The sequence below is a fragment of the Eubalaena glacialis genome, chromosome 16 (genome assembly GCF_028564815.1).
Source record: "Eubalaena glacialis isolate mEubGla1 chromosome 16, mEubGla1.1.hap2.+ XY, whole genome shotgun sequence".
NCBI lineage: Eukaryota > Metazoa > Chordata > Mammalia > Artiodactyla > Balaenidae > Eubalaena > Eubalaena glacialis.
In genome coordinates, this window is record NC_083731.1 from 8,836,916 (window position 1) to 9,789,375 (window position 952,460).

Below are 952,460 nucleotides of genomic sequence, written 5' to 3' on the forward strand. Positions count from 1 at the left end.
GCCGAAACACTCCTCCGGGGACGGGAAAGGAAATGGGCTGCCAGTCTGTTGTAGCAGGTACCTCCCGCTGGCAAGCGATGGTTTCCGAACTTGTGGTTGTGGACTAAACTTTTCGGTCAGCTGCTGCAGGATCCCCGGTTGACCCGAGGAAAGGGAGCCAACTCACTCTCGCTAAACCCCTAGGACTGTCGGATTTTGGCGAAATGCCGGTACAAAAATTTTTGAGAGGGAGTTCTTTGATTCAGTGGTGTAGGGATTGTGTTCCCCTGTCTCGAGTGTGTCCCTTTGATGGGGGACGGGGAGCGCGTATAGGGTGGGGATGGGCCAGAGCTGCAATCAACAGGAAGTGGGTTGTTGGCCGTTCAGTCGGCCTCGTAGCCAGTAACAAATACCAGCCTGAAGTGGGCCCCTCCTATCCTCATTGCTCACCCTGGGCTTCCGGGATTTCTGAAAAACATTCTTTTTTTTTTTTTTTTTCACTCTCTCTTTAAATTGATGTTCCTGGTTGGTCCTGAAGGTTCTGAAGGTTCTCCACTCAGTTATCGAGCCATAATTTGCAGTTTTTCAGATTAACAGTGGCGGCTATCAATTGCTCCGTGCTGCACTAGTGGCCCTTAATGATCTTTCTGTCTGTATTCTTGCCAGGGTAATCTTAGTGTTTTGTGTGGGTGTGCCAGCGACCCCTTTGGCAATCTGGCGGGGCTTATGGACACCTCAGAACAATTTAAAACTCATAAAATTTAATATATAGAATTACTCCGGAAATTATGTTGAAATAGTTATCAAAATATGAAAACCAACTTTATTATATAGCAAGTTTTATACATATAGTTATATGTATGCTTCTTTGCATGAAATAACAGGAGCTAGCGCCAAATCTAAAAAGCTCCCATAATTTCAAAATAGTAAAGAGCATAAATAGTATTTTGAGACACCTGTAACGTACTGGGATAAACATTTTTATTGGTGAAACAGTAACAAACAGTAAGTGCTGATACCAGTCTGGTTATTACCTACATCTGTAATTGAAGGGAACATTTAATTAAACGGTTAGTGGAAGTAAGGATTTTTTTTTTTTTTCCTACTCAAGTTTTTGAACCCCTCAGATTCTATCATGGACTCCAGGTTAAGAATGCTTGGTGTAAAGGGAAATCCTATGTACACCAGTTTCCAATCCATAGGATTGGGAGATTCTCCACTAAATCTCAAAAATTACTGTAATGGCTGTGCAATTTCTTTGAATTGATTACTGGTCCATTTCTTCCATAAGTCTTAGAGAAGCATGTTCTCTTTAGTGGAGAGGAAATGGAGAATAGTTAATGTTTTCTTTCCTACTCCCAACTGTGTTTATGTTACCTCTAGAAAAGGGCTTAAAATTAATGGTAAAGAAAAGACACACTCAGAAGATATTCAAATAGAACATGTAGTGACAGAATGGAATAGCTTCCAGTTTCAAAGGAACCGGTAGTCCAGTCGCTTCATTTTACAGATGAGGAGCAAAGGTAGACAGGTTTACTGACTGCCACGGGTTATGAAACGGAGTTAGTGAGAAAGCTGGATTTCTGTTATCATAGTCTGCCCCCAGTATTTTCTACCACACCTGTTGTGCTCTCCGACCAGAGTGTCACCCAATGAATGGATGGTGAATGAACTGTTCATTGTGAAACCAAAGTGGCAGACTTTTTATTAGACTCCTATAACAATGTTCTTTAAAAAAAAAAATTTTTTTTTTTTCTTACGGCTCCCATAAAAATGTTTTAGAAAAATTACATACCCTCTTGTATAGTTTTAATATAACTTTTGAAATTTGTCATCATACGTTCAAGAAATTATAAAGGATGTGATATCTGGCATTTTATAAATATTGACATTCTTTAATGAAACTTCTACATCATTCATTTAAATATAGCCAGTTGAATGTTATTCTTTGATATCTGCCATTCTATTTATATACCTGAACATATTCCATTTAAAATCAGATATTTGACATCACTATTTCTTCTTTAAATTTTATTAACTTTCTACACAGAATTTTATCCTAATGTAATTTACATTTATGATGGAAAGTCCTATTGATCATTTATTATCTGCAACAAAAATATGTATGTTAATATTTAATTTAAAATTTTTTCCTGGGATCAAAGTGTTAAAATTTTCCTTTTGGATTATCTTTCAATTATTGGAAAGTTGATCAAAAGGACATAAATAAATCTTAAGCTTTGATAAATATTTGATTAAGATAAAAATTACAGAACAAAAAGAAAATTTTTATTGAAAATGCAGTTCTTAAAAAGATGCATGTTTCGGGGCTTTGATGAAAGGTTTTACTGACAGTTTTTCAAATCGTCCCTTTATTTGATGCCCAAGAAGCTATTCCACCTGAAGGTGATGCACGATAGTAAGATGCCTTTTTTTTCTAGGAAGCTGGAAACCCAGCTGTGAAACAGGTGCGAAGGGGAGGCAGTATGTCCTCCCATCACAGGCACGTCTTCAAGCAGATAAGTTTGGAAAAGAGTAGATAGGACATGTAAGCCTCTGGAAATTGATCATATTGAAATTATCCATGACTTTAAACCACAGTTTGAAGACCACTGTTTTATAAAACCCCTGAAATCACTTTAACTCAATACGAAGTCATTTACTCTTTGTCTTCCAGCCACAGTATTCTCCACATTCTGCGTTTACACCTTCTCCTCTCTGAATTTAATGACATTGCCAGCTAAGGGAACGCTCTCAGTGCCAAGTCCGTTTGCGCAACTTGACAAACAGTTTGACAGTTCATTGGCTTTCAGAAGAAAACAATGAAGATATAGATAAATACAACTAGGGCTTAGGAATGGGGAGGAGGAGGAGGAAGGGGATGTCAGGACACAACAGGGTCAGCAGACCGGGGCATCCTATGTGGGGTAAAGTAATAGGCTGGACGCACGCACCCTCCCACACAGCGTTGTTCGGAGCGGGAAGGGCAGAGCAGGGTGTTCCCGAGGGCCACCTCCCTTCCCCATCACCTGCCGGGTGGGAGCCTGCGCGCCAGTGCAGAGGTGCGGGCAAAGGCATCGCTTCCCATGAGTCACTTTCTTTGTAGCTATTGCGGCACCGTATCATTTAGAGAATATTCTTTAATCAAGTATCGGAAACTGCGCAGAGATTGTGAAAGCGTCAGCGTGTCCCAGATGACGGGCGTAGAAATCCTGCGCAGCGTTAGCAGCGAGGCCACTCCTCCCGTGGCTGCTCCCAGGCGGTGATGGAGGGAAGTAGGAACGCTAGGGCCGGGCCGTTCCTGGGAGATGAGGAACTTCCGTGACAGCAGATTTGGGCTGCAGGACTCCCCTCCGGCTTTGCCAAGCCTCCCCTAGGCTGCGTGGCACCCAGCCTTTGCTTTTCTCTTCTTTTCTCAGGGTCTAACTTGCCTCGCGGCCTGATGGCCCTCCCAGCCTTTGGTGGACCCTTGACTATTTTACCTTACACAGGCATTTCCCCCGATAGAATCCTTGCTCCTTTAAGCCAGTCTTGGCACTTGGTTCTCGGAGGACCCGGACTAAACTAGCTCACACCAAACTGAGATTCAGGTGCTTCAAACTTCACCACTGCTGCCCCCTGGAGGCCAAGGCCGTTATTACCATTCCTATCAAATAATGCCGGCTTCCTAGACATTCTCCAGTGCAAAGCCAGACGGACAAAGGTATTTGGCAAAGCTTAAATCACATGCCTGCGTTTAGCTGTAAAGGAGGCTGGGAGATAAGTTCTGACTTCTTGCATGGGTAGGCAGGACTGATAATGTGGGAAATTCTATAAACATAGAAAGGCCTTTCAAAAGATTTGTTAATTATACCAAATAGCCACTTTGCCAACATATATGTATCTATAATATGTCCATTTAGCCTTAAGACTTTCATGATTCTAAATACTTTAGATTATGCCTGCTATCCTCTCACTTTCTATTCTTTCTACCTCCAAACTAAATTAAGCATTATAACACAGTTCCAGGTCCTTGAACCTTCAATAACAAAATGATAAACTAGGCAATTTGGACCAAGACTCCTGCTGAGAGTAATCAGAAAAACTGGACAACACATGAAAAAGTATACTCATCGGCAAAAGAAGGCTAACAGTGTGGTGAAGAATTTCTGGAGCAGATGTAAACTCAGAAACTTGAGCCTAACATTTGGGACAGCCTTGCCTTTCAGGGCAAAGGGAAGTGGGGAGAAAATCCTGAAAAATTAGAAAAGTGAAGGCCAGTGCTCACTTCAGCAGCACATAAACTAAAATTGGAATGATACAGAGAAGATTAGCACGGCCCCTGTGCAAGGATGACACACAAATTCGTGAAGCGTTCCATATTTTTGACCTAAGTGGGAAGGAAATCCAAAAAAGAGGGGACATGTGTATACGTATAGCTGATTCACTTTGCTGTACAGCAGAAACTAACACAACTTTGTAAAGCAACTACAATAAAAAAATAAAAATAAAAAAGTGAAGGCCATGAGCCAGTGAGGTGGGCCTTGTCAGATGGCCATTCATGTCTAACCAGTGCAGAAGTTGGTATTGGGAGTTGGATGAGAGCTGGCTTTAGGAATCCGGAGATCTGAACTTTAGTCCTAGCTCTCTCTTGGTTTGTCATTTTTAGACAAGGCAGTGAACCTCTCTGGACCTCAGTTTCCTTGTTTGCATGGGAAAGAGTTAATGCAACTTCTTTCGTACCTATGGGGGTAGGGGGTGGGGGAGGGATTTGAATCAATTTCAAAACAGTATGTTTTATGGTCAGTTAATATAAAAATATTAAAATATCCCCCAGGGCAGAGAAAGGTCATGTGCTCTTAGCACCTAGCCTTAGGGTTGTCAGTTCATGAGAAATAGAGTCAATGTTATATAAATAGGAGAAGTGTGAATTTTTCACATAGGAAAGATAGGTGCCTCACAAGCCACAGTAAAAGTCTCTCACCGTTTTCCTCTCTTCTGTGGGACCAGAGCTGCCCTTTCTCCCTTCCTGACAGCTCTGACCAGCTGTCCTTAGGAGCAGAGGCCATCCCTTCCTTCTACAGAATCCGTAGAAAGTAGGCAGAATAGCAAATCCATTGGCTTCCAGAGGACATTGGAGCTGGTAGACTTACAGACACATGAAAAACGTGGTGGATGGGGCTTGATTATTTGTGTAGGTCCGGATGGTGTGTCCTGGGATAAGCATGGGGAGGGCTTAGGCAGAGAGGCTGCCCTCCATGCAAAGCACAAGCAGATGAGGAGCTCAGCCATGGGTGGCCACAGGCGTAAGTCCGTGCCCCTCTCTGCAGCCTTCCCCAGCTGTGTTCACTGCCATCTTCAGTAAAACACCGATTGCCAAACACCTGATTGTCAGTCCAGGCTATGCTGTGGCAGCATGAAAGCCCACATTTCAGTGGTATAAAGGCAGTTTTCACCCGTGCTCCATCTCCACTCCAGCTCCACTGCGGGCTCTGCTCCAAGTTCCACCCAGTCTTGGAGTCAGGCTGGAAGAGCTGGCAGTCTCTGGAATGTTCCTGGTCACCACAGCAGGAAAATGAGAACATGGGGAAATATGCACTTGATCTTAAAGCTTCCGTCACTCTGCTCACACTTCACCGGCTACGGCAGATCCCAGGGTCATGGCCACGTTCAAGGGGGCAGGGAAACGCAGTTCTATCATGGGCCCAAGGGCACAATAACTGGGATATTTGAATTGTCCTAATTACTACCAGAACCTCATTGATGTTCAAGACGTTTTCACTGTAGTGAAAGATTGGTTATGTGATGCCCAAAACAGAAGTGCTCCTCTCCCCCATGGTCAGTATCCCGTATGAACTGCCAGACAGACAGTGAGGACATCTATTCCTGGATTGCCACCTAGGGGAGGCCCAGGATGGCAAATACTCCAGGTCGTCTCAGAGGAGCTAGAAATACATCTTAGGGTTCGGAAATAGAACGTTCAGTTAGGGAGTTTGGGATTGGCACGTACACACTGCTATATTTTAAATGGGTAACCAACAAGGACCTACTGTATAGCACAGGGAACTCTGCTCAATACTCTGTAATAATCCAAATGGGAAAAGAATTTGAAAAAGAATAGATACATGTATATGTATAAGTGAATCACTTTGCTGTACACCTGAAACTAACACAACATTGTTAGTCAGCGATACTCCAATATAAAATAAAAAGTTAAAAAAAAAAGAAATAGAAGGGGTAGATTATGACTGCTAAGCTCGGATGGTTCTATCCTTCCAACTACATACCACCTAGCACAGGAGTGCTCGATAAATAGTTAAACTACACCAGGTCCTCCTTGGGTAAAGAATTGTTCTGAAATAGCCAATTGCTTCTTACATGGCTTCTAATACAGAATAAGTTCTCAACCTTTGTGTATTAGCCTAATTTAATCTTCAAGTTTGCACACTATTTGGTTATTACTGATTGCATTGTCTCTCGGGCTCTATTTTTTTTTTTGTTCTGATAAGTGAGAAAAGAAAATAATAGAAAAATAGAGTAACCTTATGGTTTCTACTACCATGGATAAATAGGAATGCCCAAGAAACATCTCAACTTGAAGAGTGTAAAATTCTCTAGACTTCTTTGTATTGTGTATCTTTGCAGAAATGTTGCATGCGTAAAAAGAATATGTGTATGTATGTGTGTATGTATGTGTACATATACTCTATGACTCTGTATACGTATGTATGTATGCATACATAAATGTGTAAATGTGTGTGAAAAAATATATGATTCCTCTCTCCTTTTTTATATAAATGGTAACATACTGCACTGTCCTGTACCTTGTTTTTTTTTCATTTTACACTATTTCCTGATGAATATTAGTACAGAGAATTATTTCTCTTTCTTCTTAATAGCTTCATACTATTCCTTTGCTTGTGTCATCATTTATTTAACGTGTGAGTTAGTTTTATTTTTTATTTGTGGCTGCCTTGGGTCCTCGTTGCTGCGTGCAGTCTTTCTCTACTTGTGGCGAGCAGGGGCCACTCTTCATTGCGGTGCGTGGGCTTCTTCTCATTGCAGTGGCTTCTCTTGTTGCGGAGCATGGGCTCTAGGCTCACGGGCTCAGTAGTTGCGGCTCGCGGGCTCTAGAGTGCAGGCTCAGTAGTTGTGGCACATGAGCTTAGTTGCTGCACGGCATGTGGGATCTTCCTGGACCAGGGCTCGAACCCGTGTCCCTTGCATTGGCAGGCAGATTCTTAACCACTGCGCCACCAGGGAAGTCCCAAGTAAGTTAGTTTTTAAATCTCTTGTTTTTGAAATTGGAAATGGGTACTTCCTTGCCAGTACAATTGTTTCTAAAATGTAAACGTTTCAGGCCATAAAAATCTTCATGGGGGGGTGGGATGAATTGGGAGATTGGGATTGACATATATACTACTATATATAAAATAGATAACTAATGAGAACCTGCTGTATAGCACAGGGAACTCTACTCAATGTTCTGTGGTGACCTAAATGGGAAGGAAATCCAAAAAGGAGGGGATATATGCCTACGTATAGCTGATTCACTCTGCTGTACAGTAGAAACTAACACAACATTGTAAAGCAACTCTACTCCAATAAAAAATTTTTTTTAAATCTTCAGTTCCTTTAGTTCTGACAAAGTCAAATTTCCATGCATAGCTATAGAAGTCTCACTCCTATCCTTGGAGAACTTCAGCCCCCAGTCCCTGCTCAGTGGGCAGGAAGGATACACCCCACCTCCTTTCTGGCCGTAGGTGATGGGACCCGGAGCGGTTCTTGTCCTGAGGCAGATGAAAGAAGCCCACGGGCATGTAGTGTGCGGTGGAGCGTTTGAGTGAGCTTCTTGAAAGCTGGATCCTTGGGGCCCCTGCTGGGGGGCTGAGAGCTCTCTTTAATCCAGAACTGCTCTATTCTAAGACAAGCCCCGGCGCACCGAGCTGCTGCTTTTGGTTTGGTTCGTGATCCCTCCGTATCCTTATATTAAACATTCTTATTTGATATGCTTTGGAATTTTCTCTTCCTTAATCAAAAGAGCTTTACCTAGAACAGAGCCTATGGTGCTTATTTTGTTTCACCCATTCCTGATGTGTATTAGTTAGCAAACACATACTCCCACTGAATTCCGTGACAGTAAATCACTCTTATGTGGACAGACATGAATTAAATTGTGCGATGCAGGAATTGTCCCCGGGTAGTTCCTGCCCTCTGTGGTTTCACTGTAGGAAGCATCTCAGCGCTGTGGGTCTCTCCACGGGATGGGCACAGGCCGGGATCTGCCCAGCCACCGTGGGTGTTTTTACTTGCAGTACCTGTGTGGGATTTCCTAAGTCCCATCCACCGGCCCGAACTTGGAGTGCCAGAAAAACATGTCAGGCTTTGGATTCCGGTGAAAGCCTAATCCTGATGATGATCCTGAGTATCCTGACTTGATGGAGAGAGAGGCAGAGAATATGCGAGTGAAAGCACTTAGAAGTTAAGGGATCTTGTCCCTGGGGACTGGCTCTGCCACTAATTCGCTTCACGATCTTTAACAAAGCCTCAGTGACCTCAACTACAGATCTGAGGGTTTCGTCAGAGTTAAATGAGAAAAGGTACCTTCCGCAGTGACAATAAATAATTGCTATTATTATATCGTGGCTGGGATGCAGCAGTGATTCAATGCACTGAGGCTGGTCATATCATTTGGCATCCCACTATCTAAAGTTAAGACTTCCACAGAGCAGGCAAATTAATTTTTTTTAAAGGATTATTCAGTTTGCAAGAAATGGTTTTTAAAAATCAACTTAGGCATGTGGTACAGAGACCTTATAATCCTGTTTCCTTCAGGTAAATAGATCAAACAATTTACTCCATCACTGGTGAAACATAACATGGGCAGATATGATTTTACTGTTTCTAGAACTTGATGGGTTTTTTTAACTGTAATAAATACATCTCCAATTTCGCAGAACTATTTTTTTTTCCCTTAACAAAAGAATGACAACTGGAGGACAGCTTATAAATATCACTTTGTGTGTGAGGGTGGGGTGGGGGGAGGGTAAGAACACTTAACATGAGATCTACCCTCTTAACAAACTTACAAGTACCAGTACTTTATTGTTAACTATATCTGCTGGTGTACAGCAGATGTCTGGAACTCACCTTGCGTAACTGTAACTTTATACCCCTTGAACCAACAACTCCAGACATCCTCCCCTCCCCCATCCTGGGAACCACCGCTCTATTGTCTACTTCTATACCTTTGACATTTAAGTGCCTCCTATGAGAGAACTCAGGCACTGTTGGTCCTTCTGACGGATGTACTTCACTTAGCATCCCTTCCAGTTCCATCCCTGTTGTTGAAAACGGTAATTCCCTTCTTTTTTTAAAGGCTGAATAATATTCTATTGTATGTATGTACTACCTTTTCTTTATCCATTCATCTGTTGATGGACATTTGGATTGTTTCCATATCCTGGCTATTATGAATAATGCTGCAATGAACATGGGGGTGCAGATATCTCTTCAAGATTCTGATTTTGATTCTTCCAATGTATATCCAGAAGTGGGATTGCTGGAGCATTTGGTAGTTCTATTTTTAATTTTTGAGTGAACTTCATACTGTTTTCCATAGCAGCTGCATCGTTAAACATTCCCATCAAGAGTGTACAAGGGCTTCTATTTCCCCACGTCCTTGCCAACACTTACCATGTTTTTTCTTATAGTAGCCATCCTCACAGGTGTGAGGTGATACCTCATTGCACCTTTGATTATAATTAAAAGCTCTGTAATTCCACTGCTCTGAAATAGAGACCAACAGCCAAAATTAGACTCTTTCTGTGGATTAGAATGTCATGTACAAACTTTTCATTTAGCATTATATTGTTCTCATTTTCAGAGTTTAAAAACTTATTTTATAAACATGATTTGTATATAGTTCAATGGATATACCAAAATTTTTTGAAACACTCCCAATTTCTGAACATTTAAATAGTTTCTAAGTAACTAAATGGTTGTAATATTTACAACTGAAAACTAGCTAGAGAAGAAAGTAAACTGCAAATCTACACATTGTAGGAAAGTATGCTGCTGTGGTCGCAAGCTTAAAATATGATTATAATTCCATTATAATTATTCTTAACAGGAGTAAAAATTTCTCAATTCTTTTATTCACATAAACTTTCATTCAATATCTGTGTGTGTAAATCCTGGAAAATGTTCTTTATCAAAAGCAATTCATTTAGGTTTTTTTCACTCAGCATTGGCTTTGTAATAGTGCCACCTTCTGGTTGGAATTTGCCTTTACAAGCTGGTGTGTTGTCCAGACGATCCCACGGGGCTCGGTAAATTGTAATTTTGTTCCAGCGAGTGAACTGTGGTAAATCAATCTCAGCAGACTACAACCCTAAAGATGCTGGTCTGCTAGGTGCTAGAGGACAAAAGGCATAGGGAATGCAGGAAACAGAGAGAGAACTAAGAAGTTATGCCAAGCATATAAACAAACAAACCATGTAAACTTGCAATGCTTCTTTGCTTGTAATTGACCCACTCTCTTTTAGAAAGATACAGTGGAACTGTATACGTCGCAGAAAATGTCAAATGAAAAATGTGGGTGTACGTGGGTCAGGAGCTGTCCAAGGTGGGTCTTTGGGCTACAAGGGCTTTTGCTAATCTTTCATCTAAGCCTTTGAATGTAGCCATTTGAATTCATCTAAAGTGATAGACCTTAAGCCCCGCCCCCTCACCTTTTTCCCTTTAAAGTATGGACTTAAAATTTGAGACAACTGCCGTAGGCATACCCAGATTTTCACAAAAGCTGTTCCCTCTTTTATTTTGGTAAAAATAATGCATTACAGCAATTTGTATTCAACACAACTATTCAGAGTCAGTAGTAAAGATGCTAAATTTCCTGCTTAATTAGGGTCCAGGATACATAGAGTTCCCCAGTTCCACTGTTCACTTTCTCAGGGAAGCTTGTAGGTGCGAGTGAGCATCTCCGTTATAGGAAAACCCATGAATTCCCTCCCGTGTATAAAGCTCAAGGACTAGCCACTTGGATCCAGTCTCAAGATAAGAAAACCCGCACCTTTCAAACGGCCCCGGGTTACCACAAAAGGGGCACTTTATAAGTAGCAAGAATTAACTTGAGACAAACCACGTGCATGATCAGGACAACTTATGTTAAGACTCTGAGGCTGAGAATCTCCCACCTAAATGTCCCAAACTGAATGACTCTGGGTGCACTATTTATTCTCATTTATTCAGCCTTTCAGAATGTGCTTAAAGCAAAACCTTCTTACAGCCAAGGCCACTAACATCTTACTAAATGAATATCCAGATGCATGAAATTCTTGTCATACAGTGATACTTTTTAAAGATTTTTTTTTGATGTGGACCATTTTTAAAGTCTTTATTGAATTTGTTACAATATTGCTTCTGTTTTATGTTTTTGTTTTTTGGCCATGAGGCATGTGAGCTCTTAGCTCCCCTACCAGGGATTGAACCCGCACCCCCTGCATTGGAAGGCAAAGTCTTAACCACTGGACCGCCAGGGAAGTCCCCATACAGTGATACTTTTAAGCAAAAGATATATACTCATAATTCTCAGTCATGGAAAATAATACAGGGGTCTTTTCTAAGATAAAAATGGGCACCTAAAAAGGTTAACTGGCTTTTTTTTTTTCTTTTTGGTTTCTAAATTTGCCAAACTTCTCAACACAAAATAAAGCGGACAAAGTGCCTGTTGATCACTTTTGCAGCCAACAACCCAAAACTTAGTCTTGAATTGATATGTGAATATTGAGAAATTGATCTGATGATTTCCTTTTATTCCCTCTCTAAATCTGATGGCAAGCAAAGCCCTTAAATCTCACAGATGTATTTATATATTCACTTGTAAAACCTATTCATGTTGTCTGGATGTCCGTCAATCACCACAACTAAAAATCGACCTGACAGACCAGATATGGTGGCTCATAAATATTGATTTCCCTCAAGGAACTAGGAGCTGAGCAGCGTTCCCAACAAGGAAGAGCCTGTAGATGTCTCTGGTTCACCAGTTATATTTGGGCTTGTGAGCTCATTAGTCAGCCGTATTCTTCAACTCCTACACTAAAGTATTTCCAAGTCTGTAGGCGTTTTCTCCAGTTAAGGTCGATCAATCTTTATTGCTCTCAATTTATAGCTTCCCAGATGCTCAAGTTAGCCAAAACTTTTTTATTTAAGAAAAACGAGTTGATAATAGTAAATATATCATATATTTTATAATATTGATTATAATAGATTATAGTTAATAATACCATATTACATACTTGAAAGTTGCTTTAACTGTTTTCAATGAACTGACGTCACGTAGCTATTAAAAATGAATTAATAGAGAGACTTAAAGAGATCTTTCTTTGGAAGTCTCTGGAAAGCATCACCAGAGTAGATGATATACAGCATAGCATCATCAACTAAGAGTGAGGGGAAAGTGAGGGGTAATAGGTTTAGGCTTTTGACCTCAATATGGCCTCTCTGACCTTTTGAAAACCCATAAACTCTACATTTTGAAACTGAGAACTACAATTTAATTCATTCAGTTAGATAAATCATTTCTACAGAAGCAGAGATTTGGTGCTAAGCCCTAGTTTACTGTAAAACAAAGAGCTATATTTAATATAATTGCATTTCTGCTTCAAGTAAAATCACTCTATAAATTTTATCCTAAAAAGGGATTTAGGATTTGAGCTAGTCCCTTGGCTTCCATGTGACTCTGACTTGTTGTTAGAAATGCTCCATGTGACTAACGTGGAATCCTTTTCTGTAACTGAAAATCTGGTTTCCCTATCTTGCATTGTTATCCTCAAATATTGCCTCTGCCAATATTTTCTTCACGATTTCTCATGAATATTTATATGATCGAGAATTTCTTTACTGGTAAAGTGAACCATCCCATCTATGGCTCTTTGCTGAGTCCTCCCGGGACACCCTCACCCCCCAAGACATCGTGGATTCTGTCGGTTGGTTTCTATCTCCACCTCTGGCTGTTGTGTCCTGGTCTCCAGCTCTGGCTGTAGCAAAGCCAGCTTGTCTTCCGCCCACTCCCTCCAATCCTGTCTCCAGCAGGTCTCTTTTAGCATCCTTTCTCTGTTATCAGCCAAAGACAGCAGCAGAAGAATGTCAATTTTGCTATCTATGCCTGCACTCTAATTCCACTTCACAGCCAGCCATGGGGTTTGCCTTAATTTAATTTCTATATTAACCTGTTTACAATTTCCTCAAAAGTCACTACTCACATTGTATTTATTCAATTAAGTCACTACTCACATTGTATTTATTCCAGTCAACAGATACTTCACAGATTTGCCATTGAAAAGCCCCCTGGAAATGCAATTCAAATAAAATGTTCAATTTAGAAAGGGCTTCCAATACACCATCTCAACAGACTCAGTGGTTGAGTATCATGGAATAGAGGCAGCCATGCCTCTACAGTAACCGTTCCCTACTATGAAGACTGCTCATATCTTTAGACTGAAAAATATATATGCCATGTGTATAATGATTCCCTTGCACGACTGTCAAAGAAAAAGGAATGGGTAATATTTCTGGCGAAATTAGCTCCAAGGCTCAGTGGGAGTGAAGATTGGAGGAGATACTTTCTTCTGATACAGCAATTAGGCTGGAAAAGTGTTATTTGCATGGACTTTATTCCTTTTGAAAATAAGACACGCCGACGCTTGTAAAGCAGGTATTATAGGTGAGAGTTAGGGGCTGAGACATGGGGGAGAAGTCATGAAAGCAGGAGATAGAGCAACTCTCTTTTCATTTTAGTATTTCACAAGTTTGGTGATGGGGGTGACTGACCTAGATGGGAGGCCATCCATCATGAGAACGCTGCAGTGTGGTACCCACACGCCCGAGCAGAGGGGAGGCGCTCAGTGTCAGGAACAGCTGGATGAACCATCCTAGAACCACAGAAGGATGACCCTGCAGTGAAATTTGCATATGGAGCTTTGGCACATGCTCCTTTGTAGACTGTCATCCACAGTTCCTATGTCTTTTCCATCTTCTACTTCCCTTCATCACTGAGGGACTGCCCTCCCTCTCCCCCAAATTTGACATCTCAGTGAATTCCCCAGGATGTACAACCTCCTTAGTTGAGGATTGAGGAAGGCACCCAACCTGGGGTGGTGGTGCCAGACTCTTCCTGGCTGCTAGGCAAAGCCAGGCACTGCGTTAAGAGCTGGGTGACTTGCAAGAAGTCTTTGATATAATAGCCTCTTAGGTTTTCTGAGCAAAGTGTCTTGCGCACAATAGGTGCTTCATAAATATTTAGGATTAACGGTTTCTAGGACTGGCATTATGGATGCCGTCTTTGCAGCCCACCATTCTGGCTGGAGAAATGGAAAATTTGAGAAAACAAGCCAGCCCTGTATTTCTAAGTATGAATCTCCCTAAGGAAACAATCTAATATCGTAAATTCCCTACCAGAATGCAGTTTCCCATTGCTTATGATGAATTCTGTTGAGCATACGTACGCGACGACTGCTCAGACGATTCCCTGTGCCACCCCCTCAAATGGGAAGGTGTCTGTTTGGATTCAGCTGGGAAAGCATGCTAAAAATGTCTTCACTTTGGCATTAAATCAGTTTATTGGAACATGTACACTCAAAAACTAGACGCTTCTTATTTCTCTTTTTTTGTAAAGTATTTCACATTTACAATCTATTTCTGGAGGATCCAGGGACTTTAAATACAAAGGTGAGGATGTGTTTTTGCTAGCTGAAAATAGTCATTGTTTTAATTAAAATGTGAAATGATCAGATAGGAGAGTGTTTTACCTAAACATCTGAAAAAATTTACCACTGAGATAGAAATCATGAGGACACACGGATACATGAGTGTGGCAGAAAAATCACCTTCTACCATAAGCCAAAAATAGGCTAACAAAGTTGAACCCAAAAGGAGGATTTTCATAGCTCGTTTTTGACAACAAGCTAAAAATTTACTTTTAAACAATGGAAGGTAATCCAAGCCCTTCATGTATTCATAAAGTAACTAATTCACTCATTTAGTTAGCATATGTAACCCTGTTGTGATAAAGGAACATTGACAGGTCATGTTTTGATGCTTTAGTAATAGATGCGAATTTACTCCTAATTAGTATCTGCAGTAGCAATGCTGGAGTTTAGTGCTAGATGAGGGCTATTCTATGTGTCCATGAGCTGGTAACTGGTGACATCATAGGTGTAAATGGTGGCTAAAATAATTGTGTTGGAATAATGCATATCTTGACCGTGGAATGCCTCCAAGACAGCTCTGAGAGTCCTCTATTTTTGTTTGTTTGCTATCATGAGAAAATACTCATTGACATAGAACTGTGACTTACATTTCATAGTGTGGTGGGTGATTCCATGCGCTTCTGGTATTTCTGCCAGATTTGGGGCAGTTATGATTTCCCCCTTTTGGGAAGCTATGTTCCCTCAATATGTGGATGAGTGTCCACTTATTAGAGTTGAGATGTGGGGACCATTTGCAGCAGTAACCAGGCCCAGAAGCAGATGATTTCAGTAGGGGAAGGAGAGTGTGTCAGGAAGAGGGGAAGCAGTGGCTGGGGTCTGTGGGAAGAAGCCGGCAGAGGAAGGTTACCTTGGCTGGTGTGGCTGCGCTAGAGCACAAACAGCCTTTGCAGTGGGCAGTGCCTTTGACCATTCCTGATTTCCTCAGCCACCCTGGGGGTGTTACAACCATGGGAGATAGCCCAGGATATGCCTCTGTTTATGGAGGTGTGCACAACAGGACTCTGAGTTCCTTAGGAAATCTATTAGGGTAAACATGCAGTGGTTTTCTATTGGTTAGGTGAGAGCTTCAGGCCCATACACAACTCTGGAAAAGAAAAGATGCAGCAGAGCCTGAGGACCCACTGGAACCAGGGACACACATGCCACCAGGGGCCTTTTTCCAGTTCTTGACTCTGCTTTACTCAGTATGTTGGCTTCTGTCTCTCATTTCATACACTTCCTTCACTTAGTGGGACACACGGACGCTGACTTCTTGAGTTTTACATCTCACGGTGTCAGCCCCTAGAGAAAGGCTGTCCTTTAGCTCTCTCCAGTATCAAGTCCGAAGTCTTTTGGATTTTACTGTCAGAGAGGGGTGGGTAATTTGGATTTTGGGGGCAGACAGTCAAAAGTCCCAAGGAAACCCCATTGGATCCCATTAGCTCACAAACTCATTGTTGTCCGAACTAGCTGTGGTCAGAGGCTATGGGTCTTTTTGGTCACTACCCTTCCTCTATACCTATTCTTTCTGGTTTCCTGTGCATCCTCCCTGACTTTGACCATTCACCTACGGTGATGACTGCTCCTGAAGAGCTGACACGTGTAGGCTGCCTGTGACATCACTGCCAGCAGCTGGGCCCCAGTTCTTCACTGAAATGGGATCTTGATGGTGTATCATTGTGTCCACTACAACCCAATGGTTTCCACATCTGTATTCAACTTCCCCCTGGTCTTCAAAGACTTTTCTAAATTAAAATTTCTTTCATTCTGATTTTAACTTTTTGTTCATAATCTGAACTTTTACTGTAAACCAAAAAACAAAGAACATTTATTGAAGACCAGGTATAAGTCTAATACTATGTTAGACATTTCCATAAATAACTATGTAGATATATTACAAATCTTTATGAGGCTCAGAAAGATGGAGCTTAAGACATCATGTCTGTTTGGCATGGATACCTACATTATCACCACTGTGAAATCCTTCATGCAACAAGGCAAAGATAATTTACTAATTAAAGTAAGTATAACAACACATCCAATGCTGTATTCTTTGTCGGTACTGTCCGTCAGATGAAGATGAAGTTAGGATCAAATAACCATGTTAGAACCAGTGAGTTCTTAAGCTACCCCTTTAAACATGCTGATTTTTTTCTTAAACTCATTTTGGGCTTTTTCCCTAGAGAGTCCTCAGCTGTTGCTTCTGACTGTCTTGGCTCCATCGTTATCACCCATACATCTGTCCTAAAATCAATTTACCTTCGCTTCCAGGCTTGTTGGAGCCCATCTTTGCCTCCTCATCATAAGCACCCATCTGTTTACTGTTAATCTCAAATACATATATATATATTCTTTTTCAGATTCTTTTCCCTTATAGGTTATTATAAAATATTGAATATAGTTCCTTGTGCTATACTGTAGGTCCTTGTTGGTTATCTATTTTGTATATAGTAGTGTGTATATGTTAATCCCAAACTCCTAATTTGTCCCTCCCCACGCCCACTTTCCCCTTTGATAACCATAAGTTTGTTTTCTATGTCTGTGAGTCTGTTTCTGTTTTGTATATAAGTTCATTTGTATCAATTTTTTTTTTTAGATTCCACACAAAAGTTATACCATATGATATTTGTCTTTCTCTGTGTAGCTTACTTCACTTCGTGTGATAATCTCTAGGTCCATTCATGTTGCTGCAGATGGCATTATTTGATTCTTTTTCATGGCTGAATAATATTCCTTTTTATGTATGTACCACATCTTTTTTAGCCATATATTATGAAAAATATGTCATTTCTCAACCCTCCAGCAATGCTGCAAGGTAAGAATTATCTATATTTTATAGACGAGGAAGCTGAGGTTCAAAGAAGTGAACTGACAGGTAGTATGGGGCAGAATCATAATTGAAATTTGCTATCTCTTTGACCTCAAAGTCCAAAGCCTTTCTACTGGGTTAATCTGCTTTTTCAGAAATTTCTCTAAGTTGGTAATTTGAAGTTAAATATTTTTTTTCAGAGAAGCAGTACCTCCCATATGTTTACTTAACCTAAAATGTACAGCCATAGATAAATGTTCGCATATGAATCCCAATTTGGTTTACTTTGAATATATCCTTCCCAGTTGAGGCAGCAGAATTTGGGAATTTAAAACTCTAGGTTACTGGAAACCAGCCAAGTTCTCCTTGGCTTGGTAGGATTTCTGGTGAGGTAGATGCTTAAGGTCATGAAAGAGATGCAAAGTTTCTCATGGTCTTTTGCTAGATTAGACACCTAGTGGGCACCTTTGGGCCCCAGGCTCCCTTCCTTCTGCCTGTTACTTTAAGAAGAGCTCCATGGTACAGAGATTTTGTCTGCAAGCTTTCACTTCCGCTGCATGAAAGAGTTAATTCTGATAGGGGTTACCCTCCTCTGGCCTACTGCTGAGTAAGACAAAACCTCACAGCTTTTCTTAAATAACTGAAATAAGAACAGAGCCCCTTGGGAATATGTCACGGTTATTAATCACTAGCATCTACGGAGAAATATGGGCAAAAGTGACAAAAGAAAAAACTCACAAGTTGAGAAGACTCCCCAAAGAAGTTGCCCCTAATGTTCATTGGATGCCGTGAGCGGGAATTCCCACACTCTTTCCTTTGCTCCAAACCCTTCTCCACTTAGAAGCTCCAGACAACTTTCTCTTTCTTTTATCTTCCAGAATCGGTGGGCTTGGGTCTCACTCCCTTATAAAATAAGGCTCTGGGACTTCCCTGGTGGTCCAGTGGTTAAGACTCCAAGCTCCCAATGCAGGGAGCCCGGGTTCAATCCCTGGTCGGGGAACTAGCTCCCGCATGCCGTCAAAGAATCCCGCGTGCTGCAACTAAGACTCAGCGCAGCCAAATAAATAAATAAATAAATAAATAAATAAATAAATAAATAAATAAATAAATTTTTAAAAGGCTCCGTCCTATGTCTTCCTTTCTCAGCTGCTTGGCTCTTGAAATTAAATGTCATCCTTTTTATTTTGGAGTTTTTTGATTAACCTCTTGGGGGCAGCAATCCCTCAGTTCTTTATGACATTTTCCCAGACTAGATGATGTTAAATTTCAAGTGAATCAGTGTCGGCTTATTTGGGTTTTTATTTTTCCATTTTAGTTTGTTATGATGTCATTGTTTTCATTTCTGCCTCAGTCCATTAACTAAAATAATAAACCTATGAATCAAAGTCAGATGTCTTTGTAAATGAACAGAGGACAAATTTGCATGTTCAATGAAGAAGCAGTTGATAAATTGACTTTCAGCTTTATTTAACTCATTTTCATTTTTCTGAAAATCTATAGTGAAAAATTCTTTTCTCCCCATTAAGTAACCCAAAGAATTGGATTATTGTTCTTTAATTGTTTTATGTGTTTGTTTTCATAGCTGACTGTAACCTCCATGAGGTCAAAGGCTACAAGTAATAATATCATTTATTTTGTAATTAGCCCTGTACTTATGAATGTATTTATGTAGGCACTTAATGGTGTGAAAACCATTGGCTTGAACTGAATTAAATTCTTTTAATGGCTGTGTCCATTTTAGAAAAGGCATAATGCTAGATAATTAGAACACAAAGATAAATAAGATACAACCCCTTCATTCTCAAGGACCTCACATGTCTTTTTTTATCTTTGTGTCCTAAGTCTTTGTGCTTTTTTTGAGTAGGTAATAGAGACACATGGTTCCCAATTAAAATGAGATATTGAGATGTACATTGAGAATTGCTGCTCCTGCTTATGTCTGTAAACATCCCCCCTCCAAGTCCAATCAATCCCCAGCTGGTAATCATCTTCATTAATTAATCCCATGTGTCCTTTTAGTGCTTCTTCATGCAGACACAGGCAAATACACATATTATGTATTTTCTTATTTTTCTTTTCTTATACAGAAGTTAGCATATAAACCATCCTCACCTTGTTATTTCCACTTTATGTACTCTGAAGATCTTTTTATATCTGTACGTACATGGTTAGTGTTTTTATCCTATTCTTATTTAAATGGCTGCATAATATTCATTATATGTATGCTTGTTTAACTCAGGATTTCTCACCCTTGGCATTAGGGACATTTTGGGCAGGATAATTTTTGGTTGTGGACGTTGTCCTTTGCAGTGTAGAATGCTTAGCAGCACCCCTGACTTTGACCCACTAGATGCTAGGAGTCCTCCCCAGTTGTGACAGCCAAAAATAAATCACCCCTTGTAGAGAACTTGTGTTTTAAACAATCCTCTAACGAGGAACACTTGGGTTGCTTCTGATCTTTTGTTATCACAAAACACGCAGTGGTGAGTAATCTTGTACATATGTTATTTTGTATGTGTGCAGGGTATGAATTACTAGTCATAGGATTGCTGGGTTAAAAAAAAAATTTCCAGGACTTCCCTGGTGGCGCAGTGGTTAAGAATCCACCTACCAATGCAGAGGACACGGGTTCGAGTCCTGGTCCGGGAAGATCCCACATGCCACGGAGCAAGTAAGCCCGTGTGCCACAACTACTGAGCTTGTGCTCTAGAGCCCACGAGTCACAACTACTGAGCCCGTGCCACAACTACTGAGCCCACGTGCCACAACTACTGAAGCCCGTGCTCCTAGAGCCCGTGCTCCGCAACAAGAGAAGCCACTGCAATGTGAAGCTTGTGCACAGCAACAAAGAGTAGCCCCCGCTCGCCGCAACTAGAGAAAGCCCGCGCGCACCAGCGAAGACCCAACGCAGCCAAAAAAAAAAAAAAAAATTTCCCCCATAGGGATCTTGCCATTTTGGAGTCCTTTCAACAAGGTATGAGACTGTGATTATCTTTTCTATGTAACAGATGAAAAGATAAAGAAACATAAAGAATCCCGAAAAGGCCTGGTACACTTAGAATTCAGTGGGGCAGAGGTGTAGCGCTCCGAGAGAGAGCGCGGGGCAATGAGGCTGCAGCTTAGACTGGAAACAGCCTTCTGTGACAAAGAGGAAGGTTAGGATTTAATGAAATAGGACATGGAACTCATAGCCTTCGTTAGCAGGAGAGTGGGGACAGGAGAGTTTGGTCTGTGGGTGAGGCAAACCTCTGGGAACACGGGATACTCACCAGAGCCGGAAGGGATCTGCCACCTGGACCTTGAGGACCGTTGCAGTGGTCCAGAGAGAGATGGGGGAGGAAGGGGCTGGAGCAAAGAGGAGTGACACAGGGCAGAGTCCACGTGGGGGAGGCTTCTCCTGGCTGTTCATGCCCTGTCCTCCTCCCTCTCCAGTGGAAGGTTAACCTTAAGTCAGATCACATCACTCCTCTGCTTACACCCTCCAGGGGCTCCCAGTGCATTATGCATAAAAACCTCACTGGTTAGAATGACCCACAAGGCCCTCTGTGATCCCCAGGGGAAACAGGCTTCCCAGGAAATAGGGGTGCACAGAGGCTGAACTTCTCACCCTCCCCTGGCTTCTCTCCCCTTCCATCCCTCAGCCATGCAGGCCTGGGAAGCACCAGGGGTGGCTGGTTTCTGGGCCCATCTGGGCAGAGGGCTGGTGGCTTGTTGGGAAGGATGGGGTGTGGGAATTTGATGTCCATCTACAGTTCCTATCCTAGCCTTTAATGTAGGTGGCGCTGATGGATGCAGCAACTAGAAACAAGCACATTAATTCTGCTTCTGTAATTGTTGAGCTTCTGGGCATGTTCTTGCAACTAACATAATATATCACATTTTCTTCAGGCCTTGACTGCCACCAAGTCACCAGTATAGGCATGTTTATTTGTAGTAAGTATCTTACCCAGGTTCCTTTATGGTTTGTGATCTCTCTTTTCTTTATCTTGATTGTCCTTTTGTGTTCTGCTGAATAATAGCCTCACAAAGATGACCCAGCTCCTGGCTGCCCAGGGAAGGAAGGGCACAGGAGTTTCTTTGGGGACCTGTTAGGGAGGGAGGATGGGGGAATGACTGCTGGCCAGGCAACAATGATCATCATAGAGTTAATTTTTTTTTTTTCATATTGTAATGCCTCTGGAAACTGCTTCTAGCTTTTCTCAGGTTGTCCTCCACGTGTCAAAAAGGAAATATTCTACTTAGACATTTACAAGTGGCTAAGCATACAACTTCTGAAATTAAAATTTTAATATTCAAGTTTTTTTTTTAATGGAAAAAGACAGCTGTATTTTCCAAAATTTTAAATAAATTCTTTGGGTCAAGATATACCGTAGAAAGTTTCATGTGAGAAGGTGATTTAAAAATACCTTAGAGGGCTTCCCTGGTGGTGCAGTGGTTGAGAGTCTGCCTGCCAATGCAGGGGACACGGGTTCGAGCCCTGGTCTGGGAAGATCCCACATGCCGCGGAGCAACTGGGCCCGTGAGCCACAATTACTGAGCCTGCGCGTCTGGAGCCTGTGCTCCGCAACAAGAGAGGCCGCGACAGTGAGAGGCCCGCGCACCGCGATGAAGAGTGGCCCCCACTTGCCGCAACTAGAGAAAGCCCTCGCACAGAAACGAAGACCCAACACAGCCATAAATAAATAAATTAATTAATTAAAAATTTAAAAAAAAAATAGTAAAATGTGCTAAATCTGGGGGAAAAAAAATACCTTAGAGCTTACTGAGACAACATCTTACTACTGTAGTCACAAAGCTTTGATAGCTATTGCATGAAAGAACCTCACTGTTTAATTTACAAATCTGTAAAATTTCCTCTGTGCAACTGGTGACACGTTTATATATATATATATATATATATATATATATATATATATATATATAATTTATTTATTTATTTAAAATAAACATATACACACATATATACTATATATAATGTATATGCCTACATATACTAAACATAGATATACACAAATATATACTATATATATAATGTGTATATATTGTGTATTATACATGTATGCGTGTATATGTATACATAATACATATATAAGATATATAATACATAAATACTTTGTATACATAGAGATATCTATATGTACATGTATTCTATATAGTATCTGTATAAATGTATATTATGTATGTAAGTACACAAATGTATATATAGTTATCTAGGTATTCCTATAGAGAGAGAGTATATCCATATTTGTATATATATATCACTGTAGGTCCATTAGAATGTCAATAGGATTTATTCTCTCACAAAGCTCTCACGGCAAGCTTTGGTTTTCTACTGTGTGAATGTGTCCACAATTGTTCCTCCTGTTGCTTCTGGTCTAATATTGCCTCTACCCCAAGGCTTTCTCTCTTTGGACTACATCCTAAGGGTATTATGGTCTTTGTTGCCCGGTTTATTATAAAAAGAGACAAAGGAGGGGGCTGTATCTCACTCAGAAGAATAGCGTTAAAATGCCAGGCAATACTAACAGGAATTGAAGAGGTGTAAAAGAAAACCATATTTTGAGATATTGTTTTGCCTAAATTTGTTAGCAGCCCCAAATTATTCTCCATTTTTCCACAGGGGGCTTATTTAATCACAATAATTGAGAATTTCATTTCTAGGGCAATTTAAAGTGTTTTGTGAAGGTTTCACGTTGACTCATTATTATTAACCTCATGGAGCAGAGAAATGTAGAGAAACGATACGTAAAGGGAACGAGCTCTTGAGAGGCTGAGATGTAAACACAGGAGAATATCTGCTATTTCAAAAATAAGGCGTTTAATAGAAACTTCCTTGGGAGATTCATAAACACAGGAGCTTAACACATAACAAGGCTGACTCGGGCTTTAAATATTAAAAGGGTAAAATTAACGTGTTTAAACACCCCTCAGGTTTAAGGCTGTCTTTAATCACTTTATGAGTACTGAGTACTTTCCCTTCTTAAAATATGCATTAGCCATGTCAGTACATAAGCAACATCCCTTTGTAATCACTACTGTGAAAGCCTCAAGGTTAATTACACAGTTTCTATCTCACACCACTGATCTCCCACATCTTTCCCAACTTCCCTACACAAATCTAACTCCCCTCAACCGCCCCTGCCCAGAGCATTTTAGGGGCCTTCAACTCTACTCTTAAAGCTCTAGGGGCATTTTTACGTATAGTTCTCGTCAACATCTACAGTGATTGGTGATGTTCTGGTCTGTCTTTCCTGCTGGAGCATGAAATATTTGAAGACAAAGGCTGTACCTGACTCACTTTCATGCCCACCATCATGAACCCAGTTTGTGATGTTAGCGCAAGTTCACGTGCCCAACTCACAGTGAGGCCAAAGAAACCGATATGTGGGAATTTGGAGCAGAGAAAGGTTTATTGCAGGGCCATGCAAGGAGACAAGTGCCTCATGCCCTAAAAAGCTCCAAGCTCCCCCGAAGGGTTTCAGCAAAGCATTTTTAAAAGCCAGGTGAGGGAGTGAAGGGTCTCAGGGTAAGTGATCATCTCGTGCACAATTCTCTGATTGGCTGATGGTGAGGTAACAGGGTGGTGTCACGGGGCTTAACATTTTCAGTCCTTAGACTGGAGGAGACCTGGGGCTATCTGCTCATGGTCATCAAGTAGTTAACATCTTCCATTTGGTGGGGGGTTTTCACATCTGTAAAGCAACTCAGGAAATGTGCATCAGATACTGTTATCTAGGTACGTCAGAGAGGAGCTAAAGCAGAGGATATGGGGGAAGGCCTGTCCTGGGAAGGCCCCAAAGGGTCCTGCTTGGTTACAGTGACACATGATATTGAGGAAGCAAAGTAAAGGAAGGCATTACATATTTTTTCCTAACTCAGTTTTCCTTTTAAAAATGTCCATGGTTATCTCTGAAATATTTACATGTTAAACAGTGCCAGAATTTCCAAGTCACTTTAGTGCGAGGGATGTGGCTGGCTCTTTCTTGTTGAATTTCTGTGTTGGAAAGGAGGCTGATGGCAGGAAATGCCTCACTCAGTCCACCTACAACCCCATCGGGAAGTAGGCAAGCAAGGGAATTGTGTGGACGGTTTAAGACAGAAACACATTTCTCTCCAATATTCAGACAGTGGAGTCTGAGTATATTCAAGCTGTTATGGGCAGATGTAGATTAAATATGATTTGTTTAGGTTAAACACAGCACAAATGGCTAATTTAAGATAAAATCCACCTTGGGTATTGCAATGCCCAGATTTTTTACTTTACTTTGTTATCAAATAATTGCCAAGTCTGGTCTTTTTTGTTTTTTTGTTTTTTTCCTATTAGGTAGATACAGCTGAAGGATTTGTTTGAGTCACCTGGATAATTGTCTTTTTTTTTTTTTTTTAAATAAATTTATTTATTTATTTATTTTTTGCCGTGTTGGGTCTTTGTTGCTGTGTGCGGGCTTTCTCTAGCTGCGGCGAGCAGGGGCTATTCTTCGTTGTGGTGCACAGGCTTCTCATTGCGGTGGCTTCTCTTGCTGCGGAGCATGGGCTCTAGGCACGCGGGCTTCAATAGTTGTGGCATGTGGGCTCAGTAGTCGTGGCTCGTGGGCTCTATAGCACAGGCTCAGTAGTTGTGGCTCACGGGCTTAGTTGCTCTGCGGCATGTGGGATCTTCCCAGACCAGGGCTCGAACCCGTGTCCCCTGCATTGGCAGGCAGATTCTTAACCACTGCGCCACCAGGGAAGTCCTGGGTAATTGTCTTACGTTTCCTTTCCTGACTGATAAATTTCAGAGGATTAGATTCACTTCCTATGACTAAATGATAGTCATAATGAAACCAATTGGTCAACGGCGAGGGATAAGGGGAGAACCCTACAATAGACATTTCAGGAGAAAAAGGAGTTGTCGAACTACTGAGTGGAAATAATGGTTGTGAGACTGGTCTTCATGCCGTTATTGGGAGCCTCCTAACATCAGGGGTTCAGGAATCTCTTTGGCTCTTCAAAGTGGTTTGAGGCTCAGGTCTGTATGAACCAGGCCCCAGCCTAGTGGGAGGGAGGACTACTCAAGGGAAGAGCTGGGGGGTTGGGGCTTGAAGCACTTCCTTTAGTGCAGACCATTGAAGACCACCATGAAAACGCACTTCTTATTTTGGAAAGTTAGCATTTGATTGAATTACCCATTGTGCCTGTATAACCTAGTTAAATGGAATATACAGTGAGTTTATTGCAAAGAAATAATTTTGCAAATTTTCACTGCTTTAGCCTTGAGTCATTTTGCTATTTTTCACATAAAACATTCAATTAATTATAAGACATTTGTCCTGGGCCATTACCCTTTCAATCATTTAAAAATATACAGGCTATAATTACATAATTATTGGTTGTTAAAATGTTAATGCTTAGTTTTAAAATGTCAAGTTAGATTTCAAAAGGAAGATATGCAACAGAAACGTATTTTTTGTATTTCAATTAGCACCATCACAGTGAAAGAATTTCTAGTCACATTACACAAACATCACTTTTTTCTTCTCTATTAAGGTGGAAGAAATAAGCGACTGTTTCTTCATCAATTATTCTCATAATAACTTCAAAATGTTTCAAAATCTATGTATAGGTGATTGATCTACTGAATATCACTTTTAAAATAAAGAGGAAGGAAAGAAAACCGTGATACAATATTTTAACAAGGAAATAAAAATTACATGGCCAGTGTGCCTATTTGAATGAATCCAGTCAGTTAGCTGTTCAGTTCAGACAAATTTAACGAAAAAATCACCTAGACTCAAATGCTAAAGCAAATTTTGTTCAAAATCATCAGATCTTAAGAACTCTGTTAACAAACACCTAAAGGTAAGACCGGAAACCATAAAACTCCTAGAAGGAAACATAGGTAGTACACTCTTTGACATTGGTCTTAGTAGTATTTTTCTGGATCTATCTCCTCAGGCAAGGGAAACAAAAGCAAAAATAAACAAATGGGGCTTAATCAAACTTAAAAGCTTTGCACAGTGAAGGAAACCATCAACAAAACAAAAAGACAACCTACAGAATGGGAGAAGATATTTGCGAATGATATGTCTGATAAGGGGTTAATATCCAAAATATATAAAGAACTCACACAACTCAGTATCAAAAAACCAAAAAACACAATTAAAAAATGGGCAGAGGACCTGAACAGGAATCTTTCCAAAGAAGACATACAGATGTCCAACAGGCACATGAAAGGATGCTCAATATCACTAATCATTAGAGAAATACAAATCAAAACTACAATGAGGTATCATCACCTCACACCAGTCAGAATGGCCATCATCAAAAAACTACAAACAATAAATGCTGGAGAGGGTGTGGAGAAAAGGGAGCCCTCTTGCACTGTTGGTGGGAATGTAAATTGATACAGCCACTGTGGAGAACAGTATGGAGGGTCCTCAAAAAATTAAAAATAGAACTACCATATGACCCAGCAATTCCACCCCTTGGGTATACATCTGAAGAAAACAAAAACACTAATTCAAGAAGATACATGCATAGCAGCACTGTTTACAAGCACCAAGCAACCTGGGTGTCCATCAACACATGAATGGATAAAGAAGATGTGGTATATATATATACAGTGGAAAATTATTCAGCCATAAAAATAATGAAATTTTGCCATTTACAAGATGGATGGATAAAGAAGATGTGGTATATATATATATACCACATGAATGGATAAGGAAGATGTGGTATATACATATACAATGGAATATTATGAATGGATAAAGAAGAGTGGATAAAGAAGATGTGGTATATATATGGATAAATGGACAAAGAAGATGTGGTATATATATATATATATATATATATATATATATATATATATGTATACACACAATGGAATATTATTCAGCCATAAAAATAATGAAATTTTGCCATTTGCAACAAGATGGATGGACCTGGAAGGTACTATGCTTAGTGAAATAAGTCAGACAGAGAAAGACAAATACTGTATGTTTTCACTTATACGTGGAATATAAAAAGTAAAAGAAATGAATGAATATGACAAAACAGAAACAGACCCACAGATAGAGTACAAACTAGTGGTTACCAGTGAGGAGAGGGTGGGAGGAGGGGCAAGATAGGGGAAGGGGGTTAAGAGGTATAAACTACTACGTATAAAATAAATAAGATATAAGGATGTAATGTACAGCATGGGGAATATAGAAAATAATAATAATTTTATATGGAACATCTATAAAAATATAGAATCATATGCTGTATACCTGAAACTAATATAATAAGTCAACTATATTTCAATTAAAAAATTCTGTTAACTATGATATTCTCCATGAATCTTAGCTATAGCCTTTGTATTTTTTAATTAAAAAGAGTACATATGAAAAGAGAAAGTAACATTCTTTTATTTACAGACACCCCCCATATTAATTATTTAGTTTCTAAAAATTCAGAGAAGTTTTGCATCTTCAATAAAACAGTTCTAATATAGCTTAAAGCTAAACATTTGTGAGCTTCTGGAATAGGTCTGGTTTTCTTTCCTTTATAAAAGGATTCGATTCTGGCCTTTTCTGACTTCCAAGATTTCTTTTTTTTTTTTCCTATTTAATAACTCTATTTTGAAGAATTGCCAGCTTTTGCTAGGCAGTGCTTCTCGAATTTTAATGCATGTGAATCCCCCTGGGGATCTTGTTAAAATGCAGCTTCTGATTCAGTGGGTCTGGGGTGGGGCCTGATACTCTGCATTGCTAACAAGTTCCCAGGGGATGCCTGATGCTGCTGGTCTATGGACTATATTTTAACCATCAAGGACTTAGAGAAATGTTTTCTTTTCAAACATTTAGCTGTCTCAGCACTCCTTGAAAACCAACTTGCTGGACAGAGTTGAGGTCTGCCTGTGTAGACTGGCCATGAAATGCACATAATAGGGGATAATTCCCCTTCCCTGGCCTTCCTACTGTTTCAAGAGTATTTACGATGGGCAATTTCCTTATCATTAGAAAACTCTCAAATTTTTGAATAAAAGCCAACTTATTCTCTTAAAACTTCCTTAAAAATCTTACTTTAAGATTCAAATTTCTAAAGATAAATCTGAGTTATTAAATAAAAACTCCTTAAAATAATTTTAAAATCTACTTTTAAAGGAAACTAAGAGGGTAGATTTTGACATCTTGAATGAGACCTATTAATAGTTCCTTAAAATCCAGGAAGCAATGTAAAAGAATCTTTTATCCTCAGAAACAGATTTGCTTTATCTTCTGAATAACATCTATCAAAAGTTCTACACCTGGAACTTCAGAATTTCTCTCTCTCTCACACACAGAGAGCACTTTAAATTCATTATAAAATATGATCCTTCCCGTAATTCTGAGAGAGAATTATTCATTTCATCTCTTGATCTGGCCTGCTAACTCTAGTACTGTGGTAGGCAAAAAAAAGCTAGAGTGTTGTCTTTCCTGTGTCACAAGAGGGATTTGAAGATCTAATAAATTTTAAAATTTCATATAGAGATGTAGGAAGTAAGAAGTATGAGGGATTTTCCAGTCAGTAGCATCAGAGTACTTTTTGTTTAAATAATATTCAAGGGCCATGTATTAATCATGGAAACCGCATGTGGGTGTACAGGAAGATGTTGTATATAGAACTGCTGGCTGTGGATCAAGGCAATCTTTGCTTGTTTTGATTATTCATTGTTTTGTAACGAAATATTTAAAAAAGCAAACATCTTTTTTAGGGATATACTTTCTGACCTCACAAATGGTTCAGACAGGTGGTCTTCAAAGTGTGGTCCGTGAATCGGCAGCATCAGCATCACCTGGGAACTTGTTAGAGATGCAAATACTCGGGTCTTGCACCAGACCTACTGAATCAGAAGCTCAGGGGGTGGGGCTCAGCCATCTGAGGTTTAAGAAGCTCTCAGCTGATTCTGATGGAGGCTTAGTTAAACTAAATCAAGTGTTCTCAACAGGAGTGATTTTTACCCTCCACCTGGTCCTGGAGGGATTTAGCGATGTCTGGAGACATTTTTGGTTGTCGCAACTTGGGGGAAGAGTGCTACTGCCATCTAGTGGTTAGAGGTCAGGGCTGCGGCTCAACATCTTACAACGCCTGGGACAGCCCCCATCCCCAGCAAACAGCACCCCAGAACTCACCAGCCCCAGATGTCCATTGTGTCAAGGCTGAGAAATTCTGCACTAAATCCTTTAGGAGGAATTTCCGGAATGTAGGTAAGTTGAGTCGACAGAAAGGCAGCATGGATTAGGGAATGAGACAAAGTCTGGAATTCAGGTTCTGGCTCTGATGATTAAAAGTTGTGTGATTTCATGTAAATCTCTTAATCTGTTTCAGTTGTCTCACTTATAAAATGGGAATAATCCCTGCCTAGTGCATGGATTAGTATGAGGATCAAATGAGATAATGTGTATGAACCCACTTTGTAAACTGTCATGCTAATTAAATTGAACTGAAGGATTTTTCCAGTGGGAGGAAGACACAGACCAGAGGTAGGTGTAGGATGTTATAAAAGGTTAAACATCTGATTCAGCTGTCTGAAAATAACCAGATTCCTTAATGTAAATCTGATTTGTGTTAGAGTTTTTATTTTTTGTTTTTTTTCTTAGTGCTTTTTACATCCTTTCCTGTAACTACTTGAGTTTAGCTTTGTTTTTTGTTTGTTTGTTTGTTTGTTTGTTTTACTCTCAGTCATAGCATGATAGCGAAATAGCTGGCTCCTGACTTCTCTCTACGCTAGGGGTTCTCAAAGTTTAGCCTGTATCTGAATCACCAGGGGATTTTTATTTTGTATTAATAAGAACACTTAACATGAGATCTAATCTCAACAAAATTTTAAGTGCACAATTCAATACATTGTTGACTATAGGTTGTACAACGTTGTACAACAGATCTCTAGAGCTTACACGTTTTGCTTAACTGAAAATTTATGCCTATTTATTAGTAATTCACCATTTTCCCCTCTCCCACCAAACCCCTGGAAACCACCATTCTGTTCTCTGCTTCTTTGACTTTGGTTACTTTAGATACCTCATGTAAGTGGAATCATTCAGTATTTGTCCTTCTGTGACTAGCTTATTTCACTTAGCATTATGCCCTCAAGGTTGATTCATGGTGTTGCATATTGTGAGATTTCCTTCTATTTAAAGACTAAATAGTATTCCATTGTATGTATATGCCACGTTTTCTTTATCCATTCATCTGTCCATGGACATTTAGGTTGTTTCCACATCTCAGCTGTTATGCATAACACTGCAATGAACGTGGGAGTGCTGATAACTTTTCGAGATCCTGATTCCACTGTTTCTGGATATATACCCAGATGTGGGATTGCTGGATCATATGGTAGCTGTACTTTTAACTTTTTGAGTGAACTCCACACTGTTTTCCATGGTGGCTGCACCATTTTATATTCCCACTGTTAGTGCACAAGGGTTCCAATTTCTCCACATCCTCACCAGCACTCACTGTGTTTGTCAGAAGACTCTTGTTACCGTGCAGGTTGCTGGGCTTAATCCCCAGGGTTTCGCACTCAGTGGGGCTGGGAGGGGTCCACGAAGTTACCTTTTTTTTTTTTTTTAACAGGGTCCTAGATGATGCTAATGCTATCGGCCTGGGGAACACATTTTTGAGAACTTACCCTATTGCTAACTGGATAGCGGTAGAACTGCTGATATCTAATTGTCACTGGCAAGCTTTGGCTTCAAGCTTCTTTGTGAAGCCTCTTTTGACATAAGGAATAGCTTTTATTTTCCTGGCAAGTGATGCCATTCCCCCTTATTAATTCCTTGCTTGAAAAGGCCCATTTATTTCTCTTTCCTCTTCCCAATGATGTTAGCAATTTTAGCAATCTAGTATTGATAATAGCTTTGGCATGTTCTCGGTTAATTGAGGCCGCTCTGCTTTAGCAATCACAGTTAATGATAGAGGACTCAGACTTGGCCTGAAGTCAGGATGTCCTAATGTATCTTAGATAAGTAGTTTTGTTATTCAGTATTCGTCTTTAATGCAGGAATTATTGTACTATCAAAAAAGCAAACACACAAAAATGAAGAGACACGTCTGACTTGAAGGCTTTGTGTTTGAAATGTTTTTCACAGTGTGGCTCACAGGCTATTTGCCTCAGAGTAAATTGAGATATTTGCTTAAAAGGCAGTTTCATAGGCCCCATTCCAGAAGCAAGGGCACTCAAATGTTAGTTGCTGTAGAAGGACACTGAGAAGGGGCCATGCAGGGCTCTGGACAGGGTGACATCAGCAAAATGGCACAGTAGGTGCTTCCTATCATTGGCCCCTCAAAGAACACTGATGAACCTACACTAACACGTGATTATCCCCCGAAAGTCCACAGTTTACATTGGGGTTCACTCTTGGTGTTGTACCTTCTATGGATTCGGACAAATGTGTAATGAATGACCTGTATCCATCATTACAGAATCATACAGAACATTTTCACTGCCCTATAAATCCTCGGTGTTGGTTTCATTTCTTTTCTCCCCACTGTGCTATGTAGTTTATGACATAACAAAAACTTGTTGAATAAATACCTGCACTGTATTAAGGTACATTTTTCACTTGATTGTCTCCTAAATCATTGAGTGTTTCACATTGAGAAGAATCTTGGAGATTATCTACCTTCCTTTGTTTCAGTTGTAGTTGAGGATGCTGAGGTCCTAAATGGTTGGGATGCTTGTTCGAGGTCCCACATCTATAACTTCTGTTTTAAGGAAGGTGTTTTTCCACTATTAAAGGCATTAACAATTGTTTTGCTAATCTATTACTTCCTCTCCTTGTTTCCTAGCCACATCAGACTGCTCACTATCGGTCCCCAAATAAAACAAGTATTTTTACACCTCTGTACCTTTACTGATGCTGTTCCTGCTTCCTAGCGTGTCTTCACTTTCTTCTGCTCAGTCTTCAAACCCCATCTCAGTAATGACATCCCGACCTAACCCAATGTATCACTTACTTTTCCTCTGAGTTCCGGCAGCATTCCAAATATAACTGGTCGAATTGTACGCAAGACATTGTCTCCTCTCATTGCCTACTAACTGATGATTGCTAGTGATAAGCTGAGGTCTCGAAGGAGACAGATATACAAACAACACGGGACCCTAACATTTATTCTGAATCCTTCTTATGTAGAAGCAGGACCAACGAATTTGCCCAAAGAAAGTAGATTCTCCCTTTGTATTGATTTGTAGCACATTCAGGCCAAGGGCCCTTTCTAGTCTTCCAGGCGTAGTATTTTATACTGAATTCTGCCCAACTAAAGCCTCCTGTTTGTTTCTGATTTCTGGGCTCAGAAAGGTCCCCTTTCTCAAAATGAATGACTTCCTGTTTCCTGTGAAATTTTACCTTTTACATACTGTTCATCTTTCTGCCCCCATGGTATAACAAGATCTTGCCAATTCAATAATCAAAGCACATAAGAACCACACATATAAGGGGCTGGTTACAAGCTACCCTCCCATCAACTAGTAGGTACTCAGTAAATATCGATCGAATAAATAGATCAGGGAATAAAGGAAAATAACCTATAATTTCACATGGTAGTGAAATGAAAACATCTTTTCCTCTAGGCATCAAGGCCCACTCAATATTATTTTAATACCTGAGGTGAGGTAAAAGCTTGCCCTTCTCAAATGAAGTATAAAACTAACAATATTTATTTATAATAGCAATTAAGTTTTCAACGTCTTCCCAATCAACTGCTTGGTCTCTAGTCACGACCTACATCAACCCAGGTTGCATATATTTCTTTACTCTTATACTTAAATTTCCTTATAATGTAAGCAATATATACTTAATATGTTCTATATTTCCTTATTCTTGCACTGAAATGAATGCAGACATAGGCATATTATGTATTTTTGTGTTAAAAATCAGGTTCTCGTCAGTTGGAGAAAATAGTGTACTAGGGTCTAGGGTCACCTCATCTTTAGTGAATGAGCTTCTTATGGTCCCTTGAGAATCCGGAGTGAAGTTTCCATTGATCACATTTCCTACTGAGTCGTCTATCATATTAATGACTTTTAAAGAGTAGGTCTTGGTCTGGATTAATAGAAGACACGTAGCTATAAGGACTAGTGTGAACTTTTTTTTTTAATTAATTAATGTATTTATTTTTGGCTGCGTTGTGTCTTCGCCGCTGCACTCGGGCTCTCTCTAGTTGCGTCGAGCGGGGGCTACTCTTTCTTGCGGTGCGTGGGCTCTTACCGCGGTGGCCTCTCCCATTGCAGAGCACGGGCTCTAGGCACGAGGGCCTCAGTAGTTGCGGCACGTGGGCTCAGTAGTTGTGGCTACTGAGGGCAGGCTCAGGAGTTGTGGCACATGGGCCTAGCTACTCCGCAGCATGTGGGATCTTCCCGGACCAGGGCTTGAACCCGTGTCCCCTGCATTGGCAGGCGACTCCCAACCACTGCGCCGCCAGGGAAGTCCCAGGACTAGTGTGAACTTTTAAACCTCGCTAGAGTGGAGTGTATAGTCCATAAAATCTTCCTCTGTTCTAATATTAATGTGTATGGAAAACTCTCAAGCAAACCTTAATTAATTTATTGATGCCAGGCAATTATTTTCAAAAAATCTGTTTGCAGGGCTGAGATAACTCTCTCTTCAATCATTGACTCATCTATCCAGCCAAATACTTATTGAACTCCTATAACTTACAAATTGCTGAGCTTGATGAGGAGACTATAACAACCAAAATAGCAACTGATCAAGGCCCTGCAGGGTACCTGCATGTACTACGCTGAGTGTCTTATGTGACTTTCATTTACTCATCATAAAGAAGTGTATATTCTTAATTCTGCTCAACCAGCTTGAGAAATTAAAGAGTCTATGATCTACGTGCTGTTTGTAAATAGTTTTAAAAGCAAATCACATATTTGACGCTCATTTCAACAAAAGGATGGACACATTCCTAAGGACCTTGGATGTATGAGGAAGGAAAGGATGTGTATAATGATCAGAGAGGTGTTATATAATCTGGTTAATAAGTCACACAGCTACAAACACGCTGATGTTATAGGGCACCTTAAAGTGTTATATGTACAATTATTGGAAGAATTCAAAGGAAGAAATATGCATCCAGGATTAGGCAATTCGATTGGCTGTCCTCCCTGATTTTGAAAGGCTGGTCCTGAAAGTGTAAAGCTGTAATGTGGTTAAGGCTTTGCTTCAGTAATATGAGTAAAACATGAACAAGCTTAACTCTTATTTTTAGTCTGGGTCTTAGAAGCATATTTTTTTATCCATTGGCCTACCAGGCTTGCTTTAGCATCAAACAGAAGCTGAAGACCAGAAAGAGTCCAGGTGGCAAGTGTTTGCTTCTAACTTACAGGGGAAAAAGCAACAAGAAAAGAATTTCATTTCCGTGCAAAAACATGGAGCAGCTGCTCTGTGCAGGAAAAAGCACTGGCTTCTGTAGACCATTATACGCAGCGTGCATTGTGTGCAAGGCTGAAGTTCTGGAACCTTATAGTGTGTGTGTGTGTGTGTGTGTGTGTGTGTGTGTGTGTGTGCGCATGTGTGCGTGTGTCTTCAATCAGCCTCCTTGCTGAATGAGTCACCATGGAGTTGTCATGGGGGAAAGACAGAAAGGTGAAGAAGATAAAGCAGCTCCTTGAAGAACCTGTATTTCCACCCACAAGCATGCCAGATATGGTGATCTTGCTTTCTCGAAGCTTCTTCTTCTTGGAAGGAATTCTTGCTATTCTGCAGCAGCACATGACACTAAGGTAAAGGTCGGGTTTTGAAGAGAGTTTTGAGCCTGGACGGTCCATATTTTCGTGGGAGATAACGGGATGTTTTTGACAAAGTGAACGAACAAAAAAATGGTTCCTTGCCCCTAAAATTAGACAAATGTCAGTCAAGCAAAGGGTGGAAAACTAGTGACCATCTTGAAGTCATTTTTGCTGAAATAAGCAAACTGAATTTTAAAAAAGGTTTTATATGCTCTTGTTTCATGGTAATTTGATATATGATGCTCCATGAAAAGGAGTTTCCTCAAATCCTAATATATTCTAAATTTCCTCATTATGAAAACGTTCTTCTCTTTGTATACTGGTTTTTATTATATTATTACATTATCCATCAGAGATCAGTGAAACCCTGCTAGTTAGATAATAAAGTTTAAATCATTTTTATTTCCTGTAATTTTAATTTTGTAATAAATTATTATATAATGTGATTCCTTTTGCAAAATAGTCTCAAACTATTCTGTTGCAGAAGATAAATATATATTATATTATACTATGTGAAATAATATATAGTAAATATCCATATATTTAAAGATCTGAGTAGCTCCTGGATATTTGCAGCTACACGATTGTTAACCGGAGGTCCATGGATCACCTGCAATTTGGGGCACAACTGGCTTATTTTCCTGAAAATTTGATCCAGAGCTTTCATCACCTCCCTCAAAGGATCTGGGATTCAAAAAAGATTATTAATTACTATATTAAATAAATATTTAATACAGCTTATATGGTCTTTACACTGACAGAGCATATTTAAATGCCTTGAGACCTACCAGACAATGCTAACAGGAATTATTATAATTAAGAAAAATGTGTTTTTCCTGCTAAAAAAACAACGTGTCTTTCCCTAAAATCTGTGTTGTAATAAACACTTATACAATGAAAAAATCTTGTTGGACGTTTTCATCCTTTGTCTTCTGGCAGTTTTTGTACCTCTGTGTATTCATGGTGTGTGGTTGATATTTTATAGATCAGGACTTGGAGTTTCATAGCTCAAAATTTCCTCTAAAACTGACTGGGTTTGCATCCACACATTTCATATCTTTGACTGCACAATTTCCTGGTAGATTCCTTGTTGTTTAACTGTATTAAATAATACAGTGATAGATCTCTGAAAAATTTGTCAGAGTGTATATGCAATTTATCTGGTTCTGTCATTCACATTGCCAGGAATGGAAGACTGGCAATTTTTTCCTCAAAATAGATTTTCTTAATACATAAACTATAGAAGTGATTTTTCTGAAAAGAATTTTTTTCCCTGAGCTTTTTAGTAGAGTAGATATTTGTAGAACATACTGATCATTTCTAACATTTAAAAACAGTCATAGGGAAGTAAAATTTCTCCGTTTCAAAACATTGAAAATCTCAGACATTTACTTGCTCAAAATTCTAATTTCTAGTGTATTGTTGGGTGCTGTATTAGGCACCGTACGCTAGACTAGAGACCGACTGTCCTGTTGGTGGATAACAGCGGAAGCGGCACCACCCAGGCCATCCCGTCTTTTTCCGATCCTTCGTCATAAAGCAGGACGCTCTCATTTGCCAGGCCATCTTCCCCTCTTCGGGGTCCTATAGCCCCTCAGGTGGCTGCGATGCACCTAGACCCACAGCTCCTCCACCCCGCCCCCACTGTGACTCAAGCAGAACCAATGTCAGAGACTTCAAAGTCTTAAACTACTGTTGTTTTTGAGTTGAGGGTACTGATTATTAGAGCTCCTAAATTCAAGCTGAATGAAAGAACGTCAAAACTTATGCATATGTAATCAGAGATGTTAGGAAGCTTATTTTGGAAAACACTGAGGTTTATTAAATGTGTACCGCACCTCTTTTCACACTAAAAGTTTGACAACTGTCTCACAGGATGAAATATAAAGTTATCCACCATGAGAAGGAAGGCAGCCTCGCAGATAGGAAATAGCAACAGTTTTGGAGTCGTTCAGGAATGGATTGAATCCACTTAGGGATTGTTTCGTCCTTGGTCAAATTGCTTAATCTCCCTGAACCTCAGTTTTTTCATCTGTTAAACAAGAAAAGGTGGGGATGAGTAGCATTTACATCAAATGGCTCTTGTGAGTGTCATATTATTACATGATATTTAGAAGATATACAGCTCATGGTAGGCACTCAATAAACAGTCATCAGAGCTCATCCCATGTACCCAACAGTCACGGTTCTTTGTAGGGTAAGGAAAAAAGTCTTTTAAAAATGTGTTTATGTGTCATAAATTAATATCAAAACTGGAAAGGCAGAGAAGACTACTGGACTGGTACTTTAATAGTATTCAAGAAGATCATTACAAGTAACACATAAAATGGACATCCTTAAAAATATACACTACTATATATAAAATAGATAACTAATAAGGACCTACTGTGTAGCACAGGGAAGTCTACTCAATACTCTGTAATGAGCTATATGGGAAAAGAGTCTAAAAAAGAGTGGATATATGTATATGTATAACTGATTCACTTTGCTGTTCACCTGAAACTAACACAACATTATACTCCAATAAAAATTTTAAAAAAATCTTTGTAGCTTCTTTAGATTAACTTTGATCTTCTGTCTTGCTTAGAGCCAATAATAGTAATAGCAGCAGTAAAACATAACTCATTTTGGGGGGTAGCTAATATAAATGTCATCCTACAAATTCTGAAAGTCAGATGCAAACAAAATAAGTTTTTATAACTACAGCTCAACCTGTAAATAAGAACATTTGCAGAAACATCATTGTAAGTATTTTTTTTAAAAAACAAGCTAAACACACTATGAAAGTAAAATTGCATAAATATATGCCTAGGAAACAAAAGTAGTAGCTCATGGTGTTCTTAAAGCCTGGTAAAATGCTTTCAGTAAATTGTGTTATATTTGCTTTATAATAGGAGAACTCAGAGCAAGTTAAACTAGTTATGTGACTAATGACATAAACAATTGACATTATTCTGTCTGAATTCTGTCTAATCATGCCTAATTGACATATTATGTGATTTTTTTTATCAGCAAGAAGAAATTAGTAGGAACTGTTGTGATTTACTAAAAATATGAGCTCTGTTTGATCTTTCCACCTTGTTCCACTTTTCTCTCCTCCCTCCCTCTTTCCCCTCCTCTTCCTCTTATTTTCCCTCCTCTTTCTTCCTCTTTCCCTCCTCCCTCTCCCCCTCCTTCTTCTCCCACCTCCTCTTCTTCCTCCTTTTTCTCATCATCAGTATCCTAATAATCCAATGTTATTCGAGAAAGGCTGTTTCATGCAATTAAGTATGTACCTGGATTCCATCTTTCTAAAATGCAGCAATCATAGTTAATTCCAATACAAGGCTCAGTAGGTATTGAGTAAACACTAGTTAATGACTGATAAGAATAGAAATGGAATCTTAACTTTTTTAAAATTTAAATTTTAATTTTTTATTGAAGTATAGTTGATTTACAATGTTGTGTTAGTTTCAGGTGTACAGCAAAGTGATTCAGTTTCTTTTATACATTTCTTTTATATATTCTTTTTCATATTCTTTTCCATTATGGTTTGAATATAGTTCCCTGTGCTATACAGTAGGTCCTTGTTGTTTATCTATTTTATATGTAGCAGTTTGTATCTGCTAATCCCAAACGCCTCATTTATCCCCACTCCGCTCTTTCCCCTGTAGAAACTGTAAGTTTGTTTTCTATGTCTGTGAGTCTGTTTCTGTTTTGTAAATAAGTCAGTTTGTATCATATTTTAGATTCCCCGTATAAGTGATATCATGTGATATTTGTCCTTCTCTGTCTGATTTACTTCACTTACTATGATAATCTCTAGGTCCATCCATGTTCCTTCAAATGGCCTTCTTTCACTCTTTTTTTTTATGGCTGAGTAGTGAGAACCTTAGCTTTGATGGATAATATACTTATTTTCCTTTTCAGTTGACGTTTAACTACATTGCCTCGGCAGTGACAAGTGCAGTTGCGCTGAACTCACTCAGAAGAGCTCTGTGCTTGGGGTATAATGCTCGGTAATTGCTGTCTTGAAATTCTTAATACTTTTATCTTTGAACCTGTGTTCTGAAGGGGGCACGTGCTGGGGGCTTCGAGACTGGCTCCCACGTGGTTCTGCTTGTCTCACCTCCTTCCCCCTTCCTGGGATGGGTTCTTGGCTACCTGGTGCCTGGGCCGCCCCTGCCCACTCTCAGTCGAGGCAGCAACTGACAGGACGGCTTGGTTGGGAGGAAGCCCCCGTTTTGCCATCGCCTTCTCCCTGGCTGGGGGCCTGGATGTGGGCACCTGGATGGACGATGTCTGCACACGCCTGAGGAGTCTGGCAGGGGAGCAGCCCTGGGTGCTCTGGTCCACCCCCTTCCAGGTACTGCCCACTGCCCACGTGGATACTGAGTGTGTCCTGGGAGGAGGCTGCAGTCCCTGAGGGTCGGTGGTCGGCTCTGGGTCGGGGCAGAGGACCTGGTGGGAAGGGAAGATTGAGTCCCCCATTCAGCTGGGACTCTGCGTTTTCAATGTGCATTGGGCCTGGCAGATTACATAGCTGGCCCTGGCTTTAGTGTCATTATTCGTGTACTACTTACTGAGTATTCTGGTTATACAGAGACATCTCTGGATTAAACCATAGAGAAACTAAGAGTTTCTTTCCAAATCTAGCTAAGCATTCAGTAATAGATGCTGTTTGTCTAAATATTGATTCCTAATATTAAGAGACTACCCTGGAAGAGTTTAATTTTCTTTTAAGTTTGACTACCTTCATTTCATATCAATTCTAAATACTATTTAACCTTGACTAGCAATATTTTTGTGCACCCAAAGTATCTGAGTATCTTTACAAAGCATTGTTAAGTTGAAAAGTACTTGGGGCCAGGTGACACTGATTAGAGAAGAGGGGATTAAAAAAAAAAAAGAAAAAAAAGAAAGAAAAGAAGAAAGAGGAGACGGAAGTGAAAATGGCTTAGAAATCGAGGAATGAGGAATGACATCAGAAAGATGGCGGCATAGGAGGCTCTAGCCCTCGGGTCCCCAAGGAAACAGGAAACCTGCTGGATAGTCGGGCACCAGGTCAGGGGAGAAGCAGGTGGAAAGAGTCTGGAGGTAATACAGCTCATAACAACCAGATCTACTGAGGGCTTACCACATGTCTGGCACTGTCTAGATAACACAACATATGAGAATCCATTTAATGCTCATGAGAACTATGAAGGAGAAGCCATTATGATTCCAATATTGTGGTAAAGGGAGCGGAGGCTCAGAGAGATTAAATGACGTGTTCTAGGCTACACAGCAAGGAGGCAGCAGAACAAGAATCTAATCCAGGCACTTGGGTCTGGAGACCAGGCTTCTAATCATTATTCCATAGATGAGTTCTGTTTGGAGTCCAGGTTTGGAGTTTGAGATTGCATTTGGGCTGCCCATGTAGGAGTAGTGAAATTACAGAGATCAGTTTCAGTAGTAATAGCAACATTTTAGTTTTTATTTCACTTATTGACGGAAAAATAACTGGAGGATTCGGGGGGTGGGGGGTGGGGGGGGGGAAAGCATGAAATGAAAATACCAAAGAACTTTTGGTCTGATAGTATCTTACATTTGTACATAACATTCTGTACTTTGCAAAGTGTTTTCAGGGGTACTATCTCATTTATTTTGCAAGATGACTTGGCAAGACAAGTATTATTGTCCCCACTTTACACAGATGAGGAAATTGAAGCTTGGAGAGATTGTGATCTCCAAGCCCAGATAGCTTATAAAATGGAGATTCAAGTCTTCAGAATTCTTTCCACTAAGGATTAATTAGTAGGGGGAAAATTGTGAAGAGTGAAATATTTTCTAATCTCGATTGAAACAGTTCATTACAGATCATTTTCTTCTCACTGAAATCAGTTTCAAGTGGCTGCTGTGTCATGTGTACTTTATTAATTGAAATTGTATCAGCCAAAATAGTGAAAAATTACAATATATGAGAAGGAAGCTTGTGGATACTAGATAGGATTTAATCCAATTGATTCACCAGAAAAGCCATCTGGATATTGGTGTCCATTATTTTACTTCTTTTCTGGGCAGCTCTTGCTAGATTCACTTTAAACAATGGTCTCTCAGTATATTTTGTTCTTGAGTCAACATTTAAGAAACCGTATTTGGGACTGGGCCTTGCCTTTGAATTTTAAAGAGGGAGTAAGGGGGAAGCAAACAGGCTGACTCATTTTCCAGAATTATACACATTGAAGAGAGCAGCACGATGGAGAGTACCACTCCTGACATCCGCAGTGAGCACTGAAGGAAAGGATTCTTGGCATATATCAGCCAACACAATCACTCTCACATTCACTGGCTAGAGGCTGGCTCTTTTTGTTCTCTGTTTCTGCCAAGGTTATATTTTCGTAGCCCTTCGACTCTCAACAGGCATGTCAAAAAACAATATTAAGAGATTGAAACTTAGTATTTGTTTTCCCGGGAGCTCTATGAAGTAGGATAGGATTAGGCGATGCTGCAGAATTGAAGATGACAAGGTGGTGAAGTTAATATGTTTTCTCTCTGTCAACATGAAGCTGAACTAGCCTCCTCGAATCAGATTTATAAAATGGTGAAGTGCAGAGGATCTCTGAGAGCTGATGAAGACATTAATCAACGAATGAATGGATGTCCTGTGCTCTGTGTGGAGCTGGGATGACAGTGGGAAGCGAGAGAGACACAGCCCTTGTCCGCAAGAAGTTTCCAACTTAATGGGGAAGATACACAGTTAAACAAGGAAGTGCCCGTTGAGCATGCCAACCACTGGTCACCTCGCCCTCTCATTATCCCATCAGGTGACTGGACAGCCCTCAATGTATAAGGTCCTGGAATATGACCTTAAGTTAAAGCTCAGTATTTTGAGCCTTGACATGCGGGGAAAACTGGGAGGACCTTGAGTGGCAGAACTGCAAGTTTCCCTGCTCTGCTCCCCCGGATGGGGTCCCCCAGCCAAACAACTTCACTCCTTGCGGGAGCCAGGCCCAGGGCTTGTTTATCCCTGAGGAGCAGATTTCCGACAGCCCCCAGAATTATTCAAACAAGCCAATCTCATCCTCGCCCTGGAACCAGGGGTCATCCACCCTCTTGTTACTACAGAACCTGCCTCTCCCAGCCTCTGGCTGGTCACCCTGTTCCAGAGCGCACCCCCAGGGCGGCCCTGCATGGCACGGTGTCCTTTTCTTTCGGGCTGGGAGTATATGTGACTAATAAACTACTGCCACTGCCATCTGTCCGGTGTGGGTGTTGCAGGTTGGCTTGAAATCGTTGGGTGAGATTCCCTCCCTCACCTATGGAGTAAAGAGGAGGCAGTCAGAAAGAGAAAAACAAATACAGTATGCTAACACATATATATGGAATCTAAGGAAAAAAAAAAAAAAAAGGTCATGAAGAACCTAGTGGCAAGACGGGAATAAAGACACAGACCTACTAGAGAATGGACTTGAGGATATGGGGAGGGGGAAGGGGAAGCTGGGACGAAGTGAGAGAGTGGCATGGACATATATACACTACCAAACGTAAAATAGATAGCTAGTGGGAAGCAGCCACATAGCACAGGGAGATCAGCTCGGTGCTTTGTGACCACCTGGAGGGGTGGGATGGGGAGGGTGGGAGGGAGGGAGATGCAAGAGGGAAGAGATATGGGAACATATGTATATGCATAACTGATTCACTTTGTTATAAAGCAGAAACTAACACACCACTGTAAAGCCATTATACTCCAATAAAGATGTTAAAAAAATAAAATAAAATAAAATACACTATTTCAAAATTAAAAAAAAAAAAAGAGGAGGTAATCAAAACAAAGGTACTTAGACATTGAGTTAAAATTTGGTTTCCTCTTATATCCACTTACTGCAGGGAGCTGAGCTGTGAAATGGTTGATATGAATGTCGACTACTCTTTTTTTTTTTAGATATGTTGCAACTTCAATGGTTTTTTTGTGGTTTTTTTTAATTCAATTTTTATTTTATATTGGCGTATAGTTGATTAACAATGTTGCGTTAGTTTCAGGTGCATAGCAGAGTGATTCAGTTATACATATACATGTATCTATTCTTTTTCAAATTCTTTTCTCATTTAGGCTATTACAGAGTATTGAGCAGAGTTCCCTGTGCTGTACAGTAGGTCCTTGTTGGTTATCTATTTTAAATATAGCAGTGTGTACATGTCGACTACTCTTTGAAGCAGTTGAACAGCAAACACAGAACAATGGAAACTAAATGCTGCTGTACACCTTCCCTCAAAACCTTATATTCATGGACTTGGAGATGGCTCAACAAGAATGAAACTTTTTCGTCGATTCGTGTTATCAGTCTGAGCTACAAACTGATAGAAGACTTTGTAGATGTTAAAGAGGCAGAGATTGAAATTTCATATTGCTCAGTTCGAATGTTTGGCTTACTTGGGAGGTTCAACTTTTCATCTGTCAATTTTCAATCGTCACCTTGATTTAATAAGCCTTGCAGGGCTTCCCTGGTGGCGCAGTGGTTGAGAATCTGCCTGCCAGTGCAGGGGATACGGGTTCGAGCCCTGGTCTGGGAAGATCCCACATGCCGCGGAGCAACTAGGCCCGTGAGCCACAACTACTGAGCCTGCACGTCTTGAGCCTGTGCTCCGCAACAAGAGAGGCTGTGACAGTGAGAGGACCGCGCACCGCGATGAAGAGTGGCCCCCACTTGACGCAACTAGAGAAAGCCCTCGCACAGAAACGAAGACCCAACACAGCCAAAAATAAATAAATTAAAGAAAGAAAGAAAGAAAAAGAACACTTTCTAAAAAAAAAAAAAAAAAATAAGCCTTGCAGAAAAGTATTCATCTTTGTGTGAGAAGTCTACCGAGGATGGTTGACACACACTTATAAAGCACATCAGTATAAACACGAGTTGGTTCATGCATGCAGTAACACTACAGCTTGTTTTCTTGAAGCAACAATTCTCTGACTCAGGACAGATTCATCACTTATCATCTCATCTTAATTAACTTATATTTTCATTTCAGTTAAAAGCAAACAAATCACAGTCTGGCAACCCTGGGAATGGATGTGTCTCAAGTGAGATGCTTGCAGTGTTGGTTTGGCCACGTGCCATGGCGCCCATGACAATGGTGACAAGAAATTAACCAGGACAATTTTTACTGCACTGCACAAAGAAGAACTGGAATAAAAATATGGAATCGTATGAAAAAGGAACCGAAACAGCCACACTGTGTCACTGAATAGAGTTGGAAATGGTGAATCATAAATTTTAACCCCATGGTTACCCTAGTACAGTAAGTGGTGACAAGGGTTATTATTGAGATATCACCAAGATGACCCAGTGATCTCCATCTCACTTTTTGAGGCCAGGCAGTATGAAATTCTACTTGGAGAGATTAACTTTCTACCCTCTCTTGGCATGTTTAATTTTGCGGGTATTAGATGGCTATTTTTTTTTTGCCTTAAAAAAATTATTTTATTGAAGTATTGTGGATTTACAATGTTGTGTTAATTTCTACTGTACAGCAAAGTGATTCAGTTATACATATACATACATTCTTTTTCATATTCTTTTCCATTATGGCTTATCACAGGATATTGAATATTGTTCCCTAGATGGCTATTTTATTAAAGGAGTCAGTGGGTGATAAGAAAGGAAAGGGAAATCTCAAAGGGAAAAACAGGATGATGGTGTGAGCAAGGAAGCTCTAATATCAAATTTTACCCAGTTTAACAGTCTGGAGACATCCCAGATGAGTAAATGGAAAGAAAGAAGGCGTTTTGAAATTTGATAGGACATAATAGTCATAGTCACCACATACAAAGTCTGCTGAGGGACAGGTAGTATACTAGATATTTATATATACCAGAGCAGTAGGGTTCTTGAACTTGACTGCACAACGGAATCACTGGGGGAGCTTAACAAAGAATACTGATACCTGGGTGTCCCCCAGAGATTCTGATTTTATTGGTCTAGGATGAGGCTTGAGCATCTGGGTTTTTAAAAGCTTCCCAGGTGATGCTAAATTACAATGAAGTTTGAGAACCACTCAATTCAGTTCTCCCCACACCTTACAGGGCAGGTATTATAATCCAAATTTATATAGTGGCACAAGTAATATTGAGAAGGTAAATAAATTATCCAAGGTCATGCAGCCAGTAAGTGTCAAAGCAAGGGCTGGAATGCCACTCTGCCCAACTCCAGGGCCTGGGCTTTTCCACAGGCTGTTCTGCTCTCTGATGGATTCTGCTAGAGAACAGGGCAGGGAGAGCAAGGAGGCCCTGCCCTGGGTAAATGAGAGTCGATGATATTCACCTTTTATACTAGACATGGAGTGTACACGTGAAAACTGGGACTTCAGAAGCTTAAAAAAAGGCTGCTAACATTTTACAGGCCGATATTCCCAAGTTAAACTGATTTTCTATATTTAGAGACATTTGAGCTGAGGTTGGTTCTCTGAGCTCCTTGAGTGAAAGAAAAGAAAGGTTATATTGGAATTATGCTTCAAAGATTGAAATTGGTTCTCTTCTGTTTCATGAATGAATCGCAATGAATATATTTGGCATTTTATAATTTTTCTTACCACTCCCGTTATCGTTCTTCTAGCTCACTTTTCAAATGACAGAGTGATTTACTGACTGTCTTTTAGAAGTTCCATTTCACTGAACAAATGGTGAATATAAAAATTTGCCACTTGACCTCACACTGACTCAGATATTCAAAAGATTCATTTGATTAAAAAGAACTCACGGAAATGGAAGCCAATAAATGTTAGATTGTAAGGAAATTGAGAACATTCCAAGATTTGTTCTTTTAAAAATCAGTGGGAAGCAATCCAAACTACATTTTCTTTTAGGATGACCAGAGGCTGGGTTTGCTTTCTATTTGTAAATTACATGTTTTTTGGCCACATTTGTCTGTCTGACATTGACTTCAGTCATCTCCACCCAAGGAAACCAAAACACATTAGTCCATTTCAAGAAATACTCTCAATAAACATATTTACTCTTCCTGCCAAAATCCAGAGCAGGTTACATACAGGGGGACTTGAATGTGTAAAACAAGCATATATTCGAAGGAGGAGCCTCAAAGCAAAATTAAACTTCTGTGTTCTTTTAGGAATTATTTAGTCGTGAAAGGTCTGATAATTACTTATAAAAGCAAAAGACTAGAAATAGCCCAAATGATCCTCTATAGAGGACGGGTTGAAAAAATTATGAAAAATCCTTACTATGCAGCCTGCATTGTGTTAAAGTTTTTAGGTACAATAATGGTATTGTGCATATGGGAGACAATTTTATTGACTCATAATATTAGTAATAAATATTGCACGATTTAGTGTTGAAATATCGCATCTGTAACTTTAAAAGTTTTTAGCTAAAACAAAAACAACAATCCATTTCAAAAAAACAACAAAACACAACAAACAAGAGAACCTCAAAAGGGGTAAACTAAGTATGACAGAAATCTTGATAAATTTTTAACTCTGAGTGGTGGGTCTATGGGAGTTTATGATGTTGTTCTCTCTGTTTTTATGTATGTTTGAAAATATTCAAAATAGAAATATTTAAACACTGGTAGACCCAGGCTTCTGCCACTTGGTAAGGGATATATAACCAAGAGTTTACATTTTTGTTTATGTTTCAGTATCCTTATGCAACAAAAAGGATTGTTAGACATGGAAATAGGCCACTTAATATAGTATCCAGGTTTGGCTAACTCTATGTGCATGGAAATATCCCCTAGCTCAGGATAAGTAACTGTGGCCTCATGGAAAAGTTGGGCTACAAACCCCATAAATGGAGACTGCTCTAGTTCACACTGGTCTCAGGGAACATTACTTACAGCTTCACTACCTAAAGTAGCTGTTTAACTGACATGACTCAGTTTAGATGGGCTGGGATTCTAGCAAAACGAGGTCTCATTATTTTAATACTCTTAGTAAGATTGGAAAGGAGACTTTCAAATATCTGAAAGATGCCCAAAAGGGCTTTTTCCAGGGTTGGTCTTAGGTAAAATTTGAAAGAAGGTACTAGTTTGCCTCTGAAAACCTTTCATTCCCAGGTTGGGTCTTACACAACCCTTTCTGCACTGAACCCTCACACTTATATTTTTATTCTGCCTCTTCCTATGCAGGGCTCAGTGTGCATTTTGAGGGACAGCAACTGGGTCCACCTCCTTTGCTCGTGCCACGCCATGGTCCCAAGCCACTCAGCACTTGGTTTCCACGCTGCTGTCTCCCTGCTTACTTTATCCTATCAATAGCTACTTTTAATGGGAGACCAAGGTGTGAAATAAGTGCAATTTGGGGGAATGGAATTTGAGTCCTAAATTAAACTTGGGGCTAAAAGCATCCCAGGCAGGTTACTGGAAAGGAGCTAAAAGCATCCCAGGCAGGTTGTACCTCTGACTCCCAGCAGAGACAAACACAATCCTTCCGGAGGGAAATCATCCTCAGGTATGGCCTCCAGTTTCCCCACAGATTAAGATCAACTAAATATGAGCTCCTAATAAAAAAAACCCATCAAACACACCAGGAAATAAATCACCATGAATGAAATTCAGCAGAAACAACAAAAATTAGGTGAGGACTCCAACATTTCGGATTTTGGCGTCATCAGAGACAGAATATAAATATCAAGTTGGAATTTGTTTAACAAAATGAAGGGTAAATTCTTTTCTAAAAATCAATAAGAGGTTATCCAAAATGACCAGTAACATATAAATATGAGAATACAACATGATCAAGTTCAGTTAATCTCACAAACACAATGTAAAGTGGTGCAGACATACTATGGACAACAGTTTGGCTATTTCTTATAAGGCCATACGTGTGCTTACAATACAACCTAACAATTGCACTCTGGGGCATTACTCCAGAGAAATGAAACCTTTATTCATAATAGCTCCACCCTGGGAGCAACTAAAATGTCCTTCAATGGGTGAATGGTTGAATATATGTATATTCATACCATGGAACACTTCTCAGCAATGAAAAGGAAGAAACTATTGATACGTGCAACAACTTGGATGGCTCTCAATGAAATTATGTTGAGTCAAATAACCAATCCCTGAAGCTTACATAGTATATGATTCCATTCAGGTAACGTTTTTGACACGGCAACATTGTAGATAGCAGATTCGTTGTTGCCAGGGGTTAGAGAGGGGTTGGAGAGTGAGTAGGAAGGAGGCAGTGGTGGCTGCTAAAGGATAGCGGAGAGGGGTTCTTGTGGTGATGGAATTGTTCTGTGTCTTGAATATGATAGTGGTCACATGAATCTACACATGTGATAAAATTTTTTAGAATTAAATACACACACATGTAAAATCTGCGAAATTTGAATAAGATGCATGGATTTTATCAACATCAGTTTCCTGGTTGTATTATTGTACAACAGTTATGCAAGGGGCTTCCCTGGCAGTCCAGTGGTTAGGACTCTGCACTTCCCCTGCAGGGGGCATGGGTTCAATCCCTGATGGGGGATCACGCAAGCCGTGCGGCCAAAAAAAAAAGGTAGTTATTCAAGATGTGACCATTAGGAGACACTAGATGAAGCATATACAATATTTCTCTGTATTACTTTTTCTCACTTCGTGTGAATGTACAATTATCTCCAAATTGAAAGGTTAATTAAAAACAAAATATAGAGGTCATTTTTAAAGCAATAAAAATGTAAAGTACATTGGCATAAAGCTAACGCAATGAATGCATGGTCTGTATGGACAAATTTGTTAAACTGTATTGGGAGACACTAGATAAGAGCTAAATAAATGGAAAGATAATTCACATTCATGGAGTGAAAGACTTACTGTCATAAAGATATTAATGGAGGTAGAATCCAATAAAATTTCAATAATAATCCCAATGGGATTTGTTGAGGATGGTGACAAACTGATTCTAAAATTTAGATTCAAGTTCATAGGTCCAAGAATACTTAAAATACCTCTAAAGAGGAATAAGATAGAGAAGCTTACTCTACCAAATTTGAAGACTTTCTGTAAAGCCATGGTAATCAGTACCATGTAATTATGGTCAGGCGTAGGCAAATGGCCTCATGAGCAAGGGTATATATGCAAATTTCTTTATAATTGTGCAGGCATTCTGGATTGCTGGGGAAAGAACTGACTATTAATAAATTGTGTTGGACACTTGGTTATCTAAAGAAAAACTGAAATTGGATTATGACTTTATACTTTTCACAAAATTAAATACTCAAGTATGAAAAGTTTTAGAAGAAAATATAAGAAATCTTTTTAGGACAGAGAGGTAGGGAAGAATTTCTTAAACATGATACAAAAAATACCAACATAGAAGAAAAGATTGATAAATTTGATGAAAGTAAAACCAAGAACTTCAGTTCAAGACACTACAAAGAAAATGAAAGTAAAAACTCAAACTGGCAGCAAATGTTTACAATATATAAAACCAATAAAGCATCAGTAATCAGGACACATAATAGCTACAAACCAGTAAGAAAATGTCAACTCAGTAGAAAAATTAGTAACATGCATTAATAGACATTGTATAGAAAAGGAAATACAAATGTCCAATAAACTTATGGAAAGACGCTCAATCTTATGAGTAATTAAGTCAACAGTGCAATACCATTTTATATCACTAGATTGGAAAAAGCAAAGACGTCTGTTAATATGCATTAGTGAGAATGTGGAGTAACGGGCGATTTTTACACACTCCTGGTATAAAAAATGTCAATTGCTACAATCATTTTGGAATGCAATTAGGTACTATCTGGTACAGTTAAATATTCACAAAGCCTGTGTGACAGCAATTCCATTCTTAGAATACACTCTAGAGAAACTCTCGGGTGTCAAAATTCTCTTTACAACCTTGTATGTAAAATCAAAAACGGAAGTCAACATAAATGGTCAACGATAAGCAAAAAGTTTGGCGACTTCTTTAAAAAACTATACGTACTCTTACCATATGATCCAGCAATTGCTTTCCATGGTATTTACCCCAAAGAGTTGAAAACTTACATCCACACAAAAATGTGTGCACACATGTTTATAGTTTTATTCATAATTGCCCAAAATTGGAAGCAACCAAGGTGTCCTTCAATAGGTGAATGGATAAATAAACTGTGGTACATCCAGACAATGGAATAGTATTCAGCATTAAAAAGAAATGAGCTATCAAGTTATGAAAAGACGTGGAGAAAACAAACTTAAATGCATATTACTAAGTGAAAGAAGCCAGTTTGAAACGGCTGCATACTCTGTGATTCCAACCACGTGGCAGTTTTGGAAAAGGCAAAACGATGGAAACAGTAAAAAGATCAGTGGGCTCTAGGGGTTGGTAGGAGGGATGAATAGGCAGAGCATGGATTTTTTTTAGGGCAGTGAAGCTATTCTGTTTGATACGATAATGGTGGGTACATATCATTACACATTTGTCAAAACTCATAGACTGTACAACAGCAAGAGTGAACCCTAACGTAAACCATGGACTTCGGGTGATAATGATGTGTCCGTGTAGGTTTATGGATTATAACAGATGCCAGGGTGCTCTCAGTAGGAGAGGCTATGCACATGTGTGGGAACCAGGGGGTGTGTGGGAACTCTGTACCTTCCAATCAGTTTTGCTGTGAACCTAAAACTGCTCTAAAAACTAAAGTAGTAATATATATCAATGTTAAGTTCCCGACTGAACTGTGATTATGTAAGAGAATGTCCTTTTTTATAGGAAGTATACCCTAAAGTATACAGTGGTCATAGGGCATCAGGTCAGCAACCCACTCCCCAATTTCAATACTTCAGGAAAATAATTGTACTTGTAGTTTTCCTTTAAGTTTGAGATTGTTTCAAAATTAAAAAAAAATTTTTTTTTAATGAAGCTGGTCTTTATCAGTGTTCTTAATGGGAAATTTCAGTGTTTAGTTTTTTGTCTGCTCATTTCCCCAAGTTAGAGGTATGCAGACTCTGAGTCATTCTGAAAAATCTGCAAGGCCCCAGGGGAGCAATTACTCTCAATCTGTTGTTCACTTTCTAAGGCCACCTTTTCTTCAGGGCTGACTCAGGCTGCTGACCCAGTGAGTAAGAGTCTCCCCCAGGAGACAAGTTATAAAAGGCCATCTGTCCAGGTGCACTTTTTTTTTTCTTTTTAAAGGTTTCCATTTCTGTGTTCTGGAACACCGGGCTGTCAGATACAGGCACAAGGGCATTTCGGGCCATTTCCCGGCAGGCAAAATAAGGGAGGGTCTCACACAACACAATTCCCCAGGAACACAATTTTCAGCATTTCCCTGCCACCCTCCCTCTTGGTAAGGCTTCCCTGTCTGTGCCACTTTTTTCCTTCCACCAGCCCAATTCAGACGACCCCACCCTTCTAAGCAGCCAGACCCCTATGCTGGCCACTGATATTCTATTTTTTTTGAACTCTCTAGGTTTCTATTCTTTTTTTTTTTTTAGTGTAAACATATAAAAATTTTAATGGATTAAAACATGATAAATCTGGGGTTACTGCATACTTGCTGCAGAAATAAAATATACAGTCATATCAGAAAAGTTAAAACTATTGAGATACAACCTAATTTATCAGGAAGGATAAATTGGAAAGATTCTGAATTGTAGCATCAGATAAAGAAGCATGATGTTCCCTCTTAAGTAAACACTGACATCTCTGAAAGCTAATTATTTTTGCACCAAGTAACTTGAATATATTTGGAAAAATCATAGTCCCACAAGGTCAGAACATATTCCTATAAGGAAAACAATTTAGCATGTGTATTTCAAAACAGAGATACTTCGCCCAAGCCTCTCCTTGGTGTGGAAATGTGCCAAAGTTATGAGTTTGGGCTGAAAAAAGGGTGCGTCTTGTCAGGTATGTTTTTTCACATGTGCAAATTGTTCAATGGCCTCTGCCCTGGGAGAGGGCATTAACTCATTGGGGTATAGTTGATTTACTATGTTGTGTTAGTTTCAGGTGTACAGCAAAGTGAATCAGTTATACATATACATATATCTACTCTTTTTTAGATTCTTTTCCAATATAGGTCATTACAGAGTATTGAGTAGAGTTCCCAGTGTTATAAAGTAGGTCCTTATTAGTTATCTATTTTATATATAGTAGTGTGCTTATGTCAATCCTAATCTCCCAATTTCTCCTTCCTCCCCTTGCCCCTTACCCCCTGGTAACCATCAGTTTACACTGGGTTTCTATTCTTAATCAAGATTTACCTTTTAATATAAATTAAGTTTAATAGAAGCTGAATGAATGTAAACTGGATTTAAATCTAGAAATGTCTCTGGTGTGGGGTTGGGCTGCTTCCTACCTGGTGGGAGAGCCTGTAGGAAGGTAGAGAAACACTGGGTTGGGTTTACGGCCCTGGCTATTTTTTGTTTGTTTGTTTGTTTGTTTGTTTTTTAATTGAAGTGCAGTTGATTTACAATGTTGTTAGTTTCTGGTGTACAGCAAAGTGATTCAGTGATATATATGTAAGACCTTGTTGTTTATCTTTTTTATACATAGTAGTTTGTATCTGCCCATCCCAAACTCCTGATTTATACCTCCCTCCCCTTCCTCCTTGGGTAACCGTAAGTTTGTTTTCTACATCTGTAACTCTATTTCTGTTTTGTAGATAAGTTCATTTGTACCTTTTTTTTAAGATTCCACATACAAGTGATATCATATGATATTTGTCTTTCTCTGTCTGACTTGCTTCACTTAGTATTATAATCTCTAGGTCCATCCATGCTGCTGCAAATGACATTCTTTTTTATGGCTGAGTAGTATTCCATTGTATATGTAGACCACATCTTCTTCATCCATTCATCTGTTGATGGACACTTAGGTTGCTTCCATGTCTTGGCTATATTGTAAATAGTGCTGCAATGAACATTGGGGTGCATGTGTCTTTTTGAATTAGACTTTTCTTCAGATATATAGGGCCCTGGTTTTTAATGTGGCCACTGCTAGTAGGAGGATTAGTTACTCCTGTCATCCCTCAAGCCTTCAGGAAAGAGTTATTTAACTTTATGGTTAAAACTTAGATGCATTTGATTGTTTAAGGGATGGAACAGTGTTTGGGCAAAAAGAGCTCTTTGCGGCCGAGGGCAAATTTCAGGATAGAACAAAAGGGAAAGTTGGTCATGAGAGGTAAACTGACTCTTATCTTTGTTATGTTTTTAAAATTTTCTACAATGGGTATGCAGTACTTTTATAATCAAGAAAATAATAAAAATATACAGTGACTCTATAGATATATGTCCCAATAATGAGTTGAAGAATGAGAGTTTCAGGTCATATGGAATCCCATAAGGAAGTCATTTTGGAAAAGTATCTGCTACTCTTCTTCTTGTTCTAATTTTCCATCTTCTTTAAGTATACTAGATGTACAAGCACCTTTGCTCTTGAAAAATAAAATCAAACTTGTTCCATTTGCAATAAGGGTGCCCATTGATGCCAGTTTTGAGGGTGTGATTGACAATCGAAAATTAATTCAATATAGATTTAATGGTAACTTTAATAAGAAATTGTGTTATTTGCTACAGAAATTAGTAGTGTACCAATAATGTGGTGAATGGCTGCCAAATTTTCCTTGGAAGGTGTGATGTATTTGTTTCTAAGTATACAAGCAAGTCACTATTTTGAATTAATTTTGCACTACTTTTACTTACAGTCTTTTCTTTCTTTTCCTTTTTTAAAGTTGATCAAAAATTAATAGTATCATTCAATTGGAGCATTAATATTGCATAAGAAGGGAAGGCATTTTTCAAACTTAAAGTTAGTTTAAATGTAACTCTTGAGTTGGCAGGAGACTTACTATTAATTATTTAGGGGCTTTCTGAGTTTTTTTTATTGAAATCTTAGTCACTGTTTAAAATGTATCATTTATAGTAATTATTTCAGTTACTCATTCACTATTCATCACACTTACTTAGGGTCTCTGCTATGTGCAATTTATTCCTTGGTAAATAAGAATTGGTGCTTGTCTTCAGAGAGGTTCCAGTATAGTAGAGGATGTAAGATGCATACGAGAAATACTATAAAAATTAGAAAGTGATAAGCCCAGCAAGAATCAAGATAGGTTAAGTGGTGGTAGTGTAGTGAGTGTAGTGGGGAAAGAGATGGTAAGGTCATTCTCAGGGCAAGAAGAACACGGTAAAGGAAAAGAAGGCAAAGGACCCAAGGTTTGATTTGAGAACAGGGAGTAGGGGCTACAGCTTATACAGAAGAACTGCTACTGGCCTCTAACCACTATGGTTTATATAAAGTCAATCATAGATTTGTGGGTTTTATGGTTCCTGTTCCATAATCTACCTTTGGTCTTTTCTGGTAATAACATGCTTTGGGGGTGGGTGGAAAGAACCAATTCTTCTCCCTACTTGAAAATTTTGTTCTATGGCGAACAGCCAATCATATAATATTCAGCCTTTCTGTCCTCAAAGATGGGCATGTGACCCAAGCCAGAGTTCCTCCCAGGGATTTTTTTGAGTTGAGACTAAGGAAAGTGAGCCAGTTCTTCTCTGGTGTCATTCTGATGTATTTTATTTTATTTTATGTTTTTAAATTTTATTTTATAACATCTTTATTGGAGTATAATTGCTTTACAATGTTGTGTTGGTTTCTGCTGTATGACAAAGTGAATCAACTATATGTATACATATATCCCCATTTCCCCTCCCTCTTGCGTCTCCCTCCCATCCTCCCTACCCCACCCCTCTAGGTGGCCACAAAGCACTGAGCTGATCTCCTGGTATGATGCAGCTGCTTCCCACTAGCTACCTATTTTACATTTGGTAGTGTATATATGTCCATGATACTCTCTCACTTCATCCCAGCTTACCCTTGCCCCTCCCCATGTCCTCAAGTCTATTCTCTACATCTGTGTCTTTATTCCTGTCCTGCTACTAGGTTCATCAGAACCTTTTTTTTTTTTTTTTTAGATTCCATATATATATGTTAGCATACGGCATTTGTTTTTCTCTTTCTGACTTATTTCACTCTGTATGACAGACTTTAGGTCCATCCGACTCACTACAAATAACTCAATTTCGTTTCTTTTTATGGGTGAGTAATATTCCATTGTATATATGTGCCACATCTTCTTTAACCATTCATCTGTCAGTGGACACTTAGGTTGCTTCCATGTCCTGGCTATTGTAAATAGTGCTGCAATGAACATTGTGGTACATGACTCTTTTTGAATTATGGTTTTCTCAGGGTATATGCCCAGTAGTGGGATTGCTAGGTCATATGGTAGTTCTATTTTTAGTTTTTTAAGGAACCTCCATACTGTTCTCCATAGTGGCTGTTATCAATTTACATTCCCACCAACAGTGCAAGAGGGTTCCCTTTTCTCCACACCCTCTCCGGCATTTATTGTTTGTAGATTTTTGATGATGGCCATTCTGAACAGTGTGAGGTGATACCTCATTGTAGTTTTGATTTGCATTTCTCTAATGATTAGTGATGTTGAGCATCCTTCCATGTGTTTGTTGACAATCTGTATATCTTCTTTAGAGAAATGTCTATTTAGATCTTCTGCCCATTTTTGAATTGGGTTGTTTGTTTTTGTGATATTGAGCTGCATGAGCTGCTTGTATATTTTGGAGATTAATCCTTTGTCAGTTGCTTCGTTTGCAAATATTTTCTCCCATTCTGAGGGATGTCTTTTCGTCTTGTTTATGGTTTCCTTTGCTGTGCAAAAGCTTTTAAGTTTCATTAGGTCCCATTTGTTTATTTTTGTTTTTATTTCCATTTCTCTAGGAGGTGGGTCAAAAAGGATCCTGCTGTGATTTATGTCAAAGAGTGTTCTTCCTGTGTTTTCCTCTAAGAGTTTTATAGTGTCTGGCCTTACATTTAGGTCTTTAATCCATTTTGAGTTTATTTTTGTGTGTGGTGTTAGGAAGTGTTCTAATTTCATTCTTTTACATGTAGCTGTCCAGTTTTCCCAGCACCACTTATTGAAGAGGCTGTCCTTTCTCCATTGTATATTTTTGCCTCCTTTATCAAAGATAAGGTGACTGTATGTGCATGGGTTTATCTGATGTATTTTACATTTTACCTCTTTTTCATAAGAGTTTAAGATTGTGATCAGCCATCTTTCTGCAAAATTAGCTGTAAATTTCAAAAGGTCTCTGAAGGAAATTGAAGAGGTAATTGACTAAGCCCTCCTCCATTGGTCCTGTGTTGGTACCATTGAAATGAGAAATAATTGGTTCAGAAGATCCCAATGCATATTCTTATAGATTTTTCTTTAGTAACACCAAAGGTGTAAGAGTAGGGAAGGAAATTGTGGGGTGAACTAGGCTAGGGGTTCCTAGCTAGACTTAACTTTCTAAGTGGTTCCGGTAGTAGGTAGTAAGATGTCATTTGGTCTGGACTGTTGAAAAAGGATTCACACAATAGAATTAATTGAATAATACCAACCACTGCTTTCTGTGTTCCAAGCACACCTGCTTTCTCAGGTAAATAATCTTTGGTTACTGTCCTTAGAAGCCTCCCTAGAACTTCCCAACCTGGGCATCCCCTGAGAGCCTCTCCTCTTGGTTCATAAAGTGAATCTGGTGCCTGCTCAATGTTTCTTTAATGTCAACTTCTCGAAGGCTCAGTAAGATCCAAGTTCTTTTACCGGACATAATGTTACTTAGTCTCTTTAGTAGTTTAAATCTTTCAAATTGTTCTCTGGTAATACAATAGGAATGTATTTTCGTTTGGGAGAACATGAAGATTTATAGGCATTTGAGATATTGGGCTTGTCTTAATACAATATTTATCACTTTTGGTCATTAGAACATAATATTCATCTCAAAGAAAGTCAATACTTTTATATGCCTGTGAACATGAAGTGCTGTTAGATTCTAAAACTGATTCAAGGGGACAATAGAGTGACTAAGCAATGGGATTTGGCCTCTTATTTGAAAATTTCCTACTTGTAGAAATTTGTGATTTATGAGCCAAGCTGGAAAGGCTTATTAATCTCTCTGGTAATCAGATAATTGTAGCGAAGTGTACCTTCGTTAGAACTTAGCAGAGTCAAGTTTAGGGCAAAATCAAGGGAAACAAAACAAACCATTAAGCTCTTTCAGATATATGTAATGAAATCCATCTTGTTAAGAACAAGAAGCACAAAAGTATCCCCCCCCACCCCCCAGCTTGGTCTCTACCACCCCTTCTGTTCTTTTGACACTTGCATACATCTCACCAAATACATTGTCAAGGCAACATCATTCCTCATCTATTGAATGTCTGTTGTACGCCAGGCCCTGTGCCAGGCGTTCTGCTGAATGCAAACAGGAGGAAAACAGTTTCTTTAGATGAGGAGGTTGTGATCTCCTTAGTGAGACAGACATGTGCAAGGTGTGTAAGACTGGCCTTGTAAGTGTGTCTGCTTCCACCTCGAGGAAAGGGCCAGCTGTGGTCTCTCACATTGTTGAGTGATGTGGGCTTGTTGTGGCTGCTGAAAGTGGACCAGGAGAAAGGCTAAGGGCTGGTGAACATGGCTGCAATCAGAGGTGAGAGCAGATCTCAATATGGGAGGTAAAATCAGAGGCTAACCAGCAAATGCTGGAATATGATAGGACGTGAGCAACAGGTCAGGAGGAAGGCAGGAATAGATGTGTAGGGCCTTGATTAGGGTTTGGGTACAGTGGTTTTAATTTTTTTTTTTTTTTACTTTTTAATTGAAGTAGAACATACCTAGAGAAGAGTACACAAATCATAAAATATACTTCAGTGAGTTACCACGTAACCACGAACAAGGTCAGACAGTAGAACATTACCAGCCCTTTGTAAGCATCCCCTCTGCCACCACCATTTAATTTCTTTTGGTAACATTTTGTAATTTTCAGTGTATAAGTCTTTCACCTTCTTGATTACATTTATAACTAGGTATTTATCCCTTTGGATACTATTGTTATTGGAATTGTTTTCTGCATTTATTCATTGCTGGTGATCCTTTGGCCTGTGAGTCTTTTGAGGGCTCTGCTCACCTTTGAGACTCATCTACAGCCTTCAGAATTGTCAGGTGCCTCTAAAGGAGAAGTGGTCCAAATGCTGGTCTTGGCACTTTGGACTTTCCTCATCCCCTGGATATGGGCCTCACAATTATACACTTATATGATAGAAAACCTGTTGTTTTCTGACAGAGTACAAGGTCAGACAGAAATAATACAAGTGAGAGCAGAAAAGTGAGAAAGAGCGGATAGACTTGCATTCAGTCCTGACTTTGCCATTCTTACTATGTCTCATCCACGAGTTGACAATTGTGTCAGTTTTCTTACTGAATGGAAATGGTTATAACTACCACATAATGTGGTTTTGTAGATTAATGGAGACAAAGTGAGTAAAGCTCTTTATAAATGGTAACTATCACTCCTAATTGCCATGTTAGAGAAGGAAAGCAGTATGAGAATGGCTGATAAAACCCTGAGTGAGGTCATTTGATGTAATTTGGTGTACATCCTTTATTATTTCCTAAGTATGCCAATCTATCCTAAAGAATTTAGCATTCACTAAATTAACCTAACAAGACTTTTAAAAAATTAAAAATGGTAATGTTTAATTAAAAATACTAAATTTGATAGCATTCTAAAATAATTTCTTTCTAAGTGGAACATTTTCCTCTTGAACAAAGGTGAATACAAACAAATCTCAATTTAACCCTATATATACTGGGATTAGTTGTTAAATTAGGAACATTCATCAAATACGCAGGCATCCAAATGTTCTATAAACAGCAACAAATATTTTTTAAAAAGGTAATGGAAGAAAAACTAAAGAGAAACGTTAACAGTTGAACATATAAATGTGGATTTAGGTCTTAATTATAATTATGGTTTTTGAAATGTCCTGTAGATATGTTGTACGTTGATACATTAGAAATTAAGAAATAAATAGGCAAACTGGAGCCCCACCCTTAACAATGAGAGATAGGGATATCTTTAAAAACCTTCCATTATTAAACTGCATTGATAAAGTCTAAAGTTCAAAAAGTGATGGTTTTATTTATATCCTCCTTCTGTGGATTTTCCCCTTCCCCAGAGTGCCAGCTGTTACAGAAAAGTCTGTCACTTATCATATGAGGAAAGAGAGGGTAGAAGCAATTGCTTATATCCATCACTACTGGTGAAAACCAACTTTTGCCTGTCTTAATAGTGAGTTATTATCCCTATTTTCTTTCATGAAGGATAATGCTTCAATTTTTTCATTAGTTCAGCTACAAACCTTTTGAACAACGATTGATATGATTAAGTGACTTACTGACAATTTGGGCAAACAAAATAATGAGAGCACATAGCCTCTGAATTATTTGTTGTTCAAAAATCTGACATAACTTATTGAAAAGAAAATGAAGAAAGTCTTTAAAAATTCTTTCTTTGTGACTTTATCATTGAAGTTTAAAAAATATTTTAAAATGCTAAGGCAGCATTTCCCAAATTTATTTGAGATTTTGGTTGTTATTACGAGAAAACAATGGTCAAATTTGACCATAGAAATGGTCAAATGAGTTTCAGAACCTTTGGGAATTCAACCAAGGTAATCTGATTTCTTTATGTCAGGACAATTCAAAATCTGTAATGCGATAATGCCTGTTGTGACTCTCCAGGAAAGTGAAATTGGGCTAGAATTTATCAAGTATCAATTCCCAGGATCACAGAGTATATTTCTCAACCTCTTCTCTGTGGAACACTTAGGAGGAGAGAAAATTAAGGTAGTAATCATATGCTAATGGATCCACTTCAAAAATTTTGTCCTCTATGTTCTGGCAAAAATGTTATTTATATATTTTAATTCGGTTTACTCTTATTTGTAAGATACAGTCGTTTCTTGAAAACTTACTTCTCAGGATCAGTATAGTAAGAATTTGGCATCTTTAGATGATGAAATAATGTCTTTGTTCGGGCTGCTAAAAAAAATTCCATAGACTGGGTGGCTTAAACAACAGAAAAAACTTATTTCTCATTGCTCTAGAGGCTGGGAAGTCCAAGATCAAGGTGTTGGCTGATTCCTTTCCTAGTGAGAAGTCTCTTCCTGGCTTGTGAATTTTGGGAGGACACAATTCAGTCCCTAACAAATAATATGCTAAAAAAGTCTTTTTAGTGAGTATATTAGTTATGAGTCTTTTGAAAGCAAGTACCAAAAATCAACTTGAACTATAGTAAAGAAGAAAGGAGGGATCGGTTACAGTAATAACAAGGGTATCATCTAGACCCCAAGGGCAAGAATGCAGCCGGTGTCAGGAACATGTAGAACAGTGCTGTCCAATAGAAAAGTAATGTGAGCTATAAATGTAGAACACATTGGTAATTTTAATCTTTCTAATAGCCATACTAAAAAAGTAGAAAGAAACAGACGAATTTAATTTTAATAATATATTTAATTTTACCAAATATATGAAAAATGTTGTTTTAATTTGTAATCAGCACAGGAATATTAACAAGATATTTTATATTCTTTTTTTTTTTTTTTTTGGTACTAAGTGTTTGAAATCTAGAGTGTATTGTACACTTATAGTACATCTTAATTTGAACTAGTCACATTTCAAGTGCTCAAAAGCTCCATGTGGCTAGTGGCTACCATATGGGACCATGTGGGTCTAGAGCAAAGAATGACAAGAGCTTACGGAACCCAGACAATTCTCTCTCAGCATTCAAATTTCACAGCAATTTATTTTGGTGGAAGCATTTAAAAAATTTATTTAAAATCTGTTGAAGAGACAAGGAATGTCACACAAAATTTAAAAATAAATTCATCTATGTGTTATCTTCAGAAGTTGTATTTCTGAAGGTTTGAAAATAAAAACATAGAAAAAGATGTATCAGGCAAACACTAATGAGACAACAACAGATTAGAATATCCAATGAAACAGACTTTAAGGAATAAAGAGGTGCCCAATATAATGATAAGATTTTCAATTCACCAAGAAGGTATAGCCATCCCAAACTATATCCATAATGAAGCCTCAAAACACATAGGGTGAAAATTAGCAGGACCGAGAAATTCACAAAACAATCATTTTAGTGGAATAATGTAAATATTTCTCATAGTGATTGATAGATGAAGAAAAAAATGAGGAGGGATATAGAATGTTTAAATAACGCAGTCAATGAACAATCTTAATTCAGTGGACATATGTAGAACTTCATGCCCAACAGCTAGAGAATGCACATGTTTTTCAAACACCCACGGCACCTTTATAAAAAGGAAACACCACAAAGTATCAACATAACTAAAGATGAATTATTATACAAAATATGTCCTCTTACTCCAATGCAATGCAGTAAAAAATAAGTAATAAAAATAACCAAAAAGTACTATGTAGTAGAAAATATAAATGTGCAGTGTTAAATAACACATTCCAAAAAAGACATTTTAATGAACATTTGAAATCACGTAGAGCTGATAATAGCTATACTGCACATAAAAACTTGTGTGATGCAGTTAATACCATATTTAATAGGAAATGTATATCCTTAAATTCTAATATACATAAAGAAGAAAGGATGAATATTAATAAGGTCCAATTTACGAAATAACAAAAGAGCATTGGAAAAGAATTCACTTACAGTTTCTGTTTCCTTTTCTTTTTCATATCATTTTGTCACTTAACACTGTTGATTCTACTTTCCAATTATCTCCAAATTCATCTTTCCTTCTCTTTTTCCCCTGCCCTTGTATTGTGGTTTAGCCTTCCTCATTTCTTCCTCATTTCACTGACTTCCTAACAGTATTCTCTATCACTCCCATCCCTCTCTAATCCATTCACCTCCTTGGTTAAATTTATTCCTAAGTATTTTATTATTTCTGATACTATGATAAATTGGCTTTTTTTTCTTTGTTTCTTTTTCAGACACCTCATTGTTAGTGTATAGCAACGCAACTGATTTTTGTATGTTGATTTTGTATCCTGACACTTTACTGAATTTGTCTATCAGCTCTAACATTTGGGGGGTATATACCCAGAGATGAGATTGCTGGATCATATGATAGTTCTGTTACTGTTTTGAGGAACTGCCATACTGTTCTCCATAGTGTCTGCACCATTTTACATTTCCACCTACAGTGTACAAGGATTCCAATGTCTCCCCATTCTTGACAACATTTATCGTTTTCTGTGTTTTTGATAGTAGCCATCCTAATGGGTGTGAGTTAGGTATATTTTTAAGCACCTAAAATTCAACAGACCTCAGCCAATATTGAACTTTCATTGACTTTTTAATTAAGCATCTTCTTAAAGCATCACATAGTGAGAACACCAAGTCTTAGTGGCCCCTAGTCAACTAAGTCTGTGATACAAGGACCACACCCTAGCATATGCCTAGTGCAGTGCCTAGCAGAGGTCCTGCACTGGGAAAGAGAGATCAAGGCATATTTGTTGAATGAGTGAAGGGTGTGTTTCTATTGACAGTGAACTTGGAAATGAACAATGTGGTGCTTGTTATCATTCATGGATGCCAGTGTTAAATGTGTGATCACTGACAATCCTGGGGCTCATGGGACCCTCTGTTTCTCTTTAGCAGCAGGTTGGAGGTGGATGACTGCTCTCCTTGTTGGTTGCCATCAGTTGGTCTTGAGCTTCAATGAATAGCAAAGAGTTCCATGTGTTCCATGTGTTCCCTGAATGCCCAACTGTCTTACATTCTAGAGCAGCACAGTAGAGTGAAGAAGCTTTGGGGAACATGGCTCTGCACCTACTGGGTATGTGGTCTTTAAGAATGATCTCAATCTTCCAATGCCTTCATGTGTAAAATGGGATTATGATACCTACTCCAGGAAATTGTCAAGAATTTAAATGAGATACTATGTGAAAAAGTGCAATGCATATACATGTAGGCATTATTGTAAATCCATTTTGATTAATTACATTTTTCCTTTAATGTGTGATTTTTTTCATTGATAGGAAGGTCCCTGCATTAAAATCTATGAATAAATTATAGAAAAACTCCTAAGATTTCTTTGGAGAAATTAATATTTTCTTTTAATTATCTCATTAGAATTACTTTGATCAGAGGATAAAAATCTAGCACTGATGTGCTACTTTTTAATCTACATTTCACCAACTGGAGTAAGAGTGGACTGAGATTGCCTTATTTCACCTGGCCTCAGGTAAAGAGGTGAGTTAAGCAGTAAATGCCTGACCTCTTCATTTTGAATGTCCTTGGTCACTGTGATGGAGTTTACTTGTACCTCCCCCAACTTTAATCAGCATATTTATGTCAGCTAACAAAGTCATCAGTTGGCATTCCTTTGAAAGTTCCAGAAGCAGTGAGAAGAAATCAAATTTTGCTGGTGGGCATTCCAAAATTCAAAGATAGTATTTTGTTCATTATGTAGCTCATGATTTAAAACCTGAATCTCCTCGATTGCGGTATATTCAATACCTTTTCTTCCAGATTAACCACAGGTTAGATATGTGTTGTGAAACTGTGGAACAGGTTACCAAAAGAGAGTACAACATGTTTTTTCCACCTGGAATAGCACCATCCAATAGAAATTTCTGTATTGATGGAAATGTTTTATAATTCTGCCCTAATAGAATAGACACCAGCTGCACGTGGCTATTGAACACTTGAAAGGTGGCTGGTATAACATTTTTAATTTTGTTTAATTCTAATTAAAGAAAATTTAAACTTAAATAGCCACACGTGGCTAGTGTCTACCACACTGGGCAACTGAACAGCATAGAGTACGACAGCTTTAGGAAAATGAGAGTTGGTTTACAACCATACGAGATATACTTGAAAATGGCCTAAACTGGGTAAACTTACCTGCAGCTCCCTCACTCTGTCTTGTTTTGTTTCAGTTTTAGTTTCTATGTAATGAAGGAAAAATGTTAGTCTAAACTAAAATTGACTGTTGTTATAACAGCTGTTGGAGATAAGTACAAGGAGGAATAAGGCATTTCAGGGGGAAAATGTGTTTCTCTACTGTTCTTCGCCTTTTGTAAAGATGGAGAAAAAGACATAGAAATAAAAGACTAAAATTTCAAAGCTTTAGCCAATCCCTTGGTACTGCTATTGGATGAGACCCAGGTTAGAAAGCCCTTCCTTTGAGCGGAAATATTAACAACATCTAGGATAAGCAAAAGTGGACCCAGAGTTTCATAGTGGGTGATGAAATGGCTTCATCTGAATTTCCAGGTAAGAGGAGCAGATAGTCCAAAAGTTAGGGAGCTCAGGAGCAGAGAGAGACAGAGGGGAAAACGTGGGAATGGAAGTGGTGAGAGGGGGCAGGAAGCTGCCGCCTGGCTAGAGGCTGGGCCTGCAGGGAATGTAGCTGGTGAGTAATCCGCGGAACTGGAAGCCACTTTCACAACAGGGATGTTTAATTTCCCATTTTAAGTTGATCGCACTCCCACACCGTAAACCCTTCTTTTGCCCTCTTGTCTTCAGCAAAGTCTACTCCACCCACAAAGCACTGCATGGATTGTTTGGGGGAAAGCATTTAAAAGAAAAGGGGCTCTGTTTCCTATGTGTGTCAGCACAAGGATAAGAGGCAAGTTCAGATAAGAAGGGAACCCCAGCAAAAGCAGCAAAAGTGATTATGAGAATATAACCCACAAATACCTCTGGATGCATGAAGTGGTTAAAATCTCTAAGAGCCAAGTGACCGCCACAGACATGGAAATTGCATAAGGAGTGAAGATATTGAACATGTTGTATTAGCTTATTGGCTTTCCACCTTTTTAGAACTATGGATCTGGGTTTAGTTCATGGTGAAGAAGTTCATATCAACCATATGTGCTATTTCAACTAAGCCTTTTAAAAGCCTTGGATTATTGTTTATATCATCAACAGTTCTGATTTACATTTACAGTGATCTCCTGAGTGTACTTCAGTAGCTGAGTTTATACTTTGGGCAAAAAGAAAAATCTCTTTTAATGTAGAAATGTATGCAACTAGGTATACAAACAAAGATAAAAACCTCTGAGCCCCCAGGTAACTGGTGGAGTTTGAGAGGAGCTATGATACATTTACAAAGAAACTAGAAGAGTCTTCTCTGGAAAATTCCAAGTGTAAATTAAAAGAAACAAACAAACAGATAAACAACAAAACAGTCTTTCCTGGAAGTGGGAGAATAGAATTAGAAACATAGGGTTTCTTCTGGCCCTGAAATGCTTTGATTTCTACAACTCCAGTACGTCTTTTCTTTGAGTCTAGCCAAAGGAGTTCGGTTCTGCTTGCCCACCCCTTTCTGCCATGAAATTCTGATGATTACACAGTGTTTCATCACTTCTGTTAACCTTACTGGCTTTTGAGCAAGTGACTCTGAAAACACAGGTTGCCATATATAAAGTGTCAGGGCTCAGGCAACATTTTATTTGCCAAGTCCCTCACAATGTGTACTTTGAACACACACTCGAGGGCTCTTGGCTGTGGCCATCTGTTAGATTTGAAGACCGGATTTCAATATGTTGGTGCCTGGACTCATGCACATTCAGTCCTGTCTTTTGCGACTCCTCCCACAGCAAAGAATCTTAATCTTGGAATTTAGAAAGAAGTCCAAGTCCTCTGTGCTTTTGTTCCACATCCTGCTGTCTCCATACATACACCCTTTCACAGCCTGTACCTTGGGGTCTTTTCAGAGAACGAATGGGCTGAGTTCAAGACGGCATTTGAGTGGAGGAAAAAGGAACACGTTTCTGTCCTAGGTGAGCTACTCTCTCCTTTGAGGTTCCCGAATGAACTATATGCAGAGAACCTTGCCAGGGAAACAGGCACTTGTTTGACTCTGAGACTGGGCCCTAAATCTCTATGTATGAACCCCTTGGGGTTGCCTGGAGGGTGTGACAATCTTTGTTGTTTGGGCTAGTCATAGGCGAGTGGCTTATAACTAAATTTCTTACTTTTTTCCCTTATTCTTTTTTTTTCTTTTTTTAATAAATTTATTTATTTATTTTTGGCTGAGTTGGGTCTTCGTTGCAGTGCGCGGGTTTCTCATCTTGGTGGCTTCTCTTGTTGTGGAGCGCGGGCTCTAGGCACACGGGCTTCAGTAGCTGTGGGTCGCGGGCTCTAGAGCGCAGGCTCAGTAGTTGTGGCGCACAGGCTTAGTTGCTCCGCGGCACGTGGGATCTTCCCGGACCAGGGCTCGAACCCGTGTCCCCTGCATTGGCAGGCGGATTCTTAACAGCTGCGCCACCAGGGAAGCCCTCCCTTGTTCTTATAAAATGACACTTGACTCAGTACAGAGGATTGGTGGGCTTGTGGATTCTGAAGCCAAGGCAGCTTGGGTTTGAATTGTCACTTAAAATAGTAACTTTTTTCTCAACTCCCTCTTCCTGTCCCCAAATTAACCTTTCTCACCGCTGTTGGTGAGTATCGTGTCCATCTCTCCACCAAATTTGTGCAGCACCCACTGTGTGTGGGATACTGTGTCAGACCCTCACGTGTTTGAGTGTGTGTGTGAGTGTGTGTTGGGTGTTGGGTCAGCTGGTCTGCCCTTTGCATATCTTGGTCCCTGCTCTTAGGATGAGCCAATAGCCCACCATGGACCACGGGCCCTCAAGTGTAAGGAAGAGAGAGCTTCCAGGACAGGCACCAGCCATCAGACTACAGGCCTTTGTGTTCCCAGTTCAAACAATTGCTTTAGAATGATTTTATTTTGTTAGTTTTGCCTGGGAAGATACGCCTGGCTTATCTTCAGAGGCTGTGTGGACTCCAGGAGTGGGGAGGTAGAGGAGATGGCATCACACAGACTGGTGCTAGACTCTCACACAGACGTTCTGAGATCCTCTGTCTTCCTTGTAGCACAGGGAAATGACATGAGGATTCACCAAGAAGTAACAACGGTCTTACGAATGCAACAAACACACAACTTCAACACTGAATACAATATCTTAAGGATATTTGGAGCCTAACCCTTCACACCCACGGGCAGTCTGGTCTCTTCTATAGCTAAGGCATCAATTCATCCCTCTTTGTAGGGGAAGAGAATGACTTTCCAGTCAATGGTCATACAACTGCTCCTGGGTCAGGCTATAAGTTGCAGAACCATATCTCTACCTGGGATACGAGGAGAACTCTTTAAAGCTTTGCCCAGGACCATCACCTGTACAGGAAACTCCCAAACTCCTGAGTTTCACATTTTTTTTTTTTAAACATGGGGATAACCTAACAATAAGAGATCTGGAAAGAAAGGAAGGGAAGGTTTTCTTTCCTTGGCCCTGGCCATTTTCTCCCATCAACTCCCCAACCCGGAGCATGCATGCACACCAGCACCCGCGCCCAGTGTGGGAATCCAAGGGCTTTTCTCAGTGGAAGTGTCAATAGTCTCAGGTAGTCACCAGTCAATAATGTCAGAGAGAAAACCAGAAGTCTAATGGACCTCCGCTGTCCCTGTAGCCATTGCTGCCACATGGTGTCACTGTTGAAACACAGGCCGACCAGCTGCCCCAGTGCTGTCTCCTTTGTCCCCAGAACTGGGCCCGGGCCTCCCACCCCCGGTACCCCCTCCCTAAACGACCTGGTGACCTGGAACTCTGATTCGATCCCTGGCTGCTCTCTGGTGCTGCTCCTCCACTCAGACGCTTCTTTCCATGGGGCGGAGTCACCATCATTGACTGCATGTTCTTACATGACACACAGGTGCTTGAGCTACCTGTCTCAGGTGTGCAAATGGAGCCCACAGACTCTTGGACCTTCCATACCAGTGATCTCGGTTCAGCTTCACTCATTGGTAACACAGCTTTTTGAGTTTAGACAGAGTAGGGGTGATCTGATAAAGATAGCTCTACCCATTTCTTTTCTTCCTTCAGACCCCCCACCCCACCCGCCAAAAATTCTTTCTTGCTGTTGGGTGTGTGGAGAGCCAGTTTACTCAACTAGAAGGAGGAAGGATGGAGATTATTGCCTCTACCCCCTGCTCTCAGATCGGGCATAAAAGCCTTCATGTTTTTAAGCTCCGAGTCTTTCTCTCAGAGAGGGGAAGAAGATTTTCTTTGTATCTCAAAAGTGCAGGGCCTTCTTTTGAGTAATCATTTTTTTTCTTTTAGAGGGAAGGAGCTGATATTTCAGGGGCGGAAAAGAAACGCAGCCTGGAAAGGGGAAGGTGGGTGTGGGCTTTATTATGGGCAGGTGACGCATGTGTTCTGGCCCAACTCTGCTGTGGCCTGGTTGGCCCAGTGGCAGGACCTGGGCTTAGTTTTCCAGTTTGTACACCAGCATTTCCCGGGAAATGCTGGTGTACAAACTGGAAAACTAAGCCCAGGTCCTGCCACTGGGCCAACCAGGTCAGGGCACCTGAAGCACTGCTTTCAAAGGATCTGATGGGCCTGAGCCTGCAGCTGGTGACTGCTCTATTTTGTTGACGTGGGGATGGCCAGTTGGAAGACCAAAGTGAGAAGGAAATGTCCGCTTCCTTTTTAAGGAATGGACATTTGTGGGGAACCCTTGGGGACACACAGGATATTCAGCTTCTTTGACTATCCAACAGAGAGGGGGAGAACCCCCAAGAGGCTGAGAATGTGCTGACTTCACGTCAATCTGGCATTTGGGTGCCAAGCCAGATTAAATTGAATTTGGAGACATTAAAGTGATGTGAGATTGCATCCTAGTGCAGAGTAGTCGCAATAGAATTACCGTCAATAGAATTACCCACATGCACACAACTACCCATCCAGGTCCAAGCCTTCTCCTGCCTGATCAGTTTCACCATCTCGGGGAACCAGAGTCTTATCTTTTCAACCTTAGCATCTCTGAGTTTCAAGGGTGGAAGAAACCTTTTCCTCTCTCAGCTCAGCATCACTTGCTGTCTCCTGAGTGGGAGATATTTTCTTCAGAAGAAATATACACCTGGTCACGTACATTAATCAAGTTACATCAGAGTTTTACTATATGTATTTATTGTACTCAGGTCATTATTGTATGGGAATGTGACCGTTCCTACGGCATAGCAGCCCTGTCCCTGAGCCTCTATTCAATAAGTTTCCCTTGAGCCACTGGTAGAATATTAATAGCATTTGTCCCAGAAATTATTTGGAAATAGTCTCTGGTCTATGCCCAAGACAGGGTGCTGGGCAATTTCCTATGCTCTCAGCTGGCGACCCCTCCCACTCCACTCTTCCTTCCCAAACTAGTATGAATGTTTCTTTTCCCTTTTTTCTGGGCATCTGGGGCTTTTCTCTTTACCCCTCATGGATCTAATGCCTGCAGTAGACTGGCTGAGAAAAGTTTTCTGGTCCCTTCCCCGTTTACGTTTCACTCTTATTTTGTAACACAGCCCTTGGATGAGCTCATTGTCCTGTGCTGTACATGACAGACTTGCCCAGTTCATACTCCCTTTGGCTTGAACTCTGCCTCTTTTGGAGCTGAGACTTGGAGATGGGATCTGTCTGGATTTACTTCGGATTTGGTTTCCGATTTTCAGATCATTTGCACAAATGCCACTACGTCCCCCATTTCCTTTTATTCATCCTTCTGATCTTTTGACTTTGACCTTCTTGTCTCTGTTCTTAATGTGCTATATGGCGACCACTTCCATGGGGGCTAGTGTAACTAGTTACCTCGCTAAACTAAAGCCTGGGCATGTGTAACGGTATTCTACCAGAAGCGTCATAGCAAAATGTTTGGACTCCAAGCAGTTAAGGGCTCCTCCTATCATAGGAGCTTTAAGATCTTTAACATCATCACAGCATGGAGAATGTTTCTGCTGGACCAAAAGGGGGCAGAGAAGAGACTCCTGTTTTTTACCTTGAGTGTTCAGATACATGGAAGACATGCAGTCTTGCACGGCTTTGCTCACAGGTGAGAGCCACTGGTGACACTCATAGTGGCCAAAAAAAAAAAAAAAAAGAAGCAGATATCCCAGGGCAAGTCAACATGGGAACAAGGAGTACACCAAGGAGGACACAGACTTGTTCAGCCCAGAGCTTGTTATGTCAGTGTGTCATTACTAATTCATAGTGAGTAATTAATATGCATAATACATTACATATCATTCTCGACAGATCCTTGTGGCATCTTAGCAAAATACCTCCCTCTCATCAGAATGAAAGAGACCAGTCCCATCACCCACTCTCAGGGTCCAGCTGCCTCTGAGACTTCTCGGCCTTGATTACCCTCTCTCTCCTTCTGTGTCTTCAACCTCTTGCTTTGTCTTGATCTCTTGCCCATCAGCTATTAAACACATCCTAGTCTCTTCCATCTTAAAAAAGCTTTCTACGACTTGCCCCCTAACCTTTGTACTCTGAGAGTAGGGCCCCTTATCTGTAGCTAGACCACTTACCATAGCCTACAGGAGTGGCTTTGCCCCGTTGCTTGCTAAAATAAAAAACTGCTATGACCTGAGTAACCAATTGCAGTATCAACACTTGAAATGTTTCGGGGCCATCATACAATGCTAGAGCCCCAAGCCCATCTGCCTTGAATCCTATTGTGCCTGATTCCCTATTTGCTTCCATCACCCCCAGAATTCCAAACCTCTGCAGGCATTTGCTACCACCTCAAATCACCCTTATATTCTCTGTGTACCCCTAATCTCTCCCAACCTGCAACCCTCCCTCCTTTCCTGTCACTGCTTTCTGAAGTTCCTGCTCTGTGATTGGCCACATGCCCTCTGGCTTAGTCAGCTCAGGCTGCTGTAACAAAGTACAGGCTGCTGTACAAAGTACTGGGGGCTTAAACAACAGACATTCATATCTCACAGTTCTGGGGGCTGAACCGAGATCAAGGTACTGGCAGATTCTGTTCCTGGTGAGGGCTCTCTTCCTGGTTTGTGGACTTATCGCTGTGTCCTCACAAGGAAGAAAGAATGAGCTCCAGTCTTTTCTCTTATAAAAACACGAATCCCACCTCGTGGACCCCCGCCCTCATAACCTCATCTAAACTTAATTAGCTCCCAAAGGCTCCACCTCCAAATACCATCACACTGGGGATTAGGAATTCAACCTGAATTTGGGAGGGACACAAACATTCGGCCCATAACATCCTGCTTCTGGCCCCCCAAATTCATGTTCACCTCTCATGTGAAATACATTAATTCCTTCCCAATAGCGCTGAAGTCTTAACTCCTTCTAGCATCAACTCTAAAATCTTAAGTCCAAAGTCTAAATATTATCTAACTCAGAAGTGGGTGAGACTTGAGGCAAAATTCATCTCCAGCTGTGAACCTGTGAGACCAGGTAAGTCATGTGTTTCCTGGTGGGATAGGCCTGGGATAGATGTTCCCACTCCAAAAGGGAGAAACAGGGAAGAAGGAAGGGGTGATGCGTCCCAAGCAAGTAAATATTAGCTCTTAAGGCTCAAGAATAATCCTCTTTGGTTCAATGTTCTGCCTTTGAGACCCACTGAGGGGGAGGTCCTGCCTCTGACGCTCTGCTGGGCAGAGGTCACGTCCCCAAGGCTCCAGGTGACTGCCATCTTGCCTGTTGAAACTGAGATGAGGCCCCCCCTCTTTGAAGCTGAAGAGACAGCCCTGATGATCTCTGAACTGCCTTCTGGGTCATTCTTCCCTTGTCTTGAAGAATCATGCACATTCACAGCTGTATACGTCTATGGTCATAGATCTACAGGACCTAAGAAGTGTGACGCCTTCCTTCATTTTGTCTCATCTTCCCCTCCATCCTCAAGTTTGTTTTTTTTTTGTCATTCCTTCCACTTGTGGCCCTAACGGATGCCTGGAAGGTTTTTGAGGACATTGTTCCCAATTGGAGGCATGGTTTTCTCTCTTATGCACCACAAGATTCCAAGACACTTGGTGGGGTAGGCATCCTCCTTAATTCTCATCACCACTTCTGGAACATTAAGCTTTCTCTTTCTTTTCCTTCCTTTTTTCCTTCCTTCCTTTCTTTCTTTTTAAACTTCATGGCACGCCATTGGATTCTATCATGGTATCACTCAGAGACCCAGCAAGGAAACAGATGGCACATCAAAGTAGGAAAATTCAAAGAGGGTTTTAAAAAGGGAGCATTTACAAAGATACAAATAGGATGTAGAGAAACCACATGGAATAGTGCAGAAACCTGGAGCTAGTAATGTTGGTGGCCTCAAGAAAGACAGGAGGGAATTGTTATCAAAACCCAGGACAAGACACTCATGTAGGATTGGCTGCCTTGAGTTATTAGTGACCTTCAGCCAAGAGACAGAGTCAGCCTGATGCAACCTGGGGAAAAAGTACTCAGGCCTCCCTGCCTCCAAACTCCTGAGAGGCTCTCCAATGGCTGAACCAGAAACCAGAGGGAAAGGGAACCCGTTGAGGTTTTCCCTATGAGTCTCCGGTGTATGCAGATGCCAGCCAGTGCAATCACTCTCTTCTCTCCCTCACTGCTCCGTCCACTGGCTCCGGGCTCTGTCCTTCATTCCAGAAAGCTTTCTCGCTACTGCCTTCCCCTTCTCCCTGAATCACACCATCCTTCCCAGAGACTTCGACATCCTAGTGCATGTCCCATCTGACATGCTGGCCTCTCGGTTCCTTAACCAATATTTCCCCAATCATCCTTTCCTCCCCTCCCCCTCAGACTACCACTCTCACAGTCCTACCTGAAACTTGTCATTTGGAGAAAGTGTACCATCTTTGGAATCTTCAATTTATCCCAATTCTGCAACCACCACCTTTCCTAACAGCTCATGGGCTCAATTAATCTTACTGCAAAAATTCTTATCAATGAATTCTCTCCAGTTAACCTACCCCAGTGCTTTCTCACTAACACTCCCCCAGCCCCACATACACACCTGTTTTCACTTTCTTCCTTGTGCAACTCAGAGCCCTTGGCTTATCATTATTATTACTCTCTTGCAATCTCCTTAACCTTCTTCTCTTTCGTTTTGTCATTTTTGCGTCGTCAAACCCCAGTCTGTGATGACTCAACCATCCAACCATGAGTTCTGTCCTTACACACAGATGAACGTTGCAGGAGGAGAGGAGAAATGCAGCCACGCAGACTGGTTTCCCTTTAAATAAATTATATAAAACTCCAAGGTGGCACTCAGCCAGGCCTAACAACTCAACAGGCTTTGTCTTGTAAGTTTCTCACTCTTTAATTATTTTGTTCCTTTTCCTTTCTCCACAAACTGCTTATTTCCCCTGCCTATACTTTCATCCCTACTCTTAACTTTGAGTCTTCTTTCACTTAAACATTGGAATCATCAGCTAGGAATTTCTTCATCTTTTCACTTCCAAGTCCAGAAACCTACCCATACTTCTTCCCTCCAGAGGGAGGGAGATCATTTTCTAAAAATTCGAAGCATCCAACCCTTCATTTGGGTTCTGCATCCCATCTCTTTTAGCCTTCTCATACTCTGTGATGAATTCTCCACCCTCCAGCTGTACTTCTCTCTCTTTCAACTGGACCATTCCCACAGGAATACTCACTTCTTTTGTCTTGGCTCTACTCACTTCTTTTGTCTTGGCTTGTTACACTTCACTCCATGATTTCCTTCTCCCTAATTGACAGCTTTTCCTCAGGCTCCTTTCCTGGAATCTCCTGCAAGGAAGTGAGTGTCTTAAAAGCCAGGAGAGTCATTGCTTTTGGAGGGAGATAACTGTGACTAGGGGCTACTGTGGGGCTGGTATGCTTCCTTTTCTTGATCTGTGAAGTGGATACAATAGTGCGCACCTCATAATAATTCACAAAGCTACGTCAATCAAGTAAGTAGCATTAAAAACTTACACAAGGTTGCTCATAATTTCCTTTCTGTCCTTTTAATATGTGCAATATCTGTAGTGATAACCCCTTTCTTCATTCCTAACAGCGTGTGTGTGTGCGCGCGTGCGCGCGTGTGCACGCTTTATCCGTTTATTTTTTTTTGGGGGGGGATGCAGAGTTTATCAGTTTTGTAAGTTTTTCAAGGCTTTGTTGATCTTCTTTATTTTAATATTCATTTTGTTGATTTCATTTCTTTGTTTTTCTTCCCATTATTTCGGCAATTTGCTATTCTTTTACTAAATTTTTGTGATTAACTCAGCTCATTAAAATTCAGCCTTCTTTCTTTTCCAATATAAACATTTTAGATTGTAAATTTCCCTCTAATTTCTTCTTTAGCTGTATCCCATATATTTTAATGTAGTATTTTAATGGTATTTTTCATTTGTTAAATATTTTAACAAATTTAATCAATTTCCACTGTGATTTCTTCTTTCACCATGGGTCACTTAAATGTATATATCTTAATTCTAATATATGGGGATTATACTTTTTTTTTGCAATTTATTTCTAGATTAATTACACCATGATTAGTGTAATTGCACTGTAATCTTTATATCTCTAAAACTGTACTATTTCATATCTTTGAAATTTGTGAAGACCTGCTTTCTGCCTGATCATACACGCAAATTTTATAAATGTTTCAGACTTGCTTGAAAAGAAGATATATTCTTCAATGTTGAGTGCAGGATTACATATTTATATATCTGTATCCATTTGTTAATGTTAATTATGCTGTTTAAATCTTCTATATGCATATTGATATTTTGTCTGCTTGTTTTATTGGGAGTATTAATATCTTCCATTATGATTGTGTGTTTCTCTACTTTTCCTTATATATGTGTATATCTTAATATATTTTGGAGCCACATTAATATGTGCATACAAATATAAAATTTGTTTTATGTTTCTGATAAGTTCAAATTTTTATCATTATGAAGTAAAACTTTTTTAATTTAATGTCTACATAGTGCCTTTTTTAGTATTACTTTTTCTTTCTGATTTTTTATGTTGCAAGTGTGCAATGTAAAGAAGTTATAGTTGTCATGGTTGTTATTGTTCTTTATCCAATCTGAAAGCCTTTGTCTTTATCTGAATCTTTTTCTATATTTACACTTAATATATAATTAATATATTTGGGTTAAAATTCTCCATCTTATTATGTGTAGTTTATTTGTTGAATCTATTTTATGTTTTTTTCTTTTTTTTACCTCCTTTAGGATTGATCATTTTTATTTATGATCATACTTTCCCACTATTTTGGAAGTCATATACTATTTTTATTTTTTCATTGTTACTCTGGAAATTACAACATGAATTCTTTAATTATCAAAGTCTAACGTTAGTTGATATTTTTTCTTTCCTCTCAGGAAATGCAAGTATCTGAGAAGACTTTTTCTCCACTTATCCCCTACCTGCTCGAATACTATTGTTAAGATGTATTTCATTTCTCTTTGTATAGAAAATGAACCCCATAAGACACTACTGTTACTGGTTTAGAGTCAGTATTTACTTAGTTTAACTCTTTTACTTATCACTTTTTATTTGTTCTTCATTTCTTCCAGCATCTCTGCCCTTTAAAAATGTGATCATTTTCTTTCTCCCTGGAGAGTATTTATTGCTTCCTTTAACATAGGTTTGTGAATGGAGAATTTACGACATCCTCTTTGATTCTTAGCCATATCTTTGTCTGTCTAGTGGTAGGCTGCATAGTTATTTTTTTCCAGTTCACACATTCTGCTTTAAGCCTGGCTTGAACTGCTCTTAAACCTGTCCTTCTGGTTTTCAATAATTTCAGTTGCATGTTTTAATTCTAGAATCCTGTATATTTACTTTGATATAGATTTCCTATGTCTCTTTTCATATTTTCCATTAGCTGAAATTTTCAAGCTTGGCTTTTATCTCCTTTAGTAGTAGTAAGTAGGTTACTTTTACTTGGTAGATTTTAACGATAGATTCTAACATCTTCCACCAATATCTACCTCTGCTTCCTACCTTAGGATTATACTTACCTACCATGTGAAACTCAGGTGTGTGTGATCATAGGAGCAGAAGTGATGTGTATCACTTTTAGGCAGAAGCTTTTCGAGCCCGTACATGCTTCACCATGCTTTGCTTTTCTTTCGCTGCGGTTATAGGTAATATTTCAGAGAGTGACTCTTCTATCAGCCTGCTACCCAGCATGAGGACAATAATGACGGGAATCAGTGCTACCATCCCTCTTGTGATGGACAAATGACATGAGACAGAAATAAACGTCTGTTGCTTTAAGCCACTGACATTCTAGGGTCGTTTATTACTGCACTGTAATCAGATCTATCTGATTGAAACAGAAATTGGAATCAGGATTGAAGTGATATTGTAGCAAACAACCTAAAATATGTGGCTTTGGTTTATGGGCAAGGCATTAGTTTGCAACAAAACAGATAATAGAGGTTAGAAGAATGGTGATCCATGTTATGTAGTGGCAAATGACTTAGTAAAATTGTTGCCTGTGCTAAGTTAAAGAAAAATTTTATGTCTAATAAATTTGTAGCTTTATGGGAAAACAAACTCTTAGTAGCGTGTGTTGGCTGCATTGGAAAGCTTATTACAAGGAAGAGACAAGATCAGAACAATACTGGCTGTTTTGCCAGCAAGAATGAAAAAGAATAGAGGCAGTCTATAAATTCAGGGACTCGTAGGTTGAAAAGAGAAATGTTTCTGAAACTCAAACAATGAAAGATGAAATTGAGGAATTATTTGAATATCAAAGGCCAATTGGAACTTAGTTTTAAGGTAAGGATCAAATGAAGAGTATGGTTGTCACAATGATTGTTCAAATTTCTGAATAGATTAAGATTTTCCCAGTAAATACTTTTATTTGGGCAAAACACCTCAAGAAAAAGAGACTAAGTGTGTGGCTCTCCCATCAATGTCTTACAAATACAAGATAGCTGCATTTATACTGGGTGTAGGGCACGGGACAAAACAAACTGATTGGGATAAAATAGATCTTAAGCTGCCTAAGTTTTTGAGAGAATTGTACTGCAAACTGTACTGCACAAAGAGCCACCAGCTTGGACTTAAAGAGACGACAATTGATACTTAAGAGGCCACTTAGATGCCTGCTATACATGGAATGTTTGTGTCCTCCCCTAATTCATATGTTGAAACCTAATCCCCAATGTGATGGTATTTGGAGGAGGAGCTTTTGGAAGGTGATTGGGTCATGAGGACAGAGACCTCATGCATGGGATTAGTGCTCTTATAAAAGAGACCCCGGAGAGATTCCCTTGGTCCTTCTGCCATTTGAGGACAGAACAAAAAGATGGGCATCTATGAACCAGGAAGAGGGTTCTCCCTAGACACAGAATCCGTTGGCGCCTTGATCTTGGACCTCTCAGCTTCCAGAACTGTGAGAAATAAAATTTCTGTTGTTTATATGCCACCCAGTCTCTGGTGTTCTGTTACAGCAGCCCAAACAGACCAAGGGGGTATCCATAGTTCCACCAGAAGGAGGCTGGCTGAGAAGCCCAGCCCTCAAGGAGGGCATATTCTTCCATGCTCTCGCAGGTTGTGGTCAAGGATGCTGGTGGCGCAAAGGAGGATGTCTGCATTGTTGAGCCAAGGGGCACGGAGAACGATGGGCTGGGGAGGTACTCCAGAGAGCAGAGCACATCCTGCTCCGAGACTACAAAGTCTCTCATGGCACCTGCTCACGGGATTCTGGAATTGCTAATTACTAGTGACTTCTGTGGGTCTCATGTTTTTGCTCTTTCAGTGCAGGAGAATGTATTGGTATCACCCTTTCCCACTTTCTTTTGGGAGTGTGAGGGGCAGATACCTTGTCTCTTTAGCCCCTGAGTATCCAGATCAAGAAGAGCCACATCTAGATTAGATGTAGAAACTCTTGTGTATCTCTCAGAGATCCTGGCTTTAAGCAATGATCAGATAGAAATTTTGGATTTCTCCCTTGGGGACAGGTTGAGTGCACTTTGCACTGAGAAAGGAGAGGGAAACGAATATTTGGTCTTTAGCAGGGCAGGACCTGAGAAGTTGTACTACTAATGACCAGTTTCTGGTCTCCCACCTTTTAAGAAGACTGTGCTTCCCAACTCCATCAAACCCAGGTGTGGTCATAAGAATTGCACTAAGCAGTGGAATAGGAGCAGAAGTGATGTGCGTTACTTCTAAGAAGAAACTCTTAAGCTTGTGCATGATTTCCACGCTTTCTCTCCCCCTGCCATAGGACATATTCCAGATGGCAACTACCCTGCCGTACTAGGTTCTTAAGTGAATACACAGGTGATGAAATTATTTGTAAAAATATTTCGAAAGACAGGGTAATGTTATCTTCCTCTGGAGAGATCTTTATTATTATTATTTTTTTCCTTCTGGGGCTGTCCGTCCAGTTGATTTGAAGCTGGACTTCCGTCATGAAATCCTGGGAGTCATCCTTTTTCCTGGGGTACAGCTTTCAGGATCCAACCTTTGGCTGGTTCTGGACTCTCTGACTGCTGCCCCCAAAGCTCTGGGATATTGTCCCAAGTATAATTCAGCCTTTCAGTAGTTAGCTCCTAATTGATAATTGTCCCTAGGATAGAAGCAGTGCCATATACAGGGCTAAAATCTCTTAATTATTTTCATATCCAAGACCTTGGTCTAGAAGTTCCTTTAATATAGTATAGTATAGTATAGTACAGTATACTATAGTATTTATGTTTTAAGAGGAATATGTCTTCAGCTGGAGTGTTAGAACAAAGTCTCTACTCTTCCATTACTTTTAGCTAAAGTAAATTTTATTCCCTATATTTCCAGGTTCTCATGGAGGCAGTCACTGTGTTTTCCAGGTACCGACAGCATTTGTTCCCCTGATGACTGATAATCTTCATTATTTACTATGATGAAACTTTTCTAATTCATCGTGTTTTCTTTTTCCCCAGGCTGCCTGAAAACTCAAATGTGAAACTTACTCACATTGATCAAATTGAGGGTTGATTTTATACTTATTCTATTGTTCTGTATTCTTGGAAGTATGTTGTAATAGGTTGACTTTGTTCCATACAAGGGGGAAAGAGGCAGACACAAATAACTCGCAAAAAACACAGGGCACACACAAAAGTGGAAACAGTGTATTTTGTCATGAGGAAGCAGACTTCTAGATCACATAAATTAGTAGAACATGTATTGGGTTGGCCAAAAATTTCATTTGGGCTTTTCCAAACCATCTTACGGCAAAACCCGAATGAATTTTTTGGCCAACTCATAGAATATAGCTCAGAAGATTTCAGCAGTCCTTGATCATATTCCAAACATTACTCCATATCGTGCTTATCTGAATAACTCCCTAACTGCATCCATTTCCTCTTAATTTTTAAAAACAGAATAAGGGAGTTTCTGATAATACTTTTTTTTTTTTAAAGAGATTTTAAATTTTATTTATTTATTTATTTATGGCTGTGTTGGGTCTTCGTTTCTGTGCGAGGGCTTTCTCTAGTTGCGCCAAGTGGGGGCCACTCTTCATCGCGGTGCGCGGGCCTCTCATTATGACGGCCTCTCTTGTTGCGGAGCACAGGCTCCAGACGCGCAGGCTCAGTAGTTGTGGCTCACGGGCCTAGCTGCTCTGCGGCATGTGGGATCTTCCCAGACCAGGGCTCGAACCCGTGTCCCCTGCATTGGCAGGCAGATTCTCAACCACTGCACCACCAGGGAAGCCCCTGATAATACTTTATTAATCTTTATATTACCTAAAGAAATGACTCATTAGCTATACAATTATTGTCTAAATTTTAGTCTAGATTGCCTAACACTTTTATAATTCATCATCCTATTTTGTCCCTAAAGTTAGTTCAGTACCAGCCTCTGTGTCTTCGGCTCCTCCACTGGTTCCAGTGACTTTGTAAGTGAATAACTGTCTCTATTACATCCTTAATGTAATATAGAGTGATTTCTCCTTCCTGAATCAAACACTAACTGCAACAATCTTTGTTTCCTGAGAGTTCAAACATAATCTTTACTTTTATGTTTATTGAAAAGCCATAATGGAAATCTATTCTCTTGTCTGCCATGGGTCTGCCAGCACTGTCCCATTTTATCCATGTGGTTTGAATGAGTGCTACCATGTTATTAAATACTCTACACCCATGACCCACTTTCAGTTTGCCCAGAGGTGGTCAACTGAATCAATCAGAACATTTCCCTGGAATTTCTAAACTTGGGTCTGGAGAAAAAGTTTCAAACCTTCTCTGTTCCTGAAACCTCAGGGCTTCCAGGAATCATTTTTTTCCGAACTTGTAGAGGAAGCTGCTCTGATAGAATATACAGGACACACTGAAAGGAACAGAGATAATAGATGGAAAACCCATTTTCCTTTCACCCTTGAGAATCAGTGAAATTTTTGCTCTTCTCATACTTAATGGAGTCAATAGTTAGAGTTGTATTTCTGTCACTTGCAACCAAAAATGTCTTTAACAAGAAGAAAATATTTCAGACCATGTGAAACTGCTCAGTGGTGATGGCTAGTCTGTAGTCGGCCAATATTGATGCCAGAGCATTAGGAAAAGTTTGCAAAGTCATAGAGATTACTAAAAAAAAAAAAAAAAAAAAAAAGGCAATAGAGAAGTAAGAGCTGTTATTTTCCATAGTAATCAGAAAAAAATAGACACACATCCCTTGTTGCTTCTTCCATGTAATCTTTGTTGATAAACACTTATCATTAAAGTTGATGATATTTAGATAGTTAATACATATGGCACAGTATTAAGTTACCCTTTCTACTCCAATCACATGGCAGTAATGCATATACTACAAAAACCAGAAACCAAAGTTACATATCTAGGGTCAAAAATCAAGATTGATATTTTCGTGAACCAGAAATAGAATAGAAACTTTCAACAGAGGTGGAGGTGAAAGCCACAGTGAGGCTCACATAGGGCAGAAGCAGCTGGGGGTTTGGTTCTTGAGGGGTAATGGGATCTGGAGGTCAGGAGCTGGGATGGGACTCCCTGTCTTGTCAGTGGACTCTGAAACACCATTGTCCTTGCTACCCCCTGGGACCTGGGAAGTTATGAGCTTAGGAAAAGAAAGGATAAAGGCAGCCATGGCATGGTCAAGTACGGCCTTGGGGATTGGATGTACAGTATCCTGAGTATCACTGAAGCTTGTGAGTACCAGCAATGCCATCAGTTCTGGTCTGGCCTGAGATTCTGGGAAGTGCTGGATAGAGGCAACCACTAGGGAGAGTGAGGGAGAATAGGAAAGAGAGAGACACAAAAATCTAAAGAGAAATCTTCTTATGCACCTTCCAAAAGCCAAAATTCCAACACGCATTCGAATCACATGCTAAGAAACACCACTAAGAAAATCAACCGACGGAATGTGAATTCAATCCATGTTATATTTACTTGCTAGAACAATCTGACAGAGACTTTAATGTATGCTTAAGATGCTTGAGCAGAGAAACAAGAACACAACTCACATCGAACATGAACAAGAAATCATGAACCCAAGACATAAAGTAATAAGGAATCAATATTTCTGTGTTAGAACTTCCAGGAAAAGAGAATGGAGAGAATGGCAAAGAATAAATATCTGAAGAGGTAATGACTGAGAATTTTGGACTTGAAGAGTCTCCACTGCTTAGAATGCAGGGTCAATAAAGATAAATCCACCCATAAGCACACCATGGAGAAACTGCAGATCATCCAAGAGAAAGAGAAAAATCTTAAGAGTTACCCGAGAGTAAAAATTTACCATGTGCCAGGCCCTATGGAAGCCTCAATGCACCATATTCTGAGAGCGCAGCACTTCTAAATGAGAATAATTATAAAAAGAAAATAATATAAGAATCAAAGACAGAAAAATAATTTAAAAGATAGAAATTATAATAGATGTATAGTTAAAAGACAGCACTTATAAGTTATTGTGAAGAATAGCTTAAAATGAAAATACATTTTATGATTTCACAAATGAGTCCAATTTTAGATATTCAGGCATAACACTGGGGAGTGTACGGGGTTAAGGAAGTCCTTTGCTCATGGCTTGCTGGTTAACTTGTTCATTATCTATAATTCCAGTGTGGATGGAAGTGGTGGAGAGGAGGTAAGAGGAGGTGTTGGCCTTGGCAAAACCTCACAGGATTTTACTCAGCCACATTTTGTGACAGTGGTCCAAACCTGTACCACGTGCTCAGGTCCCTAAAGCCAGTGTTTTTAAAGAAACGCCCACAAAAGCCCTTTTTGCAGGTGGCACCATGTTTCTCCCTTCTTTTTTAAACGTGACAAAAATGAATGGTCAATTTAGGAAAAATTAAGTTCCCAGAGTTGTGATTATGTGTGTGTTCATGCAGGTTCCATGTTAGAGAGAGAAAGAGAGAGGAATAAGAGAGGACAGAGAGAAGGGGACGGAGAATTAATGTAGATGGTCTGAATTTTTAAACTTTCAATGGTTGGTCTCACATAGACAAAGCTGAAATCCTCTAGAGACTTGGAAACAGATTTTCTAACACTCCTAGAAGCTGGCTAAATTTCTCATGAATTGGCTGGCTAAATGCCAGAATTAATATCAGCAGGCGTGCATGATATAGATTTGCAAATATTTTTTAAATCAATAGAACTATTAATCCTCAAATACATTAGATTCAGACCAGTGGTCCACTCTGCTTTTGGTTGAATGCCATTCTGATTTTGTATGTTTGAGATAAATAGTCTTCATCTGCAGAAATTGACATTTAATAGGTTGGAGAGACGTGGTGCTTGAGAATGGACTCTGGTACAAAGACATTTGTTCAGTGATGAGTACTCAGATTTCAAGGAACGACAAACAATTTATCTAGAATATCATCAGGCATCCTCTGGGCTCACCAATTAGAAAAAGGTGGAAAGTAAGCCTCAATTAATCTAAACATCAAACTTGGTACTGTATTCAAAACTTACCATTCCTTCTGAATCTGAGTCTATATTCTTTGATCAGTCTTACGTGTCTATACACTTTGTCTTTAGAGATGGATGCCCTTGGTCTCATGGGCACTTGTCACGGGTCTCCTTGATCTGGTGGGTGTATTAGCAGGAAGGCCGAGCTTTCAGTGCTCCGCGAAAACCAGAAAAAATAAAAGTCTCCTCTGCATGGACCAATCAGAAAAAAGGCACACCTTTTAGGCTGACCAGTCAGAAAAAGCATAGCCTCTGGTCTGACCAATTAGAAAAAGGCACTACTTCTGGAGGACAAATGAGAAAAAGGCAGCCCCTAGGGGGGAACCAATTAGAAGATGTCCTTCCTAGTCTAGGCTGATGCCCGGGGTACTGGCTTGACAAATGGAGCCCAGTTTGCATTTTAGTTCTGAATTACACCCCCTGGGTTAGCTGCTTTGAACTTGCAATGTCTGGAATTAAACGACCATGTTTGGCTGCAAGTAGAGGTATTTTTTTCCTCTATTGTAGGAAATAAAACTGAAACATTATTGATGGATTTTCTTTTCAATTTTGTTTTTTTCTCCCAGATTTTGGTGCCTGCTGTTGCTAATGTTCATACTGTAATAAAGATGATATGACTATTATCAGAAAAGTACATTTAGTAACTTTAAGCTTCCTATAACAATATTTCATATGGCTCTGCCTTGAATATCAGGACTTCCTGCCTTCAATTACCTAAACATATTTGAAAATCTCACTTAAAAGTATTGCCTTAATGGAATAATAGTAAATGCAATTTACTAATGGAACTTTAAAATAAAGACATCCAAACACTTGGGAATGCCTATATAAAACACATGCTAATATAAAAAGTTAGAAACAAACAAAAATATCCTAATATGTATTAGAGCTTGAGAAATATCTGTTGATTAAGAGAAAGTGGTTGATATTGAGGTTACAATATAATTTTTGTATTTTTTTTTTCTGATTTTATCCTAATTGTAAATTCTTTAAATATAACCTAAAATATTAGTCTTGATGTGCTTGACTAATTACTTATGTATTGTTTAATGCCATGTTTATTTTTAAAAAACAAAGTCAATGTTAAGTAGTAATTATCTTGAGCCTTTATACCTGTGTGTATTCTATTATTTATGTCATTCAAACAAGTAATAAAGTAAAATGCATTATTGTCCAGATGCCAGTAATACATTAAGCCAAATCAGTGTTCAAACACAATATTTTAAACATTTTTCACACCTGCTTGGACAGTAATTCAATTATGTGCACTTAAATCTGCAATATTGTAAAAGTTCATGAGGCTGTCTGTTGACATGAACAAAGAAATGGGACTTTCTTCTCATAATATAATCGTCAGAATCTAAGTTTACACGGAAATTCAGGACACGAATTATTAGCTAGGCATACATCTGAGATTATTAGGGTGCTGTAGTTAAGTGAGTTAAATTGCCTTAATTTTTGACCTCTGGAAATTTATGATCCAACAGACTTGTGCCATTTATTTTTTGGAAGGTAAATTCTCTCTGACTTGGCATTTTTCTTCATTTACTTTGTAACCTCAATGTTAGAACATATGACACACTTTTTTGAATTGCAATTTTCACATTAATTCTGATAAATTGCTTTATGAATGACATATTTTAACTTAATGACAGGAAATTTTGGTTTACAAGCAAAATAATTCCATACATTTTCTTATGTGAGCATTGAATTTGATTTTATAAACCACTTTTTTGAGGAAATATGAGAAATGAGCCCAACAAAGTCATTTTCGTTCAATTCAAAGTAAAATGTGCTACAGATTCAACTTGATTTTCTCTAAAAAATGGATTGTTGGGTGGGGTGCTCAGCAAACATTTATAGGAGGGAATACTGTTTACATGTTTAACAGTGTGTAATAAAACATGTGGCTCCTGAATTGCAGGTTGCATTATAACACCAGATGTTTAGGTATTATTAAGTTTACCATCCCATACTCAAAGGGAATTGTTTATCAATGAGGTACCAGGTACCCGGAATCTAGGCAGAGAAAACAATGTATCCATCTGAGATCAGTCAGGAAAACTGAAACCATCTGATATATTAGACTTTCAAAGTGTTTTAATATGGGAACTGGGGACTTGGAGCTAATGGAAAAGCTGAGAATGAGGGATGTACCTCTTCTCTTCAGGTACATATTCAATACTGTCATTCTTGTTCTGCAGTTATCTACATTTTATAAAGTGAACTATTGTCCAGGACAAATAATATTCTGAATTTTGAAATATACAAATCTCTGCCCAAATGAGAAAGTTTAGTGGACAAATTTCTCCTGTAAATTTAAAATGATACCCTCAAAGTTGTCTTATTCAATAGTTATAGAGATTAAGGACCAGATTCCACATAGAGAAGATGTAGTTTCCACTTAGAACATTTCAAATCATGGAGGACAATGCTTTTCAACTGAGGGCATACTTCCCTAGAATAAGGCATAACAAAATTTGGGATTAGTGGGAGAAAGTAGAGTGTTGTTTGAAGTAGTTGTATAAAGTTACCATTTCTTTGATTTGGTTTTAGTAAAGATGTTTAATTCACATTGAATTTAAATCACATTAAAGAAGGTTTAATATGTGTATCAATAGAAAGCATGGGTTATAAATGTCCAGAGACTTTGATACAATGGGCCAGGCTGCACAGGTCCTCAAATTGTTTAGGGCCAATCCTACTTGTATAAAGTGAACTCCTACCTGCCTCAGAGGATGCAAAGAAGGGTCCTCTGGACTCTTACCGGGCTGTACAGGAAATTAGGGCTTTACTGTCAGGCATATCTGTGTGGACTGAGATAAAGTTCCTGTAGGTGAGAAATGAAGCCTTGTGGTATTTTGCCAAGAGAAGCTCATATTTCTGAGTACTCAAGGGGTTTCACCTGCTTTGGCCTGTATCTGTTGGCCGGTTCCTCACAGTTTTATTATTATACTCACCAGCATAATAGGAACGAAGAGGAGGATTTTTTCTTATATTACTTTCTAGCAGTGGGGGGGGGTCTTAAGAGGTGATAATTAATTCTCCCTCTTCCCTCCACTTCTGAGTTCAGATTCAGTTCAGAAATATGGTCTCACAAGTTGGAAAGATGGAAATAAAAATACTAGTTTTATTACCGATAAGGTTGTTTTGGGAAATGAAATTGAACCTGTGGGCAAGAATTGGTTTCTCTAACCATTTCCCCCACATCTGAATATTGCATTGACTGCGCAAGGAAGAGTTTGGATCTGGAGAGCAGGCACATTTACCCAGAACCCCCGCCTTCCCTCTGCAACCCTGTCTTGGTTTGAGTTTCCGCAGAGAACGAAGATTCTAATACAAGTAGTCTATTTATGAAAGAACACAGTAGATGAGCAAGGGATGGATGGTGTAAAGAAGGAGAGAGGGCCAATGACGTGTTAAGCCAACTATCCTGGTGGGAGACTGTGTCTTAATTCCACAGGAAAACTTTGGGAAAGAATGTAAAACACATGCCTCATCATTATCCCTCCTGAGGGGTAAGGGAGCTGGGTGTTTAGTAATGGAGGAATTCTCCTAGGGTGTGCTAATTCTGTAAGTGCCTGGGCACAGGGGACCTCTGTGGTTTGAAAAAATTCCTCAGGTTCAGAGATGGAGATACTGGAAGGTGAAAGCCAACCAGAGCACACTGACGTGATAGAATGAAAGGGGTGTACATGGGACACGGATGATGGTGGCTACGAGACCCCATAAAGAGTTCAGAGGGAGATCAGTCTCCAGGCCTGCTTCTAGAAGACGGGCTGTGGGCTTCCAGGCTGACCCAATGCTTCCTGCAAGGAGAAGCTGAAGCAGAGGAGTCTGAAAACATTTTGTAGGCAGGCAGATCCAAAGAGAGAGAGGGAGAGAGAGAGAGAAAGAGAGAGAGAGAGAGAGGGAGAAGCCTGGGCCACTTAAGTCGTTCCATTTTCACTGAGAGGTTGGGAGGTGGCAGAGAGAAGGACTGCAGTTCCCCTTCCAGACTGTTCCCTCCAGGAGTGAGGAGCAGAGGTGGTACACCAGGAGCCAATGGAGGAACACGGAGAGAAGAAAGTGGTACTACTGAGTAGTTCAGTGATGTGAAATGGAGAATTAGTCCTTAAAACATGATCATAATTGTCAACATCAACAACAGAGGAGGAATAAGTGTGCAAATCACAAAAGGCACCATCTTTTCGAAAAAGGTTTACACGGTAAAGACACTGAGGTCCCTGTCTACGCATTGGTCTTCTTTTTCCTTTTCTGACCAACTCTTCTTCCAATCACTTTTCCCTCTGTCTTTCTTCTCCTCTATTGTCATGATCATAAGCTCTGAACTGTCACAGGCTACATCCGATGGCCAGGGAGCAGGGCAGAGGGGACAAGGGGAAGTAAGATCTGACAATGGGACGTTTGCACGGGTGGTGAGGATAAGCAAGAGTGGCTTGTGAGAGGCAGCTAAGAGATCAGTAGCTGCGACAGTGATTGCAAAGGAGAGTGGCAGACTGTGAATCAATCCATAGGTTATATGTGACGTACTTGTGTTCTTTATCCTTTTAATATAAGTAAATAAGCCAAATATTTAGGTGTATTGTTACTAATACCAGACCAGTCCATAAGATAGTAGGGAGGATAAGCTGCTGTAACAAAGTCACACAGAAATACAGTGGCTCAAACAAAATAAAAGTTTCTTTTTCTGTCATCTAACAGAACAGAGGCAGGTGGCCGATCCGGGATAGGTTGGCTGCTCTGTCCATGGTCCTGGGTTTGTCCTATCTCGGTACTTCATTCCTGGGGTGTGTTCCTTTCCATGCTCTCAGAGCCGCCCACACCATCCCTTTCAGCTGGTAGGAAAGAGAAAAGAGAGAAGTGGAAGATGAGCAGCTTCCTTTGGAGAATGTGACCCGGAAGTTGAATACGGCACTTCTGCTCACAGCTCATTGGTCAGAATCTAGTCACATGACCCTACTGAACTGCAACGGAGCTGGGAATTAAGTCTCTGTTTGGATATCCATGTGCCTTTCCAAAAGTGTGGCGGGGGTGGGACTTTATGGCTAAAAGGAAGAATGAAGTAGGAAAGTAACTTGGGAACAATCAGAAAAAGCATGGTAAGATAGTTACAAAGATTTTTGATGACTAATCTCATGAAAGTTTATATGTCCTATATTAAGATAAAATGTATATTTTATTGTGTTATGGTCATTACACTTACCTTTAGGTTTGCTTACTCTAATATGCTGAATTGAAATTTAATTTTTAAGTGAACTTGATTGTAAGTACTGGGTTTATTTTACTTGAGCCTTATGACAACACAGTCTTAAGATTTTTCTCTACCTATATATACTACACATGTTACTGTCAATTTTACATGAGATTTTCCTTATTTTCTTTAGTGTGAAAGCTTACATTTGCTTTCTAATAATTTCCATTTTTATCATCTATTATTGATTTGAATGTAGCGTGGCAAAGGGTAAGTAAATATTTTGATGTCTTCCAAAACAAAACTTAAGGGTCTGAACTCAGATTGGTGTATCTTTGGATCATCCCTAAACTGGAGGCAAACCACCCTTGGTCTTCTTTATTGTGTAACTGGAAATCTGGTTTAATTTTATGAATTAGCATGCACCATGGAGTCTTGTACAGTTACTTTCACAGGGTAAATGCTCAATAAATATTGGTTGAATAATTAAACTGGGTTACTCAGAGCTCATTAGAAATGATAACTCCCTTGGAACAAAGGTGACCTGAATCAGTGTTAGGCCATCTTTTTCAGACAAAAGTACTTGGTATTTTTTGTTTATTTAATAATGTGATTTATAGCCTATGTAATGTAAATAAATAATGTATCAATAAATATAGAAGAAAACTATAGAAATTTCATTCATTGTAAGAAGAGATTTCTCCTTCCTTTAAACAGCATAAAAGAAGAGCAGCAACTAGCACAGTGCCTGACGTAATAGATTCTCAGTAAATAGTAGTCACGATTAATTACCTTTTATGTTGTTCCTTAGGTCACAGGACAAAGAAGTAATAAGTTTTCCACCAATACAAAACAAATCATAGCTTTCTGGCAGTCATTCAATCATTCTTTATTTTAATAGGGATCAAATTCACTGTCACAATGTAGAGAAGAGAGTCCAATTTGGAAATGCAAGAAGAGCTCGTTTCAGAAATACTCTGTCTACACAAACTTAGCATATGGAAAGATACAATAGTTACCGAACAGGTCCCCAGATTTTACTTGTGAAATACCCCAGGGAACTCAGCAAGCTTTTACAGAACCTTCGAGCTGTGTGAGTTCAGAAGACCTTGCTGGAGAATATTTTTTATCCAACTGTCTCTCTGGCATATGTCCAGTGGTAATATATTGGGATATTCTGGAACCCCTGACAGGACACCAGAATGTTATAGAAGCAGCATGTGGTAAGTGACCCTGATTGATTGATATCAAAAATTCTTTCCTAATGAATCAGCAATGCTATTCCATTTTACCTCTTTCAAAAAAGAATCCGCTCTTCAATTTTTTTTTCAGCCTGATTCTAAGTCATTTGACATTAAATCCATGGACTTTTATTATTCTCTCTTTCCCTACTTCCCAAACTTGATTTAGACTGCAATTAATCTTAGTAATTTCTTTAAGCTGTATGACATGATACCTTAGGCACATTGAGGACATCCATATTTAACTTTCAAATTTCTTAACTTTCATAAAATTTGCTTGTGTTAAATTCCTCTTCCATCTTGCTTAAAATCAACTGACATTTCCCCAAAGGGTTCAAGATATTGGATGCAAATTTTGGCATCTCAAAATTCCTCCTAAATATTAGAAAACACTAGCAGTGGGAAAGTTGTTTATTACATTTTCATATTTTGATAACTGATAATTAAGAAGTTAATTTTCTTTAAAATCAGTCCTCAACAACATAAATCTACATCTATTTGTTTATAAGATAGTTTGATATTCCATGCAGTAGAGGTAGTAGTTTTAATTTTTTGAAATTAAGATGGAGCTTCTAAATATATTTTTAAAAATGAAACATTTTATGTCAATTTTCCCATAAAAGTGGAAATAAACTGGCATAATGTTAATTCATTTGCCTAGCAGCAGTGAGAGTGGTCAATTTTACTTTTCCAAAATGCTCAGCTCACAAATATGAAATGCTAACATTTATTAATTTTGACTAGCAAGTACACTGGAGTTTGTTACATTATTCTTTGAAATAGTTTGTTCTATTTTGTACATTGTATTTTTTCCCAAATAAGAGAAATCAATAGCTTTGCCCTAAATCTTTTGATTTTCTGGGAAATTAGGGAGTTGGGTTGCATCTTGATGAAAGAGAAATTTTGTCCATTTTGTTAGGGTAGATCGTGGTGGCCGGTGACAAGGTTGTATATTAGTGTAGCTAAGTGAACGGGGGTGAATTCAGTGTTAGTTCAATTAATGGGTGCAGAAACAAGCAATGAATTAGTGTGTGAATCAAGCAGAGTGCTTTCTGTACCAAAAAAATATTTGAAGATAAAAGGTTGTCTGTCTAGAAAAGGCATAAATGTTCTCATTGACATATGACCCTCCTCAGCAAAGTGTAGTTTGTCACCCCGATTTTAGTGCTTGCCCTTTGAACAGTACTTGTTTCTGCAAGTACATATTTGTCATCTGCCTAGTGTATATTTTTCAAACAGTGCTTTAAGTAGGATTCAAATAATAACTAAAGGAACTTGAGTTTTCCTTAATGTTTTAGATGCTTTAGATGTGGCTTTTGAAAATGTAAGGTGGAACTAATTTTGGCCAAGGAGTGGTACTAAACTACTGTTTCTATTTAAACCCCTGCCTCCCCTCCACCTTGTGTATTTTTTAAGGTTTACTAATTATAATTAATTTTCCTTTTCAAAATTCACTTTTAAGAGAAGGCGCTGCTAGCTGGCTGCAAGAGCAAGCAGCAAGCCTGATCATGCTGGGCAGAGGAGGGAGAGGGTCAAATAGTGGGGCTGTGGCTGGGTGCTAGCGGTGGGGGACTTCGAGAGGGGAACCAGCGGAGAGACTGCAGTGACACTGCCCTCCCCGGGCGGGTGGAAGCATCTCACTGGTGACGGGTCTGAAAGCACGTGGCTACGTCATGGAAAGCCAGTCTTTTCAATGCAAACTTCAACTCCTCCTCCTCCTCCCTCTAATGCCGGTAACTCACATCCAAGGCTGGGCGAGGAATCCGGAGGGGAGATTTTCCTCATGCTCACCGTTGTTGGAAACTGGGAGAGAGAGAGAGGAAGGCAGCAGGGGATCCGAGGCGCTCTCTACCTACTACCAGCCTGACCAGGGGAGGGGGCACCTAGATTTGCATCTTTTCTTCGTGGTGGTTGAGAACTGCAGGTTCAATCCGATCCCCCTGAGCACTGGCGATTGATTATAAAAAAAAAAATCGACACTGGGAGAAGGGAGGCTGTGTCTTCGGCTGTCAGACTCGGAGGTGGTATTGGTGTGTGTATGTGTGCTGGTGGTTTTTTTCTTTTTCTTTTTCTTTTTTCTTTCTTTCTTTCCTTTCCTTTTTTTTTTTTTTTTCCTTTCCTTCTCTCCTAGGGACTACACAATGGCAGTCTTCTCTCAGTGAGATGAATCCTGCTTTGACTCCTGCAGACTCACCCAGCCTCATAGCGATCAACTAAAAGGCTATGGTTTTCTCTTTGGGGATCTTTTGTGCATTACTGTTCTCCCTGATTAGTTCTGGTCTCAGTTGGGATTTCTTTGCTTTTTTGTTTGGCTTCATGCTGAAAAAGGATTTTTTTGCCAACCGTTTGGTAATAATCCAGTGGTGATCAAGGGGATAAATCATTCACCCTGGCCGAAAAAAAACAATCACTGAGAAGTCTCAAAGAAATATACCACGTGAGGGGAAAAAACTGGGAGAAGATCCGGAATATTATCGTTTTTCCTATGGTAAAACCGGTGCCCCTCTTCAGGAGAACTGATTTCAAATTATTATTATGCAACCACAAGGATCTCTTCTTTCTCAGGGTGTCTAAGCTGCTGGATTGCTTTTCGCCCAAATCAATGTGGTTTCTTTGGAACATTTTCAGCAAAGGAACGCATATGCTGCAGTGTCTTTGTGGCAAGAGTCTTAAGAAAAACAAGAACCCAACTGGTAAGCAAAACATGCATCATGTTATGTCTTTCCTCATAATAACCTGTCTGTTGCTCGTTGAGCTAGATCTGCAGTTCGGCTATGCAGGAAGGCAGGGGAAACAGAGAAGGACCAGGACAGCGTTGTGTATAGAGGTGTTGCATGGATAAACAAGTAGCAGCTGGATCGGCGTCTGTGAGCCCCAAATCATTACCAGCATCTCTTGGCTGTGACACAATCCATCACTAGGAGGGAGGAGGAAACTTTTTTTTTTTTCTTTTTTTGGAATGTATCTGGTTGACGATGTTTGGTGGAATATTGAAGGGTTTATGGCTTAAGGTTTGGCCCGAGGCAGTTGAAGCTTCGGTAGTTGCCAGGAGAAAGAACCGCGAGCTCCCCTGACTCGTGCTGCAGGTCCGGGGACGTAGCTCGGTGCCGAGAACCTGCTCTAGACTTTCTGAGTAGCTTGCACAATATTCGCCACCCCATCACCTTCACCAAAGGAAAAGAGGCCCCCTCCGTCGCGGCCCCGCTCCTCCGTCAGCCCCCGCCTCCCGCCCCCGTCTAGCTCCGCGTGCCGAAGTATGAACTCCTTCCCCCGTCTGCCCCCGACACGCCTGCCGCTGGGAAAACTTGAGCAGGGCTCATGCCGGGAGGGAACCCCAGACGGAGCAGACAAGCCCGGTCTCTCTAGTATATGTAATTTAAACCTCCCTTTTAAAAAGCAGTGCCCTAGCCCGGCGTCTGGGTCCCCCGGGTGGGATGAGCCTGGCCCCGGGTCCCTGCTTCAGCCTCCTGGTGATCGTGCGCCCCCATTCCAAAAGGCTCCAACCGGGAAACTTGCAGTACATTACATAAGAAATGCAAATGCAGGTGATTCGGGGAGTCGGGTCCCCGGGGTTCACTTCCCGCTATCTCAGTCTGAGGCGTTTGGGGGCGGCCGCGGAGCTGTGGGCGAGCAACCCCGGGGAGGCCAGGCCGGAGGGCTGCGCGGCGGCGGCGGCGCACGGGCGAGGAGGCTGGGCGCAGCGGGTCCGGGAGCCGCGCGCGCCGGCGGCGGGGGTGTGTGGTGTCCCCCGGTTCGCTTCAGGCCGGGGAGGGACCCGGGCTGGGTGTTTTGTGTCTGGGGCCCTGTTGGGGGCGGGGCCCTGGCCGTCCTGCAGCGGCAGCCCGGGTGTCCGAGGCTCCTGACGCTGGCACTGCGGTGTAGTAGATCATGGCTCCCCGCGGGCGCCCTGACACCCCGAGCTCCGCCGGGGGCCGCGCTGGCACCCGGAGCCCCAGCGGCCGGGCAGCAAGTGGCTGCCGCCTCCCTGCCTCCGAAGCTGCCTAACGCAGCCTAGTTGGGCGGCGCGCTCCCAGTGAGCTGCCGCCTGCGGGTGCCAGGGATCGAGAGGAGGAGGAGGGGGAGGGGAAGGGGGGAAGGGAGTGGAGAGGGAGGGGGAGGGGAGGAGGAGGAGGAGAGAAGGGGAGGGGAGGGGGAGGGGATGAGGGGGGAGGGGAGGGGGAGGAGGGGAGGGGAGGGGAGGGGGAGGAGGGGAGGGGAGGGGGAGGGGGAGGAGGTGTGGGTGGGCGGGGATGGAGGCGGTGGGTGTGGAGGCTGAGCACCCCTTGCAGCCCCCTCTGCTGCGGCAGAAGGGAAACTGCGAGTTCTGAAACCATCCAGAACGGCAGATGCTCGCGTGCTGGCGGACGCCTGGCAGTTGCCGTCAGCTGGGACCTTCGGATGGCTGTTGAGTCTGTGGGCGCGGTGCTGCAGCGGGCTCAGTGCCTCTGTCCTGGAGTTCTCATCCCTGTGCTCTAGCTCTCCCCGCTTTCTTCCCGTCCCCCTCTTCTTCTCCGCCACCCGACCCCCACCCCCTCTGTCCCCGGTCCTTTGACCCTTTTCTTTCTTAACTTAAAGTTTAGCAGCTCTGAGATGATCCCACCATCCTGAGAGTTACCCAAGGAGAAAGCAGTGTGGTCACCTTACCAACCACGTCTCCAGTTGGGCTGTCAGGTGTACCCTAACCCCGCATGAAGCCCAGCACTTGCTGATGCCTTGGTCATAGCTAGATCTGCAACACTACCATCTCACAAGTTCACGCGAAGACCCTTTTGGCAAGACTTCCTAAAGTGGGACAAGCCAAGGGCTGCGGTGGGGTTCCTCCCTCACACAGTAAAATTACTGGTTTTTGAAGCCTTCTTGTGTTCTTCTTTGAAAAGATTTAGCTCCCTGTGAGACAGGACTACTAGAAAAACATTTCTTTAGACTTGGCCATTTGTTTAGGGATCTTGAAGTCAGTCCCTCCATAGTGCTGGAGAGTGGGCAATAATTCAGCATGGAACAGTAAGTTTCCTTACTGCCTTTGATAATGTCTTTTTTTTTTTTTTTGTAAACAGTTTTACTGGAAACGCTAAGTTTCACCCATACACGATTCAAGATCTTTTTATTACACCTCCCCCACCCCACCCACTTTCATCTCTCTGGAATGGAATTTTTTTTCCTTCCGAGGCGTTTGGAAGGTGTCAAACAAATGACGACTTATTTTTAGAGCAATTTATTTTGCAGCTTATGAATGCTAAAGTACTCGGGGGTGAATTGATGGGTTAACTCAAACTCTAACAACCACTCCAACTATTCCACTAGGATAGCTTAAGTCTTAGATTGCCAGGGGTGAGAGTTCCAACCTGGGAGTTGGAGCACTTTGTAAATTATTTTTTAAATGGGACATTAGTGTGTCACACTATGTATCTCACCTTCTAAAAGTTTTGCCTTTTGAGCTTAAACCATCCCATGCCTAGCCATTCCCTTTCAGGATTGTAGTTGGTAAATTCCATTCTCCTTCTGCTATTAACATGAAGCCTATAATCGTTTGCAGGTTTTTGATCCCAAGATAGCAGTATAACTAAGAACTTAATTGGGTAATTGAAATAAAACAAAGACTAAAATCCTCTTAACTGTTAAAACCAAAAAGAACAGATTGACTACTACCTATTATGTTATCTTAAATCTAAAACAAGGACAATTAACTGGTTTCAAACTAAGAAGCTTGTCAGAATACCTGCACGTACCAGTAGTAGGATCATAAATTTGGTGTAACGACTTCTTATTAGATGAATTTTTCTTCCGCATCTTTGTAAGTTATAAAATAATTTACTGATTATTCCCACTGCTTTAAATTGTCAAGAAGTACAGGCAGTTCGGTCAGGGGTTCCTGAGAGGAATTTCAGAGCACTGCTATATAATCAGGTTGGTGTAGAAATAAGCAAATAATAGAGTCATGAACTTAAGGGCAAAGTTACTCATCTACCCAAAAGTTCTTAATTCATGTTTAAATAAGAGGTGTTAATTAAGTAGGTTTTTTTTTTGAGTTGTTTTTATGTAAAAGTTAACTGGAAAAGAGCATGAAGAATATATTTGCACAATATATGCTTTTTAAAATGCAATAGCTTAGAAATCCTGGATAGAAAGTAAATTTACTGTCTTCATAAACATGTCCAAAATCTCACAATACAACTATTATCAGAGAACACACACACACACACACACACACACACACACACACACACACACGCTTAATGTCCTACCTTCCCTTATTTTCCCAGTAGAGGAATAGCTATATGTTTAGAATAGATGTTACCTGCTTCAACTCTCACTGCATAAGTCATGCAAGGTGACTGTATTTTAGGCAGATCATTAAATAGGGAATACTGAGTCCAAGGCACTTACTTTGCCTGGAGGAGGGCTTGATATGTTTCTTTAAATTAGTACTGAGAGTTTGGACTGACCGACGTGTGTCACGGGCCAGTTTGGGAAATAATCTAGGTCACTGAAATCTGAGCAATGGCTACTAAGGAAATAAATATGGTTGGAAAAAAGAAGTCCACAATAGGGGACTTTTCTGGTGGCGCAGTGGTTAAGACTCCGTGCTCCCAATGCAGGGGGCCCGGGTTGGGGAACTAGATCGCACATGCATGCCGCAACTAGGAGTTTGCATGCCACAACTAACTAAGGAGCTTGCCTACCACAACCGAGGCCCAGCGCAACCAAATAAATAAGTATTAAAAAAAAAAAAAAAGTCCACACTAAAGATAAATACGAAGGTCGTATCATGGGTGTCTCTTCAGATACATAATGTCCAACAGGCAAAGGAAGCCACAGACCCTCAAATATATACAGCTACTCACACATACAAACTTCCACGGCTTGATAGGATTTTGGAAAGCAGAGATTTTAAGAAAAATTGTAACCAGATGTAATTTTATTGGGTAACAGTGTTTGTGGCAAGGAGGGTACGAAGCGGATGCCCTAGACCTAGTTCTGCGGAGCACATTTAGAAAATCCCACAAACTCATGGCCCTGAGTGTTTCCTCTTCTGAACTGTCTCCCTCTCTGCCATGAAACTTTGAGATGAAACAAGCAGGGCTTGGTAGAAGTCACTGTCACTTTCTATTTCCTACTTTTTTGGGGTGTCTTCCAGCTCTGCTTTTGCCTTTGACTAAGCTGTTTTAGGTGCCAAAAACATCTGGTGTGCCACTGTCACTCATTTAAATATATGTTATTCTTTTAAAGCTACTTGCTTTACATCTAGGGGCGGTCATGGCTTTGAGAAGTGAGAAAATAGGAAGAGGGAGAAGAAAAAAGAGTAAGCATTTTTCACCCCTTCTCCTCCGCCTGCCGACTCATCTTGGGTTCCTGTAGAGCTGGGTGAGCCACAAATGGGCCATAACCTGTGCATTTCTAAACACTGAGCATATGTAAAATGGAGACATCAAATTCAGACTGCATGGCTGGAACACCAAACAGATGTAAGGTCCTTCTCTTTCTAATATGCTTGCCTTCAGCGTGGGATTCCATGTAATATGAGTGGGCCTTGGGTTCCATCTAGGAAGCTTCATTACTGAAGCAGCAAAATGAGTTTTGCAGGCAGTAGTACTTCCTGAACCAAAGGATGGCATGTTAGGTAGGCTTCCAAGTATTGACTTGTTGGGAGTGTCGACTGTTTTGTTTTATGTTTGTTTTAATTTATATCCAGGTTAACAAGTGTGAAATCCAATCAGTGACCATCTAAACTTGGTTTTAACAGTGGAGATCACTAGTTGTACCTATATCCAGCCTGTTCTCCTCTTAGGCAGCCTCCCTGAGAACATCCGTTCAAACGATGCATTGCTTTCAGAAGGTGCTAAAGCTAATTCTATAGTTCACATTTCCCACGCGGAGCCACTCCTTTAAAAATGTTCAAACCCAGTCTTCCATGTTTTAGCAACACAAACACTGAGGACTTTTGTGAAGTGTTTTTATACATATTGTAACAAGGACAACAACCAAGGTTTTTGCTCCTTTGTACATTTTGGCATCATTAACTCACTCAATTGACTCATACGCTTTCTATAAATATGTAGATGTCTCAAAATGGAAGCATTTATTCAAGAGTTTCTTATGCCTTATGGGGAAACAGTTGGGATGTTTGAACAGTATATTTGAAGCTTCTCTACTAAGTTTTAAATGAGACATTGCATCGTGTCTATATTCTTAATAAAACCTTTGAGCCCAACTTAGTACCACCTCCAGGAGGGACAGTGGGCCAGGGAAATACCTGCTGACACGTCTATCTGCCTGGTGCCATAGTCTGTGTGGTGTTTCTTAGGGTTTTAGATTGTGTACTGTGTGCTACATTTAGTTATAAGAGTTGAACTTGAGCACAGAATGGCAGGGAATTGTCTGAGGGCGACTTCTCAGTTCCTCCATATGCCTCCAGAGATGCACTAACTTTTTTTTTTTTGCTATTCTGCTTTTGAAGGACCAAGTATGTCTTGATGTTTTCCCTGTATATTTCTCTAGTTGGTACAAACTAATTTTCTGCTTTGGCCAGAAGTAAAAGGTAGGATGATGAAGGGAAGAGGAGTTGAAAGGAGGAATTCTTAGGGCTTTGCTAAACATGAAAGCAAAAAAGGAGGCATAGTGCAGACATGTTTTACAGGGAACACTGAAGTTTTTGTTTATCTAACCTACTAACACCATCGAAGAAAGTCACCTAACAATTGTTGAGCACTGTTGCCTTTATCGCTGTCCCCTGACAAAAGCTCAGGTTATGACAAGTCTCAGGTTTTCAATACATTTGTATTAAATGAACTAATGGTGAAAAATAGGGTTCTCTGAGAAAGTTAACTGTGGGACTTAACTGCCACTGTCATACAATTTACTTGGTTAAGTTCACTTAACGCCTACTCCTTTCCAGCAGTGCCAACCAAGAATTTGGCTTCTAAATGGTAAAACCAAGAAGGAAAAAAAGCTGTTAGTGGCCTTCTTTCTCTTCATGCTCCATGCCAGGGCATCCTGAAACATGGTTTGCAAACATTGCCTGGGCTCAGGCCTTCCTCAAACACACAAGCGCATTCACCCGCTCAGCCTTTAAATAACAAGTGTTAGGGCACCATTTGGTTCCCTCTGCAAGGGCCCCCCCTTCATTTTCTTTTCTGATCTTTAATGTTCTCCAAAAGGAAGGCATTCCGAAAAACAGTGGAGTGGATTTGAATTGTTTCTCTCTTCCTGTCTGAACTCCTTTCTGTGAAGATGGTCACTGGGACCATCCGATGTGGCATGTTTCCGTTCTAGAGGGGACAGCACCTCAACAGCCTCGAGTTTCACTTGCTTTGAAAGGAGGTGCCCCCTCCCTTCCTATTTTGTTCTTTTCCGTTTTAAAGCAGTCATCTGCAAACTTGGTGGCGCCCTGCTTTCCCAAAACCACACTCAGCTACTCAGCTTCCGCCCTCCGGAGCCACCGACAAAGGCGGACGCACGACTGGGGCAGAGCCCCGCTTGCCAGAGCACCGAGCGGGCCGTGGACTGTTTTCTGCTCGCCGCGAGCTGCCCACCTCTGCGGCTCGGATCTGCTTCCAGGAGTCGGGGCCCTCGGGGATCTGGCCGGAGACGGGCTCGGAGTCTGCCTAATGGAGCCCCGAAGAGAGGAGGCACGCAGGCGACGCGTGGCCTTCCTCCGTTGTGGCCCGCGGCCACAACTCCCGGGACCGGCCACCCCGCGATCCACTCCTCCGGGCTTCTGGGGCTCTGCGGCGCAATGCGGCGGAAGCGGCTCGTCCGAGCCGCCGTAGCGCGGGAGGTTTCCGTTGCCACAGGGATGACCTCTGACCCTGGAGCGTCTCTGGGGGCTCGGAGGCCGGCGCAGCCGTTGCTATGGAAACCACGTGGCCGGAAGCCGCGGGGTGCGCGGGCCGCGCCGGCAGTTGACGCGGCGCACCTTGGCGGGCCCCGGGCCGGCGACCTCGCGCGCGCCCCAGTGCGTCCCCGGGCCGAAGGGCGGCGGAAGAGTTTGGTTCCAGCCCACAGGTGGCCGCCTCCTCTCGACGCACTGCAGGGTTTAGAGGAAAAGGATGCGCCCAAGTTCCGGACTGGGAGAGCATGAGCCCAGCCCGCACTAGCTACTGGGAGGCCCAGGAGGGCTCCTGAAGTTCTCTGGGCCTCAGTTTCTTCGACGGCAGTGCAAGGGCGTTGATTAGAATAATCTCAGGTCGGCCCCCGCTCTCATGTTCCAAGCGTCTTGTGACTTTCCACCCGATCCGGATTCTGAATGAACTTTTCCCTCTTCCCTGTATCTCTCCTGGACTATGTTGGGTATATTTAAGTTGTAGTTTAAACCCGAGGCTTTCAGAGATCGAAGGCCACCTGCGGGCTCATGACCGACCTTTTAGAGATGTGGCAACTCCTTCCCGGTGCAGAGGTGACTCTTCCAAGAGCCGGTTTTGAGTGGTAGGGAAAGCACAGTTCACAGCTTTGAGCCCTGGAAGAAGACACGCGTTGTATTTTACTGGTGACACCACCAAGAGATCTTCATGCATTTTACAGAGTTGTGTGATGGGTGCTGAAACAGATGGCATTCCTTTGTATCTGTTGTATTCCCCAGATGCCTTTTCCTGCGGTCTCTAAACATTTTTTTGGAGAGGACTCGACCTACCTTGGCTTGTTTTTCCTTCTGTTATCTTGGACTATTGGGAAGAATCACAAGCATTTTCACATCTTAAAACACACACACAACTTCACTGTATATTTAGAAGTTGAAAAAGACTATTTTGAGGGTATGATAAGGCAAGCTCACTAGTTTATAAAAGAACAGCTAGATCCAAATTGTGTTTCAGCGGATGGAGTAGGTTAAGGTTACCTGCTCAGATGGCTTTACACTTTTTAAAGACTTTTTGTTGGCCTAGTTTCCAAATAGTCTTTTTACCTTTTTTTGTTCCCCTTATGATAAGAATTACCTCCCTGAAGTTTGCTTTTCAAAGACCTGGCCATCAGTTCCTCAAGAAGACTGGGTAGAATATTTACATCTCAAGGCACAGGGAAAGAAAGTAAGTGCCTCCAAGAAGGACTTTTGTTTCCTAAATCCAGAATTTTACAATACGTGTCAGCATAGGGGAGGTTTTGGGATTGGTATAAAGGATAGATGGGCTTTGATTTGCTTCGGTAGCTGCATTTCTGTTCTTACAAAGACTCAGTTCCTGAGACAGGGATAGTTGTTTTTAATTCTTCAAAGAATTGAGTTGCAACCTTTATGACATCAAAGGGCTGATCACCCATCCAACTACATTATCTTCTGTTTGCATCTTTAGATCCGGGAGAAGGTCTTCAACTGAGATGGAAATAAAAAGATTTCTGTGTTCTAGATTTAGAGCTTTTTGATTTGGAAGGTCTTTCCTTCTGGGTGTACATAGTTTCACTTAGCTTAGGGGAGGAGGCCTGAAAAAAAGTTCCTATCAGGCTCTGAATATCAGCTTCCAGTCTGGCCAAATTCTCACAGTAGAGCTACTTAAAAAAAAAGTTTTGTTTTTTTTTTTTCAAATATCTTGTCAGGTTTCAGCCGAGACAAACAGTAAATATTCCTGGCAGTACTGAACAACCTGTTGGACTCAAGAGGTGTCCCCAAAGAATGTGCAAAAGATCCTACCCTCCCAAGATCCAGAGCCACATCCAAAGGTAGCCAAAGAAAGACTTAGTTCCCCTGAGCGCTGGCAACGGTCAGTAGGACACTAGCTGCAAGTGGCGTGCCATCCACACTTCTGTCCGGCCGTATTTTGAGGGCCCTCAGCCTGATGGTTCCCAGGCCAAGGTCTCAAGCCCCAAAATGAGACAAACAAGAAGGCCATAGCTGTCCCTGGGAGAGAAAGGATCCACAACCAGTGCATCTTGGAAAGGAAGGAACAGCGTGAGATTTTCCTTTCCCCTCTCAACTGGGCACTACAGACAGAGATGCAGGAGAGCTGACTCTGGTAAGAATTCTCTGGCATCTGCCAGTTTTCTTAGGCTCCAGAGCAAGTGGGGTTTAAAGTAGAGTGTAGCTCTGGCATCTCCCTGAATTTGGCAAGGTTTTTCACTAATGTTAACTTGAGTTTCCTATTGGCTGCTTAAGAGAATAACTGGTAGCGGTTTACTGGTTTCCTGGAGAATCCCTTGGAGTCCCATGAACTCTGAGAGGGGCGCATTTGGGGGCCACCCTTCAAGGGCAGGTGTGGGCGCATCTGCACTGTCACTAATTTGTTTATGGTCTTGTAGTTTCTTCAGAGTGGAAAGACAATTCAGATAGAGGACGAGCAGACAGTGAAGACTGAGGTGACGGATACGGGGAGTAGTAGAAGTCACTACTTAGAGTCTTCTGTTTTAGGTGTCTTGTGTCCTTAATTTTGCATTAGCCGTTTGCAGTGAATCTTTCAGTAAAGCTGTTTTGGAATCTTGAAGCCTTTTGGTCAGCTTTACCCTTTAGATAATCATTATGGCAACAGTGTGGAAAATATCTTTGCGTGGAGCGGGATTGAAGGTGAGAAAGGCCACAGAGGAAGTGGTGAGGTCAAAAATAAGGCAGTGACAGGGGCTGGAGAGGAAGTGGAGTCCCTCTACCTCAGTGGCCAGTTTGAATTTGGGAAGGGAAAAGAGGGAGGTGTCTAGGATGTTCTGACCACAGGTTTTTGATTTGGACCATTCCTTTTGATGCTGAGCCACTGACCATTTGCCAGTAGACCACTCCTGTCTCCTCAAAGCACGGAGCAAAAACTTGACTCTCTCCAGACTGTTTGTATTCGAGGGGCTGTGGTAACTTTTAAGAGCAAGTAGAAAACTTTGACAAGTTTCTCCTTCTAGATCATAATTTAAATAGGCAGTTCTAGGAGAATTGCTCTGGGATAAAGGGTTCGTTTTCTTGACTCCAAACCTGAAAGTGCTTAGGGATAAAAAAAAAGCCTTACAATAAAGATAAGTCAAAGGTTTTTTGTTTTCTTTTTAAATGATGTACAGTTCTTTGTTGATAGTGGATGATTTGTGTGCAATACTTTGTTCCATTTGAGAAGTCAAATAATACAATTAAAAGCCAATTTTTCAGATTATTCAGGTCTGGCAAGAAAAGAGAAGGAAGTGTGAACTTTATTGAATTTACATATGTAAGTTTGTGCACCTGCTTCTTGGGTAGCATTGAATGTAGTTGTAATTAAAATGCCTTTTTCTGCTCCCCGTAACATTTTGTTGTCTGCGCAATTACAGTGGATCACTGAAGTGTGTGGTAGCTAGCCTCTTCTGTAATGCTGCCTCTTACTTAGATAAAGTGTAGTTTGGGACGGATTGTAATCTCTATTCTTTCCACTTCCTGTGTGGAGCACGTGGCGTACTACTGTCGTACTTTAAAAAAGAAGAAATGTGAAAATAAGAAGGCTCGAAGACTAAAACATTTGTAGGGTTTCTGTTTTTTTCTTAAACAGCCACTTATTTCAGAGTCTGAAACTCATGTTTTTTGGTTGTGTTTCTGTTGTACCCCAGGTGTTATTGCTGGTAAGCAAAGAAAGGACTCTGTTTGCTAGGAGGCCTGAATCCCTTTCCGAATTAAACACAGCAGTTACCATCATTCTGCCGCAACATTTTCTCAATTATTTTTTCTTTTACATTTAAACTTTCCACTCATATGCCAATTAAGTGACATAGAATTCCTCATACATCAGATATATAATAATAGATATAAAATATTGGAAATATTTTTTAATAGAATGGATACGAAATGTTAGAAATATTTTAATGGTACAGTAACAAATTAAAAAATAAATAAATTTGAAAAAGATAGAAATTTGGGGGGTCATGATTGTTTATTGTTTATCTTTCCTAATTATATTTCCTTTTAAAATCTTGGGAATCATCTCAAAGAACACAGTGCTTAGGTGGTTCTGGTTCATCTGTGGCACACGTGCCTTTTCATGGGAACGTGAACCCCTGACGTGCGCGCTGAAGGTGGAGTGTGAGCTGATCTGCAGGGCCGTGGAGTCCTGCTACTCTGTTTTCCATCACTGAGGATTGCCCCACTTTGTCCCGCTCTCCTTGTATTTGTACTGTCATACTCGAGATTTTGTCCCTTCACATCTTTCCTTTAGTTGTGTCTTTCAAAAGGTTTGTCATCAATTTAACTCTTCAGGCAAGGCTGGGATTCGTATTCAGTTGGCTTTTCAACTTTTACATGTATTACATTAGGGGAAAACGGCAAAAAATGCTAACAATACAGTTGTCAGACAGTAAACGAGACACATCTGTCTGAACTTGAGACACTTACCCAAAGTAGCATTTATTTGACTTAATTTTTTTCTTTCTGTGCTTCAAATAACATGTTAAAAAAACTGTGATGTGGATCTATTGCTTTAATAGGTTATATAATTAAATAATTTGGGGATATTATTATAATTATTCTACCTAATAGTCCCACTAATGAATGCCTTTAAACTTACTAGATTTTAAAAGACTTATTGCTCTTCTACTTGAACAGAAATATCCTGAATTATTCTGAATCCTGTATTAGTATTTATGCTCTAAGTAATAATAAAAGACTAGCTTTATAGGATGCTTTCTATGTACTAGATACTTTATCTATATTACCTAATTTAGTCCTCAAAAACCATATGTAGGAACTTTTCTTACATTTATCTGAAAAAGGATGACGCCCAGGCATGAAGAGGTTAAGGAATTTGCCTGGCGGCACCCAGCCAGTGGTTGAAACCCAAGCAGTCTTTCTCCAGAGACAACCTCTTAAATTCCTGTATTGCAGCTACCTCCCTAAAGAGTGTGTTCAAAGCGTATATGTGAAAGTGGCTGGTGTTGTCTCAGTGTTTCTGTGAATCATTATATCCTGAAACTAAAGAGGAATGCAACATATTCAGTGTTTGCAACATGTTCAGATATTTAGAATTTGTAATGCTTTTTTATTGAGCGTAATTTACATACATTAAAATGCGCAGCTCTTAACTGTAGAGTTTGATGTCTTTTGACTATTATGTGTATCCTTGTGCCAGACACCCCATTTAAGATATAGAATATTCTTGTCGCCCAGAAACCTCATTCTCAGTTCGATTCAGTTCCCACCCGTGCCTTCTGTGAGAGGCAGCCACCGTCCTGCTCTCTGACTTTACCTTAGCCTGTCCTAGAGCCTCAGATCATCAGATCCTGGAGTCCTCATGCCTTGAGTTTGCTGTTTTCACTCCACACGTTGTTGTTTTTGAGATCCACCTATACCATCGCACGTGAGATGTGTAGACTTCCATGGGGTAACTTCTGTTTTCTTTTGTAAACTAGAAACTCCTAATTGAACACACCCACTTTTAGTTAACATCCAAAAGTTGCCCGAAACTACAAAGGGTTCGCAAGCCGACCCGGTGGGCAGGCTCACAAGCCAGCCCGCCCCAGTTACAGAGATGCTGGCTGAGGACGGAGGCTCCTGGGTCAGAGATAAAGGACTGGATCACTCAGGGCACAACAGGCGCCACGTTCTTGTTTCCCTTGTCCTAACATCTCCCAGGGGCAGTGCTGAGTAGCCGAGGTGGACGCCTGCACACAGTGGTTTTGTGTCACAGCTGAGGACCTCTGAGTTTAGGAAATCCCCCTTCTTTTAAGGAACGTCTTTCAAAACTGCCCAACCTTTGCCCAGCAGCGAGCCATGGTCTTTATTATCCTGGGGTCGGGGGGAAAAAAATCGCCCTCTAACCTGGAAGCACTATCTTTAGAGTGCAAGGTTGTCTGCAATGCAGATATCCTCGTGAAGACAGTCTGAGTCAGAAGCTCTTAGGAGACAGAGCAGAAATCCCACGGATAAGTTGTTCTTTAAAGCTGTTTCTGCACAGCAACCTTTTCTTCCCTTTCTGGTTTCTTCAGGACTGCCATTCTTGTTGTTCCAAAGATGCACTTAACATAGAGAAAAATTTATTTGGAAATTATCTAGAAAATGATCCTGAGGTTTTGAGAAGACAGACAATATACAATCTATACAATACACCTATTAGTATTTATTAAATAACTATTTGTGGTAAGTTCCATGTTAGTTACTGGGAGAGATTTAAAACATTCCATAAGGATTTGGTCTCTGGCCCCAAAGTACTTAAGCTCAGTGTACAGAGAACACCAGTAATGAGAGAGTCTTGAACGATGGACGGCCGCGGGGCGTCTGTAGGAGACCCATCAAAGATGAGCCGGGAAGAAAGGGAAATCTTGTCGAGAAGTGTGACCTGAGCTGACTTTTGAAAGCGTGTTTCATTTGGCAGGAGAGATAAGTATATTCTTGGCAACGGGAGCAATGTGAGTGAAAGTCAAAGGCTGAAAGGTTCATGGTTGGGGATTTTGGGAATGTTAATGGAGTCTTATGTTGGGGGATTAGAGGAATCATAATTTGGAGTCCAAAAGCCTGGCAGAGGAGTTAGACTGGATGTGGTAAAATTTAGTGAACTAGGGAATGTTTCTGGAGTGGGAAGACGGCACAACTTTGTTTGTGGCGCCTAAGGTACTTGGGGCAGCAGTTAATTTCCCAGTAAGATGATGTTTTCTAGTGAAACATCGCTGGACTGAAAATGTCACAGGCTATTTGGCTACAGGGAAATTTCCAGCAATTTGAACCACAATTTCTTACACAAGAATCCTGATAAACTGCTCTGGCGCTAGCAGCAGATCTATGTTTGAGTAACCCTTGATGACCGTTGCTTAGTGGAGAGATGCATTAAGGAACAATTTGCTAAAAGCACAACTTTTGGAAATGGATTTTGATTTTGTGCTCCTTTCTGTTATAAAATTTGAATTGTGTTTTAGGGGGTCAATATCTATTTCTCGGTTATCTTAACGCTTAAGAATGCCACACAATTTATAAAATAATATTTTAAGGAATATCACTTGTTAAAACAAGAGCACTAATTCAATTCTCAATGGCCATTTAAACTTTACAAATACATAACTAGTAATGCTTTATAAGCAGCAGTTTCAATTTTTTGATTTAGAACTGGGATCCTTGTTAGAGATCCTAGTTTATAAGTTTATAAAATGCATATTTATAGGGTCACAAGCATAATTCATACAAGTAAGGGAAGGGATTCATTTTAGGTGGTGATAACAGTTGTAGACACCCTGTGCTGGGAGCAAATTAGCAGCATAAACCTGAATTCTGTCATTTCAGTGGGTAGTGAGTGATTTAACAATTTTTTTGGGGGTGCCAGTTAGTGTAAAGGCAATAGACAGCTGCACAATGCAAAAGGTCTGAATGCCACAGAGTTAAGTAAAGGGTCTGAATGTTGTTGCATTTACATAGTTTTGAATGAAAAATTAAAATGTGCATCTAAAGATGCCACAGTCCAAGTTGCGTCATACGAATTGCCACAGCTACACGTACACTTGCTTACTCAGTGTCTTGGTGCCCGCTAGTATTTGTGAGAGCCTTCAGGAAAGGAAATTAGGGTCATTCAGCTCGCTCTGTGCATCATAATCTTGCTCTCTTATTTTTATTACTCAAAGCAGAAGGAGGAGTTACCTCTGTGAATCTTGGGAACAGTTTTTTGCCTAACTATGCTTTTGCTTTCACTGTTACAATTTTAGCGTAAGACGGATCTTTGACCCTTTCTTTCTTGTATTCTTTAAATTGGTAGAAATACTTTTAAATATTATTGTATATATATATATTTTTCGTGATGTCTGATCTTATTTATTTGTTACTCTTAGAACATCTGATTTTTGACTGGACTCAGAAGTAGAAGCTCTCAGAGAGGACAGCCTCCGTCTCTTGGCAACCTGTTCCTGGCGTTTTTCTTTGGCCTCCTTCATTCTCTTGGCCAAAAGTTTAGCATTTTCTGCAGCCTCTTCTTTATTTTTCTTAGTACGCTGTTTCTTCAGAGCAATACGCCAACGTTTGCGTTGCAGAACACGTGGAGTAACAAGACACTGAATCTTGGGTGCTTTGGTCCTAGGTTTCTTACGTTCTTTGTTTAGGGGCTTTCTCACAACATACTGGCGGACATCATCTTCTTTAGAGAGACTGAAAACTGTGGATTCTGCTAGCTCTTTTGGGCCCCAGGCGACGAGGCACAGTAGTATCCGTGAGTCCAGGAATATCCGTCTCCCCTTTTTTTACGATGACCAAATTGAGATTGCTCAGATTGGCCTCCACAGTGCAACCCTGTACAGATTTGTGCTTTCTCCAGTCCTCCTTGGTCTGTAACAGGAATGCCCCTTACTCAGTAGCAGGCGGACTCATCCATGGGTCAAGACACCCTGCTTCATGGGGAAACCCTGTTTGTCATTTCCACCACTGATTTGGACCACATAACCCTTCCATTCTTCACCCAGAGCGTCAGCAGCAACTTCTGTGGCCATAAAAGTTACGAATGAAGGTTTCTCCTTCATTCATGCCAACATACACCTCCCATTCCATTACACAGAAACGTCACTCATTTTCCAGTTACTTGAACTGAAAAACACCCTAGGGTCCATGTGTGTAGGTTATCACCAGCATAATTTTCTATACCAAAATAATGAAATCATAGTAAATTAGAATAAGGAAACCTACCACAAATACATTCTTACTTTAAAGGTCATGGCCCAGCCCCGCTGCAGACTCACGGGCCGTAATGAGCACTAACAAATGATACGGTTCAGTGTGTCTGTGATGGTGTCTACTTCCAAGACCACCACTTAGTGCATTGCATCTCTTGGAACAGGGCTCCACCTACCTGACCACATCAACCAATGTTAAGTTTAACTAGCACCATCCTTGTTAGAGGTCAGCTCAAACATGAAGAAACAATAGCCAAGGCAAAGGCCTTTAGTGTGACAGGTTCATGAGTTAGAAATAATCCTAGGTACACATAATGATTCTACTGTTGTCTCTCTGGTCACAGCAGGGGCCTAGATACTGTCCAAGGAAGGAAGTCTCTTCCTCTGTGTTAAGCACTGAGCCCCACGGGGTCTATCAGGGAAACCTTTCTGCTGTGTCAGTTCCTCTTATCAAGTAATGTAAAACTTGGGAGCTAGTCTCAAGGGTAAGCTGTGACAAAGTGAGAGAGTGGCATGGACATATATACACTACCAAACGTAAAATAAATAGCTAGTGGGAAGCAACTGCATAGCACAGGGAGATCAGCTCGGTGCTTTGTGACCACCTAGAGGGGTGGGATAGGGAGGGTGGGAGGGAGGGAGATGCAAGAGGGAAGAGATATGGGAACATATGTATATGTATAACTGATTCACTTTGTTATAAAGCGGAAACTAACACACCATTGTAAAGCAATTATACTCCAATAAAGATGTTAAAAAAAAAAAATAAAGTGCCTTCCCCCACCCCGCCCAAAAAAAAGAAATAAAATTAGATGCTGAGCTCTGCAGCATAGCATGGAATGGCTGAACAGTGAGGTATGTCTACTTCCTGTATCAGGCTTATTAGTCAGGCACCTTGGCGTTGGACATTATGGATTGGTACAGTCTAACTAGCACTTTAAACTTCTCTCCAATAAGTAGGCCATCTAGGTAACTTAGAAGTTAGTTTTGTTACCTCCAAATATATGGTATCTTAGTCTTTCTAGGGGGAGTAGAGGGGATTTGGAAGGTTAGATAAAGGTGGAAGAGTTGCTGGGGATGGTCGGTCCTGGAGCTAAGGAAGCGATATCGATAGAGATGGACGGAATGAACTCATCCACCCTCCTTTCCCTTTTCTCTCCCATTTCGTTTTCCCTTTGCCACTGCCAATTATGTCAGGAGATTCTGCTTGTTGGACCAAATGAGGGACGGATTCGGGCTGGAGTATTCCAAATAGAATGAAGAGTCCATAGCTGTCCTTAGATAGCATTTCATGATAAATGGGGTACATTTTTTTTTTTAACATCTTTATTGGAGCGTAATTGCTTTACAATGGTGTGTTAGTTTCTGCTTTATAACAAAGTGAATCAGCTATAGGTATACATATATCCCCATATCCCCTCCCTCCTGTGTCTCCCTCCCACCCTCCCTATCCCACCCCTCTAGGTGGTCACAAAGCACCGATCTCCCTGTGCTATGCGGCTGCTTCCCATTAGCTATCTGTTTTACATTTGGTAGTGTATATATGTCTATGCCACTCTCTCACCCTGTCACATCTCACCCCTCCTCCTCCCCATATCCTCAAGTCCATTCTCTAGTAGGTCTGTGTCTTTATTTCCGTCTTGCCACTAGGTTCTTCAGAACCATTTTTTTTTTTTTTTTAGATTCCATATATATGTGTTAGCATACGGTATTTGTTTTTCTCTTTCTGACTTACTTCACTCTGTATGACAGACTCTATGGGTACATTTTTAAGTTGAAAAATACAGTGAAGGTAACAACAACTGTAAAATAGGTTATGACTGGAAATTGGTTTATTTTCCCACAAAACCGACTAGCAATACCCTTGGGGTCTTTGTGCATTTTTTGTACTTTTAAATTTGTTTACTTGGCTCTCAATGGGCATACTTATCTTTTTTTTTTTTTGTAAATTTATTTATTTTTAATTTTTGGCTGCGTTGGGTCTTCGTTGCTGCGCGCAGGCTTTCTCTAGTTGCAGTGAACGGGGGCTACTCTTTGTTGCGGTGCGCGGGCTTCTCATTGCAGTGGCTTCTCTTGTTGCGGAGCACGGGCTCGAGTTGCGCGGGCTTCAGTAGTTGTGGCACATGGGCTCAGTAGTTGTGGCTCGTGGGCTCTAGAGCGCTAGCTTAGTACTTTTGGCGTTCGGGCTTAGTGCCCCGTGGCATGTGGGATCTTCCCGGACCAGGGCTCAAACCCGTGTCCCCTGCATTGGCAGGTGGATTCTTAACCACTGTGCCACCAGGGAAGTCCCTGGGTATACTTATCTAATGAATAATGCCTACTTTTACTGTAGTTTAGCCTATAAGCACTTAAAAAAATTAATACCCTTATAAAACTTATAAGCACTTTAAGGAAATTAATACCATTGTGAAAATAAAACACTATTTATAGATATAAGGAATGAGCAATTTTTATATATTTATCTCTGATTAAAGTATTGCTCTGACTCTTCTTACCTATGTTTATCTATATTCAAAGCATGGGCATTTCATTAATATACTGACAATATGATACTATATTTACATATAATTTGTTTGCTTAGCTTTAATGTTAATGCCATGAAGCTCAGAATTCACTGTGAGATATACATTTTACTTTTATTGATATTTAAATTTACTCTGGTTCACCTCTTAAATATCTCATGCAAAACTTAAACATTCCTTGATATGAATGTCATCTAAAGTTGTAAGAGAACAACCCCTCCTGTTATATCTTACTGTGCTTTGTTAAAAAAAAATCACCCTATTCTCCAGTAAAGTCCTGTCACTGTAAATGGGCAGAGGCTTTCCTACAGCAGGTGGACATTCTCAGGACCAATCATACGTGGAAAGGTTCAGACATGAACTTGAACCCTGAAAGTGGGAGTTAACTGTATAGGAAAAGAAACTTCATGCTCTCCGTAATACTTCTCTTGGGTTTGGATATTAGGTTGCTAGATGTAATTAGGCATTTTTGGCAGGTTGGATGCTGAGTAGGGAGGCATCCATGTACTGAACTCCAAGCTGAAAACAGGTAAACTGTATGCTAGATTATCCAGTTCCATGATATTCTGTGTTGATTTCCTTTGTGTGATATCCAAATATTTAATTACCTTACATTTAAGTATTGCAGCCCTGCCTTGGCTGTGCACTAGAGAATTAAGAGAAGGGCCATTCACCTTTACTTGAACCAGAGTATTAAACTCAGAGCAGTGCCAATATTCCCTCTCTTGTAGCCGTCATTAGTGAGATACCCAAAGGGGAGATGCATCTCAGGAGACATGGCTAAGGCTCTAAAAGGCCTGGCTTGAAAACTTTGGAAGATCTCGGTTTTATTATCTTAAGGGATATAATAAATTTTTCCTTCAGAGCTAAATTTCTTGTTTTCTGATATCAAAAAATGTTTTATTTTTAATTACATTGCCAGGGAAGAGTGCAGTTATGAGATGATTTTTACTTCACCTTCCTAACTTGTTTATTTGGACCCCCAAACTTTAAGAACAGGTGGAATTGTTAACAGCATGTTAGCATGCTGGTGTTCTTTTGCCTTAATCTATATGCACATTTAACATCCAGAAACACATAGTAAATTTTTGCCCATTGAATTCTCTGTGCATGTGTGTGTGTGTGCATATGCATATGTGTGTATATATCTCCACATTATGTAGGTGTACATGTGATATACAAATGAATCAAACATAGGCATATCTCTTTGCTATTTCCTTATTCTCTGGTGTGAAACATACTTCCAGATGCCTCGTGGGTTTGCTGAATGAATGCGTTCAGAATAAGTTTGATTTACTTGAAAATAATATTTTTCTTAATGTCCTTAATTTAGATATCTCCAATCTAAACTGGGGAGTAGAGCTCTGAGTACAAATAACCACTTTAATAGAGGTTTTTGATGATATTATTATAGTGTAAAAAAATGAAACATTTAAAAATCTGGAGTTTGATTTGCCTGGGTATTTCCCTTTAATAGGAAGCATAGAAAAACCTCAGTTTTTTATGTCCTCCGCCATATTATAGAAGGATCTTCTGGTACAAGTCCAAGTCAGATGATTTTATCTTCTTTTGGCTTGTGCTGGCCAAGGTGTCCCCAGCCCTATTGATTGAGATGGCTAGTTCTGTGACCCCTGTCTGAAGACCACTCAGTGCCTCTGTGTTCTTATTGTCTTCCTTTGACAACTACTGTTAGATAGGAGTATATTTTACAACTAATTTTGGCTGCTGTTATGTGTTTTTTTTACTGACAAGGACAGCAGTGTGTGTGCGAACTTTGGCGTTAGATAAAGATTGGAATCGTAGTTGTAATTTCTCTGTACCTCAGAGTTGTTTTTGTTTGTTAGCTTATTTTGTTTTTGGTAGTAGAGGGAGAATACTTCCCTTATGTGTTTGTAGTGACTAAAGGAGAATATATAAATAAAGCACCTAACAAAATACCCACCACACGGACATTTATTTATTTATCAGTTCCTTCCACCCCATTTCCTTTTCAGAAACAATTTTAGTTTCTTTCCTACGTTTTCCAGTGGGTGACCTATGCTAAAATTATTATTTTTTGTTAATTAATATAATATTTTAAAGTTTTACCTATAGTTAATACTATAGGATACGCAAATGAATTCTTAAAAAGTGTCCAAGTAAAGGTTGAACGAAGACAGGTTTAGAGGCCCAGTAGAATCCGTGTTCTTGCTGAGCCTCCTTTTGTACTTTATGGGCCTAACCAGTTCTTTACTCACAAGCCTTCAGGGCCTAAAGGAGCCTGGAACATTTTGTATTTTGCCCAGAGTGGAACTGGCTGCAAACAGACGGTTTTGGAGTTCATATATTTTTCTTGAGCTAAAGAACATTGTCAAATATCTGTGATAGACTATTTCAGTATCTGCCTTTCCTGTGTATCTTACAGAGTTGAGTCTTAGTCATCTGTATATACCAAAATGAGTATTTTAAAATATTTTATATGCTTTTCTAATATGTATAGTTTATTTTTTATTGTTATCTTCCTTAATTGCTTATACCTAACAATAATTACCTCAAAAATGTTGAGGTAAATTTTATGGGTTGTTCCCATTCTCTGAGGCTTTTTACCTTAGTTATAAAGGAATGAAACATATTTTAAAGCAACCTTTCCTATCATTGTTCTGCTAAGAGTCACTGCCCAACTCTTTTTTTTAACTTCTTTGGATTTAAGAATCTCATTTGTAGTTTTGAACTCTTTATTTCGCTCCTGAGCTTTCATTTCATTTCACTACCCATCCCCCCACCATTGTGTATTTAAGTCTTAGTTTTGCTACTGGACATGCTGCTTACACCCTGAAAACTATAAATAGCTTATCCTGCCAATTTTGTATTATCTGTGAAAATTGTAACCCCTTTCTTTGTTCCTACCTGACTACTTTAGGCTCTGTCATTCATTTATTTTCTTTAGGAGTAAAAATAACCTAATATTTAAAGTCTAGCTTGAATTTGCCTCTTTCAGGGGCCTTGTAGGAAACACTCTGCTTGTAAATGAGAATCCCGTCTTGGTTGGGAGAGAGGTTAGACCCCATGAGCACACTTCCCACCCCAGGACTCAGGTGACGGGGGCTGTTTCTAAGACCTGGAGCCACTGGGCTTGTGATGGCTGCTTATTACTTGGGAGTAACAACAAAAAACAGACTTCTCTTTTTCTTGGGAATACCACTGGACAACACAAATTTCAACGCGCTGGGAAAATATAGTTTAGAGAACCTAGCAAGTGAAGACGACCTGATTCAAAATGTCTATCAACGACTAATTATTTAACTGGTTTCCTATTGAATATTTAATACGATACCAGGAGCAATGAAGTTTCACTAAAAGTTACTTTGTGCTTCCTTTAGTATTTACGTACTTTATTTATTTAGAATTATATAGTAATGGGAGTTCTTTCCAGAAGAGGCTGTGCAGGAGGAAAATACATCTTTAAGAGCACTGTAGACTGTAGGCAGTTGTAGCTACTCCTCAGAAGAGAGGCCTGGGCCACATAAAGACATGCTGGCATCATCAGTGTGTGGCCGGTAACTGAAAACTTAGGAATGAATGAAGGACAGAGGAGAGAAAGAGGGAAGGGAGAAGACAACCTAGAACAGGGTCCTTACAGACTCCAATGCTGAATAAAATAATAAGCCAGCCAGGCATTTTTACTGACAACAGAGCCAGCTGACTTATTGCTTAGAATTTGCAAATCAATGTGAAAAATGGACTCTAGATACTACAGCTTCTGAATTAATAGTTTTTTTCTTTTCTGTAGGGTTTGAACTCAGTAAAGAAAGAAGATTCATTAGGGCACACTGTTCCTTTGGTTACGATTTTTTTGTTTTATGTGTATAGTTTTTAATCTGTTGTTGACATTTTTAAGGAGCAGGATTGAAAAAAGAAGGCAGAGGGCTTTTATTGATACTTTATTTGCTGAGTTGAGGTTGGGTTTTCTTAAACTAAGAAGTGGTTATCTTGTATGGAAAAGAATTCAGGTGAATATTTTTCATTACTGGAATTTGGAGGACACAGTCTTAAAATAGAAACTACAGTTTATACTTCCAAATATAGCTTCCCATATAAACAGTCTTATCATCTGAAGGTCGGGTCTTTAATTTGCTTCATTTAGAAGGTAGATTTTATATGATAGATTTAACTTGATTTTTTTAAATTGATAAAACCTTGCTTAGTCTTCTACATCATTATCATTAAAGAATTATAATTCGTGTCAAAGAGCTGACTTTCCAGTCATTAGTAGACTCCAAAGTCTTATCCCTTTAGCTAAAACATTTTATTATCTGTATTGCACTGTCTGCCGGCTCTGATTTGATCACAGCTGTGATGGGTACCCTGTGCTGGAATTAGGGATACGGAACACAGCTTCCTCCTGGCTCCTGCCGAGCATCTGCCTCTAGATTGATCCTGGGTCTAGCGGTGAAGATTAACCAAAACCACATGTGGATGTGGATTTCATTTGGGCAGTGTGACTGTGGTAGCAGAGGTATTATTTTTTATCAGAGTGAGTGACCGTTCCTAGCATTCTCTGCATTTCCAGTTCTGCTGGGTATGGTCAGCTGAAAGGACTGGCCAGTAGTTATGATGTATTTATTTAGTCCAAGTCTTCCTTTAACTACAGCTCTGGTACATTGTTCTGCCTGTCTAAACTCTCGTGCGTGGAAGTTTAGTTTTCTGCAATAGAATTCAGCAAATGTCTGTTAATTGACATTCTCTCATATCTCAAGTGTTCTTTATACTGTGGGATTAGCATGTTTCACTAGCTAGCTGGCTATTTTTATGCAATTGTTTCAAGTTATTGGGCATTTAAACTGCATAAACTACCAATAGACCTGTGTTACTTTAGAAGATTTCACTTTAGCCCTTGATTTAAAATACCTCCAGAAGGTTTTGCATAACAAAATCCCTTTCAGTAAATGTTTAGGGAGGTGGAAGAGTCTGACACACCTGCTTGTCCATATACCTAAAGTCTGACCTACAGCTTGAACATTTTACTTTGATATTTATTCTCCTTCAATAAAATACATAAGGTATGGATTTTGCACTGATAAGAAAATACTTCTGCCTGCATTACCCCTCCTTCACAACTGGACATAATCTCTTAAATGAACTATCGTGCACTTAAACTTCAAACATACTTACCTTATTTTTGTATTACAGCCATCTGTGTCTATTAAATTGTAAATTCCAGTAAGATCTGAGACGCCAGTGAGATCAGTAACTCATTATTTAATGTTCAGTACCTAGAGGAGTGTCATGCAGATAGTAGATCCTCAGAAGATACTTAATAATTGACTTGATTGAATTATTCATTTTTAATATCTCTTCAATGTGTAATCTAGAGAAAATAGGATACTATAGGGAGGAGGTGTAAATAATGGTAGCACCCTCTTTGTATTTGGAAACTACACCCAGGAAACAATACTACTGAAGCAGTTTATTCCGAATTTGCACATCCAAAGAAACTTCAGGTCTAATCTAGTACTATGTTGCAGCATGGGTCATGCTACAGTCAGACTTAGACTGTCAGCGTTGGAAGGGTCCTGATATGTCACCCGTCTCAACCTTCCATCCAGTGCCTGAGTTCCTTCTGTAGCAGGGGGGTCAACCTTGGCCACCTATTTGAGTGACTTGAGGAGCTTCAGAAACCCAGTGTTAAAGTTTCGCCTCAGTCCAGTGTTATAAGCATCTCCATGGGCGGGACCTGGGCATCAGTCTTTTTAAAAACTCCTGAGGTTAGGGGTCCCCAGGCCCCGGGGAGCTGCGCCGCACAGCAGGAGGTGAGCGGCGGGCAGGCGGGGCGAGCGAGCGAAGCTTCATCTGCTGCTCTCCGTCACTCGCATCACCGCCTGAGCCGTCTCCCCCCCCCCCACCCCGGTCCATGGGAAAAGTGTCTTCCCCAAAACTGGTCCCCGGTGCCAAAAAGGTTGGGGACCGCTGCCTTAGGTGATTCCAGTGTGCGGCAGTCAAGGTTCAGAGCCATTGTTCTATAAAATCTCTACCAAATGTTTTCCCAGTCTGATTGAACTCCTCTGGAGATGAGCACCTCACTACCAAACTTAATCTTATGTTTATTCCATTTATTCAAATAGTGACTTAATTATGAGTGTTTAAATTATATACTAGTTAAATTACATAACATAAATCAAGCTTCCCAATTTAATACTCAACTATTGATAAACAACACTGAAGAGAGAGTGACATTTAAATTTGAATTATCTTCTTTGAAGTAGTACTGCAGCACTTTTGAATGACTTCCGAAAGGCTGATCATGAAAATCACTTCAATCATTTTCAAATTTTACTTTAGCGGTAATCAGGTTACTTGGTGTGACTCAGATGAACAGCCTGCTCTGTCTTGGAGTATCATGTTCATTTCAATTTCTTGTACCTGGGGAAACAGAGAAGAAATGGACAGATTATTTTTGTATTTACCTGCCCATACCCATTAGGTAGACTCTTTTGGAAATGTATTAGCTTCTTAGGAGAGTAATATGCCATCTAGGAAACTTCAAATATACTGAAAGGGGAATGGCGAGGGTTTGGTTTTGTAAAGCTCTTTGATTTTAGAGAAGAATTTTTAGAGAAAGCTGTATGTGACCACACATAGATACATACACACCTGCATTCTTGCTTAGGAACTTATCTATCCTGAGACCACTTACCTGTATATCAACTCATTTGAGTGCTTTTGCATTTCCTTTAATCCTTTAGAAGGATCTAGGTACTAAAAGTTAGTGTACAGCATCATTATTAAATACTCAACTAGTTGTGAGTCAGACAAACCTGGATTTGAGTCTCATCCCCACCTCTCCTCACTGTTCGGCCTAGGGCAAAAATTATTATTTAATCTCAGTTTATTTGTAAAGTAGAGATAATGACACATATGTGGTAGGGATGTTGTGAGGATTAATATTAATAATGCATATAAAATCTCATACTAGCCCCTGGGTTATAGGAAATGCTCATTAACTTAAATTTTTTTATACCACTTATTGAGGAATGATTGACATGTAAAAGAACCGTACATATTTAATATGTGCAACTGATGAGTTTAATGTATACAGCTGATGAGTTTGTATACAGTTGTATACAACTGTACATGTTTAATGTAAACATATTTAATGGTGTTATCACCACCATCAAGGCCACAGACATATCCATGACTTCCCAAAGTTTCCTCTCGTCCCTATTATTATTATTGTTATTGGTAGGAACACCTAACATAAAATCTATCTTCTTAGAAAATTTTAAGTATATAATAGAGTATTGCTAGCTATAGGTATATGCTGTATAGTAGGTCTCCAGAACTTATTTATATTGCATAACTGGAACTTGGTGCACTTTGACATTTACCTCCCTATTTCCACCTCTCCTCAGTCCCTGGCCATCACCATTCTATTCTCTGCTTCTATGGGTTTGACTTTTTTAGATTCCACATATAAGTATGATCATCCAGTATTTATCTTTCTTTGTATGGCTTATTTCATTTAGCCTAGTGTCTTCCAGGTCCATGCATGTTGTCACAAATGGCAGGATTTCCTACTGTTTAAAGGCTGAATGATATTCCATTGCATATATTTTCTTTATCAGTTCATCCACTGTTGGACATTTAGTTTGTTTCCATATCTTGGCTATTGTGAATAATGCTGCAATAAACATGGGAGTACAGATATTTCTTCGAAATATTGATTTTAATTCCTTTGGATAAATACCCAGAAGTAGGATTATTGGATCATATGGTACTTCTATTTTTAATTCATTGAGGAATCTCCATACTGTTTTCCATAATGGTCATACCAATTTACATCCCCGCCAACTGTGTTACCAGGGTTCCCTTTTCTCCATATTCTCACCAACATTTGTTATCTTTTGTTTTTTTATAATTGCCATCCTAACAGGTGTGAGGTGGTATTTCATTGTGGTTTTGATTTGCATTTTGATGGTTAGTGAGGTTGAGCACCTTTTCGTATACCTGTTGGCCTTTTGTATATCATCAGTATTACTGGGCAGATTACAATAGTTGTAAAATAAGATCTTTTAAGACAGTAGCAGGACAAAATTCCGGGGTTCTGTAAAGAACATCATCTTTTCTCTCCTTTATAAAAAAAAAAAAAACTACCCTCAGACATAGTCTTGGATTGTGCCTTCACCAAACTGACTTTCCTGTTGAGAGCCCTAATGCTCATAGCACATGGGTGAGGATGGGTCTCTTTAAGGCCATACATATAGCCTAGGAGATGGTTGAGGTCCTTTGGTTTCCTCTGGGTTACCGGGAAAGCTAGTCTTTAAGATGGCACTCTTTGGTCATCTAAGGCCCTCCTAGCATCAATTCATTGCTAGTCTTCTTGTCTGCTACGTGTAGAGTTGTCAAATAAAGTAAAGGACACCTGTTTAAATGTGAATTTCAGATAAATAAATAAGTAAATAAATAAATATTATAAGTATGCCTCAAATTGGGACAGATTTAAACTAAGAAAAAAATCATTATTTATCTGAAATTCAAATGTAACTGGGCATCCTGTAGGTTTCTTATTTTTATTTTTTTCCCCTAAATTGGGCAATCCTACCTATATGCTATGTAAGAATATTTTGGATTAGATGCTAGGCAGGTTTTATCCTGGAGTAAAATGGTAGTATTTCCAAATGAAGTGGAGGGAAATACTGCTTATATAAGTGAAAATCTAGATTATAGCATTAAGATGGCTTCATTTGTTGAAATATTATAAATATAATTGTTACAGGTTGATACTAATAAGTAAAATTAGACAATGATGATGCAGATAGAAGAATGTCTGTTTCTCTAATCCCAAGAATTTAAATTAATTCTGAACCTAAGTTTCTTCCAACTTGATACTTACGGCATATTAAAGAGCATGTGTGATACGGGCTTCCCTGGCGGTCCAGTGGTTAAGACTCCACAGTTCCATCGCAGGGGGCACGGGTTCAACCCCTGTTTGGGGAAGTTCCGCATGCCGCGAGGTGAGGCCAAAAAAAAAAAAGAGCATGTGTGATAGTATAAGTGTATCCTATTTTAATAAAGTCTGAAGTTACAAAGGGTTAAAGTATGATTATTCATGCTTCTGAATAATTCCTTACTCAAGTGTATTTAAAACATGTACAAACATTTTATTTACATATATTTTAATGTAGCATTTCCTGTTCACCCCAGAACATATTGAATTGTCCCTTCTGTAAACTTTTAAAGCACTTACTTTGATATTCATTCATTCATTCATTCTTTTTAACATTACTAAGCATCTTCTGAAATGTGCCAAGAATTGTTTGGTGCTGGGGACAAAAATAAGACAGAATGGCTGCCCACGTCGCGCTCACAGTATAGCTCTGGAAGGAGAGGGGTAATATTGATATTCTAATGCAGCGTGACAAGTGTTATAACAATGAACGAATTGCTTCTAGATCCACGAAAAGTAGCTTGGTGGAGCTTCACCAGATAGTTTGCATTGAAACTGGGTTTTCAAGGATGGATAAAAGTTTGCTGGAGAAGAGACTTGAGGCCATTTTAGGGAGAGAGAGAGAGAATGAAAAACACTCCAATACCCCAGCCTATGAAGGAAGCCGGCAGAACTGGTTGACTGTAAGAAGATGCAGGGAGGGAGCGCTCTGGAAGCAGTAGACGCCGTGGAGCTGGCGATTAGGTTTAAGGACAGGCAAGATGAGCCCGTGAAGAGTGTTTTATATCCGGTTGTAAGTTTTGATTTTATTGTCTAGTCAACGGGGAATCACCCAAAGTTTTAAGTCAGTGACACCAAACTGTTTGTGTCTCAGGAATATACCTGAAATATAGAAAGACAGGTGGCCAGTTGTCGTTGCAATAGTTGATGGGCGATCACGCGATCACATGGGAATAGAGCAGTTGTAGCAGGAGCTTAGAGATCTTGGGCCGGAAACATTGCTAAGAATTACTAGGATTTGAACAATTTTTCTGGCTGGTTTTGTTTTCTGTTTTTGTGTTTTTGGTATAGGGGCAGAAGTTTTGAGTATAAAAGATAGGGTTAAGTCGTGTGTGTGTGTGCGTGTGTGCGTGTGTGTGTGTGTCAGTGATCTCCCCAAGGCCTTAAGGTCATTAGAGGGGACCCTCTCCTAACACTTCTGTTTGGTACCCACAACACATCAAACGATGCTCAAAAAATTCTTGTTACATTTGAACAAGAAACACAAAATGTATAAGATGGGGTATATTTGTATATCTGTACTTTCTTATTATTTTGATAAATCTATTGGGTATTACAGGAATAACCCTGGATGCATAGTGGAAAATTCATTCTTCACCCGCTTTCGTTAAATAAAATAATCCAGCATCTGATAACATAATGATCTCATTAAAATTACTCTTTGTATTTAATAATGTCTTTGTCTTGTAATTGTTACCATTTACTTTAAATGTAATTGTCTCTAATCCTTTTAAGTTTTGATGTGTCAATAGAATTGTTCATTTTACAGTTAAAGAATTCTGCTAGGGAAGTCTGAGACAGACCAAATCATGAACTTTGAATTCACAGTTGTAGTTTTGTGCCTCAAAGCTTAAGACATAAATCCTGAGACCAAGAAGCAGCAAGCAGTGATGCTAATAGAAAGGCTTCCGTGTTCCAAGAAGTGTATTACTTTATATACAGAACAATAATGTGCTCTTTAAATATTATTACATATGAATTCTTTATTTTTCTGGGTAATTCTTTTTACTTTGCTGACATCTAATGCTATTTGATTGTAAGTGTAGGTTCACATGGGTGCATTAAGGGAAGCACACCCGTTGAGGAGGTCCTGAGCGTGGTTCTCAGACACCCAGACTCTAAGGTGGCAAAGCTTAACCTCGAACAGGTGAAGAGCCACCTGGCCACAGAGTAGGGAGACAGTGTGACCTTGTGACATCCTGTCTGATAACGTCTGCAGCAAGATACTATGTCACCATGACTCAGCACCGCTCACACGTTGATTCCGCAGCACAGGGAACACACAGAAGAGCAGAGCTGGCCTGTCAGGTGGCGCTTAGTTTGAGACGCTGCACCTGCATTCTCAACAGTGCATCTCTCACGTCCCTGTGTCTCTGACGACAGCGCGAGAAAGCAGAATGCGTCTGGGCAGTTTCTGTTCTAGCTTCTGCGGAGGGGAGGGCGTGCAGCAGGGTACATGCTGTGCTCCTTTCTCTGTGCTGCGGCGCCCCGGTGGCCACCCCCCGAGGCCTTTCCGTGAAGGACAGTGACAGGAGAACACTGAGGTGTCCGGAGCCTCCATGTGGCTGAAAAGCCACATTCCACTGACACCAGCGCTCCAGGGTCAGGCTGTGTGACAGATGGGCCAGTGGTCCCATGGCTTAGGTGGCAGAGACACGTGTGGTTAGTTTGTCAGTGAGGAGACAGATGAGTTGACTAGTCTGTTGATTGAGAGCTCACAGTACATCCTTGATGAAATCTCTCTGGAACAAGTCCTGTGAAACGGTGTGATGACTGTTGTCACACAAATGGCTGGATTCTCTTAAAGAAAAGAATTCTCCTTATTGGCTCTTCCTCCTATTCATTTAGGTCTGGAGGATCCAATTATACTTTAGCTTTTTCTGTTATTGAGTTTAGAGATGAGACAGGTCAAGTCACTTCTTACATAGTTCTTTTGTGGGGACAAAAGCCCTGAAAGGTGGCATTTGTGGGCCTTTAATATCAGCATTAAAAAGCAAGTGAACAGTATTTTCTTTACATGTGAGGAAACAATGGCTAATGTAAAGTAATTCTGAAATGGAGTCATTGCATTATTGTCAGGATTGGTAAATCTTTTAAACTATTATCATTTCTGTCATGCATTTTATGTCTTAAGTAGAACAGGGTATTTTTGCTGGAACTATCAAGTAAACTCAGTATGTTAGCTTCCCAGGGACTCTGAAGCTTTGAATGCAGAGGAAGAGGAGTTCCGACGAGAGGAAAAAGATCTTCTGAATCACCTCTGATCAGAATTCAGAGGCAAAAAGGGGAAAAACTATGTTTATTACCTCATTTGTATGTGGTAAAATTTTCATGTATTTTACTTCTTTTAATTTTGAAAGCTATTTTGTGAGGTGTATACACACACACACACACATATATATATGGGTTTTTTTTGCTAATGAGGAAACAGGCTCAGAGTTGAGAAGGTGGTTTAAAACACCTGTCATGTGTTAGAGTGTGTTAGGAGCTGAACATGTGTTCTCTCATTTAATCCTCAAAATCAGTTTCATTCTTTTAGGTATGTGAATTAGATTCGGCTAGATTATACTGTGGTATCAGACAGACCCCAAATATCAGTGGCCTAATAATGTAAAGGTTTATTTTTTGCTCACACCACATTGACTGTGGTGCCAGGTGACTTTCCGGGGCGACTCCTCCTTGCAGCTACTTGGCAGTTGAGGCCAGGGGAAGCGCCGTCACCCTGCAGTTGCACTGCCCAGGTCGAGGGGCTGCCTCGTGGCTGTGGCAGGGAAAAAGCAACAGAAAACACATGCATGGGGGTTTCACACATTACTTGCCCTCATTGCCCATTGGCCGGAGCTGGTCCCATGGTCTCAGCGCCCTGTAGGAGGATGGGAAGTGTAAGGCAGCAGGTACGGAGTGGTGACCGTCACTGCGTCTGCCACTGAAGACAGTGGCGGAAGACCAGCGTTCAGAGAAATCAGAGCCTGTTCCCCAATTACACGCTTAGTAATTGGTAGACTTAGTTCTTTAAACTAGGTCTCTCTGGATCCAAGGAACCCTTCCATGCCCTCTACCCTCACCCCACCCCACGCTCTGAATATTTTGGTGGTTGAAAGTTATGTGTGGGTCTGTGGTAGCCAACCTCCAAGGTGGCCCTGGTGAGCCTTGCCTCCTGCGTTCATGCCCTCGTGTGGTTTCCTCCCTCGGTGAATAGGGCTGACCTGTGTAATGAGTACACTACTGCAGAAATGACGCAGTATGGCCTGAGACTGGATCATAAAAGATAGTGGCCTCCTGCTGGCTCTCTCTTGGATCACTTGGCTCTGGGGAAAGCCAGCCACTATGATGTGAGGGCAACTAACGCAGCTCTGTGGAGCTCCCACGTGGCCAGGAACTGAGGCTTCCTGCCGACACCCAGAACCAACTGGGCAACCACGAGAGTGGCCCATCTGAGAGTGGATGAATCAACGAGTCAGCCTTCCGATGACTGAGCCCAGGCCAGCACCTGGACGGCAACACCATGAGAGACCCCAAGCTAGAACCACCCTGCTAAGATGCTCCCAGGTAATTCTTGACCCACAGAAACTGCGTGAGATGGTAAATGCTTACTGCTGTTTCAAGTTGATAAGTTTTGGGGTGATTTGTTACATAGCAATTGTTACGTATAATACAGACCCTTTTGGTTACTTCCTTTCATTGTGTTTTTTCCTCAACTCTGGATTCTTCCTGCTTATGACCGTGAGTTTTAAAACTAGCTGAATTATAAAGTGGTTCATTTCACAGTGATTGTCACACAACAGTATGTAAGGAAATTGTAGCTGAATAAGTCTTATTCAATCTAGTAGTTCTAAGCAAATTTGTTGTAAAGATCTGTACTAAAAAATGATATACTGTGCTAGTTCAGAAGAGAATTTTTGCAATCTGTTTTCCAACAAATATGTGTTTTTCTGCTTTAAGATATTATCTGTTTGAGATTATTTTATATTTTAAATCACTTTGTGAAGTTTGGAGAAAGAACAAGCCAGGACGTTTTTATGAACACTTTATTGTAGGGAGGAAGACAGGATATAGAAGTAACTGCTGGCTTCTTGGCAGGGAGGAGTGTTTTCAGTGTTTTGGTCAGTGCTGTGTTGCCTGGGCAGAAGGAGGATAGAATTTATAAAAAACAGAATCCTACAGTGGAGGGCAGACAGCCACGTGTGAGGCTTATTATTACTGGCATCACTGATGAACCAAAATGTTCACCAAATCCACACGTGGATCACAGACTTAATTATGTCCTGGATGCCATGCCTCATCATTTTCATGTGATTCTGTATTGTTGATACTTAGATTATTAATCAAGGAACGTGTGATATTTAGAAATATAATTATTTTCAGAAATATTATAATCTGGAACACCAGTATGACATGTACTGATGTCATGTACCTTTATGTTTTTTAATCACTCATGTTTTACTCTTGAATGTTGTACAGTCTTTCAGAAATGGTCTTTAAGCTGGGGTTCCCAGCGCTTCCCAGGGTACCAGGAGAGAGAAGGTTGATACGAGTCAGCTCTTGCCAGAGTCTATGAAGCCCTGTAAGGCAACAGGATGCTATACTGTTCTACTTAACGTCTTCCTAATATCTGTTTCAAAATCTTTGTTCTATTGGATGAGAAGAAATTTTCTTAATGAAAGCCTCTTCATTGGCTATTCATGCCCATTTCTCTCCACCCCCCCATCAGCGAATTCTCTCTTTCTCTCCTCTAAATTTTCTATCTTGGCTTACTTTGTGCCAGCAGAAGTGATTAGAGAGAACATCATTTAGATGAAACAAGGCATTCTTTTTGGAAACATGATTATCTCATAGCAACATAGCAAAGGCAGAGAGATAAATGAATATACATTACATTCACATATGAAATTTTATATGTTTACATATACAACCATAGATATAGACATTATATATGTATATTTATGTTTATTTATTCATATGTAACAATGCATATGTATAACAGCTGGGAAGCAGAGATTGGGGTTCACCTGAACAAGGTGAGTGAGCTGATGAGAGATGCATTGAAGGAACATCTAATAGATGTTAGGAAACAAACAAAAACAAAGACTCAAAGATAACGCCAAGGTTTCTAATTAAAAGACATACTTTAACCTACATAGGGATATATAAGTACAAAATGTTGACATACATAGCAGTTTTTATTGATAGAACCCATAGAGGTAGCTATGGCAGGAATTATCATCATTTTGTGAATGAGAAAACAGCAGCTCAAAGAATTTTAATTGACTTGCTTAAAGTCTTACAGTGAATAAGGAACAAAACTGGAAGTTCAATCTGGGGGTTCTGTCTTCAGATCTACGTAGATCTCTCTATTTCCAGAGATTCCTCAATCCAGGGTCCATGCGTGGTTCTCTGGGGATCCATAAAGTGTTAAAATGTCATGTATACTTGAGTGTATGTCTGAATTTTCTTGGTTGGAGGACTCAGACTTCGAGATTTTCAAATTGGTCATGACTCAACAGAACTTAAGAACTTTGTTTCTCCTTGGTTACTGTCTGACCCACGTGACTAAAAGGATGATGAAGTAGGAGGGGCAGTCCTGCCTAATGACTCAATCATGGAAAAGTGCATTCCCAGAATGGAGGCACCTCGTGGTGAGAAGAATCCTGAGTGTGGAATGAAGAGAAAAGAGCAAGACTGTTGAATTTAGTGAATTTTTAAAGGAAAACTTTTACTTGGGACTGAGCTGGCTCTGGATCCCAGTTAGGAAAACAGGTCGGACTTAAGAGCTTAGGTCTCATAGATTTTGTGACTAGGCAAAGGACTTGCGACTCACCTGTACACGCATGGGGTTTCCGGTCGCTTCTGGGGTTCCTCCTACAGACAGTAGATTTAGCACTCTGCTGCGGGCTGATGACCACCCGCAGAGGAGCTGAACGGGGAAGTTTGGGGAGACTGTGGTTTCTGACCCCCGTCAGCTTGTTGCTGTGGATGGTTCCAGTGAGGGAGGTGGGTGCCTTTTGTTGAAAACAGGCTTAGATTTTGATATCAAAGGCCTTTCTCTGCCATTTTATAGTCTAACCTCCAATAGATCTGTTTATACTCTGTAAGTGAAATATTGTTAGGCTTAAATGGCACTATATAAAAATGTCCATTGAGAAGTTCTTTGGTTGCCACAATTCTTTTTTTTTTTTTTCTCTCAGCAGTAGTAAACAGGAAACATTCTTAAGCATGAAACAGTGAAGAACTAAAGTGGTGAGGCTGGAACCTGAAACTGCGTGAACCAGTGTAGCCTACAGAAGAATACTTTGGTGGGAGTTACTGTGAACATGCTAGCAACTTCCTAATGTTGAATTGAGTCCACCATGAGGTTTTGGCCTGTTATAAAAACTTTGAAACCATAAGAACAAATTGACATGAAAGTAGTGTCAGGGTAAAGCATCCCTGATGGCTCGTAACCTCAAGCATGGCCCCCTGAAACGTTTTACAGCACAACCGCTCTTGATCCTTCCAATGTTTACTAAGGAAATCAGTGCTATCACATTAATATGGATGTGCACGTTTGTGCTGTTGGCAACTAATTTAAAAAGCTTAGAGAAAAATCCTGTAACACAGCGTCTTCTCTCTAATGAAAAGGTAACAACAGTTTCCTTCAGATCCACTGCCATGAACCAGGGTATCCAAATGATCTAAAATGGTTTGGCTCTACCTCTCTCTCGGGTAGAGACAAGAAAGTTGAAAGTGTGTTTTGGGGCTAAGATATTCAAATGCAGTTAAATCACGGTTAAGACCTTTCTTCAAGAAAAGATCCTATGAAAAATTCAGATATTTCCCCGTTGAATGGTAAATGTGAGGGTAAAGAATCTCGGCTATAAATTTGTGGGGATGGATAGAGAGGAAGTCATTCAAACCCTTCAAAATGGCAACAAGACAGAGAACTCCCGGCAGGCGTCATCAACGGTTGATAGTGACATCATATTTAAAAAAATAAAATATTACATATTTTCTTGAGTTTGAAGAGATGCCTTTTGTTTTCCCTTTTGGAATAACAGTAAACATTCATCTTAATGGCAGTCGCATGCCATGGGAAAAGGAGTCTTTTGCAACAGAATTTAGTTGAAGCGTCTTTGAACATGTAGTGTTCTAATCCAGCTTGTAACAGAACATCCATTTTTATAGCTCTTTACAGTTTACAAAGCTCTTTGAATATTTATTATCTCATTGAATAGGCTGGAGTCCTATCTCTGATTTCCCAGCTGATCTACCATGTGAAATGCAGAAAACTGCTAAACCTCTCCCAGATTCACTTTCTTTTTCTTGCAAAATGAGGAAATTAGTGCCATCCTAAATGAGTGGGCTTTCTTTCAAATAGATTAATAAGAGTGTGTTTTCTCTGTAAATAAATTAGCAACCACAGTAACCGAAGGTCACAATCAACTGATCTCACTGTGAAGTCGAATCAGCTATTTAATTTGAGCTTTGGAGTACATTAATTTTTACATATGATTAGAAGAGCTTGGTGCAGAATTACATCTCAGTATCTCTGATATTTCAGTGTTTTTCTTTCACTTGCGTATATCTTAAACAATTTTTATTGTATTTCATGTGATAATAAAGTTAACTCAATCTGTAGTAGAATAAAAAGCATATGCTTTAATGGTTTAGTTTTCTTAACAGGCTCATTATTTTCAATTAATTTTTTCCTATGGAACGTAAATCTTTTTCTTTTTCAGTACCTCAAAAAAGTAACCTTTTCCACTTGGATTTAATTGACATGTAATTCTTTTATTCTTCATAATATGGCTAAAGATAACTCAGTATTATTTTAATCAGGTTTTAAAATTTTTATATGGCAATATAGTTATTTAAAGTTTGAATTCTTTTTCCTATATTTGTACGGACTTCACAAATAAGTGTCAAAATGAAATCCTCTCTATTTGTTTTGGCAGTGAATGAAATAGTGGTGTAGGTAGCATTGGGGAGGGGGAAATTTCCCCATTTACCCCTCTTGAGTTCTTGTGGCTCAAATTGACAGGACAGGTTAGCAGGGGAAAAAGAAACAAATTTAACTGGTTAGCCTGGAGTCTTTTAGAAATGGGACCTAAGGAGTGGCTAAGGCAGGCAACTTTTATATTTTTTAGACAAAGAAACAATCAATTTGAGAGGAATTGACAAGACAAAGAAATTTAGGTTTGGGTGCTTAATTAATAAGGAGTTTAAGCAAAGTTTGGGTAGTAAATTAGTAAAGAAGTAACAATGTTTGATAATACAGGCTTCTCAGGCCCAAACTCCCTATCTCTGGAGACAAGGGAGGGTACCTTTCACATGGGAGATTTATTTCCTGCTTTCAGGGAGACAGGAGGATCAAAAGTGTCCCTCTTGCATTGGCTGTTTCTTAAGTAACTTTAATTCAAAATAATCAATATGCCATTGAGGCATATTTTGGGGTGGCTTGCCCTGGGCCCCCAAAGTTGCATGGTTTCTGTGCTCCACAAACTCATAATTTGGCAAAAGGAAGAGAGATACAAGCATATTTATTGAACATGCAATACTAAGTTAAGAACGTAGGATTGTACATAGAGGTGGAACCGTTGCTTTTGTCTGCAGGCAAGATTAAGTGCCCCCATATCACTCTGTTCATATTGCAATTATCCTGTTGATAATGTTTTATTATAATGAGTAAAGTTCCCATTTCATCTGCTAATAATTTAACCACTTTGGGCAGAAGCACTCTTATTTATCTCAGTGTATTTAGTCCTTACCTTTCTTTATGCTCATTAAATATTTATTGAATTCAGTTTGGTGGACAGAAGTCAGAAGAGCTCACAGAGGAGCTAACACTCAGCAAATGAGGTGACGTTCATGGTGGGCCTTGAAGAATGATAAGGCAGAAAAAGGAAAGAACAGAGGTGAGAAGGGAAGTTCCAGTCCAGCAAAAATTATGACGGAACAAAAGTTTGTGAAGTGTTTGGAAAATGACGATAGAGTGGCTGGAAATGGAGATGGAATGGTAAACCCAGGCCATAATTTGAAGGGCCTTGACTCTGGTGGTAATGAATTTAGAATCTTCTAGAAGTAGTGAGGAAGCTGCCAGAAGCAATGACACCAGAAAGAAGGCCATGACAATAGTCCAAATAAGAGAAGATGGAGTCTTGAACTAAGACAGCAGCCTTGGGAGTGCAGAAGAGGACGTGAATTCAAGAGACAAAGAAGCCTGATGGAGCCTGAGTTCCTGATGCTATGATATTGCTGTATCAGCCCTGGATGCTTACACTTGGACTGCAATTTGAGAAATAAAAAAAATTCTATCATGTTTAAGCTAATGCTCCTCCTGGGCCGCAGATAATTGCAGGATGAGAGTGCTGGGCGTTTGACATGCTGTTGACAGGAACATTTCTTTTTACTTTGGGACTGCTCTGATTTGACTGTCTGTCTTGAAATGGGATGCCCTGAAAAGAGCATATCAGTTAATAATGCAGTGTTTTATAATTTACTCCTTAATTTATTAAGACACTGAGATATTATCTGTTACATAATTTTGATGTGGGGACCTTAACCCACCCTCCTTTTTTTCCATTATAAATTCTACAAATCAGACAATGATATAATTTGACTAGGAGATATTGTAGAATTACCTTCAAATGAAACAGCAAACTGCTAACTTCTTTGCTTTGCAGTTTATGCCCTAGGTGCAGAGACATCCTGGTGTTCATGGCCTATTTTACGCATCACTTCTTCAACAGACAGGCTCTGTGCACTAACAGAATGAATGTGTCTGCTGCTGATGCCGTTGTGCGTGTGTGTGTGTGTGTGTGTGTACTTTGCAACGTTTAGAGTGGAGTGTACCGTGGGAACTGGCTTGGCTAAGGTAGAACATGAAGAATAGTATTTCAAGGGAGAGCAAAGTCCATCTAAGGAAATTTCTGAGACAGGTGTGAATGATTAGCTATGGGGAGTGGTCATTTTCCTCCTTGACATTGACTTGCAAAGATAATTGCACTCTTACCATCTCCAATTTTTCTCAGCTTACTGTGGAGATACTACCTATGATTTATGCAAACTTGAAGTGAGTACTTACATTTTCATCTTGTTCTACCTCTTGAGGTTATAAGTTTACTAAGTAACCAGCACTGCATGGAACACCATTTTTTTCTTAAAATTATGTCGTTTTTAAAGGATGTGGACAAGCCTGATCATTCCTTTTTAACCTGCTGCATCTCCTCCATGACATTAAACATTTTGAATCAAGATACTCCCATCTAGGCTAAAATGCATGGGTTTATCTGCCCTGAATTAGTGCAAGCAGTGTACATTTGGGGGCAAGTAGTTTAATTATTTGATACGTTAATTTTCAGATCTGTAGAATGTTCCTAACAAGGTCTTCTTGGAATTGTATCCATATGTAGTTAGTAAATTTGATACGAAGAACACGATGTTCCATGGCTTTAAAGTAGCCACAAGCTGACAAAAGGCATGACCCTGATCCCCCATCAGAGCAGGTTTTTACACACGGCGCACCCCTTTTTGGGTGTATGCTAAGATATTGCTTTACGTGGCATTAATTATTGCTGAGTAAAAACGAAGGTGCAAATGGACAATCAGTCCATTCTTTGAAGGTTTTATAGCTCTGTCTAATCTTTCTAGCTCTTCGGCTTTGTTTTAAAAGACATCATCATATTCTGGGTTGAAATAACACTTTTTTTAACTATTTATTTTATATTGGAGTATAGTTGATTAACAATGTTATGTTAGTTTCAGGTATACAACAAAGGGATTCAGTTATACCTATGCATGTATCTCTTCTTTTTCAAATTTCATATTCTGTAACAACCTAATTGGGAAAAGTATTTGAAATGACATTTTTATTCAAAATCCAGTCTACTCATTCTGTGTGTATTCTGTATACTGTAACATTTTCTTTCATTATATTTTAAGTACCAGAAAAAAATTGTAAGTATGGAAAAGTAAATTATTCTCCCTGAGGACTGTTTATTTTTTAACATAAAGTTAATTTTGGTTAATTTCTTTTCTAAGCCACTGCAGCAGTTTCCCAATGGAATTCTGTTTAGAATTTCAGAGAGTTAACACATAAAGGATGTGGATTTTTTTTCTTTTTACTTTATCTAATTCAGAAGTTTAACGTAAGAGGAGAATTTCACTGGGGGATGAAGGGCTAAAAATGAAACTTTATTTGAAACAGCAGCTTGTAACTTTACTTAAACCACTGTATATTTTCAGATGCACTGTTACAAACTTCAAAATTCATCATATCTTCTTGCTTTAGGGAATCTGAGTGAAGGAAGAGCTGCCTTTTAGCTGGAATTAGACAGAAAGAAAGCAAAAACTAGCAAGATGTGTAGAATGCAGGAGTCCTTGGTATTTGGATTAAGTCATCAAAATGTAGAAAGAACTTTATGTCTTAAAAATGATGCAGATATGGAGAGGAATATTAAGGTGCAATAATAGTTTATTTGCTCTTCTGCTGTATGTGAAAGCACATTTTTTGCATTATGCGTGGCTCATATTAGGTGGTTATAAATTTTATCTGAATTGACTAATGAACATGTGTGGCACATATTAGGTGGTTATAAATTTTATATGAATTGACTAATGAAAATTTTTCTAGGGTTTAACTGGTATTCATTGTAGAATCGTATCTCAAATTAGCATTTACAACATTTGAAAAAGGAAATTTTGTCATCTGAGTCCTTCTTTTCCGTGCGTTCATTATGGAGCTCTAATTTGTGGTAAAAAAGGTATTTTTGTGGCCTATGAAGAGAATGGTTTTGTATCATGGAAGTAAAAACAAACATGAACCAAAACATACCTATCATGTTTTCAAGTAGAGAGGTAAGAACGCACATGTGTGCATGCATGCACACACACAAATACCATGTTAACACGTAGATGCTCAAATCATAAGCTGAACTGGGCCCTGACAGCTCATGCACTCTCTCCACTGCACCCCTGGAACCTTTGATAGCATCAGACTGTACATAGTCAGGCCTCCTGACAAGACAGTACATGGTTAAAAGCCTGAAGGTAAGGAAATCCCATACAACCACCAGGATACCCACCCGATATTAGAAAATCCTTCTAATGGTGTTGTGAATGTCTACTGCGTATCAAAAACTAATTTAAATCAAGCCTCAGTGAAGATCATAGACAGTCATGATGGAGGAATTCTTTGTTTCACACAATTGATGTATTACTGAACATGTATCAGTGGATATATTTTTGTTAATGATTCATATTTCAGCTGTTTTATGGGAAATCACTATTTAGAAGAAACCAAAGGTTTTTAAAATTCATGATCATTTTTCAAAGGTGAACAACTCTCTAATTTTCCTTGTATAAAGTTCAAGTTTTGCCCATTAGAAATAAGATTTTCCTGATGTGAGATATTCTGTCAAAATGGAAATAATCTGGTTGCTGTGGGTGAAAAATCTTTCCATTCTGATGTCTCTGCTCATACAATTCTTTTCTTTTTTTTTTTAACATCTTTATTGGAGTATAACTGCTTTACAATGGTGTGTTAGTTTCTGCTGTATAACAAAGTGAATCAGCTGCTCATACAATTCTTTGGCATGTAATTGCTGGTAATTTATTTATGCCCAAAGATATGTACATCTAGCTCTAGAGAATGGTAAGCCAGACCTTGACGGCTTATGCCTGCTTCTCTCTGAGCTTGGCTGGTTGGAGATGTTTGTAAAGTGGGTGCAATCAGTGAGCCCCATTTTCAGTACCTTCTCTGCCACACCTCCACCCCCACTCCCCCGTCCCCCCCCCCCAACTGCTTGTTGGTGTAGAGACAAGAACACTATCAAAAAGTGACATTTATTGAACACGTATTACGTTCCAGGCTCTGTTCTAAGCACTTTTTCTGCACTAAGTCACTTAAACCTCACAATCTCCGTATTAATATCCCCAATTTACAGGCCATGAAATAAGGCACAGAGAAGCCATTTGCTCAGAGTTCCCTAGCTGATAACGGACGGGTTCAGGATGCAGACTTAGGCAGTCCGTAGAGCGGGCTGTTTTAACTGTTGCCTTGAGTTGCCTTCTTTAAGGGAGGGTAAGAATTCCAGAGTTAAACAGTGTATTCTTTTATCTCTGGACCTTGGCTTTGCTCTCAGGGGCCTTCTGTATACCGTGTTGGCGGTGCCCTCGTACAGGCAGTGGCCCTCTCAGTAACCTCTGTGCCCCACTTCAGAACGCTCCGGGGAGTGTGTGCAGGTGCATCTCCTTCCTTTTTGGAGGGGGTCTGCCGGGTACACTGTGAACCATGTGTCCATGAACACGATGCACGTGGTGTGCTGTGCTCTGGAGGCCTCCCCGGTGTATGAGGGAGCGACCCTGTTGAAGAGTTAGGACACTTATTTTTTAAAAAAACATTATAATGAAAGTAGTTCAAGCTTGTTAAAATGAAACAGCTCAGGTTTTATGTAAAGTGAACATTGGTCCTTGCTTCTCTACCACTTTATTTATTTATTTATTTATTTTTTAACATCTTTATTGGAGTATAATTGCTTTACAATGGTGTGTTGGTTTCTGCTTTATAACAAAGTGAATCAGTTATACATACACATATGTCCCCATATCTCTTCCCTCTTGCATCTCCCTCCCTCCCTCCCACCCCTCTAGGTGGTCACAAAGCACCAAGCTGATATCCCTGTGCTATGCGGCTGCTTCCCACTGACTATCTATTTTATGTTTGGTAGTGTACATATGTCCATGCCACTCTCTCATTTTGTCACATCTTACCCTTCTCCCTCCCTGTGTCCTCAAGTCCATTCTCTAGTAGGTCTGCATCTTTATTCCCGTCTTGCCCCTAGGTTCTTCTGACCATTATTTTTTCTTTCTTTTTTTTTAGATTCCATATATATGTGTTAGCATACGGTATTTGTTTTTCTCTTTCTGACTTACTTCACTCTGTATGACAGTCTCTAGGTCCATCCACCTCAATACAAATAACTCAGTTTCGTTACATTTTATGGCTGAGTAATATTCCATTGTATATATGTGCCACATCTTCTTTATCCATTCATCTGTTGATGGACACTTTAGGTTGCTTCCATGTCCTGGCTATTGTAAATAGAGCTGCAATGAACATTTTGGTACATGACTCTTTTTGAATTATAGTTTTCTCAGGGTATATGCCCAGTAGTGGGATTGCTGGGTCGTATGGTAGTTCTATTTTTAGTTTTTTAAGGAACCTCCGTACTGTTCTCCATAGTGGCTGTATCAATTTACATTCCCACCAACAGTGCAAGAGGGTTCCCTTTTCTCCACACCCTCTCCAGCATTTATTGTTTGTAGATTTTTTGATGATGGCCATTCTGACCAGTGTGAGATGATATCTCATTGTAGTTTTGATTTGCATTTCTCTAATGATTAATGATGTTGAGCATCCTTTCATGTGTTTGTTGGCAATCTGTATATCTTCTTTGGAGAAATGTCTATTTAGGTCTTCTGCCCATTTTTGGATTGGGTTTTTTGTTTTTTTGATATTGAGCTGCATGAGTTGCTTGTATGTTTTGGAGATTAATCCTTTGTCATTTGCTTCATTTGCAAATATTTTCTCCCATTCTGAGGGTTGTCTTTTCATCTTGTTTATCGTTTCCTTTGCTGTGTAAAAGCTTTTAAGTTTCATTAGGTCCCATTTGTTTATTTTTGTTTTTATTTCCATTCCTCTAGGAGGTGGGTCAAAAAGGATCTTGCTGTGATTTATGTCATAGAGTGTTCTGCCTATGTTTTCCTCTAAGAGTTTGATGGTGTCTGGCCTTACACTTAGGTCTTTAATCCATTTTGAGTTTATTTTTGTGTCTGGTGTTAGGGAATGTTCTAATTTCATTCTTCTAAATGTAGCTGTCCAGTTTTCCCAGCACCACTTATTGAAGAGGCTGTCTTTTCTCCACTGTATATTCTTGCCTCCTTTATCAAAGATAAGGTGACCATATGTGCGTGGGTTTATCTCTGGACTTTCTGTCCTGTTCCATTGATCTATATTTCTGTTTCTGTGCCAGTACCATTACTGTCTTGATTACTGTAGCTTTGTAGTATAGTCTGAAGTCAGGGAGCCTCCTTCCTCCAGTTCCGTTTTTCTTTCTCAAGATTGCTTTGGCTATTCGGGGTCTTTTGTGTTTCCATACAAATTGTGAAATTTTTTGTTCTGTGAAAAATGCCAGTGGTAGTTTGATAGGGATTGCATTGAATCTGTAGATTGCTTTGGGCAGTAGAGTCATTTTCACAATATTGATTCTTCCCATCCAAGAACATGGTATATCTCTCCATCTATTTGTATCATCTTTGATTTCTTTCATCAGTGTCTTCTAGTTTTCTGCATACAGGTTTTTTGTCTCCTTAGGTAGGTTTATTCCTAGATATTTTATTCTTTTTGTTGCAATGGTAAATGAGAGTGTTTTCTTAATTTCACTTTCAGATTTTTCATCATTAGTGTATAGGAATGCAAGAGATTTCTGTGCATTAATTTTGTATCCTGCTACTTTACCAAATTCATTGATTAGCTCTAGTAGCTTTCAGGTAGCATCTTTAGGATTCTCTATGTATAGTATCATGTCATCTGCAAACAGTGACAGCTTTACTTCTTCTTTTCCGATTTGTATTCCTTTTATTTCTTTTTCTTCTCTGATTGCTGAGGGTGAAACTTCCAAAACTATGTTGAATAATAGTGGTGAGAGTGGGCAACCTTGTCTTGTTCCTGATCTTAGTGGAAATGGTTTCAGTTTTTCACCATTGAGAATGATGTTTGCTGCAGGTTTGTCATATACGGCCTTTATTATGTTGAGGAAAGTTCCCTCTATGCCTACTTTCTGGAGGGTTTTTATCATAAATGGGTGTTGAATTTTGTCAAAAGCTTTCTCTGCATCTATTGAGATGATCATATGGTTTTTCTCCTTCAATTTTTTAATATGGTGTATCACGTTGATTGATTTGGGTATATTGAAGAATCCTTGCATTCCTGGGATAAACCCCACTTGATCATAGTGTATGATCCTTTTAATGTGCTGTTGGATTCTGTTTGCTAGTATTTTGTTGAGGATTTTTGCATCTATGTTCATCAGTGATATTGGCCTGTAGTTTTCTTTTCTTTGTGACATCTTTGCCTGGTTTTGGTATCAGAGTGATGGTGGCCTCATAGAATGAGTTGGGGAGTGTTCCTCCCTCTGCTATATTTTGGAAGAGTTTGAGAAGGATAGGTGTTAGCTGTTCTCTAAATGTTTGATAGAATTCGCCTGTGAAGCCATCTGGTCCTGGGCTTTTGTTTGTTGGAAGATTTTTAATCACAGTTTCAATTTCAGTACTTGTGATTGGTCTGTTCATATTTTCTATTTCTTCCTGGTTCAGTCTCGGAAGGTTGTGCGTTTCTAAGAATTTGTCCATTTCTTCCAGGTTTCTTCCATTTTATTGGCATAGAGTTGCTTGTAGTAATCTCTCGTGATCCTTTGTATTTCTGCAGTGTCAGTTGTTACTTCTCCTTTTTCATTTCTAATTCTATTGATTTGAGTCTTCTCCCTTTTTTTCTTGATAAGTCTGGCTAATGGTTTATCAATTTTGTTTATCTTCTCAAAGAACCAGCTTTTAGTTTTATTGACCTTTGCTGTCGTTTCCTTCATTTCTTTTTCATTTATTTCTGATCTGATCTTTATGATTTCTTTCCTTCTGCTAACTTTGGAGTTTTTTTGTTCTTCTTTCTCTAATTGCTTTAGATGTAAGGTTAGATTGTTTATTTGAGATATTTCTTGTTTCTTAAGGTAGGATTGTATTGCTATAAACTTCCCTCTTAGAACTGCTTTTGCTGCATCCCATAGGTTTTGGGTCGTTGTGTTTTCACTGTCATTTGTTTCTAGGTATTTTTTGATTTCCTCTTTGATTTCTTCAGTGATCTCTTGGTTATTAAGTAGTGTGTTGTTTAGCCTCCATGTGTTTGTATTTCTTACAGATTTTTTCCTGTAATTGATATCTAGTCTTATAGCGTTGTGGTTGGAAAAGATACTTGATATGATTTCAGTTTTCTTAAATTTACCACAGCTTGATTTGTGACCCAAGATATGATCTATCCTGGAGAATGTTGCATGAGCACTTGAGAAGAATGTGTATTCTGTTGTTTTTGGATGGAATGTCCTATAAATATCAATTAAGTCCATCTTGTTTAATGTATCATTTAAAGCTTGTGTTTCCTTATTTATTTTCATGTTGGATGATCTGTCCATTGGTGAAAGTGGGGTGTTAAAGTCCCCTACTATGATTGTGTTACTGTCGATTTCCCCTTTTATGGCTGTTAGTATTTGCCTTATGTATTGAGGTGTTCCTATGTTGGGTGCATAAATATTTACATTTGTTATATCTTCTTCTTGGATTGATCCCTTGATCATTGTGTAGTGTCCTTCTTTGTCTCTTGTAATAGTCTTTGTTTTAAAGTCTATTTTGTCTGATATGAGAATTGCTAGTCCAGCTTTCTTTTGATTTCCATTTGCATGGAATATCTTTTTCCATCCCCTCACTTTCAGTCTGTATGTGTCCCTAGGTCTGAAGTGGGTCTCTTGTAGACAGCATATATACGGGTCTTGTTTTTGTATCCATTCAGCCAGTCTATGTCTTTTGGTTTTCTCTACCACTTTAGAGGTAGTAACTTTTAACAGTGTGAAATAGAACTTTCCAGATATTTAATAGGTATGCACAGAAATGAATCTCCTTCTATGTTTATATGTAGTTTATAATGAATATGTACATATTTGTATTTTTTAGAATAAAATCATACTTTACATACATATTGTTCTGACATTTTCCTTTTTCACTTAATAAATTATAATTCTTTCAATTTCAGAAATCCGTGTCAGTATATTGAGAATTGGTTCATTTTAAAAAATATTTGCTGAATGTTCCATTGTGTGATCTATTTAATGTAAATAAAATAAGTAACATTTAAAGTAATAAAATTATTTATGTAACCAATCCCCTACTAATGGGAATTGAGTTGTGTCCCAGTTGTGTGATTCAGTGCATCAGCGGACAGTGGGACGTGGGACATTCAGGGTAAAGGGACATCATCTTGCCTTCAGGTGTTGAGTCTAATGTGTTTCTTGCCTCTTGGATATTTTTCCGTCTAGCAGATTTTCAAGGTTTCTCATTATTAATGACGGATTTTATGTGACACACAACTGTGTGGAGTGGAAGCCTGAGGAACTCTCCGTGTTTGGCTGACTCATTAATGCTCAGTATTCTTTTGTCGGGCGAGACGTAGGTATTAGCTTTCTGAATACTGTGTTTTTAAAGATCAGGCATAGAACAAGGGTTTCAAACCTGAAGATCTAGGTATATGTGTAACTGCTTCAGTTATTCTTGTCCTGGAAGGAGCTCTTCGGTCTCGTTGCAAGTTGCATGGTTGGGTCTAAAAATGTTTCACTTGTAGTAAGTAGCAGGGTTGTATTAAGGAAGAGGTGTATTTCTGGGTCTGGTTTTACCTTCAGCTGAGAAGGGTGATACATTGCAGTTGCTTCCCAGCAAGGACTCATTAGAGTCTCCTTTCTTTGTTGAAATGTTCACCACTTTCTTCTTCTCCAGTCCTCTACTTAAAAATCTGTTATGACCTCACTTCAGTCTTTAAAACTGTTTTGTGAAAAGTTCCAAAAATAATAATCCTGAGCAAGTGACTTCTATGTGGCAATAAAATTGATGTCCATGAGGGATGGGAACATTGTGCTAACTCAACTGTTACCTGCTCTCTCTGCAAAGTGGAATAAGATGGAGCAAAAATCTAAGGACTGAATTAGTCTTAGGATAACTTATTATTGCATTTTGTTGAATTGGTATGAGCGTTTTCTGTAATTTTTTATAAAAATTAATTTTAAGGAAGTGTTATAAATATATTCACATTTTATTTAAAGGGTACTGCACAAGGTTTTCAGATGCTGAAGACAAACTACAATGGAGAACATACTGTCAATAAATAATGATTTTGTAACATTAGAGAGTAGACCTACTTAAAATTCTGTTCCTTCTATAGAACACTCAGGTTTGTCTAAGTTTGGGAGGCTGTGCAGTTTGTGTTAATTCAGGTACTGGGATGTCACATATTCTGTCTCACACAAGAGGGGCTCTTTAAATTGGCCTTAAGCAAGCATCCCCACTATATCAAAACTCTCAGCTTCCAGCCAGTGGTGTATACAGTTGACCCTAGAACAACATGGGTTTGAACCGTGCAGGGCCACTTACAGTTGGATTTTTTTCAATAGTAAATAGTGAAGTATGACAGGATCCATAATTGGTTGATTCCTAGGCTGGGGGTTCAGCATTGGGAGTGATCCCGGTATTTAGCTGGTTTTTGAAGCCATGGAGGTTGACAAGACCACCAGGGAAAGCACTTTAGATGAGAAGATAAGGAGGCCATACACGGAACCCTAAATAACACCAGTAGTGAACACCTGGATGGTGAAGGAGAGCCAGCAAAAGAGATTGAGAAAGAGTACATAGACAGAAAAAGAAGCACTTTATTAGTAACCTAAATGTATTATTGCTCATGCTTTCATGGGCTGTGTCTCATATTTTTTCATATGAGTTAAGTATACCTTCTTACCAGGTTTATTGCTTTTATTTTCAGATATAATGGTTTTTGATTCCTTGTGAACTAGACATTGAATTATAATTATTTTAGACAAGTCACTTCAGAATTTGGACCATACTTTCGTGTGGAGGAGGAGGAAAGTAAATCCAAACTCTTCCGGTTCAAGACACCTTTTTTCAAGGACAGGAGAAATAGGAAAGGCAGTGGGAGGGAGGTGGGAATTAGAGCAATCAATTATAAGGGAGAATATTTTGAGAGGAAAACTTGTATTCCTAAAGATGCAATGTTCTTTTACTTACCTGTATCTTAAAGAAGACCTAGATTATGTGATCACTGACAGCTAATGATGGACTTGTCCTAATGTATGAGTAAATGTAGATAATGTTTATGAGCTATTAAAACAACTTGTTTCCTTAGTAGTTAAAATTTCCCCTATATTTCCATCTGTGAGTCATCTAATCCTGTTATTTTCTATAGAACCCTATTGGTATTCCATAGTTATTTTTAACTGTCAAATTAAATTACCAGATTCAAGTGTTGGATATTCATGTGTGTATACAGTTTGACCCTTGAACAACACAGGGGTTGGGGTGCCGACCCTCCCTGTAGTTGAAAATCAGACTGTAACTTATAGTTTACTTACAGTTTATTATGGAAACTATCTTTCTGTTTTTATTCACCATGTTCAAGTCAGAAAAGATGAAGTGCTGAAAACAGGACATCAATTCTCTTTGGGGATTTTTAAATGGTAGAATGAATATTGACATGGAGGGTGCAGCTGAGAGGGTTGTGTTGCCTGAGGAAAGCCATGTATGATTAAGATGAGGGGATGGAAGGCAGATAATGGAAAAGTTTGTGTATACAGGGAGAATTGACTATATCAGTGGAACCAGGATTTCACAAGCTTTAGTGGAACTAACTTGGAGGAATGGAAGAGCAAATAGATGATGTTTGGTGTGAATTTAGTTCCCAGGGCCACTGATCGACATCAGAGTTTCTCAGCAGCAGCTCTAATGACATTTTGGGCTGGACAGTTCTTCCTTGCGGTGGCTGTCCTGTGTGTTGTTGCGTGTTTAGCAGCACCCCTGGTCTTTACGCAGTAGATGATGGTAGAACCACTCCATTTCCCCAGTTGTTTTTTTTTTTTTTTTTTTTTAAATTTTTCTTCTATATTTTGGCTGCGCCATGTGGCATGCGGGATGGTTCCCCAACCCTGGCCTCCACAGTGACAGTGCCGAATCCTAACCACTGGGCTACCAGGGAACCCCCTATTTCCCCAGTTTTGACAACCACAATTGCCCTTCACTTTACTATATGTTCCCTGAGAGGCAAAATAGCCCAAGTTGAGAACCACTGGTCTAGATAATGCCTGTGGGAAGCACTGAATTAGGATAGCAACCTGTGTTCAAGGTTGCAGTAAGAGATTGCTGAGGAAGAAGTACCTTTTTGCTAAAGGAATGTCAAAGGCCCTTTGACTGGTGAGGCCACCTACAAACCCAACTTCCCAGGTAACTACCCAGAGCTGGGGGGTGGGGAGTCTCCTTAAGTTTCATGGTATCTTCATGGCTGTTAGCTCCCAGACATAGTTGTTCCCAAATTTGAGTGTGCAACAGAATTATCTGGAGGGTTTATTAAATTACAGATTATTGGGCCCCCAGAGTTGCTAATTCAATAGACTGAGGGCCTGAGAGAGGTTTTCCATTTCTAACTCGTTCCTAGAGGATGCTGTTGCGTCACAGAGACCACATTTTGAGAACCAGTTTTCTAGAGTAAACTACCATTGCCATTATCTAGTGTTAGATCTTTCTTGATTACCTTTGTGATTTCCTTCATGCTCAGGCTTGCTACCTTCAGGTTTTCTTGTTCACAGTTTGCGCTTTCTATTTAATCCCTGCGTTGTTTACTTCCCGTGGCTCTTAATTGTCTTCCTTAATTCACATTCTGCACTGAGGGATGAAGGGAAAATGCCTCCTCTTTTCTTTACTTCTCTCTCTGGGCATGTTTTTTTCTTTGCTTCAAACCCTGTGAGACTCAGTTTCCCTCATTCTACATCCTGTACCATCTCCTAGGGTTGCCCATCTTTCAGGACATCTGTGCCATAAGGATGGGTTACAAACACACACCACAGTTGTCAAAAATCTGGGGTCGCTCAGCATTTGATATGCTATTTTGACTGTAGTAACACATTTTAAGGAAATATCTGACTTTTAGATCCTTTTCTAAGCTGCAAGTGATTTCTTGGAACTCATCTTTCTACAAGGGACATTTGAATTATTTTGCATAAATGTGTAATTTTACACCTGCCCACATCAAAGCTTATCTGTGAATTTCCTGCCCACTCACACATCCTCTTGAGATGTCCCTATCAGACTGCATTTTATTACCCAGGAAAGATTACTTAGGGTCATATGCATTCTTAGAGATATCACTGTATCCTGTCCTTTCTTAGTCATTAAAATGCTTTGTATTTTTAAATAGATATAGATGGGCTCTCAGGAGACCATCACCATTTATATTTTTACAGATGCATTCCCTTTGCTGCATGTTGATAACAAACTCGCTATCCACAAGAAACAGAATCACACGATCCTCTAAGAGAGGAAAAATTATTTTCCTCTTCCCTTCTGAGTTCTTAGCTGAGACCCCTGTAATAAAAGAGACTAACAAGAGAACAATTAACAAGTCTATTAACATGTATATCTCATGTATACATGGGAGACACCCAGGGAAAAATGAGTAACTCCCAGAGGCGGATCAGAATCCAGACTTAAATACCATCTTAATAAGGGAAAGGGGAGAAGGGAGAGACTAAATGGTTTTTAGGAAAGATGAATGGGTCCTAAGAAGAATCTGTGGAGGGGTGACAATGTGACAAAGTTTGGCTGAGTGTAGTGTCAACCTCTGGTCTCCTCTCCTGTGACGAGTCAGTCCTCTCTGGTTGGTGAAATTCCAGGGGAGGGGACTTATGACAATTGAGTTCCGTTTGGAAAATCTGTCTTTAAACAGATAAGGGGAGTTCAGAGAAAACTGCTCTCTGCATTTGCTGCTTTTGAAGTGCCTACAGCTCAAAAGAGTCAATAAAGGAAAGCGGCATATTTTGGGGTGGCATATTCTGCTACCCTTCCATCTCCAATTTGGGGTCAGAGTAGACTGTTGCCTCTAACACCACCTGGTTTCCTGGTCCTGATTCTACTTACGTAGCTGACCCCAGTGAATCATCATAAGGTGACAATTCTGTCACTCTGGATCTTACAATACGCTCGTTTTAGGTGTGCTTCACGGCGGGGGGCAGTTTGGATTCTCGCACTGTTAGAAACTGTTAGAAACGATTGCTCCTTAAGCAACAGTGAGAGAGGACTTCATGTGATTTCTGCGACAGGCCCTGCTCGCTCCCACCTGTGTACCTTCTCTAAAGCCGCCTTCCACTTTTACAAAGCTCAGCCCCTCCTTGCCAAGCCAACTCCTGGTCATCCTTCAGCTGTCAGTTTGCCCATGACCGCCTCACCACCTCAGAGAGCCCTTCCATGGCACCCAGGTCAAGCCACCCTGGAGCACCTGTTCTTCTCCTTCAGGACACTTTGCACAGTGTAATTATTTAATTATTTGTCATAATATGATGAACGACGCACTCATCTGTGAGTTCTCCAAGGGCAGTGTCTATTTTTGGGGTCACTGTAAATCCATGCTGTCAACCATAGGGCCTGGTGCCTGAAGGACCTCCATATTTAATGACTAGTGGTTCCCTTCATCGTGTCTGCTATCTGGAATAACATTAAAAAAAAAAAAAGAACTCTGCTTCTAAACTTTCCCATTTGACTGTCCATGATCATATGACTCGCCTTCATTTTTACCCTCTTTGTTTTCATTCTCTAAGCTCTGCTGACAGAGCTAAATTCTTTAGCTTTTCTTTATAGGATGTGGTCTCCAGACCTCCTACCATTCTGGCTACCCACTTTTGGATGTTCTGGGTGTCAGCACAAAACACATGGAGTGTTCTTTTCCTCTATTCATGCATGGTCCTTCTCTAATACGCATCAGGACTGCTGTAATGATTTTAGCGCCTGAGTCACACTGCTGACAAATGCAAAAAATCTGACCACTGTAATACTTCAGCTATTTGCGTGATACATTTAAATAATAAAGCAATATATGACCATTATAAAAAACTAGAAAGTTCAGATGGAAAAGAATAATTTAAAATCACCAAATAATGCTGTCACCTAGAAACATCCAGTGTTAAAATTTTATAACCTTAAAGACTTTTCCCATGAGCTGTTTATATTGACATAAGTATATACATGTGTATGTGTATATATATATATATACGCATGTTTGTGTATCATGAGCTCATATGTTCATTTTATATATATTTTATGGCTCTGTACACTGTCATATATTATGATGTCTCTTCATGTCAGTAAATATAGTTCTGTTCTGCCTTGGGAAGTAATGTGAATAGTAGTTAAAAATCCAGGATTTGAATCCAGGTGGACCTGGGCTCTGCATCCCATTACCACTTACTTAGCTGTATGACCTTGGGTAGGTTACTTACCCTTTCCAAATTTCAGTTATATGGTTATATAACATACACTATTTAAAATAGTTACATAGTTCATATAGCTATATAGCATTCTGTTTTATGGATACGCCAATTGATAGCATCTTTAGATTAGGTCCCCCCAATCCTACAATTTAATTTTTGAATCCTAAAGTTGGATTTTATATTTTTGTACTTGTTAAACTTTATCTTGTTGACTTCAACCCAATATTTCAGGCTTTGGAATAATTTTAAAATACTTTTCAATCTTTATCTCTTGGATCTGTACGTCATATATAAATTTGATAATCGGACAACATTTAATCCAATTTATAGATGGAAGTGTTAAGCACAGTAAATGTAGTAGAGAACTGCACGTCCCATTGTTGTTATCATTACAGTAGTACCCCCTCCCCCATCGCCCTAGGGCTGTGAATCCACTGATCAAGAGACTTTGGCTAAGACTATTGAGTGTCCAATCAATCCAACAGATTGGTATATTCCTGATCAATTTCCCTCTCTGGTCCCAAGGAAAGGAGAAAGAAATGCTGTCAGAAGCCCTGATTGAATAAGAATATACTATCTTTTCAGCATTCTCATAATCTACCTCTCCAGTAAGAGTTTCATAAAAGTAAATAAGGTTAGATTAGTCTGATGAATTTTTAGTGAACTCATACTCGCTCCTTGAAATTTTAACATTTTTATTAATAATATAGGAGCTATAGACATATGATTTAAAATGTAACTACCTCTGGAAAAGGAAAATCTATAGCAACACATCTATACCAACGTAAAAATATAAGATAGATCCATTCTAGCTTTTTACTTTAAAAGAGATGGGGGGAAGGGAAGGTATGCTTTAGAGGGAGAAAGGAAAGAAAGGAGAAAGAAGATAAATTGGAGGATGGAGAGAATCTTTATTTGCTTCATTATTTTTTTCTTGGCACAACACTCTATGTTAAGAAAAGGAAAGGACATGCCGAAGTAGTGCCATGCTTAAAAGAAGTCATCATAGCAAAATGCGTATGGATAAAGGCTGCTACGCATATTATGAAACGTACGTGTTTACCATTTCTTGTTCACCTGGGGTGGTTCACTCTATGCATAATAATGATTATTATTAAAATAACATAATACTTTTAAATAATATTGTGGTTATGCTCTCAAAAGCACTCTTTTTTTCTTTAACATCTTTATTGGAGTATAATTGCTTTACAATGGTGTGTTAGTTTCTGCTTTATAACAAAGTGAATCAGCTATGCATATACATATATCCCCATATCTCCTCCCTCTTGCGTCTCCCTCCCATCCTCCCTATCCCACCTGTCTATCAAAAGCACTCTCTCAGTATCTTTTTTTAGTTCTTCAGCGCACCTCAGTAGGTTGGTAGGGGATCTCTCAAAAGGGAGAAGAGACAGAAAGGCTAAGTGATTTTCCCCAGAAGTTCACAGCAAATTATTATCGGAATTAAAACCATAAACCGGAGGTTCTATTAGCAGGATCCTCATCTAGAATTCAGTAAAATTTCCTTTTGTTCTATTCTAGGAGAGGGAGTCAGGCTCAAGTAGTAGGTTCTAGAAGAACATCCAGGATCCAGCCCTCACCTGCTTTGACACCCTTCTCTCCCATAGCTCCTCACTGCATATCTCATGTTCCAGGAACACCAAGCGGCCAGTAGTTTTCCCTACCCTGCACCAGGGCTGCTTCATGCCTTTGCGTCTTAGGCAGTATAAGTCCATCTAAATAAAGTCCCTTCACACCTTTCTGTACCTGGAAGATTCTTATGCCTGTATCAGACTTTAGCTCCTCTTCTCCAAGTAGCCTTCATTGAGCCTCCAGCAAGGGCTCATGTGTGGCCGTCCTAGCACTTGACATTGTAAGGTTCTTACTGTTATATTTATCTCTTTATGTGCCTCTTCTTTACTTTACTATAAATTCTTAGCACACTCAGAACCTAACATGTAGTGACTGCTCAAATATTGTTCAAGTGGGCTAAACTGACAGGTTGTACCAAATAGGATGTGAGAGTAAATCTAAATCAATGAATAAATAAATGTCCTTAGACCATATTCTATTTCGAAAGAAATTTAGTGTGATTTTTGAAAATACAATTTTCAAATGGCTACTCTATTGATAGCCATTGTTTATATTGTTACACATCTAATTAGTGTTTTGCCCAAGTGGGCAAAACATGAGTATTTTTTATCGGGAAGCAACCTGTGTTATATTTCAATGGCTAATGGATTTAGGAAGGTTCTTTAAGGAAGCAGTTCTATTTTTATTCAGGTTCCCTAAGAGGTTGGAGGAATCTTTACCAGAAATTGTAGCATTTTGACAATATCTATCTTTTTAAAACATTCTGACATCCAAGTGATTTGATTAATTTAGTTTTTAATGGGTATGAGGGAATTTTAAAATATTATACCCACAGGATAATTTATTCATGGGGTATCATTTTGTAAGTGATGAATCTCTTTCCTTTTCTGGTAGAAATAGAAAAAAGTGGATTGCAGCTGCTAACTTAATAATTTTACTGATAACTAAGAATGGAACAGATCTTGCTGTGAGTTATATAATCAGCTTGAAAAGCACTCCATATTCATTCTGTGACAGAGTATGAAAAACACAAGGCAGAGAATATGGTTATTAGAATTTCTCCCCTGCAGAAGCTTAATGATGTTATATTCAGCACTACAGTCAGATAAAGATTGGGTTCGAGTGATTGAACAGCCGCCCAAGGAATGTATCTTAATGTCAGCCTTAAGTGGCTTTTCTTTTTCCAGCTAAGGAAATCTAACAGGATATTAAAAAACATATTAACCTTCAAAATAGGTTTAGATTCTGCTATGCTTCTAAAGAGGCAATATGAGACTTGTGAGAGCTATGGTTAGTAGAAGGTTTGACCCATAGAATTTGTAGAAAGGGGTCACTTAAATTTAGTTTGAAAGCCAACACTCTCGCGTGTGACTCTGTCTAATATCACACCCTCCAATCCATTCTTCACGCAGCTGGTACGGTTATCTTTCTAAAGGCACATCTGATTATGTGGTTCATCTGTTGCAAGCCCTTTAGTTGTGGAATCTAAACACATTAGGTTGGCAGACTGGGTCCTCTGAAAGCAGGTCTTGAAAATAACTGCCCTTGAAATCCATGCTGGAGCCCTAAGGAGCAGCTCCCAGTGTGCAGAATACCTCAGCCATTGACTATTTCCTATTATAATGCAGCCGTCCCTGTCAGCCTGGAATGGACGCTCTCGGTCCATTCTCCCAGCGGAATTGATCACCCCCTCTCTTGCACCCATGATTTACCGCTACACCACTGTTCTTTCAAGCCACTCTTAACGTTTTGTGTATGCAATTACTCTTCCCTCTTTGACTCTAAGCTTTTATTATGTCTGTGTGGCCCTTGGTTGACTAGATTTATGAATGGATTCACCCATACCTGAGAGACGTATTGAACGTGATTGCTCTCTCTTGAAAACAATATCCTTCATGGGAGTTTTGCCAACAATTTCAAAATAAATGGTCTCCAGCTTGGGATGTTTTCCTGAGCTGTTATTATTATACTTACTGATTTTGTTTTCATGTTGTAGTTTAAAACATTAGAGATGAGTAGCTTTGGTTTATAATTTCAACTCTTACTCAAATACTTAGATTCCTACAGAAGAAAATACTTTAGGCTAAGAAAACCAGCATAGTCAGCAAAATGCTCAATTTTGACCTTTTTTCCCCATAGAAATTTGTCTTCCAAAATGTGCCCATTGATGCATTTTGCCCTCCACTGGTGTTTTTGGATGGGTTTAGGATTTTCTGGGGAGCAAACATGGGCAAGGCATCACCATTTTTAGCTAGATTCCTAACCATTCAGAGTGATTCTGTGTTATTTTGTTCCTTGAGCTGTCACTAATCTTGGCTGCTGGATTATTGTTACGTCTGAGTTATCTTAGTTATATAAAGTCAGAGATTATCATGTTAGGTATTATATGTAGTTATAGAATTAGTCATTGCTGTTGTCTGTAGGCATAAAAGTAAGTTCTGAAGTAGACACCATCACTGGGGCATAGAGCGTTGAGTTAATTTTGTCTATCTTCCTTTTATTTTTGAAGTGGAGAAAGCTGAAGTCTAGAATCTTAAGTGATTATCTAGGATTTCATGGCAAATTCAGAGAAGCACTGAGCCCCACGCAAAGTATTTCCAAAATGCCTCCCCTGCCTTTTGGATCTGAAAACCATTCCAGACTACTCAGGAGGTAGCAGGCGTGGAGTTACAGTGTAGCTTGCTTTCCATTGGTGTTTTCATTGTCCCTTTGTAGAGGACTGCCACATAAATAATTAATCCTCAATGAACTAAGAGATTGAAGCACAAAGCTGCCTTATAAGTACTGGCTTTATCAAAGTGACTATATACTTTTAGGTGATGCCCTAAAAGTATCCAAAAAGCTGATTTTTTTAAAAAAGCTGATTTTCTACTTGAATTAGCAGAAACTTTGACTAGTGAGTGAAGATGTCAAATTATAATTACTCCTGTTAACAAGTGTGCCCGTTACTTGCCTATGGTTTGCAAGACTCCATGTTGAGCAGGGTCAGCACGGATGGCCTCGTGGAGCTACGGATAAGCTAATAAGAGAGGCAAGGGAGGGAAAACAGTCTCAGAGAAAAATGCAGGCAGTCTTGGAGTCCTTTATAAATAAATATATCTCCACACCAATCCCTGCCTGGCACCTGACTGGCATTCTTCCTTAATAGGTCAACTATTGTTGCTAGGCGGCTTTAATCATTTTGCAATTTCAAGTTAAGAAAAAGTAATACCGTAGCTTTGTGTCAGCTTTCTGCCTTTTATTCATAGTAAGAGGACATAAAAAGTTCTTGAAAAATGCCCTGTCTTGGAAACCTTGCAGGAAGGTAGCCCTTTCAGTCAGAAAACATTTCAAATAGCAGCTTTGTCAGCCTTCTTGCTTTGAGCTGATAATAGGGACAGTACGTGGGTTGGAGGAGGGGGAAAGAACAGCCTTTAATTCTGCCTACATCAGGAGCACTTTAAGGGAGGGAACTCGACATTCTTTGTATCCTTTAAAGCCTACAATTGTGCTAAACATGCAGTCTGTACCTTAAGGTGGTTGCTGAATGAGTGAATGGGTGTGTTGGATGGATAAATGGATATGGATATTTTACATCTACTTTGTGTCATTTTGAATGACACAGGATCTCTAAAATAAATTTGTCTCCTCATAATGGAATACTTTTTCTTCCTTTTTTATTTGCATAAATAAAAGAATTATCCTCTTATTCTTCTCTAGTCTCACCTGAAAAAAAAGAGCCTTCTTTGTAAAGCTACCCACCTTTCTTCTGGATTCCTTCCCATCCTCCTTCTTTGGGACCTGACCCCTTAATTGTCTCTCTCGCTTCCCTAATGTCTGCCCCTTCAGAAGGCATTGACTCTCTGCCACACCGTTTCCCCGTGTTCGACACTCAGCTCTTTAAAGGAGTGGTGGGTACCTACTGCTTTCCTTCCAGTTACTTCTTAATTCTCTGCAGCTCAGCTCAAACTCTTCGAGGATGAATATTCCCACACTTAAGATGGAAACCGTAGTACTCCCTGGCAAGGTGGTTTTTAATATTTGCTTACTGTCTGCCTACTTATAATTGATAAGTGGTTTCTCTAATTATGATGATTTGGGTCGACAATTCTCACAAAGAAAAGTCTTTTTTTCCCCCGGCTTGGAGAGCCTTTCTTTTCCCCCTTATTTTCCTTAATTTTCCCTCCAGCAGCACGTCCTCTGTGAAGCTCCTCATTGGTTATTCAACTTTACTCCTGTTTCTACTTGATGCTTATTTGCTTATTTAGTTTTCTTACGGTAATTACATGAGGCTAAGTAATAGCACATATTTTACTTAAAGAATTCTCAGCATCTAATTCAGTGCTGAGCACATAGTAGGTAATTAATAAATACTTCTCAATTGACTAAACTATTACAGATGTATGGGGGAGTCACTCTTTTGAGTAAACCTGATTGCCAGTTTATTAAGGACTCTGAATGCCCACAAAAGTACATTCATCATGGTAATTTAATTGATTACCTTTTCTTCTTGCAGGAACTTTAGCTATTACAATAAGAAGCCCTTTGCATCTTTATTACTGTCTTCTTGATCCATATATTGATTTTAAGGTTGGTTTGTTGGACACTTTACTGTATTCCTTTTCATCATAGTTGTGAGTTATTATTTCAGAATCAGGAAACATGATTCATAGACAAAAGGACTGACTAGGTAATAGAGTGTCTCTGATTGTAAACTAAAGATATTTTGGGATGCATAACAAGAATTCACGGTAAAATAAAAGGCTTACATATTTTGCAGACCTTCTAGGACTGATTAACAGTCTTCTTTGGAGTGTGTGTGTGTGTGTGTGTGTGTGTGTGTTTTGCACTGGGGCAAGGATGAGAGGGCAAAGGATTGCTAGTAATCCTAGATGTTAACTAGAAAGAGAATCAAGGTTTTAACTATATGTTACTATTGTGCTTTCCTCTTTTAGTTTCTCTTAAAGAAAAATACTTTCTGATGTGAAATACAGTTGCTTCCAATTCCAAACTACATGATTCACCTCTAAGGGATTTGCCAAAATGGCACAAAATGGTGGGGGTAGGAGCAATTTTAATGTAAAAACAATACAACTGAAAAGAAATTCAGAGCCATGCCTCATTGGACAGAATTGCAGTTAAACTGAATTTGGTTGATTTTTTGTAAGTCTGCCAAAAATCTGAAGATATTAAGTATTACTTTATTTTATTATTATTTTTTAAAGTAAACTGAACTTATCAAAGTGCCTTTGAAAATCTATTAACCTTTTATCCTAATCCAAGTAGACAACTTCCTTATTCAGTGTGTCATTAACCTCCACTATCACCTCCAGTTGCCTTCTAGCAAACTAGTAAAAATGAAAAATGACTTGTGATAGATGCTCAACACACTTCATATGATGTGTTCCTTTTTATTCTTGAGTACTGTGAGTTATATAGTCCATGCTATCATTTTGGAAATGTCCTTAATTTCTTTATATGTGGGACCCTCTATCTCACAGATCTCATATCACTCCTAACTACGGTGATTCCTTGAGAAAGGAGAAATGTGTGACATTGCATGTCTAAAAATGTCTTTATTTTATCCTCATGCTGTGCTGATAATTTTTCCAGTTACAGACTTTTAGATGAAAATTATTTTTCATTAGAATTTTGAAGGCATCACTCTCTTGTCTTCTAGATTCCAATGTTAATATTGAGAATCCGATACCACTTTTTCCTAATTCTTTGTATGCAACCTTCTCTCTCACTCCACTGCCTAGAATTTTTAAGTATATGGTGTGGATCTTTATTGAATTTTCTAGACATTTTCAAGGACTTTTCAATTTGGACACTCATATCAGTCAGTTTTGAGGAATGTTCTTTTATTTCTTTGATAATTCTATATAGACTGTTTGGTCTTTCCTGCTGAAACTCCTATTAGTTAGATTTTGGACCATATGGATTTTCTAAACTAGTATTTTTGGTATTGTTTGTTTATAAGCCCTTTCTTTGTTGTTTTGTTCCTCTTTGGGACATATTTTCTTGCTTGCATCTTCTAATTCTCTTATTGGACTTAAACATTTTCTACTTACATACTTTTAATTTCAAAGAACTCTTTTTTTGTATTTTTATCATCCTTTGTATGACATTTTGTTCTTAATTCATGCATGCATGCAGTGTCTTTGATCTATGATGCTATCATTGTCAATTATTTGAAATTTCCATTTTTGTTTCTTTTGTTTTTTCTCTGATTTCATTCTCTATCTTTCAGTTGGAGGCTTTTCTCAAGTGTTTGGTAATTCTTGCTTTTCTACTCACGTTCATGCTTAAACACCAATAAGAAGCTTTGTGAGAAAGTTGGGTGTGTTCATTCATCAGCTTTTCTGTGATCAGCCAGATCATTCTTGGCTGGGGACCCCCAAATTCAGTCTGAGTACATTTTCCCCCAGTTTCTCTAGAGCGGGATTCTCCAGTCTCCTTTGAAGGCAGCATGAGCCTGGCTGTTGACATTCTAGAGCGGCCTGGAAGGAGGGATGGGTGTCTCGCTGTTTTCTCACCCCTCCCCCACCACTGTCCCTGGTGTCCTTGAGTCTTGATCTTCTCAGGCTTAATTTCTCTGTAGAATATTTCCCCGTACTCCTGTGGCAATGAGGGATGAGTAATCACGTAATAAGTGCGTTGGAGGTGGGGATGCAGGAAAATTAATGCTCTTTATAGAGACTTCCAAAATATTCTTTTATTTTCAAACTTCTTAGTCCAATATACTCTTCCCTTACACTCTTCCTGTACTTCCAACTCCTAGGCCTTTTCTAGGTTCTGAAGGGTAAATTGAAGTGAATCTCACTGGTGTCCTCCTCAGTAGGCACCTTCCTTATTCCTACTAACATTTTTGGCTGTATCTCATTTCTTGGTGGGAATTGGGTTTGGTGTCTGTCTGCTAAAATGACTAAATCTTAAAAAAAGGCTGGCCTACTATGGAGAACAGTATGGAGGTTCCTTAAACAACTAAAAATAGAACTACCATATGACCCAGCAATCCCACTACTGGGCATATACCCCGAGAAAACCATAATTCAAAAAGAGTCATGTACCACAATGTTCATTGCAGCTCTATTTACAATAGCCAGGACACGGAAGCAACCTGAGTGTCCATCGACGGATGAATGGATAAAGAAGATGTGGCACATATATGCAATGGAATATTACTCAGCCATAAAAAGAAATGAAATTGAGTTATTTGTAGTGAGGTGGATGGACCTAGAGTCTGTCATACAGAGTGAAGTAAGTCAGAAAGAGAAAAACAAATACTGTATGCTAACACACATATATGGAATCTAAAAAAAAAAAAAAAAGGTCATGAAGAACCTAGGGGCAGGATGGGAATAAAGACACAGACCTACTAAAGAATGGACTTGAGGACACGGGGAGGGGGAAGGGTAAGCTGGGACGAAGTGAGAGAGTGGCATGGACACATATACACTACCAAATGTAAAACAGCTAGTGAGAAGCAACCACATAGCACAGGGAGAACAGCTCGGTGCTTTGTGACCACCTAGAGGGGGGGGGATAGGGAGGGTGGGAGGGAGGGAGATGCAAGAGGGAAGAGATATGGGGATATACGTATATGTATAGCTGATTCACTTTGTTATAAAGCAGAAACTAACACACCATTGTAAAACAATTATACTCCAATAAAGATGTTAAAAAAAAAAAAGGCTGGCCTTATTGAGAAGACTTACATTATGTATGGAATAGACTGGTATATAGCTATAGGTATATAGATAACTAAAAGTAATTTAGAAAGTCCACAAGGTCCAAAATCTAACCAGTACTGTGCAAATTTCATCAGGAAGAACCAAACAATGTAATCTATATGGAAATTATCAAAGAGTAATGAAATGAAGGCTACCATTATGGTACTTTAGTGTATCTGTGATGATGTTGTTCTCTCTCTCTCCGGTTACTTCTAAGATTGGGCTATGTAAAACAGGGAGCCTAATTGGAAATGCAGACCTATAAACTGAGAGACCTAAAATATTAACATGTGATCATGAATTACTTTTCCTGTATTGAGATATAGGAAGGTCTCTGAAGGAATGGGATGTGGACGTGTATTGATGGGAAAGTAGGGTTAGGTGGAAGGGGTCATAGAGAGGAAAAAAAGGAGATGGTTCTAACACTGTGGCTTCTAGTCAGCCAAGGTGCTGCCTGGTAGCCTTGGTGTCAGCGTGGGTTGAAAACAGGTGTTTTCCTGGGGATGGGGGCGTCACTGACACAACTGCCAAAATGGCCCTAGATCCCAGAATTTCCCTTCTTATCATAGTGGGTTCTTTTGAAAAATCTAGGACATCCTTCACATGATCGTCTCAAAGATAACTAAAAAGCATAACACATTTTAGAGTACAAAAGGCAAAACTCAAAATATCTTAGAAAGCTAGATTATTTCCAGTAGAGTTTATGACATGTGTGAAACATGAAGTTAGAATTCCAATCACAGAAATGTTATACGAATGCATTCTTTTATCCCAGCCTCATCTGTAATGATTGGCAGTTCTTTGTAATAGATCATGAATCGTGGTGCAACAGGGCAATGTTGAGGCGAGAGAGGACGTCTCGTTTGCTTTTATTTCACTGAGTGGAGCTACATGACACTGCTGTTTCTGAAGAGTGGCTATCATTTGCATGCTTTGCTGCAAACAGCCTTCCTGGCTGCAGTAATTTAGGGGCATCTGAGAGCTAAGTCTGAAGGTGCAGTACCACGCCATCAGGCAAGCACTGAGCAGGATGTCCTCTGAGGTGGGTTTCATTTTGTAGGTTGTGTACAACACGCGTTTCTGTTGATTCCCTGGATCTACCTACCGACACGTCTGGAAGATAGGACTAAGCCAGGGATGTTCAAATCAGCTTAACATTTGTTTAGGCAAATGAACTTAAAAATAATTGTGTCAGCCCAAATCCAGCAGAGTGCGTGGGCTGCTCGGGCTGGGTCTTCTGGTTTACCTCAGGTGCCTTGCTAGGAGGGCTGGAGCACACCCCTTTTGACATCATCTCTCTGTGTGTGTTTGGAGAGGCTGGGACCTGAACAGATGGCCTTGATCTGGGCTCCCATGACTACCAGGCATGCCAGGCAGGCAGATGAGTGATCTGGCTTGTTCCTTCTCTTTTAAATTGCTGTCAGCCAGAGAAAAATGGTGAAAATAAATCAATGGCTCCCTCCTCCAGACCCAGCATGTACCTTTCAGTCATCAAAATAAGAAACATCCTGTGGTGGCTGTTGGGTGATTTCTCTGATAGAAGGAGCCCTTCACACACTGGAGATGAACATAACAAATGGCCAACTCATGCCTCAGAAGGGACTTTTTTTGTCAGGACCAAAAGTTGGCACTGAATGGACAGAAGCAGGTTTGGAGGGAGCATTGTTTATTCACTCTCAGACGCTTTGCATCCTTTGTGGCTGGGCTCAGTATTTTTCGTAACTGGTTGGTAACTGTTTACATCTCCCATCCTCAGAACACAGGAAATCACAAACAGGAATCCTGCTCAATATCTCTGGCAGTGCCTTTGTGTTCCTACTGTACCGAAAGCTGAGGGGCCTCTTCTTGTGTCACATTCGTATTCTTGCCACTTCACTGAGTCCAGAGGAGACTGTAATCGAGAGACTCAGTTTAAGTAAGACCAATACCATAGCTTTAACCCTCGTTTCATCTTCAATATTAACAAGTTGACCCTGAGCTTGGCAACTTTTTGGAGTCACATGTCAAAAAAATTGGTCCTGGATCAGGAGAGTGTGGGATCTTTTATTTTTTAAGATTTGAAATATCATTGCATGATTAATTAATCATTAGTATATTAACAGGTTGACCTTGAACTAGACTGTTTTATGACCCAGTTTCCCTTTATTTGGAATAAAGACCCCCCAACCTTGCTCACAAATCTATGAGTCATATTCTCACACATGCAGACTGATTTTCTAGTTGTCATGGACGTTGATGTGTTTTCAAACAGTAAACATTTCACATATGCACATATGTGAGAGCTATGTGGGGTTAAGGTAGAAGGGAAGTTCTACTTTTTGGAATGAATCTGAGATATATATATACATATATATATATATATATATATGTATATATATGTATATATATATATAATATGAGGCTTTTCAATTTTGAAAGCTTCATCTGGCCTGTGGGTGGCATGTTGGATATCCCAAGACTTACTTAGTGCAGTATGTTAATCTAGTTCCCAAATTTTACATAGTTTGACACATAGAACTGGTAATGTTTCTAGAAATACCATAAATAGAAATATCTTCATAAGACCTTTACTTTGTGATCTGCTTTAAGTTGCCTCACTAGTTAGCTAGAAGCATTATGGGACAGTCAGATCAGAGCATTAAAAGTGGGACTTCTGGTCTTTTCTGATTTGGTTTATAATTGAGCTATTTCTTGAGAAATATTGCTTATCCTGTCTCTTCACTGATGCTTAAAATATATGTATGCAAAATAAAGCTGTCTAACTTGCAAGGCTTTTGGGAGGGGTTCTTTATAAATGTTAAGACACTCAAATGTAAAAATTATTAATGACTGAAATACTTAAAACTGTCAGGAAGGATGGCAACATTTCAGCCAGCCCTCGAGAGGCGACAGGTCTGCTGTGAGTTAGTCATCCTCTGTGGATGATGTATTTGAGGACGTGATGCAAAGCAGTTGAATTTATAAAAAAGATGTCGGTAAAGCTCTTTTTGGAGAAGTCATGGATTGCAGCCTTAAATTCTGGGAAAATGGAATTTTCCCTCAGCTTTACAAACACGGCAGCAGGGATCCTCACTATTTTGCATTTTTGGATTCTTATTAATGTTTCACACACACATAGAGACAATAAAATCTGTGATAATTAAAAATGCTATCTTAAAGATATATTTAAAAATATTAACATACAATGGCATCTCGTAATAATGACCGTTTTACTTCAGTTGCTACATTTATGCATTTTCTTTGTAGAAATGGGCAGTCAACTATTTGTTCATTCTTATCCTTGTGTTCAACTGTATGAAATAGAGTGTTACCTTTAGGCCTTTATGTCCCAGGGAAGCCCCGCAAGTCTTAGCACAAGAAAACCTTGAAAAGTTTCTCTTCTTTTTCCTACCCTTACAACTTAGTCAACCACCTAACATGCCCTTAAGTTGGTGGAAACTATTGACTGAGATGTAAGTACAAAGAGGAGAAAAATGAGACCAAAGAGGTGAAGTAACTTATTTTACTTGTAATTCAGTTCTTGCACAAATATGTCTTGCGCTGGGTGCTGTGCTGGTTGCTATTTCTGTGCCCTTCCTATTCCATTATGCTGCCTGCCCATCTTTGCTGTGCGGGATTTGCTCTATGGAAGTTTACTTTTGTTTCCACGGGAAGAATTTTCTTAGTGCCTGTTCTCTTCACATAAACTCAGTGGACCTCCTCAGTTTCCTCATTTATGAAATGAGCATGCTGTACTACCAACTCCGAACTTTCTTGATTCTATCATCCTTTAATCAATCACACATGAAAAATGCTGTCGAACCCTGAAAATCCTTCATTGTGCATTTCACGTAGCTTGTATTCATCATGCTGTGTTTTATGTTTACTTCACCTTGTCTTAAAGATGGCATGAGAAATAGTGCTGTAATGCCCCTTGGTGATATAGTGCTCAAAGAAAGGGTTCAGTTATTTTAAACAGTTGGTTACATTTTGCCTTGGGTCTTATGTTGTGAACAAGCTGGGCTTTGTAGCACTGTCGTGATTCTCCGTGCCTTTTCCGGTGGTAAGCGCAGACCCACATTACAGCACTGTGAACTGTGGAGCCCAGGGCCTAGCAAACTGTGAATGTATAATGACGAGGCCAAAATTTAGCTAATAAATGCAGGCTGAGGATGCACATATGTGATGGAGCAGAACATCACTTCCATTTGGGGCCCAAGGTATTGGGATTGTACCGGAATCTATGGTAAATTGCATAAGCTGGAACTATGTCTTTTGGGGCCTTGGAATATTAAAAACGTTAGAAAATGGAGCAGTTCAGAATATAATCATTCAACTGCTTTGTAACTTTTGACCTGGGGTAACGTACAAGTGGCCATTCATTTGTTGGCTGTTTGCTGTGTTTTAAGGATTTTGCTGACTGCTTTACGTATAGCATTTTGTTTAATGAGTATAATAATTCTGTGGCATAGTTTATTGTCCACACTTTACAGAAACAGACACTGAGTTGCAGAAAGGTTAAACGACATGCTTAAGCACTCAAAGCTGCTATTCAAGTTGAGGACTGTCCGATTCCAAAGCCATACTCTTAATCACTATGCTATGATTCTCCCCAAATCACCCAGTCATTGACCACATTTTTATAGGCATATTACTCTTTTTGATGCCAGGGAAACAGAGAATAAAATAGATAAATAATCCTGATCTCATGGAACTATCGTTCTCATAGGCAAGACGGTAAATGAAGAAATGGGTAAAATGTATAGGATGTCATATGGTAATGGCAGCTTTGGAGAACAATAAAGCAGTGAAGGGAGTAGGGAGTGATGAGCAAGGGGGTGGGTCTTGCAGTTTTGAGTAAGGTGGTCAGGGAGGCTTTGCTGAGAAGATCACACTGGAACAAGGGCATGAGTGAAGGCATAATTGAAGCGGCAGTGGGGTGGGGTTGAAGCATATTGGAAAGGGCTGAAGGGAAAGGGAAGAGAGAGAGGACTTGGAGAGAGAAAGAGTAAAGACAACTCTTTGAAGTCATGTATCAGAAACTGGTCCTGGATCAGGAGAGTATGGGATTTTTTTTTTTTTTTTAAGATTTAAGATTTCATTGCATGGTTAAGTGCTAAGTGCTAATGGTCTATAGTGGAGAAGGAAAATTGATTGATAATGCACAAGAGAGACGTGAGAATTGTACCAAAATGTCTCAGAGGAGGTGAGATGGATGGGACCTAGTGCAGAAGTGGAGGGCTCGATCTTCGGAGCATGGAAAATGGTTCACCAAGATCGGAGGGAAGGCAGAGGGTAGGCGCACAGCGCAGGTCGGTGAAGAGATGCACCTGTGGGAGTTGAGGGCATCCTCTTCAGATTGCTCCTATTTTCTCATTGAAAAAGCAAAATCAGATCTTGGGCTGAGGGTGCGGATGGGCGAGGCTGTGTTGGAAATCCGAGGAGGGAGCAGTGCAGAATTTCCACTGGAAGAGTGATAGAGTGGCTGGAACATATCTCAGCAGTTTCATCGTCTGCCAGCATTAAGGGTCCCCTTGCGGTTAGTGGTCATGTGTTCGGAGTGAGACAGTTGGTGTGACTGTGGGTTCAGTTTCTGAGGAGTAGGCATGCTTCCCAAACCAAGTCGGGATGCGCAGAGGAGGTGGGAGGGGTTTTGCCGGAAGAGTGTAGTAAGGAGATAATAATCGTGAAGTTTAAGCTGGGCAGGTGGGAAGTGAGGACATGGGGGGTGGTGAGGAACATGGACGTGTGATGAGATCAGTGGATTGTGAGCCCTGGGAGGGTCCAAGCGCCAGGGACTGAGGTGGGAAACAGGGGTGGTGGTCTGAGAGTGGGATGCTTGATGCTGAGGCTACTCTGGGTGACTGAAGTCTTCTTGGCTGTAACCGCAGGTCTGAGCAGCTGAGGGGGCCAGAGGATGAGATCATTGGAGGACCTGAAAGATCACCATTCGTTGGAAAGGGAAACCACCAAGAACTGGGGTTCTTGTGTTGGGGTTCTTCTAGAGATTGACGATGAGCTAAGATTGAAGAACTCCTCCAAGGGAGTGGTTGTGGCCAGAGGTCAGCGATGCTCGCAGGAAGGAGCAAGTTGTTGACGGGTTTTAAGGAAGAATAGTCTGCTTGCCGTGAGCGCTGCTCGCCAGTGGGACTGAGGACCTGTGGGTCTTTTGAGAGCAGGGGGGGAAGGGAGAATCCCCTGCTGAGGAGGAGGAGGAGGAGGAGGAGGAGGAGGAGGAGGAGGAGGAGGAGGAGGAGGAGACCAAGCTCGCATCATCCTGGTGGTGCGGAAAAGAAGGCAGCCTTCACTCACGGGGCCAAGGAGAAGCTGAGTCCTCGGAGGAGAGCCAGGTCCCGGCTCGGAGCAAGAAGCTGAAGTGGGGAGACAGAGGGGGCTGGGCAAGGAGGAGTTGTACTGGTGAGGATGGGCTTTGGTGGACACAGTGTAAGAACTTTAAGAGCTGGGGCGCGGTGGACAGGGCCAGAGAGGAGGACGTAAAGGGCTGGACGGGATGGTAGACTGAGAGAGCAGAATGGACCGGAACTCCTGGGCTACTTCAAAGCGGAAAATCAAGTGAGCGCCGACGCTTGCTGGGCAGATAGCGGCGCTGAGGCTGGGTGTGATGAGCGGTGAGGAGGAAGGGAGGTTGGTCAGGAGCGTGTGGGGCTTTGGGATTCTCCTCTTCCTGAAAACGATGGTGCAGAGGCTTGCAGAGAGCAAGTTTCACCTTGAGCGCCGGCATGTCTGGAATGCTCTTCTGAGTCCGAGAACGTGAGCAGTGCTAGGGCACACGCTTGTTTCATACTAGACACTTCCGCTAAGGCATTCGTTTTCTTCGTGTGCGAGAGTACTCAGCTGTGGAGCTGCAGATTTCCCCCCTTTAGCTGTCTGTGTATCTCTTCCATCGTGCATCTACCACGTGCCAAGCTCTGCGTTTGAGCTTTCAGTGAGGGAGTAGGTGGGAGGCCCATGGGTGGATAGAAGTCCCTTTCTTTGAGGAGTTTATAGGGAAAGCTGTCATATATATGGGGAGATAGAGGAGATAGTGACATATTTAGATGTCAGTTTTCCTAGAAATATAGGGCAGAACATCCTGTCTAGAGGACAAATTTCACCCATTTTCGTCAGATTATTAACACAATTTTACAGCCGCGTGCAAAGAACTTGATTTCTGGGCAGTTAATATAGCACTTAGCACAATGTTTATATATAGTATGTGCTCAAGTATTTTTGATCAATAAATGAATGGACGGATAAATAATAAATATACTTATGAAGGACTTCAGCCTTCAAGATGATTAACTTGAATTAGTTGTAAACACTTCTTGTTTATGTTAAAATTCAAGTACAAGATGAAACAGTTGGACTTCATTGCCTTGAACTCCAGAAGGGAGAATGGAGGAGGGGAGACCGTGTGTGCTCTGGAGAGAATAGGGAGGAGGCTTGTGAAATTTAGTCCTCTTTTTTCGTGTTTTTCCCCGTGAAGGGGAAGAGGAGTCTTCCTGGGTTATAGATTCTTACGTCACATTCTAGTATTTGCACTAAATCTTTTTGTTGACCCTTCCAATACCCTTAATGCTGCCTTTTGCTTATGCAGTTTTTTGTTTGTTTGTCTGTTTGTTTTAGGAATGAGTCCATTCTTTATCTCCTCTGTTTTCAGGATATTAGTACAGTTGTCTTTTACCAGACAACAGAGATTTACAGAAGTGATTTGACCACCTGGACCTATTTATTTGAATTAAGAGAATTATTTGGAGTTGTAGGCATCTTTCAGTAATTTAATGGCTACTTTGCTCTGCATCATAGATTGATACAAGAACTTAGATGATATAACCATCAATTACTAGTGTTGAGTTTTAAGTGCTTTTCTGTTGCTCTGTGCTGGCTCCGCCCCCTCCCCTGCCAAAATAGTCTGAACCTTTGGATCCTAACAGATGTATCACAGGGCACCCAAACGTGAAGGGTTGTACGCATGATTTTTTTAAAAAATTTTCATTAATGTTACTGAAAGCAAAGAAATAGGTAGTTGAAATAGTTCATGCGATTTTGGAGGACAGGAGAGCCATTCCTAGGTGGCAAGTGATTACCTGGCATTCTTCAACTTTATTTTGATGAAGACACCTGGAGATGTGAGCCCAGTTGCTGGAAGCTAATTATCCATTTAACTTTTTTTTTCAATTTGAATTTTTGGATTTTTGCTGGGTTTATCCTATACTAGACTGAACTATTATTCTGGTTTAACACATGAGCTGAACAGAACCTTCTCTGTAAGTCTGCCTTCTGTGGAGGAATAATTGGGATTATTTTCTTGACTTTTTGTTCCGTTCTTATTCTATAGTTTATCTATTTTGGTCTTTTATGGCCTTTCTTTTTCAGGCACAATCTCCAGGACACTGGAACATTCATTTCCTCACATGCATTTTTTTTGGATCTTTTTTTCTTTTGCCCTTTTAAATTTATTTTAAAATGTAGGATTTAAGTAGCATATCAGATTTTAAAATGCTTTATAATCATTTTGAACTGTTTTCTTGTGCTCCTGTTCCTCCTGTCATCCCAACCCTGTTTCCTAACCAACGTGGTAATAGATGAGTACTTTTTTCTCCAGTGAGTGATGAGGAAATGGTGCTAAATATGCTATTTACTGTCTATTTACTAATCATTAATTTGTCCCAAGAAAATAATTCACAAGGCTAAGGAAATCATAAGAAGGGGGTCAACATTCTTCTTTTGGTTTTGATTTATTTAAATTGAACTTAGATTATGGGATAATTCTCTACTAAGTTTGGCCTGATTATATTAACAGTTTTATTTGGCATTGTGCAGTTTGTGGCTTTTAGCATATTAAATGACATTTTTGAAAAAAATTTTGGCTGCCATATTTTCAGCGGAGAAATTTATTTTCTCTAGTCCTTTGCATTTGAAGTTTGATTATTGTTCTTGGGCTTTTGGGCTTATTCTTTACATTTTGCATTTGGTTTGTTATTTGAGACTATGATTTAAAACTTGAATTAAACAATATCAGAATGATTATGATTCATCTCACATTTCAATCCCATAAATACCCACAGTGCTATTGTGAGGACTGTGGATATTCTTTCTATTCAACAAGAGAGAAAAATAATTTCATAGTGATATTTTTCTAAAAGTTTTTTTTTTCTTTTGTTGATAACCTTGATCTGATTGGATACTCTCTGCCTCTTTTTAAAATTCTTTGGAAAAAATAATTCCAGGTATCATGAGAAACCAGTATAATCTTTTCATCTTTCCTTGGCATCCTTCATTCTTTGTTTCTGTCCGGTGATATTTGAGAGCTATTTGTGGAAATCTGGCCCCATCTCTTTAGGTTCCTTCCATTTCCTTTGAGCGTTTTCTCTTTGGTGTACTATGATTTCAAAAATATCCTCTTTTTTTTAAAAAAAAAATCTTACGACTGCTCTGTGTGTGGTGTGTTTATGATATTGAACTGAGAATGACAGTAAAGTTTTAAAAAATTCACCTTTAACATTTCTAAAAGTATCAACAGAAATAACAACAAATATCAATTAATGGTTAGCAGACAATGTGGTAAAAAACTGTGAATTTTAATGAACTATTTAAATGTGTTAATATTTGTAATGTGCTTAGAACAGAGTTTCTCATATGAAAGTGTAATGTCTTTCTTTAATAAAGGAAAAAAAGAACTGTGAATGGGCAAGAGACTTCACCTCAGTTAGCCTCAGCTTCCTCACAAGTAAAACAGGGTTCATAACCATTTTACCCATTTGAAGATTAGAGATCATGTTCATAATTGCCTCATATGATGTCTGGCGCCCAGTAATAATAAAAACCCTGTTACCCAACACTCATTGAGGCTGCTCTGTTCTAGTCCGTGTGTAAAGACTTTGCACCCAGGGTCTGATCGCACTTCCACAAGAGAAGAAATCTCATCGCTATGGTTCGCTGTTTGTATAAATGATGGAGCCGGACTTTGAACCTGGGCAGAGCCCAAGCTCTTAATCACGACACCAGCAGGCTTTTGTAAGTGTGTGTTGGGCAACAGAGAGAGCGGTCTCTCCCTCCATTCTTTTAAGTCCATGGCCCCTCCTTTCCACTTTGATTTTAGAATGAGATCACGTATTAGGCACACTGAATTTTATTGCTACGATTATTGTCCTTGGGTACAAAAGTATTGTCATGTCTGTCTATTATGCCTTTCTCCCTTTTCCCCTTAACACCAGCCAAGATGAACATGGTAATGCCTCCAAACACGTGCGCGTGCTCACAGACAACACAGGCTCAGAACATACACACATGGGCTGCACACTGGGATCTTTTGAGGAGTCCTATGCTACATAACTCTCTTAAGATCCCTTGAGCAGTAGTTTACTCTCAGTGAAATAATCACTGATCTGGACTAAATTTGTTTCCTTTAGTTGTATGTAACAAATTGGAGAGCAGCAAATGAAACTCAGAATCTGGATTTAAATCCCGCCCCCACCCCCCCAGGTAATATATTTTATTTCTACTAGGAGGTTAATTTTATTCCAGTCTTTTTTTCCCTGATGATTGGTTATTGGTTATTGGATATTGGTTATTGTAGGTCATATATCTTTTTAAGTTCTCAAAGGTTAAAAAAAATTGAGGCGAGCGTGGTAAGACCTTACAATTTATATTCTCAAAGGAGCCAGTAAAGGGTTTGGTTTTGTTTTTTAATTGGAGTATAGTTGCTTTACAATGTCGTGTTAGTTTCTGCTCTACAGCAAAGTGTATCAGCCACACGTATATGTATATCCCCTCTTCCTTGGATTTCCTTCCCATTTAGGTCACCACAGAGCAGTGAGTAGAGTTCCCTGTGGTATACAGTCTGGTCTCATTAGTTATGTATTTTTTACATGGCAGTGTATATATGTTAATCCCAATCTCCCAATCCATCCCACCCCCTCTTCCCCCCTTGATATCCATACATTCGTTCTCTACGTCTGTGTCTCAGTTTCTGCTTTGCAAATAAGTTCATCTCTACCATTTTTCTAGATTCCACATATATGCATTAAAATACAATATTTGTTTTTCTCTCTCTGACTTATTTCACTCTGTATGACAGTCTCTAGGTCCATCCATGTCTCTGCAAATGACCCAATTTCGTTCCTTTTTATGGCTGAGTAATACTCCATTGTATATATGTCCCACATCGTCTTTATCCATTCATCTGTCAGTGGACACCTAGGTTGCTTCCATGTCCTGGCTATTGTAAATAGTGCTGCAGTGAACATTGGGGTGCATGTGTCTTTTTGAATTACGGTTAAAATATTTTTGCTAAATTTAATCTGAACTAATATACGAACAATACAATTTCAATTTGACTCTGAGGTAGGGTTTTGTCCTTACCAATGTCATATTAATACCTTTTGAATATCAACTTTTTATGTAACTTTGTTAGATAACTCCTAAGAAAATTATGAATCAGACTCTTTAGTGGTACTCAATTAGCTTACTTCATCAATGATAAAGACAGGAAACAAAATAAAAAGGAGCAGGTTAATGAACTATAGAAAACATGGTATTATAAATCCATAGCTACATGTGATCCTGCCTTCATCTGAAGACTCAGAATTCCAGGTATTCTTAGAGAAATTTGTGACTAATGCAGCTGAAAAGGTCTCAGACGAACGTGTAGCAGTTTTTCTCAGTATTTCTTATATACTGGAATGTGTCAAATGCTGACACAGTATTAACCATAATTTGTAAATTGACATTGCAACAACTTTTTTAACCTTACACTTGGGCAGAAAAAGGAAAAAATCATTGGAGTCAGTACTAACCAAATTTATGTTACAGGCAGAAACCAAAGGCCTTCTATTTCACCTTTGTGCTATTTTCCAGTTTAAGAAATGCTGGCATAAGGATCAATTTGTGAGAAAAGCAAGGACTGGAGATATCAAAATAGAACATTTCTCTAGCTTTTATTTTGTTGTTTTTAGTATCACACAGTGAATTTTCTTTCTTTCTTCCTTTTTTATTTTTATTTTTTTTAGTTTGAAGATAAACTGGGAAGAGGTAGAGATTAGACATAAAGGGAACAAATGTATATTTATCTCTGAAAAGGTATGTGGGATTAGAACACATGTTACATAGTCTGTTTTAGAAATGATTTATATACATTTTAATAGGAAACAATAACCATAGTGATCTTATGAAATTTTAAAAATTCTTTGTGGCCTTTCGTTTTACCTTATTTTGCAAAATTAATAATGATGATTCTGGGAATTCCCTGGTGGTCCAGTGGTTAGGACTCCACACTCTCACTGCCATGGGCCGGGTTGAATCCCTGGTTGGGGAACTAAGATCCCACAAGCCACGTGGCTTGGCCAAAAAAAAAAGATAATTTTACCTGGAGGAAATCATGTAGGGGGCAGGGAAGGAAATATTGAACCAAACCTTTATTTAGAAATATGAGAAGACTTAACATATTAGGCAAAGTTTTGGACAATTTTTTTAAGAGTGTGGACATCTCGAGAGTCCAGTCTATAGTTACTGATGTTCTCCATCTTCATAAATGCCTGTGAGTCACCACCATTCATCATGGCAGTTATGGGATCCCCGAAGCTGCAGGGATACATTATGTACTGGCATGGTGATGGACAGGCCTAATACGTCTTTCCCATTTGTAGTAAATGTGTTCCTGTTCTCCATGCCAGGGTGTATTTTATTGATTTCCTCCATTACCATGGTGAGGCCTCAGTCTTGGTGGTAAAGCTCGTTTCAGGAAATTACAGTTTAAAGTTGCTAAACTGCAAGTATTAAGCCACTGAGTTAACTGCTCAAGGAGTTCATGGCAGTACTTGCTCATCTCAGCGTGACATTTAGAAAGCAATATGTAGGTGTGTTTAGAAAAGTAATGCTTCAGCTCTTCCTAGAAGGCATATTTCCAGCCCATTTGCTTTTCATTCTGGTGAATGCTGGAGGGGAAGGTGCTCGGAGAGCCGCCCTGTGTTCCAGTGGTTGGTACTTCCCTCGGATCCTGACGTTACTGGGCTCAGACCCGCTCTGGCCTGGGTCTGCCGGAGGAAATTTGGTCTGTTCTTGGTGTACTTTGGGTTGAAAAGATTTTTAGAAATTAAAGGTCACGCTGAACCTTTGGGTTTGAAGACAATTAAAATGTAAGGTGGGAGGAGGGTGCAAATTAATCTGACTCAATTAATAAGGATGAACCGTGATTTTTTTATTTGTTATAGAATCAAAAACGACTGGAATGCTACTGGCTATGAACCAGATGTGGAATCTTAATTTTGTTGTGTTCAGTGTGCCCTGCCCCAATTTAGAAAACACATGGAGGCCCAATCAAAATTAGTGACATATACGCACATTTTGGCAATAGTCCAAATGTTCAGTTACCTTCACCTATAATAATCTCATACACACACACATACTTTTAAAAATAAAGTATAGAAAAGTCTAATAACAAGAATTTATCAAAAATAGCAGTTCAACATTCACTAGTAAATGAAAACGTGTGATTATAATGACCCTGGGAGGTATTACACTTCAAATTCATTTAAAAATTATACTCTGTATAGTTGCATTGTTAAATACATTTTCTTTACACTGTGATTCCTTGAAAATTGAGAATTGTTGTGTGGTGACTCCAGGTTAACCAAAATATCATACCGTGCTTACCATCTCATTTATCTGTACTGTGGAGATTAAAACAGTTCATATAATTTGAAGTTCTAGCTATATATATGTATATATATATATATTCAGTCATTTTATTGATAAGAAAATGCAATCGATAGGAACGAAGGGGTTTTTCCAGGGCCATCCAGCTGTTCGGTAGCCCCGCAGGGGTTGCACTCTGGCCTGGTACCTTGCAGACTGGTGCCCCTTCCTCTACAGAATGTCAAGCAGAAATCAGAAAATTGAACGCTTTTGAACAGCCTGAAGTTTTTCTCTGTTTGAACTGTTACCAACCACCCAGGTTGCGAATTGAGCCCGTGTTAGATAAAGCCGTTCAGAGAACAGCCGTACTGGTTCCAGAGGGAGTCTCTTTCATGTAGAGGCGGCTAAGAGTTCAGTGGAAGGAGCAAAGGGAATAGGAAATGAGGTCTCACTCCCTAAAGGGTTCACAATAAATGCACACCATGGCCTCATCACATCTCCTGTGGCTGTTTTCTGGATTTCAGACCCACTCAAGGGGACGTGGTTAAGTCGGCGTGGGGCCCGTGGGTGAGGAGGCAGATGCCGGTCTGCGTATCTCCCCGTGTTCCCAGGTTTGTCCTCGGAGGTCCCCTTTCAAAGAGCACCTGCTCCAAGTAGGGGCACATCCTTGACCTCAGCCTCTTACTGTGAACGAGCAATCCTCATCCCTTCCCTCTCAGACTGCATGAGGGAATTAGTCTCCAAAAAAGAGGGAATGGCCGTGAAAAGGCTAAGCGTAGACACTGAAGAGAAACTTGGTGTAGTCACTGCTGTCCCTGGGATACGTCCAGTCCCACAGCAAAGGCTCAGGGTGAGACCATATGGCTGCTCTAGTGCAGCACCGGCTGAATCCGTGCTGGGGACGTGTCCAGAAGCCAGGGAGGGTCAGGCACGTCTCCATCTGGATCGCAAGGTTGCCGGAAACTTTCCCCACGTGCTTCTTACCTTCCCTGACCTGTGAGACTCATGAGTGTTGTTTTATTTTTTGTAGTTTATAGGGTGCTTTCACATAATCTCTTTTATTTCATGCTCACAGATTAGGTAGTAGAAAACATTATTTCCATTTTCACCAGTGGCAAGACTGGGACTCAAACTTCGGCTTCCTGAGTAACTCCCAAACTGTTATTCTTTGCAGTACCTACAGCTGCTTCGGGAGGGCACACACACACACACACACACACACACAGGCACATGCATACATTTTGAATATGGAAACCATACAGGTGTGTATCATACAGGTGTGTACAGAGAACACACCTGTATGATACACTTTTGTAGGTAGTCTCAGAAAAAGCACCTATAATATGCTTCGTAAACTTTGAAGCTATTTGGGGATGTCAGCAAAGTGGCTTTCATCAGTCTCTCTCTCTCTGTACACACACACACACACACACACAGTGCTTAGCACATGTATATTTATATCTGTAGGTCAATCACCATCCTTAGCTAACGTCTCCCATTTCCGCGCAGGGTGGCCGTTAGCATCAGCCTGTAGAGCTGACTGTTTCAGAGGTGATGGGAGGACACAGGCGACCTGTCACTTGGCTTGAGTGCATGGAAAGCTCCTATGGATCCAGAAGGACTTTCCTGACATTGCTTGCATTTAAGTAGCACGTGCACACGATCACGGCTGTTTGGCTTGTAGCAGTGACACCAACTTGTTCTCTCCTCTCACTTCCTGAGAGCCGCAGTCTCGGGGCGGCCCTCACCACAGAACCCCACACTGTGTAGTCTCTGCGCTGCTCTGGGGAGAGCACATCCCAGAGGCCGAGTGACATCAACGAGGCTCCTGGGGCGGGAGCCTGGGCTCTTCCAGGACCACGTTCCCAGGTTTCCTCTTCAGCATCCAGAGCCTGAGTGGTCCTGAGAGAGGCGACTGATGGGTCTGAGCCCCTGAGCGGAGCGGGAGGCATGCTCCTCAGTCCACGCACGCGATCTCCTACCTTTGCCGGCTGTGATTAGACATGTAATTGTGCATCTAAATTTAGTCCACCATTTGCATATGTAATTAGTTATAATATAGTTAGTTCTCCCTGGTCTCCTTTTCCTATAAATCGAATTACTCAGAGACTCTTATCTGACACTAAAATCTTTTTTATATGTACATACGACATTTGGAAGGATAAGATTAACTGCTATTTATAGCACTCTAACTTCAAATTCAGAGCCTTCTGCTGTGATCAGACAGCTAAGAGTGCCTCACTTTTTCAGGAAACAGTCTCAGAAACTTTTTCACAGCAGCAGCTTTTCTCTTCAATAGTGTACGGTGTTCAATATGATCATGAAAACCACATCAGCCCAAACCAGATACGTACGTCTTCATCACCCCAGACCAGATGAATAATCCTTGCTGACTGAATCCTTGCACTCAGCACGGACTGTACATTCACGTGTTCATTTATTTAGCACATGTATTGAATACCGACCTACTGTGGGCCAGGCGCTGTCTCAGGTAACCCACAGATAGTGGTCAATACCATCCCTGGTGTTATGGGTAGAATTGTATCCCCCCAAAGTTCATATGTTGACATTTAACCCCCCAGTTTAATGTGAATATGAAATTATGTGGAAACAGGGTCGCTGCAGATGTAATTAGCTAAGATGAGGTCATACTGCAGTAGGGTGGACCCTTAATCCAACATGACTGGTGTCCTTATACAAAGGGGACATTTGGACACAGAAATTCACACAGGCAGAACGCCATGTGAAGATGAAGGCAGAGATTGGGGTGATGCTTCAACAAGCCAAGGAATGCAAAAGATTGCCAGCAAACGACCAGAAGTGAGGGGAGAGGCATGGAACAAATTTTCCCTCATAACCCACAGAAGAAACCAACCCTGCTGACACCTTGATCTTGGACTTCCGGCCTCCAGAACTGTGAGACAATACATTTCTGTTGGTTGAGCCCCCCAGTTTATGGTACTTTGTAATGGCAGCCCCAGTAGACTAATACAACTACGTGCCCAGTTTGGGTTGGGCAGGGCATTCTAAGGCGCAAGAGTTACATTCAGCTCACACAGTGTCCAGGGATAGTGTCCTCCTTCTGTGGATAGAGTCCAAACTGAATTCTGGCTTCCTCCGGTGGTTTAAATCTTCCCCACCTCTGTGCCTTGAATGTCCTATAGGAGTGCTGACCCGTTTATCCTCTCAGCCCTCAAGGTGACTGGAAGGGACCTCCTCCAGTTACTGAGAATGCCAGGTGCTATTATCAATATTCATATGTGGCATGGGGGTAAAATAATGGATAAATGCTAGTCTAAGCAACCAAAAATAAAAAATAAAGTATGATTGGAGTCAGTTTTGATTTCCAAGGATCCAGAGTGAAGGCCAGTGCCCATCATAGCATCAGACTTTCACCTTGCAGGGGTTTATGATCTTGCAATTTTTGCAGGAGGCTAGATTGGGGCAGGGGAGGGTTTATCTGAGTTGAGCAAAGATACTGCAAATAGGACGATTTATTGGAAGGACCCGTCAGGAACTAAGGAAGGGTTTCCACTTGGTCAAACTGGAATTTGGAGCCTAGCTGCCTCCAGGTGGAATGTGAGAGTGTGAGAATGGACCTAGAAATCAGGGCCTGGGAAGAGGGCCAGTCAGGCAAGTGGTGGCACTCAGTGCAGGTGAGATGGGGTAGGATGCTCTCTCCCCAGCAGCGATAGAGGGGCAGGTCCTGCCCCAGAGGGAAGTCACGTGTGCCTCTCAAACTTCCAGCCTCCCGAGCACATCGAGAATGTGGTCCTACATTTGGGGAAGCGTGTAAAAGAAACAAAGGAGGTTTCGAAACCAGCATATCTCCAAGCTATAGAGAAATAAAGAATTTCATTCATATTTAGGAAAAATGCATCCTCACCAGAGGCAGGCATACTGACGTCAGCCTTATAAAAAAGCAGTTAAAATTTTAAAAATTCTGATTCTCAAAGAGGTCTGTTTGAGATATTGGAACAACTATATATATATATATATATATATATATATATATATATATATATATATATATATATATAATATTATGGCCGAAAAGCAGGGTGTCAGCTTTTGTAACATTTTATACACAAACACACACACAGGTAGTCCAAGAGAGCTACTTCATGCAATCTGTAAATATATTTTGCTTAAATTTTCCTTAGCCTTCCTCCATGTTTTATGTGCTGAATTTGATGGTGAGCTTGCCCGGCGCACGGGCTTCTCTTTGAATGTTCAGTCCTTGACGTGCTTGTGCATGTCTATTCTCCTCTCTCACACTCAAGAAAACCTACTGGGTACGCAGGTGGCAGAAATGATGTTGGAGAGTTAATTTGAATATGCCTTAATTTATTAAAAATTCATTGTTTTCAAATATTAATATTTTAACTATTATTGGTAGCATTGCTTTTGACAGAGCCACAACTGATTGTAACATAATAGGGTGTCATCACAACTCGGTTGACTACTGTGGCTAAAAAGTCAGGAATTTAGGATTTAAGAACGTTAAAATTTGCTCCAGGCACGAAGCTCAGTTTCTGGTGTGTTGCACCCCCCTGGGTTTAATATGAGACTCCACAGGTCTTCTGGTTTAGACCCTCGTGTCCTGGCAGGGCATACTTCCCCTTAATTAGACTGCACTGGCCAAATGCTTTATTCTTCCCTGAACAATGTAGCTATGGGATTGCATAGCACTTACTATGCATCAAAGTAGTTATGTCCTAGTTTCTGCTCTTTCATAGTGCTGGTATATTCATGAAAGAGTGTAATGTAATACACAACAGTTTTTTAAAATATCCTGGGATATTGTAAAAGGGAGTAATTGGCTAGAAAGGTAAGAAGAGGGAATTAAGGCTTTAATAAATCTGTGTTAGGCTCACTGCCTGGCTGTGTTTGAGGTCTTACCTAGTTTATTTCAGGCCTGGGGTTCTCCCTAAGGTACACAGGACACAAGCTAATATATCTTAGAGGCATGATATTTGGGACAGAAATTTCCAAGTCTGGTTTTGTGATATGATAGGGGAACCTCAACGATTTTAGTGGGATTACAAAATATCTCAAAAGAAAATGCATTTAAAATTTACTTTAATAAACTAATATGTGCTTTTGAGTCCCCTTTCCTGAAGCTGTGGGGTCTGACCTGGGCTCTGCTGAGTACCTGGCATTTAAGGAAGAAAGGGTCACAGTGCCAGCCCTCAGGGAGCTAAGTCAAGGAGAACAGACCTGCAGAGGATGCAGTGAAGCGTTACAGGTACTGCTTACAGGAGAGGGCTCACGGAGCTCCTTGAACTAGACTTCAGAGGGTAGTTCTCGGTCTCCTCTGCTCAGTCAGGATGCAGGCTGAGAGGCACCTTGGAAGTGGGCTCCTATGTCCATGGAGGTGACTAACTTTTAGAGCAATGTGTGTTTCTTTTTGAAAAGATAATGAAATTTCGTAAAAGGGGAGAACAGCAGGTTTTATCATACTTTCTCTTCACCACTGATTTCTTTGACCTAGCTATTAGGGAAGGCACATGTGTGTGTATGTATGTATATGTTTGTATGTATATGCATATATGTATATTATTTGGATATTATATATTATATTAATATATACATTATATATGTGAGTAATTTTGGAGCTAAAGCTGATATAAATGAGATAAATAAAACATTATACTTGCTCCCTTGTCCTCAAACACCAAACCCTCCTGGCAGGTGTGGCCAAGCGCTTGTAATGGGAAATCCCTAACAGTCAATACATGAGAGGTGATTTTTTTTCTGAGAGCAGAAACGAACTTTCAGAATAAAAACAGCAACTCTGTTGTCCTAAACATTTTTGAAACAGTGGTTGGCATTTATTCACTTGCATGTCCATCCACCTGTTTCTTCATCCAGTATTTCTTGAGTGCTTGCTATGAATAACTGCTTTGTGAGTTACTGCGATGATGAAATGAGGCTGCCAACTTGCACAGGGAGGGACGGTTTCTCATTAGTTGTTGGATCCTTGTACCTAGTACAGTATCTGGAAAGGGTACTGTGTATGGAAAACAGTCAAGATATGGTTGGCTGGTTGAAATGACCTGCACTATGAAGACGTATGGACACGGCTCCTTCACTTCAGGAATTGGATGTGACACATTGAGGACTTACTCGCCAGGAACTAATAAGTGCTCAGTAAGGGATAATGCTGCCTGGTTTTGCCTATCATAGATGTTTTGGGAAATAAGTGGAAAGAAGAACCGTTCCATTTGACTAAAACGCGATGGTACACCAATGGAGATGTCGGTAACGTGATTGATAACTTCATTTTGTAGAATCACCATGTCAGGGAAACCACGACGCTGTTAATTCATTTTGGCTCAAGATAGATTTTCTATTGTACGAGTAGCAGAAAGAAATTTCACCCTCTTTATTTCCAGTTGACCTCTCAGATTAGGAACCATTTCTCTTCAATATGTAATGCTTCATGACCATGACTTGCATGGCACAAGGAGCGTTTTCTTAAATGCAGTAAACATCTTGGTAGTTTTGTGTTGGCTGTGCCTTTCTGCCTCAATCTGGCAGAGCTGTTACCTGATTGCTGCATTTCCTCTGAGTGATGATGGAAACCAGGTTTGGTGATTTCAAAGTAGACAATTGCTATTCAGTAAGTCCTTGTTGTTTAATTATTGACCATTAAAGCTTACTTTATTTCTCTTTCTTGAACAACTATGTGTTATTTTGTGGAGGGATTTGGGAAGTGTTTGGGCTATGTTGTTATTCTTCCATTTGGACTGTTGAAATCAAAGGGATTGATGACTAGGGATGATTTCCCATATAATTTATTTAATCTGAAAGGTTTTGGTGAATATCTCCTTTAGTTAAAAGAAAAACTATATTTCTCTTTGGGTTGAAGATGGAAATAGGCCTTTTAAATGTCATTATGTTATTCATCTAAAAATAAAGACAAGAAATCAAGGTGTTTTGGCTCCTCCTCCACCTTGCATTTCTGAGAGAACTCCCAAAGAATCTCCTGTTTGGACCACTCACTACAATTCCCACACTAAACTTCTCACCATTTCCTGTAAAATCTAGGCTTCTCCCTAAATGCCTTTCTCCATGAGTGGAATGGCCTTCCCTCAGCTCTGATGATAAACTCCTATCCATCTTTCAAGATTAAGCTCAAATGTTACCTTCTAGGTCTCAATTTCTGAGTTCTCCGATTCTGCTGTAACTTATAAAGAGACCAAGCACATACTTGTGATTTGACTATTTTTACAACAGCCTTCACTGCCTGTGAGTTCTTTCAGGTTCAAGACTGTGTTTTACACTGAGTTGTACCTTCAAGGCACAGTGCTCTGTTCACAGTTTGAGGTTTAATACTTGTTAAACTTCCTGTTGGCTAGATCAGTGGGAACCTTGCTATGGAGCCTTGCTTGGAACTTCCTTTGCCCCTACAGAGCTGTAAGGCTGTCAGTGTTCTGAGGGGGCTCCAGTGTCCTTGAACTAAATTTAAATTTGCTCCAGTGGCTGTGGCCCAGGAAGGGGCAGGCTGGTCTGCGTGCCGTCATACAGAGCACACGTGCCTACGTCATATTTGCATGTGTTCCATGGAGGGGGAGAGGGACTCCCTTGTCTTTCTCAGGTTTCGTCTCCTCTCCCCATCTACCCTCTTTTCACTCATCCCAGGGGAGCTCTGGACGGAGGGCTGGTTTCTTTATTCTCTCTCTGTTTCTGAGGACATTGTTGGGACCAAAATAATCTGCAGTAGCTTCCTGCTGTAGGAAGCTTTCAAACCTGTGCCCTGAAAAGGAAAATAAACCTCCTTCAAGTATAAATAACCACTGTTATAGTGTTCCTAGGGCTGGCGCTGAGTGTCTTTATCAGTTTAAGGTATCCAGGAGGGGCTGGTATACCGAAACAGTACTGGGATTAATAGCAAAATGACATAATGCTGGCAGTTTAATTGTCTGTGGGAAATATGATTTCTGGTGGATTTGATTTGTGATGGGATCTACAGACATTTCAAAGCTTTGGCCCAAGTTTCAGTCCCTGTTTATTTTTTAAGAAAGATTTTTTCGTTGACCTTGGATAATCATTGAATTTCCCCATTGGTAAAACAGTGGTGAATATTAGCCTCCAAAGTTTGTTGTAACACTCGAATGAGACTATGTCCATGAAACCTCTTTGGAAACAAAATATTAGTATTGTCCAGACGTGGGTGCTATTATCAGCTCTCTCCCACTTAAGATCTTTTTTCTTTACTTTCATCAAAATGAACAAGTCAGATTTACCTTTCTTCTAGGCCTTGTACGTTGTTCATCATGTCACACAATGGAAACATGAGTACTAAAGGGGACGATAGTAGTTCTGTAAATCGTAGGCAGCCTCAAAGAGAACGGAGTCCTTTATTTAGCAGATGGGGACCTGAAACACAGAGTTTGTCACTTATGAAAAGCCAGACAGTCCTTAGCAGCATAGCTAAACTGAAACTCAGGTCCCTTGGTTTCTAAATTCAAGTTTTACTAACCCATAAATATGAAATAGTAAAATGTAGTTAATACTTTGGAAAATAGGAGTGAAGAATCTCCCTCACCCCCTTTTTTTGGTGAAAGCTCCCGGGCAGGAGCTATCTTAAACAAGTGTTAGAAAATATGAGTCCCTGGGCTTCCCTGGTGGTGCAGTGGTTAAGAACCCGCCTGCCAATGCAGGGGACATGGGTTCGAGCCCTGGTCCGGGAAGATCCCACATGCCACGGAGCAACTAAGCCCGTGCGCCACAACTACTGAGCCTGAACTCTAGAGCCCACAAGCCACAACTACTGATCCCGTGTACCACAACTACTGAAGCCCGCGCACTTAGAGCCCGTGCTCCACAACAGGAGAGGCCACCGCAATGAGAAGCCCACGCACCGCAACGAAGAGTAGCCCCCGCTCACTGCAACTAGAGAAAGCCCGCGTGCAGCAACAAAGACCCAATGCAACCAAAAATAAATAATAAATAAATAAATTAAAAAAAAAAAAAAGAAAATATGAGTCCCTAATAGTATTCAAATACTCATTTCTGTTTGGTTTGGACGTGAAAGAAACTTTTTAGTGCCTCAGTAAGTTTTCTACTTATGTTCTTATGTTTTATTCGGTAGATGCTGTGATGCGTCTTCTGTATTTCTAAGAAGGAGGAAGAGAAGGGCTAACTTGTTCTGTTCTTAAATGTGATCGCAGATATTTGAGAACAGTGCTTGTAGTTGTGCTTTAGAATAGCTCAGTCCTTTGTTTTTTAAACGTCCTGTGTTATGCACCTTTCTTGTAACACTTTGCCTTGCCTGATGCTTATTCTCTTCTGTTTACCTCACCACCCCCCAACCCACCCCCGCCATCTACAGCTTTATTTTTAGTTATTGGTAGTATGACAGTACTTTGAATTGTGATGGTAGTGTTTTTCCATACCTCCAACCTGTCCCAAATTCATGAGGTGACTTTTAAATCGGCCCGATTCAGCTATGGGAAAGTGTGGATGCTTGCCAGCAGGGCATTGGAGCTCAAATTAAAGACACCCTTCTTTTCTGGGGAGAATCATTGACTTTAAAAGCTTGGCTTTAAAAGCCGCACACAGAAAAGATGTTTTCTTCGGCACCAATCAGATAATTGTACCTAGTAGATCATAAAGCTCAACCCTCCAGGGCCCAGAAACCAGGGCAAGAGAAACTCCTAATGCATTGTGATCTGTTCATGACCTTCTTAGAAAAGAACAGCTCTGTTTTCCCTGAGGAATGCACTTTCAAATGCATCTCTCTTCACACCCTTAAGAAATAACCTCTTCCCTTGGACCACCCTGGACAAAATGAATGGAAGAACACTGAATGAAGAGGCAGTCAGAGCAGCAAGCCTATTTAAATGGCTGACCAAACCTTTCCGAATTTTGTGTGTGTGTGTGTGTGTGTTTGTGTAAATGAACGGACGTGGGCCATATGGGACACAGCTGGTAATATCAACAGAGGTAATGCTGGCACAGTAGAGGGACACAGGCTTGAATTAGGTCATGCCCTGGATGCAATTCTCAGCTCCTGAAGATGAGACCCTGGCAATCATTTCCTGCCCCCAAGGGGGAACAATCTGGTCTGGCATCTGGCCCCAAATGATTGGTTAACTCCTGAACCTCAGGCCCGGTGAAGCCAAGCTTCCTTCACCCGGAGCTTAGGGCTTGTTACTTCACAGATAGAGGAAGAGGGCATTGTATGGCAGCTGGAAAAAAAAAAAAAAAAAAAAAACCAGAGAAAAAAGGAGGTTTTATTCCTTACTTTCCTCTATCTCCTGGCCTCGGAAGACACTTTTCTGTCCCCTATGGGCACGAATTCTGAGGACAGAGCAATAGAGATACATATGGAAGCACAGCTTCTCCTCAAAGAGAAAAGACTCCATTCTGTTTAACAAAGTAAATTCCCTTCTCTTTTAATATTTATCAGCCCCATTCTTTCCTTGTGCTTCTCAAGGTCACTTCTATTTTTCAAATTCTAGGATTCTGTCTGTCAGGATTCCTCACTTTAAGTAGTTAATAATCTAAATAAAGAATAGAAAAAAACCCAAAAGAATCTCAAGTGATAAAAGGGGGAAGGGGAAGGGTGTGTGAGTGTGTGTATGTGTGTGTGTGTGTGTTTTACCTTAATAAGATTCAACTGAGCAAGAATAAAACTATTCTCCTATTTCCGCTTCTTTTCATCATCTGGACTTGCTAGAGTTGAAGCCCCTCCAAGGTTTTCCCAGTAAAAGCTGATGCCAGAATCATGGAGCTAGAAGGAAGCAAAGTTCTCATTTTATAGGGTAAGAAAGTGAGTCCTAAATTGACTCATTTTCTAATTGGCAGTGATGACTAGGGTCACACAGAGGTGTGGGCAGTGAGCACCTTGTCTGTCTTGTGAGAGGGATCCACATGTGTGTGAAAAATTAAGGTCATGGAGACCTTACCAGTGGTTTCCACTAAATACTAAATTGAAATTTAACCGGTTCAAGGGTAACTGAGATTCAAAGACTAAACAAAATGCATGATGAAGATTCGGAGAGGACCTTGACATCTTATATGGAGCAGGGTGGGGAACGAGAAGATTGTTACTATTTAATTCTGTAGAATTTTCGTTAGCTCATCCCTTTCATGGATGAACGTGCATTTGGAGCATCTCTTGCAGTTTTGCGATAGACAGGACTCGTTTTGGCCTTCTGTTTACTAAACACTTCAGTGCTCTCCCTATTTTTTCTGTTTACTCTTGAATTTACTTTTCTAGGTTTTGTGCCCAAACTGCATGATCCTTTTGTGCAAGAAAAAGCACTCATAGGCACTAAAATGCAACTTTCTTCATCCTTTGATTTGTTCCTGGCAGGATCCAGGCAGAATCGCCTTTCCTCTCCAGTACTGCCGAGTGGGCTGTGAAGCTGCCTTTCCCAGGGCTGCCGAGTTCAGGCTGATAGTCATTTCCACTGGTTTAAACGAATGCCTTTACCTGGCTGATAACAGCATCAGGGTCTGGAAGAGTTCCAGGGCCTCCCCTGCGCTTGTGGGGAACCGCGGTGGTGTGTGCAGGCGCACTGTGTATCCCGTGGGCTCGGCGCAGTGCAGCAGGCTTGTGTGAGAGCTCCTGTGTATTCCGTGGGCTCGGTGCCGTGCAGCAGGCTCGTGTAAGAGCTCCACGCTGCTGCTTGCATCGGCTCTGTGCTCCACTGAGCGAGTGGGAAGTGCTCACTCACTTCTGTGCAAGGGGTGTGTGTGTATTATGTGCATGTATGCATTTGTGTGGGTGCATGTTTACTTTTCTTTAAATCCCATTAACCAAGTGTCAAGTACATCTGCGATTACTTACTTAGCAAGGTTACTATTTCTGGTGTCCCATTTTTATCCAGGTCTTGGAAAATTCACTACATTTTTGCTGATACTTTGGAGTGCTCTTTTTCCAGGGTCTCTGTCTCTCTCTCAATCTCTCTCTCTCTCTCTCTCTATATATATATATGAATGAAACCCTCCTAATTCATATATGAATGGCTCTGGGGTTTGGATGTTTACCATCTTCTGCCCCCGGTACCACTCCAGGTACAAGGCCCCACTCCAGTCCCGCTGTCCTGCACGTTTTCCGAATCTAGACATTCTAATTGTGCAAGGATAGAAATCAGAACCAGGAAGATATTTGATATTTAACAGACCAATCTTTTTATTTCACAAACAAGGACATGGACGTGGACAAATGAAATGCCTTGTTCTAGGTCACTCAGGTATAACCTGGGTCTACTGACCTTTAGCCCAATTTATTTTTTCTGACATCATTGCATTGAATTTTTCTAGAAGATTATGAGAAGGTTGAATTTCCCCCAATATGTCCTCTAAGTTTCTTTAGTGCCATGGCTGTTACCCAACAGATCACTGGAGCTCTTTTAACTTCTTTTGAAAGTTGTTAAGTTTGAAATCAGTACACTCAGTTAAGTTATATCTAATTAGATGTTCCTTAATGCTCATCATAGTGATTTGCACATAGTAGGTGCTCAATAAATATTGAATCAATTTTGTAATCAGATGGAATGAAAAGTGGGAAGTTGACTAAAGCTTTCTGTTGTCGTTGTTAAATACAAATATTCCAAGTTGTCCACTTGGCATCCGTGAGGCCCACCCTTTGCCAACGGAGAGGATCTCCAGTGTCCTCTGGGAGAGAGCCGCCATGATTCGAGTGTTTGGAAAGCTTTTAACTAAAACACTTCTCTGAAGATGATCCAGGAAAAGACATCCTCAAGTAGCTGTACCTTTCTGCCGCTGGCCTAGCCTGACTGGCTTCTGTAGAACAGCTGGATGGGTAAGAGGGTCTGTTCCGGGGTCAGTTCCATCCTGAGCTGTTCGTTTGTTGTGAGACACTAAGCGAGTTACCAAGCCTTTGTGAGGTTCCTCATCTGCAAAACAGGGTGCTATGGGGCCATCGTGCACAGATGCATGGAAGAACTTGCCCTTGAACCTGAGACACGGCAGGCTCCTAAGATGTGCTTGCTTCTATTAGAGTGCTGCTGTGGGGATTACGTGGTTATCACCTGTGTGACCTTAGCACATTACTTACATTCTTTGTGTCTCAATTCCTTCATCTGTAGAAGGGGGATGATACTAGAAGTTGAGTCAGAAGGTTGTTGTGAAGATTAAATGAATCAATGTGTGTAAAGAGCTTAGGATAGTGCCTACCACCTGCTAACATACATACACATACGCTCAAAAAAGTCAGCAATTACTGTCGCTGTGTAAAGTGGTTAGTGCGGTAACTAGGCCATGATGCTTACTCATTAAAGTAGCTCTTCTTCTTATTTACTCTTTCCTCCCTTTTAGAAGAACTGGTCCATAAAAGTAAGTGGTTTCACTTTAACAACATTTCTGGATCTTGAACAGTGTTTATTTTTATAAGACCAAGTTATAAGCCTGCGTTTGTAACTCCACCTTTAAGTGAAAAACAGAATTTGTTGGTGTATTAGTTTTCTATTACTGTTGTAACTTATTTTTACCACAAACTTAGTCATATAAAACAACGTAAGTTTAATGTTTTACAATTCAGTAGGTTACAAGTCCTGTATGGGTCTCACCTGGCTAAAATCAAGGTGTCAGCAGGCTGGGTTCCTTTCTGGAGGCTCATCCAGATGTTGACAGAACTCAGTGCCATGTGGTTGGAGGGTCCAGGTCTCCATTTCCTTGCTTGCTGTTCATCATGATGCTGGCGATTTTTGTAGGTGGTGTTGTCAAATGGCTCAGCAGACAGGGAAGCTTGTGTGGGTTTTTTTTTTGTTTGTTTTTTGTTTTTTTGGTGGACTTTGCTCCTTGGGATTCAAGGGCCTCCCTTAGCATTGAGAGGCCTCTCTCCAGCCTTTGCATGTAGCCACATACATCTCAGAACCAGCAACAGGGTACCAAGTCCATCCAATGCTGCCGTTTCTCTGACCACAGCCAGGAAATGTTCCTCACCTTTAAGGACACATGTGATCAGATGGGGCCCACCTGCATCATTCAGGTTCTCTCGCCACCTCAGGGTCCTTAACCTTAATCACATCTGTAAAGTCCTCTTTGCAATGTATGATGCCATATGCACAGGCTCTGGGGATTGGGATGTAGACATCTTTGCAGGGAGGTATAGTTCTGCATACCACAGTTAGAATACCAAAAAATGACTCTGGCCTATGAACCTGGTTAATTGTGGATAGTTCAAGCTCCAAATTTCATTGTTCAGAAGGTGAAAAAGCCAGAATACCTCACCAGAAGACACACTAATTTCTCTCTTCATTCTTTTGGTCTTATGGGCCCTTAGAACACACTTATTTGATTACTCTTTCAGCGATATTTCCAGCACAGTCTTATTTCATAGAAGCTTCCGATTTGTTTGTGGCATACTGTCAATTCTTGCTTTGTCAAAAGTCAGCTGTTCATCAGGAGACCTTCCACTTAAAGATCAAGCTCAAAGGTCATTGTTTTCATCACTCCTTTTCTGCAGTGCTCTGTTCACTGTACGAATGTACTTCTCTCCAGAATTTAGGATTCTTTTCTGTGTCTTTCCTTCCATCATATGTCTTCCCTCAGTTGTGACATATTTTCCCTGCCCCAACAGTGTCTGTGTACAGGTCTGGGTCCCCTGCTGCACTGTGAGGTCCTTCACAGCTAGGATTGTTCCTTAAAATGCTTTGTATCCTTAGCGTCTATTACAGTGCCTGATAGAAGATAAGCATGTAAAGCGTGTTGGTTGTATCCCAGTGCGCTGATTAGAAAATGAGTATTTGTCTGTCACTCAACGGTTATCTATTGGCCAAACACAGGGTGCAAAACTTGGGACCAGAGGCAGAGCCATAAATAGACACAGTTCTGGTACCCTAGGGGTTTGCAGCCTAATTTCTAGGGAAGCATCAAAGTGATACATCTCTGACAAAGCGAGTTGTGCATTCCTCATGAAGAGATGGATGCAAAGTGCTTTATTTGAGGGCAAGAGAGGTCACTGAAATTGTTAACTTTTATCTATTAAATACTTTTCTAGAGCTTCAAAACAGAAGCCAAATATTATTTCAGGTCTTCAGCCTTCAGTTTTAGATTTCTAGCACCTCTTCCCTATGTTAATGCATAATATACCAAGATCAGAGTAAATATTGGCAATATTACATGACTCTATAAGTTGGGTGCACCTCATTTCATCTGTTTACTTGAATTTCTTATATTGTCTGCAGTTGGCAATTTGCGTTCGCCTGTTTCAGGTCACTTTAACATCAGTCCAAGGCAACAGAGGATTAGTTGAGAATGACTGATGTCACGTGCGGAATAATTTATATTCAGATTTCTAGTTTGTTACCCAAAGCAAACTTATGTTTATATAAGAAAGTACAGCAAGTATACAGATCCATTGACAATGCTATTCTCATATTAATGCCAGATTCACCCTTAAGGCGAATGTTTCTGTCTTGATCTTGTTATTTTCTTCATAGTCATGGCCTGGCATTGTCTTTAATCTCTGTATTGCACTTCAGTCTTCTGTTTCTGTGCTAGAAAATGTGCATGCAATTGGTTATTATATTTTAAGTCAGGGTTATTTCATTAACAGCAGAAAATTATGTTTCTTAGCATTTCTCAGAGTTCAGAGTTTAAAGTTCAAAGTCTTTGGCGCTCCATTTTCTATAGTTTAAGCTATTTGTGCTATTACACACATTTATTGAAGTGCTGACATTTAGGGCTTTACTGAAGGTCAGAAAAAGCCAGCTCATAACCTTTTTTTTTTTTTAAAAACCCATAATCAAAACTTTCAACTTTGTAAAAAGACACTCCTTATTTTATCTGTCTTATATTCCACATGTATTTTGGATGCTGAGTTGTATTTATATACAATTCTTCTTGTTACAGGGCTCATGACTTTTTAGATTTACTTCCTTATAAATGGATTTTGAATGCATATTTTCTTGGCTATCTTTTGCTGCATGACAGATTACCCTAAAACTCAGTGGCTTCAAAGAAGAAACATTTTATCTTTCACACAGTTTCTGGGGGATGGGAATTCAGGGGTATCCTAGCTGGGTAGTTCTAGCTCAGGGTCTTTCATGAGGTTGCATTTAAGATGTTGGCTGAGGACACAGTCATCTGAAGGCTGATTGAGGGGGGAGAATCTTCTTCTTAGTCGGCTCACACACGTGGATAGCAAGCCGCTGCTGGCTGTTGGCTGGAGCCCTCAGTTCCTTCCTACATGTACTTCTTCCTGGGGTTGCTTTAGAGTCCTCGTGGTGTGATTGCTGGCTTCCTCCAGAGTTAAGGGTCTAAGAGTGCAAAGAAGACCCCACAAGGTCTTTAGGACCTAGCCTTAGCCACAGAGGTATGTCCTATTCAGTGCACGAGGAGGCTATAAAAAAGCATGAATACCAGGAGGCAGGAATCACCGGCGTCCTCGTGAAGGCAGGCTATCACACACCTATCCTTCTTTCTTATTCCTTAAGCCTGTCTGACTGCGTAACTGCTGATTTTGCATACTTAGAAAATATGATTTACATTTACTTAGGCTTGAATAGAGAACCTGTGTCAGGTAAGCATCAGGAGCCAGAACATAAGGTAGCAGTATTGGAGATAGTAGGGCTGGATTCAGAATCAGAGTAGCTGCAGAAATCTGGGTCAGGAAGACAAGTCCAGAGAATAGTAGATATTGAAACAGGCACATTTCAGGGCAGCTGCCTCCTTTGATCAAGAGAGTTTGTGGGGTTACGTAGGAAGACAGGACTGTGGGGAATGGGTCCTAGAGAGCTGGGCAAGAAGCACCCCTAGCTATTTATCTTCAGAGAGGATATTTAATCTAATGGGTTTTTCTGGTTTGTGCATGTGCTTATGGTGAATTGGGTTTGGTAGCACCCTGGCAAATAGATTTTTAACAACCTGAACTTTAGCATCCACAAAGACCTAGTAGCTTTTGGTAGCTAAATTGAAGATATGAAAATTCCAAACTTACAGTGGTGGTCTCCGTTTAGCAAGACAGTGAAGTTATACCAAATCTCTGTTGGAAAATGCAGTGTTTAGAAATCTCCATAACTTTTTATTCTTTTCCATTATGGTTTATGACAGGATACTGAATATAGTTCCCTGTGCTATCCAGTAGGACCTTGTTGTTTATCTGTTTTATAAATAGTAGTTTGTATCTGCTAACCCCTAACTCCTAACTTATCCTTCCCCCACCCCTTTCCTCTTTGGTAACCATAAGTTTGTTTTTACGTAGCTGTTTGAACCTGGTAAGTTATCATTTAGTATTGTACCTACTGTGTGGAGTTTAATTTTTAATAACACTAGCTGCGGACATTTATTAAGTGCTTAATGCACACTAATGTCACTATTGAGGTTCATCCCAGCGACACAGCTATGAGATGGGTGGAGTCAACTTAGAAAAGCAATGGACTCTGGAGAGAATCAGGCTGGAGTGTCCATCTCAAGCCCACCACCCATGGCCCTGGGAGTGTCGGTGAGTTATCTGACCTCTACAAGCCTTAATTTCCTCATCTGTAAAATTGGGGATTAAAAGAATTTACCTCAAAGATTTTTGTGAAGGTTTAGTAAGGCAAACATGTAGAGCATTCAATACTCCTGATAGTGAACACTCAGTACATGTTAGCTTTTAGTTTTCATATAAATATCCTTTCTCAAATTTCAATTAATTCATTTATTTGACAATTATTTACTGATTTCTTTTTATATGCCAGGCATATCTTTGGGTTTTGGGGAACAGAAGTGAATAAAATGTCCAAGATCACTATCCTCATGGGGTGGTGCTTATAGCCATAAAGTGAGCCCAAAAATATGAAGTGTATAAGCTGGTGATAAATTCTATATAGAAAATAAAACAGAGAAGGATGAAAGCAAGTACCCTATTTGGGAAGAGGATGCTATTGATATTTTGTATAGAATCATCAAGGAAATCCTCAATGACATATGCCCAGAGAACTGGAAGAAGAGAAGGAAAGAGTTATGCAGGTATCTGGGAAGACATTCTAGGCAAAGGCAGCAGCAGGTGCAAAGGTCCTGAGGTGGTGGCATACTTGGCATGTTGATAAACATCAAGGAGTCCACTTCAGGTGGAACAGAGTGAGTGAGGGAGTGGTAGGGGACGATGTCAGAGAGACAGTGGGTGGTCAACTCATTTAAGGTTCTGAAGGTCATAGTGGGGAGTTTGCCTTTAACTACTAGAGGGATAGGAAGACATTGGAGAATTTCAAACAAAGGAATAATGATGTGACTTACATTTTACAAGGATCACTCTAGCTACTGTGTTGGAATAGACTGCAGGGGCCAGAGTTAAAAATAACACTATTGAAATGGTCCAGGAACAAAAGAGTGCTTGCTTGAACCAGGGAGGTTTTGGTGGAGGTGGTAGAAAAGAGGTCCGATTCTGGACATAGATTGAAAGTAGAGTTGACAAGAGTCAAGGAGAACTCCAAGATTTGGGGGCTGAGCAAATGGAGAGATGGAGTTGCTTCTTGGGATGGGGAAGTTTGCGGGAGGATGTCAGAGCTGCGATCAAGAGTCTGGTTTCAGACATCCTAAGTTTGAGAAGCTTTTTAGAGACGTTTAACTGGTGATGGTGAATAGAGAGTTGGATCTCTAAGTCTAGAATTCAGGGGATAGGGTGGGGACTGGAGACTTAACTTTGGGAGTGTAAGGCACTGACTGAATCCACAGGTGAGGAGTCAGTGTAGATGGGGAAGAGGAGTGGTGTGAGGATGAGCCAGTGTTTGTAGCACACGCGAACATCTGATAGGAAGGAGGACTAAGGAAGCATGCTGCCTGAAGGCACGTGGAAGGGAGAGCAGTTATAGTCAGTGCTGCTGACATACTGAGTGAGATGATGACTGAGGGTTAACCAGTAATGTATCTGCAACATGGTGCACTCCATTTGACCTTCTGGAAAAAGCAATGAAAAAAGCTGGATATCATATTTTAAAACCTTTCTGAATTCTCCATGAGCTGGTGAGGAAGCAAAGAATACTCAGGGAGAGAACCTCTTGCCATGGCAATGCTCTTGAATAGGCAGTACGAGAAAGGTCTGGCTTGTAGGTAGAGGAGGCTTTATATCAAAGCTTGGACATGTCAACAGAAGTCACAGGAAGGAGGCAGCCTATCTGGGCGCACATGCAGGTGGTTGGAAAACAGTGGTGGGAACGTGTGAAAGTGGGGGAGAGTGGAGTTTTGAGGAAAAAGGAAGTCTAAAATAATCTCCAGGGAGTATTGTAGGCTTGCCTTCCATCACTGACCACCCGCTAGAGATTAGCAGTCGTGATTTTAAGGGGAGCATGCCGGGGAAGCTGGGTGGTTTTCTCTAGTTATGTTCAGCTGCATGGGCACAGGGTGTACCGCGTTTTGGCTGGTGGGTCACAGTGAGGGGGGTAAGGCAGGGAGGGGTGATTACGATGATGCCCCATGAGATCCACGTGGGTAAGGCCAGATGAGAGGGCGGGAGGAGGGTGAGGGAAGCTTCGAAATCAGAGCCTTCTGTTTTTCCACTTTGCCAGTGATTATAATCTATCTCCTCTAATAATTTGTATTTATCTCTACGTTCCCCAATTGCTTATAAGCCCGTGTCTCATTCTTTGATGTTTCCAACATACTCTGTAGCAGTTTTTTCCTCCAAAGTGGGAAATCCATAACTGTCATTTGGATTGCGTTTTCATATTTTTCTTAGTCATTATACATCAGTTGCATTATGTGAAATTTTATTGAAAACTCTTTTAAAAAGTCAGCTCCACATAAATATGTATAAGGAACTGTTCTGCTCCAAAACGCTACTTTTGATTATAGATGTATCAGCACAGCTGAGGTAAATTAAACTTTTGACGATATGGTCAATTTTGTCAATTAAGTAGATGGATGAAAAGAAATATTTCAATAAAGTATTTGGCCTGAACTATTTGATTTGACCTGTGTACATTTAATCAAATTGACCTAACGCTTGCCAATTTTCCATTTTACTTTGAGGAAAGCCTAGAAGGTGAAAAAAGGCAATCACCTTTTTCTTTTGAAAATAATATTTTTATAACGGTTATCAATTTGAAATTTTATTAAAGCTAGGCGTGTGTGTGTGTGTGTGTGTTTGTGTGTGTTTTGGTAAGGGGTTCGTGGGGTCAGGGATAGAACATGGAATGAAAAAAAGTTAGGTCAGAGGTCAGTGATTGGCAAAGGAGCTCTAAAAATATCCTCTTGTGTGTGACTGCCTAACATTAAAGACTAACAACCAAGAGTGTGGCCTTGAGGTCACGCAATACATGACTTTCATCATCAGCTATGTATTGTACACTTTCTCGTGTGTGGTGCTATGCTAGCTGCTAGGGCCATAGTAATTAAAACAGATAAACAGAAAGATAAGATTCTTGCTGTCATGGGGTTCAGAATCCAATGGGGCTATAAATTAGAATCCCTGTAGAGAGAGAATGGGCAAATTCAGATAACTGACTAAATGTGGGGTGTTAGGAAGAGAGGGTTGTAGACAATCACACAGAAGCTTGATCCTGAGAAGATGCTGGCTTAACTTATGTCGGGAATCCGAGAGGACTGCAGAGTCTGGGGAAAGATGCTGACTTAGATGATGCGAGATTAGTTGAGAGGTCCGTACAGAGATTTGTATGGAAATGTCCAGTGGGAATTAGGTGAGAAGGCAGGACACATACATGCGGCTGCTGCAGTTTCTAGATGGAGGGAAGGAAGGGTGTGAGGAAGCAACAGGAACATTGGTGGGAGTGGTGAGTTATGAGCCGGGCTGTAAAGAGAAGGATGCTTCTTGTCGCTGCCTCCATGAAACAGTCAGTGCTAGTGTACTTTATGTCATTGTAGTTTTTGAATATGAGGTTTGTATTTTCATCACACAGCAGATTTGAAATTATACGGGAATGTACCAGGAAATAGAAGTATGTTCTAAAGGTAGAATAGCTAGCTATGAAAATGTCAGTTAAATCAAATTTCATTTCCAACACTTGAAAGATGAAATACATATACCAACAGAAGTTTGTTTAGGGACAAGATCAGCAAGCTTTTAAAGTTTAATTGCATTTCTGTATTTGGTTTATGTATTTGCTTCTCCCTGATGTTCCTAAAATATTACTGGGGGATACTTACATTTTGTTACCCAAGTTGATGTACTCTCAAAATCTGACCTTCCTCGGACCTAGGGAATGTCTGCTGTACTGCCCAGCCCATCTTGTCTGCCTCTTTCCTTTTTATGTGGTGCTTTTCGTCTCAAGGTTAATTCTTGTGGGAAGCGCAGGAGGGGAAATAGGAGGAACCTTTTGCCTTCCTGAGACTTTGCTCGTGGACACCCCCTTTGCTCACTCGCCGCCTTTCCTTCTGTCTTCACCTCCCACCCTGCAGTTGGTCTCCTCCCCTGAGCTGGGAGAGGGGGGCGGTGCTGGGTCGTGGGTAGAAACCCAGTAGCCCCAGCAGTTCTCTTCCTGTTTGATTTCCCTCTCGGTATCTTGCCTACTTGCCAGCCGGTATCTCTGGCAATAGTCTGCTCATAATGGAAACGTAAAAAGTCCAGCCAGACCTATGTGCACGCTGCAAATCCTAACCTTTAAACTTGCATATTGCTTAATCCTAGGAAGCATAGATTTTGGATCCTCTGTACTGCTTTATATTCCTAAGGGATAGTTAGTATCCATTTTGGCTCTCTCGATTTGTTTCTCAAGTGTATTTTTATAAATGCCCTATTTAAAAAATTATTTCTCCAAAGTGTATCCCAGACAAAACCACACTAATTTTTAAAGAACATTTTTGGGGGGTTGCATAGCTGAATTTGTAAATAACCATTTAATTCCATTTGTGGTATCTTTAGAGCATTTTGCTGTTCATTTTGCTTAGAGAATTCTTACAGCTTGGTACTATTCAACTTTGATTAGAATGAGTTTCCTACCGATGTAGAAAGAAACAGCTTTGTCACCATCATCGAGAAAGTGAGATTCTGTTGGGAAGGGTAAAGTATGTCTTAGTGATCTTGCTTTCAGCACAGTGGAAGAAACAGATTCACATCCAGTGTGCTCATCTGGTGCAGAATTTATTACCTAGAAGCCAAGAGAGAAGCACCTCACATTTATTCCGTTTTCATCTTCACTCCTATTTAGAGTTCTTTAAAAATAGACTCACTTCATTCTGAGGAAATGATATTGTTTTCCCAGACACTGAATTTAAAACAAACAAACAAACAAACAAACATTTTCAAGTTCCCTTGTTCTTAGGGATTTTTCCTCCCGCTTTCACGGGTTGCTTTACACTGTTCATCTAAGAAGGAACTTGGACGAATTTGCTTCTTATGAGCAGCACAGAATAATTAGGCAGTTACCCTTGCATCTAGAATCCACTGGGGGGAAAAAGTGACAGAATTGCACAATGGGTTCATTATAAAACAGTGCAAAATAAAAACCTGAGCTTACCAGTTAAGTGGAAAACAGCTCAAAATGGACTGTAAATGACTGCATGAAAGATGAAAGTAAAAATCATCTTCAGTAGAATGCCTTGGTTAGTCAATTGGGATCAGTGGTAATTGGTTCATTGAAAAGATAAGTTAATGAAAAAGGCAGTAAAACAGGGCAGTTATTAAAAATGATACAAGTGTACCTTAAACATTTTACTTTATACTAAATATATAAATGCTCATTCAACAGTCCTTTGAGATAGCCCCATGGTGTTTTCTTTGATTATGGTTGAACTGATTTGAATTCCTGCAGAAATCACACCCACGACCCATGATTTCTAATTGTGGTATCTTTAAGTGGAGCAGAATTTGAAGGATGTAAGCAATCTGAGTGCAGAATTCTTCTTGACTTTCTTGACATTTTCTCCTAATCTTTTGTGGTACAAGAACATACATCTTCAAAGGAGTATTTTTAGCCATTTGCCTTTATCAGGTTTTTTTCAAGCCATTCAGTCTATTTTTTCATAGAAATAATGACTCTCTCTTTTGCAGTTATACTTGTGACTTCAAAAATAATTAAATTACATAATTAAAATAACAAGTACAACTGGTATAAACAAGATTGGGGGCCTGTGTTAGTAGGAACAGAACCGCATTGCATGGATGGTCTGTGAGGGCATCCCAGCCATGTGGTCAGCATCTGGTAGGCATCCATCACATTCCTCTGTACAACAGAAGAAATAAAAAATAGTTGGTTAATTCAATTATTTGGATCCATAGATATCAGTAAAATAAAAGGAATGACTTTTTTATTTTTAAGAAAACTTTTATTTCAGAAGTTTTAGATTTACAGAAAAGTTGCAAAGATAGTAGTACATGGAGTTCCCATATACCCCACATCCAGTTTTCCCTTACTTAGCATCTCACATTAGTGTGGTACATTTGTTACAGTTAAGGAACTCATACTGATGCATTGTTATTAATCCAAGTCCATACTTTATTAAGCTTTCATTAGTTTTTACTAATGAAAAACGAATGAAATGTTCTTTTTCTTTTCAGGGATTTCATCCAGGATACCTCATGACATTTAGTAGTCATGTCTCCTTAGGCTTCTCTAGATTGTGACAGTTTTGCAAACTTGTCTTGCTTTCGATGGCCTTGACAGTTGTAAGGGGCACTGGTCAAATGTTTTGTAGAATGTTCCTCAGTTTGGTTTTGTCTGACATTTTCCTCACGTTTAGCCTGGGCTTAGGGGTTTTTGTGGGGGAGATCCCAGAGGTAAAGTACCATTCTCGTCACATCATACGAAGGACACCTCTCAATACGATCAATACAGTTTATCACTGTTGATGTTGACCTTGATCACCTGACTGAGGTAGTGCAGACAAGTGTCTCCTCTGCTGCATTTGTGCGATTTTTATACTCGGATGGTTTGCTACAGAGAAATGGGAACATGTGCAGGTAGGTGAATTCTTTCAACCGTGTTCTCTTCATGATAGAGTTAGATAGTTTGGCCTCTTTATGAGGATTTTGTGAGTAGCTGAAAGAAATGCACTTAATGTCATCTTAGCACTCCTACTGAATTCCAGTTTCGCTGTCTTGTTTCATGTTTCTTGAGCTTTAGTATCTAACTGAGGGAAACACAGGCTCCAAAGATGTTTTTTTGGCAGTGGTTTGGAAGGAAAATGGAACACTTTGGTTGTACAGTTGTGCTTTTTCAGTTGCACGATTCAGGATTTCAAGCTCGACTAAATGTGCCATTCCTTGGTTCAGTTTTATTTGAATCTGTGGTTAACGTTTTCTTGCAACTTAAAAGTTTTCTCACTACTCTTGGGTGCATTTAGCAGAAATGTATTGCGTACTTGATAATCACCTTGCAGCATATCAGTGGATGACCAAGGCCAATTAAGCATTGATAAGTCCATTGCCCAATTGTAAACCATCCCTATGATGGAAAGTGATTCCAATACGGTGTAGAGAAAAGTTTTGTGCTATTGGCCCAAGCTGCAAGCCACGACCTCTCATTTCTCATGCTTTACAGAAGAAGTTGCACAAAACCTGAGAAACAATCTTTTAATAAAGAATCAGACGCCTACACTATGCTAATCTATTGGAAACATTTTAATATAGAACACAAAGAGATCTCTAAACCTCAGAGACCATCTGTTGCCTTTTGTGGGCCTGGAAATTGTGAGGATGTTACACAAACTTCCTTTTACCCGGAGTTATATGGTGAGAATGTGAAAACTTTTCATTTTAGAATTGAAATTCATCTACCTTTCTTAAATAATAACGGTTTTCTAACTCTCAGAAAAGAACAGAAACGCTGGTCCTGGCAGTTTAAACTTAATCTTACGTTATCAATGTGAAAGGAAAATAAGGCTGAGGTCAGTTCTCTTCAAGGTTTTCTCTCCTGTAGCCCCAAAGGACTTTATTTTTCAACTTAATCTTGGCTGAATACACAACGTATGCATCTGTTTCCCCAATATCTACATCACGTAGACAACCTCAGTGTGGACTTAACCTTGAGCAGATGAATGATGTGAACAGCTTACTGACCATTCAGACGTTATCTTACCGTCCTATGTTGTTGTCTTGGTTCTTTGCCTATTGCCAGGGTATCTGCCTCCACTGATACCATAGTATGAAATGACACATTTTGGAAAGAAGCAGCATGGCACTGTGAAAACACCTTTGGAAGGGAAATCCTAAGACATCGGATTTACAGTTCCCTCTGTCACTTCTAATTCTAAGATCTAAAGATCCTAACCTTTGACCTGTAGTTGCCTGGGGGAGATTGAGGGGACAGTTGTAACTGCTTTGCTTATCTTTAGGAAGGTAGTTTTAGGATCCAGTGGATGCTAATTATGCAAATGCATTACAAACCACACTGTGCTGGAAAATCAAAGGAAAAGAAAGAATGGGAGTCTGCTAAATGGCATGGAAAATTCTCCAGGAATCCTTTCTACGGACACCACTATTAGGTATCGCAGTGCAGGGTGTGGTGAAGACCTGTGCTGTTAAAAAAAAAAGTGGACCTGAGGGACAGAGAAGAGAGTGAATTTATGCATAGTGTTGAGAACATCTCCATGCTTGAAGCTTAGATTACAAATGTACTTCAGTGGCGTCAGAATTATGAGAATTACAGCTAGTTGTTTAACAAAAGCCTGATGACAATAATCATGATGATTAAGAATCCACTATAGAAATTGGAAGTTGGACAACAGGACTTTTAAGGTACTTCCTGGTTTTGAAATCCTCTGGATGGCCACTTACAATGATCAAACCAATGACTTAAGTTGAAGAAAACCATAGACCAATGGGGGAAAAACAAATAAAAATAAATATTTTAAAATATTTTGAATGATATGCTTTCACATCTAAATAACTTCAGCTTTTAAGATGAGAACATTAATGGAGAGCTTACTGTGTGCCAGACCGTGTTCTCAGTGCCAACCTAATTCAGTAATCCTCACAGCAACCCAATGCGGTAGACGAGGAAACCAAGACACAAAGAGAAGGAATGACTTGACTGAGGTCATGCAGCTGGTTCTGGGGAACCAGGACTTGGACAGAGGCCATTGAACTATAAATATTAAACAAAAATGAAATTGGGAAGATGTCACTAATAGACTCGGGGCAAAATAGCTATTTGGGCAATTGGGAAAATAGTGGAAATAAAAAAGGAAGAGGGGCTAACCAATTGACAATTCAGAACCAGTAACTACTTAAATGTTCAAAGACAAATGACAGAATATAAGACAAGAGAATGCCATAGTATAAAAGGAAACATCCTGAAATTAATATTTGGAATGTATTTATTTTTAAAGTTAATATTAGGTAGTGAATGGCAAATATTTAAACATTTTTTAAATAAGGCCATTCCAGTAGTTATCCTAATCATATTCAGGATATGTCGTTTTGTTTTGTTTTGTTTTTTTAATCTGTTTCTGAGGAAAGACCAGTGGAACACAAAGTTTAAGTAGTTGGAGAAAAGGGCTATTATTTTAAGTTTAATTCTTAATAGGAAAAGCATGTGATCATATTGAGTAAATATACTTTCTCATTGGCTTCAGTACTTTAGTTCGTAACCAGATCATAACTTTATGTCGTAAGATTTTGACTAAAGGAACCATTTGTGTTATGATAACATAAAAATTGCTTTGTTCCATTTGTTAATAATTCTGTTTCCTGGTATTGTAGATGTTGTTTATTTATTTCATACTGCAGGTTTCTACTTCTGCATTTCCCTCGCTGAACACTCATGAAAAATTGCTGCACCTGTGACACGTTGCATGATTATTTCCCTCCTCTGTGTGCTCAATTTGTATATTATTGTATCATGACATTTTGAATCAAGAGCTGCTAGTTCCAAGCTGCTATCAGCAGCTGATGCCAAAAATATTCATTATAACACTTCTCAGCGTGCGAGAGCACTTCAAATCACAGAGGCGGAATTTTCAGTCATTATTCTTCTCTTTTTTGCGTATCATACAGCAGAAAGAATGCAAAACAGAGGGAGATTTATTAGAAAATAATGCCATGGGAAAATGTTGTAAAACATGCGAGTCCCCGTTCGTGAAGGTCGTGAAATTCAGTACTGCTTTAGAGATGCCGTCTCAGAGACCTGCTCCCCTTTCTTTCTCTTTTCTCAAACGGTTTTCAAGTGGCATGTTTTTGCAGTCTTTGATTACATTAAAGTGCAAACTATTTACACATCTGGAAGTAAGCAACACCCTCAGCAGAGAACCAGGGAATGAGACGTGGAGCCGACGTTTGCCTCAGATGTGACCCCTTTATGTTAACACGCTGGTCAAGACAAATGTAGTCCTCGTGGTAGGACCAGGGCAATGCGAGGCAAGGGAGGCTTTCTTCTCTAAAGAAGAACAATTAAAAAGCAAATTCAATAAGTAAGGTTTGTCATTTCCTAATATTGAGAGTGCTGAGCCTGCAACTATCAGCACATTTCTTATAAATTAATTCATTTTGCAAAGTGAATGCTGAGACTTGGTAGCCAACTGACAAGATGCCAGAAAATGTCATGGCAGAGAAGAGAGGGCCTTCAGTGGCATTTTTGGATACCTGACCTCCATCTGTCACCATCTTCTGGAGGAAGAAACACGGAGCCTGTTGACTGGGGAGTGAAGGGGAGATGGTTACCAGAGATGGAAAAGTGGGGTTAGTGAGGGGACTGCAGTTTGTGGATTCTTTTTCTACTGCCTGAAAAACTGGGGGCTAATAATCTTCCCTCCCTTCTTCGCTGATTCTGGAGAGACTGTGAGCAAAGGGCTGTGGAGGAGGGCATGTGTAGTTTTCATCTTAGCCTGATGAATACGTATCAGGTGCTCCCTTATCTCTGGTTTCTGCACAATGTCTAACAAAGAGGGCCACATGCCACACATGTCGCTGGAAATTAACCAGCGCCATTGCTATGGTCTACTGCATTCAGAAGAGATGCCCAGACCACCCCTTGGCTCTCATTGTTGTCTTCTGCTTTACCTGCCCTGCCCTTCTTTATACAGACTGAATCCATATTTTTAAAAATGTATTCATATAGAGATGCCTTATATCCTGCTGCGTGTCAAGCCCATTGTTTTAGGTGAAGTGATTTCTTTTGTCTGGTACATAATGTTTTGTTAACTTTTGACTTGGAAATCACAAACTCTTACCAAAGCCTTAAAGGAAAAGCTAAGAATTAATGTTTATTGAGTACTTAGTGTCTGATATCATAGTAAACGCTTTATATATGAAAGTCAAGAACAAACTGATATGCATGTCTTTTAAAAAAATAATAATCTACTCTTATCTGAGGAAACGGTTTAGGATACTGATCTCACATTTTCCTGTTGTATTTGAAATTCTGGAAGATAATAACATGAAAGACTTACCCTCAAGAAGAATAATACATTTAAATCTCCTGCTTTGAAAATGGTCATAAATTTCCATATTTATTTTGCTCTGGAGTGTATATTGTGAAATGTTTGGCAGGTAAGATTTGACTTCTTTTAAACCCCATGAGTTTTTGCCAATTCATTTAAATTTCGTAAAAGCGGTCCTTTTATTAACAACAACAACAAAGCCCCACAAAACTTAGGCTTTCCTAAGTGGAATATGGTCCAGCCATTTTCAGAAATCTATCAACACATTTCTGGTGTGACAAAAGACTTCTGAATGGGAAGGCTAGTTCAGTATTGACCACTGATTCATGTTAAAAAATTAAATGCAAGCCAGAAGAAGGAATCTGCACTGGCTCTGGTCAGCTGGCCATTCTGCAGCTGTTGGGATTGGGGAAAAGGGGATCCAGGATCACCAGCCAGACTGGCTCTAACTCAGGTAACTGGAGAGTCAGCATTAATGTGCTGACTCATTGCAGTGACTCTGAAGCATTTCTCTCTTTTAAGTGCTTCCACATGTGTGCAGAGAGAAGGCTGAGTGGCTGTCATATGGGCAAGTAGGAGGGGCAGCCTGGGGTCTCCCAGTCCCATTTGTGGTGGTCAGAACCAGAGGAGGGGAGGTCACCTGTTGAATCCGTCCAGCTGCACCGAAGCTGCTAGTTTCTGAGCTGTGTCTTTTTTGCCAGCTTCATTTTTAGGATCCCATCTTATTCAGATTAAGTCCTTGAAGTTCTTCCTCAGTTTGCCCAGTGTAGCTTGACAGCATGTAGGACTCTTAGCTCCGTGCATAATTACCTGGTTCTAAAAAGCTTTATTTATCAGTCCATCTATTTTAATTTATGTTTGTGAATTTATTTACTTTGGTGAATAGATAAAAATTTCTTGAGACAGGGAAGGAATAAGCTCCACTAGGCTTCTGTTAGTACTGCTGTGAAATCTTCCACACATTTTTTTCTCCCAAACTTTCTGAACACACTAGCAAGTTCCTCTCTCTGTGTTCCACTGAGATCTTTAAATACACTTTCTCTGCTCTAAAGGTAAGGATCAAGCCAATTGTATAAAATCCCCAGGGTGGTGTCTGAAATTTGTAAACTTCAAAAGAAGAAAATGCTTAATTTTAACTTTTAAATGATAGCTTACATAGGAAAGAAGATAATTCATAATGTTATTTTGAGTTATTTGGTAGTTAAAGAATTTCAACAGTTTGTAGCTAAAAAGTTAGAGAATCTATATCAATTACTCTTTTTAGCAAAAGCATCTTTTTAGTACTTTTAGAGTCATGAACAAGAAAATATGCTGCTTACTAAAAAAGAACTATTGCTCAGTTTTAGTGCCCTCTGTTTTGATTATTAATTTTTTTGTGTGAAAGTGATACAAAGTGAAAAAGAATAATGTTATTTTTTAAAATGTTATTGGTTAAATAACTTATATTTGAATTCTGCAACATTTGAGGTTCCGCTGAGGGAAAATTATAAACTATCAATACATAGGTTTGCATAGGTGCCTAGAGCAGGTTTCACTAAGACAGGGTGGTTCTCTGCTGCTGCTATGTCATCTCTGGGGCACAGTGGCTCCAGCAAGGGCTGGTGATGACGGCATAGGATGAAAACTATGTGATTTAAAGGTAGGATGCGGAGGAACAAGGCAGTAAAACTGCTAGGCGAGGGTGACAGTGGCCTTAGACCTAGCTCAGGGTTGCCCCCTATCACTCACTCTAGACAGAAGTTCAAGGCTACAGCCAAGTCTTGTGTATGCAGAGGAACATGATGCTACGTTGAGGCTGGGCTCAGGCACAGCACTAGAATTTAGTGGAACAGCTGGTAATTGGCACCAGAACAAAGTAGATCAGGTCCAGAGAGCCAAAGATAAGTGGTTCCTCTGAACCTTAGAGGTTGGTGACTACTGCATCCCGAAGCTGGCCTGGAAAGGGAGCGGCTGTGACAGTTTCGATAATGTGCCGTGCGGCTAATTACCTTTCTACTTATTTAACCGAGCTTTGCTTGGACAACTCAGTCACTTTCTAAATATGCTGAACTTAATGGAAATGACTTAACCCTGTAAGGCTGGCATATTTTGGCCTCACTAGAGTCTTAGAGAAAGAGAGAGGAAAATAAGGGTGCCAATAAATTTGCTTACCATAAATAAGATAATCACAGTGTTATGAGAACCATAAATTATTCAGCAGTGAATAATTTAATAAACATGTGTTGAGCACCAACAATGTCCAGAGAACTACGCAAGGCCTGAACCTGCGCCGGCAAATGAAAAGGGGATGCAGAATCTGTTCTTGTGGATTTTATGGTCAGAAGCAGAGGTCAGCAAACTATGACCCATCACCAAGTGCTTTTGTAAGGAGAACAAGCTAAGACTTAAAAAAAAAAATCTAAAGAAGACTGATATTTTGTGGTACATGAAAAATTATATGAAATTCAAATTTGGGCATACAGATATAGAAATATAGTTCTATTGGGACATAGTCACACTCATTCAATTACCTGTTGCCTATGGCTGTTTTCACATTATAATGGCCATCCTGAGTAATTAGAGACCTTTTGGTCCATAAAGCCTAAAATATTTAGTATCTGACTGTTTCCCAAAAAAGTTTGTCAATGGGTTTTCTAGTGGGGTAGAAAGACATTCATCAGATTATCACACCATTAAAATACACACGTGATAAGTGCTGGGTAGGAAAGGTGTATAAATATATGAACTTGTATAATGGGACCTAGAAATGTAATGATGGTAAAGCAGACCCACAGTGGCCTTAATACATTCATCACTTTTTTTTTTTTTAATTTTATTTATTTTTGGCTGTGTTGGGTCTTCGTTGCAGTGCGTGGGCTTCTCATTGCGGTGGCTTCTCTTGTTGCGGAGCACAGGCTCTAGGTGCGCGGGCTTCTGTGGTTGCAGCATGCGGGCTCAGTAGTTGTGGCTCGCGGGCTCTAGGGCACAGGCTCAGTAGTCGTGGCACATGGACTTAGTTACTCCGCCACGTGTGGGATCCTCCCGGACCAGGCCTCGAACCCGTGTCCCCTGCGTTGGCAGGTGGACTCTCAAACACTGCGCCACCAGGGAAGTCCCCATTCATCACTTTTTGTTAAATTCTTTACAGGGCTCACAAGAGACCACACTGAAGGAGTGATAAACAAATTGTAATCGGTAACATAATTCTAGTAATACTAAGTGTTTAGGGGTTTCTGACTGAATCCCTTCCAATCTGGTGTTGCACGTTTGTAAGGCAAAAGGGCCAGAAATATTGAATAAGTTTAATAACATCCTGTAATTCTCAGGCCTTCACTGGCTACCCTTGGCACTTACTGGTACTGCCACTGAAAAAGAAAACTGACAAATTCACAGTATGTTGAGAAAAATGTTGAAGGATAGATACTTTTAAAAAAGAGAAAAGACAGGACCTGTTCATGTGTATGAAATGATAGAAATATATTGTGCTCCATAAATGAGCCAAAGGTGCTTATTTTTGTGTGATGAGGAGACTATTAAAAATTTATGAGAATAATACTTTTCTTCTGAAGGATTCAAAGTGTTTTTGTTCTAATTCTCTGAATGTTATTATGGAATAGTAAACAAAAAAAAAAAAACCTAAGTAAATATCTTAGTCTGCATTTAGAATGAATACAAAGCTGAATCAGTTGAATTCATCTTTGAACTTTGAATCAGTTTTCCTGTTAATTACTGAGAATTTGGGGATATGTGAGAATAAGGCTGTTCCCCCAGTTTTGGTAGATTGCTTTTGTAAGTTCACGATAGGCTTTAGTTTGCAGGCTTCTATGAACACAAATCACCTTATCAGTCTTTCCTGATCGCAACTGAGAGGAAAAAGCTACATAAAGTAAAATCATTGTTCCAGAATGGTACTGATATAAAAAAAATGTTAGGGTAACATAGAAGAGCCTTTGAATTGTTAGATTCTTAGACAGATTCAACTTCAAAGGCTACTTTATTCTCTGATGCAAAGGTTTTTTTTTTTTTTTTATCATCCATCCTCAAAAGATTTTAGTTCATTTGTGTGGCTTCAAGAGATTCTCATTTATTCATTGATCAAACAATTATCGAGTGCCCACAGTGTGCCAGGCATTGTGCCTGATACGCACGGAATAACAGGACGATTAAAGTGAGTTCCCAGCATGCTCAAGTGCAAAAAGGTAAAAAGGTAAAACGTGGAACTCCAGTGGCCAAGGAATCATCTTCCCAAAGATAAATTTTTGTAATGGGTTGAGCGGTCTAATAGCAGAAGGGCAGAGAGTGCTATTTTATGCATACCAACAATCATTTTACAAGTCTCTTATTTTTAAAAATTCCATTTGATGAATTTTCATATGTCTTCTAGGGCCATTTATGTTAAGAGCCAGAAGATTTTAAAAATTAAACATTCAGTGTTAGACATTTGATCAACTGAGATATTTTCTCATTATAGAGATATCAATTATGTGATCTGCTCTACAGTTCTGGTCTGAAATTTAAATAAAAACAAGTAGAAAACATTTGTGTGGGGAGAAGAAAAAGAAGATATGGCATTATATACATCAATAGAGATGTTTTCACAAAGAATTACCAAAAGATTTGCAGGTCTACCTTTTAAACAGTTCCTATGAAATTGAGATGTTAGTAGTTGTTATATCCCAAATAATGTTATAAACCAAGGCTCCTTCATATTTACCTTCACACTCTTAGCCTAACGCCAGACAGAGCACACGCACCTGTGTTGCTGCCTACATATGCAACATTTTCAGAAAGGTCCAAACAAAACCAAAATATATTTATGACAGGGACTTGGCAGCCTTGAGTTAGAAGCCTTCTTCCTGATTGCTATCACTATTAAAACTCACATTTCTCTCTTGTTGTCAACTGTGTTTCAGAAAGAGGGAAAGCTTACCAGGAACAAAAGGTATGCCATACATCCTCGCTTGAAGGAAGGAAGAAAAGTTTTGCCTTCTCTAGCAATGAATCCCAGGGATTGTGTTCGTAGTGTGGCTTTTATGGAATGACACAAAGCACCTTAGGTACATCCTGTTAAATGTTATTTATTTAAAAGAACAAGTACTGATTATATTCATAATCGTTTTTCATAATACTGCAAAAGATTTCTGACTCAACAGTGAAGTAATTAATCAATAAAGATTTATTGAGCACTTTTTGTGCTCCAGAAATGAATGGGTTAGTGGAAGAAGTAGGGTAACCCATAAATTATGATATTCATTGGTACCTTCATTAAACAAATGTCCATTAGGCATTTTGTACAAACAAACCTCACGCATTATGAGTGATAGGGAGAAGTGACGCTACACTACGTGGTCTTTGGTCACAGGGGTAAGTTGTCATGCAGAAGACCAAAACATATCAGTGAAATGGCTGACTGAGTGTAACATACAGTTAGTAGATACTGTGGCTATTTAAGCCTTTAAAAGGAAAAGGGGGAAGAAGAACTTAATCAGCTCCTGTGTGATGGGGAAGATTTGAGCGGCAGGAAATTTCTTTCAAGGGAAGGCAGATGAACCGTGGTGGGGAGAACAGAATAAGCAAAGACGGTGCCGGGGAGTAAATGCTCACAATGCATTCAGGAGAGAGGATGTAAACACATCTGAATATTCAGCAACTGTCTAGGATTCCGGGCCCCTCACATTAAAACATCTGTGGATGAGATTACTTAACTCCATCTAAGAGGCTGGAGCCTGCCCTATGCGATGAGACCAACTTTGCCCTGAGTCAGAGCATGTTCTAAGAACCAAGGGTTCAGGGTGGTTTTCCTTCCTTCTGCAGCTCTGTTACTTTGAACCCTGTTCCAGGAAGAATACTCTCTCCTCGGTCCTTGTTACCAGCGCCTTGCCTTGTATCACAATTCTGCAACTACAGCTCTGTTTGCCTTGAAGTATCTGCCTTGGCTTCATGTCCTATGTAACTGGCTGTTGTAACGCTGGGCAAATTACTTACCCTCTCTTTTGCTCCATTTTATCATTTGTAAATTGGAATAAAAACAGTTCCTACCTCATTAGAATTTCTGTATTAAGAACATTTAGAACAGTGCCTGGAACTTGCTAAGCACTATAAAAGTACAAAAAACTATCAAAGTATTATGTTGGCTTGTTTACAAAGATTTGGCTTATCCATTCCCTGACTAAATAGAGATCTGAAAGAGTGGAGAATTTGTGAAGGAGATCATCAGAAATATTGGAATGTGGTGTACTCTCATAGTAACAAACTTGAGGAAAACTCAGGGCAAAGATTGTGTGGTATTAATTCTTAGTGTAACTACCCAGGTTATTAGGAACCAGGTTTATTATCGATGTGATAAAAATGCCAACTAGCATTTATCCCACCAATCCTTAGTTCCTCCTGTTTTTAGAAATGCACGTATATAAATCATTCCAAGGAAGTTACTTTTCTAGGCTTTTTATTATCTTCAGAAAACAGCTACCATGAATATATTTCATATAATACACACAAACACAATGTGAAAGTTCTTCTTAATGAAGTAGTGACATGGCGCTTGAAGCAGCATTCATAACCAAAAGCATAGTTTTAATCTGGGTACCAAGAACATTCATCAAATCACCAAAGGGATTATTATGGAGTTATGAATATTATCCTTTGCTCTATGAATAATTTCCTCTGCCATCAGGAGGGTATAAGTTTGTAGTAATTTTTAGATGAATAAGCATGTTTAATTTTATGGTCCTCCAAGATTTATTTTCTTTTTTTCTTTCTTTCATGCCTTTGGTGACTCTCCCTGCCTTTTTTGCAAAATATGTGATATATACAGTTCAAACAAAATGGTCACACACACACACACACAGCTAAAGACCTATAAACATTGTTTGCAATAGAAACAATATTTGTGTTAATTATTTAGGGTCTTCCACACTCATCAGTTAGTAGGAAATGTCATTAAAATTTTAAAAATAGGATTGTTTGCATTTAAACAATGAATAAGCATTTGTGTTTGAAATCTCCATGGAAATGCTTTAGTTTTATGTTTCTGTTATTTTATAGCTGATGCACAAACTCACACGGGGGCCTGTACTTGTAATCAATGCATAGATGTGTGTTTAATCTAAAAAATTCACATTAAAATTAACACAGAAACTTAACTTCTTAAAATTTTAAAGTAGAAAAATATCTTACAGAGCATCTAGTCTAATTCCATTTTTAAAATGAGGAATTGTAATGAGAGGTAGCTGCACAGTTTATCCTCCTATTGTTCATATTATGAAAGGTTAAACTTTAGCCAAAGTATAGATTACTGAAGTGTTTTTTTTTCCCTTAGGACTTTGCCGTATTTATCGTTAGTACTTTCCTCCTTTATCCAGCAACCCTCAGTCATTCCCTTACGTCAATAAATTTTATTGAGGATTTACATTTTATAGACTCCTTCATGGAGGTGATGATTAGATCAAGACAATCTTAGAAAGTTTTGTGATTGTTCTTTGTAAAAGGGTTAAGATTTGGAGACCTTCGGATGGGCTACCTGAAATATACTTTTGTGTGTACAAGAGCTGTTTCCTAGAGTTTGAGATGCTACCAGGATATCATCTTGTTTCCGAGTACTGCTCTGTCGTTGGAAAAGGAAAAAGCAAAATTGACTACAGTGTTTCCTGAAGCTCCAGTGCCAGGACTGTTCTGTGACACCTCTTTACCCTTCACTATTTTTTGGTCATAGAAACAGAATGTTAAAGATCATCTAGTTACACCCACTTTAAGCATGTAAAAGTATCAACAACTATTGACTATCTTCCGGTGTTTTATATGCATTATTATTCTATTTAAACCATTTAAATAATACTGCAGTGTGCATGTATTATCTTCAATTTACAGTGGAAAAATTGAGACTTGAAAAGTTTATTGACCCACCCAAGTTTACACTGTCAGTGAGTGGCATTCTTGAAATTAAGGATTAGGAAATAAAATAAATGACTTTAGGTCACTTAATGTCTCCCTTATGAATATATGCATTAGAGAAAAGTAATTTTCAGCGTAGAATGGTTGAAGTGGATAATGAGTTCAGAGAAATATTTCAATGTAAATCTGTGAAAAAACTTATATTTCCTAAGAATGGTTGGAATCTACACTAAACCTGAAGGATATGGAAAAATAGAACTTACGGCAAAGTGTTGTTTTTCAGTGTGAACTTTTGGATAATGCCAGTAAGCACTTCCTTCTAGTTTGCTTAATATATGTCCCCTATAATTTCATTCACATTCATCAGGTCTCACATTCACATTCAACATGTCACCACATGGGTTCTGTAGATGTTGTAGTAGAGGTTGCTAGTAATTCTCCTCTCTCCATTCTCACCTTCTTTTACAGCAGTAGATATTCTAGCTGAGTGCTTGGCCATGTCCTTAAAGACTATATTTCCCAGCCTTCCTTGCAGGTAGCTGTGTCATGTGATCAAGCCATACCCAACAGGATATGAGTGAAAATAGTGTGAATAATTTTCAGGGAATTTGCTTAAAATAGAAGTTGTAGTATGTCCACTTTTCTTTTCTCCATTGGATGGAACATGAGTGTGAGGGTTGGAGCTGGAGCAGTCATCTTAGGATATGAAATATTGCCTGTTGAGGACTGCAGTGCAACATGGTAGAAGGAGCCTGGTCCCTCACATCTTGGAACCACCATGTCTGCTTTGGACTGACTGCTTATCTCTCTCAGAGGAAGAGATCAACTTCTATCTGGAAGCCACTGCACATTTTTACGTTGACAAGCCGTATCCTAACCTTTTCAGATACTAATAAGTATGACTTGAGAGAAGGGATCCATAGACAAAAATTTACATAAACAAAGCTAGAAAGGTTTTTGTTTTTTTTTTAATTTTAGGACTTTTCAGAGCTCTTATTGGATGAGTGTTAGGGGTGAATCTCAAAAAGGAATTATGCAGTATTTCTAATTTTTTTATTGTGAAAATAATTTTTTAAATGGGGCATCCTATGGATGTGGACTGCATTTTGAGAACTGCAACTTTAGGAAGCTCTTAGTGGCTAAGCTTAAGGTAAATGTTGAGGGTAGTACTTTGAGGGTAGAGGTAGGCACGAGGAAGTTTTGGTGTAGAGAGCCATTCAATTCAACATATTATTAGGGAACACCAAGAGTTGTGGAGATAGAGATACATTACTTTAGAAGGAAAATGAAATCAATTATTATTGGAAGCACTATGATAACTATAATTATGATGTTAAGATAGATGAAATAATTTCTAAATAAGAGATGGCTCGGGTTGCTTATGTGATGACCTATGACGAGATAGGGATACACTCAGGAGCAAGATTGGGATCCCTGATGTCTTCTGAATTTATATATGTGGAGCTTATTGGTCATTATATGGCTGAAAGAAGTTACAGTGTTTGCATGCAAATGTACGATTTCGTTTCTTTGGTGTAGTTGTGAGAAGTACCTGGTGGAGGAAGGATAAATCCTGGCCAGGTCATCCCTTGTTGCCTCCACTGGTTGAGACATACAGACCCTGAGATATTTGGAGAGACATCTGGATGGATGTGTGCCGCCTGCTTTTGGGAGTAGAGGTTTGAAGCTCAGAGAGATGCGAGATCTTGGAGAAGTAGATTTGGAAGTCATTTTCAGTGACAGTTGAAGCATGGAGTATATGTGGAATAAAAAGAAAAAACACGGGATAGGATTTGGGAAACAAACCATTTAAGGCACTGGTGGAGGAAGGAGAGCTGTAGAATGACTGAGAAGTTAGGATCAGAGTAATAATGTGATGAATAGGAAAAACAGAGTCAGGGATTCCAACAAGGGAAGATTGTTAGTTTGGATAACTAGGAGGCTGTTGATGACCATGGTGGAGTCGATCAGGTTGGAGAAGTAGGGGTGGGGTTTGATTGCTCTGCTTTGAGGAATGAATGACTGTGAGGAGGGAGATGAGGTGGGGCCAGAACGTGCTAGAATGCAGACAGGACACATTCTACTTTGCTGGGCTGCTGAATAGAGTTTTCATGGGGAGGGTCACTCTTGCTTCCTCTTCACTGGACATTCTAACTCCATAAAAGCTTCAAGGAACAGTGGCAGCACAGGCCACTGGGCGGCACTTATTATCTTCTGAGCACACTCAGAGCTTGCATCCAGGAAACTCAGTTTTGATGCTACTCTATTTATAACCAATAAAAGGAATGTCTTACTTTTCATCAAAACAATGACTTGATTTCATTTAGAATGCATTTAAAATTATTTTTATTTACCTTTGTGAAAATATCACTCTTGAAAGCGCAAGCATTTGGAAAAAAATAGAAACCCATAGCAAAAATAGATGAAATCCAAATTCAGTTCCCCAGGCACCTTGGAAAGTGCCTCTTTGTTCTGTTTCTTTTATGGCTGTTGACTGGAGATTACTTCTATTCATTCATGTAACCCTGGTGTTAGGTCCCTTTGGAATTTACATAGAGTTGACTCAAACTCCCAACTCCATTTTCTGTAGGAAGCTCAACATCCTCCCCACAATTTCTGCTATTTCCCAGGGACTCATGTTCTCATTTCCACCCCTAAAGCTGTTTTCATATTTCTGCTGACTCTAAATCTCATTTTTATCTCAGTGCCTGGAGCTATTCTTATTTCTCTGTCCACGTATATTCAAAAGTGAAACCAAGGGACTTCCCTGGTGGTGCAGTGGTTAAGAATCTGCCAGCCAATGCAGGGGACACAGGTTCGAGCCCTGGTCCAGGAAGATTCCCACATGCCGCGGAGCAACTAAGCCCGTGCACCACAACTACTGAGCCCACGTGCCATAACTACTGAAGCCCGTGCGCATAGAGCCCATGCTCCGCAACAAGAGAAGCCACTGCCATGAGAAGCCCACGCACTGCAACGAACAGTAGCCCCCTCTCACCGCAACTAGAGAAAGCCCACGCCCAGCAACAAAGACCTAACGCAGCCAAAAGTAAATAAATTTATTTAAAAAAAAAAAAAGTGAAACCAAAAGCACCATTCAAAGAATGCGTTGGTGTGTAATGGCTTTACTGAAGGTTTGCAGTGATGAAGGCAGTTTACCTCGAAGAACCAAACTCTGACTTGGTTAATAACTGAATGCCCTGACTTCCCTGCCACTTGGAATTTTTTTACCGACCTCCGTTTCTGCATGATCAAACCTTCTATTAAGTTGCTGTCTGCTGTCCCATCCACTCTCACTGATGACTTGCCTTCTCTCCTCTCTAGATGCCTCCTCCACCCTCCAGATTTTGTTAACATTTCATGGGGCAGTCAAGCTATTACTTGCTTTTGCTGCTTTCCCATAAAGCATTCCCCTTGGGTCACACTTCCCTGGGTAAAGCAGTCTATCCAGGTATTTTTCCTAAACAAAGATAGTTCTGTCCTTTAGGGGAACTCTGGTGCCAGCTGTTAAAATGACATTTTTTCAACGTGCTACATAATTTTAAAAAGATAAATATTTATTCTTCAGTGGCTGACGTGTCTGGATACTGCTGAAATAATTGCGTATTTTCCCTGCAGCCTGTGGTCTAAGTAGGGACTGTTATTTGAACAGAGTGAATAAAAGAAATAATAATAATTATTTAATATGTACAGACCTGCATCCACAATATACTCAAAATATGCTTGTAATTGTAATTTACCGTATGGAGAGCTTCCTCCCTGATATGTTAAATCATGCACAGAGTACTGCTTTAGGCCTGGCCCCTGAGCACTGTGTCTCCAAATCACCTGTTTACAGTAAGATGTAAGCTCTGTAAACAATGAGCATAAATTTGGGAACAGACTCTGAAGGCATCCTGTGCATTTAGTGGGAAAAAGGATGACTGGATATTTTCCAGGGGAGCCTAGGTACATTTCAAATGGAGTTCCTAAAGGATTTTATTCTGAATGAGATGTTAATAGTTATATCATAAAAGCTTAGACTTTTCAACGGTGTTGTTTCCGAGAAGGATTTTATTTTTATTTATTTGCTTTTTTGAAGTGAGCAAGGCAGAGGAGAGAAAACAATTACTTAATATGCATTAGCCACTGTGCCAGTTGCTTTATATTGGTATTCGATTTCATCCTCACAATAACTCTGCGAGAGAGGTTAACATCACTATTTTCAGATTAGAAATGGGGCACTTAAAGAGGTAAGTATCTCTCCTACGGTTGCATCTAGAGAAGAGTAAAGTTAGGATTCAACTCGGGTCCAGCTCACCATGACAGTTCAGAATATGGAAATCACAATTCTCCATTACTCACTTCTTGAACTTACGACTTTGTATTCCTATTCTTCTCTCAAAAAATATGAGCATGGCACTGTGTAATTCCACAAGAGGAGGGGTAAGACAAATGTCATTTGTAGGAAGAATAAAGCTGTTTCAGTGAAGGAGTTGAGTCACTGGGACAGTTTTCCTTTGTATTTTTTTTCCCTTAAAATTGTTCGTTATCCAAATACATTAATATTCCTAAAGTGCTCTTTTTAAAAATGGGAAATATATTAAAATAGCATGCTTATTAAACACATGATCTTGTTCTTTAGGCAGATGGTGTACTTACACAATTCAGAGCAGGGACCAGGGACTGTGGGTTTCGATGCTTGATCCATCCTGTGTTAGCTGTGTGACCTTAGAAAAATTAGAGGGTTTTCTCCGTGGTTTTCTCTTTCTTAGTTTCCCTTTCTCCTTAAAGATGGTAAAATATAAGAATAATCCTATCTTATAGTTATTGTGAAGGTTAAAATGTGCAAATATATAGAAAGTGCTTAGAAGAGTGTTTGGTATACAGTAAGGGATCAATAAGTTTGTTACTATTAGTATTATAAGTTGATGAGGAACGATAGACAATAGTAATAAAGACATTCATATAAGACGTAACTCACAGTTGGAACATTAAGAAGAAAACTCTGGCAACTGAACTGATTAAATATAACATGTACATTTTGTTAAAATATTGCTAATTGTAGTGTTATTTTAATAACCAAAAGGTGGAAATAACCTGAACCTCCAACAATAGAGAAATAAACATATAAGCTTATATATGATGGTAGCTACCAAGATATCATGTTTTCCACATAAATGTATTACATGCACAAAGGATTAAGATATTGTATTTAATTAATCTACATCTATCTATCTATCTATCCATCCATCCATCTATCTGTCTCTATACATACATATATAAAGGACCGGATGGAAACACAGCTGTATGTTAAAAGCAGTAATCTTTCAATAAGTGATTACAGGTAATTTCCCCACCCCCCCCCATTTTTCCTCCTCAAGTTCCCAATACTTTCATAGTCATAAAACACCATTGAAATAAAATAAAATAAAAATTAACCCAGATGGTATATAAGCCACAAAATATATACTGTATATTGCCACATCATCTTTCTTTCATAGACACTTTATGCACAGCCCCTGAAGACAGGGCTTCAGACACATCCTGTGCTTATGTGGCCTCACAGTGGGTGCCATCATTACACTCTAGAGCACATGGGGCCAGACCTTCTGTATTTGGTCGAACGTGATTCCCTCTTTCACAGTTGTTTTTTCTTTGAATCATTTAGCTTAAAAATTAACAAATGAACATTATGATGGCAGCAGGGCAGAATTTTGCAGAGTAATACATGCCTTGGAGTTCAATGAAAATTTTTTTTTGTACACAAAGTATATGTAGAATGAAGCTTACTTTTGGGGTCACGTGTCTGCAATCCTGCATTGTAGAGTATCTTGACCTTATTTTCTGAAGGAATGATGCATTTTGAACCTATGCTCACCCAGCCACTGTTTAATCTACCCAGTCTGCTGATTAAATGCATTAGCTTATAAAAGAATAACTTTAGGAATGGCTAGGGGCTGATGTCAACATATATTGCTATTTTGTTCACTCTTATCTTAGAAGCTGCCCTTTTAGAATTTTTAACTTGTCCACTGTTCATTCTCTGATGGGCAAACCCTTGAGCGTCAGGAGACAGCTGTCAATTAGCGCTATCCTTCTTCACAAACCATTTTACCTCCCAAGCCTCTGTTTCTTCATTTGTGAAAAAAGGGACTCTTCAGACCCTTAGCCTGTGACCAGGAAGCCTCTTTTAATGGACTGCAGACGTTAGTAGGATGTCAAAGGGACTTGAGCTGCATCTGTGTTATTTTACTAGAGCTCAGTCATGGAAAGTGGTAGCAGAGCCCTTTAAGTTGAATGATGGGTGGGTTCCCACCTTGACTACAGTTCTTGAAGGGGCTCTTCAAAGACTGTCAGCCCAAGAGAAGCATTTACTCTAGGAGTCCCATTTGGTTTGGGGCCAGTCACTTTTCGAAGTGAATTGGACAGATATAACCCCAGCCACGTATCATTTGCATTTAATACAGATAATAATGACCTGGACAGGGATAGTAAGGATGTAAATTTTAAAAGACACGTGCCTTACATTAGATCAGTCACATAGGTAGGCTAAGAAGTCACCGAGTGCAGGAGCACCTTGTGGGTTCACCTTAGCAGATGCAAACATGTGTCAGTGAAGAATTTGAACAGCTGGAAAATTAGTGGAAAAAGGGTATTCAGCATTCGACTCCCTTCCCTTTTCCCTTGATGAGATCCAGTAAATGACTGAAGATTTGAAAGGTCTTCTTTCTCCTGGGATCCTCCCCTGCATGGGATGCTTTCCAGCAGGATAATGGAAGGCAACAGAGCAGAGCCTGGGGTTGGCCTCCACTTGGACCTCTTCCCAGTCCCTCTCCCTGGGGAATGGAAGAGTGAGTCTTCAGGCTACAATAGACTGGTGAGTTAAGTTTATGAAGAATCTTCTAAATAACCCTGGTGGGCGTGGCATGGAACCAACAGGCTGCGTGTGCACTTGTAGGAGAGTATCGAGGCCACTGGACATTGCCCACACGTTGGGGGGAGATTGAGAGCAAAAGTTGATAGTGGGGCAGTCTCTCCTAGAAGACACTGAGTGTGGCTTTCCTAAGTTTTGAATAACTTTCAGCTTAAATACAACTTTAGAATTAAACAGAAATGTATAAATTTAAGGCAAAGAGACATTGCGGTTATTTAAAATGGGAATATAAAGTCAATAATGATTTCTAAAATAGATTTTCTTGACAGTCATTCTAAAATAGAACTTCATAAACCACAAATTCTGTTGTCTAGCATCTGTTTAAAAATAAGGTTGATAAAATTGGCCATATTCTGGTAATGTGGCAGTCGATAAAATTAAAAGCTACAAAAAATACCTGAACAGATAAAATAATTAAAATGAAAAATGAAAAAAAGTCAGGCGAAGTATTACCCCTTGCATCATCTTTCTAGGTTGATACCCTCTAGCAAGCATCCTGGCTTCATAATCTATGCTTTTGCGCATCCACTAATTTTATAAGGGTGACCATCAGAGCAGATACCCATAAACACGCTACCAAATTCGTCAAAGCCACATTCTTCTATTATTAATGGCAACTCTAAGACCTTGGAACCTCTAATTCTTTGCATCATTTACTGTCAACTTTAAAATGTCATGTTTGTAACTGAGCACATCATTCATGTGTTTCCAGTTGCTTATGTAAGATACTGCCTAAATAAAAAATTCTCTAGAAACATTAAAGGCCAGATACATACATCTCTTTGTAGTGTTTCAGAAAGAAGACTATGTATGCCATGACAGTTACTTGTTTTTTAGACAACTTGAATAATGCACCGAAGGCTTTACAACTCTTCTTAAAAGGATAAATAATTCTTTGAACTGACAGTGAACAGTCTTTTCAGAGCTGCAGAATTTTTGTCTGATGGCCTGCAACGAATGTAATAAACTATAAGAAAGGCTCCATAATCTAAATATTTCAGTAGTTTGGAGAAGATTCTAAGAGATCTTTGCTGATGTGCTTTTGATATAGCAATGATAAACTAATTATATATAATATTACATATATACATATATTTCTAAGCTAGGCAGACAGAAATTTCCAGAAAACCCTAATTAGTATAACTCAGTAGTTAAAGTAAAAGCATGATAATTGAGACCTCAACCATGCAATGGTTTTTTTTGTTTGTTTGTTTTTTTAAATTTTTATTTATTTATTTTTTAAAATTTTTATTTATTTATTTTTATGGCTGTGTTGGGTCTTCGTTTCTGTGCGAGGGCTTTCTCTAGTTGCGGCAAGTGAGGGCCACTCTTCATCGCGGTGCGCGGGCCTCTCACTATCGCGGCCTCTCCCGTTGCGGAGCACAAGCTCCAGACGCGCAGGCTCAGTAATTGTGGCTCACGGGCCTAGTTGCTCCGCGGCATGTGGGATCTTCCCAGACCAGGGCCCGAACCCGTGTCCCCTGCATTGGCAGGCAGATTCTCAACCATTGCGCCACCAGGGAAGCCCCATGCAATGGTTTTAATTTATATCATCCCATGCAATCTTACTCAGGACAACCTGGAGTCTCCATGTTACTAGTGGAAAAAAAAAATCTCAGACCGAGTAATTTGCAGAAAACCATTCCATCGAGTCTGATGCCAAAGTTCATAGTCATTTCATATCCCACAGTGCTTCTTAATAATAGTATATGTATTCCACGTTCATATTTGCACAGTGGTAAGACAGTAGGTCAAGAAGTGTGTGTGATGCAAGTTTTGTTTATTTTTTTTACTGTTTATTGCTCTTAAATCCAATCTGAGAATATGTTGACATGATATGATGACAGAATATGTCTGTCATCCTTCCTATCCCCGTTTTATTATCTGTGTTAGATTGCAACTGATACACAGCTGGCATCGTATCGGTTCAATTCAATTTGCAAGGTGAATTTAGATCACTTAATATCACTTAGTTAACTTAAAAGTTAATATGCCAAAAATCACTTTAAATAATTTTTCCTTTTTCCTAGTCTTGGGAAGATTTTACAGGGAGTTAAATTCAAGGCAGAAGAGTTTATTGGACTAAGCAGAGGTGGTCATTGGGAAGGGAAATCTCCTTTGAGGGTCCAGAATTTGGATTCACATCACAGCACGGGATTTTAGAAGTGTCATTTCTGTTCTAAAATCTGGGAGTTTGTCAGTCACAAAAGTCTGAGACCTAAATTCTACATCTGCTGTTCTTTGCAAGGATCCCTGTAAGGCACTGGGATTATCGCTAAGTTGTTTCCCAATAGAGTGCCTTCCTCTCTGAGAGCTTAGCTCGTTAGTCTCAAATTCATTTTTACCTTCTATACTTTTTGAATATTCCAAAAGTTATTTTTAATCTAAGGATTAGTAGAGGAATCCCTCTAGTTTTAATGCAAAATTTTCAGAGATTGTGAAAAAAGAGAAGGTAATAACTCCTAGTCCGGACATCATGATTTAAATTCTTCATTAGACAGTATATTTTTAGTTTAATAAAAATACCAAGGATGAACCATTAATAATTTTAGAGTGAAAAAAGAGATGTGTCAAGAGGCAGAGGCTTCTGCAAGGTATTACAGAGAGTGTCATCCACGAAGTCACACCGTGGAGAAAATAGTTCACCTTTGTCATTTAATGTGAAGACAGAGGACATACCTGCAAGCACTCAGGAGAAAATGCTTCAAAGATATGCTGAGATTCTGTCTAGGCAACATAAAATCTTGTTCACATAAAATCAACATACATTTAATTATTGTGGATTTCACACGTATTTATGAGTTGAATGCTGTGATTACCATTATGTAAATTTATTAAATAATGATGAGTAAAAACGAAACGTCTGCATTGGGCATAAAGTATACAGGCATGTTTCCTGCACGTGTAGCTGAGAATCAAAGATGTAATACACCAAGTCAGACATGACCAGGATATGGGTTAAAGCAGTGGTTTTCAATATTTCCTCCACCCAAAGCTCCTTTTAGAGTGTGTGTGTGTGTTGAAAGGGGTATTAAAGCTTGGTCTGTATAAAAAGAAAGGAAAGTTGAAGACTTTTAAGATGAGTAAAGTATTTCCTATGAATATACATCCTGGAAATATAGCTTGCCCATAGATAAGCATTAAAAATCACTATTTTTTGCATATTAAATTTCAGGTGTTTTAAGTTAGTACACACAAAATATCTGTTACTAAAATGAAGAGATCAGGGACTAAGAATGTAACTATTTTTTACTCCATTCTTCTTTATATCACAAAATTTACCTTTCAGCCAATGCGATGGTTACCTTTATCATGTGAGATAAATGAATGCCTTTGGTCGTTTTGGTGGTAGGGCATTCTAAATCTTATGAAAGGCACATCTGAACAGGTGGTAAATCTTCAGGTTTCCTCTTGGTGAAGGCTGTGCACAGAAAAGGAAATTACCTGTTGTGGATTAATTCTGTCTCATGCTGCTATTTCTTGTTCTTATGAATTCTATTTCCTATAAACACCATTAGTTGACGGATCAGTGGTTTGCTATTATTAACCAAGTTAGGTGTATTTTTGAGTGTCCCTGTCCAAAAGTTACTCAGCACGGGTTTGAACCACACCATATGTCCAGTGTTGCTACATTTTTGTCAAGATAATGCAATGCAGCGGAGTCCTGTGCATTCCCCTCAGCTAAAAGGAAAGAAAGTCTTTGCCTTTTTCTAAGGGTAGGTAGGCGTTGGATTTAGTTCTCCTGTCACTGGTTTTTGTTTATCTCCTGACAGGTCTTAAGATATGATTTCAATCTGCTTTATTTTTTAAAATGTTCTTTGAACTCATCAGGTATGTTTTTAAATTAAATCAAAATAGATTTAAAACTAGGAGAAAAATCTTTCTGATGAATTTGCCACCTTGTTTTAAAATGAGATGCATATAGTACAATGGCTGAGCGAGTGGGGTCTCCTGTCGGTGTGACATAATTGAAGTTCTGGCTGTGTCACTCAATATCTGTGTCTTTAAGCTAGTTATTTAACATTCCTGTTTTTCAGTTTTCCCATCTCTAGAATGGGGGGTAATCAATGTGTCCGTTTTCTACTGCATAGTTTTGTGTGTGCATGTATTTGTGTGTGGAGTAAATGGGTTAACACATATGGAGTATTTAGAACAGTACTTTGTGTGTAGTTGCCATCCAATAAATGCTAGCTAGTATTATTACTGCTGATACTGTTACCGTGTATACTCATTTAAGAATATTTACTATGTACCTAGTTTGCGCCAAGCACTGGGTTTACAATGATGAAAAAAATGTATAGATCTTACATTCTACTGGTGGGAGACAAATAATAAACAAGAATATATAAGCCAAAAAGAAATCAAATAAGCAAACAATAGAAATGCATGAATTAACATGGGGTGATCTAATTGAAAGATGTGGAATACTTTAGTCTATGAGTCTGTGACATAAACTCAAAATTTTTAAATAATAAAAATCAAGCCCAAAGATGTTACAAGGGAAAAGCATTGGTGGCGGGTGGTGGGAAGAAGGAATGGCTTGAAGGAGTGGGCAAAGGAGAGACAGTCAAAAAGGTTGTCCAAAGTTAGCATATGGAGAGCCGTTAGGCCAGGATAAGCAATCTGGATTTTGCTTTATATGCAACTGGAAGCCATTGGAGAGGAGAGACTGATCACATTTATGTTTTTTTTTTTTTTTTTTTTTTTTTTTTTTTTTTTTTTGCTCTTTCAGCCATCTTTTTATTTACAGTTTGTGTTTAATGCAAATCAATTCCATAACAAGAGAAGTTACTATGAATCAAAGCATAAATACACAAACACAATATACAATCCAAAATAGATGTACAGCATTCAGGTATGAAACAAAAAGAGAATGTTCATTCACACACACAGTAGCTTGAGATCTGTTGGATATGGTTGTTCCAGTGTAGATTTCTAAAGATGGAAAAAAAATGACTTTGGTTATCAAGACTACTGTGGCCATATTAGATTTCGGAACATCTAAGCATCAGTGTGTGACCATGCGAACAAAAGACTTTAGGGAGTGTCTATTTTTAAAAAGGTTTCTGTGCATCAAGGCAGTTGTGAAAAGATTTACTTTCCAAAATCAAGCCCACTTTAGGCTTAGGACCAGGTTCTAACTATCTAAAAATATTGAATGATAACATAAAGTGTTCCAAATGTGGCTATTCCGATTCAGTTTAAAAAGAAGTATTTACAGAAAAGAGTATAAAAGTTTTTCTGAATTTAATGTAAGCAAGCTTCCAGTCTTCCCTTGCCAAATGTTTAGCTCCTTCACATATTTGCCTTTTTAATTTCAAGATTTGTCAATCTTACCTTCAAAACAGATCATTTTTTAAATTGTAAAAAGTATTCGACATATGCAGAAAAAGCATTTTGAAATTAGTTGAGATCAATGTAATTCTACTCTTTGTTATCTGTTTAGCTAAATGAATCTACTGCTCTTTTTGAATAAGAATAGTTGATAAGTATATAAGCAAAATGTACTCATTATGCTTGGATTTGGGGTAGATTCCAATCCATCATTGCCCTGGTACATATCAATGACTATATAAAAATTCAAATGCAATGTCAAACCCAAACCCCAAGGGAAAGAGTTCAGTTCCCAAGAGAACAGCGATAGCTTAACATAAAATTTTCTCTAGAGTACATCAGCATTAAATTAGTACTGCTGAAACAACACACTGAGGATTTACAGTAACACCTGGAAGTTCCTTCTAATGTACATATAAATAGAATCACAGAAGCTTTGTTTTACCTCATTGTTTTATGGCCTTATAAATTTAAGGAACAAATGAAAACTGAATCTCTGTTCCACATCCCATTCTTTATCTCTAGGTAAGATAAAATTTATTCTCACTTTCAAGGTAGAGTTTTATGTGTCCATACTTCTTAAGCCACATTTAAGGAAATCACCTCTTAACTAATTTTGGATGTTGTCTCTCTTCATCTTGTACAGGAAACTCCAGCAGATTTAATATTGGCATTCATCATCTAGTCAAACCCTTCACATGCTCTTCAAACCAATCAAATTTGGGATCCTCAACAGTTTCTGTCAATAAAATAAGGTGTGGAACTAACAGATTCATTCAATGAAGACCTGTTTTTTTTTTTTCCCTTGTCACACTGGATGTCTGGATGCCATCTGAATTGGGTTTAGAGGATGGGGAAGTATAGATGTTTCTTGGCCTGAGTCTCTTAACAGTAGAGATGTAGAAGGGAGACCGAGATCACCAAGAGACTGGCTGTTGACTGCAGAGCACCGTCATTTGCCTTGGTGGTGGCATTCGCTGGATTGGGGGCAGCTGAGGTATGCTGGGAGGAATTACTTGAAGGTGTTACAGTAGCTGTTTGATTTGAATAAATCTGCGTAGGTAAGAGCAGTGCCAGAAGCAGCAGCCCCAGTCCGAGCCTGGCCACCATCGCTCTGCCCATGTCCGCTCCGTCGGTGCGCAGCGCGTCTCACTGGATGCTGGGTGCGTGAAGGATCGCTGGCTCCGGGCGGGCGCAGGCAAGGTACATTTATGTTTTAAAACGATTCTTCTCAGTTATGAGTGGACCCTTGGGTTTGGGCAAAAGAGGAAGCACAGAGCAAGCAGGAGACCCCCAGTGGGGGCCAGGTGAGAAATGATGGCAGCCTCGTCTAAGGAGGTGGGAGTTGAGATGGAAGAAAAGGAAATATCTGATTAATTTTTGGAATTATTTTTATGCCACGCCCTCTACTTGACAGCCTATCAGACAGGCATCCAAAAGTACTTGATGAAGACAGTCGTCATTCATCACATATTTATTGAACAACGGGATACTGTGCTAGTTATTAAACTTTTAGTCTGGTGGGGAAAATGGACACATAAGAATTCATATGATACAATGTGATAACGGTTTCAGTGCTTGTGAATCACTGGCACAGGCACTCACAGGAACTCACTTGTCTGGGGTTATTCACAAGAATTCACTGAAGAAACGGTATTTAATTGCACCTTCAAGTGATAGTTTGGAGTTTGCCATGTTGAGAAACGGGCAGAAATGCCTCTGGGAGGAGAATTATGAACCAGTGTGACTGGAATATAGCAAATAGACAAGAGTGAGAATTATGAAGAGAAGGAGGCATACGATGGAGTTTAATTTTGCAGGAAAGAGAGAGTACTGGGGAACTGGCAAACAAATCTGAGATATTAAAAAAAGTTTTGACAAAGATTCAGAATTTAATCTGAGAAAAAAGTAAACCAGATACCAAATGAACCAATACTTTTATATCTTAACTTTAATTCTGATGAGAATTTACCACAAAATCAAGGGCAATTGATCAAATCATTCTTCCATAGAAAAAGATAAAAATGATAATATATCTGCAGGGCGTGTAGAGTTAATTAATTAATATGAATACATAAAATTTTTCCATTATGAATCATGTCAACTACTTATTGTACAAGAGTATTCATTCATTTCTTTTAACATATAGCATAAGCATGGAAGGAATACTTCGGTGTATTTATTCAATAGTAACAACAATAATACTGGTATTAAATGAAATTTATTCAAGACAAAAAATGTTTGAAAGAACTTTACAAAAAAATATGTACACAAACATTAGTTGCTGCAAAATAACAAAGGACTAATGTATTTGCTCTGTCATGAATTCATAACAATAAATAAGAAAAACATTGAGACAAATAAATGATCAAAGAGCTTGAACAGATAATCAGAAAGAAGGAAAAACAAGTAGCTAAGACATATAATGCAATATAATATACTTATATATAATATATGCATATGTACTTATATATTTACATGTCTGTATATTTAAATTTCACTTGAAAGTGTGTAAGTTAAAATTCAACTTATATTTTTTATCAAATTAACTTCTTAGGAAGCAATTTGACAATATTTATAAATTTTCTTTAAAATTTACATATATTTGCTAAGTAATTCTGTTTGGTGAGAATCTATCCTAAGGAAATGAACCTAACTAGAAAAATATTTCTGTGTAATAATTATTTTGCAACCATAAAGAATTGAAAACACCTTAAATTTCCAGCTACAAAGAAATGTTTTGGGCATCAATGGTAAAATCACTTCATGTAATATGATAGAGATTTTAAAATATGATATGTGAAAAATATGCAATAACATGGGGAAAGCTTCTGACATAAAATGCAGTAAAAAATCAAAGTAATATTATGTTCAAGCTTAAAATATATAAACTATCTTAGGCAGAGAGAGATTAAAATAAAAGCCATTTAGTATGTGGTTGTTTTTAGGGGAACAGATATGGGTCATTTTTTTCTTTGAATGTTCCATATTTTCTTGAAGTAGCAAATAATTTTATAACATGTTTTATTTGAAAATTTACCCTTCTCTCGTCAGATGGTAGATTAATTCTATTTTAAATTTGTACAAATTTGACACCAGAGAATTTTTTTTACTTGATCAGGCACAGTGCTAGGTGCCAGTGGCCAATGACGGTGAAAACCCGTTCCTTGTCTGGGAGGAGCTCCCAGACTCAGGTGTGGTCAGGTGCACTCCCCTGCTCAGGTCTCTAGCTCATTGACGCCATTATAACCTTGGGGTTCTAAACGAGTGCTATCCATCCATTTTTAAAAAAGATTTCTAGGGTGGTCATTTGATTTACCCTAGAAACTCAGCACCTTCCTACTTCTGTCTGAACAAAATTCTCTATCATATAGTTTAAACTCATTTTTCCTAATACTGTCTTCATAAGAGATGTTGAAAAGTTGATCACATTCTTCATATAATAACCCATCTAATATGAAAAGTAGAATTACATTCTCTATTGTCTTCCCAAAATAAGCTGCCTGTGCTTTCCATGTTGAGAGACATTTTCAGAGGTAATAAAAAAGACTTTGTTTTACACCCGTAGTCTATTGCTGATCCTTGCAGTTTGTGATATATTCACGGACATGGCCTTAACTGTTGAGTTCACATATGTCCAGTTGGACTCTACCTAGCACTTCAGGGCTTTTGTTTTTCCTGATGAATTGGTTTTCATTTTAATGCATATTTGTGCCTAACTTTTTACTGTCTGTTTCAGACCACATTTTTTGTATGAACCAAACATGAGGCTTGAATTATGTTTTTCTCAGTTGAATGTTATTTGAACACTTAGAGAGAAGGTTCTGTCTCTCCAGATTGTTAATTATTAGGTGGTAGAGTATAAGAATCTAAAGCTTCTCTCTCTGACATAAATGACAACTCTATCTTCTTGGTGACCCATTGAACCATCTTGTTATGGAAGCAATTAAACTGGTTGCTATGGTGAGCTTATCATTAGACTTATAAGATTAGCCAGATTTTTGATGTAAATAGTTTTCTTAATTTGTCTCTATCTGAATAATATAGTGTGCTTTTCCTTCTATATTTTAGTGACCTAAGGAACAGTGCTAGAAATTTCCAGATGACATTGGTAGTTTTTGTTTTTAATTTAAATTATAAAATTAACATATTCATCCTAAAAAGTTGAAACATGACAGGTCAGGAATGAAGGGTAAAATTCTTCTCCTCCTTCTTCCGTTATTCCCCGTTTCCTTCGTTGGAACCTCTATTGAGATTTTCTTATACAGTTTATATATAATTTAGACATTTTTCTGTGTAAACAACATTATATGTGTGTATAATGTAGTATTACTTATATAACTTTTATATAGTATCTACATATCTTGTTTTTAGACAAATGAGATCATTATTCTGCAGTGTTCTCTTTTCACTTAATTACAAAATCATGCAAAACTTTTCCCATTTGTCATTTTTAGATCTTATTGTTTTTCACAGCTACACATTATTGCTTTGTATGGATTATTATGAATACTCCACTAACCCTTAAAAAGTTAATTAGATTAATGAAAGAAATATCTCTTAAAATAAATGACTTGAAATTAAACAGTCATGCTTAATTTACAAAGAAATTACTCAGAAGTATAAAGACTGAATGTTCTGGTGAAGTTATTGGACCTCGAGGAAAAAGGTGAAATTTCCAGTCAAAATTATTGTGCTAGAATGATGCCCATAAGTCAGGTTGAGTTCCTGCAATGTCCTGACCTAGATTGGCTGCTAGGGATGCAGTAAACAGCACAGACCAGATCTCTCCTCAGAGTGCATACAGTTTGTGCCCGTAAGGATGGACACATATTGCTGTCAGTTTTTCACTATTGCAACATTTTTCTCTTTTAAGAATTGATTTTATTTCATTTACATTTCTTGTTTTCATAAGTTTATTTGGTCCTATTCTAATGTCTTAGGATGCTGTATTTCATGATTTATTGCTTCCCTTCTGATCTATTCTTAGTTAAGTTGACTGTATTCTTTTTTGTGCTTTTTAGGGTATAAAAAATTGCCAGCTGGACTAACTGGTCTCTTTTAGTGGTTTTTAAAATATTCTTAGATAATAAATTTGGATAATCATTTCTTGATTATTAACTTTATACAATTTCTCCCTGCCTTGAAAAATGAGACAGTCGTTAATGTTTACATTTTCCTTTACTTCATAATTTTAGGGTTTTAAATTATTATTTTTATATTGTCAAGGATTATAACATTTGCACTCTATTCTGTAACTGTAATTCCCATATTTATTCAGATCTATTTTTTCATTTATATTGATTCAGCACTAATCTTTCATATAGCACACATTATGATTTATCATTTGGTTGGATATATATATGTGTATATATGTATAATACATATAATATTTATATGTATGGTATATAATTTTTTAAAGACTCACCAATAGATTCCTTATGTCTTTGAATGTCTAAAAATTCATTTCTTTTGTCTATATACTTGACTCAAAATCCTGGCAGAGTATAAAATTTGGGAATCATGTATTTTTTCACCTCTCCGCTGTGTTGGACATTGAAAATTGACGTGGACATGTCTAAGGTCTATCTGAAATGCTCCTGAATTTGCTTTTCCTACATTACAGTGCGCTAAGCAGAGTGTCAGGTGCTGGAGGGACAAGGATGGAAAATTCTCTGACTCTCATTGAGAAGCTCCCAGAGTAGGATGTGGTCGAGTTCCAAGTCAGTTGTCTGACTTATGGGCATCATTCTAACCCAATAGTTTTGACTGGAAATTTCACCTTTTTCCTCAAGGTCCAATAACTTCACCAGAATATTGTCTTTATACTTCTGAGTAATTTCTTTGTAAATTAAGCACGACTGTTTAATTTCAAGTCATTTATTTTAAGAAATATTTCTTTCATTAATCTAATTTTTTTCTTTTTCATTTTTTGTTTCCTTCAGGAATATCAATTTTCCACATTTGAATGTTTTTTAAATCTTCTATGACTATTATTTTCTCTTCAGTGTGTTTATCCTTTTATCCTTTAATTTTGTGTGATTTGCTAGAATGGGAGAGGAAGAGAGAAAAGGCATTTTTAAATTGTGTTTTGGTTATGAATTGCATTTCTTTTAATGTTTTTGAAAGACAAGTAAACATTAGAACTGTCTTTCTTGGACTTCCCTAGTGGTCCAGTGGTTAAGACTTTGCCTTCCAATGCAGAGGGTGAAGGTTCGATCCCTGGTCGGGGAGCTAAGATCCCACATGCCTTGCGGCCAAAAAAACCAAAACATAAAAAAACAGAAGCAATATTGTAACAAGTTCAATAAAGACTTTAAAAATGGTCCACATCAAAAAAATCTTTAAAAAAAGAACTATTTTTAAAATTAATTTGTGGTGAGGGTCCAAGTTTCTTTGGATTACTGAAAGAAGAACATAGGACTTATGTGGGATGCCTTCCCTTTTCCACTCCAGTCTCCTCTCAGCTCTTCTTCGTCCTGCCTGGAAGGCCGATCTTGACCTTTGACCAATGGGGAGCATTAGCAAGCAACCAGCAGGAAGTGAGGTTGGGGACTTCTTCCTCATACTGTCATCCTGAAGTGTCACTGTGGGCCAGCTGTGTCCCTTGACGAAAGGTCATAGCTTCTGTGAGAGGGGTCATCTGACTCCAGGTTTGCATAATCACTTGCTGCCTTGCCCCTTTGGCTCAGGTGTGGTAGGAACCCCCTGACCCCCATCTTCAGTTCCAGGGTCCTGTTACTATCCCTTGTGGTTTCTATACGTCCTGCCCGGACTCTTGTAAACAATGCCTCTATAGACCCCCTTCTCAAATTACCCAATTGAAGTGTGTTGTTTTCTGCTGGAAGCCTGAATGATGCCGCAAGAGGCCCTTGGGCTTACTTGGTTTATATAAGTATTTTTATAGTGTCTGGAATTCCCCTAGAACAAACACAGATGACCCGGTGGTCATATAGCTCAATCAGCTGAAATGGGCAGGACATTTATTTTTGGCCACCTTTCATGCTTTAAGTGGAAGCCTGCATAATATTACTTCACAAAGTTAGAGAACTGCAAGTATGCCTCAATGTCAATAGTAGATGCTAATTTTAGGGAAAGAGAGGAAAGAAAGGATGCAAACCTTTTCTGAGCATTGACTTCTTTTTTCTTGAGAAGGAGATAGCCAACCTTATCTTTATTTAATACAGATATATTCATTAATTAAATCAATTTACCTCTTAAAAAAGCCTTAGCCTATGAGCATGATGTAAGATACTTCTACATCTTCATCAGAGGACAGTCCAGTGAGTAGAACCACTATAATCCCTCCCGTTTTTATTTTAAGAAAATTTTTAATAATTTTTATTGGGGTCTAGTTGATTTACAATGTTGCATTAGTTTCAGGTGTACAGCAAAGTGGATCAGTTATACATATATACATACTCTACTCTTTTTTAGATTCTTTTCCCATATAGGCCATTACAGAGTATTGAGTAGAGTTCCCTGTGCTATACAGTGGGTCCTTATTAGTTATCTATTTTATATACAGTAGTGTGTACATGTCAATCCCAGTCTCCCAATTTATCCTTCCCCACTACCCCCAGCATCGATTTCGTGTTGGTGTCAGTGCTCTACATTTCATTATCCTATGTAATCCAAGTAAGACTCTCCTAAGAAAGGTATTTTTTCCTTCCTTTTATAGATGAGTGTCATGAAGTTTAGCCGGTCTTAAGTTGTCCAACGTCTCAGGAATGGTAAATGGCAGAGCTGATTCAAACTCTTTCTATCTTAATCCATCAAACTTGGTTCCCTAAACCGGCTGTACCTCAGAAGTACATAGGGAGCTCTTCTAAAAATCCAGATGGCCAGGAGTAACCCAGAGTAGTACTGAAAAAAATACCCTACAGGGGTGCAGCCTGTGGGTATCTTTTTATAAGCCCCACTCACCCCCACCGCAGTGATTCTGATCGCAGCCAGATTTGGAAAGACTGGGTTAAAGCTTCTGATGGGTTCTGCACTTAAATGACAAACTTTTCTGCTTCTTGAACTTTTTGCTGTTACCTAAAACAGAGCCATATATACCAGAGATTAAATCATTACACCGTGTAAGAGTGTTTACTGTGATTTTCCCTCTAGGCTGCTTTTTTTTTTTGAATTCTGAATTTTAATAATAGTTCATGAATTAAAGGCAATTTTATATCCTGAAGCACTGTACTAGAAATATTTTTATGTTTACTAATATTTATTATCTAAAAACAGAATATTATTTTAGGTTCCATGAAAATCCACTGCGTCAAACTATCAATACTGATAAAGTAAAAAACAAGCTGTTAGGTATATGTTTTAATAAAAGTTGGCATAAAATGAGCATATTGGCATTTATTAATCTCATAATCTCTCTAATCTTCATGCACAACAGATATTATCTCCACTGTGAGTGCCTCTCCTGTTTTTTGAAGAGTGAAGAAAACGTGATAGTATATAAACCCTTAACACTTGGGACCGAATTTTTGTTATGTTCTTAAATCATAGTACCATGTAATTTTCACCGCCTATATTTCTTTTTTTTTTTAATTTTAAAAATTTATTTATTTATTTATTTATTTATAGGCTGCGTTGGGTCTTCGTTGCTGCACACGGGCTTTCTCTAGTTGCAGTGAGCGGGGGCTACTCTTCGTTGCGGTGTGTAGGCTTCTCATTGCGGTGGCTTCTCTTGTTGCGCAGCACGTGCTCTAGGCGCACGGGCTTCAGTAGTTGTGGCTCACGGGCTCAGTAGTTGTGGCTCGCGGGCTCTAGAGCACAGGCTCAGTAGTTGTGGCGCAGGGGCTTAGTTGCTCCACGGCATGTGGGATCTTCCCGGACCAGGGCTCGAATCCGTGTCCCCTGCATTGGCAGGCGGATTCTTAACCACTGCGCCACCGGGGAAGCCCTATATTCCCTTTTCCTATATTTAAAAGGAAAAGTCTTCCTTGCTTAACACCAAAGGAATATTTATCAAATCTCCTTTTAAAAAATAAATCACTGATTCCTAAGGTGATATGGAGTGAAAGCATCAATAAAATACAGGTAAAAGTGAACTATTTGGGGTCCTCATAAAAAGCCCAAATACCAATGAAAATGTGTTACTTCTGTGTGTCCCCTGCCTACCATATGCCTGCCTCTTAGTAGGTGCTAAATTTTGGCTATAATTGGCTATATTGGATTATTATTACATGATTTAATAAAAGAAGTCATGAAGTTTTCTTAGCGCTACATTTACATAAAAAATTATCACAAGTAATCATCCCTGCTAGGAATTTTAGAAAGACCATCTAAAATAAACAACTGCCTATTTAGAGACAGTAATGCTGAAAGATTCTCAACAATAGGAATTGTGGCACCATTTTCCTTTATTATAGCTCCTCACAGGGACAGAATGAACATGGAATGAAAAGTAAAACTTTTTGAGTTTCATCACTTGCAAGGGAGGGCCAAACAATAAAAGGTGGAAAATAACAATTTTGAATTTTTATTTCCATTTTAGATGGTAAGTTATTGCTTCTGAAAAGTTTTAGATTGTTTAATCTAAATATTTTGTGTTAAGCATTTAAAATGTTTATTTTTGACGTATGAACCTTAAAATGTTTTATCTTGAGTACTTAAAATATTAAAAGCAGTGCAAGTCCTTCTTGTACTATCCGTGAAGGGCAGTTTTCCCCAACTATGTCGTACTGAAGATCAGCCTCTGCTTTATAATGTTCAGATCTGTTTGTCCAGTGGAATTTACCCAGGCCTCAGCCCCAGCTGATACGGGGTGAGTGCATGAGCCCACTGCTTCTACGCAGCCTAACCTCAGGGGACTGAGATGAATACCAATTCTCCATGACTCCTGGTACCACTCGCTAATGAAGCCGTTCATCTCATCTGTGAGTTATTTAGGATGGTCACACCTAAGAGGCCATGGGCAGAAAGAGTCTGCCGTATCCCCAGCCCAACAAAACCTGTTGGCTACCCTCTATTTGTACGGTAATAATCTCCTCTTTATTTGAAATTCAAGGAAAAAAAAATCATTTTGTCTCTAATGAAAAAATCATTTTCAGGGATTTGTTATGAAAATCCCTGAAAATAGACTAAGGGTAATTTGAATTCTAGGAATACACTTGCAGATTTCTTTATATGTGATATATTTATAGAAAATATTGGACATTGAAAGCTGATAGCCACCCTTGTTAGTAAGGAACCATTTAGTTATTATTTTTGAGGCCTGCTGTCATCTTTCCTTCCCAAGTGAGGGAAAAAAGGGGGTAGTGTAACGGGTTATTTTGGAATATGCAAGACATACGCTTATGAGCTATAATTACATAGTGACATCTTGGGAACTGCTATTTGGATGCTGGTTCCAGCTAATTTATTATTCTTTAAAGATGCTACATTCATATCGGTTTTCATTTACTTTTGTTTTTTTCTCATTTCTTTATAACTGAGAGGACAGTGATTGGTTTAAATATCTCAAAGATTTTTCTCTACAACCTGCAGCCGAGGCTGAATTAAAACTTTTTATACCAGCCAAGAAGCTAAGGGTAAATCTCCTTAAATGTTATGCAAAATCCTCTCATTGCCTCTTACAGAACTTGTGCTTTGTCTTTGGTGCTTAGTTGAGCCCTATTGTAGGACAGCCCTGATGGGTCTTACCAGGCACCCTATGCCCTTTTCCATTTTCCCCAGATACTGATCTCAACTAAAATTACATGCATTTTATTTGTAAAACAGTCTAAATTATCCATTTTTCAGATATTTTTGAGTGTCTCCTATGAACACAGTTTCTGCCCTTCAGTAGCTGACAGTGTATTGGACAGAGCCAGGGAAAGAGTTACAATGCGGGCACTATGGGAGCCCTGGGAGGGACTGCTCCCGTCTCTGCAGGAGTCAGGAAGGGCTTCCTGGGGAAGTAACTTCTCTGCTGAGCCATGAGGTGAAAGAGGTGGTCTTCAGAGAAGGGGAATGGGGCAGGGAAGAGCACTGGGAACAGAGAGATCCCACATCTAACCACAGGAGATGAGAAAGGACAGGCTGCCCTGGGGAGAGTGCAAGTGACTGGGTAGGATTCAACCTATCTACAGAATGGCTTAGAATATGGTCAGTTATTTTCCTCTCAATCCCGGTGTCCATTCTACTTCTTGGCACTTTTCGTGCAATGGACAGTAGTTATGTGATACAGGGGGAAAACGTTTTTATCTTTAGTATGTTGTGGTGAATTGGAGAAGAGAAGCAACTGCAGGCTTGCAGAGGGAATGAAAACATAGTGGTACTGTGATACTCCCCTTGGAACTGTCCAGAAAGCGAATGCAGAGTGGCTCAGGACAGCCCAGCAGACTGGCTCGCGGCCACCACTGTGCTTGTGGGGTACCGCTTTGCTCAGTCTCCACTGGATACTGAATCAAACTTCCTGTTTTCCAGAAAGTGTGCTTGGGTTACCACAATCGTTGGTGACCCAGTTTATTTTGTACTTGAGATAACTTGAGATTTAGTTTTTACTTGAGGTACAAATGACTGAGGATTTGAGTGTCATTTATGTATATACAAGGTAATTAGGCTTCAACTGGTGTCTTAAAAATTGGCTTAAAATTTTTCTCTCCTCTCCTTTCCTCTCTTCTCCTGTTTCCTCCTTTACCCTCCTCTCTTCTTCCCTGCTTCTCTCCTCTACTTCCTTCTGCTTCCTCCCTCCCTTCCTCTCTCTCTCTCCCTCTCTCTGCACTAAACATCAAGGACTTCTCTGGTGATGCACTCACTCTTACCAAATCTGCGAATTAGAGATGGCTTGAAAAGGTGTCGGGCAGAGTAATCCTTGTAGAGAGGTGAGGGGCAGCTCCCTCCTCTCAGAACCGTTGTGCAAGCAGCAGTTACACTTTATGCTTTGAAAAGAAAAAAGTGTTTGTGATTTTTTTTTTTTTTTCAGAGCAAAGACATAAAGCACTGGAGCATGAAAGAAATATCATTGGAATCAGAAACAGGTTCCTAGTCCTGGCCTCTGTCACAAGCCAGCTAGCTATGTGGCATCCTGGATGACCTGTTTTAGCTATAAAATATAATATGGGTCTATAGGAGATGTTCAGTGCTTTCTCTTTACTAGTCTGTAATTCAAGTTTCATTCATTCATTTGTTTGTTCATATAGCAAACATTTGTGGAGAAACTAGAATGTTTTGGGAGGAGTTTTAGGACTGAGGATTGTGAAGGCAGAAGAATTTTACCTTCAAAGAGCTATGTAGGGGGAGGGCCTCCCCAGGAGTGATAAACCCAGAGATAAGCAAATATATATCGATAGTGGGAGAGGGTATGTGCTGTGAGAGAGGTGTACTCAGGTGCTGTAAGAACAAGGATGGCGTTAGCTGATGGAGACTGGAGTCAGGAAGTTTTTACAAAGGAAGGGCTGCTAGACGAAGCGGGAGACCTTGCTGACAAAGGGGGGTGTGGCCGTGGGGCCCTCGGGAACCGTGAGCACTCAGTCTGTCTGCGGGGGCCACGTGTGCTGATGAGGGCTGCGCCCAAACCTGCACAGGCCGCGGTGGGCTGAGGCCAGGTCCCCACGCTGGTTTTGGGTCTGTCATGCTTGGATTTTATCTGGAGAGTGGTGGTGGGCCACAGAAATCTTTCCGATAAGGGGGTGAGATCCTTCTATTTGCCTTTCAAGACAATCTCTTTGCGCCTTGGAAGCAGCATTTATCAAGTGAGAGAGAGTGGCATGGACATATATACACTACCAAATGTAAAATAGATAGCTAGCGGGAAGCAGCCGCATAGCACAGGGAGACCAGCTCGGTGCTTTGTGACCACCTAGAGGGGTGGGATAGGGAGGGTGGGAGGGAGGGAGACGCAAGAGGAAAGAGATATGGGAACATATGTATACGTATAGCTGATTCACTTTGTTATAAAGCAGAAACTAACACACCATTGTAAAGCAATTGTACGCCAATAAAGATGTTAAAAAAAAAATTAAGAATAAACTCTAAAAAACAAACAAACAAAAAATGAGCAGATGAATGAGGAGAATGGTTTCTAACTTATTCAGATCATGTTCTGTTTTGAGAATGTTATCTCCAGAAAAATGCATCTACAGGTAAATCTATATCTGTATAGTCGCAGGGGGCAGAGAGACCCCCCTGAAGACCATCCAGGATCACAGTGGATAAACTCACTGCGCTAACATCGTATATTTACTTTTATTAGTTTGACGTCAGTGGGATTTGTCCCAAAGCTGCTGAACTGATCCTGAAAATGTCACGTTATCGTTCATATCCTCCATTCAATTAATGAAACCAAGAGCACATCTCTCACAATTTCATGTGTAGTCCCTCTGACATTATCCATGGCATAAAATAGGTGGAATAAATAATTCATTGAGACAGCTGTCACTCTAGGCGCTCAGGACAAGCTGGAGTCATCAATCTGCCGCCGTATGCTACCATACTCTTCCCATATGCTCCCAGCCCTCAGACCGAAGGGACAAGGGGGCAGGAGCTGGCCACTGAAGCAGGGGTTTGGCAAATGATAGGCAAGCTCTTAGAGTCCTAGGCAGGCGGGCCAGTGTTTAGGCTAAAAAGGGAGCTAAGGCAGAGTAAGTGAGCTGAGGGCAGCGTGAGGGCGTGAAGAAAGAAAACAGCAGACCGGGCAAGCAGGAGTGGGGAGAGGCAAACAGGATCCGCGGCTGCCCCACTTCCTGACGCCACCTTGGGGGAGGGTACAGGAGCAAAGGAGTAGCACCCCTGCCCCGTGCAGGGGCTGAGGTCGCGGCTGTGTCCCCAGCTGTAGGCATAATTGTCTGGGGAACTGGAGCAGGGCGGGACCCCAGTTAACTCAGCTTGAAGAGAAGAAAGGGGACTAAAAGTGATCTCCCCAGAAACACTGCACACCGGCAGTCTTGTCAGCATCTGTTATTTCTTTATGCAGCTCTGTCCTTTCCTTGTGGCCTAGTGGAAGCAATTGTGAAAACTGGACGTAGAGGTGGAAAAAATACACATTTGTCACAAGATAAGTAGTCGGGGACTCTACTGATTAGAAATTCAGATGCACGTGAAAAGGAAAAAGACCAAGGTGACATCAAAACCATCAGTAGACTATTGAAATCATCCACTTTCAGTAACTACTGAAAGAATCTACTCCCAGAAAAATGTTATTCTGAACACTTATTCTTGGGTGTAATGAATTTCCATCTGGTGGTGGGTATTTTTATTCTAATGAGTAAATTGTATATATTCACCATCATTTACTGTAATGCCATTGTCATGAGAAAAATGTTAATTCAAGCCAGCCAATGCTGAATTTTGCAGTAATCTTACTGTTTTTATTATGCCAATTATTATACAAGCCAACCCTCCCTTTTTCCTTATATGCCAGGAAATGAGTTTGAAACAAACCCCTCAATTCGGATAGAAAGATGTTAATCCCATTTAAAATGTGAAGGCAAAGGAATGTTATTTTGCTGGGAAAAATACCATTTATCTTTTCAATAAATTTTCCGTTCATTCTTATTGTTTTATTCCAAACTACCTACATTTAATTTATAAACTTGATATTGCATAGCACATAATTTAAAGTCAAACTACATTCTACATAAGCTAATTTTATAGTATTATTAGCATCGTCTTAATTTGAAATCAAGAAATGCTGCCCACTTATTAAGCTTGCTTACCTTATGCTCTAGCATGAGCAATTGCTAGTAAGTTATATATTAATTTAGACAAGATCTTGTGGAGGAAGTAAGTTCTGCTTAAGGTGTGGAAAATTCTGGAAGATTTATTAACTCTTTAGAACATCTAATGCAATGGTTCCCAAGAAAAGTTTGGGAAACATTCCTACAAAATTTGATGAGTTGCTGGGTACCTCTGTTTTTGCTTCTTCTACTGTTACTCTTAAAAGACCTCTTGGATGGGTGTGATCTGGGTTCTCATTCTTCTTTTCATTTTTTCCCCTCTCTTCCATCAGCTGGTACCATCCCTTCATGTTCTCAATCAAAATACCACTCAGTAATAATTTGGAGTTTGGTTGGGTGCTGCACCCAAACTGAGTTCCCAGATGGCAGTTGAGTGGTCTTGGATCCTTCTCTAATCAATGATTATACTTTATTATAATTGTCAGATTCCAGTTTTATCTTCTACAACCTACCTTCTCTACCAGAATCTGTCCCACATCAAGTATGCCTTGTAAAGGTGTCCTGATGTGGGAAAGTTTAGAGGACGTGTGCATTGATGTACTAAGAGTTAAGGTCCCAGATGAGTTTACTTAGTCACAAGATTAGCCCTTTAGAAACTAGGTGATGGCAGGTGTTGTTTTCCTCTCTGAAGACTTGTGTTTTTAACCCAAGTAGACACATAACTACATCAAGCAGTAATAGCCTCTGGTATTCCAGCAGGAGTTTCTGAGACAGAGGAAATGCTCTGTTTTTTTTTTTTTTCTTCCATCTAATTGCCCACCAGAAGCAGAATTCCTTGATGAGATAATTACTTACTCACAGTTTATCCAGGAAATTACATTACTTTGTAATCTTGCCTCATTTACAAGCAAGGGTCAATCTTCCATCACAGACCTTTCTGATGGTATCTCTGCCTATGGGTTAGTAAGATACCTGACTGTACATGACAGTCTGTTTTCTTTCCTGTTTTAGAATTCTAATTTACTTCCTTAAATGGATTGTCTCCCTTCCAACACTGCTTTATTTCCTGTTCTTTGGGGGGGGTGTGTGTGTGTGTGTGTGTTTAATTGACTGAATGTAGCTCAGTAAAATTTTCCTATCACTGTATTTAATACCCAAAGATGGTTGGACATTTGTATTTGCTCTTGGTCCTGGTTTTTCATTCAGTCCCTTTCAAGCTCAAATTTTGCTCAACTTTGATCAGAATAAAGGCCCAAAGGAGTTACAGAATACAGGAGAATCATTTGCTTTCGCAGGAAGGCAGAAATGAAAGAGAAGTTCTGAGGTGGCCTCCACCGTATTTCTGATTGACAAGGACAAAATGATTCAGTTTTAATTGATGGAAACAGAGCACTGAGAACAATGAACAGAATAAAAGGGGTTAGAATTTGAACTCTTGTTTCAAAGCAAGAACCATTGGGTAAATTTAAATGGAACTAACTCAGATGACCAGTGATTTTAGAGGTGTCACCCAGCTATTTGCTGAAATGGTCTATTAATCATGAATTGAAAAAGAAAGCAAGTTGGTCAGTAGCATGCAGTCTCTACTATATTTTTTCTGGGACTTCAGCTACACCAGTGGTTCTCAGCTGGGAGCCATTTTGCTCTCCAGGGAACATTTGCAATGTCCGAGACATTTTTAGTTGTTGTAACTGGGGTATAGTGCTACAAGAATCTATCTAGTGCGTAGGAATCATCTGGCCCTGAGTATCAATAGTGCTGCACTTGAGAAACCTTGAGCTATGACCAGATGGTAGGTGTCCCTGACTACTAGGCTCAAATAGAGGTCTTTTGGAGAGTTGTGGCCATCACTGCTCCCTAGGAATCTTAATAAAGTATAAAACTGCTCCTGGGTTTGGGTTATTTGGAGTGATTTAATATTTGGGGTTCCTGGGCTTTCCTGGCAGCTCCTGTAAACCCGATGCTGAGGAGTTTTAGGATCGTGGTTCAGTTCCTGAGATCTGTCTGTAACTGATGTTCAACTGTCTCCTCAGGACAGATCCAGAGCTCTGGCAGATCCCCTCTGTCGACTTTGCCTTCCTCCTGCATTTCAGGCAATTCTAGAACCCTCCCAGGAACCATGGATTCTGAGTGTGTGTCGTGGGCACTCAGTACCAGCTTAACAACAACATTAACTAGATTAACTTTATGAACGCAGCTATCCATTATGTATTTTTGGAAGTTTTTGGATTGTTTGGGAGGGGTCATTAATTTAATAAGCATTTTCTCCAAATAGTGGAGAAATTCACCATCACCAGCATGGTCTCCCTTGCCCTCTACTGCTGGGGGTGGAAATCCTTATTGCTTGGCAGGGGTGTTAACATGCGCAGTGTTTTATAGTCTGCCTTCGCCTGACCTTCATGATGTCAAAACATGAGGTGGGGGAAGGAATCGGCATCTTATTTTTGTAGGAGGGGAGCAGAGACCTGTCTCAAGACAATGAATGGAAGCTTTTCAGGTTATTTCTAATCACCAGGGTTTCAGATTTAAGAAGTACATGATACTTACTTTTTAATTTATTTATTTATACAGTTTACAAAACTTTCATCTCTATTAATTTCAAGTAAGCCTCACCCTGGGAAGCAGGTATCATTATTTTCATCCCCATTTTATTGATGAGTTCCGTGGCAGAATCAGAACCTAAGTGCTGTTTTTCCCCCCGGAAACTAGCGGCTCTCCTGTCTGTCCCCTTTACCAGATAACACTACACTCACAACACTTCCGGTCATCAGGCGTGTGGAGGGTTTTCCCCACAACAAGCAAATCTCTGCGACACCGGCTGGATGTCCTACCATTTAACCCAATTCGGAGACAGCATCAGATCCCGCAGGCTACGGGCTCAGTCCCACAGGACTGGTCCCCTCACCCCCACTTCAGATGCTGGTCACGCAGGGCATCTGACCAGCTGGGTCTAGGTCAGAGGTTCCAGTGACCCCCCTCCTTGGGTTCAGTTGCTTTGCTGGAGCAGCTCACAGAACTCAGGGAAACACGTTTACCAGTTGATTAAAGAATATGATAAAGGATCCAGATGAACATCCAGATGGGAGAGATTTGTAGGGCAGGGTCTGTGGGGAGGGGCGCAGAGCTTCCAGCCCTCTCTGATCACACCCCTCTCCCAGCATCTCCATGTTCACCAACCTGTAAGCTCTCTGAACCCCCTACTACTGGGATTTTATGGAGGCTTCCTCACGTAGGCATGATCAATTATTAACTCTGTATCCAGTCCCTCTCCCCTCTCTGGAGGGTAGGGGGCTGGGCTGAAAATTCTCAAGCTTCTAATCATGGCTTGTTTGTCCTGGTGACCAGCCTGCATCCAGGAGCCATCTAGAAGCCCACTCAAAGTTGCTGCATTAGCATACAAGATGCTCCTAGCGCTCTTATCACTTGGAATTTACAAGGGATTAAGAGTTCTGTGCAAGGAATTGGGGGCAGAGACCAATCTATATACATTTTCTATTATCTCAGACCTGCTCTAGCTCTTCTCAGTGCCACCTACGTTTAGCAAGTGGCTCATTTTTTTCTATTTGATTGCAAATATGCATAATGCTTTTCCTAGTTCCCTTGTTTCCTAACGTGGTCCAGACAGATAGGATTAACTTCGTAGATATTATATTTAGGTGTCTGGGGTCAGTAATAAGTTGTGACCGGGCTAGTCTAGTATCACGTTGACTTAATTTTATCTGTTGTGGGTCATAGCTTGTGTAGGCTGAGATGCAGAAGAACAAGGGAAATGAGTTTTGTGGGTGGGTAAATTTCAGTTCTGATTTATCAGTGATATTTAGATAATGGTGCACTCTTGCCAATAAAGGGAATATTGTTTGGTGATTAAAAGAGGCTTGGTAGAAGGGCAGAATTAGCTAAATTATTTGGAGGATGCTGGAAGAGAAGCCTAAAAAACATGTAAGGGGAGCGGCACCTGATATGGACTGAGGCACCAGTGCTACTGGGGTGACCGTCACTACAGCCTATGCCCCCGCCCCCAGGGTGCTCCTGGGTGATTGGGACAAGGTGCCCACCCTGGTAGGGCAGGCCTGTGAGTGCAGAGCTTAGCCAGTAGAGAAGCCCCACAGGCTCATGACTGGCTGACCACCCCCCGCACTGGATTTTAGCCCCACTCACCTCAGTCCTCGGTCCTTTTTGTGGTGCACAAGCTGTTTACCGTGTACAGCAGCCCTGAGGTCTAAGGAAATACTGTTTCATCATGAGATCCCACTTCCTGACATTTTAGAAGATTGAATCTGGAAATGAATAAAACAAAAACCAACACCACCTGATAAGGTTCTTGGGTGATCAACAGAGCTTTCACAAAGGCCAGATCCTTCGCGCCCTCGCTCAGAGCTCGCCGACTGTGACTGACAGCTGACAGGTTGATTGCAAGCAAGGCAACCAAAGAAAGTATACAGCGGGCACCCAAGCCATCAAAAGTCAGCAGCCTGGAGGGGACCGAGTCCCCCACCCCTGTAGTCTCCAAGGGCCTAGATGCTATACCAATAACATTCATGTTTATAATGGATACCCTGAGTAATAAAATCGCTGAATTATTTTCAGAGGTTTTATTTTTAATAGCTGACGTTTAGAATGTTAAAATGTATAGGAGTGAGCTCTAGTTATCATGAAAATTCACTTATGTAGGAATTTGTCACATAAGTGAATTTATTATGCTTAATTTCTTGATGAGGTTAGTTAAACAGAGAATTGCAAAGTAAAGTACTATAACAGTTATTTTGTCATAACATTTTGTAAATAAAGGAATAACATTGTGTAGCTCATTCTTTAGAATGAACCATTAAATTATCAAATATTCCAAAAATGTTTTGGAGGTCTGGATTTCATAATATACTAAATGTCTAGAATGATGTTTTTAAAACTCTGTTCAATGAAATATTAGATTACAAGGATGTTAACTGGAGTTCTCAGAAAAAAATATTCCTTGGATAAGTAAATTTGGGAAGTACTAGGATTAATGAGGTAAACACGCTTCTTTATTGCAGGATTTTTCAGGAGTTTTAACATGTTAAAATGCATTTTGGAACATAATGTGTAACCTGTGCCATATGTATATATAAGCTCATGACTAAAACTCAACTCCACTTTGTCCCTTTACACATTGGGTGGGCGTGATCTCCTTCTCGCCTGACCGGAGGATTGGATGAGGCCATGATGCTTGATCACTCTCAGGTGACAACATTCCTCTGGCTGTAAAAACAGATGATTCAAAAAGCGTATGCACAACATGTGAATAATTACAATTCTAAATAGGTGCCTTAACTCAGTCTTGGACTTCTCCCAGGTCAGGTGTGGTTCAGTTGGACACCTGTGTCCCAGGAAATGGTGGCTGCCGCCCCCTTGCTCAGCTCCTCCGTTTGGCAGCAGCCACTTAACTCCCTGGCAGGGTTGGGGGTGGAGGTGAGAGTGTAATAAGACAGGTGTGGCCCAGCTCTGCTGCTTTCCCCTCGTCTTGGCCCTTGTTCAAGCTCACCCTTCCCCCCTGATGGTGCTTGCATAGCCTTTCCCTCCCAGAGTTGGCTTGACATGGAACACATGCTTCTTTCTTCGTGGAGGTGGTCTCCTCCCAGACCCTGGGCCACGATGGCTCCCACCTTGTTCTGCAGGGGTCTCCTCCTCCGGGGGGCTTACAGGGACGGGCCAAGGCCCCTTCTCGCTCCTGCCTGGCTCCTGCCTGGTCTAGGGGGAGCACTCATGCTTCCCTGCCCCAATGAGTCTGGGAGCTCAGGTCACCCTGGGTCTGCCTTCAAAGAGGGCCGTCAGCCCTTCCCCCAGCCCATCCACAGTCATGGGTTCTGGAATCCATTTCGGGTTTCTCACGAGGAGGAGGAGGGAATGCTACTGCATTCTCACTCTGAAGAAGTCCTCTTTGGATCTTTACTCTCACCAAGGAGTTCAAGAGACATGGAAGAACTTCTCAGGACCATTGTCTTCCTCAACCCTGCTTAGGAATTGGGGGATGGGGGTGGGGGGCTCTCTTGCCCTCCCCCTCCCTTGTCTACGTGAACGCCTCCAGGTTGGCAACTCGCCTGAAATGGACTCAAGTGAAGTCTTGTTCTAACATCTGGTGTCATTCATTTTACCACAGAATATACTCCTTAACACACACACACACACACACACACACACACACACACACACACACACACACACACGCTGTTCTCAGAACTCTACTGCAGTACTGTAGCTATCTGAGTGGTTGGTGATTTTTCCCACTTAGCCTCCATTCTTCACTGTCTGCTGTACCCTTGATCCTCAACTATGGCTCCCATCATTCTGCAGAGCTGCTGTCTGCAGGATCACCAGTTTCCTTCTGGCTGCGGAATCCATTTGTCTTTCTCCAGTACTCAACGCTCTCTGACCGGCTCAGAATTTTCTCATTCCATGGTAACAACAGTATACTATCAAGGTTCTCTTTACTTTTCTAAACATTCCTTCTTCACTGTCTCTTTTTTTCCCTTGCTCCCAAGGAAGGAAATAACACGAGGATAAACTCTCAGCCCTTTGCTAGTTCTTTCTACCCTTCTTGGAAATCTCAGGCACTGCAAATCTTAAATCTTCACCTTCAGGCCTTCAGTTCCCTTCCGGCCTCCATTTCCACAGCTCCAGCCATCTGTGTCCCATGGACAGTACCTGTTTCTATAGAGATGTGCTGCTGTTCCTTGAACTCTTCTCCAGAACTAAATTGTTTCTTTTCCTTCCTAGGCTCCCTCAGTTATCACTGTTGTAGCAGTGGCACTGTTATCTGACACTATCCTGATCATCTAGGCTTGAAAGTTGATGTTTGGCAGCAGCTGCTTTTATGTGGTCAGTCACCAGGTTTCAACGGTTCTTTCCTTTAATGCTTCTTTCTCTTTTCTTCCCACTACTCATCTTGTTCAGTCATTTTTTACATCACGAGAGACTAGACTGCACATTTTTCTTTGCTTCCCGTATTTCTTTCTGCAGGCAATATGTTTTGTATGTTTCACCTGAAGTCATCCTAAAACACAGCTTTGATTCTATTAGTTCTTGGTTCAAAATAGATAGCTCACAATTTCCTGACAAATTAAGTGCAAATCTAACCTGCCATCCAAAGCTCTGTGTAATCTGTCTCCAGCCTTCCTTTGCCAACCTAGCCTCCACTTATTCCTTTCACAAGCCCTGGGCTAGAGTCACACTGGCCTGCTTGGTTTCATACTGAATTTATTAAGTCAGTTTCCCAACTCTATCTTCTTGTTTGAGTCTTGAAAATCTTAAGAGGGTATATGTTCCCTAAACTTCTGTAATAAGGCACATCTGCAACGTTTCCTCATTTTATCTGTTCCCTCATTTTACTTTAGTTGGTAAAGAAGTACACGTTAATAATTTCTAAGAGTCTAAAAGACAGGGACAATGTTTTCTACTTCTTTATATAGCCCATAATTCTGAATACAGTGCCCTGTAAATGGAGTACGTACAATTTAATATTGACTGATGAAAACATATGAGAGTCAGTCGTAAATTGTCTAAGAAACTTGGAAATGACATTTCCTCACTTTTCCCCAAGGGTAACTGGGATTTGTGTTTTTCTGTATCCAAATTTGCTTTGCCTTCTCTGCCAGTGCCAACTCTTATCTCTTTCAAGTGCCTTTGCAAATGAGTGTTTGCCAACTTGTCTTGATTTTAAAAAGTTGACGCAGTCACATTTGTGGAACATTGTTTGCTTCCCTTTGTTAGTTCAACATTTGAGGACTAATTGATATTTGCAAATCTTAACAACATTACCAGGACTGCAAGGTAGTGTAAGTTTTAATGTGGATGGTTCTTTGCTTTTTCAATTCTCACACTTAGTGTGATCATTATTAACTTTTTTTGAGAGGGCATGTAGCAAAAGTAGTAGCTTAGAGATTAAGGAGAGATGAATCCTGGGAATAACTCTCTCTTTAGCCTGCTGGATATCTTGGCCAAGTTACTTGACTTTTCTGTGCTTCAATTCTTTTCTAAGACAAAGGAAAATGATAATATCCATCTGTTACATAATCTGTTTTAAAAAGAAAGGAATAAAGCAAAATATAATGTTTTACATATTATGTTCAATTGCATGTAAGGTTTTTTAAGAAGTAAGTAGGAAAATGGTGGCATACAGTTTTAATTGATTGTAAGCTGCTAAATTAATGTTTTCCTTACTACACTTTTAAATTGGATAAAATGGATCTCTTGTGCACATGGGTTAGTCCCTGAATATTGAACAAAAACCAAATTTAGGACATCAAATGACACTTTAAATCCATATCTCAAATCTCATATTTGTTTTCTGAGCATGAAAGAAGCCCCTAACACATGCAGTTGTGTTTATTAAATGAGATAATGCTGTCAGGTGTTCATTTAGTCTAATGGATAGTTTGCTTTCAATAAACCTTAGCTATTATTATCATTTTACACAAATTATTTTTCATGAGGGCCCTGTAGGAGTAAAAACTAGAAAAAAACTATACCAAAATATTAATGGTAGTTAAGTTAGAGATTATGGGAAATTTTTTCTAATTCCAAGATGTTATTACTTATTTAGTTAATTCATTTCTTCATCTAGTAACCATTCTATCAAATGCCTGCTATATGCCGGGCACTTTGCCAAGCCCTTGTCATCGAAAATATGGATAAAACTAACGTGGTCCCTTCCTTGGGGCAACTTAGTCTACGTTTTGTAAAGACTCACCAGAAATACTTTAAAGAAAGTTCCAATAATTGTTCTCTATGTTTTCTAAGTAACTGATTCTTTTTAAAATTTTTATTTTGTTGTGGTTAGAACACTAACCACAAGATCTCCCCTCAACACATTTTTTTAAGTGTAAAATACATATTGTTGGCTATGAGTACAATGTTGTACAGCAGGTCTCCAGAGCTTATTCATCTTGATAATTAACGGGCATTAAATTTCAGTTACGCAAGATGACTATGTTTTAACAGGTTCTAACAAAAGTGCTTATATTTACATATTGCTGCAAGGTTGACCAGACATACCTACATTACTCTTCTGGAGCAGTTCTTACAGTAACCTTTAAGAGAGGTGGTTCAGGTAGCATCATGTCTATTTTTTAGACATGATTCAATAACTCACCCAAGCTTAGGCAGGCAGAAGAAAGCATTAGGGATCATTTAAAGAAGGGGCACACACACACAAGGCTGATTTCTCTACTGGTTGGGATTTGTGAAGGGAAGATGAAATAAATATCTCTGGTGCCATTCCCTAAGCAGGAGATAACAGCTTTTCTTTCTTTCCTTTGACATTGATTAGAGATAGCTCATAGTTTCTACATTTTATATAATAAGAACAAATTGGTGGTTTTTCTGCCACGATTTTGAAGGGCTATCATTGTGAAGTTATTTCATTCCCTGGTTCAGATACATTAAATCCTTTTCTCCTTGTGCACTTGTGTGTTCACGGAAACATGTTTCTTCCTTAGAGAGGACTCTTAGGTCATTCACAATAATGGACCAGTACCCTCAGCTTCTGTTGGGACTGGGGAATAGTCCCCTTCACTGCACCAGATCAGGCACATTTCACTGTTATTTTCAATATCCTTCACTTGAGAAGAAAATATATTTAAACCAGTTGTGCCCCAGTAATCAATGAGTGATCACATGACACCCTAATTTGTAGGGTGGTTAAAAGATTCAGCTTGTTGCATGCCATAGCATGAAAAATCTGAAGGACTCAAGATAATGCATATAGATTCATCTGATAATTTTACACTTAGCTGTCTCATCTGTTGTTTTGCATAAGGCTTCAAAACTCTTTAGTTCGATAATGTGATTTTAAAGAATTTTTGTTTCATTTAAAATTCTGTGTTTTAGTTCCTTTTTTCTTTTTTTTTAGCTCACCCAGTGGTGTGTGTGAATTGGTCAAAAAGTAGAATTCTGAGTAACCAGGGAGGATATGGGTGCTGCATAGGGAGAACCATTGTCTCCCTATTCCTGTGCATTGGGGGTGAGGCTTTCACCTCACTCCCATCCTGCAAGTTACACTTTTCAGTTAAAGAAGAACTCGGGACCAAATACAGAACCCAAAATGCAGAAGAATTCCGACCCAGTGCAGGTCTACAACACTACACAAATTACAAGGAAATCCAGTCCCAAAGTAATAAGTACCAGCTTAGGTTTTACAGAACACACGAAGGATGCAAACCTCCTTAGCAGCACTCTCGTTAAACACTTAGAATTTAAAGGAAACTTTGAAGTAATTGTAGATAAAGAATTAGCATTTCCTAAATATAATGATGTGGGGCTTCTATGGGGAAGAAAACATCTCAGTGCAGACAGTCTGGGATGAGATACAGGAGAGGCACTCAAGAGCCTCATCTGAGTCTAGACAATCCAAAAAGAGGAACCAGAATGGGACTTGAAATGAAAGCGTTCTCATCAGTGTGGTTGTTGAAGAATTTTATTATTTCAGTGAGAAGGGCTGTTCTTTACAGCTGTTGTATATAAATGTTTATTAATTAAAGGACTACTGCTAGTAGCTACACTCTTGCTGTCAGCCTACTATTTACCATTTCTAGGCTGAACATTTATTATAACATCATGTGCTGGATTGTTTTATCCCTGTATTACATGCATTACATTACATTAAGACTCAGAGAAATTAACTAACATGCCTAGTGTTTGTGAGGTCTTGTATCTAAACCATGGCCTGCCTTCCTTCTTTCCATTTTACCACACTGATACCCCCAGCTTATGTTATAGCAATAATTGGAAGTTGGTCCTTTTCCCTCCTTAATTAGTTTTAGTTAAATAATTCAATCAGTTGTTGTTATAAATAAATGTCAGGCCTAGACATTTATTTTTCACCAATGGCTTGGGTTTATAAAACTTAGATAATCTGTTTTGGACTTTAAAACTTTTTTGAGTTGCCAGAAGTTCATATTGAAATGTAGTTACTGCTGGAAAAGGTAGCATTTCTAAAGAGCAGAATTTGGTTGAACAAATTGATTTCTTTTGCGTTTATTAAGATAATGATTAAGCTGCAATGACAAAGAGACCCCAGATGACTGTCATTTAAAGAAGATAGAAATTTATTTTTTTTAATGTAATAGTCCAGCCAATTTAGTTTGATAGCTTAGCTCTGCTTTGGGAGGTCATTCAGAGACCCAGGTTCTTTCCATACTGTTGCTCTGTCTCCTCTGGGCTTTGTCCTCATCTTCAAGGTTATAGCTGAGTCACTGTTATAACTCTGTCCTAGCTTGTGAGAAATGGGAGAAAGAATGGTGGAGTGCATCACCAAGCTTCAATGGCCAAGGTATAGAAGTGGCATGTATTTCCACTCACTTCCACTGACAAGAACTTAGTCACAACATGCCTAAGAGCAAAGGAGGCTGGGAAGTATGGTCTCTAGCTGTGCAGCCATGTGCCCAGGGCAAGAGTAGAGAACTGATTTGGAGGGAAAGCTAGCAGTCTGGCACACATTGGAAGGAACAGCACTCTAAAAAGGTAGGATTGGTTGAACAAATAGTTTTCCAAGCAAAATACTGAGAAAAGGACAAAGGTTAAATATGCATAGTGGATATACCCAGGGGAGATGCTACCATGTCACTCCATGGCGTGGTCAGGGCTTGGCTCTGCCTTTTTTCAAAATTACAGATTTACGTGTTGTAAAATATTAAATATATTTAACATATAAATAAAAATTTAAATATTGTGCTTACATGTAATATTTTTTCTACTGCCTGAGGAATACTGGAGAAAGAAGAGATGGGGGCAAGACTGGCTAGGACCTCTGTGTGCTCAAAACTTATTTCTGCAGTTTACAAATCTTTTACATGTATCTTATTTTATTTTAGCCTCCAAGCTAGGTTATTCTGATAATGCTCATTATACAAATGCTTTAGATTTGAAATGCAGGCCAGTGAATGGAAGGGGCAGGGGTTTGGTTTCCCATCACCAAAAGCCACTGTATCTGTCATTACTCCACTTTGGGGTCTTAGAGCCTGAAGAGAGCGTTTAGTATATTTTCCATTTTGAGGTTGCCAGGAACAAAGATGATTTAAATCTTAAGCACAAAGCAAGCAAAACTTACATGGCTTGTAGAAAATTATTTCCTAACTAAAAATAAGACTTCCTGGCAGGAGCTGTTTGCTGGATCAGAGCTTTAGGGATTCTCATTGGCAGAACCTTGTCTCCAGTGGTTTGTCTGTCCTCACTGTGCTCTAAACAGACACTTTCCTTCTTCATCAAGTGGATTGTTCTGTAGGTAATGGGAGGACAGGTTGGCTGCTACTCATGGAAAGGATTTTTTTTTAATAATGGAAAAAATAGACTATCTTCATCTTGAAGTTCTTGAGCTCAAATTAGCAAAGCAGGTGGACAAATGATATTTTCTCCGTAGTGTAACTCCAGGGGGATTCTGGAGCTGTCTTCGTTAGTTGTCCCAGTTCCTTTTGATCGATCTGCAACAAAGAAATCTGTATCTTTGAACTTGATTCTTGTTTCTTCTAAAGAGTCTTTTTTATGGTGGGGGAAGAACAGGGCTTCCATGTTTGGCTGCATGGTTTGTGTGGGGTACAGTCCCAGGACAACCCTGGGAAAGTGAAGGTATCAAGTGACTCCTATGATTTCCGTGGACTGGGGTAAAGGCGTATAGAATTTGCACTTGTACTTCCTTTTTGAAGGATGGCTCATACACGTGTGTAGTCTGTCCTCTCTATGTGACAGAAAAAAACGGATGTTGGATTCCCTGAGAGATGGTGTCTTCTAGCAGGACGTGGAAGGGCGTCCCTTTCTCTGCAATCTTCCAACCATAGGTTATTATCAATCTGGTGGGAAATATAGACTCTAATTCTTCTAATCTGTATTTTCCCGATTACTGGTGAGATTGAAAATCTTTACCCATGTTTACCCATGTTCACCAGGCCTTTGCATTTCTTTTTTTCCTGGGAATTATCTTTTCAGAAACCTTGCCCATTTTTATATGTTGTTCCCCTTTCTCTTAATGATTTGTAGAAGTGCTTTTCCTGTTCTAGACCTTGGCCATTTCACTACTATATATTTTGATAATATTTCCCCAATGAGAGGGTAAAATTTTTTCTTGCGTGTTGCTTCTCCCAGTGTCACTTATTTCCTACTGATGTTTGATTCTTCAATCCTTTTGGAATTTCCATATGTTATTCTGGGGTAGGGGTTTACCTTCCTTCCGCTTCTGTCTCCTCCATAAAGAGTGGTCCCTAGATGGGGAGAACTGGGGCTGCAGCTGCCAGACTTGAAAGTTGTGTGTTTTCTACGACGCTGCTCTGTGCAAGAAGGGAAACAAGGAAACAGATGCAGTGGGAAGCACAGAAAATTGGTCTGTTATTTCTACAGAGGCAAATATCCACTCTCAACCTTGCTGAAAAGATTGATTTTGGTTGGGCAGTGTTACAGGACAAGTAGGAAGGGAGAGTGTGCTTTTCAAGTGAAGATGAGTCTTTATTATGTAACGCTGAGCTGGGGAAAGCGTGGCTTTGTGGAGCAGGGAGTAGCAGGGGTACCAGAATGACTGCATTTGGTTGGCCATATGCTTTGTCTTCTGTCTTGGATTAGGATCGCTGTAACCTCTGAGATATTTTCTGTGTAACCTCTGAGTGCCAGTTCATAATCTTGCTGAGAGTTAGGTATGTTATCTATAAGAGGCATCTTCTTCCTTATGATGCTGATAAAAAAATGATAATGCAGGTGCAAGGGGATGGCCAGCATTTCTGGTAATATCCCTGAGATAGGCTGTGCTGTGAGGTGGTAAATGCATTGTGTTAAAGTTCCATTGTAAAACAGCACATCTGGGGAGTGTTTCTTTGAAAAAGTGAGTCTTTTCCTAATTAGAGTAAAATATCTTTTGTATTTTCCTTGTGAAATTATATCCTAGACTTTTCAATCTTAATGGTGTGCTTTTGGAACACTTTCTTGCTTCCGTTGACATTTTGTAAAGGTGTATTTTCTTTCTTTCTTCCTCCCCTCGCCTCCCCTCCCCTCCCTTCCTCCCTCCCTCCCTCCCTCCCTTCCTTTCTTTCTTTCTTGCAGGATAGTGGATTTACAATGTCATGTTAGTTTCAGGTGTACAGCACAGTGATTCAGTTTATCTATCTATCTATCTATCTATCTATCTATCTATCTATCTACCTATCTATCTATCTATTCTTTTTCAGATTCTTTTCCCTTATAGGTTATTACAAAATATTGAGTATAGTTCCTTGTTCTATACAGTAGGTGAAAGGTGTATTTTCTTAAACTTTGTGTTGGAGGAGAAGAGTTTCTTGTCCTCCTTTTGGAAGATATCCTATTCTGAGTGGGTGAAGAATCAAAAATAATTAAGAAAATGTCAGAGGGACTGCAGGAAGAAAAGTGAATCCTAAATTATAGGACACAGTAAAAGTGTGTCCAGATTTTCTTGCTCCTCCAGTGGCTCCATTTGTTTGGAGTCGGTCCAGAAACCATAGAAACCTCTTTTGGCTAAGAACTTTATTTCATATCTTCATCTATTTTTTTTTTTTCAGCTTGCAGGTGATCACTGTGTTGGATGTGCAGCTACTGCTATAAATGTAGACACCCAGTTTAGCAATTTAGTCAACCTCATTCAAATCCCAAAGCAGAAAATTGATCATAGTCTTCCCTGAGCCTTGCTGCTCTGTGTGGTCTTTGGACCAGCAGCAGTGGTAGTGTCACCTGGGAGCGTGCTGGGGATGCCCCCACCCCAGACCTAGTGAATCCGAATCTGCATGTTTTTAAAGGATTAATGTTTGAGAAGCACTGTTCTGCAGCACTAATAGACCAAGCATCACTTGGATCTTATTATCTTTAGCTCCTTTGAAAAATAGTACATCAGTTATCTCTTTGAACAGAAAAAATAGCCTAGCTTGGCCACAATGTGAAGAGAAGGAAAAACCTACAGTAACCAGGAAATGGAAATTTATTCAGTGCAATAGCTAGCTCAGGGCTTTGCCGTCCTGCAGACCAGGGCTGGAATCCTGGTTTTGTGATTTACCAGTTTCGTTACCAGGAAATCATTTCACGTCTTCTCTACCCTCAGCTGAAAGGAAGCATTCTGGTTCTCAGTTCTACAGTACTTTGACTTCACTGTGCTTTCCACTATGTCAGGCTGATAAGCAAAATAGTTCATGGGCCACATAATTATATTCAGTCAGGCTATTCTTTTCAATAGCTTACATTTTATTCTTTATGTACTGCCTTTCTAAGGGCAGAAACATAAACCAGACACATAGACATATAAATGAGCTAGGGGTAAGGGGAAATCTGTGTTTAAGCACTATGAGGTTATTTTAATAGTTTAAATTAACATTACTAAGTTTCCAACTAAATATTCTGCCAATTTTCTGTAAAAATGAATCAGTGACCCTGGCTGTCTCATCCTTGTCTCTTTCTAACTTGACTTCCTGTACTTTCCCCCTCTAACAATATGGGGAAATTTCTGATGAAGATATGATGCTCTGACTCACTGACAAATTTAAAATTTTTACATTAGTATGAACTATGTCCATAAATATATCTTATTCAGCTTCTCTCTGAAATACCATCTGATTTAGATATGAGATATGTAAATGAATTTTCATTGAAAAAGATACAGTGCCAGGCATGCTGATGAAATGCGTATCTTTTGTAATTTAGAATAGCATCCTAGAAAGGAAATATCTCTGTGACTTAGGTGGAGGTAGAAAGACAGGGTATACAAAATAGTACAGAAGATGGAAATATTCATTATATTCTAAACATTTTAGTCTCTAGAAAATTGCCTGCAACCTGTTTTATCTTGAATTATGTTAGTCATCAGATTAATCTTTGTCTCATTCTCTTAAAGCGTCACTTTTTATTTTCTTGTTAAATAATCTCCTCAGTATATCTCAGAATATTTTGACTTGGTGCAGCTTTTACAATATGAATTTCTTATGTCCCAATTATTTCACTTAGTAAGCATGTCACTTTAGTCAAGAGACAAATTTAATGATGGTAAAGAAAATGTTGCCTATTATGTACAAAGTTGGCCACATAAATGGTAATTAACTTGATTTGGGGGGAGTATAAAGAGCTGCATAACTAAAATTTAAGTAGATTTTAAAAACATGATTTTTCAGGTAATATGTGTCCCTAATACCAGTTTAGAGTGGATGCCAACACACTGATTTCTCTATATATGTGGTTCAGAAATTTGCATATGAATCTATTATTGTAACTCAAATCACTTTGCTATTGAATTCAACATTTTACTTTTAAAAGATTTGTTATTTTAGATTTGTAATTGTTGTTTGTTAATTTGCAGATTAGAGTTTTGTTAGTTTTGCACTGTGAAATTTTTACCTTGAAAAATTTTACTTCTCCCACTCAAACAGTGTTTTAAAGCTTTACTGACTCTTAGAGTCTTTTCTACACACTGTTTGTCTATGACAAATGTGATTCCAAATTCCACTGTACACCACTGGGGAGATATCAAACCTTTAACTTTTATAATTTATGAATAATATGCATTTAATGTGTCTGACACACATATATGTGTATATGTCAATAAAATATTTACATAACTTGAGAGAATAATTCTGAACTCTTTGAAGATAGAAATATAATATCTAGCCATTTCAGAAAAAAATGTTGAAAATCACCTACTGGTTTTTTAATTTTTTAATTTTAATTTTTAATTGTGTTAAGCTGCACATAACATAACATGTACCATCTTAACCATTTTTATGTGTACAGTGTCATAGGATTAACTGCACTCACATTGTGTTCAACCATCACCACGATCCATTTCCAGAACTCCTCTCATCTTGCAAACTGAAGCTCTGCACCCATTAAACAACTCCCCATTTCCCTTCCTCCTAGCCCCTGGCCACTACCATTCCACCTTCTGTCTCTATGAATTTGATTATTCTAGGTACCTAGTGTAAATGGAAAACTATCTACTATTTTGTTGTCGCATATGGAACTGCATAGTCTAATGGTTGAAGATGTTTAAAAACATAGCAGGAAACCAATCAGAAACACATTAAAAGTCAGCATGATGTAAATGCAAGGTTGCAAGAACCCAGTTTCTCATGGACTTCCTTCTTTCGTGTGTCACCACCATTAAGCATAGAGTTGCTAGACTTTCTATGAAACCGTGGAGGCAGAATGATATCAGAGAAGATTCTCACATCTGACTGTCCTTTCAGCTAAGAGGAGCTCAGGTATATTTCATCTACAAACTCAGGGGGTTGAACCAGGGATGATCTTCCAGGTTCATTCATTTTTTCGGGAATTTGAGCTCTTCATTTTGCTAAGCTCTGTTGTAGGTGCTGGGGGTTCAGTGGCAGAAAGAACAGGTAAAGATCCCTGCTTTCATGGAACTTTCACTCTGGTGGGGGAAGCCAGACAAAAAGTAAGCTAAATGTAAAAATGATACCACATATTCAGTGGTGAGGCATGCTTTGGTAAAAAGTGAAGTGGAAAGGGGAAAGGGGATGGTATGAGGTGGGCCCAGGGAAGGGGTGAAACTCAGAGGGAGGGGGGCCAGGGGCCATGTGGGTGTCTCCCACAGATGCCAGAGCACGTGTGGAAACCCGGAGTGGGGGCTGCTTGGTCCTGTCCAGGAACAGCAAGGACAGTACTGTGGCAGAGTTGGGAGCTAGGGGGAGGTGGGAGGTGATGGATGAGGTTGGAGAGATGACGGAAGACCAAAGCGGATGGGACCTTGCAGTCAATTATGCAGACTTTGACTGTTACTTGGAATGAGATGGGAGCCTCTGAAGGGTGTTCAGCAGAGCAGTGACTTGACCTGACATGTTTGGAAGAGTTACTCTCACTGCTGAAGGGGGTGAGAGCAGAAGTAAGAGTGATGGGCAGGAGACTGTTGTGGAAGTTCAGTTGACCTATATTCAGTGGCTTGGAGCAAGATGGTAGCAATAGAGGTGGTCAACCATGGCTTGAAGGTAGAGACAGCAGGACTTGGCTAGAGATGAGAAAGCTGAGCCTGCAGTTTTGGGCCTGAGCACCTGGAAGGATGGAGCTGTCACTCACTAAGGTGGGAGACTTCGAGAGAGCTGGCACGAGAGGGGAGATGTAGAGTTTGTTGAAATTCTGAGCCTGTTCGACGTCCAGGTAGAGATGAGGGGCAGGCAGCTGGTGCCGAGAATGAGTGTGGTATCTTCAGGGGAGGAACTACTGTCATACTTACTACTTGCAGATGGAGAAACAGAGTTAGGTGGCGCTTAGGTAATTTACCCAGGGACTGAGAGCCAGAACGAGATGGAGATGGGTATCTGAATTCAGTCTGTCCTCTTAACTTCACTGGATGGAGGAGATCTTACTCCTTGCTCATTCTCTAGTAGGTTCTCCTGAGTCATGAAATAGCCGTTGGACTGATCCTAGGAGAGAGAAGGGCATCTCTCTGGCTGGATTGTCAGTTAGTGAATACTTAAGAAGCAACAAAACTCTAAAGCAGCGTAATTAGGGTAGCTAGCTTCTACGTCTCAAACATTATGTCTTATAGTTCTTTACCTCTGTCTGTGGTGATACCTCCTCCATCAACCCCAACTCTGCCTTCTGCTCTGACTTTAAATTCTTTCCTCTCATTTCTAAACATTTCTAGCTCGTCCTTGTAGCCAGCTCACCTCTCGGCACTGCTGTTGTTCATGAAGGAGATTTTTCTAAGTTCACAGTGTGCCGGAAAGGCAGGGAAGATTACTTTTAAAAGAAATAAACAGATGAAAATGCAAAGTAGGGTACTTATTTTATGTGACCTTGATAAGCTATTGATTTGCAATCTGCCACTTTTTCCCCCTCAATTTACAATTCAAGACTTTTAAAGAATGATTCATATGTTCTACGACATATTAAACTGGTATCTGAGAGAGGAAGAAACAAACAAATGCATTTAGTGGCAATTCAGTTCACCAGATTGCCAGACATCAAAATATGATATTACAGAAGAAAAGAAGAAGGAAAATAATTTAGGGGAAAGAATATATTTTGGATCAATATACCCAAGGTCAGATTCTAACCACTCAGTTCCCCTAAGACCTTGAGTAAGTCACTTTAACTCTTAAAGTCTCTTTCTTTACCAGGTGAATAGGGATACCTTTTTACCCTCATTTGGTTTGAATATTACTGAAATATTTATAAAATCTGGCTTTAGCCATCTCTAACTATACATTTATTTAATAAGCTTCAGCTTATATTGTTGCATATATTTTTAATGCTCTCTACAAGTATTATGATGGATTGCAAATAAATGCTCTGCTCCCATCTGCTCACGCAGAACTTGAGAAAAGTTAGAGGCTTTCAGGAATAACCAACACAAGTTCCTGCTGGACTAACTATCACAATAATAGAGATATTAAAGTGCAGGCACACTCCTTCTTGAATGCCCTTCATCCCTTACACCTGCTACTGTCTACAAGGGCCCCTTGAGTCACCTCCTCCATGAAGCCTTCTGAGGCCTACTCCCCAACAGTGGGGTTGGGCTGGCTGGGACCTGGGAGTCTGTGTAAATTAACCACTCTTTCCTTTGTGCTCCCAGTATATCTTTTTTATTATTATTAATTTTTATTGGACTATAGTTGCTTTACAATGTTGTGTTAGTTTCTGCAGTACAGCAAAGTGAATCAGCTGTACGTGTGCATATATCCCCTCTTTTTTGGATTTCCTTCCCGTTTAGGTCACCACAGAGCACTGAGTAGAGTTCCCTGTGCTGTACAGTATGTTCTCATTAATTATCTATTTTATACATAGTATCACTAGTGTATATATGTCAATCCCAATCTCCTAATTCATCCCACCCACCCCCCCCCCACCTTGGTATCCATACATTTGTTCTCTACGTCTGTGTCTCTATTTCTGCTTTGCAAATAAGATCATCTATATGATTTTTCTAGAGTCCACATATATGTGTTAGTATATGATCTTTGTTTTTCTTTTTCTGACTTACTTTACTCTGTATGCCAGTCTCTAGGTCCATCCACGTCTCTGCAAATGACCCAATTTTGTTCCTTCTAATGGCTGAGTAATATTCTATGGTATATATGTACCATATCTTCTTTATCCATTCCTCTGTTGGTGGACATTTAGGTCGCTTCCATGTCCTGGCTATTGTAAATAGTGCTGCAGTGAACATTGGGGTACATGTGTCTTTTTAAATTATGGTTTTCTCCAGGTATATGCCCAGGAGTGGGATTGCTGGGTCATGTGGTAGTTTTATTTTTAGTTTTTTAAGGAACCTCCATACTGTTCTCCATAGCGTCTGCACCAATTTACATTCCCACCAACAGTGCAAGAGGGTTCCCTTTCTCCACACCCTCTCTGTGTGCTCCCAGTATGTCTTTTTTAGAGCTCTATTTTAGAAGTCTTTTTTATTTCTATTTTGATTTGTAATTATGTGTTTATATGTTTCTGTTAGATTGTGAATGTTTTAAAGACAAAGGTTATGTTCAATAATTTTGGTTTATCAGAGATTAGAACAATGCCTAGAATAGATAAATAACATATTATTGCATAACTGAAGGCTATTCAGTATTTTTCTCATGTGATAAAGCCATTCACAGCACGCTCAAACAATTCACCCCAAGTTTACCTCTGATCTCTCCACTGTCCAAACCCAAAGTTCATCTGGCAAATTGGGAATTAAAGCTCCTTTTCTTTATTTAGCCCTTAGCCTCCTATCATGGCTGTTAGCAACCACACATGTAGGTGTGGGAAGGGCAGAGTCTATTTTATTACACCGTGACCACCTCCTGAGAAGCCCTGTGGTTTGATAAAGAAAGAGATTCGAGAAAAGGAGGCTGAGAAGGAACGATTGGAGAGAGAGGAGGAAAACCAGAGAAGTGGAGTCCCCCAAGCCAAGAGAGCAAGGTGTTTTCAGGAAAAGACAGTTGCCAGTCAGTAAATCATGATTAATCACAACTGTACAATCTTTTACACCTACCATTACCAGTAGCAAGAGGTAGTGGAAGGAAGGAATACTGGGCAAAGTGCCAGTTCATGGCCTCTTTACATCATCATGGCTCTCACTTCATCTGTGAAATGGGGATAGTGGTCATTCCTATGCCATTAGCTTGTCCTGGGGATGAAGGAATTCCCTGCATGGAGCCCTACGCATTGTCAGTGCTAAATAAATACTAGTTACTAATACTGTTGTTGTTGGTGTGAGCCAAATGAAATTAGTGAAATATAACTGATATCATTGTGTGAGATTTTTGTTTCTAGCAAGGAAAGAACTTCCTGGGAGCGAGAACGCCCAAGCAGCACCCACTCTGGATCTTCCAGGCTTCAGGAGTAGTCGGACTCTGACAGCTCTCACCCGGGCTGCATAACCATTCAAGGTGGAACCAAGAGGAGTAAAGGGCAGGAAATGAAGGGATATGAGAAGGAGAGTGAAGGAGAGAAGTTCAAAGTCAGTAATCTTGAGAAGAACATTTTTAAATCAGCTCCAAATGTATTTGAGACTGTTCCTAAAAATACGCTTAATGGCAGAGGGGGAGGTTTTATATTTTAATATTCAGCGTGCAGAGGACAGTTGCACTATGTTTAGAAGGCAGCAGAGTGGAGCTGTTAAGAGCACACTTTTGGAGCCAGTAAAACCCAAGACAAGAATCCCAGCAGTAGGACGTATTTACTGTGTGATCATGGGTGCTTTCTTAACTTGTCTAAGCATTGGTTTTCGTCTCTGTTAAATGGGAAATACAATAGCTAACTCCCTGGACTACTTTAAGGATGAAATTGTGTAATATTAGGAAAAAACTTTGCAGAGGGCCTCGGGCATAGGAAAGGATCAATCAGAATAGATACTGTAGGATGACAGAATATGATGGATGGATAGATAGACAGACAGATAGATAGACCCTGTTTTCAATCCCAGGAAAATAGATATTAAGTACTAATTAGGCATTTCCAGTCTTAACTTTCCTTAATCACAAAAATCATCCAATTAATACTTCTGCGTAAGCAAAACCACCATTAGTGTCAGAATAGAAAGGGACACATTGAGACTTGAGTGGCTTAGAATTCTATTTATTTCATCTACATCATTTCTTAAGTGGCACCCCTGCCGCATGGTAACGAATCTTAATTTTTTAAGCTCTCTTTGAACAACTAGAAAATACACTTGTGTTGGTAAAGAAGTAAAACTGTCCAGCATTCCTGAGGATAAATGTAGTAGGATAAAGGTAACATCATTTTTGATGAAAAAAATCTTTGAAATAGGAATATCTGCCATGAGGAAGCAGCAAAGAAAGTATGTTTTCATTTAGTCATTTTATAGTTAATAAACATGAATGAGAATGTTGGTCAACGTAAACTCTCAACAAGGAAGGTGGGCTGTTGCTCAATCAGCAGTGGAGCGTGTCATATGTGGAGCTTCCCTTTGTGAGTGTATTTCAAAGAAAGAAATCTGGAAGTGTCTGTGAGTCAAAGATGTGGTGCAGGCAATATATGATGTAAAACAAAGGCGGGTGGTTTACGTAGCTCAGCAGGCAAGTTGCCAGATGGTGGGTATGCTTGCTTGAATGGCACCCAAGACAAGAAAGTACCCACCTGTTACTCTGAGCACACAATGGGCAGAATCCTGGATTTTCACAACCCTTTCATTGATGACTTTATTTTTGTTAATACTTAATGTGTCTCTATTACTTGTATCTATTACTCTAGGTTGCAGTAAGTCCTTTGGGGAAGGCAGAGTATAAATAATATAATTTTATAAATAGACAAGGATTAGTAAAATATTTGAGTTAGAAGCAGAGCTATTCCTGATATCAGATAGTTTTGTGTGATGTAGACCAGTGTTCATGGTGGCACGAATTTATGATTGTGTTTGTCAGACATTGTGATAGATATTGGGGTGGGGCACAGGGGAGACAAAAACGTATAGGATATCATGTCTGCCCTCAACGAGATGGCAAGGTAGTATAGGAAGACAGTATGAAAAACGTAAGAACTGGCAAACACCCAAAATCTGTGTGATTAATTTTGGCTGGATGAGAGGTTGACTGAAGACTAGACATTTGAGCAGTGCATTGAGGAATGAATATGTAGATCTCCCCTTGCAGATGGAGAGACCAGGACATGCCAAGCTGAGAAACAGCAAAAGCAAAATTTCGTGAGGCAAGAGAGTGTATGACACCCCAGAAGGAACAGCCTGGAGGGACCCTAGTGTGGGCTGCGTGGTGGACAGAATGGGAGGAAGATAGTGACAGACCTTGAATGGTGTTGTAATAATGGAGACTTTATTTTGAGAAGAATGGGAATCTGTTAAATGTTATTAAACTGGAGATAGAAAATAACCAGAGCTGAACGCTAGGGAGACACAGGCAGTAAGGCTGGAAAACAAGCCCCGGAACTGGAAATGGTAGAACATAGGAATACAGGAGAATTGGCTCCTAAATGTGTACTGGGAGAGCAAACGTGAATGACAGTATGGAGTTAAATAGGATTCTGTTGTTGCTGGCTTGGGTAGTCAGGATGAAAGCCGGTGCCTTTAACCAAGATGGGGAACGCAGAAAGAGGCAAGGTTTGAGAAGGGAATGGAGGAATGAAGGTAAGATGTGTGGTCAAAATTATAAGTTTAATTCTGTGGCTATTTATGAAGAAATGTTCTCAAAGTGTTAGAAATAAAGATTAGGTTTAAGTGGGCTGGCAGACACAGATTTGAGAATTATCTGAATCACAGCAGTAATTGTAACCCTGAGAGTAGACGATTTTGCCTTAAAAGATCAGGTATGTTGAGAAGAAAAAGATCAAGAACAAAAAAAACATAAGGAATAAGTACATTTCAGGAATGAGGATAGAAGTTTCAGAAGAAAGAAAACCAGAAGGAAATATTATTGCTGAAGTATTGAAGCTGCAGTGTTGTAGAACATTTCAAAAACATCACATTCCAAAATATTACATGTCATAAAAAAATAGAATAGGATAAGAAATAAGAGAATATTGGAATATTGGACATGATACAGATAATAGCAAGGGTAGTTTTAGCAGATAAACAGGATAATAAATTTATTTGTTTATTTATTTATTTATTTTAACAGGATAAGAACTTTAAAATGAGCATAACTAGTTACTATTCTTTCAGCCCTTTCTTGGTGTCTGGTGTATTCCTTCCACTCCTAATAGCACCTCAATCATTAGCCCATTTTTCAGATGAGGAAACTGAAGCATGGAAAAATGAAACAACCTTATCAAGATCATAGAGCCAGTAAATGACCAAGTTATGATTAAAACGCAGGCCATTTGGCTGCAGAGCTCAACTCTTTAAGCACAAATTGTAGTGACTTCAAGTCAGATTCGGTGTGTGCAGGTGTGCTGCCCGGGGCGGGGGTGAGGGGGTCAGCCAGGCGGCTTCCTGATGTGCTATTACTTTGGGGAGATTAAAGCACACATGAGCTCTTGCATAATCGACTCTATGTCGATTGGACAGAACCTGTAAAAGTTGACAGGAGCTTAAAGCAGACAAACAAAAACACTCTTCCATGGCTCCTGCTGCCACAAGTTGAAAGGTGTAAATATGAGACTACAACCCAAACTCACAGACTATCTCAGTGATAGTTGCCTCAAGTTGCTAGTTAAAATTTGTGAATTCTGTAACCAAACAAATGCATGGCAGAATGTTATTTTTCAAGGAAAACATGATTTACTTTATTACGTAAATGTGAATTTCCTCAGTATACCACTATCTCAGTGATAGTTGCCTCAAGTTGCTAGTTAAAATTTGTGAATTCTGTAACCAAACAAATGCATGGCAGAATGTTATTTTTCAAGGAAAACATGATTTACTTTATTACGTAAATGTGAATTTCCTCAGTATACCTCCAAGAAGTGGTCTGGTTTGTAAAACAGCAAGAGAAAATCGAAGGGAAGACCTACTTTGCTGATCTGAAAGTAAAAAAAACATTGTAAACTTTTTTGATTCAGTCTTTTAGTCTGTAATTTACTCCTATCCTTAGCGTGTACTCAGAGAGACTAACATCATCTATTAGAGGTGATTGAAAAAGTGCCAAGTGAAAGGCAATTCTAAACTAGTTAACAGTAGCATAGGTTTAGTGCGGGAAATAAATCTCTTATTTTGAACTGACAGAGAGGCATGCAGTTTGCATTAATAGAAAATTGTCTCCTTTGGAGATCATAAAATAAAGAGCTTGAAATTATGAGCTGGTCCAGGGTACCCACGTATCTGCTCCGGCCCTGGATGAGCAAGTAGTAAAAATGGAGGTAACAGTTCTGCGTTTAGAAACGTAGCACTGAAGAGATGTACACTGAAGTGCTGGGGACTTTGGGGGAAGGCAGGGTTGCAGGAAGATTCTTTGGGCTTGAAGGGCTTGTTCAGGGGCGGAGGCGGGCTTTCTGAGTCAAGAGGAAAGGCAGGTGGAGATAGTGGTAAGTGTGCTACCACTTACTACTTAAGAGCCAGCTCTTCTGCTGGGAATTGGGGGCCGAATTTGGACTTGGGAGTGGGAGGAGACTTGGAACTTTTCTGTGAAAAAGGAATCAATTAGAGTAAAATGTTCTTCTGTTCAGCATGACGGGGGCCAAGATGCAGTTCTAAAGCACTAATTTCGATGAGTATGTGTTGAAACGAGTTTTTACTCTTCTCTGTGGACGCTGGGAGAGTGGAAAACAATGGAAGCTACAAATGATCAATTATTAGTCGCTGAAGACGTAGAACTGCATAAAAAATAGTCACTAGGAGATGGAGAACGTGCCAAAATTGAGCTAAAACATTTCCGCTTTAAAGCATCTTTTAAGATAGCCATAATCATTGATCATCAAGGTACTTGCTCAGAGGGATAAAACTAGAGCTAGTGTTTGAGTTGTTGAGCCATGTCTTATTTTTGATATTAGATATGTTGCGTAGTATAGTTTGGTTAGACTCAGAGGTGTGAGGACGCTTAAAGCAGCTGATCTAATAGTTTAAAGTCTATTTGGTACATATAGCACAAGTTGCCATCTACAAATAGTGCGTTCAGCAATTCTCGGTGCTTTTTAAAATTACTTTTGTCTCAGTTTCAGTTGGGAAGGACCCTGAATCTTGCCTTCTCTTTGTCTTGGACAACCTGTGGAAATGACAAATGGAATTCATTCATTCACCAAAGCAATGATCAAGTATCATATGATGGTGCAGGAAAGAGTTAATACCCCAATGGCCCTGTACACAGCACAATTCAAATAATTTCTTATTTAGAAAAAGAACTCTCCTATAGAGATACCACCACGGAGGTGATTCTTAAATAATATTTGTTTAATGCTAAAAACCTCCAATCTGGAGTTTCCTCTTAAGCTGTCTAGATGGTGTCAATATGACAAAGAGAGTGTCTTTTAATCCAAGGACTGTTTCAATGCGCACTAATGCGTGAGTACATTTTTAGAGATATATTTTCTAACTTCCAAAATTTTTTTCTGTTAATAATGGTGGGGGAAAGTTACATGAAGAAAGTAGTTTTGATAACATTTTGCAACCAGACATTTTTCTTAGTTTCAGTATGTTTATATATGAAAAGAGAAGCCAGATGATAAAATCAAAGTGCCCATGCAGAGATTATGGGAACTCACCTCTCATTGTCCTGACAGCTGTAGCTCAGTGCAAGTTCTCATTACCGCTGTGTTATCCTATCATTTACAACAGAATGAAAAATCAAAAAATTTTAATATAATGTATCCCAAAGTAGAACATTTTATACAGTATGCTGGTGAACAACAGAAGCAAAATGTAGGCTAGATGTTGATGGAGATTGAAACAGGATACATGTGAATTATGACAATAGCTTTAAAAGATAGGGCAAAACACTGATGATTTAAAAATGTTTAAAAATTAGGTTAAAACTCTTTTGAAAGTGATGGAGCATGATAGATAACTGCCACTGTTGCCACTGTTGCGGAGGAGAAAAACAGAGAAAAGTTATCAAAGATAGAAAAACTACTAATAATTCTGGTCCCTTTCTTGATCTCCAGTAGCCATGACAACTGTCACTCTTGAGTCTACAAGCTCCTGTCTCTATGCATGGCCTCTGCCCCCAGCCAGATACCTGTCTCTGTATCTAGTCACTGATGTTATTTGCACTGAGTCGCCAGTCACATCTTGTAGCAAAGGGTCTTGCCTACACCCTTACTCCCACTCATACTGAATTTTGGTAAATGTGTGAATGTGTATGGCTTCACCATTTTTCAAAGTTGGTCTTTCTCTAGATAATTTGGAACCTATATTTGGAACGTAGGAAATGAGGTTTTAAAGTGAAAACTAGCCTATTCTAGGATAGTTTAACTGACCCAGATAGCATCCCAATAGATGATGAAAGATCTAATGAAAGCTGAGCGCTAAATAGCCCCCTCAAATATGGTTTAACTCTGTTTCCTCCATTTTCTCCTACATAGGGTCTTGGGCTGCCTTAATGGAGAAAATGTGCCTGGATTTGGTATGTAGTCAGTACCTTTGAGAGGACTGTGTCCCTTTTCTGATGCTGTATTTCAAGAAGGGCATAGATTAGAGGAGTATTTGGGGAAAATGACTAAGATGCTTATTGATCCAGAGACCACATGCCACAAGGATTACTCAAAGAAAATGGGACACGTCCTGAGGAAGAAACGTCCCGAATGAGACAAGCTTGCTGACCTCTATTTCAAATGAACAACCTCTAGATGTAGCAGAAGAAGCTATTCAGCTTTTCTCTTAATAAAAGGTTAGAACCAGTAAGCAGGAGGCACAAGGAGAGTGATTTCAGCTCGGAAGAGGATTCCCTAACAACCAGGGCCCCTCCCCTCTCTCAGGAGGCAGAGGTATTCAAGGCCGGGCTGGCAAACCACTGGTCAGAATTTCTTAGCTGGGTACAGGGCGGCAACGCATGTCTTTTAAAAAAAGCTTTCCACTTTCGAAACTGTATAGCCAGCCAAACCAGTATTTGTGGATCATATGTGTGCCACATACTGTACTGATGCTGGGACATGCAGAGCTGAATATAGCATGGACCCTGCCAGAAAGTCTAGCAATCTAATCAGAGGGCATGACATGCGTAAGACTAAGTATAATGTAGTGTTTAAGTGGTGTAATAACGGAGTAAACAAAGTCCTAAGGGGACCCAGGGAATGGCAGTTAATGAATTTAACAGCTATTTATTATACACCTGCCACATGAGGGACCCATATTTTACTGTGCTCCATGCTCAGAGTGTAACTCCGAGGCCTGTTGTAACTCTGAAGTCTGTTATTACGGGGTGGGGAGGCTTTGGAAATCTACAGTAAGCTCTAGGGATGTACCAGTTGTTGAGTACAAAAGAGTGTATTGCTGAAGATAAAGACAAACCATTTCTAGCTCCTAATGGTCTCCAAATCAGTGGTAAAAATTCCTGCTGCCCACACAACTAAGTGATTAGGATAGACAAGCAACCAATAGTTATTAGATGCCAAATATCTTCTAGTTAGTAGTGGGGTATAAAACAAAGGATACACATTCTGCCTTCAAGAAACTTGCAGTCTAGTTGGGAAAGTAAGCAATGATATGAGATAATTAAATAACAATTCTTTATTACGCCGTAATTCTGTGTTTGCAGCTGAACTTCAACCAACCATGACTAACTTTCATTCCACCTCTTTGCAAGTTATCTGTTAATTCACAGAACTTACGGTTACATCTTCATTTATAAGCCATGTTCTCCGTGAGATATCATCCCCACCAACCCAGCACTCAGGTATATATTCTGAATGGCTGAAATGCTCATGCATTAAGGTTCTGTGATGTACAGTCTTCTTGTGGCTCGTTGATGGATTTCGAGCCCCACCTTTTTAGATTCTCTTGTGGACAGAGATCTCGCCTTTTTTTTGGGGATCCCTTCAATGCTCAGAGCGGTGATAGGCAATAGGTTTAGAGTTAGCATCTGAAACTTCCTTGTTCTTTTACTCAGTGGTCTTGAAAGAACTATATTTTTATGAGTTTAACATTCTTCCTTTGTTATTAGTGGGTTTGGGTTCATTAGGTGATTGGGAGTTCTGATTTATTTCATAAAATTTCCATCTGAAAAAAACATTTTATCTCCAAATCTAGTTCTCTTCTGATAATAAGTGCTTCCATACTACAGTTGGGTTAGAATCACATGGACGCGTTTGTAAAAATTCTGTTCTTTAATTTTTGCACTGCTGGGGTATCTAGAGTTCATTGGACATTTTGGGCATGAAAGACTAAGGACTCATCGGAAAATTTCTTCCCAGAATCCACTGTATGTTTGCTCTCCTAGCATGACAGATGTTAATGCTGTCATAACCCATCTACAGGGAGAACTGTCTTCACTTTTATAGCTGTTATCTCAACACCCACGTGCAGTGCCTTTCCTTATTTACAGAGGGGGAGAGGAGTGTTGGGGAGATTAAGTGATTTGTCTAAGATTATATGGCTTAAAGAAGGGCTGAGCTGAGACCAGCATGCAAGTTTTAGCTCTGGGCTCTCTCTTCCTCCATGCATAAACCATGATGTTAGCATGTATATCCTTATGCTGTGGAATGTCCACGTGCTGTGAATTCAGTAGGGAAACACATTAGTCCATGGTCGCTGCGAACACTGTGTGAAGTGCCTCTTAGTGCCAAGTTACAGCAACTTACAAAACATCCTTTTGAAAAATGTATATACTACCTGGAAGAATTCTGCTGTGTTTTAGAACAAGAACATCATCCAATGTTTTACTCTTGTGTGCTAGTCACAGACAGTTAAATAGGAGCTATATGGTTATTATATTAACCATATCTAGTGACCTGAATTGTATTTTCCAAAAACCATAAGTAAAAATGCACTTAACATCTTGAAACTTCTAGATACTTTGCTCTCTTCCTTAAATTTCTGCATCTGTTTTTAGTAATGACTACAGAAAATAACGAATTTTGGATTTTATATGTAGGTCTAGAGTTTTCCTGCTGATGACTGAAGGTGAGGTATATTTAGAGGTGTTTTTTTTTTTTTCTTCTTTCTTTCAGACTCAATCTGGATTCTGAATTGTTTGTATAATACTTTTATTTACCTTCTTAAATGACAAATGTAGCCAAATATTTTTGTTAGGAGAATTACTAAAATTACTCCTCAGGTAAAAACATTTCTCTCTCTGCAGTGCTGGGTCATTTGATTTTAGAAGTTTAGAATTCAAAAAGGCCAAGTAGGAAGAAACTTTAGATTCTCATCCAACTTTTAGATTTTATGCAATTGAAAATAAAAAGCCAAAAATGTAAGATCATTTGCCAAAAGCCATGCATTTATACTTTTCATATGATTATTTATATTAATAATATTGTTAACAAGATTAAATTAAGCTATAGCCAACCTATAGAGTACAGGCAGTGTCCCAGGGTTAGGTTTGGTGAATAAATATTTCTTGAGAAGCTCTGAACATGGCTCAAGTTTAATCAAAAGGAAGTTTTGGGCTTCCCTGGTGGCGCAGTGGTTGAGAATCTGCCCGCCAGTGCAGGGCACACGGGTTCGAGCCCTGGTCTGGGAAGATCCCACATGCCGCGGGGCAACTGGGCCCGTGAGCCACAACTACTGAGCCTGCGCGTCTGGAGCCTGTGCTCCGCAACAAGAGAGGCCGCGATAGTGAGAGGCCCGCGCACCGCGATGAAGAGTGGCCCCCGCTCGCCGCAACTAGAGGAAGCCCTCGCACAGAAACGAAGACCCAAAAATAATAAATTAATATTAATATTAATGTTAATTAACAATTAATATTAATAATAAATTAATAAATTAATAAATTTTAAAAAAAAGGAAGTCTTTTGCTTTGATTGCTATTGATAAATGGAATATTTATAAATGGAATGGAATATTTATAAATGGAATATTTCCTGCCATATCAATAAACAAAGGATGTCACAGCCATCAACAATTGCAGCCCTCCAACGTGAGCCAGTGAGCCCTGAGGAAACTCAGGATGTGAAAATACAGGATACTGGCCCCAGACAGCTGAGGTGCACATCAAAGGAATGATTTCAGTGAGCCCAGACTCTTGCACCTTCCCATACATAGAAAAGCGCTAAACTCCTTAACTTGAGGTATCTGGTTTGCTTTAATTAACAATAATCTTTTGACATTCCCGACTACCTGTCCTTTTGTTGCAAAACTCCTATATATCCTGGCTTCTCCCGTCGCCTCCTCGGAGCAGTTTCTCAGAGCTATCTGAAACGCTGTCTCCTGGGCTGCAGTCCTCATTTTGCCCCAAATAAAACTTAACTCGCAACCCTCACATTACTCTTTTTTTTTTTAAAGTCAACACTACATTGACTCTACTGTGATCATTGTGCTGGAGACATTTTATAGAATCCAGAGCTGTGAGTTGTGCGTTAGGGCTTGAGATATATAAATTGAGGGTATTTTAATTCCAATTTCAACAGCTGAACCCCGCCCACCAAAATGGTAATCCGGCCTTCCAATTACAGGAGGAAGTTAAAAGTAAACATTATAAATTCTTACCTGAAACACATTACTTCTTGTTTCATGATTGAGAACATCATGTCTCCAAGTTCCAAACCAATCTCCACAACAAGTTCAGAGGGTTCAACTCTACAACCGATTTCAACAAGACTTGAAATGGAACAATCTCACTTGACAGTAGAAACCCTGGAGGGCACAATTGGCATCAGGTCCTAAGTTAAGAATTCCTTCTTCTGTCTCTGGGATGCCCATTGCATGGAGGGAACAGCCCTGTGGAGTTACTGTGAGGCAAAATGCCTCCATGTAAATTAGCAATGGGAAGATTCTAGAGGTGCTGGGGATGGACAGTCTCTAAAGCAACACTCAACAAAAAGCACAGTAGAGAAAAATGGTCTTTAGTCTAACCAGTACAGCTCTTTCGAATCAGGGGAGAATTTGAAAAAGAAGAGCAACTGGGAGTTATGCAGGCATGACAAATAATGAGTTAATCATGAATTTGCTGTTAACTGAAAAGATCAGCTTATAATCTCAGGTTTGTAAAATAAAGAGAAAAATTCTACATGTTTATATTTCTGCATACTCATGTATATATTCATATATGTCAGCATATTATCTTATCAGTAAGTATAAAGGTATGAATGAAAACACACCAAGATGGTAATTTTGGGTGGGAGGAGAGGAGGTGGTGGGTACCATGGGTGCAGAGGAAAGGAAAAGGTGAAGAGTGAGGGCCATTAGCATTCTAGCTTAACTTGATGCCTTTTAACACAAAATAAGCCTAAGCTCTGAATGATTTGATTTTTCCCTTAATATATAATCTTTCGTTTTAAATTTTTTTTGCACTTCCCAGAAGATTCTGAGCTCTTTAAAATTCAGCTAGGGATTCTACATATTCCAGTTACAATTTCCAAACCAAAAATTCTACCCTCACCTCTAATTCTAATTTCACATGCCCAGATATTCTCTATCAAGTACTGCAGGTCAGGCGTGGGCCTGGTGTCCCTCTTGTAACCTTGGACAAGGGCCATCCTGATGGGATCAAAAATCTCTGTCTCAGTCCTATTTGCTGAACAAATAAGATGGAAAGAAACCCTTGCTTTGTGGGCCACGTTTTTGATTCAAGCAGAGCTCTGGCGTGGAGGAGAAAAATGGGGATTTGGTGAAAGTTCTGACTTCAAGCTGGGATTGATTTCCCCCAGGAATCGATACTGCATTTGCAGAGGTAGGCAAAGCTGGAGCTGTTGAGGGCCCAAAGGCAAATTGTGCTTCTGAAAAATGGAACACATGAATGGTAGAGAGGGCTCGCTCTTGAAACAGGATCAGAATTTTGCTTCTGAGGAGAGTTTTCCTAAACCATTTTAAGTGCTAATTTTTGAACATTAGTTTTTACTCTGCAATATTGACTTGCCCTTTGCAGCTGTGGTTGGCTTGAGCGGGTCCTGAACCCTCGCTTTAGTCCTCCTGGCTTCACAGCTTCCTCTAATGAGCATGGTTTTCCAACCCTCCCACCGGCAGGCCTATAAGTGTGGGCTTCATCTGAGGCCGGCCCAGCTTGTAAGGCTCAACCAGTAGGACCTTGAATTTGCTGGTGCTGGTTGCATGTCGCTTTGTCTGTGTAAGACGAAGGGGGGTGACTTTTGACTTATTTATGAATTACCTTTATTTTTCTGAGTCAGTATTCTCTTTCCCTGAGTTTCATGGTTGCCACTCGTCCAGGAACTTAAATTCTAATTTCAACACACAGAGTAGGCTTTTATTTGAAACCTGTTGAGAGAATGAAATGTTATTTCCTGAGTATAAAATGTCTACTTATCTCATTTTTAGCAAATTATTTCTTAAGACATGCAAATGATTTTTTGGCTCGTAGTAAATTGAGGAATTCTCTGCACAATGGATGTAACACGGATGTTGGACTTGGAAATTTCTGCAAAAGACTCCTGTTTCCTTTAGAAGAGAAATGTCTTGCTCTGAAGGTTTTAGGAATGCCTTGTTTTTCTCCCCTGGTAGGAAATAGCAGGAAAACAGGGTTTTTTTCCAGTTATATGGTAAACTCAGTGCTTTAAAGTCTTCTAAGAGAACACGATATTTTCTACTTTGGGAATTAGTGGTTAGCCCATGTAGTTTTAAATTGCCATGGATTAAGGATGTTCATAATCCAATTTTGCTTTGGCTATCACTCATACATTTTGTCTCCAGTACTGAGCGTACTGTGTGATGTGATGAGAAAGTGCTCCACATAACATTGGCCCATTCGTTACACGTGTCACCTCAACCCTGATATGTAATCACGATTGTCCCCATTTTAAAGATGAGGAAATGGAGTTTGGGGAGATTTAAGTGACTTATTTGAGGTCATTCGACTAGCAGGTGGTGCAACCATTGAAGTCTGTTCTGTCTGGTTCAGTGGTTATTGTTTTCTTCCACTTCATCCTGCCTTCCCTCCAAGCTGCACTGAGAGCCTAGAATGAGGCACATCGTAGACCTGGGCTCCGTATTGAGAGAGTGACCACAGCACCAGAGAATACTGTGTATCTGCAAGCCGCGTGATCACTCCGTTTTCTCCTGCTGAGCTTGCGTTGGTTTTTATGGTTTCTCTCCTTCCAGCCACTTAACTTATGCTCCGTTTAGTCTCCTGGCTCCTTTCTGCTCAGCTCATCTTCTCTCGTGCCTTCAGTTCACAGGTCTGGATCTATCTGGAACCTAAACCTTCATCTCTGACTTTTACTTTTCTCTTTCCGGCTGCTCTAAGAACTTGAACAGTACGATATCAACTCAAACTCAATCATGAATAAGAACAGTGCTTTAAGAGGAGGAGGCATATGGCTAAAATAATGTACATACCATCCCTATTCCCTCTCCACTCAGAAATAAAAATGATCAACTAACATGTGTTGAGTATTGTATATATAACCCGGTGCTTGAAAAAGCAGTTTGAGATGATTCAGAAACTCACAGTTTGCTTTTGAAAAGTTCATCATCTCAAGAAGGATACAAAATGTTCTAATTGGAATTATATAAATAGCCTGAACATACATACACATACACAAACGGTATAGCACGGATGATAAATATGTTGCTGGTCATGGGGAAAGGTCTCAGGGCAAAGATAAATGTGTGGTCGTTTAATCTGATTGTTGGGAACAAAAATTGTGTGACTAGAAAGGCTTGGGGACTGGGCATGATTTTTATTTGAGAGCACTGGCTGTCTAGGAGAGTTCTTTTTACCTTGTTGGAGCTCTGAGCCAATTTGCCTGAAACATATGTTGCATTTATATTTTCTTTTTAAGAAGTACAAGGAAAAAAATAAAGGAGTAAAAGCAGTGCCAACTTCTTCTTAAAAGACTATTTTAAAAAGCTGGAATCAAACCAGCGAATGTTAAGTATGTCTTATATTATCAGTCATTCTAACTCAACACTCAAGGGATACTGATGCACCCAGCTTCCTGGAACGGGCTGACCCTCTCTGATGCCTTTTTCCGGCTCCGTGATTCCTCAGCATCAGTTCTGTGCAGCGGGACCAGAGGAGTGGTCAGTGTCTCCCATTTTCAGTGTATTATAATTTGCATGTGAACCAAAAAGAAGTAAATTGTGAAATTTTCAATTTAATTTTCCTAGAAGAGTGAATAGTGATCTGCCTCTCCTTCACAGAATGTGGGTGGTGACATTCAGTTCCCACCAAAAAAATATATCTGTTTCCCACTCCTTTATTTATAGGTGAGTCATTCTTTCAGGATTTATGGGAACTCTTCAGGCTGATGAGTAAAAGAGTCTCTCCACACCGAATATGAACAAGGCAGGCAGGAGAGAATATCTAGAACAGGCTTTTTCAACCTTGACACTATTGACAAAGGGCTGGATGATTCTTCGTTTGGAGCTGTCATGTGCATTGTAGGATGTTGAGTAGCATCCCTGGCCTCTACCCACTAGATGATGGTAGCAGTCCCCAAGTTGTGACAATCAAAATTGTCCCCAGCGGTAGCCAAATATTCCCTGGGGAAAAGGAGGCAAAGACACTCCCAGTTGAGAACCCCTGATCTAGAAGTATATATGATAAACAATGAACTTCATAACAACTTAGTGGGAGGAGACCATTCCAGATGGTTACCTGACTTCCATGGGGAGAGCTGAGGGCTCAGAATGGTATTCAGAGAGTGAGAAGGACGAACTTAGCACATTGGGTGTTTTAGTCGTGTTTACTGTGTGATGCCCAGTGTACTCCCATGATTTCATAGAAGACTGTGGACCCCTCTTGGAGCTACCCAATGACTCATCCCTTGGAAAGAAAACCTACCTTTTTTTTTTTTAAATGCTTCTGCATCTTAAATGGTGGGCCCAGTACTCAAATTAAGAATAAAAAAGAGACAATGAAATGACTCAATCATGGCTTCAAAATAAATGGAATCTTTTCTGATGACAATATTTCATCACTTGGTTGTAAATAATTTATGGCAAAAGAAAGAAATTAATGAGCAAGTGGAGAAAGTGGAAGGGTCTTCCCGAGGAGACCACAATGGGCAATATTGTTAATCCTGCTGATTGCAACTAAGTCAACATTTAGAGGTTGTGCCATGCAACTCAAGACTGTGAAGTCAAAGGTTAGGTCAAGGCTAAACCATTCCACCTTTATGGAGTCAAGGCTTGTTTCCTAGTTTGTCAGTCATTTCAAGAGAGGGGCATCTTGTCTGCAGGGCCTGACTCTCGAGTACCGAGCTGAATCCTCACCTGTAGTCTTTCTCAGGTGAAAGGCAGCATCGGTCTTTCCTCCTTTCTGAGGTTGGGGCATTCTAAACAAAGACTACTGGTACCTTAGGCAATAGAGTAATGCCTTCTAATTAAAGGAGATGGGAAGACTATGGGATGTTCTTCATCAGTACCATCTAGACCAGCTTGGTTACCGACACATTTATTTGGTGCCTGGAGTACAGAGAGAGGAGTGTTAGACTCTCAGTTGGCTTGGCCGGCTGGCAGGCAGAAGCAAATGCCGTTGAGGTTGCTTGTTGGGGAAGGGGAATAAAGAATGATTCCATTTAAATTGTTGAGCCTATTTCTTCTCACTCTTCAATGCCATCCTTCTGATTTATTGTTTTTTTAAATTAACATTGACAACAACAGTAATGATTAAATACGTACAGTGCTTCAGGGTTTCCAAAGAACTTCTTTTGGTTCTTGATTTACTGACAGTTACCCCAACAGATTCTTAACTTTAAAGTCACTTGATGAATCTATTCATGGACCCCTAAAAAATCAACTTGATATGTATGCTCCACGACGTTTCTTTCACCTACCATTTGAATAATATTTTGATCCTATTCCTAGCCCTGCCACTAGCTGGGGAATGCAAAGTGCTTTGAGATCCACACGTGAAAGGAATGTTCTAGGAGGGTGAGGTTATTTTCTAAGCAAAGGTTTCTAAACACTTTCATTTGTATTTTCCCCCCGGTGTGAATTACTGTATTAACATATAGAACCCCTTAATGGAAGATAAGTAAAGCTCTATTAATGTTTATGCTTTTTTTAAAAAAGGTAATGGTAGAATTCCCCAGGCAGTTCATTTCATTTAATGTGTCCTGATCCTTAAATTGCAAAGCAGACTGGGTGAACCCTGGCTGCAGGCACGAATCGCCTGATTAGTGGGCTGCTTTAGAGCTCTTTTCTAAGAAATCTCCATCTTTGTCACTGTCTTCTTCAAGGTGTTGAATAATTTTAAAAGTGGCAGTTGCAACAATATGTAAAAAAAAAAAAAAAAGCTGACAGCTGGCACCATTCAGCTTACTCTTCTGTCCTTTTCGTTGAAAGCTCAGACTGTTCTGTGCCGCGGGGGGAAGTGGCGTTGCAGATTTTATTTGGATTTAGTGGAAGCATATTGCCTGGTTAGAATACAGACTCCTACCTGAGCAAAGGTTTTTGCAAGCCTTGCTTGGCAGTCTGGTGCCAACCCATCTTGCTTCCACTACACCGATATATCTGTGCTGTTCGTTTTGAAGATGAAGATAGTTTGGTTTTTTCCCCCCGTAATGGTCAGTGTTGTAATTAGTTCTTGTTAATCTGATAATAATGTCAGAATCATAATTCCCTATTTTTTTCGTTCAGTGCATATTCTCAAAGCTGTTCCCAGAGTATGTCACTTGTAGCCATAAAGCAGTCAAGAGGAAGAGAAGGATGATGTGACCTATGACCTGAAGAAGCTTAAAGGTCTGGTGGTAGAGGAAGGCATGTGATGAAACAACCCCAAAAAGTATCAGGTGGGGAGTGCTGCTGAGCGAAGGTGTAGTTCTGGGCTATTGCACTTAGGCTTGACACCGCGAGGAATTTGCGTGCTGTTCTGGAGACTCTCCCTCCATTTGCTTTTGGCTTGGGAAGCAGGTTGACCTACGTTAGTGGTTTAAGAAAAACACACGATTTTAAATAAACAACAACAACAAAAGTTTTGGAAGAAGCCTGAAAGTGCTGAGAAGAAAGTCAGCAGGAGCTGGTGTGGAATAAAATGCACAGAGGCTGACTCTGGGGAGGCACGTTGTGGAACCAGTTAGGGGACTGGAATTGGGGCCATCTGTTCACTTCCTGCTAGCCTCTAACAAGAGAAACTCTGTAAATGAAGGGGCCCTAAATATTCTCTCAGAAAATATCTGAGCAATGGTGAAGGGGAAATCTAAGGAAAATCAGAGTATTTGACTTAATAGAACAGGAATTAAGGACTGAAATGGAAAAAATTGGGCAAAATTATATGCTTATCAAATTGAACTAAGAAGCATTAATGACAAAAATAAGTCTCAAAATTGAAGTCCTTTTTCTGAAAATCAGTCCAAAATTCACCCTCAGCTGCTGGCCACCTGAAATGCTTCCTTCGAGAGCCCAAGCTCTGTTTGGTAAATTGATCTGGGGTATGAACAGAGTCCTGTGTAACATCGCCAATCTTGAATTCTTGGTATTAGAGTTTAAAAGAGCAACCAAATTTCATTGGAAAATTATTAAACAAAATTCAGTTTTAAAGTAGACTTGCAAGCCATGCTTCCTCTGGGCCTAGCAGGTGCCTGGCACACAGGGGTCAAATGTGTTTACTGCATTCAAATGGCAAAAGGGATACTAAGCCTACATTGTGTGTCTGTGTGTTTTTCTATTCCTAACTTCAAAAAATTTCACGAGTAATTGAACCAAAAGTCTGACTAGTTTCAAGCTAAAATGGCAGATACCAAAATAATCTTGAAAAATAATTCAAAGGAGTCATATTAACATGTAAATTCTGATTAGCATGAAGGGAACAAACAGATTTGCAATAGGGCAAGACATTCTTTAAAATGTTTTATTAGATAAGGCTGGGGTGAATGACACAGTATTTATATGTAATGAATTTTGGGGGGAGTAGGTAGTTATAAGGTTCTTGGAGCCTTATTAGGGTGTGTTGTTCATTTACCCTTTCTTCCTGTAAAGCAGTTTTGACCAATCTGTCTCTCAGCTTGGCAAAACAATGAATGATTTTTATGTTGGTTATTTTTGCATTGTAATCATAAGCTTTTCTTTTTTTCTGAGATAGGGGTCTTGAGAGAGAAAGAGAGAGAGGAAGGGAGGAGGAGGAGGAGGAGATAGAAGAAGAAAGAGAATAAGGAGAAGGAGAAAATAAAGGAGTAAAGACAGTAAGAAAAAATAAACAAAGGTCAACGCTGAGATGAGGCTGCATTTCCTCCGGGTGACATCACTCAGGGGTCTTGCCCCTGTCCCAAGACGTTCTCCACTTCCTAAGGCAAGAGTTACCTATTACAATAAAAAAAACGCAGAACTGGGTTTCCAGTTTGTTTTGACTCAGCACAATGCAGCATTTCGGCCCTCTTGATTTCCACCAGTTGGATTTTTTTCTACCTTGCAAAGCCCTCATTTTCCAGTGATAGTCTCTCCTAGACTGTTTTGGATGTGATCACTTTTTACTCCTTTGCTGTGTTGAATAGGACTCTTAAAATGCTTCCTCGACATTTAATGAAACATGTTTCTGTTGGTAGTTCTGAGGTGCTACATAGGCAATAGTTTTGGCTCACAGTTTATAATTATGAGTAGCTCAGTGTAGGGAGAGACGTTAAAGTACAGGCTCTTTTAAACTCTGTTGCCTTCCTACTCTCACCCCCAAAAAAGTGTTGAAAATCTTTCTGCCCCTTGCACATTTTACAGTGAAGCCTAAATTTTATATCATAGTTGCAAAGTATGTAATTTTTAATGTATTTTAAATATTTTAAAAATCAAAGGTAACATCTCTCTTTTCAGAGTCACAGTTGCATCTGGAAATTACGGTGATTTGTTAATCACCATTTTTCATTTAAAAAGCACATGAACAAGCTCTTCTTTGATGTTTGGAAAATTTCCATCATTTCCTTTCCTCCATGAACTTGTATTTTCATTTAACTTCCCTTGCAGAACTTAATCTATTCCTGAAAGCCTTTTGTTGATCACTCTTTCATACCTCTCTGTAATAAAAATATTTATATAACTTAAAAAATATTTTTTATAAATTGGGTTCTCATTAGAATCATTGTTCAAAACAGCATAATCTGTAGATTTTATGGTTAATAAACATAAAAAATAAAATTATGTTAAAATGCATGTCAATGAAATGGATGGAGCTTTAAAAAAAAATCTCAATTAGGTCTTGTGTCTGGGGTGAGTTATTACTTATTGCTAGAATGAGAAAAGGATCAGCGTCAATTCTATTTTAATTTTTAGAGTTTTAAGTGCTGAGAACACTTGTTCATATAAATAAGTTGATAAAAAGATTTCTCCATCCTTCTTCTCTTCCCTGTATTGAATTTAAAAAAAAAAGCTTATTCTTTCTTGTTTAATAGATGCTTCTTTTTCATTGGCTAGGCACCCTTCAAGAGTATCTGAGGTCTTACAAGTTTGAATCAAGATTTCTATGGTTTGAAATCTGGCTTGGTGGTGCTTACTACAATGAAAAACCCTTTTTGTAGGCAATATTGTGCTGTTCTTTCTAGATCCTTCCTTCAGATCAGAAGTACCATCCCCAGATGTGCTGGCAACATGGGCCACTGATGGCTCACAGCTCACTGGGAATTGCCCTCAGCTGCCAGGAACTGCCCGCCGAGCTGCAGCCAGTGACTGGCCGGTGCAGAGATGCAAAGCCTGCCTTCAACTGGGGACAGATCTGCAGGGTCATCCCAGCTCCAGAGCTCCCTGTAGAACTGGCCTGAGCTTCAGAGGGCTTAGTTTTTCTTCTGCCCAATCCTGCCTTCCTCACTTCCTTGTAGGTGTATTCCTGGGAGCACCTGTCAAGCTCCACTTGACTCTCTGAATCTGTTCCCAGGAAACTCATTGTGAAACACACCTTCATTAACTTGCACTTTAAGAGTGTGATTTCTGCAGAAGGCAGTTTAAAAATCACTCAGTTGGGGGTGGAAATGATACAGTGGGTTTATTTCACTTGTTGTGGTTATTTTTTTTCTAAATTTATTTATTTATTTATTTATTTTTGGCCACGTTGGGTCTTCGTTGTGGTGAACGGGCTTCTCACTGCGGTGGCTTCTCTCGTTGCAGAGCACGGGCCCTAGGTGCACGGGCTTCAGTAGTTGTGGTACATGGGCTCAGTAGTTGTGGCACACGGGCTCTAGAGCGCAGGCTCAGTCAGTAGTTGTGGTGCACGGGCTTAGTTGCTCCGTGACATGTGGGATCTTCCTGGACCAGGGCTCAAACCCGTGTCCCCGGCATTGGCAGGCGGATTCTTAACCACTGCGCCACCAGGAAGCCTCCTTGTTGTGGTTATTTTTGATGGTATCTTTTCTGTGATGTTTGTGGTATGAAATATCTATATTCAACAGGAGGACAGCTGTTGAAAATATGACCTACCCTTAATAAATACTCTCCTTGATATTTTCCTATTGAGCCAAAAATACTTGGGTTATGTCTTTTGGATTATCTGTTTTCATTCTGGTTTGAGAGGTAGGATAAACTCGAGTGTGCAGTATACTCAAATTTAAGACTGTGATAATCCCCCAATTTAAAATGCTTCAGTAACAACTATGTTGTTGTTAAAGACTTGGTTTCTAACAGAGAACATATAAACACATACACATAATCCTCAGTAGCATGGAACCTGGGGAAAAGCTAACTATGGTTTATGAATAATGCAAAATTTTGCTGTTTATGCCATTTCCATCTGTTGTGTGCATGATATTTATGATATTCACAAGATAAACTGATAGGAGTGTGTGACTTGCTAATATGTATGTTTTTAAAAGCTTTAATCACTGTTTTTATGGAAGAATGATGTCATGTACTCTGACTCCAGGGATATGAGGATTAGGAAATAAAACAGCAATACAAACAACACAGACAATTTTGAACATCCAGGCATTTTATTTTTAATGAGTGACACTTGATTTGTGTCTCCTCACATTCCAGGATCTCCAGATACTTCCAGCACGGTTTCTGGTTGCCTGTTAGATGGCTCAGAAGGAGAATGGGTGTGAATGCAGTGATTCCATCTTTCCCCTGCTGACTTTCCACTAGCACTGCTTCTCTATGGCTGTGTGTTGACTCAGCTGAATGAGGAGGGTTAACTTTTTATATTTTTCAAAGGCCATCTTAACCTTGGAACTTATCTTGGAAATTAAGGTTTTAATGAAGTGACAGTTCCTAGAGAAAACAACAGAAAAACACGTTTTATTCTCCATAAACCGAAGGCACAATCCCACCAAAGAAACTTTTGTTAATGCTATAATCTGTAGATTTTTTGAGTTACCACAGTGGTAACTAGTGGGAAGTAGTCCTGACAGGAGAACCAGCTTCTATCACTGGGTGAGAACAATCACCAATTCACTGTGTGACTACAGGCAGGTAGTTCAGCCTCTCTGAACTTCACCATTGTAATTAGAAAAATGCAAGGTTTGGACTAGGTGATTTCAAACATTCTTTCATCACAGACATTTTTAAGAATCTTATATACACTTGATTTTCACGTTCAAAGCCTTCATTATGGGCTCTAGGTCCATGGACACTAATTTTTCTAAAAACTGATTCTCCTTTCTTTCTTAAGGGGATATATTGCAAAAAATTGTTAAAATGCTTTGTTATTTTTCCCCATCTAAATGCTTTTCAGACATTTTGATTCCCCCTCCTTTTCTTCTCTGTTCCTCTCTCTTTTGTTGGAGGGATTGTTAAAATAATTTGGAGCCTGCTTCCTCCCATTTTGGGGATAATCCTAGTAGTCTGGAAAGAGGTCTGTTGCTTATTTTCAAATCTGGCTTTCTTTGATGACTGTCTTCTTACAGTTTTCCTGAGTTTAGAGGCTTAGAGGCATAAGAGGGCTTCTTGGAAGCGTTCACATTACCTGAATTGAGAAAATATGAAATCAAAGGTGTTGGGGGGAAGATTTGTATCTGACCATTTCATCAAATACAGCTTGTCGTGAATCTTTGACATTTAGGTAGTCTGTAGTGTGATTTAAGATAAGACAGTGCCCCAAATATTTCTTCCACCGTCCCCCAAATTATAGCAAATACTAATATTCTTTAGACCTAGCAACAGCCTCTTTGAGAAATTGAGCACCCTCTATTAATGTGTAGGACTGTGTGTGTGTGTGTGTGTGTGTGTGTGTGTGTGTTGAAGTTTTACTGGGTTGAATTCAATACTTTAGTGTCATTCCAACACCTAAATGAGTTTATACTCTGACCCTTGTAGCCTCCACAGGTGGGTTCTTTAGGTACTTTCTGGGGGAAGCAAAGTCCAACGGAGAGGTCTGTGTATGTCCAGTGGGACAGTTGGCTGGGTGATAATCCTCACTGCCTTGAACATGAGTGTACTAGTCACTGCTTGCGAGGTACCCACTTCCCACTTCCCATTTTGGGTGTGCTGCTTCAGTCTTTTGAAGACACACTGGATTACAATACAAATTTAGGCAATTTGTTCCGGAAGGTTTCCTTTGGTCTCTCAACCCTTACTTGGGGGAGAGACAACAACATGCTGTCGTGTTTCTCTCCCTTTCTGAAGACCCTTTGTATCCTTTCTAATCTAGTGTCCCCCATTTTGGGGGACTCTTTCCTATGAAGTCCAGGTCACCGGTTTCTTCCTGTGACATAGATTCCTCCCCCTCTGACCTTGGAAGGCAAATTGAGATCAGAGATCATATACTATACTTTATATCTCCCACAGCACAATATATGTTACATATATAATGTCTAAAGTCTGTGTGCCAAACTTCTGGTACTTTTCATTAACTATGACAATAGTAATAGTTATTACTGAGGGTTTTTATTTTTTGTGCCTTGTTTTCTGTTAAGCATGTCACATGCATCATCTCACTTAGTCTTTCCATCAACTCTGTAAGGTCGCCATTAGAAACAGTCCCCATTTTATAGATGGAAACACCAAGGCTCACAGAGATTAAATAACTCACTTGAGTTAATGCACATGCATGTGTATGTACACACACGTACACAAACACCAATGCCACACACAGAGCCCTTCTTCTCTCAGTTTCTGGTGCTCCATAAACAGGAGGGAAGGAAGCCCTTCTGTACTGTCTTCACGATGGGGCTGGAGTGTCTGTGGAGAAGGCAAATACTTCCAGTCTGATTTGCATCCATTTTTTCCCCTGAAGAACAAAACCAGCCTACTCTGTTCCTAGGCTTTCCTGACTAGTGAAGTGAGGTGTGGCACAGAGAGGTGGTAGGAGGTGAGGGTGTTCGCTTCATGCACCCCAAATCTTAACTGAGACATCTGAGAGGTGGAGCAGAGAGTCAGGAGGGGAGGGTGTGTGCCTCCTGGGAAAGTGCAACCAAGTGGGTTAAGGAAAAGCTGTCTGGGACAAACTTCAGGTAGTGTGACAAGCTTGGCAGAGCGAGTCAAGCTACCCACCTGCCAAACTTACGTACGTCCTATGGAACCTGACTCTTTTATTTATTGTTGCCATGGATTCGATTTGCCCTGTTAGAGCTGTAATTGGAGCCACAATGGAAGTCCACGTTCTGCAAGGCTAGAGACCTTACCCATGGACAGGACCTGGCTATCTAGTCTTTTCCACTGAGCATAGCTAAGCTAGTTGTTCCAACAGAAGCCACTTATCTAATAACATGAAAAGTGCATCGTAGGTAAGAATTAAGCTTTAATTAGCAGTTGTTTCCAGTTGTGCAAACTTTAATGGGGGGGAGGGGCACATGGGCTCATTGAGCTAAATTGTATTTGTCCTCATGCAAATTGCTGTCAAAACGTGTGTTAATTGGGAGGAAAAAAATAAGGAATAGCAACCCAATTCCACAAGAAAAAATTAGACTCCATGAAATACACTTAAAAGCAACGCAGGCATGTGTTTAAAATAAACTGTTTCAATGGATTTAAACAAAAATAATATAAGCATCCTAGTTTTGAGACTTCTAGATTTCAATTATAATATAATTTAATTCCACTAATGTTCTCTCACTGGTCTCATTCTTTATTAAAATCAATAAATTATGTCATATATTTCAAAGAGGTAATAGATGCATGTTAGTAAATTGTAACAAGCGTATGGGAAGAGAGAGACATCCAGTGTCTCTCTCCAGAGGCAGTGACCTAATTGCTTTATTTTCCTAGAGTCACGCAGAATTGTATTTTTTCTTCTGAAAATTATACCCCAGATTTGCATATATGTCATCCAATTTGAGACTTGTAAATATAAATTTAAAAAGCAGATTCTCTTTCCTCACCACCCAGCCCTTTTGGGGGCTGCCTCACTTCATTAGTTTTCGATCTGTACTTGGGAAATGCAAACTGATTTGTTACGGTATTTGCTTAAGCAAAACATAACTCAGTAGACAAATACACTGTTATCAGAACAAAGGAAAACCCATGCCTTTCACAGGGTCAAACTGAAGTCGAATTTGCCCCAGGCTCTGGATTAATTTGGTTGCAGGTCTCCATAACCTTGCTGGGATGGGGGCTCTTTCTCAGTCTTGGATGCACTTAGGGAGATCCTAATCTGGTTGTTAGTTATCTATGGTGAAATCAAAGGAATTTCCGGGAGGCCTGTGGTAATGTTTGTGTCAGTACTGCCCCCAAAGCTCTGATAAAGAGGCCCATTAGCTCCTTTTCCCATTCTCCAACTCTCAGAGAATTTTGGGAAGAGTGTGAAAAAAATTATCAGCATTGCGGTATTCTGACTCTGAGCCCTTTTGTTGCTGGTGGTCAGAGTAATACCACGAGTTTAGAAATGGAAATTTTGCCAAATTGTCTACTGCTTAAGGATAGCACTTCTCTGCAAATGTTTTTGAAGGTCTAGAATTACAAGTGAAAAACAATAACTCCAAAAACACGGAGGTCAGACCTTTTCTAAGATGAGTTTGCCCTCACCAGGAAGCTTGTAGTGTCAGCAACTAGCAACAACAGTGCTAGGATGATAAAGTTTAACTCTGGGAAAGAGCTAAAAAGGATTTTTTTTCCAATGCAGCAGAATACAGTCTGGCATTAAAAAAAATGTTTTCCATGTAATATTAGCAATAGTAAAGTAGTGGTGGTACAAGAAGTTTCGTGATTTCTCCTTCTGCCCTCTGGCCACCTCCCTCACTCATGTTCCCAGACACTTATGTGAAGTATCATAACCTTGCCTCTTGCTAATGAGACTCCTTTCCTTGTAGGTGAGTGAGAACAAATGCTATCAACTTCCACACCGCCCCTGCTAGTCAATGTCTGCACACTGACAGGCTCTTTGGACCAACTGAGTGTTCCAGGGACCGTGGTAACTTTTCCTGGTGCGTTGGCTCAGAGGAGGCGCAGCTGGTCATGTTGTCTGTCACCAGTGACAGACATAGGGAAGTGTTACTCTTTAGTTTTCAACGCTACCTCTCTGTATTTGTCCCTCACTATTCCCTTTAGTTTCGGGATCACAGCTGTGCCAGGTTAATATTTTTTTAAACACTTTTCCCCACCATCTTCTCCACTTTATCTTAACAGTCGTGCTCAATCGCTCATCATTCAAGCTCTGGACTATCCAAGATTTAGCATCCCCTAAACTCTTGCTAAAGAATCAGATGCATGTGTTCAAAAGACATTTCAGTATCTGCCCTGGAAAGGATGTTCAGAGGTAACAGAAGAGAGAATTAAGATTATGATATTACACCTCAGAGAATTTTTTTTAGCTAAACCCGATGCTTAAGGAATTTGTAAGTCTTTTGGAGGGAAATGAAAAAGATGGTGGCTGCTTGTGTGTGTGTGTGTGTGTGTTGTACAATTAGGCACTGTCTCTTCCTGTGAACTGTGTATGTTCACTAATATAGTTTATTAATCCATTAGGTGTGTTTATTATTCTCTTGCAACCCTCTCCATATTCTCTATGCTTGTCCAGTTGGGCGCTCTTAAAGTGGAGATGGATTCAAAGGTACCTGTTATATTTACTATGATAGAGAGGTTGTCTGCTAGATCTTAAGTTTCAGCATTTGCATTTTAAACTTTCCTGAGGAGACACTCGATAAAGAAGACATTAGTTTGTTTTTTAACGTGTGGCCTTCTCAGTGCTGTTGTTTATCTGCCCACATCTTCAAGCTGTCAGGAATGTTTTGAATTGCAGGACACCCTCCACATGTGGTTGATACTCCACGCACTTGGTGCTCTCCACAAACAGTGAGTACATTCTCCACATGTCATTAGGAAAAATGAAGTCCGATTCATCAGGGAAAGAGCTGACAGAACAGCTTGATGGAAAAAAGTCTCAAATGAGAATTCGGAGATTTGCATTTGCTCTGGACTGGTTGCCTGGTCGCTGGTGTACTTCTCTAGCCTTTACATTTTTCCAGTGGATAATCTGGGAAGAATGATTTTTTTCCGAGGAGACCTGGAAAAATTCTTATTCAAGTATTTTTGGGCATTATTTATTGTGTATATCATTATGCTAGAACCTAAGAAGGTTATCAGCAAAAAAGGTTGCTACCCTCTAGGAATCCAGCATCTAGCTATCTGTATCTGTGTCTCTAACCCTGTATCTGTCTATCTACCAGTTAAGACACATTAATGATTTTTTTACCTCTTTAGAAAATTTTATAATTTTCCAAGCTATTATATGTGTGTACAAAATAATATGTATATGTATACTCATGTATAAATATTGTATAAGGACTAAATAAAGTATACCTTATGAAATTAAATGTGTATAGACATACGCATATATTTATTTATATTTATACATATACGTGTGTGTATTTATAATTTCATTTAATCCTTATAGCATCCTTAATGACTCCACATCGTAAATGAAAACCCTGAGGCCACATGACATCGTGTAAGTAAAACTAGGATTTCGCATGGATCTCTGGATTCTAAACCCTGTGGTCTTTCTATTGAAGCATAACTTCTTCTCTTAAACTAGTGTGAGGATGAGTCTCCAACGTGTAATATAACGGGAAAGCTTGCTTGGAGAAGGTGGGGCTTGAGGAAAGCCTTGGACATGCAGAAGAAAAGGGGATCTTGGACAGGGAGAGGAACATGCTCTAGAGTTTGGAATGTGACATGTTGAGGAAGAAGGAGAAAGAACCTTACTCAGTGTTTTTAAATGGAAATAGGAAGATCTCTTGTTTTGGTACATGGGGTCTGAATGTGGAGGGGATGTGAGTTTGCATTTTTTCTGAAGAATTGGAGTGACTACACCACAGTGCAGGGTGAATAGCACGTTAGGAAGATTGGGGGGACCCTCCGTGGGCTAGGTTACAGCCTGGAGTCAGAGAGATGAGTTATAGGACTTTTGCAGCAGTGGGAAAAGGTGTAAAATAAATAAGGCTGGATAATAAGAACCTTTTGAAGGATTTGGTAATCTATCAGCTAGTTTAGTGTTAAGCATTGGCATTCTAGCTCCACTGCTAACTAGCTTTGTGAGCCGGACAAGTGATAATAGTTCCTGCTTCATCTGGTTGTTTTGAAGATAAATTAAACAGTCCACATAAAGCTAATCCTAACCCAGTACCTAGCATTTAGAAAACACTCCTTAAACATACATGAGATTTGTATTTGTAGCTATTATCAGAGGTAAAGTTGCAAGAGGTGAGATTTAAAAGGATGACATATTATACAGAGAGTTTTAATTCCTGGAAGGAATAAAGTTCTATTAAACCCAGGCACTAGACCATTTCCACTGATAAGCAATCAATACCTGCCTTCTCTTTGGACAAGATTTATTTTAATTTGGATGAACAGTTTCTACCTGATGCAATCTTAGTGACTCATGACAAAGATAATAAAACTGAGAATCACCTACACATCTTACGAATCTTAAGAGGTATGTAGTTGTGGAATAATAATGTTTCATGTTCTTGAGTCAATTCCTTGTATATTTCAGGACCTTTGTCACTGTTGCGACATTTAGACATAAGAGGATAATTTGGGGCTTCACTGAGGAGACTTTAGATTTAGAGTTTGGCAAAGAGTGAGAACTAAGTGCCCTCCGTTGCTCAGTGAGCTTAAACCCTGAAGCCCTAGGGAGAGGCTAAGGATGTCTGTTAGTTGTGTCGGAGGCTGCATGAGAATGGCGTCCAGGAAGGGTGGGCCAGCTCCTCCCATCCCACAGGGTCGGCATTTTAACGGTTCTTTAAAGCATTTGAATAATCGAATCACTCTGGCAGATTTTCCTCTCAATATTTAAATGACAGTCAATTCCAGGAGCACTATTTAAAAAGTCCAAAAGGATATGGAATTTGTCAGGCAGAGCAGAAATCCTCTCTGGTCTTCAGAAGGAAGAACTAAAATTACTACACCCCCATTTCTCCACTCAGAAGGATGCTGTGTTCAATTTCAGTAAGAATAGCCCCGCTGCGTTTTGCAGTTCTGTCTTCTGTGGCTTCTTGCTAAAGGTGATTTGAGGAATAGGCTGCTGCCAGTAGAATATAGTGTTGGTGGAAGCAGAAAGGCCCACCTGCCTGAAATATCCACTCTTTGAATCATTAACAGTGGCTGGGTCATCCTTTCTAGAAAAAATTCACGTGTTATATTTTACGCTGATGTGGATGGATTTGTCCTAGAATTATATACTTGGAAGATACCATTGTAGTCTAACTTCCTCTTCCAGTTGGGATAATACACCCTTAGCCTTGGAAGACCGTGTTCTTTGCTTTGATTCTTATCTCTCACTGAGCCTTGGCTCTTCTTGGTGACTCAAGAAAGCACTGTGGTTTGCTGCAGCCGCTGCCCCCAAGGTCTACCTTGAATGAGTGAGTTTCAGTAAAACCTCACTGGAAGGGAGTGTGATTGAAAAGAAGATGATGACAATGGTGAGTCAGGGTGTGTGGGTGGATGAGAAAGCCGGGAAAGAGAAGAGAGCTGGTGAGAGGACTCTGGAGGGAATAGGAGAAGTCAGAATTGCTGACTTCACCGTGATGTCCGAGGCCATTGCTCCCAGGACAAATGTTTTACAATGTTGGCTCCTATCCATTGAGAAGTTTCCCATTGATAAAGACTACCCTCCATCAGGAGTGGGCTACCGTGTGCCCTGAGGCTTTTCTGTCTTCTGATTCTGAGAGACCTAAACTAATTTCGTACTGACCTAAAGCTACTTTGGAATGGGCTGTCGGGAGACTGTTTTGAAAACACACTTACGGTAATATATTTCGTTTATATAGTATATCTGTATGTGCGCTATGCTATATATGTATAATTACATATAAATGGATATTATTTATTTCATTGTATATAAACATATTTTATTATCTATAAAGTATATTTATAGATAAACATATATTTATATATTATATATTCATTTATCTTAAGGGAAGTGGGGGATTTATTTCATATGGGATGGGCATCTAAAATCACAGAATTTTAAAGGTACAAGTTTACCTTCCTCCTTTTACAGATAAAGAAACTGAGGGCCAGGAGAGTAGAGTGACTTGGCCAAGGTCTTAGGAAAAGGCAGAACCTTAACTAAAACTCACGTTGCTCTCTGCAATCCCGGACACCCTCCCACACGCCCCTGAGCCTAGAGCAGTGGTTTCTGGTGTCGGTGGAAGTGCGAGGCTGGGGCTCTTGCCATTGCGTCCTAAGGGTGATTCTGAGATGTTCCCCCTCTAACTCTGACTTGATGTCCATTGTGGAAGGACCAAGTAGAGACATGTTAAGAAGTAATTGGCCACTTCACAGAGAGTGGGACAAGTGGGCCTGCCTTGTAGGACAGCTCTGAGCGGTGTCTGCCTTCCAGGTTATGTCATAGGCACATTCACCAGGACCAGAAGCTTTAGCTCAGTGCCTTCCAATAGCATCCAACAGCAATAGCCACATACGTAATTTTCTAGTAGTGATTTTAAAAGTAAAGAGAAACAGGTAAAATTACTATTCATAAAATATTTTGTTCAACCCCATTCCTCTAAATAAAAAAAAAGAAGTAATTGGCCTAGAGAGTATAATAAAACTTCAGTAGGAAAACTACACAAGGCTAATTTGCTATCAAATGCAAATGAATACATGGTCTTACAGTGGTATACCCATCACTGTGTTCCTGAACAAGCAACCTAGAGGTTCCTCAGGAAAGGGGAAGAAGGGTCTTTCCCTTCTACTTTCTCTCCCATTCCCTGAGACCACTAGCCCCTGCCTTGCTTTAAGGTTATTCTGTAAGGGCAGGAGAAACAGAGTCTGTGCTCAGTTATGGACTCTTTCAAAGATAAACCCCTATCTCTCCCTTTACGAGAGGCTGTTTATGGGATGTCTTCCACTACCAGGCAATCTGACAACCCTGCTGTTTGGATAACAATGCTGTGCAGGAAGGATCTTTTTTCTTCCCTGAGTCTTTTTGCTAGAGTCCAAATTTCTTCACAATTGACTCATTTCTTTCTCCTGCCCCTGCCCACTCCTATTAGCTGTTCTGGGAAAAACAGCAAATGAGTTTAACATTTGCAGCCAGTGGCTGGAGGCCACAAGACCAGGACACTTAACATGATACGGTTAGCTTTGTTTCAAATTAAAATTGGAACCAGTTATGTCTTAATTCTCTTGTCTAGACCATTGTCACGGCTGTAAATTACCATCCTAATGGCCATTGAGTGGTTTATAATGACCTTACCAAAACATTATTTGCCAATCGTATAAACTTTCTGAACATGCTGTTTAGTTTATCCTAATTAATCTATTAGGAGAAGACATATACATCCTGCTTCCTCTCTCCAAAGTGACATTTGTGGATTCAATTCCTTTCTCTTGCTAATGCTACTCTGTAAACTCACTACTGATCTAATTCTGTCTTCTGTCTGTCTGCAACAAATTTAATCAGAAAAATCATTATCCAAATGTGATGTTCTTCTTTCTGTGTTTGAGACAGTGGTTGTTTCCTCTGTAGATTTTTGGTGCGGTTCCTCTATTGTGATTAACAGCTGTTAACATATATTTTGTTCAGGGTAGAGTTCCTAGTTCATTGAATAGTCTGCTAATAACTGTATGCAAAACTGAGTTTAAATGAACTCTTTTCAAAGAAGAACTTGAAAGAGTTCAAAATGCTCAGGAGACAGGTCTCTGTACCTAAAGGCTTGTCTCCAAAGTATGTAAGCACAGTCTTTAAACCAATGTGAGTAAGAAACCAGTTCGCCTTAGAATGTGTGGGTCAGCTAATTGTATAGTTATAAGCTCAGCGAATATCTAAATTGCCTATACCATGCGTGCACGAGCACTCGCGCATGTGTGTAGGGGGAGTACAGTAAGTTAAGGAAGTACGGAGGGAGAGCAGATACCAAAAGGCATCAAGAAAGTGTCTGAAATCCTGGTTGCAGGACCTCAGTTACTCTAGTTATCTGCAAAGAATGTTCTTGTCCTTTCTTCCTGGGGAACGCGGAGCCATCTTTTGTGTTTTTCCCTCTTCTTTTACCAAAGCGCCTTGCACACAGCTCTTTTTGTTACAAAATGTGATCTGAAGAGTAGAGACATTGACACTGCTAGTGCCTAAAAAAAATCAAAGGTCCTGGTTTTGAATTCTATTTTTGCTACTTTTCTTCCTAGCTGGATAACTTTTGGCAGGTTTCCTTGTCTCCCTGTGCTTGATTTTCTTCATCTGAAAATTGGGGATAAAAATAGTATCTGCTTCATAAGATTTTTGTAAAGGTTAATCTTAACTGTCATCATCATCATCATCATAACCATATTCATATTCATGGCCCTATTGCCATTATAAAACACACAATTTTTTCAATTAAGTAAAATTAATGTTCTCTCTTCTCAACCAACCTCACAGTTCCCCCCAATGTTTTTATTTAAACGAACATATAATTTATGTACCATAAAATCCACCCTTTCAGAAGTGTACAATTCAGTGGCATTTACTATATTCACAAAGCTGTGCAAACATCCTAATTTCAGAAAATTTTTATCATTCTAGGAAAAAAAAAGCTTTCCGCATTAGTAGTCACTCTTTTATTCCCCCATTCATTCCCCAGCCCCTGGCAACCATGGATCTAATTTATATCTGGATTTGCCTACATTGCATGTAATGAAATCATGCAACATGTGGTCTTTTTTGTGTGACTTCTTTCACTGAGCATAATGTTTTCAAGGTTCATCCCTGTTGTAGCGTGTATGAATATTTCATTCCTTTTTATGGATGAATAGTGGTCTATCAAATGGATATACTACATTTTATTTATTTAGCCGTTCATCCGTTGGTGGACATTTGCATTTCCCCTGCATTTTGTCTATTATGAATAATGCTGCTGTGGACATTTATTTACAAATTTTGTGCAGATACATGTTTTTAATTACCTTGGGTATAAACTTGGAGTGGGATTGCTGAGTCATAGAGTCATAAACTCTACGTTAAAATTTTAGAGGAATTGCCAAACTGTTTTCCAAAGTAGCTGCCCCATTTTATTTTCCCACCAGCAGTGTGTGAGGATTTCTGTTTTTCCATGTCCTTGCCAATAATTGCTACTAACTGTCTTTTTGATTAGAGATATCCTAGTGGTATAAAGTTTTTTTTTTTTTTTTTTTTTGCAATTCCTTAATGCCTAATGATTTTGATCATCTTTTCGTGTGCTTATTGATCATTTCTATATCGTCCTTGGAGAAATGTCTATTTAAATCATTTGTCTATTTTTTTTTTAACTTAGGTCATTTGTCTTTTTATTGTTGAGTTGTAAGAGTTCTTTCAATATTCTTTTTACAAGAAATACGAGACCAGTAGACATATAATTTGCAAATATTTTCTTCTATTCCATGGGAGAAATGTCTTTTCACTTTTATTATGGTGTTCTTTGAAGTACAAAGGTTTTTAATTTTGATGAAGTTCAACTTATCAATTATTTTCTCTTGTTGCTAGTGCTTTGGTGTCATATCTAAGAAACTATTGCCCAATCTAAGGTCATGAAGAATTACCTCTGTGTTTCCTTTTAAGAGATTTATAGTTTTAGCTCTGGCATTTAGGTCTTTGATGCATTTTGCGTTATTTTTTGTATGTGGTGTGAGGTAGGGGTCCAACTTCATTATTTTGCACGTGGACTTCAGTTGTCCAAGGAACAAATATTGAGAAGACTATTAATTGTTCATTGAATTGTCTTTGCATCCTTGTCCAAATCAATTGATCATAAATGTCAGGGCTTATTTCTGGACTCTCAGTTCTATTCCATTGGTCTTTATGTCTGTCCTTATGCCAATAACACATTGTCATGATTATTTTAGCTTTATAGTACATTTTGAAATCTAGAAAGGTGAGTCCCCAACTATTTTCACCTTTTTCAAGATTGTTTTGGCTCTTTTGGGTCCTTTGCATTTCCATATGAATTTTAGGATCAGCTTGTCAAATTATGCAAGGAAACCAGGTCAGATTTTGATAGGAATTGTGTCAAATCTGTAGATCAGTTTGGGGAGTATTTCAATCTTAATAATAATAGGTCTTCTGATTGTTGAAAGTGAATGTCTTTCCATTTATTTAAGTCTTCTTCAGTTTCTTTCAATGATGCTTTGTAGATTTTAGTGAACAAGTTTTACACTTTTTTTATTAACTGTATTCCTAAGTATTTTATTCTTTTTGATGCTGTTATAAATGGAATTCTATTGTTAAATTCAGGTTTTGTAGTGTTCCTAGCTAGTGTGTAGAAACACATCTGATTTTTAATTTGGATCTTGTATCCTGCAACCTTGATGAACTTGTTTATCAGTTTTAATAGATTCTTAGTGGATTCCTTATGATTTTCTAAATACAAGATCATGTCATATCTGAATATAAATAGTTTTACTTCTTCCTTTCCAATCTGGATGACTTTATTTTCTTGCATAATTGCACCATCTTGAACCTCCAGTACAGTGTTGAGTAGAAGTGATGAGAGTGGATATCCTTCTCTTCTTCCTTGTCTTATGGGAGAATCTTTCAGTCTTTCACCTTAACTATGATGTTGGTTGTGGGTTTTTCGTGATCTTCATTAGGTTGAGGAAGTTCCTTTCATTTCTAATTCATAAGGTATATGGTCTGCAATTTTTTTGGAGGGGGGAGGTCTTTTTCTGTTTTTATATTAGTAACACTTGCCCTATAGGATGATTGGGAAGTGTTCTGTTCTCTTCTATTTTTTTTTTTTTTGAAAGTTTTTGTGAAGGATTCATGTTCTTTAAACATATGATGAAATTCATTGGGGAAGCCATTTGGGCCTGGGATTCTTTGTGGAAAGTTTTTTTGATTATTAACGCAATCTCCTTATTTGTTATAGGTCTATTCAGATTTTCTATTTCTTCTTGAGTCAGTTTTATTAGTTTGTATCTTTTGATGATTTGCCTATTTCACCTGGGTTAGCTAATTTTTTGGCATACAGTGGTTCATAATATTCCCTTATAATCCTTTTTATTCCCTACAACAGTGGTTCGTAATATTCCCTTATAATCCCAGTAGTATTGCCCTTTCTTTCACTAATGATTTTAGTAGTTCAGTCTTCTCTCTTCTTGGTCAGTCTCATGGTTTTTCAAAGAACCAACTTTGTTTTTCTTGATTTTTTCTTTTTTTTCTACTCTCTATTTCATTTATTTCAGACCTGACCTTTCTTATTTCTTTTTTTTTCTTCATGGTTTGGATTTAGTTTGCTCTTCTTTTTCTAGATTCTTAAGGTAGGAAGTTAGGTTTTTGATGTGAGATCTTTCTTCTTTTTAATATAGGCATTTACAGGTATAAATTTCAATCTAAGCATTCATTTAGCTAAATCTCAAAAGTTTTGGTATGTTTTGTTTTCATTTCATTGTCTTAAATTATTTTCTAATGTCCTTGAACTTTCTTTGATACATTGGTTATTTAGGAATGTGTTTTCAGATTTCTACATATTTGTGAATTTCCCAAATTCCTTCTGCTATTAATTTCTAACTTCATTTCATTGTGGTCAGGTAGCATACTTCACATGATTTCAGTCCTTTTAAATTTATCAAGACTATTTTATCCTGGGGAATGTTCCATGTGCACTTGAGAAAAATTTGTATTCTAATGTTCTTAAAAGGACTGTTCTATGTATGTCTGTTGGGTCTAGCTGTTTCATAGTATTATTCAAGTCTTTTATTTCCTTGTTGGCTTTTGCCAATTTGGTCTGTTATTGAAGTCTCCAACTATTATTGCTGAATTGTTTATTTCTCCCTTTGATTCTGTAAGTTTTTGCTTCACTCATTTTCAGAATCTGTTGTTAGGTGCATATGTTCCTATAAATGTTGTGTCTTCTTGATGGGTTGACACTTTTATCCTTATAAAATGTCCTTCTTTGTCTCTAGTAACAATTTTTGTCTTAAAGTCTATTTTGTCTGAGAGTAGTGTAGCCACTCTAGCTCTCTTTTTGTTACAGTTTGGGTGGCATATCTTTTCTCATCCTTTTATTTTTAAACTATGTGTGACTTTAATCTAAAATGTGTCTCTAGTAGACAGTATATAATTGGTTCATGTTTGTCTTTTCATTCTGCCAATCTCTGCCTTTTGATTGCAGTTTATTTTATTTACATTTTATGTAATTACTAATAAGGTAGATTTACATCTGCCATTTTTCTACTCGTGTTCTATATGTCTCATTTTTTTCTCTATTTCTCCATTACTTTATTTTGTGCTAAATAAATCTTTTCTACTTTAGCATTTTAATTTCTTTATTGTTTCTTTTATTATATTTTAAGTTGTTTTCTTAATGAGGCTTACAGTTGACATCTTAATCTTAACAATTTAGTTTGGGTCAATACCAACTTAATGTCAGTAGTATACAAAACTTTGCTGCTATACGGCTCCATTCCCTCCCCCATCTTTGTACTCTTGTACGTTATAAATATAAATATTTATACACTGTAAGTCCATCAACACAGTTTTATAATTGTTGAGTTAAATAAAATATCTTTCAAATAAAATAGGAGAAAAAAGTTATAAACCAAAAGTACAGTTATATTGACTTTTATATTTATATATCTATATTAACTTTACTGCTACTCTTAATATTTCTACATTTGGATTCTATTTATTGTCTAGTGCCCTATTATTTCAGTCTGGAGGACTCCCTTTGGTATTTCTTACAGGGAGCTCTATGAGCAGTATATTATCTCAGTTTATCTGGTAATATCTTGATTTTGCCTTCATTTTTGAAGAATAGTTTTGCTAGCATAGAATTATCGATTGATAGTATTTTTCTTCAATATTTTGATTATGTCATCTCCTAGTCTCCATTATTTCTGATGAGAAATCAGCTATTAATCTGGTTTCTGTGTTGGAGAATGCTTTCAATTTCCTGGTAGGCAGTTAAAAATTCTGCCTTAGCCTTCACTTCTTGCTTTCTCAGAGCCTCAAGGTCAGCAAGAGTTGAGAGAGTAGGGCTTTCTCAAGTCTTTTGGTCTTTCCACTTTCTGCACATGTGTGTGGACTTCTAGATTCCCAGTAATATGCTGGAACTTTTCAAAGTCCTTGTTATGGCCTGAATGTTTGTGTCTCCCCACTCTACCTTCATATTTATATATTGAAGCTCTACTCCCCAGTGTGATGATGTTTGGAGAAATGGCCTTTGGGAGGTAATTATGGTTATATGAGGCCATGAGGGTGGGGCTCTCATGATGAAATTAGTGCCTTTTTTTAGAAGAGACACCAGAGAGCTTGTTCCTTTCTTTCTCTGTGTGCATGCATCGAAGAAAGGCCATGTGAGCACACGACAAGAAGACAGCCATCTACAAGCAAGGAAAAAGAGTTCTCACCAAAACCTAAGTATGCTGGCATCTTATCTTGAACTTGCAGTTTCCAGAATTGTGAGAGATAAATGTCTGTTGTTAAAACACCCAGCCTATTTTAATGGCAGTCTGAGCAGGCTGAGACATGTCCCTTTGGTCAGCTTCTTGTTTGCCCCAACTCTCTGAGGTAGCTCTGATGTTAAACAATTACCCTTGATTGTTTTTAACAAATGCCCTGAGGGAAGATTGTTTGCAGTGAATGATCTCTGAGACAGGCCAAAGAAAGGCAGTCCTGGTAGTGGAGGTTTCCAGGAAACCAGACAGGTCAGATAATAGCTGTTAGTGGTGCTTCTGGGGAGCTTTGAACCTTTTCTGCCCTCTCCAATGGCTGCTGGTTTTCACATTTATCATGTGTGCAAAGCTCTTGTTTTTCAAGGCTACTGTGGAGCTGGGGAGAGAGGATGGGAATACGGCAAGTTAAAACACCACTGTTCTTGTTGAGATCCAGCTGATTTTCTTCAATAAACATTCCTTGGATTCCTCTGTTGGCTAATTTCCAGAGTTCTTAAAAAGTTGATTTTAACATTATTGTTAGTTTTCTCATTGCTTTTATGAAGGAGAATATTTTTAAAGGTCTTTACTGCAACATTTCTGCAGGGCTCTCACACCCAATGAATTTTTAATGAGTATATTGTCAACTGAAAAAAATGCACAGCCCTAAAGTTGAGAATTATGTTTTTGTTTGTTTTTTTGTTTTTTGGCCACACCTCACGGCTTGCGGGATCTTAGTTCCCTGACCAGGGATTGAACCCAGGGCACGGCAGTGAAGGCACTGAGTCCTAACCACTGGACCACCAGGGAATTCCTGAGAATTATGTTTTATTCAGTGGACTTGCTGAGGACTTAATCCCTGGAGGCAGCTTCTCAGATAATAGCTCTGAGGGACTGCTCTAAAGAGGTGAGGGAGGAACCAGGATACATCAGAGCTTTTGCAACAAAAACCAGGTAGTGGGAACATCAAAAGATGACTATTAATTAAAGAAAACCAGACATTTCACGTTAATGAATTTAGCACTTTTCTGTGTATGGGAAGATGCAAGTCTGGGCTCCCTGAAATCATTCCTTTGATATGCACCTTAACTGTCTAGGGCCACTATCCTGTTTTTCTCCATCCTGAATCCCCTCAGGATGCACAGTTGGGGGTGGCTACAGTGGCTGACAGCTTGATGACCTCAACATCCTTTGTTTATTGATATGACAGGTGACATTTTCCATCCACAATATGAATTAAATGTACTTTGTGGTTTTCTTTCCAGCATTGATTTTATACTTCTCTGTGAATGTGAAGTTGGGTTGGAGCTGATCCCACCCTCAGATCCAGAGGTAATCCCTGATTGTTCTAATCCAGCATTTTCAACCTTGATACTATTGACATTTTGGGTTCAGTAATTGAGCTGTGGGGGGCTGTCCTGTGCTTTGTAGGGTATTTAACAGCATCCCTGCACTCCACCCACTGGCTGCCAGTAACACCCTCCCAGGTGTGGCAGCCACAGAGTTGTCCAGACATTGCCAAATGTCTCCTGCAGGGAAAAACTGCCCTGGTTGAGAACACCGTTCTAACCATGTTAATATAGTCTCATTCTTTTAGACACAAAAGTTGATTCAGGTAAACAAGACTTAAGTTCTAAAACACATGGAAATTCCATGATCACAATTAGTGGTTCAAGGGCGGAGGTGTAACCAATTCAAGAACAGGAGATATGAGGAAAGGTTGCTGCAAACAGCTGGAGGAAAAGTTTCCTTCTTTCTCCTTCAAGGTTGGGTTGTGTGAGGTTGTAAAATCCACTGGATGTTCAGCCTTAGCATGAAACTAAAATGGTACATAATGTGTACATAATGGTACAATATTTAGAGTTATTATTAAGACACAAATTAGGCCTATGCCATGATCTTTGCTTTTCTTCTTTATTTTTTTTTATTTTATTTTTGGCTGCGTTGGGTCTTCATTGCTGCCTGCGGGCTTTCTCTAGTTGCAGTGAGCGGGGGCTACTCTTTGTTGCAGTGTGCAGGCTTCTCATTGTGGTGGCTTCTCTTGTTGCGGAGCACGGGCTCTAGGCGCGTGGGCTTCAGTAATTGCAGTGTGTGGGCTCAGTAGTTGTGGCTCACAGGCTTAGTTGCTCTGCAGCATGTGGGATCTTCCTGGACCGGGGATCGAACACGTGTTCCCTGCTTTGACAGGTGGATTCTTAACCACTGTGCCACTAGGGAAGTCCTGATCTTTGCTTTTCATGTGAGAACTATTTAAGCTAAGATTTCTGAACTTAAAGACGTTACATAAAGTTGTAAGGGATTGTACCACCGTAGTCTGTCTCTCTTAAATCCAATCCCTCCTTTTCATAGAACTTCAACTCTCTAGTTCCCATTTTGCCTCTTAAGTCTTTTTTTTTAATATAAATTTATTTATTTATTATTTTTTTAAATGCTATAAATTTATTTTATTTATTTTTTTATTTTTAAATTTATTTTTATTTTTATTTTTGGCTGTGTTGGGTCTTTGTTGCTGCGCTCAGGCTTTCTCTAGTTGCAGCAAGCGGGGGCTACTCTTCGTTGCGGTGCATGGGCTTCTCATTGCGGTGGCTTCTCTTGCTGTGGAGCACGGGCTCTAGGCACGCAGGCTCAGTAGTTGTGGCTCATGGGCTCTAGAGCGCAGGCTCAGTAGTTGTGGTACACGGGCTTAGTTGCTCCGCAGCATGTGGGATCTTCCCGGGCCAAGGCTCGAACCTGTGTCCCCTGCATTGGCAGGCGGATTCTTAACCACTGCGCCACCAGGGAAACCCTTAAGTCTTAACTGATTAATTGAAACACTTTTCATGAAATGCCCTCTCTCTTTTTACGTCTCTCCATTCAGCTCATCCTACCATCCTCAGTTATCTTTCCAAAGTACACCTCTGATTTTATCACTACCCCACTGAAAAAGTTTCAAAGTTTTCTTACTATCTACATGTTAAACCCAATATCTCAGCCTGTTTTTCAGTTTGACTGGAATCAACTTTTCAAACCTGTCAGCTTCTACTTTTCTTCTGAGATCTAAACTTTTACCAAATCAGGGTGATCACCGTTTCCACAGCAGTCTATTTTCTATCTCTGCGAATTTTCTTATGCTATGTTTCACACTAGAATGTTCGAAGTAATAATTGTAATGAAATATGTAGCCTTTATTGCTTTTACGGAGCACCAACCCTGTGCCAGATACTGTACTTTATCTCATTTAATTCTCCAAAACAAAAACAAAAACAAAACAATTTGTTGCTACTTCTATTTAGCCTTCTGGCACATAAAAGGAAATAATAGCTTGGAGAGGTTAAATAACTTCCCAAGGTCACAAAGATATTAATTGAAAAAACTGCACCTTAAACTTGGATCTTTTCAATTGACCATATTCATGTTCTTAACCACAAAACTATATTGTTTTATCTTTGCTCCTCTTTCTTTTCCCTCTCCTCTCTTTCTCTGTTGGAATTCTGATGTTTTCTAGTCCAAATTTATATGCCAGTTCATCCATAACACATGTCCCGGTCTTCCAGTCGAGTTAAGTCTTTCCCTTCTTTAACCTCTTACTGCACCCAACACAGTGCCTAGTGCATCATGATAGATGGCCAGTATATATTTTACATAAAGGAGATGGATAAATAAAACTTTGAACATAAGTGTCTTGATCTTTCATTTCATTATTGATGTAAAGAGAAAAATCAAAAGTGTGCAGTATTTTTCAGATAATAGGCACTTAATAACTATTTGTTAAATTGAATGAATTGCTGAAAATTGAATCCATCAGCTTTTGGGGGGTCTGTTTTTCTCTGTGCTTCCTTTATGCAGACCGTAGCTATGGACATAAGAGCAAGCTCTTGAGGCATCTACCACATATATGTGGAAGGTCCATTAAAGGTCTTTTTGTGTTACTGTGCAAGTGAGTAGGCCTGGAGGTCTATTTATTTGGCAGTTAACAAAGGGAAAGGGCATCAACCTTAAATATTTGCAGGGGAGTTTGGAATTTCTAGCCATGTAAACAACCGTAACTGAGGCTTTCCTTCCACAGAGAAGCCGTTTTATAGGCCGTCATGATGAAAACAAATGTGCTTCCGTGGTATGTCTGTTTTGCCTGTCTCCCAATGAATGGGGTATTTAAGAAGATCAAGGGCAGGGCCCTAAGGTGGAAAAGGGAAGAAAAAGAAGTCAGGAAAGAGAAGAAGATAAGGGACAAGAATGAAGACTAGACTAAATTAGCTGGCAGGACGGCCAACCTGGGGATGCTGTTGCTGATTCTGCTGGCCTGAGTCAGCATCACATAAATCAGTCCGTCCGATCGGGCTGGATGCGGCACCCCGACAGTCCCATTCGCCTCAGGGATCCTAGCATTCCACTTTATGAAAAACGTCACAACGTATGTAGACTTAGTTCACAATGTAGGTGCTAGAGTTTCTCGAATGGGGCTGTATAAACATTTTCCTAGTGCCTGTGTGTTACTCAAGAAGATGATCAACTTTATAATTCCCATTTTGCTTGTAGTCTACAAATAGCGACGTAAGCATGTTCCAGATCATCTGGGGCTCATAATGGTCATGCAGTTTCAGTCCCCACATTTTCTATTGGACCGATCATATGATTAGCACAAGGGGATGTTGTTTATCTGTCTTAGGTTAACGAAAAAGACTCGAGTTGTCCTCCATACGTAAGCCAGGCATGTGTCTGCACGTGTTCCGCACGTGCACTACATACATGACGGAAATGCGTGCCTACTTGTGCCCACCTGGGCACCGCATGTATAACTCAGGCACGCACCATACCAGTGGGGATTTCATAGAAGTTTGAACAGAGAAAAACATTGAGAGAATTGTGTTTCTAGATGTGTCAGACTTTGTGCATGTGTACTCTCATATTCATACTGAGAATAGTTGTTTAGTTTCAGCAAACAATGTAGTCCTTCACGTTAATGTTATTTTTCATACTATTTTTGTAGTTTTCTTTGCGTTTAACTTATAAGTTAATTTTAGCTTTATAGTTGTAAACAAGCCATAAGGATAAGGCAGGCAGATTATACGTAGTTTTATACATTAATATTGTCATAAAAATAATTTGTTAACATTTGCAGTTAATGAGAGGATGTTTTTCTTTAAATAGGCTCTTGACATTACTTAAGTTTGCAAAACACTATATCATTCTATACTGAAGTGCATGTAAGTCCTAATCCGTTGGCCCCAATGAGTTATTTTAGGGAAGATAATGTTTATATTATCCAGGGATATATTATGCTTACTAATGGCAATATTCCATTTACTATTACGGTAGCTGTGATCTGTTTTGTAAACTGTCAGCTTTACTTATTGAATCACATTTTCTTTCACCTAGAAAAAAATTACACCATGTTAAAACTGGTAATTTCTTGAGGCTGTGTTCAACATATTGTGTCCAGGCTAAGAACTTTTTCCAGAGTTGGTCAACAAAGTTTACATTTAATCTTTCCTTCATTTGAATAAATATGGCATGTTCATTGAGTAAGAAGCCCTGTCAAAGCCTTTTACCCCGCTTTCTTGTGAAAGAATTAAAATAATAACTTCACAACCTATACTCACGTCTACATATATTATCTCATATTGTCAGAATAATATGGCAGGGACCATATCATTTCCACTCAATAGATGACAAACATGCAGGTCAAGTGGAGTGATTTGTCCCTTCCATAAACCTGGGGGATCTAGCTCTGAATGCAGGTGCTCTGGTTTCAAACCTCAGGCTCCTTTCACTGAATAAAATATAAACTAATTTTTGGATAGAAATTGAATTATCAATAGAAATTAAAAAAAAAAAAGGATCTCCCTGGTGGTCCAGTGGTTAAGACTTTGCACTTCCAATGCAGGGGGTGCAGGTTCGATCCCTGGTCGGGGAACTAAGATCCCACAATCTGCGAGGCACAGCCAAAAATAAATAAAGAAAAATTAAAAAAAAAAAAGAAATTGAATTATCTAAGGAAGATATAATATTAACACATATGGAAATCTTTGAAGATAAATTTCTTATTCTACATTGGACATGGTTGTTTGTTATTATTATTGTTATTGCTACATATATATTTTTACTGAGATATAATTGACATGACATTATATTAGTTTCAGGTGTACAACATGTGTGATATATGTACATATTGTGAAATGATCATCACAATATGTCTAGTTAACATCATTATTATTGTTATGGTTACTGTACTGTTATTATTGTTTAATTCAAAAATATATGTATAGTATTATGGAATGCTACTCAGCCATAAAAAAGAATGAAATAATGCCATCTGCAGTAACATGGATGAGCCTAGAGATTATTATACTAAGTAAGTCAGACAGAGAAGATAAATATCATATGATATAACTTATATGTGGAGTCTAAATAAAATGATACAGATGAACTTGTTTACAAAACAGAATTAGACTCACAAAGATAGAAAACAAACTTATGGTTACCAAAGGGGATAATGGGGGGCAGCGTAGATAAATTAGAAGATTGGGATTAACATATACACACTACTGTATATAAAATAGGTAAACAACAAGGACCTACTGTATAGCACAGGGAACTATATTCAAAATCTTGCAATAACCTATAATGGAAAAGAATCTGAAAAAGAATATATATCTATATATATAACTGAATCACCTTGGTGTGTGTATATATATATATTTCTGCTGACTACCAAAAAGGATTTAGATAAAACACAGTACTATACAACAGATCCTTTAACTCAGGTTGAAATACAAAAGTCAAGTAATAGAGGAAGAAGATAAGGAGAAAATAAAATTTTTAAAAGGTCTCTGCTGAAAAAGTTAAAGGACCACGGCCTAAAATTTTGTTCTTAATTATATTAAGATATAATCAAACATTAATGTGAAGGACTACATTGTTTGCTGAAACTAAACTTAATCAAATGCGTTGGAACTCTAAAGACTTTTACAGAGAGAAAACCTTTTCTTTCCCTAACTTCTAAGAAACTTATTGCAGGTGAAATGACTTTAAGAAGCGTCTTGGAAGAAAGCGTAGCCTGGGTATATCCCAAAGCTTTAGTTCTGTTAGGTAACTATTCAGTTAAAATAAGCCTGAAAAATGAACATGAAAAATGCCACATTATGTGGCATATAGTTTGAAGAGAGGTTTAGAAAGTTTTTTCTCCTAGAAATAGCTCCCTCTTCAATAATTTATGTTGCTGCCTCTTCTCTTCCCACTGTCTCATGGCCTTTCTGAAAACAATTAATAAAATTATTTTTTCCACTGAACATTTTCTTATCTTTTCAAGGACATAAGACCTCAGAACTATGAAAGAAAACAGAGGAGAACTGTTTCCTTTTATCCTTTGTTTTCCTTATGATGGTAATTATTACCTTTATGTCCTTTCTGAGCTTAAAGATAATGCATGTGCTCTTAGAAAATTTGGAAAAATATGAAGAATCAGGAAATGTGTGTTCATAATTCCAGCAATAGTAATCTCCTGGTGTATTTTTCTCAAGAAATTTTTAGCTTGTGTGAGAACATATGCTTTCTTTACTTGACATTTTTAATGTTATTAAATTTCCCCATGTTATTGAAAAACCTTCATTTTTAATGGCTACAGAGTATTCCACCATATGGATATATTCTGGCTTTTTAAAACATCCTGTTAATAGTGAACACTTGGGGGGTTTCCAATTTCTCCCTGGGTACTGCACTTCTGTATATCACTTTTTGTGGGCATTTTGGTGTATCTCCTTATAACTCATTACCTTATGATAGTTTCTAAAAAGGATTAATAAGTCAAAAGATATGCACATTCTAAATTATTTTTATAAATATCACCAAATTAATTTTCAAACTCTTATCCCAATTTACGGTTCCTTCAGTAATGTCTGAATGTGTGTATTCACTGTGCCCTCAACTGCATTGCTATCTCCTGTTAATTCTCTGTTTCTTTGATAGGCAAACATTGCATCACATTGATTTAATTTGTGCTCTTAACAAATGATGGGCCATTTGTTTTGCTCATATTTACTGGCCATTTATCTTCTTGTTTTGAAAACTGTCTAAATCATCTTCTTATCTCATTTATCAATTATCACCACTCTACCTCAGAAAAATAGAATCATTTCCATCTTAGAGATTTAGAGCCGGAATGAGCGCGGCCCAGCTGCTCCCATACACGTGGGTCTAGATAGATGAAGGATCTCGACGACAAGCTTTGGATGATTAGTGACATGTGCCTCTGTGCCTCCTGCCTGTCTTTATCACCCCCTCACCCTTCCTTTTACTTTTTCTCTCCTTTTCTTCCATGCATCTTTCCTCACCATTTTGTTCTCCCCTCGATTTAAAACTGTTGACATCCTTGTAGTAAACTGAGATTAGTAAGCTTCGTGTGTGTCTCTGGAAATAGGAGTCAGTACTTTGCCATTGTGCCAGGTTGTCTCATGTGTCACGCTGTCCTTCCCTTACATGTTTCCACTGTCCTAGGACAGTTCCACTATGTGTACCTACAAGGTGCCTATGCATATAGCACGGGCTCCTTTGCTGAGCCGCCTTTGGACAGAAACCTCACTGATGAACAAGAGTCCTACGGAACGATGCAAAGAAGGCTAAGCATTTGTGTGCTTTCTCCATCCGCCCTTCCAGCAGCCCCACAAAGGGCAGCTATGCTCCTTTTTTTGGATCTGAGCTCTTGAAAACTGCGGGCCGCCTATGTTAGACTGTTTTCCCACCATCGCATAGCTAATGAGGAGAGTGGATCTAAACCTAAGTCTGACTGATCCTGACGGCCATGCATGGCTTCTCCGCTGTGTTTCTTCGTCTCTCTGGCAGTGGGGGAGGACTTCTCCGCTTGTGCCTGCTCTCTGCTCAAGAGGCCCACAAACAACCTCGCGTGGGGTGTGATTGAGTGAGGTGGGGTGCGGTGAGCGGGGAGGAAAGAAAATGCCAAAGGCCCCTTCCGTTCTGACCGCAAACGACTGAGTTCACTGAGGAACAGGGTCAAGTCTGGGTCTTCTGTTCCCAGCCCGCGGTAGATACCAAAGAGCTACTAGTGATTATTGAATGAGAGATGCTTTTCTTTAAGCTACCATCTTCTTGCAAATAAAAGCGGGGTTAACTAGTCTGTAGAGCAGGAACAAGCTGGTAATGCTTACCCCCTTTCTGCATGACTCAGCCTGCCTTCAGCAATCCATTTATGCCTTCTTAATCTCCAGTTCTTCAAAATGAGGCTACCAAGTTCCAAGTGGTGTGATTAAGATTGAATAAGTTTTGAACTCTTTGAACAGATGATTAATAAGGAAGAACAGTGTTTTATTTAACTTTACTGGTGATCTAATTTGGAATTTCTGAATTCTGAAGAAATCCACAGAGGAATGAATTCTGAACATATTATAGGTGAATGTCATCTTTCAAATAGAAACATACTTATTCCCAGTCTTGGACATTCCCATCAAACACGTGACTTTTATTTAATGCTAGCATAGTGCCAATGCTGCCAGCCCCCTGCTGGGAGGGATAGTGTGTTACCCATCTCTCTGGGATAAGTGGGCTTGCATATGTTTCTGGACATTGAAGTCAGAACTTGCCTTTGTCCCAGGTTGTCTAATATCTCCTTCTGATTCTTGACTCATGTGTTTGCTGTCCCAACTGCACTATGGTGTCACATCACAAACTGCCCAAATGAATTTTAAAAATGAATAAATATAGTAAGAGTGGGTATGTTTCTTTTAATTCCTTTTGAGAGCTACAATTCTACAACTCTTTACAATAAATCTGCTTCTCTAATCTGAACCTCAGTAAACTACTCAACAAGAAATATTGAGAAATGAAAGATCTACACTTTAAGTACAGACCTTTCTTGACTTACAGTGGGATTATGTCCTGATCAGCCCATCCTAAATCGAAAATATTCTAAGTCAAAAATGCATCTAATACATGTAACCTAATGAACGTTGTAGCTGAGGCTCGCTTACCTTAGACACGCTCAGAACACTTACATCAGCCTACAGTTGGACAAATTGTCTAACTTAAAGCCTATTTTATAATAAATGTGTTGAGTATTCCATGCAATTTATTGATCAGTTTACTGAAAGTGAAAAGCAGAATGGCTGTCTGGGTACAGAATGGCTGTAAGTGTATTGGTTGTTGACCCTCGTGATCGCGTGCCTCACTGCCTCTGGCCAGCATCACGACGATCTAACCGTGTATTGCTAGCCCAGGAAAAGATCAAAATTCAAAATTCGAAGTAGTTTCTACTGAATGCATATCGCTTTCACAAGTCAAAAAATTGCAAGTCAAACCATCAGAACCATCTGTATTTTCCTTTTGACAAACTTGAAACTTGCTAAACTCAAAACTAGGGGTCAGCAAACTTTGTCTGTAAAGTGCCAGATAGAGAACATTTTAGGCTTTGTGAGCCAAGATAAAAAAATCGAAGACATTATGTAGGTATAAGAGAAAAAACAAATTTCCACAAAATTTGGTGAAATTCATATGATAACAATAACAATGATAATTGAGTACAATTTTTTTATAGGTCTATTATATTACTTTTCTACTGTAACCATAGCAAATTATCACAAATGTGGTGGCTTAAGCAATACAAATTTATTATCTTACTATTCTGAGGTCAGAAGTCCAACACGGATCTCACTGGGCTAAAACCAAGGTGTTCCTTCTAGAGGCGCCAGTGAAGAATCTGCATCCTTGCCTTTTCCAGCATCTAGGGGTTGCCTGTGTTCCTTAGGTCGTGTCTGCCTTCCTCTGTCTTCAAGGCCAGCAGCACAGCTTCTTTCTAACCCTGCTTCTGTCCTCACATTTGCTTCCCTTACCACAACCTGAAAGCTTCTCCACTTTTAAGGATCCATGTGTTTATATCAGGCCCATTTGGCTAATCCAGGGTGATCTTCCCATCTCGCTGCCCACGAGTTAGTTTCCCAGAGCTGCGGTAACAAAGTACCACAAAGTGGGTGGCTTAAAACAATCAAAATGTATTCTCTCACAGTTCTAGAAGCTAAAAGTCCCAAATCAATGTGTCAGCAGCGCCATGGCCCCTCTGAGAGTCTAGGTAGAATCCTCCCTTTCCTCCTCCTGGCTTCTGGTGGTGGCCATCAGTCCTTGGAGTTCCTTGGCTTGTAACTGCATCCCTCCAATCTCTGCCTCTGTCATCACATGGCCTTCTCCCCTCCTGTGTCTCTGTCTCTTCGGTCTTCTTATAAGGACATCACTTATATTGGATTAGGGCCCACTCTAGTGACTTCATCTGAACTTGCTGACATCTGCAAAGACCCTGTTTCTAAATAAGGTCACATTCACAGGTACCGGGATGGGATTTAAGACTTAAGCATATATTTTTGGAGACATGATTCAAACCATAACAGTCCATAACCTTAATAACATCTACCAAATCCCTTCTACCGAGTAAGGGAACATTTTCACAGGTTCTGGGGATTAGGGTGTGGACGTCTTTGGGAACCATTATTCTATCAACCACACTTACTAATAAGAACTTTTTTTTTTTTTTTGAGATAACATGTGGTTTAATTGGGACTCAAAATCAGTGTTCCCTATCATCAAATTGATTGCAAATCTGGAAAAATCCCTCTGAGCTATGAGTCACACAGAAACAGGTAGAGAGTTGGATTTGACCTACAGGCTGCATCTTGCTGACTCTTCCTTTAAACAAAATATTATATAAGTCAAAATCTACTAGAGTGTTACTAAAAATGCCATACAGTGTAATGATAAACATGATTTGAAAAATACGTTAGAAATTAGTCCTAGTCAGGATGGACTACATCTAAGGGAGTGACCCACATGGTAAAATGGACCCTTTTGGGTAGTTTGAACAAAGTTTCCAGATTTAGGATGCTTAATATTTATCACTGATTTATTTCAAAGGAATTCTAGTATCCTACTGCCTGTGTATATTTCTCTAGGCTAATATATATATAACCCAGCAAAGAATTTCCTATTTCATATATTACATGCATTCTTCTTGGGCAGTTACTAGTAAGCAGGATAATATGATCAGGCTTCTAATTTAGGAAAAACACTAATTGGTAAAAGCATATTTCTTTTATGATATGACTCATCTTAAATGATATTGACAAACTTCAATATTTGAGCAGAATTACAGCATGGAAATGATATAAACAATCTTAATGATTAACACGCATACTGTCAACAGAAAAACATCATCAATTTCAAATAAGTTATCTTTCAAATAAGGAAATTATACCCGTTGACTTTTAAATGGCTAGCCCATGGTTCTGCCTTGGAGGTCAATGTTAAATAACCTCTCTCTCAATAGATTTCCATAGGAAGTCTATAACCTTTTGTCAGAAACACACTTGGTTTTTCTTTGCATTAGTAACAAAATGAGAAGTTTAGGAGGTAACTGGGATGGGAAATGTTAAGCAGGGATGAGGAGTGATCATATTTATAAATCTGATCAAGTTTTACCAGCAGATCTATTTTAGAATCCATATTTTATAAAGAAATGCACCAACCATAGAGGTATTTTGAAAGGGGATATAAGATCAATGATCTGCTTGATCCCATTCATAAGGCTTTCTTGAGGGAGGAATTATATTGTTCACAATTTTAGGTATATATTTGAACTCTTAAATTTATTACTAAGTTTCACTCTTGAGAGTTATCATAGAAGAGTGATAAATAACATGGTCTTTGGAGCCAGACTTCATGAATTTAAATTTCACATGTACTCTGTCCTAGCAGGTCACTTAACCTCTTTAAGTCTTGATTTACTTCTCTGTGAAATGGGTATAAAGACAATCCCTAAGTATAACATGTTCAGGAGAGTGTCTGGCGAGTAATAAACATTATATAAGTGCTATTTATTTGTTTATTATTATTATTAATAACAGTAGTTTAATAGTAGTAGTGTTGATGGTGGTGGTAGTAATAAGATGCCATTTATTAGTGAACATATCTGTTAAGAAATGTGGAAGCCAGGGCTAGTATAAGATTATGTAATCCCCAAACCATTAAGCATACAATTAGGTAGCTTGAGAAACCCTGGCTTATCATGGAAACACTTGAACCAGGACTGAAGGAAGTCCGCTGGTCACACTGTCACCGGGACCAGGAGCACGCTGGGAGGTAGAGGCAGAGATCGGGTATTCTCTGCAGTTCCTGGGACAGCAGTGATTCTAGGGGCAAACCGGGTATTTCTCAATCACACCATATTTCTTTTCCTTTAATTTTTAAAATATTTTATTGAACTATAGTTGAATTACAATGTTATGATAATTTCTTCTGTACAGCAAAGTGACTCATTTATACCTATATATATTCTTTTTCGTATTCTTTTCCATTATGGTTTATCACAGGATGTTGACTATAGTTCCCTGTGCTGTACAGTAGGACCTTGCTGTTTATCCATCCTGTATATACTAGTTTGCATCTGCTCATGCCAAACTCCCAATCCTTCCCTCCCTCATCCCTCTCCCTCTTGGCAAGCACAAGTCTGTCTCTATGCCTGTGAGTCTGTTTCTGTTTCATAGACATGTTCATTTGTGTCACATTTTAGATTCCACATGTAAGTGATATCATATGGTATTTGTCTTTCTCTTTCTGACTTACTTGCTTAGTATGATAATCTCTAGGTCCAAACATGTTGCTGCAAATGGCATTATTTCATTCTTTTTTATGGCTGAGTAATATTCCATTGTATATACGTACTATACCACATCTTCTTTATCCATTTGTCTCATGGACATTTAGGTTGTTTCCATGTCTTGGCTATTGTAAGTAGTGCTGCTGTGAACACAGGCATGCATTTATCTTCTTGAATTATACTTTTGTCTGGATATATGCCCAGGAGTGGGATTGCTGGATCATACAGCAACTGTATTTTTAGTTTTTTGAGGAACCACCATACTGTTTTCCATAAGTGGCTGCAATGGTACCCTATTTCTTTATCACTTGCTATAGGAAGCCCAAGGGAGAGTGGGGACTTCATGTCACAAACCCACTTCTGTGCTGTTTGATCTGTGGTTACACTATTGCCGTCGGCTGCGTTACCAAATTCCATTCTGCAGGCTGTGTTTGGGATTTCTTTTAGCCTTCACGCCTTCTTTTTTTTCTTTTTTTATGTCCTTCCCTAAGATGGCTCCCTCAGTATCTCTTCCTCATCACTGCTTACGGTTCCCACAATATCAAGTCCCCAAGGGATACATAGCTCCCTGATTACAAACAGTGAATCAGATAAAATCTTTGCATTTGGGTTTAAATTATAATGGTAAATGCAATTTTAAAATTAAAGTTAAAATAATGGGTGAGTATTAAGTAGTTATGTGTTAAAATAATGGGTGAGTATTAAGTAGTTATATTGGAAAGCTAGGGGAGTTTGAGCGAAACTGGTGTCTTACATCACCAAAGTCAGTTTTTAGTGGCCATGCGGGCAATGTTTTACACAACGGGAGGATTATGGTTCTGTTTACAGAGTTTTGGTCTTCCAGCCTTCTGAGCCGTCATAGTGTTTCCGTCATCCCCATTGGTAGTTGCTTTCCTTTCTGCAATCCTCACTTTACTCTCATCAAGCTCCTGAAGCAGAGCAGGACGCTGGGCTTTGGGCATTCTCAAAGTCAAGACTCTGGACTAGGTAAGTGGATGGATCAGTCAAGATATCAGTGAAGCCAGGGAAGCTGATCAAGGAGGCTTTGGCCCTATATTTGTGCTGGAGACGAGGGTGTGATGCCGGGGGATTGCTGGTTTAGGCCGTCCACATGAGTTGTGATGTCTGCTGTGATCAGGGGAAGCCTGGGGCATGAGCTGAGAGAGACACGTGCTGTGTGTTGGAAAGGATGGACCAGCATCAGGGCTTGTGTTATTTTCATATATGCTTGTTAGGATATGATTAAATCTTGTCTATTTTCTTTAGCAACAGATTTAAAGGAGTATAGTGATATCAACTTTTATGTAGAAATTATGAAATGATGGGCCCTTTTTTTCTGAGATGGGAGTTTTTTTCTTTATCATTTCTTCTGTGTCACACCAGCCTTGAATAGCTCTTGGTAATAGACTCCCCCTTCAGTGAATGCAGGATTTCAATGAGCCATAAGGTCCCTAAGAAAAAACTCAAGCAGACTGCAAGGGGTTTGCTTTTTTTTTTTTCTGTGAAGAACTCGCTGACAGAACAGTTTAGAATAGATTTGGTGCACAGACATTGGCAGATGCCAAATCAGAAAGAGGCAATACAGAAAAGGAATGGTGTGTCTGAGAAATGGTGGTCACTGTCGCACATATTAATTGAAAAAGCTAGTGATTTTCCTTGAGAAAAAGAAAGGATCACTGCATTATTCTTCCTGTAAAATGAGGAGCCTGCAGTCTAGAGACTGACCGCCACACCAGGAACCAGTAGAAAGGACTCTAGGACTGAAACCACTGACATCGTTTGAATTTAGCTTGGTTCCTCTCAGACGTGGCACGGCTTCCCGAGGGATCCACTACCTGGACACAAGGTCAGGCTGTCTTCTCTACCCTATGAATAGAATGAGAAAAATGTCTATTTTCTAGAAAATTTGAATCTTTCAAATTTGTTTATTATTGAACTCTAAGCTCCATAAAGACATATTTCCCACTGGACGAGTCCCTTGGTAAGAACCAGCAGGTACGTTTTGGATTTGAGTTACGTAGATCCCAGGGCTTGTGCACTCTTCACCATGTGGGCATTAATCCATCAACTCCATCATTTTTCCATTGCTGTTCGTATGAAACAGTGAATGCTTTGCTCACAGATGACCTTTCTTTTTTTAAGACTGACAAAGCAACAGCACATGGAAAGCACTGAAAATGAGGGGACAATTAATAGATTATAGAGTTTGCAACTATTTAAAAATATTCATGTACACAGTGCTTCAAATAATATATGTTTTTATTCCCAGTTTTTGCTTATGTTTGAGCTACTGGATGCCTTGGATTAAGTAGATCCAAATAGATAAAGTATTATCCAATGCTGGGATACAGCTGATGTGCCCCAGTTTGGCCATCCTGCTACTTCACAGCCAGCAGATCTGGCTGGTTTCCATGTCTACCTGTTGTTAAACAGTGAGTATCACTCATGCTTGGTAACTGACTAACAAAGCCTAAAAAATTTTCCTGATGATACTTACAGGTTACATGCTAGGTTATCCAAGTGTGCCCTTGGGTTTCAGAGCCTCACTATTTTGCCCCAGATTAGCAGGATGACCTCCAGTTCCAGGCGAAAAGTCTAAGTGTATTGAAGGAGAAAATGTCCCTCTTGTGTGAACAAAACGGGCCTTTCAGCCTGATGCTCTTCAGTTGTGGGCTAAACACAGGGGAGAGAGCTGTGCAGAGAAGCTGAGCTGGCTGGGCAGCAGCCACAGGGTGCCCTTAAGACAGGAGGTGATTCAAGGAGAGAGTGTCCAAGGACGGAGCAAAGGCATATTAGGAGGTTTTGGAACATATTTCCAGAATGACTGACCAAAGTTCTCCAGCCGATTCAGATTCAGGAGCAAGGGGTGTATATGTGTGCATCACCATGTAACTGGACTAGATTCTAAGCTACCCTCAATCCTCCTGCCTTTCTTCATCAAAACACCCCAATTCTATCTCTTAAATCCTGCCTTTTTGTTCTTGTGTCTGCCCCCTTCCCCCCAGCAACCTTCTAAGGGTTCGTAATCATGGGTACCCTAGAAAAACAGTATTGAGGGTCAGTCATTCCAAGGTAGACTGGGGAGAGACTGGGTTATCTGAGTAGAACAGATTTGTTTTAAACCATTGGTGAGAATTGATTTAATATTGAATATCTACATTTTTTTCTTCCTCAAATTAAAAAAAAATTTCTTATTGGAGTATAGTTGCTTTACAGTGTTGTGTTAGTTTCTGCTGTACAGCAAAGTGAATCAGTTACACATATACATATATCCCGTCTTTTTTGGATTTCCTTCCCATTTAGGTCACCACAGAGTGTTGAGTAGAGTTCCCTGTGCTATACAGTAGGTTCTCATTAGTTATCTATTTTATACATAGTAGTGTATATATGTCAATCCCAATCTCCCAATTCATCTCACCTCCACTTCCCCCCTTGGTGTCCATAAGTTTGTTCTCTACATCTGTGTCTCTATTTCTGCTTTGCAAATAAGTTCATCTGTACCATTTTTCTAGATTCCACATATAAGTGATATTATACGATATTTGTTTTTCTCTTTCTGACTTACTTCACTCTGTACGACAGTCTCTAGGTCCATCCACGTCTCTGCAAGTGACACTATTTCATTCCTTTTTATGGCTGAGTAATATTCCATTGTATATATGTACCACATCTTCTTTATCCATTCCTCTGTTGATGGAAATTTAGGTTGCTTCCATGTCCTGGCTATTGTAAATAGTACTGCAATGAACATTGTGGTACATGACTCTTTTTGAGTTATAGTTTTCTCAGGGTATATGCCCAGTCGTGGGATTGCTGGGTCGTATGGTAGATCTATTTTTAGTTTTTTGAGGAACCTCCATGCTGTTCTCCATAGTGACTGTACCAATTTACATCCCCACCAACAGTGTAGGACCATTCCCTTTTCTCCACACCCTCTCCAGCATTTATTGTTTGTAGATTTTTTGATGCTGGCCATTCTGACCGGTGTGAGGTGATACCTCATTGTTGTTTTGATTTGCATTTCTCTAATAATTAGTGAAGTTGAGCATCTTTTCATGTGTTTGCTGCCCATCTGTATGTCTTCTTTGGAGAAATGTCTATTTAGGTCTCTGCCCATTTTTTCGTTGGGTTGTTTGTTTTTTTGATATTGAGCTGCATGAGCTGTTTCCTAAAATTTGATATAGGTATTTTATGATTATATCTTAGAAACATGTAAGTTTAAGTTTATAAAGTAAATAGTTAACACTTTTTTTGCAAAATTTATTTTGAAATCTCTTTTAAAATTATATAGTGCAGTGAAAAAACTGAAAACTGAAAGATTTTGTGTTTTCATTTACTGAAGAGTTGTTGGAGGGTGGGCAATGTCCAGTCATCAACATATGGGGGTATCTTGTAGTGTTTCTTAAGCGAATAGCAACCCTTATCAAAAACTGGCATTAAAAATGTTTTACTGACTGTCAACATAAATCTTTTCCAATATGAATATCTTTTATTCAACAGCACATATAATTATTTTGAGCATAAACAAAGGAACTTTCTTTTGAAAAATTATTGTTGCTTGCAATGATTTTATTCATTTTTGTACAAATAATTAAATATTTTCCAGCAAGATTAAAATGAGAAATGAAAGGCATTAAGGCTTGCTGTTTTTATTTTCTTATGTTTATTCATTTGCTAAAAATGAAGGTTAGACTTTTAGTCTCTTCCTGGAAAGATTTTCTAAAGGAAAAGTTAATTCGAAGGAAGAAACTTCCTTTTATACTTAGATGAAGGGTCTGTTGTTAGAAGCTCCCTTATCATTTGTCATTTCTGATGAATTTAAGTGCTTCAGTGTCTGGATTTCTTGAAGACACTGTCAGCAAGTATCTTTCTGAATGCTTCACTGTACAATCATTCATTCATCAACTCAGTCGCTGTTCCGTTGCTGTTCTCAGGAGTAGTGAGTGTCTTGCTCACAGCTGATTCTTCCTCTTTAAAGACTGACATAGGGACAGCACAGGTAGACACTGGTCTGAAAATGAGGGGGTCAATTAATGCATTACATCTTTCTGCAGGTATTATTTAAAGTGTCCATGTCCACATTACCTCAAATATGTATTTATATCCTGAGTTTATGCTTATTTTTGAACTATAGGATGCTTTAAATTGCTATCATTCTATGGTTTCATTTTCATTAAAATAACTTTAACAAAACCAATCACATTTAAAATTCTTGTTTGCATTTTTAAAAAACTTCCATTGTTAATGATTTTAAAACAATGCTTTTGTTTTTTTGTTATTCACTGTGCTTTGTGAGTTATTCACACAAAGACTCTGCAAGATAAGTGGTTAAAAAATGTAGATGCAAAGAATCCGGAAGTTACAGCAAACAACATATTATAAGATGCAGGTATGGATTAGCTCTGAGGAGGACAGAAGCAAAACAGTCCACACTTTCTGCTATTGCGGAGGCTTACCTTTGGTTTGTACAGTCTGGAAGAATATAAGCCCCGGGCAGCTAAATTTCACTGAAGGGTTTTTGTTTTGTTTTTAAAAATAATTGCTGAGGAACATCTTGGCCGACCTGTAGTTTCATGATAACAAAAGATGCCCTGTGTTCTTGGTCATTGTAACTCTTTCACTGAACCTCAACGCTGAACTGATTGTAAGATAAATGCCTTTGTGACGGGAGATGTGTCTAGAAATATCACACTGTGCTGCTCCTGCTGCATTTGTCTGTAAGTGGCTTTCTCTCTCTGTTAAACCAGGACAGCCGTCTGCTTGGGTGCAGGACAGAAGTAGTAGCATTGCTGCAAAAGGATGGTGAGCAGGGAGAGGGGAAGGAGGGGGAGGAGAAGGAGGAGGAAGAGGAGACAGAGGAGGAGAAGGGAGAGGACAACAACAGGGAGAAGAAGAAAAAGAGAAGAGGGGAGCTGATGTTTCCTACGTAGGATTTTTGTGTCGTCATCAACATAATGGACATGAAAGCCATAATTTATCGAAAAAGAAAATGACGATCTTAATACCCTTACCTTCTGCTTTATGAGCTGACATAGTATCATAGCGTTTTACTGACTGCTCAGTGGCGGAGGAGGATAAGCCAAAGAAGGGATGGAGAGCCCTTGCCGCCTGCTTCCGGCCCCGGCTCTGTTATAGGATGAATGGGGACGAGGACTCCCCGCCCACCCATAACATTGTGTCAGCCACACGCCCACAGGGGCAGTTATGTTTTATAGCCTAGAGCTAGTTAGTTTTGAGTTAGTTAGTGGCTGTTCAACTTGGCAGCCACTAACTACACGCGGCTATATACATTTAAATTTAAATTAATTTTAAACGTTCAGCTCCACAGTCTCACTTGCCGCACTTCAAGTGCTCCAGGGCCACTTGTGGCCAGTGGTTACCGCGTTGGATGGCGTGGCCCTAGAACATTTCCATCATCACGGAGAGTTCTACTAGACGGTGACACTCTTCCCATGGGGAAGCGGATTTCCTGAAAGAACTTCCTCCTGTTGACTGGGAGAAAGGTTACCCAATTAGATTACTTCCGATTGGGGCTTTTTAAGCAGCATTAGATCAGTTAATAGGAAACAAAAATACTATTTTTTTTAATTTTTTTATTTGCACATCTTTGAGCAGCAGTGTGAATTTGCAGATTTGGTCCTATAACTCTAAAGAGTTGAATTCTTTCTTTTCTCAGCAGCGGGGCTTTTGTTGGTACTTTTGCTCTCTGGAATGTCTCATGGGCTGGTGCTTAGCGATGACTGCCTCTCCCTTTGTAACTTCCCATCTGGGGCTTATGATTTCCGTTGCACTTGGTACAACACGTAAGAAAAACACGTAAAATTTGGTCTGCTCATCTGGTCCCAGTCCTGTCCTCAGGGGCCTGAGTGAAACTGGCTGCTAACTCAAGGACGGGGAGGCTGGGAGGGGTGACCAGGTGTTGGGTGGGAGGGGTGAGTGGGAGGCTGGAAACAGAGTAGGAAGTGAGAGCTCTTGGACTGAGGGTACTAGGAAAATGTGTGGAAGCAAAACCGAGGGCAAAACAGCTCTCAAGGGAGGGTGTGAAAGAGCCCAGCCTATGAATGAGAGCAGGCTTCCTGGCTTAAAGGCATAGACCCTTCAGCGTAATCAAGTTGTCTAAAGATGATATACCTTTCTTAAGTCCAAAGATAGGGCTTGGGGTGAATGACAGAGCAGAACTTTCAGTCTCTCAGAGAAGAGAAGAGTAAACTGTGAGTGTGTATTTTTTCTTCCCTCTCTCTGTGTTGTTCCGGGTACAATGGAGCATCTAACTCTCTTTAATTCTCCATCTGACTTTCCCAACTATATGCGAGTGCCTTAAACTCAGGGAACAGCAGCTGTTCACACTGCTCCGGATCTCCCTTAGCACAGTGTGGGTTTGTTGACAGACAGTTAGGAAGGGAACAGACATTTGTCTGGGGCTTATTCTGTCCTGGGAGTCTCCTCTGTCTCCTTTCCGAGGCTCTCTGCAGTGTATTCGCTGGGTGTGGTTGGTCTCCTTTGCTCACCTAGAAAGCCCCCCTATGCAGGCCCAGCTGTGAATAGCAAGCGCCAGCCTTCAGCATATATGTGATCTTGTTGGTGCCCTTAGCCTTGGTCAGGGTAAACTGAGAACCATGGGCCCAAGGGAAAAAGAGCTGAAGATTTCCATCCCCTCTTCTCTGGATTCTTTTTTAAAAAATTGCTAGACTGACTCTCCCTCTGGAGAACATTGTTGTAGTCTGAGAAAAACAAACAAAAGGTGATAAGATCCTGCCTAAATCAATTTTAACGCAGATTTTCCCAGCAATAAAATACTAATTTGTTTTAAAGAAACAGCATTTGTGCCTGTGGTTTATAAGGAGGTCAGAATAAGAAATCCAGCTCTCATTGGATTCATACAGGCTTTCTTAAAGTATTTTTCAGTTCCTACAGACTGTTTCACCACATTAAGCCAGGACAGCTCTGAAACTCACTATTTCGACTCCATAGCCTGTCCTGATGCAGCCCCAAGAAAAGAATTCACTGCATCGATGCCATATTTCCCCCACACTGTGGAGGTCTTATCAAACATGTGCTCATTGCTTCTAAAAATAATAAAATGAAAGCAGTTTGTGGCTCCCTTTTACGCAGTTTTCCTTTTTTTCCCCCTCTTCTTTCTTTCGTTCTTTCTTTTATTTTGGCATGATAAAGAAGGCAGCTGCTATTTTCTATGCAAGCAAATATATCTCATTTTCCTTTTTCTTTTTCACTCATCTGGCCTATCTTAGTTTAGCAGTAGGGTGATAATTGTTTATTATTCAGGCTGATTTTCAGTTACGAGTGGTTCTGCAGCCAGATTAGACACTCAGATTTTCAGAACACATTTTGCACAAGTTCCTCTGGGTGCAGAGTCCTTCTCCTGCAGCCCACTTCTCCTAGGAGAGGACAACATCGATTATTAGAGCCGAAGCCTCTAATTCAACATTTAAACGAATGGGTTACACAAAAGGAAAAATAGTATGCGGTGGAAAATTGGGTCACATAAAAAAAAGAAAAAAACCTTATCTCTGCTCACAGCGTATCCAAATTGTGTCAGAATTAGTAGTAATGTCAAAGTTAAGGACACATGAATGTCAATTTCCTGAGAATCATGATTGAGGGAGAAGACGACCAGCATAATATTCATTGTAAGTGCTGGTAGCTGAGTTAGAGGTCAGTATTATTTTTATTATAAATTACCAGGTCCTGTGTACTTGAAAATGTGGCTTATATCATTAAAATCAGACCACTCATAGAATAAAGGACAGATAATTTTCCTTTTAACTATGGTATAGAGAAGACCCTTGGCATTTGAGAAATTGAAATTTGACTACTGTGCATTTTGAGTGTGACCTCCAAATTCCATGATATATGGTAACTTGGATCTTTGTTGAGACCTAAATTTGAATCTTGAGTCCTCCCAGCCTGGTACAGAGGAACAAGCCTCTTAGCCTTAAATGACTCTCATGCATCGTCCTCTCAATTGTGCTTTACTGGTTTGCTATACTAGTTTCCTTGAGCCTCCCCAGTACTTAAAAGCCATATTTTCTTTTCAGGGGAAAAAAAGCAAGCTTCAAGTAGGCAGCCTACTCTTGGGTACCAGAGATGGAAGCCACACTCAGAAAGTGAGGGCATTTTTGATTGTGGGTGTTCATCAAAGTTCCCAGGAGACAGCTATTGTAAATATGAATGTCTGCACACTTTCCTAAGACCTGTGCATGTATCAGTGAGGTGGGGAGAAGGGGCCACACAGGGGTAGTGTTAGGTTCAAGCCCCGCTTTGTAAGTCTGATCGTAAGAGGCATGTGCTATCCTTGTGTGCCGTTTTGTTTCCGCCTGAGTGCCTAAGTGAGAGGTGCAGACCTTCAACTTTTCACTGGTTCACTGACTTATTGACTCACTTAACAACTGATTCCTTGAGCAAGCGCCTGCTGTATGCAGACCCTGTGCTAGGCGCTGAGAACGCAGTGGTGAGCAAATAGCTCTCCAGGAGGGGTGCTTACAGTTCCCTGGGGAGAGAGTTTTTCATTAAATAGGTGCAGACTGTAGAATTTCACAGTTATGAGAACCTTGAAAGGTGATCCCAGGGAGCTATGAATGACATGGTGACAGACCAGTTGACGCGGTGTTGGGATTGGGCACTGATATTGAAGAATGAGTGCAATTTAACGAGACATTGGGGGTTTGAAATCTTTGCCCCGTGGATCCATTATCTGAAGGATTACAATATATGACCTTTTATTCTCTTACAAATTGATTCCTCCTTAAATATGTTCAGCATCTTCCAAACCATATTTTGAAAACACAAAAACAAAAAAGATCCGGCATTTCAGTTTCTAATATTTTAATGAGGATTCTCTAACAGATTTTTCAAAGTTCAAGGCTTTTTGGAACTAAAGTCTCACATGTATATAGTTGTTAAATCAATGGGTTCAATGTATCACTTATTTTTTCGGACTTCCTATTTACTTACTCTTCAGGTAGAGAAATAGAAAAAAGATTAATCCAGGTATATGATTCACATAGACACATGGAAATTAGAACTTCCAGACCCAGTGTTTTTTGTTTAGTTTTGTTTTGTTTTAGTTTAAAAGGTAAACTATGAAAGGTTTTGCTTGGATTTTCAGTAGCAGTAGATTTAAAGAAAAAAGTCTGAGTATGCATGCCAAAAAATCCAGTCATGGGTGGCTTCGTTCCAGTGACTGTGAGCAAATCTTATGTTTTAATTAAAGGAAAATGCTGGTCTGGAACTTGGTACCATATTATTTCAATAGGTACAGCCTGAAGTATCCATTAATTTGCTCTGTCTTTGTCAGCCTCTTAGTGCCCAGCTTCTGTCACATGTCCTTTGGAAGGCCGCCTCCACACAGCTGATTCTGCATATTCACAGTACTTATGTTCTGACTAGGTGCTTCCAGCCCTGAGTTAGGGAATCCTTCACCACTGTGTCTAGGGGAGACACAGGGCTAGGTTCCTGTGAGCCTCTGCTCACACCATTTTCTTCAACTGATCAATACATAACCTTGTTTTCTGTGTGTTTCCATTTAAAGACACCTTATTTAATATGTATTCATTAATATTGAACTCACGGCCACCAGCATTAAACTCATGCCTGAGCAGAGCTTATCTAACACGTATTTTCTCTATAATCATATCACAGCCTTCCTGGGCTCAGGAACACCTGACAGCACTTCAGCACCGTGCTTCGCTTCGGGGTGGCGGGGGTGGGGGGGGCCATTTAAACAGTGAAATCACCAACAAAAAGCACAAGAATGCAGAAAACGTGGCACTAAGCAGACTGTGAAAAGGACACTTGTTTACACCATCAGCTGAAACCCAGCTTAGCCTCAGCTGGGGGTGAGCACAGCCATCAGTGTCTCAAATTTTTCTCCACTCTGCACATGGCTGTGAATGACTCTGAAGCCAATATTCATTCTGGGGGTTCCAATACAGTTTAAAATACATGTTAGTGAGTGGGTAAATTTGCAAATACAGACTCTGCAAATGATGGGAGGCAACTGTATTCCTTTTTCCCCCCTATTTTTACCATCATCCTTCTGATGTAGGTCCTGGTCAGTAAATTCTGGATTGCTGCAAACCCCTCATTACTCTCCCCCGCCTTGTCTTTAATTTATTCTTCCCTCTTGCTGCCACTAGATTAACCTTTTCAATGTCTTTGTTGCTGTTACCACCTTTCTCAAATGTTAAACTTTTCAAATGGAATAAAATCTCGTCCTGGCATTCGAGGACTCTCTGGTTTTACATATTTTTTTCATTTTATATCCCACTTCTCCTAGACCAGCGTTGTCCAGTATAACTTTCTTCAATGATGAAAATGTCCTCTATCCGCACTGAATCAGCGCCTGAGACTGCTGAGCGCTCCAAGCATGGCGAGTGTGTCTGAGGAACTGCTGAATCACTGTGGCTGGTGACACTCAGGCTCAGCACACACACCAAGTGCTTATTAAGAGTGGGCGGCTTGCTATGTCCCAAAGGTGATTTGCAGATTTCCTCTTTCTTGCCTTTGCCTGTATAACTTCTCCCTCTTCCTGTTCCCCAACCTGGTCTTTATTTCCTGCCCTCTTCATTTTTCCCTTTTCACATTCCACCTCGAGGGGCACCATCCATGACCACCCTATTCAGGCGGAGGAAGGGATTTCTATGCTTTCTGAATTCCCAAAGATATTGTTTTGTTTCATGTCATCTCTTCCTGACATAATTGCAAAGTCTCTGTGGGTGAAAACTGGTCCTCATAAACATAGTGTCTAATATTCAAGCAGATGTCCAATAAATACCTATTGATCAATCGTCAGCAGTGCTTTGCAGCACAAGAAAATAGGATAAATAAAATGTATGCTATTTGGGGATTGTAGAAGTCAGGATAGGCTAGGAACAAAAAGACACCCAGATCTCTTTAGCCTACAGAGACAGAGATTTATTTCTTGCTCACACCCTGTACTCCTTGTAACCTGACTGTGGCTCTATCCAGGGTCTCTGCTAATTGATCAGCATCTTAAAACTTCTGCCAGTAAGTGACATGTGACATTTTCTTGGCCAAAGCAAGTCGCCTGGCTGCTGCTGGGGTCAATAGGGAGGGAATATATGACCCTTCTGCATGGAGGCCATCAGAACAGTTGGCGAAAAGTCATGTAATCTACAGCAGGAATCAGATGTCTAAATTACGCTCTATTTTCCCTCTGTTTTTGGAATGGCTTCACTAACCCATCTCTGCATCTCTCCCTGCTCCAGACTATCCTTTAAGTGGCATCCAGAATGTTTTCCAGGGGTGCAAAGGTCATTTCATCACCCTGCACAAAAGCCTTTGAAGGCTCCCCCTTTTGTATGTGAAAATCCTCAACTCCTAAGCATGGTACTTGTGAATCTTCACAATCCAGCCTCCTCTTGGTCATGTTCGCACTATCTACGCTATGCTTTCGTGCCCCTGAATTGCTTGTCTTTGGCCCCAGCCAGATCACCTACTAGAATGCTTGTACCTGATAACCATCCTGCAGAGACCCAGCCCAAAATGACTTCTGAGAATTATTGCCAGCAGCCCTGCCAAGAGATTTGTACCCTCACTGGTGCTTCTGTGAGACAGAAATGCTATCCCTGGTTAGATAGCATTGCTTAAACTGAAAGTTTTCATGGGTTTACTAGCTGTCCTCCCACTTGCTCTAAAAGTCTCTTGATCACAGACTCCTGGAACTGCTTTACTCATGTATAAGCTTGGTGCCTAGTATGGTGTCTATCACAGCAGGTGCTTAATTTAAATATCCTTCCTCTATGGGAGACAAAAAGCAAAATTCCTTATCTGGTAAAACATGGCATATGACACACGATTTTGTACTTGGTGTGTAATATCTCCTTGCTAGAGGGTAATTTATAAAATTAAAGTAGAATGAGTTTAATACCCATAAACTATCCAGGTGCTCTTATTTGTCATCACAGATATAATTTATCTGTGAAAGGTCATTTTGTGGAATTGGGCAAAGAAACATTTAAAAGTGTTTACATTTATTGAGAGTTGTGGCTGTGGGTTTGGTACTTGATGAACTTTTTATAAAAAGAAAATCAAATGTTTCATATATTGGTGGAAGTTTTATGAATCCATTCATATGAAATATGTGGATGTATGTTAACAGCATAGATATTTATTTAGAGGCATTTTCAAAACAGATAGGTTCCTCTAAGAATTAGAAATACTGTTTATTTTATCCTTATTGTCTTTACCATTAACCTACATACAAATGAGAGAGACACTGCTAAGCACAGCTACTGACCAGAGGAAAATTACCCAGGTTTATAACATCCTCCCAGAAAAGCCTTTAATGAACATACAATAGAGAGAAGCTGGGCAGTCCTCACACACGAAGCTGGGGCACAAACATAGTTCATATGGGGGCATGTTTTTGACTGTTTTCAACCTACAAGAGAAACCCAGGAAACCATAACTATGGCTTCCCAGGTAATTTAACGTCTCTATTATTTTCATTTTTCTTTTCTTTTTTTAAAAATTTTATTTATTAATTTTTTATGCAGCAGGTTCTTATTCGTTATCTATTTTATACATATTAGTGTATATAATTTCCATTTTTCAATCCAAGGTCACTCTCAGTTAACAAAGTCTCATGTTACATTGGGAGATGCCAGAAACTTTATGGGTTATATTCAGAGATCAGGTCTTCTGTCCAGGAAGACATGCAGTGTTACTAATACTATAAACTTGATCAGCTCTTTGGGTTCAAGCCTTTGTGATACTTTTAATGATGCAAAGTGCTCATTTGTAAGACTAGATATTTGCCTCTATCTCCTGGCATTAAAAGAATTGATTTTAATGTAATGTTCGTTTATAATAATTGCCTTGGAAATTTGCTCTCTGGGCTTCATAATGCCAAAGACCAGAATAGCTCATGGCTGCTTTTGCCAAAAATCTGTTTTTCTGAAAGCTTTCTCTTGAATTGCTTTCCAGTAAATGTATTCCTGTGATCCATTCTTATGATTTATCACAAAATGCCTAAAATAGCAGGCTTTGTTCAGCCCCTGATCAAGAGATTCTGCGTTTGCTGAAACTTCAGTTGCCATTTAAAACAGCACTTGTTTGAAAAGCTGAAATGTGCCAGTAACTAGCTTTCCCAGAGCTCTGAGTTAGGACACCTGCAACTGACTCTAGTCCCTTGGGTTAGTGTCTCTTAAAAAACAAGAGATAAGATACCTAAAAATGCTTGTAACTAAGATGTCTTACATGTGACAGATAGTCATTGTTTCATTTAGCTTTTGCATTTAGATTCTAAGTTCTAGCATCGTATTAATAAATCAGAAATTACTCGTAGAGATATTCTTAAACCACTATACTTTATCTTGAGGATGAAGGAAAAAGGCAATACAACTCTTTTACATGATAAGCAGATGAAAATCAGCGTCCGCAGTGAACAGTTAACATTCACTCATTCATTCATTCTCAAAATATATTTTTTTATTATCTTCTAGGAGCACCATGCTGGGAATACAGTGATTAATTAAAGCCCTCACAGAGCTTAGAGTCTGACTGAGGAGGTTTCATTGATCGATTGCTGCAAATGACTTCTATAATGGCTTTAAAGAGACATAATTCACATACCATATAGTTCACTCATTTAAAGTATACAATTCAAAGAGTTTTAGCATATTCATACAGTTGTACAACCATAATCAATTTTCAGAACATTTTCATCACCCCCAAAAGAAACTCTGTATCAATCGGCAGTCATTCCCAATTTCCCTTCAACCTTGACTGAGGAATTCTTACGTTTCTATTATCTGTATTCTTTTTCTTGGGATAATATGATTAATGGAAAGTTGGTTGCATCAAATATTGATATTTACAATGAAAACATAATTAAATAAAAAGAATTCCTGAGAAGCTCCCCTCAATCATTTTCCTTCATTTGCGAAGACAAGAATACATCGACTGTTTAACTGTTGCCTGTCCTGAGTAAGATTTGCTCCCTGGAAGGGCGGATTTGCTGCTTTCCCATCTCTTTAGCCAGACGGAGAGCAGGGATACAGTGGTGACAAGAAAGGCACAGTTACGTGAGTGGCAATGGAACAGCAGGCTTAATCTTCCCTCGAGAATGGTAGGAATTCCTTGTTTAGAGTGAGGAAAACCTCCCACAAAACATAGATGTGGAGTTCTGGTAGCTGCCCTTCCTTTCCTCCTTTCTTCCCTCTTAATTTACTTTTATATTTTCTTTTACTCATTAATTCATTCCTTCAAAACTTTTAATGCCTAATAAGTTGTGGAAGACATTTTTGCCTTAGTTATCCATTTGGATTTTATGAGGAATAGTTTTTACTACACTCTCCTTCCTTCATCCTCTTCTTTCTCTTAGGAATACCCTGTGTTGATTTTCCTCTCTTGTTTTTCACTGTGTTGATCTTAACTATCAGTATCACTTTTAATATCTTCCAAGCAGAAATGCATGCATGGTTTGATGTGGTTTTGAAGACTGTCCAACTGAAGCACTGAAGTTTAGTTTTAAGTGCCTCTGTTGAGTCATAATTCAACACCCTTCAAGCTAGAGCTGGGTGTAGAGGTTGGAAGAGGATCTTTACCAGTTGTTCTACCACCTTGCAACCACTTTTTTTGCCACCCTAAGTAGATATGCATTATAATGTTCACACACCCCAAATCACATCCTTGCCGTGCCCAACAGTGAGCATCCTAGGTGTCTTCCCTGCCTTTCAGCATCCGGGCTTCTTCTCCAAGCCCTGCCATCCCTCAAATGCTCCCTTCTCCTATTCTAGTGGCTTTGGGGTTGTTGATCTTGAGGGGATTGCAGTGTTTCTAATGAAAGGGAATTCTCTCCCGGTCTGTGGGGTATGTTTTCATCTTCCCAAAGCCAGGTGGGAGGAGTTCCAGGAGAAGCCCTCATCAAGTATAGGACGTCTTCCAAAAAGGAGAGATGATATCTCATTCCCTAGTTGGGTATCAGTGAAAGTGGAGACTAGCTCGTGCCTCTCTAGATCTTCCTCAGGTGGGGAGTGGGGGGAGAGAGCTGGATGTAGGGGAGGGACAGGCTTAAGTCAAGTGCAGCAGCAGGGAAGCCAGCCCTCTCCTGCTACATGTCTTGGCAAAGATGCTGATTTTCCTGGAGGTGAACTGGATGGTGTTGGGGGGTAGCCAGTCTTGAGCCGTTTTGCTGTGACAATATGTAGGGGGCTGTCCCTGGGAGAAGAGACCATAGCATCAAGAAACAGTGGGTGGACCACACGTGGCAGGACCTGAGAAGAGTGGGAGATGCGGAGGGGTACCAGGTGTCCCACATCAGGGAGCTGTGCGTGGGGAGTCTCTCAGAAGAGCTTGCATATGTGTTGCCTTCAGTTGCCTGCAGGGACTGACAAGGAAAGGACCAAAAATGCACTCATCCCTCCGTCCCTTCTTGGAGCCCTCCTATTGGAGCCTAAAAGAGTGAGGAGGAAGAGGGTGTGCCCAGAGCAGAGCATCCTGTGCGGGGGGAGGGAAAGCTTTAATTGGAGATGAGACTGAAGTTTTAAATTGGTCTGGACTAAGTTTTAATGACCAAATATTCTACCCAGCAGGAAAGGAGGATTTGACATAGTGTATTTAGTAATATTGATTAGGAAAATACAAAACTGTTTAAAGGGTATATATCATTGAGATGAGATACTTCAGTAAACTGGTTATAAGTAAATAGGTTCTACTTTTCTTAGTACCCGACAGAGAAAACTTTTAATTGTAAAATTTAAAAGAGGAAATAAAGCCTTAATAGAAATTCCGTCAATATTGACCGTGTTTTGCAATTGGTACTTAGTTAATCAAATGTGTGTTAAATTCTGTTGTGGGTCAGGTCCCAGGCAGGGTGTTTGGTGTACAAAATAAAAAAGGTAGGATCTCATAAAGCAATAAGCACATAATTATGCTACAATTTGATGGGTGCTGTAACAGAGAAATGAACAATTAGCCACATCTCTGATTTTATTGCTGAAATGTCTTCTGAAGCTCTAAAATGCCATTGTTGGCATGGTTTTCTGCAAACCCATTTACGAATAATGGAGAAGAGTTATAATTTTCTTTTGGGAACTATTTAAGCTACAATTAATGAGGAATTATACCATCCATTCCTCAATTCTTTACTCTGTACTGATGTTATGTTCTTCCTGCTACCCCTTCTCTCCATTTGGAGAAAATCTATTTCTCCTCTGAGGCCCAGTTAAAATGCCAAAACCACGAAGTCTTCCTTGATGGTGTCAGATTCATTTAATGCCTTCTTTTGCCTTTGTAGTATTTGTTCACATCACTAATTATTACACTTGCCATAATCTATTATGGCTAGTCTTGCATATGTACATAAGGAAACATATTTGCAAACTCCTTAAATTTTATTCATGGGAACTATTACAGTTTTGATTGATACTTAATGGTTTACAGTGGTTTCCCCAGTCCAGTCACTCTGACTCACACTATACAAGTTCTGAATCAACTTGTAAATCCTCAAGTCCAACTTGGAATCCTTAAAGTGGAGTCGCTGTTTAATCTCCGAGATTTCACTGTATTTCCATTCTTGTTATTTCACGGACACCAGCTAGCACAGAAGCTAAAGCAGGGATGTTGAGGTTGTACAGATCCTGCCTTGGCTGTTACCTCTTTAGAGACTGGTTCCATTTCCTCAGAACTAGAGTAGAATAGGGAGAAGAACAATGCCCGCCTCCAAGGGCTGTTGGGAGGATTAGGTAAGGTAGTGCTCATAAATTCTTAACATAGTGCCCGGACATTATTAAGTAGCAGTTTTTGTATAATTCCTCTTTAGAGTATTTGTGACTCCTCGTTCTCTCTCATTCTCTGAGATTAGTTGGATTTCCAACTAAAGAAAGGAGAACTCGGTTCACGGGTGTGCTCCGTGTGCAAACTTGTGTTCGTGCCCTTTTCCCCACCTTCCCAGTGCCTTCAGTAGAGAAGGAATATGGAAGTCACTACAAGATTGCAAACCCTCATCTACAGAGTGGTAACTGTGTTCCTTAAAAGAATACCAAACACTCCCGGCATTCTATTTTGAAAACATGAGCTTCATTCACATTTTAGCCTACAATTGGGCTTGGGCTAATGCTTGAAATCTAGCAGTATATGTTTAACTCCTCAAGACAGAATTTGTCCTCAAGAAAATGAGTAGAAAGCTGTAGAAAATGAATTTGCTTTTTCCATAGATAGATAACCAACCAAAATGCTTCTCAAAATGCTGATAGTTTACATTACCATTTCACATACTGTGCCTCATTTGATCCATATGAAACCTGTAAAATAGGCAGGGCTGAGATTATTAACCACCTATTGTACATGAAAAGTCGACCTCCAAGAGACTGGCAATTTGTCCAAGAGCATGCAAGAAACAAATGACCGATTTGGGGATATAATCCAGACCTTATGACCCAAGAATAAAGTTCCTTATATTTTTCTAATGTGCCATCATTGTAGAGATCAATTGCTGTCACCTTTTCTCAGAGAAAAATACATATGTGTATCTGGGGGGGAAGCTACATACGAAATTCTAGTTCTTTTTCGTTCTCCATCAGTTCCCTTCTCTCTGACGCTCTTTCTCCCTCTTCCAGCCTCTCTCAGAATTTGAGAAAATGTCAAGTATGTTTGCAAAGGCTTTGTCTTTCTTGAGATAATTCTGAATACAGTTAATCACTTCTTATTTAGGAGAACCTCAGGTTAATGTACCTGGAAACAAGGCGAGCATCTCTGCTCACATCAGCTCCCGCTGAAGCTATGCAACGCCTGATGTTAGCAAGGACCTGGGACCGCTGTGGTAGAGGTGAAGGAGGAGGGTGAAGCCACCTAGAAAGTCAAAAAGTGGTTTCCCAAGCAGCGCCAAATAGGCCTCTTGAACACCCCCCTCACATCTTTTAAAATTAAATGTTCAGCAGAACTTGAAACATTAGTAGATTAACATGTCAATACATTTTCCACATCACTGCACAAAGCTAAGCTCTAAGAATAAAATGCACTGTTTAGGTATATTTTAACAGACTAAAAAAATTATAGGTGAAGGCAGAACATCATAACTTGAAAAAGATCTTTCTATTTTGGAATTGCGTTTTAGCTATTCATGGAGCCCAGATCTGAGCTCTAAAAAGTTTCCTGACATCAGTGTTATGGTCTGAATTGTGTTGTGCCCAAATTCATACGTTGAGTTCCTAAATCCCAGTGCCTCAGAAATGCAGTTGGGTTTGGAGAACGTTTCCTTAGAGAGGAAATTAAGTTAAAATGAGGCTATTAGGGTGGGCCCGAATTCAGTTATGACTGTTGTCCTTATTAAGAGGAGGAGATGAAGACACTGACGCACAGAGGGGAGATGGCGTGCAGACACAGGGAAAAGATGGCCACGTAAGAGCCAGGAGAGGGGCCTCAGAAGAAACCAACCCCGCTGACACCTTGATCTCAGACTTCTAGCCTCTCGATTTTAAGAAAATAAATTTCTGTCCTTTAAGCCTTTAAGTGGTTCTTCGTTAACGTCAGTCCTAGCAAACTGAGACAGTAGTGAGCGGGCTTAGGAGTTTTGCCAGGTCTTCAGTTTCCAATGAAGTAACAATGAAAGGTTATCAGCAGTAGCGCTAACCTCGCTGTGGTGAAGAAAACCGCCATTTTTATTTTCAGGGGTAGAAACCCAGCATTTGTGTCCCTGAATGTGGAGTATAATAGTGTATGTAAATGTCCGTACTTTCATGCTGTGTGTTGGGCAGTGTGAAAAAGTAGCCGCGGGGGAATCGGAATTCGCTTAAAGACCCTGTGAGCTGTGTGGACTTCCTGGATATTTTCTCATTAGTAAAATGGGCTGATTAATGTGTTGTAAGACTGTTGTGAGAAATACGTGAGCTAATGGCTATGAAACTCCGCACCATGTAAACGACAGAGTTATGTAAATGTAACTGTTATATAATAATGTGAGTCATTATTTCACGTGGACCCTTTAGTTGAAGGAAAAAGTAGAACTGGAGGCATTTGAAGCTCAACTCATCTTCAACATGTGATTTAACATTAGTATGGAAGTTAAATTCCCTCATCTTTTCTTTGATTTTTTAACTGAGGCGTAAGAAGGTGGTGGAAGGGTCCCAGGAAAGGTGAGAGAAAATGGGGTCCACAGCCTTGCTCTGGATGAGCTAGCCCCCCAGAATCACATAATCCACGTGGCCCACAGCTGCCACTTCCATTTGGGTTTAGAGATCGATCCATGAGTTATAGCTCATTCCAGTGGCAAAGAATCACAGAGCTTGGCAATTCCCCTCATGGTGACCTGTCTCGGTGCTCTATCGTAATGAAACCTCAGATTCATGGAGTTTTCCAATAGTGTTTCTTTCTCTGCCTCACCACATAGTAGGGGAAATTTTTTTTAACTGATATAAGTTCATCAAAAAAACTCTTTTAAAATGCAAAAGCGCTCAACTAATAAAAAAGTATAACTCCTCCCTCCCAATTCTGTTACCCACTGCTAATGTACCCTTTCCCCTTACATTCTCCACAGCCTTTCCTTTGCTAAACTGAGAACTTCAACTAGGCAGTTTCTCAGTCTCAACACTCCTGACATTTGGGGCTATATAATTATTTGTTGTGGGGACTGCCCTGTGCTTTGCGGGGTGTTTAGCAACATCCCTGGTCTCTACCTACAAGGTTCCACAGCAGCAAATCCTCTCCCCCATTTGTGATAGCCAAAAATGTCTTCAGACATTGCTGAACATCCTCTGGGGGGAAAGATTGCCCGTAACTGAAGACCATTGGTCTAGATCAAGGGAATGATGCTTGGAGGAATCTCAGAGAAGAATGTGAGAATGAGATGACTAGGCTGATGCCAAGATGAGAACAAACTCTATCTGCTCCTGAGCCCTCCTCCCTACACAGTGCTGTCACTGTCCTTTACTGCCTGACTCCTTGACCTGTCACATTTAAGGGAGGCAAGAAGAATGGGGAGCGAGGAGACAAAGATGACTACGGAGCATGGAGAGAGAGTGGTGACTTGGAAGAATATATGTGAGGATGGCGGGCACATGGAGAAGCCAGTGCCTTAGAGAAGTAAGGGAACGGTTTCCATTATGTCATTAGTCTTTACATTAAATCCTTGTAGCACTTCTTCCAGGTGGGTATAACCTTCCCTACTTCCTATCACAATATCTACTGCTGCTGTTTGAAAAACTATCAAACAAAACATGCTCTAGAGAGCATAGACTGTTAGGACACACAAAGACTGTAGACCATCCAGCCACATCTCTGCCTTCACTGATGAGCCCTGGGAAGGTCATTGATGCTAAGGGACTTGCTTGTAGGCACCCAGATGGTTGAACCAGGACCAGAAGAAAATTTCTACTTTCCCTGGTCAGTGCTCTTTCCAACATCTGCTGCTGCTTAAACCAGGGAAGCATTTTCCCTTCAATTCAGAATATTGTGAGATACTCCTGTTCATACATCTTAATGAGGCTGGTTCTTTTATGTGTATACATATGATGATTTTTGTATCTGAGTTGATTTATAAACTTCTCAAGGAAGTTTACACTTTTTTATTTTTTTTATTTTTTATTTTTGGCTGTGTTGGGTCTTCGTTTCTGTGCGAGGGCTTTCTCTAGTTGTGGCAAGCGGGGGCCACTCTTCATCGCGGCGCGCGGGCCTCTCACCGTCGCGGCCTCTCCTGTTGCGGAGCACAGGCTCCAGATGCGCAGGCTCAGTAGTTGTGGCTCACGGGCCCAGTCGCTCCGCGGCATGTGGGATCTTCCCAGACCAGGGCTCGAACCCGTGTCCCCTGCATTGGCAGGCAGATTCTCAACCACTGCGCCACCAGGGAAGCCCCCGGAAGTTTACACTTTTTAGTCCTACACTGTTTATCATGACTGAGTAGAGGTTGTAGAACGGAGGCCTGTGATTTTCTATTATCCTCAGTGAAGGAAAGAAGAGCAGACATATCAGAGCAGAGCTCTCTTCATTACCCCATTCTTTAACTTGATTTACAAGGCCTTCCCAGATCTGACCGGGTCTGCTTTTGCCGTGTTATCTCCATCTGTCTTGTCCTGCCTGCCACTGTGCCTTTGTCCTTGTCATCCCACCCAACCCCCCATATCCCCCTCTCCCTCCAGCAATCAAATGAAAGTCTCCTTTCAAACAGATTTCAAATCTAATCTCCCCCTGGAGTGTGTCCTGCCCACTTGACACCAACATGACGTTGCGTTTTGAGTTTCTGTATTAGTGTTTCCCAGAGTGTGCTCTGCAGAACACCGGGTCAGAGAGATGCTGTCTGATGTAGTGTGTGCCTTGGTGTGAGCACGCATGTCCGTCTTCAGCCTCGCTCTCTCACAGAGTTCCATGTGTAGTTGTGTAATAAAGCCTTTAAGAAGTGTTGTGGTACAGAGATGTCTTTGACTTGCTTTATCTTATCCTCTCTAGAACTCATTTGCCATCTGTATTAGTCAGGGTGCTTCTGAGGAAGAATCATTAGGACACATATAGATACACAAGAGGACACTTTATGGGAACTGGCTTAGGTGAATATGGAGGCTGAGAAATCCCACCATGTGCTGTCTGCAAGCTAGAGAACCAGGAAGCCTGGTGGTATAATTCAGTGTGAGTCCAAAGATTTGAGAACCAGGAGAGCCGATGGGATGGGATGGGCAGGGTGGAAGGGGTGGCTCCTGGTGTAAGTCCTGGAGTCTGAAGGTCTGAGAACCAGGAACTGTGATGTCTAGTAGAAGAAGGGTGTCCTAGCTCAAGAAGAGAGAGGATTCTCCCTTGCTCTACCCTTTTGTTCTCTTCAAGGCCTCCAGTGGACTGGATTATGCCCACATTGGTGAGGGCAGAAGACTTAGTCTCCCAACTCAAATGCTAATCTCTCCAGAAATACCCTCACAGACACACTCAGAAATAATGTTTTACCTGCTACCTGGGCATCTCCTAGCCCAGTCAAGTTGACACAGAAAATTAACCATCACAAAATTTTTTTAAAAAGCAATACCTATTAGGAGTTAAAGAAACTCGTGTTTCTTAGAATTCACTGTAGGAGACATTACTTTATATCAATAAATGTTTCAAACACCTATCTGGGAATCAGTTGTTTTAATTAATGACATGCTGCCTTAGACATTTCTATTTTGACTAAATTACATTCTTTTAAGTAGTAAGATAATCCAAGTAAAGCACTTAGCACATAGCCTGACACATAGTAGGTGCTCAATAACTGTGAGCTGTTATTCGTAAAAAGCTGCAATTTTCTGTATCTCCATAATCCATTTTCCACATTCTAATATACATAAAAATGTGCGTGGGGAGGGGACTACACTGCAGGACACTTAAGTATAAGACTTTCGAAAGCAACTGAAGAAAAACGAATATTTTACATACGGTACAACTTTCATTTTACATGCAAGGACTGTTGACACATTATGTGTTAGAGCCTTGGAGGCACTGTGCTTGGAAAACATTTGAATTCAGATATATTAAATAAATATTTTGCTAAAAATTGCATACCTCCCAGGTATGGGAGAGTTGCTGCATTCTGGGCATTTGCCAAGTTTTGAAGAGTACTTATTAGTCATACTGTGTGTGCGCACGGCAGTTATCGAAAAACATAGCCTAGCATACAGGATGGCCTAAAACCTGCACGCTTCTTTTCCTTAAAATTAACAAGGAAATCATTTTTGTCTGGTGAAAGCTTCTCAGTAGAGCAAGTGACAGATTAGTGACAGAAATAGAAATTAAGTGAAGTTTGACTTCTTTACCCCTCCCCTTTCTGAGAACCAGGCAGATCCGCCACCCTGGGCCCCAAGGGCTCTGGGCTCCTATGCTGAAATATTTGCATTTTCAAAAGTCTAGATAGGTAGACCAATGATTAGTACAAAAGAATGACATTTCTGATGATGATATTTTTGATATGTATAGGAGAGGTGGTTTTTATTTTTTTTTTATTTATTTATTTGGCTGCATTGGGTCTTAGTTGCGGCACACGGGATCTTCAGTTGTGGCATGTGGGCTCTAGTTCCCTGACCAGGGATCGAACCCGGGCCCCCTGCATTGGGAGTGCGGAGTCTTAGCCACTGCACCACCAGGAAAGTCCAAGGAGAGGTGGTTTTTAAAAGCTGTCCTTTTGGTAATCTTTCAAAGCACTCCACTGCAGTGGTATTGACCACATGCTAATGACATGTCTGTGTATGGGTCTGTCTCGCTTTGGGCCACATAAGCTCCCTGAAAGTAGACCCTGCCTATTCATCTTTATGTCACAACCCCTAACCCGTGTGTGGCACATAGAAATGCTGAATACCTGATTTGCACTATAAACATATATACCTGCATATTCGTAAGGCCTGGCCCGCCTTCCTGACAAGTCTGTGAATCTTACCTGGTCAAACACAGGGCAGAAGAAAATGTGACCTAGAGTTCAGAAGACTCACATTTGAATCCTGTCAGTTACTTCTTGGCTCATTTTGGGTCAGTTGCTTTTTCTCATCTGCTAATAAAGGGTCTTGCCTAGATATGAATAAGATAACTTTTCAATACATATTTATCTAAGTATTTTCAATAATATTTGTCTAAGTGTGATCTAAAATAATTCAACAAAATACCTTATAGCCACTAAATCATACTGTAATTCGTTCTAGGGGTTTGCTCGTGGGTGCTATTTATTTATCAACTCAGATTTGGTCAGTTTGCATCACGGGTAACTCTTTTGGTGTCAGAGTTTATTTTTTTAAAAATTTTTATTGAAGTACAGTTGATTTACAATGTTGTGTTAGTTTCTGGTGTACAGCACAGTGATTCAGTTGTATATATATTCTTTTTCATATTCTTTTTCATTATGACTTATTATAGGATACTGAGTATAGTTCCCTGTGCTATACATTAGGACCTTGTTGTTGGTCTATTTTATATATAGTATTTTGTATCTGCTAATCCCAAGCTCCTAATTTATCCCTCCCACACAGTGTCAGAGTTTAAACCAAAACCCAATGGCAGAAGCTAAAATGGAACCAAGTGTTGGTCATTAAGTTTTCATCAGTGCTTTGGACTTTGTTCTTTTCCCTCCTGGCCACTGTTATTTTTATGTGATAGTCTTCTCTGCCTTTTGCAGAAGTCATTTTCGTTAATACTCTTTATGAGTGAGTCAGATCATTAGGACTGGTTTGAAAAAATATTTTATTCTTTTTATTTGAAGCTCATGCTTTTGCTTTGTGGAGTTGAACGTAGGCAGTCATTTGGAGGATTCTTATTATTATCCAAGCAGCATGTTGTGGTTGACAGAGCAGTGGCCTGGGAGGTAAGGGATTTAGAATTGAGTTCTGATGTTGTCACTAAATAGCTATACTGATGTAAATTACATCATCTCATTGGGCCTCCAGTTTCTCGCATATAAAGAGCTTGGAAAAGAGTATTTTCTAGCTACAATACTTATTCCTCTATAATCCTGTCATAGAGGCAGTGTCTAGAGTATTTGTTGAAGGAATTAGGGAATTAATGAGATATTGCTGAGTTTGGGTTCTCTAGCAGACATCAAACCTAGAAAAGGGGCCATCTTTCTTAATGTGTTAACGGGCAAATACTGTTATCGTGCCATATTTACGATTATGTTAGAACGAATATGACTTTGATGCTCATCCCATAAAATGCCTTAGGAACCGCAAAAATCAACAGTCACCTTCGTTAGCTAGCTACTTCTGCAAGGCCCTACCCAGAGCTACTAGGTCAATCTAAACTGCCATGTACTGCATGCATATAAATTGCACATTACACTGTAAATGGTAAAATAAAACAGAACAAAACTCTTTTTCCCCATTGGCATTGATAGTCAACATGAAGTGACTTTGGACAAGCAACCAGGAAGAGTTTTATGACTCATAGGAACAAGACTTGTAGAATAAAAAAGTTCATGAGTCATTGAATTCAGTAATGTGCTTTGCTTATCAGAGTGCTAGGTTGGACTTGCTCTTTTATGCCATACTCACTATTTTTTCCTTTGGCGTCTAAGTAGAACATTATTGAAAAATAAACAGGGATGATTTTGCAAGGGTGTTTTCTGATTCGTTTCTTTCACTATAAATGGATTTCATTTCTCTTGTACTCAAATAAAATAATGTTAATATATTTCTCTAAACACTCTCCATTTTGGCAGGGTTTCCTGTTCCAAAAATACATTAGGGTAACCAAATAATTTCATTAATGCACCAATAATTCCTGAGGTGGTTTGGGGGCCTTATGTAGCTCTGGGGAGAAGGTATATTACTTCAGCTGTTTATGAGTACCATGAAAACTCATGACTTTGGAGCATAAAGACATTAACAGTTATAACTGATCCACTGAAGGAAATTTCACATTTAGAAATTTGGGTCATAGGATTTAACATATTTTCAAAATGAAAAATTAGAATACCCAACTAAAATTGGCTTAAATGTAATTAAGAAGGCAGAAGGCAGGGAAGTTCTAGAGTTGGTTAATCCAGCAGTTTCCTGACATTCATCTAGGATCTAGTTTTTCATCTTTCATCCCTGCCACCTGGGGTGGATTGGCCTCTACCCTCGTGATTGCAATATGGTTGGAGCATATTCAGGTGTCACCTAACAATGTCCAAAGCGTACCCATCCCATAGCTCACTGGCCAGCATTGGGTCTCATGCCCATTGGCCAGCATTGGGTCTCATGCCCATTCCTGAATGAGTCATTTGCAAGGAAAAGTAATGATAGTGATTGTCTTGACGTAATCAGCATTCACATAGTAGCACTAGGGAGGGTTTAATCTCCTCCAGCGGCACGATTCATACTCCTACTCACAATATCTTGAACAAAATTGAGGTTCTTTTAGAATTGAAAAAACGAGATAATGGCTGTTGGCAACAAGATCATCTGTCACACTTGTCAAATAACCTAACAAAATCCAGGAGTGTTTATTTCGGGATTTTGTTATCATATATTACTGGGGAATTACTTGGTAGTCATATATTTATTTGACTTAAAAATAAATAGTAGATGAGAGAGTTCATTGTTAAAATGATTTAACGTTTCTGATTTAGATCATATTTTTAGAATTCTTTTTCCTTTTATGTTCGTGTGCTGTTTATTCAGATGAAAACAGTTGGAAGTACATGTACTTTTGATGTTGTTTACTTAAGCTTTGAGCTGCATAATATCAAGAGTAGAGAACAAAATGTGATGGGTTGAGTATCGCACTGACTTGATGAATGCTGAACTTATGAATACATGTGCCTTAGCTAGGGTGCTTAGGTAGGTAGAGAATAGTGGATATGGAAATTGATATCATTCCATGTTGACCATCCAGTGACCATAATGGGCAATATTTATAATCTCACTTAGAGGTTTTCAGTTCGTGCTTCATGAAATAATACAATTGTGAGGAGATGCTTCAGAGATTCTGCTAACACTGTTTTTGAACATATTTCAAAGCATATCTTTAAAATGTATTGAAAACTATAATAAATACCACAGTAATGCGTAATATATACAATTTTAATGTGTTGGAGATCATCAGCTTGTGCTGCCAGTTAAATTATTTTTGGGGGCGAGCCTCTTAATAAATGACCCCAGACATAACTGTATATAATTGATTTTCTTATAAGCTGTGATTAATTACAAAAGTTGTGACTTTACACTAGTTCATTCTTCTTAGGCTTGCACATGTCATGTGTATAAAAATGGTACAATTGCTACTACAGTATATGTATGCCTTGCTTAACTGAATGCCAGCCAAGGCTTAGGCAATTTGTGTCATAGGCTATGTAATACCATTAACTTATTGCAATGTAGATGGTTATGTGCATATTAAAGGTTTCGGGTATTTGTCTTTTGTGTTTATGACGATGTATTAGTTTACTAGGGCTTCTATACCAAAATAACATAGATTGAGTGGCATAAACAGCAATTTATTTTCTTACAGTTCTGGAGGCTGGAAGTTTGAGATCAGGGAACCAATGTGGTTGGGTGAAGGCCTTCTGGTGAAGGCTCTCTTCCTGGCTTGCAGATCCTTACTTCTCACTCTGTGCTCGCATGGTGGGTTGAGAGAGAGAAAAAGAGAGTGGTCTCTGGTGTTTCTTCTTATGAGGGCACTCATCCCATCATGTGAGTCCCATCCTCATAACTTCATCTAAACGAAATATCATAACATTGGGGGTTAGGGCTTCCACATATGAATTTTGGAGTGACACAAACATTTAATCCACAGCAGATGACAAAGAATTATACCAGATGATGGATATTGTAATGAATCAATTTTTAGAGAAAAATTTTCCTGTCAGTCTTCTCAGAGGCTCCTGGATCACTATCATTGAAGAATATTCTGTTTACAAGGCAAACTGTTAAAAAACTATTACAATTTACAAGTACTAACTTGAATGATTCAGGATTTTTCCAGTTCTCCACAACTAAGATCCAATACAGAAATAAACTGGAGGAATAGACGGAAGGAAGGTTGTAGTTTATTTCAAATTTTCTTATAAATATGGGCCCTATTTTCATTTAACTTCAAAAATACCTGTCATAAGCATGTATATATACACAGTAAATTTATATTAATAAAATCCTTGAACCATTCTGTATGCTAGACTTCTACTGATGATTTCTTTTCAATAAAAATTTCAATGTAGAACAATATATATCCTCATGTAATCAAGTTTTTTAGAAAGAAAATCATGGATAATGGTGAAGAAAAATAGAGCCCACCAGAGACTAAGTTGTAACTTAAGATCAGTGTGGATTGTTTTGTTCCTTAATCGTAAGATACATGATACATACTGCTGTGGTTTTAAGACTTGAGGGCATTTCTCATGATGATCTGAACCACTTCTACTCTGTAAGAAGCTATTTAGAGATAAACACTGCTGTCTTACAGGATCTAGGTAATCCTATGGAGTCCATAAACTCAGGTGCTCCAGGTGTGACAGCAAGGACAGAGGAGGTACAAAGACCCTCCAGGCTACATACTCAAGGCTCTGGAAGGAGCCATGCTGCCCCCCGTTGGCTGCACTCTCCATGGGCATCTCTTGTTATCTCCCTAGGGTCCTCCTGTCTCCTTCTTCGCTTTGCTTTGGGATTTGTTAGGGAAATTAGATCCTAAGTCCTCCCTCCTCCTGTTTTTCTAGAACCATGCTAAACTCTACCAGTGCATGGATTGTTGGCCTCTACCGCCACATGAGATCCATTCTGTGCAAAAGAGAGGCAGTTTTTGTCTTGCTTTTTGGGAGCAGAGATCTTAAACACAGTGTCTTTGGGATTCAAAAATAATTTTGAGGTCAATATGACTATATCAAGTTAAGTAGAAGCATGGGTTAAAGCTTGACTGTTTAAAGCTGATTCTCAAATCCAGACACTACTGGGCATATAGAAACTTCTTTTGGTCTCTTCACTGGGTTGCTTTCTTATAATATTAATGTGTAGAATGAGAAACAAGAGGTTTTTTTTTTCTTTTTTTTTTTCCTGAGGAAGGATGAAATTGGTAATATTTTAGTAGATGGTCATGATTAGTTTACAAATGTTTGCCGTACCCCTCAGTGTTTCTCTGGAAGGCTTGTTGACATTAAATATATGTATCAATACATATACACACTTATATATAACTTACTAACATATATTAATGCATGTTTATCTATATAACATTATTAACATTATGTATACATATACCCTCTGGTATATGTGTCATATATTTACACACACACACGTGAAAAAGGCTGTGTAGGAGGAGTAATAGTTCTTCTGTCACGTGGAAGTAGTTTGTGCCTCCCTCCCCATACCTCTGAAAACCATTATACAAAAGAAATCCTATAGGACAAAGCATTTAAAAGCATTTGGTGGAGGAAACTCTACCCTGGGGCTCAGATTTGGAGACAAGCTCTTGCTAAGAAAGGATGCTTACTTTGTACTCCGTGGATGCCCATCAGTGGGAGGATAAATGGGTATTTGTGTCATAATTGCCATTTCCTGTGGATCTGTCCAGATTATGGGGATGAACCATGGTGGAATCTTAAGGTGGCATCAGGAAGAAAGTGACAAAACCTGAAACAAGAAAGGAAACAGGATTTGAGTACGAGAAAACATTTTCAGAACGTATCAGATTTGTTGCTTGTGGAATGGAACATTAAACAAAGAATAAAAATATGCTTTTTCGGAGAGCAGCATTGGAAGGGACTAAGCTGAGTGATTCTATGAAAATCTATAACTCCTTGTTTATAACTTTTAAAATTTGTGTTGTAGAGAAATTTCAGTAAAATGAAGGCAGTCTATATTTTGATACATTTTTGATGCTACCTGCGAATTAATGACCTGAAACGTATCAGGAGGAAAAATTAAGATGTAAAAGGCATAGAAACTACCAACCTATCACAAAAGTGGCGCTTTCACTCTCATCACTAAGTCAAATCATTATACCGTCACTTCACTACCCTTTCTGTACCTTCAAAGCATAACAGCAAACTTTGTTCTCAGTTTGTCATATTTTTTTTCTTTTTTTTGTCTTGTTTTTATTTCCGGTAGAATCACTGGTTCTAGAAAAGCCCTCTTCCTTATAAAATAACCGAAAACAAATCAAGGGAGACATCACACCTATCCATAGTTATTAGTACTTGTCAAACATCCAGGGTGACAAGATGAGGAAGGAGTGTTTGCTGTTTCTGGGGACGTTGGGTTATTTTTTTTTTCTTTTTTTCTTTCTTTCTTTTTTGTTTTTAAAGAGTAAAACAGCTGTTGAAGATGGAGGTATTCTGCAAGTGTGACTCAAACACAGCATTGTGTGAAGATAGCAACCAAATCATATCCTATTTTTACCACAGTGCCTCATTTGCTAAGAAGAGAGGCAATGTATATCTGACTTACAAGATTTAGAATCGGTTTTGTGAACTGTACTGTGCTTGATGATTTTAGGAGAGAGTAACTCTAAGCATCCTAAGTGTGGTTTAGGCAACTGTGAAGAGTTTTGCCAATTTGTGACATTTTTACCATGTTGCTGTAGCAGTATTTTTATGTTACCGTATTTTTCGATAGTCATTTAACTTCAATAATTTTGTATATGTCTAAATTTTTATGAGCCATTGATATTTTTTATACTCCTGGTATATGAATACTTTTTGGGGGAGAAAGAGGGAGGTGGAGAGAGCATAACAAAATGGTCCATGGTTAAATGTGAGTATGTTTTGATTTTTCTTCTCGGATTTAAGGAAAACATGCAATAGCTACATATCTTAGTTCAGTCACTACTCCAAGTGTGGAATTTTGTCATTTTCAAGACCTTTCTTTTCCCACAGAAAGTCTTATTTGTGCCCTCTAGTGGTAGATGCATGAATTTTTGCAGTAAGTTAGAGAAACCTGACATTTTTCTTTGAGTGCATAATGATTCAGCATCTAAATAACTAAGTAATAATGCTAACACACAGAGAAAAATCTCATGTAATTGAGCTTGATATATTTTCAAAATGCATCAGAATTATGTATTGGAAAACTAAATCCACCATTTATCTAGCTAGAGAAAGTTCTTAGATCACAAAAATGTATTGCCCCATGAAGTTTATGGTCCATTTGTCCAGCAAATGCTGTGATTCTTTGAGGAAAAGTAAGCACATTTTCCACCAATGCATTTTCTCTTTTTAGAATCCACCTTATAAAAACTCTTCTAAACTGCAGCATTAATCCATAACCTGTTTCTTATTTTTGTGTTGATGAGTATCCTTAAAGAGCTGCATGAAAAAGGAAACTGTCTTGTTTAACGTGGCAAGAATTGACTCTGACGGAAAATACCCACATAGAACTAGATCCTGGCCTCGTGGCTCTACTAGACTTCTGCTGGGTTGATGCTTAGTTCTTCCTCTTCTTCCTGAAACTCCCACTACCTCTATTTGAAACATCCATTTTCTTACATGACCAAAGTTGATTGGTCCAGGAATGAACTCGTTTTCCAAACCAAGCCAGCTAGAATCCTCTCCTGGGGTTTTTGACACTAGAACTGAGAAAGGGAGTAAGTCTCTTTCTGGTACAGGAGGCCCTCCAACATAGAGAAAATGTCGACGGCCATGTTTACCGCTAGATTTTAGTAAGAGACGGGGAGTCAAAGATGGGGAAAAAAGTCTGGGTGACATTTCTACTCCTGGTTTCTACTTTTATTGAGATCCAGCTGTCTTCCCTTCCCATAATTCTGAGTGTTGTTTTATTTTTCTGTTTTTGGGGTTTTTTTTCTGTTGTTTAATCCATCCTTGGATTTTGTAATGCAATAAATGGTTAGTTTCCCTTAGGTAAGTTTGATTTTCAGTTTAGCTTCGATCGCTTTTCACCAGACTAGTATGATAATACTACTGGGTACACTGTCAGTTTTTCTGCTCAGATTTTCTCATAACCCAATTTATGGAGGGAGCATTGAGAGGGAAATTGAGTTTCTGTGAAAGTGGCAGAAAATTGTGACCTCTTCTTCAGTATGGGGGTTTATCAAGTCTAATTTCTACTCCTTTGCCCCTAATTAGAAGCACCCTATCTCTTTTTTAAATATATAGTGTATTCCTACTTTTTCACTCTCGCTTACCAAGACTACATAATACTAAGTTACAGGCACACTAGAGTTCATTCACAGCAATGTGTTACCTCTCCCCAGTAATTTTTCAGCCTTTTATCTCTAAAATTCAGGAATGATAAACTTTGTCTTCTTTTGAAGTAATTTTTGAACGTAGATTTTGTGAAGTATAGAAACCTTTGGGTGGGTTGAGGGCATACTTCTTTTGCTTTTGAAATGATCCAACATCCCACTTTGCGTCTAGTACAGAGAATAACATTGATAAGTTTGGGTGAAATATAGAGCAATATTTATTGAGTGTTATATGCCAGATGCTGTGTAATCATTTTATTTGTATTAAGTTTTAATTTTTACAATATCTTTTCAAGGCCTCCATTATTTTCCCCATTATAGATAAGCAAATGTGGAGAATTTGCCCAGCCCTGTTTCCAAATATTTCTACCCTGTCATAGTTTTTCTCCAAAGCACCAAATGTGGATGAGTGATCAGTTTAGAGAGGTCTTGAAGAGTTTGACCTAAAGCTGTCACCATAAAGTTGATGTTGCTTTAAGATGCGAATATAATAAAATTTCTGTGAAAAAGTCACTTCACTAAGGTTAATACAAGACAGTTACAATAGAATGAAAACTATTATGCAGATTAGATTCTCTTGAAAGGTAAGCCATGCTTACCCGTGACTTGGTTTATAGCAGGCTATCAGGCTGAGACTGAAAGGATGAATTAGTTCCCATAGCTGGCCAGCCCTGAGAGCCAGCCTGCTGTTAAACGCTTTGTGGGGCAGGAGCTTCCCAGTCTTTGCTTATTTCCTCCCATAACTAACTACACTTCAGTGGTTTCACTCCTCTGCCGCAGTACCCTCTCACTCTGGTAATTTAGAGCCTGTTCTGAGTTCCTTTCTTCCCATCTTTACCTCGAATCCTTCCGCCCCAACCCCTTAACAATAATCAAGCCATCACTCACGGGGTATATCTCCTGGGACATAGCCGGTGATGACAGCGGACAACTTCTCTGGATTAACAATAATCATCTTATCATTTGTTAATCACTTTACTAAGCACTTAACGTATTTTATCTCTAATTTTCACACCAGCTCTACAAGGTAGGTGCTTTTTCCATTTCATAGATGAGGGAACTGAGACTCAAATGAGTTATGAGCTTTCAAACTCCTCCAGTTTCCAACGTGGAAGAACCAAGATTCACACTCAGGGCCGTTCATCACAGGGACTGTTCTGTCTTGATAATGGTAACCACCTCTGCTTTTTTTTTTTTTTTTAATTTATTTTATTTAATTTATTTATTTTTGGCTGCGTTGGGTCTTCGCTGCTGCGCGCGGGCTTTCTCTAGTTGCAGTGAGCGGGGGCTACTCTTCGTTGTGGTGTGTGGGCTTCTCATTGCGGTGGCTTCTCTTGTTGCGGAGCACAGGCTCTAGGCATATGGGCTTCAGTAGTTGTGGCACACGGGCTCAGTAGTTGTAGCTCGCGGGCTCTAGAGCGGAGGCTCAGTAGTTGTGGCGCACGGGCTTAGTTGCTTGCGGCATGTGGGATCTTCTCAGACCAGGAATTGAACCCGTGTCCCCTGCATTGGCAGGCGGATTCTTAAGCACTGTGCCACCAGGGAAGTCCCACCTCTGCTTTCAAAAAAGGTCACAGGTGACATCTGAATGCACTGCATAGATGGAGCTCACAGCCAGGCTGTCAAAGGGAATTCTACATATTGGGGAATAAGAACCATGTGACCTTTGTCTTACAAGATGAATTGTGATAAATGATTCAGAAGCACATGGATCTTGGGAAGATTTGAGTTTGATCATAGATCTTGGAAAAATTATGAAGTAAGGATTGAAAAACTAAAAAGTGGTTTAGCGTATTAAAAACAATATCAGTTATAGTCATTTACGTAAGCTGCTTACCTTTTATGCATAATTCCCATGTTTCACAGTATATATATATATATATATATATATATATATATATATATATATATATATATAATGGCACAAGCCATTCTTGGGTTTACTGCTAGGAATTAGCTGCTTCTGAAGTGGGCCCTTGTACTCTATTCAGAAACGAGTGTCCGGTGTCTTTCTGCTCTGGAGGGCAGGCACCCAGCTCTCCAGTGTTTTTTCCTTGTAAACATGTAGGCTCTTTTCCTTAATTCCCACATTGTAGCGAACAGTGAGAAGTTATGGAAGTGTTTCAGGGTAATGGGGACAGAAGGACAGCAGAAGGAATATCTTCCACCTTGTGTCCTATCATGCTACCTTGCTCATCTTGGGACTTGCTCCATGTGGCGGCGGCAGACCCCTTTCCACCATAAGGGGTCCTCAGCATCGCAGCGTCGGGGTCAACGTGAAATCCCAGTCCCAGACCAAGTATTTTTGTCCCTCGTTACCCCAGCCTAAGGCCCCCCTCCCACGTCACCATATCATATCCCAGGACTGACAGCTTTCATTGATTAACGTTGACACCATTATTCCTTTCGGACAAAAGCCTCACCCTGCCTGAGGGTTGTGACCTGACCTACGGCCCTAATAAGACAATAACACAATGGTACAACATCTGTACAATTTTTGAGATTTGTGTTATTAGATTTGAAGGGTACTGATGTGTGGTGACTGTACAATCCATTCCCCAAATCAAGACATTTTGAGAGTGAAATCAAGGCTATTATTAACTATGCCAGGACAGTAAACAAAAAATGGGATGTATGCATCACCCTACAGATTTGGGGTGTTAATAGTCCACAACAGGTAGGATTGCACCAAACTTGAGTCCATTCCTTCCCAAGAACTCCTCATTTAGTGTTTAAAAATAATGGAGTCCAGTCTTATCCAGACACATCAAGCATCTGAACAGATAACTTGGTTGCATATTATTTTATTATGACGGAGCAATCCATGATCTAGACAACTATATGATGCCTCCAGGTTTCCCTGCTCAAATAACTTTTTTGTTTATCCAGAGAAAGCACTATTTGGTCATAACTTTTGGTTTTTAGCCTTTGTCAATTATCTTGATTTGGTTGCCAAGAGAGATAGATGCCTGAGATGAGGTTGCTTCAACATAAATACATTGTGACCATTGGAAAAACAATTGAAAAATCAAGTTTATTAAAGAATGCCAGATAGAAGAGAAATGGCTGTATACCTGTATAATCTCACAGTGAACCGATGGCACCACATTAGCATCCCAAAAACTTAGCAGAGTTTAGAACTGACCTCATTGCTGTTTCTAAAATATAATGGGCAGAGTGGCCTAATTTCAGATTCTTATCATTGTGACAAATTTTGTAAATGTTGTTTGCCTGAGGAATCTAATGTCCCAGGGCTTATCCTCACTGTGATCAAGTCTCCAGACCTGGTCCATTAGCCAAGTATGGGAAGCAGGAAGGGAATGACTCTGAAGCATTAATTTGTTTTTATATGGAATAAGCCCAATGTAAGTGAGCTCGTTCAAATAGCAATCATGGAGAAGGATATGTTACTTTTTTGTTTTTTGTGGTTTGGTTTTTATGTTTTGGCTAACTGGACACAGTAAGTTTACTTATTAACATCAGTCATCGTTACTTTGGATTATTTCATGTGTTCGAGCCTGTGGACTCACCTTGTCAACCTGAGCTTTTTTTTCTTCGCATTCATTTATTTAAATCTGTGGGCTGGTTTATAGCTAGGCTTGCTGCCGATGTTGATCCTAGGAAAACTAATTCTTCCTGCAGGACCATTCTGGTTGCTATAGTGCTTTTTGCAGTTAAAGCTTTTTGAATAAGAGGGCCCATTTTCAAGCAAAGCTGTGGCTGTACCGGAGCCGATTATTTTCTGTGGATTTTTTTCCTGCTGCTAATACGGAAGACAGGTTAGTCTAACAGCCATGAGCGCAGACTTGTAATGAGACTGCCTGAGTTCAGCCTTCAGCTCTCAGTGTGACCTTGGGCCTGCTACTTGAACTTTCTGTGCCTCAGTTTTCTCATCTATAAAACGGGAGTAATAATGATAATAATAGTATCTACTGTATAGGGTCGCTGTATTGCATGACCTAAAACACATATAGTGGTTAATACAGTATTTGGAGTCTGATAAATATCACCTGTCAGCATTTGCATTCCAGATATGAGTAAGATTTTTATTGTTAAGATGCAAAATGCTACAAATGGAGTGTTGAATTTTAAAAACTATCATTGGATAAAGAGTTCTGGGTCATACTATGATATATTTCACTTTTGGAGATCTTAGTTCTTTCGGAGAACACAGCTCTGCAAAGCAAATGCATTGACACGTGTGAAATAAGAGAAAAGAATTACAGCCAAAGTCTTATTTAAAATTCCCCTGGAAATGAGCTTCAAATCCCACATGTAGAAAAGTACTGTTTACAGGCAGTTTTCCAAATATCATAGACTCCGTTATAGAGCTGCCATCCAAAGTCCTAGTATCTTATTCATTTTTAACTCTTGTCATGTTCTTGTAATAAGAACAGCCAGTTAAAGGAATTCGAATGAAAATTCAGCTTATAGCTCAGATAAAGTTTTCATGTAATTGCTTTCCCGCACGTTCAGTATTTTCCACGTGACATGTAGAAACTAAATGCTGTGGAGCATTTTCATAGTGCAAGTGGACTTCGTTTTAGATGTGACTTGGCACCAGGTCTCAGTTCGGTCAGATGGAAGCAAAGATCCTAAGAAGAGACAACTGTCACGTTTTTCTGGTGTGCGTGGAAACAGTTTCTAGGACTTTTCTTCTGTGATTTGCTCATTCAGAGACACTTGGCCTGAGGATATATTGAAGAGGGTTGAGTTGAAGAATTTAGTAGGTCCAGGAAACATTTGTGCCAACAGAGATTTTTCTTTTATTTAATGTTAAAATTCTTAATTTAAGCAACTTTGTAAAAAGATAATCACAAACCATTAATTTTGAGTTCCTCCATTTCAGATGCCATTTCAGTCATTATTAAGGAACATTCATGACTTCATATTGCTGAGTTTCAGCATGGTGCCCCAAACAGCCACTATCAATTAGCCCAACTTGTCACTTGAGAGGAAACCTCTTTGCCACGTTATGCTGTAAGTTTGTTCCCACAATTTCTACACCAAGGTGATTAAGATTATTAACTCTGTCACGTGCAAAGGCATAAGTCCTAAGGCAGGCTAAATAATATTTGATGCCGATAATTACTTTAAATACTGAGTTCCATGGGAGTATATATCTGTACCTGTGGGAAGATGCCAATCATAGGCACTGCTTTTCCATCCATTAGACTTGATTACCTGGAGGTGGCAGATATATGCTTGTGTCATTCTCTGAGCACATTCAGTAAAGCTCACAGCATGGCCCCCTTCATAATGCAGTGCACCTGCATTTTTCTGATGAGATTTTTGTCTTCATGCAGGCAGAGCTATGTCTTATTTGTCTGTGTTTGAAACTCAAGGTTTAGCCCGGTGCCTTGTTCAAGGCCTACAGACAACATATGTGTTTAGATGTAATAAACACTACATTGAGAGAAGAAAGATGACAAAATAAACAGAATTTTTTGTTCATGGTTTTGTTTTTGATGCTTCAGACATATGCTTACTACCTGCATCTTTCAGAAGGAGATCAAGGAAAGCTGTTTTCCCATAACAGATAGTAAGGAAACATGTAAACAGTCCATTCCCTGTGTACACAGGCTAGGCTGCCCTGTGCTCGTGACATGGGTATTAACCTCCACCTGCTGAAACCAGGGAATTCTAAACAAGGCAGCCCCTGGCTGATGCTGCTGTGTGACAGAAGCTAAAAACACACTTCTAATGAGCCTGAATGAAACTGTTAACTAATTAATCCTGCTTCAAGTCAATTGTCAGCTAACAATTAATGGATTAAAGATGTTGGGACTGTTTTAACTAGATTATCAGTCTAGGGAATCACGGTTGATACATTAGAATTAATGTTCTTCTCTTTCTTTGGGAAATCCTGCCTTCTCAATTTCCATTTCTATATAAATCTCTTAGTTTATATGTTATTCTCTATACGAGTCTTTTATCATATATTCAATCTTCTACAGTATATGTGGGTAATATATATATATATATTTCCATAATATATACATTTCTATAATACCTATGCACACATGGACACATATATACAAATATTATAGAAGACTGATTGGCATGGTCTAAATTATAATCCATTTAATAAGACTTTCATAAGTGTGATTCTCTTTTATTCCTTAAAGTATAAACAACCATATATGTATATATCTATTTCTTTACAAATTTGTTTAATTAAGAGAAGTAATCCCAACCTGGTCATATTATTCTAAATTTTATATAATAACTATGAACAAAGAACTATTTGGAATAGTTTGTCAGATTAAAAGCACTATAGACATAGAATCACAAATAAAAATAATTATTTTTAAATAACACTTCCATTAAAATATTATAGTGCTGCACTGGTGGGAAATTGTTGATGAAAAATAAATGTGTTGAGGGTAGAAAATAATGGTCAGTGATTCATTTCAATGTAATTGTAGGGGCTAGAATAGAAAGGCCTTCTGTTTTGATGGTTTTGATAGCAGATGTTTCAAAGCTCCCTGCTGGCTATGTTTTCAGGGATAAATGTAACTGCTCAAATGGAAATGTATTTAGGTCAACAAAACACCTGAAAGTCTTTTTAACAGTTCTACCAAATGTTTCATTGGTCACTTTTAGGTTTAAATAAAGGCTAAGTAATGTGATCTGTAGCCCAAATAAACCCTCTTAGGAGACAGAAAAACTGCTTAAACTGCTTATAAAGAATTCCTAGAGTCTGTGTATATACATCTATCTGTCTGTCATCTGTTTCTTTAATTTGGACCTCAGATTGAAATAATCATGCCTTGACTTTACTAGGTCTGTGTGAAAAACTGTCTTTGTAAGGTCCTTTATCTATCTATCTATCTATCTAATCTATCATTATCTATCACCTGTATCTATCATCTATCCAATTTATCCAATCTATCATCTGTCTACTTACTCCTTGTTATTTTCTCCTAATATACATATTAAATGTCCTTAAATACACCAATATGTAGTGTTTTGTGTATATATGTTTTAAATTTACAAAACTAGTATTGTGCTATAGATTTTTGTCTTTGTTTTCTTTCAGTGTTATCTGTTTTATGTCTTGCCGTGTTGCTTCTCTCTTCTGAGTACTATTCTAAAATGGGCTACCAGTATATTCTACCATTCAGCTCCCTACTATTGTAATGGTTTAGTGCCTTTGCGGGAGGGCTGGATTTGATGTGGACACCAGTCACATCTTTCCTAAGGAGATGCTGGCCACTATCACCTTGGTAGGAGGTAGGGCTGCAGATGGCGGGGCTAGAACTGGAGCCAGGTGTGAGGTGGGGCTTCGCCCCCTGCTCAGTGGCCATCACTGCCCTATCGGGGCGGGGTCCGATCCCAAGTTGCTGGAGCAGAAGCCCTGAGGGTCGGCCTGAGCTGGCTCTGTTCCCTTTAAGTGTGTGCTTTGCCCTGTCCCAGCGCTGGCACGCTTTCCCCAGAGCGGGGGAGTGCTGAAGCAAGGGGGGCTCTTGCTTGTGTCAGCTGCAGACAGAGGTTTGAGCTGTCTCCTATGTACTGCCTGTGCAGGGGCCAGCAGCTGTCTCCCTCGTTCTGCGCGGACACAGCCGCAGGTCCAAGTCGCCTCTGTCCCTCGCAGCTGATCACACCCCCAGCCTCAGCTGCCTCAGCCCTGTTGTGCAGCCGCGCCACAGGGCAGCTGGGGCCCACATGGACTCGTGGTGTGTGTGAGCTCTGGTGGACTGACCGCCGTCAGAGCCCTGGGCTGCTTCTGATGCACTGCTTGAGTAAACGTCAATGACGGCCACTGCCGCTGGCTCCCCCCGCCCCCAGATGCCGCCCCAGGACCCAGGCGCCTCTGCTTCCCACGGCTGAGCTTTCTCCCTGGTCATGGCAGCCCCCGATCCGTGAATAAGTGAAGCTGGAGAGTCTGCTTGGCCTGGGTTGGGGTGGGCTTGGAGGCGGTCACAGGATGCCAGCAACCACTGGGGCAGTCCTCAGTCCAAACTCTCCGCCCTGCCCCAGGGGCTAATCAGCGTGCATGCTTCTCACAAGTGGAGTCCAGCCTTCCCCCAGGCCTCCTGTTTAGTCCCAGCAGTCCTCTAGCCAGCCAAGGGGGCTCGTCTTCCCTGTGTAGGATCCCAGGACTGGGACACCCAATCTGTGGCTTCAACTGCTCGCTCCCCAGGACGGGTCTCTGCCCGTGTAATCTCCCTTTTCTTCTGATTCCTCTCCCAGGGGCACAGGTCCCGACCTGATCGCTTTTCTTCCCTTCCTACCTGATTACTTGTGCATCTTTCTTATAGCCTTGGTTGTACCAGAGTCTTTCTGCCAGTTTCCAGTAAGTTTTCAGTGAGAATTGTCCCACGTGTAGATGTATTTTTGATGTGTTCATGGAGGGAAGTGAATTCTGAGTTCTCCTACTCTGCCATCTTGATCGATTTCCTAGAGGTTTTATATTAACCTGTTTCACCTTCCACACCACATCATCAGTTGCCGGAAGGAAAATTAGACAATAAAGATTTGTTAAAATACTCTTATGCGTATTATACTATACTATACTACGCAAAATCTATTATACAAAGAAACAGTTCAAGTCCATTTTATAATTCTGTAATAGGAAGTAAGACTCAACGAGCAAATAGTTTTTCAAGTGCTTATTTTCTTTATTGGGTACAAAGGCCAACTTTCCTGTCCTGCCATCCAGCAGTCTTCTGGAGGGAAGATCTCCAGAGCCAGAATGGCTAGTGTCCAATGGCTGATGGATACACACATACATCAACAGGTATAATGAACCAACATTTTCTTTCTAACTATACTAATTTGAGGACTAGTTTTCACACATTAGTAAGTGACGTGTTTTGTTTATTACTCTTTGAGAAGTAGTGCTATGATTCTAAATGCTAGTGCATAGCAGAATGTTAACAATTGCTATCTGTAGGCTGAGGAATTATGAATAACTTTCTTATACTTTTCTAAGTTTTCTAACATTTTTACTATGCGTATAAATTATTTTTATAATATGACTCCACACATAATAAGAAAAGTCAATAAAGCTTTCCAGTGTGGCCAAAAAAAAAAAAAAATCTAATTGGCTAATGAATTGGAGAACTAGCTTGACAACCTTAGCAAAAGAAGTTATTATTAGGAATACAATGGGGGTAGTTTGATCAAGTTTACATATTAAACAATAATATCTGAGGGTTTAGTTTACCAAAAGAAGAAGGAATCAATAGTTTAAAAATTTTTTAAAGAGATGAACTAAAAATAATAGCAACATCTCATGGAAATATATGGTTATTATATTCTATTTTGAATTATGGGAATTTCATGTCGTTTGCTGAACTTTATAAACTTAACCTGGAGAAACTGAGGCATGTTCTGAACACTAAAGTAGTAAGATAGTATTTCTAGAGCAAAGGGTAAAGGAATTATTGTTTTTAAATACAGAGAAAAAGAAGCTAAAAATAACATTTACTATCATAAACTTTCTTTTTTTTAATAAATTTATTTATTTTTTAAATTTTTGGTTGTGTTGGGTCTTCATTGCTGTGCACGGGCTTTCTCTAGTTGTGGCGAGCAGGGGCTACTTTTCATTGTGGTGCGCGGGCTTCTCATTGCGGTGGCTTCTCTTATTGAGGAGCATGAGCTCTAGGCACGCGGGCTTCAGTAGTTGTGGCACACAGGCTCAGTAGTTGTGGCTCGCGGGCTCTAGAGCGCAGGCTCAGTAGTTGTGGCGCACAGGGCCTAGTTGTTGCGCGGGATGTGGGATCTTCCTGCAGCAGGGCTCAAACCCGTGTCCCTGCATTGGCAGGCGGATTCTTAACTGCTGTGCCACCAGGGAAGTCTCTACCATCATAAACTTTCTATTCCTAAAATGGATGCCAAAGAATTTTTTTTCTCTGAACACATTATAAACACAGAAAATGGAGCAAAAACAAATGGGCTCAAGAGAAAGCTAGAGATGGTAGAAAAAGATAAAAGGAAAATATGGGAAACCTCGAACTGGTAAAAGCAAGGAATGTGCTAGCTCTCCAGCTCTTGGAAGAGAAGAGAAAAAAATCTGTCCAGCATATCAGAGAACTGAACAGATGACCACTACAAAATGTTTCTAGATCTGATGCTATGCTGGTGTATTCTAAGAGTAAAAGGAATTCTGCTTTCCCTTTTGTTTTAAATCTCTTTAATTTCAGCAAATGCCAAAAAAATCTATTAGTACAGAAAATTGGCCTTTTCCTCCCTAATTTCATAGCTGGATGTTCCATAATCTTCTACTTTTTCTGTAACATAACCTCAATATGGCTACACCTCAACATTTCTTTCTTCTTGAGAGTATAATTATCTCCATTTTATTTTTGTTTATTTAGTCATTTAAAATTGTTTTTGGCTGTGCCGAATGGCACATGGGATCTTAGTTCCCCGACCAGGGATCGAGCCCCACACCCCTTGCATTGGAAGTGCAGAGTCTTCACCACTGCACTGCCAGGGAAGTCCAATTATCTCCATTTTAGTGGTCAAAATTAATGTTCTTTTAAAAAATTCCACCTAATTTTCCATTCTATAAATTACATTTTCCTATACTGTCTTTTGTCCCAGATCCACACTTAACAGTCCACAGTAATTTTTCCAGGTTTCTTTTAGTAACCTAGTTAGTACTTTCAAATGGGACAGCTTTTTAATTTTTAGTGATTGTTAATTAATATTACTTTCTATTCTTCGCTCTTTTTATAACACATACCTTGTTCCCAGAACTTACCTGAGGATGAACAGTTCTATTTCTTGCCATTTTCATGTCGCCATTCTTTCTTATTCCTGCCCCAGTGCTCTCCCCTGGATTTTGGAGAATAAGGCTGGAGAGTACCTTTTATCAACATGTAAATCTACGTCTCATTCTATAGGTACTTTGCATTCTGGAGAAGTCTTGAGTTATCTTAAGTGTGGCAGTATTTTCATTAACTAAGGTCACTGTGTGTATGTTTCTAGGTCTGAAGCACTTCCACTTTAAAATATTTAATTCACACAAAGGATCGTTGTTCTTGTTTCATGCTTATTATGTGTATAGGCTTGCAGGACTTAAAAAAAAATAAATCAAACACCGTGAGTCTCAGCGTACAAAGAATTTAAAATCTGGTTTGGGTTGGGGTGGTGGATTTATCAAAAATCAGTTACCTTAAAAACTGTTGATGACATCAGCTACATATGATGCAAAAACTCTTTTAAAACTGTAGAGCAATATGAAAGTAGAAAAATAATGGGGATCATGGACCCTATCTAGGGACTTTGAAAGCTTCATATTATTTGAATTTGGAAAATCAAGCAAAGCTTTGATCATCTGGCTATTAAAAATTTTGTTTATTACCATTTCTATTTTGTCCACCACTTGATGTTCTGAATGATAGTGTCTCTTGAGAAAAATCAATTTTTATTTAATCTTTCTCTCTGGACTAGATTCCTATATCAGCAGCATTTTATGCATTTAAATTAATTGCTCTCATTCTTTAATATCTTATTCTTAAGCAAAAGTTCATGTTCTAACTTCATTCAATTATTGATTAACCTTGCATTCTTCCTCCTACCATCTTTGCCATTTTACTTAGCAAAGTGCTTAAGAGAAAATGTAGCTTCTTCTCAATCTAGTAGCAGACATGGTCGGCTGCATATGACCTAGAAAATTCTGTTGCGGAACCTGATTTTATGACCTTCAACAAGTTCTTTAATCTTTCTGTGCTTTGGTTTCAATATTCTTACCGATAAGCTACTTGAAATAGAGGTGTCGTCTTAATTAGTTCATTCTTACCAGGCTCTGTCTATCTATCTACAGCTCTCCAGCTATCTATCATCTATCTATGTACCTGTCTGTCATCTTTTCCTCCCCCTCCTCATTCTCCTTCTTCTTCATCATCTCTATATATAATTTTTTTGTAAGGGCTACATTCCTTAGAACCAAATCACAGTTAATTTGTTTACTTGGGGCCTGAGGCATTCTGGTTAAATGAATTTAAGGGGTGACTCAGCATCATTTGGTGTGTAGGAGGATGGGCTTGAGAGTCAGGCAGCCTAAGTTCAAACACATGCCACCTCTATGGACTCCAGCAAGTTAATTAAACTTTCTCCTTAGCTTCTGTAAAGTGGAAATAACTATCTCAGAGTTATTTGGGGGGTCAAATGCATTAATAAATACGAAACATTTAAAAGAGAACTTGGAACATTTAAGTCTTTAACCAATATTTGCCATTGTCATTATTGAAAATATTTATTTCAAAAGTAATTTTAATAATCTTTCTAAAACCAAAATGTTCACTTTCCTGCCAGAGTATATGCAATCTAGGGGATATAACTAAATCTTTTTCTTACCATCAAAATGCTTATAAAAAGTTGCATTTTGATTTTCAGCAATGTAAAATGCTACCAAATAATCAAGGTTCATAACAACTGAAAAATATCCATTGAATTTAGCAGTAAGGTGAAAACTAGAAATCTTGCAGGGAGATCACCTTAAGAGGTAAAAAGTGCTTTCCCCAGTGAACATATGGAAGGACTCACCATGTACAGTGAGATACTCCTGCTATCATCATATCTGTAAAAGAGGAAAAAATGGATGTAGGCAAATGAGATTTAGGGGCTTATTGTCAGGAAACTGTGAGATGAAGGGTTAAGGTACCAGCTGTATGTCTGATGGTGGGGACGGGATGTACTGAGAGTTTCCAGAGAATGAAGGAAATTTGAAAAGCTATAATGGGTAAGAGGAGAGAGTGCCAACTGAGACCAGAAGTCCTGCTACCAGTATGTGGACTGAATATAAAAATAACAGCCTGGTATATTACTGGGAAACTAGAAAATTCCAAAATATATAGAAGTCATCAGTGTGTTAGCTGACATTTTGCTTGGGTGAGCTTGTGAATAAATTAAACTGCTCTTTAATCTGTTGTTTGAAATGCAAAAACATCCCAGGGGAACAGAACTCAGGAAGCTAATATAGCCTGTGGATTTGTTGCAGTTGCAAACACTATTTCAGTCATTAATGGCTTCTCATTTTGTCTTGGTCGATTTACATTTGATTGCATTCAATTGAAATATAACTTTTAAATGCCAAAAATGATTCCCTTGGCAAAAAACCAGTTTTCTTAGACCCCCTAAGACAAGCTGTACTGACAACTTTATTTATGTTAGACATTGAGAATTTGATGTTTAGTTGCCTTTAAGCCCAAAGAGATTAGGAGCTTGATGATATTCACAGTCTGTTAGCTGTGTTCTGAACCCACCTGATAAAGCAAAAGTGGTTCCATTACATTCTTGGTCTGAATTCAAAGACATCCTCTCCAGTCTTATAGAAGTATTTGGGTATGTACAATTTATACATTTAAGAATATTTTCGGGGAAAATGCAGGATGTATTAATTAACATAAGCAAACATTTCTACCTGAATACTCAACAATCTATAGCATATAGTTTTCAGCAACAAAATATGATCACAAATGAAAACTAAATTAAAAAAATTTTCTTGGGAAATAAGACTCCAAGGATTAAATTTTTCTCCTGTGCTAATTTATCATTATAATTATTAGTAGTAAACAATGAGCCAAAATAGGATCCTTTAAAAAATTTTTGTGATTACTGATAAATAGCTTTTTTTTTTTGGTAAATAGAAAAACTAAGTTTGTTAGGTGTTCATATCTTCCTAAGATGAATGGGGTGAGAGTGGTGAAGGTACGGTCCCTTGGGCAAAAGGAGATTTTGCCAACACCAGTATTTTGGCTTGTCCCTTGACCAGATTTTCTGTTGCTAGGCAATGTACCACAGTAATGTTCCTGGTCAGTGAAAGGTATGCTTTTCCTTTGTGAAGTGGGGGAAGCCCGTTTGTGGGAGGGGGAGGTGGGCAAGCAGATTAGAGTGGGCATGAGACCTCCCAGACAGGTGCTGTCTGAGGCAGAAGAATTTTAGAAGGAGTTCCCATGGAGGCTGAGGATTTGGACTCCAATTCCCTTAAACCATCAATTCCTGAGTACCTTGGAAGGTGCTTGCGTATGCCCTGGGTTACGCATTCCCTAATTTATTTTTATTTTTTATTTTTAAAAACATTTATTGTAGTATAGTTGATTTACAATGTTGCATTAGTTTCAGGTGTACAACAAAGTGAATCAGTTGTACATATACATATATCCACTCTTTTTTAGATTCTTTTCCCCATATAGGCCATTACAGAGTATTGAGTAGAGTTCCCTGTGCTATACAGTAGGTCCGTATGAGTTATCTGTTTTATATATAGTAGTGTGTATAGATCACTTCTCTATGGTACATAAGCCACAAGGCAACGCCATGCTGTACTGTCAAATCTCTTACAGCTATTATACTAGTAACCAATTGTTCTAAAAGCCTCATTTCAGCCAGGGCTCTGGAAGGAGTCTTTGTCGGAAGTGGGCGAGGCAGAAGATTATCTGAGAACTCACACCTGTGCTGCTTGCAAAATTATTTTATCTTCTGGTGAAAGTTACTGTCCAATAGGACCACGTATATCTACGTTTTCTCCCTGTTCCCCTGGATCCCAGCTTCTGAATCCCTCAAACGGACAGAACTCTCTCTGATAGATCTGTCTGTTGTAAAACTATACACTTACTGACATGTTTAAATCGTAATTTTCATAATCATGACCTCACAGCTTAGCCATACACTTGGGACTCTCATTGTACTAGATTTTTAGTTTCTTGGTGGTTCTCTTAAGTTTTTTATTCAGTTGTTTAATGTTGTTGCTTTCCATATCTATCCTATATGCCCCCCCTGCATTTTATACTTATGTGCATTTGCAGTTTTCTGTGTCACCTCTCTTCTTGATGAATCATCTCCTGGTGGGATTTTGTTTGGCTATCCAAAGATCTGCTTTATGGCGAGTTGAAGGAGTGGCTTCCCCAGGAAGGCAGCCTGAAGATTTGACTCAAGCAAGGCACCAGGAGGTCTGGGGAGCTGTCTTTCGGACTTGGAGATGCCAAGTCAAGTGAAGCTGGGTGGCAGGAAGGTGGTGTATGGAGGGAGAGGGCAAGGCACAGCACTGGCTCTACAGTCACTGTCTGTACAGTATCACAGGGAAGTTTCTTAAAAATACTAATGCTCAAGCCTCATCCCAACTAATTTGAATCTTTGTGAGTGGACCCTCATGTCTGTATTTCTTCTGGCTTTTTATGATGAAAAATTCCAAACACACAGAAGAGTTTAAAAACTGGAAAATAAGCATCTTTATTCACTATTCAGTTTTGATCATCGTTAACATTTTCTTATATTTGGGATATGTACATGCGTGCATGGGAACTCATGTACGTGTGCACACACACATTTAATAGATAACATTTATATATATGTATAAATTTACATTTATAAATCTATAAATATATCAAGAGATAAACTTGTCAATATATATATATAAATATATAAATAAATTATATATAAATGTATATCTTCGTCTAAAGTAATCATATATCATTAGTCTTCCTAATAAACTCCATGTCATCTAGTATTCTGTCTATATTCGGATTTCTGTCTTGTGTTTCCTAGCTATTTTCAATCCAGGATCCAATCAGATTTCATACATTGCATCTGGTTATTGTGTCTCATTAGTCTCTCCCAATCTAGAACTGTCTCCCTAACTCCTCCCCACCCCATGATATTGTCTGTTTAAAAGAACCCTCCAGTTGTCTTGATCAGTACCCACATTCGAGATCGATCTGAGTGCTTTCTCAAAGTATTTGCTAATTTGTTCCTCTACCCTTGTATTCCCTATAACAAGGAAGTTAAGTCTGATGCTTGATTAGATTCAGTTTTTTGTCAAGGATGCCTCATAGATGATGCTGTGGACTTCATACTGCAACACATCAGAGGCCCATGAGGTCACTATTATTGATGCTTAAGGTGATGATTGTCAGATCTTCCTTTAATATAGATCTCAGCATCCAATAATGATCCTTGCCTGGATCAACTCTTTCATTGATTTCATTAAGGGTTGTAGAATTTGAGTTCTAATTCTATGATTCTTCTACCTTCATTAGCTCCAACTAGGTGAACTACACTCACTCCAAAAAAGGTAGGGTAAAGGTTTAATTATCTTCCTTTTATTACCAATGTTCAGAGAAAGGGTGTGTTAACACTTATATCTCGTGGTTGTAAATGAATTGATTTTTAGTTTCCTTTTTTGGTATAACTGTGAGTTCATATATTTTATTTAGTTTACATGTTATAATCAAATATAGAATTACTTTAAAATTTTGTTTTGTTTTTTCAAACTTGCTCAGTGGGAGTCCCTTTAAGTCCACCCACGAGTCCTTCTGAAAAGCCCCCATTAGTGTTTGAGCAATTATTTGTTTTGTGGCATCTTTAATTTTTCCCAAAATAGATAGATCTGCTGTTTATCCAAGAATCTCAGGATCCTTTGAGTGTGGAACATACATAATAACCAATATCTGGGTGATGGAGGTTCTCATTCTACTGGAGTATTAATTGTCAGAATTAGAAAAATATTGTTTTTAATCAAGTCAATACTTTAACATTATAGGGTTTTTCTTAACTTCTTTATTTGTTTCTCTCTCTAACATTTACGATCTTGGTTCCTAATAACAGTGTATTTACTTACTCTATTATACAAATATAATAATTTGAAAATTCCAATTGCAATGTATACTACCAACACTAAAGCTATGATTAATATTTTCACATCAGGTTTTCTTTTATCTTGAATGTATACTCAGAGTCTTGTGTTAAAAAGTTGCTTGAAATAATTTTCTTTTGCGATTAGTTACTGATTTGGCATACAGTTGTGTTCATTTATTATATTTTATATTTTGAATATACCCACTTAGCTAAAAATCAGAATTATATAAAAAGGTCCACACAGAGAATTACTTCTTCCCCAATCCTCTCTACTTCATTCCTGCTTCCCCATTAATAACCATTTTGATTAGTTTGTGAATAGCGTCTGCTATTTTGTACTTGTGGAGCTATGTCCTCAAGGCAGATTTCTACCCTTAGTATCAATGTTGTTAAAAGCTCTCCAAGTGATGCTACTGGGAAGCTGGGTTGAGCATTCCTAGAATAAAAGTTAGGATTGGAAATGGGCTGACTTAAAAGTTAGGTGTGTAGAACCACAGAGACATTTGCAGTCCAGGTATCAAAGGCAAAAAGCATGGTGTGAGCTGGGAAGAGGGGGGCATGACAGGGCATCATGAAGTATAAGGATGAAGGCAGGTAAAGAGTAGAATCAAGTAAACAGACAAGAAACTCAGAAAGATCTAATGTGGCGAGCAGAGCAGCCCCTGCAAAGACAAAGCCAGTCATGGCAAGAAAGAAACTATAGAAACCAAAAAGGAAGGCTAGGTAAGTAGAAAAACAGACAAGAAGCTCCAAACTGAAAGAAGCTGTAAAAGACCTTGGGAACAGAGGCAAACAGTTGGCACAGCTAGAAACTCTCTTTTAAGAGAGCAACCAGCCCCTCAGTTTCGCTAACATGAGTTCCTCAAGAATAGAAAAGTGGGAGAAAAGTAGGAGAGCCTGCCTATAGGTGGGGAGGTGGGAGGTGTTGATGCTGAGTGGAAAGGTCCAAGTCACTGTTTGGAGGTAAGGCAGGGCTGTGTGGATCCATGAAGAGATGAACTGGATTTTTAAAGAAATTTTTTGTAAAATATGCATAACACAAAATTTACCATTTTAAGTTTGTAATTCAGTGGCATTAATTACATTGACAAATGTACAACCATTCCACCTATCTATTTCTAAGACTTTTTTATCATCCCAAACAGAATCTCTGTTCCCATTAAACAATAACTCTGCATTCCTTCTGCCCTCTGGCCCTGGTGACCTCTAATTTACTTTAGGTCTTTTTAATTTGCATATTATAGAACCTCATATAAGTGGAATCATGCAGTATGACTGGCTTATTTCAGTTAACATAATGTCTTCAAGGTTCATGTATGCTGCGTCATGTATCATAACTTTATTCCTTTTAATGGCTGAATGATAGTCTATGGTATACACACACACACACATATCCATTTCCACCTTTTGCTTATTGTGAATAATTCTTCTATGAACATTGGCCTCCAAGGATCTGTTCGAGTCCCTGCTTTCAATTCCTTTAGGTATATACCTAGAAGTAGGATTACTGACCATACAGGAGTTCTATGTTTAATTTATTTGAGGAACTTCCAAACTGATTTCCATAGCAGCTGTACCATTTTAAATTCCCACCAGCCATTCACAACAGATCCAATTTCTGTACATCATTGCCAATGCTTACCATTTTCCATTGTTTTGATAATAGTCATCCTATTGGGTATGAGATGGTAAACTATGCTTTGAGCAATGGTATTATTCCTGATTATTTGTTTCTAACACTGCAGTGGTGTGGATATGATAAGACCATGGTAAGCACAGAGAGAGGAGGAGGAGGAGGAGCTATTGGGGCAGGAAGTAAGAACCATAGGTACAGACATGAATCAGTATCACCTGTGTAACAAAATCTGTTCCCCAGGACAGCCTCTAAGAGGAAACCTCCTCATCCAGTGTGCCATTTGTGCTTAAGTAGCTGTGCTGTCATCACCCTGGGAATAAAGAAAGGCACAGCCTTCTGAATTCACATGCCTGGTGGGCAGTGTATTCTCCACATTCATTTTTCCAATAGTATCCTTTCCTGCTATTTTTGTCCGCCCAATTCAGGCTAGACAATGAAATGTTCTAATGCACACAGACAGTATTCAATAAGGTCTACTCTAGTGTCCGGTGCAATGAATGGTAGCTAAATAAATAAGTGCATGAATGAAAAAGTGAGAGGGAAGCTCAACTTATAAGATTAAATTGTTGGTACATGACCTCTTGTTTTTTAAGCAGCCTAATCAGCTGAAACACTAATTTCCTCCCGTGCTGTAACAGACACTATCAGGCTCTTTCATCTCCCTTTGGTTTTACCACTTCAAGGCTAATTTCCAATGACCAGTATCTGCATTTCTTTGCCTGAGGAAGGTCACTTTGGTGGTACTCTCTAAGCAACAGGGAATTAGTATCATTGCCTCTTCTCCAGTGGCCCTTATGGACCAATGAAGGACCAGAATCGGTGTACAAAAACCCCAGTTCCCTTACTCCTTGGGTGGGATGCATGTATATGCTCTACACCAGTGTTACAGAAAGTGAGGTCCTTGGACCAGCAGCACCAGCATCACCTGGGAGATTGTCAGACATGCTGATATGGAGCCCCACCTCAGACCTACTAACTCAGAATGCCTGGGGATGGGGCACAGGAATTTGTGTTTCAACAGGCTCTCCAGGAGATCCTTGTGCATGACAGTTTGAGACTTGCTGCTGGCCACCTCTTCCCAGAGCTTCCTTTGGAGTTGAGCTCCAGCCTTCCAAACTGGTAGCTGTCTTGAGAACACTGGCCCCGTCGGATGCCTTCCTGTCCCTACATCACTTCTCCTTTCTGCACTTGCTATTTCCTTCATCTCTCAAATAAACTACTTGCATCTGAACCCTTGTCTCCAGCTTGGCTTCTGGTGGAACCCATACAAGTCACCCCTTCCAGTCATGTCTTCCTTCTTTGACTGGATTACTTGCATCGTTTTTATTCCCTTCTAGATCAGTCTAACTTCCAGTCTCAAATCGTCATTTTTTTTTTGGCCCCTTGATGGTTGAAGGGTCAGGGTTCTGTTTGGCCTGGACCAGGTGTCTTCTCAGCTTGAGGTAAAACCAGCTGTCCTCACAGTCAGATGAACCCCAACATGCTGGCTGCGGTGCCAAGGATATTTCCCTGCCTTTTCTTGAATGTCTGTTTCTTGCAGTGTGGTAGCCTAGGTAGTAACTGTTTCCTGTAATTGTATTCCCTTTAGTATTGATACTGGTGAAATTTGAAGACATATGGCCTAAATATAGTAGTTTTCTTCTGTGTAAATCCATCTTAACTTTACCGTCAGCATCTTCTTATTCCTGGCTCTGGGGTGATGGGGTGCATGGGTCAAGATACTCATCTCCTGGTCTTGTATTTACTTCTGTCAGTGGTTCTCAAACGTGGCTGCAAATTGGTATTAGCCATTGGGTTTTAACAAACAGCAAGGCGATTCTGAATCAGTAGGTCTGGGGATGGATGTGGATGTGTGTATTTTGAAAAAATTCCACAGGTAATTCTGACTCAAAACTTTAGGTAGACTTAGTGTAGACTAGTGATGCATCCACAATTGAATGCTAATTATGATAATCTGGCAACTGCTGTGTTGGACAGTAAATGATCCCCAGGGATCTTTGTGGTTTGAGGACGGGTTCATATTCTGCTATGCCCCTTCCAGGACAGAGCTGCAAGATTTGCCAATGTCCTACCCCTGAAGGATGTGCACATGCCACAGAGGGGCAGGTTAGGGGGTGGAGATAGGGATGAAGAGAAGCCCTTGTCTAGAATCCTAATGAGCACAGTACCCAGACCAAACAGGAAGATCCTCTCTCAGGCCAATTCTGATCTTTTCCATTGTTACACCAGCAAATCCAATTTTTACAATATATCATTCATCCCTCAGTGGAGAGACATAGCTTGTTAATGTAACTTAGATTATTGCAATTAGTAAATGAAAAATATTTGTCGTTAGATCTGTTCATGCTGCTAATTGAATTTTCCGGTGAAAGTCAATCAAAATAATTTTCTGCCATAGGATGTCACATCCTAAAGTAAATAGATGTCAGTGAAGGTGTAGCTAAAGGTCTGATCTTTCCGTAGAATTGTGAGCTACTTTTGTAAGACTGCAAGAACTATATCTTATAGTGCATTGTGTCCCAAGTCTCTGGAATTCTGGACTCGAAGTTGGAAGACCTCAGTGAGAGGACCATGACCAAATTGCTCAAGTTTGATAAATCTGTTTTCTCATCTGAAAATGAAGAATATGTTATACTTACCCTGTAGGTTATTATGAGGGTCAGAAATGAAAGTATAAAGTGCAGAAGCTATAAAGTGCTGCACAAGTTTTAAAATAAAATAATTTAGCACGTCAATTTATATTATAATTATAAGAATAATTATTATTAAGGATGTTTTAAAAATAACCCAGAACCATTTCCTGTTTAATAACAAGATAATTTGAGCAACTTCCACCTGCCTAGAGCAGAGTAGACGTTCAGTAAATGTTGATTGAATGAATAAATGAATGTTTATTTCAAGACCTGGACTTTGAAGTAGAGTAAATATACTTTTCAAATGATCTAATAATCTTCTGAGAAAGGAATCAGTACAAAACTCGCAGGTGATGTGTAAGAATTCCACGTATGAGGTGTGACTCCAAGCTGGTTTCTAGGTTTTTTGGGACTAGTGGGTGGTGGGAGTGAAAGAGGAGACCCACAGATCCTCACCATGTCCCCAACGTGTAGATTCATGTCTGCTAGTTTGAGCTCAGGAGCCTGACCGCATGGCTTGAAACCTGGCCTCTCCACCTACTCTCCGGGTCAGTCACTGTAAGTCACCCTTCTGTGCCTCAGTTTCCTCACCTCTACAAAGGAGATAATAATAGTAATACCTTCCCCAGGGCTGTGGGGGATTAAATGAGATAATAAGTATAAAGTACTAGAACAGTACCAATTCACAATAGTGCTCAATAAAGGGTAGTGATTATTTTTACAAATTGGATTTGCCTTATGTTAGATTTTATTTGTGCAATGGACTAAATGTATAGCCTAAACTACAGAACTGAGGATAACGTGAGAATTAAATAGAGAAAATACAAACTTAATTTTTTAAAGTATAGGGACTATTTCTAAAGAAATTCTTCGTTCTTGCATGACATATGAGATAATAGGATGCAAAGTTATTAAGAGTCAAGTCAGGCTGTGATTATCTGTCTGATGATAGGGAGGGGAACTCACCTTTATCCTGTGCCAGGTGTATTACATACAGGTGTCATTTAATACCCAGAGTGACCTATAAAGTAGGAAATTATCATCCCCAAATTAGGTAGGTACATACAAGGAAAGGTTCAGAGAGGTTGAATACCCTTTCCAAGAGCAGTGTTAGTAAATGACAATATTCAAATCTTTGAAGATTGTACTACTTTTGCTATACCAAGTTCATTCTAGTTAAAAAAAAATGCATGATCTAAAATCATTTGGATTTTATTTGAAAGCTTTTTTTCATAAATATGAATATAAATGCTTAAAATGTGCTGTCTTCTTTCTGAACTGGCTATGTTCAGTTAGGGGAGATCAATATTTGGAGAAAATGCTCAGCCCTTCGGGGAAAGCAAAGAGAGAATATTTACTATCAGTACCTTGAAAAAGTATTAACACACTGAAAAAGACTAAGGTCCTTACAACTGAATAATACACAGTTTCTTTCAAAATGATTTCATGTTTTATATATGTATGGGGTTTTGAATATACCGTATTTATAGCAATAATTATATGGGTGAACTACACCTAGAATTCTTTATGCTTCCTAGGCATAAATTGTGGGAACAACCATACCTCTGCTTTGGTTCAGTTTATTACAACAATCTGGAAGAAAGGTGTTACTCATTTGTTTGATACTAAACTGGATGGAACTGATTACCCATATAAAAGATAAAAGCAGAAACGAAAATGCTATTAGTAGAACAAGGCAGAAAAAGTTACTGCTGTACAAAGAATTTCTGCTAGGAAATTTGGAGTTATGGTAAGGTATTCAGTGTTTAAAAGCCATAAAGGCATGAGAGCAAAAATATGAGGAAGGACTTTTGTTAGAAAAATAACCAAATATGTAATGAAGATTTTCAAAGAAATCTGCTATCATGTTTTAAAACTCTTTGCCAGACATAAGACGATGCTTCTAAAACGAGGTTATTGAAGTTCCTGACTTGGTTGTATAGCTTGAAATCAAGCAAAAGTTCTACTCTGGAGGATTTACCTCCACCCTTCCCCCTTGACATTTGTTTGAGTGTGAAACACCAAAGGAAGGTTCTTTATTTGCATAAAAATTATGTGGGGCATTCTCACAAATTTCAGCCTCACTCAATCCAAGCAATTTTAGAGCACACCAAAGTATAATAGATTTGTGTTTTAATGTGTTTAATGCAGACACGTTTAGAATTAGTTTTGAATTATATTTAAAAAATCCTCATTATACCATAACAAGTATCTAAAAAATGACCAAGAATGAAGAATTTATATATGTCATATATATAATATTCTAATATGTTATATTCCCACCAGAGAGTTTATAAATTATCCCCAAAATAAGAACTATAGAAGCATCCCTAAGATTGGATCCAAGTTTAGACCACAGTTAAGTACTTTATCTGTTCAATACTTTGGCATTTCTACATTTTGGTATATGTAGAGTTGAGGTTTTGGGAAGGGCATCCTGACTAATACAATTAGCAACTGAACAACCCCTTCTGGTTTTGGTATTTATTTGAATCCCCCCCCCCTCCATTTTCCACTAAGGATGCTTTCTTCCACTTCATTTCTTCCAAGTCCATGACCATCACCCATTTCACTTTCTCCACCAAAATCTTTGCTAACTAAATTCATCTTACTTTGATCTCTCATTCTTTCTACTCAACACATAAAGCCCTAAGCATTTTGGGTTTGGTGATATATTTGTTCAACTGGTTTCATTTTAACTTGTGGTTATTTTTATGTTCTAAATAGACTGACTGTAAGCTCCTGGAGAATTTTTGTTTGTTTGTTTCTCTTTTGTTTTAATTATTTTTTGTTGAGCCTATGAAATCCTTAAGACATGACACAGTCTTGGTATATAGTAAGCATTCAATAATTGCTATTATTATTGCTATTATTCACCACAAGTAAGAGTATATTTTACATTTAACTCTGCCCAAAGCACTGTGCTAAGTTTTGAGGATATCAAGGGGCATGAGGCACAGTTGCGGCTGTGATGGATTTGAATCAGTAGAAGAGAGAGAATCAGAACCCCAAACCTAGATCCACCAGTGGATGCGTGTGCCCAGTTCCATGTACATGCCAAGACGTGGTAGTAGCTGGGGAGTATGGAGAAAACAGTGATTGCCGGAGAGTAAGAAGGTCATGAAAGGCCTTCTTAAAGGTGGGGACTTGATGGGGAACAGGCAGCAATGGTAGGTAAGACTTGAAAGATAAGAGGATACGTAATGCGGGGCAGAAGGCTGTCTGTAAGAGGATTCTGTAAACCAAGGTCTGATTTGCACATTCCTCAAGTCTTCTACGTCGGGGTAAAGATTCTGAAATTTTTCTTCAAGCTAATGGAAACTTTGTCCATTTATAAGGGGGGTATCAGGTAATGGTATTTCAGGAAAGGTAAATTATTATTTTAATGCAGGAAGAAATGGGGTGGGAGTAGGGAAGCAAAAAAAGGGAGCTGTTGCGACAATCAGGTGAAGAGAAACTGAGTCAGCAATGAAGTGAAGAAGATGGAGACAAGCACGGAACTCTTTCCCTAGAAGACTGCGGCGACAGTGGGACACAAGCCAAGGAGCATAGTGACAAGTCTCAATGGTAGATGTTGAGAAGTCACGAATGTCTAGATCAGGGATTGGTAAACTTGCTCTGTAAATGCCAGAGAGTAAATATTTTCAGCTCAAGGGCCAGTATGGTTCAAATGGAACTACTCAACTCTGCAGTCGTAGCATGCAACTAGCCCTGGATAGCACCTAAAGGAGAAGGTATGGATGTGTTCCAGTGAAACACGCTTTACAAAATCTGGCTCTGGCCATATTTGGCCTGTGGGCTGTGGTTGCCAAGCCCGGGAGATACTGCAGATGTGTTCCTCACTATAAATGTAGCTGTACATCATTTTTGTAGTGGTTGGGGGTTTATTATAACTAGATTAATGAGGTAATTGTCGTTGGATTAGTTATCCCAACTGCGCTGAGGAAGAGAAACCTCTGGTGGCAAACACCATGCCAACTTTATGTAAATGTAGTTTTCTACCAAAAATGTTTTATCGAACTCACTTCTTATATCCTTATTACTTTAAGGATATAAGACAAGCGTCCTTTGGAGCTATTAAAAATTAATATTAATAGGAAATGCCTTTGCCCCTCTTAGTGAATGGGCTTAAGAGAAAACTTTATGACAGTAGAATGCAAAATAACCAAAAGTTGAAGTTAAAAGATTATGGATTCTGATATGTAAATCTTTATCTTTCTGTAATGGTAATTGATAATAGAGTGCCTTACATTTCCAAAAGAATATTTTATCAAGTATTCTTAAAGTTCTTGCTTAAAGAAATTACAAGAAAAATCTTATGATTTAAACTTTAATTATAATTGACTTTGAATGAAAGTTATTTGGGGTCACACAGTGGCTAATTTTCTGGAGACTCTGATTTTTTTGAGAATATGTTGAAAGAACTTTTCCCTAGAAAAAAATGTGGGCACATGCATGAAGACACATAACTTTACATATATACATATTCATATGTATGTGCATACATACAATTTCAGGGGATTCGTGACCATAATGGAGTCTAGCTGAAAAGCCTCTGTTTTCACTTTCTTTTCCCTGTCAGTGATTTCAAAGATGAGTCATATTGAAAGGTCTTTGACATTGTACATAATGTGAAACAATATTGTGTTAAATTGAAAACCTTATTGTGTTACTAAGTCAACAAGGGTCTTTTCTTTAAAACCTTCTGGTCCCATTTGTTTCTTGACAAACCAGGCAGATCATAGGAAACATGAAATCGTCCCTCTAAGAATGGAAGACCCCACATATGTGAACAAGGGTTATACAATTAAATGTGCAATTTACATGTATACACCTACACATAAACTTACACACACACACATGCTATTCATCTATACATTTTCACCTATACATACATACTGGTTTAAATATATACCTAACCATGGGGGAGATTAAAACACAGAACCTGTTTTCAGGGCTAATAATCTTTACAAAGAGCTGATAAAATATCAGCATGGTTCAGAGATATCCAATTTGATACCAGATTTCATTTTTTGAACTCAAATCTCTTTTTAGCAAATATTTCCAATCCAGCAAATATTTCTAATCCTTTGCTGCTGTCTACTGCTACACAGTTCTGTCTTCTAGATCTAGTGTTAGGAATACAAGTATGTGTAAGATGCAGTTTATTTAGGCAAACCAATGAGAAGTAAACAGATGACAACTAAAACAGGAGACTAACCACATCACCTGTTGTAATAAGTAGGAAAATTTGGGTGGGTCATAAATAAGAAAGTTGCATGTGTTACACAAATTTATGACGTGGAAAGAAAATAAGGAAAACTGTACTGATTTTCCCCAAAATTGATACAATAGATGAAATTTAAAAATCTATCTAGAGCACAAAATAAGTTTGATCATTTTCAAAGATGAAAAACATGGCATACACTATGTAATTCATATTTAATGAATTCATATTTAATGAATAATGAATTACTATTTAATATAAATCAATTTAACATCACTGTTTAGTCTAAATAATTTTAAAATGTCCTGAATAAATGCTATAAAAATATATTTATATAGTCCATTAAAGTCATCAAGAATATTTTATATGTACTGAATTCCCAAATGAGATTAGATGTCTTTTTGATAAACTACACAAGGGAACTCTATCTTTAGTTCTAAGAAAGGTAAACATTCCCCCTTTGCTTCAGCATACCTGTGATGCAGTCAAACTGTAAGTCTGTTTTCTGAGCATGTCTTATAATTTCTGCTGCACATGTGCCTTTCCTATGAAGTTCAATCTTCCTGGAATGCCATCTTTTTCTTCTTCTACTTCTAAAATTAAGCTCCATCTTTAAAGTAAGTCTAAATGCCAGCTATTTCATTAAGATACTGTTGCTTCTGTTTCTTGCATCAACTATACACAAACACACATTAACACTTATATCTCCCTTTATGCATTAAATCATAACAAGTGTTTGAAAGTGTCCAGGGCATAGTAAGTGCTCAATGAATATAACCCTTTCCTTTATTCTCTTCCTCCGTGGCTAGTTGCCTTGTTTCCTCATCTTTGAAAACCCCGTAGTGCTCAAAATGTGTATTGAATTGAGTTGCATTTTACTCACTATAAAAAGTCAAGATGGAATCGGGCAAATCAAAACAAACAAAAAAACTTTACAGGTGTCTTTCCTTGGAGTTCAAACCTGCCACTTCAATATTTTTTTTTATTGGAGTATAATTGCTTTACAGTGTTGTGTTAGTTTCTGCCATACAATGAAGTGAATCAGCTCTATGTATATACATCTATCCCCTCCCTCTTGGGCCTCCCTCCTACCCCAGCCCACCCATCTAGGTCATCACAGAGCACCGAGCTGAGCTCCCTGCGCTATATAGCAGGTTCCCACTAGCTATCTATTTTACACATGGTAGTGTATTTCTGTCAAACCTAATCTCCCAGTTCGTCCCACCCACCCTTTCCCCCACTGTGACCACACATCCGTTCTCTACATCTGCATCTCTACATCTGCATCTCTATTCCTGCCCTGCAAATAGGTTCTGACCTGAGCTTTAAATATTGTGCTACTCATTTAATTCCATAGCAACTTGCCAACAGTACTGTGGAACCAGATTTCAAAGCGGTCAGCATCTAGGACAGTTTGCCAAAGTTCTGTACCTATCTCTGTTTCAGATTCATTTTTATGAAAGTTGTCCCTAAACTGTGTCTCTTACATAAAATACAATGAGTACTCATCAAATTGAAGTTCAAAAGTGGATAAAACCTGCTAAATTTCCCAAATGATGTATTTACAAGGTGTGCTAGAGCCTATCAAGAGAGAAAATCAGCAGGACATGAATGTGTGTTGCTTACATTTTGAAACAGTCCATGCTATAGATGAATTTCTTAAAATGGTTCTATGAGCTTTTCAGATTATCCTCAGTACAGGTGTGGGCCACCTGATTCATTTTCCTCACTCACGACTAGTACTTACTTTAATGGAACGTGATTTTTGGCATAAATAAAGATGAAATGAATATACAGTTAACTACTTGTTAACTAAAAGTCATATTTCCCCTATGTTCTCAAGAAAGCATGTAAGCATATTTTCTCTTATACCAGCCCCGCTGGAAATATTGGAAGCTACCATAAACACAAATAGATATGTTTGCATACGACTGTTTACCTTGTGATCGTGTTCTTTGGGGTAAAGCTTTATCAGTTATTAAGATTGATTTAACTTTAGATCCTTTATATTCTTAGTGGTCATGCAAATGGGTGTGTGTATCTTGGCATAAATCACTCTGCATTACATTGGCTTACTGAACATAAAAATATTCAAGTTAAATATTTTTTAGTAAGGGAAGTTCTGTTTCTCTAGAAAACGTTTTTTGGACCTCATCACTTTTGAGATGCTTCTCTGTAGTAATCCCGTGATCCAGTGTCAAATCTGTTGATCTGTTTGAATGTAAAATGCTAAGGTAGAGACCCTGTAATCAATGTATTTACTACAGTCTGGAATCTCACCATCTTCAAAGAATGTTTATTGAAGGTGCAAACTATTGATTGTAATATGTGGCAATATGTGCTGGCACTTACAATTATTAATAGATGATGACATTGACCATTTAAAATTAAATACGTTCTGTATTGAATCCAGGATTGTGATATTCTGACTGCCTAACTCATCTGGCTGAGTGCACTGAAATGCTATGAAAATTGGGTTTACAAAATTACAGGTAGTTCCTGCTTAATTTCTTCCACTTAAAAAACTACTGGTTCTGGATGACTGAATGTATTGCGATAACCAGCATGTCAGCCAAGCCCTGTTGGAAAAACAAAATAAATGAAATAGGCTTCATGTCCCAGTTAGCTATATTTAACACTGTAATATTTCACACTTTTAGAAATCTACTCTCCAATAATGCAGAAAAGCTCTCCATCAAAGCTACTGATTATCAGTGATAAAAATACCTGGAGATGTTTTAGAATTTCTAGCAATCAGGAATTCAAAAACATTTACAATCAAACTAGATTTTTTTCACCGTCTTGTCAAATATTAGGAGGCATGAAAATGGAATAAAATAGGTCAGTGGTTCTTCATGAAAAAAATTTAATTGCCTCCAGTAGAGGTCAACCATGGTCAGTTAAATGATCAGGGGAAAATACCTAATTATTCCTCTAGACCTACTTAATACTGGCAGCAATTTTCTTCATTTCTCTTAGAAAAAAAGACCCAAAGACTTTGCCTGAAACAATGGAAAAATACTTCACTTTTGATCAAAATGTGAAGTTCTAACCTCCAGCAGCAGATCACAATACACTGCCTTCAGGACACAATCATTAGTTTACTGACATTTTGAAATGAGCCAACTAGCCACATTTTTCTAAGTTCTTTAGCAAATGTCCTTTCAATCAAAATAGCGTGGCAGCAGTTCAGTGGAGCAGAACCTCCTTACATTAAAAACATTGGTACTTTCTTTGCATGAGTTATATCTTGCTACACACTCTGCACTTAGGTTTTGGATAAGATCCTTGCTGTAACCTAATTTGAATTCTGAAAATGTGTTTTACTCTTGATTTAATCCCTAAATATCCCTTCACATTTGTACATAGGACACTGGTGCAGGGCTTGTGACTTTAGGGGCAAAAGAGGGCTCTCATGCTGGTGGCTGCTGAAATTTCACCCTTTCTCTTAAGGTTTTTAATGTTGCTAGAATGCAAATACCTTTGGGAAAGAGAGCTCTTAAATTACCAGTCTCCTCAAGCCAGGGATAAATGAATAAAGGCCACTAGTTGTGTGACCTACAGCAAGTTACTGCAGTTTTCTACCTAAAGTTTTCCTACCTGTAAAATGTAATAAGGACAGAATTCACTGCGATTGTGAGTTACTATTAATGGAAACGTTGTGAGGATTAAATGCCTACTTGCTTAGGTCGCTGCTTGCAAGTACTGCGTGTTCGGTAGAAGTTGGTTGTTACCATTTTCATTCTTGTTGAAACTTCTTTGCAATATCAGTAGAAGTCCAGAGCTTAGCTCATGGTATAATCATGTTTTTGGTGAATGTAACTATGATAGTGGTGCTAATGACTGGCTTAGGGAAAGAATGGAACCAGAAGGTTCCTTAATATATACTTGGGTATGTTAAAGATAAACACATTGTTTTACAGTTTGGACTGGTCATTCCTGCTTGATGACCTATTATTTTTTTGGTAGGAGACAGTGGGAGGGAGGGCATTACAGGGATGACAAACAATAAAAATAAAGTAGTAAATGGGAAGATCTCCGAAGTAGGGAGTTGGAGAAAAGAGAATGAACCTTAGCCTCTGTCACCAGCTTGCTGGAATGGCCAGAGTAGATGTCCCTGGATCCCAATGATGCAGAAGGACCTTTACGGAGCTAGTAATCTGGATTCCAAGATGGTTGGTGACTTTCGCATTATCCTATGGCTGAGAATGGGAGAAGGAGTGTACAACAGGCAGGTGAGGACCTAAAATTCTGCCTACTCAGGTCAAGGATCTAAAACACTGCTTTCCAACTTGAAGTGCATGTAGACCACATGGAGACCTTGTTAAAACGCAGACTCTCCTTCAGCAGGTCTGAGTTGGGGTCGCTAATTTGCATTTCTAGCAAGTTTCCAGGTGATACTAATGCTGCCTATGTGAGGACCACACTTTGAGTGGCTCTGCCTCAAAACACTGATTTTGTTGTTGTTGTTGTTGTTGTTAAAAGAAGCAAATCAAGTCTGGAAGGAACTGAAAACATGTTTTTACTCATAATCTGAGGCTCTTTGAACCTTTAGACAAAGAGCATGGATTCAGTTGATAACACACAAATCCTGAGTGATGACCGCAGAGCATATCCAAGTACCAGCATCTTGGTCTCCTGAAATTAGTCAAAATGCTTGAGTCCATCTTAAGGTAAACCTTTCCCTTCTGCTCTGTAAGGCTGGTGATCTAAAACTACGTGGTGATTTTACCCTGTGAGAAAGTTGATGTTTCTCTGCTTCTAGAGCTTTCATTTTCTCCCAGAGCAGAGGTATTTTTTTGCAGTTCTTGAGCTGTGAGCCCATGATTTACCACTGGGATTCATTCTCTTGCTTGGTTGCTTTACGGAGAGTTTAATCAAGGATCTTTACCTATTCTTCCTGTCAATCTCTTCTTATTTTGCCCTCTCCTACTCAGCAAATTGCATCGGATTTTTAAGGATGGCAAATAGACCTTCAGTGGCATCTCTGAAAGATTGACTTTTTTGGAGAAATAATATTTTGCCAGGCAGATTTCACAGTGATTCCCTTGTGATTTAGATACTTTTCTGTAGTTCTTTTACTCTGCCTTGGCAGTGCACTAGGATGAGGACCTGCAGGCTTGGGAGCTGGCCCGTGTCCCCAACCCCTGAGGACACCGCAGGGAGAAAGGTTGCTCTCTAAGATTGCAGAGACAGTTTCCTGGGAAGATCACTAGATGGGGATGGGGAAGTGGGAGGAGACCTATATACGACTTACTTCTCTGCTACTATGTGACTCTCTAAATATCAGTTCCCCCATCTGTGATATGGGGTAATAATACCTGTTTTACTTACACAGAGGGTTAGAAGGATAATATGAAAAATGCATATAAAAGTTTGTCATTAATGTGTATACAAATTAATTAGTATTTGTGCTGCATCGGAGATTCCATCACTCCCTGGCTTGTCTGAACTATTTTAATATTCAATGGCCGAGCAGAGTTCCATGTGATCTTTCTTTTTTTTCTTTCACATTTGCTCGTTCTTTTAATTGATCATCAAGGATGGTGAAGTCACTGGCAAAACAGTGCTCTTCTGCCCCTCAAGGTTTTCCCTCAGGAGGAGGCTGGGCAAAAGCTCTAACCCCCAACTTTGCTGCTTACAAGAAATTAGCACAAAGTTTTCCCACTTTTAGTATCAAGGTAACAATAGTTCTCAACAAAGAGCACGCCCATTAACATTGCTTGTTAGAATACCACAAGTATTTTGTCTTAATGGTAAGAAACCTACTTCTAACCCCATTAAATATCTTGGTGGCTTTTGGCAAGGAAACACCTTTCACTGCTATTTCTTCTTACGTTTTGTTCTTGCTACTTCTGATTTAGAGTTCCTTTAAAATGGTTTAACTGGGAGCACTGAGGAAATAGCTACTTATGTTATTTGTGCAAACTAAATCGCTCATGCCCAGTTTATTAGATCAGTTTTTAGTAGGGTTTGTCTTTTGTCCCTTGAAAGGATGCTCTGCACAATAAACATTTGGCGACTTTCTTCTGTTGGGGGTTGTCTGTCACAAAGGAAACGTTGGTAGAGTGTTGACAGTTACTACTTCTAAGGGACTATGTTGTATGCCTGATTTTCATTCATCTACACATTTTTATATGCTCTGAAAATGCACTTCGCTTTAGAAAAAACACAAAGTATGTTTGAGATTAATAGCAGGCATGCTCTATTGCCTTTTAAAGACTGTCCATAATTCTTATGTTTGGCAGACAACTAAAAAAGACGTAAATTGTGAACTTAGGCCACATTCCTTTTTGTCAGGTGTGTCTATGATGTGTCTGCTTATTTTACCTTTGGATTTCTCTGCATTCAGAAGAGATTGTTTACCCTATCATATTGTATAATTATAGGGCAAGGACCAACCAGAGTCACATTTACTGGTTTATTTATTTTAGCATGTTCCCAAATAACCTTTTTCTGGATAAAAAGGTCATTGCTAGAAGGCCAGAGGCTAAGTGGAAGGGACATGAAAAGTTACCTGTTACAGAAATAAGAAAAGCGAGCTGCGTGACTTTGGGCCAATGGCTTCACCTTTCTAAGCTGAGGGTTACTCATCTTTAAGATATAGACTGTATATCTTACAGGGGTGAGGGGGCACACCCGGAGCACACAGACCTCAGGATTCAGCTCACACCCTGTGTCTGACCTCCCCTTGTCTTAGTCATTTTTAATAGCAGCAACATTTTTAACACCTCTCGCTTTCTGAGCAAATTCTTGCTTGTTTCACGGTTCAGTATCTAACTCTCATCAAGCTAATTATCATGCACAGTGTATTTGTAGAAATATCTCAATAGAATGTAGCCAGAATAAATCCTGAGTTGCTGTAAATGCAACGTATTTCTGAACTCACGTACTGCCTGAGCATCAAAACATGGACGTTATCTGTAAATTTGCTGAAAAAAATCCACACACACATGATTCTGCGGCATTTGCTCAGGAAAAACCAATAGATGCTCTGTTTGTAAGAAACAACTCTTAGAAGATGATCTCGGTGTTACATCTGGGTGTATCAGCCATATTATCATTCTAAGTGTGAATATCCAGGGACATGCCTTTCTGGAAATGGGTTATTAAACAAAAGAAGCAAATTGGCGACAGACTGTCTGCTTGTTTTCTGCATAGAGACGCAGGGTGCGTGAGGCGGAAAGGAAGCTCTTGTTTGTTACCGATGATGGTACACAGAGCTAGGGTCGGTGGGGCGTTAAGGCGGTTGCATCGAATGTGCAGAATTAGAGCAGGTTCATTTGCAAAAGCACAGGTAATGCTGGAGGTGGGAGTCAGGCCTCACCCCAATGAGGGGGAGGGCAGCACATGACTCTACAGATGCAATTTGGGCTACACTCGGAGCTCTAGTGCATTCCAATAAGTGGCTGCTCTCCCAGGCTCAAGCTCCTGTTCGGCAGTTTCCTTTCGGTTGACTGCTCATCGTGATGAGTGGACGTGGGGCTCTGGGCTCACAGTTTGGACCCAGACTTCAGTCGGCCGTGAGCTTGACACACAAGGCAGTTGTCATTCTCCCATTGCCTCTGTTTTCTGTTCACCGTGCATGGCTTCAAACGTTCCTGGGAGTGTTATTTGACAGATGTGCTCTAGGAGAAAAACATTCTCCTGTGAAGGAGGAGAGGTGGGTAATTTGGCAATGGGAAGATGGAAAACCATTTCAGTCATTTTACATCCCACAGAGAGTTTCTGATGTCAGCAGTTTGGCCCTCAGCTCCAAAGTTGCTTTTGTAACTCTGAGCGCTGTTGGGTTGGTCTAAGACATAAGGCTCTTAACAACTTGGATCGTAAAGAATGTGGCACAGTGTCAGCCCAGTCTGTTTTGATGCTCACTGAAAGAGGATATGATAAATGTATCTGAGCTGGCACTACGATCAAGTAGACAAAAGAATTCATTAAGCTCACCATAAATTTGTCTAGAAGCATATTGGAAAACTAGTCATCCTAGATGGATTCACCAAGTGACAGTAGATTTCTAACACTGGCTCTGACCATCTGGGGAAATTTGGAAAATGCTCAATTCTGAATCTTTCTGTTCTGAAGACCTTAACCATTTCAGAACAGGCAGCACGTGACTATATTTTGAAAAGAACACGCCGACCATCTACAGATTTAAGGTAGTCAGAATGGCAAAGCAACAAACGTTTGTCTTCGGCATTTTGAGGCAACTATCCAGGATTTTGGAGTTCCACGTGGGAGGTATTTTTTCAAGAACACAGCTTTTTTTGGTCTTATGACCCAATTCCATAGTCAGTGAAAAGATTATGCTCTCCGATTGTTTGCCTGAGGCAGACAGAAGCCATTTTACTACAAGTACAGGGTTTATATGAGAACAGACTCTATGTACTCATATGCTATTGTCTATAAAAACAGGCAGGCATAGGCACTGGCAGTGGACATAGATTAGTCTAGCTTCACATGTATCTTGTGGGCGATTTCTTAATTTTTAAAATTTCTCATTATTCAAACAAGGTCCTGGCTCACGCTTGGTCCAGTTTCTTCCCTTCCTGGCACCTAGGAAGTCTGCATTTCCTGGTTAGTTGTCTTCTGCGCCCACCCTCTGCTCCGAAAGAATAGTCCAGGGATGGTGAGTGGCGACTTGAAGTCCAATAGCTGTGGGTTGGAAACCTGCCACTGACAGCCAGAAACTGCATGTCCTTGGAAAAAGTCAGGTACCTTCTCTGAGTCTCTCAGCGTCCTGAGAGGTAAAACAGGGGAAATCACCTCCTTGCTTGGTTATTCCGACGTGTAAATAAAATCACAGGTGGAAACTTGGGAGTACACTCCCTGGCTCATATTAGGTTTTCAATGACTGTTGTGTGTTCTTAATCAAACTTTTCTTCTAAGTTTTCAAACGAGGGTGACCATCATCCAAGTCAGGGTTTTTTGGTTTTTGTTTGTTTGTTTGCTTTAGAACGAAAATTAATAAACATCAGGATGACAAGATTAAATCAGGACTGTCCTTTACATGCCAGGCCATTGATCACCATTCTTCAAGGAGGTCTGATCTCCACTTCAAATGTCTGCATGAAGTGAGAGCTTCACCATTAGTTTATCTTTGCTAATCATCTGGACAGAAGTTTAACCTGACCGTCTGCATTTATAATTTTGTTTCTTTTCACTTGACTAGCCTTCGTCTATGAATTGTTATTCGTTTCTGGTTTTACAGGTATTTCTTGAGCTAACCTTTGCTAAAATACATTGTTATTTCTACTTTACCCTAATAACTCTGATTTAATATGTTTGATATACTCATATACAAAGTGACGTATCCCAACTCTAACAATTTTGAATAAGATACAAAAAAGATACTATCGAATTTATACCAAAGAAGTAAAGATATGTGTGTAATTTGTACTCAATGTGTATATATCTGTGTCCACACTAGTAGATTTCCAGAGTGAAAATACACATGTATACTGACCATATGTATAGATACATGCGTGAGTTCTCACTCAGGTCAACCTGCACTTTTAGGGCTCCCTGACCTAGCCTTATGCTTTCATGCTGCCCATCCTTCATAACACTTTTGCCATATAACATCTTTGTTAAGATTTTGAACTACTATATCTTTCTTTTCCTTTCTCAAACTATACATTACCTTTCTGGTGTCCTGTGTTAGGGCCCTCCAGGACGACTAGACTGCTAATCATATTCACTGTCAGGGTCCAATGTAGTTGTACCAAGGCATTTGCAAACTATAATATTGTATGCGTTAATATTATTACTGTTACCTAATATATTAGTATTATGTATTAGTTTTATTTCCTATTGAAATTGACATATGTTAATTTAAAAGTATGTCTATAGGTAGTCAATAGTTTATTTTAGTGTGTTACCCCTCCAAGAAAAACTCTTCATTTCAACTCAGACTTTCAGACTTTTATCAAGTGCAAAGAAATATGAGGGGAGGTTCTGTCCACGTGGAAGTCCAATGGGGTGAGTTGCCCCTCAACTCACTTCATAAAGGAAATTGCCTCGCCTGCCTCTTATAAGCAGACCTCGGAGATATTGTGGGTTTGGTTCCAGACCAGCGCAGTAAAGCAAATATCACAATAAAGCAAGTCACACGAATTTAATGGTTTCCCAGTGTGTATAAAATTTATGTCTACACTATACTGTAGTCTTTAGTGTGCAATAGCATTATGTCTTAAAAAACAATGTACATACCTTCTGTAAAAAATAACGCTGTTGGGGACTTCCCTGGCGGTCCGGTGGTTAAGACTCCACGCTCCCAATGCAGGGGGTACAGATTCGATCCCTGGTTGGGGAACTAAGATCCCGCATGCTGCATGGTGCAGCCAATAAATAAATGAATAATGCTGTTGGAAAAATGGTGCTGATAGACCTGCTCAGTGCAGGGTTGCCACAAACCTTCAATTTGTAAAAAAAAACAAACAATACTCAATATCTGCAAAGCGCGATGAAGTAAAGTGCGATCAAACGAGGTAGGCCTGTGTTGCCTTTCTTGGTTCTCAACAGATGTGGCTTTAGAGGGTGTAGTTCCGGTTGCCCATGGCTGGGAGAAGAGTGTCCAGGGTGGGAGGCTTTAGATGTACAGCAAAGCCTGACTGTCCTGCACGAGTTTTCCACGTCTCCCGTGACTGTATTTTATGTAGAAACACAAAGTGTTTTTTAACCATTTTAAGAAATGGGCTGAATTTCCCAGGAATGAAACTGTAAATTAGGGGAGATGATAGTTTGTTTTGCTGAGCACACTGTAAAGAGTTGTTCACCATCTTTGAAAGTGGCATCATCAAAGGCAATGCTGCTCGTGGCCTTTGGATCACCAATGTGTCGTCCTCGTATCAGTCAGTATCTGTAGCGATTGTATTTATGGTCTGGTCATTTTATGTGTATATATAAACACGCTGTTAGTCCTGATTTTAAATGTTCGAATAAAAAAGAAATCATTTTAACGATCTTCAGTAGATGTAGCAGTCAGAGTCTGGTCAGGAGAGAGAAATGACAACAGATATTTGAACAGAGAAACTTTAAAGCATTCTTACTAAAAAGCTGTCAGCTGGTAACTTAAAAGGTTAAAAAGAAATGCTAAGGTACCCTGGCAATAACAACTTAAGGAAGCAGCTACCACCACTAGGGAACAAAGGGAAAAACGTAGAAACTTCGAGGCAAGACCCTGTGAAGCCCAAACTCAGACCTCTAGGGAGAAGGGTGGCTGGACTGGTGCTGGTGTTTCTGAGCTCAGAGGAGGGGCCATGAAACTGGGATCCAGACCTCTGATGAAGGAACGATGGCTGGCTGGTGTCTGAGGGAAGTGGGCCCCTGAAGCTGCTTCTCTAAGTGTGGACAGATCCACAAACTGTGTTCAGGTGCCACCGAGGAAAGGCTCTGCAGCTGATGACGTACGGCAGGGTGAGGCTCACAGGAGCCCTAGGCAGCCAAGAGCCTCCCCAGTGGGAGATGGGAGGAGCATCTTCCTTCTGCGACTTTCCTCTTCCTTCTCCAGCTTTGAGGTCTCCAGTGCCCCTACAGGCAGATCCCAATGGGGAGACAAGCAGAAATGGAGTTTGGGGGTCCCAGACACAGCATCACAAAGCAGAACTTGGGATCGAGTAAGTTTGGAACTGAGAGACAATGAATTAGTAAGTGGTACACTTGGCGATTGTCTTACATCTCCTGAATCCAAACTTGCTCATTATAATCATGTCTTTTAGTATAGTTATACCTAGGCGTTTGTGTATTATAATACATTAAATGTATTTAAATATAAATACACATGTACATATTATAATATATGTAATGTACATAAATATAAATACATATAACGTATGTTTTGGGTTGGCCAAAAAATTCGTTTGGGTTTTTCCATATGATGTTATGGAAAACCCTAACGAACTTTTTGGCCAACCCAATATTTGTTTCCTGTTCTTTTATATTACATAATCCTATTACATTGATTTAAATTATGTTTAGAGAGAAATAATAATTTCATTTCAGGAGAGCAAAGGAGACATTATAAAATATTTGTTATAAAAAGTAGGCATTGAGTCTCCTAGTATTAAGACCCCTGTCTTGGTTTGATGCTATAATATCCGTTTGGACTCTAGACTGTCAGCTTCTCGCCAGCTCAGAGTGGCAGGCCGTCTGCTCTCAGGTACAAGGCTTGTGTAGGAAAAGGACCTCATGTGCTTTGATGTTCTGACCACACTGCAGACACCCTCTCATAGTTGGCATCCGTGGATCTGTTCTTTGGAATGGGCATGCTGTAATGGAGATGTGAATCCCAGCCATCATTCTGGTTGTCCCCAGGTTTTTAGGGCTACTTCTAAGGGTCATGAAGGCACACGTGGGAAGTGACATTCTCTACCACTGCCACCTCGGCCAGTGGCAGGATTCTGAGTGCCCATTGCAGTCCGGGCCTGGGCTTTTTATGAAAATTATATTCAGAAACAATGGTTACCAGTTGTTGAGCGTCTGCAGCAGTTGGCGACTCTGCTAGGGGTTATAAGCACAATGTATCTACCCACAACAATTTCTAAGTAGTAAATATTATCCCCATTTTATAGATGTGGTCATTGGTGCAGAGACCTTGGGACTTGCCTAAGACAACCCAGCTCCATTCTGTTTTCTACAACTTATAACTTCCTTTCACTCTGCTTCCCCGTAGCAACGCATGACACAAACTCATTATTTGTGAGAGGTTATTTTGCAAACAGTACAATTACTTGACAGATTAATTGACACTAATTAACTGAGTCAATAAATTCATAATATAAATGCCTGATACATAGTAGAGTCTCAGTAAATATCTGTTGTATATATATTATATTGATAAAACATGTTTGTTGTAATGATAATATTCAAATTGATCCATTTTGACCTTGAGCGCATCATCTATCCAGTTTTTCTAAAAGGCCAGATGTGCATAATAAAGCGAATTACCCAACGATAGAAAATGATTTTTTTTTAAGAGGGTCTCCTGTCATTTGAGCTTCAGGCAAATGGAATTTCAAAACACAAGAGAAAAAGAGGCAACGCCCTGCCAATGACAGTTATTCCCAGAGAGTTTCCAAGTATAAAATCTTGGACACAAAATTAAGAGTACTTTCACATCTATATAGTGCAGAAAAGAGTTGCTTTGAAGACAAAGCCAGTAATTAAAATGAACAGAAGCAATTATGTGATTGATAAATCACTTGTCTCAGCCACTCAGGAAATCAGACTTATCAAAACTACCATCGTTTTCTATTTCCTTTTTAAGATTCAGTGAAGCAGAATCATTTTTGAAGACTTGATGTCATGACGAACATTTTGTTCATAGCCACCTTACATATTACTGAACATAGTTGTAGATAAAGAGGACTTTTGTAATTGAATACCAAATATAGACTTCCTTGAAAGTAAAGCTTGGGGAAAATGTGGAACGCTTAGGCAGTAACACTGACCAGAATCGCACTCTTCTGCTGGCTGGTAAAATCAGCTAACCACTAAAAATACTAGCATCAGTTTTCAAAACATTTTATCCAGATGTATTAACGTTCCTTCCGATTGCATTGCAGGGCATGAAAGGAAGCACATCTTGCTGAAATAGGCACTTATTTTATTTGAGCTTGGCTTTCCTCTGACCAAAATATCAGACATTAGGTTGAATGTCTGCCACTGCCCTCTTCTGGATAAAATATAATACATTTACAGAAATGATCTACCTTTTTCACCTATGGGCTAAACAATTTCTCCTTCAAATTTGAGAAGGTAAACAAATGATAATAGAGTACAATTTGGTTTTGTTGTGAGCATAAAGGATACACTATACTCACTGCACTCCAGCAAATGTGAACAAATATTTAAAATATATTACCTTGGTACTCAATTAGTTTTCCCTACAGTCTTGAAAACGTCACTCTAAAATTAAGATTGTTTTCTGAATTCTGTATCTATTTAGGCAGATAAATAGCTTTTACAAATATTTTCAATAGTTAGAGTTGAAAGAGGTTTGACCATTAATGTTTTATGGAGGCAAAATCTTGACATCATTGTGACTTGGGTCCAAATTCTTGTTAGAGCTTCAGTTTCCTAAGCTGGAACTATAAATCAAAAAATATGGGCTTCCCTGTTGGCGCAGTGGTTGAGAATCTGCCTGCCAATGCAAGGGACACGGGTTCGAGCCCTGGTCTGGGAAGATCCCACATGCCACGGAGCAGCTAGGCCCGTGAGCCACAACTACTGAGCCTGCACGTCTGGAGCCTGTGCTCCCAACAAGAGAGGCCGCGATAGTGAGAGGCCCGCGCACCACGATGAAGAGTGGCCCCCGCTTGCCGCAACTAGAAAAAGCCCTCGCACAGAAACAAAGACCCAACACAGCCAAAAATAAATTAATTAATTAATTAAAAAAAAAATATATATATATACTTTATTTGATAATTGTGAAAATTAAATGAGCTTATGCATGAAGCACTTATCTTTGTACCTGACCTATGGTATTTTCTAAATACAGTATCTGCTATGATAAGAGTTTTATGACATTCTCTTAGTTTTTGCTTTTCTGTAAATCTTTTGATTTCTCCATCGAATCTGAATGAGACCCTTGCTGGGTAGAGTAATCTTGGTTGTAGGTTTTTCCCTTTCAACACTTTAAATATATCCTGCCACTCCCTTCTGGCCTGTAGAGTTTCTGCTGAAAAATCAGCTGATAGCCTTATAGGGCGTCCCTTGTATGTTATTTTTTGCTTTTCCCTTGCTGCTTTTAATATTTTTTCTTTGAAGTTAATTTTTGTTAGTTTGATTAATATGTGTCTTGGCATGTTTCTCCTTGGGTTTATACTGTATGGGACTCTCTGCACTTCCTGGACTTGGGTGGCTATTTTCTTTCCAATGTTAGGGAAGTTTTCGACTGCAGTCTCTTCAAATATTTTCTCAGACCCTTTCTTTTTCTCTTCTTCTTCTGGGACCCCTGTAATGCAAATGTTGGTGCATTTACTGTTGTCCCAGAGGCCTCTGAGATTGTCTTCAGTTCTTTTCATTCTTTTTTCTTTATTCTGTTCCTTGGCAGTTATTTCCACCATTCTATCTTCCAGCTCACTTATTCGTTCTTCTGCCTCATTTATTCTGCTATTGATTCCTTCTAGTGTATTTTTCATTTCAGTTATTGTGTTGTTTATCACTGTTTGTTTGTTCTTTAGTTCTTCTAGGTCCTTGTTAAACATTTCTTGTACTTTCTCGATCCGTGCCTCCATTCTATTTCCAAGATTTTGGATCACCTTTACTATCATTACGCTGAATTCTTTTTCACGTAGGTTGCCTATTTCCTCTTCATTTATTTGGTCTTGTAGGTTTTTACCTTGCTCCTTTGTCTGTAACATATTTTTTTGTTGTCTCATTTTTTTTGATGGTTGAGGCTGTGTTCCTATCTTGCTGGTTGTTTGGCCTGAGGTGTCCAGCACTGGAGTTTGCAGGCAGTTGGGTGGAGCTGGGTAATGATGCTGAGATGAGGACCTCTGGGAGAGCCTTTATTAAAATACAGCATTTCTAAAACTTGATAAAATATCAGGAGAAACTTAGTCTCTGGCTCATTTCAGGTTGACAGTTGAGTCAAGCTGTTATTATATATAAAAATTATGTGTTAGCTGTGTGCTTTGGAGAAATGAACCCAAACAAGAATGGAAAACAAACCCACTTACTAAAGTGTGACTTTGGGCATGTGGCCCATTCCTTCTGTGCCTTAGTGCCTCTTTATGTAAAATGGGAATAATAGTTTCAAATTCATGTGTTAGATGTGAATATTAGTGAGAGATCTAATACAGCCTAAGTGCTCAGTGTACGTTAATTCTCCATATTATTTTTACACACATATGGAGAAGTAGCAAAGCCATGGGCTTTGAAATCAAACATCTGTATAAGTATCATCTTCTATACTTGTTTCTGAAATTGACATTTCCATCCATAAGATGGTTGTCGTGAGTATTAAAAGAGTTGTGTGCAAAATGCTTAGTGTGTGTAGTGTCTGATGCAGAGAAGGTGCAGAGCAGATAAAAAAACAACTCCCAATACCATTTTTGCCTACCATCTGCTTTGTGCCAGACCCTGTGTTCGGAGCTAAAATCCCTAATTCTCACTAGGTCCAGGCAAGGTAGTCATGAGGAAACCTTGCTCAGGTCTCACTGCTAGGAAGCCCTTAAATTGCATTAATTCTTCTCTTCTTTTCCTTCTTTGATGTTTCACCTACCCTGGGCTGCATACTATTTCTGGTTGCACCGATTTTCACAATTTTTAGGGCCCGCCAGTGTATATCATTTCCAAAAATGCACAATGATGTTTTCCAACTCCAGTCCCATCGACTTGAACCACTCCTGTGTCCTAGTTCATGAGCCAACGAATCTGATGAACTAAATTATGGCAGGGCTATTTTTGGATCTGTGTGCTCCTCCCCCAAAAATGACACATTTGCCTCCTAAAGTCTGGCTCCTTCGGCCTCAGATCCTACAAGTCAGGCTCATAGAGGAACTTTCGGATAGCACAGAAGGTCAGCCATGGAAGTCTTTGGGGCGTGTTGTGATTCCAAATTCACCCCACATCATCAGACCAACCCCTGTCCAAGCTGCCTTGACTCACCCTGAGTAACTCTGCAGAGTTTCAAAAGCTTAACGCACAGCTTCATGTATGTTAACCCATCTTCAAAGGTAGTTACAATTGCACGTGTTGAATTTCAATCAAACTAGGTAGATTATCTGGGCCTGGAATCAGAATGGGAGGAAAGGAAAAGAACCAATTTATTATCTGATATACAGCAGTCTTAGCATATGTGAATTCTGAGAGTTAAAAAAAAAAAAAATATATATATATATATATATATATCCTTGTTTTTTGTTGTTGTTGCTGTTGATTTTTAATTTTCTTGAGAAAGTCACTTACATTCTCATGTGTAAAATGAAGAGATTTGATGAAATAAGGTCTGCAGTACCACTCAATTCTAAAAGTCTATATTTAATTTGAATTGAAATTAACTAGCAAATTGCATTTAAAGTTGAGATCAACCACTGCTCATGAAAATTGGGTTTAAGAAAAGCATTGTCTTTAGTTTTTAATCAAGACTTGTCATTCAGCACAACTCCACATTCAGAGCCCTTCTAACTATTGATTAATCTCTACATGGGTTTGCAAAATAGTAGCCTGTCCTTTTGCCTGCTTTAGGGACCTTGGATAATAAACACATACTAAACAACAATTTATGTTTAGCCACAATTTAATGGAGCTGGGAAAATATCAGAAGCTTGATTGTCAAGGCAGCTACTAAAACAGAATTCCAGGAGTAGAAATTAAAGATACTTTCTTATCTCTTCTTTATCTTGTCTTCAGCTTTTCCTTTATACATGAGGTAGCGTGATTTTCCTTTCAATATTTTCAACTTATATCTGCATTAAGGTTCAGTTGAGGAAATTCTGTTTTAGCACATCTGACCTTCCAATACCAAAGAAAAAGTAGGGTGATTGGTTTTACTGCACAGGTCTCTGGGTACCCAAGCTTTTCATCCTACCAGAGGACATTTATTCTCACCTTAATCAAAATAAATTACTAACTCCCTAGGATTATATATTGTCAGAGTGAACTCAGTTTTATCAAATCAGGAAATTGCCCATGTCGTACATTCCTAAATAGTGTCGTGGTCACTGTTTATTCCATCAGAGTTCTTCTCTTAATAATTAATCAGAAAATGGAGTGTCATCACCTTCATTTTTTCTAACAGAAACAGTAGTGTTGTTTAGAAAAATAACATAAAATTGTAAGTTGCAAAACTTAGATCAAATCATTTCTCCAGCCCTTATCAGTTGAAGGATTATGGGCAAATGAACTTTCATTTAAGGATTATTTTCGGATTAAATAAATTTGGGTTAAGTATGGTGCTTGGTACATACCGAGAGGTTGATAAATTGTTCTACCTCACCAGACCATACACCACACACACACGCACACATACCCCATACACATACACACACAGGGAGTGGGGGAAAAGAAAAAGAGAAAGAAAGAGGAACTTAGTCTTAATTAAAATAGAATTGAATTGGTTAAAAAATGTATACAAGGTGCATGGCAGAGTGTGCAGAGGAAAGATGGTGAGGGTTAAGGCCAATTATACTACTTTTTAACTTCTTTTGTTTAACTTTGCTTTGTTTCATATTTGGTCAACGGTATTTCCTACGAAAATTTCAAGTACGGTAAAAGGATAAATGTTGGGAATTTGGGGGGAACTTTCCACTTAAAGAATAAAGACCAGAAACTGTGATAGGAGGAGACATTGGGAATCAATATTAATGAATGTTTGGGGGGGGAGCCATTTCTGCCAGTGTAGCTCTTTGTGGTTGGGACTGTCATAATCACGCCACTTAAAAGGCAATCCATCCAGCATGTTAATGAGAAAATTCACACCTGGATGGGGTGGCTCTCCTGCAAAATGCATTTCTCTTGTGCTGATTTTGATTGTAAGTTGTCTGGGGAATACATCTTCAAAGCCCTTCCTGTTGCCTTTTTTTTTTTTTTTAGTGTGATTGCTTCAATAACTTCCTGCTTCCTTTGACTATATATAATTCATACCATTATTATAATGATATTTACCTCTAAGTATCTGAGCCAGCCTTAATTTTGTGCCTTATTTTGAAACGGTCAGCAAGTAATACAAGTCATTTTAATACTAGTCTATAATTTTTTTCTCCCTGAATGTCTATTAGAAAATGAAAAGAAAGTATGTAACTAAAAATGCCTTGTTAGTAGGAAAGTTAAATGGAAGAAAGAAAAAAAAATGTTCATTTGTTGATTTTTTTTCAACAAACACTTACTGACAACTAACTCTTCTTTTATTGAAGTATATTTGATTTACAGTGTTTCAGGTGTACAGCAAAGTGATTCAGCTATACATTTATATACATATACATATATATATTCTTTTTCAGATTCTTTTCCATTAAAGGTTATGACAAGATATTAAATATAGTTCCCTGAGATATACAGTAGGTCCTTGTTGTTTATCTATTTTACATATAGTAGTGTGTATCTGTTAAATACAAATTCCCAATTTATTTCCCTTTGGTAACCATAAGTTTGTTTTCTGTGTCTGTGATACTGACAACTAATTCTTGATGCTGGGATATGCCTGTGAATCAAAACAGACCAGAACACCCTATCAACATAGAGTTTATATTCTAGTGGAAGAAGAACAATCACAATAAATAAGAAAAATATAGAGTACGTTAAAAGACGAGTGCAGAGGAAAGAAATGTAGCAGAGCAAGGAGTCAGGGACATGAGTGGGGATGTTACAATTTGCAGTAGGGGGAGCCTCATTAGGAGAATGATACTGAGTAAACGTTTGGAGGCCATGGGAGAGTTCATCTTGTGGGCAGGAGGAAAGAGCATTCCAGGATGAGAGAATGCCCTGAGCAAAGGTTGCAAGTTGGGGCATGAGTTATACAAAAAATAAGGCCAGTTACTACAGTAGAGAGGGATGGCGAACTAGATGAGCTCTGAGATGTAAGAGAGACTAATCTCAAGGCCGTGAGAGGAACTGGCTTTTACCTGGACTGAAATGGAAAACTATTTTTTCTATTTCATGGTTTTGAACAGAGGGATGACAATCTCCCTAACTGTTAAAAGACTGCAGGGTTGAGAATAGACTAATGGAGAACAAGTTGGAAATAAGAAGCATTTTCAGTAATCCAGACGAAAGATGATGGAAGCTGGGACCAGAGTGATTGCAATGGGGGTGATGTCAAGTAGCCCTGATATATTTGAAGGTAGAGCGGACAAAATTTGCTGATGAATTAGGTGTTGCACTGAGAGTAGAAAAGCATCAAGGATGAATCCAAGTTTCTTCAACAGATGGAAGGTTATTGAAACTGGATAAAGGAACCAAGTCAAGTGATTTTATGGGAAAATGGGTTCATTTAAATTATGACATAAGTTGCTGAAATACATTCTAAGAGGTTAACCAGGAATTTGAGTTTAGAGTATGTTACTTTTCATTCAAGGCACAAGAATTTATGCATCAGTATTCACGTTTAATATTGACCTCACTTAAATGTTTTCCCATCTCTCTGAGTTTTGGATTGAACAGGGTTCAAAGTCCATCATTTAAGTAGCCATTTATCCATTTTTATTGCTGTTGTTGGTTTTCTGGTTGTGACTCCTGTTCCTGAAACTAATGAGAACTAGTATTTGGGAAGATGGATTAGAGGCATTTGGCAAATGCCAGTTCTATTTTGTCCCTTAACACGGCTTTCTCTTCTATAATGAACACAAGCTAACAAGAGAAGACATGGCCTCAGGATTTTTTAAATAAGGCTAAGGAATAGCTCTGAGGAAGGCTTTCTGAATTCCAACTGAACTAAAGTATACTATATAGGTTTTTCCTTTTGTCCATTTTATGAGATAAAGCATTTCACAGTAATTTTTCACATTTATCTGCATTGTGATCTCTTTAGAGTACTGTTGACAAAATGTTATGGTCTTAATTTGGTTTCTTCCTTTTCCATTTTGGATTCACACCATAAATTTCTTGGTGGTAATTTTAAATGTAGTCCCTGTATAGTAATAACAGAATGGGTGAATTAAATATCTTGATATGGAATTTTTGGTTTCTCTATTTGTTTTGTTTGCTTAAACAGTTATAGCTAATTTTTAAAATAATTGTTATTTTCAGGATTACAGTTGCAGTAACATACTGCTGTATACATATGATTCCATTTATAGATACTAAATCTGAAACATTATAATTTTATACTTGGAAACTCATTTTAGTTTTGCTTTTACAAATTTTACCATTCATGTTTGCAATTAATACATAAGTCTGTATAACACTACCTCAGAGTTTTGGCACATTTTAGCAATCATATATTATCCTTAGACATAGGGAGTTTGTAGTTTCACATGGAAGGCAAAGGCATATATTCATAGTAATGTAAATAAGTAAAAAAATCTATAAGATACTTATATGATTGGTATGTATCAGTGTCACAATCACAAAAATTAGAACATGAGTATCTATTCAAAGTAATAATTAGGTCATAATGAAGGCACAAAGGGATAAAAAGTTGCATTTGGTTAAAAATCATGAAAGACGGTAGAAAATATTGCTGATAATATTTCAACAAATGTCAGTGAGATTCTTGGGATGAGCAGTCACACAGAGCTGAAAATGTGGAATTGAAATGAGCAAACCATCACATCCTGAGTGAAGGCAAAGTAAAATGTAAAATGTCTTGGGGATTCCTTGATATCCCCTACAATTCTCCCTCATTGGTTGATGCCTGAACTCTGTAATTAGAGTTTTATTGCTTTACCTGAAGCCTTTGGTACATACTTAAACATGCCAGGTCTCTACTAAGAGCTTCAAAGAATCTTGGACCTGCAAAGGTACCAAAAAGCAAGATGAAGCAATTCTCTTGCCTGGTTAAGGGTTATGCTTTGGCTGAGTGATGGGAAAGAGAAGCAACGACTTGACTTTCGCCAAATAGCATGAGTTGCCTTTTTTATCCTCATAAACATTAATTCAGCTTTTAAAAATTTTTTACGAGAGTTACCATTTTGCCTCCTGCTATTCAGTCTTCTCTATGAAATGTTTTTAATGGTCCTGGAAAATGAGGAGAAGGTTTCAGGCAGAATAAATTCCTTAGAGCATCCTTGTCCAAAGGAATGGGCCTTGGAGCTGGAAGGACACTCAGGTCCTCTCCGACCTTGGTTGCCTAGTGACTTCCCCTGGGTGGTCTCCCGGTGCTCTCTGCTTTCCTAGATTTCTGCTGAGAAGGAACTTTTATTTGGTCTTCAACTTGATGGTACAATATGATATATCTAGTAAATGAACTTCTACAAACTGTGGGTAAATTAGATCATTACCTATAGAATATGATGAACTCTTCTGGAAACAAGCTCGTTCCCCATTCTGCTGTCTCTATATTGAGAATTAGCTCTAGAGGGAGGAAAAGAGGCCATGTAGACAAAACACCAACATTTATCCTTTTAGGTCTTAATCATTGATAACACTTTTCAAAATAGCTTAGTCTTCCCAAACATTGTACACATTTGGAATGTAGATCGTTGATTTTTGGAAGGAGATGGGGTAGAGAATTGAGAGAGTGATGTTTAAATTGGCCAGTCTTGAAAGAGAAGAAAATGGCTCGTAGGGGAACCAGCAGTCAGAGGGTGAGAAGGCATATTTAGAGGAACTGAGGACGGTCCCAGCAGACTTGCCTAAAAGGCTTGTCTAAGACGTCGGCAGCACCAACCCTGGGAGTCACCCTTGACTCCTCATTCTCCCCTTGGTTGGTTCTTGGTTCTTTCAGCAAAGTCTATGGACACTTCTTCAGAATGTACCCCAGTGTGACAACTTCTCACCCTCTCCAGCCCAAGCTGCCATCTCCATCCTCTCCTGGATTATTACAAAAGCTTTCTAACTGGTCTTTCTGTCACCCTTGTCCTTCCACCAGTCTATTCTCTGTCCAGAAACCAGCTGGAGCCTAGTAAAACCCAGCTCAGATGGCATCACACCTCAGCTCAAAACACTCCAATGGCTTTCCAAGTCAGTAAGGGTAAGAGCCAAAGTCCTTATGATCAGCCCTCTCTCCACCCCACCCACAGCTTCGCTGAGTCCATCTCTGAGCCTCCCCCCTCTTGCTCGCCCTGCCCCAGTTATGATGATCTTCTGGCCATTTCTCACACATGCCAGGCAAGTCACCCCTTACTGATCCTGCTTTCAGACTGTTTTCCTCCCAGATAGCTATGGATTTCTTCTAGCACATCCTTCGGGTCTCTGTTCAAAGGCCACCTCCTCAATGAAGTTTGCCCTGGCACTCTATAGCAATGTCTCCTTTCTTATCACCTCCTGACACATTGTATATTGGCATATTACATGTTGACTTATTAAATATATTTGGACTTATATATGTGACAAATGTAATATAAATTAAAAACGATCTAGATCTAGTGATAGATCATCTATTTCTCCCCTGGAGAATGTAAGCTCCATGGGGATAGACTCTTTATCTGTTTTGATCACTGCTGTGATCAAATAATAATTATTTATTATTTGAACAATAATTATTTATTGATTAGACCAACAGATAACTTTTATCTTTAATACAAGTTCCTCTAGGAAAGAAAACATGCTAATCCCCTCTTTCTGTGGCACCTTGAAAGTTCAGACTTGGTTTCATTTCATACCATAGAAAAAGCATAAATGGTAAACAGTGAATTTTGACAGACACTAAGTAAGTGCCGAGAAAGGAAGAATTTAACAGAAAAGAGAACATAAGACAGGAGTCAGTGGCAGAGTCCCTGTATGTCTCTGGGGAAGGGACACTAAGGTGAGCTACCCAAGGGCTCTCCGGGTGACTGTCAGCAAACATGTCAGGGCAGGAGAGGGGCAGGAACAACTCTGACCATTACCCAGATCCAATGGTGTCCAGAGAACCACTGAGCCTCTCAGGTCTCCTTCCTAAATATCTCTGTAGCCTTTTCTATTCTCTCCGTTCTCACTGTCTGCATGATCTCTTGTCTGGATTCTAACCACCAGGTTTCCTAGACTTCAATTTTGCCTCTTTCTCATTCCCATGGCTGGAGAACTCTGAAAGGTGGATGTATCATGTCCTTGCTTACAACTCTGTAATAGCTCGTCCCCATTGATCTGAGAATAAAGTTTAAGCTCTTAATACATTTCATAGGTGTTTCCAACTTCATGGCTCTCCATCCTTACAGCTTTTAACACTCTTTGGCTGGACCACATTCTCTTAGACTACTGGGCCTTTAGGGACATTGATCTCTCTGCTGCCTTAAATCTTACTCTGTAAGACTGGATCCTTTTGTCCATCTTCCATATCTCAGTCTGGATGAGACACTTTCCCTGATACCTGCTTAGCTGAGCTAGATGTCTCTGTAAGAGTCCAGTAGGCTCCTGCCTTACAGTACAGATTGCACATATCACCTGGTGTTAGAATTCCATGTTTACATACTGGTGTCTCCTCTGGACTATACATTTCTTGAAGGTGTAGAGAAATTTGCTTTGTCTACAGTTGTGTTTTCAGTGCCTGACACGATGCCTGCCACACCTTAGGTATTCAAGATTTGAATGATGGTTTAGTCTCCCCAGATGTCAATATCTGGGAGTCACAGTCTAGGAGAATGTTCCCCAGGTAGGGAGTTAGGTGGAGAAGATAACACACATTCCCCCTAACAAATGTGTGGAACTATATAGAGACTAGCCCTTTGGTTGTGGCCCTCTCTTCTCTGGGGAAACTTTGTCTTGGACCTTGTTGGGGGAGCAGAGAGAGGGAGAGCATGAGACAATGATAGAAATAGCCATCCTGCCTTTGGGGATGATTCCCACCAGGGTCTTTCTTCGGCTCCAGGAAATCCTCCATGCCCTTCAGATCAAGGACTCAGTAGAGATGGTGTATCACTCATGCTCTGAACAGGGAACAGAAACCTACTCGGCTGGGACTTGAAAGCTCAGTGATGAAGATCCTGTCTGCAGGGATGTGGGCCGTATTGAGGAAACACCCTGAAAGCAGCCAAGCAAAGACCCTTTATGCCATAGGCCTGAGCACTGGCATTCCCAGAGGCTGGAGAGAGCTGGAGCTGTGCGGAGGGTCGACCCTGTAGAAACAGGAGCCTTGGAGGAAAGCAGCCACTGCCGAATCCACGGCCAGGAGAGAGCAGCGGAAGAATTACCCCAGTCTCTCCCTCCTACTGTCTCTGGTCTCCTTCAACTGTCTACCGTTGGCCAAACCCAACTAGCAGTCAGAGGGCAAGGAATCCCGGGTGCTGCAACCCGTGGGGCTCTCTCCACGGCCCACATGGGCATAGAGGAGAACAGGAAGAGTAGAGACGGATGAGTGTGGCAAACGGAGAACTTGCACAGTCACTTGGCTGTTCATCCTGGGCTCCATGCTCTGCAGCCCAGAGGGAAGATTCTCGGGCGTGATTAGGCACGCCACATTCTAACCTGTCTAACGGAACAGCTTGAGCATCGTTTTCTGAGTTTCCAGTTCCCAGAGGCTTTCGCCTCTGCTCCTCGTCCTCGGTTCCTCCCGCACCGCCATCCGTGTTAAGAGCCACGACTGAAGCACAGTCCCAATTTTTCCCGTGTGTCACAGTCCAGCTCTACTTGCAAAGTGCAGCTGATTCACGTGAAGGGAGCCTGGTCCTGTGCCCTGCTGACCAGGGGTCATGCTCTTGAGAGGCTGGGTGTTCAGCCCACCCTCTAGACCACTCAGTACTTTTGCAGGGGCTGGAGATGAGCAAGGAGCTGATACAGTCCTAGATCCACTCCTTACCGCTGCTTCCTACAACACCAAGAGCTCCATCTACAGGGAAGCTGAGTATACCCGGTGGAAATCAGACCTGAGCTTTTTTCTGGAGTTCTAAGAACCAGTGATTTTTTTTTTTTTTTAAATTGAAGTATAGTTGATTTATAATATTGTGTTAGTTTCAGGTGTACTGCAAAGTGATTCGGTTATACATACATACATATATATGTATATCTCTATATTCTTTTTAAAAATTCTTTTTCATTATAGTTTATTATAAGATATTGAGTATAGTTCCCTATGCTATACAGTAAGTCCTTGTTGTTCATCTGTTTTATATATAGTAGTGTGTATCTGTTAATCCCATACTCCCAATTTATCCCCCCCCACTTCCCCTTCGGTAACCACAACTTTGTTTTCTATGTGTGTGAGTCTGTTTCTCTTTTGTAAATAAGTACATTTGTACTATTGGATTTTTGTCACCATCAAGACCCTCTTCGAGTCTTGGAGATGCCACCTTGATGGGGCTGGCAGGGTGCAGTTTGGGAATACTTACACTAAAAATTATTCATTGTTTATCTAAAATCCACATTTTACTGGGTGTCCTATGTTTTATCTGGCCACCCTACTTGGGTGGACTCATCACACAATGTGAGTACACTTAGGCCTTCCTGGCCTGGAGCAGCCAAGAGAGAGGCAAAAAATGAAGTCGTACCAGGCGCCTTGCGTAACACTTTGTAGTGCTTCAAAGTTTTGATCATCACATGACAGGCCACACACCCAGCAGGGTGGAGGTGCACAAGGAGGCCCTCGAGTCTTCCTCCTTCCCCACCACTGAAACTTACAAAACTTCCTAATATGTGACTTGCGGGAAGAAGGTTGTAATTGTCAGATTTGTGGCTGAAATTGTCAAAACTACATGGAATCAGCTGCTTACATTTTGAAACATAAGTTACAATTATGTATGTTCTCTAATAGGGTGAAAAATTGCAATTTGCATTCAAGGGATACAATAAAACCATTGAAAAACTGTAAGTGCTACCATGTCTAATAAATTGGTGACCACCCCCAAAAGTAATTTTAGTCATGCAGCGTTCACGTGCCACGTCGTCAGACCCCAGCAGACACTTCCCCCCCAACCCCAGAAAGCTAAGTATCAAGGAGCAGGGAAGTTGTTTGTACCTGGGAATTTATCCAACCTAGGACTTGGCAGCCTCTAAACTACCACTGTCAGAGGATCTGCATTGTGATGCTTCTATGTGACACAAACACGCACTGGCACACACACACACACAGCACACAACATGCCCATGCAAACACACACACACACGAGCCTGAGGCTCCCCGAGGCTGGCTTGGGCATCTGTGGGCAGGGCTGTGACAGCTCCATGAAGCTTCCTCAGAGGGGCCCTCTACCCTATTCAGAGCATCACGTGTGGTTTGGACTTCGGGGGCCCTCTTGCAGAGAGTGTGATCCACATCTTCTTCTCTGTGAAGGTTCCCCAGTGGCTGATGAAAAGGAAAGAAACCCCTTTTCAGGGACTGGGATAGTACAAGTAGCTACCTGAAAACTTACATTCTACTCGAAAAATATGCATGGATTTTGAATTATACTTTATAATATATCCATTTTCATATGACTCTAAAATGTCTTAAAATAATTTATATCTCAGGAAATTCACACGCTGGAAAGTGGCCCCAAAGTTTATCTTCTGGCTTCCCACGTGGCTTCCACTGTCTATTTACTTTCTAAGCCCTGATCTGGACCAACACACCTGGACCAAGGGCAGAGCAGGTGCCTGAGGAGCTCCTGCCCCATCTCCTGACAGTTCACCAAGGCAAAGCCAGCATGTTACATCTGGCAAGGATGTTCTCACCTCTCTGCAGTATCTCAAGCTGTATGATTCATCTCTTTCCAGATACCTTGAAAGTGTTTTTTCTTGGTCATTTTTATGGACCCTGGAAGTTCTGTTAGTAAGCATCATCCATGGCCAAAGACAAATTTTAAAATGTGCAAAACTACTTAAAATTACAGTTCTGGCAATCCATTATTTTTCTTCTGAATCAACTCATTCTAAACAATAGACTTTTTCATGGTGTTGATTTTATTGTCAATAGAATAATTTTGATGGAAGTAAATATTACAAATACACAGAGCTAGATTCATCCATTTTGTTGCACGTATCCATGGTTTGTGCTCTCTCTCTTATTGCTGCGTGGTTTTCAATGGTATGAACATATCATCATATTGATTTTTTTAATTTGGATTAATTATGTCATGACTAAGACTGCTGATTTAGTGATATTTAATTTAGAGACACAGAAGAATGAGCTTTATAACCTAGAACTTGGTGTTAAGTATCAATTCTACCCATATTAGGCATTCAGTGAATATTTGTAAAGTGAGTGAGTGAATGGATGAATGAATGAATGAAAAGATCTACCCTACAAAAGAAAAATAGCCTATAATTATGGAAGTTGGGTATCCTCATCATAGAATATTTAAGAATACACAGAAAATGTAGAATAAAAACTTCCTAGCAAATCATGACTGAGAGAAAACCATGATGGAGATTTTGAAGTATTTACTTGTATAATTAAAATCATACACTTTCTTCCACTTAACATTTTATTGTGAAGATTTTCCCATTATTCAACTAATTTTGAAAACACTTTGATGGCTGTTTACTATTATAACATACGGACTACCAAAAAGCACTTAATTATTATGTTAATAAGTGATTTTTAGCTCTATTAACCATGTATAAGACCACAGTGAACATGCTGTTAGATATAGATATAGATCTGATTATATCCTTAGTAGGAGTTCCTTGATGTGGAATTGTTAAACCAAAGCTATGAAAATAAAAACTCTGAGACTCTCAATGCCTAATTGCTTTCATAAAAATAACAATTTGCTCTTATCAGTAGACACTGATCAAACTCCCTGCATATGTACCAGAATAAGATATTAAAATTACAAAAACTTCTGCCAATTTTCTAGGCCAAAAAATTAAAAATAGAAAGAGGCTTGTATTGATGTTTAATTTGAGGTTTGAATTGGTGAATATCTGAGTTCGTGTTTATGTCCTTTGCATGTTTTTTCTATAGTGATATGTATCTTATTGATCTTTACTTTTACCTAACAATGGTAGCAAAATTTTCATATTTGTAGTTTCATCTATTGATATTTTCACTCTCCATCCTTTTCCTTTGGTTTACACTTAGAATGTGTAATCTAGTCACACATATATTTACTAATATACCTTTTCTTATTTCTTATTTACATCAATTTATTTTAACATTTACCTTTTTAACAACTTAGAATTTATTTTTGCAAAAGTCTTGAGGAAAGGCCTCATCTTAACTTTGTTTTTCACTGGTGGTCTTTCAGAAAATGATCTGGAACAAAATGTGTTTCACCCGTTGACTGGTAACTAGGGTTTGGGTTATTCAGAATGTATGAACAATTATACCATTAATTCAAAAAAGCCTGTTCTGAGAAAATGATGTATCTGCATGCCAAACGACCAGATTACAACTTTATTTCTTTTATTCTATTTCATAATGAATTGTTATAAATAAATTATTGAAAGATAATTTCTCATTTTAATATGATCCATAGTCATTGCCCAAATTTTAGAACAATACTTTAAATTATTAATCTGCTTTATATAAAAACCACATATGTAGAAAATTTTGAATACAGAAATATAATATAGAAAATAATCCAGAATTTTATAAAATAGATACTTTGCTGTATTTTCTTAGCTTTTTTAAAATTTTAATTTTATTGGTGTATAGTTGATTTACAATGCTGTGTTAGTTTCAGGTGTACAGCAAAGTGATTCAGTTATACGTATACATATATTCATTCTCTTTTCGATTCTTTTCTCATATAGATTATCCCAGAATATTGAGTAGAGTTCCCTGTGCTATACAGTAGGTCCTTGTTGGTTACCATAGTTTAAGTTCAACAGTTAATATGAATTTTTAAACGTAGTTAATGCAGGTATAATCAGGCCTTTGATATAGAATATTGTGCAACCAGCGATATCTTCCATTTGGTAGTTATTGCTTCTTCCCAATTAGCATGAAAGACTTAGCCAATTAATGTAAAATTTAAGGAATCAGTTAAACACGGATTTTAAAGGTACTGCAGAAATATCTTGCAATGAAATTGGCAATAGCGTTTCTCTATGCAACTTGAAAAAAGGGGAAATGTGTTTTGTTGGGTGAATTTTGGTTTCTTGACGCAGCGTTTCAGTCATGTATACACGTTAGGCTCTCTTAGCTAGTACTGGAATAGAACAAAGCCTGTGGTTATTTTAACCATCATCAAAAGCGGTGCTAAATTCCTCGGGAACTGTATGGTGAAGGACGTGGCGTGATGCGTGCCCAGTGGTGGAATAGAGAGGGGTGGGCGGAGCGCAGGGCCAAACTCGGGAAGCCCTGCAAGGCCAAGCGTGCTCATGGCCTCAAAATCCACCTGATATCCAAGGGGACAGCTGTTTTGGGATGGGAAGCCACGAAGGGAAAACTCTAATGTGTTTTCACAGTAGAGGTGGAACACTGCTGCCCCTCCGGCTGGACGGAGGCAGTGGATGTATTTCAGCATTTGCATTTCAATGGTGGGGTGTAAAATTTCACGTTTGCCACAGATACTGCTACTTCTGTGGCTTTGCATCAGCCAGTTTGCACATTTATATTACTGGTTTTCCTCTGGTAAGACATTTGCTTTTTGAGACCTCAATTAACAACTTTACTTCCCTATTCCCCGAGTTCTTTGTTACTATTCTGCTGTCATCTGAGTGAGGTTTCAGGTGATTTTTTTCCAGAAGTGTAAATGAGTGATATGCTGTTCCGTTTTTGTTTATCCAAAAATGTCTTTCTTGTTTCCTCACGCAGTAAAGCAACTCGGCTGTGAGTAAAATTAGCGGGTCGTAAGAGCTTTGCTGCCAAGCTCTGTACAATATCCCTCCATTGTTCTATATTCCTTGACAATGCTGGCAGGATTTGGGGAGGGAGCTATTGTTAATTTTGTTTAAAACTTGTGGAGCCCTGTATACAAATGACTTTAAAACATTTACACAATTTTTTATACAATTTTAAAGGTTACACTCCATTTACAGTTATTACAAAATATTGACTCTATTCCCCGTGTTGTACAATACATCCTTGTAGCCTGTCCTACACCCAGTAGTTTATACCTCCCACTCTCCACCCCTGTATTGCCTCTCTCCCCTCTCCCCGCTGGTAACCACTGGTTTGTTCTCTTTATCTGTGAGTATGCTTCTTTTCTTTCTTATATTCACTAGTTTGTTTTATTTTTTTAGATTCCACATATATATGATAGTAAACAGTATTTGTCTTTCTCTGTCTGACTTATTTCACTTAGCTTAATGCTCTCCACGTCCATCCATGTTGCTGCAAATGGCAAAATGTTCTATTTTATGGTTGAGTAGCATGCCATTGTGTGTGTGTGTATACATATATTATATATATATCACATCTTCTTTATCCATTCATCTGTTGATGAACACTTGGTAGTTCTACCATATGACCCAGCAATTCCACTCCTGGATATATATCTGAAAAAAATAGAACTACAAATTACTTTTATTAGTTAGGAAACGTTTCTTTCTTCAGGCTTTTTAAAAGTATTGCTTCTGTTCTTGATGATTCCTCAGTAATCCATTAATTCTGAGAATGATATTTTGCTCTCCCTCCTTTGTTTTTGTAGGCTCTTCTATTTTATTGTCTACAAATTGATTTTTATCTTCTTATAACTTCTAGGAATGCTTCTGTAGGTCATCCTTACATCAGTGATTCAATTTGCCCCCGGAGTTAATGCTTCTCTTTGCTGCCTTCAGTAAGGATAGCAATTCTATGTCCTAAAATTCAGCCTTCTTGGCACCATCCGGTTATAATGCCTTTATTATACCTTTCCTGCTTTATGGTTTTCTGTTCTTCTTCCACAAAGATTATATTTATTTGCATCCTATCACAGAAATGAGCTTTGCCCCTCAGTTTTCATGATTTTCTCTTACTTTGCAGTAGTTTGCATGGAGACGATGATATTTGTATTTCCCATTTCTGTTTTGTGTGTTTGGGGGTGGTCTTAGCCCAATTTACGTTTTTCCAATACTGAGTCCGTTTATAAGCATTCAGTGCCCACACCTACCACAGCAGATTTTCACCTATTAGTATTTTTCAGGACTGAAATTGGACTTCCTCCTATCCCTATCACCCAGATCTCTTGCATTCAAGTTTCACTTCAATGATAAAAAATGGAAACTATTGCCACTATATTATTACCCAGTAGGTATCTTCTAAGGAGGGATGAAGACTAGAGAAAGATTGGATGTATCTGTACCTAGTTGTCTACTATTGGGGTACAAAGACGGGAGACAGAAAGGGGGAAAATAAATTGATCTCTTTCTGTTACATCTGAGAAAATTGCTTGTACACATCTACACAAGAAAGACAGTGATGAAGCTCAGATTACTCTTGCATTTGAGGGGCATGGTTTTATTGTTACTGAGTCTTGACATGATGGTTATAAAAAATTATCAAGAAGACGAAGGAAAAGTACAACAAATAGTAAACAGAGGGAGACCAGTAGAAAGTAAAAATAAGGCAAGTAATATATCAGATAGATTACTGTCATTAACTTAAAACTGAATACCCCCCGAAGACAGCTGGAGTGTCAGATCATCAACCCCAAACCTCTCTGAAACACATTTTACTATGATTTCTGTAGATAACAGAAAATTTGCTTTGGTAGTTTTCTCTTTGCTTATCTACAAAGACACTATTTTTAAACTTCCCCTACAACCTTGATCCAGCGCTCTATCCCCCTGTTGTTTTGCCACCTACTGTCTACACAGGAGAGCTTCTAAGGGCAGGAAATAACTCTTGGGTTTGATTTCTTTTTCTCCTCCTGTGATGTTTACCTATGATTTAGAGAGGAACTAGGCTAACAGATTTGGTGGTGTAAGCTCTTAAAGTTGTAAGTTACTTGATCACATTTGCTGTTTTCCTCAGGCTTGCTTAGAAAAGTTTTATTGATCATCGTCTTTTTTTCTGCCCAATAATGTTGTGGTCCTTAGAGAACCAGTTACCAACTGCAGTAAACATATGTATGTGGTTTGACTTCGTGGCATTATGCGTGAAGACAGGAGGTGAAAATAGGTCTTTTATATGGTAGTCCACAGAGGAAAAATTAAATCTTGTTTAAAAAAACATGTTTTATTTAAATAGATATCTCATAGTTGTCACATAGGCCATGAAAACTCATTGGTACAGTTCAATTTCTTTGTCAAAATACTGATCTTAAAGTGTAAAATGGAAACATTTTCTATGTAATAGCTCAAATGTAGGGATTGGGGTTTGAGAGAATAGGGTCTCAAGACAGTTTTTCAGAGGGCAATGAAAGCATGTCATTGCATCATATTCATCACCATTAGCAATGCTTCTAAATCATTTGCATGATATGAAATAACCAAAAATGATAGTTCTCTGGGAGGTGAATTCTCGTTCTGATTTATCAGTATCCAGCTGGGCGGACATATACAAGTTACTTCATTATCTTTCACTGCAACTCAGAGTCATGTTTATAAAATGAGAGGATTGAACCAGATGATTTCAAATGGCCTTTTCAGCCTGAAAATGTGATGATCCCATGACTTGAAATAAATCCAAGCTTCACATACATATTGCTTACTTTGTGGGAACTTCTATTGGAGACCTCAGGAAACATGGGACTTCAATGTAGACCAAGGTTTGCTCTGGAGGCATAGTTTCAATGGGTGAAGTGGGGGACAAGGGCTTTTGCTGGGAAACAGTAGGAGATATGGTGAGTGGATAAGTTAATGTCAGACAGTGGAGAGCTTTGAGTGTATATGTATATTTTTTTCTGCAAGCCATGGGGGACCCATGCAAGTTTTAAGATGTGTATTTCATGATGCAAGCATGAACCTAGGGGTGGTATGGATGGGGAGGGATAAAACCTGAGCAGAGGCCTGGAGGTTCCTGCAATAGTCTGGGTACGAAGTGATAAACACTTGGACTAAGAGGCGACAGGTATTCTGCAGATTCAAGAGAGATTTTATTGGAAGAGTAACTAGGATTCTATAATAATTAGGCCATAATTAGAGAAAGACACTTGGGACTTAGGACTCATAAGAATAAAGGGAGAAATGTGTGTGGAAGAGGAATATTTCCTTCTTGAAACTGGAAACACTGAATGTGTCATCTGGAAAGTCCGAAGCAAATTGGAGGGGATAAGCGTTGTGCTATTTATTTGGCTCCATAAGCGTTTTTGATGGGAGTTTGTAAACATGAACTTCAAAGAGTGAAATATTTTTGATGGTAAAAAACTCAGGCCTGTCAGTGTCTTTACTGCTCACTGGCTTTGGTAAAATAGCGCTGTTACTGAGAAGGTAATTTCACTGGTTCTTCTATTTTGGAGTGCCTAATTGGTTTTCAGTTGAAAATTAAGAACTTGATGCAAATTAGCTGTCAGAAAAAGTAATAACTTTTAAAGATGTTCTCAAATCATATGCTACAGTAACAATGATAAAGAATTTTGGGCAAATGGTAAGGTACTTATTACACATCGAACTAAGCTTGATTTTTTAAAAATAGAAATTACTATTATGAATTAGTTTCCCATTTAAAATTCTGGGCATTCTACCATGATAATTAGTATGGATTCGTAATACATTAATGATACCCTGCTTAAAATCAGGGTGTATTTTAAGCCAAATGTTATTATTAATGTATTACTTAAGTGTACTCTTGTGCACTGGCATTCTTAACTAGTTACATCTGAAATATGCTTAAATAGAGCCAAGAGCTACATTCCTCTACTCAAAATCTATATCACGAAAATGACTTTTAATATGTTGAAAACAGAATTGCCTGAATACTCTTTTATTAGTTAGATAACCATAGATAATGATTGAAAAATGATCGATAGTCATTAAGTTACTTGATGATTTGGTAAATCCCTGGTCAGATAACAGTGGCCTTTTTATTGTATGTATTTAATTTTTTCCAAGCATGTGTTATTTATTGCTCTTTCGTGTATTTTAAAATAAGCAATGTTATCTTTCTGATACTTGCTGGAATACATTTTCAAAATTGTAGAGACGCTAATTTGGGAGAAGTGTTTTGAAGGGGTGTTTTAAACTATATTGTTACGTATCTGGAAACTCCCGAGCTTTGCTGTTGATTGAAGTTAAGTTTTGAGTGGAGGAGCCAAGGGTACTGGGCTCCATTTGACCTTGATTCCTAGCAACAGAGCGTAGATCTCTTATCAGATCATATATGAATGATTTACCTTGAGCCACAAGTTAGACATTATAAACTTTTGCAGTGATTATATATATATCCCTAAAGAAAGGGGTATTTCTGTGCTGGAAACTTCTACAAGTCCAATCTCCTGTCTCCTTCATATGACGTCCATCCATCCAGACCTAATAGATCTGGAATCCGAGCTGAAACTGATTAATTATTTCAATAATAATGATATTTAGTTAAACATTGTATAAACTTTTGGAATTGTTTCTCCTGAAAACATTTTAGTTTTGAAAAGAGAGTGACATTATAATATCACTTCTCTGATATATATGATAGAAATTAGCATTCAGTTTTCTTTTTATGTTCTATAGCTTGTTAAAAGAAATAATTATACATATTTGAATTGTGTGCTATATAAATGCCTTGATTTTTAAGGCTACCTTTTATTTTCATTTTGTTTTTTCCCATAAATGTAACATATATTTAGATTAAGTTTTACATATACTGTTTTGGTTTTTGAAATTCACATAATAGAAGCAGTAGATTTTTCTTCTTTTGAGCTGTTTAAAACTGATTTGAAGAGGGTCCTCAATTTGTATTAAACATGATACAAGAAAATGCAACATAAATGAACATTTTCTGACATCAAAATTCAAGTGTTCATTTGTCATGTTCTTGGACTTAACCAAAGCAATACATCTCCTTTGAAAGTTTAAGAAACACATAAACCACTTCTAAGTCCATGCATGAAACATATTGTCTTCAGATCTCTGAAAGGAAGGGTGGAAGCCAGTATCTCTCTAGGCCACTATCAGCAGAGGCTTACTTTGCACTTTGTGTCTCAAAAGCACAAACAATAATTTTTTCAACTATGTTGGTGATCAGCTCAGTATACTTTTAAGTAGGAACGCATCTGAAGCCAATCATCTCTGTCTTTAGATATCTCAAATTAAAGATGCTTTATTTGCATGACTTCAGTTTTCATTCTGACCTCTGGTAAGATGTAGTGATTTTTCATGAGCAAATAATGTCCTAGTTTTACACTTGGTGGTACCTTAGTAATTTTTTGAGGCCCATCTCAAATGTCATTTCTCCCCTAAAACCATCATTCATTCAAATACTATGATTCTTCAACATCCTTCTGCTAATCTGGGCAGCTGGGTAAATTAAATGTCTTTGATGAAATAGTTACCTCTAGAAAAGAGGAATGACTTGTTGAAGAAGAATGATTTCCATTTTGAACATACATTATTTGTTTAAGCTTCGTCCACATCAACTAAGTGAAGATGTTTAGTAAGTAGTTAAATATATTTGGGTGTGTCGTCAGTACACAGATGACATTTGAAGCTATGGATTTGAAAAAGGCCATCTAGCCCATATAGTGAGATAATAGGACACCAAGGAAGGACCCGTAGGCTATACTACATTTAAAGCGTTGTTGGAGATAATGAAAGGCCAAATTAAAATATTTGTACTAATAAAAATAAGATAAAAATCTGATTATACTGATAGTATATGCTCCTTTTGGAAAATAAGAGAAGTACAGAAAAGCATAAAGAATAAAATTAAAATCACCAATAGCTTCGTGAACTAGAGATGATCACCATTTGCTTTGATTTTTAAAATTTTACTTGAAAAAGGAACTTGTCATTACAGCAACTATAGTTTTCTAACCTTTTTCTTTTTCTTTTTACTTAAATGCTAAAGTCTAAAAATTATTGAAAAGCATTATTTCTAGTGGCTGTGTCTTCCTTTTGGAATTAGGACTTTTTGCTGATGTTTCTTGCTCATTTCTTTTTTCTTATTAATTTAAAGTGATAAAAACTTTTTGTAAGGAATAGATAATCTCTATCAAAATATTGTGAGGCATTAATTTTGTAACACTGCTTAGAATGTTTGTCACGATTTATTTCTCTGTATTTAACTGATTTCATGCTCCCTACTAGTCCTTGATGACTTGATTTCTTCATTCTTCTTTTACTAGCTTGCTTCATTTTCTATTATTCTGGCATAGATCATCAATTGGATTATTTAGGAGGCCTTTGTAGGTGGTGCATTTTCTAAGTCCTTGCATTTCCTTGAATGAAGTTTTTCTATACTCCTGTACACCAGCTTGGCTTTTGTGTAGCCTTTGAACCCCAGTATTTTTCCTTCAGAGATTCCTGCCTTATTCTGCTTGGTGTGTGCACTCATGGCACAAGTCCTCTGTCCTGCAGAGTGACTGGTGCACTCTAAAGGCTACTGGTCTACAGAGGCAAAGGAGATGCCAAACTGGGTGCCTCTGCTGTGCTGAGGACTGGCCCCATGTCTAACTCCCATTATGGGACCATGGTACCTTCCATTTACCTCTTAGACATCCTAGACTTTCAGAGGGAATTGCCTTCCTTCAATCCCATTCAATCCGCCCTAGGTCTAGAAGACATTCCTTATTGGTTCTGCCATGTAAAGTAGCATGCATCATTAAGTTTCTAGAACATATAGAGCCCTCATCCCCATTTTAGGGAATCCTGTTGGTTATTTCATCAGGAGTTTGATGGGATGGAGTTATATACTTGTGGTCACATGGTCATCTATCTTCATAAACCTCTGTCTGCTTCTGAGTTAAGAGATAAGAAATTTCTGGTCTCCTTGGCAACTCAGTATCATAAGAAATGTGACTCTTCTAGATTAAAAAGCCCTTAAGAGCCATGGCAACTAGAAACAATGTGTGATCCTGCACTGGATTCCGATTCAAACAAATCAGCAGTAATAGAAATTTGGGATCTAATTGAACATTTGAATAGGAGTGGGTATTAGATGATATGAGAATTTATTGAGAAGGAGATATAGATATCCTTAATTGAAAAAAATTACAAAACCTATGTATTATATTGTCTTATTTTGAAAAAATGCATATACATGTGTGTGTTTCTTGGGAATGATACCCTAAGACAGGGGTCCCCAACCCCTGGTCCGCTGCCTGTTAGGAACTGGGCCGCACAGCAGGAGGTGAGCAGCGGGTGAGTGAAGCTTCATCGCTCCCCATCGCTCCCCATGGCTCCCCATGGCTCCCCATCACTCCCCATGGCTCCCCATGGCTCCCCATCGCTCCCCATCGCTCCCCATGGCTCCCCATCGCTCCCCATGGCTCCCCATCGCTCCCCATGGCTCCCCATCGCTCCCCATCGCTCGCGTTACCACCTGAAGCATCCTACCCCCGCCAACCCTCCATCGTGGAAAAATTGTCTTCCACGAAACCGGTCCCTGGTGCCAAAAAGGTTGGGGACCGCTGCCCTAAGATGTAGTGGCAGAACCCTCTAAATGGAGAGAAGATGATTGTTTTATTTTGTACCTTTTCTATGTGTCTACTTTCTATAATGCACATGTACTACTTTTTAAATAATAAGATACCCATTTTATTTTTAAGAAGAAAGAATTATACACTTTCTTAACTTCATGGGCCCATGTAAAATCCCTGATGAAAATCTCTTGATGAAAAGTGAAGTAGCTCATTTTCTTCTATGAAGGAAGAAGGACCTGCAGACAAACTTTGGGTCTGTTGTCTGATAAAAAAGTGAGTTACTGAGAAAATCAATGCAGACGTCACCTAAGTGAGAGGAGTGTGTCTAGATGTTACTATCATGATATTCAGTTTCCATATATGTGTCAAGGAAGTTCCTAGATAGCCAGGAAATTGTTAATAAAATAGTCTCTCTTTTTCTGCCCTTGACTCAAGTCTCTGCTTGTGTTCGTAGCAGGGAGACTCATCTAAGCAGGATTTGTGTTGCCGTGGCTGTGGCTGTCAGGGAGCTGCAGGCTCTCTGCAGCAATGTTTGATTATACAGGCTCATGTCCTTTATAACACGTGATAACAAAAATAATAAAAGCTTCACAGATTTCCTGTCCATCTGCTTTGAACATGTTCTTGGCAAATGACATGCTCTGAGCTGGTGGCTGAGACACAACAATAATAAAATTATATGGTTGTCAGTGGAGGAGTTTCACTGGCTTAACACAAATTAACGCAAAAACATTCGCTTGGTGGTGGAAGACAGTGATTCCAAGATACAGCACGTGGAGGAACTAAGGTGCAGAAAGAATTAACCCAAGATCTAAAATACTCCATTAATTTAATTGGGAGTATACTCCTTACAGTTGATGAATTTGTTCAATCATTTATCTGTTTATTTACTCCCTCATTCATTCAAGAAGTAATTTTGAGTCAGCACTGAATTATGCATTAAGAACTTGTTATCAAGCAAGAGAAGTTCATGGCCATGGATAATTAGAACACATTATTCATGCTGTAAATAGATATTTACTCAATGAACATTTATTGCATGCCTCCTATATTTCAAATACTCTATTGGTTACTGTAAATACGGTATTAAAACATAAGAGCCCTGTTCTCATACCAATTCTAGTCTATCTGGACGAGTCAGATGTTAAGTTAACGTATTAATAAAGAGATATCAGCTTGCCAAGGGCATTGTGAGGAAAACAAGACAACTGATGTGATAAGGAATCTGTGAAATTCCCTTAGGTTGTTGGTCCAGAAGGCCAAGCTGCAACCTGGGGTCCGAATATCAAATGAGTCTGGCCTCAGGAACCTCTGTACCTCCTATAGAGGGAACGGGGGTGCATGTGCTCCCAGGGGAGGCAGCTAGGAGTGAGGCAGGAACCTAGGAAGCAGGGGCCAGACACTGAGACCCATAAGCAGGCCCACCCCCTCCAGCTGTGGGACTCAGGCAGGAGGGAAAATGGAGACCCATATGCCATAGGTCTAAAGAGCTAATCTTATAGATCAAAATCACTGAACTGTGTTGACTGGACTGGACTACATTCTCTCTCTTCTGCCTTGACAAATACGCCTTCACAAAGGCAAGGTTTTAAAGTACCCATCAAACGATAAGATTTGGATGACTAAATGTTAGCAAATGATTCAAGATGACTGATTTTCTTTATTACTGCTTATTTTTGGATGTTCTGTAAATGGGTCAGTGATCGTGTATTCATAAGATAAGAAAAACACTCATAATTTATAGAAACAATTACATCATTGCTCCTTAGATTTTATTTTTCTTGCTTTCGTTTTAGCAAAATCACTAATTAAGCTTAAATAAATAGCAGTCCATAACATATTTTATTGGCTGCAATGATCTAAAGGATTAAAAAATAAAATGTAACTGTGTTCAAAGTGTACAAAATTTAAATGCCTCACCAAAAATACAAGTCAAGGCAAATCAGAAAAGTTGAAAAATGTTTAAATATATTTTCAAATATAGTTGTTTTTCTAAAATATTCAAAAAAAATTAAAAACATAAAAAAGTAAAATATTCAAAATTACGTATTATGCTAAAAGGGAAATACTAATTATAAAACATGTATGTCAAAATTATTTATTTTAAAAATTTAATTATATTTTATATAAACATAAAATGATGTTCATTTTAGTTTTTATATGTCTATATTATATTTTATAAATGTCATTCATTGCTGGTATTCAGTGTTGAATAGTTGTGAGGGTAGAGTTAGGATCACGCTTCATGCACTTTATATCTAGACCAACTTATATTTAAATTTAAGACAAAAATGAATGTTTTAATATTACAGAATGTTTCTTGACTGCCATGCACCACTGTTGAATATAATGTGATAAACTGTGAGTACCTTTGGAACCACAAATAAGAACATGAAGAAAAGTAAGAAAATGGACACTTAACATTTTGGGGAAGTAGTATTTTATTACATAGGTGTCTACCACATCCATATTGTCTTAGAGGAAGGATTTGATGGGATAATTACTATACCTAATTATATCTAAAGCACTCAAATCCTCTCTGGCTCCCAAAGAAATGTCAATTTTTGATGCTGATGACACAACCTATGGACCTTTGTATCACTTGGACAAAAAGTAGCCTTTGTTTTGAGAACAAAGGTCAACAGACGTTGAGAAGCGTTTCTTTGGGACTGAGTGTGGGTGGTCACGAGAGTAGATGCTCAGGGTTACAGGCTGTGCGAGGGGCTGGCAAATTTTTCTGTAAAGTGCCAAGTATTTTTGGCTTTCCGAGCCATACAATTTATAACAGGTAGCCAGCAAAAGGAGCTTTAGACAACAGATAAATGAATGGACGTGGCTGTGTTCCAATAAAGCTTTATTGACAAAATCAGGCAGGCTGGATCTGGCCATTGAACTGTGGTCTGCTGCCCACCCCCTGCCCCCGACGAAGTGCCGTCACTGAACTCCAGATCCAAGTGACAGAGGCACCCGTGTGTTCGTTAATAAATGAATCATGGGTGTGTTTTTGGTGTGCTGAATGGTGGGGCCCAGGGCAGAGGCCCACTTCCTAGTTCTAAGGGAAGCTCTTGAGTAGGACAGGGTAAGGAGTTTAGAGTTTATTCTCGGTGGAATAAAGAGCAAATTGCACATGTTCCACAGGAATACGTTATAATCTTAGTTATGTTTCAAAAAGATCCCCTTGACTGCTGTTTGGAGAATGAATGAAGTACTGGGAAAACACAGAAAGAAAAAAGAGATTAGTCCTTCCAGGGGAAATCAATAAATGCTTTACAGAGCAGATGACGTTTGATCTGGGTCGCAAAGGGCGTCTTGGATTTTGCCAGACATTGAGGCAGGGAGAGCCAAGTCAGGCAGAGGGAAAAATGTGTGCGAAAGCAGACGCTCCAAAAGGACTCAGCATATATTGGAGATGATGCAAAAAATCCAAGTGACTGGAAAAACACATGTGTGAGACAGGGGATAGGCTGAAGAACTAGGTTGGATCCTTGTGTGCTGCAAATGGGGCATTGAACTGTGAGAAACAAATATGGAACTGGCCAAGTCTTAAGTGGGTAAGGTCAGATTTTATTTTTAGGTAGAAAATTGGGACTGTAGTGTGGATATTGGACTGGAGTAGAGGGAAACTGTCACCTGCTTGTGCAGTAATCCAAGTAGAAGGTGAAGAGAACCAAAAATGAAGGCTGGACCGTGGGGACAGACAGGGAAGCTAGTTTCAGAAGATACTTTGGAAGTAACACTGATGGGATTCGGTGATTGGTTTTATGGTGGGGATAAGTTAAAAGGAGGGATGACTCTGATAATGACCTAGGGAATGTAGAAGGAGGGACACCTCGATTTGTGGTGAGAGGAAGAGTGGAAAAGGAGGGGAGAAACAGAGTGACTTATGGTTTGGACACGGAAGTTGAACCGGGTTGGGACATTCAGGTGCAGAGTCTAGCAGGATGCTGAAGACGAGGGATGTAGAAGTATTTGGGAATCAGCAGAGAGCAGGAGATTAATGAAACGGACACTTTCTAATCCTGAAAGTAATCCTGCAGCTCAGTATGCTTTGCCCATTATTTTACAGGGGAGATGGCCAAGCAGAGGTGTATGAACCTCTCCCTCACATTACAAAATGGCTTGTGTTTAGTTACATATAAATGTATAGTCTCTAATTGATGTCCATTATAAAAGGGGTGCTAAAACACCAGGAAAGAAAATCTCTAAATACACTGATATTTTAATTTATTTTTGTAAGGAAATTATTAGTATGGTATCTCCTACCAGAAAAGTATGGTCAAAAGTTTCAGCTTTTTAATATCATGGTTAACTTTTATTTCTCAAAATGTAATCTTACTCCTTAAGCTTCATTTTAAAAAAAGAACTCAGTAGTGTCTTGCATAAGTGACAACAGATTGGTTTTTCCTTCTTTACATTTAGTCTATTCTGTCTTGCTTTGTTCCTAAGGATGGTGTGAAAACCATGAGGAAATGTCCATAACTGTGGAGACATACATATCAGCCATTAGATAAATGTTGCCCACATGCCTGCTGTCTAAAGGAATTTGAGCACTGACAGCTTCATTCATTCACGTAAAACTTGTTGAGTGAGTTCTATCTGCCAGTACTGTGTTAAGTGTTGAGCCTCTATTCTCATGCAACTGGCAATCTAGTAAAAACAAAGGAGATGACATATAAAGAAAGTAGATCTGAAATTCTATTTACTTTTGTATGTAATGATATAATCCCTGAATAAAGTCATGGTAGGGGAGAATCTGTAAAGTGGCATAACTAAGATCAAGATTCCCAAGTATAATTTTTTAAAGTGGATCCTTTCAGTCTCTTTCCCTGTAATATACTCTGACTGTCACCTATAAGGAAAACTGGTAGTAAGAATATAAACTTTTGAGTCAGATATATGAATCTGCTTCCAAATCCCAACTCTGCAAATTAGGAGTTATAGGCCATTTGTATGTGTCGCTTAACTTTTCTGAAGTTTTTTCTCTGAGAGATGAATATCTGCCCCTGGGCTTGTATGAGGATTAAATGATGTAACACTTGTAAAGCACTGATCAAGTATCTGACACTTAGAAGTGCTAGAATAAGTATTGGTTCATGGTGGGGAAACTTCACTAAGCACTGCAGGGTCTCTATGGGTCTCCGTTAAACTTAGTTCAACCTAATACATTTATTGTGTTTTGAATTGATGACCTTATTTTCTACATTTATTTGCCTGGGGTGGCAGGCAGTTTCTTCTTATGTGCCAAGTGAGATTGCCTGGTTTAGGAGTGTTTTCAGGCAATCTCTTTCTCAGAGGGAAAGAATGATGCCTGCTTGGGCAAGGAATAGAAAAATGGAGGATTTTATATCTCTGATCTGGCAGTTAATCTTGGACAATCTGTGACATTTGTTATAGAATAATTTTTCTTTTAGTGGATGTATGTTTTCATTACCTCAATTAAGTTATAAACTGTTAACGAATGAAGACTCTGTCCTATTTGCATAATCTAGTACACAATCGGTATCTAACAAGAATTTGTTGATTAATTTCTTTTACTGGTGTGAGGTAGAATGTGTTAAAACAACATAAAATTCATAATCCCTTACCTCAAATCCTTGGGGAAGGAAGATATATTTCAAAATTAAGATTTAAAAAAATTTTAGATGTCTATCATATTGTGTCTATATAGTATCGTGTACTATTGTATATATAGTGTGTCATGTACTGTCTGTAACCACTGGGATCTGGACAGCACCTCAGCACTTTAATATATCTGCAGGAGACTATGATTGTTTATACCAAGTGGGATAAATAAGAGCTGCAAAGACCAACATATCTGTTCAGGTCAGGTTTTGCCACCAAATGCGTTAAAATAAACTTTTGGTTTTCAAATATTTTAGGGTTTTGATGGTAGATAAGGGATTGTGAAACTTCTGGAAAGATATAGGATGATCCTGACAAGTATTATTCTGGTTTTTACATATGTATATACCACATCAACTTTCTGAAAATAAATGTCTTGAAAGCTATTTTTTGTTTGCTTTTTGTTGTATAAAATCAAGCAGAGGTTAAGATTTCTAATATGAGACCGGAGTTTTTCCATCCAAATAGTTTAACAGAAAGTAAAAAAGGGAGCATCAAAATGCTAGACTTTCTTGAAAGTATTGTCAATCAGAATAAGAGTTACTTGAAAATACTTAATTTCACAGGTTGTTGGATGAAACTGTCATCATCTAAAATATCGCTGTGGAGACAATATGTGTCTTTATTTGCTACTAACTAAATTTGGTTTTAAATAATCATCCACTTTTAAGAGGACCAGGTATCTATTGATAAAAGATTTGAACCAGGTTTTGATTTGAAAATTTTCAAATTACTCTGAAATGAACCTTTAAGAGAAGCATTTAGTATAATATATTTTGGAAAAGATATCATAATGATACGTTGGTTACAAATTAATTCATTTTCATTTAATTTCCCAATCAGTGTATAATGCTTTAACTCTTAAAATGAAGAATAGATATAGATGCATTTATCAACTAATTTAATTTCCCAGTCCCCATGATCAGTCAGAACATCAGTTTATTTCTAAGATGGGTATGAGTATATTGATGGCTTTCAGTTACTGGATGTCTGTACTGAGCTATGTGTAGCTACAATTTCTGCAAGTTCTACAGTGATCTGTAAAAGTCAGTGGTTATGGTGATGGAGGATGTGAGGACCATGACGTGTGGTTCCAAAACTACATGGTTTTGTTTCTTTGCTTATGAGAATTTCCCTCAACTCCCAAGGTAGTTTGATGTATAAGATCTAGAAAGCCTTTAATTTTATGAGTTCATTAATCTATTGATTTATACTGGCTCCTGAAGCAGAAGGAAGTATAGGTATTTGACAGGCATTTCTTGTTTATTTTCCTCTTAAAATGTTTGAATCATCCACACTTGGCCTTGAAAGGAAATAAACTCCCTTAGACTTTGCCTTTGTATTTCCATTTGTTTTTAAAGCTTTTAAAACTGGACAACAGAACACCAAGTTCCAGGAACCTGTTGCTGAGACAACCTCAGATGAATTAGCTTGCTAGGAGAGCTGATGTAACAAAGTACCACAAACTGGGGGCCTTCAACAACAGAAATCTATTGTCTCCCAGTTCCGGAGGCTGGAAGTTCAAGATCAGTGTGTCAGCTGGGCTGATTCCTTCTGAGTCCGCAAGGGAGAATCTGTCCAATGCCTCTCCCCCAGCTTCTGGTGGTTTGTGTCAATCTTCAGTTTTCCTTGACTTATAGATGCCTCTCCCCATCTCTCCCTTCATGTTCACAAGGTGTTCTTCCTACATGTGTATCTGTATTCAAATTTCTAATTTCTGTAAGGACATTGGTGTCTGAGGAGGGGCCCACCCTCCTCCAATATGACTTCATCTTAAGTAATTACATCTACAACAACCCAATTTCCAACTAAGGTCACGTTCTGCAGTATTGTGGGTTAGGACCACAACATATGAATCTTGGGGGGACACAATTCAAACCATAACACTCAGGCAGGCAAACAATGGATATTTATGATGATTTGGAATTTAAAAAAATTATTCGCATCTTCTGTTTGGAACCTAGCAAATTATTAGAAGGCTTAAAATTATTAAACCCATCCAAAAGAGAAAGAAGGGTTCACGGTGACAGTGAAGTTCTGTGAAAATCTGTTCCATGTGGGTGCTCTGTCCTGGAACAATGATTTTAGAGTCAATAAGAAATTGGATTCTCTGATTCATTTAGATGGAGGAAGAGCACATTTATTGATTCAGCGCTCAAGTATGTGGAGGTAAAGGAAAGGGCATCAGATAGTGCAAGCCAAAGTTTGTGCCTTTTATTATAAATTATATACGGCCTGGGAGGATTTTCTGGCATGTTCGAGATTCATATCATCTCAAATTTGTATGGATTGCATTTTTCTTCTACAATTTTCCTTTCATGTAGTTGACTGGGGTTCCTTTGACTATTGATAAGTTGTTTTCTCAGGAGACACAGGTTTTAGTTTTTTATTTTGTATCATAATTTATTTTTATTTTTTTATTTTTGCCTTTTCTTTGAATCCAACATCTTTCTCCTCCATTATCAGCTAAAAGACAGCAATGTCAAAGACTGCTGTTTTAGGGCAGGAAGTTATTCAGATTTAAATAATTAATGTGACAGTATCTGAGGAATTAGACTTGGAATCCAGAGTAATGAATAAGAAAAACCTGCTTTTCCTCCAGAGCCGGTAAAGCAAAGACCAATTAATATTACAAATGTGCCTTAGTGTAGACAACCTCAGTTCTGCAGTTGGACTTGAGCTCTGGCTACCACGGGTTTCCAATGGCCAAGGCCACTCATCCCTGGCGGCCTCTTCTTATTGGATTAGTTGCCAAATAACGTGGGCAGCAGCCCCTTCTCACCCAGATGCTCACCACACAGTGTCCTCTGGCTGCCCCCTGCCTGCTTTAAGGTACGGTCCAGGCAGGACAAGGCAGGGAAAGCATGTTCTGGATTTGGAATCAGAAGACTTGCAGAGGAGTTCAGTGTGACAATAGGAAAGTCACCGAACCCCTAAGCTTTAAATGATTCAACTCTAACACGGAGATTATAATCTATCTCGGAGTGATGGTGTGAGCGTGAAACCTGGGAAGCCACATGGAAGATACAACAAAACAATGGTAGTTACCACACACTAATCTAGAGTATCCAGTACTCTGCTAATTGTCCTGCACACATCCATTATCCCATTAGAATTTCACAGCAGCCACACAGTGTACCTATTTATTATTACCTTCTTTTGTCAGAAGAGAAAAATAAGATGGAATATTTTTCCTAAGAAAATAACAGCTTGTAAGTGGCAGAGCCAGAGTGTGACATAAGAGCTTCACTTTTTCCCACTCTTCTGCACCATTAAACAGCTTGTGCTGGACGATTCTGCAGAAAAAAAGAAAAAAAAAATCTGATTATATCAGCCTAGAGTACATCATTTCATGGACTAGAAACTCTCTTAATCTCTTTGTAAACTTTGGTTAAAAAGAAAAACTTCGTTATCAGTTGCTGCTTCTTTTAATAGCCAAGATGATAAACCAGGCTTAAGAAAGTCTCACTACAAAGGAATGTGCACCGGACCAACTAAAGAGATCCATTCTCTTTTTTTAAATAAAAATATGTTGTTGCTGACAAAAATACACGTAAAGATGCAGATGTTTAAAATATTTCAACCCTTAGCCTATGCTTAATAGGCTAATGATTTTTAAAAAAAAATAAGTATCTCTAAATATCTCTCAAGAGATGAAATGATTACCATAAGAATCTTTCAGGCTTGCATTATTATCTGAAGTATTCCTAAAGCAAACCAAAAATTTGAAATGACAAGATACATGCCTCTGTGTGTGTGCATGTGTGTATGTGAAAGGGGGTTATGAACTGGTTAATTTTAATTAACCAGTTTTATAAAGCAAAAATAATCTTTGGATGATATTTTATGATATGTACATGCATTTTATTACTAAAATTTCTCACTTAAATGTCATTCTCATTTAGGCTACACACAAGAAGAATATATAATATTTACTTGCTTTGATATGTGGGGTTTGCATTCTAAATATAGCTCTTTAATTCATATCCAGAGTTGCATGTGTCTGGTTCTTTGAATGCTAAAAAGTAACACCCTCTTAATAGTTTTACGCTGAAGTGTAACACTAACCGAACACCTCACGCAAAGCTACATCTGATGGTTTTGTGGCCCAGTTAATCCATTTTTTTCAAATTAAGTATGACAGTGGTGGCCATGGAGAGACCTGAACTAGTGGGGTAGTAGCAACGTTTATTCTGAACTAATTTATGGATGCGGAAATCATACTTTCAGTCTAGCAAATCCATGACTTACATTTTGTTTTTTAATCCTCACCTTCTGATGGTAAAAAAGAAATTAAGGCTTTTGGTCTATTGACACAGTGTTGTGCTTTTCAACGATTATCTGAAGATGAGATAAAATAATTTTAATAAACCTTTTCAAGATATTCCAGATAAAATAATTTTAATAAACCTTTTCAAGATATTCCACCTTCTATTGGATATCAAAAAAGCACTTGTAATTTGTTAATTGCACCATTTGAGGGAGGACTAAGGAAAGCAATGTGGTAGTTTAACACAGCAGTGAGCTGAACTGTCTAATAAAACTTGGTGACTAAGACTCCAGATGTAAGTAAGCCTGAGCGTCTGTGCTCACTTGTCACCTTTGCTGCATTATTATACTCCTACTGTGTGTGCTTCTTCATATTTAATTCATGTTGCTATAAAATAATAATAACTTGTAAGAGCTGTTATACTAGTGTTCTTTATATTAATAAAACTCAAAAATATTTCCTGGAAATATGCATTGATTTTTCCCAGTCATTATGGATGGGCAGATTTCTTTGTTTGCGGGTACATCTAAACATCATTCGTGTTTATAATTCTTTTATATCAAAGTATCTTTTTGTACATGAATAATCTTATTCTGAATATCTTTCTGGAAATCCGCTAGAGACTAGAGAGAAGCTTTGGAAGAAGGAGTTAGGAGTTGGGTAACTGGACAGCCAGGGTGACTTGATTGGGGCAAGGATAAAAGGTACCTCTTTGCTTCTTGTGAGTGGAGTGGGGGTTAGAGAGGTGACATCAACAGATCAACAGAGACCCTTGATGGGAAGGGACAAGACTGTGGTGACTTGGTGATGACTTGGTGATTACTCTTGTGAGGACACATTGGAGAGGAACCTGGGTCTTCATCATCTTGCCCTTCTTGCCCTGAATATGATTTTCAGACTCTGGACACTTCTGCACAAATGACTCTCTTCATGCTGTTGTAGCCTCCACGTAGCTACCGGGCAGGCCAGCCTAGAGCTCAAGGAGCAGAGCTTTACAGGCCAAATTCAAATGCTTGAGTCACATAGTTTATTTGCTCAATTTAAGACACGCAACCAGAATCAAGGGGAAAGAGAGGTACACATTGCACTTCTCTAAATGGCATCAGGGATCAGGATGAGAACTTTCCAGACACACAAACTTTGCAGTTGTTCCTTTCAGGAGGTCCCTATGAACAGTATAACGTGTTCTACATCCCATCACCCTGCCCCTGCATGCTCCTTTCCATTCTTTTCTAGATTGTTAAGAAATTTTCATGGTAGACGTCACAGCTCTGCATAGAAATCCACGTCAGAAAACTGAGTTGTGCTGATGGCTTCTGTATATCTCAACCAGGTCCTCCTATCTCAGCCTTTTGTGCCCTTCTGCATACTTTCATCACTCTTTATGGAATTCTAAAAACTTAATGTTTATGGAAGAGATCAAGCATTCCTGTTTCCGGCATCCTGTGAGAACTGAAACGTCTGTGTGTATTTACATATAGTTAGGTCTGTGTGACAGCCTCTCTTTCATCTGTACAGCAGTTTTCCCTTAATCATTCCTAAAGGATGTCTATTTAGCTGTTGTTGTGACGTCCTCGGTCTACCTGTGTGCTCACTCAGGGTCGTGATTGGAAGCATCTGAGATGCTTCTTGGAACTTCATCTTCCAGCGTCCATTGTAACTACTTGAACTGAGCATCAGAATTATCGGACGAGCAAAAGCCAGCAGATGACCTCAGACTCTGAGGTCAACTTAACTGACACGGATGCGGGAAGTTTACAGCGAGGTTACAGCCGCATATTCTTGGCACTGTTGCCGTTCTCTTCTTGTGCAAGCGTGATGACAAGAAGACATCCCTGTTTGGAGGCCATGGTGGGGAGTCAGAGCACATCAGTGACATTTCTCCAGTAGATGTAGACTACTTTGCTTCATCAATATTTTCATTAAACCTTAAGTGGTCTGCATTTTTCTGGTCAGATAATGTGTTTGGGATTTAGTATGGGGTTTGAGAGCGGTGTAGGGTCTAACAGTGTATTTCTTCCTTCTTCTTGGATGGTGGCGAGTCATCTGAGGTTCCAGGCTCCCCCTAAAAGTGCCCGTGTAACCATGACGTAGCCTTGAGGGCTCATGGGTTTGGAAAGGATTAACGTCATGGTCCATTTTAGGGCAGCTCTCTCTAAACTGGGTTTAACTCAGTGCTTCAGAGCATCCCCGTGTCACCGGAAAGTGACACAAAATTTGGTGCATATGCTTTTTTTTTTTTTTAAGGAAGAGGAGTCTTTGCTTTCATTCTTTTCTCAACAGAATCTATGATCTGGAAAACAATTACCACTGGATGATGAAGGTGTAGCCCAGGTTTTCATGGACTATATTATAAATTTATTGACACATTTCCTTCTTCCTCAAAATGGAGCATTCATCTAATTTACTTAACAAAGGCAGCTTTCATAGTTTTGATCTCTTTTTGCAGTTGGGGGGAGGAGCACAAAGAGGGGAATCTTCTCTTGGATGATTAGCAGTTAGAGCGGAGTCGGTCAGGAAGAGGAGGCGACCTGTGAAAGTGGAGAATCCAGTTAGAAAGCGCCTTCAGTTGCAGCACCCTGTGGAGCCACGAGGGATATCAGTGGGCCGTCCTGATCCCAACCTCAGGAGAGGCTCAGAGGGGGAAGTACAATTGCTCTGCAGGTCCCCCCTGTGCAAATGGGTTTCAAGATCAAATTAACACAGCCGGCCGGAGCCATTTGGCCTTGAATTTAGACTTTGCCATCCCAATGTTATTTCTGTGCAACCCACTCATAGCATCCCAGGGTCAAAGCTTAATAGAACTTGAAACTGTAAACCTGGAGATCCTTCTGATTGCCACTTGTACAAGTACAATGCAGCAGCGGCGACCATAGCCTAGCAGCTGGGTTACATCCGGGAACCGCAGTGACATCACCAAAACATGTCAGTTAAGCTGTCCTTAGGGTCTGAGATAATCTGAAATGAGACCCGAAAAGGTGAAATGAGATGCTTAAGGGTTAACCACTCAAACAGGAGAATAGGAAGAGAAGCCAGGTTTCTGAGTTCCTCATCCAGTGTCACATTCCTCATGTGGGCCAGTTTTGGTCGGTCTTCACTTGTATCCTGCTGTGTTTTTTTCTGGCCCTATTGGAAAAGCATCTCAAACTGCATGTGTCAAACTGCATTCCCTCTCTTTTTAATTTGTCCCCCAAACCTGCTTTCAGAGTTCTAAGACCTTCATCTTCACTCCACAGTCCTATTACTTTACTAAAAAAAATGCCCGACTTTCAACACACTATGAAGTATTTGCCTTTTTAAAAAGAAACCTGTTGTTCAGAGTTTTAGCCTTGGCATTTAGCAAAGTGCCTAATACAATGGAATAAAGTGGAATACACAATGTCTACTTTATGTCAGACACTTTGCTACATGAATAAGTGAAACGTGTCGCTTGAACGTTATTAAACACTTGTGATTTGATGCGGCCAGGCACAGAGGGAAGAATAAGTAATCTCAGTGGTTACAGTGACTCAAATACAATAATCCTTGCAGGAAAGGCCTGGAAAGAACAAACAGCACTAAAGTCTCAGGTTGACCTTCGGCACATCACTTTCCTTATCTGGATTGCACTTTTATTTTATAAAAGAAGTAAATATCAACCGTATTTTCCCACAAGGCCGTTGTTAGGATCACATATATATGAATGAACTTCATAAGAACAATATAAGTAGAAGGCATTTATTATTTCTTCTTATCAACACAAATTCTATTTGCTAGAACGCAAAGGTAGATACAACTCAGTGTGTCTCATACAGGAGATCATGTTTTTCTCCTCTTCCTTTCCTCTGTCCAGTAAACTCATATTCTTTAGACCAGTGATTCTTTTCTGGGGGAACATTTAGCAAAAATGTCTGAAGACATTTTGGGTTGTCACACTGGGGGTTTGCTACTGACATCTACTGGGTAGAGGTGAGGGATGACAATAAACATTCTACAACATACAAGACAGCCCCCTGCGACCAACAGTTATCCAGCCCAAAATGTCAGTCATGCTGAGGGTGAGATACCTGCTTTTGTTTGAATAAAATTTTATCAAGTGTCTCTTAAGCCACAGGAAATATTAGTTCTCTGCTTTTGATATTCTCCTGAGAATATACAAAACATGTATCAGCAAGCATATCACTAAATTATAAGTTAATCTCCCCAGTTGACTGAGTTCTGTGAGGGCAGAGAGGTATATATATATACTTTTTCATATTCTTTTCCATTATGGTTTACTACAGGATATTGAATATAGTTCCCTGTGCTCTACAGTACGACCTTGTTGTTTATCTATTTTATATATAATAGTTTGTATCCGCTAATCCCATACTCCTCATTTATCCCTCCCCCCACTTTCCTCTTTGGTAACCATAAGTCTGTTCTCTATGTCTGTGAGTCTGTTTCTGTTTTGTAAATAAGTTCTTTTGTATCATATTTTATATTCCACATGTAAGTGATATCGTGGTATTTGTCTTTCTCTGTTTGACTTCTTTTTTATGGCTGAGTAATAGTCCATTGTATATATATACCACATCTTCTTTATCCATTCATCTGTCAATAGACATTTAGGTTGCTTCCATGTCTTGGCTGTTGTGAATAGTGCTGCTATGAACACTGGGGTGCAGGTATCTTTTAGAAATAGAGTTTTCTCCGGATATATGCCCAGGAGTGGGATTGTGGAATCATATGGTAACTCTATTTTTAGTTTTTTAAGGAACCTTCATACTGTTTTCCATAGTGGCTACACCAGTTTACATTCACATCAACAGTGTAGGAGGGTTCCTTTTTCTCCACATGAGAGGTTTTTTTAAAAATGTTTTTGTTTATCATGATACTTCATACATTCCAGACACAGTATTCATTCATGTATTTGTTCATTCATTTCAGACCTTTTTTTAAGCATCACTATATGTCAGGTCCTCTTCTAGATTCTGGGGATATATATCTGGATAGACATGACAAAAATCCTTGTCCTGTTGGAATCTATTCTAGTAGGTGTAGACTACTTATTAAGAAATGTGCCAGAGTTAGTAATAAGTGTGAGAATAGACAAGGTCACAAAGAAACAATGATGTTGACTTTGTAAATTCGCTGAGTCAGACTGCAGTTAGCTAAGGAGTGAGAAAGACACGAGCAAGTTGCGCTAATTCGTTGGCAATGAGATGAGTTAGCACACATTTCCTAGTTCAGTGGTTTACTAAATAATACCGTATTTTCCCTTGCATTCCATGTTTGCTGTCCTGCAGACGTGCGCTACCTCATCATCATCCTTTATTCCACACATGGGCCCCGACCGTGTACTGGTAGTGTGTGAACCAGAACTCCTGTGTGAAAATTAATTCTGTGTTTTAGAAAAATATTTTATGCAAAAGGGAATGACTAATGAAGAGAAGTTTTCGTTTCTTGGGTACGTTCATTTTTATCCTAAATTTTGTTGTATTGGATATCGAGGTAAGTTTCCCTAGTTGAGCTTTGTCTGGTCTCTCAGGGCGCAAAGATGTGTACCCTCCAGTGATAAGGCTTCAGAAGAAATGGGAAGGAAATGAGAGGCTTTCATTGTGTACGCTGATGAAAGGTTAGAAAATCATGCAGGGAGCCAGAGTCTGAAGGAACTTTCTCTTAGTTTACTAAGAGGAGGAGCTACTTACCTCTAAATACAAGATAAAGGAGGTTATAATAACTAGGATAGTCGCTGGCCTTCAATCTTAAGGTGGAGCCAGCTAACTCACAGCCCTTATGAAATTAATCAGAGTGTAAATAAAATGAAGAGCCATTGAATCTTACAGAAACAGTAGACAGGAGCTATGATTTTCTCAGGTACATCTGGATTGATCACCCAGAAAGAAGATGAAGTAACCAAAATGCATTTTGTACCTTTTCATTGATATGCCTCCATCAAAACTTATGAATTTTCAGGGAATTTGGGTCACAACTTAAGGAGACTTTTCAGTGGCCCAGGCATGGCTCTTCCAGAGAAAGTTAAACAGAATCGTTTCCATTTATGGAAGAGGTAGAAAGGCTTGGTAACCTCAGATTCCCTATGGTTTCTGCCTTTATGCTTAAAAACTCAGTGCTGACATACACAGCCAAACGGTGGCACTATGTCTAAATTGCAGGAGCAACTTCCAAAGCAACTTCTAATGTCACAGGCATAAGACAGTAGAGAATCCATGATGGTTCTGGGTTCCTCCTGGGAGGAGAATAGGAGGAAGGATCTAGAAGAGGGAGGCCTCTCACTACTGTACACACTGAGCCCACAGACACAGAGCTCCCTGCCTAATCAGGAACTCCGGGGGGTGGGGACCCACAATCTGTTTTAACAAAACCTCCAGGTGACCTCTGATGTTCTCTCAAGTTCACGGATCACTGATAAACACTAATGCTGGCCAAAGAAGATGTTAGTCCTGAAAATGTGAATAAATTAATGAAGTAATAGGTGTCACCCTTGGTGATCGCTGACTCAGTAGGGCTGCCTTAAGGGCTGGAAATTAGCATCCTCACATCTCCCAGGAGATGCTGCTTCTGTTGGCCTGGCGATCACTCTTTGAGAAGGATAACTATTTAGTCTATCCTTGTTTTTTTTTTTTAACGTTGTAAATACCAGGGTGAAAAAGTTTAAATGAACATGAAATAGTTCAGATGAAGATTCCATGTAAAATACATTATATTGATGGAAAGAGAAATGACTTGTAAATTTAAAGCAATGTTTATAAAGACATTATAAACAGTCTTCTGCTAATGTAATATTTTGAAAAAATCACTTTATTTCTTAAGAATAAGTATTAATAAATTATAATATACATTTCACTTAATCATTTGGAGATACAGTATTAAAAATTTCATGCTGGATTAAAATATGTTGCCTTTGCTTTATAAATGACATAAGAAGGCCTATCTTTCAGTCACTTCCATTCAAGGGTACAAAACTAGTGCACATACCAAATAGAGTCAACTAAATATTAATAGGATAAAGAATAAATCAAATTAAGAAGAAATCACTTGTATGCTGGGAACACACCAAGTCCCTACTCAGTAAATTTGTTGAACACAAGTTATCCGTGATGAATGAAATGAAAATTTATGGTTCACATTGTAATAATCAGGAACTTAAAACATTCAGGAAATTAGAGTTAGGAAAAATGGCTAATATAACTGTTCTCAACTGCCCACTGGCAAATGCCCTTCATAGGGATTTTTCCAGTTTTGCATGACCTAGGAGCAGAGCTTCAGTCAATGTGCTCTACTTTTGTATGTGTAATTATAGTGTAGAGCAACTTAATGGTTCCTTGAAATGGCTGTGCTTACTAAAACATATAATCTTAAACAAACTGTTACCCTAAGTAATATTATTTATTTTCCATTTTGGAATAAAAGAAGTTAGGAAACTTTCAATGGTGGTTGACCTAAACCCATTGGTATTTGGCTTTCGAATGAATTTATGGACATACAGTTCAACACGGGTATTTCTGAACTTGAATATTACAGTAGTTTTTGCAAAATAATGAAGGTGTACTGTGGATCCCCAGCCTAAAAGTTTTTAATTGGCTTCTCAGTCATCTTTCTAGCTCTAGAGTCTTTCTAGCTTCCATACCCCACTCTTCTTAGATCAGTGCAGAAAATCAGTTTTACTCATACTTCTGCATCATTCGTATTATCTTTTTTTACTGCTTGGTTGCTTGTTCATACTGCAGGTATAACATGGAGGAACAGCAAATGTTTGGTATAAAAGAAGAGATCTTTATACTGGTTAGGGAGTTACTTGCGCTTCAGTGGATGAACAGGAGTGTGAGTCAGACACTGAGGACACGAATGCATCACTAAACTCAACTCGTTGGATATTGGTTTGTAATGTGGTTGATGTGCAACTGATTTGCTTTAATTTTTATTTCTTTAGTTAGTTTTATGTAGCCATTTTGGAACAAGTCTTTATTCTAAATCAATTTACCAAACTACTGACTTTTGACAAGCAGAGAGTCTGGCATGCACTAGGCACTTCTCCCGTGTTAGAAGTGGTAGTTGTCTTTGTCTGACTTACTTCACTTAGTATGATGATCTCTGGGTCCATCCATGTTGCTGCAAATGGCATTATTTCATTCTTTTTATGGATGAGTAATATGATATCACTTATATATGGAATCTAAAAAAAATGATACAAATGAAATTATTTACAAAACAGAAATAGGCTCTCTGGAATGGAAGACAAACTTATGGTCACCAAAGGGGAAAGGGGGAGGGGGAAAAATAAATTAGGAGTTTGGGATTAAGAGATACACATGACTATATATAAAATAGATAAACAACAAGGACCTACTCTACAGCACAGGGAACTATGTCCAATATCTTCTAATTACCTATAATGGAAAAAAATCTGAAAAAGAATATATATATATATTGTATATATACAAAATATATGTATATAAAACTGAATCACTTTGCCGTACACCTGAAACATTGTAAATCAACTATACTTCAATTAAAAAAAAGAAAAAGATACACACTTTCAAAAAAAAAAGTTGTAGTCATTACTATGATCTTTCCTCCATTCCCTTACTTTTTCCTATTTCTTGATGAATGCTCTCTTCACCTTCACCCATTTTTAATTTCAGGATAGATTTCTTTAGGAAGTTACAGTTTTGAACATTTGGGGATGAGGTTTTAAAGCATTTTACTCCTATTACAAATAATGCTTAACTAAATATCTCATCTATTATGACTAAAAGCACTTCTGTGTGGTCACTGAATAATGTGCCTCCTTCACCTGCAAAGATATCCATGTCCTAATCCCTGGAACCTGCGGACCTGTGAATGTGTTACCTCCCATGGCAAAAGGGACTTTGCAGAGGTAATTAAGTGAAGGACTTGGATATAGAGAGATTATCCTGGATTATCCAGGTGGCTCAGTCTAATCACATGGGTCTTTACAAGTGGGTAACCTTCCCTGCCTGTGGTCAGAGGGGGAAGTGTGACTTTGGAAGAAAGGCACGGAGACATGTGATGTTTCTGATTTTGAAGATGGAGGAAGAAGGCAGGAGACAAAGCATGCGGGCGGCCACGAGAGGCGGGAAGGGCAATGAACAGCCTCTTCTCGAGCCTTCGGACAGCAACACAGCACTGCCTACATCAAGATTTTAGCCCAGTGAGACCTGCGGCAGACTTCAGACTTATAGAACTGTGAGATAATAAATTCGTGTTGCTTTAAGCCACTAAGTTTGTGGCAATTTTTTACAGCAAAAAACAGGAACTTAGTGCAATAGAGTAAGACTGTGGGATATACTTTAATAATGAAAACTAGTAAAGAGTTACAGAGTCTTTGTTTTGATCCACAATAATAGTTAATCACCAATAAACTCTTAAGAGCCCAACATGTGGTTTTTCCCAAACGCTGCCTGGCCAGCATGGTCACCCACCCGGGTGCAGAGTGTGTAGAATTCAGACGGTAGACTCTTCTGGAAACTTGCACTTCTGTGTACTTCGCTGTGGTCTCTTTCAGATTTTATGATTGGTAAGAGGGCAGGATGTCTCCTTTTCTTCCTCAGTCTCATCTTTCCAAGATTATGAAAATATAAAAGCAAACATTAGCATTTTTTTTCTTTTTCCAAATTAATATTCTTCATTGCTCTCAACTGTCTTTGTGACCTAGAATTCTGCATTTCTCATAAACTGAATATAGAAGTCCATAACTTTTGAGGTGGACCATTTCTAAAGTCTTTATGGAATTTGTTACAATATTGCTTCTGTTTTCTGTTTTGGTTTTTTGGCTGCGAGGCGTGTGGGATCTTAGCTCCCTGACCAGGGATTGAACCCACACCCCCTGCATTGGAAGGCGAAGTCTTCACTACGGGACCGCCAGGGAAGTCCCAGAAGTCCATAACTTTGATCCAAGGTGCAATGTGTTTTTATACTTGTTTTTGCTCAGTATGGAATCACGAGGACCTAGTTTTCTTCTCTTTTTCTTCCCTCTCTTTGATCCAGTCTTTTAATTTCTTATTCTCTCCTTATCTCTCTAGGAATTTGTGATAAATTGCATACGTTATAATACAGCATCGGACAGTTCACTAGTAGCATTGTAAGCTGTTGTTTTCAAAGCTTCTGCTTCTCACCCCGATCAGCCTAGCCTGAACCTGAGTGGCTTCCCTTCCTCTGTCTTCAGGGGGGCTCTCAAGTAGTTAGAGGTAAACTGTGTCCCTCCTTTTGGTTACAGGGTCACAGTTCTGGGACATACCAGTAGCTTGGCATCTGATCATCATAAGGGCAGGAGGAGTATCATGCTTACCACATCCCTAGGGACATCTGTGAAATGGGTATGCAGACTGGCTGTCACATCCCTGTTTCCCAAGAACTCATACCACATTCTTACCTTTTCTTAGAGCTCTCTGACTTCCCCCCTAGTCATTTTGGTGTTGAGACAGGTCATTTAATGGAAATATCTTTGAAAAGCATTGGCACTATGCTTTGCCCAGTGGTTCTCAAACTAGTGAGTATCAGAATCACCTGAAGAGCTTGCTGAAACACATTTCTTGTGCCTGTAAAATCTAGAATAGTCTCTCTCCCTCTATTTGCCTACCTCTCACACCCCGGCGCCGGTTACAGCCTGGCAACTGTTCCTCTTCTGCCCCTGTTAAAAATTAATCTTTCTGCTCTCAATTTATAACATACAAGGTGTTTCCTCTGAACTTGATCTTCTCTCCCCCAGGCCATTCTTTCTGATTCATCTCCCCTTTATGCGCTCCAATTTTTGCTTCCTCTATCTTTGTCTTGAGTGTCTCTTCCTAGAAATACAGACACAGAACTAGAGAGCTAGAAGGACCACTGGTGACTCTCAGGTCAGATGGTGCAAATGTCCACGTGTAGAGCAACTGCCTTTACACCCAAGGCACAGGTGGGGAGTGGGCTATTCATCCTCTGACTCAACAGAAAGATCCTGGAGGGAAAGAACCTAAATAATTAAAAAGTGCTAAACAGTGTTAAGATGTTAAGAAAGAATGTTAGCTTCTTTCTCTGTGAGATCAAGAGGGACTAAGAATAGCTCTGGCAGTGAGAAATTAAAGTCAGCAAGGCAAAGCATGTGAAAATGTTAGGTGAAGATTTAGAGGCCGCGATTTGATTTACTGACCGTCCTGAGTCAGCCAGGTGGCCTGGTACAGTGACCCTAAGACCACTGGCTGTAAAATCATTAGCCTGTGGGGTAGCAGAGCCCAAGACCAGTCTAGTAGAGAACTAGACGGGTAATTGCTGATGGTTGTTAGAAAGTGTTTCAGGACAGGACAGATGGGGCAGAGATGAGAGACTCTTCCTGGAAGTTTCACATTTAAATAAAGCGACCTGGTTTCTTTGAACCAATCTTCATCCAGATGCATTGTAGCAAAAGAGAAATATATATGTAAAAAATCACAAAAAGGAAGACATACATTCGCCTCCACCTTCTCTTCCTGTGTCCAGATCAGAGTTCCCTCTCAAATCTCCTTAGAACCTTAATTCTGACATGGATTTTTCTGACAGTCTCATTTATTGGGACATAGGGCTCTTTGAGGAGTACCCAGTTGTCTAACTATCAGCTCGGGCAACAGAGAGCCCCGCCTGGCCTCTCTGTGTTACTTCAGGTCTTTAGAATGCATCAAATAAGTTTCAGTAAAAGTTTTATTTTTAGTGGATAATGCACCGTGGGTGTAGCAAGAGCACAGGAGATGGAGTTAGACACCCGGGGTTCAAATCCTGGCCCAGGTACTTATGAGAACCTATGTCCATTATCTGTACGATGGAAAAATAATGATAAACTCAGAAAGTAACCAGGATTAAATGGGATACTATTTCTGAAGAGCCTGGTAGGTTCATGCATGGATCTTGGTAGGTGCTCAGGGGTAATAGGTGATTAGTAGGTGCTGTTCTTTCTTTGTAGCGCTGTCTGTCACATCCATCATGTAGCGATCTCAACATCTCTGAAGAGCAGGACCAGGGCCACGGTGAGGCACATGGTGGTTCAAAAGCAGGGTCAGGGCTTCCCTGGTGGCGCAGTGGTTGAGAGTCTGCCTGCCAATGCGGGGGACACGGGTTCGAGCCCTGGTCTGGGAGGATCCCACATGCCGCGGAGCAACTGGGCCCGTGAGCCACAATTGCTGAGCCTGCGCGTCTGGAGCCTGTGCTCCGCAACAAGAGAGGCCGCGATAGTGAGAGGCCCGCGCGCCGCGATGAAGAGTGGCCCCCGCTTGCCGCAGCTGGAGAAAGCCCTCGCACAGAAACGAAGACCCAACACAGCAATCAATCAATCAATCAATCAATCAATTAAAAAAAAAAAAAGCAGGGTCATATCCTATTTTAATTAAAAATGTGATGTTTTGTTCAGCATGAATATTTCTGCATTAATATTTATTTTAAAATATTGTATTGAAATATTATCTCGATTCTGAGTTTTCTGGCACTCCCTTAAATTCTGTGCCTAAGGCTAGTGCCTCACTTGCTGCATTCATTCTGGTCAGGGGGGTAAACAGGAGAATGATGCTCTCCTTATTTTGTAGATAGAAAGTGTAGATGCAGTGACTTTCGCTGCCACTAGCATCCTCTGTTTGTGTGAACAGCCGGCATTATTAAGGGGTTATCTCTACAAATCACCTGCCTCACAGCTACGCTTCTAACTCTTTAAGAGCCTTCTCATCCATTGGTGTCTCCCCGGCAACCAGAAAACACCGTGACTCCATCAGAGGCCCCAGCTGGCTCGTAATGTGATGACTTGTCACACTTCACTGAGCCAGCTCCATCTCATTCTGTCGGACCCTGGAGTTCTGGGATCCTGGTGGGTACAGTCTCCAGGGACACTGAGTTGTAGCCTCTGCATTAACATCCTCTGCTTTTATATCTGCTGCTCCGTTACACACTCATCTCCTTTCCTGCTGTTAGAGAAAAGAGTGCATTGATCCCAGAGAGAAGGGAGGCGCAGCTGTTGAAATCAAGGGGAAAACAAAGCTTGCATCTTCCTCTGATGTGAGAGCCTCACTGTTCTAGGTTTGCTCTCCAGAGATGCAGCATTTTGCTTTTCAGGCAGATGGCTAGCACCGACACCCTGCAACATACAGACCCCACCTCCCCATTGAGTACACGTCCACCCGGTGTGGGGAAGTAGAGCTGATAAGAAGTGTCGGTTCAAGTGCATTGATTTACAACTGCGAAATTGTTTCAGTGTCTGTGTTTTGCTTAAACCAAATGATTCTTTGCATATAAGCTTTAAAATTGATGCAAATTCCTTAGACCAGTAGGAGTTGTTGCTGAATAGACATTGCATCCTAATACAGCCTAGTGCCAGGCCCTCCTCCCTTTCTTGAGTGTCTAGTTAAGCCCAAGTAGCTCAGATCTTGTCCTGAAAGGGCTTTAAAAATCAAGATAATGTGACACGGAGGTAACAAGCCTAAGTATATAAGCCCTTTGTGTGTGTGTGTGTGTGTGTGTGTGTGTGTGTGTGTGTATAGGTTGAAATATTGATTTGAATGGGTCTGTTAAACTGAGTATTCTGTTAAAATATAGAACGTTCTTTTCTCCCAGGATTTGGTCCAGCCTGAACATTTTCTTGCTCAGTGCCCCCACTAACCAGTCATTTCTTCATGCTGATCCTATTGTAGAACTATTTTATTTCATCTGTGCTCTGTTCTATGACCTTGCTACTGTTTGGCACACTTTTGTGGTTTCACACAGCTCATTACAATCAGATGTGATTCAAAATGTTCTGTAAGTCAGAGTATGCTTGAAATGCAATGAAAAAGTAACAAAGATCATGAAGATACTATGAAACCTAGCATGAGTTTTCATGGAAAGAAGTTCCAACTTCTAAAGTCTGTATGTAGAGTATTGAAGAAGTTTTTTTTAAATTGCCAGGCATTTTTCTAGCACATGAGGAAATTCCAGAAAGCAAATACATAGTTTGGGTCAAGTGAGGTCTTGAATGTTCAGTAAAGCTCGTTAGGTTTCTTCTTTTGAAGAACCTTGGACCAAAGTTGGCCTCCGAGCAGTTAGTCACTGTTCCTTCTCAGGTTCCTAAAGGACACCCCCAGGGAATAAAATCTTGGCCTGTAAGAGATGAACGTCCAGAAGGGGATGAGTAGGACACCTCTGGGTTCCTGATGTCTTCCCTTGAGACTCTTCCTCATGGGTCTCTGCTCAGGTACGATGCTGTCGTGATAAGGCTGTGACAGTGCCACTCTGAGGACAGCGCTGTTCCTGGGGAAAAGCAGGACGTCAGTACAGTGTTTGTCCCCATGCCTGGCTGCCCCTGCCCCAGCTTGTGCAACACTCATACACCAGCAGCCCCATGGCGCAGCCCTAGAGGGTACGAGCGTAAAGGAACACAGCGGAACAAATCGTATTTCAGAATAACTCAAGATCTATGCTGGAATCCCTCAGTACCCTGAAGGGAATAAATACATAGTTTCTCAAAATATCTTAAGTTCTTACTAATTTTCTCTCCCCTCCATTGCCTTCATGCCCTGTGGCTGCTCTCTCTCCTTTCTCCCTAGTTTTTTTTTTTTTTAAATTCCATCAGTCCTCTTCCTTTTGCCTGTCTTATCATCCTCTTTTTCTTCCTCTTTCTTTCTGATTCTTAATCACAGAGCACGGCAACAGGCAGAAAAAGCAGGACCCTCCTTGGAAGGGAGGAGAAAGAAGAGGCTGAATAAAGTCAAACAAATCATATCTAGTGCTCAGGGGGGAGAGGAAAAGCTGAACACAGTTGCATTTCAGTAACTTTTATCCGTCAGAAATAGAAGCTTCCAGCGGGCAGGGTTCTTGTGCTGGCAGCGGCTGTGTAAAGGGAATACAGAGCTGTGGACCGGCAGGAGTTTTGGAGTCAGGCATTCATCTTCTTTATTTAGAATATCAAGGGTAGCAGATTTATAACCTTTATATTGATGTTATGAGTTCAAGTCCCACTCCCCCACCCCCATCATTTTCATGATTCTGTTTCCAGGAAGCTACTTAACAGATTTGTAATTTTAGAAATGTGCAGGTCACTATGTTAATTTCATTGTTACACTCAAAAAAACCTTGATGAATAAGTGAATAGAAATCTCATCATAATGATTCTTTAATGTTTCATTCTTTTACAAAATGTTCTATTAATATTCACATAAATAGATTCAGCTATAGCTATTTTCATGGGCTGTATGTATATGCTCTTTTAGTGTCAAGGAAATAAATTTCTAAAGGTCATTTGAGACTCTCTTATAGACTCAAAGCTATTCAGAGGTCCAAGATAAAGAATGATGATATTGTTAAACCTGTTTTTTCGTGGTTTTTTTTTTTTTTTTTTGCTGTCCTATGCTTTCATTGTACCTTATTGGGGTTGTAGCCAGAACTCAATCAAATAAGAAAATATAGATTTTTCAGTCTCCCATCTGGAGGGATATTTACATTTCTAATTTCATAACAAGAGTTTAATGTGCAAAAATTAAGCAAACTATTAATAAATTAGGAATTAGAAGAACTTTTACTGAAGAGATTGTGGGCTTCCTAGAAACTCAGATCTGGGTTCTAATCCCAGAACTGGCTACACAAATGTGGGCCAATTACTTAGCATTTCTGAGCCTCAAGTATGATCAGTGCATAAGGATACTTATCTCATTGTGAGGAATAAATGAGGTGCAATGCATTGCCAAGTGCAAGCCATATCTCTCTCATTCTAATATAGCACAATTTAGATTTCATTTTTCACTACAGAAAACTTTATGCTTGGATCTTTTTCACAGTCAATCAAGCTCCCAGTTATAAAAGATGTAAATGACTATATAGAAGGAAAGAAAATTAACCAGCTTATATATTCTTTGTGGGTAGTTATATAATACAACAATGCACAAATGCTTGGTACATAAATGTAAAAGCCATAAATGAAAAGCATGAACATTTTTGCTACTTGTGATTTTTATGTAACTATATGGGTGGCATGGAAACCAATTTTATTTTGACTTATGTTATAAAGCTGTTGCCAAACACCCTGTGCTTAAGTCATGCTTCACATGGAGATAGTATTGCCTAGTGCGTGTCTATGTAACGTGGATCTTAATTTTCCCCTGTGATATCAGAATTGCAAGGTGAACCCACTGAAATTTACACTGAGTATTCACTTATATTTTCAATTGAGAATAACCTCAGGAGCCTGGATTGTTATGGCTACAAAGGCAAGAGAGTTACTGTGAGGGAAAAGAAACGGATAGGAGAGAGAGCTGGAGAGCATTTTATATCTGCTTCCACACCTTTCCTCCAGGCTGCCCCAAAGTTCCTGTCCAGGACTCAGACTGAACCTGTGACATTGGTGAGATAGGAATCAACCAAAGACGTCAGTGAAGTTGGATTCCCGAGGTCTCCTTGAAATGGACTCTTCCTGTTCAGTATTTTGCCAAGAAAAGAATCAGATAGATCGGAAGGATAAGAAACTATCTTGAGGACCCTTTCTGGTCTGGAACCACAAAGTTTAGGTTAATCTTTCCCCTGAATACATCCCTTTCAGCCCTCTCTCGTTGCCCACTGACCTTCCCTAGCTAACTGCTCTCCCTGTGCCTTGACACCTCTTGCTGTTGAAGATTTGTTGATTGGTTGCAGCTATTTCACAGTGATTATGTTCAGGGCCGTGTCGACACAAACTAACTCCTTGGTCTCCTTGCTTCATCTTTGAAGCCATGTGGTGGCATGTCCTCCCCAGAACACTGATCTCTGCAACCTGGGCCAGAGTGATTCGATTAGCCCATTGATTTTTACCATCCAGTAGACTTTACAAAGTCAAGATGTCTGTTGTTTTCTTGGCTTCCAATAAGTTTGCCTGAAAACAAATTATCCGTAGACAAAGATATATTCCTTTTATTAAAGTATATTATTTTTCTTAGGGATTTGGAGGCTCAATCAATAATGGTGGTTTGAATGGAAATCTCTCATATAGTTGACCTAGTATTGCCGAAAATTATAAAGTGTACTGGACACATAATACCTCTTTCTCACCTTCTAACAAGGAGAGTTCATAATGTGTATGCTTGTTAACTCACTGTCTCCCTCCCATACCAGATCATAAGCTCTCTGAAGACAAGAAAAGTCATTCCTCTTCTGTTTACTCCTATATTCCTAGTATTTATCATTAAGCCTAAGACATAAATGAGGCTTAATATATGGTAAATGATCTAATGAACTGAATAATCCAGAGCCTTTCCCCATCATTATTATTAAATAGTCTTGATTCCCAAAGAACATATTAGTTCTATTTCTATTTTGGTCGTTATCCTGTACGGATAAATGATGGGAGTAGAGAGAAAAAACAATTTTGTTTCATAAATCATACCGTTCCAAAGATTTCCAATTTTTTCTCTTGTAAAAATCTCCAAGTCAAATATCCCTATAGCTTTCTGCTCTGGGTTAGGTTCTTTAAAATCATAAAATGAAGAGCTACAATAGGCATTAGTGATCTAGTTTAATTTGCTTAAGCTTTGAGAGTTTTTAATGACATAATTCATGTCAGTCTACATACACAGTGTTACAGTGGTTCAAGTTATTTCATTTCTCAAATGCATTTACTTCAAGACATTTTGTTCATTTGATTAAATCTAGTGTAAGATAAAGTATCATGTACCTATTTGATCAGTAAATAAAATCTTCTGCTTTCTGTGTTGCTTCCTCCCTTTTTCAGAATAAATAGTAAAATAGAGATTTTTTTTTTGTTCCCAGAAGTTCATAATGATCCTAAGATTGGATGAGGAATGAATGTTTTAAATTAACTGCCTTCTTCCTACTCCCCAGAGCTTTTTACAACATAGTAACAGAGCTCTTTATCTGCTGGATCCAGACGTTTCTGGAATCAGCTAAGCTCTACCAGACCTCAGAATGAATGCTTGTGTCACTTCACCAATGTATTCCTCAAAGGACTGAATATGGTCAGAGGGAACCTGTAAGAGGGGTAGTTTGTAGATATGGGATTTTTAGTTAATGAGGATGAGATGGAGAAAGTCTTTGCATTCTAAGTTATACTATTATAAAAGGAAAGATATCTGATATTATGCATAATGACAGTGAATTCACCAAATCAGCCTTTTTTTAGACCTAAGAACATCTGTTCCAAAGAGATCGGGCCCCTTGACTTTGAAGAAAGACACACATGGCAGGCAACACAAGAGTCCTATTCTGCCCTCCTCTTTGAAGTGCTTGTTAGTTGATTTTTGGATAATTTCCCAAGCCAGTGAAGTCACCACGTGTGCTGTGACAATCATGTCACCACTGTTTGTATATAAATGAGGCGTGTTTGATTTCTGCACTGATGAGCTGTGGGTTTCTAGCACGCATGGGGCGTGTGTCCTGTGAGCCTTGTCTCCAGCTGAGCGCTCCTTCCCCTGTGGGCAGAGGTGGCTTCTTCCTGTTTCATAAAATCCAGAGCCAGCCAAGCAGGAGACTTGCAAAGCCTGGAACGCCTGGACACTGTGCTCAGGATTAACATTCAGGGAGGGGTTTAGGTAACATGGTTTATTGGATGAAATTTGTTTACACCTTCGAATTTCTCCTCCTTCAATCTTCATTTATTCTGAAAGCAGAAAGACATTTGTTATTTAAAGCTTTAAAAAGGAAAAAAAGAAATCCCCTGGAGTGAAGACTCAAGGGCCAGGGCAATGGCTAATTTTCTCAGTGTCCTCAGTGCATGGAGCGTTTGCTTTTACATCGTAAACATTCGATAAATGCTTGAGGAAGGAAGGGAGGGAGGAAGAGAGAAAAGGCATTAGCACAGCTAATGTCTTTTGAAAGGCACATTTTACTTTTCTTCCTCCCTTAATTTATCTTCCTTTCTGTTTTGAGGGTGATCTAATGTGACAGTTGGCAGAGTTGTGTTGTACCTTAGAGAACAGGTAGGAGAGAAGTTTGGGTGTGCCTGGGATCAAGTGATACCAAATCAAAACCTGGAGTGTTATTTTCCAAATAAAGGGTGATGAATAATCAGAGAACATAACTGCTTCTATTAGTTTCTCTGTTGAAAGAAAAAGGGTGCCTAAGATTGTTACCTTCTTTAATGACACAAAAATCAAAACCATTTTGAGATGTTGCTTTAGAAATATCAATAGCCTGGGGGCTTCCCTGGTGGCGCAGTGGTTGAGAATCCGCCTGCCAGTGCAGGGGACACGGGTTCGAGCCCTGGTCTGGGAGGATCCCACATGCCGCGGAGCGGCTGGGCCCGTGAGCCATGATTACTGAGCCTGTGCGTCTGGAGCCTGTGCTCCGCAACAAGAGAGGCCGCGATAGTGAGAGGCCCACGCACCGCGATGAGGAGTGGCCCCCGCTCGCCACATCTAGAGAAAGCCCTCGCACAGAAACGAAGACCCAACACAGCCAAAAATAAATAAATAAATAAATTAAAAAAAAAAAATAGTAGGGTCATGTGGGACAAAGCCGAGCAAGGTTTAAGGGAGGCGCCCCTCTGAGTGGGTTTGTGACTGTGGCGTTTCCCCTGCAGAATCTCCAAGGGGGTTGGTATAATTGGAAGTCACCTTACCTGGCCTGAGGTTGCGTAATCGCATCACTACCTAGTCCAAGAGGACAAGAACAGAGAGCACGTTCAGAAAGGAGGCTCTCAAAACAGGATGAGCTCATCATTGGTGGGGGGCAGGGGAAGCACAGAAAAAAAAAAAAAGAAATATCAATAGCCTGGCATATAATAAATGCATGTAAGTTTTGAGGGTGATGAGCCAATAAACTAAGTCAAATACACATATGCGTGTGCGCGGGCACACACACACACACACACATTCCATCTATATCTAAACCCGTCTTTGATCGTAAAGGCTATAACTGGCAAATTGGATTATACTAAGCGAGCAAAAGGTGGGTAGTTTAATAAATGAGACAGCCGTACGCTAAAATGTTTCTAAACTTCTAGTATAGATTTGGCATTTTTCACAGATTTAGGAAAGTACACCTGCCATTCTGGGCTTTTCTTTTTGTGTGCCTAGAATGGGAAAATTTGAGGGATTCAAAATAGTTTCAACCCGGCATTATCTCTACTGCCGCTGCTGCTACTACTGCTGCCGCTGCCGCCGCTGCCACCGCTGCCACCGCTGCCACCGCCGCCACCGCCACCACTGCTGCTGAGGGAGCTGCTGCAAGTGAGCATCCCCACCCGGGGTACCCACCTTCGTGGCATCTCCTGCGCGCCCTGGACCCAAATGGACCTGCCAGCCCCAGGGAACAAAATGGAGGCCCCTCGCCCTCTCCTGCTGCAGCTGGAGGATGAGTCCAGAGGGCTGAGTGGAGAGGGTGGTCCTCAGTGGTGGGGGGAGGGGAAAGGTCTTGGTGCTCCGGCCGGGTGTCAGGCCTGAGCCTCTGAGGTGGGAGAGCCGAGTTCAGGACATTGGTCCACCAGAGACCTCCCGGCCCCACGTCATATCATTCAGCGAGAGCTCTCCCAGAGCTCTCTCTCTCAACGCTAAGACCTAGCTCCACTCAACGACCAGCAAGCTCCAGTGCTGGATGCCCCATGCCAAACAAGACAGGAACACAAACCCACCCATTAGGAGAGAGGCTGCCTAAAGTCATAATAGGTCACAGACACCCCCAAACACACCGCCGGCCGTGGCCCTGCCCACCAGAAAGATAAGATCCAGCCCCACCCACCAGAACAAAGGCACCAGTCCCCTCCACCAGGAAGCCTACACAAGACACTGAACCAACCTTACCCACTGGGGGCAGACACCAAAAACAACGGGAACTATGAACCTGCAGCCTGCGAAAAGGAGACCCCCAAACACAGTAAGTTAAAAAAAATGAGAGGACAGAGAAATATGCAGCAGTTGAAGGAGCAAGGTAAAAACCCACCAGACCGAACAAATGAAGAGGAAATAGGCAGTCTACCTGGAAAAGAATTCAGAGCAATGATAGTAAAGATGATCCAAAATCTTGGGAATAGAATGGAGAAAATAAAAGAAACGTTTAACAAGGACCTAGAAGAACTAAAGAGCAAACAAACAATGATGAACAACACAATAAATGAAATTTAAAATTCTCTAGAAGGAATCAATAGCAGAATAACTGAGGATAAGTGACCTGGAAGATAAAATAGTGGAAATAACTACCACAGTGCAGAATAAAGAAAGAAGAATGGAAAGAATTGAGGACAGTCTCAGAGACCTCTGGGACAACATTAAATCCACCAACATTTGAATTATAGGGGTCCCAGGAGAAGAAGAGAAAAAGAAAGGGTCTGAGAAAATATTTGAAGAGATTATAGTTGAAAACTTCCCTAACATGGGAAAGGAAATAGTCAATCAAGTCCAGGAAGCGCAGAGAGTCCCATACGCAAGGGAAAGGCAACAAATAACATACAAGGGAATCCCCATAAGGTTAACAGATGATCTTTCAGCAGGAACTCTGCAAGCCAGAAGGGACTGACAGGACATATTTAAACTGATGAAAGGGAAGAACCTACAACTAAGATTACTCTACCCAGCAAGGATCTCATTCACATTCGACAGAGAAATTAAAACCTTTACAGACAAGCAAAAGTTAAGAGAATTCAGCACCACCAAACCAGCTTTACAGCAGATGCTAAAGGAACTTCTCTAGGCAGGAAACACAACAGAAGGAAAAGACCTACAAAACAATTTAAAAAATGGTAATAGGAACATACATATTGATAATTACCTTAAATGTAAATGGATTAAATGCTCCAACCAAAAGACATAGACTGGCTGAATGGATACAAGACAAAGCCTGTATATATGCTGTCTACAAGAGACCCACTTAGGATCTAGGGACACATACAGACTGAAAGTGAGGGGATGGAAAAATATATTCCATGCAAATGGAAATCAAAAGAAACCTGGAGTAGCAATTCTCATATCAGACAAAATGGACTTTAAAATAAAGACTATTACAAGAGACAAAGAAGGGAACTATATAATGATCAAGAGATCAATCCAAGAAGAAGATATAACAATTGTAAATATTTATGCACCCAACATAGGAGCACCTCAATACATAAGGCAAATGCTAACAGCCAGAAAAGGGGAAATTGACAGTAACACAATCATAGTAGGGGACTTTAACACCCCACTTTCACCAATGGACAGATCATCCGAAATAAAAATAAATAAGGAAACACAAGCTTTAAATGATACATTAAACAAGATGGACTTAATTGATATTTATAGGACATTTCATCCAAAAACAACAGAATACACTTTCTTCTTAAGTGCTCATGGAACATTCTCCAGGATAGATCATATCTTGGGTTACAAATCAAGCCTTGGTAAATTTAAGAAAATAGAAATCGTATAAAGTATCTTTTCCAACCACAGTGCTATGAGACTAGATATCAATTACAGGAAAAAAACTGTAAAAAATACAAACATATGGAAGCTAAGCAATATACTACTAAATAACTAAGAGATCACTGAAGAAATCAAAGAGGAAATCAAAAAATACCTAGAAACAAATGACAATGAAAACATGATGACCCAAAACCTATGGGATGCAGGAAAAGCAGTTCTAAGAGGGAAGAATATAGCAATACAATCCTACCTCAAGAAACAAGAAACATCTCAAATAAACAACCTAACCTTACACCTAAAGCAATTAGAGAAAGAAGAACAAAAAAACCCCAAAGCTAGCAGAAGGAAAGAAATCATAAAGATCAGATCAGAAATAAATGAAAAAGAAATGAAGGCAACAATAGCAAAGATCAATAAAACTAAAAGCTGGTTCTTTGAGAAGATAAACAAAAGTGATAAACCATTAGCCAGACCATCAAGAAAAAAAGGGAGAAGACTCAAATCAATAGAATTAGAAATGAAAAAGGAGAAGTAACCACTGACACTGCAGAAATACAAAGGATCATGAGAGATTACTGCAAGCAACTATATGCCAATAAAATGGACAACCTGGAAGAAATGGACAAATTCTTAGAAAAGCACAACCTTCTGAGACTGAACCAGGAAGAAATAGAAAATATAAACAGACCAATCACAAGCACTGAAATTGAGACTGTGATTAAAAATCTTCCAACAAACAAAAGCCCAGGACCAGATGGCTTCACATGTGAATTCTATCAAACATTTAGAGAAGAGCTAACACCTATCCTTCTCAAACTCTTCCAAAATATAGCAGAGGGAGGAATACTCCCAAACTCATTCTACAAGGCCACCATCACTCTGATACCAAAAGCAGACAAAGATGTCACAAAAAAAGAAAACTCAGGCCAACATCACTGATGAACATAGGTGCAAAAATCCTCAACAAAATACTAGCAAACAGAATCCAGCAGCACATTAAAAGTATCATACACCATGATCAAGTGGCGTTTATCCCAGGAATGAAAGGATTCTTCACTATACACAAATCAGTCAATGTAATACACCATAATAACAAATTGAAGGAGAAAAACCATATGATAATCTCAATAGAGGCAGAAAAAGCTTTCAACAAAATTCAACACCCATTTATGATAAAAAAAACTCTCCAGAAAGTAAGCTAGAGGGAACTTACCTCGACATAATAAAGACCATATATGACAACCCACAGCCAATATCATTCTCAATGGTGAAAAACTGAAACCATTCCCTCCGAGATCAGGAACAAGACAAGGTTGCCCACTCTCACCACTGTTATTCAACGTAGTTTTGGAAGTTTTAGCCACAGCAATCAGAGAAGAAAAAGAAATAAAAGGAGTCCAAATCAGAAAAGAAGAAGTAAAACGGTCACTGTTTGCAGATGACATGGTAGTATACGTAGAGAATCCTAAAGATGCTACCAGAAAACTACTAGAGCTAATCAATGAAGTTGGTAAAGTGGCAGGATACAAAATTAATGCACAGAAATCTCTTGCATTCCTATACACTAATGATGAAAAATCTGAAAGAGAAATTAAGGAAACACTCCCATTTACCACTGCAACAAAAAGAATAAAATATCTAGGAATAAACCTACCTAAGGAGACAAAAGACCTGTATGCAGAAAACAATAAGACAGTGATGAAAGAAATTAAAGATGATACAAACTGATGGAGAGATATACCAAGTTCTTGGATTGGAAGAATCAACATTGTGAAAATGACTATACTCCCCAAAGCAATCTACAGATTCAGTGCAATCCCTATCAAACTACCAATGGCATTTTTCACAGAACTAGAACAAAAAATTTCACAATTTGTATGGAAACACAAAAGACCCTGAATAGCCAAAGCAATCTTGAGAAAGAAAAATGGAGCTGGAGGAATCAGGCTCCCTGACTTCAGACTATACTACAAAGCTACAGTAATCAAGACAGTATGGTACTGGCACAAAAACAGAAATATAGATCAATGGAACAGGATAGAAAGCCCAGAGATAAACCATGCACCTATGGTCAACTAATCTATGACACAGGAGGCAAGAATGTACAATGGAGAAAAGACAGCCTCTTCAATAAGTGGTGCTGGGAAGACTGGAAAGCCAGACGTAAAAGAATGAAATTAGAATGCTTCCTAACACCGTACACAAAAATAAACTCAAAATGTATTAAAGACCTAAATGTAAGGCCAGACACTATAAAACTCTTAGAGGAAAACATAGGAAGAACGCTCTTTGACATAAATCACAGCAAGATCCTTTTGACCCACCTCCTAGAGTAATGGAAATAAAAACAAAAATAAACAAATGGGACCTAATGAAACTTAAAAGCTTTTGCACAGCAAAGGAAACCATAAACAAGATGAAAAGACAACCCTCAGAATGGGAGAAAATATTTGCAAACGAAGCAACTGACAGAGGATTAATCTCCAAAATATACAGGCAGATCATGCAGCTCAATATCAAAAAAACAAACAACCCAATCCAAAAATGGGCAGAAAACCTAAATAGACATTTCTCCAAAGAAGATACACACATTGCCAACAAACACATGAAAGGATGCTCAACATCACTAATCATTAGAAAAATGCAAATCAAAACTATAATGAGGTATCACCTCACACCAGTCAGAACGGCCATCATAAAAAAATCTACAAACAATAAATGCTGGAGAGGGTGTGCAGAAAAGGGAACCCTCTTGCACTGCTGGTGGGAATGTAAATTGATACAACCACTATGGAAAACAGTATGGTGGTTCCTTAATAAACTAAAAATAGAACTACCATATGACCCAGCAATCCCACTACTGGGCATATATCCCGAGAAAACCATAATTCAAAAAGAGTCATGTACCACAATGTTCACTGCAGCACTATTTACAATAGCCAGGACATGGAAGCGACCTAAGTATCCATCGACAGATGAATGGATCAAGAAGATGTGGCACATATATGCAATTGAATATTACTCAGCCATAAAAAGAAATGAAATTGATTTATTTGTAGTGAGGTGGATGGACCTAGAGACTGTCAAACAGAGTGAAGTAAGTCAGAAAGAGAAAAACAAATGCCGTATGCTAACACATATATATGGAATCTAAAAAAAGAAAAAAAAGTTTCTGGTGAACCTAGGGGCAGGACAGGAATAAAGACGCAGATTTAGAGAATGGACTTGAGGACATGGGGAGGGGGAAGGGTAAGTGAGAGAGCAGCATTGACATATATACACTACCAGATGTAAAATAGCTAGTGGGAAGCAGCTGCATAGCACAGGGAGATCAGCTCGATGCTTTGTGACCACCTAGAGGTGTGGGATAGGGAGGGTGGGAGGGAGTTGCAAGAAGGAGGGGCTATGGGGATATATGTATATGTATATCTGATTCACTTTGTTACACAGCAGAAACTAACACAACATTGTAAAGCAATTATACTCCAGTAAAGATGTTAAATAAAAAAAAAATAGTTTCAACCCTTGGAATATGGTGAGTATTTAAAGTATCATTAGAATTATCTTTCCTGTTAGCTATTGAGGATATTAACAAAGACAAATGTTAGAGGAAATTTGCTTAAATATCCCTTTTTCTCCTCCTTTAATCTTTATTTTTTTCTGAAAAAAGAGGAATATATGTGATTTAAAGCTTAAAAGGGAAAACCTATTCCCCTGCTGAACTATAATAAGTATAATAAATGTGTGTCACACTTATGCTGTTTTATAAGTATCTGTGTGTGTGTATACCATATATATGTATGTATATGTATATGTATGTGTGTGTATTCATTTTATTTTTCAAGTTCAGTGAATTCTTATTACTTAGGAAGTTGGTTTACTGATTGCTCTTATTTGAAAGGCTGACTTTAAGTCCTGTCTTGACCTGGGAATTAATGAGGGGAGTTGGGCAAAGTTAATCCCTGTGCTGAACATTAAACACATGGATGGTTTATGGATGGTTTTGTCCTTCCCATTATTAAAAGTTAGGTTGTTGGCACAGTGCCGTGAAAGAAGGGTTAAAGTTTACTTCAAGTTCAAATGTTTGTTTGCTTCTTACCAGGTATACAACCTGGAGATATAATCTACTTACAAATCAAGTGAGTTTTGGAAGTCTGATATTAAGATTAGATTAGAATGTATATTTATCTATCTATCTCTCTGTCTATCTATCTATCTATCACTCCTCACATAGCGACTACTCAATAAAAAAGGTAAATGGTTAATTGGTATAATTATTTAAAATCTTTCTCTAAAAACTTTCCCCACCAATTTGATCTATCCCATCTCTGAAATATCACTCTTGCTTTCTTTACTAGTTATCTGGCCATCAGTTAAGCATTACCTGGCAATATCAATCTGTTACTTATTTTGTGTAGGTGTATGTGCCTGTGTGTGTTTGAAAACATTTTAGTACACGTGCATAGTTTCCCTACTAGGCTGTAAGATCAGATGCCCTGCCTTGTGCTCTTTCATATTCACTAGGGAGCCCAGCACAGGGTTTCTCACAAAATGGTTGTTCTAATTTGCTAATAGACGAAAAATTTGCTTAAAATGCTGTGATGATGGAAACAGGTAATTTTGAGTGTACATTGTGAAAAGTGGTATGTAAAGCCTTAATATAGAATCCAAAATTAACATAAAAACCTTTATCCAAAGATTTCCTCTTTTTTCTAATTTAAAATGGAACTTAACATATATTTTATATGAATATTATCTTACTATGAGCTACTTCTTAGCGTTTTGTGCCATTTAAAATACGTTAAATAAAGGACTTCTTGCCTTTCATTTGGATATTAAACTGAGCAAAGGCAATATTATTGGCTCTCTGAGGCTGTGTCATCTATTTATCCTCTCCAAGTTTCTTCCCATTTATTTTTAATTCTCCGGCAGTCTTCATGCCAATCCAGGAGGAAGATTTGGTTCCTCTGAGCATATGGAGTTAGGGGGGAAAAAAAAGAGTAACAAAAAGGAGAGGTTGATATTACCGTCTGTTTGGGAGAGGTTAGTGCCTCATCTCAGTTCAGTGGGACTCCTGCTATGATCTGAAGGCACCACTTATCTTTTTGGGCTTTTAATACAGGCTTATTAGGAAAACCGCCATTGTTCTTAATCTCCTCCCCTTCCTCTGCTTTTTATTTTAAAAAGATGGTTTCTGGCACTAGAAAGATGTAATTCCCGTTTGTCACTTTTTAGAGTTCCAGGAGAGGCAACCCACGGTGTCCCCTAAATAATAGAGAGGTTTCCCTTGCCCATAATACAAATCAGGCTCTATTTGACTGTGTAGCAAGACCACTAAGTGAGGAAGCCCCTACCCAATGGGACTCTCAGTGTTTGTGGGAGGGGACCCATGAAGTAGCGTTGAATTCAGCCAGGGTAGTTGCCAAGATGGCAGTCAAGCAGCCATGACTGGTCTGTCTTGGGATTCCTAGTGAATCATGAATGGTGTCCTTGATCCTGGGAACCAGAAAGGTCAGTAGTTATTCTCTAGTCCATCATCAGTCATTCTGTAGGTGAGGAGTCTGGGGTTCAGGAAATGTGAGAGGTTGCTCAAGGTCTGACAATAAAAGAACCAAGGAGAGAAGTCATAGCTCCTGGTTTGTGGAAACTAAAGAAAACACACTGCTTTCTGTATCAGATGAATGCATTAGACTCAGGATGGTGGGCTCAGGGAAACAGTTGGCATTTCTAGCAGTTGGTATCAATTGTCTCATCTGTGGGTTCTTAGTCAAGGTAATTTCTTGGTAAATATCTGTTGAATTTAATCGATCAACAGTTTTCCCTGAATGGTCCAAAGCAAACCAGTTTTGCATCTCCTCCGTCGATTGTCCTTCCCTTAGCTTCAACCATGGCAGGATATCTGGCATCTCTGTTTTGTGACTCAAGACTGCTGCTGAGTGAGAAACAGAATAGAGCTACTCATGATAGGACGGAAACGCGAAAGGATGGGATTTAGAAAAGCTGAGTTGCCCTGCAAGTCTCTCAAGGGGCTCTTTCTCTCCCCATCACATTTCCTCAGAATCACAAGGTGAGATGATACCAACCTTGAACTCCCCTGCCATCAGACCATTACTACTTACCCTCTTTTAAAATCCTCTGCTCCTTCAAGGATGTTGCTATTTAAGTGTATCATTGTTTTCCCTTCCTATTCGCAGACCTTCAGACTATCTATCTTCTGCCCTTCAATTATCCAAGACTTTGGCACCAGACTAGCAGTCTTCTCAACTCTTAAGTCCTGCTTCATCTTTAATGATGTACAATCCATCCTCCCCTGGGCCTTCAGTTGTTTGATTCCCTCATCTCCAATGTCTTTCTCCACTCAACTTAAGCCACACACCCAATGGTCATACCCTTAGCGTTGTGACCATTGAGAACTGTTCACTTCCAAAACCACTAATTTAAATATCATGTGTTCTGACCCTAATATCTCCCTCCAGCTTTTGTTTATCTTCTCCCACTGGGACCATTCTTCAGTCTCATTTGAACCCCTGTGTTCATTGGTACCTCAATTTCCCATTCTCCTCCCTGCACCATTTCACTGATCCTTATGCCAATGTCCTAAACTCACTTGACTCTGAGAACCCGTTGTTCTTGTCAGGAAAGACTCCAACTGTGGAGCTCCCCCAAATGTCCTTTTTAAGCGTTCCTGCGCTCGGGTTGCTAATTCTACTAGAGAAAGCCACAAACACTGGGGAAATAAAATTCACTATGACCCACCTCAATTGTGCCCTCAGTAGTATCCCAAATCCTGCTCTGTGTCTCTAGTCATCTTACTTTTCTACTCTTCAAATACCTGGCCTTTCTGCTATGCTCTGTCAAACTCTCCTGCTTCCCAGAGAAAACAAATTTTTTAAAAATAAATTCCCTCAACTTTTCACTACGGAGTCTACAAGTCTAGCCATATCTGCACCTGTTCCTACATCCCTCCCTCCAATAAGGTCATTCGCTCCATACTTCCTCCTGATTCCATCCCTTTCTCAAAACACTGCTACACTGCTATGCTTACACTCTTCATCATCACCAACATCACGATCATCAGATGACGCTTCCTATAAATTAATGAGAAGTTTAAGTGTGTATGTTTTTCCTAAATATTTTTTATGTAATGCAGTCTCTCATGCTTTTGTTTTGCTGTAGGCAAGTACCTGACAGAAATAAAATTATTCTTTTTTTGTTGAACTAAATGCCATCTCTAATTGAAGGTATCTGCAATGGTCACACCTGTGCTGAAATGGGATGACCCCTTTCTGGGCAAGAATACAAGTCCAGCTCTTATCCTCTTGTAACAGAAGGACAGTTGTGCCTCTCCCAGCTCTGGCATTTAAAGTGTTTCAGTTCTTAGGTAAACAAACAAAAGAGCATATCTGCCGTCAAAGTACAACACAGAGAAAATTTAATTATGAATGTCCTGGGATTCAGCAGCTGCCACAGGCTTGCTTAAAACATCTCATTCTTGAGAGAAACATTTAATCAGTGTGCTATGAAGTAGAAAGAGTATGACCTTTAGAACCGCAGACCTGAATTTGAATACCTGCTCCATCACTTGCTACTTATGAGAATTTAAGCAACTTGTAACTTCTCCAAGGGAGATGCAGGACCATCAGGGGAAAGTGGGATGTTTATCTCTCATAGGAATCAGGGAAGACGTGCGCAAGGATGGCATGAAAGACTCCAGGGAATGGAACTCGGTTCCAGAAAGTCTTGACCAGTAGAGGAAGGCCGGTGATTAGGCACGTGGGAGGTTGTGCGCATGCCTAGAAGGAGGGTCTGCAGAATCAGATTCTTCAGGTTTATAGAGCAGCAGAAATGATTCATAAACCCTACTGGGTGGTAGGGCAGGAGTTACCGATGTCCTCTTCTGAGGAAGGTTGCGTGGCCTCTAATTCACCTGGCCTCAAGATGAAGACCTGAGAAGGGTTAGGATATGAGGAGAGGGTTTGACCTACTAACCGTATTCTGAAAATTGTCTTGACTGTGTTAGGTGAACTCATCGCAAAGCTAAGCATATTGTTATAATGCCTTGCAAAATGTCTTTGCTGAGTCAAAACTTAGCGTTCTTTTCTTAGCATCTTGCATTTTTAGTGCATTGGTACGTAAGGAAGCATTTTAGATGTGGTAAATTACAATGATATATTTCCTTCACTTTGAGCGTAAAACTCACTGTGGGTATTTGTGACATGTACATGTTCAAGCCCCATACTTGGAGATTTCGATTGAGCAAATCTGGAATGTCACCTGGGAGTCTGTAATTCTGTAAATTCCACAATTGATTCAGATGTACCACATTTTAAAAGAGCTACTGTATTTGAAAATATTATTCACTATGTTATCTGGCTTCAAAACCTGTGCATTACAGGTCATGCTATATTTAGGCCTATGGATCTGTATAGATTTTGGTCCAACAATGAAAACTCCTAGCACAATAATCTGTAAGCAATTAACTAATCTCAGTTTTCTCACATTGCTCCCTGTTTCTTGTAGGTGGACCTTTCCATTTGTTAATTTTAAAATGTATATTTTTCATTATGTTTAAAATGTCAAAACCTTTTCGTATTATTCCAATAGCAGGTTAGTTAGAATTTCTACATTTTAGAAATAGTCATAAACATTATGATGTGGAGAGAACAGAGAGTTTTCTTTACCTTCCTAAACTTCAGTTTTCTCAACTGTGAAATGAAAACTATATAGATTAAAATTGCATTACCTCACAGGGTAATTTTCATGATTAAATTAACTAATTCACTTAAAATACTTAAAATGATGCTTTGACTTATATTGGTCACTCAGGTGCTAGTTGTTATTCATGACAATAATGGATTTCATTTTCTTTTATTAGAAAACATATTATTTATGCCAAAATCCATGTAACTCTCTTCCAAAGGGAGCTTTGGAATGAGGGACTAATAGTTCTACCTTCCAACAGCTCAGTTTTGAGGACTAAAGAGGTAGCAAATTTGAGAGAATATTTCCATTTGTTTTGGTGAGTTTTTTTTTGAAAAGATAGCACATTGCTTGCTGAGATTGCTATTGAAGTCGGAAAAATAAACTTGAACTAAGACTATTTTCAGAGTCTATTGGGGAGGAAATAAAAATTGTGCTTCTTAGTCAAATTTGTTTACGTTCAGGTAACAGTATGCAGTGGGCTTTTAATTTTATTAAGAATGCTGATTCGGTTTCTTTGGAAAACAGCACAGAAGTAGGTGGTGGTGTTCTCATCACACCGTCCTCCAGGTCCTGACCCCACAGGAAGTTTACATCTGGACATATATTGTATCCATGATTGATGTATACATAGAAATCTGTGATAATCAGTCTGCATATCATATCCAGGGACAAAACACTTAGAAACAGCCTTTCACAAATTCCTTTCAAAATAATTTATTTTAAAGGGCTTCTGTGCATAAGAACAGTGACAGGGAAGACCAATCAATGTATAATTGGTAGTACATATTTTTATTGTTAGTCTTAAAGGTAATTGTTCTTTAAACTTATTCCTCCATGATGAATCTTCTGGAATCTAAGTGTTTGAAATTATTGGGCATGTAAATGATATGACCTAAGTTAATGTATTTAAAAAATATTCTTTTTTTAAATTTATTTTTAAAAGAAGTTTATTTATTTATTTATATTTGGCTGTGTTGGGTCTTTGTTTCTGTGCGAGGGCTTTCTCCAGTTGCGGCGAGCGGGGGCCACTCTTCATCGCGGTGCGCGGTCCTCTCACTATCGCGGCCTCTCTTGTTGCGGAGCACAGGCTCCAGACGCGCAGGCTCAGTAATTGTGGCTCACGGGCCCAGTTGCTCCGCGGCACGTGGGATCTTCCCAGACCAGGGCTCGAACTCGTGTCCCCTGCATTGGGAGGCAGACTCTCAACCACTGCGCCACCAGGGAAGCCCCTAAAAAAATATTCTTATGGTTCTACCAAGGAAGAGATCTTTACTGTTTAACACAAAGTAGGGAATGAATAAATATTTGGTGAATAAAAGTAGTTGGAAATGTAAACAAAGTCCATATTTTGCTTGTATTCCTCATTATGAGTTTTAACAGAAAAAAACTTCTTTTTGAATGGATCTGGACTTCCACCATGTTTTACACACAATGACTTTTCTTAATTCTGATTCCTTTTTTGCATTCTTTTGCTACAAAGAATCATGGCAATTACAATTTTTTTTTGAAAAACAGAGATTGTGATATATTATTCATTGTGCTTTTTAACTGTTTGATATGTTAAAATTGTTAACCTATAAAATAAATAATCGTACAAGAGAAAATGGAGGACATATTTTGGTATCATCAACAACCATTTTATGTATTTTTAAAATTCAAATTATCAACTCATGGACTGAGAAAAGAGGTGAAGAATGTAGCTCTTGGTTTACTTAATTATAAATTACTTTTTGATGATCAATCCCTCTGCACTTCTCATTTTTGTTTGCTTTAGTTGACCTGGGATCCAAATCAACGCATTTGCCATGATGTATACAATACGGACAACATCTTCATGACTTCTTGGCTAGTTTTCATACTTACCTACTTAGCTATAACTCTCCAGTAGAACGTTCATTGTTAACGAAGGGACATGGTTCTCTGAGGGACCATGATGTTATGTTTGGGAAATCCTGTGCACCATATCTGCATCTCTTGTCTTGACTCCCTCCCTCCCTTTCTCTCCTCTTATTCCTCCTCCTCCGCCTCCTCCTTCTTATTCTCTCTCTCTCTCTCTGATTCACAATGCATATTAGCATATTAAAGAATCTGAAAGCTCCTGAAATTTTTTACAGTTGACTGTTTTTGTTTAAAGCATCACCACATTTTCAGTGATTAGGAGTTATTTATTTTTTGTATAAATTATAGACTTTGTGTTGATACATTTTCTCCCTAATTCATGATTTACTGAGAGTTTAATACCTAGAATAGGCAATGTAACCATATTTACAACTTCTGATCAGAATTTCTAGTCTCAAAGAACAACGTTGTTGGAAGGATACGCTACATTTCTAGCTCCTCTGTTAGGTCTGGTTGTTATTACCTGTGTTGGTCAGAATGCTGACGCCGTTGTGTGAAGCCAACTGAATACTTATAGCAGCGTTTTATATTTTTATGGCATATTATGGTTTTCAAAGTGCATTTGAATATAAGATCTCATTTTGTTCTCTGAACAGCCCTATGACACTGTGGTTCCCACTTTATGGACATAACGCTCATGCTCAGAGAAGGAGGCATTAGGAAGGGCACACAGCTCTGACCACTTGTACTGGAACACAGCACTTTCCAGCCCAGCGATCCCCACAAAATTGTTTACAAAGAGCTTGTCTTTCCATTGAATGTGACAGCCCCACTCTTTCCTGACCCCACTGCATTGCTGCAGGGGACTCTTCCCTAGGACTTCCAGATTTTTTACATGCGCTATTGAGACTATGCTTGGTGCTGCTCAATCTATACATAATTACGATTACACTAAATGTTATAGAGTTGTTAAACTGGTAGAAAGAAATGCTTCATTTAAAAAATTAACTAAAAGTTGCTTTTGGCATTTTATCTGTCAGTCAAAAAAAAGTCAGAGAAGGGACTTCCCTGCTGGCGCAGTAGTTAAGAATCCTCCTGCCAATGCAGGGGACACGGGTTCGAGCCCTGATCCAGGAAGATCCCACATGCCACAGAGCAGCTAAGCCCGTGCGCCACAACTCCTGAGCCAGTGCTCTAGAGCCCGTGAGCCGCAGCTGCTGAGCCCACGTGCCACAAGTATGGAAGCCCGCGCGCCTAGAGCCTGTGCTCCGCAACAAGAGAAGCCGCTGCAGTGAGAAGCCTGTGCACCGCAACAAAGAGTAACCCCTGCTCACTGCAACTAGAGAAAGCCCGCACACAGCAACAAAGACCCAATGCAGCCGTAAATAAGTAAATAAATAAATAAAATTTAGTTTTAAAAAGTCAGAGGAGAGGAGATAAGGAGAGAGTGTAGAGGTCAACACAGTGTATTTAAATGTTCACTATTGATTGTGTTTTCCTCTTCCCACACCTATGGTCAGGCAGGATATGTAGTGATTCAAGGGGTTCAAGTCCTGGCTCCACCGTCTAGCTTTTTGACCTTAGATACGTTTCTTAACTACCACATTTTCTTCACATTTACAGTGGAACTTCTATAGATGCTTAATTAAATTGTTGTGAAGATTAAATTCATTAATACATTAAAAGTACCTGAAATATAGAAAGCACTCAATAAATATTGACTACTGACCTTCCTTTATGCCCTTTTTTGTTGGGAAACCTCTTCTCTAAACCTGATTAGGTTGTTAGGCTCTAAGCAAGTCTTCTCACATCTTGGCCTGACACAGTTGTCCTAGGGACAGAATAAAATGGAATAAGTGACAGGGCCTGGTATGTGGTAGGCGGCTATGAAACAAAGAGATAAATCCTTCCAAGCAAACTTGTGTTTCTGCAGTGTGATTAGGAGGGAAGATGGCTAAACCTAAGAAATTGTTTATTGTATTTAAGTTGTCAAATTGCGCCGCTGATGGATTCTGTAATTCAACAATTGCGCGGCTCCTTTGGGTTTAAGAACCTGTTTATTTACAAATTCATGTTTCAGTGGAAAATTTCAAAGGACCCCTTCACAAGACAGCAGATAGTTTGTGAGGATCTCAGAATTTGTGACAGAGACTTAAAAGACCATTTGAGAGTGTTTCCTTCCAAGAAGATGATCCTTAGAAGAACTGTTATACATGCAATCAGTAATATTTCTTGAAATCTCTTTATTTTTGACATTTGTTTCAATGACTTTCTCAGAAAGGCTTATGGTTAGCCAATTTTTAAAAATTAAAGTTTGGCACACCTAAGTAGGCAATTCTAACTAAGAAGGGCTAATAGTGCTTTTAATTCTTTTCATCTTTTCTTTCTCTTTCTTTTCCCTCTCCTCCTCTTCCTTCTCTCCCTGTTTACAGTTTTTTAAAGTTTTTGTTAAGAATTTATATTTTTAGAGCAGTTTCTGTTTTACAGCAAAATTGAGCTGTAGGTGCAGAGATTTCCCATGCACCCCCTGCCTCCACACATGCATGGCCTCCCCCCCCACTATTAACATTCCCCACCACAGTGGGACATTTGTCACAATTGAACCCACATGGATACGTCATAATCACCCAAAGTCCATAGTTTACATTAGGGTTCACGCCTGGTGTTGTGCCTTCTGTGGGTTTGGACAAACGTATAATGACACGTATCCGTCATTACGGTCAGCACAGAGTACTTTCACTGCCCTAAAAATCCTCTGTGCTCTGTTTATTCATCCCTTCTTCCCCAGCCTCTGGCAACCACTGATCTTTTTACTGTCTCCTTAGTTTTGTCTTTTCCAGAATGTCATATAGTTGGAATCAAATAGCATGTAGCCTTTTCAGATTGACTTCTCTCACTTAATGATGTGCATTTAAGGTCCCTCCGTGTCTTTTCATGCCTTGATAGCTCATTTATTTTTAGCACTGAATAATATTCCATTATTATTATGTGGTCTGGATGTACCACAGTTTATCCACTCGCCTCCTGAAGGACATCTTAGTTGCTCTCAGGTTTTGGCCGTTATGAATGGAGTTGCTATATATCCACATGCAGGTTTTTGTGTGGATATGTTTTCAAGTGATTCTGTTTTATATCCATATTCTTCCTCTGAAAGGAATGATAAGATACTTTGAAGCAGTGCTTCATCACACCATTATAATTCATTCTTTCCTATATTTATATATAAAACCAAGAGTTGATTATTTGGCATCACTTTGAAAGAACAAGCAGAGAGGGCTTAATAAGGAGGATAGGGCACCCAGAAGAGGCAGAGCCAGAGCCCTGGATGGAGAGGCTGGAAATAAGGAGGGAGGTGGTACCACAGGGGAGCTTCTCTTTACCCTCACAAACTCCAGCTTGGGAGTGGTTCCTCTTCTTTCTCTTACCATCTTAACTTTGTCAAGTTCTGAAAACCCATCTGTTATGTTACTGCATGACTTTATTTTTAATCTATTTAACTTCTTTTATTTCATTTGCTCTTAAGACAATTGTATTTCACCGCAAACACCAATCTACTGTGAAACACCCTGAGGTTATGTCTTGCCTGTCTTTTATCAACGGCTTCATGTTTGTCTTGCCATATCCCACCAGTGACTACAACTACTTCTCCAGGTCACTAACTTTGGCAGGAGGGTGTGTATGAACCCTCCTCATGCAGACAAAATAATCTAGAGAAAAGTCCCCCAGAGGGGGGAGCCCTGTGAAGACACCTAAATTGTTATGAGAGTAACTACTTGTTACATTAGCGTCAAAGAACTCAGTTTTTCTTTCCACACCCAAGTATGAAGAGTGAGATATATGATTATAGCCACGTTTTAATTTTTGTAATATTCATGGTACTGTGTAGCTGAGGCCATGGTCTTTTCTATGACCCAGGATCCTTGTCTTCTCTATGGTTCCACAGGGCATTGTCAGGTCACTAGACAGGCAAACTGATGAGTTACCTTACATTAAAGAATTAGAGATTATTCAAGACTTAATGTGATACCTCTCCTAGTGGCAGCATAAGAGATCATGATTATTTTACCCCTGCTCCTGGTTTGATCTCCAAGCTAAACCTAGAAAAAATCTCAATAAACAATGTTTATTCTTGGTAGCAAGAAAAAAAGAAATACATTGCCACAAATTCATTCATGAACAGAGTTGTGAGTGACAGCTGAAGATAGATGATTTGCTTCATCCATTTTTTAGTGAGACAGTTCTCCGTTTAACTCAGGCGCAGGAAAAATATTCCCTGGGCAGAGGACTCATCTGGAGATGGGTATTTATAGAATCAGTGTGCCCAATCATATCATGGTAGAGAATGCTCGTGATCTGGGGAACCAAAGACTTTGCACTTCTACGGTCTTTCCAGAAACACTGTCCTATGGATTACCCCGTCTGGATGGCAGAACATTTTCAAAACACCATCCTGAAGTAATCTTGCTCATGTTTGTTTGAGCTGTTCCTTAAACTCTGTGGCTCAGCTCAATACTCGTGCAGCATGAGGACAATACACCTAAATCTTGTCTTTCTCCTGGGTATTGAGAAGCTAAGAAGAGGGAAGGAGTGTGACTTACAGGTGAAGGTTTTTTAATGTGTTTGGCGAATTTTATTGGAAACTCTTTGAGAGAAAGATCAAGGTATGTCACCATAGTAATCCTCTCCATATAGTATTTAGGAGAACATAATGAACGATTAAGCAATTAATAAAATGTTTTTATAATAATGCCATTCTAAATGATTCCCAGATGAATACACTATGAGAAAGACAATGTCTTCAAATTTTTAAACCGTGTTCCCATGGAAATGGGACTCTCAGCTTCTTGTAAAGGAAACATCACTAAAATAATGCACTAAAATGAACAATGGCATTATTAAAAATAGAAAACCTAGTCTAAGTATATTCACTTCTTAAATTTAGCATATTCTGATCTATTTATGCAGTGTTAAGAGAACAAAAGCCCACTTTGATTTTCTGAAGTGTCCTTTTCTCCACATTCTCTTATCCTTCATCTGTGCCCACTGATGACTGAAATTGAGCAAGTGGTTGTCACTCTGATAACAGCATCTCATTACGTCTTACCATTCACCATTCTACCCTGTGTTGTCGGATGAATTATCTATAATACAGTAATCCTACAAGAGAGCATTATTATTATCATCTTTATTTTGCGGAAGAGAAAGCTGAAATGAGAGAAGTTAACATATGCAAGTATTACGGTTGGTAAGTGGGAAAACCAAGTTTGGACTTAGGTCTCCTTGATTTTAAAACCTAGCTTTTTCTAGACACTGAGCTGTGATTGTCTTCTCAGGATCTCAATCTGCCCTGGAGACATAAAAATGTTTAATAAGTGCTTATCGTGTAAATAAATACATGAATGAAACTCTGTCTTTATAAAAGATAAACACATTTTCCTTTTCTTCTTTGTGTTTACACCTAAGAACAGGAAGTAGATTCTGGGCAGAGTACTTGCTGATTAGACCTAGTTGTTATCTCTGTGGAATATGCACATCTCTTTACTCTGAAATGTGGACCAAAATAAGCTGAAGTTGTCCTCAGGACTTTTTCCTTTCTTTGTAGGAATGGCCCCTGTCTTCATGGCTGGTGCCATCTGCTGCCATTTTAACTGTTTGTTTTAACGGCTTCACATCAATTTTATTTTCTGTCTCAAACCTGTTATATAATATAAACCCACTGTGAGAGAATGTTCTGTTTCTAAACTGAAGTGAGGAGTTATGCTATTTCAACCGTGTACTTAGTAAAAAGAGATGGTTCATTTAAAGTGTGAAAGTAACTAAATAGGGCCCCAAGGAAGCAGCCATACCACCTTCTTTTCCTCTACTGCTTAATTTTAGAATGACTTGACTCTTTCCTCCATTTTAGTCTGGGTATATTTTTTCATTATTCAAAATTCAAGGACTTTTGGAATTTGAAATTTTGTGGTCAACTTTGTCAGAGTTTCTATAAAGAACTGGAAAGGATCGGTGCTCTTTGCATGATCTCTGGCTTTGGGAAACTTGACTAATAAACTTTATCTTGCTATAGCATATGTACTGGGGAAGAAGACAAAAAAAACAGAGGAGGTACTCTGACTTCTTTAAATTATTTCTCTCAGGAATCTGGTAATCAGTCTACAGTACACCTCATTATAAACAAGGTGAATCTTTTATTAAAATTATTAATGTATTTGAATGTTAAAGCAAGATATAACTAGTTTTTTCTAGCTCATTTCCTGATGGTAGATGTGTAAATTGGTGGAGACTCTTTGAGGGACAATACTGAAACCTCTATTAAAAATATTTAAAAGAACATCTATTTAGACACAAATTTTCTATTTCTAAAATCATATCCTAAAGAAATAATTTGGAACATGCATACAGATGTAAACTCCAAATATGTTTATTGCAAGGCCCAGTAAAACCGCAAACTCATGCATATCAAACCCATAAAAAATACATTTCAAGTAATTGACAACAGGAAATTGGTTAGAAAAGTTACCAATAGAATATAATACTATTTAGCCAACAAAAATGATGTTGTAACTATCTATCATCTATCTATTACATCTATTTACATAGAAAGATGCTTAAAATATATTATATTTTTATTGAAGTGTAGTTGATTTACAATGTTGTGTTAGTTCCAGGTGTACAGCAAAGTGATATATATATATATATATATATATATATATATACATACACACACACACACACATTCTTTTTCAGATTCTTTTCCATTATAGGTTACTACAAGATACTGAATATAGTTCCCTGTGCTATACAGTATGTCCTTGTTGTTTAACTATTTTATATACAATATATCATTATGTTAAAAAGGAGGTTACAAAATATGCTCAATATGATCTTACCCAAACACACAAATATATATGGTAAAGGTATGAAAGAATATACAAGATGTTAAAAATGTAATATACACGGAACTATATTTTTTCTCATTAATCTGTTCTTTCTACTTTTAATGTTTCAAAGAGCAGGTATGACTTTTGCATTGAGAGAACTTTTTTTTTGTAATTCCTTCCTCACAACTGATAAATATTCAAACTGACCTAAATTTTCAATTAGTTTTCTGCAAATCAGGGTGGAGATATTTGATTCTAATTGATGATATATTGAATAATATAGATATAGAATTTGGGAAATTAGACCCTAGAGCAGGGATAACTGACAAATGACTCTTAATCTTTTCCACCCAACAACTGAATTAGGTTGTGATCACGTATCAGTTTCACTGGTCTTAAGTGTCCCTATTGAAAATTGAAAATTGTTTGATTTATTTTAGACAGGTTAGCTCCCATAACAAGTTCAAAACACTAACATTTCCATCCACTTTTATAGTTTCTTTGTTCAACAGAGCAATCAAATCATCACATGGAAAGGACTGAGAAATATATCTGTCATTTTGCTATTTATTGTCCTAGCGTGCAGTGTATTGTCCTAGGGTGTGACCTAAAGGCAGCGGGACACTTACTTGGTTAAGCCCAGCATTGCTGTGTTTCCCAGTGTAAGATGTAGGGTCGTTCTAGCGCCTGCCCTACGATACACATAGTTTAAAATGGCAAGACTTGGGTAATCCCCAAATACAAAAATGCCTCAGGAAGTGCAGAACAGCGCCATTCAGTACTGAGGTCTGTTCATCAAATGGACATTCAGGAGAAATGACCTTAATAACTATGGAGTGATTTGGAAAGGCTTTCCCTCACTTCGGGAAATAATAAGAAACTCAATAACTGTGGGCAATGAAGAATGGATCCATATGTTTTCAAGACAGACAGATCAGAAGACTATCCCGTAGCTTTCACGTGTGAAAGATTTGTGCCAGAGTCCCCAGCAGCACATACAAACCAATTAGATGGCAAGGGGTAATTTGATTTTCTTTTAATTTTCTCTTGGTGATCATAAAAGTGTTGTCCAATAAGATGGAATTGGAGAATGTCTAAGCTTCTAGAAAATTGACTTCATTTCTGTGGTAATTTCTACATAAATTACGAGTATAGATGCTGTGAGATCGGATGACTCACCTGTGACCTGCAGTCTAGTTGCTTCCCTACCTTGATCCTCAGTGGGATCTAAGGCTCATTATTTTCTATCCCGAGATTCTCTGATCTTCTTCTTCCTCTGCTCCGGTTTATTCTAACGGATAATGAAACGTCTTGGAAGTACAGTAGGACCTCATTATAGTTCTTTTCATTATTGTATTAACTCAAATGCATCACTGGGAGGATCATGTCTTTGGAATGTAACAATATAGAGGAAAGATCAGTAACCGCCGTTCATTATTATGAACAGAGTCACAAAATCACAGGCATTTCCACAGGTCGCCCCTTTTCAGCATGTGCTCTCATAGAGCTTTTAGGCATTTCACCGCAGCAAGATTTGATTGGTAGGAAGAGATTGATTAGCACAGTTTGGAAAATAAAAGATTGGAGTCACTGAGTCACTGAATGTAACTACCTACTGGATGGTTTCAGAGCAATGATGCAGCTCACATCTCCCCATCCACCCTTGATAAGTGTTGTTCACTAACTATTAGTTCAGAAACATGCTCATAGCTTTAGAGTTTGCCCATTTTTACTTTTATCCTATTTCTCACATCTATACTATATTATAAAAGCACTCATGGCACTTTGATTACTGGGCACGTTTGCCTCAAGATGAAACCCGTTAATATGCCTCAGACCTGTGTGAACACCCTACCACCCACTGTGCGTGGCATCCAGTTTAGACCGTCTTGTGATTCAGAGGGAGTGACACCTGAAATCATCATTATCCACGAGAACCCTGCTTCCTTTCTTTTCCTTTCGTTTCCTCTGAAACAGATTCAGAGGGTTGTGTAGCTGAGATAACCGCACTGGGAATTGTAGTTGAAAACTTTTGGTTTAAGTGTCACATCTGTTGTTTTCTAGGAAATTGATTTCTTTTTGACCTTTTGGCATTTGTCCACCTCTCGGAAGTAAGATTTTATGACATATTCCAGGCTGTGGCATTTTCCAAGGCTTTTGGTTGTTCATTGGGGCTTATTTCAGAAAAGGTCTGTGTATTGAAAACTTCAGTTTGGCTACTTTTGGCTAGTTTGTTTCTGTGTTCAGGTAGAATAAAGCGGAGCCACCTTTTTAGAAGGTGGGACTTTCTGTAGAATTTCTGTGCTAACTCGTGGTATTTGTAAAATCAGTCTTCTTTCAGAGTTTCACTTACAAAGTTATAATGGATTGAAAATAGGTGGCCTCATGTGGTGAAGTTTTGAAACTTTTCTGTAAATGTGAAATTACTCCAAAATAAAAAAATTATTATTCTAAAATAAAAATCTACCATGTGGCTGGACTGCCTTGAGCTTCTCCAGGACCTACTATTAATGTAATTGATTTAACAATTAAGTATAACCACCTTCTGTTAACCTTCCTCAGCTGTCTTTATGTCCTGTCTTTTTATAATTGCATACGAACATATATTATTTCCCCAATACAATTTTTAAAACATTTTTATTGAAGTATAGTTGATTTACAGTGTTGTGTACAGCAAAGTGATTTTGTTACACATACATATATTTTTTTCAAATTCTTTTCCCTTATAGGTTATTACAAAATATTGAGTATAGTTCCCTATGCTATACAGTAGGTCCTTGTTGTTTATCTATTGTATATATAGTAGTGTGTATATATTAATCCCAAACTCCCAATTTATCCCTCCCCTCCTTTCCCCTTTGGTAACCATAAGTTTGTTTACTATGTCTGTGGGTCTCTTTCTGTTTTTTATATAAGTTCATTTGTACCATTGTTTTTTAGATTCCACATATAAATGATATCATATGATATTTGTCTTCCTCTGTCTGACTTACTTCACTTAGTATGATAATCTCTAGGTCCATCCATGTTGCTGCAAATGGCATTATTTCATTCTTTTTTATGGCTGAGTAATATTCCATTGTATAAATATAGCACATCTTCTTTATCCATCCATCTGTCGATGGACATTTAGGTTGCTTCCATGTCCTGGCTATTGTAAGTAGTGCTGCAGTGAACACTGGGGTGCATGTATCTTTTCGAATTATGGTTTTCTCCAGATACATGTTCAGGAGTGGGATTGTAGGATCATATGGTAGCTCTAGTTTTAGTTTTTTAAAGAAACCTCCATACCGTTCTCCATAGTGGCTGCACCAATTTGCATTCCCACCAGCAGTGCAGGAGGGCTCCTTTTCCCCAGTATGATTTTTTAATAACCTTTTTATTTTGAAAAAAGTTCAGGCTCAAAGAAAAGTTGCAAAGATAGTACAGAGAGGTTCTCTATAAGCTTTCCTCAGCTTCCCCCATTTTCCCCAATAAGAGTTTAAACTTCTTATTGACAAAGAACATGTCCTAGTTGTCTCTAAAGCCATTCACAGCACTAAGAACTCATCATGTACCTAGGACTTAATCATTGTGTTTTAATACATTGAGGGGAGATAGACAACTGAAGAAGCACATTTTAGCTGATTTATATTTTATAAGTAAATAGGAGTGGTTGTTGTATTTACTAAATATATGATACAAATACCAATGTAACCGCAGGTTCAGGAACAAGCTGTCATTTATTTAAAATTTTCTATGTCTTTTCTAGGGGATTATAATGGCAGCTTCAGTTCTACAAAGGTTTTACCTGAAACTTTGAGAGAGATAAGAGTGGGTCCATTTCTCCAAATTGATTACAAGTTATCACAGGAATAATCTTTTAGGAAAGATTGACATTTATTTCATATATTATATATGAATAATGTATTTTACAAGCTAGTTTTATAAGATTAATTCACATCACCAGACTGTTTCAAGTTTCATTAGTGATGAGAAGCCATTGAAAAGGGGGTATCACCCAAAGTCCTTTTTCAGCTGGCTTTGGAATTCTTAGTTAGGGGTTATCTTTGTAAATATTGTCATTACCCAAGTCAGCTAGATGGACCATGTCTTGAAGTGTATTGCCCTTCAAAAACCAATCAAAAAAACACACATAGCGTATTGGAAAGATCTGCGGACTGACATTGATCCTCTGTGTAAAGAAAAAGATGAAAAGCAATAAACTGTTGAAGCCAAGGCCACATTAAGATATTTTGTCTGGTGCTGGAGTGGAGCAGAGAAAGCTCTGTGCAAGTTTAAAAGCTACTATTTGCATAGAGAATGCTGTAATTCAAGAGCAAAATCAACATTTCTTGGGCTTATTTGCATTTGATTATGTATCTATGTGGGGATTTTTGTAACAGCATCACTAAATGGATATAAGCACTAAAAGGCAGCCCTCTCTGTGGAAAATAGATAGTAAAGCAAAACCTGCACTATTTGTATTAAATTTTGGATTGCTTCCCTAGAGAATAAGTCCCAGGAATAAATTAAATCAAATGTCCAAAAGGCCAAAGCGTCATTCATTGCCTGACATTCCTAAGGTATTCTCTTCTTTGGAAAGAAATTGATACCACCATGTAAATGTTTGTTTCTCAAAGGCAAATCAGCCAAGATCATTACTGAGGGATGTGATAACCTCAGGTCCAGGAGTTAATCAGGCTAAGCCATGCGGGGAGGAGCCATGACTCTAGATAGATACCTTGTCCTTCAGGGAGGACATCACTCAAGTTGACAGGTGTTCAGGTGGCCATTAAGGAATACTTGAGCTGAAGGGTCCAAAAGGGGGCTCCAGGTCATACTTCCGCTTATGCCGGGACTTAGTTCCCATCTGATCTGATGAAACATCTATTTTCTACTCCTGTGTTGAATGAATCACGTAAACAAAGCTTCTAAAGTGACTCATCTCTTTTCTCTCCCCAAGCATAACCAGGCTGATAGAAAATGTCTGAAATAATCTAGTCCCTTTTCAACTATAAGCCTATTAGAAATTCCCTTCCTCTCTGCTGAAGGCACTGGATGCTTTATCTTCCAACTTGACGAGCAAATACTGTTTGAATAATGCCAGTCAATGCAGAAGCCAGGGCTGCAACTTCCCTGATGAATTCTGAGACTCAACAGCACTTGATTCAACTTGGCAGCTTTTCTGTCAGTGGGGATGACGCACGGCTAACTCTCTAGGGTGAGGAATGAGAAAGCAGAGGAGATGCTTGGGATAACAACAAAAGCACCAGACAGTGAGTTGAAAGGCTGAGCTCTGTTTTCCACTTGATCACTAACAGGATGATGACTTCAGTTTCTTTGTCAAGCTTAACGTCTATTTTGGCTCTACACATGGGCATTAGAAACATTGAACAAATCCATTAGTCCCTGCGGGAGGCTGCCATTATTGACACGAGAAGAGAGCTGGCAAAGGAAAAGGCATGCATTTCCCCTTTGGATGTGTCCTCTGTGAATTGCTCCCCTGACGACATTAACAAACGCAAGCCAACCCTCTGCAACAAAAGCCAGCCACTTGGTTTGACATCCTTGATATAACTGATTAAGCTTCCACTGTGGCCCATGGTCTCAAAATGTGAATGTTCCCAGCTTAGCATCGTATTTCCAAGGAAACAGGCACATGATTCCTCAGTCAACTCATCCTCTCCACTCCCCTGCCCACTACGATGCACACCAGCTCACACATCGAACTGAGTTGAGTCACTCAAAGTCAATCTGATTGTTCCCCCATTCTCTTGCTTTCCTGGAGCATTCTTCCCTTTCTTCTTTATTCACCTGGCCAACCCATTCATTGGTTTTTAACTTACATGTTATTTCCCTGGGAATCATTCCTCGACCTACCCTGGACTGAATTAGGCTTCCCTTGTAAGTGGTTCTATAATCCCTTGTGATTTCCCTAGGATGGGGCTTCGGTCCCCGTGATGTAATAGTATATCTATTTATTTCTAGTCTCTCCTCCAAAGTTCCTCTTATGGGCGTGGATACACCCATGCGTTTAGAAGGGATCAAATGTGTGGGCCATTTGATCCCTTAGCCGCAGGGCACTCGGCAGAGCGGGGTAGCAGAATGGGTCAACTGCTGGTTCATGGTCTCATCTCTTTACTCCAGTACAAATGTTATCATTTTCTTCCTCTGAGGCCAGGTTTGAAAATACTTGGGAATCACCATGATAATATACCTCTTTGAGGGTAGAACCCATGTCAGGTTATTTTATCACTGTCCCCCAGAACCAGGTCCAGTGCCTGACAGACATATAACAGGAACCTGATAAATACGTACTGAATGAAAAAAAAAAAAGGTCATTCTAGAGAGATTGAATCTTTTCTGGTACGCAGCATCACAAGTCTATTTCACAGGCTGTGAGTAGGAAAACAGAAAGTTGAAGAAACAATAGCTAAATGATCATGACAATTTAACAACCAGTTGATATTCTGGGAATGCTTTTCCGGACTTTAATTCATGAATAAAAATGAATTCATAGTTTCAATCTACTTGGGTGTGAAAAATGGACACAAACTGCTGTTGTTGAGAGACAGCTTATAGGGTGATGGTTTGAAGCTTGACTATGTGAAAAACTCCTGGCTCTTCAGTCACCGGCTCTGGGACCCTGCATGTGCTGTTGAAACTTTCTCCCCTCGGGTTTTATAAATGAAGACAATAGTAGCACCCACCTTGTAAGGTTGTGTGAGAAATAAATGAGTCAATGTATGCAAAGTGTTTCAAACAACACCTGACACTCACCAAATGTCAGCATAGTCGTTGTCATGGTTGTAATAGAAAGGCTGCCTTTTAATGCACCCGTGCTCCAGGCATTTTCTGTGGGAACTTAGATTTATAATAATACCGGCCAAAGAGTCACCTTTGCATGCATGTCTTCAAGACACATCCCTCCTCCATGCCACAAGTTACAGTATGATTACATGAGAAAAAAATCTATTTGCAATAATAAATCCCTGAATTGTTTTAAATTCTAGTTTCTTAAAAAATCATCTCAACCTTAATAGGAGAAAAATGCTTTGACTGTCTTCCATCATTAACCACTCTTTCATTGTCAGGGTAGGATACAAAAGGTGAAAAAAGGCGGGGGAGGGGAGAGGAAGGCACAAATAGGAAAAGGAAAAGGACTTGCTGTGTCCTCTGCTGGTCCAAAGACTGGGAGGAGGTCATGTTCCCTATAAGCAGTGATGGCTCAGTACCGTTTTGCTAGTAAGTTTCAAAAATTTGGAGCCCTTCCCTGGGGGCTAAGAGACAGGAGCGGGGCCAGTTGTCTCTTACCCCTGAGGTTGTTCTTTGCAAAGAAGTGTCTTGTATTAGCATCTCCGTGGTCCAGCATATGGTTTCCAGATGTCTCTCTGAGCCTAACGTGTGCTGGTTTTTCTGTCGTAAGGCTTCCTCGATGAGCATCCATCACCAACAAATTTCTTTCCTGGATTTTATCTTTCCTCTGAGACCAGGTATTATGCTAAGGATGATTTTCCTCATTTCTAATTATAAAAGAACATACGGAAAATTTTCAGTGCGTTCTTTCCCCAGAATTACTCTTCCATGTTCTTAAATGATCAAAATAATGTCTTGGCCGTCATTCATTTTAACTGTTTTCAACTTGTTCTTTAATTGTCCTGATTCTGCTCTTACACGTAAATAAGCAGCATTCAGTACTGTTGATTTTTCTTCTTGGTTTCCATGATGTTGCTTTTTGCTGGTTTTCCTCTTTGTTCCCTGATGCTGTTCTTCATCCTGACCCCAAATGGTGGCTCTCTCCCTAAACTCCAGCCTTGAAGGTCTGTCCTAGTCTCTTGGCCCTCTAAGAATTCCTTGGCTTCTGCCCTCTTGGCTTTTGCTGTTCTCTGTAAGTATTGTAGATGATAGATGACTCCTCAACCTTCATCTCCAGCCCTCTTTCTCACTTGTAGTTTCAGTTGGTTCCAGAATATTTTCATTGGAATGTTCTAGTACAGTGGAATCGTAAGTGAGCATAATGGAGACCAGAGGTGCAGTCTGCGGGTGAGCTGAAGACCGATATGAGCATTTCTATTTGGAAACACTGAGGGCAGTTATCAGGGGTCTCAGATGAAAATCTGGGGAAAAGTGGAGTCACGGAAAAAGGGAGAAAGCCAAGAACAGAAGATCAGAAAAGGCTCAGAATATTTACTTACAGAAATATTTACTTGCTATCCAGCTATTTTTTTCTCGCTTTTACATCATAGTTACAAAAATAACATGTTCTTTTGAAGAGCATACGGAAATCATAGCAAACTTCACGTTCACTAGCAATATCAACACCTAGAGTTAGTGGTTGTTAATATTTTGGTGTATAACCTTCCATACCCTTCCTTTTACATGTATAAATACTCGCAAGTCATAATATAATCACCTTTATAACCAGCTTTTTAAACAGTATGTCATAAACATCTTCACATGCTGTGGAATATCCTAGAGTATGAACTTTATGGATAAACTGTGGTTCAGCATATAGGTTTTATATAATCTATTAAGTAAATCCCCTATTGTTGGATGTCTAAGTCATTTAAGAGCAGCTTTTAAAAACTCCAAGGACCCATTTGAAGGACTCATGGAGAAATCCCCTTTGAGTCTACCTTTAAGGGCTGAGGTAGAAGGAGAGGAAGAGTGATCCACTGAAAGGAGCATAGTTCCAGGAGACAGGAATGGGTTTCCAGGCCATTACCATCTACCATCTATATGACTTACCATCTGTATGACCCTGCGTAAGTTACTGCACATCTCTGGGCTGCTTTTCTTCATTTATGTAATTAGGGTCTTGGGTTAGTTTACCTCTCAGGTCCTTTCAGCTCGGACATTTAAAAACTCTACATGACTGAGGATAATGCACAAAGAATAGTTGCCTGTGTAGCAAGGGATTCTGATGGAAGCCCAGAAATATGGAACTTGGGGCTAAGCTCCTGGAATGAGAATAAAGCTTGTCCTATTTACAAAGCACCACCCGTTGGTGAACTCTCCTGTCCCCCAACGACCCCTCACCCCTATCTTTAGCAAGCAGGTGCTTCCACCAAGAAGCATCACTTTGAAAATTAGTTTGATGCTCTTGGAGAATCTGTGTGTTTAAGAGGAGAATAAAATAAAGAAGCTATAAAAAGCAGAAGCTATAAGAAGCACCTAGCTTCTGTTAGGTGACCCTGGGTGACCCACTTACCACCCTGTGAGTCCCTGGCCTCTAAGTGACTCTGTCCACATTGCTAGATTTTCTTCATTTCCTTTGAAACCTGTCCAGAAATTCAACTAATTATGTATTGATTTCTGTTAGTGTTTCTCATGGCTTGTAAACTCATGTCACCTTTGATGAAGATCTTAAGTTACATTCTCCTTTCATAAAATGTCAAATTGTAAAAAACAACAACAACAAAAAACCACAACAACAAAAACTGCAGCTGTTTAGATTACAAAGTTGAGGTTTTCTCATCGGTTGCTTTCTAAATTACCCGCCGCCCATCCACCCATCTCTACCTCCACATCCTGTTCTCAAATATTCTGAGAAACATGGTTGAAATCACTTAACTGGAGTTAATAAATTATATAAATCTCTTAGAACAGTAAGGTTAAATTTCTGCCTTATGTACATTTTGGGAAAAGGAAATGAAGGTTTATGAAGCATGGACTGTACCTCAGGCCCTCTCTGGGTGGTTCATGCTATGTAGATAATTCTATGGCGTTACGTGTTACTGTTCATCACTTATGTCTAAGGAAACAAAGGTGCAGAGAGGTTCAAGACCACAAAGCAGAGCTGGGGTGCAAACTGCATTTTGCCCATCTCCCAAGTTCATCTGTTGCATCATGATCATATGCACACGCCGATGGGAATCTCCAACATATGTGCTAATCTGAAGATTTGCAGTGCATGAGGGTGGAGGGGAAGACTTTCTGAAGACCTTGCAAAGGCAACTGCAAATGAATTTCAGAAATCCCTTTGGAATGAGGAAACAAAAACCAGCCAATGAACAACAAACCAACCTTCACTTTTTTTTCATTTAATAAAATAACAATAATGAAATTATCCAATTTTCATTTAATATTCAATACGATTTCCTCACATAGATGATCGTACCCCCCGCCCCGCGTGACATTCCTGTTTGACAGCTATTAACCCACTGAAGTTGATAGCACCCCATTCTCTTTCAAAAGTGGCCTGGTTTGTATAATAAATAATGTGATCCTTCCATTTACATTTCTCTTAAATAATTAAAATCTGTGTGGTCTCGGGTCAAGAATCAATAAGAGCCCAAGAGATCACATGAAAGAGGAATTTCCCCAGGGTCTTAAAGTGCATTTTTACATCCAGACATCCTCTGACAGTCTGTAATGTTGTCTTCATGTTGTCTTGATGGGAACTAGACGTCACATGGTGCATTCTCCTTGTAACGGTAACTTTCATCGTTTCCTGTTACATCTTCAACGCTCTTTTCATGTGAATTTAGTTCTTTTGAGCAGTGTAATGCAACTGAATGAAACGGAGTGTAAAATTTTCATCCAATTAAGAAAGCAAAGAGGTTTTCTAGGTATTTTAAAAGTAGGTTAGAAAGCTGTAAGCCTTGTGAACAGAGGAGCAGTGATCTGTTCCCCTTGCGACCCACTCTTCTATCACCAGAACAGGGAAACATCTCAGTTCCCTGACTCTGCAGCATATTTCTGCTGTAATTATGTTATAGCTGGTAATGCAGGGGTTCCCAAAGTGTGGTCCCTGGCAAGCAATATCAGTGTAACTTGGGAGCTTATTGGACCCACCCCAAACCAGCTGAATCAGAATCTCTAGGACTGGGGCCAGGAATCCACTTCAGCAAGTGATACAGAGGCATGCTTGGGTCTGAGAACCACTGCTGTAATGCCAAGCCACTGTCAAGTCAACTGTGAGTAAAACAGTAGTATTACGCACGTAAAAGAATTTCATTTAAATTTAGTAAATAAGAAAGGGCATAGTTGCCTTATGATACGGGCAGTTGACAGAATTCCACATGTAGTAACTAATCATCTTGAGAACTCTTGAAGCTAGGATGTCTGATAGTCCTAAGGCCAAAATAAAAGCAACATTCATTTAGTTGATTTTTATTTAGGACCTGCTGCATAATGGGCACTATTCCAGAAGCTAAGGATACAGTTGTGGGCAAAGACTCTGCTCTTATGGAACAGGTTTTTTTTTTTTTTCCTACTGGAAAAAGACAGACAATAAACAAAGATTAAGTACACCCACATTGAGTAGTATACAGTGTCAAGACTAGTGGTGAGAAGTGCTCTGAGGTTGATTAAAAGGACGAAGAGTGCCCGGGGTTGGGAGCACTGCTAATTCAGCTGCTGCAGAAGCCCTCTGATCATTTAAATGGAGAGACTGGGAGAGCCATGCAGATACCTGGTAGAGTCCTAGGCGGAGGGAGCTGCCGATGCAAATGTCTTGAGGCAGGAATGTGCTAGACATCAGACAACACACTTACTACATTGCTTATAATTAGGGTCTGGTGGATGCTGTTGGTCTCTGTTCAGGAGGTAGAAGAAATTGTTCCATGTAGTAGTAATTTGGTAAACCAGCGTCCTTTTTGTCACTCGCAAGTCTGAAGGGAAGAACAAAGGAAAACTCAGAGAGGATTGCCTGGCGCATTAGGTGTACCTTTGCTTTATTGATCCCTGATCTCTAACCTACTTGCAAACTACATTTGGGGGCAGGGGCCCCCAAACATAGATTCATAAAGTTCAGCTCTTTATTCTAAGCTCTGCTCCTATGTTCCATTTTAGGGGCAAGATTTCAACCAAGTCAGAAACTTGGGTTATCTTCGATCTCACCTTTCTTCTTTATCCCCTTGCCAGCAGTTGAATCTGAATTTGTCAGGTGTGTCTCCTGGATGTGTCTTTGACTACCTCCATCAGTTTTCACCTGGATTATCCTCACAGCCCCTAACTACTGTCCCTGGCTCCAGTCTCTGCACTTCAGTTCATCGTCTGTTTTTCCACTAGAGTTGGATTCCAAAAACGTGGGCATTAGTCACAACCCTCCTCAGAAGGCTTCTCCACTGACACGAGCTCAGGTCCAGTCTATTCAGCCCCGAATCAAGATCCTCCATAATCCGCCCCAAATTGCTTTTTCCCACTCTCATTTCCCACATGCCCTACAACTTATACTAGTTCAAAACCCAAAGAAGCTGGCACTCTCTAATCCAGTTTTCAAAATCCCTTTCACACTTCAAGGCATAGCTCAAATGCCAGCTCCTCCATGCAGGATTCCCTGATTTTCCAACTAAAGAGAAAATTTGCCCTTCTCTGTTCTGCAGCTGGTTTTATTTCTATTTAGTGCTTTGTCTTGTATTACAGTTACGTGTTGACCTTTTTCTCTCATTAGATTGTGACCTATGTTAGAGTGAGGTTTTAGTCATTTTTATATCACTCCAATTCTTAGGACAATGTTATACATGTAATTACTTGCTAAATTGAATAGAATTAAGAATTGGAAGTTGGCATGGTATATGTTATAAAATAAAAACATGACTTAGCTCTTCCTTAAGCAGAATATTTGACTTAACTGCCACACTCCAGTTCCACCAAAGCTGGAAAACAATTCTTTTCTTTTTCCTAAACCATGTTATAACCATGTTTCTGAATTTCTACTTACTGAGAACTTTTTTCTTTCCCTTAAAATGCAATCCTTTTGGGGTTAGGGCCATGCCATTTAGAGAAATTCCTCATATATCCATGTTATATCGAGTAGCACGCACACAAAACACAAACATGCAAATGTATGTCTTTCAAAAGATGATGAAAAAGCAAAATGCTAAATGAAGCTTTCAATGAATTTTTAGAAAATTACTGCCCTTCAGACATTTTTATGACCATTTACACATGACAGTTGATCACAGACATTATGATCCTTACTCTAACCAGCAGATGTTCTCTTCAAATTGCTATAATTATTTCCTATCTTGTGGTTAAGATACAGTACAAAGAATTTAAAGAAGAAAGATAGGTGTTTATAATGCCCTTGCAGTTTGATTAGCCATATGTTAATGTGTCATGCCTGATTGCATAACACAAGCCCTGATAGTGCTATAACAGGTCTTTAAATCGTGGTGAGATCATAGTATAGAATGCATGGCATATTTCAAATAACTAGGAAATTGACTAAGGGAGAAATACATTTTTCAATAAAGAGTAGCATGAGATATCATTGTAAATCTTGCAAAATGTGTTTATTAGCTCATTTTTAATTTCACATGCTACTAATTTTATTTCCTGCAGTTCTTATAAACCTCAGATTACTTTTCATTACACAATTTTATTATATTACTTGGGAAGTGAAATAAAAATGTCACAATTTGTGATTTATGGGTTTAAGTAACCAGTAGTTAATGACTCGGTAACCTCTTGTGGTCAAAACCAATTTCTCTGGAAATTAGAGTAAAAATAAGCAGTATCATACACAAAAGACTTTGTTACTTGTAAATTTAAAGAAAGAAATCAAGTTCACTGACAATAAGTCCCCTGTCTTGAGATTCTTCAAAGACACCTTAAAAGTTAAATGAGGATTTTAATCAAGATTTTCTTTTTTTTAAGGTGAGGATGACTTTATTTTCCTTGTCCTCATTTTCTTTTTTTTTTAATATGTTCTTTTCCACTATGGTTTATCATAGGATATTGAATACAGTTCTCTGTGCTCTACAGTAGGACCTTGTTGTTTATCCATTCTATATATAAAAGCTTACATCTGCTCACCCCAACCTCCCTCTCCATCCCTCCCCCAACATCCTCCCCCTTGGCAACCACAAGTCTGTTCTCTATGTCTGTGAGTCTGTTTCATAGATAAGTTTATTTGTGTCATATTTTAGATTCCACATATAAGTGATATCATATGGTATTTGTCTTTCTCTTTCTGACTTACTTCACTTAGTATGATAATCTCTAGTTGCATCCATGTTGCTGCAGATGGCATTATTTTGTTCTTTTATATGGCTGAGTAGTATTCCATTGTATATATGTACCACATCTTCTTTATCCATTCATCTGTTAATGGACATTTAGGTTGTTTCCATGTCTTGCCTATTGTGAATAGTGCTGCTATGAACATAGGGATGCATGTATCTTTTTGAATCATAGTTTTGTCCAGATATATGCTCAGGAGTGGGGTTGCTGGATCATATGGTAATTCTATTTTTGGTTTCCTGAGGAACCTCCATACTGTTTTCCATAGTGGCTGCACCAACTTACATCCCCACCAACAGTGTAGGAGGGCTCCCTTTTCTCCACATCCTCTCTAGCATTTGCTATTTGCAGGCTTTTTAATGATGGCCATTCTGACTGGTGTGAGGTGGTACCTCATTGCAGTTTTGGTTTGCATGTCTCTTATAATTAGTGATGTTGAGCATCTTTTCATGTACCTATTGGCCATCTGTATGTCTTTTTTGGAGAAACGTCTATTTAGGTCTTCTGCCCATTTTTGGATAGTGTTGTTTGTTTTTATGTTGTTGAGTTGTATGAGCTGTTTGTATATTTTGGAAATTAAGCCCTTGTCGGTCACATCATTTGCAAATATTTTCTCCCATTCTGTAGGTTGTCTTTTCATTTTGTTTATGGTTTCCTTTGCTGTGCAAAAGCTTGTAAGTTTGATTAGGTCCCATTTGTTTATTTTTGTTTTTATTTCTATTGCCTTGGGAGACTGACCTAAGAAAACTTTTCTACCATTTATGTCAGAGAATGTTTTGCCTATGTTCTCTTCTAGGAGTTTTATGGTGTCATGTCTTATGTTTAAGTCTTTAAGCTATTTTGAGTTTATTTTTGTGTATGGTGAGAGGGTGTGTTCTAACTTCATTGATTTACGTGCGGCCGTCCAACTTTCCCAACACCACTTGCTGAAGAAACTGTCTTTTTTCCATTGTATATTTTTGCCTCCTTTGTTGAAGATTAATTGACCGTAGGTGTGTGGGTTTATTTCTGGGCTCTCTATTCTGTTCCATTGATCTAAATATCTTTTTTTGTGCCAATATTGTGCTGTTTTGATTACTGTAGCTTTGTAATATTGTCTGAAGTCTGGGAGGGTTATGCCTACTGCTTTGTTCTTTTTCTTCAGTATTGCTTTGGCAATCTGGGTCTTTTATGGTTCTACATGAATTTTAGGATTATTTGTTGTAGCTCTTTGATTTTTCTGTCGTTTGACTATAATATGCCCAGGTGTAGTTTGTTGGGTATTTATTCATATTGCTTGGTATTCCCTGAGATTCCTGAATCTGTGGTTTGGTGTCCATCATTAATTTTGGAAAATTCTCAGCCAGTATTACTTCACATATTTCTTCTGTTCTTTTCTCTTTTTCTTCTCTTTTTGACTTTCAAAAATATGTTTAATCCATCTTTTGTAATTGTCCCACAGTTCTTTGATATTCCATTCCATTTTTTTTTTAACCTTTGCTTTACAGGTTGGGACATTTCTATTGACTTATTTTCAAGCTCACTGATTCTTTCCTAGGCCATGTCCAGTTTGATGATGAGTCCATCAAAGGCATTCTTCATTTTTGTTTCAGTTTCTTTTTTTAAAATTTCTGACAATTTCCTTTTGATTCTTTCTTAGAGTTTCTGTCTCTCTGCTTACATTTCCTATCTGTGCTTGCATGTCATCCACTTTTTCCATTAAAGCTCTTAATCAGTTATTTTAAATTCCTGGTCTGATAATGCCTAGTTCTCTGTCAAATCTGAGTCTTATTCTGATGCTTGCTTTGTCTTTTAGAAACTGCCCTTTAGCATGCCTGTAATTTTTGTTGAAAGTAGACATGATGTATCAGGTAAAAGGAACTAAGTAAGTAGCTCTTTAATGTGAGGTTTTATGTTCATCTACCTAAGATTCAGGTTGTAACTATGGTGTCAGGGGCTAAATTTTTCCTACTATTTTTTTTTTTTTTTTTTTTTGTCTCCCCTCATGTCATTGGACTTCCCTAGAAACTTCTTAAATACATTGTACTTCTTTCAGCTGTAAACCCTTCTTTATGTATAGAAGCCCTATTATTACCGTGGTAAGGTGTAGAGGGAGAGGAAGCATTATAAAATCTTATGGTTAGGACTTAGTGTTTAGTGAGCCTATGCCCCTGGCCTGTGACGTTTACTTCGCAACTCCCCTCCCCTGTAAGTGGCATGGGAAGGACATAGGGGGCTGGAGTTGGATATTTCCCTTCCTCCACGTTGGTTGTTATTTGATAAAACCCAAATTAGTTAGGCTGTGGTAAAATAGTTTGCTTAGAGGGCAGGCTTTGGTAAGGAGAACAGAGGGTCCTGGATCTATTTCAAAATGGTTACTTTTGGAGTAACCTCTCCCTGCTTGGAGCCCAAGGGTATTTTTCTCTGAAAACCTAGTGGAACTCCTCCACATAAAACTCACGAATGTGTGAAGTATGCCCCCCACCCCTTCCAGAGTGTTTAACTCTTAAGGGAGTCCACAATGAGCCTCCAGAAATTCATCAATTACAGTTTGTTTCTACAGAACTGGTTCCATCTGAGGGCTTCTGATTCTGGGTTTCTGCTCCTGATAAGATACGATTCTCTGTACCTACCTGTCTTTACAGTTCTCAGGGAAGCAGTTTGACTTGTGATCTCAGTTCTCTGACAGAACTAAGAAAAGTTGTTGATTTTCAATTTCTTTAGCGTTTCCTTATTGTGAGGATGGGAGTGACAACTTTTAAGCTCTTTATATGTCAGATTAGAAACAGGAAGCCCATGGCTTTTCTGTGTTTAACCCAGCAACCAGTCAAGTGTCACACATTTCAACTGGTTGCTGTGCCCCTGTAGCCACCTTAATCTAGAAACCATTCAACTGAACTCAAACTTCTTTAACATCGTCATTGCCAGTTGAATTATAAAAGTTTTACGTTATGATTTTGTCAGACTATTTCCTCATGGAGGGGGCATCCTTCGGGTTGTTGCAAAAGAAATTTAAGAATATATTGTGTTTTGGGTGGTGATGGTTAGACAATTCTGTGAATTACTAATAACCATTGATTTGTATACTTTAAGTGGATGAATTTTATGGTATGGGCTTGCATCTTAAATTTATCTTTAAAAGTATATATTGGGTATATGGTTAATCCTGAGAAATTAACCTCTCTGAAAGATGCAATACAAAGTTTTGTAATTGCAGGGTTAAGGAAGGGCATTAGTGTTAATATGAGTCCATTAGTATTGTTTCTTTTCCCTGAAATTCAGATTCAGTTGTGCTAGGTGCCCTGCTGACTTTACTTGTTACTTTTCTTGTAACAACTTTGTGAAGTATGTTTTATCTTAATGCTGTATGTGAAAAACTGAGGTTCTGAAAATAGTATAAGATCATGTAGCTCTTAAAGAGCTAGGCTTGACTGTAACCATTTTCTCTGGTTATAATGTTATTTGTAGTTAATTTACGGTGCTGCCCCTCTCCCACTCCTACCATCCTAGCTGCTAAGTCAGCATCCCCAGAGACCTATACACAGCCAATCCGGTACAGGCACCCAGAGCCCCACACTAATGCAGTGCAAAGGGCAGTTACCCTTTTGTTCTCACGGTCACATCACCCTTGAAGTACAATCACTCTTAGAAGCCAAATGAGTTTGAACTGGACAGTAGAGTTGTAGGTATAGATATGAATGGGCATTTAATTAAAACAGAAGCTGGAGTAAACAAAAGAGCTTTGACAACCTCCATCTTAAATTATTGTTCAAAATCATGCCCTTTTGTAACCACATAGGGCAGTGCCACTAAGCTGTGAATCAAGGTGCTAGCTCAGGGAGAGCAGGTAGGAATCAAGTGAGTGTTTCTTGTTTATGTTCTGAGCTTTGACATAATATTTTATGAGCACCACAGCTCTTGTGATTTTGGAAATTTATTCTCAAATTAAAAGTCGACAAAAAATATTTGGAAGAAACTGTGAGATAGAGCTTTCTTAGGGAATAACTTATTAATCTTATAATAAATCTGGCTTGTGTTTGGGATGAGTAATAGAGAGAACTTGGCAAGAATTTATAGTTAGAAGTTCTCAGTGAAATAACTTCAGGATGATATCCAAAAGGATGAAAAACAATAGGTTCAATGAGATATCTAATTAACACTTACAGGAGTCTCCATACCAGAAAACCCAGTTAAAGCTGATAAATGCTATCATGGGGAAAATTCTAAGGCTTGCTTACCTGTTTGCCAAGCAGTTTAAGACTAATACATGTTTATTAATTAAACATATTTATTAATTTATATATAATATATTACCATATATATTATCCCAGCTAGTCACTCAATATTTAATAAATGTGCCAGGATCAGTTTTATACGTGTGTGTGTGTGTGTATATATATATATATACACACACACACACACACACAAAAGAATATATATGCATGCATATATGACACGGTCTATGAAAGCTTTATTTATTAATGGAATAACCATAGAATTTCATCAGTTAATTACCCCTGCATATGGATTTAGGAAATGGCCACTGTGAAATTGACTAACAATGGTCCAGTATTTATTAAGTGGAAGGAAACATGTTTTGATATAGGGAATCAAATGTACATCACCCTTCTTTATAATCTGCACAGAATTCCCTATAATCTTTCAGACAAATGAGAACTAGTGGATAGTTGTTTTGTGAGCAGAAGATAAGTTGGAAGACATAAGAATTCACATGACATTTTTGTAAATTGGAGCTTTTAATAATTATACATTAAAATTTTCAACTTTTTATACATTTAATGCACTGAAATTTACAAAGAACAATATATTCCAGAGAGGGCAGTAAATTACTTTATTACTTTAGAGCTTATTAACCCTCTTAAGCAGCTACAGCTCTTTGGAAAAGTTTGTTTGAAGTAAAGTGATTATCAAAAGATTCTTTTTTAAATCAATGTAGTATCAGAGGGATGGATCAAAGGGCTAAAGAAGACTGTTAAGGATCACCCAAGAGGCATTTCTCCAGCAATCAGTAAAATTCAAAAATTCCCTGGGCTTCCCTGGTGGCGCAGTGGTTGAGAATCTGTCTGCCAATGCAGGGGACATGGGTTCGAGCCCTGGTCTGGGAAGATCCCACATGCTACGGAGCAGCTGGGCCCGTGAGCCACAACTACTGAGCCTGCGCCTCTGGAGCCTGTGCTCCGCAACAAGAGAGGCCGCGATAGTGAGAGGCCCGCGCACCGCGATGAAGAGTGGTCCCCACTTGCCACAACTAGAGAAAGCCCTCGCACAGAAACGAAGACCCAACACAGCCATAAATAAATAAATAAATAAATAAATAAATTAATTAATTAATTAAAAAAAAAAAAGAAAGCTAAGAGACATTAAAAAAAAAAAAATTCCCTGACATTGGGAAGTCAGATTCAACCTGATACGTTCAGCTTTTAACAGCAATAAAGTTCTGTCTCAGGGGATGAAGCCTTCAGGTAGAAGTTGTCTCTCTGTGGGTAAAAAGCATTAACTTGGGTTGGATTGAACCCACTGGAAAATGTCGGCTTGTTGAGCGCTCTCCATGGCAGTAGTTAGTCATCCTGTCTTCATTTCTTCTTCCTGAGCTACTTTGACTGACCCTCCGCTAGCTTGTGCCCCAGCTTACTGACTACTCCACGTGTCTTCCTGGCTATAGTCGCCATCTCTGCAATTACATTGTCCTCTTAGTTATTTTGCTCCGCATACCAGGGCAGACTTCTCATTTGATCACCATTTGTTTCCACCTCTGCTACAACTACCTAAGACCCTTATTCATCATCTGTCTTTGCTAATGACTCAGGATCCTTCTCACCTTCCCAAATCTGAATTTCTTTATTTTCCCATCTAAATGTAAGTGTCTCTAAGAAATTTGCTTATGGCTTCTTATTCAAGAAATATTGTTTTGTATGCATTTTGTTTATGGTTCTAGAGTGGGAATGAAAGTAAATCACAACTGATCACAGGATCAGTTGCAGGCACTGGCAATATATCAACAAAGAGGATAAAATTCATTCCTATCCTTATGGACCCTATGGTCTAATGGAAAGAGATGATCATTTGACCAGTGACTCAGGTAATGTCTACGGCGAATTTGCCTTAAAAATACTAATGAAAGTAGATTTAAAAGCTTCTTAGATTTTTTTTACAGAAATAGACTAAATGTATTTGCATGGGTCAATGCAGCAAATATTTGTTGAATATCCACATGCAAAGCATTGTTCTAGGTGCTGAGGATAAATGTGGGGGGAAAGAAAGCAGATGAAATCGTACTCTCATGGGGCTAAGATTCTAGTAGAGGGAAAATGAAAATAATTAATAAAAAGATAAATCAATAAAATTAAGTGCTAAAAGTTGCCATGAAAAAGAATTAAAGCAGGGAAGAGAGAAGAGAGAGATGAGACAAAGACTTTACATATATGGTTGTCAGGAATAGTGTCTCCAATAAGGTGATGTTTGCGTAGAGACCTAAGGGAAGTGAGGACGCAAGAGATGCAGGTATCTTGGGGAAAAGAGTTGCAGGAAGAGGCAGGCTGCCTGAAGCAGGGACCTCCTCGGTGTGTTTGAGCAGAGGAGCAAGGAGACCAGAGCGCTGGGAGCAGAATCGGGGTTAGAAGACTGTTAGGAGAAGAGACCGCAGTGGTGGCCAGGGCAAGAATGTGGCATTTTTACCTTGAGTGGGATGGGAAATTATTGCAGGAGTTTTAAGAGAGGAGTGATATCATCTGAATTATATTTTCAAAGAAAGAAGATAGTATGTGGAGGTCAGACTGTAGCCTGTAGGTGACAAGAGTGGAATTAGGGTCATAGTTAGGGATGTTTTACAGTCATCTAAGCTGGAGGTGATAATGGCTTGGACTAAGGCTGTAACAGTTGAAGTCCTAATTATGTTATGAAGGTAGAGCTGACAATTTCCTAACAGTTTGGAGGTGGGGACTGGGGGAGGGGCTCAAAACTAATTTCTTAACCTTGAAATGGGATTTTTCTCTGCTTTGTCTGTCTTCTGTGTGTATATGGATCAGTCACTAAGAACCATGGATGTGACCCTGGGCTTGGGTAGAAGTTGAGTGTCTTCTGAATCCTTGCAGATTTGGCAGGAATGGTGAAAATGGCAGAGCTGAATAAGCAGCCATTTTGACAAAACTTTGGAGAAAAAGGGAAGCTGGCATACCATTTTATTCTACTTTTAAATAGAACTGAATAGTAATAACTGTTCAAAAAACCATGCATAGCATTTTACAGGATGTCATTTGGAGCTGCAAAAAAGGGCCAGAGATGAAGATGAAAAACACGTATTTTCCGGTTTCTTCATCTGAACCATGGATTTTTTTTTTTTCAACAAAGGAAAAGCTATTTCCCTGGTAGATGTTCTCACACCATGAAGGACAGCACTAATGCATTAGCAATGTGTCATCTATGATTAATGCTGATGATTCAGTGAAACTCAGCAAGATACTGAAATAATGGGATTTTCCTGCATTTTAGAAATGCAATCATCTTAACACATGGTGCATGGGATATTTTTTATGAGTGTTAATCTTTTTAATTTCTAGAAGTTATTTAACACGAGAATGAGTTCTATGAAAATAATACGACACACACATAAATATAACTCTTCTTTTTCTAAATAGAAATCACATGTACACTTGGGAATTTGATCAATTTACTTAATTAAGCTAACTTAAAAATTGGTAGCATTTTGGGACCTCCCTCCATAGCTTAAGTATCCATTCAAGGTTGGTCCTTTTGGAAGATAATAGAAGTAACCTGATGATCTGCTTATATGGAAACTAGAAAAACTTTTTTAAAGCAAATTTCTGAGATAATTTTGTTGTTGTGCTGAAAATCTTGAATTTGTGATCAATTCTTATATCTTCATGACTAATAAAATGGCTTATTGGTACAGTTATTTTTTTACATTTTAAGTATTGTCTTTCCTAATCTATAAAATCACAGATTTTAATCCATAGCCCAACTGAGTTTTATAAAAATTTATATTTTTAAGAATATTTTTGTACTTTTCTTGTTATAGATTATCCAGGTTTTATGATGCTGTCCTCATAGATGTAATTGTAATATTTTTACAACTCAGGCGTGTTTTCCCCCCAAATACTTCCTTTTTTAAAATTTTATGGACATGTGTTCAATACAATTTAGTTGTCATGATTTGTTTTTCAATTCATGTGTATATCTTTTCGGAATACAGATCCTAATTGCCTGTGTAGCCCCCCTCCCATAAGAGTTCTACATTTTATAGGAATTGGTGATTCTGATGGACTTAAAATATAATGTTGGTTAGTGTTAAATAATAATGAAATATTGTAGAATTGAATTAACCCCTTTTTCAAGTATTCTTAAAAATTGCAGTTGGAAATGAGTTTTAGTAACATCCATTTTATTTATTTGTAACTGAATGACTTTCAAAGAATAGTAATTCCACAGGATTTCCCCATCTTATTGAAGAGAGTGGAAATCATGAACTAGATAGATGAAAAAAAAAGTTTTTCATCTATCTTTTTCAGTGTTCAAGGTGGCAATAGATGCTAGATTGAATTCAGCTTGGTTCTTAGAAGATTTATGACTACAAAATGGCTTATAGATGCAATTACTTTTTGCGCATTTTAGGTGTGAAATACTTATGGCCAAGACACAAAACTGAAAAGCATCACAATGTCAATCTTGGGATTTCTTTCCCAGGCCTTTTATGAAATCAATATAAAAGGCAGTCATATTTGGGGAGGCCTGTTACTTTACATGCATTATTTCCCTTAATTCCCACGGCAATGCCATGAGGATGATATTATCTCTATTCTGTGGATGAATAAACAGGCTAAAAGAGAAGCTACGTAATTTATCTGAGTTCACAGGAATAAGAAGTGGCAATAATAAGTGAACTGAGATGTCTCTGACTTCAAAGTGTAGGCGACCCTCTGTGACCAAGCAGTGAACCCAGACCATCAGGAAATGCCATCACCTGCGTGGCCACCTGCCATCAAGTTCTCTCACAGAGAACCCAGGTGGTGAGCCTTTCCGCGTCCATGTGGGACAGGTGCACAGTGGCAGGGCTCAATCTTTATCCAAGCACAAGTCTTTGTCTTATTTTTTGGGTAATTGATGTCTGCCCAGAAATGGCTTAGCACAGCTCTGGGTTTGAATCTCTTGAAATATTTCTCCTGTTAATGCTGCCTCAGGGACACCTGTGGACAATATGAGGGTCAGCTCCTTGGGTCCTAGAGATAATGTATTCCAACCAATGAAGAATCTAAGGGCAGGAAAACTGTAAACTGACCACAGAAAAATGCAGTAACCGGGCCTGCTATTTCTACATTATTGGATGGATCCAGGGCTAACAATCAAAAACATGAAGATGTTTTCTTACCTTTTTTGGGGGAGGGGGGGGGTTGGATTCCTTGCTGATTGTATAATCTCATTCCTCATAAGAACCATATTTACTTTTAAGTATTTAAATTTAGTTTTCAATTAGTGTTTGAGAACTGGCCAAAAGTGTGAATTACAATGACACATTATTGGAAATATTTTAATTGTAAAATGATGTTGCAAAGATATTTCAATATTTAGTGGAATCTTTTATAATTCTGGTGTAAGGATATCGAACTAACCCTTGTGCATGGGTTAATTCCTTTGACAGGAATACTGAATGATGGCGCTGGTTTGGAGGGATATGGGAATACAAATGATTCTGGGTAGTAAGTAGCTGCACAAAAGTTTATCTACATTCTAACAAGTTAGTTCTCAAAGGCTCTTGATCAGGTCATTTATTTATAATTCCAAAGAGCTACCATACAACATCCACTCATATCAGCTGTTGGTACTACTCAAATGATATGCTTTCATGTGGGCATCTAAGTTGATTGTATCCATAATTTTTAGGTAGAAGGTTCATGCAGAGAGGAGCTTCTACATAGCATTACTGCATCTGAGCAAGTCAGGTGTATCACATCTCTTAGGTAATATGGGTTTGTACATGAAAACATTCTTTCCAGTTTTTTCCATCTACTTGCTAGAAGATTGACTTGGGTGAAATTACTTAAGAGCCTTCTGCAGATTTACCCAAAATAGGATGTTTAAATCAGACAGTAAGTAAGGTTTTATTTTTCCAGTTTTTCTTTCTCTTCTCTGGGACAGAGTAGGCCAGCTATATTCATAGTGTATCTCTAGTAACATGAGTAATAGGGATTTTTGTTTCTATAACACATTCCTTAGGTTTCTCTGAGATCTAGCATGTCTAGCTCCCAAACATCTTTAAAATGCAAATTTGCACTTTTAGATAATGTATGAATTGTTGTGATCTATTTTTTAGAGAATATTCTACAAGTTAGACATCCATATAAAAGCTGTTGCCTTTTAATTCATCACTTTGCAGGATGGCAAGGTGAGTACACTCTTATTTTAGCATATTGCAGTATTCAAAGCCTTGATGGAAATTCTCTTTTGTAATGCTAGCTTACACTGTGGCACATTTTTGAAGATTTTGTAGTGCCAAACCTTAATATTTTGAGGATGAATTTAATTTTGGAAACAAATACTTTTAGATCAAAACCTGCTGTGTAAAATGGAAAGACACAATTTGCAAACTGTGTATTAATTAGAAATATATATTTGATGTGTTCCGTAACTGTGATAGAGCAAAAGTGTATCGAATTAGCATTGGAATTAGAAGAGTTAGACTAGTTTGTTTCTATCTCTTGTTCTACCGTAATTATTACCAGCAACACTTCTCTAAAGGGTTCTCTCTGAATGCCAAACTTTATAGTCACCCTATTAATTGGTAAAATTAGAGAAATGTGGTGGTTGCTACCCATCTTTATCCAGTGACTATACTGGACACTAAGGAGGCTTGTTTATACCTGAGGCCACTCTGTCTCCTTCCCAACCATCTTTTCTTTCCTGAGATTCCCCAAGTAGTGTGTAGAACTGACCATGGTAGCTAAGTCTGTGGGACTCAAGTTGGGTTCCTTCAAAGGTTGGCATTGCTAATTGGCCTGATGCCTTTCATCAGCCTCCCTCTTGCTACTGTTCCTAATGGTGGAGCCAATTTGTCTGTCCTTCTTGCCCATTTGGCCAAGAGTCAGAGGACTTTGTTATTCTTTTAAGGAGCCTTCCTAATTTTCAATGGAGCCCTAAAACCCTATCTTGAAGTAAGCTTAAGAATCAATGGTTTGTATTCCCTCTCCCCACCCGAGTATGATTTTGAGTTTATCTTTTTCATTATCACAATGTTCTCTCCTATGGTTTTCATCCTCTGATCTTTCTCAGACCTACAGCCCCTGCAGTGCTTGCTTTACTAGAGTGTGGGTTAGGCTCTGCCTGAATTCTCCGTCTCTGTCACATGTCCTGTATAGGTTTGTTCCAAAAACATTTCTGTCTTTACCCCGTACCTTCTGAGTCCTGCCCTGTGCTGTGAAACTTAGCTGTAACATTAAGGTTTATGTATTGATGTGTTTACCCCCCTGATGGCAGGCTGGTACTCATAGGGGAGGGGAGTTTTCTATACACAATGACTAGATCCATTGCAACAAATGTATTTGAATATTTTGGAGTCCATAGAGATGTTTTTGAGAAAATAGTCATTTCTTCTAAGGCTCTGAAACTTCTTGACAAATCAAGTGTGAATCCACATCTGGAAATTATTCCCTTATCAATTGCTTTCCAATAGCAAGTTTATTAAAATCATTATGATGCCCTAGTTTAAATTTTATCATTTTTCCATTTTAAATAGACTCCATTTACATTCTCATATAAGCAGAGATTTTAAAAGCACTCCTGTAATAGAAAACCTTAGAATGTCTTTGAGCTCTGGTTTTTGTCATTTTTGTTCTAATGAGTAATATTATAAAACGAACCCTTAAATCCATGGAAGTCAAAATAAATATACTAACCTTTATTCTATCTATGTTTTTGTTTAGGTAACCTAAATTGTTGGAAGTAGTTACCTTGCCTTTGCAATTTTATTTAATTAAATCAGACTTTATTGCACATTTATCTGTTTATGGAACAACAGGTTGTTTTTTCCCTTGGAGAATGCCAAGAGTAATGAGCTGGCATTACTTGCAGATAATTAATCCTTTCATTCTTTATAAATAGTAGCAATAACACCATAAGTCTTGGCACTTCTAGTTAGTAAAAAGTCCATTGCTTGACTTACTACTGATGGAGGGCAGCTGCTTTCCCTGCAGCCAACAATGAAACGTTGACTGACAGTTGAGAAGGGAATCTGGAAGTCTCTGCACTTCTGAGGCTTTTTCTTGTTCCAATTTGCCCTTTGCATGCAGTAAATGGCCCTGCATTGTCATCAGAGTGAGTTTCTGTACTCTTCTTGCCTCATTTTCTTTTTTGGCATCTCCTGTTCATCATTAACCAGTTCTATGTAGAACTGTTTTCTTTGTTATTCCATGGGGTGTGCTAACTTTGTGAGAATAGAAATGAGAGACCATCCTCTTTTGCCTTCAGCCTATTTATTATTTGTCTTTATCTGCTTCCTTTTGTTTATCCTCTTTCTATTTCAATTTCAGGCCTTCCCCATTTTACTCCAACCTTTTAGATATAAGGTTGTACAATGGAAAAAACAAACAAACAAACAACACTTCAGATTTTGGGGCCACAGAGACCTGGATGCAGATCATAGAGCCCTGGGGAGAGTTACTTACACTCCCTGTGCCTCATTTTTCTCTTCTGTAAATTAGGGCTAATAATGCCTATTTTGAAATTTTTTCAAGGGAATTTAATGAGACAAAGTAAAATATCTGTTTTACTAAATAAATTCAACACGGTTTCATTCCCTTCCCCTTTGTGGGAACAAGAAAAGAGTACTACTGCAGTAAACAGCTACAGTAAATGTTAGTCCTACTTTCTAATCTATTTCTTTACCAAACGTGTGTGATGCTTAATAAGTGTTATAAGCACTTTACAAATATTAGTTGAATTCTCATAGCTACCCCAAGAAATAAGTCTTGTTTTTTTCCCCATTTTTATACTGAAGGAAATGGAACCACAGAATAGTCCAGTAACTCCTTGAAGGTCATACAGCTAGCGATTGTTCCAGCAGGATTTGGACTAGGAGGTCTGTCTGGGGAGTTCATGGTCCTAACCCTACCACGATTCCTAATTGCTGGTCGTGCCTTCTCTTTATTCTTTGCTCAAAAAACAGGGTTTAAGGTGACACATTTCCTTACATGGGAGTTTGTTCATGGCTGCTACCTTGGCTACCGGTCCTGTCCTTCAGCTCTCTCCTCGGATTCTTCTGTTTAGAATTCCAACACACAGTGGCCGTTCCTCCAAGAAAGCCTCCACGTCACTTCGCAGCAGGTGTGGTGTGATGCATAGCAAGAGCTGGTCTGTGGGGGGGGAGGGGAGTGAATCCTACTCCTCAAGGGAGGGCTCATCCATTAGGGGTACTGTCTTCCTTCTGGGACCACAGTGGCCTTTAGTGGCCTGCGAGAGGTAATTCATCCAACAGGGATCCTTTGAAAGTAGAGCTGACATTTTACTAGACTCATCATTGTTTTCTGCAAATGCCTAATGACTTCAGATGATGTTATCAGCTCAATAATTTAAGAGGTGCATCCTAGTCTCGTTTTGCACTTATCCTATTTTAAGGCTTAGAAAGCCCATTTGGTATTTAATTGAAAAGCCATCCCTTTATTTTTGCCACATATGCAAATGCCCTCATTTTTTTTTTTTTAAAGAAAAATATAGTTTGCTTTGGCCTTTCAAAGCATTGGGGAAATGCCTCTGATGACAGTGTTTTCTGAATGCTGTTTAGTAACACTTCTGGCTCCGTGGAATTATGATTAAAATCAGAAACTAGGCTGGGACGTCCGTTCTACTATGCAGATGAGGCAGAGACAATTAAAGAGTGTGATTATAGTAGGCTAGAAATGTCAAGAAAATGCCACATCAAATATCCCCGTTCTACACAGATTACAGGTCAGCGGAAACTTCATTAGCAAGATAAGGACAGCAAGGGGTTTTTTGCTTTGAAAAGGCAGCTCTATTAAAAGAGGACATTTGTCTATTGCGGATGGACGATTTCACTGAACAGAATAATTTAAACCCATCAGAAAGCACCCCCATTTTGGTTAACATGCTTAAGTCTCCTTCTGTTGCAAGAGGCATGAGTGGAGGGTTAGTGACTGAGCCCTAGAAATATAATGTAATTATAGCAAAAACTGGCTTAACTGATTTTTCTTTCAAATGGAAATTTTAGTTCACTAGCATTTTCTTTCCTGTGGGAAAATTCTATTCTAGTTTTTCCACCCTGGGAACTGGGTTGTTTTCTATGACTGAAGTTTCCAGCTCGTTGATATTTAGCTGATCTTATGATTCGGTAAGTATTTAGGTTGAAGTAAACTCAAATTCACTTATACAAAATCAGAATTGATGGGTTTACATAAAGTGCAGTCATGACTCAGTGGCTCGAAGATGATACCGGGAACATGTGTTGTTTCTGTATTTTTGTTTGTTTTCTCCCGTCTGCCTGTGTGATGCTGACTGCTCCAAGGCTAGTTCAGTGCAGGTTTGCTCTCAACAGTCCTAGAGTCACCTCCTTCCTTGTCCAGCTGAAGTAGAGAAAGTGTCATGTTTAAAAGAGGAAACAAGGAAAGGGAAGGAGAGAAAAAAAAGACAGGAAGGAAGGAAGGAGAGAAAGAGGAAAGAAAATTCGGGGACTTCTCTCTGATCGGTCATCTTAGGTCACCTGCCCCCCCTCCTTTGGCCAGGGAATGGGATGGGGTGATTGGCTTGGGTTCACGTAACAAGTCAATTCCTGAGCCTTTCTTTAGACCAACTTGGGATCAATCTTCAGAGCGACTTCACAGTGTGGGAGAGTTGGGAAAGATGATGGAGAAGGAACCATAAATACACTTCACTAAACTCCCAAATGGCTGTGTTTCAAAAAAGCACTATATATTCATAAACAGGCAGATCTCACCTATGGTGTTGCGGCTGAGGATAGCGATTGCCTTTACGGACGGGGGCTGTGACGGGAAATGGAGCCTGAGGGATTCTCATGGTGGAGGTTACATGGGTCTGTTCACTTTCTAGCTGTATATTCATGATGTATATACCTTTCTGTATGAACTGTGTTTCTATAAATACATTAAATATAAACCTTAACCGGGAATAGAAAAGATTATAAAGTTATCTATGTAAAATACCTTACATGAAGTATAATGATTATACTCAAGGTTCCCAAACTATGCACCGAGGCATCCCAGGTTGCCACTGCAGGCTCTTGGTGATGCTGTGTGCAATTTAAAACTTTTGAACAAAGCATAACAATATACCACATCTATTGAACACTGAACTACAAGCTTGGGGTCATTGATAGCTTCTGTATTAGATCATGCTGTCTTCCTTTCAGTAATGGCCTATCTTTTTTTTCTTTTAACATCTTTATTGGAATATAATTGTTTTACAATGTTGTGTTAGTTTCTGCTTTATAACAAAGTGAATCAACTATATATATACATATATCCGCATATCCCCTCCTTCTTGCAATTCCCTCCCACCTTCCCTATCCCACCCCTCTAGGTGGTCACAAAGCACCGAGCTGATCTCCCTGTGCTATGTGGCTGCTTCCCACTAGCTATCTATTTTACATTTGGTAGTGTATATATGTCCAGGCTACTGTCTCACTTCGTTCCAGCTTAACCTTCCCCCTCCCCATGTCCTCAAGTCCATTCTCTACATCTGCTGCATCTTTATTCCTGTCCTGCCCCTAGGTTCTTCAGAACCCTTTTTTTTTTTTTTAGAGTCCATATATATGTGTTAGCATATGGTATTTGTTTTTCTCTTTCTGACTTACTTCACTCTGTATGACAGACTCTAGGTCCATCCACCTCACTACAAATAAATCAATTTTGTTTCTTTTTATGGCTGAGTAATATTCCATTGTATATATGTGCCACGTCTTCTTTATCCATTCATCTGTCGATGGACACGTAGGTTGCTTCCAAGTCCTGGCTATTGTAAATAGAGCTGCAATGAACATTGGGGTGCATGTATCATTTTGAATTACGGTTTTCTCAGGGTATATGCCCAGTAGTGGGATTGCTGGGTTGTATGGTATTTCTATTTTTAGTTTTTTAAGGAACCTCCGTACCGTTCTCCATAGTGGCTGTATCAATTTACATTCCCACCAACAGTACAAGAGAGTTCCCTTTTCTCCACACCCTCTCCAGCATTTATTGTTTGTAGATTTTTTGGTGATAGCCGTTCTGACTGGTGTGAGGTGATACCTCATTGTAGCTTTCATTTGCATTTCTCTAATGATTACTGATGTTTAGCATCCTTTCATGTGTTTGTTGACAATGTGTATATCTTCTTTGGAGAAATGTCTATTTTGGTCTTCTGCCCATTTTGGGGTTGGGTTGTTTGTTTTTTTGATGTTGAGCTGCATGATCTGCCTGTATATTTTGAAGATTAATCCTCTGTCAGTTGCTTCATTTGCAAATATTTTCTCCCATTCTGAGGGTTGTCTTTTCATCTTGTTTATGTTTTCCTTGGCTGTGCAGAAGCTTTTAAGTTTAATTAGGTCCCATTTGTTTAGTTTTTCTTTTTATTACCATTTCTCTAGGAGGTGGGTCAAAAAGGATCTTGCTGTGATTTATGTCATAGAGTGTTCTGCCTATGTTTTCCTCTAAGAGTTTTATAATATCTGGCCGTACATTTAGGTCTTTAATCCATTTTGAGTTTATTTTTGTGTATGGTATTCTTTTACATGTAGCTGTCCAGTTTTCCCAGCAACACTTATTGAAGAGGCTGTCTTTTCTACATTGTATATTCTTGCCTCCTTTATAAAAAATAAGGTGACCATATGTGCATGGGTTTACCTCTGGGCTTTCTATCCTGTTCCATTGATCTATATTTCTGTTTTTCTGCCAGTACCATACTGTCTTGATTACTGTAGCTTTGTAGTATAGTCTGAAGTCAGGGAGCCTGATTCTTCCACCTCCGTTTTTCTTTCTAAAGATTGCTTTGGCTATTTGGGGTCTTTTGTGTTTCCATACAAATTGTGAAATTTTTTGTTCTAGTTCTGTGAAAAATGCCATTGGTAGTTGATAGGGATTGCATTGAATCTGTAGATTGCTTTGAGTAGTATAGTCATTTTCACAATGTTGATTCTTCCAATCCAAGAACATGGTATATCTCTGCATCTGTTTGTATCATCTTTAATTTCTTTTATCAGTGTCTTATAGTTTTCTGCATACAGGTCTTTTGTCTCCATAGGTAGGTTTATTCCTAGGTATTTTATTCTTTTTGTTGCAGTGGTAAATGGGAGTGTTTCCTTAATTTCTCTTTCAGATTTTTCATCTTTAGTATATAGGAATGCAAGAGATTTCTGTGTATTAATTTTGTATCCTGTTATTTTACCAAATTCATTGATTAGCTCTAGTAGTTTTCTAGTAGCAGCTTTAGGATTCTCTATGTATAGTATCATGTCATCTGCAAACAGTGACAGCTTTACTTCTTCTTTTCCGATTTCGGTTCATTTTATTTCTTTTTCTTCTCTGATTGCTGTGGCTAAAACTTCCAAAACTATGTTGAATAATAGTGGTTAGAGTGGACAACCTTGTCTTGTTCCTGATCTTAGCAGAAATGGTTTTAGCTTTTCACCATTGTGAACAATGTTGGCTGTGGGTTTGTCATATATGGCCTTTATTATGTTGAGGTAGTTTCCCTCTATTCCCACTTTCTGGAGAGTTTTTAACATAAATGGGTGTTGAATTTTGTCAAAAGCTTTTTCTGCATCTATTGAGATGATCATATGGTTTTTCTCCTTCAATTTGTTAACATGGTGTATCACATTGATTGATTTGCATATATTGAAGAATCCTTGCATTCCTGGGATAAACCCCACTTGATCATGGTGTATGATCCTTTTAATGTGCTGCTGGATTCTGTTTGCTAGTATTTTGTTGAGGATTTTTGCATCTATGTTCATCAGTGATATTGGCCTGTAGTTTTCTTTCTTTGTGACAGCTTTGTCTGGTTTTGGTATCAGGGTGATGGTTGCCTCGTAGAATGAGTTTGGGAGTGTTCCTCCCTCTGCTATATTTTAGGAGAGTTTGAGAAAGATAGGTGTTAGCTCTTCTGTAAATGTTTGATAGAACTTGCCTGTGAAGCCATCTGGTCCAGGGCTTTGTTTGTTGGAAGATTTTTAATCATAGTCTCAACTTCAATGCTTGTGATTGGTCTGTTTATATTTTCTATTTCTTCCTGGTTCAGTTTCAGAAGGTTGTGCTTTTCTAAGAATTTGTCCATTTCTTCCAGGGTGTCCCTTTTATTGGCATAGAGTTGCTCATAGTAATTTCTCATGATCCTTTGTATTTCTGCAGTGTCAGTTGTTACTTCTCCTTTTTCATTTCTAATTATGTTGATTTGAGTCTTCTCCCTTTTTTTTTTGATGAGTCTGGCTAGTGGTTGATCAATTTTGTTTATCTTCTCAAAGAACTAGCTTTTAGTTTTATTTATCTTTGCTACTGTTTCCTTCATTTCTTTTTCATTTATTTCTCATCTGATCATTATGATTTCTTTCCTTCTGCTAACTTTGGGTTTTTTTGTTATTTCTCTAATTGCTTTAGGTGTAAGGTTAGGTTGTTTATCTGAGATGTTTCTTGTTTCTTGAGGTAGGATTGTATTGCTATAAACTTCCCTCTTAGAACTGCTTTTAACTGCTGCATCCCATAGGTTTTGGGTGATCATGCTTTCATTGTCATTTGTTTCTAGGTAATTTTTGATTTCCTCTTTGATTTCTTCAGTGATCTCTTGGTTATTTAGTAGTGGATTGTTTAGCCTCCATGTGTTTGTATTTTTTACATATTTTTTTCCTGTAATTGATATCTAGTCTCATAGCGTTGTAGTTAGAAAAGATACTTGATACGATTTCAATTTTCTTAAATCTACCAAGGCTTGATTTGTGACCCAAGATATGATCTATCCTGGAGAATGTTCCATGAGCACTTGAGAAGAAAGCGTATTCTATTGTTTTTGAATGGAATGTCCTATAAATATCTGCATATTTGATTGATTGCCAAGTCCTTAAATGTCACTCAGAGGATCCTCTAGGTAGAGAAAATCACAAGAGAATCTGAAAAATGTTTTTGCACGAACGGCCATAGGCAAAGGGTAAAATACAGGGTGTACAGGGGGAATTACTTTCAAAAATATACTGGGAACATGTAGCATTGAAGAAATGTTCTCTGGATGTGCTGAAGATAGAAAGAAAGCATTTGAGTTCAAGGTCTGTGTCTCCCACGTATCATGTCTTAAGAGTTGACAAATATGTAGCTTCTGTGAGCCTCAGTTCCCTCATCTTCAAAATATGAGACCCAAATGTGGTCCCCTAGAATTGACAGCCAATGGAGCCAATTAGAAAAAGCTGTTATATGATATTTATTTTGTCTTTTGAACAAAAGACAGTCAAGGGAGATTAAGAGATTGTTATGAGGCAAATAACAATAAAACCAGAAGAAAGAGTACCCATAACAATGACTGTAACATGATGAACAATGAAAAAACAGAATGCTCCATTTTAGCCCTTTGAGGTCACTCTTTCCCAGGATGTGGGGTGTTTTGTGCTCTAGGACAAAGGAACAACCTTCTGCCCAAACCCTACTTCATTCCCCAGTTATCACAACTCATTGCCTTTTTCTCCTTTGTACCTAATTGAATGCTGCTTTTCTACTCTAGGCAGAAAATCTTCCATGTAAAAACTAACATAAGCCAATATTTAAAATAGTTGGAAATATGCCAGTTTTGAGTTTAATTTAGGGTGAAAAATAGTAATAAATAGTCATGTGGACTTAGTGTGTGTAGTGGCATAAGGAATGAAGAGGAGGTACCATGAGCTGATTGCTTAGGATTCCACAAAGGACTGATCTAAACTCCTCTTCCTTTGCTGTGTTGGAAAAGCATATTTACAAAGCACCAGAGAACTTCCAAAGCAGTGGATTTACTGATGACTGTCCAAATGAGGGCAACCAGAAACACTAAGCTATACCATTTCTTATCCTTCAGCCAGAGTCACAGGACCAGATAAATTTGTTATTATTAACTTACCAATACTTTATAAGTGCCAACTATGAGCCAAGTATTGGGTAAATGTAGTTTAAAAGACCGATGCAGTCCATCTGTTTACAAAGGAGGATCCACGAATGTCTCCAAACATGGAGCCCTTTGGCCAAATATCCTCCGCCCTCTCTTCCATCAGCAGTTCTTTTACCTGTCAGGTGGTGAGTTCTATGGTAACTTAATTCTAGGTATGTCCTTCTCTTTTGTCCAGACAAAGGGGATCCTCAGTGGAAAGTGTGGATGTAAAGCAACTTGGCTTTAGAAATCCATTTCCTGAAAGTACCTTCCCATTACCACTTCCAAATTCCCAGCTCTGTTCAGCTCAAACAATGCTCAGATCATAAAAAGTCTGCTAATGGAATGAATGAATGAATGATTAAAGAATGAATGAGAAGAGAGATAAAGGAGCGGGGTGGCAGGGAACTTCATTTAGCAGCTGTATGCTCTGACTCTTTTGCCTTTGGGGTATTCTTAAATATAAATTACTAGAAAGCTTAAGCTGTGAGGCCTTCATCAAGATTTTGTTTTCAGATCTTAAATAAGTTCATCTATACCATTTTTCTAGATTCCACATATATGTGTTAATATACGATATTTGTTTTTCTCTTTCTGACTTACTTTACTCTGTATGACAGTCTCTAAGTCCATCCACGTCTCTGCAAATGGCACAATTTCATTCCTTCTTATGGCTGAGTAATATTCCATTGTATATATGTACCACATCTTCTTTATCCATTCCTCTGCTGATGGAAATTTAGGTTGCTTCCACGTCCTGGCTATTGTAAATAGAGCTGCAATGAACATTGGGTGCATGTATCTTTTTCAGTTATGGTTTTCTCCAGGTATATGCCCAGGAGTGGGATTGTTGGGTCATATGGTAGTTCTATTTTTAGTTTTTTAAGGAACCTCCATACTGTTCTCCATAGTGGCTGTATCAATTTACATTCCCACCAAGAGTGTAAGAGGGTTCTCTTTTCTGCACACCCTCTCCAGCATTTATTGTTTGTAGATTTTTTGATGATGGCCATTCTGACCAGTGTGAGGGGATACCTCACTGTAGTTTTGATTTGCATTTCTCTAATAATTAGTGATGTTGAGCATCTTTTCATGTGTTTTTTGGCCATCTGTATGTCTTCTTTGGTAAAATGTCTATTTAGGTCTTCTGCCCACTTTTCCATTGGGTTGTTTGTTTCTTTGTTACTGAGCTGCATGAGCTGTTTGTATATTTTGGAGATTAATCCCTAGTCAGTTGCCTTGTTTGCATATATTTTCTCCCATTAATCCCTAGTCAGTTGCTTTGTTTGCATGTATTTTCTCCCATCGTCTTTTTGTTTTGTTTATGGTTTCCTTTGCTGTGAAAAGCTTTTACGTTTCATTAGGTCCCATTTGTTAATTTTTGTTTTTATTTTTATTACTCTAGGAGGTGGGTCAAAGAAGATCTTACTGCGATTTATGTCAAAGAGCATTTTGCCTATGTTTTCCTCTAAGAGCTTTATAGTGTCCAGCCTTACATTTAGGTCTTTAATCCATTTTGAGTTTATTTTTGTGTATGGTGTTACCAAGGGGGGAAGGAGGGTGGTGGCATGGATTGGGAGATTGGGATTCACATATATACACTACTGTGTATAAAATAGATAACTAATGAGAACAGACTGTATAGCACAGGGAACTCTACTGAATGCTCTGCGGTGACCTAAATGGGAAGGAAATCCAAGGAAGAGGGGATATATGTATACGTGTGGCTGATTCACTTTGCTGTACAGCAGAAACTAACACAACATTTTAAAGCAGCTATACTCCAATTAAAAAAAAGATCTTAAAAAAAATGTGTGCAATGGCTGTTATAAGAAAACAGTGTTTAGTACATCCGACAGTTAAAATGTTATTCTACAGTTTGGTAGGTTGGAAAAAATATTTGAAGGAACATTGTTCAGACTTCTTGTCAGATTTATGACAACACTCCTAATAAATTAAGCATAGCCATTACATCACAATTTCACCTTTATTCACTTACATTCATTCATCTTCATTTCTGAGACAATATTTATCTACTTATTGCTGCACTTTCACTTGTTTGAATAACAGAAGTTGGTTGTAATATGCAATCAATGAGAGTTTCCCCTCCAAGTCATCAATCTTAGCTAATAAAATGCAGACAGTCATTTAAAAAAAATCTTAAAATGCTGGCAGAGTCACAGACTCACAGTCTGATCATTGACCCAGTGACCCATCTTCATTACAATCGTAGGTGAGCTTCAAATTCAGAAAAAGTTGCTCTCTTCTGTCACCTGTGTGCTCAAGGCATCACCCCATCTTATCCCAAGGGCATTAATTTATCAGATTCCTCTCCTTCTAATTAGGCAGCAGGTATTTATTGGGCCCTTAATGTATCTAAGATTACATAAGATACATAGATACATGATAAATTTTGTAGAGGATTCAAAAGCAATACAAAGACTTCATGACCAAGACGTGGTCTCGCCCCCAAAGACAGTATCAAGAGAAAGTAAAGCACAGGTACATGAACAATTCCATGTTCAGGGTCTTAAAGAAACAACCTTAATTTAGAAGAAGCTATGAAAGGAGAGCATTTAAAGAACAGATTTGCTTACTTAATGACTTCCAGTGTTTCCATTGTTTTTCTTGCAGTTTGAGTTATTCACAAGAAGGAATAAGTTCCTCCCACACAATATAAAAGTTCACACCTCATGACCTTGAAATGATCATGCTTTGCCTCTACTGCAGAAACTGATATTGACACGCGTTTTAACTTTAGCATAGTCGGAGGGGAAACATCATGAAAACAGCCAAAGAAAATATAGAACAGCAGTTCTCAAACTTAATATGTACAAGTCTTATCTGAGAGTAATTAAAAATCCCTCTGGATGTTCCCATTCAGTAGAAGAGGCTATTCCATCCTCAGATATTCTATGTGATTTAGTAGGTCTGGGATGATCATTGGAAATATAAGTCTTAAGGTTCATGCTATGTGACTTTGATGCAGGAAACGCACGGCCACACACTGAGATGCTCTGCTAGAGAAAAACCAAGTGAATGTTACACAAGTGCTAGGTTGGTGCTCTTTTTCAAAGAACTAAACGTTGCAGCATCGTGTTGATGCTTGGTGTTCTTAATCAAAGATGGGGTTAGTTAGCTATTAATTCGAGTTTAAGCTGACTAACCAAACTCTTACATTCCTAGAATAAATAATTTTCTCAGGCATTCCTTTAAGCTTACTTTCTTTTTTAAAATTTTGAAATTTTATTTATTTTATATTATTTAAAATTTTATTTAATAAAATTAAATTTTATTTTTTCCAGCTTTATTATAGGCATATAGCATATGTAAGTTTAAGGTGTACAGCATAATGATTTGCACACATATTGCAAGATGATTACTACAATAAGGTTAGTTAACACTGCCGTCACTTTACATAACTGCCATTGTGTGCGTGTTGGGAGGGTGGTGACTTTTAAGATCTACTCTCTTGATCCAGCAATCCCACTTCTGGGTATATATCTGAAGGAAATGAAACCATTGTCTCAAAGAGGTATCTGTAGTCCCATGTTCATTGCAGCATTATTCACAATACCAAGGTACAGAAACATTATCTAAGGGCTGTGGATCGATACTTGGATAAAGAAAATGTGGTATATATACACAATGGAATATTATTCAGCCTTAAGAAGAAAGAACTTCTGCCATTTGTGACAACACAGATGGACCTGGAGGGGATTATGCTGAGTGAAATAAGCCAGACACAGAAAGACATACTGCATGGTATCACTTATATTTGGAATCTACAAAAAACATGAAAACAAAAAACAAAGAAAGTCAAACTCATAGAAACAGAGTAGAAGAATGGTTGCCAGGGTCTGGTGAGTTGGGGGGTGGTTAAATAGAGGTTGGTAAAGGGGTACAAAATTTCAATGATAAAAAAAATAAGGCCTGAGGATCTAATGTATAATATGGTGACTATAGTTGACAGTACTGTACTGTATAATTGAAATTTGCTAAGAGAATAAAACTTAAGTGTTCTCACCAAAAAACGGGCAAATATGTGAGGTGATGATTGTGTTAATTAACTCAGGGGAGGGAAATCCTTTCACAGTGTATACATATGTCAAATCATCATGTTGTAGACTTTAAATACCTTACAATTTTAATTATCAATCATACCTCAATAAAGCTGGGGGAAAGAAAAGATCTAATCTATTAACAACTTTCTGGTGTAAAATAATTGTTCATTATAGTCACCATGCTGTACATTAGATCCCAGAATATAAAGCTTAACGCTGGAAGTCTGTACCCTTTGGCCAGCATCTCCCCATTTCTCCCAACCCCCTGACAGCTATCCTTTTACTGTTTATTTCTTTGAGTCCTTCAGCCCCTTATCTGAGCAGGATTCCTGATGCAATTTGCAAACAATGACCAACTGTCTCATAATCCTTCTGTATTTATTCCCTAGGATGGTCCTAACAAAGTACCACAGACTGGGTGGCTTAAACACTAAAAATTCATTATCTCACAGTCCTGGAGTCTAGAAATCCAAATTCAAGGCACTGGCAGGGCTATTCTCTTTCCTTTCCTGCATGGAGACTTATTCCTTGTCTCTTCTGGAGGCATCTGCTGGAGGTACCTGTTGATCAGTGGTATCCCTTGTCTTGAAAGTCACCCCTCAATCTACCTTCATTTTCACATGATGCTCTGCTTGAGTACATCATGTCTGTCTCTGTCCAAATGTCCCTTTTTTATAAGGGTGCCAGCTGAGATTCTTAAAAGAACTTATATATACCTCTCAGAATTTTCACCTTTAACTCAAATACTTGGAGCTTCAATTACCAATCCTATTCAACGAATATTTATTCAAATTGTATTATACACCAGGCAGAGAGCTTGGAAGTCATGATGGAAGAGAGAGATGGATGAGGCATGATTAGAATTCTCCAGGAGCTTCCAAATCTAGTGAAGAAGGAAAGAAGTACACACATAACTATAGTGCAAGATAGAGTAAATGTCAAAATGAAATGTAAACAAAACACTAAGAAGAAAGTGATGGGTTTTGCCTGGAGAAATCAGAGAAACTTGCATGTAGAATTTAGCCTGAGCTTCGAAAGATAAACAAGGTTTCAATAGTTGGAAGTTAGAAGAAGGAAACTCTGAGTTGAAATAACATCTTAGCACATACAGAGATGTGAAAATATAGTGTGTATTGAGGGAAATACAAGTTGTCTAATGAGATGGATATGAGACTAGAAAAGTACTGTAGAACCAACTCAGGAAGAGCATTCAGCATCATACAGACACTGTCAATGCCCTTCAGCAAAGACCCCCAGGAAAACACCTGTAAATGAATAAGTTGTGTTATTATACTTTGCATTCAGAGAGGACACACACCGTGGGGAACTGTGGACGTCTTGGTAGGAGGATGCTGGAAGGGACCTATTACAGGGTTTGGAGTTTGGCTGGGTGCTTTGGGGAAGGGTCTAAGCAATGGAGGGTGTGCTATGGATTGGATGCTGTCAGAAAGTGGGAGCAAGTCTGTGGTCGCGTACCTCAATAAGCCTGATCTACAGAAATGGGAGGCTTGAGTGAGGGTAGAGCTGCAATTGTAAAGCAGTAGCAGAGGCTCATTTGGTCCAAGAGAGGCTGTTTGGTATTTTTTGGGTGGCACAGTGACCCTGTTTTTGTGAGTGCTTAGGCAAAATTGTGAGGTACCCTCACTTTGTTTCACTGTGTTATGGTTTCAGAGTACCTTTATCTGAGGTGGGTGTTCTGTGAGATTATTTATGCACAAGAGATACCACGGCTGAACTCTGAGTGCCAGGCTGGCTTCTAAGTATCAGGGATGCTCTTCTTTTCTTTGTCAATGCTTATCCTAGCATTCTGCAGGAAACACCTCATTTTGTAGATTGCCAACCTCACAGATGCAGAACATGCTTTAGGGAAGTTCTCCATTTTTCTGAGAGCTGGGTAGAAAGAAGCCATCATTCCCAGCTCGTAGGTTTTCAAGTGAGGGTTGTTTTGAGATGTTAACAGATTTGCCCTGTGCATGGTTTTATCTATTATATTTTAATTCATGATTTTGGAGCCAGTTGGCACTTCTAGCCTATGTCCTTTGCCAATATTTTTTCTTGTTATAGTTGGATGGTTGGAGGGAAATGATGCCCTGTGAACATACATATAGTTGTATATGATATGGATTAAGGGGTTGAAATGATTTCCCTAAGCTGTGCCTCACATCCCATCCTACTTTAGAACTGAGTCTCGTATGAATTTGCATCTAAACAACGGTAGACCTGTGTAAATACATAAAGATCACCGATGGGGAATGGTTATCTGTTTATGAAACAATTAGATCGAGGAAACGGGGGAGCTCAAAATCATAACAGGCAAAAACCTGCATGTGAGCCACCTGGAGATCGTGTTAAAATTCAGATTCTGATTTGATAGGTTGGATAAGGTCAAGCTGCTGTGTTTATAACAAGTCACCAAGTGATGCCAATGCTACTGGTCTGGGGACCACAGTTTGAATAGCAGGACTCAGTTTGTCTGTACTTACTTAGTTTTTTGACCATTTAATAGTCTATGAGCTCTCATTCAGTTTCTCCTATGGTTCTGTATTTTCTTTCTTCTCTCATTTCCACTACCTGTGTGTAACATGTACAGTCTCTCTTTGTTCTCTTCTTCCAGCCTCACCTCTACTTTCTTTGCCTCAAAAGGACAACCTTAGTAAATCCATTTGCTTTTGTACTTCATTTAAAAAGCAAAACTAGGTTTTGAAATTAGACAAGCTAGATACAGCATTCAGGGGATATTGATTCATACCTCTTTTGTTTATATTTTGTTTTGCCTTATAAATCTCATCTCTAAATGCAAATTTGAGTCTCTGGAAGGAAACACTGGGAAATGCAGGGCCTCCTTAGGGTTCAGTATCTTCTTTATAGCTTGGAAACCATCTGCACTCATGAAGCAGATTCTTGATTATATTCCCACATGTTACCTTGATTATCCTGAATGTATTGATTACATTTAGCTATGGTCTCATTAGTCTCACAATTAAATGTGTCACTGTAGCAAGACTTTAATTTTCTATATCTAAAATGAAATAAGAAAATGTATAAGGGAGAGAGAGAGAGAGATTGAGAGAGAGAAAGGAGAAGGGGAGGAAGGGAAGGGAAGGGAAGGGAAAGGAAGAGAAAAGAACAAGAACAAGAACATAGGAAGAATATTTTATCTCTTTTTCTCCTTGACTGGGAGCATCTCAGCAGCTGTGCCACTTACTATTATAAGATTATGGACAAGTTATCTTCTCATTCTTAATTTCCTTATCTATGAAGTGGAATAATAGTATATGGTTTGCATGTTTATTTTAAAGATAAAATTTTTTTTAATATTTTTTTAAATTAATTAATTAATTTATTTTATGGCTTGTGTTGGGTCTTCGTTTCTGTGCGAGGGCTTTCTCTAGTTGCGGCAAGCGGGGGCCACTCTTCATCGCGGTGCGCGGGCCTCTCACTGTCGCGGCCTCTCTTGGTGCGGAGCACAGGCTCCAGACGCGCAGGCTCAGTAGTTGTGGCTCACGGGCGCAGTTGCTCCGCGGCATGTGGGATCTTCCCAGACCAGGGCTCGAACCCGCGCTCCCCGCATTGGCAGGCGGATTCTTAACCACTGCGCCACCAGGGAAGCCCTAAAGATAAAATTTTTAAATGCACAAAATACCATCCCATGTTTAACATAGTAGGCACCTCATAAATGTTGACTGGATTTAATTAAATAAATTGTATCAAATTTATGAAGCACAAGTTATCAAACAAAGTGGAGTAGTTGCATTAACATAAAACTGTATGATGTAAGTAGTAGATTTGTTATGTTGGCCATTGTCAAATATTTGATAGGCAATTCGAAGAAATTTAATATGACATATCATTCTCTTTCAGGTATTAAGTAATTTAAAAAAGAACCAAAAAAGGATTAGAATAGTCTGGATGATTAACGGTATTATTGACAACAATAATGATATATGAATAGTGGCAATGATGCACCATACTGCTGTAAGGGCAGGTCACATACTTATCAGTTGAATTCCAAATTGTAATTCTTATTAAAATCCTTATTATTATTATTTGAGGATGATGTCAAATTGTGTATTGGTGAAATCTGGAGGCTTGAAATTGACAAATGTGAAAACCAACAAACGTGAGCATTCATAAAAAGATGATTAAATGTTGACATTCATCTCTTTTGAAGAAATAGGGCATATTCATCTTCTTCAGAAATATAAGTTTAGTCGAATTCTTCTCCTCCATTCCTTAATGCTTCCAGTTTCCTAGACCCCCTTGAATATATACAGACAATAATTTGCTTATCAACATAATGTGTGAAATTGTTCAGTTTACAGATTATAATTGGGTACTGGGAAAACTGAGAAAATGGAATTGAATTCTTTCTCTTCCTGTTTCCACTGCCACGGTCTATGCTTGGACTTTCCTCACTCTCTTCTTAGGCTAGTCAAGCCTCTTAACTTGTACTGTAATAATACCTCTTTACTAGTCTAACTATGTTCTAATAATACCTCTTTACTAGTAATACCTCTTTACTAGTCTATGTTCTACAACATGCATCTGATTATATTAACATGATTATTTATTTGGCCACAAACCTTGGGCAATTTCACATTTTTTTCTTAATGAAAAACAATGGTCTGAGCCTGAACTATAAGATCTTCTGTGATATGATCTTGAATCTGTTTATCCTACTATATTCCTTTTGTAGCTTTTTTTTCTTTTTTTTTGTCAAAAATCTATGCTGTTGCTCTAGCTATTCTCTTCAGTTAGAATACTCATTCTTCACTCCCACTTTAACTGGATAGATATTTGTTTGGTCTTGTTTTGTGTTGTTTTAATTTATTTCATTGAAGTGTAGTTGATTTACAATGTTGTATTAATTTCTATTGTACAGCAAAGTGACTCAGTTATACATATATATATACATCCTTTTTCATATTCTTTTCCATTATGGTTTATCACAGGATACTGAATATAGTTCCCTGTGCTATACAGTAGGACCTTGTTGTTTATCCATTCTATACATAATAGTTTGCATCTGCTAATCCCAAATTCCCAATCCATCCCTCCCACATCCTCTTCCCCTTCACAATCACAAATCTGTTCTCTGTGTCTGTGAGCCTGTTTCTGTTTTGTAGGTAAGTTTATTTGTGTCATATTTTAGATTCCACATATAAGTGATATCATATGGTATTTGTCTTTCTTTCTGACTTACTTCTCTTAGTATGATAATCTGTAGATCCGTCCATGTTGGTGCAAATGCCATTATTTCTTTCTTTTTATGGCTGCATAGTATTCCATTGTATATATGTACAACATCTTCTTTATCCATTCATCTGTCCATTGACATTTAGGTTGCTACCATGTCTTGGCTATTGTGAATAATGCTGCTGTGAACATAGGGGTGCATATATCTTTTTGAATTATAGTTTTGCCCAACAGTGAGCATATATATATGCCCAGCAGTGGGATTGCTGGATCATATGGTAGCTCTATTTTTAGTTTTTTGAGGAACCTTCCTGCTATTTTCCATAGTGGCTGCACCAATTTACATTCCCACCAACAGTGTAAGGGGGTTCCCTTTTCTCCACACCCTCTCCCGCATTTATTTGTAGTTTTTTTTTTTCTTCTTAGTCATCCATTTTATACACAACAGTGTATACATGTCAATCCCAATCTCCCAATTCATCACACCACCACCCTCACCCCTTGCCGCTTTCCCCCCTTGGTGTCCATACGTATTTTCTCTACTTCTGTGTCTCAATTTCTGCCCTGCAAACTGGTTCATCAGTACCATTTTCTAGGTTCCACATATATGCGTTAATATACGATATTTGTTTTTCTCTTTCTGACTTACTTCACTCTGTATGACAGTCTCTAGATGCATCCACGTCTCTACAAATGACCCAATTTCGTTCCTTTTTATGACTGAGTAATATTCCACTGTATATATGTACCCACAACTTCTTTAACCATTCGTCTGTCGATGGGCATTTAGGTTGCTTCCATGACCTGGCTATTGTAAATAGTGCTGCAATGAACATTGGGGTGCATGTGTCTTTTTGAATTATGGTTTTCTCTCGGTGTATGCCCAGTAGTGGGATTGCTGGATCATATGGTAAATCTATTTTTAGTTTTTCAAGGAACCTCCATACTGTTCTCCACAGTGGCTGTATCAGTTTACATTCCCACCAACAGTGCAAGAGGGTTCTCTTTCTCCACACCCTCTCCAGCATTTGTTGTTTGTAGATTTTCTGATGATGCCCATTCTAACTGGTGTGAGGTGATACCTTGTTGTAGTTTTGATTTGCATTTCTCTAATAATTAGTGATGTTGAGCAGCTTTTCATGTGCTTCTTGGCCATCTGTATGTCTTCTTTGGAGAAATGTCTATTTAGGTCTTCTGCCCATTTTTGGATTGGGTTGTTTGTTTTTTTAGTATTGAGCTGCATGAGCTGTTTATATATTTTGGAGATTAATCCTTTGTCCATTGATTCATTTGCAAATATTTTCTCCCATTCTGAGGGTTGTCTTTTCATCTTGTTTATGGTTTCCTTTGCTGTGCAAAAGCTTTGAAGTTTCATTAGGTCCCATTTTTTATTTTTGTTTTTATTTCCATTACTCTAGGAGGTGGATCAAAAAAGATCTTGCTGTGATTTATGTCAAAGAGTGTTCTTCCTATAAGAGTTATATAGTGTCCGGTCTTACATTTAGGTCTCTAATCCATTTTGAGTTTATTTTTGTGTATGGTGTTAAGGAGTGTTCTAATTTCATTCTTTTACATGTAGCTGTCCAGCTTTCCCAGCACCACTTATTGAAGAGACTGTCTTTTCTCCATTGTATATCCTTTCCTCCTTTTTCATAGATTAGTTGACCATAGGTGCGTGAGTTTATCTCTGGGCTTTCTTTCCTGTTCCATTGATCTATATTTCTGTTTTTATGCCAGTACCATATTGTCTTGATTACTCTGGCTTTGTAGTATAGTCTGAAGTCAGGGTGTCTGATTCCTCCAGCTCTGTTGTTTTCCCTCAAGACTGCTTTGGCTATTTGGGGTCTTTTGTGTCTCCATACAAATTTTAAGAGTTTTTGTTCTAGTTCTGTAAAAAATGCCATTGGTAATTTGATAGGGATTGTATTGAATCTGTAGATTGCTTTGGGTAGTATAGTCATTTTCAAAATATTGATTCTTCCCATCCAAGAACATGGTATATCTCTCCATTTGTTGGTATCATCTTTCATTTCTTTCATCAGTGTCTTATAGTTTTCTGCATACAGGTCTTTTGTCTCCCTAGGTAGGTTTATTCCTAGGTATTTTATTCTTTTTTTTTGCAATGATAAATGGGAGTCTTTCCTTTATTTCTCTTTCAGATTTTTCATCATTAGTGTATAAGAATGCAAGAGATTTCTGTGCATTAATTTTGTATCCTGCAACTTTACCAGACTCATTGATTAGCTCTAGTAGTTTTCTGGTGGCATCTTTAGAATTCTCTATGTATACTATCATGTCATCTGCAAACAGTGACACTTTTACTTCTTCCTTTCCAATTTGTATTCCTTTTATTTCTTTTTCTTCTCTGATTGCAGTGGCTAGGACTTCCAAAACTATGTTGAATAATAGTGGTGAGAGTGGACATCCTTGGCTTGTTCCTGATCTTAGAGGAAATGCTTTCAGTTTTTCACCATTGAGAATGATGTTTGCTGTGGATATGTCATATATGGCCTTTATTATGTTGAAGTAGGTTCCCTCTATGCCCACTTTCTGGAGAGTTTTTATCATAAATGGGTGTTGAATTTTGTCAAAAGCTTTTTCTGCATCTATTGAGATGATCATATGGTTTTTATTCTTCAATTTGTTAATATGGTGTATCACATTGATTGTTTTGCGTACATTGAAGAATCCTTGCATCTCTGGGATAAATTCCACTTGATCATGGTGTATGATCCTTTTAATGTGTTGTTGGATTCTGTTTGCTAGTATTGTGTTGAGGATTTTTGCATCTATATTCATCAGTGATATTGGTCTGTAATTTTCTTTTTTTGTAGTCTCTTTGTCTGGTTTTGGTATCAGGGTGATGGTGGCCTCATAGAATGAGTTTGGGAGTTTTCTCCCCTCTGCAATTTTTTGGAAGAGTTTGAGAAGGATGGGTGTTAGCTATTCTCTAAATGTTTGATAGAATTCACCTGTGAAGCCATCTGGTCCTGGACTTTTGTTTGTTGGAAGATTTTTAATCACAGTTTCAATTTCATTACTTGTGATTGGTCTGTTCATATTTTCTATTTCTTCCTGGTTCAGTCTTGGAAGGTTATACCTTTCTAAGAATTTGCCCATTTCTTCCAGGTTGTCCATTTTATTGGCATAGAGTTGCTTGTAGTAGTCTCTTAGGATGCTTTGTATTTCTGTGGTGTCTGTTGTAACTTCTCCTTTTTCATTTCTAATTTTATTGATTTGAGTCCTCTCCCTCTTTTTCTTGATGAGTCTGGCTAATGGTTTATCAATTTTGTTTATCTTCTCAAAGAACCAGCTTTTAGTTTTATTGATCTTTCCTACTGTTTTCTTTGTTTCTATTTCATTTATTTCTGCTCTGATCTTTATGACTTCTTTCCTTCTGCTAACTTTGGGTTTTGTTTGTTCTTCTTTCTCTAGTTCCTTTAGGTGTAAGGTTAGATTGTTTATTTGAGATTTTTCTTGTTTCTTGATGTAGCTTGTTTAACTATAAACTTCCCTGTTAGAACTGCTTTTGCTGCATCCTATAGGTTTTGAATCGTCATGTTTTCATTGTCATTTGTCTCTAGGTATTTTTTGATTTTCTCTTTGATTTTTTCAGTGATCTCTTGGTTATTTAGTAATGTATTGTTTAGCTTCCATGTGTTTGTGTTTTTTACGTTTTTTTCCCTGTAATCGATTTCTAATCTCATAGCGTTGTGGTCAGAAAAGATGCTTGATATGATTTCAATTTTCTTAAATTTACTGAGGCTTGATTTGTGACCCAAGATGTGATCTATCCTGGAGAATGTTCCATGCATACTTGAGAAGAAAGTGTAATCTGCTGTTTTTGGATGGAATGTCCTATAAATATCAATTAAATCTATCTGGTCTATTGTGTCATTTAAAGCTTGTGTTTCCTTATTAATTTTCTGTTTGGATGATCTGTCCATTGGTGTAAGTGAGGTGTTAAAGTCCCCCAGTGTTAATGTGTTACTGTCGATTTCCTCTTTTAGAGCTCTTTTAGAGCTGTTAGCAGTTGCCTTATGTATTGAGGTGCTCCTATGTTGGGTACATATATATTTATAATTGTTATATCTTCTTCTTGGATTGATCCCTTGATCATTATGTAGTGTCCTTCCTTGTCTCTTGTAATATTCTTTATTTTAAAGTGTATTTTATCCGATATGAGTATTGCTACTCCAGCCTTCTTTTGATTTCCATTTGCATGGAACATCATTTTCCATCCCCTCGCTTTCAGTCTGTATGTGTCCCTAGGTCTGAAGTGGGACTCTTGTAGACAACATATATGTGGGTCTTGTTTTGTATCCATTCAGCAAGCCTGTGTCTTTTGGTTGGAGCATTTAATCCATTCATGTTTAAGGTGATTATCGATATGTATGTTCCTATTACCATTTTCTTAATTGCTTTGGGTTTGTTTTTGTAGGTCCTTTTCTTCTCTTGTGTTTCCCACTTAGAGAAGTTCCCTTAGCATTTGTTGTAGAGCTGGTTTGGTGGTGCTGAATTCTCTTAGCTTTTGCTTGTCTGTGAAGCTTTTGATTTCTCCATCGAATCTGAGTGAGATCCTTGCTGGATAGAGTAATCTTGGTTGTAGGTTCCTCCCTTTCATCACTTTAAGTATATCATGCCACTGCCTTCTGGCTTGTAGAGTTTCTGCTGAGAAATCAGCTGTTAACCTTATGGGAGTTCCCTTGTATGTTATTTGTCATTTTTCCGTTGCTGCTTTCAATAATTTTTCTTTGTCTTTAATATTTGCCAGTTTGATTACTATGTGTCTCGGCCTGTTTCTCCTTGGGTTTATCCTGTATGGGACTCTCTGCGCTTCCCAGACTTGGGTGGCTATTTCCTTTCCCATGTTAGGGAAGTTTTCGACTATACTCTCTTCATATATTTTCTCTGGTCCTTTCTCTCTCTCTCTTCTCCTTCTGGGACCCCTATAATGCGAATGTTGTTGCGTTTAATGTTGTGCCAGAGGTCTCTTAGGCTGTCTTCATTTCTTTTCATTCTTTTTTCTTTATTCTGTTCCACAGCATTGAATCCCACCATTCTGTCTTCCAGGTCACTTATCTGTTCTTCTGCCTCAGTTATTCTGCTATTGATTCCTTCTAGTGTAGTTTTCATTTCAGTTATTGTATTGTTCATCTCTGTTTGTTTGTTCTTTAATTCTTCTAGATCTTTGTTAAACGTTTCTCGCATCTTCTCACTCTTTGCCTCCATTCTTTTTCCGAGGTCCTGGATCATCTTCACTATCATTATTCTGAATTCTTTTTCTGGAAGGTTGCCTATCTCCACTTCATTTAGTTGTTTTTCTGGGGTTTTATCTTGTTCCTTCATCTGGTACATAGCCCTCTGCCTTTTCATCTTGTCTATCTTTCTGTGAATGTGGTTTTTGTTCCACAGGCTGCAGAATTGTAGTTCTTCTTGCTTCTGCTGTCTGCCCTCTGGTAGATGAGGCTATCTAAGAGGCTTGTGGAAGTTTACTGATGGGAGGGACTGATGGTGGGTAGAGCTGGCTGTTGCTCTGGTGGGCAGAGCTCAGTAAACCTTTAATCCACTTGTCTGCTGATGGGTGGGGCTGGGTTCCCTCCCTGTTGGTTTTTTGGCCTGAGGCGACCCAACACTGGAGCCTACTGGGGCTCTTTGTTGGGGCTAATGGCGGACTTTGGGAGGTCTCACTCCAAGGAGTACTTCCCAGAACTTCTGCTGCCAGTGTCCTTGTCCCTTGGTGAGCCACAGCTGCCCCCCACCTCTGCAGGAGACCCTCCAACACTAGCAGGTAGGTCTGGTTCAGTCTCCTATGAGGTCACTGCTCCTTCCCCTGGGTCCCGATGCGCACAGTACTTTGTGTGTGCCCTCTAAGAGTGGCATCTCTGTTTCCCCCAATCCTGCCGAAGTCCTGCAGTCAAATCCCACTAGCCTTCAAAGTCTGATTCTCTAGGAATTCCTCCTCCCGTTGCCAGACCCCCAGCTTGGGAAGCCTGATGTGTGGCTCAGAACCTTCACTCCAGTGGGTGGACTTCTGTGGTATAAGTGTTCTCCAGTTTGTGAGTCACCCACCCAGCAGTTACGGGATTTGATTTTATTGTGATAGCGCCCCTCCTACCGTCTCATTACGGCTTCTCCTTTGTCTTTGCATGTGGGGTATCTTTTTGGGTGAGTTCCAGTGTCTTCCTGTCGATGATTGTTCAGCAGTTAGTTGTGATTCTGGTGTTCTTGAAAGAAGGAGTGAGAACATGTCCTTCTACTCCGCCATCTTGAACCAATCTCCTATTTGTAGATTTTTTTAATGATAGCCATTCTGACCAATGTGAGGTGATACCTCATTGTAGTTTTGATTTGCATTTCTCTAATAATTAGCAATGTTGAGCATCTTTTTATGTGCCTGTTGGCCATATGTATGTGTTGGATAGATATGTTTTACATATTGAAAACCTACTTAACTTTCAAAGCAGAGCTCAACTTTTTCCTCCTATTTAGAGTATAGGAACATTCCCATCAGGAATAACCCCTTTCTCTTCCTGCTGTCATGCCATTTTAAGCCACTATTTTCTTTTTACTGTGCAGATCTGGTCTCCCATTAGCTTGAAAACTCCTTAGAGCAAGAACTATGTCTGTTTAATCTCAAAAGCGAACATGTTTTTAAAGTTGAATTGGGCATTCAAAAACAAAACCTGCTGAGAGCAAAGACATTGCTTAACTAGCATTTCCTTTTGAACTACAAGCTATTTTGAGGTTTTGACTGAATAAAAAGATATCACTAAGAGGCTGAGTCCTATGATCCTAAGTTGTTTGACGTTACTGGGTTGACAGTTACTCAAATTTTAATTTAGTATTTCTCAAGCACCTCACTCTAGGTGTAGTGTTTACAGATAAGATTTTTAAAAAGTCAGTAAAAGGCATGCTTTTGATCACTAAGAACTTCACTAACTAATGGAGAAGATGAAAATGGCACAGATCAACACTAGTGATAACAATATTCCTATCCCTGGCGTTCCTGAGTTAAGCTCCTCTAAGGATAGCTAGGTAACATTATAATAATTATTATATAATGTTATGTTATAATGTTATATATAAAGATAATATAATCTTATTTACACCTAGAAGATACCTAAGTGTGTCAGTTAGGATATATTCAGCTACAAGTGACTTAATCTATAAGTATGTGATTTTTTTTTAATTGGACTGTCTGGAGGGAGATCATTTTAGGCTTGTTCAGTTGCTTCATCGATGACTTAGAAAATCAGCTTTTCCTGTCCTTATTGGGCACCTCATAGCCACAAGATGACTTCCAGAGCTGCAGGCATCTCTTTCTTATACCAATGTCCCAAACAGAAAGGAAGGGGCCAGGCAAAATGGGTTGTCATTTTATCAAGGATGAAAAACACAAAAATCTTTCCCAGCACCCCTCCCATCACACCCCCTTCCTCCCCACCAGAAGACTTCCCTTTACACCTCATGGGCCAGGAATTGGATCCCACAGCTGCATGCTTCTCCAAGGAAAGCTGGGGAAATAAGTTTCTATAAAAGGGAAGCAGGCTAGCCATAGTGGGCTCAGAGCAACTGTGTTTCATTCCTTGGGGTTGAGCATATTGCCACAGTGAACAGTCAGGATTCCTTTGACAAAAATGGATGGGATGCATTTTGGTGAAAACTTTGTCTCCTACACCAAGCAATTAAAAATCTTTTGCTAACTCTTCTCTAGGTCCTTTAAGATACTTAAACATCCTTCTGGGGGAAAATTTAGGCATTTGGAGAATTGCATGAGCTTTTTAAAATCCCCATAATACAATAACTAAAGGGCATACATTTTTTTTTTTAAACATCTTTATTGAAGTATAATTGCTTTACAATGGTGTGTTAGTTTCTGCTTTATAACAAAGTGAATCAGTTATACATATACATATGTTCCCATATCTCTTCCCTCTTGCATCTCCCTCCCTCCCACCCTCCCTATCCCACCCCTCTAGGTGGTCACAAAGCACCGAGCTGATCTCCCTGTGCTATGCGGCTGCTTCCCACTAGCTATCTATTTTACATTTGGTAGTGTATATATGTCCACGAAGGGCATACATTTTTAAGCACCAGTGTGCCTTTACTGAATTTCTTTTCTTTTACTTGTTAGCGCTTACCAAGTTAATAGTATTTGAAAATGGCATTCATTTGCTAAATAGTACCCAAGTGGCCCCAAAGAGCTACTGATGCACGCAGTCTCTCAGGTTTCTGCTGACCTACAACTGAGCAGCTGTGACAGGCATAGGGGAAGAGTATTAAAGAAACTTTGCAGATAGACAGGACTGCTAACTAGTACTCATCAAAGTGTGTCATCATCGAAGTCCACACTGGTCAGTGATTACATCAGGGAATAGAGCAGCGTCCTGGATTCTTACTAGGAAAGTTTCCTGGAAGAGGAAAATTTTGGGCCACCCTCTCAATTTATGGCCAGAATTCAATCTCAATATGAGATCCATGGGCCATTTCACAGAGGGGAAAACTGAGGCTCAGAAATATTTTTTTTTAGGTTATAAGATTTAATATTAAATTACAATAAAAAGTAATCCAACTGAAAAAATATTACAAATAATAGTGGAATTAAGTTAAGCTCTTGGTTATAAAATTAATATATAAAATCATCACCCTTCATATATTAAAAAAAGTCTTAATAGTAAAAAAAAGACTTCATTTTTAATAACAATATGACTAGAAAATACTTAGAAATAAATGTATTAGATGTGATAGATCTGTATGAAGAATCTCTGCAGCTCTACTCATGGACAGAAGAAAGGACTTGTGTAAATGTAAATGTATACTGCATTTACTATACTCTTTACATAAATGTAAGATAGTGGAACCACTCATGAGGTAGGAACAGTGCCGTTGCTTTGTGTCCTTCATGTGACTCTTCTAACAGCGCCCCTTCCCCACCCCAATATACACACAAAAGGAAAAGGAAATCAGTCTTCTCTCTTTCATGTGTCTTCAGCTTCTTGAAATTGAGAGTGTCCTATCACTTGAATTGGACTTAGTGTATAGAATACTGAGTCCAAAAAAAAAAACCTGTTGCAAAGTTGGAGGAAGGTTATGTTTGTACTTCAGACTTTCAGGGCACATTAGAGCTGGTATGTGTCCTATTCTAGAAATGTCTGGTGATTGTATTAATTATAAGGACTTTTTGCAGATGTGAAAATTCTGTGTCAAACTTCTCTTTTATTTCTTTTTTTTAAATAAAAGAGAAAAACCCTCTAACTTTTCCTTCTTTGTAATTAAGAAGGCTTGTGCATGGGAACTCATTTAATATCATTACTAGTGAGCTCATTTTATGTCTGTATTTGTGATTAAGCTGACTTCATTAGAGAAGTCTAGAAGTCTGCCCCTTTGATGGTAAAAATGACATCAGTTTCTCTCTCTCTCTCTCCCTCTCTCTCTCAGACACACCCACAGACACACACACACTTCTCTTTCTCAGTCATTCCTATAGAATTGTTTAACAACACTAAATTTCAATGTGTATTTGGCATGCTATATATTGGGCAATTAACCTGACATACTTTTAAATTCATTTTGATGTCTAATAAATTAAGTCTGATAATAAAAATAAACTCCAGTAGTAATATATAATATGCCCCTCCAAAGATATAAGTCTTTGCTTCCTCCTGACTTTTACTATACATCATTGGTAAAGTTTAGCATATTTAAAAGACCTCTTGAATACGACTCTCAAAGTTGACAAAAGATAAAACTGTATTGGAAATGCATGCTAAAGGCCTACTTGGACATCATTGTCTCTCAACAAAGTTTCCCTCTCTTTAAAAGTGAAGCTTTAAGGTTATATTTGAATTAATATCCATTAATTGCCCTGGAAAAAAGGTTTAAAAATCTTTTTCCTACCATTAAATTGCCAAATTATTGCCTTTTACATAATATTTTATTTTGGGGGACAACTAAAGAAAGATTTATTTCTAGGATTACTTTATTAGAAAATCTCAGCATTAAGTGATTAAAAACTCTGGGAGTTAAAGAGTTCTTCCTTTAGGTATAATATACAATAATTTCACTAGGTTCAATATAGAACAATGTCTGTAAAAGCAAGCTCTCTAGATAATATAATAGTGATTTATCAATCATAAATGACACCATGCTGTTTAAGGAAAGTGATATATAGAATATTTTATCAGATCTGTGTTTCATATACCTGCAGCTATGTTGACATGATAGGCTATTAATTCTTATTTCTAATGTTGTACAGCAGTTTGCTATTTAGGGCAATGAATGGAACTCAGAATAAGCATTCTGTATGTTACTTATTACTTCTATTGAAAACTTAGAATTTTAAAACACAAAAATTAAAATGTAAGCTAATTATCAAAAATGGTAGTCCAACCATCTCTAAAATATTTGTTCTAAGTGACCATTCTGAATTTAGGAGCCCTGAGGATGATGAAATTCATCAGCAGTTCCGAGTCATTTTCATGCATTTCCTGTCTGGCACCTTCAGCAGTGTTAGACATTATCCAAACACCTAAGTGACAAAGAGGTAAAAACAAAAAAACAAACCTCCCCAAGAGATAGCTGCGATGTGGTAAAAAGTTCATTCATTCATTTATTCAATAAACGTTGACTGCACAACTAGTTTGGGTTTGCAAGTTTCTTGAGGGTTAAGGAAGGCTTTCTCAGAGGGAGCCATGCCCTTGAGGTTGAGTAAAGGGCCAGTGGTGCTTGAAGAGGCAGGGGGAGGGGAGGGAAGGGATCCCGGATGTTATGGATGGGTTCCAGGGAGCTGGGGCGCCATCTTTGCAGGTGATTGGAAACTGTTGAAGTTCTTAAAGCAGATTGATGGAATAAAACTTGCATTTTAGAAAATTCACTCTTTTAGTCTTGCAGATGATGAGCTGGGGGCAGGAAGGATAGATGGTCCATAAGGGAGGTAGGAGATCAGTTAAAGTCTTGTTCATTAAACACCGTTTAGACCAGGAGTCAGCAAAGTTTTTGTGTAAAAGGCCAGAGTAAATATATTAGGCTTTGTGGTACCTGTGGTCTTGTTGTGACTGCTCCACTCTGTGCTGTAATGTGAGGGCAACCTTAGGCAATATATAAACAAATGGGCATGACTGTGTTCCAATAAAACTTTATTTATAAAAACAGACATCAGGCTAGATTTGGCCTAAGGGTCATAGTTTGTCAGTCCCTGGCTTAGGCTGTCAAATATGCATAAGAGATTAAAAATGGATTGCCATATTAAAACTTGCTATTTACAACCAGGCAGCGTTTTTCACACTAGCCAAAAAGTAGAAGCAACTCAAGTGTCTATCTGTGGATGAATGGATAAACAAAATGTGGTGTATACATACAAGGGAATATTATTCAGTCTTAAAAATGGAAGAAGTTCTGACACATGCTACAACATGGATGGAATGGATGGCCCCTGAGGACATGATGCTAAGCAAAATAAGCCAGTCACAAAAGAACAAATACCATATGATTCCACTTATATGAGGCACCCAGAGTAGTGAAATTCATAGCGAGTAGAATGGTGGTTGCCAGGGTCTGGGAGGAGAGGGAGATGGAAGTTACTCTTTAATGGGTACAGATTTTCAGTTTTATAAGGTGAAAAAGTTCTAGAAATGGATGGTGGTGATGTTTGGATAACAATGTCAATGTACTTAATGCCATTGAACTGTATACTTAGATATGGTTTAAATGGTAAATTTTATGTTATGTGTATTTTACCACAATTTAAAAACAATAAATGATTGAACAAAAGAGCAAAGAGTCATTCACTATTGCTGTCTTCCCATTCCACTTTATAATGGCTGTTAGCCTCGTTGCCCACATACAATTATTGCAGAAGATTGAGTGAAACCTATACCATGGTGATGGTGTCAGGAGACTGTGACTCAGAGGTAGGGTCCCAGGCTCTACTTGTAACAGTTTGGATGTTTTTTGACTGCAGGTAACAGAAACTCTGAATCAAACTGGCTTAAGCAATAAGGAAATTTATTCTTAAATATTGCAGTAAGTCCAAAGGGAATGCAGTTCACATGGATAACTCATTTCAACTATGACCTCAAATTACATCATTCAGAACTGCCCATTTCCTTGTTCTGCCATCTGTGGAGTTGGTTTCCTCCTCCAGCTGGTAGCAAAGTGACTAGAGAAGTTCCTGGTGCCATAGGCAAAAATACTTCCAGAGGAAAAATGAGATTGTCTCTTCCAGGGACTACTTTTAAGGAATGAAAACCAAAGTCCCAAAGTCCCCTGAGTTTACTGGCCAGAACTAGGTCACGTGGCTGATGCTAAATTTGTCACTTGCACAGTGCATTGGATTGACCTCGGATTGATTGAATGGAGTCTTATTTCTGAATTTGGTGGATAGGGTCATTTCCAAGGCACTTGACTGCCGAAGTTAAGGTGGACATCTGAACAAAACTGGATTTGGTTTAGGGAGGAAGGAATGTCATTTGTGGAGAGGGAGGTTTGCATACTAGGGAGACAAGCAATAATAGACACATACTTTGGAGAGTGGTAAGAATCACTTTTCGGGATGTGTTGTGTGTCAGACAGTTTAAGAGGATCTCTGCATTACCTCATTTAACCTTGAGGAAAACTGTGTGGGGTAGAAATCCCTCCCCCCTTTTTTTTATTAGATGATGAAAACTGGGACTTGAAAGGTTTAAAAACTCATATCCTTTGACTCCAAAACCTCTGCTCTTTCTACTAAGTGGTGCTGTCTTTGAAAATGTATAAGTATACTTCACAGTTGAAAAGCATTCAATATTTCCCACAACCATAATCGTCAGGTAGATATTATTTTTTACCATTTGCAAGGGAGGATTCTGAGAGATTCAGGGAGCTTAAGCCAGGGGCTCAAGTTCACACAACTGGTAAGCGGCAGAGCCTGCATTCAGACCCAGTCTTTTACTCTAGAGCAGTGTTTCCTAACCTTGGTACCACTGACATTTTGAGCTGGGTCATTGCTCACTGTGGAGGGCTATCCTGAGCCTATAGAATGTGTGACAGCATCCCTGGCTCCCACCCGCTAGCTGCCAGTAGCACCTCTCCCTCTGCTGTGACAATAAGGTCTCCAGATATTCCCAAATGTCCCTGGAGTTGAGAACCACTGGTCTACACCCATATCTTTCCACCATGCTGCTTTTATTTCCTATTCCAAAGCAATTCACAATCTAGTAAATGGCAGCAGACCTGTGAAGAGCATCGTATTGAGAGTCAGTATGGAACCCAGAAGAGTAGAACTTAGTGGTTTTAAAAGCATAGACTTTCCAGTTAGACTGCCAAGATTCAAGATTCAGATCCAACATTTACTAGCTGTTACCCATAGACTGTCTATTAATTTTCTATGCCTCAGTTTCCTCACCTGTAAAATGGGAATAATAATAACACCTACTTTGCCTAGAGTAAACACCCTGATTATGGCAAGTTGCACTCCTCTGCTGTGCAGGGAAGAAAGTAGAGAGTAAGAGGCTTTCTATTTTGAGCCCACTGCCTGATTTCCATTATGCTTGCCCTGAGGGCAGGAGCTTATGTTTCTGGCCTCATTACAGAAGGAATAGCTGTTTTATAAAGCTAGTTTTGGGATGGAGATTTAACAAACACCTTACCTGATTATGAAGGCTTTTTGCTCTAGTCTGCCCTGAGAGAGTCCTAGAAACACCGACATCCAGGGAGGCGTTTTTGGCAATTTGCAAGTTGAGGTGCTTTCTCTGTAGACAGATGACCAAGATCAGAGAGGACTGATGATCCGTCTAGGGTTGCAGAGCTGGTTCGTGGGAACCCAGGACTGGGACTTGGGCCACTGCTGGTCAGTTTAGTGTGTTTCTCATACCGATTGTCAGCATCTTCTTGGAGACAGATCTTTTGTAGACGCGTAAGATATACTTGAGAGTGACGATGATTAGCTATTCTGCAGCTAATAGATATGTTCCGTAAATTAAAAAGACAAAATCAAATGAGAACCATATTTTTAAATGTAAATATTTATTTCTTAATAATCTTTGGGTTTCCAAGAGTAACACTGAGGTTTTTTTCCTAAAATTTATTTTATTATTTTTCTAGAATAGTCACCAATGTTACTATTTAAGGGACTAAAGAGCAGGCATTTCCTGAGATATTGAGCAGCCTTTTTCCTAGTCACTGTCTGATGATAACTAGAGAAACAGTGTCCACTGCTGGTAAATCAGATAATTGCACCATATTTTTACATAGAGCTGCTCTATGTGAGGGATAACATGTTGACTTCACCAGTGTGCGTTTTCAGGTAAGGGTTTTAAGGCATATATCCTGAATGGATATCACTGGGGTTTAAAAAAAAAATGTTAGTTTTCTACTAGGCCAGTCATTAATTAATGATTTACCTCTATAAATCTAAGAATACAACCTAGTAACAGTTCCTATTTTAAGATAGTTGAGGTTTAATATATTAAAAGAGCAGAAAATATAATTTTCACAAAGAAGGTTGTGTTTAGTGGTATCAAATAAGTAAAGTCAATTATCATTTTACAGTGATGCAACTGAATTTTTTTTTTTTGATCATTTCAAGCAATAATTCACCAGAAATTTACCTGGGTTTTTTTTCTTTTCTGGACATTTATCATAGGTCTAGAAGAAGAAGAGTAGAAGATTATTGGAATGGGATTTTTTTCTTAATTTATTCAGAATATTTAAGGACAGCTCAGTTTGTTAAACCTTTGAAACGCAATAGGTAATCTAAGAATTTAATGTATTTAACTGGACAGTTGGATAAAAGCCTAACTAGAAATGGCCTCTTTTCCAAGATTTCTATGTGCTTTAGAAAGGCTTCCTGGATTTCAGTGCCAAAAACAGGCAGCAGAGGGCCCAGTAGATTGTAACTCTGAGAATATATGTTGAAACCGAGGACAGATTTTTGCTCCTTTTATATTTCTCCTTAAAATTTGTATTTGTCTGTGGTAAAAGCTAGAGTTTTATTTATTTATTTATTTTTGCTACAGGAAAAAAAAAAAGCATTAAGATGCATGGATAAAATGGTCTTATCATGTTGGTAGAATTTATGGAAATCAACAAATAGTGATCTATTCTAGTGGGAGAAATCTAGCTAGGATAGTTAAAAGCTAGTGTAGAATTTCAGCATTTATTAGCTTTGAGATTGAATAGCTACAGCTATCCCAGAGAGCATACACCCTTCGAGACAACTATACCTATTAATGAAGATTGTTAAGTTATGTGGAAATACTGCAGCCCTGTCCCCTGCTTTGTGATGAAACCCAGGTTTTTGAGATTTGAAGCTGTAGGCGTCTGGGCACCAGGACTGGGTAGGCTGATAACATCAATCTCTCCACAATGTTGCTGCTTCCAATTCACGAGGTTCTTCTCTGGTGACTCTCAAGGTCTCACTTGACCTGCAGGATCAGGCTGTGTCCCCTTTCTGCGTCTTCCAGGTGACTTCTCCTGGGAGTTTTTATCTCCCCAAGGACTTCATCTGTTCTTACCATTTTCTGTTTTTCAGATTCTCCCACATGTAAATTTTATTTGCAGTATTTCATATGTATTTATTCATTGATTCACTGAACAAATCTTTTTTGAATTTGGCTCTAGTGTCAGGTGCTGGGAACAGAGCAGTGAACAAGACCTGCGAAGCCTCTGCTCTGGTGGAGGGAGAAACATCTCAAGTGTGTAAAGACAAAAATCAAGACAAGCTGTGACACTCAGAACAGATCTCCGCAGACGAAATTAGATGTGATCGAAAGAGCTCAGGTAGTTACTTGAGACTGGCAGTTACTTTAGATCGGACAGTCAGGAAGAGCTCTCTGAGCAGGTGATAATTGGGGCGGAAACCTGGATGACAAGAAAGGTTAGGCCCTACCAAGTATTTCAGGTAGAAAAAGGCAATTTATTCCATAGCCTCAAGCTTTGTGCGTTGGAAGAATAGAAAGTAGGCCGCTCTATCTCCCTTTACTGCTTTCCAATTCACCTTGGAGAGGACAGGTGAGCAAAGGGAGAACTGTTTTCATTCATCCCCCACTGGAGAATCATGGCTCCCTTGAATGCCTGTGTCTCCCTACGCAGTCCCAGAGGAAGAGGAGACCTCGTTTCACCCTCCCAATCACCCTTTTACATTGTTCTTCTGCACTTTTTTTTTTTTTTTTTTTTTTTGCCACACCGCGTGGCATGCAGGATCTTAGTTCCCCGACCAGGGATTGAACCTGTGCCCCCTGCAGTGGAAGCTCAGAGTCTTAACCATTAGACCGCCAGGGAAGTCCCCCCTTCTGCACTTTAAATCCTGTGTGTGAAAACCTGCTTATCTAGGCGTGCTGATTGTTGAGTTTCTTGCTAGCCCACCCAAGGCACACATAGCGCCTGGAAGGACTTGAATCAAGATCATTCAAAGCAAGTCCTCTATTCTGCAGGTCCAGAGAGTTTAAGTGACTTGAACAAGGCCATTTTGCCAATTTAAGGAGGAAAAGAGCCCAGGAATTCTACATCGCATTCCAGAGCTCTTTGAGTTACCTTGTTTTGTCTGCTACAACACATCCCTCTGCCATGTTCCCTTTCTCCCCTCTCCCCACCTTTTACCCCTTCCTCTTGGATCTCATAGTTCTTTCACTTTCTGACCCTTCCCTTCATACTATTTCCTTCCAAAGCATGACAGTTCTTTGCCCCGTTTCCATTTAACGGGAGCATTTGGTGGCCTTTGGACCCAATAGCTTTTTTCCCCCATAAAATAGATTGAATACAAACAGTACGGCTATACCCCCGTTGAATTCTCCTCGCATTGAGGCTATTTCAGGTGGATAGTGCAGTTGTATAAAAACCACTGGCATTTGCAGTCTGTGAATCCGGCATAAAGATGGAGGACTGTTCCATCAGTGCGTGGAGAGGAGATTTTTACAAAGCTTTGTTACTCAAATGCAGCCAGGACCAGTGGTGTATTTAAGTGTCCTGAGTTACTTCCAGGGGCCTTCCTGGCCGAATTCTAACTTCTTCACTCAACTTTTCTAAAGGTCAGAGTTGGGCTTACAGTAGGAGATAATGTACAGAAAAGATGTACTTTCACTCTTGGGATCATGGAAAGTCAGACAAAAATAAAGGAGAGGGTGGACTGAGAGGGCTTAGGAAGCTGGCTACAGCTTTGAGCCATGTCTAATCATCGTTCAATGAGCCTGTGTACTGGTGCCGTTAATAACTCTAAAGCTTTTTCCAGGAGGTCTGGAGAAGCCCTGCCACCAATACTCAGAGAAAAAGAGGTCAAGGTCAGAGGTCTATGAAATGCACAGAATTATACTGAGCAGTTATTTCTCTGGATCTAGAAAGTATAACTCGGGAAAAGTTAGAGATTGATGGAGAATCTGAAACTCATCAGACTTTGTTAATTCATCAAATGTTCAATGTTCAACCATGACTTTACCAAGCTATCCTAATTATCGCAGATGTGCCAGCTCCAAAGCAGGCTTGCTCAGCCTCGGCACTATTCCCATTTTTGGTGGTTAACTCCTTGTTATGGGAAGTAATGTAAGATGTTTAACAGCACTCCTGGCCTCTACCCACTAGATGCTCAGAGCCCCTGTCACTCCTAGTTGTGACAACTAAAAACATCTCCAGACTTTGCCATATAAGCCCTGGGGGGCAAAATCTTCCCAGTGGAGAACCACTGGCTCCTGGATAAAGGTATTCCTTTTTCTCAGAAGGACAATTCTTATTTATTATTTATGTCCTATCTAATTCTAGAAAAGAATTTCAAGAAGCTTATGGGAAAAAACCCAGTTTGGCATATTTGTTAGTTTAATGACTGAAGATTAAATAATATATAGTGATGAGGGAGAAAGTCATACCAGAAATCTAGGCTGAAGATAGCAATTACATTTAAAGAATATATTAAGCTTTGAGATTCCAAGGAGACAAATTTAAAAGGAAAATAAGTTACATAAATCTTACTGACAAATGAAAGGAAAAAATAAATACTAGTTTTATTTGAATGAGGTTTTCTTTCTGGCCTGGACTTTATTAGGAGAAGTATACCATGATGTTATTTTAGTAGCAGTTTGTATTAGGAACTAAATGAATATCCTTCCCATGTTCATATTCAATATCAACCCAAGAAATAAGAGCAGAGAGAATAATTGTAAACATTAATTTCGCAAAGACATTCTTCACCAGATGTTCATCATAATTAATTTTAACAGTGCTTGACTAAGAAAAATAATTCCTGGTAAATACACAGGGTGGCCTCTCTCTGTGCCACTGAACTTCATTGCTGTGCATTCAGCAAATCGCTAAAAGGGGTCTCTGGTCGTGTGGGGATGGTGCTCTATGTGCACAAATCGGCTTAGTTTCCAAGACCAGACTGTGAAGTCACAAATGAAAACTTGATGATTTGCCTGTTCTTACCTCCATGGAAGTCAACACATCAACACCTTGCTGGCAGAACCGGTGAATGACCTGACCTCTGTGGCACTTGTCGAAATCCTGTATAAAGCGATTCCCTGGTCTAACCAGTGCCACAGGTGTGAAGGCTGGCCTTCTTGACTTCAGAGTTTTTCCATTTAACAGAAGAGTGAGTTTATTTTCAAACAGTGTATTCATTTTCTAGGGCTACCATAACAAAGTACCACAGGCTGGGTGGCTTAAACCACAGAAATTTGTCTTCTCATAATAAATAATTCCCTTCTGGAGGCTGGGAATTCCATGTCAAGATGTCACATTTGGTTTCTCTTGAGGCCTCTTTCCTTGGCTTGAAAATGACCACCCTCTAGCTAGGTCTTCTCATGGTCTTTCCTCTGTACACACATCCCTGGTGTCTCTCTTTTTGTCCAAATTTTCTCTTTTTATAAGCCACCAGTCACATTGGATTAGGACCCACCCCAAGGGCCTCATTTTAATTTAACCCGTCTGCAAAGGCTCTGTTTCCAAATACAGTCACGTTCTGAGACGCTGGGTGTTAGGGTTTCAACGTATGAATCTGGGGGGAGCACAATTCAGCCCATGCAAAAAGCTTCCACATAAGTGTCGTGTAAGTGAGGAATTATTCTGATGTATTCATTATCTTCAATTGGTTCCATTAATTCACACAAGGAGATAGATGCAAAGAGAGAACTTTATCCGCAGTGACAGTGGGTGTCAAATCTTCTCAAGCATCCTTCAAGGTTGAGGAAGGCTTGCAGGTGCTGTGACAAACTTAAGTGCCATCCTTTCAAGCAAGGGGAGTTTATGTGTATTTCAAGTTGTATAAAACGTTCTTCATTCCGCTGGTGTTCCAGGGACCCCCATCCTCACCCTTTTAATCTGGCCTTTCTGAGCTGGTTTATTCTCATGTACTCAGTGATATTCCTGTCTAGAAAAAGAACATGCATTTGCAAACATCCCTGGAAAGTAAATTAAGGCTCTGTGGGAAGGATTTCAGTTATGTATTCTGGGAGTATTCCCTCATTCGTTCAATCATTCATTTATTTTTTTATCAGCATGATTTTTATTCCTTCATAGATATTTTTACTGCCGACTTTTGGTCTGGATGGATGGATGTGTGTGTGTGTGTGTGTGTGTGTAAAGCATGTTTTTTATTTTAATTTAAAAAGTTTTCAGGAGTCTCTCTTAGTTACTTTTCCCTGGAACCCAGTGAACCCATTTCATTCTCTTAGCTTTCCCTCTTCCCCTCCCTTTTTGGAACGTTTTCTTTCACTGTATCTTCAATGATTGCTTCTTCTTTGATTGTTCTGGATTCTTCTTTAGAAACATAATTCTTGGGCTGAATCTCTGTTCCTGGTCTTCCATAGCTATCATCTTCTTTTTTAATTACTGTATTTTATTGATTGTAAGAAGCACTATATTTTATGTCCAACTAAGGAAGACACAATGCTGTCGATTAAACTATGACATAATGCCATAATTACAGTCCTATGAAACTGGTAAGTTGATCACACCAGCTTCTTTCTTGTTTTGACAGTCATTTATTCTTCCAACAAATATTATCAACAATTTCCTGCATGTACTAAGTATTAGTGGTAAACAAACAACATGACTCACTTTGCTCTGGAAAATGGGAAATGTAAGACAGAAGAACTACAGGAAGAGAGCAGCTAAGCTCCCTGAGGATAGACTTCTCCTGCTGATTTGGCATGGTGGCCCAAGGGTCTGGATCTTTTGGGTCAGACACTAATTAAAATATTTTATCCCGTGATTTCCACAGCCAGCTGAAATGCCAACATTTTGTTATCCCCAGTGGTCTGCCTCTCATATGGAGAAGGATGATAATACTGGGGACTGGTGTTGCTGACTTTGGTTCTGGAAATTGCAGTGACCCTGTTACTCAGCACTGTGTCAGGGAATGGGGCAAGGCCTGAAGCATGACCTTCAGGGCCCCAGGGGGAAAGTGGCAGGATTAATGCATCCCTCAAAACTCAACTCTTCCCAGTAAAATGCTACTAGAAGTGAGCTTCCAAGCACCTTGAAGTTCTTTTCATTCCATTACCACATAAATTCTCATAACCTTCATGGTGTGGGCACTAAGAAGCAGCTTTGAGCTGGTCTCAGGAGACTCAGACACTGTCACCCTGCAGCATCCTCGCTTCCCCAACTGGGGAGTGGAAGGGACGGTCTCTGCTTTGTAAGGCCATCTCAGGATTAAGAGATAATGTATGTTATGGGTCTGCTACTGAGCCTGGCACTCAGTAAATGTTCATTTATGCAGGATGTTTGAGATCCGGGCAAGACCTTTCCATCACCGCCATCCAGCCTTCAGAATCTCCCCTTCATTTACCTGATGCAGGACTGCCAATTATCTTATTCTTTTGAGATTATACAATATGGTTAAAAATATTTTATTAAGAATTAAAACCCCTTACCTGAGCAGGAAAAGGGAATACACTTAATGCTTTTTCAGATTAACTGGCCACAGTAGCTAGATGACAACTTAGAAGCCCCACGAAGAAGAGGCACTTTGCTGGACATCTGTATATCTTTTGGGTTTTATGTATCTGTGTGTGTTGCGGTTGTGGTTGGGGGCAGCTAGGGTATCAGGACCAAGAAGCCCTGGGCAGGTCTGTTGGTAGGTTGCCTGGTTAGTGAGCACTCATCAGAGGGTACCAGGGGACCAAGTGGCTGCTCGAGACGGCTCTGAAGGGGTTGAAAGGAAGATCCTGGCCTCATATCAACTCAGTCTCACAATTTGCCTGAATCTAATTGTAAAAAGTGATAAGCTTCCCATTACCATTTCAACTTTAGTAGGAAATGTTTTATTAAAATATGTTCTCGGGAATAAGTGCCTTTTCTTTTCTTTTACTTCATTGTACTGTATCTAAAGCTCCATAATGTCCTTTTGTATCTCACTCAGTCGAAAACAAAAGCTAGAACTGAGTTTCCTTTGTCACAGTTTGGACTGTGGGGCTACCAACCACCCCCAGGAGGACATTATATTCCCCCAATCTCCACCCAGTGTCAGAGGATCTTTCATGGAGATAGTGGTGTAGAGGGTGGGGCAGTGTGGTCTTCCAGACAATCTCCATCAGCCACGGTTGTTCACAGGACTGCCGCTAGGGTCCTTTGAGTAGGTGCTTTTGCTGTTGTTATTTGTTTTCTTCTAATAGAACTTTATTGAAGTGTAACATACACAAAGTAAAATGCAGATGTTTTAGTGGTACAGCTCAGTGTATTTGGGCAAATGTGCACATCCCTATCATCATTATCAAGGCAAAGAACATTTCAAGCACCCCAGAAAGTTCCATCTTGTCCTTTCCAATCAACCCTCTGCCTCAGAGACAGACTCTTCTGATGTCTATAGGTAACATTTTCCACTTTTTAAATGGAGTCATGATTGTACTTGTTTGTTTCTGGCTTCTTTAAGTGTCAACATCATGTTTTTGAGGTTTATTTGTTATTGTGTATACCAGAGATTTGGAATTCTTTTTAATTGGGGAGGAGTCCTTCAGGGGGTGTGTGAATATACCACAGTTTGTTTTCCATCCTCCTATCGCTGGACATTTGGATTGTTTCCTTATGTTGTGTTTTGGAGAACCAGCTGCCATTAAGGACCACTGCAGCTTGGAGACTGCTTTCTGCTGTTGCATGGACCGCATTTATTTATCAAATCAAGGCTTCTGTCTTGTGAGTCACTGACTTATTCAAGGTCTACCTCCTTGCCTTAGTGATGAAGCAAATTAAAAGTTTGAAACTTGCAAGTACTCAAAATGTTTTTTATCTTCCCTTTGCTACTAGGAAAGTCATCACTTGAGAATATTAACCAAGTTGGTTATGGACATTTATAGTTTCATGCTTTGCCAACAATTGTAATCCAAAGTAAATTACTCGTGTAATTAAAATGTGTTCTCTACTCTGAGTCATAGTTGTAGAAACCAAAAACATGTATGTATGTAGTATGCATATTTATGTACCTAAAAGCAATAATAATACATAGACTAATATTCAGTTACTTAAACTGTAGAGATGATTAGAATAGTATGTGAAATTAGAATCATAAACTAATTAGATAATATACCAATATATAATTAATAACATTAATTCAATCTGATTCAACAGACATATTCACAAAAGACAATCTGAAAATCTTCTATTAGTCAATTTCTGATTTATTGCTATCAAAGCATTTTCTCTATACACAGTGAGAAGTTAGAGCTGAGCAGAGTGTGGGTTCTGACTACAAACACATACAAATTGTGTTTTACGGGAAAAGGGCATCAGTAATTTTGGTTAGTTTTAATGTATCTGAACATGTTTTGAGGGATAAAAATAACTTGGCCTTTAAAATAATAAGAAGAAAATATATAAAATACCACCAATGTTATTATTGATAATTTAGTCGTTTCCATGTTATGATCAATGAAAAGAGATGGAGATGGATACAGTGAAAAATTAAGGCTAAAAAGGATTTAAAAGGAAAAAGAAAAGAGAGAAAACAGGGCTTCAGGGTGTTACGATAACTGGTTAGCTGTTCCATCTTTCCCTCTGCTTCTTTTGTCCACCTCACCAAAACTGATCTCAAAATCATGTGATTACGGTTTTCTCTTCCCTCTAAATTTGTCCCCTATGTTAAACACTGAGGAAAAATGTTTTGACTAGAATTTTAGAACCCGATTCTTGCCCTCAGAATTCTTCTTAGGTACTTTATTTTTTTTAGTTTAATTTGCTATAATTAAAAAAAAAGAGAAGCTTAGCAAAAGTGAATAAGTGCAACTGATTGACAAATAACTTCAATTATAAAAACGAAACAAAACAAAAAAGCTCCTTCATTTTAGAAAACTTGCCTGTAACATATTTCAATTCAGCCGGCAGTTACAAGAGATCCAAGAACCAAAGTTTGCCCAGAACCATCCCATGAAATTCTGTGATGATATTGCTTATTTATGTATTTATGGTTTCCTTTTTTTAAAAATCAGAAAAAGAACCTGCCTCTTTTCCAATGGGCCAGACTGTCTTCCGTTAAAGGACTTTTTTTTTCCATATGAGAAAAATTGCAGAGCAATGCTACAGATCAGCACATGAAAGAAAGAATAAGCTTCCAGAAAATCTTGGAAAGATATACTCTTTAATTTTAATGGAATGTTCTGATCATGTACATAATATCGTAGTATTTGAAATGGATCTTGGAGAGCTTTTAGAGAAGGTTCTCTATATACTTAGGACCCACCTCCCACCCCCAAAGATCCTTTTTTTTTAGGTTTCTTATGTGATTCCCATGAGCAGCAGCTATGGAGTTCCACTGGGTTAAAATAATAAACTAATTTATGTAGGAAACGATGTGAAGAAGACTTGAGGTGCTAAAGGCAAGTCCAAGCTGGGTCAACCTTGTTCTTCAGACCCTCGGCACAGTGAAGGGTACCGAGACCTCGACCCTACTTGTCTCTGCAGCGTGCAGCTCTGATCTGAAGGTTTAACATGGCCATCAGCACCCTGTCCAGGTTACCCGGAGGAAATCCACCTTCCAAAGCCATGCGCCTACTGTCACTGAATCATTTCTGAGGCCAGACACGATGCCAGGCTCTGGGAGCATCAGGCATGAGGAGTGAGCAAAGCAGACAAGGTCCCTGACTCAGTGAAGCTGAAAATCTCTCTGGGAGAGGTTTTAAGAGAACTAAGATAAATGCAGCCTCATTTTGAAGTCTTAGTGCTTGCAACTAAAGAGAACATCAAAATGTATCCTTGGAAGAAATGGCAAGGACAGTGAGTGTAAACTACTCATTGAAGTGTCAGTGAAAGGTCTAGAGAAAACATGGGTGTTAAGACTTGGCACTGAGACAACGCGAGGGTGGACGTAAGGACTTAGGAAGCCACGGGCAAGGAAGCAGAGAGGCGAGAGTGGAAGGGTTCTCTTGAGTTCGAGAGACACGCAGAAAAAGTCAATAGACAAGCAGAAAAAACCTTTAGGTTTTGTATGACCTTGGTGACAGCTCTCATGGGGGGGTCAATGTCATTTAAAAGTATGAAAGTTAGAGGGACAGAAATCAATAGTGTTCTGTAATAAAACACTTAAAGATGGTCATGTGGAAGAGGGAAACATGTTTTGTTCCAGTGAGCAGTACAAAATCAGGCTTCAGGCCCAATACTGGGGAGGACCTTCTAAATTTCAAGCCATCTGGAAAGGAGAGGGTGACATTGGATCTGTTGTGTCCTCAGTTCATGGAGGGTGCCAGTGGAAATCAGGCATCCCCTGAAGGGTGTCGCTGGAATAAAACAGGAGTAGATGATTTGAAGCCTGTTTGATGGAAATGCTGAGCAGAAGAGTAAATGTGAATTTAACAAACTAGTTTCTGGAACTCTGTGTGGAAGAAATTTTTATTTCCTTGACAGACCCAGAGGGTTTAGCAATATTTTTTTAACTGTGTGTGTGTGTGTGTGTGTGTGTGTGTGTGTTTTAATCTAGACTGAATTGTCAAGGACTGTTACAGTGTAAAATAATTTACCTCTGTGAGGAAGATGAGGTTGAACTGTTGATAACATCTAGCCAGGAAAGTTGATGGAGAAAACTTTGCAAGTAACTAAGACCCTCTAAGGTAAAAAGAACATGACTGAATGATTGTATAGCCATACAGAGAGAGCATGATGAGGGTCTTCCAATGACAGAGTTGCATTTCTGTGTTTATCAGTACAGCATTAATACTGGGATATGGGGCATAAGTGTGTTATAATTAAAATTGGGTCTGTTTATCTAGGAGCCAAGGAATGGCCATAAAAAGAGCAATACTTTACTGCAGGAAATTACTTTTGCTCTTTATGACACCAGACCTTGTAAACACTATCAACCCTGAATTATATTCTTCATATCCTAAAAATCTATATTGAAGGTTGTCTTAAAGATTGCAACTTGATTTTTCAAGGAAAACGATGTTACTCTTCTTGTTGTTTTGTTTGTGTTTTTAGAGTGATCTTATTGGAACAGTAAAATTTTATATCTCTGAAAGCAGAAGGGGAAAGGGAAAGATTTTGATGTTTAAGAATTCTAGCACAAGCCTTCTGATACCATATAAATAGAATATGTTCTCACCTTAAAAGGAGTAATAAAATTAATTGCAATTTAGAAGAAAGAACAATCTAATCAGCTAATGATATCCACAGCTAAACGTAAAGACTTTCTCCTTTGCATATGTGTTGTCCTCCTATTTCTTCTAAATCAATATCTCTGTTTTTAAAAAGGCAACCTTTTACGGTTATGAAGTTAGCACATGCTCCTTGGGAAAAATTGGGGGAAAAGTACAAAGAATAAAAAATATAAACAGCTATAACCCACCACCCACAGATAAACGCTGTTAATACTGCCCTTCAGTCTATTTTATGTGTATATACATATGTTTAATGACATATGTCACAGAGATACTGTTTTGTGTACAATTTAGCTACAATGACCCTGGCTCTCAGGTTGATAGAAAAGTGTGGATAAAGGGCAGCATGAGAATTGTGACATGACATGAAAATACTCAGGTAGGTAAGCGGATCATATTGCAAACATACATGGAAATACATTACTCTGTGTATCCTTACATAATATTTATATGCTCAGCTGGTTCTAGTGCTGGTGCAAGTTTCCCCCAGTAACTCCTAATATGGTCACCAGCTAAGGCTCTTTGTACCCTTCCCTCCAACACAGATTGGGCACTGTTGGTGTATGAAACGGTTTTCACTTAACTTCACATGTGAAGCTGTGTCTTAACTTGGGGTTTCTCTCACTTGACACTTTCCCTCTGGAATCCCCAAGCCCCTCTCGTGTACCTGGTAGAACACCTGCTATCTTTTATTTATTTATTTATTTATTCATTCATTCATTCATTCATTCATTCATTTAAATCTCAGCTTGCTATGTTACTATTTCCAGGAGACCCTTCCTGACCCACACCAGGTAGGCTGGCTCCTCTTCCCACTCTCCTTGTGCAGGCTTTATGCTCTGAATCTCTAACACTCAGTCCCGCTTATGTATGAAGCCATCTTCCCCTATAGTCTGAGCTGCATGAGGGTAGAATCGCTTTTTATTTCTGTCTGAATACTGGGTCAAGCGTAGTGATGGAGAGTTAGTGCCCCATAGATTTGTTAATTGAGTGGATGAATGGATGGATGAATGAATGGAGGCTGATTATGTCACTTAAGACATATGCCTTTATGAACACTATCTTTTTATGAAAATATTGACCGAAGGGGGCCCATTCTGCAAATCAGATGAAGTAATTCGTAGACAACTCGGATTCTTTAAGAATAGTGGATGTATCTGCAAAAAAAAAAAATTGGCTGCACTTAACAAGAAAGGAGAGAGGAGATTTGTGTTCCAGAATTGTCTGGGGACCGTATAATGGGCAGTCTTCTCCAGTGTAGCCAAGCTCTTCTGAGAAGTAAGAGGTGCAATGGACAGGTCATTGCACCTGACATCAGGAGACTCGGAATCCAGGCCTGGAGCTGCTTCCAGTTAGCTTATTACAGTAATTCCCCGACATACAAACCTTCAAGTTGAGAACTTTCAAAGATGCGAACGTGCATCTGGTTCCAGCAAGGAACCAGCACCTGTGCCATCAGCGTCAGGCGTGAGTGAAACTGCAGCTTGCCCTCCATCTCCTATTGCTGACGATCCTTCAGCTCTACCATCTCCCACCTCCTCTCCCTCCTCCAGTCAGTAACGCTTCTTGCCTGTTCACTCGATGCCAGCCCCTGGATGCCAGCTGTTGTACTGTACTAGTGTACTTTTCAAGGTACTGTACTGTAAGATTAAAAATGTTTTCTATTTTTTTGTGTTTGTTTTTTTATGTATTATTTGTGTGAAAAGTATTATAAACCTACTACAGTACAGCACTATATAGCCGATTGTGTTAGTTGGGTACCTAGGCTAACTTTGTTGGACTTACAGACAAATTGGACTTACGAACACGCTCTCGGAATGGAACTCATTTTGTATGTTGGGGACTTACTGTAATTAACTTACTAATTAACTTAAGTAAATTAATTAACCTCCTTGGGGTTGAGTTTATTGCTCAGTAAAATGTGGTTATTAGACTAGATCATCTCTAAGATTACTTCTCGTTCTAACTTTTAAAGGTAGGGAATAATGATATAATAACAAATTAAGATTCCAGTTCAAATCTAGAAATGATTGGAATTGAGGAATAAGATATGATTCTGATGCACCTATTAGTGATTTTCTCTGTTTATTGCGATTAGCAGAAAATCCGGGGGTCTGAAGACCTCCACAAACCTCTGCCCCTTTGACCTCTTTTAGTGCTTCAAGAGTGAGAGTAGCTTCTTCAGAGAAGGTGCTGGTTTGGTTTTTTTGTTTTTTGTTTTCAAGTCTTTTGAAAAGTTACAGTGTTACCAGGGATGAGAAAGGAGGTGAGGGCTGGAAATGGGACCCGAGGGCAGGTGTGTTTTACTGTTGGGTGGAGAATTAAAGAGACCAGAAGTCCAGAACCCAAGGGGCTTCCTTTCTTACTCTCTTCCTTCCTTCCCCAGTCACTGAGTGAGTAGCTGGGAAGTGTCCGCATGTACCAGGCCCTGGGAAGGTGAGCCCTCGGGTCCGGAGCCCTGCACTGGGGTGGCTGGGAGTGTTTGGGAGGCAAAGAGATCATCCCCGGAAGCTTGAGAAGCTGGGAGTTGGTGGGAATGCATTTACTGAGGCGGAGGGTACAGTGCCCCTTCAGAGGGCACGTAAAGAAGTTACAATAAAGGTCCGGGAATTAGGACAGCTGGTTTATCTGCCTAAGTAACCTGAAAAGTAGAACGCAGCGCTTGAGTATCTGTCTGGCTCTTGTAGCAGGGCACCAAGAGCTAAAATCAAATCTTCGTCGTATAAAGACATGTTGAATTGCTGTCTCCTGTTTGTAGTCAGAATTCCCTGACATAAACTAATCTGAGACTTGTCCTGCTACAACGAAATCCCTGGAGAAGATCACTAAGCTCATTTTATGCGGAGGTGCGCACAGGTCTGTGAGCGTGACCGGGGCTCTCTCCTCCTCAGCCCAGGTGGCTGCACCAGTTAGGTATCTGGGGGAAGAATAATTCTGCTTGGACCCTTTATCCCTGTTCATTGGGAAGAGACCCATTTACTGATATGTCTCGGTGTTTCAAATTATATATATTTGCCTGCAAAGTAGAATAGCTGCTATTCCAGACTCACAGCCAAAGGCTTCTTGCAACCATTGGATACTCTCATTTCTAGAAACCAGTTTCAAACCTCTGTAGGGACTCAGAGGAAGGTAAAGTGAGTGACAACATAAAAAGGGAAAAAGGGCCAAAGGAGTGAGCAAAGAGACATTTAGAGACCAGGGCCACAGAATTTGTTTATTTAAAACTTGCCATGACGTTCTGCCTGAAATTATTCTTTGTTTCTGAGGTTCCTCCTTTCTATCCCTCTGTCCATATCAAACTCACTGAAAAATATTTCTGATTCCTTTAAAAAAATCTTTAACTTCAATGATACCTTTCATTTGTAGTCAGTGTCAAATCTAGAGTGAAGGCAAATTCTTACCTAAGGAGCTAGTCTAAATTTCTGAAAGGAAACAGCAATTACCTACTACCCCTAGAGCTAAAAAAAAACGAAAATGGAATGGGGAAAACAAGACTTTCTGAATCTATTTCCTTCATTTGGTGATAGCCTCAGGCCCTAAATCTCATCTTGTAGAGCATCACATGTCTAGCTTTAGTTTTATTCAGCTCAATTCTATGGCCCTAAATCTCATGAAAGGCGTGTGATAAACTCAAGGAATTAAATTCTTCATGGATTTATGTGTGACTCTGAAAATGCATCCTCACAACCCGCAGGGGAACAAAATGGCTCTGTTTCCACAGTGTCTGAAAATTGCTGTACTGTTTTTTGTTTTTTTTTTCTGAGAGATGCAATAATTAAAGTCATAAGAAATTCAGGTAAGCAGGTGGTATCAGAGAGTCCCAGCCAATAATAAGACATCATTGAGAGCAGGGAGTAAAGCAACGGGGGTGCAGAAGCAGGCACTAGTCAGGTTCAGTCAAGTAAACAGCTGTTGTTAAAAAGAATTATATTTTGTAGGAAACAGTACTCTCATTTAAAAACTGGCATTCTGGAGCAGTTACCTTGTCCATGCTCTTGGGGTTGGGGGTGGTGATTATGAAATGCTAGGCAGGGCTCTATTTTCATGTGCTTTAGATAGAGGGTAGGCTTGGTAGACTGAATAATACCTGTCCCCACTGCCCCCCGCCAAAAGATGTCCAAGTCCTAATCCCTAGTCCTGCAACTGTATGTTTAGATGGTAAAAGGGACTTGGCAGATGTGATTAAATTATAGATCTTGAGCTGGGAGATGATCCTGGGTTATCTGGGTGAGCCCAATGTCATCACTAGGGCCCTTAGAAGAGGGGGGCAGAATGGGGGCAAAATCAGTAGCAGTAGATGTGACAAGAGAAGCAAGAGGTTGGAATGACACAAGGAAAGGACCCTGAGCCATGGAATGAAGTTGACCTCTAGAAGATTAAAAAAACAAGCAGATTCTTTCCTCAGCATTTCCAGAAGGAACCAGCTCTGTAGATATCTTGACCAAAACCCAGTGAAACTGACTTGGGGACTTCTTACGTCCAGAACTGCGAGAGAATAAATGTATTGTTTTTAAGCAACTAAATTTGTGGCAAATTGTCACAGAAGCAATAGGAAACATATTGTAGGTTACTGAGAAGGACTCAGGGCATCAATTTAAGGATATAATTGTTTAGTTCTTAAGTACAAAGTAGGAGCTAGGTTCTGCTGAACCCGCAAAATGGCATCAACTTATAATGATAACATTTCTTAAGTGCATTGCACTTTGGAAATTACTTTCACATGCAGTTTTTAGAAGTAGATTCCCAGATTAGAAGGAGATAAATAGCAATTTTTTTCAGAACCTTAAGGCTAAAGTTATTTAGCTAGACTTCCTAAAACTCTGAAAACTAAAGCAAGCATTGGTCCCAGAGGTTAGAACACTTAGAGCATGACTTAGAAGGAAGTGATCTTTGAGTTGTAAAGAGCTTTTAGAGAATATAGAATGTAGAATATAGTAGTTTCTGATGGACTTCATGTAGCTAAAGTGTATGAATGATACACTGGCTTTTGCCTCAGTTGTGTTTCTTAGTCACTAAAGTGTGCCAAAAATATGAGAGCAAATTTTCATGTAATGATTTTTTTTTAACCAGAAGAAATACACCAAAACGTTTAATGTCAAGATTAGAGGTGATTTTATTTATCATTTATTTTTATATTCCAACTTTTTCTTAATGAGTATGTATTAACTTTTATAATCAGAAATGTAGTACTGGGTGTTGTGTGTTCCTTCTTTCCCTCCCTCTACAGTTGTGATTCTTATTCTTGCTTTGGAAACAGGTCACTTTGAGAATTGGATGAAAACTGTGAACCCAGGTTCCATAAAAATGCACATTCACCCGATTTTTTTCCTTTAGTACAAATGTCAGGAGGAATCACAGATAATCCTAAATCCATCCATGAAACTGCTGAGAGTCCTCGAATCCCATGTGAGAGTCCCCATCCTAGAGTTGGTGCTGTGACAGGTTAGTCAAATTTTAAATAGCTGGATGGAGATAGCTTGGTAGAAAAAGGATGTACTTAAGATCTGTTTCTTCCACTTTCTAGCATTGTAAACATAAGAATCACTTAACAGCTCTGGGACCTAACATTTATCTTAAATGGAAATCATGACACCCACTTCAATACATGTAAAAGTTCTTCACAGGCTATTATACCAAGATTATTTAGGTGCTTTATAAATTGAGAGAGACATAGTCTCAGTTTGTGCTCAAAGAATTATGACTAAAACCTATACTCTAATTTGTTCTTAATTTCCATTGAACTATTATTGAGAAAAATTTCAAAAGTGAATTTAGGTAGATATCGTCTACATTCTTAGGGTGGTAATGAAAATAGTTTTCTAAGATTCTTGAATTGGGAGTTTGCAAGTCACTTTTCTTTGGAAATCACTAACGCTTTACAATTATCTTTACCAGAGTTACGAATTTAGTTATGTGTTTTGGCACATGCATATGTGTATGTGTGTGCATACGTGCCTGGGTGCACATGTTCATATATGTGTTTAGCCCATTTATACTACATACAAAGAACATAGTTAACCTAGAACCTTTAATTGCTATGAAAGTGACCATTCTAGTGATCATTGAATATAAATTGGTTACAATGTTAAATACAGATAAGACTATATCATAAGTGCACACAGAATCTTTGTATTGAGAATATAAATGAAAGTTCATTTCTCATTTTTTTGAAAATTGAATAATTTTTTTCTGTTGAAATATTCAATATTCTTTTTTTTTTAACATCTTCATTGGAGTATAATTGCTTTACAGTGGTGTGTTAGTTTCTGCTTTATAACAAAGTGAATCAGCTATACCTATACATATATCCCCATATCTCCTCCCTCTTGCATCTCCCTCCCACCCTCCCTATCCCACCCCTCTAGATGGTCACAAAGCACCGAGCTGATCTCCCTGTGCTATGCAGCTGCTTCCCACTAGCTATCTATTTTACATTTGGTAGTGTATATATAAGTCCATGCCACTATCTCACTTTGTCCCAGCTTACCCTTCCCCCTCCCCATGTCCTCATATCCATTCTCTACATCTGAGTCTTTATTCCTGTCCTGCCCCTAAGTTCTTCAGAACCCTTTTTTTTTTAGATTCCATATATGTGTGTTAGCATACGGTATTTATTTTTCTCTTTCTGACTTACTTCAGTCTGTATGACAGTCTCTAGGTCCATCCACCTCACTACAGATAGCTCAATTTCGTTTCTTTTTATGGCTGAGTCATATTCCATTGTATATATGTTCATTGCAGCTCTATTTACAATAGCCAGGACATGGAAGCAACCTAAGTGTCCATCGACACATATATTCAGTATTCTTTTTAAAAACCCGATTCACTGATATATCGTTAAATCGATGTTATTATCATCTCCCACAACTCATGTAGAGTGAGGAAAGATAAGTCAATGCTCACAACTCTGAAATGAATGCTATGCACATTTTGGGTTCACTTTAATAAAGCAGGCTGGAAACCACTGAGAGTATTTTTCCAACATATTAGTCAGATTTTAAAAATACACTAGATTTGTAAAGCGAAGCCATCTGCTTATATCAATCTGGTATTGCTTCTATAGGTAAGAATGTTCACAAGTTTTTGGTACCAATAGTTTCCACTTTTTCTTTATTGAATCAAAATATTAAGTGAGAATAAAATTCCTTCCAGGTTTTTTTTTAATAGATGGAAATCTGTTCCCTATGAGAAATAAATATATCCAGCAAAATTAATCAACAAGACTGTTATAACATTAATGCAATCAATTACTTCTTGAAAAATCTAACTTAAAACACTTTAACATTCATTTCGATTATCCTTTGAATCTAAAATAAAGGTCAATAATACTATCACAGAAAAAATAAAATAAGGTTTTGAACTTGAATTATAAGGAAGGGATACACATTCATTCTTAATTAACTACCTGAAAATTTGTCCCAAGTGCATCTTAACATTACTTTTTGATGTTCTTCCAAATGACTAAAAAATGAAAAGGGTCATCAATATTGACTAAATTCTCAGAATTACCTCATGCATTTTCAAATAAAACCCATTTAATCCGGAACAAAGGATGAAAACATAAATGCCAATATATCCTTTTTAACCCTACTCAAGCTCATCCCAAATTAATTTATGATAACTTATTTGTGAAAAAATGTTGGGCCTTCATATTTCATCCTTAATTTTAAGTGTTCAAAAGTGATTGACTCACAAAGGGAACCATGTGACAAAATGGAGTGAGTCGCTTATTGTGTGGAGATGATCAAATAAGTAAGCAGGAAATATCTGAGGAATATTTGTTTCCACCCTATCTATCCTTCCAATTCAGACTCACAGGGAGATAAAAGAATTAAAACAACAGCAACAATAATAATGAAACTAAAGATATTTCAGAACACAGTTTCTCTGAAGCACTTAAAATCTATTTTAACCAAAAGATGTATGATGTCTAAGCAAAATACAGAGCATGACAGGGTTAATAAGGGTACGGTCCCACTTACAGACTTACATAGTCCCATTATACCCCATTTTGTTGATTCTAAGATGCAAAGGTTTTTTTTAATAAATATCTCTGAAATTGATATACATCTTGTAATCTATGATGTGACATAGTTGAACAAAATGGTTTTTTTCCTTTGTAGCTAAATGATGCATCTTAAAGTCAATGGTTTCTTAGATCCGATGAATTTGGTTACATTGAAATAATGGCTGTGGCAATGACATATATGAAGAAAAATAGGTAGACTGTTACTTTGTGAAAATAAGAAGTGTTAACATTTAATAATGACATCAGTGTCACAAAATATGTTCTTTAGAGTTTTTTGTTTATTTGAAGTTGAAATAATGTACTCGTTTTTAGTAAACCAAACAAAAACTTACATATTTGGAATTTAAGCAACCTACTCAATAAAATAAACTAGAATATAACAAAAATGCAGAAGGCAAGGGGAAAAGGCTCTTTAAATAATGAAATCAGTATCAATAAGGCTGTTTCTTGTTTATATATTCACCTCCCTTAGACTTCATTTACTTTTGTATTTATAGATGATCAGATATGTTCATCTAGTTTCCAATGATTGATTCAATGTAACAAATTTGAAAAGGGGGCATGTTGTCAATTGGCAGCCTGAAAGCAAGGGAGAAAACAGGATGTGTATTGGGGGGCGGGATGAGTCACAAAGATCAGTAGCATTGTCCTCTCCAATCCAAGTGAAGTCAGTCTTGCAACCTTCAGTAAGCCCCAAGAATCACTGCTGGAACTCAGAACTCAAACTACATGTCGTCTTAGGGATACAGAATGGTGATTCGGGAAGGTTGTGATAATGAACAACTTGTATTAGGAAGCCAAAATATAAATGTCATTGTTCTTGTTGGAACATTAACTTACTTGAAGGTTTAGGTCTTAAATAATTGAAATGGTATTTTAAATCGTATATAAATATACGATTATATTGGTTTGGCCAAAAAGTTTGTTCGGGTTTCGCGTACCATCGTACAAAAACCCGAACGAACTTTTTGGCCAACCCAATATCTAATATAGAATTGTCATGAATTTTTCATATTAAATATTTTGCTAATGTTTTGGTTTTAAAAAAAAAACTACGTGTCATGTTAAGTTGAGCCTAAATGATCAAGCAAAGTCTAGAGGACTCTGTATATCCTATTTATGGGGTTGAGATTGTGCATATTCCAAATAGAATTTTAGATTTCTTTCTTCTCTTAAAGAGATCAAGCACCATGGGGTAATTTATCCTTGACAGACTGGGCTAAGCAAGATTTTCTGTTCCTCATATTTGGTGTTAACTGTTTGGCTGTCTTTGTATCCAACTTCTTAATTCTTTAAGCCCCTACTCTGCCTTGCCCCATTTTAAGAACTGGGTATGTGGCAGTCAACAAATGAGACACAAAAATATGTGTCTTAGGTTTGTGTTTTAAAAGAGCAAGATAGTCCAAATAAATAAGATACATATTAAAATACATATATAAAAATACATAGAATTTTTCAAAGTTGTGACTGCTATGCAGAACCTTAAATCAGGGAAAGAAGAAGGGATTGACTGTGTTTGGAGGTTGCTATTTTAGCTAGATTTGTAAGAGAAGATCTCAACTGGGATGATAATAAGTGAGCAAAGATTTTGCAGGAGGTGAGAGTCAGATGGAAGAGCAAGCAGAGAAGTCCTGCCATAGCAATGTGCCAGGTAGGTTGAGGAAGGCAACTGGTGAATGAAGAGAGAGAAGCAGAGATGGTGTCAGATAACAAATGAAGGTAGATGAGAGATACAAATCACATGGAGCATGGTTTGTAGACACTGTGAGGACTTTGGTTTTTACTGAGGTGGAGGATTTTGAATAGAGGCGTAATATAATCTGATTTATACCTTTAACACTTTGGTCACAGTGTTGAAGGCATATCAAAGAAGACCAAGGGTGAATCCTAAGGGACCAATCAGGTCGCTATTGTAATAGTCCAAAAGATCATGGTGGTAGGTAGCAGTGCATATAGTGGGAAGTGATCATATGGTAGATCTATTTTGAAGATAGAGTGAATACATTTTGTTGAGGAATTACATAAGAGGTACTAAAGAAAGAAATGAGATTAGTATAATGCCCAAGTTTTGGGGCCAGAGGAACAAGAAGAATGGAGATGTCATTCCAGAGATGGGGCAGATTGGAAAGCAGGTTTGAGAAAGAAGACTGAGAGTTTAACCTTGGCCATGTTAAGCCCGAGATGCCTACTAGACATCTTCATAGAAGTGTCAGTGTAGGACTTGGTCATTGAAGAAATGAAGACCTGAGTGATGAGTTAAATGATTACCAGTAGCTATCATTTATTGAACTTGCACTATTTGGCAGGCACTGCTGTGTTTTATATACATGTTCTCATTTAATCCTCATAATAACCTTATTGCATTATTATGACCATTTTACAGAAGAGGAAATAGAAACTTACAGAGGTTTAGATGAATTGCTCAAGGATGCACAGTCAAGCCTGTGATTGCTTTACTCCAATTGTGATTTTAGCTACTGTTTTATATTACCGAGGGGAGTGTGGGCAAGAGGCAGTAAAAGTGTTCCAGATAGATGGAACAACATATGCAAAGTAGAGGGGCCAAAGGGAGCATGGCATCTTCTGGAGACGTTGCGAGCACAGGGAAGTAGTTGAAGAATCAGCTTCCAATGAACTAATGCTTGTGTGGTACTTTACAGTTTTAGAACTGTTTTCTCATAGGCACACATATTAATCTCTGTGAGGGACGGAAATGTTTTTATTATCTCTATTCAGTGAGTGGGGAAAGAGCCTTACAGAGCTAAGTTCACAAATTTAGTCAATTATGAACCAAAGTTTCACCTTGGACTTCTTTTGCCAAAGTGAAATAATTTTTACATTTCTAATTACTTAAAATCTTTTTCAAGTACCCAGTTCAGAGGTGAGGAAATATACATGGGAATACATACATTTTGATCTTGAAAAAGGCATGGAAATTGGAAAAGAATTTCCGAGATAGAAATGAGTGATCTGGGACATCATGACAATAATAGCTGTCATTTTTAAGCACTGAGGATGTACCAGACACTGGACAAGGATCTTTACATTCATTTACTAAATTTAACTGCACAAGAATTAAAAAGGAGATTTTATTATCATCTCAGTTTTAGAGGTGAGGAAATTGAGACTGAGAGAAACTGAAGCAACTCACTGGAGGTCATTATACAGCCAGGATGGAGCAAAATCCAGAAACGCACGAGACTGTCTGAAATCAGAGTTCAGACTCCTGACAGGTTGCTCAGGAGCCACTCTACCTGGTCAGTACTATATTGTTTGTTTTCATACATTCAAAGGTGAAATGAACGACACCGAGGAGGTTCTCATGAGTGTAACATTATTTTCTGAATTACAGCAAGGTATGGATTTCGGTTCACCCGCCCTGAACGGTTTTCACCCTGGTTTTTTGCTACACTTTTATCACAGCTTAAGACAGCAGATGGCTCTCTTGCGTTTTCTTTCGCTTACCTCTTATCTGTAAACAACTAAACAGCGTTTTGGGGAGGTAAAAGGAAAACGTAGAGATTAAGCTAAAAGACCTTGATTAGCCCAAGTGCTGCCCCCCACCCCATGCTCCCTTAAAACCAGAAACCACCTAAGATAGAAGCGTTTAAGGCTTGTGAAATTCACACTCTGAGTAGACGCCCTGAGACTGAGTCGTCCGCTGTTTCAGGCGCTGCGCCAGGGGTTGGAATAAATCAGGAAAGAAAGAGTATTTCTTGGTTCTCAAAAAGCTGAAAAGCTTCATGCTCCAAGGTGGGTTATTAATGCCAGTGGAAGCCGTGAGGGTTAATTTCCTTTCCGCCTTGGGTGGCTTGGGGTGGGCAGCGGAAAGCTGCTTTTAAGGGCAGAGAGTATCGGAGCCCCTCGCAGCCAGCAGCGCGCCCACGCTCAGGGGAACCTGCTTGCTCTCCGCGCGCCCTGGCTGAGGCCGGATCCTTGTCCGCGGTGCTAAACCGCAGCTGGGCGTTGAAGGGAGGGGTCTGAAGGAGACAAAAAACCGACCTCCTCTTGGATTATACAATCCAAGGAATTGGGGAGAACCCTGAATTGTAAGAAAATGCCTGGAAAGAAAAGAATTAACACAGCTATAAGAAGAAGCAGCTTAATCTCACTCTGTTCAAATTATTATACTACACACATATATCACGAGGATTAAAAAAAAAAAAAAAAGAAGCTAACTAGGTTATGTAATTGGGGGCAGTTGTACTAGATTGAAAAGGTCACTATACTTAACATTTTGCGTCTTTGAAAAACTCATTACTAGCTTTAGGTAAATATGTTTGCTTTAATTGTAAAGTCGTTCGGAAATTCCAATCTGTACTGTCTGAAATGTCCAGATAGCCACTCTTCAATAATGGAAGGTAGGAGTAGCTACTACTTCTGTTCAATACGACTTATTTCGGTGAATTTCTTAAAAGAAACACTTGAATAGCCTTTTATTAGATGTATCCATCTCTGCAAATGTCCTTCCCTTTTAAAGCAAGATCATGGCAATACTAAATACACTTAGTAAACATGTAAGAACAAAGACATGTAAAACAGAAAACAAAAAAAAAAGGTAGACATGGAGCAAAATAGTTAACACACCCTTTTTTCTTCACTTTTTCTCTCTCATAGGAGGTTAAGGATTGCAAATTTCTGGGGAAATTACTCATGCATATTCCTTTTAGTAATCATAGTTATTACATATATATAGATTTCATGTAGATAAAACATGGTAAGGTGGGGAAAATAAGCTTACAGAGTATGTTCTTTAATGTTAAATAGTATATACATTATCCTAAAGCCAATGATATCTGCATTGGACCCAAATCTAAACACTCCTCTTAGATTAAATTCTCTTCCCCAAGAGAGGCTTATTAGTAAATACAGTGAAAAACAGCTGAGCACTAATTGCTTCCTTGGAGAGACTGTGGATAAGTTCCCTAGAGCAGAAGGTTAGTCTAGCCTCCCTGTAATCAGCCCTTGTCTGAACTTCTCCCGCTTGCCTGGCTGCAAGTCTCTGTAGTACTTTACTGCCTATTCCTGAGGCAAAGAGAAAGTGGGTGTTGGTTCAGAACTGCTCCCAGGGCTGCCTTCCCAGTGTGTCTCTCCTCTTTCCAGCTCTAAAGCGGTCACCAGAAAAGTGATTGTTACAAGTACCAATTATCAGATGAGTTTTCTTTGCTCCGTTCTTCACACTGGATTGCGAGAAGTCTAGTTTGTGCGTTTCTTTTCTTTACCTTCTTGGAATGATAAGCAAGCAGTCTAAAGGGAAGAGGAAAAGGTAAGAAGCCACAGGAGCACAAGCTACTCATAGTTCTGTGGCTCGGAGTGTGTCCTAGGAACCAAAGATCTGTATTCTTCCAAGCACGAATTGTTCCTCTCCCAACCTCCTTTTCTAGGGTGCCCTCCACTTGCTCCCCTCCTCCTGGACCTTCGTATTTTTGGTTATCCATGACAGAATGCTGCCAGGACACAGACAGGAAATCAAGGAGAAGAGGCAGCAGCTGTTGTATCTGAATTTCAGACACAGTTCATATGCTTTGCTCCCTGGCTCTCTACCCAGGGACGCCAAAGACGGCAGCTCAAACTGGAGTGTCCCTCAGTCCGGCTGCTTTCTGTTGTCGCTGGAATACTGTGACACCCCGCCCGCCCTTAATATTCTGCGGTGGCTTCTTCAGTATTCCGTTCCCGCTGCCGTTCTGCAGCAGCTACAGCTGCTGCCATCTCTTCCTCCAAGTGCTAGAGAGCAAATTTGGGAAGGGGGTCTTTCCACACCACCTCTCCACGTCTTGTCCCCTTCCCTCCTCCCTCCTTCTTGCTCTGCTACGGTTTCAAAATGACAAGCCTACTTTTCCTGGGAGCGGAAGGGAGAGTCCAGCAAGTTTGGGTGGATTAGGCAGGGAGTGGAGGCGCCTCCCTCCTCAGGACACACTCTCCTCCCTCCTTCCCCCTCCTCCTTCCCGGGGTGGAGAGGCTCTGGAGCTGAAGGGATTAGCGGGGAGGGCGGAATCCACCTCGCGTTCCAACCACTGCTGAGAGTGTCTGCGGACCAGGAGGCACGTTAAGATCCAGAAGCCCTCGCTAAGCCTCGGAAGCCTCGGAGACCTGCGAGTTTCATCCAAGAAAAAGCGCACGGATGATTCCTTCAATTTCACCCGCTCTGGCTCAGCCTCTCAGCACCCCACCCCCTGCCATCCGTTTTAGCTTTCTTTTACAGTATTATTAATATTTTTTAAAAGGCATTATTATATATACCTTTTTCTTTCCTTCTGAAGACTGGCATAGGAGGGGGACGGGAGGGGAGTGTAGCGGGGTGGGAACGAAGCGCTCTGATTAGAGATCTCCGGGGAGAAGATTGCGCTCTCCAGATGCTGATCTCCAGAGCACTTGACGATCACCGGCGGACTCCGAGAGCGGGCGGCGGCGGCGGCGGCGGCACCGGCCGGGGGGCCGCTCGAGTCCGGCGCTGAGTCCTGCCCAGCGCGCTCTGGGCGGACCGACGCGCGGGACCCGGCCGGCACCTGCCCTCCATCCCTTGCCCGGGAAGAAGGCGGCCGGCTCTACCTCCCGCCCGGGAGGCGGGCCGGGCAGGAAGGCGGCGCGAGCGGCGGCGCCCGCGGCCCCAGCCCCAGTCCAGGCTCCGACGCGGCCGCGGCGGCGGGCACGACCTCGGGCTCCCGGCGTTCGCCCCGCCGCGCCCCGGGCGCATTTGCGGGCCCGGCCCCGCGCTCCGCGGACAGGGCGATGGGTCCCAGGCGGGACTGAGCGCTCCCAGCCCCCGGCCCCGGCCCCTCCGGCCTGCCCTCTTCGCCGGCCCTTCCCGCTCCTGTGTCCCCAGCTCCCTTCCCTCGGCCCCTCCCTCCTCCGGACCCGGTCCCGGGGCCACCATGGCCGCGGCCATCGCCAGCGGCTTGATCCGCCAGAAGCGGCAGGCACGGGAGCAGCACTGGGACCGGCCGTCGGCCAGCAGGAGGCGGAGCAGCCCCAGCAAGAACCGCGGGCTCTGCAACGGCAACCTGGTGGACATCTTCTCCAAAGTGCGCATCTTCGGCCTCAAGAAGCGCAGGTTGCGGCGCCAAGGTCTGTGTGGGTCCCGGTTGGGAGGCGCGCCCTCGGCTCTCTCCTCGCTCTCCGCCCGCGTGGGGCCTTTTCGGGCTCCCCTGCCTCCCTCCGTCTCTCACACCCTCCCCCCGCCCCCCCCCCCCAACACAAGTCTCCCTCCCGAGCGCTCCGAGCGCCTGCCGCCCTCGGGAGCGGGGCATCTGCTCCCAGGCAACCTGTAGCCACTGGAGACTCACCCCGCCAGGCGCCGGCAGGTTGGCCCGCTCCCGCCGCTGCCCCTCGCTCTCCGGGTCCGGTGTGGGCCGACTCCCAGGGAAAACCTCTTTCTGCTCTGAGGGTCTTGGCTCCCCTCGGGGTCGCGCCGGCTGCTTCCAGCCCGGTTGGAGATGCCCGGAATTTCTGGGTCTGGCCTCCCGGGTCTCCTGGAACCCCCTCGGCTCCCGGACCTTGGCGGAGGGGCTTGCGCTCAGCAGGGGCTGGGGTAAGAGAAGTGAGCCGAGGGTGTGTTGGAGCTGAGAGCCAGTTCAGTGGAGATTTACCGGAAGGCTGCTTCGCGGGCAGCACTGGTCACTCTGAAGCGCTTGGGTCGCATCTTGGGGTGAGGAGAGGGGCGCAGAGGGCGGAGAACGAGTCCCAATTGGGGGTTTGGCAAACATCCCTCATACGTGGTAGTTTCGATTCAAGGACTCGCGAATTACGTGAGGCAAAAGAAGCAGTTACTACATACGGATGACTATAATAGTTGCCTTACTATACATATTTTTTAAGAAACAGCTAGTGCCCAACATGACCTTCTGTTACTGCCTTTAAAATGCCAGGGTCTGAGAAGGCGACTCACTCCTGAGCTGGAGCCCAGCGCCTTTTGTTCCTTTCCGCTCCTCTCCACATCCAGTTGCTAGGGGTGGTTGTTTGGAGAGCATGTGGGGTGTTTTGTGGGAAAATGGGGATTGCTTGCTTTTCATTACTAAGTGGGCCCGGCAGGAAACACTGAAGAATATATTTACGTTAATAGGAGTATATGTTTGCCCAGCACATTATATTCCTGGTGCCCAGCTGTATTTATTTTAAGTTCCCTGTTGTTCCAAAGATGTGTGAGAGAAGCATATGCTGTACGTGTGTATCTATGTGAATGTGTGTGTGTGTGTGTGTGTCCCACACATTTGCAGATTTACGACCGAAAGTTTCAGTGCTTCTTTAAACAAAGACTAGAACTAAATTTTTTTTTTAATCGCTCATTGTCACAGTTAGAAATTGGAGTTACTTGCTCTTAGAATCAAGCTTAGAAGGCAAACATCTGAGGAAAAGCAGAATGGAATTTTTAAGGTAGATAAATTATATAGCTATAAAAGAAGGAACTTCATGATGAAGACTTCGGGGACAATATTTTCAGACCAGTGTAGAAGCTATTAAGAAAAATGGACTTTAATTTTACACTTTAGCCTAGAGACTGATCCAGCAAACCTTGGTATTATAAGACCAACTCAACTGTTTTAAACATTGTTGACACATGGAGGTTCACATTATCATGACTTAACGTATTTGCTTCTCCCCTAATTTCATTTGATTATATTTTAGAACACAATTTTCACCAGGTAGAGCTCCAGTGTTGCCATCTATTTGAAGTAAATAAACATATTTTCTTCTAGATAGGACTGTTTAATATAAATGATGATTAAAACTTAGTGCATATTCTTTAAATATAAACCAGTAGATTATTTTATAAATATGAACAATAAATGTTCTGTGTCATATCGGGTGATGAAGGAGGGTTTGCTTTACACTTGTGAATTTTAAGATGGGGATGAATTTTAACTTTTTACCAGATAAAGAAAGGCATCTGAGCTCTCTGATAGTCTATTTCAACATTTGCAACCCTGACTGTTCTCTTGACATTCATGAGTTTGCACTGATATATTCGAAGTCACTTTTGCTACCTTATTTTTGGTGGGAGAATGGAAAAGAAGATAAGCTAGAAGGAAATTTCATCAAAACCTTTCCTTTTATCCTTCTTATATATCTTATATATCAAGAAATATATTCTTTAGTGAAAAAAATATAGATATATCCCTTGAGTATCAGAAAGGAATTAATTATTAATTTAAGCCAAAGAAATACTAAAACTATGTTATGTAAATCATATATTGATATATAATTACATGATTTTACAATATATTATTAAATATAACTATACATGATTATTTTATTATTTAATTAAATATTCTTTTAGGAAACATTTTTTAAGCATATTTTCCTTTTCCTCCTATACTCACTCTGCGTAAGAACTGACCCCAGGAAATTTTAAAAGTCTGATTTGTTAATTTAGAGATATAACTTTTAGGTATGACAATTCTATATATCTTTGTATTTGAAAATTATTAATTTGACAAAGAGTTATTGAATCTTTGTAATATGTCAGGTCCTGTTCCAGGTATTATATGTGGAGTGTTGAAAAGAACAGACGAATCTCCTTCCATCATGGAGCTTACAGACATGGGGTAGAAAGTCACTGCATATGGCAAGGAACAAGTTAATACGAATTACAAAAGTCAAAGTCCTAAAAAGCACAAAGAGGGCTGAGGTAGAGAACTACGAGGGGGTGAGGGGGGGTGGGAAGAGGGACCTAATTAGATCAAGTAGGCAGGGTGGGCCACACCAAGAGCTACAGGTTGAATGCTGACATCTGAGAAGGATGCAGAGGTTTGAAGAACAATGTGTGTGAAGCCCCTGAGGTGGGAATAACCTTAGCCTGTTGGGAGAAGCAAGGGAGGTGTAGAAACTTTAAGTACACTGTCGTTTTATATTATGTCTATGTTGTCTGCAGTTTGCATTTTGACAAGGAAATACAAATATATTTGACATGTTTGCCAACAAAATAAGGAATAGCTCGATATTTTGTCTTTTGGGAAAGAGTAGTATACATTTCTTAAATGTAGGGATTTTTTCTTTTTAATCCTCCTTTAAGTAGTAATTTAATATAAAGAGTATGACATATTTATTTATCCCTTTTGGTCAAACCTTACCCCCCAACTCTGACCACCTCCTACCCCCATAAAAGGATGGCTTTCATATCTGTAAAGGACAGAAATTTGCAAGATGGCTTAGTGGTCGTGGTGAGCATCACACTTTATCTTACCTTTCCAGATTCATCTTCCTCTACTCTTCCTCTAACTCCTTAGACTCCAAACATTATTCAAAGTTCAACCAGGGACTTCCCTGGCTGTCCAGTAGTTAAGACTTCGCCTTCCAATGCAGGGGGTGCGGGTTCGATCCCTGGTCGGGGAGCTAAGATCCCACATTGCCTCACAGCCAAAAAACCAAAACATAAAACAGAAGCAATATTGTAACAAATTCAATAAAGACTTTAAAAATGGTCCACATCAAAAAAAAAATCTTTAAAAAATAAAATAAAATACTTGGTCTTTAAAAAACAAGAACAAAAAACCCCACAAAGTTCAACCACGTGGTTTCAAATCCCTGTGCTTTTGTTTGTGCTTCACTCCATGCATAGATTCTTCTTTCTTCTCTCTTCACCTGTTGAAATTATCCCCATTACTTAAAGCTTGAAAAAAAGTGCCAACTCCACTGAGAAGTCTTCCCTCATTGCAGAGAAGTAAAAATAATTCTCCATTTTATACCTCATGATTGTTGTTTATGCCCAATAATAATTAATTCGCACGCATATTCAGTAGATTGTAGTTGGGAGCAACGTCTCTGTTTTCTGCACTCACAGGCTCTCAAATCTTGACAGAGTGTCTGCCATGCCCTGGGTACTTGTCACTGCCCTCAGATTGAAGTGAAATAAGGAATGTCAACATCTCCAAAGCTGAAAAAGTGTCTCTGAACCACAGTGCTCTAACTAGACCATTTTAGAAGTAAATATACTTTTCAAAATTTTATATCTTTTTTACTTTCCCTAAATATACGCATATAATCTATCCCTTTTTTCAGGGGTTGGAATGTGACTACATATTTGTGAGTTACTCTCAAGAATGCAAGAATATAACCAACCTCACTCTAAGGCTTAATGTATGAAAAGAGATACTTAGAATATCTGTTAATTTAGCTAAAGAAATAAGAAGGTACAAGGAAACCAAAAATTTGCAAACAGTTTTATTATTTGGAATCTCAACAAGAAAAAAAGAAAACTGAAATAGAACCTACGTGCAACAACGTATATGAACATTTTATCCTAAAAGTGTTGCATTTTTGTTATTAGCTTTTAAACCAAACAAGATCTTTCATTTTTATAGGATAATAACCTTTCAAAATCTTTGGTATAGCTAATGCAATTATGTTTTGAAATCTATTTTTTTTTTTTTGGCTACTGTCATAGGAACCACGGTATCATGTGTCATGTATGTTTACTCAATAGTTTTGTGGGTTTCTTACTGACACATTTTACTTAAATTACAGGATGTCATAAGAAACAAGGACTGTAAAATGAGCTACATAAAAATTGTTTTCAACTTATTCTTTTGTATAAAAGGCAGAAATATATATATACGCCTATATATATTTATTTGTTCCTCTGTGATAATGAAACTCATCAGCTATCCTAATAAAAGAGAAGTGGTCTTCCTTCTTACAAGGTACTATTTAAGGAAAGCCATGCTCACCCTCAGAAAATAATCAACAGCCAAGAGTTATCGAAAGTCCACCATTCTTGTGCTACTGCTTCTGAGCCATCACCATTGAAAATGCAAAGACCGCCTGCTTATTTGGGCTCTTTAGGTCAAAATAAAACAAGAGAGTAGAGTATTTTTCTCCCAAAAGATCATCCTTCTTTTCTTTTCAGAAGTGTATTTTTTTTACTTTTTTAGGGTGATGTCTGTGGGAGTCTTCCTACCTATCTTTTGATAATACCTGTTGCTAACTTTTTGATAATCAGAGTTTTATTATTTGTTAGTTTTATTAAGGCAAGACAAAATTATAGTTTTTCTAATCTGAACTGTCTCATTTTTTTAACAAGGGCTATTTTGTCAAATGTAGGGTTTCTAAGTAAGAGATATTATGGGCATATTACTGACTTGGTACATAAAACAATTTTAAAGATTTTTTTAATAAACATTGACCTTGCTTCCTTATATATTTTTTCTGTGGCTTAATTGTTGTGATTTCAAACATTCTGCATTCGCTATAGGCTTCTGAAAAAGGATAATACCACTATGGTGCAATAAATTAAGTGGTGGATATGGAAAGTGTAAGATAGCATAGTAGGTCAGGTAAGATGCAAGTAAGGTTAAGTAAGATGGTTTGCTTTGGGTTAAGTTAGATTCATTGATTGAGTTGAGTTTACATATATTGAGAAAATGGTCAGTACTATTAACTGGTGAAGAAATCCTTTGACATTTCTTTATATAAGAGTTCGGAAGCAACAATTCCTCTCAAACCCCCCAGTAGGTTACCGTTATCAGTTACAGATTTCACTTTATATTTCAAATTAGTATAATTATTAGTACAGCTCTTCTACATTTACCTCCTAAATTCTGTTTGTCTGTTAATAATTTTAGTCTATATAATGTTACTATAAGAAAATTATTTTAAAATAGACAGAAACCTCCCCTCTCTTCAATGTAAAATGATATCTTCTAAATTTTATTTACTTAATTTTAAAATAATGGCAGAAATTGAAAGGGAAAGGTAGATGAAGTATTTTTCAATCTGATTTATCACTTAGTTCCAAAATCTAGGTTTCTTTCTAGGTAAACTGTATATTAATTTCTCTCCAAATGGTGAGAAATTTTAGCCACAAAGGGCTATGATATTTAGATAATACAAATTGTGTGTGATGTTTTAAATATTGTCATTTTGGCACTCAAGGGCTAAAAACAAACAAAAAAACAAACAAAAACCAAAAACATAATGGTAAACTCAAACCTATAAGAGACCATTTTAGGGGGGTTGATGCAATTTAAAGTCAACTGCACTGTGTTGACATGAACAGAAAACTAATTTAGTAATTTTATCTATAATGATTCCAGCATTCATTTTAAGAAATTACTATAATTTAGTGATTTTATCTAATAATGAATATATCACCATTCACTGTTTCCTGGGGGTGAAGGCTAGCAGTAGGGCATGGTAGTAGGAATCTAGCCACCTTTTATAAAAACCATTTTATGATAGTTACCACTTAGTCATTCAGGAAAGAAAAGGTTATTTTCATAAAGCTGTATTGTGTGGAATATTTTTTGTGGAATATGCGTTTCACCCTGTGCTTTTATAGTTCTTTGGTATCAGGTTTAATAGGGACCCATATGGTATGATGATGGGGGACGGCCACTTAAAAGTCAGTGTCTCACCAGTGCCTGGCATATAGCTAACACTCCACAGCATTTACTGAATGAATGAAAAATCCTGTATTTCTCAGGATTTACAAGTAACAGCGGTATAGATTGGCATTTGAGATCAGTGTGCACATGGCAATGGCTATAATTGACTCAGGCACTGTGCCCTTGAGTACTGTTTCATCCTCACAACAAGCCTATGTAGTAGGTATGCTACATTATGCATTAATTGATGATACACTAAAATATTACCCATCTATCCATTTTATAAATAAGGTATCTAAAAACCAAAGAAAAGAATGAGTAACTTGTTCAAGTTTACATAGCATTAAAGAGTGGAGCTGGTTTTAAAAGCCAGGTTCCAGGCTGACTCCAGGGTCCCTACTCTTAACCAGTGCCAATTCTGAATTGCCACATATTTTATTTCATTACTTCAATTAGTTGAGATTCATCACCATTTCATAGCAAAGGAAACTAATGCTCAAAAAATTTGAGTTTTGCCAAAAGACTTACACGTAGCAAGTGATAAAACCAGAATTCAAGAGCAAATTGGTCCTTCAGTCCTCTATTCTTCTCACTACTTTACACTCTCAATTCTTCATGACATCAACATTAATGGAAGACACATTATTTCAAGGCACATAGTAGATGCTCACCATATATATCTGTTGATTGGATGCATGTAATAATGTGTTATTTACTCTTTACAATTGAGGGTGTAGGAAAGTTTGCCTGGAATTAGAGACTTCTTTGTGGGATTTGGGGAAAGGGACAGTAAATAAATAAATGCTGTATTTTACCAAGCCATTTTTGACATAGGAATGTAGCTTTGGTTTTCCAACAAGTGTTTGGAGGTGACACATGTTTGATGTTATCTTCCTAACGAATTGCAGCATTGACCTGAAATTCTGAAAAGGATTAATTTGGAGGGCTTTCATGAGCATGTAGTGACTTTCATAGTAGGTCTTTCATTAATTTTTCATTAATTTTCTTAGATTATATATTTTCAACATTTCTTACTTCTGTTAGGAAGCCTTGTTGGTTACATGCTTTATTGGCTTTATTGTACATGATAAACTGAAGCAAACCAACAAGGTTATAGAGTCACAAATCAATCATAAAAATTGTAGATTGTTAGAAATCTAGATAATGTATGTTTTATGCTGCTTTTGAGTTAACACATTGGTTCATAGTCTTTTTCTAATGAGTTCTTAGATCTTATTCTTAATACCAGTACCAGAAAAATGTAATGTAGTCAAGGCTAAGTTGTTCTTAAATTGTATTATGTACTTTATAGAGATTGCACATGGATGAATGTTTATTTCTGGGGCAGCCTTACAAATCTAGTTATGTGTTATTTAGATATTTTATTGGCTTATCTGACTCTTCTTTTCTTCTTACTTTGCTTACGTGGTAAAACTAACTGGTTAATCCAGCTGCCCACCTACTTTGTGCCTGCACCTACACAGCTGATCTTGCCTGAAGAAAAACACACATATGCATGGATTGGTTCTACTTTAAATTCATAGTCAGTAACATCAAGTGGGCCCTTGGTACATTTTTTTTTTTTTAATAAATTTATTTATTTATTTATTTATTTATTTATTTTTGGCTGTGTTGGGTCTTCGTTTCTGTGCAAGGGCTTTCTCTAGTTGCGGCGAGCGGGGGCCACTCTTCATCGCGGTGCGCGGGCCTCTCACTATCGCGGCCTCTCTTGTTGCGGAGCACAGGCTCCAGACGCGCAGGCTCAGTAGTTGTGGCCCACGGGCCCAGTTGCTCCGCGGCATGTGGGATCTTCCCAGACCAGGGCTCGAACCCGTGTCCCCTGCATTGGCAGGCAGACTCTCAACCACTGCGCCACCAGGGAAGCCCCATTTTTTTAAAAATCTATTTCCACTTAAATAGATTATATTTCTTATCTTCTTTCTCTTCAGACATCTATACCTCCTCCCCCATCCCCACTGTCAACTATGTTCTTACTTCTATTTTTCTGAGAAAACAGAAATTATCAAAAATAAATTTCCATATACTCCACAACTGCTTTTGCAAACCTATCTGCAGATCTATCCACTTTCCCCTTTTCCCTGCTGAACTTGGGAATGAACTCTTAGTGCTCCTATTTAAGGTCAAGACCTCTACAAATTGAGGAACAGATCGTTTCCCCTACTCAGGGATATCAATCCAATATTTCCCTTTCTCTTCTGCATCATATAATGTCTATATCCTGCTGTATTATTCTCATCAGCATATAAATCTGCCGTAATATAGCTCATCTTAAAAGTTAATCTCCAGGAGAAGTAACCACTGACACTGCAGAAATACAAACGATCATAAGAGATTGCTACAAGCAACTCTATGCTAATAAAATGGACAACCTGGAAGAAATGGACAGATTCTTAGAAATGCACAACCTGCCGAGACTGAACCAGGAAGAAATAGAAAATATGAACAGACCAATCACAAGCACTGAAATTGAAACTGTGATTAAAAATCTTCCAACACACAAAAGCCCAGGACCAGATGGCTTCACAGGCGAATTCTATCAAACATTTAGAGAAGAGCTAACACCTATCCTTCTCAAACTCTTCCAAAATATTGCAGAGGGAGGAACACTCCCCAACTCATTCTACGAGGCCACCATCACCCTGATACCAAAACCAGGCAAAGATGTCACAAAGAAAGAAAACTACAGGCCAATATCACTGATGAACATAGATGCAAAAATCCTCAACAAAATACTAGCAAACAGAATCCAACAGCACATTAAAAGGATCATACACCATGATCAAGTGGGGTTTATTCCAGGAATGCAAGGATTCTTCAATATACGCAAATCAATCAACGTGATACATCATATTAACAAATTGAAGGAGAAAAACCATATGATCATCTCAATAGATGCAGAGAAAGCTTTCGACAAAATTCAACACCCATTTATGATAAAAGTCCTGCAGAAAGTAGGCATAGAGGGAACTTTCCTCAACATAATAAAGGCCGTATATGACAAACCCACAGCCAACATTGTCCTCAATGGTGAAAAACTGAAACTATTTCCACTAAGATCAGGAACAAGACAAGGTTGCCCACTCTCACCACTATTATTCAACATAGTTTTGGAAGTGTTAGCCACAGCAATCAGAGACGAAAAAGAAATAAAAGGAATCCAAATCGGAAAAGAAGAAGTAAAGCTGTCACTGTTTGCAGATGACATGTTACTATACATAGAGAATCCAAAAGATGCTACCAGAAAACTACTAGAGCTAATCAATGAATTTGGTAAAGTAGCAGGATACAAAATTAATGCACAGAAATCTCTTGCATTCCTGTATACTAATGATGAAAAATCTGAAAGTGAAATTAAGAAAACACTCCCGTTTACCATTGCAACAAAAAGAATAAAATACCTAGGAATAAACCTACCTAAGGAGACAAAAGACCTGTATGCAGAAAATTATAGGACACTGATGAAAGAAATTAAAGATGATACAAATAGATGGAGAGATATACCATGTTCTTGGATTGGAAGAATAAACATTGTGAAAATGACTCTGCTACCCAAAGCAATCTACAGATTCAATGCAATCCCTATCAAACTACCACTGGCATTTTTCACAGAACTAGAACAAAAAATTTCACAATTTGTATGGAAACACAAAAGACCCCGAATAGCCAAAGCAATCTTGAGAACGAAAAATGGAGCTGGAGGAATCAGGCGCCCTGACTTCAGACTATATTACAAAGCTACAGTAATCCAGACAGTTTGGTACTGGCACAAAAACAGAAATATAGATCAATGGAACAGGATAGAAAGCCCAGAGATAAGCCCACGCACATATGGTCACCTTATCTTTGATAAAGGAGGCAAGCATATACAGTGGAGAAAAGACAGCCTCTTCAATAAGTGGTGCTGGGAAAATTGGACAGGTACATGTAAAAGTATGAAATTAGAACACTCCCTAACACCATACACAAAAATAAACTCAAAATGGATTAAAGACCTAAGTGTAAGGCCAGACACTATCAAACTCTTCGAGGAAAACATAGGCAGAACACTGTATGACATAAGTCACAGCAAGATCCTTTTTGACCCAGGTCCTAGAGAAATGGAAATAAAAACACAAATAAACAAATGGGACCTAATGAAACTTAAAAGCTTTTGCACAGCAAAGGAAACCATAAACAAGACCAAAAGACAACCCTCAGAATGGGAGAAAATATTTGCAAATGAAGCAACGGACAAAGGATTAATCTCCAAGATTTACAAGCAGCTCATGCAGCTCAATAACAAAAAAACAAACAACCCAATCCAAAAATGGGCAGAAGACCTAAATAGACATTTTTCCAAAGAAGAGATACAGATTGCCAACAGACACATGAAAGAATGCTCAACATCATTAATCATTAGAGAAATGCAAATCAAAACTACAATGAGGTATCATCTCACACCGGTCAGAATGGCCATCATCAAAAAATCTAGAAACAATAAATGCTGGAGAGGGTGTGGAGAAAAGGGAACACTCTTGCACTGTTGGTGGGAATGTAAATTGATACAGCCACTATGGAGAACAGTATGGAGGTTCCTTAAAAAACTAAAAATAGAACTACCATATGACCCAGCAATCCCACTACTGGGCATATACCCTGAGAAAACCATAATTCAGAAAGAGTCATGTACCAAAATATTCATTGCAGCTCTGTTTACAATAGCCAGGACATGGAAGCAACCTAGGTGTCCATCATCAGATGAATGGATAAAGAAGATGTGGCACATATATACAATGGAATATTACTCAGCCATAAAAAGAAATGAAATGGAGGTGTTTGTAATGAGGTGGATGGAGTTAGAGTCTGTCATACAGAGTGAAGTAAGTCAGAAAGAGAAAAAGAAATACAGTATGCTAACACATATATATGGAATCTAAGGGAAAAAAAAAAAAAAAAAAAAGAGGTCATGAAGAACCTAGTGGCAAGATGGGAATAAAGACACAGACCTACTAGAGAATGGACTTGAGGATATGGGGAGGGGGAGGGGTGAGATGTGACAGGGTGAGAGAGTGTCATGGACATATATACACTACCAAATGTAAAATAGATAACTAGTGGGAAGCAGCCGCATAGCACAGGGAGATCAGCTCGGTGCTTTGTGACCACCTAGAGGGGTGGGATAGGGAGGGTGGGAGGGAGGGAGATGCAAGAGGGAAGAGATATGGCAACATATGTATATGTGTAACTGATTCACTTTGTTGTAAAGCAGAAGCTAGCACACCATTGTAAAGCAATTATACTTCAATAAAGATGTTTTAAAAAAAAAAAAAAAAGATAACTAACGAGAACCTACTGTAGAACACAGGGAACTCTACTCAATGCTCTGTGCTGACCTAAATGGGAAGGAAATCCACAAAAGAGGGGGTATATGTATACGTATAGCTGATTCACTTTACTGTAGAGCAGAAACTAACACAACATTGTAAAGCAACTATACTCCAATAAAAATTAATTAAAAAAAAAAAAAAAGTTTATCTCCTCTTGATTATGCATTCCTCTCTTGTTATTAAACCAATTATCTTTTATTGGCAAAACTTCTTGAAAAAGAAATCTCCAGTTTCCCTCTTCCCACTCTGTCTTGAACCCTTTCTTATCAGGTTTCTGTCCCCACCAATAAGCTGCTCTTGTCAAGGTCACCAAGGACCTGCAAGTGGTCAAATCCAAGGGTTTCTTCTCAGTCCTTATCCTACTGGTACAGCATTTGGAATTCAACTTACACAATAAATTTGTATTTTTCACTATAATGTGGATAAAGTTAGCATCAAAATACTTTTAACATGCCATTTACACCACTAAAGCCATTCATGTGATCATCTTTTCATAGTTATGACATATTTGGATTTCTAAATATGTTAATGTGTTAACTATCGCCAACATGCCCCGTGATGGCCTGCCAGACACTGTTGGTACTCAGTTGGTCCTCAGGTACCACTAGAAGGCAATGGTGTTTTCTTACTTGGGAGAAGATCCTTTTCATCACATGCATTTGTATTGGGCCTGAGTGACTTGCCTCTACAAAATATAGAGAAGAATTTGAATGGTCTTTCTAAGAGTTAGTTAGTTTTTAAAATTTTTGTCTTTATTGTCAAATATAGGTTTGTGACTAGGTAATCACTCTTTTTTCAAACTCTTTCATTGCTAGCATAGTCAATAATAATTGGCAAACTAAAATCACTCAACATCACTCGAATTCAAGCACTGTATAGAAGGAAACAGTCCTAAATGTAAGATGGCTATTTAACAAAATTTATTTTCTGTATGTGGAATGTTTTCACTGATAATATTTGATTTCAAGTAATGCTAATATGTTCTCTTATGTATCTCTCTATTAAAAATAGATACATAATTATTAGCTCTGGTGACAAAGTTAAGGTAACTTTTTTTACATTTGCATTTTTGATTTTTTAAAATATCCTGTTAGAATGACAGAGGACATCTAAGGTATGGGAAATGGTGAAGTTTTGGCAATTAGAGTTTAGGAATAATTTTATAGACAGAGTTCTATTATCTCTTCTTGTTAGTTTCTCCAGGGGGATATGTAACTTCTGGGTTCAGTGGCTACTACATGAATATGTTATCTTTTTGCAGGGAAATCTTGAATGTTTGATGGACAATTGTTTTCTCCAGAATCCAGCAATTCTCTCCATTTTGAAAGGGTCTTGAAAATAGAATCTCATTGCCTGATGTCTTTTTATCTACCACATGCCTCATTGTAGCTCTTTAAATTTCTGTAAATAATTCCTGCCTAGCCTGAGTTACATTATGCCCTTTAAATATTTGTTCACGGCTTTTTATCCTCCTTACCATTTGGCCAGCTTACAATTGTTTAACTCTATTAATGTTTCTGCATAAGTAAATGCCACCAGCACCTTAATCATTTCTGTGGCTTCGATTGTTCAATAATTACCTCATCCTTATTCCAGCAAATGAGATCACTGCTGTTTTCATGCTGAGGCCAACCTTGCTGTAGAGAAGACTGAACACATCTGCCGTAGAGAAGACCTTCTCTCTGGGGTTGGGGTCGGACTTGAATGGAGGGATGCAGAGGTTGGACAAATCTATGCAATACAGAAGGATCTGTCTTGGCTTCATGCCTGACACATTAAAGGAGAATGTAGGGAAAGTAATCAAACATCTTCACTGAACCTGCTAGGATGAGAGGCATTGTATATCTTATCTCTTACTTCTTCCAATCGCAGGAAATAGGGAGCATTATTTTTATTTTCACGGATGAGAGAAAGTGAAGTAATTTTGCCACAGACTCGTACTTGGCAGAAGTAGTATTTGAATGCCGATCTGACTGATACAGGGTGAACATTTTTAGAATGAACACAGTGGATCTTAAATAATAATAGAATTCAGCATTATATTCCAGTATCTTTCTGGATCCGTCCCTGGGATGGGCTAGACTGTCAGCCACAGTGTTTGCCCCTAATCATTCTTACCAGTTTTACGTGTTGTCTCCTGGGTGCTCCAGCAGCCGCTGTGACTAGGGACGTTCCACACAGGATAACGTCCTCGCTCAGAAGTGTGTCCCAGCTCTGTCTCCACTTTTCCATTTCTCTCCAATGCTTGGGACGACGGGCACCAAGCTGAAGAGAAAGGCAGAGCTGTAATGGGTTCATTCCATAATCTCTTAGACTTTCCTTTTGGAGTAAGCTATCCCAGATGGTGTGGCGATGATGAAGTTTTCCTGTAAGGTTTGGAGTATTTTATGTATATCAGACTTTTATATTTTTCATCCCAAAGCCTTTGCATTTTGGAAAGTTGTAAAAGTAATAAAAGTTGCTGAAGTGTCAAGAATATGCAGTTAATAAGCAGAGGTTTCCTCTTCCCCTGCGACTGCTGCTGAGCTGATGCAATTTTTATCGTTAGAAATGTCCCTGCTATCCAGATATTCCCATGACTGTTATCATTTTAGTCTCTGGATGGTTCATTGTTGTAGGGTCAAGTGAAACTGAGACTTAGAATACAATAATAAGCACTTTTTGGCAACATCTGCACCAACATCTCAGCCTAGAGGTAAACTTTTCATATCTGCATGGGTTTTTCTTTTGCCCTGAGATAGTAGCAGCCAGGGATTATTTCAACAATCTCCCTCAGTTCATGAATTATACCATAAATATTCCTATTTGTTCACTTTTTCAAAAGGAAACACAGCACCTTGCAATATGTCATCATAGTTGGCTGGCATCTTACTGCTGTGACTTTTTTTCTTTTACCCCCTGCACAATGCCCTTTGTTGTCTTCTGAGGTAGGCCCATAGATGTTTTTCTTAAAAAGTGAACGCAAGGAAATCCCCCAAATCTCCCCTGCACTGCCTCTCTCATTCACTCGCATCACTATGTTTACCACCACCAGTATACAGCCCCAGGCTCCTCACATCACACCCCTCTCCGTGGTGTGGTCGGTAATGGGGAGAGTGTGGACTCAGACACTGGGGCCTCGGGGCCTCACTCTGCCTCTTTCTGGCTGAGCAAACTCTATTGATAATGCAGAGACCTCTGTGCAAGGAGCAGGCCAGGCAAGGTGATTTGGAAGAATACCGTTTTTGAAAAATTTTTATTGGAGTAGAGTTGGTTTACAATGTTGGGTTAGTTTCAGGTGTATAGCAAAGTGAATCAGTTATGCATATACGTATATCCACTCTTTTTTTTTTTAGATTCTTTTCCCATATAGGTCATTACAGAGTATTGAGTAGAGTTCCCTGTGCTATACAGCAGGTTCTTATTAGTTATCTATTTTATATGGAGTAGTGTGTATATGTCAATCCCAATCCCCCAATTTATCCCTCCCCCACTTTCCCCCTGGTAACTATAAGTCTGTTCTCTATATCTGTGACTCTACTTCTGTTTTGTAAATAAGGTCATTTGTACCCTTTATTTTTTAGATTCCACATATAAGCTATATCATATATTTGTCTTTCTGTGTCTGACTTACTTCACTCAGTATGACAATCTCTAGGTCCATCCATGTTGCTGCAAATGGCATTCATTATTTCACTCTTTTTGATGGCTGAGTAATATTCCATTGTATATATGTATCACGTCTTCTTTATCCATTCCTCTGCTGATGGACATTCCTCTGTTGATGGACAAGGTTGCTTCCATGTCCTGGCTATTGCAAATAGTGCTGCACTGAGCATTGGGGTGCATGAATACCTGTTTTTAAAATTAAAAAAAAATTTTACATATACATGTATCTATTCTTTTCCAAATTCTTTTCCCATTTAGGTTATTACAGAGTATTGAGCAGAGTTCCCTGTGCTATACAGTAAGTCCTTGTTGGTTATCTATTTTAAATATAGCAGTGTGTACATGTCAATCCCAAACTCCCAATAGTAGGCCTTAGAAAATCAAGACAGAGCTATGTTCCTTTGCCACAGGGATTATATTTACATTAAAAGGCCACCTACAGAGCAGAATTGTCCTTTCAATGGTCTGTTCTCAGTGTCTGTCTCCCTGCCCCAGAATCCCAGCCCCTCACACTTCCCCACCCCATGTGCTTTCCCAATTGCTTTGGCCCCATGCTTCCTGTTGGCTGTTCACTAAATATAGCCTGAAGATAATTGGTTAATTATCCGTGTATCTTATATTTATTTTGCCTCTTATAATCCAAACATTTACAATCTTATCTGTTGTTCCAGTTTGAGACAGTTGCAGCTACGCCTCCTCCCTTCCTCCTTTTCTCTTTCTCTTTTTGTTTGATTGTGAGAGAAAGAGAGAGAAAATATGTTGTGTGTATGTGTGTGTCTGTGTGTAAATAAAAGATTAACGTGAAGCATGGTATGTGATGCAGATATCACGTGAGGCATAAAAACAAAGTACTAAGTATGTTCAATTCTAAATTTATATATATATATATATACACACACACACATACACTTAAAATTGATGTGCTCACACTTGTGACTATTAAGACAGAAAATTTAAAAGAAGCCTACTCAGGTCCCAACTACAAGTCAGCTTAATGCCTCCCAGTACTTCTAGAACTCAATTTTTTCAGACATCTTTTTTTGTTTTTCCTTAACAAACCTCATTATATTTTTCTGGGGTTGACATTTGCCCAGAATTTTTTTTTTAATTTAGAGCTTTGACAGATAAAACCCAGTCACACTAGGTACTAAGCCAAAACCCATTTGAGAAGAATGAAGTTTCAATTAAGAAATATGGAAACAATGACAAGCTTGGAAGAAAAAAGGTGTAACTAAAATAAATTCACACACACACACACACACCCCCCACAACCATGATCTGCAACTTAAATGGATGTTATGGCGCCCATAGGAATTTCAATCTTCCATTTTAAGTCCTTTACGTAATATTGAACACATTCATCAAGAGCAGCATACCATGTCCCTAAATAGCAACTAGAACGCTTTACAGAGAATGAGAAAGAAAAGACAAACAAACAGAAAACTGGAAAAAGTAATCTACATGGTAGCATTGGACGGACTAGAAAAAATAAGACCATTGGATGGTAACCACTTGGAATTGATGGCGGCAGCAAGCTTTCTTTGGAGGAGAGGGAGAAACACTAAATCAGTGAAGTTCTCAATTTTAAGAAGTTGAATTAGTCAAACATAGGACTAAAGCTATTGGATTTGTATCAAAAGTGCTGGTTTTGAAAGTAGGTTAGACTAATGCGTTTCTGATTAGCAATCAGCCGGTGAAACTTCAAGATTCTCAAAAACCATGACAGAGTGGAAGAGCAAAAAAAACATTCTTTGGTAAAAATCTCAGTAAATAGTAATTTTCCTAGTGAAGAAAATAATTATAAGTCAAGAAGATTCCTTTGTTCTTCAGGGAGCTGGTTATTCTGTGGTTATTAGCACTTGTATCCAAGGTGATTCCATTTAAAGAGTGCATTCTACATGAGTGGTTTGATTAAACATACTGGTTTAATAGCTGCTGTATCAATATTGGCTGCAAGCATCTTGTTTCATGCATATCCTACTATTGGATTTCAAGTTGCAGCTAAGAAACTACATAATAAAAAATGGAATTTGTAATACTTGTCTGTTGGGTTTATTCTTAAGAAATATATGAACCCTATTAATTCAAATACATCTGTACACCATAAAGAAAGCCTTAAATTTAAACAATTACCATCAGGAAGCTAAAAATGAGGACAGAACAGAAAGACAGAAGAGATAATATAAAGAGAGTGAGAGAGAGAGAAAGCCCTCTAAATGTAGAAGGTTCAGTCAGCAAGCAGAATCCTTAAGGTTGAGACTTTGTACTCTCTTACAGGTATTCTGCTGGCAGAGTGGCTGTAAGTGTCTGGTCCTCTTTAAGCATTTGTTGCCTTGGGTAATTTAAGGGTGTTGCTAAACTGATAAACCTGAGATACTCCTGTTGTTGCAAGTATAATAAATATAAGGCAACCAATATCTTAGCTCATCAAACTTTACCATTATCTACATTGAAACTCATAAACACTCTTCAAAGTAGACAACATCATGCCTAATTTTAAGTGAAACAATGGAAACTTATGGATATTAGTAATTTTTCCTGGATGATATAGTCTATACTATACTGTATAGTATACTATACTATACTATATACTATACTATACTCCTATACTATACAAGTAGTAGGATTAAAACCCTGTATTTTTGGATTTCTACTGTGAGGGCTGCTCCTTTATCATACAGCTGCCTTCTCCCCTGAAGTTTCTTCATAATGAATAAGAAAAATGTACGGAGAATCTTCTTAGCAACTAGGGAACAACTGCAAGTTTTGAGAACATTCTTCCTAACCAGGGTTGGAAGTTACCCATTGGGAAGTCAGAGGGGGATGTTAAGAATTGTGGCTTTAGTTCATCTTCTCCCATCTCTTCTTTCTCTTACCTGCTTCTATTTAATTATGGGCAATTCCACTCCACTTTTTTTTCAGAAACGTTTTCTTCACTTTTATTGCTTCATGAATTTTGCAAGACTGTAAAATCCAGGAGACAATCCAACAGAATAAATGTTCTTCCCCAACTTTTGCGAAACACTATGATTCTTCTTTTCGTCCATCTTAAGCTTTTGTTTTTCAAAAACACATTTGTTTTTCTGTTGATTAGAGAATCCTCTCAGTATGTCTCATATAATACTACAGAAGAAGACATTAGAAATCCCTAGAGTGAAACACTTCCAAAGGCTTATTTAATGACCTTTAGATTGAAGATGATATGTATGTCATCTAATTCTATTTCATAAATTTTATAGCAGTTTTTACATTCAAAATGGTATCTCAATTTTAAAATAAGTATTTTATTGAAGTATAACATGCACATTGAGAAGTGCACAAATCACATGCAACTCAATGAATTTTCACAAGGTGAATACTCTTGTATAAAGGTCACTTGGATCAAGAATAAAGCAATGCTCCAGAAATCCCATCCATGTGCCTTTCCAATCAGTAAACCCTAAACATACGCAGTATTTTTTTTTTTTTTTTTCATGCAAGGTTGTTTTTATTAAGCTTTATGTTTAGATTACATCTAAGTATTTCAGGCATTACTTCATTTGACAAGCAGACATGACGTTCTAGAAAACATTTCAACAAACTCCAAGGGTTTCACAACTACGGGGAACAGAGCACATCTAGTCTGCAGTTAACAGGTATGGTAAGTACTTCAAGGGGTGGTCAAGGGAAAGAAGCTAAATGATAACTGGTCCTCGTTCATAAAATGTTTATCCTAGACAAGTAGCTACAAAGAAAAGCACATGACTGTTACAGAGCTAGAGAGATTGTGCATCCAAATCCATCATTTTCATTATGGGTAGGACTTGGGTGTCACATATCAGAAGGCAGATGATTCCTTCAGAATAAGCTACATATCAAGTTTTCTACGTGTAGTATTAATGCTAATATGATTAGCTCATGTTTAAAAAATGAAAGAAAGAACAATTTTGCATTTAAAACCCACTATGATATATTAGCCACTGAAGGAGGTGCTTAGCCATTGAGGAGTCATCTCTGCACTCCTGTAGTTTATGAGTTCTTCTGAGAAATTTTGATTGTGACCGTCTTGACCTCTGTGTATTCATGGAGACCATATTCTCCAAGTTCTCGACCATTTCCAGACATCTTGAATCCACCAAAGGGGCACTGGGCAGATACCACACTATAGCAGTTAACCCACACTGTCCCGGCCTGCAGAGCAGAGGAGACTGTGATGGCTTTATCAATGTCTTTGGTAAAAATTCCTGCTGATAAGCCATAGAAAGTATTGTTTGCTCTCTTGATTACATCATCTAAAGATTTAAACTTCATGATTTGCTGCACTGGTCCAAATATCTCCTCTTTGGCAATGCGCATCTCATCAGTAACATTAGAGAAAACTGTGGGCTGGATAAAGTAGCCTTTATTCCCCCATGGACCTCCGCCACACTCCAGTTTGGCCCCTTCCTTCTTCCCACTTTCAATGAGGTCAAGTATTTTTTCATATTGTTCCTTATCAATCTGAGGGCCTTGACTGACGCCTGGGGTTAGAGGAATTCCAAGAACATACTTTCTAGCCTGCTCAACACTCTTTCGAACAAACTCATCATAAATGGATTCTTCTACAAAGAGCCGGGATGCAGCTATACAACATTGGCCCTGGTGGTAGAATACCCCATGGTGTGCAAATGCAACAGCACTGTCCAGGTCGGCATCAGCAAACACAATGCAAGGACTTTTTCCTCCGAGTTCCAGGGTCACCCTCTTCAGATTGCTTTTCCCAGCAGCTTCTTTGATCATTTTGCCAACCTGTGTTGATCCTGTGAAGGCCACTTTGTCTACATCCATGTGAGAAGAAATGGCCGCCCCTGCAGTAGGCCCGTAACCAGGGACAATATTCACTACTCCAGGAGGAAACCCTGCCTCTTTTATTAAAGATGCCATGTGAAGAGCAGTCAGAGGGGTTTGCTCTGCTGGTTTCACAACCACTGTGTTTCCGCAGCTGAGGGCAGGCCCTATCTTCCAAATGAGCATGACCAATGGGAAATTCCAAGGAATGATTTGGCCACACACACCAATAGGCTCATTTCTTGTATAAGTAAAAAAGTTTCCATCAATGGGTATCGTGCGGCCCTGGATCTTGTCAGCCCAGCCTGCACAGTAGCGTAATGTTTTTATACAGCCTCCTAAATCCATCAGATATGCATTGGAAAATAGTTTTCCACCATTCATTGACTCCATCGTTGCCAGGAGCAGACGATCTCTTTCGATTAAATCAGCCAACTTGTTTATTAGCCGTCCTCTCTCTGAAGCATCCATAGTACGCCATGGAGAGCCAATCTGAAAAGACTGTCTTGCGGCCTTTACTGCTTTGTCAACATCCTCCTTATCTCCTTCTTCTACCTCGCACAGTTTCTCCTCAGTTGCAGGATTAAAGACCGGAAATTTCTTGCCACTCACTGAACTATGCCATTCATTGTTTATGAAGATCTTAGTATATTGAAACTTCAAATTGGTGAGTGGGACAGGTACATCTGGCATGGCTGAGGACGACATTTCTGGTTCAGCTCCTGGAACACAGGTGACAGGCTCAGCGATTTGGTTCTCCATACGCAGTATCTTGACTTCTAACACAATATATTAGTTTTCACTGTTTCAAAACTTTATAAAAATATACAGCATGTGCTTTTTGTGTCTGCCTTCTTTTACTTCACATTACGTTTGAAAATTTATTAATATTATCTCTGGGAGTCGTTTATAACATCGGTAGCAATGTCTCCCTTTATCCTGATATTGATAATTCGTGTCTTTTTTCTCAAATACATAGGACTTGCACATACAAAATACCCATTTTGTTGACATGTATTATATTTTATTAGTCTTTTTAAAAGAAGACACTTTGGAATTAGTTGATTTTTTTCTATTGTATCTTTTTTGTTTCATTAACTTCTGTTCTTAACCTTATTTCCTTCTATTTTCTATAGATTAAATTTGCTGTTTTAACTTCTTGAGGGTATAAATTATAAGTTCATTAAGGCTTTAAGGTATTTAAATATACATTTAAGACTATAAATTTATCTGTAAACATGGACCTGTAAGCATTTACCTTTAGCTGTATTGCACAAGTTGTGCTGTGTTATATTTTAATTTTCCTTTTAGTAAAATATTTTCTAATTCCCATTGTGATTTCTTCTTTTACTCATGATTATTTAGAAGTGCTTGTTTAATTTTCAAACATTTAGGGATTGTCTAGTTTTTTATAAAAGTGAATCACTAAATTTCTAGGTTAAAGCCACTGTAATCAGAGAACAAATGAAATACGCAGATTAAAAACAAAATGTTTATATTTTTTCAGGTGGCAAGTAGAACGTTTTCTCTGTATCAGTTACATCATTTGGTTAATTATGTAGCTCAAATTTTTTCTTTTAACAACTGATTTTTTTCTCCACTTTTGTCAGTTACAGAGGCAACTATATTAAAAATCTCCCATATGATTGTAGATTTTTCTGTATTTCCTCTAGACCTGTCAGTTTTTGCCTTTATTCTTTATAGGTTAATATAAAATTATTATATTTTACTCGTAGATATACCGTTTTATTATAACATCTTGTTTTTTTGCTTTAATGTTTATTTTGTTTGCTATTAGCATAACTACACCAGCTTTCTTTGGTTTAGTATTTGCATGGTGATTATTTTTCATACTTTTAATTTTTCTATATCCTTATACTAATCTTGACATCTTATAAACATAAATTTATTTTGTTTTACTTTAGTTTTTGTTTTAAATACACTCAATCTCTGACTTTTAATGGGAATATTCAGTATATTTACATTTAATGAAATTGCTGATATAGTTGAGTTTAATTACACCATCTTAACATTTGCTTTTTAAAAAATATTCATTTATTTATTTATTTATTTTGGTTGTGCCAGGTCTTAGTGGCGGCAGGTGGGCTCCTTAGTTGCGGCTCCAGGATTTCTTAGTTTTGGCTCCCTGGCTCCTTAGTTGTGGAACACAGGCTCTTTAGTTATAGCATGTGAACTCATAGTTGCGGCATGCATGTGGGATCTAGCTCCCTGACCAGGGATCGAACCCGGGCCCCCTGCATTGGGAGTGCAGAGTCTTTTCCACTGTGCCACCAGGGAAGTCCCATCATTTGTTTTCTCTTTGTCCAACCTATTCTATATTCTTTTTGTTGTTTTTGATTTCCTGTATTCTTTTAATGTGTCAGGAATATTTTCTATTCCATTTTCCACCATTATTAGCCTGAGGTTTATATATCCATTATAAATATTTTAGTGATTGCCCTGGATATTATCACATTTAATATTGATTTAATACAGTCTAACATAAATTTGAATCATTCCACTTTTAATAAAATGTTAGAACCTTATTATACTTTACCACTTAATCTCTCTAGCTTTTTCTTTCCTATTGCCATGCTTTTATTTCTATGTATATATAAAACTCATAAGAAATTATTTTTATTGTTTAATGCACTCAATATTTATTTAGATAATTGTGTTTTTCATTGCTCTTTATTCCTTCCTACATTCTTGTGTTTCCATCTGCGATGTTTTTCCTTTTGCCTAAACATCTTTTTTAGTAGTAGTAGTAGTAGTAGTAGTAGTAGTAGTAGTAGTAGTATTTTAGCGTTGTCTCTTGGCTATGAATTCTGTCCGTTTTGTTTGTGTGCAAATTTATTTATTTTGTCTTTATTTTCGAATAGTATTTTTACTGGTCATAGAATTCTAGATTGGAAGTTATTTTCTGTCATCACTTTAATGATATCATTCTATTGTCTTCTGGCTTCCATTATTTCCTCTTGAAAATTCAGCTGTCATCTAATTGTCACTCATTAAAAGGGAATATGCATTCGTTTTTCTCTGGCTTTTTTTAAAAAGATTTTTCTCTTATCTTTTATTTCAGCAAGTTTATCGTGATGTGCTTACGTATGGTTTTATCTGTATTTCTCTTGCATGAGGTTTGCAGCACATTCTGAGCCTGAGGTATAAGGTTTTATGTCAGCGTCAGAATTTTTAAAAATTATATTCAAATATTACCATTGTCTCACTTCCATCTTGCTAGGACTTCAGTTACATTTATGTTAGTCATTTTCATTATGTCTCACACGTTCTTACTCCCTTTTCCAGATTTTGTACATTTTTATGCTCTGTGCTTTAGCTTGCAAATTTTCAATTGAGTTATTTTCCAGTTATTTAATCCTGTCTTCTTTTGCTGTTAGACAAAAATCTATTGATGTCCTTTCCATTATTATATATATTTTTCAATTTTAGAAATTTCATTTGATTATTTCAGTTCTCTGGTTAGATTGTCATCATTTCTTCTCTTTTCTTAAACATATCAATCACAGTTACTTTAAAATCTGTGTCTGTTAACTCTAATATCTGGAACACCTAAGAATCTGTTTTTATTTTCTGTTTCTCTTTTGGATCTTGTTGTATTTTCTTTGGTAATTTGGCAATTTTTACTGAGTGTTGAACATTTTGGGTAGAAAACCGTAGAGGCTGTCTATGATTTTATCTTCTTTGGAGAGGATATTTTTTTTCTTTTTCCAGGTAACTAGAGTAGGGACAGAAAACCCCAATTTATTCTAGTATGAAATGTATTTGAAGTTGATTTTCAAGTGTGTGTGTGTGGGTTTCTGTGTGTGTGTGTGTGTGTTAGCTTGTCTATTTCTAGATTATATTTTGGCAAAGAAGAGCTTTATAGGGGTTCCAATTGAAAGCCTGGATGTTTACCAAGGCTACTACTCATTGGCAAGCCCTGAGCTCCAATTTTTGTCTCCTTAGCATTGTGGACTGCCAAAAGCTCTGCTCTGATTTTCAGCCTTTTTCCTTCCTCTGCTTCTGAAGCAGCAAATTCCGAGAGAACAATTGAAGCACAATACCATGCTTGGCTCCATGTTTCCTTTTGGGTTGTTGGCCCCTCAAGTCCTGGTTGCCTGCAAAGCTCTCCAGGGCCTTCAACCAAATTTCTTTCTTTTCTTTTCTTTACTTTTTAGAAGTATCTAGCTTTCACATATGATGAGAGAGTTGGTTTTGTACTGGTTAGTTGGTCATAACTAGCAGTGAAATTGGTTTCCTAATTTTAAATGCTAACTCTCAGAGAAACTGGCAATTCAGAAATATTATTTCACTCTTTGTTCCCCATTTCCTGAATATAGAAAGAATATCACTATCTTGACAAAAATTAACAGAGTTGTTGAGGTACATAAGTATGATCAACAATTCAGTTACAAATTTTCTTCTAAGTCATTTCGTTGTGTTGGAAGAAAATCCTTGACCAGCTTTTTATTTTATTTCCTCTTTTAGAACATTATCTACTGACTAAATTCATTTTCAGTTCTAATTTCTAATATAATCTGGAGCAATGATGGTTTGTTTTTGTCAGTAGTTGTTTCTGGATATAAATCTTTTGTATATTATTTGTGTCACACTATTATATTGCTTGTATTGCCAGCTTTAAGTATTTTAAGGCTTTAGTGTTCTACTGTAAAAATGGGGTTGTTTTTTTCATTTTCCAAATTCATTTCCTGGCAGTTGCTAACAGCAACAAAGTTGTAGATCATCAAACCAGCTTCCAGAATGTTAAAAATTTGTGGGCTTGCAAAGAATAATATAAAGATTTGTATGTGTTCTAATTTTGGCTTTGTCCTTAAAGTTTACAAGAGAGATGAAATGGCAGATCCCATGCTCCAGGCTACTATAACTCTGGGAAAGAGTTTTATTCGTATTCACAAACACCTTTAAAAGACTGGAGTACACTTGACAAGAATATTCTTGCTTGAATCCTATGGTATGCTTTGATGCTGGTACTAGCTTATGCCCCACCCTGAACTGCTTTGGTCTTGCAGAGCTCTTTCAGATTAGAGAAGTGTACTTTTGAATAAATGACTCAGTTGCTCCACGCTTCAGTATCTTTATTTGTGAAGTAAGTTAATATAATTATATCTATTTTGCTTGTCTCAAAAGTAAGACTCAAATGAGATCATGCACGTGAAAGTACTTTGTAAATTGCCAAACTCTATGTACATACAATGAGGGGCAAACCCTGGGCCTGGGTAAAATCATTCAGTACATCTGTTGATCAGGGCACTCCTCTTCTGCATGCATGACAACACATCTCCTAGCACATTATGTTTCTAATTTCATTCCCAGGAATATTAACATAAATCGGTTTGGAAATCTAGGCTGGGAGGAAGAGGTAAAGGTTATTGGTTACTTACCTTCACATTTCTTATCTTTATTTGTGCTATAATGTATTTTCCTATGTCTTTCCTAGAAGGATTTTTAAAAAACCATCCAGTTCATTAATCTTATTGTATAGATAAGGTAACCCACAAATATAAAGCCCAAATATGTAAATTTTCCTATGATGGTCTCATGGTTAGTCATTGTCAGAGCCAGATTAGAAATGATTCTCTTAATTTGTTTTGTTGATGTACTATGAGTATAACATAGCATTGCACCATTTCAGATAAAACATACACACAGATACACACATGTCTGCCTGTGTGCACACATGTACATACAGAAAAAAAAAAAAACAACTTTTCTCAGGCTGTGCTGAAAGATCTAACTTCATTTCATATCTCTTCCTTCATTCCAAAGTAGATTTCCTTTCCATTCAGATACCCCTCTGTTCAGGCATTAGTTCTTCCTGTTGGAATCTTTTGCTGACTCTCAGCTGGCATATTTTTCTCCACCGTGGAATCACACTATGAGAAGATCTGATTATTAGAGCACAAAGTCTATGAACAGGATCTATAAACTTATTGAAGAACAGTGTGATGGCTGGAGAGTGATGCTAGATGTGCAGAAGTGAAAGGTACAGGAGGGTGAAAATGGAGAAGAAAGCCCTGGAAAGTAGTCAAGTATAGAAAGAAAAGGCACAACACCTTAGTGTGTGTGTCAGAGCTTTACATTTTGTACTCCGGGATGTGGGGAGGATTGATTTGAAAATAAAAGGCAAAATATTTAGATGAGACTGACTTGGTAACATGAACACAAAATGATAATGCTCAGGGACCATGATTGTTCTGTCTCAGTGGTAGACAAAATGTTTTCTGCTAGCCAGCATACTTTGCAAAGGGATACGGATACTCTTGGGGAACAGAGCAATATATGGGGGTATGAGAGCCCATAGCTATATCTTTGTGCAGCATCAATTTTAGTTATAATTTAAAATATTTTATATCAAACAAAGCCAGATTATTGAGTAGAATACAAATTTCAAATTTTTGAGTAGAATACATGATTCCAAAGAAACTCCTGCTTACTGGGTGCTATTTGAGGCTACTTCCCACAGACTCACCAGTAAATATGACAACTTATTTTGCTCTGCTCTTAAAAGTACTTAAGTAAAAATGTTTGAGAATCACTGGAACATTTGTGTTATTGAATATCTAGGCACCCTATATAGTTCTCACAAATCCCTCCTTTCACTCTCTGACCTTCTGAATAACAAATATCAGATGTTGCCCTTTCTAATTCCTAGTGTGAAGTATAGATAGTTGATTCTTTGCAAACTGATGCATTCTTTTCTTCTACATTCTAATTTGCTAAAGTTACTTCCCTTGGAAAGCTGTGTTTGTATGTCATGGCCCTTCTAATGAGAGTAATTAATTTTCTTCTGGCTTTAAAATGTTTCACAAATTTGCCTAACATGAAAGAATATCTTATATTCACATCCAGGATAAGAAAGAAGCATTTTTACTGTGTAAAACCAACTCTGAATGAATGAACAGGGGGAGGAAATAAAGGAGGAAATGGAGAAGAAATGTATAAAGTGCTTCATCTGGTAGAATTATATACTGAAATTGAGGACCTTACTTTGTATTTGTAAAGGACTCAAAGCATTTGAAGGGATATTAAATTATCAGATTTCAAAAATTGTTGAAAATCCAATGGCTTCTTTAAAAATATGACTTCATGTACTTTGGAAAAAGTAAAATGATCCTTCCCAAGCAGCCATTAGGAGATTAAAGGTGTGTAAGATCTCTGAATCATACAAAAGGAAGTATACTTAGACTTTGATTTAAGGAAATTCAGAGACAGACATTAATATTAACTGAGTCTCAAAAGTTGACTTATCAAAGATATATTAAGGAAAGAATGTATTTTGAGTCCCAGATTTAATGATGTCCAAAAAAAATTCCATACTGGATAAAGTAATATTCTTTATGTGGCCCTTAAATGGGAAAAAAAATTTTATCATCTACTTGACTTTGTTGTCTTTGGTTACAGTAGAGTTAATATTTTTTTCTTTTTCCGTACTAGGTTGTCATGCAAATGCAAATTGTGTTGGACATGCAAAGTTAAAAGATGACTAGTGTTAGAATAAAGAAGTGCAAATATATTTGACAGTCTCAATTACTGACATCATAGTTAGTAGAATTCCTCCTCATCTTCCTTCCTTCTTTTTTTAAATTTTAAAGAGAAACTTATAAATATCCAAAACCGTTATAGGAGATTTGAGAAGCTCAATTTCCCAATTGATACCCACTTTAACTCAATTAATAACGGAGTCTGTCAACAGGTATATGGTAAGCGATACAATGTATTATGAAGAGCATCTTGGCACAGGTATTAAGTGTGAGTGGATATTCCTATTCACAGCTTCAGAGCAGCAGCCCGGGGTGTGGAGGAGTACTTAATTTCTCATCCGGCTTCCTTGTACTCCAGACAAGGATGGGTCTCAGTTCCTCTGAAAATTGTGGGGTTCACTGCACTAACAGATAATCCCTAAGATACTGTCTACCACCACCACAATGGCCTTATGTAGATGGTGTTTCTTCAATTAGTAGTACCAGCAAACAAAACAAAGTGTTACTACTCTCATGCAACCATTTTCATTTTTCTATATTCTCTTCCGTATTGGTACATTATTTTAATCATAATGTGGATACAATCCAATCTTAGCTGGAATTAGTAGATCTCAATTGAGTTAAGGTGTATGAAAGCGCCTTTAAAATTCTGTAGGGCCATCCCAAAGGCAAAAGAAGCCTGTTGTTGTTCAGATTCTTTCTTAAATATCTTTCCATATCTCCACAAGGGGGGAAAGTGCTTTAGAAAGGACAGGAAAGGTTGGGAGAGGTTGTGGGATTCAGTGAAAGTGCTTTCACAGACACAGAGGGCCAACTATGTGATGCCTCAGGGGGTGAAAGATACAGTCCCTCCTGTTGAAATGCTAACACTCTAGTGCAGGTATATTAATTTCTTACTGTTGCTGTAACAAATGACCGCAAATTTGGTGGCTTAAGACAACACAAATGTATTATCTTATAGTTCTGTGGGTTAGAATTCTGATATGGGTCTCACTGGGCTACAATCAAGGTGTCAATAAGGCTACATTCTTTTCTGGAAGCTCTAGAGGAGAATCCATGTATTTGCCTTTTCCAAATTCTAGAGGCCATCTGGATTCCTTGGCACATGGCTGTTCCTCCATCCTCAAAGTCAGCAACGTTGCATCTGTCTGATAATTATTCCAAAGTCATATCTACACTTTCCTTTTAAGAACCCTTGTGATTACACTGGACCCCCCCGCAAATAATCCAGTATAATCTCATTATGGCCCTTAGCTTAACCCTATATGCAAAGGCCCTTTTGCCATATAAGGTAACATTTTCATAGATTTCAGGGAATAGGATGTGGACATCTTTGGGGAACCATATTCTGTTGACCACAATAAGGCAATGCCATGAACAGATAATCACAACCAACACAGTCAAAGAAACATCAGCACTTGGCCATAAGGTGTTATGAGAGCATAATGAAAGCTGACTTCATGCAGCTCTGGGTGCGGGGGGACAGGAAAGTCCTGGGAAAGGTGGTACTGGATAGGGAGGTGATGATGGGGTGAATAGGAAATGGCCATTTGAAAAGATGCAGAGGCTGGCTTTAGACAGCAGGTAACCAATGCAGAGAGCAAGCCTCTGTTAAAACAGCCTATCATTTCTACTGCCTATATAGGCCTATATAGCTCTCACTTTTATGCATTTGTCACCATCCCTCTGTTCCCATCTCAGAGAAAGGCCCTGTCATCTGCAGCATGGTCATGGGGATGGTATTTTAACTGCATGCATCGTATGTGTCCAACAGTCCAGCAACCAGAGCAATCCTTTAAATACCTCCACAGGATTTTGTCACTGCCTGCTTTAATTTCATGACCTACCATATTCTCAGGGTAAAATTCATTTTTGACGCAATTAACCAGACCTTCTGAGATTTGGACACCTACCTACCATTTCTTGATATTGCTTCTCACTCTTTTAAAATAATGTCTGAGATTCATATAGCATCCTGTGACATTGGTTGGCCAAGTATTTTTATGTCCACTATGTAGAGAGATTTGGGAGGCTATGATTTACTTCAAACCACACAGCCAATAAGCGCCTTTCTCCCCAGTGTTCTTCCCATTGCCATGTACTAAGGCCAGTCTACTGTCAAACTGTAGATTTTATTCCTGGCAGTTTCAGGGATTTAGGGACAAACCACCTCATTGTTTTCTGCAAATTCATTTTCCCTTAAACCAGACAACACTGGGATTGGGGTACTTTGGGGGCATGGTAGTGAGTCATAACAAGTTTAATTCCTTTCACTTTACATGTTCAATGGCCCACATAATTGCAAAGCATAGACACTTCCTCTCTGCTGTTAAGAGAATTAACAAGTTAAGAATGTCTTGATTTTAATTAGCTTTTCTGATGCCCAAATAATATATGTGGCTAAGTGGGAAACAATTAGGGTGAGGACCATTTTCTTTTGTTTCTGAAACACTTTTTAAAGTGTTTAAAGAATATGCAAAAAGAACTTATATGGAAATCTTCATATTAAAATTCTTTATGTAATATGTGGTGCTTTTCCTTAGGGGAAAATTATGAGTTTGAATAAGGACCACATTGTTTAAAACAGGAAATAAATGTGAAAAAGAAAGTGTTTCTTTTGCATCTTTGTATTGACTGTGAGTTACCCATTTCCTTATTATTTCCTTTTCCCTGCTGTGCAAACTCTAGATATCTTAAAACTTAGCCATTGATACTATTAACCATTATACTATACGTTCCATCAAATAATTGGATAACTTGCCTTTGTCTTATGTCTCAGTCTCTTTACCTCTGACACCACTCACTGGCTCCCTGCACTTGTACATGAAGCTTTCATCCTGCATCTTCTCCCCCTATTTCTGATGTACTCCATCTCAAGTATAGATCAGAGGAACCCTCTGTGACTGGTGGGATAATGAAAACTCCATAATTATTTCCTACTACATCCAGCAGCTTTGAAAACAGGGACCAAAGCCTAGATTTACAGCTTACTATGTGAACATTGTCAAATTCCTTATTTGGGTAAGTCTCAAATTATGCATATGTATTTAAATTTTTAAAAATAGAGTTAATAATAATTGGTATGTATGATATTCTAAGGATTATGTCATGTAAATGTTTATAAAATTCTTAGTATGACACTTCACACTACTGAGTAATGACTAAATAATGGCTGTCATTATTATTATTAGCATTACATATTGAAAGATACAGGGCAGAACATGAGGACTGGTGTCTCCCTGTGGGAAATAGAGAGAGGTGAGGAGAAAGAAGGATGCATTCTGATATTTCTAGACATGAGGGTGCTTTTGGGAAGTAGGCTGCTATGAATTATTCCTCTGGGATGCTCCTGTCTGAATGCTGGGAGTCAAGGGGACCCATCTCGAGGGGGAGCATCTGGAATCGGGTTATTTTCCACACAGTTGGGGAGAGGGGTGCGTGAGGGCATTGTGAGGGTCCAGGCGTCTGGAGTGTCTGACCAGAGAGGCTCTTATAGAGGAAGAGGCACAGAAAAAAGGGTAGAGCGTTTCCCCACACAAACTACCCATCTTGCTGTATTATTGTTTCCAATTTCACCAAAGATTTGGAGATTGGGGATTCTAATTTAAATTCTTTTTTATAAAAGAGCAGAAGAAATAAATGGGGAAAAGAAGGAAAATTTAACCTCTGCTTAGCCTCTCCTAAGTGCCAGATGCAGTTCTTAAACCAATATACACCTGATCTCATTAGTGGTCTTACCTTGATGGTTTGACATTATTCCACGTGTGTTCTTATGAATGAGAAAACAGTCTCTGAAAGGTTAGGCACTTATTCGGGAGAGGTCCCCATTAACGGGGTCTGCGCTCATGAATGTGCAAAAGAGTAGACTCTTCTCTGACTAGGAAACATTTTGTTCCAGCACGTGGGCTGTGTAAGAGTAGAGCATTGTTGTTACAACTCATACTGTTATAACTTAGTGCATGCTGTCCTCTCTGAGATTTGAGGGCTCTTTATTAGTTCCAATTGTATTTCAAGCTTTGCCTTTCTGGGATGACCTTATGAACTACAGATCTCATCTGAATGGAGGGACTTAAATGAACAGCAGTCACCAAATGGCTCTCCCTGACACATGGCAGAGCAAAACAGATGTAAAGGTTTCATACAAGAATCCTAGAAGTCGGCATTAGTCCATTTTATAAAATCAGTATCTTCTCAGGTAAGTCAGGAAATACTTTTTGCAAGTAGAACTTACTGGTATTCCACAGATGTAGGCTGATGAGGATAGAAACAAGCCATCATACAAGAATGCCTCAAACCCCCTCCCCAGAAAGGCTCTGAAATCTGCACATCAGCACATGGTGAGGGCCTTGGCATAAGTCAAGATTTAGGAACTTAATTCTAATGTTTTTCACTAGAGAGGAGCCATGTTTTTGTTTTGTTTTGCTTTGTGTTATCTAAATAAATTGAGCTTTAAAACTCAACAAACTATATTTAAAATAGATAACCAACAAGGACCTACTGTATAGCACAGGGAACTCTGCTCAATATTCTGTAATAACCTAAATGAGAAAAGAATTTGAAAAAGAATAGATACATGTATATGTAGAAGTGAATCACTTAGCTGTACACCTGAAACTAACACAACAGTGTTAATCAACTATGCTCCAATATAAAATAAAAATTAAAAAAAAAAACTCAACAAAGATGATTTAGTAAAATATCCAAATCGTTTTGTTTGCGCTATTCTTTGTTACCTGAAACCAGGCTCACTGAGGTGTGACTGCAAACCTTCCAGATCGGATTGTGTCCTCCTTTGTGGCTCCCGGCTACTCTACTTCTCTGGTTCTTCTCCAGAACACTGTGATTTCTTTCAGGGGCCGTAGTAAGTCAGTTACAGGTCAGAAAGGCTTTGGGTGAAGAGGAACTTTATGCCCTGAAGAGAGCAGGCGAGTAGATGTGAGGGTACAGAACCCGTGGGGATGAGCAATAAGTCATTCTCTGTGCCATTTCTAAAGGAGCTGTGCTAAAATACGCTCTCTGAGTAGTGCCTTTCCCAGCGGTTTTATTTCTTTTTTTTAGAAATTAAAAGTATGGATATGATGCCAAAGCCGCATACCCCAAATCCAATTTAAGCAAAGGAAATCAAGACTTAAGACTCAAGTGTGCACTTAGAAGAGATGCGGGAGGCGGAAGGAGGCTCTGACTCTCAACCAGCTCCCCACTTCTCTTCCTCCTGCCCACCTGGCACCCCGAAAACATGTCCAAACTGCGAGATCGCTTATTAAATTAGCACACTCTGACTCTGAAACTATATTTGTGAAAGAGTTAAAGTAGAACTTAAAGAAAATTCAAATACAAAAAAATGAAAATTGAATACATAAACTAGTGCAAATTTTCTCCCAGACTTGAGTAGGTCAAACTCCCTTTAAAACATGCCTGGCTTGGTAAACAACAGGGACCTACTGTATAACACAGCACACATTCAGTATCTTGTAATAACCTATAATGGAAAAGTATTTGGAAACGAATATATATATATAAACTGCATCACTTTGCTGTACACCTGAAACTCACAGCATTGTAAATCAACTCTACTTCAATTTAAAAAAAATATGCCTGGCTTGTCTACAGCTCCACACCCCACAGTTTGCTTTATGAGGTATGCCAACATTCTCAATCTTTCCACCGCTATAGATGTCCGCTTTCTACCTTTTGCTCTAACAAGCAAGGCTTGTCTGATTTTCTTCAACAACTTAGTAAGAAGTAGTTTCCTTGTCTCCTTCCTGCCCCCGCACAAGTGCCTACTGTTCCTCACTTCCTGATTGCTTTTAGCCCAACCTGTAGGGAGAGGAAAGGGCAGTGCTTGCCTTATTCATTGTATGGGGGGAGGGCAGTGGTTCCAAACCTGTCCTTTCAAACGGTACTGGACTTCCACTTTTTTAAAAATAAATTTGAGTTTTTCTCATATTTGTTTTGTATCTTCAGTTAAATGATTTTTTTTAAAAGCAAGCTTGAAATTAGAGCATGCACAGCAGCATTCTCTTCCCAATTCCCTTAATAGATGAACATCCAACCTCTTCTTGACACTGTCAGGGCCAGGGAACCCATCACTTTGTAGGAGAGTTGGTTCTCTCTTTCACTGCACAGCTAAGAGTGTTGGGAACTTCTCCATCTTTATTGATTAATTTATTCATATATTAATAATGCATTTATTGAGCACCCACTATATGACAGGCACTTTTCTAGGCACCTGGAATATAGTAGTGACCAAAGATATGACAATCAGAGTCCTTATTTAAGGGCATTCAATCTGGGCTTCCCTCTACTTATTTGTCCTACTTCTGTCTTCCAAATAAATTTCACTGTTTTCATGACAGATTGACAGATATTGGAAAATGACTGATTTTTGCCTTTTTCAGATTAAACATTCTTTGTTCACTGTGTCAATCACTGTCCTCTAAGCCATCAGTGTCCCCTCATTGTGTGCCTTCAGCAAGTCATTGTGACCTCTGTGTGGTCTGAGTACACTTGGGTCCTCAACCAGAGCAGGGCTCAGTGTACAGGGACAGGCTAGGAGGCCAGACTCCAGTGGTTTCAGTACCAGCTCCATCATTTCCTTGTTGTGTTCTCTTGGGCAAGTCACATACCACTCTGTGCCTCAGTTTCCTCTTGTGTAAAGTGAGACTAAGAATGCCACCTACCTCAAAAAGTTGCCATGAGATTAAATGAGGTAGTATAGGTAAAGCATGTAGAGTAGCTCCTGGCCCAAAGTATATGCTCAGAAAATGATAGTTGTTATTCTTACTATTGTTATAATTGGTGTTGGAATAACCTCTCTGTTCCTGCAGCCTCATTATTTCAGGACTCACATCATATGTTGGCTTACCGATGCTGGGGATAATTGACAGTAATCTGCTTTGGCTATAGGTTCCTCTCAGCTCAGCAAAGAGTCTGGGGCAGAGTCCATGTTCAAGAAATGCTGGCTAAATATCTTGGCTTTTGAAAATACTCTTAAACAGAACATAGGAAGGATTTCTCCTCTTATTTTCCCATGTGAAATGATATATTCCTGTAGCTATATTCTCAAATTTTAGTGGCTGATGTGCCGTTAAGGATTCTTTGAAAAAGTTGTTATAAACTGCCATTCATTTTAAACCTTAATTAAAAATGGTGGAGAGGCACCACTTCTTGTGATAAAATATGCAGAAGGTTTGGGTTTTCAGTGTATATAGATCTGGTCACAATTGAACTCTAAGTTCCAGACCAAATTCTACATCATCCTTCATGGAACTTCCACATTGACTTCCAGGAGGTTGTGTGTGTGTGTGTTTTAATTTATTTTCATAACCACTGGCTTAAATGTTTTCCCTCTGTAGTTGAAGAAGACAATGTCGACTTATTATGAATAAGTACCTCTGAATGCCTTCCCTTCCTGCCTCTTACCCTGCTTCTCTGGAGTTTCTGGAGGACTGACATTGTTAACAAAAGGGTTTTTACAAGGCTCATCTCCTCGTAGAAACAGCTGGGAGACAAAGTCTGAGACAGAAACTTTAAAAGGAAGCAGACCTCCGATATTTGCATCTTCCTTAAATAGAAGTAAACAAAGTATTTAACAGTACCATTTTCATCTGTTCTTACAGTTCTACCCATTGGGTGGAGGTCTCCCCGTAGTTCTGGATGTGAACGGGCAAAGTGGGTTTTATATACCTGCTCTGAAACACTGTTCAAAAGTATGAGCCTCAGCCCTGGAGAATGTATTGACCGGTCCTTGTTACCTGCAGTTATTTTAAAAATTTGCCCACTGTCCTGATTACTGCCTTGGCATAACACATTTAGGGAAGTGTTTCCTGGCTCTAAAGCAAATGTGTGCTAAAACATGGAAAACACCTCATTTCAGGCAAGGTTCCCAGTTTACGGCTCTACACTTTCTCATAAGAAAGCTAATAAAACTACACATCTGCTCTGATTCTTGTTTTCATGGTTCGTGCAATAGGATGCATCCCGACTCCAATGTTAACTTTCACTGAAGGGCTTTGGATGCTGAATTTTATTAAACAATAGTGCACTTTAATTTCAACAGGTGCCCTTGATTCTTTAATATCATAGCTTTTGTTCTGCTAAGTCTCAACTTCTGATAATGTAAGGACGACTGGAGAGCAACTCAATATGACCTGCTATAGGTTTGACTGGCTGTAAAAAGTCCTTGAGTCAAATAGTAGTTGTTTTTCAGATCCCTTAAATTTAGGGAATCCCATTTCTAGTTTCTGGAAGGAGAAGTGAATCATACTTTCTAGTGCTTTAACTGAGTGTGTTAAAGTTAACATATAATACTCTAAGCCTTAGACTTTTTTCCTACTTTTTCTCTTTTTCAGAAAATAGATTTTCTGTCTATTTGTTATATATATATTTTGAGAAGAGAGTTGAAATTTCTGACTATAATTTTAGATGTTTCTATTTCTTCCTCAAGTCCCACTGGTTTTTGCTTCATGTATTTGAAGCTCTGTCAGTAGATGCAGAAACATCCAGGATCATTATGGATTCTTAGTAAATTGACTTATTTATCATTAGGAAATGATCCCTCCTTATACATTGTAAGACTGTTTGCCCTGAAATTTATTTTGTCCTTTATTAATATCATTTGATTATTGCTAGCATGGTATATTGTTTTCTATCCTTTTACTTTAATTTTTAATAGCTCTGCTAAGGTATAAAAGATAATAAAATAATTTGTGTATATTTAAAGTGTACAGTTTTACAAGTTTTAATATATGCAGCCATCATCATACTCAACATTATCAATATGTCTGTCACCCCAGAAGTTTCCTTATGCCCCTTTGTACTGCCGACCTTCTGCTTCTCCCGGTCCCTTTACCACTCTCCAAGCAGTCACAGATCTGGGGGGGAAAAAAAGAGATTATCTCTTTATCACTGGTTTTAAGTACTTTCAATATGATGTGTCCTGGTGTAGTTTTCTTTATGTTTCCGGTCTTTGGAGTTAAGCTGTTTGGATCTTTGGTTTTATTGTTTTCACCAATTTGGAAATTTTCCAGCCATTATTTCTTCAAATATTTTTTCTTTCTTGCCCTCTTGACACTCTCCGCTGGAGTCTCCAATTAGACATATATCCAGTCATTTAAAGTTATCCCACAGCCCACTGAGGCTCTGTTAATTTTTTTTTTTAAGAATTGTTTTCTCTGTGGGTTTCATTTGGAATCATTTCTATTGCTGTGTCTTCAAGTTCACCACTCTTTTTCTGCAGTTAATCTAACTTGTCATTAATCTCATTCCATGTATTTTTTTCATTTCATAAACTGTGGTTTTCACCTATAGAAGTTTGTTTCGGGCTGGCTTTATATTGTCTGTGTCTGCACTTAACTTTTGAATGTATGGAATGTATACAGTTTTAAGGGCTGTTTGCATGTCCCTGTCTGGTATTCCAACATCTGGGCCAGCAGCTCTAGGTCAGTTTTGACTTATTGATTCTTCCCATCGTTATGGATCATATCTCCCTGCTGTTTTGCATGCCTCGTAATTTTCTTATTGAATTCCAAATATTTTTCACTTTACATTTTTGGATGTTAGATATTTTTTGTATTCCTATAAATGTTCTTGAGCTTATTCTGGGATGCAGTTAAGTTACTTGAAAACAATATGCTCTTGCTTTCAGAATTTGTTAGGTGAGACTGAAGCATTGCTCAAACTAAGCTAATCCCTTCCCCCCCATACTAAGGCAAGATGCTTATTTATACTCTGCTCAATGCCCCATGAATAATGAATTTTTCCAGTCTGACTAGTGGGAATAGGCACCGTGCCCATACTTGTGTGTGTGTGTTTGAGGCACTGTTACCTCTGTTCCTCGCAGATGATTTTCCCCAGTCTTGAGTGGTTTCCTCATATGCAATCTTTCATTAGTGCTCAGCTGAATACTCGAGGGGACCCTCTGTAGATCTTAGAACTTTTCTCTCTCTGTAGCTCTCTCCTCTCCCTGGACTCAGCTCCATCTCAATTTAGAGAATCCACTGGGCTCCCCTTCCTTCACTGTGTCCTGGAATATCTCTCAGCCTTTAAAGTCAGGCAATAGTAGAGCTCATCTTATTTCTTTCCCATCTTCCAGAGACCTCTGCCTTTCATTTCTTGGTGTCCGGTGTCTTGCAAAGTTTAATTTGTCAATTTTTTGTTGTTTCATGTGAGAGAGTATGAATGGTCCTCATTACTCTATCCTGGTCAGAAGTAGAAGTCATTTCAGCGTTTAAAGAAAGTCTGCATAATTATTAAGCTCTCTCAGATTGTGGTATATGGTTCATATAGCATTCACATTATTTTTCAGTCATATTTCCAGCATTGAAATTTGCTCATTATGGTGTTTGACTACAAAATGTTAGCAAATGTTAATAATACTCTTGGGCCTTTGTTCCTTAAGCCATTCAGTTACATTTGATTAGTCTCAAACTTTATGAAGAACATAGTGAGAAGCATGATTAATATTTATAATATGCCATTATATTTTGTATTATAATAAGTATAAAGTGGCTTCTGTGTTGAGCAGCAGAAAGTGAAAGGATTGCCTGGTAAAATTAAGCCGTGTGGGCTTCCCTGGTGGCGCAGTGGTTGAGAATCTGCCTGCTAATGCAGGGGGACACGGGTTCGCGTCCTGGTCTGGGAAGATCCCACATGCCGCGGAGCAACTAAGCCCGTGAGCCACAACTACTGAGCCTGCGCGTCTGGAGCCTGTGCTCTGCAAAAAGAGAGGCCACAATAGTGAGAGGCCTGCGCACCGCGATGAAGAGTGGCCCCCGCTTGCCGCAACTACAGAACGCCCTAGCACAGAAACGAAGACCTAACATAGCAATCAATCAATCAATAAATAAATCTTTAAAAAAAAAAAAAATTAAGCAGTGTGATTTTGGCCACATTATATGGTGAAATGAAAACTTTTTCTTCACTCTATGCTATCTGGGGGGTGTGTGTGTGTATGTGTGTGTGTGTGTCTTTACTGTAACAAGGTATCATAAGTTAAACATAGAACTTGTGAGTGTTTCAGATCCACCAGAGGGCAGACAGCAGAAGCAAGAAGAACTACAATTCTGCAGCCTGTGGAACAAAAGCCACATTCAAAGAAAGATAGACCAAAAAAAAAAAAAAAAAAGGCAGAGGGCTATGTACCAGATGAAGGAACAAGATAAAACCCCAGATAAACAACTAAATGAAGTGGAGATAGGCAACCTTCCAGAAAAAGAATTCAGAATAATGATAGTGAGGATTATCCAGGACCTTGGAAAAAGAATGGAGGCAAAGATCAAGAAGATGCAAGAAATGTTTAACAAAGACCTAGAAGAATTAAAGAACAAACAAACAGAGATGAACACTACAATAGCTGAAATGAAAACTACACTAGAAGGAATCAATAGCAGAATAACTGAGGTAGAAGAACGGATAAGTGACCTGGAAGACAGAATGGTGGAATTCACTGCTGCAGAACAGAATAAAGAAAAAAGAACGAAAAGAAGACAGCCTAAGAGACCTCTGGGACAACATTAAATGCACCAACATTCACATTATAGGGGTCCCAGAAGGAGAAGATAGAGAGAAAGGACCTGAGAAAATATTTGAAGAGATTATAGTAGAAAACCTCCCTAACATGGGAAAGGAAACAACCACCCAAGTCCAGGAAGTGCAGAGAGTCCCACGCAGGATGAACCCAAGGAGAAACACGCCGAGACACATAGTAATCAAACTGACAAAAATTAAAGACATAGAAAAATTATTGAAAGTAACAATGGAAAAACGACAAATAATATACAAAGGAACTCCCGTAAGTTTGACAGCTGATTTCTCAGCAGAAACTCTACAAGCCAGAAGGGAGTGGCATGACATATTTAAAGTGATGAAAGGCAAGAACCTACAACCAGGATTACAACCAAGATTCGATGGAGAAATCACAAGCTTTACAGACAAGCAAAAGCTAAGAGAATTCAGCACCACCAAGCCAGCTCTACAACAAATGCTAAAGGAACTTTTCTAAGTGGGAAACACAAGAGAAGAAAAGGACCTACAAAAACAATTAAGAAAATGGTAATAGGAACATACTTATCAATAATCACCTTAAACGTGAATGGATTAAATGCTCCAACCAAAAGACACAGGCTTGCTGAATGGATACAAAAACAAGACCCATCTATATGCTGTCTACAAGAGTCCCACTTGAGACCTAGGGACACATACAGACTGAAAGTGAGGGGATGGAAAAAGATATTCCATGCAAATGGAAATCGAAAGAAAGCTGGAGCAGCAATACTCAAATCAGATAAAGTAGACTTTAAAATAAAGAATGTTACAAGAGACAAGGAAGGACACTACATAATGATCAAGGGATCAATCCAAGAAGAAGATATAACAATTATAAATATATATGCACCCAACATAGGGACACCTCAATACATAAGGCAAATGCTAATGGCTATAAAAGAGGACGTCAACAGTAATACAATAATAGTGAGGGACTTTAACACCTCAGTTACACCAATGGACAGATCATCCAGACAGAAAATTAATAAGGAAACACAAGCTTTAAATGACACAATAGACCAGATAGATTTAATTGATATTTATAGGACATACCATCCGAAAACAACAGATTACACTTTCTTCTCAAGTGCACATGGAACATTCTCCAGGATAGATCACATCTTGGATCACAGATCAAGCCTCGGTAAATTTAAGAAAATTGAAATCATATCAAGCATCTTTTCCGACCACAGTGCTATGAAATTAGAAATAAATTACAGGGAAAAAACCATAAAAAACACAAACACATGGCGGCTAAACAATACGCTACTAAATAACCAAGAGATCACTGAAGAAATCAAAGAGGAAATCAAAAACTACCTAGAGACAAATGACAATGAAAACATGTTGATCCAAAACCTATGGGATGAAGCAAAAGGAGTTCTAAGAGGGAAGTTTATAGCAATACAATACAACCGCAAGAAATAAGAAAAATATCAAATAAACAATCTAACCTTACACCTAAAAGAACTAGAGAAAGAAGAACAAACAAAACCCAAAGTTAGTAGAAGGAAATAAATCATGAAGATCAGAGCAGAAATAAATGAAGTAGAAACAAAGAAAACGTTAACAAAGATCAATAAATCTAAAAGCTCGTTCTTTGAGAAGATAAACAAAACTGATAAACCTTTAGCCAGACTCATCAAGAAAAAGAGGGAGAGGACTCAAATCAATAAAATTAGAAATGAAAAAGGAGAAGTTACAATGGACACCACAAAAATACAAAGCATCCGAAGAGACTACTACAAGCAACTCTATGCCAATAAAATGGACAGCCTGGAAGAAATGGACAAATTCTTAGAAAGGTATAACCTTCCAGGACTGAACCAGGAAGAAACAGAGAATATGAACAGACAAATCACAAGTAATGAAATTGAAACTGTGATTAAAAATCTTCCAGCAAACAAAAATCCAGGACCAGATGGCTTCACAGGTGAATTCTATCAAATATTTAGAGAATAGCTAACACTCATCCTTCTCAAACTCTTCCAAAAAATTGCAGAGAAGAAACACTCCCAAACTCATTCTATGAGGCCACCATCACCCTGATACCAAAACCAGACAGAGATACTACAAAAAAAGAAAATTACAGACCAATATAACTGGTGAATATAGATGCAAAAATCCTCAGCAAAATACTAGCAAACAGAATCCAACAACACATTACAAGGATCATACACCATGATCAAGTGGGACTTATCCCAGGGATGCAAGGATTCTTCAATATACACAAATCTATCAATGTAATACGCCATATTAACAAATTGAAGAATAAAAACCATATGATCATCTCAATAGATGCAGAAAAAGCTTTTGACAAAATTCAACACCCATTTATGATAAAAACTCTCCAGAAAGTTGGCATAGAGGGAACCTACCTCAACATAATAATGGCCATATATGACAAACCCTCAGCAAACATCGCTCTCAATGGTGAATAACTGAAAGCATTTCCTCTAAGATCAAGAACAAAACAAGGATGTCCACTCTCGCCACTATTATTCAACATAGTTATGGAAGCCCTAGACACGACAATCAGAGAAGAAAAAGAAATAAAAGAATACAAATTGGAAAAGAAGTAAAAGTGTCACTGTTTGCAGATGACATGATACTATACATAGAGAATCCTAAAGATGCCACCAGAAAATTACTAGAGCTAATCAATGAATTTGGTAAAGTTGCAGGATACAAAATTAATGCACAGGAATCTCTTGCATTCCTATACACTAATGATGAAAAAATCTGAAAGTGAAATTAAGGAAACATTCCTATTTACCATTGCAACAAAAAGAATAAAATATCTAAGAATAAACCTACCTAAGGAGACAAAAGACCTCTATGCAGAAAATTATAAGACACTGATGAAAGAAATTAAAGATGATACAAATAGATGGAGAGATATACCATGTTCTTGGATTGGAAGAATCAATATTGTGAAAATGACTATACTACCCAAAGCAATCTACAGATTCAATGCAATCCCTGTCAAACTACCAATGGCATTTTTCACAGAACTAGAACAAAAAATTTCACAATTTGTATGGAAACACAAAAGACCCCGAATAGCCAAAGCAATCTTGAGAAAGAAAAACAGAGCTGGAGGAATCAGGCTCCCTGACTTCAGACTATACTACAAAGCTACAGTAATCAAGACAATATGGTAGTGGCACAAAAAGAGAAATATAGATCAATGGAACAGGATAGAAAGCCTAGAGATAAACCCATGCACCTATGGTCAACTAATCTATGACAAAGGAGGCAAGGATATACAATGGAGAAAAGACAGCCTCTTCAATAAGTGGTGCTGGGAAAACTGGACAGCTGCATGTAAAAGAATGAAATTAGAACACTCCCTAACACCATACACAAAAATAAACTCCAAATGGATTAAAGACTTAAATGTAAGACCAGACACTATAAAACTCTTAGAGGAAAACACAGGAAGAGCACTCTTTGACATAAATCACAGCAAGATTCTTTCTGACCCACTTCCTAGTGTAATGGAAATAAAAACAAAAATAAAGAAATGGACCTATTGAAACTTAAAAGCTTTTGCACAGCAAAAGAAACCATGAACAAGACGAAGGCAACCCTCAGAATAGGAGAAAATATTTCCAAACAAATCAATGGACAAAGGATTAATCTCCAAAATATATAAACAGCTCATGCAGCTCAATATTAAAAAAACAAACAACCCAATCAAAAAATGGGCAGAAGACCTAAATAGACATTTCTCCAAAGAAGACATACAGATGGCCAAGAGGCACATGAAAAGCTGCTCAGCATCACTAATTATAAGAGAAATGCAATTCAGAACTACAATTAGGTATCACCTCACACCAGTGAGGTGATAGAATTAGATAGAATGTGCCAGAAACTTCTACCAAGCATAGTACACAACAAACAACTTTATGCCTCAGATGTACAATCTAAAAGTTGAAGGTCCCAGCAGTGCCATCCTGAACTTGGAATGTGTACCCTTCAGAGGTAGTTTCTGGCACAGTGGCACATATCACCAGTGAGGTGATAGAATTAGAATTGGCCTCATCAGAAAATCTACAAACAAGAAATGCTGGCGAGGGTGTGGAGAAAAGGGAACCCTCTTGCACCGTTGGTGGGAATGTAAATTGATACAGCCACTATGGAGAACAGTATGGAGGTTCCTTAAAGAACTAAAAATAGAATTACCATATGACCCAGCAATCCCACTACTGGGCATATACCCAGAGAAAACCATATTCAAAAAGACACATGCACCACAATGTTCATTGCAGCACTATTTACAATAGCCAGGTCATGGAAGCAACCTAAATGCCTATCAACAGACGAATGGATAAAGAAGATGTCGTACATATATACAATGGAATATTAGTCATAAAAAGGGACGAAACTGGGTCATTTGTAGAGACGTGGATGGACCTATAGACTGTCATACAGAGTAAAGTTAAGTCAGAAAGAAAAAAACAAATATCGTATATTAATGCATATATGTGGAACCTAGAAAAATGGTACAGATGAACCGGTTTGCAGGGCAGAAATTGAGACACAGAAGTAGAGAACAAACGTACGGACACCAAGGGGGGAAAGCGGCAGGGGTGGTGGTGGTGGTGGTATGAATTGGGAGATTGGGATTGACATGTTTACACTAATATGCATAAAATAGATAACTAATAAGAACATGCTGTGTAAATAAATAAATAAATAAAATTAAATAAATAAAAAAAAGAACCTGTGAGTGTTTCAAGATGCTACAGTTTGCTTTCAGAATCTGTCATTCCAAAGGAGGTCTGCAGCAGTTTTTGCCATGGTGGTTTTCTTAATTAAAAATAATCCTGTAATAAGAAATAGAAAGAAGGTTGTTATTAAATATTTAGACACTGGCTGAGTGAGCATGGAATATTCTGGTAATTTAACATGTTTAGTAATATGTGCTTACTGCAACTATATTGCTAAGATTTTGAATAACGTTGCAATGGGGTGCTTTTCTAAGTGAGTTTCAAAGATAGGCTTCTTTCCGGAGCTTATAGACCCTGAATATTTGAAAAGTTCAGTGCTGCACCAGGAATCCCAAGATACCTAGGTCTGCTCAAGGTCTGTCTGCTCCTTGAAGCTTAGGGTCAAATATTAAACAAGATCTTCACTGCTTGCCTTCCTGTTAATGATCTTCTCAGACATTTCCCCAGGAAGAGGCTTTACCCACTGTTGTTTTCTTAATATATTTTACCTAGAGGGAATTTTTTGGCCAAAATAATTTTTGGAAAATAAGTTTAAAATTTTTCCCTTTCTAAACCCACATTTATCTTTATCTCAAGTATACTCTGCTCTTCTAATTCTTAAATAAGATACAAAAATGCATTTTGCTTTTAATTCCATTTAAAGCTTATGTATAGATTTAAAAAACAAACAGAAGGTGAATTCAGTTCAATAAATATTTGTCGAGCAGCTGTTCTCTGTAAAGCATAGTGACAGTCTATTTTGAATAATAATGATGCAAATTATCAAAAGATTTATAATCTATTTTCAGGCAGATAGACATGTAAACCCAATAATTTAACTCATGATTAATTGGCATAAAATCATATTACAGGTTCTCTCCTTCTCCCTTCAATAGACAGCAAGCTCTTTGAGAGCAAGAACTGTATTTTTAGGCCAGATTGTATCCCTAATACCTACAGGCAAAGGATCTTGTAGGCAAAGGTGGAGAGGCTATTGTAGGCTGTAGAATCTGCAGTTAAAATTCAATAGACATGGTAATGCATTGGATTGGGGTGGTGGATTCAGCAACTATTCTGAAATGGCTGAAACAAGGTTCCCAGAGGGATGGGGCTCTGGAGGTAGCATGGGGTCAGTGCCGGAAGGAAATTGAATGACATTCTCAGAAATTAACAGAAAGATATAGCATATTTTCACACCTTTAGTTTTATCATTTTCCTTAGTGCCCTTGTCTCACCCTCTTTTTCAGCTCTTTAGAAGAGTTCCTTGGCGTGGTTTATTTTTATGATTGGACTATATGATAATTTATGACTGGATAAATTATTCACAATACTATTTTCTGCTACTAGGAGTGCCAAAATCTAATTAGAGCTACCTCAAAAAATATATATTCCAAAAATTGCTTTTTACCCTGTTAAAAAAATATATGATTTCCCATAGCTAATAGAGGAGTGACATTTAAGAACCTACGCAGATAGAGAATGGACTTGAAGACACGGGGAGGGGGAAGGGTAAGCTGGGACGAAGTGAGAGAGTGACACTGACATATATACTTTACCAAATGTAAAATAGATAGCTAGTGGGAAGCAGCCGCATAGCACAGGGAGATCAGCTCTGTGCTTTGTGACCACCTAGAGGGGTGGGATAGGGAGGGTGGGAGAGAGACGCAAGAGGGAGGGATATGGGGATATATGTATACATATAGCTGATTCACTTGTTATACTGCAGAAACTAAAACAACATTGTAAAGCAATTATATTCCAATAAAGATGTTAAGAAAAAAGAACCTATGGTGATAATTAGTACTGAGATTAGTATGTGTGTATATACATTTATGTATTTGCCATATAAAAATCCATGCCATATTGTACGTTTTTCAATTTAAATAATGATTTACATTATGTATACATTATTCTATGAGTTATCCTGATTTCTCTTTTGTCAGTCTGCACATTTTATGAAAATAATTTGTGACAGTGATTGATTTAAATGAACCCACTTCTGAGAAAGTGATTGTTTCAATTAAAAATGTTGGATATTTTTTCCCCTGTACCTGAAGGCAGCTGGACTGATTTGCATTCCTTTCAGTTCTAAGTGTTGAGGCTAATATATTATGAAACATCTTTTTTTTTCCTTGACATACATGCACATTAGCTTTCATTATTTCTATTTTAATTAATATCAGAGAGCATAGTTAGAGTTTCACTCAAGGAGCATCCTCAGAACATTTTTAGTAAAATGTGCAGGCACAGTAAATACAAAAGACAAAACAAAAGGAAGAGGATAATTAAGACAGGCTAAGTTTTCATATTTTCTTAAGCAGAGTAGATATTCTGAATGCATAAGTATTTTAAAAGAGAATAAAGAACTCTTAACAATTTCGTAAGTTGGAAAATATTTTGCATTTTTTATATGGCTAACTAAACTATAGGTGTGGGACTTCAGATATTTTTATTCATCCTTCAATTATTAATTGAGAGTCCAAGTTGTAGGAGTTTGGGTTATATCGGTATTGCAAATAAGATCATTGATTTTGTAGCACTTTGTCCCCAAACCTTCTTATCCCATTAGTTTAAAGAAAAATGTGAACATGCACCTCAATATAAGTTTGTTTCACACAAGCAATATTTCCATTCTTTTACATCCTAAGACATAATATTCATTTAGGGTGAGGTTCCATTCTTATCACAGTAGATGTATTTCAGATCGTCTTCTAAACATTTTTTAAATCTTTTGGCTGACTTCATGTGAGATTTGAATAGATTATCATTATTTCGATACTTACTTCCATGCTTATTTTTAACCACATAATCCATGTAGAAGATATGTCATCTTTGTTATTTTCTTCATGTTAAGCTTTTGCTTGCTTTTTTGTTTTTTTGTATCACCTTCGATCCATACTACCTCTGGGATTTTTTTCCCCCTACACTATCCTAACTTTAGTTAAACTAAATAATATAACTTATCAGCCCGCTTAACCAGGAGCACATAAATTTCAACATACTGTAAAGCATTCATCGGGAGCAGTGACTGAGAGCCAGGGTCACTGGGCCAGCCCCTCAGCATTATGGGATGCCCCACCTGCCTCAGGTACTTCAAGGACCTAATGTGACACGTGACTCTGAAGACACTGATGTCAATTCATGTTAAGTATTAGTGAAGCTTAAGTTCTTTCTCATTTTTGGAGATAAGAAAATAGTAAGTTCTAACACTGGGTCTTCATACGCTGCAGTGCACTGTCCTACAATCCCCTTGGCCAGGAGAGGCCCTCCACTTTGGACGCTGTTGCTTTAAATTGCTGCACAGTCTGGGTCCTATCCATTCCGGCAGTTATGTGAGATTTTCTTGGTCCTTTTTTGTCAACTTTTCTCTCACAGAGTCATAAAATAATACATGTAAGTTATCTGGCCAGCACATATTAGACGGAAGTTGAGACTGGTATTGAAGGAGAGTGAGAAAATGAAGGGTTAGAGCCTTCTATTCACAGTAGATCTAGAAGATGAGTCGTACCTTTGTGTGACTGCACGTAACTGATGTGGTTGTGTTGTCAGTAAAATTGTCTTGTTTTGTTTTTGCTGTGATTATTTGGTTGCATACTTTAGGCTTAGGGAGAAAGCGTTTTTTTATTTGTTTGTTTTAATTATTTGAAAGACTGACTTTAAGCTATAAATAGCCACATTGCACAATGGCCAATTATATAAATAAGGATCACAGTAAAGGTTTTAAGGACATGTGATTATGTGCAAAGAGACAATATTAAGTGGAATTCTTGAAAAGTTGGGGCAACCAGTTAATCTACAACAGTAATAGGTGTTTAGTTTACTTGCATATATGTATGCAATATTATTTGCAAGTAGGTACAAAATGCTATTTTAACTCATTCTTTCTCAAAGGCATTAATAGATTTATTAAAATTTCTGCATTTGCATTATAAAATTAGCATGCCATCATGATAGGATATTTTGCAAATAATAAAATATTGAAAGATAAATATTCCAATAACCATCAAAATAGAGTTAGATTTAACATTTTGGCATATTCTCCCCCACTTTCTCTATGGATAGTATTTTTTACATAGTCATGCTCGTGTCATATATACATATGTTGTTACACAAAACTTTATACCACACTGAGGATTTATTTTTGGGCTAGAAGTGCAGAAAGTACAATTACCTGATCAAAAGTTGTGGACATTTTTAAGGCTTTTCCGTGATTTCTGTCTTAGTTTTCATGTTGTTGTTCCAGTTTTCACTTTTACCTGCAATATGAAATTACTGGAAAATTACACCTTTGTCAGTATGCATTCAAGAAATATATACTGCATAGCTCTCATTTATCTAGACCCAGGAAACGCCACGGTGAGCAATAGCGTACATTTCAGTTTTCCTTATGAAACTTACAGTCTAGGTTGGAGACAGACATCAGTCATACAAGTGCACAAATAAATGTGGAATTAAAGTTCTGAATTACAGAGCAGAATGTTAACGTCCGTTTAATCTCAGTGGTGGGTGCATGGATGTAGGTTGTGTTGCTTTCTCTATCTTTTAATGTATGAATAGTATTTCCAAATGAAATCATTTTGATGTTTACAAAATGTTACACCTGTAAAGAATGCTGCCATAAAAGCATTCCAAGGAGGAGTCTGACCTCTTCTGAGGTGTCAGGCAAGTGCCCCAAAGGAAGTACTGATGGAGTCAAACTTGGGAAGAAGAAAAAGGAGTAACTAGGCAAAGACACGTGCACGTGGGGTTGTGTGCACAGGTGCGCAGGGGAGCCTCTCTAGGGAAGTGGATGTATTTGAGACACGTAAGGTTAAGGGAACAGGATAAAGGTGGGAGATTATGGGATCTTTGTAGGCAGCCCACAGTGACCCAGGTTGGGCTATGCGCTGAGGATGGCGTGGGAACAGTAGAAACCAAGGTCGGGTAGATAGGATGGGGCCCCACTGCTGCAGGGTGTGAGTAATTCAGCGGATATTGGAGAGTGGCTGCATATTTCCTCATCTGATGGATCGGAACTGGCATACTGCAGGTTGTAAGGCCACCTAGGAGAGGCTACTGGGGGCTGAACTGCTGCTGGCAGTGAAAATAGAAAAAGGGAAAAGAGTGAAGGAGATTTTGAAGACAGCATCTGTAGGAATTGGGCAACCCATTAGGTGGAATAAAAAAGGCAAGCATGGTGTTGGTCTTAGGGGGTTGACACTGTTGACATCAGTGTCAAGTCAGGAGTTGACTTTTGGCTGAAGTTGGTGGAGACGGGGGAATTAAAGTGAAAATGATACTGTAGGAATTTAAACGTATACAGTATTAAATTTATAATTTTGGTGAGGGTTTTATGGGTAGAGATTTATTGGAAATGTAGCCAATGGCAAAGTAGGGCAGATCTTAGAAGAGATTTTCAAGAAATTTGGTCATTTCTAACTTTATGTTATTGCTTTATATTATAGATTCAGCTCCAAGTATGCAGGGTTGGGGGTTAGACACAGCTAGAGATAATCTTCGAGAACCTAGTTTAAGAAAACAGATGAGTTTGTATTTTATTTTAAGTTTTTAAGATGGTTTAATTCGATTGTTCGATTTTTACAGGCCACATAATTTAGTAGTTAAGTGGGCAGGATCATGTCAACCCCAGCTTTGCACTTATTAGTCATATGCTCTTTGTCAAATTAATTCATTGTTCTGTGTCTTCACTTTCTCATCATCAAAATGGGCTTCCTATTAAGTAAGTTGTGGTGAAAATTCAATGAGTCAATCCTGGCCCCTGAGAAGAACGCGGTCGATGTTATTACGGTTTCTAAAACAAACAAACAAACAAACAAATAATGTGAAACTATGTAAATAGATATCAATTTGGTTTTTCTTGTCTTTAAATAAGAACTCAAAAACACAATTTCATGTTTTACTTGTACTTTCTTATCAGACATGAGGTGTGATGACAAATTAGGCCCTTAACCTAATGTCCTTCAGGTTCACTTCTGTTGTCACAAATGGCAGGGTTTCCTTTTCTTTTATGGCTGAATAATATTCCATTGTGTATCTACACCACATATTTTTTTATCCATTCATCTATTGATGGACACTTAGGTTGTTTCCATGCTTTGGCCACTGTGAATAATGCCTCAGTGAACATGGGGGTGCAGATACCTCTTTGAGATCCTGATTTCATTTCCTTTGCATGTATACCCAGAAGTGAGATTCCTGGATCAAATGGATCATATTTCTATTTTTCATTTTTTGAGGCACCTCCATCCTGTTTTCCACTGGGACTGCACCTATTTTACATTCCCACCAACAATGCACAAAGGTCCCCTTTTCTCTACATCCTCTCCAATGTTTGTTCTCTCTTATCTTTTTGTTAATACAAAAAACAAAAGAGAAGGGCTCTCGCTGTGTACGTGTGAAGGGACTTGCGGGGGTTATGGGTCTTCTCACTGCCTTGCCTGATGTACTTAATTCAAGTGCAGAAGATATAGTTGCTATGATATAGGATTACTAAAAATAAGTGATCCAGAACATAAAGGTTTTGCAGAAAAACTGTCAATCTCTAAAATGCTCTATATGTTTTCATGGCAACTAAGAATCCCTACCCTTGTCCGCGCCTTTGTTCCCTTCCTTTTCTGTGCTACCTGTTTTCAGTGACAAGCAAAAATATGATGCAGCAAAACTAGGAAAAGTCCTCAGTACTTAAAGGGTCAGTAGCCCAGCTAAGTCTTATTGGATGATGGGCAGATGAAGGCACAAGAGTAATTTTTTTCACTGATGCACATCTTAGAATTATGTGATTTTTAAAATTATATACTACAGAGTAAGGAACATACATGACACAATCCTAATAATCACGTAGATGTTTCTTTTCAAAATCCTACTCTTCCAAAAACACCTGTATTCTAACATGCTTGATCACATGAATGCTGTGATTTTCATGTATTATTTTCCAGGTTTTCTTCAACATCATAGTATCTTTGAAGAAAATCTGTGTACCATGGGGTCATTTTTCAAATTCAGATATACATAGAAACAGATGCTCTCACTTTCTAATTTCTCGAGAACTAAACATAAGGCTGAGGATATTCTGTTTTGAATAGCTTTTTGTGTTTGTTTTTGCATGTGGTTTTTTTTGTGTGTGTTCAGCTGTTTGCAAGTCCATCATTTTATGATTGATTACAGGATGCTTTGTTTCATCATTCTGTAATATCCTCCTGTTTTGACAGCATGATCGCATTTGCATGTCCTTTTCAGGGGTGGTGGAGAGATGCCAGTTGCCATTGCGGGGATTCTGATGTCCCCCATCAAATCTAGTCATGAGATGAGGATGGCCTTTGAAAAGCCACATGCAAATGTTTAAGAAGCCTTTAACAAGGTTTCTTAAAGCCAGAAGTTTGCAAAACTCTTGTCCTGCCATCCTGAATAGTATCAGTTTAAACTATTAAGCTAGTTAGTTTAGGACTTAACTAATAACTAAACTAACAGATTAAGCAGTTTAATCGTTTAACTAACCAACCATTTAAATACACACATATCAGTTTCATAAAATGACCTATTAGCTTCAGCTGACGACTGCAGTTTCTTCACCTTCTGTGATTAGCATCTTCCAGGTTTGAGAAATACAGAGGCATCTGGGAAACATAAAATAAAAGGTGCTATGTCCATAAAATGCCCTCTTACTTCTGAAAAAGAAAGAAAAGAAACAGAAAAGAAAAAAGAAATTCAATTGTGACACATTGTGAGGCTTATGACCACTATGTTTGCCTTTCAGATCCCCAGCTCAAGGGTATAGTGACCAGGTTATATTGCAGGCAAGGCTACTACTTGCAAATGCACCCCGATGGAGCTCTCGATGGAACCAAGGATGACAGCACTAATTCTAGTAAGTGACAACCTCAGGCCACCAGTGAACACAATTGGTAGAAGATATGCTGCTACTTAAATGACTTTTAAAAATACACTTGCAAATATTGGGTTATGTTCATTCATTTTTACAAATGTTACACAATAGAGTGACATTGACAATTTTACTTGGACCACATGGATGGAAATATTCATAGAGACACAAAAGAAACCTGTCAAAAAAAAAAAAAGAAACCTGTCATTTTAAGAGACGTATTAGTTAATCTTTTCAGGTTTTTTTTCCAAACAATTGTCATATCCAGCATTATTGTTACTTTAATCTCATTATCATCAAAGTCAAGTAACTACACTGACACGTTCAGGTGAAAGTTGATTACATGTTTACTTTGGAAGTTTTATCTTTATTAGGCCTGTAGCTTCTTAATGATAACTGGAAATTCAAGAGCTACAAGGATTAGTTGTTTCAAATAATAGAAATATTATTTTTCAAATTCTTTGTGTTCAACAAGAAAAGATAATATCTTTCTTTATAGAGAGAACATGAAGGCTGTGTGCTTTTAAATGCATTGTACAAATTGTTTATTTGATAAAATTGGGTCTGTGCTTTTATTTATTTATTTTTAATTAAAAAGCCACCCACTTTCCCTTGTTTTAATGTCTGTCTTCATTTTACTATTTCTTTATATATAACTTTTCTTTGTATTTTTATTCTGGTGCCTGCCCCTCTTGTTCAATTGTGTTTTCCTTTCCCATTTTCTGTTCATACTGGCCTCTGATTCCCTTTAGTTTAGCACATCAGTTCTAAAATAGACACACTTTTTATTGCTCGGGAGAATTAGTGAAAAGCAAAAATTTATTTTATTAGAAATATTTAATCACATATTACTAGTAGATATGAATGTTTTCATTGATTTATCATTTATCCTTCATATACAGAACATCATTCTATGGAAAGAAGGAGGCTTTGAATACATATAACCAAATTATAGATTCTTCCTGTTTTAAAGTCTAGTAATCAACTGTTGAGAAGCACTGATTCTGAGAGCAGCTAATGATATAGACTATTTTTGCATTAGGTGTTGCTAAGTGAAATATCAATATTTTCCCAGCCATTGTGTTTATATTTTAGACTTTGGACATCGCTTCATTTTTTATTTTTCTTTCAATTTTAAATATTTTCTTTGTTTATCTACATTCTCCTCCTATTCAGTGTTTAATCTTTTCCTCTCTTTGTTTATATTATGTCATCCTTTTGTACTTTAAATTTTTCCCTATCATATTTGTTCATTGATTTTTGTTCGCTTTATTTCCTCTTTTGATTTAGAAAAAGAGAAGGTAAAGCAATTCAGACACAGGGAAGAAAGAGAAGACATTTTAATTCATAAGACTGATGTCAAACATTGTTTACTTTTTGGGATTTTGCTATTAGGTTGAACTTTTAAAATCATCAACACTTGACCATCTTTGACCTACAAAAGATGTCAGTTTCTTCTGATTCATGTTAATACATATATATCTGCTCATTTTCCCTTCCCCACTTTTAACTCCTTACCCATTCTTTGACAAAACGCATTCTCTTTTTCTTACATCTTACGGTCATGGGGGTCATGGACTTTAGAGATTCCTAAGTTCTGATGTCTTCAGTGTTCTCTGATTTTCTTCGGCCAGAATCTAGTAGAGCACGAGAACAGGTTTTCCATAACTATGGTTATGATAAGAGCTATGACACTCTGATTTATCAGACTAGAGGTTGATGCCATCCATTTTGACAAAAGTTTTCAAGAAAGGAAATATACTATAGGCGTATGAAAATGCTGCTTAGTTGGACTTCCTGGAAAAATAATTTCCTTCAAACAAATGGTTTATGAGTTTTTTCCCTACCTTCTCCTTTTGTTTTTGTAATGCCAAACAAATTGGTTATTTTTCATGATGGAATCAATATCGAGTTAAGAAGTGTCAAGTAGACACTGTCTTTTAAAAGCATATTGCTTCACAATTGAGTAAGCAGCACAATATTTCCTAAATTGTGAAAGTACAGATGTAGACATTATACACACACGTGATTATATCTGGTTATCTGCATAATATTAAACAATAAACTGGAAAGCTGAGATAGTAAAAGATACTAGATCTTCTGTTCCTGAATGTATGAGGCTTCTTTCCTCCTATTGTGTAACTGCACCCGAGGAAAAAGAATCTCTGGGTGGCTCGTGAAATCCTTTCTAATCCCCTTAGATACTGGTGAGGAATAGTTCTGGGAACCAAGCAGGAACAGGAGCCCCAGTGGACAAGCAAATCAGAACCAAATCAGAGTGACCTCACTAGAGGGACTTAGATTCCTATGCAAAGATCTGGCCCAGGGTTTCTTTTCTTACAAGTTACCATTGCATTTTATGTGCCCTTTAAGCCAGTTAGGTTAGTTTCTTTACCATTTCAACATTTGCAAAGACAAAGCAGAACAGAATAAGACAGTCTGAGATAAATGTTTCCTTCTCAAAAGGTTATAAAAATTGTATGACTGTAAAATTTAATAAAACTTGGCAGATTGTAGCAGCTTTATAAAAGCAATGGGAATTACTAATTAACTCTACTTTTGTGTACTATCACCATCTTAATTGAAAAACACAGGTTTTTAGGATGAATTTTAAGATATTTTCTTTTCTCTGGTTTATCACAGTAGCCTTCTACTCCTAGGGAAATCGTTAGCCCTGAAAAGTGTTCTTTAGAAATGAGGGGTGAGCATCAGAGATGCTGACAGACAGACAGGTCCTCATTAGAGCACTGCCCTTTTTGCTTGAGGAAGGCTATGATGTAATAATTCACAAACACATTCCATTTTTTTATATTTCTCTGAATACAAAACAAGGATTAGTCATCTATAGATAGGAAAAATAAAGAGAAATAACCTACACGTCACCCTGATGCCATCCCAAAAGTCATCAAATGACAAAACTGAGGCTTGAATCTTCAAATTTTCGTGATTTGAGCTCAATAAATAGCCCGCTACTAAATATGAGATTACTTAAAACTAGGTAAAGTCAGAACCACCCTGCTCAGCTTCCTTTGTCAAAAAATTTAAATGTGTTGGAAAGGAGAAAGGCCTGCAGGTGAACCTGATACTAATGTCCTCCCAGGCTTAACAGCCTGAGATCTAGAACTATCTGGGCAAGAAAATGGTTGATGATGGATAATTGGTCCTAATAGAGAGGTACTGGAGCAACTCACCTGCTTACCTAGGCTTGCACGTGCCCTGGAAAGATCTTTCACAAAAGGTAGTGGGCGCCTGGGTTAATTCATCACCACACTCATTTTCCGGGGTGTGTTTCTTTAAAATTCTTAGAGTTTCCCTTCTATCTACTAAAGGTCAGCATTACCATGACTATGGTATTTGATTAGGGAGTGGTTTTCTTCCCCAATTTGCTTCTGGGGATGCCCCGGGGGTTTTCCTGTGCTCTTAAACTTCTTTGTCCTCATTACCAGATACTTCAAGCAGAAGAGGACTATAGAAATATCCATATGCAATAACTATTGCAAGATCAAAGCCTCACACAAACCAATCCCTCTCACCTTAGAAGTTCCCAACCTGATAACTTGCTGTTTAAAAATGGCCGGTCACTCACAGTGCCCACTCCCCAGACAGGCCTTAGGAAGGTGGTTCTCACCTTGGCTGTAGGTCAGGGTCATTTGAGGAGCGTTTTTTTAAAAAAATTCATGATGCCCTAAACCCACTCCCAGAGACTGATTTAATTCCATTGGTCTGGAGTTGGGCATGGCCATCCTATTTCACGAATACAGCTAGTTTTAAAGTGCAGCCAGGGTTGAATGAAATTCACTATTATATGGAGACTGCAGTGTTCCACAGAATGAACAATGTAGCATGGACATCTTCATTATTCTTACTCCCCTAGGTCTTGTGCTATTGCTTTATAATTATGTTATATACAAGAAGAGTGTAAAAACGTAATGATGTTTCATTTAATGTGGGTATCTGTGGTTTTGATTAGCGCCATGGTTCAGTCATGGTCAGCTCTGAATAGGCTTCCACATTACAGTGGTTCTATGGATTCACTTTCTGTTTTCATCCTGTAAATTGTAATAACTATTATTATAATTATTATTCAGGTCCCAACCAAAATCCTGGGGAGGGAGACAGTTTTTTTTTAGTACAGTCATTTTAGACTATCTTCTATAATTTTACTCTTTCCCATACTGTATTATTTTAGTGAGTTCATGATGCACTTACCTTCTAGGATTATTCCATCTGGCCTATACCAATTATATGGCACCTACAAATACCATTAGATATGTATGAAGGTTAGAATAATTAAGTTTGAATAGGTTAGGATAGAATAGTTTGCATGGACAGATGTACAATTATGGTTTTCAAAAAACACTTTTGCACATAAATCAGGAATTACCCTATGATGCCCATCCTTTCAAAATATAAGGGAGATGGGACAGTTCGGGTATTATAGAAGACAGTGAAAATGGCCAATGGCTTTCTCCCATGAAGAAGGAATACTGAGAGTTACCATGACAAATACTCAATAAATCCACACTCACGTTTAATATTAAATAATAGAAATAAGCAAGCATAAACCTTATTCCTCCATAAGGATATCATAAGCCCCTAGAATCCAACAGAAGACAATCCAGTGTTAGTTTGCATCATGAAAGCTAATATCCACCTAACCATATACGCCCCTGAGTGTTCTTGCAGGATAATTTTCTAGGGCCATGGCCTGCCATTTTCCTTTCATCATCTGAGTAGCACAGACATCTTGAGATCTCAAGATCAGTAATATGTAATAATTGGAAGAGAGGGTATAATTTCCCCCTACCCTATTCAGAGAAAACATGTGCCTTGGAATTAAATAGAACACAATTTAGAAAGTCCATTTAAAATTATGCACTGAGTAAACCTATCGATTTAAGTCAAAATTGCCCACATTTTTCAAGCTATGTATCTTTTGTGGAATAAAGGTGAGAGCCTTAACCTAAGATATTTTACTTGTACATTTACTTCGACATTTTAGTGTTTTCATTGCCTCTTCTGGCCTGGTTCTATTACTTAGAATTAGACTTGAATTAAGAACTTGAATGGGAGCAGATAACCTCCCATAATTAACAGTTATCTTATAAATGTGTCTCTGATAAAATCTCCAAGATCATCCAGCAGTTATCACCAAGAATGGTGCTAGAATACCCACTACCCAGACACATGTAACCATGGCATGGAAATGCATTATTAAGGATGTTAAGACCTTTTTTAAAAAAAATCAGTGATAACATTGCTGTCTGCACAATGTGAAATATACATAAAAATACATTTTTGTCAATAAGAGAAGAAACAGAACATGGAAACATGAGTTTTTATCTCTTAAGTGGGTAAAATTGAATACTTTTCCCTCTTTGTTTTAGTTTTCACTCATAGTTTTATGAAATATTAATAAAGAAAATTATCTATGAAATTTGCATGCCATTCAGTTTGATTAGTTCTTTCTAAATTTAGCACATTGGCAGGTGCACATCATTTCTGGGCTCTGCTGGCATATCATGTTGGTTCTGCAAGAGTAATTTAGTTTTGGAATTACCTTTTAAACTTCTTGCCTGTCCTACATTGCAGTGATGAAGCAAACCTTCTACTTAAAAGACCAGAATAAACACTCAACTTGGGCTCTTAAAATTCTGCTCTTTCAGAATCTTCGTAGCTTATTTCTTTTGCTATCAAACGGTGTCAGAGACCGTGATACTATAATCACGATTACAGGCTTGATTCTAGAATCACAGTTACAGGCTTGATTCTGTTTATTATGCCATCAGTTCTTCAGAATGCTATAGGGAGACTGCTAAGATCTGTGAATTGGAGCTCAAGTGCAAATTTTACTTGTAACAGAAACTTCTTAAATAGAGAAATTAAAAGTTAATGAATTGGAACTTCTCAGAAGGTTGTAACAAGCATAATGTTTCTCAGATAGAACAAATGAAACAGAGAAAAGGGATGGGGATGCTTTGCTTCTTCCTGCCCTTTGGTGACAGACTGTCTTTCTCTTAACAGCACTGTTCAACCTCATACCAGTGGGGCTGCGCGTCGTGGCCATCCAGGGAGTGAAAACAGGGTTGTATATAGCCATGAATGGAGAAGGTTACCTCTACCCATCAGTAAGTAGCATGCCCAAGATATTGGCCATTCATTCAATGTCTGCAAAATAGCGATAGCATCAACCACAAAAATGAGAAAGTTCTGTCTCATGACTCTCATTTTTGCTTTAGTATTTGACCTTTACTGCAATGCTGTAGGAGCTATTAATTCATTAATCAATGTTTGATAATATCAGTGTATCAAGTGGAAGAGTTATATCACCTCTTAAAATTGTGCGTTTGCATATTTTTATATGTCCCAGTTCATAGAAAATTGAGCAATTTTGAAAGCATTGATATTAATATAATCTTCTTCTACTGTTTAGAATTGTGCTTGTCTTAGGGGGTTTCTTGTAAAAGATTATTTTATAAAAAGAAACGGAAGAAATGTGAATTCTAAAAAAGTAAATTTAGGAGAGAGTAGTTCTTTTAAAAATGAGAATTCAGATTGAGTAAATGCTTTATTGGGAAAATAATTCTAATATCAAAATGGATATTGCATTTAAATTTAAGCAAGTGTCGGTTTTGTGTTAATGTGTACTAGTAGCTGGGCACCTTCTAGCCTCTTCTGGAATATTTACTGTTTACAAATAATTCATATCCAGATATACTGTATCCATATATTATAATGCAGTTAGAATTCATATCTGTCACAAGTCCAAGCATTAGAGACTTAGATGAAAATACTTCTTTCCACTATCCCTTGAGCAAAAGTGGATAAAATCATGGAGCCTCAAAGAAAATTCTCTTATTTGGGTTTGCATGTCATCTTAGTATAAATTCTTTAAAACTCTGTTGTTGTTAAATATCATCATCAAAAAAACCACGTGTAAACATACATACATTTTACATACACACACACACCTAAAACTTAAGCAGAGACGAAGCATTCTCTGGGGCCTCCCGTGCAATGTGATATATTTTCTTCAGCAAATCCGGGAAATCCTGTCAAAGAAGATGAAATATGAGCTGCAGATTCCCTTCATGGTGAGCTGGGAAATGCTCTTGTCCTTTGGAACCTTCCTCCGCCTTCCCTGAAGGGTGTTCCTGCACACAGACCTGGGCCCTACATTATGCAAATTGCATTCTGTTTCACAAGATGAATATTCAACATATTGGGAGCAAGAGGAAGCTAGAATTCCCTATCTCCCCTTTAGGAAAAATTCGATTCAGATAAAGATCATTTTCTAGAGATACCTTATTTCAGATAAAAGTCAGTTTCATCGATTTGACATTTGTTCTGTTATTTTTGTTTCTTTTACCCGCAAGTAATCTCTGAGATGCCTAAACATTATTGGATGCAGTTTCTGCCATAGCTTCTAGTTCTGTTTCTGCTGATGATTTTATCATGTTGTCCTGCTCAGGTATATGCATTGATGTCAGGGGAAATGTAAATGTTTGTTCGATCTTTTTGCTTCTGAGATGCTTTCTGTTTTCTTGTGATGAAGTTGCACGTGTATGCCGTTTTTTCAAAAGGTAGAGAATATCAGCGTATGTGTCTTAGCTTAAAATCCAAGTGCTGGTTGTGTTCAGTGCAGTCTAAGTGGTGCAGCGAGAATAGAGTGAGGACAGAGCTAACTGCCCAGTCCAGTCCTCGGCACCTTAAATACGGCCTTTCCACCCAAAACTCAGATCTGTGGGCAGCACCTGCCCTAGGATTAGTCCCAGGAACACCATCAAGCTTTTTATCTGACCCACTGTTTTCTACTCTCACCTTCCAGATTCTCCAGGTACTTGGCTTCTGTGCCTCCCTTTTGGTGTCTTGATTCTCTGATTTGCAGGTCTTGGTTTTCTCCTCTTCTCATTTTTGACTCTTTGCTCTGAACCCAGGACCTGGTAAGGAGCGCTCTATTCACCCAGCCTTACCCTAAAACGTCCCCTGCCCAGGCCAGGCCCTTAGCATCCTCAGCATCTTGTAGGAAAAGGATTTAGATAAAAATTGAATGTGATTTCCAGTTTTTACTAATATGCTACGGTTAAAGTGCTCTGTTTATTTCAAGGTAATGAAATTTGAACTTCAAATATTTCAGGAAAAAAGAATGTTTTCCCACATTCAGTCCTTTATTCCATAATTAGTTTCTGAGAGCCTACGAAAATAATAATCTAGACCAACACAATATAACAGTTACTATAATATGTAATAATACTAATGGTTAATATGTATCTAGTGCAGTCTGCCTAGCACTGTTCTAAGTGCATTACAGTCTTAGCTCATTTAATTCTCCCAACCAATTAAGCAAATATTGTTAAAATGATAATACTGATGAACAGAGAGCTTAAGAATCTGTGCGGTCACCCAGGGAGTAGACAGAGAAGACAGGATTTGAGCCTTATTAGTCTGACTCATTAGCTTACATTTTTAACTGTTTCACTGTACTGCTCTCATGTGCCAAACAGTTTTCATAATATGGTCTGGCACCCATTCTAAGAAGAAGTTATAAACACAAGATGATGTAATAAAAATCTTTAGAGAATTGTTACCCAGGGAAGAAACTTAATTTCAATTATTAAGAAGTATCATTTGAAACATAATCTGTTTCGTTTGGAGATTCTCAAATTAAAAAATCGTAGAAAATGATATTTATTGGAGGAAAGGTTGATATTATATACTGGGTGCTTAATATTCTTAAAATGTATCACATGTAATGTTTGAGCTTAAATTTTTAAAGCCGACATGGTTAACCCAATTAAGAAGTTTTGAACTAAGTTGAATAACTTTTTGAAAAGGAAAACTCCACTCAAGCTAAGATTTACAGAAAAAAGTTAATGAAGATTGAAGTCCGAGAAACGAAGGAATCTGTTTTAAGCTTATGCCCACTTTAAAAAGATCAAATTAGACTAGTGTCTGATATGAGACCGCTTTTATTGAGGATCTATACATTTAGAATGTAGGCAATAAAATACTCCGATCATTCAAAGTGAGTTCCATTAAATGAAAGTCACACTAGGGGTCTGACTTGGAGTGTATATTCCTCTATTTGTATTTCAGGAAGTAACTCTCATAATCCCTTGCCATCCAAATAAAGATATTTAATTTGTCAGATAATTCCACCTCAGGGGGATGAAAGAAGGTATCTTGACTGAGATGTAAATAATCACATTTCCGATGCTGAAGGCACTTGTTCCCTGTGGAATCTCTTCTTCAACATGACAAGAGTCATTTCTTTTGTGGTCATAATGATTGTAATATGTTTCTTGAAGATGCCTCTCAAGAGATTTGATGTTAGATACAAACAGTTTGCTTGAAGATAGAATACAGGCTGCATGGTCACAGAATAGAAACTGACAAGGAAATACTTTTTTAAAGAATTAGTTTAAAATGATATTTAGGAAAAATGCATGTTGACCAACTATAAACTATTTATAGTGCACTTGTATTTCTGTGCCCATGGAGTGATGTGTGAGTTCTTTGCTCATCCCTGATATCCATCTTGTCTCTGAATAGCATCTCTGGACATCCATCCTCAGGAAACTGGTCACTATTTATCCCAGTGCTGGTGGGGTACCCTAGCCGTGCCTCCCAGTGTTCTGTTTTTCTTTAGGTACCAGGCAGTACATGAGATTAATCATGTAATCTGAGCTACAGTGACTGTCACTGGCCATCACTATCATTGCAGGTGAGCCAAGGGCCTCAGTAGCCTCTGATGACTGCTCATCCTGGGGACCAGCCTTTTGTTCTTTGATGTGACCCCTGGGAGCCGGGAGGCAAAACTCTAACTGAGCAGGTTTCCATTCATCTGGTTACACAGAGGTGCCCCTTCCATTTTTCATCTTTCATTCTTCATCTCTCTGAATGGGTCAATTTCTTTATCTTAAAAGGTGTATTAAATTTGAGATGATTGTTAATGTCTTTGTTATTCTAAGAATCTATGACTCTATATGCATGTTTTTCTGCACAAACAATATCTCACACCTTTTGAGAATGTATATATGTGTGTTGTGTGTATGTGTATATATATATATCATTCGTGTGTATCTGATTTGTGTGTGTTTCAGTGGAATTACACATTGTGCCTAAATTACACACACATTTATTTACATGATTACAGTTCTGGTCAGAGTGTTTCTATTTCTTTGTATGAAATGTTAAATAATAGTTTTAAAATTTACACCTATTCTAAAGGTTTACTTACCATGCTGAGTATATATTTCTTTTTTTATCAAGTTTTCCTATGGTCTCTTCCACATTATGACTCAGTTGGATATATCATCCAGGCTCAAAATGGCGATTATCCTTTCTTGGTATTTTGGCTCAGATTATTTCTAGTAATAAGAAAGCAAGTATAGTGCTTCAGTTAATTTCTCTCCAGCGTTCATGTAGTTCCTATGACCCTGAATACTGATGCACAGAATATGATTGATTATGACAAAGGCAAGAACGCCGTCATTCTACTTAAAGTCACTTACCAGAAGGAAAAAACAATTTAGAAACAAAAGCAAATGGTAGACTACATATAACTAATTTTAAGTTGTCTTTGGACAAAAGGAAAATATGAAACATCCTATTCTTCTATTGTTAGGTTGATAGTAGGCAATAAAAATAAATAAATAGATATTCAGGCTATCCAAGTTCCAGTGCCATTTTATGGAATTTGGAGGAAGGAATTGAGGTTGAGATGGAGAAGATACTAATAGGAAGAAGAGAGAAAAAAAAAAGAAGTGAAAAGAAAAGGAGATAATAAATCAGCAGTAGGAGGATGCATTAGGCGGCATTGGGGAAAAGGGGGAGAAAAGAAAGAGAATGAAGGGAGGATGGGAAAAGGAAACGGCCAAGGGAAGAAAAGGGGGAAGATACATCACAAGGAGGGGAGAGAGGGCAGGTCATACCTTCACTCCCTCCATCACATTCCTGGAATTCACCTGACTCCTGGCTCCAGCCTCCCACTATGGGGAGGAGAAAACAAAATCCTCCTTCTAGAAGCACAGTCTGGAGTTTCCAATCACACCTAAAATATTTTTTCTTCTCTATCCCCATAACCACTTTCACCTATTTCCCCTTCCAGAATGGTAGCTATGCCTGGTTAGTATTATAGCCATATTTAACTTCCAAAGGATTATACCTGTAAGAATGAGTGGAAAGAGGTGAGTGGCAGTGTGAAAACCATTGCAGTAGTCCAGGTGAGGGATGCTGAGTGTATTCAATGGAATATTATCACCCTAAAGCAAGAAAGAAACCTGCCATTTTCAACAACATGGATGAACCTGGAGGGCATTATACTAAGTAAAATAAGCCAGACACATAAAGAAAAAAGCTGCATGATCTTACTCATGGAATCTAAACAAGTCAAATACATAGAAGCAGAGACTTGAACTGTAGTTGCCAGGGGCAAGAAGGTAGGGGAAAGGGGGAATAAAAGAAAAAGAAAGAAAAAAGAGTGGATTAAATAGAAATTGCAAACTGCAAACATGTGTTTTGTTTGGACAGACTGTGTGTGTGTGTGAGTGTGTGTGTGCGTGCACACTCACACACACACACACACACACTGTGATCTGAATGCCTTTAGGTTGGGCAAGTACTCTACAGTCTACAGTTTGGCCACAATGACAACTACTCCTTTTGTTTTTTTAAATTTTTATTGGAGTATGTTTGATTTACAATGTGGTATTAGTTTCAGGTGTACAGCAAAGTGAATCAGTTATACATATACATATATCCACTCTTTTTTTTAGATTCTTTTCCCATATAGGCCATTATAGAGTACTGAGTAGAGTTCCCTGTGCTATACAATACGTCCTTATTAGTTATCTATTTTATATATAATAGTGCGTATATGTCAATCCCAATCTCCCAATTTATCCCTCCCCCCACTTTATCCCCGGTATCCATAAGTTTGTTTTCTACATCTGTGACTCTACTTCTGTTTTGTAAATAAGTTCATTTCTAAGGGAAGACACTATATACACAGTAACTTTGTTTCTACACACATGTTAACTTTGTTTCTGGGCCTAGAGACACTGGTGTTGGCAACCCGGTAATTAAGGGACTGGAAAGGCTGAGAGATATTTGAAAGTATTTCTTGGGGAGTTATGGGAAGAACTCTGCAGTTGTCTGGGTATGGGAGGTGACAGAACCACGGCTCACTCTGGTATGATTAACTCAGAACCTGGTGAGCTGTGATGCTTCCCTTGAAGAAAACAAAACCCAGAAGGAGGGGGGAGCCTGGGTGGAGGCAGATGTGCATTCAGTTTTGGAACCAGGATATCCAGGTGGGTTATAATCCCACTGCTGGATGATGACTCATGCATCCTGGAAGAATCACATCTAAGGGCTGTCTTAAGAATGGTTTGCAGATGGAGAAAGAATTGTTCTGTGATGGATGGTGATTGTTTTCCTTTTCCTGCTGAATGTCAGACAAAGATGAAGAAATGAGGTCAACAGCATCTGCATGGATGAAGTTAGATATTAGAAAGAACATTATTAAGTATCATGACTTCTTGAAAAAGCTTTCTAATATATTTTGCTTGATTTCTAAATATACAGAATCGATAGAGGCAATTTTGGACATCGGGTAGTAGAGCAGAGGACTAGCTGAGTAAATTCATAACTTGTGCCTTTATAAAAATGATGCTAATAATATGGGAACAAAGTATCAGGCCTTTGGATAGTCTTATAGTAATTCGCAATCCTCATTATACATAAGACTTACTCAGATAGCATTGTAAATATCCAGATCCCAGGACATTAACCTAAAAGGTTCCCATTCAGTGAGTTCGATATGCCTCAAAATCAGGGTTTTGAATATGTGTCCCAGGCATTTCTAACACACGTGCCTGAAGGAGTACCCCCTGATAAACAAGGGTCTGCATCACTGTCTCGGGAGCTGTGACTCTGAGATGACATGATTTTATATTTACCATTGCTTTATGATTACTGTTATTGTTGTTATTTACAAATTCATGGTCCAGTTCAAGCCCCTTTGAAGTAAAAGCAGAATGACTGACCGTAAGTAGTGCTCAGCTTTCCCACTGATCAAATGAGCTGGGCTTTGAGGAGCTGCAGAGAAAAGTCCCAGCCGTGATCACTCTGCTCAATCTGGAAAGAATAGGACAAGAAATGTGTCCTTGAGCATCAAGATAACATAGGGAAAGACAGGAATTTTGCTGAGACTTGAGAAAATGAAGTAAGAGAAATAGAAACAAAGACATTGAATTTGCAACTAGTAACAGCTGGTTTGCAAACTTGAAAGAAAACTAGTCTTCACCATATAAAAAGCTCAGGGGTTCTCCCTGAGATGATCAGCCTGGGGCCAGCGTGCTCTGCTGACCTGAAGGGCTGGTTCAGAACAAGGACATCCTGTCAGAGCAGGTTTTCAACGACAACGAAGCTGGGTTGCTTCAGAAGTGAACTCTTTTTAGGATTTTTTTTTAAAAATTACTTATAAAATAAATTTATCTATATTTAATAAATTGTGTATTTTCCCTAAGCCTCTGTTTCCTCGGAGACAAGTTTGTTTTCCTCTAAGCAGGACCTTCCCACACAAGTCCCATTTCTGGAACAAAGGAGGCCTCCTTCTGCCCTAGACGATCAGCAGGTTCCTGGTGCTTGGAGTTTCTTTTCCGAGTCCTGTGAAGAGGGTGGGTTGATCCCATGTGGGCCCACCATTATATAAATTTCTTAACTATACCAAAGCCCCTACACCTCACAAAAATTAAACACATATGTCTGATAACAAGAGTGTGCAAGAAATATATAGAAGATCATCTCTGCTCAGTATAATTGTTCAACACTTAAACATAGGCTGAAGAATCAAGCACTCTGTAGAGATGTGTATAATCATAAATTCATTTATTTGCTCATTCAAATCAACCAGTATTATTGTATGCCTCCCACTGACAGCTATTGTGCTGTATGTGCTGGAGCTTCAAAGATACATGAAAAATTCCCAATTTAAAAACCAACCAACCAACAACCAAAACCCTCTAAAGTCCAATAGATACGAGGAAATCATTCAGAGGGCATCTTGACTAGATGAATTCTAAGAGTCTTTTCTCCTCTCTTCTCAGAACCTGTGATTCCATGATTATGTTTGCACACTTCCTGTCACTCCTTTGATAGTGATGGATACGTAAGAAGTCTTCAATCTGTAGTTCCTGATTGCTTGTTGTTAAGGTGGAATCAGTTTCACCAGCAAATTTTATGAATCTATTCCTTTAGTGCCTTCCTTGTTCATGCTATTTATTATGCATGCCACTTATCTTTTTTCCCCACAAAAAAACATTAAGCATCAGCAAAGAAGATAGGAGTCTGTTAATTTCTCGAGTTAGAATTGCAGAAAAGCACTTATTTACACATTTCCTTTCCTGAAAGGGCATGATAAACTCACAGAGGCAGAACTCGGATATGCAATGTCTGCCTCTATATCATGGTCATATTTACACTAATGGGTGAGTGGTAATGCTGTCTTCACCTTAAAAAAGAATCTCAAGGCAAAAAAGTAAACCCTGATTTCTAGTAAATTGTCGCTACCACTTGAACAATTTAAAGCAAGAGCATGAATAATGATAATTAGAGAAAGGACTTCATTGTTTCTATATGTTCATAAATGATATACTTGTAGTGTCAAAGAAAAAATATCATTGCATTTTGCAATTTTATCCTACTTTACTCTAGGGTGAAAACTATAAAATACTGTAGACAGTAACAAAATTTAGGTTAGATCTAAACGTTTCAATTTTTTAAAAACCTGTATTTGTAGAGGATGGATGGTAGATGGTGAAAGGAGTTTTTATATGTAAGGAATTTCAAAGACTACCTGAAAAATTGAGTCCTAAATCAATAGATAATATTTGAGAACGAACTATCTCTTTGTTTTCATTCTCCACACCATGAAAAAACTTTTGCAAAAAAAACTAAATACATAAATGCTAAGAAGGCCGATATACCGTATAATGAATGGCAAATCAGCTCTAACATTAAAGCAGTAATTAATACTACTAAAATTGGGGGAAAATTGTGATTCTTTAAAAAATTGTTTGTGTATGTGGAACGCCTCCTTATTGAAATTGTATACACCATCCACCCAAGTAAAGTTGAAGGGGTTTGTTTCTGATTACGTATTTTACTTTTAGAGAATCCTTTCTATTTCTGGGAATGGGGTTGTATGTAAGCTACTTGCCAGGGACTCTTAGAACCCATGAACCATGAGTTCATGGTGGGCTCTGAACAGAAATTGGGTGTTTCTCTCAGTTTCCTCAACGCAGCCCATTTCTTAGTAATTTACATTCCATTTCTTAGTTACTGGGAATTAATAAGAAATATTATTTAGAAAATAATTCATAAAAATATGACTCATTTTTTTTCCAGAGAAACTACTATAGTTACCATTACTGAAAAACCAAATTGGCTGTTTTTCTTCACATTATTTACTAAAATTGGAAAAATTGTTCCTATAGTGAAAACTATATTGTTCACATATATAGTTTTTATATATGTGAACTCCATACATTTTAACTTTGAATTATTTCTCTATATTATGGAAGGGTGTTTTGTGCTCTGAGCTACTTAGGGTTTCACTGAATGTTGGCTGTTTGTCTTAACGTAATATATTCAATTTGGATTGCAAGTTCTTGGAAAGGTACATAGTGTACTTCTGAGTAAGGACATAGTAGATCTCTTGAGAGTTTTATTTAGAGTTAGATATTGGTTTTAAGATCTGACAACTACATGAAATGAAGAGATGAGTGACTTGTTAATAGGTACATCCCAACCCATGCAACAGCATCATAATTGGTTGTTATTTGCTGTCCCAGTAGAGAAAGAGACTGAATGGGAACGAGATATTTTTGTGAGGCTTTGGAATTGCTACATCTCTGACAAGATGGAGATAATTTTATTTGGTTATTAATCCTGGATCCAGGGCACTATTTAGCAGAAATAGTTATTTGGACAAACAGGAAACATTATTCTACTTTACTCTTATGCTGGTACAAATAGTACCGAAAGGTACTAGCATGACAAATGGTGAATATTGGTTTATGTCATGAGAGGAGGAGCTTGTATCCATGTCACGTGAGAAATTAGCTGTGAATGCCCTTCACAAGGGCATAATGACAAGGGGTTGACCTTCACTGACTCCCCATTTGTGTTAACTTCTCCAGTTAACTCATCTGTCTCTCAACTCTGAACCCTTTATAACACTGTTTCCACTCTCTAAACCTGAGGCTGAGTGCATAAGAGATCCAGATCCTTGTCATGGCAAATTATTTTCCCTTAAGAGCTGCATATTTATTGTGGTATGGAAACAACTGTATTTATTAGGAGGCATGTAAAATGCTCACAATGCAAAGATGCACATTCATTTGCTAGCACCTCTTCTGCAATCAGTACTTATTACTCATATTATTTTTGCTATTGTGTTAAATGGTAAAAACAAAATTATGTAACTTCAGAAGAAATAATGGCACCTACTGCATTATTCATTATTTAAATATTGCCATTTAACATTTTGCTTTCTATCCTGTAACCATCAATTAATGTTATCAATAGAAGCAATGGAAAAAAATTTTTATATTAAGAACTTGCAATTTAGATAACTCTACCTACCATATACCCAACTCCTACGTTGGTTTTATTCCAATTTCAATTAGAATTCTATGTTTCTTGCAATATTAATAACAGAAAAAATCAACTTTCAAACTGTTCAAAAGTTCTCTAGACAACTTTTACCTAGGGACGAGGTAAGAGGCATTCTCTTAATGTCCATGGAGAAATAAACTAATGTGAAATATCATATTAATATAAAGGAGGAAATTATTAAGAAATTGTTCCACAGGTACCATAAATGGGTTAACTATTTTTCTAATGCAGTTTGAGTCCTTTACAAGACTGTTTTTATAGACTTAGCAAAGCCAAATGTATACCCAGGAGAATAGCAGTGAGCCTTTAATTTAAAATTACATTATGTGAGAATGCTTGTACATTGAAATGGGTAGACAGAAGAATTGCCTTGGGCAGTAGTTCCCTTGTGTTTACCTAAAAAAATCAAATAACACCTTGTAGGAATTTGAATGCAAAGTTCTTATTAATTTTTATGCATCATTTATGCAATAACAATAACCAAACAAAAGGGAAAAGAAACCATGTCAGGAATACGTGATTGTGTCAGACTTTGGTTCTCTGAGCCCTGAAAACCAGTCCTGATTTTATTTTATTCCTGATGGTCAGTCTTTGGGACCAGTTAGAAATTCCTCAGACTTGCTAAACCATTAACTACCAGGACTAAAATACCATGTTATTTAAATTTTTAATGAATAATAACTTCATTAGATATTATGTTCCTGATGTGACTAGGGAAAACTATGGAATGTGGTACATTGTAGCACTTCATTTCAATTATTTAATATTCCAGTCATTTGCTTAACAAGAGACTTTGCCCAAGGGTTTGCTGAAACACTGAATATCTGGCAAATTACTGTGTACTAATTGATCCAATAATGGCATGTTAAAATTACCTTAACCATTCTGCTCAATACTTAATTGTATTTTCTATTGATGTCAGTGTTCTACCTAGAAACATTTTGTCCTTTAAAATAAATTTTTACTCTGGAAAAAAAGTGGTAGAAATGCATTATCGGTTACTTGAGAGGTTTTTACATTTGAGGCCGTTAACAGTGAGAACAGCAAGATAAAGATGTAGAAACATAATGCCCAAGTCCTGGAAATGTAGAGACAGCAAAGCCCCAGAGTTTTATGTATTAATGAACTAATCTTGTTAATCCCACTTCAAAGTGAGTTTTGCAAGGATAACTCAGTAATCTTTAGGGATGACTGCATCATACCTGAGTATGTTACCACAGGGGAAAAATAGAATTATTGTACTGGGGGTGCTGTGTAGTGTGTGTGTGTGTTTGTGTTTAGCTGTTCTATAACCATAAACTACTAACACATAGTCTTTTCCTACATGATGAAAAGGGTACACACATAGAAATTAGTATTCTGATATGTAAATGTGGGTACTTTCTTAGTTCTCATCTAGGCTTTTTTTTTTTTTTTTAAACAAACATACATACATGTTGGTAATGCATGTATCTTTTTTTTTTTTAAACTTTAACTTTTTTAAAATTTATTTATTTATTATATTTTATTTTTGGCTGTGTTGGGTCTTCGTTTCTGTGCGAGGGCTTTCTCCAGTTGCGGCGAGCGGGGGCCACTCTTCACCGCGGTGCGCGGGCCTCTCAGTGTCGCGGCCTCTCCTGTTGCGGAGCACAGGCTCCAGACGCGCAGGCTCAGTAGTTGTGGCTCACGGGCCCAGTTGCTCCGCGGCATGTGGGATCTTCCCAGACCAGGGCTCGAACCCGTGTCCCCTGGCAGGCGGATTCTTAACCACTGCGCCACCAAGGAAGCCCTAGGCATTTTTCTGAATACTCATTGTGAAGTCCTATGAACATAAAATCAATCTTTACAGATAGTGTATAGAATTTATAATTCACAAATCCAGTTATTTTTAATTCTTCAAAGAGTTCTTCTTTTGATTCTTCTACAACTCATTTCTTAGATGGACAACAGAGTGGGATTGGTAGGTGGACGTGTATAATGGGAGGAGAAAATACCCAGTTCGGAAGACTAACTGAGGGCTGTCAATGCCACCAGCACTAACTGAAGCATTTGGGCCCTCTTGGTGACTCTGAGAATTCTGAATGACTTTTTATAACATGGTGATGACATTTGAAACGCTTTCCAAGAAATAGATGGAACACTCAATCCTGTTTTCTTTGATCTTCAGATATTGTGATTATGTTCTGGCAGAATGGTGGCAACTAATTACGTAAGGTCAGCAGACATCACCATGCCTATCACAGACACATCACGAACAAGTCAGAACTTCCCCAGCTGTGTGGTTGGCCTGGTGGGCACAGTGCCAGCAGCAGCATTCTCTCTCTGACACTACTTCTGCCACAGAGAGATCCCGGTGTGGAAGCCCTGGGTTAGCAGGGAAAGAAGGGGGCGTTCTTCCTCTTCTCTGCTTACCTGTCCCAAGATCTCTCTTCAAAATTTTAAAAAGACTAAAATTATGATACCTGCAAAGGGCATTTATATTGATCCATCAGTGTATGTACATACTGGTCATCACCTCAAATAAAGATTCCACTTAAGTACATGGTTCTTCAGATTTGTGCTCACACAGTGTCAATTCTTGTAAGACATCTGCAAATATACTGGTTTTCTAAGTTTCAAAAAGTTTAATGAGTTTTAAAGAGAAATGAAATAACCTTTCTGAGGTCATTTTCCAATTATTAAAGCAACAAGCTTGTAGGAAAGAAAATCTGGAGCTTTGGGGTAAAAATATTTCCTTTTCTCTTCTTTTATTTTTTTAAGGATTTACAGCTCAGTTCACTTCATTGGTAGCCCTCAGGGTTTCTTTATCTCATGTCTACAACTGTTATTACTATCTTTCTCTTAATGTCACATTGCTTTCACGCTGTCACTGAAATGACCTAGAAACAATCCCATGAAAGTAGATCCCATAAAATAACATTTCCATGGCATCTTTTTATGTCCTAAAACTAGATTAAATGTCAATACAGTATAATAAGTATATAATAAAAATAAACAGTTTATGCATGATTCTAAGGGGAACTTGTTACTGATTTTTAAATTTATTTCCTTGAAAACTAAATTCATTCATTCTGTGGGTTTTACAGTTTTTAAACACAGAATATAACTTCATTTTGGTCATGATTTTAGTAAAACTTTTATTTCAACCTGCAGTAATATGTATCCTGTGTCATATTGTTAAGAGGGCCATTTTATCACCTTATTTGGAAAAGACAAACTTAATTTCTTGGAGAGCTACACATGATTACAATGTGTGTCATCACATTGATGATTTTGAAAATATGTTTTATTTAATTGTGATACATTTCTGCGTCTCCTAACAGTGATCTTCTGTTGAAAAGTTAACCATATTCCTATTCATATTCGTATGAAAGAAATAACACCATTGCAAGGAAAATACTAGCATTCAAGGTGCTGATATGTATATATTAGGAGAAAAACATTTCATCCATATTTAGCTGTGAGGTTGGTTTCAGTATATTTTCCATTTAGCATTTGTAATTCTGTCATAATGAAGAAGTATATAATTGTTTTATCCTATTTAATGTATGTGTAACAACCAAGGATATTTCTGGATATCCAGATTGCCAAGATGAATGAAACGTTAATGTTTTCTCTGTAAAAGATACTGAAAAAAAATTAAGGGGAAGAACATGTCCTTGGTTCAGCTCTACTGCCTTCAAGTTTGAAGGGGGTTCCCAGATAATAATATTTCAGTCCATTTCCATTTTCATTCTTGCTAGGATCCTTGATAAGGTTGCTTGTCAGATACTTAGTTTTTGTACAGATTTCTACTTGTATATCCTTCATTATTGATTCTCCAGATGCTGATAAATTTTTTAAATAATCATAATATTTACAGGAGAAATAAGGCACTACTTTGGCTTATGTATGTTTATATCATTCTTCTTGGACCATATAGTTTATTTTTAGTATCCTTTTTTTTAATCTTTTACTTTTGTCTTAGGTATCATGACAGCATTAGTAATGAACTGTGCACGCCTGGCAAATAAATTAGACACAACTCCTATTAGATCAAGCTGCTGTCCACAGAATTGTAAGGGAGCAGCACAGAGCACTATAGGGAAATGCTGAAAAGACACACATGGTTGCACGCTGACCAGATTGTTGGCACGTTGACCGGATACGTCCACTATCCGTGCTGTTTTATAATTATACACTGACCTCTGCCGCATGAGGGACAGTCAGGACACTTTGCACTGGAGTTCAAAGCTTTCTGCCATCCTAAACTCTGAAGCCTCCCTAATCTATTGCCCCTACACCCATCACACCCCCAAACAAGGAGAAATCTTTTCTCTTCTTCAAACACCTGTAACATGCTACTTGCGCCTCACTAATGGCTCTGATGCCATTTTTCTTTGCTTAGAGACAGAGATTTTCTCAAGCTACCTTTTTGAAAAGTCACTTTCTTTCTTTCTCACCCTTGATTTCTTTTCTGTCTCTCCCAGCATGCCTGCACTGTCGTTTCTCTGATCCCCTGTCTCTGTATTGTGACCTTCGCCACTACCCCCAAATCATAATTAGTTTCTGCCACTGGATATTTTCAAGTTAATCATTCACCTTCACATGTATCTTTGTAAATGGCCACTTTAGAGTCCGTTCTTTTCTGTGCCAGCAGTAATTCTCCCTGTCCAGCTGTTATAATTAGAGGAATTGCTCCCCAAGTTTTCTTATCAGATTAGAGCTGTTATTTGTTGTTTTATAAGTTATGTACACATAAAGACTTATTAAAGCAACACTCTGAAGGTCTTGGATTAGAGATGCTTTGAACATGCAACAGTTTGTGAAAGCTGTTGTGATGATTATTGAAAAATCCAACACATAGCTAAATTTCCACTGATATTACATTTTTAAAGAAATTTTGTTTTCACTAATGAAGGTTGTGTTACTTACAAGTTCCATAACAATTTTTCTTATCGCAGACCTTTAAAAAAAACGCTATACCTTAAAATATCATATTTATAACTGCGTAAGGAATTTCTTTATAAATGTTTTTTCTGTCTTGTGCGTGTCTGCCATTACATGACATTTACAAAGTACCAGCAGCAATATGGTGATAAGGAGCTCAGAAAACAAGAACCTCCAGGCTGGGACTTCCCATTTTAGGTAGATCATAGAGACTTTCCGTTATTCTACCAAATCTAGAGAGAGTCAGCCAAAACAAAGATCTTCTTGATCCGAATCCATTCCTGTAAACTTCTACAATGTCAGAGGAGGTGGGAATGTTGATCTCTGGCACCTGCAGTACAATCTTTCAGATTTTCAACATCACAACTCTGCTCTGAGTTAATTGTTCTGAATTTGCCAAGGTATATTCAAGAACGCACATGTACCTCTGTGGAAGTATCACCCAAGCAAATAGCTGCACATGATTTAGGGAAAGTATATTCCTCCTAAAACAAAAGTCAGTAAGGATGTGCATTGAGAATTACATACTGTTTAGATTTCATCACTTAATGTTTGGGAATTATAAAAGGGGAGAAGCGTAACTGTACTACCCATGCTAAGCCCAGAGTACCATGTATTATAAAACGGGCAGCTGTGTTCTGCCGTAGAGCAAAGAATTAAAAACAAAGGTAACTCAGCCATACGGTAAGAGATGAGAACTGTGACATATGTTGAATAAAAAGCCTGTAAATATGTGGTTATAATGATAAATGAGCTGTAAATATATGTCCTTTATTCACCAGGGATCCAAAGCAAAATGGTTTCTATGGAAGGTGATGTTTTCATGCGTGGCCTTCAAGCCAGTTTCAAGGAATGTCTTTTAATGAGGATAGGAGTGCAGTGAACACAACATTTGGGGTCAGTGAGATGATGTATGGGTGACATAATGTCAAAAATCACCAATTACACTAGTCTTGGTATGGATCTGGCTTTCCTAGTTTTAGTAAATGTCCATAATTGGCAGCAATGCAAGAATCTTCTTTCTATGACTTATTTGTCACTGTTTCAAGAATTTTCTAGTGGCTTCAGTTTGTGTCCTGATGTTTGTAGTAATAGACTTAGAAGACATATGAAAGTATTTTCCTGGTTGAAAGAGCTTATACCTTTGAAACACACTCTGTCTCTTTACACCCATGTAATTTCAATTATGCTCCTATCTTGTCCATGGCAGACCTTTACAATAGGACACAGTAGGTTAATGTTGCAAGTATCATATTACAGTCCTTTCTTTCTTATAGTAATTTTAAAAGTCTAGGTATAGATAACTGACATTTATTTTTATGTCCCACGTTCTTACTGTAAGTCCCATGGAGTTTGAGAGAGCTCTTCTTTACATGAAATTTACTTTTTCCATCGCCTCCTCTTCCCACCGGCCAGCCCCAGCCGCCAGTTATTCACTCTGTCATGAAAACTTCCATTCATCGGTCATAGAATGGGACAAAGGGCACCTTCGCTGATCCTCCTGAAGCCCATTCAGTCGTTGTGTCTTCCCTACTCCCTTATTTCTGGGTAAATAATCCTTTTGCTCTTTATTATGTTTCATCATAAGGATTTGTTGACAGTGCCACCTCCTCCTACAACTAGAGGTGAACCACTTCCGCACATATTATTCAGCTGTGTGAGTAGCATCACATTATGCATAACTTAAGCAAAGTTCCCATTCTGTGTGGTGACATACACGTGAGCATGTGCCCGGAGTGAGCGTAGGTCAGAGACATTCGTCTGCTTTCCTTCTATCGGATTCAGCTCTGGCTTGATGATGCTCATTGCTCTTCAAGCCACACTGGTCAAAACCTGCCTACTTGACCTCTGTCTCTCTCCCTCTTCTCAACTCTCTCCTTCTCCTTACATGGTATAGAGATGAGCACCATTACTTTTCACATGAAACAATACTCTTTCACAGCACTTTTCTTTCCAAAGAGCATTTTAATCATCTCCTACACAGTCATCAAGTAGCATTTACCCTTTGGCTTCCTGAAGATGTGCTGACATCTGTTCACCTGTCCTTTCTTCTGAGTCTGGATTTGACTTACTGAAGTTATCAGTATCCTTGCCCTGTGGGGGTCTGTGTCCAGGACCATCTTTATTGCTCCATTTACCATTTGTAAAACTAATGTTTCGCAGGTAATAACACTGACAAGTAAAGCTTAACCTTATGAAAAGAATTGCTAATGTGCTGGTAAGAAGGGAGGAAAGTACCAGATGTGTTATTAAGATGAAAAGAGTAGAGAAAGAGAGAAGAAACACAAGGGTGAAAGGAGGATGCCAGAAAAAGCACCCCTGCCTGTTGTCTGAGGGCAGAGGAGAATATTGGAAGAGGGGCAGGAGGAATTTGGCACCTGACAGAGCTTAATTGCTTTTTTCCAATCACTGGGCATCCAAGGTTCCTCAGAAAAGGTGAGGTGTAATCCTAAAACTACACCAAAAGAGCAATAAAATCTATAGCTGAGTTACCATAAGCAGATCATAATATTTACAAGGAAAACTTGAAATAATAAAAAGTGGATGTATATTTAGTTGTATGCATATTTAGTAACCCAGTTGTTCACACAAATAACTATAGTGAGTATGCTTTTCACATGCAAAAAAGTACATTTCTGGAGTATGCTGTAGAAAAAGGTGGGCAGTTCAGAGGAGACCTGGAAGAAGCAGAAATTCTTTTGTTTGTGACTCAGGGGCACTCAGGTTATCAAAATATCCACTGGTCCAATGTAGAGTCTGAGTGTGCTTCAGAGAGTTGACAGTAATGACCGTTGGTGTGCTCTACGGGAAGAGGAGTCATGGGAACGTGGCTACCTTGCAGCTGCTATCGGGTCACCACTGGTTTCCTAGCTGCTAATTCTAGGGACACTCTACCATTCCAATGCTCAGTAAATTCTGGCCACTGCATTCCCTCCCTGGACACTTGTCTTGCTCCTAGTCTTGGGTTTCATAATTTCATGGAAAGAGGCTCAATTTGTTTGAGTTTAACATGATGGGATTTTACATTGTGTATGCATGCTTTAAAGCAAATAGTATGTATGCTTAATAATAAATTATGTTAGAGAACAAATCTATTAGCTAAAATCTAACTTAAATGGACTAACTCATAATTCCTTTGACTTGGAAGGCAGTTTAGATTATGGAACCAAAAACAATCCATACATATTTTTGATCTCTTGAAACTAGGATTAAGATAGTAATTACACCTCACTGAAAAGACATTCATAAATATTTTTAAATTGTGAGGGAAATTAAATAATTGACACTTAAGATGTCTATTTTAAGTAATAGAGAAGTAAGGAAAAGTTGCCTTCAAGCAATAGGATAAGATATAAGAAATTAGGAATTTCTTCTCCATAATGTGTTTTTTGTTTTTTTGTTTTTTGTTTTTTGTTTTATTTTTGGCTGCCTTGGGCCTTCCTTGCTGCGTGCAGGCTTTCTTTTAGTTGTGGCGAGCGGGGCCACTCTTCATTGTGGTGCGCGGGCTTCTCATTGCGGTGGCTTCTCCCGTAGTGGAGCACAGGCTCTAGGCGCGTGAGCTTCAGTAGTTGTAGCATGTGGGCTTCAGTAGTTGTGGCTCTTGTGGCTTGCAAGCTATAGAGCGCAGGCTCAGTAGTTGTGGCGCACGGGCTTAGTTGCTCTGCGGCACCAGAGCTCGAACCCGTGTCCCCTGCGTTGACAGATAGATTCTTAACCACTGTGCCACCAGGGAAGCCCCTCCATAATGAGTTTTAAATATATATATATAAAATGACTGCATTAATTTCTGTGAATTGAAAAGAATAGACTAGAGGAACTGCAGATCATTCCACAATTTAAAACAAATTTAGAATCCTTTTTAATAGATATAGTCAATATTTCTTATGTAAAATCAGATTCAGAATATCAACGGGAATCCACTTTACCTTGGAGTTAATTGAACTGGTATTTACATTTTAGGACAATTATTTCTGATTTGCCAAGAAGAGATTGAGGCTTGGTTTTCCTTCAATAATGTCTTCATTGGGCATTGAACTTGACAAGTATTTATAAAACTACCAGTGTTAAGGGGACACAAAAACATATCAGCCGTTACTCCTGAGTAGAACTGATTTTATTTGCTCCCAGCTCTGTCCAGGAGGTTAGGTTCTTATTTAGATAAAACATCTCTAGAGTGAAGAAGAACTATCTGTTAGGTTTTACAAGCTTAGAACAAACATTAAATTTTTTTCATTTTGCATCTGTACACATGAAGTGATATTCTAAATCATGTGTTATTTACCTGGGGCTTTCTTTAATATTTCATGAACTGTAATTCAGTTTAAACAATAAAAGAGAGCAATTGGGAGAACACAGTGGCCAAAACTTAGATGAAGGCATATGTTCAAATTCTGTTTTTTGAGACCATCCTGAGCTCATCTATCAGTTTGTTGTGGCCTTTATTAAGTGGGAAATTCTAAGAGTTGAGTTTTACATTAATTTTACCTTTATTGTGAGTCATAATTTCATCTTTCTCTTTATTTCTAAATATCCTCTTCACATATTGAATTTTTAATTTCTTTAAAGTCAAAAGCCAAGGCTCTTCTCAGTGTTGCATTTGTGCTATATGGGCTACAAATTAAATTTCACATTGTATTTCATGGTCCATTATCACTAGAAGCAACCAAAGAGAACCTACCTTTGCATTCAACTTAAAGTTCATAAAAGCCTTTGCAATACTAAATTAAAATTGTAGATTTCATCAGACACTGCAAAGTGCAGAGCAATAGAGAAGTGTTCATTTTTAGGTTCTATTTGTTAATAGATATACACCATTATTAGTATTATCGTATCTTTCACGTTACTATAAAGCAGTGGATTTCAGCCTTGGCTACACGTTGGGCAACTTTTAAAATATATTAATGCCTGGCTGCACCACCTGAGAATATAACTGTTCTGGGAAAAGGTATGGGCATTTCAGTTGATCATTTTGAAAGCTCTCTAACTAATTTTTAATAGATATCTCAGGTTTTATCTGCTTATGGCTCTAACAGTAGACAAGCCAAAAAGCAAACAAACAAACAAAATTATTGGAGAACAATTGGAAAATATAAATTCTCACCCCACTGATCATCCATGTTCCTTGGAAATTTTGCTTAGATATTCTTTACTTATCAACTTTCTCATTATTTGAGAGTGGTAATTAGGTAAAAATCATTTGTACCATCTGCAGCTTCTTTTTCTGAATAACTGTTTTTACTGAGTTGCTTGCTTAGTTTAAGCTCGTTATGCCAAAATGTATTTATGTGAGGACTTTACTTTCTGTCTACTTTGCACAGCACCAGACTTCTTGTCTATTTACTTTATATCCTTATAAGAGCAGAATGCTTGAAAGTACTTTTAGCTTCGAAGAGTTCTTTTGAAAGTTATGTGATTACCAAGCAACCAAAATTCTTTGCATAAGCACTCATTAGTCCTACCAGCATTTCTCTTTCAAATATAAATGTTAATCTTCGAATAGTGACTTCCATGCACATTTTGGCTTCAGGCTTCAGGATGAATCCCTGTGCCTGTAGCAAAATCTTTGTCGGGGATGGAGCAGAGCATCCAAGGAGCAACCAGGAATCACCAGGGAGCCCTCTGATTCCAGATGTCCTCTTATGAGAAGCAGGACATTATTGAACAAAACTCCCCAGAGATGCAAAAAGTTGCAGGGTCACAGATATGGCCTTTTTAATTTGAAATACGAACACGGTTAAGATGAAATTCCTATTGAGGAAAATTAGAATATATTTCAGAATATATTGGTATAATTATATATATATAATTTTCTCATCTTTATTCAAAACAGATACATTTAAATACTAATTTTGAGTTAATACATGAGAAAAATACCTAAAAAAAAAATACCGCATGGTTCCTACCCCTTGACATTTTTATTTAATTGCTCTGCATGCAGCCTGGGCATTGGGACTTTTAAAAGCAACCCACGTTATTCTCACATACAGCAAAATTTGGGAAACATTGCTTTAAATCTTACCCAGCTTATTGAATTAGAATCTCCAGATGGGGGTGGGATCTTATAGTTTTCGTTTTAAGAAGCACTTCAGGTGATACTTATACACACTAAAGTTTGATAACCACTGGTTTTACTATGTGATATTTTCTTCCAAGAAATTTTGTCTCTACTATTTGACGATTTTGTCCTTGCCTCCATGGTTCGTGTTTTAGGTATAAATATGGCACTATTTTTTTTTCTAATTTAACCACCATATGTGTTTATTTGCTTTGTGTAGGTTCAGGCATATACTAGGCATTCCTGTTTCCACTGACTTCTCCATTAGGACTGAGATAGTATGGTAGAGCAGAAGTGGTTTGTAATTTTACATATGCTACTAAATCGTTTGGCAGTGTTTAATCAATAACTGAGGTGTAGGGGTAAGCTTCTTAAACTCTATCTCAGAACATTTAACATTCTGACAATTACTCTCTGTCTAGCCTTGGGTAGGTTACTTAATTGAGCTTTCTTCATATGTAAAATGGTAGTTTTTAATATTGGTCTCTTAGGTTTGTGATTTGGATAAGGCAGTAATACATGGTAGTACTGTGTAATTTGCAAAGTGCTATGCAGATTTTAGGTATGGCTGTTTATATGTTTGCAAAATTAGGAAGTTTCATTTGTAAGGTCATTTCCATTTTGAAAATCTGTGATTTTTCACTTAAATATGTCCCACACATTATTTGTATCCCCCCCGAACAATTTATACAAGGAAGGTGGTCCAAGTGTGTTCTTCATTGATTATGTGGTTTAGAGTGATTAAATAATTCAAGAAAATAAAGAAATTTGGAAATCAAAAGAATGACTTAGTATGAATCTTTGACCCAACACTAAGAATTTTATATTTCTTTCCACATTTCCTTGTTTGTTTTTTGTTTTTTGTTTGTTGTTTTTGTTTTTGTTTGTTTCCTTTGTTTTGGTGAGGGGAGTGAGGGAAATTTTTGTATTCTTCCTTTGTCCGCCTTTCTGCAGATTAGGTTACAGTTGGGAGAATGTTAGAAGCACCCAGTGCTTAAAAACAATTACTATTAAAATACATATTACTGAAAAAAATGGATGGTTGATTTAATGGGATAGTTTGGATTGTTTATTTTTTTTATTTTAATTTTTTTAATTAATTAATTAATTTATTTATTTATTTTTGGCTGTGTTGGGTCTTCGTTTCTGTGCGAGGGCTTTCTCTAGTTGTGGCAAGTGGGGGCCACTCTTCATTGCGGTGCGTGGGCCTCTCACTATCACGGCCTCTCTTGTTGCGGAGCACAGGCTCCAGACGCGCAGGCTCAGTAGTTGTAGCGCACGGGCCCAGCTGCTCTGCGGCATGTGGGATCGTCCCAGACCAGGGCTCGAACCCGTGTCCCCTGCATTGGCAGGCAGATTCTTAACCACTGCGCCACCAGGGAAGCCCTGGATTGTTTATTTTAATAGTATTATTGTCTGTATTTTGTTTGGAAGCACGTAATGATGAAATATTCTGGTTTTCTTCTTAAATGAGGTAAAGAGCAATCCTACTTATTTTCACAAAGAACACTGGCAGGCTATAACCAAACATTTTGCTACAGACTTTTCTGAAATGTGAAGCTGATCCATGTTTGGAACCTAAAAGATTTTATTGGTCCCAGCTGGCAATAGATTGAGACCTATTCCTTAGATCTCTAATTACTTTGGTGGTTCATAGTATACTCATAGAGGTCTGTATTGACTTTCACTGCATGTTTTTTAATATGCAGTATAATTTTTTTATTGATAAAAAATGTGAGCTCAGATGTTTTATCTTAGCATAAAGTAATTAATGAACCAAGAATATAAGATTTATTGAAGTTTTGTGGGTTCTTCCCACATAAATATAAGATTACTTTGTTATAAAACATATTAAAGTTCACACAGTCCCCATAAATGCAATCTGTCAGTATTTTACATAAGATCTATTTGATATACCTGATTTATTCAATCAGAATAGATAGATAGAGAGAGAGAGAGAAAGAGAGAGAGAGAGGGAGACAGAACAGCTATAGATAGAATAAATAGAGAGGGAACCTGGTTAGCTGGCACAGAAACTTTAACTTAATTGATAATTAAGACTGAAATAAGATCATGAATAACCTGTACTTGGGCAACCAGATGTTTTATTTTTGCAATGTATATACTTAGAATGCAGTAGCATGGCCCCGGCTATAAGAAATGAGAATGTAAAACAGGAGGTCGGTCAGAGGACAGGACTGGATGAGTATTTTGAGATTGCCTACATTAAGATGAGAGACAGAGACAGAGACCAAGACAGTGACAGAGAGATGGTGAGAAGGAAAGACATTAAAAAAACATTTAGCTCAATGGCAGCATGATTAGAATGAATCCACTGTCTTCCTAAACGACTACTTAGACAGGCAACATTCATTTGAACATAGTCTTAAAAAACACTTGCATTAACTGTATACCAAAATAAAGAAAGAAAAAATATAAAACCTTTTCAGATATCTTCTATGTTACAGGGAGTTAAGCAAGTCAAAATAAGTTCTTGTCTTTTTTATTGAGTCAACACCAATGAAACATGTATTTCTGAAGACCAACATGTGCAATTTTCATGTTCAGATTTTTGACTTTATACAGAGAAATGTGTTCCCTCACTCACTCACCGAATATTTCTTTATATTTTATATATTTATGAAATTACTACGTGTCAGACACTCTTCATAGTGTTGAGGATACAGTAGTGACCAAAATAGGCATACGTCACTGTCCTTATGACCCTTGGGTCCTAGCGAAGAGTTGTATGTGTGCACACAGGGTGTGGGGAGACACCAACCCCAGGGGAAGATCGGAACTGAAGTTGTAAGGTTTATCGCCAGTGCAGCTGATTTACGACATGCGAGAAGAATGTTGTACATTTCTTTTACTATTTTCATAGTTGTTGTCTAATTCTACCCTTCTTTTTAATAAACTTGGAACGCTTTAATATGTCTCTGTGAAGTCATATTTGGTTTTGCAATGCTTTATGTTTCTCTTGGAGTCAAAAAGTTTGTTATCTAAGTTCATCTTGGCTGGGTTAATTTAGATGAAGTTTGTTTAAATATTGAATATATTGAAAAAGAAAAAAAATAAATTTCACACACACACACACACACACACACACACACACCGCCTCCCTAGGAAGGCTGAGTAGAAGCAACACTATTTATCTTCAGAAAAGTTTATTGCCAATCTAAAGAGCAAATTTGAAACTTTCTTATTTTGAAACGATAAGAGAAGCTGAATATAGATTTATTGTAAATGATTTAAAGTACAGTTCTTTGTCACAATTAACATAATTCTTTCTCTTGCTTCCAAATGTCTATATGCCATTGTAGTTACACTTTGATTCTTCCTGTGGAACCAGCAACAAATATTTTCTGCCTAGTCCGTGTGTGGCTTGTGAATATGAGTACTATTTATAGGAATGTTACATGTTTACTTTGGCTTGATCAAAATTAGCAAGAAAGTTATGGTACCAGGATATCTTAACCAGTGTATTTAGGTCTCTAACTCATTTCTCATATATGACTCTTGTGCTGGTAAAATTATGAACCTTGATTCTTATATATTTATTCGTGCCTTATCACCTTGACATCTAGGAGGTTTTGAGGGACTAACTGCCTTCTACAATACATTTCCAGTCCATTTTGTCTTGAATTGTCTATAATGGAAAGAAAGAATTACATCCCATGTGGTTGTTCCATTGAGAACAGAGATTTTAAAGTACTCAGTTCTTTGACCAGATCTTTCTTTGAAGTCCTACTTTATGACAAATGATACTCAGTCTTATTTTAGTGTTGAAAATAATAATATATACTACCTACTACTTAGCACGTATAAGTGGGTCTTTGGAAAAACCTTTTGACTTCATTTAAGGAATCAATAGTGAATTAATGAAAAGCCTTTATCTGTAGTAGTGCATATCTGTAACCGTGGACCACCTGTATTTGTCATCCTTTTGCTTATTGTTTGATTAGGAATGTCTCATTTTGTTTGTTAAAGAAGACAGCTTCAAGTTACCCACATTCCCAAATGTTTAGATTATAACAATGCTTTGATACAAATTTGGAAAGTATCTGGAGATCAACACGGTGATGTGATAATGGGCCATTGCAAAATTGAATGAATGAATTTTGCAAAATCAGAGAGATTGTATATTTAATAAAGATGCACTATCAAAATTTGCTAGGAACACTTTAGCATTTCAGTTCAAGTTCCAATATTTTACATCTTTCTACCTGAGTCATACTCTCACTTGGAGGTAATTGCTTGATCAGTAGGGAAATATATTATTGGTTTGAGAAATAAAATAGCTAAGTGTTAACTTTTGAATAGCACTACATATGAATTAAGACTATGATCTTGTTTGGATGGAACATTCTATTAAATTTCTTGAATTTATGTCAGGATATAACAAAGTGCATTCATCAGCTTAGGTGGTTTGTTTACTTCTGCATTCAGCATAATTTTGGTTTCTCCAAGTCTACAATTAAGCATCAAGACACAATAACAGCCTTTGAATTTTAATGGCAATTGGCAGGGTGCTGAATTGTAATTAAACCAGTGGAGATGATGAATTACTTACAGATTTAAACTGTGCGCAGACTAGCCAACATAAAGCAAATAGTCTATGGTTTCCTCTATTGATGTACATATATCAATAGTCCTATATATACTATATAGTCCTATATGTACTATATATGCTATATCATCCTTTTAAAAATGCAAGTATCTCACGTAATTGAACAACTTTTAAGAGACTGCCTTCCAGTTGTCCAGTTATAAATTAGCTAAACTTACATACTATATTTTTTTCTGGAGAACAAGAATCCTACTTCCTCATCTCTATATCCGCAAGCATTGAGTAGTTTATGCCCGTAGTAACTATCCAGTCAATACAGCTGAAAATGTTTCTTAAATGGGAATCCTGCTTCTTTTCTCTCACAATTAAAAAGAAAAGTATATATAAAATAACAACAGACCTGCTAAATATTTGTCTTTATGGGCACTTAACCCACAAAAGTTCTCCATTCTGAAAAGTACTTCTGTGTAAAGATAGTTGAGAATCAAGGCTGCATTTATATTTTAAAAACAAATAAGCTTTTGGCCTTCCCTGGTGGCACAGTGGTTGAGAATCTGCCTGCCAATGCAGGGGACACGGGTTCGAGCCCTGGTCTGGGAAGATCCCACATGCCGCGGAGCAACTAGGCCGTGAGCCACAACTACTGAGCCTGCGCGTCTGGAGCCTGTGCTCCGCAACAAGAGAGGCCGCGATAGTGAGGGGCCCGCGCACCGCGATGAAGAGTGGCCCCCGCTCGCCGCAACTAGAGGAAGCCCTCGCACAGAAACGAAGACCCAACACAGCCAAAAATAAATAAATTAATTAATTAATTTTTAAAAAAAAGAACCTGAAAGAGAAAAAATAATGAACACACTTTTTCTCCTCATAACGTCATGATCATGAAGCAGCGGTCTCATTTCCAGGGTACAGAGTAGTCGGAGAAGGTAGTATGATTTTGGTCTCGGCTGCTACCGTAAGTCTACTTGCTTTTACTTCCACTCTATTCTTCTATTCTTCCCATAGTTTTTGTGGTTAAGAGATGCCAACCATTCTGTACCTCATCCTGCCCTCTCTTTTTGTTTTGCCTCTTCTACAAATACCAGCTGATCTCTAAAATTTCTTCAGAAATCACTCACTCAACCTTCTTCTTCCTAGATTTAATGACTTCCTTTCCCTGTAAACATCTGAATTCCCCATCTGATCAATACTGCCTGTATTAGTTTCCCAAGGCTGCTGTAACAAATTACCACAAACTTGGTGGCTTAAAACCACAGACATTTATCCTGTCACAGTTCTGGAATCCGGAAGTCTGATATCAGTTTCACTGAGCCAAAATCAAGGTATTCATAGGGCCGCGTTCCCCCGGAGGCTCTAGAGAAGAATCGATTTCTTGCCTCCTCTGGTTTCTGGTCGTTGCCAACATCTTTTGACCTGAAGTCACATCACTTCAATCTCTGCTCCGTGGTCACATTGCCCGTCCTCTCTGTGTGCATCAAGTCTCCCTCCATCTCTCTCCTTCAAGGAGGCATATGACAGAACTCAGTTCTTACCCAGATGATACAGTATAATCTCCCCATAGCGAGAGCCTTAACTTAATCACATAGGCAAAGTCCTTTTTTTCCTTATAAAGTGACATTTACCAATTCCAGGGATTAGGACCTGATATCTCTGATGACCTTTACTGAACTTACTGTATTGCCCAAGCAAACACTGCCATGCCCAGTATGGGAGAGTTCATTTCTACCAAGCCTTCACTGACAGCACTGGAGAGCTACCCATTTCTCCATAATCCTGTAGATTTTACTCTAGTGCAGACCAGCCTTTCTATTAGAGTTTGGCAACGGAATGCACTGATAATTGACCTTATTTTAATCCAGGAATTGATCATCCAACTTTCTAGCTACTTAACAGGTGAATTGAGGCAAAGATCTCATTACAGTAAATAAAGAAATGCTTATTAAATGAGTAAATGAATGAGTTAATTGCCAAATCCCGAAAATTCTTGGGACACCAGAGACACTTTCTATCTCCTAGGGAAATCCACTTTTTAGTGACCTAGGATCCCAGGTTGATCTTGGACCTGCAGAATCTCCCTGTATGTGCATGGCAATGCCCCTGAATCCAAGTTCTTCCTTTAATGAGCCTGGGTTTTCTACAACAGGAAATGTTTAGGAAGCATCCTATGGAAGATGCAATTACAGGAACATCTGGTAACTCTCTCTGTTGAGAATTCAATAGTAACCAACGTATATAGCACTTACTCCATGTCTAGCTCTCTTCTAAGTGCCTGACATATTAGCTCACTTAATTCTCACCAAACCATGTGAGGTGGTGGAGGAGGTAGAATAATGCTCCCTTCAAGATATTCACATTCTAATTCCCCAAACCTGTGACCGTGTTACCTTACATGGCAAAAGAGACATATCATATGTGGTTAAGGACCCCGAGATGAGAAATCCCAGATTATCCAGGTGGACTAAGTATAATCACAAGAATCTTCAAAAGTGGAAAATAGAGAAGCAGAAGAGGAGAGCAGCGTGATGTGATGATAAGTACTTGACTGCCCTTACTGGCTTTGAAGATGGAGGAAGGGGCCACAAGCCGAGGAGTGCAGGCAGCCTAGGAGCTGGAAAAAGGAAGAAGACAGATTATCTCCTAGAGTCTCCAAAAGAAAAAACAGCCCTGTTTACACCTTGTCTCATCTCTGCTCCTCTTCCCCTTCTGTCCTTCATCATAGCAGTTTCTCCTTACTGCTAGCTCCTCCCCAGTCCTTACAAGAGATACAGTTCTACAAGATGCCTACAAGAGCCTCTTCCAAAATAATGATGATGATGATGATATTGACGTGGAGGAAAAATTAAATGGTGATGCTATACTTCTATGTAGCTATTGTTTGCTTTCTCAGGTTTCTACTATGGCCACTATTTTATTTCAGGTACCACAACTCTATGCAGTAGGCAGGCACATACATTTTACATGGAAGAGAACTAATGCTTAAGGAGATTCAGTAGCCTGCCTAAGACCCTCCCCCCCACCCCTTCCAGGGAGTAAGAGGTGGCAATAAGCACCACTTGTTTTTCTCATCCAGCCCCTTGTGCTACAATGAAAAAGGCAAACGTTTTGAAGTCTGTAAACCCGGTCTGATTCTAAGTTGATATTTAAAGATCATGGAAACATCACTTAACTATTTTAAGCCTCATTTAAAATACTTTCAAAATGAAGATAAAGATCCCACCTTGTATATTTGTTATGAGCATTAAATAGGGTAATGCACTAAACCGTTTGCCTCGTAGTAGATGTTAACTGAATGTTAATAGTTTTGGAAATCTTATCCTCTAGAGGATCTAGAATCTACTGTGGGTTAGTGATGGGGCCATTCAGACAAGGCAGTTATTTCTGAAATTCTTCCAACCTCGAAAGATCCTGGTGTTTACTTTAGCCCTGGGTCATCAGTTTCCCTGACAGACCACAGATTTTTTTATGATGCCAGAAATGGGTTTTAGTTAGGGTAGACTCTTATTTGTTCCCAATACCTCCAGAACAATTGAATAGTAAACACTCTGAAGAGTGTTTGGCAATGCTGACTGGTTAATGCACTCTTAATTGGTATAAGAAATGTAACTCACTACTTTTTAAACCACTATTAAAATAGTTGTTTTCAGGCTCTCATTGTTTGTAAATATATAATTTCTATTCTCTCTCTTATTGTGGTTGGCATTTCTTTATAAATTAAACAGAGGAGAACCCTATGATAGCACCTGGTCATATTACATGGAACTGATTTTGCAGAGCTTCAGTCAAAGTTGTTATCTCCCTGCTCTTTGACACCTGCATTTTTAAAGGTGGTTCCCTCACAGGGATGTATAAGAATCAGGCTGGCTGTGAGCTAGCTGGGTTTTTTTCCAGCTTAATTCATTTGTGCTTTCTGTAAAGAGTTTTGGATGGAAATAATATTATTCCTTAATTCTTCTTTTTTTTTCTTTTTGATGTCAATGCCCACCTGCAATTAGATCTGTGTCTCAGCCCAGGGATAAATAGCAAAGCTTTGAATTTGGAAGCACCAGGAACACAGCAATTCAGACCCTGAAGGGCAGAGACCACAAATGAGCTTCCTTGACCTTGACTTAGTTGCTGTCAGGAGTTTCTTTCTATTGCCCACTGTGACTCTGGTAATGCGTTTCCACTGAGAAGACAGGAAAGGTATGAGAGAGGCTCCACTCTCTGACTTCCCTTCCTGAGTGTGTATGTAAAAATAAATGCAACAAAAGCAAGTCAGTGGAGATTTCTTTAAAATGTGTTACTTCTTTTTTTTTAAGCCAGAGGTATTTTTATCTCAACCCAGCAAGCATAATTGGAATAAAATTAGAGCATGTAAGGAATTGAATTAATCCATGGATTAAACCTGTCCATTCAGGATAGCATGGCTATTATGGATCTAATCTAAAATGCAGTGCTAGCTGTGTGCCTGTGTAAAGCTCAGTGCACTGTGCTGAATACTAAGGATACTGGACCTCCTTGCAATCCTCAGTTTGGAAACTCCATGATAACATTGATTACCCAGTAAACTCAGAAACAGTTATTACTAGGCATGCTTGTCCTCATCTCCTTGCCAAAAATAAAAAAGTCTGTTTTATTTTTAAAGTCTTTGAAGTAGCTCTAGGAATTGTTCAACAGTTAATGAGTGTCATACAGTGACAACAACAGATGAATGTGTTCATTTTAAATGGTTTGGAGGATCTAGTGGGGATATTCAGTTCTCAGTGAGCAGCTTCGAAGTCAGTCTTATGGAAATGATTTACTGTACTGTGTTTGAATCAGCCATGCAGGAGCAAAACTGTTGGCATTTTGGACACATTGAGGTTCGCTAATTGACATGCATAGGTAGTGCAACTACTGCATTAAAACAATTGCAGATCATCTCATTGTGGCTTTAATCTTTTAAAAATATTCATAATATTACACATATATGAGATACACTGTGAATATATATAATGTGTTTCATTTATAATACACAAATGATTTATTTAAATGAGTTACACTTGGGATAGGAGAATAGAGGGGTAGATTTCATAATAATTCAGACATGACACTGAAATCTGTATTTTTGACATTCCTAGGGTGAGCCTACCACACTGCCACATTTTTTTTAGTAAATAGTCAAATTTGCAGGTGATTTGTTTAAATTCATCTGTAATGATTCAGGTTAATGTCTCTGAGCACTTGAGGGTGACATAATAGTAAAGATCTATATTGGCTTGATTTAATCAATGCAACTAAAGTGAAACATTGTGCCTTGGTGTTACTACAACTAAGTGTGCAGTGATTATTTTCATATTCCATAATTAAGGTTACCATGAGTGGTCTTAAACTCATAGACAATCTGAGTTGTACAAAAGTCTAGGTTAAAGCATATGTTTTCATTGTTCAATTTTTCTTTATAAATAAGCTACACAGAAATAATTGGAATAATGAATGTAAGTTCGTATTTTCACAGATATTTTCATACATATCTTATGAAGAGATTTACTCTTTCTGGAGATTGAAGGAGGTGTAGAAAACACCCGTAGGAGAATTTATGGAAAACAAGCCTTAGATGGCTATTAATAAGAATTATACATTTTTAAATATAAATACGAAAACACATTTCATTTGAAATTCCAAACTACTGGAACAGTGGGAGATTGATACAACATTTTATGATCCTTAATTAATTAAGAGTTGAATACTTATTAATGTTTGTATTACCTCTTGTAACTGTTTTGTCATCAATACCAAGCCATCTGCATTTTAAATGTAAAGGACATCTTCTAGTGCTATATAAAATCTGTTTTTTCAAGATGACATCATTTACTTAAAAATGGGCAAATGAAATGAATAGCATTTCACAAAAGAGAATATCCAAATAGCCAATAAGTTTATGAAAAGGCTCTCAGAATCATTATTTATCAGAACAATGTAAATGAAAATGATAAAGTGATGCCTCTTGTCTGACTTGAATGGCTAACATTAAAACGATTGAGAATACCAAGTGTTGGCAATGACATAGAACAACAGCAAAAAGCCCACTTTCATATATTGCTATTGGGATGCCAACTGGTACAACCATTCAGGAAAACTTTTTGACAAGGTCTACTAATGTTAAACATACTTATTTCTTAAAGAATAGCAATTCCATTCCTGAGTATATAGCCAAGAGAAAGGAATGTTTATTTATACTAAAAAGATGTGTATGAAAATGTTAATAGCAATGTTACTAATAATAGCCCCAAACTGGAACAACCTAAATGTCCATCAGAAGTAGAATAGATAAATAAATTATAATATATTCATATTATAGAATACCACACAGCAATGAAACTATAAACTCACTGGAATATGGATAGATCTCACAGACATAATGAGAAGCAAAAGAAGCCAGACACTAAAGGATACATCCTGAATGATTCAATATATATATGAAACTGAAAATCAGGCAAATCTAGTCTTTGATGATAGAGGTCACAATGGTAATTAACTTCAGGGAGAGATTATTGATTAGAAGGGGGCACAAGTGAGCCTATTCAGGTGCAAAAAATGCTTTATATCTTGATCTGGTAGCTGTGTGTGTATGTATGTTTTTATATATGTTTGTATGTAGTGTATGTGTTGTGTCTGTGTATATGCTTGTGGTACATGCATGTGTCTATGTGCATGTCTGTGTAAGTCTGTGTTGTGTGTATGTGTATATATGTGTGTGTGTATAATGAATCTGTAGACAAAACTTATTATTTGGATGCTTTAATATATGTAACTTATATTTCAATAGAAAGAAAAAAGAGGGAGTAAACATGACCTAAAAAGCACTTTCAATGTTCCTTTTCACAATCACCCTTGCATTGCCATAGCTTCTTTCTTCACTTATATGAAAAAAAAAATGACCTGACTACATTTTGATAAGTTTTGGTATGGGAAACAGAGTATTTTTTTCAAAATTCAAATTCAGATTTCCTTCTAAAATGTTAACTATGATTTTGCTATGATAGCTCAACTCAGAATCACAAACTGAACACCAAGTCTTCACCTACCCCTTGGATATATTAATTTTGGTCCTATTTCATAATTTTAACTTTATTATTAGTCAATGCTTACTTTATTCTAATTTATTTTCCCTAATTTTTAATAGCAAAAATATTAAAACCTTATAGGACTCATCTATTGGCCACCGGTGCTATACATAAAGAAACCATGTTGTTTTAAATAGTCTATCTGCTGAAAAGTGCTATTTTTTCTTATACAATCTCATTACAGAACATACGTCTTTTATTGACATAATGTGTTTTGTCAAGCATCAGAAACATCCATCCACTGATAAATTGCAGCTGCTGTTTCTCTGACATTATATATCCTTTGGGGCCAGTGAGCATCTCCCACTGGCATGTCCCTTGGTAGTTTTATATTGGTGTAATTAATTCTCATCTTAAATCTCTTCACCTGCTGTCAGCCAAGAACTAGCTATGAAAAGCTGATTTGCCAAAATTTGTAGACTTTAGACGACAAGAGTGATGAGTGTACTGTTGAGTCTCAAGTACTCTCCTTTTTTCTAATTATACACCTGTGTCCTGGCACAGCTGTCAGTCACACACATCAAGGGGGGCATCCCCACATTTGAGGGACAAATGAATGTCTACAAAGCAAGGATTTCAGGTCCCCAGATGGAAGATGTAAAGGCATGTTTTCTCTCTGACTGTAGTTGATCTATCATGTCTCTTCATGAAAAGCTTAAAAATCCATTATTATGATAGATTTGGGCATGAATGGAGGACAGTACTAGAAAAGATGTAGATACCTGCACCGTTTCCAATGTGCGAGTCTAAATTAAGTAGATCATTGGGTTTGCAGTTTACTTGAAATACTCAATTTCACATTCTTATTTTAAGTACCAGAATTATATACCATATTATTCCTTTCCTATTTGTCTGCAATATAGATTAACTTTTAAGTTATTGATAGCTAAATTTAATGATAGGAAGATAGTTATTTCTTTACTAAAACACAGATTTCTCTCTTCTTCACCCCAAGTCCTTGGACTTACTTTTGATGTAAGCCTTCCCACTGCTACACACAGCTCTCACAATGGGCCTCTGGGCTAATCCGTGTCCCCTTCTGGGTCTTTCAGTTGAGTCTATTTGATTTTTCTTAAGAAAAATAACTGCCTGTAAAGGAGGAATCTTGGCTGTTTTTCTATCACCCTTCTTCCTTCTCGTTGCCCTTCTCAATAATTTAATTTGTCACGGATTAATTTAACACTTCAGTTAATGTAAGAGCTCCGAAGTACTAGATGAGTTTCTTAAACTCTGAGCTTTGCTTTCCTTTCCTTTCAGTTTGGGATAAGTACTCCCTACCTTATAGGCTTATTATGAGGAATAAATGGGTACAAAGCACTTGGCATAAGGTAAGTACACAACAAATGGCTGCTATCATGTTTCCAATTTGTTTTTAATTGATAACTACTCAAGACGACCCAGAGAGTAAGGCTCACAGGAAGTGAACTGAAGAAAGGTTAAAGAGGTTATCCACCCTTTTGACTTAGAGTAACAGATGGGCAGTGCCTAGTCAAGGCAAAGTCGGGAAAGATAGGTAGACTGGAAGTCCTATTAGTAAAAACAAATCAGGTAGGCTTAGCTCTACACAGGGATACTTATATTTTACAGGTTCATGTTGCACTTCCTTCGGTAAAATAGACCTTTGTTCATCTTACATTGATTAAGTTGTGTAATTCTCTGAAAGCTTATAAACAGTTCTAGAATGGCTAGAAATATAATTTATTGGGAAACGTTTTCGGTAGATTGCAATTCTGCCTGAGATACCTCTTCGTAAATATTGACGGAATTCTCCAAACGATCCAAACACTTAAGAGTATAGTTGTGATCCTCAAAAGAAGCCAAGAGGGTTTCAAATTGATGTTGTGGTGTGACAGGGACCCCCCCATTGTGACGGTCTTGTTTGAGTTGGACCACAGCACATACATATATGTCTTTTTCAGTGGCTTTTCACCATTATAAGAAAGCTAGAGGATTAACAGAAACTAGGATGGAGTGTATTATCCAAAATACCCTGTACAGCAGAGGGAAGACCTGCTTTGGCAGGCATCCAAGCTCAAGTCCTTTGGAAGCACCAAAGCTGACAGAGAAATGAATAGTTTGGTTGGGAATGATTTCTTTATCACAATTGCTAAGTATGGGTTTGGTCCAGGAATATTTCCATCTAAAGAAGTTTTAAGAAAATAACAAAAGAGGCAAAAACTAATCTTTCACTGCTGACACTCTGACACAGAATATTCTTAGTGGATTCAGGCTTTATTGAGCTTTCGAAGGTTTCGTGTGGCCCTGGATATTTTTCCCAAGACAAAGGTTTTGGTTAGAAGCTGAAAAACAAGAGCATCTTCAAGTCAGGGTTCATGTCTTAGTCACCTTGACTTTCCAAGAGCCTTGCATACAGTTCCTAATGTATAATAAGCACTCAATAAATGCATCTTGGCTGAGGGATTGAATGAGCAAGTGAGTGACGAATGATGAGGATGACCTACAATTTATTTAGATCCTCTATGTTCTATACATTTGTGCACGGTAACTAATTTTTTACAGTCTCTGGTTCTCTCTCTTGTGTTGTTTTGATCACCAAGACCATAGCTGACAATCCTCTATGAGACCAAAGAGTTAAAGATGCTTCTCAGACTATTATGTTTGCTAGGCAAGTTTTACTATTTTCTCTATTTTACATAAACTCATGCTCATGCAAGAGCTAGATCCTGATGGCATCCAGGGTAGTGATCAAGTTTACAGGAAGAAAGGTAGGCAGTGTAACTTAATAGAGCATCCTTATTCAGAACTTCAGAGGGTACATTTAACCTCTTATTTCTCCAATTCCTTGCTAGTAAGAGGGAAAAAATGAATTCAAATGGAAAATAAAAGATTAAGTGTCTCTTCAAAGAAGATACTGCGAAACCAAGTAATAGCATTGGTAATGATGAAATTGTGTGCCTGCGGCTGTAAGGGACAGAAGGAAAGAGCATAGCTTGTCTGTGCCTTGCTGTTCTGAATAATGTGTCATTTTTTAAGTATAGAAAAGTCCCAAATAATTAATCAGTGTTTACATTTTAGAGAAAATTTTGTATTTAAGGTTTATTTTGTGTTTTTTAAAATTTATGTTTCAGGCACTTCAGAGCTTCTTTTGCTAATTCATGAATTGAAAGAAAAACTTCACATCCATTGATTAAAGGATGGAACCAGAAAAACAAGGTGGGGGAAGGGAGTAGAAACTTGATTATTAAATGAAGTGAGTGTGGCCTGAACATGGCCAGAATTCCAGATGCGCATTGAGAAACCAGGATCCTGAGAGAAGATTATAACCATGGGTTAACTCATGGACCTGTTTGGAAGTAGCCACTTAAGTTCTTAGAATAATTGAATAAGAATACTCTGTTCTTCCTCATATGAAATTCTTTAAAGATGAGAGGAAGAAGCAGGTGAGATGTGACCTTAAACATCTTTCTTTGAAAGAAGATAAAATGATTTTACATAGTTTTTAAAACCTGCCCATTTAGTCAGAATTGATAAAGAATTTGAGTTTAGCAAAATAACAATTATACCTACTATTACAATAAAAAAAGTTTCCCGTTATTAACAGTGATTATCTATGCATTGTAGGAATAGGGATAATTTTAAAAATATACTTTCTATATGTGAATGTATGTCTTTTATTTTCTGATAAAAATAAATATTATAAATAGTACGTTGGATTTCTCTGTTTTAACCTAGAGTTTTGAAATGAGACATCTATACAATAGAATAGGACGTATGAATGAGGGTATAAGAAGGTTAATGAAGTACAAAAATAGCATATTTTTCTTTATTAAAATATACAAAAATCATGCTGAGATAGACTAAATTTTTTAATCCAGTCACACTAAAGTACTGTTTATGCTCTGTAATTTTTTTCAAATCTCTGTAGCTGTAGGGCTTTTACATAATTTTATCTTCATAAATGACATATCAAAATGGCGACCCGGGTAATTCTATCTTAGGGAATAAATTGATATTATGTTATTTGTTAGACAATTGTATCATTTCACTTATAGGTATATTTTTAATCCCTTTCTTTTGCCATGCTATGTAGGGGAGGGAGAGCAAGAAGTTCCAAAAGTCCAAGATGTATATGTCAAACAAAACTTTTAAACCTTAAATCTCCCTTTAGAGTTTTGTAGCTAAGAGAGCTTATCGCATCTCTTGCTAATAACCCCCCACCCACCTGTCCGCACTACTCTCCTTAGTTTCCTTCTCAAGCCAGCCTTGACTTTTGCATACTCAGGTACGTGGAACCTTTTCCTCCCAGCTCACACCTAGTTTTTTTTTTTTTTTTTAGAAAAGTGCTTAGGAAAAATCTACATAAGGGAGTGTTACCCCAATGGCTACATCATCCTCTTCCTCCAGCTGTAACTGGTTAGTATCTTGGGTGAGCTGCCTAGCAGACAAACACATCCTTTTTAAGTCAATAAGGGGAGGGAATTAACAATGTGATGTCCCTCATATGGCTTCATTCATCTGCTTTTGCCAAAGTGTCTCCAACCTGCTCTTCCCTTGTCTCCAGTGCTTCTTAAAATATAAGGTTAAGGGCAGGCTCAAGTACCTTGAGTCACAGCCCTGGTAGCTGCAACAACACAAAAGAATTGCAGGTGGTTCTCTATGAGCTGATGGAGATTCTCTATGATTAGCCCTCTGGGGTGCCATATTGTTCAGTCCATGAGCATTCTTTCAAGACCTAAGACTTGCACACACTTCATAAACCTACCTTTCATCTTAAAATTACCTTCTGAGTACCTTTCCTCTATTGCCTTTCACGAACATCTGCCATTTGTTTCCCAGACTTAAGATTCACTCCACCCTTTCACCTCCTCACCACAACAATCCTATTACTGGACTTTCCCATAAACATTGTTGCTTAATATAGACTCCCACCTTCACCTTCTTTCAACCAGCCCAAATATCAGGATCCAGATCTAGTAGGGAAATCAGTCTTCCTCTAACCCTCTTGTAGAGTTACACAACAACTCCATTCTTTCCTCTACTTGACATCCTGGGCTCTCTCTCCACATTAGGAGATGCCTGCTTTGTTGGTATAAATGGTTATTGTAAGAATAACTGTCTAGGAGACTAATAAGTCTGTTTAGGTTTTTTTTTTTTTTTTGCTTGCTCATTATTTATAAATCAGATTGCTGATTGATAGTTATCAAAACCATTTTGGAGACACAAAGACTTATATGCAAAAGTTCGTTGCATTATTATTCACAGTAAGTCCAAAACTGGAAGCAATCCAAATATCCATCAACTGGTGAATGGATAACCAAAATGCAATATATCCGTACAGGGGAATATTATTCAACAATAAACATAAACACATTAAACATATTACTTATTCCCTTAGGTTAACCTCAAAAACATCATGCTAGGTGAAAAAGTCAGACCAAAAAAAACCCTAAATATTATATGACTCCATTTATATGAGATTTCTACAAAACACAAAATTATAGCCACCAAAAGCAGATCAGTAGTTATCGAGGAGCAGGTGTGGAAGAGAGGATAGATTGTAAAGAGACCTGAGGAACTTATAGGGATGATGGAAGTGTTCTAAAACTAAATTGTGGTTATGATTGCATGATTGTTTAAATTTACCAAACTCATTGAATTACACCCTTAATGGGTAACTTTTATGGTATATAAATTCTGCTTTTTGTTTTTTTTACAGTTTACCTTTTCTTTTTTTTTTCGTTTATTTATTTATTTTTAACATCTTTATTGGAGTATAATTGCTTTACAATGGTGTGTTAGTTTCTGCTTTATAACAAAGTGAATCAGCTATACATATACATATATCCCCATATCGCCTCCCTCTTGCATTTTCCTCCCACCCTCCCTATCCCCCCCATTCTGCTTTACTAAAAATGTTGAAAATGGTGTAGATACATTTTTTAAGTCCTCAAAACTATACTCTTGCGTAGGTCTATTTTACTTTTTTTTTTCAGATCCCCCTTCTTTGGACAATGTTTCTTAAACTTTAATGCACACACAACTCACCTGGGACTCCTGCTAAAAAGCAATTCTAGGTCAATGGTTCTGGGGTGGGAACTGAGATTCTGCATTTACCAGCCCCCAGGTGATGCCTGTGTTTCTGGTGGGAGACCATGCTTTTGTAGGAAGTGTTTGGTTGTCTCTCCATTTGCTTGGCCTTTAAGCGTTACTTGACTTCCATTACAAATAAGCAGAAACATTCATCATTTCATCCGACAACTTATGGTATGGAAAGAACCTGTCTGATGATTAAATTCTGTAGCTATGTCGGTATGTAGGTCCTTCGACCTTTAAAATGTAGGTTGCTGCCTTGTACTGCTCTCAGTGGCCATTTAAATTAAGCCCAAAGATCATCTTATTTCCTCTGATTCCTCATCAAAGTCCTGTTGTTAAGATTGTTTTAGGAACAAGTGTCTCTGAGAATAGAGTTCTGAAGGAGTGACTTACCTACATACACTTTTCCATTAGAGGTAATATAACTCAAATACATGAAACTTTTATTTTAATTTTATTTATTTTTTTGAAGTATATTTGATTTACAATGTTGTGTTAATGTCTACTATACAGAAAAGTGATTCAGTTATACATATATGTACGTTCTTTTTATATTCTTTTCTATTTTAATTTTAAATATATCAGTTTCTAGAAGACTTTATACAGAGTCAATTTGAAATTCTTTTTTTCCTGACCAAATAGTATTTAAGGTTCAGAGACCAAGGACATTGTAATGGTGACTTAGAGGGAAGGCATGGCATGGGACAAAGAACACTGGTCTGACGTTCAGGAGATCTGGGTGCGGCTGGAGGTTTTGCTGCTGCCTGTATGTACTGCTGTGAGGATGGTATCACATCTTTCTTTACCTGTAAACTAGAAATGTTTTTGCCATGAACCTCTCCCCTAGTCTGTTAAAGCCTTTGGGCCCCTTCTAAGAAAAGCATTTTGAAATGCACAAAATAAAAGTCCATAGATTGCTAAGGAAAACACTTACATTGATACATTTTTCAAAATATAAAAAATGATATAGTGATTTTTTTTTTCAAACTAACATATTGAATAAGATCTAGTGGCCAATCTAAATAGTGATGACCATAAATATTTTGAGATCTCTGCAACTAATTACAAAATGAAAATACCTATACTTTCTATTAATAACAAAATGTTAGGTATGGATAATACCACCGTGGTTTGCTGCTTATGTGCATCGTGCAAGAAGATGTTAAAGTTCAGTAAAAGACTAATGACACGAAAGATGCCTTCTTTCCCATTTTAGTTTGCAAAGCCTCTGTATCCTGTTCACTCACTGCTTGGGAGTCTGTGGTCCCCAGATTAAGTACATCTTCCCTAGAAACTCTCTAAGATCTCAACTTTACCAATTAACTGATGATGATTTGGGTAATAATATAAAGAGTTTCCAATCACGTAACATCATTAAATAATTCAGAATGCTATCACATATTTTCCAGAGAACAACCCTACTGGGGAAGATGAGTGTCTTTTAATCACCTTTGTTGTAGATGAGGGAACTTAGATAAAGCTGAAGTGGTTTAGCAGTCATATAACTGGTTAATGATAAATCGTTTGGTATCAGATCTAGTAACAATCTCTGGAACCCTTTTTCATATCATCCCTCGATTTAGGAAATTAAATAACAAATTTACTTGTTCATCTTTCACTGTGTAATTCAGATATTAACAAAATTACTTGTTAGAGACCTTCAAACTTGAGACCTAAAAGATAAGCTTAAATATTTATGCCAATCCTTTCATTTTACGGATGAAAAAGGGAGGCTCATAGAAACTGTGTCCTGCCCAAGGTCACACTGTTAGGAGATGGCCCAGGCTCTTCCAATTTTGCCCTTCAGCACCTCATCACGAAAAGGACAGGATTCAGAGATTTCTCTGAAAACAAACAAACAAAAAAGTCAGAAATATTTGAGAACAGGATACTTTGGAAACTGTAAAATAAGCATCCGTGTCTGTAGGAATGAACTGTGAACCAGCCTAAAGAAAGAGCCCCCTTGAGTGTTGGTTGGTGATACCCCAGTGTCGGAGCAGGCTTGGGGTGTGAGGAGGAGGCTGTAAGCAGAGATGAACAGAGCCGGGATGAGAGAGGGCTGAAGTCCTGCGGACGCCTGCTAAGGAGCCAGGGATCTGGCCTAGATGAGTAGGAGATCCAGGGCACGGCAATGACGCGGTCACCGGTGGTGTTAGATTGCCCAGTGTGTATGCTGTATCTAATGCTACGAGCAGCATGTAAAGTGAATTATGGTGTTGTTCACTTGAAATGAATTTTGGGAAGGAAAGAGCTGTGATTATTATAATACGTATATTTGGAAGATAATGATGAAGTGGGATTTTTGAAATCATGTCCTAGAACAATTGTGTACAATAACCAAAGGCCTATTAACTTATAAATACCATAGGTGTACAAAAATGATTAAGTTGTGGATTCTGTTTTCCGGAAGTTTACAATCTAAATTAGTTAAGAGGTCAAACTCTTGATTCAAATACAGGCTCTGCCAACTCACTCCTAACTGACTAGTTGTCTGGCCTTCAGGCGTTTCTTCCTCTACAGAACATGGATCACAATGGAAACACCTTATAGGATGGTTGTGAGGAATAAATCTGCTTATTGGGTAGCCAGACCTGTTTGTAGGATCAACAACTAAACACCATGACCCATTTAGCCAAGGGTTAATTTCACTTAGTTCAAGAGTCCTAGAACTCTGGTTGAACTTTTCATGCTCTGTTATATTAAAATCCTTTAGTCTGTCATGCATCTTGAATGAATCTTTTACCCTAGGTCCAGAGAGCAAAATTGTTTTGCGCTGTTGCTGCTTGCTTTGCTGTAGGTCCCTTTACCTGTTTGGCTTTGCTAGTTTGGGTCATCTCAATTGGTAACAGCCGTCTGCACTCATTTGTAGGATAATTAATAAATTGTGAATTAGAGAAGACAAAGTCCTTTTTTCGTTATCCTGAGTTTTGCTATTTTTAGATTTTATGATAAGCTCTTCAGGGCCTGCACCTGGGACAGCCAGGTGTGCGTGTGATGACATCCACAGATGTGACGTGAGGCTAATGACTGCTGTGGTGTTTATTGGCTGTTGTAAAAAGGCACATGGTTAAATATTTTTAATCAGGTTTTATGAAAACAAAAATAAAATCCGGGAATCTAAACTGAGCTCTTTTTTCTATATGAAGTATTTTTCTAACTATGTGCACTTTCATCAATTCATCTTGACATATTGTTTCACTGTAAAACATATAAAACAGGTGAAAAGATGTGCCTGAATTGTGAAAATATAGGCATCGCTGTCACACTTTTAATACAGGACATATACTCAAGTGAAATAGCACTGGATCAATTCTCCCATCTCTCAGAAGTCAAGAACTCCAGAGGGCGTTAAAGCTTGCACTCAAATTTTGCCTGCATTCTGGTAACTAATTAGAATGGAAGAATGTAAGATGAGTTAATAGCAGAATATCCAAGAATTGTAGCAAGGACCAAAATATAGTTTTCACGTGATTTAGGAAAAGGAGAAATTGTGAATTACATCATGTACTAAGTTACTATATTTTATGAGTGTGTTTTCCCTGTAATCATAGCAAAGTATTAAAAAGTAACATAAGCTTTGGATTTTTCTCTTTGTTATCCAGACATTGCCAGCTCCATCCAGAATATGCTCAAAACCTTTATGTAGAAAAAAATTCTAAAGGAATAAGTTATCTCTTATCTATTTGGACACCAACCTCCCAGTAGGTATTGCCAGATAACAGTAGGTGTATTGTAGAATCATACCTTCCAATAAGACAGAGATGCCAAATCATAGCCTCAAGCCATATTTTTATCACTAATAACTCACTCTGGTTCTGTTAGCAAAAGCTGATTACTCGTACTCTAGATTTGCGGTGGAGACATTATTTTCTATAATTTATTAAGGAATCTTAACTGAATTTCTTACGGTAATTTTTTAAGATATAGAAAACATTAAATTAACAGCTTTGTAAAATTAAACATGAGATTACAAATTTTTATTGGATTGAAAATGCATCACTTTGTTCAAATAATGAGTAATTAATAGAGAAATGTTACAAGAAGCACAGAAATAGAGAAATGTTTTAAGAAGCGCAGAAAGAGAGAAATGTGGAAGAAAAGGAAAAAGAGAAGGAAAAGAGAAGGAATAGGGATGAGAGATAGAGAAAGACCAAAAGATATTCAGTAAATTCACAGATACGTATAAGTTACAGTAAATGATGTTCTTGTATATAATTATACTGAAAATCATTTGAGTTATGAGTTGCTAATTGCTATTTTTTTTGGAAACCTTTGTTCATTAGTTTATTTAACTCATTCCTTAAACATATATTGTACCTACTAGATACAAAGTACAGTACTAAACTCTGTGAAGGAGAACAATAAAAAGCATATTTCTTGCTCATTAGCCATTACTTACAGCTTTTTAACTGCACCAATCCGAAAACCTTACCTTCTCCATTCAGAATGGATTACCAGACATAAATAATTCCTGGGCTTTACCAGCATTGTGCAAAATAATATCACTATTGTATCAGATAAAACCCAGCCGAGGGCCTAGGAATCTAGCATTTTTCTTACTTCCATGGTATATATTATGAAAGTTATTAGAAACAAAATTGTGAGCTCAAAATAATCGAAATATCTCCCTGACTTGGCAACAAGTACCATTCTCTCCCAACCACCTTCTATTCAAAACTGCAATTCCTGCCACTCCCTTCCCACTCACTCCTTTGTTTGCAAGTGTTGTAAAATGAGTATACCTTTCCAGTTTAAAAAATTATGTATATTCAGCAATTTTTTCCTAGCCTGTGTCTTGTGTACCTACCTTCAGCATGTTCTTCTTCTTTTATTTTTTTTCCAAGTTATAAGATACTAGAGGAGAAAAATGATGCTTTAGTTCAGAGCCCAACCCAGAAAAATGAGCATATGGTACCAAGAAGGAAAAAGGAAGCCTGCTTAATAGGAGGCAGTAAGTACATGAGTATATGGGTCTGATTGCTTTGACACCTCTTAGGTTTCAGAGAGAACATTTAAGGTGAGTAATCTACATCCAATTCCAGGAAAAATCATAATGTTACAAAGCCATTGAGTCTATTTTCTTTCTATACTCAAGTAGAAACTGATTCTGCTCTGCAGCATTAGCAACTGAGGGGTATTTATCAGGTTACAGGTTTGCTCAAGAAATAAGTTCAATATTTTGATGCAATTCTAGTTTTCTTCAAGAATTGCAATGGGAATGAGTCTTGGTTATGTCCCAGGAACTGATAAAAAATATAATTTTATGTTCAGCCTTGGCAGTTAGTCCACTAAAAGTGATGTGCTGTCTGGAGTGAATAAGGTCGTGACGCATCCTTTTCTTCCTCTATCCTTTTTCTTGCACCATTTCTTGTTTTTTGCTTTTCTTTATAATCTTCTCTGCCTCTTCCTCCTTCTGAATTTAGTGGGCTTTGTTAGGCTGGATAGAAGCTCATGCAGAACATTATAAATGGTATTTTATTCCAGAAAAAGAAAAATAAATCACCTTAAGGAGGTGAGTATGTCTGTGTATGTCTGTGTATGTGTAATGGAGTCGTGATTTAAGTGCCGATATTTAGAAATAGTGTTTTCATCTACGTGAATGTCCTATGGAATGTCCAGTTGTGTAGGATGCAGAATAATTTCTTCTTGTCCTGTGAGACTATCTCACCCACTGTGGGGCACAGCATCTGCGACTCCTATATACTAAATGCCAGCAGCACTTAACTTCTACACACCAAGAAATTCCCAAAATACCTCTAGGATGCATCCACCCATCGTAATTACCACTATTGTAGATATTTCTTCCTCCACTTCATCTCATCTCTGTCCATCTACTCCACCGCCCACTTTGGTCTGGCTTTGACAATCTATTCACCTACCCAGCTCAAACTCAGAAACAGTATTGAAACCATTCTTACTAAAGTCCCTACATACTGCTAAGTGCTCATCATATTTGACTTTTCAGTGGCCTTAGACATAGATCATTCATTTCCCGCCTGAACCACTTCAGTGACATCCACAGTAGCACACCTTTCTGTGCTCTTCCCTCCTTTCTGTGTTTTTGCTGGTTCCTCTTCCAGTGAAATTGTAGATATTTTGGTTCCTTAAGGCTTGATCTTAGGCTCTGTCTAATATCACTCATCTAAATATATTCATAGTCGAAATTTCCATCTAAATGCCAATGACTTCTGTATTTATATTTCTAGTTTAGATTTCTCTTCTGAGCTCCAAACTTGTATATTAATTCAACTGCCTTCTCAAAAGTTCCACACCAATACCTCATATGCATCCAAAATGCACTATGTGATAGACTGAATTCATGTTCTTCTGCCCCAAACCTGGCTTCCTCCAATGCTTCCTGGCTCAGTAAATACAGCAACATCTGCCCAATTCCTCATGCCAGAAACCTGGCTGCCATCCAGGGCACATCTATCAGATCATATAGTCAATCGGTTACCAAATTCTATATTTTCTGCCACCTACATAGCTCTTAAATCCATCAACTCTTCTTCATTTCTGCCATCAGTAAGGTAGCCTGTCCAAGTCAGCCCCTATTCTTGTTGGGGTCTCTGTTGCAAATGAGTCCTTAACTGTTTTCTCAGGTGCTCTCACCTCTTCTAATCACCCCTCTCAACAGGTCAGTCAGAGCAAGCTTTCAAGAACATCCAAATCTCATCATGTTGTCCCACTGTTTCTTTGATTCATTAGGTGGGGTCTGCAAGATAGATATTTTCTATTGGAAAATAGCCACACTCATTTACTTATAATATCAATGGCTGCTTTCATGTTACAGCAGCAGAGTTGAGTAGTTATGAGATAGAATTTATATCTTGAAAAGCCTAAAATTTAATATCTGACTCTTTAGAGGAAAAGTTTGTTGACCCCTGCATTCAGCACATATTAAATATGCAATATGTGTTTAATGAATTATTGTATTTCTGTGCTCTGAATACAGCATAGGCCTCCTTGCTGTATGGACTCTTTGTTGTTCTTTATAATTTTCTTGTAGACAAAGACCTCATGTTCAGTTCAGACTTTGTGTTCTGTTCAGACCTCAACCATGTGAGGAAAAGAATTATGCATTTAGCATCAATTATAACAGCAGCCCCAAAAGTTATTTGAAGCAGCTTTCAGATGTGTGCTCTTTTAGAGACAACTTCTGTCTGTCTGCTATAGACTGAATGTTTGTGGCGTCCCAAAATTCATACCTTAAATCCTAACACCCAATGGGATGATATTTAGAGGTAAGGCCTTTGGGAGGTGATTAGGTCATGAGGGTGAGACCCTCATAATTGTGATTAGTGCCCTTACAGAAGATACCCCAGAGAGCTCCCTTGCCCTTTGTACCATGTGAGGATACAGCAAGAAGGCAGTGGTCTATGAACCAGGAAGCAAGCCCTCAATAGATGCTGAATCTGCTGGTGCCTTGATCTTGGACTTCTTAGCCTTCAGAACTGTGGGAAATAAACGTCTATTGTTTATAAGCCACCCAGTCTGTGGGATTCTGTTATAGCAGCCCTAAAGGACTAAGACACTGTCCCTCACTCAGACACTCACTACACCCTGTTTTGACATCCTTTTAAGGGAGTTAGGCTATTATGTCAGATTTTCTAAAACAGTTTATTAGTCCATTATCCAGGCAGTTTCATCATTAAGTAAGTATTTGTGAAACTTCAGGATATTCTGTCTTTTGATTATGGTTTCAAGAGATACCCTCATAAGGCACTAATTCTATTTCCAAAGCTCTCTAGAAGGAGGTAGAAGCTTATACACAATACAGCTGAGCTGTACTTTGTCAAATTATCTTGCCATCTACTTCACCAAAATTTGTCAGTTGGAAGTGCACAAACTCGAAGAATATAGAGATTCTATAGAATAAATAAATAGAAATAAATCAGATTTAGAAATAAATCTAATTTCATTTTGGTGAAGTAGATATCTATTTTACAAGTGGAGGCATTTTTTTTGAATTACGGTCAAGGTAAGTATTATGATCATTTGCTATCCTAATTGAGGGATAATTGAGGACCAGATTTTCATACTAATGCAAACAACAGCTGGATAAGTCTCTTTAGGTTTGGATATACTTTATGATTATTATAATATGCATTATTATTATTATTACCTACATTATCACATTATTATATACATAAATTGTGATTATTGTTATATTTAGCAATTAAGTTTGAAGAGTAGGTATCATTCTCATTAGTTTTTATATTTTATATTCCTGAATCACTTTTGAGGATTTGAAGTCATCTTTGAATTATAAATTATCTTGAAACTCATTTAATAGAAAGGAGAGGGTAGTCCCATAGGAAAGTAAAAGAAATTTTCAGCTGACATGCAGCCCAGGGTGATTTTTGATATACTCAGTTTTAATTCGAGACACCCTTTCTGTTTGCAAACTCTAAAATATTAATTCATGAAAATAAAAGCCTTACATCATGGTGCTATTTCAGTGTTTCTGTGGAGACCTAGTCAGAGAACATCCTGAAAAAATAGCCATTTATTCTATTTAAATTTTAGCAAAAAGGCAATGCACTTGCCTGCACTCGCTACTAAGGCTGATATTACCCATGTGCATGCTTCTAGATCTGTTATCATGTAATTCCTACCATAACTTCCATGAAATTATTACTGTTGACAATTCTGAAGACCTCTTCCCTTTGAATTATTCTAAGTATTTTTCTAAAGCCTTTCTTTTCTAATGTTTTACTATATCACTGTCCTCTTGCTTTTCTCCTTGCCTTGGGTTGTCTTCCTATTATCCTAAGAATGTTTCACTCTGGGAGGGGAATGGGAAGTGGTCTTCCAGGTAGAGCAGAAACAAAATTCTGAATTTGGGATGGTGAGAAAAAGTAATGACTATTACAGAATAATACACACACCACATATTTATTCATTTTCCCCCAAACGTTTGACTGCTCAGTGGTTCTGTCAGTGCCACACATTATTCAAACTGATGTAAAGCCATGTTTCTCGGCTCTAAATCTTTTTTTTCCAGCACCAAACTATGAAAAGAGATCTTTCGCTGGAGCAAATCACCCCAGCAGTGCATTTGCCCTCACTGCTCATAGGCACCCCTCTGCTTATCAAGAGAACAACAGCTGAGTTGGGAAAGAGTGCAGGGAGGCTTACGAGACATCACATCAATGTCACACCAAGGCATTGATGTGACTTTTCTATCCTTTGGGCTCATATAGCCTAAGAAACTTCAGATTTGAAAGACAAAAGAGATATCAGAGTGAACAGCTTTGAATGTGAAATGAGAAAGATCAGACAGGGAAAAAAAATGTCTCCAACCTTCCTTCCCCAAATGGACTTGAGTTAAAGAAAAAGCCAAATAACACTTAGACTTGAGTAGATGTGTTGTATGAATTGTGTACCTCACAATGCATTCAAAATTCACTGGAAACCTTTCCTGTGCAGCAAATATTTTGTGTTTACCATGTCTGTACAAGGTGGTCTTTGCCTCAGATCAACTCATTGCCAAGAGATTAATGCTCTAATCAACCATACCTCTGCCTAGTAGTAGAATACTGTAACTAGTTTTAGGAAATAATACTTCAAAATTGAAGTTAGCTCAAAATGTCACAAATGTCATCCCAAGGTCATTTGTTATGCTTTTTATTTACTCTAGCCCACACCGTCATAAGTCCAACACACACACACACACACACACACACACACACACACACACACCCCTCTACCTAATCCCATAGATCAGTTGTTTACATAGGCAGTTATTTATCTGAACAGCCCTCCCATAGACACAGGAAAACACAGCCTACGTTCTCACACAAAACTTAAAATGACAACTTGTGAGATGCATATGATTTAAAATTCGTGTTAGTCTATTCATTGCAAGATTGTGTTCATTGACCTATAGGCATATTTAATTTTTTTTTAAGAATGAGTTTTTTTATACAAATGAGTCATAAAATAAAATTAGACTAACCTACCCTTTAGGCGTTTATGTTGAAAAGAAACTTTTATTTTAAAGTCACCCTTTCCCAAAGATCTCTAGCCCATTGCTCAAACGCATGCGGTAGGTGAAGTTTTAGTCTCCACTACTTAGACAACTACCATCATCAGTGAATGGATGGAAATAAGAGTCCAGTCCTCACTGTGATGTGATATGTAGAGAATGTGATCTAAGGCTGTGTTTTGAGTTTAAAGTCTATAAATGTCTCTGGGATTCACATATAATGCCATTTGAGTGTGGTTTCCTATGGCTAAGACATAAGTAGTTTAATATTTCCTGATATTTTTTTCCATTTTGGTCCACCTGTATTTGATAATATAACATTGAAAACACAACATTTGCTATTATTTGTTGTAAGCCAAATATATGATAACTCTTTAAGTTTTTAGAGATCAAAGTATTAAACTATATAATGTGATGTGCATGTCTAGTATGTTAGCTTAATTTACCAAAATATGATCTTTAGGAATGGTTTGAAATCTTGAAATCAATGACAATTTTAAAAAAACAGCTTAAAGAGAAAAAAAGGTGTATAAGAACGCTGTGACTTCTTATAAGAAACATCAGTAAGAAATGGTTTGTCACATTTTTGCTATTTTATTTCAAGATTCTTTCAGTATTAGAGTGTGAAAAATAATTTATATTTCTGATTTGTTTTAAAGCATAGTTGTGAGGACCTAGATGAAAGAAAAACAGTTATGTCTTTGAAAAAAATTAAGACATCATAATTTCTCATCAACTTATCAAGGCATATTCAGGTTTGACCACCCTTTCCTCCCCAAAATACCAGTTAGACATCTGAGATGTGGAATAGTATTATTCAAACTTCAGTTTAGATTGTTTTTCTTACCTATTATTTTCTGGACAAATTGACTTATGAGTTACAATGTCAATAAAATCAGCTGTTTGTGAATCAACATAATAATTATTCTGAGGTCAAATTATTTTATCACAGGATATTTTTCAGATCAGAGGCTGAGATAAAACCAAAAAGTTTCCCAGAGCTTTTCTAGAGCACACATCCTTAATTTAAAAACTAATCCTTACCTCCTTATTTGTTGGATTTGCATCATAGCAAAATATCTGTGTGGAATTAAATGTCTACTACATGCTCTTAATATGTTTTATTTTTATTATTACTCTAGGGGAAAATGTGAAAGATATATGGAGATTGGGATTTGTTTGTTTTATTCCACTAGAAAAAAAAACCCCATTCAAGTCAGGTTTTGTTTTGTTTTGGGGTTTTTTTTTTGCATGACAATGCAGAGGTCCTTAACCAAATCTGAAAATAGATAGATAGGTAGATAGATAGACAGATAGATAGATGAGAGGTAGATAGATAAAATAAAGTCCTTCCAAAGCACCGAAAGGAGATAACAGGGAAGAAATTTCAGACCAGAGCTTATCCAAGGACAGGAAACGCCTTTAACAGATACTTTCATAATTAAAAAAATATCTTACCAGCTACTAATAACCATATGCATTTTCTTAATCCAGCCTTTCCTTATAGTTTTTTGTCTCTGAATAAAAAACTAATTTTTGAAATAACTTCAAGACAATGAAAAGATTATTTTGCTTTTTAGAGACTTGTAATTTCCTAGATATTCTTTCTGTGCTGACTTTAAACATCCATGTTTCTATTGAGTTTGAACACACACACACACACACACACACACACACACACACACACACAGAGTAATTCATAACAATTGAATCCCTAAGGTTTATCCCTAAGGTTGATAATTTTCATTTTCTTTGGTCTGGTCATAAATTTTAAAAATGAAGAAATGGAGTACAATTTGTTTTAAAAGCAGTACATAACAGTAAAAAGCAAAGGCTGAAACCAAAGCTCAGTCTGCCTGCTAATGTGATGTGTTCTCTCTTGATTAATCATCTACCAATAAGTATTTGTTTGGTCAGCTCTTGTTGTGCCTACCACCCTCCCATCTCCCAACCTCGCCATTTATTTTGTAGAGGGTTTACTAGAAACTTGACCATTTGTTTATGTTTGTTATTCCACTCACCAAGAAATACTTCCACACCATTTGCTGGGAGTGAAATAACAAGCAATAACCAAGAGGTGGAAACAACCAAAATATCCATTAATAGATGAAGGAATTAGGAAGAAGGAGTATTATGTAGCCATGAGAAGGAAGGAAATCCTGCCATTTGTGACAACATGGGTGGACCTTGAGGACATTATACTAAGTGCAATAAGCCAGACAGAGAAAGGCAGATATTGTGTGGTATCACTTATATGTGGAATCTTAAAAAAAAGTAAAAGTCAAAACCATAGAAACAGAGCATAGGTCGTGGTTGCCAGGGGCTGCGGTTGAGGGGGTGGAAAGGGAGAGGTTGGTAAAAGGGCACAAATTTTCAGCTATAAGATGAATAAGGTCTGAGGATCAAATGTATAACATGGTGACTATAGCTGGTAACACTGTATTGTATAATTGAAATTTGGGGAGATAGTAGGACTTAAATGCTCTCTCATATGCACACAAAGATAAGTGTGTGAGGTGATGGGTGTGTTAATTACCAAGATGGGGGGAATCCTTTCACAATGTATACATGTATCACATCATTACGTTACATTTTAAATATCGTACAATTCTTTTTGAATTTTATTTTATTTATTTTTTTTATACAGCAGGTTCTTATTAGTTATCTATTTTATCCATATTAGTGTATACATGTTAATCCCAATCTCCCAATTCATCCCACCACCACCCCCCTGCCCCACTTTCCCCCCTTAGTGTCCATACGTTTGTTCTCTACACCTGTGTCTCTATTTCTGCCTTACAGACCAGTTCATCTGTACCATTTTTCTAGATTCCACATATATGCATTAATATACGATATTTGTTTTTCTCTTTCTGACTTACTTCACTCTGTATGACAGTCTATTATACCTCAATAGAGCTGAAATTTACAAAAAACACATTAGAATATCCAGTTGAATATAACATGGGCTGTTGTTGTTGTTTGCGTCCCCTGCTGCTAGGCAGCTCTAAGCCCCAGGGGTTCAAGGATGTGCACCAGAATAGAAGCTTCAGGCTTTGAACTGCTGATTAAATGTAGAAACACAGTCCGTGTATTCACTGGACATGGGTCAAAATGCTTGCTATTTGGCACTAGGAAAAAAAGGCCACTGGCAGTTCCTTGTACATAAATCGCCATGTTTTGCACCTTGTGGCCATTTATCTTAGTCGCCTCTGACTGGGAGCAGGAAGGAGCTGGGCTGCTGGCAGCCGTGTCCAGGCTCCTCCACAGCCTCTGTGAGAAGTCTGCCAAGAGGACCATTCTCTCTGAGACGGACCGACGGCTGACCAAGCAGACACTTCCCCTGGAGAGCTAAGAACTAGAGAGAAAAGGGCAGACTGCAAGTGGTAGGGATGCCTAGAGACTTACCGAGAGGGAGAGCATGCCTCTGCTTCCTGAGAGCCTGGGTAGTGGCTAGCTGGAGAGGGAGAGTCGAGGAGAGGAAAGAGGGAGAGAGAGGGCAAATAAAGCAGAAACAGGGGAAGCAAGGAAAGAAGTTGAGTCATAAGAATGACAGAGTGGATGTGGTTAGAAGCAGACTACAACCTTTTCCAAGGAGATAACTGCTTGAGTTGCCGATGTGACATTGGAGGGGTGTGTGTGTGCATGTGTGTGTGTGTAATATGGGGAGCATCCAATTCTCTCTCAGTGTATTTACCTATCTCCATGTGTCTCCTTGCATCTTTCCAAGAAGCCTTATCACCTAAGGTCAACAGAGCTGCTAACATTAAAGTCCCACTAATATGTTCAGTGAATTGATCATTTTCATAATAAAATGTAGAGTCAACGAATCACAGAACAGCTCTATGGTTTAGCAACGTCCATAACCCCAGGCAGGTAAATGAGCCGATCAGTCTGGCTGTAGGAAGCAAAAGGCAGTAGTGGCAACAGGGGCAACTTCTCAGCTCCAACTAATTGTATGTCAAAGGTGTATAGGGCCTGTGCCGCGAAATCTTCTGATTTTTCAAGAGAAGCTAGAAATCTCAATTTTATGTGAGTTCTCCTGATGTTTAAATGTGGGTTCAATTGGTTAGAAAAAAAAACAATGAAAGGGGAAACGAAAATATTTGTGCACAAGCTTTGTTTTATGATGTTGGATTTACAACTAACAACAAGGCTGATTTTTGATTGCCCTCTTGCAATGGCAGTCTGGGGCATAAATCAGTAACTATTTTCTCTATTTTTTTTCCTTCACAAAAATGGCCTTGATCTTAGCTCAGCTCATGAAGTAAGATTTCACTGTGTTGTTCTGAGTTTTCCTTTTCTGCTGGAAACTTCCAAGGCCCCTATTGGCAAGATAGGCAGTGATGAGTTGTGACATGTGTCCTGTATATCATTTGTCAACCCAAGTGACACTAAAATGAGAAGCTGTCATTTTGTGCCAGAAACCTCTTTGCTTTATTTCCTGTTGTTTCAGCGATCCAAAGAGATGGTGGTATCTGGATGTGAATCAGGGCTCTTTACCTCCAATCTAAGGATTTCATCTGACAATAAGAAAATAGCTTACAGTTCACTGTAATCGGTCATCTTTTTATCATCTTCACCAATTCTGTGTTTCTTTCTTTTTACTTATTCTACCCGAATTCTTCTTAGACTCTGTATTATTAGTAAGGTGGCTTCCGGTTTTAATATTATTCCGTGTGACACTTCCAGATCTTTTATCTGTAACCATTTTAATTTACACTTTCTTTTCTCATTCGTCACAAATAAAGGCTAAATGAGGCTTCAATAACATTTTCTACTTACCTTTAGTAGGTGCTGTAATTCATTGCACTCATTCTCTAGGAAGTGTTAATGCTGTGTTCATTTTGAGTTTAAATGCCAATGTGTGGACACATCCAGCTTGTTATTTGACATCCAGAGAACTTTACTTTCCAAATGGATGAGTTGGACTCAGTTGCCTCATTCCCTTAATGCTCACAAATCCTAATTTTTGGATACCTTTTTATACTGTGTGTTTCACTGAACATTTATAAACTTTACTTGAAATTGTCCGTGAAAGTGTTAATTTTAACACTAAGTGGGGGATGAGAGGGTAGGTCAACTCTTGACTGGAACGTGGCTTCTAGAAATCTGCTATTCTACTGTCTTTGAGCTACTGCAGAAGGTTTTGATAGACACACTAATAAAAATCCCCTTCTGGTAGGAGAAAGGGGTTGAAAATAATACTAGCAAGAAGAGGATATTTCCCGAAGAGTAGATGTGCTCATAAAATCACTCACTTGAAACATTTATTGAAAAACTGTTCTCTACAGACTGCTAAATGTCACACAGTTCCCAAGGAGTAAGATGAGATTTCTGAACTTACAAAAATTATAATTTAAAGGTAGTGCAGGGTGGGGGGTTGTAGGAATGACAGGAGAGTAAAATTGTCAGCTCCCTAGGGCCAGAGGACCTCATCTACTATATTAAATCTCACAATGCTTCACATTCTAAAATATTAATGTCTAACGTGTGTTTCCTGCTCATACAACTTTGTATCACATTCTCATTTAATGCTCACAGCAACCCTTTGAAGTGAAGGGGTGTTGTTCCCATATTACACTCAGGGGAAGCAAGATTTGACAGATGTTGTGTTCTTCAAAGCCCACCCAGATAGAAAAAGAAAGGGCCGGAAATGGAGCCCAGGACTTCCTTGCACACCTAGCACCCTTTCATAGCCACCCTCAGGAATCGCTAACCTGTGTGCTGGTCACAGCAAATATTTTCCATCAACACTGTCAATCCTTCCCTTCATTTGGCTTATTGACTGAACAAGGGAAAAAATAGCAAATGCTTTCAAATGCAAAGAGTTCTTTGACACAAATGTCTGTACCAAATCCACATTGTAGTTGGTATAACGAAAACAAATATGACAAAGTGCTGATACTCTAAAGATGTACAACTAATTGCTCTCCTCTAATCCTTTATCAGCATTTATCGTAACACATCCCAAGGTCAAGTTACATCAAAATAACTTTTGGATCCTTATTTAAAATACTTATTCCCGACCATAAGCCCCCAAACTATTTAACCATTCTGTCCCTGGTGGGACCCAGCACTAAGCCTTTCAACACTTTCCCAAAAGCGAGGCACACTGAAGTCTGAGAAATACAGCTAGCTTATGGAGTTTAGGTATTTCATGTATCATGGGTGAACTTACATTTAATTTTGCAGTGAATATAGATGTTTAAAAGAAAACGAATAAAGTCAGCCAATAACACCACCCACGTTCTAGTTCCTGTCACTCCAATGTAGTTGTAGCTACTCTCCAGAAATCAGAAGCAGATTGGTTCTCACACATTTATAGTGGTAACGCCTACTGGATATTATTAGAAAAAGGAGGGAACTCCCGGATTACAAATTGAAAAGAAGAGAGGTAGCAGAGAGTAAAGGGAGGTTATTGCAAATAAATAAACAAATCTTTGTAAAAAGGAGATTTGGGGAAAATTAAAGGAAAATGTTAGAATTAGACCTTCATCCAGAGAACAAGCTAAGACAGTTATAAGAGCAGATGAAGGAGATGGGGCTCAGGAGGCAGAATATAAGGTTCATAAAATCAGAATGACATTTAACATTTGGTTGAAGGCCAAAAAGCAGGGAAGGGGAGCCTTGAAAGGTGTATTATTTGTAATAAAACTAAAGTAGTAATGTGGAGGTGTTTCACTGAAGCATTGAGGTGGGGAGATTCTGAAAATTATCTGATGATCAAGGATGATAAATCTTTTAAAATTTAGAGTTCTTTTAATTAATTAATTTGATAGGTATAAAACATAATTTACATTTTCTTCATTTAATATGCTCTTTGATGTTCCATCTTAGGAAACTAGTAACATCTATAAGGACTTTCATATGTTCATTCCAAAAATTAGTCTTTCACCATAGTTTTATATAATATGTTAAGTTCCTATGAATCTTAGAATTTTACAGGAATCTTCTAAAACTGGAGAACACATTAATCTCAAGGGAATGGTAGTTGGTGCTTTAAATTTTGAAGTGATCCTAATGACGAGAGAAGAGTTTAGAATATGAATCAACTTCAGGATGGTTGGGGAATCTGAAAGATTTGAAGAAGAGAGGATTGCACTTGGTGCACAGTAAAGAGTATGGTTTTCTAGGCAGTTCCCCAGTTGTGATTTGAGATGGGAAAAGAAGACAAAGTCTTAGAAGACATGGAGATCAGACAAGGGGGCATGAGGGTACATGTGAAACTCTGAAAAACTAATAATATTGGAAATTGAAAGAAAATAATATTTGGTACTTGGTGCCTGTCAGGAGCAACGCAGGGAGAAAGAACTCCCAGTGGATTCCAGAATTACAAGCCTGAGGACACAGCAGGACAATGAGAATGATGGGAAGCATAAAAAATTAGGAGAAATGTTTTCTTAGGGAAGAGAGCTCCATTCCAGATACACTTCATTCTAGCTACTGAGACATTAGAATGGAAAACGTCCTGGGCATGTTCAACTACACCACAGCGACAGAGAAGAAGGGAGGTGTGCAATCAGAGACATTTCTGAGTCATGGTGATTGAAAATGTGGTGGTGAATAAACCCCTAAAAGGAGGGTGTGTATAGAGGAGAAGGCAAGGCAAATCATGGGTCCTTCGGTAGGAGGGAAGAAGATCTCACAGTGAATATAGTCAGAAAACATATAGTCCAAAAGGTGCAAAGAACAATGAAGGAATAGGATTTCTCTTAAATCAGGGAGCATGTTGGAGGGGAAAAAAAATGAAGAAATATTCAAAACCCTAGACAAGTGAGGCTGTTGATACTTCTAGAACTTAAAGCAAATCCTTCTGGTTGATATGACAAACACAAAATACGGAATTCTGTGGAAAATGCACTCGGAAGAATCCAATCAGTGTCTACGTCTCTTCCCCCTTGTATTTGGTTTTGAATTCGATCACATTCAAAGTAAGAAAGGAAGGCAGGCATGTAATGTCCCAGTCACATTAAAGGAATTGATTAGGTCTCTGATAACTACATGCTTTGGGTTCATAATAAGTTAATTTAACCAAGCGTTCCATCTCAAGACTGCTGCTTTTTATTACATTAGCAGATATTTCAAAATTTTCCTCAGTGCTCACACACATGTATAGGTTTCCTAGAGGGAGGAGAGTGATTACAGTCACCCAAATTAATTTTCCCATTCAGACTCCTAATTACCAGTTAATTGCTCTACTCTGACAGCAGTGACCTGAACAGGAAATCAGAAGGCAGACATTTCAGCAACCTTGAATTAGCTGGGTAGTTTTCCCAAATCATTGAGGCACCCAACACTAGTGTGCCTGCACTCCCCATGTTCTACATGCCAGCAGAACCACCCTGGTGATATCAGAGCCAAAAAAGGTAATTGGAAACAACCAGGTATTTCTATGTGATTTCACCTTCTCAGTGGGCAGAAGCGAGCAATGGGTGAAAACAAACACCAAACCCAATTGCAATCCCACACACGGTGGGGTGACTGTTTAAGAGCATTGGAAGTGGGCCTAGACAACCACCACTGATTGACAGAGGCTGTGAGCTGTCTGAAGAGCAGGAAGGAAAGAGGACAGGATGCACACTCCCCAGAATGAAAATCAGGCTGACGTGTTCCGAGGAGATGCAGTCAGTAAGCAGAGGGCACGGAGAGTCTCTACTGAAAACCATGCAAAGTTATGCCTTGAAGAAGCAAAGCTGCTTGCAAACATGATCCTTTCCTTCAGGGGTTTATAATCCAGTGGGAAAACAGACGAATAAACATACAATTAAAATATAGTCTAGACATTCACAGAGAGATAGACAAGATGAAAAGGCAGAGGGCTATGTACCAGATGAAGGAACAAGATAAAACCCCAGAAAAACAACTAAATGAAGTGGACATAGGCAACCTTCCAGAAAAAGAATTCAGAATAATGATAGTGAAGATGATCCAGGACCTCGGAAAAAGAATGGAGGCAAAAATCGAGACGATGCAAGAAATGTTTAACAAAGATCTAGGAGAATTAAAGAACAAACAGAGATGAACAATACAATAACTGAAATGAAAACTACACTAGAAGGAATCAATAGCAGAATAACTGAGGCAGAAGAACAGATAAGTGACCTGGAAGACAGAATGGTGGAATTCACTGCGGCAGAACAGAATAAAGAAAAAAGAATGAAAGAAATGAAGACAGCCTTAGAGACCCCTGGGACAACATTAAACGCAACAACATTCGCATTATAGGGGGAGAAGAGAGAGAGAAAGGACCTGAGAAAATACTTGAAGAGATTATAGTTGAAAATTTCCCTAACATGGGAAAGGAAATAGCCACCCAAGTCCAGGAAGCGCAGAGAGTCCCACACAGGATAAACCTAAGGAGAAACACGCCGAGACACATAGTAATCAAATTGGCAGAAATTAAAGACAAAGAAAAATCATTGAAAGCAGCAAAGGAAAAATAACAAATAACATAAAAGGGAACTCCCATAAGGTTAACAGCTGATTTCTCAGCAGAAACTCTACAAGCCAGAAGGGAGTGGCATGATATACTTAAAGTTATGAAAGGGAAGAACCTACAACCAAGATTACTCTACCCAGCAAGGATCTCATTCAGATTCGATGGAGAAATCAGAAGCTTTACGGACAAGCAAAGGCTAAGAGAATTCAGCACCACCAAACCAGCTCTACAACAAATGCTAAAAGGAACTTCTCTAAGTGGGAAACACAAGAGAAGAAAAGGACCTACAAAAACAAACCCAAAACAATTAAAATGGTAATAGGAACATACATATTGATAATTACCTTAAACGTGAATGGATTAAACACTCCAACCAAAAGACACAGGCTTGCTGAATGGATACAAAAACAAGACCCATATATATGTTGTCTACAAGAGACCCACCTCAGACCTAGGGACACCTACAGACTGAAAGTGAGGGGATGGAAAAAGATATTCCATGCAAATGGAAATCAAAAGAAAGCTGGAGTCGGAATACTCACATCAGATAAAATAGACTTTGAAATAAAGAATGTTACAAGAGACAAGGAAGGACACTACATAATGATCAAGGGATCAATCCAAGAAGAACATATAACAATTATAAGTATATATGCACCCAACATAGGCGCACCTCAATACATAAGGCAACTGCTAACAGCTCTAAAAGAGGAAATTGACAGTAACACAATAATAGTGGGGGACTTTAACACCTCATTTACACCAATGAACAGATCATCCAAACAGAAAATTAATAAGGAAACACAAGCTTTAAATGACACAATAGACCAGATAGATTTAATTGATATTTATAGGACACTCCATCCAGAACAGCAGATTACACTTTCTTCTCAAGTGCGCATGGAACATTCTCCAGGATAGATCACATCTTGCGTCACAAATCAAGCCTCAGTAAATTTAAGAAAAGTGAAATCATATCAAACATCTTTTCTGACCACAACGCTATGACATTAGAAATCAATTACAGGGAAAAAACCGTAAAAAACACAAATACATAGAGAAATCACCAAGAAGAAATCAAAGAGGAAATCAAAAAGTACCTAGAGACAAATGACAATGAAAACACCATGATCCAAAACCTATGGGATGCAGCAAAAGCAGTTCTAAGAGGGAAGTTTATAGCTATACAAGCCTACCTCAAGAAACAAGAAAAATCTCAAATAAACAAGCTAACCTTACACCTAAAGGAACTAGAGAAAGAAGGACAAACAAAACCCAAAGTTAACAGAAGGAAAGAAATCATAAAGACCAGAGCAGAAATAAATGAAATAGAAACAAGGAAAACAATAGCAAAGATCAATAAAACTAAAAGTTGGTTCTTTGAGAAGATAAACAAAATTGATAAACCATTAGCCAGACTCATCAAGAAAAAGAGGGAGAGGACTCAAATCAATAAAATTAGAAATGAAAAAGGAAAAGTTACAACAGACATGGCAGAAATACAAAGCATCCTAAGAGACTACTACAAGCAACTCTATGCCAATAAAATGGACAACCTGGAAGAAATGGACAAATTCTTAGAAAGATACAACCTTCCAAGACTGAACCAGGAAGAAATAGAAAATATGAACAGACCAATCACAAGTAATGAAATTGAAACTGTGATTAAAAATCTTCCAACAAACGGAAGTCCAGGATCAGATGGCTTTCAGGTGAATTCTATCAAATATTTAGAGAAGAGCTAACACCCATCCTTCTCAAACTCTTCCAAAAAAATTGCAGAGGGGGGAACACTCCCAAACTCATTCTATGAGGCCACCATCACCCTGATACCAAAACCAGACAGAGATACTACAAAAAAAGAAAATTACCGACCAATATCACTGATGAATATAGATGCAAAAATCCTCAACAAAATACTAACAAACAGAATCCAACAACACATTAAAAGGGTCATACACCATGATCAAGTGGGATTTATCCCAGGGATGTAAGGATTCTTCAATATATGTAAATCAATCAATGTGATACAGCATATTAACAAATAGAAGAATAAAAACCAAATGATTATCTCAATAGATGCAGAAAAAGCTTTTGACAAAATTCAACACCCATTTATGATAGAAACTTTCCAGAAAGTGGGCATAGAGGGAACCTACCTCAACATAATAAAGGCCATATGTGACAAACCCACAGCAAACATCATCCTCAATGGTGAAAAACTGAAAGCATTTCCTCTAAGATCAGGAACAAGCCAAGGATGTCCACTCTCACCACTATTATTCAGCATAGTTTTGGAAGTCCTAGCCACGGCAATCAGAGAAGAAAAAGAAATAAAAGGAATACAAATTGGAAAAGAAGAAGTAAAACTGTCACTGTTTGCAGATGACATGATACTATACATAGAGAATCCTAAAGATGCCACCAGAAAACTACTAGAGCTAATCAAGGAATTTGGTAAAGTTTCAGAATACAAAATTAATGCACAGAAATCTCTTGCATTCCTATACACTAATGATGAAAAATCTGAAAGAGAAATTAAGGAAACACTCCCATTTACCATTGCAACAAAACGAATAAAATATCTAGGAATAAACCTACCTAGGGAGACAAAAAACTTGCATGCAGAAAACTATAAGACACTGATGAAAGAAATTAAAGATGATACCAACAGGTGGAGAGATATACCATGTTCTTGGATTGGAAGAATCAATATTGTGAAAATGACTATACTACCCAAAGCAATCTACAGATTCAATGCAATCCCTATCAAATTACCTGGCATTTTTTATAGAACTAGAACAAAAAATCTTAGAATTTGTGTGGAGACACAAAAGACCCCGAATAGCCAAAGCAGTCTTGAGGGAAAATAACGGAGCTGGAGGAATCAGACTCCCTGACTTCAGACTATACTACAAAGCTACAGTAATCAAGAAAATATGGTACTGGCACAAAAACAGACATATAGATCAATGGAACAAGGTAGGAAGCCCACGCACCTATGGTCAACTAATCTATGACAAAGGAGGCAAGGATATACAATGGAGAAAAGACAGTCTCTTCAATAAGTGGTGCTGGAAAAACTGGACAGCTACATGTAAAAGAATGAAATTAGAACACTCCCTAACACCATACACAAAAATAAACTCAAAATGGATTAGAGACCTAAATGTAAGACCGGACACTATAAAACTCTTAGAGGAAAACATAGGAAGAACACTCTTTGACATAAATCACAGCAAGATCTTTTTTGTTCCACCTCCTAGAGTAATGGAAATAAAAACAAAAATAAAAAATGGGACCTAATGAAACTTAAAAGCTTTTGCACAGCAAAGGAAACCATAAGCAAGACGAAAAGACAACACTCAAAATGGGAGAAAATATTTGCAAACGAATCAACGGACAAAGGATTAATCTCCAAAATATATAAACAGCTTGTGCAGCTCAATATTAAAAAAACAAACAACCCAATCCAAAAATGGGCAGAAGACCTAAATAGACATTTCTCCAAAGAAGACATACAGATGGCCAAGAAGTACATGAAAAGCTGCTTGACATCACTAATTATTAGAGAAATGCAAATCAAAACCACAATGAGGTATCACCTCACACCAGTTAGAATGGGCATCATCAGAAAATCTACAAACAACAAATGCTGGAGAGGGTGTGGAGAAAAGGGAACCCTCTTGCACTGTTGGTGGGAATGTAAACTGATACAGCCACTGTGGAGAACAGTATGGAGGTTCCTTAAAAAACTAAAAATAGAATTACCATATGACCCAGCAATCCCACTACTGGGCGTATACCCAGAGAAAACCATAATTCAAAAAGACACATGCACCCCAATGTTCATTGCAGCACTATTTACAATAGCCAGGTCATGGAAGCAGCCTAAATGCCCATCGACAGACGAATGCATAAAGAAAATGTGGTAGATATATACAATGGAATATTATTCAGCCATAAAAAGGAACGAAATTGGGTCATTTGTAGAGACGTGGATGGATCTAGAGACTGTCATACAGGGTGAAGTAAGTCAGAAAGAGAAAAACAAATATCGTATATTAACACATATATGTGGAACCTAGAGAAATGGTACAGATGAACCGGTTTGCAGGACAGAAATTGAGACACAGATGTAGAGAACAAACGTATGGACACCTAGGGGGAAAAGCGGCAGGGGGTGGAGGTGGTGGTGTGATGAATTGAGAGATTGGGATTGACATGTATGCACTGATGTGAATAAAATGGATGACTAATAAGAACCTGCTCTATAAAAAAATAAATAAAATAAAATTCAAAAAAAAAATACAGTCTAATGAATACCATAATAAGGGTAAGTGGAGAGCATTATGGGAATACATAGGAGGCACAACTAATGGAGCTTGAGGTATAAAAACAGTGGGTCATCCATTCACTTGTACAATGGTGATCACAAAAACCGATAATAATGGCTATCCAGTAGGTTAGATAGTGCCTTATGGCTTTCAGAGGACATTCATATAGATTCTCACTGTCTTTGTTAGAACAGTATTAGAAAGTTAGGGAAAGTGTTATTGGTTTAGTTTTACAATATACGCTTGAACAATGTATTGAAGAATACACAATTAATTAGTAAAATGGGTGATGTCATATTTTCTAAATTGTAGTCCAATGGTTTTTCCACACTGTTTATTGTATGTTTTGAATATTCACTTGGAGACTCAAAAGCAGAATTATCCTTGGAGTCTGGCTTTTAGATAGTACATAACATAGTATAATAAGGAAGTCAAAACAGATTGCATATTTGCAGATGGAACAGGATTAATTAGCAACGTAACTGGAGCTATTAGCGTTGACCTTCCTGGTGTGTGTATCCATCATGGAGACAGTTGATTTTTATTTAAGTTTCTTAAAAGGCACACCATCAACCTTCTAGCAGTCAGTATAAATGGTATTTGGTTGAATAGTCAGCTACCATGGGAGGAAACCCAAGAATCAGACAAATTGGGAAAAGAAAAGTGTGTGGGCTGAACTGTGTCCCATCAAAATGTATATGTTGAAATCCTAACCCTCACTACCTCAGAATGTGACTGTATCTGGAGACAGGACCTTTGAAGAAGTAAAGTTAAAATGAGACCATTAGGGTGAGTCCTAATGCAATATGACTGCGGTTCTTATAAAAAGAGGAGGTTATGAAAAAAAAGAGGAGGTTATGACACAGTAACTCAGGAGGGAAGACCAGGTGAAGACACAGGGAGAAGGCAGCCATCCATAAGCCAAGGAGAGAGGCTTCAGAGGAAACCAACCCTGCCAGCACCTTGATTTCAGACTTCAGGCCTCCAGAACTGTGAGGAAATAAATTTCTGTTGTGTAAGCCCCGCCAGTCTGTGGTGCTGTGCAATGGCAGCCCCAGAAAACGAACACAAAAAGCATTTTCTCTTCATTGTGAGAATCTGTGGAACTCTCTATATGCAAATAGTTAAGTCTTTGCCTATGTAAAATCCCTGTTGTTGTAGAGAAATGGGTGAAATAAACGGGAATAAACGGTTCATGATACTTAGTAAGTACTGGTACTTTTATAATTCTGTGAAATGGGGTAAAACACCTAGTCTGAGCCATGAGCCAATGCCTTGGTCTGGGATATCAGGCCAATGATGGCACGTTGATGGGAGTTATTAGCAGCCAGTTTGGTCCACTTGGTGTAGGGTAAGGGTGACATCCAGTGGCTGGTTTTATCAGCCAGGCTCCTGGACACAGACTCAGGGAGTGAGCCAGATATTGGAGAAGGGGCTTTCAGATGACTGATCAATTTTACGTCCAGTACAGTTCTACAATAGGTAATAATGAAACTTTAGAAAAAAGCTGTGATTAGTCTACATTCTCAAGCCTGGGAAGTAGGGCTCTCATAGCGTTACTGTTAGAACATCGGGAACATGCTGATAGCCAAAAAAAGCCCAAGCAAAACAAACAAACAAACAAACAAAACTACAATAATTTAACTTAATCTTTTACACTCAATTCTTTCTACTACCTATAAAAGACCCAGAAACAATTTATGAAAGGAGGAAAAAGTCCTTTAACACAATATTACTATAAAGTCAGGTACCTTGATAACAGAATAGGGTGATGGAATAAGGTAGCAATACATAATGCATTTTAATTTAAAGATAGATATGTTTAATTGCAGTGCCCAGTTACTAAACTACTGTCACGAAGGACTTAAAATGATGTTTAAATTTGCAAAAACCTATACGTCAAATTGCCCAGCCCTGAAAAATAATATCATTTTACTTTATATTTTTGGTTGATTTTCCTGTCTTCCTTTTAGCTTGTGAGGGAAGCTGACCTTTGCAACTGTGAATATGTGAGTGGAAGCAGTCGTCATTAGCTGTGATTGCTGACCCCTATTTGAATGTGTCATCCAAGCAAAGAGAAGCTATGCTCTCTGCCTTTGAGTAGTTTCTGTATCTATATGTAATTCAAAAAAGAAGAAGACTCCAGATATGTCAATGTCACATCCATGTGCACATTGCGTGTGTATATTGGGGAGAGCTGTGTTTTTATGTAGAGGAGTAATGATTTCACTTCTCCTCCTGCCCACGTAGGGCATCCTGGGGGCAATGGGGGAAAATGGACATATTTCAGCAGACGTGGAATCTGCCTTTCTCTTTTCATGGGGAAGAGCATGAGTAAAGGTAGAGGGGATCCTGAGGGCTACTTATGACATAGATGGCGGAGACCGAGCCTAAACCTTCCGTGACCCACCAGCCCACTGGTCAGCTCCGCGAGCATCAGGTAGTACACCCCCTCAGCACTTGGCCTTGTAGGTTGCATGTACTACTGTGCAACGATGTGAGGGATGCACACATCAGTCTGATTTGCTCACCACTGCATACCCATTGCCTGAAACAATCCAAGATCAGCAGCGGGTGTTTAATAAACACGCACTGAGCCCCAAAAGCCAAGAGGGAAATTGACCCAAGAGGGAAATTGACAAGCAGGACAAGGGAAGGATGAGATAGGAGTGAGCAAATAGATGGGGAACAGGAAGATTATATTCAGGATGTGGTGCAATTCAAGCATTAGAATGATGAAAGAAAATCTTCAGAATGGCATCAATTAAGCATTACCTAAGATTGAGAAAGGAAGAAAGGCTAATGTCCAAGAGTGAAAAAGAAATATACACCCCAGAGCACAAGCCTGTCAATGGCATCTTCTGGAGTTGAGCCAGGTGGCACCTCAATCAGGAAAGGCTTCCTGAGGGTAGCTCATTAGCTGAGCCTTGAGGGAGCTGCATAAATGGAGAGAAGAAGGGGCTGCATCCCAAGAACTGGGAGGGTGTGGGAAGAGTCTGGCAACAAAAATTGAGTAGGGCATATATTTGGAAGAGTTCCCTGAACTAGAGGATATTGAGGAATGGTAGGAGTTAGTATGAAAAGAAATAATGGGACCACATTGCAGATGGCTACTTCCCAGCTACAGTGTGCAAACTTTGAACTGGAGGCAGTAACTTTTTGAAAAATCTGTAAGGCATACTAATGTGTAGTGATGTACAGGATGAATTCTAATAGGGAGACACAAGAAATAGATCAATTAAGAAGCTATTTCATAACCCAGATGATTCCACACAGGTTTGAAATATGGTATTGGCAATGAAAATGGTAAAAATGAGATGAAAACAAGGCATAGATGTAATTTAAATAAGAATTGATAGAATATAACTCCTTTTTGGTTAAGTAGTTAAATATGGCAAATCCTTAGTGTCTGGGCTATGATGTCATTGGTAGAGAAAATTCAGGACAAGGAGCCAGTTGGGGACATGGGGGACTCTTGACTTTGCTCAGGGACGTGATGGCTAGATTACAATGTGAGAGTGTTCACTAGATATTAGGAGACAGGACTGGAGTTCAAGTGCAAGGTCAGTCATAGAAATGCAGAATTAAGTTGTGAAGCCATAGAAAAGGATGAATTTTCTAAAGGGCAAATGATGGACTGAAAAGAACACATACTGAATTTTAAAGACATACCTATAATCAAGGGAAATTGGAGAGACAGAGAGCCAGAGAAGAATGAGAAATATTTAGGTTTTATTAATTCACATGGTGGTTTGATCCTTTGCTCGTATAAACATTTATTTAATTATTTGTCTCACATCCCAGCTTCTGAATCAGAGTTCCCTTATAATATTAAACACTTACCTAAGAATTAACAAAGTCTTTTAAGTTCTTTAAGACTTATTTTACATCTGTGTCATGACAAAATTAACAAATTTGGAATCTAAAAACCAGGTCTCAAATTCTGGCAGTCACTTGCTGAGTATATGCCCTTGGGCAAATTCTAAAATCTGAGGCTTCAGCTAAAAAATGAGGATGAAAGATACTCCACAATATTGTTAGATAGCTAGCTAGCTAGCTAGATAGCTAGCTAGATAGATAGATAAATAAAGTAAATGTGCTAATGCAGATAAAGAGGCTATGCCAGGGAACTAAGTATTAGTTCCCGACTCTTCCCTACTTCCTTAGAAAATGCAACCTGAAAAGGCCACTATTCAGTAGTCATGTGTAACACCCATTCATTCATTTAGACTTAAAGTTTCTACCATGATTACGCGTGTTCCAGATGCTGAGGATACATCAGAGAGCGTGACAAATTCTCATCTTCTTAGGGTTCATAGACTAGTGGTGGAAAGAGACCTAAACAAGTAAACTGAAAATATATATAACTTCAGGCAGTGAAAAACTCTTTGAAGTAAAATAAAGCAGCAGAAGAGAATGACAAGATTTATGTGGGAGTAGCTCTATTTTAGATGCGATACTCGAGGGACACAAGACTTAAGTGAAATGGGGGGAGGGGGCATCAGCGTGGGGAGATGGCTGGGGAGAGAGTGCGTGGGGCGTGGACAGCAAGTTCAAGGTCCATGAGGTGGCCCTGAGTGGACAGTACGAGGAACAGCAAGAAGACAGCTGTTGTGGCTGGCGTGGCATGGGCAAGGGCCAGAGGTCAGGGCTGCGAGCAATGGTAAGATCCTCTGAGCTAGAATGAGGAGTTTGCGGTTTTTTTTCTCTGAGGGATGAGATGCCATTGGCGATTTTAGAACAAGGCGGTAGCATCATCTGCTTTGAAGGAAAATTCGAGTTCCTAAATTCAGATAGAGAAATGCTTATTAAGTCTCTACATTGTGTTTCTCTAAGCCTCTCATTTCCTCCCCCAGCCCATGGCCTGTGTATCAATGCTGTGCTTTGAGTTCTGTTCACGGTGAACTGCAGCAAAGATCCTTCCAAGTCTGAAGCGAAGGGAAAACAATCGCACAATTTTAAAGGGTTTAGGAAGATTTGAATTAAAAAAAAAAAAAAAGAAATGATGAAACAAATTTCCAGGGCACATACTTTTCCTTTACCCTACTTCAAACGAACAAAAGAAAGTCTCAGTATATGTCATTACACACAGCTTCATTATTTAGACAGACACCAGTCTTTACAAGTTAGTGATGGAGACTTTGACTTCATGTTTAAGTACAAAAGTAGCAGAGACTTTTAAGTTGTAGATTGGCCTGCACATAATGAATCCTTTTTTGTGAAATGTTGCAAGAATTTCTTAGGAAAAAAATTACAACATATGCTGCTTCACAAGTGCCTGCTGAAAAACCACAAAATCGGCAACAATATTTCTGGCCGCTGAGATACTGTGACAGCTGCTTCCGAAAGATAGAGGGTAACAAAGAAACCAAGGGTGCCTTTATAACTCCACACGGTTAGCGGTATTTTATAGCTTGGTTCTTAGCTAGTAATGGTAATTCTCTCAATCAAATGACTGGGACAACTTATTAGCAATGAGTTATTTTAGCTTCATCTTAACTTTGAATAGTAAGTTTTGAACCACTGCCACTCAGTCCATTCCAGATACCAAAACCAATGCTCCAGGATCGTAAGGGAATAGCCCAGTGCCACTCCGTTAATAAGTAGTTGTGCCACGACTAAACTCAAGTCCATCGGCTTCCAAAGTCCGTGTCCTTAATATCTTACACAGAACAGCAGAGTGGGAGGTCATTCAGGGCATTACATTTATTGAAAATAAAGAAATACTACCTTATGTGCTAAAAAATGTTTTCTTAGGGAAACACATAGCTCATATAATTTATCTCATTGCTCCTCCATAACATTATCATTTGACAGAAACGAAAGTGTCAGTTTTTCTTTTTGTAAATATAGTACTCAAATCAAATCACCATTGGAGCACCTTAAATAAGCCAAATTACTATTGGACATTAAATGAGCATATTAAGACAATAATAATGATAGGAGTGTTTTCCATGGAATATTCAGGCCAACAGTTCAAACCCCAAATATTTATAGCTTCTTATTAGATACATGTAAATTCATTGATTTATATGCTTTTTATGTTCAGCATTTTTTACATTTATGAGAAACACTTGAGAAATATTTCAAATGGAATTAATATTAATTTAAGCATATTTTTATCTGAAAATATTGTTGAGGCACATTTTTCCCTCAATTGTTTTTTCTTTGAAAGTTTTATTAGTCCCCGAAATAGATTAAAATAGTTGAAGCTCTCTAAGGCTTTGAGTATTGGGTCTGCTATTGTTTTTTTGATTGTAGTGAAGCCATGTTCTGAATTAGGAAGAAACATTTATTAGTAGTAGTATGTACAAATGACATTGTTGTCTGCCTGACTTTTGGTCCCAGCTGCAGTCTCTGGGCCTTTCAAAGGATTCGTTAATAATGTATAAAGATAAAGGGATGAGATAACTAAGGGAGGTACCAGGATTAAGAGGCCAGGGGAAGAAGAGAAGCTGATGCTTTGACATCTTCTATGACTTTTTCAGTCATTCGTTTTTTGTTCATTGACAGTAGGGTTAACAAGTATAACTAATCCTTGGTTGCCAGGGATACCTTATGAGAACAGAGGAAATTTACAAATTGGTCTTAGATATTTTGGAAGAAACAGAAAGAGTAGAAGCCACTTTCTTTAAGAAATTACTGTCTATGTATCCATAAATACGCATGTGTTCACACAGGTATACAAATACACGCAACCATATTCAAAACCCATAGTACAGTCTATATACACTCTATAGAGAAGGGGAGATTTGTATGAACCAAAAGAGCCAGGGTTCATAAATGGAAAAGAACTTGAACTGTGCCTTGAGAATGATGAACATTTGATAATGGGGAGCAGGGAAGAAGAAGTGAGCAGAGCAGAGCATAGGTAATGCAAAGACAGGAGTCAATGAGCATATCGTAGGTCAATGTCAGTGAGTCAGCAAAGGAGGCCGGCCTGCCTGTTGGAAGAGGCTGCCTGTAGGAACGGTGGGAAAAAGCACTGGCTGCAAGTTTAGGCCAGTTGCTGATGGTTTAGGCTTTCTCTGATGCGTGAATTGTTTACACAAGGAGAACCATGCTGAAGTGGTGCTGTAATATTCACGTGATGTGGGTAGTATTGGCAAGAAGTGGACAATAGGTTGGCTTAGCTAATGGCAATGGAGAATATTAGGTCAGAAAAACACAAGTGAGATTTTAAAGGACCAACAAAATTTAACTATATTTGATCATTAAGCTAGTGTGGCAGACAATTGCTCTCAGGTAGAATAACATATTACAAATACTTCTTAAGTAAATAATTTGGCTGCCTGGACTTTCTTGATTTATGGAGGCAAGAGTCATAGCCATTTGATTTATCAGCTACTCTCACCCAGCAGCTCAAGGATATGGTTCCCTTCACATGTCTAATCACACTTTCATTACAGGATGCATATAGATTTTTCCCCTCTGGGGTTTTAAAGGGCATTTGGGTTTACAGGAAGTTTGAAATCTCTCTCTCTAACCTTGAGACTAAATTAATGTTATTTTAGACTCAAAACTTTCTCCTGCGCATAGTAGATCATTAATGTAATTGAAAGAGATTTGAATCCCAGATATTTATGCATTTGCGATCCCAAAGGTTTCCCTCAGGGATTCATTCTCCTTTGCAGTTAGAGACACAACGGAAAGGCAGCCTCAAAGCAAGCAAACAGTGTCAGTTAAATTCAGATGTCAGCCTGACTCTGGTGACAGCCCTGGAGTGTAACATGGTCACGCTAGGTCTCACATCAATTTCTGAATTTCGCCAATTAGGATATTACAAAGACTGTCTAACGAAGACTGGCATTTTAACAAATGACCCCTCTTAATGACTGTCCCTCCTACATTCACTACTGCAGAACAAATCCTTTTTGTAACAAAGCAGGTTTCCACGGACTCTGATCTAGAGAAGTCTCAGTGGAAGAGGGGCTGCAAACAGTAGCGCTCTGCTCTGGGAAGCTAAAAGTTAGATGAAGAGATACGATAAAGAGATGCTCCCCACACTCCCTATGCCTCAGATGGCCCTGCTGCATTATTCTTTATCCCATAAATACCCCAGCCCCTTGTCTGCTGGGAGCCAGATTTGAGATTTGTTCTCCTGTCTTCTCCTTGGCTGCCTTGTGAATAAGCCCTGTCTTCACTGCAAACCTTGGATGTCTCAGCATTTTGGCTTGCTGTGTTCCTGACAAAGGGAACCTGGCTCGGATAAATCGCCCAGCAAAGAAAAATCGAAGACACCAGTCAGATTTTTACCACAGTTGTCTATGCCGTGTGGCTGACAGGGTCTCCGTGCTCTGGCCGGGTGTTAGGCCTGAGCCTCTGGGGTGAGAGAGCCGAGTTCAGGACATTGGACCACCAGAGACCTCCCGGCCCTACGTAATGTCAATTGGCGAGAGCTCTCCCAGAGATCTCCATCTCCACGCTAAGACCCAGCTCCACTCAACGACCAGCAAGCTACAGTGCTGGACACCCCATGCCAAACAACTAGCAAGACAGGAACACAACCCCACCCATTAGCAGAGAGGCTGCCTAAAATCATAGTAAGTTCACAGACACCCCAAAACACACCACTGGATGCAGTCCTGCCCACCAGAAAGACAAGATCCAGCCTCACCAGAACACAGGCACCAGTCCCCTCCACCAGGATGCCTACACAACCCACTGAACCAACCTTACCCACTGAGGGCAGACACCAAAAACAACAGGATCTACGAACCTGCAGCCTGCAAAAAGGAGACCCCAAACACAGTAAGTTAAGCAAAATGAGAAGACAGAGAAATACGCAGCAGATGAAGGAGCAAGGTAAAAACCCACCAGACCAAACAAATGAAGAGGTAATAGGCAGTCTACCTGAAAAAGAATTCAGAGTAATGATAGTAAAGATGATCCAAAATCTTGGAAATAGAATGGAGAAAATACAAGAAATGTTTAACAAGGACCTAGAAGAACTAAAGAGCAAATAAACAATGCTGAAAAACACAATAAATGAAATTAAAAATTCTCTAGAAGGAATCAATAGCAGAATAACTGAGGCAGAGGAATGGATAAGTGACCTGTAAGATAAAATAGTGGAAAAAACTACTGCAGAGCAGAATAAAGAAAAAAGAATGAAAAGAATTGAGGACAGTCTCAGAGACCTCTGGGACAACATTAAATGCACCAACATTCGAATGATAGGGGTCCCAGAAGAAGAAGAGAAAAAGAAAGGGACTGAGAAAATATTTGAAGAGATTATAGTTGAAAACGTCCCTAATATGGGAAAGGAAATAGTCAATCAAGTCCAGGAAGCACAGAGAGTCCCATACAGGATAAATCCAAGGAGAAACACGCCAAGACACATATTAATCAAACTATAAAAATTAAATACAAAGAAAAAATGTTAAAAGCAGCAAGAGAAAAGCAGCAAATAACATACAAGGGAATCCCCATAAGGTTAACAGCTGATCTTTCAGCAGAAACGCTGCAAGCCAGAAGGGAGTGGCAGGAAATATTTAAAGTGACAAAAGGGAAGAACCTACAACCAAGATTACTCTACCCAGCAAGGATCTCATTCAGATTTGATGGAGAAATTAAAACCTTTACAGACAAGCAAAAGTTAAGAATTCAGCACCACCAAACCAGCTTTACAACAAATGCTAAAGGAACTTCTCTAGGCAGGAAACACAAGAGAAGGAAAAGACCTACAATAACAAACCCAAAACAATTAAGAAACTGGTAATAGGAAAGTACATATCAATAATTACCTTAAATGTAAATGGATTAAATGCTCCAACCAAAAGACATAGACTGGCTGAATGGTACAAAAACAAGACCCATATGTATGCTGTCTACAAGAGACCCACTTCAGACCAAGGGACACATACAGACTGAAAGTGAGGGGATGGAAAAAGATATTCCATGTGAATGGAAATCAAAAGAAAGATGGAGTAGCAATTCTCATATCAGACAAAATAGACTTTAAAATAAAGACTATTACAAGAGACAAAGAAGGACACTACATAATGATCAAAGGATCAATCCAAGAAGAAGATATAACAATTGTAAATATTTATGCACCCAACATAGGGGCACCTCACTACATAAGGCAAATGCTAGGAGCCAGAAAAGGGGAAATCAACAGTAACACAATCATAGCAGGGGACTTTAACACCCAACTTTCACCAATGGACAGATCATCCAAAATGAAAATAAATAAGGAAACACAAGCTTTAAATGATACATTAAACAAGATGGACTTAATTGATATTTATAGGACATTTCATCCAAAAACAACAGAATACACTTTCTTCTCAAGTGCTCATGGAACATTCTCCAGGATAGATCATAACCTTGGGTCACAAATCAAGCCTTGGTAAATTTAAGAAAATTGAAATCGTATCAAGTATCTTTCCAACCACAACACTATGAGACTAGATATCAATTACAGGAAAAAAAAACTGTAAAAAATACAAACATATGGAAGCTAAACAATATGCTACTAAATAACCAAGAGATCACTGAGGAAATCAAAAAAATACTTAGAAACAAATGACAATGAAAACACGACGACCCAAAACCTATGGGATGCAGCAAAAGCAGTTCTAAGAGGGAAGTTTATAGCAATACAATCCTACCTCAAGAAACAAGAAACATCTCAAATAAACAACCTAACCTTACACCTAAAGCAATTAGAGAAAGAAGAACAAAAAACCCCAAAGCTAGCAGAAGGAAAGAAATCATAAAGATCAGATCAGAACTAAATGAAAAAGAAATGAAGGAAACAATAGCAAAGATCAATAAAACTAAAAGCTGGTTCTTTGAGAAGATAAACAAAAGTGATAAACCACTAGCCAGACTCATCAAGAAAAAAAGGGAGAAGACTCAAACCAATAGAATTAGAAATGAAAAAGGAGAAGTAACAACTGACACTGCAGAAATACAAAGGATCATGAGAGATTACTACAAGCAACTATATGCCAATAAAATGGACAACCTGGAAGAAATGGACAAATTCTTAGAAAAGCACAACCTTCTGAGACTGAACCAGGAAGAAATAGGAAATATAAACAGACCAATCACAATCACTGAAATTGAAACTGTGATTAAAAGTCTTCCAACAAACAAAAGCCCAGGACTAGCCGGATTCACAGGTGAATTCTATCAAACATTTAGAGAAGAGCTAACACCTATCCTTCTCAAACACTTCCAAAATATAGCAGAGGGAGGAACAATCCCAAACTCATTCTACAAGGCCACCATCACCCTGATACCAAAACCAGAAAAATATGTCACAAAAAAAGAAAACTACAGGCCAATATCCCTGATGAACATAGATGCCAAAATCCTCAACAAAATACTAGCAAACAGAATCCAGCAGCACATTAAAAGGATCATAAACCCATGATCATTCCTGAGTTTATCCCAGGAATGCAAGGATTCTTCAATATATGCAAATCAATCAATGTGATACACCATATTAACAAACTGAAGGGTAAAAACCATATGATCATCTCAATAGATGCAGAAAAAGCTTTTGACAAAATTCAACACCCATTTATAATAAAAACTCTCCAGAAAGTAGGCATAGAGGGAACTTACCTCAACATAGTAAAGGCCATATATGACAAACAAACAGCAAACATCATTCTCAATGGTGAAAAACTGAAAACATTTCGACTAAGATCAGGAACAAGACAAGGTTGCCAACTCTCACAACTTTTATTGAACATAGTTTTGGAAGTTTTAGCCACAGCGGTCAGAGACAAAAAAGAAATAAAAGGAATCCAAATCGGAAAAGAAGTAAAACTGTCACTGTTCGCGGAAGACATGATACTATACATAGAGAATCCTAAAGACTCTACCAGAAAACTACTAGAGCTAATCAAAGAATTTGGTAAAGTAGCAGGATACAAAATTAATGCACAGAAATCTCTTGCATTCCTATACACTAACAATGAAAAATCTGAAAGAGAAATTAAGGAAACACTCCCATTTACCACTGCAACAAAAAGAATAAAATCCCTACGAATAGACCTACCTAAGGAGGTAAAAGACCCTTATGCAGAAAACTATAAGACACTGATGAAAGAAATTAAAGATGATACAAATAGATGGAGAGATATACCATGTTCTTGGATTGGAAGAATCAACATTGTGAAAACGACTATACTACCCAAAGCAATCTACAGATTCAATGTAACCCCTCTCAAACTACCAATGACATTTTTCACAGAACTAGAACAAAAAATTTCACAATTTGTATGGAAACACAAAAGAACCCGAATAGCCAAAGCAATCTTGAGAAAGAAAAAACAGAGCTGGAGCAATCAGGCTCCCTGACTTCAGACTATACTACAAAGCTACGTAATCAATATAGTATGGTACTGGCAGAAAAACAGAAACATAGATCAATGGAACAGGATAGAAAGCCCAGAGATAAACCCATGCACATATGGTCACCTTATCTTTGATAAAAGAGTCACGAATACAATGGAGAAAAGACAGCCTCTTCAATAAGTGGTGCTGGGAAAACCAGAGAGCTACATGTAAAAGAATGAAATTAGAACACTCCCTAACACCATACACAAAAATAAACTCTAAATGGATTAAAGACCTAAATGTTAGGCCAGACACTATAAAACTCTTTAGAGGAAAACATAGGCAGAACACTCTATGATGTAAATCACAGCAAGATCCTTTTTGACCCACCTCCTAGAGTAATGGAAATAAAAACAAAAATAAAAAAATGGGACCTAATGAAACTTAAAAGCTTTTGCACAGTAAAGGAGACCATAAACACGACGAAAAGACAACACTCAAAATTGGAGAAAATATTTGCAAACGAAACAACTGACAAAGGATTAATCTCCAAAATATACAAGCAGCTCATGCAGCTCAATATCAAAAAACAACCCAATCCAAAAAAAAAAAAAAACAACCCAATCCAAAAGTGGGCAGAAGACCTAAATAGACATTTCTCCAAAGAAGATATACAGATTGCCAACAAACACATGAAAGGATGCTCAACATCACTAATCATTAGAGAAATGCAAATCAAAACTATACAGTGAGGTATCACCTCACACAGGACAGAATGGCCATCATCAAAAAATCTACAAACAGTAAATGCTGGAGAGGGTGTGGAGAAAAGGAACCCTCTTGCACTGTTGGTGGGAATGTAAATTGATACAGCCACTATGGAGAACAGTATGGAGGTTCCTTAAAAAACTAAAAATAGAACTACCATATCACCCAGCAATCCCACTACTGGGCATATACCCTGAGAAAACCATAATTCAAAAAGAGTCATGTACCACAGTGTTCATTGCAACACTATTTACAATAGCCAGGACATGGAAGCAACCTAAGTGTCCATCGACAGGTGAATAGATAAAGAAGATGTGGCACATATGTACAATAGAATATTACTCTGCCATAAAAAAGAAACGATATTGAGTTATTTGTAGTGAGGTGGATGGACCTAGAGTCTGTCATACAGAGTGAAGTAAGTCAGACAGAGAAAAACAAATACCCTATGCTAACACATATATATGGAATCTAAAAAAAAAAAAAAAAAAAATGGTTCTGAAGAACCTAGGGACAGCAGAGGAATAAAGACGCAGACGTAGAGAATGTACTCGAGGACATGGGGAGGGGGAAGGGTAAGCTGAGACGAAGTGAGAGAGTGGCATGGACATATATACACTACCAAATGTAAAATAGATAGCTAGTGCGAAGCAGCCGCATAGCACAGGGAGATCAGCTTGGTGCTTTGTGACCACCCAAACGGGTGGGATAGGGAGGGTGGGAGGGAGGGAGATGCAAGAGGGAGGAGATGTGGGGATATATGTATACGTATAGCTGATTCACTTTGTTATACAGCAGCAACTAACACAACAATATAAAACAGTTATACTCCAATAAAGATGTTAAAAAAAAAAAACGAGAGAGAGAGAGAGATACGATAAAGAACACGAAAGAAAAAAAAAAAAGAGTTTGCCGAGCCAGGTTGTTCTAAGTGTGAGACGGATGGAGTTTGCTGTCAGTGCTCTTCTTTCAGAAAGAAAGCTGTTTGCCTTATTCTGCTGTAGATCATCGGTCGTCTCTCCAGCTTGTTGGTTTATAGTAATTGTGGAGTCTGGTGACTCATGAACCAGTGCATAATTTTTTTCATTCATTTTGTCACTTTTTTCCTCCAAGCATGGCTAACTCTCCACAACAGTGTGTAGATAGGAAGGGTCGTGCCCGTTCTCATATTTCTTCTGGGCAGCATTTGGACTCATGAGAATGTTCTGAGAGATTTGCAATGACCTGGCCATTGAGCTGATTGGGGAAGAACTTGGAGCCTGCTGTTTTGTCACTGGTCTTGTTCTTTGGCCTCTAATTCCAGGTACTTCCATGGGAGGAGTATGGCAGGTTGTGAGGCTGGTAGCACACAGGAGCTATGGGGGTGGGAGGGTGGCGGGAAGGCAGAAGCACAGCTTTAGGACATGTTGCATGTGACCAGACCTCGACACAGGGATGTGCTTTGAAGAAGTGTGGGGTTTGTTCACGAGCTGAGTTTACCTTCCGCTCTTCTCAGCTTTCAGTGACTGTATTTGGAGCTATGGCCTTCTGCATCTTGAAGAGGTCAGCTTGAAAGCTGCCTTTTGCCAGCTGAGATCTGACACTGATCTATAGAAATTGGGAGGACATTTACTGTAATATCCCTGAACTGAAAACAGAGTCCCTGAATGGCAAGCTTCAGGAGAAAATAAACTCTGATAATGACCTGTGTGCTCCCTGGACACTGCCCTTGAGAAAGGCATCCTAATAATTATGGCTTCAACTTAAGACGGCAGTAATAACACCAAGCAATTTTCATTTTGGTGTTTCACAAAACAACTACCTTTCTGGAGCCCCGTTCTAAATTTTAATATCTTCAGGTTCTGACTGATTAACCGATAAATGCAGTTAAATAACTAGCTTTCACTCAGAGAGAGAAACGATTCAGAAAGAAAACTGCCTTCTGATTTCCCCACTGATAATAACGGAAAGCGTTGAAGGTCTGAGACATCTTCTCTGGATACTGTGCGTAATTTCCAGCCATATTAATGGAACTACCAAATGTGTCATGTGAATAAGAAGATAGAAGTTCAGTAAACCCTGTTGACTGGGCTGGTTTTTCATTTCAGGGAATTATATAATGCTTTCATGAACTTTCCATCATCCGGGAAAAATATTGCCATGCGATGTATGTTATAATTACTCTTAGAAATATAGTGTTTCTAATTGAGAAGTCTGTGTATGTGGCCTGAGTATTCTAGCTCACGTACATAATTGGTAGCTAGGAATAACTGCAAAAGGTAAAGGTGCTTTTTCCCCTTGGCTCGGTGACTATTAATATCAAATGAAAGCACATATTGGCATCAAGGGGAACACAGACTCTTTGCCTTTCCAATTTCATTTTATATTCCCTGTCGACTTACACGAAATCCTTTAGGCATAATTGCACTTTTTCCCTAATATCCTCATCCTCCCTTAAGACTTCACTATTTGCTATACTAATCTACACAGAGGCAAGGAAATAGGTCTCAGTGCATCTCTTTTTTTCCCCGACTAAGATATGTTGCTTACATGTAAGAGAAAACAACTTGGCAACTCGAACTCCTCCTTCCCTCTCCCCAGCCTCTCAGAATTTCTCAGCTCTTCACAAGTGTGTTTTCTCCTTATGGAGAAATTGATTTGGTTCCATTTATAAAAATAGCAGCTATTTAAATGGGAAAAGCTTTTCCTTATATCGTCTTTGGGCCAAATGTTTTTCTAAAAACATACTCTTTTTTTTTTTTCTAGCAGAGAAGACAGATTCTAAGTGGATTCAAGGTTCATCAAATCGCTAAGAGTTTTCTGTTGGTTAATGCATTTGAAAACTAAATTTACATAAGTGCCAAAATGAGATATGTAAATTAGATAACAGTTCTATATAACTGTATTATATGTGTGTGTGGTTTGCATGTATATGCATTATAGATACAAACTGTCATATTTATATATTAATACAAAATTATATTTGTTTCCTATATAGAATTTTATATAGTGATTTTTTTTTGGAAGGTGGAAAGTGTAGCCAATATAAATCATTGCTTAAATTCTGTTTTCTCTATCACAGGGAAGCAAAAAGAGGATTTTGTATCCCTTTTTTTCTAGTCCTTTTTAAGCTCATTTATTCATCACCAAATTCAAAATTTTTAGTTTCTCCAACGTATATCCAGAAACTTGCAATTGGATGTGACCCTGAAGTTCAAAAGTCCACTCTCTTGCCCAATGTGTGATTCATTCTATCATCTATATTAGCCTTTGTTTAAACATTTCCCCCAATGGTGGTGTCAAAGTGTGGCCAGAGATAGGAGTGAGGGTCAGGGTGGACAGGACTTCAGAACCAACATAATCTTCTTCAACCACTTTGGGCACAATAAATACATGTAAAAGCAAAGCAAAACACTGAGCTTATTATGTGATGAATTGGGCTTGCTTCATGACGGGTCGCTTGAAGTCCCCTTCCCCAGTCTACCACCAGGGTGCTCTACCCTTTAAGCCCCTACATTGAGAAATTCTGACATCTCAACTGATTTCCAGTGATAGAGGGAAGATATTAGAATACGTTCTAGTTGTTACAGATTGTCCTTACACTGAGACACATCTGCCTGGCCAATTGGCTCCTCTGTAGCAACATAAAAAGAGGGTCCAATTTCTTTTTAATATAATTCTTATTCAATTATTTGGAGGCAGCTATACCATTCTACTAACCCTGGCTTTTCCAAGCTAAATTGTTTGTTTCTTTTAGCATCATTGGTAGCATTTATCAATAATAGTAGTGACTGCTTATTTATTTATAGCACTTTGGAGTTTCCAAAGCCCTTCTACATACTTTCTTATGGTACATGCACAGCAACAACTGTAGCTTCTTAATTTTACAAATGAGGAAGCCAAGGCTCAGAAAGGATAAGTCACATACCTTAATAATTGATTCAACAAGTACTTATTGAGGGCCTACTATATGCCAGGCACAGTGCAAAATCCTGGGATATAGGAGGGAATAAAACAAATATAGTGCCACTCCTGTACCTCTTGTAATCTAGTGGAAATGGCATACATTTAAAAAATCACTACAGATGATACTCAGATAATAGTCACAATTGGGACAGAGGTAGAACTTTAGTACAAGTCTTTTGCCTCTAAACAAATTCAGTAGGACTATTACCGTCATTGAAATGGACATTCATTTGTATATATTAATGAGGTTCAGTTAAACTAGTCTGTCTGACAACCAGTCTTTTTGGCATGAGCTCTTTTTTAGATTGATCCTCTCCTTTCTGTAACTGTAGAATTGGGTGGGGTCTACACAGGTATAGTCAACTTAGAGGAGAATTTTACATCAATTTTCTATCAAATCTTATTTTGCCATTTTTTTCTCATCACTCTAACTAGCCAACATACTTTTGAACTTTTATTTAATCATCTCTAACATATTAGTTCTCCCTCTCTGTTTCTGTTCATCTGCAAGTTTTATGAAATTGTGTTCACCTATATCACTGGCAAAAAAAACATCCACAAGTGCTTGTGTGAAAGAAAGAGCCTACATTTGTCATTAGTTGCAAATTAGATTTCCTATCAGCTAAGTGACCTTGGGCAAACAACATCTTCTCTCAGAGCATCTGATTACTCATCTGTGAAATGAAGAAACTAGGCTAGAGAATGCTGAAAGGATTTCCCTGTATTAAAAGTTTTATGATCCAATATGTTTTAAAGCATTATGCTGAGTTTTAAATACTTTTCTTCTGGTGTGGAAAAAAAGAAATGCAAAATATGAACTGATGGGTAGCACCTCCCCCTTCACTAATGAAAGGAAGCAAATCAGCAAATACTGGCCCAAAAGCCATACAAAACGACCAAAGTGTAATAGTTGTCAAACCTTGTCTAAATCTAAGACAATGGCTTCATGAAACCCCTAACAGTCTCTTCTGCTGTCTATTTTTTAAAAAATATTTAGAAACCAACAATGAACAGACATTATAAAAATGAATACTTATTTGAGAATAGTCTGTAATTTGGGGTCTTCAGTGAGTCCCCTTTTTCTCCTCTATGTAGGAAAATTATCTTTGATTCTACAAGTGCTACCCCTCACAGGCTTCTTTCCAAAATCTGCCTAACAAAAGGAAATTCTTATCTTCTAACTTTAATGCTACAATTTATTTGTGTCTTTGAACTTGAGTAATTTCCGGATTCTTTTTTCTTAATATTGCTTCATTAAGTCACATAATGTATCTGTTTTACATCAGCCCTACTTGGGTTGCAATATGTGGTACAATTCCTGTCATTATCTTAAACTTGCTAATTAGAGAGAATTCAAATTTAATTAATAGAAAGTTCCACCACTTTCAACCAGGGATAAATGGGAAGTTATTACAGAAACCAAAGCCTCTGTATCCTGAGAGGAGAGGAAATAAAAAGGGTACCCACCCCAAAATGTAATGAGTAGTACAGAAAGTTCTGTCCTGGTACCGTGGTTTAAAGACACTATTTGGAATGGGCGTCTATGTCGAGCAATATTGGAAACATTTTATTTCTCCATTTAAAGTAACTTTGTGTTAATTATATGAAACCATGGAGGACTAATTAACAAATAACAATGAATTAGCTGCTGGATTGTGCAACTGAAAAATTCTTCTGGCACTCTTCTGTTACTTAGTTCTTCAAAGGCTTCTCATAATGTATCCAGGCTGTTTCTGGTGGAGGGAATTTCCCCAGTGTCCTTGTCAATACAATAATCCTTGCTCTATTCCAATAATGTCTTTCCTTCCTTGAAGCTGTGAATGCTACTGTATTCAAATATATTATTTCTTATTTACTGCATTTTATTGAAATGTATCAAAGGCCGGCATCAAATCATATCTGTTCAGTAGCATTATTTTTTTAATAAATGTACATGCAAAGTCAAGGTGATACAAGTACTTAGCAATTTAAGAGTTTTTTTTTTAATTGGTTCCCCTTAAATTATGTATATTCTTAGTTTGAAAATTATTAAAATGTGTTTTTAAAACAGGAGTTATAACCAAATATATAGAATTCCTAGAGTTTCATAAAACTCAAGTTGAAAATCTTTAGAGAGTTTTACATGAAAATGTTCTGTCAGCCCATGCCTTAAATTCACAGATCAGAGAATTGGGCTATCTGTTATACATTGGGGACCAAATAAATATTCAATACTACAACAACCTTATTAAGTAAAAAGCAAGACATTTATTTGTCTAAAGTCCACAATTCTGAGTCAGTATAATTTCAATGAAGTTCTCTATGTCATTTCAAAGTTTTCATTTTGGTAGCATGAATAGACTTACATAAATGATAATTGTCTACTAATGCTTTTATGTTGATTGTTAGCCTAACCTTAATGAGAAGAAATCTTTTCTTTCAGGTCAATACTTGAAAAAAAGGGCCATTTATCACATTAAATAATTAAAGCCTTCCAACATGCTAAATTAACCTTTCATCATGTGTCTTATTAGCCTCAGTGTATTTGCCAAGGCTTTTTTAAACCCTCTTTGTTCGTTGTGCCTATAGAGATAGAATGCTAATGCACTATATATGTGAGTGAAATATATTCCCTGCTAAAGTTAAGCCTGTAGAGACTTGAGTCTTTCAACATGAAGATTCATGCTGATTTGCACCAAAACATCCTTCTTCACTATAGATATGTTGAGATATTTATGCACTTTTAGTCATCTCCTAAAATTCCATAGACCCAACAAATATCATATTGGCAGTTTGAAAATACATTTGATGCACTGTTTTAATTTTCAAGCAGTTTTAAATCTGTGTCTATTTCTTACTGTATTTCTTACATATTTCCCCAGTAAGTTCCTTGATAGTTGTTTCTGTACCATTATTTGATTCCAAATAATATTCCTGGCACACTGGACTATATCTTTTGATACTATTGACTGGGTTGTTTAGAAATGTAGTATGTTCTATCCGTGTTCTTCAAATCAACAAAAAAGTTTTAAAAACATCAGATTTAATATCTGGCCACTGAAATTAAGTCATTTCAGTTATTTTAAGCTTCTTACTTAGTATTTTTGACTGTGACATTTCATAGTGATTACTTATCAATATGTGACTTACATTTTTTTCTTATAGTTACAGACATATCCTACAAGAAAATAATTAGAGGGTTATGTTTTGTATTATTAATAATTTAGCTACTCACAGCTCTGAGGTTAGGGAATAGGACTAACAGTATTTCAGGCTAATATTTTTAATATAATATCTACTTTATTAGTAATCAGATAATATTTAAACTGTCATGTATTATTCAAATAGTTGTCTTAATAAATCCCACTTATAAACACTAGTTAATATTCCAGTTAAAATACTGGAGTACTTTCATAGTGTTTTAATAACATGTACTGTGACAAGATAGAGATACAAATACATAGCAAAGATGGGGAAATTACTAACATCACTTATTCTGTATGTGTCAACACCGATTAGTCCCTAGCAAATGGTTTGGACAAAAGTTATGGTCAGATTCAACCATTCATAAGTTATTCTGTCATCATGAATGTAGGAAAATTCAGAGAAATAAAAACCTCTATATAAATATACTTTCCTAAAACATTTTCTTCCTAATATTTCACGTGGATATTCAGCACAATTTTTAATGCTTGATTCACTCTTTTTGGAGTAAAATGATTTTTTAGGATGTATGATTCTAAAAATAACAGATATTTTATCATATGTGCAGTTAGGGACTTCCCTGCTCACACCAAGATGTCTACACGTTGTTGACTTTTATGGTTTCCTTTGACATCCGATTTAGAAACAACAGTGCTTTCCTCTAAATTGTATAAACACTAAGATATAAATGTGGGCATCAAAGAGGAAAATGAGAAAGATATTTTAGGTTGTCATTTTTGTATTCAATTTTGTATTCTCAATTTTGTATTCAAAAGTATCTCATTTGTGTAACAAGATACTTAAATTTAAATCCACACTTAAAAATGTAAAAAAGTCAATATAGTCATTTCTAGAAGAACACATTTGGTAACAAAAGTGACCATTTTTCTCTTCTGTTTAGTTGCTTTTTCTGGGGAGGTTTGTCCCAAAAGGGTAGCATGGCCATAATGGTTTTATTACTGTCTTTAAATTTCCACCCCCGTATTTCTGGTACTCTGAGAGGACCACTCCCTTTACCCCCAACTGTCCCCACATCAATGATATTGCTATCTCTCTGATTCAGGTCACATTCCTTTTTTTTTTTTTTAATTTCCCCAGTTTCTATTGAAATCATATTGGGGTAAAATAGTGTATGAGTTTATAACGGAGATTTAGTAAGGCATAAACACAAATTTAGAGCTTATTCTTGGATTTTATTTGTATTTTCAGTTTAGTGCCTTCAGGAGGTCATTTAACATCCTTTGCTGCAGCATATCAGCTTCTAGGAAAGCCTTGCTCTGTATCGGTGGTTTTCAAGCCAGGCTGCATTTTTGAAACTCTGGGGAGACTTTAAAAAAAAGTGTGACCTAGTATCACACCAGACTAATTAAATCAGAATCTCCAGGGACCAGCCTTCCAGCATCGGTATTTAAAACAGCTCCCCAGGTGATTCTCAAATGTAGTGATGGTGTCAAACCATGGCTCCATACAATACAACAGGCTGCTTCCTTATACATATTAATCATAGTCTATATTAATTCCTCATCACATAGGTGCTAGGAAAATTTTTGGAACAAAGGGAGAAGTGAAGGCCGGCAATAGTTTAGGCTACTTGAGGAGAGCTCTTATTTTACCTTCTGTCGATATAAATTGAGGACAAACAGACAATAATTCCAGGAGAGTGATAAATTGTGTTTCTAGTTTAGTAAAGTAAGGACTGTCATGTATAATATGGGAAAATTCTGCTTTTAATTCAGAATATTTCTCTATAGGATCATTAGAGAGAAAGTTCATCTTAGTCCTTGTATTAGTTTCCTTAAGGTGCTGTAAAATATGATCACAAACTGGGTGGCTTAAAACAACAGGAATTTATTCCCTCACGGTTCTGGAAGCAGAAATCTGAAATCCATATGTCCACGTGGTTGGTTCTTTCTGGAGGCTCTGAGGACAGATCTGTTCCCTGACTCTCTCCTAGCCTCTGCTGGTGGCCTGCAATCCTTCGTATTCCTTGGCTTGTGGATTCCGCAGCCCAATCCCTGCCTCTATCTTCACATGGCCTTCTCCCCTCCGTGGGTGCATATGTCTTCATGTGCCCTTTCTTATAAGGATGTCAGTCATTGTATTTAGGGCTCACCCTAATCCAGGATGACCTAAATTTAACTTGACTAATTACATCTGCAAAGACTCTGCTTCCACGTCAAGGCACAACATGAAGTTCCAAGTGGATGTGAATTTGGGGAGACTGTGAGCCCAGTACAGTGCTCGTTATTACTTGACTTCTCTGCAGCTTTGGATGTCGTTCAGCACTCTTCCTAAACCGCCCCCGGCCAGATCTTCTATGTATTGCATCTTTTGCTTACTTCTGTCATAATATCCCTAACAACATGTTGCAAAAGTCTGTTATATAACTGTTTCTCCCACAGTCTGTGAAATCCTAAAGGGCAGGGGGAGTGACTTATTCAGGCTGTATGTGAGCACCTAATATGGCTTCAGGCTCATGGAAACACTGGAAGAAAGGAAGAGAGAAAGAAAAGGATGCATGTCTGTACCTCAATGTTAGCACTATTTGCAATAACCAAGACATGGAAGCAACCTAAGTGTCCATCAACAGATGAATAGATAAAGAAGATGTGGTACATATACACAATGGAATATTACTCAGCCATAAAAAAAGAATGAAATAATGCTATTTGCAGCAACAAGGATGGACCCAGAGGTTATCATACTAAGTAAAATAAGTCAGACAAAGACAAATACCACATGACATCCCTTATATATGGAATCTAAAAAAATGATATGAATGAACTTATTTACAAAACAGAAACAGACTCACAGACATAGAAAACAAACTTATGGTTACCAAAGGGGAAAGGGGAGGGGAGAGTTAGATTAGAAGCTTGGGAATAGTAGATACAAACTACTATATATAAAATAAACAACAAGGACCTACTGTATAGCACAGGGAACTATATTCAGTATCTTGCAATAAACGATAATGGAAAAGAATCTGAAAAAGAATATATATGTTTATATGTATGACTGAATCACTTTGCTATACACCTGAAACTAACACAACATTTTAAACCAACTATACTTCAATTAAAAAAAGAAAGGATGCATGTCACTCACCTGCACACAGCAGCAAGGCACCAGTCTGCTCCCATGAACACCATCAAGAAACATACATGTACCACCTTGGCTTGGTGGACTTCTTGCACTTTTCTTTTAATATTGGTATTTCTTACCCATACTGAATATCTTACACTTGAAATGTACTATGCCAGCTAGTACAGCTTCTGGTTATTAAAAAAAAGATCAGGATCAATGACTATTGAAACCTGTTTTTTTTCAATTACTGAGCCTCATGATTTGGGGGAAATATAATCTCCATAGATTTATTCAAGAAATAAAAGCCTTCTATATATACACAACAAGATTTTGTTTTAAATGCTGATCCACCGATGTGATCTTCATTTCTACAGCTTGGGAATCTGTAGGGTGGAATATTTACTCAGCAAATAGAGATTCTTCAGGGGAAGAGTGGAAATGTTTAACACAGAGCAAGTCTGAAACTTTCACCTAATCAGGCTTGACCTGCAGGTGTTAATGGAAGCCGACCTTACCTTCTAGCACAATTGGAGAGTTGACAGCAAAGCATCATTTTATTACCATTATTCTAACCTGTGGCAGAGGTCCCCTGACCGACATTGTCAGTTGTTGGATCCTGCCATTTAGAGGCTTCATGGATTTATAGCTTTGACCAAGGAAGATTCTGCACTTAATTGGCATATACCGGAGATTTTAAAGTAATTTCTCTCTTTTTTTCTTTTTGTAAGAGTATCTTAGTAGTCAGTTCAAATTTCATTAACTCAGATATCCTACAACTGAAATATGAAGCAAGGAGGGAAAAGAATAGACTTAAGAGAAGGGATACAAGTGCCAGAAGCAGAGTAATATCATGTAGTCAACTGTTTAGTTATACCGACCGAAGCCATCCTTTGCTACTACTCTCATATACAGGTTGTAGAATGGATGAACCAATCCGAAATGGAACAATGAGAGCTTTGGGCTCACAAAATGCCAATTATATACTGTGCGCATGAAACATCACTTTATGGCAGATACATGGAGAACCCAGATGAGGGAAGTTACTGTCTGTGAGGGATTATATTGAACCCAGTGTTACCACTATCACTTTGTGGTTTATTAAAATGCTATTTACAAAACAGAAATTGAGTCACAGATGTAGAAAACAAACTTATGGCTACCAAAGGGGAAAGTGGGGGGAGGGATAAATTGGGAGATTGGGATTGACTTATACACACTACTGTATATAAAATAGATGACTAATAAAAACCTACTGTATAGCACAGGGAACTCTACTCAATACTCTGTAATGACCTATATGGGAATAGAATCTAAAAAAGAATGGATATATGTATATGTATAACTGACTCACTTTGCTATACAGCAGAAACTACCACGACATTGTAAATCAACTATACTCCAATAAAAAGAAAATTTTTAATGTTAATTCTCATTCACAGTCAAATTGAACTCCATATAAGCAGTTTTAAAATGTAGAATCAGGGCTTCCCTGGTGGCACAGTGGTTAAGAACCCACCTGCCAATGCAGGGGACACGGGTTCAAGCCCTGGTCCGGGAAGATCCCACATGCCGCCGAGCAACTAAACCCGTGCGCCACAACTACTGAGCCCACGTGCCACAACTACTGAAGCCCATGAGCGTAGAGCTCGTGCTCTGCAACAGGAGAAGCCACAGCAATGAGAAGCCCGCGCACCGCAACAAAGAGCAGACCCCGCTCGCTGCAACTAGAGAAAGCCCACACACAGCAACGAAGACCTAGTGCAGCCAAAAATAAAATAAATAAAATTTAAATATATATATATATATATATATATATATACACACACAACAGAATACTGCTCAGCCATAAAAAAGAATGAAATTTTTTAAAAAAGGTAGAATCAGTTATCTTAGAAAAGTAAATTTGAAATTATGTGAAAATAATTAAATGCTTTGAAAATTTGCTGGCTTCCTTTTCTTCGTGACCTCCACCTTTTGCCCATCTTGTTCCCAAATAGTGACATTACTTTAGAGCAGTTAGTTACCTGGCGTGATTTTGCCCCCCAGGCACTGTTTGGAGATGCTTCTGTTTGTCACAGTTTGAGGAGAGGGTGCTGGTGGCATCTCACGGGAAGCCAGGGATGCTGGTAAACATCCTGCATTACAGAGGACAGCACCCCGTCCCCTGGCAAATGATTATCTGGTCGAAATGTCAGTCATGCCCATGTTGAGAGACTCCGCTTTGGAATAAACAGGGAGAGGGAGAAGGAAGAAGCTGGCTTTCAAGCTAGTCAATCTCATTTCATTGTTACTCACGTGTGGGGTGGAAGACCGTTCTATACCTGGAGCAAAGATGGGGTGAGGAGCTCACCAGTGAGTTTCAGTTTCCCATCATATTCTCTCTGCTCCACACCTTGAGATGATCAAGAGCTTAACTGCTGCAATTTGCTTGACAGTTCCACACTCTCTCCCCCATTATCGCATGTGATGTTCACAGTTCTGTGCGGTGGTGAGAGCAGGTCCTAAATTTGTCGCGTGCAGATTAGAGAACTGAAGCGCAGAGACAGCTTAGAGACCCACTAGGGGAGGGGGGTGCAGCCCGTGGGAGAGGTCCCTGGGTTCCAGCGGCGGGACAGTGCACTGTCTGTAGAGAATTAAGAAGTAATAATAATGAAACCAACTGAGATTGACTGCTTTGAATTATCCTTCTAAGCACGGTCAATGATGAAACACTATTTCCCATGAGACAGACCTCTCCTAGCCCTGCCATCTTAGTCTTCCACTGCTTTGGGACATTGAGTACCTTTACTCCAAATTAAAACTAGAGAGGAAACGGGAGTGCATAGATATGGTATCAAATTCTGCATCTATCGTCTTTATACACAAAACTCTTTTACCATCCCAGTCTAAATATTATAACTGAAGTTTTATAACTGTCTAGCGAAAGAAGAACTAGGCCCTTAAAATACTGTTAAATCCAAATAGTTTGGGCAGATTCCATATTAATACTGGTACATTCAGTACAGCTGAGTCAACCAACCTTTTTCTACAAATCAGTGATCTAGAAGGCTCTTCCTGCCTTTCTGCTGGCCTTACCAATTCTGGGGACAATTGACTGGGGGAATTTTATGAGTCTTTTATTTTGTCACAGGTAAAATAATGTGTTATAACTGTAATTACAGGCCCCTGTGCTGTGCCTTCCATTTCCCCGCTACTCTCTCAAATTCCAACCCCACCAAACTCATTAGACCAAATGCTCTTAGTTCTGTGCCTCTTACAAACTTCCAACATACTCAGTGCCCTACATTTGACTTTCTTTTTGATGAGAGGGGAACTGGCAGTTGGTAGTCCAAAAGATAGCCCCTGACCTGTTCACGATGGGAAGGAAAGCTAGCGGCTGGAGTTGAGGTGTGTGTTTGGTGCAGCCCTAAAAGATATTCCCCCCGGCTGTGTCAGCAGCCTGCCAAAATACAACTCCTTGACTAGCGTGAAAATATTCCTTGGGGCAAGAAGAAAAATATGACAAGGCAGGAGGCAGAGTTTGACATGATACAGATTTGGGAAAATGAAATGTGACAATTGCTAATACCTTGGAGTTCAAAGAAAACTGGCACATTTCGGGTTCCCAACAGGTATTTAAGTGTATAGAAAGTGTATAGGTATTGAAGTGTAAAGAAAAGTGTTAAAATTATGTTGACTGCACTGTGGTTCTCTCCATTTTACTAGGGGAGCATTTACAACAGTGCACGATGGGCCAGCTCTTTTGGTTTTGTCATTTTTTAATTTCTTCACCCATATTGTATAATCACACAGGTGAACAACAGCTGGCTGAATTGGTATTATATTCATATATTTTTTAATTTTAATTTTATATTGGAGTATAGTTATTAACAATGTTTTGTTAGTTTCAGGTGTATAGCAAAGTGATTCAGTTATATTCTGAATGTATCTATTCTTTTTCAAATTCTTTTCCCATTTAGGTTATTACAGAATATCGAGCAGAGTTCCCTGTGCTGTACAGTAGGCACGAATTGGTGTTATATTTACATGTGTTACTTAAGGTTATATTTCTTGTTAGTCTTTCAATGGATAGCTTAAAGCATATGGAGTGAAAAAAGGGCAACGATACCTGAATTTACTTCAGTGTAGTGCTCCTAACAAAAGCTATTTTGGTCTAATAAATTGGTGAGTTTAGTGGATAGAATCACAAATTCAATCTGAAAGTCTGGGTTTTCCACAATGGAGTTAGAAGAGTACGCTGAAAAGTTTACCCAGCTGAAGGCAAATATCACTGATTTCATATTAGGACATGCTATTTCAAAATATTGCTTTACTGTATGAGATTTAATGCGGCCATCTGTAACTTAACCCTCTTTCAAGTGAGCGCACATCTCTATAGGCCCTTTCAAACATGTTTAAGAGTGCAATTAGGAATCAGACAAAATGGCCCTACCATTTGAATTTGGCTTCATCAGCTTTATTCAAATCTTCTTGCTATGGAACGACCTGTAGTACAATACAGTACCTGGTATTTTGTCCTACACAGATCATCAGTACATCCTATTTGTGTTCAGAATGTCAACTGAGACAAGCAGAAATAAAAGGACTGGTTAGCTGGTTTCTCCCCAGTTCTAACTCCCCGCCAGTTTCTCTCTCTGTGACTCCCCTGTTGGCTTATTTCCCCAGAGATGGGAGCTTTTCATTGTGATTTTAAGCCTTTGGGTTGTGAACTGAATATTTGCTTATCCCTTTGCTGTCAGCAAGGAATAGAGGGGTTTTCATTGCTGTGAACTTGTCTAAGAAGCCTAAATGAGCATGTGTCTGCCAATGGCCTTCCTGCAGGGCTCAGAAAGCTAAAAGGGCTCTTCTTGATAGAGGGACCCCATGGTCAGGTGGGTTCCAAGCTTTGATCTCTCCCCTGGCTGGCCAAGTGACAGACACTAGTCACTGTGGACTTTCAAATACCCCAAAGTACAACCTAGATTATGGTATGACATTTTCTTTGGAGTTTTTCAACTAGCTAGAAAAGCTTTCCATATGTCATTATCTTGTTTTTCTGCATTTTTAAATGTTATGTAAATTACAGTGAGGAGTTTTGTTTATGGTGTCCTCTACATGATCTGTGATTTATCTGAAGATTCACAAAATATATTATTTGAGTCAAAAATTATTTTTAATATATATCAAACACAGAATCACACAGCATCATCTTGTTGTTTTCATAAAACAAATGTCCCTAATTTAAGGCCTTTGGCTTTCTAACCTTTGTTAATAAATAGTATTGGAAAAGGGATGTACCTAATTTATATTTTGTTCTAAAAAGCAAGATTACTATATTAGAATTTTATCTAAAGCCTAAATTCTTAATAAGGGGCTTCTGTGAATTAATACTATTGGTTTATCTTTCAAGACAATAATTATACAAAGTATCAAGCGTGCTGACTTCAAAATTTCTTTTAAAAATACTTTTTAGTTTATACTAAAAATCCTCCTTGAATGCTTATTTTATGCTAAGGACTGTTCTAGGTGGGGAGGATACCAGTGAATAAATCAAAGTTACTGCTCTCTTGAAGCTTCAGTTCTAGTGGAAGGAGACAGTTAATAAACAAATAAACAAAAAATAGTGGGTATTGGCAAGAGAAAATGAGGCAATGTGAGCAAGATAGGGCATGTTAGGTGAGAGGAGAGGGGTCTATTTTATAAAAGGTGATTCTGAGAGTGTCTCTAATAAGGGGATATTTGAGCAGAGACAAGTGACGGACAGATGGGTCTTGTGGATATGAAGGGAAGCGCATTCCTAGCAGAAAAAAGAGCAAATGCAAAGGCCCTGTGGTGGAAAGTCCTTGCAATGGATGAACAAGTACAAGGAGGCCTTTGCACTCAGTACTTGTTGGATTTCAATTTTTTTCCCAGGTAACCTTCAAAATTTAATAGTTGGAAACTAGAAATCATATCATTAAAATACTAAATTAAATTGAACATAATATTGTCACTTGCTATTTATTGTTATTAGACTTTTCAAAGGCGGTTCTAAAGTTTGTTCAAGCAATTGTTTTGAACAAAAAGAGGAGTGGTCTGGTCTTGGTTTTCTGTGACCCTGATTTTTAGTGTTTCTTTTTAACAAGTATAGTACGTCATATTTACTTTCATAGATAGCAGTCATAACTTTTCTTAAATTAATTTTAGGAATTGGATTTATAATTCCAATACCAGCATTATTTTAGTAGAAGATGAAAAATCAGAGATAAGGCCACAAGGGAATTAGGATACAGAGAAATTACAAAAGTGGTTATAGGGATAGTTTATATAATTCTGCCTTAGTTAACCTCAATGGAAATGATTTTTCAAGATACCTAGTAACTAACTCAATTTTGCAAGTAACAGTTTGCAAGCACCAGACATTTTCTTTGTAATTCAGATCTATAGATAAAACATATATAGTAGTAAACATGACACAACTCAGAACATGGGCAGTATTATTGTAATACAGTTATAAGAACATCATCAGGGAAACACACAGAGAATTGTTTCTCACAGTTGGGACATTGTAAAGGGCTCCATGGAGTAGGTAGCAGGATCTGAGGCTTGAAGAATTGTAATGCTGGGCTTCCCTGGTGGCGCAGTGGTTAAGAATCCGCCTGCCAATGCAGGGGACACGGGTTCGAGCCCTGGTCCGGGAAGATCCCACATGCCGCGGAGCAACTAAGCCTGCGTGGCACAACTACAAAGCCTGCTCTCTAGAGCCCGCAAGCCACAACTACTGAGCCTGCGTGCCACAACTACTGAAGCCCGTGAGCCAACAGCCCACACTCCACAGCAAGAGAAGCCACTGCGATGAGACGCCCGTGCACAGCAACGAAGAGTAGCCCCTGCTCGCCGCAACTAGAGAAAGCACGCGCACAGCAACGAAGACCCAATGAAGCCAAAAATAAATAAATTAATTAATTAATTAAAAGAAGAAGAAGAATTGTAATGTTGAAGATAAAAAGAATGAGAGGATGTTTCAGGTGGAGGGAAACACAGCAATGAGAAAATGTCATGTGCTGGAGTATGAAGTAGGATAGAAGGAATTAAAGAAAAATAATATTACTGGTAAATTAGCACACAAGAGATGCTCATTAGCTACCCATTATTAGAATGAATACATGATGGATAAGATGATTGGTTATGGCAATTTCATCATATCACATGTTAAAAGAAATTTAAATTTTACACTTTAAGTTGTGGGGAGCCACTGATGGCTTTTGTTCATATATTTCTTTATTGAAGTATAGTTGATGTACAGCATTATATTAGTTTCAGATGTACAACATAGTAATTCAATATTTTTATAGATTATACTTCATAAAAAGTTATTACAAAATAATGGCTGTATTCCCCTGTGCTGTACAATATATCCTTGTTGCTTATTTATTTTACATCTAGTAATTTGTGTCTTTTAACCCCATACCCCCATCTCACCCCTCTCCCTACTGGTAACTGCTAGTCTGTTCTCTTATATCTGTGAGTCTGTTCTATTTTGTTATAAACATCTGTTTATTTTCTGGATTCCACATATAAGTGATGAGATAGAGGATTTGTCTTTCTCTGTCTGACATTTCATAATACTCTCTAGCTCCATCCATGTTGCTGCAAATGGCAGAATTTCATTCTTTTTATGGTTGAGTAATATTCCATTGTGTATATATTCCACATCTTCTCTATCCATTGGTCTGTTGATGGGCACTTAGGTTGCTTCCATATCTTGATGGCTTTTGATCAAGGGAACCGAGTGAGTGCTTTGAGCACCTGAATCGTTGGAAAGCCATTTTATTTTATTTTTTTATTTTTCATTTATTCAACAAATATTTATTGAACACTTATTATGTTGAGACCTGGGACGGGTGCCATGTGAGATTTATTTTTCCTCACATAGTTTCTACAGTCCAGAAGCTAATAGATCCTTCTTACCTTACTAGTGCCATCAACCAGCCTGTCTACTTCCTTCCTTCCCTCCTTCCATCTTTCCGTCTACCCACCCATCCTTCCTAGGCTTCATTCCAAAAAGGAACTCGGGAGGCTGCAAGGACTGTTGGAAAGCCATTTTGGCTGTTGGTAAGCCAAAAGTGCACTTTTGCTTACTTTTTATAGATTTTGTTAGCAGTTTAATTCTCCCTGTGACAGTCTTTGTGACTCTGAAAATTATGTGAAGAGGCAACATTTGACAATAGGTGTTGATAGGATGAATATTAAGTCACCTGACAACCTGAGGTCTTAAAGAAAGGGCTTTTTAATACAGGATACAGGCTAGACAAGAAGCAGTGAACATAGAGTAAGCCCCAAGTAGATACATTTTATTTCCTGGGAACTAAATGGTTCCAAACAATTTAGTTGGAAGAGTTTTGCCTTTCATTCTGAGTACTGGTTCATATTTCACTCAGATTTATCTCTGTCAAAAATAGTTTCATTTAAGGACACTTTGTTAACCTACCTTGACTAAAAAAAGTAGATTTCCCCGTAGTTGCTAGTGCTGTAGTCTGTGCGAAAAGAACCATTGGAATCACCCTTATTTTTGGTAGGCTCAGGGGTTGGTATCAGATGAAAAGATGTGAGGTTTCCCTGTCAGCTGGGAAATCCTTTTTCCTCTTAGGAATTTATTAGGTTATTTAGCTGCCACTAAGTTTAGCTTATAAGTAGAAATGGGAGCAGTGTCTGAAGCTTCCAGACTGATGCTCTCATTTATCTAAATTCCATTTCTACTTCTGCAGAAAAGAGCCAGATAATAAATCTGGTCCTCTTTCTTCCACGGTAGTAGCTCCCACCCGAGGGCATCTGTTCTAAGTCTGGATAGGATGAAATCATGAGGACTGGGAGGTGCCTTAAAGATCATTGGGTCCTTCCCCTTAACTTCACAGCTGAGCACACTGAGACCAAAAAATTAAATTATTTCCCCAACAGTAACACGGGTAGAAAGAGCCTATGTAAAACTGAAATAGGTGATGTAAACCTGCCTCTCCAACCTAGAGATCAGAGGTGAAGCATTATAGAAATGTATCAGCAGTGTGGTGGGCACTCAGACGATCTAGAAGAATGTTGGATAACCAGGCTTTGATGGGAGCCAAGAGACGCGCAGCCCAGCCAGAAGCGGTCCGCACCTGATGTGGAACTGGTGCCATTCCTGCTGCCCATTTACTGCCCTCTGCTGTCCTTATGGTCCTTAGCGACCTCCATCATCACCTGCTTATTCACTACTGCAATCTCTACTTGACCAGGCTCCCTAATACACTATGTGCTTCATTCCCTGTAGATTCAGACCCCCACGTGAGAGTGTCGGACTGGCCATCTTCGATCCTAGGCGGTGCCCAAGTGGCTGCGGCTGGGACAGGGAGGTGTGGGGGGGGGGGAGGGGAGGCAGGTGGGTCCCTGCCTCTTGCCTCTGTTGAGATTCTCCCCAGGTCTGGAGTAGTCAAATGCCAATGCCCAGCACAGATCTGCACACTTTTGCATGCAGCTCTGTTTCTCACTTGACTCCTAAAGCAGTCACTGGTCAGGCAGCTTGAACCAAGATGTGGCTCAAAATTGCAGCCCTTAGAGAAAAGGCATTTTTGTGGTTATTGCCATTGTTACTGTTTTTCCTCATGTCAGAAGCAACCAGATGTCTGTTAAACCTATAAGTCCTGGGAATTCCCTGGCAGTCCAGTGGTTAGGACTCCGTGCTTCCATTGCAGGGGGCACAGATTTGATCCCTGGTCGGGAAACTAAGATCCCGCATGCTCCATGTGGCATGGCCAAAAAACAAACAAACAAACAAAAAACCTGTAAGTCAGAATTTCTCGAAGCATGTTGGAATACTGCCTGCATCAGAATCATCTGGGTGGTTAAAGCAGATACCCCATCCAAATCCGCGGGGCCCAGGTAAGGATGCACACTGAATTCTGAGGACCATTGAGCTACACTCAGGATCCAATATCTATGTTCCTGTAGGGCATTACATACTTTCACTAACCCCCCCCCCCACGGCTTCTTGCCAGTCACATAAGGAACTAGAAAGTTCTGCAGGTAGATCCAGAAGTGGGAGAAAGTGTTTAAAGCCCCTGAAATTATTTAGTTACTGTCTTTATGGTTACTATGTATCTATTGTTACTATGTCTTTACGCTCTGCAAGGGCAGAAAACTAAAATATATTAAGCTCCTACTGTGCACTCATCCTATCTATGCTGAAGGAATTTCCACTGCAAAAGTCACATACGCATTTTAACTTGGTGCAGTGATTTTCAGTGTGGTCCCCAGGCAAGAAGCATCAGTATCACCCGGGAACTTGTTAGAAATGCAAATTCTCTCCCGCGCCATCCCCAGACTGATGTATTAACTAGCTTTCTGGATGATTCTGATGCATGCCGAAGTTTGAGGACTGCTGCTCTAAGCTTCCTTGCCTCTAATGCAAAAACAACAATAATTCATACCTCATAGTTATCCTTCATATTATTTTCTATTGTTTTCTGAAACTAAGCTAATGTACGAAAAGGACTTGGCCCAAGGAAAGTGTTGAACACATAGTAAGAATATCATTGAGTCTATATTTAATTTCTTCAAGCTGCTCCTATTTTTCTCATTGCATACTTCCCAGTGAATCCACTGGTTGCCTATAATATAAGCAGTCATATTATGTTACATATGATGGTTGTAGAAGGAATCCAGATGTTGTAAAATTGTGGTACTTAAGGGAAATGAGGGTTTTTTCATTCCCCATTTTTAAAATAGTGACAAGACTATCCATTTTCCTATTGTCACTTAAAGCCATTTTAAGACTTATTCACGAGTAACTTCAACATGGCATTAATAGGCTTAGTGGGACTTTCAATTTCTTAATCTCAGATGGGGGCCAGTTTCTTAGGGCAAAGTACAATAATCTTTTCCTCGTCATCCTTGACACCCAGATAAAACTCCCTGAATCTGGACTTGCATTAGATTTTCAAAGTGAATCGTTTCGCAACTCAAATGCATGGTGAGTGACACTTCTCCAAGAGTGGGGATTGAGATTGAAATACGTGTCAACCCCACTAGAGGGTGACCTTTATCTTGAGTCAGGGTACAGATAAACTAAGGGCGTCCTCCGTGGCCATCTCGTTGCGTTGCTGTTTATTCAAGGTGAGGGAGAAGGCAAAGGCACCGTTTCAGGCGGACTCAGACCTGTTTCTAAATGATCCAGTAGTCTGCCAAGGACATTTAAAACTGAGCTGTTGCATATTCTCAGTTTGTATTTAGGGTGAATTTCCTTCTTAATAAATGCAAGTCTGAATTTTTAAAATTCTTTAGCTGTTTCAATTCTGCTCCTCAAATGCCCACTGCCCCCCCCCAAATAAAACACTACTGAAAATATGAGAAAGAGAGCTCTGTTTTGTAAAAACAAAATAAAACAAAAGGCTGGAGGATTTTAAGCTCCATTTGGTGATTTAAAAATATGACAAACAGATTCTCTAGACACCAAAGAACAGCCCAGAAGATGTTCAGACTGTGTTCAGAGAGTCGGTTTAGATAAAACCCTAAGAAATTAATATTGAACACCAGATTTGGTTTCGCTTTCATAGTTTAGATTTAAGAAATAAAATATTTGTAAATGTTAGAATAATAACTCCGCTAAAAACCTTTCAATTAAACATCAGAGTTCAGTGTTATTTTAAAAACCATCTTAGGGCTTCCCTGGTGGCGCAGTGGTTAAGAATCCACCTGCCAATGCAGGGGACATGGGTTGGAGCCCTGGTCCGGGAAGATCCCACATGCCGTGGAGCAGCTAAGCCCGTGCGCCACAACTACTGAGCCTGCATGCCACAACTACTGAAGCCCGTGTGCCTAGAGCTCGTGCTCCACAACAAGAGGAGCCACTGCAATGAGAAGCCTGCGCACTGCAACGAAGAGTAGCCCCCGCTTGCTGCAACTAGAGAAAGCCCGTGCGCAGCAACAAAGACCCAATGCAGCCAAAAATAAATAAATAAAATAAATTTATAAAAATAAAACTATCTTAGTAAATGTCTTTTTATAACATTTAAAATTAACTCAGCTTTTTGCAACACTATGAATTCAAGTAATATTTAATGTGTTCTACATACTTTATATATTAACTTGATTTTTTCTACTTTGATGTTTGATCATTTTTAACAGAAAATCTTAGCATAGGATAGTGCCAATTTTTTTATTAAAATATGTAGATTATACTGTTTGCTTCTTTTCTCAAACTGTTGTAAAGGATGTTTCTAGAGCGCAAGATAGCTGTCGCACTGACAAAATCAATTAACCTCATGCAGAAAAAGACTACAGTAATTAAGCTTGGGTTCCTACGTACAAATGATTTTAATTTTTATCCACCTCTATAAACCAGAAAAACATTGTCTTATAAAATGATTTTAATTTTTATCCACCTCTATAAACAAGAAAAACATTGTCTTATAAAATGTATATCTATTAAAACATGAGGAAAGGTTTTTCTGTGGCATGAATTAGTCTGAATCCATTTTTATCTTGCATCTAAGTTCATGAGAAGAGATTGCCTTTGGAAAAAGTAAGTCTTTCTTTGGAGGATGGGTGTTTTTATTGTTTGTATACTCTTGGAAGAAGAGATAACAGCCTGAATCGAAACCTCCCTTCCCAGAAAAATAAGCCTGCTGTGATTTCACAATAAAACTGTCTCTGTGCAATTGCATATGTTTTTATATACAATTGGTAAGAACTGCTCTGATAACTTTTACAATTCTCACGCAGTAAAAGTTCGTGCATTACTTACCTGTAAAGGTTTACCCCTATGTTTAAAATTAGGCAGCCTATGCTTAAAATTAGGTATTTCTCCATTAATTAAACAACTCCCACTTTAAAACTATAGAAGGCATTCTTGAAAATGACATGGGGTTATGTATACGCATACACTCTTATAACCACCCCAGTCTAAGAATGATGTGGACCTAAACTCTCATTTGCAAATCAGAATTGGAAGCGGGACATGCGATTTAATTCCCTCCTGATGGTGCCACTCAGACTTACCTTCCAATTGCAAACTATGACTAAACTATGTGACTAATTTGCCTAATTGTCTATCACCTGTTAAGATTTGACAGCTTGTGTGCATATGGAGAGCACTCATCAGGCAGAATCTTCAGTTCTCTCCCCAGTTTAAGATTAGATTGGCCCAACTTTTCTGAATTCCTTGAAAGTTGAAGGCTTCATTTATTCATTTTTAACCAACTGTTTTGATTCTTCCTTTTTAAGGTAAAGTTTAAGAGACAATTGACAGACATAAAGAAAGCTAGCTAGAAGGGAATATATGAGGGTTAAGAGGGTGGGGAGTGTGGAGTGAGAATTATTGTCTCATTTTATTCTTATCTTGTCCATCTATATGAGAAAATATAGATAACTTTAGCTATTCCTAATATTACTATAATGTCTTTTCTGCATTCTTTGTGCACAAAATTCAGAAATAATTTCAACTATTTATGTTGCAATTTTTATGTTTTCCAGACATTTTTATGTTTTCTATGTTATAAATAGTAATGATTCTACAGTATTTGTCTAGGTTCACATGTGTAGACTTTGATATCTATTTCTTTGTTTTATTCCAACCACGTTGATCTGGCATATATAATATCTTCTGCCTAACTACTTAAACAGAAAGATATTTTATTTAACTTCCATTTATCTTGGGAAGTGTATTCCACTTAGCATTTTAACTCTGGTTTACAGTTAAATGAGGAGAATCGGTGCTTGATTTTTCTCCAGGTTTAAGCACTATCGTCATCCTCTTCACCATTATTAGTGGCATTTTGGATTTTCAGTTTCTCCATTTACAGAATGGAAATTATAGGCAATGTCAGATTATTTTTGTAAAAAAGACAACCTATTTTTCATCATTAGAATAAAGGTGTACTCTAATTATATGGTGTAAAAGCATTAAAAACACTGAAAAAGAGAGGACAGCAGGGAAAGATACTCTTTGGGCAGAAATTTCAGCAACAAAGAAGATGGTTCTTCTCTACTTATTTTACCTGATACATAATTACCTTGAGGCAGGAGGAGGCACATGTGTTCAGATTGCCCTGTGTCACCAGCCATCTGCCCTGGAATGCTGATCCTCCGGGAGGCAGCATCCTGGACTAACCCCTGCCAGCCCGGGAGCCTGAGCAAGGACCTGGGTCCCTAGGCGCTTCAGCGCAGGGAATATATATATATGTGTGTGTGTATACGTATATATATATATATATGTATATATTCTTTTTCATATTCTTTTCCATTATGGTTTATTACAGGATATTGGGTATAGCTCCCTATGCTATATACAGTATATACAGTAGGACCTTTTTGTTTATCTCTTTTATATATAGCAGTTTGTATCTGCTAATCCCAAATTTGTCCCTCCCCCCTTGCCCTTTGGTAACCATAAGTTTGTTTTCTGTGCCTGGGTCTATTTCTGTTTTGTAAATAAGTTCATCTGTGTCGTATTTTAGATTCCACATATAAGTGATATCATAGGGTATTTGTCTTTCTCTGTCTGACTTAATTCACTTAGTATGATAATCTGTAGGTCCATCCATGTTGCTGCAAATGGCATTATTTTGTTCTTTTTTATGGCTGAATAGTATTCCATTGTGTATATATACCACATCTTCTTTATCCATTCATCTGTCAATGGGCAAACTGAGGCAGTTTTAAGAGTAAAAGTTAGCTAGCTGGTATAAAAGGCAAAGAAATAGGATTGTTTCAGACACTGGGGTGTAGAGTCACCATACTGTTAGGTTCTCCAAATATAGGTCTCCTGGCCGTGCTGCCTGCCTGATGATTGGAGGATGTTTATTGAGCTCTTACTATGTGCCAGGAACTCATCTACATACTTGGGAATAAAACAAAGGTCCTATCCCTCACGGAGGTTACATTCTGGTAGAAAATAAGCAAAAAGTCTAAAGAGAGGAAAAAGAACAAAGAGCATGGAAAGAGCTTGGGGTGTGCTGCAGAAGCGATAAGTGGGTTGAAGTGTTAAATGGAGTGGTCAGGGCAGGCCAATTTGAGGTGAAATTTGAGCAAAGACTTGAAGAATGTAGAGAGAGAGCCATCCAGGTATCTGGGGAAGATCATTCCAGGCAGAAAATAACCAGAGCTGAGACCCTAATGTATGAGAGTCTCTGACATGAATGAAGAAAATCGGGGAAGCCAGTGTGGCTGGCAGGGGTGAAGGAGGTGAGAGTAGCAGGAAGTGAGGTACAGGGAGGAGACTGGATGCAGTGGAAGCTGTCATAACTTGCCCTGTGTCTGCATAAGCCAATTAGAGTGAAATAATTGTCCACTAATTATGACATCCAAGTTGAACAGTGCAGGGGAAACCTCACTGAATTTGTGTTTTTGTTTTTTGTTTTTAGTAACAGATATTTGATTTGACCTGAAGTCCACCCTTTACTTGAAATATTTTCAAGTTTTTATTTTTTGATTACTCTGCCACAGAGTGATGTGAAACATCTATATTTGCATATCCCCCTATTGGCTGCCTTTAGCATTTCCTAAATTATTTACTGGGACAGGGCTCACATTCTCTTTGCAGCACTCACTTGAGGTCAACTCCTAGTTAATGGCGGGAGCTTGGAGAGATGTAGAAAAGAAAAGCAAGTATCAGAAAATAATCCAAATATAGTTCATAGATTTGGCTTTGCATTGTCTAGTCATCACCTGCAAAAATTGGGGAGAGGCGTAGGTACTGGTCTTGTTTGCTCAGAGTGATATTGACACAAGTTTGTTTTTCCTGAGCATCTCCAGATTCCAGTGGGGTGGCAGGAGTGAAGAGGAGGGAAGGGCCAGCTTCTCCCTGTCTTAGAAAATTACAGGTAGGCATGGACTCCCACATGCCGTCCAAACCCAAATTACTGACAAATTAGGTGCTCCTGATTGAAATACCTGAATGAGGAGATGGCAATCTGTGGCCTCCCTCTCTGTTTTTGTACAGCCTAAGAGCCAAGAATAGTTTCTAAATTTTTAAATGGTTGTAAAAATCAAAAGAATAATAATTTGTGATACATGAAATTATATAAAATTCAAATTTCAGTGTCCATAAATAAAATTTTATTGGAACACAAGCCACACCTATTCATTTAAGTGTTGTCTATGACAACTTTCACGCTGGAAGGGAGTTGAGTACTTCTGCAGAGACCGTATGGACCACAGAGCCAAAGATATTTACTATTCTGCCCTTTACAGAAAATAGTTGGCCAACTCCTAATTTGGATAATCTAAGTTAGGTCTCTAACTTGTTAGTTTATTAGTATCTGCTATCCTGATGACTTCTGTGTATTATATAATGGCATTATCTTCTGAAAATTACTGGGAAAAAGAAAATCCTTTTAATACCAATGTACTAATTAAAGTTATTTTGAAAGAATGTACCCAGGAACTGTTTGTAAGGGTGAGTGAGTAAATGAGTATTTCTATTGTTAAACAAATGCCACATAACCAACTTCTACTGATTTAGATATTATTTGAAATAACATATGCCACCAGGATTCACCTGTGTAGAGAGATTTCTCAAATAGTGTAGTGTCTTAATTCTGGCTACTATAACAAAATACCATAGACTGGGTGGCTTATAAACAACAGAAATTCATTTCTCAGAGTTCTGGAGGCTGGAAGTCCAAGGTCAGGGTGCCAGCAGGATAGGGTTCTGGTGAAAGCGCTACTCTGGGTTGCAGACTGTTGCCTTCTCCTCAAATGGCAGAAAGAGAGTGAGCTAGGTCTCTGTCCTCTCCCTGTAAGGGCATTAATCCCATTCATGAAGGCTCCACCCTCATGATTTAATTACTTCCTAAAGGCCCCACCTCCAAATATGGTCGCATTGGGGATCAGATTTCAACATAGGAATTTGGGGGAGGGGAGCAAAATATTCAATCAATAGCAAATAGTAAGTTCATGGCCATAACTTTCAACCATGAAAATATGTTTCATTTCTTTCAGTGAGCGAGACTTGTTAAAAGTTTTGTGGCAGTGTATGAGTTGTTCTGATTTTTAACTTTATAATAGAATTCTTCCTTTTTGTATCTTTTATGTGAGTAGAACTAAGTATAGTATCCAGAAAGAGTGATTCATGTGGTCAAATTGCACCGAATGTCTTAGGAATTAGCATCCTTTAAACCACTAGTAAGAATTTTTTTAATTAACTTTTCAACAATAATAAAAATTTGCAAACCACAAAATTGAAGGGAACAAAAGCAATATTTAGAAATAAAATTCTTTAATATTTTAAGCTGAGAAGGGAGAAATAAAATGGAATTAAGGTCTCCTTTTATCACAGTTTAAATTATAGACATATGTATAATACCATATATTATATATGTGCAAATATGTAATGTATGGTGTGTGTGTGTGTATTTGCACGTACACAATATAAGGTATTACTGAGTTGCATTTGCACATCATGTTTAAAATTGGGTTAGACATAGTGAAATCATGCCATTAAATATGTATTCTTCATATATTTAAAATATTGCAAGAGAAAGAAAAAGTTTAGTTTAATGTTAATCAATTCCAAAGTAATTTCTTCTTCCTTGCTAACAAAATCCCCCTTTTATTTGAGTGGGCCATATGCTCTAATCAGGGAAATTAATAATGCTTGATTTAAGGCTCAAATTTTAGACCCATCATAGCAGCCCCATTTTACTTAACCAGCAATTATTCTAGGTGTGGGTATATGCCCTTATTCTGACCAATGAAATAAATAATAAGCTCTGTTAAGGAGCTTCTGAGAAAATATTTCCTTCCTCAAAAAATAGAGACAGCCCTTTTATCCCCCCACCCTCTTCCATGTTAATCGGGATTCTATTCTATGAAAATGTGATGGTTGGATCTATAGCAATATTTTGTAAGAGAAAATCGCCAACACATACATTCAAGATGGCAGAAAGGAGAGAGAGAGAGAAAAAATATATATATGTATATTTTCTTGGTGAAATCAGAGGCACTGATCCAAAGCTGGAAGCACAAACCCTTACAGACTTTTCACATGAGAGAGAAGTTCAAATTCTAATATTTAAGCCACTGCAATTTAGACAGTCTGTTCTTCGCTCCTTGTAGCCGCACACATTCTGAAATGATACAGAGACTGACTTTACCAAGTATTTTTAGTTATTCTTATAAGTGCTGATTTTATCATCACTCATTATAATAAGGCTTGTTTGGCTTTTTTACTGCTCTCCTTCTGTACCTTATATAACTGATTAAAGTTTATATTAGATATTTTTTAAATTTATTTACATCAGATTCTAACTATCTTATGTTTACTTCTCTGATTAGCAGTGCCTGAGAACATTGAGAAGATAAACATGCTATAAATCTATTTTTCAAATGTTGTTTGTGGTTAGGCAAAAGCAAACGCTTCAGATTCCTACTTTTCTCTTTAATTGTCGATACTTTAATCACAGATTTCATTAGAAATGTGCCTCTGTAACTTTGCTGATAGAATTTAAAGCATATTGGTGTGATAAATAAAATAGTAATAAAATATATAGCATAGATTATATAATAATAGATTTTATAGTAATAAAATATATAGCTCAACCGCTTTCATAATTTCATAATTGGGCTGTTCAGTGGATCAACATGAATATACTACATTATCTATATAGATCAAATTGGAAAACCTTCTCCAGAATCATCTCTCCAAATCTCAGATAGTCTCAGAGAGATCTGTCCATAGATGGAATTGTTTCTTTTCTTTCTTTCTTTCTTTTTTTTTTCTTTTTCTGAGAAGGTTTTTGTATCTCAATATGACTTCTTCTGAAATGAGGGAATCCCATGAAAGCTATACATATTCAGCCAGTCCCAGTGAGAGTCTATCTCAAGGGCTGGCAAACTTAGTCTGTAAAGGGCCAGATGAATGTTTTAGGCTTGTAGGTCACACGGTCTCAATTGCTATACAATCAACTGCTGTTGTAACTCAAAAGTAGCCATAGGCAATATGTAAATTAATGGGCTTGGCTGTGTGACAATAAAACTTTATTTGGCAGGCCTGCTTTGGCCTGGGGACTGTAGTTTGCTCATCACTGATCTAGATATTCCATTTTTGCTTCCCCATCCTGGGCATTCAGATATTGTTCTTGAGCATTGTTAATACCTATATCTTCCTTAATGCGTAACTGCAAATTATTCGTACCATGGAATTTATTAAGACATTAATGGGAGAACTTATGCAGATGCTGCAAATCTCTGCCCCTGGACTAAAATCCTCCTCTACTCTGAGTTAGTTATCTTTCTTTTTAATTTTGTAAATGAATAGACTTTATTCTTTTTTAGCAATTTTAAGTTTATAGAAAACTTGAGCAGAAAGTAAAAGAGAGTTCCCATAAACCCCTTCCCCCCCCGCCGCAAAAGTTTCCCTTTTTATTAACATCTAGCATTAGTGTGGTACAAATATTACAATTGATGAACTGGTATTGGTATACTGTTACTAACTAAAGTCCATAGTTTACATTAGTATTTACTCTTTGTGTTGTGCATGCTATGGATATTGACAAATGTAGGACATATACAACGATATGTACCGCTACAGAATCATACACATAATTTCACTGCCTTCAGAGGCCTCTGTCCTCCACCTATTCATTCCTCCGCCTACAGCCCCTGCAAGCCACTGATCTTTTTACTCACTCCATAATTCTGCCTTTTCAGGAATGTCGCAGAGTTGGAATCATACGCTCTGCAGCCTTTTCAGATTGGCTTCTTTTACTTAGTAATATGCATTTAAGATAACCCATGGCTTGATAATTTCTTTTTATCACTGAATAATATCCCACTGTATGGATTTACCACAGTTTGTCTCTACATTCGTCTATTGAAAGCCACCTTGGTTGCTCCCAATAGTTGGAAGTTACAAATAAAGTCTATGCAGGTCTCTCTGAGGATGCAAATTTCACCTCATTTGGGTAGATAGCAAGGAACGTGATTGCTAGATCATATGATAGGTTCTCTTTTTATTTTTTTATTTATTTTTATTTTTTTGATGTGGACCATTGTCAACGTCTTTATGGAACTTGTTACAATATTGCTCCTGTTTCACGTTTTGGTTTTTTTGGCCGCGAGGCATGTGGGATCTTAGCTCTCTGACCGGGGATCCAACCCGCACCCCCTGCATTGGAAGGCAAAGTCTTAACCAGTGACGGCCAGGGAAGTCCCCGGTTATCTTTTAAAACACAGTTTCAGCACCTCATCTGCTTTCTTGAAAATCTCTGGGGCTCATCTTTGCTGATCAGAAAGTCACAACCCCACGGCATGGCCAGCACAGTTTGCTGTATCCCAGCTTCACGTCACCACACGGACCTTAGCTTCCAGCCACACTGGCCCAAGACTCCTACCTCAAGGGGCTTCTCGTAATTTCTAGAAGGCAGTTCTTTTCCTTCCAAGTGGGATGTTTTTTCTCTTTCTTCTTCACCTTCACAAACTCCGATTCACCTTTCAAAAGCAGTTATACTCCAATAAAGATGTTAAAAAAAAAAAAAAAAAACCTATAGCTAAATAACATCACGTTTCAAAAGCTTGTCCCCTTCTCCAGAGCAGGAATAGCTATTCCCTCTTCTAGATTCTGCCTCTTATGTCTTCAGCACAGCATGGGAAGCTGCGTATTGTGATTGCTAATGTAATATTGATCCCCTCTACTAAAAGGAAATTGAAACTCTTGAAAACACACACACACACACACACAAACACACACACACACACACACGCTACTTAAGGGAAACAATTTAAATAAAACATTGTGGAAAATTACCCTCTAAATATTTGAAATAATGTTCTGTAAAAGGACAGAAAGTACTATGTACACTTATGTTATACATGTAAGCTTTATTTTGCCCAAGAATATGGAACTGCAGTATTTGACCTTTCAAAAACAGCAATAAACACACACCAAATGTCATCCAGTTCCACAAGCAAAAAACCTACACACTTTGCTTGACACTCCCTCTCCCTTAGCTGCCAGGTACAATCACAGGGTATTGACTATTTGACCTCCTAAATATTTCCTCAGTCTGCCCTTTTCTCTCCACTCCACTCCACTGCCAAAGTCTTGCCTGGTATTGCAGTAGACAGACCAGCATTCTTGTATCCAAACTGGCTCTCTTTTCCATTCTTCACACTTTAGCCAGAGTGGTCTTTCCAAATGCCTACCTGATTGTGACATGCTCTGCATAAAAACTTTTAATGTTCTCCCAGTGTTTCTACGGAAAGACCTAAACTCTTAACGTGACTATCTAGTTTGGCACATGGTTAGCACACAGATCTCAACTCCTACTGCCGTCTCCTTCACACTCTGCATTCCAATTTTGGTTTTCTTTTTGTCCTTCAAATGGTCTGTCTCTGCTTCTGCCCCAGGGCCTTTGCACATGATGTTGCCCTCTCCAGGAATATTCTTCACCCCACTCTAAGCCTAGTGAACTCATGCTGATGTTTTAGATCTCAGCTCCGATTTGAATATTTTTCCATACCAACTCAGGCTAGGTCAGATATGTTTGTTACATGTTCTCATGGAAATCATTCCTTTTCTTGTAGGAACTTGTCCTATTTTGTAGTGATGTGATCAGTAGTGTAAATAATTGTCTCCTCCCCTAGACTTTATGCCCCAAGAGTACCAACTATATCATTTTTGCTCATTGTGTATATCTACAGATCAAGAACAGTCACTGGCAAGTATAGAATGTCGAAAATTCATGCATTTATTTAACCGATAAACAATGGATAAATAAATGCATGAATTTTAGATATTATTAAGTATAGAATAATGGAAACATGTTTCCAAGTGTTCACAGTATTCAAATTTATTATGTAATATCTGGGACAGAATGTTTAGTATTTGTTTAGTATTAGTATTATTTATAATTAATATAATTCTTTCCATTTCATAGTGTCACATTCTCAACTAACAACCTGAAAGTAAAGCCATTTAATTCATTAATGCCTGTAAACTTTCATAATATAACATGAAAATAATTCAGTGGTAATTAGACAATTAAATCCATGGCAGAATTGAGCTTCATGGTGACAGCTTCACCTGGGTAGAGTCAGTTAGCCAATAGGTTGACATTTTCCTCTCCCCAGACACTCTCCTTCCCAGGAAGTGTTACTATTGCCTCTTTTCTTACTTTCCTGACCTTTCTCTTCAGTGGTCCATGTTTGTCCTTTTGTGTTAACCTTTGGAATTATCGAACAACTTGCAACCAGAATCTGGGAAGTCATGGCCAATGTGTTTCTAGCTAATAAAGCAAAATCAAAGGAAAGCAATCCTCAGGTTATCATTTCAGCACCACGTGGGCTTCCTCTGTATTCCACACCTTCAGTGTTGATGATGATTCTTTTTCTTTTTTTTTCTTTTTGTTAGTGTTAGTGATTCTTTATCAGATACTGACCTCTTTTATTCCAGTAAGATGATTTATTTGATATTCTGGGGGAAAAAATTAAACCTCTTACATTTGGTTCCTATTTTCAACATTGTTATTATTAATAATTATTTGCTCATTAGCATTAATATGTACATAAAATATCACATGGATAGAAATAAAAACATCTTAATCCATTCCTTATGTGGACCTATGCACTCAGAGATGTAAAATCGTCATCTATGACATGGGATAATGCTATTCTTCTTCTTGAAGCATTTTTAACAGCATTATTAAATCAAACAAAATATATGTGAATGGCCTTTGAAAATCATAAAGCTCAATACAAATTAATATTATTCAATGAATATGGCATTTTAGGAATATTGTAGAACCTACTTGTACTTCCTTCATTTTTCTATGGAAGCTTGCATTTTATAGGTTGGATAAATGGATAGTTTTGATTATCTGTTTGGTTTTGGTTTTGTTTATACAAATAAGTGGTTTTGACTGGGTACGTTTTTATTAGGAAAAATCCACAATGCAAACACACACAAAAAAAGTTTTATGGAAAGGTCTAACTTAAAGTGGAGCTTAAAGAAAAGAAAGTAGAAAAAGCTTGTAGATGCATGTAGAAATAGGCCTAAGGAGAGAAGCATGCAGAGCTGTAAGAATAGTTTTAAAACATAGTTCAGAGAGTTAGGCGGAAGAAAAAAACTGATGAAAACAAGCCCATGTTCACTCATAGAATTTGGCAAAGTGTAAGTCACAGTTAAATATTTGGCATTTTTATATTCAGTTTCTCAAGATAACACGGGCCAAAACTTACAAGGAGATGAAAGAAAACGTTGATAAAGGAAGATAAAGCAACCAGACTCAGTTTGGGTAGGACACGGTAAAATATTGAATTGATCAAACTACAAAAACTAACAAACTTAATTTTTTTGCACAGCAAATTCTGCTCTTGTTTTGGCTAACAAAAAATTCTAGTGCAATGAATTGAAAATGTTTGCTACTGTATGTGATAATATCTTGGTCTAGTTAAATATAAAAAAGAGCTGAATATTTTCTGCAACATTTGTTCCACTTAGGAAATCTTTGTTGCATCACCATTCCCCACTCCCACCATCACCACCACCATTAGTACCCTGACGCTAAGAACACAGGTTTTTTTGGGTTTTTTCCCCCAAAGCTTTAGAATCCCTTAATTATGCACTCATTTCCTAAATGCTATCTCCCTTTATTTCTTTCTTCTATTTCTGGTATATGATATGTCTGAGGGACCTAGACCAGGTAGAAGGTCACACCAGGTCAAGTCCTAATCCAAACTCAACACTCAAGAGACATTAGGGAAATGGAATGAAATAGAAAATAAAATAAACACTAAGATGGCTGATAATTTTAAGTAATTTATCCAGTGGATTTAATAATCTTTTCTACTCCTTCCTTGAGGGTCATTCATTGGAGAAATTTTGTTCTGGAACTATTTTACTTCCCTTGCGGTTGCCCTGCCTGCTGTCAAGCCACATTTCCTGTCTTTGATTCCCTTTTAGAATTATGTATACTAGGTTGACCAGGTATAACCAGTGAGGTCGAGCCGAGGTCAAAAACTCAGACAGCCTGGGATCCATTCCTGCTCTACCACTTACTAGCTATATAAATTCTCACCAAGATACTTCACTTCAGCATCATACTTTGTTAAAAGGAATAAAATGAGGTAATAATTCGTGTAAAGCATTTAGCATTGTGACTGGCTTACATTAATAAAAAAATAATAATTGCTACTAATTCTCACTTTAGTTCTCCTTTAATTAGCTTTATAGTCACATCCAACCCTGTATATAATAGAGCGGTGTTCCCTAGACTATTTGTGGTGAAGGATAGTATTTTTTAAACTTTTCCAATCTTTTGCAGAGATATACTTTCAGAAAATATAATCAAATTAAGTTACTAGAAAATATTTTAAGTACAAAATAAAAGTCCAGAGTTTTTATTTTTATATTCAACAGTTAGTAAAAATATTTTGTTAAATTGCTATAGAAGTTTGTAAGTGTTTTTGCGCAGTTTTGTACTTGTTTCATTGCAGACCAGAAATAAATAATTTGTAGATAGGTACCAGTTCGTGGATCATGCTTTAGGTATTACTATGATGTGGGCTGTGCAATAGATTTTATTATTTACCTTTCGAATGAGGTAACCTCATTTCTAAGATGTTCAAATGCTTACTGATATTATCATGGTTAGTATATATATATATATATATATAAATTTGGCTTTATGTAATATGTGTGCTATAACAAAACTACACATCACTAACTGAATCTGAAAAATCCTTAAAATAAAGGATGAAGTGATGCCAACACTCTGACTTCGAGACATTACTAATCTCTGATGAAGCCTCTGAGTATTTCTCAGACCAAGAAACTCTTTGCATATTACAGTATGCATCTGCTATTATCATGACATTATTCACTCTGATTGTTCAGAAAATTATTAAAAAGTCATGGCAGCACTTCTCCTGGGTTTCATCACATACATCCAGTCTGATTCCTTTCACATAAAGCACTATCAGTTTTATGTTTCTCTTTTAGGCAAAGTTATGTACAATTGACCCTACACATGTTGGAGAAGTCTTCTATTGAGGAGCTGATGTATGACAAAACACCAGAACACATGTGATCTACGAGCTCAGTTTTTAATCACGAATGTAAGGGAATATAAGACTGCAGTGAGTTAGAGGGATGGTTGGCAGCAGAGGGTAGCCAACTCAGTTTCTGTTTTGTTCAGCGTTTCTTTAATTGATCAATGGGGGGAAAAGGAACGTACAGCTTGGGTAAAGGGGAGAAGAGATTCATTTTGAGTACTCCTATGTATTCTTGTTTCTTGTTTTTTTAAACTCTTTTAATAATATACTTTTTCCCCCTTAACAATTATATCCTAAGACATGTGACACTTTTGCCAAGATGACAGCGTGTGTCATTCATTACTGTTTTCCATCTGTGTTTGTTTTCATATGTAGTTAGATGTAGATAAAGAGCAGCTGTATAAGGTACATATTTTCTGAGTTTTAACTGAATAATAATTCAGTTGAATTAATTATCTGTACCGGTTATCAATTCCTTAATGATACCATGTAGCAAACAATGAGTGCTGAAGCGGCCTATAACAGTTAAGTGTATTAATGCTTGTGCACCTAGAGTCATATGGAGATCGGCTAGGTGGCTCTGTAGATCTTGGTAGGACTTGATCACCTGTCTGGAAATAGACTAGTTTAGGTTGGGCAGCTTGGCTGTGTTCCACGTGTGTCTCTTCTCCGGCAGGCTAGCCCAGGGGTGCTCTCAGGGCAGTGGATGAGGCTGAGAAGGCAAACCCACTGTACAAGTGCTTGTCAAGCCTCTGCCTTCTTCACCTTAGCTCATAGTGGGAAGACAAGTCACATTACATGCTATGAGAGCTTTGATCCAGGGAGGGTGAAGAATTCAGGCCATTTTTGCAATTGATCACATATCTAAAAAAGTGCATCTCTTCAATTGAATGATAAGTGAGTAGGAATAGTTAAATTATTCATCTTGATGAAAATAAATGTACTTGGGCAAGTTAGTTAAACCCTCTGGGCTCAGTTTCTTCGTTTCTAAAATGGGGTTAATAATAGTACCAATCTCACAAGATTATAGTGCGGAATAATTAGTTGATTAGGTAAATGTGTAGAATAGTGCTTGGTAGAGACGTATGCACAGTTTGACTGTTAGCTGTAGTTATTAACATTATTATTATTACCATCATCTTCATCATTATTATTATTTTGAGGCATCACTGTTAAGCACTGACAAATTGTGAGAATGGTATGTGGTTGTATTAATATTTTCTTAAGCATATTTATTTTGTGATATTTTTGCTAATATTTATAGCACTGATACCATCTGTTCATGTTACAAGCATTATTATTTTAGGAATTATACATGTCTATATTCTAGAGAAAACAGATTTAACATTATAGAACTAGTTGGCACATGTTTTAATTATAATCTTAAAGCTTCTTATTTAAAGATATACTGAAGTACTTTATATTTTTGCTTCCATTTCCTTGCTTTAATAAATTTTATACTAATCTTAAGATGGTAGAAAGCTTATGAATAATGCCAATTTATTTGATATTTACTAAAATTTTGTGATCATATATTGATATTAATTTGTTCTGTATGGTAACAGGAACATATACCAATGCTTCCCAAGCTCTCATATGCACATGAATCACCTGGGGTCTTGTTAAAATGCAAATTTTGATTCTATAGGTCAGCCATGGGGTCTGGAAATCTGCATCTCTAACAAGTTCCCAGTTGAGGAAGTTGCTATTGATCCCTGAATACCACGCTTTAAGTAGCAATGATATATTTAAGATTATATATATGTATGTATAATATATAAAAATATATATATTTACATTAAATAAATAAAATAATTAAATTACTTAATAGAATCATTATAACAAATAAAAGTTGTTCTTGCCACAATTGTTTAAAAGCATAATGTCATAAAAAGAAAATACATATTAAATATAACATAATAAATTAAAATATAATATTTAGCAAATGAAATAATATGTCTAAAGATATATATATCAGACATCTCTAAATGTCAAATAAGGTCTTTACTGGTAAAACAAAGCCTTCATTTACAATTTTGTTTCCCCAGAAACTAAGTAACAGCTTCTGGTCCTATAAATGTAAGTACTTGTGGAAACTGTTTTGTTGGTGGGAATATACTCAAAATCACTGGGTCCTATAATCAAATAAAAGCTGCCTCTTAAACATGTAAAAAAATTATGCTTTTTTTCTCCCTGTGGGCATTAGTCACAGCCTGATATTGTACATATTTGATTATGTAGAATTTCAGATAAATAAAATGCATTAGTCAACTAAATTTTCTACTTTTGAGCATTAACTACAAATTATTTTTTGTTTCAAAATTCATGACTATAAAATCTTCCAAAAGGTCAGAATATTCTTCCCTTTATATGTAATCTTAAGAGTGTTCTGTATTTCTTTTTTAAAAAACTGGGTAGTGTCAGAACAGTATCATTAAAGGACATAATTTTATTTTATTTATTTTATTTTTAAAATATTTATTTATTTATTTACTTGTTTGTTTATTTGTCTGTTTGCTTTGGCTGCGCTGGGTCCAAGTTGTGGCACGCAGGATCTTAGTTGTGGCATGCAGACTCATAGTTGTAGCATGGGAACTCTTTGTTGCGGCATGCATGTGGGATCCAGTTCCCCGACCAGGCATCGAACCTGGGCCCCCTGCATTGGGAGGGTGGAGTCTTAGCCACTGGACCACCAGGGAAGTCCCAGGGTATAATTAATTTGAAAATTATAGAAGATGAAGGAGATTTGTATAAATTTCTACTGACCTCAGGATAAACCTTGGTAGACTACATCTCCCAAAGGTAGAAAGGGAAGAAAAAGCTAACTGAGAATACAGACATGTTAAATGGATCATTGAGATTTCCATCTAAAGGTGTGTCTAATTAAGTTGAAACCTGTTAAGAGTAAATAACTACTACCCTGTTCATGATAACAATTAATATTTGAGTTGTACTTTTGGATTCCATTTATAGATTATAATATAGCTATAGTTTACAATTCAATTTATAATTTACAAATTATTTTTTGTAATGATTTGAACCACCCCTATTATCTTATTTGATATTTGCAAGAAACCTTTGTAATTTGTTGTTATTCTTCAAGTGAGAACTTGAAGTCTGAGGCTCCCTCCTCCTCTCAACTTAAGCCTGGGGGGAAATATTCATAAGAAGTCCAGGGTCAGGGCCATTATTAGGCTGTTGATGGGAGGGGACTGAGTTTTTGATGACTGTAGAATATAGAGATTAATAGAATATTAATAGCTATTATTTACTGTGCATTTATTATGTGCTATTTCCCACAACATGTCTAATATCATTTCTCTATTCTCTCTTTTTAATCTATTTTGGAATTGCCTTGTATTCTAATAAATGCTGTAAATTTGTCTGGAATGCTTCTTTTTATGTTTTCCCTTCGAAACAGTGGTGGTGCTGGTACTAGGCAAACCTGTAGATATTAACCAAACATAATTTTCATGTAGTTGTAGATAAAAACAAAAGAGATGTAGTAACTAAATGGAATTTGTGGACTACTACGTAGCTAACTACTTTTACAGGAAGCCCAGGCTCATAACACACCGTAAAGGCTTTTCCAGGGATGAAACTCTGATGAAAATGCTGATTCAAACTGTATGCATTTGTATACATGAACATAAGTGCTTATGTTAAGCACTTAACATCCAAGCTTAATTTGGCAATATTTGAAACTAGATTAACAATCTTAGATCAAAGTTGGCAAAATTTTTTAGCAAAGGACCATACAGTAAATACCACAGTTTTTGCAGGACATACAATCTCAACAACTCTCCTCTGAACTTTGTAGCATGAATTTGGCCATGGATTGTAGTTTGCCGACCACTGGGTTAGATTCTCAAGGTCACTGTTAGCTATTAGGCTATGATTATGCTGAATTATCTGGGTTTATGGCTTATTTATTGGTTACAAATTATGGAACATGGGTCCTCTATTCCCTCCACCCCCTCCTCTCATCCTGAACCGAGAAGCCCTGCTTGGTGCATGCAAATGGCCCATCACAGTATTTTCTTAAACAAAGACATTTCCCTCAGAAGAGGAATTCTGCTGCTACTGTTAAGATAATAAGTACACCACAGATGGTCCTTTCATTTCAAAACAACCACAACATAAAAGGAGATACAAAATTTTTGTTTAATTGTTGTGTTTTTCTATTCTGTTATTTGATGATTTAGTTTGGCAAAGTTACAAACTTATATTTAAGCTTCTGCTGGAACTCAACTGCTGTTGATTTCTGTTGTGATGGTGTTGGTGGCTCTAAATATAGGCTGGGCAAGAAGAGAAAAAGACACATCAAACTCCTTATCTATTTCATTTTGGCAGTTTCAAAGAGTTTATATTTGAGCTTAAATTTAAATAAGTCTTCTCATATTATCACTGCCAGTTTTAGAATGTTTCACTGGCACAGTCGTGGTATGACTCAAATAGATAAATACCATCAGTTAGGTTAGGGCTGTGTTGATAAGCCACCTGGGGTTCCTTCTTTCTTTAGTACTTTTCTTGCCACTCTACACTGGAGGTCTCAAACTGGGTGCTCAGGGGTCCATCTCAGACCATTGGTCCGTGCTACATTGAAAAACAAAAACAAGAACAAAGAAATAGCTGCCACCATACAAAGGAGATTTTTATCCAGAAATCTGGATTTTTTACTTCCTTTGAAAAACCAGGAAGAACTTTTGCAGATCTAAGGTTTTTATTTTCCCATGAGAACCGTCATCCTTTCTGCCATTCTGTCCATCCCCTCAGCTCTGAGCCTGAGTAAGGGGCATTTATCCTCACATGGTGCTGTGTTGGGCTGCAGCCTGCAGGCCTGCAAGCCCTGTACTTGCTCAGCTTCTAGACCTAGGAAAGAGCCCGGAGTCAGTGATAGAGAAATCAATGGTTTACTGGACAGGGGGTATCTTACACCTCTGAAGCAAGATCCTGGAGCAACACCCCACGGTGTTTGGCAGATGGCAGGCAGGAAGGGCAGCAGTCTTTGCCCCCCGGGGGGAGGGGGAGGTTACCAGTTATAGGGGGAATTGACATTCGGTTGGTTCATCTGTTACCAGGGAAACTAGAAGAGGGGCATGCCCCTCCCCGCCCTTTGATAAGCTATCAGAGCGGACATGTTCTGATCTAAAGATTAGAACAGTCACTAGCTGGGACAGGGGCAAGTATGTAGGAAGGTCAATCAGGTGAGTAGGGTGTAGGTGAAGCAGGCCCTGGTCCAGTGGGGAATGTCCTGAGAGCAGGAAAACAGCCATCTTGGGGGGCCTGATCATAGAGCCTAGGTGCTCTGATGACGCCAGCCTGCTTCACTCTCATATCTGCCTGGTCAGTATAGGCATTTGAGTTTGTGGCTCCAGCCACAAACATGATCTCTGGGGAGCTCATCAATTACAATTTTTTCCAATCCTACCTATGGGACTATTCACTCCATCTATCCCTCTAAAGCATATTGTAGGATTCAAACACAAAACTATGACTCTGTTAATTGTACAGTTACTATCAAGAGCATTTTTGCTTGGGTTATGTGTGGTGTGTTTTCTTTATTTGGTCAAAGTCACTTTTTCCTTGCAAGGAAATACCTTGTAGAAGTTAGTGCCAAGAAACAGAAAAGATTTTCTCTCTTTAATAATTTGTATTACATAAAGCCTTTCTCTTTTTGTCTCAGCTACCAGGAAGTTCAGAACTCAATTTAATAATGTGTCATAATTCTGGTGGTATTTCTCTCCTTATTTTATGCACCCTTGATTATTAAATTAATACTAATTACTAACATGAATACACAACTACACATGTCCTACAAACAGTTTTCAAGTCCATTTTGTAGGAGATTGGGCTTCAACACCTCAGTATATAATAAGTGTGACTAACTTCTCAAACCATCCTCCACAAAGACAACAGAATATAAAACACTAATCAGACTATATCATCATTCCCTTGCTTATTCAAGAACTCTGCATGTCTACCTCTTGCTTATAATAAGAAGTCTAACCTGTTTATCAGAGTGCCCAAGACCCTTTATTACATTTCTCTAACCTAGCACATCATTCTGCACTTCAGCCCTCACAGAGTCCCAGTAATGGACTGATGATAGTTTTCCAAATGTACCATGGCATTGCCCACATCTTGTCCTTCACAGTACCATTTACCCCACCTATAGTCCCTCTAGGAAGGTAAGTTTACCACAGCAAATATTGCATTGTACTAGCATTTTTAAGCACAAAAATTTTAATAAAATTCTTCCAGGAAGAATCCTGTTCATTTTGGTACATCTGAGGCTGAGCCCAACTGTTCATACAACATTGTTCTCACTGACTAATCATTTAACTAAATTTTGGTTTGCAGAATTGTTGATAGAATTGAAATAACTGATACAGGGTTATTTTTGACTATAAATAATGGGAAACCTTTTTAGAATAAATATTGAGTGTTTACTATATGCCAGGTCCTCTTCTAAATACGTAACGTGTATTGATTCACTCAATTCTCCCAACCACCGTATGATCCTATGATTTCTGTACCCATTTTAGAGATGAGGAAACTGAAGCCCAGGGATTAAGTAATTTTCCCAAGGACTCACAGACAGGAAGGAGTGGGGTCAGGGTTGACCCCAGGAGGTCTGTTTCCACAGATGGCATTCATAGTCACCCTGTCTCCCATTTGCAGATTGAAAGTATATTTGTCCCTTATGACAGCAAATAAGTAGTAACCAATCTCAACTTTCATTAGTCCTACCAGTTCTCTTGAGAATGATGGGATTATTTTGAACTCCAATATTTCATGAGCAGATTGTATTCTCGAAATGTCTAGAGAGGTCTAGCAAAAAGCATTAGACAATAGTAACTTTGAATGTAGTGTGTATGCATGTAAGTGTGTGTATGCACATTCATTATTTAACCAAGAATAAAGAAGGGTGAAAAAGTACCAGCCAGTCTCCACCATCACAATCACCTGAAGGCAGTGGCTCTCACTGTGGAAGACAGAATCACCTCCCTATGAAGTTACTGGCACAGCTTGTAGAAAGGGAATGTGTTATTGACTTCCTTGGAGTCTTAAGATGCAATCATTTGATTTAAAAAGACTTTTAGTGACAGAGACATACCTAATGACTTCTTCCACATCAAGGGTCTTCATTCTCATTCATATTCAACTTAGTCAATTTCGAGTAGAGACAATACACTTCTAATTGCTGATGGTAAGGCAAGCAGCGTCCTCCATGTTTCGTACATTATGGCAGTGGGGATCAATTGAATATAAGGAAGGGTTGATCACCCTATGGACCTGCATTTCCAAAGCTGGAGGCCTTCCTGTCTCGAGATTAAGGTCAGTCTTCAATGGTCCTCTTGATAAGGTAAGGCTCTGGGCAGAGACCTGCTATCTTAGTCAGCAGGTGCCAGCTCCTCTCCCCACTGAGTGACTGACTGGGTCAGCCTTTACCATACCCACTCCCAGTTGATTCTAAGACCGGTTTTAACTAGTATTAATAAATAATATGCTTAGCTGCCTGGCCTGTCTCAATAAAAAGACAAAGGACATGCCAAAGTCTAATCTGTTTGTCCTAGAAGGTGCACGTTCAACCAACATCTTATATTTATTAGTCTTAGAGCATTCCATTTTATTTTCCTCACCACAAACGTATGAACACAGACCCTTTTATCAGTCTTTCCTCTGAAGTAGGGTCTGGAGACTGATTCACTGAGACTATCATTTATTAGTCAGAGAACTAGTAGGAGGATATTTGGAGAAATAAAACTTTGCGGAAGACCGGAATATTTATTTGGATGGTATCTAATTCAAACCTGAGGTAGCATCATCTCGAAGAAATGAAGGTCTACATAAATTCCTTTGGGAGGGGCTAAACCTGTCTTCTGGCTGTTTTAATCTCATCAAATTAATCACTGCAACTATCATCTTTGTCATAAAAAGCACCTGCCATTAACAAAACCTGTTCCCCTTGGAAAACAATTTAACTTTCAGTGAATTAAAGTTATAGGGCACTCTGAATAAATTGTATCCTGCAAGAGACACCACTTGATAATTAACACTCTCATGGGAAATACTGAAAGAACGTTTCTACAGACAATAATGTCACATTCCTTATTATGGCTAGCATAACTTTAACTCTTAAAGGTTTTATATTTTTAGACCCTAAAGGATATGTTTTTCAGAATGTGTATAGAAAATAACTTTTTTAAAAGAACAAAAGTTACTATTTTCTGTAGTCATAAAAATCTATAAGGCGAAAAAAATTTTAACTACCTGATATTTTTTTTTAAAAATGACAATAAAGCTCTGTTTTGCATCTGTATTTCATAAATATGGACGAGCACAGTGTTGAGCCTATTTAAAATAGCAACAAAAACTAGTTAAGTGACTTCCATGGTCTGTAGCTAGGAAGGCTGAATTTTAAAATTATTTTTCACAGAGGTCTATCTGAAATGCCTTTGTAGGTTAAATTTTAGAAGTATGTAAAACTCATCTATGAATATTTGTGTTATTAATGATAATCATAAAGTAGCAAGGTTTGTGTTATTTATCAATCAATGTAGATCATGGCTTTGAGAGTCATGTTAACTCACTGTACTCTTTCCAAAATTTTTTTTTTTTGGCTGCGCTGGGTCTTCGCTGCTGCGCTCAGGCTTTCTCTAGTTGCAGCGAGTGGGGTCTTCTCTTTGTTGTGGTGTTCGGGCTTCTCATTGCGGTGGCTTCTCTTGTTGCGGAGCACGGGCTCTAGGTGCGCGGGCTTCAGTAGTTGTGGCACATGGGCTTCAGTAGTTGTGGCTCACAGGCTCTAGAGCACAGGCTCGGTAGTTGTAGCGCACGGGCTTTGTTGCTCCGCGGCATGTGGGATCTTCCCAGACCAGGGATCGAACCCACGTCCCCTGCATTGGCAGGCGGATTCTTAACCACTGCGCCACCAGGGAAGCCCTCCAAAAATTTTATTCAGGGCAGCTGTTGATGATTCTCTTCAAGAGTTCCAGGGGGACTCTGAACCATGGATTAGGTCGTGATTTTCAGCTCCTGTCACTATGACCAGCTAACATGACACCTGGCCTCTGCTCCAGGGGCTAGTTTGTATGCCAGCTGATTGTCAGGGGCTTAGTTTGAGGTGTCACCTTGTCTCTTTGGAGGTAAAATGTATCACCCTGTAATATCAGTGACCTAGTGAACAACTGGTAACAGGGTATCATGTAATTATTCCTATGGAAATATTGAAAATAGGCTATACCTTACACGTATATTTTATTTTGTTTAGTTTGTTGTGAATACAGGATGCTACTTTAGCCTGTTGTTTCTGTTTATACTCTGGTTGAATTGTATTCTGTTCAACTGAAATTATTTTGAGTTTGCTCCTGTATTCTATTTTCTAATTAAAGGACATCCATACTTTTGCCTATATATATACGCACACACACACATATGTATATGTGTGTGTGTGTGTATATATATATTCCCAAAAGTAGCAACTTCTTCTCTATTCATTGTATGTTGATAAATGTATATGGACAATTAATACCTACAGGAAGAGGTACATCTGGCCATCCCTGCCCAAGGGCTGACTCGTTGGCCATCGTGGGCAAGTTTATGAAAGAAGGAAGAGGAAGCATGAGGAAGCTCCCATTCCTTCCTCTAACTTTCATTTCTTCCTTTTCTCTCAACAGGAACTTTTTACCCCTGAATGCAAGTTTAAAGAATCTGTTTTTGAAAACTATTATGTAATTTACTCATCGATGCTGTACAGACAACAGGAATCTGGGAGAGCCTGGTTTTTGGGATTGAACAAGGAAGGGCAAGTTATGAAAGGAAACAGAGTAAAGAAAACCAAGGCAGCAGCTCATTTTCTACCCAAGCCATTGGAAGGTGAGTGTTATGTGTGTTTTATCCCTGTCAGATTTATCACACATTTATCTTTCACACTGATGACTCTACCATGGCCACAAGGAGCCCTCAGGAAACGCTGGAAATGTTCTTTATCTTGATCTCAGTGGTGATCCACAGGTGTCTACATAAGTTGTGCATCTAAGATTTGTACACTTTACTGTATATATATGTATATGTGTGTATATTATGTATATATATACATACACATATATTCCATTAATTTAAATATGTCTGTACTCATTTCTCATGTCTCAGATCCTAACTACCCCAACCTCTCTAGCCCCTAAATAATTTAAATTAATTAATTAATTTAAGAAATTTAAAATCTGTAATGACATTATAAAGCTGTGACTATGACAATAGGTATACTAGAAAAACTAAGTTTTGAGTATTATGGAATGTTTGAGTATTTGCCCATTTTGCTATTATCTAGCTGAAAGTAACCACATATTTGTGAATTAGTATAATTACAGGAAATATAAAGAGTTAATAAGTTGGCCTTTAAAGAACTTGTTGATATTAGATATCTCCCTTCCAAACTGCATAATTGTTTAGTAAATTCAAATGTGGCTTGACCTTCTTTTACACTCAGCTGTAAACAATGAAGCCTTCAGATTTACTTTGATTAGATTTCTGGAGAGGAGTCTACAAAATTTTAATTAATCAGAAACATCTGCACATTTCTCATTAAGGATTCTACCGGAAGTGTCATTTTATCTATGTAACATTTGTTTGGGAGCTACCAAAAGAAATTGATGTTGAGGCTTTTCAAAAGTGTTTTCTATTCAAATGCTTTTGTTTACCTTTTGCAGAAAATCAGACCTGCAGTAACTAAGTAAACGTTTGAAGCCAGCTTACACGGTTCGATTTTTCTTTTTGTTTCTTATTCCTACAGGAAAGCATTAGCCATCAAGAGAAACGCATATTGGTTTTATAATCCATATTGTCTTTATAGGAATAAGATAATTTGAAATATTGGAAGTTAATTATTAATTATCTGTGGACATATAATTCAGCTTTCAGTTTGCCTAAGTTTGGAAAACCAGTCTTGTTGGTTAATACCATCTTTATAATTTCAGTGATATTGACTATCACTCTTAACTAAATTTGCCTCTAGAATGAGTCATTGAAATGCAAACAATTAGCCACCAGGGCCTATCTAGGAAAGGAAAAATTATTCCAGTCTGAAATATGAGTGAATTATTCTCATTCTATGACAGATCATAAGGAAAATGAGAATAAAAATAAGAAATTAGAGGGTTTCTCTGTTCTTCCAAAATAACGTATCCATGATTTGGCTTTACCACTTCAAGTGAACTTTGAGACCATCAGATATTCAAATGCGAGTGAAAAAATTTAAAAACTAAGTCCATAGCAACTCTACAAAAATCAGGCAAAATCTGGAAACCAGCTATTTAGTATATCCAGCAGGAAATATCTGAGACCCTAAAGATATGGGGTAATAATATCACTCTGCATTTTATTAATACACAGAACTGTTGTGTGTATATGTGTTTGTTGTGTGTTTATGTATACATGAAGAAGAGAGAAATAGAATTTTCAAAAAACTACCAGACAGAAGTACTCTAAAGACAATTAAGGGGGTGTTATAAAGACAGGTTATCACATAGTGTAATTGATAAGGAAAATTAATTTCAAACTTTCAAAACTCATACAGGATGTAAATTATATCATTGGAAATGTTAGGGCAAATTAGATTCTTGATGAATTATTGATGCTCTGGGGCATTCATATTTCTTACACAACTTCACTGCGTAGACGATCAAGATTAGCACTCTGATGCTGTTGTCGCCTAACTAAATGACTAGTGGGAGTGAGGGACTAGAAAGTGTGTCAAGGATATGGATTAATCTCTTAATCCTTTCACTTGCTAAGTCCTTTATTATAGGTCTGATACACATGTGCTTTCAAGTCTGTGTGCCACTGAAAGATCTCACATTGCATTTGCAAAAGGTGAAATCCTACCACCTTGAACATGGAGAATGCATATAGTGGTTCATCCTAATGAAGCTTAAGTTCTCTTCGTAAAATATAGGCTTTCAAAACCCTAAAAAGCAGGTTGGGCAGCTCTAATTCACTTGTCTTTCTGATGGCAGATGATTTTAACTCAGTTTTCCCCAAGCATCAGTCACCCTGAAATCTCCTTTCCCAGGATTCCCTGGAATCATTTTCAAAAAAGCCACATGAACTATTGTGATTAATGATGTCACCAGATCAGTTCCCCAGAGCTTCCTCAGACGTCATTCCCACTTGCCCTCTTGCCATTCTGTACTTCTGCCTTATATGACATCAATTACAGATTTTCATGATTATACCTGAAAATGAGGCATAAAAAATATAAAACACCCCACACTTGCCTTCAATTATTTAAGGGTCTCTTTGCATGATTTCGGGAGAGGAAATCTAAACAATGATCTCCAGGAGACCCTGGCTTAAGGAAAGTGAGTTGTTTGTATTGCTTTTATGGCTTTGAAGCTGACAGTAGTGTGATTATGTTGCCTTTGAAGCACTTGAGAGAAAAATAATTTAATGACCTAGGGGTGTAAATACCTAGAATGGAAAAGATGAGTGAGAATGAGTTCCACGTGTTGACAGTATGCAGTGGAAGGAAAGTCTTTTTCTCGCTGAACAAAGAGAATTAGGTTAAATGCTTGCTGTTCTCACATAATTCCTGTGGGGGGTGTGTGTGTGTGTGTGCGTGTGGCCACATCCCCCATTTAAACCTTCTCTCCTAGACAAAAATGCAGGTGCCCCCAGGTTTGTATTTTGGATACACAAACCAGAAAATGCAAAGGAAGTAATATTTTCTGTTTGGGGGCTGGATTTTACTGCTTTAAAACAGGAATTCCCTCTTGATGGGGTTACTTGATTTCAGGGAAAACGGGACTGGGCCAACAGCTGAGGTCTGCGTGTGAAGCTAACTGGGTAACGTCTCCTTTTCCTCCTGCCCTCCCCGTCACTAGTTGCCATGTACCGAGAACCATCTTTGCATGACGTCGGAGAAACGGTCCCAAAAGCCGGGGTGACGCCGAGTAAAAGCACAAGCGCATCTGCAATCATGAATGGAGGCAAACCAGTCAACAAAAGTAAGACGACATAGCCAGATCCTCACAGGTGTTGTGACTGACTCTCCCTGAGCACCGTTGAGTGATTTATCCTGGCCACACCCTCCTGTTCCGGGGCCCGGGAGCAGCTGGCAGTAAGCAGACGCTTGCTCCCCACTGGCTCGAACTTCTTGGTTGCAAGTGGATAAATCTCAACGTGTTGTGCCCTCACAACAGGAAGACACCTGGATAACCAGCTCAACTCAGACCATGGAATGCCCTACCAGATACGGAATGCCTTTTTAATATCTTTTCTGTGACTGTGACACTTCACGTGAATGACCTACTTCACAAGTCCACTCGATACCTTGCCTGCTGACAGCTACCCATATTCCTTTTTGAGTCCCGTTTCGGTGAATTCCATGTGTTTAAGTTCGATTTTGTAGCACACAGATACTCTTGAGTAATTTCTAGTTAGATGCTGTAAACCTGTGCTGTTATGGAGTTCTCTTCTTCCCGTTTTTACAGGGCTGCTGGCTCCACTGTCTGTGACCTTTTGCAGGGATTGTGTTCCTCTCAATCTTAACTGTCGCGGTTGGCTTAGTTGGGAGAGCGATCAGGGAAACAGAAAGCCTTCTAAACCTATTATGACACATTGCATCTATAAAGATTAAGAGTTTTGTCTATGGCTCACACTACTGATGAAACACACATATACGCTCTGTCCAGTAGCAGATACTGTGCTCCCGAGGCCGCGTGGCCGGGCTGAGAAACGGGGTCAAACGCAGTCATGGGAAGCGCTCTATGATCTGGGTTTGACATCCCCCTTAGTTTCTTTGTGTGTGTGTGTGTGTTTTATACATATCACAAGCTTACTGGTAATGGTAACATTTGCCTTGCCCAGCGAGCAAGACCCACTGGTTTTTGAGAAAGTGGGTCCAAAGAACTCTGTAGGCCTTGTAGGCCTGATTAAGGTTCATTTTCATCTATGAATCCTCATTATTTGGAAAAAAGGAAAAAAAAATCAATAATTACAACCTACAAGAATTGCGCTACCTAAATCCATTTCAGGTAGAATCCTTCCTGTTTTTAGTGAACCAAACTTAATGCCATCCCCAGTTTGGGCCGCATTCCTCTCATACGCAGCAGAGCGTGGGCAAGGCGGCTGTTGTGTTCTTTTCTGCAGCAGCAATGCAAACGTTAGTGATAAATTAGACTTTAATATTTTTGGTGTTTAACAAGTTTTTAAACTGGACGTATTAGGAAAAAAATATTTTTTTTAGCTCAGCATGCTGAGTCAGGCACTGTGTAATTCACCAGTCCATACCTCTGACTCAGCTTCTTGGGCCCCTGTGGCCCAGTGGCTGAGTTAGAGGTGCCTTGCCATGATCTCAGAATGCAGTCTGTTGAATTATTCTAGATTAAAACTAAAGACAAACCAACACGTTCAAACATCAGGTTTTCGGTCCGTCCAATTTTTTTTTTTTTTGCTTTTCTTTGATTTTGCTTTCTTAACTTACTTTGGAATTTAATACTGCTGAATTCTGAGCTTAGGGAAGACAATGACTAAGAAAGTCCATGAATAGTTGACTCCACAGTGAAGAAACCATGCAAAATGTTCAATATTGGATAAAAAGAGTTTCAAAATGTTTGATACTAAACTGTTTGGAAATATATTTGTTAACTCTGTGTATACTTAATAAATTTCAATGTTTTCTCCTCAGAAGAGTTAACTGAGACCAAACTGAACCTCATTTATAGAAAACTATACGTGGGATCAATGTACTGGCCTCTTGTTATTATTTCCATGTGGAAGGATGACCCAGTCGCCATTTTCTCCCATCTGCACTGTATTTACCGGGAAATTATTTTGTCACTGCTTTCCTAAGTCTCCATGACAGCCCTTGCCCAGCATTTAAAAATTTTGGCCTGCTTAGCTGATTAAAGATTTACTATCAATTTAACTGTTTATGCTTATTTCATTTTTCGTATTGAATTCCACTTTAATAAATAAAAATTTAGCATAACGTTTGAGTAGATTTATTGTCAATAGTGCTAAAGTACAAATACAACAAAATGATTCTTTTGACCTCTCTTGATTTCTTGTTACACCATTTTAAAGCCTATTGTTTTTAACAGGCTAAGTTAAAATACATTAGATGAATTTCACTAACCAATTGTTTAGGGAAGACATATATTCCATAATATGTGGCAACTTGAAATTCCAATTAGATGGACTTACCCTACTGTGCACGGGCGCACACACACACACACACACACACACACACACACACACACACACCAACCAACCCCACCTATATGTTTTTGGTAATCAGCCCTACTTGCTGGTTTCTTTTTCCCCTGTAAGCTAGGTTATTGGTTAAAATTATGACAAGATTTATTTTTGTAAGTGACTGAGATTTCAGTAAATGTGTATCTCTGTTTTGTTTTTTACATGAGTTATCTATAAGGGCATTTATCCCTATGAATGGATGTCAAAATACTTTATTCTAATATATGTTTAGACGTATTGCAGAGGGGTCCTTGTTATTTGTGATTTAGTTAGATCATTTCCTCTGTGTCTGGTCTGACCTGTTGCATGGAACGAGGACAGCACTGATGAACTGCATGTTGTAGGACCTGTGTATCAAGAACCATTGGTGTGTATTAATCTACATACAAAGAGTTTGTCTGCATTGTACAGTTTCTGTGTTGAATATCATTTGTTCTATTCATAAATACAACATATTGAATAAAATATTTATATGACAGCATATTCAAAAACACTGAACAACTTTATGTAATGAAATGGCATTGCATCACCCACAGATATAGAGAAATGTCATGTAAGTAAGTTTGGTAAACTCATTTTCCCCCTTTACCATGCCAAAGAAAATTTTAGCTCTTTGACGATACCTCTCTTGCGATTTTTCCAGGATAAGACTCCACCATTTTCTCCCCTCAAAAATTGTTTGCTGTTTTAAGTAAGTGCAATCTGTCACCTTTGGTGTTCTGTACAGTAAATCTGATGGAATTCATTTGTATTTAGAGACCACCACGTGTTCTGTACCTCCACGTACATATGTTGATCTCATCAACTCTTTCCAATATCACATTCCTTTTGCATCCATATCTGGTGTGAGAGGGTTATGTCTACTGATTTGTTATGGTAGCTGACTGTTTCACTCATTCCTCAACAATGCTCTGGAATGTTCATTGTTTTGATATTTCAGGTGACATCATTTTATTTTCCTATAAGTTTGCTTTCTAAAATATTTTGCTACAACTTTACTTGGAAAAATATAGAAGAGATGCAAATGGTTCTGCCTATATAAAGAGTAAAATGGGACTGAGCATCATGTCATTACAAATCTTGGAGAATTTAGAGATTCGTGCTCTAAACGTTCCCTTGCCCTGAGTGTTTGGGGTAAGGGCTGGCTTCAAGATGGGCCCACAAGACTCCTGCTGCAGTCCGTCTAATTGTTTGCCTCTTGGAGAGTAAGAAGAGTTTCTCATCACACCTGGCCAGTTGCTTAATGAGTGCCTAAAGCACTAAAACAGCTGTTTTCAGGATGACCAACATCAGATTTGGTTCTTTTTTAAAAAACAAGAAAAAAACTTTTTTCTTTTTAAGTTAGACGTATCACTTCATTTAAAGTTTTCTCCTTAATATTAGAGTGAGAATTAACATTTGAAGGAGAGACCAGATTGACTAAGAAATCCATTTTAGAAGGAATTGAAAATCATTAAAAATTATTTTCAATGTTATTTCAGAACAAGACTATATCCAGGGCAAGCTTTTGAGCTAAATGCAGGCATATCAAACTCCAGGTGTGAATAGTATTACTTTGGAGTAAAATACATTTCATAGTGTAGCTTTCTTAGCTTACAAAGTGGCACACAGGGCCTGTTGACTCTCTTGAATACTGAGTAGGGTTTCAAAGGTTTGATAGTGAGTCTGCAAACAAAGGCTGAGTTATGTTTTTGCTTTTTCCTGGTTTTCTCTATCATTTGGTCTAATCCCCATGTTGTGTTTGCATTTGAGGTGGTGGAGGCCATTCCTTCCAATGCGCGGTAGGAATCTAGATTAGCAAGAGTCCAGGAAGACAACAGGATATAGTGATTCTCTTACGTCTTAGGATGTTAGTAGAATCTTATTAAAACGTCCTTTATGGAAGAATTCCTCAGTGATGGTTAGCCAAGCAAGCAGGGTTGGTGCCAACACCATCTGCAAACGTGTTGCATCCTTCCCAGTTGACGTTAATCCCACCATAACTGCCGACCAACTTGAACAAGCCAACAAAATTTGCATATTTTCCCTCCACCTATTACGTTTGTTCTTGCCCTGCCTTTTTTTTGAAGAGGGAGCTTTTATCTTAGTAATGGAATCAAAAGTCAAAGTACAAAATTACATTTAAGAAGGGTAGAATTTATGTCTTTACATGTAACTATGTTTATTTTTCTCCAACTTAAACATGTAAATTAAATCACTTCTTAATAGGTCTATTGATGTTTCATTGCTAGAGACAAAATCACACGTAAAAACACACACAAGAACTGTTATAGCAGACAGAAAGAGGTAAAAAGAAAATATTTCTGTTTTAAAAGAAAAATATTCATTAGCGTTTAGGTACCATGTGACTTATGCTATAATTCAGTTTTGGTTCAATAATTCATAGCTAAATGAACCACAGAATATAGCTGACTATAATAGATTTTGTCAAAAAATTTGGACAAAATCACATTCTGAACTTTATAATAAAGTAATTTCTCCATATTTAAACTTCTTAAAAAGCATAAATGCTGAGGACATTTTTCTTACACGAAAATATAAGAAGGGCAGCACTCTTGTTGCAGGGATAACAAATATAGAGAATGATAAGAAAACTAAGACACACCTAGGGTAACGTGATGAGACAGGAAACTAAGGGCCGTACCAGTAGAGCAGGATGGCAAACTACTGCTCGGCTGCAAGCCAAATACAGCCTGCAATCTGTTTCTTATGGCCCAGGAGCTCAGAATGAGGTTTTTATTTTTATTTTTTCCATTTTAAAGTATTAAACGTGAACAGACAAGAATCTTCTATAGAGATGTATGTGACCCACAGTCTAAAATATTTACTATCTGGTCCTTTATAGAAAGCAGGGTTCTGCAAGAGGGGAAACTGAAAGTCATTTGTATTACGATGGCTGGATAAGGTAATGAATTCCAACGTTCGTGCATCATCACATAACGCATCAAAATTGCAACTGAACAATGATAACAGATTTGTTTGAGGCTTAGAGTGTTTAGATAGAGAAGAGGAAAGAGTACACTCTGTATTATTTCTTGACTGCGTATAGTCCCCTCATTTTATGAAAACTGATATATCAATTGACATACTAATAATAGAGATACAATTTACATGGTTGCACTCCTTAATCTCAGGATAGAGATGACAATTTTATAAATCTCTTCAAGTATGAGAACACTATTAGTACTATAAAAATCAGCATCAGTTAAATTTTCTCAAATAATTTTCAATATCAAATTTTTAAGTAACTCAGCAGATACATATTTTCCTTATTTTTGGTGATTTGACTTAGAAAAGTCCAAGCCACGACGCTAGAATATTTACATCATCAAGTAAAATTTCCAAGCAAAAATTTTCATCTTAAACAATATGGAAATGATTTCGTTACATTATTCTAGGATTTTACAAAATATAAATCACATTTAGAAAAAAAGTGGGGTTTGTATTAGCTCTAAATAATTAAAGGTTGCCTAAACTAATGTGTATACGTAGACTTAATTGTAAATATGTAAGGGAAGTCCAAATTATTGTACATTTTCATAATGCAATGTGAATTTCATACAGAGCAGAATTTCACCATTAAGAAAATAAACATTTTGTTCTTATTATTGAGTGAATATTTGTAATTTCTATTTCAGCCATTTCTGGATTTTTTTAAAATCCTCTGAGCTTTTGAGACTTTTTATTATAGTATCTCTTCTTGATTTCTTTGCATGTCCCTACTTTTCCAGTAAGTAATGTATTCTTATAAATAAGAATCTCTTAAGAGAAGTGAATGTATATTTCAGGCCCATCATATATCTAACTATATGTTGTCTTTTTAAAAGGCAAGTTACCATGGAGTAAACAGTAAAAAAATCATATTTCTTGTATATGTAACCCTTGCCCAGTTTTTAAAAATGTTCTAGAAACAGAAAATAGATACCCCTGAATAAAAATTCATTTTTTGGGTTAATCCTCAGTAGGCAAATATATACTGACACAGAATATAAGCAACTTATGTCACCATTTACTAAAAATGTCGAATTTTGCATTTTTCATATCTTCCTTAATCTTGAGTCTTTTTTTGGTGTGAGTTTATTTTTAATTTTTTTCAAAGATTTTTTTTTTTTTGATGTGGACCATTTGTAAAGTCTTTATTGAATTTGTTACAATATTGCTTCTGTTTTATGTTTTAGTTTTGTTTTTTTTTTTTTTTTTTGGCCACGAGGCATGTGGGATCTTAGCTCCCCGACCAGGGATCGAACCTGCACCCCCTGCATTGGAAGGCGAAGTCTTAACCCCTGGACGGCCAGGGAAGTCCCTTGTGTGAATTTAAAGTGGGACTAGACAAATGACAAATGACTTAATGGCTAAAATGACCAGTTTTTTTTTCAAAAGCACTGGTGATGTAGTTTCTGCCTGCTCCCCTACCCCATGTGTGTTTGTATACCACATACCTCATGTCTCCATATGGAAATACTGGCAAAATATGGTCAATGGATTTATGTGAGGATATGTCTTTTCCTTAGACTCTAATATGGTCTTTATTGTATAGGGGTGTGCATTTCTAACAACCGTGTAACTCAGTGTTTCTCAGCTCAGGCACCACTGATATTTGAAGTCAGATAATTCTTTGCTGTGGGAGGCTGTCCTGCACCAGAGGATGTTTGCAGCAACCCTGGCCTCCATGCACTAGATGCCCATAGCACGCCCTCCCACCCCACCCAGTGGGACAATGAAAATTGTCTGTAGACATTGCCAAATGTCTTCTGGGTGGTAAAGTTGCCCTTGTTGAGAACCACTGATGTACATTAAGGTAGAAAAAAATCTTTCTGGCGTTATTTACATCAGAATTTGCTTAACTCATTTTTAATGGGTACCCAGATTTCACTGAGGCATTCAGAAATAGAAAAACATACAATGGTCTGTTTGACCTGTCCTAGTGATGATAATATATGGTTCCCTCTGCATTTATATGTTCTAATGGCCTAGAAAAATAAGAATCCAGTTCTCTGCCATGGATTGTTAAGGATATTCTGTGCCGAGCCAGATTTCACATGCATTTCCGTTCCATCCATCCCAGCATTCACAGTTTCCACAGCTACAGATTCCATTCCCTGCAATAAAGTACACAGGAGAGTCATTATCATGATCGAAAGTCACCAAGTTAAAATATGTTATTCTAAACCACAGCAGTTCATAATCAAGACCATTTCATTCATCCTCTGCAGATTTTTTTATTCTGTTCTGTAGCCATCTTATCATTATCTTGTTTAGCAGCTATAGGAAATCTGATTTTTCACATAATTAATGGCATCTGCTTGATGCCACCATCTGTGTATCATCTAATAGTGACCATCCTGTGTCACTCCAGGTGGCTTCCATGTCATAATTTTGTTTTCCTGTAGAGAGCAAGTTATGTCTGACATGAATAAATGCTAAAAACCATAAAGTCCCCTGACATAGAATGAGGTAAGCTAAGGAATCAGCTAGAAGAGGAGCCTTGTGCCACAGGGATGGACAGAGAGTGAATGTCTAGCTTAATGACATACACAAGCATTCATCTTTTACCTTCAACTAGAAACAAGGAGAACAAACATAACATGTCTCTCTTTCCCCTGTAACTTGTTCAAGCAGATGTATTTTCTAACCGATTATCAGGATTCAATAACTTGGGAGAGCAGTAGCTATGACACTGCTAAGTCTCCCTCATCCCCCCAACACACACACCCCCCACTCCCTGCAGCCAACCAATACATCAACCGTCTTTGAATTCGTGGTACCCGGGTCCTGTTTAAAATGATACTCCATTCCCTACACCAGGCTCAAAGTAAAATGGTTGTCAAGACGATTATTTTCTCTTTTCAATATATAACTGCGTATGTGTGAGTTGAGGGGGTGGTTACTTTTGTCCGCCAATGCCCACTCCCCTTCTGCAGTGACTTCCTATGAATAGTGGGTCTTGATTACACGGACACTCTCCTGCCCAGCTGGCTACGGCAGTACGCGGTGGGTATCGTCCGTCTCTATTGCCCGCCGTGACACAGAACAGGTAGGGTCGGGTGATACGGCACCTGTGCAAATGAGACCGTCATGTTCGTCGCACTCCCTGTCATCACAGCCGCAGAACTCTCCCGAAACATACCATTCTTCGGCAGGGCAAATGCACTTCCCACAGTGACAAGAACCTGAAATCACAAAGGGCACTACTTGCTGTCACCACTTAACTAAAGGTTTCCGTCTAGAACAGAATATCATCAGTGCAGCGACAACAGACTTCTAATAACCTATCCTCCAAAGGGAAAAGTTTATTGAATAGCCGGTCGCTCAGAGGGGAGCCTGACTTAACTGTAATTCGTAAAGGTTAATCCAGGAAAGGCTTCATTATGGATCTAGACAGTTGCAATTAGCCTTGAGCCAATGTTCCATGGCCCGGCCTGGCTGAAATGTCAGTGACAGCAGAATGTGATGGATTCTTAGAGATGGCCTTCCAAAAAAGGTATTCAAAAATAGATGTTTTTTTCTTCTTTCTTTTTTTCTGAATTGAATCATGCTTTAAAGGTGCTTGTTTTTTTAAAGGAATTGAAGAGCAAGTTCTATTAAGTGGGGATGCATTTATTAATAAAAGAAATACTAAATTATTGTGCTTACAATTCTGGATTTTTGCTTACATGATTTTCTTAAAATAGGGACACGCCTGTATATTGGGTAGCTCTTTAAAGTGCTAAAAATACACACATAATAACTCATGTATATTCAACTTATCAGATTTCATTCTCAGGATTTCCTGCCATAATCAAGGATAGCTCTAATCCCCCCGAAATGTTCATCTTTTATGAGGCTCTAGGTCCAACCACCTTTTCCATTACTTTACACATCCCCTCTTTTTAATTAATTATTTAATTAATGTCACTAATTTAAAAATTCCTCTGGTTATTAAAAACATTTTGGTTTGCTGAGAAATAATTTTATTAATTATTTAAGTATGTTTAAAAGAAGAGAAAATATATCGATTAAATGGTGTCACAAAGGGAAGAACGCTCTCGCAGTCTAAATGTCTTCATCTGATGGCCTATAAAACCCCACGTGGCAAAATTACGCCTACAACCACAGTAAAGTCACCTTTAAAATTTAAAGGAAAACACATAAAAAGGACTTTCCCTTCCTTCTATTTCCTTGGACAGGTTAGTCTTTCCAAACATGTTTTCCTTTTACTAAAAGATGCTTACCACTAAATTGTTCTGGTCAAAAATCACCTTAAGAGATTGTGAAGTAGAAAAAAGTACTTTGACCTATTTAACAAAATTCCAGACTCGGTAAGTTCAAAATATAGTCGGAGAGGGGCAGGAATCAATCATTAGTGCCTCTAGGAAGCATAGTGCTTAAAAAATGAGTTAACAAACTGAGTAAAGTGGCTAGAGAAAAGGATTTCCTCATACCATGGAATCAGGAAAGGATCTGTATAAATGTATCTCAAGCATTAAGCACCATGTGGCATTTCATATCATGGAAATGACTATCTGCATTTTAGTGGCAAAAATCCCCAATGGCCAAGTTAAACTTTCCACATTCCTTGCCATGGGGAAAATAAGGGAGTACTAGTTATGTCCTCAGAGCTGGCTTTACATTTGTTAAGTCCTTGCTTAAGCACAGCATGATTTCATTTAGTCTTGACTTGCTTCCCTGAGGGTCTTGGTTGATTTGCGTTCTCTTGAGTAAAATCTAGACAACTTTCAGTTCTGATGAGTGACTGACAGCCTGATGGTTGCTTAGGAACCAGCGAGCGGGGCCTTCCAGCTCAGTCTGTGAGGAAGGCTGGCTCCCTCTTGGTCTCATTCAGGTAGAGTGTTACCTTATTTTAGAAATTTATTTATCCTAGTTTTAAAGATTTCTTTCAAATTTCTAGGCATGGAAGTGTTCACCATTCAACTGCTCATTTACTAAATGGTTAGCAACATATCTGCAAAAAAAACCCCCAAAAACAAAAAAACAACTTGGGACATTTCATTGACTTTTCACTGAAATTTCCCCAGAAAGCACCATATTTCGTGCTTTATTTCCATGAGTAATTACTGGAAGAATCTGATTGTTTTCAGTTGTTTCTAAAATAGTATTTCCTTTGCCTTCCAAAATTATTTCTACAAAGCAGCAGAAGTAAATGACTTTATTTGTCCATGATATTCACATCTTATGCCTAAGGATATTTTTTTGTATTTTGTCACAATTCATGAAAAGATCTCACATTTCATTTTTAAACTTACCTCTGGCCTTGGAACTATTTTAATTACTGCTCTTGCTTCTGGAATGCTTAGCTTCAGACTATAGCAAGGTATTTTCCTAAAACTGGTAAGCTCAGCTAAAGTTAATATGGTATCATGGATAGACCATTTGACAAATAAATTCCAGTTCCAAAAGTCTACTAGTCACTGAAATACTTAAAGTGAAAAATGGGGACTGATTTTTGTATGTGCTATGAAAAAGTAGCTTTTCTCAGTCAGCGTTTTCCCCACAGCTGTGTTGTTCTTTCCTGTTCGTGCCTCTCAGAGGTAGGAAATTCTTCTGCTTGTGAAACTAGGAATAGCATGTAATACTAACACATAGTGATCATTATTAGGACCTCTTATAGCAGCGCCTTGGTTGTAAAGTGCTCTGTTTTCATCAGTAACTGGGGGTCAAACTGCCCATCTCTAGAAAGGGAAAAGATTAGGCAAAGGATTCTGTCAGACAGGCACAGGCCACATGACTGCCAAGAGGGGAGCAATTGCTCAGCTCAGCTGGCCGGGCTCCACTCACACCCGTGAGACCCAATCCAGCTGTAGGGAGCAGCTGCCTCATCTTGGCAGGATCTCTAGGGCAGTAAGTTCACGACCACAATATCACTGACCCATTTATTGTCTTTCTTAGTATAAGGACCCTAAAGAGTGCTCTGATCTCCCTTCTGTGCTTCTCACAGGCTTCCATTCCTCGGGAATCAGCCACATTTTCTCATTTGTCTTCAGAGCATACTTAGGACACAAGAAGGGGAAAGAAATGAAATTCTTCTGCCTTCAAAGATGAGAAAATGAAAGTACATCAGTTAACCTAAGATTCCTGTCTGATTCAATCTACTCTTGTATCTACCTACCTGTGATGCCTCTCCCAGGGGAAAAAAAACAAAAACAAAAACAACTTTCATATAGTTTCAAAAAATGAGACGTGTGTCCTACAGATCTGCCCTGACAGCCATATCGGGTGAGGCAACTAAAGCATGGAGTGAAGACTGGTTTTTGAACCATGACTTTCACCCTTTCTCTTTTCCAGAGATGGAGAACGGGTCGGGCGGAGGGGAGGGATAGGTGGTGGAGGTACCGTGGACTTAATCTGGATGACGCATTACTCAAGTATCAATGTAAGAGAGTGTAAGGGGTTATTGAGCGACATGCAGTTACAATCATTGTCACACAACAGCATCTTTAAGGATATCAGAGTGGATCACCTAGATCTGGGTTGAAGTTATCAGGGTAAGAACAGGTTAACAGGTTATTGTGTATTCTTGGATCCAAATAAATAAATCCCCAAACAAACAGCCTATAAATTATATCATGTATTCCGCAAAGATAGCTAAGTTTAGGGGAGACCTGGCTCTGAGATCATCTCTGGTTATTCCCGCAAACAACTGAGTATAAAGGTGAGGCACTTTTGTTAGCTGCCCCATTAACAGAGTCGGACTTTCTTTTTCGTCCATCAAGCCTGACAAAATGCTGCAAACCAACATCCCAGCAGGCAGATTTCACTATTGTACTAACTCTTCCATCTGTTATGAAGGTCACGACAATGTATATCTTGTTTTAAATTTTTCTATGGAGTGATTTATTGTCTTGGCTATAAATTTGTAAAGAAATAAAATGCTATTTCTTCATCGTCTCCTGAGGTGACGGCTTTATTCACAGCTCCTGGGGAGCACACATTTCAGCCTCGTTTTTTCTGCTGGAAACGCTCAGCCGGGTCTGGGCTGCTAAGTGCTGTGCCCTGGGGATCTCAGGCCCACTATTCACACCTGCCCCGTGATCGGAGAAAGAAAAAGACTCGATTTCCTTTGTGAAAATCGAGGTGAGGGGTTTTCATTTACAAATTTGAGGACAAAGTACATGGCATTCTGGCAAGTCCACAGATGTATCCAGAAATACATGGCCCCAGTTTAAATAACTCGGAAGGGACTTCTCTTCTCTGCCACCATGTTGAAGACCCTTAGTCTATGGCCCCAGTTTACATAACTTGGAAGGGATTTCTCTTCTCTGCCACCATGTTGAAGACCCTTAGTCTGTTTCATGAGCTGCTTTTCTTGTGGTTCTTGGGGTGGGGGTTGGATGGTGCCCTCTATGGGGACAAGGATAACTTCTGCATCCCCACTATTCTCTGAAAGACACAGGTCCACGATCTCACTTGTAGCGCCTTTCTTGCTCTATAGTCCAGCATGGATTCTTCCAGAATAGGAAGAAAAGAAAGGAGCCCACAGCCAGCTGCTGCCAACACTAGGCATGCCAGCATCATCACTAACAGCAATCTCAAAACGTACAGCCTCGAGGCAGGTTTTACATTTCCTTCTGAGTTTAAAACTCTCTACCCGTTGAAGGAAAAACAAATAGTTTAGACAAATATGCTTTCAACTCTTCATTGATACATGGATATATTTCCCACCACCCAAAGCAAACAATTAGAAAAGGCATTAACTACAGAGATTTTCTTGTTCTGTTTTGTTTCATTTTGAGGAAATGCCTTTGGGCCAATATTTAGTCAACCTATTTCTTTCTTTCTTTTTTTTTTTTTACATTTTCTACATTTATGAGGCTAAAAAATGAGTCACTCTCCTAAGAATGTAATGACTTTAATAAGAATGTTTATTTCTTGAAAAGGGACAACTCCTCCTTTGGAATGAAATTCAGTTTGGGCAATGACAGAGTGCTATTCACTAGTCCGGTGAGCATGGTTTTGTGTTTTATTCCAGCACCCGCAATTGGACATAACTTAGCCAAGACCTGCTTAGGGACACTGTTAATGATGTGATAGTGTGTCTAGTAAACAGATACACAACTGCTGGTTTTTAAAATAAATATAAACGAGCACACAAATTTTTTAATATGAATTAAAATTCATATTAAAAATTAATTTCTTAATTTTTTCAGGGTTCCTTCATTCAATAGAGTTTGTACGAAAAGCTAATATCCTTATTCTAAGGATAAATTTGTATAGAATTTATTCTATACAAATTTATACAAATACATTATGGAAAACCAACTAAAAGTACCTAAACTTTGTGATATTGTGTTTGGACCTATGCTCAAAAAAATCCAATTCAGACAAATTAGTCATTCTCAGTACTTTTTTATACCCTCCATTCTGATCTGATAGCATTGTTTTCTTATTTCCTGTTTCATCCTTGAAGGTTAATTCCATCCCTACCTCCTTCCCTGTTTTCTTTATTAATCTCTTCCTCCTCAGTTCCTTCCCTTTGTCTTCCTTTTATCCTCTCCTTCCTTCTTTTTGGTTCTCCCAACAGAGCCTGAACCCAAAACAAAGTGTTTCCAGGAGTTGAGGCCCCCCTGAGAACCAAACTGGTAGGAGATTTGTTCGGGACTTGGAATTAGATTGAATTTAACAGGAGAACAAACTAGGTACACAGTGATTGCTTTAAACTCATTTGAGAGCCACCTGACTGCTGTAACTGCATTAGGTTGAGGGCATGGCCTCCTTGCCTGAACAATGAAAACATGAGTCTCAAATACAAGATTCCTGGAAACCAAGAACATTGTTTTCTATTGAAATGATCATGCTTGTATCAATTTTCAGCCTTCCTCCCGGCACCCTATGTGGTCACAGCATCCATCAGATTTTATCTTTGCAATTGTGTCAAGAAGCCCCCTTCAACCTGGCAGCATCAGCCTTGAGAGAGAGGTGAAGCAACAGCCACTGTTTAGAGGCGCATCTCCGAGGCACATCCTGTTTCTGAGGGCTCCTCCATCGGTATTCAGCGATTCCCTTTCTTCCCTGTGTCTTCTTCAGAAAGATATTTACCTGCTAATCCTGCCCCAGGGTAGGTGTTTGAGGGTAAATGCAACTTCAGCTAGAGCCTTGCCCTGTCTGAAAGGGGAGGGGAGGATCATCTGTTCTGCAAGGAGGCTAGTGAGCTGAAGAAGAGAGCTGGGAAGCTCCAGGACATCTAGTTCCCTGCAGGGCAGCTCCCGAAAATTTAGTGAGAATCCGTGCACTTCCAGAATCTTCCTAGGTGTTTTCCTAGCCACTAGCAAAGAGGAATGTGACAGCCTCCTAGATGGGCCCATAGGCACTGTGAGAGCAGGATTTTAAAGTCTCCTGGAGAATTTATACAGAAGCATCAACATCAAGATAGCTAAAATTCAATCTATTAATTAGTATTCTTTCTCTGCTCAGGAAAAAAAACCCTGTTCTGCCCTTTTGGGGGTGGGGAAGGGGCACTGGTGGGGTGGCTTTTCTTCTAGAATCTGTTTCAGTGGTAAATGTTTGATTGAGTTAGTGGCTCCTATTCAATCAACTTGAAGGTTATAACCACTTTGAAGGCTTAAATTTTTTTTTTTTTTATATTAGGTTACACATGTGTGATTGGAAAATTGGTGATTTTCAGACCAAAGAAAATTATACCAGAACTTTGGGACCCATGTACTTTTTCCTCCCCTTTTTATAAAATGAAATATGTAGTCTCCTTTTATAGCCTCACATCCCTAACCCTCCCTTCCTCCACACACACACCTACATATTTAGCATCTGAAATTCCCAAAGCCTATTTGTTGGCAGTTTAGACGCTTGTGATCACTTCTCTGCGGTTCTGGACTGCGCCATTTCACAGGTGAACCCAACAATTATCCTTTTGCGTTTTTGGCCCATTCAGTGCCCAGTCTACCTTGTTGGTTTTCTTCTTTATACAATCATCAATTCTTTTTATTCAGCAGTGACGTTGAACATAGCAAGTGCCCAGGGATCTTTTCACATGAAACCTGTCTCATGCATTTCATTTTCTCAGGCCCTGAACTTCATTTGGCAACTTTTTTTTTTTAATTTTAAAAATTATTTTGTTATCTCTGGCATTTTCATTTATAGTGGCGTTTATTTAGATCCACACACGCAGAGGAGGTGTATGCATGTGAGCTATGGTCCCTGGAGCTTTAGATAAACCCATTTTTCTATCACGAATTCACTTACAACTAAAGAAAGCAGCACACAGGTATATCTGAGACTCTCCTTCTGATAATAATTTCCATTATCGTTTGAATGGGAGAAATTCCAAGCTTCAAGTCTGGTCTGAGCAGAGGACAGAGGGGTCTGCGTTCAGCAGAGTGCAGTCTGCAGAAGCTGGCTGTACGCGCTGCCGTACCAACCACGTGTCAGAGCAGGGATTCTGTCCAAAGCTGCAGCGGACACTCACCCTTCCCCGAGCACAGTACGCCATCTGCTGATTCGCACAGACTCCGGCTCCGTTCCTCCGTCAGGTTACACTTCCGCGGATGCTGGCAGAGCTCCCCGAACCATCCTCTCCCGCAAACGCAGCGACCGCAGGAACACGTGCCGTGGCCTGCGAGGCAACCACAGGGTGGGGTGAGAGGAGGAGATGGGCAAAGAGCCAGCTGAGTCACAGTCTTTAGGAAAGAAATATGTAAACCAGAGTATCTCATTTCCTATCAAGCCAACACACTGTCCCCTTACGCACAGTTTGGCGTGTGAGTGTTTAAAAGAACTTCGCGACGGAGTTCTAGCTGAACACAATCCTCTTGAATGTCGCATCAGAGGTGGACTCAAGAGAGAAAAGAAAGCTTGAAACAATTTAAAATGGAATGTGACCATCCTTTCTTGATCCACAATACTTTCCCATTTGCATTTTTATCAGGATGGAGTCTTCAGGCTTTTCCTCACCGTGCACACCCTGACACCCAGACCAATTTGCAAGGCTAGTCACGTCACCCCTGCCTGCCCCATGTATTGATTACTCTCCTATCGTTTACAAATAAAAACCAAAGGTTCACCTCCATACAAATGGCATCTGGTATTATATTACGCTCTCCCTGTGCTCCTCTGCTTGCTAATAAGAACAGATATAAGTGTAAGTAATGGTGTCTCCCTATTGTTGTATAGAAGTTAAAAACAGCACGAGGCTTAGACTCATATCTTTTTCTCCCCTTTGGTTTCTGTCATTGGCTCCTGGTTTGGGGATGTTTATCTTTGGTGTGTACGCAACATTATATCTGTGATACTTATACACTGGCGTATACATCTGTCTAGTCGCTGGCCACCAACACTCCATTCAATTGCATCATCTTCCATGTTAATTTCTCTTTCTTCCCATCAATGCTCTATTCTTTTCCTATATGTGCATTACCTTACAGCCAGATCTCTCCAAAGAGAACAAACAAAACAGCTATTTGTTTGGCAAAATTTTACTAATTACTATGAACAGAGCATTTTGCTAGGCACCAGAGGATGCAAAATCAAATATGATGGGCATGGTGGTCCCTGCCTTACTTCCAGGGACATATCAAATCGTCATTCAGACTGCTCAACCCCACTGCATCTTTTGAGCCCATTCTGCCTTGACCATTTGCTCTGGCAGGATCTCCAATAGTAAACTTCTTCCATCTGCCTCTTCCTACACTCATTTCTGCACAAGGAGGGATTGGTGGCCAACATTTAATTGTTTGCAATTCATTGTTAAGATTAAAAAACCTAAGTACTCATGACCCAAGTGATATTTCTCTGTAACACGTGACCATCTGGAAGTGAATGGAAAGCAAATGGGAGGCAAACTTAAAAGACACCTGGATTAACAGACCTATTTCTGCCAGCCTCGTCTTGTCCATAGGCTGATTTATTGAACTGCATCTCACCACAGCCCTTTGAGTCAAGCATTATCACCATTTTACAGTCAGGAAACTAAGGCTCAGAGAGATTAAGTAATTTTTCCTCAAATCACACAACTCAACCATACAGGATCAGAACCTGACTCCAGTTTTCTCTAATTTCAATGTCCCCTTGTTTTCCACGTCACACTGCCTGTATATTTCATTTTGGAAAATAAACAATGACTATCAGTCCGAGACACGTAGGAGCCTTTTCTTAATTCCTGTCTTTTTAAACTGCTGCATAGTATGAAGGTATACATTTGACGTTCGTAGGCACTTTCTTCTTAAGAAGTCTCTCCTATACTGGTTTTCATGACATTGGACTTTCCTGACCCTTTCAACCCTCCTCCTTCGTCTACTTATTCCTCTACTTTTTGTCTCACCCGATTAATGTAGGAATCCCCTGATTGTCTATCCTTAATCATCTTCTCTTATCTCTCTACCATCTCTCTCTTGAAAAATTCATCAAATCATAGGATTTCAGATAAGCACAATGATTACAGGGCTCTATCTCCAGCCCCTCAATCTCTCTTAAATTCCTCTCCCATGATTCCATACTTCGTATTCTACTAGCATCAGAAATTGATACATCGAGACCTGCATGTATAATTTTCTTTCCAAAAGCTACTCTTCTGTATCACCCATCTCTTTTAACAGCCCAACTCTCCTTCCAGCCAACCAGTTCAAAATGATTCAGATCATACTTGACTCTCTCTCACTTCCCTCATCCAAAGAGCTGCCAGATCCTGTTGAAACGACCTCAAAATTTCCACTCCTATCACCATCAGAAACCTTTGAGAAACCTTCTGTCACGTCTTTCTCCAATATTCTCACTCTCAGCGTCCCATAACATGACTCTACTCACATCACAGCCTTGAGATCTAGGACTGTGTGACTCCCTAATGCTTATGGGATGAAGTTCACCTACTTTAACCTTCCTTATGTCTTAGGTTCCTGAAGTAAATTCCCAGCTGCTTCTCCAACCTTACTTCTTCTCCCCTTCATACACTTCCTGACCCACTCATCTTTCCCGACATAGTTCCGGTGTTTTCCAGACTTCATGACTTTGGTGAGACAGGAATCCATGCCTTCTACTCTACACAACCAGATCCTGCTTAATTTTCAGAACTCAGGGAAAGTGACTACACCTCTGGAAGATTTTTCTAATATCCCCAAGTGGAATTCATCTTCCCCTCCTCTGAATTTCTATACTATCTTATTTTTCACCTCTTGTATAACATTTTTGTCTTCTACCTCGTAATATGCAGTTATGTATCAGATAGACCCATTACTTGACTGATTTCTCTGATGGTAGGAATCACTTCTGATCCATCACTATAGTCTTCAGAGTGCCAAGCATTGCCTTAGACATAGTGGATCCTCAAAAAACACTTGTAGAGTAAGGTTATTTTTCAACAAAATCCCCTTCTTATTTTTTCCCACAAATCCCAACTGACAACCATAAACTGAATACAGGACATGTTTACAGGTCATCTGGTTAATAAACTGTCCTTCAAAGTCAAAGGACTGTTCTTAGATGGCTCTGTTTTATTTCTATGTCTTTAGAGTGGAATGAAGTTAGCAAATCTGTGTAAGAGTTACATACTCAATGAATCGTTATGAAACTGGTTCTATCTTGACTTCTCCAATAAAACAAAAGTCCACTTAAAGTGAAGTCTACTTTAGAAGTTCAAAACAAGTTATCCAAGTTATCCACCTTTGGAGGCAGAAATGTGTGATACAAAAAGAAGAAGGAGAAGGAGAAGGAGGAGGAGGAGGAGGAGGAAGAGAAAGAGAGCTTTTAGCATCAATACCATCAAGCTATGGACTTTTCAAATGTTTATGCTTCTTACAAGCCCTGGGTTAGTAAGAATTACCATCATTTGACATAATTGGAATAATTTAATCTCTACGGCAGAGAAAGACATTCTGCCTTTGATTTAGGATATCATTGAGAATGACTAAATGATGCCTCACCACAAGTAATTTAATATAAAATTTATATGCAAGGAAATAGGAGATTGTTTTTCACTTATTAGCTCATTTATCACATCCTTCCACAAAGTTAAGTTGGCATCTAGCCCAGACAATGGTCAAAATGCATTGGTATTTAAATGTTTTGCTTTGCTATTTACATGACTTCTCTTTACTTAAAAAATGTTTTTTAAAGCTTTCAATAATATCTTCTTTATAAACTCTAATAATTTAGTCACCCACTCAAGAACTTTTTATTATGTACTAGGCATTTTACTAGCTCTACTCTCATGGGCTTATAGGCTACCAGGGGAGAAAACAAATAACAATGAGGAAACAAATACACTTGAGCTATGGAAGAATTAAGGAGGGTGTTGGTAGATTCAGCAGAGAGAACATTATTAACTGGAGTGGCCAGCTCTCTGACACCCAGCGGCTGAGAAAGAGCCAGATAGCTAACGTTCTGGAAAAGCTAATGAAGATTCTCGGATTAAGAAAGAGCTTCACATGTTATAGGCAGTGAAAAAAAGGCCAATGTATCTGGAGAGTAATGAGTAAGAAAAAATGAAAAAGTAATAAAGTTGGAGAAATATTTAGGAATGAGAACACAGAAAATTATTTGTTCTTGGTAAGGCGTCTACATTTTATTCCAGGAGGAAGGGGAAATCATAGAAAGGTGTTATGCGAGAGAGGGATGTGTTACAATTTATGGTTTGCAAATTCATTTTGGCAACTGGGTGGGAGAAATTAAGGTGTGTTGGGAGGAAGTGAGGATGGGGAAAGTGAGAGAGTATTGCAGAGTCCAAGTGAAAGGTGATGCAGGCTTCAAGCAGGGTGGTGGCAGTGCAAATGGGGAGAAGTGGCTGGAGATCTACCTTGATGGGGGTACCCATGGAACTTGCTGCTGGATTGTATGTGGCAGGTGAGAGAAAGAAAGGACTAGTTTTCTGACTCAAGAAATCCTGTGAATAATGATGGTATTTAATAGATATGGAAGCTGCAGGAGGGAGAGGTTGAGGGCAGAAAATCAGTTCCATTTTGAACCTTGTGTGTCTGAGATACTCTTAAGACAACCAAGGAGAGGCCAAGTAAGCAGCTGACACAAACCTGGCGTTTGAGGACAGGTTGGAGCTAGGTCTGTACGTGTTGGAGTTTCCAAAAGGAGATGGCATTTAAAGCTTTAGAAGTGAATGAGCCCACCTAGGGAGAAATAAGTCTTGAGAAACTCCAATATTTAGGGTAGGGGAGAGGGGAGAAGCCAGACAAGTAGCGTCATCCAGTCAAGAAGAAGAAAAATGAGATGACTGTGTTGTCTTGTAAGATGACAAGGAGAGTATTCCATTAAGGAGGCCTATTGAGTAGAATGGTCCTGAAAATTGGAGTTAAAAAAAAAAGACCATAAAGATCATAAGAGTAGTTTCAGTCAACTTTTGCCAGACCAACCCTACTAAGTTGTCTCTTAGGCCTGTGAGTGGAACATCCAGGGGTAGCAGAACTCGGAGAATCATCTATATACACCATTCAGTGAGAACAACATCTCTGCTTGGTGGTAGAATCCACAGTGAGGTTACCTGTGTATAATAAGTGTATGATAGATCATTCAAGAATGAACCTGTAGAGAGAACCAGCCTAATGAATCATTTGAAGTCCACTGAATATGCCTTCACGTGACTTCCCAACTCTTCATACAGGTGAGCAATTTTCCATTCAATTTTCATTTCCAGTGCCATTCATCCTCTCCCAGATACTTACCTCCTGGCATCTGGCACTCCCCCCGAGCAACAGAAATTTTTCTTCCTATTCTCTTCCCTTCCCCCACACCAAAATATTCACCAGGAATGCTCTGGATAGGTGTTGTCCAATGTAGTAATCACTAGTCAATGTGACTATTTAAATTTATTAACATTCAGTAAAATTTAAAATTCAGTTTCTCAGTTGCACTAGTCACATTTCAAGTGTTCAACAGCCATATGTGGCCAGTGGCTACTGCATTGAATAAGGCAGATATGGAACATTCCTATCATCTTTGAAAATTCTATTGCACAGTGATGCTCTAGACAATGACATTTCCAATGAATCCATGGGCTCTGAGACACACTTCCTCAGTGCACTGCAGCGACGGTTCTCAATTAGGAAACTGACACATGAAGGTATCTAATTGCATCAGATACTACATATTGCCTGCCCAATACTCTTTTCCCCTTGTTAATACTAGTGGAAGCCTCATTTTTTTCAGAGAGGTGATAACAGTTCATCTGGAAAATATTTGATTACTCAGGCTCCTTTGGACCTAGAGGTGCCCCTAGGACTTAGCTCTAATAAGTGAGATATAAGAGAAAATCTCTTGGGTGAGGTTTCCAGGAAAGCTATTGTCTTCCAAAGAAAATGGGACAGACTCAGCTAGCATGTTATCCTTTGCCCTTTGCCCTTTGTCCTATTTTCCCTTTCTTCTTTCCTGGAAGATGAGCACAATGGGAGATTTTCAAGGAGCGTGACAACAGAAGTCATACTCGAAGGGCAGAGAGGAAATGAGGAGAGAAGGCGTGTGGGACTCTGACGGCTCTCAGGTAGTCACCTCACCATCCATCCATCCCTGAAGTGACAATCTGCAGGCTTGTAGCTGAACACAGTCCTAACTGGTTGTGTGGTGAGGCCATTCAAGATGGCTGCTCCCCTGCTCTCTGTACATCCCCTGCTCGACCAGTCCCTGCTTCACTCACTTGACTACCCAATCCTCTCAATTGCAGGCTTAATAAACATACTGTTTATGTACTTGCCCCTTGCCCCAGCCACTGGTTTCCCTGGTAACTGATGAGCCAACCTGACATCAGTTCCCCCCATAAATGGTAACCTCCTCCTCCCTGGAGTGGCAAAGATTGCTGCCATGTCCTGCTGTCTGCCATAAATGGTGCGGTGTCGCTCCAGGACGTTTTGCTGCAGACTCGTAAGATCTCCTGTCCGATAAACGACTGATGTCTCTTTCTTCAGTCTCCAGGTTGGGCAACTACAAAGCTTATAGGCCTGCAGGGTGCATCCCAACACTGGTACACTTACAAACTCAGGAAAGAGGTTTGTGATTTTAAGATGTAATTTGGAGATAATCACACTGCTACCCACATTGTCCAGCTAAGAAAGGCGTGGCCTGACTGAGTGGTCTGACCTTTCCTCAATGTGAGACTTCCAGCAATGCCTGGGAGGGGGGTAGTGGTCACTGCACTCATACTCTCAGGCTGCCTGATCTTCTTCAAATTGCAGCTACAAACCAAGGAACTTCCTGAAGAAATGAAATGTGAACTGACTGTATAGTTAAGAGGTGGTTCTTCATTATCCCTTCTTGCTTCTTAAATTGGACTCATAGTCTCATTTCAGGAGCAGAGAGGACAAAGGAAAAGCAATAAGCAATCCACTTCTTAGTCTCATCCTGGGTATATGGAGTACAGGAGGGAGATCTCTGGTTTAGCTTATATTAGTTCAAAACAATTAAACACACATGAGCCAACATGTAGATATATTTTCCTCATGAAATCTTAAAATCAAGTACCCTAAAAATGAATACATCTCAGGGACTACCTCTCTGGACAAAGTGTGTTTTTTTTTTCAGTAGTGACATCTGATTTTAAAAATCCATGCATTTGTAGGTCACATAAAATTTTTACTGTTAATAGGGATGTTTTGAGAAGATCCACATGTGGTCTATGATCATTGAACATGACTTACCAGTAAGTAAGTGAGGCATGGTCTTACTTCTTATTGACTTTCTCTTTGCCCATCACTGTCATGACCCTCATTTTCAGGTTGTAATTTTGGTGTAATCAAAACTGAACTGCTTAAAATTATGTAATTGCTTACATTCACCTTCAGGTACAGTTGCTCATTTACCCCAGCCTCCCAGAATTGGTTTAATCGCTTTCAGTGTTATTGTTGGGAAGGTGGATAAACATCATTGGCTCTTGGTTCTCATGAGCCTGTTGATTAGGTAGGTTTACAGTTATTTTTGGTTTTACTTATTCCTTGTTTGCTAAAGCGCTCAGGGAGTCCCTGCTTTGGAGCCAGGGACCCGCAGTTTGATCTCTGGCCACACATTAGATATGTGCTTCTTGTCCGTCCCTCCAGGTGAAAGGCCACAGACACTATGGCTCGGTGTCTGGCAGTGAACTGAGAAAATTACCCAAATTAGTGATGTCAATTTTGTTCCCGGAAGCTACACCAGAGGGATGATGGTAATCTGTTTCACACACCCCTAGTAGTGAGATTCGTTCCCCACTGGCTGCCACATGATGGAGAGACCCAATGCTTTGAACAAAGTAGCTGCCATTCCTTCCTCAAGGCACAGAACTGCTGATTCGTATGATGCCAACTTCCTTCCAAAACATTCTGTAGCTGGTGAATCAAGAAATCTAAAACAGATGTATTTTTTTGTCCTGTTTTGGAGATGGACACTTCAATGAACTCCGTATCGCACAGATGTTGAGGCTTCTCTGGCTTAGAAGTCTTATGCCCCATAGGAGCCCAAAATCTCTTCTAATTATTCCTTAAGCATAGCTTCCAGAAAACCCACAAGGGACGTGCCTGGTGGCAGAGTCACAGCACTCATGGAAGCCAAAAACCATGGCATTCCCATAAGACATTCATAGTTCATTCACAATCCCTCCCAATCTAGTTGAAATTTATCGATCATAGGTCACATTACCATGAGCAATGTTGCCTGGTAACATTGGCATCTACCATCTTCATCTGTTTCCAGGGAGCTGGAGTGAGGAGGTTAACAGAGGGTCAGAGGCTCTTGCAGCAAGGTAAAGGGTTTTGTTAGCCTATTGTCCATATTATTTCTGATACTGTCTCCAATACATCCAAGTTTTTCCATCTTTACCATCCTCCATCTAACTAAACCACCTTCATCTCTCACCAGGACTCATCTCCTAAATCCACATTCACCCACCAACCCCACAAGTACACACTCCTTCCAGCAATCCAAACTTCACCTGGCAGCCAGAGGTACTTTTTAAACAGGATGATAACGCTATTGTCTTGTGTAAACCCCTTGTATGGCTTCCGATCATCGCTTGAGTAAAGCCCCAAATCATTAACACGGTTTACAAAATCTGTCATACCCTGCTCCCCTTTGCATTCTCATCTCCTATCACACAGGGTTTCTCTCCAGTTCTCAAAAATCCCTTGAACATGTCACCCTCCCTTCCCGCATATGCCTCGGCACACTTTGTTCTGTGACTCCTGGGTCGCACCCATCTCCTCTCACCTGGCTACATTCTATGCATTCAGTTACCAAATATGGTGGCCATGGTGCTTAGCTGATTAATACATGTCAAGCACATGTCATGCATCATATCGTTTTTACCAGATATGAAGGCATTAGCAAAGCCTTCCGTAGCCTCCAGTCTATGTCAAATCCCCTATCATGTATGTTTCCATTGAACTAGTGCTTCTCCTTTCAGACCATCCACCTCATTATCCTTCCTTTCTCAATGTCACCCTTCAAGCATAATCATCAACTCCAATAGATTCACCACTGAATCTCCAGGGCTGGCAAACAGTTTTTGAGTTGTTTGAGCTGGAGCTCAACAAATATTTCTTGAATTAAAGAAAAAAAATAAACGATTAGTTCAGTTTCAACCATGCAGAATGTGGAGGAATTTCCACATTGGAAATATTTAACTTGAATTTGAAGAGTATGAAGCCAGGAGGGAATGATGCTAAGAAATCATCTTGGCAGACACTGACCTCAAGACAAAAGAGGAAGAAAGAAGCGGAGATTACTCGAGGACAGTAAACAGTGAGCAGAAAAGACATGCAAAGGCCATTTCTAGGGAAATGCTAAGATTTATTGGTAAGCTCTGAGAGATGAGCAAGAAAAAAAGATCAAGTGGTTATGAGAGAAGTGAGAGAAGAAACAGGGGGAAGGTGTTTCTGAGGCCCAGGAGACCATGCCAAGCGGGATTCTGAGTAGAGTAACCACAGCTCTACGCTGAAAAGCGGTCACGTAGAATGAGACCTGAACGGCACCCCGGATTTGGGCAACTAAGAATTACGAAAAATCCCAGGGAATCGGTTATACAGAATGGTGGGAGACAGAGCAAGTTTCCATGGGTTGAAGATTGAACCAAGAGGAATGCAGACATACAGGTCAGAGGTAAAGGCATCAAGGAGATCAAAAATATTTAAGGACATGCTTGTGTTTGAGGGGCAGTGCTGGCCTTTACACGGAGTAAGTATGCAATGCGTATTTGCTGATTTAATTATTACATGATAGGATATTATTAAATAAGAAGAGAAGTTCTTATGATAATGGATATTTTTAGATAGACTGAGAAATATAGAAACTTTGGCGATGCATGCTCTTACTCAAGCCCTAAGACACGGCCAGTGTCTTCTTACCTGTGCTCCTCCCTGCTTGCAAACCCATGAGAAGCTTCTCCATGGAAGGTGCCCTGCTGAGTAAGAGCCACTAAAAATACTTCTGAGATGCATATGGCCCCTTTGATTTGGTAGCTCAGTGTCAAGTGTGAGGATAGAAACTGCATTATGCAAAAAGAACAGACAGGAGAATTCATCTATGCCGTCCAAAATTGAAGACAAGACAGTCACAGTTCTGAATAAACTGTGGTTACAAAAGGAATTAACAAGCAAACGTGGAGCTCTGTTCTGTGTCGCATAGAGTTTACTGGAATCCACAGCATAAAATTCCACCTGAGTGGTTATGTCTATCATTCTCTCTATATGTATATAACACTAATGATAATAATATCTAATGTATATACATATGACACATGTGCTAAGTACTTTATACACATTAACTCACTTAATCTCACAATAACCCTACAAGAGACATACATTATAATCAACTTTTATAGGTGAGAAATGGGGGTTATGTAAATTGCCTCAGGTCATATGGGGAGTAAGTGGCAGAGCCAAGGTTGGAACCAAGAAAGCCTCATGTCTGTAGTCTTAACTACTGTACTATATTGCCATTTACATTTCTAAATAGTTAAGTACATTTACATAAATGTTTGTGAAAGGAACTTATGATCCCCTTATCAGCAGGTTTACTATGTCGTATACTTTAACACTGAAATTACTGTACGTTCAAACTTGTTAATTAATGGCATGTTTCTTGTAATTTCTGTCCAGAGAACAGCTGAGACATAAATGAAATTCAAGGCTATAATAGCCAAGGCTCAAATAGTTCCTTCCATAAAGCAGTGCTCAGAAAATAGAGGAATTAAAAATCACAGTACCTTGATTAACTGTCTTAAATCATAACTGGAGGCCAAGTGCAAACTCATGTGGGAGGTGATGTTTCCAGTGAGAACATGAATTACAGTTGATCTTCACTATTCGAAGATTTCGTATTTGATAACTTGCCTACTCTCTAAAATTTATTTCTATCCCTGAAATCAACACTCGAGAAGCTTTCCAGGTCATTTGAGAACACGGGCCGAACAGTGAAAAAATTGAGTTGCCTGAGGTTCACATTCCCAGCAAAGAGCAAAGAAGGTCACACTCTGCCTTCTTTGTTCAGCTCTTACACTGTAAACAAGTGTCCTTTTCCCAATATACTTGGTGCTGTACATTTTGCATTTTTGTGCTTTTTGTTGATGATTTCAATGTTTTTAGATGGACCCCAAGTATAGTGCTGAAGTGCTATCCAGTGTCCCTAAGTGCAAAAAAGGCTGCGATGTGCCTTACGGAGAAAATCTGTGAGCCAAATAATCTTCATTCAGGCGTGAGTTATAGGGCTGTTGGCCGAGTTCAATGTTAATAAATCAACTACATATGACACAATATGTCTTTACAGAGACACACACATAAAACAAGGTTATGTATTGATTGGTTGATAAAAACGCTGCAAACAGAGGCAGGAAACTAGCTAGCCCCGTATTTCCCTCAGGAGCAGTGAGTCAGTATTTGCCAAATCCCTGTTCAAGACAACTTTATAGACCACAGCCAGCATGAATACCAAGACTAGACTTATCTTGTTGAGGAACACTAACAGAGTATCAGTGTGGACTGAAAACTATGTGCAGCTTTTCTAGCTACATGTCACTTCAGATACACATGAGCTGACCACTGAAGGGGACATCTCTCCCTCTCCTTCCTGGAACTATCCCCCTCCAAGCAATAGGACTGACCATCAGAGTAAAGAGTCACAAAAAACTACACACTGGAATGTGTACAGATGTGTGTACAGGCCCTAGTGCAGAACCTGTGGCAGAATTTAAGGCTCCAGGCTGTCAACTGGGCTGCAGAGCTCAGATGAAGCAGGAGAAGGTAAGTGAAGCCAATCGTTGTTACCTACAGACAATCTTTTAAATTATTGGTATTGGACTTCCCTGGTGGCGCAGTGGTAAGAATCTACCTGCCAATGCAGGGGACATGGGTTCAAGCCCTGGTCCGGGAAGGTCCCACATGCCGCGGAGAAGCTAAACCCATGCGCCGCAACTACTGAGCCTGCGCTCTAGAGCCCGCGAGCCACAACTACTGAGCCCGCATGCCACAACTACTGAAGCCCACGCGCCTAGAGCCCATGCTCCTCAACAAAGAGAAGCCACCGCAATGAGAAGCCCATGCACCGCATCGAAGGGTAGCCCCCGCTCGCCACAACTAGGGAAAGCCCGCGTGCAGCAACAAAGACCCAATGCAGCCAAAAAATAAAAAAAAAAAAGAAATTACTGGTATTATCTTAACCCCAAATCTCTCAAGGACATTATTTGAATGTCAAAGTGAAATTTAAGAATAACAACACAAAATATTTTCAAGAAAAATTTCCAAGATGTGTTTCCTTTACCTACTTGAAAAGTGTTCCAAGATCTTTCGGTCAGTAAAATGTCTTTAATACAATCTAAAATATGAAATTAAAATGCATAGGTGATTTCCTAGAGCTGGTTGCTAAAATTTAAGAAGAAACACCAAGAGAATCCATCCAATTATAGTGATCAAAGATACTATGCTTATCTGATTACTATTGTACTAATATTTGTTGGCTGCTAGCTGACACAGGAGAAGCAGCAAAGTTTTTCCCAACCTTGAAAACACGTTTGTGCTCTGATAATTATGTTCTGATATCATCTATATTTGGGAAGATCAACCATCTAAGAATTAATCTCTAAATGTGTGAGCAAGGATCTCCCAAATCGTAGCCAAGGCTCTACCAGGAGGATAAGATATATTAGCCTGTCTCCAGCTACTGCCTAGTCTACTGTGCCACATCCTGTATCCAATCAAAGAGAGGATGGATTGTACGGTAGGAAAATCTAGACAGTGGTAAAGAATGAGAATCTGCACTATCCAGAGAGGATAGACCACCCAGCGTGAGAGTTGCGGTCCTTCCGCATGTGTATTCTGGCAGCTGCAGGGCTCCCCCAGCAACGTCATCCTTTTTGTTATGATGACTTTCACTTGGCGCCCCCTGGGGTTCTCTGCCCCGAGGTTTTCTCCAGCCGCAGAAGCCCGCTCTGATCCTGTACCTGTGAGGCATGCTGGATGTGGCCTGGCAGTTAACGTCTCCTAGAAGCAATCCTCAACCAATGACTGATGATATAAGAATTGTGTGTTTTACTCGGGCTCTTAGAGTTCCATCCTCTGTGCTGGGATGAAGCTCCAGTTGACCACAGCAGTAACTGGGTTGACAGCACAGTCTTAACCGGCTGCCCCTCCTCCATGCCACACTTTTCCACTCTCCTACCAGAAACTCCTTCCCCTTTCCAAGGACTTGCATCCAAATCCTTATCTCAGATTCTTACTTCTCATAGAGTTTCTCTACAAAAAAAATTCTAGTCTCTGGGGCAATTATATTTCTGATTGTATATCAAGTAATTGGTGTTCTGGTTTGTACATTGGTCTTTTACTAGTTTGGCTAATGGGAGTCAGGTCCCCCTGGGACACAGAGGACTCTGGGTAGATGGACAAATCCAGAGTGTAGACACGCAGAGTCAAGAATTAGTCTAAAAAATTATCACTTTGTGAGATGCTTTCTCACTTACCTAGTAAACATTTGATCTCTTCTAACAAGCAGATATATAGATTTGCTTTCATCTTTGGTTTCCTCCCCAAAGATAGAGAGAAAGAGAGATTCGCTGGGGGAAGGGGGGGGCTGGTCATTTAATGGATATGTAGATATGACAGGTTTGTAAAATGTCAAGTACTTAACAACAACAATAAAAAGGACTATAATCTGTTTAGATATGTCTGATAACTAACACGAGTGAAAAGAGAATCTAAACTAAAAATAATATTGACATAAAGTCAAAACAGTGGGATATCACTCTGGGGGAAATTGTGGTTTAGAGAGAGATCTGTGAACTGAACTCCACACTCCAACCCTGAGTCTGGCACTTTTCAGTGACGGGGACATTGACACCTCAAACCTCACTCACTTTTCCATTTGTGAAATGAGAAAAGCAGGAACAATCTGTGAGGATGTCTTCATGGGAATTGCGAGAGATAAACCACCCGGCCCAACAGTTATTAAAAAGGGCCTTTTCCCTTGGCTCACAGAGAAAGGAAAGAAGAAAATATTTTTGATCAAATGCCAAGTGTTTTATAGTTGGTTAGAGAGAGAGTAGCTAGATAGATATACATGGAGGTCAGAGAGATGATAGAGATGGGATGGGTGGTATGCCAGCCTTCCATCACTTGTATGTACATGTGCGGGCTTTTTCCCCAATAACAGTGCCCAATTGCATTATGATAATTATCTTAAAGAGATAGAGTTATATTCTTCTAGTGTGATTCCACGTCCAGTTCACCTCAATCGTCCTGGAAACCTGGAAGGAACCACGATCGGCATGCACCTTCTCTACAATACGGAGCTTTGCAAGACTGAAACAGAGCCATGGTGACCCCCTTTCCCTCCCCTGGATGAAGCTCAGGTGGACACTGGCAACATTCTACCCCTGGGACTCTCCTTTCTGCTGTGTTAACCTTCGTGATGACCCTCCATCTGCCTCATTCTTCCTTTGCACTGTTTATTACTTCAGTAAGCTCGTTTTGGGGTCTCAGAGCCATCATGGAAACTGAGTGTATATCTCTTGTGATTGTGTAATTAACTTGGAATATAGTCTTACTGCTTTATTTTCCAAGTCTCAGGTGATACTTACTTCCCCGATCTGTTTTTATCAGTAATCAAAACTGTAAACTGTTTAGTTGAAGCAAACCCTTTCACTGTCTTCAGAGGACTTGGTTTAGTCTCCACCATCTTTTATCGATAGCATGCTTTATCCTTTCACATACATACACGTGGACTAAATCAAGAGTCCAAGGTCCTTACCAACCTAACGGTATATTGCTTTTAGGTCTAATTGTGTATTGCTTTTTGTTTATCTTCTTTTTAACAGAATTTTTTTTTAAAAACAGGAGAAGTAGGATAAGAAAGGCAGGTGAAGCAGGCTGCACGTAGGGAACAGAGGGCTGTGAGAATTGCTCACCTCCACAGACCACGCCATCCAAGTCTTCGCAGCGGCGATCGTCACACTCACACGTCTTGCCATATACTTTGCCGCCTCCCGGAGGGTAGCAAGTGCATTCACCACACTCACACTTACCTGCAAAACACAAAGGCACAGTGCACTCAGTAGGCGGCTCACAGAATCAGGAAGGCTTTGAAAGGAAGCAAGCATCCTATTAGACTTCCTGGACCAGTTCTAGTCTGTGGCTGATAATAGCTCAGCAAATACCTTTTCCTACCTCCCTAAGGTTAAGCTGAAGGTCAAGCACAAATGCCAAGGAGGTCGGTGGGAGCTGAAGTGACAACTCCTGGCTCATGTCGTTCCCATCTTCTACTTCCCACTTTCTGTTTCATTCATTTTTGAGGAATAATTCAACTATTAAACTCTCTGAGTATTTCATATTCCACTTATGATGAGACCATTTAACATAACTGAGTCAATTTTATATATTTTGACATAATTTGTCATAATGTGGTCATTTAAAAAAATATTTTTAGTGTGGGTCTGTCTGCCACATCAGAAAAAAAAAATGTTCATAGGTACATTTCAACCTGATATTTTAGTGATGATTTGGCATCAATTTTTGAGTTCACAGAACTCATTTCAACATGGAACGCATGTCCTAAATATCTTATTATCCTTGACTTAAAGTTGAAAAGTATAAACATGTTTTGGAATGAGTTTGGTTCATAGTTTGGGGATTTCTTAACTATTTATCTTTATGTCTTTTGTCAGTATTTCTGGAGCTGTAACTATGCCTCAAACACTATAATTTCTTCAATTCTGTCATTCTGTTTTCATAATACCACACATTGACTACCATTATCACTATCATTTTACTAAACAGGAAATGGAGATATAATGAGGCCAAGTTACTTTCCCTGGTGAACCAGTTCTTAAGGGATAGATTCAAAATTTATATCCATTCTCATTACACTTAAAGTCTGTGCATCTAAACATTAAGCCATATTGTATCTTAATATACTCATAATGCAGCACCAGGAGGTTGTATGAGAAAGTACATTTCTTTTTTCTGAGGACTCGGTACTGGTCTGCCAGAAATTCAGCTGAGTGACTACTCCGACACATCTGCTACTCTCTCTCATTATCCCAACCATCATAATTACACACCCACTGAAACGATCATAAGATACTTCAGGGCTGACCCAGCAATGTTGTTAGTCATTCTGTTGCTGCATTTGTATCTCGTTAAAGAAATTCTGAGCTGGGATATGATGGAAGAAAGAAAAATTAGTATTTAGAATCATATAATTTCAGAGCTGTAATTAAAGATAATCTAATGCAGTGACTCATAATCTTTTGTGACAGAAGTGGCGGGATTATGATCCCTTTGAGGATCCAGTGAAAGATCTGGCAATAGATAATGTTGTTCTGGCCACCCTTCAACCCATCGCTCCTCCAACTTGGAGGCAGTGCCAAGTTCAGCAGGAGTCAGAGCCCCTCCTCTTTCCCCAATGATACCCCCTCTTCCTATGGATTGGCAGACAGAACAGAGACACGCCAGACGCTCTTGGCCGGGGCTTGGATTCATGAAGGGGAAAGCAAGGCACAGGCCTGTGGCAGAATGCCCAGTATAACAGCATAGCAGTGAGCATCCAGGGGTAGTAGAGCTCGCCACACAGAGGCTGAAGTTCAAAAGTGATGGCTGCAGGGGCTGGTTCTCGGCAGTGCCTTGCTTCGCTGGGGTGCTGTGTGAGCTGATTGTCCAAGCTTGTGTTCTGAGCCTAAACTCTTCTAATAAAATGATTTTTCATCCCAGTTAATGACCTCGGTTTCTGTTGTACGCCGTCAAGAACTCTGACTGGTAGACCCCAGATCTCTCCCTGGAAAAATATACCAGCACGTGTTTATTTGTTACGAAATGTCAGGAGGATCCATGACTTTCTGCAGTTTATTTAATAGATGAGGAAACTCAAGTATGCCGAGCCTAAATGACGTGCTTAAGGCCAGCAAAGTAGACATCAGCAGTGTTGGTGCTAGAACCCAGATTTTCTGAGCCCGGGTTAATCTCCTGCTGTGCATAAACACGCTGGTTCTCTCATAGGTAGATGTGTGAAGGATAAAAACGATCCAGACTGTGGAGGGAGCCAAAATATAGGACCATGAGCAGTGTGGCCCTGTATGGTTAACTAGTCCATGGTGGACAGATGTGGGAAACTTCAGCCACATCATTCCGGACAGGTAATCCACTCCCAGTTACCAAGAAAACAACACTTTTTAAGTTTGAGGGCATATGTATTTACGCTGACCATTTTATTAGCATTTTGAGGCATACAGGAAGTTTCCTGAATATGTATTATTGGCTTCTTTGAAAAGGATGAACTAACTACTGGCATATGTGTTTAAATATCTCCATTTCACTGTTTTCATTCTGGATAGGGTCTTCTATTTCTCCCAATCTCCCAATTTATCCCCCACCCCTTTTATACAGTTGGATAGTAAAGTGTTAATATATGGCCCTAGGTACCTTTTTTTCCCTGATAGATTGTAATTCAAGCATCTGTTTAAAATATCAGACAATAATTAACCATTTTGCAATTCATTTTTTAGGCCATGTATCTGTTGGTGTTTTAAAAATATGTTAAGGCAAATATTAGCTGAATTAACTTTATGTATGCAGCTCTAATTTAGTTTATAGGATACAGTAGATTCTGATGGGATGGCAAAGCATTAAGCATCAAGAAAGGCTAATTTGTCACAAATAGAAAGATAAAGAAGAGTAAATTCTTCATGCGGTCCACATTTTAAAGGGCATTACTGCTGCATAGCACAGGGAGATCAGCTCGATGCTTTGTGAGGACCTAGAGGGGTGGGATAGGGAGGGTGGGAGGGAGGCTCAAGAGGGAGGGGATATGGGGATACATGTATACATATAGCTGATTCACTTTGCTGTGCAGCAGAAGCTAACAAAACATTGTAAAGCATTTATACTTCAATAAAGATGTGAAAATAAAATAAAATACTTAAAAATATAAAATAAAAATAAATTCAGAAAGAAAAAAAATAAGAAATTAGTCTACTCTCCTTTACTTACTAAATGGTATTATTTCAATGATTAGTTTAATGTTATGGAGATGTAACTGTGGATTCTCAGATGATTATCAAATTAATATTCTGATAAGTAAGAATGAAGGATAATGGAAGTTTGCAGGTCTAGCACTAGCAAGTACTCTTTTATATAACAAATTGAGAGGAAAATCTAAAGAAAGATATATTCAAAAATGCAAATAAACCAAGTAATTTTTAAAAAGACAATCCAGGAAAAGGATGAAAAGGATGGAAATAACTGTCTGAAAAGAAATTACTTCAGTCAACATCATCAATATCATCCAACCAAAACTTAACTGAAATTTACACTGAGTCTGCCCACTCCAGTTAAATTTTAATAAATTTAACCTTTAAGGACATACAAAAAGTTAGTCCAAAGACATACTTTTATAATGGATTGCAATCCCTATGAATTGTATTTAAAGGCTCTTATACACTAGCAAAGAAGGGTAATGAAGTAAAGCAGATACGTAGAAGTTCTGATTAAAACAGATTTTACTTAAGCATTTCAAATTTGACACTTCTACAAAATACAGTAAAACTTTAAGTCAGAACATGGACAAAAAAGCATAGTTTATAGCTCATCTACTTTATACTGAAGATATAAAATCAAGAAAGCCATTTAAAAACTTTTAATAGTAGAGGGAATACAGGTAAAGTACATGAGCACACACACCCTATAGGGTTACAGAAGGTTCCTGGAAAAGGTGAATTCGGAATGAGTCTTAAAGTGTTTGTTAAATGTTAATCAGGCAAAGAACAAAGAAAATAAATTTTAACATAAGATTCAGTTACAAGAATGGGCTCTGATTTTAAATAAACCTGGATTTTAATCCTGGCACATCCAATGTTAAATATGATTCTTTGGAAGACTAAGTTAAACCTCATTTATCATGGCTACAGGATGGGAATAATAATAACACTGATCACATAAGATTTTGGTTAGGCTAAATATTATCATGCATATCAAGTACATAGGACAGGACCTGACACATAGTAAGTGGTCCATAAATAATAGATGTTATTATTTATATTTTTATAATTAAAAAAACATATTGGGAGGCTTGAATTTCAGTAACTCACATAAAATCCATTCCTTTACTTTATGATTCTATTTCCCTAAAAAAATAAACCAACTGTATTTCCTGATCCAGAATGAGATTATTTAAGAAGAACACCATATCATCAAATGCACCTGCTAGCCTGGGAACAGAAGGTACACTCTCTACAATCTTATTTTCTTCCACTTTTTAAAAGGGCAAAACCACACTTGCAGTACATGCTCAATATTTGGAGAGTAATTAGAGGCTCACATAAAACAGAAAAGAGATTAGCACTTTACTAACACAGTCCTCCTTTGCCTAAAATAATAGGTTTACCATAGCAACCTGATTGTACTAGGAAAAGCTCCTGCCAAACGCATCCGAAGTTCCCTTGAAATTTCTATGAGAAGGAATTAAACACTTCAGAACTATAATATTCTGTACCATTTCATCTAAGTACAAATATTTTGTGTGTGAGAATAAAGTAATCTTCCATCAGACATTTGAAAGTGAAGAGGCAACTTTCACCTTCCATTTCAAAATGAGCAGTCAGACTTCTTATAATTCAAGCCACAATTTGACACTACATTTGCTAGCCAAGGAAGAGATGCTTGTAACTTTTTTAAAACAGGGATAAATGTCAATCCTTCTGTTTGTGTTTTCTTAGTATACAAGGATTAAAGTAATCAATCACAGACCTTTGTGAGGAAATAAGACATTTAAGCAAATGTTGTACTGATATAGTTTTCTGTTGTTTGCCCTTAGAGTGTCTAAAATTGAAACGGGATATGGGAGTAGCAGGCTTCACTTTTCTCTAAAGGTTTTCCAAGGTATTGAGCAGAACCTCACAGAGGAAGTCTATTAGACCTCTAAGTAAGAGTATCTCATTATTTCAACCTTAAGATTAGTTTCTATAACAATAACTAAAATTACTCGATTCATTTATTTCTAACAAAAATTTTATAAATCAGGTAGCAATATCATATTTGTTTACCAATATAACTCAGAAACTCTGCGATAGACCCAAGGTTAAAAAATCAGAGAAAGAATGAGGTTGGAAATGTGGAGCTTAAGTAATTAATCAATGTGGCCCCTCCTGAATGAGTCAATATAAATTAGAATAAGAATCTCATTCTTTGTAGCTGGTAAAACCATTGACTGGACAGTGGGCAGTACCTTGCTTCAGAAACAAGGTTTTGGGATTCTGCAAACAAAAATCCTGTCACATCCAGGCCTATGCCTGGTATTGAATTATTGATTCCATAGGTCATAAATAAACACATGCAATTGTAATTCACCATGAAAGACTCTATGGGACAAATGTCAAAGATATACACAGACAACAAATGCCATTCACCAGTGAAAGAGCTGATACAGAGGAACGTTTCTATAGAAAGTTTCTTGACGATAAACTATATTTGGGCAAAAAAGGGATAAGGTAGAATCAGGCCTTAATCACTTTTAAATTCTTGCTTGGTTTTGTTACTTGAAAAAATTCAAAAGTGTGAGTGAATATATCACTTCCTTAATACACATTTCAGGAGTGATAATTAAACTGATTTGAAACAACTGTGGACTTTCTTACCACATCAGGGATAATTAGAGAATTTACTTTACAAATTGAACAATGAAATCCATCTAACAATAAATAATACATTTCCATCAACAACAAGCTAATCTTTTAAAATAAAGAAAAAATATACCATAAAGCAATATTTTCTACTGATAACTTATTTTTTAATTATTCTTTATTTCTGAATCTACCAATATTCATTTTCCCAAATCATAAAACATTAGAAAGAACATTGAGTATATATGTAAGTGTATACATATATCAGAATATATGAGTATATGTACATTTAAATTTGAAGCTATTGTAACTCCATGTGAGCAACCTATCCTCAAATGGTTCATGTAAAAAAAGTTCTTTGTACTATTCTTAAGTCTTCTAAGATCAAAAGTATTTCAAAATAAAAATATTTTAAATTTTAAAAATATGCAAGTAAAATTCTAAACATAATTTATCTACACAGCTAAATGTTTTTTAAAAAATAAAGTCTTATCAATAATTATGTATACACTTAGCCACATGTTTTACATTCACTTTTGGAAAATATCCTTTAACGTCATATTCAGGATTTAAGCCAATTTTTTTCAATAAAGCAGTGTCAAATATATGGAGAGCCTGGGAATCATGTAGTCAAAAATGTCAGAAATTCAATAAACTTAAAATTTAAGGCTATAGTGAACTTGCTTTAACTTTGTCATTTTATAGCAGAGTTAACATATTCAGGATTAATAGGTAAGAGTTACAGGGAAACAGAGTTTAATATACTGTAATAAATAACATTATACACATCAGAGTAGTCCATTATGGAATGTGCTGCCGTGGTAGGGAGTAAGCTTCCATCACTGACGGAATTGAAGCCAAGAAGGCAGTCTTTGATAAGAGTTAAGAGTTTGTGCTCTGGATTCAGAAAGACCTAAGATAGAATTTAATATCCACCACTTATATGCTCTATAATCTTAGAAAATAACTAAACCTTTCTATTTTAAAATTTTCAAAATTGGGAATACCTACTTAATAAGTAACTTCAAAGACACCAAAACAGAAATATATTTTTTTAAGTATTACTGTTTGGATTTCCTAAGTACCACTGTGATATTTGTTTGTGGCACAGTGTTTAAACTTTATGAAAAAAAATAATAAATGTATAACTTGAAGAGTAAAAGGCTTCCACAAATAGAACCACATATTATAATTTTATATAACTGAAAGTAATATACCATTTTTTCACAGCTAATCTGTTTCTCCCTCAATATGAATGTCTACTTCCTTTTTTGCTCTGCCAACAATATATTTCAGATAACTTATGGTTTCTGTACTAAGTAATGCTACTTCTTTAAAAGGTATTTTATTCTGACATTATTTTTCAACAAACTCCTATGGCACCTGAAAGTCCTATCTCCGTTTTGTCTCTAGCCTCAGAAATAATTTTTGACTAGCAAGACGTCAATATATAAGTCAAAGCCTTCTAAGGCAGCCTGGATTTAAGTGGCCAAGATCCTAGAGAAAAAGGAACCATAGGGTAGTGAGTTCTACCCAATACACAAATAATCCCCTTCATGCATTTGTCAAGCCTGAAACTTTTTAGGGGAAGAGGATAAAGCATTAAGCAGAAAGCAACATCTAAAAGATGAGTAAACTAAACAGAGCTTTTGGTTTTTTCATCTGGCTGGAAAGACAGTACTTGGAACTCGGGGACCTTTGAGAAGGAGGGCATTGATAAACATAACATAAACATCCCAGGTTTTCACTTTAGAAATCATTTTAACGTCTGATTGGATTGAGGTTATCTGTCTTTGTACATATGTCTGCCAGACAAAAAGTAAATTATCTCTTCATGGAAGATAACATCATTCACAAAATTCTACCAATTTTATTAAACAATATTTATACCCAATTAAAAAAAATAGGTATATCAATAGACAAGACAGAATGACTAAAAAGGAAAGAGAAAGATAGACAATATAAAAAGGTCCAAAAATGATACAGGTGACCAAACTAGAATTGTCAGTAATGGACTTTAAAATAACTATGATTAATATATTCAAAAAACTATATTACTAAATGGAGAAATTATTCAGAGAATCATCTATAAAAAATGAAGTAGAAATTCTGAATTTAAAAATACAGTTACTGAAATTAAAAATTGAATAAAGAGAGTCAATGGCAAATCAGACACAGGAGAAGAGAGGCTTAGTAAACTGGAAGATAGGTCAGTAGAAAATATCCAGACTGAAGCATAGAAAACAAAAAGAATGAATTAAAAAAGCTTAAGAAATACACTGGACACGAAATAATATCCAAAGCATCTAATTGGGTACCCAGAAAAAAAGACAGGATGAAGCAGAAGTAATATTTTAAGAGGTCATAGATAAGACACTTCCAATAGTGCTGTAATGGACTGAATTGTGTCCCCCCACCCCCACCAATTCACATGTTGAAATCCTAATCTCCAGTACCTCAGAATGTGACTATATTTGGAGATAAGATCTTTAGAGAGGTAATTAAGGTTAAATAAGGTCATTAGAATGGGCCCCAATCCTAGTGATTTTATGAGAAGAGAAGATTAGGACACAGACACACACAGAGAGGAGACCATGTGAAGACACAAAGAGAAGATGGCTATCTACAAGCCAAGGAGAGAGACCCTCAGAATAAATCCAGGTTGCTCACATTTTGATCTTGCACTTCCAGCCTCCAGGCCCAGAGGAAATAAATCTCCATTGTTTAAGCCACCCAGTGCGTGGTACTTTGTTATGGCAGCCCTAGCAAACTAATACACATGCCCAAAGAATTTAAGTTATGGATCCAAGAAGCTTCATAAAGCCTAAGGAGAATAAATAAAAAGAAAACCACACAGCATCACTGACACACAGCATAGTCAATTGCTAAAAGACAAAGAGAAAATCTTAAAAATAGTTAGAGATAAAAAGATGTATTATTTTCAAAGGAAAAAAACAAGAAGATTGACAACTGAATTACCAAAATAAATGCTTAAATCACATGGCAATGGAATGACATCTTTAAAATCCTGAAAGAAAGTGCCAAATTAGAATTCTATGCCTAACAAAAATATCCTACCAAAATGAGAACATTTCCAGACAAACAAAAACTAAAATAAGTTGTCACTAGAAGAGGCTTATCAGAATAAATATTAAAGAAAAAATCTCCTCACACAAAAAGAAAATGATCCATCCAAAACATAAACATTAAAATAAAGAAAATAGTGAAAAATGAAAGTAAATATAGGGGAAATCTAAATGAAAAAAAAAACTCTACAAAATTAAAATAATGTTTTGTAAAGGTCAGTCTAGAACTTAAATTGCACAATGCTAGAATAACCTTGACAACAAAATCACACAAAGACATTACAGGAAAAGGATGTTACAAGTTAATATCTCTCATGAACTTTAAATCCAACAATTTTCAAAAAATCATTTCCAAATGTGTTTAGTCCAGGATTAGACGGTTGGTTTAACCATTTAAAAATCCATCAAAATATTTCACCACATTCACAGAAAAAAAAACATATTATAATCTAAATAGATGTACACTGTATTTGATAATATTCAACACTCCTTCATGAGGAAAGAATAAAGGAATAGAAGGTAACTTCCTAATTTTGATGAAGGTAATCTAAAATAAATCTACAGCAAACATCACATTTGGAAGTAAAATATTGAAAACACTTTCCCCAAGACTGGGAGCAAGACAAGAATGTCCACTATCTCCATTTCTAAACAACATTGTACAGACTTCTTATCAAGTGCTCTAAAGCAAAAAAAAAAAAGAAAGAAAGAAAGAAGATGCATAAAGAAAGAAGAAATAACACTGTCATTATTCACATATGCATGATTATGTTGGTAGAAAATCCAAAAAACCTACATATAAAATATTAAAATTAAGAAGTAAATTCAGCAAGGTCATGAGACACAACTGGTTAATATAAAAAAAAAATTAGTTCTATTTTGTATAGCAAAAACAAAAACTTAGGACAAGAATTTTTTAAAGATATAATTTTGATAACATAATGGTATGTAAATGCAGAGGGACAAAAATAGCCAAAGCATTGTTGTCAAAGAAAAGTGGGTGGAGAAATTACAATACCAGCTTTTAACACATACTGTAAAGTTATAGCATTTAAGAGTGTATTGCTGGTAAAATATTAGACAAATAGACAAATGGAACAGAATAAAAACACTGGAAAAAGACCCATGCAATATAAGGACACTTTATTTATGACAGAGGTGACATCACAGTACAATGGGGAAAGGCTGATTTTTCAATAAGTGGTTCTATCTAGCCTGGACTAGTCACTTTTGCTTTTCAGAGATTGCTATCTGTTCTCTTCTCACATATTGTTACACTAAGCTGTTGAACTAAATGATCTCTAAAGCGTCACAGATGTATTCACAGAATTTGATTCATAAATCATCAATTGTAGCTACCAGTTCTGTTTTCTAGTTAAATGTTCCAAATATGTCTGGTCAAGTTGTATAATTTGTTAGACTCTAACGGCAGCTACCAAGGTATTACTTGCAGTATTTTTCTCAAAGACTGTTACTATGCAATGCAAATATAAAAATCATACTAATTTATACAACTTATATCTAAATATTTAAATTATGGCCTTCCATCACAAATAGAAAGTTGCTTGTGGTTCCCTTCAAATCAATTTATTTTCTAGAGAAACTAAGACCAACACTTCCTACCATTGGCTATAAAGTAACAGTAGTTATATATAGAAACATAATTCCAAATAATGGAACTTACTAGGGTCATAAGTGATCCAGATTGATGGAAATATAGATATATTCTCAAAGTATATCCTAATGAATATTGCCTGTAAAGGCAAAAAGACAGCAGTTAAAAGTCATGGAAACAGTTCAGACTGTGGGAAGACGTATGAGAAAAATTACCTGACCTTCTTTTTCACTATTTCGAGATAATGAAATACTTAGTCATAGCAGAGACCATAGAGACTTCATGGCTAATCTTAGTTACCTAGAAAAGCTGAATGATGACCAAATCGATGAGGGTGCCCTACGTTTCTTGGACACTACCAGATAACAGGAAACATTTCATTTTGATAAGAGTATCACAGGGTAGTGTAGAGATGTCGGAAGAAAGAGAAATATGCTTCCAATTAAGGGAAAGAGGAAAGAAGGAGGGTGCTAAAAGAGAAAGAACTCTCAAATACCTGTGATTATCTGCTTGTATTAGCAATGGAAAAGAAGGTCAGAAAATAAAGGTATTGGAAACGCAGATCTTTCATGCAAACCTTCACATCTCCCTGACTATAGGGAAATGTAGGAGAAATAGTAGTTTGTGTGAAATAAAACCTGATCTTACTTTGAGTCCGTTCATATTATGAGTTAATCTGTGCTTATGTGTCTCTCTTATTCAAATCTTCAATAAAATCAAAGGAGTGAATATAAAATAATAAAAACAAAACAAAACAAAATCACATGTAATTGCTAATGGTCAAAAACATTTATGCCCCTGCTTGAAAAGCAATGTCTTTTTTGAAGGAACAGGAAATTGCAATATCAGCTCTTCAGTGAAATGACTTCTGCTTTCACCTGATGTATCAAAAGAAATAGGCCATTCAATCACTCATAGCAATAATAGTTAACATTGCTACTGCAAAAGCTATTCAGGGAATGAAATGAGGTAATAAAAGAAAACAAAGAAAGCCTATGAGATCAGATGCTTTAAACAATGATAAACGTTACATCACACAAAAAGCAGTGTTGGAGGAACCCTGATTACTCTTGTCTTGAGACATCTTTGGCTTAAATACATCTGATTGCCTGAGAGTCCAAAGGATTGATTGCTTGCCCATGATGCGTTATGTAATGAGAAACTGCATTAATTCCACTGGGAATTTTAATTTGCATATTCCTTTTTTTTTTCTTCTAGCAAATGACAACTGCTGTGTGGGAAGTATAGTTAATAAACATTCTAAACTTATTCTCTTCCAAATCTAAGTTTCTTGTTTATCCTCCACTTAATTTTAAATTTTATTCATTTATTTTTGGTAGGGAGATATGATTTTAAATATGAGTTTTTATTAACTTTCACTTTTTGAAATAGTATTACAAAATATATATTACAATGAAGTACATAGTATGTAGGCTTTAGCTTCCAGCAATATGAAGAACAAAAAAATATTGGGCCTAAAATAAAGTGTCTGTTCCATTGCTGGGCTTCTGGGAAGTCATGTAATTCTTCAAAAACTATGAGCTGGGGACTTCCTTGGTGACACAGTGGTTAAGAATCCGTCTGCCAATGCAGGGGACGCAGGTTCAAGCCCTGGTCCGGGAAGATCCCACACGCCGTGGAGCAACTAAGCCCGTGCACCACAACTACTGAGCCTGCGCTCTAGAGCCCAAGAGCCACAACTACTGAGCCCGCGTGCCACAACTACTGAAGCCCACGAGCCTAGAGCCCGTGCTCCGCAACAAGAGAAGCCACCACAATGAGAAGCCTGCGCACCACAATGAAGAGTAGCCCCCGCTCACTGCAACTAGAGAAAGCCCGCGTGCAGCAATGAGGACCCAACGCAGCCAAAAATAAATAAATAAAATAATAAATTTATTAAAAAAAAAAAACTATGAGCTCAAACAAGAGCAATCACCATAAGCCCATATGAAAGAGGTCCTGAGGGTAAAAGCCTACATCAGCCCTTCAAGCAATGAAAGTGGAGAAGTTGAATTTGAGACTCCTTGAGTAAACTGGGAACTCTGGAAAGAAGGCTAAAGAGATCCAAGATCAGTAATATCCTGGGAGAATCTAACACAAATCCTCACTGAAGAAAGGTGTCCTGAATTTACACTTCAAGATTTTCCAGCGTTTAGAATAAACCATGTATAAGCTTACAATTGAAGACCAACAGATAGGTACACACAAGGAAACAAACCACCATGAGTGCAAGCCAGCAAAAACAATATTAATTTTAGCTCTGTGCTACAGACTTGATATTGTCTAGAAACCTGTCTTGCTATCTTTTTTCTTGAATATGTTTTCCATAGTGACTCTAATATCTGTATCTGATAATCCCAATAAATGGGTCATTTATGCATGTATTTCAATTGGTTGTTGTTGTTTCCTTGGTTCTGTTTCTTATTTCTCTGACTGAATGTCAGAAATTGCATACGGAAAGATTACAGAGCCTCTGGATGATAGCCTTTTCCCCAGAAATAGTTCACTTTTGTAAGCAGATACAGCAATGTGTCTTATCCTGGGGAAATTTTGACCCCCAGGGGACATTTGGCAATGTCTGGAGATATTTCTGACTGTAATCATGGGTTGGAGGTGCTACTGACATCTAGTAAGTAACAAACAGAAACACTGCTAAACATCCTACAAAGCACAGGACAGCCCCACAGCAAAGAATTATCCAGCCCAAAATATTAATAGTGCTGCTATTGAGAAACCCTAAGATAAGTGACGGCAGATCACCTTAATCCAAATAGAGATGAGCTCCCCTGAGGCTGAGTTGCATTTATTCCTTGTTTACCCCTGCCCTTTCCAAGAGGTCCAAACACACTGGCATCTGCACTCATGCACACACATACATGTGCACATATAGGCACTCACATGAAAATTAGCCCACCCGAGTCTATACTTCCTCCTTTAAGACTGATCATTGTCACCCCCTCTAAGAAGCACTGTCTGCCACTTCCTCAGCCCCCATACACGACCACCACTGAAGGCTTGATTAGGTATCACTATAATGTTGAAAACAGAACCTTGGCAGCACTCTAGCCTGATACTGATCGATACTGATCAATCTAAACAGATACTGGTTGATCTAAAATCTACTCCATGGTGTTGAGTCTGCTTTACAGTTTCTAATCTAGGCTGCTCATCTGCATCTTGTATTCAGTTTTTATGCAAATCGTTAAAAGTTTATGCCATTACCTAAGACTCCCACTCACTATATTTTTTAAATGTATTCTCCCATTATCCCCTATTAAAAAAATCACTTCCCTAGTTTCAAATCAAGATTTTTAAATATCACACATACACACACAAACACACACACTAAAACACTAAGTCCCTTTTACTTTTAAAATTATGATTTAACTGATTTAAATGTAGTATTATCAAGGCAATACATAATTATAAATCAATGCAGGATAAATGTAAATGAAAATAAAATAATACATATAAGGCAGGAAATCCCCCGTTAAACTCAGCTCCAGGGACAATTACTGTTAACATTGTAATGAATTTCCTTCTAGACTTTCATCTACACTTATTTTTACATATATGAGTAAACAAGGCAATATAATTTTATCTCAAGTTATAACATAAATATTTTAGCTAGGAGCATGTTGTAAAGGATTCATTTTAATTAAGATCGTTCTTCCAGTAGCCCTTTCCATGACCTAAGCTATGGCTGGACTTAATCCCAAAGTACGGTATTACATTTTTTAAAGAGCAGATGTATCTGGTACCAGCCCAAACCTCTACTGCACACACTTGAATTCCTCCTGTTGTCAGAATTTCAAGTAGATTAATTTACTTAAAACTTGACTTATTGGCCATTCACTCTGGGTACAGACAGAATACTGATTTAGTCACTTAAAAATCAGTTAGTAGGGGCTTCCCTGGTGGCGCAGTGGTTGAGAGTCTGCCTGCTAATGCAGGGGACACGGGTTCGAGCCCTGGTCTGGGAGGATCCCACATGCCGCGGAGCGACTGGGCCCGTGAGCCACAACTACTGAGCCTGCGCGTCTGGAGCCTGTGCTCCGCAACAAGAGAGGCCGCGACAGTGAGAGGCCCGCGCACCGCGATGAAGAGTGGCCCCCGCTTGCCGCAACTGGAGAAAGCCCTCGCACAGAAACGAAGACCCAGCACAGCCAAAAATTAATTAATTAATTAATTAATTAATTTTTAAAAAAAAACCAAAACAACTATAAAAAAAAAAAATCAGTTAGTAGGTCATCTCTGGGAGAAGAAATTCATCTTTCTACACTATTCTTTTGAAATTGCTCATAAACTCTTACAAATGAGCTTCTTTGTCATGCGTGCCACCCAAGGGATAAGAAGAGATGGAAAGGTCGGGGGGAAGTCTTTCCTTTTCTCCCTTCACTCAGGGCTGTACTAGTGCAGATTTTTCAATTGAGAACCATTTGTTCTCTGCTTCATAATCTGTGGAGACAATCATTAATATTCAACCATGTGAACAGCATTCTAGGTGTTGCATGGAACACAGAGGGAGAGAGGCTAAAATCTAAATCAAATAGATGAGTCTATGAAGACTGATGGCCCCAAGGAAGAGAAAGTTACCCTCCAATATGAATTCTAATTTCCACAGAATGAAAACTGACCTCAACGTATTTTGTAACTATAAAGAAAACCACTACTGTACTTTGGGCAGGTTTAGCTAATATGTAAGGGGAGTAATACAAAATAAAACAAATCAAAATGAAAGAAAGGGGCCCATAGTAACATGCAGAATGGGGATAAGAACGTATCATAAGATGCTTTTTAAAAAGTTTTATTTTATGTGTGATGGGCAAGTGAGGAGGAAAGTAAAATTATACCTTTGGTGTAATTTGTTTATGGATTTGGTGTATGTGTTAGGCTGTTTACCAGGATCAGTGTATCATCAGATCATCAGAGAGGTGGCAGGTTTGATAAAGGCTTAAAACAATGAATTAAATGAAATGTTAACAATAAATAATTTATTTAAAAAGTAAATGATGAATTTTTATGCAACTCGAATTAAAAACTGAAGGTACACTGGGCTAAGCATAATTTTAAAGCTCACTGATTTAATACAACCTAAATGTAGCAATTATATTCATACTCACATTTTAACCCACATACACTACATCAGCTTCATTATGTTTAAGGCCACGTCAAGGCACTTTCCTTTCCGCATCTGGGCTAGTTTCCCAGAGGCAATACGGGGAACACAGTCTAATCAACTTAATCGACACTATCTGAGCACAAGAGGAACCTGAATATATATCTAAGATGTATTTTATTGACAAAAAAGAAGTAAGTAAGGAGGATGTGAAAATATATTATGTACACGTGGAGCTGCAAAAAATGTTAAACTATTCCCCCAAAACATGTTCAATAAGGGTGAGGGTTAGTTATCCACAAAAGAAAGGAAAATATTGCCAATTATTATAAACAAATTAAAACATGAGTTCATTTTGAAAGGTACGGTGTTACACTGACACTGATGGCCCTTAAATTCCGCTGTGAACATACATCATATTCTCTGGATATGAAGGCTTCCAACTGCTTATCTTAAGGGCACTACCAATTATCAATTGCAGCAATTGATGGGAAAAGGTATGGCCACTGTAACAAGAACTGCCAACATCCAGTCAGCTCATGTACCTGAACATGGCACATGGTGGGAGGTTGCGACCATCTGACTTAACAACAGGGAAGCAAATGAATTTTAGACATAATAGTGGATGTTTGTTTCAAACGTAGGCAAAGAGATGATTGAGGAACTAGCATCATAAAAAGGGGAAGCAAAAATTGGGTTTACAGATATAGAAATATTAATTAAGAAGCAGAGGAGAAACTTATAATAACATTGTCAATGTTTCCTTCCTTATACACCAGGTTGCTCTCAAGTTCGTGGTTTCCCTACATTACGAGTGCTTTAATTACATATGTAGGAAGAGGAAGAGAACTACAACAGCCATCTGCATTTTCTGAGGATGAATTATTAGTGCACTAATTAGACTCAATTTATCTCGTCTACCACCTCGTTTCGCTACATTTAAATATGCATGTCTAACAACTGCTTTTTGCAATATGTCCACTCCTCCCACATATGAAAATAGAGAAGATAAACCAAACACCTATTCTATGCCATCAATCAAAGTGCTAATTTTGGCGTGTCCATTTCCTTCTCATGCATTCTATGTGTTCCTGAGCATTCTCCCATTTTTTCCCATCTAGTAGTGGATACATTTAATTATAACAAAGCAGTTGCAGGGGATAAGACATTCACTGAGACCTTCATTGTCCTTAGGCAATGAATTTGGATTTTCCACACATTGGTTGGTCTTGGGGTTGGAATTCCTGACAATGTCCTAAGACTACACGTCTGCAAGAAAATAGTCCTACCCTGAGGCAGTTGTGTGACTACGACCACTCAACTCGTTTCCCAGTATTGTACTAAATATTCTCTGTCTATTGTTTGATTTCTTCTCCAACATGACCCCTTGGAAGAAGGTCCTGATTTTGTCCCTGTTTTGCAGATGAGGCCCACGGACTTACAAGGTTTAAGTGCTTTACTGGAAGTCACACAGTCAGTGAATAGAGCCAGGATTCAATTCAGTATCTGGCTTACTCACAAATGTATAGTTTAAATCACTGGGTTATACTTATTCTTGATTGGACAAATGCCACAATTAATTAATTATCAGTTTGCATAAAATGTATTTCTTGCTTTTCAGAATGAAATAAGGGTCATGATGTAACAATTACTCTTAACCCAAGGGGAGGTACTGGGGAAGGGTCTAACACAAACAGTATCTAATAACATCAGGCATGGGGGAAAAAACTTTGTATCATCTTCTTACAAAACACATTTGCAAACCAGTTTGTTCATTTTGAAAACAAATTAAATGTTTCTTCTTAAAGGAAAGAAAATAAGGCACATCTTCCGATGCTATTAGTATATATCTGACAAAATATAAAACCATGGTGTGGGGCATCGATTATATTTACCTTATTCAAAAATCTTTTGGGCGTTTGAGGATCTGATGAGAATATTGAGATTCAACGGTACCGTGAACTTAAGAGAGCCATGCATTTTTAGGAAAACAGCCAACTGTGTATCTCAGTCTCTCACTCTCTCTGTCTCTCTCTCTCCCTCTCTCTCTCTGTCATTCTGGCTCTCACTACTCCTCAGCCATCTTATACTTTACTGGGAAGAGCAGACAAAGAAACCTACACGTTATAGCACAGTACGCTAAGAATGTGATAAAAGTAGGTGCAGGAACACGGAGATGCAGGCAGCTTCTTAGAAACAGTAACACGTGAGTGAGGTCTAAAGTTAGCCTAAGTGGATGTGGGAGAGGAAAGGAGTCAGGACTTTCCCTAAAGGTTTAATATGCATTAAGCTTGAAAATTAGAAACTCAAATTTGAATTTTGGGAAGATTACCTTGACAGCGGTATGGTGAAAACCTGAATCAAAGTACATAAGACACATGATGGAGAAACCAGGTGAGAGGTTCTTAGAGCAATGAGAGATGATGCTCTGGGGGAGGGGTTGATAGAGAGCATCTGATGCAGAGCATCTGACATTTCTTCATTTGACTGAAAAGGAAAATAACTACGGAAGTATAAAATTCCCATAAGAAATATTATCATCCACAGAGCCAATATCTTAAAATATTTTTAAAAATCTATTTCTAATTCAAAAGATAACCCAGCTATTCATGCTTTCATTTTTTTTTCAATTGTTTATTTAGGGACCCTACTTACATTGGTCTTATACTCTAATTGAAAAAGACAGAAATACACAAGTAAAAATGTAAATATTTAATATAAATTCTCATGTAAACTAGCCAGCAATACAAGTTGCTGATTTCAGGACTTTATTGGGTACTTCTTCCCCATAAATAATATGAAGATACATCCCTTGTGTTTTGAATGATTTCTTGGGTTCACAACAATTGTCTCATTTCAGAGTTCATCATAAAAATATGAATCAGAGAAACAGATGTGTTTTCACGTGTGAATTTCAATAAAAATTAAAAACCTGTGAACAATGAAAGTGAACAGATGTTCAAAAGCCAACAAGATTCTAAATCTAGAATTATCCATTTCTTGATTCATATGTATACTCCTCTTTATTAAGAGGAAAAATGTGTTAATCATAATTTTAATTATGGCTCTTCTTTTCAATATTTAAAATCTTATGTAGGTGTCTCGTATTTGGAGTGTATTAATTTTAAAGTCATCTTATACATACAGAAAAGTGCCCAAGTCATGAGCTTATGACTCAGTGAATTTTCATAAAGCGAACAGACCCATGTAACACGCAAATGAAGACATATAACTTTATCTACACCTCCAGATGTTCCTCTACTATGCCCCTCAACAGCCCCCAAACATAACTACCAGTTTCTATTACTACTATACTAGATCCGTATTTTTTTGAAATTTATGTAAATGGAATCACATAGAATACACTCTTTTGTGTCTAGCATTGTTCCTGGGATAAAGATTTAAAATTTATTTTTTCTTACATTCTTGTTTTCTAGGAATTTTCGAAATTCATTTATTATTTTTAATGGTTAGCCTGAAATTCTTTTGAATATCTAGATAAATAGATATTCATGTCATTGGTGAATAATGACAGTTTTATTTCTTCTTTTTCATTCTTCATGTCTTTTTATAAGTTTCTTCTCTTATGTACTGATTAGGTTCACTAAAACTATGCTAAATAGAAGAGGTACTATCAGGCATCCTTGTCTTGCTTTAAACATTTCACTGTTAAATATATTTTTCATTTTTTTGACTAATCCTCTCTTCTGTTGTGCCCAACCTGCTATTAAATTCACCATCTCAATATTAGTAATTGTATTCTTATATTGATTCTAAATTTATGTTGAAATTCTACACCTTGCCATCTCTTTTTTTTTTTTTAACATCTTTATTGGAGTATAATTGCTTTACAATGGTGTGTTAGTTTCTGCTTTATAACAAAGTGAATCAGTTATACATATACATATGTTCCCATATCTCTTCCCTTTTGCATCTCCCTCCCTCCCACCCTCCCTATCCCACCCCTCTAGGTGGTCACAAAGCACAGAGCTGATCTCCCTGTGCTATGCGGTTGCTTCCCACTAGCTATCTATTTTACGTTTGGTAGTGTATATATGTCCATGCCACTCTCTCTCTTTGTCACATCTTACCCTTCCCCCTCCCCATATCCTCAAGTCCATTCTCTAGTAGGTCTGTGTCTTTATTCCCGTCTTGCCACTAGGTTCTTCATGACCTTTTTTTTTTTTTCCCCTTAGATTCCATATATATGTGTTAGCATACTATATTTGCCATCTCTTTTCTTAAACGTAGATCATATATATCTGATATTCCAGTAGCATCTCTGGGTTTGTATTCCAAATGGTCCTAGTTGGTTGTTGTTTGTTTGTTTGTTTTGTTTGTTTTGACACATTTTTATTAAATGCAGGACACTAAAGAAACTCTTGTGTAATACTTCTCCTGAAATCATTTATCTTATTTCTAGCAAGCACCAAAATTAGAGGTAGATCTCCCCAGTCCAATCAGGGACTGAGCTGACTTGATTAAGCTGCAGCCTTTGCTAGGTCTGATCTCTCTCTAATTCCCCAGCACCTCTGTAGACTTCTATGATCCATGCTCTCAGTGGGTCCTGAAATTCAGTGTTTGTTTCCCGAGCACCACATGACTCTCTGAAGTTCTAATCAGCTTCTTAGTCACTTTCTTCTTGCCTTCTTAGTCTTTAATCTTTCCCTGCTCATGAACGGGTAAACACCTTGGAGAGAAACTAAGGTGGATTATTTGGCTCACTTTTCTGTACCTCCCTTATCTCCAAGATCACGACCCTTCAAGTCCTGGCAGTCTTGGCAGTTTCAACCTTCTATATTTTGTCTCCTTCCCTTTCAGATTCCAGAAAGTTCAAATGTCTCCTCTTCTTGTAACCAAGCCCTCTGCTGGCTTCTCACCCTCTTTCCCTGCACGACGTAAAAATCGGCAAATGATCTGAGGGGAAAGCATTGCACAGAATAGCAGGTTCACACCTAAATCACTTCTCTATGAGAACTTGGCTTCTCAAGCCCTGGCTGTCTCAACAGCATCCCAATTCCTTCAAATAGATTTTTTTTTTTTTTATTTTGGTATCACTGCAGCTTTTCTTGTTGTCTTTGGCCACTGCATTGGTCTATTAAAACTATTTAATCATAGTGAGAAATAGAACAATTTATTAATTTCTAAAATGTGTTTATAGTGAATTTTTGCCACACAAAATTTTATATTTTATTACAAATAAATTATAGACAAATATTCTTTTTTTCATCACAGAGGATTCTGAAAATAGAAAATATTAATTTAGGTAACTATTTCTATTACTACTGAATCACTTGTTTAACATTAATTGATTTCTATAATTTTGGCAAATAGAGGTCTCAAAAACTATTCTCATAATCATGTGGCATTTTTTTATATCATTTGTCCCAGAAATTGCCTTCTAATAGTTCAGTGAATAATAAACATCATGCTAATGAAGATATTTCATCACATTTTAGTGACCAAATGAATATAAATTTGGAAAATAAAAAAAAATAATTTATAAGTCCATCACTCAGAGCTTATCACTTTTACATTTTTGGCTTCTTTGTTTCCATTCTTTCTTTAAAACAGATTATATACAATATATATAATATCAAACTTGAGAATGTATTTTAAATCTTGCTTATTTCACTTATTATATAACAACCATTGTCCATGTCTTTCATTTATCCTTTGAAAACTTTTTTTTTTTTTAGTGTGGCTCTTCATCCTTTTGCATTTAACCATTTAATCCTATTACTAGATATTTAAGTTGTCTTCCTTTTTCCCACTACTGGAATAAAATTGCAAAGATTATTTTTATATATAGAAATCTTTGCACCCTTGGGGTTTTTGCTTAGGTAAATTCTTTGAAATAAAAGTATTAGGTCAGGGATATAAATTTTGGAGGCTCTTATCATTTACATTGGCAAATTACCCTAAGAAACTTTAAGCTACAGCACGCTACTCATAGGGAATTCTTAAACACTGAATAGCATAAAAAACATTCTTCCAATCTGTAAACAAGTTTAAATTTCCATTTTAAAGAAACTTTCATATATACATTTTTCATTATTTTTTTTCTTTGGGTAAGTTGTTTAAATACTTTGATGATTTTTTTTTTTTTGTAGAATTTGTATTTTTCATATAATATTTAGGCTTTTTCATATTAGAAATGATAACTTTTTTTTCCTACTGAATTCCATCTAGGGAAAGTAATTATACCAGTTACCATAACAGTGCTTCATTCGCTGAGAAACTCAGTGGAGTGGTAGAACACACACTAAATTGGTGCCAAACAACAAAAGGCAAGTTATTCTCCAGATGGTGCTTAAAGTTCGCACCGTTGTGCATGTAAGGAAATGGAGGGTTAAAGCCAATGGAAACGCATCAATCTAAAGGACGGCTGAGGATCACACCCAGTAGTTCTGTTCCTCCCACTGAGCACACACTCACTGGCATTAATCATTATTTTCTGCTTTCATTAGGCAGAGAACAGCATTGTGTCGCTCTTGCACCAAAATGAGAGACTGCTTCTTGAGTCAGGCTGAAGAGAAGTCCAGTTGGAGGAAGAGAGAAAACTCGAATATTGAAAGCTAAACACTAGGATTTCCTCTCATTTAATTTTCAAAAAATGAAAAGAAACTATCCCAGCAAATAAAAGGCAAGAAATGAAAGATTCACTTATAAAACACATTTACCAAAATTCAATGTCCTTATACATGTGTCCGAAACAACCATTCATCCCTCCTGCATCAGGCAGTCCCAGGGTCCGAGTCATGAGGTGGCCATGTTATAACCCATCTTCCTCTCTAAGGGCCTGTGTTCAGACTCTCTGACTCACTCACATGGATACTGCCAGGCTCAAAGCAGATAAGGTTCTTGCAAAAAGCCTGCCAACTATGCATCAAGGTATTATTATACTTCATTTTCCGAATGAGAGAAATGTGACATGATGCTAGTGGTCTATACAATAGAATGGTCCCCCAACTTCTTACGGACAAAACTATTTTATCCATGTTTGCAATGTGTCTAAATAAAAAGCTCTATTCCAAGGCTTCCTTGTAGCTGGGTATGATACCATCCTGTCTAAAAAGATATTAACCAATGAGATATAGTAGAATGAGATAAAAACAGAACCCATGGGTAGGCTCCTGAGAAAACTCCTTTAAAGAAGTGAAGCTGGCAAACAACTTTTTTTGCCCTTGGCTTTTCACCTCCATCATTCCTGAGACACAGGCATGATGTCTGGCATCTCAGTAGATACCTTGAAAGCATGAGGGCAAAGGTGGTCCCACCCTAAGAACCACAAAACCAAAGCAAGCCTGGGCCCCTGATGACACTGTAAAGCTGTCATACTATCCCTATACTGCCCATCTTCAGACTCCTTTAAAATGAGGCACTCCCCGCCCCCGACATTCACTGAAGTTACTATTTGATTGGGAGTAGGGGTATCTGTTAATCAGAGGCAAAAGTTATTCCTGACTGATGGAATTCCTGAAGTACCCATTCAACTACCTCATCTCTGTTTTCCTCTGCTGCTCCTCTATTTTGATTATTTTTTTGTTCTATCTAGCATCTTTCCTCTGCAACTGACTAAATATTCTCTCCCAGAAGCTGGTGCTTAACATTTCACATGACTTAGAAATCCTTCTTACTTATACAGCCTAAAATTTTTAATCAGGTCCTTCACATCATCTAATTTATTCCTTTATTTGTTAATTGCTTATTTACATAAATGATTAAATACTTATTGCTCATTCAAAAAAGAGTTACTGGAAAATCAGGGGCATGGTTAATTCAGAAATGGAAAAAACATATAGAATAAATTGGTGTTATAATCAGGAAGATATCCAGAAGATATAATAGTGACAGAGCCTTTTATAAACTATAAGGTTGTGTTTACCCACTACTACCAATTTACATGCAAAGATGACTTTGATTTCTAAGTAATTGCTGAATCCTTAAAAGAGAAATTTTAATCTTTATCTGACAGATTTTGTTGAAAATTTCTTTACAATGTGTATTTTATTTTTCCTGATGTAATCTCCTTGTGGGTGTAGTTAGAAAACTGAGTATATCCTACTTAATACCTTTGATGCTACATCAATATCTATCTATCTATATGTATCACCATCATTTGCTATTACCATTCTCTGTAGTAAATATTAGACACCACTTCTAATACTTAATCCCCTGGTTGTCCTCTCCGTGAATATCACTCAGCTTCCAAATGCAATGAAAAGGATAGAATTTCACCTAGCCAGCTTCCTCTAGTTGACACATAAAACACCACTGCTTTTGCACTCTGGTGGGGAACGGACAAATTCAAATACCTACATTGACCAAGCCTGTACATTAAGTGAGTGAAGGCACAGAGTAAATATTTTCTTCTCTCCTGACGGAACTAAACAAGTGTGAAGACGACTGGCAGCCACACTAAGGACCAGGTGAGGGAGCAGGAAGGAGTATTAGACCAAAGGGGAGGGCACTGACCTTCCACACAGCCATACTCAGCTGAGCGGACATGGCCAGTCAGGGATCTGGGTCAGTGGTGCCAGATCTGCTTTTTCAAGAGTTTCTAGAAACCTAGATGTCAATTCTATTGTTGAAATGGAGCTAACACCCTGTGGGCCGATCTGGAGGATCACTAGGTTACAAGCCCAGGAAGAGGGGAAAAAACTTGCTAGTGATTAAGAAGTTACCGTGCTTCTCACTGCAAAACCAGAAGAAGTGCTGAACACATAATGGCAGGATGAGAGCCTGAGGGTCACCAATACCCCAAACCCCTAGCCACACACAGAGAGCAGTGCAGCTCCCAGGGACCCTTCGCCACACCCCAAAGATGAGAGAGGCTGATTGTGTCCAAAGCCCATGAGAAAACTGAAGCCCCCAGGGCTTGGGGCTCCTCTGCAGACTGTGTGAAGCCTTGGAATTCGCCCGGCTGGCTCCTGCTGTACCCTGTCCTTCATTGCACTACAGCAGCAAACCTCTCTGGGATTTTTTAAGTATCTGAATTATTTATTTGTATTATTGACACTTCATGCTTCTCAGTTTGGATTCATTTTTCTTATATTTGTTTGTTCTGTTTTATTCTTACATACCTATTATAGACTTAAAATTTTTGATTTTCTTTCATTATTTATATTTATTTATCACAATTTGTAATTGCGTTCTTTTAAAATTTTGTCTAGTTTTGCTTAATTACAGACTGAATAGTTATTTTATAAATATAGGGACTTCCCTGGTGGTGCAGTAGTTAAGAATCCACCTGCCAGTGCAGGGGACACGGGTTCGAGCCCTGGTCCGGGAAGATCTCATGTGCTGCGGAGCAACTAAGCCCGTGCGCCACAACTACTGAGCCTGCGCTCTAGAGCCCGCGAGCCACAACTACTGAGCCCATGTGCCACAACTACTGAAGCCCACGTGCCTAGAGCCCGTGCTCCACAACAAGAGAAGCCACCGCAATGAGAAGCCCACGCACCGCAACGAAGAGTAGCCCCCGCTTGCCACAACTAGAGAAAGCCCGCACGCAGCAACGAAGACCCAACGCAGCCAAAAATAAAAAAAAGAAAGAAAGAAAATAAATATACATTTCTTTCCAATTTATTTTAATTTATAAAATTATTTTAACATGGAAAACAGAGACTTGGCTATTATTGGTAGTATTATTATAGCCATTTATTTTGTATGTATTCTCTTTAATATATAATATATAGTTATATAATTATGTGTAAGATGTAATGTAAAACAGAAATAGATATAGAAAACAAAAAGAAATGGTCTGATGGGAAAAGTTAAGACTAACCTTATCCTAAGAAAGGAAAGATGAATATTTTTTCTCTACAGTTTTTTTAACTATAGGAAAAAAACGGCCCTTGCAAAACTCTAAGTACCTAACTGAATTATAAAAGAATGCTGTCTTTCCACATTGAAAGCTACCCAATTTATTGAGGAATGTATTATATACAGTCCATGATTATTAATTCACATTGGATTATTGAATAGTCTGTGGAAATACACAAATCTATACATCTTAGGATGAAAAGAAATAAGTGGGAAGTGTATTTCATTTTTAATGAAGTACAGTTCTAAATATTTCATAATATTGTATTATTTAATTTAATCTTTACAACATTGTACAAAAAGGACAGGCTGCATAATTTGCAGGCCCCAAAGCAACTGAAAATGCAAGGCCCATTGTTCAAAATGTATTAGGAATTTCAAGACAGCGATAGCAGAGCATGAAAAGCTAATCTCAGCCCTTCTGAGGGTGGGGAATGGGTGACTGCACAGGCCCCAGGCTATGAACACCCTGTACCAATAATCTGGGGGAATGAAAGCAGATCACTCTCACTGGTGACTAAAAAATCACATGTGAAAATGAAGCCCTAGACTTTAAATATGGTAACAGAATGGAGAAATACACAAAAAGTTTTGAAGGAGTTCTGTGCAGAACTGAGAATAAGAACCAGAATTACATAAATAAATGATGGAAAAACTGAAGGGGGTTTAAGAAGCATCTATTTGAACTCCTTTATCATGCATAGAAAGAGGAAATGAAAAGAAATATATTTATATTCTTTTTACGAAAGCATATGTATATGTGTGTGTGCACACACACACAGACAGTGTTACTCTATTCATAAACTGGTTGACAGGTTATTATTGAACTAATGCATTCATTCAACAACCAGCATTTGACACCCACCATATATCCAGACATATACTAGTCACTGAGCTCCTAACCTATGTCAGACATTACAGAACTCATAAGATGATAATACAAGTTCCTGCCTTCAGCATGTTCACATTCTAGTTGAGAAGAAAAAAAATCTATAATATATACATATATATATATAACAACTACGAAATAATAACATGCAGAAAACAGGCATAAGAAAATACACTGACTGACATAAAGGTCCATGGTGATGTCCTGCAGTGACTATTACAAAACCTTTAGTCATAGATGCCAGGTATGAAAAGCACTCTATAGCAAAATGTACACTCCTACTAAATAAACTAAGTAATGGATTTTTAAAATTCATTTATTCAGTCAGTCAGTCAGCTATCAACTATTTACTAGGACCCCATAGTGACACCATAGTTCTTGATGTGTCATTTACTAGTCCAGGGCTAAATAAGAAAAGCATGCACTCTTCTGTAGTTTCTATTCTAATGGCTAAAAGAGACTTCTAGAAGTAAACAAAAAAATACGCTTTCAGGTAGTAAAAACTGCTATGAAAAAATACATACCAGGGTAAGGGATAAACAGTGTGAGGGCTTGGTTTGACTTAGATTAAACTGAATGGACCAGGATGTTATACTCTTTTCCTTATGTGGAAATAATGTTTTCTACCATATAGACTCCCAAATGTTTTGACTCAACTTTCATCTTAGAACATTTACATATAGGTAAATCAAAAGTGTTATCACTAATAATTAGATTTCATATATTTTATTCTTTAAATTATGACAAACAAGTAATAAATTTAATCCTTAAACCCTGAATGCTTTGTTCTCTGAGATAAGAACTTTCTCAAAAGCAAATGAGTGCACAAGTTTTCATGGGGTTCTTGCCTTTCTGAAAGTTGATTCAAAAATTAGTGTGTAAAGTTCCTGCTATTAAGTATAATCATTTTTACTTGTGAATATGAGTAGGAAAGATTACAAGCTGTCAAGAAGTTCCAGAGCTTTTGCCCATGACAGAATGATGGGTCCACATGCTGTATTTAAAACCCAGCTGAATGTATAAAAATAGTATTTAACTTTCATAGTCATTATGAGCTGAAGCAATTTATTGAACCCTTCAATCAGGAAAGGAAACAAAAGATGGGAAATGGGTGAATGACTCATTTCTTCATGTGTTGTCTACATAGTGCTATTCTGATAATTGGATGATCTGAAGTTTAAATGAAATTGCGTTAATGCATTTTAGAGAGGAGACAAGCACAGAATATTTCAAAAACAAAAACAAAATACTGTAAAAAGCAGAAAGAATCCAAGGAAAGGATGTCTTGTAATTAAAAATGCACGAAGATTGTGCATGAAATGCAGAAGAATAAAATCAACTTTAAATAAAATGAAAACTAAAAAGCCAGGAAGAAAAGCCTTCCTTATACCTAAAAACCCAACTTGAAATCTTGTATCCATTCACTGTTCTAAAACGGTTTGTTTTAGAATTAATATTAAAAGTAAATATTTAATTCCTTTTTAAATATATTTGAAAGAATAGCAATTTCAGGAATATCTGTAGGCTGTACTTTAAATAATTGACTTGATCATATTTCATATGAAGTAATTTGAAGATGACTCACCCAACTCCCAGTGACAAAGAAATATATGTATTTTTGCTTCTTGTGAAATGCTCATTGGTACCTTCAAATACCACTTGTTCAAGCAATTTCATCCCATGACTCTCAGAACAAAAGAAAATTCTGTCATAGGGGAACACTGGCCAAAACTCCAAAAGAAATTACTGTGCAAGATTTTCAGTTCTACCTCATTTTGTATTTCATAATTATGCAAAACGAATGCAATGATGGATTTTTTTTTTTGAGTAAGAAGATAAACGGATATTGGAAGCCAAATGCTAATTTATTTTATTCTCAACTCACGCTAAGACATGACACCACATTCCCTTCCCTTTGTTCTTCAAATGCTGTCCCTTAAGGGCAGCAGCAACTTATAATATACCCACTGTGTAGCAATGACAAATATGATGCTTTTACTTTTTTAAGGCATTAAAGTACATTTCATTCCTACCAAATTGTTTGTAAAATAATGCCCCTGACCTTCTTTGAGGAGGGGAGTTATGCTTCTAAAGATGAGGAGTACACGTTCATCAGGACCTCTCAACACACCCTGAAATTGTGTACCATGAATGACAAGTAAAAATCTTTGTTGATATATTTTTCATTACAGATCCTTCCTTTCTTCTAACCTTACATTACTATTTGGTAATATATTTCGTGGTGTACTAGGAATATTCCTTTGAAAAAGGGCTTTATTTTATTTTAATGAGTTTTCATTCTGTAATAATTAAATGGGGCGACACAAGTAAGGGAGGATTTGTTTTTGTTATAAAACTAAGTCTTACTGCACAAAATCAACTCAACTGAGTCATGAGCAGATAAATGACATCAGATTAATTTAAGTGCTAGCAATACTGAACAATGGGAAAGTATAGTACCAATTCCCAGGAAATTTTCACACAGACATGGAATTTCCATGAAAACCAAGAGTAAAAGAGGTACTTGGCATATAGTAATGGAAGTATTTCTGTCTGTGTGATGCAGCCAATATAACAATGATTGATGGTCTTAAAATTATTGTTCCAATCATTTTCACTTTGCTCCGCCCATCACTGATCTGATTTCAAAGTCAATGCATGCACACACACATATGCTTACATATATTCACATTTTTATATATGTATAAGCACACATTAAGTTGAAATGTTTTAAAATTATTTTAATTGAAAATACCATCACCTCTAAGTCACTGAAAATGCCAAAGTTTTTGTTTAGTAAAGCCTGCTCTAAACAACTTCTGATGTATCTTCCCATTTTGTTACTTTGGTGATCAATACATAAAACTCTTTATGACTATGAAAAGGAAATTTTCTAATTAGTACCCATGGAATTGTCTAGATTTAGTAGATTCAAACATTAGCCTCAGTGAAGAGTTAATTTCAGAATTAAGTTGGATGTGATTATTTAATTATATCATATATAAAATGACTCTAATTAAATTCCTTCATAAAACATATTTGGTATAATGAGCTAGGACAAAATTTATCAAGGCAGTAGACTGAATCTTTGGCAACCAAACAAATACCATGACATGATATTTCCAGCACAAGACATAGCAATATCAATTTGGAAATACTGGAACACATTGAAGTATTATAAATCATCATGACCAGTTTATTACACAGCGGAAGTGAGGAATAATGATCTGTTATAGCTTCTCCTTCCCATCTCTGGAGAGCACAAGCTGAAGCTATTTTTAAGTGGTTCAATGCACTTAAAAATTGCTAACCTAGCATTGCTAACTCGGTGTCTCGAAAGAAAGTCAAACAAAAGGTTCCAATTAATTTTTAAATAGGAGGAAATATAAGTAGTATATTTAAAGCCTATAATCTACAAATGTTTGAACAGGCTTCTAATCAAATATGGAGAATCTATATTTATGGGGAGTACTACGTGCCAGTTCCTCCCAGTAGCCCTTCATTAAACAAGAGGTCATGCACATTTCTGATTCACTCAGCTTGAAAATGAATCGTAAGATTAAATGGCAATAAACTAAGGTAACTTTCCCACTATGCAGATATATGTTTGATGATTCGAAGAACAGGTGCACTTGCCACTGCCTAATGAGAAAGTCGCCTTTCTCCCTGACAAGAAAAGCATCTGTAAAAGGTTTCCGATTCCCAAAAGTATATTTCTAGATTTACATGTTCTTCTATTCTGAACTGCCATTGGGAATCTCTTGGCTAACATTAGGAACAAACTGAAAAGGAAACACATTCTGAATTTTTTTCAGTGTATTACATAAAAGAATAAAATGGAAGGAAAATTATCAAAATGTGGTCTCTTACCCACTGGAAAAAACATTCAATCTCATCACTGAGTAAATTGTTAATTCTTAGAGTTCTATAGGCTCTGTATTTTCTAATAGCTCACTGGAAAATATGCCACTTAAAGCAGATTTTTGGTTTTGGTGTTGATGGTTAGACAAACATTAATTGTTCCCCCTAAGTTTTCTTTAGATACTGGCCAAATTATGCCAAAATTAATGAATATAAATGGTGAAGCATTTTTTAGTCTGGATTTTCTCAGTTCAGATCCTCACATGAAAGTAGAAAATTAAAGCAGGGACTGTTTAGAGTATTTGAAAAGGCTTTATATGCCCATCTTTATTCATATATAATCACTAACTTCTATATAGTTCAGGTTTACATTATTGGAGCTAATCCAAATATACAAAGAGCTGTGCATTTAATCTTCTCTACTTGAGTGCATTCAGATTAAGGGATGTTTCTCCTGTCCCCACCATCTACACTAATAAAGTATTTATACAACAGCAAGAATTGAAATGGGGCCACGTTTTATGTATTTCTAACCCTTTCAGCACATAACACAATTATACTGTCTTTAATAAGCTTTGAGAGTATTTTTTTTTTTTACTGCATACAACTATATGACATGGAGTAATGTTGTGACTAACATAAGCAATTTGCTTATGACTAAATTGGAGTTTATTTCAAAGAGATAATATTTTTATTCATTCTATTGAAATAGAAGTTACTTTGGGCTCTTTTATTTGGTTTATTTATCCAGATATCTAACATATGTTTTATTTTCTTTGGTTTGAGTTTTTTTGGAGGGGGGTCGGGGGTGGTGATAGTCCATTGACTAAATCTTTTGCTTCACAGAATATTTTGTGCTACAAAACCTTGAGAAACTCTTATTTGCAGAGGATGCACAGACAATTTAGGCAACCAAAATTCGTTTTTAAAAAGTATGTATGAATGATATGAAACTTCCCAGATAATTGTACATTCTCATTTTCTTTTTGACTATATAATATACAATTTAACATGTTCCCAATACAGCTGTTAAAGTTAAGACATGCCCATGAAGCTACAAAGGAAAGGACAAAAAGAAATTAAAATAGAAATTGAGCCTATTTGCCTATAAAATGAATTATTTAAAAGGAGCCCAACAATGGAAACACACACACACACACACACACACACACACACACACACCCCCTTATTTTCAAAAGGACCTATATCTATATAACTTTTTAAATGTAGGAAACACTGGCCTTGGTGACATCATAGAACATGAGAACCTCATTGCTGCCTTAAGGCATTTCCTATCGCTGGTACCACCCAGGATCTCTCTTCCTCCAAATCTTTCCCCAGCTGGTTTTCTTAGTTCATTCAGAGCTCAGCTCAACTATCAAGTTCTCATCCACATCCTTTTCTGCTCACCCCAACTGTCCCCCTCTTCCTGCAAATACCACCTGCCCCCCACAAATCGTCACACTCAATCCTCTCTTCCCTTATCTTTGTTTCATTGCATTTATGATTTCCAAAAGATCATCCCTTCTGTTTGTTTCTGCTGCTGGAATGTAAGAGCTCTGTGAGAGCAGGTTTATCTCCTGTTTGCTGCATATGACCCACACCTGGCACCTCTGGCAGAGAGCAGGTGCACTATAAACAGTTATTTTAAAAATGAAACATTTGAGAGAGCTAATCCCAAATGACTTGCCCAGTAGATTCTCTAATCTTTCCTAATAAAACATCTTTATTGGAATCTTTTCCCATCTTAATGGGAAAGTACCTCACCTTGAACACCCCTAAGCTTACCCATTAACACACACCTCCTAAGCACAAACCTTGGATTCCAGGCCTCTTACCTTCTCTCCTTTGAATTCCTCACTTACTGCCTCACTAACAATCAAACTTTCAATGACCTATCAAGTTATCATGTTTATTTACTCAACTAAATGCTTCTTAAATTGGCTAATATTGTCTCCCCATTCATTCTCCTTACTGGGATCTATCTTCTACTTTGAAATACCAAAATCTTAGCCTGTCTACTCCAAAAAACCCAATTAAATTTTACTCAGAGTTTTGAAGAGTGAACATTTTTAACTGGAGGTTTTTGCATTGAGTGGTTAAGATTTTATTTAATCAGCTTTTAATGGAAACACCGATGCTGGTGGAGGAGGTTATATTTTCTATAGTTGCTCATTGATTGAGATATTGGGATTAGAAAGGTCAAATTAATAATATTTCTTAATAAACTTTACTGTCTTCCCACATAATCTTATTTATTTATAGTTCAACATTTTATGCATTACCACACCGTGGTATAATTGAAAGAAATCTCTTACCAGAATTAAGGTAGTCAACCCTGTAAACCTTATTTTCTCCCCTATAATTTGAGGGAAAATATCTAACTAATAGGATTATTGTGGTAACTAAAACTAAAGTAATACACATAATCAGCCTAGCCCAATACCTGGCATGAAGTAGGAGGTATGGGGTATTCAATAATTTTCTGTAGATTTTGCTGCAATAATAGCCCCCAAATTTCACTGACATACAAGAACAAATATTTATTTCTTGCTCAGGTTACAGGTTGGCTGCAACTCTTCTGCACGTATTTTTCTCATTCTGTCCAACGGAATGGCCACTATCTGTGACATGCTGTTCTTACGGCAGAGGGGGGAAACGCAGGAGGGCTTTCAAAGCTTCTCCTCAGAACTGTACATCCCACTCACTTTTTGTTGGCCAAGACAACTCACATAACTAAGCTTGTTGTCCAGTGGGAATATATCTTTCCCCATGTCCCCACCCCACGCAGCAATATAAGTCACATGGCAACACACATGGAAAGAAGAATTGGGCACAGTAATAAAATCTACCACACCATCCTGCCCCCTTCGATTAATCAGCGACATGGCTTAATAACATTTCACAATTGCTTCCTCACCGGCCAAGTAGATATGAAAACAGGAAACTCTGTCCAAAAGTAGATATATTCATTATGAATGTGCCTTAAGTGGCTTACAAGAACTCAAACAGTAGTCAGATCAGTGATCTACCTTGAAGTTCAAGACCCAGCAGGCTCTCCCACCATACTCTGATATTCATGTACTCTTTGAAATACAAATTTGAAAGTTAACGATTCTTCTGAGCTCTTCAACCAGTACCAAGAAAGTTCATTATCCAGCAGTACTCCCCTGTTCCTATACCAGCAGCGTCAGCATCACCTGGGAACTTGTTAGAAATGAAAGATTTCAGGCTCCACCCCAGACCTGCTGAATCTGAAACTCCAGGTAATTCCGATGTACATTAAGGTTTGAGAACCACTGCTTTGTCATTAACAGCAATTATCAGATGTAAAAACAATATTACCAGATGGAAATTAAACTAAAGGCTGAATTTAGTCTGTGACTCAGAAGTTGCCCTTTTCTAAATCAATATTTTAGAAGAGCAGCATTTTTACTTCCAAACTTGAAAACCTGACAGTCTGTTTTAAGAAAAACTAAGCTCAAGGAAGAAAATAATGCATTTTCCTCCCAAAATTATTTTTCGGTGGAGATAAAAGCCATATAAATAGATCCATATTATTGTGTATATCAATCCATAGAACCCATATGATTATGTATAGTGTGTATTATTTTTTATTGTTGAGTATTATTTCATTTTATGAATTACCACCATTTACTCACCCATAAGTATTTTTTGCAGGTATTTATTTTGGGTTAACACCTAAGTGGCATAGAGTTACTTTTTCCAAATTAGGTGTTCCATTTTATACTCCTAACAGCAATGTATGAGAGTTCCAGGCTTTACATCCTCACCAACATCTGGTGTTTTTAGTCTCTTCAATTTCATCTATCCTATTGGTTGTACAGGGGTAAACTCACTGGGGTTTTCATTAACATTTCCCTGATAATGATGTTGAATACTTTTCCATATGGTTATGCCAAGCATATGTCTTCTTTTGTGAAGTCTCATCAAGTCTTTTTACTATGTAATTGAGTTGTTTATCTTTATTACTGAGTAATAAAAGATGCTTATACATTTTAAATACAAATAAGTTATTGTCAGACATATGTATTGAGAATATGTTATCCTATGTGTGATTTTCTTTTTCTTTTTTTTTCTTTTTTTTTTTTTTTTTAAATTATTAGCACCTTTAATTATTATTTATTTATTTATTTATTTTTTGGCTGTGTTGGGTCTTCGTTTCTGTGCGAGGGCTTTCTCTAGTTGCGGCAAGTGGGGGCCACTCTTCATCGCGGTGCGCGGGCCTGTCACTGTTGCGGCCTCTCTTGTTGCGGAGCACAGGCTCCAGACGCGCAGGCTCAGTAGTTGTGGCTCACGGGCCCAGTTGCACCGCGGCATGTGGGATCCTCCCAGACCAGGGCTCGAACCCGTGTGCCCTGCATTAGCAGGCAGATTCTCAACCACTGCGCCACCAGGGAAGCCCTTCTTTTTCTTTTTATTAATAGTGTCTTTTGATAACTAGAAGTTTATTTTTTTTTTATTATGAGGCAGTTCAATTTATCAATATTTATTTTATGGTTTTTGTTCTTGCATCCCCTATAAAAATCTCAGCCTAATCCAAGGTCACTAAAATACCGTCTCATGTTTTCTTCTAGAAACTGGCTGTTTTAGCTTTTACATTTGATTATGTATGGTGTCTAATGATTCTTTTTCATACATTTAGTCCATTGTTCCAGCACCATTTGTTGAAAGCTTTCCTTTCCTCATTGGCTCACCTTGATGGCCAGCTATACCTATGCTGTAATTAGTTACTTTGACATCTCTTAGCACTCTTGCAATATTTCAGTGTGACCTAGGATAGTATGATGTGTGTGATAAATGTTTGCAATTTTCTCCTGCAGTTTCTCTTTGTGGGTGTCTGAAAATATATCTAACAACCTCATTAAATGATTTTCATCATTGAAAGAATTATAAGATATATATATATACTTAACTTCTACGTATTAGTTTTACCTAACAAGAAAAAACATTGGGCAACTCCACATCTCTATTTCTTTTCATTTGTAAAGAAACCCTAACTAAATATAAAATCATAGTAAATTGGCCTAAAGTGAAAATGAGTACTAGTGGATAATTACAGCAATCAAAGGATTTCTCTTGATATTTACAGATTATATAATGATATATGTTCAGCCATTTGTGGTCAAATATAATTTCATGAAACACAGGCTCTGTGAGATGTTTTGTGGGGAGAAAAGTTCTAGGATCAATTAAAATTTTAGGAGATATTGGGTTGGAGAGAGTTGAGGAGTGTTCTTACTGTGGGATGCATCAGTGCCTTTAGCAAAGTGATGGTCATTGTGTATTTCTAAAGAGGACAGAGTAATCCACAGAGGGACAATAAGAATAACTACAGAACAAGCATAACGACAGTCAAATTCAGAAAAACACATGCTTCTAAAAACTTTTTTAGCCCTACAAGATTTTTTTTCTTTGTTGATTGCAATAAGAGATATAGCTTCAATTTTTTAAAAAAAGCCATGCAGGAGAGCTAAGATAAAAGGCAGCTGGGTGAGAATGGGAGAAGAACACAGAAAGTCAAGCACATTTGTAACACTAAAGTCTCTAATGAAAACAATAAAGGGCAATACTTGCAAGGGGGGATCAGTTTAATCAGCGGTTCGGAATAGAAACTTGACAATATTTCCCAAAATGCCTAGGAAATGAATAAAGACAAAATTACTAGAAGATGATGCTGGCTGTAGGACTACCCAATCTAAGAATCATGGATCTTCCTAGGAAGAATCAAGTACAACGGTACAGAAGTGATATTGAAGAAATCATTGACAAAGGCATTTTGACCCCAAAATCAGATCTCAGATTGAAGCTACAAACGATTCACCATGCTCCATGGAAAGAGCAATTGAAAGAGATTCACTTAATGATAGAATTTAAATATACAGATGTGAAATAAATGTAGATCACCTACAAAGGAGCAGATTTATTATAATTAAAATATCAGAAGGAAATGGAACATTTAGAGATAAAATGTTATCACTCAAGGTAATGATTTCTAAAGGGAACTTGATGTTTAGGTTTGGGGGCAATAGAAAAATAATCTTAGATATTCAAGGTTTTGAGAAATAAACTACCCAAAGAAAATTCTTTGGGACTTCCCTGGTGGCGCAGTGGTTAAGAATCCGCCTGCCGGCTCCATGGGAGGCGGGCGCGCTCTGGAGGTGGCTGGCTGCTGGGATGGCAGATGAAGAAGAAGACCCCACCTTTGAGGAAGAAAATGAAGAAATTGGAGGAGGTGCAGAAGGTGGACAGGGTAAAAGAAAGAGACTTTTTTCTAAAGAATTACGGTGTATGATGTATGGGTTTGGGGATGACCAGAATCCTTATACTGAGTCAGTAGATATTCTTGAAGACCTTGTCATAGAGTTCATCACTGAAATGACTCACAAGGCAATGTCAATTGGAAGACAAGGTCGGGTACAAGTTGAAGATATCGTCTTCTTGATTCGAAAGGACCCAAGAAAGTTTGCTAGGGTTAAAGACTTGCTTACTATGAATGAAGAATTGAAACGAGCTAGAAAAGCATTTGATGAAGCAAACTATGGATCTTGACACCTTTTGTACTTTCTGAAGCTTCATTATTTTCGGGGGAAACCATATTTAATAACTATATTTTCCACAGTAACGTTCTGATATCTAGCCATGTGAATGAAAGATAGAGAACCACAAAGTTTTCAGTCTTTATTTTCATGTCTTCAATTTTAGAGTGATATTTGAGCCTTTAATTGCCTGCCATTATATTACCATACTTTGAATTACTTACTGGATTTTAACGACCACATGTACGTCAAAGTACCTTGCAAACCATTCAGTTCCTTCTGATTTTTTGCCATTGTAGGCTGTACTGTGGCTGTTTAATATGTGAAATCTAAATGGTACCTTTGATAGCTAAGACATGTGTTTCATGTTTCTAAAGTTTTTAGATTACAGTAGTCTAAGTTATTAAAAGATAGTGAACTGGTTTGTGTTTCTTTTAAGGAGAAAATGATAGAAAATACAGCCTTTTTAAAGAGTGTTTATTTGTCTTAAGATAATTTGTTTTAATACTCTTCTTTAGATAATGAGTGATTTTTTTGATTTTAATTTTTTTATTTTTTGAGAAACTAAAAGTTTCCTATGAATGCTTCTGTGTTGGAAGACCTATTTGATTTAAAATCTTTGGGGCTTATACCGTTTGTCAGGTTTTAAGAGAACTCATTTTCCCAGGTCAAATTAAAGCTTCTAAATGTAAGTGTTTTCAGTAGCAGGAATGGCATTGCTGAAAAAGCTGATGGTAGGATAAGCATTTGGGGTAGTGTTTTATTAACATATTTGTTAGTACTTGTTCATTGTGGAAATGTGTACTTGACTAAGACCATGTGTGGCTATGGAAACCACTTTTGTAGTTCAGCATATACAGGTTTTGTGTGTATTTAGCTTATTATTCTTGCACTTAGCGTAAAGTAAGGATTTAAAATTGCATTTAAGGGGATCATTGGATATGACTGTGAAACTGAATGTTTTGTGTGCCGCTTATAAACATTATGAATCAGTACTTAGGAAAATTTTACTTAACCTATCAATATAAGGAATAAAGTATGAAAAATTAAAAAGAAAAAAAAAAAAAAAGAATCCGCCTGCCAATGCAGGGGACACGGGTTCGAGCCCTGGTCCGGGAAGATCCCACATGCCGCGGAGCAACTAAGCCTGTGTGCCACAACTACTGAGCCTGCGCTCTAGAGCCCACGAACCACAACTATTGAAGCTTGCGTGCCTGGAGCCCATGCTCTGCAACAAGAGAAGCCACCGCAATGAGAAGCCCACGTACCACAACGAGGAGTAGCCCCCGCTCGGTGCAACTAGAGAAAGCCTCTGCGCAGCAGCGAAAACCCAACACAGCCAAAAATAAATAATAAATAATTTTTTTTAAAAAAGAAGAAAATTATTTAAGAATTTACTTCAAAGAGAATAACAGAGAAATGTGAATAAAAGGTATCAAAAATATGGGAGAAGGGGAAAATGGGACTGGTTATAAGCACTGTAATCATTACTTATAGTAGTTAGATTTAATGACCATTACAGCTCAATGAAAATGTCAAAAATAGTGCTTGAGCTGGGTGCTTTGTGACCACCTAGAGGGGTGGGATAGGGAGGGTGGGAGGGAGACGCAGAGGGAGGGGATATGGGGATATATGTATACGTATAGCTGATTCACTTTTTTATACCGCAGCAACTAACACAACAATGTAAAGCAATTATACTCCAATCAAGATGTTAAAAAAAAATAGTGCTTGAAACAGAAGCACTATGAAATAGTTGTAATTTAATTGTATTTAATGAGTTCTAAAATCCAAAGTTATAATAATAATTTCCTGTGAGTAAAGATGAGAGGAAAATAAAATGAAGTTAAATCTTTCGTTTTCAATAGATGACAGGCACATGATACCATTTACTTGGAGACCTTGATAATTGCAAAAATTTATACTATGTTTTTTTTTTTTTTTTAATTTATTTATGGCTGTGTTGGGTCCTCGTTTCTGTGCGAGGGCCCTCTCCAGTTGTGGCAAGCGGGGGCCACTCCTCATCGCGGCGCGTGGACCTCTCACCATCGCGGCCTCTCCCGCTGCAGAGCACAGGCTCCAGATGTGCAGGCTCAGCAATTGTGGCTCACGGGCCCAGCCGCTCCGCGGCACATGGGATCCTCCCAGATCAGAGCTCGAACCCGTGTCCCCTGCATTGGCAGGCAGACTCCCAACCACTGCACCACCAGGGAAGCCCTATACTATGTTTTAAAAATAATATAAGGTAACCATTCAGAGACATAAAATCAGATATATTTGCAAAGCATTGGAGATTCAAACTTATATAATGTGTTTCACACCAGCATTGAAACAAAACTCAGAAAATAAAAAATGGCATGAAAAAAGTATAAAACAAGTTGGCAGGAATACAATCAAATATATCAGGATAATAAACGCAAATAGTTTAATCGCCACTCTCTTAAAAGATTCAGAGATTACATAAGAGACAAACAAAATCAAATATCCAAATATGTGATACTCACAAAAGACAAATCTAACTCAGAAGAATGAAGAAGAATAAAAGTAAAAGGGTTGGCAAAGATTTATCAAGCATGTAGAAAGAACAGATAGTAACATAAATTTCAGATCTAGCAGAATTTAAAATAAAACAACTAAACAAACAAGGTCATATGATTTTGTTCTTTTATAATTTGAAAGTTAAGGAATACATGAAGTCGTGAATTTTTTTGTTCATATCATGCTTCATCAATACATATGACATAAAAACTGCTAGAAATAAAATGAGAAATTGATTATTGTTATGGGAAATTTAGTACACTCTTTTCCATCTTGGATAGATTAAATCTAAACAGGATCGTACAGGATCTGAACAAAATCATCAATAGGGCTAATTTATTAAATATGACAACTTTCTTTAAACTATCCATAGAACATTTACCAAAATTGGTTATATACATCATATACCAGATCCCATAAAAATCGTTAAAATATTCCAAACATGGTTTCTCTAAGCTATATTATGTGATCATAATGCCATAAAGCTAGAAAGAAATAACCCCCCAAAAAAAGGTAAATGAAAGAGAAATTCTACAACTCAGACTACACTTTGAGAAGCAGTGAACATGAAAGTAAACCATAAAACCTATCACAGAAATTAGTGAAACAGAAAACTCCACAATTAATCCTCATTTAATCCTAACAAGAGTTTTACCTTTACTTGCAGACAAGATAAAGGAGAATCAGAAAGGTTAAGTGACCTCTGCTAAACGACAGCCTGAAACTGGCCAAACCAGGACTTCAACTCAGATCTTGTCTACTATTCCAGGTAAATTTTCAAGATAACCCATTGGCTCCCTATTGAGTAAACTAAGATCATAATTGGAAAGCATTTAATTAGCCAATCCCTTGATTCTAAGACTTTTTTAAAAAAGTTTTCTGAAATTAGGATGAATCTTGAAATGATTTCTTTTGAAAGTGATGTACTTTCATTGCCTGGGAAAAGGCAATGAATAGAAAATCAATAGAAAACATCTGATTAGCTTTCCTACACAATTGAATTAACTTTAATAAGAATGTGTGCGGCTGGATTTTAATTTAAATTCAAATCCGTCATTTGTATTTTAAAAATCTTTACAAAGCATTGAAATGCAAGAAAGCTATTGTTCGTGTGGAAAAACTCCCACAAGCAAAGCAAAAATCAATGCAGTTAAAGGCAGTAGAAATTGCCGGGTTTCCTGGAGTAGATGGTACTTTTAAAAACTAGGTGATTTGCTGTACAGGGGAAACTAACAACACTGTAAATCAACTATACTCCAATAAAAATTAATTAAAAAAAAAAAAGCTAGGTGAGAGAGATGGGACTGATTCTTCAAAAGGACCATCACTCAAATACTAACACCAGTCAGTGACTAACTTTTAAGGTCAGCTCCTTGTCTTGGAGAAAGCTGTTATTCACTTACAATCACTTTTTTAAAAAATTGAAATGCCCACAAAATTCTGTTATTCTTTTTTGCACCATGAAACTAGAGTGTCATTTTCAAAATGCTTAAAAGATCAAGGATTATAGGAAAGGCTATAAAAATGTATGGGTTTTAATGATACATCTTTTAAAATAGCAAAAAAGTTATGAAGAATTTGTAGGCACTATTTATGAAGAAGGCTTAGATTTGTTGTGGATAATAAAATTGATAAATATTTGTTAATTTTAATTTTTTTAATGTGTACATTTTATATAACATTTCTACTCCCCAAACCGTTATTTACATACTGCCAGTCATTGGTCTGCTTCATCACTGAATGTCTTAGATCTAGAAAATAGGTTATGCTAGGCATATCAGGATGTAAGCACCTCTTCTGGACCACCACTGTGCCTTTTTAGACAACTATCAACAGCAAGGAAATTGATATCCATCCTTTTCTACCTGTTTCTGAAGTTTCAATTTGTGGTTATTTCATTGAACACTCCAACTCAAATTTACTCTATTAGGATGGTGATATTAAAGCTGACAGGAGCTTTAATCATCACAGAGCCTGAAATATCAGTTTCATTTCTACTGACTGTTCAAATAATTAAAGTTAAACAAACATAATATTATGAAAGATGATGAAAATAATTAGGCTTATTTTTCAGGATGTGCACATACCGCCTTTAGTTTCTGATATTTAAATGTTACTTCTAGGGTCTGTGCAAAATACTGAATAGAAATACTACCCCATGATGAAAAACCATTTAAAGTATATTTCCTGGCCTCTCCAATAATTAATGCAATCTTTCAAAATTAAAAAAAAGTGACCTCCTTTTTAAACATTAATTTGTCAAATGCTTAAATATCAACCTTACTTTGTTGCGTGTGGAGAAAGCATTTCAGACTGTAAAGGTTAAGTATATTACTAGCGTATTTAAGTTACAAATTTCAATTTCTTGTACAAATTTACCGTCCAGCTTAGAAGAGGCCAGCACACCTTAGTCAGTAATTTGGTTCCATCAGGTCTAAATGCAGGCCCTCATAATGACCTTACAAATGTGTTTCCCGCGGGAGGGAGTATAGTGCCGAGACATGAAGTAGAATGATCAAGAATCAAAAAGATGTCACGTGGTGCCAGGAGAGGAAATGATTTTAAAAATAGGCTTGGGTACCTCAATACATCTTCCTGAATTTATTATCATTAATTTCTTTTAGGGTTTCATAGGGATACTTCCCAGGGCACTCTTTTGCCCCTTGTCATTGAAACTAGAAGAATCATTTTCCCACCATGCTCAGAGAAAAGTCTCAGCCTCGAGGCACTGCTATAATCTGTCACAGATTCTCCAAAGCAGGCGTCATCAGTCACCCAGACACCCTAAACCCTTCCTCTCCAAAGCAGGTGTCATCACTCACCCAGACACCCTAAACCCTTCCTCTCGTAAACAGAAGCAAAACAGGTTGGCAGACCTGTAAGAAAGGAACAAGGCAGCCCTTATTAATCCTTGTGGTGAATACCAATCACCTGGGGATGGCATTCCAATGTAGATTCTGATTAAGTAGGTCTGGGGTGGGGTCTGGAATCCTGCACTTCTGATGAGCTCCCAGATGGTGTGATGCTGATACTGCTGGCCCAAGGACCACACCTTGAACAGCAAAGGTACAATGGCTGAGGCCTGGTGAGTCAAAATCCCACCATTTATCTGATATGAGATCTTGCACAAGTCATTCTTCTGAGTGTAATTTCTTCCTGGGTAGAATGAGAATATCCACTGAGTTATTTTTTTAAATGTTATACGATTAATGATAAATTTATGTGAAGTCCTTGGCACGGTGTCTAACATATTGTAAATGCTCAATAAAAGTTAACTATTACTATGATTGGATATGAATACAGAGTTGGGCCAGATGAGCTCTTTTTTTTTCTTGGCTTCGCACAAGATAAAAACCTTTATTTACAAATATTCTATTCCTTTAAATATATATATATATACAGAGAATAGGATTTGAATAAAATATGATAAAATCACAGGAAGCAAAGGCAACTTCTGATAAAATCAAGGAGAAATTGGTGACATCCAGAAAATCAAAACCAGTTATAACAGTTACAAAAGGGTTAGGGCAAATAGATTGCAGGAGAACAAACCACACCAAATTTCTCTTGAACCCTCTACCCAGTAGTTTTGACCCATAAGTTAATAGCCAGCTCAGAAATTTCAAGTTATATAGAGTCTTATTTCTACCCACTTCACATAATGGTGAAGTCATTTATTTAATAAATACAAGATCAGAGAAAGCGATTGTCTCCATTCAGAGAATACTGTTATAGAGTTATCTAGCCCTACAGGTAACCCTCGAACCACAGATGAAATTGTGTTATCCCCTGAAATCAAATGAAATCTGTCATCTCATGGGTTACTACCCAGCTGAATTTTCATTGTCAAAGCAAAGACGTATTCAGTCTTAACTGGTAGGAATATAACTAATTTAGAATTTTAGAAGGTGCATAATCAAGAATCTACCCATTATAACTAAGCGGTTCTTCCAAGTCTGCACCAAGACTGTTTACTGAGTCAGTCTGCACACTGCAGGCTATAGTCACCTTCTGTCACTTTGTGACATCAGTTCTCCATCAGGCACAATGATGATTAAATCTACAACCTTTCATTTGGTAAAACAGGAAAGATAATCACAAGAGCTGCTATCGTGTCACCGAAAAAACAACTCCGGCTTTAAAAAATAAGTACACTGCCTCTGCCTCTACATTTATCTATCAGCAGGGGACCATTACGGGGTGACAACATTCTGTTCCAGAAGCGTTCTCTCTGAATAATTACCTGCTTCTTCTCTCTGTGGACTGATGTACCGGCAGCTCTTTTAATCTGGTATATGGCAGGATTCACAGACCGCACCTTATTACTATAAAAAAAGATGCCTTTTCCACCCCTTACAAAATAGAGGGTAACTGTTAGCGACGTTGTGAACCGGCTGCAGTTCAGTTCATTTACAGCCTACTGATGGGGAGGGTTTCCCTTCCCTTCCTGAACCACTTATCAACAAAGGAATCTGTGGGTGGCTCCAGCTGGTTGCAGCGACCAGGATTTGAAGGCAGAGGAAATCCTTGATGCAGGGCTCTCCTGCCTGATTCTCAGTAGAGTCACTGATTTAAGAGGAATAAAACGCAGAGCGGCTTCAAGCCACGTGTCAGTACTGGACACAAACGCTCATTCTTATCCTTTTGATTTTATTCTTCCTCGGCTTTTGGTCTCAATCCATGACCAACCCCAGGTGAATCCATAATCCTGAGCCCTCCCCACTCTTCTTGCACAGACACTTACTTCGCTTCCTTTTGGAGTGACAGTCTATTTTTAAAAAATTTCAGGTGAACACTGAAAGGCTCAGAGCAGGGAAAATGAAATGCACTGTAGTTATTGGAGCATAGAATATAAATGTTTGCCTAGACTGGAGATGAATTCAGGAAGAAATGGTGTTTGCTTTCACTAAAGCAAAGGTTTTCGCATTTGAACAACAACAGCAACAAGAAACCAGCAGAAACATTTTATGCCAAATGAAATCATTAATAGATCCTTACTAAATAAAACATATATAAGTAATCCTTACTAAATATAAGTAAAATTACCTGGAAGAAGCGAGGGGTAGAGCTAGCCAAAGAGCAACAAATCCAGATTTTTCTCTCTCCAAAGTAACCTTTCCAGGATCCCTCCAGGATATCTCTAGGAGCCCTGGGGGCTCTGGGCCACCCTGTACACATGACTGCTTTGAATGAACACAAGCCTCCGTATATATTGCTATTTTCAATAGACCGCAGGGGGGCATGTTTAATCAATCTAATGGGATTTATGAAATTTGTTCCGTTAGTTGTTTTATGCAATGGGGTATTTTGAAATGAGATTTAAAACAGACTCAAAAGGCTAGAGTATATATTCAGAAAAGTAATATTTCATTCCTTTAAAATATTCTACATTCTTAATTGGTGCAGCCACTATGGAAAACAGTATGGAGGTTCCTCAAAAAACTAAAAATAGAATTACCATATGATCCAGTAAAATTTACCTGGAAGAAGCAAGGGGTAGGGGCAGTCAAAGAGCAACAAATCCAGATATATGCCCACTTCTGTGCATATACCTGAACAAAACTCTAATTCAAAAAGATACATGCACCCCTATGTTCATAGCAGCACTTTTCATTATAGCCAAGACATGGAAACAACCTAAATGACCATCGACAGATGAATGGATAAAGAAGATGTGGTACACGTACAGAATGAAATACTACTCAGCCATAAAAAAGAGTGAAATAATGTCATTTGCAGCAACATTGATGGACCTAGAGATTATCATTATCATACTAAGTGAAGTAAGTCAGAAAGAGAAAGACAAATGCAATATGATATCATTTATATGTGGAATCTAAAATATGACATAAATGAACCTATCTATGAAACAGGAACAGACTCACAGACATAGAGAACAGACTTATGGTTGCCAAAGGGGATGGAGTGGGAGATCAGGGTTAGCAGATGTAAGTTATTATACATAGAATGGATAAACAACAAGGTTCTAGTGTATAGCACGGGGAACTATATTCAATATCCTGTGATAAACCATAATGGAAAAGAATATAAAAAAGTATATATATATATATGTATAACTGAATCACTTTGCTGTACAGCAGAAATTAACACATTTTAAATCAACTATACTTCAATAAAAAATAAAAATAAACTGTTCTACATTCAATCTATTCATTAGACTGCCCTGATGATCTCACCCAACATGAAGGAGAAAGTTCTTATGTTAATCGTCTGTCTTAAAATCTTGCATCTCCCCTTAGATGCATGCAATGTGAAGGTTAAGTGTGATTGCAATGATTTTCTTTACGTCTTTGGAACTACAATGACTCACAGCTGAACTCATTACCTGTCCTCAGATGAAAGTCAACAGTCAAAGTCAAAAAGACATAGGTTTTATAATTTTATAGGATCATATTGTCAGGAATCTGTGCAGAACCATACCCGAAGGAGTAACTAAATGCATTTATATGCCTTTTATAAAAATAATGACATAATGTTTCTCTATGTGGAATGAGAAATAAAATAGAACTCTGCATTAGGTATTTGGAAAGAAATAAGAAAAGAATTTCAGTATAAGAAAATATGAGATGATTCAATAAACAAACTTTTTTTTAGAGAAACCAGTAGGTAGTTAACACCCTAGAATAATTTAAGAGGTAATCTCTAAAAATTTCTTACAGATTGTTGATCATATGCTAAATATTAGATCACTATATCATAGGGTCAAGTTAAATTAATAAACAACAGGTTGCATTATTGTATTAGTTTTTTAAGTTTTCTCCAAATTTGTGATGAGGTATTTTTAATAGCAAAGATTAAAACACACAAGTTAAATGGAGAATTAAGTCCATCTTAATAATGTTAATAGCAGTGATATAGAAATTACATATTATTAACAAACTAAAATTTTGTTCATCTGTCTGCAAAATGTACATATAATCTACTCTCAATTAGAGCAAAAATCATAAATAATGGAAAATTCCCATATTATTGCTAATTGACTTTAGAATTAAGTCACAAGTACAGGAAAATACACACACACACACACACACACACACCAACCTCATTCTAGATTCAATTTTTCTTTTCCCTTCCAGATCAGTGCCAGGAATATAGAACTAAACCCATGGGAAGAATGCCCTGTATTCACTGAAATAAACATTTTCCATTCATGGTTCTCTAACAACTTAGAAACTTATGCTTAGAACGAAGTCTTATTTTTGTTTTTTGCAGACGATTTTTTTAAATTGAAGTATAGTTGATTTACAACATTTCAGGTGTACAGCAAAGTGATTCAGTTATACGTCTAAAAACCAATTCTTTAATTACTTGTACATGATCATTTATTTAAAGGAGAAAATACTGGATTCGTCTGTGCATTCACTTAGTCATTTATTTCACAATCATTGCGCTTTACTCTCAGCCAAGTACTTCTTGATGCTAGAATCTAGAAACACAAAGAAAAACATGGCTACTCAAGGAGACAACAATAAGAGAGACCAATGGAAACAAATAGTTATAGTAAAGTAGTGTAGTTGCAAAAATAAAAGTGTACACAGGGTTAGCTGTAGCACGGAGAAGGATATGATCACAGCTACATGCGAGGTTTGATTTACCCCAACAGATGATGTGTCCGTGGATATTCTAGGCAGAGAGAAGGACACACACACACAAGAACCTGGACTAGAATAGTACTGATGAAAATAGAAATAACAGAATTTATACTGACAGAGAGAGACAGTTGTTATTAGTTTTGTAGAGATAAATAATAATTTATTTAATAAATATTTATTATTTATTAAATAATATATATGCATTAACAATACGACCATTATGAGGTCATGAGACTATTAAATGAAATATATCAAGCACCTAGCACAGTGCCCAGCACATAGTAAATACTCATCAAATGTGAACTACTATTACTCATTAAATCTTCAATATAATATTGGATGCACTGCATTAGAACAAAAATTGAATCATACAGATTTTTGCATATGGGGAAAGGTTAATTCAATCAATACTTAAGCTTCTAGTACATTCCTAGGCTCTGTGCAGGCAAAGGAAACAAAAGAAATAAAAAATATAACCCCTATCTGCTACAGCCGTGTGTGTGTATACACACACACATACACACCACTATCTTCAATCTAGTAAAACATTTTCTCCCATTTCTTCTTCTTCTGTTACATCTCTTTATCCCCAAGCAGCCCAGGCCCTTGACCTGAGGGTGCACATCTTCACTTAAATCTGTGCTGCCTCTGGTTGATTTCCTTGTCTGATTCAGGCTTTGGGGATAATCCACCAAAGTTTCCACTTCCTGATTTCAATTATCCCCTCAAACCTGAATTTGTCATGACCAACAGTCTTATTCCCTTTTGACGAAGATAAAGGTCTGCTTTTTCCCCCCAGAGAAGTCGTAGAGAGTAAAAGAGTTTTGAAAAAGCTTTCTTTTCGTATTATCTTCGTATCAATGCGTTAAGACTCTGAAAATCTCCAGTCTCCAAAGTCTTGTGAAGAGATGGACAAGAGCATTTTAAAGGTGGAATAAAGGCTCTAGAGTGTGGGAACACTTTTCAATGAGTATGCAAAGCTCGTTTTAGGCTTAGCATCAATCTGGGCTGGATCAACTTCCTTATCTCTTCTTAAGTGAGGGGAAAAAATAGAAGGGCTCTAACTCTGAATTTCCATCACCTAAAATCTAGCTTTTTATGGACTGTGAAACCAAGACTCAAGGTCATGATTATATTTTGCTGGAAGATCTTGATGTCTGTAAGGGGTTCAGGAGCGAACTGCCATCCTGCATGACAAATAAACAAAAACAGAAATACTGAGGCTTCAGGCTATACACTCCCAGATTTTTTAAAAATGTATTTGGAAGCTGATAAGTGAGAAACAGTTCCAATACCACGCACGCCCAGGGAGTGGAAAGATTCCTGGGCTGAAAGCATCTGCTTGTATAGAACTATCTAAACAGATACTTTCCCGTTAATAGTTCAGAAGAATATTTATGATATTAACATCATGAAACAGCTGTCAGGCCACAAAGATGTCAACAGTCCCTTGGGAAGCATCATCAACAGTTACAGGTGGCCTTCATCTTTTATAGTGATATAAAGAAGGGCTGAAGCCACAGCAAATGTTCCGCATTTGCAAATGATTTGCTTATTATTCTTTTGGAGAGGAAAGCATAGAAAGTCAATGACAGGACGAAGAAACCCACTATTCCCTACTTTGGGTACAAGCCCCAAATATGTAGGGGTCCCTTCTACAGTGCTGGGGAGGACCCTAGTAATAGGTGACATATATTTTTGAAAATTTCCAAAAAATAAGACATTTTACCTGAATTGATTAAGACCACGCTTTCTTTCTATTCCAACTTCCACTCAGCCACACTTCCCCTCGTGTCAGGTGGCACTTTGGGGATTCAGCCAGACCGAAGTTGAATCAAGGATACAGCGACTTTGGGATTAGTGGGGTAGAGTCATTTCCATGGCTTTTCAGGTTGTAGGAATGGCTTCTAGGAATACTAGGATTAGTATTGGGTCATGACAATGTAAGGCCAGAGATCAAGTCATAACAGTGATGCACTCCATAATGCCCAGCCCACATTTGGCAACTTCCACATTAGGGAAGTTGAGAAGAAACAAGTTTTGATGTATATAGAGCCATTTACAGACGATGCATAAAGTTATAATTCTATCATATTCCGGACTTTGTAATGTTTGTGGTATTTGCTTTAAAAAAGAAGTATGTTGATTTCCCTTTTCATCCTAAATAAAAATTCACCTTAACTAATTTTGTTCTTGTAATTTTGAATTCATTTTATTAAAAAAGACTCCCAAAATGTAGGCCTTATAAAACTTGGATCTACTTACTTTGGATAATGATGTACGCCCAGAATTACAATATAGAAACAGGAAAAAAATTCAGACCATAATATTAAAATCGTATAATTGTGTTCATGGGCCATTTAAGTAGAATAATGGATTAAATGATGAAATAAAGATGAATATTATGCTTGGCCAAAAGATCTTACTTAATACAGTATATAGCCATTAAAAACAATATATCCAGACTATATTACAACATGGAATAAACTGTAAAATCTCATATAATTGCAAAAAGAAGGATATAAAGTTGTGTTTAAAAACTAGCTTCCATTATTTTAAAATGACGCAAGAGGAAAGTCAATGAGGAAATTATACTTTAGCTAAGCTTTTTATGTTTATGCTGGTAGATGAAATACTAGCAGTAAAAGAAATACCTTTTTAACATTAGTTTTTTTCAGATTGTCTGTAAGAAGTCTAAAAAATTCACGGGAATACATAATTCACTCAGAAAAAAATTCTGATTTATATTCTAGTAACTAGGCCAAAGAATATTTCCATAGATCACTTTACTATCTAGATCACTAGTGATCCATAGATCACTGTTTTCTATCACTGCTATAACAAAATACCACAAACTTTGTGGCTAAAAGCAACACAAAATGTATAACCTTATAGTTCTGGAGATCATAAGTCTAAATGGATTTCACTAGACTAAAATAAAGGTGTCAACAGAATTGTGTCCTTCTGGCTCTAAAGGCAAATATTCCCTTGTATTTGCAAATTTCTGGAGGCCAACCACATTCCTTGGCTCTTGGTCCCATCCCTCCAACTTCAAAGTCAGCAACAGAAGGTTAAGTTCCCATGTCACATCCCTCTGATTATGACTCCTCTTCTGTCTCCTCTTCCCCTTGTAAGAACCCTTGTGATTACACTGGGCCAATGCAGATAATCCACTATAATCTCCTGATTAGCAATCTTAATTCCATGTGCAACTTTTTCCCCTTTCCCACATAATCTAACATAATCACAGGTTCTAGGGATCAGGACATGAATGCCTCTGGGGGAACATTACTCTGCCTACCACAATCATTAATGAATTGCCTAATCATGGCGTTTTGTCCTTAGGTTATGAATCTGAAAAATATGCTATATATCATCCTTGCTACACCAAGGCTCTACATGTAATCTACACCAAGAAGGCTCTACATGTAATCAAAGATTCTCAAGACCAATACCAACCTGAAATGCAGTTGTAGCCAGTAAACATTGTTTTGTTGGCTCAGAAGGGCTCTTTGAAGTCTTAAAATCTTACATCTCACCGCCCCAGCACTGCCCCCAAGTTGAACCAAATTTAATACTCCATCAACCCCTTCTTTGGAAATATGAACTGGCTCAAAATTGATCATGGTTCCAAGCTAAGGTAATCCACCAGTTATTTTTGTTTCTCCCTTGAACTGCCAAGGCAAAGTCTCTTATTTTCCTCGGTCAGGGCACAGTAAAAATACAACCCTAGGTGATGCTAAAACCCATGACCCTCCTGCAGGGAGAAAAATTCATCTGCAGTAGGCAAGATTAAGACCAAAATTCTGACAGAAGCAGAAATGTGTGTGCTGGGGGCAGTTGAGTGTGGACATGTGCCTACACACACACACGTGTGTGTGTGTGTGTGTGTGTGTGTGTGAGGGAGAGAGAAAAGAGAGAAGGAGAGGGAAATCCCTTTTCCACTCCTCCTAAAGGTCATCTTTACCCCTGTCTTTCTCGGTTAGGTAAGCACATAACTCATTTGTTTGTTTCTGGTTGAACTGGGATTCTGCCATTTGCATCCAAATGACTCAATTAAAATAGATGTTGTATAATACTGTTATATCCTCAGCACTGTAATTAATGACAAGGGAATTAAAAACATAATCAAGAAAGCTAGACTTCTTTCAGGACATAAAAACCAAACAACTCTTAATATGTCCACAACTGGGGATCTCTCTTAAATGTGATCTGGCAGCAGTAATGCTCCAGCTTTTTGTTACTGAGAGTCTCTGATCTACAGTAAGCATCAACCATGGTCTCGTGAACGCTTTCCAATGTATTGCCTACATTGAACAGATAATAGTCAATATTCTCATTATGCATCATTTCTCTCAGTGAAGCCAGTTTATACATAGAAATAAAGCCCTTGGATTCAACCAGAATCTAGAAGCAACATCAAAGTTAAAATAACAGCTACCCAAATTATTCCATTAAAGTAAATATTAGGGAGATCCTCCTTGTCATTTTATATTGTCAATGTAATCAATTGCATCGAATAAAGAAATGAATACAAGAATGGATATATGACGAACAAACAGTTACAAGCCCAGGAGGTAGCGCCTGGATCATTCAAGATTAATAATCACAGAAGTTACTGCTGCTCCAAGACCTAGTTTTCTATCTACTCTACTGTTTCTTCAGGTTGCGTGCTCTGTCACACTGCTTGAAATTTTCTTTGATAATTTATCCCTATCCCTCATATTTCTAAGACTCATACGGATATTAACTAGCCAAAGTTAAAACAGTAATAATATGACTGAATGTTGATTAGAAAGAAGTTTATAGACTGGCTAAATCTTAGTTTGGAGCCATGGAGGTATTGCAAAACACCAATTGTATTTCTGTATTATATTTTTATATATGTTAATAAAATTCCGAATAGAACTTGATTAGCATACAAATTAAATTTCCTTCTGTTCTTGTTCCTATACTCCTGTTATTTCTAGAATGGCAGGTTATATTCTTAGAGCATTCAGGACAGCAATATTTATTAATCAGAATGGACACCTGTCATGAGTAGAGACTAAAACCCAGAGCATTATAGAAGAAATGTCATTCTGTTCTGAGGGAAAAACAGGAACTTAATTTTTATTCTCTGCTTGAAATTGCATCTGTGTTTCCAATTATCCTAATAAGAAACTTCAGTGACAAATTCTCATGACTTAGAATAAAATGGTTTTGGGTTTGGTCCATCTTTTCGTTCCAAACTTGAATCTTGTGAACACATTTTTTCTTAAAAAGCCAAGACAACCTACCAAATGGGAGAAAATATCAATATTTGCAAATGATATGACCGATAAGGGGTTAATACCCCACATATATAAACAGCTCATACAACTCAACATCAAAAAACAAACAAACCGATTAAAAAATGGACAGAAAACCTGAGTAGACATTTTTCCAAAGAGGAAATGCAGATGGCCAACAGGCAGAGGAAAAGATGCACCTCGTTAATCATCAGAGAAATACAAATTAAAACCACAATGAGATATCACCTCACACCTGGCAGAATGGCTATCATCAAAAAGACCACAAATAACAAATGTTAGCAAAGATGCTAAGAAAAGGGAACCCTCGTACACTTTTGGTGGGAATGTCAATTTGTACAGCCACTATGGAAAACAGTATGGAGGTTTCTCAAAAAATTAAAAATAGAGCTACCATATGATCCAGCAATTCTACTCCTGGGTATTTATCCCCCCCCGCAAAAAAACTAAAACACTAATTCAAAAAGATACATGCACCCCAATGTTCATAGCAGCATTATTTACAATTGCCAAAATATGGAAGCAACCTAAGAGTCCGTCAACAGATCAGTGGATAAAGAAGATGTGGGGGGTGTATGTGTATATATACACACACACACCCATATATATGCACACACACACCCATATGTATGCACACACACCCATATATATGCACACACACCCATATGTATGCACAAACACACCCATATGTATGCACACACACACACCCATATATATGCACACACACACCCATATGTATGCACACACACCCATATGTATGCACACACACACACCCATATATATGCACACACAGACTCATATATATACACACACACCCATATATATGCACACACACACCCATATGTAGGCACACACACAACCATATATAGGCATACACACACACCCATATATATGCACACACACACACCCATATGTATACACACACACACCCATATATATACACACACACACCCATATATATGCACACACACACCCCCATATATATGCACACACCCATATATATACACACACACACCCATATGTACACACACACACCCCCATATGTATGCACACACACACCCATATGTATGCACACACACCCATATATATGCACACACACACCCATATGTATACACACACACACATATGTATGCACACACACACCCATATATATACACACATACACCCATATACTTGCACACACACACATATATACACATACATACAACAGAACACTATTTAGCCGTAAAATAAAAAGTGAAATTTTGCCATTTGCAACAACAGGGATGGACTTGGAGAGTACTATGCTAAGTGAAACACGTTAGACAGAGAAAGACAAATACTATATGTTGTTTATATGTGGAATCTAAAAAATAAAACTAGTGAATATAACAAAAAAGAAACAGACTCACAGATATAGAGAACAAACTAGTGGTTACCAGTGGGGAGAGGGAAGGGAGGAGGGGCAAGACAGGAGTGGGGGATTAAGAGGTACAAACTACTATCTATAAAATAAATAAGCTACAAGGATATATGGTACAACATAGGGAATATAGCCAGTATTTTATAATAACTATAAATGGAATATAACCTTTAAAATTGTAAATCACTGTTGTACCCCCAAAACTTACATAATATTGTACATCGACTATACCTCAATAAATAAGAAAAGAAGCCACATCATAAGTTATGAATACAACTAGATATCACAGAGTATTTCTATATTTGATTACTATTTGGATAATTTACTAATTTAACTATTAAACTATACAATGTCTAGTTAAGGCACATCTACCTCAAACTACGTTCCTTAATAATCTACTGTAACATCTCTTTAAAAGTGTTTTGGTTTTATGCAATGGTTTCTAAATCAATTCCACCTTTTGTTGATATCATGCAACCCTTTTATCAACAGAATCTGGTAAAAGAAGCCACAGACCCTCTCTTTATAAAAATATAAAAGGTATGTATAATATATTTGTGCTATTATAAGAGGTGCTTATTGCCCTGGCACCCGACCATAAACCTCCAGAGTTGTGTGCATTTCAGGTTAAGAATCCTTGGGTATAGAATTCCAAGAATCCCTCATTACAATACAAATATTCTGGTTGAAAAAACACATCACAGATTAGTTCTCAGAAAACAATTGGTGAAGCTTGAAAGCAGGTCTAGGCCTCTGGACAATTGAGGACCATGGAAGGATATTTTTGTGAAATGAGGTTTACCCCCCACATTCATACCCAAATGCTTCGTAATTTCACTGGATCTATTTAAAAATACAGATTCTCACTCCCACCTCAGATATACAAAAACTGGGATGGAGCAATTCCCTGAACAAATATACCATCTTCTTTCATATTTCTGTGCCTCCTGATGGGACTTTCTGTTTTGAAAATTCTTTATCCCTTTCTCCAAGAGCATACCTTCCCCGTGCCCACCCACTGCCTCATTGCTTTCCCATCTATTCAATGGAGCATCAGGCAAAGACACCACAGGACAGTAATTTTTCTGCAACTCTTAAGCACTCCCTGAAGCCCTGTTTGCTCTGTGAGAAGTAGGGCAAAAGCAAAAGTGTCCGTCCTTCTGCTGCAGGACTATGCCCATTACACAACTCTGCAGAGAGGGATTCTAAATGTGGCTGCACAGCAGAATCACCAGTGAGCTCTTAAAATCCCTGACGCCCAGGCCATCTCACAGACAAATTAAATCAGGTAAGAGCTCACACTGGTACTTTAAAAATACTTCTTCAACAAATTCTAAGTCTCCTCTCTGGATTCTTTTTTTTTTAATTTAATTTTATGGCCACACCCCAAGGCATGTGGGATCTCAGTTCCCAGACCAGGGATCGAACCTTCGCCCCCGCCCCCTGCATTGGAAGCGTGGAGTCTTAACCACTGGACCACCAGGGAAGTCCCTCCTCTCTGGATTCTTAAAGAACAAAGCCCACCCACCTTTGATCTCTTCCAGAAAACCTTCATTACTTGAGTCTGAAATTTGGTATAAACCTTTTTTTTTTTCCTGTTTTCCGGCCATCTTACCTCAGTTCGCATTTGATCCCTTTTCAGTACTCAGATCTGGCCAAGCAGGACTCCTCAGAGAGGGTCACTGGCAACCTTATCTGGAGCTGGCCCCATACCCCGCCTTGGCCAAATTATCTTGATTTCCTTCTCCTAGCACTATCCAAAATTATTTGTTTTCTTGTTTAACTTCTCTGACCAAACTTACCACAAGCTCTCTGAGAGCCCTGACTTTGGCTGCCTTATTTATTATTCTATCCTAAGCTCCTAGACTGGTTCTAGGCACATAGTAGGATCCCAATAAATATATGTTGACTGTATGAATGAATTAATGAATGAATGAGTGAAGGAATATTGATCTTGTTTTCTCTCTTAAATTCTATGGCCTTGAGTTCAGCTGCTATGTCGTCTGCTTAAACCCTTGCAATCCCTCACAACTGCATGTTGGTTTTAAAGTTAACAAAACAATTTCCTATGTGCCATCTTAATCGCCCCTCACAACATTTTAGAGGAAACAGCCGTTATAATAATACTGTTTTTAGAGATAACAACTGAGGGTCCATAAAGCTAAAATACAACTTCCCAGGGCCACACAAACAATAAATGGGGTGAGCACATCTGCCCCGAGAGGCTTTCATAGGCCATATGGTCATCTCTTGAATTCCTGCCCCCGCGGAGGCACACGCCCTGGGGATTGGAAAGTGACTGACTGGATGAGGCTATAGATGCTCAAAGGAAGCACAAGGTTGGCAGCATCGTGTGCACCTCTCGACCCAAACAGGAAGGAGATGCCTGTCGAGAGTTTTCCCAGGGACCATACAAGTGAAGGATGGGAGTGACATTTGGGAACAGGGTTGAACAATGTCAGCGTGTTCCAGCCCTGTCACACCTCTGTGCAGCCACAAGACTTCAGGCCTCCTACCCCATCCAGGATCTCATCTACTAATAATCCTTCTGGGCTTCTCTCTTTATGTCGCAGAATCATCCAGAATAGTGCCTTTAGAGTCAAGCATGCATTATACCTCTTGGGTTTTGCTACTGTCTCTTTATAATTACAGTAAACTACACTCAGGCGTATAAGTTCTGTGATCGTCTCACTGTTGTGACTATAATTTAATAGTAACATTAATGATATGCACACTTCCAGCAAGTTAATCAAGTGAAGCTGTGTGAGACACCTTTCTAGTCACCATATACTCTATATCTGCTGGCGATCTTTTTTTTACATTTCTTTTAAGCTCCTTCAGTTAACTATTGTGCAACACAGGGCTTAGGAAAAAATCCAGAGAAAGAAATCCTGGCAAATGATTTAATGTCCTTATAAAGAACTTTACATATGACCGCAAATATTTTCTGTTTCATCCTTGGGACTGTTCAAACCTTAAATGGCTCATGACTGTACTATGCCAGACCATTTGGTAGTATTTACAAGCATCCACATGGCATGGATATTTTGAGCAGCAAAGAGGCCAAAATTATTTAGAAACTTAAATAAGAAGCCAAAGAATCCTGTCTTTCCTCCTTTATCCAAATGAAAGGCATCACATGAGAAATAAATATTTATGAAGAACCAAAATTTCATCCATCTTAACTGTTACACTGCAAATGAAAGGATTCCATAACTGAAGAATATATTAGTTTGTACCCAAAACAGTCACTTGGTAGAAAGCACACTCTAGAAAACAGCTTGGCTAGTCACCTGATTCTCCTGAAGAGTAGTCAGCTATCTAGTTAGCTATGCAAAACCAGAGACAAAGTCTGTCAAGAAGGTGAGTCATAAATGAAACACATGGGGCCCGTGAGAGCATACAGAATCTACGGATCCAAGTGAGTCAGAACACAGAGTCAAGTTCACTTGCTGCAGAGAGAAGTGAAGGAGAGGAAAAGTAGCCTGAAGAAGCTAAGTTCAAAGTCACCATTAAGGTAGGCTGTGACTTGCTGGATCATACACCTGGTTAGTGGCAGAGCCCAGACTCAGTCTAGGGTTTCTCAGCCCAAACCAATAACCCACTATCTTGCCTCACTACGACACAATGTCCTTTTGCCATTTAAAACATGCAGGTATGTGTACACATACCCGTTACAGATAATGTGACCCTCAAAATACCAATCCAACTGCTAAACTGCTGTCATTTTACTTTGCTAATATGAATGACTCAATAAAACAGCCACTTTAGAATTGTGTTTGTCTTCTCCTATTCCCTCAGTAGATAAGTAAACATGATTGGGGGTATAGGAAAGAGGAAGAAAAGCACAGGAGAGGATGTTAGCGTACTTGCCTTGTGTATGGGAAGGTTGGATCTTGGTCACTTTAGTTACATTAAACTTGGTATTTTAGCGATGATGCACTGGAGTAGGCACTAAGCAAGGTTAACCTGGCATTTCTATGACATCATTGCAGTATATTTAAAATCTGTACTTACAATGTATGTCCTTCTTACTAACATCAACCTCCTATGACAATTATGAGAACAAGAGGTCTGCAAAGAAGTTTTTTTCTGTCTCAAACCCATCAAAACATGGAGAGAGGGTAATGGGGGATGGGAGAAATGGCATTTGCCCCCAGGCTGCTTCCCACCACTGTCTGATTCTTCATATATCATCAAAAGTGAGTTTGTCTCCTGTCCCTTGAAAAAGTTATTCCCTTGTTAACTCAGTGTTTCTCTCCATGGTGTTCCCTCTAGCGGGAATGTTCTTTTTTCTAAACCAGTATCTGTCTAATGCTACTTATAGGTAAACTCAGTTTTAGCTTCACTCACTTCATGAAGCCCTATATGCCCCCAAATTTATTTAGAAAATAATATCTTCTTCCCCTGACCCTCAAGACACTCAACCTGTTCTTTGTCACTTTTATCACAAATGCTTAGCATGGGAATCAGCAAACTCCTTCTGTAAAGGGCCAGATAGTAAACATTTTAGGCCCTGTGTACCATACACCTCTGTGGCAACTCTGCCATGATAGCAAAAAAGCAGCCATATGTAAACAAATGAGCATAGCTGTGTTCCAATAAAATTTTATTTACAAAAACAAAATGTGGGCCTCCTGGTCCTAGTTTCCTGATCCCCAGCTTAGCATAGAGATACTTGGTAGGGTGATCAATAAATATTAGATTTATTAAATTCGATGAGCAACATCACTAATGAAAATACGATGCATAAGATGTCAGTGTGCTCTAGGGTGATTATACATTGAACATACTAATTTTTATTGAATATAATATTTGCATATATATTCATCATGCAAATATAACACAATGGCCAGCCTTATAAATTTTTAATGGCATCTTATGTATCCAAGAAAGGAATCATAGAGTTCTGATCATCTACATGACCCTAAAGCCTAGACAAAATAATGAACTTCTGCCTCATTGATTTTCTACTAAAAAGAAAGTCCGTAGAATGTGCAGTTCTGCGAAGATTACGGCTGATAGCAGAAGAGATTGCTTTTTTCCCACTAAAAATATCTGGTTTGCTTATTTATATTGAATAAAATCAATTAAATAACCACTAGAGCCCCACATTACATCCTTCACTGTGTGCTTAATGTTTTAATAGAAATAAATATATAATTAAAGTAACAAAATTGTCATAGTTGTCACACGTTTCATTTTAAGGTCCCTTAAAGAAATCGGGGTTGAATTCATGTCTAATATTCTATTTTCATTTCAAATAGATTTTGACAATATTAACTGCAGCCTTTCCTAGGAAGTTTTCTTAGCCAAAAAATTTCACCAGTTTTCAATTTACCACATAAAAAATATGCAAAATGTAATAAAAATTGTCCTTTTATTTGGATCGATTCCTATCTTTGACACAAAGTGTTCTGTTGCCATAGATAAAGCATTTAGGCAAGATCGCTGACTGGAACACGAAAAAAAATATTCACTCTGTCTTGGGAGTGATACAGTTTTCTGGACTATGGATTAGAAAATATTCAGGTTAAAAAAAAAAAGAAAAGAAAATACTCAGGTTATCGAAGAAAACACTATGTTTATTATTTTCCATTGAATTATTTTCCACCGTCTTTTTAAAAGATAGACAAAATTATTAAATTCAGCTTCTGAATTTCCTTTGTGCTCTGCTGAATATAAAAATAGCAAGAAGAAAGGCAAGATGAAATAAAGAAGGGGAAATAAGGAACAGAGATAATTATTTACCCACTGGAAAGGGGAGTGCCTACATAACCGTCTTGCATGAGATCTTTTCTTGGCTTGTTTCCATTATTTTTAGCAGTTTCCTTCAATGTACACAAATTATGCCTTTAGTAAATGCTGCTTCTTCATATGACTGAGAGGTTAAATACTGGATTGAATCAGGACCATCCAGACAAACACCAGTTCTGGGCACCTGCACCTTTGGCTTCCTCATGAAGGTAGAAAATGCCCCACCAACACACAGAAGTCCCAACACATCATGAGGACATAAAGGATGCTAGAGGCCCCATATTTAGTTCTCCCACTTGATCCCAATCTTTTTGTCTCTGTACTATCTTCAATAAAGTCATAAGAAAGAGTATTTACATTCCTGAGGTTTTGTGAAGTGTGGATTGCATATACAGTTTAAAGACATTCTAATAAGTATTTTCTGAGTGCAAAGGAAGCAAATAACAAACAGGCTTTTCTCTTCCTAGATACCATCTTTCTATTGTGGGTTATTCCATGATAATAGAGCACATAAAAGCCATAACAGAGAGCACTGTAAGTTTAAGATGTGCTCAGAGATCCACAGAAGACTCCCTGGGATCCACAGACTGATTCCTCATCATTTAATGTCTATACAAAATATAGACTTTTGCTTCTGACATGATTTCCCAATTCACTGATATTATCCCCATTCTGTGCATCACTGAAAGCAGGATGATTCTTTCTGGATAAGGAAGAGTAAAGAAGTTAATTTTACAGGGTCATTTCTTCATCTTCTTTGGATGTGATCCTTAACAACTACGTTAGAAAGGTCATAATTCAGTGTATGACTATTCCAGGGTTCTCAAGCACTGACAGATGGGGTGGATCAATCAATCTGAACGCCTGGAAGAGAGGAAATCTGAATCCCACTCTCCTTCTCGAAGGACTACTGGAAGAACACAGCGGGTTCCCTTGCCTCTTGAAAACTCTACACATTTCCCACTTCAGTTAACTTACAATAAGATATCTAATTAGGCCACTGGGGATTTTAAAAATATAATCAAAATCACACTAGGTGGTGTTGTACTTAATCTAAAATGTTTGGAGCTCTATCCTCTTAAATTTTTCAGGGGACTTCCCTGGTGGTGCAGTGGTTAAGAATCCGCCTGCCAACGCAGGGGACACGGGTTTGAGCCCTGGTCTGGGAAGATCTCACATGCTGCGGAGCAACTAAGCCCCGTGAGCCACAACTACTGAAGCCCGCGCACCTAGAGCCTGTGCTCCGCAACAAGCCACTGCAATGAGAAGCCCGCGCACCGCAACGAAGAGTAGCTCCCACTCGCCGCAACTAGAGAAAGCCCGCACGCAGCAACAAAGACTCAACACAGCCAAAAATTTTAAAAATTAATTAATTAACAAAATATTTTTCAGTCCACAAAACCACACAAAAAAAGTTAAAATTGTTTAACTATAGGCACTCTGTGGTATAGCAGATCTCTAGACCTTATTCATCGTGTATAATTGACACTTATACCCATTGAATAACAACTTCCCCATTTCCTCCTTTCCCCATCCCTGGCCACCACCACTCTATTTTCTGTTTCTATAGGTTTGACTATGTTAGATCTCTCTTGTGTTAAGCATTCTTACACACATGCGCACACACACACATACATACACACAAAAGCAAAGGGAAACAAGGACATTTTTGGAGGTAATGGATATGCTTATCACCCTAATTGTGGTGATGGCATCACAGGTGTATACACATGTCCAAATTCATCAGATTGTATACATTAAATATGTGCAGTTTTTGTATCTCAATTATACCTCAATAAAGCTGATAAAAATTTTTTAAAAAATCAAAAGACTCTCCTCCCAAAAAATTTTTAAAAAAATTTTAGAGGACTTCCAATTAAAAAAAAAAATTATGTTCCAAATAATAATTGTATCTCTGTATACATGAATAAGAAAAATGATTTAGTTGCCCAAAAAAATCACACATAGGTTAAAAAAATACATGCATCATAGAAAACTTCTCTGATTAATAAAAGCAAAAGAATTTAAAGGTGTGCTTTGCCACTAAAAAGGAGAGATAAATTACGGCTTAAATGAAAAATCTCCAGATGGTGAGAATTTGGCATGCTATCATTCTTTGAAAGTACGTTCCTAGGTGAGGAATTGAACCAACTTGCTTACTTAATTAATTAAAGCATACTAATTGATAAAAATGAGGACATGGTTCCTATTTTCTGGAAGCTACAATATTAAATAATTAGCTTCAATTTGTCATTCTTCCACTCCACACCTCCCCTTGTGGCGGTGTATGGGTATGTGTGCTGAAGGACCAAAACATAGGCAATACCTCTTAGAACAAGTCTGATGAAAGAAAACCAAAGGGCACAGAGGACAGACAACAAAAACACACGGGAGTGCAATAACAAACAAAAAGATGACTTTGACATAAGGACAAATTATGATCAAAGAAGGCAAATACTGCAAACACAAGCTTCTGAATATTAATGCCTGCGATAAATCATTTGTTTTGATGATTATAGAAGTCAATAAAAGGAGTTTGATAAAGTAAAAGTTTACAACACGAAGAGCAAAATACACCAAGAAAAGCGAACTAATTATTTATAATTGTCACTATTGGTGGGCAAAGGGAACCCCTCTTCCACTCCTGGTAGGAGGGTATACTGGAACAATTTTTCTAGAGACTATAAATTGTTTGGGCAATTTTTTTATTAAAAAGTTTTAATATATTTTTATTCATTTAGATCTATGCAATCTACATCTAAGAATTAATACTTAGGATTTATGCAAATATTCCACTTCAAGAATGTAAATTATAACATTTATAACTTGAATAAAATAAGAGACAATTTAGATGTCTAATAAAAGAGGGTTGATTAAATTCTTTTGCTACAACCATATTATGGAATACTATGCAGCCATATCAATAATTTTGCAGAAGAATATTTATAACAAGGAAATATATTCATGACAAGTTGTTCAGAAAATTGACATGTTAAAAGAACACGTTAACAAACTGTGGCATGTTAGTAAATTACCTAAGATGACAGCTCTGGCATCAGAGGGCCTGTATTAAAAGTTTCTATTAAAAGTTGCACCTCTGGCACCTACTATGTAAGATGGCAAACTGTTCAAATTTCCAATTTCTTCTTTTGTAAAAAAGAAGAATTATATTTCTTCCTATCTCATTGTGTTTGGGGAATATTAAAAAAGATAATGCATTCAGTGCTCTTAGCATTTAACTTGTCGAATAAGTGCACATAAATGCTGTTGATAGAATTGTATAAAAACATCATTTATAAAATATACAGATATTTATGTTGATTTAGATATTGATACTGATACGATATACATATATAGTTATAAACCTCAACTTTTTTATGCTTATCTCTTTGGATTGAGTGTGATTTTTGTTGCATTTGCTTGTTTGTTTGCTTTGCTCTAGCTGTGTTCCCTAATTTTATATGCAGAAGAGAGTATGAGTCAGGAGTTCTGCAGCCACAACAAACAACCCCAATATCTCAGCTGCTTAAAACAACAAAGGTTTATTTCTCACTCGTGTGACAGAACCTCGGTGGGTCAGCAGAGGTTTCTGCTGATCATCCTCATTCAGAGACCCAGGCTAATGGATCTGCCACCATCTCAAACTTCAAATCCCCTTGCCAGGGAAAAAGAGAGAATGGAAAATCTCTCACTGCCTCAACTTCTGCTCCAAAGTGACACATTTTGCTCACATTTTCTGGCCAAAGCTAGACACATACTCAGGAGAACCTCAATAATAATAAAAATGCATTTTGAATCAAGAAGAGTTTAAAACTAATGTGTAGACTATCATAAGCCACTTTAAATTTTTGAGCAGAACATTGATAGGAGAATTGAGAAAGCTGTGCCCCACCTTCCAACCCCAGGAGCAGGATGAATCACTGTACATCAATATTGTCTTTATGAGAGTCATCTAACTAAATCTAAATGAAGGAACAGAAATCAAGGAATCACAGGAATTAATAGAGAATTTAAAAGATCCTCTAAATGATTCCCCTACCTTTAAGACATAATGATCACACTTAGTCATCAGCAGCACAAGAAAGTAATCTAATTTAATGCTACCAGGAGAATTGTTTTTTTTCCTTGGCCCCAGCTAGCGAGCTGCTGAGGCTCTCCGGCTGGAGAACCGATGAGCCTTGTAATTGCTTTCCTCACTCATGTAACCACAGCTGCAGTTGTCATTCATAAATCGCAAAACTAATCCTTTGAAAGTTTTCATATTGGCCATTTGCTTTAAGACCTCCAGTGCCCAGGAGTTTGCAGATGTCGCCCTATGAAAAAGGAAGTCTCTGACCACTGGTCCGAGCATTGGACTGCCTGTCATAAATCCTTGGTCTTCAGTCTCAAAATTCTTGTATTTTGTTACAGTTCCCTGGAAAATCACTTTACTCATCAATACTTCCGTTTCCCTGTGAGGAAACTAGAGAAGCTTATATTTATCTGGAAAGTGCTTCAAAAGGCTTGAATGAATTACAAAAAAATAAAAAATACAATTCTATACATATCCACACCTTTTTAATAAGATAAACTTTAAATATAAGCTATTGCTTAAAAATGGTAGCTAAATAACTTAATGAATCTCTAGAAAGGTAGGAGACAAATATGTGTCTGTCAGAGTTTATTAAACATTGATATATAAAGTCCACAAATAATTCTCTTGCACTAGCATTATATAAAAAAATTTCAAGACAAATGAGAAACCACTGGCAAATATATACATACACATATATGTGTGTGTATATATATATTACTTAAAGTCATTTTCTATGTTTGAGATATATTTTATATGCTTTTAAAATTTTTCCATTGTATAATTTATTTTTATTTATTTTTTTAAATAAATGTATTTATTTATATATTTTTGGCTGCGTTGGGTGTTCGTTGCTGCACGCAGGCTTTCTCTAGTTGCAGCGAGCAGGGGCTACTCTTCGTTGCGGTGCGTGGACTTCTCATTGCAGTGGCTTCTCTTGTTGCGGAACACAGGTTCTAGGCACGTGGGCTTCAGTAGTTGCAGCATGCGGGCTCTGTAGTTGTGGCTCGTGGGCTCTAGAGTGCAGGCTCAGTAGTTGTGGCGCACGGGCTTAGTTGCTCCGCAGCATGTGGGATCTTCCTGGACCAGGGCTTGAACCCGTGTCCCCTGCATTGGCAGGTGGATTCTTAACCACTGCGCCACCAGGGAAGTCCTATAATTTGTTATTTTTAGCAATAAATAATACCAGTAGTCCGAGGAATACTGATTTTTAGTCTTTGTTATTTTAAGAGCATAATAGGCTTACTCAAGCACTATAATCACAATATTTTATTAACACTGGTAGAACATTGCTTCCAGCCTGGGAGTATTAATGAAAGATGGGGCAATTCAGAAATGCTTCTGAAATTAAAAATTCCTTCTACCCATATCCTACCCTCCTCCTTATAATCATGAAGGATGACTATCAGAGTATGAGAAAATACTATTTTACAAATAATCTTGGAGACTTTGGGAGTTTTCTGCACCCCCCCCAAAAAAAAGCTGTAAGTAATGAAAAAGACATGTGATAACAAATAATGGTGAGGATGTGGAGAAATTGGAACCTTCATACACTTCTGGAGGGAATGTAAAATGGTGTAGTCACTTTAAAGATAGTTTTGTGGTACCTCAAAAAGTTAAACATAGAGTTACCATATGACCCAGCAATTCCCCTCATGGGTAGATAACCAAGAGAAATCAAAAGCACATGTCCACACAAAAACTTGTACATAAATATGCACAGAACATTATTTACGATGGCCAAAAAGTAGAAACAACCCAAATGTTTATTAACAGATGAGTGGATGAACAAATGTGGTATATCCATACAAATGAATATTACTCAGCCATAAAATGAATGAAGTACTGACACATGTTACAACATTGAAAACATTAAGCTAAGTGAAAAAAAAACAGGAGCGAAAAGAAAACATATTTCATATTTATATGTGAAATATCCAGATTAGGCAAATCCACAGAGACAGGAAGTAGATTAATGGTTTCTAGGGGCTGAGCGGAGAGGATAACGGGGAGTGCCCAGGAAGGGTACAGAGTTTCTTTCTGTGATGACAAAAATGTTTAGGAATGAGGCAGTGGTGATGGTTGGGTAATTCTGTGAATATACTAAAAAAACCCCACTAAGTTGTATACTTTAAAAGAGTGAATTTTATGACATTTGAATTATATCTCAATTAAAAAATTCATTTTTCAAAAAATAATTACCCTGCAACACAAAATTAAATTTCTGATCTAACATTCAGATAAAGGAAATCTTTCTCCTTTTCCTCTTTCATGAATGAAATTTGTAATAACTTCAATTACCAGTTCCTCTGAAAGCAAATTTCACATTAACTTTGCCATTTTCATGTGAGAGTAGAAATTGTATTTCTTATTTTGATAAATCAAAAAGAATGAAACCAGCTTTCCCCTAGATGAATTCTTCCTTCTCCTCCAATTTGTACTGATCTGATACCAAGAGCACACCTGAGGCTACATGCCATCTAAGACAAGAAAAGCTTATTCCAAGCTATCTGTCTATACAATACTTTTTCAAAAGCCAACAGTACAAATCAATAGGATGTTATTAAGTTTCTAATTGTCATTGGACAATTAGATGATCTTATTGAGAAAGCTCTGAGCAAATATCCAAACTGTTTTTTCTTTTTTAATGTAGCATTGAACTGAATAGAAACTGAACAGACCTCAGAGCTAAAGTAGACTGATGGGTGTGTGTGTGTGTGTGTGTGTGTGTGTGTGTGTGTGTGTGTGAGAGACAGAGAGGGAGAAAGAATGAGATTATATTTCTCCATGTACTTTCACTCATGGGTATTGGAGTCATTATTAGTTCTGAAAAGACTAACCTTTCCTCATTCAGGAATCTCAGCTACCTTTTAAATGAGATACATGTGAACTGAATTCATTTGACTCACAGGAGGCGATGGGTCGCAAGGCCTGAGACCCTCACTTACCCCTTCCAGAGCAAGGCAGAGCAGAGCTTCCCTGGCATTTCTTGATGCTCTCCTCAGCTGACAGCGGGCAGGAACGTGTGTGCTCGCACTTTTTTCCATACCAGCCTACTTTGCAGTCACATCTTCCACAGTTACACTGCCCATGACCTTCACAATGGGAGTAATAATATATATATGTTATTGTATTTATGAGCCATATATATATATATATGTGTACACATGTATATGAGAAAAATATACCAAAGTCAGAATTAACTTTCATTTCAACAGTGAATGTCACAAATGAGTCACGATCTCAATTAAGCACAATATAAAACATTAAGGCAAAAGCCCATTTTTCTCAATGTTCTTAAATACCTGATCTAGGTATATTGATTGATTACGGGGAAAGAAAAGCAACAACTCCAGATCAGATAAACAGGTTCATAGGGCTATCAACTTGAATCTTTCAAAATCTAAGTGCATGAGACTGAATTAGTCTGCTGGGGCCTAAAAGGAGGATTTGATGGATTGGGCAATTAATTCACGTGGAGGAGAGCCATAGGAAATGGAAAACAATTTGTTTCTGAAACAGGGTCTTTGTTTCTGGAGTCCCTCACACTTTATTTTCATTATCTTTTTACTACACACTACATGCTTAGCCTATAGACCTTTAGCTTAAAACCAGTAACCTGTGTGGAGTTCGCAACCCTTGAAGACTAATTTCCTATACACAAAAGAGGTCAGGAAAGATATTAAATTTACGTGGGCACAGAGCCTGTAAAGAACTGTGATAAGTACTGATATGGTATAGCATAAAATAGACCAGGTTATCAATCAAATAAGTAGGTTCAAATCCTGACCCTGCTCCTTACAGAGTAGGGCTGGTCAAATGACAACCTCGTTGAGGTTTAGTTCTTCATTTTAAATCGGATTATCTATCCATATTTATCAGGAAGTACATAATATATCTTAAAATGCTACATAAAAGTAAGCAATTTTTATTTTTATTCACTTGAGCCCACATATACAACCAAGTAGGAATAGAAAGGAAAAGAAAGCACGATCTGAGCTTTTCCTAACTCCTAATAACCATTCAGATACTCATTATTACAGATGCAATGTAAAGTAGATTTCTATAATTTCTCCAAAAATGCATGAAGAATTTTAAAGGAAGTGGAATTACACTTTCTTTAAGTAAATCGAATATAATGCTAATGAATAACAATCCCTGCTATTTTGTATTTGGCATCTGATATTAACATATATCACACAATATGGAAACTGGTATGGACCAGTCTTCAGGGAAGACTGGTCTGTTTTATCAGTATTCCATGAGGTCTGTGGTCAGATGTCCATCTTTTGAGTTTGAAGTATTGGACAATCCACCTATCAGGAAGCTTTTCACTATCTATAAACCTGGTTCTTCATGGAACAAATCATAAAATCATAGGTCAAAGTAGGATGAGCTATTAAGGATCACAGCGTCCACATCTCTCATTTAACACTAAATTCAATTCAATGCACATTTATTGAGCACCTACTATGTAACAAAGTCTATACAACAAATTGCTGTTAATACTAATACTTTGCCTTAGAGCTCATCATTTTAAAGGAAAAAAATTTTGATTGCTAATAAATACATATTACGTGACTATGATCATTTAGACCTTCAAATATAAGAATTTTTATTACAATAGTTTAACTTACTAGCAATTATGTCTCAGAGATTGTTGGGTTCCATGGCTTCTTGCCATTTATCCTGGCTTAAGACGTTCCTACCCATCTTCCCAATCCTCGTGTATTGGGTTGGCCAAAAAGTTCGTTTGGGTTTTCCCTTAACGTCTTACAGAAAAACCCAAATGAACTTTTTGGCCAACCCAATAATTTAGAGCAAAATTTGCAAACAGAGCTATGTTGCAAATGCATAGATAAATAACAGTTTTAAACACAAAATCTTTAACGTTTAAAGTACAATCAATTTTGCTGTTTTATGGGAGCCAGTGGCTTTGAAATTCTTGGAGACAAGAGGTTTCATTTCAAGGGCAGTTAGATCTGCCATGAGGATGCTGGACAAAGTACAAAACATGCTGCCATTTGTGGAAGACAAGTTGACACTTCAACAATAAAACTGAAAAACAGAGTTAGATTGAAAGGGGAAAAAAGCTTCATTCTTGAAACTTTAAAATAGCTGTGAAAGTTAGAACAAAACATCCAGTAGGTGAGGATGCCAGGAAATCTGTAACTACCCAAGAGGATGCCACCTGCTGCTGCAGGTGCCTGGAATTCACAGGCAGTGAAGGTCCTGAAGGTCCTGATCCCTTGGCACGTGGAATAAAGTAGGAACCTGTGAGGAGGGAGACGGGGACTGAAGGGAGAACGTTCTCAAGTTCTGCAGTCGGTTTAAGAGCAGCCATTACCTTCTATCTGAGATTCATTCACATGTCAACATTAAAAAAAAACTGTGGTGGCATAAAACAAATCCGTGAAGACGGTCAGAAGCTATCAATAGAGATTTTTAGAATTAAAATCTGGTCCAGTTAATATCAAAAGAAGTCAGATTAATTGTGGGTGCAAAACAAATTTTGCAAAATGTACAGATGCGCTAGCTAGAAGAAATCTCTGCAAGTCTTTCCCCTTTCTGCCCTCATATTCAGTCTGTTTTCTTTTTGTTCTATTTTCCTCATTCAGCCTTTAATCTCTGTGCTTTTTCCCCCTCATGTTATGCAGCTTCACTTTTCTATCCCTTTGCTATTTCTGTGCACTTCTACAAACTCCAGGGGGAAATGTGGCCTGTAAGGTCTTCACCTCTACTCCCTGTGCATTTAATGCAGCATCAGGAACATTCTCAAGGATTACTCCTATAAGTGTCCGCGTCACCTCCAGGCATCACCAACTCCAAATAAAGTTGGGAAGACGATATAAAGTGTGTCCTCACTTTCACCATGTGCGTGATGATCCCTAAGCGTCCGTGCTTCTGCCTCAGCCTTGTACCCGAGCCCCTGCTTCATTTGATCAAAAGACGCTCTCAAAAACAGCTGCAGTCAATTGTGTACACACTGGAAAGAACTGATGAGATCGTGTCATTGCTGTGTTTGGCTTGGGATAAAAGGTTTGGCCTTTGAATAGGAAAGTATCAAAGTGGGAGAACATCGCCTAGTTCAGGAAGGCCACTGCTCCTCCTCAAATCATCCACTTATGTGTCTTCTACACTTTGCCTTTAGAAGCCAACATCCACTGAACAAGTTCAAGCTGAGGAAAGAAGGGTTATGAAAATACGGATGACTTAAAGCAAACCATCCATAATGAAATTGCTGAGAGTCAGTGAATATATGGCAACCAGGTTAAATGATGAAATAGTGGCATATAGAGTGTTTTTGAAGGTTTCATTGTTTTAGGAAAGTAGGAATACCTAAATCAAATGCCCCAATGAAGATCACAGAAGAAGTAAATGTAAAAGTAACAGAGAAAAGGTTTAAATAACTAGTCTAGCATGATGAAAACTAGTATCGACAGTGGTACTGCCTAATCTAAATGTTGATCAGAGATTAATTTGACAAGTTAAAACATAAACATAACTTTACTTTCACAGTAACAAAAATTAAATATGTTCTACATCTTTTAATAACTCAAAGTCACACGTTGTCAAAAATATGTTATGGATCCCACTGTAGATGAAACTGTACTTTTTCTATAAAATCCTTCATGGTATTTTATCAGTGGAGTTACGAAAATCAGTTAGAAATGCAATGTATTGATACCAGATTCTGAAGCAGGTATTTAGCCTTTCAGAAAAGGCAGGAAATCAAAAATTGAAACTGCAATTTCTTTTCTGAGGTCACAAGTTTCTCAATTCCAGCATAAAAGTTATGCCAAAGAGAGAGAGAGAAGGAATCATTTTATAGCGATAAAATGAAGATGAAAATGCTTGGTTTTGATTTATAGAGTTTAGAAATGATAATATCTATTTAGCATGAAAATCCTTTAGACTGCCATAACATACTATATCAAGGTCTTTCCTAAACAAGTAGGGAAAAAAAGCATAAGTGAAGAAATTAGGAGGCCTGTGTCTTCCATCTAAATGTGTCACTAAGGTGGATGGACCTAGAGTCTGTCATACAGAGTGAAGTAAGTCAGAAAGAGAAAAACAAATACCGTATCCTAACACATATATATGGAATCTAAAAAAAAAGGTTATGAAGAACCTAGGGGCAGGACAGGAATAAAGACGCAGACGTAGAGAATGGACTTGAGGACACGGAGGGGGGAAGGGAAAGCTGGGACGAAGTGAGAGAGTAGCATGGACTTATATACACTACCAAATGTAAAACAGATAGCTAGTGGGAAGCAGCCGCATAGCACAGGGAGATCAGCTCGGTGCTTTGTGACCACCTAGAGGGGTGGGATAGGGAGGGTGGGAGGGAGACGCAAGAGGGAGGAGATATGGGGATATACGTATATGTATAGCTGATTCATTTTGTTATAAAGCAGAAACTAACACAGCATTGTAAAGCAATTATACGCCAATAAAGATGTTAAAAATTAAATAAATAAATAAATAAATGTGTCACTAGTTCATCTGTCTGGCCTTCATCTCACTTTATCTTGAAAATGAGAGAACTAGAAGTGAATTTTACCACACTGATCTGAAATGTCATGCATCAATGCTAGTTTGTCAAATCTAGGTGTGTATATGTACACATATATTTGGCCTGCAGGAGTTAATTTCATTGATTCTAACAAGGATTCCTTTACACTCTGTAGGCAGAGGATCGACAAAATAGAGATGAAAGGTACAGAATGTTATTGTTTATCCCTGATAGCAAATATGCGGAACATACATTAGAGAATTGCTTTCAAAAGACCTATGAGCATTCTTTGAAAACACACACACACACACACACACACACACACACACACACACACACACATCCATGACACTGGAAGAAGAACATGGTGTCTAGTTTTGGTATGTAAATGGGATCACAGGCTGAACTGTATCACAAGGGCAGGAATTTGGCAGCAAGAGACACATCAAGTGGCATCACGGCCATGCTGAGCTTTAAAGGCTCTCAGGACATTATAGGAGAGTGTGCTGACACCAAAACTTATTTTTTTCTTTGTAATCATTGAGCTCTTTTGCGTTAAGTTATCTAGCCTCAGAAACGTCAATCCAGGACAAATGTAGTTCCATCCATTCCAGAACACTCTTCTTCCATAGAGGATATTTCTTGCCTTAAAAATGATCAAGAAATGCTCATGAACTGGAATCTGATATTTACAAGTAGCTTCTTACAAAGTAATATGAAGACCATCAAGAGAAAAAAGTTGGGGGGGATAAGTTAGATCTAACCAGTACTTGATATTTTTGTTAAAATCCATTTGATATATTATTTTCCCTTTCAAGACAATGCAAACTGAATATACGTAATCATTTCCTTCAGTTTCTTCCCTTAATGATATGGTAATCCACAAAGACAAATTTCCCCACGTAATATGGTTCTATCAAATGATTCCACTTTCCAAACCAAGGGAACTCTAAGCCAGGACTAACTTTGTATTTTCATCATTTTGATAGGCAGGAACAAGCTGAAAAAGTGGAAAGTCACACTGCAGCATATTTTTCCTATTAAGGGATTTAGGGAAATAGACCAGAGTGATAAACAGCCATTAGGAATAAAGAAGTTATTTCCTAATCAGAAAGTCAATTCAGGGGAGCAGCTCATAGAATCGAAGTAACAGAGCAGTTGGTACACTTCAGGATGGCTGGTCATGCCCCTGCCATTTTAGTCACACTCAAAATTTGTCAATAGTATCATCTTTGAGCCGTGTGTGTGTGTGTGTGTTTATTTTTGTGGGTATATGAGTCATGTTTGTGTATGGATGAATTCATGTGTCAGTGAACAACATTTAGGAGTGAAAGAAAAAATGAATACAACTGATTTATTTGGAAGCAGGGAACATGTTTCAAAATTTGTATCCCATCCCCTATACCCATGATGCCTTAGGCACAAAATATTTACATTTAAGTGCATTTTTGAATAGATGAATGGATACAGTGGGAATGAATGAATAAAATGAGAAGGTCAATTAAACAAGACAACTATAATCCAGTGGGAGATCTCCCTTGGACTTAAATAAGCTCAACACTCTCAGGAGGGCAAGAATGGGAGCTAAAAATAAAGCTGCATTTCATCTGAGCCTTATTACACTCCAGCCTGGCATAAATCACTAGACAATATCCACGTACTTGGGGTACTTCCGTCTTATATCACTAAGGTATTAACACACTCAGTAATCAACTGTATGGCTCCCTTCCTGTGGTGCAACTTCGACAGGCAATTAGGAAAACTGCGAAGACTAATAATTCACTAAGCATCATATATGGAATTCTACAGATATAGTGGGAATGAAGAAATACTCCAGAGATTGATGCCTGCCCCAGATCAGAATAATGTTCAGAGAAGCGTAGTTTCATAAGAATTTTGAGCATCCAGAGGACAGCTCTTCCTTACCAAAATAAAGTAAAATTGAAGAATTTTATTTGCATCACTCGGAGATTAAATTACATGAGTACTTAGGCTCATGTAATGTGTTTTCAGATGACACTTAAGGGCAGTGTGAACTTTGTCAAGTTGCTTAATTTCTTTGAACATTTCCTCTTCTGTTAAAATGTGGATAAGAAAAAAAAAATGTGGATAATCAGGTCTCCTTCTCTGAGTTAGGGCGAACATAAAATGGAATGAGGTGTGTGAACGAACTTGATGGGTATCTAACAGAGCAGGATCTCTGTCAATGTGTTTCTTCTTTCCTAAATTTCTCATTTTAAGTCTGGGAGACAGGCTGTGGAGAACTGTCCACATTTAATTCACTTCAACAAATAAATAAAAAAATCATAATCACAGCCTGATGTTTTATTGCTCAAATCACAGCCTATTACCCCATCACCTCTTCCCACCCGTACCTGTCTACACCCAGGGCATAGAGACCACGTACAAATTCTCTCCTAAACTCTTCCCATGAGAAACTCCACCAACCACGCAACCATAACTGCCCGATCACTTAACTTTCTCTATAATCTTCTAGCATAGGGAAGAATGGAAAATGTGAGAAAGAAGAAAATAGGGAGCAGGAAGGAGGGATGGATCAGATGAAGTGGAAAATTTCAGATTCCAAGGAGACCTCCTCAATGGCTTTCACCTGCCCCACCTATGGTAGTAACTCTAAGCCTAAATAACGTGCATCAGGAATTGTGAGCTTATAAAAGGATCCACGTGTCAGCCTAAGTGTCAATGCCCATCTTCACCCCACGGCCCTACTCCTCACGGTGAGATGGACTAGCTCACATGACCCTGAATTATCACTATGATGTAGTCATTTTGAATTTTCCAACCCCACTCCAAAATCAGGATCATGGGTTTAACAAGAAAGAGTGTTCCCTATGTTTAAAAAAAAAGCATCCTATCAGAAAATCACAAAGTTATGATTTTTATATGTAGTCTGATGGTCTCTTTATTTTCCTATTTTAATTTATGTGAATTCATGTTTTATCACACAATCTTAAAATGACAATCTTAAATGGTGTTCCCTGAGCCCCGGTATAGTTTTTTCCTGACAACTCAGTGTTTATGACTCTATAAATTCTCATGTTCAGCCCTGATCCTTCAGAGTCGCAGATTCAACAGGCTGAACAAAATGATCGGCTTTGGTTTGCCATTGGTCCTCTATGCCTGATATGTCTAGAAACGAATTTGACAACGTTCTTCTATATTTTCCATTTCAGTAAATGGCACCAACATTTACCTAGACAACCAGACTAGAAACCTGGTGACTATAGCACTCCACTGCCTAAAACCATCGCTAGCATTGCCTTTAGAACAGAGTCTAGTTCAGCAGCAAGGTAAAAAGTCCTTCAGTCCTTATTTCTTGCTAGCTTTACCCTTCGTTACTTGTACATTCTGGTAATAACCAAATTGATTCTAGGCCCCTGCACAGATCTTATGCCTCTTTCCCCTCTGCCTGGGATGCCCATCTCATCCCTCTTGACCCATAAGCCTACCCTTTAGGGCAGAACTGTACGTGCACAGTGACCCAAAAGCATCATGCGATGCATGTCATACATCACCACCTCTGTGAAGAGCCTCACCCTCCTAATTAAAATGTCAAACAAGCCCATGCCTCGAAATTCTCATCCCCCTTCTCTGCTCATTTTAGTCTATAGCACAATGGCCATGAAAATATATAGCACTGACCTACTATACATTTTGTTTGTTTTTTGTCTCTCCAGGCCCACCAGGATGTAAACTCCCCAAGGAGAGGAATTGTATCTGTTGTGTTCATTGCTACGTCCCCAGTATAAGTAAACATATGCATGAATATGCCAATCTCCCACACCATAGTATATTGAAATGTATGTTTATGTGGCAGTTTTCTTTGCTAAACAGTAAATTTCTTAAGGTCAGAGCCTAGGCTTTTTTATATTTTAATCCCCTAATATCTCACACAGTGCCTAAAGCATAATTAGCACTCAATAAAGGTTATATTAAATTGAAGTTTAAGTTTAAACAAAGATTCATTCAGTAAAGAAAGAACCTTTAGATTTCTTCAGATTCAGAGACCTTGTTAACATTTTGATTTTAGCTGTTAGTGGTGGAGCCTTCAGCAGGTTATGGAATTTCCTGAACCTCAGTTTCCCCAATTGTAAAATGAGAATAAATATGTTCCCTATGTCATAGTCTTTTATGAAGAATAAATGCAAATCTGGGAAGTGCTTTACAGATTGTCTGGCATACAGAAGTCACTGAATAGTTGTTAGCTGTTTTATTCCCATGGTGTTGATAATGAAGATAATAAAGAACACTCACCCAGAATGAATAACAGAAAAACCTGGAAAGGGCATAGTCTTTGGTCCTTGCCTTTGGCATTGGACTGACCCCATTCCTGGGGTGGGACAGTAAAGACAGTGCCACCAACAACTGCACAGAGCCCTGGCATGGAACCACAAATGAAAGCTGCTGTCTTGTGAAGTGTCTTTTTGCGAATGTGGTCCCCATGAGCTACATGGTATACTTCAATTTCTTTGGGTGTGTCCTGCCAAAGGACAAAATGTTTAGGAAATTCTCCCAAGCACAAGGGATCATCAGAAGAGGGAAATTCTGCAGTGGGAAGCTTTAGCAGCAGGCTCTCCTCAGCCAGGACAGAGAAGTCTTTGCAGTTGCATAATCATAATTAAATAGGGCAGCTCTTTTATCTCCCTTTGCTGGCAAACTTTCTGGAGACAAGCGGCGTTTCCTCTCTATATACTTGTACCAACCAAGCAGTCAAGCATAAAGACGTGTATATGCCCATGTCTCTGTCTTCTCGATTGTCCAATATAACCAGACTGAAAATGTGTAACTCTATTTTTGCTAAATGACACTTTTTCAGATAAATCTGACTGCCTGTTTTTTTCCCCCTTTGCACTATTAGAAATTCTGGCAGGATGTATTTTTTTTTCCTTTGCATTTAGATTACAAGCTCCATAATGTCAAGGATCATGTTTGTCTCCTTCACTGCTGGTACCAGTGGCCCAGAGGCCACTGGCAAATAGTATCGAGAGCCTGGAAAATAGTATCTGTTCCATAAAAATTCATGGAATAGAATTTTTGAAACCACTAATTGATATTCAGTTGTAGGCTGCACTGCAGAACAATTTTAGTATATAAATCATACCAAAGAAGCAATGCATTAAACTATCCATGAGAACTATATTGTCCTAAGTCTTGTACTATATTGATATGGCTGCCATAATGGTACCTCTCCTGTTCACGGTCAGGTCTGCTAGCTTTGTATTCTCACGGTCGAGTATTCAATACTTGGAGGTAATAGTTCTTCTTGGCGAGGAATTAGACTAATTTTCAGAGAGTGGGTGCATTTTCATCTCAAATCTTTGCCCAATGTGTGATTCCTCTAACAGTTTTTCACGTTGCTATTAGGAGTCCTATGAATACCGAATTCTTTAGAAGGCGCATTCCATTCTTTTACGGTTTCTGTGAGAAGCTGAATAAATCTTGAAAATGGGGAAATGACTACTTTCTTATTTAAAAACAGGAGTTAGGCAAGCACTTACCAGAACAGAAGTCATCAGAATATCTGTCATAGACAGCCTTGCAGTCCCTTTCATCACACTCACAGGTGTCCCCATGAATATCCCCCCAGTCTCCAGTCGGGTCAACATCATGGCAAGAACATTCACCACACACACAAATCCCTAGAGGGTAAAAATAATTTTAAATGGGTCTAGTGAAGAAAAATCATGAGAGAAAGCATCTTACACATTGCTCTTTTTTTTCTGTTGTTACTTTATATTTGGAAAATACACGTATTCAGGGAAAATATTCTATAGAGGAAAACACCATCTAAAGTTGACAGTAGAGATTCTATAATAAACAAAAATTATTATCTATGTCTATACTTATGTGCGATCGCAGGATGTGAAATGAGCACCGTGCTGGTTTGACTCAAAGATAATACCAACACAATTAACGTAAGATGTAATCTTTGCTCTCAAGAAGCTTACAATTTATTTGACCAAAAAAAACGCTAATGAAAAACAAACAAGCACCTAAAGTACTAACGTTTTGTAAACTAGGACATAAATACTGTAAGAGTTTGGGGAAGGGGAAATCAGTGTGGGCTGAAGTAATTAAGGTAGATGGTTTGGATAAGCAGAGAGAACGGGAAATGTTCTAGGAGGACTGCAGGTAGAACAACTCAAGGCAAGTCAAGAAAGCAAGAATAAGCAAAGGAGGGTGGGAATGGACGTGGGGATCCCAAGTAGACCTGACTCATTGGGGCAGAAGGTACATATTCAGGAAGACTAAGAAGTAAGGTTGGCTGGATCAGACGAGCTCAGGTTACAGAGGACATTGGTGTAGGTGGAGAGATACAACTTTGGTCGTTTGGAGATTTGCATAGGAGAAATGCTTAGTTGTAAATCATATTAACTTTGTGTGAATTTTAATAATCATCTTTAGGGTAACCAGTTAATCACTGTGAAAAAAAAACAAAACAAGGTTAAATCCCTTTCTTACCTCTTAGATCAAAGTAAATTCTAGCTAGATTAAAGATTTAAGGATATAAAATAAAACCATAAAATATGAAATAAATTCATTTTTATTCAAAAGCCTCAAAGCAAATTATTTAAAGGAAAAAAGAAAAAGCTTTAACGACATAAAAATCTAAAATTTTGGTTGGGGGCAAGACACCAAAAACAAACTAAAAGATAAAAACAGCTGAAACAAGTAGTCATATGTATGTAAAAGACAAAGCTACTTTCACAAACATATAAACAATTCTTATGAAGTCATATCTAAAGACAAATATGCCTACAGCAAAATAGACAAAGGCAAAGAACACCAATTGGAAATTCTGTGGAGAGAAGTTATGATGATAGATAGACATAAAAATGTTTACCACTCAAGCTACCATGATGAAGGGGTGAGGGACTTTTAAACAATAGTGAGTTAGAAATTATTTCAGACATACGATTGACAGAAATAAAAAAGATTGTTAGGATCAAGAGTTGGTGAGGGTATGGAGTACAAAATGTCCAACTTTCTGGGTGGCAATTTCACAACATATACTTTTTAAATGTGTGTTACATATAACATAACAGCTCACTTCAATTAACATATCTAAAGGAAAGGAAAAGTACACAAAAGTACACATACAGGGATATTAAATATGATGGTATTCATGTTATTGAAAAACCACTAGTGACCTAAATGTTCATCAATGGGGAATTCATGCACTCATGGCCCATGCAGAGCTTATATATTAAAGGAAAATATAGGTGAATTAGTATGATATAGAATCAAATCTACTCTGCAAAAATTAAAGAGAGGACTTTTCTTTATAATTTTGGTCCCAAGGTCAGGCCTTTTGCTTTCCTTTCTCTCTATGTACAGAAACCTGGCGCATTTCACTCTTCTATGACTGCCTGTAAAAAGATAAAGTTGGTTGTGTGCCCAGGATTTCATGTAAGCATTACCTATTAAAGTGTACCATTCATTTAGAGAAATGAAAAAAAATAAGTTTCCAGCTTTCTAGATTTTTACTACTGTATAGAAGGAAATTGACCACTCACTGATATCTTCAAGTAGTCAGAAGAGTCCAACATGGCTCTTTATCTACCAGTACAGCTGACAAAGGGAAAAAGAACAAGTATTTGCAAGGATTTTCCTAAAAGTGTTTAAAACTATTTGATTTGATATCAAACACTTAGTTAACTCGCTTTAAATTATATGTTAGCAATACTAATATATTTTTAAAATTCCTGCTTTAAGTCACTCTCAATTCCACATGGCTATATTTTGTTCAATATCACATTTTAATTATTGCATATAAAAGTTAAATGACTCCATATCAATTCTGTATTGCAACACAAGCCTTCAATTTACTCATAATTAAGACGAGAGTTTTTTTTGGAATGCTCTCCGGATAATTAGATGCTTATGCTGTAGACGGTTCTGTTAGTCAAGAGACATTCAACAGAAGTATCTACAAGCATTGCCTTTTCCCTGTACTATGCCATTTCTGGGTGGCTGCCAAAGAAATTACAGTCCCTGTGTTAACTATCTGTTCAGTGAAGCTGAAAGTATGACAGTAACTTTCTTATCTTTCTGCTCTCTGCCCAACAAAAAATAAGAAAGAGAAGCTTGTTGGTATAGGAAATGTTGATTTACATCAAACACTATAAAAGATGACTTCCACATGGAAGGAAATACAGAGAAACACTGGGTTAATAATTAAGAGGTTTGTTTTTTCCCAATTACGTAGTAACGAGTATGAAAGACACACCTCTGTTACTGCAGACTCTGCCATCTGGAGATGTGCATCTTTGCTTGCTCTCCCAGGGGGTGATGTCGCACTGGAATTCGCATTTATCTCCATGCCAACCAGCCTGGCAGTAACAGTTTCCACAGTAACACTTTCCGTGGCCTTTACCCAAAACGAATTTTATACGGTGAGGAAAAAAGCAACTTTTAAAAGCAGAATTAACTTTCTACCTCTTGGTGATCATTTTTGCCTTTGGAAATAATTCACCTGCTCCACAGCCCTTGCTTAAAATAATCAAATTATACAGTTTGCCCCCAAAACATCATAGGTGTGCCTATACCTACATAATTACACACACAAAGCAAGTCAAGGTGTCCTCTAACTTGTCCTAGCCAGGTGGCTGATTAAAATGACAGAATTTTAAAGAAATGGCATGAAAGACTGTGCAAGTCTATTATGTTCTGATCTCAGATGTGTACATCAAACTCAAATGTATGTAAGCATTCACTCTAAGAGCATTTCTTGATATTTGAAATCCACCATTGAGAAAGCAATGGTGCATACTTCCTTGGATGCACATTATTAATGACCATTTCTTAAACCAGAGAAAATATTTCATCATTTCATTAAACTGTGTCCTGCAAGCTGCTGTGTCTTACCACATGGAAAAGAGGTTTTCAGCGAAATCAATGTTTAGTCGTCATTTAAACTACTGATTACAAAGACAATACCATGGACCCTTGGTCTTACAATCAAATTCCCCTCCTATCTGTCAAGAGGATAAAAATGCTAGGTAAGGACAGCCCGTCATTTTGTGTCCAGATGCCTCCACACAATTTCAACTCCCTCCATGCTGTAAACTGTTACTCTTCTTGTTTGTACTTATGTCCAAACAATCTGTAATGAATGGTCACATCATCGCTTCCTGCACCCATGTCCAGCAATCCTACAAATTCCCAAAAGATGACAATACCTTTTATCCCAAATCACTTTTTATATCCTCCCTTTTTGTAATTATGCCACCCAACCATGAATGTATGTTCTTGTTCTTGCAAATCTGATGAAAACCAGGGCCATTTTGGTTTTTAGTCTATTCTTTCTGGTTTATAGGAATTTATGTTTTATCAGAGTCTATGGCTAAAGTCTTTGTTCTTGCCTCTCTCTTCTCCAACAGTCATCATCCCAGAGGGCCATGGGAAACTAATTGTGAGGCTATTTTTCTTTCTAAACACTATGGCATATCTGGCCAATGGCAAGAGTGTCAGTAGGGCCTGAGACACTCACATATGAAGGGAGAAATACAGTAGAATATTCTGGTCTCATGACATTCTTGTCTCTCAGATGAAACTTCCTGCCAGCAGGCATACATGAGAGAGACAGAAAGAGCGAGAGATGAAGAGAAAGTGCTATAGCAAGAGAGAGAGAAAGAGACAGGGACCCAAGCATACCATGCCATGTTTTCTGTCTAAATGAGCTGTAATCGGGGTAGCCACAGAAAACCTCTTTTTAAGCTAATAGACAATGATCATTTCTACAGCAAATTTTAATTTGTTCACTTAAGCAAACATAAAGGCTATCAAATGATTTCATCAATAATAACATATAAAAGCTATACATTTTATTTATGAACTTCAAAATATCTCTACATGTATACACACACACAAAAAATCACATTCCAGTATTACATCACAAGCCTTAGGAACTTGAGGATTACACTGGAAGAAAGCAAGACAACTTTTCCTAGGAGTCAGGGTTTTTTTTAAAACTTCAAAAAGTAGAATTTCCGCTATAATCTAAGAAATCTTCAGAAATTTATTCCTCTGTCATTGTAGGAAATTTATTTAAGATGCTACCTACGTAAGGCTTACCATGAGATTAAGAAATGATCATAGATCTTCATTCTTCAAACCCAAATTCTTTGTATGTTTAGAAAATTCAGCATTGAATTGGGGTTTTACTAAAAAATCATTGAGGTAGAGGCGAATAGGATTACTAGGATAAATCATGTAAGGCTACACTGTATGCAGATATAGGTGGAAAATTAAGCAGATATATTCATAGCTCAAATGAAAATACTGTAATAAGACATACATGAATAATTGAGATAAAATATAAGCCTCAGGACAAAACACACTCCAGACAATGAGCATCATTCTCTGCTTCGTGCAAACTAATGGTGTAAGAAAATCTGCTTTTGAATTGCTCCATTATTGGGCTGTAGGATCACCTCTCAACAGACTGGTTTTATGTGAATGACACATGGAAAAATCTAGAATCCCAGTCAAGGTCATCCCCAGAGGCTGTTTACTGGAGTGCTAGTATCTGTGGTCAGAGACTTTGCACCATGAAATTGCTTTAGCCTCAAACCAACGGAAATAATGAGTGGAAAGCTTGAGAGTTAAACATTTCCTGTTGTTTCCAGTTCAATGTTTATATTTACACATGCAAATAGACTTTGCTTTGGTGGTGTGCATCAGAAAACACTGGCTCCACGCATGTTCCCCTCCTCTTTTTTGATCTGTAATAATTGGAAATAAGATATCAGGACAAATACATAATATCTGTGGGTAGATTTATCTAATTTTTCTAATTATTTTGGAATGAGCCCTTTAGCAGAATTGTCTGAGCAGCATCCAGCTTAGGTCACTGGCTTGAAAAATGAAGGTTCGTGTTTGTTGGTTTTATCTTGGTTGGTTGTGCAGCAAGGAAACCAGAGAGAAAAAACCAAGCTGACGTAAAATAAGAGCATCTGGATGACCCCAGGAATTGAAGCCACAATTTGTTTTTGTAAACAAAAGGACAGCTTAGTGACACTGTATGGCCCTCTGGCTCCTCCTCGCCCCATTTGCTCCTGATCCTTCAAGGGAAAATACTCCTCTGATCACCCATCTGGTATGCAGGATAGGATTCCATGCACGAGTCTTTTCAGATTTCAATGAAAGAAGCAATTACTGATGGATAGAGAGATGAGGCCAGAGGTAACCAGGTTAAAATGTTTAATAACAGCAGAGAAGAATTTACCTAAACTGAAGGGATTCTTACTGCTGTTTACTTTCCTCTCCTGTGCCAGCACGACTGAAACTCTCTCTGGGCACAAGGTTGCAGATAGGTAAGCAGAAGAGAAGGGCACTGTGGGTGGTGAGAAAGGCTTTTCTCACGGAGCTCCAAACTCCAGGGCAGTTCTCTACGGTGAGAGGTCAACAGCACAGTCTTTGGCATCAGACAGACAGGCGTCTAAATTCCTATTCAACCCTGGTAAGTCATTCCAAATGCTGGTAAGTTACTCAATGAATGTGAAGTAGTTATTGCAGTGCTTGACATTAGCAAGCATGCAATAATTGGTACAACAGAAAAATGGACTGAGGTAATGGTGGTCTGTAGAAACAATCATGAAAAAAGTTATCTAAGTGTGTGGTGGGGAAGGATAGATTCTAGGCTAATAATCCTATTGGCCTTCAATGTCCCCAATAGGACATGAGACTATTTAAAGTTTTATGGTTCAGAACGGGAAAGACAATGCAATTAAAACATGCAACGGAGAGACTGGGATAAAAGAGGCAGAATAAAAGCAGTTAAGGTGAGCAGAAAAGATAGAGTCCAGCTAGGACCACTACAGAACCCTGCAGTTGGCCTGTTGCCATATTGATCTGGTTCTCCTTGAGGAACAATCTGATTTTGCATTTAAAAAGTACTAGTCTGCTCTAAATATCATATGATATCATTTATATGTGGAATCTAAAAAAATTATACAAATGAATTTATTTGCAAAACAGAAACAGACACACAGATATAGAAAACAAACATGTTTTACCAAAGGGGATGGGATAAATTAGGAGTTAGGGATTAACAGATACACACCACTGTATATAAAATAGATAAACAACAAGGACCTACTGTATAGCACAGGGAACTATATTTAATATCTTGTAATAACTATAATGGAAAAGAATCTGAAAAGGAATATACATATATATATGTGTGTATATATATACACACACACATATATATATCTGAATCACTTTGCTGTACACCTGAAACTAACACAACATTGTAAATTAATTATACTTCAATAAATAATGGTTAAAGAATAAAATCTATAAAAAATTTTTAAGATGTACTAGTTTGCTCTGAATGCCTTAGTCTAACTTTCCCTATATGAAGTGTATTCCAAATAAGCATAGGTTCAACTTAAATGAGTAAACTTAGCACAGAAATGCATAGGAAAAAAAGTGCAGTGAAATAGGTGAAAAAATCAAGTACTTTTATTAATTTCTGCAAAGTTAATATACATACCTCCACATATTTCTTCTGTTTCATCATCTATGCATTCTCTATCATCACACTCACAAAATTTACCATAAATGAGTCCATTTCCATCTGAATTATCACACTTACACCTGCCACAGTGACAGGTACCTAAACCATTAAAACAGAGCAAAAATTATTTGTTAAGTGCATATAAATTATAATTAATGAATTTTAACCTATCTCTTTCATAGATAAAGACAATTCAAATCAATTTAATATTCCAATTAGGTTTTACTGTGGGTACGATGAGATAGATAATGACATTCTTTCTTGAGATTACTGTAGCCCAGGAGTTATATTTTATAGCACACAGCTATTATGATTGACCTCTAATAGTTTCATGAATGTGACCTCCCCAAGAGCAGAGCTACTTTATACATGTCCATCCAATCAATGCGTGAATGAATATCTTCTGATTACACCTGGGCCTGAAGTGAACTAAAGCAGAAAATTCTAAGCTTTGTGAGAGAAGTAACCTTGCTTATCTTCCTCAGCAGTTATTTATTCAATGCTTTGCACAATATTTGAACATATTATTTATATAATGAATATTTGTGGAATTCATTATCAAATGCATAAATGAAAACCTTAGGTGTTCCTAATAATTTCATACCCACAGTGTTAAACTGATACCCATGTCACTATGGGTATGGGACCAGAGTGGGTTTCTTCTGCATAGAGTCCTGGGACCTCACCAAAACCTCAGGGCAGCTCAGGGTGATACAGAGGCACTGGAGTCATCTAGTCTACCACACACAACATATCCAGCCAAGTTTGAGGATCTGACTACAACCCCAAGAGTGATTTCACTGACAATAAAACAGCATCCAAAGGATATTGAGAAGTAGAATGTCCATTTGAGGAGCTTCCTTTTTAATGCTTTTTAAAAAATTTTTAATCGATCATCACAGCAGTCACCACAGAGTAATTGAGACTTTGCCATTCTCCAGTATCATCCTAGACTCTGGAAATGCAACAGGAGATTGATTCAGCCATAATCCTCCTCTTAAAGTTTTATATGAGTAAAAAACAATGTGATAAAATCAGGGGAGAAGTGCAAAGTGTTGCAGAAACACATAGTAAGGGGATTTAACTGAGACCCGGTGGTCAAAGATAGAGTCCCTGGGGAATGGCTCTTAAACTGAGAACTGAAAGCCAAGTAAAAATAATAGCTAAGAGAATTGAGAAGGTGAAGAAGCCCACTTCCAGCAAGAAACAACAGCAAAGGCTCTGAGGTAAAAGAGGAAATAAGAGAAAAAAGAAAAAGACAGCTGGCGTATAGCAGAAAATAAAGTGGAAAATGTCATGAAAGGAAAAAGGCAATTAAAGACGCAGTTTACGGAAGTCTAAGAGGTCACATTAAAGATTTCCAACTTGAATCAAGAAGAAAAATGAGAAGCCATTGAAATATTTTCAACAAGGGAGTCATGTGATCAGGTATTCATTCCCACCCTGTTACTCTGGTTGTCATATGGAGAATGAACTGAAATGAGGCCAAGTGGATATGAGGGAATGTTAGTTCATTAGTCTGCAGGAAAGAAGATAGAGGCTGACCCAGGTCATGGCTGTGAGTTTAGAAAAAAAGCAAATACACGTGGTGATATTTTCAGGAGAAAGAAAAGATGACTCGGTGACTGGGTATGAGAGGTAAAGGATGGGAAGGAACCGAAGATGATACTATGGATATTTGAACTGAGCTACTGGATACTGGCAATTCTGTATGTGGTGTACCAGAAAGAGCATAGATTTAGGACTAAGGTAGATTTGCAGCCATATCCAGGTCTTAATCCACACTAGCTCTACATTTTTGAGGTCATTACTTTTATCTCTAACTCTCAAATTCCTTATCTGCAAATAACGTCTTCTTCATAGAGCTGCTGTGTGGATCAAGTGATAAATATATCACCCAGTCATCTATCTAAAAATGCTACTGTGTCTAGCACACTGTAGACTTTCAGAAAATGTCAGGTTCTTTGTCTTCTCCCATTAAGACATCAAGTATATTAGCCATATTCCCAAATATTTTCTCCAGACACATTTTATATTTATGGATCCCACCACTTCCTGGTTTCACACTCTCTGCATGATTCTGTTACACAGGTCACTTGTGATTTGCTATTCTCTGTAAGGGTTCTTTCTCTCACAGCCACATATAAATGGTGATTCTGCAGAATTTGAGCTTGTTATTTTTCTTCCTTGAGAATACTTGTGTGAATTTTACTTCTATTAAACTTCGTTTTCTTGCTTTTTTTCCCTGAAAACTATTTTAATTTATAAAAGTTCGTTTCCAATCTAACGCTACAATTCATGGTATTGCCTCATCTCATTCTGTTCTCTAATTATCACCCTTCTTTTTCATTTTCACATTTATTTATGCTGTCTTTCAACCATCCATGTATCCATTCATTAAATTTTCTCATTGCTTATTATTATATTATTGGCGAAGTCATAAGTGCTATAGAAGATAATCAGATGGATAAAATTAAAACTAAGTAAATCATAGACCAAGAAGAAAGAGCTAGGTGATTGATAATTTTTACATATACATATATCTATATGAAACCAGATGACGCAAAGGCATTTGCAACAGATTTGTGACAAATGCTATAAAGATAGTATAAACCTCAGTCTGGCTCTGTGAAGGAGGAAAGGCACAGTAGGGGAGTAAGTTCTTGAGTTGGCACTTGATGTATAGATAGAATTTCAACAAGTGGAGATGGAGAAAAAACTTGTGATGTTGAAGAAAGAGTCTGGGCTAAGGAATAAGGATGGAGAATTTAACAGTGAAGAGTCTGGCTTGAGTTTGGAAAAAAGGGTAGGCTAAAGGCAGACAGTGTAGGATCAAGAATATTGGTCAAGAATTTTAGAATTTATCTGTTGGAATACCAGGAGCCCTTCATGGGTAGGGAGAGAGGTGTAACATAGTTAGGGCTACGTATGCAGTCATTGTTTTCAGGAAAGATGGGAAGGAACAGCCTCTGCCTCTGAATTCTACAACTTCTCACTGACGTCCCCCACAGGCTGGCTCACTCCAGTCCACACATCTGAACCATTCCTGGGTGATGCAGGAAGTTTACAACAGTTCAGAGACTTCCTGTCTTACTCATCAAGTAGAATTCACAACTGAGGCTCCAAGATACGGCATATGGAAGCCCAGGCAAAAGTGCCAGACTCGCGTGCTCATGCTGTGTCATCCTGCATCTCTTTCTTGGTTGCCAGTTAACTCAGTCTCTAGGATTGGTCTTCTGTTTTATGCTAGATTATTTTAGCTCTGACTTTTCATTCTGCCTAATATAGCTGTCTCTTTCTAGGATGACTCCCTGTCTTGAACACCAGCCTATACTCCTGATGCAATGGTGCTGGAGCCTTGCTTTGCTCTGCAGACTGTGCCTTGCCATTCTGCGCCCCTACGGAGTCAACTTCTGGAACTCCTTTAGTGCCCAGCTCCATCTCCATCTCCCCCTGCCCTTCAGTCTTCTGCCCATTCCATATACCTCCTCTTCCCCTTCTGTTCCAAGCTGCTTCCTGCAAATCACACTGCGATATGAGGGGGAAAGATTAGTATAGAGAACTCAGAGACTAATGCAGTTTGGGGCAGTGGTCCTGAACTAGGCTTGTAGAAGTAGGCATTAAAAGAAAGACATGTGACAGCAAGATCCCCAAAGTAAACTTGAAAGGCTTAGAAACTGAGAGGAGAGTAAGAGAGAGAAAAAAAGATTGTGCTGCCTGTGGAAGTTGTCTAAAGACGCATTAAAGGACGTCGAAGAGAGGTGACAGCCAGACGTGACACTGCCCCTAGACTGGATCCTATACAGAGGTGGGCGCAATGATGTAAAAGGCATTGTTGGGTCAATTGACACAATTGGAATATGGACAGTAAGATTACATAAAAGTATTGTATCCATGTTAAAAAAATAGAGGTAGAGATATCTTAGAAACGTATTTTGTATCTTATCCAATGTGTTTCATCATCTATTGAAACAATTCTGTAAATTTTCTCCTTTAAGATGTGTTGATGTAGTGAATCATGCATTTAGATTCCTTAACACTGAAACATCTTTGGATTCCTAAACTAACCCCTATATGGTTATAATGTGTTATTAAAAAGAAAAAAAACCCTGGATTTGAAAACCAATCAATCAATCAATTAATCCATCCATCAATCTGAAAATAGAGTACAAAGAAACAAAACCGAAATTGATTTCAAGTCTTATTACTGAAAGAAGTTTGGAAAGCATGAAGTTTTCAAAACAAAAGAGGCTATATGGTGAGTGTGTGTGTGTCTGTGTGTGTGTGTGTGTGTGTTTAGAGGATGAGTGTCATGAACCGGAAGTAGAGAAATTCTACTGAGAGGAAAAGAAAAAAGGAAGTGCTGGAGAGAAGCCAGGAGAGTATCAGTGAACACAGAAAGTAACCTGACCGTTAGCACTTTCGTCACGGTCCCCGGCTGCTCCACTCACAGCTTGCCTTGGCAGTAGACCTGATTGCTATTAGCAAAACACCCTACTGCACTCAATCTACACAGAGCAATTCCTGTCAATCAAAGACTGTGGAAAGCTCCCAGCTCTGAATGCAGAAGGACTCTACCAATAATGTGAGCTTCAGGGGGGAAGATACTCATTTATGTAGTCAAACCCTGGCCTTCAGCATGCAGAGCAAGAGGCTCACACCCCTGGATCTACGTAAGAACTACCCAGAGAACTTTGAAAAAAACCCCACTATAGTCCATATCAGACCCCAAAGCAATTAAATCAGAGTCTCCAGTGTAGGACAGAAGCATTCTCAAGTTCAACCAGGGTTGAGAAAAAACTGACTTTGAGGTTCTATGTGCCCAACTGTTAAAAGAGTATTTAATTATAGTAACACTGGCTGAACACCATTGAAACCAAAACCACAGCTGTTGTGTTTTATATGATTTTGGTAATTAATTTTAACAGCTCCTCTGTAAATTTCTAAGAAATATTTTTAAATGACGTCTATCAGATATAAAAATATTTTAGTCAAACAAAAATCTTGCTATCACTATATTCTGCAATGGCTTTCACATCCAGGGCATCGGAAACCCCCATTAGATTTGAAAAGTTTGGTTCTATTTGATGCCAAGGTATAAGTTCAAAGCACCCTTGATCTGTAACAGAAGATAATTAAGTAAGTTTATACAAATCCTTTTTAAAAGGATTAATCCAGCATTCAAAATCACGGCTCACAATTTACCTAAAATGTTGTCAGGGTGTTGTTTCCAGTGACTATCCTACTTGAAGGAGGCATTTGGAACAGCTGGAGAGCATCAGACTTGCCAGTCTCAGCAAGAGGACATTTTTCCCAATTGATTTATCTGAATTTCACTTCAAAAAAATATGCTCAAAAGCAGTCTCACTCGGAGGTTCAACATTTCTCAACACCTACATATTTCCATTAAAAACCCACATTTGATTATTTCATTTAAGAATTCTCAGGGCATGGAATTCTTACCTGCATTAGAGCAGATGATATCTTGAGAATTCTTGCACATTTGGTTGCTCTGTTTCTTTGTCAGGTCACAGGTCTTTGGGTACTGGCAAGCGTCCCCAGACCATCCTCCATCACATCTGCACTTTCCACAGTCACACACACCGTGGCCTGAGAATTTAACAACATTCCGTTAGACTCAAATTCTTTTCCAAAGGAAACCATTACTGTAACTAAGGATCTTAACAGTGATGTTGGTTCTGGACCGAGCTATAATCAATTCAAACACAGATATACGACAGTGACTGAGGGGTAATCCTATTTATATACCATATAATGAAGTATGTGGATTTTATTTTCATAATCAACTTCGATAAATCATTCTAAAAACATTCACTTAACTCATAGAGACATGAGGATAAATAATAAACCAGAGGTCTGAAAAACCACATGATCAGAAAATTCAGCACTAAAAGGAGTCCACCTAGCACCGGCATATTTAAGACACAAAAGCCCCGTAAGAACAATTTCCATTTAACTGCATTTTATAACACATGAAATTCCACTAAACTAAACATTGGCCTTATATTTATTTGAATTTGATATGTAATAAAATTGTATAGATACATTAAATACCACCTTGGGATAAGATTGACATGAAAAATAAGTATATATTTTGTTTCTTGATGGGGTAATCTGGTTCAAGAGTCAAAAGGATAAGAGTCATATTCATCTACTGCCACAAAAATTTCTCAACCTTCCATGCTCTCAAATCAACATTTTGCTGTTTTTATTGTTGTGGTTATTAATTTTATTAAGTCCTGCTTGAAGAATCCTGCTAATGTTTTATTGACTACATATTAGAAAGAAGTACAAAACACATACAAGCCTTGGTCTTTGCCCTCAAGGAACTTACAAAACTGAAAAGTTGAGGCTAATATGCAAAGAGAATTGCGTTATCTTCAGCCAGAAATGTTTGTTGGACCTTATATTAAGTTGAGGGATGTAGTCTACAACCTATAGAAATAAGAGGGGAAAGATTTTCTGGACTTCCTTGACTTTTAACTGGGCCTTGGAAGGTGAGTAGAGTTTGAATGGGTTACAGAGAGAATATTCTTGTATTATTCAAGGTAACAGTACTATGTCTTAATGCCTGAAATTCATAGCCACAATGGAATGGAATCATTGATCTTGGGCCAACAGTCATTCGAGGTGGCAGCCAAAAGCCACATGATGAAGTCCAGATGGTCGGTCAGAATGAATGGCTCAGAGGCATGCCATTTGGGCATGCTTGGCAGAGCCTGGATCTGTGATTGGCTATGACTTTAAAACTCCCCTGGGCCCAGTCCAGGTAAGTGTTTCTATTCCTGTTGCATTTTTCAAATTAATTATTCTATTTTACAAACAAAACCTTGCCTGCACCCTAATTGCGATTCATTTTACCAAGTGCACATTATTCTGTCAAATTGATTGTATCATCTTGCATTCCTGTCTGGTCCTACATGATATTGTCAATCTCAGCCAACTTGGTATCATTTACAAGCATAAGTGATCTCTCCTGCCAACCATCCAGTCTATTTATAAAAGTATTAAGCCAAATTCTTGAAGTGGCTGAGCCTCTTTTGGTGAATTAAGTATCTCGGTAACTGTAACGATTCTTTAATAATATTAGTGTATTAGGTTAAACCACATGAAGTAGCCACTTTTATAAGTTAAATGTCAGTTATGGTTCATCCCAATAAAAAAGCTCCATATCAACTGCAAAGAAAATAAAAATGCTTTAGAAGAAAATGAAGTATCTAGAATAAAAGAATACTCAGTGCTTCTTTTATATTGGATAGAACATCTTAAACTCCAAACTAAGGTATATATGACAGAGGTGGGTAATGGTTTGTGGGTCAAAGGTTACAGATTTTTGAAAGGGAGGGAGATTTGGAAAAATAAGGAAAATGTACAGATGATAGGAAAAGACTCATTCATCCCACACTGACCCAATGAAGCATCAGTAGAAGCAATATTTTAGGTGCTTACAACCCAAAGTTAGTCCATGGAGGCCCAGTTTCAGAAACTTCTTCCATAAAAGGTTCTATGATAAAGTAAACATGGAAAGAGACATGCTATATTCTTCTCTTAGCGTGCTATGATATATATCAGCACACTGAAGCCCATCAGAGGTCCTTTCATGAAAAAGCTATTTAACTTTACGTAGAATATACAATTTTTTTGATTAGGGGGCCCTTTTTCCTTACAACTTATACTAATGTCTTGGGCACACACTGTGTCAGGTAATGTGTTTTCAGCTTTTCCTGTAGCATCTGATTGGAGGCAAAGATGACAGACAATGTAGGACAGGATCCTCTACCTTTATGTTCTTTCTAATCTTCATGCCCAGTAGGGCCTTCTTGATTCACTTTCCTCCATTTAGGAAAGTAAATGAGAATCGATTTTTTTTTACTGTCAAGAATTACCAAGTAATAGTCTGTACAATCTTATTTGGAGATAAATGTCTAATTTTTTTTAGAAAGAAAATAATCTTCTATTTCTACTCTTTATCCAAGGTTAATAAGACCTTTGGCCAACCTCAGGGAATGAGGTTGCTGTATTATCGAAGCAAGGTAATCTCCATTACAGTGTCAATAACATGGCTTCGGCAAACATCTCATTTTGCAAAATAATTTATCCACTGTGTATTAATTTGCTACGGCTACCATCCGAAGTACCATAAACTGAATGGCTTAAAACAACAGAAATTTTCTCTCTCCCCGCTCTGGAGCCCCAAAACCTGAAATCAAGGTGTCTGCAGATCCATTCCTCCTGGAGCATCTGAGCAAGAAATTCTTCCATGCCTCTCTCCTACCTACGGATGGTTGCCTGCGATTTTGGTGCTCCTTAGCTGTGAAAGCTTTCCAGGCTCTGCTTCTGTCTTCACGTGGCCTTTTTCTCTGTGTGTCTGTGTCTTCACATCTTTCTCCTTATGAGTACACCAGTCATTGGTGCGCATCCTACTCCAGTAGAGGCTCATCTTAATTACACCTTCAAAGACTCTCTTCCCAAATGTCACATTCACAAGCACCTGGTGGTGGGATTTCACCCATCTCTTAGGGGCACACAATTTAAACCTCAACAGTTGCAAACAGTAGGTCCTGATTATCCTCTTTCCTGCTGTATAGTCATGTATAAGATGGGATCATTTTTCTCTCTTAGATATGCAAATAAATCGGCTAGAGCTGGCAGCAAGCCCCCTCCTCCCCGTTTCTATCCTACACAGGGAGGGCCTGAGAATTCCCAGACAGCCCGGCCCAGGTCCACATGTGCTTCCACAGCTCTGCCAGCCCGTCCCCTCCCCTGCCCCTCCTGCGGTAGCTGCTCCCTGACCACCAGCCCAGCCTCAGGACATCTGCACTGCCACTGACTGGGGGGAAAGCCACAGCAGGCTCTGGAAGAGATTTGGGGACCTTCGGGGTAGAAGGTCCTGGGTCCCAGGCACCTCAGCCTAGGGGAACAGAGGTTGCAGGGCCCAAGGCTCCAGGTGGCGAGGTCCCCTTGGCCTCTCAGGCATCCCACCCCACTCCGCCTTGGGAAAGGATGGCAGAGGAGGACCAGAGCCGAACCCCTCCTATTGTCCAGGTCGAAGGGTGGCCCTTGCCCAGGGCAATATGAAGTCCTAACCAGCAGGACATCCACCATTCCTGGCTGTCTAGACCATTCCAGTTCTGGCTCTTCTCCAGATAACTCTGTTTCCACAACTACAAAATACCGTCTTAAAACGAACCATCCAACATCCTTGAGAATAAATCTGTTGCCCTTCAAATATGTTCTCAAGGAGTCAAGAGAAAACAAACACACAAAACAAGAATGTGAGAGAAATGCCAAAACAACCCCCCACAAAGTAATAAGGATGAAAAAGCCAAAGGCGATTCGCATCGCTCCCAGGGCTGTGAGTAGTGTCGCCAGTCGCTGGAAAAGGAAGACAAGTCACGGTGGAGGGTAAAATCCAGTAGTTTAGTCTCCTTTTTGGGTAAGAATATGGAGGCCTGGTCAGCTGTCTCCAGTGCTTCCCAGGTGAGCTAAAGCCTTGATCACCACTGATCAAGGAAGGGCATTCCAACAGAGACAGAATAAAATGGGGTTTGTGATTCTTAAATAAACAATGCAACTGCAGCACTGCCACCACTATTTCGTGATCCCTTTTACCTGGGTAATGCAAAGGCACTAATCTATTCCACTCAGAGTGATGATAAGATACACTAGTGTACAGTGGAGGAGAAGTTGATGCTTTTTTTAAAAATTAAAACAAACTGTTTCCAATTGGAAATACTTTACCAGTATTGAAGAACTTTTAAAAATCAATTAGGCATTTGCATATACCAATGAAAAGTAATAGTACCTTTCTTTGCCAAACGAACAAACAAAAAAAGCTGAAGGTGACGGCACTTAACTCTCCTCCAAGTCTACTGATACTTTGGATGGAAATAAACTGCCAAAATTAATGTGCCTATTGGATTAGCTGTATGTTTTTGGCTTCAAGTCTTTTTGAAGTCTTAAAAAGGTAGATAGATAGATAGATAATAGATAAATGTAGACATAGGTAGGCAAAGGTATAGGATAAATGGATAAAGAAGCTATAGTATATAAATATATAATATATATGTGTATATATATTATATATATATAGTATATATAGTATATATATATTATATATATATAGTATATATAGTATATATATATAATGGAATACTATTCAGCCATAAGAAAGAAGGAAATCCTGCCACTTGGGACACATGAATGAATCTTGAGGGCATTATGCTAAGTGAAATAAGTCAGATGGAGAAAGACAAATATTGTATGATTTCACTTATATATGGAATCTAAAAATAGCCAGCCTACCAAACAAACAAGCATAAAAACCAAACTCATAGAAAAAGAGATCAGATTTGTAGTAAACAGAGGTGGGAATAGGAGGAGGGGAATTGGATGAAGGTGGTCAAAAGGTACAAACTTCCAGTTATACAATAAATAAGTACTAGGTATGTCATGCACAACAGAATGACTATAGTTAATATACATACAAATATACTGTATAGTATATTCCAAAGTTAAGAGCGTAAACCCTAAGAGTTCTCATCACAAGGAGAAAAAAACTTTATCTTCTTTTTTTTTGTATCTATATGAGATGACAGAGGTTAACTAAAGTTATTGTGGTTATTATTCTGGAATATATGTAAGTTATTATGCTGTACACCTTAAGCTTACACAACGCTGTATGTGAATTGTATCTTAATAAAGCTGGAAACAAATCTTGATGATTAATTATTATTCCATGATTACTACTGACAACAATTTTATTATCTAGAGGAGGACGATGTTAAAAAGTGATTCTCTCTGGATGTCAGATAAGCTAGGTATTCCACTGCTAGAGCCACATGGTAACCTTGAAATAGATATTTTAATTTGAGCACTCAGTTGGCCCTACAAATCTATTTGGTTTGGTCAAATAAGTAAACTCCCAAGACCTGAATTGTCTTATTGTCCAGTGGATTCAAACAAGCTCATTTAATAACAGACACACTCAATTTTTCTCCTGTCCTTTCTGAGCCACTATAGATCTCCCAGCCTCTCTAGGTATAAGAAACTAAGGAACAATGCCACATCTAAAATTCTAAGACAAGGATCCCTTAGCTAACTTTACAATTACTTCATGGTTTGCAATAGAAACTTGACCATTTTCAAGACAGAGGTACAAGTCCCTATTTTGCTTCTCAGGCTAATTAAAAACTGACTTCTTAGATATTTCTGTTTCCCATTTCTGAAAACATTACTATGTGAATGATGGAAGAATTCTGTGTAGAAGGGAGTTTTGCCCCAGAAATGGAAAGATCTGGGCTCTAGTCCTACCTGGACACTAATCCACCACGCAACCTTGATCAGGAAAATGGAAAAGAAGAGAGGAAAGGGAAACTAACAATTACTGGTTTCCAGGTAGAGTGGTAAGTACTTTATACAGGCTAGTCTGTTTGCCATAAGGAGCCAGCGAGACAGATTTTTGTTTCCCTGTTTTACAAGTAGGAGGAGCAAAGTGTAATTAGCTCGCTCAAGGTCAGTTTATTAGCTGAAAAGCTGTGTTTTTCCTATTACAGCCAACATTATCCGTTTAGTTGCAATGTAGTAAACGTGAGAGCACCCTCTTGGTCTAAGAAAAATGGTACCAGTAAAATCTATGGATTAGTGGCTTGACGACACTGTTTCCTTGTGTAACTCACATGCTCAGAACTGGATTACTCAATACATGTTGAAAGAATTCTAACAGTAAAATTATCAGATTTCACTATTTTAAATTAAATAATGCTAAAGCTGGCGGATAGAAGAATTCAGGAATCTAGTTATCTAATTTCTCTAGACCTCAGGGTGCTGATCTGCAAAATTAAGAAATTGGACTGAATAACCCCAAGATTCCTTTCATCTTGAAAATTCCATACTATAGCCTCAATCATTTTCTTTTTCTTACAACAAACCAAGGTGGTTCCTTCAAATGGGGCATTCAACATATTCAATCAGGGTGGTAGTGGTGGATATTGTTACCAAATCTTGTTTGCTACTGAAAACAATCCTGAAACAAAATCCTGTTTGTTATTCAAAGTACCCATTAAAATACCACAGATTATCCTGATATGTTTATTTTTAAAGTGGGTTTGGGTTGAATACTGCTAAAATTGGTGGATTTAACATTAGAATTCTGGTAACCTGAGACAATTATAAATTATAAAACATAAAATATAAATTATAGCAAAGCAAGACACAGTGTTTTAGCTGAATCGTAGGTGGCACATTTCATAAAGTCAAACCTACAATATCATATTCAGGCAAGAATTATACAAACACACTCAGACACAAGCACTAGCTTGGAAATTCAGGAAACCTAGGTGTTCATATAGATTCTGCCATAGTTGGTCTTGTGACCTTCAACAGGTGAGTTAATCCTCGAACTTTTTGGACTCAATTTTTTTTTTTGGTCTGGTAAGTTAAACGTGTACATAAACTCAGTATTTCTCGAGGGTTGCAGAGTATGTGTCTTTAAGGGGGAATTATTAGAACTGTCTTCTCTGCCGTTTCATCCACATTTCTCAAGAAGCTGGTGTTCCCTACCCTGCCCCATAATTAGAGCATGTGCTATATTTCTCAGATGTCCTGAGAAGGAAAAGAGAGAGAGGAAAGACTATTGGACCAGACGATGGAATCTTTCAGTCCTCCATTCCACCAGCTCCCGGTTCTACGAGTTTATTCATCAGAAATCTTTACAGAGATTCCTTCACTTTCTTCTGTGAAAGAAAAATAAAAGGAGCCCTCACTTCCTTTGGTTTCTGTCTTGGTCTTTTGTCCTGTCTTGGGGTATTTTATTCAAGGGTGTCTCTTCATCTCAAATACACCAAATGACAGAAGCCACTCAAGCCTTAGACACAATATCCATCAACAGTATTTCTTAGCTGATGGAAATGAACTTAATCGAACTGGAATCTAAGAAACTCAGAATATTGTAACCAGATCAGGAGACCAGAAATGACTGAAATCTCCTCAGTTTTACTAAGAACAAAATGAAACTCCCTGTTCACCATCACCTCCTTCTCATTATAGATAAATATGTGTGTCAAGGAATCTGGTCAATGGAGATATGTGTATATGTATGTGTGTGTTTATTAATACACATATATGTGTGTATGTATACTTATATATGAGACTTAGCAAGACTCTAAACTTTGTCTTTTAATGTGGTTACCAAGAGCACTGGATGATTGGATGGTATTTGTCAGCATCCCTCTCAATGTCGAGATTTTTTTTTCAGAACTCTGTGTATGTGCTGGGCTTCCCTGGTGGCGCAGTGGTTGGGAGTCTGCCTGCCAATGCAGGGGACACGGGTTCCAGCCCTGGTCCGGGAAGATCCCACATGTCGCGGATCAACTACGCCCGTGTGCCACAACTACTGAGCCCACGTGCCGCATCCACTGAGGCCCGTGTGCTCTAGAGCCCGTGCTCCGCGACGAGAGAAGCCCGCGCACCGCAAAGAGGAGTGGCCCCCGCTCGGCGCAGCTAGAGAAAGCCCACGCGCAGCAACGAAGACCCAACGCAGCCAAAAAATAATAAATAAATAAAAATAAATAAATTTCTAAAAAATACTATACTAATATCAATAAAAATAATAATATGTTTTTTAAAAAAAGAACTTTGTGTACGTGCATCTCTGACAAATATTAATAACACGCTCCACCTGGTTATGTTACCCTTCTTCACCTCGAGCTGTGCTGGTTGTCGACACAGCAAGCTCTGTTTATGCCCTTACGGCTCACAGCCAACATGGTGATGCTCTGTGTCCTCCAGGGGCAGGCGTAATGCCCTCCTGTGACAGACTGCCTAGGTTCAAGTCCCGCGGCCAGAACTTGCTAGCTGGGTAAGCTTGGGCAAATACTCAGGCTTTTCATTAGTTTCCTAGGTTTGTAACAAAGTACCACAAACTGGGTGACTCCCAGCAATAGAAACTTACTGTCTTCACGATTCTGGAGGCTGGAAGTCCCATATCAAGGTGTCGGCTTGGGATTGACATGCACACACTGCTATATTTAAAATAAAATGCCTTTCCATGGGGAAAAAAAAAAAAGGTGTCGGCTGGGTCATGGACTTTGAGATTCTGTGTACAATACTTCCTCATCGCTTCCTAGTTTCTGGTGGGGCTGGCAATCCCTGGAGTCCCTTGGCTTGCAGCTGCATCCCTCCAACCTCTGCCTCTGCTATCACATGGCCCTCTCCCTGCCTGTGCCTGTGTCTCTTCTTCTCTACTTATGAGGACAGTAGTCATGTTGATTGGTGGATAGGGCCACCCTAATCCATCGTGACCTCATCTTAACGAATTACACCTGCAATGGCCCTATTTCCTAACAAGGTCACATTACGAGGTACTAGGGGTTAGGACTTAAACATATGTTTTGGGGGACACAATTCAACACCTTTCATTATCTCTGCTTCCTCATCTGTAAAATGGGGTAATAATAACAGCTATCTCACAGGGTTCTCATGGGTATGGAATGAGTTAGTGTCCATAAAGCATTCAAAACACTGCCTGTCAATAAAATGTCAGCTATTAACATCTCTACTGAAAGTATTTGGAGAGCAGGTAGCCCGAATACGACTGTCATGATAATTCCAATCCTAAACTTAAGTGAAGAAGTACTTTTGCAGAATAAAAAATGGTTATTAGGTGCAAATTTTGATTCATGTATCTTCCTCTCGAATACTGCACAGAAAAATTCCTGATCCATACGAAGAATGCATATGTGTTACAGAGATAAGAAATATTCCCAGGAGGGAGGTCCAAATTTCACAAAACTAATAGGCAAACCTATTAATTAATTCTATGATTAACTGTGCCCAAATAATAAGTTTAAGACTCTAGTGTGCTAACCAATGTGCTAACAAGTATATATACACTTAAATACATACATATTTACGTGTGTGTATGTATCCAGGTGTCTGTGTACTTTTTTAAGCTTCATAAAATTCCCCCCACATTCATACTAGCCTTTGGCATTGGATGCATTTGGCAATGCAGCAAAAGCACAAAAAGCAGCAAAAAAAAAAGCCGATCTTTCTTTTTCAGCTTCAGAACAAAGGTCCTGACACGAGCGCGTGGTTTCCAAAATGCGGTGCTCATCTCTAGATAAATTATCAATGAATACACAAATACAGGTAAATTCAATTTCTTGAAGTGTGATCAGGAGTTTGGAGATAATTGATTTGAGCAATAGATTTGCAAATTTATAAGAAAGATTCTATTTCTTAAGCTAGGTGGTAGAGACACAATATTGATCTTTTAAATTATTTTTTATACTTTATGATCATATTTTACTCAAAAATTTTAAAAAGAAAAAAACACATCCGTTAGAAGCAATACTCCTACAAGGGATGATGTTAAAAGGAGTGTTGTTTTAGGACTTCAGCAGCACTCAGGAGATGTCACCACCCTGACTCATATTCATAAAACACTGCATGGAAGAGACAGTAGGATTAATCTTTACAACCTGAGGGTCTGTGAAGAGCTGGTAGAATGTAGTTGCCAATCTGAATGGGAGGACACTGTTATTCAGAAGGATACAGGCTAAGCCAGGAAGCAAGGTGCAGGCAAGAGCTATGCACTGCCTGGGTCTCCAGGAAAAGGCACTGTCCCCTGCCCCCTCCAGGGGGCGTCGAGTACAGGACACAGAGAGATAGGGTTGTGCCCATTCCAGGAGATGTAACTTGACTCTGGACCATCTTGGAACAGCTTCAATAGAACAGAAATGGCTGTGAAGGTGCAAGTACCTGACACAGGCCACCACTGTCCTGCAGCAACTAGAGAACCAGAGATGATCTGGAACAGGAAGACAGCAGCAGTGCCCTGGGGGCTGTGAGCAGTTTACTCCCGAAGACCCTATGTCCCCATCAACCTTAGCATCTGTACTCCAGGGAAAACCCCAAACTGAGTACACCCAGAATCAAACCAAAAACCATTTTTATCATAGGTGGAATGGGAGCTGTTATGAGTTGAACTGTGTCCCCACCAATTTTAGATGTTGAAGCCCTAACCCTTATACTTCAGAATGTAAGGTCACTGGAGATGTAATGAGTTAAGATGAGGTCATACTGGAGTAGGATGGGTCCTTAATCTATTGTGACTAGTGTCCTTATAAAAAGGGTACATCTGCACACAAAGAACGCCATGTGAGGATGAAGACAGAGATCAGGGTGATGTTTCTACTAGCCAGAAAACACCACAGATTGCGGACAAAACACCAGAAGCTCGGGAAAGTCATGAGAAAGGTCCTCCCTCATGACCGTCAGGAGGAACCAACCCTGCTGACAACTTGATCTTGGGAGTTCTAGGCCCCAGAACTGGGAAACAAAATATGTCTGTCATGTAAACCATCCACTCTGTGGTACTTTGTTACTGCAGCCCTAACAAACTAATACAGAAGCTCAAGGTATGGTTTTAAAGAATTACAGAAAAATGAAGGTGTATCATTTTACATTTCTGAGCTGAAGGCCTGAGGAAGTAATTGCCACCCACTGGCATAGTCAGCACATTTTAATCCACATGCTTAACAGATGACTCCAGAAATAAAGGCTGACGTTTACCTGCATCTTGGCAGAAACAACTAAATCTGAATGGTACCTTGTATACCCAGGACCGTTCTAAAGGTGACATTAGAAGGCAAAAATCTCTAAACAAAAGTATATATTTCTCTTTGTCACCTTGTGTCAAAAGTCAATAGGAGGGCTTCCCTGGTGGCGCAGTGGTTGAGAGTCTGCCTGCCAATGCAGGGGACACGGGTTCGAGCCCTGGTCTGGGAAGTTCCCACATGCCACGGAGCAACTGGGCCCGTGAGCCACAACTACTGAGCCTGCGCGTCTGGAGCCTGTGCTCCGCAACAAGAGAGGCCGCGATAGTGAGAGGCCCGCACACCGCGATGAAGAGTGGCCCCCACTCGCCACAACTAGAGAAAGCCCTCGCACAGAAATGAAGACCCAACACAGCCAAAACTAAAATAAAAATAAAAAAATAAATTAAATGGAAGAATTACGTGCACAGCAAATAATCTGAAGTTAAAAAAAAAAAAAAAAAGTCAATAGGAAAAGAATTCAACAGAAATCCCCCATATAATGAAACACACGGCTTATGGAATCACTGGGAAATGGGCAAAATGATTCTCTGTGGCTTATCTTTCTAATCATTCTGCTTAGGATTCCTCCTTTCCCCAAACCCTGTTTTCTAGAAAATAAAACCACTTTCTTTGTCTGAAAAGAATGCCACGCCTCTCCCGTTAGCCCTGTTGCATTATTAAATTCCAATGGGCTGTGGAAAGGCTCCCCTATACAGAGCTTCCAAAGTATGCCCAGAAGTAGACTTTACCAAAAGCCTGGACTTTTAATAATATCTACCTTTTAAAAAATCTATTTTTTAAAAAGAACTCTTTTATTGCTCCTTAAAGAAGTCTGTGCAATGGCTAAATCAAAGGTTATGATCACCTCATGGTCTTCAAAGGTTATGATCAAGCAATTCTTTGGTTATTTTCTCCTCATCCAACTAAAAAGGAGCAGATGGTAACTGCTTTTTAATTTCCTTCTCGCTCAGTTCAAAAATTAACAAACATTTACACGTTCAGTCAACTTTAATGTAAATCCTCTAACTGCAAGGACCTTTCTATTAATTCAGTAACTATCTAGGGTACCTCTGCTCTAAGCTATTATAAAGTGGAGAGTGAATAAAAGTTGCTGACAGTTTGGTTCACTTGACTGGAAAAAAATGAAACCGCTCTCTTGTAAGCAGGTAAAAGGACTTTAAATCATGATATTTTCTACAATACAAAGATCAGTCACCAGAAAAAATATATATCAGTAGTTGGCATGGAGACTGAATTCAGTTCATTACTATTCGTTTTTTAAACTTTTTAGGAGCTCATGAAGTCATTTAGAAAATTGAAAAAAGGAACTTGGGGACAAGGTAAAATATTTTTAAACGAGGTGTCACTTTTGGTTCCCTTTTAAAAAATTTAAAATCTAGGTCAGTAGACAGAAAAATTAAATTGGAAATAAAGCCAGAGGGCAAGCAATACTTTTTTAGGATATAATACTCTGTCACACTGTTCTGATAGCCCTACCTCATTTCAGGAAGAAAAAAACACTAGACACAGTTCCTTCGACAAGTAGCTCTTTTAGAAATCATATATATTGGAAGAGGAGGGGCAAACTTTACTAAGGAGTGCGTTCAGGGTATCAGAAGGAAAGGAAAGGTTGCTGTAATAGCCAGTGCACTCATTGGTTTTGAAACCATTTAAAGTCAAGGTATTTGGAGAACTGGAAAAGAAAATAACAACAAAGGTAGCCTTTGCTCCAAACAGAAGGAATATCTTCACATGAAAACATAAACAGTTCAAGGGACTTCCCTGGTGGTCCAGCGGTTAAGACTCCATGCTCCCAATGCAGGGGGCCCGGGTTCGATCCCTGGTCAGGGAACTAAGGTCCCACATGGCGCAACTGAAGATCTGGCGCAGCCAAAATAAATAAATAAAAATTTTTTTAAAAAAAGAAAGAAAATATAAACAGTTCAAAACTTACTGACTCCCAGGACCCCCTCCCTATTCTTGACTCATGAGCTATGTCATTCCCCGTTCTGAAAGGTTATAGTTATCATAATTCATAATAGAAAAGTCTAACCTACCATTCAATTTTTAAATATCCCATTTTAATCATTCTAGATAATGTATCTTGTCTTCCTTTTTTACATTGGTATAGAGATATTTACCCTGGAAAATAGCTTTACCAAACTATAATAGAATGCCTAAAATAACAAATATATATTAAACTTCTCAGTTGCAAATCACTTTAATTCATATTATCTTATTTGGTTATCAAAATGGCATGAAAAAATAGAAAACCAGTATGACCATCCTCACTTACAGAAAAGGAAATTCTTGGTTAATGTCTTTAAATGATTCCTCCAAATTTCTAACCAAGCTCTCAAGTCGCCCACTCAGCTTGGGTACCCACAACGTTGAACAAGAATGAAATCTCCTAACTCTCTGTTCTTTCTTCCTCTTACGTAACCCTCATCCACCCTGCCTCTTCTCCAGTCCCAGAGGCTGTGTCGAGGTCCATTCCTTTCAAGGAGCCTTGATTTCTTTGCCATCTGGTTCTCTGGGGGCCCTGCTTCCTCTCTCTCCTCTAGTTCAACCTCAGCTTCATTGTTAGCACCTTCCTCTTATACCATGAAATTGAACAAGCGTCTCCTGGTCTTTACAAAGTGTAATCAACACTCCCTCTATTGTACCCACCTCCCTATTTCTAGTCTTTATTCCAAGTCAATTCTCCCTTCCTTATTCAAAGCTCCAAATAGGTAGTTTTTCACTCCCAGTCTCACCTTTTATCTACAATTCGATTTCAAACCCACCATTCTACTAACATTTTTCTAACTAATAAAAATTAATATGCTTTTTATTCCTTAATTCAATTAACATTTAAGTCCTTATCTTATTAGCTGCTTCTCAATCCTTTGGCATCTTCCCCTCTTTCTCCCACCCTCTCCCTTGTCCTTCTCCACCTCCTCGCCCTCTTCCATCATGCCGGAACACATAGCATCAGTAAAATCATATTCCCCAGTGCATCTTACACATTATAAGGAAAATAAGAGGAATAAAAAATACCGGAATATTTATTCTGAAGAGAGTTAATTACACCTAAGATCATCATTACATTACTGAATCACACTAAGTTTTAAGCAGGCTTGAACTAAGTCATGTTTAATTGTTTTCTTTTGTTTTATTTTTTGCCATTGGCATTCAGTGAGTAGTTGGAAACTAGGAGGAAAGCTCACGAGGAACGTCAGAGAAAATTTTAAAAGGAATTAAAAGCAATATTTCCTTTGCTTATCCAAATATCCAAGCCAAGTTAAATAATGTAAAGGTAAATCTGCCACATACACTCCCTTAACAGTTTTCTTAAAATTCGCAACGTACTTTGTTCTTACCCTTCATTTTATTTTTTCTACCTAAAATATATCTTGGAGAGATTCTGTCAAGAACTGCGAAGGGGGGCTGAGATTTGATTTTCCTCTATTTGAAACTAACAAATTAGCCTGCCACTGTGTCATGGATTCTGGAAGAAGGCATGAGACTGTTGGGTCAGAGTCAAAGGACTTTATTACTCACATCAGTAGCAGTAATTGAAATCTCAATTTGAGTCAGTTATCTAAACCCCATTTCCCACAGAACAACACAGGAGGAGCAGGGGATTCCTGCACATGTGGTGGGTTGCACTGTGGGAGAGAAACTTCCTGGATAGGGATCATCCTGACTCTTATACTGGGGAGTAAGCATGCCTGAACCTGCCACAGAAGGATACACTCTCTTATTACACTAGGCTATAAACAAACTTCCCTTTGCTCCAGAGGGAGACACCAGGTCTATCTTCCAAGGCTCTCTGTACAAGCATCCATGAGAAGATATTCTTGAATGAAAGCGATCAGTACCTGTGCTGACAAAAAGGACAGTAACACAAGAGACCATGGAGAATTGTCTCCCAACACCTATTCATATCAACATCCCAGCCCACAGAGATCTAATTAACTCTTTCTAACAGATGCATAATGTTCCACTGTACACACCACAACATGTAGCCATCCTTCATTGATTTGCACTTAACTAGTTTTGATCATTTACCACTACAAACAATGTTGTCATAAGGATTCTTCCTTAAACATGCATCTTTAAGCAGAAGTGTGAATAGATCTGTGGGATAAATTATTATAAGCAGAGTTTATGGATGAAAGGGTAAGCATATAATTAAAATTTTAATAGATGTAGACAGATTTGTTTCCAACACTATACTAAATACACTCCCACCAACAATGTGTGAAGATACACTTGCCAACACACACCATAGAATATTATCAAGTAAACTGTGTCAATCTGAGCATCAAAAATTACATTGTATCATCTTTAATTTCTTTCATCAGTGTCTTATAGTTTTCTGCATACAGGTCTTTTGTCTCCTTAGGTAGGTTCATTCCTAGGTATTTTATTCTTTTTGTTACAATCGTAAATGGGAGTGTTTCCTTAATTTCTCTTTCATATTTTTCATCATTAGTGTATAGGAATGAAAGAGATTTCTGTGCATTAATTTTGTATCCTGCTACTTTACCAAATTCATTGATTAGCTCTAGTAGTTTTCCGGTACCATCTTTAGGATTCTCTATGTATAGTATCATGTCATCTGCAAACAGTGACAGCTTTACTTCTTCTTTTCCGATTTGGATTCCTTAGCCATTATCAAAAAATCTACAAACAATAAATGCTGGAGAGAGTGTGGAGAAAAGGGAACCCTCTTGCACTGTTGGTGGGAATGTAAATTGATACAGCCACTACGGAGAACAGTATGGAGGTTCCTTAAAAAACCAAAAATAGAACTACCATACAACCCAGCAATCCCACTACTGGGCATATACCCTGAGAAAACTATAATTCAAAAAGAGTCATGTACCACAATGTTCATTGCAGCTCTATTTACAATAGCCAGGACATGGAAGCAACCTAAAGTATCCATCGACAGATGAATGGATAAAGAAGACGTGGCAATATATACAATGGAATATTACTCAGCCATAAAAAGAAACGAAATTGAGTTATTTGTAGTGAGGTGGATGGACCTAGAGTCTGTCACACAGAGTGAAGTAAGTCAGAAAGAGAAAAATAAATACTGTATGCTAAAACACATATATATGGAATCTAAAAAAAAAAAAATGGTTCTGAAGAACATAGGGGCAAGACAGGAATAAAGACACAGATGTAGAGAATGGACTTGAGGACATGGGGAGGGGGAAGGGTAAGCTGGGACGAAGTGAGAGAGTGGCATGGACTTATATATACTACCAAATGTAAAGCAGATAGCTAGTGGGAAGCAGCCGCATAGCACAGGGAGATCAGCTCGGTGCTTTGTGACCACCTAGAGGGGTGAGGGGTGGGATAGGGAGGGTGGGAGGGAGACGTAAGAGGGAGGAGATATGGGGATAGATGTATATGTATAGCTGATTCACTGTGTTATACAGCAGAAACTAACACACTATTGTAAAGCAATTATACTCCAATAAAGATGTTAAAAAAAAATTACATTGGATATTTTTGTTGACGTGTCAATTATGGATGAGATTCAACATATTTTCTTTGGTTTATAAATCATTTTTACTTTATAAACAAAATCATTTTTGTGTATTTTCTTAAAATTTTCTGCTGATATATTTTGTCTATTTTTCTATTGGTTGTTGGATATTTTCATCATTTTTAGGAGCAATAGGTTTTATGTTAAATAATTTAGTCTTTTTTCTGTCATTATAATGCAAATATTTTATGACATATATAGTTTCTCATACTTCTAAATCATATGATCAAATTCCCTCATGCTGTCTTCTTGAAAGTTCGATTTTAATGCATAAATTTGGAAATTTTTGGTGTAAGAAGTAAGGTAAGAAAAGTTCAAATTTATTTTTCCATGTTGCTAGAGAGGTTTTCCAACACCATTAATGAATGGTTTATTCCTTTCCCATTGATTTAAAATGCCACCTTTATCAAATACTACATTCCTGATAATAGATTCTGATAACCAGTATTTTGATTATTTTTAAAGTCTTGGTAGGCTGAAGTTTGGGTTTATTTTCCTTTTTGTAAGAGTTTCAACAGAAATTTTTAAAATTTATAATCAATAGGGTCTTTTGTGTGTTTTATTTTATTTTTAAAATTATACAGAACTATTGACCCTACAATATTGAGAATATTTTTCTTTCAAATTCTTATACTATTTTTTTTCTTACTTCACTTGCTAGCACCTTCAGTAAAATACTGAAGTTGATTTTTGTTTGCTTGTTTATGTTTATCCTGGTTCTCCTACAGGATTCTTTTCTTATCTTGCAAGTCCAATAATTCTACCACACCATACTTTACTGCTAGCTGATCTGCATTTTTTTCTAGGACATGTTTTTCCCTTTCTACAAATTAATGTGCAAATATTTTAACAAAGTAATCCTGAATTATATATTTGAAAATCACTCTGTTGCCTGTTTTTTTCCTCTTCTATAGATACACCAATTATGGTTATGTTGGGTCATTTTTTTTTTTCTTCTTCTTCATAAACCATTTTCTCCCTAATCTTTGATATGACACTTATTTCTAATTTCATTGTTAATATTCTCAAGCCTGTGCTCCTTGTTCCTCAGTGGCCTGGGGAGCATCTATTCTTCTTTTCTATACATTCATTTCTGTGATTTTTTTCTCTTATATTCCCCCACTACCCCATATACTGTCAGATCATTTTTCCTTCTTAGAGGCAGCACAGTATAAAGCTAAAAGTCATGGACTCCGTCACTGTACTGCTGGTGTACAAATCCCCACTACATAGCTTTGTTGTGTGAACGTCAGCAGCTTATTTAATCTCTCCATATATCCCAGAATTCTTATCTGTAAAATGGGAACAATAGTGGTATTTGCATTATAGAGTTATTGTAAGGATTAAATCAGATGACAATTGTAAACTGTTTAAGATAGTGACTGTCACATAATAAACATTATGTAAATATTTATTAAATCCTTAACATTTTTTTCTCTGTTTTCCTATAATTTTCTTCTTGAGTACTTGCATCTTCTCTTTGAGCTCATTGCCTGGAAGCAATATATCCATTATAAAGAATCCTTTCTTTTTAATCTCATAACATGAAAAGTTGTTCATAATTTTTATCAGCTTCACAGTTCGATCTTTCAGATGTTGATTTATTATCTGAGTTTTGTTTATTATTTATGTTCTGTATTTCTTATATTACTTTTTTACAGGTCTCATACTAATTTCTTAATTATTATTCATCACTGAATGAGAGGGATTTTTCCTGGAACAATTATTTTTGAAAGGATAATGTGGAAAGGAATCAGATAAGTGAACTTCTCTATGAATATTGCTTTGCACATACATGCAAACATTTTATTGTTAATTTCTAAAGGTAAATTTGATGAATTAAATGTTACATAAATATGTAAGTTTAATAGATATGCCCATAATGTTTTCCAAAATGTCTGTAAATGACTTTCGTTTCCACCAACAGTTGTGAGTGCCTCTTCTTGACTTGCATTGTTTATGCTTTCTCTTCTGCTTGAAATGCTCTCCGACCCTCAACTGGAAGAGAAATCATTTCCAGGCTCCCATTATACCATGTACATATCTATTACTTCACTAACCCATAATTATGTCTTTACATGGCTTTCTGCCCCCCACTAAACAGTTACCTTCTTTAGGACCGTGATTGTGTCATCTTAATTTTGTATCTTTGGTTCCTATCCGATTTTCTGGCACATAGTAATTGCCAAGTCTGACAAATATACAGATGATGAAGGCAGCATAAAATTACTGTCCAGGGGCACACTACTGGTAAATAATAAAAGTAGCATATGAATCCAGTTTTTTCTTCCTGCAAATCATACTTTTTCATATATTCATAATAAGTTTCCTCATTTATATGAATATAAATTAAAGGACTCAAGCCTAGGTCAAAAACCTGTTTTATATACTTGAAATTATAATTATCCTTCAAATGACTTGCAAATGACTCATTCATTCTAATACTCGCAAAATTATGGTGTGTGGCTTACATAGACATTAATAATAAGCTTTAATTCATATGAGATTTTAAAGCTTGGTTCAAATGTAGTTTCTATCTATATAAGCAAAGTTTGACATAGGATTAATAAACCCTCATAAAAGTATTGCATAATTCTTTTTTTGATTAAGCTGCAACTAACCAACTATAGATAATTATGACTAAAACTCAACTGCTTCTAATGCAAACACTCTTACAGAATCCCTCTTTTTCAAATAAGATATAGACGACATTTAGAGTCCATTCTAAGGTAAAATGCCTGGGAGTCGATTATAGAAATTTAATAGGTTGTGATCCATATGACAACTTTAATTATCTAGGTTGGAGAGGACAGGAACATTTCTGTTTTATATGAAAAATGTGTATGTTTTTAAATTAATAATTTTATTTAATTAGGATTCTTGAATCTAGGAAATTCAGTGAGATTATCATAGCGCTGTTATGTTGAATGAAATAAGTTGCCCAGTTGTCAAAATTTATACTTTCATTTCAACTTAACTTTTGCCAAAACCACACCATGAGCAACAGCATCCTCAAACTGCCATATATTTTCAGTCCTAATGGCTGAACTCAAAGCCATTCTTTGAAATGTTCTGTATCTCTAAAGACTAAGTTGTACATGAAATTATTTTAATCTAATATATTTTGATCACTTAAGATATGTATTCTATTTTAAATATTGCCTAAATTTCTTGGCCAAAATTTGTTTTAGTTCTTGGTGTTCTTCTCAAAAAAAAAAAAAAAAAGATAAGGAGGGCCTGGAGAGCCAGTCTCTGACTACCAAGATGTGCTTTCTGGCAGTCAGAGCTGATATAATTCTTTCATAGTCAGGGCTGTAATAGTCAACTTGATTAAAGTATTATGAATTTCACATATCTCAGGAGACTGATCATGGAATGCCACAGGAGGTATCACTTTAACCCTGTCATCTCTATATGCTCACCGTTCTAGTAAAATGTGTGATCATAATCAGGGAAAGGAACACTGGATGCCAGAATAGGTTTAGGAAATAATTTATTGAAAATGTAGACCATGTTCCTCATAGGAAAAAAAAGCTTCTACTTCAATATGGAGATAAGCAAAGAAATGCTATATATTTAAAGTTTATTAAATGCCATTCGTTCCTTGAATATGCACAAATATCATTTGCCCTCAATGTTTTCCAGGGAACAATTATTAACATGTGATTAAAATAAGATAATTTGACCAGAAATCATCCTCTGTGATTAAGGCAATATTTGCTATTGAGATGACCATGGGAAAATAATAGAGGGCTTGCATCAATTTACTCAGAAACTTTCATAAGATAAGGTAAAAACAAGGGTAGAAAGGAGGAAATTAACTCTCATTGAGTACTTATTATATGTCAGGCTCTATGCTAGGTACTTCATGTTCATTAGCATTAGGTTATTTACCAAAACCTTGTGAGTTTATAATGAGGAAGCCAACATGTAGGCCCATGGAGACCAACTGGCTTGTCTCAAATCATAAAATCTGATTCAAACCCAGTATCCCTGAACTTGTCATTTCTACCACACTTCTCAGCTTCAACACTCACTCTCAATTTTTCCTCTTTCCAACATAACTTTCAGGTACACACATGACTCCATGGTTCATTATTTTAGAATAATGTCTTAAGAAAATGTGTTATATAATCTTACCTAGGTTGATTATGCTAGAGAAATTGGATGTTGTTTTATGTATTTTCTCTTCTGGAAACTAAATGCTTCTAGAAGTTAAAAAAAAAATGCAACATTGTTCTAATAGTAAGCCTGACTTGGGGGAGAGAAAAGCAATTAATATGGCTCTTAGAGAACATAATTATAGTCTTGTCTTCTGATTACGTGTCATGCAGAGTCCTTTTAAATATAAGACCACCAGCCTTCTCCAGGTACCATATTTAAGAACAAGAGAATAAAATAAACTGAGGACCAAATGCAGAATTTATGTCAAGAAGCTAAACTATAGAACTAACCGTGAGAAATATGCTTTAGAAACTTCTCAACAAAAATTAAGCCTATTGTCAATGTTTGATGTACACTTCCTCAGGGTCACATGAAAAATATTCAGCTGGAACTTTTAATAGAATGATTATGAAGAAAGGCTTCAAATTGGGAAAACTTGCAAGGAAAATGTTTTTGTAACTCTCTCCACCAACATTTTGAGGAATCAAATTGTCTTCAAAGAGCTTAAGGACAGGCTGGGACATGTTTTGTTGTTGTTGTTTGTGAAGATTATGACAATCAGTGTCAACTTGTTTCCACTTCTGGACAGATCTCAGCTGCTCAGGAGAGCTCTCCACTTACCCTTAAGGAATGAGTCTGGAACTAAAGCTTAGATAAAGTTTCCACAGAAACACAGCATAGATTCCAGCAAGTCAAAGGAAGTTTAGAGAAATTTCTCCAGTTATGATTTTCATAGGGGCTCAAAGATATTTTGAATGAGGCTAAAAGTTCCAACTAAGCTAGTTTGCCCAGTACGTCTTTTGAAATTTGACCACTAAACTTTTCAATGATAAAATTAATAGAATTAAACTACTAGTCAATTTTCAGATTTATTCCTGTCATTCTAGAAGTTTGCTCTATGACGATGGTATTCAGTGTTGGCCTAAACTCAGCTGAATGTTGATATTAACACCTACTCATTGGGAACATGGTACCTCAGTTATGTATTATTAATACTGCTTAAACAGGGTTTTAAAATTTTTCTATTCCAAATAATCCTAGGTTAGTTTAATTATATGCCTTTAAATAACCATGCAATAACAATTGGACCTAATGTTAGGAGTTAGGACCTAATGCTTCTAGGCTTCTACTGATAACCATAATCATCTTTATGACAGTGAAAGGCTATTATTTAGATTCATTAGTTTGATCAATCTTTTTACTTTATTACAATAGTGTTATGGAAAACAAAACATTTTTCAAGGTAACAGTTTAAAATTATTTTGCACTTGTACATTCTCACTTTATAATTTCACATTCAGAGAAGAATTTCATATGTTCAATAGTTTTCCTTTCCTCTTCCTAATCTTAAATGCCAGGAAGTGAAGAGGACTTTATCAGGAGATACACTGTTTAGAAAATCTGCAATAAGGGTGCTGTTTATAATCTATGGAGCTTACAATTTAATAGGAAGACAGATTAATATGCAATTAGCATCTAAATATACTGATACTGAATTCCAAAAATACACATTAATATATATTTGGAATCTGCTAAAATATATTTAAGGATCTATTAAGCAGAACAATTGTGAACTTGATGATTTTTAATTTGCAATGAATAAACATACCACTTGTCAGATAATGTACTGAGTATTGATCCTCTGTATGCTCTTAAAATAGAAATTAGCATCTTAGAAAAGTAGAGAATTACTGCAAATGATTTTTTAGTGCTTATTTACTTTTTCATTTTTTAACATGCACTTAACGGTACCTGAATCATTTTTTTTTTAATTAACGTGTCTTCAAATAAACAGCTGCCTTCTAGGGAATAATTTGGAAAGATTAGTTCTTTAAATAGGGTGCATGCCTTATTTTAAGATGTACACGTTTGTCTTGAATCTTTGAGAGCAAATTAAAAAGTATGAAACCTTCAAGAAAAGTCCAAATCACCAATAAAGTGCCTAAATTACTTAGTAGATAAGGTAGATTCTCAATAAAACCATGAAGCAAATGGGCATGGCATCTTTTCCAGTACCCATCACCCTTCCAATTTTGTGAAAACCTTCCCAATGGGCTTGACTTCACAACTATCGTTAACGGCTAATTTTTAATCCCTTCAGAGTACTGCTTTAAAACAGCACAATATCTAACCCAAAGAAAATAGGAGGACCTTAATTATACTTAACAACTGAATAAGTGAATAAATATTAATGATTACAAAAAGCTTAAAGAGAAACTTGAAGCTACAAGAAGGAATTTCAGTCCAGTGGTGGTGGAACTATCAGAGCCCTGTAATCTTACCTTGTAAGCAACTCTTTGTGTTTCCTATTTAGCGACTTTTTTAGTCACATTTTAATTACATGAAGTAATACTTCTGATTTGAACCAACTAGTATAAGATTTTCAAAAATCAACAATCAAAGATCAATTTATAGTTTAAATACTTCAGTTGAATTTCATGAACTCAGCCATCCTTTACAGTTTATCTCATATACCTCCAAAGGTTTTTTAAGTCAACAAGATTGTCCTGTAATATATCTTCCTAGAATGAATTGGAACACTTGTAACAGTTCCAATAGTAAAAAAAAAAAAAGCCCAGGATACTTTCAAACATGTAAACATGTAACTTACATGTAAGTTTACTTTCCTTAGTCATTTTTTGACATTAGCACTATCAGTCATTCTACTCTGCACAATACCATATTCTATTTTTTAATAATAAAGTCTAGACATCAACATATTTCAGCTCAATGAAGGAAAAAACTTTCTAATAGCCAAAACTGTCTAAAATGCATTGGGCACCCTTGCGATGCAAGGCTTCCTCTTTGCTAGAAGTGTTCCAAAAAATTTAGACAACCCCCTTAAACAGAAACTGCACAAAACTCTAGTTATAGGTAGGTAGTTCATTCATTCAGTCTTTAACTCAACAAACATTCAAGCGAGAGCCAACTCTGGGCCACCGCCGTGTTAGGTTCTCTGCAGGGAGCAGTGAGCCTGCACATCTGTGATTCCTGACTCCATACACCTTAGACTCTGGTATAGGAGTCAGTTCTTAATCAAGTAGTCACACAAACACATGTAAAATTACATCAGTGATGATAGCTATCAAAATAAATAAATCGAAATAAATAATAATAGCCTAATGACCGTCCAAATCCTTCCCAAACATGAGATGGATTCATTGTTCTTGACATTCCCGATTTTAAGTATCAAGCTCTAGTGTCATGTTTTAACTTTTTGATTTAAGAATAATGGCAAGAAGAATGAATGAGGCAAGGTTGAGTTCTACAATCTATCTTTCACCAATAAAAGCACTGAATTATTTCCTCTATAAAGTAAATCACAACTGGGGCAATGTGAGCAGATTATATATACTCTGAGGTATCAATGGTATTCATTGTTTTTGTTTTATGTAGACAGGCTATACTTTTAATTAGGAGAATTTCCAGCAAGGCAGCAATAGTTCCCTGCTGATCACTTCTGCAGAATACTTTAACTTGTAGCATAGAGGAGAGGTGGTGAAAAAAAAGAAAATAGTTTTTCTTTTCCCTTAATCTCATTAGGGAGACAAAGATTAATCACATTTAACTGCAGTAGAAATGGTTCTGTCACCTTCTCTTTCTTGCCCACGTTAGATCAGGGAGTGACAACTCAGCTGACCATAATCCATAATTCTCAGCCATCACATTTCAGCTCTACCACAAAAGACCTGGTCTGAGGAGTAAAGCTTTGGGGGAAGTCATCATGGTCCATGCAGCGATTGCTCATGGCAGCGTGGAGTGGTTGTCCCTCCCACAAGCTGGTCCTGAATCACTGGAAGTGATGCACACTGCTTCTGGAACAGAACTGAAGATCACTAGGATGGACCCACACAGGAGCACAGGGTTTTATTTTCTTTTTACAGCCACAGACACGCTACAAACTGTCTGATGCGCTTCCATATTTCAAGTTCAAAGTGTTGTCAAGAGAATAAAGAGAAGCCACCCTGAATTTGAACTATACACACTCCCCTAGTGAATAAGCAATGTGTTCAGTTTTTGACATTTCAGAAGTCACAAGTTTATGGGTTTCTGACATGAAAAACAAGCAGTCTTAGATGAGCATGAATCCAGACCAGAAGGCTCCCTGTCAATAAAGGTACACGGAATTTTTGTCAATATATGCTCTCTAGATAGTAAAATCTCATTAATTTGACATTCAGTTAGCAAAAACAGTTTCAGTTTCCAATATGGTGGGTGGTAAGCTACACGCTCCAGGACATATTCTAAGCCAACTCCGTTGGCCAGAAAAGCAGAGCATTGGGTTCTCACAGAGAGGCCTGAGGGGGTTTGCCAAGGAGAGGAAGTCGTGGGAAGACTGCAAGGCTACTGCTTGCCACCCAGCCCTGGCCTTCTCTTCTTGTAAATAGGTAATGTAGGGTCACTCACAGATTGCTGAAACACTTCCAGCAATAAAATCTATTTCTTAAGAAATCTTGGATCTAGGACCATATTTATTTCAACTAGGATGGGCAATCACTTTTGGTTGACGGAACACATATGCTGCAGGAAAGGTAGCTAAAGAGTGAATTTTCATAAAGCAGCATTATTTCCATTTAGTTTACATTTTGAATTTATACAAAAGGAAAAAGAAAAAATCCCTGCATGACTGGAGGTGAAATCTTTGGATGAGCAGCGAATGTGTATTGTGTCCACCAGCACTATTTTGCCTGCAGCTGCATCACCAAACACTCTCTTTTCCTTTGAAGACATTACTTCATTTTCCTAACTCTAAGATTTCATGCCGTTGCCACTCTTTGCTCCTGTTCTTTGCCACTTTTCCGCCTGGATCAAAAAAAAATGTCTTCCCGTGCCTGGGTTTAAAGCTCCTCAAATCTGACTTTTCGTGATTTTCATTAAATGTAAATATCATGAGTGCAAGGAGCCCTCACTGGTTCTGGCACCTAGAACCCTGTGCATCGGACACCATAGATATCGGGACATAGTAGATGCTCAATAAATTCTGCTGACTGGATGAACCTCCCTCAGTGTCCCACTTAGGAGCCTCCCCATGTTTTTCTTAGAGTACTTTTAAAAGCTGCTCTAATGGTCTCTGTGCTCCTAATCTTTCTGTCTCCCATGAAGCAGTTGTCCATATTATTCTTCCTAAATCATGCTTCTGGGGAAGCTTTATCTATCTCTTTTCACTTTTGAGAGCACTTTACTGGCATCTCACATCTGATCTCAAATTCCTCCATGATATGCCATTGGAGCCATAGAAATCATAACCTCCAGGGCTGGGCCAATGGAGGTAAATTGGATAGAATGGTGGGAGTGTCATGTTTAAACATTTTTAAAGTTTTAAAAAGTTTTCTGGGGGCTTCCCTGGTGGCGCAGTGGTTAAGAATCCGCTGGCCCATGCAGGGGCCACGGGTTCGAGCCCCGGTCTGGGAAGATCCCACATGCTGCGGAGCAACTAAGCCCATGCACCACAACTACTGAGCCTGCGCTCTAGAGCCCGCGAGCCACAACTACTGAGCCCGCGTACCACAACTACTACTGAAGCCCGCGTGCCTAGAGCCTGTGCTCTGCAACGAGAGAAGCCACCGCAATGAGAAGCCCGCGCACCGCAACATAGAGTAGCCCCCGCTCGCCGCAACTAGAGAAAGCCCGTGCACAGCAACAAAGACCCAACGCAGCCAAAAATAAAATAAATTTAAAAATTAATTGATTAATTAATTTTTAAAAAAGTTTTCTGTATGAAAATAACTAGCCTAGAGGGACAGACATAATGAACACAACGTTTTGATTACGATTTTACTTGAGCTCATTGTGGAGGGACAATATGTCAGGAAAAGGGATAGGGAAGCTCTTCAGCATCCCTAGGAGGACAAAGGCCTTCTTGATGCCAGCATGGGTGATGGGGCAATCTCCTTCGTCCAGGTCTACTGCTGTGGCTCCATCAGACTTTACTACACCCTCTGCCCCACCCACTGCTCCTCTTACATCATCTCCTTCCCCTCCCCCCTCACTCCTTCCACAGGAGCTGCACTGTCCCCAGCTAGTCCTTGAACAGAAAGGAAGGTCCTTTGCATTTGCAAGCTCTTCCTGGCCACCCGATTTAAAACCACAGTTCTCCTCAGCCCAACAATCCCTACTCCCCTTCTTCATCTAATTTTCTGTAGTATTTATCACCATCTAACATACTTTATTTTTTGCTTCTTTTCTAGCTTATGGTCTGTTTCCCATATTACAATGAAAGCTAAAAGTGAGCAGAGAATTTTATCAGTTTTTATTTGCTGCTTTGACTCCCACTTCTAACACAGTGTCTGAAAATGAGTAAGTGAAAGAATGAATGAACTAATGAATACGGGATAACTTTCCAATATTACCCCAAGCTATATGTCACCAAACACGGTTCCCACATTAGCAAAGTTCTGTTCTCTTGAGTCCACCCAAAGTTTGTAAATATCTTTCCATTCCAGTACTTTTTATCATCCCTTCGTTTGGTAACCCCTTCTTCTTTCATTTCTGCCAAAATCCTACCTCTCAAGTGGCATTTTTATTTAAGACAGGAGTCGGATACAAAATGATTGTTGTACCAGAGCAGACGGCCGGCCGTGAGTTTGCCACTTCATCGTCCTTCATCCTCCTGTCTGTTCCTCATTTCCTCCTCCTTCTCAAGCCCTAGGCACCAACCTGTTTGACTGGAAGCCTATCTTGGCCTCTGACATCCTGTATTCCCTTCCTTAGCCCCATGGATTTGTGATGTACCAGCGATCCTCTGGTTTCACTCTTCTTGCTTTGGAATCTCAGCAAATCACTTGTATTCTCAGCTTAAACTCGCTCTCCTTTCCTGCCATTTGCTAAATCCCTCGGTTCCAGTGAGTCAGCCTTGCCAGCAACCTGCCGGCATCCCCGTGGAGTCAGCAGGACACCCTGAACAGAACGATGATTTATCCTTTAGGAACACGATTACATGCCATCTCTTCCATGGAACTTTGACAGCGGTGGAGGGTGGAAGTTGATTCATGACTTGGCATGTTTCCTGGCCAAAAGATTACTTCTTTAGCTTTTAATCCCCTAAGAATACTGGATTTCCTCTACCACTTGCCACTACTGCACTCATTTCAGGGGCTTGGGCTGAAACTTTCTAATTGCAGATTACACAAAATAAATGCTGCCCTCTAAAAAGCACCGCTAATGGTCTGTTAAAAAAAGAGGAGACTACTGAAAAATCATTTCCTCTGGAATTTTGATCATACTAAACCCACTGATTCTAATACGTTATTATTTTCTTTCACGTCAGAAAGGTTTAATGAAGCCCCAAAACATTTATATTTTTCACCAGGTCTTAGAGTCTTTCACATTATTTTTTAGGAGGCAATAGGAGAGTGCAGAAAAAAATGAGTGCAAGTTCTTTGTGATCTGCAGCAAATCCTTCTCTTACTAGTTTTGATGTTACCACTAGTAAAAGGAGCCTAATATTTCAACCCTTACCTCAAAAAGCACATGTACATATGCATGGATGATAAACTGCTCCATAGTCTGAAACTACTATATACACACATGGCATTATTATTAACAACATGTCAGATGTTACTATTAATGAGGAAATGCATGACTTAGCACAGGAGACATTGATGACACTTTCTTCCCGTTTGCTAAATGGACGACACACCATCAGCATCAGTATGACCATCACATGATCAAATCACCATCAACAGATGATTTATAGCAGGAACTCTACTGGATGCTTTACATGGATCATCCCATTAATCCTAAAAATAACCATATAAGTAGGTGCTACTATTTACTCTTTGCATTCAGAAAGGAAAAACTCAGTTACTTACTCAGATTATTATTATTAGGAATTAAACTTTTGTTTGTCTGACTCCAAAGCTTATATTTATTTGCTTTATTCAATAAGAAGAAAGAGAGAAAGAAAAAAGAAATGATAAGAAAAGAAAAGAGGCTACCATATTGGTCAGTGCAAATAAAGAATGTTTCCATCAAGCTTACTGCTCTATCAGACAGCTCTGGGTTAGACGATGGTCCCCTTAGCACAGTCCCCTGTATCAGACACAGGTATCAAAACACTTTGTGGAGGCCTTGGTAGCATCTATCACGTTACCTTCAAAAGCTTTATTCCCAAAATATTTCCAAGCTTGTCTTGAAATTCCATTATGAATTTGAACATATTTATTTTTAGTACATGCCACTAATTTTATTTTCTAAGTTTAGTACCTGCTAGGAAAAGCAGTATTTTAGTGTGTGTGTGTGTGTGTGTGCATGTGTGTATGTTTACAATCATCAGTTTCAAACATCAAGAACGGCCTTCAATTTGTACGTCTAAGTATCAATAAAACGGTTAAGAGCATGAAGCAGGTCCTAACTGTGATTAACAAGCTGAGTAAACTTGGAGAAGTGATTTGAGCAGTTTCCTCATCTGTAAAAGCAGATTGTTAAACAAAACAAGACAATCTTTATAAAGTATGAAAGTGGTGTCCAACACAGAATGGGCACATGATTAATGGATATTGTGGTTACAATAATAGTAACATAAATGCTATGAGTATTTGACTTGGACTTTGTAAGGGGGAATAATATTTTCTGAAGGTCAAGGTTATTCAGAACTAGAGTTTCCCTAAAGTTAGACAAACTGAAAAGATGTACTCACAATAATGGTACTAATCAATAAACTCTTCTTCTCCCCCTGAATCAGCTTCAAAGGTTCACTAAAATGAGGTAATTAATACAAATCAATAATTAAGGAGAGGTTCTGAATGACAAGCGAGGTAGCACTAATAGGATTAAAAAGTCTGCCCTGTTCGCTGGAGGTGGCACCAGTTGATACAATTTTAAAGGTGATTCATACTGTTTAGACAGATGACAAAAGTACCTGAGGAAGACAGAGACAAATTTGATGTATCTAGCAAAACAATTTGGAGTTGAACTTTTAGAGTAATATACTTTTCAGTGATAATTTTTAATCAAACAATCCTATGCTAAAAAATTGCTTCAAGACAAGAGGCATAGGACTTCCCTGGTGGCGCAGTGGTTAAGAATCCGCCTGCCAATGCACGAGACATGGGTTCGATCCCTGGTCCGGGAAGATCCCACATGCCGCAGAGCAACTAAGCCCGTGTGCCACAACTACTGAGCCTGCGCTCTAGAGCCGGCGAGCCACAACTACTGAGCCCACGTGCCACAACTACTGAAGCCCGCGTGCCTAGAGCCTGTGCTCTGCAACAAGAGAAGCCACCGCAATGAGAAGCCTGCGCACCACAACGAAGAGAAGCCCCTGCTCACCACAACTAGAAAAAGCCTGCGCACAGCAATGAAGACCCAACGCAGCCAAAAATAAAATAAATAAATAAATTTATATTAAAAAAAAAAAAGACAAAAGGCATAATTTTACAGTCCCTTATACACTAAAAAGGAATTTACAGGCTTTTGTCTAAAGAAGAGGAGGGGACTCTGGTTTTGCTGACCAGAAGCTCCAGTTTAATTCTGGTTCCTTTCTTAACATTTTCATTCAACGTCACACTAAGTCTGTCCGAAACAGCAACCCTGGAGCTATTTTCCCAAGTGTCCAGAAGATGGGGGAGGCGAAATGTTGATGGTGGCTGAGTCAGACTCAGCCAGCTCACCTCAAGGCCTCACAGCACGACCGGGCATGGGAGAAGGAAGGGGCTCTTCAGGTGGGATGGAACCCAGTAGGAGGGCAGTGCTGTGGGGAGTTGGTGGACCGCAGACCCATCGTGGGACAGACACGCTGGTGTGCTTTCAGCAAGGCCAGCGCAGGTGGTTAAGTAGCATCCTAGACCAGCTCTCTCTCCAGTCACTTTAGTACCATGCAAGCCCCTTGCAGTTCACTTGCAATCCCAGGGAAAGAAAGAATCCTAAATTGGCCAAGACCAACACTCTACCACACTGGTCGAATTACAGAAGTTGGAGTGTGCACCTCATAATCAAAATTAAGTTAGATTATAAGAAAATACCTTGCATTTCTGGAACATTTGGACCTGGAGCCTAAGATCCTCATCTGCTACACATGTCAGGATGCATGATTACGACATCATTTGGGGATGTGGCTTTATAAGACGGCGATTCTTGAACTCGGCTCCATACTGTACTCACCTGGGAGCTTAAAAAAATGGATGCCTCTGTGACTCTATTTCTGCTTGGCCAATAACGAGGGGGGGGGGCACGAACTGGGAGATTGGGATTGACGTATATACACTACTATGTATAAAATAGATAACGAACGAGAACCCACTATACAGCACAGGGAACTCTACTGAGTGATCTGCGGTGACCTAAATGGGAAGGAAATCTAAAAAAGAGTGGAGATATGTAACGTATAACTGATTCACTTTGCTGTACAGCAGAAACTAACACAACATTGTAAAGCAACTAAACTTCAATAGAAATTAATTTTTAAAAGATGGATGCCTGGTTCCAACTGCAGACATCATGATCAGCTGGTCTGTGATGCAGCCCGAGTATTAGGGACTAAAAAGCACTCCCAGGTGACTGTCATGTGCAGTCAAGATTGAGCCCCAATATTCTAAGATAAATGTTTATATTTTATTTTTTTGTTAAAGACATCCCAAATCCTGGGAAAAGAATGATACACATCAGAGCTTGAGCAAGGAAGCCCTCTAGATACCTGATGGTATATCAGTGGCTTTAAGATGAGGGACTTACATAGGTTTTAAGAGTCAAGCATTGTAAGTTCTCTCCCTGATCATTGTCTTCCTGTGCTGGGAATTCAGGTTTTTTTTTCTTTGTTCTTTTGCTGAATTGTAAATATCTAGTACTGCTTGGGGCAGACAGAGCCAAATCAAAATCAAGGTTGGCATATCCTCAAGTAGTTCCTTTTTTCTCATACCCGGAATGAGTAAAGAGAAAAGCCACATTTCTCCCTAGTGACCTGCGAGGCTTAATGTCACCTCAGCTGCAGGAATACTGGCCATAGAAACCTTTGTAAATGAATGTCAGGAGAAGCTTTGGAGCCAAAGCTCATTTCATGCCAATTTGATTTAATCAAGTCCAGATAGGAACAAACTTTCTAAATGGTAAATACATACAATTGGTGCAGTATCTAAACATACAGAATTTCAGAACTGAAGTAATTATTCAGGAAACCCAGGAACCAAGCATGTTACATAAAATTGTTTGGACATGTTAATTAAAATATTTCGAGATATATTTATTCCTAAATAATAGAAACTTAGAAACGGTATGAAAATTAGCAGACTTTCCTGAGTGAAATCTAACCAAGAAAATTTTCCTTCATTTTTAATTCAAAGACTTCCATAAGGAATGTAAAACATAATATAATTAGCTTGTGGCCTATGGTGATATACAGTCACTATCAAATTTTTTTATCTTTTCTTTTGCTGTTGCCTGTTTTGAGCTAGACACAAGGGAGGGTTTCAAAGCAGTTAACTACCACTTGCAACATTGTGAGTTTCCTTGAGCAAAAGTGGTGCCAAAACAAATCCACTGAATCATGGGGCCGGGGGGGGGGGGGGGGGGGGGGGGGGGGGGGGGGGGGGTGGCGGGGGGGTGGTGGTTGTGAGTGGCTCTAGATTTGTTACTATGTGGCTGTAAATATAACAAACTCCACCTGAACTTCCAAAATAAATCTCACACTCTGATAATGTCACAAGCACCTTTCATTCAGACATGGAATCTAAGCCTAAGGAATGCAGTGTTTTTTAATCACCAGTGTCTTACGGAGAGACAGGAATGGTTGTAATACAGGAGGTTTCAGAGAAAGACTGCATTGAGAAATATCATTTCAAAAACACAGATTAACCCCTGCTGGGGTTATCCCTTCAGGACAGACAGCAACTTCTGGGGTTCTCCATGCTGGCCAGGTGCTTCAGTCAGGGGTTCTCCCCATTGGCCACACGGCCCCATCAGGGGTGCTCCCCACTGGGCTGACAGCTCTGCCACGGGTTCTCCCTCCCGGCCAGACAGTCCCACTGAGGGTTCTCCCTGCAGGCCAGGTAGTACAAGAGACCCACTTCAGACCGAGGGACACATACAGACTGAAAGTGAGGGGATGGAAAAAGATATTCCATGCAAATGGAAATCAGAAGAAAGATGGAGTAGCCATTCTCATATCAGACAAAATAGACTTTAAAATAAAGACAATTACAAGAGACGAAGAAGGACACTACATAATGATCAAGGGATCAATCCAAGAAGAAGATATAACAATCGTAAATATTTATGCACCCAATAGGAGCACCTCAATACCTAAGGCAAATGTTAACAGCCATAAAAGGGGAAATTGACAGTAACACAATCATAGTAGGGGACTTTAACACCCCACTTTCACCAATGGACAGATCATCCAAAATGAAAATAAATAAGGAAACACAAACTTTAAATGATACATTAAACAAGATGGACTTAATTGATATTTATAGGCCATTCCATCCAAAAACAACAGAATACACTTTCTTCTGAAGTGCTCATGGAACATTCTCCAGGATAGATCATATCTTGGGTCACAAATCAAGCTTTGGTAAATCTAAGAAAATTGAAATCATAACAAGTATCTTTTCCGACCACAACACTATGAGACTAGATATCAATTACAGGAAGAAACCTGTAAAAAATACAAACACATGGAGGCTAAACAATACACTACTAAATAACCAAGAGATCACTGAAGAAATCAAAGAGGAAATCAAAAAATACCTAGAAACAAATGATAATGAAAACACGATGACCTAAAACCTATGTGATGCAGCAAAAGCAGTTCTAAGAGGGAAGTTTATAGCAATACAATCCTACCTCAAGAAACAAGAAACATCTCAAATAAACAACCTAACCTCTAAAGCAATTAGAGAAAGAAGAACAAAAAAACACCTAAGTTAGCAGAAGGAAAGAAATCATAAAGATCAGATCAGAAATAAATGAAAAAGAGATGAAGGAAACAATAGCTAAGATCAATACAACTAAAAGGTGTTTCGTTGAGAAGATAAACAAAATTGATAAACCATTAGCCAGACTCATCAAGAAAATAATGGAGAAGACTCAAATCAACAGAATTAGAAATGATAAAGGAGAAGTAACAACTGACACTGCAGAACTACAAAGGATGATGAGAGATTACTACAAGCAACTCTATGCCAATAAAATGGACAACCTGGAAGAAATGGACAAATTCTTAGAAAAGCACAAACTTCAGAGACTGAACCAGGAAGAAATAGAAAATATAAACACACCAATCACAAGCACTGAAATTGAAACTGTGATTAAGAATCTTCCAACAAACAAAAGCCCAGGACCAGATGGCTTCACAGGCGAATTCTATCAAACATTTAGAGAAGAGCTAACACCTTCTCAAACTCTTCCAAAATAGAGCAGAGGGAGGAACACTCCCCAACTCATTCTACAAGGCCACCATCACCCTGATACCAAAACCAGACAAAGATGTCACAAAGAAAGAAAACTAAAGGCCAATATCACTGATGAACATTGATGCAAAAATTCTCAACAAAATACTAGCAAAGAGAATCCAACAGCGCATTAAAAGGATCATGCACCATGATCAAGTGGGGTTTATCCCAGGAATGCAAAGATTCTTCAATATACGCAAATCAATCAATGTGATACACCATATTAACAAATTGAAGGAGAAAAACCATATGACCATCTCAACAGATGCAGAAAGCACTTTGACAAAATTCAACACTGATTTATGATAAAAACCCTACAGAAAGTAGGCATAGAGGGAACTTACCTCAACATAATAAAGGCCATATATGACAAACCCATAGCCAACATCATTCTCAATGGTGAAAAACTGAAAGCATTTCCACTAAGATCAGGAACAAGACAAGGTTGTCCACTCTCACCACTATTATTCAACATAGTTTTGAAAGTTTTAGCCACAGCAATCAGAGAAGAAAAAGAAATAAAAGGAATCCAAATCGGAAGAGAAGAAGTAAAGTTGTCACTGTTTGCAGATGACATGATACTATACATACAGAATCCTAAAGATGCTACCAGAAAACTACTAGAGCTAATCAATGAATCTGCTAAAGTAGCAAGATACAAAATTAATGCACAGAAATCCGTTGCATTCCTATGCAGTGATGATGAAAAATCTGAAACAGAAATTAAGGAAACACTCCCATTTACGATTGCAACAAAAAGAATAAAATACCCAGGAATAAACCTACCTAAGGAGACAAAAGCCTTGTATGCAGAAAGCTATAAGATACTGATGAAAGAAATTAAAGATGATACAAACAGATAGAGAGATATACCATGCTCTTGGATTGGAAGAATCAACATTGTGAAAATGACTATACTACCCAAAGCAATCAACAGATTCAATGCAATCCCTATCAAACTACCAATGGCATTTTTCACAGAACTAGAACAAAAATTTTCACAATTTGTATGGAAACACAAAAGACCCCGAATAGCCAAAGCAATCTTGAGAAAGAAAAACAGAGCTGGAGGAATCAGGCTCCCTGATTCAGACTATACTACAAAGCTACAGTCATCAAGACAGCATGGTACTGGCACAAAAAAAGAAACATAGATCAATGGAACAGGATAGAAAGCCCAGAGATAAACCCACGCTCATATGGTCACCTTATCTTTGATAAAGGAGGCAAGAATATACAATGGAGAAAAGAAAGCCTCTTCAATAAGTGGTGCTGGGAAAACTGGACAGCTACATGTAAAAGAATGAAATTAGAACACTCCCTCACACCATACACAAAAATAAACTCCAAATGGATTAAAGACCTAAATGTAAGGTCAGACACTATCAAACTCTTAGAGGAAAACATAGGCAGAACACTCTATGACATAAATCACAGCAAGATCCTTTTTGACCCACCTCCTAGGGAAATGGAAATAAAAACAAAAATAAACAAATGGGACCTAATGAAACTTAAAAGCTTTTGCACAGCAAAGGAAACCATAAACCAGACGAAAAGACAACCCTCAGAATGGGAGAAAATGTTTGCAAATGAAGCAACTGACAAAGGATTAATCTCCAAAATTTATAAGCAGCTCATGCAGCTCAATATCAAAAAAACAAACAACCCAATCCAAAATTGGGCAGAAGACCTAAATAGACATTTCTCCAAAGAAGATATACAGATTGCCAACAAACACATGAAAGGATGCTCAACATCACTAATCATTAGAGAAATGCAAATCAAAACTACAATGAGGTATCACCTCACACCGGTGAGAAGGGCCATCATCAAAAAATCTACAAACAATAAATGCTGGAGAGGGTGTGGAGAAAAGGGAACCCTCTTGCACTGTTGGTGGGAATGTAAATTGATACAGCCGCTATGGAGAACAGTATGGAGGTTCCTTAAAAAACTAAAAATAGAACTACCATACAACCCAGCAATCCCACTACTGGGCACATACCCTGAGAAAACCATAATTCAAAAAGAGTCATGTACCACAATGTTCATTGCAGCTCTATTTACAATAGCCAGGACATGGAAGCAACCTAAGTGTCCATCAACAGATGAATGGATAAAGAAGATGTGGTACATATATACAATGGAATATTAGTCAGCCATAAAAAGAACCGAAATTGAGTTATTTGTAGTGAGGTGGATGGACCTAGAGACTGTCATACAGAGCAAAGTAAGTCAGAAAGAGAAAACAAACATTGTATATTAACGCATATATGTGGAACCTAGAAAAATGGTACAGATGAACCAGTTTGCAGGGCAGAAATAGAGACACAGATGTAGAGAACAAACGTATGGACACCAAGGTGGGAGAGCGGGGCAGGGGGTGGTGGTGGGATGAATTGGGAGATTGGGATTGACATATATACATTAATATGTATAAAATGTATAACTACTAAGAACCTGCTGTATAAAAATAAAATTAAAAAAAGAAATGAAGTTTAGTTATTTGTAGTTAGGTGGATGGACCTAGAGTCTGTCATACAGAGTGAAGTAAGTCAGAAAGAGAAGAAGAAATACCGTATGCTAACACATATATATGGAATCTAAAAAAAAAAAAAAAAAAAAAGGTTCTGAAGAACATAGGGGCAGGACAGGAATAAAGATGCAGATGTAGCGAATGGACTTGAGGACACAGGGAGGGGGAAGGGTAAGCTGGGACGAAGTAAGAGAGTGGCATGGACTTATATATACTACCAAATGTAAAACAGATAGCTAGTGGGAAGCAGCCGCATAGCACAGAGAGATCAGCTCAGTGCTTTGTGACCACCTAGAGGGGTGAGGGGTGGGATAGGGAGGGTGGGAGGGAGATGCAAGAGGGAGGAGATATGGGGATATATGTATATGTATAGCTGATTCACTTTGTTATAAAGCAGAAACTAACACACCATTGTAAAGCAATTATACTCCATTAATGATGTTAAAAAGAAAAATCCAACACAGATTAAAACAGAATTCGCAAGGCTGCTTTAAAACTATTTTGATAAGTACAAGATAAAACAAAATTAGCTCTATTTTTAAATTCTCTTTCTCTAGAGAAGAAACGAAATAATTCTTAGACCAGACGAACATAACGGATAAAAGGGGGAACAGATTGCTTTATTTTCTTCTGTAACACAATATTGCAGTCTCCCAGTCAAAAAGACGGCATGGAGGTGTGGGTGTATAATTGAGTTAATCAGGCCCTCCATGTTGTTATTCTCTTTGAGGCACATTTAAGTGCAGAAATAATAACTAATGTTTTCGAGAAAAAAGTAATTTAAAGAGGTAAAATGGTTAAACTGCGTTTTCGGTGACTGACGATAAAAGAATTGAAGCTTAAAAACATCAGAGAAGATCAATCAGACGACTCATTTTGAAATGTTTCACCTGGATTCAAAGAGTTCCTAAACATGCTTGTTTTCGAAGCATGTAATGGAAATTACAACATTTCCCTTAAATGTTGACCCTACCCTCTATCTCAGGGCAGAAATGTGCCTGCAAACATAAACTCTGTGGACAGTGCCTGGATTATCAAAGGCAGACAAATGACCGTAAATAAAAGAAAATAGGAAAATGGCAAATGCATCTGCTGCTTCTAGAAACCTTTAGAATTACCCTGGCAAAGCCTCAGCTCCTGGGACTGGTTTTCAGCAAACACAACTCAGAAAGAACCAGTAAAGACCCACAAAGGAAGCAATCCTTTCCTTCCTCTTCAGTGGAAATATCCACAGCTTATGACATTATTCCTCTTACCACCAACGACCAACCAAAGAAATCCCACCGTCTTGTCTTATAAAGTTTCATGAAATATCAAAAGCTGGGCTAACAAAAATACCCAGAGTTTTATTTCAGGATAATCTACAAGCTAGCTTGTAATTTAAAAAGCAAAACAAAACAAAACAAAACTGTACTCCAATGACTAGAATCATATTTTACATCATTCATAAGTGTAGAATGGTTTTATACACAAATTAATGTTAATATTTTTTAAATGGAGTTACCAAGTATTAAGTATTGTCAGTCTGTTCTATGGTCTCTGGAAACAAAACAAAATCAACCACAAAATTTCATCACTTTGTTTTAATGAAAGTGTTTAGTTTCTCAAGTTCGTTCATTCAAATCATTTTGAATAAGAACACAGTGGGTTTGGAACATTTCCTCCCAAAGATAACTTTATCATAAATACCTACAATGCTTTTTGTTTGATGGTGAATTTTATGTTAATTGTTGTACTTTGTATTTTTACACTTAGATGGAAGGAATATGGGAGCCCTCTGGCGGCCAATATTAAAGTGCATGTTAGTAGAGCTCAGGTTCCTCTAGCCTGGAGGCATCAGAAGCAAAGATGGAAGGAACTAAAATCACCCAAGTTCAGATACATGAGGGTGTAAACACACCACACTCACATGTCTTCAAGTTCTCAGGTTTTTAGGGCAATATTTTCAGTGGTTGTTTTAGACTCAAGTTTAAACTTTCATATAAAAGGAATATCAAAGGAATTGAAATTCAGATATTAAATGCAAGTGATTTTGAACAGCTGGAGGGAAAATTGTAATTTCATAATATTAACAGATGTAGTTATTAACAGATATAAGCAATTTGTTTTAATATTTATCATCACTTATAAACATGTATTTCTCACTACACAAATGACCTCAAAAGGAGAAATGAGACACTTTAGGAAATTAACTCCTAAAAATGATTCCTAATTAAAAAAATTAAAATAATTAGATGTGATTCATGAAATAGTACCTTGCTGACCTGGAAGAGTTAATGTGCTTTAAGTGCCTTGTTTTTTCCAAGGGAGACATTTATTCTATTTACTGGAGGATACTGAGTCATGGTAATGCCAATGATGAAATTTGGCAGGTTTTTAACAGATGCCAACATTTTGACCACTTTCAGATGCACATTTCCTTTTATCTTCATTCCAGCAATAAATGTATATTTAATTACAAAGTTTGCATAAACCAATCAACACACTTCAGGCAGTGCAAAAAGATGGGGATGTACAGGATGGAATATTTAGATATAGGCTATTTGGCTTCTAATTTTAGAATATGTCCTCATTTACATATCACCACATGAAAACAAAGAACGGATGCTAAACTTTAGATATGTTTAAAATCTCACAATACAAGACGATGATTAGTAATGAGAAAGTATTACAATTTAGGGTATTAATTACACGTGATTAAATTCAAACATTAGACAAATGAATGCTATATATGTACATCTATACATACTCAGGGTAGTACCTCATTCCCAGTTATTGCAGAAAAATAAAAGTTACTATACATTATCCATTATTAAGTTCTGTTTTGAGATTGAGAAGTATTGCATGTGAGGTATTTTCCAAGATCATTTTAATCTAGAATATAATTAGTCCAAAAAAATTACTGCAGATGTGAATAATACATCCTTATTAAGAATTCATTACTTGTAGGTCAATTTCAGAACTTGATTTCACAGGGTCAATGGTTCTCAATTAATCTGAAGTATAATTATAAAAGACCATATTAAATGCTTTAGACTTACAAGTACAAGAGAATTATAAAGGCACAGGAATTCTAGTCCAAATGCTAATTTTGATAAGTGAAAATAATCTTAAAGAGTATATGATTTCTCTTTTAAAATTATAATATTATCTTAAAGACTTAATAAGAAATTGAGGGAATTTCTGGTGTTCTGTCTTACCTTCATCATCATCATCATCATCATCATCATCATCATCATCAACAATGATGTTATTTTGTCACCAGGTAATAGTGTTATTAAACTTTTGTGTGCACAAGAATCACATGGGAGGCTTTTTGGATCCCCAAGCTTCATAGCCAGAAATTTTCATTTAGTTAGTCTTACCAAGTACCAACCTTATGCCACAGCAGATGTGTACCCACCAGACATCAGTGGTACCTTCCCAGTATATTCCACATTCGTTACATCTGGGAGGGAAAAGGTAACTCTTTTTCATCTTTAAACTCTCCATAGCCCTCTGAACACTCCCTGAAAAATCATAGTGAGCCACTAAATGTTTGTTAAGTAAAAGAATGCAAGGTTTTTAGTGAAGGAAGAGTCTTAGACAAAATGAATTCACCAGCACAAATAAAAGTATTTCCTGCCACACAAATGGGCAGGACACCAAGCCACTGCTATGTCCTGGTACAGGAAATACCCAAGCACTCCTTATAATGTATTCTATTATAATATATTCTGAATCCCAGCTTCTGAGAATGAGGCACAGATGTAAGAACTAGGGGAGACCCTGGCACGTAGATCAACTGAAGGGAAGGTAATCATGGGTGAGAAACCATATACTCCAGAAAAGAGATTGTCTTAGTCTGTTCAGGCTGCTATAACAGAAAACCACAGATTAAGTAGCTTATAAACAATAAAAATTTATTTCTTATAGTTCTAGAGGTTGGAAATTCCAAGATCAATGTGTCGGCAGATTTGGTATCTGAACAAGGGTCCACATCCTGTTCATAGATGGCTGCCTTTTGCTGTGTCCTCCTGTGGTGGAAAGAGCAAGGTTGCTCTGGGGTCTCTTTTACAAGGGCACTAATCCCATTCATGAGGGCTCCACCCTCATGACCTATCACCTCCCAAAGGCCCCACCTCCTAATAGCATCACCTTGGGGATTAGGATTTCAACATGTGAATTTGGGTGGGGGGAAAACAAATATTCAATCTATACAGATGTCCTCTTCTCAAAGAATAACCAACTTTCCCTGCAATACTTCTAGCTCCAAAGGATCATACATCCACTGTGAATGGTCTTCATGCTCACTCACAACCTATAATTAATAGTCCACAATCCTAGAGCTTGGGTGAGATTTTCATATGTGTATCCAATGATGATGAAAAATCCCGTGCTCACTCTAAGTTGCATATTGATTTGTACACTTCTTGAGCAGAGTAAACATAAACATGAATCTCACAAAGAATGGGCCTAAGCTCCACATTTCTAAATTTGAAACTTGCCGAGCAGAAAATGAAATTCTTAAGTGGAGATAAATCTGAAGGAGGAAAGGAGACAGAAATTTCTCAAATACTGGGTGGCACAGGGAAGATGCAAAGATGAAGGGTCAAGAGTGGACCCAGAATGGAAATGGAAAGAGGATGCAAACTGAAGTAAGCACCCTGACCATGTACAAGTGAAGGGGAAACACAGCATCACCCAGAAAAAGACAAGGGACAAATAACAAGGGGAAGAGGAGATCAGGTCACACACAATGACAAGTGGAAAGGGGGTGTCCACTTGAGCTGGGAAGCGAAATGGCTTAAATGAGAATAGACAAAAATTAGAAGAGTAATAGAATCGTAGAGAAACTCAAAACTCACAGAAACAAGAACAACTATTAGTCAGAGAGGGTATTATTTCAAGAATTGTCCTTTGGTATTTTTATCAGCATCCCTTAATAAAAATTGTCCACAGGAGAGCTATCTGAGAGGCTGTGTTCCAGGCTTAAGTCCTCAGTTTTGTCCATCAAATAAAACATAATTCTCAAAAAGAAATAGGAGTACCAGACCAGACTGTTCTTCAGGCATGAACATAACTTCAAATTAGAATGACAATATTCAAATTAATCTGCAAACTGAGAGAGAGAGGAACTGCACATCTTGCTGTGTCTGAGAAATGAAATTCTCCCTCCCTTAGCTGATGCCATCAAGGAGACTGCTTGTTTTAAGTTTCTATTATAGCATATAACAGATGACCACAGACTGAGAGGCTTAAAACAACACCCATTCATTATCTCACAGGCACGTAAGATCAGAAGCAGATCTTCTGTAGATCAGAAGTCTGAACATAGCTTAGCTGGGTTCTCTGATCAGAGTTTCAGAAGGCTGGCAATGAAGGTGTATGTTTGGCTGTGTTCTCATCAGGCAGCTCAAATAGGGAAGGGTCCACCTGCAAGCTCCCTCCGGTTGTTGGTGAAATTCATTTCCTGGTGGCTGTAGGATTTATGACAGCCTGCTTCTTCAAAGCCAGAGAAGGAGGGGAGAGCGCTGCTGCTTTGACTCTCTAACTTCAGGGATGGCCTGAATCTTCCTTTCAAGGACTCACTTGATTAGGTCAGTTCCACTTAGTATAATCTCCCTTTTTGATTGGCTCAGAGGCAACAGACTAGGGACTAATACATCAACAAAATCACCTTTGCCATATACGTTAACATAATCACTGGAGTGACAGCCCATCACTTTTGCCATATTCCACTGGTTAAAGGCAACGCCCAGGTTCCACTTAAGAGAAATGGACTACACACAGGTGTGACTCATTGGGGGTTCCCTTTAGGGTGTGTCTGTCACATTACCTGACACTCAATTACTTTCCCTATACATTCAATTCTGAACTTCCTTTCACAGTTCTCATTTATAATACCTAAATAGGTAAACCCATAGTTTCTGCAAATTAAAATCATCTTCCATCTTATTCCTGGAGTTTTTTCAAAATTGAGTAGAAGAGAATGACTATTCCAAAAATTTTTTAAAAAGCCAATAAATTAGGAAAACTAAGAAATCAGCATAGGCCATATTTAATTGTTCTAGTACTCTTCATTCTTTGAAGGTGACTGCATAATCTGTGTCTAGACAGGCACATTGTTAAATTAAATGAAATCAACTATTATAGCAACTAATCACAGTTATAAAATAACTGGTGATTTTAATTTCGACCTGAAGTTAAGCAACAGGAAATTGGAGAAAGTGGATTTTCAAAAAGATTCATCTAAGGGCTTCAGCTGATATGTTAGCACTTTAAAAGAATTAACAGGAGTGCATACTATTTCCATTCACTCACTCGGGAGTCAGACACTGAGGAGGACGGGCTTCCTGCATTGCTAAAATCAGATTTCCCCCATTCATTCTCACTTATGGGAAGTCACTGTGATCCGTTTCAAGGCTACAATTAGGTCCATGTACAAACCTTACCATCCAATAACAATAATGCTATCCAATAAATTAATACTGAAACAATCACAACATCGTGCTAAGCAAACCAGGTTTGACGGCATCATTCCACTTAGAACGTGGACACACCATTAATTTAGGTTTGTGAATACAGTTAAAATGGGGGATGAGTGTTTGAATGTGATTTTCAGACTGGCTTAACACTGGTACAAGAATAGACAAATACATAAGATATAAAAGCTTTAGCTTCATGGTCTTTCTTTTTTTTGTCTGTGATTTATGTTTGGTTTCTAAGCCAATGTTTTTTATTACCTACTAATACAAGCCAGTTTCAAATTTGATAAAGAAGATAATTTTAAAAGCCCTTAAAATATAATTCATGAATATAAAATTTGATACAGGAAGTATCTCAAAGAACTGAAATATTGAAAACATCAAAGAATTAAAAATAGGATATTCATCTGGTCTCTAGATGAAGACTCATTAAAAGAAATCACAAAGGAAAAAATCAATTGCTTTGACTACATAGATGTTTAAAACTTCTAACATGGAACAAAACAATGTAAATTTTTATTTTAAAATAAAAATTTTATTTTATTTTTAAAAATATGAATGAATATGCATAATACCCTCAAACTTGAAAAATATTTATAATTTTTTTAAAAAACCTCTAAACTTCAGTGGGAAAAAATTAGCAAAGATTTAAACATGAACACATTCAGTTCCAGTGGTGATGTGATAAGATGGGAGCTCTCACACATTGCTGGCAGGAAAGGGAACTGGAATAGTATTCTTATAATAACAGCTCAGCAAATGTAAAATGTTCCAGACCTGACTATCCAAGAGCTCATCCTCTCTTAAGCCAAGAAAATGATCAGAAATGTACACAGACAATTTTGTGCAAATATGCCCATCACTGCAGTTCTTAAGGTGGTAAGCTAGAAAGAAACTAAAGGTACAACTTTGGGTGGCTCCATCAGATAACAAATGTGGAAAAAATATGTTAAGTCCTGGCAAAGTGCTAGGTACTGTGGATACACCACTAAATGAAACAAAGTTCCTGCCCTCCTGGAGCTTACATTCTAGGGGATGAGAGAGTCAAGAGACACAAGAATTACAGATTGTCAGAAATGCTATAGAGAAAATGAACTGGGTGGTGGGATAAATTGAGAGAGGCCACATGGGGGGGTCACTGGGCAGGTGAGGTCTCTCTGCAGAGGTGACTTTTGAACTGAGGCTTAAAATATGTCAATGGGTCAGTTTTGTGAACAGCAACAAGAGGAGCATTCTAGACAAAGGAAATAAAAGTACAAGGAATAATACACAGGAAAGAGTTTGGTGCGTTAAAACTACATTTCCCAGACTCCCTTGCAAGCAATGCCTCTACAAGATCTAAGTTTTATAATGCAGATTTGGAAAGAAAATAGGATCAATGGGAAGTTACTTCCAAAAGCTTAGCTGTGTCGTGGGTCTGTGAGCTTGCTATATCCATATTTCCTTAAAACATAAGCTACAGTTAATTATAGGACTGATGCTACAGTTAGCATCAGCTATATAAAAACACACAAGATGACTAAAAAAAAGTATGTAAAAGAGCTAATGGTTTCCTAAGGCAGTTGAAATTGTGCTTTCCCTGCCCCACATTTTTCTGTATTTTAAAAATACTGATGGATTTTTATATTTTTTAATCATAAAAAATTTAAAAACCATATGTACTAGAAATAGATATTATTTGAAGTGGGATGATAAATATAGAAAAAATAGTTTACCTCTCAATACTATCATAAAAATAAAATGATTTATTTCTAAATAAATAAGTCATTTGTTCAAGAAGTATTGGAAGACTCTGTGCCAAGCACTGTCCTTGGTGTTGGGACTGAAGCAGAGAACAGAAAAGGCCAGCCTTCCTCCCTTACGGAACTTCCGGTGGGAAAAGCAGAAAATAAACAGTTCGGACTTCACCACAGTTTGATGAGAGAGCGACGTCTTCCTAACAATTTCACGAGGTTGGCAGGAAAAGGGTTTACTCTGTAAACAGCTGCTCCTGGGTGTTCGCGGGGGATTGGTTCCAGAAGCCTCCACAGATACCAAAATCCGTCAGCGCTCAAGTCCCTAATATTAAATGGTGTAGTACAGTCGTTACTCCGTATCCGTGGGTTCCGAATTTGAGGGTGCAGAACCCGCGGATACGGAGGGCCGACTGTATTACGTGGGAAGCCTACTGGGTCATGGAGAGGGAGTATTCTTTAGATACACCCTTTAGCAACAAGGTTTCCTTTATTTCCTCTTCCCCAACCCCGGCAGTCCCCTCCTCTCCCAGATCTTCCCCAGTGTCTTTTTCTTAATATATAATTTAAAAATATATCTATTTATTTATTTGGCTGCGCCGGGTCTTAGCTGTGGCATTGCGCGCGGGATCTTCGTTGCGTCACGTGGGGTCTTTAGTTGCAGCGTGTGGAATCTAGTTCCCTAACCAGGGATCAACCCGGGCCCCCTGCATTGGGAGCACAGAGTCTTAGCCGCTGGACCGCCAGGGAAGTACCTTCCCCAGTGTCTTTATTTTTCTTTCCTTGCGCAGAAAACTTTAGTTCTCCCAATTACACCTTCAAACGTATGATCTCTACTGAACAAACAAATGACTCTCTTTAAATATCCACAATCCTTAGAAACTGGAAGCCTTTAATTTTTTTCAATGTCACCCTGGGTAATCAGTTCAGAGTCAAGAGAGATCTCAGGAGACAAGAATCCTACATGTCACACAAGTCAAAGGAAATCAGAAATCAAATGCAAATCAGAGGCCAAAAAACAAAAAGAAGACATTGAACCTGAAGCAAATTTCATCTCAGTTAGTGAGTCTCTCGTGTTTCCTATTGAGTCAGGAACCCCTCCAGGTTTGGGGATGCTCTGTGGAGCCTGCAGGCAGAGGGTGGGGAGAGGGCATGAAGGCAGAGCCACTCCACACCCAGCACTGCCAATCTGAACCCGCCCTGCTTCCCCTTTTATGCACCTGCTACTTCACCCTGAACATCTGGCACATCTTCTAAGTATCCCAATACCCTGCTGCACGTGGCCTTTACAGTTGCTATGGGAAAATGTGCCTCCCATCAAAATCCCATTGCTATTCTGACACATGACCCTAGAAATGTATCCCAAAATAAACAAAATGAAGAAACTATGGCACTGACGTTGACGTATTTTAGTTTTGTCTTTAACGATGAAAAAATGTAACATTTCTGGACTTCCCTGGTGGCACAGTGGTTAAGAATCCGCCTGCCAATGCAGGGGACACGGGTTTGAGCCCTGGTCTGGGAAGATCCCACATGCCGTGGAGCAACTAAGCCCGTGCGCCACAACTACTGAAGCCCGTGCACCACAACTACTGAAGCCCGCGCCTAGGTGCTCTGCAACAAGAGAAGCCACCGCAATGAGAAGCCCGCTCGCCGCAACTAGAGAAAGCCCGCGTGCAGCAATGAAGACTCAATGTGGCCAAAAAATAATAATAAATAACATTTCTTCTATCTTCAATGTCACAAATGCTGTATAAAAGTAGAAAGTTATGCCCCCTGGTATTTTGTCCTGAATCAAACCAAGGAGTAAACTTCAACACATCAGGAATGTCTTATTTAGCTCAGCAGGACATGATCACATTTTAGGACATCTGAAGTTTTCTCAAATGTCCTTAGGTTAGTTCCACAGTAAGCCCATTGCAGTAGGCGCACCATCAAAACAATATTCACTTGGTAGGAAAACCCACCTCTTCAGAAGTAGCTGGGCCTCTTGGCAATAGATTCCTCTCATGTCACTACTGCACTGTCATCTGGGGCTGACATGCAGCCAAAAAAGAGAACTCAGGCGCTGATGCTCTGCTACCGAAACAACTTTCAAATCTACAGACCTAGTTCCAGCAAGTCCAGTTTCTTTTCTGTCCGCAGTTTAATAGTTTCTGAAGAGCTGGAAAGCTACCACCCCGACCTGCCCTTGCTCAGTAGCTGGGTAAAGCTGTGGGATGACTGCTTCTGTGCGTGTTAGCAAGTGGGAAGAGGATGATAAAGTCAGTTACTGATGTTGACCGTCAGTAACTGACTTTCAGCCTGAGAGAAAGCCCTGAGATCAGACCTCTTGTCCACATCACAGATGGTCATGAGAGGTAACAGGGAATTAAGAATACAGTTTACCACAGTGAGTGAGGGAACACGGGGGAAACTCTCACTTTTTTTCTTTATACACTACTGCATTCCATTTTTAAGAGTGATCTATTTGTGTTGTATTTTTTAAAAACACAAGAATAAAGATATCTTATACATTATATTTTTTTCAACGTATTATACCCTTTTTTTTAATCATCTTTTACTGAGAATCATCTTTCTGGGCAAAGAAGCAGGTCATTTCTCTGATCACAAAAGCCAACTCATCAGGACAAAGGGCAGGAGAGAAATGTCATCGTAAGTACTCAAAAGTTTAAACTCCTCTGTTTGGGTACATAAATGTCTGCCAGATACTTCATACATCCCTTGTGGCCTGTTATACATGCTAACAAATCAGTATACAATAAGATGCAGTATTAAGCAAGTATGAGTTAAAAACAGGAGAATGGAAATCAATTAAGCTCAAAATTTAAAAAGAATAACACAAAGCCTTAATAAAATCAGAGGAAGAAAATATAAATATATAGAAAATAAATTGATTAAAATTAGTAAAATTGATCAATAAATTCAATAATTTATTGAATTATTTAAAATTTATTGGTTATTTAACATCTAACCAAAGGAAAGGTAAAACTCAGATATTTATCAACAAAAAACTAAGGTCATATGAAATAATAAAATTCTTGTTGAAAATAAAAAGTAAATACAGATTAAAACATTTTTCACTAATAATACAGGCTATATAATAATTGTAATTATTATTACAATGATAAATTGTAATACAATTATAAATAGTAATACAATTTGAAAATTGTAATGTAACAAGTAATTTTGACATAAAGTATAAATCAGTAAGATTTACTCAATAAGTAGAAAATATAAATTCACAATTGCGTACACAGTATCCACGTGGACCCTTACTGCAATTTCCCATAAGATTTGGAGAGCAAGAGGAACTGATATGAACATGAAATGTATGCTGCCTGCTGTGACATGAGTAACAAATTAAGTCCTTTGTTTCTGACCCAGGAATTTTGATGATACTGCCAGGCTAACTTGTTAGCTTGCAAAGAGGGTAAAAGTCTCAGATCCTTTCTGTTCTTGACACTGGTATGTTTTGTCACCAGTGTATTCCCAGAACCAAGTACAGTATTTCTAATTATTCATTTATTTACATCTTCTGCTAGACTCTGAGTTCTTCAAAGACATAAACATCTAGTACATAGTAGGCACTCAAAAAGTATTCATGAAATCGGTAAAAATGTCGTTTATGTGCACACTCCTACTACAGGTATCTACATGTTCTTGATTGTCAAAGTCAAGCAATTTAGAGAGAAGCACAAATACCCTTTTAGACAATCCTACTGACAATCCATCTAACAGTAGAGACATCTCATTCAAATACATTTTCTTTGTGTGAATGCACTCACTGTTAATTTTGGCCTTTTGTGAAGGTCTCAGCTTTTAATGTTTATAATAAATAAGTAGGCAAGCTTGAGAGTTGGTAATAGCTTAAAACACAGCATGGACACCCAAAATGTCTCAGTACTAACACTGCACGGAGAGATGACCTGCTGAACATTTTACTCTGCCCTCACCGTCTTCCACTTACATAGAATTATCCCTAATTGTACAAATAGGCTGCAGGACGCTGGTTTTTTTGACATTATATGAAGATGTCATTTTCTCCAAGCATAGTATAACGCACATTAGAGAAATTTGCTAGGTATATTTTCCCCTTAAACATAGTCAAGATAGAAGCAGCAGCTACCAGATCAAGTTAAAGCAATGAATCAGCCAGCCAGCTGTCGTTTGCCATGTACTACTTTGGCTTCTTTAAGTTATTTTCCTGCAAAATAGGTGCTAAGGTGGAATGTTCACATAACATTCTGAATTCAGTATTTATTTTATTAATATCTCCTCTCATGTAAAATGTATATACAGGACATACTTAGATTTGTATATCTAAAGTGAATTTGTCAAAATGTTGATTGTAAACACTAGCAGTAAGGATAGTAGCAGTTTGATGTTCTTGATGAATACTTAGATGTAGATATTTAAAGAAATGCACAGAACATTTGCTTTATTAGTTAGTGGTATTTTACTTGTGTATAATGTTACAATGCACTCTTATTATCTTATTTGATCTTCAAAACAAATTTGGGATGTAATATAAAATAGCAATTAAGTTACTGGGCTTGGCAGTCATATTGTCACGTTCAAATCCCTCACCAGACTGACTCTGTCAGAGGACTTGATTCCCTTCCATCTACTTTGTATCTACCTGGAGACCAAGTATTTGATGGAGACATCAAGTACTGAGGGATGAACAGTTTTATAACAAAAATATTTTCCTTTTTTAAAAAACATGGATCTATCCTAACCATAGTGCTTTTGACAGCTCCCCTGGGGATACATCTTTATAAAATCTTTATAAAATGTAAAATATTTTTAATAATTATTTCAACGTTCAGAAAAAATATGCTTTCTTTTAAAATCAGGTGTTTTTTTCCAATTGGTTTTTGTCTGTTACAGATTGAAAGGTATGCCCATATTTCAGCTACACTCTGAATTTTTCACATAATCCTAGCTTTACCAGGTCATGTTAGCCTAAGATGACCATCAAGGTTAGAGTAGTAACTTCAGGATTTATGAATACCCAGACTTGAATACACTTCCTCTTCCCAATGACCATTCATCATGGTATATGATGTGCTGCTGTTTAGTTACTGGTTGCTCTGATGCCGAAAGACTCTATTCTGTCACCTTTAACAGCAAAAGAGGGCAGTCTCAGCACTGTTACTTATCATCGTCCCACAGTTTTACCTGCTGAGGCCAAGGGAGGATTTTTCCCCACCAGGAACTAACTCCCCCACCACAAAAGGAAACCAGTTCTCTCAATTTCTATGGTTCCTTGTTTTTCGGGAAATTTGAGGTGCATCCTCCAGGGGTCATATGGGAGGTCATTTCAGAGCTGTCCATCAGTGTCACAGTCAAAGACATGCTCTCTACTAACCAGGAAAAAGGACACTGCATCCACCCAGCTGAAGGGGGAGTTCCTGACTCTCCTGGAGATCTTTCCTTGATCCCAGCCCCCATGGTAGGAACATGGTGTGTTTTCCTTCATTATTTCAGAATAATATTTTCCATTCTTTAGGCCTTGACTATCAGCTCAAATTCTTGTCACCATTTCTTCACAGGTCCAGCAGCCCCTTCTCGGGGGGTAGACGCCTGGTGAACCCCTATTATATCCAAGTGTCTGAAGTGGTCATGCCCATGAGAGCCTCACCCCTAACCCTGACTACAAATAGCATTCAAACAGTGGGTTCACACATTTAAGAATATGTACATGTGGCTAAGCACACAACTTTATTTCTTCTCGTGTTCTGGATCCTTCTGCCTGAATCCTGATTTTTACTTCCCTAAATCTCACAGCATGGTAAGACCCTGGAGACTATAAAGTAGATTATCGCATATTTCTTTTTACCAAATATGACACCTGGCAGGTTGAAAATAGCACTTGCTTCAAATCTTGTGCCAGTTTGAACAAACCACTATCAGACTAATGCTGTTTTATTGGGTATACATAAAGCAAGATCCCAGGAACACTGCATTTAAATCAGAGGAAGGAAATTGTTAGAGGATAGAATCTGTAGATGGGAGAGGAAAAATGGGAAAAGACTGAGGAACAATCCAATTCATTTTGCCTCATTCTCTCTTCTCTCCCAGGAAATGGCTGGTGGAGAAAAGAAACATCCCAAACATATTTTTCTTTTTCCTTCCATCTCAAAAGCTATAACCAGGCATATGAGAATTTAGGGGAAAAAGAGCCCCTGACATTTTTACTACTAACATTTCCTTTGCAATATGTCTGCTGCCCTTACAGTATAAGTACTACAGAAACAAAAAAAATTGTGATTTAATCATATTGTCTCTCTCATAATTGCCAACACAAGGTGCTGAATATTAAAAGTTATCAATAAAAGCATATTTAATTAATAAATGTGTGAACCAGCCCCTCTACACCCAAGTAATCAGAGTAGCCACATAAATAGCAGTTTTTGAGAATGAGTTTCCAGGCCAAGAAAATCAAATTTATTTAGAACTATGTCTTGGCTATCTAAAATGCCATTCCAAATGTTTCAGATGGAAGAGAAAAGGCTGATGTATGCCACATACTCTATAAATGCTTGTCAAATGCTGAATAACTGACTAAAGGAATGGGCACCCAGTCAGTGATTACTTTTGAAGGGAAAGAATGAGGTCAAATTTGGGATGGGACACATGGCTTCTGGTGTGCCTGCAGTTTTCAATTTCCTGGCCTGAGAATTCAATCTTCTAATACTTCATTATGCCATACAAGGTTATGTGTGGTTTTCTTAATCTATGTTTTATTTAACAATACAGTTTTTTTGTAATTGGAGAATAAAAATACCAATTCATATAAAACTTAAAGACTGTTAAGAGCTTAAAGTATTTCTCTTACCCACAGAAGGGCATCTGTCAAAGAGCATCAGTTTTGTTTTTTTAAGTGTGTACTTATGCCTGTGAAATCCCTTCAACCCTTAAATGAGGGTATCTCCTTGGGAGCCAGCACACATTCTCACTTTGTTTTGCCTGCATCCATTCACTTCCACTAATGGGGCTAATCTAAGCATCCCTCGGTGGTCAGGCAGATCACTGGAGCCCTTGGGGAGAAGGAATGCAGAGGACGCAGGATGTAACTGGCTTACGTTTGATCCTCTGGTCCCCAGTTTCTCTATCTTTATGATAAGGGATTTCCAAAAATTAGATGATAAGCAACTTCAGGAAGCCCATTAGGCAGTATGTGCCCTCCACCGAGCTATAGTTTGCTCATCACTGGTCCAGAAGTTTATCCATGGGAGGGACCTTGGAGAAATCTTGACCTCACGGGAACCCAACAATAAGCAGTACAACTTATTTTGTGGAAGAAACTGACCCCACTGGAGGGTAGAGCCTAAGGTCACACACCCTTTATAGATCTTTCAATCACAAATCATAAGTGGGGAGGGACTTTAAGGGTTATCATAGGGCATTATGATTCTCTGGAACACTCTGGTTTCCTTGCTGGGTAATATCTGAGTCATTTGCCTTTTCACAAGATTGCGTTTTGGTTTCCTGCAATCAATGTATTTCACGTGCGGATGTCAGTGTCAGATAGCCGGACCCTCCATGGGAAAGCTCTGCCTCGGTTTTGCCTGGAAACTGAATCACTAGGAGAGTGACAGGGCACTGCACGCCACGAGGGTCACACCCCATCAGGACCCTGAGAAGGAGAGGATGAGCTGGCCAAGAATGGCTAGCGGCACTCACTGTAGACGGCAGGACATCGCCTGACAGCTCCCCACACCAGGGTCAACCATCGCTGTGAGTGTTCAGTGGGGGCATGCAACTCAGACATTTCCAGAAGGCTGGGCTGCCACAGAAAGACTGGAATTGTGGAAGGTCTTCTTACCATCTCCCCTGTCTCACCCTCTTTCCCTCCAGAAGAGTAATCAGATACAGGCTACCTGAATTCTTCCTAGAAAGGATTCCAGAACGTATAATACAGGCCAGGCAGGACAGGCCAAAGTCATCAAGCCAAACAGCAGGAGCAGAGAGGTGAACCCAAGTCAAACCAAACTCTGTCCCTGCTGTGAAACGAACAGGGGCACCTGGTAATAATCATAACAATAGCCACCGAGATCTCTCTCACTTCGCTGTTGATTCCACTTGGCATCTTGTGGATGACTGTGGAATCAAAGGAAAACTTTTTCCTTTTTCAAAGCCATCCATTAATGATCCCTATGGGCACACCTGATTCCGAGTAGAAAAATCAATTGCTAAATTCTGTCTATTTATAGGCAACTCACATTAAGGGGATAGGAACAACGTGAGAAACTTCTTGTCCAAGCCAGAAGTGACAACTGTGGACAACTTTCCTTGTTCTGTTGATCTAGTTCCAAAACTGAGTTGGGGCATTTTATAGTGAAAGTCAAAGAGAAAATATGAACATAAAGACCATAAAAGAATATTTCAGTGCTAGCAAACAGTCTGCTTTCTTTCTCCAGATAAAAACCATTAAAAACTGTACAACCTTCCACTGTAAAGCAATCACTATTGCAGTCTTCTATGCTGTTGATACAATAAATTATGCATCCAGTGCCTCTGTGTAATTCTAAGTGCAAAGATCTGGGGTAGGAGTTGACAGAGTTAAAAGAACAGTAGGAACCAAAGTAGGAACCAATATCTAGCAACAGCTGTTCTTTAATACATGGTGTAGAGCACGTATACCATAACAAAAGGATACAGGGTAAAGGCAGAAGAAGTCTGAAATTCTTTTTTTGCGGATAACCAGGGGATTACCAGTACGTAGTTAAAGACACAGATGATGCAAAGCAAGATTGTGCTGGTAAAGGACATTCGGGAACCAAGGGGCCATGTATGCTACTAGGCTCAAGGAAATAAGATTGGTGGTTCAATAAGCTGACATATATACCATTCCCATGCATGCAAATACGTATGCAGATTCATCCAAATAAATTATTTAGACCACCTGTATATTTTTTAAACTGAAAGATATTCCACATCTTCTTATCTAATTCCTTCTTTAATTGCAGTAACATTTGTTTATAACATATAGATAAGTTTCAAGTATACAACTTCATAATTTGACTACTGTATACACTACAATGTGCTTACCACCAAAAATCTAGTTTGCATCCATCACCATAATTCTTTTATTTTTGTAAAATCCTAAAGCCTTGATAAGCCAAAATTACTTGAATCCTAAATAAATCTCACTGAACACTTCGCTAGAGCTCTCTAGACATAAGTTGGTGCAAACAGCACCCCTTCCCATACGACCTGGGGAAACATATGGACTTATAAAGGTATTTCACAGGCGTTAAATGATATACAAAAGAATGATTGTAATATATATCCCTATAGCAAAATATGCCTCATATTTCCACCCTCAGACACACCATCACAGATTATTTTAACCGTCTTGGCTATTCATCATATTTGAGAAGTTAAAAAAAAGTGCACTCACATCTGAAAAGGAAATACAATGACCAGGCTTCATGCAAGAGACTTCTCATCTGCACATGTGGAACCTAAGGCCAGCCAGTGGAATTTCAAAGGAAATGGAAGTTGAAAGTGGAGACAGCTCCCAATGGAAGTCATATGAGGTCTCAAGTAGAGAACATTTTTTTCGGTACTAAATTAAAAGAAAAAAAAGTGCAATAAAAATTTTAAATGACGGGTCAGATACATTAAATGAGAATGTAAATACCAGAAGCACATAATCATACGACTGAACGGAAAACCTTACCAACTGAAGTCCTACCACAGAACCAGATGCTACTATTGGAAAAACATTCCAATCAGAGGTTGGCATCAAAATCTCCCCGACCTCTACTGGAACTGTCAAAGTATCAAACCCTACATAAGGAACACTCATCTTTGAGCAGCAGGGAATTTTGTACCTGCCTGAAATGAAAATATCTATCAGCAGAATTACTTTGAAAAAAAGGACACGCTATTTCTCTGAAGGACTCCTTAGCATCAGAATCAACTTCCAGATAATTTTTCTAGAGACCACTCGGTCGTCATTCAAAGGAACAGCCCTTAAGAAAAGCTACGTGGTCACATGGGACCAGGGACAAGATGTGCTTTCAGCTCTGGAAGACAAGTACCAGCCACCTGGGTCACAGAGCACCTTTGCTCAGGACTTCCGTGTGGCCAATTTCAATTAAAAGATGCCAAGTGGAATCAAAGTTTTTCTTTCATTTCCGTCTTCACTTTATGACTAGTTTGCTCAATTACATAGAACTTCCAGAGTCTCGATGCCTTCCTGGTTTAAGTGTCCTGGCCCAACTCAATAAGAAAAATCGATATGGCAGTTATACATTTGGGGGATGGGGTGGGTAGTATAAGGTAAGCAGAAGGGGAAAGCAAATGTCTTCTCCTTGCGCCTAAAACAGACATTTCCTAAAGCTGGCTCTGGCAACTGCTATCCATGTGACTGAACCCAAGCTTCCTAAAATCTCTAAGCCTTGGACTCTTGACCTTTGATTTAGGAATTTAAAAAGAATTTACCTAAAAGGAATAACGTGAGGACTAAAAGAATCCTTTTACAGTACTTATCTTGTACATTCATAGTGGTCAGTTATTATTAGTTGTAATAATGAATACAGTGCTTATGAGGTAAACTTACTTACAGAGCCCAGAAGACCACTTTATCAAATGGCCTCCATTCTAGCTCCCTCCATCCTGTAAAGCCAAGTCTCCCTCTCTTTTCCCTCTGCATCAGACCTCCCAACTGCGAAGGCAGTTTCCAGGGCCTTTCCCACGGTTGGGTGTTGCCCTCTGCCACGCTCCCTTGGCTGCCCTGGCTCTCCAGACCCAGCCTGGCGATAGTGATCCAGAAGCTCGTTAATCCAACTCCCCAAATTGTCCATCATAGCAGAGACCCTGTTTCTTCATTCCTCCATGCACATCTCTAGGTTTTTAACCTTTGTTCAGGATAGGGCAGGAAGCTGCCGCCAAAGGATCTTCACTGGATGAGAGGGAAGGACATGGGAGAGGACCGCTGCACCATAGAATCAGAAAACGGAGGATTTGGGAAGTGATATCCAACTTAACAGTCTTTAACATATGTGTCCGTGTGTGATCACTAGAATGAAAACAATGGAGAGAAGGAAGCTGAGGATGGCAATGATAAAAGGATGCAAGTTTCAAGGGAAAATCAAACACCACTGATATTGATTATTGATATTGGAAAACCCAATAAAATGAGAAGAGGAAAGACTAAAAAACTGATGTGTTCTCTATAGGTTATAACTAATTACAGCCATTCATTGTGAGCCGTTTATCATTCATGCCTAATTATCATGCAGCACAAGCAAAATTATGCATATTGCGAAATATTAAAATCATAGAACCAGAATTTTTAAGCTTGAAGAAGCTTTCCAGATTATGTAGGTCAAGCCACTCCCTGGTGTGAAGTGTGAGACGTTAAATGATTTTCTGGGTCACAGAGCTGTGCTCAGACAGAGGGAACCCCAGCCCAGGTCTCCCGACTCCCAGCCTTGGACTCCATCTCTGCTGGCCACTGGCCTCCCTGGGAGTTTATCTCCCTTTGGAGTAAATGGGATTTGATTAGAGTGTGAAATTCTATACCGAGTATTATCTGTTGTCTTGCAACAGAAATAGGTTTTAAACGCTGGTTTCAATATGTTAATTTTCAGAGGTTAGTAAATCATTCAAGTAGAAATGTTCTATGAAAAATAGTAACTGTGGAGTAATACAGAATGGAACACACAGATTTCGGGGGAGGGTATCTGCATCTGTGGAAACAGGCTGGTGGGAAAATTAAAGAGTATTAACAAAACCGACATGAGACAATAAAGCTTTTGAAAATATCCCACTCTATTATGAAATACACACTGTAAGCTACAAGATATTAACTTTTACCTCAATGAATTCCTTTTACCTAGAATCCTTGTGTCAAGACAAAGGGAAGCTAGGCTGGTTATGTAAACCATGTAAATTTACCCCCCCCCCCCCCCCCCCCCCCCGCCTCCAAATGGAAAATCTAATTCCTAATTATGTTCCAGACAGAGGCAAGTAAAGACCTTTTTAATCCTCTTCCACCTCCCCAACCTGGGCTCACCCTATGTGAGGGAGGCCCCTCCTACAGTATGACTTGAGAAGTACCAAAAATTATTTGCTTGAAAAAAATCTTCCCTCTGTTACTTCTTTCTACCAAAAAAAAGTGTGTTCCCAGAAGACTCCTATACACATAGCAACAGCGCTGTTGAAGGAACAGCACCCGTACACAGATAAAGCCCTGAGGATCCTTCAGAGGATGGGATGAGGACAGGTACGTTTCGACAAGAAGACTCTAGGTTGGGAAAAGAAAATCAAGCCTGGGGAAGAGGTAACTATGGTTATGTCTGTTGGGATAGAGACTAGGGTGTTATCTGTGTGGGGGGCTGGCAGCAAAGGTGGGCTATTTCATGGTTATGCCAATGGCAAGCTCAGTTCCTAATATTCCCATCCCTTCAATATCACACATTTCTAAGTAATGGACACCAGGGGTTTGGGGCCCAGTCATCATTCCTGTTACTTATTCCTGTTTTTCGGCAGAATTTTTCACGTTTGTCTGTATGCATACATACTTTTCCCACAGTTGACAACAGAGGAGACATACAATAGTGGTTGTGGTTTTTCAAACTTGATTTTATATTTTACGAAATCTTCATACTTATCATTTCAATGACTTAAATTATCATATTAATTTGATGTGCTATCATGTATTTTATACTACTGGATAAATAATTTGCCTATGACTTTTTGCTTTTATAGGCATCAATGCATTAAGCATCTTCATGTATATAGCATTTTCCTTCCCCTGGGTTATCTCCTTAGGATAAATTTCTAGAAGAGCGCTTATTGTCGCTAAGGTTAGAACTTAGAAAAAGTGAATAAAGGAAAAGTGAATATGAAGCATATGTAATATAATAACATAAAACATAACATAGAATATTAATATAAATATTATATTTATTTGTATAGAGGTGAGTATATATATATAGGAGTGTGTGTGTGTATATATATACATATATATAAAGAGAGTTGTATAGTTATATATTCTGATTGAGGTGTTATAATTTTTAGCCCTTTTCAAATTTTTACTAGAAAAATTATACTCATAACTTTTAAAAACTGTCACTTATTAATCAAGGAGTCAAACAAAATCTGAGTAATAAGTAAACAGTCACCCAAAAGTTCAGTGCTATTTAAAACTTGAAGGCAAATTTCACCTGAAACATGAGATCATTTTGAGACTTTGAGAGGAAGCCACATAAGCTCTCTGGGTTTCAATTTTCTCAATTAAAACAAAACAAAACAAAACAAAACAGGAATCTCCAAACCCCCTGCTTGCTTTTTGGCTCTCCATTTGTACACATTATTATTTCATGACTACCCAATACACACACACCGCATATTATGTCTTGTCACAACTGATGGCAGATAAACACTATGTTCCCCCCAAAATGGCTGAGTAGTGGGATATTTAGATAAATGATACTGATAGGACAAACCTAAATATGTGCTCTTGGGTTAAGTACAAGGAAATATCATTAGTTAAAACGTCTGTATGAATCTAACCTGGCACATCTCTTAAATGGATCTGAGGTTAGAAACCAGCAACAGATGGCAGCATGCTTTGCACAAAGCCAATTTCTCTATAACCTTGAAACTCTGAAAGGTCCCCAAAGAAGAAAAATCAGATAGGCTCTTAGCCAGGGTTGTCCTCGAGACAGATGAAGCTAATAGACTCATGTCAAAGAAAGAAGATGAGATTGATGTTCCCTGGGCTTCAGTCTCCCAGGTGCAAGGACATTTTGCCATCAGGCATGCAAAATAAATCTTTGGGTGACTGGGAGGACAGATGTGGAAAATACATTGGCAGGATGAACAGGTGATGAAGGCCCAGCTCACGTATCACTCAGGAGAACAGTTGCGTGGCTGAAGCCTGTCCTGGGTGCAGGTGTCATTTCCCACCCGCAGATCAGAGCCACTCCGGTCCACGTAAGAGAATGCAGAATGTACGTTTCAGTCAACGACTCTCAGGACACAATTTACTGCAACATTGAGAATCATAATAAAGAGTACAGGACATGAGGCATATTCAAATGATTTAATGGGAAATAGCTGCAATTTTTTTTTTTTCCAAAAAGTAAGTGAAACATGCTGTCTTCTTAAAGTTTGGCCAGCCTTCATCAGGGTCATCATCCTTCATCAAATCACTGGGAGAGAGGGTAAAAGATCAAAAAGCAAAGAGTGCCATTTTTGCTAGGGAAGGAAGTTAGAGAATTCAAATAGCCCTTTATTTATGAACTACTAGAGGCTTTCTTAGCTCTAAACAGAAACTCCTATGAGCAAAATTTTGAAAATGCTTAGCATGACCTGAAATCTGCTCATTCAACAAAACCTGTCATTTCCATCTCCCTGACACCCATTCACCTATTTATTTTTTGATATTTACTTATTTGTGCATCTACTATGTGCTTAGCAATCCCAGAAACTTTGGGATTTACTCCCAGAAAATGCCTTCATAGAGAGATTATTGTTAAATAATACTGTTAAATGCATTTATACCCTAGGCAACTTGAAGCATCTCCATTTAAATTTGGAGGGTGAGAGGGTTCAGGATTATTAGAAAAGCAATGCAGAGAAAGAAAGAATTAATATTTGGCTTCTGAAACTCAAAAGAGGATTGTATAGCAAGACAATACACTTGAAAGCCAGGATCTTCGAAGAGATTTTCTAAATTCCTTTGGTGGCTACATTTTAACCTATCACCCGCTGGGACTGCTGAATGAAATCCTGGTGTTTTACTAAATGGATTTCCCAGGAGCATCGAAGGGGAAGTAAAGGAAAAGCTCATCCTTTCAAGCTCTAAGGAATTCTGGGGAAAGAAAGACAAAGAAAAGAGGGACCAGAGAAAAGAAGGCAGAGGAAGCAGATCCGATCCGTAGGGGGAATTCTGACAACCCCTCTCAGGAAATTCCAGGTTAACACTGCCAGCCCTAGCCTCCTTTCTGACTAACAGAAGTGGCCTCAGGAAACCTGAACAGGAAATTAGTATCCACTGTAAATTACAAAGAGGCCCTAAAAACTGCAATAAAGTGTGTCAGCTCCATTGAGTCAAATACATCTCTGGACTCTAAATGCAACCCCATTTATTCCATTTCTCTCTTCTCCCAAAACAGCAAAATCACCTCCTAACTGACCACAAATACAGTCATATATTTGAAGCAGTTGAACTTGACAAAGAAGGTGCTGCTTACACTCCAGATTTTCCTGTAAGAAAACATTCATCCAGGGGACTCAGAATTTGCCATCTTAGAAGTCAGCTTAAACCAAGTGAAATATTTAAAATCATCAAAGGAATGTATGGCAGAAGAAAGTGGCCATGGATGATGAAAGAAAAGTTGCCAGAATTCGTTTAGAGACATGGACCCTCTGCCACCATTTGTCTAATCTTAAAAAATATCTTCCAACGTTAACAATCCAAATTCAATGTCACAGCTTGTACCTGTTTATACAAACTTTCTCTCGATGAGAAAGCCAAAAAGTGGGTTAATTTGGAAGCTATCAGCTTTATAAGGTAAACTGTGGCCGAGACAGGGAAGGTAAGATGATCTAAAAGGATGGTCAGAAGGACAGCTTGGCCCTAATCAGCTCCACCATCTGTTGACCTGGAAGAGGAGAAAACATCTGCAAAGGAGACCCATGCACTTTATTCACAATCTTTCATCAGAGACAGAGAAACAGACAGAGTTTCCTTAATGACAAAATTCAAACACATTTAACTCACAGTGGTTTACCTAATTATAAGTTGGAGGTATATAAGCACTTACAAATGATAGAGCAGAAAAGTCATTAGAACCTTCAAAAAATCATTCTATAGAACTTCCAGCCAAATGGTTTACCCAGAAACAGAAAGATCTCACATATGCAATACGCTAGTATACCAGTTATTAACAATGGAGGCAATATGAAGAAGAAATTTGAGAAGTCTTTACTAAACGTCAGGAAATGTCTTTGGCTTTGGGGCAACGCTGGTGCTGGGAATACCAAGGGATTCCCAGCTCATCGACAGAAAAGCATGTTATTCAGTGATGATTTCTCTAATGACCAAGAAACTCTGCTCTCTTTCTCTGCAAATCTGTCACTAAAATCTGGAGCGAGAAGATAAACAGAGCCAGAGCTACTGCATTTGACTTGGCCCACGCTTGTTGGGCTTGGCATATTTTGTCAATACGTTGATTTGTAGTCTAGCCTCTTCTCTGTCCTCATTTATAATTTCTCACCCCTCTGAAGTTATCACACCCCAAGGATACAAATCCCTCTCATTCTTCAAGACCCAGTTCAAAGGCACCACCTCCCACATGATAATCCCAGGCAGAATTAATGGCTTCTCACACGGTACGTGAATGGCCAATCACTCACACCTCTGCTTATAGTAGTATTATTTTAATCAGTCTTGGCTTCAGGGCTGGACAATTCTTTTTTGCTTACGAGAACTCTGTGTGTAATAGCTGCCCATTAACTGCGTCTTAGCTCAGGCTACTATAACAAATACCATAGGCCGGGTGGCTCAAACAACAGACATCGAGATGTCTCAGTTCTGGAGGTTGGGGAGTCCAAGATCAAGGTGCTGGCATGCTTGGTTCTTGGGGAGGGCCCTCTTTCTGGCTTGCAAACAGCTGCCTTCTCACTGCATCCTCACATGGCGAAGAAGGAAAGAGCTCTGGTGTCTCTTCCTCTTCTTATAAGGGCACTAATCCCATCATGGAGGATCTACTCTCTTGACCTCATCTAAACCTAATCACCTGCCAAAGGTCCCACTCCCTAACACCATCATACCGGAGGCTGGAGTTTCAACATATGAATTGGGGGACAGGGCAGCGGGGGTAGGGCAGTGGGGGACACAAACTTTCAGCCCATCAGGAAGTTCTGTTTACCCTTATTGAATGTTTCCATCACTGCAAGTAAGCTCTTGAAACAGTCTAAAATGAAAACATTTTGTTTTTCACTTGTTTTAAAAGCTAGCAATTCTCACACCAAGACCTTTATTCCACCTCTCAATGGTTTCTATTTTTTCACCAGTGAGTCAGACAAACTGAATGCTGCTTTATCAATGTGCATCAGTATTTAGGTGTCCTTTGATGTCAGTGACCTCATCTCTAGCAGTACATTTAGGCTTTTTCCTCTAGCGTGAAACAAAATAAAACAAAAGTTTACTAACTCTCTTCCTTCAGAAGGGATCTTACCAAATGCTACTCTAACATTATTTCCACTCACGCTTCTCAGAAAATGAATCTTTCTGCTGCAGATCTGATGTAGGCTTGCATTTACAAAGAATTACTCTCCAAATGGTCATTCAAGTGTGACAGTTTTCATTTAAATATGATCCAATTTTTGTCAATCCCTGTGATAGGTCACCTTACATTATTTCATTTAAGCTTCATAAGAGAGATGATTCTCATTCTTCCTATGAAACAGACTCAGAAGAGATGAAATAACCCGTTCGGTGTTGCACAGCCAATCCAAGACAAGACAAGATTCTATCTATCCAATATTTTTAACCCTGAAGCCCATATATATTCCACTACATCATCTGGTCTTTCCAAGCCATCTGCCAAAGTATTGAAGGGAAACTAAAACACATTGAGCACCTCCTATATGCCACATGCTAACAGATGAGGAAGCGTTCCATAAAAATTTAATGGATGGGGGCTTCCCTGGTGGCGCAGTGGTTAAGAATCTGCCTGCCAATGCAGGGGACGTGGGTTCGAGCCCCGGTCCGGGAAGATCCCGCATGAAAGAAAGCCCGTGCGCCACAACTACTGAGCCTGTGCTCTGGAGCCCGTGAGCCACAGCTACTGAGCCCACACGCCGCAACTACTGAATCCCGCGCGCCTAGAGCCCATGCTCCACAACAAGAGAAGCCTCCGCCATGAGAAGCCCACGCACCGCAACGAAGAGTAGCCCCCGCTCGACACAACTAGAGAAAGCCGGCGTGCAGCAATGATGACACAACGCGGCCAAAAAAAAAAAAATTTAATGGATGTGAGTTGGAAAAAAAAAACCTACCATTGCAAAGCTGTATACGGTTTATATCTCAAAAGAAGTAGAATTTGATCCCTACTTTGGAACATGAGTTTTGTTTGTTGAATGTCTCTAATCTCATTGATTACCCCCCCCCAAAACATCCTGTAACAGAGATTAATAGTTATTGCTATTGTCAGAACACAGTAGTGCAGACCTCTGATCTCAGAATGCTGTACTGAGAATTCCATGAATAATATATAGAATACCTAGCACAGTGCCTGGGCACACAGTATATACTGAGTAAATAGCACTTTCTATTAAGTTGTCCTATTCTTCAGTTTATAGGCAAGGATAGTTGTCGGGCAGGTTTAGTAGCTTTTACATCCTGACACAGCTCTCACAAGGTAGCGTTAAGAGTCAGCTCAAGTCTTCCTGGTTCCAAAGCCTGTGACCTGGAATCTCCCCCCATGACCATTCCTGAAGGCATCCCACTTTTACAATCGACACGGGAAAACTAAGCAGCCATATGTCCTTAACCTACTTAAAAGTAAAGGAATGAACTCTGAAATGCCATCCACTCCTTTCAGCCAGGATATAGAGTCAGTTCAATGTGTATGTCAAGCTAAAAACCATACTCCCTTCAACGTGACAACGAAGAATGAGCAGATTGCTCTGTGCCTTCTAATTCGAAAAGCCGCTGCTCTCGTGACTCTGGCCTCTTCTGGAATCACGCTCTCCCCCGAAAGCCAATGCAAGGGCTGCCTCCTTGGTTTGAAAGGCATGGCTGGTGTCATCCAGACATCCTTTGGGAAGTATCAACATCAATATCGCCACTTACTGGGGCCCCAATTTCCTCCTCTGTGTCCCCTCTCCCATCACAGTGAAGGCCCACTGTGATGATCTCCCCCTCTGAACCCCAGGATTTCTATCATCACCACCTCCAAGGCCTCAACCTTTCTGCACAGCTGTATGCAGCCCTCCTTCTGTGACAACTGCCCACTGAACATGCAACTGTCTAACCTTCCATCTATCTTCCTAGGCACTGTACTTACCAGTAGCACAGATTTAGGGAGGAGTTAGGGAGGGTTAACCCTTCTTTCTGACCTGAATAATCTGTAAGGAAATAAATTTTATAAGCTGAGATTGGATATATCTCTATGAGCTCCCCACATTCATTTCCTTGAAAAGTAAACGAATTCCTTACTTTAGGCCATTGCTTTGCCAATACATCTGAGCTTGACAATTACTTGGAACACTGACGAAAGACACACATCTATGAAATGCACTTCTCTAGAAGAGGGGCTTAGGAAGCCGATGACAGGAAACCATCACAGCTAATTCTTACCATCACCCAAGCTGGGAAAAGACACCAAAGTAATTTAATTATACATCAAATATATTTTAAAATAAATTTTTGCCAATACAATTATAATTGCCAATTTTACCCATATTTTCACTGTCAACTTTTCAACAATTACAACCATATTTTTAAAGCATCCTAATTTTCTTTTTTCAGTGATGCCGAGGTAAACCTCCAATCCAGGCCTTTCTTTTAGCCAGAGCGTTGGTCATGGGGCAGGTTTGGTATTATTTTAGGCCACAGTACAAGGACATGCTGTTATCCACAGGCTCCATATAATTTCCTGTGCTCCTCACACGTCTCCCAGCAACTGCCCTGACATGGCTCGCGATTAGCTTGAGCAATCTGACAGGATCACAACACCTGCCTTGGAGCTATAACTACACGTTTCTCTTGTGAAATCTGATGTGCTTGAGTCATATGCTAAATCTGGGATTTATTTTTACCTAAGAAAGATACAGAAACAAAAAACAAGATAGGTCATTAAATTCACTGGGAGTACCTAGAAGCCACAGAACAAGTTCAAGGTTTATGAAGAAATATTATAAAGAAATTTTTATTGTAAAATATTGCCCCGAAGAATGTATTTTAGTAGTTCTTCAAATAGTTTTAGATTTTTTTCCCCATTTGGTTGATGCAATTTCGAAAGCATTAAAAAAAAAAAAGCTGACACTTGAAAGCTACAGGATAGTCATTTTTTTGTGTGTAACACTAACCTAAGTAAAGTGTGGAATACTGGATGTGTGTTTATTCCCCTTACAGTGGTAAACATGCATCGACTGAATAAATGAATAGTAATGTAGCCACTGAGAATAGCAATAGCAAGAATGATTAAAATTATCATTATTGGGGCTTCCCTGGTGGCGCAGTGGTTGAGAATCTGCCTGCCAATGCAGGGGACACGCGTTCGAGCCCTGGTCTGGGAAGATCCCACATGCCGCGGAGCAACTGTGCCCGTGAGCCACAACTGCTGAGCCTGCGCATCTGGAGCCTGTGCTCCGCAACAAGAGAGGCCGCGATAATGAGAGGTCCGCACACCGCGATGAAGAGTGGCCCCCGCTCGCCGCAACTAGAGAAAGCCCTCGCACAGAAACGAAGACCCAGCACAGCCATAAATAAATAAATTAATTTTTTTAAAAAAATTATCATTATTTTACAATATTAAACATGACATTGAAACAGCTTATGAAGTTTTAAAGCTGTAAGGGGTCTAGACTTCTAAAATATGAAACCCATGCTGCAGATCTGTACTACTTACCATTTCCCCTGATTCCTCAAATAGCTTCATATCCCCAGTCACCTCATCTCCTGTTTTTCTCCAGTGCCTCATCTTTTTGTCTTTATTGCAGTCAAACTCTTCTCCCTCCATCTCTTTTAAAGAGACGTGAATAAAAGAAAACTATATCGTATGTATTGACCCATACGGTTACCATTTCTAGTTCTCTTCATTTCTTTGTGTAGATCCAGGTTTCCATCCGGTATTAAAGGTTCTGTGGAGGTAAAATCATTTCTCTTGTCCACTGGACAACGTGCTGTGATGACAGGTATCTCCAGCTGTCACTGGCTACCTACCATGTGAAGCCTGGAAATGGGGCTGTCCTGGGGTAGCAGAGCCCACATTTAGATCCTGGTAATGTCCTTTGAGCACTAAACTGCGTTGCACCTGAAGACAGATTTAATCCTAGACCAGTGGTTCTCCAATCTTACCATGTGTCGGAACAACATGGTGACCTTGTTTAAGCGGATGGCTGAGCCCACAGTCAGAGTTCTGGATTCAGTAAGTCTGGGGTGAGGCCTCAGAATTTGCATTGCTAACAAGTCCCCAGTTGAACCACACTTTGGGAACCATTATCTTAAATATTTCAATTAAGTAGGCCAGTAAATTGTCATTTTTTTTTTCTTAAGCATGTTTGAGTTGCGTTTTCTATTACTTGGACCCAAGAAAATTTTCCTACCTGATAAACCCATGAGTATCTGAAATACATTTGCCCCCCCATATAAGCCTGAATTATTCCATCTCATTTAAGTATTTATACGCTGAAAAGTATATGAAGGAAAGTCATAAGGAAATTATTATACAAAATAACACAGAGTTCATAGTATATTTAGGGTTTATTCCTACTTCATATTGTGCTACAATTAAATTTCATCACATCTTGTAATCAAATATTGGAGGTACACATGAAAACTATTTAATACTTAGATTTCTTTTCCTTATAATAGGAAGTTTCTGATATTTTCATTTGGAATATTATTTTTGATGAACTTAAATGGAAGCTATTTTTTTTTTTTTTTTGGCTGTGCCACGTGGCATGAGGGATCTTAGTTCCCCGACCAGGGATCGAACCCACGCCCCCTGCACTGGAAGCGTGGGGTCTTAACCACTGGACCGCCAGGGGAGTCCCAAATGGAAGCTACTTTTACATAAGGAATATAATGAACAAGACAGAGAGATCTTATTTTACTTTGGATATAGTAAAAATAACAAGATTTGCAACTAGTATTTGTTTAACATACAACCCATCATTTTATTTCTCATTCATCTTTCACAACCTTAATGAAATGGTCACCTGTATCTAAAGAGTGAAAGTGTCCTAGACACCCACAAATAAAAATACATATTTCAATAACTAGAAACTTCTCTGGAGGTGCTATTTTAGAGAAAATGAGTGGAGCTCAAGAGTGTAACTCTTCGGAGTCTTCTGGCTCCTATGACAAATTCATTAGGTGATAAACTGGCAGCCTTTGGGAGCTGCTGTATTCTTTGGCCACCACTGGCCACCTTCAGATGGCTGTTTGGTGAACAACTGCTCCTCATCCTTTTGCCCTCAAAAATATTGCCTTCCCAATTTCCTATTTATGGCCCCAACATAGCCCCTTCCACTCTCCCAGGTAGAAGATATTTGAAGTATTTAACCAGGAATGAGGAACCAGTGCTTAACACCAAAGCAGGGCAGGGTTCTCTAGGCAGGCAGGAATTAGCCCTTTAATTCCAAATTATGAAGAGACCCAGGTGTCTCTGGAATGCGGGCTGGGGTGGGAGGTTGCAAGCTTTGGGATTATTTGAAAACCAGTATGACCGTAACAGATTCCATTCAACAGATAAGTCTTGCTCCGCCCTCCAGCCCCATCCTCAATTCCTATCAACTCCATCATAAAACAACGTACCTAGCGTCATTCTTTCCCTTTCTTTCCATGGTCATCAGCAGACTTCAGAACATGATTAGTTTTCACCGTTGGCTATTAAAATAGCTTTCTCAATGTTCCCTCCACATAAGACTTTCCCCTTTCCATTCATCCTAAGAGCAGTGTCCCTGAAATTTCTATGTGCAAAGCCAATTCTCTGCTCACTATTACTTGCCCAGGGCCGTCCAGTCATATTTTTGGCATTGAAAGGCTCCCACTTATCTCTGCAGGCTTCTCTCTGAGAACCCTTCTGAAAGAACCCACTGACTTAAAGAAGCAAAACTGGTATCCACGATGTTCTAGCTTCAAATTCTGCTCATGTTCTCCCTCTGGCTAAAATGCTGATCCCCTCAGATACACTAGTTAATATACCTTACTCATCTTCCAAACAGCTCTTTACATGCCAGACACTTTGTAATACTACATTATACTATATTTTAAACCTCCTATCAGATTTCTCAAGGAAAATAATCATGTATTTTAATCTTTATAACCCTTATAGCTACTGATGCAGGGTCTTACCCCATAGTAGTTGCTCAGTAAATAGCTGGTGATTGAACAGTGACACATACAACACAATGATCTGTATCTCTGATTTTATACTTGTATGTAAGTCTTTGGCTCTTTATATATGAAAAAGCAGTCCGTTTTCAGTTTCAACACTTAAAGACAGTGACTAATTTATACCAACTTCCAAATCATTAGAAATAATAATTACACACATATTTTTGTCAAAAATATTTATACTCATATGGACTTCCAATAAAACTGTATTTTGAATTTCAAAATCAATCAAGTTTCATGTTAAAATTAGTCCCTAAAGGACCTAAAGTTCTTCATTAGAAACAGGAAATATAATCTGCATTAAATTAACGAACTACATACATAACAGTGCTGTCAACAAGTTTACAATGGTTGACTGGCCAACCAATGGTTGTATTGACAACTCACACAATTTAAAACTCTTTGCATTCTCTTCTTCTTAAGTAAATTGAATTCCATTGTTTAAAAAGCTGAAAAACAGAAATCTGAATAATACCAAATACTCTGATTCCAATGCTTTTTTGAAGTTCTCAGGAGATAAAAGAAGTTCCCAAAATAGCTTATCAAAAACCCAAACACATTGTGCTACATAAAATATTCTTCTAAGGTAGAATAAGTGTGAAAATTAAAGAGAGTTATTTAACAAAAATGTAGATAAATGGCTTACTGAACATGCACATGGAAACAGACAACCACTGAACCTATTTCCTTACATGGTAACATGGATCAATAGTTTGGTTTTCATTGAATCACTGTATTTTATGGCATTTGGAACATGCATTTATCCAAAGATCTGTTGGAAGGTGCCATAAAATGACAGATTTGGTATATTTAAGTACAGTGGAAAGGAACACTCCCCCTTTGACTCATAGAACATTACATCTATATTTAGGGAATTCCTTTTTGTGCAATTGATAGGAATTCCTTCATTGAATATTAGTTTCTAGATACATTTTTTCTTTTTAACTTTCTTGCCCCTTCATAAAAATCCTCAAGATGCCAATATAATTTTCCATGTAATTAATTTAATATGGTTACACTTAAAAATGAAACAAAATTACCTCCCAATTAAATCTAAATATCAGATATTCACAATCACATCAATCCATTAATTTCACTGAAGAGCCACTATATTCAAATATTTATGTTAAATGCTGTGGCTGAGAGAATTATTGCCGTCAGCTCCTCAACTCCCTCCTGCCTACCCACCTCGCAGAGTAGAGAGGGCAGAGCACAGCTCCTGAGGCCCTGTCCTCCTCTAGACATCGTTTTGGAGATGTTTAATAAATGCTTGTTAAATGTAATTTAACTGAGGCTCAGAGAAGTTAAGTGACTTGCACAAGGTCACACAGTAAGTGACAATAGTGAAGAAAGAACAGTTTGTTTTGTTTTTTAATTCTAATTCCCAGGCATTTTCCTGAGCAGCCTGCCTCTGCATTTCCATCCTATCCAAACCTTCTCACTTAGCTCTCCCAACGATTTTTTTTAATATATATATATATATTTCTTTTATTTATTTTATTTTTGGCTGCATTGGGTCTTCTTTGCTGCACACAGGCTTTCTCTAGTTGCAGCGAGTGGGGACTACTCTTCGTTGCGGTGTACAGGCTTCTCATTGCGGTGGCTTCTCTTGTTGCGGAGCATGGGCTCTAGGCATGTGGGCTTCTGTAGTTGTGGCGCGAGGGCTCAGTAGTTGTGGCGCATGGGCTTAGTTGCTCCGTGGCATGTGGGATCTTCCCGGACCAGGGTTCGAACCCATGTCCCCTGCATTGGCAGGTGGATTCTTAACCACTGTGCCACCAGGGAAGCCCAGGAAAGATTATTAAATTCAACAAAGGCTTTATTAATAACAGATCAGTGTATTGCCACTCCTAAGTCTTAAAAGTCTTCATTTGGCATATAAGCATGGATACTTGAGATATAGACATGCAGGAACACCAGGCAGATTGATGAGTGACATATGCAGTATGTCCCCAGAAGCCTCATATCATGACCCAAAGGTTGACATACCCACCTTCAAGGCACAAAGGAAACCCTCATGATGATCTAATCAAAATTGTTCAGTTTTCTATACACATTTTTCTTCTCTCCCTGTGCATTTCTGTCAGTTCACATCTCTTTGTTCTAAAAAAGGCTCTATATATATTAAAAATTACATGTATTTGAATTTCTGGATTTCATATTATGAACACTTCAATTTTATAAAAGCAAAAAAAATCTCTAATGTGATTTGTTCATAATAGCCAAAATATGTAATACCCAAAACAACACTAGTTAATGTCCATGAAAATAACAAATATATATTCAACTCTCCTACCTATGTTTTCTTTCACTTTTATAGAAAAGGAAAACCAAGGGTTGTAAAAGTGTTTCTCCCATTGCTGGCTCCAGAGAATCCTTCTTATTTGGATAATACTTGGTGCTAAATGCAATCACTCTAAGAATTTCAGTTACAGCTGAGAGAAATGCTCTTTGTTGGTATGACAAGTAATTTTAGTCCCAGTGATTTCTGCTACCTGGACTTCTTTTGATGCTAAATGAATGAGGTGTTCTTTCTTCTGCCCAGTATTTGAGCTTTTATGTCCACTATCTCTGACATAGGACAGAAAGACGAGTCAAAAATCTGCTTCTCCAAGAAAAAAATCAAGATATATTTTAAATGTAAAAATGAGGTCCCTGAAAATTATGTTTTCATTTCAAGACTCCAAATTGATGAAAATATTTTCCCTAAATATGTGGTTTTAGGACAACTTTATTATGCTTGAAGAGAAGCTTCCTGTTGATTTGGGGGATAGATTTCTTCTCAGGTTACTCAGTATGATAGATGGAGAATAATAATTTTGACTACCTCTTACAAGTTATATGAGAAGTGAATGAATTGATACATATGAAAATACTTTCCAGCAAAGCATACTCAAATATAAATAGATATTTTCCCATTATTCTTTTGTATTACTAATGCAGCACTAATTTTAGGGCTCAAATCTATGCAAGCAAGCAATCAAAAGAAGTCTATCCAGTACATAGCTAACAAATCAAATATTTTCTTTTTCTTTCTTAAAAATTTTCTTTCTTTCTTTCTTAAAAATGAGTTATTTTCATGGCAATACTGCTCTTAGAGCTTATATATATAAGTAATGGTGTTGACCAAGAAAGCAAAAAAAAAAAAAAAAAGTCTGTAGCTTGTCTTTTGTATTTTGGAAAAGAAAATGTTTAATTAAATGGCCAAGTCATTTTGTTTAGAAAAATAACTAGTTTTGTCTAACTGTTCTGCACAGCAGAAAATGACAGCTTTGAAAGAGCAGTAATGACCAATTAGGAAATACATTTACCATGTTTTGATTTTCTCATTTTGGCTCCTTACTCTCTCCAATTGATTAAATCACAAATTTATGTCGATGCCTTGCTATAAGAGAAGTTTCTAAGCAATACCAAACTCATTGACCTTTTTAAAAAAATTTTTTTAGCCTGGCTTTTCCTAGGAAATATCCAGATAAAATAATAACACAGGAAACTGGAGTGGGTAACTATTGACTTGGAATAATTTGATGTTTGAACGAGTGACTATGTACAATTAGGATGATAGGGCCTTTGGCATAGAAATTTGTCCTACCACATAAATTAGGACTGAGGTTACACAAGGTCAAACCAGCAAGCATTCTTCTCAAGGTCTTATTTTTCTTTTCCCTTTAGAAAGCCATCATTCTACCCAGCCTTAAGTAAGATGATTTAGAGTAGACAGAAGAAAGAGTTCTATTACAAAATATAGTTTCTTATCTGCCAGGAAATGTGATCCTTGAAAAGACAAAGCACTCTTTTCCAAAGAAAATGAGATTTGCAACCTTCTTGCAGCTTTCAGTCTTTATCAATTTAAGAGTTAATGGAAAATAGCTTGAGAATTTACCTGTGTGAGGCTCAGAAAATGCCCTGGCAGGTCCCCCGGTCCTCCCTGTACCAGCAGTACTATACTTCTCCCTGTTCTCAGATGTGACTCGTGACCTTGAATCCCAGACCAGGCTCGGAATCTAAATTTCCCAAAGGACAAAGGCTTCAGATCTCCCAGTTCCACCCGGTTTGAAGTTTGCTTTTGCCAAGATCCTCAACATAGGAAGACACTTTTATTAACACTTCTGTTGACTGGTGATACCCTCTTGCGTGTCTTGGAGCCCGACTCACTCTAGTGGAAATGTGTACGTGCTTGTGCAACAGCCAGAGTGCTAGAGAGCTGTGTGCGTGTATGAGTGTGAGCGTGTGTAAGCAATTTAAAATCGAATGCTCTTTCAAGTCTCCTATATCAAAAAACCAAACACAAAAAATAACAAAAACTGCAACCAACCAGAATGTTCACTAATAGGCAAATAGTTTAATGAAGTAATACATCCATACTATAGAACATCATATACCTATGAAAATTCTTAATCATAAATATATATAAAAACTAGAATGAGGGCCATGATGTATTCCTAAAGAGAAAAAGCAAGAAAGAGGAAGGGAAACAACCTACGTGTGTGTGTGTGAGAGTGTGAGTGTATGTATGTGTGTTCTTAACACGCATATTTATATAATCATGGGAAAATGTGGAAGTATACACCCTAATTTAATATTAACTCCAGAGGTTATGATTAAAAGTAAGTCTAAAGGGGAGTCACAGCACACATATATTTAACTTACTTGATTTCCATTATATGTGCTTAGGCAATTAAAGTATATATTTGGCAATAAAGGGAGGTGGAATAATAATTTAAAAGCATAGAAATTCTGTCATTCCATCCACTGAGTGGAGGCCCCAAGTGGGTATGAAATGGAGCAAGAAAGTGACATTACCTCTGGGGGCTGAGTTTCTTGATGTCTGTTTCCCAGTGTCAGCATCTTACTGGGCTGAGTGGCCCCAAAAGAACGATCCAGCCAAAGCCTGAAAATGTCTTCTAGCCATGGAGTAAACCCCCATTTACTAGTGTTTACTGTGCTATACTAACTGAGATATGGTGGAATAAACTCAGACATGGAGTCTTCCTTGGAGATTTATCAGGGTAATATTTAAACTTCAGATGTTTGATCTTTGCGGTGACGTAGAACCTGTTCTCTGCCTAAGATGCAATGCTGCTGTATTGATTTTTTATTCAATAAATGTATTTTTTTTTACTTTTTGTAGCAAACATGTATTATGTTTTAATAATTTTAATATACAGATAAATCAACTGAAAATTTTTAAATATTTAAATACATAAACAATTTTTGTATTCTCTCTGGTAATTTATATTCTGGTAACCAGACATTTAAAAATTATGTCTTCTCATGGAAATTGTAACCTCATAAATACTTCTAGGCAAAAAAGTAGTATATGTTGACCATGTAAACAGGTACAGGGAATATATGTCCATAACTGGTCACTTAGTTACTAGTAAATACATTTAAAAGCAAAGACATATTCCCTTCTGCCTTAAAATAATCCCCTTAGAGATGCCAGGTTTAATCACAACAGTAATAATAGCTAACATTTAGAGTGATCATTAAACATCAGTGATTCCATTAGATGCTTCACGTGTATTTTCTCACTTAAACTTTACAATAACCCTTCCCAGAGTGTTAATCACAGCCCATCTTAGAGATGAGCAAACTGAGTCTTGCAGAGTTTACCAAAACTGTTGAAATCCACGGAGCAGCTAAACAGGTATGAAATCCAGCCCTACTGGTCTCATGAGCTCAAGCTCTCAACCACTGTACATATTCTATTCTCCCTACTTTAACAGACTTGAACTTTTAAAATAAAACCATTGTTTCAGACAGGGTTACATTTAGCTGCTGATGACAGAAAACCCCAAAATGACAGGGGCTTAAAGAGATAAAAGTTTACTATTTTCATGTGCAACAGCAATCCAGAGGTAGGCAGTCCAGTACAGGTGTGGCAGGTTCCACAGAGTCTCAAAAAAACCCAGATTCCTGTCTTGTGGCTAAGCTATCCTCATAGGTGGCCATATACTCATCCCTTGATTCAAATGGGCTGCTGGAGTACTAGTTACAAAAGCCAAGATGTGGAAGCAACCTAAGTGTCCATCAACAGATGAATGGATACAGAAGATGTGGTACATATATACAACGGAATATTACTCAGCCATAAAAAAGAATGAAATAATCCCATTCGCAGCAACATGGATGGACCTAGAGATCATCATACTGAGTGAAGTAAGTCAGACAAATATTATGCATCACTTATACATGGAATCTAAAAATAATACAAATTTATTTATAAGACAGAAATAGACCCACAGACATAGAAAACAAACTTATGGTTATCAAAGTGGAAGGGGATGGGGAGCGATAAAACAGGAGTATAGGATTAACAGATACAGACTACTACATATAAAATAAACAACAAGGACCTACTGTATAGCACAGGGAACTATATTCAATAACTTATAATAACCTATAATGGAAAAGAACGGAAAAAAAGGATATATATATATATATATATATATATATATATATATATACACACACATATATATATATCTGAAAATCACCATGCTGTACACCTGAAACTAACACAACATTGTAAATCAAATCTACTTCAATTTTAAAAAGGGGGGCTGCTGGAACTCCAGGTGCAATCTAGGCAGGAAGAAAGGTGGAAAGGCAAAACAAATTCCTCCTACAAGTTAGCCCCCTTCTGGTTCCCACAACACCTCCCCCTGTGTCTTCTGTCTCCTAATCCAGTTGTCTTCCCATTAATGCAATCTGCTTCTTAAGTTAGAGGATCTTAAATCCAGAGAAATATAAAGCTGGTTTATCTCATCATTTTATTTATTTCCTTTTTTCTCCCTGTGGAGGTATGATTAGAAAATTCAGATGAACTCAGCAGAGAATAAAATTTCTGTAATAGTGGAATTTATTGTTATATGCAAAACCATACAAGAAGATATTATTGCCTTGAGAATATAGAAAATTTACAATTTGGTTTATATTTTTAAGACCACCAGCTATAAAAAAATCCTGAGTGGTTTTTGCATCCAAACCTAGACTCAAGGCTTTAGCATGTAACAGGGGGCTTTGAGGAGTTTCCAAACTCTCCATAAAATGTACATAGGATAAAAATATGTTAGTGACAAGAGTAGTACTATTATTCATAAAAAATAGGAAAGGAAGCTGTTTTAATCTTTCCCGTCTTTGAACAAAGTTTTAGTGTTAGAAAAAGAGAACTTCTTTGCCAAGTATTAATTGTAATTCAAATGTGACTTCAGCAGCCTAATAACATTTAATTGACAGAATAGTGAAAAAGACAATCAAATTAGGAGCCAACCAAATATTTTCTCACTGTCTTCATGAAATGTATTGAAGAGGCAGTCGCCCAAAGAATTCCCCAATAAGATACTGATTTGTAGCAGGTTTACACATGTGATAACAATCCCAAGGTGCCTTTTCTATCAGGAGTACTAGCATTACAAAGATTTGAAAATGGAATGTCTCCCCCCCCGCAGGTAGCAGTCCCCCAGGAAGATGGGTTATGCATGTATGTCTCTGTGTGTAACATTTAGATGCGCACACATTCATAAACACACATATGTGAATGTGATTGTGCACATATTTATATATTCACATATACGTGATATAAACACATACATATGTAAACATGTTTGAAGACATACTTATGTATTCACATGTATATGACATGTGCATATAAATTAAGGTAGCAAATACATATTCATACACACATATATATGCTTGTATGGGCAATCAGAATACATATGTACAAAGAGAACCATCTCAGGCTTTGTTATTTATATTATTTATGTTATTTATAAATACACATACATTAAAGCAAGATGTGAAAAAAAGTAAAGGTATGTATAACGTTAATACCTGAGGACATCAACTCTCAGGATAGAGGCCAAGACTTCAAAGACCGTGGATGAGCAAGAAACAAGATGATAAAAATAATAGCTAAACTCCTTGCCCCAAATGAGCAGAATTTGGAAATGAAATAAAAATTATGAGTAGTGAAAGAAACAGGAGTCTGAAGAGGAGAGGGATGACTGAGGCACACAACTGGGAACCTGGGGGTTTTAAGAACTAGAATGATTACTATTCAGTCTTAAGGTGTTTACATTCCTGTGATTAAACAACCCCACCCCAATGTCTCTAGAACATTTAGTAATGTTCATTAAATACAGCTGACCCTTGAACTACACAGGTTTGAACTGCACAGGTCCACTTATAACGTGGATGTTTTACAATAAACATGTAGTACAGCACTCCAGGATCCATGGTTGCTTAAACCTGCAGATACAGAACGGCAGCTATGGAGGGCCGACTGTTATATTCAGATTTTCAATTGTGTGGCAGTCAGCAACCCAACCCCTGCATCGTTCAAGGGTCAGCTGCACTCAAAAACTCTGTGAAAGTGAGTTATTTTGATTTTGTTTTGTATTGTATTGCTTTTCCCATTTTTGTAAGCGGAATGAGTGGGTTCTGGGATCAACCTATTTGAGATCAAGACTTTGGAGGAGATTAAGGAACAGCCTGGAAATACAGACATCTCAGTGGAAGTAAGAGACAGAAGCTGAAACACACTGAGTGTAAGCCTTGCAAATTTGCAGAAATCTTGGGGTTTCCAGTAAAGAAAAAGACTGAAAATTCCAGATTCAAGGACTAATCACACAGTATTGAGGGGAGGGCTCTGGAAACTTCCATCCAAGTCAATTATGATGGTGAAAATTGGGGTGAAGTTTTCAGGGACAGGAACACAAAAGTCAGCTTCTGAGATAAAGACAGAAATGAGGGTCAGAAATCTAGAAGTCCACTGAGTTGGAGCATGACCCAGTGAGTCTTGGTCTCCTCAAGCTGGCCAGGGCTGAAAGCTCACCCAGACTTGACACTATGGAGCAGGCCTGTTGTCTGAGGTGAGATGGTTCCAAACACTCACTGACAGTCAAAGGAGGAAATGTGAAACATAGATTGAGACCCAGAAGAAGATATGACATGGAAGGAAAATCACTTTTTGGGAGTAAATATCTTAGGACCAAGTATCACAATAGGGTAGAACAGGGGCATCTGACAGAAGTAAGCATAATAACTCGAGTGACCTACTCATCACTCGTATGTGCTTGGCAGGATTATCATCCCCGTTTGATACTATTATTGTCCCCATTTCACAGGTAAGGAAACAGACACTAAAAGCATTTGAGTAACTTGCCCATAGCTCCACAACTGGCAAGTGATAATGTCAGGCACTGAACCTCAGCAGTGGCTGAGGTTCTAGGTCACTCTTCATGTTCTGGACCAAAAACCTGGTATTCCTTAGCATCACTGGTGTGGAAAAGTCTGGATCTAGGAACATTAGGTCCTGTAGATAAGCTCTGAAAGATGGAAAAGACAGTACTTGCATAGCCTGGATGGAGCATAAAAACAGCCAGGTATTAATGGCCTTGGAACCTCTCTCCCTCATGTACACACATCATGGCCTTCCTCTTGGGCTTTATAGAAGGATGGCTATGGTAGGAAAAAGAAGGGCCCAAAAGATGTTCACATCCTTGTTCCTATAAATATGTTACATGGCCAAAGGGACTTTGCCAATGCAATGAAGATCATGGATCTTGAGATGGGAAGATTATACTGGATATCCGGTTGGATCCAATCTAATCGCAAGCCTCCTTAAAAGTGAAGCACTTTACTTTAACCCCATCCTGTCTGGGCAGGGAACAGACACCCTCAGGCGACGTACATGCAGAGGTGAGGCCAAATCCAAAGCTGAACCCCAGGAGCTGTGCGAACAAAGAAGAGAAAGGGAAATCTCTCGTGCAGCCTCAGGAGCGGCGGATTAAATCTCCACAGTTAACCTGATGTACCCTGAATCTATGAAATACCTGAATAGACAATGAATCATCCCAAAACTGAGGCAGTGGGCTTTGGGAGCAACTGTAGACTTGGGGTTTGCTTTCTGCATCTAATTTGTTTCTGGTTTTCTGTTTATCTTAGTTTAGTATTTAGAGCTTATTATCATGGTAGATTTGTTTACCGATTTGGTTGCTCTCTTCCTTTTTTTGTTATATATAAATATATATATATTTATATATTTTTTTCCATTTTCTCTTTTTGTGAGTGTGTATGTGTATGCTTCTTTGTGTGATTTCGTCTGTATAGGTTTGCTTTTAACGTTTCTCCAACGGTTCTGTCTGTCCTTTTAATTTTTTCGTATAGTTTTTAAGCACTTGTTATCATTGGTGGATTTGTTTATTAATTTGGTTGCTCTCTTCTTTCTTTTTTTATTACTTTTTAATTTTTTTATTTTAATAATTTTTTTATTTTTTATTTTAATAACTTTATTTTATTTTATTTATTTATTTTTCTTTCTTTTTTTTTTTTCTCCCTTTTCTTCTGAGCCATGCGGCTGACAGGGTCTTGGTGCTCCAGCCAGGTGTCAGGCCTGAGCCTCTGAGGTGGGAGAGCCAAGTTCAGGACATTGGTCCACCAGAGACCTCCCGGCCCCATGTAATATCAATCAGTGAGAGCTCACCCAGAGATCTCCGTCTCAACGCTAAGACCCAGCTCCACTCAACGACCAGCAAGCTCCAGTGCTGGACACCCCATGCCAAACAACTAGCAAGACAGGAACACAACCCCACCCATTAGCAGAGAGGCTGCCTAAAATCATAATAAGTTCACAGACACCCCCAAAACACACCACTGGATGTGGTCCTGCCCACCAGAAAGACAACATCCAGCCTCATCCACCAAAACACAGATACCAGCCCCCTCCACCAGGAAGCCTACAAAAGCCACTAAAACAACTTTACTCACTGGGGTCAGACACCAAAAACAACGGGAACTACGAACCTGCAGCCTGCGAAAAGGAGACCCCAAACACAGTAAGTTAAGCAAAATGAGAAGTTCAGAGAAATACACAGCAGATGAAGGAGCAAGGTAAAAACCCACCAGACCAAACAAATGAAGAGGAAATAGGCAGTCTACCTGAAAAAAAATTCAGAGTAATGATAGTAAAGATGATCCAAAATCTTGGAAATAGAATGGAGAAGATACAAGAAACATTTAACAAGGACCTAGAAGAACTAAAGAGCAACATAATAAATGATGAACAAATGATGAACAACACAATAAATGAAACTAAAAATTCTCTAGAAGGAATCAATAGCAGAATAACTGAGGCAGAAGGACAGATAAGTGACCTGGAAGATAAAAAGTGGAAATAACTACTGCAGAGCAGAATAAAGAATGAAAAGAATAGAGGACAGTCTCAGAGACATCTGGGACAACATTAAACACACCAGCATTGGAATTACAGGGGTCCCAGAAGAAGAAGAGCAAAAGAAATGGACTGAGAAAATATTTGAAGAGATTATAGTTGAAAACTTCCCTAATATGGTAAAGGCAATAGTCAATCAAGTCCAGGAAGAGCAGAGAATTCCATACAGGATAAATCCAAGGAGAAACACACCAAGATGCATATTAATTACACTAGCAAAAATTAAATACAAAGAAAAAATATTAACAGCAGCAAGGGAAAAGCAACAAATAACATACAACGGAATCCCCATAAGGTTAACAGCTGATCTTTCAGCAGAAACTCTACAAGCCAGAAGGGTGTGGCAGACATATTTAAAGTGATGAAAGGGAAAAACCTACAACCAAGATTACTCTACCCAGCAAGGATCTCATTCAGATTTGACAGAGAAATTAAAACCTTTACAGACAAGCAAAAGCTAAGAGAATTCAGCACCACCAAACCAGCTTTACAACAAATGCTAAAGGAACTTCTCTAGGCAGGAAACACAAGAGAAGGAAAAGACCTGAAATAACAAACCCAAAACAATTCAGAAAATGGTAATAGGAAAATACATATCAATAATTACCTTAAATGTAAATGGATTAAATGCTCCAACCAAAACATAGACTGGCTGAATGGATAAAAAAACAAGACCCGTATATATGCTATCTACAAGACACCAACTTCAGACTTAGGGACACATACAGACTGAAAGTGAGGGGATGCAAAAAGATATTCCACGCAAATGGAAATCAAAAGAAAGCTGGAGTAGCAATTCTCATATCAGACAAAATAGACTTTAAAATAAAGACTATTACAAGAGACAAAGAAGGACAGTACATAATGATCAAGGGATGAATCCAAGAAGAAGATATAACAATTGTAAATATTTCTGCACCCAACATAGGGGCACCTCAATACATAAGGCAAATGCTAGCAGCCAGAAAAGGGAAAATCGACAGTAACACAATCATAGTAGGGGACTTTAACACCCCACTTTCACCAATGGACAGATCATCCAAAATGAAAATAAATAAGGAAACACAAGCTTTAAATGATACATTAAACAAGATGGACTTAATTGATATTTATAGGACATTTCATCCAAAAACAACAGAATACACTTTCTTCTCAAGTGCTCATGGAACATTCTCCTGGATAGATCATACCTTGGGTCACAAATCAAGCCGTGGTAAATTTAAGAAAATTGAAATCGTATCAAGTATCTTTTCCAACCACAACACTGTGAGACTAGATATCAACTACAGGAAAAAATCTGTTAAAAATACAATCACATGGAGGCTAAACAATACACTACTAAAAAACCAAGAGATCACTGAAGAAATCAAAGAGGAAATAAAAAAATACCTAGAAACAAATAACAATGAAAACACGATGACCCAAAACCTACGGGATGCAGTAAAAGCAGTTCTAAGAGGGAAGTTTATAGCAATACAATCCTACCTCAAGAAACAAGAAGCATCTCAAATAAACAACCTAACCTTACACCTAAAGCAATTAGAGAAAGAAGAACAAAAAAACCCCTAAGTTAGCAGAAGGAAAGAAATCATAAAGATCAGATCAGAAATAAATGAAGAAGATATAAAGGAAACAATAGCTAAGATCAATAAAACTAAAAGCTGGTTCTTTGAGAAGAAAAACAAAATTGATAAACCACTAGCCAGACTCATCAAGAATAAAAAGGGAGAAGACTCAAATCAATAGAATTAGAAATGAAAAAGGAGAAGTAACAACTGACACTGCAGAAATACAAAGGACGATGAGAGATTACTACAAGCAACTCTATGCCAATAAAATGGACAACCTGGAAGAAATGGACAAATTCTTAGAAACGCACAAACTTCAGAGACTGAACCAGGAAGAAAGAGAAAATATAAACAGACCAATCACAAGCACTGAAATTAAGACTGGGATTAAAAATCTTCCAACAAACAAAAGCCCAGGACCAGATGGCTTCACAGGCGAATTCTATCAAACATTTAGAGAAGAGCTAACACCTGTGCTTCTCAAAATCTTCCAAAATATAGCAGAGGGAGGAACACTCCCAAACTCATTCTATGAGGCCACCATCACCCCGATACCAAAACCAGACAAAGATGCCACAAAAAACGAAAACTACAGGCCAATATCACTGATGAACATAGATGCCAAAATCCTCCACAAAATACTAGCAAACAGAATCCAATAGCACATTAAAAGGATCATACACCATGATCAAGTGGGGTTTATCCCAGGAATGCAAGGATTCTTCAATATATGCAAATCAATGTGATACACCATATTAACAAATTGAAAGAGAAAAACCATATGATCATCTCAGTAGATGCAGGAAAAGCTTTTGACAAAATTCAACACCCATTTATGATAAAAACCCTCCAGAAAGTAGGCATAGAGGGAACTTACCTCAACATAATAAAGGCCATATATGACAAACCCATAGCCAACATCGTTCTCAATGGTGAAAAACTGAAAGCATTTTCACTAAGATCAGGAACAAGACAAAGTTGCCCACTCTCACTACTGTTATTCAACAGAGTTTTGGAAGTTTTAGCCACAGCAATCAGAGAACAAAAAGAAATAAAAGGAGTCCAAATTGGAAAAGAAGAAGTAAAACTGTCACTCTTTGCAGATGACATGATAGTATACATAGAGAATCCTAAAGATGCTACCAGAAAACCACTAGAGATAATCAATGAATTTGTTAAAGTAGCAGGATACAAAATTAATGCACAGAAATCTCTTGCATTCCTATACACTGATGATGAAAAATCTGAAAGAGAAATTAAGGAAACACTCCCATTTACCACTGCAACAAAAAGAATAAAATACCTAGGAATAAACCTACGTAAGGAGACAAAAGACCTGTATGCAGAAAACTATAAGACACTGATAACAGAAATTAAAGATGATACAAACAGATGGAGAGATATACCATGTTCTTGGATGGGAAGAATCAACATTTGAAAATGACTATACTACCCAAAGCAATCTACAGATTCAATGCAATCCCTATCAATCTACCAATGGCATTTTTCATAGAACTAGAACAAAAAATTTCACAATTTGTATGGAAACACAAAAGACCCCGAATAGCCAAAGCAATCTTGAGAAAGAAAAACAGAGCTGGAGGAATCAGGCTCCCTGATTCGGACTATACTACAAAGCTACAGTCATCAAGACAGCATGGTACTGGCACAAAAACAGAAATATAGATCAATGGAACAGGATAGAAAGCCCAGAGATAAACCCACGCTCATATGGTCACCTTATCTTTGATAAAGGAGGCAAGAATATACAATGGAGAAAAGACAGCCTCTTCAATAAGTGGTGCTGGGAAAACTGGACAGCTACATGTAAAACAATGAAATTAGAACACTCCCTAACACCATACACAAAAATAAACTCCAAATGGATTAAAGACCTAAATGTAAGGCCAGACGCTATAAAACTCTTAGAGGAAAACATAGGCAGAACACTCCAGGACATAAATCACAGCAAGATCCTTTTTGACCCACCTCCTAGAGAAATGGAAATAAAAACAAAAATAAACAAATGGGACCTAATGAAACTTAAAAGCTTTTGCACAGCAAGGGAAACCATAAACAAGACAAAAAGACAACCCACAGAATGGGAGAAAATATTTGCAAATGAACCAACTGACAAAGGATTAATTTCCAAAATATGCAAGCAGCTCATGCAGCTCAACATCAAAAAAACAAACAACCCAATCCAAAAATGGGCAGAAGACCTAAATAGACATTTCTCCAAAGAAGATATACAGATTGCCAACAAACACATGAAAGGATGCTCAACATCACTAATCATTAGAGAAATGCAAATCAAAACTACAATGAGATATCCCCTCACACCAGTCAGAATGGCCATCATCAAAAATCTACAAACAATAAATGCTGGAGAGGATGTGGAGAAAAGGGATCTCTCTTGCACTGTTGGTGGGAATGTAAATTCATACAGCCACTATGGAGAACAGTATGGAGGTTCCTTAAAAAACCAAAAATAGAACTACCATACGACCCAGCAATCCCACTACTGGGCATATACCCTGAGAAAACCATAATTCAAAAAGAGTCATGTACCACAATGTTCATTGCAGCTCTATTTACAATAGCCAGGACATGGAAGCAACCTAAGTGTCCATCGACAGATGAATGGATAAAGAAGATGTGGCACATATATACAATGGAATATTACTCAGCCATAAAAAGAAACGAAATTGAGTTATTTTTAGTGAGGTGGATGGACCTAGAGTCTGTCATACAGAGTGAAGTAAGTAGAAAGAGAAAAACAAATACCGTATACTAACACATATATATGGAATCTTAAAAAAAAAAGGGGGGGTTCTGAAGAACCTAGGGGCAGGACAGGAATAAAGACTCAGACGTAGAGAATGGACATGAGAACATGGGGAGGGGGAATGGTAAGCTGGGACAAAGTGAGATAGTGGCATGGACTTATATATACACTACCAAATGTAAAATAGTTACCTAGTGGGAAGCAGCCGCATAGCACAGGGAGATCAGCTCGGTGCTTTGTGACCACCTAGAGGGGTGGAATAAGGAGGAAGGGGATATGGGGATATATGTATACGTATAGCTGATTCACTTTGTTATACAGCTGAAACTAACACACCATTGTAAAGCAATTATACTCCAATAAAGATGTTAAAAAAAAAAAAAGTGAAGCACTTTTCTAGGCTGTGGTGAAAGAGGGATGTGCCGATGCAAGACACTTAGAGGGCGGCATCATGAGAAGGAACTGACACCTGCTGTTCGTTCTCAGATGCAGATGGGTATGCAAGGACCCAAGAGAGGCTTTTGGGAGATAAGGGACACTCTAAGTTGACAGCCAGCAAGGAAACAGGGACCTTGGTCCTACAACCTCATGAAACTAAATTCTCTTAATGTCAAATGACCAGGAAATGAATTCTCTCCAAGAATCTCCAGAAAGGAACAGAGCTTGCTAACACCTTAAGCCCTGGGAGACCCACGTCGGACTTCTGACCTACAAAAGTGTAAGAAAATACATTTGTGTTGTTGAAGTCAAAAGATGAGTGGCAATGTTATAGCAGTGACAGAAAACTAACACAATGGCAGGTAGGATATGGAACTTAGGAAAATGTTTGGTCTCACTTTGTAACTCCTCAGACAGGGAATTCGTCAAAGGACCAAATCAGGGATCTCTGCTCCTATGGCACTGGTCCTCCACCTCCAGGCCCTGAGCATCATGAGGCACCAGATCAGACTTAACAATCTGTGTCTGAGGCCCAGGGAGCTGGGCAGCTTTTTTGGGGGGGGGGTGGGGGGGTGGGTTCTGATACCAAGAAGCATGGGATGGCAGCTTTAGCATCATGTCTCAAAACATGCTGAAAGTCTTTGAGAACCCTACGGTGGTGGTTTATGCTCTACAAATTTAAAATCTGTATCACAAATAAATTTGTTCCCATATGTTCCCTTCTCTTTCTGGTGAAATTTTACTTAAAAGATAACTGCTGAACTTGTCACACTGACACTATTTGATCTCAACACTATGATGTTATAACTACGCTCTTCTGGATTATCAAGGTGTGCATATGATCTGGTCCAAGGCCAAGGTATTTCAGTGTCTACAGTAGAGCTGCAGAGTACAGTCCAAATAAAGCCAGACAGTTGAGAGAAAGTCATGTGCAGGTCTGGCACTTTCTTTGAGAATGAAAATCTTTAATTTTTATGTGTCCCTTGGGGTAAGACAAGATGCATTTATCCAAAATGGATGAACCTAAGAGGCTAGAGCTCAGAAAAGAAGCTTGCACGACATGGGGAAGCTGGTGGTGCGGGCTCCTGAATGTGTTCTCCAAAACCTCAAGACATGTGAAGACCAGGATGAAAACACAAGCAAAGAGGCAACAAAACTGGAGTCTGTCTGTTCAACACACTCGTTTACTGGAGAGGGCGCTAAAGAGCAGTGAATGCTCTTCTGTGCTTGGTGCTCGGTGCAGGGGCAGAGGGGATATTGAAAAGAAGTAAAGGGTGGTAAATACCAGGGGGCCCAGGCAGAGGTAAAGGAGCCGGCAAGTAGGACAGGACAAGGTATGAAGGAAGGAAGAGAAGGTGGAAAATGGAAGCTCACAAAAAAAGGAAAAACCAAAGGGTGATTCCACAAAATAGTCTTAGAGACAATTATTCAACAATCTAAGAAAAATGCAACTGTGATGAAAAAGCAGGTCAAACAGTCCTAGGAAACACTATAAAGAGCCAGAAAGTCCAGTTCTCATGAGTAGTCACATACAATTCTTATACTATTTATTTAACAGTGTAGAAGTCAGAAATATCTGCAAGAAAAAAGTTACTAATATTTGCATATTAGGTGTGTTTCCATGTATCTTAATTATTTTCATACCATGTGTGTTTACATATATAAATCAATGCTTATAAGGTTCTTTATAATCTGAATAAATGTATAAATGCATAAATTATATTAAATATAGTTATACATAAATATTAAAAATTCTTCTGAATAATACCATGCAGAATGTAAACTTCTTTACATCCATAAAGATGTTCCAGAAAAAGAAACTAAGTTTCAGAAAAATCAAATGACTGTCTCAGGGTGACTGACAGAAACAAGTTAACCCAAGTTAACAATTCAGACAAGATTCCTATCCAACCCCAGAAGTGCCATAAAGTCCAGACTCATTCTTCTAGGAATAATTCTTCATTTTACAGCAATTCCAGATAAAAATAAGTGTTTTCAATTTAATAGGGACTTTTCACCATTGATTAGGAGTTATCTGGTTCTTTTCAGTTCTGCCACATGCCTGGTCACTGACACCATCTTACTCAGCCTTGGGTACCAAAGCATGCTGATTCTACCTTGCAAAAGTCTTTAAAATGCCTCATAATTCTATTCTTATTCTCTCTCCCAGGACTATAATTTAAATAGCATCTAACCTGAGTTCCTCCCCATCAAGTGTCTACCCCAACCTGCTGGGCCCCCAGACACCATATTACTTTTCATGAATCAAAGCATTAATCATCTATCGCTCCCATGTTCAAACTGCTTCATGGCTCCTATATGCTACTTAACTGAGCACAAGCTTCACATTCAGGTTCAAAGCTCTCTACCAGATGTCCAACTGTAACTCTCAATATATCTTCTACCACTTTCCCCACAGCCCTAAGATCCAGCGAAGCCAAACACAGAACCCCTCACTCTTCTCCAAACACACCCACGTGCATTTCTGCCTCTAAACCATTCCTTGAATTTTTCTTCACTCAGAATTCCAAAAGTCTACCTCTTGGATTAAAAACCTCCTTATACCTAAAGATTTATGTCCAATGCTACCTTTTTCTAGAGAACTTTTAACCACAATATTTAATTCCTACCTTAATGGAACCCTCATAGAAATTTGTAGAAATTTATAGTCTGCATTGCTTTATAGGCATTTGGTATTTCTCTGAACCTTCCCACTCAGTGGGAAGCTGTAATATATTCCTCATCTTTTATAGCACCTTTAACAGCAAACAGAGAGTCTAGCAAATATACAGCACTTCATAGTATTTGCTAACTTGGATTCAATTAGCTCTTCCAAGTTCCTAAAACTGAAACTCTTTTAAGTGATATATTTCAAAAGTGATTTAAAAAGATGTTTAAGAAACCTATATTTTATTTAAGTGTAATCACAGATATTCAGAGGGTTATCCAGGATGCCTTGAAGTACTAACTGAAAGTTTGTTTTTATGCAACCAAACATTTGACTGTTCTCAAAGAAATGAGAAGCAAAATGAGTGTACTCTTCATTAGATAATCACACCCACAGGAACAATTGCTGGGCCAGACCTTTATGCTACAGAAGTCCAAGGAAGATTCATGTGCCATGAGCCAGTGGAGACTCGGAGAAACAGACCACTTGTGATAGTGTAAACGTCACCATTCTCAACCAGCGCAACTAAAATAAGTATGTCTCGTATGATTCACAGTGTAAGGATCCCAATGGACTTAACTTTAAAAGGGCATGGTGCATCTCCTACAGCTGCTCTGAGGCTGGGCCAAAATAGTTATCCTTGCTTGACCTTTTGAGCTTTGGCTCAATAACAGGCACAGACTACATTAACAAAACAAAATTGCTTTCACTGCATCAAATGACCAACAAATACAAAGCCAGGTTATGTATCTATCAATCTCTCTATCTTTCTATCCATCCATCTATCCATCCCAGCTCACTTTTTGTGCATCACAAAATAATGTGTTATATAGACATATATAAGCATATTAATGTGTATTGAGCACTTACTTCGTGCAAAACACTTTTCTAAGTCTTTTGCATATGTTAAACCTCACAACAATCCCATAAGGTAGGTACTTTATTATTCCCATTTTACAGATGAAGAAATCAAGGCTCAGGAAGTTTATGTAACTGCCCAAGTTGATACAGCTGTTAAGTGTGGGATTTGAATCCTGGAAAATCTCCCCCAGAGCCCATAGTCTTAACCACTCTACGAGACACTCCCAGAGCATGATTTTGTTCTCTTCACGGAGGTGGGGGAAGTCTCTGGAAGCTACTCTATTTCTGGAAATCACCTATAGGGACTTATCATAGAGGTAAAGGCCCAGGTGCACATAAAACATAAAAGACAACCTGCTACATTTCTATCTTGCTGGCTATAATATAGGAATTATTTCTTGAAGACGGAATTGAGTAGCTAAACTTGAAGCACAGAACAGGCAGGCAAGCTGGCAGGACCGCCAGATAGGCTGTGTGTAAGGCTGTCCTCGCTGCCCTTGCAAATGTAGCCAGCACATTCGCAGGGGCAGATTCTGCACCAGGCCTGGAGAGTAGGTGTCAATGAGAAACAGTCAGAAGAGGACGGAAAAGGAACACAGTTATTTCATTCAGCCTTAAATAAAGAGACTCATTTCACCTTCTACAGGAATGCACACACTAGCAAACAAAACCGTGCATGACTCAGTGCCGCATTTTGTACCGAGGAGGAAGGAATGTAGTGACAAAGATGGTAGGAGGAAACAATGAATCATTTCCCATGGGAGGTAAACAAAAGTATACATACCATAGCATTAGTTTTACAGAAAGGGACCTGATCAGCTTCCTCAAAAGGGTAGTTTTATCTGGCAACCAAAACTAGCTCACTGGCTGAAAAACTGCATCTTGCTTCTTACTTTTCCAATGAAATGGCGATACAAAAGGCCCGAAAAATGTGTTCAGAACTCATGATATTGAAGAGGCCTTGCCAGAGGCAATCAAAGCCCGAGAAGCCAGGTAGTAGTTGAATTTGGAATGAAATATTAGACAATACTTAGCTTTCATTCCAAAGGGCTGCCCTTAATAACACTGCAGCTTTTGGGACTGACAAAGCTAAAATAAGTTGTGGCATTCAATATGTTTGAAGGATTGAGCCGCAGCCTTCAAGGCTAAACAAACACTCAGAAGCACCTGTGCCCCTCCAAATTACTCATACGACTATATTTTTTTCATGGCCAAACAGCCTGCATATTAAGTATCCCCCCTGCACTTCTGGGCCCAGATGCCAAGGGAAAAAAAAACATTTTGCTATAAACTGATTCGTGATCTCTCTGTTAGTGTTGGACTCTCATTCTCAGCTACATTGTGGGTAAAATAAGTAGATTTTCTTTTCCTACGTATTTGCCAAACCCTGGTGGGAAGGCACTGTTTAGTCCTTTTACTGACAGAGTGTCTGGATCATTCACAATGACCTGATTGAGGTTCTTTGGCCCTAAGTAAACAGCTCGGTTATGTGACACTGGTTAGAGGTTAGGGGTATTCTCTATGAAGAAATAGCTTGACCCTTTCCAGTATCAGAATCCAAATCACTCCTTAAAAATGTGCAAGGGAAATGAATGTATTTTCACTCCACCCTTACAAAATACCAAGTTGCACCACAGCCGAAAAATTGGAGCAGCTAAAACAATACAAAAGCCATCGCTTCCAAGAAAATAGGGCCCTGCTTGTTTTTCCAATACAGTTTTCTGATATGTGCTTCTCTTTGTGAACTATATGCTCAGTATGAGAGGGCAAATCCACGTTCAAAGACACAATCTGCTCCGCTGGAATTTAGGGAAATAATATCCCCGTGTTTCCTTGGTAAAAATAAAATACAGGCCAGAAACTAACACAAGATTGTAAATCAACTATACTTCAATTAAAATAAAATAAAATAAATACAGGCTTACAGCCTGCAAATATTATGATTAATATTCGTGATTAGGGTAGCAGAGCCCAGCGAAATAATTCCATTTACGAGGCAGTTGGGAGATTTGGTCCGTAATACGGAACTAAAAGTAGAAGCTAAGTGAGATTATTATAATTAAGCGAATGAATCTTACACGTATTATTTCCACTGAAGTTTGGACCCCAGGGCGGAGACAAGCGTTACGAGACATGATTCCAGAACTGGGGAGCAAAAGGACGGCCTTCCCGGCGGCGAGAGCTTCCAGGGCTGTAGGAGGAGCCGTCCCCACCCCTCTCGCCCCGGGAGCGCGTATGTCCCCGCCCCGGCGGGCGCGGCGGGCCACGCGGAGGGGACAGCGCCGCCCCCTTACCTGCACAGGTGCTCCCGTCGTAGGTCTCGCACATCCACTCGTGGCACTCGCACAGGGGCCCGAAGTACACGCCGGGCTCGCTCACGTGACAGATGCAGACCCCGCAGTCGCACCGGCCGCGGCCGTGGCACAGAGCGCCCCCTGGGGGCTGCCCGGGCGCCCGGCACCTGCGCTCCGACTCGGCCCGGGAGAGCCGGCACGCGGCGCCCGGGCCGCTTCTGCAGGGGCGACAAACCACAGCGGGGCCACGGTCAAGCCCACGTTGCCTCCCAGGGTCCACCCAGATCCCAGATCCCAAACGGAGACGTGCAACCCCATGGATAGGAAGCCTGGGACCCCACGTTTCTCTGGGGACCAAGCTGATACCACCCACGGGCCATCCCTTAAGAAATGACCACGACGCAAAATGTCCAAGTGGTGACCTGCCCACCTGAGAACAGGACCGTCTTCCAGGTGGATTAGGTGATCCGGCCCTGCCTCTTGGCGTTTTGCCTCTGAATCTTACACGCATATTTAAATACAAATTAATCCAGTATATGACACTTGGCTGACTTTTCAGTCCTCTTTTAAAAGTCCCAATGCTAGCTGGTGGCCAGGGGCAGTTATTTTATGAAAAATAAGAGGTGAATATATAGAAAGAGCTTTACATGTTATGATAGCATAGTGCCTAACGCTTTTTCAAGTTGCAATAAGCTATGCTTATGAACTATACTTTTAAAATGTAAAAGTTTAGTTATTGTGATGTGCCCCAAATTCTCTTTTAAAATGTAATGCAGAATGTAATACAGACCCCATGGAATAACTGCCCTATAGGCGGTGAGAACACACAGGTACACATAGGATGGCAGATAATCCTCCTGATATGTATTGGAATAGGAGGAAACTATATATTCATTTAATGATTGTATTTTTCCAAAGGAAAAGCAAAAGGACAAGGGTAAAGCCATACACAGTGTAGATGTAAGGAAAGGAATAGGAACAGGTTGAAAACAGTTTATCCCGTGTCCAACTTCCTAACTGCTCTTGGCTTAGGGCAGCCATCCTGAAGCTTGAGTCCTGCCATGCAAAGCAGAGCAGGACTGTCTGAAAGAAAAATAAACCAGACTTACCTCAGAGATGGCGAGAAGCTTTGAGGAACAGCTGACAGCCCCGCGAAGAGAAGGGAGGACGCCAGCAGCAAGAAGCCCCCGAAGCCTGCGGGACGCATGCTGAGTCTCCCGGCTGCGGAGGCCAGCAGCGCTGCTGCAAGGTGGCGCACACGGGGCCGGGGGTCGGGGAGGCTCCGGGGGGGGGGGGGGAGAGAGGTGCCACCAGCAGATGGCCGGGCAGAAGGACCCACAGACACCCAGGCGTGCAGGTCCGGGGCTCTCCCCGGAGCTGCAAGGGCGTGGATGAGCTGCCTGCTAGGATTTGGGCAGCAGCACTGCTCTGGGCGGGGCGCTGGTACGAAACCCCTCAAGTGGAGAGTCTAGGCAGGGAAGTAATTAGAAACAGTTGTACAAGCAGATGGTTTATTTTGACATAAAAAAAGAAAAAAAGAAAAAGAAGTCCTGTTCACAGATTTGAGAAAATCGTTTCTTTCTTCAAGTGCAGGCCCCAGAAATATTTGACAAGAGGATATTTGGGCTGGCTGATGTTAAAGGGATAGGTAAAATAATCCCTGCGATGGGAAGGGGAAGGGGGAGGTCGGTGATGCCAGCAAGAACACTTGCGGAGGGAATTACTTTCACCACATGCTTTTCAAAAAGATGCACAGTTTGGCTCTTTGGCGTATGAGTTGTGAGGGGCAAGCAAAATTGATAAATAGCACTTTTTTGGACTTTTGATCCTTTGTTTTAAATTATGGGTCTCTTGTTTCTTAATCCTTTAAAAAGGGTGTCATGCTTCTAGTTGTTTGGGCCAGTAGTTTATCACACCACATTTTTTCTTAACTTGGACAGTTCAAACTGTAGTTGTCCCAAGTTCACCCTATTCTCCGCCACGGATCAAGTATGAGAAAATAAAATGTGTGATTAGTGTCAATGGCAATGAAAAATCATCAGTGTCATTTATGAAGCACATACTATGTGCCAGTCGCTTCATATATTTTATCTCCAATTGTGACAATAACCACACATTCGTTTACTCATTAGGCAAACACAGGTTTAGCATCTGTTAGGTACCAGGCTCTGGGCCAGATAGAGAAGACACAGCAGGGAATTAAGGAGACCGGATCCCTGCTCTCGGAATCCACTGGGCTAGCAGACATAAAACAAAATCACAAATATAAAAGGAAGGAAGGTTGAAAGTTACTTCTAGCTTAGCTCCAGGCATCTGATCTAATCAAGATGGCATTTGAGCTGAAGGCTGAAGGAGGAATAGAAGTAAGTTGGGTGGAAATGGGGAAGAGGTGTTAGAGAGTGGGGTAGCATTCTTATTCCCATTATAAAGATCAAGAAACTGAGGGCAAAGGATGACCTCTTGCTCAAAACGACTGATTTGCTCAAATTCACATAGGAAGTTGGGGTTCAGCTGAAAGCTGTGAGCCCTCAAAGCTCCCACATTGTCCCCTCCATTGTGCGGTCATCTGGGAGAGGTGTTGTGGAAGGTTCTAGGGAAAGGAAGAAACAGTCTCCCTTTGCCCTAAGAAGACCTTTAGATGCAGTGGATCCTCATGAAATAGAACCATCCAAGCAGTGGCCCTGGTCTTAAAATCAAGGACCATATAACAGGATGGGATCTCTCCTGTCATTTACATGAACAGATATAAGACCACCCCCAACATTTACCTGCTGGGGCAAGAAGGCAAAAGGAGGTCTCCTGAACAGAGCCCACACTTTTTCTCCTGCTTCACCAGACTCCGTCTGTACCAGAAGAGGCTCTGCCTGGGGCACATCCTTAGCCCAGGCAGCTAAGCCTCCTTCAAAGGCTGACCCTTGGTCGACCCTTGGGCCCAAGCATGTACACACTGCTGGAGGGATCTGCCATCTGGAGGACAGGCTGGGGAGAGGTGTGCAAAGGCCAGAGAGTGGTCTGGGCAGGGAATTCTGGAGTCATGGGTACCCACAGTGTGGTTTAGAAGGAGCCTCAAACGCTCATTGGCAGGTGCCCTGGATCACGTGAAGTACTCATCCTGTAGGGGAGGAGGTATGTCTGGAGAAGAGACAGAGGGAGTCACTAAACCAGTCATTTCCTAAGTGTGATATCTGTGAACGAGCCACCGCAGCAGCACCTGGGGACTTGCTACAAATGAAAGTTCTCAGCCCCACCCCCAGACCTACAGAATCACCAGCTACATTTTAACAATACTGCGGAGAACACTATTTGCACATCATATTTGTGAAGCTTTGCAAGCCCCAGGACCCAGGGCTGGGGCTATGGATGCCTGGATCTAAGGATGGTAGCCACACTCACTCCTAGTTCAACTCCTGGCGTCCTGTTCCTTCCTGGCCACGTTGTAACTCTGAGGACGTAGTAACAGGCTCTCCTGCCAACATCTAAAAACCTTGGTGACTCAGAGAATATGGGAACCATAGAAGGGCAGCATCAATTCCAAAGCCTCACTAGGAATTTGCAAAGAAAACATGGAACTTTTAACAAATGAGTCATGTATTACCTTTTGCGTATTTTCTGAGGGGAAAAAAAGAATCCTTGTGGAATAGGGAACTGGTGTTTGAACATTTCTTTCAGGAATGAAAACATTTCTTTTAATCTCCTACAGTGTACCGTGCAATGAGGAATATTATCATGAGGAGAGTGCAGCTGTGAAGCAAAGATAGTATGTTCCAGGTGACTGAAAGCATTGAAATATTCAGATCATTATATCACTGCGACTCAGAAATAATATTCCCAGGAAGTTGAAATAGTTATATTGCAGCTGAGTTGGTAACTCAGTAGAAAGTCTTGGATCCACACAAACTCTGGCAAGATAAAAGAAAATAACTTAACATTTTCACTTTTTAGCAAACTTTGATTTATTTTTTTTCTGCCAAAGTACCAAATATCTTGGAACGACCTACTTTCTTCCCTCTCCTAGTCTGCAGAAAACTGAAGGACACACATCTCTTGAGGGCCAATGTGGAAAGGACCCAATTGCTGTGTGAAAGGTCCTGGGTTTCTCACTGACCCCAAAGACCCTGTGACAGCTCTGGGGGAAAGGCCTGGGGGTGTCCTAGTATCTGAAACCAAGCTCAAAGGGATTGAAAACATCTTAGTCCTTAAATATAGTTCTGAGTCATCAAGCCACAAAATCATAGAATCTGGGGTTCAAGAGATATTTTAAAGGTCGTCTAGTCCCAAATTAAATTTATTGACAATGTACAGCACCCCTGCCAAATGATTAGGTACTGAGTCTACTCGGTAAGAATGAAAATTAAGGGAAACACACCCTTCCTGAGAGCAGCTCTGAAGTTTTTACCCCTTGGTTCCAGATCTGCTCTAAGAGGTCTTTTAAAATAATGTCCTGGCCATGAGCTGCTTAAAATATTTTAAGATGTCTAATATATGTGTTCCCCAGGCCCCCCACCTGTCCACGTACTCCCCAAATAATTCTACCCTTTTCAAGATACACATCATCATTTCCATCATCTCTTCCTTGTGTATTACACTGTCAAGCCTCCAATAGCCTGGTTTCCTGAGCGTTTTTGCTTTGTCTGGTGTGGATGCTTCTGTAAAGCATGGCAGGCACCACTGAGACCATAAGGTAGGTGTGGCTGAAAGTGCGGGGAACTGCTGTTTGGGAAAATGGGCCTTGTACATGAGGGCAGAGACAGAGCGAAGAAAGGCAGACCATTCCAGATGGGTAAGGGGCAGGTGTCATAAGCAAGGGAACTTATATATGAGGCTTGTCTTGGATGTTGCAGAATGGGTAGATCTCCGCACCTGCACACCAGTATCTTAAAAGTTTCTGCAGAGGACTTAACGGAGCGTATACGGCCCAGATGGTCTCGACGACACGTTGCTCTCTCAAGGTTGCATCCTTCTAAAGGGCTCTCACTGTGGAAAAGTGGACAGAAGGTACATTCCAAGGGCAGAGGAGGAGAGGAGGAGGTGAGGGGCCTCTGATTTCCGAGGTCCGGCTCACAGGTCAGCTGGTGGTCGCATCCTCACCTTGACCTCTACCAACTGGAAACAGCTGGGTGCTTTCACCATTCTTATTTCATATATTATATTTCTGCTAATAAACTGAAGATCACATTAACTTTCTGACTGTCTCTTTACTTCCGTCGTGTGCTTTTACAAGTGTATGTGCCCCAAATAGAAGTTGATATTTATCTTTGTTAAATTTTATTTAGGCTCAGTTCTTCTATCCAGACAGTCAGAATCATTATGGATACAGATTTCATATTTCTCTCACCCTTTCCAAAGTAAATATGATTGAGCATGCTTTCTGTATCTTTCTCCAAATAACTGATGAGGTAGCTGAAAAAAATTAGGCTGAGGACCAAGCTTAGGAGAGACCTTTCTTCAAGACAATAAGAATCCCTTTATCAGCACATTCTGAAGATGAAATCTAACCACCTACCAGTGTCCTGAGTTGTATGGAATCAGCCCATGTCTTCATTTTGTTCACAAGAATGTTATGAAAGTTCCCATCAGTTGCCATATTAATCTTAGTTTACCAGGTAAAACTTGGGCTTTTACATGTTTTTGCCAGGGCCTAAAACAGTACCCAATACATATTATATACTCCATACATATTATATTTCTGTCATGAATAAATTAATTGGAAATGATGCACAATATGAATAATAGACCTAGGAGTCAACAAAGGATGCAGGTGATATAGAGGATTCTGGATCAGTTGTCAGGTGGCGTTTGCAAACTTTAGTATCCTCCTACCATCATGCAGATACAACATGAATCCAAATAACACCAGATCCTCTTCCTATATTCCCAATTTTTATTAATTATATTTTACTGAATTCTTATAGTCTTTATTCTGAGAATTGTTTTTGGTTCCTGTCTACAATTTACCTGGATTGTCCAGTAAATCACTGAATCATGTTGATTCCTCCTGCTTCAACATCTTTATTTTTACTTTTATTTTGCACACCATTGCCATAGCCTCCAAACTGGCCTCACTGCGTCCAGTCTCAGAGTTTTGTGTCTTTCCTTATCCCACTCCCTAGGAGGTCTTTCTAACATACAGTTTTCATCACATTCACTCCCTGTTGAAAAATATTTAATAGCTCCCCATTGTTTATAGTATAAAGCTCAAATACTCTAGCACTTCATAGAAGACACTTTATGTTTGGTATCCATAGTGGATGCTCCATCCAGATCCCCTCCCCAGGGCTTATGCACCCATCCCCTGGCTGATGGCAGTATCAGCCGCTGACGGCTCACAGCTGCACCCCTTGCTGGAAATTGCCCTAGGCCTCAGGAACAGCCTCCCCTGTGGCTGATCCCTCAGATCCAAGATGGTACCCTAATCCCCACTTGCAACAGTACGGACATCCTAACACACCTCCCTTATGGAAATTGTAGAGCTGGGCAGCTCCATCATTGTGATTCACGTCGACAAGGCGGGAAAAGTCTCAAAAATTGAAGACAGCAAGATGTGTGAGATGTGAGGCTGAGCAAGATTTTTCAGAAGTATTTATTGGTTTACTTATTTGTTTATTTATTTACTATTCCCTTCCTCCTGTCTTTCCTTCTTTCTTCCCTTCCTTCCCACCTTCCTTCCTTCCCTCCCCCCTTCTTCCCTCTTTCCTTGCTTCCTTCCTTCTTTTCTTCCTTCTTCCTCACTCTGTCTAAAGCTGCCCTCCAGACCAAGCACCCTTTATTCTGTCTTATTTTTTTGGCAACCCTTCCCAGGATCTAACGTTATGTTTTTCCTTTGTTCACCTACTGTGTATAATCTACCTCTCCCCAATTAAATACAAGTTCCATGAAAGCAGGGACTTTGGCTCCCTTGTTCTTTGCTGTCACTCCAGTGCCTGGCACAGAGTAGCATCTCAACATATATTTGCCTAGAGAATGATTAAGTGAATGAATGAATGAATGAATGACTTTTCAAAGTTTGATACACCTTGATTAGATTCAACAATTTGACCTAAAGGATGGTTTTTCAGGTTTAATGGTAGGGAAGAATTAACACACCATTATGAGATAAATTAAGGCAATTAAAATATAAAAATCATCGAGAAAATTATATTTGCCATGAAAAAAATCAAGAAAGCTAATCTAGAGTCAGGTAATCAACAGCTCTTATTGATCTCTCCATATATGTGCCACACTAATTGTTCAATCACTTAGAGTCAAGTTTGAAGTAAAAAAAATCACAATTTCACTCAAAACTCACTTGGATAATATTTTCAGCTAAAAAGAAGTGTCCAGGTTTTCAAATAATAGAAGGTACATCAAAGTTTTCAGGAAGGCTAAATATTCTGGGGCAGCAATAAAAATAAGTTTCAATTTCCAACAAAAAAAACTTCTCAGCTGGGCCAGAGCTGTGGAATAAAAAGGTGTCTAGTTAACATCTTTTCCAGGCATTAGTGCAGAAACAGAAGCATTTTCTTTCCTCCCACATAGTAAAAACACCTGGAAATATTAGGCACTTCTGGGATAAGAAATAATCTTTCAGTCTTCTGAATATTTTTACAGTTCTGGTTGATGCGGAAGGGAAATTTTGGGAAAAAAATATAGAGGTGGTTTTCACTGACTTCAGGGGAAAAAGATTGATCACTTCAATATTATTTTACCCTAATAGACTCTTAATTCTTAAAGTCATGCTCAATGGTTAATCAGTTAATAACAACCGGGAAGATAAAATCAGGAGCCCACAAGTGGAGACAACACTGAACTGTTTGTTCAGAGAAGGGTCTCTGATGCTGGCTCTGCCATCCACTAGCTGCCTGATCTTGGCTGGGTTCCTTAACCTGCTGAATTTCAGGTTCCCAAATGGCGTGGGTGAAGGAAACGTTGGTTTTCCCCAATTCTAAATTTCTGTGATTAGATTTTCTTTGTATATTTGTCCAAAGTCTTCCAATAATAAAGGGGGAATAGGAAATATATATATATACATACATGTATATATATATATGTATATAAATATATGCAAGCGAACGTAAACAAATATATATATTCACTTACATATGCATATCTATTAGAGATGGAAATGATAGAAAGTTGTATTTAGTCTTCTGGTAATGGACATTTATATAGAGCTAGTATATGTAGGTAGTTAAAAAGAAGTTAAAAATATATTTCATTTATGTGTACTTTTATGTGAACTCTGTGCTGGTTGGTGCCTTTCTCACTATGCAGGCTGGTCAGTGACTTAGCGCCTCAGCTTTCTCTTCGTCATCACTACTCACGGTTTTTGTGCAGTGTACACCATACACTACCCTGTTTTAAAACTTATATTTATACGACTGTTTCCATTATTTTCAATATTATTCCAACAGGAGAAGGATCCATTCAACATAAATCAGAAAAAAATAAGTAGACTAAAGGCACATTATCTAGGTGAAGAGAGATGCTTGGCAGGTTGCATGATAGCCCCCAAGTCAGGGGCCCTGAGTGTGTTTTCTGAGACATTGATAAGCATAATAATAATTGATAACAATTGATAGACATTGATAATAATAATAATAAGTGTATAAAAGCTCATCAGAGATGAATATTTTCCCACAATAATATGCAACTTATAAACTGAAATTATAGGTATAAAAAACATTATGTGGACTTTGATGTAATATGTTTGACTAGGCAGCTTGCAAACATTTTCTTATTGTGATGAAAATTGTCAGCAAACCTTTTTATTTTCATAAACAATGAAGAAATTCAGTTTCATAGAAATTTTATTTGATAGAAGCCTGGTAATCAATCTAGATAAATTACTGTAAATGGGATATGAATTAAATTGCTTTAGGAAAAAGGAGAGGGATCAAATGAGGTCAGTAACCAAAAAGAAGATTAACTGAGTAGCTGAGTAAGAACTGGGATGATAAAGCCAGTTGTGGAAGAGACAGCAGCTCATTATCTTGTCTTTGAGTAACTCACTCGATTTCTTCTCCTTTCACCTTCTGCCTTCCTCTTGACCTCGGCAGCACCATAAATTTTACTTGCCTTTCAAGCTCTGGTTGAAATGGTCAAACAACTCATTCTTTTAGTTAATTTTGCACCTAAATCAGTTGCTTTGGCATTGTAGATTAGAATGAATCTTCACTTTTAACAGTTCTTGAAAACCTAAATATCTTTAATATTGTCCTGATGTGTTGAAAGGATATTTAAAGCAATGGGAAAATTGAGTTCATTGTTTTGTAAATGTCATATTTTTAATTAACTCTCTTCCTAGGACTATTTACAACTGATTGGATATAAGCGTGTTTAGAAAGAGAGATGGCATCTATGTCTTTCAGTTAATGATAAAACTACAAATATATTTAAAAGATATTAATTACATGATTAGTTTTTACTTTTCATTGTGTTCGTTCTTCCAAAGCATTATTGCAATGACTTAAATACCTAAGTTCTTTTTTTTTTTTTTTCTTTTTTGGCTCCACCATGCAGCATGAAGGATCTTAGTTCCCTGACCAGGGACTGAACCTGTGCCCCCTGCATTGGGAGTGCGGAGTCTTAACCACTGGATCACCAGGGAAGTCCCTTAAATATCTAAGTTCTTTAAGATTGGTGACTTTACAAATAACTGAAAAATCAAGTCCGTTCACTTTCATTGAGAACCTATGATGTGTCAACCATTTTCCATGCTATATTTCATCAAATATAAGATTCATTATTATTTTATGCACCACTGAGAAAGAGAAAATGTGGCCAGCTAAACTGTGATGTGTTCTTATCAGATAGATGTTTTATTTTATACTGATTGAAAGAGATCTTTTAGACTTATCTATATATATATATATTTTTTTAATCATATCTCTCTATTCTATAAATCAAAGGGAAAGCACAAGTGAAATAAATTGTCCTTCTAGAGACTACATCAGCTTTCCAGTCAAGGTCATGACTCTTCTCAGGATGACCCATCACTGGCTGGATAAGGCAGTGGTGTGAGAGTCCAGCCATTTCCGCTCTATGTGGTGTCACTATGGGACAATCACTGTGTAAGAGCTGCCCATGGGGCTGGCACGGGGCAATGGCAGGCCGGCATAGTATTCTGATGGCTCCCCCTCCCCAATCTTGCTTCCTCCATTTCCCTTCCCCAGGTGTTACTCCCCCCAGACCTTCTGTATTCCTAATTCCTTCTCAACATTTGCTTCCCAATCTGCAAAATTTTGCTTTTTCATCTACTTAAAATGTCCTCTCTTTCCCTCCATGCAATTAAATCTTCCACATTTTAAAGGCTGACTTTAATTCAATGCCTTTCACAAGTCTTTTCAGTCTTCTCCAGCCCATGTGGATAATCTTGACAGTCTCAACTAATGTTGGACTTAACAGTGACAGCTATTTAATGAATTCTTGCATTGTACTATAACTGCCTTATATATGTTGGTTGTAGTTTCTCAGCACCTTGAAGGCATCTACCATAGGTGGCAGACATTGTTGGTGCCCTGCCCAGGTTCCCTCAGTTTCTCAGATTCTGTTGGTAAAACTGGTGCCCCTTTGGTACACGTTCAAAGACCGGCACCTACAGATCTTCAGGGCACTGCCCTCAGACTGTTGGGACCACTTCTTCAATAAGTGCAGAGAGTCAGACGTGCCTGGATGTTTATTTTTATTCCCTTACCTTCTCTTCTTCCCTCTCCCACTTACCCTCCCGAAGCCATTAACCAATGGCTGTAGGGTGAAAGCCCAGCAAATTTCCCTAGGTTTAGACATCTCTGAGGTGTAAGTTATAATTCAGCATTCCTTTACATAATAATGTTAAAGCCTACTCTCTGTGAGTCTTATGCCTCAAATCACTTCTTTTTCCTCTTTCTCTCTTGCTTCCACTTTGATCTGCCCTGGGAGCACTTCTTTTAAAATTAATTGTACACACATATTCATCCCAGTGTCTGCTTCTGGGAAATTCAAACTAAGATACCATATCATATATTTTCCGTGTACCACATGTAGCACCTAATGTTATGCGGGATATCTTAGTTTAAACCACAAGCAATTGCTGCTATTCAACTGTTTATGACCAGTGAAGATGGTAGTGATCTAATAGTTGTGATCTAATAATTGTTGCTCAATATAGAATGATTGATCAAGAGGTAATTAATTACTTAACTTGGAGAAAAAAATTAGGCTAGATTTAGCCACTGTCTTTGTGAATTAAAAAATTCATATAATAATAATAACAACATATAGGCATATACACAAATACAAAATAAAACTCATGATAAGCAACCATTTTATATCCACTTATAATGTGACAAAGGCAGGAAATAGGCTTAAATCAAGAAGAAGATTTCTGGTGACTATTTGGAAAAACAAATATACTCTTGGATCACTGGAAGGCTTTTAATAACAAGAAAATCGTTGCTGGAGTCTGCAATTCTAGTTAAAAAGATCTATTACATCAATGGCTTAATGTTATATAAACACAACAGCCAGATCATATCTATACTTTTTATTTTGTTATATAATGTTGTGAAAATTTATAGCTAAAACAATTTTATAAGTTTTTTCACCGAAGGTTCTTATATAAGAGAGGAACAATACTTTTTGTATAATTTAGTTATTATCCTGCCTAGATGTAGATACTGAATCCAATGGCCTCTGCAGGCTTTTTCCAGTCTTACAATGTGAGGCTGTTTCAAAAATTAATGAGGACATACTTATTCAACATCATCCTCTATTTTATTTTCACACTAAAGTAGGAAGCTTCAGTTCCCTGGCAGTTTAGTAATTAGACATTATCACAGCTGTGTTTTGAGATTGCTTTCTGGTCAGGGAATGGAAAATTTTCTGTTCCTAATATAAAAATATTTGACAGCCTCACTAAAAATACCTTTCGCATCAAAGGGAAAATTATTCATACAAAATGTTTAATCTTGGACAATTAAATTTGTGAACTAATTGGTATTTAGTTAATTCATTAAACAAATATTGATTGAGCACCTTACTGGGTAAAAAAAGTACTAGACAAAGCAAAACAGGGATGCAAAGGCTTATAAGGTTAAGTTTAAGGGCCTTAAAATCTAAATAAGTAGACGTGTTTACAAATAATTACCATAAAAGACAGTATGGAAACAAGACTAGGACCAATTTATCCACTGGAAAATATTAATGTAGAATAATACATCAGGTGAATATATTTCTCATACCTTTTAGAAATTTCCCTTGATTACTTGTGCCCTTTAAGAAATAGATGTGTTTTGATAGATTCAAGCTGAAAACATCTCAAAATCAACTTTGCAGGTTACCACTGAGATTAATGAGGTTGAATAGTTTTGGAGAGAAACCACAATGCACATTTCTTGAAGAATCCTTTTATTTACTTGATATTGTCCAAATGGTTTCATCTTTCTTTCCCCTTGATAATATATTTTCTCATTTCTTTTTTCTCTCTGTAGATATCTTCCATGAGCAAAAGGGCTATTGAATTCAAAGAAACCTGTGTTAGCACAAGATTCATTGACTTCAGAAAGTAGCATAAATCTGACTTTATCTTCTTAAATTCTATTTTTTTAAAATTTTGGGCCCAAACAGGTGCAATATTATAATACCTGCAGAAATATTGTGATGTGAAATCAATGAACTTTCACAAGAAGCCTTGCTACTATGGTACTGGGCTTGAAGATATTGTATTATTTGCCAGGATAAACTACAACCAGGAGAAAAACAGATTACATAGGAATTACCTTCACTCATGCAACTAAACAAGGCTAGGAAAAAATATGCATTTCTTACAATAAATTCATAATCAATAATTTCAAATGGGTCCTTAAGATTACCAGTAATCATGCTCCCTAGTGCAGCCACTCCCACACTGTCCTAGTTGACAATTTCCCAACTTATTTTTCCCTCAAACCTCCAACACATCCTTCCTCAATCCTTACCTTCACTTGATGAGTTTCTTCCTCTTTCACTGAAATAAAAAATAAAATCAATTAGAAGATAATTTCCACAAGCTCATGCTATCCAACTTCCCACCTCCCTGAATTTAGGACCTGACACTCTACCTCCTTTCCTGTTAATATGAATGAATGTATGAATCATCTGTGCTTCTTGGTCAGGCCAGCCCTCCTTTGTCTAGTAAACCTCAACCCTCTATTCTACTCAGGGACATGCTTTACTTACTCATCATCTTCCTGCATCACCAAGTTTTCCCCATCCACTGCATTAGCAAAAAATGTATAGTTATGTCTCCCCTCTTAAAAAGAATAATGATTGTCTTTTCTCCACTTCCTCTTTCAGCTCCCACACCATTTCTCTCCAAATGTTTATAGCAAAACTCTTTGAAAGAATTGTCTATATATAACTTCTGCATTCTCATCTCCCTGGCCTCGAAATGATTGTGTGTCCATTTTGTGTTGTGAAGAGTATTTCCATATGGTTTCATTTGTTTAAAACTTAGGTTTTTATATAGTTGGTCTTCCTAAAATCTTCAGAAAAATATATTCCACATGGTACTGTATTTCATGAAATGCTAATTATTTTAAAATTTCCTCTAAATAATAAAAAAGTGCTGACACTGGCCCAATGTGAATAGATTGTGCAAGGGTTTTTTTTTCTTTTTTAAATGATAAGTTAATTAAATATGCAGAACTAGAGATTTTATTTTAAAAATGTGTGTATGTGATTTTACTCCCATCTCTTGGACTATCATTTTGTAATAGGGAATGGTTCTTTGGTTTGGGGTTCTGATTTCTCTTCTAGAGGAAGTTTCATTCAGTTTTCTCTCTCCCTATATTTATGTGCTTGTGTGTGTATGATGCGCGTGAAGACAGGACCACACACAAGCACTAAATCACTGTCAAGGATTCTTGGTGGGTTCAATATCTGACTACAAAGCAAGATGCCAGCGCCTGAGTAAACTTTTCAACAAATGCAGCTGAGAGGATAATGTCCCCTGGGTCCGAGCAGGGTGCTCAAATTTCCAAGGTTTCCCCAAACCTGCTCCGCTGGGAGCCCCAGGAAACATCAGGTGCAGCTTCCTGTCCGGGTATCGTTACAGCGCCTGGAGGTGACCACTTTTTGAAAGGGCATCCAGCCTCATGCACACAACGAAATATTTTAATGTTAAGAGAAAATGTGAACATGCTTAGAAGAGATCAATGTCACCGATGCCCTCATGATTTAGCAGCTTCATACTCAAGGGTGAAACTAGTTCGCATCCTCAGATACTGTGTCCAGTAAGACAAGAGCACACGTACACGGGCCCCGCTCGCCTGTCCGCGGTGGCCCTATGTGCGCCCCGCGTGTGCCCGTCCCGTGTGCACGAGGAGCGCTCGGTGAGCACACCAGGGAGCATAGGAGGGGCTAACTGGTAGGGAGAGCCCAGCTGCTGCTGCTGGGAGGCTGGGCCGGTGGCGGCGGCCGGAGACGAGGAGCCTGATGGCACCGACCCTCCCGCTCCCCTCTGCCGTCTCCTCCCTTCAGCCCGGGGTGCCTCCAGCATCCCAACCCCTGCGGCAAAGCCAACTCTGATTTAAAAAAAAAAAAAAAGGTAGAAAGAAAAAATCCCTCCCCCCCGCCCTCGCAGGCTCAGCAGCCCGGGTGGAGCGCGCCGCCGGAGCCGCGGGAGGTGAGGGGCCGCGTCCCCGTGGTGGGTGCGCGCCCCGCCCGCCGCCGCCGCCGCCGCCGCCGCCGCCGCCGCCGCCGCCGCCGCCGCCGCGGCACCATGACCGCTCTGAGCGCCGGGGTTACAGGTTGGTCGCGGCCGCCGGAGGCCCGGGGGGTGGGGGTGGGCGCGCCGGTCGCTGTGGTCCCCGCCGGGCCCAGGCGGGCCGGGGGCGGGGGGCGGGGGGCGAGGGGCGAGGGCCGGGCGCGGGGAGCGGAGCGAGCGCCCCCCAGGCTGCGCGGGGAACGGGCGCGGGCGGCCGCGAAGCGCTTCCCTGCCCCCGCCGCGGGGTGCGCCTTCCCCGGCCTCGGATGCGCGCTGGATGCCCAGGGCCGCCAGACCTCGGCCTGCCCCGCCGGCACCCGGGGGCCAGGTGCCTGGGGGTGAGGCGGAAGCGCAGCGCTCCCCGGGGCCATCGCGCAGGTGTGAGGGCCGCCTGCCTCGGCAGGTTTCCGGGCCGGCCTTGCCCGCCCCGCCGCCAGCCTCCTGCGCACCGCTCTGCGCCTCACATCCCTTCCTTTATGAATTGGCCTGTTTGAGTGGCTGTCATTAGGGTGGCCACACGGCGGGCAAAGCAGGGTCCTGCCAGAGCCACACCGTTTTGTCATTGAGCCCTTAAGAGACCGGTGTGGGTCGCCTGGCTGGAAACTCAAGGCGGGCCCAGAACCTGAGCAGGGTTGTGTCTCTCTGGCTCAGATTTTCCTCTTTCAGGGTAGCGTGATAGCTCTAAACTCAGGTCCTGATAAATGCTTGAAATATCATAGGGTAAATCTTTCAATTTGAGGCATAATTGTTCAGGCCTCGGAAGGATGTGTTTTTAATCTCATGTTTGTACAGTCATCAGCTAGGCCTGGATTTCCCTGGCGGTGAGAGTTTGTGTACCAGGAGGTCCGGGTTGGCGAAGACCTTTAATAGGGATCAGAAAGTAACAGGTGGCTATTTTTTTTTTAAATTATGATTCATATTTTCATAGCTACAACTGTGACTTGAAATTAAATAGAGGAGAGGTTGGCCTATGGCAGTTATCCGCAAGGCAGATATAGAGCAGGAATGGTGTTTTTTTTTTAACATTCAAAGATTAAGTTTCAACAGTTCTAAATAAAAATCATGGCTTCTCAATCCTCTACAACAACAGCAAAAATGTATTTCCTAATCGGTGGGCTTTCGTTCCGTGGGCCTTTGATGTTGGATTTTCCATTCATCTCTAGTATATTTGATCCAGCTATTGCTAAAACCAGAGTGAAGGAAAAGTCAAGTTTGAGAGAAAAATGAAAAAGTGAACAGGCTGGATGGACCCACTTGGAGTTCATAGAAGATGTGACATTTTGGCAGAATAGATGGTAAGCATACTAGGAGCTCTGTAAAAGTTGAAGACAAGCCATGTGAAATGGTGGTAAACTTTAGCTATGACATAGTCAAAAGAGGAAAAATATTACACTTGTAAAAGAAAAAATATCGACTCGAAGCAGTAGCATTTGCTTGCGGTTTAGAGAATTGAAGTTTTGGGTACCATTTTTTTCTTCTTCTTTGGGTATGGCATTTCTTTGAAATGAGTTCCATTTGCTTCTCTTCTCTTTCCTGCATCCATTGTGAGTGTGTATATGTGTGTGTACACTTGGGCAGGCATGTACATATTTATTTCATCCTTTATCAATGGTGCTGTGATAATTTTAGAATTTTCATGGCTATGTGAATATATCCCAGGGGAAGAGTCACAAGTTTGTGAAGAAAAAAAAAAAAAAATCACATCTCCCCATAACATTGTATCCCAATGTAAACCAGGCGCTGGGCTAGGAGCTGGAGGTTCAATGAGGAAAAGAGATAGACCAGGACCTATGAATCTGTCAGGAAAGACAAATATGCAAGCAAGTGGAGAGACAATGAGATAGCCTATTTTCTAGTTTTGATTTGGAAACTATGACCTTCAGTCTAAAGAAATTATAAATTGCCCCCCCCCCAGTATCAACATTTTGGAGGTTGTCATGTTATATGATTCTTACCTGTCTCAAGGACTTGTGCAAGAAGTTTTTACACCTTCAAAACTCTTTGTGTGCAAACTTTTAACATTTTAAAATTAATCCTTTCAATTTAAAAATAATTAAATATGGAAGAAATGACAGAAATGATGGTGAAAAGAGAATAAACAACCATAGTCCCAATAGCCTAATATAAAAGATTGTACTATCTGTGTATTTTTAAGACTATATGACTTTTGTGTAGCTGTGGTCATGTGTTGTACATTTTTTTATGCTGTTTTTTCCATTTATTATTTGTCATAAGTATTTTTCATGTTTCTATAGTTTTCTTCCCTAAAAAATTATGCCCTATGAATATAGGCTCACTTAACATGGCTATAATTCTATCATTGGATATTTGCTGTTTCCAGCTTTTCATCATCATAAATAATGTCCTGATAGATAGTTAGAGTATAGGGATTTATTTCTATTGGAAGTTATTATTTTTCATGATAAATTCCAAACAGTGATATTCCTGGAAAAAATGGATTATCTAAATTTTTAAGTAGATATATATTATATATAAATTTACGGAAATATATATAATATATATTATAGGTTACGGATATGTACATAGCTCCAAGTTGGCTTTCTAAAGGTTATAATTCTGAATAAGTTGATTTATATGCTTTCTGAGGTAAATCTGCCTTCTTTTCAGTATTTGTGGATCATCTTCCCTCTTTTACAGAAATAACAGAAGATAAAATAGCTTGGATTTATGACCTTTGCACTATATAAAGACTTGACCTTTAACAAATTCATCTGAAATCCAGCTGATAAAATATACCTCTTAGAGTAAAATCAAAGTAGGAATGCTATAAAAGTTGTAAAGCTGAATAAAAAGAGTAAGTAAATGCGAGGTCTTTTAGGAAAAAGTGAGTTTTGAGCTCAGGTGTCTAATTCTGCTTTTTGCTTTCCTACTCAGACTTCAAATAAATGATCAAAGGAATTTATATAGTGGGAAATCTGTGCCCTAAAGGTACAGAGAGAAGAAGACCCTTTGTTCCTAGGCTGTCAACCCTAAGGCATTTCTTGTAGATTCAGTACTGATGGAACTGGGCTCATGAAACTGATGGGTAAAACTAAGGTTCAGGTCACAGTTCCCTTTCTTAGAGATTTGTACAAAAAATAAGTAACAGCTTCTGCAGAAGCCCTTAATGTGAAGGGGTGAAGGTTAAAGATGGAGCATTCTGTTGGTAAGACAGAATTCGTTGACTTCTGAGGCAGTTTCTCCATGAGACCCCAGGGCAAGGGCAGCCACACCAAATGGAATGTGCTCAGATGACAGGGGCTGACCCTGTGAGTCCAGAGGTTGGGGCAGGAGACGGGGTTCCGGGGAGGGAGTCCAGGAGGATTAGAAGTATGAGAAGTCAGAGCACTGCAGCCAAGGGAATCATTTATGCAGAGATCAAGAGTGAGACTTATCTCCAGTTATGCAAAGGAAGGAGATGAAAAGAGGACTTTGTTTGGGGCAAGGATGCTATATGTGGAAGACAGCCAACACAGACACACAAATCAGTGCTCTTCCTGATGGGGAGAACAGAGCAAATGGAACACAGGCCTTGTTCTAAGGGAAATATAATAATTATTTTGTTTTAGATGGAAAAATATTCAGATGAAGATGGGTTATCATGGACCAGGAAAAATTAATTAAAAGTAGCCCGCATGTAGATCTAGCCTGGTGAACACTTTGAATTTGAAAAATAAAAAAAGGAAAATATTCCATCAGTGTTTTTATCAAGTTGAAAAAAACTATTCACAAGGGAAAATTTAGACTAGCTTCATTCTCCTCCTCCAAAATTAAAGGATCAGTAAAATAATATACTGAAAATGTGTAATTCTGAAAAATAGCAGAAGACTGTTCTCTTACGATACTGGTATGGCTCAAAATGAAATATAAAAAAGATGAAGAAATACATATTAGGCGCCTGCTACCAAAAGAAATAAAAGGTGAGGTAGAAGTATGTAAAAACAGAATAGTTCAAAAAATAATTAAATGAGAAAAAAAGCACCTTATAATAATAAAAGTTGCTATCTTAAATAAAGTTATAATTACAAGCTTTCTATATATAATACATATACTAATTATCATAGCATTATAGTGTAGATAGCCAAAAGTATTCTTGTGTGTATTCATTTTGGGCAACATGGTCCTTAGATGTAGTATTTCCTCAAAAGGTCTATGACCTACGATGGGATAAGGAAGCAGCATTTCAACTTAGGAAGTAAAGAAAACAACAGAACAGAACTAGAGAGGTGAAGAAAGGGGAGATTGTTTAAAAACATGAATGAATTCATGATGAAATAGAAAAGCTTTAGATCTGATAGAAAAAAAATAAAGCCCAGCATTCCAGTCTTTAAGGCCTATTAATGTATAGCTATCTATAGGAGGCATCAGTGTGCCAAGAACTAAGAATGAGGTCAAGAAGGAGAAAAATAAGAATGGGGGCCAATGAAGAAAGGTGTTGGAGAAACTGGGCATGAAATTCTAAGGATGGGTAACTGACCTCAGACTACAAGAATGGAAAAGGAGAGGTGGATGGTGATTTATCAATAGAACAAATGCTAACAGAACTTGGTGGCTGAACCAACAGAATGAAAAGGAGGGGTGGGTGAGGAATGAACCCAGGACCTCAAGCTTGGGTGATTGTGGGCATTTTAGCTCCTATTTGTAATGCCTAGGTAGAACAGCTAATCACTTCTTTATCTTTCAGTTAACTGTATCTACAGGTTAAATCCTTTGCTTCTTTATTTCTTTATTAGTTCTTTATTGTTATTATGAAATCCACAGGAGATCAGCTTCACGTATCACGTTTGGAGTAGAGGAAGGATTTTTTTAAAATTACTTATTATTTCTGAAAAGTACAAATTATGGGGGCCTGTGTCAGACAAGATACAAATTTGTATCAGACAAGATATGTCAGTGATGGCTTAAAATACTATTGAGTATATGTTATAAAATTTGCCTGGGGTTAAAAAAAAAGGTAATTCAAGTATGGAAACTTCCTTGGATTTTCCTCCCAGGAGCTGAAGCTCAGAGAATAAGATAAATATTGTAAATAAGGAATTTAAATTTTCAGAACTAGAGCTTGTTGGATTAGTCTTTCTATTTCTCTCAATTCCATATGTCAATACTTTGTGGAGAAAAGAAATTTTAAACTCTGGGGAACCTCAAAACAATTTTCTACTTTTTATTAAGTAAAAATTGAAAGCAATGTTAAAAGCTAGTTAGTTCAACTAGACAAATTGTTTTTGCTTTGTTCCTTTCAAGAAATGAATAGCCATATTCTAGACTAGAAAATTATAGTAGAAAAGTCAAGGAAAAACCAAATTTCTTAGTTGTCTTCTCATAAGACAAAAATGTATTCTTGTATATCAAATATATTCAAATATATTTCAAATATATTTAAATATATCAAATATATTTTTGTGGAAAATTCTGAAGTTCTCTGAGGAAAACTTAGAATATACTTTATATACATTCAGTTATAGATCAAATTTTTGTCTCAGATTTCTGTTTTACCTTTATCGTTTATACCAGTCTCTCTTATCTTTTTCCCAAATAACCAGTCTTGACTATCACCTGTAATTTCTGTAGTGTCAAAATGCTCTTCTGAGCATCTAGACCAGTGGTTCCATCACTACTGGGACCAGCACTGGGAGACTGTGTTAAGAATCACCTGGGGAGTGTTTTTTAAAAACACCATGTCCCATACTTTACCCTGCAAGGTTCTGTTTTAGTATGTCTGAGTGAAAGATGCCCATGGTTGAGAATGTTTACAAACCTCCCTAATGATTCAGATGTTAACCATCTTTGGAAACTACTATTTTAAAACATTCACCATTGTCCAAATTTTGTGAATTCATATTACAAAATTAAACAACCACACACATACATAAATAGATAGCTCCTTTTCATTTTCCATACTATTTAACTACTGTATGGAAAAGTTTTGAAAACCACCGTTTTAACCGTCCATCTTCTTTGTCCAACCATTGCAAATTCATTACAAGGTTAATTAGCTACAATAAAAAGAGATAATCTCCTTTTCTGATCTTTCATAATATTTAAATGATAGTAGCAGTTTCTTAAAATAATATGCCTGTCATTGGACTATTGGATGATGAAAACCCATGAAACTTCTGCCACGACCTGGAGGAAACTGGACCTTTCTAAAAAAATTACACCATCAGCCTGTGGTGATTTTTAACTCTGGTATTCTTTTCTTAAAAATTTCTTACACCTACCTTGTACCCAAAATAACTCACAAAATTAAAAATGCATATCCTTTCTAAACTTGGAGTGAAAGGCTAGGGCTTGTTAAAAGGATTGACTGAATTTTCTGAGTAGAGAGGTTGGAAAGAGGCTGGTCAGCCTACATGTGTGAGCTGATCGCCTCATTTTGTAATCAATACAGTGATTTAGGAGACACATACAACTTCTAACCCTCTCCTACTAATGGGCTGTTGGCATGCAGGGTGCAGTGGTGTTGGGACATCATAGTCTATCCTGAATTCCTTTACCAAATCTAGTGATTTTTAAAGGTCAAAGAAAATTCAATTTTCACAATTAAAAATGAAACAGAACTAAATCTTTGAGGAAGTAATGACACTGTTTTGAAGTATTTGTAGAAAGAACTAGAAAAAAAATATGCTGCTTTTCTTTGGGATTTAGGAAGTAGACTCAGTATAAAAAGTGGGGAACCATTTTCTGTTTTTAATCAGTGTGTTGACAAAAGGAAACGAGAAAAGAAGAGACTGCGGTTGGAGATGGCCCTTTGAAATGTTTAGCTTGATCTGTTCGGTGGCCCATCTTGGGTGGCTCTTGCTATCCTGCTGAGACTGGACCACGCATGTAACACTGTTTTTGCAGGGCTGCATCCCGATTTAGCTAGGGCCAAGACGTAGATGAGAAAGCACCCAAATGAAAAGTGCATTTGGAGAGAGAGAGGCAGAGAGATACAGAAAGAGAGATTGCCGCTGTGATCTGGGGTCCAGTTTTAACGACGTTTTAGTTTGCCTACTAAGTGATGTGCTCTGCTGTTGCTAAGGCAGACGTAGGACTCAGGCAGCTGCCTGCCTTTCCTCCAACCACTAGGAACCAATTAGAAGAAAAGATGCATCACATTGGGCCAATTAAGTTTCAAGAGCAAAGGGTACTTTGGGAACAGGAGACACTTGCCCCGGGGCATGGCAGTCTAGGTGCTGCCTTGCTCTAATTTAGTTTCACTACTCAGACTTGGGAGAGGCCAGAACTTGGAGACTCCCCATCTCTGTTCGCTGGGGAAAGAGAACGTTCTATTCACAAAGCCCTGGAAAGGTCAGGCTGAAAGACAAGGACAACTGAATATCATGGGGGTAAAGGTCAGAAAGTGACCTTGGGTAAGGCACTCACCTTCTCTAAACTTCATTGTCATCTGTAAAAGAGGAGTAACAGAGACACCTGCTTTATTAGGGTGTGGGGAGCAGTTGATGAGATAATCCACTCAAAGCTCTTAGCCTCACACATGATAAATCCTCAGCAAATGTCAGGCGTCATTTGTTTATGCTTAAAAACTGATGATTTTCATATTTTACTTGTCTTAAATTACAATGAAATTCATCACTGTTGCAAAACATTTGAATTGTACAAAAGTTCTTGAAGTTAAAAAGTAAGTCAAATTCTCTGCCCATTCTCTCCCTCCCTCCCCTACCTCTGTTCTCCCAACAAAATGGACTCCCTGGGTTCTAAACTTGCTTCCAGTTCATGTGGATCTGGGCAAGCTTGCCTCAGACTTTTAATCTGTACAATGGGGATAATACTAAAAACTACATCAAAGAGGTATTACGACCTTGGAATAGTGCCTGGCACAGAGCCAGCTTTTGATAAATGTTGGCTCTCATCTTTCAAGTGAAAAAAAAAAAAAAAAGAATGCATAATGCTTAAGCTTGATTCTCCTCTAAATTTATGTACAGTAACTTACAGACCACCATGCTACCCTGAGTTGATAAAATGCATAAAATTATGAGCAGCTTCAAGAGTGTGTTAAGAAATTTTATCATTGGAAGTCTCTTGGGAGGTCATCTATTGCAAACTCCCAGATGTGTGTGTAGTCATTCTCTCTGAGAATATCTAGAAAGAAGTGTACCATTTCTTGGGATGGCCAAACACATTATTATTAGAAACTTTTAGATTAAACGGTTCTTTTGTTGGATAAACAGCTACCACTTGCTAACTTCTGGTTGGTAGCTTCTATTTAGTCTGGATTTTCCTTGCTAGAAGAACAAAGAACACTACAAAATAGAATCGCAACCCTGACAGTGCCCTGAGCTTTGCATTTTGACTATGACAGAAGGACTTCTCTCAATAAAGCTCTTCTTTCTGCCCTAATATAATCTCTGCAGAAAAACATACACTCTTTTACCCATGTATCATAAGTCAGATCTGTTTTCTATTTTTCATGTTCTCAGCACATTCGGTCAAGAATTTATGAGACTAAAGCTAACTCTAAGAAATGAAGAAATCTGTCATCCTTAGGAAGTTAAGACAGCTGTCTCTTTACTACATGATGTAAGATTATCAGATGGGAGTTAGTAAATGCTTCTTTATGTGTTTTTTTTTCCCACAATTTAGACGAAAGATGATAAAAGCGTAATAGACTATTTCTAGGATTCATCCTCAAGGAAAAAGGCTGGATACATGAATAATAACTTCAGCTATCTGAAAGTGACATTTAGATAGATTTGATGAGGCGTTTGATGATTTCTTACCAGAAAAAAAAAAATCGACACATTTTTATAAATGTGTGGCTGGAATAACTATAATGTGACTCATATAATACAAATGGATTCCGTTTTAAGAGAGGAGAATTTCTGTAGTATTTTCGCAAACAATAATCAATGCTAAGAGAGTTTAGAATTACAAGGTTGTATGATGAGAAAATGTTGAGGGACTTCCCTAGTGGCGCAGTGGTTAAGCCTCCGAGCTCCCAATGCAGGGAGCCTGGGTTCGATCCCTGGTCAGGGAACTAGATCTCACAACTCAGAGTTCGCGAGCCACAACTAAGACCCAGCGCAACCAAATAAATAAATAAATATTTTATTAAAAATCACGCTTTAAAAAAAAAAAAAGAAAAAATGTTGAAAAGTAGTTTTCTTTTTATTACCTATTTTATAATGTACTTAATTTTTAATTTAATAGTTCCGTGAATCACTTTGTCTTGGTTCATATCCTGGCTCATCTCTGTACCTAAATTTCTTGATCTGTGAAGTGGTTCTTGTAAGAATCGAATGACATGATGTATGACATGCTTAGAACCAGGCCTGGCACGGGATAAGCCCTCAGTAAACATCTTTGTGGGAAGGAGTCTTTTACATGGCAGTCAGCTTAATTTGGGAGGAAGTGAACTGATGAGCTCACTACTTTACCATGGGGAACTTCTGTGTCTTCCAAAGCGTTTCATCTCCTTTTTGTGGTTTTTTTGGTAGATTTCTGTGTGTGTGTGTGTGTGTGTGTATTTGAGGATTGTTTTCCTTTTTATAAAGCATTCAGACTAGGGAAGATCTCTTCAGTTTTACATCACATTCTACCTATATCACTTTCCCTTAAGCACTGTTGATTGTTAAGATCGAGAGGCAGAGCATCACTGAACAGGAAACCCCGGGGTCGCTGGGGTCCAGCGTGGGAAAGCACCACGTGCCAGGCTGTCAAGGCTGTAAGAGGCGGGCTCGTGGAGGGAGGTGCAGGGTGCCCAGGCAGCACGGGACACCCGTCCTCGGTGCCCAGAGCCGAGCACTGAGTTGATCTGGGCTTGAAGAACTAGAGGACAAGTTTCAGACCCTCGAGATAGGGAGACAGGACACTCAGCTGGGCAGAGAGAGGTGCAGTCACCCCAGGCTCTGAGGCTCCAGGGTACCCGGGAGTTGGAGGAAGGGCCAGTGCTAGGTTCAGTGTGAGGCAAGGCAGAAGGATTTGGGGTAACAGAAAACAAGACAGAAATGGTGGGGTTTTCCTCTTAATTTAAAACCACGGCATAAAATGTTATGATTGTGTATGCATTTGTTCTGAATGGACATGTCCTCTGTCAGGAAGAAAATTTGAGCAGACAAAAGCAGACAGTCTAACTTTAAGAACCAATGACATTTGTCAGCTCCAGCTTGAGGAATAAGCATCCCCTTTGGTCTTCACGTTGTTATTATGATGCGCTGAAGTACAGTAGAAGCTTTTAATATGCATACACCAGGCATATGGGGAAAGGCAGGAAACTCTTCTTGTTCCAATGGAGATATATAGGGTGGTTTGTTGTTTGGGGTTCTGTGGCCACTTAAAAAAAGAGGGAGACATAGAAATATTGAAATAAGAATTGTTTGTAATGCCCACATCAAAAAAATTGGTAACAAAAAAATTCAAAAAAATTCGATGGTAACATCGAATTCAGTTGTCTCCCAAAATATGTGGTGATACCTTTCTCAACAACAAATTCAACATTGGTACTTAATCTAGAAGATGTGCTTGTATCTGTTTGCCCAGCAAGGCCTTGCACGTGTAAGGTTGTAAATGAGCTTAGGAGACCAGAAAGCCAAGGAAGGGCAGATGTTTGAAGGTGGTATTTATTAATAGTTAAGGTTTTCTGTGCCTACGTATTTATTGACAGAGAAAGATTTCACAGGATACTGCTAGATGAAAAAAAAAAAAGCTGGTTACAAAACAGCGTTTAAGCACAAATACTTGAAAATAAATATATGCATGGAAAACATACAGTATACGGAAAAGAAGATACTAAAAGAGAGACACTCCAGACTTCCCTGGTGGTCCAGTGGTTAAGACTGCGCTTCCACTGCAGGGGGCACGGGTTCAGTCCCGGGTCCGGGAACTAAGATCCCGCAGGCATGACGTGCGGCGTGGCCAAATTTTTTAAAAAAAGATATACTCCGTATCCCATTGGAGAGTAAGCGCTCCAGCTAAAGGAAATTTCAGGAGGAGAGAGAGCATATTTGATTATAGCTCTGCTGCGGCACTTTGCCTCGTGGCTGGCACAATGTATGCACTCAACAAATACTTTGCCAAAATAATTGAGTGCCTAGAATTCCTGATGGTTTTCACTTTGTTTCTCGTTTCGTTTTTATATTTCTAATTTTCCTACCACAAAATTTTTGTGTAATGAGAATAAAATTAAAATAAAATGAATTTCTTCTAGTTCAATGTAAGGTTTAGGTATCTGAGGTCTAGGAAGGGACCAGTTGGTTGGCTCTCCTGGCTTGTTTGTGAATCTCGTTATGTCTGGTAGCACAGATACAGAGGCATATTGGGGATCAACTATTCAATCGGAGGTGATGTGGAGCTAGCGATGAGGTAGTGAAAGAATAAGAAAACCAGCAAGTGGAGGTTGCAGAATAGAGCAGAGTGGTCAGAGGCTCACCTTTAATTATCTCCTCTGCTTTTAAATTAAGTATGTCTGCTGTGTCAGGAACATGGGGCATTCAGGAATTCCAGGAGGAAAGAGACCAGGCATGTTTTGCTAGTGCTGAATCCACATCACCTAACACGATGGTTTGGATGATTTTTTTTTTTTTTAATGAATGCATTTATGTAAGCATGAATGAATGAAAAACCTCTGCTGGCAATGAAGGCCGCTCCGCCAAAGACAAAGAAGTAAAGCTTGGGGAGAGAAGTTGGAGGGATATTTTTGAACATTTTTTTTTCTTAATTTCCTTCCCAAATTGTGACGGCAATGAGATAAAAGCCCACCCTTAAATGTGTGTGTATCTTGGATAGGACAGTAGCTAAATGATCCCACTTGAACTTGTAAAGACCCCAGAGTTTGTGCACATACATGACCAGAAGACGAGTTGTTGATTTCGATATGTCACCAGTTGTAATGATACCTAATGACTAGAAATAAATCAGTGACTTCTGTCTTCTTTGGGGGCTTTTTAGAATAAAATAGATGCTGTAAGTCTGCTGGAGTGGTATGTTTCTCTCGTCTACACTTTTATTCCCAAACATCAAATCTTTCAGGTGTAACAAACAAATCACACGTAGAGACAAAAACTCTTTGTGAGTTGAAGTAGGGAATAGGAAGCACTGATGTGGGATCGGCAGCAGACAACAGAGGGGACACAGCTGGAAAAAGGTGCTGAAGCAGTGGAGAAAGGTTGGAGGGTGGCGGGTAACGGGGTGTTTGGCTAACTCAAGTGGAGTGTGTGGGTGTGAGTATGAAAGAAATGCAAGTGAAAATCCCTGGCTCTCAGTGTCCTTGAAACATAAGGTTAAATAAGCTTCAGGAACGCCTTGCTGTTCCCATCACATGTCACGGTGCCTGGTACCACAGTGGATTCGTAGTATTTTCTGTGTGAATGAATGAATGGGAAACAGGATAGGGGGAGGTTGCCTGGGTTACAGGAAAGACCATCTCAGTGTGTTGGGAAGCTGATTCTAATATAAAAGACAGGACGTATTAGAAAGGGTGATGTCAGGAATTCCCTGGTGGTCCAGTGGTTACAATTCTGTGCTTTCACTGCCGGGACCAGGTTCGATCCCTGGTTGGGGGACTAAGATCTTGCAAGCTGCACAGCGTGGCCGGAAAAAAAAAGGGGTGATGTTTGTGACTATCCAGACCTGAGATCCTATGGCCTGGAAAGGGCTCTAGTAACGGGGATAAAGGGAAAGGGGCCTTGGACATACGTGGAGTGAGGAAGGAGGAAAGAAGTCACCAGTGAGGATCTGTGACGAGGGAATCTGTGCACGTGTGGGGACCTGCCTGTGGGGACTGGGGAAGTTCAGGGCAGTAGGATCTGGGAATTGAGAGGAGGGGGTGAAGTAGAAGTATGTCGGACCGCTAGCACCTGTCCTGTTGATTTTCAAGTGATGATGGTGTTGGCATGGCTACAGTTGAGGGAGAAGCCACGTAGGTACATGACTCAGTAATAGAACTTGCTGGCCATCGACAGACGGTGATGGAAACTGTGGGAGCAGATGCTCATTTGAGGGGTTAAGTACAGAGGACAGGCACACGGGACAGCAGGTAAAGGACATGCTAGAAACCATAATGTAGAAGATGGAAGATTCAGAAGACGAATGCAAACCCAAGAGAGTTCCAAGGAGAAGAAAAGACCCACAGGGTTGCAAGTACCTCACAGCTAAAGAAAAATGAATATATTTTCTTTCGGTCCAGAGAGAGCTGGGGTGACCTGAGGAAGTAAAATATTGCTGTCATGGACTACAAAACTGGATTTTAACCATTTAAAAGAGAGCCATGAACCAAAGTGTCTTTTCTCCCTGAGTTGCCACTAGCTGTTTCCAAGTAAAAGATTCACCAATGAACATATTACAACTGTGCAGCCTCCACCCACTGTTGAACTATTTAAATACCAGCTACTTTGAATAAGTGTGAAAAAGCAACTGGAAACCCCGCTTGTCAAACTTAGTGCACTGCCTTATGGAGGACACTTCTGTAAACAGAGAAAAAAAAATATCGTGTTATAAGTACATGATAGTGATAAGGCTAAGATACACAGAAGCAATTTCCCATCAAAATAATACGCGTACCTAGGATACTTAAATATTCCTCCTGGTCTTTATCAGGGGAATAATAGGTTTGCTGTACTCAGTTATATTGATTCAACATGAATGAATGTGTATGACAATATTTCTGTATATAAAGGAAAATTATTACAATTAATTGCCTCAAATTAATGTTGGATTCTTCATATGTTTGTAACTTGAACTTATTTAATATTATTAAATCAGTTATAGTTTCAGTGATTCAGAAGCTAGTTGTTGATAAATACATATTTGTTGAGTTTTAATATATATGTGGATTAACCAGGTTTTCCTGGGCACTGTTTGATTTGGTGACACTTTTGTATTAGGTCAATTTTGAAAGTAGATGATAACTAATGTCATTCATTGTAGTTGCACAGTTTTGGTGGCTCAAATATAGCCATCGTGGAGATTTAAAAAAAAAAAAAAATTCTGGATGTCTACGTCTCTAAGATAAAAAATCCATAATCAAAATCGGTTTTGCTCCAGATGGAATATTAGTAATACAAGGTGCTTGGAATTCATATGTGAAGATTTCACATTTATACATCAAAATTTTTTCAGACCTTAACTTATGGCCAGATCACAGAGCAATAAATGGCCATCCATAAGCTTCCACTGGCTCAGTGGAAAGGTATTATGGCTAGTAGCTAGGCCTATACATTTTTCTTGTATCATCTTTGAACTACATTGTAAAACCTCTCTTTATTTCCTCCTTTGCGTTGTGTGAAATCTTGAAGGATTTCTAAAAGATTCTGTATCCAGTTTTTGGGTACATAGGAGACTGTCATTCAAGATGCATCCCAAATTGAGGCCACCAGATGTTCCCCCGCTCCACAGTAAATCCGAGAACAAGCATAATTTGAATATTCTGCATATATTTACATATCAATGTCAAGAGTCCCTAACTCCAATTATGTAAAATAAAATTAATTAGTGCAGCCTCCTGCAAAACCCATTTTCAAATCCAATATTCAGGGCAAGGCAGCCTGGAAATACCTAGCACATCTTAAAGGCAATTAGCTTGATTTCTTCTGGGAATAAAAGGACCAGGCAGATGCAACTACCTTGGTGCATCAAGGAGAACAGACATAGAGGTAGGCGCTCGAACACAGGGAATCGGATCAAAGGCGATTGATCCTGAGCTTCTGTGTTCTCTTTCCCAGTGAATGTTGCACACATTTACACAATCTGCAAACACATTCACGTTCTTCTCCTGCTCCCGCGAGGATTGAGTGGCACTCGCTGTCCTTGGTTAGGTTTCCTTCTCCAGCCCCAAGGAGCAGCAGAGAGCAGAGCCAGTGCACCTGCCTGGTGATGGAACTACTGCATTTTCCTGACTCGGCGTCGTCATGGCTGTGTGCTGCCTGGAGGACCTTCACCCTCCCTTACCTGCCTTTAGAAATTCTCCTAATCATTCCTCAGCACCAGTTTGGTCTACTACGAACACCTTAGACTTTGTAGTCAGAGCTTCTTTTAAAACCTCAAGTTTGCTTTGGTGACCTTGGTTGCTGCCTCGAGACTGGACTTCCTCATGCTTGCATAAAAAGACAAGATGTTTCCTTTCTTCCACCAGTTGTAAAAATTAAATATCATTGCTAAGTGCCCAAAACATAGTTCATATCCAGAAAATGTTA

General features: G+C 38.6%; 4 protein-coding genes, 1 non-coding gene and 1 pseudogene across 8 annotated transcripts; 3 read left to right on the plus strand and 3 right to left on the minus strand.

Annotated features, from left to right (window-relative positions):
* The first annotated feature begins 4,238 nt into the window (after positions 1-4,238).
* LOC133076698 (U6 spliceosomal RNA) lies at positions 4,239-4,345 on the plus strand. Its single transcript, XR_009697587.1, has one exon. It is a non-coding gene; the product is annotated as a U6 spliceosomal RNA (small nuclear RNA).
* An 87,307-nt stretch (positions 4,346-91,652) lies between these two features.
* Positions 91,653-713,285, plus strand: FGF14 (fibroblast growth factor 14). 3 transcript variants are annotated; one of them, XM_061170732.1, is made up of 5 exons: positions 91,653-91,860; positions 582,750-582,860; positions 588,900-589,003; positions 709,945-710,143; positions 713,149-713,285. In XM_061170732.1, exons 1-5 carry the CDS (start codon positions 91,653-91,655, stop codon positions 713,283-713,285), a joined length of 759 nt encoding a protein of 252 aa, XP_061026715.1. The 3 variants fall into 3 exon arrangements, with proteins under 3 accessions (XP_061026715.1, XP_061026717.1, XP_061026716.1); XM_061170733.1 differs by lacking the exon at positions 91,653-91,860 and adding an exon at positions 530,948-531,140; XM_061170734.1 differs by lacking the exon at positions 582,750-582,860.
* On the minus strand, positions 106,808-107,509 carry LOC133076642 (small ribosomal subunit protein eS6-like; annotated as a pseudogene).
* LOC133076216 (aldehyde dehydrogenase 1A1-like) lies at positions 549,908-551,981 on the minus strand. The gene has a single exon (XM_061170731.1). It carries the CDS (start codon positions 551,941-551,943, stop codon positions 550,438-550,440), a length of 1,506 nt encoding a protein of 501 aa, XP_061026714.1. The 5' UTR covers positions 551,944-551,981; the 3' UTR covers positions 549,908-550,437.
* Positions 713,286-720,529: 7,244 nt separating the features above from the next.
* On the minus strand, positions 720,530-923,886 carry ITGBL1 (integrin subunit beta like 1). Of its 2 annotated transcripts, XM_061170946.1 has the most exons (11): positions 923,741-923,886; positions 922,632-922,849; positions 832,683-832,829; positions 827,196-827,318; positions 822,924-823,064; positions 820,192-820,332; positions 810,105-810,251; positions 743,823-743,939; positions 728,940-729,086; positions 721,579-721,692; positions 720,530-720,621 (listed from the first exon to the last, which is right to left on the minus strand). In XM_061170946.1, exons 1-11 carry the CDS (start codon positions 923,836-923,838, stop codon positions 720,530-720,532), a joined length of 1,485 nt encoding a protein of 494 aa, XP_061026929.1. In that variant the 5' UTR covers positions 923,839-923,886. The 2 variants fall into 2 exon arrangements, with proteins under 2 accessions (XP_061026929.1, XP_061026930.1); XM_061170947.1 differs by lacking the exon at positions 832,683-832,829.
* On the plus strand, positions 780,088-780,581 carry LOC133076493 (transcription initiation factor TFIID subunit 13). The gene has a single exon (XM_061171020.1). It carries the CDS (start codon positions 780,122-780,124, stop codon positions 780,494-780,496), a length of 375 nt encoding a protein of 124 aa, XP_061027003.1. The 5' UTR covers positions 780,088-780,121; the 3' UTR covers positions 780,497-780,581.
* Positions 923,887-952,460: the final 28,574 nt, after the last annotated feature.

Coding starts and splice junctions, on each gene's coding strand:
- FGF14 (XM_061170732.1), top strand. CDS start 91,653: ATGGTAAAACCGGTGCCCCTCTTCAGGAGAACTGATTTCAAATTATTA. Junction 582,861..588,899: donor GGATGACAGCACTAATTCTA/GTAAGTGACAAC, acceptor TTCTCTTAACAG/CACTGTTCAACCTCATACCA. Junction 710,144..713,148: donor TCTACCCAAGCCATTGGAAG/GTGAGTGTTATG, acceptor CCCCGTCACTAG/TTGCCATGTACCGAGAACCA.
- LOC133076216 (XM_061170731.1), bottom strand. CDS start 551,943: ATGTCGTCCTCAGCCATGCCAGATGTACCTGTCCCACTCACCAATTTG.
- LOC133076493 (XM_061171020.1), top strand. CDS start 780,122: ATGGCAGATGAAGAAGAAGACCCCACCTTTGAGGAAGAAAATGAAGAA.
- ITGBL1 (XM_061170946.1), bottom strand. CDS start 923,838: ATGCGTCCCGCAGGCTTCGGGGGCTTCTTGCTGCTGGCGTCCTCCCTT. Junction 827,319..832,682: donor TATCATCTGCTCTAATGCAG/GTAAGAATTCCA, acceptor TTAATGGTTTAG/GTACCTGTCACTGTGGCAGG. Junction 743,940..810,104: donor TCTGCCTTGCTCTGGAAGGG/GTAAGTGAGGGT, acceptor TGTGTTTTGCAG/GTAAGTGTGAGTGTGGTGAA.